The sequence below is a fragment of the Macaca mulatta genome, chromosome 6, assembly GCF_049350105.2.
Source record: "Macaca mulatta isolate MMU2019108-1 chromosome 6, T2T-MMU8v2.0, whole genome shotgun sequence".
Lineage (NCBI taxonomy): Eukaryota > Metazoa > Chordata > Mammalia > Primates > Cercopithecidae > Macaca > Macaca mulatta.
This window is the reverse complement of record NC_133411.1, coordinates 9,796,297-10,949,729: the sequence shown is the minus strand read 5'-3', so window position 1 is coordinate 10,949,729 and position 1,153,433 is coordinate 9,796,297. Positions and strand designations below refer to the sequence as shown.

Here is a 1,153,433-nt window from a genome sequence, read left to right as displayed (position 1 = left end):
TAAACCATAACATGGAACATCCACAGGAGGTCATGGGATGGGAACCAGGCGTAGTTTTGGGGCATAGCCAGGGGCCTTCAGCCAGGGGGTAAAGTGCTGATATAGACAGAGAGTTTTCTTTGGTGTGGGTGTAGACAAAGAGAAGACATTCATGTGCAAATAGTGCAACATTTTCCATTGGAAGAAGACTGGGTGATTGTCAGGCAAAGTTCAGTTCTTTTTAGCCTCCTGGGCCCTCAAGCAATGCCCTTTGCCATGGTATTCAGAAGGGTCCACTTTTCTAATGCTCCCTGGATTATGGATCCTCCTCCTTCTCAGCAGTTTTCCAGATATTAGCACCTCACTTCCAGGGGTCCCATCTGGTGGCAATCTCTCCATTGCTTCTGTATCCCTCTAGCAGTTCTCTTGTGCATCCTCATCTCAAACCTTCTTTATACCCCCACGTCCCCTGAAACCCACTGTCTTCTTACTCCTCATGGCCCATTAAACTCAGAACCAAAGTAAGTCAAGGTGTGGCTTGCCTTTCCATGAAGACCAAAGACTTCCAACCTCCTCCGCAAGTGAAGAGAAGCATTCATATTTAATCTCTCTCATACAGCACAAAACAAATGGAGAAAATCCCCAGCATGGTGAAGTTTCTGTATTCACACAGGCTGAAACTTTCATATCTTGCCACAGGGGACACATAGAAGTCAAGAGAGAAGAATATTTTCAGAGAAGAGAATATGTCAAATGCTAATGCGAGGTCAAGTAATATCTCACTGGCACCTTTTGGATTTGGCAGATAAAGACATTGGTGACCTTGCCTTTCATTGGATGGTGGAAACAAAAGACAGATTGGAGTTTGTTGAAGAGTAAGTGAGATGTAGCTTCCCCTAGCACACATGCTAAAAGTGGGCTTGTCCTGTCTCCCAGAGACCAAGGCACATTCAAGCCTCTGTTCTACTTGTGTTTCACACACATGAGAATCAATAATAAAAATAAAAGAATGAGTGTAAGAGAAGGAAAGTATGGAGGAGAAAGGTTCCATGTCAAGTTTATGACCACAATCAGCCTGAAAGTATCTTCAGTAACTTGAGTTGTTCACTTTTAGGCACGTCAGATAGTTGGCATCATCCAGAAAGAAGGTGCACTTTAAAAAGTCTTTTATTTTGAGACAATTGTAGATTCATGTGTGGCTCTAAGAAGGAATACAAAGAGATCCCATTTAAGAATGAAGGTCTTGGTTGGCATTGATAAAGGATAGAGGTGGAAAGAACAGAGAATGTAATCAAGGTGGTGATGTGATTTTTATTAGTGGATCAAGGATTTTAAGCCAGACGTGGAGAAAAGTGGAAAGTGGAGAGGACCTGTCTTCATCTTCTCAGGCTGCTATAAGAAAATATCAGACTGAGTGGCTTAAATAACAGCCATTTATTTGTCACAGTTTTAGAGGTCCAAGATTGGGATGCAAGCATGATTGGGTTCTGGTGAGGGCCCTCTTCCTGGCTTGCAGATGAATAACTTCTTGCTGTGTCTCATAAGGCCTGGTATCTCCTCCTCTTCTTATAAGGACACTAATCCCATAATGGAGGGTCCACCCTCATGACCTCATCTAAACCTAATCACCTCCCAAAGACCTCACCTGCTAATACCATGAAGGGAACATTGGAAGTTCAGCCTTTGACATACGAATTTTGAGGGAACACAAATATTCAGTCCATAACATTCCCTTCATGGCCCTCTGAAATTCCTGTCTTTCTCACATGCAAAAGACATGTATTCTATCCCAATGGTCCCCCAAATTTTAACTTATTCTAGCATCAGCTCTAAAATTTAAAGTCTAAATTCTAGCCTAAAGAGAGACTTGAGGTATGCTTCATCATGAGACAGAATTCCTCTCCAGCTATGCACCTGTGAAACCAGACAAGTTATGTGCTTCCAAACTGCAATGATGAGACATGTATAGGATAGATATTCTCATTCCAAAAGGGAAGAATAGGAAAGAAGGTAGAAGGAGTGATGGGTCATAAGGAAGTTCTTAGCAAGACAAAAATTGAAATTTGTCTTAGCAAGACAATGATGGCACATCATTCTCACAGTGCAATGGGCTGGTCCTGCTCCATGGGAACCCACCCACAAGGATATCTTCAGTGGCCTCACCCCTATGGCAATAGGTGGGAACATTCTGACCTGTTGAAATGAAAGAGGTAGCCCCATCCTTTGAGACCAAGGAGGAACTAGCTCCACCTCATAAGCCTGTGGTGAAAGTGGGAGCCCTAATAATCTCTGAATCGTCTTCTCCATCATCCTGTTTTATTCTCTGAGGAATGGTATATGTTTGCAGCCTTCATTCTGTCTCATTTTCTGTTTCTTTTCATCCCATTTGACAAAGTTTTTGCTAACATAATCCCATTTCTTGCTTCTGTTGGTGTGGCTGATTAGGTCCGTGGTTGACACTCACACTAGTTTCCTCATCAAATAGTCAGCCATACCCTTAATATTATCTTCCGAACATTCTCTCTTTTTAAAATATGGATAGAGTAAGAATTTTCCAAATCTTTAAGTTCTGGTTCTTTTTTACTCAACAATTCCTTCTTTAATTGATTTCTCTCTTCTTACATTTTTCTACAGGCAGTTGGGAGGAACCAAGCCACTCCTTTAACACTTTGCTCAGAAATCTCAGCTAAATATCTAACTTCGTTTATGAACACGTTAGTCAAGTTCTTTGCCACTATATAATAAGGATTGCCTTTACTTCATTGCCTGATAACATGTTCCTTGTTTTCATCTGTGACTTCATCAGAATAACTCATATTTCTACCAACATTCTGTTCATAATCACTTATGTAGTCTCTAAGAAGGTGGAGGTTTCTCTGCAGCTCTCTCCTCTTCTTTCTGAGACTTCATCAGACTCCCCTTTAGTAGTCCTTTCATGGCAGTCTTGGCTTTTTCTAGCATGCACTTCAAAACTCTTTCAGTCTCTTTCAGCTGCTTTCACATTTTAAGGAGTTTTTTTTTTTTTTTTTTTTTTTTTTTTTTTACAGCAACACCCCACTTCTTGGTACAAATTTCTGTCTCAGTTAACTTGGGCTACTTTTTTTTTCATGTTCTAATACTTCATTTTAAAAGTTTATTTTATTTTATTAAGTTTGTTTTGAGTTTTTTTATTTCAATAAGTTTTTAGGGAGCAGGTTGTGTTTGGTTACACTCAAGCAGTACACACTGCACCCAATGTCTACTCTTTTATCCCTTACCTCCCACCATTTCCCCTGAGTCCCCAAAGTCCAATGCATCATTCTTATGCCTTTGTATCCTCATAGCTTAGCTCCCACTTATGAGTGAGAACATGTGATGTTTGGTTTTTCATTCCTGAATGACTTCACTTACAATAATAGTCTCCAATTCCATCCAGGTGGCTGTGAATGCCATTACTTACTTCATTTTTTATGGCTGAATAGTATTCCATGGTATATAGATATACGAAATTTTCCATATCCACTAGTTGATTGATGGGCATTTGGGCTGGTTCCATATTTTTGAAACTGCAAATTGTGCTGCTATAAACAGGCATGTGCAAGTATCTTTTTCATACAATGACTTCTTTTCCTCTGGGTAGATACCTAGTAGTGGGAATGCTGGATCAAATAGTACATCAACTTTTCGTTCTTTAAAGAATGTCCACTCTGTTTCCCATAGTAGTTGTACTAGTTTACATTCCCACCAACAGTGTGAATGTTTTCCCTTTTCAACACATCCATGCCAACATCTATTATTTTTTCATTTTTTGAATATGGCCATTCTTGCAGGAGTGAGGTGGTATTGCATTGTGGTTTTATTTGCATTTCCCTGGTAATTAGTGATGTTCAGTATTTTTTCATATGCTTGTTGACCATTTGTGTATCTTCTTTTGAGAATTTTCTATTCATGTCCTAAGTCCACTTTTGGATGGGATTGTTTGTTTTTTTCTTGCTGATATTTTTTTAGTTCTTTGTAGATTCTGGATGTTAGTCCTTTGTCAGATGTATAGATTGTGAAGACTTTCTCCATTCTGTGGGTTGTCTGTTAACTCCGTTGATTATTTCTTTTGCTGTGCACAAGCTTTTTAGTTTAATTAATTCCCATCTATTTATCTGTTTTTGTTGCATTTGTATTTGGGTTCTTGGTCATGAACTCTTTGCCTAAGCAAATGTCTAGAAGAGTTGTTCTGATGTTATCTTCTCAAATGTTTATGGTTTCAGGTGATAGATCTAAGTCTTTGATTTATCTTGAGTTGATTTTTATATAAGATGAGAAATGAGGATCCAGTTTCATTCTTCTACACATGGCTTGCCAATTGTCCCAGCACTATTTGTTGAGTAGGGTGGCCTTTCCCCACTTAGTTTTTGTTTGCTTTGCTGAATATCAGTTGGCTGTAAGTATTTGACTCTTTATTTCTTTTCTGGATTCTTTATTCTGTTCCACTGGTCTATGATTTTTGTACCAGTACCATGCTGTTTTGGTGATGATGGCCTTACAGTGGTTTGAAGTCAGGCAATGTGATGCCTCCAGATTTGTTCTTTTTGCTTCATCCTGCTTTGACTATGTGGACTCTTTTGTGGTTCCATATGAATTTTAGGATTGTTTTTTCTAGTTCTGTGAAGAATGATGGTGGTATTTTGATGGAAATTGCATTGAATTTATAGACTGCTTTTGGCTGTATGGTCATTTTCGCAATGTTGATTCTACACATCCATGAGTATGAGATGTGTTCCCATTTGTGTGATCTACAATTTCTTTCAGCAGTGTTTTGTAGTTTTCCTTGTAGAGGTCTTTTACCTTCTTGATTAGGTATATCCCTAAGTATTTTATTTTATTTTTTTGCAGCTCTTATAAAAGGAATTGAGTTCTTGATATGATTCTCAGCTTGGTCATTGTTGATATATAGCAGAGCTACTGATTCGTGTGCATTAATTTTGTGTCTTGCAACTTTGCTGAAATCGTTTTCCAGTTCTAGAAACTTTTTGGATGAAACTTTAGAGTTTTCGAGGTATAGAATTGTGTCATCAGCAAACAATGACAGTTTGACTTCCTCTTTACTGACTTGGATGTCCTTAATTTCTTTCTCTTGTCTGATTGCTCTGGCTAGGACTTCCAGTACTGTGTTGAAGTGTTGAACCTGGGTATCCTTGTCTTGTTCCAGTTCTCAGTGGGAATGCTTTCAACATTTCCCTGTTCGGTGTAATGTTGACTGTGGGTTTGTCATAGATGGCTTTTATTACCTTAAGGTATGTCTCTTCTACGCTGATTTTGCTGAAGGTTTTAATTATAAAGGGATGCTGGATTTTGCCAAATGTTTTTCTGCGTCTATTGAGATGATCATGTGATTTTTGTTTTTAATTTTGTTTATGTAGTGTATCACATTTATTGACTTACATATGTTATACCATCCCTACCTCTCTGGTATGAGACCCACTTAATCATGGTGGATTATCTTTTTGATATGCTGTTAGATTTGGTTAGCTAGTATTTTGTTGAGAATTTTTGCATCTATGTTCATCAGGGATATAGGTCTGTAGTTTCCAGTTTTTTTTTTTTTTTTTGTTATGTCTTTCCCTGGTTTTGGTATTAGGGTGATACTGACTTCATAGAATGATTTAGGAAGGATTCCCTCTTTCTCTATTGTTTGGAATAGTGTCAATAGGATTGGTACCAATTCTTCTTTGAGTGTCTGATAGAATTCGGCTGTGAATCTGCCTGGTCCTGTACATTTTATTTTTGATAATTTTTAAATTACCATTTCAATCTTGCTGCTTGTTATTAGTCTGTTCAGAGTCTCTATATCTTCCTCATTTAATTTAAGAGGATTGTATATTTCCAGGAATTTATCTGTCTCCTCTAGGTTTTCTAGTTTATGTGTTTATAGTTGTTCCTAGCAGCTTTGTATAATCTTTTGGATTTCTGTAGTATCAGTTCTAGTATCTCCCATTTCTTTTGTAATTGAGCTTATTTGGATCTTCTCTTTTTCTTTGGTTTATCATGTTAATGGCCTATCATTTATATTTATCTTTTCAATGAACTAGCTTTTTGTTTCAGTTATGTTTTGTATTGTTTTCTTTTGTTTCAATTTCATTTAGTTCTGCTCTGATCCTGATTATTTCTTTTCTTCTCCTGGGCTTGGGTTTTGTTTGTTCTTGTTTCTCTAGTTCCATGAGGCATGAGCTTAGATTGTCTATTTGTGCTTTTTCAGACTTTTCGATGTAGGCATTTAATGCTATGAACTTTCCTCTTATTACCACCTTTGCTGTATCCCAGAGGTCTTAGTAGGTTGTATCACTATTATTGTTCAGTTCAAATAATTTTTAATTTCCATCTTGATTTTATTGTTGAAACAATGATCATTCAGGAACAGGTTATTTAATTTCCATGTATTTGCATGGTTTTGAGGGTTTCTTTTGGAGTTGGTTTCCAATTTTATTCCACTGTGGTCTGATAGAGTACTTGATATAATTTTGATATTCTTAAATTTACTGAGACTTGTTTTGTGACCTATCATATGGTCTATCTTGGAGAATGTTCCATGTGCTGAAGAATACATTGTGTGTTCTGCAGTTGTTGGATAGAATGTTCTGTAAATATCTGTTAAGTCCATTTGTTGTAGGGTGTGATTTAAGTCCATTGTTTCTTTGTTGACTTTCTGTCTTGGTGACCCGTCTAGTGCTGTCAGTGGAGTATTAAAGTCCCCCACTATTATTATGTTGCCATCAATGCCATTTCTTAGGTCTGGTAGAGTAATTGTTTTATAAATTTGGGAGCTCCAGTGTTAGTGCAAATATATTTAGGATTCTGATATTTTCCTGTTGGATTAGTCCTTTTATCATTATATAATGTCCCTCTTTGTCTTTTTAAACTGCTGTTGCTTTAAAGTTTGTTTTGTCTAATATAAGACTAGTACCCGTACTCTCTTTTGGTGTCTGTTGGCATGGAGTATCTCTTTCCTCCCCTTTACGTTAAGTTTATGTGAATCCTTATGTGTTAGGTGAGTCTCTTGAAGACAGCAGAAACTTGGTGAATTCTTATCCATTCTGCCATTCTGTGGTCTTTTAAGTGGAGCATTTAGACCATGTACATTCAATGTTAGTATTGAGATACGAGGTATATTCTACTCATCATGCTATTTGTTACCTAAATACCTTTTTTTCTATTGTGTTATTGTTATATAGTCCTGTGAGATTTATGCTTTAAGGAGGTTCTATTTTGGTGTATGTCAAGGATTTGTTTCGAGATTTAGAGCTCCTTGTAGCAGTTCTTGTAGTGGTGGCTTGGTAGTGGCAAATTTTCTCAGCATTTGTTTGTCTGGAAAAGACTGTATCTTTCCTTCATTCATGAAGCTTAGTTTCACTGGATACAAAATTCTTGGCTGATATTTGTTTTGTTTGAGGAGGCTAAAGATAGGACCCCAATCGCTTCTAGCTTACAGGGTTTCTGCTGAGAAATCTGCTATTAATCTGATAGGTTTTCCTTTACAGGTTACCTGATGCTTTTGCCTCACAGCTCTTAAAATTCTTTTCTTTGTCTTGACTTTAGATAACCTGATGACTATGTGCCTATGTGATGATCTTCTTGTGATGAATTTCCCAGGTGTTCTTTGAGTTTCTTATATTTGGAAGTATAGATCTCTAGCAGGCCAGGAAAGTTTTCCTCATTTATTCCCTCAAATATGTTTTCCAAACTTTTAGATTTCTCTTCTTCCTCGGGAACACCAATTATTCTTAGGTTTGAACATTTAACATAGTCCCAAACTTCTTGGAGGCCTTTTTCATTTTTTAAAATTCTTTTTTATTTGTGTTAAATGGATTGAATTAATTTCAAAGGCTGGTCTTCAGGCTCTGACATTCTTTCTTTGGCTTGTTCAATTCTATTGCCTAGACTTTCCAGTACATTTTGCATTTCTCTAAGTGTGTCCTTGATTTCCAGAAGTTGTGATTGTTTTTTATTTGCGCTATTTCACTGAAGATTTTTCCTTTCATATCCTGTATCATGTTTTTGATTTCTTTAAGTTGGACTTCACCTTTCTCTGCTGCCTCCTTGATTTGCTTAATGATTGACCTTCTTAATTCTTTTCTTTTAATTCAGAGATTTTTGTCTTGGTTTGGATCTATGATCTTGGTTTGGATCCATAGATCTTTGGACCTATGATCTTTTGGGGGTGCTAAAGAACCTTGCTTTGTCATATTAGCAGAATTGCTTTTCTAGTTCCTTCTCGTTTGGGTACATTATGTCAGAGGGAAGATCTGGGACTCAAGGGCTGCTTGTTCAGATTCTTTTGTTCCACGGGGTGCTCCTTTGATGAGGTGTTTGCTCTCTTCACCTAGGATTGGGACTTCCTGAGAGCTAAACTGCAGTGATTGCTTTTGCTTTTCTGGGTCTAGCCACGCAGAGGAGCTATTGAGCTCTGGGCTGGTACTGGGGAACACCTGCAGAGTCCTGTCTTCAGGTCTCTCGGCCATGAATACCAGAACCTGCTCCCGTGAAGGTAGCAGGGGAGTAAAGTAGACTTTGTGAGGGTCCTTGGTTGTATTTTTGTTTAGTGTGTTGGTTTCGTGTTGGCTGGCCTCTAGCTAGGAGGTGGCGCTTTCAAGAGTGCATCAGCTGTGGTACTATAAGGAGGATGCAAACTTGCCCTAGGGATGCCTGGTTAAGTATTCAGGTTTCTCAGGCAGTTGGCAGGGCCATAGAACTCCCAAGAGATTATGACCTTTGTCTTCAGCTACCAGGGTGGGTAGAGAAAGACCACCAGGTTGGGGCAGGGATAGGTAGGTCTGAGCTCAGACTCTCCCTGGGTGGGGCTTGCTGTGGCTGCTGTGGGGGATGGGGGAGTGGTTCCCAGGCCAATAGAGTTATGTTCCCAGGGGAATTATGGCTGCCTCTGCTGTGTCATGCAGGTTGCCAGGAAAGTGTGGGAAAGCCGGCAGTCACAGGCCTCGCCCCGTTCTGGCACAGCCGGCAGCCCTAATGGCTGGTCTCACTTCCCACTGTGCCCCACAACAGCACTGAGTCTATTTCCAGGCAGCCGGTGACCAGGACTGAGAACTTGCCCCACACCACCAGCCTCCCCCTTGAAAAAGCAAGCAGACTCACAGTTTTTGGCATCTCAGGGAGCCTGCAACAGTGATCCATTTCCTTCAAAGGGTCTGTGGATTCTCTTGGCTTTCCTGGTATGTTCCTGTAGTAGTTGTTGGAGCAAAAGTTTACGATGTAAGTCTCACATACTGCTGTGTCCACCTGAGTGGGAGCTGCAAGGTAGTCCTGCCTCCTATCTGCCATCTTAATCCTCCAAAAATATCAGCTTGAGTTTCTTTAACAAAATATCATAGACCGAGTGGCTTAAAGAACAGGCATTGATTTCTCTCAGTTCTGGTGGTCTCGTATCAAGGTGCCAGCATGGTCAGATTCTGGTAATGGCCCTCTTCCATTGCAGATGGCTGCCTTTTTCTTGTATCCTTGCATGGTGGAGAAAGGAAATAACATCTGGTTTCTCTCTCACTCTGTCGCCCAGGCTGGAATGCAATAATATGATCTCTGCTCACTTCAACCTCCGCCTCCCAGGTTCAAGCAGTTCTCCTGCCTCAGCCTCCTGAGTAGCTGGGATTATAGGGTCCTGCCACCAAACCAGGCTAATTTTTGCAGTTTCAGTAGAGACGGGGTTTCACCATGTTTACAAGGCTGTTCTCAAACTCCTGACCTCAGGTGATCTGCCTGCCTCGGCCCCCCAAAGTGTGGGGATTACAGGTTTGAGCCACCGCACCCAGCCTCGTCTTTTTCTTATAAGGGTACTACTCTTACGGGGGCTCTACCCCAAGGGCCTTATCTAAATGTAATTATCTCCCAAAGACCCCATCTTCTAATACCATCACACTGGGAGATAGGGATTCAAAATATGAATTTTAGGGGGATGCAAACATTTAGTCCACAAGAGGGCCAATGGATAATTTGAAAGAGGTGGCATGAGAAGGACTAGAAGTGGCTCATGACTCTCATGACCATGGCCCACCAGATGAAACCCCAGCTTGGCATTCAAGGTGCTGCAGAGCTGACCCTTCTTCCCTTCACTCTATACACAGGCACTTGGAGGTGACTACACATCTGCTTGCCCTTGCCCTCTCCTTAGTTGGCCAATTCTTACTCATCTTCCATCACAGGCCTATGTCCTCTAGGAAGCCCTTCCTTAGCTCTTCACTGTGTTAAGTGTATTTCACCACCTCCCATTCTTTCCACAGCAGACCCTCCCTCCCACCACAAAGGCTGCTGTATTTGAGAGAACTCTGTATTACATTGGAAACCTATGTTTATGTGTCTGGTCTAAGACTAAGCTAAACACGGGTGGAAAATAAGTCTCATTCCCAGAGATACGAACCCAAATGAAATTATATTCTGTCTATGCCAACGTTTTTCAATGTCTACACTATTGACATATGGGGCTGGATAATTCTGTTGTTGGGGGTTGTCTGGAACATCGTAGGATTTTGAACAGCATCCCTGGCCTCCATCCACTAGATGCCAATGGCATCCTCAGTTGTGACAACCAAAAATGTCTTCAGCCATTGCCAATTGTCCCTCTGTTCTATACTAGGAGTTATAGGAGGTAGGCCAAAAGAGGAAACAAATAGGCCTGCTTTAAGGTTCATCTCCAAGTGTGTATGTGAATGAACTCACCTTGGCAGTTTCTACCTTTTTCCACGTTGCTAAATCTCATTAGTTGTTTCCTATAGAACATCATATATTCAAAAATGCTTGTGGGATTTTTTTTATGATAACAAAATAATCTTACAAAAAACGTTTCTACTGAAATACTGTGTCAGGAAGTTTATGATACCCTCAAAATGCCACTGAGAGGAAAATGTGCTTGAGAACAAACATCTGTTAGCTCGTTTGAAGCTGTGACAGCCCTCAGGATTTAGCACTTACCGTTTGGCAAGAACACATCTTCAGTCTCTTTAAAGTTTAGTAAAAGATGCCGGGAGACGTTTCTTTCTTTCTCTTCTTCTTGTTTGACTTTAAATGCTTAATTGGGAGAATTATGCCCCCTAATTTAGTGATGTAGTGACAGAGTTGCAAATTATTTCAGAGGATCAGTGAAACAGTATGGTGGAAAAAGACACAGCTGAGTTGTTTTAAGAAAAATAATCCAATATTTCTGGACTGGTGTGTATCGTAGTCTACTGTTCTCACTGAAACATGTTCTCTAATAAATGTTGGCCACCAGCCGGTATTCAAGGTGAACGCTCTGCCTCAGGATCCCTCAGTTTTGGCTTTCTTAGATGATGTTTCTGATTTGATACAGCCTAGCTAAATCTCCTCACCTTGCTAAGGAAATTCTCCTTGGAAGATAATTTTGTGGTTGAGGAGCTATGATTGTCACTGATACTTGGTTAATTCGTTTACACTATGCGTGACACAGGTGGGAATTTGTGAATAAAAAAGTGTCTGTGTATTGGAAAATATGCTGAACTGGGGTGGCCCCTTAATTTGTTGTTGCTGTTTTAATGACCTAAATGCGATAAGTAGAGCTGTGTTTTTCTGCCCACACAGTGAGAAGTGGCGCTTTAGAGAGACAACCTCACAGGCATTGCTGAGGGAGAGGTACTGTCCTGCCACAGACACTGGTCTCTGGGTCACTGCATGTCCCAGCGATGGTCTAAAGCAGGTGAAGTGGCACTATAGCTGGGCTTAGAAAGGGGAGAGGAACCTCTCTGGGCGTGCATGTGCCTGCCTGAGAGGCAGTCAGCGCCCTGGCCCTTCCCTGGGTTTGTGTGGGAAGATGGCAGACATCCTCTGTCTGTACCTCTGAGGGATATTGTTTGGAAAGAACATCCTTTCTGACCATAAGCAGGGTGAGTGTGGGGGAGATTGCTTCAGCTGCCCATGTGGTGCTGGATTTTACTTATGTTGGCACAGTCACTTTATTCTCTGTAAACCAAAGCGGACTTCAAGCCTGATTTAATTGTTGTAAAGTAGTGACCCAGGCTCATGGGTTAAGTTATAGCCATCTGCTCTTGAAATGTGAGCAGTCAGTTAACCAAAGCTCACAGCATGAGGGATAAACAGTATTTCTGGCACTGTCAGCATTTTACAGATGGGGAAACTGAGTCCAGGAGGAAATCAATGCTTTCCTTGTAGTAATGCAATTAATTTTGAGTAGAATCGGGGCTAGGACATAAATATAATTTTTTTCTAATTAAATGTTCTTTCTATAACATTTCCTACCAAATATCAGGAAAAAAAAATCCAAGTTCAGTAGATTTTTGGTAAAAGCTTTATTGACGTGTAATTACCAACCATAAAATTTCACCTGTTTTAAGTATACAATTCAATTTTTTTTGTAAATTTACAGAATTGTACAATTATCACCATAATCCAATTTTAGGACATTTACACTACCCCAGAAACATTCCTCATGCCACTTTGTGATCAATCTCCATTCCCAATCCTAGGAGCCCTCTCCCAACTCAAGGCAACCACAAATCTTCTCTTTCTATAGATTTGCTTTTAAGAAAAGATCTTTCATATTAATCAAATCCTACACCATGCGATCTTTTCTGTCTGGCTTCTTTCACTTAGCCTAATGTTTTTGAGGCTCATTTATGTTCTCAATCCCTTTTATTACCACACGTATTCCATTGTGTGGATGTCCCACGCTTCGATGGCCAGTTCACCAGCTGATGGATATCTGGATTGTTTCCATTTTTAAACCATTGTGAATAATGCTGTTGTGAACATTCGTGTACACATCTTTGGAGGCAAATATGCAGGTGTATAAGTTGAATATGACTTATGTAGAGTGCTGTTTTTAGTTTAATGTTGAACTCTCTTTGGAATACCTTGCAAATTCATTTTTAAAAATCCACTTAGATTTTTTTTAAATGTAGAATTTGCAAAATATTCCAAAAAGAGTTCAACCTTAAGCTAAAAACAGCCTGCCACGTAAGTCAACAGAAGGATGAGCTGCAGAATCACCAGTGGCATCATCATCAACAACCTTTATTAGGCATTAATTGTTCCTGATTCCTGGGATTTAAGTCAGCAGAGGAATGAGCTGCAGAATCGCCAGTGGCATCATCGTCAACAACCTTTATTAAGCACTAATCGTTCCTGATTCCTGAGATGGGTAGGAGATAATTTTATTCTACAGACTAGAATTTTTTTGCTATTAATTCATGCTTTCTTCTGTCTCCCGCTAAAACAAAGCTTTTTTTCTCATTCAGAAGCAGTGAGGCTGTGTCTCAGAGAAGGTGGTAAATGTGCAAGCTTCAAGCTGCCTAGTCTTCCAAGTACCCCACATGCTATTAAGCAGCCTCTGAGAGGACCATCACTGACTACTGACATTGACATTGAATTCTCTGTTGTCGGGGGCCATCCTGTGCATTGTAGAGTATGTTGGCAGCACCCCTGGCCTCTACCCACTAGATGCCAGTAGCAAACCTTCCAATCACAACAATCAACATCTTCAAACATTGCCAGATGTTCCCAGGGGAGGAGGCACCATCATCCAGGTTGGAAGCATTGGTCTAGGGGACAGTTGTGACATCCCCTCATCCCCCGTAATGCTCTTCATCTAGCAAGGCTGAGGATTGGTGAGCCCAATCAAATACCTCCTAGCAGCCCAGGAGGATCCCAGGAGGGTGGTGAAGGGCAGACCATGTGGCTCCAAGACACATCGCCTATATATGGAGCAGTGTTTCCCAGTGACTGTAGCAACAATGTCTGCCGACTAAGTCAGGACAGTCCTATGAAGGGAAACATGTTTGGGCTAGCAGGGGGAGGTTACGGGAAACAAGTGGATGAAAATATGACAATTTGAAGCAGAGCTTTTTCATTCAACTCTGATTCAAAGTTGAGTGCTGCTTGAGTCAAAAAGCGGCCTCCCACCAGATGGCCAAGTCTGCCACTTAGCAAGGAATTGGTGTGGTGCCAGTGGCAGAGGGACACTTTGCTTTTTTTTTTTTTTTTTTGCAGAAAATAGCTATTTTCTGCACCAAAGGTTTTCCTTTAGGTTTTCAAATGACACATTTTTAAACGACTTTCAGGCCATTCCTTTGTTGTTTTGGCTTAGGAGGAGCTCTGAATATTTCCCAGAAGGAGAAAATTTGGGGATTTTTGTATGCAGGGCAACCAATCATCCCAATTTGTGGGGACTGAGAGATTTCCCGGGATGCAGGAATTTCAGTGCTAAAACCCAGACAGTTGTTCACCTTACTCAAAGAAGCAATATCATGCATAAAGTCCTATTTGAGACTCTTGCTGGCCATATCCTTTTGAATTGTCCTCTCCCTACCCTGAAGCTATATAGGTTCTGCTCATGGCAAGTGGGTAGGGTGACAGAGTCCCTGCATTTCTGCTGGGGCTGGTGCCTGGGCCCAATGGGGTAGACATGAGCAGTGGGTCAATGAAAGACTTTTGTCCACAACGAAGGGCTACTGAGGACACATCTGTTCAGCAAGCATTTGTGTGTCTACTGTGTGGTCTTGTAAGAGTTAAATTATTCTGCTGTATTTAAATTCTTAACCTACAATCTTCAAACACCTTTAATACCTTGATCAGTGTCCTGACATGCCACATCAGTGGCTCTTTTGTTGTATGAACTTTATTCTGGCTCTTGAAGAGCAACCCTGAGGTCCCTGTCATCTCCTGCCATTTTCCTTGGGGTTAATTTGTCATTTGTCTACTTGCCTGCAGACAAGTTCCCAGGAAATGGACAGAGGTCAGTATGTTTCGGTGAGGGAGAGGACCTGGGAAATGTCTGGGGTGGTTGAGCTTCACTTTTCTGGACCTTGGAGAACAGGATGGAAGCTGTGGATCCTCTCCCTATAAAATGACAATGTTTAATTACACTTACCCCAAATTTGTCACACAAATACACCGACACAGACAAATTCAAGGGCTGCTCCAAAGCACATCCATGTTCCTCTGAGCACAAGGATCATAATAAGGACCCTGAATTAGAGCTTAGATTAGGAACTCTTGAGAGCACAAGCAAAACCAGGAGGGGATGAACTTGAAAAACTTCTTCAGCACTTGAGCCTGTGCTGAAGAAAATTGTTCCTACTTTGTCTGGGATGGGGCCAAGTGTGACCAGGAAAGGGAAATTATGCCCTATAGCAGCCTCATCTTCTGAGTCCTCAAGACATTGTCTAAAACTCCCAAGGGTGTCCTGACTCCTAGACCTGGCTCTTCTTTTTTTTCTTTCCTGGAGGTAGAAGGCAACTAAGGCTTGAAGTAAATGAGCTGAGAATAGGGAAACCTTGGTATGTTGCAACCCTGTTATGTGCTAGACAAGGTGCTGGGCCCTTTTTGTGTTCAAGAGCTTTTAGCTTTCGGAGATATTATTTTGTCCTCTAGCCCCAAGGGGAAAAAGTCTCCTAGAAATGGAGAGGTCTTAGCGGTCAAGTCCAAGGACACTTCATCATGACGTTAGTAAGGTGCATGTGTCCACAGGTTTCAAGTAGACATAAAGAATCTTATAAATTGCTTCTGGTTGCTTTGTAGAAAATGCTGATTAGATAGGCCAATGACCAGAGTAAGTTCCAGTGTTCTGTACCACTGTAAGGTGACTACAGTTAACTATATGATATAGTTTCAAATAGCTAGAAAGAGGACATTGAATATCCTTCCCCCACAAAAAAGAAATAATAAGGTCTTGAGATGATGGTTGTGCCAGTTACCCTGATCTGATCACCATACATTATATGTATTGAAACATCACTATGTACTTCATGAATATGTACAATTATTCTTTGCAAAATTAAAAGGTAAACCCAAATACTGAAATTATCATTATTATATTATTATTAATGTGTGTGGGTTGAATGGTTGCAAGCTTGACTTCGGTTGCAAGCTTGACGTTCTACTAAGAAAGGTTGTATCTCCACAACAGGACTCTAAACTTAGCTGCAACATTGTGATCATTTTTTTCTCCCTTCAAATGGTAGTAAGGAAAATAGAATAACCATACTTACGTTTCAAAGCAAAATGTGACCCCTTTCTGAATTCATATGAGGTATGCAATAGTTAAGATTTAAGAAAAAACATTTTAGTAAAGATATTTTCTCAGAAAAGATTATTTAGGGTAATTGTTTAAATAGAGGCTCCAGTTTTTAAGTTGAAAATTTTTTCTTAACCTGTTAAAGTGACAAACTTTGTTTTAAATAATAAATTTAGTAATTTTTGTATAAAATAAGAATGATCACTTGTATTTATTTACTAATATTTGTTGATTAACTCATCCGTTGAACAAATACAATTCACTTACGCACTCAAAACTAATCTGAATTCCTTTAAGCATTTAATAAATATTTGGTAAATTTAATATATCTGAATCCCTTCCTGTCCCTAACAAGACAGACTTACAAACACAAGAAACCAATTCCTTCAAGTCACTTACCTAGTGTTTATAAATATAATCAATCAATCAATCTATCAATCAAGTTCTCTTGAACCTCAAAGACTCTTTGCAAACTTAAATCTTATTTCTTTCAAATTCAAACCACAAGTCTAGAATCAACTAAAAAATTTTAAATCAAAACCCAAGGCCAAAAAGTCCCATGCTCCAATATGCTGGAATCACAGAGATGTTTCAAATGAATTAAATGACACAGAGATTTTTTAAAATCCTGGTTACAAGATCTTAAAAACTCCTGGTTACACAAAACCCTGGTTACACAAATCCTGGTTAAACAGTTCATTCCTAAATTCAACACAGAAGTGTTAATTCTGTGGGTTAGTTTCGCTTCGTTCCTTCCGAATTCTTCTGTATCTTCCAGAGTACAATGTTGCTGAATCCTTCAGGAAGGGCCAGCTTCCATCTGAGGCTCAGCTCAGGAGTGTGGCTCTGGACCGAGACACAGGGTCTGGGCACAACACCCAGAATGATCTGCTTGCAGGGTGCCGGCACTTCTCCAGGCCTCACTGTCCATGCCTCCTGGTGTTTTATGTTGTCTCCGTATCCACTTTTCAAAAACAGCAGCCTAATAATGCACACCTTCTCATTCCCCGACCCCGCACCCCAGGGCTGCATCTGGTTTCTGTTCTGCCCGACCACACACCAAATCCAATGGTGAAGGACTCACCGCCCCAGACTGCAGGCCTGGTCCTTGACTGAGAAATACAGCAGAGCACCTGCAGTGAGCGTGCATATGGGTATCTGAGCTGATTTTATTGTGTCTTCCAAGGCCTGCTATCTTATGACACCTCTACAAACTTAATACTCCCCTTCTCCATCTGTCCTGAAGGTTTTCCCATTTACCATATTTGGTCTCCTTTGTAGTGATCAAAGCTTAGTTTTCTCTTTCTTTGTTACTTGAGTTGAAAGAACTACCTTTTTGCTCATTATCCCATAACAGCATAGGTAGTATTGAGTTGTTTTGAAACCGAACTTCCCTAACATGTGTGTTTTATTCCCTTTTATCTTCAATTAGCTTATGCCTTTCCTAATTTCTACAATATGCCTGCATCATTTCCTATGCCCTTCCCCCCTCAATTCCTCCCCTAATAGGAAAAAAAAAAGCCCTCAAAGACAACAAGTACCTCATGTATTTTGAGTAGCTCTTGTTTCTGGTCCTGCCTTTTTAGGACTGTGGTTTGCTGGGTGTGTTAGAAGAAACTCCTAGAAGAGTCTCTTGATCATCTTCATGCCCTATTTATGGGTGGACTTGAGGAAAGTCTGTTTCATGAAGATGCTTTCTAAGAAAATGCATCTTTTATAGGCAATGGAATTGTCCCTATCAGCACAGTGGTGAGATCTTGGGTTTTTTACTTTTAATGGTGGGATCTCCTTCACTTTCAAGAGAATATGCTTGGATTTGGGATAGAATGAACATTTTGATCAGAATGTCACCCCTTTAAAGATGAAAGGCAGAAATGAGTGGAGGAAGAAAGATCATCTAGAGGCCTTCATCTTCTTTCTCCTAGTGAGTCCTATTTTTTATATCCCAAAGTAGAAGTAAAGATTCATATATAGATCTTTTTTCATCACACATGCCACTTTCTCCATGAGATTAATGATCCCTGCCATGTTTCCTCCTAAGTTGTCAAGCAGGAGTAGTCGTTTGGGAACTTCCCAAGGATATAGCATTGACACCTGAGCAAAGAAATATAGGATCACCAACATTCACACTCACTTTTGAATTTTATGTCCTTTTGGAATGAAAGTCCTGTTCTCAGTAGCTGCCGTGCAAGTAATTTTTACACTTCAGAAGTCGGGTTGATCATTGCCAATGTTTGCAACCTAGTGCAAGATGGGTTAGACATTTCAAAGTTAAAACACAGGAAGAAAGCCCACTTCCTCCAGGAATCATGTCATCAACCCCGGGTTTATATCTATGGGATACCAGATAGAACAGATGGGTTCATTCTGTATTTATGACCCTGATAACCTAAAAAACTTATAAAATAGCAGAGGTTCATTATGCTTTAAAAATTGCTCTATGTGAATGTTCATGCATAATATGCATATATGTGTGTGTTTCTGTGATATGTACACATATTTGAAACTGGGCCTTGGGGAGCATAGATGGGTTATTCAAGGGTAGAAGTAAAGATTCATATATAGATCTTTTTTTTTAAAAAAAAAAAAAGATGATCAGTAGAAAAAAGTTCCAGATCCAGGTCTTGGGACTTCAAATTTGTGTGGTTTCCCTACATTGAATGTGTATTAGATATGACACATGGATTTGCAATCAGATCAAATCTGAAGCCCTTGTTACCCCACTTGAATCAAGACTCCTGTTGGCACTAAAACCTATCTAACACATCTCATTCCCTTTCCTGCCCCCTATATGAGAACATATTATCTATACAGTGATCTTGACGGTGAAGAAGATTCAGCTGCTCACAGAGAGCTTGGATAGCTCTGTTTCTAGTTCACAAAAGAGTTCACAAATAGACCTTCTATCTGCACGCACCCTCTACATTGGAAGCCCTACACCCAGGCTGTACAATAGAGTCACTTGGGGAGGTGTTTAAAAACACAGGTGCCCCAAAACAAATGAATCTCAGAGGACAGGGTCTAGGTATCAGTTCTTCCTCTCCCCTCCCCTCCCTTCCCCTCCTTACCCCTCCCCTCCCCTCCTCACCCCTCCCCTCCCCTCCCCTCCCCTCCCCTTCCTTTCCCTTTCTTTTCTTTTCTATGGAGTCTTGCTCCATCGCCCAGGCTGGAGTGCAGTGGCGCGATCTTGGCTCACTGCAACCTCCACCTCCGGGGTTCAAGCAATTCTCCTGCCTCAGCCTGTTGAGCAGCCGGAATCACAGGCACGTGCGACAATGCCCAGCCAATTTTTGTATTTTTAGTAGAGATGGGGTTTCACCATGTTGCCCAGGTTGGTCTCGAACTCCTGGCCTCAAGTGATTTGCCTGCCTCGGCCTCCCAAAGTGCCAGGACCACAAGCGTGAGCCACCGCGCCCGGTCCAGTATCAACATTTTTTAAAACTTTGCCAGGTGATGTTAATGCACAGCCAGGGTTGGAAATACCTGATCTGTCCTTGTCATTGCACTCATCCTGCTGAATGGGATAACCCTGAGATGCTCTTCCCTCTCACTCTACATGCTGGGGCCAAGGCTGCAAGGGAGGATTCTGAGGGGAGTCATCTCATTGTACCCATGATCTGTGTATGTATGTGTGCGTATATGTGTGTGTGTGTGTGTTCACTGTACCATAATACACTTCACAGCTGTAAGACTAATGCCATTTAGAATACTACTTATCTAACTTAGTGAGCATATGGTTCACCCATAGATCTTGTTAATATTCTTAGTCAGGAGTCTTGGTTGGGGCTCAAGATTTTTCATTGCTAACCAACTCCTGGAAGATATCCATAGTGCTGGGCCACATACCATGCTTCAAAGAGCAAGAATGCAGAGTATTTAAGAGCTGATAAATAAATATTATTTTACAGGCCAGGCATGGTGGCTCACGCCTGTAATCCCAGCACTTTGAGAGGCAGAAGTGGGCGGATCACTTGAGGTCAGGAGTTTAAGAGCAGCCTAGCCAACTTGGCAAAACCCCACTAAAAAACTCTACTAAATATCAAAAAAAAACCAAAAAAACAAAAAAACAAATTAGGCAGGCGTGGTAGTGGGTGACTGTAATGCCAGCTACTCGGGAGGCTGAGGCAGGAGAATTGCTTGAACCTGGGAGGTGGAGGTTGCAACGAGCCGAGATCACACCACTGCATTCCAGCCTGGGTGACAGAGTGAGACTCTGTCTCAAAAAAGAAAAAAAAGGCTGGGTGCGGTGGCTCACACCTGTAATCCCAGCACTTTGGGAGGCCGAGACGGGCGGATCATGAGGTCAGGAGATCTAGACGATCCTGGCAAACACGGTGAAACCCCGTCTCTACTAAAAATACAAAAAAATTAGTTGGGCGTGGTGGCGGGCGCCTGTAGTCCCAGCTTCTCGGGAGGCTGAGGCAGGAGAATGGTGTGAACCCGGGAGGCGGAGCTTGCAGTGAGCTGAGATCGCGCCACTGCACTCCAGCCTGGGTGACAGAGTGAGACTCTGTCTCAAAAAAAAAGAAAAAAAGAAAAATCGTATTTTACACACACACATACATGCAAACACACAAACACACTGCTGTATTTAATTATAAGATACATTTTTTTTTCCCCACATTTCAACACATGTGCAAGTGAGATGCATCTTACAGATGATGATGATTTCTGCTTGCCATTGATGGGAAACAGGTGACACAGTTGGCATTGCCTGTGTTTGGGTAGACTCAGCCCCAGTTGCTACACTGATGTGGTTTCAGTTGAGTCATGTATGTTGTTGCTAACTATATAGTTGAGTTTAATTGATGTTTAAATTATCTCCAGAATTTACATGTTTTTGGCATTTAAAGTAAAAATTATTAAATATACAAAAAGGCATGAAAACAGGGTGGCAGGGTATAAATGTGTTAGTGGAGCAAATACTGGTCTTTGTTAGGATAACCACATTCTCTATTTCCTTGCAAAGTGACCACTGAAGGCTTAATGGTAGATGGTAACATGTGTTGAAAACATTCACTGCCCCTCTCTACTGGATCCCTCCTTCCAGGGCCTGTCCTTTGTGCATTGCGTGCGAGAGGAGCATACTTCACGTCCTGATAATGTTGTGTCTGACCATGTGATTTCGTTGGCAAAGAACATGGGCAGAGTGATACAAGTGTCTTCTGGGCAGAGGCCTTAGGAGCTGTCACACTCTTCTGCAGTTCCTCTTGGCCTTCTGCCACGAGGATGGCATGTCCCCAGTAGGGGCTGTTCTTTGATTCTGGACTGCAGGACTTGTGAAGCAGAGCCACAGCCAATAGACTTGCTGCAATATACTTGTTGCTGTAAGTCCCTGGGATTTGGATGGTGTTTGTTGCCACAGCCTAACTTACCAAACCCAAGAAAAGAAGCAGGTGAACACGAATGACTACTGAGATGTGTGGAGAAGAGTTGCCTAGCGCACAACAACCAATGCTGCTGAAGGCAGGAGAAATTGCCAGATCCCCACAGCAGGATAAAGATATTTAACATAAGGAGAGACTGGTACACAGGCTGTCATGGAGGGATCCTGCTAAACCTTAATTCACAATTTTTTTTCTCAGTCATTTGAAAAATGAAAATCTGTCTTACAATTGGTGATGTCTTAGAATCTCTGCAACATAGTTATCGGCTCCATGTTGAAGTTCCATGTTTTTCTGGGGGAGACCCTATCCCGTTTCACATGCCAAATCACTTGTGCCCATTTTTTAAGCGTTTTGATTTAAAAATCTGTTGAAGGATCTGTGCATGTCAAGGCAACTTAATGAAGAAACTGACCGGTATGTATACCTTTCAAATAAAGATTAAATTGTGCCATGTTTAAAGCAAAAGTCAAACTGTTCCTGCAGGGGACGATCTAAAGCTTCTTGTGGTCACCTTGCTTTTAAAGTCATTACTTAGTATCAAATGCCCAGAGGATTCGATGCTTTGTATCAAATACCTTTCCCAGGCTCCTGGGTTGATGCCCGTTTTCTCCTTTGGTTGGTAATTCTTTCAAAACACTGGATAAGTTACTTGGGGGTAGGAGTGGGAATGGTGTCTACTAGCTCATTTTTGTTGTATCTGCTTTAGAGGTGAAGAAGGAGGAGACAGATAATATCTTTGTGAAACCATGATACAAACAAGAAAATGGAGACTCGTGGCTTGTAGACGTGCGTATAAATGCATATACATTGTCCTTGCATAGCCCTTGTTTTGTGATGGGGAGGCAATAATTAGAGACCATTCTATTTTTCTTTTTCTCTTAATTTTGTCTCTATGTCGTGAAGAAAATTTACATAGAAAATTTATTGTAGTTTTAGAATAAAAACATTTTCATATTTCACTTACAACCTCCACTCAGTATTCTTTTTTAAAATATGCCATCTTGTAGCTTCTAATGAGTTTATTGTTGTTCAGCTGAAATCAACCCACATGCTCTACAAGACGCCACATTTTTCTCTGAGATGAAAGGCAAGACAAATAGACCCATAATTATATTTTCTTGTTTCTTTGTGGCTATCTCCTCCTTTTTTAAATTTTATTTTTATTATTTTTTTAAGAGAAAAAGATCTTAGTAGAAATGCTTCTGCTCTCACACACCTGTTGGAAACTCTTTAAATTCTAGGAATTAGCTCTCAAGGATTTTTAGGTCAGAGATAAGGGTTGCCCAGAATTGGTGAGTGACAGCAAAATAACTGGATGCTAGCAAGGATTACCCAGTGGCTCGGAGCTGTATTAGCCATGCACAGCAGAAGCCATGGATAGAGACCATCCGTGCAGACCCAGCTTGGCTTGTGCAAGTTGATACAGTCAGTCATCCTTAAACTGCTTATCGGGTGGAAAGTCAAAGGAAGTTCTGAATATCAACTGGTGTGTTTGGACAGTGCAAATAGCCAATTTAGATTAGGCAGGCAGAGAACTCGAGTTTAAGCCTGCAAATTTGGATTGAACACACATATACCTATCTGTGTGATCCTTCAGCAAGAAATCATTAAGCTCTCTCTGGTCTCTCTTCATTTATCTGTACTGTGAAGGGGCTGAATGAGGTGATATCTGAGCTCTCTTTGAATGTTGACCACCCCATGATTCTGGCGCGACCTCACTTTGTGCGGCTGTTGACAGCCCAGCAGGCTGACCATGCACCCAACATTGCCAAATCGTCTGTATTGTACCATGTTGAGCTTGACAGTGTGCATAAAGCATCTGCCACTCAGGTGCTGTTGGTCAAATTGCTGTCATTCTTCAAAGCCTAATTCAAAGTGCCACACAATTGCCAGACACCCTGGACGAGAACTTCATCTTTAAAAACGTGTGTTGTGTGTGTCAGAAGTTTGCCCTTGCTTAGGCAGCATTCACTCAAGTGCAGCCACTTTCTGGAGTCCTCTTTTTCAGAGTTGATTGTTTTTAAGGAGTTCTGACAGTGTTTCTTGCAAAGTTGCTGGAAAGGAGTAGCCCAGGGTTGCTTAGCACGCAGATGTTAGGTCCTTAATTGTCTGGGAAGACAGTCAAGAAATAAATGACCAGGTTCTGATATTTCCAAAGTGTCACTGCCACTTGGCTGGTGAGCTTGCGGGGGATTGATTAGCGATGTCAGCAAACATTTGCAGCCATGTGTTGCTGGGCATTTCAATCTTCCAAAGGGAAGAGGTCTTCTCTAGGAGCACTTGTATCTTGTATTTCCATCAGACTGAAAAAAAAATGCGATTACCAATGTACTTTTGCAATACCTGGTTTTTGATAATAAGTACAAAGAAAAAATGGAGACAAATTTTTTTAAACACCATATTAGATGGAGTGAGTTCAATTTTACCTGTCTTTTCCATGATGTTTTCTTTTAAGCTTTTGGGTGCAAAATTTCCAAAGCAAATTTTCTCTTACATGTGTTTGCCTGTCAAGACAATAAATTTCTCAATACTACAATTGGTGAGAAGTTGATACATACTTCCTAACGCTGTTTTGCTTCCTGACTTCAACCCACAGCCATTTGTTGACTGTCTGTGATGTGCCAGTCACCTGGGTAGGTGATGGGAATGCATAGGGCATTCTGTCTGTTTGGTGTTCACTGAGGTCAAGTGGAGAAACTTGGGCCAAAACAGATAATTGAGTGCAATGCAGTGAGTCCACTGAGGTTCTACCCAAATAGACCACTTAGATGGAATCACCAAGAAAGTACAGGATTCATTTAGAGAAAGATTCCTGGGAGAGGGGAAAACATTTACAAAGAGTAAGACGAGAAGAATGATTGGCTTATGCAGAGAAAGTATGTTTCAGCTGCAGCAAAAAAGTGTGGGGAAGAATGGAAGGTGGGACTGAAGAGCAAGGTTGGGGGCGGCTCATCAAAGGCCACGTTGCTCAGTAAAGGAAGTTATATCTCCTTAATTTTATGTTATTTCACAAACAGTCCTTCTAATTTTTTTAACAATTTTACTGCTTTCCCCTCAAATCTCCTAGGGGTGTGGGTCTCAACTGCTGCTGCATATTCAAGTCATTTGAAGAGTTTATGGAATCTCGATGCTCAGCTACATCCTATGCTAATTAAATCAATTCACTGAAACACATGTGTCAGCACTTTTAACGCTCTTTAGTTCCTAGGTGGTTAGCATACTCAGCCCACCTGAGTATTGAGAACCATGTTATTGTACGTGCCATTTCAGGAAGGTAACAAAGCTAAATTCTAGGCACCACTTACTCACCTTTCAAATTCACATCCCTTCCATACTGTGATGGGACTTGGTTACTTTGTGTACCAAAGTTTACAGCATCTATATCAAAGTCACGCAAGAATTCGTAGGCAATTTGAGGAAAAATATGCTGTGAAGGAACTTTCGTATGGATCTTTGTCAACTGCTCCTAAACATCTTTCCTGGGAAATATGCTCTCAGAGATGGCAAGCATGCATGACAGTCTTAGCCATTGTCTAGTTTATTAAGTCACCACTGTCCTCCGTCAACTCAGGGCCTGAAACCCCAGATTGTCACCTCCCTCACCTTTTCCTAATGACATCCTGCCCAGTCACGTATGAGTAAGAGTTTCTATTCTGCTTCTAGAAACTAGATCATGTATGTGTAGCACATGTGACTCTGAAGTCAAGTCACTGATTTTAAATAAGCAAAGGAAAATTAGGACAGTTCTCTGCAGAGCAGCAGGGTCATGGATTGCTAAAACTTTTTTATTTGTTTAGTTTTTAGCTCTGCTTCATTACTTTGTATATTTTCAGTGGTTATATAACTTTGGAGGGTGGTTTTGGGAACAACCAAAACTAGACTTCCAGAGCCAAGTCTAATGTATGAGATGATGTGTAATTTTTGAAACTAGTATGGTGGAGAGTGATGGGTGTGGGAGGTTGTTAGTTCAGGATTTGAGTTCTCAGTCTACCCACTAAGCTGTGTGCCTAAGTCTCTGAACCTCCTGACCTGTCTCCAGATGCAGACTTTAACCTCATTGGGCTGGTAAGATAAATAAATGTGATGGTTTATAGAGAATATTAAACATAGTCTCTGGAACCCTAAAATAGTGTCCTCAAGAAGGAATAAGATTGTATAAATGGCATCAATGCTATCAGAGTTGAGTTGAGATTTTTGAAAAACGCTTCAGCTTCAATGCAAACATACTCATGTTTATTGAACAGCTATCAAATCTCCAAAAGATAAAGGAAGAGAGACCCTACCCCCAAGTGTTTGAGATAATCACTGTTAATTTTTGGCTAATGCCCACACTGCAGAATACATAATACAATCATTAAAGATAATGCTTTAAGAGCCTTGGAAGATGGCTTGGCAGGACTTCCACCAGATGTTACTGTGTGATGAAAGCAAAATTTACAAAAGGCACTTGAAATGATTGATTCTATTTTTGTAGAACAGTGACAAAAACCTCCCTTGAAGATGCATATTTACACAATGAATATCTGCCTACATAGGTGCGTGTAGGCTCATTTGAGTAAATAGAAGCATATGGAAGGATACACATGCAACAAATGGCAACAGAACTCACCTGGTTGTGGGGAGAAGAGAGAGTGGGGAGCTGGAAGGAGGTGGTAGCCATGGTGAAAAGGGCATGTAAGATAAGGTTTCATTCCAGTAAAATTATATGTCTGTGTCTTTATAAAGAGACGCATTCCTCTTTTTTGCTGAAAAATATATAGCCCCTTTAATTTAACATGGGATACATTTCCGGGTGGAATTGTGTCTCCCCAAAAATGATATGTTGAAGTCTTAACCCCCAGGATCTCAGAGTGGGATTTATTTATAAACAGTATTCCTGCAGATATAATTAGGTAAGTTGAGATGAGGTCGTACTAGAGCGGGATGGACCCCTAATCTAATCGGAACGGTGTCCTTGTATAAAGATGGCCATGCAAAGACAGAGACACACGGGGCTTTGAGCAATGCTGCCACCAGCCAGGGAAACCCAAGGATTGCTGGCAGCCACCGATGCTGGGAAGATGCAAGGAAGGATCCTCCTCTGGAACTTCTGAGGGAGTGGGGCCCTGCTGATGCCTTGATTTTGGACTTCCAGCCTCCAGGACTGAGAGGCAGTACATTTCTGTTGTGAGCTCTGAACCTTTTTACTCTGGCTTGCTTCTCAGGGGCAGGCTGGGGGTTTGAGGATGAGACCTTTTCATGATTCTTATGCATAAGGTTGAAACCCTGTGCTATCCTCCTAGGCTGTCTGTTCTTTCCTTTGCCTGCACTGAATGCTCTCTGCCGGGGTGCTGGGCACACTCCCAGGCCTCGTGCCAGGTGCTGGGGATGGCACACATGAGCAGGTACTCGAGAAGTGTGTCCTGGCATATGGACCTCAGGGAAACCCAGCAGTTGTGGTGAGTCCTGGATGTATGAGAGCCCAAGGGCTCTTAGTAGTGTCCTATGTGGATGGACTTTGGCCTGGTCCTGGCCTGGGGATTTGGGTGATTTTCCCTCTTCACAGGACACCCCAGAGACCAGAAGAAAGACTCCTGCTAGCCTGGTTATATAGATATTCCAAATCAAAATGATATTCAATTATAGAACATTAAGAGCTAATGTTTATAGTAAACCCTTATATGGCATGCAATGGTCAGTACCATCCTATGTTCTTTAAGTTTATTAACTTATTTAAACTTCACATCCTGATGCTCTAGGTAGTGTTATCACACTTATTTTACTGTGGAAAACTGAAGCACAGAGAGGTTAGGTCATTTGCCCAAGGTCGTACAGCCAGGAAGAGATGAAGCTGGGATGTGAATCCAGGTAGCGCGGCTCTGGAGAGTGGGCTCCTAACCAGGACCCTCAAGACCTCTGGACACTCCAGCACTGAGCAAGTCCCTGTCTTGACTGCTTCACTCATCAACCCATTAACTGTGCACGAATTCTTCCAAGATAGCATGTATCATAAGATTTGTCTTGGCTACACATATTTTAAACACTATTTTGGCTTTTCTTTTATAATAAAAAAACAGTTTCGATGTTCACATTTTAAGGCACTAGAAATAACCAAGAGAAAAGAAAGATTGAAATATTCTTATTCCATTAAAAAAGCACAAGATTCTTCTCTAAAGGAAATCAGGATGAACATTTTATTCAATAATTTACAGTGTGGTAATCAAAAGAAGAGGATAGGGGCTTGAGAAATTGGGCTGCCACTCAAGGAAGGATGTCCCAGCAGGTCCAAAGGTATTCCCAGGGCCCAGCACGGATGCACATATTCTTGAAGCCATCTGGTTCTGCAGGGATGACTCTTTGGATGGGGCCTTTTCCAGGCCAGCCTGGCAATTGCATCACCTAAGCTGACCAGATGCTGTGAGGAGCTTCTCCCATTTCAAGGGCCAACTCAGCCTGTTGATGTTACTGCCTTTCTTAATAGCTAAGGAGTTTAAGTAGAATCGTTGAGATTATCTTTCCAGATGCCCGAGTGAGATGATTTAAGTATATGAGGAGAGACACAATGTCATAATGATTCTTTTAGGTAAAGGGGAACTAGGCTATGCAAGCATTTAAATGGCTGGATTTAAAAGTTAATGAAGTATTCAAAAGCCAATAGAGTAAGGCAAGGAGAAGGCAATGGGGCTGCAGAGATTTGATGAAGACAGGAGACAGGCCCCTTCTGCAGCCATGGGGAGGCAAGGACAGCGATGTCTGCAAACCACACAAACGCCTGCTATTTGTCAACTTCAGCAACACCCACTAAAGAGCCAGGACTTTGACCTCCCTCTAGCTCGTGGGTTTCTGTCCTCCCTAGCTATCCTCATTCTGAGAGGTTTTCCTGGATTTTACTGCAGCTTGTAAAATGTTAGTCCTTTTGCTCCATTGGTTTTCAGATAAGAATCACTCCCTTTCCCCAAAGAATGCTTTTTATAAGTAGATTTTGTTTTTCACAGGGCAAGGCAACATTTAGTTCTTTTAGAAAGAAAAGCAAAGATGTATTACCTTTAAAAGTGTTTTTAAGCTACAGATGAGGTAGGTTGAAATTCTTACATGCACAACTCAGTCTGTGGTTAATGCGCCCATCAGCGATGTAAAGACAAGGTCCCTGCCGCTGGAGACCATGCAGCGCTGGAGTCAGAGTTCTAAAACAAGGCCTGGCTTGGTGCAAAGGGGTCTTGCTTTGACTTGCCCTGAGGCACAAATGTTCAGACCAGTTCCAGCAAGTCAGGGCTTAATGTGTGGGTGGGACCTCCCCCCTGCCCATCAGGATGCCCACCCAGGGGAAATCAGCTTGGTAAGGGCATCAGGTTTTGAAGGGGAAAAGGCAGAGTGGGGTTCATCAGTAAATTGGATACTGTGGCTTTAAAAGTGGAGTGCTCACTTCAAAATCTTCCAGAAACCTGCAAATCCCACCACAATGAACCCTGGGAAAAGAGGACCATGAGATCCTATAACTTGTAGGAACTGACCTGTCTTTCATCTCCAAAGACCTTCATTGGTCAGAAGCCCCCAACAAATATTTGCCAGGCCTGCTCTGTGCATGGACTGCTGGAGGGGCCTGAATAAGAGAGGCAAGCCCTTGTCTCCATGGAGCTTCCATTCTAATGCTCAAGAGTGAGAAGGAATAGCCCACCAAGAAGATATATTCACAAATGACTCATTTATTCCACAAATATTTATTGAGGACCCACTTGAGCCAGGTGCTATTCTATGTGCTTGGAAAACATCAGTGTAAAAAACCAGAAAGACATCTATCCCCATTCTAACGGGGAAGAAAGACCAGGCAATAAATGTAATGAGTCAATGGAATAGTACAGGTAAAGGTGAGAAGGCTTCAAACACAAGGACAAGTCAGAGCAGAGTGAGGATAGGCAGGCATGCTGGATGGAGAGGCTGCAGGTTCAAATGGCACATGCAGGGGGCCTTGCTGAGAAGGGCATTATTCAAGTTCCTTGAAGGAGGCAGAGTGAGCATGTGGGCATCTGGGAGAAGGAGATCCCAGGCAGAGGGAGTATTCCAGGTTCAAACACTGGAGCAGAGTGTGTTTGTTGTCTTTCAGGAACACAGGGAGGCAGTGTTGTCAGAGTGGTTTACACATACAGCAGAGAGGGGAATTTAAGTCAGTGAGGAAAAGGAGGCCTTCTGGGCAGGGACCGTGGCTTTTACTGCATGGAGATGTGTTGTGGTCTAGTGTGAAGAAACAGCTCATCTCAGTTACAGATTAGGAGAGCTGCTTGGGTTGCTGTGTTGGCAATCCAGACCCCAGCACACAAGGGCAGAAGCAGCTCTGGAGGCCATTGCAGTGGTCCAGGGGAGAGATGGTGCTGAGGACAAATGTGGGAGCAGTGGAGGCTGTGAGATGTTGGAGCCAGCAGGATTTGAATGCAGGGTGTGAATGAGAGGAGCCAAGGATGATTCTAACATTTTCAAACTGCAGGACAGGAAGGATCAAGTCGCCACCAAATGAGAGAGAAAAGGCTGCAGGTAAAGTTCAACTTTAAAAATTGTGTTGTTACCCAAGTGGAGATATTGAGTAAGCAAGTGGATACACAAAACAATTTGGACTGAAAATATGAATCAGGGTCATGGTACATGGATCATTTGATGGTTAGGTTTATGTGTCAACTTGGCTAGGTTGTAGAATATATATCCTACATAAAATATATTATGCATTATGAGATTTACTTTAAGAAATTGGCTCATACAATTGTGGGAGCTGACAAGTTTGAAATGCATAGGCAAGCTGGCGGACTGGAAACTCAGGAAGGAGTTGATGCTGCAGTCTTGAAGCAGAATTCATTGTTTTCTGGGAAACTTCAGTTTTTGCTCTTAAGGCCTGCAACTACTTGCATGAGGCCTATTCCTCACCGAGTTGAGGGTATTCTTTTTATCTTGAAGTTAACACATTATAGATGTTAACCACATTTACAAAAATACCTAGATTAGTATTTGATTAAATAACTGTACTATAACCTAACACGCATGCATGTCTGTGTGAGTGTGTGCACACATACACACACACACATTCTATTAGTTCCGTTTCTCTGGAGAATCTTGACTGGTACAGATAGAATTGAAGCTATGAATTTGGTTGAATTTACCAAAAGAATATAACCATTAGGGAAGAAGGAAGAGCCCTTTCTTCTGACTTCCTAATGTTGATTCACAAAGAAGTGGAGATGGAGAAGCGACAAGGTAGCCAGGACAGTTACAGAATTAGCAATGTGTATTAGTGGGTAGGGGGTCCCAGCTCTGTCAAATGCAGCTGATGACCAATTAGCCAAAGGGATCTGAATCTCAGAACTGACCTGTGGATTTTGTGACACAAAGGTCCTGTGTAACTGTAACAGGGAACCTTTCAGTGCAGTGGAGGGCTGGTGATGGAACGTGGTGAAAATGGGTACAGGAAATAATTCCAGAAGAGGAATTAAGCAAAGAAGAGTCCAGTAAAGAAACCTCTTCCCAGGAGAATTGCTGTATAGGGGCAGAGAGCTGCAGGTCAGGTAACTGTCAGAGTGGGAGGGGGTGATGTTCTTTTCCATGAGATGAGATGATTAACAGCAGTCTTCTATGTCGAAGGAAATGATCTTGTAGAAAGGGGGAAAACTGATGGTGCAGGAGAGAAAAGGGGTCATGCTGGACAATGTCTTTGAATAGGTCAGAGGGAATGTGCCACACAGAAAGGTTGGCCTTTGACAGGAAAGTGGGCTCATCTCTAGCAGTGTTTGTTAAACTCGAGTGTGCATCAGAAGTCAGCTGAGGGTGAGTACAGGCATATCTCATTTTATTGTGCTTCTCTTTACTGCAGATTGCAGGTAATGGGTTATTTACAAATTGAAGATTTGTGACAGCTTTGCATCCAACAAGACTATCTATGCCGCTTCCCAACAATATATACTCACTTCGGTCTCTGTGTAACATTTTGGTAACTCTTGCAATATTTCAGACTTTTTCATTATTATTATGTCTGTTATGATGATCTGTGATCAGTGAGTGATCTTTGATGTTACTATCATAATTGTTTGGAAGCATCACAAACTGCACGCATATAAGACATCAAATATAATCAATAAATGTGTGTGTTCTGATTTCTCCACTGACCAGCTGTTTGCCCATCTCTCTTCCTCTCCTCTTGCCTCCCTATTTTTTTTTTTTTTTTTTTTTTTTGAGACGGAGTCTGGCTCTGTCACCCAGGCTGGAGTGCAGTGGCGCGATCTCGGCTCACTGCAAGCTCCGCCTCCCGGGTTCACGCCATTCTCCTGCCTTAGCCTCCCGAGTAGCTGGGACTACAGGCGCCCGCCACCTCGCCCGGCTAGTTTTTTTTGTATTTTTTAGTAGAGACGGGGTTTCACCGTGTTAGCCAGGATGGTCTCGATCTCCTGACCTCGTGATCCGCCCGTCTCGGCCTCCCAAAGTGCTGGGATTACAGGCTTGAGCCACCGCGCCCGGCCTTCTTGCCTCCCTATTACATGACACAGAATAATATTGAAAATAGGCCAGTTAATAGCCCTGCAATGGCCTCTAAGTGTTCAAGTGACAGAAAGAGTTGCCCATCTCTCACTGTAAATCAAAAGCTAGAAATGGTTAAGCTTGGTGAGGAAGTGTGTTGGTCTGTTTTTATTGCTATAAAGTAATATCTGACACTGAGTAATTTATAAAGATGAGATTTAATTGGTTCACAGTTTTGCAGGCTATATAGGAAGCATGACTCTGTCATGTACTCCCCTTCTGGTGAGGTCTCAGGAAGCTTTTACTCATGGTGGAAGGCTAAGCAGGAGCAGGCATGTCACATGACAAGAGATGGAGCAAGGGAGAGAGGAAGGAAGTCCCAGACTCTTTTAAACAATCGGATCTCACATGAACTTGTAGTGAGAACTAAATCATTACTGTAAGGACAGCACCAAGCTGGGCCACCATGGCCCAAACACCTCCTACCAGGTCCCATCTCCAGCACTGCAGGTCACATTTCAACATGAGATTTGCAGGGGAGAAGACGTCCAAACCATCTCAGGAAGGCATGTTAAAAGCAAAACAGACTGAAAGCTAAGCCTCTTGTGCCAAACAGCCAAGTTGTGAATGCAAAGGAAGATTTCTTGGAGGACATTAGAAGTGCCACTCCGGTGAAAACACGAAAGATAAGAAAGCAAAAGGGCCTTATTGCTGACATGGAGAGAGCTTTAGCGGTCTTGTTAGAAGATCAAACCAGCAACAACAGCCCCTTAAGACAAAGCCTAATCCAGAGCAAGGCCCTAACTTTCTGCTGAGAGAGGTGCGAAAACTACAGGAGAAAAGTTGGAAGCTAGAAGAGGTTGATTCATGAGGCTTGAGGAAATCAGCCATCTCCATAACATAAAAGTGCAAGGTGAGGCAGCAAGTGCTGGCATAGAAGATGCAGAAAGTTATCTAGAAGATCTAGCTAAGACAGGTTATGAATGTCACTGTACTAAATAACCAATTGTCAATGTAGACAAAACAACCTTGTCTTGGAAGAAGATGCTATCTAGGACTTCCCGAGCTATAGAGAAGTCAATTCCTGGATTCAGAGCTTCAAGAGACTGATTGATTGTCTTGTTAGGGGCTAACACAGCTGGTAACTTTAAGTTGAAGCCAGTGTTCATTTACCATTTTGAAATTCTAGGGCCTTTAACAATTATGCTAAATCTACTCTTCCTGCTCTATAAATGAAACAACAAAGCCTGGATGACAGCACATCTGTTTACAATATGGTTTATTGAATATTTTAAGCCCATCATTGAGATCTGTTTAGAGAAAAAAAAAAAAAAACTTTTCTCAGAATATTACTACTCGCTGAAAAAGCATCTGGCCTCCCAAGAGCTCTGATGGAGATGTACAAGGAGATTAATGCTGTTTTCATGCTCGCTAACACAGCATCAATCTGCAGCCCATGGATCAAAGGGTAATTGTGACTTTCAAGTCTTATTATTTAAGAAATGTTTTCATAAGGCTAGCCATAGATAGTGATTACTGTGATGGATCTGGGCAAAGCAAATCCGAAGCCTTCTGGAAAGGATTCACCCATCTAGATGTCACTAAGAACACTTGTGATTCGTGGAAAGACAGGAGGCAGAGCATGTGGGCATCTGGGAGAAGCAGATCCCAGGCAGAGGGAGTATTCCAGGGTCCAAGCACTGGAGCAGAGTGTGTCTGTTGTCTTTCAGGAACACAGGGAGGCAGTGTTGTCAGAGTGGTTAAAGTATCAACATTAACTGGAGTTTTGAAGTTGATTCCAAAACCCTTGGATGACTTTGAGGGATTCAAGGCTTCAGTGAAGGAAGCAATGGCAGATATGGTGAAAATGGTGGGAGAACTGGAATTCGAAGTGGAGCCTGAAGATGCGACTGAATTGCTTCAATGTCATTATCGAACTTTAGCAGTTGAGAAGCTCCTGCTTACGAATGAGCACAGAAAGTGGTCTCTTGAGATGGAATCTACTCCTGGCAAAGATGCTGTGAATATGATTGAAACAACCACAAAAGACTTAGAATATTATGTAAACTTATTTGACAAAGCAGTAGCAGGGTCTGAGAGGATTGATTCCAATTTTGAAAGAAGTTCTCTGGGTAAAATGTTATCAAACAGTATTACATGCTTCAGAGAAATCTTTCATGAAGGAAAGAGTCAATCAATGCAGCAAACTTCACTGTTGTCTCATTTTAAGAAATTTCCACAGCCAGCCCAGCCTTCAGCAACCACCGTCCTGATCAGTCAGCAGCCATCAACATAGAAGCAAGACCCTCCACCAGCAAAAAGATTATAACTTGCTCAAGGCTCAGATGATCGTTAGCATTTTTCAGCAAAAAAGTATTTTTAATTACTGTATGTACATTTTTTAAGCATATGTTATTGCACACTTAATAGACTACATTATAGTGTAAACACAACTTCTATATGCACTTGGAAAGCAGAAAATTCATATGACTCACTGTATTGGGACATTTGTTTTATTGTGGTGGTCTGGAACTGAACCTGCAATATCTCCAAGGAATGCCTGTAGTTGGAAGGTGGAATGTGTCAACGTAGACGACTGTAAGAAGGAAAATGTGGTGTGGGGAGTCTGGCCATCTTCCTCTGAGTGCTTCCACTTTCCATGTCAAGCAGGAAGCTGAGTCATTAGCTGAAAGTCAGGTGAAATAGTCATCTAGGAGGAATGGGAAAGTGAGTAAAATGGGGCTCTATGGGTGGTTGTGGCTGACCTCACTAAAGGCCCACTTGAATCTCCTCATCATGAATTTGAGAGGTAATTAGGAGAAGCGACAGGACAAGATGGGTTCATAGAAGCCTCCACTGATCATCCTCCTTGCAGAAACACCAAATTACTCTGGATAGAAACAACTATCCACACAAAAAAGCACCTTCATAAAAACCAAAAGTCATGGGAGCAATCACACTACCTCATTTTAATTTCATGTCACTGAAAGTGGCACTGAAGGGGGTAGAAAAGACAGTTTTGAATTGCTGACAGCATCCCTCCCCTATTCCCTGGCAGTGGGCGTGTGGCATGGAGAGAGAATCCATGTGCTTGGGGGAGGGAGAGTGCAGTGACTACAGGACTTTGCATTGGAACACAGTGCTGTCCTGTGATAGTGGAAAGCAAAACTAGGCAGAACTCAGCCTGTGTCCACAGAGGGAGCAGTTAGACCAGCCCTAGCCAGAGGGGAATCGCCCATCCCAATGGTGAGAACCTGAGTTCCAACAAGCCTTGCTGGGGTTCTAAATCAACCTGAAACGCAGTCTAGGTCATCAGAGCTGCAAATCCTGGGCAAGTCCGGGTGCTGTGCTGGGCTCAGAGTCATTGGAGTTGGGGAGCATGCAACCTAGGGAGATACCAGTTGGGGCAGCCAAGGGAGAGCTTGTGCCACCCCTCCCTACCCCAACTCCAGGCAGCTCAGCTCAAAGCTCTGGGAGAGATTCCTTTTTATTTATTTTTTTCTTGAGGTGAGGAGAAGGAAAGGTAAAGAGGATTTTGTCTTGCAACTTGGATATCATCTCAGCCACAGTAGGATGGGGCACCCAACAGAGTCCTGAGGCCCCCATTCAAGGCCCTGGCTTCTGGGCAAAATTTCTAGATATACCCTGGGCCAGAAGGGAACCCACTGCTTTGAAGGGAAGAGCCCAGTCCTGGCAGGATTCATCACTTGCTGACGAGAGAGAGAGCGCCCTTGAGCCCTGAATAATCAACAGTAGCCCCCAGACAGTACTCACTGTGGGCCCTGGGTGAGACTCAGAAACATCCTGGCTTCAGGTGTGACTCAGCACATTTCCAGCCATGGTGTCTATGGAAGGGACTCCTTCTGTTTGAAAAAGGAGAGTGAACAGTAAAGGGGACATTGTCTTATGCCTCAGGTACCAGCTCAACCCCAGTGGGATGGAGCACCAAGTAGGCTGTCAGGGTCCCCAGTTCCAGAAGTTGACTCTCAGCATTTCTGGACTGCCCTGGGACAGCAAGGAGCCCACCGTCCTGAAGGAAGAGTCCCAGGCCTGACAGCATTCACCACAAGCTGACTAAAGAGCCCTTTGAATGAACATTGGCAGTAGCCAGGCAATATTCACCACAGGCCTGGGTTGGCAGTGGCCACAGGGAGAGTCCTTTGCATGCAGAAAGCGGAGGGGAGGAGTGGGAAAGACTTTGTCTTTCGGTTTAGGTGCTAGCTCAGCCACTCTAGAATAGAGGACAGGGTAGATTCCTAAGGTTTCTGACTCCAGGCCTTGGCTCCTGAATGGCGTCTCTGGACCTGCCTGAGACTCAGGTGATCTTGCCACTCTGAAGGGAAGGACAGAAGCCTAAGCTTGCTTTGTCATCTGCTGACTGTAGAGCCCTAGGGCCTTGAGTGAATATTGGCGGTAGCTGGGCAGTGATTACACCAGTCCTAGGTGAAATCAAGCACTATGGTGGCTTCAGGTCTGACCCAGCACACTCCCAATGGTGGTGGCCACAGAGGTGCCCGTGTCACCTTTCCCAGTTTCAGGCAGCTCAGCACAGAGAGAGACTTTGTCTGGAGGAAGTTAGGGGAAAGAACAGAAGTCTCTGCCTGGCAATCCAGAGAATTATTCTGGATCTTATCCAAGACCACAAAGGCGGTACCTCTATGAGTCTGCAATAACCACAACGTTATTAGGCTTGGGGTGCCCCCTAATGCAGATATGGCTACATGACCAAAAGTTTGGATCACAACACCTGAGTCCCTTCAAATATCTGGAAAGCCTTCCCAAGAACAATGAGTACAAACAAATGCGGGTTGTCAGGACTACAATAAATGCCGAACTCTTGAATGCCCAGACATTGACAAACATCCACAAACATCAAGACCTTCCAGGAAAACATGACCTCACTAAACGAACTTAATAAGGTATCAGTGACCAATCATGGAGAAACAGATTATGTGATCTTTCAGACAGAGAGTTCAAAATAGCTGTTTTGAGGAAACTCAATGAAGCTCAAGATAACACAGCAGAGGAATTCAGAATTCCATCAGATAAACCTAACAAAGAGACTGAAATAATTACAAAGAATCAAGCAGAAATTCTGGAGTTGAAAATTGCAGTTGATATACCAAAGGATGCCTGAGTCTCTTAACAGTAGAATTGATCAAATGGAAGAAATAATTAGGTGAACTTGAAGACAGGCTATTTGAAAATACACAGTCAGAGAAGACAAAAGAAAGCAGAGTAAGAAAGAATGCAGCATACCTGAAAGATCTAGAAAATAACCTCCAAGGGCAAATCTAAGAGTTATTGGTCTTAAAAAGGAGGTGGAAAAAGAGATAGGCATAGAAAGTTTTGTTCGAAAGGGTAATAACAGAAGATTTTGCAAATGTACAGAAATATATCAACATTCAAGTACAAGAAGGCTATAGAACATCAAGCAGATTTAACCCAAAGAAGACTACGTAAAGACATTTAATAATCAAGCACTCAAAAGTCAAGGGTAAAGAAAGGATCCAAAAGCAGCAGGTGAAAATAAATAACATTTAATAGAGCTCTAATACATTTGGTAGCAGACTTTCTAGTGGAAATCATAGAAGCCAGGAGAGAGTGGCATGACACATTTAAAGTGCTAAAGGAAAAATCTTATATCCTAGAATAATATATCCAGTGAAAATATTCTTCAAGGATGAAAGAGACTTTCCCAGACAAATAAAAGCTGAGGGATTTCGTCAACACCAGACCTGTCCTATGAGAAATGCTAAAGGGAGTTCTTCAGTCTGAAAGAAAAGGATGTTAATGAGCAATAAGAAATCATCTGAAGGTACAAACTCACTGCTAGTAGTAAATACACAGAAAAACAGAATATTATAACAGTGTAATTGTGGTGTGTAAATTACTTATATCTTAAGTATAAAGACTATAAGATTAACCAATCAAAATAAACTGCTACAAACAGTTTTCAAGAAATAGACATTACATGCAATAAGTGTAAATAGAAACAAAAAAAAAGTTAGAGAGGATGAAGTTTAAGTGTAGAGTTTTTATTACTTTTTGATTGCTTGTTTGTTTATGCAGTGTTGTTATTAGCTTAAAATAGTTGGTTCTAAGATAGTATTTGCAAGCCTCATGGTAACCTCAAATCAAAAAACATGACAGATACACAAAAAAATGAAAATCAAGAAATTAAATCACACCACCAGACAAAATCACCTTCACTAAAAAAAAGAAATGAAGGAAGAAAAGAAGGAAAAGAAGACCACAAGACAACCAGAAAAATAAAAAAGTGGCAGGAGTATATTCTTACTTATCAATAATGATATTGGTACATGGTAACATTAGTAAGTGGACTAAACTCTAATCAAAACACACAGAGTGGCCAAATGGATGAAAAATACAATACCCAATGACCTACTGTCTACAAGGAAAACACTTCATCTATAAAGATACACATAGACTGAAAATAAAGGGATGGAAAAAGATATTCCATGCAAGTGGAAACCAAAAAAGAGCAGAGGTAGCTATACTTATATCAGACAAAATAGACTTTAAGACAAAAACTGTAAGGAGACACAAAGGATATCATATAACAATAAAGGGGTCGATTCATAGGCATATATAACAATTTTAAATACATATGCGCTCAACACTGGAACACCCAGCTATTTAAAGCAAATATTATTAGAACTGAAGAGAGAGAGAGCTCCCAATACAATTATAGCTGGAGACTTCAACACCTGTCTTTTAGCATTAGATCTTCCAGACAAAATCAACAAAGAAACATTGGACTTAATCTACACTATAGACCAAATGAACCTAGTAGACATTTGCCAAACATTTTATCGAACAACTGCAGAATACACAACCTTCTCCTCAGCAGAAGGATCATTCTCAAGGATAGGCCACATATAAGGTCACAAAACAAGTCTTAAAACATTTAAAAAATTGAAATGATTATCAAGCATCTTCTCTGACTACAATGATATAACACTAGAAATCAGTAATGAGAAATTTTGGAAACTATACAAACACATGGAAATTAAACAATATGCTCCAGAATGGCTAGTGTGTCAATGAAGACATTAAGAAGGAAATTGAAAAATGTCTTGAAACAAATCATAATGGCAATATAACATACCAAAACTATGGGATATAGCAAAAACAGTACTAAGAGGGAAAATTTATAGCTGTAAGTGCCTACATCAGGAAAGAAGAAAAACTTCAAATAAAAACCTAATGGTGCATCTTAAACAACTAGAAAAGCAAGGGCAAATCGAACTCAAAATTAGTAGAGTAAAAGAAATAATGAAGAGCAGAGCAGAAATAAATGAAATTGAAATAAATAGAACAATAAAAAAGATAAACAAAATTAAAAGTTGTTTTTTGTAAAGATTAACAAAATTGACAAACTTTTAGCCAGATGAAGAAAAAAAGAGAGAAGACCCAAATAAATAAAATCAGAGATGAAAAATGAGACATTACAAGTGACACTTCAGAAATTCAAATGATCATTAGAGGCTACTGTGAGCAACTATATGCCAATAAGTGGGAAAACCTAGAAATAGATACATTCCTGGACACATACAACCTATTAAGATTGTACCATGAAGAAATTCAAAACCTGAACAGACTAATAATAACAAGATAGGAGCCATAATAAAAAGTCTCCCAGAAAAAAAAAAAAACAAAACAACCCTGGACCTGATGGTTTCACTGCAGAATATTAACAAACATTTAAATAACTAATACCAATACTACTCAGACTATTCTGGAAAATAGAGGAGGAAAGAATACTTTCAAACTCATTCTACGAGGCCACTTTTACCTTGATACCAAAACCAGATAAAGACACATCAGAAAAATAAACCTACATGCCAATATCTCCTATGAAAATTGATGCAAAACCCTTAGCAAAATATTAGCAAATCAAATTCAACAACACATTAAAAAGATAATTCATCATAATCAAGGATGATTTATCCCAGGGATGCAAGGATGGTTTAACGTATGCAAATAAATGAATGGTTTAACGTATGCAAATAAATCAATGAATCATATCAACAGAATGAAGAATAAAAACCATGTGATCATTTCAACTGATGCTGAAAAAACAGTTCATAAAATTAAACATCACTTCACGATAAATACCTTCAAAAATTGGTTGTAGAAGAATGTATCTCAACACAATACAAGCCATATATGACAAATGCACAGCTACCTTCACAATGAATGGAGAAAAGCTGGAGGCCTTTCCTTTATGGTCTGCAACATGACAAGGATGCCCATTCTCACCACTGTTATTCAGTATAGTACTAGAAGTCCTAGCTAGAGCAATCAGACAAGAGAAAAAAATAAAGGGCAACCAAATTGGAAAGGAAGAAGCCAAATTATCCTTGTTTGCAGATGTTATAATGTTATATTTCTGAAAACCTAATGAGTCCATCAAAAAACTATTAGAACTGATAAATTCAGTAAAGTTGCAGGATACAAAATCAACATACAAAAATCAGTACCTTTTCTATATGCCAATAGTGAACAATCCAAAAAAGAAATCAAGAAAGCAATCGCATTTACAATAGCTACAAATGAAATTAAATACCCAGAAATTAATGTAATGAAATAAGTGAAATATTTCTATAATTGGTTCAAGAAATTGAAGAGGACACACAAAAAGTGGAAAGATATTCCATATTCATAGATTGGAAGAATCAATATTGTTAAAATGTCCATACTAACCAAAGTAATCTACAGATTTAATGCCATCCCTATCAAAATACCAATGATATGTCTCAGAGAAATAGAAAAAAAAGTCCTAAAATTTATATGGAACCACAAAAGACCCAGAATAGCCAGTTATCCTGAGCAAAAAGAACAAAACTGGAAGAATCACTTCACCTGATTTCAAATTATATTACAGAATTACAGTAACCAAGGCAGCATGGTACTGGTATAAAACAGACACATAGACCAATTAAACAGAGTAGAGAACCCGGAAACAAACACATACATTTACAATGACCTCATTTTGGACAAAGGTGCCAGGAACATACATTGGTGAAAGGATAATCTCTTCAGTAAACATGCTGGGAAAACTGGATATCCATCTGAAGAAGAACAATACTAGACCCCATTTTGCCATATAAAAAATCAAGTAAAAATGGATTAAAGACTTAAATTTAACACCCAGACTATGAAACTACTAAAAGAAAATATTGGGGAAACTCTCCAGGACATTGGAGTTGGGGCACAGATTTCTTGAGTAAAACTCCACAAGCACAGGCAACCAAAGCAAAAATGGACAAAGGGGATCATGTCAAGTTCAAAAGCTTCTGCACAGACAAGGAAACAATCAAGAAACTGAAGAGATAATTCATAGAATGGGAGAAAATATTTGCAAACTATCCATCTGACAAGGGATTAGTAACCAGAATATACAAGGAGCTCAAACAACTCTATAGGAAAAAAATCTAAAAATCCAATTCAAAAATGGGCAAAATATCCAAATAGATATTTCTCAAAAGAAGACATACAAGTGATAAACAGGTGTATGAAAAGGGGGTCAACATCACTGATCATCAGAGAAATGCAAATCAAAACTATAATGAGTTATTATCTTACTCTAGTTAAAATGGCTTATATCCAAAAGACAGGCAATAACAAATTCTGGCAAAGATGTAGGGAAAAGGAACCTTCATACATAGTTAGCGAGAATGTAAATTAGTACAACCATTATGGAGAACAGTTTGGAGGTTCTTCGCTAGACTATAAATAGAACTTTTATATAATCCAGAAATCCCACTGCTAGGTATATACCCAAAAGAAATCAGTATATAAAAGAGATAGCTGCACTTCCATGTTTATTGCAGCACTATTCACAATAGCCAAGATTTGCAAGCAACCTGTTTCCACCAACAGATTAATAGAAAAAGAAAGCATGATACATAAGTGTAATGGTGTACTATTCAGCCATAAAAAAGAATGAGATCCTGTCATTTGCAACAACAGAAATGAAACTAGAGGTCATTATGTTAAGTGAAATAAACCAGGCACAGAAAGACAAATAAGTTCTCTTATTTATGGGAGCTAAAAATTAAAACAACTGAAGTCATGGAAATAGAGAGTAGAATGATGGTTACCAGAGACTGGGAAGGGTAGTGATGAGGGTGGGGGGAAGTGGGGCTGGTTAATGGGTACAAAAATATAATTAGATAGAATGAATAAGATCTAGCATTTGATAATACAACAGGGTGACTACAGTCAACAATAATTTATTGTATATTTTGAAATAACCAAAAAAGGATTGGATTGTTTGTAATACATAGAAAAAGTAATGTTTGAGTTGATGGATACCCTATTTACCTTGATGTGCTTATTATGCATTGTATGCCTATATCAAAATATGCACCCCATAAATATATATATTAGGTAACCATAAAAACAGTTGTTTTAAAAAACAAGCAATTAGTCAACATGTTTTCTCTACTGCATTCAGTTGGTAGAGAACTGGATTTCAGAGTAGCTGCTTTGCAAAGCAAGTATGACGAAGTATGAGTGCCAAGAGTTTTGAGGGCACTGGCCAAAGAAAACGGTAGTGACTGCTCAAGGAATGGGAGTTGGGTAAGGAGGAGAGAGAGGTCAGCAAGGAGGTGAGGGAGGAGGAAAGATCCAGTGGCTGAGACTGGTGGAAGAGAAGTGTTTAAGGAAGCAAGAGGCCACGGGGTGACCAAGGATAGTACAGGAGTGGTCATGGGAGAGCAGCGCTGACCTAAGAAATCAAACTTGCTAGACATGTTGAGAGTGAGCTGACAGCTTCATGAAGGTCAGTGGGTGATACAATTTGATCACATGTGATTCAAAACTGAGAGACTTTAGGGAGGAGAGAAGGAAATGAGGGGTTTTGTGAATACAATGAAATAGCGCAAACATGTGAGAGAGTGTCTGGGACCCAAGGCAGGTGTCTTTTAGATGGTGAATCTGGGCTGAGACCTGAAGGACAGGAAGAAGCCAGCCATGTGCAGACTTCAGGTAGAACATTCCAGACAGAGAGAGTGCACCGGCTCCAGGGAGGGATGTGTTGGCATGTGTGGGGAACACAAGGATGGATAGATGGCGTGCTGGATGGGTAATGGACAAGGAGACTCCTGATAGTAGATGCAGTTAGATGGGGGAGGAGAGAGATCATGCCTATGGGCCCGAGGAAGGAGTGTGGGGGCACTTTATTTGAATTAAAAAGGGAATCCAGTACAGGCTTCCGAGTGAGGGAATGATGTAATCTGGCTTTTTTTTTTTTTTTTTTTTTGAGACGGAGTTTCGCTCTGTGGCCCAGGCTGGAGTACAGCGGCACGATCTCAGCTCACTGCAACCTCTGCCTCCTGGATTCAAGTGATTCTCCTGTCTCAGCCTCCCAAGTACCTGGGACTGCAGGCATGCGCCACCATGCCAGGCTAATTTTTGTATTTTTAGTAGAGACAGGGTTTCACCATGTTGGCCAGGCTCAAACCCTGACCTCAAGTGATCCACCATCCTCAGCCTCCCGACCTCCCGACGTGCTGGGATTACAGGCATAAGCCACCACGCCCCACCTGACCTGGTTTTGAATGGGTGACCCTGGCTGTTACATAGGAAACAAACTGTAGTTATATTTGGGAAAACCTCATCAGGAGGTCTGCTGAGGATCAAGACCCTGTGAGGCAGTGCTTGCTGGCAGTGCTTGCTGGGTGCCAGCCTTATTTCGATGAAACCCTTCAGCAACCCTAGGAGATTGGGAATATTATTTTCCCTGTTTTACTGATGAGATAACTGAGGCACATAGATTTGACTCAGTGAATAAGGGGTAGAGCCAGGATCCAAGAGTTGGCAGTGTGGGTCCAGCTTTGAGGCTCTTTGTATGAGCAAGAGATCTGGACAGCTCAGACAAGGCAGGAGGCAGGAGAGCTGGCAAGGAGCGGGTGGGGTCAGGATATGGTTTGCATATGAACACCGAGGTAGAGAGAGAAATGAAGGATACCTCCTAGATTTGGGGCCTGGGTGATGCATGGGGTTGAGGGCGAGGGCGTGCCATTTGCCAAGACGGGAAGAATGTTGAAAGGAGCAAATTTGGAGGAGGAAATGATAGGCTTTATGTTAAATTATGGTGTCTTCCAGAAATGTCAGTGAGTCCGTGGGGTAAGCAGTCGGATGCACTCCCTGAAGCTCTGGAGAGGCTGTGGCTGGAGACGTGGATTTGGGCTCCATCCATGTGTAGGTGATGTTTAGACTCATGAAAGAAGAGCGCGTGGATGGGAGAGAAGAGAGCGTAGGATGGAGCCCGAGGCATGCCAGCATCAGTGATCAATGAGGAGGTGAGGAGCAGCCAGGGCAGTGGAGGAAACCAAGGGCAGATTCTGTGAGCTCCTGGCTGTGACACCCTCCTTCCCTCTCTGTATGCTTTAACCCTCTGCCACAGTCCTGTAGTTCAGAGGCTGGCCATTGGTCTGAGTCAGTCCTCCACTGTACAGGGTTGCCCAGGAATGGAAACCCAGGCCTGCATAGAGAAAGACACCAGCCACCACAGTGCCCAGTCTGGCCCACATTCGGAACACCTCCCTTACTTTGTATTCAGCTGACAGATGTGTACTTGGGACAACAAAAGCTGAAGGGTAGATACTGATCTGTGATCATTGCCTTGTCAGCGGTTATGAGACCCATCCAACCCAGGTGACCTCTGGGATCCTTTGGGGTACTCAGAACTGCCCCAGGCAGGAATGACTGTAGAAAATCCTACTTCACTGCCGTTCTGTATTGATTACTCTGCCTCCTACCTTCTTCCAGCATTTCTGTTTTGTTTTCCTAAAAAGGGCCTGAAGTCTGTTTAGTCTCGATCCTCAGCCAGCTTCAAATTGTTAAAAATATTCTAGACCCCTCTTTCCTACATGTTTTGGCTTCACATAGAAACTGATTTTGAATGTAAGGTAAGCATTTGTAAACATTTATTTAACATCTTTCTGCAATAAAAATATTAAACACCTACAGATTCAGGATTATCTAGGTTTGTTGGAGGTTTTCACTGGCGAAATTTAAATATTCCATTGTATTTCTTTTCTGCATGGATGATAATGATTTACTTTTAAAAATGCATTATAAGATCTTTGGCTTTGTGCTGTATTCCTGCATACAATTTAATTATTTTATTTGGAGACAATGAAGAATAAATCTGGAAGGCCAAGTAGCATCCTGGCTGTGAATAACTCAGCCCAGTGTGATCACAGAGCACCAGACAAAGAGAAATGCAATTCAGATAAAATGTTAATACAACGAAATGAAAACCTATTTCTCATCGCCTTAGGCCACCTATATGCACATTTGACACATTGATGCTTTTGTCTTCGGGTAATCTAGTCTATGTCCTTGTGGGACACGAAAACACAGTTTTAACGATATGCTCTAAATTTATTCCAGGGGCACTGATGTGAGAACTTGCGATAGAATGAGGTACTGGATCGTTTATTCTTGCATTAGGTCTTCCATTATTTTCATCTCTGTGTGCCTTGCTCGTGTTTCTGCCACCAGTATGAAGCATGTCTTTAGGACTTTCCGTGCCATCTGGTATCCATCAAGGGGAGAGTCCCAAACTGCACTGGAAGGCATCTTCCAGATGGTGGCGGGCGCTGGAGATCAGCACTGTGGGTGTGAGCTTCCCATGCCTGTGGAGAAGCAGCAATTGAATTGCTTATCGGGAATGAAGTTTCATGGATATACATACATTTTTTTGGACAGATCAGTGACTACCAATGTATGTATACAGATTTGACCAGCATTTTTTCACACCTAATTTGTGCTAGAGTTGTACTTGGCACTTAAAATATATTATTTTGATTAAATTATTTCACTTAATCCCATCCCAACCCAGGGGCATATGTTATTATCTGAGATTCAGGAATAAGCAATGAATTTGTCTCTCTTGAGACAAGAATAAGTGATAGTAAAAGTTCAATGTTGTTCTAAGCCTCACAATGAGTGCTTAATTTTTTTATGTAAATAACAATACTTGTACTAATTTTATTATTATAGAAGAGACATCTGCTCAGTGTAGAGAAATTTTAATGTTGTCATTTTGTTTCTGCCTCCTGGAGACAACCACTACTAACTCATTTATTTATTGAATTCCAGAGTTTTTCTAGATATGTGTGTGTGTGTGTGTGTGTGTGTGTGTGTGTGTGTGTGTGAGAGAGATTTTAACAGAACTGGGTTTATACTATAAATACATTTTATATTCTAAATTTGTACTCTTTATCACTTGATGTTGTATTGTGAGCACATTTTCATGGTGTTTTTTTTTTTTCATAGTTTATGTAACTAGTCTCATGGGCTGTGTGATGATTTATTTAACTCTTCCCTTGCTAGTGGTGGTGCAAGTGGTTTGTAGTTTCCTCATTTGGTTTTAAACAGGTGCTATAAACAATTTTATACATAAACCTTGGTCAACATCTCTGGCTCTTTCTTTAGACATGGCTTCTAGAACTGAAATTGCTGGATCCTGTGCCGTGTTCTCTTGTTTGATATATCTGGAGAAATTGTTTTCCATCCAAAATGCTTCTCTGCTATAGGACAGAGTGTGAATGAGCTGATGTTTTCCTGTCTTTAAGGGTGGCAGTGTTTGCATATATGCTTCTATGTGTAAGAGACCCACTCGTTAGTGAACACATCCTAATTCTTCTCAGATTTGTCATTTTCTGGTAGAAATTCCTCCTAGATCCAAGCTGTAAACTGACTGTGAGTCTTAGTTTGCTGAAAATGTGAATTTCAGTCTTCTAACTGGTTCCTGTAGGTATTTAATATGATGTTGGGAGCAGCTCAAAAATACTAGCCAGAAATTATTTTAATACTGAAAGCCTCAATACTCCGAGGGTACTTCAATCTTAAAAATGCTAACATTTAAGAGTACTCTTAGAACTTTTTATAGAACTGAGTGTCACAGATGTATCAGACACCACCCAAAGTCACACAGGGTGGCAGGAAAGTAAGTGCCATATTGATACACTTTTTGAAAATTTCAGATGCAGAAGTAATATAACCCTTCCCAGAATTAGGGGAAAACAAGTGTGAATTTTGCATTTTAGTTTTTAAAACATAAGTTTATCTCCTATAAATTTCAAATAATCTCTCTGTCTTCTGTAGTCTGACTGTTAAACACACGACCTTTTAATTTATTTTTGAATATCAAGCCTATTGAAATCTAGGAAGGATAAAGGTGTAGGAGGTCATTTCAATTTTCACTTCAATCTTTTGTGTCTTCTCCTTTATCCTCCTTAAATTGGGAAGTAATTAGATTCTTGCATTATTTTCCTTTCTGAATTTCTACAAACATTAACTTTTATTTTCCATATTGTTTTACTAGCTAAATGATGCGCTTTTGGATTGGTTAGGAGCACCCAGCAATTCATTTGAAAATGGCTTGTTTTACGTTTATTTCCCACTTCTTTATTCCTGGCAGAGTCTAAGGCCTCATCCCCGGGTTTTGATGTCTTTAATTCTTGGTTGGATGCTGGGTTGCGGCACTTGGCTCTACCCTCTCATTCCTTTGTTCTTCCGATTCTCGCTTTTGCATTTCTTCCTACGGTGCCCCATGGCAGAGCAGGTTTGCAGATGCTGCTGCACATCTGGTTCATTTATAGACAGTAACTTCGTATGGTGTGTTTCCTTGTTCCCATTCATGGAGTCATAGAACAAATTCTAGCATTGCTGTTTTCTCTCATACATAATTTTTCTTTTCTTTTCTTTCTTTCTTTTTTCTTTTTTGAGATGGAGTCTCACTCTGTCACCCAAGCTGGAATGCAGTGGTGCAATCTCGGCTCACTGCAAGCCCTGCCTCTCAGGTTCAAGCAATTATCCTGCCTCAGCCTCCTGAGTAGCTGGGTCTACAGGCACGCGCCAGTACGCCCCGTTAATTTTTGTATTTTTAGTAGAGATGGAGTTTTACCATATTGGCCAGGATGGTCTCGATCTCTTGACCTTGTGATCCGCCTGCCTTGGCATCCCAAAGTGTTGGGATTACAGGCATGAGCCACTGTTCCTGGTCATACATAGTATTTCTAACAGCTTCCCCTTTTTTGCAGTTTTCTTGATTCTACTCCTTTAGTTTAATTAAAAATCCTTCAAAACCAGTTCTCCAAAGGTTAAGCTTAAACAAAATTTCAATATAGATGTTATTTTAGGAAAAGCAAAAAGTTAATTTATGCTGGTCCTTTCAGTAATTATCTTCTGTTTTTGCAATTTTGTATATATGTTTTTTCTCTGAATGGACTTCTTGGAGTCTTATGTATGTTATCTTGGTGTGTGTTTGTAGAAAAGAATTCTATGGAGAAATGGCAATGAGACATGGTTTTTCCTTTCTTTTTGATAGGAATTCTCCAAACAGAATTCTTTATGTTTCCAATTTAGGCAAATCTCATCCCAGTGGAATAATTTCCTAAGTAAGTTTAGAGACAAGGAGCTCTTACAAATTGCAAATTGCCATCCATTGCCACAAGGCTATTTCTGAAAGAGACCTTCTTCTCAAGTGGTGTGAACTTTGCCACTCTTTCTTTTTCGAATTCTAGCTAGCAGGTGTCAAGCCTAGATTTCTTAGCAGCTTTTGTATTATCTTTTAAACACCAGGAGTGAAGGGAAAAGATTCAGATCATTGCAAAATTTCACACAGAAACCCATTTTGGAAAAGTGAAAGTTCCCAGGACAATTTACCGCGTCTATATTGCGACATGTGATGCTCGAACACTTCTCCATGTAGTAACCCACATGGCATCTTTGTTGTGGTTGAAAAAGACACATTACTAGTGATATATTTTAGTGTAGAATGCTGTGAAACTTAATCCTTTTACCCCCTTTGAACTTGGTGATATAAACCAGGTTTAGTAATTTTAATAATCCGAGACTGGGGTCCCTTGACTCTCCCCAAAAATATGAAAGATACAATATCCTGTTTTGTGCCTTTATTTGCAGAAATTCCTTTGAGCAGGTATTTTGCTACATAGGGGTCTTTTATTTTAGGGGACGGTTGTATGTGGAGGTGGAACAGTGAAAAGCTTACAGGATAGGCTAATGACCCACCCTTAGCGGCTTCCATCTCCGAGGTAAAAACAGAAAGACTTTAGACAGCATATTCTTTTATTATTACCAGTGTGAGGCTGGAAAAAAGGTTTCCAGGTTCTTGTAATAAAGAGGAGGAGGTGTTTTTTTGGTGAGTCCTTTTGTCTTGTTGAGGGCTCTAAAGTGACAAGGAAGTGATCGTGGGTGTCGCAAGGCTCATGGGGACGCCAGGACCCAGCCTAAAGGCAGTCAGCTCGGCTTCCACTGCTGCATCTCTCCTGAGGAATCCTGGGATTTGGGAATTTTGCCAGATTTCAAAGGTTCAGAAAACTTTTCAGTAAAGCTACACAGAAAGCCAAGTAAAGTGAGCTTCAGAAATGAAAACTGTCTGGAACCAGGCTAAGATGTGGTCGGAGCATTTAAACCAGATTTTATTGTCATGATTACGGAGCTGTGCAGTAACAGAGTAGTAATTACTCTTGCAACCCTTGCATTTGATGCTCTCACACATCATCAGAGAGCAGACGCGGAGGATCATAGCCCACTGGATAACAGAGCAAAGGCATTCAAAGCCTAGATAAAAACATTTCAAGGTGGGGCAGGTGTAGTTTAGAGAAAATGACAAATGGCTTTGTTTAAATGGAACACATAGGTAAGAAAAAGTTATCAAAATATTTTTGCAAAAGACATTAATGCAATTTCTTCTATCCTTCTGGAGTTTTCAAGTAGAGTCAAGATTTAAGTCTTTTTATTATTTGTGCAAAGCAACCATAAATCTCCATTTTCCTTCATCTAACTGTACAGTTTTTTTTTTTTCCTGAAACTTGAAGTATAACCATCAAGACTTTCCTCTAGTAAGGCCATTTGGCCTTTAATTCTTAGCTAGCATCCCTCCTATTCAACTCCAAGGAAAATAAAAAATGAGAAAGATAAAGTAATGAAAAGAAAAAAATATGTTTTGCTATTCCTTGCAGAGGCTTATTAATTCTCAGAGGAAGATGTATTTTCTCCTCAGTTGGGCCACAACCTTCTCAGAGTGGCAAGGCCCATTTATTTGGGTGAACATTTTTCCACAATGAAAGAGCAACCATTTATAAGAGAAAAGCAATTATCTTTTGTGTATTAACCTTATATCCTATGACCTTGTTATTCTCTTATTAGCTCCAGGAGTTATTTTGTGGATTCTTTGGGAGTTTTCTGCACAGATCATTTGTGAATGAAGACAGTTTTCTCCCATCCAAGTACTAACCAGGCCCGACCCTGTTTAGCTTCCGAGATCAAGATGAGATTGGGTGCGTTCATGGTGGTATGGTGGTAGACAAAGACAGTTTCCTTTCTTTCCAATCTGTATAACCCTTTCTTGTCCTATTGCACTTCTTAGGATTTCTAGAATGCTTTGTAGAAATAGTGTTTTGTAGAAATACGGAGAGACAATATCTTACTTTTTTTCCTGATCTTAGAGGAAAGCATTCAGTTTCTCACAAGTGAGTATAATGTTAGCTCCTGACATCTTGGGATGGCTCTAAATCAAGTTGAGAAAGTTCCTCTATCTCTTTTGTGTACTGAGGATTTTCATCATGACTGGGTGTTAGACCCTGTCAACTGCTTTTTCTGCATCCATTGATATGATTATATGATCTTTCTTGTTTAGCCTGTTGACATGGTGGACCACAATGATTGATGTCTCAATGTTGAAATAGCCTTGCATACCTGTAAAATTTCCCACTTAGTTGTATATAATTCTTCTTACACTTGGTTGTATTTTATTTGCTAATACTCTGTTGAGAGTTTTTAAGTCTGTGTACATGATAAATATTCGTCTACAGATTTCCTTTCTTACAATGTCTTTGCATGGTTTTGATATTAGGGCAATGCTGGCCTCATATTAAGTTGGGAAATGTTTCCTCTACTTCTATCTTCTGGAAGCCATTGTAAAAATTGGTATTACTTCTTCTTTAAATGTTTGGTGGAATTCACCAGTAATTCCAGCTGGGCCAGGTCCTTTCTGTTTTGTAAGGTTGTTACTTGTTGATTTAATTTCTTTAATAATATAAGCTTATTCAAATTACTTCTCCTCATATGAAGTTTGATTATTTGTATTTTTCAAGGAATTGATCCATTTTACCAAGTTATCAGATTTGTGGGTAAAACATTCTTGCTAGTATTTTTAATTAGCCTTTTATTAACCGTAGGACTGGTGGTTATGACCCCTCTTTAAGTTCTGATATTGGTAATTTGTGTCTTGTCTCTCATTTTGTTTGTTAGTGTAGTGAAAGATTTACCAAGTTTATTGATCTTTTCAAAGAACCAGCTTTTGGTTTTATTTGTTTTCTCTAAACCACTTATAAGAAAGAAGAAAGTGAAAAGCAAGAGGAATGGGTAAAAGAAACTGCACTTTGGTTCACCGCTGTTCACTGGGGAACTAAGCATACACTCAAAATCTTATCGTTGGTATAATGAACCATGTACCATAATAAACCACCACTTTAAAAATAGTGACAACCTGACAACCTGGTTCCTTTTCAAACATCATTTTAGACAACTTTTAATGTAGATCACCTTTACTTGAAGGCACTGAGTAGCGTACCACTTACCGGAAACACTCAATAACTATTTTTCAGTCATAACTGGTTTTTGTTCAGGGGAAAAACATCCATATACTAATGATTTTCAGACTTTAGTTTGTGTAAGAATAATGTGGATATTTAAAATGCAGCTTCCTGGATTCCACCCAAATTCTATTTGGTGTATCTGGGAAGGGGGCCAGAAACTTTTTAACTGTACAAGCACTCTGGGTATAAGGCACTGACCTGCTGATCTTTCATTGACAACGTTGCCATTGACCTTGGAGCTGGAAAGGCCCTCAAAGAGTGGCATCCTGACCTCTACATTTTATAAAAGAGATGCTGGATTTCCAGAGTGGTGAATGCAAAGTTGGTCAGTGTCAGTGGGAGAGACTGAGCCCATGGTTCCAGCCTCCTGGTACAATGATGCTTGTCCAGTTTGATCATTCAACCAATTTAGCCAACTAAATTTTGAATGTATTTTGACAATTATAAAAATCAAACTTTAGGCCGGGCGCGGTGGTTCAAGCCTGTAATCCCAGCACTTTGGGAGGCCGAGACGGGCGGATCATGAGGTCAGGAGATCGAGACCATCCTGGCTAACATGGTGAAACCCCGTCTTTACTAAAAATACAAGAAAATTAGCCGGGCGAGGTGGCGGGCGCCTGTAGTCCCAGCTACTCAGGAGGCTGAGGCAGGAGAATGGCGTGAACCCGGGGGAGCGGAGCTTGCAGTGAGCCGAGATCGCGCCACTGCACTCCAGCCTGGGGCACAGAGCAAGACTCCGCGTCAAAAAAAAAAAAAAAAAAAAAAAAAAAAAAAAAAAAAAAATCAAACTTTAAATAATAAATGTTTGTAATTACCTTAGATGTCACAAAGAGCATGTGACAGATATGATGTTTTGTGAACCAGATTAAAGAATGGAGTCACCACCATCTGCTTTGACTTCTACAGTTCCAATAGCTATGACTTAAGGAAGCTGTGCAAAATTATATGGTTCACCATTCCAGTTGCATGTTCTGGGCATAGATGCGTAAATATCAGTGTTCTTTCATGAATTGATGAGGAAAATAAAACCTTTCACCCCTGTTTATTTTATATTTGTATGACAGTCAGAATTTTACCATTTGAAAATTATTCTTTATTAGTTTAGAAGCCCCAGGGAGATGACAGGATTTACCTGACAACTATTATGGGACAGGTACACCTCATGGGCTACTGAAGCCTCGGGGTGTCTTTACTTGGCTCTGTCTAAATTCCAAGTAGCTGTAGAAGTTTAACTTTGATATTCTCTTTATTTTTTTCCTTTTCCCCGATTTTGTGTTTTGTTTTTGTTTCTTGCTCACATGGATACTAATTTATTCCTTCTTGGAGGCAGCAAGGATTGGAAATTTGGTTCTATTATCTACAATTTGTTGACCTCTATAGATGGACAATAATGGTCTCTTCTCTGTGGGGTGAGAGACAGATTTCTTTGTTGGGTTCTTTTAGATTTTGTTTGTTTGTCTGTTTTGAGCTCCAACCCATTAAAAATTTCTGGGAAGGAGAACAGCTCTTTGAAATCTGGACCACAGAGTTCGTATGTGTCGATGTTTATTTTGACCTGGGGCAGTTGCTGTAGAACTGAAGCTGTAAATTTTCTGTATGTTTTCATGTCTGTGTGTTTGTGTATATATAATTGACAAAGGCTGTAATCCCTCATTGGATTGGTATGATTTTCCTCCAGGAGATATTAATAAATTAGGTTGTTATGGTTCTTCAGTGAAAAGAGCTTTGTTCTGATTACTTATAAGAGATAAATACATACTTAAGTAAATCAAATATTCTTAGCATTTGTTTAAAGTAGTAAAATCAAATTTCTAATACTTTAAAAGTGCTAGACTTTTAAAAATGTGCTACACTTTAAAAATTATTTTTACACAAACTGCTAGATTGAAAACTTTTAAGAATCCAAGTTCACATAATTAATGTATATCTTTGGCAAACTGGAACAATTTATTTAATAATCATGGTTTAAAAATTACATCTTTTTCCTGTTTATTGATGTTAACTGTATATTTGTATACATGTTATTTTACTTGGGTTGTTTTTCTCATGAAGAAAATAGCCTAAACTTTCTAAAATTATATAGGTTTTAGGATAAAATAAGCTAATAGTACTCCTACACTGTTTTAAAGATTATGAGAAAAGTAATTTGTGTTCGACTAAATTGAATCATTTTTCTAACAAACTTTTGTGTCAATGGCAATTATGTTTTTCAGTGTGCCAGCTTAAATGTAATTTCCAAGGTCTTTAGGTAATTTAAAGTCTTGAACTAATATTAAATTAAGCTAATTAGTGGGTAATTCTTGGATATCTAGACATTGTCTAAGTAATACAGCATACTGATATCTTGATGTCTAAGCTTAATTTTAAGTTTCATATTTCTACATGCTGAAGAGTCTATATCATGTTAATGAATGTCATTTTTGCCACTTTAAGAAGATGTAAAAGGGATAGCTGTGACTGTCAAAAGCTGTGTTAAATGTGTTCATGAGCTGTGCTATTCTGCTAAAATGCTGCAGAATGACACTTCTCAATCGTATACCCTCTAGTTTTCTCTGTGAAATAGGAAATATTCACCTTGATGAGAAACTGTAATCAATATCTGTGGTTGAGACTATATTAGAGGTCATGACAGAGAAACGCAAGTGAGCATATGCCTTTGTTTTGTGAGAAAAAGGAGACTAGTTTTATCCTAATATAAAAGTCAATTTGTTCCACACTATGAAAGAGCTTAGTAAAATATGAGACCTGGAAAATGAATTTTATTTGCCTTGGTTTTTAATAACTAAATCTGAAAAGAAGTCATAAAGTAAATTAAAATCTTAGATGTTGGTTCATTTTGATGGGTTTATTTCCTTGGTTTGATGATTAATGCCTTCGTTTACAGGATGAAAGATTATTCTTTACCTTCTGTGAAATCTATCTGGGGAACAGAGAACCTGTGCCTACCAGAACCATTTTCTGTGCTTTATGTGTGTGCTTTATGTTGACTTTATTATGTCCTTGATTGTTGAAGAAAAATCCAAAGAACAAAATTTTCTCACATGTGAAAGAACTAATGTTCTTTATGAGCATATTATCTTTTATGTTTATTTCAAAATATTTTCTTGTCACGTTGATTAAACAGATCATCGTGCAGTTGGTTCTCAGGCACTTATGATCTAATCAAAATCAAGTGCCCCAAATCTCCTGACAACCCGTTTGACTTTGCTTTGCAAAGATCAGCTCCTATATTTAGAAAAAATAAAATAAAAATGTCATGATATCTTTTACACCAAAAAATACCTTTGAAATTTCCCAAAGGCCCCCGACCAATCACAAAGATTTATTTTCTTACTGTGTGAAAAGACAAACATTAAAAAATAATTTTGTTTTATGTGCTATGTATTTCTTAAATTGGCCCAACAGTATTGCAAGAGTCCCATGGGAAAAGATGTCAAATTAGAAGAGATGCTTAACCTTCTCTTGAGTTTGTAGAGGTACAATGTTATGAATATGAATATGAGTATCTCAGAACGTATATGCCTTATAAGAAGATTCTGGGGATTTGCCTTACTCTCAGGGGAGATATTGATCAAACCCTTATGAAATAATTATTCTCTATACTCTAATGGGAATTGTATCCTCCTGCATTCTGATATTAATTACAGTAATAAATTGACCACACCATAAGTCTTTGTCATCTCCAGATAATATTTGTTTTACTCTGATGCTTCCCTGAAGGCTCTCACATAAGGTACAGGCCAACAGTTTAGCCTTTACTCTTAGATCTCATGGAAAAGATTATAGCAGGCACTCTGAACTACTTATGCTCCCTCGTGTAGACTCTTGGGGTACAAACTTCCAAACTGACGTCATTTAGCTGCTGCCAAACTGTCAGAGGCATTTGAACCAGAGCAACTCCATTTTGAATTGGGGCTGGGTAGAATAAAGCTGAGGTCTACGGGGCTGTATTCACAGACGGTTAGGCATTCTAAGTCACAGGCTGAGACAGGAGCACAAAATACAGGTCATAAAGACCTTGCTGATAAAACAGGTTGCAGTAAAGAAGCTGGCTAAAACCCACCCAAACCGAGATGGCTATGAGAGTCGCCTCTGATTGTCCTCACTGCTACACTCCCACCAGTGCCACGACAGTGTACACATGCCATGGCAATGTCAGAAAGTTACCTTATGTGGTCTAAAATCAGGAGAAACCCTCAGTTCTGGGAAATTGCCCACCCCTTTCTGGAAAACTCATGAATAATTCACCCCTTGCTTAGCATGTAATCAAGATATAACTATAAAAATGGACAACCAGCAGCCCTCGGCAGGGCTGCTCTGCCAATAGAGTAGCCATTCTTTATTCCTTTACTTTCTTTTTCTTTTCTTTTCTTTTTTTTTTTTTTTTTTGAAGATGGAGTCTCACTCTGTCTCCCAGGCTGGAATGCTGTGGCATGATCTCTGCTCACTGCAAGCTCCACCTCCTGAGTTCAAGCAATTCTCCTGCCTCAGCCTCCCGAGTAGCTGGGATTACAGGCGCACACTGCCATGCCTGGCTAATTTTTTGTATTTTAGTAGAGATGGGTTTCACCCTGTTGCCCAGGCTGGTCTTGAACTCTTGAGCTCAGGCAATCCACCTGCCTCGCCTCCCAAAGTGCTGGGATTACAGGCGTGATCCACCGCGCCCAGCCTATTCCTTTACTTTCTTAATAAAGTTGCTTTCACTTTACTGAATGAACTTGCCCTGAATTCTTTCTTTTGTGAGATCCAAGTGCTCTCTTGGAGTCTGGATCGGGACTCCTTTCTGGTAACAAAGCTACAACCCCAGACTGAGGCAGGATCTCTAGGACTCTCGGATTCTTAGTCTGAAAGTTTTGGGGGTATGCAGAATTGGGCTAATGAGCTGTAAACGATGGAATTCACCCATCTGACGGATCCCTTGTCTTATCAAAAATTTTTAAAACCTAAAATGGAAATTAGAGGAAGACTATGTTAGACAAGATTTTATAAATGATATCTTTGCTAAGAATTCCTAAGTGGGAATTCTTTGTTCATGCATGAAAACAATGTGAGGGACCTAAGGCTGGATGACCAGAAATACACCAATATTTAAGTAATTGCTGGGGAAAGAGGGACATCAGACATTTAGGTGTTAGGAAAGCCAGAGTGGAGAGAAGGGCATGTAAAGAAGAAACAAGTTTTCAGTAGTGCTACGTGGACCCTGGAGTACAGAGGACTCAGTTATTTTCTGCCATTGCCAAAAACTAACATTGGCTGACAGGACAGTGAATACCAGGACATATACTCACATGTTCTTTCTTATAAGAATCTGCACATTCAACCTCTCCTGAATCCTGGAGTTGAATTCCGCCTCACCCTAAATACACTTTGAAAATGCCAGAATGGATAGTGTATCTAACTTAACACACAACTTTATTTTAAAGATTTCCAATCTCTGATGTATGCCTGTGGGTATTGATCATGCTTTTGAGTCATTTAAATCTTTTCCTTCTTCCTTTGTTTCCATGGGAAACCGTCAACTGCAGTCTTCTGACATCCTAAGCCTTCCCAGATTGCTTTCTATGTGCAAATTAAAGTTGGGAGTTACTTATCTGCCTTGTGCTACCAAGTATTTAATGCACAATTAGTCAAGGACCCAACTAGAATGCAAGTTAAACTGAACCTATGGTTAATTAAAGCAACTGGACAATGAAGCTGAGAGCAGGTGGTTTAGGTACCTTAGGACATCAAGTTAGAAAATTTGGTCCATTAAGAGTTGCTAATAACCATTTTAAAGTTTGTTCTTTGGAGAAGATTTTGTGCAGAACAATTACTGGTTGTTTAAATAGGTATTTCAGAATCTTGTTTCAAAGTTGAATAGTCCTGTAATCTCATTTGGAGGAAACTCTTGTATACCTCTTATTTTACATAGAGTCACTGAGAGTAAAACAAATATGAAATGTAAAGCACTGAGGGAATCCTTATTTTTGAGTAAATAACAAGCAAAAAGAAAACAGAATCATTTATAACAGATGTTTCTCTGACCTTTTACAAATGACATATTCAAAAATCAGGAAAAATAAATACAGATTCAGATTTACATACCTCTATTGAGCATTACCTGTCTGCTGTCTCTATACTAGGAAAGTTTCACTATTTCATGAGAATATATTATATGTTTTTTTCATCAGACCAATATATTGACCAGAAGTGACCATAGAATTATTAAATGTTGGATTTGGAAAAAGTGTGTGATATCATCTAGCCCTGTGGTTCTAACTTCTTTTGGTGGGAGTCGGGGAGGGTTATAGGATATTTTTGTAGGTCCTATGAAACCTGTGAATATTTTCCATTAGAAAATCACACAAGCAAATATATCTCCAATATTGTAACATTTTAGCAGATCTCATGAGATAGATCCATTTATCACAGATTAAAAACCTTTGATCTAGTTGCCTTAGTTTACATATAAGGAGCCAGACTAAAAGATGTGGCCAAAGACATCCAGCTCCTGACTCCAATCTATTCTTGTTCTGCATGCCCTGGTCGTTTCTGGACTGGTCAGTAACTAGTACTATATCTACCTCTGGTTGTTTTAATGAATCATCATACAACTATTAAGGATAACATGGTATGTCTGCCTCTCCTGAGACAGTTGTGTTAATAGCTCTCTGAGAGCTACTCTATGGCATTTGTCTGTGAGGACACATCCAATCAATACTCCACAAAGTCTGTGACTGCCCTGCTTATTCTTCTAAAGAGCTAATGGTTAATCTTCTCTAACCTGAGAGGAAACAGTTATCTCCATCTGATCGCCAATTTGAGGATTAATTTGGTAATTTTGTATTTGATCACTGCTTTTGGAAGTGCTCCAACTGTTTGGCAGCACACTGAAAACGGATTGTGATGAGTTATGTGCTGTTTCTAATGATGAAGGTGACAAAGTGACCTGCTTCTCTATAATAATTATCATGTAAATCACATTACGTCTACTGCTAGGTCTCGGCAATAGATTTCTAGTTTTTGCCAATATCTGGTTCTCCTTTCTCTTGGGTAATTGAGAGGATTAAACTTCCCAGTCCCATTAAAGTTAAGCAAGGACTGTAACTAATTCTGGTATATGATTTCCAGTGGAACTGATGTGGGCCACTTTCAGAGCAAATCATTTAAAATCTGGGTAATGGAAGAGTTTACTCAAGGGACTAGGCTGGATTTTAAGTTTGCAAAGGTGTGGGCTATGTTTTAAGAAAGAAGCAGGATGGTGGTATACTCTGGGGAGGTCTTACAGCACCTAAGCTTGAAAAGGCAAGGGAAGAGAGCAAGTACAAGAATGTAGAGAGTGGAAGAGATAGGGAGGCAGACAGTATGTGAGCAAGTGCTGGTTCTCAGTAGAGGGGTGCAGCCAGGCCACTGTGATTTCACAGGAAGTGAGTGGAGGAATAACACCCTAAACTCACCCAGTTTCTGCCATTGGATATCCTGCTGGTGCATCCTATTGGTCAAATCTAATGAGAAGCAAGAAGACAAGATAGCTCACTTATGCATTCCAAATAGATCTGCCTCCTGCAACCAAGAGAAGGGTGGAGAATGCTGGTGACGGTCTCTCAAGAGTCAAAGGGGTATGTCCAGCACAGAAACCCTCCAGTACTCTTTCCCCTTAGTGGCCATATGAATGCACGTTGAGTCAGAGAAGAGAGAGGTTCACAGCAGCCTAGGAGGCTGAGACATTGCCTTGGAGGACACCTGTTCTCCAAGGTTGCTGGATCCACAAATAACTTTGCATGAGCAAGAAATCATTTTTGTTGTGTTAATCCCGTGTGATTTTGTTGTTGCTTGTACTTTACTGATAAGACAACTTCTCTGAGGAGAAATTTTGATGTTTCTCTTGTTTGTTTGCAAAGATAATGAGCCCTTCAACAGCGACATGGAAGTGGAAAGCATCTCCCACATTCCCTGTGGGTTTACTAAATTTATTAACACAAAGGGGGATTTTGTTCCTGGCTCAACCTAACCTATAGTCTCCAATAAGTCCTTTAGTCAACATTCCTGTTCATTTCTTTTAAAATCTTTCAGTATCTGAAGAATTAATGCTTTAAATTTGCAGATGCTGTACATGATCAATAATTCAAATTTTGTCCAGTATCAGCCACATCACTATGCCATGATCAATTTTTCAGAGTTATTGATCACTCTTTTATCCACTTACCCTCTGTTCTTTTGGGAGGGAGCAGCCCTGAGCATTTAAGGTCTACACAAATGGTGATGGCTATGCTAGGCCATTCTCCAACGTTGGCATCACATTCTATAAGGGCAGCTTGTGTCTTACTGATGAGAGGGCTGTGCTGTGACTTAATAATGTGTGAGTTTTTCCCCTATGTTCATTCATTTTATATTCCTATTTGAGTCTTCTGAGTAAAATTCTGTATTTTCCAGACCTGCTTCTGGCTCTATTGTGATGGAAAACTTTAAATCTGGAAAATGGATAGAGGGAGAAAAAGTCTAAAAATAAGAGGAAAGAGAAAAAGATTTAGCTAAAAGTCTTCAGTTTATTTTCATAATAGAGAGCTAGAAAGCAGAGAATGAGAAGAGAGAAAGGAACGTTGGCCCTGGCTGGATATGGAGGGGTATTTTTGGTGTTTGGGAGGCTCTTGAGAAGCTACAGGAGTGAGACATTTGTAGAGGAGTCAAAGGGGGTTGAGAATTCTTTTTGTGTATTATGAATGAGCTCTGCTATGGTTTGGATATTTGTCCCCTCCAAAGTTCATATTGAAATTTTATCCCCAGTTTTGGAAGTGAGGCCTAATGGAAGGTGTTTGGGCCATGGAGGCAGATTCCTCATGAATAGATTAATGCCCTTCCTCTGGGGTGAGTGAGTTCTTGCTCTATTAGTTCCCTTGAGAGCTTGTTGCTGAAAAAAGCCTAGCATCTCCCTCCTTCTTTCTCTTGCTTCCTCTCATGGCATGTGATCTCTGCACACACCAGCTCCCCTTCCACCTTCCACCATGAGTGAAAGCACCTGAGGGCCCCATGAGATATAGATATCCAATCTTGAACTTTCCAGCCACCAGAATTATAAGCCAAATAAACCTCTTTTATTTATCAACTACCCCATCTCAGAAATTCTGTTATAGCTACAGTAAATAGACTAAGACAAGCTCTTTTATAAAGTTGAGCATCAAATAACATTGCAACCTCTTTTAAAATTGTTTTCAACCATTAGATTGTGGTCTTGTAAATTTAGACCTGTGGTGAGCCGAAATGCGCCACTGCGCTCCAGCCTGGGTGGCAGAGTGAGACTTTGCCTCAAAAACATAAATAAATAAAAATTTAGACCTATGCAGAGATGGTACCACATGAGAATCTTGGATTTATTTGTATTAAAAGCTTGGTTTAAATGCTAGAACAGCTCTCTTTTCAAAATTACACATTTAGAAAACTTCATGTCCTACTTAACAGAAGAATAAAAAGCCAGCAGAAGAAAACTGCTTCAGTTTTCCTCCATCAAATTCAAAATCTCACCTGCAGCCACCATGTCCATTCTTTCCTCACTCCATCCCATTACAGTGAAGACATGTTTTGTGTTATTATCCATAGCACATCCCCTAACCCCTGGGCTAGACCCATCCCAGCTCCCCAGGGACCCTGTGACACTAGTTATCCTCATGCTGACCTGAAGTATCAACCTCGTCCTCTTTGCTGGCCTCTCCAGATTAGCATTTCTCTCTTTAAAAAAAAAAAAATTTACAAATCTCTACCATCTCATTTTTTGTTCTCCTTTTTAGCTAAACTTATTGAAAGAGGTGTCCCACTGGTTTTTCCTACTTTCTCACCTTGTGCTCTGTTATAGTTTGAATATTTGTCCCTTATGCTGCACGTTGAAATTTGATTCTCAGTGTTGAAGATGGGCCCTAATGGGAGGTGTTTGGGTCATGGAGGTGGATCCCTCATGAATAATTTGGTGCCATCCTTATGGTAATGAGTGAGTTCTCTTCTTGGTCTATTAGTTCCTGCAAAAGCTGGTTGTTAAAAAGAGCCCAGCACCTCCTCACCCTCCTCTTTCTTGTTTCTTCTCTTGCCATGTGATCTCTGCATGCCAGTTCCCCCTCCCATTCTGCCTTGAGTGGAAGCAGCTTGAATTTCTCACCAGAAACAGATGCTGGTGCCATGCTTTTTGAATGGTCTACAGAACTGTGAGCCAAATAAACCTCTTTCCTTTATAAATTACCCAGCCTCATGTGTTCCTGTATAGCACCACAGAGACACAGTCTTACATTCACCCCTCTTTAACACCCTTCAGACTGATCTCTGTCCCCAATACTTCACTAAAATATTCTCATCCAGGTCCCTAATGATATCCATATTGCAAACTCCAATACCCACGCTTTTGTCTTGTTTCATTTCCCAGCAGCATTTGATACCTTGGATAATATCCACCATCTGGAAAGCTTCTCTGTTAGCTATCATAACACTAAATTCTCCTGGTTTTTATTCTATCTAGTCATGAACTTAGCCTCCTTTGTCAATTTGTCTTCTGTCCTGCTCCTTAAAAATGATGTTCCTCAGAGGTTTTTCCCTAGGTCCTCAATGTGTACACTTACCTTTTTTATTTATTTGATTTTACTTTAACTTCTGGGATACCTATGCAGAACATGCAGGTTTGTTTCATAGGTATACATGTGCCATGCTGGTTTGCTGCACCTATTAACCCATCATCTACATTTTAAGCCCCACATACATTAGGTATTTATCCTAATGCTCTCCCTCCCCTTGCCTCCTACCCCGCCGATGGTCCCTGGTATGTGATATTCCCCTCCCTGTGTACATGTGTTCTCATTGTTCAACTCCCACTTATGAGTGAGAACATGTGGTGTTTGGTTTTCTGTTTCTGTGTTAGTTTGCTGAGAATGACGGCTTCCAGCTTTATCCATGTCCCTGCAAAGGACATGAACTCATTCTTTACTATGGCTGCACAGTATTCCATGATGTATATGTGCTATATTATCCGGTCTATCATTGATGGGCATTTGGGTTGATTCCATGTCTTTGCTATTATAAATAGTCCTTCAATAAACATATATGTGCATGTGTCTTTATAGTAGAATGATTTATCATCATCTGGGTATATACCCAGTAATGGGATTGCTGGGTCAAATGATATTTCTGGTTCTAGATCCTTGAGGAATCACCACACTGTCTTCCACAATGGTTGAGCTAATTTACATTCCCAGCGATAGTGTAATAGTGTTTCTATTTCTCCCCAGCCTTGCCAGCATCTGTTGTTTCCTGACTTTTTAATGATCACCATTCTAACTGGTGTGAGATGGTATCTCATTGTGGCTTTGATTTGCATTTTCTCAAATGATCGGTGATGATGACCTTTTTATCATATGTTTGTTGGCCTCATACATGTCTTCTTTTGAGAATCATCTGTTCACATCCTTTGCCCACTTTTCGATGGGGTTGTTTGTTTTCTCTTGTAAATTTGTTTAAGTTCCTTGTAGATTCTGGATAGTAGCCCTTTGTCAGATGGGTAGATTGCAAAATTTTCCTCCCATTCTGTAGGTTGCCTGTTCACTCTGATGATAGTTTCTTTTGCTGTGCAGAAGCTCTTTAGTTTAGTTAGATCCCATTTGTCAATTTTGGCTTTTGTTGCAATTGCTTTTGGTGTTTTAGTCATGAAGCCTTGCCCATGCCTATGTCCTGAATAGTATTGCCTAGCTTTTCTTCTAGGGTTTTTATGGTTTTGTGTTTTACGTTTAAAGTCTTTAATCTATCCTGAGTTAATTTTGGTATAAGTTATAAGGAACAGGTTCAGTTTCTGTTTTCTGCTCATGGCTAGCCAGTTTTCCCAGCACCATTTATTAAATAGGGAATCCTTTTCCCTTTGCTTGTTTTTGACAGGTTTGTTGAAGATCAGATGGTTGTAGTTGTGTAGTGTTATTTCTGAGGTCTCTGTTCTGTTCCGTTGGTCTATATATCTGTTTTGGTACCAGTACCATGCTGTTTTGGTTACTGTAGGCTTGTAGTATAGTTTGAAGTCAGGTAGCTTGATGACTCTAGCTTTGTTCTTTTTGTTTAGGATTGTCTTGGCTATACTACCCTGGGTGTTTTCATACTCAGTGACTTCCATTTGTATTCATATATCAATGACTTCCAAATCTATGTTTCTTGAAAAATCTCTCCCTTCAACTTATGTATTCGAATATTTATCATTATCTAACACAATTACTTATTATCACCTCTTCTATTACAAACACATGCCTAACTCAGGACTTATTATATTATGTCCAACTGTAATAAATTTCATAATCAACCATAATATCTCATGCTCTGCACGTTACTGAATGGTTGTCATTCACCATGTGGTCTAGGTCCCATTGACTTCTTCCTCTTCTTCCTCCAGTTGGCAACTCCTGTCAATATGACCTCCTAACATTCCCTAGAATTCATCTACTTTTGCCTAGCCCCACTGCCATGATCCAAGGCCAGGCCACTGCATCTCTTGCTGGGGTTAATGTAACAACTTCTTACTTGGTCTGCCCACAGCCTTTTTCCACCAATTCATTGTCTTCAATGTACCCAGAGTAAGTTTCCTCAAGCACAAATGTCATTGTGTTAATTGCTTTGTGTCGCCATACACCTTGTAAGATGAAGTTCCAACCTATCAGTCCATCTTCATTTTACAAACAGAAATTTATGTTTTGAGCTTTGAACAGGTGCATTTATACTCTTTGTCTAATGCAGTTGCAGATTTCAAAAGTTTTCTGAAACTTCACCATGACATTGGATACATGTTCAGAAAGCACAGTCACCGAGTCAAAATGGATAATTTAAATATGATAAACATTTTCTAGGTTAAGATTAAAGAAAAAAGAACACATTGTGCTTGTTTTTGCTTGGTATAACCTCACATAGTCGCCACTTCCAGGGATTAGGATGTGGATGTCTTTGGGGGCCATTGTTTTGCCCACCACAGCTATAAACAAACCAGACACAACTTTGTTTCCTCAAAGATCTGATAACCTGGTGATGTCATGAAAGACTCACCTGCCCCTTACTATCATCCAAGTTTGTCCTGAATAATCACCTTGATTAGGAGGGTATTTCTCAATCCCTACTGGCATGTTTTAAGGACCACACGGACCACTTGTTGGTGTATGGAGGTTTTTGATTACCAAGGTGTGATCTCATTCTGTTGAAAAGAATAGTTGGGTTTCATCCAATATTTTTCCATTCCGATCTTATTTTCCATAAAAGCTAGTGAACATGCCCACTTAATAATTTTCCTTACATATTGACAGAGTACCTATGACCCACTGGCCCAATATTAGACACTAAAAAGGGGAGTGCTTATAGAAGTATGGCAATTCCAAATGTATGCGCAAACAAAAAGAGTTTGATTGCCATAATTTACAGAGTCTAAAAAATGTCAAAACCTGTGCTTTCCAGAGTCTGGCCTTTAGAAATTCAAAGAAGGGAGGGAGTAGTGTGTCTTGAGCTGGTCTTGGGCAGAGGGGAAAGGAAGAGACCACTCCAGTCAGGGAGAGTACAGACTACTTGGGTGCAGAGCAATCTGGTCTAACATATTTGCCAAAGTATCCAAACATGAATGGTCGGATAGAAGGTGATACAAAATTGAATACATTTGGCCTTAAACTGTTATTTTAAAAATATTTTCTTTTGAAATTATATTCCATGTAGGAAAATATAAAAATGGAATTTCGTGTCCTAAACATAAAAATGTGCTAATAATTATGTTTCAAAAAATCATTTCCAAAGAGAATTTTTTCCTTCCTCTCCTTCTCCTCACTTGCCTTTGGTAACATCCACTCGGAAACATCTTTCTAAAACTATATGGTAAGACTGTGCACTTAGTCTGGGTGAGAAATCTTAAGATCTGCTGGAAGCAAATGCCAAGTCTATGTCATGTACAATTTGTGACATTGCTTAGGTACCATAAAATATTCATATTTATGCAGTTTTGTGTTGTATAATCCACAGTCATTTATATTTCCATGACTTACTGGTAATGACACTAATTATACAGTTGGCAAAGAGGCGTGAAGTGACAGTTATGATGATTTTGTCAACAGTGGGACGTTTGATTGTAAACTGTTTCCATCCAGAAATCCTCCATGTTTATTTTTTCCATATTGCCTGTAGAAAAGAATAGCACTGCTGAACGGAGACGATGAAACAGAAATCTCCCTACTTCATTAGCATCCAGAGGGGAATCCTGGGAGGCAGAAGAGAAAAAAGGGAGTTACCTCTGTACCAATTAACAGTAAACTCCAAGAGAGTTGGTTGGTAAAGTTAATCTGGAATGTATCATAAGTGTAGTGTCTTCGTGGGTTGTTTGGTTGGAGAAATGAAAAATAAATTTTTGTGTGTGTGTGTGTGTGTCACATATTGCTTTCCATTAATCAGCAAATTCAGGTTGGTGCTTCTGATTGGTTCCTGATGAGATCTTGTTTTTGCTAAGGATGTAGCTCAGTTATTATCATGCTTAAAGTTGCTACTTTTCTCTGTTTCTCTGACTGTTTCTCTCACTGATGTCTTTTTTTTTTTTTTTGGTTCAATTTTAATTTAGACATGCATTGTTCATTTATCTTCTGGATTTCTTCCTCCCCTTCCATTAAGAACTTCAGGCAGATAAAGATTTTTAGCTTTTCTTTCTTTTTATTATTATTATTATTATACTTTAAGTTCTAGGGTACATGTGCATAACGTGCAGGTTTGTTACATATGTATACTTGTGCCATGTTGCTGTGCTGCACCCATCAACTCGTCATTTACATCAGGTATAACTCCCAATGCAATCCCTCCCCCCTCCCCCCTCCCCATAATAGGCCCCAGTGTGTGATGTCCCCCTTCCCAAGTCCAAGTGATCTCATTGTTCAGTTCCCACCTATGAGTGAGAACATGCGGTGTTTGGTTTTCTGTTCTTGTGATAAGTTTGCTAAGAATGATGGTTTCCAGCTGCATCCATGTCCCTACAAAGGACACAAACTCATCCTTTTTTATGGCTGCATAGTATTCCATGGTGTATATGTGCCACATTTTCTTAATCCAGTCTGTCACTGATGGACATTTGGGTTGATTCCAAGTCTTTGCTATTGTGAATAGTGCTGCAATGAACATACGTGTGCATGTGTCTTTATAGCAGCATGATTTATAATCCTTTGGGTATATCCCCAGTAATGGGATGGCTGGGTCATATGGTACAACTAGTTCTAGATCCTTGAGGAATCGCCATACTGTTTTCCATAATGGTTGAACTAGTTTACAATCCCACCAACAGATTTTTAGCTTTTCTTGTGAATGACACTGAATTACATGCAGACAAGCCCCACCTAACTCATGAAAGTTCCCTTTTTAAGTTTTCCTGGCAGTTGAGGTTATTTAAATGTGGCAAGTGGTAACAGAAGAAAATTGAGTTAAGATTGTCTATTTATGAAAACAACCTTGAGTATTTTCTTTTGTTAAGAAAATCAACACTAAACCTTGGATTGTTTTTCCTAGATCTTAAATAAGACATAAAAATGAGAAATGATAGTAAGGTAGAGTCAGGTTCAAAGATATTTTGTCCTTTTGAAATGTTTTCCCCACAAAAACGTGGTGTTTCTTCTGTTTGTATGTGGCTGGCAAAGCTGTCACATGCTACGTTAGGGACATTGAGATTAGCATGTAGAAATCTGTCAGGGGAGTAGAATTATTTTGCTACAGACTCCCGACATGTGTTCTGCATGGTGCTTAGGAGCAGGATGTAGTGATAAGTTTATTTTTATTGAGTCTGCCTAAAGTTTTCAGGAGGCTGATTCTCAGTGGGTAAATGAGGGCTGTCTTTCTATGTATATTCTTCACAAATCATCTGTTAGCAAAACACTCGGAGAGTAACCGAGAAACATATTTAAAATCTTGTTTGTGCAGGCCGGGCGTGCTGGCTCACGCCTGTATTCCCAGCTCTTTGGGAGGCCGAGGCGGGCAGATCACCTGAGGTCAAGAAATCGAGACCAGCATGGAGAAACCCATCTCTACTAAAAATACAAAATTAGCCGGGCGTGGTGGCTCATGCCTGTAATCCCAGCTACTCGGGAGGCTGACGCAGGAGAATCTCTTGAGCCCGGGAGGCTGAGATTGCGGTGAGCCGAGATTGCACCATTGCACTGCAGCCTGAGAAACAAGAGCAAAACTCCATTTATTTAAAAAAAAAAATTGTCTTGTTTGTGCTGCCCTATGTTACATGACACAGAGGAGAAAGCCTTATGAATAATGACGTTTATGCTGTAGAGAAACTCGCCTTCAAGAATGAAGGCACGACTGGGACCGGAAGGAGCTTTTAGGGGTTAGTTGACTCATTTCTCATTGCGTCCCAGTCAGCAGGGTCTGTTCAGCCTGGTTTACAGACTTGAGGACTGAGGGCTGCCCTGGGCATGCTTCAACAGGTGGGAACAGGTGAGAACCCAGATCCCCTTCTGCGACAGATGCCAATCAACGTCTGTTTTCCAAACCACTCATTTTTATTTCATGTAAATCTTCCTTTTGATTATTTTCTAAGATCCCCGAAGTTTTCTTGTTTTCATATATTTTCTATCAACATTGGACATAAGAAACATTTATCATTCTGGGAAAAGAGTGGGTGGTTTGCCATAGATCACTCAGAGCATTCCGCATCCGTGGGTGGCTGCCAAGCACTTGGAAATGTCTTGGCATGGAAAATTTACAAAAGCAAGAGCCGGGAGAAGCGGGTCCCATTGACCAGCTGTGGGCCTTGAGGAAATCTCTTAATTTCTTTGGATCTCTGTCTCTGACCAGTCAAATGAGAGGATTAAGTAGCGGATCTCTGAGAGTCCCTTCTGATTGTTCTCTCTGGGTCTGCAGTCTCTAAAGGAGGGTGTGATTGTTTTCTAGCCCCACCTCTGGGACTTCATGTAAGCAATGATTTGTGGTATTTTAGTGGCATAAAATATATAATATAATAATCCTACCCAAGTGGCAGGGGCTGGTTGATGAAAAATGGCATGGGAAGAGAGAAATTCCTAATTCCTGTTCAGGATCTAATGAGCGGTTGCTCTGGGGCTAAGCTCTGTTTATAATAAGTCCCACCTGGGACTGATCTTACGGTTAATAAACATCTTCAAGTTCCTCAGCTGCCACTAGGACACATCAAAAGAACTAATTACTCAGATTTTTGTTTAATGGTGCTTATCTAAATAACTTAGGAGCTTTTGAGTGAAAACAATAAAAATGCAAATGAGTATGGTGCAGTGCAGTGTAAGAAGGATATTTTCATAATCAGAAGAGAAGGAGTTGCAAAGCCAACTACAGGAGACCCACTCCTCGGGTGTTACCTGTGCAAAGGTTTTGACAGGTTCAGGGAAATGGGCCCCTATGTTATTGGGAGATGTCTCTGATCCTGTCTTGGCTTCTGCCCCTTAACCCCTGCCCACTGAAAAATGCTTGCGTGCTTCAATTGCTCTGGGGTTTTGGAAGGCAATTGGGTGACAGATTTTAATGGACATCACAGTGCACTAAAAAATCCCACAGCTTAGGTGGTTGTTGATTTCCAGTGTAAATTTGTCTTTAAGTTTTGTTAACTTGTTGGTTTTGAAATTCTCAGGGAAGTGCGTGAGTGAAGAGGTAACTACACCATGGTGCCTTTTACTCATTTCATTGAAAACTGATCCATGAAGCAGTGCTGTGTGGTAGGAGAGTCAGAACCGGAATAAGAAGAGCCAGACTGCATTCCTGACTGTACCACTTTTTAGCTGGGTCTTTGGGGCAGGTTGTGTCATCTTTCAAGGCCTCATTTTTTTTTCAGCATTTTTATTCGCGTACAAATCAGTCCTAGGCAAAAAGGTTTAGTGGTCAAGTAAGTGAGGGAAATCCTAAAGCCTAGAACACCTTTCGGACAAATCCATAATTTCAATTAGCATATAAAAGGCTCTGAGAAAACTTTGACACGACATTTTGCAGACTTACTAAATACCAGAGGTCATATTGGTTAAAGTCTGTCACCAGAAAACATCTCTGGGGACATGGGACTAACAACCTCGGTGATCTCTCTCAACTTCATGAATAGGCGGGGAGGGTGCAATTGCTGAAAATTTTTGGGAAAGCTACTGAAATATAAATTAAATCCCACTTTAAAAAGACCTTGAATTCTGGGAGGACTAATTCAGTTGCTGTATTTCATCGAATCTAAAATGCCACCGATTATATAAAATGCACCATTATTTTATGTAATTCTGAGACATAGTTTGGATTGTTAAGACTCATCCTGATTTAGAGATCATCTTAAATTCCCTGAATTCAAGTTGTACTCCTGTGTTCTGAGTTGGGACTGCTTTTGCCACCAGGCTTTAAAAGAAGAAGCATAAGAAGGGCATTAGAAAGAGCGTAAGCATTGAATGACCTTTATGCTTGAATCACTTAACAAATATAGTGTTTGCATGAATAACTTTTACCATAACTCCAAGGAATTGCTTGGCATCTTACCTGCTTCTTATGGATTAAGCAACTAAGATGTAATAATGCTGTGTATCACCAACGATGACAGAGTAAATTCCAGCAGGTTTTTGGATGCTGGATTAGCAGGGCACCTTGCAATTGTGACTTCTTCTAAAATAATGTTATTCATTAATTCCCAGTTTTATTAATTCCATTTTCAAATGAGTGAGTCTGGAATGTAGTTTGGGTTTCTCACTGCCCAACACATGGTGCCTCCAGGGGAGGGTTAGTTAACACCTGTCTTGGAGACCGTTGACCCCCTGACCTGCAGAGGGCAGATGAGGGGTAGAGAAGGTGACAGAGGGACCAGATAAGCCAGCACACTGTTCACCTTCACTTTGAGAAGCTATAATTTCACCAGGAAAAGCTCCAAAGGGGAAATAAAACCGGATTCAAACTTGTAGCAGTGAGGGAGCAGGTGCCTTATGAATACGGGACTATCGGTGGGGTCTTTTGGAAAAAGAAGAACTTGGAAATGACATGACCAAGCTCCCATTAGTAAAGCAGTGGAAGGCTGTCTTCTTTGTTTCTGATTTCCAGTTAGCTTTAGAAATAGGCAGGTACTAGGGAAAATGTCGTTTTTCATTTTCTTAACTGAATTAAAATAGCCAAAAAAATGTGATGATGTTAGATTGACTTTTTCTCCAGCAGGTTGGCATGGGGATTACTGACACAAGCTTAGCTTTATAGTGTGAGAAAAAAATTAAACTCAAGCCTTAACATATGTGTATGTAGGAAGAGAGAGGCCTAATGGGATATTTGGGTGTTGCCTCGAGACTCATCTGCACTGATGCTGGTTCTCTGTGGTCTTCCTGTTTGCTGGCATTGGGGTTTGTTAGTCATTACTTTAGGTCAAGGCATTAAACATTGGGTGTCAAAGCAAAGTTGGTATCACAGAGGGTAGTGTGGTAACTGTTATTTCCCATCACTACCATAGCATGAACTGGTTCATAAACCAGGAGGTTGATCACCCACGAGGGCCTCCTAAAAATAGAAATGGATGGCAAATTTAAATAATGTAATAATCATCGCTAGGTTGGCTAGTGACAGAAACCATACCGCAATCAGACTAAACAAAGGTAGTATTATTGGAATAATAGTGAGTTGACTTTTGGGAGTCAAAGTGAAGAATATGCTTTGGCTTCAGGACTTGAAGCCTAGGAGGAGCGCCTTTTCCCCGGGCGTCCCCTCTCCCTCCACTTCTCTGGTTAATTTATCAGGAAACGTGACAGCTACCAGATTCCAAATTTTACCTGTCACAGTCCAGGAGCACACAGATGGTTTCTCATTTTCATTCTCATCAGTAGCTCCAGCTCCAATTGGATCAGGGTCTTAGCTTTGGACTTATAAACTCTTAAGAATGGGGTGGTAATTGGCCAGGCGTGGTGGCTCAGGCCTGTAATTCCAGCACTTTGGGAGGCCGAGGTGGGTGGATCATGAGGTCAGGAGATCGAGACCATCCTGGCTAACATGGCGAAACCCTGTCTGTACTAAAAATACAAAAAAATTAGCCGGGCGTGGTGGCGGGCGCCTGTAGTCCCAGCTACTCGGGAGGCTGAGGCAGGAGAATGGCGTGAACCTGGGGGCGGAGCTTGCAGTGAGCCGAGATCGTACCACTGCACTCCAGCCTAAGTAACAGAGCTAGACTCCCTCTCAAAAAAAAAAAAAAAAAAAAAAAAAAAAAAAAAAAAAAAAAAGAGTGGTTGGTAATCATCCCTGGAAACGTATAATTTCCTGGGAATTAAAAGAATGTGCTAGTTGACCCTGAAGAGAAAAAAACACTCAACTCTTACAGGAAGAAAGAGAAATAGTGTGTTTAAGGGGTGAGAATTGTGAAATAATTTATATTCTTTTAACCACAAGCATGAGGGCAGGCAGAGGAGCGTAGTTCTCCAGCCAGGTGGAGAGACAGGTCTGCGTTAACACTGCACCGTACATGTCTTTCTCTGTTATTCTCGGAATGCAGCCTCCCTCTTAGAGTGATAACGTCACAGCAGACAAAACAACACAGGGAATTAGAGGAAGCCGCACCAGTGGCAGAGTTTAGCCTCACCTTGGACAAGGATCTGAGAAGGGTTTTGGAGGCTTTTTGCTGGTAAAGAAGTAAGTCATGAAGACGAGAAATTTGATTTGTGTATTTAAAGCTTAATTGAGCCCCTGTCCTTCAAAGCTTTGGGATACTGCTAACTGACTCTGGTTAAATTGATGTGCGTGATGAATTGATGTGCTCCACATCCACAAAGTCTTGTCTGTTCTGTTTGTCCACACTGCCATTTGGAAGGAGCCAGGGAAAAGGAAAGGCAGCACCTCGCTCTCCTTGTTCCTGACCTGGCAGGCTGGGCTCATATTTCTCTCTCACCATTGTCATTGCCCTGGAGGCTGGGCCTGCAGAGGGGGAAGATAGAGAGTCAGCGGTGGCTGATATCTGTCAAAAACCTGCAAAATGCTGGGTGCTGTCAAAGCACTCAGCATGCACGATTTCACCTGACACAAAGATTTTATGACATTGTTATCATTATTGTTCTCAATTTCCAGATGAGAAACTGAGCTGGAGAGAAGTTAAATAGCTTGTCTAAGGTCACTCAGCTAATAAGTGATAGACCAAAGTGGCCAGATTCCAGAACCTCCTGCAACTATGTTGACCTAATGTGTGAGTCAACACCCCCATTGTTAATGGAGAAACAAGAGTCTGGGTTCGTCTAGTAGGAGGCTGGATTGTGCACCTCAGAATACAATGGGGCTGGATGAATACCAGGGCTGCTGCTGGTAGTGGTGTAGGTTGCACACTCTCACAATCCATATGGAGAATAATATTTCCCTATTTGCTCAACCTTTATTTCCCCATTTGCATGACCCTGATGAAGTCTCTAGCACAATGAGAAAGGGTAGAATATGTAAAGTTGCTAAATTCAGCCTAGGTCTAAAAATATGTGAATGAAAAGAGTTAAATAAAGTGCCAAATGTGAACAAGGGTAGGGAGAACTTAAGGGTGGGGGCATTTCTAACTGTGACCCAGAGCTTTCCTGAAGTGGCTACTTCCCATCCAGGGTGACAGGTGTAGGCCCTTTTGCTAAGCCCTCATGGGTATCCAGAATACTTGACAGAGTAAAGCTCAGGACTGAAATAAGAGTCTAAAAGAAGTGTCCTTATAGAGAGGGGAGATGGGGTATGTTATACATCATGCTGACTTAATTTGGACTCCCCAGCAGGACCTGAAATAAGATTTCGAACACAAGTGCTTTATTTGGGAGACCATCCCAAGGAACAGCAATTAGAAAGTGAGTTTTGCAAGGCACAACAGAGATACAAAATACATCACCAAGCAATTTACCACTGTGGCTAACCAGAGAATGGCGCCATTGAGAAACTCTGGAGACAGTATAGAACATGAACCTGAAATGTCATCTACAGGAAGGGTGAGGGAGCTGGGATGTTGATCCACCTACTTTCAGCCCAAGCAGCATTAATGCCAGACAATTCACAGGAGAGCAGATGGGGCTTGTGGTTGGATACTGAGCCGGTGTTCACAGAAATGGTAAGTGCTGAGGGAATAAGACTGGGACAGTGACCTGCTAGACCATAGCTGAAATGCCAGCTTTCTGTGGTCACATAGCCAGGAAAGCTAAAAGACTGAGAAGACTGAAATCTCAAGAATAAATTCTGACTTTGCCATGAAAAGTGAGGAAGAAAAAGAGGTGTGTTAGGCAGGGGTTTGGATTTCAGTAAAACCTGTGTAAAACACTGGGAGGAGCAGTGGAATCTATGACTTTTAATACAAAGTTGTGCGTTAATTGAAATCCCACAATAAGCTGAAACTAGTAAAAATGCAAACAACAGCATGAGATTATGAGTAACAGTAAGTGTAAGAAAACCAGGAAGCTGCGTGTCCACTGATTGGAATAAATGGAGCTTTTTCAAGGGGTAGCAGAGAAAGCTGGATGTGCAGGTCCTGTCTGTCATCTCTGTCATCCACTGGAGAAAGTGGAAGCAATGTTAGAGGGAAAGATGATTGTTACAGGTATCTATCTCCATATGCAGCGTGATGGCAGGAACATTGCTGTTATGTGAGATAACTTTGCAGGTTCTTCAATAAAACTTTGCATTCTTAAAAAAGTTACATTCATAAATAAAAATGAACACTATTCAGATGAGTCAGGAGGGATATAAGTATATAATTTATTATTTTGAATAAGCAATTTTCTGTTTTCTTAACATCACAGCTGTAGCTTCCACTGTGGTTGGGGGTGTGACCTGTGGAGTAAGGTGACCTGACTTTAAGTCCAGGTTGTCTTAGTTTCTCATCTATAAACCTGAGATTAAAATGTAGGCACCGTCTAGGATTCCTGTAGGGATTGTAGGGGGTTTTATTTGATAAACAGCATAACATAGTAAATACATGGTAGGCAAATTACCAATTTTATTCGACAAAGCCTTGTGAGCTTTTTGCCTTTTGTAAATATTAATCTTATTTTATCTTGTCAGTATGTGATATATTTTCTCATGCATTGGCAATAAAACACTCTTATAAATTTTTTTCAGTTGTTACTGAAAGTAGATTCTCAAACAAGCATTATTTTGGCTCAGATGTAGGTTAGTAAATCAAGATGTTGGAATTTGGCTCTGTGTCCCCACCCAAATCTCATGTTGAATTGTAATCCCCAGTGTTGGAGGGGCCTGGTGGGGGGTGATTGAATCATAGGGACGGACTTCCCCCTTCCAGATCTCATGATAGTGAGTGACTTCTCAGGAGATCTGGTAGTTTAAAAATGTGTGGCACTTCCCCCTTTGCTGTCTCTCTCCTGTCACCACGTGAAGACGTACCTGCTTCCCTTGCCTTCTGCCATGATTGTAAGTTTCCTGAGGCCTCCCTAGCCAGGCTTCCTGTACAGCCTACAGAATTGTGAATCAATTAAACCTCTTTTCTTCATAAATTACTCAGTCTCAGGTAGTTCTTTATAGCAATATGAGAACAAACGAATACAGTTACATTTCTAAATAAAAATGAACACTATTCAGATGAGTCAAAGGGAATATAAATATATAATTTATTATTTTGGAGAAGCCATTTGCTGTTTTCTTAACATCACAGCTGTAGCTTTCACCGTGGTTGGGGATGTGGCCTGTGGAGTAAGGTGGCCTGGCTTTAAGTCCAGGTTGTCTTAGTTTCTCATCTATAAACCTGAGATTAAAATGTAGGCACCATCTAGGATTTCTGTAGGAATTGTAGGGGGTTTGTATGCTAAATAGCTAGCATAGCATAGTAAATACATAGTAGGCAAATTGTGAAAGTTAATTTTATTTGGCAAAACATTGTGAGCTTTTTGTTTCTTGTAAAGATTAATCTTATCTCTGACATTTTCTCACACACTGGCAATAAAATACTCTTATACAGTTTCTTTCAGTCAGTACTTAAAGTAGATTCTCAAACAAACATTATTTTGGCTCTGATGGGGGTTAATAAATCAAGATATTAGAGTCAGTTCATTTCAGCAAGGTTTTATTCCTCAAAAAAGGGAGAGGGAGCTGTATTGACAGGACAAAAATATTTGAAGATAGTGAGTTGTGTTAGTCAGTTTGGGCTGCTACAATAAAATACCTTAGGTTGGGTAATTTATTAGCAACAGACATCTATTTCTCACAGTTCTGGAGGCTGTGAAGTCTAATATCAAGGTGCCAGCAGATGCCATGTCTAGTGAAGGGCCTCTGCTTCTTGCATCTTATGCAAAGTATCCTCATGGTGTCCTCACATAGCAGAAAGGGCAAACAGACTCTCTTACAGGCTGTCTCACATCTTGTTTACAAAGGCATTGATCCCATTCATGAGGGTTCTACCCTCACGACTTAATCACCTCCCCAAAGACCCCATTTCCTAGTAATATCCCACTAAAGATTAGGTTCCAGCATCCAAATTTGCAGGGAGGAGGGGACACCAACATTTGGATGATAGCACGAGTGGTAGACAAAGCTTGGAAATAGTTATATTGGGAAATGACTTTCTTAATGTTTACACTTCATAATATGCTCTTCTCAGAAAAAAACAGCAATGCAATTTTTAGAATTTTTTTTTTTTCGGAGGTGATGATAAGCTGCTTAAAAATTAGGTGAAAATCTGAGCCCAATTGCTACTTGTGATATGAAGCAAGCTGGCTGTGTTTTGCTTTCCCAGTGCCATTTTCTCACACATAACAAATTGCTGCATCCTCTCTGTGAGATTTATTAGGAGGTCGGTTTTCCACACGGGCTCCAAGCTTCCATTTCTGAGCAATGAGGTAACAGTTGTCTAAGGACAGAATGTGAGCTGCTTGGAAGCCAAATGCTAATGTTTTGGGTTTCTTTTCCCCAGTGATACCTCTTGTCATGTTTGACTATTCTTTTAAAATTTTCCCAGATCTCCACTGGTTTCAAACCCGTTAACCATTTGACTCCTGAATCTTTTCTATTGCCTAGCAGCAGTCACCTTGCCTGAGTAATTCCACAAAATGAAGTGACACCAGGGCTCAACAAAGTTCTCCTGTAAAGGGCCAGATAGTAAATATGTTATGCTTTGCGGGCTGTTTGGTCTCTGTCCTAACTGCTCACCTCTGCGGCTGTTACGCAAAGGCAGCCATAGACAATGCACAAATGAATTGGCATGGCTGTGTCCCAATAAAACTTTATTCACAAAAACAGGGGGAAGGCAAAATTTGGCCCATGGACTGTAGTTTGCTGACCTCTGAGTTATATTATTGGTAGAGCCTAGTGGTTTCCATGGAACAATCATTTAGAGTTGTGATTGTTATTTTTATGTGTCAATGTATCTAAGGTATATATAGTACCCAGTTTTTTAATCAAACACAAAGCTAGGTGTTGCTGTGAAGGGCATCTTGCAGATGTGGTTAACATCTATAATCAGGTGACTGTAAGTAAAGGAGATTATCATTAATAATATGTGTGGGCCTCATTTAATCAGTTGAAAGCTTTAAGAGAAAAAAATAAAAGGTTTCTCTGGGAAGAAAATAATTCTTCCTTAAGACTGCAATATCTGTGTCTGTCTGAGTTTCCAGCCTGTGGGCCTGCCCTGCAAATATCAACTTGCTACCCCTATGATCATGTGAATTACATCCTTAAAATAAATCTCTTTATATACATATCCCATTGGTTCTCTTCCTCTGGAGAACCCTGACTGATACGGAAGCTTATATGCCTTATGAATATATCTCACCCTGAAGGCTCAGTCTCCTTTATTGTACATTTTTCTCTACATGTTTGCTTGTTTGTTTATTCATCCATCAACTCATGCATTCTTTCACTAGTCTTCTCCACCTCAGTAAATGAGCCACCATCCACTCTGCTATGGAAACCAGAATTCCTAAGGACATCCTGGCCTCCTGTCTATGCCTCTGGGACAGGTCTCCTTCCATCTTCCCCATTTCCATGGCTCTGCCCTGTCCAAGGCACCCTGTGTCCAATCCTTTCTCCATAAATACCACCTGGAGAGTCTTATATGTAAACCAGGTGTGGTTATTCTTCTGCCTAAGTCCCCTCAATGACTTTCCATTCACTCAGAATAACATCCAAACGCTTCCTCTCCTGGTCTCTACAAATCTTTCCAGTTGTATTATCAACCACCATTTCCTTCAATGCTCTGCTCCAAGAGCTCGGGCCTTCTGGACACATTCCTAAAGGCTGCCTTCGTCCTTGCTTCAGGGCCTCCGCTTTTGCTGCTTCCAATGTTGGGAATATTCCTCCCTGGTGTAGGCAAATCTCATCCTTTCCCACCAATCAGATCTCTATCTTAATATCACTTGCTTCAGGAGGTCTTTGCCGATGACTCCATGTATCCTGCCATTATTCTGTATCATAGCAGTCCTTATTTTTAAACTTTGTAATCTCTAACTATTGTGTTTGTATCTTTCTCTTGCAGTAGAATAAAAACACCATGAAGGCAAGGCCTGGCCTGCCTGGTTCATTGTTTAAAACTCCAGAGCTTAGCACAGCCTTAACCATAACTGGCAAATCGTAAGAAAGTGCCGATTACATGTCAACAACTAAACTAAGTACCATGGTTACCATGATTGGCAAAAGCAGACAAGTCCTGCCCGCCAGAAGCTTCTGGTCTAGTAGGGAGGACAGCCAGTAATCAAAAAGTGACACAACCACGTGTTAAATGGAAATCATGTAAGTGCTGCAAAGAGACACACATGGAGTATATCATGGAAACTGTGGCCTTTCCAGGGATCCAGGAATACCTTCCAGAAGAATGGGAAGTTGGCTGTATTTAAAAGATGAGTAGCAATTTATTAAGTAAGGAGTGCTGAAGGAATATTTCAGAAAGAGAAAACTGCAGGTGTGCAAATGCCTGGTGGCAGAAGGGAGCGTAGAATGTTGGAGGCACAGGCGGACGGCTGCCTAGGAGAAGCTCAGAAGGGGGAATCCAGCATGATGGTGAGGAAGCCGCTGGGTAGGGGCAGACTCTGGGGGCCTCCCCGGGGCGGACTCCCGGGGGCAAACATGGGCCACATCAGGATGTCAGTCCCTACTACGAGGGCAACGGAAGACACAAGGAGGAGTCACCGAAGGGGGTGCCGCAGCCAAGTTTGTGTTCCCTGGAGTCATGCAGCTTGGGGACAGATGTGGATGGGAGGGAGGCAGGAGAGGAGACAGAGCAATCAGTGAGGAGGTTCGGGTGATAGACGATGTTGCTTTGAGTGGAGTGTGGTGGGGAAGGAGGGGAGTTGTCAGGCTGAGAGATAAAGGAGACCAACGTCAGCAGGGCTTGGGTGTGGACTGGCTGCGAGTAGGTCGGGGAGGGGAGGTGAGTGGTGGTGTGCTCAGCTAGTGGAGGGCATACCTGTCAGTGCACACTCATGGGGGGCAGCGGATTTCAGTCCACCGATGTGCTGTGTATTAGTCCATGTTTACACTGCTGATAAAGGCATACCTGAGATTGGGGGATTTATAAAGGAAAAGAGGCTTAATGCATTCACAGTTCCACGTAACTGGAGAGGCCTCACAATAATGGCACCCCTTAAATGGCAGTGGACAAGAGAGAATGAGAGCCAAGAGAAAAGGGAAATGCCTTATGAAGCCATCAGATCTCATGGCACTTTTTCACTACCATGACGACAGGATGGGGGAACTGCCCCGTGATTCAATTACCTCCCACCGGGTCCCTCCTACAACATATGGGAATTATGGGAGCTACAGTATAAGATGAGATTTGGGTGGGGACACAGCCAAACCATATCATGCCACCCTTCATGCCCTGGTGTCTCACTGCAGAGGTGCACCTGCCTCAGCTATCCATCCTCTTGGAGATTCAGAAGCAGAGAGCCCTATGTGTCCTTGAGTCCTCGAAAGCCACACATCCTACTGCTGGGCAGCCTCCTTATATGATGCCCCAGGCCCCCACTGGATGGTACCTGCATGGGTGTGGTACCTGCACAGGTGTGGCACCTGCCTTTATTTGCTGCTTTGGAGCTACACCTCAAGCACATTTGGTATCAAGTCTTCTATCTATTTCCAAAAGGTCGTCTTGTGAAGATGAGGTTTTTGGGTCCGTTTTCTTTTATTCAAAGCCAAGATACTATAGAAATCTCTTCCGTGGACCTACTTGCCAGTTCACTGTGAGGTCTGAGGAGATGTCAATGGTGGAGAAACTGCACCTTGCAAGAAAGAGCCTAAGGTGGAATTTTTCTCTTACTTCTCTCTGAGCCTCCTTTTCATGTTCTCAGTAACATGTAGAATCCGTCTGCATCAAAATCGTCTTTATATCTTTCATAAAATTAATACCCAAAGATATATGCAGAAAAATGGCAATCATCACCACTATATACTATGATTTTATGTTGGTGTGTTGTGCAGAGTACTTTATTTAAAAAATAAAAATGAGCTGGCATTCATATATTTATAAACTCTCAATTTCCTTTCCCAGAGCTTTCTTTTTGTGAATTCTTGCTCCCTTTATCTACCATCCACCAGTCTAACATTGGGCACAGTCATGTTACACACAGGTACAGGAAAATATCTGTGGATATCACCATGAAAAGTGAGAAAAAACAGGAAGAAAGCTTAATGCTCAATAAGCTGTAACTCAAAACATGATACACTTTCTACTTTTCAGTGGATGGGTCACTGAACCAGCCCACGTATTGGCAAATACACTTGTGTTTCTGTCAATTAAGTGGTTGAGGATGAAAGTCAAGGTTGACTTTAGAACAACATTTAAAGAAACATTTGTGCCTTATTGCTAAGTGCTGCCTCCAGTTTTATGTGTGCCTACTTTAAATTAATTGTCTCCATTCAAATTAAGAAAGGGTCTTTTGGATTCTGGAAGCTTCTCCACAGCTTGCCAGACACAATCTGGGCAGGGAGAGCAGTGGTAGCATGTCACCAAGGCATGTGTCCAAGAATAAATAGGGACCCTAGGTTGGAGGCAAAGTGTGTCAAATATGGTCATAAGGCAGAAATTAAAAACAGCCACGAGCAGCAGTGCCACTGACTAATGGGGAGGCAAGAGCCAGCCTTGTGGAGAGGCCAGACCAACTTGGCCACCAGCCTGACCCCAGGACAGACCCTCACTCATGATTGTCCCATGATGTCAGGGACCATGGTCCTCCCTCAGAGGCTGCCCCTAGAGAGTGAGAGATGAGGTTCTTCTTTATAGACCCTCCTTTTGCAGTCCTCAAAAACTGCCCCCCTCACCCCCCACTGCTAAGCACACGCACACATTGTGATCAGCCTGGGCTGTGGGTCGGTCAGACTGGGGTCCACCCCAGCTAGGCCTCTGAGTATGAATTTTTATAAAATGGGATTAAAGGCCAGGGTCAGAGGGCAAGACAGAGGTGGAAGCACAACTGTGGCACAGGTGGATGCTGGTTTTTCTTCCTGCCTGCTCTTTCTCTCTGAGCCAGAAGATAGCTCATGCCTTGTCTCCTTGGCAGACACTGACCAACTCCCTGCCTGCATCAGGGAAGCCTCTTCAGTCCTGAACAAGAGAGCCTATCCTAACTGCCCCTGGGTCTCAGTTTTCCCTGCTGAGATAGAGACGCCATGGAATCTTCTGTCTCTGTGTCTCAAGGAGCCACTGGTTTCCTCCAAGAATAGAATGTGTTGAGTCTTGCAAACCCCATGTTTCCAGATCTGCCACTAAGGGCTGGCAAGAGCTCTACTTGTAGACGTACCGCTTGTCCTTGGGTTTCGCTCTCCATTTCCTTGGCTCATCTGGGAAATGGACTTCCCTATCCCTTACTCCCCTACTTCCCAGCAGCTCCCATCCCCCATGAACTATTTACATCCACATGAAATAGGCCACCCTAGTAGGGCAAGCCTTCTATACATTTGGGTAAATTCATTTTTTGTAAACTTGACTTCTACCAGACTTCCTAAATGAGTCCTGACCCTTTCTCCCACCTTGAATATTTGAAAACATGTTACTTGGTGGTGGTCTGCCAGCAGTGACTGTGTAAAGAACGATTTTATCTAAAAGCACTTGGATTTTAGGTCGTGAAAACACTATGTAAATACAATGTCATATTGGACCTTTGTTCCCTTATTTTTGAAAATGTCTGTTATGAAACCAATGAAAACTGTGCTAATATCAGATATATTGCATCTTCATTTGTGTATTGCGGCAATATAGTTGTTATCAGCACAGCAGTAAAGTTTAATCTACATTATCTCTCTGTGCAAGAAATGATTTTTTTTCTATAACTCAACTTTGAGAGCCCATTCCATTGGGGTGGTAGAAATGTAGTCTACCAATTCGGGTTTTGCCAACCTTTCTAGGATTCTATTTAATCTGGGGGGAGGGGGCTTGATCTGTCGTACTTAGTTGTCCTTTCAGAGTCCAGACTCTCCGGTTGCATCTCTGGTCTTTGCTTTCCAGGCTTCACATGTCTCCATCGTTCCCCTTTTCTGTTTGGCTCATCTGTAGATCTGGCAACTGCTCTGCATTCATACCCAAGATGCATTCTACCCCTTCCTACTCATGCTCACTGGGCCAGGGCAACCCTATGAGGCTAAGTTCTTGGGCGCATGGAGTGTTTAGCTAGTCCTGCACCTCACTGGGGCCCTGGGAACTCTGCAAGGCTGCTTTGGGCCCTCAAGCAAGAAGCCGACCACACAGACACTTCTACTCTGGCTCTTGCAGCTTCATTACCATCTACGTGGGACCAGGTCTCTGCTGTTCTCAAGGCTCCAGCTGTTCTGCCCTCCTTGTCAGCACCCCTGAGGCTTGGTGTAGGTTGGACACTGGTACCACCCTTTGCTCAGAGGCCACCTATATCTTAGCTGCCATGATTTTCAATCTGATTTCTCTTCTCTCTCCAGTCTGGGGAATCCCTTTCTTTCCCGGGTGGTAAGAGTTGACAGTCTTTTACTTAGGATCTAGACTTGTGACTCTCCAAAGCATTCTCACGGCTTTCTGCTGTAAGATTACCTAGTTGATGAAGTCTACTCTTCTGGTTTCTCAAATAGAGAGGGATACAATGTCCCAGCAAATATGGGAACATCATGTCAGTTAACTCCAAAAAATGGTATCTGAGTCTAATTGTTTTTATTTTCCATTAACTCTGTTTATTCAATGATCATTTTTAAACGTCTGCTTCCTGGTAGAAATGTACTAAGATCTGAGGAACAAAGATGACTATCATGTAATACCTCATCTCTTTGAGGCCTAACAATTCAAGGATGGAATGAGGAAGAAATGAACTGTCTACAGTATGAAAAGCTTGATCAAGTGTAAACAAAACACATTGACAGTGCAGGTGAGATCACACGCTATCCAAGCATGTGTTTTGTGGGTGTGTTTGTGGCTCAGGGACTGCTGTGACTAGAGTTTCAAATGACTGCTTCTACCACTAATATGAAACAAAAAGCACTCATATTTCTCAAAGAGGTTGAGGAACACCATGTACAGATCCCATTTTAAACATTGATGATGGGCCCCTCTGCCACTCACAGTTTACATGAAAACTCCATCCATAGGTAAACTAGTGTGAAAACAAGTCTTCTATGGAGAGTGGATGGTGCTAATTAGCACTTTCTTATCAAAAGGAAAATGACTTTGTGAAGCTTTCTTGTTCAGCTTCTCTGTTGAGAAGTCTCAGTTTTAAATTTGGGAAATCCGTGAGCCATCATCCTCAGTTGGTCCTAGGATGCCATCATCTAGTTCACCCCCTTCTCTCAGGAGTCCCCCTCATCCCCTGTACACTACTGATTTCAGGCAGCTCGGTGACTCAGGTGGCCCATGCGGCTGCTGGAAATCACAGAAGCACAGCGCCAATGTGTTTCAAATGGGCCGCCCCTGCAAAATGCCTCCATTATTTCCAGGGCTTAATGCACACACTTGAACGATTCTATAATGCTGCATTGACTGATTTAGTCATTGCTTCTGGAAGAATTACATTGCAATCAGGATTTTCTCCTAAATTGTAAAGTCATTTGAGAGAAGTGCCTCCGTACCCACTTTCTGACTCTGCTCCCAGTGTCCAGCCAAGTGGCTACACGTGGATATGCCCCGAAGCCACACACCAGGGAAGACTTGCTCAAAGCTCTCCCAAGGAAAACTCATGTTTATTGAAGAATGAAGTCATTCCTGTGCCCCACCTGGCTCTGTGATGTCGGAGATTTGTCAGTTATTACTGTAATCTGCCCAGCCAGGAAGAGGATACAGCGTGCCTCAATGGTTTCCTGGAAAATGCTTTATCTTATTGGTAGATTTGCTTAAGGACAACACAAAGACTACATTTGCAGTCCATACATGGTGGGATAGGATATAAAATGGATTTTTATCTTGGAAATAACCATTGGGAGAAAAGTTTATTTTAGCATATTAAATATGCTATTTATGTTCTAGCTCATTGCAAAAGAACAGGGAAAATGACCTTAAAGGATACAATATTTCAACGTAGTTAAAAAAAAAAGAAATAGGCATTTTTAAAGGGTCAAATAAAGATTAAAGGGTCTGAAGTTAAAATAGACCTGGAAAAAAGGTTGTCTTGCTGGCCACACAGCCTTGTATGTGGTGGGAGGTGGGCCACAAATATGGTTCTTGGCCTAATGTGGCCAATGGGAAGATGCAAATGAAATCAGCCACAGTCACATTTCGATAAGGCGTACACTGGTCAGTTTTTCAGGAATCGAAGACTGTTCTTCCTGACACTGAAGGATGAGCTGTTCCTTAAGTCTTCACAAGGAAGCCCTTTTGCAAAGTGATCAATGCAATTCTCAGCTACATCCCAACATCCCAACAGGAGAAAGACTGAGATGTGCTCCATGTTCCACGGGTCATAGGTCACAGGGTTATGCCAAAGGAACAATGAGGAAGAACAAAGAAAGAGCCCTCTGCCTTATTTTGGTGACATTAGGACCAATGTCCAAGCGCTACTCCTTTCTCCCTGGATCCAGTGCAAAGCTCCTCCCAGGACTAAGAGAGCAAAGAGCAGCTGGGAGCCCTGTGCCCGGCAGCACAACTGTCCATCATGCCAACCAGGTGAGTTCACCCCTGACGAGCATCACTAGCATCCCCAGGTGCACCAGAAAGCTGAGATCCTGCGAGGGCATGGCCAGTGGGCCCAGCCGAGTTGCCGATGGCGGCTCATCCCTGCACCCAAGTGCCCTGGCATACTCCTGCCTCTCCTTGGCAGTGAGGGTGGGCATCTCCCCTCTTCCTGGCACCGCACACCTGGGAGTGATCCTAAGGAAAGGAGCCCTGGGAAGGGGAAGTGTTTGTAAGATACTGTCCATGACTGGTCAGTCACAGGGAACAGAGGTGGCAGGAGGTGAGGAGCTGAGAGGAGTTGGCCTCATCTCTTCAAATTTATTGTCTTCTCTTTATAACAATGTGCTGTTGGGCCCATGTGACACGATGTGAAGACAGGTAATAAGCTTTTGCCCTGCAGCCCACAATTATCAGTGCACTCTCCCCTCAGGAAAAGACTCCAAGCCCGCGATAATGAAGTGGTAGAATCTAGGCGCCTTAGCTATAGAGAACAGGCACAGTCTTCATGGCAGCAACAGAGAACCACCAAAACTCTTCCCAAGATTTAAGAAATTGAAAAATGTCAATCCATCTGCAAGCTGGATTAGCAAGCTGAGAACCCGGGGACAGCAGATGGTGGCAAGCTCCCAAATGCCAATATGACCCTAGACTGAAATATTTCTGTGCTCGTTCTCCATCGCCATCCTGCTTTCACTCTGTCCATCTGCTTCAGAGGCAGGTTGCCCACTCAAGAATTAAGCACAATCATTGAGGCAGGGGGTTTGTCATGCAGCAGAGGCTTCTCAGTGGTGAGCTCCTCTGTCTGGCCATTTCACGGCCTAAATGACCACTTCCATGTAAGCAGTATGGGCAAAGCAGAGCTGATGGCAGTCGTCTAGGGCTTCATCTGGAGTCATGGTACCAGGCATAGTCCAAGCCCAATTATTCAGCCTTGGCATCAGTATGGGTTGTGAATATGCTTGCTTAAGTGCTTTAAACATTCTAAATACCAGGAGGTATTTTTCTGTAGTAAGCTGAGATGGCTGTGTGAGGGATCAGTAATGCAGACAATAGCTCAGGCAATGGAAAGGAGGAAGATAACACAGGAAGATTTACTACTGAACACAAGTAAAAAGAATATGGAGATCTAAACCTTTGCTTTGCAAGTTTGAGGCTGACCCACAATGCTGAAGCTTAGCATTTCACTTTCTAAGAAGAATTCTCCACGACAACCCCTGCTCCAAAGGACACGGAAAGAGAACATTTTGTCTCCAAAGAGATCCATTGGGTTTCTCCAGAAAGCAGCAAATTTAACCTTTCCATCTTATGTAGATTAAATCTAAACTTCCAGATAGTGTTAGTACAATGTAGTCATATCAGTTATCTATTGGTATGTAAAAAAATTACCCTTAGTAGCTTAAAATGACAGCATTTATTATTTCACCATGTCTATGGGTCAGGAATCTGGGCATAGTTAAGTTGGGTGCAGAGGCTCTGAGTCTTTCATGAGGTTGCAGTCAGAGACATGGTGGCCTCAAGGGTCCCCTGGGGAGGGGTCCTCTTGGTGGCAGTTCCTCCTGGGCTGTTGGATTGAGGGCCTCAGGTCCTTACCAGCTGTCGGCCAGAGACCATCATCATGATCAGTTCCTTTACCCTTAGGTTTACAAAATGCCAGCTTGCTCCATCAGAGTGAGCAAGTAAGAAGACAAAGAGAGAGACAGTCATAAGGAAGGGTCTTTTAAAACATCTTCTTAGAAGTAGCAAGTTAAGTTACTGGTCTGGCCACCTATAAAGAGATAGGGTTTCTTGGGAACTATGTTAGAAGCTGCCTAGAACATAAGTTAGTCAATATTTGACTGTTGACTATTACTATTGCTTATTAGGTTTTATTTTGGGTAAGTGGAAGGTAGTATAGTAGAAAAAATTGATATTTTTTGGAAAATACATGAAATTTTATTGAAATGAAATATTTCACAAATAATACTCAAATAATATCATATTTGTTTCTCCTCTAATTTCCTATTTTCCAATTACCCAAAGTAAGAGAAATCCTCTAAGCCATTAAACTGTCAATTAATTTGCAATATTCAATATCACTTGCAGCTGTAAACTAAGAATGTCCAAAAACATATGTGTCACAATTGAGTAACACATTTGTAGGAGGTGAGCTAGGAAAAGAAAAAGGTCCAGCAATGCTGCAAAGGATGATGATGATGACAACACCTTTCAAAGGTTTTATTCATTCAGCGCCTACTGTGGGTTAGTCAGGACACCAGGGGTTTTCACACAGGCTTTTGTTTCACTCTTATATAATGCTGTGACTTAGCGTTGGCCATGCTTCCCAGATGAAGAGATGACCCTTGGGAGAGTTAAGCTCAAAGCTGGCTAGCAGCACCGGGAAACACCCACCTGACTCCAGAGCCTGTAGCTTGAAGTATCATGCTCCATGTTTCTGGTTTCAGAACGTACTTTCATATACCACTTTCTTTTGGACCATTTTAACGAGATCAAATACATGTAAAAATGTAAGCAGCCTTCATGTCAAACATAGTAACTTCACAAGAACCCTCAAAGATAGACTATGGAGAGCCCCTTTGCCCTTTGCTGGCATGTGCTTTGCTCCTACCCTGTCAGAGAATCTTTGCCAAAAAAAGGCTTGATCAGCTGTCTATTTATATAGGTAAGCAGGTTGCACACGGGCAAGGGAAACCTCGCATCTCACAGTTCTTAGCAACTGCCCTGCAGCAGGCAGGGTGGGCGCTGCAGCAGCCCTAGTCGAACAGCACATCATGTTCTAGATTTTCCAGCATTGCAACAACTGCTGCATCTGTCTAAGGGAATGTGACAAGAGAAATGGGCACAGCAGCCCTGCAAGTGGAGCATGGCACTCCTGGGGCTCCCTGGAAAATGCCAGGGTGGAAAGAAAATCTGAAAACCTTTGAGATGCAGAGGTTTTAAAATTCCTCACTGAGTGAATCTTCAAGGTGGACTGCTTCTCTCTGCTTCTTCCCTCTCATCTGTCCTTGTTGATGCCTCACCTTGAGGAACTCTGGTCCCCGTAGCTCATCCTTTCCTGCCAGGGCAGGTTGAAACAGTTTCCAAGTCAGTTCATACATTCCTACTGCAGACAGGTGCAGTTCCCCAGCCTTCCCTGCAGCCACTCTCTTTCTCATCAGACTCTGAATCCTTCCAGCCTGAGATGGAGCAGATTTCCCTTCCCCTTGGCGTTAGACTTGACTATGATTTTCTTTGACCTAAGGAATGTGGGTTGAAATGACAGTGGGTCAGTCCTGGCCTTAGGCCTTCAGAGGTACATTCCACATTTCAATTTGCTCTCTTGCCTCCTGCCATTGCCATGAGAAGACGTCCCAACTCGCCCACCATTCCACAGAGGGTGAGAAACCCACTAAGGAGATATGAGCCCACCCTGCGGCTTAAAGCCATGCCCAGGAAAGCCCAGCCCAGATGAGCCAAACTCTACAACCCACAGATCCATGAGAGGAAGTGCTTTTTGTGGAATGCTACAGAGATTTTGTGGTGGTTTGGCATACAGCAAGAGCTAAGTAATATACTCATACTAATCGAGTTTTAGTAATTATTTAACTGCCTCTCCAGTTTAGGATATTTGGAGCCATAAAAATGGAAGAATATTCTCAGGGAAATGTTGAGTAAGATGAGATCTAAATAAAGAATCTTGGGAAACTCACATTTAAAAGGTGAGCAGAGGAAGAAAAGGAAAGAAAGGAAAGCCAGAGAGGAGTGGTTATGAAGGCAAGAAAAGAAAGTAGCATAGAGGTCTAAGAAGTGTAGCTTTTTAAGCAGCAGCAAGAAGCCACAAGAGTCCATTGCTGCCACCGACCTAAGCAAGAAGAAGAGTTTTAAAACTCCTGTTGGATGTCCCATTTAGGGAAACATTGGGGCCTTTTGTCAGAATAGTTTTCGGTGGAAGAGTGGAGACCTAGGCTTGGTGACAGTGAATTGCAGGGTAGACAAAAGCGAGGAAGTGGGAAGAGTGAAGAGTGAAACCAGTATTACTTCTAGGCTTTTTATTAAAAATAATTTTACATCTCCAAAGGTTGCAAAACCAAAAATAGTACAAGGAACATCCTTACATTCTTTGCCCAGAATCACTTGTTTTTAACCCATTCGATTCATTTATATTCTCTCAATCTCTCTCTCTTTCTCTATGTACACGCACACACACACACACACACACACACAATTTTTTTGGAATCATTTGCAGATAAGTTATGTGTATCATGGTCTTTCCTACTAAATACTTCAGTGTGTATTTCCTAAAAGTAGAAAAATATCTTTTATTAATATAACCACATACACTAATGATGTTACACTATAGATTTACACACACATTAATGCAATACCTTTAACTAATCCACTGCCCATATTCCAATTTTTTCAGTAAACATAATAATTAATATCTTCTGTAACACTTTCTCTCCAGTATAGGGTTCAGTTCAGGACTGGGCATGGCATTTAATTGTCGTGACTCTTTAGCCTACTTTAATCTATAACAATTACATAATGTTTCTTTGCCTTTTAAGACGTTGATTCTTTTTTTTTTTTGAATACAGTAGCCTCTTCAATTTTTAAACAGAATGCTCCCTATTTTATGCTTGACCGAAGCTTCCTTGTGATTGGGTTGACAGCACGCTGCATAGAAGATACTGTGTCCTCTGTCATCGCTTCTGGAAGCACATGCTGTGTCCTTCACATGGGTGGTGTAATTTTGATCACCTGGTCAAAAACTTTGCCTCCTTTTCCACTAACAGCCTGAATTTTTTTTTTTTTTTTTTTTTTTTGTAGAGATGAGGGTTTCTGTGTTGCTCAGGCTGGTCTGAAACTCAAGCAATCTTCCTGCTTTAGCCTCCCAAAGCGCTGTGATTACAGGTGTGAGCCACTGTACCCAGTGTCTTGGTGTACTTTTATTATAAACAAAGTTGAGCATCTTTTCATATGGTTCTAGGCCATGCATGTATTTCTTTTCATGAATAGTTTTTCATGTGTTTTTCTGTAGAACTTTCAATAGTTTTTCTGTAGAACTTTTGATATTTTGATCCCTGATTTTGCAAAGTGCCTTGTACATTAGTGACATTAATTCTTCTATTTGCAATGTTTGTTGCCAATTTTTCTTCTGTTTTGTCATTTAAAAATTTACTTATGGTTGCTGGGTGCAGTGGCTCACGCCTGTAATCCCAACAGTTTGGGAAGCCAAGGGGGGCAGACCACGAGGTCAGGATATCAAGACCATCCTGGCCAACATGGTGAAACACCGTCTCTACTAAAAATACAAAAAAATTAGCTGGGCATGGTGGTGCATGCCTGTAGTCCCAGCTACTCGGGAGGCTGAGGCAGGAGAAAAGCTTGAACCTGGGAGACCTGGGAGGCAGAGGTAGCAGTGAACCGAGATCACACCACTGCACTCCAGCCTGGCTACAGGGCAAGACTCCACCTAAAAAAAAAAAAAAAAAAAAAAATTACTACTGGTGTAGTTATTCCATACAACCTTTTTAAAAATTTTAATTTATGCAAATAAACATATTAGTATTTTATTTTATTGCACTTAAATTTTAAGTCAGACCTAGCCTTTTACTATATGCATAGGTTATAGAAGAATTTATCTATTTTTTTCTAGTATATGTACTTTTATTTTTACATTTAGATTTCTGACTCATTTGGAGTTTATTCTTATGTAGGGTTTGAGGGATGGATCTCCTTTTATGTTTTTCCAAATGGAAATTCTATTTTTTCATCTTTTCCTTGACATTTTATTGTTTCTTTGATGTCAGTCTATTCATGTGCCAATGCCACTCTGTTTTAATTGTGGGGAGTCTTTATTATGTTTTAACATCTGCTAGGGGTACTATCCCCTTCTCACTCCCACCAAGTTATTCCTTTTTAATGTTTTCCTAGATATTCCTGTGTGTTGTTTTCTAACATGTCTGTCACCATTAAAAAGCTCCTTAGAATTTTTGTTGGTCTTGCACTACATTTATAAATTAGGGAGAATTGACATCTTGATAACACTGAGACCTCCAAATCAAGAGCAAGGGGTCTCTCCACTTGTTCCAGTTTACTGTTGTGTTTCTGCAGGCTCCTCATTCCCCCCCGTTAAGTCCTTCTTTCCCATCTCTGTCTCATCTCCAAGGGGCATCAGATCTTTTCTTTAGATCTGATTATCCCCCACAAGTAGTACCTTCTGAGGCCACCCCTTCTGGCTCCACCCACTCTCCAGTGCCTTCCTATTAATCTCCAACTCCTGACTGCTATTGGGTTATTTTGCATTGACGATTTCATTTCCTCTTTCTAGGGCAAGTTTGTGCTTCCTCACAGCCCTCTGCTCCCTCTGTTTATTTTCTGAGCTCTTTTTTCTGCCTCCCTCTCTGCTCTCTGCATCCACAGGCTCTTAGCAGCTGTGAGTAGGTGGTGAGAGCTCTGTTGGAATTTGTTACTTGCAGGCAATTTGAAGGTTGCAGAGTTCTCTGTTGTCTGGTCATGCTGAAGGCACGAGTCCTGTGTGGCTTTATCTGTCTTCCTTATCGATTGTATGGCTGGTTTTGTAGGCAGGCTGAGATTCAGAATTAGCCTACCCTTGTCTTCTAAACCCTGAGGACCATATTTTAAAAAGCTTGACTTCTAGGTAAATCCAGAGCTGGATTTCAAGTCAAAAGTTGTCCTTTTTTCCCCCTTCAGAGAAAGACTTATGCATGATCATAGATTACAGTGCAAAGAGAAGGTACATATTCAGCTGATGAGGAATTCTGTACCTCTAGAGAAAAGGACGTGTTTGGAGAAATTTCGAGAGCAGAAATGGGGGAATCCATTAGTCTAGCTTTGGGTGATTATGAGAAAAAGAGGTTTGGAAGTAGCCGTAAGCATGTGTGTGTGTGTGTGTGTGTGTATGTGTGTGTGTGTGTGTGTGTATATATATATATATATATTTTTTTTTTTTTTTTTTACAGACTTGGTAGAATCTGGATGGGATGAATTTGCTTGTTGTCCCTGGGTTTTGTCCCACTATATTGTTGTAGGACTTTCTCATTAGTTAGCTAAAAACAGGGTCCTTGTCACACGACTGTGAAAAATTAGGCTCACAGACACTTCAGGGTGAGAAGGGCAGGGTTTATTGAGTGAAAAGGGACCAAAGGGAAACAGGGACTCTCAGCAAAACCAGAGTCCTGCTAGCTGGTTTCCTGCCTCACAGATTGAATCCCAGTTTCCCCACCCCAGAACGGAAGAGGCCAGGCTGCTCCCTGCTTTCCCAAGGCCCCTCCCCAGTGCACACTCCTCCCAGTGAGCAGGCTGGTGGAATTTTCTCCGGGGACCCCTTTACACTTGCCTGTCCCAATACTATAATAATTTGGGTACCTAAGTCACATTGTGTTGAAGTCAACGTGCTAGCCACAAACAGATGGAGCGGAGGAGCCACAGACTCCTCTCTCCACCTTCCATGCCTTGGTAATTGGTAATAAAAGAGTAGGTGTCACTCCATTTGGAGGCTCCGAAATAACATAATCGTATGTAGCTGGTCTGTTGTGGCCTCTGAAGGCTGAAGTATACAAACAGGAAATGGCTTTACTTTTCTCCCACTTGTATTTCAATCTTGCTCTGTTGGGTTTCCCTTCCCTGCTCACTGAAGGCATCTCAGGGAGGTTCGTTCATAGCCTTCTTGATGCTCTGACTCAGTTTGTGGAGAAGATTCACTGTCAGGTATTAACAGTCTAGGTAGAGGGAAAGCTTCAGTCTCCCATCCAGTTCAAAGCTCTTCTGTTCCCCGGCTTGCGGCGTCCCTCCTTCTCCTCACCTCTCCAGGGCAGGGGTTGGGGGAAAATAGATTGGAGGAAAGAAGACAAGTCTCCTGTATGTGAGGCTGTTGAAACTCACCTGCCCTATCCCCTCTGCATGTGACTGGCCCCCAAAGCTGGCCCTCCCTTGGGAGCACCTTTGTGGTTGCCTAGTGGCCCCGCAGAAGCCTCTGCAAATAAATCAATAATCTGTATGGAGAGCCTTTTGCAGTTCTCCTCTATTTTTGCTTCCACTGGCCTCATACCCACAGCCTCCTGGTGCTGGGAGCCCTCAGTCCAGCAGGATGCCCGATTGGGTGGGTGCTTTCAAACTGTGAGGTTCAACCACCTGCTGTAGCATCCCCAAGTGTGTCCTCAGTCCCTGGCTTTTATGGTGCCCTGCTCCTGCCAGCTTCCCATCTTCAGAATTATTCAGAATAGGAGAAGCAGCAGTCTCTGCTTCCATATGCCCCAAATTCCTAGACACACACACGTTTAGTTCTTTCAGGAGCCGCCTTTACACTTTGTTCAGTCTGTAGTGCATTGGCTGTGCTGGGGAGCAAGGTGCCGATCTCTCCCTCTTGAAGTGTGAGTAGCTTCTTTTGACATATCTTCCTGGAGTCCCCTTTCCTTAGCTTGAAAGGGTGGGCAAGCACCCTAGTTCCCTCTCTCATGATGGAGGGAGAATCCACATCAATTCCCCATTGGCTGACAAATTGGCACATTCTGTTTAATGAGCTTTATTTACATATGTCTAGGTGTGTATCTAGATACTGTATGTACATATACACACATAATATAGGTGTATAGACCTGCAAGTTGCATGTTGCACACATATTGCAGGTATCATGCTAGACACACAGTTTGGTTTCTAGATTGGCTCTTCGATCTTTCAGAAGTACTGAGAAATGTGTTTAGCACTTTCCTTTGGAACCTGAAAGGCTTTTCTTCCATTCTCAGTTTAAAGCTTCAGCCAGAATCCTGAACCAGCAGGAATAGTGTCAGCCATATTCTATTACAAGCACTTCTTTTGTTTTTTATCATCTCTTACGTGCCAATCCCTATTCCAAATAGTTGAATTTATTGTTTCTGATTTTCATATTGATCCTCCAAAGAGATTTTTATGGACCTCCTTTTATAGAGCGGAGTATTGCAGGTCAGAGAGGCAAAACGTCTTGCCCAGGATCACACATCTGGTGAGGCCAGCCCTGGGTATGGTGTAGCGCTGGCTGATGACAAAGCCTGCGTTCTGTGCTTCATCACAGCATCAGATGGTTAGATAACAACATCAAATGCATCTGTTAAACTCAAACAGACTTGGTTCTCCCAAAAGTCCTGATTAAAAAGTTCAGTTGGGACGTCGTGTTTGTTATCATGAACGCTGATGTGGATAACACTATATTCCCTGGAAATGATGGAGATATTATCTACATCCCATTTACAGATGCAATACCAAGTAAAGACTGCAAATGACTGTGCCACAGGGAGGAAAAGCAGTCAACCTGTCTTCAGGGACCTGTTCAAATTTCTGGTGTCTCAGTGGATGTTGATTTCTGACATAAAGCCATTTGTGCACATGAGGAAGATACTGTAGGAGGCATTTGGTGAGTGCTGTAGGCACGGCTTTCTGCTAGGTGAGAAAATGTGTTCCAATGTGTAGGACTGTCATCCAATGGCGAAACTAGCCACTGCCATTACTTTTATATAATGACATGAAGATATTACTCTATTGGCATTACATAAAATAATTTTAAATAAAAAATATGCTTATAATAGAGGTACAAAAGGAATTCTCCTTGCTGAGTTTCTTAATTGTTCTACTTTTTGGTGGCTGTGAGCCAGTGTTTGGTCTTCAGCTGAAACAGATATTTAGCCATAAACCACTGACCAGAAAGATCATAAGTGATCAATTTCTCCCGTTATTTTAACTCCCTTGTCTCTCCTAACTGCACCACGTGCATTTTTCCTCACTGACCTTCCAACACATTCCCAGCTTTCATGAGCTTTGTACTTCAGTTATTAAACTACAAAAGAAATGGAGCCAAAAGACAGAAATATATTTCTCAGAAATACAGCTGTGCTAGCAACGGGTGTCTCATGTGAAGTATGTCTCTTATCCCACTTCTCATCACATTTCAGCAAATCAATCCGACTCTCTGTGGAACAATTTTGGTGTTAGCACAAAGTAATTCAAAGCAGTGGGGGGTGGGAGGCGCATAATTATGACCAGCAGAAGACGCATTTGCAAAAGCTGTGCCTGAAATGATTTAGTTAGGAAAAAGCTTTGCCAGAAGCCCAGAAAATCCTTCTGTTTCCCCCTAAATTGCAAAGCATTTATTCTATTCTATAGTGATTTACATGGTAATTCTATAAAACTACTTTTGTCTAAGATTATTATGTTTGTCCTCCTCAGTAATAACACGTTGGGATTCATCCCTTTGTTTATTCATTCATTTGACAGAAGAAGACACAGTTCCTCTTCTGGTAGGCCACATAAAGGAAGTTGTCATGTTCCAACTTAATGTGTGGGTTGAGAGGGATCTGCACAAATGAGCGTCATCGGGGAGAAAAACGTGGTCACGGGGAGCTTCCTGGGCAGGGGGACAGCTGGACTGAGTTAAAGGAAAATGCATTGCTGGGGTGATGGGAGGGCAAGATGGCCTTGTGGAAGGGGGTGGCATAACTAGGGCCAAGTGCATGACCAAGGACATGGAGGATAGAAACTGGCAGTCTGATGTATGAAAGGAATGTGGGAGGTGGGTCTATTAGTTAGGGTTCTCCAAAGATACACAAAGATCTATCTTTCCCACTGGTTCTGTATCTTTGTTCCGCATCTTTGGAGAACCCTAACTAATATACCCACCCTCCCACATTCCTTTCATACATACACACATCCATCTGTATGTGTGTAATAAATGGAGGAAGGAGAGAGAGAGACAGCGCATGTGCTAGAGACATTTATTTACTTTAAAGAATTGAGTCACATGACGTGGGGGCTGAACAAAATCTGTTGGACAAGCCAGCAGGCTGGAATTTCAGGTATGAGTTAGTGTTACAGTCTGGCGTCTGAATTCCACGTGGCCGGCCAGGCAAGCTGGAAACTCAGGCAAGCTTTCTGTACTGCAGTTTTGAGGCTGAATTCCTTCTTCTATAGAAGCCTCAGTCTTCGCTCTTAAGACCGTCAACTGATTGGATGAGTCCCACCTACAAGATGGAAGATAATCTGCTTTACTAAGTTCCACCAATTTAAATGTTAATCACATCTAAAACTTACCTTCACAGCAACATCTAGACTGGTGTTTGACCAAACAACTGAGCACCATATCGCAGCCAAGTCAGGACATGATGTTAACCATCACAGTGGGAGCCATGTCAAAAAGTGGTGAGCCAGCAAGATTTGGTGGTCTGGGCTGGATTCCAGAGAACCTGGACTGTGCTTATGAAGCACCATTGCCCCGTAGACCTGGGATCATAAACACTGATGTCTAAAGGGACCAGGCAGGTAAGATAAATGAGTGAACTGAGACCTGCTTATAGTTCTTAGATACTTCGTTTGCATGTTAAAAGATGAAAACATTCTCTTTAACAAAGAAAGATATTCTCCCAACTTCTATTACCTCCCCTCCCCTCCCCTCCCCCCTCCCTCCTTCCTTTCCTCCTACCCTCCTTCCCTCCTTCCCTCCTTTCCTATTGTTTACCCATTTTTGGAAGCGACATGGGTTCACAAAATTATATCTCAGACATAACTAAAGTACTGGTTCAAGCAGGCATCAAAAAGTGGCAACTATGACACGTCCTTACTGCTATTGGGGGAATTAGAGTGGAGGGCACTCAACGAGTTGGAGAGCATACTCTTTGTAAAGGAGACAGCCGATCCTCTGGCCCAGGCATGGGTAGTTGGAGCACATGCTCTTTCTAAAGGAGACAGCCAATCCTCTGGCCCAGGCCTTAGGTGAGTGGAGGGAACTCAATGAGTTGGCATACATGCTCTTTCTAAAGGAGACAGTTGATCCTCTAGTCCAGGCCATGGGTAGTTGGAGCACATGCTCTTTGTAAAGGAGGCACTCAATCCTCTGGCCCAGGCCTTGAGTGTTCTGTGGTTGGCAGATGTTCTGATTTCTTACCTCACTGTCACAAAATAGCTGCCACAGCTCCAGGCATCATGCCCCCACACAGTTGGGGGGCAAGATGTTCTGATTTCTGTTCAACATCTCCCAATTTTGAAACATCAGTTCAAAATACTTCAAAAGACTCTGTGGATCAAAACTCACCTGCTGGCAATGGCAGGTTCTCTGCTGTAAGTGATAGAGACCACTTATAAGTTTTAACCGGGACAATTTCACAGTAAGTGAATTCATTATCTATCACTGCATAATAAGTCACCCTCAAACTTAGTGGCTCAAAATAACAAACACTTATTATCTCACATTTTCTATGGGTAAGGAATTAGGGAGCAGATTAGCTGGGTATTTCCAGCTTCGAGCTTCTCATAAGGTGTTAGTCACGATGTCAGCTGAGAGCTTGACTTGGGTGGGGATTCACCTCCAAGATCTCTCGTGCAGCTGTTGAACAGAAGGCATCCATCTTTGCTCTGTGGATCTCTCCAGAGAGTGGCTGAGTATCCTCAAAATGTTGCATTGGCTGTCCTCAGAGAAGAGATGAGAGAGACCAAGACGGAAAACACAGTGTCTTTTATCGTCTAACCTCAGAAGCAAAATCCCACCACTTCTGCCATGTTCTTTTGGCCACACCAACCATGTGGGAGAGGACTTGATAAGGGTATAAATACCAGGAGGCAGGAGTCACAGGGGCCTCTTGAGGACTGGCCACCTTATTGCGTACTGTAGTAGCATTGGTGTGGAGGGTAGATGTGAGGCAGGGACCTTTTAGGAGGATATTGGTTCAGTAGAATGATGATTTGGGGAATGCAGCAATTAGAAAGAAGAGAAAGAAACTGAATTGGCAATGACTTAAAAAATAAAATCGGTGAGGCCCTATAATTGAAACAATGACCCACTACTAGCCAATGAGTGAGTCTGTGGAAGGTATTTCTGGAAAGGGTTTTCTTTTCTTTTTTTCTTTTTTCTTTTTCTTTCTTTTTTTTTTTTTTACTTTAAGTTCTGGGATACACATGCAGAATGGGCAGGTTTGTTACATAGGTATACATGTGCCATGGTGGTTTGCTGCACCCATCAACCCATCATCTAGGTTTTAAGCCGCACATGCATTAGGTATTTGTCCTAATGCTCTCCCTCCATAGAAGAAAGAGCTGAAAGATAAAGGCCCTCTCACTTCCCTGGTTTCTCCCTGAGTTTCTTGCTTTTGAATATAACCATGTGGGAGCATGATGCCTGGAGCTGTGGCAGCTATTTTGTGACAGTGAGGTAAGAAATCATTATGCTTGATGTGGCTAAGTTGGGGAACAGACAGAGCCTGGGTGTTTGGAGATACTGTTGAGCCGCCAATCAAACCTAGAACTTTTTGTTACATAGCAATAAATGTCAGGAGTTTAAGTCAGCACAGGTTGGGCATTCCATGACTTTCTGCTGAAAGCATTTCTGACATACATGGGGAGAGAGAAAGGCCTTATCTCCAAACCCCAAGATTTAATGGTTGAATGCTAGGTAAGATAAAAACTATGAAAGGAGGGTGGCCTGAACCCAGGTAGCAGTCATGAAGACCAAAAAAAAAAAAAAAAAAAAAAAAAAAAGACCATTTGTTTCTGTTTTGTGATACAGCTTCTGTATAAATAGTATGTGATAGACGCTGGTGGAGCTTTTAATCAATGTATGCAGAAGTCAGACTGCCTAAAAGGAGAGACGAAAATCCATTGCCTTAGATTATATTAATTTTCTTTTACTCTCTTTATATGTATTTCTTTATATGGTAAATGGCCCTTGAAGAAAATGGTGTCTCCATTTTTGTAGAAGAAAACCATGTAGGAGAGATGAAAATTAAGTGAACAAAATTGAATCTGCTCTGCGGCACAGCACCTCAAGGATGCTTACTTGAGAACCAAAAGAAAGTGACAGTCTGCAACCAAGCAGGGCTTGCCATCTCTAGCATACACTCCCTCTGATTTAAGCTGAGTAGCCTGAAAACCTCAGAGCATCTGTTGGTCAGTTAATTTCATTTGAAGAATATTCTATGGGCCCTTCTTTTTTTCCTCTTTGGACTTTGAAGTTTGTTTCATTTTCCTCGGCTGCCTTCACATGCTGATCTATGCAGCCAGGAGCTTGCACCGTAAAGACAGAATATTCATGGTGGAGTCCTTTCTGCTTCCTCACTTTCATTAAACACTAGAGGTAAAACTTCACACTGAGGCCCATGAGTCAGTTCATCCAGAAACTCTGGTGAGAAGAAGCTCCAGGCAGAGTCACATGTGTTTGCAGGGACAGGCTGTGAGCAAAGTGTTGTTCTAGCCAGCGAGTGGCACAGGGGCATCCGTGGGGTCTTTGCAGCTCCTGCACAGTACTTGGCCTCAGTTCTTTTGCACCATCTCCCTCCCTGAGTTGGGCCACAGTTCCATGACGTTACACGGAACAAAAGCTCGGGGGAGGACTTGCACCAAGAGCTGCAAAAGTGCCTTTTTGTTTTGTATTGTTTTGTTTTGTTTGAGACAGAGTCTCACTCTGTCACTCAGGCTGGAGTGCAGTGGTGCGATGTTGGCTCACTGCAACCTCTGCCTCCTGGGTTCAGATGATTCTCGATTATCTTGCTTCACCCTCCTGAGTAACTGGGACTACAGGCACATGCCACCATGCCTGGGTAATTTTTGTGTTTTCACTGGAGACATGGTTTCACCATGTTGGCCAGGCTGGTCTTGAACTCCTGACATCAGCACTTTGCTCCGGCTGTATGTTTTCTTCAAGTCAAATAGTTCTCTGGTCTTTTAAGATGACTTGGGGATGGAAATGTCTGATGGGCCATTGAGAGTCCTGGATGATGAGGATGGGCGTAGCCTGCTATTGTTCCCTCCTGAGGGTCTGCCATGTCATCCTGGGCCTGGAGTGTGCTGGGAAGTTGGGAGGCTGCAGGACTCATGGATCTCTTTGTTCCCATCTTCCTGCCTTCTCATTCCTCTCCCAGCTCCACCACCAGCTTGAGGGAATCCTTCCCGAGCCTTCAGAAAATTCCATCTCCTGTTGAGGTTTTGGATATTTTGTCTCTGCCTAAGATCCTCTCTTGGCTCTGGGGCAGCGACTGCTGTTAGAAATAAGAACCTTAAAGAGCTTAGGATTTTTCTGTCCTTCACTGTGTCTCATCTCTATCCTGAAGCAAGAGTAAGATGAGTAACTAATAAATATCTGTGTGCATGGGGGACGCTTTGGGATCGAGAGGAATAAAGGGAAGAAAAAATATTTTTAAAAAAACCACATCATTTAGTATTTCAAAAATACTCCTTTAATGTCAGGGCCAGCTTTCTCCAGCCCTGCCCTGTCGGGGAAGCAGAAGCTTAAAATTCCACTACCTGCTTAAGCCAGGCCTTGCCATGCCTGCAGCTCCCTCCCCAGCAGCACCCAGGGAGTGGACCAAGACTTCCTCTCTGCTTTCCGTCATGTAGCATGGGATGAGTTCTGAGCACTCAAATATCCTCTGAGCTCCATTTTTCTGCCTGCCTGTCTCCCTCCTACCCTCTCATCTACTCAGATACTACAGGGTTTCATGTCTGTACAACTCAACATCTTCTTTGGTTTCTGATGTTTTATCTCCCTTAATGAGAAAGATGGTTTCCCTAAAACCTTTAATCATTCCCTGGAGCATGGACATTTTGTCTAACTCTCACTAGCCTGGTCCCCACCAGTGCTTTTGGGTTTTGCTTAGAATAGGAGAGAGCACCTGGAGCCATGAATGCCTCTGAGAGTCCGGGAATTGCTCAGAAGACCCCGTCTACCCGCTGGACAGTTCCTACTTGTATATATCTTGGCGTGATAGAGCCTGGTTTGGGCACCAGGGTTTGGGGTTGTGGATTTGCAGTCCAGGCCAGCTCCCCTGGTTCTGAGTATGGCCAGGGCCCTACTTCCTCCCTTCCTCACTGGCCCAATGTAGCCTCAGCACTCCTGAAAAGTGAGGTGAGGACATTTGAATTGTCACCATAAAAAATGGTGCTAGTGTGTAGTAGCGGGTATATAATTATTTGTTGTGGATTTGAGGAAGGCTCATAAAATAAAACCCATCTTCTCTCCCTGAGTTCTGCTGGAGATCAGAACATTGTATTTATTTCTAAAAGAAGTGATTTTGGAGAATGTGATTTAGGTATGAGGGCCAAAGGGACTTCTAGCTTCTTCCATTCAATCTGTTGGATCCACCCAAGGGGAATTTGGTCTTTGTAGAAGAACCTCACTCACCCAGGTCCCTTCCTGTCACCAAGCCCAGTAAGGTTACTTCCTCATCCGTGAACTGCTTTAGTTTTAGCACTGAAAGTCTTTTTTGGGGAGTGGGATGGAGTTTTACTCTTGTCTCCCAGGCTGGAGCACAATGGCGCGATCTTGGCTCACTGCAACCTCTACCTCTCAGGTTCAAGCGATTCTCCTGCCTCAGCCTCCCGAGTAGCTGGAATTACAGACACACACCACCATGCCCGGCTAATTTTTTGTATTTTTAGTAGAGATGGCGTTTCACTGTGTTGGCCAGGCTGGTCTTGAACTCCTGATCTCAGTTGATCTGCCCACCTCAGCCTTCCAAAGTGCTGGGATTACAGGCGTGAGCTACCGCACCTGGCCAGCATTAGAAGTCTTATATCCCATGAACCCTTCAATCTCAGACACACCAGCAAAGTTGGTGACTCTAAAAATCCCCTGGGCTCAGGACTCAGTGGACCAAAATGACACTTAGAATTTGATACAATCAATCAGAACTGAATTTTAATTTTAGTTTACTTATCTGAAGCAGTGTGACTTCTTTTTGTTCAATAGCTTAGTTATTAGAAAAGCAATACATGCATGCTTGCAAAATATAATTTAAAGATGACAAAGGAGCATAGTATACAAATTAAAGATCATCTTCCATTTCTACTCACACCTCCCCTAGAACTTCTAGCCAGGGATAGCCACTCTGAATAGTCTTCTGGTGTTGGTCTATGAAGGGTTCATGCACAGATAAACCTCTTTATACACACGCATGGATGTCTTGCAAGCAGTTTTCTGAATTGTTGTGGGAATTGTTTTGTAGTAATTCTAGTGTGAAGTTTCAGCCCTAAGAAGACGTATACATTTATTTCCATTAAAAACGGAATGATTGTATAGTTTTTCTCCCATTGAAGAAGAACAACCAATTAACCACTAATGAGTACTTAGCTTGTGCTTAGTTTTCTGCTATTACAAATAATCCTGCAATGAATAAACTTGTAAGTTCATTTGTGCACATACCCCTGTTGGATAGATTGCTAGAAGTAAACTGGTAATACCACAGGGCACGTCCGTTGTGCATTCTGATAGTTCCTTCCAAATTTTCCTTCAAGAAATTTGCACCAATTTACGTTTCTATTAAGAATGTATGAAAATGTCTGTTTTCCAACTCTCTTATCATCCTTGAGTGTTATTAAACTTCTTAATCTTTAGCAATCTGATAGTAAAAATGAGAAACTAGAATTTTATTTGCATTCTGTTATAAGTGTGAACCTCAGTTGTATATTAGTTGGCCACTTGTCTAATACTTTCTTGTGTGTGAACTAATTTTTCATTTTATCTGTCCATTATTTTTCCTTGTCCTTTTTTACATCTGTATGTTTCTGCTTCTTAAAAAATCTGCAATTTTAGAATGACTTTATTTGGTTTCTTCATCATGAATTGCCTTTTGTTGTGCTTTGAGGGTATTAACCATATACATTTAAATACTTAAATCTCACCACAGCTCACAAGCAGCCAGCCTGCAGCTCATGGGAACTATTTCATGTTACTAAATTAGATTTGTAATATCTGATTTTTTTTCCTCAGTGGAGCTGTTGCTGCAGAAAGTAGATAAAGAACATGGGTCAATAAAAAAAGAAGATACTCTGGGGAGGTGTAAGTTTTTGAGGGAAGAAATGGTAATGCAGAAAATTGAGATGAACATAACATAAAACAAAAATTAAGGTACTCTTAAGCTCAAGGGGTCCAACACTTATGATTTGGATTTGAATTTCATCCTACCTGTGTCTAGTTGTAGGGAAATCGCTGCACCTCAGTTTTTGTCCCTTAATTTATTCACCTATCACAGTGCCAATTAATATTTCCTGTTTAATTTCAGTAGAACATAGTGCAGTCAAAAATTTTCTAGACTAGGGATCCAGGGCAAATTAATATTTTGTGTGATTTTACTACAAATCAGCTTTATAATTTTGACCACTTTGGAGTCAGTTTCTATTACTGCAAAGTTGAACCTCTCACTCCTAAAGAAAATCTTGAACTTAGGATATTAGTTGTTCTATGAGTATGCATTTAGTCTAGTAGTTAAAAGAGCAGCTATGCTTTACCTTTGAAGACTGTCAATAAAATCTCCTTCTAACACCCAGTCCTGCCTCCTCATCCACTCCAGCTGACCTAGGACAGTTGTGGGCACAGACACAATGGAAGCAAGCCTCTGAATCTTCACATGGAGAGCGAAAGGAATGCCAGGGTTTCCCAAGACTTTGTTATTTCATGGTTTCTTGGTGGTCATTTAAGTTCTACTCAATGGCTGGCCCTCATAGCTTACCGGATTGGTCTACTTCATTCTTATCACTCTTACTGATCGGGGGGTGTTTTGTATATACGTGTTGGAGTCCCTGTGCAGGTACAATCCCCCTCTTCTCTCCATGTGGCCCTGCTGCTCCCTTCACCAGTGGGTGCCCTCGTGGCCGCTCTACAGGCTCCCTGGAACAAGTGCCCTTCTATCAAATGCCTGCTGGACCTGTCGGATAAGCTTCATTGCCTAAAGCACCCATCAATATTATAGACTTAGTTACTGTTTTTTATTCAGCCTTCTGTTTGGAGGATGTTGGTTTGAAAAGTTTTCAAATCTATAGCCCCACCTAACAGTATCACACCTGAAAGGGCTCCTTACAGTGACAAGCCGTGGGCCTGATGAAATCTTGGTGGCTACCCATGAGATGTCCTCACTGCCCAGTGAGGAAGTTCTCCAGCTGTTGGCAGAGGGATTTGCCCTTAATTCTGGTATTATGGGCACTGACCAGAATCCCAATTATCTGCTCATTCTCTCAGGAGGCCAGTAAAGTGTCAGCCCAACCCTGGTCCCTGTGCCTAAAAACAGATTCCTGGAGTCTAGCTTTGTTTTTTCTTTAAGGTGTGATGTTAAAGGAGGTATTGTTTAACAGGATCTTCCTATTAATACTTCTGTTTCTGGCTTCTCCCTTTCATCTGATTGCCTTCCCCTCCTTTCCTGTAACTGTTCATGCTGACTCCCTTATCTCTGTCTTTTTTGTTTTCTTTCTCCCTCCATCTGATACTCCCCACCCGCAACGCCCTTACTTTTGCTGGCTCCTCTTTGTCTCTCCACCAGTCCTCTGAAACCTGCCTCTCACCAGCGTTCCATCCTTCTATCCTTCTGCCCTATCTCTTTTGGTGTGACAACATCATTTTGGGTGCTGTCATTCAGGCCCATTGTTTTAATTAACAATTTTTATCACTTAACTATTTCTATGAAACATATCAACCTCAAACGTATTTGCTTGAAACAGTAACTATTTAACTCATAGTTTCTGCTTGACAATTTAGGCCAGGCTCAGCAGGGTGGGTTTCTAATCATTTCCAGTCTTTATCTATGACTTTCTTTTTTATTTTCAAGGATCTACATAGTTTTTCCCCCTTGGCACCAACGGCAGTTTGGACCAGATATTTCTTTGGTGGAGGGGCTGTCCTGTGCATTTTAGGATGTTTAGCAGCATCTCTGGTCTTTACTTAGATGCCAGTTGCAACCCTCTCCCCCAACCAGTGTGATAATGAAAATGTCTGCAGACATTGAAAATATCCTGAGGGTGGGTTGCAAAATTTTCCCTGGTTCAGAAGCAGTGACTTAGCACAGTACCTAGAAGAGTAAGAGTTTAATAAATACGTAGTTAATGAATAAATGCCTTGTTTACACCCACACATGCAAAACTGTTAGAAGTATTTGGCACTTATTGGACAGGTCTTTGATAGATGTTTATCTGGAAGAGTATTCGAAAGTTTAAGGGAAACAGAAGAAGAATATGGCCTTGAAACTGGCTGACTTGGAGAAATGAGAGAACCTAAAGCATACAGCCCTAGGAGTAGATTTCATGCTCAACATCCTCCTAAATGTTTCTGAAGATGGGAAATCTAACTTCTGTTTCATTATCTACATAAACTGACCTTTTGGGCAGTTTTGCCCCTGTATATCTCACTCTAACAGAAACTTTATATTAAATTAAGAAATTGTTCATTCTTAAAAAAAGATTCTTTTTACTTTTTGCAAAATTTTGATTACAAATAGTAACAATATGACTGCAAGAAAGAAGAGGAACTACAATTTTGGTGTGTAAATTGGTTTGGGAAAAGTTTAGTTATCTTATAAAACATAAAGAACATGTGAAAAACTGTTATGGTAAGAATTGGAGAAAATTGTTCAATATATGAAGAAATAAATTTACAAAAGCATTTGCAGTCAATACACATAGATATGCTTTAAAATTAGTATTTGTCTAATCATCATTGATCATTTCTAGCATTTAGATTTCCTTTAGTTCATGTCAGTCTATTGATGGTTGTTTTCTTGCTTCCCAGAGAAACAGGCATTTTTCCCCCTTTGTCATTGTACCAGGTTATAAGCACGTGCGATATCTGTAAGATGCTGAGGAGGAGTTTTGAAACACCCAAAGTCACCCCTTCATATTTCATTCTTCTTGTCAGAAAGGCGGTTTTCTCCCTGCAGTAACTCAAAGTTACTCAACCCAGAGCTAGAAAAGCTGCAATTCGTCTTGTTGCCAGATGGGTAAAGAGAAGGAATTTCATTGAAAGGAGGGGTCCAAGAAGAAACAGATGAATATGATTATAAGACTCTGTGTGTGTGTGTGTGTGCATGCGCGCGTGCACATGACATGTTGCTAATGAAATAATAATCTTGTTCAGCACAAATCCCTTGCCTCCCCTTCTCCACACACACACATAGGGAAATATAATTTGTTCTTCCCACTTCTACTTTTGAGAAACTAATTTGCCAGTGGGTTTCACCTGTGTCAGGAGTGTTGAACAACTCCATCATTTTTTGAGAAATGTTGCTGCAATGCTGATGCTTTCTCTATGTTACAAACTAAATTGTGTCCCCACACTTCACTTGCACACAATTCATATGTTGCAGTCCTAAATCCCACAACCTCAGAATGTGACTGTATTTGGAAACAGGGTCTATAAAGAGGTAATTCAGTTAAGAATGAGGTTATTAGGATGGGTCTTAAATCTAGCACCACCAGCATCCTGATAAGAAGAGGCGATTAGGACAGAGACGTGCACAGAAAGAAGCCACATGAAGACAGAAGACGGTTATTTACAGGCCAAGGAGAGAGTCCACAGAGGAAACTGACCCTGCTGACACCTTGATCTTGGGTTTCTAGCCTCCAGGACTGTGATCAAATAAAATGCTGTAGTTTAAGCCACTCCATCTGTGGTACTTTGTTATGGGTGTCCTAGCAAACAAGTGCATTATATCCCAAGGCTCCTGAGTGATCATGTGATATAGATTTGAGTTCCTGAGAATGGCCTTCTTAATCTGTCTTTTCCACTGCTTCCTGGCCAAGTGCATGGGTGAAAAACAGGGTCCATGGGTGGAAAATGGGTGCAAGGATAGTAAAGGGCACCTCCAGGGTGGCATGTATATTTTCCATGAATTTATGACTGGTCTGTAATAGAATTCTATATTGCCTAAGATCACAATTTCTATTATTTGCTAAATTGGGCCTATAATGAAACTAGGTAAACACATAGATTCTAGTCTGGAAACCTCATTATTTTGTAATTGTGACCTTGATGAATGATTCCATTTCAATGTTAGGAAACCTAAGCTGGATACTGAATCAGGGTCATTTTTAAAAAATCAACACACTCAGAATCTTGATGAGAAGACAGTGGTGGAACAGATGAGGAAATGTCTCATTGTGTTCAGGATTTTATGGATTAGCTTTGTTTCTGTAAGGTATAGTGAAGTTCTGTTTTTCACACATTGGCATGAGATTAAACACCAGATTTTTTTGAGTTAATAAAGACACTGGAATGTATTACCTGATAAATTGTGGGATATTTTTTTCTGAAGAACTTTGGAAAAAAACAGGATTGCTTCTTTTTTGTCAGGGATGCATAGTTGCGATTCTTCGTTGGACTAAGAATGCCCAAGGGAGTCCGCTAACTTTATGTTGATTTAAGAAAAAAATGAATCATTACTTCAAAGATGCTACAGGGCTTTAGCTAATAATGTCTTTGTAGAGGGCAAAGTAGTTAAGAATCAGCAGCAGCATACTGCAATTAAAATAATATAGGCTTGTAGAAAGAAGAAAGACAAGGTGGCTGACGGGCAGTCAGCTTTCAACTCATCAGGTTCCTATCATGACGGTCCAGAGATACGGCAAACATCAGAGACTTCATAAAAGCAGCACTTGGTCCTTCTGTGAGTAATTACAGTCCACAGGGACAGTGTGTTTACAGACAGAGTTTAGATGCCAGGAAAAAAAAAATCGCAGAATCCCTGAGACCATGCGTTTTGGTGACAGAATCTGACTTTGGCTTTTGATGTGAATCTCTGTGATTTGGTAGTGGCTCAAGGTCAGGAGGCACAAGTAATAAAATAGAAATGTATCATTTCAACTCATATAAATCTTCCTCAGAGGAATAAATCGTCCTTAGAAGTCAGAAAGTGGCATCAGCTACATATTAATGGGAGCATGAAAGCGTCGAAGGGAACTGATTCAATTCGTGAACGCTCAGCTTCATCACTTTGATTTTTGGTGTGCAGAGTTAATTGCATCTCTGATTGAACTTACGTGTTCGATCATTTAACATGTTTACATGAAATAGACATTCTAATCACTGTGTTTAGTTTGTAGTTTGCAGGCAACTGTGAGAACGAATTGATGTTCTTGCATCTGGATTCATTCTGTCTGACTTCACAATTTACCTCTATTCTTCTGTATTTACCATCTGACATTCATCTTTTTGAAATTCCTCCAGTTGAGTACTAAGTATTCTGAGTGAGCCAGGAACTGTTTTGAGCTTAATTCTTAAGAAGTGTCTCCTTTATTGTAAAAACAGAAACAGGATGCCACTCCATTTTCAATATATATACTTTATATACTTGATACTCTATATACTTTATATGCTGCATAAAATATTGGGAAAGATTAATTTAAAACACACACACAGAAAGAGCATGGACAAAATTATTTTCTCTGAAGCTATTTACAAGATAATATTCTTTTGTGAAGTTTCTGGTGTTTGCATATCTCATCGTGGTTCAGCCCCTTGTCTCTGGCGCTCACAGGAATCCACAGACTGCACGGCACAAGATGGCATTTCTAGGACACTCTGCCTTTCTAGGGTGTAATACTTAGGAATTTGTTTGTTGTTGTTAAATATAAATCATCTGACTTCTCGGTTGTGTTTATGTGTCTGGAGGCTATTTCCCTTCCCCTCTTTTAGATTTTCCTGTGAGAGCACGTTTTTGAACTGTGAGTGAAAGTCAGTGGGAAAATTTGCCTCAGCTTTGTTAAAAAGACAAAACATGACAACTTACCAGAAAGATGCTTTCTGTACAACCATTGAAAAATATCGCTTGGAAATTTTGGGATGCCAACTTTGACATCATGTTGACAACATTTGAGAATATCATACGAGTTATTTTATGATACTGCTGTAGTGATCAAACATAAATAATTCACCTGAAAACTATTAATACAAAATACCTAAGCTATTTGTACAATCTTATTCTTTTGGTTTTTGAGTCATATTTTTGAAGTTCCAGGAAAAAATACACTGGGATTTAGATTAAAATTGCATTAGGACTACATATTTACTGAGGAAAACGAACGTATTAAAATATTCAACAGGTTCCCATCTGAGAACATAGCCTTTTGCTCCTTATTTTTCATAATAAAATGGTCTTTTTTAAAAATGTTATTCCTTAGTGCTTTATATTACTAATGTGCTGTGAAAATATCCCCACCTGTTAAGTTTTTTTTATATTGCTGAGGTGGAGACTTATGATTTCTTTTTGTTGCTTTATTGAATTTTCTTCCTAAGCTCAGAAATTTTTAAAATAATTTTGCTGGATTTTAAAATCTTTTTTTAAATCTGCAGTTGTTAATAACTTTGGTCTTAACCTTCTTAGTGGTTATTTTTTTTCTTTATTTCCATATCTTACTGTGTAAACTAGAATTATATAAGATAATAACAATAGTGATTATCTTATTCCTGATTTTAACCAGAATGTCTTTAACATTTTAAAATTAAGCATAATAGCTGCTGGTTTGAGACTTGTAAAACAATATCTATGAAGTCTTCTATTTGTTATTGCACTTTTAAATATAGCAAATAGTTTTGAAATTCATTGAATATTTTTTTGGCAAATAGAATGATTATTAGTTTTTCATATTGGATCTCTAAATGTATAAAAATATATATTTTCTAATACTAAACTAGTCTGCATTAATAGGATCAATAATTCTTTCTGTGGCAGATTATTTTTTCATGAATAGTTGATTTGTGTTCAACATCTGTATTTCCAAATGAAATTGGACTTGAACTTTAATTTATTCTGTGTTGTATTTGTCACTCATTGGCCTAATGTGCCTTTACTAGCTTGATAAAATGAACTGGGTAACTTGGTTCTATTTTTTTATGCCCTGAATAATTTACCTATTATATGAACTACTACTTTCTTTGAAGATTCAAAGAACTCATCTATAAAATGATCTACCTCTAAAGGCTAGATATCATATGCAGTATTTTGAACTTGAACAAATATGTTTTTGTGTTTTTGAGGACAATTTACTTTTTTATTTTTCCTGATTTTTGAAATTTTTGTTTGTCTCTTTTTGTTTCAAGAGGTTGTCTTTTTTTTTTTAAACAAAAAAGGCATCTTTTAGATTTAATTCAAATTAAAAGACTTCCCCTGCAATTGTGTTATTTATTTCTCTCCTTCTTCTCTTCCTTCTTTCCTTTCTCCTTCTCCTCTTCCTTCTTTCCTTTCTCCTTCTCCTCTTCCTCCTTCCTGTGCAGTGCCTTTTGTGAATTTCTTCCTCTTTTGTTTGAGACGGAGTTTTGCTCTTGCTGCCCAGGCTGGAGTGCGATGGCATGATCTCAGCTCACAGCAACCTCCACCTCCCAGGTTCAAGCGATTCTCCTGCCTCAGCCTCCCAAGTAGCTGGGATTATAGGCATGCACCACCATGCCCGACGAATTTTGTATTATTAATAGAGACGCGGTTTCTCCGTGTTGGTCAGTCTGGCAAGAGTGCAGTGGCATGATCTTGGCTCACTGTAACCTCTGTCTCCCGGGTTCAGGTGATTCTTCTGCCTCAGCCTCCCAAGTAGCTGAAATTACAGGCATGCGCCACCACACCCGGCTAATTTTTTTGTATTTTTAGTAGAGATGGGGTTTCACCATGTTGATCAGGCTGGTCTTGAACTCCTGACCTCAAATGATCCACCTGTAATCCCAGCACTATGGTTTTGATTTTCATTTTGAGCCAGTGGTCATGTCAAATATCCTATCATTTTTAAGTTTTTTCAAAAATTGTTTAACCTCTTATTTTTAAAGGTAATACTGAAATTTTTTTTTTTGAATCTTGACTCTACCAAGTGATAGGAGAAACTGCAAATGTTTTATTCTCTTTCTGGCTTTGTTATATAATCTGAGACTTTCCAAACAGGTTATTCGTTAGGTTATTATTTTCTATCTTGCCTGTCTTTTCTTCTGCACAGCCAGTAGCACACTTAAATTCGTCCACCATATAATTTACTTTATTTCCCACCCTAATGTAGCTCATCGCTTTATAAAATGTTTTTATCACACATTAAAAACAAATTTTATGTAACGTCTCTTCACCCAGAAGCCTTTCCCTGCACGCTTCTCATGGCTTCTGGCTGTCTCTCTTCCTGCCTCCCGCAGGCTCTATTTGGAGTCAGGCTTCAGTTACCATGGTTGATTTCTGACTGAGGCATGTACCCTAGCTGAGGTCTCACGATGATGTCTGCTAGTACTTTCTCAGTGTTTGGTTGTGGTCTTTTTCCTTCCCAAGGCCATCCTCAGGGGCAGAGTCCTGGAGACCTGGCAATTCTCCACGTTTGGATCTCTGGATTCCATGCAGCCATACTCCCACCCCCAGCGCACCCAAGTCACTTTTTAGATGATCAGAGGGAGGTTTGTCCATCTTCAGATCTTCAGAACGCAGCATCTAGGCCCATCTTGCCTCACCCTTTCTAGTGGACTCTGTAGGGAACATCAAAGGTCGTCCAACCTTTATTTACCTAAATTTATCTCAACCCAGTTCCATCTACCGAGAGTTGGTGCAAACTTCTTCCATAGGCCAAAAACAGAAAAGTAACTTGGACTTCATCCAAGATTTTTTTGTTCATTTCGTTATAAATTTTAAAGTTTCCCTGTATCTTCAACGTTATTTTATTGAGAAGGGAATTGAGGCTTTCTCAGGACTATAGCAAGATGACAACTAAAACTACAAAAACAGTAATCATGTTATTACTAATTACAGTCAGAACAGCAATGATAGCAGTGATTTTGCTAGGAGCTTCCCATGGACTAGGCATGAGTGATTGGATTGTTTTAATCTGCTCTGTGAGATCAGTAACATTATTCCTTCCTTTTTACAGATAGATGTCACATACTGGTGAATAACTGCACTAAGTCCCACAGCAGGTAAACAGTGCCCTTGGGATTTGACCCAGGTGGTTAATGCTAGAATCAGCACCATGAACTGAAAGGAGAAAGGATTTTATATATCATTTAACCTACTCCTAGAGCTCAAGAATAAAACACTGAATGATGTCATGGATTTGAGAAAAATCCTTTAATTGTGAAATAAAATGATAAAAATTAAAACACTGGTGAATTCTACAGAAAGAGGCAAATCTGTGTAATGACCCCCATGGGATATTAATGATCAAAATTGAACTAAGCAATATGATAAAAAGAATTTGAGAGCAATTGTTTCAACAGTTATTAAATTAATTTTTACATACCAACCTCCTCAGTGTTTATAACTGACATAAGTTATTGGCAAAATATATCATGAGTTACACTACATTTAAAATAACATAACATGAAAGATCCACAATTAAGATCAGACAATAGAAACTCATTAGAAAGAAAATGGTCCTTTGACATTTTCTCTCACAGATTTATGGGCTGTGAAAGAAGGAAATATACTCAAACAAAAAATGGTACCTATTAAAATGATTGAAGCCCAAATTAAGAAAATCTTTGTTTTGTAAGTAGGGTAACAAAATCCCATTTTCTTATTCTTTTACTTTTTTGTGTACAAAAACATTTTTTTTCAAGGTTCTGGTTTGGTGACTATTAAGCTAAAGACAAGAAGTCATTTTTGGTTTATCTCTTGTTTGATTTTAACTACTGAAAATCAGTTCCCTTTGATCTCTTATTAATTTCCTCCACATTTTCATGTATTAAAAATGTGTTTGATTTTTTTCATTGTTACAATTTGTCATCTGCTTTCTTGTTGTCAACAGCTGCAAACATCTTTGATGCTACACTTAAAAGTGTCAATTTTGTAATTGGTTTGTGTCTTAATTTTGGCAAAGGGGACCTAATTAGTTACAAATCTTCCTTTGTGAATTACTGAGAATCAGTTTTCCTATGTGACAGCACTAGACCAGTAATAGCTTTGTTAAAATTGGATGCCTCTCAGGGGAAAAACTAAAAAGCTCGTTCTTCTCAATTTACCTTTGTAATTTCTTTGAAGACACACCTAGAGGTGAGGGTTATTGAGTTATAATAGCCAGTTTAATTCTACTGAAATGTACTGCATTCTAAATTGTTGTTGAGCATAACAACTGGCCATATTATTTAAACTGCTATATAACAACCAACATCCTATATACACCTGTCTAACTGACTAAACCTCAGTTAAATGCTAGTTGTGTGATACACAAACATATTTTTTTTAAAGGCAACGTAGTTGGCAATCTCACTCTGGGGACAGAAAGCATAAGGACAGAGATCATGGTATTATTATTGGATGAGGAATAGAGATAATAGAAACTTAAAAAATGTATTTGTCTGTTTATTATGCCTCTTTATTAAAAAAAAAAAAAACAGGCTTGAGGAACCTTTTCACAAATGTCTGCAAGAGACCAAATTTATTTTTCTTTCTTTTTTTTTCTTTTCTTTTTTTCTTTCTTTTTTTTTTTTTTTTTTTTTTTGAGATGGAATTTTGCTCTTGTTGCCCAGGCTGGACTGTAATAGTGCAACCTTGGCTTACTGCAACCACCTACTCCCAGGTTCAAGCGATTCTGCTACCTCCGCCTCCAAGTAGCTGGGATTACAGGCATGTGCCACCACGTTTGGCTAATTTTGTATTTTTAGTAGAGACAGCCTTTCACCATGTTGGTCAGGCTGGTCTCGAAGTCCAGATTTCTAGTGATCCACCCACCTTGGCCTCCCAAAGTGTTGGGATTACAGGCGTGAGCCACCACGCCTGGCCAAGAGACCAAATTTTTAAAATAAGCATTGTACAATCTATATATTCATAGGGATTTATATTATTACCTATTTGTTTTTCACTTTGGGGGATGAAGGCAGAAAGCCATCTCAGCTGCACCTGTCAGTCTCTGTGGAGTGTTTTGCTCATGCCCAGAAAGGCTCATGCAGTGATGAGGAGTAGCCCTTGAAAGCTCTTCTTCTGGAAATGTCTGGGTGGAAGTGTCAGGTGGGAAAAGAGAGGAGTAGGAGGAAATAAGAGAGAAAAAGTCCACAGAGAGAGAAACCAAATGAACCGCCTTCAGCATGTGCGCCAGATATTGTAATATTCCTGGGTGAGTAAAATTTTTTTTTTACACTTTAAGTTCTAGGGTACATGTGCACAACGTACAGATTTGTTACATATGTATACATGTGCCATGTTGGTGTGCTGCACCCATTAACTCGTCATTTACATTAGGCATATCTCTTAATGCTGTCCCTCCCCCTTCTCCCCTCCCCACAATAGGACCCGGTGTGTGATGTTCCCCTTCCTGTGTCCAAGTGATCTCATTGTTCAATTCCCACCTGTGAGTGAGAACATGCGATATTTGGTTTTCTGTTCTTGCAATAGTTTGCTGAGAATGATGGTTTCCAGCTGCATTCATGTCCCTACAAAGGACACAAACTCATCCTTTTTTATGGCTGCATAGTATTCCATGGTGTATATATGCCACATTTTCTTAATCCAGTCTGTCACTGATGGACATTTGGGTTGATTCCAAGTCTTTGCTATTGTAAATAGTGCTGCAATAAACATACGTGTGCATGTGTCTTTATAGTAGCATGATTTATAATCCTTTGGGTATATCCCCTGTAATGGGATGGCTGGGTCAAATGGTATTTCTAGTTCTAGATCCTTGAGGAATCGCCACACTGTTTTCCACAATGGTTGAACTAGTTTACAGTCCCACCAACAGTGTAAAAGTGTTCCTATTTCTCCACATCTTCTCCAGCACCTGTTGTTTCCTGACTTTTTAATGATTGCCATTCTAACTGGTGTGAGATGGTATCTCATTGTGGTTTTGATTTGCATTTCTCTGATGGCAAGTGATGATGAGCATTTTTTCATGTGTCTGTTGGCTGTATGCATGTCGTCTTTTGAGAAGTGTCTGTTCATATCCTTTGCTCACTTTTTGATGGGGTTGTTGTTTTTTTTTTTTTTCCCTTGTAAATTTGTTTGAGTTCTTTGTAGGCCTTTTGTCAGATGAGTAGATTGCAAAAATTTTCTCCCATTCTGTAGGTTGCCTGTTCACTCTGATGGTAGCTTCTTTTGCTGTGCAGAAGCTCTTTAGTTTAATTAGATCCCATTTGTCAATTTTGGCTTTTGTTGCCATTGCTTTTGGTGTTTTAGACATAAAGTCCTCACCCATGCCTATGTCCTGAATGGTATTACCTAGGTTTTCTTCCAGGGTTTTTATAGTTTTAGGTCTAACATTTATGTCTCTAATCCATCTTGAATTAATTTTTGTATAAGGAGTAAGGAAAGGATCCAGTTTCAGCTTTGTAGTTATGGCTGGCCAATTTTCCCAGCACCATTTATTAAAGAGGGAATCCTTTCCCCATTTCTTGTTTTTGTCAGGTTTGTCAATGATCAGATGGCTGTAGATGTGTGGTATTATTTCTGAGGGCTCTGTTCTGTTCCATTGGTCTATATCTCTGTTTTGGTACCAGTACCATGCTGTTTTGGTTACTGTAGCCTTGTAGTATAGTTTGAAGTCAGAAGACCTTCTCCCATATCTGCAGGCCTCAAAAAGCCAGGCCTCCTTGGATAAGCGTTTATGTGGGTGGAGTCCGTGACCCAGCGTGATATCCTTTTTGTGATGTGGAGCTGGATTTGCTGCTCTCCTCTTTGTAGATAAGCCTCGTTCTGGCCATATCTTATTTTTTTTTTCTCAACCCTGATTTCCTCACTTATTTTTTTAATTTTTTAAAAAATTTATTTATTGTATTAATGGTGAATAATTATTTTTTCTACAAAGAAAGAGGCCTGCAGATCTGGGAGAAGGTCTTCTCATTATGTCATGAAGACAATGCCCTATATTAGGAGGAACATCATTCACAATAGTTCTACTGCAAAGTAAGTGGGGAAGTGCAGAGCACCTTTGTTCAGGAGTCCTCACTGGAGGCAGATGGCAGGAGGCTAAACTGCAGTTTGGTATGAACATCTTAACAGGGAAATAAATTCTGAGACTGGGTGTACAGCTTTTTGATGGTCTGTATAACTTCAAGGATATCTATAACCACTGAGTTTCATAGGAATGGACTTTGTTGGGGGAGCGTCTCTGTACTCCCACACAATTGTATACAAAAATATGATTGTGTAGCACATGGTTGAAAGTCCATTCCTTCACCAGGCTCTGAAAGAGTGTGACCTTCCATTTTCAGAAGTACCAATCTGGAGCAAGGGTGCACTGTACCCCTCAGGCAGTCCTATGTACATAGTTTGTCTCTGAACTACTAACTGGTGATCCCGGCTTGGTGCTAAGCTGCAGGTGCTCTCTGACAGGCACGTAGAGTGCAGATGTCCTTTCACACCAACCAAGGGAGAAACACAGACTTTGATAATCACTGGAGCTAGAGTGAGCATGAGATGCAGACTGGGGAGCCCAATGAGGACACAAGCCCAGAGACAGGGCCAAGCCCATGGCTCCTCTTCACAGGGACGAAAGAATAGCGGAGAATGGAATGCCATGGACTCCAAATGCTGGAGAAGAGATGACTCATTTGAACCCAAAGTGCAAAGGGGCCTGGGGTGGAGAATATGTCATCCCTGTTTTTTCCTTCTGAAAATTATGATCTGATTTGCCCAGACCTGATTCTCTGCTTCATTATTAAGGGACAAGGACTCTAGGGACATATTTTCTTTTTAAGTCTCAATTGAGTAAGTTCCTATTTATAGAACCAAAAACTCAGATCTCAAAGAAAGCATCAAACATCTCAGTTTGTTTTACTCAGTAACATGCATGTAAGGGTTCCGCCTGTCCTTAACTGGAGCACAGGCCCTACCTGGCCAGCCCCTGCCTGGCTGTTTTAGAAGATGCTTTTGCTTCACTTCTTCAATCATGCTTCTCAATCATTTGCTTTCTCAATCCCCTTTTTATAATCTCCTTTCCTTACAATACGAAATAAGGGTACGCTCATCTGGCATCTTCCAAGAAGCCGAGAAACAGCAGATGCTGTGCAGTGAGGAAGACTGGCTTTGGCAAGCCTCCCTTAGCCTAAGTGCATGTGTCTGCGTCCTGTGTCTGCCAAGACAAAGTACCACAAGCTTGGTGATTTAAAACAACAGAAACTTATACTCTCACAGTTCTGGAGGCCAGAGGTCCAAAACGAAGGTGCCAGCTGGGTCACACTCCCTGTGGAGTTTCCAGGGGGGGATCCTTGCCACTTCCGGCATCTAGGGGGCTCCAGGCATCCCTTGGCCCACAGCTGCATCACTTCAGTCTTTGCCTGTGTCTTCACAGGGCCTTCTGTTCTGCTCCCTGTATATCTGTCTCTCTCTGAGTGTCTCTTATGAGGACACATGCGACTGGATTGAGGAGCCTCCAGTATAATCCAGGATGATTTCATCTTTGAGATCTTTAACTTAATTACATCTGCAAATAAAGTCACATTCACAGGCTTTGCACATTAGGCAGTGGACGTATCTTTCTGGGGACCATTATCCAACCCATGGCATTGCAGAGACACCCACAGGACTTGGTTTTTCTCCCTGGGTTATGCACACTTTGTCGAGTGAGGCCTGGTAGAAAGAAGGGCTTTGTCCTGTTTTCGAATGGACTGTGTTCAGATCTGTGTCAGAGTGGGGAGTGGAAAGAGTGCTTTGCCCTGTTTTGTTTTCAGTGACCTCCCTTCTGTGTCCTGATTGTTGGTAAAGGATGTCTTGCTCAGGAGGATGAGCCCCAGGACAACTGAGGCAAAGGTTTTAGCATGAAAATTGTTGCCCCTTATCTCATGTGGTCGGTAATGCACAGCAAGCATCTTCTCCTCATTTATCTCTGTGTCCAATTACAAATTCAGAAGCAAGACGGTTGGTCAAGGGGTGCATATCAACACTTTTAACTCAAAATTAAGTCACACCTTTTTTTTTTTTTTTTCCTCTGACAGAAATTAAGGCTGACTTGATTGGACTGACGACGATTCCTCATTTGGCTAATTAGACCACATGAAGGTTATTTTCCATAAACTGAGTTGTGTTCTTAATTTTAATGAAAATATATTTTAAGTAACTGATAAGGCAAAAGCATGTTAGGGCCACCACATTGCACATATCCAGGGACTATGACCTGTATCAGAGGCTGTGCCAATGCCATTCTCTTAAGTAGAAGCTTTACAGTGCAGCATCATCATAGACAGGGATATTCTAGTTAAAAATTACTATAATACAAATCACAACATTTGATCTTCCAAAGTGTTTATATTAAGAAAGGTACATCTTCAGGAAAGTCATTTGATAGGTCTTGGTCAATATTTGGGGGGCATATATATTCCAGAAATTACAAAAATTATAAGAACTTTTTAATAGCAGGGTAACATCCTGTTACCAGATAAGCAGGTTCTAGTTTTTCTCTTTCAACAAAGTTGAAGAGGATTCTAGTCATGTTTTTAGGTTTTGAAAATAATTTCCAATGTGAGATTACTATACAGTTTTGGTTATATAGTTTAGAAAAGAGTCAATTAAGAACTGTTTTAACAAAACTTCTGTTCTCATCTACTTATTTAGGCAAACACAGTTTTTTAACATTTAGTGTTAAATAATAATAGAATTGATGCTGACTCCCAGCTCATTCATGCAGTAAGCAAGATGATTAGTTCATCAGAGGATGTGTGAACTACTGAGAATAAAGAGATTCTCACTCATCTTATTAGGAGATGAATTTATAATATTTTATTTGTTGAATAATATTTATGAAAAGTTTGATGTTTTATAAATTATTATAATAGTATAATTATAACAGCTAGAAAAAAGTTTAATATTTAGTATCTTATAGACAGAAAATTTTTAAAGTGATAATATTTCTGTATATAACTTTATTCCAGAGAAGTGTGATAGAGTAATGAACAAAAGACTCTCAAGTCTGAAAAATGTATTACATTGTGATAAAAATCTGTGGAAGAAGAGTCCAAGGAGTAAAAAGAATGATATAAATTTTTCAACTGTTAAAAAACAGCTTATGATTACATATATATATATATATATATTTAAATGGATACTGGTGGGTGTTAAATCCCTGCGGCAATAGTTCTCAATCCTGAACACGAATCAGCATCACCTGGGTGGCTTATTTTTAAACCCTCTCAGAGTTTCTCATTTAGTACATCTGGGGTGGAACCTGGACATTTGCATTTCTGACATGTTCCCAGGTCATTCTGACATTGCTGGTCCGGGGACCACCCTTCGAGAAGGACTGTCTCATAGTTTTGGGAGTCCACTGGATAGTTTTACAATAGTGATAAATTTGGAAACATAAGCAAAAATGTTAAAGGTCACAGGGGTGGATAAATGATAGCTAGATAGATGAGAGCTAGGTAGCTAGGAAGATAGATGGAGTGAGTGAGCTAGCCAGGTCAGAGCAGAGCCACAGAGTTGAGAAAAGTCAGCAAATGGGCAAGAATCGAAGTCCTCCATTGAGAGTGATCCTGGAAAAGCTTCTTGAAGCAGGTGAGTTCTCTGGAGCCTTTAAATGCCCTGTATCAGCAGAGGAAAGTGGTGCTGATGCCGTGATGGTCGGGGCCGTCTCTGCCCAACACTTTTTCCCAGGGCCTGGCTCTGACTAAGCAATTCTGTCCAGTACCAAAGCAGCCAGTCCCCAAGCAGGAAGCTGTGAACACAGGAGAGGTTCCCACTGCTCCATTCCCGCCCTGGTGTGCCTCGCTGCAGACAGTGGCTTTTACAAAGCACGTGTGTGGGCTTCTGGGACTGGGGGAAGCTTTAGAGAGGGTGCGAGATAAAGCTGGCAGCTCTGGGATGGCACTGGTAAACACACCATCATCAGACCAGCATTTCTGCCCTGTTCTGTGTATGGCCCGTGGAGGTCCCTGGGGAATAAGCTAGAGGTGCTGGGGACACTTTGGTGGCCACGGGAGGTAGGATGACAGAAAGAGAGTAGAAAAAGAGGGTCTAGGTGTGATCCTGGAGTCTTTGACCAAAGCACACAGTGCTGCATTATCCGGCCCTTCTATTCAGCCTTGATAATCAATCAGGTTTACCAGCTCCTATGGGGCCGTCTCACCCAGACAGGGATGAGGAAGTCATGAAATAAAACTGCAGTGTAGACACCAGCCTTACCTGAAGACATTTCCTGAGAAGATAACAGAGTCCATGTATTTCCCTTTTCATTGGTGGCTTTTGTTATGTGATAATAGTTTACTATAAATAACAAGACCACCAATAAAATATTGAGGTGGGGGAGGGCTGAGGATGTTTATATTTCTAAAACTCCTTTTTGGTGATATTACTGTTATTCTGTCTTAACATGCTCAATTCTGAGATGATGAAATATACTAGACTCTAAATAGACACACCGTGTCAAATCGCATGGGTTCTATGAATCCTGTTTACAATATATATATTAGTGATTCCTAATTAGAATATGTCATGTGTGTTAGGACATCTGTTTGAATTATATATTAATAACTCAAGTTATTTTTTTGCTGTCCATCAAGGAAATATCTGTAAGGTCGAAGGATTCCCCTTGACCCTCTGAAAGTTTGCTGCAATATCAACTTGCAAAAGCAGGTTAACTGGAGAAAAGGCATACACATTTATTTAATGTGTATACACGGAAAGATCAGAATGAAGACTCACCCCCTCATGGGGTGCAGAAGCTTACAAAATGTCTTGAGGTTACAGAAAGAATGGGGGCTTGGATCCTGGCAAAACAGGTTATGGAAAAGGGAGATGAGGATTTCTGCTGAGGGGTAATCGGTGATGACAAGGGAGGATTCCATGGGCTCCAAACAAAGCCTCTTGGGCCCGCGGAGCAGAAAATGGTTTGTGACAAAAGTCTGTCCAGGTTTGTTGACAGACTTTAATCTTTTTTCCTGTGACAGGAGTACAGTTAGGGAAACTCAGGGAAGGCACCAACAGGAGGACATTGTTTTCTTCTTTGGGGGGTCTGAACTACAGGCAGATAAGAAACTTCAGAGAACGACTTCATCCTACGATTTGGGAGAGACAGTGGGGGTGGGGCGGGTGGTCAGAGGGGCCATCTTCAGTTCAGAATGCGTCAAAACCCCATATTTTGGGGTATTGGTTTCTGAGCCCCAACACATCACACTTTTTAATCTTGGTTGAGTACTTTACATGTATTTAAAAAACACAAAAGATAATCAGGTGTATTTTTTAAAGGTAGCATTTGTTATTTTAGTTTGTAAAATAAAGCATGCTTGTTTGGGGAGCAATACAGGATGATAAATACAGGAAGACGGCTGGGTGCCGTGGCTCACGCCTGTAATCCCAGCACTTTGGGAGGCCAAGGCGAGCAGATCACCTGAGGTCGGGAGTTCGAGACCACGCTGACTAACATGGAGAAACTCCGTCTAATTTTGTACTAAAAAATACAAAATTAGCCAGGCGTGGTGGCACATGCCTGTAATCCCAGCTACTCGGGAGGCTGAGGCAAGAGAATCACTTGAACCTGGGAGGCGGAGGTTGCGGTGAGCCGAGATTGTGCCACTGCACTCCAGCCTGGCCAACAAAAGCAAAACTCCATCTCAAAAAATAAGTAAATAAATACAGGAAGACACATAGAAGAAAATAAAAATAATCTGACTGTTACCAAGATATAATTACTATTTTCACTATTATAGTCATTTTTCTGTATGATATTTTCAAATGAAATTGCAATTATCTGATAGAAATGGCTTTAAATTTTGCTTTTAAAAGTTTAACATTTATTAGAAGGATTTCCCTATATTAAGTTTTTTGAAAAGAAAATGTTGGCAGGCATAAAGTTTCTGTCATGTGAACGTAATATAATTTGCCCATTTCCCCATATGTTGGCCCTTTAGGTGATACATTTTCTTTCTCTTTTCGTTTTCCTCCTTCTACCTATTTCCTCTCCTCCTTTCCCCCCATCTCTGTCTCTCTCTGATTTTTTCCCCTTTGATCTTACTCTTGTAAATAAAGCTAAAGTGAACATCAGATTGCAGACCTAGTGTGTGATTAATTACATGACAGCAAAGTCCCAGGGAAATTCTTGAATGACCAGTAAGAAGGAGTTCACCGTGGGCTGGATTTCCCGTCTGGTGACTAACTCCCTGAGAAATGCCAAGGGATAACATCCTTATTGCTGGACCAATATTTTCTTTCTTCCTCAATGATGATAACTTTTTTTTAGGTTGTATTTTCCCAATGGCAAGAGCTTTGTCTTGTTGGTGACACGCTGGCATTCAGGACAGTTGTATAGGTGCTAGGAAATAGATGTAAGATTAATAGTAAATGAAGATCTTGCATAAAAGAGTCATCCAATCGCAGCTTAACAGATGCAATCAAGGCCGGGCGCAGTGGCTCATGCCTGTAATCCCAGCATTTGGGAGGCCAAGGCAGGTGGATCACCTGAGGTCAGGAGTTCGAGACCAGCCTGGTCAACATGGTGAAACCCCGTCTCTACTAAAAATACAAAATTAACTGGTCATGATGGTGCATCCTATAGTCCCAGCTACTCGGGAGGCTGAGGCAGGAGAATCGCCTAAACCCGGGAGGTGGAGGTTGCAGTGAGCTGAGATTGCGACATTGCACTTCAGCCTGGGTGACAAGAGCGAAGCTCTATCTCAAAAAAAAAAAAAAAATCAAAATGGCATTATATACCTAAAGGATTTTCCTGCATAATTTAAGAATATTTAATTCTGTATGTAGTACAATGCACTATACTTAAAAAAATAGGTATAGAAATACTTAGCAACCTTCCCTGGACACCATACAGCGTGCCATACACTGGAGCATGTCATTGTGTCAGCAGCCATCAGACCTGGATAGGTGTTTGCACAGAAGCCATCCAAAGTTCTGAGATCTGTTGTGAATCCTTAACAACCTCCTCAGCCTGCCTAAACTTAGACACAGGTTTTAAATTTTTGAGTACTCATGGTGGGCTGTGGTTCTAGTGTACTTGATTTTCCAAAGATATTTTGCCCTGTTTTATTTCTATAAATATATTTATGATATATATAATATGTGATAAATATGCAGTATATAACTTTGTTATTATAAGTATTTGTTGTTATATTTTTACCTCTATAGCTCTCCAAAAGTCTTTTTCCTTGACATGTTTTAGTCTCGATGGGGTGTTTTCTATGTTTCTGCAAGGTTATATTGTGTAGCCAATTAATCCATTTCAAAGAGCAAAAGTTCATATTTTTCTTAAAGTCTCAGCTTGGGTTGTTGAAATGATAAAACTGTTTTCCAGTACTTTCATCAATAAAAGATGAATCCTACCCGGTTATTTTCTATTCACCCAGAGCTCTCCCTTTGACTTTACCTTGAATGCCTCTCAGATCTGTGCTGCTAATCCAGACCCTTCTGCTCTCCAGGCACATACAGTCCATGGGCTTGTGAATTCGGCCTCCATCAACAAATACTGACTGGACCTGTGTGAGCTTCCAGGCCCTGTTCTGAACCATGCATACCTCCTGTGCTCCCGGGGTCTGTGCGATAGCAGAGGGTGTCAGGGGAGGAAGATGCTTCACAGATACTTTAGGCTCACTCAGTCCAAACCTGAACTTTGTTATTGTTGTATTACTTGATTTCAAAGCTTGTCTTTTTTTTTCCTTTGACTTCTAGTTGACACATAATCATTGTACATATTTATGTGACATAGAGCAAGATTTTGATACATGTATACAATGTGTAATGATCAAATTAGGGTAATTATATCTATCCCTTCAAATATTTTTCATTTATTTATGTGGGAAACATTCAAAATCCTGTCTTCTAACTTTTTGAAATATACTAGCTGGGTGTGATGACGTGCCTGAGTCCCAGCTAGCCAGGAGGCTGAGACGGGAGGAACACTTAAAGCCCAGGAGTTTGCGGCTACAGTGAGCTATGATCACACTTGTGAATAGCCATTGCACTTCAGTCTTAGCAACACAGTAAAGACCCATCTCTAAAAAGGAGGAAATATACAGTAAGTTATTGTTATATCCACCCTTCAGTGCAGCAAAACCCCTGAATTCGTTCCTCCTATGTAGCTGTAATTTTGTATCTGTTAACCAACGTCTACTTAGCCTTTTCTCCCTGCTACCATTTCCAGGCTCTGTTAACCACAATTCTACTCTACTTCTATGAGCTCAACTTTTCAGCTCCCACATATGGGTGAGAACACGCAGTATTTCTCTTTCTGTGCTTGACTTACTCACTTAACACAGTATCCTCCAGGCTCATTAATGTTGGTGTAAATGACAACATTTTATTTTCTTTTATGGCTGAATAGTATTCCACTGTATATATATGCCGCATGTTCCTTATCCATTCATCCACTGATGAGCACTTAGGTTGATTCCATATTTTGGTTATTGTGAATAGTGCTGCAATAAACATGAGAGTGCAGATACTCTTTAGATATACAGATTTCATGGCCTTTGGAAATGAATCCCAGTAGTGGGATTGCTCAAACCTCCACTTTGTCCAGACCTGGTCTTCTCCTATAATGCCTGCATTAATTTTTTCATCACCTACCTTTACCTATTCCTTCATTCTTGGAACAAATATATACCACACACTTCTCTAGATGCTGGCAACCTGGCAGTAAAGAATAGAAACCTTGAGCTGACATTGGAAAAAGATCACACACAACCAAAGCAGAGGCTGAGGCATCTACATACAGCTATGTTTTGGGTTGAGGTTGGGAGAAGGAGATTGAGAGAGAAGGTTTCCAGCTCATAGAAGCCTGTGGGATATCAGATAGTTTTTATTTCACATGCAAACTCCAATCAATTAATAGTGGCTGTCCTGAGTTCTGGCTCAAGAAAGCAACATCCAGGTCAAGGGAGAAGTCTGCTGTGATCAATTAGTAATGCCTGCCAAGGGCACTAGCTAGAGGTGTATGGCCATGCATGCTGAGTATTTCACATCCTCTGTTGCTAACATAGATCTTTTTCCAAAGGATCAGGGGAAACCAGCCTTGCATGTCTGCTTGGGCATTAGGATGGATTGCAGGCTTATGGGTAAAACCACCGGCCTCGAAAACTCTGTTCCCCCTTGACAATACTATCAGCAATCAAAACTTTCAGAATTGTGACAGTTGATATACTTGAATGTGTGTATTTTTTAAATGTGTATAACTACTGAGTATCATCATCTTAATCACTTAGGGTGATACACAAATGGACCTTAAATCACATATATTAAATGGCATTTCAAAAAGACCTGGGAACTTATAGAATATGGCATTCTACCTGATTGAGGATTATAATATGTATGAGATTATTAAGCTATTATAATACATAATATTAATATTAAATTATTAGGATATATATTATACTATAATGTAAATTACCCAAAGGTTTGCAGGAAAACAAAACAAGTTTTGTAGTATTCAATGGTACAGAAAAGGCAAAGAATAAATAATACTTTAAATAACAATATCTGAGCCCTTGTATTTTCGTATTAGACTGCATTAAAGGATCTTTTTACGTCTCTGGCTCCCTCAGAATTTAGTTTATCACTGTTGGTTGCTTAGAGTTGATACTTATTGAACAGGTTAAGGATGTCATTACATTTCATATTATGTAATTTTCTAGTCAATAGAGGAAGAAGTTGTTGGAAGACAATGAACCCACTGGCAGAGGTAAATAAAGCAGTGATTGTAACCACACCCTTTAGTTTGGGTGTCCTCGTTGGGGTTGTAGGCTGAATGAGGCATTTTAGACCCTCAGAATCCACATATGCAGTTCTAGTTTGATTGACAGTTTGGCAGGTTGGAGGGCCTCATCCTAAAAGTCAAGCACCCTTCAGTATTCTTTCTCAGTGTCAGGTGCATGATCTTCCCCGTGAATTGTTAAAATCATCATGATCATAGTTCATGTGTTGTATTTCTCTTTTATCCTTTTGTTCCTCCTCCTTTTTTTCTTCTCAGTTTCCCACTGGGTACAGGGTGTATTTATTTCTTCATGAGGGTCACACAGAAGGAAGGGTGGAGGGCTGACTGTGAGTTTGGCAAATGAAGCTGAGCAGAGTGAAAGACATTTCTATTTCTACTTTCTTTGGACTCTGCCTGCAGAAAGCACAAGGCAGGGCTGCTCCTCCATGCCTTAGGTTTTCCAAGAGCAGATCCCCACCTGCAAAGGGAAACCTTGGGTAAGCTTTTTGTCTGCCTAATTCTGGGCAAAGTATTAAAAAGCTGCTTAGCTGTGCAACAAAGCCATGTTCTGCCAAACCTGCTTTGTCTGCAATAAATTCGATGTTTTGTACATCATCTGTCGGACTCTTGACTATCAGTTGTTCACAAATTTTGGCAAGGAAAATAGTGTTAGGTATAAACCTATAAACACTGTAAAGCTTTGTAACACATACTTTCATTTAATATGTCCTTGAGCCAGTCATTAATTCATTTTGGTTCCCCTGAATGTTCCAGATACCGTGATCATATTGAAGATAAAGAAAAAAAATGAAACATAACCCTTGTCACTCAGGTGTTTTCATAACTTGGCAAGGACACAGGTAATTAAAACAACCAGAGAACCATATGCTAAGGACTTAAGGAGAGCTAGATTCTAGATACTCAAAACATTTTAAACTCTAATAAGTCTATAAATAATCTGGAGATCTTGTTAAAATGCCACTTTTGGTTCTTTTGGTTTGGGATGAGTTGAGGTTCAGTATTTCTAACAAACTCCCTGGTAATGCCTATGCTGTTGGCTCATGGCCCACACTGAGAAGCAGGACTAAATTGTAATCTCTAGTTGCCAAATTGCACAGGGAAAAGGTTCCCAATCAATCCATTATAGTAGGGTGACAGAAGACTTGTCTGAGGAGGGAACGAGTGAGCTGAACTTTCAAAGACAAGCCATTTTCCTGGAGAGATCTAGGGTAATCAAATGTCATGCAGAAGAAATATCTCCAAAGCAAATAGTGGGAGGGTATCATGTTTGTTTTCTGCAGGAACATGAGAAGTCCCCTGGAAGTGTTGAAGAGAGTGAGAGTTGGAAAGGGGACAAAGAGAAGAGATGATACACAGTACTAAGGATAGAGTTTCAATTTTACCCGGCAAGGAATGTGAAACATTAAAGGGCTTAAAGGAAATTTTCGTTATCCAACTTAAATTTTAATAGACTTTAAGTTTTTAGGATGTTTTTTGATTTACAGAATAACTTAGAAGATATTACAGAGGGTCACCATACACCCCACACCCATTTTTCCCTATTTTTTTATCATCTTACATTAATAGAGTATATTTGTTACAATTAATGAACCAATAAAATACACTATTATGTATTCAAGTGCATACTTTACTCAGATTTGCTTCATTTATACCTAATGTCCTTTTTCTGGTCCAAGATTCCATTCAGAATATCACATTAGATTTATTTTTATTATTTTATTTTTTATTTTTTAAATATTTATTTATTTATTTATTTATTTATTTATTTTAATTTTTTGAGATGGAGTCTTGCTCTATCACCCAGGCTGGAGTGCAGTGGTATGATCTCGGCTCAGTGCAGCCTCCACCTCCCGGGTTCTAGCCATTCTCCTGCCCCAGCCTTTGAGCAGTTGGTATAACAGGCTCATGCTACCACGCCGGGCTAATTTTTTTTTTTTTTTTTTTTTTTTTTTTTGTATTTTTAGTAGAGGCGGAGTTTTGCCATGTTGGCCAGGATGGTTATGAACTCCTGACCTCAAGTGATCCGCCTGCCTCGGCCTCCCAAAGTGCTAAGATTACAGGCGTGAGCCACCATGCCCAGCCAGGATACCACATTAGATTTAATTGGCATGCCTCCTTAGTTTACTCTTGACTGTGGCAGTTTCTGATCCTTTTCTTGTCTTTGATGACCTTGGCAGTTTTGGGGAATACTGGTCAGGTGTTTTTGAGGATACCCCTTTATTGGGAATTTTTTAAATGACTTTTTCATGAGAAGAGTGGGGCTACGGATTATTTGAAGAGTGACCACAGAGGTAAAGTGCCATTTTTCATCTCATTTTATCAAAGGTCCATATTATCAACGTGATTTGTGGCTGTTGATGCCGAACTTGATCACCTGTTTGAGGTAGTGTTTTCCAAGTTTCTCCTCTATAAAGTTATTCTTTTTTTCTTCCTTTCCACACTGCAGTTTTTGGAAGATAGTTGCTATGCACAACTCACACTTTAGGGAGTGGAACTTCTGCTCCCTCTTCTTGAGGAAAGAATATCTACATAAATTATTAGGAATTCTTCCACGTGTAAGACTGTCTCTTCTCCCCATTTATAAATGTATGTAATTACTAATCACTTCTTTACACCTCTTTGGACTCATGAATATTTATTGTATGCTTTGGGTTATAGTCCAGTAATGTTATTATGTTTTTCAAATTGGTCACTAAGAACTCTTTTGGTGTACACAATCTTTAAAAACTTTTGGTCGTTGGGAACTTTTTCAGTGGCTCCTGGGTGCCTTTGACAGACTCCCATTAATATGGGGTTTTCCCTTAAGCACTTCCTTACTATCTGACTCTATAAGATACTCTAGGCTTATCATGTATATTTCCTGCCCCAGTACTAGAATTAGCCATTTCTCCAGGGAGCCCTGGTTTCTTCCACTGGAGAATGATATTAGAACCTAAGATCTGGGTGCTAGATGTACTCATTGCTACTGGGGTGTTGTTTCTTTAGACCTGCACAGCTGACACAGCAAGGGAATATAGGGGCATATACTAACCCTCATATGTACATGTATCTATAAATATTTATGTGTGTTACCATTTAGATCTATATTAAGCTAAACATGAGGTCATACTGATGTCTCTAGCTCTAATCCCTTTCCATATGTATCATTCTAGCCCCTTCCCCTTGTTTGTTTATAAATTCTCACTTCCACAGTGAGAAGCCTGGATTCTACCATCTGATATTCATTTATTTAATTGTTGAATTCCAGTGTACTATAAGTAGTATCAGCATTGGTAGCCTTTATTTTTGGTATATAACTTTATCAACTAGAGTACAGTGTTTATGTGCTGTTCCTGTTGCCTTTTGCTTCACAGACTTTACTCATTTCCAAAGTCACTTAAGTCGAAATTTTTTCTTCTCACCTTTATCAATGTTTAATACATTTGTAGTACAGTTAGATTCTCTGGTCATGGTTTAAATTTCTTCCTGGGATCCCCCAATCTCAAAATGATCTTTTAAATTCATATTCACTAAGGTTCATTCTTTGTGCTATAACATTCTATGGTCTTTAGAAATGCATAATGTCATATATTTGCTATCACAGTATTATTTAGAATAGTTTTACTGTCCTAAAAATCCCCTGTGCTTCACCCATTATCCTTCCTTTCCCCTTCTGTCCCCTGACAACCACTGATAATTTTACCATCTTTATACTTTGTCTTTTATAGAATGTCACATATTTGGAATCAGACACAATGTAGCATTTGCAGATTGGCTCATTTCACTTAGTAATAGGCATTAAAGGTCACTCCATGTTTGTGTGGCTTGATAGTTCATTTATTTTTATTGCGGAATAATATTTGATTTTCTGGATGCAGTGCAGTTTATTTTATCCACTCACCTATTAAAAGACACCATTTTTTTCCATCAATTTTTATTTTAAATTCCAGGGTACATGTGCAGGATATACAAGTTTGTTACATAGGTAAACACATGCCATAGTGATTCGCTGCACACATCAACCTATCATCTAGATATTAAGCCCAGCATCCATTGACTATTCTTCCTGATCCTCTCCCTCCCCCAAGCCCCTCAACGGGCCTCAGTGTGTGTTGTTGCCCACCATGTGTCCATATGTTCTCATCGGTCAGCTCCCGTTTGTAAGTGAGAACATGCGGTGTTTGATTTTCTGTTCCTGTGTTAGTTTGCTGAGGATAACGGCTTCCAGGTCCATCTATGTCCCTGCAAAGGACATAATCTCATTGCTTTTTATGATTGCATGATATTACATGGTGTATATGTACCACATTTTCTTTATCCAGTCTGTCATTGATGGGCATTTGAGTTGATTCCACACCTTTGCTACTGTGAATAGTGCTGCAATGAACATACATATGCATGTATATTTATGATAGAATGATCTATATTCCTTTGGGTATATACCCACTAATAGGATTGCTGGGTCAAATGGTATTTCTCCTTTTAGATCTTTGTAGAATCACCACACTGTCTTCTACAATTGTTGAACTAATTTATATTCCCACCAACAGTGTAAAAGGATTCCCTTTTCTCTGCAAACTCACCAGCATCTGTTGTTTCTTGACTTTTTAATCATCACTATTCTGATTGTCGTGAGATAGTATCTCACTGTGGTTTTGATTTGCATTTCTCTAATGATCAGTGATGTTGAGGTTTTTTTAATATGTTTGTTGGCTGCATTAATGTCTTCTTTTGAGAAGTGTCTGTTCATGTCCTTTGCCCATTTTTTTAATGGGGTTGTTTGTCTTTTTGTAAATATGTGTAAGTTCCTTGTAAATTTTGTATATTAGACTTTTGTCAGATGGGTAGATTCCAAAAATTTTGCACTGCAGCTTTGAAATCCTGGGCTCAAGCAATCTTCCCACCTCAGCTGCCCACGTAGTTGGGATTATAGGCATGAGCCGCCATGCCCAACTAGTTGTTTCCATTTTTTAGTGATTATGAATAAAGTAGCTATGAAACATTCACATGTGCGCTTTTGTATGGACATGAGTTTTCTAATCAATTGGGTGAATACCTGTGAGCACCATTACTGGATCATATGATGAGGCCACATTTAGCTTTGTGAGGAACTGTCAAACAGTCTTCTAAAGTGGCTGTACCATTTTCTATTCCTGTCAGCTATCAATGGGAGTTCCTTTTGCTCTATATTCTTGCCAGCATTTGGTGCTGTCAATGTTTTGGATTCTTGCCACTCTAATAGGTGTGTAGTAGTAACATAATGTTTTAATTTGAATTTTCATAATGATGTATGATGCTGATTATCTTTTCACATGCTTGTTTGCCTTTGGTTTGTCTAATCTTTGGTGAGGTATTGGTTCAGTTTTTGTACATTTGGAATACAAATGCTTTTTAAGATATGAGGCCTGCAAATTTTTTTTAAAATTCTGCCGTGTCTTTTGATTCTCTTTTTTGTAACTTTATTTTAAGTTCAAGGGTACAAGTACGGGTTTGTTGTTACATAGGTAAACTTGTGTCATGGAGGTTTGTTGTATAGATTATTTTATCACCCAGACATTAAGCCTAGTATCCCTTAGTTGTTTTTCCTGATTCTCTCCCTCCTCCTACCCTCCACCCTCCAGCAGGTGTTAGTGTGTGTTGTTCCACTCTATGCCCATGTGTTCTCATCATTTCGCTCCCATTTACAAATGGGAACATGCAGTATTTGGTTTTCTGTCCCTGCCTTAGTTTGCTAAGGATAGTGGTTTCCAGCTTCATCCATGTTCCTGCAAAGTCTGTGATCTCATTTCTTTTTCATGGCTGCATAGTATTGCATTGTGTGTATTTACTATGTTTTCTTTATCCAGTCCATCACTGATAGGCATTTAGGTTGATGCCATGTCATTGCTATTATGAATAGTGCTACATTGAACATACATGTGCATGTGTCTCTATGGTAGAATGATTTATATTCCTTTGGGTAAAAACCCAGTAATGTGATTGCTGGGTTGAATGGTATTTCTTGTTTTGGTCTTTGAGGAATAGCCATACTGTCTTCCATAATGGCTGAACTAATTTACACTCCCACCAAAACTGGTTTTTCTTTTCTTTTTTTTTTTTAAATTTATTTATTATTATTATACTTTAAGTTGTAGGGTACATGTGCATAACGTGCAGGGTTACATATGTATACTTGTGCCATGTTGCTGTGCTGCACCCATCAACTCGTCATTTACATCAGGTATAACTCCCAATGCAATCCCTCCCCCCTCCCCCGTCCCCATGATAGGCCCCAGTGTGTGATGTTCCCCTTCCTGAGTCCAAGTGATCTCATTGTTCATTTCCCACCTATGAGTGAGAACATGCGGTGTTTGGTTTTCTGTTCTTGTGATAGTTTGCTAAGAATGATGGTTTCCAGCTGCATCCATGTCCCTACAAAGGACACAAACTCATTCTTTTTGATGGCTGCATAGTATTCCATGGTGTATAGTGCCACATTTTCTTAATCCAATCTGTCACTGATGGAATAAGTAGAAAGCTGAAACTGGATCCTTTCCTTACTCCTTATACGAAAATTAATTCAAGATGGATTAGAGACTTAAATGTTAGACCTAATACCATAAAAATCCTAGAGGAAAACCTAGGTAGTACCATTCAGGACATAGGCATGGGCAAAGACTTCATGTCTAAAACACCAAAAGCAACGGCAGCAAAAGCCAAAATTGACAAATGGGATCTCATTAAACTAAAGAGCTTCTGCACAGCAAAAGAAACTACCATCAAAACTGGTTATTCATAAGCCAACATTTTAAATTTTAGTAAAGTCTAATTTATCAAAGTTTTCTCTTATGGATTACATTTTCGGTACTGTATCTAAAATCTTATTTCCAAATCCAAGATTACATAGATTTTTCTCCTATGTTTTCTTCTAGAAGTTTTATAGTATTGCATTTTTTTTTATATTTGGATTTATAATCTATCTTGCATTAATTTTAGTAAAAGTTATAAGGTCTGTGTCTATGTTTTTTTGCATGTATGTATACCCAATTGTTCCAGCACTATTTGTTGAAAAGACAATCCTTTCTTCGTTGAATTAAATTTGCTCCATAGTCAAACTCAACTGAATATTTTGTGTAGGTCTATTTCTGGGCCTTCTGTTATGTTCAATTCATCTGTGTGTGTTCTTTCACTCATACCACTCTATCTTGATTGCTGCAGTTTTTTAGTACATTTTGAAGTCAGTGTCAGTTCTCCAACTTTGTTCTTCTTCAGCACTGTATTGGATATTCTGTCTTTGGCATTTCCATATATAGTTTTCTTCTCCTCAACAAAATACTGGCAAACTGAATTCAACAGCACATCAAAAGTATAATCATGACCAAGTGGGATTTTTCCTTGGGATTTAAGGATGGTTCTATGTATGCAAATCAATTAATGTGATATGACACATTAATAAAAGGTAAAAATCACATGAAAATCTTCATAGATGCAAAAAATTGACAAATTTTAACACCCTTTTAGGATTAAATCTCTCAACAAGATAGGAATAAAAGGAATTTATCTCAACATGGTAAAGGCTATATTTAAAACTCTCATAGCTAATATAATATTTAATGGTGAAAACTAGAAGCTTTTCTTCTAAGATCATAAGCAAGGCAAGGATGCCCACTCGTACCACTTTAATTCAGTGTAACACTGGAATTCCTGGCCAGAGCAATTAGACAAGAAAATGTAATAAAAGTCATACACCTCTAAAAGGAGGAAGTAAAATGATTTCTGTTTGTAGATGGCATGATCTCATATGTGGAAAATCTCAGAGTCTGTACACACACACACACACACACACACACACACACACACACACACACACAAGACCTGTTAGAAATAATAAATAGGGCAAGGCATGGTGGCTCATGCCTGTAATCCTAGCATTTTGGGAGGCCTAGGTGGGTGGATCACGAGGTCAAGAGATTGAGACCATCCTGGCCAACATGGTGAAACCTCATCTCTACTAAAAATACAAAAATTAGCTGGGTGTGGTGGTGCACGCCTGTAGTCCCAGCTACTCAGGAGCCTGAGGCAGGAGAATCACTTGAACCTAGGAGGCGGAGGTTGCAGTGAGCCGAGATTTTGCCACTGCACTCCAGCCTGGTGACAGAGAGAGACTCTGTTTCAAAAAGAAAAAAAAGAAGAAAAACAAATAATAAATGGATTCAGTAAAGTTGCAGGGTACTAATAAACATATGAGAATGAATTGTGTTTCTATATGTATATATTGTAGAATAAGTTTGTTGATATCTACAAAATAACCTGCTGGGATTTTGATTGGGATTAGGATGAATCTATGGATCAAATTGGAATATATTAGCATATTAACAACACTGATTCTTCCAATCTGTGAACATCGAATATCTCTCCACTTATTTTGGTCATCTTTGATTTATTTCATCAGAGTTTTCTGTACATAAATTACATATATATATTAGATGTATATATATTATTTCAGTTTTGGATGTTATAAGTGGGCTTTTATTTTCAATATCAAATTTCAATTGTTCATATATATATATAAACTTTGGTAAATTAACCTTGTATCCTTAATCTTGCTATAATGGCTTATGAGCATTATGATTTTTAAATTGTTGATACTTTAAAGTTTTTCACATATACAAGAATGTCAGCTACAAAGACAGTTTTATTTTTATTTTTCTGGACCTTATACACTTAATTTCCTTTTCTTGTGTTACAGCATCAGCTAGAACTCCCAGGATAATCTCGAATAGAAGTGAGGAGAGAGATGTTCTTCCCTTGTTCCCATAATTTCATTTTTAAATAATGAATTTCTGGGTTATGTGAAAAATGGAATAGGAGTTAGAAAGATAGTAGTCTAATCAAGAAAGTAGTATAATTAAGAAATGATCTTCAGGACTGTAGAATTCTAGTTAATATATGTAACTGAATGCATGTATATGTAATTAAATACAGTTACATATATTAAACCCACGTAATATTCATACATCTTTGTGAGGTAGATACTATTATCAGCTCATAATATGGATGACGAACAGAAGCATGGAGAGGTAAAGTAACTTATTTAAGGTTATCTAGTTGTGTGGTAGAGATTACACTTAAGCCTACACCATCTGGCCCCAGGTTCTAACCATATATAATTTTTTATATAAACATTATAACAGGGGAAGATTAATTGTATTTGGATTATGTGGTGTGTAGGACCATGTGGGATGTACTTCTTTGTTTCTTAAGCCATGTGGTTGGAATACTGTTGTTTATCATAATATTATGTATATCTTTTAAAATATTTGAAATACTCCATAATATGCTACCATAATATACTGCTTTATTGAAGACTGAATGGCATGTGAGCATACGACCTGACTCTCCAGTAGGTCCAGACATAGCTAGCATATAAAATACAGTTATTGGGGCTATTCCATATTTTTGTTACACGTATGTCTATGCTCAATCCCTGTATCAGCATTGAAAACTAGAGAAGATAGCCATCCAGATGCCAGACACTTTGAGAGGACCATATTGCTGATGTCATGATTTGTGAAGGATCACCTCTTCTCAGAAGTGCATGAACAGATTTCAGCAGAGCCTCCAGCATCTCCTGGCTTAGACAGAGAGGCTGGAGCATTGGGTGGGAGCCAATGGGTGGGTGCAGGGACTGGGCTGCAGCTATTCCTTCCTGCTCACATTTAGGGAATGAGTAGTTGTGCTGGGCCTGGGGAGCAGCCTCAGTTGGTTCAGAGCCATTCCATTAGACAGGGGGTGGAGAAGTGCCACAAGGGACAGCAAGAAGAATTTTGCTTGTGCACAGATTCCTTGCCCTTATTGCCTTCATCGCTGATCCCCAAGAGAGGGATCTGAACTGGAAAAGCAAACCTCTCGTAACACTAAGCTTTTTTACTTCCCTTTTTTTCTGGAAAAAGCTGTTTTTTTTCCAGCTTCCTTTATTGGTTAAGAAATAAAATATATCCTTTCCCCATTTCTCTATATATTTTGTTTCTTAACCAATAAAGGAAGCTGGAAAAAAAAACCAGCTTTTTCCAGAAAAAAAGGGAAGTAAAAAAGCTTAGTGTTACGAGAGGTTTGCTTTTCCAGTTCAGATCCCTCTCTTGGGGATCAGCGATGAAGGATTATAAATTATGCTGCTATAAAGACACATGCACACGTATGTTTATTGCAGCACTATTCACAATAGCAAAGACTTGGAATCAACCCAAATGTCCATCAGTGACAGATTGGATTAAGAAAATGTGGCACATATACACCATGGAATACTATGCAGCCATAAAAAAGGATGAGTTTGAGTCCTTTGTAGGGACTTGGATGCAGCTGGAATCCATCATTCTTAGCAAACTATCACAAGAACAGAAAACCAAACACCGCATGTTCTCACTCATAGGTGGGAACTGAACAATGAGATCACTCGGACTCAGGAAGGGGAACATCACACACCGGGGCCTATCATGGGGAGGGGGGAGGGGGGAGGGATTGCATTGGGAGTTATACCTGATGTAAATGACGAGTTGATGGGTGCAGCACAGCAACATGGTACAAGTATACATATGTAACAAACCTGCACGTTATGCACATGTACCCTACAACTTAAAGTATAATAATAATAAATTTAAAAAAAAAGAAATAAAATATATAATTTTAAAAATCTCTTAAAATGCTTATTTTGATTTTTATACTTTGAATTTCGGTATTTATAAATAAAAAATAGAGGGGTTTAAAGAAGCCACTTAGATACAAATATGTGATGATTTTATAACATTTATTAGTATAGAAAATTATAGGGAAAAGCATAAATAAGAAAAACCATAATGCCTACACAGTTAGGCTTTGTTGTATCTCCTTCCACTGACTTCCTTCTGCATGTATATTTAAATTATGAGCATATTAATGTACCCTTAAGCCTAAATTATTTATTTATTGATTAGCTTTTATTTTAGCTTCAGGGGCACATGTGCAGGTTTGTTATATAGGTAAATTGCATGTCACATGGGCTTGGTGTACAGATTATTTCATTACCCAGGTAATAAGAATAGTAGTACCCATGAGGTAGTTTTTTGATCCTCTCCCTCCTCCCACCATCCACCCTTAAGTAGGCCCCAGTGTCTATTGTTCCCTTCTTTGTGTTCATGTGTAATGAATCTTTAGCTCCTACTTATAACTGAGAACATGCAATGTGTAGTTTTCTTTTCCTGCATTAGTTTGCTTAGGGTACTGCCTCAAGCTTCCTCCATGTTGCTGCAAAGGACGTGATCTTATTCATAATATGGCTGTGTAGTATTCCATGGTGTATATGTACTACCTTTTCTTTATCCAATCTTCCATTGATGGGCACTTAAGTTGATTCCATGTCTTTGCTATTGTGAATAGTGCTGCAATCAACATACATGTGCATGTGTCTTTATGGGAGAATGATTTCTGTTCCTTTGGGTATATACCCAATAATGGGATTGCCAGGTCAGATGGTACCTCTGTTATAAGTTCTTTGAAAATCACCACACTGCTTTTCACAATGACTGAACAAATTTACATTTTAATCAGTTTCAACCAGCAGCATATAAATGTTCCCTTTTCTCTACAACCTTGCCAGCATCTGTTATTTTTTACTTTTTTATTAATAGCCATTTTTACTGGTGTGAGACAGTATCTCATTGTGGTATTGATTTGCATTTGTCTAATTATTAGTGATATTGGGCATTTTTTCAGATGATTCTTGATTGTGTATATGTCTTCTCTTGAAAATGTCTGTTCATGTCCTTTGACCACTTTTTGATGGGGTCGTTTGTTTTTTGCTTATAAATTTAAGTTCCATATAGATTCTGCATATTAGAACTTTGTCAGATGCATGGGTTGCAAATATTTTCTCCTATTCTGTAGGTTGTCTGTTTACTCTGTTGATCATGTGTTTTGCTATGCAGACGCTCTTAATTAGATCCCATTTGTCAATTCTTGTTTTTGTTGCAATTGCTTTTGGCATCTTCATCATGAAATGTTTGTCAGGGCCTATGTTCAGAATGGCATGTCCTAGGTTATCTTCAAGGGTTTTTACAATTTTAGGTTTTATATTTAACTCTTGGATTTATCATCAGTTAAATGTTGTATGTGATATAAGGAAGGGGTCTGGCATCAATCTTCTGCAAATGGCTAGTCAGTTATCCCACCATCATTTATTGAATAGGGAGTCCTTCCCCTATTGCTTGTTTTTGTTGACTTCATCAAAGATCACATGGTTGTAGGTGTGAGGTATTATTTCTGGGCTCTATCTTCTGTCCCATTGGTCTATGTGCCTGTTTTTGTACTAGTATCATGCTGGTTTGTTTACTGTTGTGTGTTGAAGTTGGGTAATGGGATGCCTCCAGCTTTATTTATTTATTTTTTTTGCTTAGCATTGCCTTGGCTATTGGAGCTCTTTTTTGCTTCTACATGAATTTTAAAATAGTTTTTTTTCTGGTTTTGTGAATAATGATGTTGGTAGTTTGATAGGAATAGCACTGAATCTGTAAATTGCTTTGGGCAATATGGCCATTTTAGTGATATTGATAGTTCCTGTCCATGAACATGGGATATTTTTCCATTTGTTTGTGTCATCTCTGAGTTCTTTAAGCAGTGTTTTGTAATTCTCATTGTAGAGATCTTTCATATCCCCTGGTTAGCTATATTCTTAGGTATTTTATTCTTTTTGTGGCTATTGCTAATGGGATTGCATTATTGATTTGGCTCTCAGCTTGGACATTGTTGATGTTTGGAAATGCTGCTGACTTTTTACATTGATATCATATCCTGAAACTGCTGAATTTGTTTATCAGATCTAGGAGCTTTGGTCAGAGACTATGGGGTTTTCTAGATGTAAATCATATTGTCTGTCAACAGAGATAGTTTGTCTTCCTCTCTTCTATTTGGATGCCTTTCTTTATTTCTCTTGCCTGATGTTTTGGCTAGAATTTTCAGTACTGTGTTGAATAGGAGTGGTGAGAGTTGAAATCCTTGTCTTGTTCTGGTTTTCAAAGGGAATGCTCCCAGCTTTTGCCCATTTAGTACAATGTTGGCTGTGGGTTTGTCATAAATGGCTCTTATTATTTTGAAGTGTGTTCCTTCAGTGCCTACTTTGTTGAGGGTTTTTAACATGAAGTGATGCTGAATGATATCAAATGCCTTTTCTACATCTATTGAGATAATCGTGTTCTTTTCGTTTGTGGTTCTGTTTATGTGGTGAATCATATTTATTGTTTTACATAAGTTGAACCAACCTTGCATCCCAGGAATAAAGTCTACTTGATCATGGTGAATTAGCTTTTTGATGTGCTGCTGGACTTGGTTTCTTAGTATTTTGTTGAGGAGTTTTGCATCTATGTTCATCAAAGATATTAACCTAAAGTTTTCCTTTTTTGTTGTACCTTTGCCAGGTTTGGGTATCAGGATGATGCTGCCTTCATAGAATGAGTTAGGGAGGAATCCTTCCTTCTTAATTTTTTGGAATAGTTTCAGTAGGAATGGTACCAGCTCTTCTTTATACATCTGGTAGAATTTGGCTGTGAATCCGTCTGGTTCTAAGCTTTTTCTGGTTGGCAGGCTTTTTATTACTGCTTCAGTTTTGGAACTGTTTAAAAAGAAACCTTAGCCAAATTAAATTTAACAGAGTTTATTTAAGCAAAGAATGATTCATGAAGTGGGCAGCCTCCTGAGCCAAAGTAGGCTCAGAGAGATGCCAGTGCAACCAAATGGTGGAAGAAGATTTATAGACAGAAAAAGGAAAGTGATATACAGAAAACAATAGTAAGGCACAGAAACAGCTCAGCATTTGTCTTATCTAAACACAGTTTCAACATTTGCCCTCTTCGATTGGCCCAAACTCAGTGATTGGCCCAAGAATAACTTACAGTCTGTTTATAGCTCCATTTTGGTGATAGTTCACTATGTACAGAGAAACCTTTAGGCCAGACTTAAAAAATATAGGGAGGCAGCTTTAGGATAAACTTGATTTAATAGAACTCATTGTTGGCCTGTTCAGGGATTTAATTTCTTCTTGGTTCAATCTTGGGAGGTTGTGTGTTTCCAGGAGTTTAGCAATTTCCTCTAGTTTGTCTAGTTTGTGTGCATGGAGGTGTTCATAATAATCTCTGAGGGTTTTTTTTTTTATTTCTGTGGGGTTGGTAGTAATAGCCCCTTTTTAATTTCTCATTGTGTTTGTTTTGATCTTTTCTCCTTTTAAGTTAGTCTAGCTAGTGGTCTAACAATCTTATTTATTCTTTCAAAAAACCAGTTTGTAGATTCTTTGATCTTTTATATGGTTTTTTTGTTTTTTTGTTTGTTTGTTTCTTAATTTCCTTCAGTTCTGCTTCGCTTTTAGTTATTTCTTGCCTTCTGACAGCTTTGGGAGTGGTTCAGTCTTGTTTCTCTGGTTCCTCTAGCTGTGATGTTAGTTGTTAATTTGAAATCTTTCTAACTTTTTGATGTGGGCCTTTGCAGCTATAAACTTCCCTCTTAACACTGCTTTAGCTGTGTTCCAGAGATTCTAGTGTGCTGTCACTTTGTTTTCATTAGTTTCAAAGAATTCTTGATCTCTATCTTAATTTCATTGTTTGCCCAAAAGTCATTCAGGAGCAGGTTGTTTAACTTCCATGTAATTGTATTGGTTTGAGTGATTTTCTTAGTATTTATTTCTATTTTTACTGTGCTGTGGTCTGAGAGAGTGTTTGGTATAATTTTGGTTGTTTAAAATTTGCTGAGGCAAATTTGCTGGCCATTGTGTGGTTGATTTTAGAGGTACGTGAAATGTGCAGATAAGAAGAATATATATTCTGTTGTTTTGGATGGAGAGTTCTGTAGATGTTTCGTAGGTCCATTTGGTCAAATATGGAGATCAAATCCTGAATACCTTTGTTAATTTTCTGCCTTGATGATCTGTCTAATACTGTCAGTGGCATGTTGAGGTTTCCCGCTATTATTGTACGGTTATCAAAGTCTCTTTGTAGATGTCTAAGAACTTGGTTTACAAATCTGGGTGCTCCTGTGTTGGGTGCACATTTATTTAGGATAGTTAGGTCTTCTTTTGAATTGAACCCTTTACCATTCTCTCATTCCCTTCTTTGTGTTTTTTTATCATTGTTTATTTAAATTCTGTTTTGTCTGAAATTAGAATAGCAACTCCTGCTTTTTTTGTTTTTCATTTTGTTTGCCAGTGTTTCTCTATGCCTTTACTTTGAGCCTATGGGTGTTATTACATGTCAAATAGGTCTTTTATAAACAGCATATAGTTGGGTCTAGCTTATTTATACAACTTGCTACTCTGCATTTTAATTGAGGTGTTTATCCCATTTAAATTCAAGGTTAATATTGACATGTGCAAGTTTGATCCTGTCATCATATTATTAGCTGGTTATTATGCATACTTGATTGTGTGGTTTCTTTATAGTGCCAATGGTCTATGTACTTAAGTGTGCTTTTGTGCTGGTCAGTAATGGTTTTTCCTTTCCATATTTATCACTCACTTAAGGACCTCTAGTAAGATAGGTCTAGTGGTCACAAATTCCCATAACATTTGCATATCTGAAAAGAATCTTATTTCTCCTTTTCTTATGAAGCTTAGTTTGGCCAGATATAAAATTCTTAGTTGGAATTACTCTTCTTTAAGAATGCTGAATGTAAGCCTCTAATCTCTTCTGGCTTGTAAGGCTTCTGCTGAAAGATCTGCTATTAGCCTGATGGGGCTCCCTTTGTAGGTGACCTGTCCCTTCTCTCTGTCTGTCTTTAACATTTTTTCTTTCATTTTGACCTTGGAGGATCTGATGACTAGTGTCTTGGGGATTGCCATCTTGTAAGGTATCTTGCAGGGGTTCTCTGAATTTTCTTGATTTGAATATTGGCCTTTCTAGCAAGGTTGGGAAAATTTTAGTTAAGGATATTTTCAAACAAGTTTTCTAATTGCTTGCTTTCTCGTGCAGTGAGTCTTACATTTGGTCTCTACCTAGTCCCAGATTTCTCAAAGTCTTTGTTCATTCTTCTTTATTGTTTTCTTTATTTTTATCTGAGTTATTTCAGACAACTGCTCTTTGAGCTCTGAGATTCTTTCCTCAGCTTTGCAGATTCTGCTGTTGATATTTGTGTTATATTATGAAATTCTTAAAGTGAGTTTTTCAACTCTATCAGATCAGTTTGGTTCTTAATATGGCCATTTCATTTTTTTTTTTTTTTTATCTCCTGCATCATTTTACTGCATTCCTTAGATTCCTTGTGTTGGGTTTTAACTTTCTCCGGGATGTCAATGATCTTTGTTCTTTTTTTTTTTTTTTTTTGAGACGGAGTCTCGCTCTGCCGCCCAGGCTGGAGTGCAGTGGCCGGATCTCAGCTCACTGCAAGCTCCGCCTCCCGGGTTTACGCCATTCTCCTGCCTCAGCCTCCCGAGTAGCTGGGACTACAGGCGCCCGCCACCTCGCCCGGCTAGTTTTTTGTATTTTTTAGTAGAGACGGGGTTTCACCGTGTTAGCCAGGATGGTCTCGATCTCCTGACCTCGTGATCCGCCCGTCTCGGCCTCCCAAAGTGCTGGGATTACAGGCTTGAGCCACCGCGCCCAGCCTGATCTTTGTTCTTATCCATATTCTAAATTATATTTCTGACATTTCAGCCTGGTTAAGAACCGTGGCTGGGGAACTAGTGTGGTTGTTTGGAGGTAAGAAAACACTGACTTTTTGAGTTGCCATAATTCTTACATTGGTTCTTTCTCATCTGTGTGGGCTGATGTTCCTTCAGTCTTTGAAGTTGTTATCCTTTGGGTGTTTTTTTTTTTTCGTTGATACTCTTGGGGGTTTCTTTGTGGTATAGAGTGGGTTCAGTTGACTGGCTTCAATTTTAGTTTGCTCCTGGGTCTTGGAGGAGCCTTCTTTGATTACTATCTTTATGCCCACATTTCTTCTGTTGGGTGTTCTCCTCCATGTGTCTCCCTCAGGCAGGAACCAAAGCTTGCAGACAGGCTGTATCCTTTCCAGGTCAGCCCAAATCTGCTGTCCAAGAGGGGACAGGAGGAGTATATGGTTATGCCTGCCTGTAGAATTCAGACAAAAGTGAGAACACTGGGCAGGAAGCTCTAGCAGGTATGCCCCATCTGGCTACAAGAAGTAGGGTGGACAGAGTTGCCCGTCCTGCCATCCAGGTATTTCCAGGGCAACAGGAGGCTGTACCCTTTGGCAAATTCAGGCAGAGGTAGAGCCTGTAGGCTGGAAGCTCTAACAGGTAAAGCTCTCCTGGCTATGAGCGGTGGGGTAGGTGGAGTTGCCCACCCTGCCATCAGGGTGTTTTCCTGGACAACAGGAAGTTGCAAGTTGAGGCAGAAGTGGGAGTGCTGAAGTCTAAACTTGTAAAGTCCTGACTGTACTTATGTCTAGTTTAAATGTATTTCTAGTTTTTAACAGAATGCCAGGCACATGGTATGCATGTATTAGAATTTGTAGAAAAAATGGACTCAAGAAGTCAATAAAAAATATTTCATGCATTATGTATTTTTATTTTGGAACGTATCTGTTATACTCATATAAGGATCTTTTTTCATCTTTTTTTTAAAAAAATTGCCTTGAGCTTGACTTTTTAGTTAATATCACTGTCTCTACTTTTCTGTGTTTGATTTTGTGTGCCTAATATATTTTACCCATCACTTTATTTTTAAACCACGTATCATTTTATTTTAGGTGGGATACATTTGGGATAGTATATAATAGAATTTCCTTTATGATGCTGTGAATCTTTTGTTTTGTAATGGAATTCAGCTCACATTTGTTGTTGTAACTGATGTTAGCCTGTTAGTTTTGCTTTCTTGTTTCTTGTTTTCTGTTTTCTTCTTTCTTTTCTTTCATTTCTCTATTATCTGCAGATCTAGTTTTCGTTTCTTTTGCCCCTACCCCACCCAGCAGTAGGAAGATAGATATACAACCTATTTTTTTCCTACTCTTACTCAGTGCTATGATTTTACTAGCAAATTTGAATCTGTTTTCTGTAAGTATCATCATCAAGGAAAAAATCAGGCTTTCATTCCTCTCAACCGTCTGATAAATTCCTGGATGCTTTTTCACTGATGAAGCCCCTTGTTCCTCCCAGATATAATGAATATCAATGAAGATATTCTGTAGACATTAAGAACATAGCTGTGGTTGGCCAGGGGATGTGGCAGTTTAGGAGCAGATATGAGTTTCATAGAGCCCTCCCTATCACACATCAGACCTAGCATGTGTTGCTATGTCAACTCTAGTACCCTAGGCCCATCAAGGGTCTTTCAGTCACAGAGATTGTTGTAACTCTTTTTTAATTAGATTTTGATTTTGCTTCCAGTCAGAGCAGCTGCTTCAATAAATAGAACTCTCTCCAAATTCATTTTAAAAACAAAAGCTTTTAAAAATATTTTTAAAACTCTCTCCTCATAATTATTTTCCCACTAGTAATCTGTCTGGAAATAGGCAATATTAAAAAAAAAATCATGAAGTTCTTGTTATATAACTTTCCTGAATCCAGTTCAACTCCCTGATTGATTAGTAAGTATCTAATGCATATAAATCGTACTCCTTGCCCAAAAGTAGGTTGAAACCTAGCAAGGCTACATCTTAAACTGTTAGCTCAAAAGTGGGGTAATGTTACAATTACAAATATTTCACCTTTTAAAAAGTTGTGAATTATCATGGTGTAATAAAATGGGCAAATGCCTTCTACACTGCTGTCCTTTTTCTCTCTTGCCTTATGTTCCTTTATTTTTATTTATTTAACATCTCTTCTACAATGCTTATTATATGCCAGACAATGTAATATACAAGCCCTTTCCAAGTATTAAGCCACTGAATTCTCATAACAGCCCTAGAGGCAGACATTGTTTTATGCTTATTCTACTGATGAAAGGGCTGAGGATTTGCCTTCAGGCAGGGCTGCCCAGAGGCTGTGGTCTTAGACATCACACTCTCCCTTCTCACCAACGTCTACAGCTTTAGTTTAAGGTGTGTCTTAGAGAGGAAGCAGGACATGGTACAAAGACTAAAACAAATTTGGATTTAAATCCCTGGTCTGTCTCTTACTGATTGTCAATGACTATGGGAAGCAGAATCATGGCCCAAGAACATTCCACGCCCCAATCAGTGGGAACTGAGATGATAGGATGCCACAGCCAGGGAAATGTTACTGAACATGGAAAAGAGACTTTGTAGATGTAATTAGGGCTACTAATCAGTTGATTTTGAGATGAGGAGATTATCCAGTATTGTTCAGATGACCTGGATGTTATCACAGGAGCAGGAGCCCTTAAGAGCAGAGAGAGGAAGCCAGAGAGAACCAAGGCATGAGCAGGGCTTGATATGTCATGGTTTACTCACAGACGGAGGTCATGTGTCAAAGAATGGGACCTCAGTCCTACCACCGTTGAATTCTGCCAACAACAAGGAGGAGCCTGGAAGTGGATCTTCCAGAAAAGAATGTGGCCCAGCTGACATCTTGTTAGAGGCTGAGGAGAGAATCCAGCTGTTCTGTGTTGGACTCCTGACCGGCAGAACTATGAGATAATAAATTGGTGTTTTCAGCTGTTAAGTTTGTGGGACTTTGTTATGCATCTCTAGCTCACTAATACGATTACTTTAGACAAGTTCCTGAACACTGCCAAGTTTGTTTCCTCATTTGTAAAGAGTATCTAATGGTAGGTGTGTTCCCTGAAGATTAAATGAAATCATGGTGCCCGAGACATAGTAAGTTAAATAAATGTAATCACATTTCTCAGGTATAAAAAATGCATTGTAAGGGGGTAACAGTGAGACCTTTAGTTGTGGATGTGGCACTTTATCTGAACTTCAAGGAATAGGCTGAGCTTTGATAGGCAATCCAGATTAAAATTCAATCAGTAAAGAATTGAGAGGAGAGAATCCCAGGGTTTATCCCAACCTGTCACATGCTGCATAGAAATACCAATTTGCATTTTAATGGGTGGAAGAAAATAACTGATAGCAGACTGTGGCATCTTCTAGAGGCAACTTTCAGTCCTGGAAAACAGAACAGGAGCAAAGGAAATGGAAATCGGTATAGAATATATACCGTGGTTTATAGCTCATATGTTCATATAGCTGCCTGGAAGGGGAGGGACTGTGCATGGCTCATCTTTCTTTCTCCCCTGTCCCTTGTACCCTGCATTTAGCACAGAGCTCAAATGTTTCTGCATAAAATGCATCACAGCACCTAAAGGAAAGCATGATTAAAAATGTACATTTGCAATTGACATCTGATGTATTTGATATAACAACCTCTGCTTTTCTGCGGAACTCAAAGGAGGCTAGATGGTGAAATGAATTTTCTATAGTGTTAATGCAGAGATAATGGCCCTGCTGGCTTGTTGGGAAATGCCAATATAGAAGAGGTGGAAGGGAAAGCCAGCCTGGGGTGATGAGGGAGGCATGGTATGATAGGGGCTGCTGAGTTTCCCAGGAGTGCCGCAACAAACCGCCACAACTTCCGTGACTTAAAATAACAGAAATGTATTATCCCACAGTCCTGGAGATAAGAATTCAAAAATCAAGGTGTCGATAGTGTTGGTGGTGCCTTTTGGAGGCTCTGAGGGAAATGCTTACCGTAGCCCTTCCTGGCTTCTGGGAGCTGTGGGCAGTTGTTGGCATTCCTTGGCTTATAGATGCATTGCTTCAGTCTCCGCTTCTGTCTGTGCACTGCCTTCCCCTCTTCTCTGTGTCTCTTATCAGGACACTGGTTGTTGGCTGTAGGGCTTACCTGGGGAATCCAGGATAATCTCATCTCAAAATTTTTAATCGAATTACATTTACAAACCTCTCTATCCAAATAAAGTTGCATTCGCCAGTTCTAGAGATTTTTCTGAGGGTCACAGTCAACTCCTTACAAGGACTGCTACCTAAAACTTATTGAGAAATAGCACGTAGCTTTATAAATGTGGGTTGCTAAGAGAAAATAAGAAAGCAAGCTCAGTATAGTGAATTAATGTGGATAGCATATTAAGTTAAACAACAATGACATAAACCTTCCCTAATCTGGGTTCAGGTAAATATTAGTATAACCTTCTACATGAAGTGAAAAGCTGCTTCTTAGAAGAAAAATATTTACATCTCTGAAAAAGTTGAGCTATTATAGGCAGCTGGAATTTATAAATCTATCCTCCTCCACTGCAGACTTACAAATATTCTAACTTTAAAAATAAGAAAATATTAAGAAATATAATACAATTAAAACATATTTCTACTTTGATTTCAGTTTGTAAAAATTGATTGCCTTAGTTGAGTCTGAAAATTTTAGTTGGAGATTGTAGTAATTCAGTATTATTTATCTTGTCATTTTTTCTTTTAGCACATATATTATTTGTAGAATCATCCTTTTTTGCAAAGTTTGCATGAGATTAAGCTAATTTCCAATTATTATCCTGATAACTTTATGAGTTAATATATATAATAATGCTTTATAGTATAGAATAGCTTGCAAGTGTAACGTAGAATTTTATTGACTAAAGAAAGTCACATGACCACATTTAAGTGGATGAAAGTACAACCAGAAGGAGAAAAAGTTAGACTATTTGAGAATAGCCCTAACTACCACAGCTTTGAATTACAAAGAAATGATAATGTACTGACTTCAAAATGACAATTGATTTTCGTATCTACAATTTTGTATCTACAATTCAGTTTGTAGATACAATCCCTTCATGTCTGATCAAAAGTAATTGGGTGTTGACAAGTGAATTCTATTTACATCATTATCTCTGGAACAAATAAGAAAGAGTGTTCTAACACAATTTCTTGTGGAAATGACAAAAACACTATCAATCTTCTTGTTCTTTCTTAACTGAGTTATAGTCAGAGAATATCATTTCCAGAACACTGATAAAGTTTTGGGTAGTTCCAAATGTTTGAGCTGCCTGTGACAAACTATAAGATTGATGTTAAGTATGGGTGTGTGTGTGAGAGCATGCATGTATGTTGTGCTACCTGTTCGAACTATTTATTCATACTTCAGCTCTCCTTTTTTAGGCACCTGTAAGAAATCACCTCCAACTCCCCTGGAGTTAGATGTGGCCGTATGACTTACTTGGAGTTGGCTGGGAGTGACATCTGTCACTCCTGGATGGAAGTATTTAATTTCCTGCAGGCCACTTCTCTGACATTTTCCCCTTGGTTCTGATAACCAGCACAGCGTGCTCTGCATGGCAGAATCATCCATCACTTTGCATTTTGGAATAAGCAATACTGGGCAGCAGAGCCCCCAGTGAACCACGATGGCCATGCAGTGGGAATAAAAATAAATCTTTGATATTTGGGGGTGTTGATAGATTATCGAAATAGCCACAAATTCTTCCCACCACCATGTGTGTGCCCTTTTGCAATGTGACTTATTGCTCTTCTCGTCAAGGAATAGATTTTCTTTTTCTACCCCTTTGAAATTAGGCTGGATTTGTGACTTGCTTACATCAAAGGGGACTGAGAAATGGCAGGGAGGCCGTTCTGAGTAAAAGCCTTCTGAGGCTTCACAACTTCTGCTGACTGCCAGCACCCACGTTCGGGCATGTGAATGGATCCGTCTTGGACCATGCCACCTCAACTGGGCCACCAGATGACAGCAGCTACGTGAGTGACCCCTGGTAAAACCAACAGAAGAACCTCCAGCCGAATCCACTCCAAACGGCTGACACACAGAACTGGGAGGGAGTAAACCTGGGCTGTTTCAGGCACTAAGTTTGGGTGGTTTGTTTGAGGCAGAAGATAATGGTGCAGCGTAAACTAGTTTACCCTGATCGGTACACATCTGTGTGTATGTAGTATAAATCTGTGTATATGATTTACGTGCACATCCTGATATGTGTATATATATATCTCCACATTAAATTAATTCTTATCACCAGGCTAGCTAAGGAATGTGATCCAGTTTTTGTTTTATAAACAAGGAAATTCAGATGTTCACTGAAATTCCCCTCATTTGTATCAAGATAATTTAGCAGATGGCTACATTAAAGGGATCTTAAAAATGGACTTGAGGAAATCATTCTCTAACAGCGGATTCTTCCTGTAGACAACTGATATTAAAACCAGATTGTGATGTTGGAAGATCAATATCTTTGTTTCTCTTTCCTTCATCCTGAGGCATTCCAGAATACATTTTTTCAATCAGTGCCAGACGTGATTGAGACCACCTTTAAGGTCAGAAAAGAGAGCATGCATTCACCTTCCGGATTGTGTTTAGGATTACATCACTCCTAAATGACCCTGCTGTGATTAGTCAAGCCCAGCTCATTTGGGCTGAAATGCAGCAAGGAAATCTACTGATGCTTTTCATATAGAAAGTTTAGTATACAAAGTTATAGAGGATTGCTTTACAAAAAGAAACTGGAGTTCATGCTAAGAGCCTGTGGCTAGAAATAATAGGATTTGTCAAAGTGGTAAGGTTTTAATTAGAAGGAAAACTTGGATGAAAACTGTGCATTAGTTTTATGTTTCTACCATAACAAATGACCAAAAACTTAGTAGGTTAAAACAACAACAAATTATTATTCTATAATTCTTTGAGTCCAGTACAGATTTCCCTAACCTGAAATGAAGGTGTTGGCAGTGCTGTGTTCCTTGAGATTCTAGAAGGAAAAGATCACCTTGTTCATTCAGGTGTTGGCAAAATTTAGTTCCTAGGGGTGTAGGACTGAGGTCCCTATTTGCTTGCTGTCTGTCAAGTGAAGGCTGCTCTGAGCTCCTAGAACGTTTCTCAGATCCTTGCATGTGGTCCCTACATCTCAGAACCAGCCATTCGCACTGAATCCTCATGTTGCTATCTCTATGATACACCCTGGATTCCCCTTCCAATTTAAGAACTCATGCAATTAGATTGGATCCACTCAGATAATCAAGGGTCATTTTTTTCCCATCTCAAGGCATGTAGCCTTAATCATATCTGCAAAGCCCCTTTTGCCATGTATAGTAACACAGTCACAGGTCCTAGGGATTAGGATAGGGACATCCATGGGGGACTATCATTCAGCCTGCCATAGACTACCCAGAGGCACAGGATGATTGGATGCATGGGTCTTAAGGATGTTATGACCATTGGGTTTCACTTCCCAGGTTAGTCATCTTTTAGGTATTAGCTCAAAGAACAAACCAATTAAGAAATCTAAGTACCTTGGTGACTAATAGGTGACCTGTATATATATTGTTCTATATAAGGAAGAATGAGTTCATATTTGACCCTATTTTTTGTCTGTTTAGAAATATCTCAGGATTTTCCATAATGCCTTTTAATTATTCTTAAAAAAATATTTTTAACTACCTCATCCTATTTAGGAACTCCTTCAGAGCTGATGAATGCTTAGCATTATTCATTACCCGGTCTTGAGGGACTCACTGGTGAGCTCAGGGCTCAGGGAGGTGAGTCTGAATCTTGGGAGTTTAAGGGTCTTCACTGCAGTGAAGTATTTCCCCACCATCACTTTCCTGATGGTGGAGAATGGTCCTTAAGTGTAGGTGATTGGAAATTACAAGGGAGAAGTCATTGAAGCCAAATCTGTTGGTGTTATCGTGAGAGTCTTGTTCGGGCAGTGTAGTATAAAATGGAATCCAGTAATAAAGTGATGATCTTCTATTGAGTCTGACCCCTTATGACCTAATAAAAATGTTCACGCCATGTGTTTTTCCTTCTATCTTTGAATAGCTAATATTTCCCTCCCCTGTTTCTCATACTGCAATAGACCTGACTGGGGAGCTAAGTGATGCTGTGTGACTCTCTATGTCCCCTTGCCAGCAGCGTGGGCCATCTCTAGGGGCTCTCAAACCGATAGAAGACCTTGGGGTGTGGGAAAACAGCTCCAGAGCTTCTAAGCTGGGTGGATTGTTCCTAGTGAGGGCAGTGAAACCTGAGATCTATTATTAAATGTGGGGCTGTCTTTCTTCTCCCTAGGGCAGCTGATCTAAGACAGTCTAGAGTGGTAGTCATCATCGGGGATGTGAAAGCATCTTTTCAGAACCCAACCTCACTAACTGCAGTCCCAGAGTCTTGAGAGAGGGATACCACTCACTCCCCTGGGGGGAGTAGTTCATGGGGTCCCTGTGCTCCCCTGGGTCACATGGGTGTAGGGTGCAATTGTCCACTTTGAGAGTCCACCAACTGGTTTTACCCATTTTCTCAGAGGTTATCAAACATTGTGGGTATGAGTCTTGCTAGAAAGACTAGATTTATTCATTAATAACAGACAGATTTATTAAACCTGGATGCCAATTTGCTAATTTGCCACAGGGGATAAAATTTACAGGCATGACAATACTTGTATCCAAGGCAACCTCTTCTGGAAAGGCAGGGTATAGACTGAGAGCAAGGGGAGTGTGAGGATTCTGTGGAATGCTATAGTCATACTGTATCTTCTGTAATGTCTGAAAATGATGCTCTAGTGATTAGAAGACCGTGTTGTGCTGTTATGGTGGTTTTACACTAAATGATATTCCTTGGTTTTCCATTTCTCTAGATTCCTAGCAGGCTTGTCATGAGAACACATTGCCTCATACTTGCCACAATACAGTTGAATAAGTAACAGCTTTTAAATTGGATTATCAACTCACACTGCTACCAATTACGTGCATATCAATAGCAAGTCATTTGGGGTAAATTAATTTGATCCACAGGTAACTCATCCATTATTGATTATTTACTAGATTTAATTCCAGAACATAACTGGGGTGCTTTATTGCAACACTTACAAAGTGCTGCAATCCCTGTTCTACTCTGTGTGCAGCTCTCAGCCAAGCAGCACTGGCAGCACCGGTGAGCTTGTCAAAGAGGCACATTCACAGGCCTTAACAGCAACTACTGAATCAGGCTCTCTTGGGGTGGAGTCTAGGAAACGGCTTTGACAAATCTATCAGGTGATTCTTTAAAGTATAAGAATCATGGTTACAAAGGTTACATAAATGGATTCTAGGGCTATAACGCCTGGGTTTGCATTGTAGATATCCCACTGTAGGCTGCGTGCCCTTGGGAAAATTACTTAACCTCTCTGAGACACAGGCTTCTCATCTGTAAAATGAGATTTAATAATAATCCTTGCCTCACAGAGTTGTGAGAATTGTCTGGTCAATGCATGCAAAGTGTTTTCTGAATACTACCCGGCTAATAGCACCCTGTATGTGTTAGCTATTATTATTGCTTTCATTCCAGGGGTGATCGATTGAGAATATAGAAGTATCTGTCTTAATTGCTCTGATGTGCCTAGAGCTCAGCATCGGAAAGGTGGTGGGATGAAGGGGAGGAGCCCTGGATTTGGCAGGAAGACTGAGCCACTGTGACAGCCCTCATCAGTTCTAAATCCTTCAACCAGTCAAGTCTATGTGACTCTGTTTTTTTCCCCCAGTCAGATATGTCAGCTTTGTTTTTTAAGTTACAGTAAAATAAACATAAAATTTACCATTTTAATCTTTTTCCAGTGTACAGTTCAGTAACACTAAGTGCATTCACATTGTTGTGAGACAGATCTCCAGAACTCTTTTATTTTGCAAAACTGAAACCCTGCGCTCATTAAGTAACTCCCCATTCCCCACTCCGCACCAGCCCCTGCTGACCACCATTCTACTTTCTGTCTCTAAGAATGTAACTACTCTAGGAACTCCATGTTCCTGAAATCATACAGCGTCTGTCTTCATGAGTCCGAGTTATTTCACTCCACTTAATGTCCTCCATGTTGTAGCGTGGGTCAGTAGTTTTCTCCTTTTTGAGGCTGAATATTTCATTGTATGGACATACCAACACCTGTCAGTTTTTCAGATCACTTTCAATCCTCTACCTAAACATCATCTTGTCTCTTGTCCCGCTGAGGCTCTATCAGGAGGAATAGTTTAGGCTGATGACCAAAGCAATCAGAGCTGGGTATTTTTAGTAGACCCCAAATGAAACGCTTAAGGGAAAAGGATCTAAGCTAATTGCTTTAATTTTAATCGCCGACTGGAACAGGCTTTTGAGATGTAGCCGATCTAAGTCAAACTTTCAAAGCATATGGTTAGTTTTTTGGTTGTTCAAAATTACATAATTAATTGAATTAATTAAATTGAAATTGAAACTAGGAAATATCAGGTTAGTAAAATGAAAAGGAAAAAAACTCATGTATAATTTTAGATCCAAAGAAGACACACTAAATTTTAAATGTATGTTCCTGGAAGTTTTATTGTATATTTTGTACTGTATATATTGTATATTTAAAATTAAAATTAGATCATATTACAATTGTCTTTATTGATAGACTTTTACATTTAACATATTGTGAATATGTTTTTATATCAATGATTGCAAGTCTATATGACACATCATCGTTAATTATTGAATTATATTTTATTGTAATTTATAATTTATTCAGTTACTCTTTAGGTTCTTTTATCTTACAATCAATGAACAGCGAGATGCCATTAACAGGTATTCAGAGACACTTTTCTGATAATTTTCTTAGAAAACATTGTTCCAGACTGAACTGCCAGATCAAAAAAGTTAAGCATTTTCATGACTTCTATTAAATGTTGGCAAATTACCTTCTGCAATGGTTGATTTTATATGTCCACTTGACTGGGCCACAGGGTGCCTGGATATTTGGTTAAACATTTTAATGGATGTGTCTGAGAGGGAGTTTCTGGATGAGATTAACATCAGAATCACAGGTTTGAGTCAATCCAATTGTCCTCTCCAACATGGTTGGGCTCCATGCAATTTGTTGAAGCCCTTAATAGTATCAAAGGCTGAGCAAGAAAGAATTCTTTTTCCCTGCCTGTCTTTGAGGAAGGACATTGATCTTCTCCTGCTTTCTGAGTTAGACTCAGACTCAGAGTAGGACTTAACCTGTTGGCTGCCCTGGGTCTCCAGCTGGCCAGCTGCAGATGTTGGACATAATCATGTGTGTCCATCCTTTATGGTAAATTATTTCTCTCTGCATATGCAATTGGTTCAGTTTCTCTGGAGAACTCCATCTACTACATCTTCAGAAAACATTCTAACTGTTTATGCTTCTAGCAGTAGTGAGTAAAAGTGCCGCAACTTAAATCTTGCTAATACTGGATAATTTTCTTTAGCTTTTCCCAATTTGAAAATGCCACATCACTCAATAAAACATTCAAGAAATATTTATTAAGCACCTATATGTGCCAGGTACTGTGCTTGGTAGGCACTTGGACTGTAGCATTGCCCTTACAGAACTGATTTTGTGGGGATTGTAGGAAAACTGGATAGTAAGTGCAGTGTGATGAGTGCCCTGCTAGGGGACATACTCAGTGGCATAGCATTGCAAAGCAGAGCTCCTATTAGCACTGAGAGTCAGGGGAAGCTACCAGAGAAGTGGCGTCCAAGTTGATAACTTAAACATTAATAAAAGTTTCCCAGGCATCAGTGGTTCTGAAAAGAAAAAACAAACAAACAGTAATAATAATAATAATAATAAAAGGAAAACCACAGAGGCAGGAAAAAGCAGAAGCAAGGTCAGACATGGTATATAGTTGTTTTAATTTGTATTTCCTTGATTTCTAGAGAGGCTAGACACTTTAAGACACTTATTGAGCATGTGTTTTTTCTTGTGAATTGTTTATTCCTATATTTTGCCTGCTTTTTAAAAATCCAAATGTACAGTATTTTCTACCTATTTCTATAAACAGTTTTACATTAGAGATATATTAGCCTATCATACATTTAAAATTTTGTTTAAATTTTGTTTGAGGCTTATATAGTTCTTTCACAAATTGCCTATTTGTAACCTTTGTTCGTTTTTCCTTTGAGATGTTCAGCAGTTTTTCGTGTTTTTTCAGTTTTGAAATTTGAATTTAGTTTAATTAAATTTAATTAAACTAAACTCAGTCTCCTAGTCAATGATTTTCTTCTCGTTATTACTCATCTTTTATTTATAGTCTTTTTGAGCCTACAGAAATTTAAATTTTGAAGTAGTTATATTTGTCAGTCTTTTCTTTTAAATGTTAAACCCTTCCCAATTAATTTTTATTGAGATACATATGAGACTTATGATAAGGTTTGTACTGACAAATTTTGGGAAATACATGCCTCATGTAACCATGACTACAATCAAAATGTAGAACATTTCTCTTCTCTGAGAAAGGGCCCTCATGCCCTTTTCTAGTTCATTCTTCCCATAAACCCGGCAGGCCTCAGGCCATTCCTTCTTCTGACTTCATAGATTAACTTTGCCTATTCTAAAACTTCCTATGAATGTAGTCACATAGTGAATTCTTTGTTGTGTCTGGCCTTCATCCCAATGCAGTGTTTTTTGTTTCACCCATGTTGTTACATATTTTGGGCTATTATAAATAAACCTACCGTGAGCATTTTCATACCAGTCTTTTTGTGGGAACATGCTTTCATATTTCTTGGACAAATAACAGGAGTAGAATTGCTGGATCACAGACACGATGTATGTTTAACTTCATAATAAGTTGGCATGCTGTTTTCTGGAATAGCTGTATTATTTTCAATCTCACCAGTAAGGAATGGAAGTTTTTATTGTTCTGTGTCTTTACTAAGACTTGTTTCATACTTTAATGAATTTCTATGTAAATTTTGAGACAATGGAAACCTAACTTTATCTTTCTCTAGTGGCTTAGCCACTTGTTCCTATAATACTGTCTTCATCAAATAGTTCATAATTGCTCCATTGCTTTAAATACCAAAATGATTTTATAAACTTCTTTTTCTTTCTGGACTATGCCCTTATTCCCATGGGCTCCTTATCACTCAGTTTTCGTCATTGTTGCTTCATAATACAGTCAGGTATCGATAGTGAAAGTCACTCTTCATTCTTTTTTTTGTTCCAAAAGATTGCTGACTATTCTCATGTGTTTCATCTTGTATGGAGTTCAGGATTATTTTAATAAAAATACTATTTTTTATAAGTAAAGGAATGATGGAAGGATAGAGAACAAAATTACAGGATGGTTTCAGCCTTCTAAAAATTTTTGCCCAAGAAAATAACAGCACAAAATATTATTATTATTATTATTATTTTAAAAAAAACACTAGGTATTATTCTTACATAGCGAATGCAGGAAGAGTTTTTCAAAAATTCTATACCTAGCTAGCTGGAGTTCAGAAGTCTTTTTAATTAGAGCTTCAGGCATCATGGAAATTCCTATAGAAAGTAATTTTAAAAATTCTCTACTTCTTGGAATCTCTTTTTGGAAGGGAATTTACATTTCTTGTTAATCTGCTCCAGATATGGCTATGACACTCTCAAGGCATGCCACCAGAGCAGCTCAGCTGAGCTGTCTGACTCAGCCCTCAGCCTGACTTCACGAAGTCACCTACAGATGAAGCAAGTCTGTTACCAAGAGATTATTTACTAACCACAAAGCCAGCTGTAACCTTACCTGCAGACATCGAAATCACTTGTAACCAAAAAGCTTGGTCTTAGGAGAAAGTGGTTGTGGCTCCTATCAAGGAAAGAACAGTAGATGTTGAATATTTGGGAATAGTTCTTAGTTTGAAGCAAATTTTCAGAGATATTCATTAAAATCTAAGACAGTAAATGATACACTATCATGCACTTCTTTTGTTTGTGTTTTCTGGAGGTGAAGATCCTAGGAAATCCAAACAGAAAATAAGAGTGAGTGAGTATATGGAGACATTGGAATGGCTGTGCACTATGGATGGGAATGTAAAATGGTGTTGGTGCTGTGAAAAACAGTATAGTGATGATTCCTCAAAAGATTAAAAATGGAATTACAACATAATCCAGCAACTTGACTTCTGGCTTTGCACTCAAAAAGCTTGACAATAGGGTCACAAACAGATATTTGTACACCCATGTTTATAGCAGCTTTATTCACAACCACAGGTGTAAGTAAACCAAGCATCCATCAACAAATGAATGGATAAGCAAAATGTGGTCTATACATAAAATGGAATATCATTGAGCCTTAAAAAGGAAGGAAATTATGATGTATGCTACAACGTGAGTGATAAAAAGGAAGAAAATTCTGACATATGCTACAACGTGGGTGATAAAAAGGAAGGAAATTCTGACATACGCTACAACGTGGGTGATAAAAAGGAAGGAAATTCTGATGTATGTGTTACAACATGGATGATTCTGAAGGACACCATGCCAAGTGAAATAAGCTAGTCGCAGAAGGCAAAATACTATATAATTCCATTTGGAAAAGGTATATAGAGTAGTCAAAATCATAGAGACAGGAAGCAGAAAGGTGGATGCTAGCGGTTGGAGTGGGGAGTTGGAAATGGTGAATTATTGTTTGATGGGTATAGAGCTTCAGTTGCAAAGTGAAAAACATTCTGGAGATGGCTGATGGTAATGCACACTAAAATGTGAATGTACTTAATGCCACTGAATTGTTCACTTAATGTGATTAAAATGGCAATTTTCATGCTATGTGTGTTTTACCACAATTAAAATAATATTTTTTAGAAAAGTAAATGCAACAGAAGAAAAATGCATATCTCATTTGCACTCACTCCAATGAGATATGGATTTACCTCTGTTGATACCCCATACATATGTTTATAAAAATTTGAGTTGTAATCTTTTAGAAAATGAAATGCAACAGATTCTGAAAAACCATTCAACTTCATTTTATTTGTTAGGGTATGTTAATCGTAAAACAAGCCCTGAATTTGGATGGATTAATACAATAAAACCTTACTTTTCTCTCTTATTTCTGTCCATTGTGTGTTTGGTGGGGACAGGCAGGCATGGTAAATCTCCATCCCATTATTCAGGAAGCCACATCCTTCCATCTTGTGGCTCCACCTCCCTATAGCTCCTTGGAATCCTCTCTACTTAACCAGTGAAGAGGAAGAGGGTGAGGATAGTAACTGGGTAGCGTTTACGGGCCCAGCCCCGGAATGGCCCACATTGATTCTAGGCATGTTCCATTGGCTGGACTTTGTCACAGAGACACACATAATCCAAGGGATCCTGGGAAATGTTCAGCTGTGTGTCCACGAAGAAGATGCTCAGATAGTCATGAGAACTGTAGGTCTCTGCCACAGACGTTATGCAGTTGGGTCCCACTAGAAGAGCGTATTTGGTGAACGTCTTTCTGGAAAGTTCAGCGATCTTCCTAGCAGTGGGAACTGTGTAAGAAAGATATTTCTCGTGGGATGCAGACAGATACTACGTCTCCATGATCAGTCCCATCTCCTAACATGATAATATGTAGTCATGTGAATATACATATAATTATTTCAATTCACCCACATTTTGATCTGAAAATATATTACCTCAGCAACAGACCCCTAAGTTTCCTTCTGACATTCATGCAGAGTGACTTTTATAATGACAGTCATGACAAAAATCAGATCAAGTTCATAGATGGGATGAATGGAACAGTGATGTGTGCCACTGGTACAGATGGGGAGATGGACGCCCAGCCGCTCACGGCTCGTTGGTGGGCTGTAGGCGACTTTCCCATCTCCGAAGCTTGGCACTCAAGTGGAATGGGAATGAATGGAGGGCTTAGAAGGCTACTGGGTGGCAGTCAGCTTTGGTGAGTTGTAAGTTGCTTCTGGTTTCTGGAATGTTCTTCATTCTCAAGCCCTCACCCAGGATGCTCAAGATCTACACAAAGCTGGAGCTGCACTCACTCTAATGAGATGGATTTACCTCTGTTGATATCATACATATGTTTCTAAAAATATGAGTTGTAATCTTTTAGAAAATGAAATCTTTAAAATCTGTTACAGATTTCTCCATTATATATGCTTATATTAACGTGAAAAAAATCTTCAGGAATGTGAATCATCACTTCCCAATTTATCTTCTTTGTCAGATCAGTATTTAGCATATTGGGTGTTCTTAAGTAACGCTCATAGCATTGGACTATGTCACATTTTTCTTCTGCAAAGTCTTTCGTTGCCTATTTCTGGTTTGGCTATGTCTCTGCAACCCAAGCCCCTAACTCCCTTCACAGTAGAAAGTATTTAAATAATTACCCCATCATTTAAAACATAAGTCACTGCACAGATTTATGTTAATTCGATTTAATAACACAATGAGGATGAATCCAGTGATGTGTATGTGAAACGATCCCTCCCCAGGGCCGCCAAATTGATCACCTTGAGACCATCTGTGTGAAAGGAGCCGATGAGAGAATATGTTCAATTTTTCCATTTGGAATTTCTCCACACCACAGCAAAATCTTTTGATACTTTTTATACTCTGAGTCTGTCAGAAGCAGGTAGAAGTAATCTTGATACTTTCTGAGTGTTCAAAACAACAGCCATTACATTAATTATTTCCCAGCCAATCTTCAGGCTACATTCTCTAGTGGACCTTTCTGCAATGTCATTGATCAGCAGGTGTATTTTTATTTTAAACATTTTATTATACATTCATTCCACAAAAATTGGTGAGCACCCACCATGTGCCAAGCACTGTCTAGTTACTGGGTATATAGCAGCAAACAAAAATAGTTTGTGTTCTAATGGAACTTTATATTCTAGGAAGAGGGACAGAAAATATATTGGATAGTAGTAAGTACTAACCAAATAAGGAGAACAAAGCAGGGGAAAGGGATGAGGAGAGTGCTGGTGACATGGGGTGTAATAATCGGACCAAGTCTTTTTTGATGAAGTGGCATTTGAATAGAGATGAATTAGGAGAGGTCATGAATCCATGTGACTCTGGAAGAAGGAACGTCCTAAGCACGTTAGACTTCAGGCTTCACAGATGGCATATGTGCACACCACAAGTTCCACCCTGGCCTTGGTGTGCTGTGTCCAACAAAGAGTGACATAATATTAGAGACATAGAGTTGTGTAATACCCAATGTAATAGATCTGTAGCTACATAGACAATCCAGGTAACACTGCAGAAATGGGTCTGTCCATCCTACATAGGCAGGAGTGTAGAGAAAATGTACCACACACACACAATTTTTATTTTGCCCACCCCTCCTGCACACCCCGCTTTCTTTATTCCAGCATTCAGGGGCAAAGGCAGAGGCTGGTTTAGAAAAAAAAAACTTTAATTTTGAAAAAAGTTTCCTTTGGCAAAGGCAACCACAAAGAAATCCAGCAAGTATATAAGATTATATCTCTTAAGCAATGCTATAATATATTGTTTTCTATCATCTTAGAATACCAACTTTTCTATTGCATTCTTTATCTGTAAATCTTGAGCAAGAATTGTCTCAAAGTTTTTTTGGAAATCACTAAATGTCTTTTATTCTTCTATTACTAATTTCATTTTTTATATTAAAATTTCCAGGGCCAATTCCAGACTATATAACAATCTCCCTTTGTGCTGTAAACTGTTTATAATTAAGTTTGCTTTTTAATTGGAAATTTACCTGCAGACCAGTATACCTGGTTTAAAATAGACAGGCACATTTGTTAAGTATTCTCAGTTTTGGAGAAGTAATAAATACCTATTATTTTTAAAATGTAGCCTCTCCAAACCTTTTCCCCCAAATGACAGATACTAACTTATCTGTTTGTCATGAATCTAACTTTAACAAAACTTTCTTTTCCTTGAAGCTATCGACAAAAGTCGATGCACTTTGCATATTTTGACCTCTTAAATAACAAATGCAAAACAAATGTAAATGTGGCTCCACTTTTAATGTATTTTTGCATGGTACAGAACAATTTGCTGAAACATGCATGGGCATATTTGTGTTTCATTAAAATCCATGTTTGAGATAGAGCTTGCCCTTGGACATGTTATTGCTGACTTTTTATTGAATTATAGGAAATTGGGGAAATAGAAGCTGATAATGCTACATTCCAGAGAGGCTGTAGGAAAGCCATTGCTCAGGAGTATTTTGAAAAGATAAGATGTAGCTGGAGTCTCCCTGAGCAACTACGATGAGGTCATACAATTAAAGTCAGCAAACTTCTGCACAAATATTTTGTAACTACTTCCAACTTTTACTAAATATTTTCTTGTCTGTATAACATTTGCCACATTATGGCCAAAAGAAATCATGGCAGATAACTTATTTCAAATGCAATTGTGATCAGTTCTTTGAATACATCTATTAGCTTTCAGAAACATTCTGCTGATCTCACACACTGCTAGTGGTACCATGAATTCCATGCATGGCTTTGGTAGCTTCCCAGTTTTGTTCAGTGGACAAAAAATACAATGCCAAAGATCTGGGTGTGTCATAATCCTGAGGACATTTGATAAAGGAAGTAAGGTTAAGGTGGTTGTTAGTTGTGAAATAGTTCCTCTGCTACTTCAGTCAGGTTTGTTTTTGATGTTGACCCTCGGAATTAAGCAAGTGTTTCTAATTCTCTTTCAACAACTAGCAATCGTGGACCTCAGGTCAAACTCATTGTAAGCACTGCCAGATAAAAGAGTGTTAAGTCAGACTTTACAATGAGCAAAAGGAACAGGGACTTTCCAGATGGGAAAAATTGGAGACAGAGGTTTTTGAAGGATGCCTGGGCACCGACCCTGCTTTCTTCCTCTTCACGAGCCTGTGGCCTTGCTGTGGCTGTATTTGGCTTGAGGTACAAATGTATCCAAAAGATCACTGGTCAGCCATGATATTTCTAGTTAAGGGCAAAGATTGTTAGTACAGAGTCTATAAGTCCCTAGCCCCTGCCCCCTCCACCAAAAAAAAAATATGGAGATCTTGTAAAGGATTATTGAGTTTTTCATTTTGACAGTACCATGTACTGCAAAGAAAGTATCATTCCTTGCTTCTATCCCCCAATCTGAATGAATGTGGAGCCACTGGACACCTAGCTGAGGGATGTGGCCCCTGCTTCTGCTTGGGGTAACTACCTCATATTCCCCACAATTCAGATACCTTGGCTCAGTGCATTGGGATCTTCATCTAACCTTACAGAAAACATTCATATGTCCTCTTCTTGTCAAATTTCAGGCCACCTGAAATGATGCAGGAACAATGCAGATCTGTTAAATTGTCGATTTGATTGATTGGAAAAAATAAAAGGCATAAAAACAGATTTCTTATCGTAGTTTTAAATTATTTATTTAAAAACTACTTAAAAGCTTTATTCATTTAAAATTTTTATTTACTTAAAAGTTACCAAAATGCAACCTGAATATCAAGGCCTGAAATGCATTAATTACAAGTCCCTATAATTAAGATAACATTTTTCTCTTGCATGTTGAAGTATCCTCTCCCCAATCCATACTGCTGTGTAGCCATGGCCACACTTACGTTCTCCATTTTAGCTCAAAGAATGATGTATTTTGAATATAGCTGATAATAATTGCTTTTGAGATACATTTGATCTCATCCTGTTTTATGACCAAAAGTACTTTTTTCATGGTTATGTGAATTCTTAGGAGGAAGTAAACTTTGTGAGTCACTATGTTAAGTCAAACTAGAAAAATAAAGTTGACTAAACCTAGCAAAAGCCCCCACTATGAACTGCTTGTTAACATTATTCAAATTTCCTCCTCTTCAGTAGAATCTATGATTATCTAAATTATGTTTCATGCCAGGCAGGGAGAATAGATAATAAATTCATATTATGTACTTAACTATAACAAGACAACATTCAGATTTGTGAATAATTGAGAAAGAATATTTTATAAAATGAATCTTCTATATTATGGCATCTATCTGTAGAAAGTCTGATGTACACAAGAATAAAAATGTCTACAGAAAATTATAACTAAAAGTTTCCCTCATATTTCCCTTTCTAATATATTGCTATTGTGGTTTGAAATATATTGGACCAATTTTACTCTATTCAAATGGCTGGAGGACGTTGAGTATCATTGCTAAATGTTTTTTACTTTTCTCACATTTTAAGGAAGAGTTGCAAACTCCTATATCTAGGTTTTTCAGTCAACTGTGGTGAGATTCAGATGTATGTATGTGAGGTTGCACAGCTCTCCTCAAAAGCATGGTCACTAGCCTTGCCTTGGGGTGATAACAGCTACCACTGTCCCATCCACCCACTGTGTTGCACTATGCTTCTGTGGAGGCTGTACTGGTTAAAACTAAAGCAAATAAATCCACAATATTCCTTTTTCTAGAATAAAAGACATCTGAATAGTCCTTGGGTCAAGGTGCAGGGTCTTATGCATCTTTGTTGGAATTCTATTTTCTCTTTTTACATATGGTAAGGAGTTGACACAAATAATCATTAATATTCTTTACAGATCTGATTTGATGTGGTTCTGTATTAAGTTTACTGTATTGAATTTAAAAGCCAAGTTCATGGTTTTTCATTTCCTCTGAGTCAGTGAGATTCATGCCATATCTTGGTCACAATCCCTATCCTTCACCCCACTTATTTGCTACAAATGTCCACAAATACGGGTAGATAGAATAATATTTTATGTGCTATGACAGACATTACATAGTTTGCATAGTAATAGTTTGGCTAGCAATGACATCCTAAAGATGAGAAATTGTATTCATTTGTTTTCATTGTTAGTTCAGCAGCTGTTTCTAGAGCATCCCTATTTGTACCCAGACATTTATGTCTATTCCAGGGTGCAAGAGATAGCTTCAGTCTCCCCAAACCACATGAACTAAGTAACCACAAAGCCTGGTCCCAGATTCTGGAAAAACAAAGCAAGACACAACAATTTTGGTCTTCTGGAAGTTGACAGACCTGTATCTGGAGATGGCTGCTTTGAAGGGGAGAGGCAGCAGCAAGACCCAGGGCAGCTTCTATATGTGAAAATCTGGGATAGCCAGCTCTATCATTGCGAGGTAATTTGTAAGCAAGTATTGTATCTTTGAAGGTCAGGAAAAGTAAATTTGACTCCTAGGACAAAAGAGAACCATTTGAGTTTGGACCAGGGCAGAAAAGGCACTGCTTGTTTCAAGAGCACACATTATCATCTTCCATGTGTCCAATCCAATGGTTGCAGCCACATATATGCAAATGCATATTAAAATATATTGGGCCATACATCTGTTGAACAAAGCATAGCTAGTCAATGCCAAAGACATTCTGTTTGGTTTGGAATGAATAAAACTTCTGATGCCCATATGGTAACCTTATGCTTTGAGAACTCTTCTATAGCACAGTAAAATCTGAACTGTCAGAGTAACTAAGTGTTGGAAAATGAATAAATGTATAGGGAAAGACTCCAGAAAAGAAATTTGTATTTTATTTTTTCTAACTAACTCTTCCACAGATATGTTTGAGAAAACTGTATGATCTAGTAAATAGAATACTCAAAACTCTAATATAGAAGTCACAGGTATGGGCCCTAGTTACCTCACTAAATGACTGGCATTAGGCAGATAACTTATCTGGTTCCAATGACTAAATATGAGAAATAGAAAATACATCGTTACCTTTCTATAATAGTCCACAACTATTGCAGCACAGCCAATGGGACAAAAAACCATCTCAACCAAATACCATCTCTTCAGGCAGAGAGAGTAGGAAACAGTATCCTCACTCCCCATCCCATCAATAAAAGAACTTACAGCATTCCAGGAATAAACAAAGCCCAGCAACCCCGCAATGTGTGGGGCAGAGCAGAGAGGAAGTTCGAGGGGAAGGCACGGAGACTGCATCTCACCCTCAATTGAATGGGAACCCACTGAAGTAACAACCGAGAATTTACGGGTTCATTTAAATGTCAAGGCCAGCAGTAAGTGAGGGCTGTTTCTGAGGCTGACATATTCTGAGCAGAATATGGTCTTGCTTTCTCTTTTCTGGGCACTTTTGTCCTCTAGATAGAATCCATTCTTGGGCAGGCTGAAGTCCTTCTCTCACGGTGGCAAGATGGATGTGCCAGGCAACCATCCTATCTACAGAGAGCCTGCCCAGTGAGAAGTTTTGGGATTAGTTCTGACTTGATGAATTTGGGTCTCATATTTATCCCCGAATACATCTCTTTTGCTCAGGTGAGTGGATGTATTGACTGCCACACCTGGGTTTCTGTGACTGCTCCTGGATTCAGGGATGGAGTGAGCCCTATAAACAAGGGTGGAGGAGAGTGGTTCCTGCAAAGAAAGTCAGGGTGAAGACAAGCGGACAAATGCCGGATGGGCAGTAAATGGCAGCTGCCCAAATTTTATGCCTGAACCACTGGAAGGAATCTTCACCCTCACTGTGGGTATTAACATAGGAGACAGTGATACTTAATGGCTAAATGCACGTAGAGCATTTGAAATCAGATTGTGGTCCACATCTTGAAATGCTGCTTTTTAGCTGCATGACTGAGGGCAATTTCCAGACCTCTGTGCACCTCAACTTAATAATCTCTAAAGTGGAAAGAATACTGATTTCATAAAGTTGTCAAGAGGGCAAATTGATGTTATGCCTTTCAATTGTTTAGCATTTTTAGCACTAAATGAATGGTAAGTATTCTGCTTCTTCCCAAATGCCTCTGGCACCAGAATTTCTCACTGTGAATTCTTTCCATCCCACAAATAAACAGATAATTCCCATGTTATTTAATTTGTTCTGGTGCATAGAAATAAGAAAAGCTTAACAATCTTTTGATAAATCCAGCATAACATAGATAATCAAATTTATTAAATATAGCACCAATAAAAATCTACAGACCAATCTTCCTTGTAAGAGAAGGAGGAAGAATTCTAAATGAAACAGCAAATAAAATCAGCCATACATAAAGAGATTAGGAAACCATGACTTGTACTAGTTCCGCAATTGCTTTCAGGAATGCAAGCTCTGACTCACCTACTCTGCTCTCGTCAGGGCTTCCTTCCACAAAGAGATGGCATCAGACAGGACAATCGAAGAGACACGAATGCACAAAATGTGATTTCTCATTTACAGTGCTCACATACTCCAGCTGACAATCTCATCCCTACATAATCTTATCCAACCTCATGGCTTTCAGTATCCTCTATATGCTAGCAAATTCCAAATGCATATTTCCAAACTTGATAGTTCCCACAAACTCCAAACTTACCATCCACTACATAATAACATCTCTACCTGCAGTAGCCATCTCAGGAGCATGTCCACACAGAGCTCTTGATTTTATCCTTCCTTCAACCTTCCCCTTCTTGAAAAATGGCTCCATTGCTCACCAGGGGATAATGCCAATGACCCAAGAGTAATTCTTCATTCCTCTCTTTCCCTCACTCCCCGTTCAGAGCCAACTGAATTTCCTGTTGGTGTTGCCATCAAAATCTATTCCAAATCCAGCCACTTCTTCCCATCTTGACCACCAACCTAATTTAAGCTAACAACATGCCTTGCCTGGTCTACGGCAACAGCCTTCAAATTGTTCTTTCTGCTTCCACACTTGCCTTCTCCCAACCTCCACGTATGTTCTCCAGAGTAAATGCCTTTCTTTAAATAACAGCAGTCAGAGTAAATGTTGTAGGATACAAATGTAATTATAACAAAGCTTCCCCCTCACCCAAACACTTCAGTGGGTTCCCATTCAATTGAGGGTGAGATGCAGTCTCCGTGCCTTCTCCTCGAACTTCCTCTCTGCTCTGCCCCACACATTGCAGGGTTGCTGGGCTTTGTTTATTCCTGGAATGCTGCGATCTCTTTTATTGATGGGATGGGGAGTGAGGATACCATTTCCTCCTCTCTCTGCCTGAAGTGTTCATTCCCAGATCTTCCATCCAGGTCTTTTATCACCTCCTCTCTGGGGAGGTCAGGCTTTCCTGACCACATTTTCTAATATAGCACCTCTCTCTACTTTACCTGGAATTATTTATTTCTTCACTTGTTCAACTCTCCTCTTCCCCACTACAGCGTGATTCCCAAGATGACAGAAGCTTTGTCTTGTTCATTACTATAGTCATGCACCACATAACAACATTTAGGCCAACAGAGGACTGCATGTACAATGGTTGTTCCAGAAGATTTATAACAGAGTTGAAAAATTTCGAACACCGAGTGACATCAAAGCCATTGTAATGTCCTAACACAATTACTTTATTTTTTATGAATTTAGGGTAGCCTAAGTGTATGATGTTTATAAAGTCTATAGTAGGGTAATGTCCTAGGCCTTCACATTCACTCACCTCTCACTCACTGACTTACCCCGAGCAACTTCCAGTCCTGCAAGCTCCATTCATGGTAATTGCCCCACACACATATGACGTTTTTCATCTTTTATACCCCATTTTTACTGTACTTTTTCTATGTTTAGCTACACAAATAATACATAATTACCATTGTATTACAACTGCCTACAGCATTCAGGACAGTAACGTATTGTACAGATTTGTAGCCCAGGAGCAATAATAGACTATACCATACAGCCTAGGTGTGTAGCAGGCTATACCATCTAGGTTTGTGTAAGTGTACTCTATGATGTTTGCACAATAATGGAATTGTCTATGGCTTACTTTCTCACAGTGTATCCCCTATCCCTGTGATTAAGCAGTGCATGGCTGTAAATGCTGTGTGTTTAGAACAGTGCCTAGTTCATAAGACAAACAATAAGTGTGTGCTGGGGTATGGGAGGGAAGGAGGAAGAGAGGAAGGATAAAAAGGAAGGGAGTGAAGAAGGAAAAAGGAAAGAAAGGGAAGAGAGAGGGAGGGAGGGAGAGAGGGAAGAAGCAAGGAAGGATTTGAAATTCCACAGAGGAACTCAGTTTAGAGCTGAAGACAAAATCGTGAGGACTAGAGACTATTCCCATGATTCAACTGCCGCATCTGTGGCTTCTGTTTCCTCATTGTAACTAACAAGGGATTCTTGTTTGTAAAGCACTTTGAGTTCTTTATGTGGAAGACTTAAATTCAGTGTATTGCATTGCTCCATTATTCTATTTGCTGCAATGCAAATACATCTCAGAATATTGAGTGGAGTAAGAAAAAGCACAGAAATATATTACTAGAATAAATTGAGCAAGGGAAGGGACAAGTATATGAAGGTGATCTGAATATTAAAGACAAAAATTTTAGTCTAAAAGATCAACTGCAAATTCAAGTGGAGAGAAGCAAATGAATAGATTTGAAGAATGATTAGCCTGAAAGAATCTGGTGCTTTTTAACCAAGATGTTGTGAATTTTAAATGAAATAAATTCCAAATAGGCTTTACAAGGGACGAGCTCTGCTACAGGGAAGATTCAGAAAGGATGTCTGGGTTGGTTTGCTCAAGGTCTATTTCTTTCTTATTGAATGGTCTTATTAAATATACAACAATGTTAATACATGCACATGTTTCTTAAAGCAGGAATTGTTCCCTTGATAATGAAGTGTGAGGGCCCACTTGGGAAAGGTATTAAAACCACCGCTCACTTTCAGGATGCCTCTAATACCAAAGCAAATGTCCAAGTGCTGCTGGAAAGCAGAAAGATGAACATTACAGCCTTCTACCTGATGAAAAGCTTTCCAACGTCAATCTAACTGCATGTGAAAAAAATTCGCACTTTCTTTTGAGGAGCTAAATGATTTGAATATAAATAAGCAACTCTTTCCGCCTGTCAGTTACCTCAAGAATATTTAGTGCTGTCTCCTTTAATGATTGCTCATTAAGATGAGTGCAAGTGAATGGATTTAATCAGGGTAATACGGGGTAATAATCATGTGAATTTCTCCACATCAGGTCTTGTCCCATCTGTTCCAAGCCATTTGTCCATGTAAAACTGTCAACGTTCTGAGCCACTGACTGACAGGTGAGGCCCGACATGTACGTTTTTCATCTGAGAGCCAGAAATTCTCTGATGTGCCCTTCTTACTAAGCAAACTGTTTAAAGACCTAAAAGGATTTTATACTCAGGACCATTGTTTTAAAAATTGTATTTGTTGTGTTGATTGTTAAAATATTTAGTTCACTCTTGCTTAGTGCAAGAGCATGACCAATATCTGTGGCTTGATTGATGCAGTAGAATCCTCAGAGGAAGGCTGGAAAACATGTCCTTAGAGGTCTCCACCCCAGCACTGAAAGGAGGCTCATTCAGGAAGCAAAAGGGGACATTAGTTTAGCAGTCACATGAATGCTGCACACCTGCAGACAGATATCTCTCATTCTTCCATCCTTCAGGGTAAGAAGAGTGAGTCTCAAGAGAGTGAGGAACGGTGAATCTTTGGCAGCCTCTGTGTGTGCTCATGGAAGAGACAGTGACAGGAATTATGTAATGAAAAAAATGTAGCACAAGCCTTACGAATTTTTATTTTTCACTCCGTGGATTCCCATTCAGAAGACCTGTTCTACACAAAATAAAGCTCTCTATGAAGAACTGTCTCTGCTCTCCAAGTTAGTTCTAACAAAAGTTATAATAGAATATCTGAGAACCAAATGGCCCCTCAGGATACTAGAATCCAAAAGCCAAATAACATGCTAACAAATAGAATTGGACTCGTTATTTCTTTTAAGTCTTTGGTGCAATATGCATTATTTCTGCTAGTTTTCTGTCAGTGCTGAAAAACTGTATTGCTATCCTAGACTCAGGATGTGACCTTTTTTTTTCACTTCCCCACTTTAGTGTTCTTGTTACTTTTCTTGCAATACTGAAATGCCAGGACCTTGCTGAAGGCACACACCACGGGATCAGTATATAAATGTCATGGCAATATGACAGCAAACAGGGATGAACTCCATGCTGGTATTATGGCCTGGGTTCTCTAGGAAGAGAGAGCTAGAAAACAATGACTGTCTTTCAAAGTGGCTTGGTAATATTTACTTTTTTCTTCTGGTAATACTTATTTTTCTTTTCCTCCCTTGTGTAATTGAGTCTGGTTATACTTAACAAACCCACCATATGTTAAACTCTAAATGAATTAATGAATAAAGAGTGCTGAGGATGAGAAGAAAGCACAAATCTGCTTCACAGAGCTGAGTCTTGCAGGGCACAGGTGGGTTAACCAAGATTTGCAATAGAAAGGACAGGTGCAATGATAGACGCTTGATTGAGAAACCAAGGAACTAGCAGTAACTGCTCTTCTGAGAGTTCTTGGCTTTCCTACAAGCGTACCTCATTTTATTTTATTGCTCTTCACTTTATTGTGCTTTACAGATTTTTTTTTTAAAGGAATTGAAGGTTTGTGGCAATTCTGTGTCAAGCAAGTTTATCGGGGTCATTTTTCCAACAGCGTGTGCTCTCTTCATGTCTCTGTCATATTTTGGTAATTCGTTCACCATCTGAAACTTTTTAAATTATTTTTGTATTATTATGGTGATCTGTGATCAATGATCTTTGATGTTCCTATTGTAATTGTTTGGGGGACACTACCAGCTGTGTCCAAACAAGATGGCAAACTTGATTGGTAAATGTTGTGTGTATTCTGACTGATCCTCTACCTGGCTGTCCCATTGCACTCCTTCTCCTTGAGCCTCCCTATTCCCTGACTTGTAACAATATTAAAATGAGGCCAATTAATAACCCTAAAATGGCCTTTGAGTGTTCAAGTGAAAGGAAGAGTTGTCTGTCTTTTATTTTAAATTAAAAGCTAGAAATGGTTAATCTTAGTGAGAAAGGCACGTTGAAAGCCATGATAGGCCAAATGCTGAAGTTGTGAATGCAAAGGAAAACTGTTTGAAGAAAATTAGAAGTGCTACCCCAGTGAACATTCAAGTGATAAGAAAATAAAATAGCCTTATTGCTGACATGAAGAAAGTATTAGGGCTCTGATACAAAATCAAACCAGCCACAACATTTCCTTAAGCCAAAGCCTAATCTAGAGCAAGGCTCTAACTCTCATCAATGGTATGAAGGCTGAGAGAGGTGAAAAAGCTGCAGAAGAAAAGTTTGAAGTTAGCAGAGGATAGATCATGAGGTTTAAGGAAAGAAGCCTTCTCTATAACATAAAGGTACAAGGTAAAGCAGCAACTGCTTATGTAGAAGCTGCAGCAATTCAGAAGATTTAGCTAGGATAGGAGATTGGGAGAAGATGGCAAATAAAGGAAAGGCCTAATGTGCATCTTCCACATGGATGGCAGAACAGCGTATGGAGACTAACATCATGATCTTTTGCTCCAAGAACCACTGCAAGAACATGCCAGGAAAACCAAAATAATTCACAGATCCTTTGAAAGAAGTGGTTTGCTGCTGCAAATTCCACAAAACAGGCAACAAACTGTGAGTTTGCAAAGCATGATAGGGGGAAAACCTACCTTTGAACACGCATACTCACTGGGGAATCTGAAAATCCAGATCACAGAAGAAGGATTTAACCTACCTAGGGATAAAGTGGATTTAGCGAGTTGTGCCAAATATAAAAGTAGAAGTAGCAGCGGGTAGTGCCTTGCATGCACTCCCAGTCTCCAGCTGGAGCCCAGGGAAGGCATCACTGTATCTCACAGGGTCCCTTGGGGAAGGCAGCCAATGCAACTGGGGAGGGGTTGCGGGGTGAAGGAAGTTCCCATCAGAAATTGGTAATAGTTTTGACTGGGTACAAATTTTCTTGAGCAGAGTCTGGGGGGTGAGTGGGAGCTGCTGTAGGTATAAGCAAGCAAGCACAGGAGCTGCTGCCAATGGAGTGGGCAGTTGGAGAGGGGTTAGGTCTGAAAGCCATGCTTGCTTTCCCAGTGGGGTACCTCATGGTCTTGGGCAAGGTCTGAGTGGGGGCACTGCTGGAGTGAGACTGGCCTTACCAACTGTGTGGGAGCTGGGTCAGGCCTCTTGCTACTGGCTATCCCCCACTTCCCTGGTGAACTGTATGATACAGCAGAGGTAGCCAAGATTCTCTCTGGAACATATCCCCATTGGCCTGAGAACCCCCTCCCCCGCCCACATCCCCCACAGTGGCTGTGGCAAGCCCCACTCAGGGAGAGTCTGAGCCCACACCCACTAACCCTGCCTCCACCTGATGGTATTTCCCTACCTTCCATGGTAGCCAAACTCAAGACATAGAAATTCTTGGGAACTTTATGGCCCCGCCTATCACCTGAGAAACCAAAATAATTACCCTGGCCATCTTAGGGCAAGCTTAAAGCTCCCTACTACTACTGCAACTAGTGCTCTCTTGAAAGTGCCATCTCCTGGCTGGAGGGCAACCAACTCAGGCCATTAAAGCAACTCAGGACAGAATAACACTGACCCCAGGAAGGAGAAGACAACACCTAATTCCACTGCCTGCAATATCCTGGGCTAAGCAGAGGCCCTGAGTCTGTCCACATGACAACTTCACTGCTAGTATAACCAGCATTCAAGAAAGCCAGAAAACTAAACCTATCCACAATCAAGGACTCTCACAGAGTCTACTTCACTTCCCTGACACCTCCACCAGAGCAGGTACTGGTATCCATGTCCTGGGAGACCTGAAGACAGATCACATCACAGGACTCTGCAGACGTCCCCTGATACCAGTCCAGAGCTTGGTAGCCTGCTGGATGGCTAAACCCAGAAGAATAGCAACAATCACTGCAGTCAGTCCAGCTGTCAGGAAGCCTCATCCCTAGGGGAAGAAAAAGAGCACCACATTGAGGGATCACCCCATGGGACAAGAGAATCTTAACAGCAGGCCTTGAGTTTTAGACCTCTCCACTGAAATAGTCTACCCAAATGATAAGGAACCAGAAAAGTAATTCTGGTAATATGACAAACAGGTTTCTATAATACCCCCAAACATCACACACACTGGCTCCCCAGCAATGGATCCAAACCAAGAAGAAATCTCTGAAGAGCCAGATAAAGGATTCAGAAGTTGATTATTCAACTGCTTAACAAGATACCAGAGAAAGGTGAAGACCAACTTAAAAGAAATTTTAAAAATGTAGGCTATGGATGAAAAATTATCCAGAGAAATATATATCATTAAAACAATAACAAGTTCTGGAAACAAAAGACACACTTAGAGAAATACAAAATGCACTGGAAAGTTTCAACAATAAAACTGAACAAGTAGAAGAAAGAAATTCAGAGCTTGAAGACAAGGCTTTTGAATTCAATCAGAAAAAGGCAAATAAAGAATTTTAAAAAATGAACAAAGCCTCCAAGAAATTTGGGATTATGTTAAATGGCCAAACCTATGAATAATTGGTGTTTTTGAGGAAGAAGAGAAATCTAAAAGTTTGGAAAAGTATTTGAGGAAATAATTGAGCAAAGTTTCCCTGGCATTCCTAGATATCTAGACATCCAAATACAAGAAACTCAAAGAAAACCTGGGAAATTCATCACAAAAAATCATCACCTAGTCAAGTAGTCATCAGGTTATCTAAAGTCAAGACAAAGGAAAGAATCTTAAGAGCTATGAAACAAAAGCATCAGATAACCCTTAAAGGAAAAACCTGTCAGATTAACAGCAGACTTCTCAGCAAAAACCTTACAAGCCAGAAAGCATTGGGGTTCCATTTTTATCCTCCTGAAACAAAATAATTGCCAGCCAAGAATTTTGCACCTAGCAAAACTAAGCTTCATAAATGAAGGACACAAAGTCTTTTTCAGACAAACAAATGCTAAGAGAATTTGCCACTACTAAGCCAGCACTACAAAAAGTGCTAAAGGAATTCTAAATCTCGAAACAAAACCTTGAAATACACCAAAATGGAACCTCCTTAAAGCATAAATATCACAGGGCCTATAAAATAATAACACAATGGAAAAAAACCCAAGGTATTAAGGCAACAACTAGCACAATGAATAGAAAGTACCTCACATCTCAATACTATCATTGAACGTAAATGGCCTAAATGCTTCACTTAAAAGACACAGAATGGCAGAATGGATTAAAAATCCACCAATTAAGTATCTGCTGTCTTTAAGAGACTCACCCAAACATAAGAACTCACTTAGGGTAAAGGGGTGGAAAAAGATATCCCATACAAATGGACACCAAAAGCAAGCAGGAGTAGCTATTCTTATATCAGACAAAATAGACTCTAAAGCAACAACAGTAGAAAAGAGACAAAGAGGGACATTATATAATGATAAAATGGATAATCCAACAGGAAAATATCATAATCCTAAATATATATGCACCTAACACTGGAGCTCCCAAATTTATAAAACAATTACTACTAGACCTAAGAAATGAGATAGATGAGGGACTCCAATACTCCACTAATAGCACTAGACAGCTCATCAAGACAGAAAGTCAACAAAGAAAAAATGGACTTAAACTATACCCTAGAACAAATGGACTTAATAGATATTTACAGAACATACTACCAAACAACTGCAGAATATGCATTATTTTCTTCAGCACATGGAACATTCTCCAATATAGACCATATGATGGGTCACAAAACAGGTCTCAATAAATTTAAGAAAATCAAAATTATATCAAGTACACTCTCAGACTGCAGTGAAATGAAACTGGAAGTTAACTCCATAAGGAACTCTCAAAACTGTACAAATACATGGAAATAAATAATCTGCTTTTGAATAATCTTTGGGTCAACAATGAAATTGAGATGGAAATTAAAAAAATTCATTGAGCTGAGCAATAATAGTGAGACAACTTATTAAAACCTCTGGGATGCAGCCAAAGCAGTGTTAGGAGGAAAGTTCTTAGCATTAAATGCCTACTTCAGAAAGTCTGAAAGAGCACATATAAATAATCCAAGGTCACACCTCAAGGAACTAGAGAAACAAGAACAAACAAAACCCATACCTGGCAGAAAAAAAAAAAAAAAAAAAAAAAAAAAAAAGGAAATAACAAAGACCAGAACAGAACTAAATGAAATTGAAATAAAAACAGCACAAAAGATAAATGAAACAGCTGGTTCTTTGAAAAGATAAACAAAATTGATAGACCATTAGTGAGATTAACCAAGAAAAGATGAGAGAAGATCCAAATAGTCTCAATTAGAAATGAAACAGGAAATATTACAGCCGATACCATAGAAACATAAAAAATTATTCAAGGCAACTATGAACACCTTTACACACAAAAACTAGAAAATCTAGAGGAGGTGGATAAAATATACAATCCTCCCAGATTAAGTCAGGAAGAAATAGAAACTCTGAACAGACCAATAACAAGTGACAAGACTGAAACAGTAGTAAAAAAAAAAAAAAAAAAAAAAATCACCAACAAAAATGTCCAGGACCAAAGGGGTTCAGAGCTGAATTCTATCAGATATTCAAAGAAGAATTGGTACCAATCTTACTAAAACTATTCCAGAAGATAGAGAAAGAGGGAATCCTCCTTATGTCATTCTGTGAAGCCAGTATCACCCTAATATCAAAACCAGGAAAGGACATAACAAAAAAAGCAAACTACAGACCAATATCCCCGATGAACAAAGAGGCAAAAATCCCCAACAGAATACTAGCTAACCAAATTCAACAGCATATCAAAAAGATAATCCACCATGATCAAGTGGATTTTATACTAGGGATGCAGGAATATTTTAACATATACAAGTCAATACATGCGATACATCACATAAACAGAATTAAAAACAAAAATCATATGAACATCTCAATAGATACAGGAAAAACATTTGACAAAATCTAGCATCCCTTTATGATTAAAACCCTTAGCAACATTGGCATAGAAGGGACATACCTCAAGATTGTAAAATCCGTCTATGACAAACCCACAGCCAACATTATACTGAATGGGAAAAACTTAAGAATATTCTCCCTGAGAACTGAAACAAGACAAGGATGTCCACTTTTACCACTTTTATTCAACATAGTACTGGAAGTCCTAGCCAGAGCAATCAAACAAGAGAAAGAAATAAAGGGCATCCAAGTCAGTAAAGAGGAAGTCAAACTGTTGTTGTTCACCAGTAATATGATTGTATACCTAAAAAACCCCAAAGACACATCAAAAAAGCTCCTAGATCAGATAAATGAATTCAGTAAAGTTTCAGAAAACAAAGTCATTGTACACAAATCAGTAGGACTGCTATACACCAACAATGGGCAAGCTGAGAAACAAATCAAGAACTCAATCCCTTTTACAACAGCTGTAAAAAAAAAAAAAAAAAAAAAAACAACCAACTTAGTAATATATCTAACCAAGGAGGTGAAAGATCTCTGCAAGGAAAAATACAAAACACTGCTGAAAGAAATCGTCTATGACACAAACAAATGAAAACACATCCCATGCTCATGGATGGGTAGAATCAATATTATGAAAATGACCATACTGCCAAAAGCAATCTACAAATTCAATGCAATTCCCATCAAAATGCCACGATCATTCTTCACAGAACTAGAAAAAACCTAAAAGTCATATAGAAACAAAAAAGAGACCACATAGCCAAAGCAAGACCATAGAACAACAACAACAAAAAAAACCTGGAAGCATCACAAAACCTGACTTCAGACTATATTAAAAAGTTGTAGTTACCAAAACAGCATGGTATTGTTATAAAAACAGGCACATAGACCGATGGAACAAAATAGCCAACCCAGAAATAAAGTCAAATACTTATAGGCAATTGATCTTTGACAAAGCAAACAAAAACATAAAGTGGGAAAAAGACACCATATTCAACAATTACTGCTGAGATAATTGGAAAGCCACATGTAGAAGAATGAAACTGGATCCTCTTCTTTCACCTTATAAAAACAACCTCAAGATATATCAAAGACTTAAATCTAACACCTAAAACCATAAAAGTTCGAGAAGGTAACATCAGAAAAACTCTTCTTTACATTGGCTCAGGCAAAGAGTTCATGACCAAGAACCCAAAAGCAAATGCAGCAAAACCAAAAATAAATAGGTGGGACCTAATTAAACTAAAAAGTTTCTGCACATTAAAAGAAATAATCAGCAGAGTAAACAGATGACCCACAGAACAGGAGAAAATATTTACAAATTATGCATCTGACAAAGAACTAATATCCAGAATCACAAGGAACTCCGACAAATCAGCATGAAAAAAACAAATAATCCCATCAAAACGCGGGTGAAGGATATGAATAGACAAGTCTCAAAAGAAGATATACAAATATCCAACAACATATGAAAAAAAAGCTCAGCATCACTAATTATCAGGGAAACACAAATTAAAACCACAATGAGATACCACCTTGCTCTTGCAAGAATGGCCACAATTTAAAAAATCAAAAAATAATAGATGTTGGTGTGGATGTGGTGTAAAGGGAACACTTTTACACTGCTGGTGGGAATGTAAACTAGTACAACCACTGTGAAAAACAATATGGAGATTACTTAAAGAACTAAAAGTAGGACTATCATTTGATCCAGCAATCCCACTCCTGGGTATCTACCCAGAGGAAAAGAAGTCATTATATGAAAAAGACACTTGCACATGCATGTTTATAGCAGCACAATTTGAAAATACAGAAATATGGAACCAGCCTAAGTGTCCATCGATGAATGAGTGGATAAAGAAAATTTATATATATACACACACACACACACACACACACACACACACACACACACCCCATGGAATGCTAAGCCATAAAAAGTGAATGCAACCTATTGCTCAGCAAAAAATAGCTTTTTAAAAATAGTACTGCTCATTGACAATGCATCTAATGAACTAAGAGCTTTGATGGAGATGTACAAGGAAAGAAATGTTTTTATGCCCGCCAATACAACATCCATTCTGCAACACATGGATCAAGAAGTAGTTTTGACATCCAAGTCTTATTATTTATAAAATACTTTCCATAAGGCTACAGCTGCCATAGTGATTTCTCTGATGTACCTGAACAAAGTAAATTGAAAACTTTCTGGAAAGAATTCACCATTTTAGATACCACTAAGAACATTTGTGACTCATGGAAGGAGGTAAAAAAATAATAACAGGAGTATAAAAGAATTTGAGGGGCGGAGCAAGATGGCCGAATAGGAACAGCTCCAGTCTCCAACTCCCAGCACGAGCGACACAGAAGACCGGTGATTTCTGCATTTTCAACTGAGGTACTGGGTTCATCTCACTGGGGAGTGCCGGACGATCGGTGCTGGTCAGCTGCTGCAGCCCGACCAGCGAGAGCTGAAGCAGGGCGAGGCATTGCCTCACCTGGGAAGCGCAAGGGGGAAGGGAATCCCTTTTCCTAGCCAGGGGAACTGAGACACACAACACCTGGAAAATCGGGTAACTCCCACCCCAATACTGCGCTTTAAGCAAACAGGCACACCAGGAGATCATATCCCACACCTGGCCGGGAGGGTCCCACACCCACGGAGCCTCCCTCATTGCTAGCACAGCAGTCTGTGATCTACCGGCAAGGCAGCAGCAAGGCTGGGGGAGGGGCGCCCACCATTGCTGAGGCTTAAGTAGGTAAACAAAGCTGCTGGGAAGCTCGAACTGGGTGGAGCTCACAGCAGCTCAAGGAAACCTGCCTGTCTCTGTAGACTCCACCTCTAGGGACAGGGCAATAAAAAACGCAGCCGAAACCTCTGCAGATGCAAACGACTCTGTCTGACAGCTCTGAAGAGAGCAGTGGATCTCCCAACACGGAGGTTGAGATCTGAGAAGGGACAGACTCCCTGCTCAAGTGGGTCCCTGACCCCTGAGTAGCCTAACTGGGAGACATCCCCCACTAGGGGCAGTCTGACACCCCACACCTCACAGGGTGGAGTACACCCCTGAGAGGAAGCTTCCAAAGCAAGAATCAGACAGGTACACTCACTGTTCAGAAATATTCTATCTTCTGCAGCCTCTGCTGCTGATACCCAGGCAAACAGGGTCTGGAGTGGACCTCAAGCAATCTCCAACAGACCTACAGCTGAGGGTCCTGACTGTTAGAAGGAAAACTATCAAACAGGAAGGACACCTACACCAAAACCCCATCAGTACACCACCATCATCAAAGACCAGAGGCAGATAAAACCACAAAGATGGGGAAAAAGCAGGGCAGAAAAGCTGGAAATTCAAAAAATAAGAGCACATCTCCCCCGGCAAAGGAGCGCAGCTCATCGCCAGCAACGGATCAAAGCTGGACGGAGAATGACTTTGACGAGATGAGAGAAGAAGGCTTCAGTCCATCAAATTTCTCAGAGCTAAAGGAGGAATTACGTACCCAGCACAAAGAAACTAAAAATCTTGAAAAAAAAGTGGAAGAATTGATGGCTAGAGTAATTAATGCAGAGAAGGACATAAACGAAATGAAAGAGATGAAAACCATGACACGAGAAATACGTGACAAATGCACAAGCTTCAGTAACCGACTCGATCAACTGGAAGAAAGAGTATCTGCGATTGAGGATCAAATGAATGAAATGAAGTGAGAAGAGAAACCAAAAGAAAAAAGAAGAAAAAGAAATGAACAAAGCCTGCAAGAAGTATGGGATTATGTAAAAAGACCAAATCTACGTCTGATTGGGGTGCCTGAAAGTGAGGGGGAAAATGGAACCAAGTTGGAAAACACTCTTCAGGATATCATCCAGGAGAACTTCCTCAACCTAGTAGGGCAGGCCAACATTCAAATCCAGGAAATACAGAGAACGCCACAAAGATACTCCTCGAGAAGAGCAACTCCAAGACACATAATTGCCAGATTCACCAAAGTTGAAATGAAGGAAAAAATCTTAAGGGCAGCCAGAGAGAAAGGTCGGGTTACCCACAAAGGGAAGCCCATCAGACTAACAGCAGATCTCTCGGCAGAAACTCTCCAAGCCAGAAGAGAGTGGGGGCCAATATTCAACATTCTTCAAGAAAAGAATTTTAAACCCAGAATTTCATATCCAGCCAAACTAAGTTTCATAAGTGAAGGAGAAATAAAATCCTTTACAGATAAGCAAATGCTTAGAGATTTTGTCACCACTAGGCCTGCCTTACAAGAGACCCTGAAGGAAGCACTCAACATGGAAAGGAACAACCGGTACCAGCCATTGCAAAAACATGCCAAAATGTAAAGACCATCGAGGCTAGGAAGAAACTACATCAACTAACGAGCAAAATAACCAGTTAATATCATACTGGCAGGTTCAAGTTCACACATAACAATCTTAACCTTAAATGTAAATGGACTAAATGCTCCAATTAAAAGACACAGACTGGCAAACTGGATAAAGAGTCAAGACCCATCAGTCTGCTGTATTCAGGAGACCCATCTCACACGCAGAGACATACATAGGCTCAAAATAAAGGGATGGAGGAAGATTTACCAAGCAAATGGAGAACAAAAAAAAGCGGGGGTTGCAATACTAGTCTCTGATAAAACAGACTTTAAACCATCAAAGATCAAAAGAGACAAAGAAGGCCATTACATAATGGTAAAGGGATCAATTCAACAGGAAGAGCTAACTATCCTAAATATATATGCACCCAATACAGGAGCACCCAAATTCATAAAGCAAGTCCTTAGAGACTTACAAAGAGACTTAGACTCCCATACAATAATAATGGGAGACTTCAACACTCCACTGTCAACATTAGACAGATCAACGAGACAGAAAGTTAACAAGGATATCCAGGAATTGAACTCATCTCTGCAGCAAGCAGACCTAATAGACATCTATAGAACTCTCCACCCCAAATCAACAGAATATACATTCTTCTCAGCACCACATCGTACTTACTCCAAAATCGACCACGTAATTGGAAGTAAAGCACTCCTCAGCAAATGTACAAGAACAGAAATTATAACAAACTGTCGCTCAGACCACAGTGCAATCAAACTAGAACTCAGGACTAAGAAACTCAATCAAAACCGCTCAACTACATGGAAACTGAACAACCTGCTCCTGAATGACTACTGGGTACATAACAAAATGAAGGCAGAAATAAAGATGTTCTTTGAAACCAATGAGAACAAAGATACAACATACCAGAATCTCTGGGACACATTTAAAGCAGTGTGTAGAGGGAAATATATAGCACTAAATGCCCACAAGAGAAAGCAGGAAAGATCTAAAATTGACACTCTAACATCGCAATTAAAAGAACTAGAGAAGCAAGAGCAAACACATTCGAAAGCTAGCAGAAGGCAAGAAATAACTAAGATCAGAGCAGAACTGAAGGAGATAGAGACACAAAAAACTCTCCAAAAAATCAATGAATCCAGGAGTTGGTTTTTTGAAAAGATCTACAAAATTGACAGACCACTAGCAAGACTAATAAAGAAGAAAAGAGAGAAGAATCAAATCGACGCAATTAAAAATGATAAAGGGGATATCACCACCGACCCCACAGAAATACAAACTACCATCAGAGAATACTATAAACACCTCTACGCAAATAAACTGGAAAATCTAGAAGAAATGGATAATTTCCTGGACACTTACACTCTTCCAAGACTAAACCAGGAAGAAGTTGAATCCCTGAATAGACCAATAGCAGGCTCTGAAATTGAGGCAATAATTAATAGCCTACCAACCAAAAAAAGTCCAGGACCAGATGGATTCACAGCTGAATTCTACCAGAGGTGCAAGGAGGAGTTGGTACCATTCCTTCTGAAACTATTCCAATCAATAGAAAAAGAGGGAATCCTCCCTAACTCATTTTATGAGGCCAACATCATCCTGATACCAAAGCCTGGCAGAGACACAACAAAAAAAGAGAATTTTAGACCAATATCCCTGATGAACATCGATGCAAAAATCCTCAATAAAATACTGGCAAACCAGATTCAGCAACACATCAAAAAGCTTATCCACCATGATCAAGTGGGCTTCATCCCTGGGATGCAAGGCTGGTTCAACATTCGCAAATCAATAAACATAATCCAGCATATAAACAGAACCAAAGACAAGAACCACATGATTATCTCAATAGATGCAGAAAAGGCTTTTGACAAAATTCAACAGCCCTTCATGCTAAAAACGCTCAATAAATTCGGTATTGATGGAACGTACCTCAAAATAATAAGAGCTATCTATGACAAACCCACAGCCAATATCATACTGAATGGGCAAAAACTGGAAAAATTCCCTTTGAAAACTGGCACAAGACAGGGATGCCCTCTCTCACCACTCCTATTCAACATAGTGTTGGAAGTTCTGGCTAGGGCAATTAGGCAAGAGAAAGAAATCAAGGGTATTCAGTTAGGAAAAGAAGAAGTCAAATTGTCCCTGTTTGCAGATGACATGATTGTATATTTAGAAAACCCCATTGTCTCAGCCCAAAATCTCCTTAAGCTGATAAGCTACTTCAGCAAAGTCTCAGGATACAAAATTAATGTGCAAAAATCACAAGCATTCTTATACACCAGTAACAGACAAACAGAGAGCCAAATCAGGAATGAACTTCCATTCACAATTGCTTCAAAGAGAATCAAATACCTAGGAATCCAACTTACAAGGGATGTAAAGGACCTCTTCAAGGAGAACTACAAACCACTGCTCAGTGAAATCAAAGAGGACACAAACAAATGGAAGAACATACCATGCTCATGGATAGGAAGAATCAATATCGTGAAAATGGCCATACTGCCCAAGGTAATTTATAGATTCAATGCCATCCCCATCAAGCTACCAATGAGTTTCTTCACAGAATTGGAAAAAACTGCTTTAAAGTTCATATGGAACCAAAAAAGAGCCCGCATCTCCAAGACAATCCTAAATCAAAAGAACAAAGCTGGAGGCATCACGCTACCTGACTTCAAACTATACTACAAGGCTACAGTAACCAAAACAGCATGGTACTGTTACCAAAACAGAGATATAGACCAATGGAACAGAACAGAGTCCTCAGAAATAATACCACACATCTACAGCCATCTGATCTTTGACAAACCTGAGAGAAACAAGAAATGGGGAAAGGATTCCCTATTTAATAAATGGTGCTGGGAAAATTGGCTAGCCATAAGTAGAAAGCTGAAACTGGATCCTTTCCTTACTCCTTATACGAAAATTAATTCAAGATGGATTAGAGACTTAAATGTTAGACCTAATACCATAAAAATCCTAGAGGAAAACCTAGGTAGTACCATTCAGGACACAGGCATGGGCAAAGACTTCATGTCTAAAACACCAAAAGCAACGGCAGCAAAAGCCAAGATTGACAAATGGGATCTCATTAAACTAAAGAGCTTCTGCACAGCAAAAGAAACTACCATCAGAGTGAACAGGCAACCTACAGAATGGGAGAAGATTTTTGCAATCTACTCATCTGACAAAGGGCTAATATCCAGAACCTACAAAGAACTCAAACAAATTTACAAGAAAAAAACAAACAACCCCATCAAAAAGTGGGCAAAGGATATGAACAGACATTTCTCAAAAGAAGACATTCATACAGCCAACAGACACATGAAAAAGTGCTCATCATCACTGGCCATCAGAGAAATGCAAATCAAAACCACAATGAGATACCATCTCACACCAGTTAGAATGGCGATCATTAAAAAGTCAGGAAACAACAGGTGCTGGAGAGGATGTGGAGAAATAGGAACACTTTTACACTGTTGGTGGGATTGTAAACTAGTTCAACCATTATGGAAAACAGTATGGCGATTCCTCAAGGATCTAGAACTAGATGTACCATATGACCCAGCCATCCCATTACTGGGTATATACCCAAAGGATTATAAATTATGCTGCTATAAAGACACATGCACACGTATGTTTATTGCGGCACTATTCACAATAGCAAAGACTTGGAATCAACTCAAATGTCCATCAGTGACAGATTGGATTAAGAAAATGTGGCATATATACACCATGGAATACTATGCAGCCATAAAAAAGGATGAGTTTGTGTCCTTTGTAGGGACATGGATGCAGCTGGAAACCATCATTCTTAGCAAACTATCACAAGAACAGAAAACCAAACACCGCATGTTCTCACTCATAGGTGGGAACTGAACAATGAGATCACTTGGACTCAGGAAGGGGAACATCACACACATGATAGGACTCAGGAAGGGGCCTATCATGGGGAGGGGGGAGGGGGGAGGGATTGCATTGGGAGTTATACCTGATGTAAATGACGAGTTGATGGGTGCAGCACACCAATATGGCACAAGTATACATATGTAACAAACCTGCACGTTATGCACATGTACCCTACAACTTAAAGTATAATAATAAAAAAAAAAAAAAAGAATTTGATTCCAGCCCTCCTGGATGACTTGGAGGGGTTCAAGACCTCAGTGAAGGAAATAGCTGGAGATGTGGTGGAAATAGAATGAGAACTAGAATTAGAAGTGGAGCCTGAAGATGAGACTGAATTGCTGTCATCTTATGATGAAGTTTTTAAGAGATGAGGAAGTGCTTCTTACAGATGAGCAAATAATTTCTTGAGATGGAAACTACTCCTGGTAAAGAAGTTGTGAACATTGTTGAAATGACAACAGAGGATTTAGAACACTTCAAAACTTAGTTAATAAAGTAGTGGCATGGTTTGAGGGGACTGACTCCAATTTTGAAAGTTCTACCATGGGTAAAATGCTGTCAGACAACATCACATGCTACAAAGAGGTCTTTTGTGAAAGGAAGAGTTCATCAATGCACAAAATTGATTGTTGTCTCATTTTAGGAAATTGCCACAGTCACCTAACCTTCATTAACCACCAGCCTGATCAGTCAGCAGCCATCAACATTGAGGCAAGACCCTCCACCAACAAAAAGATTATAACTCATTGAAGTCTCGGATGATCATTAGCGTTTTTTGGTAATAAAGTATTTTCAATTAAAGTATGTATATCTTTTTTAAGACATAGTGCTATTGCACACTTAATAGACCATAGTTTAGTATAAACATAATTTTTATATGTCTTGGAAAACCAACAAATTAGTGTGACTGGCCTTATTGCAATATTCTTGTATTTTGGTGGTCTAGAATTGAATGCACAGTATTATGGAAGTATGCTTGTATTTCATAGCTGCATGCCCTTATATTTTTGTTTTTCTAAGCTGCAGAATGTGAAATTTCAAAGCTGCTGCTTCTTTCTACTCGAGGGAAAACAAGGCTCATCCTCCTGGCATGCTTGGGTTTGGACTTATTCTGATAGCATCTGCTCATGAACGCCTCCCTTGGTGCTTCCTTGAAGACGATCCTGTCTCTTTCCTTCATCTCACTGTAGTTGTGTCAGGAAGAACAAAGTGAGCCCAAGATGGCATAGACGGTCCTATTCAGAGAAGAGCCATAAAAGAACCTACAGATTTACTCTCACTACTAATTTTTTTAAATATGACTTCCCTTCCAGTTTTCTAAAAGTAAGATTAATCTTAAGTATTCTTTACGACAAATTTAGACAAAGTAACACATTCATTAAGACATATGTCTCATTATCGGGTCTGCCAGGTAACTTTTGATTAAGTGCTAAGTTGGAGATGCTTTAATTCCCTCAATGTTTATTGAATTGGTCCCCACTTTGTGCTCTGGTGATGAATTGTCTAAAGAACTAACTTGACTGGGAGTGGTGGCTCATGCCTATAATCCTAATACCTCAAGAGGCCAACGCAGGAGAATTGCTTGAGGTCAGGAGGTTAAGGCTAGCCTAGGCAATGTAGCAAGACTCCATGTCTACGAAAGTTTTTTAAAAAGCAGTCAGGCATGGTGGTTCATATCTATAGTCCTAGCTACTCAGAAGGCTGAGGCAGGAGGATTACCTGAGCCTAGGAATTTGAAGCTTCAGTGAGCTGCGATTATACCATTGCACTCCAACTTAGGTGACAAAGCAAGACTCTGTCTCTAAAGAGAGAGAGAGAGAACTTAGTTTTATATCACATTATATATGTGGTTTGCTCTGCCTTTAGTCTTGGAATAACTGGAAGATACAAACTATTCTTTATCTACCTTTGTCCCCTCATAGTGGTTCCGCCACTGTTGATCATCTGGCAATGTCTAGAAATATTTTGGTTGTCACAGCCTGGGGAGGGCATCTAGTGGGTAGAGGACAGGAATGTCATAGACACTCTACATTTCCTAGATTGCACAGGACAGCCCCTGCCCTAACAAAGAATTATCTAGCTCAAAATGTCAATAGTGTGAAGACTGAAAAAACCCACTTCAGCATTACAGGTGGCATGGTATACATATTAAGAGATACCAAGTTAATTTTTCATAGTGCGTTAGACAGTGAAAGCAACAAATTTAATCATGTACTATTTTATCTTTACTTTTCTACTAGAACAACTAGCTCATGTCATAAAACTCTCATAGTTTTGGAAAAAATAAGAGAGAAAAGGTTTTAACCCCTGAATTACCCTGCAGATGCTGACCAGAGTGAGCAGTGCTGAGTGCTTGTCTTCATTTCATTGCACCTTACTTTCCCTTAGGCCTTTGACCTGGTGTACACACGTATGTGCAAGCTTAATTACTTTGCTTTTATACTTAGTGATACTTTTGTTTTATTATGTATGTTTTATTCTATAACTATTTTATAGATAGTTTTGAATTGCTCAACCATTGCATATTGGGGAACTACTCAGGAGTCCTGTGTTGCTGGTTGTATTATATCATCATAACGGAAGTGAAAATTTCAAAAATATGTATTTTAAAAGAGTACACAGATAACATTAAGTAGAATCACACCTGTAGACAAAATCAATTATTTGTAGTAGAGATGAAGAATTGAGTATCTTTGACTAATTACTGTGGAGGAGCCGTTCTCCCAGCCATCTGAAGGTGTCTGATTGCATTATTTGCCTGTGATGACTTTGAAAGCTAGGTAAACCTGTAAAATGCAAAAGCCATCAATAAGAAGCAAATTGTTGCTAGAGTATCTCCTCCTTATTTGACTGTCTCAGAACTAAATTGAGAAAGCAGTGACATAAACAAATATACACAACCTTCCTGCCTCATGCCTTTATTGTTTGTCTTGTTCTCCAGAGGAATCCTGATCTAATTGAAGAATAACGTGAATAACCCAGCTGGTCCAAAGCTCTATAACTGCATTATTTTTTAAGTAAATAATTTTTTATTCCTAAAATGCTAGAGTCACACCTGATTATCTATTTTCTTTTTGCAGTGATACAATTTCTTCTTGGGACTTTCACGAATGGCATCATTGTGGTGGTGAATGGCATTGACTTGATCAAGCACAGAAAAATGGCTCCGCTGGATCTTCTTCTTTCTTGCCTGGCGGTTTCTAGAATTTTTCTGCAGTTGTTCATCTTCTACATTAATGTGGTTGTTATCTTCTTGATAGAATTCATCACGTGTTCTGCGAGTTGTGCATTTATCGTATTTGTAAATGAATTGGAACTTTGGCTTGCCACATGGCTCGGCGTTTTCTACTGTGCCAAGGTTGCCAGCGTCCCTCACCCACTCTTCGTCTGGTTGAAGATGAGGATATCCAAGTTAGTCCCGTGGATGATCCTGGGGTCTCTGCTATATGTATCTGTGATTTGTATTTTCCATAGCAAATATACAGGGTTTATGGTCCCGTACTTCTTAAGGAACCTTTTCTTCCAAAATGCCACAATTCAAATAGAAGTTAAACAGGCTATACAGATTTTCTCTTTTGTTGCTGAGCTCTTAGTGCCATTACTTATCTTCCTTGTTGCTGTTCTGCTCTTGATTTTCTCTCTGGGGAGGCACACCCGGCAAATGAGAAACACAGTGGCTGGCAGCAGGGTTCCTGGCAGGGGTGCCCACATCAGCGCGTTGCTGTCCATCCTGTCCTTCCTGATCCTCTACATCTCCCACTACCTGATAAAAGCTTTTCTCTCTTCTCTAAAGTTTCATGTCAAAAGGTTCGTCTTTCTGTTCTGCATCCTTGTGATTGGTACATACCCTTCTGGACACTCTCTCATCTTAATTTTAGGAAATCCTAAATTGAAACAAAATACAAAAGAGTTCCTCTGCCACAGTAAGTGCTGTCAGTGAGAGAGAACTTTGATCAGTTTATAGAACCCATGATTTAATGATTTACCCACGCCGGCCACACTTCCCTCAGCCAGACAAAGCAGCCTGTTTATAAATATACAACACATCCCCTTCAGGCTGTTTATCCAGCCTGAGGTATTTTTATGGATTTGCTACTTTTTCAAGCAGTTAAACTGATTTTGAAAGCACAACATATGTTGATGGATTACATCAATGTCAATATCCTGGTTGTGATATTGTACTATCATCTTGCAAGTTGTTACCATTGGGAAAACTGAGTAAATGATCCAGGGTCTTTCTGTATTCCTTCTTACAAATGCATTCATATCTACAATTATTTCATAGTTAAAAGTTTGGTGAAAAAGAAAAGCACATGTTTGAACTTGTGATATCAGAAGGACACATGAATGCTGTATGGTCCATGACTCTCTGACGCCTAGTCTTCGATGATTTATCCTGACCTTAACGGGCTGACTGTTCATTTCTAGTCTACCTGGATATTATTTCTGCTCTGTTTGTTGGAGTTGCAGGCAATGGAGCCATTCTTTCTCCTCAGATCACAAACGAAGCAAAGACAAGCAGGCCTTCTCCATCCTTATAAGCATATTCTACTACTTCATTCTGCAGAGAGTCTAGATGCCATGGTGACATGGCCAATCAAAGGATAAAGGGGAAGACAGATGGAGGAGGAGGAGGATGAGTCGAAGGCTGAATGCCTGTTTTCCATTTCTCCTAGCTGTGCACTCTGAACAGACAATAACTTGCAAAGATGTTTTACTTTGTATTTGTGTGCCTGACTTTGAGACCCTTTCAGCCAAGGGTGGAAATTTGGAACTTCTCCTGCATTGCATGTCTTCCCAATGAAGCAACATCAGTAGGTGGTTGGGGCTGGGGGTGTCTCCATCTGCTTGAAGTCACATATGCATTTTCTCTTTGGTTGAGATTTTGAATACTAAGAGATAGATAGATAGATAGATAGATAGATAGATAGATAGATAGATAGACAGACAGACAGATAGATAATTATGGAGATAGATATACTTATGTATTTCCAAAGCAGCTTCAGAACCATTTTGCTTCCAGACAAGTAAATGAAGCAAAAAATGTTCTCAAGCTTAGCTGTAACTTGTAGTTCAGGTGCGATGATGCAAAGTAGGTTTAGGTTTAGATTTGCCCATCACCAGTAATAGGAACCCAAATACAGCTTTTCTAACCCAAGCCATACAGGCCTGGTTATAATACACAAATGAAGGATTTAGCTTCAGAAGATTCAGGGGCATACTTATCTTCTTGGGCATGGGAACTAAGCTCTGAGTGTACTCTCAACTTCCCACGGGTTTCACACTTCATTCCCCAAGGAGCAAAATGTCAGCCTCCATCTTCCTGCTATTTCATTTTCCCACATCCCACTAGGTAGGAAGGTTTGTAGCTAATCACGCACTCAGGAAGCCAACTGTGGGAAGATCAGTTGTATCCTGGATGTAATTATTGCTTCTGATTGGGGGAAAGGACAAAGAAAAGTCAGTTTTATTTGTCTCAAGTTCAGAGAATATCCTGTTCCTTGAACCTGTGATATGTGTACCTGAAAGAGTGGGAGCAATTTCAAACATTCAGGGAGAAATTTGTCATGATACAAGTCTCATGCGTTTTTTTTTTCTTCTGATATTAAATTCTGATTCTATTTCATGCAACTCCTGCTTTAATAATGTTAGCTAATTAGATAACTATTAAGGATGACTAGGTTCGTATACTGTTATCAAGAAATGCTTTAAAAAGAATTCATAATAAAACAAACTATTCTAAAAACATTTTCATAGTCTACTTTCCTAGAAATATATTTCTTCCAGAAATGTTGCCTAGCTATTGAGTTGATGAGTATTGCATAGGACACTAATTGCTCAAATTTAGAAGCAAAACAGACTGAGCCTTTGTCTCTCTGGAGCCACGCTTATCTGCACTCACCAGCTTTGCCAAATTGCTTTTTTCCACATTGAACAGTGGGTTGACCTCTATCATGGTGCAACATCTTTTTGTACTCACTCTTGTAGTTTTAGAGATGGGGCTGGACATTATGGCCTTGGGGAGTCTTGGCTGTGGAATGGCATGCCCGTAGGTGAGGGCAGTTGACTGCTGATTGCAGGACGTGGTGGTGCCACACTTCCTCTACATCCTGTGGCTCCCCGAGGAGATTCAGCGCTTGCTGCTCAGTTAAGTGGCTTCTGGTTGTAGCTTCCAAATAGACTCTGCACTAGGAGGCTGACTCTTAGTGAAATGGGAACCAGCAGTCTTTTTCCATTCCACTTTAGATGGAAGTTCAACGAGCAGACCGAAATCAGGAGAGAAGGGCTATCTTACTCTGTCCCAGTCTCTATTCTATCATTGGCTTTTTCAGTCCCCAGTCCCAGGGGTTCTGCACAATCTCCACTGACTGAACATGATAACACCAACAGAGAAGGCTAAATCTGTATGCTTATAGAAAAAGACTTAAGAGTATAAACGTTGACTGGGCGTGGTGGCTCTAGAAATAGACTGTTAAGAATATAAATGTTGGCCGGATGTAGTGGCTCACATCTGTAATCCCAGCACTTTGAATGCCAAGGCAGGTGGATCACTTGAGGCCAGTAGTTCGAGACCAGCCTGGCCAACATGGCAAAATCTTGTTTCTACCAAAAACACAAAAATTAGCTAGGTGTGGTGGTGTGCACCTGTAATCCCAGCTACTTGGGAGCCTAAGGCAGGAGAATCACTGGAATCTGGGAGGTAGAGTTTGCAGTGAGTCGAGATCGTGCCACTGCACTCCAGCCTGGTGACAGAGTGAGACTCTAAAAAAAATAAATTATATGTGTCTATATATAGAGAGAGTCAAAATTTAATGTTCAACATAAGTTCAAAAGCCTCACCAATGATAAATGCCTTTAAATTCTCAGCCACTCATTCAAGTGTAACAATTACTTGAAGATACAGTGCTACGGACAAGAAGGTGCTAGAAAGACATCTAATGTCTGCCATCTGTCTTCTTCAGGCTGATGACCAGGCATCCCAGGTGTTTCAGACAGTTCAAATGTTTTGCCCCATTGTATGTTTAAGTACAGGCATACTTCTCATGCTAAGGATATTGTGATTTTAGGTTTGAAAATATAGTTTCCATAACTTTTGTCCTTGTAGAGTTATACCTCTTTGGGTGAGAAGAGAAACAGGTACTCAGAAATACGCAAGAGAGGAAGAAACCAGCCAGACCATCGAAATTCACATTGGCAATCAAAGGGGAGACAGATGTTACAGAGAGATGGCACCGATAATGGAGAAAAATCCAAATGACGAGGGCAGGGAGACCCACATGTTTTAAAGAGGGTTTTGCTAGGGAATGAGTTCGGAGTTAGACTGAACATTGTATTAACACAAGCTTGAGATCAGTAGAAAGTTCCTTTTTTATTATTAATATTCTTTGTTACCTAAATGCAGACTCTCTAGGAAAACTTTATGCCAGGAGAAGGGCATGTACTAGGAAAATTTCCTCAATAAGCTGAAAACATTAAGATTTGGGGACAGTCAATACAAATTCAAGATACCTCATGGACATGGGTTTCACTGCCATCTTCACTGCTGTCTTTCTACACAAAACTAGTTTCTCTCTCTCACTAATACAGCAACTTATACCTTGGTAGGATTAAAATAATGATTGTTTTCAAGATATAAACATGTGGATTCATATCTGTGACATCTGGATCTACTTAATCTTTTTGACTGGGGATCAGGAATTGGCAATTGTATCCTAAAATTGAAAACGTATTTATATCAATGAAATCAATGAAGTGTGGATTTCCTTTTATTATTTTTGGCATTTTATATTGTTTCTATTTTAAACATTTCTCCACAAGATCATAAACATAATATTAAATCAAAAATTGCTTCAAATTCTGACGACAGGTCAATTTTTTTTTTTCTTTTTTTTGAGACAGAGCCTTGCTCTTGTCACCCAGGCTGGAGTGTGATGCAACCTCCACCTCCTGGGTTGCTCACTGCAACCTCCACCTCCTGGGTTCAAGCAATTCCCCTGCCTCAGCCTCCCAAGTAGCTAGAAGGACAGGCGTGTGCCACAGTGCCCAGCTAATTTTTGTGTTTTTAGTAGAGACGGGGTTTCACCATGTTGGCCAGGCTGGTCTCAAACTCCCAGACTCAGGTTAGCTGCCTGCCTCCGTCTCCCAAAGTGCTGGGATTACAGGCATGAGCCACCGTGCCTGGCCCAGGTCAATTTTTAAAATACTAAAGATTCATTTTGTTTAAACTTCAACGTTTCTGAGGAAAAAAGGTACAGCGTAACTCTGTTTCTATTTTTGAAGTTGGAATGCATGCTCTTTAGAGAGAGCTTTCGCGTCCATGACTTAAACTCTCTCCCTCCCATGGATCGGTGTAAGTCCTACAAGATAAGCACGCACGTAAGTGTGCCGGGTGGAATTTGAATTCGGGAGCGTGCAGGGACTAAGTCCTGTAGCTAGACTGGACTTGGCACTTGGTGGGCACTGCTTGAATGACCCCAGTTCCACAGCTGCTGGAGAAATTTCAGATTCTTCTGAGGATGAACAGATGAAAAGGAGTGTAGAAATTAAATAAGCGGCTAACAGTGGAGTAGGATCTTATATCACTAAATACATGGATTGTCCTCTGGCAAAAAACCCACCCATTTGAACAGCAGATGCTGCATTTGCGATTGTAAATTACTAAGTCTTACTTCACTTGAAACGCAGCCTGGTGGCTTCTAGAAACATTGACCAGATATAGGATTTGGTCAGGAAGTTTAGTTTCATGATTAATAGTCTCCAAAATACCACTGCTTATCTGCTAAAATATTTGAAATTCCTGAACTAAGGGCTTATGCCTTTGATAATGAGGTATGATGTTTTCAGCAGCATCGGTTCCTGGTGGGTGTGCAGAAGCAGCTCTGTGGGATGAGAGGGAACCTAGAGTGTGACATTTTAGATTGGGAGGCTGACTGGATATATGTAGTCCTGTTGAGAGGAAAGTCATTAGTCCGTAGGCAAGTCACAGCGCTGCGTTGACAAAGCCAGCAACCCAGTCTCCTCAGTTCTCCTGCCTGGAACCGTGCCTGCTTATTTTGGTGATTTAGGCAACTTTTGTGCAATGCAGTAAGCCCTGTCATGAACTGAGTCTCAATTTCTTCCTCTGCAAAATGGGATTAAGAATAATACAAACCACATGCTTGGCTAAGCTTCTTCACCATTGTGAGCACACATGAATGTAACCTCCAGGTAATGGGGACTGTAATAAGTACTGTCACGAGGAATCCCCAGCAGCCCCTCTAGAGAAGAGAGGAGTGCACAGGAGGGAAAACGTTGAACAGTAGAGGGTCCTAATTAAGAGCTTGATTTGGAGTCTAGATCCACCACTAATGAGCTAAGTGACCTGATGAGCCTGAGCCTCGCATTTCCTCATCTTCATAATAGGGTTAGGAATCATTCCAAGCTTAATGAGAGGAGCTGAGTGGTTAGTGGAACCCAGTTCCCAGCACAATGCCTGGCTGCTGCCATTGTTGTTTTTAGTTATGTTAGCCGGAGGAAACTGCTAGACTTTGATGACTTTCCATCTGCAACGATGACAGTTTTGTATGCTTCCCCCTAATAATCAGTCACAGGTTTTGGAGGACAGCTAATTCTAGAAAAAGGAAACAGCACATGTAAAAGTACCTGGCAAAGAAAGGCAGCAGAAACCCCACAGAGAATCATGCACAAGTGAAAAGAGGAGAGGCCAAGGGAACAATCAAAGGTACGTGGAGTTGCTTTTGCTGCAGGACAAAATGACGCCAGGACGGCAGCACCTCCAAGACACAGGTTCATTCTCACTTGTGTTGTGCACTGGCTGTGGCTGTACAGCAGCCCTGTTACTGTTCACACTCCTGCAGGAGCAGCTCCTGTTTGGGACAGGCTAGAGGAAAGAGTGAAAACAATGGGGACTGAGGAGGTCTAAAACTTTTGTCATATCCACTTGCAAATCAGGCAGCCAAGCCTGGTGTAAAAAGGAGAGATATGGAATTCCTCAGAGAAGGGATAAAATCATCCTACCATACGGGAATGTAAAATGGTGTAATCACTATGGAAAGTGGCTTGGCAGTTCCCCAGTAAGTTAAACATAGAATGACTACATGACTCAGCAATTCCATTCCTAGATATGCATCCAAGAGAACTGAAAACGGGAACTGGAACAGATACATGTGCACCCATGTTCATGACAGCATTATTCACAGTAGTCAAAAGGTGGAAATAAAACAAATGTCACCAACAGATGAATGCGGAGACAAAGCGCATGTTAATACAATGGAACACTCCTTAAAAAGGAACGGAGTTTGTATACATGTCACGACATGGATAAACCCTAAGGACATGATGCTAAAAGAAATAAGCCACACACAAAGGACAAATATTGTACCATCCCACATAGAGGGCAAAATCAGAGACAAAAAGCAGAAGAGAAGTTACAAGGGGCTAGGGGGCAGGGGAAATGGGGAGTGATCGCTTAATTGATAGAGAATTTCTGTCTGGAATGGTGAAAACCTTCTGGAAATAGTAGTGATAGTTACACAACTGAGGGCCACTGACTTATACACTAAAATGGTAAATGTTATTGTGTGTATATGTATACACAATATATAACACATATATATATCCACAATAAAAAATATAATTCTACCAAAAAAGAAAAGGAGAAGAACGAGGTGTACTTCTACCAGGATACTCTGGTCCTGTTCACAGGGAAAACACAGGTGACCGAATCTCCATTGTGAATGAACTCACGATTAAACCTCAATTAGTCTTCCCCATTAGAATCAGGTTATGTTATAGGTTAACAGATAAATACTGTGTTTAGGCTAACAGATAAATACTGTGCGCCCAGATACTTTTAGAATCCAAATAGACAATGGCCATTCCAATATGAACTCCTTCTCCTTTCCGAGTACACAAGACATTTTACAGGCCATTGAACACAAGCATGTGCAGTGATTGAAATACAGCAAAAAAAAAAAAAAAAAAAAAAAAAAAACCAAGTCCATGAACGTTGTCTTTAAAATGAGGTTAGTTTGAAACTCATCTTAAGGGTCAAACTGAAACCTAAAAAGCATATTTCTTTTCTTTTTGCTTTCCTTCCCTTCCCCTCCCCTCCCCTCCCCTCCCCTCTCCTCCCCTGTCCTTTCCTTTCCTTTCCTTTCTTTCACAGAAAGTGCTTGGAGCAAATGGTCAGGGAATAGAAACTCTAACCCCTCAGGGCATCAAAGTTGTGCTTGATTGCCTGTAGTCAAGAATTTTAAAGACTGATTCAATCATTCGAGCTCATTCAGAGTGAACAAACTCATTACAGATGGCATGCTTCCAGAATGTTAAAAATAAAAATGTCTTCTTGGGTGGGACTGGTTTCCATATCTATAGCTATAAACCCTCTCAAGGCACTCTCAGAGGGCTTATCTTTGGGGATAGCTGCCCTTGCCACCGTATGAGTTTAGCCAGGGCTTAGTTCAGCTAGCTCAGCTGGCCAATTTAAACTGAAAATGCCACACATTTTTCCCATGCTTTGTATTTTGTTACATTCCAGGTTTCCACCCCCTGCAAATCGCAGCTGCTTGGTCAGCTTTTGCACCCAGATCCACTGGAATGTGCGGAGCGGAGCCTGTCAGTTATAGGCTGAGCTTTGCTGCTTCTAAAGAATGCCCAGAGGGATCCCAAGATGAATGGCTATCTCCCTGTTTTTATAGGAATAGAATGACTAGACTTCTTGTGAAATGACTCTCCAATGTATTCTCTTTGGGGTTTTAAATCGTATTTGAGAGAGCAAAAATAAAGTACAGCAGAGCAATCCGGAGAAACAAGCAGGGGCTTCCAGGGAAAGTAGCTTCAGGTCCACAGGCTGAGCCCTCCTGTGGCCATGGTCAAGCAAGACCCAGGCCGCTTGTGCTACTCATGTGCAGAGAGTTATGATCGGCAGTGGGAGACTCAGAGCAGGGCTCACACAGGGCTGCAAGAATGGGGACTTTTACATCTTTTTTTTTTTTTTTGACACAGAGTTTCGCTCTTGTTGCCCGGGCTGGAGTGCAATGGTGCAATCTCAGCTCACTGTAACCTTCGCCTCCCGGGTTCAAGCGATTCTCCTGCCTCAGCCTCCCGAGTAGCTGGGATTACAGGTACCTGCCACCATGCCCAGATAATTTTTGTATTTTTAGTAGAGACGGGGTTTCGCCACGTCATCCAGGCTGGTCTCAAACTCCTGACTTCAGATGATCCACCCGCCTCGGCCTTCCAAAGTGCTGGGATGACAGGTGTGAGCCACCATGCCCGGCCTTTTTACATCTTTAATAAGATTTTTCTTCATTCCAAATAATGTAATAATGAATAACAAGTAGTGGAGAAGAAAATAATCTAGAATTCACCATCTTAATAAATGAGCAATTTTGATTTGTCCATGTTCCCATTCAAACACTGCAAATAAAAATATTTAATTTTTGCATCATTATAATCATGGCAAAAGTATATTTTTATGAATTTCATTTCACTTCTTATATTAAATATTTTATTATTGATCATTTTAATGACTGCAAGATATTTTATTGAGCTGATATAGCAGAGAACTCAGAAATGGAGGAATTTGTAAATATTTGTTGGAAATATGAATTAATAGATTTACTTATCAACTTCCTTATTTAGGGGCATTGCGTTTGTTCCCATTTTTAGTGTTATGTATAATATGTAGTGGGCACCTTTGTGGATTTTTTTCTTACTGTTTACAATTTCACTAACAAAGGTTCCGAGAGTGAGGATTACTGGATCAATGGCTACGAAATGCAGTGGCAAATTTCTTTTTATTGGAATCGTATGGATTTGCATTTCCACTAGCCGTGCACCAATGTGCTGGTGTTTTATATCCTGGCCAACATTGCTAGTTAATATCTTATTCTTTAACATTTGCTAATTTAGTAGGTGCAAAGAGAGAGACTTTAATTTGCAAATCTCTCTCTTAAAATAATTATCCAGTAACTTTTGCTTTTCATCTTCATTTTTTAAGCCTTTTTCTTAGGGCCTGACATAGAACCTAATTAGCTTTTACGTTTTCTCAATAAATCTCAGCAAGTTAGAGACCTCCAAAATTAGCATGTGAAGGATTCTGCACCCCCTGTGTCCTACCAAGATTACCCAAGTCACTGGACCTTCCACATCTGCCTTTGGCATGCAGGTTGGCACATGGGGGATGCCAATGCATGCTGGGCCTGGGTGGCCATGGAAGGAGACAGAAATTCTCCAAGAGGCACAGCAGAGGCCAGAGACTTGGGGGCTGCTTGCAGCGGACAGAGAAGGCTCATGGCCATAAGCATGGATGTTTCAGAGAGTGACGTTGCTTACTGCAAGTTCTCCCTAGAGCTGTGGTAAGATTGGCTACATACCTTGTGTGTAACATGGTTTGGGCTCTGTCCTCAGCTCATCGTAAAAGATTAATTGAATAAATTTCCCAACAGCATGGAAGGCATCCTTATTTTCATCCTCAGGTTCCAGATAAGAAAACAGGATTACTGGAAGGTATAATTTGCCTGCAGTCACTCAGCCATGAGGATTCTGGCTCAGGTGATCGATTGCACAGTCCCTGTTCTGAGGGCTTGTTGTTGATGGGCTGGGCATAGGGAAACAGACCCTGTGTGTGATTTCCTCAGTCTTGACACAGATAGGAAGTCAGGAATATGTTAAATGATTTTACCTTGTCTCCTTATTTGGTTTCTTTAGAAATTAATATCGAATCAACAATACATGAAAGCACTCATGGTGATGATGATGATAATGTGCTTTAATTCACTTGATCCTATATTTTAAAAACCTGAGTACCAAGGAAGATGTTATTGGTCCCATTACAAATAGAGAATCTGAGACTCAGAGGCTGAGTGACTGCCACGGCCACAGTTTGAACCCAGGTTTTCAAACTCATCTGTACAATGGGCTGAATAGCAATGTTGACCTCCTTAGGGTATTGAGGGTCAAATTCTTAGCACAGTGCATGGCACACATTATTATCAATGACAGAGGAGATAGCTGAAACCATGTTTGCAAGAAGGTGAGTTGGAGCCTTGGGGAGAGGATGGTAGATGGGTTCAAGGGAAACTTTGCTTCCTGGGAGATCACAGATGAAGAGAAAGAGCCCCTAGGAAAGAAGGGATTGAGTAGACCAGAGAAGTGTTGCTGAGGTTTTCCTGGAGCAGGGGTGGATGGGACTGCAGGCTCTTAACCTTAACCAGGAGAAGAAAAGAAGAAAGGAGGTGGAGAGGAAGAGCATGATAAGGAGCTGAAGATGGAGCTTGATAAGGAGCTCAAGCTGCTGAGCTGAGCCGACCCGAGACCAGGGTTCAACAACACTTGACATGCACCTATGCGCCCAACCAAAGAAAGTCTGGAAAGTTTCACACGCCATTCACTGGTGACTTTTACAGTGTGGAGGGCACTGAAGTCGTGACATGGAGGGAACAAGACCCGGGGTGAGGGACTGGACTAGGCCCCCATAAACATGGTTCTAATACTCCATGTTCCCAGGACCTTCCCATCAGCAGGCAATGATTCCTGCCTCCTAGGGTTCCACTTTTCTTGCATCACTAGTGTCCTTCTGGGCATAGGTCAATGTTTTTCTTCCTGCATTAAACTGCGAGAAAATCAGAGAGAATGTGTAGGAGATGCCTTTCCTAATTGCTCTCCATCGCTTTTCTCTCGATACTATTTACATTTGGGGCTAGTCATTCTTTGCTTTGATGGGAGCAGCGGCAGGGGCTGTCCTGAGCATTGTAGTAGGCTGAGCAACATCCCTGGTCTCTAGCCACTAGATGCCAGTAGCACCCCTCCCAGTTGTCACAATTAAAAAAATGCCTCCAGACATTGTCAAATGTCCCTGGCAGGCAAAATTGCTCCCCCCACCCCACCCTACCCCTGCCTTCAAGAACAACACTGATAGAGGAACTCATGTGTTTTACTTTGCAAATGGACCAGTATATATGTAGAGTAACAATTTTGTAATGAAGTAATCTGTGATCATTGTATTAATCACATAATTAAATATTAGAACATGGAGTTTCTGTGATATCACTTTCTAGATAAAACAAAACTGTGTCATTTGACCAGAATCAAACTTAGTCAGTGTTTGTTTTTCTCCCAGAAAGTTTTCTCCGGACATGTTTTCTCCTGCTTCCTGTTGAAAACCATTGTTTACTGCCTCCAAGAAACAGCTGCTCTCTCCCCAAAGTGACAGCATTTCAATAATACCGAGTACGTACATGTGCTCTGGGAATGCTGTTGGTTTAATAAATTTAGGGAGTAGAAAATTCACAGTGACATTTGAACAGAAATCTCAAGAGAAGATCAACAGTCTGTGGGGATTAAGACGTTTACCTCTTCCTTGTATTCGTTGTTTTTAAAAAGCACTGTTTTTAAAGCTCAAACGGAATGATTTGATACCCTGATTGCCTTCTGGGGGCATATACTAAATGGGGGTGGCTGCAGAGGAAGAAGAAAAGTCTAGAAGCTACTCTTCCACAGCACATACTTGTCTGTGTTAAGGGTCACTGGTGGTCCAGACAGTCTTCTGAGGAGAGTCTAGCAGTGACTCCAGTATGGCCATCCATCATGACTTTAGACAGATGTAGGGAAAGGTCAAGTCAAATAGACAGGCTAAGAGGAGTGTCATTCCTTCATCTTTTTCCTCCCTGTGTGTGTGAGAAGACACAAGGGGCCACTCTAGGAGCTGGGGACAGCCCTCCCCTGAGGAAAGATAGAAGCAAGCCTTAGGGACTGTGCCTTATATGACTGGAGCCTGCTGAGCCTCACTGTTGTCAGCGCTGGAGATTAATTACTCTCAGGACACTCTATAACCTACGAGAAAAAGACAGATTCAGGAAGAGAGCTTGTGCGCAAGGAGTGCTAGTGGAACAGGGAATGCTGGTGTATGGAGGGAGGCTGGTGGAACGGGGAATGCTGGTGTAAGGAGGGAGGCTGGTGGAACGGGGAATGCTGGTGTAAGGAGGGAGGCTGGTGGAACGGGGAATGCTGGTGTAAGGAGGGATGTTGGTGGAACGGGGTGACTTTGTTTTTAAATTGTTTCTCACTGTAATGCTAGTAGGACTAGGGTAGCCAGTTAAGTTAAAATGTAAATATAAATCTTTACCAGGAGAAATATAAAATGAGTATTGATAGACCTCTGGGGCAGGGGAAGTCTTTCCAACTTGGACGTTACAACCAGAAACTTCATAGGTCTGATTACATAAAAAATTTAAAATAAAATAAAATCTCACCATGGTAATAGAACATTGGGGCCGGGCACGGTGGCTCATGCCTGTAATCTCAGCACTTTGGGAGGTTGAGGTGGGAAGATCACAAGGTCAGGAGTTCGAGAACAGCTTATCCAACATGGTGACTCATCTCTACTAAACTCATTTCTACTAAAAATGCAAAAATTAGCCGGATGTAGTGGCGGGCGCCTGTAGTCCCAGCTACTCGGGAGGCTGAGGTAGGAGAATCACTTGAACCTGGAAGGTGGAGGTTGCAGTGAGCCAAGATTGTGCCATTGCACTCCAGGCTGGGCAACAGAGTGAGACTCTGTATAAAAAAATTAAAAAAAAAATTGGGAAACCATCATAACATATGTAATAGAATTACTATAAACATAATATGAACTCTCAAAAACAATGAGAAAAAGACAAGCCTGCTCAACAGAGTAGGCAAAAGATATGAACTGGGCAGTTCCAGAAAGATGAATAAGTACATGAAAATTAGTAACAAAAGTAAAAACTAATACAACAATTAAGTAGTGTCACAGTTGACCTGATGATAACAAAAATGCAAAATAGTGAAGTAGCTAGTACTGGTGATGGTGTGGGGGTAGTAGCAACACAATGTTGGGGGAATTTTTAAGTCAATAGTTATTGAGAATTGCTTGCCAATATATCTAGAGGTTTGAAATCTTTACTTCTTTAACCTAGCGATAGCCTATGTAGGTATTTAGTATCAAGAAACAACAAGTGCCCAGCATCTAAATTTAGAGAGCTCTGTTACGTGGCTGTTTATGAAGGCAAAATGTGAAAAAAACCTAAATGACCAGGGAAGTGTTTAGATAAACTATAGTAAAAATATACAGAGCAATCTTCCTGCACTTATTAAAAATGTTAAGAGTAACCTACCTTTATTGACATGAGGATGTTTATAAAATATTTAATGCAAAAATTAGAGTATAATGCAAATATGATTTTGTGTAAAAAATGTACATTATATATATGTATATATACATTTATATATATGTAAATGTGTAGGAAAGATGGAACTGTTCAGACCAAAATATTAACAATTAAATTGCAAATCTAACAATCTTTAGGTTTGCAATTTAGTCTAACAATCTTTAGATTTGCAATTTAAAATGACTTTTTTCTTCTTTATCTGTATTTTCTAATATGTTTACAAATGACGTGTGTTACTTGTGGAACAAATGAATAATAACGGCAGAAGAGAGACTCCTTCTAACTTCTGCTGAGCGTTTTCTGCCCCCTGTTCCGAGTCTTAGCACTTGTCCCTGTGTCAGTGACTCTCCATTCACCTTCCCACTTTCCACCTCACATTCAAAGCTGGACCCGTTGGAGGGTTCTTCTAATCCTCATCCATCTGTCTCTTCCTCTCTCATTTTCCAGCACTCACTGCTGCCCAGCTGTTCCTGGTGGGACCCAGCTCCTTTGTGCTTCTAGGACCAACAAGCAAGTTCTGAGAAGCAGAGTCAAATGCAAGGGAGGTTTTCCTACCAGCGGTTGTTGTAGATTTATACGTCTATCTGCCTCAGCGCTCTCCAGCCCCACACTCTCTGTTGTCTTGCTTTTGTATTTAGAATAAAAATTGTACTCTCCCTATAGTTTGTAGGGTTACATAAGATCTGAGCTCTGGAACCTCTCTCTCTGCTTTCCTTACTTGATCTGCATGGCACACGGTGGCCTTCTTGCGAGTCCTAGGACATTCCAATCCCATTTCTACCACAGGGTCTTTGCACTTGCTCTCCCTTTGCCCAGAACACACACAGTCTTGCTCTCTTCCTCACCTACTCAGGTCTCTGCTCAGGTGTCACTTTCCTGAAAAGTGCTTCCCTGACCATCCCATCTAAAGCAGATGCCACCTCCATCATTCCATATCCACTTACCTACATGTATTTTTCTTCACAGTACCAGTCACCACCTGAAAATAAATTCTACATTCAGTTATTAATTTGTTTTTTACCTCACGTTAGCTGGAATAATAAATTATACATTCAGCTATTAATTTGTTTTCTTACCTCACCTTAGCTGGAAGAAAATTTCCATGGGAGTGAAGACTTGGCCTTCATCCTTGCTGTAGCCATAGCTTTTTGTTTTGATTTTTAAAATCTGGTCTGTATTTTTTGGCAGAAAGAGTAAAAGAGGATAATAGTAGAAATTGAATTAGATAACAAGGAAACAAAATCTATAAAAGCAAAAACTTTTTTAAAGAAAATCTCATAAAATAAATAATCTAACATAGCTTATTAAATAAAGAAGAAGAAGACAAAAACAAATTATACCAGTGACTACAAAGGAGACAAAACAGATAAGGTAAAATGTTTTTTAATTATAAGTGACTACACTGACCAACCAAATAACAAGAAATTGGGAGATTCTGCTGAGACGAGAGGCCTGCTTTCCCCTGTGGGCCCTTGGGGGGTCTTCCATAAGCAGTGGGAAGAGGCCCAGCTGGAGGTGTTTGTGGTCTAAAGCTTATGCAATTTGTAAGCCACTTTAGAAAAAAAAAAGAATACAGAATTAGATAATGAACAAGAAAAAAAATCATGCAAATTTAAATACTAAAAAGCTACCAAATATCACAAACATCTTAAATCCAGAAAAACAACATGAAATTGTTAGCAGTTGTCATTGACTGCCTGACACACTTCGGTAATACTCATTTCTCTGTGGTTTTTTTTTTTTTTTTTTTTTTTTCCTGCATATTCTTTTATTGCCTCTTCCTAGGACAACAGTTTTGTCATATCATTTTCTGCAGAGAGAATAGAAAGCTAATTCCATCTTTCCTCTAGCAGGGTTGACAGAATTTTTGTTATTATTGATCATTTAGAAAAGCTTCTCTCAGTTTTATCTCTCATAATTGGTTAATGCACGATGGTGACTTTCTGTGCAGTTTCTTGCTCAGCGGGTTCTTCTTTGGGGACTAAGGAGGGGTGCAGAGTCAAAGGAAGCCCTCAGAGCCTCTAGTGGGACCAGAGGCTCTAGGGGGTTGTGAGAGATGGAGAATTAGGCTAAGCCCTCAGACGACTTGGGCCTTTAATTTCCCAATCTCTCAGGATGTGACCATCCAGTTTCCCACACCCTTGCCCTAAACTTCCTGTTCTTGCAGGACTGGTCCATCCCAAGCAGGGAGAAGAGCAGCATCCTTCAGATCCATCTCCATGAAGTAAATTACCAGCTCGGGATGCTCCATCAGTCCAAAAGGGGCAGACTGTTACTGGGGCTGCGAGATCCAAGGCAATGCTGCCAGTGCTCTGGCTTTTCCTGTAGCCTCTCACCAGCAAGGTGTAATGGTGACTGACCCCTGGGCTGGGGCAGTGCTCCATGTACCTGGCCAGTGCCTGAATCTGCCACATCCCCGAATCTCTGAAGGAAGTCTCCTACTGTAAGCTTCATTCTCGTTATGGTAAACCCACTACTGAGTGGGAGCCAGCCTTGGAGCAGGTAGGAACAGCTCAAGAGCCTGCAGGGGGGACAAATGGGACTACCTGGTGGGGTTGAGGTACAGGATTTAACACAATGGATTTCCTTCTAGGAGTATTTCTCTCCTGCTCCTTCCTCATCCCTATGAATCTCCTGCTATTGGCAATCTGTTGTTTGCATCAATCCATCTCAATCCTTGTACCACAGACAAGAATGTTCACTTTGTCTTTAAGTCTGACATTTCACTATTTTTTCTATATGTTCATGTCTTTTTGTTCTTCTACTCCTGCCTTCTTTTGTTAAATATACTCTAGTGTATCATTTACTTTTCTTTTCATGTATTTTACCATATATTTAGAGTGATTTTCATATAAATTGTTCTGGGGATTACAAGTCACATCTTAATTTATAACAAACTAGTTCAGATTCATACCAATTTCAACAGTGCACAAAACTTTGCTCTTCATTCTCTCCCCCCTTTTTTGTGCTGTTATTATCACAAGTGTCATCCTTATCCGTTGTTTATATATCAACAAATTTATAATTGTTTATTCAGTTGTCATTTAAATTAGAAAGGAAAAGAGAGTTACAAATAAAACTTACAATGATCATGTATTTTATATTTACCTGTGTTATCACCTTAACTGTTGGTCTTTTGTTTCTTCACATGAATCCAAGTTACTGTCCAGTGTTTTTTCATTTCTACCTGAAGGACTCCCTCTAGTATTTCTAGTAAGGTAAGTCTGCTAGTGACAAATTATCTTGTTTTTTAAGTTTTATTTCTGTATGTGTGTATTTATTTTTTAGAGACAGGGTCTCACTCTGTCGCCCAGGCTGGAGTGCAGTGGCCTGATTATGGCTCACTGCAGCCTCGACCTCCTGGGCTTAAGTGATCCTCCTGCCTCAGCCTCCCAAGTAGCTTGGACTACAGGAACATAACACCATGCCCAGCTATTTCTAAATTTTTAATGGAAATGAGGTCTCATTATGTTGCCCAGGCTGGTCTCAAACTCCTGGCCTCAAGTGATCCTCCCACCTTGGCCTCCTAAAGTGATGAGATTACAGGTGCGAGCCTGTATTAGTCTGTTTTCATGCTGCTGATAAAAACATACCAAAGACTGGGCAATTTACAAAAGAAAGAGGTTTAAATGGACTTATAGTCCCACACGGGCAGGGAATCCTCACAATCATGGTAGAAGGGAAGGAGGAGCAAGTCCCATCTTACATGGATGGCAGCAGGCAAAGAGAGAATGAGAAAGACACAAAAGTGGAAACCCCTGATAAAACCATCAGATCTTGTGAGACTTATTCACTACCATGAGAACAGTGTGGGGGAAACCGCCCTCATGATTCAATTATCTCCCACCGGGTCACTCCCACAACATGTGGGAATTCTGAGAGTACAATTCAAGATGAGATCAGAGCCATGGTGGCTACACAAAGTTTTCCTAAAAATGGAAAAATATGAATTTCTCCTTATCTTTGAAGCCTAGCTTTGCCATATATAGAATTCTTAATTGACATTTTTTTTTTCTCTCAGCACCTTGAATATGTCATCCTATTACCTTCTGGTCTCTGTGGTTTCTGATTAGAAATCAGCTGTAATCTAAATGAGAATCCCTTGTACATGGTCAATTGCTTCTCTCTTGATGCTTTCAAGATTATCTCTTTGTATTTGGGTTCTGGCAGGTTGATTATGATGTATATACCTGTGGATCTCTTTGAGTTTATCTTACTTGCAATTCATTGAGCTACTTGTCTGTGTGGCTAAATGTTTTCTAACAAATTGGAGAAATTTTCAGCCATTAATTCTTCAAATGTTCTTTCTGCCCCATTATTTCTCTCCAATTCTTCTGAGTTTCCCATTATTCACATGTTGTTGGTAATCTTAATGTTGTTCTACAGATCTCTGAGGCTGTGTTCATTTTTCTTTGTTCTTTTTTCTTTCTGTTCTTCATACTTCATAATCTCTATTGACTATATTCAAGTTCTGTTATTCTATCTTCTGCATGCTCATCTCTGCTATTGAGCCCTGTGCATGCTCACCTCTGCTATTGAGCCTTCTAGTGAATTTTTCATATCATTAATTGTACTTTTTAACTGCAGAATTTCTATTTGATTTTTCCAAATAAAAGTCCTATTTCTTTATTAATATTCTCTATTTGCTGACACATCATACTTTTCCTTAGTTCTTTAGACATTGTCTCTTTTTGCTCTTTGAACATATTCAAAAATGTTCAAGCAAAGACACATTTTCTCTTTTAGCTCTTTGAGCAAAACAGCTTATTTAAAGTATTTCTTTAGTAAACACAACATTTGGGGTTCTTCAGAGACAATTTCTACTGAATGCTTGTTTTTCCAACTGCATGTAAACCATGCTTTCTTGTATCTTTGCATGTCTCACAATTTTTGTTGGAAACTAGACATTTAAAATAATGTAATTTGACAGCCAGAAAAATTAGACCTTCCCCACTCCAGGTTTATAGCTATTGCTGCTTGTAGTTGTTAGTTATTTTTGTTTATTTAGGGATTTTTCTAAACTAATTCTGCAAAGTCTGTATTCTTTTCCGTGTGTAGCTACTAAAGTCTCTACAGCTAATGATTAGATAGAGGTTTCCTCAAATGTCTGGAACAAATAAATCTTCCTGTTTCTGCCAAGGAGCTGTATTCATGTGTTAGAACACTTCTTCAACACTCAGTCAGGCAGTTGACAATATTGCCTAGCTTTCCCTTTCTGCTTGCACAGAGCCTCAAGGTCAGCTAGAGGTGAGAGCAGACGGCCTTCTCAGGTCTTTCCTCAGCATGCACACAGCCTGGACCGTGTGGCCAATACTGACATACATATGACCTTCTAGATTCCCAGGAATAGGTCAGGATTTTCTAAGTTCCTAGGACTGTCTCATGCCCCAGCTTTTCTTTTTACAGCTTTTTTGGCTAGCGTATTGGTTGTTTCGAATGCTATTCACCACCTCAAGCAGCTACAAAGTTAAAATATGTGCCTGTTAATTGTCCTCAACAAATGTTCCTTGGGGAGAAGGCTTTCTGTATCGGGCAGTCTCTAAGTCAGGTCAGATACAGACAGCCTTGTAAGTGGGAACATTCCAGGAAACCATGAAATAGGTCTCTTTCTAAAGAGCAATTATTTGGAAGTGGAGCTGTGTAAGATCTCCAACTTCATTCTGTTACCTCTGGGGGTTCTGCCAGCCTGCAATAGGAATGCCGAGTTTTATTTTACAAGATTGCTGTGCACCTGGAGAGCAGGGAATGAGACTATTAAATGCCGTAAGCTCACTGGCCTTCCTGAAATTTAGCCATTTATTCTTGAATGAACCCTCTCCATGTTACTCCAAGCCTTGGTTAATTTCCAGAGTTCAGAAAAATTTGATTCTGACAACTTTTACCAGTTTTCTCATCACTTTTATGGAGAAGAGATTTTTGGACATCATTGCACTGCCATTTTCACTAATATAACTTTCTTTTGATAAACAAAATATCTTAATTATGTTGCTTTTATGTAACCTCAACCTGACCTGATACTTCTGTCCCTGATGGAGTTTGATGTTGAGTTGACTCTTCGTACCTGTTTACCCCTCCAGCCTAAGTTTTCACTAGCCCATAACATGGTTGTACCCCTAAAATAACTTGGAATAAAATGTATGCTCTTTGATTACATCCAAGTTTATATATATATACGGCATGATTTTTTGTTGAAGGAAGTTGCATAGCAAATTATTACTCCAAGTGAGGCTACACTCTGCAGCACCGACATTACCTGTGAGCTTATTAAAAATGTAAATTTTCAGTCCCTAATCTGATCTATTAAATTAGAAACTGGAAATGGGAGTCAGGTAAATTGTAATGAGCACTCCAGGTGGTTTTTAATGTTCATTAAAGTTTATGAATGACTGGGAAAGAGAAAAGTGTGTAACTCATACCACTTAAACATTCTGACCATCTGATTAGCCCTTAATTTTCTCTGTCTGCCAAGTTGAGTGATCTTGCATGAGTTACTTATTTCCACTTATAGGTCTTATATCCTAACCTATAGTATGGTGGGGTTAATATATAATCAAAGAGATCAGGTGAGTTTTTTTTTTCTTTTGTTTGTTTTTTTGGCGTGTCTTCCAGGTTATCAGACTTAGTGAGAATTACCTCCCCGACTTGGCTAAACAACAAAAACATAACTCCTATATTTTACTATTACATTAAATGGATTTTATCTTTTCACTAGATCTTTAATCTAGCTAAAAATTATTTTGTAATTTAGTATAAATGCATATTTTTTCTTCTAAGCTATTAGCTATTTGTTCAAGTACCATTTACCATAAAAAAACAAGTATTTTGGGATTGGTTAATGGACTCTATGTTCTGTTTTGGTCATCAATTTGTCTATTCCTATACTAGTAACATATCGTTTTGACTAGAGTAGCTCTAACATACACTTAAATACCTGAAATATAATTTCCCAAAACATTCTTAGAAATTATCAAGGTAATTCATCCATATGAAATTTACAATCAATTTATCCAGTTTCAAAAGCAGGACCATAATATATAAACAATTCATTAGAATTCTGATTAGAATTGCATAAAACGTATACATTGATTTGAGAAGCTTTTATGATGTTGAGTCTTCCCATACAGGAATATGACATGTCTCCACTTACTGAAGTCTTTATGTCTTCAATAAAATGTTAATATTGAAGTATACATTCTACTCTTGTATATTCCTTGATAAATTTATTTTTGGCCATTTGTACTTTTAGTAGCTGTCATGAATAGAAACTTTTACCATTTTAATTTCTAAATAGTTACTGCTAGCATAGAGGAAAGCTGTTGAGGGTTTCAAAGTCACTACTTAACACAATGACACCTTCCTGTGAATTTTTTTAAAGGAAAATTAGTTCTAAAAGGTTTTCTTTTAGTTTTACCTCCTACATTTTCTAGGAGTAAAATCATATTATCTGCAAAGAGTGATACTGCTTTTATCTCTTTTTCAGTTTACATCAGTCACTTAATTCTATCTGATTGCATTAGCTAAAACCTCCCAAACACGATTGAGTTATAGTAAGGAGATACCCTACACTTTGTCATGCTTCCAACTTCAGTCAGAATGCATTTAGGATTATACAATTTAGTGTAGTGTTTTCATAATGACTTCTGATAGCATTCAAAACTCCTCTTAAGAAGTTTTTTTAAAGTTTTATCTAAAGCATTTAATCAAATATTTTATTTTACTTAAAGTTTTTAATGATCATTTTTGTCTCAATTCAATCATTATTTTTTCCTTTGGATTTGATGTGATTTTTTTTTTTACTCAAATTATTGATTAGTTTACTTAATTACATTGTTAAATTCTCTAAAGTTGAATTATTCCAGCAAGTGCTAAATAGAACTTTTGTGTAGTAGAAAATACCCTAAATAAAATTAAAGGATAAATGAGAGACTTAGGGAAAATATTTGCAACAGAATATACATAAATTACTTGCAATATGTGTTATATATTATGTATGACATATAATGTGATCTCTATCAGTAAAAAACTAGAAAATGGGCAAATATAAATAGGCAAAACAGAAGAAAAATACAAATGGCCAGTAACTATGTAAAAATATGCTCAAAATAACTAATAATTTTTAAAATATAAATTAAAATGAGGTGAAATTTTGCCTTTCAAAATGGCAGCATTTCAAAGAACTAATAACATCAAGTATTAGTGAGTATGGGGAAAAATCGGTGTCTTCATAAATCTTTAGTACAGGTATAAATTAGAATAACCTTTGAAAATAAAATTTGTTTTTATATGTTAAGAATTTTACTGTGCGTATATAATCTTTCAGCAATCTTACTGTTAGTAATCTATACAAAAGCCACAGAGTGAGTTGAAAAAGACCAATGTGTGTCAGGCTACATTGTATAGAACAGTGAAATAACAAAAATCTCTTACAGGTAAAGCAATAGGGGGCTTGTTAAGCAAAGTATGGGGCACCAATACAATACCATCGAATACCATGGGGCAGTCAGAAAGAAAGAATGGGTCTAAGCTTTCCAGGATGTACAGCTGAGTTCCATTGTTAAGTATAAAAATACATGTTGCTTAAATGTGTATCGGCTCTGGAGACACGTCTCAACAAGCGTTGGGCAGTCAGGATCACACCGTTTTATTAGTTACAAGTAAAAAATAGTTCATTATGGTGGATTCAGCGAAAAAGAGTAGACTGGGGAGTCCACGACATCCTTAAGAGGCCTAGAGAATAGGCTCTCTGCTTGTAGGAGTTGGCCTGACAGTGACAGTCCTCCCACCCCCTCCCGCCACCCCCAAGCCTGGGATGCTACGGTTTGCCCCGCTGTCAAGCTTGGATGCAGCTGCTGCTGCCCTGCGTCTCATGCTGCATCTGCTCCAGTGGCTAGAACGGCAAGCTGTCACCTCCAGGAGTCAGATGCCCCCACCAAAGGTAGATTCCAGTGGAGCCTCCTTCCTCAGGCTGATCCTTCCCAAAGGAGAGTCTGGGGAGTGAGGGTCAGCTTGGTGGAGCCTGGAAACTTCTGGGACCCAGCTGTCAAATTTGCAACTCTCAGTCCTTTGGGGTCTGCTTTGGGAAGGTGGGACTCGCAAGGCTAGAAATTCCCCAGACATACCCAAGGGTGTTCGAAGATGCTGAGAAGCCTGTAAAACATGGTCAGTGTCCACAAGAGATAGAGCCAACCTATTTAGACAGTGATTGTCTCCGAAGGGTAAAATCAGGGGTTGCTGTGGCAGGAACTCTTTGGTGGAGCTCCAGGAAGCACCAGTCACACTGGAGTGGAGTTTATGACACAGAAGTATTGGTGGCTGGGGGAGTGCATGTATGGGTGTACAAGTGTGTCTGTACATGAAACATGTCTGTGTATGCAATGTATATTAATACATATTTGCAATTTTTTTTTTTTTTTTTTTTTTGAGACGGAGTCTCACTCTGTCACCCAGGCTGGAGTGCAATGGCACGATCTCAGCTCACTGCAACCTCTGTCTCCCGGGTTCAAGAGATTCTCCTGCTTCAGCCTCCCAAGTAGCTGGGACTACAGACGTGTGCCACCATGCTCAGCTAATTTTTGTGTTCCTAGTAGAGATGGGGTTTCACCATATTGGACAGGGTGGTCTCGAACCCCTGACCTCAGATGATCCACCCACCTCAGCCTCCCAAAGTGCTGGGATTACAGACATGAGCCACCGTGCCTGGCTGCAAAGATGTTATTTTTATTTATTTGTGGTTTTCATTATTTTTCATCCACAAAGCTAAAAATAAATAAAATGAGCTAGCTGATCGAGACCTTTCTACTCCTATAATTTTTAATTCTATAAAACCTAATAAACGATAATAAAATTCAATATAAAATATTTTGATAATGTAATACTTCATTTATACAGTATATGGATCATTGAGAGCAAAATGTAACTTGGGGTCTTGGAGTTCAGCAACCTTATTTGTGAAGCAGCAGGTCCAGATTGATTTAAATGGCTTATCTCAGCCAGCAAACTAGTACGAGCTAATGGAACTAGAGCCCATTCCAGGGTTTCAGGTCCCAATCCCCATTGCAATGCTGTCTGGTGATGGCAGCTGAGACCAACCCTTGGACCTCACTTCTTTCTAATTGTCTCTGTGCTGAGTTACTCTCGCCCTTTCACCCATACTCCCTTGTGATGCAATGCTGTACTGTGGCTATTCTACTGCTACAAGTCTTGGTTTGACTCCAAATTCAGTCATTTTCTGTCTGTGTGACTCCAGGCAAGAATATAATAAGTGAGCTCCTATGGGGTTGCCGTGAGCATCAAGTAAAATGCTTCATGAAATGCACGGGGTTTTACACTTGGTGATCTCAGAATGGATTTTATTAGCAGCTGTAGCCACCTTCTTAATAGAGAAATCAAATGGCATCACTTCCCTTTACAAAACCCACACTGAAGGGTGGAATTCCATCACATGAAGGGTGGGAGGCCCTTACAGAGCCACACATGTCCAGCCACTGTCTGTCTCTTTGACATCATCTCCTTCAATACCCCTGTCCCAGATTCACCAATGTTCTTGTTGCTGGAACTTGCAACTCTGACTGTCAAGTCAGGATTTTTGCACTTACTCTTTATATTAGTCCGTGTCCTCCAGAAAGAATCAATACAATGAAAATAGATGATGATTAGCTAGATAGATAAACAGACAGTTGGGATTTATTAAAGGAAGGGCCTCATGAGATTATGGAAGTAGAGAAGTCTCAAAATAAGCCATACGCAAGCTGAAGAACTAGAGAAGTTCAGTCCAAAGGCCTGAGGACCATGGAAGTCAATGGTGTAACTCCCGGTCTGAGGCCAAAGGCCTGAGAATCCAAGGAGGTCACTGGTGCAAGTCCTGGAGTCCACAGGCCAGAGAGCCTATGATTCTAATTGCCAAGGGCAGGAGAAGAAGGGTGTCCCAGCTCCAGGAGAGACAGTGAATTCACCTTTCCTCTGCCTTTTTCTTCTATCGGGCCTCCAGCTGATTGGATGGTGCCCACCTGCATTGAGGGTGGCCCTTCCCCACTCAGTCCACCAACTCACATGCCAGTCTCCTCTGGAAACGCCCCCACATATGCACCCAAAAGCAATACTTGCCCAGCTTTTAGGCATTCCTTAATTCAGTTAAGTGGACGCCAAAATTTAACTGTCACAGTCTCTTTGCCTGGAATATTCCCTCTTCCTCCCGTCTCACCCCAAGATCTTTGCATAACTCATTTCCTTTCACTGTATCACTCAGCAAAGCCTTCCATGAACACACTATGGAAAACTCCACCCCCTTCCTCTCCGTTCTTCAGCCCCTCACCTGCTTTACAGAAGGGTCACCACCTGCTCTCCCACTGAAACGTTAGCTTCAGGGATACTGCTGAAGGGATACTGCTGCATTGATGCCGAGTGCTGACCTGGTGAATCCATGTAGCAAATCCTCAGTAAGTCCTGAAAGAAGAGATGAACTATAGCATTCATTTGTGGGATACAGTCCTGATTGCATATTGATAAACTTGCTTCTCTTCTTAGTCTTTTGCAAGTTTCTTTCCCATGGAATCCATCTCTTGTTGAACTATTACTACTCAAACGTATCTGGAACTGATTTCAGTATTGGTCCTGTGAATAACAGAGGCCCTCTTCTCTGTACTTGCTTCTCTTTATTGAACTGGGAGCCTCCGATAGCCCTACCCCACTCATAGACCTGCAAGGATGATCATCCATGCAGCCCGTGCAAGTGTCTCTTGACATCTTTGTGCAACATTGTTGGTGACTTTAGATCCTTTGTGGTCTGCCTACTTGAGATCAGCCTCCTTGAGATCACCTACATGCTTAAAATTGCCCCTCTTAGTCCCCAGTATGTTCCTTTGCTGGATCTATACCTTCTATTGTAGTCCAGTTTTAGATGCAGTAGTTCTCAAAGCAGCCATAAAGAGAGGTCCAGAAGTCACTCATTTTTGCACCAATTCAATCCTTTTGATGGACGTCCATTTGGTTTCCACACTTTAATATCTGAAAACTAAATTCAGCAGTTGTTAGAAGAAAGAGAAATTTCTCCTATAGAGAAATGGTACATTTGCCTGAAGACCTCTTCCTAACCATATGAAGACTGTTTACTAAGAAAACACTCTAAACCTTTCTAGCTTTGATTGTAGCAACAACAACAACAACAACAACAAAAAACTCTACATGTTTGTATTTCATTGTCTGATGTCCTATGCAGAAGAAAATGTGTAGGCTTTTAAAAAAACATATCCAACTCACCATTGGGTTATACCACTGTGTAAATATTAGTCTCAAACTTGGTGTTCCATCTTATTTCATTCACCTCTTTGATTACTAAACCAAATGTCTCACTGTGCCTTCATCTTTTGATGCCAACTGCTATACATCACTATAGTTCTATCAAGCTTGGAAAATAAAGGTGAATGTAGTTTCCATTATTTCTTCTGTGCTTGACACAGGGTATAACATCACAGGAGAAATGAGAAATAAGAATCTATGTCACAAATAATCTGTGGTCAGCGAAACCGTGAGTAGAGCTGGATGGTGCAGTTTATACTAGATCACTGGAGAGGAACATTCTCACGGGACAGAATCTTTGAAGAAAGAGAAAGATAGTGTTCTCTGTTATCCCTACCAGGAACAGGAGAACCAGAATGGAAACTAGAAAATCATGGAAATTCATCTATCTGGTATGGAGTGAATAATAAGAAGATGACTGCAACCAGAGTTGAGTGGATTAAGATGCAAAGGAAATACGGTATTTTGTGTCTAGAGAGCATGTAGCCTTACAAGCTTCTAGGTTTAGAGAGGAGAAAACGTGACCTGTATCTCCATGCTGCTTTATGAATTCAATGGCTCTTTGAGGCTACAGTTGACTTTAGGGGGAGAGAATGGCACCTATATGGTCCCTGAGGGAGGCCTGTTATCTGCAGAATGGGTGTTGATAAGGGTTATCATTGGGTGCTATTTTTAAGGCAAAACATATTCTGCCTACAAAGAGACTTCAAGCTCCAACTTCAAAAGGTCCTGGTGGTGTCCCAATTTTTGTGTTTCATAGCTTAGAGCAGTCAAAAGCTCTTATTTGGTTTGATCCTCCAGCATCTGCACTGCCTTTTTGTGACTGGGGACTTGGCCGCTGGGGTAGATGCTGTTTTCGTGGCTGCCCAGAAGCCCTTTCCTGGGCCAGTGCCCGCAGCCGCTGTGAGTGTCAGCTACTAACAATTCTCTAATGTCTCCCCCAACGCACACACCTGACAGAGCTCCCATTGCTTAGAATCTGTGTTAGTCTGCTCAGGCTGCCACTATAAAGCACCACACATTCAGCAGCTTTAGCAACAGAAATTTATTTTCTCATGGTTCTGGAGGCTGGAAATCTGAGAGCAAGGTGCCAGCAGGGTTGGTTTCTTCTGAGGCCTCCCTCCTTGTTTGTAGGTGGCCATCTTCTTCTGATGTCCTCCTCACATGGTCATCTCTCTGCATGTGGTGGTGTCTTAATCTCCTCTTCTTCTTCTTTTTTTTTTTTCGAAATGGAGTCTCACTCTGTTGCCCAGGCTGGAGTGCAATGGCGTAATTTTGGCTCACTACAACTTCAGCCTCCCAGGTTCAAGGGATTCTCCCACCTCAGCCTCCCGAGTAGCTGGGATTACAGGCACCTGCCATCATGCCCAGCTAATTTTTGCATTTTTGTAGAGATGGGGTTTCACCATGTTGGCCAGGCTGGTCTTGAACTGTTGACCTCAGGTCATCCACCAGCCTCAGCCTCCCAAAGTTCTGGGATTACAGGCGTGAGCCACTGTGCCCGGCCAATCTCCTCTTCTTGTAAGGACACCAGCATGTTGGATGACAGCCCACTCATCCAACCTCATTTTGACATAACTACCCTTTAAAGAACTTACCTCCAAATAGAGTCACAACAAATCAGAAGCTTTTTTTTTTTTTTTTTTTTAAGGAAAACTGTAAAGCTAGTTGGAATCTGGTCACAAATAACCTCTGAGTATTTGACCCCTCACGGCAGTGTCCTGATCCCTAAACCTGCAACAAGTACTGCACTGCAAAACCCACACCTGCTTCCCCTAGAAAGGGCATTCTCCCCAATGTCCATCTAAGGTATGGTCATGGGGGAACATGATGTGGATAAGGAAGCCCCTCCCAGGGAGTGGAAATATGAGTCAGGGCTGTAGAGGACAAGAGGAGTCCTCCAAGTTTACTAAATAAGGTTGTCCAAGTGCCCACTCCATTGCCATGCCTGGGTCCCTGGCCATTCTCACCTGGTAGGCAGTGCTGATGAGAACTATGAACCAGTGACTGCCTGTGCTGTTTCCCATCCATCCCTTTCCTGAATGAGAGTTGAGAGTGAATAGAAAGTAGAGACTCTAGACAGGACCAGAATAGTCCCATTCCCCCTAGACATCCATGGCTTCTCAGCAATTCTTTATGAAGCCAAAGTTAGTATCAAAGCCTCAAAGTTCTCTATGTGTGACTGGCTGAATGAAGCCCCTCAAAGACTTCCACGTTCTAATCCCTAGCACCTGGGAATGTGACTTTACATGACAAAAGGGGCTTTGCAGGTATGATTACATTAAAGATCTAAGACAGAGAGATTATCCAGGTGGGTTGAACGTAATCACAAGAATCCTGATAAGAGAGACGCATGGGGATCAGAGTCTAAGAGGGTGTGACAATGGAAGCAGAGGTCAGAGAGGAGAGAAGATGCTATCGTGATGGCTTTGGAGATGGAGGATGGGGCCACAAGCTGAGGACTAGAGGAGGCTTCTAAAAGGTAAGGACCTGAATCTCCCCTCGGAGCCTCCAAAGGAGCAAAGCCCAGCTGAGTGTTTGATTTCTAGTTCACACAGAGTGATTTTGGACTTCTGACCTGCAAAATGTAAGATAATCAACTTGTGTTGTTTTAAGTCACTAATTTTGTGGCAATTTGTTACAGCAAACCAATGTCGCACCTAGGAGGTATACATTTGTGTTACAGTGCTTGTAATATAAATATAAAATAGCATCCATACTTAAGTCTGGAACTAAGCTGGTGAGAATTGGGAAGATGAGGAGATGAGTCATCGTTCATTGGCCTCGGATCACTGGAGTATCCTGGAGGGCTCAAGGGATCCAAAAAATTTGGAAAGGATCTCCTGACTCCAGGCTAAGAGGAGAACAGCGGGTGCGATCTCCTTTCAGCCCACAGTCCACGCTAACTGTCCCGAGGTCAGAGCATTTTTTTCAGTAGAGTCAGCTAGTAAATAATCTGGGCTTTGCAGACTATGTATAGGGTCTGTGTCACAACTACTCAACTCTGTTTCTGAAGTATGAAAACAGCCATAGATCATAAGTGTACAAATGGGTGTGGCTATGTGCCAATAAAATTTATTTACACAAACAGGAGGCTGACCGGATTTGGCCCATCAGCCATGTTTGCTGACTTTTCCATAGCCCACCTGACGGTAGACAACCTGCTCTTCACAGCATCTACTCTCTTGTGACTAATTTGATAATTTGGGTCTTTGATGCAGCCTCAAAGGTCACAGCTCCTAGAGATAAGCCTTCAAGTCACCACAAGCTACCTTCATAGGTGACCCACAAGTGGGGTGCTAGCTGGGAGTCCAGGTCTCCAGCCCAGGAGAACCCCCATCACTACCACTCCTCAGGCCAGTGAATCCTTCTCTGAGCAGGTCCATCCACTCTCCTTTACCTACCCCTTCTTTTTACTGCTTCGCTTGCAAGAATCCCACCATTTTTCCTCCCAATAACCACTTTGCATTTGGTAAGAGAAAAGGAAAAAAGCTTCTTTTCCTTTCATAATTGGACCACAGGAAAATAATTAATGTTCTCAGTCAGTTCCGCATTTGCATATTGTGTACAGTTTATTGGGTATCTAGTTAGACTGAAGTTTATTGCTTAGTAAACTTTTGGGTAATTTTCATTCGTCTAAATGTCAGTCATTACCAGTCTATCCTTGTATTGTCTTTAAAAGTCACAAGTTCAAGAACCCCACAGATAGCACAGCAGACAAATATCTAAATGCCATGCAATGGGATTGAAACTGCAGTCCAAGTTTTCCTGGCCAGGGGTGGGAGGCCAGGTGACCAGCTTTCTTTACATAACAGCCCATTAATGGGGCTTGTTCCTGTCAGAGCCCACCACTCATGCCACCTGTGACCTTCCTCTGATCCTCTGCTCTCCTCTGCAGGTGGTCTGTCTGGCTTTAGGGTTCCCCGAGGTCGCTGGTCTGGCAAGGATTGCATCTGAAGATATGAACTAAGCTGAGTTAAATAGGCTTATCCTGCAGAGACAAAGACACTGCCCTGGGTTTGAGCCACCTGCCTTTCCTTAGCATCAAAACAAAACAGAAACAAACTCTTTGGGGCTTACTGAATATACAGCTATTCTTTAGCTTCTTGGCTCATACTAAGCTGATAGCTAATCTTTGGCATTTGGTATATTGGGCTTAATTATGATAAAGAAAATGTTTAAAGGATTCATCTTGAACAAAATGGTGCCCTTAATGGCAATTGTAAGAATATTTTTGCTCAACAAAGCTTCTTATTTAAAGAAATGAATTTGTAGCCTCCAAAGAAAAATTTTATTAAAACTGTATTAAGGTTATAGAAATGGCAAAGTATGTTATTTTCTTCCCTTTGTATTTTCTAGCTATTCAACCTTCCCTCACCCTCCACACTATTGAAGGATCCTCGCCTGCTGATATGTCAGCTTCCCTGTTCCTAGCAAAAGCTTTGGAATGAACAGAAGGAAACAAAGACACCTGAAAAGCCCAGGTAAACTTATCCTCAAATCACATGTCCTGAGCATCCAGGAAGGCAAAGCTTCATGCCAGAGAAGGGATAGGCTGAATGACAGTACAGAGGCACTTACTGGAAGCAAATTAATCCACTGACCAACAGGACAGGCTAGAAATGCTTTCCCCTCCAAGTTTTCTACAAGTTTTTAAAAGAAACAGTACAAATGTGTATGATATTAGCAAGAAGAAAGAAGGTTTTTCTCAGATTATATGTTATATAATAAAAAGTTATATATAACTTATATCTGGAGAACATGAAAACTCAGTGTTTTAAAGTAGGCATGCTGGACTTCCTGTTATTCTTTTCTAATCCTTTAACATTATCTATATTTTCTTTGAAGTCAGAGCAGGGCAACGTGACAGGGTCATGTTGACGTTGCTGATTAAGTTTTGTCAGCTATTGCTCTTAATTAAGGAGGCAGATATTTGATAAAAACAGGTATTGACTGTCCTATAGACAGTATCAGAAATAAACCTCACACTTATTCCCGTTAAGAAATAAATCATAGATATTCATATTCTCTTTCTTCTCTTCATTCAGGAACTACACTCTGCTGTCCACATACTCAATTTAATGTATGTGGCACCAACATTAACTGAACAAAAACTGGAAGGGAGAAAAGGCAGGCACTGGATAATCAATAGGATTCAGACCTCACAAAGCCGCCGAGTCTTTTAACTAAGGGCACAACACTGCATTGTATGCTTGAAAATTGCTAAGCGAGTAGATCTTAAATGTTCTCACCATACACAGGCAAAAAAAAAAAAGGCAACTATGTGAGGCGATGGATATGCTGATGAACTTGATTAGAGTGATCATATCACAGTGTACTCACAGGCCAAAACATCACATTGTCCACCGAAAAGATATACAATTTGTATTAATCAATTGTACTTCAGTAAAGATGGGGGATGGTCATTGGGGGGAGGACATGACCTCAGGGATCCAGATTAAAAGTACAAAATTATCTTTTGTCTGCAAAAGAATTCTCCTTTCCCTTGAGCTCTGTGTTCTGTGTTCTTCAGAAGCTGGGAGTGGTGGCAATAGGGTTACTTATTCCCCTTATCGCAGGCACTAGGATGCTTGGGATAGACAGAAAGCTGCCAGATGACTGGGCCATGTGTGGACCTTGAGGGCAGCTGGGTGTGACTCCGCACCTGCACACCCGACTTGGCAAGAGGCACTTGTCATCGTGGCAGGTTTTTGTGTTTTTTTTTTTTTTGCCACAAACAAGCAAAAAGTAGTTGTTGGCAGGTAAACACCTATACAATTCATATGCTCCACGAGAAAAATGAGGAATGGAGGCTGATAGGATATTAAAATGTGAATTTAAAATACACGTCAGATCCATGTTTTTACTAAATGAAGGAGAAGGTGGAAAGGGGAGAAGAACAATGGAAAATGAGAGGGAGGGAAGAGAAAGCTCAAAGGGAGAACGTGGAAATTAAGGGGAAGGAGAAGAAAAGGCACAAAGGCCATGATGAGGAGGGGAAGAAAAGGAGCGACGTCATATGGAGAGGCCAGTGACAGAGGAGGAGGGAGGGGAAGGGGCATGAACAAAGACCCAGAGAGAGCCTAGTGCAAACTGCCTGAGCTCCCGGTGTCACCCCCGCCCCTGCTGTCTTCGGAGTAAGTTACAGCATGTTGTCACTGACCATAGTGGCACTGGTTTCCATGGAGAGTTATTCATCATGCAGATATTGAAGGAGGGCCAGCTCTTTGCCAGTTTCTGCTCTAGGTGCTGGGGGGAGACCAGTGAGGCTCTCATTCTTGTGAGATGAGAGACTTGGAAACAGTGCTTTTGCCCATGACAAACATGGTTTGTTGTCATTATAAAATGCTAGGGTTTATATTTTAAAGAGAGATTATTTTACGACCGATTTCTTAAGTATTTGCATCCATAGGAACGATTTAAGTTTTAAAGTTGTAGTTTGGACCATTAGAGAAGTCTGTATTTTTGATGTAAAGTCTTCTTTTACATTTGAAAGCAGCCAGATAGGTTTGTGATTTGACTTGAGGTTTTAACAGGAAGGGGAATTGGGAGTGGGATGGGAAGAAACAGGACAAAACCATGTAACGGACCTAAAAGTTACATTTACAAACACACTTATTTATTGTCTTGGCTTTTTCTTTCTCTAAAATCAAATCCAGATGTCTTCTTCATCCAGCAAAGTCACAGAAGGCCGAATTATTGGCACAATGATGCAGGGAATTAAGAGAACTTTCAGGTTAAATAAAGAAGTGAAACTTAGTTCTTAACTTCTGCAACCGATCGTATCCAAATGTCAAGCTTCTCCACTTCAAAAGAGACAGCCAAGGCACGCTCCTGTATATTTGCAATGGATTAGATGGCAATGAGCTCAGCTGGGGAAGGAGCTGCTGGGCAGTCAGTTAATGCAGACCTCTTCTTTAGCATCCAGTTATGTTCTCCACAGTAGGATACCCTGGGGTATCCCTTCTGGAGTCCTGGTGTGAACCGGGGAGATGGTCTCCTGCCGTAGGATGGTGTCATCTGTCAAAGATAACCACAGCTTGATAGTACACCTTGGAAGGATTAAAATGGTCAGTGTGCATTCTCTATGTTTTACCACCATAGAGAATACGGTTGGTCAATATTATATTACGTATTTCAGAACATAATTGCAGCAATAATTAGGCATCCAATATACCTTATGTTTTAAATCAACGGGAAGAATGAATTGAAATTTCACCAAATTTGAGAACAATGTGGTGAAACACTGTTGTGAATAGTTATTTTAGTACGATTTGATAAGAAAATAAAATTCACAGTGGAAACTAATTTCATTCGTAGAACCACAACTTCTGAGTTCGTCTTCTGATGCAGGAATATTACAGTTGAGAGGAAAACGGAGATACAGAAAATACCGAAAAAAATCCAGAGCTAACCATTATATCAGGAGCTAAGAAGCCAGTCACTGTGCTCTGAAGAGATAAATGGCACATTTGGCATGCAATCGCTTTGTGTAGGAAACACGACTTTTGAAGAGAATGATATCTGGTAAGAAAAACATCCTTTTCATCTTATCACAAACAGCTCTGTACCTGGAGTGTGGAGCCAGTGTCTTCTCCCTTCATTAGAGGCTTCAAAGCCTAAAAAGGCTTTGAGTGAGGAAAAGCAAAGCTATTTACAATCATTTTGTCCTCCCTTTGCCAGCTGAGCCGTGTAAGTATGGAGAGCAGCTCTGTCAGATCCTCAGACAAAATGAGGGTTTCTAGAAAATGCTGAAACTTACTTTTATGGTAAAATAATTCACCCAATAAAATTAACAACTTATATTGAGCCCCCGTCACCTGCGGTATAAACTTCATTTTTATTTTGTTTTCTTTTAAACTTTATAGAACTGCAAATACTATGCATATGTTCAGTACACTTCTCTTATAAAGAGGAGGTTAACTTTACTATATAATGAGCAAAGCCTCAATAAATGTTTCTAAATGTGATGGGAGGGGTGGGGGGAATCCCCAAATTAATTCAATGATACTACGTTCAGGGGCGTATTAACACCTCACAATCTCCCTAGAGAACAAAATGCAAAGTCAGCTCTTCCTAGTGTTTAGCCTAAGATGGCTCTGCTATTAAATAAATAATTGCTTCTTGTCTCATCTCTAAGAGGAATGAGGAAATGTGTTTATGTATTAACTTACTTAATGGCTGTTGACTCTATTCCTTATCTTTAAGTTAAATAAATACAGAGCCCCTCACATCTTTATGGAGAAATTATTTCTCCAAATTTTGATTGTATTTTATTTTTTCTTTAGGTGTTCTTTAAAGTACAACATTGGACAAACAAAAGAAAATGGAGCTAAATTATTATTGATCACCCAGGAGCCCCTCTGAGCTTGCAGAATGACAAAGATTCTTTTTTGATTAAACTTTAGTCAGGCTCCTGAACCTTCTCCTTGGCCCATCTGTGCACTTCCTTGTAAAGTTCAGTTTAGCAAGATCCCGGCCAAGTCAGTTTAGCAGGAACTCCTCATCCTCAATATCTCGTCTATGTCTGATCAAGATCTTCCACCTCCACCATTCCACAGATACAGTCTGATCACCTTGGCCTGTCTTCAGTAAGAATCCCATTAGGTCGGCTTAGCCAGAATTCCCCTTACCCTTGATGTTTCTTCCTGGTAATTTTCCATCAACTGACCCCCACCATGCTCCTGGGCTAGAAATTCCCACTTGTCCAGGTTGTATTCAGAGTTGAGCCCAATCTCTCTCCCAGACTGCAAAATCCCATTGCAGTAGTCCCTATGCCTGTCAAGATGATCCTGAAGAAAGTCTTACCAGGTTTTAGCAGTGATAGCAAATATCATTACATAACTTTCCTTTTTTTTGAATATGTTTTTGAGACAGGGTTTTGCTTTTTCACCCAGGCTGGAGTGCAGTAAGTATAATCATGGCTCACTGCAGCCTCCAACTCTCAGGTCCAAGCTATCCACCCACCTCAGCCTCTGAGTAGCTAGGACTACAGGTGTGTGCCACCATGGCCGGCTGTTTTTATCATTTTTAATTTTTTTTAGAGATAGGGTCTCTCTTTGTTGCCCAGACTGGTCTCAAAGTCCTGGGCTCAAGTGATCCTCCTACCTCAACTTCTCAAAGTGTTGGGATTACAGGCATGAGCCATGCCCAGCCCAAATTTTGTTCCTTAATAAGAGTTTATATATGTATGTATGTGTATATGTGTATATATATATAAAATTGACTGGATGGAATATCACCCACTGAAGACCAGGGTTGATCCTGCTGACTGGCTGGCTGTGCCTCCTTTCCCTCATTACCCAAAGTGCTCCTCTCTCCAAACCACACCTGGGAAGAAAATCAATGTGATTTTATCAGCGTCCTGTGTTGCTGATACCCCCTAGCTGCCCCTGCGGTGGGAGGCACCGGAATCCACAGTATGCAGTGCCCCTCCCATGGAGGATGGCACATCCTTGAGGAGAATGTCGGGCTTGTCTTTGCCAATGAGATATGAGTGTTCTGGATAGAAGCTTTAAGAACCAGCACCTGCTGCTTTCCCATCTTGATGATGGAAACAGGGAAACCTGGGCCACCTGAGTTCTTGGATCGTGAAGACGAGCAGAGCCTGTGGTGCAAGGAAGGCATACCTTTTTATCAGTTAGCCACTGAGAGTTTTCAAGTCATTTCCACAGCCTCGCCCTGTGGAAATCTATCCTTTCTAATGCCTCACCAATCACAGCAGGAAATGTGGATGACTCTGTCTCTTTGGATTCCGTGGACTGGTAATGACGGCAATGATTTTGAGCTCAGTTGGTGTCAATAACTATTCATGACCTACTGATTCAACCAAACGAGGAGCAGGAGTGTCTGAGATCTGCTCAGCTGGCAATCCCGCCAATCAGCGTCTTAAGCTCAGACCTGGAATGGAGCAGTGGATTTGATGGGGAACAAACTCTAATGATAAGGTTTGATATATCTTTCATTTGATAAGACAATAAGGAAATTCAGATGCAAGATCCATTGGGGCAGAATGCGTCGAAAATGAAGTATTCTGTGGGTTAGCAGCTGGAAGGACTGCAGGAGTTACAGGGTAGGACTGAGACATTGAGACTGCTTCTCCAATCTGGTGTTAGCGAGCTTGGATGTGTTTGTGTGTGTGTGTATATATATGTGTGTGTGTGTCTCCATATGTATTGTAATTTGGGGGGTAACTTTTTATTGAGGCATAACGTACACCCAGAAAAGGACACAAACCATAAAGATTCACAAATGCTACAAATCATAAGGATATGGCTCAAGGAGTTTTCACAAACTGAACACATCTTGCAACCAGAAGAAACACAGCATCACCAAACACATAATCAGAGGATCCCCTGACATCTCCTTTCCCCTGCCTGAGAGTAACTACTGACTTCTAAAGCAGATGACCTTTGCCTGCTATGTCTGGTTGCCTTTCCTCACTGTTGTGTGTGGCATTCGTCTGTGTTGTTGCATGTCATTGTAGCTCATTCATTATCAGAGCTGCATAGCATTCGATGTGTGAATATACACTACAATTTTTTAATCCATTCTACTGTGGATGGGCATTTAGGTAGTTTCCAGTTTGGGTCTATACAAATAGTGCCACTATGAACATTTTTACACGTCTTTTATGAACACACTTGTCTGATTCTATTGGCTCTAAACCCTGGGCCACAGGCATATAGCGTGTTCAGCAGTGTAAGAAGTTTTCATTGGTTCCACGTCCATACTTTTCATCGTTGGCACTTTAGCCATTCTAATGACTGCGTGGTGATATCTTCCTGTGGTCTTAAGCACATTTGTCTGTTGCCTCGTGGGCATATATATATATTTTTTTCACTTTAAGTTCTGGGATACACATGCAGAACGTGCAGGTTTGTTACATAGGTATACATGTGCCATGGTGGTTTGCTACACCTATTAACCCATCATCTAGGTTTTAAGCCCTGCATGCATTAGGTGTTTGTCCTAACGCTCTCCCTCCCCTTGCCTCCCACCTGCTGACAGGCCCCAGTGTGTGATGTTCCCCTCCCTGTGTCCATGTGTTCTCATTGTTCAAATCCCACTTACGAGTGAGAACATGCAGTGTTTGGTTTTCTGTTCCTGTGTTAGATTGCTGAGAACAATGGCTTCCAGCTTCATCCATGTCCCAGCAAAGAACATGAACTCATTCTTTTTTATGGTTGCGTAGTATTGCATGGCGTGTATGTGCCACATTTTCTTTATCCATTCTATCATTGATGGGCATTTGGGTTGGTTCCAAGTCCTTGCTATTGTAAATAGTGCTCCAGTAAACATACATGTGCTTTTGTCTTTATCATAGAATGATTTATGATCCTTTGGGTGTATACCCAGTAATGGGATTGCTGGGTCAAATGGTATTTCTGGTTCTAGATCCTTCAGGAATCATCACACTGTCTTCCACAATGGCTGAACAAATTTACACTCCCACCAACAGTGTAAAAGTGTTCCTATTTCTCCCCAGCCTTGTTGAGCATATTTTCATATGTCTATTTGTTCTTCGGAGTGTCCTTTTTCATGAAGTGCCTGCTCCAGTCTTTTGCCATGTGCACAGTGGGTAGTCTTCCCTTTTTCTTGATGATTTGTAGTTCTTTATATATTCTGGATAAAAGTTTTTTTTCAGATACATATTTTTCAAAAATTTCATTCGTTGAGTTTTCTTCTCAATCCAAATGGTGTCTTGATATACAGAAGTTCCTGATTTTAATGTGGTTCTAATTTATCAATTTTTCCTTTATAATTAACATCTTATGGATCTTGCTTAAGAAATCTGTGCCTACTCCATGGTCACGAATATGTTCTCCTATATTTTCTTCTACAAGATTTATTGTTCGGTCATTTGCATTTAGATCTGCACTCCATCTGTCATCGATTTTTGTGTTTAGTGTGAAGTTGGGGTCAGAAGCATCTTTTCTAATGGATATCCAGTTGGCCTATCACTTGGCTTAGCATCAACCAAAAAGACCATTTCTTCTTCTGTGTGGCACTGCCAATTTTTCGGGTAACTGCATATATGTGGGCTTTGTGACTAGACTTCCCATTCTTACACTTTGATCTTAGTCATATAACCAGGCACTGTCTTAATTTTTATAATTTTATAATCATGACACATAGGGCATTTAAAAATTGTTTTCTTATCACAAATTCATCAGAATATAATCAATATAATTAATGTAACAAATTATATGGATCATATTTAGGGAATTCTGAGCATGTATGACCCAATGCCCTTAAAGGATTACATATTCTATAACAGTGCACATAATTATTATTTTACTTGTTTGCCCTCAATTTGGCCAACTTTCAGTTTTATTAAGTTTTTAAAAATTGCAAAGCCAGGTGTGGTGGCTTACGCCTGTAATCCTGACACTTTGGGAGGCAGAGGTGGGTGGATCACTAGAGCCCTGGAGTTTGAGATCAGCCTCAGCAACATTGCCAAACCCTATCTCTACAAAAAAATACAGGCCAGCTGTGGTGGCTCACACCTGTAATCCCAGCATTTGGGGAGGCTGAGGTGGGCGGATCACGAGTTCAGGAGATCAAGACCATCCTGGCCAACATGGTGAAACCCCGTCTCTACTAAAAATACAAAAATTAGTAGGGCATGGCAGCATGTGCCTGTAGTCCCAGCTACTTGGGAGGCTGAGGCAGAATTGCTTGAACCCAGGAGGCAGAGGCTGTAGTGAGTGAGATCGCGCCACTGCACTCTAGCCTGGGTGACAGAGCGAAACTCCATCTCAAAAAAAAAAAAAAGCCAGGCATGCTGGCATGCACCTGTAATCCTAGATACTCAGGAGGCTAAGGAAGGAGGATAGCTTGAGCCTAGGAAGTGGAGGTTGCAGTGAGCCGTGATCCTGTCCTGCCACTGCACTCCAGCCTGGGTGACAGAATGAGACCCTGTCTCAAAAAAAAAAAAAAAAAAAAAAAGAATTGTAGCAGATGATGTACCCCATGACCAGGGACATTACAACACCATTTCCTCCATGATATGCCAGGTTTTACATGAACAATTCTCTGGACAGGTCTGTATGCCTGGTTTTATGTTCTTTTTTTCCCGTGTTGACAAACTAGGCTCTGGAGGGTTACCAGGCTCATTCAAGCCACCCAGGTAGTAAGTGTGAGAGATGCACATCCTGTTGTATTAATTTGCTATTCTTTAATTACAGGATAGGTGGGACTGCTTTCTCTTTATGAGCTTAGGTGTCTTATTCCCTCCTATTGCCAGCATAGCTTTGATCTACGTGCCCTTATCAGGAGGAATGACAATTCATCAGGCTTCTCCCTGGCTACAGGAGCCCTACATCTTTTACCCCAACCCCTACTCCACCTCCAGCCAAGAGTGATGGTGATGATGCCCTTTGCATTGATACACACTGCAAAGCATCCTGGAGTCTAAGGAACACAGATTCAGAAAAATATTAACTTATGCGTGATTAAACTGCTATTCCTCATGTGGAGGTGAAGAGAGAGGTGTGGGTGGCCAGTCTGCAGAGGAACTTTAGAACGTGTTCAAAGAACAGCTGTTTGATGACCATGAGAGCCAAAAAGACTCCTAGGAGGAGCTGGCTTGAGGCCAGTGTCAGATGACCCTGGTAGGAATCAAGGGATAGCATTCATGTGGGAGGACCGGAGGCTGACCTGGAGGGCTGAGGGTGTGTTGCCCTCACACAGACTCCAAGGTCATATGTACAACGGCATCTTCATTGAGTGTACATATTCTTTCTCTCTCACACATGCACTCACAAATCTTTATCTGTCATACCTCTACACACTGACATGTGAGATCTTTGCCAGGGTTCTGAAAGAAATGTTGGGAAAAGAAGTCCGCAGCTTCCTCTGTGGTCTTTGACATGTGTGCATTGCTTTGAGCCGCACTGAGCAGGAGAAGGGTGAGGTGGCAGGAGATCAGCAGATGCATTGTGTTCTCTTCCCCCAGAAGCGGCTTTATTATGTCATTGCCATGCATTTGTATATTTTCCTCAGCAAAATTAATGTTCGTTGTAGAAGTGTGACATGTAGCTTAAAATATAGAAAGTGTGGCTTCTAGATCTGGAAGAACAATATTTGGAAATAAAACGCTGTGCTTGGAGTAGGCTACAATGAGCTCCTCTACTTAAAATCAGTGTCATGGAGCTCCCAGAACTGTGTTCGTTGACTTTTTTTTTTCCCCCTTGGAGACGGAGTCTTGCTCTGTCACCAGGCTGGAGTTCAGTGGCACGATCTCAGCTCACTGCAACCTCTGCCTCCCGGGTTCAAGTGATTCTCCTGCCTCAGCCTCCTGAGTAGCTGGAATTATGGCCGCTCGCCACCACACCCAACTAATTTTTGTATTTTTAGTAGAGATGGGGTTTTGCCATGTTGGCCTGGCTGGTCTCAAACCCCTGACCTCAGGTGATCCACCTGCCACAGCCTCCCAAAGTGCTGAGATTACAGGCATGAGCCACCGCGCCCAGCAACTCTTAAATCCTTATGCTCCTCAGGATACCAAGGGATGGAGAAAGAAAGCAAAGGCAGCTAACATGCTACCTTCCTTAGGCTTTACACTCGCTAACGTTGATGAGCAAAGACAAAAGCTGCAACTTGCTTGGGAGGACAGGAAGTCCAGGGAAACTTTTGAGCATGGGATGCTGTCCTGAAGCTGCAGGAATGCAAGGGTTGTTGACACTGTTTTACTGAAGGGGCAGAACTAGGCTAACAGCACCCCTGGAATCTTTCCTCCACCTTTACAGAGTCCTGTGTCCCCACACTAGCCATGGTTGCCTTACATTTTCTTTAAGTGTCTGCTAGATGATGTTCCCTTTTTTTTTTTTTTTTTTTTTTTGAGACGAGTCTTGCTCTGTCGCCCAGGTTGGAGTGCAGTGGCTGGATCTCAGCTCACTGCAAGCTCCGCCTCCCGGGTTCCCGCCATTCTCCTGCCTCAGCCTCCCGAATAGCTGGGACTACAGGCGCCCGCCACCATGCCCAGCTAGTTTTTTGTATTTTTTTAGTAGAGACGGGGTTTCACCGTGTTTGCCAGGATGGTCTCGATCTCCTGACCTCGTGATCCGCCCGTCTCGGCCTCTCGAAGTGCTGGGATTACAGGCTTGAGCCACCGCGCCCGGCCAGATGTTCCCTTTAATGAGCAGAAAGAAAGAACACAAAGAATGAAACAAAATGGCTCAGTCTGGGCTTTGTGGGGTTCTGTGTTGATTCTGGAACTCAAGCTCTTTTTATTTTATTACTTGCACACAAATAAGAAGAAGGGATTGAAAGCTGTCCAGGTTGAGCATAAAATCCCATCACCTGTGTAGGATCTGCCTTCTTTTTCCACAGAGGTGACTTCTAAACAGAAAGGAAAGAACCTTGGGAGTGTCTGATGTTGAAGGCTAGTTACATTCTTCACGGTTTCATTCTTTAACCCCCATAACCCTGGGAAGCAGACAGTTCCATTTCACAGATGAGAAAACTGAGGTTCGGAGAGGTTAAGTCATTTGCCAAAAATCTCACAACTAGTAAAAGGCAAATAGAAGATGTGTACCTAGGACTGCCTGACTCGAAAGTCTGTGATTTAAAGTGAAGCCAATGTTAGTCTCAAGTATCATAAAGAGTTCTGAGGACTTACATTTTGATTAACTCTGATACATTCTGTGGTTTGCTTCATGAGCAACCTGTTCAAACTAGTTATCATGCTGATTCTTCATATATTCCCATTTTTTGACAGACCTTTTAAAATATTTTTAAATAGTCCTGGAAATATAGGCAGTCAGTCCCAAGGTTTCCAGATGAACCAAAAAATTCTTAGCAGACTGATTTATTTTGACATGGGAAGTTTTGTCTCAGAACTTTATGGTAACAGAACAATTAACAATCACACCGTGTGTTTAGATGTGGCAGAAGATCCATTCAACGTGAGAAGAAAACATTCATTAGGCACAGTCGTGTGGCAGGTGAAATTGCCTGGTCTATGCCAGAAACACATCATCCCAGGTGTTCTTTCACATGTCCACGGGATCTGAGATTTGAAATGGAACCAGCCTGAGCTTTGTCTAAACTCTCTTCATCTTATCTAATTTTATGCAAAGTGTTTAGAGAAACCTGCTTCCCCAGGCCCTGCCTGCAAATGGGTTATAAATGGGTTTCTTATCATTGAAGTACATCTGAATCCAAACAATTTCTTGAAGTTTTGAAGCTGCTGAATCTGCAGTTCCTCAGGCGTCTGGACACAAAGGCATGCCAAGAACACAGCATTCCAATGGTATTGGCTACACGGAGTACACTTGATTGTGTAATGCAGAAGAATTACCTGCGCAGGGAAATTAGGTTGGGCAGTACCAGAATGGGAGAATCTCAAGGGTTTTCATGGCAAATTCCTCAATTAACACCTACCACTTATGAAGGGTACATATCAAAGGAAAGTAAGTTTTGTACATAGCGGATATAAAACCAAAGACTTTAAGTAACTAGGCTTCGGCCACACAAATCAATGCTGGAAGCTGAGAATAGAAACCAGTCTTCTGACCTCTAGTCTCAGACTCTGTCCATCATTCCTGTCTCACAGGGACCAAAATACACCCTTTTCTTTAAAAACAAATGGAACCAGCAGGCCCCAATGAAAGTGAGTGTCGTTTTTGTAGTTGTCATAGCAACCAGATTTAGAATTCAAAATATAAATTTTAATGTGTGTGTGTGTGTCTTGAGGGGGGAGGACACTGGAGAGGTCATTGTAACCCCTTTTTCAAAATAATAAATAGTTTAATTCTATGACTAGAATCCTAATGCTTTAAAAAGCTTTAGTGATTTTAGTTTTAGAACTTCCGGACTGATGAATGCAATCTTCCCTTATAGACTTTTTGCTGTTATTTTATTTTATTTTTACCAAAGTAAATATCAATAATAAAAAACACCTCAATCTAGCTTAGTGAGAATTATATTTTAATTCTGTGATCACTTTACCATATCAAAGTTCTTTAGGAACTTGATGAGTCAATATATGGTCAGTACAGTTTATTGGATTTCAAGTAATGTCTAGCCATAATATAATTCTCTACGTCATCATCATGAGCAGGCAAGCATTCTTCATTTATTTTGTTTCTAGGTTTAAATAATGTGACAGCTTTAAAAGAGAAGACTTTGTTTTAAAAAAGTAGCCCTTCATGGAAAGTCCTTTACATGGTAAGAGGTTATAATTATATGTAGCAGAAGCTCCTACTTGCCCCCACCTCCCAGTATACACTTTCCACTTTTTCTTAGTAATAAGACCCCAGTTCTTTTTTTCTAGTCTCTTTGACATCAAGTCAAATGACTGCTTGCACATGTCTCTTGAACCTAGATGTGACCATGTGTTTCGGCCCATGAAATATAAGTAGAAGTGCTTTGTGCAATTCCCAGAAAGTGTCTCTGAATGGAAGAGGACCACCTTCTTCCTCCCTGGACCATGGCTGTGATGGCTGGAGCTCTGGTATCCTGCCAGGACACTGAGGTCATGAGACACATTCTGGGAACAGAAGCAATGTGAGCTGGACAAATCCTGTGTCCTGCAGACGTAGGAAAGCAGGCCCCTACACACCCTCGATGCCTGCCTTGGGACTGCTTTTACAGGTGCAACAAATACATTTCTATTTTGGATAAAGCACTGCTAGTTTGGGCATTCTCTTCCATGCAGCTGCCTAACTGATACAACATGTAAAATGGTAATATTATTGGTTGTATCATTCTATTAAAATCTAGTTTTAAAGGCACCTGGTCTTATTCACACTGAAATCCTCTGCAACCATATTGACAAACAGTTCCCAGCCTGGAGTTTACCAGACAGCCATGCCAGCCTCCCTTTGGGGACAGTTACTCATGAAACCAGTAAGAGGAGTTTGCAGTCTTCTCTGCAATTTGATGACAAAGACTTATTCCTAATAAGCTAGCTGTCCAGGAAGTGTGGGGACCACGGGCTACTTCATCAAGCTACAATAGCTGTAATCTCCAGCCTGTGAAGCAATCTTGTCCTTCATCCCCTGGCACTTTGGTGCAATTTATTTATGATCATTACTGACCCTGAGTTTAGAACAACCACAGAATGGGCCACCTAATGTGAGTGGGCCACATCCTGTGTGCACAAGCCTGATGCATTTTGTGCTTGCCTTATCAAGGTCCACTTAAGTTGAGCCTACAGCCCCAGAATAGTGTCAGTGGGGGCCAAGTGCAAAGGGCAAGTGGCTATGCTCTTTGGCCTTTAGGAGCTGATCAGTTTTCGGAAATGCAGACAGTTACTTCTGATAGATAACAAGTTACAAAGAGACCTTAATTTCCTGGGAAGCTTTGTCAGGGAAACTATGTTGCAGGGATGGACTTCAGGTCCCTAAGCAAGTGAGAAGACATAAGGCTCCTGCTGTTACCTGACCTCAGAGCAGCGGTGGAGATGACTGTACAGGAGTGGACAGTTATTCCTCTTTCCAGGCCCTCTTTAAATCATGATCTCAGAGGAGCAATTCATAGCACTGGGCACAGATGTGCCATTTATCCACTACACACAAAAACTCAGATTTGCCGTAAAGTGCTGCGTGATTTTCATCATCAACACTGTTTACGATTAAGATAAAATCTGAAGGCAAGCAGCCCTTCAGGTGTTTTGTGATACAGTGAAAGTCAGCAGCAAATAGACAAATATTTACATTTCTTTTAAAATGTGAAACGTTTCTTATTTCAGAAGCAGTCTTTTAGGGCAATATTGTTGATATTTTATCAGCAATACTACCTAAATACATAGCCTCTGTACGAACCTGAATGTGCATTTATATTCTGCAATGCCCTGGATGTTAACTATTTGATTGGCAAACTGGGTATTTATATATAATTCTATGTTATAAATACAAATATTAACCTTGTTTATTTATTTATTTATTATTATTATTTTTTGAGACGGAGTCTCGCTCTGTCACCAGGCTGGAGTGCAGTGGCGCAATCTCTGCTCACTGCAACCTCCGCCTCCCAGGTTCAAGCGATTCTCCTGCCTCAGCCTCCCGAGTAGCTGGGACTACAGGCACGTGCCACCACGCCCAGCTAATTTTTGTCTTTTTAGTAGAGACGGGGTTTCACCATGTTGGCCAGGATGGTCTTGCTCTCTTGATCTCAAGTGATCCACCCGCCTTGGCCCCCCAAAGTGCTGGGATTACAGGCATAAGTCACCATGCCCGGCCTTATTTTATTATTTTTAGAGACAGAGTCTTACTCTGTTATCCAGGCTGGGTGATGTAATCATAGCTCACTGCAACCTTGAACTCTTGGGCTTAAGCAATCGTCCTGCCTCAGTTTCCTGAGTAGCTGGGGCTAAATGTGCACAACTACCACACCTGGCTAATTAGAAAAAAATAATTTTATTACTGTAAAACCATAAACCTAAAATCTCAGCCTCTAACAATTTCTATGTAAATAGTAAAGAATTATTGTTCAAATTCAATGATCAAGATTTTTTTTTAAGCCTGAGAGATTATTACTAATCATTCAAATTCATCACAATTGTGGGTGAAGAGTTTTATGAGGAGAAAGATTAATGTCTTTTCTTTGAAATCCCCAAGTGATGTTTAATTGAATCCTTTTTCTCTTCTACCTTGTTTTACATGATTTAGCAAGTCGAATGCAGATTCTCTTCAAAAGTGTTTGCTCCTACAATATGGAGGTCAATGGTTTATTGTAGGTTCAAAATCTACAGACTTTGAAAATGTTGCCAAATTGTACATCTTTCTAACATGACACGTCATAATTTCAGGGCATGGCAAACTGGTTACCCTTGATTAAATGCAACTTTCAGGAATTCATCCTCTCAGGTGTCACTTTAAATGAATTTGGTTATTTTTGCAGACTTACTTATAAAAGTTCAGGAGAAAAGGCATCTGGCTCCTGGAAAAGGCAGGGCTATAAAATAGAAAACTTCTCACGAAGGGGGTAAGTTTTAAAATCAGTACATTTCAACGAAGAGGAGGATACAGGGCTAATGACCAGTGCAAGATGAAGACTTTTGGTGAAGCAAACACATAAATAGCAGGAAGAATGAAGAGGGGCAGGGAGGAACCCTAGAATTGTGAGGGGCTTGGAGTTTGGAAGGACTTGGCCCTGGAAGCAAGAGGACTGTTGAGAAGGTCTGAGGTGTCCACAACAGTTAAGTAGAAAGGGGGAAAAAGAATTTAAGTAAAGCTTGTATCTGGTAAGCATCATTTGGACATAAATTGATTGTTATTAAAGCTTGTATTTCTTTTACTTTGTGGTCTCATTTGGCTGTGCTGCTTTTTGTAAGAGCACCTACTTTAATGAATACGTGTTTTCTTTTCTTAATAAAGGAGATTGTAAGCTTCTTGACAGATGAGCAAGGGAGATTGAACTAGTAGTTTATTAATTCACTGATTCAACAAAATTAGTTGAGCTATATATATATATGCTGTGTGTATGTGAGTGACTTGTTTTATTATAATAATTACTTTTAAAAAAAAATTATTTCCGTGGGTTTTTGGGGAACAGGTGGTATTTGGTTATATGAGTAAGTTCCTTAGTGGTGATTTGTGAGATTTTGGGTGCATCCATCACCCGAGCAGTATACACTGAACTCAATTTGTAGTCTTTTATCTCTTACCCCCTTCCCACCCTTTCTTCTGAGTCCCCAAAGTCCATTGTATCCTTCTTATGCCATTGTATCCTCATAGCTTAGCTTCCACTTATGAGTGAGAACATAAGATGTTTGGTTTTCCATTCCTGAGTTACTTAACTTAGAATAATAATCTCCAATCCCATCCAGGTTGCTGCTAATGCTGTTAATTCATTCCTTTTTAAGGCTGGGTAGTATTCCATCGTGTGTGTGTGTGTGTGTGTGTGTGTGTGTGTGTGTGTGTGTATATATAGATATATGTGTGTGTGTGTATGTGTGTGTGTATATATATATATATAAAAAACACAGTTTCTTTAACCACTTGTTGATTGATGGGTATTTGGGCTGGTTGCACATTTTTGCGATTGCAAATTGTGTGAGCAGTATATATTTTTATATCTGTATATTTGACTTCTGAGTGATTTCCATGAATAGTCATTCATATTTGTATCACTTTGGGTAACTAATACAGTATTTTGCTGGTCTATAAAAATTTGCAAAATGTATCAAATTTTGTAGGTAAAAAGGCACCAGTTTATATATAACCTCCTGTCACCTGAGAACTGGCTGAATTAGGCAGCTCAAGTGATGGTTATTCAAAATATAGACAGCATTTGTAGTGCTCCAAAGCCTACCTACCAATGTTCAAATTCAAGCATTTCCGTTTATTAGCTATGCGACTTTGAGAAACATGCTTGACATCTCTGGGCATCAGTGTCCATATCTACAAAAGAGGGGTAATTGTAGATATATATAGTACACTAAGATGAGACAGAAGCATACTTGAGGATGGCAAGTTTTCACCTTGTAGGTGTGTTTGGGTGCAAAGCCCAAAGGTTGGGACTTCCAGAAAGATAGGGAAGAATAATATTTCCCTGCCTTTGGGGAGCTTATGGGCTAATGTAACAACAAGAAAAATACAAAAAGCACAGTGAAAGGTGCCTCTGAGTGCGCAGTGATGGCTGGGATGTTACAGGGAACCTCTGATGGGTGTTATTAGTGATTGCATTCTGGAGAACAGATTTCATCTGGGCCTTAAGGTTCAGATTCAAATTCATAATGCTGTCCTAGACCCCACTGGGAGAAAATGCCAATTATCTATTGCTATGTAATGAGCTACACCAAATCGTACAGCTTAAACTAACAATAACCATTTATTATCTTGTGATTCTAAGGGTGGATGGGCTTAGCTGGGCAGTTATTCTGTTCCTCCTGGTATCAGCTGCGGGTGGCAGTCAGCTGGAGGTTCCTCTGAGCTGGGGATGTCAGAGGTAGCTCAGCTCACTCACATAGCTGGCAGTTAGTGCTGCCTGTCAGGTGGGACTGAGCTGGGCCTTTGACTATGTCAGTTGTTTTCCATGAGCCTTCTCTGTGTAACTCACTTGGACTTCTTCAGCAAGGCTATTGGATTTTAAGAGGTTGAACTCCAAGAAGATTGAAGTAAAGCTGCAGCTTTCGTAAGGCCCAGACTCAAAGGTTACAATGTCACTTCCACCACCGTCTAGTGGCCAAAATAAGTCACAGTCCAGCCCAGACTTCAGGTCAAGGAGAATAGACCCCACCTCTCAAAAGGAGAAGTAGCAAAGGATTTATGGTCATTTTTAACCCACCACAGGGCTTTACGTACTGTATGATATAGGTGTCATATTACCTTTGTGAAGTTAGATATGTCTCCAGCCCCAAGGTGTTCAGGTAAGAGGGAGAAGACCTGGATGTCAGCATACTGTCTGCTTCCAGTTCAATCTGGTGCATGCAAATGTGGATGTACACTAATACCATGATAGAAATCTTCAAATATTTTTCCCAAAAAGATGTTGAAAAACTATATATCCCTTCTCACATTTTAGGTTAATATCCAAAATGTCTTATCACAAATTTAAATAATTACAAGGATATAAATTTTCATGTCTTACAAACACTGGAAATTTTAAGTAAAACCTTTATGTTTTCTTCTGTAAATATACCCAATAAAATCTAAATTCCAAAGTAATTTGATATCTACCATTCCCTATTTTTAAACTACCTGAACGAACTCTTTCACAGGAGAAGTTTTACATAATTTGTTTCAGTCATTAAATCTGCATTTCCGTTATACTTCTCTACAATATAAATGAGTATGTATTTATATTTAATTTTCTAAAATATGCGATATTTTAAACACTCTGCTCTACATTTTGAATAACTGTGGATTTAGTTATCATTGCAATAATTACCATGGTACAATGAAACAAAAATGAAAATGTCTCACAAATTTTTATAATTATATGAAAGAACATAACATTTTATAGAAAAACGCATCCTTAGCAAGAGGGAGTTTTTCCTCTATTTTCTTCCTTTTCCTTTTTATTGCTTTTTTCTTTTAGTTCATATGTCCCCATATGAATATTACTTATTGCTAAAGTGAAAAAAAGATTTAACATCAATTCTATTTCTATTTCTCAGTTTTCAAAGTTCAACTACTTAGAAAATTCATCCACATAGATAGATGGAAATAGAGTAAGATTGTTATAACAATGCCACTCAATTCCTTGAATATTTTCCAAACTATACTCCAGAAATCATACTACATTTTATCATCAAAAATTGCTTTTAATGATCTATCAGCTGACAATTCAATGAGTTCTCCTTCATTTTGGTTGAAAATAAAATAGAAAACAAAATTGAAAACCAATCTAACTTTATTACCAAGTCATTAGTATGGACTTCTTTCCCCATTTCTCAAAGTGAGCCTCTCTGGGATGGGACCTCATGGGATGATCAAGGAGTGATGAGAGACAGACTTTTGTTCAACAAAGTGGGTGTTTCCCCTAAAGAGCTAAAGGGCTGATGGATTCCCCCGGTGAGGAGAAGGCACAAGAAGGAGTTGGGGAAGGGAGGTGAAGAGTATGGTCTCCGAAACTGTGAGCCACTGCTCCACACCAGTAAAAGCAGCTCAGCATTTACACTTTAGTACATAAGCACTGTGGGAGAATGGCTTCCCGGCTGAGCAGTAAGGAGCCAGAGCATTTTGAAAAAAAGAAGAAGCAGGTGGACATGTTACAGGGAGGAGGTGCAGAATCAGTTAATACAATGCATTTCCCTTTGGAAAGTTCTTAATGAATTTACATTAAAAATTATAGGTAATTTTTTTTAAATTTATTTTTTATTATTATTATACTTTAAGTTCTAGGGTACATGTGCATAACGTGCAGGTTTGTTACATATGTATGCTTGTGCCATGTTGCTGTGCTGCACCCATCAACTCGTCAGCACCCATCAACTCGTCATCTACATCAGGTATAACTCCCAATGCAATCCCTCCCCCCTCCCCCCTCCCCATGATAGGCCCCGGTGTGTGATGTTCCCCTTCCCGAGTCCAAGTGATCTCATTGTTCAGTTCCCACCTATGAGTGAGAACATGCGGTATTTGGTTTTCTGTTCTTGTGATAGTTTGCTAAGAATGATGGTTTCCAGCTGCATCCATGTCCCTACAAAGGACACAAACTCATCCTTTTTTATAGCTGCATAGTATTTCATGGTGTATATGTGCCAATCTACTCATCTGACAAAGGGCTAATATCCAGAACCTACAAAGAACTCAAACAAATTTACAAGAAAAAAACAAATAACCCCATCAAAAAGTGGGCAAAGGATATGAACAGACATTTCTCAAAAGAAGACATGCATACAGCCAACAGACACATGAAAAAATGCTCATCATAACTGGCCATCAGAGAAATGCAAATCAAAACCACAATGAGATACCATCTCACACCAGTTAGAATGGCGATCATTAAAAAGTCAGGAAACAACAAGTGCTAGAGAGGATGGGGAGAAATAGGAACACTTTTACACTGTTGGTGGGATTGTAAACTAGTTCAACCATTATGGAAAACAGTATGGCGATTCCTCAAGGATCTAGAACTAGATGTACCATATGACCCAGCCATCCCATTACTGGGTATATACCCAAAGGATTATAAATCATGCTGCTATAAAGACACATGCACACGTATGTTTATTGAGGCACTATTCACAATAGCAAAGACTTGGAATCAACCCAAATGTCCATCAGTGGCAGACTGGATTAAGAAAATGTGGCAAAATTATAGGTAATTACATGAAATATTTTACACTGGTTGAAGGATGTAAAATGAGACTTCATGCCTGGCATCTAGCAGGAAAATAATGAGTATTTCTGAATGAGTAAATGAATAATGGGGGATAATTAGAAATTATTTGGATTCTTTCTGGGGAGTAAGTCTCTGGGGTCATAGTACTAACGGCTTTATGGTATGTAAGAGAAGGAGTGTGTGATGTACATGTTGTTATGTTTGTCCTCAACCCCAAATCATGGGTATGAAACTCCCCATGTGAACGCAGTTTAAGTGAATATTAGTTAGCAAGCATTATACAACAATGCTTTGAGAACTAGAATACAAATTGTTTGTATAGAAAGATGGAGCCAGAAGGTTAATCATCCAGTGATGTATGTAAAAGTTACCCCTTGAATTTTGAAATAGAATTGACATAACATTGATTGACATAAAAAGAAGTCCTGTGTTTTAAAATATATGAGCAAAAACTTATGATCTCACAAGGTGATTGTGGCAGAGAAAGAGAACTAGCCAACAAAAATGGTACTCTTTCTTCCATAATACAGAGGTGGTTTTGGTAGATGGTTGCCCAACTTAGGACAACATTTTCCACCTCAACTTTACGTTTAAGTCTGGCCATATCCAATTGTCTTCAAAGTGATATGAGTGGGAGGGATGTGTGTCACTTCTGAGCTGGGGCATTTAAGAAGCAGATATGCTTTTTTCTTTTTACTGTCTTTTTGTCCTGCTGGTTAGAGGAAGAAGACTTTGAGGGTCTACTCTAGCACCAAGGGCATAGTGGAGCCACAAGATGGAAGGCTTTAGGATCACTGAGTCATGGGTTAAAGGAAAACTGACTACTTTCCAGGAATTTCTCACTGGACTGTTACATGAACCATGAACAACAACAACAAAACATTGCATTATATTCAACAACCAAAGTGTTGGATTTGTTTGTTACAGCAGCTAGCATTGTCATAATAAAGCAGAAGTATAAGTTGAAAATATATAGAGAGCAGAAACCACTTAAATAAATTAATGTATGGTAGGTTTACATTTTATTTAAGGGAATATAAATTATTTAAGGAAAGCTAAAGCATATGTGTGCCTAAATTTTTCCTATTGACTTTAGGTAAATTCAAACATGCCTCCTTCACTATCAGTGCTCTACTCAAATATGCTAACTTTCTAAACACCTGCATTACAAATGGTTGACAGGCACATGTAAACTATGAATTCTAACACATTGTGAATCATTCTTTGGAAAATATCATCACTCCAGCATACACCAAACAAAGAAAAAGCAGCATGTCACATTATTAAAATGATTAATAGGTAGCAGCAAAGCCAGAGCAATGGTTCCGAGTGAGATGAGGAACAGTTGTTCTGGCGGCAGCATCTGGTAACTGCATTTAAGTAGCTCTGCCTCTAGTGAGTGCGTTGGTGTCCATGATTGGCAGTGGAGAGACCTGACTGGCAGAGTCCACCACCCATCCGTCTTCATCCAACCCTCCTTCCCAAAGGCCAAGGTTATTGATGCCCCAACAAGAACACTGACAAGCTGTGTCAGACTTCTGTTCAGAGCCCACCAATCGCGGGAGGGCAACAGCTTCCCATGTAATTTATACAAATGACTCTGAATGTGTGAGCTTTAATGTTGATTTTTAAAAAAGGAATGTTGAGGCCTTAATAATTTTGTTTGGAGATAACAAGAGGAATGAAACAGAGAATAGCAATCTGTCAACCCCCATCTAAAACTAACTTACATAAAGCAGGAGAGAAATCAAATAACCTTTGAATCAGTTATGGTTAGACATTCCATTCTAAATGTACAGATATTCAGGTCACAAAACCTCTGAACTTGGCTTCATCTGTACAGAAATCTGTTTTGATTACTCCCTGAGAAAATCATATCCAGCACACAGTATAGTTATGTAGAGTGCAGGTAAGTTCTACTTGCCAGGACTGTCCTAAATTCAAAAGCACTACGAATTCTTTTGGCATGGTGATTACAATCAGACAGTAGGGCAAGCCACATCATCATTTCAGTCTAAGTTTCAGTGTAGACTACCCAAGCTAGTCTAGGTGTTTTGTTTATATGCTGCCAACCCTTTGTTTCTCCAACTTCTTTTTCTTTTTTTTTTTGAGACAGGGTCTCACTAGGTTGCCGTGGCTGGAGTGCAGTGGTGCAATCATAGCTCACTGTAACCTCAAATTCCTGGCCTCAAGTGATCCTCTGGCCTCAGCCTCTCCAGTAGCTAGGACTACAGGTGTGCACAATCATGACCAACTGATTTTTAATATTTCTAGAAATGGAGTCTCATGTTACCCAAGCTAGTCTCAAACTCTTGGCCTCAAGTGATCCTCCCACCTTGGCCTCCCAAAACGCTGGGATTACAGGCATGAGCCACATCACCCAGCCTTCCAGATTTTTTAAATTTTGACCAAAAAACCTTTGGCCATATTGACCTGATGCTTTGTAGGCACAGCATTGCTTTACTCTTGTTGTGTGGGTACTCAACTAAACAGGTAATTCCAGAATCTATCAGTTTTCACTATATTTATTTTGCTACAGTTCCAAACAACCCTCAAATCTCTGGTTTATTTATCATTCACATTTTACATTCCCTGTGGGTTGGCTTCATGTAACTTTATTCCAGGATAAAAGCTGAAGGAGCAGCCCCTACTTGAGACATGTCCTGGTCATGGCCAAAGGAAAGGAGCCTCAGAAGTGAGACAAACACACCAAAGTTCTTCATATATATATATATATATATATATATATATATATATATATATATTTTTTTTTTTTTTTTTTTTTTTTTTTTTTTTTGAGAAGGAGAATTGCTCTGTCACCCGGGCTAGAGTGCAGGGCCACAATCTCAGCTCACCGGAGCCTCTGCCTCCAGCGTTCAAGCAGTTCTCTTGCCTCAGCCTCTGGAGTAGCTGGAATTACAGCCATGCAGCCATGCCTGGCTAATTTTTGTATTTTTAGTAGAGCTGGGGTTTCACCATGTTAGCCAGGATGGTCCTGATTTCCCGACCTCATGATCTGCCCACCTCAGCCTCCCCAAATGTTAGAATTACAGGCGTTAGCCACCGTGCCCAGCCCACACCAAAGTTCTTAAAGCATCTGCTCAGATGCAGCGTACACACCCTGTCAGCTCACACTGCTAGCCAAAGCAAGTCTCCTTGTCCAGTCTGACCATGTGAAGAAGGGGAGGGAGAATCTTATTCCAGGAAGAGAGAGCCAAGAGTCGACAAAACAAGTTATCCCAATGCACCCTCTTGGCCATACATCTTCATTTCTCACCCTCTGTGTGACGTATCTCATGCTCTAGTGGAGGAAAACACCGCCTAATCACTGTCAATCAAAGGTCAGTGTTTTCTGTAGTCTCTCCATCAGACACTCCTTGATCTGAAGACATGAACAATAACAACACAAGCAAACAACAATAATGAAAGTTATCTTTGAAGAACAGTGACACAATAAACTCTTCCATTTGTACAGGTGAAGAATGGGAGGAGCTGCACACGGCTGTCACATCAGTCTTTCTGGGCAAAAACCGCCAGGTCTCCCTACGCTGTGGTCAAAATGTTTGTTCTTTAATACTTTCCTGGACTTACTAATATTAACTACACGGTAGAATTCTATTATCGCTCTTCCCAATGTTGTTGGAATGTAGATGAGTTCTTCAGGGAGTATTACAACTATTTTTTCAAACTCTTAATTAGACTTTGGGATGTTTCCACGGTAGCAGCTGGGTATAGACTGCTGAAGATTTTCTTCTCTTGCTAATATTGTGACTGATATGGAAGCCCAAAGATTGACATATTATGCAAAGCATAATTATCTAGTTATGTAACCTTGAATTCCCAAGGTGAAAACTCACGAGCATTTTCAAGCAATGATTCATGATTTTTGCCACTTATTTTAATATATTTCAGTCTCCAAGGTTGAAACAATAAATCTCTGATGTGCCTCCATTTCCATTTTGTGTAATCATTGAGATTCAGCCACATCCCACACCCAGAGTGGGTGGCAAGCTGGGGAAAAGTGATCGGGCAACATTTGAATTCTAGAATCAAAGAAGAGATGGAATTTTCCACGGAGTACTGGAAAGTGTAGGACTAAAACAGGTAAACTTTATTTTTTTCTTTTCTTTTGTCCAACTTCTTTTTACTTTATTATCTGACTCCAGCAGACAGCCATGAGAAGGCCCAAAAGTGAGACACAATCTTGGTTTGGAACCCAAATAATCAAAGAAACACGGTTAAGTGCTGTGGACGTGTAGGTAGAGCTTCCTCAGGTTGATCATAAACAGCACAGATAACACAAAGTGCAGGTCTCCTGGAAGGAGACTTTTGGCTTTTCCTCTGTTCCTGAGCTTAATAAACACAGGCACCAGAAGCAAGATGACTTGATATAAGACTGATTTTATCCATAACCTGAAATGAGATCCAAGTCCATACTTCTTAATTAGACTCAGACAATCCTCTCTGGCACCCAGGAGCCCTGGGGAAGTGATAAAATCTGCTTCTGATGCCTCTCTCTTACAGTCTCCTGTTTGCATTTTTCCTTTGAGGAGCCCTCTTCTTCCCCATAATAATCTACCCCATCCCCCATCACTCCACAAGCACTCTGGTCCTTCCAGATGATCTATGAATTTCAGATTCTTGGGAGGAGTACATCATCTTAGGGCCAATCATTCTCTTGCTTTAACAATCAGCATGAGAGCCACTTGAGAATCTTGAGTTAAAATGACACAGTGCTGTCTGATGACTGCCTTTGTAAAATCAATTTTAAAATGTTGCCTATTCTTCTACTCAGTCACTCTCTAACTTTTGCTGTTTTCAGTTTTATATTTTAAAGGTGACATCTCCAGTATTCTTGCTTTGGTCTGTGGTCTTAGGTCCAAAAGCAATAAAAGGCGAACTCAACCCTAGGGTTCCATGATGTGAAGCCTTTGCAATGTTTCATTTTAAAGAGGAAACAAGAGTGTGCCACTGTGTCATTTGGGACTCACATTCAAGAGGAGACAGATATTCTGTAGCTGGGAAATTTTTTCCAGGGAGCCCTCACATTAAGGCTGATTTATTAGACCCTAAGTTTCTCCAACCATACATTTATTTGATATATTATTGGGTGCTAAATATGGGCTTGGCATGGTTTTCAGTACAAAAAAGACAAAATCCCTGTCCTTATGGTGTTAACTTAGTAGTGAGAGGAGATCAACAATAATCACAGTAAAATAAAGTATGCATTGTGTTAGAAGGTGATACACGCTCTGGAAAAAAAAATACAGATCAGTAATGGGCATGTGAGGAGAGGGGGTGAAATCTTAAATCAGCTAATCAAGTAGGTATCACAGAGACAGCGGTTTATGAACAAAGACTTGAAGGATGCAAGTGTGTCATCAGGAATCTGTCTCTATTTTTGATGTTTGACCTCTGACAGCTTTCAAGTTACACCTTCCTCCTTTTCTGCCTCACAGGCGGGCAAGATGATGGTGCCAGGGAGAAGTTCAAACCACACAAGTCCAAACAACTGCTAGAAGGAGATCATGCATCCTGTGCAGTCAGACGGGGTCCTGTGTTCACATGGTCTCCACGTTTGGTGTAATGTCTTGCTATGAACATCTTGAAATGCTTAATCACTTTTGAACCAGGGGCCCCGCATTTTCATTTCACTGGGCCCTGAAAATTCTACAGGTAGTCCTTTCTCCAGGTTCTGAAGCAGAACTCTGAGGAATTCTAATATCTAAACTCAAGCCTGTCCTTCCAGGTTATTAACAAAGCTAACAGTTTTTAACTTTTGAGATAATGATAACTTTTGAGATACATTTTGAGACAACTGTAGATTCACATGCAGTTGTAAGAAAATCTTCATAGAGATCCCAGATACTTTTCCCCCCTTTCTTCCTATGGAAACATCTTACATCAAAAGTATCTTTTCCCAAGGTATGAAGATAGAGCATCTTTTCTGAAACAACTTGTTAGTTTCACTTACATTTTAAATATTTAGATAAGTGGTCCTCATTCTGCTCTTGGTTTGATCTGAAATGTTAGGATTCAATCTCTCAGACTCATGACTTTCTCACCTTGTCTCAGACTCACGACTCCACAAAAGCTGCCCTTGTTAAGGTCCCCAGTGACCTTGGCAGAGTTAGATCCAATGGGCAATTCTCTCTGTAGCTGCCTTTTCATCAGCATTAATGGGGTTGATTTCTGCCTCTTCCTGGACATATTCCTGCTCCTGGCTTCCCTGCACTGAGCTCTCTTAGTTTTCCTCCTGTCTCATTGGGCACTCACGGATTCCTTGCTGGTTACTCCTTTTTCCCTGACTTCTGAGCTCAGGAACTCAATTCTTGCACTTGGTTCTTCTCACTCTAAGTTCTCATCCAGACTCATCATCTGTGAATGGAGGACTCCCATATCCCTCTGTTGAATTTCAGATATGTGCATCCAACTACCTGCCTGAGGAATACTCATATCACTTTCAGACCAACAGAATCTCATTTCTTAAACCAAGGTTAAAGGCAATAAACTATTATAAAGAAAATGACAATTAGATTAAATAGTAATTACTTGACCCATTTACTAATTATTGCCCAAGAGCTGCTGAAAGGTTTCTACTTTTATTTCTAGATTAAATTTTATTTTATTCGTCTACTTTGAGAACTTTAGGGATAATGTTTCTTCTACTCCAACATGAAATACGTATTTTAAAATTGGATTTTCTATTTTTACATTATTTCCAGTCATCTGTAGCTTTCAACATTTTGAATTAAATTTTATTTAAAAATGTCTTGCAAATCCAATCAATGTATTAAATTTTGTGAGAGTTATCTACTTTTTCTTTTCATGCTTATTCCTTTAAATTGAATCCAGGAGGAAATCGTTCTTTTTTTTATATGTATGAAGCTTATTTCAATGTCAATACTCTAACCTGATCCTCCAAATTGATGGCTTAGATTAGTGAGAAAACCATATTCAAAAAATACTGAAGTAAAAAATAAACCAATTTCCACTAATGTGAAAGTATTGCTCAGGGCCCTTGTAGCTCTGTCTGGCACCACTATCCATGTGGGGCACCCAGTTAACCATAATTTCTAATCAATCAGAAAAATGAAATTTTTTCCACTTGATGGGATAATTTAGGTATCATAGAAATAGGTTAAATTAGATCAAGGTGCTATTACTTACCTTTTTTTTTAACTTTCATAGAAAACACTTTTCTCTGCTTTAACCCAATAAGCATAGGCAACTCAGTAGGAAGATTGAGTGATGAAATTGATCACCAGCAGAATAATCCAGACAGTGATCTTTCCAAACAAAGCAAAAAGAAAAACAAACAAGAATGCGAAACATGAGTCCTCAGTGAAGGGAAACAGTTAACTAAGGGAATGTCCCAACCATGAGTGGGGTCCTCCAAGCAAAAGCCAACTGGGTCTCTGGAAATTCTCTTTGGCAGCAGCTGTGAGGGGCCAGCCCTGGTCATAGGAGCCCAGAGTGGGAAGAGGGAGCCTTCCTTCTCTTGAGCTTCTCTCCAGATCTGTGCATCAGAAAACAATGGGAGTAAAAATCTAAGGCCACGAAAGGCCAATTGATGAAGACAATATGATCACAACAATAGCATTTATTCTCTTTTTGCTGAATATAGAGAGAGCTCATGCTTATTGTGAAAAAAATGTAATTGAGAAATTCAGAATGAAGAATGTGATAACCACTTATTTGTGTGCTGTTGGTCCTCCATACCTGTGGGTTCTGCACCTATGGATGCAACCAACCATGGGTCAAAAATGTTTTTTTAAAAAATGGAGAGTTGTATCTGTACTGAACATTCACAGAATTTTTCTTGTCATTATTCCCTTAACAGCACAGTATAACAACCGTTTATGTACCATTGACATTGTATTAGGTATTATAAGTAATCTAGAGATAATTTAAAATATATAGTAGGATATGTGTAGATTACATGCAAGTGCTACATTTTAATAAGGGACTTGAGTCTCCATGGATTTTGGTATCCACAGGGAGTCCCAGAACCAATCCTCCATGGATAATGAGGGACGACTGTAAAAACTTCCAGTTGTTTTTAAATGCATATTTGTATAAATATATGCAATTAGGATTATATTCCATACATATTGTTTTACAATCTATGCTACTCACCTATGTCATAATATAATTACATTATGCAAATTTTTATGAGTATCTCATAAACAATTTTCCATGTGTTGAAATAGGCATTGAAAGGGCCATAAGTTCAGGAGGCTTCATTATAGCTATAAAAAATTCTTTGTCACACTTATACAAGTTTACATGCCCATCAGTCAGATAAATAAGAGGGCAAATACATAATTATCTTTGTCAGTTTGGTAGATGGAAATAATATTGTTATTTCATTTTTAAATATTTTAGTAAAATTATTTTTTTTGTGTGAAATCTATTTCATTTCTCTTTTTATGAGTTGTCTTTCATTCATCTTTTGTTTGAGACTGTCTTTTAAGCACTCTTTTTTATATTTTTACTTTTAAGTTCAGGGGTACATGTGCAGGTCTGTTATACAGGCAAACTTGTGTCATGGGGGTTTGTTGTACAGATTATTTTGTCAGCCAGGTATTAAGCCTAGTATCCATTCGTTATTTTTCCTGATCCTCTCCCTCCTCCCATCCTCCACCCTCTGATAGGCCCCAGTGTGTGTTGCTCCCCTCTATGTGTCCATGTGTTCTCATCATTTAGCTCCCACTTACAAATGAGAATATGTGGTATTTGGTTTTCTGTTCCTGAGTTAGTTTACTAAGGATAATGGCCTCCAGCTCCATCTGTGTTTCTGCAAAGGACATGGTCTCATTCTTTTTTATGGCTGTATAGTATTCCATGGTGTTTATATGCCACATTTTCTTTATGGAATCAACCTAGATGCCCATCATTTGAACACTCTTTATATGTTTAGCAGCACTCAGATGGTCTACCCATATCTTGCCAGCATAAAGTCTCCTTAACTTTAGAGACTCAATCAATTATGGGAGCTCAGTGACCCCTAGCCTGATTGCTAGAAATTAGCTCCCTACAAAGCATTTTCTCTGAGTTACTTCGGGAGTCCCCAAAGGAGTGCCTCACACAAGCCAACAAGCCCAGGTGGTGAGCACCCATACCACCTGCTGTCTGCTTTCCTCTGTGTGTCTAGCTCTGGCTCCCACTTGCCCATGTCTACTGTCAGGACAGAGTATTAGGAAGCCACACTGCTGCCACCAACAGTCAAGAATACCCTGAGGGAGTCAATAGAAAAACTATCTTCTCTTGAGTGGAAAAAGAGTGGTGCCAATCCCATAAACTCTGCCATGCCTGTTCTAACGTTGCAAGAATTTTCCATGCTGTGTGCAGTGACTCACATCTGTAATCCCAGCACTTTGGGAGGCTGAGGTGGGAGGATCACTTGAGCCCAGGAATTTGAGACCAGCCTCATCTCTAAAACAATTTTAAAAATTGGCTGGGTGTGGCGGTCCACGCCTGTGGTCCCATATATTTGAAAGGCTGAGGTTGGAGAATTGCTTGAGCCCAGGCAGCTGAGGCTGTGGTGAGTCATGAAATATCCCTGCATTTCAGTCTGGGTAAGACAGCGAGACCCTGTTAAAAAAAAAAAAAAAAAAAAAATTTCCAGAAATAGGAAATGTGCTCTTTTTTATAATTTACACTACATCTGATTTCCTGAACCTAGAAGCATTTCTCCTAGTGCTTGTGAGTCTCAAAAAGTTTCTCATGAACTTTTAAAGTCATGAGTCCCCTCAAAGCTTCTGGTCTCGCCTAAAATACAGGAGCACAAATTCAGACTTCCTTCTTTGATCTTTGCCTTTTTCATGCCTCCCATCCATGTTGCCTTCCCTACTAGTGGGCATAGGAGAGAGTGTAAACTTACTGAGATTTGTGCGACAGAGTGAGTTGCTGGGGAAGGAGAGGTGGAGTTTGTACCGAAGAGCCTCTGGAACCCAGCTTAAATAGCCAGATATGCCACATCATACAAGCATACTGACCACTTGTCCCTCACAAATGTTGTAAATATCGTCTTTTAGTTGCTTCCATTGCGATTTATTAGGTTGAAGTAAGTAACAGTTTGCATCTTCATGAATGAAATTAGGGATCTGACTTCTCTTTATGGAAACAGTTAAGTATTATGAAACTATACTACTACAGAACACCTACAAAGGCTAGATAAAAATAAACTAAACTTCTTTGAAATACATAGCTAAGCTCAAAAGAAAGTAAGGAAATTATCAAGGCCACAGAATCGAAAATAGATATTTACTCAGTTGTGTTGGGTGAGTTGCAGGCAGGGACCAGGGGGAAACAGGGCGTGCCTTTCTTGGTAACCAATGACCATAGGCGTGGATTTTAGGGGTCAGAGCAAATAAGTCCTTGGGGCATGCGTGATGATGTGGTGAAATCCCATCCTCGTACAGTCAGCCCTATTGAACAGGCATATAAAAAATCCACTCACTGGCAAATAGTTAACAAAGAGGTTGTCTTCTGGGATCTTGGTGGGAAAAACTCTTCCCTTAAAATAATAACAGCATTTCTCTCATAAGGTTTTAGTTTGATGTGACTATACTTGGGAGCCCCCAAAGGAGGAAAGTAACAACAAAAATTTATCCCTGCCTGGTACCACTCCTGCATGCCCAGAACCTTCTAAAAGAGGGAAACTTTTAATCCAGGACATTCCGGATTTTCATAAAGCCCCACAGAGCAAACAAACTCACAACCTACATTTAAAAATCACAAAAAGAACAGGCTACCATGTGCAAAAATTAGCAGAAAACACAAACAGTAGATTCAGATACAAGAATAATAGGATAATGACTAAAAAATTAGCATGCTTCAGATACTAATGACACAACAGAAAACAGAAAGTAAGTTCAATAGCCAAAAGATTATGTAAATTCTAGTAATAAAAATTATGTTCATTGAAAATAAAAGCTTAGTGGGCAAGTTAAAATAGTGAGTTAAACCAGATACATGCAAAATGTGGAGTTTGAACAGTTACATAAAGACTTACTCACCAAATTAATATCATTTTGGATATCAAATGCTGGTCTGACGTAATTCTGTGTGGATGCCCATTTTGGAAGAGTTAGAGGAAAATCAAATGACGGCAAAAGATCAGATAGCCCTAAAGGTTTGGATAAGAAATTTCCCAAGAATTCCTGGTTGATAGGTTCACCAATATTCTAGATAAGGAGATTTAGAGGTAAACAGCATATCCATGCTGAATTACATCTTTAATTATAGGTTGTGTTCTAGATATTTATGCTGAATATTAAAAAGATGTACATAATGCAGCAGAGACTGTTCATGTTCTGCAATACAAACTTCCTCTACTTCTTTAGCAATAAAAACCCTTGTCTGAGGACTTTGACATCCTAAAAAAGTAAGTTTATTCCTGAGATTAAATTCCTAATAATGGGATTGAATGAGTGATGTGTGAAATCTCCAAATTGTGCCTTACTTAGCAGGCAAGATAATACCAACCATCTCATTCCCTTCCTATTGGCTGAAAAGCAGATATGGTGGTGAGAAATATTGGGCCATCGAAACCAGAACATTACCAAGGCATGGTAAAATGACAAGGAGAAGGAACCTGAGTGCCCCCATGACCTTGTGGAGCACAGTTACCACATTAGATGTTTATGGGAGAAAGCAATAAACTCATTTTGTGTTTAGGTCACTGCAAATTTGGATCATTCTCATACACAGCTGAATGTATATGGCAGAATTTGGTACTTGGAAGAGAATGTTGTGCGTGGCATTTGTTAGAATCCAGCTGGCAAATCTGATGTCATTGGCTTAGAGAAAGCATCTGGATAGTGGACAGCAAAAGTGCAGATTTTGGTGGGTAGAAAGCTGGTGACCCTTGTTATGCAGTGACAAAGCATCTAATGACATTGTCTCTGCAGCATCTTGGGATGAAGAACACATGGCATGACCAACAGTAGGGGAAATGATCAGAAAATTCGGAATGTTGATGTTTTCTTGTTGACACTTGACACTTTTGAGAGAAGTCCTCATGAGAGAGGCAAATTTAGGCTAGAGGTGGCTGCACATCAAGCAAAAATGAAAGAGAACCAGAGCTCTGCTAAGTTAGATCCTCTCATGATGGGAACATCCTCATGGCCCACAGTCAACTTGAAGTGAATATGAGTTCTCTTGGGACTTTGCAAGTTTGATAAAGCCAAACCTTATCCAAAACTGAAACAGTGATAAGAGGTGGTTCCAAATGGACTGCAAGGGGAGGAGATAGAACTGTGTGATCCTATTTTGCTAACTCTTCTCACTTATGGACTTTTCTGCCAAAAAGTGAGAGACCAGAATAGGGGAATTTCCTTCCCACAAGGACTATGTTCCTGACACTGCCAAGGTAGACACCATTAACTCGAGAGGACTTTTGGCAGTACACAGAGTCCAGAAAATAAAGATGCTAAATCTTCAGGTTTAAATGACAGTTGCCTGCTAAGTTTTTGAGGAAATTGTGTTGCCAAAGAAGCCACCAGACAAGCTTGATTGGTGACTCAGGCCACCCTGCTGGGGGTGAGTGGCAAAGGCTGTGTGTGAGTGGCAAAGGCTGTGTGTGCCCCAGCTGAACCAGAGCAATGCACTCTGATATGACTTCGCTCTCTGTGCTCATTCAAATCTCATCTAGAATTGTAATCCCCATGTGTTGAGGGAGGGACCTGGTGGAACGTGATTGGCTCATGGGGGAAGTTTCCTCCATGCTGTTCTGATGATAGTGAGGGAGTCCTCATGAGATCCGGTTGTTTGATAAGTGTCTGGCAGTTTGCCCTGCATGCGCTCTTTCTCCTGCTGTCATGTAAGACGTGTTTTGCTTTGCTTTTGCTTTCCACCTTGATTGTAAGTTTCCTGAGGCCTCCCCAGCCATGAGGAACTGTGAGTCAATTAAACCTCTTTTGTTTATAAATTTCCCAGTCTCAGGTAGTATCTTTATACAGTGTGAAAATGAACTAATACCCCCTCCCACACACTCCTAGTGATCTCCTTCCAGAGAGTTTCCCAGGGGATACCAGATGGAGTGACTTCAGTCTCACAGCAGTGGCTCTTGGGAAGCATGCATTCATTAGCAGGGATCCACCACTGCCATTTGTCTGCCACTGAAGTTTCTGTTCCTACTCTACCATTCTATATTGGATCCAATGGGTGCACAGAAAACTTGTCTTTTAGTTTACAGTTGTTTAACTGAGAGGAGGAAGCCTGGACTTAGTGGATAACACTGTGTGTTAGGTACAGATCATGAACTTGAAGGTGAAAGCAGTAGCAATAAGACATACACAGATTGCCTCCATTAGGTTGAGGATACGTGTGTTCTTTATGTGAGATGAAAGGTAAGCACAGATATTGGATGGCCAGCGAGTCAACTAAGAAACCTCTAGATAGCCCTCAGTGACCATTGTTTCTTTTGGATATAATACTATATACTATGTTTAGCTGGGTGCATGGTGACCCACAATCTAGGTCTGTCCATGCAAGTAAGTTCTGGCCAAGGAAATGCATGTGTGCCATTCAGGGCACATTTGTAGGGGGAAGAGTATGCACTCCACTTCTTTCTCTCCTCCCTCCTGGCTGGAATTTTCAAGGTGATGGTTAACCATGGACCATGATGATGTGGGCAGCCCACTGAGAATGGCAGAGTCACAGACGGAAGGAGCTAGGTCCCTGGGAAATTTGCAAGTGGTTGCACTCCAACAGTTCTGGCTCTTCGCTTTTCCTTCTCCTTCTTCCTCTCCTCCTCGTCCCCCTCCCCCTCCCCCTCCCCCTTCTCATTTATTTCACACACACACACACACACACACACACACACACACACACACACACACACACTTCTACACTGAAAGGTAAAGCAGTGAAGGATAGATAAGAGCCTCTTTCCTGTAAGGAATTGATGAGGATAGTGGTGTACTGCAGTGGGAGGACTGGCCTAATTGCCAGGAGACCAGGCAGCAGATGTAGCTCCGTCCCCAACTGGCTCTGCAAAGCCAGTTATGTGAAGGACACATAATCACTTCAGCCTCAGTGTCTTCATCTGTATGATGAGGTTTAGGATCAATGATCTTGAAAATCCCTTCTAGCTCTCAAATCCTATCTTGACATTAACAAAGTAATATTAATTTTGCTGTTTCATAATCTGCAATTATACATTCTCGTCTCCAACTCCATCTGCTTGCTGACCCTGGGAATGTAAGCCATTAAACTTGGAATAAAAATGCTTAGAAGTTAAGTTTGCCTTTTCGTTATGAAATAAAATTAAAGTGCCGAGAGTGTTTTGTCAGTTCAAATTAACATTTGGACGCAGGAAAGCCCTGATTTGTGTATATGGAAGGCAGCGAGCAGTCTTTTTAATCTGCTACAGTGTTCACATTTTCTCAGGGTTAGGAAAAGTGAAAAAAAAATACTTTGAAACCAAATGAGGTTTTCTTTTTCCAATTCAAAATAGTTTGGAGGATTTTTAATTTCCCACCTGTTTTTCTAAATAAAGTGAACCACGAGGCTCTGGTTTGGTCACAGCACTGAGATTTTAAATGGCCTGCACATTGCCTTGCATCTGGCTGTTTACCCAAGGGGGAAATCAGTCCTGGCAGGTATCCTTTGCTCAAGTTATATCTAGGTGTGTCCAGTCAGCCTGATCCCAATCTTTTTGTAAGAACTGGTTTTGCCGGGACTGGTAATGCCTTCCGCAAAATCCCATAACCTACAACTTCTTTTGTCCTTCATCCCTAAGGAACAATATCTTGACAAGCAAGAGCTGCTTCTTATATAGCATCATAACTTGGGGCAGGCTACATTTAATGTGACTTGGGCAAAACTCAGGACTATCTTAAGGTGTATATTTTCTTTAAATGAGTGAACTGGGAAAAATGACTTACTGTACCATAGAAACAAGTTGCCTAGCTTAGGTAATGTCATTCTCTGAGTTAAAGCGATTTACTCCAATCCTGAGTATTTTCGTCACATTTTAAAATTAACGGGAACAACCTAACATAGCATTACTGACATTCCTTTAAGTTTCATTCCACAAGCAACCATTTTTGAGTACCTAGGACACAGAAGTCACCATCTCAGACACTGTGAATACCAAGAAGATAAAACATGGTCTTTGTCCAGAGACTGCAAGACAAAGGAGTCTCTAAGTCATCAAGACTTAGAGGAATGGTAAGATTTTACATGAACGTTGACGTGCTTTCAGAAGATAACCTGCAGACTGTGTTTGTTAAAGTTCCTTTAGGCAGTGGTTCTCAAAGGGTGGTTCCTAGACCCACAGCATTAGCATCACTTGGGAACGGCTAAAGATGCCAAGTGTGGGCCCCATCCAAAGCCCACTGAATCAGAAACTCAGGATGTTGCTGGGCACCGGTCTGATTTTCGAAAGCCCTTCTGATGATTTTAAAGCATGCTCAAATTGAGAACCACTGGGCTAGAGCAGGGATCAGCAACTATGACCTGGAGGCCAAATCTGGTCTGTTTTTGTAAATACATTGTTATTGGATACAATTACAATTTACAATACAATTCACTGACATATTGTCTAGAGTTGCAACAGAAACTGTATGGCTCACGAAGCCTAACAAATTTGCTCTCTGACCTTTTACGGGAAGAGTTTGCCAACCCTGGCCCTCGTGTGCCATGGAGGTGTTGGGGAAGAGCCAGTCTCTGAAGTCAGCAATGCCACCATCTGACTCCCAATTATGCCTCCTAGCTGTTTCATCGTGGGGGAGGTTACTCAACCTCTCTGTGCCTCGGTGTTCTTATCCATAAAGTGGGCGTAATAACATTCCCCAGCGCAGTTAATTTGAGAGTTCAGTAAGTTAATACTTTAAACCTCAGACTAGAGCCGGGCAAGCAGGAAATCCCCAAAACCTGTTAGTTATTGATATATGAAAGGCATATTGTGAGACACTTCGCTAGGGAATGCCACAAGCCTTAGATATTTATAACTTCATTGATGCTGTCACACATAGGGATGAATCTGACATTACGTCCACACACTCCACCCCATGACGCTCCAGGGGATGAAATAGAAAGCAATCCAGCTCACTCAGTGTTTGAGTTGGCGGAGGCTGGAAGGTGTGGCAGAATTTTCTGGGAGCAGTGTATTTATATAGGCCATTTCTGCAGTTGGCCAAAATTCTGATATATTTCCCTGGGTGAGCTGAAATGGTATTATCTCCTACAGGTAGGGGAAGGGTGAAGTAAACATAATCGTAGCTCTTATATTGGCATGATTACATAATCACGTCTGTGCTGATTGAGCTGGAAAGTTGGGGTAGGAGAGAGGAAACAAAGGTCACTGGGGCGTCCTTCCTCAGTTCATATCCCAGAGAGGCCCCTTCCCCCATGCACACAGCTGTGAAAGCTGATCCTAGCAGAAGAGAAAAGGTGTGTGTGTGAGTGAGACAGAGACCACCATAATTTACGTAGTCCCTAAAGTAATACATCTGGCAATGAGAATTTTGCAGAGGACATTACTGATAAGCAAAACACTTTATAGAAATAAATTGGTAAAAGTGGATATTTCATCAATAAATTGATAAAAGTGAATCTTTGAGCACAATAAGCAAACACTAAGACTCTTTTGTGATTACATAAGATACAGAATAGAAAACATGTTTCTCAATACAGTCCAGGATGGAATGAGTTGCTATATAGTGCATGCAAAACAATAATTCTAGAACCTTAGAGATGGCCAGATAAACACAACTGGGCACTAAAGTCTTGTTTGTTCTCTTGGTCCAGTTGTTTCTCAGGACTATCGGAATGATCTGTGCTTTAAAAACAGGTGAGGTTTGGTACTGAAACTAATCTGAAGTCCACTGGTTCTTGAACAGGCTGTGCATCAGATGTACCTGGGAAACGTTTCTGAAACCACAGGCCTGGACCCTACCCCTTGGAGACTGATTCACTACGTATAGCGTCAGCCTTGGCTTGTGTATGTTGAAAAAATTCCCCAGATATTTCTGATTAGTCATACTGGTTAAGGGTCATCCTCAGCTCCTTTGAGGGGAGTTATTGGAGATTCAGATAAAATTTCATTGTATAACTGTTAAAGTTTACTGTGTTGAAACTTGTATAAGCAGTTTGGTACTAGAAAGAGAAGGGAGCTTGGAGTCAAATACTCACAGGCTCTTTCGGTTATTAGTTTGGGATTTACTTTGTAGAGATTCACTCTCTGGACCACATTTTCAACATCTATAAAGTGATTTTACTTGTGGCTGTTGTCTGTTGAACGTCCTGTGTCACATTGCTTTGTTCACTGAAGTTTCTTTTTGCTGACTTAAACATCTATACTGATTACACCTCTAGGAGGCTGGCCATCTGTCCTCTCCTCTAACAACAGTAATTCCACTGCAGCTCCTACTATCATGAACACATCTTGGACCATAAGTAAACATTCGGATTCTGGACCTCATCTAGTCCTCCAGTCTGTTGAAACTATGATCCTTTTTCTCCCTGTGTCCTCCTTGTTAGCTTACATTGTGTGACCATCCTTAAAGTCGCCTCCCTGCAGACATCCTCGACTTTTCTGTTCCTCTCTCCGGTTTGTGTGGGGATGCCACCTCCTGGTTGGAATCAATCATCCATGTTATCCACACCGGTGCCTGAGCTACCGAATGTTCCTCGAGAAAATCCCACAAATATGCTGATGGGGTTCACTTTAGGGTGATTACCATGAGCCTTGACTGGTCATCCAACACCGCATGACATTCCAGTACACGTTCCCAGTAAGTTTGTTTGCCTGATTTCCAAGATGTCCATTTCATAGTTTCTCTTCTCTTTTCTAACATTCATGTCTTTTCCCTACTCCCCACCCAAATCTAGCCTCATACTTCATTACTAAAACATAAGCCCCCAGGGCAGCAAGCCCTCGAACAATTTGCACCACTGAAGAATCCATTTCTACCTCTACCTGGTCTCCCTGGTTCCTACTCCAACGACCATTCAAGGCGGGGGCTCTACTGTCTCCAAACGAACTCCTGTGAACTCTTACCTTTCCAAAGCCTTCGTTCCGGGAGTTATCTTATTTCTCTATTATGTAGACACTTTCTCACTGTACATGGAGTTATCTCAACCAACATATAAACATGCTTCCAATGACCCACTGTGGAATACAACCCTATGTGCACAGGTCCACCTGCTATCAGTTTATTTGTTTCTCTTCAGGACAAAACTGTTCTAATGAGTTTCCACCTCCTGTCTGCACTTTCTTCCTTCCTATTAACCCTCTCTATTGAATTATGAAATCTTCTGAGCATACAGAAAAGGATAATAATCTAATGAACACCCACCAAAGCATCTCTGTCTGATCTTAACATTTTTCATTATTTGCTGCATTTTTTTTTCCATTTTAGTGGAAAACAGAATCAAAGATAAAGTTGGTGGCCTTTGATGATCTTTGCACAATCTCCCTTTTCCCTCCCTTGCCATATTACTGAATTTATTATTTATCATTTCTGTGCTATTTTACTACTGTGCATGTATCCATAAAATATAGATCTGATTTTTTGGTTTACATACTTTATATAAACTGGCAGTATACTACATGTTCCTTCTGCAACCTTGTCAACTGCACTGCATGGAATGTACATTTTAGACATTGCAAGAGTGGCCACAGTGCCTTCCCAAGTGATTGTACCAACTTACACCTCTAAAGGTTCCCTTGCCAACATCTGATAACAGCTGGTATTGTCAGATTTTTTTCATTATTGCTGCTCTGATTGGTATGAAATGATGCATCCTGGTTTTAACTGACTTTCCATGATTATTGGGGAGCTTGTGTTGTTATACTTATTGGCCATTGAGCTTCTTGTTTCATTTGTACAGTTTTTGCTTTGTCCTTTTCCAATGGATTGGTAGGACTTTGAAAATATATTTTGCCTACCATCTTTTGTCATTTGTATGCACTGAAAATTCCCCTAGGCTATGGCTTGTTTTTAAGTTATATATCATCATATGGAAGTTCTAAACTTTAATGTTGTTTACTGTATTGATTTCTTTTTCTTTATGGCTAGTCTTTGTATCTTGTTTTAAGAACTGCTTTCCCATCCAGTGGTCATACAGATAGTGTCTTGTAGGTTTTCGTAAGTAATGTTTTGTTTCTCACTTTGCTTTAAACTAATTTGAAGTTGTTCTATAAATAGCTTAAGAGGGGGGGTACTAATTCACTGTTTTTACATATGAGTAGTCAATTGTCTTAGGCCCATCTATTGAGTACCTTTTTTCCCCAGAGAGCCACCATACCTCTTTTGTCACATGTCACTCAAGAGGGGGTCTATGTGGGTCTGTTTATAGGATTTGTTTATTATTCTCTATGTCTGTCCCTGGGTCAATATCTCCATGTCTTAATTTCTATAGCCCTATGAACAATATTGATATGATGCTTATCAACCTTGTTCCTAATCTACAGACATTCCTTAATCACTTATGGAAATTTGTGTTTGCTTTGCTTATAAACTTTAGGATGTTAGGTTTTGTAAAAAGCCAGTTGAGATTTTGATGAGATATACATTGTATTGACGGATAAATTTGGGTAGCATGGATATTTCTGTATGAATATTTTATATTCAAGGTATTATATACTGAATCTTCCAATACATCAATGTGGAATAGCATACATTTATTTTGTTCTTCTTTAGGATTTAAATTTAGCTTTATAATTTTTTCACAAAAGTCTTTCAGAACTTAATAGAACTTTCTCTTTATTCTAATTGTTGATATGCAGATTTTCCTAAGTGTTTTTATTAGATACAATTATATCATCTGAAATTAAAAGTTAACTTTTCCCTTTTCAATCACTGTTTAGATGTTGAAGAGAAATATCCATAAGGAGATTTGATTTGTCCTTACAGATATTTCTCTTCAACAACAGTGACTGAAAGTACAGGTTGTCTTGATCTTCTCTTTCAATTGAATGCCTAAGACTTTTCACCACTAAATAACAAGTTTTTTGTTGATTTTTTTTTTTTTTTGGTAGATAGTCTGTCAATTTAGGTAAATTCCCTTCTATTACTAGTTAGCTAAGAGGTTTTTTTTTTGAATGACAAACACATGTTTAATTTTATCAAAACATATTCTGCAGCTATTGAAATAATCATATGGTTTTTTAAAAATTTGTTGATGAGGTGATTTATATTAGCATATTTTCTAATGATAAAACATCCTTGAATTTGTTAGTATTTGGCCTATGATTCTTCTATTCACTGGAATGCTGATAATAAAATAAGGATTAATTTTGCCTTGGAAGCAATGACCAGATACTGAACCTACTGGTGATTTGATCTTGGACTTCTCAGTCTTCAGAACCATGAGAAATATATTTCTATTATTTATAAAGTAACCAGCTTAAGGTTTTTGTTATAGCAACCTGGAATGAACTAAAACAGAAATTAGTAATGAGTAGTGGGGTGCTGCTGTAGTGAATACCTGAAAATGTGGAAGCAACTTTGGAACTGGGTAATGGGTAGAGGCTGAGTTTGGCAAAGTAGGCTAGAAAAAGCCTAGATTTCCATAAATGGACTGTCAAAGGTAAAGGCTCAGAAGAAGAGTTATAGACAGAGCCTCAGTCTTCTTGGAGATTATGTAAAAGATTGTAATCAAAATGTTGGTAGAAATATGGATGCTAAAGGTCATTTTGGTGAGGTGTCAGATGGAAATGTTCTGGAAACTGGAGGAAAGGCTATCTTTGTTATAAAGTGGCAAAGAACTTGGCTGAATTGTGTCTGCATTCTAGTGCTCCGTGGAGGGCAGAATTTAAGAGTGATATACTAGGATATTTGGTGAAAGAAATCTCTAAGCAAAGTGTTCAAGGTACTACATGGCTTTTCTTGACTGTTTATCATAAAATGCAAGAGAAGAGAAATGAATTAAAAATGAATTTACAATAAAAAGGGAAGCAGAACTTAAAGATATGGAAAATTTTCAGTCTTTCCAGGTTGTAAAGGTTCAAAGGGCATGCTCAGCCCTCTGAATAGTAATTGCAAATGAATATTCAGAGAATACCAAGGGCATGGCTAAGCAAACATAATGTTTGATATGATATTAGTGTGGCTATAAGGAAGCCAGACGCTATTTATCCGGACAATAGAAGAATGATTCCAGAGGCATTTCAATCTTTGAGGCTGCCGCTCCCATCATGATCCCAGAGTACCAGGGCCTTCAAGTCAGAAAGGTTTCAAGGGAGGGGCCCAGGGCACCTGTGGCACCTCAGGGCTCACTGCCTGTGGCCTCCTGAGATATTTGTTCCCCGCATTCTAACACAGTGCTTTTTAGCTGCTCCAGCTGGGGCTCAAGTGGGCTCAGATGTGGCTTGGGCCACCCTTCTGAAAGGTACAAGTAATAAGCCTTGGTGACATTCTTGAAGTGCCAACTCTGCATTTATATAGAGTGTATGAGCTGTGGAGTCATGGCTATCTCCATGTAGATTTCAAAAGATGTCTTGGAGAGCCCAGAGCCCAGAGCACTGTCCCAAAGGTGAGATAGGTGCAGAGGGTGCCTACTAGGGTAATGACCAGCAGAGCTGTGGGGTCAGGGTTGCCCCCGAGATCCCAAACTGGTAGAGCCACCAGTGTGCAATGCCAGCCTAGGAGAGCTACAGGCACTAGACTCCAACTTGTGAGAGCTACAGCATGGGCTGTGCCCAGCAAAGCCATGGGGGTAGGGCTGGTTGGACCCTTGGATGTCCAACCCTTGCCCCAGTGTGTACGGATGAACATGGACTCAAAAAAGACCATTCTCAAACCTCAAGATTTAACAGTTTGCCTTGTTGGGTTTTGGACTTCCATGGGGCCTGTGACACTTTCTTCTTGCCCATTTCTCCCTTCCTGAATGGGAATGTTATCCTATGCCTGTACCACTACAGTATTTTGGAAGCACATCACTTGTTTGATTTCATAGGCTCAGAGCTGGAGGAGTTTGCCTTAGGATGAATTGTACCTTCAGTCTCAGCTGTATCTGATATAGATCATGTTTAAATGAGACCTTGGACTTAAGACTTTAAAGTTAATGCTGGAACACGTTAAGAATTTTGGCAATAAGTTATCAATTTTGGGATGAATTTTGTATATGAGGACATGAATTTCGAGGGGGCAGGGGAAGAATGCTATGGTTTGACTGTATCCTCCCAAAAATTCATGTTGAAAGTTAATTCTCAATCCAACAGTATTAAGAGGTGGGGCCTTTCGGAGGTGATTAGGCTGTAAGGGCTGTGATCTCATAAGTGGGATTAGCGGCTTGTAAAAGGGCTGGAGGGAATTAGCTGGGCCCTTTTCTCCATCCAGCTCTTCAGCCATGTGTGGACACAGTGTTCCTCTCCTCCAGAGGACGCAGAAACGAGGCACCATCTTGGAAGCAGAGACTCTGCCTTCACCTGCTGGTGCCTTGATCTTGAACTTTCCAGCCTCCAGAACTGTGATAAATAAATTGCAATTGTTTAGATGTTACTGAGAATTAAGGCGTTTTGTTATAGCAGCCTGAAATGGACTATGACAGTATCTACTGCTATTCATTTGCAATTACTATTACTATCCTTGATACTTTAACAAGTGTGTTTGAATTAAATTCCAAAGTTAATCACCATTTCCACCCTTTTCTGGAGTCTTACTCTCATCCTTTATCTTTCCCACTTTCTTGCTGGTCTCTACTCTTCCTTCAACTCTCATCTCAAATGCTACTTTTTCAGTGATGCCTCTCCCATCCCCCAGACTAAACCAGACACCCATATATTTGTCCTTCATAGCATGTATCAGGGTTTAGAATTACATACTTGTGGGTTCCATAACTCAGTAAGCTGTAACTCGGTAAGCTGTAACTTCTGAAAGGGCAGGGATCGCCTCTGTGTGTCTTTTCATTCTCTTTTGAATGTGCAGCCGTACGTCTGGCACATGGTGTGCAACAAGCTTGGTTGCAGATGGGAAAGCCGGGTGGGAGAAAGGGGGAGGGGCACTGGCTGCATAGGCCGCAATGTTGAGGGATGAAGCTTCAGGGCTGCCAGACCTGGAGGAACTGAATTCCCTCTATCAGTAAGGAATCACATTCTCCTGCTAAAAACAGAACAGAAACAATGATGGCTAAAGCAAAACAGAAAGTTCTTTCTTTCTCAGGTCATGAAGTCTGGGGTTAGGTAATTCAGGGCTGAGGCAGGGGCTCCATGGAGTCACAAGGGATTTAGGCTACTTTTTACACCATTATCCTTGGCTCATAACTTATATCCTCAAGAGTCTAAACTGGTGCCTGGCATTTCATTTTTTGTTTGTTTGTTTTGGGACAGAGTCTCCCTCTGTCACCCAGGCTGGAGTGCAGTGGCATGATCTTGGCTCATTGCAACCTCCTCCTCCCTGGTTCAAGAGATTCTCCTGCCTCAGCCTCCCGAGCAGCTAGGACTACAGGTGCGTGTCACCATGCCTGGCTAATTTTTGTATTTTTAGTAGAGATGGGGTTTCACCATGTTGGTCAGGCTGGTCCCAAACTCCTGACCTCAGGTGATCTACCCACCTCGACCTCCCAAAGTGCTGGGATTACAGGCATGAGCCGTCGCACCCGACAAGTGCCTGGTATTTCCACCATCACAATCAACTTCCAGGTGGGAATCCAGACCTAGGAGAGAAGGACAGGAAAGATCATGCCCATTTAGTTGTCTGCTCCCTTTTACAAAGCCTGTCTTAGAATCCTACTCCACTTACATCTTATGGGTTATGGCTGAGTTCTATGGCCTCACCTAGCTGCAAGGGAGATTTTTTTTTAAAGCCAAGTGGTTTCCAATTCAAATAAAATCAGGTCTGTGTTATTAAGGGTAATGATGATAACGATGTGTGTGTGAGGGGTGGGTGTGATGCTGCTGACTGGGGAATGATCACTGGAACTGGAGTCAGGGAGACAATAAGAGGAGGTGTTGGTATTTTGGGTGAGAGACACTGACACTGTGAATTATGGCAACGAGACTGGAATGGAAAGGAGGGTCTGAAACAGCACTTGATGGAGGGCCCACTGGATCCTTGATGGCTCTTTCTACGGATTTGCTTCAGGAGACATTTTACTTTTGGATTTAATTTCACTTAATAAACCATCTTTTCATTAACTCAAGGTTATTTTGAGTTAATCTCTCTGGTAAATAATGAAATAAACTAAGGCAGAGCAATCTGTGCTTCTAAATCTAAGCAGGATGAATATTATTTTTGAAAACATATTTCCAAAGGTACTTATTTTTCCCCAAAGCTCTATTTTCAAAGGCAGAGGAACAGAGAGGACATTGATTAATAAGTATAAAACATATCTTTTAAAAAAAATGTATAGCCATTCTTTGCTTATAGACATTCAAGATATATACAAGACTCAATGTCAGAAAATAACAGCCTGGAAACCATCCCGAGGCTTTATCTCCATGCCACAAGCTATCTGTATTTTCTTCAGATAGTCCAAAAATCTTTTAAACTTAGCATTTTCTTTTTCTTCTCCCCAGACCATACTTATAAAAGATGACTTGGGCTTTTTCGACACACCAATTTTGTTTAAGCAAATTGAGTTGCTAGACAATATAGCCAGAAATTTAACCAAGAGGACAAGGCAAAACACTTTCAGACTTCTAGAATCCTTTAATTTTCTGCACACATAGCTGAAGTAAAGCACAGTATCTTATAAAAAGGCCCGTACTGAAAGAAGAATCAGTAAACTCTTCTTAAGAAAAAAAATAAACAGGGAAAACGACACCTACCCTCCCCCAGCTGCTCCTGCGAGTCAGCACGTCTTGTTAATTGTGTGGTCTGCTTGTTGTATCCTTGAGTCATTGCTTTACCCAGGCTGCTTCCTTGAACATGGCTGTGAGGTGCGGAAATGTGGTTCTTCCGTGAGAAATGGGTTCCATAGAGCTCAAAGATGAGCCGAGTTTGCCTGGGTTAGGTGAGGTCCAGGTCATGCTGTGCCAACCTCTGGGAACATATGGCAGTGGCAAAGTGCAACCCTCTGACCAGACATGGGCTGTGTGAGGCAGGCCTTGGTGGACTTGAGTAGAAGCTCAGACTGCAGAGCCGGGCACATGATGGGGTCCCAGGCTGTGCCTGGAGGAGCAGACTGACGTGGCCCTTCAGTTTAAGGGCCAGGAAACTGCACGTGCTATGCACATTTGTGCTCACTCTCATCTGCGCCTCAAGTATTTTCTATCTGTCTAAGGTTCTGGGTGGCTCTTTTTAAATAAAACTAGTCTGCTTAACTTTGCCAATAGAGTGGGCTGCTACACTAAAGAGGAATGTGTGTTTCTCAGGGTAAGAGAACCCTAAAGACATAAAGAAAATGCAAGTGTAGGGGCTATTTCCCTTAAATCTCCCCACTTGTAGATTCCTAATCCATCAAAAGAATCTGACAAAAGAAACCTGTTTGGGTGCAACCCAGCCTCACCTGTACCCATAATCATGTTTTCCCAATACTTTGAAGTAGGTGAGCAATAAAGCAGCACTAGGCAGTCTTAGTGAGACATCAAACTTCACATCTTTGTATCAATGTTTAGCATTAGGAAAAAGACCGATGGGACTGATCAGACAATCTTTTCGTTTCTTCAGTTCTTAAATGTCACGGATCTAAAAGAATGAAGACAGGTAAAAAGAGAACACTCATGGAGGATGATTGTAATGTGTCTCATTGGCAGGAAAATCCAGTTAAGATGTAAATGTCAAGAGGCCACGATTTCTGGATTGAGGTTTTTTCTATAATTTTAATACAATCTTACCACATCTTAAATACCACAGATACCTGGCTTTCCTTGAAGGTCACTCATGGCCCACAGTCATGTCCTGATTTCTTCCAGGTGATGTTCTTTCCAGAAAGCCCCCTCCCTGTTCCTCTGGTCTGAGATGGCAGCTTAGGGATGTGGCTGAAATTCAAGCACTAGGGAGGGAAGTTAAGACAAGACAAAATTGGTCAATTAGTACAGAAATGTAAGTGATCTTTCATAGTTCCGAACAGAAGTGAGGTGAATCAGGAAATGGATGGCGTTTTTCAAGTCACATGAATCAGCGCCCCAGAATTCATCATTTTCACCAAGTGTTTTGTTGGTTTCCTCATTCTTTCACATTGTGTGCATGGCTCACCTAAAACAGTTTGGGGAAAGCTGTATTTTATTTTGAAAAGAAGAGAACTAAATATTTTTGTTTGTTTGTTTAAAAGTGATCATCCTTAGTTTTATGTGATGAGAAGCAGCGTAATGCAGATAGCTTTCTAGCAAGTAAGACCTTTACAAAGAAAAAAAAAAATTTTGTTTAGAAAAAAGAAATACTTGTATATACCTCAAAATGACTTTGTTTATGGAAAGCCTGCTTATATGTTGGGGGCTGGGTGAGTATTTTACACAGATTACTGTCTTTCTCCTTTCAAGCAGACAACTGACATCCCCCTGCCAGGCTGGTGTGTCTAAGCTCCTGGTGAAGAGACTGTAGCTGAGAAAAGGTAAAGAACTTTCCCCATGTTGGCCGGGTGTGGTGGCTCACGCCTGTAATCCCAGCACTCTGGGAGGCCGAGGCGGGCAGGTCACCAGGTCAGGAGATCCAGACCATCCTGGCCAACCTGGTGAAACCCTGTCTCTACTAAAAATACAAAAAAAAAAAAAAAAAAAAAAAAAAGCCCGGAGTGGTGGCGGGTGCCTGTAGTCCCAGCTATTCAGGAGGCTGAGGCAGGAGAATGGCGTGAACCCGGGAGGCGGAGCTTGCAGTGAGCCGAGATCGCGCCACTGCACTCCAGTCTGGGCGACAGAGCAAGACTCCGTCTCAAAAAAATAAATAAATAAAAAGAACTTTCCCCAGGTTAAAACTCAAAATTACATCCTCAATTTAGATCCATTTCACTTTAAACAAAGGATGCACTCTAAATTATAATTTGGTTTATTTACCTGCTTATTAGCAATTATTTTGTAATTATCACTAAAATATACATCTTTTAACAGAGCATTGGTGCAGCCTGTAAACAGCAAAACTGAATTCAACTCTCCCCCTGCATACACACAAAATTAAAGAATTTATCCAGTTAAGTGTTATGTTATCAGACCTACTGGGTTATGCTGTAGAAAGCTATCTTCTTCCCACTGCTTAGCTCTATATGCCAAGAATTTTTTCTTTTTCTTTTTCTTTTAAAGTATTAACTGCAATGTTCAGAGGCAAGAAGAGGATTAGCTGAATACATTGGGTTCTAATTTCTGTCTCCTTCACCCTGGCCACATAGGCTCCACAGGTCCATGCAAAGGCTGCAGAATCCAAGCAGAAGGCAGCTTCCTCCCTACATCTTCCCCTCTAGAAGCAGCCAGGCAAGACCTTGGCCTGCCTCTGCCTCACAGGGAGGCTCCTAGGCCTCTGTGCCACGTAGGCAAGAGAATCGGAATGTCTGGAATGGAACTAGTGTCCTAAGTGCCAAGCAAGGGAAGGGAGAACGGTTAAGCTTTTCGTTCAGGTCCCCAGGAGCCTGCAGCTGCCACATAGCAGGCCAGGAGCCCCCGCCACAACCCAGGGAGAAATGCTTGCCAAGGAGGCCTGCCGGCTACTGACACTTCCTCCCAGAGGCGTTAAAGGAAATCCCAGTAAGGGCTGAGTACCCAAGACAGCCAGATCACACGTGCCAGAAACTGAGCATTTGGGGATGGGCTGGGCTTTCATAGAAACCTTCGGAACTGCTTTCACTTAACTCTTTTATTAAAAAAAAAGTTCTAGAAAATAGACACATCGATGGCAATTTGTATTTCCATTGTCCTCTCAGGTCTGCATGGCTACTGTGCGAGAGCTATGACACCCTGCAGCCTGCAACAGCTTCTTTGTTTTATTGATGAGCTCAGTGGAACCCTTATGGACGCGCCGGACCATGCCCAGGACCAGCGAGGCCCATCCATAACCCACCACCGGCTGGAAGGGCGCTGGTGTGAACACGGGTCCTTACCGGGTCCCTACCTCACTGCGGTTAGGAGAGGGCAATTCACGCGTTTCTTCATGCAGGGACCTTCAAGCCTCCCTCTGAGGTGCAGATGGAGAAAAAAGGGCCCAGAGATACTGTCCCGTACCCCCATCCAGCGGGAAAGGGCCACTCAAGGCCAGTCAGGACTCCGCACCCAAGTTTTATACCTTATACTCCTATAACTTTACCATTTGCTCTTTTCGCGAGGCTGACCCCCTCCCTCTCTCCCCCACCGCCTGCTTCAGAAGCTGAAAACCTGCAACAAAGTATCCAATTATACACGTCTTCAAAGGTACTTTCCTTGCTTTCCAACTATAAACTTTTCACCTGAGTACTTAGGCCCAAAGATCCTGCAAAAGTGCAACAAGGAATATTCGGCTCAGAATTGGACGAATGACTTTGACCATACGGGACTTCTCTCTTAACGCTCAGCGTGGCTACCTGGGGACCCCTTCACCTGCCTCCCTGATTCGTCAGATTTGTTCATTTCCTGGACTTCAACCTTCTGAAATCGACCCAAACTAGCCGGGAGGCTCACCCCCAAAGGGCTCCTCCAAGAACCCGCAACGACTGACTCTCTCGTCTTCTTTAAGGAGTTTCACTCTCAGAACGGATGAGGGTGTCACACAGAAAGAACAAAATCACAAAGTTCGAGTTCCGGAGGACCAGACGGCCCCTGCCCCCCAAACCCAGGGCCAGATTCAGCCGAGGGAAGAGCACGTACCTGGAGCCGAGGCCGGCAGAGCGGCATCGCCACGTCTCAGGTCTCGGCCGGCGCCCCGCTCCGGGGTGCAGCCACGTCTGAGGCGGGACAGCGGGCGGGGGAGCCGCAGAGGGACCCAGTGAGACGGGGAAGGGAGCCCCCAAAAGTCAGCGCTCGGCCGCACTCGCACTGGGGAAGCAGGAATGGAACTCTGGGGTGCAGCGGGGCTCCCGGGAGCGAAGGTGGGGGTCCCTTACCGGGAAGGGGCGGGGCTCGGGGAGGTCAGGCGCGGGTGCGGCGCTGGAGTTTCACCCCGGCAGGGGGGAGGAGGAGGAGGAGGAGGAGGAGGCGCGGCGGCGGGGGCGGGGCGGGGCGGGGCGGGGCGGGGGCGGGGGCGGGGGCGGGCCCAGGAGGCCCCGCGCTCCCCGCCCCGCGCTCTCCGCGCCCGCTCGCCCCGCGCGGATCTACTCGCCGGGAAGGCGGCGCCGGTGGCGGCTGCTCTCGCTGCGCCCGCTCCCGAGCGCTGCTTTCCCGCCGCGGGTGGGCTTCGCAGCCCCTGGCCCGCTGCAGCCCCGGCCCTCCACCTTCCCTTTGCAGGGGAGGCCCGGCCAGTGTGACTTATCCCGGGGCGCTCCCCTCTCCCACCCGCGACTGCCCTGCGGAGCTGTCTCAGAAACCCAACTTTGCCACTTCGCGGGTCGTCTCTGCTGGGCGCGAACCTGCCCACCCACCGGTTGGCTACGCGCTCGGGGACTGTTCTCGTGGCCCCCAAGCGGGTGCCCCCATTCTGGAGCGCAGCGAGTAGGGGGCGGCTGCAGCTGCTGCTTCCACTTCCCTAGCCAGGTGCTGAAGAGGATCCTCGGAGCCGCTCTGGCCCCAGGCACTGGATGACTGGCACCAGCGCGCCCCGCACCTGGTGAGCGACCCCCGCCCGATCCCTGCGTGGCCTTGGCCGGAGCCCCTGACCGCGCCGCGCCGCTGGCCGGTACCGGGAGACTGCAGCCGTCGGCTGGTGGGTGGTGCCGATCTCGGGTGGGATCCATCAGCAAGCACCTGGGCGGGGGTTCCGCGTACAGGATTAGGACCACCGTCAGTCCGGGGGCGCCCACAGTTGAGCTAGTGCACGGGTTGGAAGTTTGTGTACTCGCCTGTGCCGAGGTCTGAGCATGGAGAGGTAAGGAGCCGGAGCGTCGCGGTGGGCGAGACGTGACCCCTGCCCAACACCCGGAAAGGTGCGCACACTGGTCTGTGTCCGCACCCGCGCGCCTCCAGGCTCCCACTGCCGGGAGCCGGGGGCGGGGGACACGGAGGTCGGGACTTGGCGGTCCGCGAGCTGCTACCTCGCAGCCTCGCCGGCTTGGGCAGGTTTTCCTGCTATCCTTACAGGGGAACCGGGAGGCGGTGGGACTTGGGCTCAACTCCGCCAAGCGCCTTGGTTAATGAAAGATACTAAGGCGGGGTGCAGAGGCCTGGGGAACCACCAGCCAGGTGGGCTGCAGCTAGGCAAGCGCCTTTCCCCAGGTATCCCTCCGCTGCTCCACGGATTTTTACAAACCCTGGCTCAGGGTTTTGGGCCCCAGAGGGAACGGTTTTTCCCAAGATGTGCGTGGGAACAGTCGTGGAGGAGTGATTCCCGCGGCTCGCTCCCCGCGGCGCCCGGTGCCTGGCTTGGCGTGGTCACATCCTGGTTCCCTGGGCTTTGGCGGGAAGCGCCTTCACCTCCTAGCCCTTTGCTTGCTTTGTACCTGGACGCCGCGGCCAGAGTTGGGATTTAACTTTCCTGCGCCTGCGGCGTCCTCGGGATTCCCGGCAGGGGGCGCTGCGAGCGAGCGCTCTGAGGACCAGGCGCCACAGGCAGTTGCTGGGTCCTGGGCGAGTGGGCGGGAGTCCCAGGCAACAAACAGCAGAACCAGGCAGATCTTGTAGTAATTTCATTTTGGGGGCCGGGGGTTGGGGGAGCTGATCCGGTGGCTATAGAGAGCTGTCAGCCTTGCTAGAAGAGGGGACAGGAAAGGTGGCGGCCAGACCTAAGTGCTCTAACTAGAAAGGTCTCTTCCAGAGAAGAAGATCCCTGTAAACTCTTCCTTGTCTGGACATCTGTCTTCCTTGTGACTGTTGCATTTACTCAGAAAGAAATCGAAATTGAGGGAAGATAGCGTGAGCTTTGTTTCATACCGTTCTGCTTTTTAGGGGTACTTTAGTTAACACGTCAGGAGTCACAAATGATTGTTCTAGTTCGTTTTGAAGAAAGACAAGTTTTACGTCTAGCTTACCCAGAATAGCTCTATCCTAATGGCTGAGTTTGGAATCAGCAGATATGTTATTAATTAAGAGGTAGTCTGTTCATAAGGAGACAGAAACACAAAACCAGACTTTAATAAGAAAGATTTTTCAATACCTAATTAGGATTGCTAAATTTGTTGCTAATTAATGCCAGTTTCATTATTTTAGAGAGTGTAATGTTTATCCTGACCACTTTATACAGTTTCAGTTAAGGCGGATAATACCTTTAAGTTATGTATAACTGAAATAACTTTCTTGTCTGTGCCTGTATTTACACCAAAAGAAACATGGATTTTTTTCCCTTCCAAAAGATTTCTTTTTCTATGTTTGTTTTTCATGAAAAAACAGCCCTAAGTGTAATTGTTTGGTTCACTTGAAACACAGATGTTTTTTACCTTGAGTTTCTTTCTTTTAAAAACTTTGGTTATAGAAGCTTGCTCATCCACATTGCTCCGTGAGGTCACGCTAAGCATTTGTATGCACATTGAAGCGTGGGGGTGACAAACTGACATCTATTTTTATGTGCTTTTAGCCAATATGTACTTTTATTAACAGGGAGAAGACAGATGATGCTAATCATTTGATGTCTTTTGTGAATTGCACTAACTCATTTGGTTGTTGTAATGTCAAACAGCTGCGAGATCCCTGCTGAGAGCAAAGGCTTTGGTCTCCTGGGTGGTAAAGCTTGTCTCTGTCCAAAAGAAATTTTTGAGATGTTCAGAATTTGGTTAAAATAAGCCTGTGTTCTTCACTGCCGTTTCCCTTTACAATGATTTCATCACGTGTCTTGCGAGAATGAAACACAGAAACTTACAGCACCGAGGCTGTTAAAACGTATTGACCACGAGACCAAAATAAATACAAACACATTTATCCAAACTTCTGCATAAATTTTAGAGAGTCAGGTGCCTTCTGAAGCCCCATCCGTGGATTTGCAGTAAGAAATTTAGTTCCAGAGTCATGTTAGCCTCTTGCTGAAGGACAAATGTTACAACCAACAAGCCTTTCTCTGTGCTGTGTGCTAGGGGCCCAAAATAACAGATGCCAGCTCTTTGGGGACGATGTCAGATGCTCCTGATGTTAGAGAGAGCTGCGTATCTGAATCGTGACACAGTTTTACTTAACTTGGTGATGAGTTTGAAGAGTTTCCAATGATTTCTTTTTTGGTCATAAAGTCATTGAAACTGAGTCTTTTCTTTTGATACAGGAAGATGTGGAGGAGGGGCAGAAAACCTTTGCTAAATGTCCAGCCAAAAGTATAAAGGCATTGTATTATGTAGACAAGTAATCATGAACTCTACAATTAACTAACATCAAAAACTCATCCCAATGAAGAGGTTTGAGTTACAAAGCAGATGGTGTGCAAGACAGAACAAATGAGTTTATAATATATCCCAGTCAAGGAATCCATTTTCATAGTAGTATATGTACAACTATTTGAGTACAGCAGCCCTACATCCTACAATAAATTCTCCATAATTCTTGATTCTAAAATTATACCAATTTTGTATTTTAAACTGTTTCTGCAATTGTTGCTATAGTTACCCAGACAAATTGCTTGGGGTATAATTATACCAAGGTGACAAGTTTTTATGTGTTAAATAATATTTAAAATGTAAATTATGGTGTCTAACAAATTGAGTTACAACTCAGTACAAAGTGTCTAAAGTGAAACCTTGTACGTTTCTGCTCACCTGCATCTACTTGCAAATTTATATCAAGAAAGTTAATTGTTTTCTTGAATCATAAAATGAACATCTATAAGTACTTTCAGTTGTCTTGAGTACAGTTGACAACATAGATAATTTCACATATGTTCTCAGCAACTTTTTAAAATTGAGATGCAGAAGTTTGGTTGAAAATTAGGTTTTTATCACTCTGCTGCCCTGCAGAGATGATCTGTTATAGATAGGGGGCAATCTCCTGTTTCCAATTCCTGTATAGATTGGGAGCAACTTGGGGATAAATTCAGCGGGTGAGATGTGGTTGCTGGGAAGCACTTTGGAGAAACAGATGTGGGTATGCTTGGTAAATATACAGCATATTTTTCAGATGAACTTTTAAAGAATTGGTTATCCAGATATACAAAATCAATTTCTGATAGGGAGAAAAGAAGAAAAAGCAAAATTAAAGTAAGCTAGAATAGACATAGACAAACTTTTCAATATAAATGAGACTACTCAAAACTTGCTTTGATTCAAAATTGAAGCCAAATAGAACAAAACAAATGAAAACTTGATCCAAGGGAAGGTATTGGATAATAGGTAATTTATTTCAACATACGAGTATTGACACAATCTTTGCCAACTAAAAGACTGTATAGCTAAGAAAACCTGGCTGTCCATTTCACAGAGTATTTTGAAGCCAGGCAACTTCAAAAACAAGTCATATTTCACCTTGTGCGTGAAATGTAAAAAAAAAAAGGGTAACCCAACAGTGGGCTCAAGAACACAGAAAATTTTCCCAAAGGAATTGCTGTTGTCATCTTTCTTCTCCTTCTTTTTTGGTCCAAGATTAATGGTGGTTTGACAAGAGCAAAGACAAGCACACTTTATTTCCCTTTCCTACGTTTTAAAATGTACTGACATAGTATTGTTGTATTTGGAAAAAATAAAATCATTCTATTTTTAAACTCTTTTTTTCCTTATTGGTTTCCTAGAATTGGTTTCCTGATTACCACTTGAGAAAAAAAAACTATTTTAAAAGAATAATTTTTTTAGAGGATGAATTTCTTTTGTTATCGAAAGGTCATGAGCCCACTAATCTTTTATCTTCCCATCGTCCACCCATTATTTGTCACTGAATTTCTGTAGAATTGGCTAACCTAGGGTTCATGTAGAATAATGAAGGAGTATACACAGGAAAAATGTTATTTTATGTTACATTTTTATGTACAATTGAGTAAATCATACTACTGCAATAGGTAATTCAATGACAGATATGTATGATAAATAACCAGTAGAGTGATTCTATCAGAAGCCAACTCTATTGGAGAAATAATGCTGTATTTGCTGAGATGTGAAATTAAATAAGTTATAGGCGAGTGACAATCAGGATAGCACAAGGACAAATTGTTCACAGAAAATCGAGCCTCTTTCAATCAGTTCAAATCCACCCAATGTTTGGCAACGATGTATGATGTACCCATGGAAAGAAAAACAGTGTCAAGGAAAGCAACTAAGAAAAAAAAAATTGCTAAGCAGTTTCCTGTGATCTGTCTGCAAAATCATAAAACCGAAACTTCTATTCTCCTGAATCACAGGAGAGAGGGCATTCCTCGCAAACCGACTTCAAAGAACATTCCACACAGAGAGCTTTTCTTCCTGTAAAAACAAAACAAAACAACAAAACAAAACTGGAGATGTGACACATCTTGCAGAAGGCCCCCAAAGCTGTTCTGAGCCAGCTACCAAGGCAGCTGACTCCTGCCGGTGCCCCCAGACCTGCTGTGGAAAGAGAACACGTCGGAGGCCAGGGACATTTGTGGTTAGGCATCCTGTAACCAAATGGATTTTAGAATCACAGCTGGCTTCTGTGACTCCTTTTACAGGACTGAGATTTAGGTTTGTTGTAAAACTGATTTTCTTTCTTTTTTTTTTTTTTCTTTGTTTGGAGACAGAGTCTTGCTCTGTCACCCTGGCTGGGGTGCAGTGGCATGATCTCGGCTCACTGCAACCTCTACCTCCTAGGTTTAAGCAATCCTTATGCCTCATCCTCCCGAGTAGCTGGGATTACAGGTACGTGTCACCACACCTGACTAATTTTTTATATTTTTGGTAGAAACTCCTGACCTGGAGTGATCCACCCTCCTTGGCCTCCCAAAATGCTGGGATTACAGGCGTGAGCCACCGTGCCCGGCCTGATTTTCAAGTTAAGAACACTGTAAGTGGCGGCATAAAGGAAAAATAATTGCTCAGGATGCTAAACTTCTTTGTGTAGCAGATATTATAATGAAGCCATTGTTCATATGGGTTGACGAGTGAATATAAACTAAGTATGTTTGTCATATAAATTCCTAACTCTGGACTTGACTTTAGAAGAAAGTTAGTATTGTAGGAGAGCTGGGTGGAATGATGAGCAGAAGCCCATGGTTTAATAAAGATGCTTGCCTGACTGGGCAGGGCCATGGGAGAAGCCTCCTCGTTGAATTAGGTACTTGCTGGCAGTGGGGGATCCTGAGGGGACGACTGTCCTGCTGTGCTGGAGAGATGCCAGCAGTGGACGGATTCATGGCCAGAGAATGGGTGGTGTGGGTGGGACTGGTTGACAGAGTGTAACTGTACCTTTGTGACTCATGGAATTGGGCAAAAGCTCTGTGAGGACCCTGAACACAGCGGTTGGACCATCCAGATGGCCTTGAAGATGACCAACGGCCAGGGGTGGGTCAGAATCCCACATCCGTGTCAGCTCGATGGCTGCTCACCGAACCCTGTCTTCAAGATGAGGAAAAGCGGAGGTGAAGACAGTGAGGAGGGAGGATTTCTCTTCAAGAATGGCCAGCAATATGCTCGATTACAAAGGAAGGGCCTCAAAATGGTCATTCAGAACACACTGCGTGAACAAGGATCTGGAGAACCATCTGAGGGAAGAAGACAGATGCCCGGGAATTTGCATGCAGTGACAGACCATGCCTGCTAAGTCAGGGTCTGCAGCTTCTCGCATTGGTGCTGCTCACCTTCAGATGGGTCTGTGTGCCTGAGACCTGCTGTGGGGGTGGAATCTTCAGTTGCAGGAGGGATATGCACCCGAGGCTGGGAACTAGGGAGAGTCCTGTGTGATCTTGGCTCTGGGACCAGTCTTCACTGCTGCCACAGTCCCTCCTTTCTGCCTCCAGCCCCATCCACCTTGTGGCTAGCCTCCTGGCCTTTGCCTGTCCTCTCCTACTTGGAATGCTTTCTGACCACTTTCCCAGAAGGCTCACTGCTACCAAGTCCTACTGCCTTGAGATCTTTGTTCAAGCATCCCCCCTTCAGAAAGGTGCTCCAAATAGCATGGAAAATACCCCTGCCCCCCATTTTCTCTCTTCCTTTAGACTCTTCTTTTTCTCTCCGTATCTTTTTTTTTTTTTTTTGAGACGGAGTCTCGCTCTGTTGCCCAGACTGGAGTGCAGTGGTGTGATCTCAGCTCACTGCAACCTCCACCTCCTGGGTTCACGCCATTCTCCTGCCTCAGCCTCCTGAGTAGCTGGGACTACAGGCGCCCACCACCATGCCTGGCTAATTGTGTGTGTGTGTGTGTGTTTTTTTTTTTTGTATTTTTAGTAGAGATGGGGTTTCACCATGTTAGCCAGGATGGTCTCGATCTCCTGACTCGTGATCCGCCCGCCTCGGCCTCCCGAAGTGCTGGGATTACAGGCGTGAGCCACTGCGCCCAGCCTTCTCTCCATATCATTTTGCACAACTCCACACACTGCCTTTATTTCTTAAAGTCTTTCACAGATACAGAATGTCAGCTTAGGAGACCATGAGACTGTTTTGTTCATTAGCTGTGTTGTCAATGGTGCCTAGAACAGTGCCTGGCATGCAGAAGGCTCTCGGGCCATCTTGGGTGAGTGACTGAATCAACAAATACCCTTAGATACTATTGTATATAGTATCAACTGCAATAGAGTCTACTGAGAGAAAGAACTAAGGCTTAAACAAGACTTTTGGGGGCTCACTGTGGACTCTAAAACTACTTATATTCTTTATTTGGAGAAAAATGTTCCAAATGCCTCCAAACTGATTTATTAGCGCAGTCTTGAAATACAAACGTCTTTGTAAACTGGCAGGTGCAGGGGTGGGACAGGGACTGCATGTTTCCTATTTCCTAATACACGACGATTTGCACAGTAAGTTAGTACTTGTTAAATGAATTGATGACCTTGCATGACATGGAGATTAGCATAAATATAATTTCTGTGTACAGATTGAATATTCCTAGTCAAAAAATCGCAATTCCACAATGCTTCAAAATCTGAAACTTTCTGAGCACCAACGTGACCCTGAAAATGCTGATATATATAAGGCAAATATTCCAAAATCTGAGAAAAATCCCAAATCTGAAATACTTCCGGTCCCAAGCTTTTTGGGTAAGGGATACTTAACCTGTATTAAAACATAGAAAAATTGAAATTCAGGGATGTTCTTATTTAAAACAGCACCCTCCCCTCCAAGCACACAAATTCCGGGGAACATATTGGATCCTTATTACATATGTTTACATATTACAGAGATTTTAGACATCCTAGAATATTTTTAAAATATGGCAGGCTTTTTATTATAATTCCGAGATCAGGCTAATAAGCCTAGTCATGTAGTTGGATTTATAGATTTAATAAGTTAAAACAGAAGAATGGGTAAACAAAATGTGGTCTATCCCTACAATGGGCTACTATTCAGCAATAAAACAAATGAACTCTTGATATATGCTGCAATATGTGTGAACCTCAAAACCTTACGCCAAGTGAAGGAAGCCGGTTACTGAAGACCACACACCATGTATTTCCATTTATAGAGATGCCCAGAAAAGGCAAACCCATAAAGATGGCAGGCAGGTTAGCGGTTGCCTGGGGCTAGCAGTGGGAACTGGGCGTGACAGCAGATGGGCAGCCCAGGCCTTTTGGGCCTGATAGAAATGGTAAGAAATTGGATTGTGGAGATTGTCGTACAACTCTGTACATGTACTAAAAATCATTAAATTGTACACTTACAATGAGTACATTTTACGGCATGTAACATATACCTCAATAAAACTAGTTTTAAAAAAAATTCTGGACATCATCCCTAAAATTAGAGTCAATTAAACTGCCAGTGGCCTAAATACAAGTCCTGCTGTGTCTACTGGGAAAGGTATTCTGTGTTTCCATTACTTTTACAAAGCTTAGCGCCAGGGCTAGTGGGTGCTGGGATGAGCACATTTCTTTGATACGGAGGCACTTTCTTCCTGGGAAGTCTATCTGAGCTGTGATCTCTATTATGAAAACAAGCAAACTTAGGTTGTTTCCGGGTGAGACAATATAACCAGATTAAATCAGTTAAACTCATCAGCCAGCCTTGCTGCTGAATGTTGGGTGTACCCCAATTCCCAGTCGTTGTTTAGAGGATACCCCTCTGCCCATTTTATCATTTCATGTGCATAGCTCAGTGGGAACATCTTTGACAACACAGAATCTTGTGGTCTCATTAGAGCTACAGAGTCTGGGACTCCTAGCATCATTCTGTTCAACAAACGAGGTTGCTGTCCTTTGATGGGGGAGAAGCTCCCAATGCCTGCTTTGTGTCCTTGTACACTCTCTTAGCAAGACCTTCGCTTCAGCTGGAGAGGCAGGTAACTTCTGACATCCAGAACCAGTGGCAGAATGCAGATTTTTAAATGCCCAGAGCCTAAGTATTTAAAGATGAGTGTTTCCCCCCCCCGCCCCCCAACCTTAGAAAGAGAAGAATCAAATAATTGCTTCTAGCTCTTCTGATTCTGCTTTGGCACATTTTGCAGTTAAAATGCAAAGCTGAATGTAGGTTTTGGGTAGAGATACATACAAATTGCCTCTCATTTCCTTGCTCTTCCACTGTTTTCTCTGGGTAGAAGTGAGTGTCTTTAGCTCTCCCACCTTGTTTACTGCACCTTCCATCTGTTTAGTGTGTTAAAATCCTCTCTGCCTCCTGCCACAGGCTTCCTCAGTTCTCTTGTGGGCACCTTGCTTTCCCCACACCAGTTGGTTTCCACATAGTGGCTTTCCGTGGGAGTGTTTACTTTGGCACAGGTGGTCCACGGTCCAGATACATCCAGCATGGCTTTTGGGATGTGGTCCAGGTTAGCTGGCCTTTAGCACTCATATGCATTTCTCCATTGGTAATAGAGTATTTTTTTATCCAGTCCTGTGATGCTTCAGGTCAGCATTTTCATAGCTCCTAATTTCTTCAGTCTTTCTAGTTACTTCTTCCCAAAAATGGAGAGCAACAGTGTTTTAAGTCCTAGTGCAATAGCTTGATTTACCGTTTGCCAGGGTCATTTCTGACCAGCTCACTTTGAACTTGCCTCTTCCCAAACATGAAGCCTAGCTCACAAGCAAATTAAGAGTAACATTTACAGAACGACCATGTTTTTTTATTACCAATCCTAAATTATTACCCTTCATCAGCGGTACAGAGTTATTTATGAGGATGCACTAATAGTTCCTTCCGCTGATTAGATGGCAGTGGGGTGGGTGACATTTTCATCTTTCATACCACTTTTGATGGTTTTGGTTAGTCGATAAAATACTGTTTAGGTAGGTACTTTTTGTGGTTTGGTTTTGTTTTCTTTCATTTTCAACAAGCTAATGTTCTCTAGATTTCCAGGATAATTAATTAGCCATTCAGTTAAACAGACTGGCTGGTTACAAGATTGGAAAAATGTCTGTGTTAGCAGGGCAGATATTTAGTTTTGAAACAGAAGGATTAAGAAAGCAAGGGCATTTTCTCTTGTTTTAAAATCTCCTTTAATCATAGATTTGTATTGGTTCTGGTAGCTTCAGTTGATCATAATTAAAGCAGCTAATAGTGTTATGTACAGAATTATGTGAAGACATTGTCCTAAGTGGATAAAATGTATTAGACCATTTTTAAAAAATGATTTCTACTTTTTCTAAGCATTTTCTTTTCTGAAAAGCATCCAGATGTTAGCCTCCAATATTGATTTTGGACACTCTAAGATGTATGGGATTTTAACTTTATTCTGGCAGGTGAGAAGCTAGGGAAGGGCCTCGAATGTTCACTTCACAGCCTGGCAGGGCGCCCATGTCCAATGCCTCGTGTCTGCAGCACCTCCTGTCCTCCTGTCACTGTTCTGAAGTTTAAAATCAGAATATCTTTGCCAGTGTGTCAGTGAAGAGAAACCTTATTGAAGCTTGAGCCTAGGAGTTAAAGATAGACATTGCATTTAAGTGTAATATTTCCAGGCTGTAAATATAAAAGAAAAATGGTGTTTTACAGAGCAGGGGTCCATTGTCAGATATTATTGAGCCTTTGCCCAGGACACGGTGTCTGGATGATCTAAACTGGAAAGGGGAATCCTGGACTGCAGTTTCCTGTCTTTTGTTTGTTTGTTTCTTTGTTTTGTTTTCAGACGGAGTCTTGCTCTGTTGCCCAGGCTGGAGTGCAGTGGTGTGATCTCGGCTCACTGTAACCTCTGCCTCCCGGGTTCAAGTGATTCTTCTGCCTCAGCCTCCCAAGTAGTTGGGACCACAAGCATGCACCATCATGCCTAGCTAATTTTTGTATTTTTAGTAGAGACAGTGTTTCACCATGTCGGTCAGGCTGGTCTCGAACTCCTGAGCTCAAGTGATCCACCCACCTTGGCCTCCCAAAGTGCTGGGATTACAGGCATCAGCCACTGTGCCCGGCCTCCTGTCTTCTTGCACAGGGCTGCTCTTCAGATACCCTTTAGTGACTTTCCCCCATCTATCAGAGGAATTTTCCTTTCCCCCCTCCTTATCATTGTCCTCCTCTGGTTAATTTCTCTGCTAAACCAAAATAATTTTAATTATTATGCTCCTTGTTCACCAGAAAGTTTTGAGCCAAGCTGTCCTCCCCCAAACCCATGTCAAAGTGGGTGCACCAGGTTTTGTGCCCTGTATCTGATATTATCAGGTATCTCTAAGCATCTGGCTGCTCTGCTGTGGGATTCAGCCTGCTGCTGCTATGATGGGAGCAGGAGCACACGTCCTTTTTCTCCTAGTCTTGTTCCTGGGTGATTTCATGTTGGCGCCTACAGATGGGACCACATCTAAGTCAGTTCTGAGTATGACAGGCATGTATGGCTATTCAGTTACATCCCGACGTCTGCGTCACATTGGATGGTGCTCTCGAGCTTGGGAAGAGCCAGCATCTGCCCATGGGGTAACTCTCTCCTGGCTTGCCGCACGGCAGTAGAGATTCCCTCCCTTCTTCAGTCCTGGTTCCTGGTGGGAAAAATCTGGAGTCTCTTAAAGATTTAAGAGACTCTTAAAGCCCCCCTTAAAGGCCCCCCTCTTCTCCACCGCTGAAGCACTCTCGCTTCCTTCGCCTCCTTACACCTCAAAGGTGGTGCTGAGCAAGTGGGAAGACCTGAACCCAATCCAGGTGTTGAGTTGAAAGTATTCTCACTCTGCCCATCCACTCCTCCCCTACATATTTTTTAACAATGCATACTTTAAACTAGTATTTTTTCTAAAGCTTTCTTCACCTAAGAATGTCACACTGAATGTCTATTGTGCAGCAGTCATGGGTAGGTTGGGAGAGTGGAGGTGAGAGTTGGGAAGGAGGGGCCCCATATAGAGAGAGCATCTCAGCGCGTCCAGGCAGCACATCTTGGCTGTTGCAGCTTTCCACGCTGACTCCGAAAGTCAGGCCTGGAGCCAAATTTACTTTCCGTCTGCCAGCAGTGATGGAATTCCTAGGTTCTATCACCAGCTTGCGAAAAGAAATCATTCAGGAAACTGCAAGCTGGCAAGTAAGAATCGCAAAGATTCATTCACTTGAAAGCTTACGCCTGCGAATGTTATTTAACTTTGAATAGTGTTTCCAGGCCCACCTGCAGAGTTTCCCGCTCCCTGAGGTTTGTCTTGGTGCAGAGGAAAGCCCTTAAGTATTCCCAGCCAGGATCTTCAGGATAAAGCTGGGAGGTGGGAAGAGCAGAAGGGCTTTCCCGGGGCTCACACCTCATTCAGTCTTGACCCAAGGCTTTGTGCAGTCAGGTTCCTCTCTAGAACTTCAAGGAGTCAATGTAGGTGCTTGGACTTTCGTTCCTGAAGTCATACACAAGTCAGGACAAGAGTCAGGCTTCACTGTGGTCATGTGCCCTGTCCATTGAAATCTTGAAAGACATTTTTAAAGGGAGTATCTATTGAGGAATTGTCTATTGAGGTAGGCTGAAGGAAATCAATATTTTGAACTCAGACTATGGCTAGAGGAGAAGACTGACTTGCCCCATGTAAACCCCAAATAAAATTCTAAACAACCCCCGCCCCATGCTGCCCACGCCATTGCCACTGCTGTGCCTGCAGAGCAGCCATTCTTCTATTTTCTTTGCTTTTAATAAACTTGCTTTCACTTTATGGACTCACCTTGAATTCTTTCTTGCATGAGGTCTAAGAACTCTCTCTTGGGGTCTGGATCGGGACCGCTTCCTGGTACCACAGTGTCCCATGAGGATGCAACACTGGCTGGCCTGCTCCTCAGAGTGGGCTCCATCGTGGCCCTTCGTAAGTCCTGGCTGCAAGATCACACCCAGGGATCTGTAATCAAGAGTCCTTTTAATTAGTGGTAGTCACACACGGACCTTAGTGCAGTTTTGGATTTGTTGCTAAGTGTTTTTCAATGAGCCTTTAATTTGTTGTTGTTTAATTAAAAGTGTATGTTCTCTGCAGAACGGGCTTTTGGGCCCACACTTCCTGCCTTGAGGTTTTTGGAGCTGGCCCTAAGTGGGGAGAATAAGCATCTTGACTGGGGGCGTGGCAGAGTCGTCATTAAGAGTGGGGACAGAGGGCGCAATTAGTGAATTACTCATAGTGGGGCCTCCTGTGGGAGGCACTCAGGGCCCAGTGGCCTTTGTGGATTCTTCTTTAATTGCACTTTTAAGTGGACACACAGTTGGCTACTGGGTTTAATTAAGCCTGCAGGGCTAATATGAACACAAATCAAAAGCAGGTTAGGGAAGGCTGCTTTCTTGAAAGTGTATAGGGTCACTCGCTTTTATCTTTGTTCTTCTTCAGGTGAGTGCTGGTGTATCTTTTTCAACACAGCTGTTGGGGTTGACTTTGACTTCTGCTGGTTTGCTGTTTTGCTTAATACTTGCAGTGGCCCAAATATGTTGCAGTTTATGTCTGATGTTTTAAAAACCCATGAGGAAGGGGGCCATGGGTTCCAGCTCACTCGATCTTTTGTGTCTTCCCTATGTGTGGGAAGAAAAAGTTTTTGTAGATATATTTATAGAAAAGAATTTGACCTTAGACTTTTCAGAATTGGGAGAAGGCTAAAGGAATTTGTATAAAGACATAATTAGAGGCACATAGGAAACTTCTAAAGTCTGCATGTTTGAAATGCTTTGCTTTTCTGAGCCATTGGGAGTTTATTAGCTGTTTCCTTTTCCCACATTAACTTTCACGTGATTAATTGGATTTACTTAATTAAATGCTCCATATTTAAGTAGAGTGGAGGCACAGTGGAGGCAACTGAAAATAGTATCAGTTGTTCACATTGAATATTTTAGGTGAACATTTTATACCTAAAATATACAATATGGTCTGCTTATACTTGGAGAGAAGACATTGAATTCTATATTTATAATCTTTTACTGTGTGTGTAACCTTTTACACTGAAGTGAAAGGTATATTTTAAAAATCTTATGGACAACCTCAAAAATTCCGTATCATGAAATTCGACTCCTTTCCTGCATTCCGGAGGAGCAAGCCAATGCTGTAACTAGGAGCACGTCTCTGTTGATGCCACAGTAAGTTGAAATGTTCAGAAGGGTAGCTGGGCTATTTTTAACAAGTTCAAATGTATCCTGTGGTGGAATATTTCCAATGATCCAAAATTAGTGACAGTATCTTGGACACCACAGTATCATGGAAGCAGACGAATTGGCATTTTCAACATCTTCCAATTGTCAGCGTAAATCTAACACTAGGATTGATGGCTTTGGCCAAACAATGCTTCATTCTTTGGAGAAAACAAAAGAATAACCTCTAATTGTGAGCATGGGGGTCGGAAGCTTTGGAATTAGGTGCTTGACAAAGTGAGCACTGCATGAAATTGGGAGCAGTTGCAGGCTGTTAGAAGATGACAGTCTCTTGGTGGAAGGACCGTTAATACCTACCAGGGACATGTTTATTGTATTGGCAGGGAGCATAAAGGAGAACAGCTGAGGTTTTTCCCCCTCACTCTTCTCTTTTGTTTACATGAAAAACAGGGTCAAAGGAGAAGCCTAGTGGAGAAAGGGCTTGGCTATCATGGCAGCCTTTTATCTGTGGAAAATAAAAGGAAGATACAGTTGCCCTCTGTGAAAAGATCTGTGATAACACTTGTCCCCAGTCATTGGAGAGACAAATGACCATCTCTCTTTGAAAGAATTATATTTACATTTCCCCATGTCTAGAGAAATGCCTTTTTATTAAATGTACATGCAGGTCGGGCACAGTGGTTCACACCTGTAATCCCAGCACTTTGGGAGGCTGAGGCAGGTGGACCACCTGACGTCAGGAGTTCGAGACCAGGCTGGCCAACATGGCGAAACCCCATCTCTAATAAAAATACAAAAAAAAAAAAAAATTAGCTGGGCATGGTGGCAGGAACCTGCAATCCCAGCTATTTGGGAGGCTGAGGCAAGAGAAATGCTTGAACCCGGGAAGTGGAGGTTGCAGTGAGCTGAGATCACACTATTGTACTCCAGCCTGGGCGACAGAGCAAGACTCTGTCTCAAAAAAAAAAAAAAAAAAAAAAGTTCATTGATTATTGTTTTTCCCTAAGGTTTTTTGTTCACATGTAAAGTAATCCATAGTTGATAAAAGGATGGGGGGATATTTAATGTCTTTCTTCTGACAAACACTTTCTGTTGTCCTAAACTGATACAGCAGATGGGACAGATTTGAGTCAAAGGGATAGGGATTTGGTGAATTATCGTGCCTTATTCATTGAATATTGACTGCCTCCAGGTTGACAAAAACATTCTATAGATTTCTAAAACCTAGAAGACACAGCTGAGGTTTCCCAGTTTATCTCTTTGTCCACAGGTAGGTCTTTTTCTAAACTTCATAGACAGTCATCTATTATCTTCTTAGAGAGGGGCTTATGATGGGTCCCATTATAACTTGGATCACTTGTTTGCTTTTAGTGTGTCTTGCTCCAGCAAAGATACTAGGGTAAATGGTAGCATTTGGTCTATGACGCAGGAGACTTACTAGAAACTTTCTCTGGGACACACCCTAGGCTCTGCCCTGGGAAGACAGTGTGTAGAGACTCGAGATGGTTTTTGCTCTTTCAGTATCTGTTTTCCAGTTGGGTGTCCCTTGTCCTGGCACGGATACCATTTTTTGCCAGCGTGCCTCAAGGACCGAAACCAATGCTGCAGGTTCAATTCAATCAAACCCTGAGGCTTTCCTAGGAACCTCAGGGCAGAACTGCAGTGACGGCAGGAGGGAGGAAGGGTGGGGTGTGGGACAGCGAGTGACAGAAAGAGTCCTGTGTGTCTGCATGCCCTGATGGAGCTTCCTCACTTGCTGAGGCTGAAGGGAGCTTCCAAGGTACATGCCCATGTGGCACGGACACAGTGTTGGTACTTGCCCGGGGCTCTGAGAGGAGCCTCCAGCTCAGGGTACACAGCCACATCTGTCAGACCACACAAAGCCAGGATATGGGGTCTGCAGATATAGTTCCCTACGAATGTAGGTGGCCTGAAGATCAGAAATGGCCTCAAGAGTGCCTGAGAAAAGATACAACTATTTACAGTCTTCCTTTTCGGGATCATAGAGAAGTTTGGTGCTGGCCACCTCTCTAGGACCTTGCTCTGGGGGCTGTTTCTGGTCAGAGTGCTTGATGCAGAGACCTTCATATCTGATGCGCTCGAGGTCTCACAAGGACTCCCACGCAAGATGCTTCCTGGAGTTTTTTTAGGGACAAAACCCACATTATTCATCTTTGTTGCAAGATGACCTTTTCCAGTGTTGAAAACACTTTGCAGTCAGGATAAGGAAGGGGAGGGCTGACCTTTCTGGGAACGGAAGAGCCTCAGGATGTGAAGAGGGTACTTGGAGCTACAGCAGTCAGGTAACGAAGCTGCTTAGAACTCACTTCCGAGGAGGCTTCCCTGCTGACTGGCGGCACATTCTCGCCTCTCTCCCTCCGATTTCGTAGCTCCTTAGCATGGAGTTGGGGTTTCCTGGAAAGCTCCTTTCCTGGGTGATTCCATTGTGCAGGTCAAGATTCCTTGATTAACCTCTGAGCTCTGGAGAAGGATCTCTCCTCGCTTCTACTGCCCACTATAGATGCATCCTGAGTGCCGCCGAGGTCTGAGCTGAGTGGTCAGAATGCCAAAGAGTATGCATTTCTCAAGATGTGGGCAAATGCAATCGATTAATCATTTCTCTTTACATAAGGGCTTGTGAACCAGAATAATTAACTTCTATTCTGTTTTCTTCCTTTTGTCCTTTTATGTAAACCTGAAAGAGAAGCACCTGGTTTGCGGATATATTTTGGCAAATAACTTTAAAAAGAGAACATTTTATTAATTTTTTTGGTCAGTGTGTTGCTTGAGACTGGAAGAGTTTATAAATTATGTATGTAGTTTCTTTTTGGATGTTTAATTTGGATAAATGTATTTATGCTGTAATTATCCATCAAATTATGTGCAATCTCAAAAGACTACATATAAAAATGTAAATGTCATTACAAGACGGAAATCTCAGAACTCAGCTGATATCACCAGCACCATGTGTAAGCACATTTCTTTTTTCTTTTTAACACATGATCTGTCCCTTCATGGTATAACTCAACACAGCAAACAGTTGCCGGCTTTGCTTGTGGAATGCATCTGTGGAAATGGTCGCATCTAACATGGCCAGAGGCGGCAGAGAGCCAGGGCAGCAAAAGAGTTATGCACAAATGTCCATCCTAACGTGGCCCGCACACCTCCCTGGGGCTTCCCAGCCTCCGCTTTGCCTTTGCCCGCTCTTCGGAGCCTGCGCTGGCTGCTGAGCCTTGTCGAACACCAGCTGTTGAGGCTATTTCCACGTGACACCTTTCGGATCTAATGGTAATTGGGTTTCAGGGAACTATGCCTAGGGCTACAGGTCCAGTGATACAAGGGAGGATGAAAGAGGGGAGGATCTGGGTCTTCTAAGTATGGAGAGAAAATGTAATAGCTCAGGTTACCAAAAAGGATTTTATTCCACACTTCCTACCCCCACCCTCTTCCTGAGGAGCTTCAAGCAGAATGAATGAATAATAGAAAGCTAAGTTCATAGTTACTTTCAAATATACCCATGGGATATTATAAGGGTTTAAATACTAGGAGGAGTCTGGTATTTGAAAGCATGTTACTAGTTTATAATGTGAAGAAAAAAAAATTCTGGCCTCAGTTTAGTAGATGTCTTAATACTGCTGGCAGAGGCCTATAGGTCAATGTCTGAAATATTCCTGGCATAAGAAGATTACGTGTTTTGTTTTGTTTTAATTGAAATATATTAGTAGCAATTTCAGCTCTGTAGCTCAGCATGACATAAAGGCCACAGTTCCATACCCAGAAGCTACTGGGAGGAGCTGTGCATCTGGTGGGTGTCCAGGCAGGGCAGGTCACGCTCTTGGCTTCCCAGGCAGGGGCAGGCTGCCCACAAGGGCTGGCCAAGTAGGATCCTGACCTCTAGGAAAGGTGCCGACAAGTCTGGCAGCTGGGGAGGAGGCTGTGGGGACTTCTGCTTCAGCCATGCAAGGCAGAAATGGTGAGAAGCAAAGCTGGCAGGTGGAGGTGGGTAGCCCTTTCACCCGAGGCTTGGCCACCATCCGTAGAGCACACAGCCACGGGTGGGTGGCAGTTCCTCAGACCTTGATGGAGCTGACAGCTCGTTGTGCTTTCAAAACTGGAAGGAGTGACGTGTGGTCATAACCAGAACCATCTGGATACAGGGCTACCACGGGCTCAGAATAGAAAATGCAGCTCTTCTGTCTAGCTCTATGTATTTCCCATAAGTACCAAGTCCTACAAATAAAATCACCATGACCTAAGAACCAGCTATCCCTAATAGGCCTGCCTGGTCTCTGGAGCCAGGTTCTCCTGAAATCTAGAGACTCCCGGCTCCCAGGTGAAACTTCTACCTGGGAATGTGAGCAAACAATGTAGTTCTCTTATCTTTTTCCCTCTTCCCAAAAGAAAATGCATTACATTGGTAAACTCATTTGTTCTGGAGATCTATTGCTATACAAAAAATTATCCCATCATTTAATGACTTAAACCTGCAATTTGTTACTATGTTTCACAATTTCTTGGGTGGACTGGGCTCAGCTGAGCGGTTCTCCTTGGGCCTCATGCAGTAGTAGTCACCTGGTATCCTGCCACATGGCCTCTCTCTCCTTATGGGATGGCATGGGCTTTGAGACTGGAAGTGGACGTTTCTAGACCCTTTAAAGACTGTGTCCAGGCCAGGCATAGGACCGCTTCCACTGTATTCTACTGGTCAAAGCAGTCCTAGGGCTCAGATTCATGGGGTTGGAGAAAGAGTGCCCATGGATGGGCAAGTGGCAAATCACACTGCAGAAGAATTTGTGGGTGGGGTGACTGTGCTGAGGCCATCATGAAAAATGCCATGTCCCACCCCATTTCTCATGTTTAGTGAATAGGAACCCAGAAAATAAATGTGTAATCAGGGACCTGAACTTGTAGCCTGAAGCCAGGCTGCCCTAGGACTTCTTGGGGACCTTTGGTTGCTGATGGCTTGAGGGTTCGTTGCTAAAAAGACCATGGGAGGAAATTGCTACAGTGTAACTGAGGGCTGGCACCATTTTCTTTAGAAAATTGGGAGAAACTGTGTTCTAGGTCAGTCTCTCTAAGTAGATATTCATATTTTGCAAGCTGAAGTCTTTGCTACGCAGTGGGAACTTGCCTAAGTTGATCATATTCTATTTCATTTATATAAAGACAATGTTTGGAAACTGACACATGGGCACATAAGGAAATGCAACATGCAAATGTCAAATTTACAAATTACAAAATGGGCGATTTTTTCATAAAAATAGATATTTTTATTCTATGAAGAAGATTAGTTGCAGGATTTCTTTCAATATCAAGATCTTCTAGGTCTTTTCACTGTAATTATGAGGCAGTATAAATGTGGTTTGGTGAGCAGATTTTGGATCTGGGTTGCGGGTTTTGAAGCTCAGTCCTGCCCCTTGCTAGCTGTGAGGACCTGAGGAACATGCTTAATCTCTCCATGCCCCACTTTGTCCAATTCTAAAATGATAGCAATAGTTCCTACCTCATAGGGGTTTTGCCAGCATTAGAAATTGTTAATGCATGTAAATTGCCTGTTCCATAGTGAGCACTCCATAATGTTAGCAAGTTTTACTGTTGTGATGATTCAAGAAATAGATATTCTTGTTACAAGCTGAAGTGTGGTTTAATGTCTTTGTTCACTTAAAAGCACTTTGCAAAATGCAGTTGAGTCGCCGCCTCTGTTTGGTCACCTGCACAGGGACGCCCACACAGAGAGCAGGAAGGAAGGTGAGAGGAAAAATTGGAATTTGCTAAAAATAAAACCAGGGCTTGGAATTGTTGCTTGACTTTGCATAAGAGCAAACATCTCTTGATGGTAGGAAAAAAGAAAGAGAAGTGTGCTGGGCATCTTCTACTTGTCCTTCCAGATCCTCCAGAGCCCTCTCCAGGCTCTGGACTGCACTGAAGTCTTGCTAGCCCTCTGCTTCTGGTTGGCTTCTTCCCATGGGGGACATGGAGAAGATGGGAGGTAGAAGGGCTTGTGCTCTGGGGGGTCTCCCGGGCCTGGCTGCATCCTTCCACGCAAGGCCTCAGCACCCTCGGGACCTGGTAAGTGCTCACTTCTCCCACCCTGTCAGGATTCAAGGTGATAGCTGAGCCCACTGTGACCAGCCCTGTCCCTGCACTATGCCTTGTGTTTCCCTGGCCTCTATCAATACTTTCCACCTTACACTCCCCTTACCACACCCAGGTGGAGTTTGCCATACAACCCTTCTGAGACCCTGGCAAATGTCTGTCACCAAGATAATGACCATTAACATCAATTTTCAGTTGGTTTTCTGATTGCAAAGGGGAACAACTTGAGAAGTTAAAAACTCCAGCATCTTTTACTAAGTATGTCAAGAGCTATGTAGATGCATTGTCTTGTGAAGTCACTGACAGCCCAGTAGGGTTGGTAGTTTTCCCAGTTCTTGAATAGTCACCTAAAGCCCACGAGTGCTGAAGCAACTTCCAGAATCCTGGCCCTCTGAGCATTGCCCGCAGGCCCTGTCTCTCTGGCCACAGCAAAGAGTGAACTAGGGGACCTGAATGTACAGCTGAAGCCAAGCTGCTCCAGGGTTTCTCCAGACCTTCAGTTGCTGATGACTCAAGGGCTCATAGCTAAAAAGTTCATGAGAAGAAATTGCTGCAGTATAATTAAGGGCCAGCACCATTTCTTTTAAAAAAAATTGGGAGCAAGTCTTTGCTATTGTGAATAGTGCCACAATAAACATATGAGTGCATGTGTCTTTATAGCAGCATGATTTATAATCCTTTGGGTATATACCCAGTAATGGGATGGCTGGGTCAAATGGTATTTCTAGTTCTAGATCCTTGAGGAATCGCCGCACTGTCTTCCACAATGGTTGACCCAAATATCCATCAATGACAGACTGGATTAAGAAAATGTGGCACATATACACCATGGAATACTATGCAGCCATAAAAAAGGATGAGTTCGTGTCCTTTGTAGGGACATGGATGCAGCTGGAAACCATCATTCTCAGCAAACTATCACAAGAACAGAAAACCAAACACTGCATGTTCTCACTCATAGGTGGGAATTGAACAATGAGATCCGGACACAGGAAGGGGAACATCACACGCTGGGGCCTGTTGTGGGGTGGGGGGAGTGGGGAGGGATAGCATTAGGAGATATACCTAATGTAAATGACGAGTTAATGGGTGCAGCACACCAACATGGCACATGTATACATATGTAACAAGCCTGCACGTTGTGCACATGTACCCTAGAACTTAAAGTATAATAATTATAAAAAAAATTGGGAGCAACTGTGTTCTAGGTCAGTCTAAGTAGATAATTCTGTCTTTGCAAGCTGAGGTCTTTACTGGGCAGTGAACAGCTGGTTTACATAATTAAAGGCACCTGTGAATTAGTTTTGATAAAATCAATAAACTGTATGACCCTGTGACAGCTCTTATATATGTGGTTGAAGATACATTTAATGTCAGGTTGATAAACATGCACATATCTATTTAGCTATTAGTTTACTTACACACACATCCCACTTGGCTTTCTAGCTTAATGTTAAATATTTTTAAAATGCTTTTGGATAATTGAAGTAAATGGAAAAGAGGAGAACTTTCCTCATTCAAGCAAATTCTTCTCTACCTTTCAATATTTATAAATCCCTGGGAAACATTTGGTAGCAAGACTTTGCAGCTCGATGTACAATGCAAGCTTTATAGCAGATTATGTTTTGACTGTAATGTGTGGCCTATTAATGAAGAAGAAAAGGCTCCTTTTGATTACTTTTCTATTTGATAATAACCCCAAAGGGATTCCCAACTCTAGAACTCTTTATAAATCTTTAAAATGTAATTACTGCAATCATTAGAGTAATTATTCTTTATCATACAACCCTAAAAAGGGCCACAGAAATAGATATTCTGAATAATACAGTTTTTGCTCTAGACTCAATTATTTCACTTCTATTATAAATTAATTTTCCTAATGTAACTCTTCTATCATACTGTTTACATATCCTTCTATTGATTCATGCTTAAAGGAAAAAAAGATACAATTTCTCAGTCTGGTGTTCAACAAATTTTGATCTCTGAAACCTTATCAAAGTTTTCTCATTCTAGTCCTACTTTATGTGAGGTTTTTAGCAGGGACAGGGTCTGGAACCTAATGGGGGCATTTTGAGGTATCCCAGTGATTGGGGATGCTCCTGGTATTTGGGTCCCCAAGGCCAGTACAGCCATTATCATCCTTGCCATCCCTTGGGTCCTTGTCTCTTCTGTCCTTGGCTTGAACTGTTGTTTTGAGAGCCTCTTGTTCTCCATCAGAATTCAGTTTCTTTCTCAAGTCCCAGTTTATGTCTCGAGTCTCAGATGGACACACTAGTAAGGATTCCTTTTGCATTGATCTTGACTGCTTCTGAAATCCTGGTGCCTTTACCGTTGCTGCCAGTCATTTTAGGTTAAATCAGGGATCAGCAAAGTTTTCTTGTTAAAGGTTGAAATAATAAGTATGTTAGACTTCTAGGGTTGTATGGTCTCTGTCATGACTACTCAGTTCTGCTGTTGTAGTGTGAAAACAGCAGTTGAGACTATGCAAACATACAGCATGACTGTGTTCCAATAAAACTTTATTTACATAAACAAGCAGTGGGCCAGATTTGGCTTATGGCTATAGTTTTCAACGTTTGGCCTAAACCATATGAAATAGCTATTTTTGTAGTTCAAGAAAGGTCAACTATTGGCAATTTCATATGATTCAAACAATAGGTTGTAAACTTTGTTGTAAAATTAGTATCCTCTCAAATCTGTTCCCCCCCCCCGCCTCTTTTTTATTAGCTTGATTTTAGCCTGCCATGGTATCTAAGCCAAAGTATCAAATTTTGGGCATTCAATAGATATATGTTTAGTATATGACTGTGAGGCAGGACCCTCACTCAAATCCCTTCATGGGAAGAAAAATTATAGTTCATTAAATATTTGTCAAGCCATCCTAAAAAAGTGTTTATGTATATATTTATTTTCATTAATAATGGTTGAAAATTAAGTACTGATATTGTGACCAAAGGGATTTTCATTATTATTTTTGTGGTCATTGTTACCATCTGTATTTGCTTCTTAGGGCTACTATAACAAATTAGCATACACTTGGTGACTTAAAGCAACAGAAATTTATTCTCTTGAAGTTCTGGAGACCAGAAGTCTGAAATCAAGGTGTTGGCAGGTTGGTTTCTTATAAAAAGGCTCTGAGAGACAGTCTATTCCAGGTCTATCTTCAGCTTCCGGTAATTGCTGGCAGTTCTTGACATTTCTTGGCTTGTAGAGGCATCATTCCAGTGTGGAGTGTCTAAGTCAGTAGTCATGTGGCGTGCTCCCTGTGTGTTTCTGCCTTCACGTGGTCTTTTTATGAGGACCCCCATCATTGCATTAGGGCTCACTCTAATCCAGTATGATCTTGTATTAGTCTGTTCTCACATTGCTTTAAAGAACTGCCTGAGACTGGGTAATTCATAAAGAAAAGAGGTTTAGTTGACTCACAGTTCTGCATGGCTGGGGAGGCCTCAGGAGACTGACAATCATGGCAGAAGGCGAAGGGGAAGCAAGCACTCTTTTCCACATGGAGGCAGGAGAGACAGAGAGCTCAAAGGGAGAAGCACTACACTTTTCAACAACCAGATTTCGTGAGAACTCCATCACAACACAGCACTAGGGGGATGATGCTAAACCATTAGAAACCACCCCCATGATCCAAGCACCTCCTACCAGGCCTCTCCTTCAACATGTGGGGATTATAACTTGACATGAGATTTGGGTGGGGACACAGAGCCTAAACCCTATTAGACCTTATCTTAATTTAACTCTATTTGCAAAAACTCTATAAAAATAACACTGAGGTTCTAAGTGGACACGAACTTTTGGGGAACAGACAGACACTAATTGATCCTGTACACCATCTGTAAGGGAGCAGAGCACAGAGGCTGACCTGGAGGTGGCACCTTGTCGACAGAGCTGTTTTCTGCTCCTGGGGATCGTCACAACTTATTTGAATTGGACCTTGTCCAGAGAGTTAAGTTTTTGAGTGCTTTTAAGAACTTGCTGATTTTTGTGTGCCTGTGTGCCTCCTCCTCCAGACCAACTGTTGACAAAGAGAGTTCACCCAGGAGGGTGATTATTTTGCCATGATTGATGACTCACTGCTGAGACTCTGAGTCATGTCACTTTCCCTTTGTCCCTCGTTAGAGATTTGTATGGCAATTGAGAGACACTTAGAATATGTTTAATTGTTCGGCTTTTTAAAATTTTTGTGAACAATTTTATACAATATGGAGTGGTTGCAATTCTAGCTAAGATATGAGACATCCCAGGAAGGATTTTCACTTGAAATATTTACAATTCCTGCATTTTTATGGGATTCATGAACCTAATTAAGATTATCATTTTAGATACTGAAACCACCCCTTCAAGGAGAGACCAGGAGCTTACATCTCTAACAGGGCTGTGATAAGATAAGGCTCTGGAAAAGGAGGCAACGATGCACACATTCCGCCATTGCCCAGGTGCTGTGTTCTGCTGGAATCCAGTTGTTCTCTGCAGACCCGAATTTGGCAATTATTGCAGTTCTCTTGTGTATGTTTCATTTGTTGATTTCATTTTCCTCTTGACTGGATGAGTTGCTTCCCATTTTACATAAATAAGGAACAGATTTCTTCAGCTGATATTAGGTTTTAAACACTCTTATTAGCTGTGTATATGAAATCACCTTTGTCACTTACTACTTGTTTTATCTTGTTAGAAAAAGAGACCACAGATACTCAAAATATGCATGTGCATCGTCATTTAGAAAAGTAAAAATGGCCCCAGAGAAACGGTTTAAATAACGTTATGAAGAGCTATGAGAAGGGAAGCCGTGTCCATCTCAGTGCATAAAAGGCTGTGTGCATTCAATTTCAGTTGAGGACCAGTTCTCTCATGAACTGAAATGTTCCAAGTCAACAGGAGATGCAGAATCATATTTGTCATTGGAGACCAAATTTGGGAAATTTCAACTTCCTTTAAATATTATTAGTTCCATAGTTATGGTGGACCTCAAAGGTTTGGTTTAGCTTTCCAGGTTAAAATCATTCATTTTGGAGGGCGTGGAGTTAAACACATTCAGGCGAGTGAGGAGACATACTCTTTACCTCCTTTTTTTTGAGATGGAGTTTTGCTTTTGTTGCCCAGGCTGGAGTGCAATGGCACAATGGCACAATCTCAGCTCACTGCAACCTCCGCCTCCCAAGCGATTCTACTGCCTCAGCCTCCTGAGTAGCTGAGATTAGAGGCATACAGCACCATACCCAGCAAATGTTTGTATTTTTAGTAGAGATGAGGTTTCACCATGTTGGCCAGGCTGTTCTCGAACCCCTGACCTCAGGTGATCCGCCCATCTTGGCCTCCCAAAGTGCTGGGATTACACATGTGAGCCACCATTCCCCTCCTACCTCTCCTTTTATTTGCAATTGCGCCCTTTGTCTCTCCCTCATTTTCTCTGTCTCGTATATGCAGGCTGACTGCTTCCAAGGTATGATATTTTTTATTACATTAGTCTGATCTTGCCTTTCTACATGGAAGTTGCCACCATCCTTTCTTGAGTCATCTGTGGGTGTCACCATGGTGTCAGGCTGTGGAGGTAACAGAGGAAGGAAGAAGAAAGGGCTGCTAAGTTCAATCCATGCAGGCGAAGGCTATTCAACACGGAGGCTGTCTGAGACCCCGTTCTGGAGCCCAGGATGGTTTTAGACCTCAGAAAATAGGTGGAGCCTCTCGGTGGCTCCCTGGACCCCTAAAGACAGGGAGGGAGGATCCTGAGGACAGGTGTGACAGACAGCCTGAACTGAGCAGGTGCTGTCCCCTCTACCCCTCCTCCCTGGAAGGTGTCTGGGCCACATCCTTGGAGTCAGATCAGGCACTGGAGAAGGGAGGCTCAGAACACGGCTGCAGGGAGAGCATGCTTTATTAGAAAAGCTCTTTCCGAGGACTTGAGGCACTGCTGACAGGAAAGAAGGTTTTCATTGTAGTGTGTGGCCCTGGAAGAAACAGCTGGGACCCATAGGGAAAAAATAATTATTCAGAGCTTCAAATAAATGGAATGGCCAGCTGTGAGGGCTCCAGTAGATTTCATAAACCGCTCAGCAGGAGTAGACCAAGCAGTGTTAAATCCTGACTCATTTACCTGTACAGTTGTTTCACATCCACCTTTTTCGTTTGTTGCCGTTTTTATTCTAGAATCGTTATTTCTAGACAGAGAACATTTGAATCTTTTTTTTTTTAACATGATAAACTTTTAAAGACATTTTGTTTTATTTTTATTTTTTGTTTTTTTAAGACAGTATCTCACTCTGTTGCGCAGGCTGGAATGCAGTGGCGTGATCTCCGCTCACTGCAACCTCCACCTCCTGGGTTCAAGTGATTCTCCTGCCTCAGCCTCCTGAGCAGCTGGGGTTACAGGCAGCGTGCACCACCACGCCTGGCTAATTTTTGTATTTTTAGTAGAGACGGGGTTTCGCCATGTTGGCCAGGCTGATCTCGAACTCCTGACCTCAAGCGATCTGCCTGCTTCAGCCTCCCAGAGTGCTGGGATTATAGGCGTGAGCCACCAGGCCTGGCCTAAAAACCTTCCAGGATAGTCTTAGATGCACAGAAAAGTTGCAAAGTCAGTTTGGAGAGTTCCTATGCACTCTGTGCCCAGGTTCTCCTATTGCTAACGCCATTGGCCACAGCTAATGCACGACACTGATGCATCATTACTCACTGAAGGCCGCGCTCTATTCTAACTTGCTCACTTTTTCCCTATGTCCATTGTTTGCACCAGGATCCTGTGCAGGACCTTCCGTTGCATTTAGCTGTCCTGTCTCCTTAGGCTTCTCTTGACTGTGACAGTTTCTCAGACTTTCCTTGTTTTGGATGACCTTGACGGTTTTCAGGAGGACTGATCAGGTAGTTTGTCAAATGTCCTCAGTTTGGCCGTGTCTGAGGTTTTTCTCATGACTTGCCTGGAGCTAGGATTTTCTGGAGGGAAACACGGAAGTGAAGTACCATCATCATGGTATCAAGGACGAGTGCTATGGACAGGACTTATCAGTGATGCCGCAGACTTTGATCACCTGGCTGAGACAGTATAAAATATGTAACAACAGACCATCCCATATCTTCAGATAGGCCCAGGCACTGGTGAGCAGTGCCTGCTCTCCCACCTCCCTGCTCTGAGCTCCCATCCTCCCCCTACCCACCCTCACCCCCCAAGCCCCTCTGACTCTGCCCCAGTGTCCTGTCCTTCAAGAGGCTCACATTCCCCTCACTCATGTCAGCGACTCCCTCCCTGCCCTATTCCTGCCACCCCGTTCCTCTGTTCTCTTCTCCAGCATCCTCCATAGGTTTACTCATGTATTTGGCGGTTTACCTCCTCCTGTGGAGTGCGGACCCTATGAGGGTGGAGATTTTGCTTCCTTCACTGTATGTCCAGTCCTGACAACAGTGCCTGGCTTGGAGTAGGTGCTCAGGAAATGCTGGACGGATGAATGATTTGTAGGAGGAAAGGTCACAGCACTTAGAGAATGGTTCTGTACCTCTGAGGTTACAATTTGGGGGTGGGAATGGCTGTTGCTAGGCCAGGTGAGGGGCCTTCCTGAGGTGCCATGGCTGGAAACCATCTCACTTGGCTCTCTTTGGCTATTCCCACAGACTTACATTTCAAGAATTGTGGGGTTCAATGACACTCCATTTTTCACTTTGCTTTACACAGGTCTAAACTTTTGGTTATTGCATGTGTTGTGACAAAGTTTCAGAAGCACACTGTCTAGGAGTATTAAAATAGTTTTCAATCAGGGAAATGCGTCAGAGTTCATTGAAAACATACCATTACAGCAAAAGGAAAAAGGAAGGCTGATGATGTCAGAGAAAGGACTGGACCGCGATCCGATGTACAGACTTGAAAGGGCAGGCTGGGTTGGTCTGAGCTGGGTTTCAGCGCGGTTTTGGCCCAGGCTGGTTTTAGCACTTAATTGTGTGGATTTTGTAATACTTCGTCGTGATGGTTTTCTAGTTCTTGGCTTCAGCACATGCATGGTGACGGGAAACGTATCTAAGGAATTTAGACATGGAGGGCTCCGTGGCAAGCTGTAAAAGAATTCCTTCAGCCTTAATTACGTGGCCAGAGAAAATAAATGAGCAAATTAGAGAATTAGCACCAAATTAAAACGAAGCTGGAATGGACACAGCAGCTAGTTCAGATTGTTTTTGCATTTTGGCGATAAAAAGATTTTTCTTGCTTGCCAACCCAGCATTGAACAATGGAAAGTTTAGGGACATACTTCACTGTTAATGCCATCTGAAGAAAACAGTATTAAACTTAAGATTTTTTTTTTTTAATTTGGTCAATCCATCAGCAATGTGTTATGAGTGCCAACATTTAATTGGGGAAAAAGATTTTAGAATTCTTTTTTAGGTTTTAGTTGAAAGTGGGATACTCACTTAAAAAAAGTCACAACTAGGATGGCTCTGCAAATGATATTGGCATTTATTTCCACACTCCATCAGTGTACAATAACAGAGTGATGCTTAGCAGCTCTGTGTTTTACAGAGAAAGGAAGAAAACCCAACACAAACACACAAAATGAGACAAAAACTCACATAAATATGCTGGGAAGAGTGGAGCTCAAAATTATATTTATGGCTTTATAATATGCCATAGTTATTAATTTAACCCTGATAGTGGTAATTCAGGTAGCAGGTATCCCCAAATGAGTCTTTGCTTATCAAGCTTAAAAAAATATTTTCTGCTCTTGCATGGAATGAAAAAAAATAGGTGAAAGATAAACGTGTCATTCTGGGCTATAAAAGTATCACTGAGATTCATATTTTTAAGGAAGTTCTTTACTCCCTTCTGTTGTGAGTCAGCATCTCCTCTGTTTTTTAAAATAAAGCGGTCATTTTCTCCTTGTGGGGTTCCATTAAGATTAAGCAGTGCACAAGCTCATCTGAAAAGGAAGTAACATTTGATCTGAAAGTGGGGGAAGGATACAGCAACATCAAACAGATAACTGGGAGAACACACAGAGAAGTTGCTTATGGCAGTGGAATTGGATGGAAATTTCTGGGCAGTGAGTAGGTTGGCATCACTGGGTGAAGTTTCCCTGCTTTATTTTCTCCCCATAAATAATGTGTACATTTATATCAACCTTTAAATGGGATATCCAGAGGACCAACTTAGTAAACAGATAATAGCTGGAATTTTTGAGATCAGTCATTCAGCTTCCTTAGGTGTAAATTAAGTATTTTCGACAATACATGCATTTCTTAAATCTCTAAAATTGGTGATAGGCCACCTACTGACCTTCTGAAGTTAATTTACTGCCAAAAGAATATGCCTTTTACCTGAGGAATTAGCTGGCTCAGCTAAGGGCCCGTTTTATCATCAGGATACATAAAATGGTAGATTTAAATGGAGTCACAGCTAAATAACCCATTTGTAAAACCATAATTTAACAATTCCATAGCAAATCAAACAATTTATGATGGTGCCTGAGCAAAGCACTCACATTATGTCTTCTGCAGATCCAACTCTTCCTGGGGAAGGTTTCGGTGGATTTTTTCATAGTTGTTTTTTCTTTTCTTTTTTTTTTTTTGTGGGTGAAATAGAGTTGTTCTGCTCTTTGTGAATTGCAAGTCATTTTCAACGTTTTTGTCTGGTTTCCATAGTTACTACTTACGCTTTTGGAAGAGAAAGCAAATGTTTTTTTTAATGTGATGAGGCAAATCACTGCTTCTGTTGGCCTTTTTCACCTGTTGCTACCATAAACCGTGACCAGAAGGGAGAACAATCCTCTATGTTAGTTTTCTGTGTTTTTTCTTTCTGTCTAAATCTGGAAATTGAGTCACTATGATTACAAGAAAGCAGATTGGAGGGAGTCGGCTCATTGGTACGGCGCAGCCCTTAGATGCTTTTGTGACATTATTTTCTTCATAACCAGCTAGGAAAACAATCTTTATAAACTTTATAGGTTTTGTGATGCACAAAAACTGATCATTTTGCAGATTAATTACATTAAAACCCTTCTGTTAGTCAAGGGATTCCAAATCATCACTAGCTTCATTAATTATTAAATTAATGTTAGTCAATTATTTGAAAAAGTGAATTACAACAGGTAACTTTTTTGATCTTGTTTGCACTCTTGGTGTTTATTCCACTGATTCTCCAACCTAAAGGCACAGAGAACCTGGGGATTCTGTGGAAATTCAGATCCTAGTACAGGGGTGCTGGGGTGGGACCTAAGAGTCTGCATTTCTGTTTCCAGATGATGCTGATGCCCCGGGTTCTAGGACCCCACTTAGAGAAGCGAGTATTGATGCCATACACACTCTCAGAGCAACTGAAATCCTTGGAGTCAATTCCCTTTTCCTTCTGCAGAGACATTTACTGAACAGGCCACACGAAATTTAAACTTAATTTATGGTTCTTTATTTAGAAACAATGTGGCATTCCCCATAGGCTTCACAGAATTGGTTTCTCTGTTGGGGTTTTGGTAGTTCAATAGTGGCCACAAGGTGGGCTTGCTCCCTCCCACTCCAGACTGGACATGTTTTATTTTGAAAAGAACAGATCGTACTTCCTTGACATGGATGTGCCTGTGTTAATGTCACTGAGAAGAATGTAAACACCCAGGGATTGGTATGATAGCCATGAAGTGCACTGTGTTCACACTGACAACCTTCTGTACTTTTGAAGAAGCCCATGTGAGAATACCAGGATTTGGTAGAATGCAGAGATCCTTTGCAGCTCAGTGGTCTTATTTTGGCACCATTGGGATAGGATGTAAATAATGGGCGAGTTATTTAACTAAGAATGACCATGGATCCCTGGTTCCTAAATGCCTCTCAGTGCTTCCCCTGTGTCCCAGAAGATGCTGCCCCCGTGTGGCTCCAGGATGGCCCATGGTCACTACTTTTTTGACTCTTAAGTCTTCCAGTTGCACGGGGAGGGGAGCCAGGCTTCTTGCACACAGAGGCAGTTTGATACTCTTCCCTCTTCTGGGTTTCCAAGATGCTCTGATGAAGCAACGTCTTAGGGAATGGCTCACTCCTTGTAAATGGTTGACCCCTTTCTCTACACAAACCGTCATCTCTCGTCACACTGGTTCCCTTGGGTGGGATGACAAAGGATTCTCTTGTTCATACTAAAGTGAAGATACTTTTCTAAGTTTTAAAAATGTGTCCAGTGGTCACTATAACCTGCACAGCCGAGTATATGGGTAGCTCAGTGGGAGAGAGTGTGGAAATGGTAAAGAAGAGAAATCTCTTTTTCTAGATATTCTAAGTGCTGCTTCCAACGGTGCTGCGAAATCCCTGCCATGTGTAGGTTCCCAGTTCTGCATGTGATGGGCAAAACTCCTGCTCTTCATGGGTGGCAGGTGTGCGTGTGGTGTGTATGGTGTGTGTGTGTGGTGTGTGTGCGGTGTGTGTGTGGTGTGTGTGGTGTGTGTGTGGTGTGTGTGTGTGTGGTGTGTGTGTGGTGTGTGTGGTGTGTGTGGTGTGTGTGGTGTGTGTGTGGTGTGTGTGTGGTGTGTGTGGTGTGTGTGTGGTGTGTGTGTGTGTGTGGTGTGTGTGTGGTGTGTGTGTGGTGTGCGTGTGTGTGTGGTGTGTGTGGTGTGTGTGCGGTGTGTGCGGTGTGTGTGTGGTGTGTGTGGTGTGTGTGTGGTGTGTGTGTGTGTGTGGTGTGTGTGTGGTGTGTGTGTGTGTGTGGTGTGTGTGTGTGTGGTGTGTGTGTGGTGTGCGTGTGTGTGTGGTGTGTGTGGTGTGTGTGTGGTGTGTGTGGTGTGCGTGTGGTGTGCGTGTGGTGTGCATGGTGTGTATGGTGTGTGTGGTGTGTGTGGTGTGCGTGTGGTGTGTGTGTGGTGTGTGTGGTGTGTGTGGTGTGCGTGTGTGCTGTGTGTGGTGTGGTGTGTGTGGTGTGTGTGGTGTGCGTGTGGTGTGCGTGGTGTGCGTGTGGTGTGCGTGTGGTGTGTGGTGTGTGTGGTGTGTGTGGTGTGTGTGTGGTGTGTGTGGTGTGCGTGTGGTGTGTGTGTGGTGTGTATGGTGTGTGTGGTGTGCGTGTGGTGTGCGTGTGGTGTGTGGTGTGTATGGTGTGTGTGGTGTGCGTGTGGTGTGTGTGGTGTGTGTGTGGTGTGTGTGTGGTGTGTGTGTGGTGTGTGTGGTGTGCGTGGTGTGCGTGGTGTGTGTGTGGTGTGCGTGGTGTGTGTGGTGTGTGTGGTGTGCCTGTGGTGTGCGTGTGGTGTGTGTGTGGTGTGTATGGTGTGTGTGGTGTGCATGTGGTGTGTGTGGTGTGCGTGTGGTGTGCGTGTGGTGTATGTGGTGTGTGTGGTGTGTGTGTGGTATGTGTGTGGTGTGTGTGGTGTGTGTGTGGTGTGTGTAATGTGTGTGTGCGGTGTGTGTGCGGTGTGTGTGGGGTATGTGTGTGATGTGTGTGGTGTGTGTGTGGTGTGTATGGTGTGTGTGGTGTGTGTGGTGTGTGTAATGTGTGTGTGCGGTGTGTGTGCGGTGTGTGTGTGGTATGTGTGTGGTATGTGTGGTGTGTGTGTGGTGTGTGCGGTGTGTGTGTGGTGTGTGCAGTGTGTGTGGTGTGTGTGTATGTGTTGCATGGTGTTTGCGTATCTGTGTCTGTGTGGTGTATACGTGTGCAGCAGTATGTGTGTCATGTGAGTGTGTCTGTGTATATGTGTGTGCATGTCTGCACACCTCTGTAAAGGCAGGGTTCACACTGGACTCAGCAGTGCCTTGCACAGTGCTTTATATACCGTAAGTGTTCCGTAAATTTGTTCAATTAAATTGAATTAAACACATGGTACCTGGGCTATGTTTGGTTCAATGAAAAGAGATTGTTTTTGTACCGATTTAACAAATGTCAAATAACTATATTCAGAGGTGAGAAAATGATTTAATAAAAGTGTCCCTGTCCCACTTTCATTTATGAGGTGCCACATGGGTGGCAGTTGATGGAGAAGTGAGCTGTCCTATGGGTCTCCACCTTGGCCCCAGGGAGCACAGCTGGGTTCTTAGCATACTATTTTTTGGGGAGGTTAAGAAATTAAAATCCCATGATTAAGTGAATTTCAGATTTCATACTGACATTAAGCTGTTTTCTTCTTCATCTCTTTCTTATCAGTTGCTCTTAAGGAGCTGGATCTGACATGTAGCAGCACCTTCCTGACAGCTGCTATTCCTGGGGACTATCAGGTTAGCCGCATTACCCTTTGGACTGGCCGGGGTGTGACAGAACATATCTGTCGTTTGTTAGCAGCTGCAAGCTCTTCTGTTTGTGTCATTCTTAGGGGGGCTAAAATTAATTGGGAACATTGCATGCTCTCCCAAGTTCTTTGCCAAGTCCTCTATTGCCATAACCATATTATACATGCATTTTTCACACTTATTTCAAGGTTCTCAATGAACATTTCTTAATGTCAAATTAAGCTGCCCTATATTAACTTTTAAAGGTGTTTCTAAGGTTCAGTTGCATGACGAACTAGAGATGGTCTCTGCCTTCAGATGGTTGGACTTACAGTTTTTGACTTCATGATGGTGCTAACATGATATACATTCAGTAGGAGCTGTACTTTAAATTTTGAATTTTGATCTTCTCTCAGGCTAGTGATATATGGTGGACACTCTCTTACCATGCTGGGCAGTGGCCATCAGTCACAGCTCCGTCAGCCACTCGATCACAAGGGTAAACGACCAATACTCTACAGTGGACTGAGTTGCCAAATGATTTTTGCAACTGTAGGCTCCTGGGAGTGTTTTGAGCATGCTTAGAATAGGCTAGGCTAGGCTATGATGTAGTTTAGTATATTAGATGCTGTTATAAAAATACGATTTGAGTGTAGGAGAAAAACGTTTGGAGGAACATGACTTTAAATTTTTTAGTATTCTAGGTTGGCAGAATGAGACTACTGCAGGATCCCATCCCATAATTTTTTATCCGTAAGGTTAATGATGCATGGAGTTGAGGACTAAGTTTGAGTGGAATCTACACTAACCAAAACTTTTTTTTTTTTTTATTATACTTTAAGTTCTAGGGTACATGTGCACAACGTGCAGGTTTGTTACATATGTATACATGTGCCATGTTGGTGTGCTGCACCCTCTAACTCATCATTTACATTAGGTATATCTCCTAATGCTATCCCTCCTCCCTCCTCCCTCCCCACAATAGGACCTGGTGTGTGATGTTCCCCTTCCTGTGTCCAAGTGATCTCATTGTTCAATTCCCACCTATGAGTGAGAACATGTGATATTTGGTTTTCTGTTCTTGTGATAGTTTGCTGAGAATGCTGGTTTCCAGCTGCATCCATGTCCCTACAAAGGACACGAACTCATCCTTTTTTATGGCTGCATAGTATTCCATGGTGTATATGTGCCACATTTTCTTAATCCAGTCTGTCACTGATGGACATTTGGGTTGATTCCAAGTCTTTGCTATTGTGAATAGTGCCGCAATAAACATACGTGTACATGTGTCTTTATAGCAGCATGACTTATAATCCTTTGGGTATATCCCCAGTAATGGGATGGCTGGGTCAAATGGTATTTCTAGTGCTAGATCCTTGAGGAATCGCCACACTGTTTTCCACAATGGTTGAACTGGTTTACAGTCCCACCAAAAGTGTAAAAGTGTTCCTATTTCTCCACATCCTCTCCAGCACCTGTTGTTTCCTGATTTTTTAATGATTGCCATTCTAACTGGTGTAAGATGGTATCTCATTGTGGTTTTGATTTGCATTTCTCTGATGGCCAGTGATGATGAGCATTTTTTCATGTGTCTGTTGCTGTATGAATGTCTTCTTTTGAGAAGTGTCTGTTTATATCCTGTGCCCACTTTTTGATGTGGTTGTTTGTTTTTTTCTTGTAAATTTGATTGAGTTCTTTATAGGTTCTGGATATTAGCCCTTTGTCAGATGAGCAGATTGCAAAAATTTTCTCCCATTCTGTAGGTTTCCTGTTCACTCTGATGGTAGTTTCTTTTGCTGTGCAGAAGCTCTTTAGTTTAATTAGATCCCATTTGTCAATTTTGGCTTTTGTTGCCATTGCTTATGGTGTTTTAGACATGAAGTCCTTGCCCATGCCTATGTCCTGAATGGTATTACCTAGGTTTTCTTCTAGGGTTTTTATGGTTTTAGGTCTAACGTTTAAGTCTCTAATCCATCTTGAATTAATTTCCTTATAAGGAGTAAGGAAAGGATCCAGTTTCAGCTTTGTAGTTATGGCTGGCCAATTTTCCCAGCACCATTTATTAAATAGGGAATTCTTTCCCCATTTCTTGTTTTTGTCAGGTTTGTCAAAGATCAGATGGCTGTAGATGTGTGGTATTATTTCTGAGGACTCTGTTCTGTTCCATTGGTCTATATCTCTGTTTTGGTACCAGTACCATGCTGTTTTGGTTACTGTAGCCTTGTAGTATAGTTTGAAGTCAGGTAGCGTGATGCCTCCAGTTTTGTTCTTTTGGCTTAGGATTGTCTTGGCAATGTGGGCTCTTTTTTGGTTCCATATGAAATTTAAAGCAGTTTTTTCCAATTCTGTGATGGCATTGAATCTATAAATTACCTTGGACATTATGGCCATTTTCACAATATTGATTCTTCCTATCCATGAGCATGGTATGTTCTTCCATTTGTTTGTGTCCTCTTTAAAACTCTTTTTAAGAATGATCGTTTTGAAGGAATTTTAACAAGCATATTTTCATTTGCAAGGTGATTTTAAAGTAACAGCTGACTCTCCATATCTGTGGGTTCCATGTCTATGGATTTAGCCACCTGTGGATCAAATATATTTGGGAAAAAAAGGATGGTTCTATCTGTGCTGAACACGTACAACCTTTTTTTTTCTTGTCATTATTTCCTAAGCAATACAGTATAACAGCTATTTACTTAGCATTTATATTGTATTAGGTATTGTAAGTAACCTAGAGATGATTTAAAGTACATGGGAGGATATGCATAGGTTATATGGAAATGCTACACTATTACATATCAGGGACATGAGCATCTGTGAATTTTGGTATGGGAGAGGGTCTTGGAACCAATCCCTCAGGTATACTGAAGGATGACTGTAGTTCTAAATGATTGACATTAAGAGGTTAACCTCTGCTGCTGCGGAGGGTGTGATAGTGACCTCCAAAGATGTCCCTGTCCTAATCCCTGGAAGTTATGAATGTTACCTGACATGGCAAAATGAATGATGCAGATGTGATTAAGTTATGGGTCTTGAGGTGAGAGATTATTCTGCATTATCCATGTGGGTCTTAAATGTAATCATGAGAGTCCTTATAAGAGGGGGCAGAGGAAGATTTGCTGCAGAGAGAGAGGAGAAGGTGATGTGAAGATGGAGCAAAGAGTGAACTGGAGATGCCTTGCTGCTGGCCTTGTAGATGGAAGGGAAGCCCTAGCCCAGGGAGGCAAGCAGCTCTAGAAGCTGGAAAAGGCAAGGAAGGAAATAGATTCCCCTCTAGAGCCTCCAGAGAGAGCAGGGCCTCGCTGAGGTCTTGGTTTTGTCCCAATGAAACCCATTTTAGATTTCTTACCTCCAGAAATGCAAGAGAATAAATACGAGTTGTTTTAAGGCACCAAGTTTATGGGAATTTGTTACAGTGGTAATTTGTTACATAGGAAACTAATGTTCCACTCCACTATCTCACTAGTGAGCTTTTGGCCTAAGAGTATTGAGTTTAAAAACATAAAATTAATGTTTAAATGTATAATGAGCCTGTATGAAGCTATAATAGCTATAGTAATTCAAATAAGGGGAGAATTAAAATATAAAAATATTCTGAAGTCGACTCTGGGGCATAGATTGTTAGGAAAAGCTTCAGAAGTAGATGGAATCAGAGAATCTTTAGTTTCTTGGCATTTTAAGACACAGCTCTGTGTTGTACCATCTGTTTTGTGTGAGGAGTTGCTGCCGCCACAATATCATACAATCACTGGTTGTAAATTTGGTTGAAGACGTTATGATCTCTTTCTTCCCAACCTTTCCTCTCTTTTCCCGCCGTCTTCCCCTAAACACAAACATGTGTTCCAAGTGGCTGAAGGTTTCTGAGGAACCACTCTATACGCTGTGCACATTTTTCATTTAATGCAAACTTCTAAGACATCCGGAAAAGAAAAAGTGGTTTTCCTTTTAAAGAAATTTGATGGAATCTAGAGGATTTGATGCCTTTTTGGGTGAAATCCAGTGATAGGATTCTCTGCTAGATTATTACTTTTTCACTCTGTAGATAGTAAAGTTTTCTGGTTTAATACTATTATTGGAATGAATTATTAATGTCCCTGAATTTACCAAGACACACATTTAATTCATGTGACTGTGTGATTCTTTTTAAAAAATATATCTTGAGATGGAATATTTATTTTCTTGAAAAATTTTAGTGGGAAAATTCACATCAGCATGTTGTATTTACTCTAGTCCTCAGCTAGTATATATATATTTAGCGAAATAAGGCAGAGCATTTTTTGCAACTTGGATTTGGTTTCCTTTTATTCTTCATTTTCATTAATGCATTCCTTGCTTTGGCACAGAACTCTGTTTGGTTTGCAACACTCTAGGAAAAATGCTTAATTACTGAAAAACTTTGAAATTCAGGAAGAACATGCAGGGGAGTGTATTTGTTCAGGTCACGTTTATGTGACTTTCAAAAACAGATAAAAATAATCTGTAGCTAAACCAAATTGGTGCTTTCATTGAAAGGATTTGGTTGTCAGTGGGACAGAAAGAAATGGTGTCTAAGGCTTCCTTTAATTTAAAATGCCTTAAAAGGAAAAGCAGGATGCATAACAGAGCCTCTGCTGGCATGGGATCAGGCTCTTATTGAGATCTTTCCAGAATACTCGACACCGTGCAGCAGAATTGAACATTAATGTTGACTTTTAAAACCACTCCATGTGCATTGAGAGACTGCTCAGTTACTGTGAACATCTGATCTTAAAAAAAATAAAAAAAGATAGGAAAATAACACTGGATTATGAGTTAGAAGATCAGAACTTCAGCTTTTGGATTCACCACTTCCTACCCACATCACTTTAGACAAGTCCCTACTATGCACTGAGATCCGGCTTCTTCATTTGAAAAGCAATGATATCTACTTTGCTTCCCATTCGGAGGGCTTAGGAGGCTCTAAGGGTTAGGTGTATGGAAACACATAGTAAAATATGATGTTATATATAATAAAAAGGAAATGCAAAATTATGAAGTTATTTTGATTGTTGCTAAAGTCATACAAAAGTAGATGTTTAGCACGCTTTTTTATGTATGGATGAGGTTGAGAATAATCAATTCTGCTCATATGCTTTGAGACAAGGGAGGTGGAGCTGGGGCTATGTCAGCTCCTCTCTTTTCTAGAAGCCAAAATTTTGACTTCCCTTAACGTTCGTTGCCAGGAGCATAAGACTGATGAATACTTCTCTGCCTTCATTCATCCCCAAACCGTGAAGGATATTTCCAAGACTTTTCTTCTTTTGTCTCTGGTCAAAAGAGAACAAGATGTCTGTGTAAAGAAGAAGACAAATCACATTTTGTCAGAATACTGTTGTCTGCCTTAGTGTTACATACTATTATTTATCATAACTTGCCCTCAAATTGTTTGTTTTCTAGTTGTTAACAGGAATTCAGCTTCATTATTATTTAATTTATTTTTAATCAACAAAAATTATATATATTTATAGTGTTCAACATGCTGTTTTGATATACGTACATCTTGTGGAATGATTAAATCCAGCTAATTAACATATGTATTACATTATTTACTTACCTTTCTTGTGTGTGGTGAGATCATTTAAAACCTACTCTTTTTTTTTTTTTTTTTTTGAGACAGAGTCTTGCTCTGTCGCCCAGGCTGGAGTGCAGTGGCGCGATCTCGGCTCACTGCAAGCTCCACCTCCTGGGTTCATGCCATTCTCCTGCCTCAGCCTCCCGACCAGCTGGGATTACAGGCAGCTGTCACCACACCCGGCTAATTTTTTGTATTTTTAGTAGAGACGGGGTTTCACCATGTTAGCCAGGATGGTCTCGATCTCCTGACCTTGTGATCTGCCCGCCTCAGCCTCCCAAAGAAAACCTACTTTTAACACAATTTTAAAGTATGCAATAAGTTGTTAGTGTAGTCACCATGTGGTAGAATGTTAACTTTGTTTTTAGATTATATCTGGGGCACAGGTTCTGCACAAATCAGACTATAATATTTCAAGTTAGAGAGGTCTTCTGAGAGAGCTAAGTGGTCTCAGTTTCTTTAATCAAGACTGCTGTCTCCAGGATATCAGAGACTTTTCCTTGGGTTCTGAGTAGCATGAAATGATACTGCCCAAATAATTACCATTTGAGATAGTTTTCACTATTGGAATTACCTTCTGAATTAGCCAGATGCAAACATTAGGCTCTGTTGTAAAAAGAATATATCTCTTTAACTTAAGGGAGTGTAAACTGGGAACAGGATATATTCCAATTCTGTATCAAAATGAGTAACAGAGATAAGAGGAACATTATATAATGACATCACAAAATCTTTTGTATGTGATGTGCATTTGACAAGCTGTAGAAGGACTGTGTAGCACTGTTGTAAATATACCTATAAAATTCATCACTCCAAGAGTTAAAGAATATATCATAATGATTCATTGTAAATGATTTCCATAAGGGTTTGGATGAGTATATGAATTAAAGAACCATTAATGACTACTGGAAAATTCAGAAAATTTCTGTTACACTAGATATCAGGAAACTCATGGCCACAGATGCAGACGAAAATTTGAATGGCCTAAGACAACAATGACTTCTCAGGTATCTTCTGGAATTGGCATGGCAGGCCAAATAGACTATGATTCAGTTGGTGACAATTTGTATGTCTAATAGTTGTCACCAAAAATATGCTCCAAACTTGTTTAACTCAGTTCCTTGAATTATCTGAAATTATATTTTAAAACATTTCTCTACTGAGAAATTACAAAGATAGCCTTAGGTTGAAATTCTAATTGGGAGGTAAATGAAGGGAATTGTGATATATACCAATACATGCAAAATTTTCTAAATTTGCTTTAACTCGGGAGAAGGATTAGAAATGTAATATGTTTTAAGAAAATGCAATTTTATTTGTTTCAACTATTAGCTGTAAATGGAATAAGGCTGACAAATAGTTCCTTAAAGGAACTTACATAGTTCCTCAAAGAGTTTGATATAACCCATTTATGAAATTCCTTTGCAACTAAAAGTACAATGTAAAATATCTTTTACAATGCTATGTAAAAGAGTTCTTACAAAGAACTTGAAAAACCAAGTTTCCAAAATGTATTATTTACTTCCCAATAGTTTGTGCTTACCAATCTAGAAATAAATAGCATCTATGAATTACATGAAGTTACCATTTGTATGTCAAAATCTGTCAAATACTGGAGATTTTAATGTGTTCAAATATACACTCATTCTCCCAATAAAGCAATAAACATTTGCTATATTATCACTGTCTAACACAGTGCTTGGTGTGCTGTGAATCCTCACTGACCCTTTGTAGAAGGAATGAATGACGTCGTAAATGAGCAGAAGATTGAATGAGTGAATAGGTGAGACTTCTGGGCTGGGCGTTGAGCCAGATGCCATGGGAGTTAAAATGGCATGGCTTTCAATCTTAAGGCTGTTTCTTTTAATGTTCTTTCCAGATTCCCTGAAATTAATTTTTCCACCATCGTGGTCCCTTGGAGGTTGCCTCACCAGAGAGTCCCCCCCAGACATTCTATCCCCATGTAAAATCTGTTGCTTTTTCCTCTGCATTTAGTTCCTTTCTCCCTCCTATTACTCGAAATAATATTCTTTCTAGTTTATATATTTTTTGTTTTCTGTCTTCTCCAGTAAGGTGCATGATTAGAGGCACCTTGTCTTGTTCAGTAATGTCTCCGCACTTCCTAGAAGAGGGGGTGGCCTATGATAGGTTCTCAATACATGTTTCTTGAATTAATGAATGAGTGGTTTGAGGAAAAACTATCTAGTGAGAGCAGAGGATTTGCCAATGGTCTAACTCAGAAACTACACTTTAAGATGAAATTCTGAGACTTCTTACAGAGTTTAGAGTATTACAATGATAAACTTTGGGTACATATGGATAGTCTAATACCATGGTATTGCAGGGGCTCTGAGGCTGTAGAACCCATATCCACTCATTCAATAATTTTATGTTGGGGCTGGGCATGGTGGCTCACACATGTAATTCCAGCACTTTGGGAGGCCGAGGCCGGTGGATCACCTGAGGTCAGGGGTTCTAGACCAGCCTGACCAATGTGATGAAAACCCATCTCTACTAAAAATACAAAAATTAGCCTGGTGTGGTGGCATGCACCTGTAATTCCAGTTACTCGGGAGGCTGAGACAGGTGAATCACTTGAACCCAGGAGGCGGAGGTTGCAGTGAGCTGAGATCATGCCATTGCCCTCCAGCCTGGGCAACAAGAGCAAAACTCTGTCTCAAAATAATAATAATAATAATAATAATAATAAATAATATAATTAATAATAATAATAATAATAATTTTATGTTGGATGCCTACTAAGTGTCAGGCAATGGGTACTTAGCATACCATAGAAGAAATGTAAAAGTGAACTTTCCAAGTTCTTCCTCTCATCCTGTTCCTCCTTTCTTCAGCTCCTATGGTCACCTGCCTTCCCCTTGTAGTGAGTCGTAGAAGGTGAGTCGTAGAAGGCACCACCTTGTACCCACCCATTCCCTCTGCTTGGCCAGAATTGCTCAGTGCTTGCAGATTAAGTAACCGCCCTTCTCTTTTTGAGGCATTGATTTATCATGCCTGCCATTTTCACTGTTGAATCCACAGAGCTCTGATAAGCATCCTTGGGGTTGCCTCATTGGAAATTTGTCCCTAGTTGTAGATTCACTTTTTCTTCATCCTATGTTTTTAAGCATTTACTCTGTAATAGGTACTGAGAATACAGTGATGGAGAAGACAAACATGGCCATGAAACCTGTCAGAACTTCCCTCATGCCAAAGAAGATGGGTAGTTGTGAAGTCACTGCAGTGAAGTGGCAGGAGGGCTGTGGAAGGGAAAATAGAGGAGGATCTGGAGCACAGAGCAAGGCAGTGGTAAGCAGGGGACTTCAAGGAAGACCTTACAAAGGAGGACCATTCTCTGGACACCCGCAGAAGGGAGAAGGCCTAGGTGGACAGAGGGGAAGGCTATTCCAGGCAGAGGGAGCTGCATGTTGAAAGGAGTGTGACTTAAGAAAGCTTGTAGTAGCCGAAGGACTGAAATGCTGTATCTGTCCATTCCACAGTCACTGGCATGCATTGATGGGAATTTTACAAACTACCCCTTCTGCAGCGTGGAGAATGGATTGTAGCAAGGAGCGATCAGATGCAAGGAGACCACTTCAATTGTGACATTTAGAGTGGTGATAGGGGAGTGGGAGGGAATAGGTCCACTTAACAGATATTTAGGAGGCTCAATGTACAGGATTTCGTGATACTGGATGTGGGGGTGGCGGAGGCTTCATGAGGAAGAGGGAGATGATATTCCCTGGTGTCTTGCTCAATCCATAGAACAGGTGCTCTAGTGATCAAAATGAGAAACAGTGGAGAAAAGTGTATGCTCTGGTTGTTTGTGGAATGCAGGGTGATAAATTCAAAGCTTTGTATCTTCAGACTCAACCTACTCATGGTGACTCATCTTTCCCTGGTTGCTAGGATTCTATGATCACGTTCTGGAAAATCTTCCCCAAGGCATCTTTCTGAAGTTTTACCTTGTGCTAGAAGAGCAGCCTTCCACGGTGGGCGCCTCTAGGGTAGAGCACAAGTTCTGCCTGGGTCACCATTCAGCATTTGCAGGTGCCTGTTTCCTTCTCTCTTACACTGACTGAGACTTTATCTCAAAGACTTTACAGGAGATTGCATCAAACATGGAAGCCAAGAAATAAGGAAAGACCTCAGGAGTACATCCTGTAAAGGGCAATAAGCATTTAGAGCTGTATTGTGTAGAAACCATGGAAAAGCCTATTTGACAAGAGAGCCAATTTATTCCTGAAGAAGGTGATTAAGGCATGTGTGGGAAAAACAAAATGATGGCATTTAGATAAACTGTTACCGGGAAGTCATACTGCACCAGATGGTATATTCTTTAAGACTGCTCACATCCCCTCTCTTTGAGGAACTAGTTATCATGTAAATCTACACCAAATACTCTGGGATGGTTTTAACCTGAAAGTGACTTGAAGATAATGGAGATACAGACCCACTACTTTAGGGCAGTGGTGAAAACTGAATCACGCCTTCTGTGTCGACTCAGGTGCTTCTTTATTATAGTGAGAAAACATGATTAAACCTAATTGCAATGAAACACACCCATGTCATTTATTAAAATTATTTTATTTCTAGTAAAATAATACCTATGTTATCTTACTAATGGCATCTCCTTTCTAACAAGAGTAAACATTGCTCTATGAGGAATTGATGCCCATTTGATTTTTTTATTGGTTGTAGCAAACTTAAAAGAAATCAGCTTTCAATAAATACTCAGTACGTATTTAATTTTAAAAGTTATCTCAGCACAAGCTCATGCGTCTGGGTGGTTACAGAAAAGAGCTCCCTGTAGGAAACATGGTGATCCTTGGATAGCACATAGAGGGGGAGGCATGATTTCAGCATGAAAGTGAACCCATGGAAATTGGTGTTGTGTTCCACGACCTGATAACTGGGGGTGCTGCTCTGGAAGCTCCCTGTTGGCCTTGGCTTGCAAGTAATTTGTTTTGATAAATTTCATCACCTTCTTAACATGTCCGCTTGCAGTTTTTGCCCACAATTAGTAAGCAGTGCATGGAAGCCATACTGAGATTTTGTACCCCATAAGCCATCTTAGACCTTATCTTGAGCATGCAAGAGACCTAGGACCTTTCCTTTCAACCCTAACCCATGGGACCACATTTCGTTGTTCATTAAGCATGGCCTCCGCTTTAAATGGGATCTCTTGTTGGCAGTCTCTCAAAGCACTGAACTGTGTAAGACTATCTGGATAGTTACTTGCAGCCCAAAATGAAAGGTTTCAAATATGACCCATTATATTAATGATTTTTAAAAATAATTTGGGAGTCACCCTGAACATTAGAGCTGTTTAATAGTTTATTAGATCTTCACGTATTAACACACTGCATAGCAGCTAAGTGTAGATATAAACAAACTAAGAAATCAGGCAACTTTAGCAACTTCTCACCAATGGCTTGAATTTAAAGCAATGTACATAGCCAGGTAAAAGAGTGTCCCCATTATAGCTAAAATAAAATTAAAACTTTTGGAACTAAATTGGCCTTTGTCTATTGCTCAATCAATCTTCTAATGATTCTAAAAAGAAGCCTAAGTTATCTAGTCCTTTCTATTCTTTTATCAATAATGTAAATTACTCTGGGCAAATGTGTTACTTTAATTATACTTGAAAGTTTCACATGAGGTTGAGGACCACCAGTAATCCAGTGCTATTTCTCTTGATATCTCAACTCATTCTGTATGGTTTTAGTTTCTGCATTTTTCATCTGGCTGTATTTTGTGGCTTACATGACAGTTAATCTACCAGGACAAATTTCTGATTGCTCACTTTGAGACTGTTCCTATTGATCACAGAAATGTAAGCCAGAAAGTCAAAGACAATGAAGACAAGCCATGCTGCTTATCCATAACCCTGCACCATACCTCCTAGCAGCAGTTAGAAATAAATCATTGTCTTAGCTTCAGCAGTTTGGCCTTCCTCTTGGGAAAAGCTGCCAGCAGAGACATTTTGGGAGCCACCTGTAAGGTTCTCCCTCACCAGAGTCCTCAGCTTTCAAGGACTGGGGTGACTGTGTTTGGGTTCTGGCATTCTGGCTGCTTTCCTTTCTGGAAGAGAGAGACTGAGTAACTCTCCTGCAAGCGCTTCAGGGGGAGTCAAATGAACCAGTCTGGTTTGACAACTTGTAGCATTCAATCAAGAAGCCTTCCAAGGGGAATATGAGGCTACCATCTAGCAGACGATTTCCTGTTCTCCAAAACATCCAGGCTGTATCTGAGATCACACACTGTTAATTATTGAAAATAACTGATGGAGTGTGGGTGTGGTTTGAAAGTGTGAGTCATAGGCATGTGAAGTTTAATTTTTAAAAAATTATACTAAATGGATTTCCTCAGGATAAAGCAAACCCAAATGAGCTCTTTATTGAAAGCGAAATGCTTTCACCTTTTGCCTTCTGTGAACTAAGAAATAAGTGCTAGACTCAGGGCAGGGAGAGGAAATTGGGACTCACATCCTTGGTCTCCTTGATATGAAATCAGCTTATCACCATTGTAGGAATACTAAATATTTCTAGATTTTTTTTTTTTTTTTTTTTTTTTTTTTTTTTTTAGAATTTGTCTTTTCTACTCAAATGCAGGACAACTAGTAAAACTAAATTAGAATTTCGATTCTTCAGTGTTCTGAACTTTGCTGGAATTTTTGATCAGGAGAAATTATGTACTAAGTAACAAGTTTTTATTTCAGTTAAAAATGAGTTCCACGACTGCTATGATGATTGGATACTATCTATTACACCAAACACAGGGGTGAGGAAAACAGAGAGGAAAATGGAAGCCTTTGGAGAAGGTGATAGATTGAAAAATCAGGATATGACATTAAAGGAACCTATTGCTTTGGCCCTTGCCATTGGTTGGACACCAGGGTATAATCCACTGGCGGTGTTGGTGCCAGTGTGGTGTCTGTGCTTTGGACCCATGGTGACCCAGCTCCCATGACCTGGCTCCCAGCTCCTCCTTTGCCCTCATTCAGTGATTCCTCCCTTGCACCTGTCTCTAGCCTCATGTACTCGCTTTTCTTCAGGAAGGGTTCTGTGCCGATGTCACCTCTTCAGGGGCAGCTCTACTGACCACTCTGTATAAGTCCTATGAAGCATTCCCCTTGCCCCTCAGCATGCTCTGCCCTTCATAGCACTTATGCTTTCCTGCTGTTGCATTCAAGACCCCGGTACTTATTGGGTTATTCCCTGTCTCCTCATGTGAATCCATGCTCTGTGAGAAAGGGGACTTTGCCCTGCTTACTTCTGCATCTCTAGAGCTTGCAGAAGTTTCTGGAAAACAACAGAAGCTGAATATTTGCTAAATACATTAGTGAAAATAGGTTTTTTAAGCTTTTGCGGGAACTGTATTTGTAAAAATAAACATTTTTTTCTCGGTTTTATAACATTGGCAAGAAGATTGCAATGTATAATATGATGCTAGTGAAATGTATTTCTTTTCTTTTCTTTTCTTTTTTTTTTTTTTGAGACTGAGTCTTGCTGTGTCCCAGGCTGGAGTGGAGTGGCGCGACCTCGGCTTACTGCAGCCTCCGCCTCCTGGGTTTAAGAGATTTTCCTGCCTCAGCCTTCCGAATAGCTGGGATTACAGGCATACGCCACCATGCCTGGCTAATTTTTGTATTTTTAGCAGAGATAGACACCATGTTGCCCAGGCTGGTCTCAAACTCCCGACCTTGTGATCTGCCCACCTCAGCCTCCCAAAATGCTGGGATTACAGGCATGAGCCACCACACCTGGCTGTGAAATGTATTTCATTATAATTAGAGGGGATGCTGAATGCCAGATGTCATTTATTGAGCACTTTGTCTGTTCCAGGCATTACTATGGACATTTATTGACTTAAATGATGCCAAATCTTTGGGCTTTAAAGAAATCTATGACTTAAAATTAATCTTTGTTTCATCCTAAGAAGTTGTTTTATAATATGCCCAGTGTGGCAGGCAATGAACTCCTCTATCCTTAAAGAGTGATGGCATTTTAAGGGCAGTGCTATTGTGCAGATCTTCATCCATGACAAGGTGTCCAACATTTGAAGTGTTTAGTTTTAAAATTTTAAATGCAACTTTAGAATACTATGTAAAATACACGGAGATGGTTCCATGTGAAGTTCAAACCATTCAAGGTTGGCTCCAGCATGTGGATGAATCTGATCAGTAGCACATGGTAATGGAGTGAACATGGTTGTTGTGATCCCAGGCTCCTGTGTTTGGCTCTGAAATTAACTAACTGGGAGCTTTTCATGGAAATAGATAGTCTCTAGGACACCACTTCCTAGATACAGACAGGCTTTCCCCAGCAACCTGCTAGGAGCGTCCAAGATGTTACCTGTGCCTGGAGCCCTGGGGGCTCTTTTGGTTTCCTCTTCCCTGCTGAACCTCACAGTTCTGCCTTAGGTCATGCTCTGTGTTACTAAGGAAGAAAATCAGACAAGTCCCTTCCTCCTGGGGGGTGAGGAAGTGCCCCTCTATGCGTATGTTATCCTGCAAATGGGTGAGTGGTTTCACAGTGTAGTTTGAATTCTCTCTCTCTCTTTATTTTATGTTATTTTAAATACCGGAGAAGCCAGAGGCTCTGTTTCCTTTCACTGACAGCTTTATCCCAGTTATTCATATATTCCCTCAGCTGTCATTATTTGGCCACAGTGCCAAATGATCAAGAAAATGCCTTCGCTAAAATAAAACTTGTAGCTCTGGTTGAGCCCGGGTTTAATGTGCTACCATCCCTTTGGGAAAATATCCAGGAAATCAAAGAGTGGAACAAAATCTGTTGACCCCTGACACTTTTCTTCTTGTCTTTGCTTTCCTTTCCTTCTTCCTTCTCCATTACTCTGTCCTTCCCCCAGTTAGAACCCTTTGGGAAAGTGTATTTAGTTGTAGAGTGGCCCCTGTTTTCTCAGGCATCTTTTCTCTGATGGATTTCAAAGGCTTGCTCCTCTCCTTGAAGTTGAGGACTGCAGTGCTAAAGGCCTCCCACCATGACTGTGCTCTCTGGCTTCCCTGGGAGCCTGCCAAGTACCAAGTGACAAGCTCAGCACGTGTTTCCTTGGACAGGACTAGGCTGGCTGACACTTGAGGAAGCCCATGCAACTCTGTAAGCTCAAGACGCAGGATGTTTAGAGATACCAACAGCTGAAAGCGACTCCAGGCCAGCTCTCTGTTATCTCTGGCATACGTTTTTGCTGGGATACTGTCAGTCTTGTCATGAATGTCTTAGCTACTCCAAATCATGTGCTTAAAACATGGTTGGCTCAGCCTGGCATTCTTACCCTGGGTCAAATGGTGCCTCTGATATTCATATATATCTGTGGATAATTCCTTAAATATAAGGGGAACGTCATCATTTGCAAATAGTTGGCTGCTTCTGCTTTTATTTAAATTCCAACTGTGCATGTTATACCCATCATCTGTCTTAACTGCTACAGAGCAATAAACCCTGTGCTCAAGGAGAAATAACCCATGCTGAACACAGGAATGTGTTGTGTTTCCTCAGTTCTTAACCTGGATCCTTCAGCGACTTCCTCAATATTGTTATTTGTTATTTAAAAGATATTTAGGGACAAAGAGTAAGAGCCGATTCAGAATGCTCATGATTAAATATTTGTCCATTTTGGTTTCTGTTTGAATATTTTGACTAGGCCACAAAAAATATAGATACCTCAATTCCATCTTATGCTTAGTAATTACAGTAGAACAATCTAGAAACTGATCAAGTTATGTTTTCTACGGGTGGATGAATGGAAGGTTTTGGGTTTTCCATTTTGTAACAGGAAAATGAGTAGCTGCACCTATGGAAAGACTCAATTGATGGCACATTAGCCAACCAAGACCTGTGTTTTGTCATGTAACAGCTGTGTGTGCTGAGTCCTTGGGTGCTCTTGGGGTGACCATTGGAACTCAGGCTTTTTTCTCTTTTGCTCGGTCATCTTTGGTGCGAGTAGTTTTTGTCTTCTTGGTCAGTACTTAAAGGGTGTGAGACAGCTGCTGCCCCTGCAGCCCAGAGCCCGGATTCCAGCAGGAGGAGGGAAGGGAGCTGGTCCTTCTTCTTGAGTAGGGAGAACGGATATGGTAACATCAGCATCTACTTCATGTTTCTGAACTCCTCCATTGGGGACCTTGCTTTTCGATGCTTTCCTTTACCTGCTTAATACTCTTTCTGTATTCTCTACATAGGAAAAAAACCAGAAGGATGTGTGTGTATGTTTTTGTATGTGTACTTAATAAAGTATTTCATACACACACACACAAATACACAGACACATATAGAGACATATGTATGCGTTGACATTTATCTTTAGAGTAAAGGTAATTCATTGACAATTTAGATTCTCTTCTACATTTTGAGAATGCAAGTAAGCATAGACTTTAGTTTTCTATGTTACAGGAAATTTCAAATAGAGGTCAGAGATTAAATTGTGTTAGCAACCATTTTGACACAATTGCATGAAACCGCTGAGGTGTTTTGTTATCCACGTATATTTTAATTGGAGAAAAGCCATTTTATTCAGAATATTGTTGCTTCTTCCCATAGTCTTTGTATTAAATCATCATAAATATCAAGAAAATCAGTGTAAGAAATTCTAGCCTCACACAGGGACCATTATATCAGTATCTAGTTTTTTTTTTCATAAAGGGATGGTTAATTCTTCTACTAGGGTATTAATTCAGCTTGATATTTAATTAACAGTTTAGCTTCTGAAGATATTGATGAAAGATTCTCTTAGAGTCAATGCCAACTTAGAAGGGGTGTGTTGGCAAGCTCCAGGAAGGCAGGGAGAGCCTCCGGAGGGAGCAAGTCTACTTGGAATTGTAGCGTAAACATATTCCTCTCCTAAAACACATACAGTGTGGACCGCAGCCAGGCACAGACCACACCTGAAACTCTGCATGTGGGGTTGCCAGAATTAGCAGATTTTTCATTGTAAGTATACCCTATATACTGCATGTAATATAGTTATATTAAGATGTTACTCATCATTTATCTTAAATGCAAATTGAACTGGGTGTCCTGTATTTTATCCAGTTCCCTATCCTCAGCAAACCTCAGTGTGGGCCATTATGTGACGTCAGCATGGATCAGCTCAATGGATTCCCTGAGGATGGAGTGGGATGATGTCTGGATCAGTCAGGAGAAAACGAGTGTCTTGCTGCTATTACAAGACGCACTTTCATTACAAATGCACACGTCAAAAGCTAACATGATGAAAACCGTTGGAAGGTTTGCTGTTTTGCCAGACATTTCTTAACATGTGTCTTTTGAGCAGAAGCTCTCTTGTCATTTGGAAGGAATATCACTTCAGAGGCCCCATGGGGATGACATCCACCCCACCGTCAGGATCAATATGTAGTGAATTTATGAAGGAACAAGTCCAAACCATGTGCCGCATTTAGTAATGCATTATAATAACATAAAATGAGCTGAGGATTAATCAAAACTTTATAAACTGGTGCTAAATTGACTTAGCGATTTACATCTGGCTCTGTGTCGTTGGCCCATTGACAATAACTTATCTCCAAAAAGTTGCAAAGCCATTTCTTCTTAATTGCATATGTTGTGCTGTAGGGTGATATAGAAGATATTAAAATATGAGTAACAGATGGATGCTGGCTAATGGAGCTTCAGATCTCATATATTTTCTTATTGTTTTCTATTTATTTATGAACCTATTGCTGTAAAATAAAACCTTTTTTTTTTTTTTTTCAGGGCAGCACCAGCTTCAGCCTTTTTTTTTTTTTTTTTCCCCAAGCCTTCTTATTTCAGTTTCTTCTTGCTACATTACTGTGTGGTGGAAGCACTTCTGTGCTCTGTACTTCATATGACGTTTAGTTTTCATTATTAGTGGATGAAAGTTAATGATACACAGCCACACTGGGGCACTTTGAAGGAAATGACAATATCTGTGTATAGATGATTGTGGTTTTATTATTTATCTGCTATTGCTGTAGTATCTTTGTCTTGAGTGATAAAAGAAAAGTAAAATACTAAAGAACTGAACTGTCCATTTCTGGACTGTGAGTAAAGATGCTGCCTGTCAAACTTCCTGTTCATACATTAGTTTATTTATAGAGTGTACTCTGTATGTAACATTGACTGATAATGTTACGCTGTCTTCAGACAGCTTGCAGTTTAATGGAGGAAGAAGACAAACATGCAAATAACTAGGTCAATGAGGCATCCTTCACATTCCACTGGAAGCTAGGCTGCTTTGTACCATTGTTAATTTCTTTGGTTTTGGAGTGCATTCATTAGCAAATACACCCCTTGTTCTTATCCATTCTCTGCTTTTTTCTTTATTTGGCATTTGATGACATTTTTTAATGTGGGGAAATTGAGTCAGGTGAGGTGGAAAGAAAATAAGGACATAACACTACATTCTTTGATGTTTTCCCTTAAAAAAAAGTTCTTCAAGTGCTCCATAAAAGTTTGTGAAGTTTTAAGAGCATAGGACTTGGATTATTGTGAAGAGTGTCTCTAGGGGCCAGTTAACCATTTCAGGACCCTCTGCTCTCATCTCCCTTGTTCCACCAGGTGGCACCACAAAAGCATGAGCCTCCTCCTCATGGAAGGTAGGAGAAGGACCTTTCTGTGCCTATATTTACATCCACTGCTTTGCGTTTACTCACATAATTGCGGCATTATCATAATTGAAACATGCATACATTTTCATGACGTTCCTTATAGCTTGCAGTAACTAATATATCTGTTTGATAGAGTGAATGCTGTAACTGTTAATCATATACACAGAATATGTCAAATACAGACGAAAACTCATGCTAACAATTCCACACCTAACCGCCGCCTAAATCGTGCTAAATATGTCATATATATTCATGGTTTAAGTTTGATTCCAGCTATGCAGCCTTGAGTCATAATGGCCCCAGGCATGACAAGGTTATTGGGTCGGAGTTGGTTATTGTAGTACTTAGACAACGTGCTCACGGGAAACAAACGACTCCAGGGTGTGTGCCGCGGTTTTGCAGTATGAGGCTCATCTACTGTTCCCACTGTTTTATTCCCTGCTGCCCTATCTCGGCTGGGAAATGCACCCTGTGGACCCCACGTCTTCATAATGATGGCGCCTCAATGACCAAGCACCTTTCATGTAGCATCCATACCGTAGTCTGAGTAAGCTGAAGGATAACAAGTTTAAATTTATCTTTCAAAAATGTCAGAACTTCCAGAAATTTGTATTAAAATTTCTAAATTATATTTCTGAACTGAAAGAAAGTATTACAAAGTTTGCAATTATCTCCAAAGAATTCGATGGATGGTGAATGAAAGTCCTTTTCCCCTCATGGTGAAATTGCCGTATTGAGACTCCTTGTATTTATTTATGATAATGGTACTCTCAAATATATTATCATAAATATAGTGCCTGACCCGGGGATGGTTATGACAGAGGAATAGTGCCTCCTGGGCCATACAGCCCAGACGGAGGAGGAGGTGTGGCTCCAGATCTGTCAATTTGCGTATCAAAGGTAAGCTCCAGGTTGGGCCCATGGTCATCTTTAAGAACTGACTAGCTCAGGGAGGGGCAGTCTCTTCCCAGCCAGAAAGCTTTTTTAAGCTATCAAAACATCACAGTATACAGAAAATTTAAAATTATTTACAATATAACCACTTACATACAGGATCAGATAGACTGTTAGGGTTAACTTGGGATGGTGTCTTTGCATACATCTCTGTATACAGCTTTGCCTGTGTCATGTCCCCAAGGAGTTACACATAATTTGCTAACTTAGAAAATAATAGAATGAATCTTCCTCTAAGCAGTAGCCAAGAGTCAAACGACAGACCAAAAGAGGGACTCACGTGAAATGTGCAGTTTTAGGAAGAAATTAATGAAGGCAAAACAACCTCGTGGTTAACAGCAATAACCTCATAGTTGAGCCACTGTTCCATCACTTACTTGTGTAAGTAACATCCTTGTGTCTCTTTTGCCTCATCTGTAGAATGAGGACAATGATACTACTTCCACATAGGGTTTTTTGAAGATTAACTGTCACCATCTGTGACATGCTTATATGCTTGGTATCTTGAAGTGCAGGCTAAGTATTTGCCAACACAGTCTTTATCAAGTGCCTGCTACCAGAGTACGCTGTGCCACTCAACATCAAGTCTCACAAATTGTGAGGTGTACCCAATTATTGAGATATGCTAGGAAACAAGTATCTGAAGCTCTGGCTAGTTTCTCCATTATCGGCACTACAGCCGTCTCTATCCCCAGTCAATTGTGTCTGAACCTGATGGAGTGTATATTTGAAAATATCTTAGAAAAGCAGCAGTCATAAAAAAGTCAGGGCTTTTTTTTTTTTTTTAAATGATACTTGTGCATACATTTTGCAGCAAGATAAACAACGGTGATTCTTTTCCCGAGAAACCAGTGATGCTGACTATATAGAGGCTGCTTACTCTTAGGAGCTCATCATTGATCATCAGCTGATTGTCTCCTTAGCTTTGTGGCTTTACTAGCTCCCAAGTGTTTCTAAGAGAAATACTGTGTCCCTGTAAGTATGTAATGTGTTCAACTAAAGGGGAGAGAAAAATGCTACCATGTGATATTCTCTTTAATAAGGCATTGCATTTGTAAGACTGTACCAGATTAACCAATTTAAAAGACAAATATTGAATTCATATGCAAGGCTATTTCAAGGCCTTTTCTCTCTATGCATATTAAAACACAAATGAACAGTGATTATCTCAAATGCTCTGCTTGGAGCTTTGTCACTCCTGGTAGCTGGTAGCAGGTTGTGTGTGTGGTTTTATGGGCTTAAAAAAGATCCTCATAGACTTATCTGTAAATTATGGATATGTATATCTAAAAATTTTGTAAAAGTGAAAAATCAGGGCACTGTCTATGGAGACCCAGCCTTCCTTAGGTAACTGAATACTCTAGGATGGTCATTTTTTTCTTGACTACTTGGCAGGCAGATTGGTGACCGAGCGGACAGAGTTTATACCTTAAATTCCAACAACTCTGAATTTCAAATTTTGACCCTGCTGCATCCCAGCTGGGTTGAATTAGACATGTTTTCTGACCTGAAAAAACATGGTAACATTTCTTTTGGCTGTATTCCCTGTAATTCTAATGTTAGTGGTAGCTACTTCATTACAGTTCAGTGGCCTCTGTAGACTGTCTAGGTGGAAATTTCTAGTGCTTCCCTACAAAATAAACTTCAATTAGTATATTACACCTAAGCTTCATTTGAAATTCATTTTATCAGGTTATGCAATTATACATTCTTGATTAGTTGACATTATTCAAATGTTTACTTAAGAAATATTGAGACTGGGCGTGGTGGCTCACGCTTATAATCTCAGCACTTTGGGAGGCTGAGGTGGGCAGGAGTTCAAGACCAGCCTGGCCAACATGGTGAAACCCCATCTCTACTAAAAACACAAAAATTAGCCAGGTGTGGTGGTGCATGCTTGTAATTCCAGACACTTGAGAGGCTGAGGTAGGAGAACTCCTTGAACCCGGGAGGCGGAGGTTACAGTGAGCCGAGATCACGCCACTGTACTCCACTCTGGGTGACACAGAGTGAGATTCCATCTCAAATAATAATAATAATAATAATGAAATAAAATAAATATTGAGTTCTCACTATGTACCCAGCATGCTGGGGATATAACAGTGACAAAAATCTGGATCCTCATGAAGTTTCCATTCTAGTGTGTATGGATGGGAGAGGGGAGCAGAGGGGTAATGAGTAAACCAATGAGCGTTCAGTTGAAAAGGTAAAAACAAATACTATGAAGAAAAATTAAGCAGACTGAATTAAGAGTTTAAGTAAATAAGAGGGACAAATTGCTAAACTTGAAGAAGTAAGAATAAACTACAAATAGTCTGATGTATTATTTACTGATTACTGTCCGCTTTCAAATATAAAGGAAATGGGTTTGCCCTGTCAAGAACTACTTGGAGCCGGAGGCCCTGTCAGTTTTCTGTTCATCCTGCTGTGGACGCATCCTGCTGAGTGTACACTGGTCTCACTGTAGTCTTGTTGAGGGGCTGGTTACTCAATGATGTAAACTCCCTTAGAGTGGGGCTCAGTCTTGTTCCTTCACGTTTGAGGGCTTGCTACAGGGCCTGACACTAGTAGGGATTCAATAAATATATATTTAGTGGAGCACAGATTCTGTTTCTAGACATGGTCCTTGTGCAAACAGAGAGCCAAGCTGTCTTGCTTAGGTGTATAAAAGCTCAAGGCAAAAGAATTCCTGTAACCATCAGCTTTCCCCTCCAGTTTCAGCTCATTTACTTGCTTGCTTTCCCATGAGTGGACTTCACCGTAGCTCTTGAATTTGCTCTTATGTGACATTGTCATTCAGAGACTCCTATTGTGGATACTCCCTGCCTGCTGACTCCTAGCGTTGGTGGTTTAATCACTGCCGGGGTAATTACTAATTCAGCAGGGACTCCAGGTATCCCTGAAGATATCGAAGTCCCATGGCTTAGAAGGAACACAGATTTTTGTTTTACCTAAAATAATGGCAGCCTCAAAGGGGAAACAAAAATAGAATTTAAACACTTTGGATTATCCTACGATTACTTTTGTGCACATAGGCACAAATATTCTTTTCCTGAAATTTCTAGTTGAAATTTCAGAATAAATATTTTAATATAAATGGACAGTTAACAAAAAGTGTTAAAAGAAACATGTCAAAGGGTGCATTTGTTATTTCTTAGGAAGAACCTTGAATACTTCAACTGGGTGCTTTGGAAAGCAGAATTTTTTGTACGTGATTTGATGCCATTGATATACGCTAGTCTAAAGCACAAAATACTTGTTTTGGAAACATCTCTTGCCTAATATCTAAATTTAAGCCGTGGTATTTATTATTCGCTGACTGAAAACAGGAACACATCATACAATCTGTGTTTCTTCATCTAAAAGATGGCAACAATGATTTTGCACAGAATTAAAAAATTAGGATAAGGGACATTGTGGAAATTCTAAAGTGCTGTACAAATGTTCGTTTGGTTCAGGGGGCCATTGAAGGCGGGGATTTGGCAGAAGCTGACTCATCCATAACCTACTAAGGGAGAAGATCAGGGCCTGGGGGCTAGGAGCAATGTCAATTAGGAAGCATCCGCCCTCCTGATGAGCAGCCGGGTTGGGGAGCCACTGACCTCAATAGTTATCGATATGTGTCCTGAATAGACTCTGTTCTGATTAAGGCCTCATCTGTGGAGGTTCGTCTGGAAAGCAAAGAGATTATATTCAGAAGGAAAAGGAGGTCTATGTGTGTCACCATATACCTAGTCAATTTTTGAATCGATATTGTACTGTCTTGATGTTCTATTTCTATGACTGTCTTGAGTTTGAGAGCTAAAAGATAATTAATTTTGGTGTGTCCCATTTGTCTCTCCTATAGCCCCCAGAGGTAGGCACCTTGAGGCCAGGATCTTAAATGATGTCTTAAATTTTATTTATTATTATGCCCACAATACCTGCCTAATTATGCAAGGGAGAAGAGCTCTGTGGATAGTTGCTGATTTAATTTGGTTTGAATAAACAGGAATTTTTATGCTCAGTCTTTATGAAGACCATTTTGAAGTACAGGTCTAGATAAGAATATGGCTTACTTATATAAATGTATGTTTTAAAATTTACCAAAAAATAGGTACAATATTTAGCACATGCTAGAAATAGATGCTGCTTGTTAAAGTTATGGTAACCTTGCATCGGTTGCATTGAACCTGAGCATATTAAGAAATGAATTCAAACAGACACTTCATCACTTGCTGCTAGAAAATATTCTTTCAAAAGTTTCCATTTCTTTTTTTTTTTTTTTTTTTTTTTTGAGACGGAGTCTCGCTCTGTCGCCCAGGCTGGAGTGCAGTGGCCAGATCTCAGCTCACTGCAAGCTCCCCCTCCCGGGTTCACGCCATTCTCCTGCCTCAGCCTCCCGAGTAGCTGGGACCACAGGCGCCGCCACCTCGCCCGGCTAATTTTTTGTGTTTTTAGTAGAGACGGGGTTTCGCCGTGTTAGCCAGGATGGTCTTGATCTCCTGACCTTGTGATCCGCCCGTCTCGGCCTCTCAAAGTGCTGGGATTACAGGCTTGAGCCACCGCGCCCGGCCAAGTTTCCATTTCTGTAAAGCTCAGTTCTGAGAGGCTGCTAGTGTGTTGCGTTCGTGTTTGGCTGACATCTTCCTGAGAGTGCATAAAAGAAATCATATTTGCTTTCTGTGAGTTGTGAACATTACAGCATGGGAAAAGTTGCTTGCAGGGGCATACCATGCATTTCTAAGAAGAGAAAACACAACGCTATTGACTTCGCATATTAGGAGTTGGGAGGAAAATAACTTTAATCCTATTATCAAAGGCTGTCAGGCCCTAATTAGATTTTTCTCTTCTTAGTTCCATTGCCCCATGGCTTTCAATTCTGTTTTATAAATAGAAATACTGTACTGATGTTCTCCCCATAGAAATAAATAAGTTAATAATTAATAATTAATTTTACCAGGGCATCATTCTCGAGGAATCTTACAGTAATCAAACTAGGCAAGTGTGAGAAAGATAGAGGCCATTTTGAAAAATATGTATAAGTTTAGGATTGTGCAACCTTTTGAATAAACATTAATATGAAATGACAGTATGCTTTGTAATGTTATATATATATAGATAGATGCTGCTACATACATATATATTTATGAACTAATAGGCTTATATATATATATTTATGAACTAATAGGCTTTATTTTTAGAGCAGTTTTCGGTTAACAGCAAAACTGGGCAACAAGTATAGAGTGTTCTCCTATCCCACCTTCTCCCTCTTACATTCACAGCCTCCCCCATTATCGACATTCCCCACTAGAGTGGTCATTTTGTTGCAATTGATCGACCTACACTGGCACATCATTATCACCCAGAGTTCATAGTTTACATTAGGGTTCACTCTTGGTGATGTATATTCTACGGATTTGGACAAATGTCTAATGACATGCATCCACCAATAGAACGTCATGCAGACCAATCTCATGCCCTACAAATCCCCTGTGCTCTCTGCTTCATCCCTCCCTCCCCTCAACCCCTGGCAACCACTGATCTTTTTACTGTCTCCATGGTTTGACCTTTTGTAGAATGTCATACAGTTGGAATCACATAGTATGTAGGCTTTTTAGATTGGCTTCTTTCACGTAGTAACATGCGTTAAAGCTTCCTCGATGTCTTTTCATTGCTTGCTAGCTCATGTCTTTTTAGCATGGACTAATATTCCATGGTATGCTATTTTCTTCTAAATAAAGATTTCTGTAAAAATGGAAAGCAAATAGAACTGCATGTTGCAGACATTAGGGAGATGATAAGAGGAGCTTGGGTCTTGGGGAGGTAAACAGATGTTGGGTTGTCTGGTGTCCAGGACCAATGTGTTAACTTCTTGCTCAGAGTGCAGTGTGCATAGAGCCTGGTTTACTCCATTCAGATAGCTCATGGGGTCTGTTTCTGGATTGCTCAAGAGTCTAACTGTGAAATGACTAGAAACACTCCCTCTGATGTGACATAGAATCCCTGCATTAGCTTTCCTATTTGTGTGAATTTCAGCAAGGTTCTTAATCTTTCTGAGCTTTACTTCTCTCTTCTGGAAAAAGGTGCAATAACACTTCATTGGTAATTTATGTTTTTCTGGCACAGAAGAAGTTATCAACAAGTGATTATAGTTTTTTATGGAACCTACCACTTTCCAACTTATAACATTTATTTTTGAACGCTCTTGGTTGTCTTTCTCACCTCATCCCGGTATGAGCTCCAATGCTTATCTGATTCGTTTGCTGATGGGTCCTCAGTTCCTAGAAGAATGTCTCATACACAGCAGGCATTTAATAAATAGCTCTTGGGTGAAGGAATGACCTTTCCAAATGAATGGATAGACTTTTTAAAAGCTGTTGCGTGTCTTCTGTCTGTAATCCAGGAAGATTGGCCATAGATCTGCCAAGGAAGAGAGAGAATAGTGGCAAGGAGTGTTTGTCTGTAAATTGAGGACCACTGCTGGCAAGTCAGTTGATTTTATCTGTGGTTCCCTCTTGCAATGCATATATTGAATAAGAATATCCACTCATGATTGTAGGACTACCAGGTTTACCTTCAAGGCATTAGGGCATCATGCCCCTTTCTGATGGGTAAAATGGTAGTGGTAATACAACATCTTTTTAAAATTATTATTAAAGAATTGTTATTTTTGTGTTTTTTTCTTTTTACTTTAACATTATTTTGGCAGTGGTAATTTAAAGGTGATCTGATTAATGACAACACTGAAGTTGATGATAGAAATCTAAACCTAACTTTAATCAGGAAGTTTGCCAATATTTATTGCCTTTTATAAACTGTTACCTCCTTATTGTTTTGCCTGCATTTGCATCCATTCAAGTCTTCAGGTTGTGTATGCAATCTACATATGTAAATATGGAATAACTTCGAAGTGCTGCTGTGGGTTGGGTGGCTGATGGGGGCGGGGCAGGGGCTGATGCTAAGTTGCAAATACAGACTCCAGCTCTCAGGGGAGGCCTAGTGAGGGAAACTGAGGCAAATGGGTGTGTGTCATACGACTATTTCTGTCCAAAACTGAACTTGAGGACATCACGAACAATGTGCTGACCACCTTCTATAGACATCTAAGGAGCATAACTTGTCCCTGTCTCTGTGGGCAGAGACTCCTGGCTTCCATTTTATCTGTTTCTGCCAATGGGTTTGGACAACTCTGTGACATAAGAGCCACTCCATGAGGCTGACAGAAAACAATAGGTGGAGTGCCTGCTGTAATAACTTTGTATATCTAGAAGAAGACACAGTGGAAAGGCAGGCCACATGTGACAGTGGGGACAGCCTGAGCATTGTCCAATTGCCACTTACCAACTCCGAGATAATTTGAATAAAAGAAGCCAGATTTAAGTCTTGCCTAAGTGTGAGGTCATTGTCAGGCACACTCTTCCCCTGGGCAGGCTTCCTTAGACCTCTCTAAGTAGGTTTGCCCCAAGGAGTCACAGGGGACAGCCCTGGGAAGAGGGCCACATACTCAGGACAAGATATGGGATTAGGCATTAGTGTTGGAGCTTTGCAGACCAGTTATTTTAAGAGCTGCCCGTGACCCTTCACACCTGCCTACTTGAGTACAGTAACTGGATACTGCCCTGATTTATTTTTTTATAATACATCTGCTTTAATGAATGATTTTGATATCTCGTGAAATAAAATACTGATGGCCAAAGCATAATTTTAGTGTAAAAATTATTATTTTTTTCAAATACAGAGAAAAATAATGGATCATATGAAAGAAGAAAATGATCTTCTGTCCTTTCTCATTCCTAAACATCTGATTTACAGTCTCCAAAAACTACAGTGTAACCATAGGTTATGTCAAAACAAAACTTGTGTCAGTTTAAATAAGATATATTATGTTTGCCTTTGGTTTTTCTCCTCTGCTATGTAAGGCCTTTAGTGAATTCATATTGGACCTGTTTTAATATTCTGAAATTGCATACATTGCTATTTTTTACATTTTTAGTCAAATTGAGCAGAAGAAAGTTGACAGTCTTATTTGTTACATGCTTTTATTTTGATGAAATTTGCTCAGACATTTTATATATTTTTTATTATCTTACCTGCACAGTCTCACCGAGGAATTCAGTATGTTTGGGGAGTAGATGGGAATCATTTTCTTCTCTAATTATGAGTTTCTGGAGTATTCATTTCAGCTAGCCTGCCAATTGTACTGGCTTATTTCCGTGTCTTCTGCAAGATCACATAGCAAGAAGAAAAACATTGACAGCAGCATGGAGCCACAGGCATGTGAGGGTCAAAGAAAATTTGACATCGCATAACCAAAGATTAGAAATTTTGAGTGGTACTTGAAGTCAGTGTACTTAAAGCAGATACTCACTTGAGTAACTTATTAGATAGAAATTTGCACTGTGATTGGAATGGATGATGTTAGAAGTAAGCTATCCACTGATAATTTATAGCAGCTATTCCCATTTAGAGCCACTCCTAGCCTCCAAGCCCTTTTTCAAAAACACTTTTGTTTCTTAAGTGTTAAATACCTACTTCACTTAAAAATATTCTATTTGAATCATTTTGATCATGCTATTTGAAGAGTGGTTTTCTCAAAATTTCTTATACTTAAAGTGAATATTATAGATCAGACATTGGCTGTGTAACCCACAACATCTGGCGCAATCCATTTAGTTGTGGCAAAATACATTTACTACCATCCCTGTGGGTGCCCTGGCCCTCCTTCCCACTTTACATTTCTAGCCTGGCGTAGGGCCTGTTTCCTAAGAGGGATTCCAAAGGTATGTATTTTATGGAAAGGCTGACATTTTGTTCCCTTTTGCATAATTTTAATTACACGGAAGGAAACCCTTGTGTAGCCCAAGCCTACCACTGCACCTGCCATTTAGTAAGCATTCTGAGAGCAGGATATATATATATATTATATATATATAATATATATATATAAAATATATATATATTTTGTGCTAACATTTGGTTCTTTGTTGAACAATTCTTTGTTGAACAATTTTCATTAGAAGTAAAGGAACTCATTGTTAGCTCAATTCTGTGTTAGCTCAATTCTGTTTCTTTTAGTTGGGCCAAAGCTGAAGGATGCTTTTTGGATGTAATGGTTGTATGTGTCAACCTGCCTGGCTGAGTATTGGGAAAGCCCTTGAGAAAATGGTGCATGAGCCCTGCCCAAGATTTCACATTATTCAGAGGCCTGATACTCATGAAAATGTTAAGTGGTTTCTCTCTGAGGTAACCACAAAGTAAACAGCCAGAAATGAAACCAATCAAACCAACCAACCATTGAACATGTCAAAAGATGCTTTTGAGAAGAAGATGGTATTGACTTAAAATGCAAAAAACACAGGAAAATAGTCCATATTAAAATATACTCGATTCAGAAGGAACTTCGTACATAGATTTCTAACATTTTTCTTTCCAAAATCTTTGAGCCTCATGGTGGATTTGTCCTAGACCTAATGCCCTTTTGTTTTCAGAAAATACCCCAAATGGAAAAATTTTATTCTGGAATATAACAACTAAATGTTGTAAATAAATATGTGTCATCTGGGAACACACAAGGGCTGCGTGAGAGAGCATAGGCCACATCAATTTAGGAATTGATTAACTTGAGGACAAAGTCTTATGTCAGACATATGCCCCATGCAGCTGTCAATGTTCAATAGATACGGAGTTGAGATTAGTCATTGATTTTCCTGACCTGAGGGCCATAATGAATAATATGCTTTCAGGCAGATAATAGGACAGAATGATGTTAGAATATAATAGGTCAAAATTAATGTCCTGAGTTATTTCACAAGCTTGCATGTGAAAGGGAGCATATTTTACATCTGGAGTCATCTTATAAGTGCCTCTTAAACATTGTGCAAGATGTAAAATGCCCAGTGGTGAGATCTAGGAGGGTGGTTCCTCTGAGACTTCATCTCGGTTCACGTGTAGGTGAACATGCCAATGTAGGCCCATTTTATCTGTTCAAGAAAGGATGAAAGAGCCAGTAATTCAGCCTGAAACTCAAGAAGCCAAAGTGGGGACTGAATAGCCTCGCAGGCAAGTGTTTAGTAGAATGTTCAACAGCTCCTTCAATACCTATAGACACAGAACATAAACTACCCTATGGGGTAACCAGCTTCTTCCCCTTAAAGGTGGCGAAATGACGAGGTCAGCTATCCCAGTATGATTTAATGCTGTATGGAAGTTCTAAGCAATACAGCTGGATATAAAAGGATAGAAAAATTTTGCATGTTGAAATGGAAAATATAAAATTATTCTACATTTTTGGCCCCCAAAACACAAGATGATCAATTATAAGCATTAGAAGAAATAAGAGTTCAGTAGGGGTATGAGTCACACGCTAAATGTGCAAAAGTTAATTTTCTAGTTACTAACAATTGCTGGTTCATATGTCACAACATAATGTGATCCATTCACAATGACAGCAACAATACAAAATACCTAAAAATTAAAAGAATATGTGGCACCCATTATGGACAAGACATAAAATTCCAGTAAGCAATATAAAAAAGACTGGAGTGAGTGGAGGAGTGTCCTATCATTTTAGAAATTGTATATTCTATTTCTGTGTTAGAGATTACACTTAACACTTTTACTTAACTCTTTAATGTAGAGTGAACTATATCCTTTTCCTCCACATATGGAATTATTATGGAATTCTAACCCACAATCAAACAAGAACCTTCCTCTCCCCATTTCACTGCTTTCCCTCTTTCCCCCAAACCTCCACCCTTCAGCCTTGACACCTGAGCTTATGGGTTGCCTGGAGTCTCTGGAAGCCGATTCCCATGGTCGGTGTCTTGCTCAAGCCTATCCCTTCCTACCTCTGTGACCTTGGCCAAGGTTTTAATTCCCTGGCCTTCGGTTTCCAAATCTACAAAATGATAATAGTAGTAAATGCCTTTTAGGGTTATTGCGAAGATTAAGTGAGCTAACACACACAAAGAGTTTAGAATAATGTCTGCTGCCAAATAAGACCATAATTAATGTGAACTTCTTATTTTCCAGGGATTTTAGTTCCAGATTATTATTAATTTTTTGATTTCTAATTAACAGTTACTTAGGCTTAAATAAAAGTTTTATTGGTTCTTGTACTTACCAGTGCATCTTTCTTACTTTATAGTGTATGTTACTTTTCTTCCCATGACTTGTGATAGTATTTTGTTTTGTTTGTATGTATTTTCTACTAGTTTTTTTTTTTTTTTTCAGAGACGATCTATGTGTGGCAATCTATGAATTCTTGCATATCTAGAAATCTCCCAACTGAACACAAGTTTGTGGAGTAGAGGGTGCTAATTTCAAAATCACAGTATTTTTTCATTTGAAAATTTGAAAAGATGACTCTATTGTCTTTTAACGTTCAGTGTGGCCAATCAGAACTGTGAAGAGAAGCAGATTATCATAGGTAAATTTTTCTACCTCTGGCTCCCTCTTTAGATAGCTTTTCAGATTTTCTCATCATCTGTTACAGAATTTCATCACTTTATGTGTATGGTTTCTTCTTGCATTCCGTCTATCTTCTTATAGTCTGAGGAGTCCATTTTTTCCATGCATTCTAATATTTCTGTTTCTTCTTTTTTTTTTTCTTTGAGTATTTCCTCCCATCTATGATTTTTGTTCTTCCCCTCTAGAACTTTCTTTCAGTGGGTTCTGGAGCTTACACATCTCTCCTGACTGTCTCCTTGTTTCAATGCCATCTTCCAGCTAAGTGATTTGATGTTTAGCTGTGTTACCTTTGCAATTTAACCCATGGAGTTTTATTTATTTATTTATTTTTGATTTTACTTTAGGTTCCAGGATGCATGTGCAGAATGTGCAGGTTTGTTACATAGGTATACATGTGCCATGGCTGTTTGCTGCACGTTATCAACCCCTCATCTAGGTTTTAAGCCCTGCATGCATTAGCTATTTGTCCTGATGTGCTCCCTCCCCGTCACAACCCACCCCCCAACAATGCTGGCATGTGATGTTCCCCTCCCTGTGTCCATGTGTTCTCATTGTTCACCTCCCACTTAAGAGTGAGAACATGTGGTTTTGGGTTTTCTGTTCCTGTGTTTGTTTGTTGAGGATAATGGCTTTCAGTTTCATCCATGTCCCTGCAAAGGACATGATCTCATTCCTTTTTATGGCTGCATAGTATTCCATGGTGTCTATGTACCACATTTTCTTTATCTAGTCTGTCATTGATGGACATTTGGGTTGGTCCCCATGGAGTTTTATATTTTTAAAATTGCAAATAATCCTATTTTTTATTTCTAAAATATGCTTTCCCCATTGCAGCCTGTTCGTTTTCATTTAAATTAGGTGATATCTTAAATCTTTAAGGATATTAATTATACTACTTTTAAAGCCTGATAGTTGCTACTTTAACTCCGTTTCTTCATGTGTCTGCTCTTCAATGCCTTTTTATTTTGATGTTGGTTTTTCTAAGAATTTTGGTCATCTCGAGAGTCCATGATCTCCTGTCTGTGGGTTCAATTTTGCTTTCTATATAAATGGAGAGCATTGAGGATGGTGGAGTTGGTATGTAACAGGCTCTCATTTTCTGGTGCACCCAATTATCACCAGTCATTCGGGGCACCTCTCTGCCTCTATAGCCCGAGAGGTCACCCTGGTGGCTCTATCTAGACAGACCATGCTCCTGCTGCTTGACGCAGGGTGGGGCAGCAGGCACTCCTTGTTTAGCATTTCTGAACATGCTCCCCCAATTAATCTCTATAGCTTCTGTTTCGTTTGCTCATTGCATTTGTTGCCTCTGAGCTTGGGGCATTCCTAGACAATACTACAGCATTTTCCAGCAACCTTTTTAGTTCATTTCTGAGGCTGCAATTTCCTCTGTTAAGATGAGCTGGGTTTTTTTTTCTGTCTTTCAGGAATTTCTCGAGGTTTCTGACCCACATGACACCTTTTCCTTGTCTTCTGTCAGTTTTGTGAAACTTCTCTTTTAAACACATCATTTTTTTTTCTCTTCAATTTCCAGGGTCTGAGGGTGGGAGAAGGACAGGTACATGTGCTCAGATGGCCATCACGGTCCCACCCAGAGGCAGATGTCTAGACCATAAAAGGCTCCACACATGTTCCCCCTGGGTAGTGTTGCCAGATAAAATACAGGGCACTCAGTTAAATTTAAACTTCAGATAACCAATGAATAATCATGTTAGTCTAAGTCTGAACTGTATTTTTATTAACAAATTATATATCTTCTGTTTATCTTAAATTTATATTTAATCTAAATGAAATTCGATGTTTCTCTGAAATTCAAATTCATGTCCACATCCAGTACCTTCATTTGTTATATCTGCAGCCCCACTCATCGGTGTCTGTTGCACAGATACTACGCTGACTCTGGGGGCACTTGTGTAATGGAGGGTGGGGAGGAGGAGAGAAGGACCTGAACTTTTGGGATGCTGATGCAAGACCCTCCATAGAACCCCAGTGCTGTGGATCCATTCAATACCATCCACCCTGAGGACTACATTCAAGGAAATCCTAGTTCAATTGAGACCGACTCGCCTGGTATCAATCAGGCCATTTCTTAATTACACCTTCAACGTTGAGTATATGAAGAATCCAAATAACATTTAACCGTGATGGAATTTGTAATGATTAATAAACCGATATGTAATGATTAGCAACACTTCAAACGTGCTACCGTAAACTCTACAGAGTTATTTCTGGTACTTTTCTTGAAATGTAAAAGACTTCTTCAGTAGCATTATTAAAACATGCTCATTAATGACACTTCTAGGGTTTGCATTTAGTATCATTGACTTCAAAGGTGTTGATGTTGACTGTGACAGCCAGCCAGCGATTTGCCTACAGCCCCCTGATGACACACTAAATAACAACCGGTGTGTTAAAATAAAGAGATCATGGAAGGAATTTCTTTATATTATTCTGATTGTGGGAGGCCAAGGAAATCATGTTGGTGGCTAATTCTTGTTGATGTATTTGTCAAATGACTGTAAGAACTGGGAACACAGCCTTCAGTTTTAGTTAGCAGAGGAACACAGAGCACGTGCTTTGCTGTAATTCTTGAAATTCAAGCTTTTAAAAAACTTGTCTAAAATGTAATGGTTTCAAGTTGAAAATCTCTTCCTTTTTCCTCTGAAAAATCTGTGGCTATCAAAAATTCATTTTATCCTTTCCTTGTTACTGTGAAGTGACAGGGTTTGATTTAGTACTTCCTGGGACCCTGTCCTCCCGAATATGATTCTGTGAATATGGAATGAGCTCCCAGCGCCTGTCTGGTTTGGAGTTCTGTTACTTCCTGTCTGTTGATACATATGTTGGCCACACAGCCTGTGTCAGGCAGAAAGAAGGAATCACTCCTGGCATGATCTGTGTCTTTAGTGGGCTTTTTATTTGTCTGTTCTTTTCTCAGCTGTTTTTTTCTCCTCCCCCCAAGACTTTGTGTATTCATTTATTTTTTAATTCCACTCATTTTGTAACGTAAGAGGTTTCCATGTTTAGATCTAAGTTACTTTTTTTCCTGTATCTTTTGACATATAAAAATGTTTAAATCAAAGGCTTTGTTGGCAGGTACCAGGGTAAGGGGAACCAGAGAAGAAAAGGGAAATGAAACACAGGATCCATATTGTGGGATTTTCAGCCGACTTTAAGTGGTTAGTAGTTTACTCCGTCTGTACGTTCTTTTTGTCATGTTGTACTTGTTTATGGTACACAATCTCAAGTTAAGTCCATATGCCTAATGCATAGTACCTCTTTATGCATGCAGAGCTTGTTCAGGCTTTTGTTATGCCTGGTATTTTTCAGTGCTTCCATTAATTTACCTCTTCCTGTTGTCTCTGCATTCTGGTATGTCACTCTTTTAAGCATGATTAGCAAACAGTGCCTGGAATTGTCAGATATATTATGCAGATAGGATGAGAAATCTTTCCCTTACTGAGATGTTGAGAGAAGAGTGAGGGAGAGGGGGTAAGGTAAAGAAGTTGAGAAAGAGATATATAGAGATACGTGAAAAGATACATGGAGAAGGGTTGGAGACAGCCCCAAAGAGAGAACATGGTGGGAGAGAAAATGAGAGAGAGGGAGTGGTAGAGGGAGAATGAAGAGAGATAGGGAATGAGAAGGTGAAAATCTTTGTCAATAAATGCCGTGAACAGGAAATCTCTTCATAACTAAAGTGCTCCTGAATCTCAGTTATTGGCACGGCAATTTAATGCAATATTTACCACAATAAAGTCACAACAGGAGAAAAAAATGAGCAGTCCTTTGATGTTTGAATTTAAGTTAATATGTGCTCATCATGAATTTTTAAATTCCTAAGAATTTCATAGAGCAGAATTGGGAGTGACAAAGGAAACAATCTCCATTCAGTTTCTGAGAATAAATGATCAGGAAAGTCCAGCTGTGTCAAGACAGAAGCCCCATCCACACAAATCCCTTGTCAAAAGAAGTGGGTCACCAGGGCCCCTGCCCGGCTTCTTTTCAGTTCCACTTCCTTTGCCAGGGGTGCTCTGTGCCGGAGCTGTTCCTCCTACCTCGTGAGAACCAATTGCGTGTGTGTCTCCCTGTCTCTGTGTTCAGTGACGTGGTGATAGTAGCTTAACGTAGGCTATGGTGGGAGTGTTTACACCATGGAAATTGGCACACACTACAGGTCAGGGCTTCTCCAGATGGGTGGTCATTAAACATCGACTGGTACACCACTGGGCATCCCCAGTTCCCCAGTGAGCAGCATCCACATCACCTGTTATTGTATGCCTGAGAGGGGCTGTTTTTCCTCCCACCTCCCACTCACCCAGAATCTTGGCCTTTAGGGATGATCACTCTAGGTAATGTCTTGTGTTTTTCCTTTGTCTTCCTTCCTCAATCAAAATTTATTTGCTCTGAGTTCCATTCCTGTAAGCTGCTGCTCTACATTACGAGGCATCCAGTTCCTCTGATCTCAGACCCCATAATTGTGCTGAGTTAATAAGATATTTTTCTTCCATGCCACATTTGGACACATGCTATAGATGTCCTGGATCTTCTGGAGGCAGGAAAGTCTGTAATTTAAATGGGTGAAATGTCAGGCACTGTTCAGCTCTCAGCTCCCGGCACATTCATGGGCATCCCACTTGGTACTCTACTGGACTTGGTGAGCACAACAGAGATCACATTAAACGAGAAAAGAAAGCTGTGTTTGGGTTGACAGAGGTAATTTTTGGGTCAGCGAAATTTCACGAGGCGCTGAAACTCTTTATGTTTTGTTGACTGAGACATCAGTTTGATTTTAGTGAAACAAAAGTGGTTTGGAGATATGATTTCCATTTTGTGCTCTCATCGGGGATCTGACTGATCCCAGGTCTCCAAGGCCTGCGATAGATGTGCGTGTGCATAAGAAATCTTGCTCCCCACGGTAGGGACATGGCCTTTATTTAGCTATCAAGGACAAGTCAATGGTCAGGGGCATCTTCATATTGGAATCTTGTCAGTGGCCTTTCTGTGATCTCCTGGTCTGTCTAAGTATCTGCCTTTTGTGAAGCCTCAGAGCTTGCAGCCACCCGTAATTATTATAAAATCTGACTTCTAAACAAATAAGTGGAACCAAAAAAGAAAAAGGAGAGCAAGAAAGGGAAAAGGAAGTAAAATATATACTAGAAATGAAGTGCAAAGGTTATAAATACCTAAGGAAAAAGAAAATCTGTAACAGCTTTGGGAGAAATCTCTAGAATTTCTAATGGTTCGTCCCAGTGAACAGGACTAAGTTGGTTTAGATATTCTTCTTTCCAATGATTTAAAAAAAATAATTCCCATTAGCTACTGTAGTCTATAGGGCTTTGAGTTGACTTCCCCTTGACCACAAGAGAGTGATAGGGACACCTTCCACATTGTGATCTAGACCAAAATAAACCACCAAAAGAGGTCCTCTTCAGGGACCTCCAGCAGTTCCTGCAGCCTAAATTGTGAGCAAAGTCAAAACAGGAAAGGTCTTGCATTTGCTTCACCAGACATATATTTAATACCATGTTTTGGGCTAGGTGTGGTGGCTCCCGCCTATAATCCCAGCGCTCTGGAGGCCAATGTGGGCAGATCACTTGAGGTCAGGAGTTCGAGACCAGCCTGGCCAACATGGTGAAACTCCATCTCTACTAAAAATACAAAAATTAGCTGGGCGTGATAGTTATGCACCTGTAATACTACTCAGGAGGCTGAGGCAGGAGAATCACTTGAACCTGGGTGGCAGAGGTTGCAGTGAGCCAAGATCGTGCCACTGCACTCCAGCCTGGGTAACAGAGTGAGACTCTGTCTCAAAAAAGAAAAAAGAAAAACAAAAAACAAAAAAACCAAATAACAACAACAACAAAAAACTACGTTGTCTAGTCTCTTAGTGGTTAAGGTAGGATTGTTCATCACTAACAGTAATAAACTGAGCGTATCTGTGTGTCAATGGCTCTAAATTTTACATGACATAATTCATCCGTGTCTTGCCCTGGATTAGGGCTGGAAAGTTAGGGCAGGAACGGTGAGGACTGATGCTGACACGTCTAATTTACACATCCCCAATGCATGGATCTACTCTGTGTGAGGCACACGTGTAAGTGATGAATGTTCCAAGCCTGTTTCCCACCTCTGAAGGTTCAGGACCACTTGAACTGTACGTCCTCCAGCTGAAAGGCAGTAAGAGCAGATCTGTGATGTACAATTTTCCTGGTTAATTGAAGAATAGACATGGTGTATTCATACTCACAAAAGCAGGATTGCCACCAAAAATGAACCTAATTGTCTAAATAAATAACTCTAGGGTCTCATTGACTGCAGCCTTTCATTTATTGAATTATTAATGCTGTGTCCCCCTCCCCACCCCCAGAATAGCAGCAGCTAAGGACTGATTTGCCTCAGGCGGTTAACATTCTCCAGTCAGTTGTAAATTGTTCTAAGGACCTGCTATAGCTAAGTTATAGCTATATTATTTGCTCAGCCTTCAAAACAGCTTTGGATTCAGGGACATTGTAAAAAGTTAAGTTATTTTTAGCCTCAAAAATATATTTTGTTGCTTTCCTATAGTCTAAACCATTGGTTTTTACTGGAGGTGATTTTGCCCTCAGGGGACATCTGACAATGTCTAGAGACGGTTTAGTTGTCACAACTTGCCCTTGTGTGTGTGCTATTGGTGTCGAATGTGCAGAGGCCAAGGATGCTGGTGAACATCCTACAATGCACAGGGCAGCCCCCAGCAACAGAGAATTATCTGGTCCCAAATGTCAGCCATGCTGTGGTGGCGAACTCTTGGTTTAAACGAGGAGGAAAAAAAAACATTTATCAGAGGGTTTCTTAGGTGGGTAGTTCATTCATTCTTTCAAGAAGTATTTTGTGAGTGTCTGTTATACTAATGCATTACCTCCAGCACCTTAGAGGTGATGTGTGTGATCATCCACCTCCTCTCCCTGCAGCCTTCTCTTATCAACACCCTCTGGTGATGCTAGTGAGGGAGTGGCCATCTCCAGGGTGCCTCCCAGCCCAAGGTGTTCCTCCAGCGAACAGGTTGTATACATGATTCTTGATGGGGAAGTAGAGCAAAGATTTCCCTTGTTCTGAAATCCTGGTGTGAAGGAAGAATTAATACCCGAAGAAGATTTTATTCCTTGCCACAAACGCCCCACGTCATGTTGCCAATAATAACCATTTCCATTTCTGGATTGTATTAAGTCCAGGGCACTGTACATACATTCTTTCTACCCACACAACATTCCTACAGGGTAGGTGTTGTTACAGATGAGGAACCTGATGCTCCAGCACTCCAGATGGAACACATAAGCTGCAGAGCCCACATCCATGGCTTTTCTTTGTCTGGCATCCCGCCATCCCTTATTGTAGAAAGGTTCTGCTATTTTCTTTATTAAGATTTTTTTTTTTTTCATAGACAGGGTCACACTAGGTTGCGCAGGCTGGAGTGCCATAGCACAATCATAGCTCATTGACCTCAAACTGAGGCTCAATTTATCCTCCTGCTTCAGCCTCCTGAGTAGCTAGACTAATACAGCCGTGTGTCACCAGGTAGATTAGTCTGTTTTCACACTGCTATAGAAAACTATCTGAGACTGGGTAATTGATAAAGAAAAGAGGTTTACTTGGCTCACAGTTCTGAATGGTTGGCGGCAGTAGGGGACTCAGGCAATTTAAAATCATGGTGGAAGGTGAAGGGGAAGTGAGGCATGTTGTACATGTAGGTAGCAGGAGAGAGAGAGAAATGCCACACTTATGCCATCAGATCTTGTGAGAACTCACTATCATGAGAACACCATTGGTAAAACTACCCCAATGATCCAATCCCTTTTGCCAGGTTCCTCCCTCAACATGTGGGGATTACAATTCGAGATGAGATTTGGGTGGGGACACAGAACCAAGCCATATCATCCCACCCCTCGCCCCTCCTAAATCTCATGTCTTTCTCACTTTTCAAAACACATTATGACTTTCCTCAAAGTCTTAACTCATTGCAGCATTAACTCAAAAGTATAAGTCCAAAGTCTCATGTGAGACAAGGCAAATCTCTTCCACCTATGAGCCTGTAAAGTCAAAAGCAATTTAGTTACTTCCAAAATACAGTGGGAGTACAGGCATTGAGTAAATGCTCCCATTCCAAAAGGGAGAAATTGGCCAAAACCAAGTGCTACAGAGCCCGTGCAAGTCCAAAACTGAGCAGGAAAGCCATTAAATCTTACAGCTCCAAAATAATAACCTTTGACTCCATGTCTCACATCTAGGGCACACTGATGCAAGGGGTGGACTCCCAAACCCTTGGGCAGCTCTGACCCTATGGCTCTGCAGGGTACAGCCCCTGTAGCTGCATTCACCGGCTGACATTGAGTTCTTGCAGCTTTTCCAGGTGCACAGTGCAAGCTGTCATTGGATCTACCATTCTGGGGTCTGGAGAATGGTGGCCCTCTTCTCACAGCTCTACTAGGCAATGCCCCAGTGGGGATTCTGTGTGGGGACTCCAACCCCACACTGCCCCTCTGCATTACCTGAGTAGAGGTTCTCCATGAGGGCTCAGCCCCTGCAACTGACTTATGCCTCGATATCCAAGTGTTTCCATACATCCTCTGAAATACATGCAGAGGTTCCCAAAGCTCAGTGCTTGTTTTCTGTGCACCTGAAGGCTGAACACCACGTGGAAGCTGCCAAATCTTGGGGCTCGTACCTTCTGAAGCAATAGCCCAAGCTGTACCTTGGCCCTTTATAGTCATGTCTGTAGCTGGAGTGGCTGTGTTACAGAGCATCATGTCCCAAGGCTGCACAGAGCACGGGGCCCTGGACCCAGGCCAAGAAACCATTTTTCCCTCATGGGCCTCCAGGCCTGTGATGGGAGGGCCTGCAATGAAGATCTCTGAAATGCCCTGGAGACATTTTCCCCATTGTTGCTTATGCAAATTTCTGCAGCTGGCTTGAGTTCCTCCCTATGAAATGTTTTCTTTCTTTTCTACTGCATGGTCAGGCTGCAAATTTTCCAATCTTTTATATTCTGCTTCCCTTTTAAATATAAGTTCCAATTTTAGATCATCTCTTTGTGAACATATATAACTATATGCTGTTAGGAGCACCCAGGCCACATCTTGAGTGCTTTGGTGCTTAGAACTTTCTTCTGACAGGTACCCTAAATAATCTCTCTCAAGTTCAAAGTTCCCCAGGTCCCTAGAGCAGGAGCACGGTGCCACTAGTTTGTTTGCTAAAGCATAGCAAGAGTGACCTTTGCTTCAGTTCCTAATAAGTTCCTCATCTCCATCTGAGAGCAACTCAGCCTGGACTTCATTATCCACATCACTATCAGCATTTTGGTCAAAACCATTCAACAAGTCTCTAGGAAGTTCCAAACTTTCCCCCATCTTCCTGTCTTCTGAGTCCTCCAAACTGTTCCAACCTCTGCCCATTACCCAGTTCAAAGGTTGCTTCCACATTTTTAGGTACATTTGTAGCAATGTCCCACTCCTGGTTCCAATTTCCTGCATTACATTGTTTTCACACTGCTATAAAGAACTATCTGACACTTGGTAATTTATAAAGAAAAGAGATTTAATTTACTCACAGTTCTGCATGGCTGGTGAGGCCTCAGGAAACTTACAATCACTGCAGAAGGTGAAGGGGAAAAGAGGCAGGTCTTATATTGTGGCGAGAGAGCAAGCGAGAGAGAGAGAGAATGAGAATGAATCGCACTTTTTTTTTTGTTTGTTTTTGAGACGGAGTCTTGCTCTGTCACCCAGGCTGGAGTGCAGTGGCGTGATCTCGGCTCACTGCAAGTTCCGCCTCCTGGGTTCACACCATTCTCCTGCCTCAGCCTCCTGAGTAGCTGGGACTACAGGCACCTGCCACCACGTGAATCACACTTTTATATCATTATATAATGAGAACAGCATGGGGAAATGGTTCCCAGGATCCAATCTCCTACCATGTTCCTTCCTCCCTTGATATGTGGGGATTGAACTTTGAGATGAGATTTGGGCAGGGATACAGAGCCAAATCATATTACCATTCCTGGCTAGTTTTTCTTTTTAATTTTGTAAAGACATGGTCTTGCTATGTTGCCTAGGCTAGTCTGAAATTCCTGGCCACAGGTGATCTGTCCTCTTGCCTTGGCCTCCCAAACTGCTGGGATTACAGGTATGAGCCACCACATCTGGCACAGTTCTGCTGTTTTCTAATGACAATGGATGTTTTTATTTTGCCTTAGTAGATGTTATGGTAAAGATGTTGGAAAAGTATGTCACCTGAAATGAAGAACAGGCATTTCAACAATAATAAGGCGTAGTGTGCAAAAGCATGGGTAAGGTGAGAGATGAGTTAGGCAATTGGGCTGGAGAGGCAGAGCCCAGGGTGGTTTGAACTCTGTGTGGATGGGAATCCTGACTCCATCCAGCCTACCTTCAGAGGGCTGTTGCTATTCCCATATCCTTCCCGGTACCTGGTATGGAGGCATCAGTCTCCTTAAGGTTTTATCAAGAAACCAAAAAGGCAGCTAACAGTATGAAAAGCTGTTCAGCTTCACTCAGAATGAAAGAAATTTAAACTATCAACTATTTTTCACCTATTAGCTTGGTAAAGATTAAAAAAAAAAGTAAATCCCTAACATGTGCAAGGGTTGATGTAACTGTAATAGCTGTTTGGTGCTTTAGGAAGTTTCTATCAACATTAATTGATCCGACACTTCCACTTCTGGGGATTTATCTTGTATTTATGTCCACCTAGTTGCACAATTGTAGATGTTCATTGCTTTTTTATTTTTAATCGTGGACAAAACCCTAAATGTCCACAGAAGGGACCTGATTAAATAAAGCAGAGCAATGTACAGCCTTTAAATAGAATGATGTATCTATTTTTGCAAACATGGAAGCATCTATTATATGTGAATGAAGAGTGAATGAAGAAAGGTATTAAACAGCATGCATAGCCTAATGTCTCCTTGCATAGGTATTTTTGATCATTAATGCATGGATATGTTTGAAAGAATATACATTGACTTGTTCTCATTAGCTACCTCTGTAAAATGAGTTGAAGTTTTGGAATGGAAGGGAGATTTTCTTTCCACCTGTGTCATTCTATAGTTTTAAAGATAACTGCCATATGTTAGTTTAAAAGGTGAAAACTTTAATCAAAATCACATGAATGGAGCACTTACTAATTGCCAGGTGCTTTGCTTGGCACTGATAATACAAATATGAATGAGACTTTTTTTTTCCTGCTACAGAGTAGCTTCCAGTCAATACCAATTGGCCAAATCAACTTTATTTTTCATTGTGGGGTTCTTAGTTATTTTGTTGCTCAGGACAATTAGGTTATGATATAGATAATGCCTTAGGTATTATGCAGATGAATTTTCTTGTATATTTGTAAAATCGGTTGAAAAGTTTTATGAAATGGAAAATCAATGTTACTTTAAAGGCTGCCTTTTCATTAAAACTTATTCTGTGTTTGTCCTGTTTTGACCTGCTCAAAATTGGAGAATGTATTCACAGAACCTCTGCTACTCAACAGACACCCATGACTAAGAAGGAGACGCTCCTTTCTTTGGAAAATCTAGCCAAGGCGATAGACAACAAATAAGAAAACGAAGACTTGGGTACTTAATTAAACTTGAGATAGGGGCAATGGAAGAAAAGGCATGGTGAAGATTTTGACACGGTGGGCCACAAAGGCCTCTGTGAGGACATGACGTTTAAAAACAGATGTAGGCCAGGCGTAGTGGCTCATGCCTATAATCCCAGCACTTTGGGACGCCAAGGCAGGCGGATCACGTGAGGTCAGGAGTTGGAGACCAGCCTGGCCAACATGGCGAAACCCAGTCTCTACTAAAAATATGACAATAGGTGGTGCGTGCCTATAATCCCAGCTACTCGGGAGGCTGAGGCAGGAGAATCACTTGAACCTGGAAGGTGGAGGTTGCAGTGAGCCAAGATCATGCCACTGCACTCCAGCCTGGGTGACAGAGTGAGACTCAGTTTCTAAATAAATAAATAAATAAATAAAGACGTGAAGAATAAGAAAGAACCAAAAGTACAAGAATGGAGGTGGGTTCCAACACGTGAAGTCCCAGAGGCAGGAAAAGGCTCACCTGTTTCAGAAACCAGTGGCCCTTGAGGGTTGGCTCGTGTGAGCTGTTATGGCCAGAGTGTCTTGGGCGCGGGGGTGAGGCAGGAGAGGTGGGTAAAGCTGGATGACATGGGGCCATGTCGGTGGCAGTAAGTTTCACTAAGTTGCCACCATACAGAATGGAAGCAGCCATTTCTACTCTGATGATGGAAATGATTCTGCAAGCATGGGCACATTCAATTCACTTTGAGCTAGAAAGATGCATGCCACTGTGCCTCGCACGTGGTGGGTGTTTCTCTTTTAATTTCTTAGTGAATGGATAAATCTTTAAAACATGTGTAGACTCTTTCAGATGAAATACCAGAATGCCCTTTTTTTTTTTTTTTTTTTTAAAAGCATGTTTCTCACATGTGCCTGTTTACTCTTGGGTCTTTTTCAAGCCAGACTCCTGTTTCCTGGTGGGAAGCCTCTGTCCTTTGATTCATGCCTCTCACAGCTGGTGTCCCCATGTGTGTCTGAGCCCTCCGCCAGAATCCCTTTAAGCCAGCAGATGTTTTGGGTTAGCCTTGACTTCAGGCACACCCCCACTCCACACATCACATTCGCACCTGGCCTCAGCTGGGTGTACAAGAGCGGCCTTCTTTGGGATGCTCGGACCGCACGTAAGATCCTTTCTCTCATTGATCAATCTGATCATCAGGACCCAGCCCTGACAGATGGAATTCTTCACCTTGGAGAGGCCTTCTTTCTCTCAGCATCCTTGCCTTTTATTAGCCCCTCCTTTGTTATACCCTCCACCATCCTTCTAATATTAAAAAAAAAAAAAAAAAACAAAACAAACAAAAAAAAACTCATTTGACATTGTTTTTTGTGGGTGGATGTCCGTGATTATCTTGCATGCCCCGTATGTTGTGGAGTGGGCATTCCATTCCTATCTGTTGTATGGTCTTTCTTCTCACCAGCATCTTTTGACTCCATGTGTTCACCCTGTCTTTTGATCACTGATTCACAGCTCTGCTCTTCCAGCATTTGGACTCCTGCGCTGCTCATCTGCTCCCTTCCTCCAGCTCATGAGACCACATGGCTTCTCCAGCACTTGGATAGTCATGCCTGGTATTCTCGTGCTGACGCATATGTGCCCTTCTCTGCCAGTTCGCAGGGCTGAGTTTTTGCTGAAGCCCTTCTGCCAGTCCACCCAGGGCCAGGCACACCACGTTCCCCAAGCCCATCTCCCTGAGCCTGTTTCTTTCTCTTCTCGTTTACTCCTCCCCAGCCCCTCCTCTTCAGCTCCTTCCCTCCTTCTTCCCTCCTTTCCCTCCTTATTCCTCTCCCCAGTGAATATATTGAGCCCTAGGTTTGGCCAGAATTTTGGGGTAAAATCTACATACCCTGCCTGCTCTCTGTCTTGGTCTTGGCAGCCTGATCTCTGGTGGGTGTTCCTGGAGAGTCAGAACCCAGGATCAGAGCACCCTGCTATTTTACTGGTCTTCATGGGCTTATTGTTCGGTTGGTGGTTTTTTTATTTTTATTTTTATTTATTTTTATTATTATTATTTTTTTACCACTGATTGCCATATGCAGCCGATAGGTTTTATTAATTAAAGAAGTATTAGTCACCAGTAAAACGGTTACAAGTAGAGTTTTTAGGTTTGTTTTTGTTATTGTAAATAATTTACTTGATGAGGTGATTTGGTGGTTCTTTTCCCTGCTGACTTTTATCATTCTTATTTATTATGGAAATAGACAAAATACAGAAAAAAGAATGAACAACTTAAAATACGGGGCAAAGAAAGGGCCACAAGTAAGGAAATGATGAAATGAATAATGCTACATAAATAACATGAATAGTATGCAGTTGTTAAAATTCTGCTTTTAAAGGATTTCACTTTATATGCATAGAAATATATTGTAGACATAAGTTATTCAATAAATACTAATTCTATATATGTATTTTATATATTTTTATATATACTTATAATAATTTTGAATAGATTAAAGATTGGAAAGTGCATCAAAATGATAGTGATGCTTGTCTGTAGATGCTCAGGTAGTGAGTGAATGCTTTTTTCCCTTTTATTACATTTTTCTAAAATTTTTACAGTGGACATATGCAGCTTATACAATGAAGAAAAGTAGATCTATGAAAACATTAGGAGAATATCTGGAAGTGAACAAAATTATTATTATACTGTTTTCTTGGCTGCTTCCTCATCACCTCCCAACCCTCAAGCCTCCTTCAGGAGCTGCCATTTCAGACAATTTCTTTGGCTTTTGACCCAGGCTGAGCTAAGGATTGTTTCTGTGTCTACAGAACAATACAGGGAAAAATACGTTCTAGCCTCAATAAAACTAACTCTGTCCTTTGAACACAAGGCAGGAACTTTTCATTTCAAACCTTATTCTCATAGCACAGAATTGATTTCCAAAGTCATGTAATGCTATCAGAGGGTGCTGTAAAAGAACAAGAATCAAAGCAGAATCTTCTAGGGCAGTAGATGATGTCTTTCCTATGCTCAAAAGTGTCATGAGGCAGAGAGAAGAAAAACAAAAGCCAAAACAAAACCTCACACTGCCAAGTTTTAGGGAAGAAGTGGAGGAAATATTTCCCAGAGGACAAATGTTGTCAGAACAGATGATTGGTTGTATGTGTTTGAGAGACAGAAGCAATGAGTCAATAGTCAATAGCTTTTTTTTTTAATTAAAAAAATGTAGCCACATTCTTAATACTTTGCATTATAGATCTTACACTGTATAAAGCATTCAATCATTTTTCTAAGAGGAGCAGGGTGTTACTTTTTCTATTTTTCTGCATTCTTCCTTCAGGAAAAATTGGAAATAAAAGCATACCACAGAGCATTTAATTTTGAGCAAATGAGTTTGCTTGTAACTGTATCGTTTACCTAGGTATTTAATGACTCTTGTTAAAAGGGGTACATGCAGACTTATTGGTTGCAAAGATTGTTAATAGCAACAGTTATTCAACTTAACAAACACTGACTTATAAAACTTATCTAGGATGCATATTTTGGATGTTTAAAAACTCTCTTTGCTTATGTTTCTAACAAACCAGTGTCTAATCAGACCAGTTACTTTGGTAAATATCTTTTTTTTTAATTGTCCTAAGTTATTTCTGGTCTTTTTTTTTTTTAGATGGAGTCTCGCTCTGTCACCCAGGCTGGAGTGCAGTGGCGTCATCTCGCCTCACTGCAAGCTCCGCCTGCCGGGTTCAAGTGATTCTCCTGCCTCAGCCTCCCAAGTAGCTGGGACTACAGGTGTTTGCCACCACGCCCGGCTAATTTTTTTGTATTTTTTAGAGAGATGGAGTTTCACCATGTTATCCAGGATGGTCTCGACCTCCTGACCTCGTGATCCGCCTGCCTCGGCCTCCCAGAGTGCAGGGGTTGCAGGCATGAGCCACCGAGCCCGGTGTATTTCTAGTCTTAAATCAAGCATTCGTATTCTTATGCGAGTACTGAAAAACTTCCAGTGTTTCTGTTGGATTATGGATTGGTAGGAAGGGACCACACCATTCTCTCTTTAATGGACCCACTCAGTGATACAGAAACCTCTGGAAGGCAATTCTAGGCTATCTCTGGGCGGCTTTCCTTCACCTGGTTCCTCGTCAGATACCCAGTTAGGCAGTATTTCAGGGAGACTCCCAAGAAGGGTCCTGTAGGAACTGAGACATCAGCCCCAACATGTTGAGACCCCGTCACTCGTTCATCCTCAGGACACTCATATCACCCTTCTTGTGGACTTAGGTGTGTGATATATGGATGTGAGGGGAATTGGGTTCTCCTGGTTCCTAAATTAGGCTCGACCTCAGTGAGCCCTGACCTTTTCCAAGGCAGAAAGCAGAGTCAGTTCTCAGAGGGTCCTGAATGAGGGTTTTGTCTTCAACATTACATTGTTTTTCTTTTCAGCTACCTATTCTATCTGAGAAGGCCCTCCTCATCATAATTATCATTAATGTTTTGATAAAAAATCAATAGGATCTCTTTTTCCAGCTCGATGGTATGGACTAATAAGCTACTCATATTAATATCTTCATCAGTTTCTATGGGCCAGGTTGCTGTAACACACAACCCCTAAATCTCTGCAGCTTCAAAGAACAAATGTTTGTTTCTCAGTTGTGCTTCATGTGCATCTGGGCTTGCTGGAGGTGCTCTTTTAAGAGGTCTCTCTTTGGGTGGCAGGCTGATTTCTGGGGTAGCTGTCATCTTGAGAGTTGCTGGTCACTGCTGGGGAAAGAAGAGAACATGGCATAAGGTCCATTGACCCTGGGAAGGCTCTCATCCAGAGGAGGCATGGTTTCCACTTACATCTCACTGGCCAGAGAAATCATGGGACTATGGCCAACTTCGAAGAGGTGAAGTGGGGGGAAGACTGGACAGTGCTCATGGATACTGTAATTCCTGTACGAGTTTTTTGTTTTATGTGATGGACATTGTTACCCTTATCTTTGCATAAGTCATGTTGTCTCATTCACTTCTCACATGAGCTGGTGAATACAATGATCTTTATTTTACACACGCAGCTTACTGAGGGTAAGGACTCAGGAGACAGTGGTACTTCCTGGATAGAGTTGGTTGTGGAATCTAATTTTGTTTATTTCCCCAGAACCAAATCTCTTAGTCATTGTACAGTATTGCTACATAATTTGTTTGAAGCACACACTACAGGAACAAGGAATTTGCCACTTCTGAAACTTCTTTGTGCAACCTGGGGACGTGCCCTAACATCAAGGGAATAGAGTTTCCAGCCTGTGGAATTGAGATTACCTTCTCTCTCTTTGTGAATCAAATACCTATGCTACCTCTTCATGACCTTGTCTGAAACAGTGGAACCCCTCCTAACATGTTCATCTTAAGAGTTGCCATTTCTTGAGGACTTACCATGTCCAGACGTTGGAATTATCCTTCTGCATGTACTGTCTCTTTTAATTCTCACTCTTTTTCATTTCACAAATGAAGATTGGGTTTGCCATTCTGGGCCTGCTCAAAGTTGTACACATCCTAAACTGCAGACTCAGGAATAAAAGCCACGTTTGTCTGGCTCAGAGCTTGCCCTGTTAAACATGTGTTACTCAAGATTTAAGTAGAAGTACTCCAAATACCCAAGATTCTTACAAAGTGCTTTTAATGCAAGCCTGCTGGGGGTTCATTGCATGATGAAGGTTGCTTTGGAGCTAGCATCAAAAACATTTCTGCCATTTATAATTTGGAAGAAGATAAAAAAAATCATGAACAAAAACATTCTCTTGTCTACCCTGCTTAGGGTCTCCAGCACTTTTAGATTTCCATTTATATCCTAGTGGGATGGAACACATGGCCTAGGGCTGGCATCCTGGCTCCAAACGTAGGAACAATGACCTGGAGCGAGTGAGTGAATTTTTGTGAGCCTCATTTTTCTCGAATGTGAAATGGGGACACCTTGCTTGCAAAAATCTTGTACATGAGTTGTTTTTTATGGTTGCTTAATAGAAGGTGGTGGCTATTTTGGAGGTGGGTAAATATTACCTTTCTCTGTTCTCTGGTAGCCCTCCCTCACTACCCCGAATAAACATTCCATATAACTAAAACCTAGGCTTTAAGCATGACCTTATGCTAAATTCACTAGCCATTAATTAAAACCCATTGTTGGCTGGGCGTGGTGGCTCACTCCTGTAATCCCAGCACTTTGGGAGGCTGAGGAGGGCAGATCACAAGATCAGGAGTTTGAGACCAGCCTGACCACTACGGTAATACTCTGTCTCTACTAAACATGGAAATGTTAGCCAAGAGTGGTGATGGGTGCCTGTAGTCCTAGCTACTCAGGAGGCTGAGGCAGGAGAATCACTTGAACCTGGGAGGCGGAGGTTGCAGTGAGCCAAGATGGTGCCACTTCTTTCTAGCCTGGGTGACAAAGATTTCATCTCAAAAAAAAAAAAAAAAAAAAAAAAAAAAAAACAGAAACAAAAAAAACCCATTTCTACTCTTAAGCCCCACCAACATAGAAATTTTGGAGGCTCAGAAAAATGAACTTCTTACAACATATGAAAGTGGAAAGCAATAGAATATCGTGGAGAACAATGTGATGGTAGGTTTTGAAATGCTTTAAATATGTATGAATCCATTTATTCAGTGGCTCTTCTTCTAAAATTTTGAAATTAATAGAAATAGTCATGAAAAAGGATGTTTATCTGGTGTTGTGATACCAGTAATTTGAAACCCCAGACTATTACGTAGCTGGAGACTGGCTGAGTAAATGGATACCACCATTTGATGGGTTGCTATGTAGCCATTTAAACCAGATTTTTGAATAGTATTCAAGGATTTGAATAAATATAGATAGCCTGAATTTTATATAGTATAAATGTATTTATATGCATAATCATTTACTGGTAGGACACACCCCCAAGTGTTACCAGAAATCACTTATTCTACTAGGAAGAGTTCACACACTACCATTTTCTTTTTACCATTTCATATTTTCCAAAATGTGTTTATTTAGAAACATATTGTAATTTATTAAAAGAAGGATTAAAGACCCCACTAAGGACTGTTTAGTTCCCAAACCTACACTTTTTAGGTTAACCTGGAAAGGCTTAGAATGTAGGAGCCACCATTAGGGAGGAGCCCTGGGCAAGCTGGTCCCACTCTGAATGACATTTGTCAAAATCCTACAGTAGATGTTCCAGTAATGAAGGCGTCTGCCTAACATCTCAAGTCAGACATTTCTAAATGGGCAAAATTACTGTCATTTACTGTTATTAAAGCTGCAACAAGGAAAAAAAACCAACAATGCCTGCTTCTGTCACAAGTTCTGTTGCGAATCGTGAGAGTCTCTTTCCCGGACCCTCCCTGCCGTTTTCGTGGCAGCATGAGTCAGTGGAGCAAGGGGCAGCCTGCTGTTCTGAGTCTGGACTTGGTAGTTACCAAGATGTGAGTAACGCTGATCTTCCTGTAGCCCTGAGCAAAGCCTCTTATAGCTCTCTGTGCTCCACATAATAGGGATAATAATATTTATTTGCTTACCTAGCCCACTGGGGCGTTGTAAAGATTAGTTAGACTCTGCTGGTCAAAGGACTTTGAAGTTTTAGTGCCCCGAATGGCATTATTACTAATAAACCTTTAAAACTTTCATCTGCAGTGTTTCCTTATTTGTAGCATTTAGTAATTCTGCACAAGGAACCAACCTCCCGCAGGCAGGACGCCAGACCCACGCTGGGCCAGGGCGGGCTTAGGCCTGCCTAGACTTTCCTCCCACCCCGGCTCCCACCTCCAGGCACAGAACTGCTGCTACCTGCCTCAGCTTGATCCTGGCTTAAAGGCTCCTGGTGCTTGTTTACCAGATTCTGTCCAGTTGGAAAGCCACCCATGCTTACAGTCCTCTAGTCTGTGCCAGGAAACAAAGAGCTTTTTCCAGGTATACCCACTTGGCCAGCCGAGGGGTTCCTCAACATGGCATGTTCAAGGAGAACTTTGGAGTCCTTCAGTGAATACCCTGAAGTTCTCACCCATGGAACTGGAAGATGCCTGGAGTTCTAACCTGGGAATAAGCAAACGCTCATCAGGCCTCAGAACAGTTCATGCAGCCGGGTGTGGTGGCTCACGTCTGTAATCCCAGCACTTTGGGAGGCTGAGGTGGGTGGATCACGAGGTCAAGAGTTCAAGACAAGCCTGGCCAAAATGGTGAAACCCTGTCCCTACTAAAAATACAAAAATTAGCCAGGCATAGTGGCGGGTGCCTGTAATCCCAACTATTCAGGAGGCTGAGGCAGGAGAATCCCTTGAACCCAGGAGGCGGAGATTGCAGTGAGCCGAGATCACACCACTGCACTCCAGCCTGGACAACAGAGCAAGACTCCATCTCAAAAAAAAAAAAAAAAAAACAAAAAACACAAAAACAAAAACAAAGAAAAGAACAATTCATGCATCTCATCTCCCTGTTCTTGGCATCTGATTCTTTTAGCACAAAAGATGAGAAGGTCCAAAACTTTGTCTGTGGGGAAGGCTATTGGTTTGGACAATGATTTATGAGGATGCCTTTTTGCCTTTTGGTGCTCACTAAGAATAATGAAACTCTTCTCTGCACTGTTACTGCCAAAGCTCATTCTCCTTTTCCCTCACATCTGCCCACTCTTGTGATAAATCTGAGACACACCAATCCAAAAAGGCAATCTCTCCCTTGGCAATGACTTTGAAGAGTATTTCAGAAATGCTCATTGGGAGTGGATGCCAATTATTTAATGCTGAGTGGGAAGAGGAGGAATGAGAAAAATCAGCCAAGTACACAAGTGAAACCAAGCCCAGATAATTAGCTCTGAAATATTTATGATAAACATGGAAAATAATAACTTTATAGTAATGTAAGAGCAGATTGTATTCATTTAATGACTTTTTGGTAATTGGATTTCCTTATCTTTGTCTATAAATACACGTATCTAGTTTCCCAAACTAGAAATCTCAGAATCATTCTAAGTTTTACCCTTTTTTTCCAAACCCCCTCTCAAATAGCCACAAAATTCTATCTCATAAATAACTTCACTGCTCAATAGCCCTTCCATAGCCCTTCTTTTCCATCCTCTTCAACCACGCTGATCGTGTGAGGCATGATTCCTTCATTGCCTGGGGACTTTTCTTAGTCCTACTGGTCTAATCCTGTTTCCCAGTGATCTCCACATTGGTCCCCAGGTATTTGTGTGTACAGCTGCTCAGATACTTGCACCCCCAACTCTCAGACCTTGGCTGGCTTGACATTACCCTTGAGAGAAAGAAATGTTAAGGCCTTCTTGGTCAACAATTAGCATTGGTTTAACTTGTAATTTCTCTCTGAATTCCCCACTGGGTCCTCTGTGGTTAGCAACAATGGACTTCTCTCTGAAGTTCTCTTCTCACTGTCTCACTTCAGTGCCATGCATGCTCCTGTTTGTGTTTGGGGAACCTGTTCAGATGTCGCCTTATCATTCTAGGCATGGCTTGTTGTTTTTCCCAAGGACCCAAAACAGTAAAAAGTAATCAAATACCTACATGGCCGTCAGCCCAATGGAATATAGATGGAGAATAAAGTCATCTTCTGTATCCATGGGGATTGGTTCCAAGAACCTGTGGATACCAAACTCTGTGGATGCTCAAGTCTCTGACAGAAAATGGTGTAGTGTTACCGTGTAACCTGTGAACATCTTCCCATATACTTTAAATTATCTCTGGATTACTTATAATATCCAATATAATACCTATACATCATTTCATTTGCTTGGATTCAACATAGTATTTGGCACATGGTGGATTCAAGTTTTGCCTTATGGCCCTTGTGAAATTTCTTTATCCCAATTACTTTCCACCCCTGATTGTTGAATCCACAGACATGGAACCAATGGATATGGAGGGTTGACTGTATTAATTTATCTTGGCACATGATAAGTCTTTAAAATGCTCCTTTTTCGTGCATAAATTTCTACCAACCATTTCAAGATTGAGACATGGAGTCTCTTTTGGGAAAATCTGTAAATTTCAGCCCTTGGGAGAGTCACTATCTTTTACATAAGATTCTTATTTCAACTTGAGAATTAAGGAAACTCTTGAATACTGACCCACAGATAAGCAGAAAGTTTCGTAGCAACATCTGGTAACATGTTAACAATGAGACTGTGTTCCCATACCCAGAGGTCCTGATTCAGCAAGTCAGCAGCAGGCCTGGGGCCCAGCATTTTGATGTTTTCTTATTGATTCTGTTGGGGAGCCAGAATCCAGAATGAAATGACCTCATGTTATACAGTTTTACAGCTCGTTCCAGGTAACTGTAGTTGGGGCTTCTGAAAGAAGCATTTCAAGGAAGCATTTTGGGGGATTACTAGGAAACATGAGCCACAGGTCCTCACACGCTTGCAGACTATCGTGCTGGATGGAGAACTCAGACCGCTCTTCATGGTGGCTGCAGACCTCTGTGGGACTTGCCACCGGTGTCTGCTCCAAAAGAGACCCAAGTGCTTCAGGACTAGGGATCTTGTTCCAGAGAATGATGACCACATCACTTGTGGGCATTTGTGGCACTTGCTTCCATTTTATTCTGTTTGCCACTCAAAGGAGGCTGTGATAGTTTACAAGCTTCCATGCCAGGGCTGGGGCTGCTGCTGGCAGATGGCATCCAAGCCTGGGACCCAGCTCCTTCAGTGGGGGCTTTGGAATTTCAAATGGCTTGGAAAACCCCATTTTAACTCTAACGTGACTGAAAAGCAACACCTACACCTACTGCTTTCTAAAAAATATATTGAATGTGACTTAAAAATATGTTATTAAAATTATTTAAAATATGTTATTAAAATGATTGAAAAGGGGTATGTGAGTATAGTAAACGGTTAAGACACTAGGAAAGTGTGAACACTTCCCTCTCCAGAGGCAAGCACTATAAACATCTTCTTAACAGTTCTTTCCAGAAATTTTCTAAGCCGATGGAAACGTGTGTATGTATGCATACTCGTAGTAAGAAATGGGAGTTTAGGCCGGGCGCGGTGGCTCAAGCCTGTAATCCCAGCACTTTGGGAGGCCGAGGCGGGCGGATCACAAGGTCAGGAGATCGAGACCACAGTGAAACCCCGTCTCTACTAAAAATACAAAAAATTAGCCGGGCGCGGTGGCGGGCGCCTGTAGTCCTAGCTACTCAGGAGGCTGAGGCAGGAGAATGGCGTGAACCCAGGAGGCGGAGCTTGCAGTGAGCCGAGATCGCGCCACTGCACTCCAGCCTGGGCAACAGCGTGAGACTCCGTCTCAAAAAAAAAAAAAAAAAAAAAAGAAATGGGAGTTTAGACACTGTTCTGGCTCCTGCTTTTTTCATGTAACTGTTTATCTTCCAAATAGGGAAGCAAATAGATTTACCGTATACTTTTCAAGGCCTCATTTGAAAGTTATACTATTAAATGGATCCAACACAGTGGCTTTTAATCAGGGGCAACTTTGTTTCCTAGTGGACATATGGCAATGTCTAATAATATTTTTGGCGTTGTCATTCAGGGTGGGGAGAGCTGCTGCTCGTATCTTGTGGGTAGAGACCAGGGACACTGCTCAGGATCTCACCAGGCACAGACCAGCCCCGCCCATGACAGAGGATTATCTGGCCCCAGATGTCAACAGTGTCAAGGTTTAGAAAATCTGAATACAGCATCACAGATTTTAAAAGACTCCTTTGGATTTTGCCTTTAGAGTGTAGCTTATCAACCAGTAACAACAACATAGATAGCGTTCCCCCAAAGCCACAACGCAGACACAGTGAAAACACCTTCAGGGGGTGTGGAGTACTTTTCCAACAGAGCCAGATGAGAACACATTCCAGGCTAAGTCTGATGCTTACAGCTGTTGATTTGAAACAACTTTGGTGGTCTAGCATCTACTACCAGAATATTTAATACACCTTGCCATTTCTATGACTTTGCTTCCTTGGAAGACAGTGAGCTGCTTAGGGACAGAGGAAAGCCCTACGCTGGCAGCAGAGGTCTCAGTGGCTCGGAGCACCTGCTGAACCTATAATTTTGCAGCAAAATGAGAGTATCCATTTTTAGCACCAGAGTTTTTTTATGGTTTAGATTTTGGCTTTTTTATTTCTATAGCAACTTCACCATGTTTACTCAGGCTCAGGATAAAGGCTCCTTTTCTTTAGAGAATAATTACCACTGACAAAGTTTAGAAAAATAAAAAATTAACTTGCCTGGAAAATAATACTTAATTGTTCGTGATGTTGTTCTGACCTCCTGCCCTTCCCTCGAGAAGCCTTTAGTATTTAGGCGATACCATAAGTGTATGTAGGGTTTTGTTTTTTTCTAGATCTAAAGGAACTCTGTCAAATGCAGTTTATCACAAAACCTCCCTCTCTCCCTTTAGTTGTTTCAGTGATCTTTTATTTAGAATTCGTGGTCAGAAGCCATACTTCTCACTTGAGAACACTTTCTCTGCTTTTCTTCAGACTATCTGGTTCCCCAATAAGACTTTCTTGCTCAAAATAAATTAAGAGAGTTTCCCACAAGATGAGTCTTTTGTGAGAGCTTGGATGCAAGTTGCATCCTTATTGTTCTTTTTTTTTTTTTTTTTTTAAGCATCCACAAAAGGCATTTTTATTGTTCATGTCCCAGGGCATTCTTGAAAAAAAAATTTTTTTTTAAACTTTTAAGGTCAGGGATACATGTGTGGGTTTGTATATAGTTAAACTATGTCATGGGGGTTCATTGTACAGATTATTTCATTGCCCAGGTATTAAGCCTAGTACTCCTTTTTTTTTTTTTTTTTTTTTTTTTTTTTTTTTTTTTTGAGATGGAGTCTCACTCTATGGCCCAGGCTGGAGTGCAGTGGCTGGATCTCAGCTCACTGCAAGCTCCGCCTCCCGGGTTCACGCATTCTCCTGCCTCAGCCTCCCGAGTAGCTGGGACTACAGGCGCTCGCCACCTCGCCCGGCTAGTTTTTTGTATTTTTAATAGAGATGGGGTTTCACCGTGTTAGCCAGGATGGTCTCGATCTCCTGACCTCGTGATCCACCCGTCTTGGCCTCCCAAAGTGCTGGGATTACAGGCTTGAGCCACCACGCCCGGCCCAAGCCTAGTACTCCTTAGTTATTTTTTCAGATCCCCTCTCTCCTCTCCCTCTCCACCCTCTGATAGACCCCAGTGTCTGTTATTCTTCTCTTTGTGTCCATGTGTTCTCAATATTTAGCTCCCACTTATAAGTGAGAACATGCGGTATTTGGTTTTCTGTTCCTGTGTTAGTTTGCTAAGGATAATGGCCTCCATCTTCATCCATGTTCCTGCAAAGGACATGATCTTGTTTTTTTGTTTTGTTTTGTTTTTTTTGTGTTTTTTAAATGGCTGCATAGTATTCCATGCTATATATCTACCACATTTTCTTTATCCTGTCTAAAATTGCCGGGTATTTAGGTTGATTCCATGTCTTTGCTATTGTGAATAGTGCTGCAATGAACATACACATGCCTGTGTCTTTATGGTAGAATGATATATATTCCTTTGGGTATGTATATCAATTAATGGGATTGCTGAGTTGAATGGTAATTCTGTTTTTTAGCTATTTGGGGAATCACCACACTGCTTTCCACAATGGCTGAACTAATTTACACTCCCACCAACAGTGTCTAAACATTGATTTTCTCTGTAACCACGCCAGCATCTGTTACTTTTCGATTTTTTAATAATAGCCATTCTGAGTGGTGTGAGGTGGTATCTCACTGTGGTTTTGATTTGCATTCCTTCAATGATCAGTGATGTTGAGATCTTTCTCGTGTGCTTGTTGGCCGCATGTATGTCTTCTTTAAAAAGCATGCTCATGTAAGAGGCAATTTTGGGGAAGACTTGGTGAACACTTTGTTTAGGTTTGGGGTAGAGACACTTCTAGAACTCGAGTATGAGAAAGTCGTGGGATTGAGGTCTTTAAGCCAAGGTTGTAGATAGCAGTGCCACCATCCTAGCAATGGATATAGGCCAGTGATCAAGACATTTGTGTTTTTGTCTTTTATGTTGCCACAGTTTCAGTGTCTTTTTGATCCCTGATTTTTTTCTTGCTAGAAAGGCTAACTTAGAGATTATAGGACAGAGTGGAAGTCCCATCCTAGGTAACAGAATGATAAATGGCGAGCATCTGCGGAGTACGTTCATATGTGTGTGCAAGCACACCAAACTATTTAGACTATACTCATAACTTCTTAAATAAAAAAAATCGTTGCCTGTCTCTTACTTAGTTGTCTCTGCAGGACTTTACTATTGCTGTTTCCTCCACATATGGTTGTGCAGTGAAGTATCTCTAATTACACCACTTCTTACAGATGCATCCTTCAGGGAAGAGAGGTAGCAAGGTGTGCTGGAGTGATACCACCGTGGTGTTTCTGAGCAGGTATTCCTGACCCCACGTTTGATTCATACTGTAAAAAAACAGAAGATGATGGGCCTTTACTTGGAAAAATATCATTCTCTATGCCATTCTATCATCAGGTCAACCAGTATGTGTCAGCCAATAATTGATTTTTCAGTTTCTAACTAAGGACTTTGCCTTACCTGGGCCATTAGTAATAACAGGGACAAGCCGAGGTTTTCAGGCAGCTGACTGCTACTGCTGTAAGCATTTCCATTTGGTGTCAGCTCTTGGTCATGATATTTGCTTTTTTCTAAGTTATAATCTTCCATGCCTTTAAGATACCCTGAAAGATTCAGTGAGCATTCTCTGTAAGACACCTTGAGGAGAACAAAACCAAATCTGAAATAATACCTGGAATTCAGCTTTTCCATGTTCCTACTTTGCCAAAATAGTTTCCTAGCTGATCTTCACACCTGAGCCTTTAACCATCATTTCCGTGCAAGGTCATCTCTATGCTAAGTGTAGGTTTGAGAAAAGCCAATGACCAAGGAAAGAGGCATTTCCATGAATGATGTAAATTACAGTGAGCCTGTCTTTACTCAAGTTTTCTCATCCATCTTTGGAGTTAAGACCAAGAGAAGTGATAGAGTACTTGCTAAGCAAGGTTTAGGGAAATCTAAGATAGCAAATTGAGGGAAAAATTGTCAGCTTACTCTTCATAAAAATAACAAAATAGATATTGGCTTAACAACATTTGAGTCTTAAGGTAATAAGCTGACAAATTTCAAAACATAATGACAAAGGTTCTCATAGCTGCTTCTTAGTAAGGGAATACATGGCTTTAATATAACAAATAATTTCATTTGATTGTGTCATACACTATCATTAAAAGGAGAATTAATTTTAGAAGACAGCAATTCCTTAATATTTGGGAGTTCAAAAATGGAAATTTGGAATGTTTCTTTCAGTTTCAAGTTGATAACATTTCAAGACTGAAAATCATTTTTCTCTGTTTTTCCAAAAAATAAAGAAGTAATCAAAATCATTTTGCTTTGAGTGAGTAGGATTTTGCTACTTGAACATCTAGCGTATTATATTTTATTACTAGTTTTTTAATCTTTAATAGTAGACAGATTGAAATAATATACCAATTATAACTCATAAATATGCTTTTAAAAATACTTTAGTATCTGCATAGGCTGTTTCATGTTTTGGGGATATACTTAATCTGTTGAAATAGACTTGCATCTTTGCTTGAATATATTCTGTTTTGTTAAAACTGTTTTGTTATATGTATTTTTAAAGTCTATATTTATGACAATATTAAATGTATTTCTGTAAATTCACTCACAGTTTTTCTAACCCATGAACTCCTATCATTACACAATTTAGTAATATAGTACTTTACTGTTGCCTGGTCAACAATCAGATTCTTCAATTGTATTATTGATAAAATCAGAATAAAAATCTCCTACTGAGTATTCTCAGAGGTGTTTTATATGAACTACCAAAAATTTGAAAACAAATCTTGACAGAAGATGATGTGGCACTGTCTAATCATCATAGGTCAGTTTAAAAGCTGAACTCTCTGTGGTAACTAATGATCAAATGCTGATATTTTGATGTTATGTTATTTTATTTCACTTATTTGATTAAGACCTTGCTTTCTTTAGAATCACAGCAGAATTGTAAATGGAAAAGGAATCAGTTATCTGCAATGCCTGATTTTGTGCTGTAATTAAAAAGAACCTTAAAAAAAATCAGGCATTTAAAATATACATTTATATTTTATTATAGACCAGTTCCATTGAATAAACAATCATATAGATTCATTTTAAATAAAATTATTTATCTTTCTCTGTATTTAACAACTTGAGATTTAATGATCTTTATCAGTTATCTACTAATATCAACTCATAAAAATATTACAACAAACTTAGTGACTTAAAAGAACATACATTATATTATGTCACCATTTCTATGGATTAGAAGTCTAGATCCAGCTTTGTTGAGTTTTCTGCAAGGCTGCAATCAAGGACAGTTGACTGGGGCTGTGATCTCATCTGAATGCTCAACTGGGGAAGGATCTGCTTCAGGGTTCATTCAGGCTGTAGGCAGAATTTGTTTCCTTGTGGTTGTAGGACTGAGGGCCTCATTTTCTTGCTGGAGGCTTTTTCAGCTCTAGAGGCTGCCTGCACTTCCTTGTTGTATGGATTTCTCCAGCCTTGCTGTTTGAATCCAAAAGCTAGCCAGGGAGAAAGGGATGCTGGCAAGATGGGTGCTGCAATTTTATATATTATAATCACACAATCATGCATCTATATTATCTTTGCTGTGTTCTATTGGTAGAAATAAGTCACAGGTCCCACCTACCTTCAAGGGATCATGCAGGAGTGTGAACAGGAGGAAGCAGGTGTCAGGGTAGCTGCCTTAAAAGCAGTTTAAATCTTGATCCATCAAAGGCTTTCCAGGAAACAGTTCCTTAAAGAAAATAGTGGAATTATGGGACTTTTTAAAAAAAGTTAAGATTTGATATTAGCTATTAACCTTATATACTATGTATAGCATATTATATACACTATTGCCACTGGCATTGATAAAAATCTTTCTGGTTCATATTTTCTTATAAAAATAGATCAAATTATTGGCTGAGTCTTCTAAGACTACTTGAATCAGTTTTCCTACAACACAACTTACCTTATTCTAACTGAAGCTGAAAGTTGTCCCTGGGGGCATTAAAGGATGTCTGTGGTACAAATCTGATTGTAAAATGTGCACATCGTTGGGACTCCCTGCCTAGGAGCCTCTCAGCTTCTTATATCTGTTGTTTGTTATTGGGTTCCTGCCAAACTGATGCTCATACATGTTCCAAGGCGCTGGCACTGCTATTCATGGAATTCAGGGATCCTGTGCTCCATTTTACAGCAAACTCAGCTTTGAACACGGAGCCCTGGTTCTCTGCAGAGTCTTCCCTCCCTCACCCTTGGAGCTTCTGTGTTTGGATCTCTCCCACAGCCCCAGAGCAGTTTGCCAACATCTTGTGTAGCTTGCTGGGCAATCTGACCAAAAGCCACCTTGGTGTGCTGGGTGGCATATGGGTGAGTGCCTGCCGTCTGCATCACCTTAACCGCCTTATTGCTGATGTGCTTATGAAGAGGAGTAGCTTAAAGTATGACGAAGGAGTGTCATTGGCAAATGTTCATCTTAGTTTAGGGTTTATGGATTCTACATTATTTCGAAAGCTTGAGAAAGAGTGAAAGATTCATCAGATCAGTTTTTAGGAGGTAGCAGACTTGGTGATTTAGAACAAAACTGCTATGACTAGGGAACAAAAAAGGCCCTTTGTCATTAGCTCTTTGTGCCTTTACACATTGTGATACATAATGGCATTGTCTCACCCTCAAATAAAAGGAGAGATGCTGGTTTTTCAAGAATTAATTTTCTTTCCTTTTGTACCTCATATCAAAATCTTGTCCTGTGACCCTTTCAAAACTTATTGCCCCCAAAGGCATCAAATTAATGTATTTAATTTTTCTTTTTTTGAAAAGTTGTTTGGAGGAAAAAAATTTTCCTAATCGCAATAGGATGAATCCTTACAGTTGCAAAATACAGAAGAAGAAATCAAATTCCCAGACAACTAGACGTGTTAATCCTCAAATGGGCCTTAAAGAAATTAATCTAACATACCTCGTTTTTATATTAAGCAAGGAGGCACAGATGGGTAAAGTCATGGATGCAGGCTTGTACAGTAGACCATTCCAACACTCTTAACCCTCAGCCCTTTGATGTCAGAAATAATTGTTTGTTATGATGATAATAATATTGAAGGGTTAAGAGCAATTTTGAGTGAGGAACTTGGTATGCATTTTGTTGAAACCTCAACATTTACTTGCAACCTGGTTGCTGTTACCTCTCTTTTACAGAAGAAGAAACTGAGAGGAGTTTTATAAAAAAACCAAAAAACAACAGAAATACATATATACTCTGCACAGGTAGAAACTGGTGACAGGGTGTGAACTTAGATCATGGTGCGATTTCTACTCCTCTGAGGAGCTTTTGAGAAGTCCTCTTCAAGGAGAGTTCGTGTGTTGTAGGTTTACCACATGTTTCCTTTTTAAGTATCTTAGGAAGTTCTGGGCCATCGTTTGCACATTCAGACGTTGAATTTAGAAGCAGCGGGTGGTTAGTACAAACAGGGAGACCAGTTATTTTCCTGAAAAGCTGTGAAATAGATACATATTTGGGCTAATTTGCTAGGCTCGATCTAGAATGTGTAGGGGGTATAACAGTATGAAAACTCCAGATGCTTGCAGTGTCTTAGAGGCTTTAAGTTTTTGATGGAGAAAGTATTCCTGGAGAGATGAAAGGCAAGTTTAGTTGCTTTGTAGAACAGTCTGAGCAGGGCAGGGTACTTCTGATCTCTCTGTTTGATCCTATTCTACTTAGGTAAGACAGCCTCATTTAAACACCTCATTGAATGGCAATTTCCAAATGGGTTTTTAAAATGATGTCTGCTGAGAGCCAGTGCTTCTTGAAGTTTCCCCCAGTGCTGTTTCCCACCCCCTTGCCTTGAATCACAGTGTTTATTTTTAAAAGCTTTTGTGGTTCCAGACTTCTGCCTTTGTTATTGCAGCTGGGCTGACTTAGACCTCCCTTTTCTCCTCCAGCCCCTTTGTGGTTTGGGGTCCAGTTAGGCTGCATGAGGACTGGGTTGAAGGGACGGGAGTCTGAGGCCACGACATCTGCTTTTTGTTAGCGCCTAAAATCACAGGTGTCCTTAATTTTGCTCTGCCTGCTCAAAGAAGCCTTCCTTTTTTCTACTTGTTCTTTTTCCTCTGTTTTCTCCTTGAAATCCCTTGAAGGTTAGAGGTTTTAATTTTCTTGTTTTGCTGTGTTTTGTTCTCTGCTTCCTAACCTCCTTCCTCTTCCCTGGTCAAATCCTGATGCTCATCTGTACCCAGAGCCTGACGCTTGTCTTTACAGAAGCAGCCAGCTGCAGAAGAGGATAAACCTCCCAGGTAGGGAGAATGTGGCTGCCACACACAGTTTCCTCCTTGGCATGGCCAGGGACAGAGCAGCTCTGGGTCAAGCTGTGTAGCAAGTAGCTCAAGCCGCACTGAAAGATGAAGCGGGTGAGTGGAAATTCTTCAGGGAATCTAGAAAGATTTACTTTAATTAGAATTTATGCCCCAATCTAAGTCCTGTAGCTGCAGGCCTCTCTGAAACAAAGAGCTGGCTCTTTCTGTCTTTGGCAGAGACTTGATTCTTTTTAAGCACCTCCTCTGGATTGTCCTGAAATTCTTTTGATCCCTTTTTTCTCTCAGTGCTTTGTGATTTGAGGCTCTCCATACTGGGTCCCCTGCGGACCCACTCCTGCTTCCTGGAAGAAGAAGGGCCTTCTGTAAGTTTTAGTCAAATAACAACCATTTCTCTGCTTCTCAGTTCAAAATTTTAGTGGATCTTAAGCCTTCCTTTCATGTTGTCACCAGATCTCTTTAAAGCTCTCAGTTAATGTATTTATACACACATCCTTATTTTAGCTTCTAATATTCTGAGAGATTGGGGGAATTTTAGAGCATGGTTTGGCTGAAAAGTCAAATGGAATAGTCATTTTTAAATAATTCTCACAATTTCTTATAATAAGATTGCTTGATTACAGTTTCAAACCCTTCTCTGTTCTGGCCCGTTCGTGTTGACATACTGCTTCCCAGTCCTGATGCTTTCTCTAGAAATAAACTGCAATATGCGGCTGGGTGCGGTGGTTCACGCCTGTAATCCCAGCACTTTGGGAGGCTGAGGCTGGCAGATCACAAGGTCAGGAGATCGAGAACATCCTGGCTAACATGGTGAAACCCTGTCTCCACTAAAAATACAAAAAAATTAGCCAGGCGTGTTGGCGGGTGCCTGTAGTCCCAGCTACTCGGGAGGCTGAGGCAGGAGAATGGTGTGAACCAGGGAGATGGAGCTTGCAGTGAGCCGAGATCAGGCCACTGCACTCCACCCTGGGCGACAGAGTGAGTTTCCATCTCAAATAATAATAATAATAACAATAATAATACACAAAGTAAAATAAAGTAAACTGCAATATGCTATCTGAGCAGAGAACTCGGGCAGAGGTGCAGTTAGTCTGCAGTTCGCTCAGCCTCAGGGATACGGTCAGGTAAAGCCCCATCTGATGCTGGTGGAATGAAAATTCTGGCACCTGAATCCTATTTGTAACTCTTGAGTTTGATTTATAACTCATAAATTATTCTGATTTTCTTCATGAATCCATTTATGAGACTACCAACTTAGAATTTTTTTGTGATCGTGATAGACATTAGTCTTCTAGGATCTGCAGCCCAATAGTACGTGCATCCCTTTATTAGTATATGTTCTGGATCTGAGAACACGTGTCATCTAGTTCTTTTATTTTTGTTCACTTTCTTTTGACAACTGACCATGTAGAAATGGAGGTAGAGAAAGATACTCAAATTTCCTTTTCATCATAAAGAGAGGAAAGTGGTTTAAAAGGAAGCCAATTCCACTCCAAAAGGTAGTGGTTATAATTCTTAAGATTATAATACAGAGGAAAACATTGCTAGAGGAGAAGTGCTTAAGACTATCAGGAAGCAATAAAGTGAGGGCTTTGGACCTTTTTATGCTGTGACATTTATGGATCACTTTGCTTTTTTGTATTGTTTTGCTTTTACGTTAAAGATCTCAGTGTACTAAAATTTATTCAATTGAATTAAGATGCTTTCCTGGATTGGAAAAAACAGCACTGGCTGTTCTGTACCGGTTTAACTTTTTCTCCTTTATACATTTTGTAGCAAGAAAGCCTTTTTCAATTCAACACATAACAGATGCGAATATATCAAAGGGACCGCTTATGACTGTTGGTATTTGAAGATTCAAGTTAATAGCCTCAGTTAGCCTTGGTCATCAGGAATATATTATCACAAGTGGAATGAGACACAATCAACTCTTCAGATTGTAATCACCCCTTAAGTCTGGAGAGCAAAGATCATTATCTGATGAGAAGATGAGGATCTGGTTCACATTATGTAATGAGAGCAGTAAAGAGTCCCATGAGTCACAGCCAGAGCCTCCTCCCTCCATTCAACACGTGACCTTGGCCACCAGCCTGTTGTCTCTGATGCCCGTCAATGGTACAGATTTCTGTTTCTGAGGAGTCTATTTTTCACTGTACAATGACTTCAGAAAGGTCTCTGCCCAGGGTGACTAGTGCTAGACAGTCAGGCACCAGTTGCTCCCAGCTTGCAGTCAGCAAGATGAGTTCTGTGCTCCCCTGAAGCAAGAGGGCTAGTACTTTGCTTTCAGCAGTGAGTAGGTAGCTTCCCTTGGATCTCCATCTATGGAGCTGGTTATTCTTCTGAGTGATCTGAAAAAACTCTATTTACACAGTCCTTCAGGTTAGGCTGTTGTGATCCTATGTCAGGCTGGGGAACGCTGATTGGGTATTATATCTGTTGCTCATGTCCTTTGATATTTTATGTCGATTCTACTTATCATTGACAGCATGTAGTAATTATACTCTATAAAGTCACTGTAAACACTGAATTAGCAAAACCTGAACTATTGCTCCTAGGGGAAATACAGGGTTAGGTTCCTGCGAGCCTCTGGTCACAATATTTTTGTCAATTGATCAATAAATAATCTTGTTTCAAGTGCATTTTTTATTAAAGACAACTTATTTAATATATGCAATTGGTTCATTAACATTGAACTCATGGTCAATAGCACTACAATTGATGCCTAAACAAGGCTTATCTAACACATGCATTTTCTTCATAGGGCACATCACAACCTTCCTGCACTTAGGAATACCAGCCAGTTCTGCAGCCCTATCCTTGGGGCCATTTTAAACAAATAAATCACCAACAAAAAGTACAAAAGTGCAAAAAATGTGGCACTAAATAGAGCATGTGGAACTTATTTTCAATATGAGAGCTGAAACAAGAACGTGTAGGATTGCCTTGTCTGACCTTGACTGGGAATGCCTGTGTCAGGAGACTCAAATTTTCAATGCTCATGTCCATGAATGACTGGGAAGTGCCTCAAGTTTTTATTCTGAGGTTGCAAATACACTTTAGCTAACAGGTGAGTTTGCAAATATGTAATCCATGGATAATGAGGACCAATTGTATTTTTCTTTCATGAATCTCAATTGCTATGTAAAATAAATAACATATAGACTGATCTGACACCTTTTGTACTTTGAATCCCACAGGTATAAAGTACATGTTTAGACTTAGGATAATGAAGCAGGATTTTCTGTCTATCACAGTAAGTATCTGTGGTGGTTGTAGCATTTCTGGTGGCAGATCAGCGTCTGGTGGCATTGAGTCATTTGACAGGCTTTTCCCTCTGAGGCACCTCTTAGAACAGTCCTTCTTCCTGGATGATGAATTAGACCCCTTTGGGAGCTAATTTGAGCTTTTTGCCTGCCCTCCTGATGGCATTATTGTTCTTGGGCTTCATTGCTTCTGCATGGACCTGGAGGAGAACAGTGACTCTGGAGGTTTTGTAATAAATATCTTCTTCGGTAACAAGCTGGGTGAGGAAACTGGGGTTCCTCTCATTATATAATTTAGCAGTGCATCTCAGTTTTTCTTTTAAAATTTTGTTTTGGGAGAGTGTGGCTAGAATCTCAAAGAAAGTTTTGTTTGGTCTGGGTTAAAGAATGCAGCCGTATTTGCGGGGGTTCACCTTGACTTTCTTTTCAACATGACCTTAATAATTCTTTCCAAAACAGAATGCCACCCTTTTTGCCCTGGTGGGAGCAATTAGAGGCAGGGCTGGAATAATCTGAGATGGGATGCATCTTGCCTGGGAGACTGTGTATTATCAGGTGTCAGGGAACACTGACTGTGACTGGATAGCAGTTCCTCTTCAAGCTGCTGACTTCTGTTGACAGGGCTAGGGCAGCTTTGGAATTCCAGCGCAGCTTCGGCTCCGGGAAGCAAACCACTGCTTCACAGCCATGTGTCTGTCAAAGCAAATTGGAATTGAGGAGAAGGGAGCTCCCTCTTGCCATTTGAGCCAGAATGAAGATGTCTTTTGAGCAGTGACAGCTTCCGGAGTGAATGTTCTTGGGGAACAAAGCCATGTCATTGTAATTTCTCTGCCCTTCCTTTCTTTAATGGTCTGTCCTCAGCATTAGGAGACACGGCAGGGCCAATTCTGAGCTGCAGGGGTGACAAATGGAAGAAATCTGGTGGAAAAGGTGAAGGAAGTAGGTGAAAGGAAGAGTCTGTTTCTACTGATACAGTTTTTTATGTAACATCAGGTGGATGAAGTGTAGGGCTAATGCCTTTCAATTTTTCAGATTTCCTTCATCATTATTTTTTCCTCCTCTTCTACCAGGTGGCTCAAGTAGAACTGCAGTCCTTACTTGCTGTTTCCTCCATGCTGGTAGGTTGCCTTGTCTGCTAAGGAGAGTTACTGTCTGCCATCCTCAGCCATGCAGGAAAGAAGATGAGGAAGGTGACATGGCCCCAAGTTCACAGCAGAGGGAATCAAGAAACCTGGGCCATTTCTTACCCTCCTTGTTTCCATTTCAGGGAGGTTATGATCAATTTGCATCTTCTTAAATACTGGTAAAAGAACTCTGTGTACTCCAGAATACAAAAATAGGAGAAATCTAACTTGAAGGGATTGGGAGTAGTTGATCAAGGAATAGCAATAGACACCATATTATTGCATCAAATTATGGTTTGGTGGTTTACCTTCGACGTCTTTGAGATAAGCAGCTGTCACCAACATTTCACCCCACTTTTCTGACTATAGCTCTTTTACAATAGTTAGGAAAGGGGCATGACTTATGAGATTGTCAGTGAATAATGGATAGCTATGCCCCTTCTTCCAGCGCACCCTGAAGAAGAGAAGCAGTAAAGGGCACACAGGGCAAGGCAGTTTGTTCCCAGTCTAATGATGGGTCTTGTCATCTCCCCAACAATGCTGCCAGCTTCCCATTTGAATGAGGAGTCTTGTTTGTTGTTTAATTTCCCCAGCGTTTACAGTGGCTACTGTAATGATAGGCTGGTTCATGATTAGATGGTTTCTCTGACGGGGCGTGTGAGGAGACAGAGACAGATTTTATATTAGCACGCAGCAGAGTGGCTAGATGTCTGCTGATCTGAGAGAGGATATGGATGAGAAGCGTAACTGACAACAGCCTCTTAGTTGAACCCTTGAGTCTGTATATTAGAAAAAAAAAATCACAAACAAGGACAGGTCTTTGAACTGCTGTAGTCTGACTTTATTTCTGCGTCATTGTTTTGTCCCCTTCAGAATTATACAAGTCTTTCTTTTTAAAGCTCTGTATTCAATTATTAGGCTGATTTCTCTTATGGAGTACTTTCCCATCCACAGACCTAAAAAGCAGTTGATGAGAATTTTAAGTGTGAACTAACCAAATACAACATGTAATAAAGTCGAGATTAAAACACACATTTTGAAGTCAAGCACAGAATGCTGCTAAGGACATATTGATTTTCTGATGCTGAATTAACTAAAACTATTTTCAGTTTTTTTTTTTGATGTGGTAGATCACATTATAATTTCATTTTTATTTTAGCCAGAGCACATATGTGTTTTCTAAAGCCTTCTGTAAAATAGAAAACTGGGCAGTGAGAAGAAAGCTCCTTCAAACTTTTCTCTGTGGCTGACTGGGGAAAGGGGACAGCTGGGTGAGTGGTGAGGGGTGTGGGGTGTGACAGGCAGCAGCGAGGGGTCAGATGCTTTCAGGTCATTGGGTGGGTGAAGGAGCCTGAAGCCTATGCTTATAGAAGGAGAATGGGAGTCCAGATAGCAAAAGTGAGGACTGTTTTAATCAATGACTGTAGAATCGCTATATACAGGAACACTCCTGTTGAACCAAGTATCATTAATTTCAGACACTGGAACAATTTATACTTAGCAACTGGCCTGATATCCATGAAAATGAGCTTACTAAGGGGATTATCAGTATAAGCATGACATTTACAAAGATATTGTTTATATTTCTAAGGGGAAACTATTTTCCTTCTTGGTCCCTGTTGGCCACCGTGTTGGCCTCGTTGTGCCCGCTTGACTGTGTTCATGAGCAGCCCTCCTCCTCTGGAGATGTCTCTGAGACTGAGAGTGGTTTTCAAGGGCAGTCGAGACAGCTGCCCCAGGGGGGTCTGTAGAAGGATCTTGGTATAGGGGACTCAGCTTAATGGACAGGAAGGGGAGACATCGGTATGTTTGCACAGGGGAGTCTGTGCAAAGTTGAGTCCTTTTATGAGCATGAACAGGATGGACAGCCATTGTTATGTAAAACAGGGAGATCTAATCTCCTATGAATAGCATGGAAGGTTCTTCTGAGCCTAGAAAACCTCCTAAGGAGGATTGAAAAGAGAATTTTATTTTGAGGAAAGATGGGATCAGGGTAGGCTTAGAGCCTCTGGACGTGGAAGCTGCAGTTTTCTCTAATCACTTGTAAGAAAGGGACTCCTGCACGCTGCTATCTGCCAAATGTTACCCAAGCACCTTCTCTGTGTGTGGTATCTTCTAGATCTGGGTGAGGCTCAGGTCATCTCCAGGTACCACCCGGATTAATTTTCCCTGCATTTTTGGGTGATTTTGATTGATGTTAGAGCTAACTTTAGGGATATGCCCCTGTTAATATTTACACACATTCGGAGATAAAAGTGAGAAATGTTCATCAAACTGTTGTTCTTTTTTTTCTTTTTTCTTTCTTCAACTTTTATTTTAAGTTCCAGGGTGCATGTGCAGGATGCGTAGGTTTATTGAAGAGGTAAACATGTGTCATGGTGGTTTGTTGCACAGGTCAACCCATCGCCTAGATATTAAGCCCAGCGTCCATTAGCTATTCTTCCTGATGCTCTCCCTCCCCCATACTCCCAACAGGTCCCAATGTGTGTTGTTCCCCCCCATATATCCATGCATTCTCATTGTTCACCTACCACTTGTAAGTGAGAACATGTGGTGTTTGGTTTTCTGTTTCTGCATTAGTTTGCTGAGGGTAATGGCTTCCAACCTCATCCATGTCCCTGCAGAGTTCATGATCTTGTCCCTATTAACGGCTACATAGTATTCCATGATGTACGTGTACCCCATTTTCTTTATCCAGGGTATCACTGATGGGCATTTAGATTGATTCCATGTCTTTGCTATTGTGAGTAGTACTGCAATGAACATACAGGTACATGTATCTTTATAACAGAATGATTTATATTCCTTTGGGTACATGCTCAGTAATGAAATTGCTGGGTCAAATGGTATTTCTGCCTCTAGGTCTTTGAGGAATCACCACACTGTCTTCCAAATGGTTGAATTAATTTCCATTCCCACCAACTAAACAGTTATTCTTGAATATGCTCATTTACTTGGGCATGGCCTTGGGAATGCAAAGTCAGCTGACTAAGACAGAAGCCCGCCCTTGACCAGGAGACAGAGAAGTAAACAATGGAGGGTGATGGGAGAAACAGAAAGGCCAGCATCAAGTGTCACCGTCACAGAGGAGAGGCAACCACATCACACTGGGATGTCAGGGCCACCTGGATTTCAGAGAGCCAGCAGGCAAGGCTGTTAGGATGAATGGCTTCAGTGATGAAGTCAAGCCAATAAGAGAAAATCTAAAGAACAAGAATTACAGAGATTTGGATTTAGTTTCATAAATAAACTTCACGGGTACCACCAGGAGAGGTGTTACTATCTCAATGGCTTAGCAAATCAAAACCAAAAAGCTGAGTCACACCAGCCGTCAGTTTAATACTGTTCATGCCACAGAGGGAGGGGAGGAGCTGTCTTGACAGATAATGAATGGGAAACATAAACCCAATTCCATTGTTGGGATAGGCAGAAAGGGCGGGGCTAACTCCCTGCTAGGGGTTTACCATGTGTCAGGCATAGCCCTAAGCACTGTCTGTGTAAAATAATGAAACACAGTTTTGTCAAACATGGTTTGCATTTCAGATTGGTCTTGTTTCCTTCCCATTGAGTTTCACAGAGTGGACTTCCATTGAATGTTGGCAGTTGGGATGGACTCTGGCTCCTTTAATAATTGGTGAAGTTAGAACTTTCCTGAGATTATTCATGGTTTCTCTTCCAACTCTATATGTTAGGTCCGCAGGATAGCTCAGCAAGGTTGGGGAGAGTGTTCAAAGTAAAGAGGACACTGTTAAATCAAGTTCCTGGGTTGAATTTTTAAGGGTATGTGTTGGAAAACAAAGGGAAGAAGCATCTTGGCCCCTCCAAAAGTGCATCCACTTCCCCAGCAGGTTGACTTCAGGACATGCTGACCTTTTGGTTCTGTTTGGGTGTCCGACTGGATCAGGTTTTCTCCTAGATGAAGGCTGCAGAGTGGGCAGAGAGGCACCATGACTAATCAAAGGCAGCTGGCATGGGTGCTTTTGCATATTAGTGAAACTGTTCCATGTCTTCATTTGGGAGGAAGTTTCAGGACAGTTTGTGCTAAAATGGATGACATGACTCATTGCCAAATGTGAAAAAAATAAGTCATTACATTCCCCCACATGTGTAAACTCTCTAAACACAGCAGTGTTTATAGGAAGGTAAGACACCATCTGTTTTGTTGTGTTGTAGCTTATTTCTCCTTTTTAATCACTAATTTATATTGAGAGGATGACAAATAGAACAGAATTAGATTTTTGGTTATGCAACACACTCAGGGATTCGTATAGTGTTAAGTTCTCTATAAAACGTGAAACGAATGTTTAGGTGGAATGATTCACATTCCTGAGCAACTTGCCTGCATGCCGTAATGCGAAAGTGGGATGCTTTTTTCTTCTTTAGGCCTTGGTGCCCATCTTGGACGATGAAAGACCCAACAGGTCATTGGGACTGATTCAGAAGGATTTAAAAGTCTTCTTTTTCATGTATTCAAAGAAGCAAACATTCTAAAACGACTCCAGAGCATTTGCTAGATTTAAGCCAGAATAGAACACCAGAGTTTGTCTTCCAAGGCAAAACACAATTGGCTTGGCCAAGATCATTGTATATACCATGTAAAACAGTGACACTAGGGCTTAAGTATCTAAAATAAGTGAAGTCACGGAGAGCCCAATATGCACATTGGATTGGCTTGCACGGGTTTATACTAATCTCCTTTCCATTACAGAGTCGAAGGAGCACATCCTTTCATTTCTCTTTTCTGAGTTTGTAGTTGGAAACTTCTGAAAATCTACTGCCTGTTCTGTTTTTAGGAAAATATATTTCTGAATGATTTTATCAGTTGCCATTTCACTAATAATTCATTGTGAATTTCAGTTAGCCAACTTTTATGGGATAAATGAGCTCCTCTCTGTTTTCATATTTCTCAACAGACCTGTCTGCCTCAGCTCAGCTTTTTCTCTGAGAAAGGTTTGGTGTCAGATGTGGTTGAATCTGTGGCAGGCATTTTGCTCTTCTATGTAATGACCCAAGGGTTGATATAAGAACCCAGCCCATTTTTTTTTTTTTTAATGTTTTAACAGAGATAGTTAAGTAACAAGAGAAGTTAAATAATTTTTTAAAGAGTTAAATCTTAATATTAGAATTAAATCTTAACTTTAGGTCTAGAGTTAAATCTTGAGTCTCCTCTGTGTGGGCAAACTGCTGCTTACAGAGTCAGTCTTGTTGGATGTGTAGTTCTGAATAAGTAGGAATTGAGAGACCACATTTTTCAAAGGGTCTCAGACACCGTTTTTTCCTGGGCTCTGAGATTTTCCTCTACAAAGGATTGATCAATTTAGCTGTCAGAGTGGAAGCCCAGAGGCCGGTTGTCCATGCAAATTAACCAGTTGTGCAAGTGCTTCAAAATTGCCTGCATGAAAAGTGAGCCTGCCCTTTGAAAATCTGGCACATGGTGGCTGAAATAAGAAAGTATTCACTATTCTGAGGCCCTGGTGTCCTTAGAGAGCCCATAACAGAAATTGCTCATTTTGAGCAGTTGCTTAGTTTTTGGCAACCTGTTTGCTTTAATAAAGAAGTCATTTTTGCCCCTGTCTTTCTTTTCCTCAGCCCCCATGCCTCTTTGCAGCTCAGAACACATCATTGTCTCGTGTGGGAGTAATGAAATAGGAAGTGTTTACTCCAGCTTTATTTCCGTTACTGAGGCAATACTGAGGACCAGCTATTTCTACTAGCTTTAAATATTCACCAAAGGATAATCTGCATGAAGACAGAATGGAAAACAATTGGATTTCTTCCTCCCAAACTGTTGTTAGGATTAGTCAATGCTTTGAGGAACAAAATCCCCTGTTACTTTGTTTATTCTTCTTTAGGTCTGAGTTATGTTTAATATTTCTAGATCATTCCATTCACACTGACTACTGTCTGATGGAGAGAGGGGTCTCAAGCTGGATCTGGGCATGAAGGCTCCAAGTGGGAAGAGTGTATCTCTTTCATGCCATCTTACTCTTTGGATACAACTTGTAGAAGTGCCTGCTCTTCTGTACAGGAAAGTCGCACTTGCCCCTGCCAGTCATCGAGGCAGATGTTTGCATGATTAAATGACCTAGGTGTGAGGTCATCTGTCATCACGTGAGGACTTACTGTCCATGAGGCCTTGACCTTTGGGACTGGTCGCCAGGTGTTCTTACTTTGGCCCTGTGGGAGCCAGAGACTCAGTGAAGGGCAATCTCAACATCTGACACTTTCTTTTTTTTTTTTTTTTTTTTTTAATGGCATGAGAAATATTTACTGAAGGGATTCTTTATTAAATGTTCTTGATAAATATGTGGAATTATTTCTAGATCAAATATCAGCTGGTTGCTAATGAGATTGTTTGTGATTTGGGGAAAAGCGATTCCAAAGGCTGAATTCCTTGAGGGCAGAGACCTCCCATGTCATTGTGGTCTTACGCATGTCATTCAGCATAACACCCAGTGTGCTAAACTGGGATACGGGAAAAAGTCTCTGATTGGACGTACAAGCTGATGTGGAAAGTAAGGCCATTTATTTGCTTATTGGAATGCAATATTGTTGCATTTTATATCTATAATGATCTGATTATAAATATGTGTGTGTGCTCTCTCTGTACATTTGTCCCACAGTTTGTGTAAGGTCTCTAACTTTCTAAAGCCACGGGTGTTTGCATCAGTGCTGTCCCTGCTAGAGACACGACTTCATTCAGAACCTGTTTGTCTGTGCAGAGCTTGGCTGGGGTCATGCACAGATTCTGTATTTAGGCCGGTGCAGGCAAACCAAGCGGCAAAGGAACATCATTAAGAAAGAAAAACCTTTAAGAGCTGGGCCTACTATATCCTATCTCTTTCTAACTCTGCTGTCAGCACTTAGACATCAAAATGTCAAATACTGTTCAAAATTTAGGTGGTGCAACTACTGGGTATCTACCCAAAGGAAAATAAGTCACCATATGAAAAAGATACTTGCACATGCATGTTTATAGGAGCACAATTCACAATTGCAAAAATGTGGAACCAGTCCAAGTGCTCACCAATGAACAAGTGGATAAAGAAACTGTGGTATATCTATACAATGGAATACTACTCAGCCATAAACAGGAATGAATTCATGGCATTCACAGTGACCTGGATGAGATTAGAGAATATTATTCTAAGTGAAGTAATGCAGGAATGGAAAACCAAACATCATATGTTCTTATTTATAAGTGGGAGCTAAGTTATGAGGATGCAAAGGCGTAAGAATTACACAATGGCCTTTGGGGACTCGGGGGAAAGGGTGGGAGGTGGTGAGGGATAAAATACTTCAAATAGGGTACAGTGTATACTGCTCGGGTGATGGGTGCACCAAAATCTCACAAATCACCACAAAAGAACTTACTCATATAACCAAACACCACCTGTTTCCCAATAACCTATGGAAATTAAATAAAAAATTAAAGAAAAAACACTAAAAAAAATTTAAGTGGTGATATTGAACAAATCCAGAGATCTATCTTTAAAAATTACCCCATTTTTCATTTGAGTCCTGACCCTGACTTGAATGTAAAGTGGCCAGCAATCTTATATTTGGGAGTCTCAATGGACTTGCTCCACGGACCAGCTTCTGACCCCAACCAGTGCTGGCCTGTAGAGGAGAGAAGGGGAGGGGTACGCGGCTGCTCCCTGGACCGTGGTAAGAGTGGCTGGGGCTGGCTGCTGCCTTCATCGTACAATTTCTTCATCACCTCAAGCTTTTGTGCATTTTGCTTTTCCTTTTCAAATTGTTTCCTTGAATGCTGGAATATTTGCTCAGGAATGTGGTGGCAGGTGACAGCAGACGTTCTGCCAGTGGAAGGGAATGGCCAGGAACTGTCCTGCCTCCCTCGTACCTGAAGCTGACATTGCTGTTATTTGTATCCTTCAAAGACATCTAATGCAGGCGTGAGAACCATAGCTAATAAAATTATATGGTATTTAGAACTTTTGTGAAATAAGTAGATTTTAGCTGCTCTTACCTCAAAAAATATGACTATGTGAGATGATAAATATGTTAATTTGCTTCACTATGGTAACCATTTTACTATCTATATGTCACCATTACATCATATTGTAAACCTCAATTTTCCATAAAATTTATTTTAACAAAAGTTGAAGGAAACACTAAAGATCCATTTTATAATGATAGATTATATCATATTTTTCGGTAGGCTGCACTATTTCAGGACATCCTGTTACCCCTGTACCTGCTTGTAGTGTATTTTTCTTCCCCCTCTTCCTTTTGTCTTGCTCTTCCTTCCCCCTCCCCTCTCTCTGCTTTCTTCCCTACCACTTTTGCCTCAAAGGCTTGTTCTCTGTTCCTGTCACACACTCTTTGTTTTCTTGAGTGCCTGGGGTTTCCAAGGATCCCCAACACAGAGATTGCCATTCTTTCAAGGGACATTGTTATCCTAAATGTCCAGTGTTGATTTATCTAAGCGCATTTGTGTGGAGACCACCTATGTGGAACAAGTGACAGAGGCTGTCAGAGGTGACCTCATGGAAGCCTGGACAGCCGGGCTAGGGACAGTGACAGAAAGGGTTGCAGTGCTTACAGCCAGAGTGAATGGCATTTCATTATCCCACAGCCCACCTCTGAGTGCTGGGTCCTCCGCATAGTTCCTTTCAGTCAAACCAGTGGCACTGGATGAAGGCACTTCCAAAAATAATGCCCTTTACTCATTTTGTATTTTAATTCCTACTGAGAAAATTCTGATTTTCGTCATTTAGGTTATTGCCCTAAATTCAAGAACATTCATTCCTCAGTAAGTACATGCTGAGTTTTTAGACTGATGTTTCTATATAAGTGATTCCTTGCAAAAATGGACTGTGATGTTTTGTCTTTTTATTTAGCATATTTTGAAATCTATTTTAGAAGGCTAATATATTTCTGGGAATGTGGAATATATTTTCTTCGTGAATAATTCCAATGTGATATGCCATTTGTTGCTCCTGGGTTTTAAATGTTGACGTTTAGGGCCCAAGCTGCACACTTAGTCACGTGGGGTCCCCTGACCGTGTTTGCCATGTGGCTTATGGCCATCCTCAGGATCAATGACTTGCTTGAAGAACTCTAAGAATGTATAAAACCTGTTGTATTAGTGATTATGGTTGATCTCAGTCAAAGGGTACAGCAGTACCCTTTACACTCCAGCTGTGGAAAAGGTGCACAGCTGGAGTCCGGGAGGGGCTGGCCAGGAGCTTCTGATGGTCTCTTTCTGGTGGAGACACATGGACAGTGCTTCTTCCCCTACAAGGATATATGGCAACATGCATGGGGTATTGCCAACCAGGTGACTTCACCTGAGCCTTGGTGTCCTGAGTTTTTATTGAGAATTGACCACATAGACACGGCTAGACTAATCCAGGGAGGCCCAAGCCCTCAGCCATTAACCACATAGTTAGCCTAGACTATCTGTGTGGCCTAAAGCTCCCCTAAAACAAAGTCTCTCATCAGGCAGGACATTCTAAGGTCTTAGAGGTGATTTCCCAGGAACTTGGCAAGGGCAAGGTGCATCCTTTACTGTAATTCTCCTCATACTTGGAGTTCTCTGGTGGCAGCTTTTTGCCCCAGTTTCTCCCCTTCTTGTATTGTGCATCCTCTGCAGAGCTGCCATATTCACCCTCCCAAAGTTTGCTCACCCTGACATTCCACTGAACCTTCAGTGACTCTGCCTTCCTTTGGATGAAGTCTCATCTCTTTCTCATGTTAACATTCCCTACGATCTGTGTGTCATATACTTTTCCCATCTCTTAGCTATCTGGAGTGGCTGTTTTGAGCCATCCATCCATGCCCTTGCATGTGAGTGACCTTGCAGGTAGTCATCGTGGCACATGCTCCTGCTAGCCGATGCTGGCTGCCTCCACACACTCCTGAGGCCACCCTCCCTGCTCCTTGGCCTCTCACCTGGAATCCACCCTCCTGTTTACTTCCTTGTCTTCCTCCAGAGACTTGAGCATGAGGCCAGCTTTCTGTGATTCTCCTGGCTTTGCAGTCCAGATTTTTACCTTTGTGGGATCACTTTTTTTCACCTATCTCATTCAGTTTGCACTCCTACAAACTCTTATTGTGGTGGACGCCGTGGTGGGGTTTCCACTCAACTCCAGGGTACCAGGAACTCATGCTTTAACTCACCATGGTGCTGGCCTAAATGGCTCTTCTCTTATACCTGATGACTTTCAGCTGTCCCTCCCTCATCCACTGTTTGTTTCACCTGCAATGCACCCACTAAAACATACTTCAGCATCTCTTTTAATAGACTCCTTATCTCCTACTCATCCCTCGGAGCCCACATCACATTTCCCATTTTCAGAAATCTTTTCCTTGACTCTTCTGCCTGTAAGTAACTTTTCTTTCCTCCAATTTATAGTATTTACTGAACCACATAGCAGAAAAATCATATAGAGAGCTCCTGAGAGTGTAATAGTTTCTTGCTTTGTCTTCTAAACACCCACCAAGGGTGGCCATGGGGCTGCGCTGTGCATGGTGATTAACTGAGGGACTGATGTTGAGAAGCCTGTCAATTAAACACCATGGCCACTGGCGGAATTCTTGCCTTTGGGAAATGCTGGCCTAGCAGTTCTTAGGTTTCTTGAACCTGTATCTTTTAGGGTTTCTTTTCATCACTCCACTAAACTTTCTGATGCCAGGCGGTCTTTTCTATTTTTATTTCCAGTGTAATCTTACTGTTGTACAGTTTCTAAATTCAGCTCGTAAGACTGGCCTGGCATGTACATTTCTGTCATGTATCTTCAGGATAAAGGCTACCACTCAGCTCACCTTTCGTGTCCAAAATAATGTTTAAGTCTACATCTTACCTCATTCTGAGTAAGCTGGGCAGGGAAGAGGTGGCATATTTTCGCAGAAAGTCATGTGCTGATGAGCACTTAGTGAGTTATAATTGATATGGAATCTTCTTCATGTCGTTCCATTTAGAGACAATTTGAAGAGCGTAGGTGGCCACAGGGCAAAACTTCTGGGAAAGAGTTACTGTTTGTAAATCAAAAGTGTTGTCATGATAATTCTGCACATGTATGTTCATGGTGGCATTTTTAATAAGCAGAACTCTGAAAATGATGACTGAGGATTTCAGAGGTTGTTCGTACCAAGGTTAGTGCTAAGCTAAAAGAGAAAAGAATAAGGGTAATATGGAATTGAGTCAAATAGAGAAATTTCTACATTTAGAAAAAATAAGCAGTTTCTTATTAAATGGGTAGTTAAGTGTCGCTTAAAAATTTTCCAACTTCCGGTGTAGTTGGAAAATTTTTAAGCGACACTTACACTGTTGGTGGGATTGTAAACTAGTTCAACCATTATGGAAAACAGTATGGCGATTCCTCAAGGATCTAGAACTAGATGTACCATATGACCCAGCCATCCCATTACTGGGGATATACCCAAAGGATTATAAATCATGCTGCTATAAAGACACATGCACACGTATGTTTATTGCGGCACTATTCACAATAGCAAAGACTTGGAATCAACCCAAATGTCCATCAGTGACAGGCTGGATTAAGAAAATGTGGCACATATACACCATGGAATACTATGCAGCCATCAAAAAGGATGAGTTTGTGTCCTTTGTAGGGACATGGATGCAGCTGGAAACCATCATTCTTAGCAAACTATCACAAGAACAGAAAACCAAACACTGCATGTTCTCACTCATAGGTGGGAACTGAACAATGAGATCACTTGGACTCGGGAAGGGAAACATCACACACCGGGGCCTATCATGGGGAGCGGGGAGCGGGGAGGGATTGCATTGGGAGTTATACCTGATGTAAATGACGAGTTGATGGGTGCTGACGAGTTGATGGGTACAGCACAGCAACGTGGCACAAGTGTACATATGTAACAAACCTGTACGTTATGCACATGTACCCTAGAACTTAAAGTATTAAAAAAAAAAAATTTCCAACTTCCAGTCTGGGGTGAGCCTCTGGGGCTATGTAATTCCTTTGCCTTTTGGCTTTCTTCTCAGTTTTCTAGAAAATATGTCAGTGATTTATGATTAATGCACTGGCTAATTTACGACCTTGCTGGGAGAGGACAGGGGGTGTCTGCTTCTGGACCTGCAAGAATGGTTGTCTGTTCCTCTAGCTTGGCTCCAACTCAAGGTCTCTGCATTGTTACTGTTGTTTCAGCTCCTGAGTGCACGCTCCCACGCACACGTGGGTGTCCTGGTGAGCACCCTGTCTTCCCCAGGCAAGGGCTGACCCGCAGGAGTAGAAAGTCCCAATACTGTTCACTTGGCTGACAAGCACTAGGCTGGTAAAATATCTTTTTCACCATTTATGTAAACACAGGCATAGTAACAACCCTTTTGGGTGGACACCGTTGAATCCTGCTGCTGGGACCGATTTCCTGTTTAGACATCATATTTTATAGGAAGCTGTGTTTTCCCCCAAGCCAAGAGAGCTCTGTCCTGTGGGTATTGCTTTTCCACAAGGAAGAGGCTGGGTTTTGGAGTCTGTTGGTTGGACCGGGACTGGCTGGCAGTCCAGGCTGTGGGCTGTCCGTGCTGAATTCAGCACGGATGTCTTCTTCCTGCAGTATTTGCTTTCTGGTTGTGTTGCTGATTGTGAATTCTTACAATGTTCTTTTTGGCCCCAGTCTCTGTCATTTAAGAGACTGACCCATATTCTGCAGGTGTGGTTTTGCTGTCCAGCTGAGGGGTCACATCAGCTCATTTGTGACCTCACTGAGGGAGGCAGGAGACCTATTAGCCCTGTTTTTAATGTAGTTCTGAGACGTGGGAACTTACAGAAATTGCCAGCTATTCATGGCAGTAACCAGAGAATCTGTCAAACTTTATTACTTAAATTTCAACTCAGATCTAAACAACTATAAGGATGTTTTAGTAATAATTGTTGTAAAACAGATTTTAGGACTGGAGAGAGGAAGCTTGTGTATTCAAACATGCCATTTAATAAAGAAGTTTCAACTAACATATTTTGTTGCCACACCCAAAGGTGATATTAGTGATGTCGTGAAAAAGCAATTGGCCGCTCTTAGGAATATTTCTGAGACTGAGTGTTCTTCCCTGGCTCCTCTTTTGGCTTCAAGGATTTGCATCTGCACTTTGTCCTGTCCAAAGGATGATGTCACCGACTTTCGAAGACTCTGCTGGGACTGGAGGGTTGGCTGTGCTGCACGATGTGAGGGTGCCTGGGCTGCTGGGGCGTCTCAGGCAGGCATGTCCCAGTGTGTTGCCCTGGGTCACCCCCTTGCTTCCCATGAACATACCAAAGGCCCGTCCTGGAGGAAGGGAGCCTCATGGAGAGGTAGTGCCACCTTGTCCTGTTCCCTGGCCTCTGAACCCTAGGGCTTCTGAAATGGCAATTCAGCAGGTATACAGTTTTATAAATTTCCAGCTGCTGTTGTTCAGTTCATTTTCTGCAGGCAGATGGCCTTGGATCATGACTGAAGCTGACCGCGTGGGAATCACTGCCTAGAGGGACAGCCAGAATGTTCTGGAAGGTTCTTTCTTCAATTTTCCCTTCATCAGGGTGGGGAGGAAGAATGTCAGGGTGTTTCACATCTATAGCAGTCAGAAGCTGCCACCTGGGAAGAGAAGAGAGAAACCAGATGAATGAGGAGAACAGAAAAAAGCATGAGCCCTGAAATGCAGTATTTGAAGTCAGGCGTCCTTCACTGGTGATGAACACATTTCTCATATGGATCATAGATGGAAAGTCACCTGTATTTTCAGCTTCTGGCATTCATGTTTCTAGGGAGGCTTGTGTTTTGTGGTCATCTTTCCATCCAATGACAATATCGAGTTTTCAGAATTTTTGTATATTAAATTGAATGAGGAGATTGGACAGGTTTACTTGGTTTTGGCAAAGTGGCTTGTTATTCATGATGTATCATTCTTTTTCTATAAAGCCTCATAACTGTGTACCTAATAAATTAATATGTAAATAAAAATATAAACTCACATTTCTAGCAGAGTTTGTGCTTCTGCCTTTATCTCCTGTTTTTGAAATGCATTGTATAAGGTACCATGTGTTCCAAAAAATGGAATGAGTCATCATGAAATGGATAAATTCATATAATGAATCTTAATTTAATTTTCAGACTGCTTGAGATAATTTCAATGGGTTTGAAATAATGGTTCTTTTGGATGTTTCATGAGAGTTATTTCATCTGTTAACAGCATTTAAACGTTCATTTCTCCTTTTCTGAAGACAAAGAATCTGTTAGTGCACACGATCCTGAACTAGGGTAGCATGATTGTGATGCCAAGCTGTCCTGCGTCACTGCTCTAATCCTACGTGGCTAAAGCAGCTTGTGCTGATTGTTCAGGCTTTAATGGAACTTCATAGAATTCATCACCAATGACCACGTCCTCTTTTAAAATGGTTGACTGGATCTCTCTGTTTTCTTTTTTGAAGGGTTGGTGTGTGAGACTTGGGCCAGAGTGCCCACATGGCTGTGGAGTCAGTGTGATTCATGACTGAGGAAACGCGGCCTCCATCCTCTCTCTCCTTGGTAAGTGAGACATCTAAATGAGAAGGGAAGAAACCAAAAATATTACAGACTGAAATATTTTTGCCAGCTTATGAGCTTTACTTCTGTTATTAAAAACGAAGGTGGGCCGGGTGTGGTGGCTCACGCCTGTAATCCCAGCATTTTGGGAGGCCAAGGAGGGTGGATCACCTGAGGTCAGGAGTTCCAGCCTGGCCAACATGGTGAAACTCCATCTCTACTAAAAATACAAAAATTAGCCTGGCGTGGTGGTACGTGCCTGTAATCCCAGCTCCTTGGGAGGCTGAGACACAAGAATCGCTTGAACCCAGGAGGCAGAGTTTGCAGTGAGCTGAGATAGACCACTGCACTCCAGCCTGAGTGACAGAGCAGGACTCCACCTCAAAAATAAATAAATAAATAAATAAAAAATAAAGAAAGAAAGAAATAAAAAAGAGTGAATGAGCAAGCTTTCAGATAGAGAAACCTTTCAAGTAAAACAATTTTGGTCGTGTGCCACCGCTACATCACTCAGGAACCTGAAGACATGAAAAGGCTTAGATGCTTCTTAGAGTCTTCTGTGCCCCAGTGTGACTGCCTACCGGGTTTCAGTTTTGTCTCTTGTGGTTACCTCTGTGCTCTGCCCCCCACTTATTTGCAGTGCATACCACTGTCATCTCACTTCCTGTTCTGGGACATTCTACGGTCCCCTGCACCTACTGGGTGAGCCCTAAACCTCTCATGATACTCTCAGGGATCCTCCTGGTCAGGCCTCCACACAATTTCCTCCTTCCTGGGGCCAGTGATCTGTTCCTACCACCAACTGTGCTTGTTTGGATCTTCCAAAGGCTGGCTCATAAATGCTGGCTTTACTGGAGCCTTTCCTAAGCACTTGAGACCTAGGTGTTGCCACTTTCTGGGAAGACTAGAAGAAAGGAAGGGGTGAAGGGGGATAGAGGGCTGGTGGTGTAGGGGAGGAACAAGTAAAGTGAGGGAAAGTGACGGTATCATTCCATTTACTAGTCACTGCAAAGACACTGCCTTTGTTTGTTGACTTATTTATTTTTCTCCCTAACTAAATGACCGTCTCATTGTGGACAGGCTTATATTTCTTCCCAATTCACAAAGTGCTTTGCTGATTTTAGATAACCAAGAGATTTTCTGAATAACTGGTGACCATTCCGACTCTCGGATTATGAGTTCCCAGTCCCTGTTTTCTTCTATGAGGAAGGAGGCTAGATGGGTCTCAGAGCCGGGCCCTCTGTATAGATGTGTAGATGTGCTCAGCTGAGATGAGAGGCTCTCCTGTGTCGTCCTTACGTTTTGCAGAAGAAACGGATGTCTGCATTTTGCATGTTTCTCCAGCCCACGTAGATTCAGGTTCACATAGTGTCTTAACTGGAAACTCCTGTTCCCTCCTCCGCGGAGAACCACAACACCTGAGAGCTGGAAGAATGGCCACATGGAGCCTGTGTTGGCTCGCTTTGGATGCTCAGTGGTCATCATGATATGTGATAGGTAGAGTTATTAGCTAATATAAGTCCTCACTGTGTGCCAGGCCCTGCGCTGAGATGTTTTCAATTCTCATAACAACCTTTCAGGATTCTGTTATTATGGTCACTGTTTTAAAGATAAGGAAATGGAGGCACCAAAAGCTTAAGTAATCTGCCTGAGATTTGCAGTGAGTCAGAGGCAGAGCTGGGATTTGATTCTATCTTCTTAACCTTTACACAAAACTGCCTCTTAGCACTAACAATGCCTCCCTGGAATAAGCACAGTCAGACATTATTTTTTATTCCTTACTGGAAATACTCAGACTCGTACAGAGAAGCTCAGAACAAATATTAAGAAATCAGTTTTTCAAACAGTAATCCAAATCAAGAATTGGCGAACGTTTTCTAAAAAGTGTGAGAAAACATTTCAGTGCTTACAGGCTGTACAGTCTTTGTTGCATCACTCTGCCATTGTAGTATGAAAGCAGTCATAGATATGTAAGTGAATGGGCATGGCTGTGTTACAATAAAACTTTATTACAAAGACAGGCGGCGGGCTGGATTTGGCCTCCAGGCTCAGCAGCTTTCTGAGCTATGATTAACATGATCCTTGCACTGCTGAAGACCTCATAGTATAGTGAATGAGAGTGTTTCGGGGGACAGTAGGTACTAGTCCCACAATGCAATTTATCTTGGATACTTGGGTTTTAATTATCAACAAATTTTAATGAAGTGTATTGTAACTGCAAACCTTACCCTTGGAATAAGGGCATTTGATGTTCCATTGCTTGACATAGTCTATATGCCTCAAATGTGTTAGTCTAAGTCCCACCTAAATTACAGCTTTGCTCAAATTAGGGCCTGATAAATATTATTTTCTTGATATTTTGTTAAGCTAGTATATATAACTCATTTATGAAATAAGTTTAGATGGTATTTCCTACTTTGGTTTTTACATAGTTTCTAAGAGTGACACTGTTAGTTTGCACCCTTATATATAAGGTGCCTTTTATATATATATTATATATATTGCTGCCTTTTATATATATTAGGGTAAACATGCAATTATCTTGGGCTGTCTGATAATTATGTTGAACAAGAATGTTCTGATCTCAAATATCCCTCTTCTATTATGAGCAAAGACAGAGTTTGAACAGGATTGACATAGTTAAACCATGAAATAACATGGCGATACCCTTTGCCACATAAATTGTGGTATGATTGTTTTAAATTTTACATTTTTATTACAAAAGGATATTTCTGACACTTAAAGGCATATTTGACTCTACTATACCATTTGCAAAGATGGGCAAAGAAAATTGAAAGACCAATTAATTTGTGTTTCTTTAAGCAATTTAAGCAAGGAACTATTGTATTCATTCGTTCATTCATTCTTAGAAATCTATAATTGCAGCAAACTCAAGAGCCTGATAATGTAGTAGGAGTTTCGGAGACATGCCTTTGTCAAGGGGCCACCGGCCCTAGGTACTTATTCTATGTGCCATGGCAAAGTGTGCTTTACCTTAATGGCAATGATATAAAAAACAAAATTCTGATCCTAAAAGTAATGGAAAACTATCCTTGATTCCTTATTAACTGGAAAAGCAAATTGCAGAATAATATATTTGATATAATCCCCTCTTAAAAATAAACACACACGGCCGGGGGCGGTGGCTCAAGGCTGTAATCCCAGCACTTTGGGAGGCCGAGACGGGCGGATCACAAGGTCAGGAGATCGAGACCATCCTGGCTAACATGGTGAAACCCCGTCTCTACTACAAAATATGAAAAACTAGCCGGGCGAGGTGGCGGGCGCCTGTAGTCCCAGCTACTTGGGAGGCTGAGGCAGGAGAATGGCATAAACCCGGGAGGCGGAGCTTGCAGTGAGCTGAGATCTGGCCGTTGCACTCCAGCCTGGGCGACAGAGCGAGACTCTGTCTCAAAAAAAAAAAAAAAAATAAAATAAAATAAAAAAATAAAAAAGAAATACACACACACACACATAATCTCTATACACAAGTTCATGTGTGTTATCAAGTCTACTAGAATATATATTAATATATACCAAACTCTAAACAGAGATGATCTCTGGAGTACAGGTGTTTGTACTGTATCATCCATGTGATCAGTAAGATTTTCAGGAGTATTATTATTTTTACAATTAAACAAAATTTTAAAGGGTATTAATGTAGTGAATGCTCATTACTGAAAATATATAAAAGAAGGGGAATATTCAACTATAATGCCTCTATCGAAGAGAATCACAGATGGCATTTAATGGAGCCTTTTATGGAATATTTTTGATAAGCAGTTTAAAGAGTTGAGATAATAGTAGGCATACAATTCTGCAGACTGCTTTTTCACTTACACATACTTTCTCATATTATTGCAAATTGAAGAAAAAACGCTTATTTTAATGTATACGTAATATTCTATCATGTAAAGGCACTGTAATGCCATTGCCTGCTCTCTTTTGTGGAACATATGTTGCTTCCAGTTCACAAAAGTCATAGACCATGCTGAAATGCACAAGACAAGGGTGATGGGAGACTTCATACGCCTGAGTTCCAATCCTACTTTCTCACTTCGGGCCGGTCACTGTATTTGGTGCATGAAGTACATGCTTCAAAACCAATAGCAATTGTTATTGTAATACTTTCTTTTAATTGAGGGTTAATTCATTAGCTCAGAAGAGCTATAGTTGATTTACTACATAAAACCCAGGGAGTCTTAAAAATCTGCCAGTTTGGCTTTGTAAAAGTATTGTAGATATTTATACTTGATTTATATGCTGGAGAATTTATTTTGCTAAAACAAATTTGAGTATCATTACTCAAAAACTTTGAGTATTATTATTAATTATTTTGGTCAATTTGATAATATTCTTTCTTTATATGTTTTATTTTTTACTCATTGTGTTACTTTGCTAATTTTTTTTCAAGCGATAATTAGCCATTACTCTGAGAAGAGGCAAGAGAAAGAGAGAAAGGAGGAAGGAAGGAGAGGGGGAAGCGGGGGAGAGAGAGAGCGAGAGAGAGACAAACAAACGTGTGTGAGAATTATTTGTCCAGATTTTATAACTGTTTAGCTATAGAGACTCAGTGTTTTTCTTACAGATTTTAAGACTTAATTATTAAGTATATTAACTCATTATTGTCACTGTTTTTTCCCCTATTTCATTTGCTTGTTGCTTTTCCTTTTAAATTTAAATAAGTTTATTTTAGTGATGTCAGATTTTTTCTTGATAATGATTTTAATCAGTGCTTAGGAATTAAACAAAACATTTTCATCTATAAAATGATAATAGTAAAAAAAATTAACAAGATTCTTTCTTCTGATCTTATTAAAAATATTTAACTGTTTAATTCAGTACCAGTTTAAAATATAGTTTTTAAATATTTAAAATATAGTTTAAATTTAAAATATAGTTTTTCTTTTTAAAATCTTCTCAAAGTTTTATTCTGCCTTTCTTTGTCCTTACTGAAAAAAATCAATCCCCAATTTTAATTTATTGTGGATGTTCGGACAATAACAATATTTGTACAAGTGGGAGAAAATCCCAGCTACACGCTTCTCCTTTCTACAAATAGAGACCTAGTTTAGAACCAGACAACTTAAATTTTCTCATTCTTTTATTCATTCTTCTTTGTTAGGGAAAAGGCAACTTTCTATTTTAAGATTTTGTATAGCCTATGCCTACATTTTAACAACTATATTTCCTTTTTTAAAAATTTTTTATAGAACTTAACCCATTATATTAACCATGATTAAATCATGATCACAGTGCTTTGCTTCTTGGCTCATTCTTGTACGTAACTTAAGGTGTTTGCATTAAATGTTACATGGCAGGTGTCGAAGACCGAGTTCAGGCTGGTCAAATCACATATGTATGGGTGGATGTCCTCTTTTGTGCAGTCTCGAGCACTGACATAAAATATTAATTTGTTGTGATGTGCTGATGTGCACACAATAATGTTAAGGGCAGGAGTTCCAAAAGACTGAATCTAGATCTCGCTTTCTGAGATTCATAACCACCTGGCTGTGGACAGATCAGGCCAAGACTCAGCTCTCAGTCTACTTTTCTTGATTTTGTTGGATTTCTTGGCTATAAAATAAGGAAAGTGAGAAGACATAGGTTTGGGTGTGATAATAGGTAAGGAGGGGTTTAAACTAGACAAAGAGACTAAATATGAAAAAAAAAAGTGCCTGCTGAGTTGCTGACAGTGTTTCTTTTGATGCCACTTTCCTGACAGGAATTTTATTTTGTGATATTTTCAGTGCATCTCTATGTATATTGTTGATACAAGATACACACTTGCTTAAACATGCTGAGTGATTGTAATTTGGGAGAAAGGTTTAGCCTGTCGTTCTTAATAATGTCAGAAATACAGGGCTGTAAACAGTACTCCTGAGTCCCATCCAATTGTGTAGCCAGCCTGATGGAGAATCTCTGTGAGGCCATCCAGAAAGGCCTGTGCAGAGCTGATCTGTTTTGTCACAAGCATTTCACTCTGCTTACCAAAGTTCACTGACAAGAGAATTGTCAGCTTCCATTATCCCCATTAGAATGCATTGGAATTCCCCCATTATGGAACTTGGGAAATCTTGCCTCTCTCTCTGTTCTCTGCTATTTGAGATTTGGGCCTTTTCCCCTCTTGTGTTTAGGTGAATGTCTGCCAAGTGTGTTATCTTCCTGAAGGTCACCAGCTTTATGGCTACTATAAATATTTGTGAATCACAGCTGTGTGGTGAAGTTCAGAATTCGTTTTCTTTCCTTAGTTTCGTCATGGAGTGAGGCTGGGAGGGATTGATGTGTGCTGTTTATTCTCAGACACCCATTAGAGGGGCAGATGTGTGTGAGGTTAATTGCTTGGAGTTGAAGATCTACATGTGCCCGTAAGGATACTGCCCTCTCGATTACACTGTGTGTAAGATCTTTTTTTGGCAGAACTTTCCTAAGGGCATAAAAATGACCCCATGTTTGGATCTTTGGATTTCATGGGACTTGGGGGATTTTCCTGCCCTGTGGTTTCCGGATCAGAGTATTGGAGAGGCCCCTATAGCTGCAGGGCTGCAAACCGAATCAGTTCACGCTTTATGTAGCGGAGCTTTTCATGGGGGTTTTGTGTGTGTTTGTGTCTCTTTGAACCTCCCAGGCCACAAAGGAATCAGAGTCATTTTACTTCATTTGTTTTTGTCTAAAGCCTGAGCAGTAACCACTATTGGTTAAACCAAAGCAGAAAAAGGAAAGGTTGGGAAGTTGGTTGGGAGATTCTGGGAAGTAAATACCATCGTATTTTCATATGACAGTATCTAAGAATAGTGCACTTACATTTCCAGTGCTGAGGAATTAGGTAGGTTGATCTAAGTCGTTTACTGTAGCTCAGATTTTTTTTTTTTTAGTACATATAAATTGGGGTACCCGTCTCACAGCTCAGGGGCCACATACTTTTTGAGAACTGTTCCTCTTTTCTCCATTGCAGGCCGCCTCCTTACTACAGTGATGCTTTAAAGGTGAAGTACCTACCCAAGTGGGCCAATCACAGTATCCCAGCTAATGGACACTGATTAATTCTGATAGAAACTCTTAGCCCTAGTTTGGCCAAACTATATCCCATTCCTTTGCTCCTACAGTACTTAAGCAGTTATTTCCTTTCTTTCCTACATAATCAGCTTTTATTTTTCCCTCTATGTTGTTCTTTTTTTTTTTTCCAATAGGAATGGAAAGATCTACCATCTTAAGAAAATTTGACCTGTGGCCTCTAATTTTTTCTTTAGTTATAACACATTTCTCTCCTCTTTGCTAAAACAAAACAAAACAAAACAACAACAACAAAACACACACAAAACAAAAAAAAAAAAAACAAAAAAAAAAACTTTGTTTGAAGTGTTTGCCTGTACTTGTTGTCTTCCATTTCTGTCTTTTTATTTCTTTTTGAGCCCAGTCTGATCCGTCAGTCATTCCTTCAGCACTGTCTAGCCAAGATCACCCATCATTGCCATGTTGCTAAATCCAGCAGTTGAGGCTCAGTCATCATCATACTTAACAGTTAGCAGCTTTTATACTATCAACCCCTCCCACCTCCTTGACATACTTTCTCTACTTGGCTTTAGGATGCTCCATTTCCCTGGCCTGACCTCGTATCTCTGGGCTTTGCATCTTAGCCTCAAATGGTCATCTCCCTGCCATCCAAGCACTGGAGTCCCATAAGGTTCAGTGCCTGGACCTTGTCTCTTTTCCCACCATTCTCATCATTGAGAAATCTCTTCCAGTCCCATGGCTTTAGTACCATTTGCACACTAATTACTCCCACATGTCTATCTGCAGCCAAAACCTATCCCTAAGCTCCAGAATTATTTATATATTCAACCGCCTATTTAACCTCACAACTGGATGTCTAATTTATGTCTTCAAATTAACCATGTCCAAACTGAGCTCTTTTCTCCCCACATCCCCTAGCCATGTCCTTCTGTAGAGTTCCTCATTTTATTAATGGGAAGTCCAGTCTTCCACTTGCTCAGGCTGAAACACTTGGAATACTATTTGATTATTCTCTTTCTCTGTCACCCCATAATCAGTTGTCAACAAATCTTATTGTTATTGTTTTTTTGTTCGACATATATCCAAAATCTTGCCACTTCTCAACACCTTCACTGCTCCCTGCCTCAGCTAAGCTCCCAGCAACTTGGTCCCCGTGAGTGCTCAGGTCTTCCGGCCATCTCGCTGCTTCTGCTCTTGGGCCTCCATGGTCTTTTCTCCACACAATGACCAGATTGGCTCTCTGCTCAGAATCCTCCACCAGCTGCTGCTTTATTCAGATGGAAAGCCAGCTTCCTCACTTGGCCCGCCAGGCACCACGTGTCCCTTCTTTGTCCTCATCCTCTCTCTTCTCTATCTTTCTCTCCCAAGCATCAGCTTCAGTTTCACTGGCCTCCTTGCTCTCCCTGGAACAGAGTAGCCACGTTCCTTGCCCAGTGTTTTCATTCTGACTGTTTTCTGTGCCTGCAGCACTCTTTACCTGAAGATCCCTGAAGATCGCTCCTTGGCCTACTTCACGTTTATTCAACTCTTACCTTCTCAGGAGATATTCCTGATCAAATGATTAAAATGGAAACAGTCTACCTGCTATTATCTATTTTCCTTCTCTGCTTTATTGCTTTTCTTCCAAAGAACTTAACACTGTCTGATATGTGACATATTTTGTTTATCTATTTTATATAACTTCTGCCCCCGCCTTCTCATGTAAGCTCTACCCTGCCAGGGATTTGGCTTATTTTGTTCATTCACTGCTCCATTCCTAGGCGAGGTAAGGGACTAAGATGTAATAAGATGTCAATAATCATTTGTTGAGTAGATGGATTGATGGATGGATTTTTCTGGGACTTTCTGAATTGCAAGACTAATACCCTATTTCTAATTTGGACACAGAGCTGGAAGGCTATGAGCTTGGCTAAGACAAGAAGAATGGGATTCTTCCTCCCCATCCCCAATCAGAGATGGATGCGTTTGGTATAATTTCCCCCACATCGTTCAGTGGGTAGATATTTGCTTGTTCACCAGTTCTCAGCTAACCTGTCTCATTTTCCATGAACCTTTCTCTTCCTTCTCCGTAGCCAGGTGAATTAAGTTGCACCCTGTCTGTGTCTCCACACTCCTGTGCACATCCCTGCAATGGCAATTTAAAGTTGGATTCATTGTAGTATTTTGTAAATACATATAGTCCTTCTTCTTCATGCTGTGAAGTCCTTGGCTTGATTATTGCATCCATCTTCCCAATACTTAACACTCTGGCACATAATAAGCACTGAATACGTGTGTGTTATTTAATGAAGTGATTCAGATGGAAATTTTGTAAAATATAACTTCTCTAATGGTCCTTAAGAGTGTGATAAAATGTGTTCCTCTAGCCTTCTGATTGTGCTATATTTAATTTAAGAGGTTTATTGCATAAGTTTACAATAATTAAATAATTATATTTGCTGTAGCCATTATAGACTGTCCTTATATTGTCCAGCCGGGGCCATTCATTTTACTGCTTTCTCAAATAGTCTTCGCTGTTTTCCAGTATAACTGAACATCACTTACAGTGTGCCAAAGACAGGAAAGACCGTGAGCGGCTTCTAAAGTCCGTTTCTTATTAATGGTTATCTATAAGTTGTACAGGAGAACAGAAAAGGAAGGTGAGGTATTCAAATAGCATCAAGACCGAAACCAATGTAGCTGCTTTCCTGCACTGTAGGATTCAATATCACTTCCTTCCTGGCATCTAACCTTTCTTAAAGTGAGCATTTGAACACAATCAATCAGTGTTACAGTGGAATTTCATAGTATCGTCTTCAAGGAGTATATATTAAACATAAAAATAGCGCAGCACAGCATGACGGTCAGGTTGTGGGGTAAGCCAAGCTCAGAAGACTGAAATTGTAGTTCCCATAATATAGTTATCTGGATGTACATGTCCAGGGGACAGCACTAATGTTTAAGAGTATCTGCCTTGCTGTGAGCACAATTCTGGGTCAGTTGGATGGATGGATGGATAGATAGATATAGTTGAATATATATATATATACACACACACACACACACACACACATATGCAGATAGAGTTGAATAAACAGGAAGATAGAATGCCTACCTATATTAGTGCGTGTATGTAAATAATATAGCTATAGCTAAATAGATATAGATAGCCTTATCATTGGAGGACGCTACTGCATTAGATGCACTAGGGCAGGGTTAAAATCACTGAAATCTATATCTAGAACAATATACTAACACCCAGCTATGTAACTTAATTATGAATTTGTGGCAAATTAGGGGTAGACTGCTCAAGGATCTACCTACTAGAGGAAAACCACAGCCTAGGTAGCACCTTTTAAATAAGAACTTTTTACTAACTTGGTGCTACGTACACATGTGTGACTGTGGATATGCACACACACAGTATGGACAATCACTCACCTTCCTTACCTCCCTGAAGTTGTGACTGTGCTTTGTTGCTGGTTGTGTTCCCAGCCATGAGCAGCAGGTGCAATGTATTCATCAGCCTGGCACAGGGATGCATCAGCCAAGAAGGCAGAATGTTAGTAAAGCAGGAGAAGGATAGCATGTTTCCTATGTTAGTGCTCAGGCTGAAACGTCACCAGAGAACCAACGTACACTTCCATAGGCAGGTCTATTCTTTTCTCCCAAGTCACTATCATTTTTGTGTATCTTTCTGAAATTCCTTTCTTCTTGACTCAGCTTGATATGTAGTTATATGTTAACTTTATCATTCTGCTGCGATATTTTCTAGGAGCTGAATTCTTTTTTTTTTTTTTTTTCCACCAAGACAGAGTCTTGCTCTGTCACCCAGGCTGCAGAGCAGTGGTGGGATCTCGGCTCACTGCAACCTCTGCCGCGCAGGTTCAAGAGATTCTCCTGCCTCACCCTCCCGAGTAGCTGGGATTACAGGTGCTTGCCACCATGCCTGGCTAATGTTTATATATTTAGTAGAGCTGGGTTTTCACCATGTTAGCCAGGCAGGTCTTGAACTCATGACCTCATGATCCACCCGCCTCAGCCTCCCAAAGTGCTGGGATTACAGGTGTGAGCCACCACACCTGGCCAATTTCAGTTTTTAAAATAACTTTCTGTTTTATGTACTGGACTATATTCTTTTAATGTTATTTTATAAACCAGGTGTTAAAAAGGTCTACGTAAATGTTTTGGAAGTTTCTTCTGGGACATCATAATATTAGCAACAATAAAGTGAATTATGACAGTGTGACTCAGTTCTCTGATTATAACATTAAGTGTCTTGTATGTTTTCTAACTTTGACTCTTATTTTCTTGCTCATTTTTTGTCTTTATGGCAGATCATGTACAAAGTAATTATTGTTTTCTTGAGCAAATACTAAATGATCAGATACACTCAGAACGAACATTTCTAATCACATGTGCATGATTTGTGAAGACTTTATTAACTTGGAGTAGCTTTTCTCGTCTTTTCTCAAGCACATGCCAGTTCTCCAAGTGTAGAAAGAATAGAGTGTAGCTAATCCTGGGTCACCTCCAGGGGCCTGCGGTAGTCATCTGTGTTTGCAGCCAAAGGAGGACTTGAACATGCTCAGAGCAAGTCATTAAATAGTTCCTTGTAATGTAGCAATGACAATACAAATTTAATAATGTGGATTTTCCAACATTTCCAAATCTGAAATATTTCTCGAAGCACTGGTAATAACTTGGTGATAATTCATAATGCTTACATTATCTGAGCACTTCCTGTGTCCCAGACACTGCTTTACGCATGCCATTTCATCTTCTCAACAAGTAGGCAGGTTCTAATATTATCACCATTTAAAGGTGAGTGAACAAAGTGTGACGAGGTTAAGAAACTTGCCAAGGTCATGCTGAGGCCTCCTGCATGGTTGAGCCCAGTGGATAATATATAACTTCTTAATCCAGCATGTGTTTTACCCCTTTTATTTTCTAAAGGCCCCAAGGGATCCCTCTTGGTAGACTATTACAGAAAAGAATTCTAAAACAACAAAACCCACCTATTTTACAATTTATTGCAAAGTAAAGCAGCTATAGGTTTCTCCAAATGGAATCTTGGTTTTATTTCACTGAGCTAGCAAATATTCTGAGGGTTGGAACCCACCCTCACTGTATAATTTCCTTGCAGAAAACACATGATTGGTGGTTGATCTCAAACAAAAATCCCTCAAGGACAGACATCTGTATAAACAAATGGTGTCCCTGAAACATCTCTTCCTGTACATGGGGTCACCAAGGGCTAGTGGGCATCTCAATTAATGTCTGATTGGAAATCGTGCTTCTACTGTTGCTGTAACACACTGACTGTTTTTCTTGAAAATTGCAGTCAAAGTGACCATGAGAAATAACTTGCATTCTCCCTCCTCCCTAGGTATTTTTTTTTGTGTGTGAACACATGTAGTGTATGAGCCTTGGTTATAGGCGCTGGTGATATACACGTAAGCAAGACAGATAGGCTCCTGGGTCTCCTGTAGCATACATTTTTGATGGAAGAGTTAGACCATAAGCAATAATTGCATTCACAATAAATAAAAATAAATATTGTCCAGTGGTAAGTGCTATGCAAAGAATTCAGATGAGTTCATGTGACAGAGAGCGAATAGGGGACAACTTTGGATTGGTTTGTGTGTAGTGGGGAAGGGGACAGTGGTGTGAATTGAGACCACAGAAGTGGGTAAGAGTTAGCACGTGTAGGGCTTTGTAAGCCAGGATATGAAACTTCTATGCCTATTAGGGGCATTGGGAACCCTTTGGAGAAGCAGTGGTGGGATATGAGTTATTTACATTTCCAAATTGTCATTTAAATTATCAGGGTCACCACTGGGTCAGGAGAGTGGATTCCAGAGTAGCTAGAGGGGAAGCAGGAAGACCAGCTTGAAGCTCTCACAGATGATGGGGTCAGGCGTGATGGTGGCACAGACTACAGGGTTGTTAGTGTAGGAGAAAAGTGGATGGGCTTGATGTATTTACAGGTAGAGTCTGTGGTGCTCTGATGGATTGGGCATTGGGGAGAGGAGAAGATAAATTAAAAATGAATTGGAAGTTTTGGACCTCAGTAAGTGAGTGGATGGTGGACCACTGACTGAGACAGAGAAGCCTTGGGGAGGGGTAGGTTTTGGAGGGAAAAACAACAGTTCTCCTAGGGCAATGTTAACTTTGAGTTGAAGGCTTTCATTTCTCATCGGGTCTAAAGAGTAGACAGATACACAAGTGTGGGCTATCAAGGAATGATTGGGAATAGAGCTATGTATTTGGGGGTCATTGACACATTGGCAGTGTATTTGAAATCCAGGGCCTCTGACCTAGGAGATGCCTCAGACATGTTTGGGGAAGGTATTGGCATCTGTTGGAAAGCTCCTCATAATATTTCATTTGCTATAGTACTGCTTTGATACTTCAGAAGTGATCTTAAAAGTGACAGAAAATCTCAAAGGTAAATCTCCTCTTGAGGGATTTCATTCAACATCTTAGTAGCAAAATTCTCCGCTGTTGTATCGTAAAATGCCATTCTGGCTGTAGGAAATAAGGTCAGACTCTTACAATGAAATATTTTATGTGAGTTCCTTTCAGCATTTATTTTGCTTTTTTTTTTTTTTTCCCTCACAATCAGCAGTTCAGGCTTTCATTCTTCTCAAAACCAGGCTCTTTCCAGTTGAGTCTTGGGAGGTGCTGGGCAAAGTAAGCCATAGATTATAATGATTTTTCCAGTTTTCTTAGTTAGCAAATTGCTACTTTCTGACATTAAAAATTTGCTGTACTGTGTTCTCACTCCACACTGCTCTTTTAATTGTTGTGTTTTTTCCTCAGAGACCTTGAGCTAGGGAGAAGTTTAGTGTTTGAAAGGCCTGCTGAGAATTTTTGTTGATGTAGTTAACATTTTCAGTGTCAGTTCCAGCTGCAGTAGGCATACTTGTTGACTCATTGAATCTCTGTGAACATTTGTGATGTGTTGGGTGAGAGGCTCTTTGACTCGCTGTTAATAAAATGCAGCAGTTAGTGATGCTGCCCAGAGAGCCACTCAATGTGTGATTCCCTGCAAGGATTTTTGTTAACCTCACTTGCATTGTTAACACCTTTTGTAAGACGATCAAACCTATGAAGCTCAGGATGTCACCAGAGTTTTATCAGTGGCTTAGAAGTTTGATTTTCTATCAAAGAGAAATTCATTTGGCTTATTAATATAAAGAATAAGGCTCACGTTTCTCACGGTTAGTGAAAACAAGATTTGGCCCTGGCCATTAGGATTCCCTGAGGCAGAAGTATTCTACTGTAAAGCAGAATATATGACTGTATGTTGAGAATCGGTAGGTTGTGAGCTCCTAGAATCCATAGTGAAGGCTTTGTGAAAAGACTGTGCATAATTTGTAAGGCACAGTGATCAAGAACTTGTCAAAATAGATGAGCTCAGGAATAAAACAGATAACTGAGGATAAGTCATGTTCATCCAGTGGATCATTTCATTGGTAAAATGCCATTATGGAAAGTAGTTTGTAAGTAATCCAAAATATCTCATTTTAAAAATTCATGATTTTTTAGCACTTGTGAATCACCTCTCGAGAAAGCCATTTAGAACAAGTCTAGTGGGGAAGCAGGTGGTCAGAAGTCAACCTTCTGTATCCAGAGTAGCCCTCAGCCTGAATTTTAAAATTATGTGATTCTCCTTCTCTGCTGCATGGTGGTGTTAAAATATCAGCTAATACATGCTTAAATGAATGATGTTGAGCTCACTGAGGGCAGTGAAATACAGAGGTGGAATTTGCATCAACTGTTCAGGACCTTTAACTCTGGCTTGCAAGCAGTCTGTTAGACCCAGAGAACAAATCCCTGCAATATTGCTTCTTCATAAAATGATTTTACAGTTGATCCTGGCTTGCAGATGGAGTCAGTGAAAAAAAAAAGTGGATTCCGCTATACTTTTAAGATTAATTTTTTTGCACTCTTTTTGGGATTAGAAACATAATTGAACATCCTCTTTATTGGTGGTACCAATAATAGTCTGATAAAAATTCAACAAGATAACAGCAACAAAAACAACACTGAAAAATGCTTTGGAACATCGGACAGGATGACAAATACATTTCTCTTTCCAGCCATCTAACAAAAAAGCCTATGATTTTATTACTTGGAAAATTCTGAAAAATGACAGATCTGGAGAAAGAAACCCTCAATGGAAATGTAAGAAACTAGTTCTTGGTTGACTGCATTCCGTTAGCCTTTTTGTTTTTGTCTGTAAAGAGGAGAAAAACTTCGATACTATCTACCGTTTTTAAAGAAAAAGAGAGTCAGTTCTTCCTTGCAAATTCAACTTATTTTGTATATAAACAACTACACTCTTCCCCTTTCATGATGCCTTCTTCTCCGGATGCTAGAGATAGTTTTTGGGCTCAGAATTCTGGTCTGTATTTATGTCCGGGTCAAAGACTGCATCCTGTGAGCGGCACAGAGTGACAATTATAGCTGAAAATTCCCAATTCAAATGCTTTGCCCAGGTTGAAGAATTATTCAGAGAGCAACACCCTAGTAACATCTGCATCAAAGGGTGAGACCAACTGTGTTAGTGACTTGGTGTATGATGGCTTCTTATAAGCCAAGGGAGGGGCAAGGTGGCATCTGTGCCAAAGGTTAAGAAAGCATCCTTGGCCGGGCGCGGTGGCTCAAGCCTGTAATCCCAGCACTTTGGGAGGCCGAGGCGGGCGGATCACAAGGTCAGGAGATCGAGACCACAGTGAAACCCCGTCTCTACTAAAAAATACAAAAAATTAGCCGGGCGCGGTGGCGGGCGCCTGTAGTCCCAGCTACTCAGGAGGCTGAGGCAGGAGAATGGCGGGAACCCGGGAGGCGGAGCTTGCAGTGAGCCGAGATCGCGCCACTGCACTCCAGCCTGGGCAACAGCGTGAGACTCCGTCTCAAAAAAAAAAAAAAAAAAAAAAAGAAAGCATCCTTGAACATGTACTTTTATTTATACTGAATCTTTTCCAAGTTCATCTTTCACTGGATGTTTTATCTTAGTAATTGCAGAATGAGAATTTTCTGCTAATTCCTTCTTTTTGGCAACCTAAGGGATAGACTGTAATTTGGTTATCGTTAAAATAAACTGCTAAAAGGTGACATAAACCATCGAAAAAGTCTAGCATTAGATAGAGATAATATTTGCAATCCCTGCAATAGGCATAAGGTTAATATTTCTATTATACAAAGACCTCTTATAAATTGATGAGAAAAATTCAGGCAGCCCATAAGAAAGTAGAAAAATATATGAATAGGTAATTCACATAAGAGCAAATCCTCGTGTCCAGTAAGTAGATAAAACAATGTTCTATCCATTACTATTAGGATAATTCAAATGAGATATCATTCTAAAAGAGAGGGATAAAAAGGTAACACCCATTGCAGGTAAGGATGCTGACTAAGGGGACTCTCACCCATGACTGATGGAAACATGAATTACTTACATTTTTTGGGAAAAGCAGTTTGATAATCCTAATTAAAAATATACAAACTCTTTCACCCAGTATTATAACCCTTGGGAATATGTACTATACAAAGAAAACCACCAGTATATTTGGGCATATATATTGTAAAAATAAAAATGCCAGCATACCTATATAAGGACATGTATAGTGAATGTTTATTGAAGCTATTTTTACTGCTTCCTTTCCTCTGTCCCTAAAATTGATCTCACATATTGAATGTGTAGCAATCAAGCATAGATTATATGTCAGTTAGGTTGTAAGAATGTCTCAGATGTGATTAAAGATTAATTTAAATCATATCTGGTTAACTTGGAGAGATTTTATGGTATTATGAGAAAATCCCAAATTATAAAGTAAAATGACCTCCATCCCCTGTGTCTGAATACCTGTGTTTGTATGTTATTGCAGAAACATGGAGAAAGATACAGACGGCAGTACACTAAACTATAAACACTGATTATGTGGGTAGGGGAGGAAATAAGTTCAAAAGAAATGACCCTGAAATAGGCAGTGAGCTTGCAGAAGTATGAAAATGTGGGAAATGTGGCCATGAATTCTTTTTGTTTGTTTGTTTTGAGACAAAGTCTCGCTCTGTCACCCAGGCTGGAGTGCAGTGGCGCAATCTCAACTCACTGCAACCTCCACCTCCGGGGTTCAAGTGATTCTCCTGCCTCAGCCTCCCAAGTAGCTGGGACTACAGGTGCACGCCACCACGCCTGGCTAATTTTTTATATTTTTTTAAGTAGAGACAGGGTTTCACCATATTGGCCAGGCTGGTCTCAAACTCCTGACCTTGTGATTTACCTGCCTCGGCCTCCCAAAGTGTTGGGATTGCAAGCGTGAGCCACCGTGCCTGGTGGGGCCATGAATTCTAACCTTGTTGTTCTGGACATAGCAGAAGCCTGGTTACAAGTAAGATTGTCAGAGAGCCTTCCTGTTTTCTAAAGGGCTCGAAATATTCTTACAAGGGCTATAGGCTGTCTCCCATCCCCCAGTCATTGCTTCCTTATGTTAGGAGTCATGTTTCTGACAACATTCATTCTTCTTTGAAAGTTCCCTTCTTAAAATACCAGCAGTCAGCAGCAGTGGATTAGAAATCCTTAAGTCTGCCCTTAGGTATTTGATGTAAGATATTTAATATTTCCCCTTCTCTCCAGCATATGAGTAACACTGTGCAAGTCAAAAAGTCTCCCTCATTTGCCTCTTCTATGAGTGCAACTACCATAATTCTTTTGTGCATTACAGGTAGTGACAAATACTATAATTAAGGTAAATTATAATGGTAAATGCCTAACTTTTTATTCCAGGGGTGTTGCATAAACAAAGATGGAATGTAATACAGCCCACCAGCACCACTCTGTTGGCAAATGCTGCTGCTATCACTTAAAAGCAGGGGCTTCCATGAGTTTTAGCAGTCTCTCTGGTACATTTTTTGAATCACCCCTGTGCATTGCACATCGTTCATGATGGAGCACTCTGTGTGCAAGTTACCAGTGGAGAAATGAAATAGTTCAGCCCTGGAACAAAGGCCTTTATGTTATTTGAACTCCATCTGGAACCAATATGGCCACTGAGGGGCCCAACAGTACACATCCTGAAACCAGTGGTTTGGCTGCAGATGTGCTAATAGAGCTTTTGGGATGTACATCAAAGAGTATCTACTCTAGACATAACTTTTCTCTGTGTGACACCACAGACAAACAAAACTTGTTCTTAATTTGCCCTTCTGAAACTTGACTTGTTTTTGTTGGTTATTTGTTGTGTTGATTTAATTTGAGCTTTGCCATATCTTGTCATACAATGATTCTTGAGAAAAAAATGAAATGCTCCCAGATGATAAACAGGAGTCATTTGGGTGTCATTTATGAAATATTAAATCTGCCATGTACTTGTGTGTGTATGCAGGCCCTAGGAAACAGATAAAACCCCCTATTTTATCTCAGGACTTTATCAGGGCCCGTCTGTGGCTCCTTAGGTTTGCACATCATCAGAAGAGGTTGACAGATGTGTGCATGTTTAAAACCTGTACTTAGGAAATACAACAGCTGGGTAATCAGCATCCTAGACCATCATTGCCTCTTCCTCTTTGATCCTGAGCTCAGAGATGCAGTTTTGCCTCACTGACCATGACCACTGAACATGAGTTTGCACTGCCCTTCCTCTATCTTTCCCCATCCTTTCTAAGTGAGGCACACACTCTGGCCAAAACATTTTCTATAGAATCTACAGAACACTCCACCCAACAACCACACAATGTACATTTTTCTGTTCTGCACACAGTCTTCTAAGATCGACCACATGCTTGGTCACAAAGCAAGCCTCAATAAATTCAAAAACATGGAAATCATACCAAGGACACTCTCATACCACAGTGCAATAAAAATAGAAATTAATACCAAGATCTCCCAAAACTATGCAAATACATGGATATTGAGCTACTTACTCCTGAATAACTCCCAGGTGAACACAGAAATTAAGGCAGAAATAAAAAAAAAATTCTTTGAAATCAATAAAAATGAGGACACAACTTACCAAAATCTCTGGGATGCAGCCAAAGCAGTGTTAAGAGGAAAGCATATAGCCCCAAGACACATTCATCAAGAAGTTAGAAAGGTTTCAAATTAACAATCTAATGTTGTACCTAAAGGAACTAGGAAAGAAAGAACACATCAACCTGAAAGCTAGCAGAAGAAAATAAATGACTGAAATTACAGAAGATCTATTTGTCCTTTACTTTGTCCTAAATGGCTAGAATGCCTATTACCTGCCTGAGCCCTCGTTAGCACCAACAGATGTCTCTGGATACATTGTATCTATCTCATTACTGGTCCTCATCAGCACCAGGAGTATATGTAGTACAATTTGATTACTCTCTGGGGGCATAAATGCGTATATATCAGAGTTCCTGTTCCTACAGAGCTTATGGTTTAGTGCGCCATCAGTATTTGTGAACTGTGGAGGGCAGTTGTCAGATGTAGAGGGTGAAGAACACTCCTTTTCCAGGGCAGGAATTTCCAGCAAATGGCAAACCTTTGATTACTATCATGGGAGAGGGGCTGAGGATTACAGCTGGAACCAAATGCTGATGCTACTGAGGCAAATAACTTTGAAAATGTAGTATTTGCCCTTATTTTGCTCTGCTTTGCATATAGGAAGTGTTATGGACTGAATGTTCATGTCCCCTTAAGATGCATATGTTGAAATCCTAACACCCAGTTTGACAGTATTATAAGGTGGACCTTTGAGACATGATTAGGTTTTAAGAGTGGAGCGCTCATGATGGGATCAGTGCCTTTATAAGGAGAGACACGGGGCTGGGTGCGGTGGCTCACGCCTGAAATGCCAGCACTTTGGGAGGCCGAGGTGGGTGGATCACGAGGTCAGGAGATCGAGACTATCCTGGCTGACATAGTGAAACCCCATCTCTACTAAAAATACCAAAAATTAGCCAGTGTGATGGTGGGTGCCTGTAGTCCCAGCTACTCGGGAGGCTGAGGCAGGAGAATGGCGTGAACCCAGGGTGCGGAGCTTGCAGTGAGCTGAGATCGCGCCACTGCACTCCAGCCTGGGCGACAGAGTGAGACTCCATCTCAAACAAAAAAAGAAGAAAAAAGAAAGAAATGTGTCTGTAGTTTCACACAGGAAAAAAAAAAAAAAAAAAAAAAAAGAGACACTGCGACAGCTTGCTCCTGTGCTCTGCTCTCTGCCATGTGAGGATACAAAAGGTGACACCACCTCCAAACCAGCAAAGGAGCTCCCTCAGACATGCATCTGCTGACACTGTGATCGTGAGCTTTCCAGCTTTCTAAACGGTGAGAAGTACATTTCTCTTGTTCAAGCCACTTGGTATATGGTAATTTATTATAGGAGTCCAAACTGACTCTGACAGGAAAGATTTAATAAATGTAAAAATGGAGTTGTTAAGCAGAGTGGCTGATGGGCAAGGGATGTGCCGATCTGAGGATTTGTGGTGATAAAGACAAGGCACAGAAGTGACGGGGCGAATGTCTCAAGAGCCAAGAATGTGATTATGGAATCAGCTGAATTGAACCTTCATGATCATTCGTTTTCCTTGGAACTTTGAGAACTACCAGTAGTAATAGAAGTAATAATTGGGTCCTGCATTGCAAATATAGGAGGTGCTAAGGAATAACTGAGGACTGGTCTATTCACTATCAAAAGATATGGATAGTTGAGAAGAAAAATGTACAAATTGGGATCCCATTTAAGGCTTAAAAATCCAGATTTACGTGAGAAATTTTTGAAAAGTTAGTAAAGTGGATAATATGTACATGTAGAGATGGTAAATATATTCTACATATAAAATCCAGTGGGATCACATATTTAATTAGGGGTTACAGCCTATAATATTAAAAAAAATTCTTTGGAAAACAATTTTCTGTGAATTGTGTCCAACTGGTTTTATTTATTCTAGTAAAACTTCTTATGGGCAAAATGTAAAAGCAGCAGCATCTTAAAATAATACAGCAGAGAATTCAAATGCTTGCTATAAATTGCCTCCCTTATTTTATTTTATTTTTTTGCATGGCAGAATAAAGAGAAAATCTGTGTAGGATATAAAAGAAAATTAGAAAGCTGTTCAATGACTGTACCAGGCTCCCTATTTTAGTAGCCAAGAAACACTTCAGTGGTAAGAGATTCTGGTCTTACCAACTTCTTTTCTACTTACAGAGCATAATGCTATCTAAATTGCATCTTTCTTTTTTTCAGTGTAAAGCAGAGTTTTTCAACCTTGGCACTATTGATAATTTGTGTTGGATAATCCCTTCTTGAGGTAGGGGTAGCACATTATAGGAAATTTATCAGCATCACTGGCCTGTATTGACGGATGCCAGTAGTATCCCCTCGTTGTGGTAACCAAAATTGTCCTCAGGCGTTGCCAAATGTTCCTGAGGAGGGGAAGTAAAATTGCCCCGGTTTTGAACTCCTGCTTTGAAAGTATCTTACTAAATTAAAAGCAATGACAAATTCATAAAGACTTTGTGTGAATTTATGTAGCCATAAATGTGTGAAGTCCAGGTCTTGAACTTGATGCACTCTAATTTTCATGTTGCCTTTGACAATATTCCTGACGTTACACCAACTGCTTGTACCCAGTTTGCAGGTGAGAGGCTCTGGGGTGGGGGTGAGGGAGGCAGGCCCTGTCTACCCTAGCTACCTGGCTGCCTGGCTCTGCCCTTTTTGTCCCAGAGAGCTCACCTCCACCTGGATCTAATTGCTGGGAAGTGTGGGACCTGCCTTTTGATGGGCGATGGCTTTGGGGTTCATTCTGTGGTTACCAGTGATCAGAAATGGGTTAGAGTGGACAGTCCGCTGCACCAGTGACCCTCTGTCTTCCCTGACCTCCCACCTCTCCAATTCTCAACACTTTTTCTCCTCATTTGTGTACTAGTGAATTTTAGAGTGAAAGGATAGACCACATAAAATCCAATCTCTTGAGTAAAGGTTGGGGAAATTGAGAGTCAGTTTATCTAGAAGGGTTTTGAGAGAGAATTCCTCATCTGATGACCCACTGCCATAATTGTGACCAATATCTCTCCAAGTAGCACAGGGTTTAGTGTAAAATGTACACTTGGAACAACAAGTTGAAAGTGTTTTCTTTTTGAGGTTACCTCTGAAACACAGAGTTTATTGAGCTGAGTGAGTGTGGCTTTAAAGCTGCCTTTGAAAGGACAATTGATTTTATTTTATTTTTTGGCTGCTCAGCTTTCTCAACTATGTCCCAAATAAGAAAGTTGTCCAACAATGGAAGATTTCACAGTCTGCATCTTTCAGCTACATCAGAGATCTGATGCCAGCTCTAGCACTGCAGAACATTATACGAATTTGGGAAACTCTTTGAAATAGAGTAAGGTCTTAAACCAGTGAGTGAATTACAACGCTGCAGAGAGCAGTCATTTTGATTTCATAGGTGTTCAGCAGGGCTTCTATTGCCTGTATTTTCCGTTTTATTTAAAGGAAAATTCCACGCGATTTGCTTAGACCAACCATCTGGAAGTACTTTTTTTTCTCTTTATTGCCTTTTGACACTTCGCCAGTTGAAAGAAAAAAAAATAGATTGAGAAAATTATAAAAATATTGATTTTAATGCCATTAATGTTAATGGAAAAGATAATTTTTCATCTTTCATTACATGCAGAGTTAAATTAAATTCCCCTAAGCATTCTTTGATAATTATTTGTCCTTTGGTGTGTGCGACAAAGCATTTAGATTCCTGTCCCTCCTCGTGCTATCATTTTACGTCCCCAAGGCCCGACACATCTTACATGTGTCTGTGTTCAATGATCATAGCAGCTTTATTAGATAGGAGAACTCCATCTTAAAATCCAGCAACCCCAGATGCTGAGCAGTTCCCAGGCATGGTACAAAGCTTCTTCTAAATTGGCCAAAGACTTTTTCCTTTCTGGAATGAAACTTTGTTTAAGAAAGCAGCATTTCTGGAAAACTGCATCTTAAAATAACTATCCATGAGAAGCACTTGGTAATAGTTGACTTACTGAAAAATGCAACTTTTTGATGAATTTGAGTCAAATGCCTGTATGCTTCAGTATCCATTCTGTCTCATGGTGACTGGATCTTCCCTTTGTTCAAGGAGATTGATCTTTGGGAGGCAATGAATCACAAAATAATTGAGACTCATCTATGAAATAGCATAATATTTTTAGAGCAGTCACCTATGAAAGGGAGTGATATTTATAGTGGACATGCTGTATGCAGGCACTGTCCTAGGTATTTTACATATGTTATTTCAATCAGTCATCTTGTGAACCCTACAAGGTAACGGGCTCTTAGTCCCATTTAACAGATAAAGCTGAGACACAGAAGTATGTCACTTTCCCAGGGTAGAGTCATGAAGCTGGGATTCATTCCCATTTTTGCCAACTCAAAAGCCCATGCTGTGATACTAGGAAAAATGACTAATGCTTTTCTTCTCTTAGTTGTGAACGATACCTATGGTTGATATTTTCTTCTAATGAGTAGATCTGGTAGGTTCTGCTAATGTTTTGGGTGAGTTTCTTGTTGCATTTGCATGAAGATTTCTAGCAAAGGGCATTGCCACTGTTTTCATGTTATGACTGGTAGAAAACAGAAGCATCAATCCTGCCAATGATGCCTAAATGTTTGAAAGTGAACTTATTTCCATCTATTTATGCAGGATCCACAATCAGACCATTGGATGTAGATCTGTGTCATCAGATCTGATCTTTGTCCGAAGATCAAATGGACATCTTTTTATTTTATGCTCATTTAGTGAGACTCTATTGCACAGGCATCAGTAGGAAGAGCTAGAGAAAACTGTTATCTTTGACGAAAGTAATTTTTCCTTATAGTTGAATTGCTACATCTTGAATGCAGCTGAGTAGTTTTCCATGTCTTATGCTTCATTTATTGTAAAGGAAATTAATGTTGTTCAATGGTATTCTTTAAAGCCTCAAATATTATTAAGATGAAATATGATGATTATAATAACATCTGTTTATACATATAGTATGTGTTTTTCTAAAATAATTACATAAGAGATTTTCTTTTCACCGTGACAAAAGGGTTGGGTATCCTTTTAGCTCTCACTTGTTAGTCAAGAAAGACAGATGACAATTATGAATCAGATCCTCCCTAATGGAAGAAAAAGTTAGTAAATGTTCTGTTCCAACTTCTTTGATGAGTTTTTATTTACTTTACAGAAATTTTATATACCTATTTTGATACACACCTGCCTTACGTTCAGTGAAATTTGTTGAAAGGACCAGTGATAAACTTTATAAATGCTAGGCTTTTTGGGAAACTCAAAATACAGGAATGTTTCAGAAACATGTACATTATTATGGCTCTGTAATCTGACTTTTATTGAGCAAATGGAGTTTTATTGTCTATGTATAACAAAAACATTGTCACATAATATCTGCTATCACTTGCCTTCCCTATCCTGTAACTGTGGATACTTAACAGGGTAAACACATATGTAAACTTACTAATTTATGCAGTGATTTCAAGCATTCATTCTTACCCTTTCTTCTAAACCTGTCTTACCCCACTTTTAGTCCCCAGCAGGCCTTATTCTTTTCAATTAATACTGTTTTAAATCTTAAGGTCCTTTTGTTATGAAGTCTTCCTGGAATATACCAGAAGGCTTTGCCCGATATATCAGTGTGTAACAGCCCATGCATGTGACTCCTAGTTCCATCTTGCTCAGTACTCTGTAAATGCCATTGAAGCCTTGGATGCTCTTTGCCTAAACTTTCAAAATCTTTCCAAAGGCTCAGAATCTGGGTGTGTTATTTCTGATTCTTCTCCTTTTTATTTCTGATTAATGCCATATATATCTAGTGTAGATGGTTACATTTGCTGTTGTAAGTGGCCTGTGTTTAGGTAATGCCCATTCTCCTTCTTTAAACCATTTGCATGACAATTTGAGAAATGTTTTTGGCCACTGTCGTGTCACTGGATAATTTTATTTCTGGTTTTCCTGAAGACCTGCCCACCATTCCCAATGTCTCCTTCAATCTTGACTGCTAGGAGCCCAATGCCTGGCCACCTGACTTTGTACCCATAGCTGGGAGTGACGATTTTGTTTTATCTCCTGCCAATACTTGTTATGCATACATTTCACTGGATGGGAAATATGGAATGGTAAACATTGTGGATGAAACACTGGAGATTGTTAATGGATGGTACAGGAATGCTTTGCCATGGTAATGAAATATCTTTATACAAGAAAATGCAGGTTGAGCATCTCTAATCTAAAAAACTAAAGTCCAAAGTGATCCAAAATCTGAAACCTTTTTGAGTGCCAACATGATACCACAGGTGGAAAATTCTACACCTGACCTCATTTGATGGATTGTAGTCAAACTGCTGTCAAAACATTGTTTCATGCATAAAATTATTAAACATATTGTATAAATCACCTTCAGGCTATGTGTATAAGGTATATTTAAACATAAAGAGATTTCAAGATTAGATTTGGGTTCTATCCCCATGATAACGTATTATGTATATGCCAATATCCCAAAATCCAGAAAAAAAAAAAAAAAAAAAAAAAGCAAAATCTGAATCGGTTCTGGCCCCAAGCATTTCAGATAAGAGTTTCTCAGCCTTATCTGAAACAGGGGGACTGTTCCATGTGAAAAAAATAATGAAGTAGTAGAGGAATAACAATAAAAACGTTTATAATTTATTTTATATGGAGTCCTGATCTGAGAGTTTGAAGAATATTGTAAGTCAATCAAGGAAATAATTCCAAAGATCTTCATGCATAGTCTTTTAGATATAGAATAATCTAATAAGTGGTAGACTACATTTTGTCTTTATACAGTTAATTTTCTAGGGCTTAACTAGGACAAGCAGAAGGGGAAGGGAGAAAGGAAAGAGGATTCTGTAACCCAGGATAAGACTGATTTTTCTACCCATCTTTTACTGAGACGAGGAATCACCTTCCTAGAGGAGACTCAATGTTCATTTCAGGGAACACTTTGCATGGATTTAGCTAAGATCTTCTATCTCATTCTAAACAAATGCCCTAGTACGGACAGTCACAATATCATTTGCCCTTAACTAGCCTTAGTTTACCTTCTTATAGGTGATAAGTGGTGATATTTTATAATTATGATGGCATACTTAATGTGATTTTTTATGTTTTGTGGATACAAGATTAATTTTTATTTTCTCCTTTCATGCCTTCCTTATTGGCATCTCATGAGCACAGCTGAGTTCATGGGACTAGGGGTGAGCCATCCTTCTGGCAGTGGGTGAGACCCGGTAATGATGGGACTGGACTATCAGTCTACAAGTGACAGGAGGGAAGTGCTCAGCCTATTCTAGTTGGGCATTGTATAGGGAGGCTCAGGTGTGCTCTATGGGTGTGCAGCTAACAACACACTTTTGCTTCCACTTCAGGCAGCATGCACATCGCTTGCATATGGACTGAAACACATAGCCTCTGATGAGGCTGAGTTCAGAGGGCATCCACTGTGCAGATAAGGAACAGAATACACATGGAAAACTTGCTTCCTATCTGTCTACTTGACCCCAGGGCTGAGCTAAATGGTGTCCAATTAAGAAGACTTATTAAACTCTGGAGACTCTACAGATAACCAGTGGCATAGCAAAGAACAGGCTAAAGACATGCCATTTGATTTCTACCCTTCCATTAGGCAGCATCTGACCCTGTTTCTTTTGCCTGGGGTAGATCCACTAGCTTAGTATGTGTGGGAGTTGACAGTAATTTTTGGAGTGGTGCTATAATCTTATTTTATTTAGGTTACACAGTGTACATAGTTTTTCAAATTATCACAAGATGAAATGAGAAATGCCTTTATTTAAAAAAAAGTCCAGATGGAAGTTGTCATTTGCTATAACTCAGGAATAAATATAGTGAGTAGATAGAGAAGGCTCTGTTGTGGAAATGTAGGCGGCTTGAATGTCTTTTTTTTCTGCTTTTTATTCTTTTAAAAAATGTTTTCGTTTTCTTCATTTCTTCGAAAAAAATGGGGTACCTATGCAGAATGTGCAGGTTTGTTACATAGGTATACGTGGGCCATGGCGGTTTGCTGCAGTATTGACCCACCCTCTAAGATTCCTCCCCTCACCCGCCACCTCCTAACAGGCCCCAGTGTGCGATGTGCCCCTCTCTGTGTCCACGTGTTCTCAATGTTCAACTGCCACTTGTGAGTGAGAACATGCAGTGTTTGGTTTTCTGTTCCTGTGTGTGTTCGCTGAGGATGATGGCTTCCACCTTTATCCTTGTCTCTGAAGAATGTCTTTTTTCTGTACCTGAAGACTGTTGTATTGACTTATTTATATCTGTGAAAAGAGTAGCCTGAATGCTTTGCAAGATTAAAGACAAGTGAAATGAAAATCCCAATCCTACAGAGATTGACTGTTGAATGCCCCGGGAAGTCACCCAGTAAAACAGCTCCAGGAAAATGGCACAAAATGCTTTCAAAAGGTGAATTAAGAAAGAAAATAACTATTTGGAGCATGGTAATGAGAATGAAAATTTATTAGTCATATATACTCTATTTTTAATAAGATCTCAGCATCCTTCTGGAGTGCATTGTTATATTTAATTTTTAACTTTCTTAATAGACCCACATGATTATATGATTTTTTTCCCAGTTATTATAGGTATAGGTGTATGCTTATCTGTTATGTATACTCTTTCTTTAATTTAATAAAAACAAATTAAAGGTACTGAGAAATGAAACCTTTGTGTTAACTTTTAATTAACAGTTTCTAAAAAAGAAATTCTCATGGTAAAACAAAAGCTAAAAGAGATTTTCTCCCATCGAATTCTTTTTACAGGTATTTTCATAGAAGATACATAAATTTTTTTATTAGGGTTGCATTGTGCCTAGATACAGAAAAAGCCCTCAGTAAAAGATTTACTTAATCTTAATATGAAACCAGAGAACGGGGAGGGGGTTGTTGTGTGTTTGTTAAAATCACAGAGTTTTCCAAAGTCATTTTCTTTACCTGGAGGCTTTGATTTGGGTATCTGCGTGAATGATCCCCAGAAAGCACCCCGCGGACAACACAGCCCCCCGATCTAATGCCTCGTGTCTGAGGAGCTCTCACTCTGTGGCCAGTTTCATTTAATCATTCTCAACACCTCCTCGGAGAGAGAAGTGTAATTTTGCACAGGGAGAAACTTAGTCATGGAAAGGTTTAAGATGGTCTGAAGGTCAGCCAGTAAATCAGTTACAGAGAAGGAGAAACAGCTGAGGAGCCTCCCGCACAGGCAGGTAAAGGTCCCCTCACAGGTGTGGGTGGGGAGAGGAGCCCGGGACTGGGGCAGGGGGCGTGCACCGGATCACAGGTGGATGTGCAGAGGGAGGTGGAGTTTTGGTTCTGGCTTGGCCATGAACTCAGCCTACCAGATGAGTACAATATTTGTTACATGGTTTCTCTATTGCTAACTGGCCAGTAACTTAGTGACCCAGGGTTGCCTGAGAAGGGCTTTGGACTCCTTAGATGAGAGGTACAGCCTGAATCCCAAATTGCACTGTGGGATATTAGATTCTGAAGGTTTACTGAGAGGTGTGTTTGGGTGAATGATTATCTTTTGGCTTTTCTAGTGAATCATTTTCATGTGTCATCAACCATGTTTCTTACCTGGTAGATATGAAACTGCACCTTTCTGTAGAAAATCTATTTAATGATTAGCCAGGGTGCCAAGGGATAACTGAAAGGCATCCAGTTGGCATCGGGTCTCAAGGGTTTTAGTTCCAACTCTGCCGCCAACTAATTCAGTGTTACTTGGGTAAACTACTACCCTTCCTCTGCTTTTAGTTTCCATGCCTGTGAAAAACAAATGTTTGCCGTAAAATCAGTGATTTTTAAACTGTGTTTAAAATGGCTCCAGATTTTCTTCAATGTGCTCTCAGAGGAGAGGGAGGCTGGGCTTGAGGCCCTTAAAAATAGGATTCTGTTGTTAGAAAAATCACTGTCTATCTCTTAGACTCTATGACTTTTTAAAAAATACATAACTTAAAATTTGTTTTGAAACTGTTTTCAGTGTAGTGTGGCTACACAATAGAGTGGTTCAGAGATCATGGCGAGACTGCTGCCTGGATTCAAATTTCAGTTCTGTGAAGTTGGGCACCTTTCTTAATGTCCCTTTGCCTCAGTTTCTTCATATGAAAAAGGAGGATAATAATAGTAACCATTGTGTTGTGCTGTTATGAGGATATATAAATTGATAATATAAAATACTTAGTACTATGCCTGCACCTACTAATCACGAGGTAGGAGTTAAATCAACAGATGCCCATTCACTGGAAAGCTTGTTTCATATCATGGAGGGAATTTCTGTAATTTGTGAGCAATTCAGTATTTACTGCATATTCATTGTGTTTCAAGTTTGACTTAATAAGTTGGTAACCTAAGAATCTGTGTGTAGAGGATATCCCAGATCAAGATGATGACTTCAGAAAGTTCTGGATTGTAAAAGTGCCAGAAGTAGAAAAGTCTAGTGGAGTTAAGAAGTGTGAGCCAGAGTGCCTTAGTGGATTATGTTCAAGGAGAAGTTTGATTGTGCTGGAGCCCAATGCAGGGTTATAGTATTCCATGCTGTGGAGAGTGAGACTTCTAGCTAGCTGTAATGGTGATGGTGGTAATGGTGGTGGTGGTGTTGGTGATTGCAGTGGTGGTGGTGGTGATAATGATGTTGAAGATGGTGGTGAAAATGGTGGTGGTGATGATAGTGGTGATGATGATAGTGATGATGATGGTGGTAGTGATTGTAGTGTGGTGTGATGGTAGTGGTGATGGTCATAGTGGTGGTATTGGTAATAATGGTGGTAGTTGTGGTGTTGGTGATGGTAGTGATGGTGGTGGTGGTAGTGATGGTGGCAGTGATGCTAAAAGTCATAGTGGTGGTGTTGACGATGATGATGGTGGTCGTGGTAGTGGTATTGGTGGTGGTGGTGGTAGAGATGATGATGATAGTGATGGTGATGGTGGTGAGGCAGGACTACAGACTATTCTTTTTCCTTAAGCGACTTTTGTGCTAGGTACTCACCATTCAGAGCTTACAGGAATCTGGCAGGCTACTGTGTCCACTGATAAGGAATGGCTTAGTTGACCTAGCAGCACGAGGGTAAAAGATAGGGAGATAGCTGGGGACTGAGGAAATTCTTTTTCCTCTATTCTTTAATGCTGATCCCTGTGAAGGTATATACCCTCTTCCACAGGTGTGTGCTTGGCTGGTAATTCTGTTGTCATGAGCAAAGCAAAGTGAATGCAGCCAGGTAGCTTATGGGACCAAAATACACTTATCTTGGAGGTTTGTGATTCCTGTTTAAGTTTTGGAAATGTGCTAAATGAGGGCTAAATTTCAATGTTCACTTCGTTTACCAAACTGTGCTGTCCTTATTACTGTGGAAACGGAAGCCTATTTATCTGGTACGCGTTATATAACTGATTTTTGAAACTCATGTTTCATTGTGTTGAAATTGTGTTGTTGAAATTGTGTTGTACCAATTCAGGATGCAGTTTGGATTACTATGTGTAGCACTTTCTGTAAGATCATATTAGCACAGTAGGTAGAGAAGAAAATCAAAATATGGAAACTAAAATCACAATATTTTCTTTTTATGTTTAGTCTACTTACATACTCTTTTTTTTTTTTTTAGATTGTATCTTTGTATATAGCAGTGGTCCTCAATGGAAGAGAGAGCAATTCTGTCCTCTCCTCCTCTGCAAGGGGACATTTGTCAATATTCAGAAACGTCATTTTGACTGTCAAGACTGTTTCTTGTGCTACGGACATCTCATGAAAAACAGCAGGCAATAGTGCTGAGCATCCTTCACTGTACAGGAGAGATCCACAACAGACATGTATCCTGTCCAAAACGACAGTCATGCTGAAGCTAAGAAACTCTGGAATAGTGTTTATTCTCTGAGAAATTTGATAGAATACATTCCTCATTCTAGAATCTCTTAATTTTCCATTCTCCAAATTCCATGGTAATAACTGTCTAACTTTCACTGAAAGACCTGTTTGAAATCCATCTACTTGCATTGGGCTAATATCATTTAATATCATTTCATACATTCTCTTCATATAAACATTTCAAATTTGTGTCAAACTTACAGACGTTTTATGATTTTAAACCTGATATTTTATCAGTTCGTATACATTAACCTATATATATTTCTTCTTTTCTAATTTGGTTTTGAGTTCCCTAATACCTGTTAAAATTTCTTTGAATCATTTTAAAAAATGTCCAGTGCTATCCATGCTTTACATATCCAATAAATATTTAAGGCTTAAATTTTATATTTGATGCATTTATACAAATCAAAACATTTTCTCGATATTTATAACTCCTTTTATTAAAGATACAATCAGTGTTGTTGGTTTTTTCCCAAAACAGAAATATATTCAATTCTCACTGGATTTGAGTGCTGACACGAGGGCAGTCTGTTTTATGTTTGAGAAAATAATTCTAGTTTTCTACTTTTCTAGGCCTAATTATTGTAATTTTTAATAAATCTGGGCTGGGATCTTTATGTGACTATTCCCACTGGCCAGCCTTTTAAAAGCCTGTGGTATCTTTTCTTTATTTCACACATTATAAATTAGTATCACTGCCTCTGCTGGACTTAGCAGTAAGTAAGTAATTGCCACTGGGAAAATGTTAGTATTTGGACAAATACTGCTCTTGTGCATGTGGAATCCTCTGAGACAGAGCTAATTTGTTGTCATTTTAACCATGTTCACTTTCCTTTATTTCTAACAAAGTCTTTCCTCCATGTCTACTTCTCTGACTACATAAGGCAGAGGACCTGTAGTACCATCATCATCATTCATGGTAAATTGGAAACCCAAGTTGCTTTTATTCCTGATGGGTAAAGACAGGTCCTAGATATTCATTGTCTTGTTGTTTCTGCTGGCCTGTGAGTCCTTTGCTCTGCTGACCACTCGTGACCTTATACGATACACCTGTCTGCATCTGCTCACCGTGGATGAGTTGGTGACCTCTCTTACAGACATTGTTTACCTGCATATGCTTCTATATGGCTAATTCAGTGGTAAGGAGTAATATGTGATATGGAAGAGAATCCAGCCTAGTTGAAGTCCCTCCATTTAAAAGGGCATGGAGATTAATTCATGATTATTGACCACTGGCTGTGCACCCTGCATTCTGAACACCCTTTGTACATGTTAGCTCATTCACTCCTTGCGAATGCCCCGAGAGACAGGGGTTGCCAGTATCCTTATTTACCCACAGAGAAACAGCACCTCATGGGGCTGAAGTTACTTTGCCAGGACTTTTCTGTAATTGACTCAGCTCTTTTCAGGTTTGAGTCTAGTATTCTTCTCACTTTCTGGCTCCTTCAGAATCCCATTGGCTTTGATTATACATCATTCAGTTCGATGAGGCTGAATGAAGCTGACACAGGCTCAGAAGAAATGTTGTCCTGGGGCTTTGGACTTTAAACATTGCTTAAAATTAAGAAAGGTGCTGCCTTTGGAATGGAAAGTTTAGAAAACCCTAAGTTAGAATTCATGGCTACTGGATGATAGGAACAATTTTTCCAGAGTATATATGTCAGTCCAAATGGTGAGATTTCTGGGGAATTTTGGACGTCTGGAGAGTCTGTTTTTCTGGAAGTTATTTCTAATGTTATTCCCATCCTCAGGAAGGACAGAAATGCTGTAACATGTGGGTGTTTTCAACACCCTATTTTGTTTCTTGTTTCTTGATGTGCACACAGTCTCAGAAAACGTTCCTGGAGTTAGCTGTTTGGGCTTGTTGTTTCATGGTGGGGTAAAATAATGAGTATCTTGTTTAACATTCTGTAACTCTAGAAGTTGCTTCCAAACCACATAGCTTCCCATTCAACTGGGTGAGAGAACACGCTCTGGAGAGCTGGTTACCTTACATTTGCCCTTTCTTTGGTTGACTGGATAATCCATCCTGGAATCTAATACTTTTCAAAAGGAGGGCATCACTTGTTGGTTTCTGGTTGTAACGCCAGTATCCTTTCTACATGAACTAACCTTTGGAGGTCACCTGAGACAGTCCACCTGGAAGGTTGTAGTACTTGTTTATTCACTAGTGGCTGCATTCTTTCTGTGCACTCAGTAACTAGCTATCAGAGGTTAGTCTAATCAGAGTTTTTATCCTTAACAAGGGGACATTGCCTTCAAATAATTTGTGTCCAATGGGACACTGGGATGGTGTTTCATAAGATAAACCGCTGAATCACTCAGTATTGCGAATACACATTTTAAAACAATTTGATTAAATAAGAAATCTAGTGATATAGCATTAGAGACTTGCGCTGTGTTAACATGTTTATAAATGATTTAGCCTTGGCAGAAAGATTTATTGCTGGTATTAGAAGATTATGGGCACCCAGGCTACAATATGGGTGCTGTTTTTCTCTTTAACATATATATAGTGGAGATTGTTATTTGAAACCACTTGACTTTATGACTTTGATTAGAAAAAGTCATTGATGTCTTCTTAATCTAGCTTCATGGCAGGCAGCTAATGAAAATGTGTATCCCCATGGTTCTGGGAAATATGACAGCTGTAGATTTCATAGATGGGAAAATGAACAGAGGAATCATATGAAATTCTTTTAAAACCTATTCACAGGCCAGGCACGGTGGCTCACACCTGTAATCCCAGCACTTTGAGAGACCGAGGTAGACAGATCACCTGAGGTCAGGAGTTCGAGACCAGCCTGGCCAACATGGTGAAACCTCATCTCTGCTAAAAATACAAAATTAGCCTGGCGTGGTGGCATGTACCTGTAATCCCAGCTACTGGGGAGACTGAGGCAGGAGAATGGCTTGAACTGGGGAGGGGGGAGGGCAGAGTTTGCAGTAAGCCAAGATCATACCAGTGCACTCTAGCCTGGGCAACAGAGTGAGACTTTGTCTCAAAAAACAAACAAACAAACAAAACAAACAAACTGATTCACAGTAGGAGAATGGGTGAGGCTTAGAACTTGGATGTAAACACTCTGTAGTTTTATACCCAGACCTTTGCCATGTTTCTGACCGGCTGTAGTGGCAGAAGAGGAGAGCTGTCTGTGAACAGTTAGTTTCCCTTTTCTCTCATTCTCTCCTTCTATTTTAATAAGTTCTTTGCTTCTAAGCCTTAAGCCTCTGTGGACGGTCAAGGAGTATTCAGCAAAGAGGACTGGCTCATTATTCAGCAGAGTATGAGATGGTTTAAAATTAGGGGTTCCAATTTTCATTCTAATGTGACAGCGGGTATGTGTTAATCATTGTATGCTAGGCAGTGTGAGATGATGCATGGAGGGAATTCAATATTACAATCCTCATAGCAACCCACGGGGAAAGTACAATTAATATCCTAGTGTTGTAACGAGCAACTGAATGTTAGTGAGGTGCAATAACTTGCCCAAAGTCACCCAGCCAGCAAGGGGCAGTACAGACACTTAAACTAGGGTGCCTGGTGGAGGAGCTGGGCTTCCTAATCTCTCTGTGTACTTCCTCATTTGTATTACAAGCATTACCTGTGTCTCTGCAATGTTTCAGACCTAAGCTCGATTGGGATAAAAATGTGTACTGTACTACAAGAGTGTCTTTGCTCATGGTCTGGTTTGTATTGGGGAGTTAAGTTCATAAACATTATATGACTTTGTAAGTGAAATAATAAGGGATACATGCAATGGGTTTGAATGCAAAGTGGAAGGAATAATTCATTCTAATGGGTGATGACAGAGGGTAATTAACAGCTTTTGTGGATGCATTTGTGGTGGACCTTCATAAAATGGGAGAAGATAGCAAATTGTAGTTTGGAGATGGCATTTGGAGCATAAAGAGCAAGGGGCCTGGAGGCATAAAATGCTGGTGTCAAGGTTGCTGAATTGTGGGTGCAAAGTGGACCATGAGGCAGGAAGGGGAATTTGGAGTGAGTTTGTGTTGCATCTTACTGGGCATGTTCAAGGGCTATCATAAGACCAAGTCCAGAAGGTTCTGATAGAGGGGGTTAAGCCATGTTGAGGATGCATGAGACAAAAAGGAGAACAGAGCCAGGGATGATTCAACCAGGACACTGGCTGGGGCAGGGTGAGAAGGGCACTCAACAGATAACATCTTGTGGACCCTTAATACAGTTCTGGTTGTGTATTGGGAACATTAAAAGCATGATGAGATCATTGGGTCTTCAAAACCTTGACAGGTAGATGGTACCAGTAGATTATTTCACCTCACTAACATTCAAAACCTCAAAACCTTGACAGGTAGATGGTACTAGAGATTACTGGGTCCTCAAAAACTTGACAGGTAGATAGTACTTCTTCTAAGAAGAAAGAGAGTTACCAAAGGTTAGTAACTCTTTCAAAGTCACAAAGCTGGAAAGTGGGGCATATTTCAAACTCACATCTGTGCGATTCCAGAAAAAGTTCAAAGGGCCTATAGAATAGTCACATTTGCATGGAGGAATCATAGGTAAAGTCATAGCATCTGTTGTGAAATTGGAGGTGAGATTGAGACACTCCACTTTTCAAAAGCCAGAGAGGTGATGAAAGAGCGGATAAGCTGCCAAAATCCTTTCTTGCTCTGTGATTGTGTGTTTATAGCAGAACTTACTAGTCCCTGGCAATGACTTGCATCTCCTTGTTAATTGTAGGAATTACGTGAACGTTCTGTGGATCCTCCCTTATAGATTGACATTAAGAGAGATAGATGGGCCAAAGAAGTATGGTTTAGACATCTGAGTCTAGCATGTAGTGTGTACGTGTATAGAGCTAATTGTAGTGAACAGGTGGTTACAACAAATAAGGACACAATTTTCTATGTTGTAGACCAGCGGAGACAAGTGTGTAGCAATTCATACATGGGACTTCTTCGACTGGGACAAACTTGGGTTTGATTTATTAGCGCGTGCTGAAGACAGTGTGCTGACCTTCTCAGCGACATTGGTATGGAGGAATGGTGACAGTTGGGAGAAGCAGCAGCTGCTCATTAGGACTGTGTTGAGCTTAGCTAGCAACCCCGGGCTGATTCTCATCTTTAAATTTTTTAAGGAAAACTCCTATAGGACAAAAATTTTGCCCAGAAAATCCCCATAGGACGAGAGTCTTGCCTAGTGGTCAAGGAATTAATTTATAAAAAGATGCTTGCTAATGATTTATAGAACTATGATTTTGGGGAACGTAACTATTTTGTGATCTGAAATACTGTTTTAACAGTGCATCCCACATTATAACCCTGTGCTGTGGGAACAGTGAAATGAGGGTGATTCTTTTAGGAGCTGAGAGGAGGACCACAGGGGGATGCTGAGTCCTTGTGATTGCATAGGTGTCATGTGATTGAGGCCTTACATTAGGAGGTGGAACATATGGCCTTTGGGCCTTTGGGATAGTTCTGAGATTCTAGAAGAACATGTTTAATAATTAAGGGTGGACACCGTGGGAAACATTGTCTTTGGCTGACATATGGCACTAGACCCTTTGTCTTCACTGAAACTTAACACACTGTGCAGTAAAATATGCAAGCACTTGTGATTCATACACAGTGGAAGAAATAGGTACAGGCAGTGTGGCACGACTTTTACGGATACTGCTCATCCACCTTCATGCTCACTGGGTCTGCCAGCTTGCTCTTCTCTTTGGGAATCACCAGTACTGAAAAAGTTTTCTTTAGCTATTGGCCTTAATTGCTTGAACAGTGGAAAAAATTCTGGGAAAAGAATGGAAACTTCTATTAAACGTGTTTGAGTGAAGAAATATGTACCTAGTCTCTCAGGATTGTCTAAGAGTACACAAAAGCATGCTCTTGAGAGCATGAGGAGAGGAGAGTGAGTTCCTGAGCTCAGAGACAGGTCTCCACCAACACAAGTATTAAATAAATCATGGAAATAAGTAATATAAAGCATGAAGTAATTTATAATTCTAGGTAATATAAGTTATAATAAATTATAATTATATATAATGCAAAGTATTTAAAGTAATTGTAGAGTTGATTTCTTCATGAATATTAATAGGTCAATGAGCTATCTGGAAAGCTGGTGCATTTCAGTAAAAAATGTGCATTGTGTTCAAACTACTGAAGAAGAATGTCAATTGTACATTTTTTTAGATCTTCAGATTGTTTAATTCATCTAAATTGATCAAATTATTCTGAATTGACAATGATAAAAAGATTTTATTTTATTTAAGTTGTCTGAGTTTAATTCTTTTATTTTCTTTTACTTTATTTTATTTGTTATTTTTCCCGAGACAGAGTCTCGCTCTGTCTCCCAGGCTGGAGTGCAGTGGCGCGATCTTGGTTCACTGCACGCTCCGCCTCCCGAGTTCACGTCATTCTCCTGCCTCAGCCACCCGAGTAGCTGGGACTACAGGCACCCATCACCACGCCCGGCTAATTTTTTGTATTTTTAGTAGAGACGGGGTTTCACCGTGTTAGCCAGGATGGTCTCCATCTCCTGACCTCATGATCCACCCGCCTCGGCCTCCCAAAGTGCTGGGATTACAGGTGTGAGTCACTGCGCCTGGCCTAATTCTTTTATTTTTTAAATTTTACTTTAAGGCCTGTGACAGGCCCTGGGGTGTGATGTTCCCCTCCCTGTGTCCATGTGTTCTCTTTGTTCAACTCCCACTTATGAGTGAGAACATGCGGTGTTTGGTTTTCTGTTTCTGTGTTAGTTTGCTGAGAATGATGGTTTACAGCTTCATACATGTTCCTGCAAAAGTCATGAAGTCATCCTTTTTTATGGCTGCATAGTATTCCATGGTGTATATGGCTCTTTTACTTTGTATGTATACCAGTAGGTTATCCCCCTTGACCATCTGTGTCAAGCTAATGGGAACCTAGACTGTGGAAAGCTTCATATATAAAGAGCTCTTTCCTTTACTTTTGGGACTCCCATAGTCACTGCTACCACCAAACACCACTATGGAAGCCCTCCTTACCCCAGACTAAGAAGTTCCCCTCAAGGTCCGTTCTGGTCATCAGCCACACCCTAAACTTCTTTCTCTCTCACCAGCTCCTGCTGGAACCATCATCACAAGAACCTGGTAGCCTGGTTGCTACTTGGAAATTATTTTTTAGTAACAGCTTTACATAAGTTATAAATCACATATCATAAAATTTACCCTCTTGAGATTTTTCATATTTTTTCGTATATTCACAGAGCTGTGTAACCACCACTGTTGTCTAATTTTAGAATATTCTCATGACCCCAAAAAGAACACCCGTATCCATTAACAGAAACTCCCCATTCTTCCTCCCACCAACCCCTGGCAATCACTAATCTATATTCTGTCTCTATGGATTTGTCTATTCTAGATATTTTATATACGTGGAATCATAAAATGTGTAGCCTTTCACGCCTGATTTCTTTCACTTAGCATGTTTTCAAGGCTTATAGCATGTTATAGCATCCACGTTATAGCATGTGTCAGCACTTTATTCCTTTTACTGGCTGAATAACACTTCATGGTAATATCTACCACAATTTCTTCATCTGTTCTCCATTTATTAGTTGATGGACATTCAGATCATTTCTACTTTTTAGACTATTATCAATAGTGCTGCTATGAATGTTTTTATGTGAACAGATGTTTTATTTCTCTTAGATATATACATAGGTGTGGGATTGCTGGGTTATTGAAATTCATTTTTTATAGAGATGCAACTATCTTAACACTATCTTACATTTGAAATGAAGCACACATTTTTCAAAGTTAAAAAAACATGGTGTCTTCTTTGGTGATGATGGTACAATATTTTTGCAGATTATCAGGATTCTCAAAACAGTCAGTCTTTATACCATTGGTAGCACAGGCTTGCACAGTGGTTTCTGATTCAGACATATGTGAATTCAAGTCCTGGCACAGCCACTTTCTAGATTGCTGATAACCTGGCACTAGAAGGTTCACTTTGCCGAATCATGGTTTCTTTTCCGGATTAAACTTAGGCCTGTGGTTCTCAAACTCTCATAGTTTTTTTCACAGTTTTTTATGACATTGCACACAGAAAATGGAAATATTTTTGTGGGCAAATTTGGTAAATGGAGGAGACTTTTCATCTGAAGGGCAGAAGGGCCTGGTACCTGATCTACCTGAATTGCAGTTCTTCAGTATCCTCAGCCATGCTGGAGTCTTTTCTACTCTACCGAGGCTCTTGTCTGTTAGGAAATTGTTTTCTCAATGTGCTCGCAGACCTGCTCTTTGCTATAACCTTTTCTGTTCCAATCTGTGAGAATCACCATTAGCCACTGGAGAAAAATATTGCACAATAAGCTACACTTTTGAAGGGTTATGATCTCATTGTATTTTATCTTCAGTATGATATGTGGGGGAAACTCTCAAGATAAATGAAGATGCCAGCTCTGGTGTTTTTGAACACTTCAGCTCCGACTTCCATGTAGGAAGTTATGGATGCCCGCCACCAATGTACTTAATTTGACCTGGAATTGGATGCCACACTGGTGTCATATTTTTTTCTAGGCTTCTGAATTATCATAGTGTTTTCCTTGATGTGTTTTTCTGTTTTCTTCTCAGTTAGCAGTCTCTGGTCATTGTGCTGGTTATGTAAAAAATCTAATTTAAATTCTAGTTTTCTACTGTGAAAAAAAAAAATAGTTGACCATGTTGGATTTCCTGTAGAGAAGTTGGGCATATCATTGCACTCTATTTTATTTTTCTTTGAAGACGATAGCGTGGATTAGCTCTTCCTATCAGGAGAGCACCACTCACATGCCAAGCCCCAGGGAATCGTGATCAACATGGTGTTGTGGAGTTAGGATGAGGCTGTTTGGATGGTGATTTGGCTGTAACTTGGTATGAGAATTCTAGTCATTTTAGAAATAATTAAGGGCTGTCTTCGACACTGTCTTCTACATTCTTGATGCCACCCTTCAAGTATGATCATGTATAACAGGTTTATGGGGACTGGACTTATTAGTAAAGCTACTGCCATCCTCTGGCGGTGTGAATTAGAGAGGGTGCTTAAGCTCCCAATTCATCTTGATTCTTGTCTGCAGCATCTTCTTGGCAAAAGGATACATGACTTTTTTATTATAATAATCATACAAGCTGATTTACGTTAATCTTGCAAAAACAATTGCCCAAAAGTATTAATAAAGCCATATATCTCAGAATGTTCTAATGATTGGGTATGTTTTTCTCCAGATGTTAATTATAACCTTAAAGACCTCCATTGTCATGTCTAACCATTATTGAGTACTTGCAGTGGGCCTGGCACTGTTGTAAGTGTTTTATGTTGATTAAATTACTAAATCCTTACAAACCATTTGAGAAAGACGCTAGTATTATCCCCACTTGAAGATGGAAGTAGAGAACATACAACCAGGAAGTGACTGAGCTGGAATTTGCACCCTGGCACTGATAGGTGCAGCTGGTTTTATAAATTATGGAAATGTATGTTTATATTTCAGTATGAAAGTGTTTTTGTGTGTGCATTCACATGAGCACTCATTTATGTGTGCAGTTGTGTGGATGTGTATATGTGGGTGTGCGACTATGTGTGTGTTTGTTTATGTGCGGTACACAGAGTTGAGTTTCTTGCCAATACACTTAATTCTAACTTGAGCATATTTATCTTAAAAGCAATGTCTCATCTTCCTGATTTTATTTTGTCTTCTTTGGTCCTGTGTTTTTTTCTTTGTCTTCCTTGTTCCATTTGTATAGAACTATTTCCCTCTTCCTCAGTAGAAGCTTCCAAACTATGCTTGTAATACATAATAATCAGACTAGGTTGAATATATTTCAGTGTAAATCTTTGCTGACATCTGTGTTAAAAACGTCTGTGGGATTTGTTTTAATCAAGGATGGTGAGACAGCAGAGGCAGACATGATGGTCATGAAGAAAAGGTTTATGTTCACAGACTCTGTCAACAGGAGGCTCACCACACTACACAGAGCCATGTGGGGAAGGACCAGGGAGGGTTGGGAGGCAGAAGAAGAGTGAAGACTGAGGCTTGCAGAGCCTTGACTGGGGTTCTCTCGGGAAGGAATGGGCAGGGGAGGGTGGGTACACTAAGTTTAGTATTTGAGAGTTTGAGTATTTTTGCTGGGTGCTGGGCTATATGGTGTTCCCTAGTGCCGTGGTAGTTGGCTCTGGGGTGCTTTAGGTAGGGGAAACATTGGCCCATTGGGTGAGAGTTTGATAAAGGAGATGGTTGAGGGTATAGGCTCTGGCTTGGCTGGTTGGCAGGTATGCAGAGGTATACTCTGGGGTGTTGTGTACTGTCTTTAGGAACATGCTAGCCCTAGGAGGGCCAGTCCCTCTAGGAACAAGTCTCCAAATGCCAGAGGATCAACAATACAGAAAATAAGAAAATATACCCAGCACAAAATATCTGATGAATTCCTTTGGAGAATGTCCTAGAGGTGAAACCAACTAGGCAAAGTAGATAAATAACATTAAGCTCTTAGGATATATATGTGTGTGTGTGTGTGTGTGTGTGTGTGTGTGTGTGTGCATTAAATCAAAAGAGCACATTCTGTTAAGCAGCCATACCAACCAAGTGCCTCATGTTTGTGTTTGAAAACTCACAGTCATTAAAGTACTGTCTGATCCTACAAGTTGTAAACTAACTTTTTTCTAGACTTCTCCCGTGGGTAGCTTCCTTCCACAACCTGTCAATTTATTGTGATACACGGCATTAGTTACTAAACTAAATAGATCTGTCTGTATACCCCTGCAAGGAAGTGTCCTTAAACTGTGAGATTTGTGCTTAGGAAACATCTGACCTTCCAGAATGAGGTGTTTGGTCCTCAAAGCACAGCCCCATCGCCTCCAGTTTCATCTCTGTGGTTAATGAACTGTCTCTTATGTTACTGTGGTCATAATCAAAGAGAACTGCAGGGATTTTCTTGAACAGTAAGATTAAGCAGAACACGTTTCCTCCTACATATGATGTTTGAGAAGGCACTTCACTTTCATCTACTCACTCAGCCAGAAATGTAATCTATTGCTTAGAGAGAAAAGAAACATGTGTGCTACTTTTCCTGTAAAGAATTAACAGGTGTGTGCTATTTACCTAGCTACGGGGGGCCACTTTGAGGACCAAAACACAGTATAGCCAGGTCACAATGGAAAGTATTTGTTAATGACTAGGTGCCTGAACATTTCTTCTTGGTATAAGCAGAGAGCTTTGGATAATATAGTTTATCTGATGGAGCTGATAAAACCAGTTTCATTTCCTTAGGTACAAGTGACTTTTTTCCTTCCAGGTAAACTGAGACTAGCAAGTAAGAGGTCGCAAGTTCTAGTTTTAGAAATGGCTATCATTGACTCACAGGCTACACCTGTACGCCACACATTCTGAACATAACTTTTTTTTGGACCAACTTTACATGAGAATAACAAAGATTTCTTTTTTTTTTTTTTTTTTTCGTATTAAAGCTTTTACTCAAGTTTAAGATGCTGTTTCTAAAATCACAAATGGGAAATGGGATGCATCTTTAATAGAAGTGAGAATTTTTGTAGTTTGATTACAAAGAGTATTAAATTTTGTTTTCTTATGAAACTCATCTTTCCAAAATGAGGAATTGTAGCACTGGGAAAGTCTTCTATCATGGGGAGGGGGGAGGGGAGAGGGATTGCATTGGGAGTTATACCTGATGTAAATGACGAGTTGATAGGTGCTGATGAGTTGATGGGTGCAGCACACCAACATGGCACAAGTATACATATGTAACGAACCTGCACATTATGCTCATGTACCCTAGAACTTAAAGTGTAATATTAAAAAAAAAAAAAAAAAAAAGAAAACCAAGTGCCAAAGAGGATTGTTTGCAAAGTAAAATGCTTGTTGTTGGCAGTGGAAATGCAAATTATAGGACAAATTTTATTAAAAGGCAATAATTATTTTCTTTACTAAAAGTGTTATATTTGAAGAGAGGGTTTGGAGATTTTTATTATTGAGAATAACAAAGATTTCATGTTCAGTTTGGAGAACACTTACGGAAAGAAGACCTCTGCTTTATCAAGGTTTATATCTTCACACCGCCTGTTCTTTGAACCAGTTCTTTCTCTTCTGCACTGCAGCAATGGTTCCCTCCATGGTTTTCTGCTGTCTTACACCTGGCAAGTCAACCCTGAATTGGATCTAACTATGTGCGTCAAAATCCTGTCTCACTGGTTAACCCATAAAACTAATCTTATCTCCTTCCTTTAAATATTTTATTCATTTTAAATTACCAAATTAATAAACGCATATTGTTGAAAGTTCAATATAGAATTATATTTTTTAAAATTTCCCCATGACTTAGAAGTAACTACAATTTTCTTGGTTTATTTTAGTCAAACATTGGAGTTTTTGTTCTCTAGTTTTAATCTATGGATAAATAAATGTCTACACTTTATTTTTTTCCGCTCACATCATGATTGGATTTATACACTCAGTATATGGAGTTTTACTACATTGGCTTTATAAGCTGTATAATATTTAATAGTATGGATGTGCCATAATTTATCTGATCTTACTACTTATAACTTTGGTCTTTTCAAACAAAAACTGCATTTGCTGCCTCCATTCTTGGTACATTCTATCTTGAGACTTTATTTCATTTCTCTGCCAAAAGTGTGATCTTTCTATTTCCACTTCATTGACATGATTCCCACACGTCCAAAACCTGCCTGCTCCCCCACTTCCTCCCAGATCAACCTGGGGCTTCTTTCCATGATTTGTTATTGCTCAGTTGGTTGATATGTTCATTCCATAAATATTAGGTACTTTCTATGTGCAAGGAACTTTGGTGGGCAGTGAGTGGCCTCAGTAACAAGCAGGCCAGGCTCTGGTCTTGTGGCTTTAATGTACAGCAGGGACAGCGTATCCCACATCACAGGAATCCAGACTCCATGGCAGGACCTGCTGAGGGCCACGGAGGCAATGGTGTGTCCTTAGCAGGCTTCCTGGAGGCTTCCTTGCTTCTCACAGGGTAAATGGTTACCACTCTTGGGGGAGCCGGTGTTTGATATGGACCTCAGAGAATGGATAAAGTTCTAATGTGGACGTGGAGGAATGTGTTCTAGGCAGAAGGGTGGAAGTGGGAAAGTGTGGGGCCTAAGAAGGACTGTAGGTGACCTAATTCCACTGGGGGCTTGATCCTGGGGAATACCTCTGTTGTTCACACCACACTTATTCATATTCACAGTAGCACTATATATTATTCTTATATAATATATTCAGTAGCAGAATATATTCTTTTTTCTCTCGATGTTCTTATTTCTAATATTTATGTTGCATATAGCTGTTGTCCATCCATTTTCACTGTGATAAATTAGATCATGAAAATTTGCATTCTCTCAGTGGACACCTGTATTATTTCTAATTTTTTGCTATTATGAACAATGCTGCTATGAGCATTCTTTTATAGATTTCTTGGGCAGATGTTGAATTTTCCTAGGGCTAAGGCAGCACATTCTCACAGTTCTTATTAAACACTGAACTGATTTTATTGTGTTTTTTTAGGAAGACACTAATTTGGTTGTTAGACATGTCTTTCCTACAAGATTTATAAAGCATTTTCCTTTTTTTTTTTAAATAGCCTTTATTTGTTTATAATTGTCAAAATTTTTTAGCGCTTCCTAATTGCCAGTAAGTGGTCTAAGTTCTTTCAAATTAACTCATATAATTTTAAGCTATGGTTTTGATCTCCATATTACAGGACATGGAAACTGAAGCATAAGGTTAATGGTGGAGCGAAGATTTGAACTCAGGCAATCTGGATCCAGAGTCTGTGCTCCTACTATCTATGCAAGGTTGCCTCTCCTAAACTAGTGTTGGAGGCAGGGCGGATTGCTGGGACTTTGTAGGCTGAGGAACACCGTAGATGGTTCTCACTCTTTTGGACTGAGAAAGGAGACACTCAGGCATCTAGCAACAGTATTTAACCCCTTCAGTATTTAGGAACTACTTACCAAATGGGTGCCATCTGTCATTACTTTTTCTGGCTTTATATTTAGGATGGGATCATTTTTGTATTTTCATTAACATATTCCCCATCACATAGCTTTTAATATTTTCAAATACAGAAGTGAAGACACTTGGGGGTTACGTTTCCACCGTGGAGACCTTTACTGTAATGTCCTCCATGACCTCTCCACATTTCAGGCTAATGAACTGAAGGATGAGATACCGTATGTTCACAGCATGTGAGATGTTATAGCATCGCATTATGTGCTAATCATTAGATGCTTTAGGGGAAGTTAATTCTGTATTGACTTTGTGTTCCTAAGTTTCACCTAATTGGCCGACTGTGAACTAACTTGTACTTTTCCATAGCAGCGCTCCCGAAACTTACCATAATCGCTACTCAATGGCCAAAACAAAGTCATTGCCTTTATTTAGTAGGATGTATCTTGGCCTTCACAGTGAGTTTATCCATCACTTGGACAATGACTATCTTGGTTTCTGGCCTTTCCACTACCTAGTCCATCAGTAGGTAATATTTATATGGGTCATACTGTGTCCTAGGTCCTCGGGATAGCGAGAGAACAAAATAAAATCTCTGTCCTCCAATTACTTGTATTCTAGTGGGTTAAACAGGACTCACACAAGGACATCAACTGACTATCATCTAAGTCCTGTTATTCCTCCCATGCAAGCGTACATATCCAATATCACTGAGATGACTGAGGACAAAGGCCTCTGGAAACTATTTTGCTGTCGTTGAGCTCGCCAGTATATTTTATTCTGTCCCAATACTGAAGCTTCCCAGCCTCAATTTACCTTCCTTGAAGGTACTGAATATACCTGTATCTGTTTGCCTATGGAATATTTTTGTTTATTTATTTACTTGTATATACCTAAGATGTACAACGTGATATTTTGATGTACATACAGCACATTAAAAGAAGAAGCTGTGAAAATTGTAGATCCTTTAAATCAATTTCATATAATAGGATGTAAAAAAATCCCCAAACTCACCAATATATCAGTCAAGCAATTTTAAGTATTTTTAAGTGATATGAAGAAGAAAAATAATAATGGAATCTAATAATGGAGTAAAAGGGAGGTGCTTTAGCCTGCCTGGCCAGGGAGGCCTTCCGGCAGACGTGACATTTTAGTAAAACCTGAATAGTGAGAAGGGACCTTGGGAGAATCTAGAAAAAGATCTAGGATCTAAGGACCAGCAAGTGCCATCTGCAAGGTGATGAGCTTGGTGGGTTTCGAGACCAGAAAGCAGTTCTATGCACATGCGTGCATGTGCATGTGTGTGGTGGGAGCACAGGGAACAGGAGGGCTGGAGATCATGTAGAAATAGGGAGGTGGCCATGGAGGAGGGTTTGTTGGTGGAGGTCAGGATCTTGCATTTTAGGGAGGTTGCAAAGAGATCTATTGGAAATTTCAGGGAAAAATTACTTAACCTGGTGAGCTCTTTACAAAGATTTATCTGGATGCAACACAGAAAATGGACTTTTGAGGGGCATGAGTGAAAAACACCAAGGCAAATTAGAATAGCTTCTGCTAAGTCCAGGTGAGAGAGGAAGGTGCTTGAGGTGGGATTGCAGTAGCAGACGGGAGAGAAGGGGTGCGATATACATTTTTTGAGGCAGCAGTGACAGGATTTTCTTATGGTTTAGAGTGTTGTGAGGGGGAATTAGAGCAATCCAAAATGACTCCAGCTGTGATGGCAAAGACTCAGCCAAGAAGCAGGCTGGGGAAGGGGGACCACCAGTGGTTCGCTTGGTCCTGGTTAGTTTGGAGGCAATTCTTTGTCTCAGGTAGAGGTGAAGAAGCAGATGGAAGTTGCAGTTTCAGGCACAGGTTGAAGGTGATATGTACACTTACATTCACCAGCCGGGAAATGTTATTTAAGTCATGGGACTGAATGAGCCATGGGCCCATCCCGCCCCTCCACCCCTGCCTCAAGGAAGGATGTATAGATGACGGACAGAGGAGGGCACATGACACGGATAAAACTATTGTGGCATTTGCTGGATTAAATCCTGGTCAGTGAGGTCTCTGGTCCCAGAGTCAGTGAACGATGCTGCAGCTAGTTACTTAGTGAAATTTTCATCTCTAAGAAAACACATTTTCAGGCTCGACAAGAAGTTAGTTGGTAGAAATAAATCATCAGCTTCATGTCTTCAGCCGGATGACCTGTGTGTCTAGCCTGGGTCCCAATCCTTAGTCAATAGACAATCCTTGCAGAAGTGAGGGGACGGCAAGATGACCCTGGGTTGTAGGGCCAGGGACTTACCTGTTACAATTTTTACTTCTTCCATTTGGCAATGGGACCTCCTTGAGTCCTGACTCTATATCTGTAAAATAGCAAGGAATGAGAATACTTATCTTACAGGTTTATTTCAGGAAACCTGTGAAAGATGTTTGAGTACTGTACATAACCTACTTTGCATTTCTTGTATCTTTTTTTATTGTCTACTTAGTGAAATCTTTGATTTTTATAGGATATGTCTTGGTAATTTTTATTTTAGGATGGATTTCTTGTTTTTATTTTTAATATACTCACCAAAAATGATAATTAATGCTCTAGAGGTCTGACTTTTTTTTTGAGACCGGAGATTGTGACAAGTTTTAATTAACTCAAATGTATCAACATTGACATGTCTAGTCCATTGGATTTAAGAGGTTTCCTCAGATATACACCATGTTATTCCTGGCTAAAATCTGAAAACATCACATCAGAGGACTTTCTGCTAAATAGTCTAGTTTATCTAAGCATATTAGCAGTCTATTTACTGTAAATTTTTCTGATATTTTAAGGTATTTGTATTTCTTAGCCTAAAATTATTAATTCAGTAAGTTTCTTTGTGCTGTGAATTGTAATGTCCTCCTTTTTTGTCCTTTGACATTTCAAGTGGTTCCAGCGAATTATCTGTGCTGGAATAACTTATCTGACCCCCTCAGGGTTCGTACATTTGGTTATATCTTCTGTCTGCTTTCATGTTTCCAGGTCCAGGGGACCCCCTTTTTTTTTAAGTCTGTCTGGCTATAGTAATCCCTTCATCCCTTTGACCATTAATTGGAAAATTATGACATTTAGAAAGGACATTTTTCAAAACCATGGGAATCTTTGTATTTGGACCAGATGTTAAGAGAATTTTAAAAGAGGGATAAAACATCTGTGACAATGAATGGCAGAGTCATAGAAAAAAAGGGAACTTGGATAGCGTTTTAATGGAAGCGCTAATATTGTACAGAGGTACAGAGGTAAGGTAGAGAGGCACATGTGGATTTGCATTCTTTTTCTCCATTCATCCACTTCTCAGGTGTTGACTGTTTGTCTGCACTATGTCCAGTACTGTCTGGAGACTGAGGTTTTCATAGCCCTGTTTTAGAAGGAGGCAGATACACAGGTAATTGTAGTTCAGGATGATAAAGGCTGTAATAGGAATAAGAATCAACGTACAGTGGGGTCAGATAGGGACGAGAGAAAAGTGGGAAAAAATTCATAGAAGGCTCCTTAGAGGTGATGCTTAAGGGTTGGGATTAGCAGCAAGGAAACTCAACAACAACAACAACAACAAATGGCTGAAATTGCAGAGGTAAGAAATACAGGATGTTGGTCAGGATGGAGAGGAGGGCCTGGATTCCAGAAGTGGGTAAGGGAAGGATTGTCAAGACACTGACAAAATGAGGAGTGAGTTTGGGAAGATGGAGGAGGAGGGAATGGTGGGTGTCCCTTGAGCTCTGAGTTGACTGTCTGAGTGATGGTGTAGTTAGTTATGAGAGGAAGTAGACACAAGGGAGACAGCTGATGAAGACAGATAACGAGGTCTGCTTTCGAGCAATTACACTGGCTTTTTTATGTAAATACCCCTATTTTGATGTAAGGGTCTAGATTGTATACAGAGGTTGGGGAGAGGGTCTAGATTTGAGAGCCACCAGTTTTTAGAGACCATGTGAAATCACATGGGTCTGAAGACAAGGGCCTCTGAGAATGTGTAGATGGAGAAAACAATGAACATTCAGAAGAGATTGGCGTGTACTTTCACTTGAGGAGAATGCTAGGTGTGAAGTAAATGCAGGGAGATTGGGGAGTTACAGAATCCAGGGAACAGAGGATGTCAGGAGATATTCCAGGAAAGGTCAGTGGTCACAAAGGCCATGGAGATGACTAGTTCCGTAAGCTCCCTGGATTTCACAAGCAGGAGGTGATCAGTGATATTGACCAGACTGACGACAGTAGAAGGGTATCGTCTTTTCTTCCCACTGTGGTAGCGTTGCTTTCCTGTCCGGGCATAGACTCCACATCGTGTGGTGGATGAGAGAGAAAATGGCGCTCTGTTCTTGTACCTCTTAGCTAAAAGCGAATGAGAGCTATGAATAGTAACTTCATATGGTGAGCGCCATTTATAACTGGAATATTTTAGTGTGTCCACATGAATTTCCTGCCCTGAGGAAACATCTCTAGGTAAATTCTTTCGAAATTGCCCAGGTAGTTACATTGCCTCGAAAGCCCATTATTTAAGTACTTTTTTCTTTTTTTCTTAGAAAGGGCTTTTGTTGGTTTAGCTGACACAGAAGTAGATTGAATGAACTTTCACTTAGTTTTAAAACCTGCTGACAGATAAAATTAATATTGCCTTTGTGTAAATAATAATTTTATCTAATGGACTTCATTTATTTTTATCGTTCCTCCAGGCGATCTGGAGCTAAACAAGGGGAAGAAGACAAATGTGTAATAACAATTCCCTTTGAAGAGAGATATAAAAGAAGGTCACTGGAGCCGAACCATTATTGAAATGTATAAAATAGTTTAATGTTTGCTTTTTTCCATTTTATATCATGAGGTCCTTTTATATAGTCATAAAATTCCATCTCCTCTGGGTTCACATGTGATGAAAATCTATGGGTAACAAAGCCAACTTCTTCAATTACCTGAAGGTAGCAGTCAGTGGTGTTTCTGGAGTTAAGGGTGGCCCGTGTTTCAGTAACACATTCCTAAAGATGTTTCCCTAGTTCATTTATGACAAATTTCTTTCAGCTGAAACTTGGCAATCAAGACACATGGGTTCAAATAATATAAAAAAGATCTTGTTTCTTTGTAAGTGCGCTATAAAAATTGAAGAGATGTGATATATTTGTTGGAACATCCTGATTCCCCTTATGGGCTCAATGTAATAAGAGGAAACCTTTAATTTCACTATATTTCCCAAATAATAAAATGTTCAGTTATTGTTTTTGAAAAAGATTAGAAGAATCTATTTACTTGAACATTGCATTAACTTAAGTTTATTGTTTTATTGATTCTTCATTTAATTGTTTCCTGCACTGTACCTAGAATATCTGATACAACAGGAAGAAAAGAGCATAGATTCATTTAATACATTCCTTCTAGTCCTAAACACACCGGGGCTTTGATTCTCCTGGATTGTTTATTCCTGCTTCATTGAACACTCTAACTTGAACCTCTTTAAAGATCACGGTTTCTATATTCCCCCATTCAGGAGGATTTCTTCCTTCTTTGTTTCCGACAACTTTGCTTCTATTCCTACTTTTATTTCATAAATATAAAAAGAGGTTTTTCTTTGTTTGACGACTCTGAGTTGTGATCTGGGAGTGCTGGGGCTACCGTCGTCTTCATCCTCACTCCTGTCTTAGAAAGCTGTACCTGGTCCACAGAAGAAATCCTTCAGTATGGCTGGATTAATACGGATTACGGACACCCTGGAGACACTGCCTGTTTTCATGCTTTAGGTGCGTCCCTAATTATTTTCACTAGAGACAAGACTATGCTCCTAGTCTGGGAGTGATCAGGTCATGTGACCTTGTGACCACAAGTATGTGGTTTTAGAAGCTTGAGCAGGGAGCTCAGGCTGTAGAATATAAACAGCCAGAAGGTAGCAGGACCTGTCTTGATGTGGCCTGTCACGGCACCGTTCATCTCACATGCACTGTTTAATCTCTCTGAGCTACAAAGAGGGAAGAGAGACTAGGTGATTTCTCTTTCCTCGTTCACCTTCCAAATTCTGGGAGTCCTTGAGTCATTTCTTGTCTCAGATGTACCAAGGGCCTAAGCCACCTCACAATGGGCTCACTCAGTGGCAGGGGATGGGTGGATTATAAATGGCCCGTAGGACACTAGTTCTGTTTTCTCGGATTCATTCAGGCAGCCAATTCAGCATGTTGGAGCACATGTACTTGGCATTGGAACTATGTGTAGATTGTTTACAATGAAAGAGAGAAGCAAAACTTAAGACTTAGAAACACAAAAGGTCTGGGTCTATCCAAGGCAACCTTTCACATGGAAGCAGTGGTGTGGCAGGCACTCTACTGTCCCATCTGGGTTTCTGGAGAGGAGCTGCCACTGCAGCTGGCGTCAGCCACCATGGTGTGACCATGGAAGACGGTCTGTACCTGGAGCAGTGGGAGGACTAGGCAGATGAGGGGCTCATGGCATCAGCAAGGGTGCAGATGTGGCTACTGAGTGTGCAAGGCTGCCTCTGAGGACCCTGGTGAGGCGAGAGGGACCACAGGGAAGGTCTTGCAGTGTGAGTAGTGGAGACAGATTAAGAAGAAACTAATTCTCAGCGATTCCTGGAAAAGCATGATTTTCTTTGAAAGGCAGAAGCTGAATCCTGGGTTCTTGAATAGGCAGCAGTATTTACTGGGCAGTAGCTGACAATCATGCACTGGACCCCATCTTTGGCTCTGACAGGATGTGTAGGGCCTGGCTTCGGGGTTAGTTGGTTTGCTGGAATGATTCTTTAGTAGTTCTGCTGCATTCAGTCTGGGTAGTCTTTAGTAGTTCTGCTGCATTCAGTTTCTGTGTGAGCAGTTCATCTGATCCCCTAAAACAGGGGTAAGAAATGGAAAGAACAAATGCAAAAACAAACATTTGAAAAGCATGTTCCAGCTGGGCACGGTGGCTTATGCCTGTAATCCCAGCACTTTGGGAGGCTGAGGTGGGAGGATCACGAGGTCAGGAGTTCAAGACCAGCCTGACCAACATGGTGAAACCCTGTCTCTACTAAAAACACAAAAATTAGCCAGGTGTGGTGGTGTGTGCCTGTAATCCCAGCTACTCAGGAGGCTGAGGCAGGAGAACTGCTTGAACCCAGGAGGTGGAGGTTGCAGTGAGCCGAGATCGTGCCATTGCACTCCAGCTTGGGCAAGAGAACTAGACTATGTCTCAAAAAAAAAAAAAAAAAAAAACATGTTCCAACTCTGCAAATCTTGGATGTTATGTTTTCTACATTATAACAAGCTGTAACTGTTCCTAATTAAGAGGCACACATGCAGCAATCGCCTCTAATACTAGCTTCAGCCTTTTGGTACTAAGAATGGTCCTGCTGTGGCATGCATGGGGCAGGACTTCCTGAGACATCTCTGAGGCCACCTCACTGGGTCAGCTCGCTCACCTGACTCCTTTGTCCTCTTGCCAAAGGAAGTCTCTAATGCCATCAAGTAAGGGATGGACCCAGGAGGGGTTTGTGGGCTCTCTGGACTGTAACAACAGATTAGGCTATATCCATCTTTATGATAGGCCTATAGCTCAGAAGAAACCCAGCCTCCTCTGAAAAGTACATTAAGCTTATGTTGGATCTGTATTTATTAATAACTGGTTAGACACTGTTCCCTAAGCAAAACGCCTCATGGAAGCTTTTATTCCTTTGATTTCTTTTTTATCTGACAGCAATTTTTTTTTTCCTAAAAGGAGCAGTTATTTTCTGTCCCCAAAGCCTATTCAGTTTCATTTGTAGCGTGGGAGTGAATGAGAAATGTTATTTATTGCACAAACACTTCTATACAGAGTTGTACTTATTTAGATCAAGCTTATAGAGATATCCTCCTACATCAGGAAAATAAAAGGAATTTTAGGGGTTTCAGGGGTTTTGAAGTAGAGGCACCAAAAATGCTTATATGTTGTCACCCAAACTGGCTTTCTAGAATAAATCTTCATATTGGCAAAATCATTTGTTTCATATTAACTCACGTCATATATTTTTATTTTTCTAGAGTTGGTAGGATGATGTTAGAACAACTTTGATCCTTTGAAAATTCCTTCATAATGTATTTCCCAAATGTAGCACATAGTTAAAATTAACAGGAATTTCATATATTTTGAAATTTTGCCTGAATGACTCAACACAAATTTAGTTTGGTGTTTTAGATAAGCATATTTTGAATAATCTTTCAAGTCACGGCAGCTCATTTAACTTCCAAAGAGGGAAGTTATCTATGCATGTATGCGTATGTATGTATGTAGGTATGTATGTATCTGCCTGCCTATCTATCTATCTATCTATCTATCTATCTATCTATCTATCTATCTATCGTAGAGGTTCTCAACTGGGGCAATTTGGCAGTGTCTGGAGACAATTTTGGTTGGTGCAAAGTTGGCCATGGGAGGGGGGTGTTACTGGCTCTAGTAGGTACAGGCCAGGGATGCTGCTAAAGGCATAGAATAGCCCAGAACACAGAATTATATGACTAAAATGTCAATAGTGCTGAGCTTGAGCACTAAAAGCCCTGATATAAATGTGTTCCTCCTACACCACTGAGAGGCAAGAGCTCCATGATTCAGTACAAGATGGACCTGCTGAGTCCAGGAAGGAGGTACCTGCTATTTAAAGCTGAGTCTATTTAGAGTAAAAGCGTCTTCAAGGAGTTAGCTTTCCATGGTAAGCTGCTCAAAAAAGCCCACGTCTCTACATGAAGACTATAAATGCCCTTTCCTGTCACCTTACCATAATGACAGTTTACAGTACCTTTAGTTTAAGAAAAAAGGTAATATGTTACAGTCTGAAAATTATAAACCTCAAAAAATTACCTGTTCTCATTAAATGTTCTTTCCTAACATGACAAACATGTCATTTCAGCTCATCACCCTCGAACTACGTGTTCCATTTTAGCTGCTCGTTCTCTGTATGTGTCATTTCCCCTCTTCTCTAATTGTCGCTTTCCAAATCCCAAGGAAAGAGCATTTCAGACACTTGTGTTATTTTTCTCTTCCTTTCATTCAGGAGGCAAAGATGTTAGGGCTTCTAACGTCACATGTCTTAAGATCAGAGTGGGCGGCATATTGTAAATAAAGGACAGTTTCAGTCACAAGCAGGTCTGGATGATGCCCTTCATCAGTAGCAGAAGGGGAATCTATGTTGGCTTAGATGTGCACGTTGAAAAACTGTGTATAAGAAAAGAATGTGCTCTTAGTCCCTAGTTGATTTGCATTCATTCTTGGAGATGATGGCAGGACAGTGCTCCAATCCATTTCCATGATGGCTTGCTGCTCTGTGAGAGTGGACTTATCAGTGATATGGTTCTGGGTGGCTGTTGGGTGCCAGGCATGGGTGTGAGTGCTTGGCATCATGCTTACTACAGAGCTAGCATGTATTAAGGGTCGATTGCCACTTCATCATCCTTCTCCTTTTATCTTCATCATTGCTGATCTGTTTTGATGTGTGACTGTGATAATTTACCTGAACTGGTATGGGTGCCCCAAACCTCCTTGCTTTTAACAGGATGACATCACATCTAAAGCACCTCTAACAAGTGTTTATTTTAAAATACATAATTTGATAAAATTTCATATCTTAAGTCTTAGGTCAGGAGGCTCAGAAAAGATAGGCTACTTCATCTGGTTACCTTTAGACTGGAGTTCTAAAGCATACTCCAGTGTTGCACACTGTAACTCCTTTTCAAAAGTGAATCTCATACTTTTAATGTTATAACCCAGGATCAATGAACATTTGCTCATCCATTGTCCATTACCGTGCTCTGTGCTTGGGCAGGGATTGTGGGCTGGTGGATAGATGAGCCTCTGGCTCTCCGTTTTCCTCCCTAGCCCATCCTCCACCTTCATGCTCAGCATCTCTTGTTCCTACAGAAGCTATACTCTTCCCTTGTGTTGATTTGCAGTGCCATTACCTATTTCTCTGCCCAACCTGAATGTTTTGGTCAATGGGAATGTTGTACAATTCCTTCCATTCTTAAGGACCCCAACCTCCTGCCTGCTCTGAAGTTCTTGGTCCTGGTGAGTCTGTACTTGGCTTCCTTATATTAGCTCCATGGTTGCTGCTTATGGATGCAGTAGGCCTTACCTCGTGCTGCTTGGTTCCTTTGCAAATTCTTACATGCTGGGTATGCAGTTGTCACTCAGTAAATATTGAGGGAATGAGAGACTCTAAACTCAGCTGGACCTTCAGGTTTCTGGTCAGGTTTATTTATATTGAACCAACCTCTATGAAATTAACCCATAATTTTTCTACTCTTCAATTTCAAAATTTAAATTATCATGTCTTATCCTTCTTCCCCATTTGGTTGACTCAAAAAATACAGAATGTGAAATTTGATACACCCTCAAATCTATGTTTTCTTTGTCTTGAAATCTCACCATTTATTCAGGTGGTAAGCACTCCTTTTTAAAGAAGGCCTCTTTCCTTTCTTTCACTTTCTTTACTGGGACCCTAATAGCGTCCCACCTCAGTTTTCTCTGGATTTTCTTCAATTCCTCTCTCTTTTATGTATGTATTTATTAATTACTATTTTTATATTTAGAGACAAAGTCTTGCTCTGTTGCCAAGGCAGGAGTCCAGTGGCACCTTCTCAGCTCACTGCAGCCTTGAGCTTCTGGGCTAATGCAATCCTTCTGCTTCAGCCACTCAAGTAGCTAAGACTACAGACACACACTACTACGCCTGACCAATTTTTATTTTTATTTTTTGTATCGACAAAATCTCATTATATTTCCCAGGCTGGTCTCAAACTCCTGACCTCAGGTGATTCACCTGCCTCAGCCTCCCAAAGTGCTGGGATTACAGGCATGAGCCACCATGCCTGGCCAGGTGTCTTAAACTTAATGTGCGCGCACACACACACACACACACACACACACACACACGATTCTAATCTCATCTAAACAAAATCCCTCCGTTGATTATCCTATTAAAATGAATGGCATCACAATCCTTGAAGTCACTTACATTATCTGCCTTAAGTTCATCAGTGTCTCTTTGCTCTGTGTTCCCAAAATTTAGCAGATTATAACAACCACTCTTTTATTATATTTTACATTTGTGGGGTCAGGAATTTGGGCAGTGCTCAACTGAGAGATTCTTTTGCTCTCATAATATCTACTGAAATTACTCAGTGGGTTTCAACTTCACTCATGGCTGGAGAGTTGGGCTCATGTGTGATCCAAAAACTGGAGCACCTAAACGTGTTCTCTCTAGCATGGCCATCTCAGTGTAGTTGGACTTTTGACCTAGTGTCTCAGTGTCTTAAAGAATGTGTTCTAAGCTGCAGGATGTAGCAATTGCCAGGCTTTTAGGGCCTGGGCTTGGAAACTAGCACAAGATGACTTCTGTTGTATTCAAATGAGCAGAGCAGTCACCGAACCAACCCAGATTCTAGGTGGAGAACATAGCTCCACCTCTCAATGCGAGGAATGCCAGAATCTGTGGCCGTCTTTAATTTGCTGTAGTTTCCTTTACCCACAGTCGTCGTGTACTGTGTTTGCCTTTTTATTCCCATTGACACCACCAAAGTCACTGCTTCATTTATTTCTCTTTTTAACAACTGTAGTGGCTTCAAATTGACTTCTCCATTTCTATGCTCTCATCTGCCTAATTTCCTAGGTACATTATTGTGATAATGGCCTTATTAATATTAATAAGATCTTCTAACATTAGTATACTACGGTAGCTTGTCGCCTGAAAATAAAGACCTCACACCTTAGTGTAGTTTGCCTTCCAAATCTTAACCTACTCTGTAAGCTCTTCCCAATGATTCCCTTTAAATTTCCTGGATCGAGTATGGTACACCATTCCTAAAACATGTTGCATACCTCTTCCTCTTGCCCCTCCAATGTGCCTTTTCATTCTCTTCCCTGGGGATGGAATGTCATTCTAGAAACCTCCATCTGTTGAAATCCTCCTTATCCTCCAGCATTACACTCAGATTTGAGCCCCTCCATGGACCCGTCATAGATCCTTCTCTGTAGCAGTCGCACTCTCCCTTGACTCCCACAGCACTCCCGTTCTTTTTAAGATTTGCTAACAGCTTGGATCATAGTTATTTTTACAGGCTTATATTACTTTAATGCTTGTTAATCATTTAAATTGTTCATAATCTTTAAAGTTTCCCGGCATAGTACTTTTATTTCACCCAGTAGGTGCTCAATATAGATTTTATTTGATTCACACTTGATCTCTAGCCAGATGCTTTGCAGGCAGATTATCTACAATTTTAAAAGGTTATCCTGCGTCACAAAATACAGAATTTAGCAAATCGTGATGATTTTTTAAAGTTGCGTAGCATAATATTCATCAGTTTATTGGTGAAAGACAACGGCCATGGCCTTCTTAAAAATAAGTCTTTTAAATGTTAAAAAGAGATGGGCAGGTATTTGTAGGGTTTCCACATATAGACCTGTGTTTGCGCAAAGGGTTAGGACAGGTGGCCAAGGGAAATCCAGCCAATCCCATCTATTAATCTACATTCCTTAGGAGTGAGTGTGATGACAGTACTGCTTAAGCTTGAGCATTTCTCGTTTAAAACAAATGGGCTATATCATGCAATTATGGGGAGAATGAGAGGTCTGTATTGAGATACACACACTCACGCATGTATTCATACAGCCTGGGATATGACGTAGACAAAATATGCTGGTCTGAGCCCTCCAAGCTCTCCTCTAGCTCAACAAAATGTAACCTTAATGTTAGTGAGGGAGTTTTACCAGAAGACCACCCACCGGAAAATGAACTCATGGTCGTCTGATTCTTCTCTTTTGTGTGTTTTAGGCACTTTCCACACATGAGGGGAAGAAGAGCTTCTGTTTAGAAGACACGAGCCCAGAGTCAGAGGCCCCTTGCCCACCATGAAGGGAACCTGTGTTATAGCATGGCTGTTCTCAAGCCTGGGGCTATGGAGACTCGCCCGCCCAGAGGCACAGGGTACGACTCAGTGCCAGAGAGCTGAGCACCCAGTCATCTCCTATAAAGGTAAGGGACCAGCAAGCACTGAATGCAAAGCCATCATCTAAAGGCACATTCTGTATTTAGTGATAGAAGATAATAGAGCAACACAAATGCTGTATAATCCAGTGATTCTGGTTTTAGACATAGTTTAAAATAAAGGTAAAAATACAAAAACCTCTATCATTAGAATTTCATATCCAGAAACTGATCACTACCTCAAGAGGGATCTAAGACAGGGATTACCAAGGTAAAAAATCTCATTGTTTCTGTTCACCTTTATTTAACAGGTACTGCAGGCCTCCTAAGTGTTTGAACCAAAGGATAAAAATGTGACCATAACAATAACAACAAAACTAAGGAAAGCCTAAAATTTTTCACTATGACATTTTCCTGCAATGCGTTAGTCTAGCCACAAACTTACCCCTTTGTTTCTATCTAGCATTGCATGGCAGCAGAATTGATTTAATGTCCCACGTATCTCTATGGATTGGTGGGATTACATAATTAATCTGTATATCCACTCATTTATTCTTTTATTCATTGAAATTTATTTAAGGTCCTTCACATCCGGGCACTCAAGCATTCAGAGTGGAAAAGAAAATAGACTTTGTCGCATTCATGGCCCATCCCCATCCTTTTTCATCTCAATTTCCACTCATGCTTCATCTCACATCCACTAAATTATTTTGGAGGAAATTTTAAAAAAATCAAATAATTTTATCCATTAGATTTCAGTTTATAATACTCAAAGATAAGAAATTCAGTACCATTATCACAACAAACAAACAAACAAACAATAAATGATTTCATGACATCATCAAGCACCCAGTGGGCATTGCGAGATCTTTCATGGGTTCATAAGTACTTAGGCATCTTTTGGCCACTTAAGTCAAATCAGAATTTAAGTGAATTCCACCCACTGCCATTGGTTGGTATATTTCTTGAGTCTCTTTTAATATTTTACTTTTATTTCATACCCTTTGCAAATTACAGAAACCAAGTTCTTTGTCCTGGACAGTTTCCCACAGTCTGGAGTTTGCTCATCGCATTCTGATTGTGTGGTTCAAATATTCCTTTTTCCAAAGAGGTCTGTAAATTCCTAGTAATCTCAAGACACCTGCTGAGATCCAGGTTTGGATGTTTTTGTCTTGACTATATCATGGGTAGTGCTGTGTACTTCCTTCAGGAGGCAGAGCATATCCAGCTGGGAAATGATCAGTCATTGATGATCAGTGCCTCAATCTACTGATTCACTGATGAGTACACAACTGGGATTTTCTCATTTTATTATTTTGCTTGTTTAGTGGTTAGAACACTTCTATATAAACTGTATTTCCTTCCTCAGCTATTTGAATATCCTGAAGGTACACTTTATGCAGGAAAGTCAAAATAAATGGTCCCCGCCCCCCACCCATTTATACTTTTATTTTTTAAAAATATACAAATATGTTGGTTCTTTAATATCCCAGAGGTCATTCATTTGTCATCCAAAGGGGATGGATAAGATGTTATGTTTGCCTTTTTCTTATTTTGATTTTTAGAATTATTATTAATACACTAATTTTTACATATTTGATGGATTTTAATCCATGTAGCTTACATCCTTGTACACGGTGAAGTGGTAGCATTTTAAGCCCAGAGTAACCTCTTGAGAGTGGCTTCTGGATTCTTCTGACTCCATCCAAGTCATCTTTGAGAGCTTCTTTGCTCTCTGGGTGTCAAGATGTTCCTATTCCTTTTACCTATTTCTTTCCGTAGATCTGGGAATCGCTCATTTCTGGATGCTTTGAGCACCAAACGTGCCCACAGGTCTTCTCAGTGGACAGTGCTAAGAAAAGCATTTTAAAAATATACCATGAACTTCTCCTGGTACTTACAATTCATCTCCAGGACTCTAGGGTCTTTGTTAACCTTTCCCATCTCAGTGTTTATTTCTTCCTTGCACAAAATCTCAAGTCTCTGCAGACCAACCTAATTATTTATTTGCCTTTTTCCTTTAGTATACACTCAGTCATTTTAGAATTACAGCTCCATGCAACCCTAGTTGTTTTTGATTATTGAAAAATCTTTAAAATGACTTTTTTCTCTGTTTTTTTTTTTTGGTCCTCACAGTAAATATTTCACTGGAAAATTCTAGCAAAATTACTGCTTTAAAATCAGTAGAAATAATTTCTTTCTGTGTGGTTATGGCACCAACCCAAGACCCAGTTACTATCATTTGTTTAATTTTTCTATTGATTTTTAGAAATTCTTAAAATTGACATTAAGTTTTTATGCAGTGTTTCAAAGTCAAATTATTGAAGCAACAGGTGTTCAAAGGAATCTGACTTCACTTCCTCTTTTCTTGATCCTATTCTAGAGCTCTTTATGCATTTAGCTATTTACCTATATTTTATGGGTTAGGCTACTTTTGTAATAGAAGCAAAGCAACACACACACACATACAAATATATATTTATATTATCTTTTCTTAGATGAAAGGTGGCTATTATATAGACTTGTCTCTGTGTAGCATTATTTTAACCTAATGGTATATGCTGGAGCCTACTCTCTAGTAGAGATTTATGTCATTCTTTTTTTTTTTTTTTGTAGCTACATAGCTTCCCCTATGTGATGAGCCCTAACCTAATCAAAAACTCCTTATTGAGAGATGCTTAGGTTATTTTCTGTCATTTGTGACCATGGATAGTGTTTCAGTGAGTAGTGCCTCCTGTAAACATTATTTAATATTTTTGCAAGTGTACCGTTGAATGAGATTATTAGAATTGGGATTTCTGAGCCAAAGGGTGAATGCGTATGTGGTTTTGGAAATGTTGCCCAATTCTCTTTCATAGAGGTTGCGCCACTGTGCATTGTAGTTGCCCTGGATATGAATACGTGTTTCTCTGCCGCCTTTCCTGCAGAGTACACCATCAGGCTTTGGGATTTGGACAAAACTCAATGCATAAATGGCATCTCAGTGTATTTTTATTTGCATGTTTTTAATTCGGAGTGAACATTCAATGAACATTTAGGAGAAGCCTGTTGTGTACAGGGTCTTTGCTAGATATTGAGGAGATCAAGAAGATGCTCAGTTCCTATTAAAAGGGTTTAGACTATTTCTAGCAATGGGAACCAAAAGGGCCATTGCATAACATTCTGTGAAGGGTCCTAACAGGTGCCTGCCTATGTTGTGTGCTGCACAGCCTAGGAGAGGGGGCTCTAAGCCCACATCCTGGGCTGTAGGATGGTGGTTGAGGAAGGTTTCTAGGATGAAGCCATGCCAGAGTTGCATCCCAAGTGATTGTTAGAAGGTGTTTACAAAATTTGTGAAAGGAGAAGTTTCCATGGAGAGGAAAAGAGCAAGTGATAAGCCCTGAAGTGTGAGAGGAAACGCTGCAGGTCCTGGCAAGCCTCACGTACAGGAAGTCAGGACATCTTATTTTAAGATATGGAGGAGGAGGTAGAGGGCATGAGGCTCACATGGCAAGTGGGGATTCAGAGGTGCCTGGCATTGGAAGGCATCTAAACAAGTTTATCCTCTATCTGGAGGATGACAATGTGCTGTCAGGAACAGCCCATTCTGAGGCTGCTACTGAGACCAACGGGAGGAGGAACTGCATTAAGGGAAGGGAGGCAGAAATGTAGAGAAGAGGTGGATTCTGGAAATTGGAAAGGAGTGTGGTTGAGGATTCAGTAGATGCAGAGCAGGAGCAAGGAGAAAGCCCTGACTGCAATCCCCACATTCTTGGCTGTTGATTCCATATAGAATCAAGAAGAGAAAGCAGATATGAGGGGTGTGGTGATTTTAGATGGAAAAGGCTGAGTTCCTGTGAGCCACCAGATGGAATTATCTAGTTGAGAGCAAGCCTTCCTGAGAACCAAGAAAGGGGATATTTTCAAGAGGGCGGTGTCCAGCAGAGCGTGAGATACTGCAGAGTGTTCAAGGCAGGTGTGTGCCAGAAGGAAGAGTGACACACTTGTCCTGGTTTTCCCGGGACTTTCCTGGTTGCTTCTGTTCTGGAAAAGCCAGGACAATTGGTCACTCTGAGAAATTCTGTCAGCAGCACTGTATTAGCTGCTTAGGGCTGCTGTAACAAATTACTACACACTAGATGGCTTAAAACAACCTAATTGTCTCTTCTCACATTTCTGAAGGCCAGAGTCCAAAATTACGGTGTTTGAAGGTCTGTGTTCTCTCTGAAGGCTCTAGAGAAGAACCATTCTCTGCTTCCTCCTAGCTTCTCATGGTTGTCAGCAATGTTTGGCATTCCTTGGCTTGTGGATGCATCACTCCAGTCTCTTAGTCTGTAGTCTCATGGTATCCTCCCTCTGTGTCCCTGTCTTTTTGTCTTCTCTTTTTATAAGGACATAAGTCATGTTGAACTTAGGGCAAACCCTAATCCAGTATGACCTCATCTTAAACAATTCATCTGCAAAGGTGCTGTTGCCAAATATGGTCACATTCAGAGGTACCTGTGGTTAGGACTTCAGTATATCTTCTGGGAGGACACATAAAAGGCAGCATTTATCAGAGCAGTTTCACCGCAGGGTTGGAGGAAGAAACCGGATGGTGATGTGTGTGGGGATACATCGAAGGTTAGGGATGATATGATAGATATAAGGAGAGAAGAACTCATGTCAGCCATGCAGGGACATAGGGCACAACTTTTAAAAGAGCATGACTTAACCATCCTCAAATGGTGATGGGAAGGAACAAGGTGAAGGAAGAGGCTAAAGAGAGAGGAGGGGGGAGATGATTGTTTAAGCAGAGACCCCGGTGCTGTAGGAGGGGATAGCAACTGGGAACAGGTGCCCAGTTAAGTTATAGGAAGCCAACTCCACCTCCAGTGAGCCTGGAGGGCAGGAGGCCAAAGCACCCAGGATGCAGGAAAGCTGGTGGGTGGGGGTGGATGCAGGAGAGGAAGGAGTTCCTGAGGATCTCTGTCTTGGCTGAAGAGGAGTAGGTAGGTCCCAGGCCAAGAGAACAGGGCCTTAGAAAGGAAGTGCTTCTCTGAGGAGAGAATAAAACTATTTTTCACACACACACACAAAATGTCGTGTGATGTTATGGGCCCACTCAGGCCTTGAAATGGCTCATGTTACAGCTGAACAAGTGGCCTCCGCAACTCCCCGTGAACACTTTTTTGTAAGGCACCATTCCAAGAAACTTTGAGAAAGCAGGATGAGATACTGACCGGGGGAAATAAAGGAAGAACCAGATATTCTTGACTTAAAATTCTGATTTCCATGCATGTTTAAAATACCATGATTTAATATTATGCACTGGAGGCTACTGATGAAGAACTGGATGCTAACAGAAGGTCTTCATGGAACTTAGCATGTTCTGTCACAGTCTTGATCTGATTTACCTGGCTAGGCAGAAGATGCTGGTATAATCTTTTTTTTTCCAGCGTCTGTGAAGTATTTGCCACTGCAGGCTCCTCCTGTCTAGTGGAGTTCATTGCACAACACACTTTTACAACTTGCTGTGTTTGCAAGGTTACTTGCTTGACTGTATTTTCTGGAGTATTTATCCCTGATTGTACAGTGGCTGCTAAAACACCCTGACCCATTACAGACACACCGTTCAGAAATATGTCCTTGTCATTTGCTCAAACGTCTATTCCAATAAAGAGGGAAAAAAATTGTGACCCTTCAAGACAGCGTGTTTCTCAGCATGCTTACTGATTCTCAAAACCATCTCTGAAATTAGTTTTAAATGTTTAATGTCTACTTAAGGCGATGTGCCATATTCTGCTTTTGTTTGTTTATTGATTAAAGTTTACTCAGTATGCTGGCTATTTAGAGAGCAAGCTCCTGTTATAGGAATTGGTCTGTGGGAAGCGATTTCACATTATTCACAAAGAAAGACCACCAGTGATGTGAGTCATGCTGTACTTTGCTTGGGTCCTTCATATGACTGATTTGGAGGCCTTTCTTCAGGCTCTTAGCTGGCAGCATTTAGCATTAATGCCTAAGATTACTCCTGCCTGCAGAATCAGGCAGGGCCCTATTGATTTCCATTCCCAGGTCCCAGCGATCTTTATCTTTAACTCCTTGATGTTCTTGTAGAGTGTCCTCCTGCTTATGGGTTTATTGATTGGCCTGAGAATTGTTCTGAAACTCATGGAAGAGCTGCATGGACTCATGATAGAGGATTTGCAACATTTAGCTCCAGTGCCTTGGGAAAGGCATGGAGGGAATTGAGATGACTGCTCCAGCTTGGGTCATCACCGGGACTGGGCTGGGGGTTGCACTTGGTTTTCTGCTGCTTCCCTAAGGATCTTGGGTTTTAACAGCTGCCTTTATCCCCATATATAGTCTTAGGTGATTGAAAAAGCAGTGACTGAAAGTGACCAATTAGGATTTTAAACTTGGGTTTTATTCCCGTATCACAGTATGAATGATTATTTTTTCATGGATCCTATATTTTCCTTTCAAAACGTATCATTATATGACGTTATATTTATGTGTGTGTTGCACGCATTGCTTTGTTAAATGTTGACAGGAAGAATATGTGATATGTTTTGTAACTGAGTTGGCTCTTTTTCACATTCACTCACTGTGTCCCCAGCCCCTCTCCCAGTCTAAGGAAGCTCTTTCTGCCCTTCTCGAATGTGGCCATGTGTACATTACATGTTGTCATCATAACTGCCTTTCTTACCTGTTTTCCGGCCTCCTGTCACTCTTCCCTTGACCCCTGTGCTGTCCTGTGGGCCACTGGCATTGTTCAACCTGCCATCTGCTTCTTCTGTGGCTGGAGAAGGCGTAACATTGGCAGTGTCAAGCACAACAAACTGTAACCTCTCAGAAAATGAGGGAATGCTGGATGAGTGAATGAGATGTTTCTGTGCTAGGCTCCATGTGTGTCCACAGCTCTATGTGTGTGACATGACTCCACGCATGTGTGTCTCATGGCTCCATGCATGTGCCGTGGTCCCATGGGTCTCTCACAGCTACATGCATGTCTCATGGCTCCATGCTTGTCTGTGATTCCATGCAGATCCCACAGCTCCAGGCATATCCATGTCTTTATGTGTGTCCATGTATCCCTGCATATCCCCATCCCTCCATGTGTGTCCACGGTTCCAGGCATGTTCACAACTCCATGTATGTATGTCCCATGGCTCCCTGTGTGTCCCATGGTTCCACACATATCCCATGGTTCCACGCATGTCCACATATCCTTTCTTGCCCCATGGCTCCATGCGGGTCCCACAGTTCCATGTGTGTCCATGGCTCCATGAGTATCCCATGGCTCCATGCATGTCTCATGATGCTCTGTTTCCTCTCTGGGTTTTGGCTGTCTGGTGTCTAATGCACCAAGCAGTTGTGCGGAGTCATGGTACTGGCTGAGTTTAGCCTCTTCATTAGGATATAGCAACCTCATTGTCACAGGAGGGGCTGCAGTAGAGGATTCCTTGAGTCCCTCTGAGATTCCAGAGGTTTCTGAGTCTGAATATATAAATCTTGGGTAAAATTGCTTCCAGTATCTCTCTGTTCATCTAGTCTCAGATCTACCACTCTGACCTTTAGAAATCATAAATGTGTGTGATTGCATGATAATGTCCTACTTTCTCCAAGGAGGAATTAAGAACATTTATTTTAATTAGAAACAGATAGCATGACATTATTTTTAATATTTAGTTTTAGTATTTTCATATGAATCTGATTAACATATAGGAAGACACTGCTAATTGTTGAAAACTCTCTTGAACTCAACATTTTCTCTGTAAACTAAAATTTACATAAACCAAGTGTGATCTTCACTTGTTTCACTATAGAATATGACTTATCCTCCTAAGAGTTTACTTGGGGAGGAAATGTGTTGTTATGGATCCTTAAATATCCTTTGTTCCGTGAATAATTTGTCTTTTCATTGTCATGCACATGACTGGATGTTTTATGTGATATAATGTCAAAATCATATTGGCAAAATATTCTAATCTGTTTGCAAAGGAACCAGCTAAGGTATAACCACATTGCCTGCTTTTTACATTAAAAAATGCATTTGGGGATACGTTTCTGATTTTAAAGTCTGTTGTCAGTTTTCTATCTGGAGAAATGAAATAGTTTTAAAAAACCACTTTTCAATCCTGTAATCTAGGTATGTAATGATTATTCAGGAGTGCACAGAGATATTAGGAGAAAATGCTGCATGTAACCACTCTAAGTTATTAACAAAGAGAATTGGTTTTAATATGTAGACTGGGCTTTAATGTTGTTATTGATCTTTGGCTCATGAGAGCTGAGAGGGTCCCTGTTGTGCATTTTTATAAGCAATAATTAGACTCTGATGAAAATGGTTTATTGAGTTTTGAAAGTTATTAATAACTTTCAAGTTAGTTTTGCATTCTAGGGCCACTAATTAAATAATTTTTTAAGATTGAATATTTATATTTTATCTTCAGGTAAAATTTCAGTTGTTTTTTGGTTGATTTGTCTCAACAGGGAGATAGTTTTTATTATTTTAAGTCTTTGAGTGGATTGCTTTATAAGTAAAGTTGTGCAATGTGGTTGAGTTAACACTGGGAATAAGAATTTGTAAAGTTAGAATCCTGATTTAAAAGAGTGTTTCCATTTGGCCTCAAATGGTACGTTATTGTATTTTATTTATCTTTAAGTATATTCTAATCTTTCTAAACATTAAATAGGCAATTCATCTATTTCCCATACTGAAGGTAGATAAAAATCCCTATCTTATGTACAGAGGAAGAGTTGGAGATTAAATGTGGGGTGAGTAACGTTTTAATTAGGCAGTATTTTTCTTGGATTATGTTCTCCTGTCTTCTCTTTATATCAAAACAAGGTAAGCCACCTTGGTTACATTTGGGAGACAAAGCTTATGCCATCTGCAGCGGACAGCAATGGTGGTATCTCTCCGTTACCAGCACAACAACAACAAAAGAGTGCATTAAGGTTTCCAAATATTATTTAATTTAGTTTTTGATTTAATCAACACTTTAAATTTGTATTTTCTTGAATCTTTTTTATGATTGACTAAAGAGGGGCTGGGAGGTAATCTCTGGCTTTAGGTGGAATTATTCTTTATCTTTTGCTCCCCCAATTCCTTCATATGACCCAGGGGCAAGTCTAATCACACATGTTCCATGAGTGAGACAGTGTTCTTATTCACAATGAAGGGCCCTGCCAGACTCATGCTGTCATCCACAGTGATGTTGTGTGCTAAAGCACCAAAATGAATGGATTCCTCTAATCCCCACTGTAAAAAGTCGGGGTAACAATATTTGACCCATCCTACCCTGAAAATACATCTGGGTATGCCTTAGAGAGGCTCTAAACCCTGTTAACTAAAATCAATGAAGCAAGACCCTGACGCCAGGAACAGCTGAGCAGAGTGCTCATGGCAGCTCTCAGAGGTGATTAATGATTGTCATTCTCATTTGTATGTTTGATTTTTTGTGCCACTCAATTCTCTGGCTTCAGCACACAGCATTACTTATTTAAAGATGAAAGCAGAGGTCCAGTTCATTAATAATTTACTCGATATTTATTAAGTGCTTATTATGTGCCAGAAATTGTTTTAGTTACTAGGGTTACCCCAGAAAGTAAAACAGAAATAAATCCTGGCCCACACTGAGTTTACATTTTATTAGGAGAATCAGATAATAATAAGATATAGACATGTAGTAGAATTGGTTACATAGTGATAGGGTTGAGGAAAAATAAAAGGCAGGGAATGGGTTAAGTGAAGGAAGGGGTTCGCAACTTTCATCATGATAACGAGGTATGCTTCTAAGCTCCACCGCTGCCTTTTCTTTTTAGTTTGTTATGCAGGGAAATGCTGGAAGACCTACACTACAAGAACTCAAAACAATGATGTAACTGCATGAGGAAAACTATAAGGCAATGAACAGAAAGCAGAGATCAGAAATAGGCCCACATATACATATATATTGTCAATTAACTTTTAATGAAGAGGCTATGGTAAATCAATGAGGAAATGATAGTCTTCAACAAGTAGTACTGGAAAAATTGTACATCTCTCTGCAAAAAGTAAACTCTAAATATTGCTTCACACAATATACAACAATTAACTGATAGGGATGATAGACCTAAGGTTAAGAGCAAAAATTTAAAAACTTGTGGAAGGAAACATATAAGAAACATTTCCAAAAGTTTGGATTAGGAAAGATTCTTTATTTTTTTATTTTTATTTTTATTTTTATTTTTTTGAGACAGAGTCTCGCTCTGTCGCCCAGGCTGGAGTGCAGTGGCAGGATCTCAGCTCACTGCAAGCTCCGCCTCCTGGGTTTATGCCATTCTCCTGCCTCAGCCTCCCGAGTAGCTAGGACTACAGGCGCCCGCCACCTCGCCTGGCTAGTTTTTTGTATTTTTTAGTAGAGACGGGGTTTCACCATGTTAGCCAGGATGGTCTCGATCTCCTGACCTCGTGATCCGCCCATCTCGGCCTCCCAAAGTGCTGGGATTACAGTCTTGAGCCACCACACCCAGCCTAGATTTTTAGCTAGAATATGAAAAGCACATACCAGAAAATTTGATAAATTGGACCACATTCAAAATGGAAAGCATTTTCTCTTCAAAGACACCATTAAGAAAATGGATAAGCAAGCCATACACTGTGTGGGAATATTTGTGAAATATTTGATATACATACACACAAAGAGAGCGATACACACATTTACCATATGTATATGTGGTCTTGTGCCCAGCATATATAAAGTCTTAAACTTAAGAAAACAATCTAATTTTTAAAAAATGGACTAGAGATTTAGACATACAACTGCATTATGAGATACCTCCACACACACTGTAGACTGACTAAAATTAGAAAGGCTGACAATACCAAGTGTTGGCAAGGATATGGTACAACTGGACCACTTGTTTTTTTGTTAATAATGCAGGATGATGATGCATTGATAATTCAGCCACTTTGGAAATGTGACATTTCTTCAAAAGTTACACATATACTTACAGTAAGTCCCAAAAAATCCACTCCTAGGTGTTTTCCCAAGAGTAATATAATATTGAATAATGTCTACAGAAAGATTGTATCCAAGGGTTCATAGAAGCTTTATTCTTAAAAACTCCAAACTGGAAACAACCCAAAACTTCATCAATGGAAATGGACAAATTAATTATGTAAAATGGAGAACTATTGGGCAATAAAAAGGAAAATAAACTACAAATACAGAGACCGAGCTGGATGAATCTCAGAGTATCATGCTAAATGAAAGATTCTAGATACAAAAGACTATGTATTCATTATCTCATTAGGTGACATTCTATGGAAGATAGAACTGTAGCAGCAGAATACCTATTAATGGCTGCCTGGATACAGGGTCAAGGAGGAAATTGACTGCAAGGTATATGAGAGATTATTTGAGTTGCTGCAAATATTTTATATCAAGATGAAGAGGTGGTGACAGGTTTTATACATTTGTTAAAAGTCATTAAATTTTACATTTAAATGAGTAAATATTATTCTATCTAAATGGCACCTCTATGAAGCTAATTTTAAAAATTATGTTAGTCCCAACTCAAATGAAGATTCATAAACTTGTCAAGAGTGTCGAATCTAGCAATCATATTGCTTTAGAAATAGCCTGAGTTTGTTAAGATACAAAGCCACATCTTCTTGAGCATCAAGTCCAAGCATTATGCGAGAACTTTACAATGCGAAAGATAATTCTGAATAATATGTTATGTAAGATTTAATAAGACCTAGGTGTGTGTATGTATGTGTACATGTTTCAGCAGAATACTTAAAATCCAAGATTTTCTTTAATGAAAATCCACCATAGACTGTGATTTAGTCCATTTTGCATTACTGTAAAGGAATACCTGAGAGTGGGTAATTTATAAAGACAAGAGGTTTATTTGGCTAACAGTTCTGCAGGCTGTACAAGCATGGCAACAACATCTGCTTGACTTCTGGTGAGGCCTCAGGAAGCTTTTACTCACGGCAGAAGGTGAAGGGGGTGTGGGCATATCACATGCCAAGAGTGGGAGCAAGAGAGACAGGGCAGATGTCCCAGATTCTTTTTTAACAACCTAGATGTTACATGAACTCATTACGGCAAAGAGGGCACCAAATCATTCATGAGGGGTCTTCTCCCATGTCCCAAACACAGCTCACTAGGCCCCACCTTCAACATTGGGGATCACATGCCAACATGAGATTTGGAGAGAAGAAACAACCAGACTATTTCAGACCGTTTTATCAGTAAAGTTTTCCTCCCGAAGTTATTTTAAGGGCTAAGTTCATGTTAACTTGGCATAAGAAAGCTAATTTATTTAACTCCCAAAGGCAGTCTTCGGAGGAAAATTTCTGATGTATGCATGCTTTCAGAAGGTGCCATCACATTTGAGAATTGTTGATTTTCAGATGCTTTTGAATTTAAGTGATAAAAATACTTTTTGAAATTAATAGATATTATATTACCATGCAGAGGAAATGAGAGAGATACATATTTAGCCTGAGTAGCTTTTGTAGTAATGCATGCAATTCTTCTTTTACCCTTTCAGGTTGAGTTTTCTATAGGTGATCCTTCCCTTCTTCCTGTTCCTATAATTAGAAACAGAACAATAAGCGAACTCATGGCTATAAAGCAGTGCTGACCAATAGAACTTTCTATGATAATAGAAATGCTCATATTCTGTACTGACAAATATGGTAGCCATTAGCCATGTATAGCTGTTGAGGATTGAAATGTTACTTCTAAAGTAATAAATTTTAATTGTATTTAATTTTAATTAGTTAAATGTAGTCATCTATTGCCAGTGTCTACCAAATTGGATAGCACAATTATAGACCTTTGCCTTCCAGCACTACTTAATGAATATCGATGTAGGCTGTTCTACTCAGAGACTCATGTGCTTTGACCTCCTCTCTGAGTCAAATTTTTTAGAAAGCATCATGGTTCATGTTTAAAGAATACTAGACTGGGAAAGGAAACCTGTGCAATTGTTGCGACACTGCTGTTAACTGCTTCTTTGATGTATAGAAAATCTCCTATTGTCTTCTATTTTGATCTCAATTTTTTCAAGTGAAAAATGAGCCTATAGGGCTATTATATCTAAGGTTCCTAACACATTGATTCTATTGCTCTTGAATCTAGGGAAACAAAGGAACATAAGGGACATTTGGGACATTCTTTATCTCTTCAGGAAAATTCCCTCCTTCATCCTCAAACGACAACACAATAGAATTCTTTATTGAATTCTTTATTTGCAAGAGCAGAATACAAAAGGAGATTTCTGTTGACATTATTGACACTGACATTTTTATCACAAGTATTTAGTAGGAAAAAATCAATATATTTTATTTCAAGGATGGTTTGACCTCTAATTTGCATACATTTCCACAATTAATTATCATATGAAGAGATTACAGCCATGTTCCAATTGAGAATTCCATTGAGAATTTGCACTGCTTCACTACCTAGAAGCAAATGATTCAGAGATGAAATATTAACATATATGTTTTAAGTCATCAATGCAGTAAAGTTTAGAAACCCTTACTCCAAAAGCTCACTGGCTATTAAGCTAGAATATCCATTAGAAATATTTTGACTTCAGGTAATAGATAGATAGTCTAATAGTGGTTTATATCATAAGGATGTTCATTGTCTCCTAACTAGATGCAAAGAATAAGCAGTACAGGGCTGGTTCAGAGCTCAGCAGCAGCAGCAAGGACCCAAGTGCTGTCGTTTTGCTCAGTCATCCTCACGGGGTTGGCTCTTGCCCTTGGTTTTTATTTCATGTTAGGATGGCTGCTGGCAGTGTTCAGAGACAGGCAGTAGTGGGAGGGTGGGGGTAACTGGCTTCTTTGCTCTCTGCTTAGTATCAGAAATCAACAACAAAAGCCAAATCTTACATAGAAGCCATGTGCAGAATTGTTTGCATATGAATGGCCAGAGCTATTTGTGTGGCTGCCTCTAGGTGTAATTGAAAAGGAAGTGTCTGCCAAGGGGGAGTGGAAAAAACCACTATTTAACTCCTGAGTCCAGCAGGCCTGGGACCAGGATTAGGTGAGTGAGGAACTCGTCTTGGGTACACTATTTAAATGGTGCTGAAACACTCAGTAATCAAGAGAAATAATATACTAATTCAATATTTTAAAAAGGTATATGAATGCAAAAAATCAAACAATGATGAACAGCACTCTAGATTTTAAATAAAGACAGGATCAGTACAGTCTCTTGCGGAGCCCCATTGGGGCTCCAGGGTCTTTATTCAAAATGTTGATGGTGTGCTCATCCTGGAGTTTTGCATTAATTTAGACCTTTAAAAATTATATTAAAGTACTATTTATCTTGATTACTGAATTTTTTCATATCCCCTGAAATTTTACACTGCAAACAAGGTACTTACTAGCCTTGCCCTTGCTCCAGCCCTGATTGTTGAACAAAATCAGGTTCTGTCAGCAAGGAAGGTCTGTACTAGGATAGTTTAGCGTGTCTCCTCAGCTGTGTTGTCAGTTCTGTATCTTTTCTAATGCATCTGCCCACAGAAATGGGTATCCTTATATATGTGTCATGGAATATGTCTGTCTCTGCTGTGATAAAACCCTGAATAAATGTATACTCCATCTTCTGCTTTCCATAGGGCTCTTTCTGAACAATGAGTACTCAATACATGTTTTATTGAATAACTGAACAGAAACTCTTCTGACAAGAAACAGAAAACCCTTGCAAATTATTCCCAATCAAATCTGAGATACAAAGAAGAAAATAAATTAATTCCTCATTTTATGTACTTTTTGTATTTTAGAAGACATTTTATTGAATGACTTGAAATTTAAAAATATGATTCACAACAGGTTTGGAGGAATGGAAGGATGTGTTGGTGCTTTTTATGCCTTTTGAGATGAGCAATGGAAATTTGACTCTCTTTGGGAATAGCTAAGTATGTTTTCAAATAACTTACGTTATAAAATTGTAGAAATTATAATTAAAAATTATGAAAGCTAGTGCAGAATAATTTGTCCTTAAAATTTTAATCTCACTATGTCTCTGGTCTGATTAAATAATATTCTATATTGATAAGCTGTTTATTTGAAACCTCTTAAGCTTTTTTCTCCTCAAGAAGCATGATAAAAGCAAGCCATCTCTCATTGGGAAAAGCTTTAAAATTCTATTAGGATATTCCTTCTGAATACTAGCTATGCTCCTTCAGTGAAAATATTATATGAAAAGAATTTCATCTAGACCTGTGAAGCCTGACTCATATAGATATGTAGTAGGAATTACATTCAGGGCTATCAAATAAGTTTGTATTAAGGGCCAAATGCATTATTAACACCATTTATAAGATATAGTTCTTCACTCTCAAAGGTGTCTGCACAAAATTGTTCAATGTCTTCTCTGATTTAATTCAGATTTTGAAAGCTCATGTGACCTTCTAGAACTTCTCTCACTCAGGCAATTTGCTTTTGACCCATTCCTGCCCCACCATATAATTATGACTAGTCTTTGGAATTTAGGGGAAAGAAAGAAAGAACATATGGAAATAATAAATTGACATAGTTGGTTGTTGAAGATGCCTGCTATAAGAAAAATTAACTTAGCAAGGAAAGAAACAGTGGGAAGATTATAGTGAACTTCGCATGTGTTTATCATTACTATACTTATTTCAGACTTCCCCTTCCTTCTGAGCCAAATTTGAGCCCTCCAGGTTTCTTTAGCAACTTTTTTTTAAAGGAGCTAATGAAATATTGTGCTTCTCTCGTGAACATCCTGCCTCATTGCCTGCCTACTTCCATATGCCCCATGTTTTCTGGCCACTTGAGATGCCTTTTTATTCTATTTTATTTTTCTTTGATTTAGTCATGCCATTCCATGAACTGAAAATAGTTTTTGCTACAACTGAGCAATTGACCCTTGGCAGCTCTGAATCTCTTGACAGAACCGTGTAACTGATGTTTAGGGGAGGCAAGAAATATAGTTGGATAATATTCCATCTGTGGTATATTTTGTAATTCTCAAAGCCTCCAGTTTCCTTTACCTCCATAACTACGTGGAGCTTAGGTTGATATCACCAAGAATTTCAAACTCCTAGTGAGAGAAGGATATCTCCCAAAGGATGTGTAATTCTATTATGCTGCAATGCTCTTTCTGTGACTTCAAGCCAAGTGAAAACATTCACTAGTTCTGGAGGTACTTTTCAGCCAGTCTCACCATGTGACCTTCTAGAACTTCTCTCACTCAGGCAATTTGCTTTTGACCCATTCCTGCCCCACCATATAATTATGACCTCCCTTTCCTACTGCAGGAGGTGGGGGGTAGCAGCCATTCACTGTTTTAAGTGTAGATCCAGTATATGACCACATCTCCCTCCCTGCTCTGTTTGTTTTTTTCTTCTGTAGAACATTAAATGATTAGTGTGCATGGTTCAGACAGGAGCCATCTTCAGATGGAGTAAAACAGAAAAGATTATATCAGCGCTTTGCAATGATTTCCTGTGTGCTATATTTGCTCATGCACAGATTAGAAAGACTTATGCCTTTTATAGCCTGAGACCAAACTCCTCTGGTCACATAACCACACAAAGTAATGTCCGAAGAACCTAGCATGGTTATAAGATCTCATGAACAATTCTGCTTTTCTGAAATGTACTTTAGAGTCCTGGAATCTTTAATTACTGGATTTTCCTAACCCTGTTCGAAGAAATAAAAACTCAAAAGTAAAAAGTAAGATGCATTATAAATATTATGCTGAGATGAGGCAGTCCCTGAAAAATCCTGATCACTCCCTAGTGGCCAGGTGTGGTGCTGAATAGTTTCAGCCAGTCTGTTGTTTCTCATTTGGGCATTTGCAGATAGATGCTTTTGCACATAAAAAAATGAAACTTCTAGTTTAAGACTAAAGAGTTTCTGCTTTCAACTCAACTCCTAACCATAGAAATCATCTTACATTTGATATTCATCTAGCCAAGGGAACATGCTACAGAGGTTGGGAATTGTGTGGGCTGGGTTTCAAAACCATGGGCAAGTAGGTTAACTTTGTGTTCACTTGGGTTTTTATATCCTCTTTTTTTGGGATATAATTAATGGTTAAATAGTAGTTTAAATTATATTTTTAAATGCAGATGTAAAATTGAAAGGACGGACTTAAAACTACCTATCTTCCCTTAAGATTTAAAATGTTCATATTTATCAACATGAAAACACTGGAATAGCATTCAAACTAAGTGTCTGTGCCCACGTAGGGTTGGGAGTCTGTTAGGAGTTGGTCTATTTTGCGGATCTGGGGTCCAAATTCTGTCACTGATTGTTCTGCTGACGCGCTTAGTTCCATTCATTGTTTCATTAGTGTGTACCCTTTGCACACTACGTAGGGTAGTATTTCTAGTTACTCTGGAATTGAGGTGAAAACATAAAGAAGATAGTTCTTTTGTAAGATTTCCAGCAAAACAGTAGGCTGAGTTGATGGGATAGATCTCTTACCCTCATATAGTGGCACTAAAAAAATAGAGAACGTCCCCAAAGCAAGAAAGGGACAGTTCCAGGGGACAGAAATAAAAAGAGAGGTCAAGTCTGGAATCCTCAGTAGGAACCCAAGTTGAAATGTCTCTGGGGGCTGGGGCTCATAAACATGCTCAGGGATGGGAGAAGCGGGTGAGGCTTGAGTCTGATGAGCAGGGAGGCCAGAAACTGAATCCAGAAGCCACAGTGAGCTGTTCTACCTGCAAAACAAAAACACAAAAAAACTGCAGATTCGCCCCTCAGGACGAGAAGACGAAGATGGCTGTGGATGGACGTTGTCTCATGAAGAAGACACTGCGCCTCTAGGTTCCCACGGGGCGCCCAAATAAGAACTTTCCTTGCCAGCAGGGTCCTGAACACCAAATCTTCGAGTTTGAGTGCGCCCTCTAGTGTTCATGCCCATGGCAGTGTTCTCCGTTCCCGGATTTGGGGCTCTTGTAAACACAGCTTTTTGGTGATGGTGAACTCAAGTCAAAGGGTACACACTAATGAAACAATGAATGGGACTAAGCGTGTCAGCAGAGCAATCAGTGACAGAATTGGGACCCTAGATCCGTGAAATAGACCAACTCCCAACAGACTTGAAGGTGTTTAAAGAGATACATATGTAAAGAGCAATTACTTTTGCACCAGCCTAGTAGCATCAATAAGGTCAGAGCAAGAAATCATGATGTGGATGAGAAAGAGTATAGATGTAGTGAGAAAGAGCATTATGAGGTGGAAGAAAATGCTGAGGAAATCTCTTAGAAGGTGATGCATGGAGAGGAACGGATTAACTCACATTTAAACCCAGAGTAAGACATTTATTATTTATCTAGAACTCACAACATATAAACATATATGTGACTCAGTCCTACCTCACAGGAAAAATGGAGGTGCTGCTGGTATAATTTTCATCACTTTCCCTCCTTTCCGTATAACAGAACCATGTATTCGTCTTATTTTTAAGGAAGAAAGTAGGTGATGCTGCATAGACTTGAGTTTTTGTGGTGGTTGTTGTTTGTGTTTTTTTTTTTTTGAGACAGAGTCTTGCTCTGTTGCCCAGGCTGGAGTGCAGTGGCATGATCTTGCCTCACTGCAACCTCTGCCTCCTGGGTTCAAGTGATTCTTGTGCCTCAGCCTTCCGAGTAGCTGGGATTACAGGCGCCCGCCACCTTGCCTGGCTAGTTTTCGTATTTTTAGTAGAGACAGGGTTTCACCATGTTGGCCAGGCTGGTCCCAAACTCTTGACCTCAGGTGATCTGCCTGCCTCAGCCTCCCAAAGTGCTGGGATATCAGGCATGTGCCACTGCTGCTGGCCAGACTTGAGTTTTTAAAGGGCAAGATTTCTGTCTTATTTATTTTTGTGCCCCAAACAAATACTTTATAGATCTTGGTGGAGAGAATGACTATATATTTAATCCTTTGCTGTTAAAGAACTTAATACTCTCTCCCCTAGGATGAAGAAGATAGAAAATCAGGCATTCAAAAGATAAATCATGGACTGATAAATAAAATTATAAAATGAAAAGAATCATTTGTGTTTCTTGCTTTTCCTGTCTTAGAGCTCTAGTTTTCTTGCATGAATAATGTAAGTAATAATATATGGCTTCAGGGATTTTTCAAGGATTCAGGAATGTGTACGTAAAATACCCACTGTGTTGCTCAGCCTAGTGCTGAGAATATTGTATGCACCCAGTGTGTACTCTTATGGGTGTCATTATTTTCATTGCTGTTTTATTATTTTCACCATCATCTGAAAAGGTATTTCCAAGAGTGCGTACTAAAGCTTTGTTTTCTTTTGTAAGCTATTGTATTGTTATAAAAAGCAAGGTACTGGACTTAATAAAAATTTATTTGCTTTGGGGGACACAATTGAGATAGTCCTTTCCTGCGTCTCTATCTCATAATCTACTCTCTCTTTAGAGTAGTGTATATTTTCTCAATTATATATATTTTGAAAAACACCTTTACTGATTTTTACACTATTAAAAATGTCTCTTTTGTGATATCTATCAAATTTCTTAAGACTCTCACTGCTGTATTCCATCAGTGTCACCTACGGAATCAAATCCCATCCCTCTGGAGAACACTTGTATACATTATCTCCACAGGTGTGTGCATACCTGATGCTAACTTCTGATTAATGCACTAACAGTACAGATGAAGTAGGATGACCCACTGCAGAGGTTAATAGTGGTTCATCTAGTGAATAGTTCATTGAACTATGCAAGAGATTCAAAGGCTGTTGCTGAGAGATAATGTCACAGTTGAAATTCTTGTTTATCTTGAATTTAAAAACTAAACAAAACCATGTCTATATTTCTCATTGTATTTCTATAAAACAAGGATAACAAAAATTTTTAAATCTATTAGACAACCTTAGGAGAATCAACCTCCTAGTGTTGTCAGAGGAATAATTTTATCAGTGCAGTTCTGAATTCTAGGTCATTCTACCTCTTCTGCCCCAGTGGTTCTTAATCTTCAAAACTGGATGGACATTTTGCCTTTAAAGGATAATATTTTTTCATAGTTTTTTGTTTCTTTGTTTTTCCTCTGTAAGGAAATACTTATTTGAGAGTTATGCTAACCTGAATACTTGATTGCCTAACAAGTTAGCATGGAGTGGTGGCAAATATAAAGACGGGATTGATTGGAATTGGTTAAATTTTGGCTTAAAAAAAACCCGGCAAAATCAGCTGTAGAGGAATAGTTATTATAGGTACAAAAGTTACATCATGACCTTCAGGAAAGGAAGGACTGACTCATTTCAGATTCCCTAGATGTCTAACCTATCATCAACTCAGCTTCAGTTTGGTTATGCAAGGAAATTCCTTCTATGGCCATTCCTTTACTCTGGCTACTATGTTATAAAGGGAATCTATTGGATAAAGACCAAGCCAGGCTAAGCATAGCAATGTCAAGTTCCAACAGTGCCTCACAATAGCAATCCAACAACAAATGCTTACTGAGTGCCTTACATACAGTATACCATTTAGTCCTTATAAAAGTTGTATAAAGTGACCATTTTCCCCCTTTTATATAGCTGAGGAAAAAAAAAAACTAAGGAATTTAATTAACTTGTCCACGAACCCATGGTGCTTCTGGAACAGAGCAGAGGCTAGATTCCTGGCCTGTCACACTGCAAAGGCCAGGTTCTCATATTCTGCAGCCTCTAGCTGGTCGGGGGAGGAGCTGCTACTGTGGTGTTCCTGCCTTGTGTGCGTGTCTATGAGTGTGTGTGTCTGGTTTGGTTGCTGGTGCTGAGGATTGGGGGGCCTGCCTGAGAGCGGAAATGGGCTGAGTCCTAATTAACATGTATGTGCTCACTTTTTTCACTTTGAATTTTTCCATAGCCCCACATCCTACTATCTTTGCAAGAGGGCTCTGAACCAGTGCTTTGCTCCTTGAATCAAAAAGTTTTGAGGGAAAATTATCTCATCATGTACCTCAATGCCTCAATCTAGAGCCTCCTTTTCTAGATTCCAGGCATATTTATCATAGCATAGAGGACAGGTGTACTCCAAATGTAGTTCAAAGAACTCTCTCCTAGCATCCCAAGCTTTGTCTTATTTTCCAGCTTCATTTCTTTCAACATAGAGGGTGCACTGAATGACTCATGTTCATTCATTCATCAATGTGTTTGACATTTATTCATTCAGTCACTCTTTGAACCCACATCCATTCATTCACTAAATCACATCTTTATCAAGTGCCCACATCAGGGCAGCTTTTGTGTTAGGCACTGGGAGTGTAGGACACAGCAGCGCACCTGCCATTTAGTGGAAAGATGGATGTGTTGACCGACAAATTGAACGCTGCAGCATAGGGCCTGAGAGGCAAGGTCTGGGCACTGTGTGCACAGGGAGGACCCTTCCTCTTGTTGAAGAAGATGTACAGAGAGGTTCTGTGGCAGCTGTCATCCCAGCTGGAGCCAGAATGACAGGTGTGGGGAAGCCAAAGGAGCTCTGGGTGGTCCCTGGACCAAAAGCACATGGGACAGCACTGAGAATGGGGTTGAAGGTAAAACGGAACAGTGTGGTTCTTAGTGGCTTTGGTCTTATTGAGGTTGCATGTTAGAGATGCTGCCTGGAGCGCTCAGGCACCAAGGAACAGACTTGGCATAGACGGACAAGCAGTGATGGAATGAGAGGTATGGAGAGTACAAGCCAAAAGCAGTGGGGACAGAGGAAAGTGTGTTCTAGAAGCTGGAGCAGCAGGACTCTGAACACATGTTGGGGAAAGAATCACTGTTAGATACTCCAGATGATCCACTGTCTCAGTCTAGTGTGACAAAATTCAACAATCCCTCTTTCTTAATTGAATTTCAGCACTGGAAAATGCACTGCTCAGAATTCCTGTCCCAATAATGTTTGTTAAATAGCTGTAGTTTAAAGCGAGAGATAATTTTGTCCCATAGTTATTCATCCATACTGTACGACATGACGTGGAGCTAAGTAAGTTTTGCCTTATATATCTTCAGACATGAAAGATACCAACGGCCCCTCATCTTCACATGGGGCTTTGGAGCACTCCTCTGTGTCCAGGAGAGGGGCCTCACCTGGGGCTTCCTGTCTTGAAGTTACCAGGTAAAGGTTAGCTTGTTGGATAACAGTTCCTCCAACCCTGTCTTGGCACTCTAATCCCTTTAGTAGACTCAACATTTGCAGAGAGGCTTATCTGTATTCCCAGAGTTTGCAGTGATGCTGTCAGGATCTCCTCTCCCTGGGTATTTTTAATGGAGTAATGTTTATGTTTGGGGAGGAACAAAAATAGAAATGTTTATAACTGGTGGGGGAAAAAAAAGGAACAAATGCAAGTTGGAGTCATGGCCTTGGTCGGTTCTGTTTGTGAAAACAATTCTCGCTAATTATAGCCCTTCTAGAATGACAGCGTTATTATACTGACCATATGCAATTAACTTGACTTTTCTTCCTCTGTGTATGAAAATAGAATGCACTGCAGTTTTCCCCTCTCATATTCCTAAGCAAGGACTACACATCCTTTGGTGGACACAGTCCAGCTTGAGTCATTTTTTAAGGAGTTCTCAAATCTCTGTATGGCATTAAATTTAATAGGTCCAGTATATCAAAAATAGAATTATAATTATGAAAAGTCAGTTAAAAGGAGGGTGGATGGTAAAATGAAATGAGATTTTTAATGGCTTGCCAAGAGTTATAATTAATGAGATGGAGATTTGGCCATGCATGTGACCTTCAGGTAGGAAACAGTCAAAGCCCTGTGTGAATGGGCTCAGGAAGGAGAATGATTTTTTTCAGAAGGAAAGGGTTCTCCATGTCTTGCCAGCTGCTACATCCTCATCTTTCAGGGCTTTCTCTTGAAGTCGGGCTCAATGAATATGTTCAGGAGGCTGCTTGGTGTTCATATTAGGTGCATGAGAGTTTCACTGGAAGAGGCAAAGCTAGCAACATGGTGGAATCCTGGAAGAAAGGAGCTCTTACTTAGACAATAACTGCTTTATTTGATGGATCACTTGTAATTTTGCTCATAACACAGAGCTGCTTGTCATGACAATGTTAATTCGTGGGTATGATCTATTTCAGTATCTGTTTTGCACAGTGAATTTCTTTGAACCCTGGTTGCAAACAAAGAAAGAAGAAAATAAAACAAAAGCATGCTGGCTTGAATGCCTAATGCCATCCTGCTGCACAACTTCCTCACACACCACACGGGCTCCTGAGGCTATAAAGGTTGTTTTTGTCTGATTAAACACAAGTCCCTTTGAACTCGGTGGGGGTTCTTTTCCGCTTGCACTTTCTTGTAACTGTGTGCAGCCTTTTCTTTTTTTTTTCTGGTTTGATTTGGAATCCAAAGTGTCTACAAGTTGGCCCACTCTACCTCCTTCATCCTTTTCTTAAAGCAAAAAATGTGTGTTATTGTAACATCTGTTACATTCCGTATCCTGAGGCACAGACAGGCAGAACTAAACACTCTTCACTTATGTGTGTGCACAAACATGCACACACCAACCCTTTCTTCTTCTAATATACAGAACATGGGTTGACTGGAAGGCAGAAGCAGATCAAAACAAATTATGTTCACAATTATGTTAGCAAACCATCTAATCATAACCAACAGAACCTCAGTCTCTCAAGGTAACCCCCAGAGAAGAAATGCATCTTCAGTGGTGGCTGGGGACTTACCTGGGGCTATCAGCTCTCACTTCTGGGGAGAGAATTGAAGTGAAGGAGCAGGTTCCAATTTATATTGATGTCAGTAGAAACAGAATCCAATTGGGAAGTCCTTAAAAGCCTGTATGAAGATAAGGGATGTATCAGGGATGGCATTAAATAATCAAATTGATTCTAAGATCAAAATTGTCATAGCCATTCGCTCTGAAATTCTCCAGTGAACTATAGAGGTTGTAGATAGAGAGGAATTACCCTCCTAATACAGGGATGTGGGCTTTATTCATACATTTCTGCATGCATTCATTTGTTCTAATGCTGAACACTCCATACATCTTTCTTCTAACTCTCAGTATGAGTGGCCATTTTCTTCTCTTTCTGTCATTCTTCGCCTTGATGTCCCCTCTAGCACCTTATTAAATGATATCTGTATGTTGAGGGCTACCAAACCTTTATCTTCTGCCCAGCCCCTTCTGAGCTCCAGAACTTCCCTGTTCCCACCTTACTCACATCTCCATTGCAATTTCTAGTGAAGACCTCCTCGTAGACATCCAGGAAAGAACTATTGGATTGTTCTCCAAATTTATTTTTTCTCCATCTCTCCTGTCTCAGAAATCACCCTGTGGACTGAGTTGTTCTAGTGAAAATCTTGGGTGTTATCCTCAGTTTCTCATGTTTCCTTATTTTCCTAATCAATTAGTTCAAAATGCTTCCTACATCTGCCCCCTTTCCTCCATCTCCTTCAGACCACTGTGGTCTATCCCATTTCCTGCATTCTCCATCCTCTGTAGACCATTCCCCACACTACAGTCCTAGGATTTAAAAAAAAAATTGCCCCACAGCTCATGCCTCCTCCTCGACTGTTCCTTACATATACCTTGGCTTCCTAGTGCCATAGACAAGGGTTGGCAAAAACTATAGCCACAGGCTGAATCAGCTTCCCACTTGTCTTTGTGAGTATTGTCTTAGTGGAACCCAGCCACGCCTACTCTTGTCTGTGGCGACAACAGCAGAGTTGAGGAGTTATGACAGACTATATTCCCACAAAGCCTAAAATACTATCCAGACCTTTGCAGCAAGTTTGCCAACCTCTCCTGTAGAATAAAATCCAAAGCTTTTTACCTCTACTTGCAAGATAATGCATGCACTGGCCCTACCTCCCTCACACCTCTCCTCTCCTGTCTCTTGTTACACTCCTGTCCTGCTTCTCTTGCTCAGATTTTCCCTGGATCATCATCACCTTGGGGCCTTTCCCCAGACAACTCCCTCTCCTGGAATGCCCTTTGCCAAGACCTCTATGTGGCTTTTTCTTGTCATTCCAGTCTCAACTTAAATGTTACCCGCACAGAGTGGCCTTCCTCGCAGACTCTACCATGTTGCTCTAAGTCACAGTCTACAAAGTCACTCTGTTTTATTGACATCATGGCACTGATTGCTTATTTCATTGATTCTGCCTCTCTCATTAGGATAAGCAGTTAATGAGAGGAACAGCCTTCTCTGCTGGTTTTCCTGCGGTGTCTGTATTGTCTACAGCGGGACCAGGCACAGAGTAGGTACGCATGTGCCGCACGAAGGCCTGAATGAACAAACAGCTGTCACGTGCCTGGAGGCAGACAGTCTAGTGAAGAACATTAATGGGGTCAAGCAAATAATTAAAGTTCACCATGACAAACACTGAAAACTGGGCCCACAGCAGGAAGGGTCTCTGAAGCTGTTTGGCACACATCAGGAAATAAGAATATAAACATGTCCAGAAAAATTGAAAACAAGATTAGAAATGTGACTGTAACGTTGAATTCACAACCTTCTCCCAGGAAGTCAGTGGGGCCGTAAATACGGCTTCTAGTTTGTCCACGTGATGGCTTCGTCCCTCGCTGGGAAACAAGAGTAACTATTATACCCCTTGGCTTATGGGTCTTGGCAGGTTAGTACCTTGAAATGAAACTATGAAGAGATTCGCCAAAATAAACCAAAAAGGGCAAAGCCAACGGAAGGGTATTTATTTTCCTCATTGCCTTGCGAACCTGTCTTTGCAGAGGCTGGTGATTTGGAGGTGTGGCATGCTGAGCTCTCTGGGGGATGCTGGGCCGTGGCAGAAATCCACCTTCTTGGAAATAAAAACCCTGAAACCATAAATGTCAGCCTTTGTTTCTTTTTTTTTTAACATGTGCTTTTTCTTTTTTTAAAGTTTAACATCTTGGGTGTTTGACTTGGGGCTGCTGGTACCAAAGCAAGGCTGGGAGTGAGGCCAGTGACTTTGATGGGACTGTAGATAACATTAACCAATAGGCTGTGCTAGGAATTCCAGAAGGTTTGCTTTTTATTTTATTTTTCCCTCAGAGGAAATGGAAGTATAGTAATTAGCTGGAGTTTCAAAATGGTTTTGTATGAAAGTGTAGAAAATACTCAACTTATGAAGATGGTAATGATTTCCTGCATGTCCTTATCATTTTCACTGGAAGATATTAAAGGCCATATAAAACTATGGGATGCAACATTGTAGAAGTGCTCCTCCTTATTGATGCCATGTGATATATGATAAATTGTATGGAGTGAACGATTAGGGGCTCTTTCTAAGCTAATCCACATTGATATCTAGCTGGGTGAATTTCAGCAAGACCCTCTACTCTTCTGGAGTCTTAGGGAAGAGATTTGAGTAGATGTGCCCAGAGGTGGTTCCTTCTTACTTTAAAATTGTGTCTCTCTTTCTCTCTTTCTCTCTCTCTCTTTCTCTCCTTCCTTCCCTCCCTGCCTCTTTCTTTTCTTTTCCTTCCTTCCTTCCTTCCTTCCTTCCTTCCTTCCTTCCTTCCTTCCTTCCTTCCTTCCTTCCTTCCTTCTTCCCTTCCTTCCTCCCTCCCTCCCCTTCCTTCCGTCCTTCCCCCCTTCCTTCCCCTTTCCCTCTTTCTTTCTTCTTTCTCTCTTTCTCTCTCTTTCTTTCTTTCTTTCTTTCTTTCTTTCTTTCTTTCTTTCTTTCTTTCTTTCTTTCTTTCTCTTTCTCTCTCTCCTTTTTCTTTCTTTTATTTCTCTTTCTTTTCTTTCTTTCTCTCCCTCTCTCTTTCTTTCTCTCTCTTTCTTTCTTTCTTCTTTCTTTCATTTCTAAAACACTATGCTTAGCATGTTTAATTATCTGTAATACATATTTGTTGAGTCTTTTACTCTGATTTTCTAGAGCAGGGGTTGGCATACTTTTATTCTGGAAAAGGTAAGATAGTAAATATTTTGGCCTTTGCAGGTCAAATAGTGTGAACTCAACTCTGCCAGTGTAGCACACATCCAGCCATAGAACATATGTAAACAATGGGCATGGCTGTGTTCCGATAAAACTTTATTAACAAAAACAGGTGATGGGACAGATTGAGCCCATAGATCATAGTTTGCCAATCCCTCTTTTAGAGCCTAGAGACTAATACTTATATTTTGTAAATGTTAAAAATGACCTTTCACTAAATTCACAATATTATTTAGATATAAACAATCCCATGTAAAATGATCAGAAGAATGATAGAATATAGTTCATAAGTGCTTCTTTAACACAATTGCTAGTCAAGATATATCAAATTGGACCAGGTGTGGTGGCTCACGCCTGTAATCCCAGCACTTTGGGAGGCAGAGGCCAGTGGATCTCTTGGGACTGGGAATTCAAGACCAGCCTGGGCAACATGGCGAAACCCTGTTTTTACCAAAAATACAAAAATTTGCCAGCGCCATAAACTGGTCTCCAGGTAGATAGATGATAGATAGAGAGACAGATAGATACATAAATACAAATTAAAAAAAAAAAGATATATCAGATTGGCAGTGTCTGGTGGCCTGGAAAGGAGGGAGGTTAGGGAGGTTATTAAGGAAGAATACAGATGATATATAGTACTGCATGCTGCTTTGATATGACCCATGTTCCATTTAACACATGCATTGAAGACTATTTCACTAGATATGAGAAGACAGATATTAGTAAACTTATACCCTACTCTTAAGTACTCCCCGACCTGTTATATTCATTAGAATTTGAAAAAACAGGGAGTACATAGGAAGATAATTCATACAGGATGGAATCCTGATATCAACATGGAGAAATAAGAATCAGTGTTATGACAAGGCTAAGGGGGTCTCCTTGAATGAATGATGAGAGAGAAGTGAAAAGCAGGGGAATTTGAGAATGAGTGAAGGCCAAAGGCAGAGTGCCTTGGTCTGTAGACCCTTGCAGACAGAGAAAGCCAATGCAAGTAGAGTACAGCTTTGAGACTTGGGATTTGATTGGCTTCCAAAAGTTTTTAGCTAGTCCATATGTCTGGAAGTCTATGGGGACACCACAGACTAAGAATGTGTCTTCACCTGTGTCTTTCACAATGAACTGGGGACACTCATGACATGGGATCTGACTTTTCTTCTATCCCACTCTGTTGAAATATGTATCCAAAGCAGAATGCATTTTGGCTTTCTTCATTAAATATCAGTGTTAATTGCTCAATAGAATAATGAAAAATGGAATGGAATATCTTTAATTTTTTCTTAATTTGTTGGTAATGTACTGGTTTCTGTGAGAGAGTAAGAATACATAAGGCAAGAAACTTCTTATGTTAATTTTGAAAAAAACAGGGCAGGGGCTATAAAATATGTGAAGAAAGATAACAATGAAACACACTAATTGTATCATGAGTGGCGTTTGTCTAGTTTCTAGCCACATGCCTATTACAACTCAAATAAAGCTTGATCCTAGGAAGGAATTTACCCTTGGGAAAAGCTACAGACTGGCTGCCTAAGAGATTCTGATGCTATTAGAGGGAACTGGATCATGAATGGCATTTGTCTGGTTTATAGCCACATGCCTATTACAACTCATGTAAAGAAGTTGCAAGCTTGATCCTAGGAAGGAATTTACCTTTTGGAAAAGCTACAGACTGGCTGCCTAAGAGATTCTGATGCTATTGGAGGGAACTGGATCTCTTCCTAGATAATTCCTAGATTACCATAGTGCCCTGATAAAGTGAGAGAGTATATATAGAAATCACTCTATATATTTCTTTATATTTCTGACTCTTCCAAACTAACACATCTGGTCCAGGGATATTTATATAGGTTTTATCATTGTGTTTACTGGGATTATCATCACAAGAGGGAGAAGCTTTGAGTTGGTGGTGTCCAATACCACTATCAGGTTCAATGATTCTCTAGAAGGACTCACAGAACTCAGAAAAGCATTTATACTTACAGTTAGGGTTGATTACAGTGACGGGATAGATGCAGATTAAAGTTAGCACCCATAAAAGGCGTGTGGGGCAAAGCTCAGGAAAGACTGTGTATAAATCCTCAGCTCAGGAAAACTCGGGAAAGACTGTTCTCTCCCAGTGGAGTCATAAGGACAGCACTGTGTTCTCCCAGAAATGACATTTGGCAAAATGAATGGAATATTGCCAACCAAAGGAACACAATGTAGCCTTGGTTTCCAGGGATTTATTGAGGGTTGATCACAAAGGCATGGAATACTTGCGTGACTGACCTTAGTTACTCAGCCTCCAGCCCTTCCTGAAATCAACCAGATACAGCCTGGCCACAGGTCCCCACCGTAAACTGCATTGTCAGTGTAAACTATCTGGCATGGCTCAAAGATCTCAGGTCAAGAGAGAGAGAGACACTCCTGTCAGACAGAATATTGTAAGGGCTTAGATATTATTTCCCAGGAGCCAATCAAAGACAAGACATTATCTTGGAACATGCTTGGCTTGAATACTCCAGATGTGCTGAATCAACCCATTATTAAACTACCTGATGAATATGGTTCCACAGAAAAAAGTTCTACATGTGAGATTCCAACCCAAGTCAACCAAATTCCAAGGACTGTGTTACTTTCATCAGTATATTTGGTAAATGGAGGGTAGTTTTGTTGGAATCAGTGCCTGATTAGGTTGTGCTGGCCTCCATGGCAGCTGGTTCTGAGAAGACAAGTAAATTTGTTTTTCCATCCAACAAAGCCTCCATGTTACCAAGGAAGCCTGTTCTTATTATCTTGGGTATGTGCTGTCCAATCGTGTAGCCACTCTCCAGGTATGGCTTCAAAGTACTTGAAATGTGGCCATTCCAAATTGAGATGTGCAGTAAGTGTAAGGATTTCAGACTTAGAATACATACACACAAAAATATCTCAATGAATTTTATTTTGATAGCATGGTTTGCTTTTTTTTTTTTTTTTTGAGATGGAGTCTTGCTCTGTCACCCGGGGCTGGAGTGCAGTGGCATGATCTCAGCTCACTGCAACGTCTGCCTCCTGGGTTCAAGCGATTCTTCTGTCTCAGCTTCCCGAGTAGCTGGGATTACAGGTGCATGCCACCATGCCTGACTAATTTTTTGTATTTTTAGTGGGGACGGGGATTTACCGTGTTAGCCAGAATGGTCTCGATCTCCTGACCTCAAGTGATCTGCCTGCCTTGACCTCCCAAAATGCTGGGATTACAGGCATGAGCCACTGCACCCAACCCTTTTTAACAGCTTTTTAACATAGCTACTGGGACATACAAAATTACATGTGTAGCTTACATTATATTTTCATTGGATGGTGCTGCTTTAGAGCATTTATCATATTTATGCTTTTCCCTGGGATCAGATAGTATTTATCTTCTTCAGTTTAACTCTCTTTTGTGTGTATCTCATCTTAGCTAAATTATAAATGCCTTGAAGGCAGAGGTCTGTCTTATATAACTTTGTATTCCAGGCAGTACCTACTGTTCCATGTAACAGGTACTCAATAAATAAGTATTACTTGACTACATCAATGAATTACTGTGCTGCCGCAGTATTTTTGATGCACATCCACCTAATGCTTAACCCTAAAGTTCCTGGAAAAACCTTGGTCTGACTTGGAAAACATATTCTAGTTCTGATGCATAGATAGAATCTGTACTTTGGCGAAGAGGCAAAGAGGCCACCTTGGGACTTACTAGACCTCTCTTCAAGCAAGAAGACTTCCTTGCACAACCCTGTCTTGCCTCCTGAGTTCCCATAGCTTTCTTCTTCCCTTGAATCCTAAGGTCTGCAGAAGTAGTGACTTAGATTAGAACATAAAGATTTTCCAGTAGTGAAGAGGCAGACAGGAAACTTATGTGTGAATTGTGAGGATGTGACAGAAAGAGATTTTCCTTAAGCAAATGATTTATTGTCTTAAAGCTGAGGTCTGGCAGATTCTGAATATGTAGCAGAACTCTTCTGGATATTTTAAAACCACACACCCTAAAGCTCTGAGAAATCTCTGACACGTTCCTCTGCAATCTCTGTCGTTATCTGGTGGCGAATGGCTTTCTTTGTACCTGTCAGTCTTCTGGCTATCACTGTTTACACAGCCAGCACTTTGGCCACTTCTGGAATAATCTAAGTGCCTATTGAATGGAACTTGTTCATTTTTGTAATTGTAGTCATATTAACATCATTTGTAATTCTAAAGTTATAAATCTAAAGGAAATTACTTTTTGTTGTTCTTTGTCACAACATGGAGATTTTGCAATTAGATTTTATAGCCTAAAATCATATGCTGCACGTCAGGAGTCAAAATTAAAACCCTTCCACAGTGGGTAAAGTTTGCTATGGGTGACTCGAAGTACTTTGAAGCCACGTAAAGTTTAAAGGAGTGGCAGGCTGGGTACCAACTTCATAGCAAGAAGGACAAAGTTATCAGGAATTTGAGGGTCAAGCTTAGTTTGTGTTATAATATATGAATTTGCATAATCTTATAAATTAAAAAAAAATCTGTCTTTCCTGATGGATGAGTAGAAATTGCTTCTTCTATGAGTTATCCAGCAATAAAACCCAGGCACTTATCAGCTTGTTTCTTATCCTAATTAATTGCTTCAGACGGTTTAATGAAATAGGAATTTATAAAGATCTTAAAAGTTATAAACAAAAGGGAAGGCAACTCTAGGCCGTGAGACCGATTTTGAACCCAGGTTGCTGGCAACATTTTACTAGTGTCTCTTTGCACTTGCCAAGTGGGTCTGAGGCAACCCTTGAATGACTCAGAACTCCTCGGGTCACAGTAGCCAGAGCCTCACCTAACACTGGCATTTAGATCCTGAGATTTGACAGGTATTTGTGGTATGGCCTGAAAATCATGCAAATAATTGAAAACATGGGGTGACAGTGGAATGCATTAATCCCACCCCTGTTTCAGAAAGGTAGTGCATTTGAATTGGTTACGAGATAATAATTGGTTCCAGTGAAATTTTGCTTCATAAGATTTCTCTCAAAATACCCAGGAAAAATATGTTTAGTTGTTAAGTATTATCTTGTGACGATCTAGCTCAGAGAAATGGTAGGACTGGAAAGTCACACGGGAGTCCCTTCTGGACATGAAGCCTGTTGGCCGCCTGCCCCAGCAGCCTTGGTCACCAGCTGCCTCCCCATGCAGGTTTCTGCTCCTGCCCTCACTGAATCAGTGTACACATTCTTTCCTACAATCACAGATTAGTGGTTAGTATTTAATGCTGATTTACATTATGGACACATTTTATGCCATAGATTCCAGGATGTTAAAAAAAAAAAAATGTGTGACAAGAGACTTGCAGTTTTCAAATGGTGTTTGAAGGGAGACCCAATCAGGAGCTCATCAAGTAAAAAGGAGCTATCACAGCTTTTTGGTTTCTGAGACATCCACCAGGAAGGCTGCCCAAGATGAAACAGTGAACTTCACAGGAATCCAAACCCAGAGTGTAGACCTTTTGCAAAAGTTGTAGTTTGTGAATATTTTTCTATAATGAACATGTGAAAAATGGATTAGGTATACTATGTGTTAATGCAACAAAGTCATATGAAGACTTGGTAGAACACCTGACTCGCTTTAAACAGACTGCAATAGAAACCAAAAAAGATTTGAAAAAGCATTGCTTGCATTTTTAAAATGCTGTGTTTTAAGTGTCATATTTACAAATGAAAATGCAAATGAAAGATGCTTTATGCTTCTTGCTATTTTGGGTCTTTTTTCCTGATATGAAATGTTTTAATTTCTCTAATTGGTTATTATTAAATATTTTTATTTTTTAAAAGTTCTATAAATGGGACATACTCATTTCATATAGAAATTTTTTGGGTAATTTTTTTCTCTCTACTATAGTCTATAAGTGTCTATAATATCTATTTAAATACACTTAGGCAAATACATATATACACACACACATATGTATGAATGACTACATTGATGCCTATGTTTATATATCTATGTATGTATGAAGCAAGATATTTCCCTGACACTTCCCAGGACTTGCGATAAGGCTGCCTCATTTACTCAGCCCTCAACTCTCAACTCTTGTGAGAGGGAGTGTGCAAACAAGGTGGGAACTGGAGTGCACACATGCTGGAACCAGCTGGCCACTATGGCACTGGCAGGGGTGAGTTCCACTCACTCAGACCCTCTGTGTTCTACCCCATGCGGGAGGGAGCACACAGGTGAGCAGATGCCGGAGCCAGGGTGAGTAATGTTAGATGCTGGCAGGAGCCAACTCCCTGTGGGCCCGCACCAACATCTAGCAGAGAACCCGTGACCCCTGAAACCCCAGAGGACGTATTACAGTGCTCTTTTAGCACTGCTGCCTGCAGATAGCTTAAGTGTTAATAGCTCAGTGGGCCCTTTTGTGTCTGCACTCATGACTCCCAAGCTCTTGTCTGGTGTCCAGGAAAAATGAGGTTACATGAAGGAACTGAAAGGTGGTAAATGTGGAGGTAAATGGTGGTAAATGCCAATGAAAGTGGGTCTCAGCGGAAGGGGAGCTGGAAAGGGCATCCCCTTTCCAGGGGGCAGGATGGGGCAGGAAGGTAATCTTCCCCTGGAGTCCAGCCATCTCTGGCCGGATTCTTCAAAGTTACGCTATCAAACTGTCCCTCTGAAGTTAAGCCAATTTCTGTCCAACATCCAGCCATGGTCTGCAATGTCCAGCAGCTTCTCCTCTCTGCCAGTTGAGTCTGGGGTCTTTATAGCCATAGAACGGGGTGGGGTGGGGCCATGGGTGCTTTAGGAAAAGGTAACATTCAAGCGGGAAAACAATATAAGCTCTCACTTTGGGCTGCAGTCTCAGGCTTTTCAGCTTGAGGGTGGGGCTTCTCCAGGGACCCTTACATGTCCATCTAGAATTTCTCTGCCTTCTGTGCCTATCATGTATTTATGTGTCTGTATGTATACACATGTATAGGAATAAATACATATACACTATATATGTATACACAATATATGCATTACAATACACAGTATATGTATTGTGTATAATCATATACACAGTATATCTAGATACAATATGACTATAATCCGCATTTGGAAAGCTTAATCTAAGTCACTAAGTTTGTGCAGTCCGCAAGAGCATTCTTGTTCTTATACTGGGTAGTTTGAAGGAGGATGCTTGCTGAGTGTGATGGCCTTGGGACCTAGATATATTGATAACTATAGATATATATAATTTTGGTCCTTTAAAGTACTATCATTTAGAAATGTTCATGTGCTTAGATAATGTGGTCAGCCTGGTAGAGACCACTTTTTTTTTTTTTTAATGTCCTGGAATCCATGTTATAAAATGTATCCATAATGTAAATCAGCATTAAATACTAACCACCAATCTGTGAAATGGTAGGAAAGAATGCATGCGCTGTTCCAGTGAGGGCAGGAGCAGGGGCCTGCATGGGGCAGGTGGCTGGTGACCAAGGCTGACAGGGCAGGTGGTGGACAAACTTCATATCTGGAAGGGACTCCCATGTGACTTTCCATGCCCGTCATTTCTCCAAGTTAGATTGTCGCAGGATAATATAGAACAACTAAAGAAACGTGTTTGATATTTTTCCAGGGTATTTTAAGAGAAATGTTAGGAAGCAGAATTCCACTGGAAACAATGACCATCTCGTAACCAATTGAAATGCACTACCTTTCTGAAACAGGGGTAGGTTTACGTCATGTTTTCAATTGTTTGCATGATTTTCAGGCCATACCATAAATGCCTGTCAAATCTCAGGATCTAAACACCCCTGTTAGGTGAGGTTCAGCCATCATATTTCTACTTAGATATTCTACTAGTGCTGTGATGGGGAAGAAAATAGACCAGCAAAGAAATCTTAGGAACTGGGATTTTCCAGCTCACTGCACATGCATAGCCTAGGGCAGGTGGTGTAACACATCTGCCCTCAACTATAAAGTCAAGGGCTGGACTGCAGGGCAGCTAATGTCATGTCCTGCTGTAAGCTGCTTTGATTCAACTAAGCCCTCAATAGGAGTTATACTGAAAATAGTAGAGGCTCATCTATTTGGAGAAAAAAAAAATTGGTCTCATATTTTCCAACCTTTCTACAAAGCAAAAGTAAGGTTTAGCATATATGTACATTTTGGAACTTGCAGATGTAAATAGGACTTGTCTTGGAAAAACTATTGAGGGAGAAAAATCCTCCACTATTGAGATCTTCTTCACCCTAGACTTCTTACTGCCTGGGTGGGGTGTGCCCTGGTTTCTTTCTGTTTTTCTCTGGGATACTCCTTCTTCACTTGTGCCCTACCCAGTAGGCAGCGAGGCTGGAACGTTCCTGTCTCCTATCTGGAGATTACCAGCTTCCCTTCTTTCTAATTTTGCTCTCCTTTGGTGGGTACAACTACCATTTTTGATAAATTAAACCGTGCTTATATGTCACTAGGCAGTAAGGCGTCATTCTCTTTATACATTTCTTGGAAAATTGATTTTTAATTTGTATCTTATAGAAATATTGCCTTAGTCTTATTCTGCATTTAAATTCCAGTTTAGCTACTTAAACCTTATGTCATGTTTGGATATTTAACTTCTCAAAATCTCAGGGGTTTAAAAAAGTTTATAACAAAAATGATAGCTGTAGCTTCACAAGATTATAAACATAAAAATAGTTAATATGTAAAAGTATCTCACACAATTCCTGATACCAAGTCAGTACTGAAAATATAGTTAGTAAATAAAAAAGTATAAGTAAGAGATGTTGGTTATTCTGATATGTGTGTTTTTCACCAGCATATTTTAAACATCTATGAATGTGCATGTTTCCTCCCTTACGAAGTGTTTTGCATTCACACACTGGCACCAGACAAGTGTGTGAAGCTTTGGAACTGAAAGCTATGATAATCACTGAAAAGATTTCAGAGAGAACCAAGTTGACTGAAGGCCTGATGTATCTTATGTTGGGGATACACACGGCATGGGGTTGCTGCTGATTTACTGCCCAAAGTGAGCTTACCTTGTTCTGAGTGGTTGCTGGAGTAACAGGGCCTGGTAATGCAGACTGCAAAGGAAAGGGAAGGAAACTGGTAGCAGGCAAGACACAGCATTGTACACCAGCACAGACCTGCCGTGCTCTTCTTTTACTTGTATTGGCTTTTAAACATTCCACTCCCTTGTTTTCTATCATAGTTGTGGCTCAGATTTCACTGATAGGATGGTTTATGTAATGCGCTGAAACCAAAAGTGAAGTCCATAGAAGGGAGAAGCATGTCAACTTTAAAGCGTAATAGATACCTACCTTTGAGGTAGGATGGCTCTTTTTACCACTTCAGGAAGAGGTCAGAAAAAAGAACTTCCAGAATTCTTCCACAGAGAATATGCCCTGCACTTCTTTTCCTGTACTGCCCACAGAAAGTGCCCATGTTGAGGAGGTGAAGACCCAGCTCTTCCATTTTCAGGGCAGTACCTGGTCCTCACCCCGCTTCTGCCATATTGGAGTTGAGTGATTTAGACTGCTTAGAAACGCAAGCATTCCACACTGCTTGTATCATTCCTATGCTCTGGTTTCAGAATGTTCTTCACTTCAGTGAAGCAGATCAGCACATGGTTGTCATTTTTTTCCCTCCATACTTCCATAAAGACACTTGGGTAATAAAAATGATGAATGGTTTTTGTGTAGATCATCACCCTTATTAACATGGGCAAAAACAATGGATGTTTTATTCACAGGTTAAAGTAGTAGCTGGTTTTGAGAGACCCAGCTTCCTGTTGTATTTCATTTTTCTCTAGTCCATAGTTGGAAACTGAGTGAGTAGTGATTTTGCTTAATAGTCTATCAGTGGGAATAGAGTAACTTTCAAAGTGGAGAGGCTGTCAAGTTTTCTTTCTTCCTGTAATTTTCCAAATGTGCTGTATAGGAAACTAAATTTTATATTTGCTGAAGTTTAATAATATAGCATACTGACTAGAAGCACAAACACTAGGCTGGTTGGGTTTGTATCTTACCAGCTATTGATCTTGGTAACACTCACCCTTACTGTGCTTCAGTTTCTTCACCTATGATAAGGCAGGTGTGAGAAAGACAGGAATTAATACTTATAAAGTACATAAGATAGAACCTACTATTTACATGTTGGCTATTTTTGAGCTGTTTTGCTGATAATCATATTGTTAGCATTATTATTTTCGTGATGCAGAGATGCAGATTAAATCAGTTACATAACTACATGATAAATAGAAGCAGGCTGTGATATGCAGTTGTATTTCTACATACTGTACTTGTGTGTGTTATGTATGTTGCTCTCCGTGCTTTTCAAGAGTCTTTACCCACCGGTCCTGGCCCCACCTAGTTTGACTTGCATCTTAGTTTCCAATGTGGATTTCAAGTCACCCATATAGCTTTTGAAATCCTGCTTTCTCAGCCCCTTAATTAACCAAAGTTTGAAGGTGTGAGGAATGAAACAGGTATCCAGAGCCAGCCCTGAGTGTACCTGGGAGGTTTCCTTGGTCAGTGTTTGCTAACAAATCAGATTGGTTTCTGGACAGTTGGTGCTGCAGGCGTTAGCATGTGGAGTGGCTCTCAATCAGATTTTGGAATGACTGTCATGCCTTCCACAAGAGCTGTTCTTTATTGTTTGTTTGTTGTTGTTGTTTTTTGGCTTACAAACATCATTACCTTGGCTATCTTTAGTGTCTGGTTTTTCAAAATAGTAGCTTTTACCCTTTTTCCCTTTCTTTTTCTTTGCATTTCTTTTTTCTTTGATTTTTTTTCTTATTTTTTGGAAGGGACATGAACTTGAATCTATTTAGCTTATCTCTAGTTTATATTTGTCAAATATTTTGGAACAAATTTATTAATACTGACTTGTTCATAAAAGAAATCATTTCTTGAAGTTGTAAGGCTGTATTATTTAAAAAAATGGAATTATGCTTTTGATAAAATATTGACACACCAATCACATGGGAGCTTATGTAGCTGTAAGAGAAGGCAAATATGAATCAATGCACGTAATTTTGCAATAAAAAAATCATTGCTGGAGACCATATTTCAACAATCATGGAAAGGTTTGTGTAAAAATTGGATTATCTAGGATAGTTAAAGTCAAGTATTATAAATTATCCAGTATTCAGTTGAAATTTATAAATTTTGTGTTATAACTTAATTTCCATATATATATGTGTATATATATATAGTCATATTGACTGCCATATTTAAGCTCCATTTCATCATATGGTTATTTCAGCAACATCAGAAAATAGGGATAGGAGGAAAAAGGTAAAATCACTGTTTGGGGGCAATGAGCATCTTAACGTTACTGAAAATTGTATCCCCTCAATTCACCACTTGCTGTGGACCCCCTCCTGCTCCCTCACTCTCCCCGACCTTCCTCTGGCATGTAGCTTGTGACCAATTGCCCTGAACTCTTTTAGCTCTTCTGTTTCCAAAACTGTTCATTTTCTGATTCCTTAGAAAGCTGTATTGACAATGTTTTCCTGCTACTATTGAAATCTGTTATTGTGATGATGAATTGTAGTAATAGGTTTTCTGTTATTAAGATTGTTGAGCCATCCTTGTGTTTCTGGGATAAGCCCTATTCCATATGAAATATAGTGTATGTGTGTATGTGTGTATGTGTATGTGTGTGTGTGTGTGTGTGTGTGTGTGTCTGTATGTGTGTGATTTTTTTTGATATATTGCTATATTGTACTTGGAAGTTTATTATGCATTTTATTTGGGTTTTTGAAGCTGTAATAACATGGGAGTGTAATAAAAATATATAATGTTTTTAAAAATAGGACAGGATGTACATATAGGCAGAGGGAAAGGGACTAGGTAACATTGGAGATTTCAGAGGAAAGCCTAGGTAATTTAGAGAAGCGATTAAAGAGGAAAGAAGAGATGAGAGCAACTGGTCTTTGAAAAGAGGATCGAGTGCCTTTTCTCTGATCTGTTGGGAAAGTTGGGAGGATAGTTATTGGCGCAGGCTTCTTTTTAGCTCAAGACGTGAGTTGGTGCAGAGACTTTCTCACAAGGTTCTCATGGTATCAGTGAGATAGAAGCCAACGTAATATGCAAAGTTAAGATGGCCAACCTTCTGCAGGAAAGTCAAAAAGAAGAGAATATGCAGATTACTTAACTTTGATCTGTGTTAACCATAAAAATACACAGTTCTATTGGGAAAGTTCATTAGAATTTCAAATAAGGAAACTTGAACAATATTGACAGAACCCTATGCTGTTAACTCATTTTTTCCTCTGTGCATGACTCCTTTTATTACTTCAGGGTATTTTAGGAAGTAGCATAACTGTCTTCCTGTTGTTCAGTATAGGGACCAAAACCTCACTATGTCTCTTTAGCCTGGTTCCCATTGGCCACTTTCTTCCCAGTCTTCTAACTAAAAAGAAAGATGAATGCATGGGAAATGAGTAACCTGATTTTCTTCTGTCTTTCACAGTCTTCTTTCCTCTTAGAGGCTCATCTCTTCACTCCCCTAGCAGGAAGGTCAGCCCTCGGCCCTCTGTTCTTCCCTCACGTGGTTTGAAGATTGGATGTGAGCCCAGCTCTGGGGGCTGTGAGTTGTGGTGAACAGAGCCCCTGATGTTCACTCTGGAGCCTGGTCCTGGCAGTGCTCCCTGGTCATGTGTTTCCCATCTGAATGATGAACCTCCTGAACTAGAACATCTTTATGGACATTTCTAGGTCTTAGCAATGTTTAACAATGGCTGTGGGCCAACCTACCATTGGAAATTTTTCATGTGCAACATTCCCATTGTTGTACCTGAAGTTGTTATCTTTCTCTAAAGCCACCTCAAACTCCTGATACCTTTCAGTCATCACTGTTTTCTTTTTCATTTAATTTGGAAACTGTTTTGTTCTCTTTAACTTGTTTCCCTTGACTTCATCTCTAATCAGTGATCCCACATCTCCTTTATTCATTTTCAAAGCCAATACCTAAATTGTAAACCCATACCTAATTGTACGGTTTTTAGGTTTTTAAAAAATATACTACTTTTCCTTCCATTCTCTACTATTTGCAGACCATCCTTTCTGTCAAGGGCTCATTGATATTCCAAAGGCATCTGCTAGAGTGGGTCAAGTGTTTTCCTGAAAACTTTTCAAAGTGTTGCTGTCATATATGAAATGAAGTCCAAACCTTTTAAAGTGAAAGTGAATTTTTCTACAGTTTGTATTTAAATAAACCTTTCAGTTTCCTGTCCTAGTAGTTTCGTAAGTTGCTATTGCTTTTTCTTTTCTACTTTCTCTTTTTCCTATTTCCTTTCCTTTTTTATTATTTCTCTCTTGAATTCACTTACTTGTTCTTACTTCATTTCACACATTTATTATTTCCTATCACATTCAAGGTGCTGTTTTGTATGCTGCATGCACTGCAGGGAGCAATGCAGATGCAAGAGCCATTGGGTTCTCTCTTGCCCAGGAATGGAGACACTGATGGAGTGAAAATGAGTTATACCAGTTATGGCCACAGGGAGCACCATGGACTCCCATGTTTCTGTCTTGCTTTGCCCCTCTAGGACATCTTTCCTGTCACTCTCTGGTCAAATCTTTCCTTTTGTTTTACCCCAGCTCTCAATCATCTCTTCTTTTCATATAAGAATAATTCCTGTAACCCCACAAGCCCCTATAAACACTTGCATTGATAGACATGCTGTTTAAGGATACTAGTGCTGTTTCTTTAACTGAATTATAAAGTCCTGGAAGGATGGTTTATTAATAACTTTTCATAGTTCCATTGCCTTTACACACCTTGCTCTTTGTATTTTGTTTTAATTGATTTGCCTATAAAATGTAGAAATTTATATAAAAATCCTTAAAAACTCAAGATATCATACACATTACAAATCCCTCTCTATATGACTCCCCCCTGGTTTCCTTTAAGAAGATAAACTTTACATGATATCACCTCCCCCCAATAACTATTAGTAGAGAAAAGACATGTTTATTATACAGGACTGTTCCTGAAAAAATAGTCCCTCTCATTCACATCAACAAAACTATTTCTACAGGATATGATATGGAATGGGGGGCATATTTCCATATGCCCCCGTTAAAAACATAACAGTGACATGTTTACCATCAGTGTTTGTTGGAGGAGATTCTTTCCTGTGTTATACACTTTTTCCTCAAACCAACATCTTCATGGATTTGACAGTTGTTATGTGCCTGGTTAGTCAGGGTGGTGTTATTCAAAATACTAAATCCCAGAAAAAAAGACAATCAGATGACATGGTTAATTGTCAATGATAATGATAAGGTATCCCATGATTGGTGGGCAACTCATTGAATATTTTTTAGTGTTAAAAATGAGCTAATGAAAGCTGCAAAAATGGCTCATTAAAGCAGCATCCTATCTCTCTTCAAATACTGTCATTTTATAATTATCGGACTCTGGGCTGGAGGCTGTCTAATAGGAGTTAACCGTGCTTGTGAAAATCTGTCTCTATAGTGTGGCTATTTCCTGATTTCCCTCAGAAAAAAAAAATGCAAATGAAGCCTAGAAGTAACTGTGGATTTCTCATCTAGAAAGGTCTGTATGTGTTTAACAAGTCTAATCATGGGACCAAAATAGAAACCCAAAGGACAGAGAAATGGAACATCTAATGTGAAAGAAGGCAAATGGTGCTTGTGTGCTTGGTCCTTGCTCCTAAGGAGGCTTTTGTAATATTTAAAAATCTGCAGCTCTGTGGAATCAAGTTGCACAGGAAATGGTCTTGTGTGCATTCAGTATTCCTCTGATGAATCATGTGAATGCTGTGTTAGTTTCTGCCCAGCCCAAAGCCAAAAGGAAAATGCGCATCTGGCTTGTAAATCACAACCAAGCATTGATGCCTCGCTTGCTCTTTACTGGGTGATTGCCCTCTGTGCTTTACAAGTTCCTAGTACGGCTTATGGGGCATCCTGAGGGAAGCCTCCAGTGGGCTCTGAAGGATGGCATAGAGGGACCGCCGAATCCTCTCTGAAAGGTAACGTCTGCTACCTGCTGTGCACTCTCTGTGGTCCCCAGAGGAAAAATAATTCATTTTTATCTTTTTATTTATTTATTTTTTTCTATTTAGAAATTGGCCCCTGGTTACGGGAGTTCAGAGCGAAGAATGCTGTGGATTTCTCGCAGTTAACCTTTGACCCAGGACAGAAAGAACTTGTTGTAGGAGCAAGGTGAGAGATACTGTATTTTGCCACCGCAGATATTTTTGGACTTCATTTTACATCTGTGCAGTTACGTGTGACCTTCCCTGACAAAACTGAAGAGTGCTGAATAATATTATTCCTTATAAGAATGAAATACAGTATGAGTGTCGTAAAATATACTACTGCTAGTAAGATGTTGATGGCTGCCCTTTAGAGCAAGCATTGACTGGGCCCTCACCCTGTGCCAGTAACTGTTCTAACAGGAATAAACTCATTTGTTCCTCCATTCAAACCTAAGAGGTAGGTACTATCAACATTGCTGTTCTAGAGATGAGGAAACTGAGGAAGAAAGTAGATAAATAAGTTGTCCAGGGGCATATGCCTAAGAAAAGATGGACCTGAGTTTCAAACTCAGGCAGTTTGACTCCCGAAAACATGTTCCTTACTTCCCACTATATTCTTCAATAGGATTCTAGAGATCCAGAGATCTTGATGTGTACTCCAAGGCCCACCACCACCTTTCTTTGTCACTTTGATTAGGCCACATACCAGTAAATTGAGATTCAATGAAGTTATTTTTATCTTTGTCTCTTAAGGGTGTGCGTGTTCCTGTATCTACTCAACATCTGTATCCCAGTTTGACGATGAGGCCGCCGGCACACAAAACAAATTTGAGTTCTTTCCCCTGTTTTCACTATCACTTCCTTAGAAAACCTGCATAATCCTTGCATTCAAATTACATATTTGGGGTTTATATAGCCATCTTTTAGGAAAATTGATATTATTAAAATTGAATAAAGGGTCCATTTGTAGAATTGGGTTCTTCTGGCATCTAAGGATGACACATTGGGCAGTGGAGAGTTCATTATATTTTTCATCCAAATGTACCAGAGTATAAAGCATACCTGTCATAGCTACAGAGGTTTTGCAGTCTCTCTATAAACCCGAGTGCAGCTAAATCTAGCTTATACTCTGGGCACTCTAGATAAACAATGAACAGTTTCTAGGATCATTGCTTTTGCTCTCAGTTCTTGAGGTGTCCTTGTACATCCACTCAACACTTGAAGTGATGAATGGTTGTAATTTTACATGAGCAGGAAGAAGTTGGCATAGTTTATTGCACCTAGCAAGTTACCTTCGCCTCTTCTGACGTTTGTGAGGAGGCGGTGAATATGGATTGGACAAGGCTACTTGGTGTTCTCTTCCTTACTTTAGTCCAGTAGCAATACTGGGGGATTTCTGATGCTCACTTCCATCAAATTTCATCACTTGGAGTTCGGCCTGTGTTTTGCAGTGGTGGTAAATCAGTCTCCTGGCCTTCAGAGGTTATCCTCCTTCTGCATACCACAGCCAACATCATCTTTTAAAAATGCCCACCTTCAGTAGCTCCCATTGGATCCGTGCTATCTCCCTGGTGAGGTACGCCAGCCCTTCTGCCTTACATTCCCACCTCCCTTCCAGACTTGCCTGTTTTCATTCTCACATGGTCCAGACATGTGGAATTACTTATTCTGCCTACAGTTATGGAATATGCTTTCTTTCTTCTGGGCTTTTTCCCTTCTGACCTCTTTCTCATTTCCTGGAATACTGGCTACCACCCACCCCTACTCCAAATTATCTGCTTGGTAAACTCCCACTGTAGTAAGGACCTGGCTGAAGGGTTCACCATCAGTCCTGAGCTGCCACATTCTCTGTCCTGTATGGCCCTAGTAACATACCTGACATCTACTTTTTTTTTTCCTTTTAACTGCACTTATTGTAGGATATTGCATTATTTCTTGACAAGTCACCCTTATCAGATGGCGACTTACCAGAAGGCAAGGGAAGTGCCTGTCTTTTCTTTATTTCTCCAGAATATAGCACAGATTTTTCCTGCTCTTAGAAGCTCAAAGATACCTGTTGATTCAACACATTTATTTCCAGAGTTGAATTTGTATGCATTCCCCTCTGCATCTGGGTGAACACTTAGGGAAAAGGGGATTGGGATTATAACAGCTTATCCCAGATACCTACATTTGGCAAGAGTGTGAGCCAGTGGCAGGCTGTATACACCAAAGCTCACCCTGAGGGAAAAGGAGCTTTCACTCTGAGCCAAGGGAACAGACCCCTTACCGGGGGAGCAGGTACAAGTGTGCCCTCAACTAGAGTTTTGAGTCTTGCATCCCTCATTCATCTCTAAAGAACTTTGGAAAAGGTTTTTCTATGACTTTGACTCACGAGATTCTCTGTTGTCTCTGGAGGCCCTGGGTGCTGTGTGAACAGACCAGCACATCATTCTGCAAGTGGTTGGCTTTTGGTCAGTGACTCAGGATTTTCCTAAGGGATGTGAGAAGCCACAGAGCACATTAGGGTATTGTGAAGAGATGTCTTCTGCTCCTGTTCTGGCTGTAGATAGCAGCTGGGAATTGTTTTCAAGGGGTACCTGTCCCAGGAGGTCTCCATACCAGAGTCCCTGCAGTTCTCGATTCCAGTGTCAGTGGGGTGTCTCTCTCTCAGTATCCCTAGAGGTCTCTGTCCAGTATCTCTGATGGTTTCCATCTCAGCATCCCTGGAAGTCTCTATCTCAGCATCTTCCAGTTTCCCTGGAGCCTCCACCCCAATGTCCCTGGCGTCTCCATCCCAATATCACTGGTGTCTCCATCCCAATGTCTCTGGAGTGTCCATCCCAGTGTCCCTAGAGTCTCCATCCCAATATGTCTTGTGGCTTCCATCCCAGGGCCCCTGGAATCTGCATCCCAATATCCCTGGAGTCCTCATCCCAGCATTCCTGGAGGTCTCCATCCATTGCATATCAACATGGTCTGCTGGGAAGGATTGGATGGGCCACTGAGTCAACCTAGAGTGCTGTATGGCATGGTGGGTATGAATACATAGGATTGCCAGACTTAGCAAATAAAAATCCACGATGCCCAGTTAAATTTGAATTCCAAATAACAACCTTTTATATTTTTATCATAAGTATGTTCCAAACGTTGGGTGACCCCAGGAGCATGGGCTGTAGTTTTCTATTCTAGAGAAGTGTGTGATACATTATAGACATTTGATAAATAAATAACAGAAAAAAAGAGGCTGGCCCTTACCTAAGTGACTCTAAGCCAGTTTCAAAGCCTAATTTTCTCATCTGTAAAGATGATGTAACAATTTCTACCCCTTTCAGCTGTTGTGAACATGAGCTAAAATAACTCACGAGAAGTTATTGTCCCATTAACAGGCAAGCTGGTGAGCGTGCAGCCCTAGGGAAACTCTGAGGGCCTTCATGGGTTTCACATACGTGTGCATATGCCTTTCAGGCAGACACTACCTGAGGAAGAGAATAGGAATTTCAGCTGGGAAGTTTCATGGGATTAGGCTCAGAAAGTTTGAGAGGGAGTATGAGTCAGATATAAAACTTTAAAAATAACCCAGCCCTCAGATTCCTGTTTGGCAAAACTCGACTTAGCAAGAGTAAGTTTAGATAACAGGTGTATGTTTCAGAAATCAGTAATGGTTTAAAAATATGAGTTGTGAAAAAATATAATGATACTCAATTTTTTTTCTCATAGCACTAGGCATTGTGGAGCCATTTATTGGATGGTTTCACTTTATACTAGTGATACTTTATGTTCCTGAAATTGCATTCAATTAAAGATTCTTTGTACTCTTTGATAAAGGAAGTTCATTGTGCTGCAAAAGAGAAGCCTTTCTTTAGGCAATTTGTGGTTATGGAGCATCAGAAGGTACTTGGATCTGAATTCAGGGAATTTCTGGAAGAAGTCATACATTTTCATTTCCAAGATGCACATGAACTTTCATATTATCTTAAATGCATCGACAGTCATATCTTGCTTTACCCCTGTCTTTTAAAAGTTAATAATATTTGTGTTTTCAATGATGAAAATTAGGCATCTTCATTTAGAAAATATAGAATACACTGTAAAGTATAAAGAAAAAAGCAATTTCAGAGATAATCACAGTGAAGCTTTTCAGTTATTTCCTTGCATTATTTGATTTCTATTTGTTCCTACTCTTGGGATAATATTTGTTGAGTGATTGCATACTTCTTCGTCACAAATCCTACTAAGATCAGTTTCTCGGTACAAAAAAAATTCAAAATGAAAGAATATATTATGACTGTTTTTTGTATAGAAGATTATAAAAGGAATGGCAGTGATAACACTCCACACACTTGATGCAAGTGTAAGTTTCACTGCAGATTGAATTGTTGCAACAGATGCAAGGGAGGGTGATTACATTTTTATTTCCCAAATGAATTAGTTTGTCTTTAGTGTTTCAGGTTCATTCTAAGGGTGGCAAGTGATTCCATCCTGAATCACTCTGATATGTATTCTGTGCTGAATCCAAGTATTATTCCAAATGGCAAGTAACTCGGTTGACACATAAGGCAGTGTTTGACTGCTGTTGGGCATTTACAAATTGGCCATATTTTTATAATGCATAAAGCCCTACAGTGCTAATGAAAAAGAGTTTATTATCAAAGCATCTGTACCATGAATCTTTCCCACTGAACCGTGGGGGAAGATGTGGAGTCACTCTTTCTGGCTATGTAGGTACTTTTATTCAAAAATGTGATTTTTCTAAATGAAAACATTTTTTTTTAACATCTATCTCAGTTTCTAAAATATGAATTTTCTTCAGCCTTTTAAATGTGTTTCTTGGTCTTTAAGTTATTTTCGTCCAATTACTCAATTCTGATTCTCTTACTTTTCTCCAAAAAGCTTGAGTGTAATATAAATATAAATCAAAGGGTACAGTCTTACAAACTATGGTGTTTTAGTAAGGAAGTTCATCTGTAAGCTCTCAAACAAATACCTGTGAGTCCACATGGCCTAAACATCTGCCATGGGTAAGGTGGTGGGATTGAGGCCACACACCCAATACTTGGATTGGGTAATGATCATAATTCATAGCAGATATAATGATTTATATACTTGGAAATGTTTGATTTTAATTCTATACAAAATAACATCACAAAAGGAGAACATTAAGTCACCAAGGGAACAAAAGGCACTAGGGATGCATGAGTCTTCTTGCACACCTGGCCTGATATACCACCCCATAACTGTATGCCTTGCACACCTGAGCTAATGTGAGTACCAGCCCATAGCTGCACACCTTGCACACCTGAGCCAATGTGAGTACCAGTCCATAACTGTACGCCTTGCACACCTGACCCAGTGTGAGTACCAACCCATAGCTGCACACGTTGCACACCTGACCCAATGTGAGTGCCAGCCCAAAGCTGCATGCCTCATATACCTGACTCAATGTGAGTTAACAGCCCACCACTGCACACATTGCACACCTGACCCAATGTGAGCACCAGCCCATAGTTGCATGCCTTGCACACCTGACCCAATGTACCAGCCCATAGTGGCATGCCTTGTGCACCTGGCCCATTGTGAGTACTAGCCTATAGCTGCATGCCTCACACGCCTGGCCCAGTGTGAGTACCAACCCATAGCTGCATGCCTTGCACATCTGACATGATGTAAGTACCAGTCCATACTGCACACGTTGCACACCTGACCCAGTGTGAGTAACAGCCTATAGCTGCACACCTTGCACACCTGACCCAGTGTGAGTAGCAGCCCACAGTTGTCTGAATACCTTGCACTAAACCCCTTGACTTACCATTACAGTAATTCTAGATATCAGAAGATATGTCTGTATAAGTGTATGTACAACAAATAGTACGGATTTCTGATCACTTTAGTTTATTATTTTGAACCATTTGTTTGGCTAATGGTTTGGATTTACAGAACTAAAGATAAAATAGGAAAGATTAACTTGCTGTTTTTATGCTTGGGCTGAATTTGCTTTAAGTATTCAGAGCCCTTAAATGATAAACTTAGGTGCATTGAAATTTTAACAAGTTTATTTGAACATTTAGAGATTCAGGAATCAGGTATCACCAGACTTCCAGCAGCTCTCCACTTGTGGGTGGGGGTGGCAAGGGAGGAAACTTTTGTAGTGTTCTTCCCAGAAGCAAGACAAAGAAAACGCCTCTTGTTGGTGGAAACTCCCTAGTTAGAGGTTAGTTGGTGGTTTCTAATTGGTTAAATCTCAAGTTAGACTTTAGTTAGGGTTTCGTTTCTGACTGGTTAAGCTTAAGTTTCCTTTTACTATTTACATTGAGTTGAATTTTGGTTTGTTTACATAGGAACTCAAGAAGTGAAGACTTCTCAGTCTAATGACCTCCCAATTATTTTAGCATAGCATATACTCTTATAAGATCACATAAAATAAATGGTAGGTTTCTATTTAATGAGTTTCTTCTTTAAAAAATGACTTTATCTCTGGTTCTAAACAAGGGGGATTACTTTTAAATTCACATAAAATTTGTTTTAAACAACTGGCCAATATCATTATTTTTTGGTGATTATAATTCTTGTTTTTACTTGAAAATTTTACCTGGGAATTACTCTGTTGGAGGCAATATATAATTAACAGGGAAACTGAAGATGTTTATCAGATCAGTGATTCTGCTTCCAGTAGCCACACTTATTCGTCTTTTCCAAAGGATATATTTTAGTCAAGTTTACACAATTAAAGGAAATACATGCTGAGTGGTATGAAATCAGAGATTAGCAGCGAATGCAAAAAGGAGTAGAGTCCCATTGTGGAAAGAGATCCGAGGTAATGCTGATTTTCACGTTGTGTTTACATTAATTATGACTTAGGACAAGCAGCTGGTGATGGAAAAGGAACGGTTCTTTTCATTGCAGTCTTTTTTATCCTCTTCCAATCAAATTATGAACCCCCACTTTAGGGTTTAAAGGTTTCCGCTTCTCTGTCCCTTACCTTCTCAGGGCTGGCCCCTATGCACAGGAATGTCCTTTAAGATTCTCTGGGCTTCTCTCTTTCTTCTACCTGTTCTCCCCTTTCTTCTAATTGGCTTATTTGATTAGTTATCCTATATATGTTAAAAGGTCTCCTTGTTGTCTGCTGGCTTTGTTACCTTTTGTCCAATATTTGCCAAACATTAGTGTTCTTAAGTATTAGCTAGGACATTTGTTCAAAATTAGGATGCCCCTCCCAGCTCTGCTGATTTAGATGGCTCAGGGTGTGTGCTTTTAACAAACTGGTGGCCGACTGACATGCCTGGGAAAGATTTCTAACCATTCTGTTCCTTCTGCTATTGTGAAAAAAACAAAAACTAAAACTAAAACAAAATAAATGAATCTGTATTTTTTTCCCTGCTTGAGTGGGGAGAATATCGGCCTGGTACAACAGTTACCTATTTAGTTATAAATAACTAAGAACATACAGTTGGTCTTCCCTGGGTTCTGCATCTGCAGATTTAACCAACCACAAGCCTAAAATATTTGGAAAAATGAAAAACAAACAATACAACAATGAAAATCATACCAATAAAAACAATGTGGTATAACAACTATTTACATGTATTACGTGCTAGATATTATAAGTAATCTAGAGATGATTTAAAGTATATGGGAAAATGTGTGTAGGTTATAGGTAAATACCAATCCATTTTATATCAGGGACTTGAGCATCCATGGATTTTGGCACTCGAGGTTGTCTTAGAGCCAATGCTCTGGGGATACCAAGAGACAGCTGGAAATAAATAAATGTACAAAGGCTTCCTATTTCCCAGATCCCATGAACAAACCAACAAAGGGCTTTGATAATAATTGAATAACTTATTTGCATGTGCATGTGCTACAGACTAAGTAGTGAGAGCTTTTCTCCTACCCAGGTCCACACAGAGTTCATCCAAATGTATTAGTTCATGTAGTTACTCTTTCAAGATTCTGTGTTCATCAAATATTTATTGAACCTACTTTATGCCAGGAAGCATCTTAGGCATTAGAGAAACAAAGATGAAGCATCTTCTCTACCTGATGAGGACTTTCTAGTCCAGCACAAGGGTTGGCAAGCTGGGGCCCCAGAGTTGCCTCCTGTTTTCATAAATATGCTTTTATTGGCACATAGCCACACCCACTCATTCACACATCTTCCGTGGCTGCTTTTGACCTAAAACTGCAGAGATGAGGAGTTGGGACATAGACCACAAAAGCAAAATATCTGCTCTCTGGCCCCATAACAAAAAGTATGCTGATCCTGGCCTAGTGGGTGAGACAGGGGCACAAGCAATTCAATTCTCCAAGGGAAGTCTGAGTAAAGGGTCCTGAAAACAGCAAGAGTAAAGGGATATGATGGTACATGGATCTGAAGAGGCTGCATTGAGAAGGTGCTCCTCCAGCTGGGCCTGAGTGATACGTGAGGAATCTGGCAGGGAAGACAGAGAATCACATGGGAAAAGTCAGAGATTCTGATGAGGCTGAAAAGTGCTTGGCTCCGTGGCACCTGTTGGTGACAGAAAGGGGGAAGTAATTAGAGGTGAAGCCCTGAGCATTAGTTGGGGTCAGATTATAAAGAAGTTTAGACTTGGTCCTCTAGGCTCACTGCAACCTCTGCCTCCTGGGTTCAAGCAATTCTCCTGCCTCAGCCTCCCGAGTAGCTGGGATTGCAGGTACCCGCCACCATGTCCGGCTAATTGTATTTTTAGTGTTGACAGGGTTTTACTGTGTTAGCCAGGCTGGTCTCGAACTCCTGACCTCAAGTGATCCACCCACCTTGGCCTCTCGAGGTGCTGGGATTACAGGTGTGAGTCACTGTGCCCGGCCAGAATCTTTGATTTAATCAAGCTCCCATTGCTCTGCTGGCTTGGTAAATTTGAGAACCTCTGCTAAAGTCATTGAGAAGCCCAGGAGATTTCTACGTTTATGTATTCAAATAATCATGTTTGCATTAGGAAGATATGTCCACCATATTGTGTGCAGGACATGCTAGAACTTGCAGAATTTGGAGCGAGGCATGGCAGTTGAGGGTGTGGATCAGGTGAGGGTACAGGGTGCTTAAACTTAGGCAGTGATGATGGAATTGGAGATGAGAAGCCAGATTTGAGACATGTTTCAGTGCTGGGTTTGACAGCAATTGATGGCCAACAGAATGGGTTGGCTGGTGGCAAGGATCAAACCATGCAGTGAATTTTGGGAGTGTGACTGGGATACAGCATATGGGAGAATGAGCTGTAATTCTTTGATTATTAGAAGATACATGAGAAAAAAAATCTCAGATTTGTATGAATACTGAAGATAACCTAGAAAATTAATTGTATGTGGAAATAATTTAAAGCATGAATAGTCCTAGGAAATCACAGGTTAAAGGAACCATAGAAATACTCAGTTGGCATTTTTTTCAAATGAAAAATTATCTCTGTTAACTGAAAAATGGAAAAGAACAAATCATATACCCAGTGGACCCACAAAGACAAAAGTCGAGAGTTAAATTTAGAGCAATAAATCGTCATCTGTAATCCTCACAGCACTGAGAGATTTGCAAGTAATAATTAAAGCATAATAAAATGTAAACTATTAGTGTAATTATTAACAATATTGATTAATAACTTTTACCCTAAATATATTTGTGAGAAAATATTTTTCTGATTTTATATCTCTGAGATTTGCTGGCAGCATTGTTCTAGTTATTGCATGCCATTAAAATGTATCTTTGTTGTTTCATTCTACTTGCTAAGTAATAAGAGGCTATCCATCTATTTTTGCACCTTTTAATCTTGGTATTTAAATATATAACAATGCTATTAAAATGGTTTGATCTCAGTTTTAATGTGTTCTTTGAAACTTATTTCTAATAACCAAGACTTTTAAGGAGCTTGAAATGGTCTTTCTGGGATAGGGAATGAAAGAAGTTAATATGATTCTGGGAGAATGGGTACCGGACACACATAACAGCATTAACAGCAACAAAAATTAAATTACAGTTATCTTGAACTTTGTATAGCCGGAAGAATACATATTTACTGTTTTTGAGGAGGGTAGAGAAAATTCTGATTGAGGAGATAGCTAATCGCATGACCATATTATAAATTTGTCACCATATTTTAAAATATTTTAGAAAAAAATTTACAAAAGAATTAAAACTGTAATTTAAATGTGATCTCACTATTTAAATATAATGTTATACTGTTTGGAAAGGCTTTGTAATTTTGACATTTAATTATCTTCTGAGAAATCCATGAAAAAACTACATGAAGCAGACATTTTTTAGGATGGTTATGACCACAAAATTAAAAGGCTCCTAGAATTTGCTTATAGTCGACCAGCATAATGGAAAGTCTTGGAAATCACAATTATAGATAGGTTGGTGAATTGGTGAATTATATGAGTTACATGATTAAATTAAATCATTATATTCTTTAAAGTTACTGATATGATCACGATGTTAAATATTTACATTTAGATAAACTAATTTTACAACAACATTTTATGTTTAAAAGGATATAGTTACTATTTTTCCTTAGTTTATTGATTGATTGATTGATTGATTGATTGAGACAGAGTCTTGCTCTGTAGCCCGGGCTGGAGTACAGTGGCAGGATCTCTGCTCAGTGCAACCTCTGCCTGGCATGTTCAAGGATTCTAGTGCCTCAGCCTCTCGAGTAGATGGGATTACAGTTGTGCACCACTATGCCTGGCTAATTTTTTTGTATATTTAGTAGGGGTGGGTTCTCGCCATGTTGGCCAGGCTAGTCTCGAACTACCAACCTCAGGGGATCTACCTGCTTCGTCCTCCCTCATGCCTGTAATCCCAGCACTTTGGGAGGCCCAGGCGGGTGGGTCACCTGAGGTCAGGAGTTCGAGACCAGCCTGGCCAACACAGCGAAACCCCATCTCTACTAAAAATACAAAAAAAAAAATTAGCTGGGCATGGTGGCATCCACCTGTAATCTCCACTACTCTGGAGGCTGAGGCACAAGAATTGCTGAATGCCTGCAATGGAGGTTGCAGTGAGCTGAGATCCTGCCACTGCCCTTCAGCCTGGGCAATAGAGTGAGACTCCATCTCAAACATAATTTGTTATCTTCAAAAGTCTACCAGTGCAATTGAAAATGTGGGTATCATGTAGGATGTCACTGTACTTGAAAAGTTCTATGCCAGTTAGATGTTGACAGCAGTGAGGATGGAAGGAAACTGGCAGTGAGGAAAGTATTGTGGGCCGGAAGCTGGTGCAGGGACAGGAGGGACTAGTCAGCTCTCAGACTCCCCCAGCTGGCTCATGGGCAGCGTGTGTTTTGTCTCCAGATTGTCTCATGATTGGCCTTGGTCTAAACTTTTATTAGACACCAACAAATATTTCTGTCAACACTGTTGAAATGTCTTTATACATTTACTTGGCTTCTGCCTTCATTTGCTCTAGTACAAAATACAAATCTACCTTCCTTAATTCTTCTTTTCTCAGTTATAAGCAAGCCTCTAACTCACATGTTCAATAGGAACTTGTAATTTTTTTCTTCGATTTTATAGTCATATTCATCAGAGACCAGTTGAGTTATTCTAAGAGAATGTCATTTTAAAACACCTGTGTCTTTCATAATTTATGGAGGTCAAAGTTAAGTTTTATAGTGTCTCTAGATGAAATGAGTCATTTAGTTAATATGCTCATGATGGCTCAACCTTTTCTTTAATGCTGGCTGCATTTTATTACTTTACATGAAGATACAAATGAACTTCATCTATTAAGGTCCCCACTGCTCCCTCCGAGAATATATTGTTGTGCTTAGTGATTTGTTTCTAATAGGCCGCTAGGGGAAGTGATGGGACCCAGGAATGAGTTATTCAATCCTAGAGTCAGTAAGAAAGAAACTTTGGTGAAGACGTAGAAAACCCATTCAGGTGTCTAGTGGGGAAACGAAGAATGGGCTTTAATATTGTGATTTTTGCATCTGCCAAATTTAATAGCTTTGTGATTTGAATTATTCAGCCCATTGGATCTATGTACTCCTCATATATTATTACTCCTAAAAGGAATCTGGTTTATTGCACGTGAATGTGCAATGTCAAATTTTATTCCATGGCATTTGAAAAAAAAAAAAAAAAAAGTAGATCCATACCAAGGGAAGAAAAACTCATATTTTTATTTACTATAGCCACAAAACTGAACTGTTACACTTTGGCAAACTCTTGCTTTTCACTTTGGTAATGACAGGAGAAAAATAGAAGTATAGAATCATTCCCCCAAGCTATACAACTAATACATTCAAAGAATCTAATCTCTTAACCTCTTGCACCACTGCCTTTTTCCCTGAAGAATGGCAATAGTCCTTATTACTACCTATTTACATCTGGGGTGTTATGAAGATTAATGAGATCACTTAAATGCTTTGGGTTGCTCAGAGCATTGCCCTATTAGGGAGACTGACCCTACGTGCAACATTTGGTTAGCATTTACAGTTGGCCAGGGGTCAGAAGCATTACTTCTTCATGTTGGAAAGGCTGGTGGCTTTTCTCGTGAACCTCACACATATTGTTTTCCCTCCTCTGTGCTCGCACAATTGCAAGATAAAGTGATTGCCTCTTGTGTAATACCCTGGAGGACAGCCACTTGCAGGCTTCCATAGATCTTACTTTAGTTTGTGAGTAGCCCAACACCAGGGAATATCAATTTTTTATCCCCTTTAGAAGGTTTTCTTTCTTTTTGTAACCTTTAACTTTGTAGGTCATTGACCTAAACTGTGATGAATCAAGCTGTCTTGAGAGATTGCAAGTCCCTTATGTTGCCAGCTGGCTTGGAATTTTTCCTACAGCAAAAATGCATTTGGAGTTGTACGTGGGGCCAAATAGTTCGAGGAAAGAGATTTGAGAATAGCAGAATCCACACTATGTTTTGTCAGATTCTACTTCTTGGGATGTGATTAGGGAATTCTACAGCTGTTTTACTTATGGTTCATCTTTTAAAATATTGTTTAAAATAGCTGAAAATTGTAATAAGATAAGGTGAATACTAAATTGTTTGTGTAGCGAGGCATTTGACTACTTAGGTTTTACATGGACCATAGTCATTTATTAAACTAATATTTAGGCCAGGCGCGGTGGCTCACGCCTGTGATCCCAGCACTTTGGGAGGCTAAGGCGGGAGGATCACTTGAGGTCAGGAGTTCAAGACCAGCCTGGCCAACATGGTGAAACCCTGTCTCTACTAGAAATACAAAAATTAGGCATGGTAGCACGTCCGTATAATCCCAGCCACTGGGGAGGCTGAGGCAGGAGAATTGCTTGAACCTGGGAGGCGGAGGTTGCAGTGAGCTGAGATCATACCATTGTACTCTAGCCTGGGCGAAGAAGCGAGACTCCATCTCAGAAAGAAGAAAAAAAAAAATTAAAAGCACCTACCAACTCTGTGCCTTAAAAATCAAACAAATAAAAAGCAACAAAAATATAACCAATCAACTGGCATGAATATACACATTAAATAGATGTTGATCTGTATAAGACGATAAATAGTTCTGACAGGTGGAGTGTTACAATTTTTAAGAAAGCTTCATCAGCTGATTTTATTATTAACAAATACATAAGTACTTATTACATAAATTTATACTATTAAAGAATTATTGTATCTATTTTATATGTTGAGGTTTCTTTTAAGATTATTTTGAAATAAGTTACTCAGTTGTGAAAAATAACACATGAAAAACACTTCTCAGGAAATGATTTAAATTTGCCATAATAAAAAGATTTTTGTTAGATGGCCATTTATTCATAGAACTTAGGCATTGTGTGTGTGTGTGTGTGTGTGTGTGTGTATATATATATATATATTTTTTTTTTTTGAGACGGAGTCTCACTCCGTCACCCAGGCTGGAGTGCAGTGGCGCGATCTCGGCTCACTGCAAGCTCCGCCTCCCGGGTTCACGCCATTCTCCTGCCTCAGCCTCCCGAGTAGCTGGGACTACAGGCACCTGCCACCACGTCCGCCTAATTGTTTGTATTTTTAGTAGAGATGGGGTTTCACCGTGTTAGACAGGATGGTCTCGATCTCCTGACCTCGTGATCCGCCCGCCTCGGTCTCCCAAAGTGCTGGGATTACAGGCCTGAGCCACCACGCCCGGCCGGCATTGTGTATATCTAAACATGGTCATAGTCTTTGGGGAATTTGTTGTATTTAAATACATTGAGATAATTGTATAGTTTATCTCTTTCATTTCATAAGTTAAGAAATAGGGCTATTTTTAGAATTAGGTACGGGCAGGGAGTTATTCAGGCAAAATAAAAAGAGAGAAAAGAGGTGCTATTTAAACAGCCAGACCCGTAGGCTCAAACTGTTCTCCTCATGGGGAGACATACGTCACAGCCAGATCACAGTCCCAGAGGTGAAAATTGATGGCCTAGGATCAAATTTGTTATTAGCAGAACTAAGACTTGAATTTTCTTAAAATGGTTTGTAAATGGTCCTGTAAATGACCAGTGAAGATATGAAATACTCATAGCATAAGAGCTGTTGCTGTGTTTGTTTCTGTGGGTGTGCATGTTTGGTGCAGGTGAAATTAGGAAGGGGACATTGAATGACTAATAGGTGAGGCCATGAGGCATAATGGGACAAGGGACATTAAGACGGGAGGCTTTGTTTCTAATCCCAGGACTTTCTCTGAAGCCTTACACTATTGGACAAATCTCACTGCACTTCTTAATTTATAAAAGTTTCCTCATCTATAAATCGAGGGGTATATACTTTTTCGTGACAGCTTAGTTCTCGATTTCTTAGACTCTATATTATTAGATTAAAAATATGAGAATGGGGTAAAATAATCACCAATTTTTATCTTGCAACCCAGAAAATACTAGAAAAAGAAAAGTTCAAATCCTCTGGTGCTTTCCTTCCTGGGGTATCGGATGTGGTGATGGTGATGGTGGTGGTGATGGTATTTCATAGTAAGCGTGCCCCTCCATCCTCTCTGCCCCTTCCTTTCACCTATTGAATACCTCTGCCATATTGATTTGTTATTGCTTGTGAGATAATTGGAAGGGCACCATAGCTCTCTGGTATTTGGAAGGAGAAGAGGTAGATGGTTGAACTCCTCTAGCAATGTTTCTGGACAGGCGGGGTACCTTACAACCCATTGGAAGTTGAGAAGCAGAAAAATAATGATCAGAAGAGTTATCTTTGCTTATGGAGATGTGGACTGAGAATGTAGCATATTTTTTATTATAAGCCGTTACCTTCTTCTGTGGAAAACACCTGAAAACTGGAAGCAGGTGTTGCATACGGGAATCTCTGTGTCTCCTCCACTCCCGACCCAAGTAGACAGAGAGCTCTTCGCTTGATCTGCACAGAGCTCTACAGAGCACTGCAGACTCTGCTATCATCTTTTCTCAAAGGGCCTGACAGCATTTCCAGCTCTTCCTTTGGCTATGAGAGCTTCTTTTCAAGAAAGTTTCCGGAGACAGATACCATAGTGTGCACATAAATGTGCACACGTATGTGTGTGAGTATGCAAGAAAGAAGGAACCATGAGATATCACCAAAGCTCTTAGGTAATTCATTTACTAAATGAATGAGTTTCTTTTATTGGAAATATTTACTGAAGAAGTCTTTCTTAAAATTGCCAGTGGGTTGAAAAGGGGTAGGACCACTGGATTCCAGGACCAATGACAAAATAAACATAGAAGTTGGCACCATTAATTGATGCTTACAGTAGGTCAGACTTCATTCTAAGTGTTTTTCTTAGATTTAAACCTCACAACAACGCTAGGGGATGGGTTTGATTATTAGCTCCATTTTACAGATGAAAAGACTAAGGCGTAGAGAGAAATGCTTTCTTCCTGAGATTGTATAGAGGCAGAACTCCAGCTTTTGCATGAATATTCTTAATCGCTAGGTAATACTGCCTCCCATAGCAAAGGGGCAGCCTCTTGAAACCAGAAAGACAGTGAGAAATATGTGGGAGTGGGGAGCTGAGCTGCCCATAGAGGCGATGGGTGTGCAATGCCAGTGATTTCCCTGGTGCCGCTGTGTACTAGTCTGTTCTCATGCTACTAGAAACACCGGAGACTGGGTAATTTATAAAGAAAATAAGTTTAATTGATTCACAGTTATACATGGCTGGGGAGGCCTTAGGAAACTTGTAATCATGGTGGAAGGTGAAGGGAAAGCAAGCTTGGGCCTTCTCACATGGTGGCAGGAGAGAGAAATGCAACCCGGGGAAATGCCAGATGCTTATAAAACCATCAGATCTCATGAGACTCACTCAGTATCATGAGAACAACATGAAGCAACCCGCCCCCATGAGCCAATCACCTCCTACTAGGCCCCTCCCTGGACACATGGGGATTACGGGGATTAAAATTCCAGATGAGATTTGGGTGGGGACACAGCCAAACGATATCACACGTAAGCCCCACTTCTGAAAGCCTTGTCTGCGTGTGTGTGTAGATTTCTCACTTCCCTTAGAGGAGGTGTGCTGGTTTCTAGGTCACATTGGGTGAAAGCTTGGCTGATGTTGAGATGCGAGTCACCCTCCAGTGCCAGCTACCTTGGCTGCTTCAACATACTCTTCTGTGTGTGCACCAAGTTCACATTTGTTCCTCTGAAAACGACTGTTGTTGAGACAGGATCTCTCTCTGTCGCCCAGGCTGGAGTGCAGTGGCAGGATCGTGGCTCACTGGAGCCTTGACCTCCCAGGCTCCATCGATCCTCCCACTTTAGCCCCTTGAGTAGGCAGGACTACAAGCATGCATCACGACACCTGACTTATTTTTGTGTTTTTTCTTTTTTGTGGAGATGGGGTCTCCCTATGTTGCCTAGGCCTGTCTAGAACTCCAGGGCTCAAGTGATTAGCCCACCTTGGCCTCCCACAGTGCTGGGATTACAGGGCAATGTGCCTGGCCTGCAGATGACATTTCTGTTGGAGTCCTAGACTCATGGCACCGACTAAATCAAAAGACTTTCCTGTAATATTCCCTCCCCTCAGAGGTATCCTTTACCTGGTTTTTCATAGAGGGCTGCAGCATTATAATAAAGGACAGGGGAACTTTTCCTGAAATGGCTTTGTGATGGAGGTGGCGTGTGCCAAGCAGTGCTCTGGGAGCTTCTCTTGGGGTATATCAGAGGTGAGACTGGAAAGGTAGAAAGAGTGTGTTAAGGAGACTATTGCTGTGGTTTGGGGAAGGCTGTTTTCACTCAGTTTAGAGAGGTGGTACGCCCATGTGAGGGGGCAAATTGTGTGAAACCTGAATGCCCGGGAGGCAATGCCTGGATTCATGAGATAACTGAATGTGAGCCTGGTCCTCTTTCATCCTGCAGCTGTGTGTGTACATGTGCTTCTGAGTGCCAGCTGGCATGGGGGCTTCGTCCTCCCTAACTCTGTCCATACCATAGGGATGTTTCTTGGTCATCTCAAGGCTATACCCTTGGGCCACTTTGGCTGTCACTTGTCACTTCTACTGGGACATATGTCCAACTTATATATTTACCCCCCTCCCCACGATAGTGAAAATAGTCAACATTTATGCCTTATTGTTGTTGTAAAATTTCTCTCTTTGTTCCATAGAAGTGACCTTGGACCAGCCCATTATAACAACATCCTTGGCTTCTTGGAGATCCTGCCTCATGTTCATTTGCATCTTAGTTTGTTTACCTTTATGTGCCAGCATCTTCTTGCCATTATTATTTGTACTGGGGCTGACTTTCTCCTCCCTTCCTCTTTGGGGTGCTGTTGGTGCACATTCCTGCCCCATCTTCCCATTTACATGATGCCAGGATTTCAGTTAGAGGCCGAAGCGAAGAATACTGAGGGAGGTGAATGAGTTATTTCTAAAACCTGCAACACTAGAGTCCAAAGCCCGGTGTAACTAATCTGTATTTTTTTTCCCTGTGCTCTACTGATCTCCATTGCATATTTCACTGTTCTTCCCCTTCTTTGTTGAAATTGATAGTTTTCTTTTCTCTGATTTCCTATTTTGCACTTGGGCAGTGAAACTGACTCTTTGAAGCCCTTGATGTCATCAGTTTCCTTTGGTTTATATTTCTTTCTTTTCTTTTTTTTTAAACCAAATTCCATAAACTGAAAATTATATTTATGTGTGTGTATATATATATACACACATAAATACCCTGATATGTATCATACTTGCATATATACACACACACACACGCACGCACTATTTATTTATTTATTTATTTTTGAGACAGGGTCTCACTCACCTTGTCACCCAGGCCATAGTGCAGTGGGGTGATCACAGCTTACTGCAACCTCCACCTCCCAGGATCAAGGCATCCTCCTGCCTCAGCCTCCTGAGTAGCAGAGACCATAGGCATATGCCACTATACCTGTATAATTTTTGTATTTTCTGTAGAGACAGGTTTTGCCATGGTTCCCAGGAGCCTGGCAACCTCCACCTCCCAGGATCAAAACATCCTCCCGCCTAAGCCTCCCAAAGTGCTGGGATTACAGGTGTGAGCCACCATACTGCACCCAAGTTCATAATTCTAAACTTTTATTACATACTGAATCCATCCTACAAGGTAGAGTACTGTGAACCTCAGAGCATTGCTTGAATTCAAAATCTTAATTATAAAACATAGGGAATTTAGGTGATGATTAAAAAGGAAGACCTATGAGGAATGTTTTTACATCATCTTGCTTAAGTGAAACTCGGTTTCAGAATGGAATGCCCATGTCCTTTTATTTATTCCATATAGATCAAGAGAGCCAGTTAATGACTTACACTTACCGTAATTATGTACAAACACACCCCACTTATTCGTTAGCTTTCTCACCAATCTCAAATGTGTATTTGTTGACATCTTGAATTCCTCTTTGTACTCTAAGATCCAAGGAAAGTAGTGCTAACCATATTCTTAGAAAGAAGATGCTTTTGAAGTCAAAATTATTATTTTATTTTCTTTGTTCTTGAAATTTTTATAAACTCTTCACTTTCTGGGATTGATTAAAAATAAAACTGCTCTCTTTTTGTATTTTGTAGAAACTACCTCTTCAGGTTACAGCTTGAGGATCTGTCTCTCATCCAGGTAGGTGCAATTTATTTTTCTCAAGCTTTCATTTTCCATTCAATTAACTCACTGTTTGAGGAGATGAAGACAGATGTATGTAAAGGTGTTAATCCAGGCTGAGCAGGCGCTCATTTCCTCAGCGGGTCAGGCCTCAGGACTAAGGCTGCCCTACTTGTTATGAGTCATCACCTCCCTTAATTCCCAATTAGCCTTTTCCTCCTGCCAGGTGGCCCTCTTTGTTCCGTGGATATGATCCTGATTTATCCTTCCTTAGATGAGAGACCATTCAAGGAACATTACCTCAAAGCCTGGATGCATTCGTTTCCCCACAGCAATCATCGATTATTATTTTGATGCATCAATTTCTTGTAAAACAGTTTTGTTTCCTCTTTATAATTTATATTAACATAAATATGAATACTTGGGTTAAAAGCTAACTCTAACAAAGAATAAAGGGAAATAGATCAAAATGAAATTTACCTCCTTCTGTTGTTGCGGTTTGGACAATGGATCTGAGATCTTGTGCTTACATGAAGTATTTATTTTAGTAGCAGATCTGAGTCACAAAAGCCCACTTTTCCCTCTAGTCTTTAAAAAGTGTCTCCTAGAAAATAAGAGAGTTAAGACACAAATATCTTCTTCGCCAAGATTCTGGAACTCCCTGTGGACCATGCCAGAATCTTTGGGCTGTGTAGAGTTTGGAAAAAGTTCTTCAACCCATTTTAGTCTCACTCTCATGTACTAGAGCTCTAAGAAGTGATTGGAGAGGATTTTATATTATTTTATTCTCTCTTTAATGCTGCTGCTTTTGAGCATTCAGGGATCTTCAGAGCTAGGTTTTAGTATTAGATCTATCTTTTACTTTAGCAGGGTGTTAAAATCAGCCAATCCCAAGCTAATATTGATTAAAAAGCAAGGGCTTTGAAGACACATGGACCTTATTTGTGATCTAGTTCCATAACTTTCTAGGAATTATTGGTTACTCATCTGTGAAATGGCCACAGATCACTACCAACTCCATATTAGCATGGTAAAATATAAGTAAGACATTCAAAAGAGATAAAACATAGCAATTTATCAGTAATTTTTATTGTTTTTGATTTTTTAAAGTGCTAATAATAATAATCTCCATTATAATAGTTTAATCACAATTGACAATAAATTGTCTTTCTACTGCAATTTAGTATATATCTGGAGTCTTTCATTGAGCTAATTGAGTGGTAAAATTATGAATTTATTATTAAGGAATCAGAATGATCAGCGATTTGAAGACATTATTTTCGGTGAAATAAGCCAGTAACAGAAAGACAAATACTGCAAGAGCTCACTTATGTGTGAAATCTAAAAAAGACAAACTCTTAGAAGCAGAGAGTGGACTGATGGTTTCCAGGGGCCTGGAAGGTCAGGGAAGGTGTTAGGGAGATGTTGGCCACAGGACAAAAAATTCCAATTAGAAAAAGGAATAAGTTAAAAAGATCCATCGTATGACATAGTGACTATAGCTACTAACAATGTACTATATGCTTGAAAATTGCTAAGAGAGTAGATTTCAAGTGTCCTCACAACCTAAATAAATAAATAAATAAACAAATAAAGGTATGTGAGATACTTGCATGTTAATTAGCTTGATGTAGCCATTCCACAACGTATACATATATCAAAGTGACATGTTGTACGCTATCAATATATACAGTTTTTATGTGCCAATAAAAAAAAGCGATCAAAAATTTAATCAAAATGCCATTTTAAAGATTGTTTTAGACAACATTTTCTAAAATCTGTATCTTTTAGTAGATAGAAACTACATATATTCATTTTGATTCTCATGGTATACTCTCTGGCATATCACATGTGTTAAAAAGTGAGCTTGTGTGTGCACAAGCATATATTTACATATACACATTTATTTCCAAATTTACTAGCTCTGTCAGCTAAGAGGGTTTAGAAGTATTGTCTTAGTAGCAGTGAACACACTTCATACATGTTACTTTGTTTCTAAACTTAATTCTCCATGAAAACAGATGAAGGATTTCTTGAGAAGTGACTTAATCTAGAGTTGGGCAGGGAGAACTCAGATAAGACTGGAAGAGCTTGTTGTTTCAGAAATTAAGGAAAATATTTAAAGAATGATGAGGGTGTGTCACAAGAAACTAGGAGCCAGCTTGAAGTGAGCTCACTGAAGAAATCTGGGACAGTTTGATTGTCAAAATAGATAATGCCAGTAGTAGATTATAACACATTGAAAAACATAAGAATCCATGAGTAGATACTAACATAAAACATAAATGAATGAGTAAACACATGCCAACTAATAAATATTGAAGGAATAAATTGATTAGGAGATCATGATTTGGCAACCATTATACTAAAAATTGACTTAGGTAAAAGTGATCAATGGATGCTTAATTTATGGGTCAGAGTTTGATGACAGCCAGAATATTTTTATTAATAGTAGTCTTAAAGTACTTACCTATATGATACTTATTAATTACAACAGGGAAACTTATAACTTGATAGTAAAGAAATCTGGCAAATAGCCCATGACCAAATAGTCAAAGATCAAGGGGAACTTCACCAGCAATGGGACAGAGTTCAGTGATTTGATGCGTGGAGGACACAACAAGATGTCCTTGATATTTCAGCCAAAAATTATGACTACTAACCTTATGAGGAACCATCAGATACACTGAGGGACATCCCACAAAAAAAAAAAAAAACTGGCCTCTACCCTTCAGATATCACAAAGTCATGAAAGGTATGAAAAAAGAATAATAAAGAGCTATTCCATCACAAAGCTGAACAAATAGACATGGGGTTCAAATGCAATACTTGACTCAAATTGAATCTTGGAGCAGATATATTTTTTCTTACTCTAAAGGACATGATTGGGACAACTGGAGAAATTCAGATGTCTGGATAAGATAGTAGAAATGTATTAATATCAATTTGTTGATTTTGATAACTGTAATGTAGGAGAATGTCACTGTTTTTTGGAATAACATGCTAAAATATATAGGGGTAATGGGTATCATTTGTGCAACTTATATCAAAATAGCTTTTAAAATTGTTATACACATACATACACAGAAGCTATACATGTGTACAGAGGCAAAAGTAATAAAGCAAATATGATACAGTGTTAACAGGGGAATCTAGGTGAAGGACTTATGAAAGTCCATTGTGATATTTTTGCAAGTTTTACTAACATGATGTCCAAATAAATAGATGCAAAAAAGTGAGGAGATGTATTTCCATTAACTCATGTGTATATATTTTTGTGAAGTCAAGGAAACTAATTGTACTTTTCTCATCATTGCCTCCCTTGGTCTTGGCTGCCTTCGGTGGAAATCAGGTTGCAACTATTGATGGGATTAATGAGCTATTACTGAAGTGTAGGATGCCCATCAGTACCACCACCTGGTGAGAGCTTAGTCTACTGACATAGCACCAAGCAAGAAGACAGTGACTGTTTGAACTGCGGTTTTGAAAATGCAGCTCTAATGATAGAGGTCAGACTGCGGTACCATTGGTGCAAAGCAGGGCAGCTCTGCTTTTTCATATTCTGTGGCTGTGTACGGAGTTCTGTAGCCTACTGTTTACTTAGCCTGGAGAGAGAAGGCTGGCACTTCTTCATGACACACTTTTTTTTTTTCTTTTTAATATATCACATGTCTCCAGCAAAGAGGTCTTGTTGGTTTCTATGAATATTTTATTTTAATTTACATAACAGTTCCCAAGGGTAACAGAAAGGAATAAGCACACTGGTAGACAAAGGGTGTGATAACAGTGCTGTCTGAAAGAAGCACCATGTGTGCCAAATAGGCAATTTAAGGTGATCTGCTAGGCACACTGAAAAAAGTACAAAGAAGCAAGGGAAATGACTACTAACAGTATATTTTACTACCTTAATATGTCCAAAATATTTTAATTTCAGCATAGAATCATTATAAGAAATTAATGATCTGTTGCACTTTTTTTTTTTTTTTTTTCTGGAACTCAGTCTTCAAACTCCAGTGTGTGTTTTATATTTCCATCACATTTGCATTTGGACCAGCCAGAGCTGAAGTGTTCTGGGTGGCTGGTGTGCCCCACTGGAAAGCGTAGTTTTAGATAATAAGTGACAGAACATTTGACTTGTGTGCCTTCAATTATTACGTAGAAAGATTGTTTTCTACCACAAATCATGGGGGTTGATTTGTATATCTCAGGTTAATATTTTTCCCCTTTTCTGTCTCCAAAGTTAAAAATTATTGTTTAAATGTAGAAAAGTGATGAAACAGATCAAGGAGGACAACCAATTTCAAGAAAACTGGAGACAATGAGAAATGAATGTGCTTCACCAGTAGACTTTATTTAACACTAGACAGGGCATCCTTGAGTTCTGCCCCTGTGCGGGACAGAGGTTCACCTCCAGGTGGCAGTTTGCATTACCTGTGTCTCTCCTGATCACCTGGGGGCAGTTTCTACCTTGTCTGGTCATGTCATGCTGCGTATTGTTTTCCAAACTGTAGGCTATTTTCCAACTTGAAGCATTTGCTCTTGCTGTCCTGTCTCAAACACCTTCACCCTCTTTATCTTCTTTTTCTTGGAGAAAAAGACTGCCCATCCTCGAGTTTCACTGGAGACATCACCTCTTGGTAACCCATCCTGTGTCTGCTTGGCTGGTGACCCTCTGAGGCATTTCACAGCCTCATAGCCTTTATTTCTGACTAGTACTTATTGCCTCGTGTTGAAATTCATTCCTGTATTGTAAGAAGTGTTTTCTTTCTTTTTATTTGTTCAGAATTAGATGAAATTATTAGATTATGTTACCTGGAAGGTGGTAGAGTCAAAACAGATGGCTTACAAATTTCCATCCCTTGGTATTTAATATGTTCACTCTTCCCTAACCTTTTAAAACTTAACGCTAATGGAGTGGTAGGTATACATGGTATTTTTGTCCCTAAATTCAAGAAGAGAAAAGAAAAGTAACGTTAACCCAGAAGCTAGAGTAATAAGAAATGCTTTTGGAAGAGACATCCTAAGACACTTGTGTGCATACTGTCACCCCAGGGGACAATTTGTGGATGAGACAGGTAATTCCTGACTGATATATTCATTCCTTACATACCAGCCGCTTGTCTTCTCAATACTGTTTTTCAATTTTCCTATCTCCCAATTTTTTTCTCCTGCTTTAACATTGGTTTAGCAACAATGATGAGAAAGCAGATGTTGAATAATGATTCTTTCTTTTTTTCTACTTAGTGACATTCATAGGATTCTGGAGACCCCACTGCATTGTCCCTGTCAACTGCCCTGAAATCAAGGGTGGGACTTTCCGTCCAGCAGCCAGCACACTTCCTGGCTGCAGTAGGAGCACGGGGACACCGCCTTAGTGCACCCTCTCCAGTCCCCTCCCACCATTCCCCAACCTTATGATATCTATCAAGGCACTGTCACACATGGCGGCTCAGCTCTGTAGAACCATACTGAAATTCAGTGATGAGAAAAATAGGCTTTTGTGGGGTGGCTTCTGAAGGAGAAAACTCACTTCCAAGTCAGGTTGCCTGATAAATCTGGTGCAAGTAATATTTTGGACATGGAGTCAACATACTTCAAATCACAAGTCTCTTCCCTTTTGAGAAAAAAAAAAAAGAATCTTGTCTTTTTGACACACTAGAAACATCACTGGTGGAGTTGCTAAAGACATGAAGATTTGAGCAGGAATTGGGATACAAGTACTCTGTTACCCTGAGAGAATGTTATCTGCATGAGGTAAATCTCTTGGCATGACCATATGCGTATTTACATATAAATGTACCATGAAGTAAAATGGCTATATTTGGAATATTTCTTGTGATTTTCAGACAGCTATGCCTTAGCATACTAAGAGAAGATGTCTCTTAACATCTAAAGACCAAGATTTGCTTTTAAGGAAATAAAACCTGTTTATCATCAATGACTAGAGAATCAAATATTAATTTATTTTCACTTATAGGGCACCTTTTTGATCAGAGACTATGATTTTTTTTTTTTTTTTTGCAACTCACTGCGTGCTGAAGTTTAGCTATCTCATGTTGAAAACCAATCGTTTTCAGGCATAGCGATGGTTGACCATAATTTGTTTCTTCTACCTCATGTCATAATCATAGATTCAAATCTTCAGTATCAGTTTTCTTCTCACCTTAATCATGAAGATTATTTATAAGAACAGAGCTTTTTGAAAAATATAAAACTGCAGCTGGCCTCAAGACTAATTCACAGCGTTTGCCCATCTGGGATCCCACCGCAGATGGCTGGAGGTAGATGCTCGCTGAACAGAGTTCAAAAAACACAAAGGGGCTGCAGCTCATTTAACCTCACTGTCTTCCTGAAATTCTTTTGGGAAATAGCTCCAAATCCATTTTTATATTGTTTTGTTACTAACGGAAAGAAATTCACTGCCTGTTTCTCACTCACAACTGCTGGGATAAGCAGAAAAAATGAAATCTGTGTTCCAATTTGCCACCTGCCTCTCTATGGTTTCTAAATTGAAACCTGTTAAATCTCTCTGACTACATGATCAATATTGGCAGAGAATTCTCTCAAAAGTTAAAGTGGATATTAACTTCTTTCCTGTATATCTGGGTTGGGGGGGATTGAGTGTCAACATAAGTCAATTTTTAGATTAGAAGTTCTCAACTCCCGACAATTTTACCTTCTGGGAATATTTGGCAATATCTGGGGACATTATTAGTTGTCACAACTGGTGGGGAAGCTTTGACTGGCATCTAGCGGGTAGAGGCCGGGGGTTGTACCAAACCTTCTACAATGCACAGAGCAGGACCTCCCTATTGAGCGAAATTTACCTGGCTCTGAATGCTAACAGTGCCAACATTGAGAAACCCTATGTTAGTTGATTGTTGTCTCAGTTTCCATATGTTTTAAAGAAGCCATTTTCTAATCTGTGATATTAAGATTACTTAATTGAACATATAAGATCTTTGATGTGCTTAGGGAATTTTTTGGTTTAGATTTCTTCATATATATGTTGAATATACATGTCTCCATATATGAAGAAATCCAAACAGTAAAGATTCATAGTTTGCATATATATATACACACACACACACATACACACACACACACACCCCCGTATGAATCTTTAGTGGCCAGTTCTAAGGAAGCTGCTGGGATTCTTGAGTTTAAATTACTTCCTATTATTAATATGAAATTAAATTTAAAAATAAATTGAGGCAATTTATAATACCCCCTCTAATGGGTCATAACACTATAATATAACTACCCTCTGTTGGAATTCTTCTGTATAATTTAAAGCATGATATATTAATTAATAATTTACAATAACTTCCAACAAGATATTCGCATTGATTAATTTTTTAAATTATGTTTTATATTTATCGGGCAAGGAGAGACTTGTCTCCCCCACAGCTCTCAAAAGTCATGATTCTGAGCTCATTTTTTTTTTTTTTTTTGCCTATCTTTATCATATGTTCTTAGTGTCATAGAAGTGGATTTTAAAGATTATTTTTATTAAAATTTTTCAGGAGTTAAAAACTGAGGTGTGTTGATCATAGTTAAGGTATTATTGGAACATAGACATTCATTTGCATGTTGTTGGCCTATAAGAATAAGTTTTATTTGGAATCCAGACATATTGCATTTTATTTTTTTGTAACATAACATCTGTGGCTACTATTCAACTAACTTGACCAGTAGCAACAGAGACTGTCTGGCCTACCAAGCTTAAAATATAAACTAAACTCTCCCTTTAAGAAAAGGTTTGTCACCTATTATCATACCTAGTACTTAGCAAGTTCTCAATGAATATTTCCTGAATTGATAAATGAACACAATATGACTCAGTTATTTATTTATTTTTAGTTTATCAATGTTTGATTGGTGTGTTTATTTGGACTCCCTGTGTAATAATTACATGATCCCCAGTTGATCTTGACCCAGAAGTTTGTAACCTGAGACAGTGTTACCAACCGTCCTCCTCAGATTCTAGGCCCTTATATTTCATTTCTCCTCAGATTCTAGGTTCTTACATCTGTTCCCTTGGTGAAGATTTTCTGTCAGATGCTGTTTTATATACCCATTTATTCAAACATATTTACTCTACTTTTTAAATAACGTTCTGGAAGATTTATAGTTGATTATGTATATTTTATGTAGATGAGGACTAAGATTTTACTAGTTTCAGAGAATATGAGCCAAGTTGAGTTAACTGCCGTTAAAACAATTCCGCCCTCCTAGAAGCTGAACACTCACATGCAGAAGACTTATTCCTCCCTTGCAAGTGAGTCCAGTGCGGTCTGTGGGGCTTGGCTCCATGCTGCCATTCAGGAGGCCACAGTGTCCTCTGTCTCATGGTATCCTATCTTCAACCCATGCCTCCAGGGGCAGTAGGGAAGAAAGACAAAGTCGAGTGGAGGATCATGCAAAGGATCATGCCATGCCAGAAAGTGCATCCCTTGTGCCTAAATTCCACTGGCCACAACTCAGTCACATAGCTTCAAGAAACCGCAAGGCGGGTTGGGAAGCGTGGTTTGTATGCATTCAGACACTGACAGATATTAGCATTTTCTCCTAGTCAGTGCTAGGGAAAACAAGACTGGCCCCTGGGGATACACTTAACTGTTCCCTGTTCTACCCTCATCTCACCTTGCCTTACCATTCTAATTTTTTGCTACATACAAACAGATTTCTTCATGCTTCTAACATTTCTGTAAATAACAAGCAGGAATACTTTGAGCAAGCCACTTAACCTTTCTGTACCTCAGTTTTCTCTATAGTACATGTTGGAGAGGACAGCCAGGAAGAACAGTACACTGGGTTTATCCCTAAATTCTCTGTCAGGATTAAATTTTTAATATGCATTATCCTTCCACTTGCTCTTCTGTCATGCTTAAGTAATGCCTGAATTCCTGTTTGTTTAAGGAAAACATTCCCTACTAATTTGAAACTTGGCATTATGCTTATTTGATGTAACTTTAATGACCTAATTTGTCATGAAATCATGATGACGGCAACAAAAATAATAGCAGGCATCACTCATTATGCCCTTACTCTGTTCTTGGCTCTTTGCAAGCATCATCTCATTGAGTTCTCCAGTAGCACTAAAGTAGGGGTATTATTTTCAACATTCAACAGCAGAGGAGTTGAGGTCTAGAAGTTTATGTGGTTTAGCCAAGATCAGCCAGCTGTTAGGTGGTAGAGCTAGGGTTTGGACCTGGGTATGTAGGGCTCCAGAGGACAATTGCTGCTTTATTGTACTCATTTGTACTGGCCAAACTACCTCCTATAGTTGACGTCTGCCTTACAGTGAATATAACTGTTAATTTTTAATTGAAGTTCATATATGAGTTTTAGGTCAGGTACCCTGGAAACACAATCTGAGACAGGGGTTCTCAAGCATGTGATTTATTTAAGGCATGCTCTGAAAGGGTAGGGAGTGAGTGACATAGCAAAGAAAGGCAGTAGGCAAAAATTTACTGTCAGCTGGAGTATAGCCTCAATCCAATCCCAGATACAGCTCTGGAGCATAAATAGAACCACTGTTGATCCCATTTGAGGTAAGGGCTGTGGCGATTTATAACCAAGTCTCCCTTGTTCTTCGGCTGTCAAATTTGGAGTGTTTGGTGACGTAACTTCCTGGTGAGGTAGCTCTCATTAACCAGGAGCAGTTCTCTAAAGAGTTGGGAAGCTATGAACCAGGATCAGCCAACACTGACAGCAGCCAAGCATACAGTATCCTGTTTCATAAGAAGAGCTGGATGGGGTGCCAATAGCACCCACTATGATTGATAATACTCAATACTTTTAGGTATCTTACTTAGAGTTTTCCTGATGTTCCTGACTCTGACTGTACAGACACTAGTCTCTGCCACTGAAATGAAGTGTTTGTATGTCTTTGACAAAAAAATACATACTTTATTATTGAATTCATTCTTTTGTGTTGTGCATATCTTAATTTCTAATAACTCTCTTTATCCATTTCTAAATTGTTGCTTTGCTTGTGGCCTCAAAAACTAATTTGAAGATGCATGAATATTTTTGTTAGTCATGTATATCATTCAGTTTCATGAAATGAAGTCAGGCAATTTCTGTAATCCAATAGCAAACACTGTCTGACAATCACAAGCTGCTAGATAAATGGAGGGGTTCATTTCATTTATCTAAAATGCATTTCTCCTTCTATTTCAAAAATGGCCCCTGTACCTGCCATGACTGCTGAGTGACGGACATGCTCAGAATTCTCTGCCCTGTGTTCATTTCCCTTACCTGTATGCCCCTTGCAAAATGCCAACAAAAATAAATAAGCCGACGTACCAGGAAAACTCGTTGCTCCAAATTTTAGTAATGTTTTCTTGTTTGAGTAAGAGATCATGTGTTCTGTAAGCTGTCTCCCAATTACCTAAGAACCAAGTGAAAATAAAAAGCAAAGGGGAAACATAAATAATAAAAAACAAAAAAACAAAAAACGAGTCACATTGGCTGACCACTGTCTGGAGTGGATGGATTGAAACTCTTAATTTGGTGACTCTTTAACATGTAAGCCATTTGTCATTCAGAATTTATCGATAACTGTCACAGAGATGGGTAGAATCATTGTAGATAGGGCTGCGATGGGCAACACCCTTGTTTAACGTATGTTTGTCAAACAGTCCTTTTGCTGTGCTCTCATAGCTAACCTTTAAGAGTTTATATAATACTTCTTCATTAGAACACAATGTTTAATCTGCTTGTATCAATTCTTACTGTTGTGGGGGCTTTTGCCGCTTTTTCAAGTGATACTGTGTGATCCCTTCAATGATTTTATATGGGTTGGTTGTACAGTTTAATTTTTGAAATTCAGTTCTTTCAATTTTTGGTAATACTCAGTTATTATTTACATGCATCTTAGATTGCAGAGGCAAGTTGCCTATGCAGAAATTCCCTACTAAGAATAGTCTACTTCCTAAGAAAATAGACATGACTATACATGTAATTTTGGTAGTATTTGGAGTCCAAAGACCTCATGCAATTCATTGCCTAAAAATTGCTAAGCACCATTTGAATAAAAGAGCATCAAAATCACGTGCAATTTTAAACCATAGCCATTAGCTTCTGATTCAAGATGAAGGGAACATATTTACTGTTCTTTCATTGATTTAAAATAAAGCATTTAAGTGACAATACAGGTACATCAAAGGAAAATCTCTATAACACAAGAGACACCCTACCCAGCTCTCCTTATGGAATAGGGCACCCTATCCCTGGCTGTTGTGAGGGTTGGTTGATACTGGTTCATAGCCACCCCTTCCTCTGGAGAATTGCTCTTGGCTGATGAAAGTCACAGATGATCCAGTTAGTAAAGTTAGCAGTAGGTGACTTTAAATAATTATGATTAATATAAGGAATAAAGTAGAGGATAATTTAAATAGATTAATTAAGGAGTGGAGAATTTTACTAGAACATTAGAATAAAAAAGAATTGAATAAATTTTCTATAATTTTTAAAAACAAACAATATCTGACATATGGAATTAAATGAATAATTTTAACAGCAGATTAGACATAGGAGAATATTGTATTAGTGAACTGGAAGACCAGTCTGTGGAAAATATTCAAACTGAAGTACAGAGAGGAATTGGACAGGGTAGATAAAAGAGTATGAGACACACATAACACCTTCAAAACTCTGACTCACATACAACTTGAGTCTCAAAAGGACAAGAGACAGAAGAAGGCAGAAGCTATATGCCTAGTAATTATCACTGAAACTTTTCCAAAGTGATGAAAATTATCAACTCACCGACTAAGAAGTTCTGCAAACCTCAAATATGATAGATAACCACACCAGCACGTTATAGTCAGACTTCTGAAAACTGGTGGAAAAGGAAAAAGTCTTAAAAATAATCAAGTAAGAGAAAAAGACATAACCTTCAGAGGGGTAAAAATAAGATCCACAGCCAACTTTTCAAGAGAAACCACAAACTCAGGAGACAATGGAAGAATCAGTTAGAACCCAGATCTTCCTGCTCATTCACTTTGTGTCTCAACACAGTGGTTCCTCTGCCATGCTGGAAGAAGACAGAAGTGCAATTCTGGAAGATGACAAAGCTGCTGATACATTGGACCGGGGACCCAGATATCCCTTGAGAACTTCCCTTAAAGAAGGGGAGAGTTCAGTATGTGTGTGTGTGTGCGTGTGTGTGTGTGTGTGTGTATGTATATATGTCGTGTATATTGAGATCCCAGCCCTTCTCCCCAGTGTCGGTATTTCTCTTTGCATATATTTTATATGGATTTCGGTGTACACTTTTGTGGTATCTAATCAGCTTACAACTAGAACCTTAAGGATAGTGACACTGGTAGTCACTCCAATACAAAAAAATCCCGCCCAGAGTAAGTAATGATGGCTGGTCTACAAAGCAATGTGGGTGCCCAGCTCCAATGTTCTTGCAGTTCCCAGTATGAACAACACAGAGTGAACCAAATTAAATAAGAAACTTGGAAGGCAGAGAGACAAGAAATTACGATGAATGTCTTCTGAAATTAGAGACGATATTACCACCATGAAACAAGGAGAAAAGAAACATTCAGAATATTTAAAAAGCCTTCATAGATTATTTTGAAAACATGTGATCACAGAAATAAAAAGATCCATGGAAAATTTGTAAATAAATTTGATAAAAATTTCCCAGAAAGTTGAATAAAGACTAAGAGATGAAAAATGAAGGGAAATAGATGAATGGTTAACACACTAGGCCCAGGAAATAGAGGCTCCAATACAGGAGAGAGGGAGGAAAACATTCCTGGGATGAGAGCAAAGGAAGATAATTGTGGAACTGTTGTGCAGCGGGCCTTGGGAGCCACCAGTCCAGGCTGGAGTAGATGATACAGTTACCGAAGGCATCTTTCCAGGAGGATATCAATAATGGGATGTCTGAGGTGTCTGAATGCATTTAGACCAAAAGGAGACTTACATTTCGGTATGGGGGACAAAAAGATAATAACTCCATAGAAAAACAAGAGACAAGTATTGACTCTAGGAAATGTATAATTGTTTTGAGAAACAAGATGTAGTAAAATCTTATTTCATGGCCCATCTGTGAAGAGTATTTGCATAGTTATAAATATGTAGGCTCTGCATATTCCTGCAGAATCATCATAAATTAATACTGAGAAAGTGGGGGAGGGAGCATGCATCTATGTTGATGGTGAAAGAGGGATAAAGTAAAAAGGAGCCAGTAAATAATATTTCTAACTGAAAATACCAAGAAACAGCAGTAAAATATTATTAGTTACAAATTTGGAGAAAAATAGCAGTTAAAGGGTTGAAAGTTTTTGCTTTAAGTAAACTATATAGGCTGTATGACATAGAGGGCTTTCTTTAATATTTTATTTTAGATCTTGTAGATTTCTTTACGAATTGAGTGTATGTTTAACTTCAGCTAAAAATAGTATAAAGATGATATTATATTCATAAAGTATGAAGGAAATGACATGAAAAAGACACATCAGATCAATAAAGAAGTCACAAAAAAATAAGGACATGTTCTTTCATAGATATAGTTCATCGAAAATCATTAAGGAACAAATTAGAAGATTATAAAAATGACTTTATGAGGAAAGTAGATTTTTTACACAAATCACAAGGTTAACAAAGAGAAAGTGTTAATTATATGGAGATTATTTTTATCACTAAGAAAAATAGAATTGCTATTATATAGACGACAAAGATAAATAGATATAGAAGAGAAAACAGGCATACAAGAAAACTGCTCCAATTATAAAACAAACAGGATTATTTTGAGTAGTTGAGTCTAAGAAATGAAAACAACAAATTTGGGTGGAACATAAACACCACAGTCTATTTGTGTGTAATTTCTCAGGCTTTATTATAGTTCATGATAAAATCGATTTTCTGTAATGTCTATTTTGTTTTTCTTCAACAAGCGATCTTTCTTGTACAGAAGGGAGTATTTTGCTGGAGAAATGCTCATTGTTTCCCTTCTGCATGTCTTTGAGAATAATGCTAAAAGCAAGCTCAAATTTCAAAATGCGTTATTTTTAAAAATATTTTGTCTAGAATCTGTTAAACTTACAGTTTTCAAGAATTGTCGTTTATTTGTTTCTTTGGATTCTGATTAAGTGATTTTTAATGTATCCCCTTAAAAATATGTATTGGCACATTGTATTTGTACATATTGATGGGATAAAATTGATGCTTCTGTACATATATATTTGGCATAATGATCAAATCTGGGTATTTAGCTTATTCATCACCTCATGCATTTATCATTTCTTTGTGGTGAGAACATTTGAAAGCCTCTCTTCCAGCTATTTTATAATATATTATACCTCCTAGAAACATAAATGTATGCTACAAAGAAACATGTATCTATGTGTGTAAACTTTAAAAAAAATTAATGATATCTTTTGGGAAGTTTTTAGGAGTTGATATTTATGGTGAAGAAATAGGAAGTTCAGGCATTCTTTGAATCTATCCTCAAGTTCTTTTTAAAATATATTTAAGTTCCCAGCACTTTGGGAGGCTGAGGTGGGCAGATCACAAGGTCAGGAGATCGAGACCATCCCGGCGAACATAGTGAAACCCCGTCTCTACTAAAAATACAAAAAACTAGCCGGGCGAGGTGGCGGCGCCTGTAGTCCCAGCTACTCGGGAGGCTGAGGCAGGAGAATGGCGTAAACCCGGGAGGCGGAGCTTGCAGTGAGCTGAGATCCGGGCACTGCACTTCAGCCTGGGCGACAGAGCGAGACTCCGTCTCAAAAAAGATGTAGCCTTTTTTTGGTGTAACCTATTTGCCATTGAGGATTTGTTGTTGTTGTTGTTGTTGTTGTTGTTGTTTTTGTTGTTTTTGTTTTTTTTTTGAGACGGAGTCTCGCGCTGTCGCCCAGGCTGGAGTGCAGTGGCACGATCTCGGCTCACTGCAAGCTCCGCCTCCCGGGTTCACGCCATTCTCCTGCCTCAGCCTCCCGAGTAGCTGGGACTACAGGTGCCCGCCACCTCGCCCGGCTAGTTTTTTGTCGGGGTTTCACCGTGTTAGCCAGGATGGTCTTGATCCCCTGACCTCGTGATCCGCCCGTCTCGGCCGGCATTGAGTTTTTATCACTTGCCAGTGAGCCTTAAGGGCTTGCATAATATGATTTTACTCCTGTCTGCTGCTCACATTAAAACTTCTCAAAACAGATTTCAATGACATTTCACATTTTGAGATACCTGATGCTTATGAATTCGCTGCCTAGAATTTATCAACTCTGAGATAAGAGGCTGTCTTTAGAGAGTTGTCTCTGAGACAAATACCAAGTGTGACTTTCTTCCGTTTAAAATACTAAACATTACCTTTGGTGAAGGGAGTCATTTAGCTCATGTAACTCATGAGAAACACTTGGCTTGTAAATATAGTTGTCAGAGTTTTTTGGAAGTCACATTTAAACCAGTCAGTTCTGGCCATTAGAAAGAATATAAGTTGTCTGAACATATTATCTGTTTAGTAGTGTATTAGCTTTCTAGGGCTGCCATGACAAATTGCCACAAATGTGGTGGCATAAAACAACTAAAATTTTCCTTTTGCAGTGCTGGAGCCTGGAAGTCAGAAACTGAGATATCAGCAGGGCTCCACTCCCTTTGGAGGCTCTAGGGGAGAAATGTTCATTGCCTTTTTCAGTTCTAGTGGTTCTAGGTGTTCTTTGGTGTCTAACTCCAATCTCTGCCTCCGTTTTCACATGGCTTCCTTTGTGTGTCTGTGTGTCTAATATAGCCCTGAACTTTCTCTCATAAGGATACTTGCAACCGGATTTAGGATTGGCCAAGATTATCCAGGATGATCTCATTTTGGGATTCTTAATTACATTTGCTAAGATCCTTTCTCCAAATAAGGTTACCATTACTATTACCATTACCATTACAATGGTATATATCCCAAAAATTAGATATATATTTTGGGAGACCACCATTCAACCCAATTCAAGTAGTATTCGGGAGACCTTTAGAAGAAAATATTGCTGGGTTTATGCCTCTTTGTTTGGAAGAGATTCTACCTACCCATGGTGACGTAAGGCTACACCTTGTATTATGGCTGTAAGATTTGTTCTAAGTTACTACTCCTCTTTTTCTCCGTCTCAGAGTTTCTTGACCTCAGCACTATGGAAATGTAGGTCAGATAATTCTGTGTTGTAGGGGAGTGTCCTGTTTAGCACCCAGGACATGGCATTTGAAATGAGGAGAAATGGCCGGGTGCGATGGCTCACACCTGCAGTTGCAACACTTTGGGAGGCTAAGATGGGTGGATCACTTGAACCCAGGAGTTTGAGACCAGCCTGGGTAAGATGGCAAAACCCTGTCTCTACAAAAAATACAAAAATTAGTCAAGTGTGGTGGGGTGTGCCTGTAGGTCCAGCTACATGGGAGGCTGAGGCAGGAGGATCACTGGAGACTGCGGAGTTCGATGCTACAGTGAGCCATGATTATGCCAGTGCACCTCAATCTGAGTAACAGAGCAAGACCTGCCAAAAAATAAACAAACAAACAAACAAAAAACAGGAGAAACAAGAAGGTAGAATTTCAGTTTTTTGTTCATGTTTTGGATGTCATTTCAGTACTGTAATAATATCTGGAGGTGACAGCATTGGGAACTTCTGGCTCTTATTAGAGCAGGGCCCCTGAGGGACCTCAAAACTCTTCTGTTACTTCTCAGCTACATTTGAATATCTGAGGTCCAGCCCCATCAGGGAAGGAGATGTGAAGTGTGGCTCTTGTCTGTGCCATTTGGAGTAAGCACACTATGTTTTCCTGAAAATATGCTTTAGCATTTTAGAGTTTCAGTTGGGAGAGCAGAGAAAGGTGCTAACATTTATGGCCTCCTTCCCAAAACCTGTTCAAATGACAGATGTTTGTAAATGATCAAATTCTGCCTAAGTTTATACCTCAAGGGATGCTTAAAGTTGACATCTGAGCCCAACGCTGGCAAGGTTGACTTGGGTCATTAGTAAAGATTTTCTGCCAAGTCCTCCTCTCCCACTCCACTGGTCAGCACCCCACCCAAGATAGAAAGCTGGTGAAAATGCAAGGTCAGCTCAGAGGAAGTCCCCTGCAGGAGACGGACATGAATTCATCATCCCCAGCTTGCCTGCCTCCTGGGTGTTTGCTTGATTTCCTCCAACTGAATTCAAACCTTCCAGGCACATCTCTACTTGCTATTTCTCTTGCTCGGCACCAAACGTCTTCTGTCTATTCTCTCCCCCAACGCCAATTCCTGCCAGGTATTATTTTAATCTTCTCCCCTCTAATGCCAGGCTCCTTCTTCACCTACTCTCTTACCTGCAGTTCTAATATGCTTTTCCTCATACTGACAGGATTAGACTAGATGAACAGATGATCTCTAAGGGCCCTTTCAGCTCTAAGACTGTTGAGGTCTGCACACACATTAGCTAGAGATGTCCCCTTCTTCTGAACAGTGATGCCCACCATCAATGTCTAATTAATACTGAGAGTGCCGCAAATCTAACTCACTCTGTGCTTTTAATGGCAGGTTGACTGTGGGCTTGGTTTATCAAGCCTGTCCAAATGACTAACTGGATGGATATTATGCCCCTAAAAGCTCCATAAGGGAAGTATCCATCTAGACTGATTACTTCTCTTCAACAGCGGGCAGAGCTGAAGACTGTGAGAGTTCATTACTGAAATGCTGTGATAATGGCGTTTCAAAATCTTGTAGGAATGGGGTGTTTTAAAATGTTTGACGATTACCTTCCTTCTTTAGTAAGGATGTGACTCGGTATATATTTAAAGCTGCAAAAATGTCAGCTACCATCACAGTCTTGAAAAAGAACCTTAATCTGCAGATATTTTCCATCAAACTCCTTATTCAAAACTCTATGTCAAAGAGAGAACTGACCTTGTAGTCGGCATTCTTAACAATTGAACCAATCAGTACAGCACTAGAAAATTAACCTATGTAAGTTTTAAAAATTACTTATGTATTTTTGTTTATTTAGGAAAGAACTTTTTAAAAAAACTTAAAAGGTAAAAAAAGGACTTGGTTTTGTTGCTTTTATTCTACGCATCTGTATTAGTTTCTAACACCTGCTGTAACAGAGGAACAAAAGCTAGGTGGCTTAACACAACAGAAATGGATGACCTCACAGTTCTGGAGGCCTGAAATCTACAACCAAGTGTTGGCAGGGCCGTATTCTTCCTTAAGGCTCTATGGGAGTCTTCTTCCTCGCCTCGTTAGCTGCAGGTGGTTGTCAGCAATCCTTGGCATTCTCAGCTGGTACACACATCACCACTCGAGCCTTTTGGCCATCTTCTTCTGCATGTCTTCACATCCTCTTTCCTCTATACTTGTCTGGCTCAGCATCCAAATTTCCCTTTTTTATAGGACACTACTCATATGGATTATGGCCCACCCTAATGATCTCATTTTAACTTGATTACCTCTGTAAAAACCTAATTTCCAAATGAGATTATTTGTTAGGTACTGGGGGTTAGGACTTCACCGTATATTTTGGGGAGGACACAATTCCAGTCACAATGACATTAGTATAATTTGTAATGACTAGAGGACATTTTTGTCTCCTAACTTTATAACTATATATTCTTTAACTCTATGTGTGTTTGTGTGTCTGTTAGTTTATATAGGCTGTTTTCCCAAATACCCTAGGTTGGGTAACTTGTAAACAATAGAAATTGGCCAGGCATGGTGGTTCACACCTGTAATCCCAGTGATTTGAGAGGCCGAGGTGGGCAGGTGGCTTGAGCCCAGGAGTTCAAGACCAGTCTGGGCAACATGGGAAAGCCCTGTCTTTACTAAAAATACAAAAAAATTTAGCTTGACATGGTGGCATGTCCCAGCTACTCGGGAGACTGAGGTGGGAGGATCACTTGAGCCTGGGAGTTTGAGGCTATAGTGAGCCAAGATAATGCCACTACACTCCAGCCTGCAATTGGAGCGAGACACTCTCTCAAAAACAAAAACAAACAAACAAACAACAGAAATGTATTGCTCACAGTTCTGAAGGCCTGGAAGTCCAAGAACAAGGCACCAGCAGGTTCAGTGTCCGGTGAGGGCGCACTTTCTGCTTCACAGAATTAACCTTCTCTCTGTGTCCTCACCTAGTGGACGTGGTGACTGACTGAGCTCTCTGAGGCCTCTTTTATCAGGGCATTAATCTCAATCAGAAGGTGTCACCCTCATGACCTAATCACCTCCTACTGGCCTTGAGAGGTTAGGATTTCAACATATGAATTTCTCAGAGGACACAGTCATTCACACCATAGCTGTGTGCTCCTGCAGGCATAATTCCCCCTTTGTGGAATATTTGAGTTGATGGAAAAAAACGTAGGAAAAAGCATATATGTGTATATACACACACATATATACACATATGTATGTGTGTATACCTATGTGTGTGTGTATATATGTATATACACACATATGTTTGTGTATATATAGATATATATTTTTAAAATTGAATTTGTCACTGTCCAACATTCAGCTATTATTGCATTTCCTTGGGTGACCGCCATCCCACACTGTTTTCATGCTTTTCCCCACCCCTTTAATTTTCTCATAATGGAAGCTCAGCTATGCTGGTTTTCTTCTCTGAGTTTTAACCGCACCTTTGTTATTTCCCGTCATTCTTTGCTCTGGTTGTCTCCCAGAAAGAGATCAAGAAGCTTCTGCCCATAGTAACTTAGTAATCCATTACAGCTCCCTAAGGAGATGCTTTTATATCTTTTTTTTTTTTTTTTTTTTTGAGATAACAGTTTGGAGCATAATGTCTCACCTGTAGGAAGTATGCTGTTTCTCCTTCCCCTTATCCTCCTTTCCTGCCTATTATTACTGCCTGTACAAATCCTGAAGTTTAAAAATTGTAAAATACTACAGAAGACATATTTTCATAAAGAAATCCTCAAATTTAGAAACCAAAAGCTTTTACTTTTTGACCAGCCTGCTTTCTGAATGATGTTTTATATTTGGTCCAAGACTTTCTTAAATATAGATTCCTTTTTGTAATTAGAGAATAACAGGTAACCAAATTAAGCTTGAGCATAGAGGTGTGAAATATGTAATTAAAAAACATTTTGGCATTATAAGATTTGACCACATTAATTGTTAAGCAATGCATTTGTGAAAAGTACAGTATTTCAGATAGAACACAGAGACTTTTCTATTTACATATAAAATTTATATTTATAGTTGTAAATTATGTCATATCATGTACTTACAGCTGATGCAAGGAGGACTCCTTGTAGATATGTTACATTTAGCTGCTTTAAAAAGAAAATAGTGTTTTACCAGTTTTTGACAAATCACAGTTTACCACAGCTGGTTAAATATAGTTAATGTATTTGACGATTTCTAGCTCAACCTCAAATATATGATAAGCCTGTAAATGGATATACAGATAGTAAATTAATTATACATTTTATACACTAAAAGCCTTTTTTTGAACTTTTAAAATGACTGATATTTTTAGATTCTATTTCTTTCCTTCTGTGGGGTTCAACTCTCTATTTTCTTGCCCCAATTACACATCCCTTTAAGAATTAACATGATTGTGTTTGTGATTTTAAGTCCTTAGTTATCATGCATCACATTAAAATACCCCTTAGTTGATAAGTAATTATCTGGTTGTTTAACTGGTTGATCGGGGCTGTTATTTGGCATATGGAGACAAAGTGTCTTTTTTGATTATTCTACCTAGAATTAAAGAAGCATTGAGTGATATTTGGATGAGAACAATGATTTCCACTCAGGTCTTCTGGATGTGTACAAGGTAGTTCTCTGAAGATATGTAACAAAATAAAGAGGTTAAATTTTCCTGAATCTTACGCATATAATGATGATCATAGCTAATATTGAGTTATTATTTTATGTGCAGCTCTATGGTAAGAGCTCAGCATGCATTATTCCATTTAATCTTATCAGTGCTTATATTTGATGGGTATCATCTTTATCCTGATTTTGCTTGAGGAAAACAGGTCAGCATCAAGTATCTCTAGCCTTGGTGCATTCCAGATTAGCTCTCAGACCACCTGGCTCCAGCTCACACGCTGTTAACTTTTTGCCATAAACTCGGAAGAGCAGAAAATCCTCCTCCTCCTCCTTCCCCATTACTTGTCCTTCTCCCCAGTCACTCCCATGTACCACCTAGACCACTATCAAATTCTGCCTAGCCGAAGATTCAAACATTCAGTGTGAATTATTTGGTTTCTCATCTTTCTCTTTGTTCACTTAATTCTGAAAAGTAGATGGGGTTTGCAAACCAGAATTCCAACTCACAAAGGGGAGTTTAATCCTAGGCACTGCCTCTGTCAATAGCATCAGCATTACAAAGGGCAGTTAGGACGAGAGGCTTACTGCCTTTTGAACGTAGGAGTTCTAGAATCTGTTGATCATCAAATTCACCCAAATGGACTTTTAATAATGGAAATTCCCAAATCCTTTCTGTGCTTACAGAATAAGGATTTGGGGGAGTGGGAATCCCTGCTTTGAACATGAACCCTGGGAAACTAGAGCTCTGGAGCCTTTGTGGGAATGGACCCTCACAGGGGCTGTGAAAATAGTGTATCTGATCCGAGAAGCACTGGAGAGTAGCAGGGAGAGTGGGTTTGGAGGGGCTAGAAGTGTAGGCCAGTTGTAGGGATGGAAGACGGGAAGCTGTACTTTGGCCCTAGTGATCTTGAGTGATGGTGAGGATTCCAGTCGAACAGTCTAGTGAGTATTTGAAAGGCAAGTTTAGAATTCTGGTGGTGGAAGAGAAGGAGAGGGATAAAGGAGGAAAACAGAGCAAGTGAAAGTGGATGAGTGAGAGACATAATGAAGGAATGAATGAATGAATTGTTGAACCAGGTAGATCTGAAAATGGGGCTGGATTATTGGCTGGTTTGGAAGCCATTTCTTCATTGAGACCTCTCAATGTAAAGGAAGAGTGGATTGTCTTCCCCGTGGGGGAAGTGTTTAGAAGTCCAGTGTCCCTGGACAAAGCAGATGACACATGTGGTGCTTGGATTCTGAGTGGTTAAGCAAGTAGAGTGCTCAGTAAATCTAGGGAGAGTTTTTTTGTCAAGGCATAAGTATAGCACTGGGTATTGAGACATTCCAAGTGGAGAGTTCAGCACAATAGGTGTTGACATGAAAGAGTCATGACACCCATATTTGTGTGAGGAACAGGCAGGGGAATCCAGGAAGGAATGGAAGGAACAGAGCTTTAGCATCCATCTCGTGGCATCTGGCAGAACTGTGATTTTTGAAACGAAGGCCAGGGTCCCCTGCCCCATTTTTGGACAGCTTTGCTGATGTGGATGGAAAGCAGCTCATGGTTGTGCAAGTCCATAGAGTGAGGCAGGTTGGTGGTGCTGGGGCTTATACTGGAGGCTTAGTGCCTATGAGGCACTAAGGAGTCACAGCACTTCGAAGTCCCAAACCCTGAGTGGCTGCAGCCGAGCTGAGAGGCGAGGTGATGATGTGCAGGAAGGCCAAGTGCTGTCTGGTCTTATTTCAAAGACAGGGAGACAAGATTTGGAGATCACCCATTGCTGTATGTGACGTGAGCTTTTGTTCCCTGTTTCATTTTCATGTCTCTCCTTTCCCTTTAATTAAATGATTCATTAAAATTTAATGTGTTTTCAATTGACTTACACCACTATTGGCAGAGGGACTACCTTGTGGTAAATCACGGAGGATATAACTGTATGGACTGCAATTGTGATCTTACAAAGAAAGGAACCAATTGCTCGTTATTTCTTTTCTCTGTGTTAGTTACAGCTAATGTGGCCACCAACAGTATTACTATTTTTTATTTGATTGTGTATTCACTTTTGCAAAAAGTACCCAATATCCCCTCCACCTCTAGCCTAAACATTATTACTAATTTGGATTAACAGTTTCTCAAGTTCAAATACTGGACATAGGGCTGTTAGAGATATATATATATATAACATGTATATAATATATATAAATATATATATTATATACACATATATATTTATATATAGACATATCAATAGATATATGTAGATATATATGTAGACACAGATCAATAATTGATCCAAATAAGCCTGTATTTTGGAGGAGGAGAAAGAAAAGTAAGAGAGAAATTAGATGATCAAATAGCACAAGTGCAACAGACATGAAAGAAAAATTACACAAACACAAATGGTGACAAACTGCAGAATTTAATAACATGTATTAGATTTATTGCTACTGTTAAAAAGCAGCAGTTACTGATTGTCCACACAGTGAGTATCAAAGCTGGAACGTTGACAATTACATGTTTAAAAGTTTAAGTTTGTGTACTTTTGTGATAACTTCCGCTTGGATATTAAAACAAAGGGAAGTTTATTTTTCATATGGCCCTGGGTGAGGAAATGGCTTCTTAAACCCTTAAGAAGTAAAAGACACTCAAGGAAGACATTATATATATATATATAAAATAAAAAGGAATGAAATAATGGCATTTATAGCAACCTACATGGACCTAGAAACCATTATTCTAAGTGAAGTATCTCAGGAATGGAAAACCAAACATTGTATGTTCTCACTCCTAAGAGGGAGGCTTAACTCTAATGATTCAAAGGCATAAGAACGGTACAATGGACTTTGAGGACTCAGGGGAAAGGGTGGGACGGGGTGAGGGATAAAAGACTACACACCGGGTTCAGTGTACACTGTTTGGGTGATAGGTGCACCAAAATCTCAGAAATGACCACTAAAAATCTTATTCATGTATCCAAATATCACCTGTTTCCAAAAAACCTATTGAAATAAAAAAAAATTAAAAGTAATTTTTAAATCAGATACCTCAAAAGGTTTCTGTCCTTATGTGACTTGGTTATTGAAGATGATATTCAACAGTCACTATAGTAACAATTTTACCTGATTTTTAAATATATACATTTAGAAAATTCACTTTTGAAATGTCTTATATGTACTTATAACCTTTTTTTAAAACTCCCCAAAGGCAAGTTTCAGTGGACTTTAAGCTCATTTTTTAATCTTTCTGATGAATTTTTAAGCACAAGATTTTGACATCAGTGAAGATGAAAATGTTCTTGGCAAATTTCAACAAAAAACATTGTCTGATTGGTACATAAAGTCAAAAAAGTAGTATATCAAAATTTATTAAAAACAGCCAATGATGAAAATGGATTTTTTTTTTTTTTTTTTTTTTTTTTTTTTAAGACAGAGTCTTGCTCTGTCGCCCGGGCTGGAGTGCAGTGGTGTGATCTCACCCCCCTGCAACCTCTGCCTCCCGGCTTCAGGCAATTCTCCTGCCTCAGCCTCCTGAGTCGCTGGGACTACAGGCGCCCGCCACCACACCCGGCTAATTTTTTGTGTTTTTTTTTGTAGAGGCAGAGTTTCACCATGTTAGCCAGGATGGTCTCAATCTCCTGACCTTGTGATCTGCCTGCCTCGGCCTCCCAAGAAATTGGATTTATGTATCTGTTCGAGGTGTCCACTTCAGTTATAGCAGTTTTTAAACTAAAAATTAATATAAGTTGAATGTAGGAAACAGAATGTTAATTCATTCTATCATAAATTATTGCACTAAGGTTTAAAAACTTTCATTAAATTAGACTATAACATAATATTTACTTTATAATATCAATCATTTTATCTTTATATCATTATTTTAAAATATGTATACTGTAGTTAAAATATGCTTCTATACATGCACAGCTGCATGTGTTTATAATATATAAATGAAGACATATACATTGGTTGGAAGTAAATGTCAGATCTCATTGATGAGAGTGTAGGAGAAAAACATTTGTGAAAATACCATTAGAGACCTATTCAATATGCTGTGTGAGCAACACGGTCTCTAATAGGCTTAAACCATCAATGGAAATCTAACTAGGCTAGGATTCACTTTCTGACAAAAGAAACATTTAATTTAAAAATCATTTGGGGAGAAAAAATATTTTTGTTTGAAGGATGAGGTAAAAATGCTTTCCTTTTTTCGGTTTTGTGTCCTCATTTCTACTTTTTTCAAATATCAACATGATATGAATGAGATCTAGTTTACAACTTGTACATTAGCTACTGTGGGCTTAATCTTACCAAGACTACATTTTGGTTCCAGCCGCTTCATTATGCAACCACTTTTTGGTAAATTTGTTTTTATTTTAATGTTGGAGAAAAGACTTATTCTTAGCATTGCCCTAATTTTAGAAAATGAATTTCATTCATGAGAGTGTTCTTGGCTAGAAATATAAACACTGTAGAGAACAGTTTCACATTTATTTTCTCCTATTTTATCATCTTTGAAAGAAAGTGAACTCCTGCTGGCTATTTTCTCTTGCCCCTCCCAGCGTCCATTCCTGCCTCTGTGCTGGGAAGCTCCTGTGACTGCCGTCATGCCCCTGTGCCCTCTCATGGCCAGCTGCATGGGCCACGGAAAAGGTCCTTGGAAGGCCTGTGGGAGAAAGGGGAGGGAAGTCCCAGCTACAGTTTCCCCCACTGGCTGCCACTGGGTCACCTGGGACTGGCTGTGGCCATGGCCTCACACCGCAGCAGCCACACCCACCTGGCTCTTCCTGTATGACCCTTCATCCCCCAGTGTTCCTTTGGGCCCCCTGGTTCCACTGGGAACCCTTGTGTTTGCCTCTTCCACACCCGTGTCTTTGTTGATAATTGTCTTGTCAAACCTTCTTCAAATTATCTTATGTGATGGTGTCACATAATTCTATAGAACTATTGATTCATAAATTATCCTAAAATATGCTTTAATATTTTCCCAGTGTGGGGAAGTATTTTTAATTAATTTTAGATATGTCATGTGTCTCTTTTACATTTATCTTAAACATTTGCTGGCTTATTCTCTTAATCCATAAGTGATTTTGAAGACAGCAATATTCAGAATCTACTATTCTGGTACTCAGAATATTCAGGATATTTGGAAGGATATTCAGAATCTATTGAGTTTTGTTGAACATGATGACATTTTATTTTTAAAAAAGTAGGGTTCGAGGGAAACAATTTTTTTTTTTTTTTTTTTTTTTTTTTTTTTTTTTTTTTTTTGAGACGGAGTCTCGCTCTGTAGCCCAGGCTGGAGAGCAGTGGCCGGATCTCAGCTCACTGCAAGCTCCGCCTCCCGGGTTCACGCCATTCTCCTGCCTCAGCCTCCCGAGTAGCTGGGACTACAGGCGCTGCCACCTCGCCTGGCTATTTTTTGTATTTCTTAGTAGAGACGGGGTTTCACCGTGTTAGCCAGGATGGTCTCGATCTCCTGAACACGTGATCCGCCCATCTCGGCCTCCCAAAGTGCTGGGATTACAGGCTTGAGCCACCGCGCCCGGCCGAGGGAAATAATTTTTAAGTTACTTTGCCATATTTGGCTACAGCAAGAGTTTGCAAACATTTTCTGTACAGGGCCAGATAGTAAATGTGGAGACATGTGATCTCCAGTATGACTAATCAACTCTGCCATCACGGTACAAAGCCAGCTGTAGACAGTATGTATATGAATAGGGATGGCTGAGTTTTAATAAAACTTTATTTATAATAATAGATGGTGGGCCTGATTTGGCCTGCTGACTGTAGTTTGCCAAGTCCTGTACTAGGGTGACATAACATTAGAAAATGGATATAATTTATTTCAGAAGAATATAATTTTTAAAGGTTTATAAATTATAAATTATTGCAGTGAATAAGATTAAAACATTTTTGACATTTAAATTATTATTTAAATCATATTTAGGGAAAAGTTTCAGTTACATTCCTCTAAAAATAATTACCATGTACAAAGAAATACTCAGCTTTAGGAATTATGTATATATGAAAGGATGTAGTGTCTATTCTGTTTACACTGAATAATATCTATTGTATTATGTGATGTCTAAAAGCTGAATTTGATACTTTTGCTGACACCAAAGCCACTTAACAGATATTCAACTAACCCTAGCCGATGATGTTATTATGGATGGCATTTTTTGGATCACGCTGCTGCCTGGGTTAATATAAAGATGAATGTCTGTATTCATCGTGCACGTGTGTGCCTGTGTCCGTGCTCAAGTGCACAGTTGCCTGTGTCTCTGGAAGAAGTGCAGGTGGATGGGGGAGGGTTAGTGGGTAACTGACCCATTCGCTTCTGGTCCTCTGCATTCCTGGCCACCCCAGGAGTGTATGTTTTCTCCCTCAATGCATTGGGTACATGTAGAAAAACAGTGACGGACAGCATTTGCTTGCGATTGTTCTGCTTGCACCTAAAAAAGGAAATGTGTGCAAAGATCAGAGTCCAAAGCCAGTTCTGGTCCAAGGTGCGAAGGGGCCCGGCCCAAGGCCAAGATCTCGGGGGACTCTCAGCTATCTTATCATTCAGTGTTTCTTATTCTCTGCTGATGGGCTTTCCTTTGGGTATTTGCCAAGATGAATTTGCCATTTTTCAGTCTTAATATACTTAATTATAAAACTTCACATCGTGTGTGTGTGTGTGTATGTGTGTATAAGTGTGTGTAAGGGGGGGGGAGATTATGAAAATATGAATGAATGATTGAATAAAAACACATGAATAAGGAATATATTATTTGGACTGGAGGAGTGAGTTAACTGTCCAGGCTTGGTCAGTCAATTCTTGAAGGGGCAGTTTCCTGGCGGTGAGGTGGTGAGCTGACGAGAGGACCACACTTGTCTGCATGCAAATATCCCTTACCCAAAGCAGTACATGGGAAGTCAAACCCAGTCAGCAAACAATGATTGCTGAACTGTATTAATATGGTCTGGGAGGTAGAAAAAAAGAGTATAGAGGGGTACCAGAGTCTGGGGGAAAAAAAATCGATGGTAGGAAAAAAAATGCCTATAATATAAATTTTAACAATCATCTTATGAAAACATTGCAATTACTTGAAAATTTGCCTTTATGTTGTTATAATCAGTTAAAGGTAACCCAACTATGTATAATACACATGGCATATTATCAAATACAGGCTCATAAGAAGTCTCCTGGGTAACTCTTTTTATTATAATGTTAAAGATAGAATTGCTACACCTTATCTTAGCAAGTGTATTTAGTCAATATGGTGAAACAAACTCCTAGCATTCTGCAACATTATACAAACAGATAAATATCACTTAGTGCAGCCTGCCTCAGTTTTCGTGGAAGCATCCTTTAAAAAAAAAGTTGTATGGATACATTATAGTTGTACCTACATATGGAACACTTGTGATATTTTGATACAAGCAAATACAATGTATAATGATCAAATCTGGCTAATTGGGGGTATGCATCACCTCAACCATTTATCATTACTTTGTGTCAAAAACATTCTAAATCTATTTTTTCTGCTTATTTTAAAATAGACAATAAATTGTTGTTAAGACAGTATTCCTTTTGCTCGCTATGAAGCAGCCATCACCAGAACATTTGGGTCAAGGTCATTACAGGAGGTCACCCTCATGACTTGAGAAGGGCTTTTCATCTCCTTGAGAGTGTGTTCTCCATGCTATGCTCCTGAGATCAATCCTTGAAGCTTCAAAAGTCACCTCTGCCTGCCTGTGGAGGAATGATTGGCAGGGAGATGGATCACATATCTAGAAACAGATATTGTGGGAACTTGTGAGCTGGTGTTTATGTCTGGCTTAGAGAAGAACCAGGCCTGGCTAGTTTTGAGTCTTTTGACTGATAGTTTTAACAGGGCAACTATAGTTTGTGTTAAACCGTGTGTTTAATTTGGATGTCACGTATGTTGAGAGACTAAAGAGTTTCTTGTTAATCCCATGTTTCTTTGTGGAGGAAGAGGTCTAGGCATTTTTCTTCTTTCAAACTGACTCAGAGGTCACTGTCTTGGCAGGTTCACGGCCCAGTGATTGAAGATTGAGATTTTCTCCAGAAGAAGGAAAGGGGTATATTTATGGAGAATAACAAGATGGTTTGCAGAATCCTACACTGCACTATGGAGTTGAGTCAGTTGTATCATGAAATACTAGCATTTTTCACGCAGGAACATTTTGTAACAAGAAATGTTAGAAATCCTTTCTAGAGTAGAAGACATACTAGATGATAGTTGGAAGGAAAAAGAGACTGTGGAATGATGTGTAAATGCTTCGAATTAAAGGGAGGGGCCTCAAAAAGTGTTGGAGGCTTGAGGAATTTAGCACACAACTACAGATGTTTCTTCCTCCCTTCCTCTACTTGGTTCTATTATTAGAATAGGAGGATGTGAGAATTTTCTTGCTGGGAAGTCTGCCTCAGACTGGTAGAGTCTGTCTGGCTGACTAAGGGGGTGCCCCCTTCCTGTGTTATCATCACATTTTCTTGGGCAGGGTTCTGGCTGCCAGGACGGATCCTTCCCTCCCCCAGTACTAGGATAGAACTATAATTGAAGCAATGTGCAGTACATTGTCACAAGGAGAGCTATTTATTAAAGCTTATCCTTTTTGTGCTGGTAGGCTTCTTCCAGCTAAAAACTGCAAGAACAAATAAGAAGACTGTTCTTCATTTTATACAAAAACATCTTAGGTCTGTATTAGCCAATGATCAGGGAGTCTGTTTCATTTGTGATTTCCTCAAAATTTTACCCACTAAAAGAATTACTGAGTTAGCAAATAAAGGGAAAAATACCATCACTTGCGATTGTTAAAAAAAAAATTGATGAAATATGTCGAATTTGAATCAGCTCAATCCATTATAGAAAAGGAATGGAAGTAATTATATTGTCATCTTTCCTTATATGCTGGCTCATTGTTAACTCCCTAACGGTTGCCTTCTCTACATAATTCATTCAGGATGTGTCTACATTGATACTTTTCAGGCAAGCAAATCTGAGTGTGAGTTTACATTATGAAACTGAAGGTCTTTTGCTTTCTCCTTGTCACTACCAGTTTCTCTCAGAATTCTGTATTAGCTACTGTTTTATAGCCTACTGCAAATGACTATTGTGTTAGATATCCATTATGGTGTGCTTTCATTTGGAATTAGAGTATTCAATCAAGAGAAAAAAATTGGCACAGATAGCATCTATCTCTCATCTGTCTATCTATCTAATATCTATCTATTAATCTATTACCTGTTATCTATCATCTGTTATCTATCATTTGATATTTATCCATCATCTGTTATCTATCATCTATCTATTATCTGTTATCTGTCTGCCTGTCTGCCTGTCTGTCTGTCTGTCTATCTATCTATCTATCTATCTATCTATCTATCTATCTATCTATTTTTTTAGTAAGACCACGTATCACATGCATGGAGATGTATAGTGATTAAGTCCATGTACCTCGGGTTCTGTGTTGTGTCCTGTGATTATGAAAATAAGGTGAAGTTTGAGCACTCTTCGAGACTGTTGAGGGGCAGTTGGGGAACACCTTGGGAACAGTCATTGGAGAGAGAGGAACTTGCCTACATTTGCATATGTTCTATCTATCTAATACTGAGCATGTCCAGGGCAGTGGACAAAACTTACTAACTTGCCTGTGTTGGGGCATTTGGTTAAAAATTAACAGGCAGAGGCAAACTGGCACATTAGCTACTTTGCCCAGCCACGGAGTGTGGTGGGTGGAATTCCAGGATGGCCCCAGGATTCTGCCCCCTGGTGGACATACCCTGTATGATCTCCTCTCCTTGAGTGTGGGCAGGACCATAATTAGTTTATCTTATATGGTAAGAGTAAGGGGATTTTGCAGATGGAATGAAGAACTCTAATCAGTTGAGTATAGGTTAGTCAAAAGGGACATCATCCTGGATGAATCTGACCTAACAGGTGAATCTTTAAAAGGGCCACAGCAGGTGCTCTTCTCTTGTCTTTGAAGAAGCAAAATTCCATCTTGTATAGAGAACCACAGGGCAGAGAGGGGTGGGCATTCCCTAGCATCAAAGGATCTCAGTCCTACAGTCACAAAGAACTGAATTTTTTCCAGCAACCAATGAGTTTAGAAGACTATCACAAGCCTAAAAAGACATCTCAGTCGCAGGACAATGAGATTCTAAACAGAGGATCTGGTTAAACCACGAAGGGACTCCTGACCCATGAGAATTGAGAGATAATTCATAGGTATTGCTTCGGGGCTTCAGGTTTATGGCAATTTATTAGACAGCAAAAGGAAACTAAAACAAGAGATCTATCAGTTTTGTGATACTGCTGCAAAAAAATTATCCCATACTCGGTGGCTTAAAACAATGAAATTTATTATCTTACCATTTTGGATGTCAGAAGTTCAAAATTGGTCTTAGTGTGCTTAGGTCAAGGTGTTGGCAGTTCTGCTTCCCTCTTGGAGGCTCTTCGGTGGAGAATCAGTTTCCTTGCCTTTTCCAGGTTCTACAAGATACCTGATTTTCATGGCTCAATCGATTAACAGCCTTAATTCTGTCTGCAATCTAAACTTTCCCCTTGCCATGAAGTATAACATGGTCACAGGTTGTAAGGATTAGGAAGTGGGACTCTATTTTGCCTACCACTAGGAATTTAGGATTGATGCTGTGGGATGGGGAGGTGCACATGTGAGAAGATGGAATTATGTATTTTAGAGCAATCTGATGACATAGGAAGGGTTTGCTTGGAGGTTCCTTTATCCATCTGGTCAGCTACAACTGCCAGAAAGTGCATGATACCTCCATGGACCTCTGACACTTGAGATTATACTGTTTTTTCTTATTTTCTAGAAAAAGTATTTAGGATTTAGGTATAAATATATGTTGTATAGTGCTCATTTTCCTTAATATTCATTTTTCAGAGAGGAAAGAATATGTCATTTTGTACATGTGTATTACATTGGTTGAAAGTTTTAGGAATGGGTGAGTTATTGCTTTTTCAGGGTTCTGCCTTTAGAAATCCTATGTCCTCTTCTCTGCATTATTGAAAACCATAAAGACAAATATGTGGCCCATACCCATGTTCACAGGACTCACTGCCTGAATCACGTTTGGTCTCATGTCTTTCCAACCAACTTCCTCTTCGCTTCATTTTTTTTGTTTTGTTTGTTTTACTTTCTTCTATTTGATGGGTTTTTGTAATTTTATTTTTATTCATTTTAAGTGTTTGGCATTAATATTTTTGCTCCAAGATTTAAACTAATCTGCCATGATGCTCTTGTGTTAAAGGTGGAAGGAAATGAGGCATGAACTGTCTCTCACATTACTTAAAAGGTGCCTGGTCTGGGCACGGTGGCTAACCTCTGTAATCCCAGCACTTTGGGAGGCTCTGGCGGGTGGATCATGAGGTCAGGAGTTCAAGACCAGCCTGGCCAAGACGGTAAAACCCTGTCTCTACTAAAAATACAAAAATTAGCCAGGCGTGGTGGCTAAAATTACATAAGCGCCTGTAATCCCAGCTACTTGGGAGGCTGAGGCAGAACCCGGTCAGCAGAAGTTGCAGTGAGCCGAGATTGCACCACTGCACTCCAGCCTGGGTGACAGAGCAAGGCTCTGTCTCAAAAAAAAAAAAAAAAAAAGTGCCTGTATCACAAAGAGGATATGAAATTATTGACTGTTGCCCATTAGTCACGGCATGCTGTCTTCTCCCTGGTCTGGGACAGCAGTATCTCTTGGTTCCTGTCAATCAGGTTGTATGGCTCTATTTGCCTTACACTGTTTGGTGATCTGGGGGTCTGTAAGAATCCAGATAATTCTTGTTGTCCCTGAAGAACCTTGTTAGTCCATAAGTCAAGAGATAATCAATACAATAATATGAGTATGGGATTTGCTTTTCATATAAAGCAGGGTTTCTCAGTCTTGGCACAGTTGACTTTTTATGCTAGATAATTCACTGTTGTGTAGGCTGCCCTGTGCAGCATAGGATATTTAGCATCATCCTGGACTCTACCCACTAAATGCCAGTAACAACCCTTCCCAGCTGTGACAACTGGAAATGTATCCAGACATTGCTGAATGTCCCCTGGGAGGCAAAACTATCCCTATTTGGGGACCACGGTTATAAATATATATGAAAATTATAGGGAAAACATTTTGGATGGGAGTTGTTGACTGGCTTGAAATAGGTATTTGCATGAAGTAAAGGTATTGACATCATAGAAAAGAAAAATTCTGTGCTAGAGGGAAAATGGAAATTTTATTCCTATAGAAGTAAAGATACATTATCAAAGTACAGTAACTGATATTTATGTGTATTTTCTGTACTACCAGGATCATTAAATGTTAGAAATGAAATTCTGATAACTCATCTTAACTCAGTAATATAAATATATTTGGTTTCTCATCTATAAAGGATGGATGATAATTGTTCCTACCTCATAGGGTTATTATGAAACTTAAATGAGACTTTTAAAGTGGTTTTTCTCATGCCTTGCAGTTCTTAATTCATGTTAACTAATATTATTAATGAAGAATAGGGTTAGATTAATGGAAGAATTATTTAAATTGTATATACACAGATATACCTACACATATAATTATTTATTGTTATTTTCTAAAACTTTACATTTTATTCATAATTGGAACAATTTCTTTCCAGGTCTGAGGAAGATAATTGGATGAATATTGCTGTTGTCAGTGATGTTCTCATCTTAGCAAGCTTGGTTAACTTGAGAGTCCTCCACCTAAAAATTTTGGTTTGCTTTTCAAATTATTGTTTCTCTTAATTTCAGAGGTATCCAATTTGCCTATGTACCAAAATAACTGAAGTCTTGAACACTGCGTGTTTTAATGTAGGAAACTGGACTTCAAATGTCATGTTTACATTGTCATCCTTGATATAATTATAATTTGAGGCTGGGCAAGTGAGAGCTTTTCCTATGAGTAGTAACACCGGTCCTGTTCATGGAAATAGGCACTAACAGGGGATCAGGCTCAGGGAGTCCTGGTTCTGCAAGGACTGTGTGGCCTGGGCCAAGTCCTGTGTCCAGATGTACTTCACTTTCCCACCTGTGAAGAATGATGCTGCTCAGGTGGTCTTGAAGGACCTTTCCCACTTTCATCTTTGCCTTTCTTTTCTTTACTTTTCTATTTTCATTGAAAAGAGCAATAGGAATCATGTGCTCTTTGTAGTAACTGGTCCATTTATTAACAATTAAATGGAATCTATTGAATACAAAGACATCTGCTGCAGTAAATGTAAAGTAAAACATCAGAATCTGTAATTAGGGGTCCTGGATTTGTCAGTGTACAAAGCCCTGGTATTAGATTTGCTTTCAACATTGGTATTTTTTTCCAACTCCTAAGATGGAATTCCTCTAAGAAAAAATACATGTTAAAAGAAATTGCTCCAAAATCCCGTCCTGCAAGCACTCATCATTCGGCATCAGGGTTCAGTCACCTCTTTCTTGGAAAGGGCTGGATAGTTAATATTTTAGCCTCAGCAGGCCAAGTGACAAAATGGTCCTATGCAAGTTGATATTAGTCAGTTATCACGCTGCTGTCAAGAACTACCTGAGACTGAGGCTGGGTAATTTATGAAGAAAAGAGGTTTAATTGACTCATAGTTCCACGGGCTTAACAGGAAGCATGACTTGGAGGCCTCAGGAAACTTACAATCATGTCAAAAGGCAAAGGGAAAGCAAGCGTGTCTTACCGTGGTGGGGCAGGAGAGAGAGAGAGAGAGAGGGAAAGTGAAGGGGGAAGTGCTGCACGTTGTTAAACCATCAGATCTCATGAAAACTCACTCACTATCATGAGAACAGCAAGGGGGAAATCTGCCCCTACGTTCCAATCATTTCCACCAGGCCCCTCCCCTGTTATGCAGGGATTATAATTCAACATGAGTTTTGGGTGGGACACAGAGCTAAGCCATATTATTCTGCCCCTGGCCCCTCCAAAATCTTATGTCCTTTTCACACTTCAAAATCAATCATGGCTTCCCAACAATCCCCCATACTCTTATCTCATTCCAGCATTAACTCAAAAATCCATGTCCAAAGTCACATCTGAGACAAGCCAAGTCTCTGTAAAATCGAAAACAAGTTAGTTACTTCCAAGATACAATAAGGGTACAGGCATTGGGTAAATGTTCACATCCCAAATGGGGGAAATTGGCCAAAACAAAGGGTCTAGAGACCCCATCCAAGTCCAAAACCCAGCAGGGCCATCATTCAATCTTAAAGCTCCAAAGTAGTCTTCTTTGACTCTATGTCTTGCATCGAGACCATACTAACATAAAGGGTGGGCTCCCAAGGCCTTTGGCAGCTCTGCCCCTCTGGCTTTGCATGGTACAGCCCCCTTGGCTGCTTTCATGAGCTGGTGTTGAGTTCCTGTGGGTTTTCCAGATGCATAGTGCAAGTTGTTCATGGATCTATAATTCTGGGGTCTGGAGGATGGTGGCCCTCTTCTCACAGCTCCACTAGGCAGTGTTCCAGTGGGGACTCCATACTGGGACTCCAACCCCACATTCCCGCCCTGCACTGCCCTACTATAGGTTCCCCACGAGGGGTCCACCCCTGCAGCAGACTTCTGCCTGGACAGTAAGATGTTTACAAACATCCTCTGAAATCTAGGTGGAGGTTCCCAAACCTCAAGTCTCACCTTCTGTGCACCTGCAGACCCAGCACCACATGGAAGCTGCTGAGGCTTGGGGCTCACATCCTCTGAAGCCTTGGCCTGAGCTGTACATTGGCCCCTTTAGCCATGGCTGGAGCTGGACCATATGTGATACAGGGTACTGTGTTCTGAGGCTGCACAGAACAGCAGGGCCCTGGGCTTCACCCACAAAACCATTTTTCCCTCCTAGGCCTCCAGGCCTGTGATGAGAGGGGCTTCCGTGAAGGTCTCTGAAATGCTCTGGAAATATATTCCCCATTGTCTTGGTTATTAACATTTGGCTGTTCTTTACTTATGTACATTTCTGCAGCAGGCTTGATTTTTTTCCCCAGAAAATGGGTTTTTCTTTTCTACCACATGGCCATACTGCAAATTTTCCAAACTTTTATGCTTTGCTTTCCTTTTAATTTTAAGTACCAATTTCAGATAATCTCTTTGTTCATGCATATGAACATACACTTTTAGAAACCATCAGATCACCTCTTGAATGCTTTACTGCTTAGAAATGTCTTCTACCAGATATCCTAAATAATCTCTCTCAAGTTCAAAGTTCCACAGATCTCTAGGGCAGGGACAAAATGCCACTAGTCTCTTTGCTAAAGCACAGCAAGGGTTGCCATCACTCCACTTCTCAGTAAGTTCCTTATTACTAACTGAGACCTCATCAGCTGGGACTTCTTATTTTTTTTTCAAGTTTACATAACTTTAATAATCTTTAGTAAATGCAGCTGATTTTAAAATTACTGATAAAGTAAAATAAAAACGACTCCAGAATTTGATTTAAACATGTTTTTTGGGTCTATTGATAAGTCAATGCTGTCTCTACTAGATGTGTTCTTTTTAAATTATAGTTTAAGTTCTGGGGTACATGTGCAGAACATGCAGGTCTGTTACATAGGTATACATATGCCATGGTTGTTTGCAGCACCCATCAACTCATTGTCTACATTAGGTATTTCTCCTAATGCTATCCCTCCCCTAGCACCCCTCCCCCTGACAGTGTGTGATTTTTCCCCTCCCTGTGTCCATGTGTTCTTATTGTTCAACTCCCACTTATGAGTGAGAACATGTGGTGTTTGGCTTTCTGTTCTTGTGTTAGTTTACTGAGAATGATGGTTTCCAGCATCATCCATGTCCCTGTACAGGACAGGAACTCATCCTTTTATATGGCATCATAGTATTCCATGGTGTATATGTGCCACATTTTCTTTATCTAGTCTATCATTGATGGGCATTTGAGTTGATTTCAAGTCTTTGCTATTGTGAACAGTGCCACATAAATATATGTGTGCATGTGTCTTAATAGTAGAATGATTTATAATCCTTTGGATATATATCCAGTAATGGGATTGCTGGGTCAAATGGTATTTTTAGTTCTAAATTCTTCAGGAATTGCCACACTGTCATCCACAATGGTTGAACTAATTTACACTCTCACCAATAGTGTAAAAGCATTCCTATTTCTCCATATCCTCTCCAGCATCTGTTGTTTCTTGATTCTTTAACGATCACCATTCTAACTGACATGACGTGGTATCTCATTGTGGTTTTGATTTGCATTACTCTAATGACCAATGATGACGAGCATTTTTTCATGTTTGTTGGCGGCATAAATGCCTTCTTTGGAGAAGTGTCTGTTCATATCCTTTGCCCACTTCGTGATGGGGTTTTTTGTTCTTTTTGTAAATTTGTTTAAATTCTTTGTAGATTCTGGACATTAGCCTTTTGTCAGAAGGGTAGATTGCAAACATTTTCTCCCTTTCTTTAGGTTGCCTGTTCACTCTGATGATAGTTTCTTTTGCTGTGCAGAAGCTGTTTAGTTTAGCTAGATCCCATTTGTCTATTTTGACTTTCGTTGCCATTGCTTTTGGTATTTTAGTCATGAAGTCTTTGCCCATGCCTATGTCCTGAATGGTATTGCCTAGGTTTTCTTCTGGGGTTTTTATGGTTTTAGGTCTCACATTTAAGTCTTTAATATATCTTGGGTTAATTTTTGTATAAGGTAAGGAAGGGATCCAGTTTCAGTTTTCTGCACATGGCTAGCCAGTTTTCCCAACACCATTTAAGAAAGAGAGAATCCTTTTCCCATTGCTTGTTTTTGTCAGGTTTGTCAAAGATCTGATGGTTGTAGATGTGTGGTGATATTTCTGAGGCCTTTGTTCTGTTCCATTGGTATATATATCTGTTTTGGTACCAGTACCATGCTGTTTTACTGTAGCCTTGTAGTATAGTTTGAATTCAGGTAGCATGATGCCTCCAGCTTTGTTCTTGTTGCTTAGGATTGTCTTGGTTATGTGGGCTCTTTTTTGGTTCCATATGAAATTTAAAGTACATTTTGCCAATTCTGTGAAGAAAGTCAGCGGTAGCTTGATTTGAATAGCATTGAATCTATAAATTACTTTGGGCAGTGTGGCCATTTTCACGATACTGATTTTTCCTACCCATGAGCATGGAATGTTTTTCCATTTGTTTGTGTTCTGTCATATTTCCTTGAGCAGTGGTTTGTAGTTCTCCTTGAAGAAGTCCTTCACATCCATTGTAAGTTGTATTCTTAGGCATTTTATTCTCTTTGTAGCAATTGTGAATGGGTGTCCACTCATGATTTGGCTATTTGTCTGTTATTGGTGTATGGGTATGCTTGTGATTTTTGCACATTGATTTTGTATCCTGAGACTTTGCTGAAGTTGCTTATCAGCTTAAGGAGATTTTGGGCTGAGACAATGGGATTTTCTAAATATATAATCATGTCATCTGCAAACAGAGACAATTGGACTTCCTGTTTTCCTAATTGAATACACTTTAGTTCTTTCTTTTGCCTGATTGCCCTGGCCAGAACTTCCAATATTGTGTTGAATTGGAGTGGTGAGAGAGGGCATCCTTGTCTTGTGCTGGTTTTCAAAGGGAATGCTTCCAGTTTTTCGCCCATTCAGTATGATGTTGGCTGTGGGTTTGTCATAAATAGCTCTTATTATTTGAGATATGTTCCATCAATACCTAGTTTATTGAAAGTTTTTAGCATGAAGGGTTGTTGAATTTTGTCAAAGGCCTTTTCTGCATCTATTGAAATAATCATATGTTATTTCTCATTGATTTTGTTTAAGTGATGGATTACCTTGATTGATTTGCGTATGTTGAACCAGCCTTCATCCTCACAATGAAGATGACTTGATTGTGGTGGACAAGCTTTTTGATGTGCTGCTGGATTCAGTTTGCCAGTGTGTTATTGAGGATTTTCACATCAATGATCATCAGGGATATTGGCCTGAAATTTTCTTTTTTTGTTGTGTCTCTGCCAGGTTTTGGTATTAGGATGATGCTGGCCTCATGAAATGAGTCGGGGAGGATTCCCTCTTTTTCTGTTGTTTGGAATAGTTTTACAAGGAATGGTACCAGCTTCTCTTTGTACCTTTGGTAGAATTTGGCTGTGAATCCATCTGGTCCTCAACTTTTTTTGGTTGGTGGGCTATTAATTGCTTCCTCAGTTTTAGAACTTGTTATTGGTCTATTCAAGGATTCGACTTCTTCCTGGTTTAGTCTTGGGAGGGTGTATGTGTCCTGGAACGTTTCCATTTCTTCTAGATTTTCTAGTTTATTTGTATAGAGGTGTTTGTAGTATTTTCTGATGGTAGTTTGTATTTCTGTGGGATAGGTAGTGATATATGCTTTATCTTTTTTTTATTGCATCTATTTGATTCTTCTCTCTTTTTTTCTTTATTAGTCTGGCTAGCAGTCTATTTTGTTGATCTTTTCAATAAACCAGCTCCTGGATTCATTGATTTTTTTGAAGGGTTTTTCATGTGTCTATCTCCTTTAGCTCTGCTCTGATCTTAGTTATTTCTTGCCTTCTGCTAGCTTTTGAATTTGTTTGCTCTTGTTTCTCTAGTTCTATTAATTCTGATGTAAGTGTGTCAATTTTAGATCTTTCTTGCTTTCTTTTTTGGGCATTTAGTACTATAAATTTCCCTCTATACACTGCTTTAAATGTGTTCCAGAGATTCTGGTACATTGTGTCTTTGTTCTCATTGGTTTCAAAGAACATCTTTATTTCTGCCTACATTTTGTTATTTACAGTAGTCATTCAGGAGCAGGTTGTTCACTTTCCAAGTAGTTGTGTGGTTTTGAGTGGGTTTCTTAATCCTGAGTTCTAATTTGATTACACTGTTGTCTGAGAGACAGTTTTTTACGATTTCCGTTCTTTTGCATTTGCTGAGGAGTGTTTTACTTCCAATTAGGTGGTCAGTTTTAGAATAAGTGTGATATGGTGCTGAAAATAATGTATACTCTGTTGATTTGGGGTGGAGAGTTCCGTAGATGTCTATTAGGTCCACTTGGTCCAGAGCTGAGTTCAAGTCCTGGATATCCTTGGTAACTTTCTGTCTCGTTGATCTGCCTAATATTGACTGTGGGATATCAAAGTATCCCACTATTGTTGTGTGGGAGTCTAAGTCTCTTTGCAGGTCTCTAAGAACTTGCTTTATGAATCTGGGTGCTTCTGTATTAGGACCATATATATTTAGGTTAATTAGCTTTTCTTATTGCATTGATCCCTTTACCATTATGTAATGCCCTTCTTTGTCTCTTTTGATCTTTATTGGTTTAAAGTCTGTTTTATCAGAGACTAACATTGCAACCCCTGCTTTTGTTTTTTGCTGTCCATTTGCTTGGTAAATATTCCTCCATCCCTTTATTTTGAGCCTAAGTGTGTCTTTGCACGTGAGATGGGTCTCCTGAATACAGCACACCAATGGGACTTGATTCTTTATCCAATTTGCCAGACTGTGTCTTTTAATTGGGACATTTAGCTCATTTACATTTAAGGTTAATATTGTCATGTGTGGGCTGGGCGCGGTGGCTCATGCTTGTAATCGTAACACTTTGGGAGGCCTAGGCAGGCGGATCACAAATTCAGGAGATCGAGACCATCTTGGCTAACATGGTGAAACCCCGTCTGTACTAAAAATACAAAAAAATTAGCTGGGTGTGGTGGTGGGCACCTGTAGTCCCAGCTACTCCGGAGGCTAAGGCAGGAGCATGGTGTGAACCCGGGAGGCGGAGCTTGCAGTGAGCTGAGATCACGCCACTGCACTCCAGCCTGGGGGACAGAGCAAGACTCCATCTCAAAAAATAAAATAAAATAAAATAATAAAATAATAAAATAAAATAAAATATTGTTATATGTGAATTTGATCCTGTCATTATGATGCTAGCTGGTTATTTTGCCCATTAGTTGATGCAGTTTCTTCATAGCATGGATGGTCTTTGCAATTTGGTATGTTTTTGCAGTGACTGGTACCAGTTGTTCCTTCCCATGTTTAGTGCTTCCTTCAGGAGCTCTTGTAAGGCAGGCCTAGTGGTGACAAAATCTCTCAGCATTTGCTTGTCTGTAAAGGATTTTATTTCTCCTTCACTTATGAAGCTTAGTTTGGCTGGATATGAAATTCTGGGTTGAAAATTCTTTTCTTTAAGAATGTTGAATATTGGCCCCCACTCTCTTCTGTCTTGTAGAGTTTCTGCTATGAGATCCACTGTTAGTCTGATGGGATTCCCTTTGTGGGTACCCCGACTTTTCTGTCTTGGCTGCCCTTATTATTTTTTCCTTCATTTTTACCTTGGTGAATCTGATGTTTATGTGTCTTAGGGTTGCTATTCTCTAGGAGTATCTTTGTGGTGTTCTCTTTATTTCCTGAATTTGAATGTTGGTCTACCTTGCTAGTTTGGGGAAGTTTTCCTAGATAATATCCTGAAGAGTGTTTTCCAACTTGGTTTAATTCTCCCTGTCACTTTAAGGTACACCAATCAAACGTAGATTTGGTCTTTTCACATAGTCCCATATTTCTTGGAGGCTTTGTTCATTTCTTTTCACTCTTTTTTCTCTAATCTTGTCTTCACCTTTATTTCATTGACTTCATCTTCAATCTCTGATATCCTTTCTTCCACTTGATTGATTCAGCTATTGATACTTGTGTATGCTTCATGAATTTCTCGTGCTGTGTTTTTCAGCTCTGTCAGGTCATTTATGTTCTTCTCTAAACTGGTTATTCTAATTAGCAATTCATCTAGCCTTTTTTCAAGGTTCTTAGCTTCCTTGGATTGGGTTAGAATGTGCTCCTTTACCTTAGAGGAGTTTGTTATTACCCACCTTCTGAAGCCCACTTCTGTCAATTCGTCAAACTCATTCTCCATCCAGTTTTGTTCCCTTGCTGGAGAGGAGTTGTGATCCTTTGGAAGAGAAGAGGCGTTCTGGTTTTTGGACTTTTTAGCCTTTTTGCACTGGTTTCCCCCATCTTCGTGTATTTATCTACCTTTGGTCTTTGATGTCAGTGACCTTTGGATGCCACTCAGAGGAGTGGGCGTCCTTTTGGGTTGATGTTGATACCATTCCTTTGTTTGTTAGTTTTCCTTCTAACATTCAGGCCCCTCTTCGGCAGGTGTGCTGCAGTTTGCTGGAGGTTCACTCCAGACCCTGTTTGCCTGGGTATCACCAGCAGAGGCTGCAGAATAGCCAAGATTGCTGCCTGTTCCTTCCTCTGGAAGCTTTGTCCCAGAGGGGCACCCACCAGATGCCAGCCAGAGCTCTCCTGTATGAGGGGTCTCTCGGCCCATACTGGGAGGTGTCTCACATTCACAATGCACCAGGGTCAGGGACCCACTTGAGGAGGCTGTCTGTCCCTTATCAGAACTCAAATGCTGTGCTGGGAGATCCACTGCTCCTTTCAGAGCCATAAGGGAAGACATTTCAGTCTGCTGAAGCTGCACCCACAACCTCCCCTTCCCCCAGATGCTCTGTCCCAAGGAGGTGGGGGTTTTATCTATAAGTCCCTGACTGGGGCTGCTGCATTTTTTTCAGAGATGCCCTGCCCAGAGAGGAGAGGCGATCTGGCTTCAGTGGCCTTGCTGAGCTGCAGTGGTGGGCTCCGCCCAGTTCCAACCTTCCAGGGGCTTTGTTTATACTGTGAGGGTAAAACCGCCTACTCAAGCCTCAGCAATGGCAGATGCTCCTCTCCCTGCACCAAGCTCCAGTGACCCACCTCCAGCTCAGACAGCTGTTCTAGCAGCGAGAATTTCAAGCCAGTAGATCCTAGGTTCCTGGGCTCTGTGGGGGTGGGACCTGCCGAGCCAGACCACTTGGCTCCCTGGCTTCAGCACCCTTTCCGGGGGAGTGAATGATTCTGTCTGGCTGGTGTTCCAGGTGCCACTGGGGTATGAAGAAACAACTCCTGTGGCTAGCTCAGTGTCTGCCCAAACAGCCGCCCAGTTTTGTGCTGGAAACCCAGGGCCCTGGTGGTGTGGGCACCGGAGGGAATCTCCTGGTCTGCGGGTTGCAAAGAGTGTGGGAAAAACGCAGTATCTGGGGCGGAGTGCAGGGTACAGTCCCTAATGGCTTCCCTTGGCTAGCGGAGGGAGTTCCCTGACCCATTGTGCTTCCCGGGTGAGGCGATGCCCCACCCTGCTTTGCCTCCCCCTTCTGGGGTTGCACCCATCGTCCAACAAGTCCCAATGAGATGAACCGGGTACCTCAGTTGGAAATGCAGAAATCCCCCACCTTCTGCGTTGATCTCGCTGGGAGCTGCAGGTCAGAGCTGTTCCTATTCAGCCATCTTGCCAGCAATCCCCTTCTTTGTTTTTATTACTTATCAGTGTTTTGGTCAAAACCATTCAATAAGTCTCTAGGAAGTTCTAAACTTTCCCACATTTTCCTGTCTTCTTCTGTGCCCTTCAAACTGTTCCAGCCTCTGCCTGTTACTCAGTTCCAAAGTCGCTTTCCCATTTTCGGGTATGTTTATAGCAGTACCTCATTCCTGGTACCAATTTTCTTTATTCATTCATTCTCATACTACTATAAAGACCTACCTGAGACTGGGTAATTTATGAAGAAAAGAGGTTTAATTGACTCACAGTTTCACAGGCTTAACAGGAAGCATGGCTTGGAGGCCTCAGGAAACTTACAATCATGGTGGAAGGCAAAGGGTAAGCAAGCATATCTTACCATGGAGAAGAAGAAGAGAGCAAGTCAACTTTTAAACCATCAGATCTCATGAGAATTCAGTCACTATCATGAGAGCAGCACGGGGGAAATCTGTCACTGTGATCCAAAGACCTCCTACGAGGCCCCTCCCCTGACAGGTGGGGGTTACAATTCAACACGAAGTTTGTGGGGGACACAGAACAAAACCATATCAAGTTCCTTATGTTAAAAAGGAGAACACAAACACTCACAACTTCTTTCTTGAATATGTGAAAATATAAAACCCATTTTTAGCAAGCAGGCCATCAGATAATAGGCAGTGGGCTGGATTTGACCCACAGGCTGTAGTTTGCCATTCTGATATACATTGGAGAAGTCTGCCTCTTACATCTCAATAACATTATGGCTCATATTTCATCTATTTCTTTTTTCTTTTCTGACCAGAAGTTCCAGGTAAAGCAAAGCTCTTTAACCTTGTCCTGGGGAAACCCTCCTTCCCGCCGCCCCTACCTGCCGCCCCAGCGTCAGAGTATGCCAAATCTGGGCTGCTGCTTTCTAGGTATGTTGGAAGCATCTCCAGTCAGTTCTCAGGCAACCTGAGAATGTTCTCCCAAAGTGAATGCCATGTTTCCAACCAGCCTCGACTTTCCCCAACTCTCAGTACCTTTCGTACTTCCTTTTCTGGCCAGAATCTAGAAAGATTCTAGATTGTTATTGTTTCCTTTGGGACTTGCTCAAGTTTTGGGTCACCTATCTCTGAAAATTGTCATTTCCATATAGATTTGTAATGTTATTGAATTGGAGGTCTCATAGATCACCCCCAGGTTCAATAATTTTCTGGGACTCAAGGACTCAGCATATAGTCATATGCACAGCTGTGATTTATTACAGTGAAGGAAAAAAAACAAAATCAGCAAAGACAAGTGGTGCGTGCATAGATTATGAAGAAAACGAGGTATAATCTTCCAAGAGTCCTCTTCCAGTGGAATCACACTGGACACACTTAAACCTTCCATCAGCAAATTGTGATAATACAAGGAGAGTGTTGTCTACCAGAAAGGCTTAATGCCCTGGGTTTCTCCTGTGGGCTGATCACATAGGCCCTCTCTGCCTGCAATGTATTAAAATTGCAGACTTCTGGAAGGAAAGCAGATGCTTGCATAAACCACTTGCGTGTATTAATAATTGAGGCATAGTGAGCCATTTTTAACAGAGAATCGTGGAAACCCTCCTGACATCTGACCCCAGCTAAGGTGCCAATGTTGCAAGCAGGCTCTTCTAGGATGACAGTCTCAGGCCTACTCTGCTGAGTCTTCTTTGTGCAGCTGTAAAAAGGGGACTCAATGGAGTTCATTGTCATATGGAATCTAATAACACTGGTTTTCTAACTCAGAAGTGAATGTTAGAAGTAATTCTTATGTTTTGCATATGCAGATTTATTACATTTCATACTATGTATATATTGACGTAGAGAATATGAATAGATACATTTTATAAAAATTTATAGAAGCCTTAAGATCAACATCATATATAATCTTACATTTTATATTTTATGCCTGTTTTGCTACTCTTACAATAGCAGTTATAATTGCAATGTTTCTATTCTGTTTTAGTGTTAACAAGGATATTTTCATGAACATTATCTCCTTCAAACTCTACCTCACCATTTTTTGGTAATTAGGGCATTTATTATTTTCTCCCCGTATTTTCAAGTGAGTACGCTAACTTAGAGAGGTGAGGCCATTTGCTCAAGGCTGCATAGCTAATAAAAACCAAGTGAGAACACAAATACTGTTCTTGTATTTTTTAGGAATTCCACAGCCATCTCCAGTGTCTTTCTACTGAGTCAGAGACAAGCCACAGCTCTAACACAATAGGTTATTATTATTAATATCTATTTGTACTGCTTCCATGCCTACAGGAGATCATGTATTATCTACCTGGCCATCTCCTGCCTGCCATCTGGCGCCAAGGTGTCTCTCACAGAGCTGGGGGAGGGGGTGAGCAGAGTCTCAGTCATTTGTTGTAGGTGAGAATGTTGGATGATTCGGTGTGATAACAAATTAGAGGCGTGAGGCTCCCAGTCTGTATCCCATGGATTTTCTCTCAGTTCATTCCTCTACTACATGTGCTGTGTGTTGTTGCAGGGGGATGCATTTCTATCAGTCTATAGATCTTGCAACCTGGAGGAAAAAAATGCATTTTGTCCTTAGCATCCAGAAGATAACTGTACGATGTAAATGTTGTATGCCTTCCAAGCTGTTGATCTGGAAATTGTCATCATTTTAAAAACAAATAGAAATATACTTACTTCAAAAATAAATTAGTATGTTTAAAACACAGATAATCATTTATCCCCAAATTATTAAGCAATTACAAATTCAAGCAGTTGGTGCTGATTAATTATCTATATACAATGTAGCATTTTAAAAATTTATGATAGATTACAGCAATCTGTTGAAGTGTTGAAGGTGATTATTTATAAAGTGTGATGTAAATGAAATTTGCCACAGTGCAGGGAAAATAAATTCTTTATTAACATCTAATTATCTTTTGCTCAATTCTGGATTCAATATGTCCTACCTCTATATCAGCTCTTACAGCCTGGGGGCAATAGTATTTATTAAGATGGCATTTTTAGTTCCATCATAATTTAGCTTTATTCAAATTCCAGATCAGTGCTATCACATTACTATTTACTGACAAATTCTGAACTGTGTTGCCAAAAAAGGATAAAAAGTAAGCTTTACACTTCCTTGCCCGGGAGTCTCATGACTCCATTTTCGGTGTTTTCCTCAGTGAATGGGTGGTCTTATCACTGTTTGTTCAGTCATCCTTCCAGACTGAATTGCTAACTGTGCACATCTTCCACACACAGAAAATGTCTTGGAAGTTGATTCTCTAGGTTTCTAAACTCAGCCTGTCTCTGTGTTTTTATTGATGTTTTAAAAATTGTTGAGGATCATCCCAAGTGCATCAGTTGATTGACAGCTTTAGGGTCCATAGGTTCTTAACAGATGAAATCTACCAATATAAAATTGCGAAGGGCAAATAAGAGGCCCTACAATTGTGCTAAATCTGTCACTGACAAGAACTATAAGAACCAACTACGTTTATCAAGAATGGGAAATACTACAGGTGTTTCAGAAGGTACAAATCAGCATATTTACATGGCTCTATAATTTTTAATCATATTTTCATTACTCAATGTATATTATTATGATCATTTCAATCATTAGCAAAGGTAAAGAGAATAGTGTAATAAAACCCTTTGTACCCAGCTGCCGATTTAAAAAGTGTTCTGTAAATCTTGTCTTATCTCTTCCCTTACCCACTTCCCCCATGCCCACCCCGGCCAGAGATGATTCTGAAGTCAATCTCAGATGTGTCTTTTTATCTTTAACTATTTTAGTTGAATTCTATACTTTTGGGGTCTAGTTAATCAGAAAGAAGAGCAAAGAAAGAGACCAGGACAGTCAGAGGAATCAGATGCCTTTGATTTGAGAAATGAGAGAAGGAACACTCTTTTAGAAACACCGGTCTGGAAGACCCAGGAGGAAGATTTCAGGGTCTGTAAATAAGAAAAGCACAATAATGTGGAAACCAGTTAAGAATTTATCTCCGTGTCATTAAGGCATAGACCCAGAACTAAAGAGTACACGGTATGGGGTGATTGATGTCAACTCAGTTTAAGGAAGAACTTCCTAAAGTAAAGTGGGCCAAAGATGCAATGAACTGTCACAAGGAATTGATGGTTTCAACTAACCAGGGTTTTCAAGTGGATCGGGCAACAGCTTGATAGTGTGATATAGAGGCAAATTACAGGAGATTCAGGTGAGATTTTATGTTGTGAGTTTTTCCAAACCCAGAGGCCTACAAAGTGTGGCAGGCTTCTCAGCTGAAACTCTTCTTGGCTCATATATTAAACAAGAATCGAATCTTTTCTGAATGCGAATGTCATGTAAGAGCCTCATCCTGTTTGCAGTGTGGACTCAGAGAGCTGTTCAAAGGTTTTGAGCCAGCAACCTAGAAATCCATCTTGATTCTGCTACTTTCTAGCTAGGCAGAGCTCTGTAAGGTATATCACATCTTCACTGAATCTCAGGCTTCTAATCTCTACAATGGGATTTTAAGAGAGTCTTCTGAGAATTAAATTAGGTGCATACTTAAAATCTCTCTCCTTCATTTTGTACCCAGTTAGGTGTTTTGTATCAGGTGTTCATATTTACTCTTCCAATTTCCAGAGCTTGCCGAACTTTCCATGTTGATACTGCTTTGGTAAAGTTGAGTTTGTATTGATTTATTCAGCAGCCTGAACTTGGGGTACAGTAGTGAGTTACACAGGGTCTGGCCACAAGTTGGCTAGAGTTTGGTGGGCTTTCGGAGCTGGATAAGTTACCTTTATTACTCTAGGAGAAATAAGTTAATCGCGCTTACTTTGTCCTGTCAAAAGAGAATAGTTATAATTATTTTATTGCCATAATCTTCCTACATTCTTTCTCATGAGGGTGAGAAGAAGTTTCTTAAAAGATAAAATATTGTTTTCTAATACTGCCTTAAGGGACCAGATAAAAGTTTCTAATTTAGCCTGAAATTACATTGAATAATAATGGTGTATTCAACTTAGCATTTTATCATTAGATGGATAGAGACTTTAAAAATGTGTAGTATCTAGTTATTTAAGGAGCCATGGCCCTCTAGAGATTATCACAAATAACAGGAAACCCTCCAGATAATTTATTTCCATTCATTCTCATTAATAATAGTATTTAAAAGCAGAAGTTTGCCAAAAGACTCTATTTATAAGATACTTAGAAAGCACAGAAGCTCGCTTGTGCTTTAAAATGTGCCCTGGCTAACTCTGGCATCTTGTGTTGTCTGATATATCAAATAAAACACAGAACCATGGACAAGACTGTTCTCTCCTTTGGAAACATCCACCTGTATTCAGAGACTCGAACCATTCCCTGATATCCTAAAATGCCCTCAAGGCAGACGTAGCACCAGCAGTATTTGGAGTTCATACAGTGTGGCATTGAGCACGGATGCCTTTTGTTCACAAACAGATTAGGAAATATGAGATAAATGGATTTTTTCGTGGTAAGTGGGAGAAAATGTGGGAGAGATTTGGAAGCAGGGCAGCCGTGGGGCAAGGAATGTTGAAATGTAGCAATTACTCTTTGGTCTTCCTCCGCACAACACTGCCCTTCTCCCCCTAGCATTTTTCAGATGCCAGGCCCTCAACATGAAAACACGGTGTGCCTGCTGAGCCCTTAACATTCTCAAGAGCGCCTGGTGGACAGCCAGCCAGGGCTTGCTGAATCCTGTGTCTGGAAGCCAGACTTGCAGGGGAGGGAGAAAACTGCCTTGCAGTGGCCTAAACAGAAGCTAAGTGGACAGCTCACTTGAACTTGGTTTAGCATACCCCAGAAATTGATGCTTGTTTTAATTTCCTTTTATTTGTCTTATTCGTGAGGGAGGGATCCCTTGCCCTAGAGTTATGGGGATAGCTGAACTTGGGACACCAGGCACTGGAAACGTGAGATCAGCAGCAGTTTATGAGTCACATATGCTCACAGCCTGCAGCAGGAGGACCCCACACACCGCACAAAGCCACATGGGAGTCCCGCTGGAGAAGAGTTGAACATCACGGGGCCGTGGGGGGCAGGCCTTACAGTGGAAGGAAGGTGGGATGCCTCTGGTTTCCACAGAAGGATGGGATTGACTTGTTAGATAAATTACATGGGCTGATAGGGAGCTGAAGCCCACACCTCAGGGATAGGCCCGAACTGGGCCTGGTCTTTCTAATAAGGAGGTTATTTGTCTAGAACTCCTCACCCACAAGAGGAGCCTCAGGAGGGGAATATGTAATTAGGCCCTTGGAGACCCTCCTGGTGTCTCCCAGATGTTGAGCTAGCACACAACCATGGAGCTGAATTTTAGGCTCACACCACAATGTCTGGCGTTGGTTTGGGGCTGTGGGGAATGTACTTGTTTCATCCACAACAGAGTATTCACTCAGAGTTTCAGTCATTCAAACCACATAGGAAGAATTTTCCCTAACTTTCATTCCTAAATATTAAAATGCTTGTGCATTATAATGAAGACTCCCAAAGTAAGATTAGAAGGAATTTCAGATCAAAGTCAATCTCTGTTCACATCTTTGGGGTGTGAAACACGGGATAATGTACTTAGTAGGTAAAGAAACTTGATTCTTCCCCACTGCACCCCTTCCCCATGTTTCTCCCCATCCCCAAGTCAGCCAGCCCCTCACACTTTTGAGAGTGATGAACGTTGTTGTTAGTGAAGAACTATATTCATTTTGTTTGGAAAGAGATATTTTTTGTTCTCAAATATACAGAAAATTATAAGACCAGAGCTGCGCTTCCTTTTTTACGTTTCCATTCCTGGTTGCCAGGATCTACCAAGGGCAAACTGAACATTAACCCACTGGCGACCTCAGGGTGGGAGGTGTCACTATGAGAATGCCACACCCCCAGCAACCTGGTACCCCAAAGCTGAGAACTTTAGGGTATTTTCTTCTCAAGTGATTCAGCTGACATCAGTTCTGCCTTCATTTCTTTATAAAATCATTCCCGGAGCATATGGCTATATTTTAATTTCAAGTGCTTGGTACATTATTCTAGGATTTGCTTTGAACATATTGAAATAAAATGTGTTATTTACTTTAAGCCTAGATGGTTTAATGTTTTTTCACTTCCTCTTTGTCCTTGCCATCCTCTTTCCTTTGACTATTCCCACTTCCCCTCACCTTCCTGGCCTTCTTTTTCCTTTCTTTTCCTCCTTCTGGGCTCCTGCTTTTTTTCTGTCTTTATTCCAACTCTACAAATCTGATTCTTCTTGGCTTATAGAAATGTATTTGGCAAATGTAAAATGTTCTTAAATGGTAAATAATAGTTCTAAATGAAAACTAATGTGATCTATCTGCATGCTATGTTTTATTCTCTTCCTATCTTACAATATGATTTCCAAAATTAAACTTGAATTTGGATTCATTTATATCTTTCATTACAGACTCATGTTTCCTAAAAAGAAGGTAGGCACATAGTGACCATATGTGAGTTTCCAATCCTAAAATTAGTTTAATGGCAATAACAAAAATAGATTTTCTGGTGAAATTCACTTCTTATCAATTTCTGCAGGGGAGATGGGGAGAGATGAGGGGAATGTGTGTTTGAGAAAAGATACATCATCAGAGCACTTCGAGATCTATTTCTAAATGCAGTGCACATTGAGAAATACCCAAGAGACACAGGGAAAACTCAGCCATGAGAACGTCTTCTTTAGAGTAGTTCATGTGGTTAAACTCTAAGTGTGATCATTGAGGATAACTTGCCTTCCACCATGTAATCACATGGCCAAGTACAGATCATAGGCATTAAAACCCATGTTCTCGTTATTTTGCAAGAACCTAAATTCATGTCATAGGTAAAGGTTGAATGGTAGAGTACAAGAGTTCTAATGACTTAGATCAGTGGTCCCCAGTTCTCTTGACACCAGAGACCAGTTTCGTGGAAGACAGTTTTTCCACAAGCCATGGGGCAGTAGGGAAAGGGCGGGGGTTGATTTTGGGATGAAACTGTTCCACCTCAGATTACCAGCAGTAGAGTCCCATAAGGAGTGGATAACCTAGATCCGTCACTGCAGTGCGCAGTTCACGAGAGGGTTCATGCTCCTATGAGAATCGAATGCCGCTGCTGATCTGACAAGCAGGGGAACTCAGGCAGTAATGCTCACTGGCCTGCTGCTCACCTTGTGCTGTGTGGCCTGGTTCCTAACAGGCCATGGACCAGGACCAGTTCACGGCCTGGGTGTTGGGGACCCCTGACTTAGATGACCTGGAGGACAGAGTGAAAAAGAATGGGGAAGTTTTTCTTTCTTTCAATGATAACAAATTCTCAAAAATTCTTACTGCACAGAACCATTGTAGGTTTCTTCAGATATTGCAATAAGCAACCCAATATTTTGAACTGATTTTTTGTTGGCAGACATCTGTATCTTTTTTTTTTTCTACTGACAGAATGGATTTAACTTGCCAAATCATTTGGAATTCCTTAGGCATTTATTTAAAATTTTATTTTTCAATCTCCCCCAAAGCGAAGAATAATTTCAAGTGAACATGTGGGGAAAAATTTGTTACTACAAACCTTTTAAGAATATTAAAAGCAAATTTTGCCCAGGAGCAGTTTGCATTTCTCCCTTCCATTATAGCTGTATTTCCAAGTGAATGGCAGATAACAAAAGAATTAGAATGGGATTAAAAAGGGTTTTTGTAAAAAATAATGGGGCCGGGCTTGGTGGCTCATGCCTGTAATCCTAGCACTTTGGGAGGCCAAGGCAGGCAGATACCCTGAGGTCAGGAGTTCCAGACTAACCTGGTCAGCATCACGAAACCCCGCCTCTATCAAAAATACAGAATTAGCCAGGTGTGGTGGCAGGCCCCTGTGGTCCCAGGTACTTGGGAGGCTGAGGCATGAGAATTGCTTGAACCCTGGAGACAGAGGTTCCACAGAGCCGAGATCATGCCATGGCACTCCAGCCTGGGCTATAAGAGCAAAACTCCATCTAAGAAAGAAAGAGAGAGAAAGAGAGAGGAGAAAGAAAGAGAGAGAGAAAGAAAGAAAGAAAAAGGAAGAAAAGAAAAGAAAGGAAAGAAAGAGGGAAAGAGGGAAGAAAGGAAAGAGAAAGAAAGAAAAGAAGGAAAGAAGGAAAGAGAGAGAGAAAGAAAGAAAGAATAGTGGAAGTAATTATGTGGTTAACAATATCACAGGCTTACTATGTGCAGACACTGGATTAAATGCTATTTGTAAGCACTCCTTAATACTCACCAAGACCCTTTGAGGTTGCTATTTTTATTATATCCAGTAACCAGTGAGGAAAAATGAGGGATAGGGAAATAAAAAGACTTGACTAAATCTCATCGCCAGGATTCAGCCCAGCTCTTCGTACCCCTGGATAACCTAAGGCTGATTAGGGCAAGACTTCTTCCATTGTCTTGTACACATAAGGAGAGAGAGAGACCTGGCACATTGAGGCCTTGGCCTTTGAGCCTGCAAGTGGAGAAGACAGAATAAGAGATAGGCCTGTGGTCTCTTGCCACCTCACTGAAGGACAACATGCTTGTTGTTGGCTACCAGTCTTCAATAGGTAACCTAAATCCAATCCCAAGATGAAGTAAGTTCGATCAATTCATTTGTAACCCAATAACCAAGATGTTCATTGTCTAGTAAAATTTTGATTCACTGAGCCTTTTAATTTAAGAACTTACATGAAAATATAGATTTAGGACTCAAGCCAGCATTTTGATGGTAAGGCTTATAACTTCTCTTGATATTCCTTTCAAATCAGCAGGAATGCTTCTTTTTTTTATGTTAGTAATATGCCATGCCATTTGACAGTTCTTCCCCCTAGTGTTTCTTTTCAGTGAGTTTTCAGTATTCAGTCCAAATGTGTATTCAGCAGGTCAAAATCTCAGCCTGTTTGCACTGGGTGCTAGCAGCTAGTTGTAGAGTGTAGTGGTATCATCTACAGCCTTGAAGGAAGGATACACAACACCCTAACACCCTCCTTGCCCTTTGCTTGACTTCTCTTTGCCTTCTGAGGCCTCGGTTGCTGGATACAGAGCTGTCTAGGGGCTGACTTGCCCTGCACACCCCTGTGTACCCTGTTCCTGGGCTTTGCTGAATGCTCCCATGGATGCCCACTGGTATAGTTGTAATAAAACATCTGCAAGCCCTGACCACCACCACGATGCATGTAACGGTGGTTGTAGTGCTGGGGGTTCTGAACCACTAGTGGTGCCTATGACCAAGGAGCAAGGGGAAGAGGTGAGGGGACGTCATCTATTTTAAACATTATTCACTGACCTCATCTGTCAGAAGAAGAAATTATAATCTTTTTTTAGGGCAAAATAGAATCCCAGTCCCTAGTATAAACCACACATTGTGTGTTGCAGCTGACTGTTTTCATGGACATTTTCCAGGGTGACATGGGAGCTTTCATTTCATTTGATGTGCTTTCAATGACCTTTCAGTGACATTTAATGTAGAATGGAAAAAAAGATGTATGTGGGTGGTTTACAGATGTGTCGAGCTTTACTTTCCACTTAGAATAGTTGTGCGGCCATTTCCCAGTGTAGTGGCACATGTACCATGTCTCCTACTGACAGTAAAAGGTGAGCTAATTTCCATCCAAGGAGCAATTGAAATGTCTCCAATACAAGACGCTATGAGAAGGTCATAGAGGTGACAAGTAAAGAGTTTTCTCTGTGTTTATTACTTCGCAGTGGAGTCATTCTTTGGATTATTGCCAGATGCAAAACTCTTCAAGGGCCGGGTGGCAACTCACTCAGTGTACCAGCAAATACCGTGATGCCATGAATAAGCTCTCCCGTTGGTGATGCAGACCGCAGATTCCAGACCCAACTATTTCTACTAAACTACTTTGCCTGAGAGTTTATACGGTGCCCCCATAACTATCTCATTAAGTCTCACAACAATTTTATGAACCAAAAAGGTCAGAGATTATTATTCGCATCACATAGATAGGCAAGATGAGTTTGAGAACTAAATGCAAAGTGATTTTTTCAGTCTTCGTGCTACTCTTGAACTTATGCTCTTAAAACCAGGTTCACCTGATAACAAATGTGATGAGGCTCTCACCTTGAAATTCCTATCTTCAGACAGAAAGTTTCCAAAAGTAAACTCATTGCATCTTTTCAAACTCCTGGATTATTCCTTCCTTCAGCACATATTCAATCAGGATCTCCTATGGGGCAGTCAGACTTCCAAGTACGGGAAATAAAGTGTTGAACCAAGGGAAAGACTTCTCTTAGCAGTGTAATTACAGTTGGAGGAGACATTTAATCAATTAATAGTTAGGAAAAGTGTTAGAAAGTAGTAAGTGTGCTGCCAAGAATTCAAATGCAGGGATGTGATAGAACGTATTTATGAAGTTCTTGTAGATAGGGTGGCAAGGAATAGTTTACTCTCAGAGAATGGCAGTTGAGTCAATATCTGAATAATGAGGAGTCAGGTGCAGCTGAGGGAAAGCACCTTCGGGGGAAGAGAACTCAGTGAATACAAAGGTTTGGAAGAGGAAATGATGGATAAGGCTAATGGAACCTACAGAGGTTTAGAGTTGCTAGATCACAGGGCTCAAGCAAGTAGACGAATGGTGACACACGGGGTCAGAGAATTGGGGGCAGAAACTCCTCAAGCTTTATGAACCAGGCCCAAGACGTAGAATTGTGTTTTAGGTACCTAGATGGCAAGCCACTCAAAGGTATTAAACATCATCTATTTTTCTTATTAAAAAGATATTTTTGGGTGAGTTGTAGAGGAAAGGGTTATAATGGGGCAAAGTTAGAGAAAGGACATCCGTTAGGAAATTGTATTAGAATTTAGGCAAGAGATACTGGTAGAGAAATGGACACATTTGGAATGTTTTGTTTGTTAGTTACAGTCAACGTGATTTGCTCGTGGATTGGATGTTGGCAATGAGGAAACAAGAAGACTCAAGGATGACTTGTATACCTTTGACCAGAGCAACTAAGTGGGTAGTAATATGGGCAACACTTGGGAAGAAGCGAGTTGGGAGGCAGAGAGGGAAATCATGGCTGGTGACTTGCATGTATTATGTTTGAGATGACTTTGGATATGCCAAGGAATATACCCAGGAGAGAGATGGAAGAATTAATAGTTTCCAGAAATGAACATGAATGCCAGTGCGTTGTATTGATGGTGTTTACTGTCATAACATAAGGTAATACTGCCCAGGGAAGAAGGTAGAGTGGAAAGTGAAGGATCCTAAGCAGATGCCAGGACCATGCCACCATTGGAGGAAACACAGCTTGGTCTGCTAAAGGAGACTGAGAAGGAGCAGCTAGTGATGAGGAAGAAAACCCGGACAGGATGAGCCATGGGCAGAAGGTGGTCCCAGAAGGAATGCTTGGATTGTCAAATGCTATAATGGACACTTTGTTCTGTTCTTTAGGAAAATGAGATGTAGTGCATCGTTGTGATCTCCACGTCATGGTGATCACGCCGTTTGTCTTTGTGTTAGGGTAGATCATTTCTCATGCTCAACAAAGCTATTTCACATGACGGTCCTCATCCTTAGTCATACCCATAATGTGGTCAGCACCTTGGTGTGGACCCTGCATGTTGACCAGCTATGACAAATGCAGATGGATGATTGTGTGAGCAATTGTAAGTGACTTCTTGTTCCATTCCCTCCCCCTCAAAAGAACAAAAGTAAAAATAAACAAAACATCTGAGCCACACTTATGTCACTGTATCTCCTTTGTTCCCAAGCAAAGACATATAAAAATCAAAATAGGCCAGGCGCAGTGGCTCACACCTGTATTCCCAGCACTTTGGGAGGCCAAGGCGGGCAGATCACGAGGTCAGGACATTGAGACCATCCTGGCTAACATGGTGAAACCCCATCTCTACTAAAAATACAAAAAATTAGCTGGGCATGGTAGTAGGCACCTGTAGTCCCAGCTACTTGGGAGGCTGAGGCAGGAGAATGGCGTGAACCCGTGTGGCAGAGCTTGCAGTGAGCCGAGATCACACCACTGCACTCCAACCTGGGCGACAGAGCAAGACTCTGTCTCAAAAAAAAAAAATAATAAAATAAAATAAAATCAAGATAAGGAATATTTTGTCTTTACCTCCAAACTAACTTCTTTCCTGAATAGTAGAATAGTTTTTCGTACCATCATCAGTTGGATGGAGCTCCTTAAACTAACCTCAGAGCTCAGATTCAAAACCTTTTGTCCAGAGCAATGGATGTCTTTGCTAGTTCCACATTCTCATCAAATGGTCCCTGAATGTGTACCTATACTGTTCTGTCCGGTCTACAACTTACAGTGGATTCAGCCTTATTCAGGCTTCTTGAATTCAGGCTCATTGCCTTATCCCCTTGGGCTTAAACTAGCTAATGTTCTTTTATTAATTGTATTCTATCCTCTCATACATTCTATCCCTTTTTCCTCAAGTTATCCTTCTAAACTGCACATCTGATCACCTCTGAATCTTAGCTCCTTTACTTGCTTTCTGGCCTCGGGCAGTTGTTTGTAATGCTCTGTGTCCTCCATTCCTCCTGCCTCCTACTGTGGTTTGTGGCTTAATATATGTGAACTGTGACATTACCTTACTGCCTAAAACTCTTAAACGTAAAAAAAAAAAAATTCCTATTTTCAAGCAATATCATGTAAGAAACACCATGGTCTGACCTTTTCTGTTTTTCCGGCTTCAAGATCTGCTTGTTCCTCACCATTCCTTGTGGGATTCGGCCATACACGTTTCTTGCAGTTTCATGAACGTGATATGTGTTTCTACTTCTCACGGACTTTGCACATCCTGGTACCTGTTTTCAGCAAGCATATGTCTCTCCTATCTCTCAAGAACTTCTGTCTTCCCTCCATTCCTGCTCAGATGGCTGCTGGGCTGGGCATTGCTGTGTAATCCTCCATCTTCTCTACAAACATGTTTTTTCTCTCTTTGTTCTTACAGTATATACATTTACTTCTCAACTTGTATTACGATTACTTTTCTTTTCTTGTCTTTAGTAGGCTGAGAATTTCTAAAACACAGCAGGCTTTAGGAAAGCTCATACTATATCCAAAATTCTGTTACATAATAGGTGCTCAGTAAATATTAGTTGAATACATTTACAAGTTCCACTGACTATGTAGGAATATTACTGGAGAGTTAACAATTCCTATTTTGTGGCGTTTTCTTGGTGTAGAACCAATCAAGTGATTTTATATAGTTGATAATGTTTCTACTTCTATTTTGTATGTTGTGAATCTGTTGATATTAAACATTACTGAACCTCAAGGAATGTCCTTAATGATGTTAGGCATGGGAGGAGCAAAGTTAACTGTTTTATCTTAGGATGATCATGCTATAATAATTTTGTTTGTCATTCATGTAAAGGCATTATAGAAGCTACTTCCTAATGTTGAGTTTCTTTCTCCTGAGGCTCATCATTATTTAAATGAAAAGTAGAGGTTAGTGTAGATGGCACAGGGAGGAGTTATTTCGGTAATAACCAGACTCAGATTTCTTGAAAAGGTGAGATTTTGAGATGTTTTTGTATCACATTTGGACTAGTTACATTTGTATTTTTATAGGTTCTATTAAAACTGAATAATGAAGCACTATATGTTTGTTAAATCACCTGGATAGTGTATTAGTAGGAACACAAATCTAACAGATTATAATAATATTTGTCAAAACACCATAGGAGGTAGACCAATCAAAATGGTTATAAAGACTGATAAAGTCTTTGGATATGCAAATAAAATGATGAGCATATTGAGGCCATAGATAGCTTCCAAAACCAGAAATCATTTCTAAATTAAAAAGCAATTAAATATGTTTTAATTGCTGTTTGAATGTATGTGTATGCGGCTTGATTTTCACAGCTACAATAATCCTAAGAGAATAATTAAGAGACTTAATTATCCATCATCACAACCCATTAAATCAGCTGTCCTTGAGTAAAAGCTCATATAGACATGTATGGAGGAAAGTTATCATACTTGGAAAAACAAAGAAGAAAAAATAGTTTTCTTAATTATTCGGCCTAATAAGAGCTCGAAGCATTAGGAAATGAGGCAGGCAACTCTGTTAGTATTACTTGTTTCAGACATATTAGAGCTCTTTTGGGGTATGATTGTGCTAGAAAGCACTAAATTTAAAATGCAGTACTTAAGCATTGCCTGTGTGATAGCATAGGGAGGAATGTTTAGCTCTTTCATAAATTGTTGTGTTATTGTCAGCCCTGAGACCATTTAAGGAGACTCTAATGAGGTGGATACTCCAATTAGAGGAGAGTAGGGGGATAATGAGGCTGGGGATGAGGAAGAGTTGTGTTCTGGGAGGTAGCAGGTCTGAAACCAGGGAGCTAGCCCATGCAAAAGGGTGAGAACCCGAGAGTGCACCAGGCCCTCATCTTCATCTCCTCCATGGTTCTTCACACCTCCCCAGGGCGTCCCTGCTCTGTGCTATATTAGAAAGGACTTGGCCATTATATTCCATATGAGAAACTTGGACCCCATCTTTCACCATAAAGGAGGGATATGGAATCTTAGAATCTTAGATTGCAACTTTAAGTGCACTTTCTTGGCTGTGCCCGGATAATGGATGGATCTGTCCTACCATCTCCAGTATACAAAGCTTGTTGACCTCCATGCTTATCAGCTTGCATAATGTCTCTTTGGGATAGTTTTTGCCATATTCTCCTAATTCAACATATAAACTTGTTTTGGAAATACAACCCAGTTTGAATTTTCTATGTATAGTGTAATGATCTTTACCCACATACATTATGTCAGATTATGGAATGATATTCATGTTTAACCATGCATGCTCTTTGTCTTGACCTCTGTTATTATTTCAAGTGGGTTTGGATAATTACACAAACTTGCAGAATAATAAGACTATTCTCAATTAAGTTTACTTTTGTGGTTTCCATGTACTTTCAGAGCTCAGATTGCAGGGCAGGAATAGGGGGAAGCTTTCAAATCGATGACTGTGTGAAATCAGCATTGAAATCATAACAACTGTGTTGAACTCTCAGTAGTGAAGATGTGGAGCAGTGTTATCTCTCCAGCCAAACCATTTCATTCCCTGCTTTCCCACCGAGGGCCTGTTTACCTTTCAAAAGCATCACATTTTATTTTTTCTGACAAGTTCAAAGCAAACAAACTCAATCTGTCATAGAGCGCTGGTGAGACAGGAAGGAATTAGGAATCTGGGAGATCCTGCCAACTCCTTCACTGAAAGAAGAGTCCATTGCACAGGGGTTAAGACTGTGAACCCTGGAGCCAGGGTGGCCTGACTTCATAATCCCAGACCATCCATTTAAAAGCTCAGTAATCTTTGGCAAGTTGTTTAGCCCCTTTCTACCTACTGTGTAAGATGAATGTAATACTGGTACCTACACCCTAGATTGTTGGCAGGGTAAAGTTAGTTGTGATGGGCGGAAGAGTACCAGCCATCTTCACCATCAGGAATTGGTTCATTCTCATCTCTGAGCATCCATGTGCTCCTTGACTAATTTTCCCAATATGTCTTGCCAGCAGGTCTTTTAGGCTGTTGTACTGTCACACATTGTCTGATTCCAGGATTCTGTTGTTGCTTTGCTCCTCTATTATGGTTAAAATTGGAAACATTGTGTCCACTGCAGATTGATTGATGGCTTTCTGCTGTATACGTTTACGTATTGGCTCTGGTTAATCTCACGGTGCTGATCTAAATGTTGGTAGTCGTGACTCATAGTCATAGTCAAAATTTGAGAAATCAGAGTCAGACCTAAAGTATTTTTTAAAAAATAGCATTGAATTTTTGCTCTTGATATTGTGAACTATAATTGAGATGCAGTAAAGCTGACACTTTAGTGTGAGTTCTGAAGTTGGCTGACTAAGGAAGAAATGCCCTTCCTCTTCTAGGTTGGAGAGAGAATTGATATTGGCATTTAATAGCATGGCTCTTTTCAGAATTTTTCTCAGATGTGATGTCTTAGAACTTTTTCTGCTGTTAGACTACCACAGGCTGGGTAATTTATACAAAATACTAGGTTACTTGACTCATGGTTCTGGAGGCTGTGAGGTCCAAGAGTTTCGTGTCAGTTTCTGACTAGAGTCATCCTAGGATGGAAGGGATCATATGAAGAAAGCTCATGAGACAGAGGGAGAACACTAGCCCAGATTTATCCTTTTCTCAGAAACCCACTCCAGTTATAACTAACCCACTCCTGTGACGATGGCATTAACCCATTTAGTAGGAAAGAGCTCTCAAGACCTAATTGTCTCCTAAAGGTTTTACCTCTTACCTCTTAATACTTACAACAGCAATTAAATTTCAACGTAAATTTTGGAGGTGTGTTAAAACCATAGCATGTGAAAATCTAAGAAAAATGTAAGACTCAGAGATATGAAAATCTTAATTTGCTATTCTATTTTTCTTATGTTTTTCCACTTTCAAATTCCAGCTTCTTTAGCTTTGCTAAATGTCTTGGAAGTCAAGAGTTGTAAATTTTCTCTCATTTTGAAATTTATGTTGTTGTCATTTTTATATCATCTTATTTGCTTGACTCAGGACACAGAATTCCAAACAAATAAATCATTATATTACTTTGAAAAAGAAGTTCTGGTACTGACTGACTTTGAATTCCTACAGTTTTAAAGGTAACTTTTGTGTGATTCATAAGATTTTGTTTGGTTGGTTTTTCATTTGTTTTGAAAATCCAAAATGTATTACCAGTGAACTAAAGTGTGTTTGATTTAAAAGTGTGATGATCAAAACATTGTATGAATTCGGTCTTTTTTCTTGAACTACTTAGCTATTTTGGACAGAGATTTACTGTCTTATTATATTTTCTTTAAACAGGATTGTAAAGGTAGTTTTATTTGTCTAAGGTTAAAGTTACTTATGGGGGTGGAAAGAAAGCAGTCCAGAATTGTGTATGGCATTCAGTCCAAACCCAGCTTAAGGAATGGGTGGGAATTAGTTTCATACTATAGATTAGGCAGACATGTGCTACTGCTGTCCACCCACACATCTACATGATCAAAAGACAGTGCCTTTCCCACAACTAAATAGCTGGTTACCCATCCCTTCTTCTGTCATTCTATTGTCCCTGCTTATTTCAGGTTCCCAATGCCTGCCTGCTGGTTGCCTACAATGACCTCTATATCACTCTCCTTGTATTCACCCCTACAGCCACACTGCATTCCAGGTCTTCTCATACCCACAGAGAAGTCTTTCTCAATTACTCATTTCACCATGCCAATATCTTGCTTAAAATTTTATTCATGGCTTTTCTTCAACTCATGAAAAATAAATCTGAACTCCTCTTAGCATGGTTCAGCAGGCCTGTCCTTAGCTGCCTATCAGCGTGTAGCCAGAGACCTCTCCAATCCCTACCCTGGGGTCCGGTTCTCCAGCTTAGATGTCCTTTCTTCCCATTTCAGGCCTTTGCACTGGCTTATTCATTTGATTTTCTTGAACATCTGCTCTTCCACTTATTTACTCACTGATCAATTGCTTCAAGATCTAGCTCAAGCCTTGACCTCCCTAAGAAACGTTCCTTCGTCCATCTCCAGATCCCTACATCTGGGTTGAGTGTTCCCCTTTAAGATGCCCAAGATCACAGCATGTTTTCCCCAAGAGCTCTTTGATATTAACAACTACATGTTTCATATATATAGTGTAGGGCAGGAAGAAATAATTTTCCCTCTACTCTTCTAAATTCTCAGCTGGGCCCTTGTAACAAAAGACGTATTAACAATAGAAAAACAAACAAGTTTTAAAAATATGCTTATGCCTTATACATATGGGAGATACCCAGGGAAATGAGTCACTCTCAAAGAGATATCTTAGAATTCAAGCTTAAATACCATCTTCAGCTAGATAAAAGAAAGATAGGTGTAGGAGAGGCAAGTAATGGCGACGTAACCAGATATGGCGTGGTTAGCAGGAGTAAGGTTTGTTGTGCACATTTAAGTCAGTGCCTTCTCCATTGACTTATCTCCTGATTTAGGATCATCTTCCTCTTCCTGGTACAGTAAGGGAGACAACCTTACAAATAGAGATTTCCTTTATATATGTAAGCTTACCTTACAAAAAGACAACTTCTACTCTGTTTTCAGAGCTTCTCCTGTGTCTAGGCTTTCTCAAAATAATCAACTCAAAATAATCCCATGACAAAGGCATATTTTGGGATGACATGTTCCGGTTTCCAACAATGGGCCTGACCCAGATGTTTGGTAGACAGATACACAGATGTTAACATGTCCACCCCATGCTCCTAAACTCGCCTGAGTGTGACTGTGTTCATCTGTGTAATTCATGTGTATGTATGTGTGTATTAGTTTTGTATGGCTGCTGTGACAAATTACCATGAACTTGGTGGGTTAGAGCAACAGAAATTTTTTCTCCCATAGTTCTGGAGGCTAGGAGTCCAAAATAATTCTTACGGGATTAAAATAAAGTGGTCCTCCGGGCCACACTTCCTCCAGAAATTCAGGGCAAACAATTTCTTCTTTTTCTCATTTGGCTTCGGGTAGTGGCCAGCCTCCTTGACTTGAGACTCCTTCATCCCAATCTCTGCCTCCACGGTCACATTTCCTTCTCCTCTGTATGCTCCGCATCTTCCTCTGCCTGCTTCATATGAGGATGTTTTCAGTGATGTTGAGATGCTGCCTGAATAATACAGGGTAATGTCTCCATCTCAAGATCCTTAATTTAATTGTCTTAAGTCCCTTTTTTTTTTTTTTTTTTTTGGCCATACGAGGTAACATTCACAGGTTGCAGAGATGGTGATGGATATCTTTTAAGGGACCTGTATTCATCCTACTCCAATGTTCCACCCTCAGATATATACAAATTTGTGTTTCTAGGCCCTAATTGGTATAGGCAATTTATTTCAAAATCAAATTCCTTCAGTAGGAAATTGAGTCAAGTTGTAACATTTGGCAATTAGTTGCCAACCCTGGCTAATCACATAACGAAAGGACTGATTTAAATAGATGGAAGAGAAGGAGTGCCTCATGTTCCCTTCATTTTGTTGTAAAATTATAACAAAGGGCATCAATTTTCCATCAAAATATCTCATGTTATAGACATTAAAAATTCACCAACTCTTATTCTCACACTTGAAATGCTTTTGGACTTTTTTCTTAGATGGAGCTCTTATCAAACATCTTAATAATAGTAATGACAATATTCTAGGACATCTCTGGCATGTAAATGAGCAAATTATAGAAGAGAGAAAAATGTTTGGAGAAATAAATGGCAAAACCACACAATTGCTGTTTAATGCTAAATTATTTATTTGATTTAATATGTTTAAGCAGATAGTCATTAAGTTATAAGAGTGTTAAATATTAACTAGGACATGAATATATCAGTCATGTTCACTAAGTGTTCATTTACCATTGTGATAATATAGTAAATAATGTGTTTCTTGAACAGAGTATATTATCCTGTTATTTATTTAAAATAAGAGTAAACAATGACTACCCAAACTTACACTAGAAAACAAATTTTCGTGTTCATTTTCTTTAGCTGAAAACAAAAGCTTATGGAAATAATGCTGAATAAGGTTCATAAGGAGGGTTTTGTATATATCTTGAGATCTGGAAAATAGATCAATATGTTCTTAAACTGGAAGTAAAGTCAATCTTTGTTGACTTTGATATGATGTATCTCAGGAAGCAAGCATTTTTAACTTGAATAATGAATAAATTCTGAGTGGTTCCATGAGTATAAAACAATTCCCCAGGAAACATTCATAATCTGGGTTTTGTAAGTGCTCCAGTGAATCTAGCGCATAGATATTAACCCAGAACTCTAGAGAAAGTAATCAGGTATGAAGTGTTATTTGTTTTCATGAAGGCAGTTTCAGAAGAATAGGAAAATAGAAAAGATTTATCGAGAAACTGAAAGGAAACACCCATATATTTACATCAATATTGCCTATTAGGCTGACAGTTTGTATAGAATGTCTTCATTAAGATTTAGCCAGAATATACAATAATAGGACTCAAACCGATGATGACAATATAGTTGGCTTTACATTTTAAGCAAGAGAAATCTAACACACAAAATCACAAATGGGATATTCCTCTTGAAAACATAAAAATATTTCGTTCACATCAGTAAAATAAAATTCTAAGCCATACAACAAAGAGTTGCGTGGTTTCTGCACCTTCATTTGCATTCAAGCTGTGGTTGCTGGCGTTGTTTTCTACATCTGTTTCGTGTTGCCTCGAAATAAAAAGATTGGTACTTCTTATTACTTGCTACATCCGGTCCCTTTTGAACCCTTTAACTATATTCCCAGATGAAACTTTGGCATATATCTGTGAAATTTCTTCTTGTTTTAGGGACAGGATGGTTTATCTTCACTTTTACCAATAGTGCTAGAATATTATTGTCAGTAGTTAACTGGTGTGTGAAAGAAACATTTGATCAAAGCCACACCGCAAACTTAGCCTTGTAAAGATATTTTCGAGACGGGCTTCATTATATCAAGTCGTGTAACCCTAGTGTTGGTCAAGGTTTTACAGAGAATCCCATGCCAACATGCTGCTTCTCATATTGTTTAAAAATGTATCTTGTGACCTCATATTTGTGTCCCATACAATCTTCAGATAGTCTTACTAAGCTCAGCTTGGTGTGATATTTTTCATAACTTTCTATAATCAACTGATTCCTCTTGTGATATCTCTACATATGCAGAATAAATGTTACATCAGATAAAACATCTAATTTTAATTTGCTTGTGATATATCTAATTTCTAGCAAACATAATTTCTGTTGAACATTATACAGATATTGTGGTACTTGGCATCATCTATGTGATATAAGATATAATTGTATGTTGTAAAAGAGAGAAAATATAACATTAGATGCAATCAATTTTCCACCAAATGCATTTGGGAAATATTAAACTAGGCAAGCCAGTCGTTGGGAAGTCAATACACTCCAATGTCAGTACCTTTATCCCTGCTTGATTGACTTTGAATTGGGTTCCTTATACTAATACTTTTAGGAAATTCATGTATAAAAATAGCCATCCCTCCAGTGATTTGATTTTTTTCACTATATTTAGTCTTACAAATTTGACAGTGTACCACTTTTTAAACCAATCCTACTTGCATCCATGAAAATAATTTCTGTAAAACCCTGCAGCCAAGAAGCAAGGCTCTTATGAGCCTTACCTTAGAAATATTTTTGAAGTGCACCAGTTGTTTGATGCTTCAGGGTCTGACAATCATGGTTTTCAATTTTATACCAGATATTATAATGTCCTTGATACTGTTTCTCTCTCTCTCTCTCTCTCTCTCTCTCTCTCTCTCTCTCTCTCTCTCTAATGTTCTCCTTTCAAAAGATCATCCCAGCAGGGTTCACTCATGTTCAGGAGCAGGGTCATTGGAACTCATCTTCCATCACTTGGTTTTTCTCTGTCTGACCCCAGGTCCAGCCCCAACATTTCTTATCAGCTAAATTTGGTTCCTTAAAACAGTGACTTGCCAACTGTGTTTCTCAGAACCCTCAGATTCTAGAGGTGCTTCAGGGATTTGAGACGATATATTACTTTAATCCCATTATTTAAGAAACACTTGGCAGGGCGCCGTGGCTCATGCCTGTAATCCCAGCACTTTGGGAGGCTTAGGCGGGCAGATGATGAGGTCAGGAGATTGAGACCATCCTGGCTAACACTGTGAAACCCCGTCTCTACTAAAAATACAAAAAATTAGCCAGGTGTGGAGGCGGGCGCCTGTAGTCCCAGCTACTCGGGAGGCTGAGGCAGGAGAATGGCGTGAACCCGGGAGGCAGAGCTTGCAGTGAGCCAAGATCGCCCCACTGCACTCCAGCCTGGGCAACAGACCGAGACTCCGACTCAAAACAAACGAACAAAAAACCAAACACTTATACCAATGTATACCATGTACAGAATTTTAACACTTTAGAATCCTTCACTCAGTAAATTAACTTTTACTGTGACATTACTTGGCTTACCTGGTTTATTATAGAGTATGGAATAAGGTGTCCGCTGTCATTTCAACTTATACTCCAAATTTACTGAGATTCAAAGTGGTCTTGTTTATAACTATTAATTTTTATAAATTTGTGGTTTTTTCAAAAGTAGGCAACCAGAGCAAAATACAGAAATGCTTGGATACCGAGGGTGTTATGACTCAGCAGTCACTTGGCCTCACATTTTTCTAATGACTTAGTATTATAATTTTGCACTTAAAACATGACTTTGACATAATATAGTAGTCCCTCTCTTATCTACGGGGGTTATGTTCCAAGACCCCCAGGGAATGCCTGAACCCTCTAATAGTGCTGAACACTGTGTGTGCTATGCTTTTTTAATCTGATAACTGAGAGGGCTCCTAAGTGACTAATGGGCAGGAACATAGAGGTGTGAATACTCTAGAAAAAGGAATCCTTCATTTCCCCAGATGGGATGGAGTGGGGTGGCTTGAGATTTCACCATGCTACTCAGAATGGTCCACGATTTAAAACTTAGGAATTGTTTGCTTCTGGAATGTTCCATTTCATATTTTTGAACTTCAGTTGACCGCAGTATCAAGAAGTAAAACTACAGACAAGGGGAATACTGTACCACTTTTATCTCCTTTTGTTTGAGATTAGGCTTAAGACATTACTTAAAAAAAATGTCTACTGCTGAAAAAGTAGTAAAATCTTTGCTCTGATCCTTCCCTTTCTGTCTTCCCAGAGCAGATACATTCATATTCTTCTTCCCAGTGTCAGGGCAAATTGAAGTGCGGAAGAGAAATTCTTGTGGTATGTTTTTGCCACAGAGGTGCAACACGCGGTAGGCTCACCCATCCAGCTCAAGGGCTGACAAGCCTCATGTGCCCATTCTACAAGGGGTCTCTAGAAGGACACCTGAGCTACTTCCAAGGGCATGGATGTAGGGCATTCTATTAATACATCCATTCGTTTGTTTAACTACGTATTGAGTACTTGTATGTGAGGCACTGTCCTAGGTGCTGCAGACACAGAAGTGTACCAAGCAGCCAAGCTGCCTGCCCAAGTGCAGTTTGCTTTCTGGTGAGAAAGGGGGAGGCAAACGGCAGTTTCACATATACATATATGGCTACAGAGGGTCCGGCGAGGAGCTCACCCTTGAACAAAGGTACATGGGAGGCACAGGCATTAGCTAGGTAGGCATCTGGAGGAAGGTATTCCAGGTAATGGGGCCAGTAGGTCCACAGGCCATAGGAAATGTGTCTGCTTTATTCAGAAACCACGCTGAGAAACCCATGCCACCCATAAAATAATGGGGTAGGGGCACTAGGAAATAAGTACCTGGACATAGCAGAATTTTCTAGATGACTTTGGCTCTTAATCCAGGAGGAGTGGGAAGCCCCCGGAGGGCTTAATAGAAGAGTGATGGATCTTCAGACTGAATTTTGAAATCTGGACATTGCTGCTGTGTCAGGAACCAACTGTTCTTATACATAAGATGTTTAATTTCACAAAACCAACCCAAGATTCTTATATCATACCCTGGCTGTTCCTTTCTTGACTTTAGAGTTTCATTAGACAAATCATGGTCCTTTTAAAATCGATACTAGGGCTGTGAATGGTCCCAGAGGCTTTAAACATGAATACATTCTCTGACAAGGGAATTGATGGCTTTTTTGATTAATATTTACTGAATGCCAACAGCTCTGAACTTAGACATGCACAAATTTCTGTGCTTCAGATATATATTTTTCTAAATTATGGGGTGGAAAACAAAGACACTGTAAAAATCAGGTAACAAGGGGTACTTAATTCGGTAATTTAAATAGCAGGAAAGTAGTTCAGATAACAGGCTCCAGATCAGGTTATAAAGTGCCAATCCTGGGGCTGCCACTTAATACTTTGGGGCCTTTGGCAAGTTATTTGCCCAAAGTCCTCATCCAAAATCTGATTATAATAGTACCTCTCACATTCAACGAGGTAAGTGTATAGAAAGCATTTAGCACTGTAGCTAGCACATCACAAGTTTAATAAATTGTTACCATTATTTTGCTTAAGAATTGGCAACTAATTTGTGGCAGAGCAATGACCCTAATTTGTGACTATGAATTGGTTCTCCAAATCTCTTATGCCACACTGTTTGTACTGGGTTATAGCGTATCCACCCAAAACTCATGTCCACACAGATTCTCAGAATATGATCTTATTTGAAAAAAGTCTTTCTAGATGTCATTAGTTAAGATGAGGTCATTGCTGGACTACAATGGGCCTTAATCCAGTGGCCGGTGTCCTTATAAGAAGAAGAACATTTGGACAAAGAAAGACACAAGGAGAACACTATGCAATGAGTGAGGCAGAGATTGCAGTGATGCCCCGTAAGCCAAGGTCGTACCACAGATCAGCGGCAGACCCCAGGGGCTGGGAGGGAGGCCCAGACAGATTCTCCCTCAGAGTTTTCAGTCAGAGTCAACCCTGCCAATGAGCCTCCAGAACTGTAAGAATAAATTTCTGTCCTTAAAGCCACCCAGTTTGTGGTAGTTTCTCACAACAGCTCTAGGGAATGAATACATTGTCAACTCCCAATTAGAAAACTGAACATTCAACGGGCTGGGAGCATTCAACGGGCTAGGAGCACCACTCTGCAGTTCCTTATCAATACAAGTTTAATGTGATGTTATTATGTGTAAGAAAATCTCGGACATTAGCATAAGGGCTTTAAAGATTATTAGAACACATTTCATAGGTATCTCTAAGGTTAAGATATTTCTTCTAATTTTAGATGATGGCAGTGTATGAGAATCAAGAAATAGTGGGATGATATGACTCTATGCTCTTCCAGTTTTTTTTAATTTCTAAATGTTGACATTGATCATTTTTTTCAAAAATTTATTTTCCCATATGTTAGTGGGGTAGAGGAAGTATTTGGTTACATAAGTAAGTTGTTTAGTGGAGATCTGTGAGATCCTGGCGCACCCATTGCCCGAGCAGTATATGCTGCACACGTTTGTTGTCTTTTATCTGTCACCCTCCTCCCATTCTTCCTGTAGGTCCTCAAAGTCTAGTGTATCATTCTTTTGCCTTTGCATTACTAATAGCTTAGCTTCCACATATCAGTGAGAACATAAGATGTTTGGCTAGTCTTTTGATTTTGAGGTTATAATTGTACTTGCTTTTGTATTTGACATGGATGGAAATGCAAGTATACTGAAAATTAATATGAAAAAATAATAAACACATTGAATATCCACTAGGAAGTAAAGGCAGAGGAACATCGAACAAATCCTTCCAAATTGACTAAAATATTTACTGCCTTTTTTTGTTCAATGCACACCATTCTAGGACCCTGACACGTGTGACCTTGATGGTATTATAATTAGCAAAGATGGCCTCTCTCAAAGTTACTGTTATAGATTAACATTTTATTCAAGTCCAATCACAGTTGTTTCTAGTTCCAACTCACTTGGATTTTGTTACATTTTTGAACAAAGATATAGTCTTGCATACCCTGACGATTTGTTTATAATTGCCATGGCAATGTAACATTTCCCAGCACATCGCAGAATACATGACATAAGAATATGAATGTAAACATATGAAAAAAGAAAGCCGGCCGGGCGCCGTGGCTCAAGCCTGTAATCCCAGCACTTTGGGAGGCCGAGGTGGGCGGATCACAAGGTCAGGAGATCGAGACCACAGTGAAACCCCGTCTCTACTAAAAATACAAAAAATTAGCCGGGCGTGGTGGCGGCGCCTGTAGTCCCAGCTACTCAGGAGGCTGAGGCAGGAGAATGGCGTGAACCCAGGAGGCGGAGCTTGCAGTGAGCCGAGATCGCGCCACTGCACTCCAGCCTGGGCGACAGCGTGAGACTCCGTCTCGGAAAAAAAAAAAAAAAAAGGAAAAAGAAAGCCCTCAGGTGATTGTTAATTTTTGGCGTTGTGTAATTAAACTAGTTTTGTTTAATGTTATCTTTTGCCAGTATCTAATTAGCAAAGCCATCTGCTGAAAGAGTAGTAGCCCATTTGCCTAGAATGTTGTTCTCTTCATTTTTATGAAGTGTCTGCCTTTGCTGGTCCCTATCTAATTAGCTTATCTGGCGGTGGAGTGTGATAATACACAGCTTTGTTTATATACTTCTGAGAACTGTGGATTTGTATGTGTGTAACACATATATAAAAAGAGCCAATCTCTTTTTCTTTTCTGCATCTGATTTACTCTTGAGATCACAGTTCCCTTTATTCTAACCATAGTATGTCTGTGTGCAACATGGCCCAATGGGTGCTGTATCTTGAAACAGTGGGGGCTTCATTGCATCCCCAGGATTTATGCAGATATAAAATGGGTTTTCCATAAGCCTCTTCTGTTTTTTTTTTTTTTTTTTTGTAGCTCTCTTTGTATGTTTGTCCCATCCTGAAATCTAATATTATAAGTCAGAGTGTGTCACTGGACCTGAGATTAACTTGCATATGGCTACTAGAGCAATGAAAATGAACACTGTTGACTTTTCAGATTTAATATAATTCTGTCTAGGCTGATGGAATATACTTATGCTGTATTGTAAATTAATATCTCGTGTATCTCTATGTCTGTTTTTCCTTCTGTCAATCACATAGAAGAGTGTCTTCCATTTGGTAGATGCTTAATGAATATTTGTTAAATGAAGGAGATAGTGCATTTGCATAAAGCAAAACTTCTGTGAGTTGCTGAATAGTACAGGTTTTATTTGTATGTATTTACAGAAAAAAATTTACTACAAACAGGAATCATTGTGTCTTTTAAAATGTAGATGTTTCAGACTTACTGCCTACTATGACTAATCTTTGAATATTCAAGTAACCACAATGTTTCTGCTATATGTCTGCTGCTGAAATGTATAATGCAGACAAAGTATTGAATAGCATACAGTAGAAATACTTCTTTTCTCTACTGGGCTATCCTGAAATAGAAAAAGACAAAAGATGACAAAAATTAAATATTTTTAAAAGGGAGACTCAAGAAATGAGACTATGAACGTTGGGTTGAGATCTGAAGTGTAAAATGCTTTAGCACTTGTTTTGACTATTGTAAACATAGGTTTGGGTTGGTGGAAAAACATCTTTAAATAAATTTAAATGCAAGTGGAAAGGTGGCTTCTCAAATCAGTAGTGAGATTTGTTCTATAATCACGATGCATGAAAGAATAAAAATCTTCACTGATAAATGAAAGAGAAGGCTTGATTAAAAGGTATTTAGTTCATTAGAATGGATCTAGAAGAACAAGGAAGTTGTGACCAGGTTAAAACATAGCCTAATTTCAAACAGAAAAATGGGTCACTGTGAGAAATAAGATCCCATAGAGAAGAGGTTCATTGATACTCTTATTTGTCTCTGATGGGATTTGTTTTTTTTTTAAGTTTCAAGTCTGTCCACTTATGAAATGGGCAAAGTCTAACTGACCTAGTGAATCATTGATACTCTTATTTGTCTCTGATGGAATTTTTTTTTTTTTAAGTTTCAAGTCTGTCCACTAATGAAATGGGCAAAGTCTAACTGACCTAGTGAATAGGAGGACACTATGGGATGAATCTGGAACATCCCATTCTAGTATAATCTGGAAAAGGCACTTTTCTCCATTCTATTCCTTTTCAAATTCTGTGCTATCCAATAATGTGTATATATTCCTGCTGTCTTCTGGAATAAGTAAAGTTCCATTCTTAATATAAAATTTCCCTTTATCCTGTTCTCTATTCAGGTAGAAAGTGAACAGAAAAGCTGTACAATCATGGTCTTTAATTAATTCTGGATTTGAATATTATAGGCAAGCTAGTGAGACTGTAATAAAATGCCTTAGGAAATAAATTTTTTTTCTTTCTAACCACTATCTTCAGAAAATCTGTAAGATTTATCCTATTTATTGTGGGTCTAATAAACTTGTAAAAGCAGTTATTGTGTTTTGGTATGCTGGATAAAGTAATGAAATATTTTTTAAAACTCTCACATTCTTTCTTCTCCTATTTTCCCTTTCAATCTTTGGCCAATATTTATCTTGAAAATATAAAGTTTGGGCATTAGGTAGACTTGTGAAGCTGTTTGTTTGCCATTTTAGCGCCAGGATCTGAACAATTTTTATGGCATTTGGTAAATATTCTTTTCCGTTAGCCCTGGGACTAATCCTTCTCTTCATAGCTTTCATGTTTATAGAAGAGAACATTATTATTTAACTTTTAACAAAATCACTAGACCAATGAAAGCCACATAAATGACTCTTTATCTAAAGTATTTCACTGTGTAGTTTTCCTAGTAATTGTCTAACAGCAGATATATAAAGAATATATCATATTCTTTCAATCCTCAATACTGTTTTAATCAGTCCTCAATACTGTTTTAAGTAAAGGCCAAGAGGTGGATATCTACTTAAATACAAACAACAGAGTGATATTTTGTAAAGAGATCTAAGAAAGGAATATACTGAAGGTCAAATCAGATGAACAACAGTGCATTTATTTTCATTTATTTTATCTGCACTTCATGGGGATATAGTTATGCAACTGTATGGGAGGCTGTTTTCTCTGGAGGTGTCATTGCTTTTCATGAAAATATTTGTCATCCTGGTATGGAATTCAAGTCATGTGTTTGCATCAGATGCTGATTAGCTGTGACTTTATTGTTGCCATCAAACATTACGAACAGGGAAGCAATACAGGAGGAATTAACAAATTCTCTTATCAGATGTTGACATTGACAAAAATCTTCAAGTCTGCACAAGGGAAAACAGTTATATCATTGTTTTGGTTTCAAAGACACTGAAGTGGTTCTCTCTAGAATACTTTTCTTATGGACTACCATTTGCCAAGTAACATAAATTATGCAAGATGCAGTGTTTTATGATTTAATTCTGTTATGCAACATTCTCTTTGGAAGGCAGAAGATATTAGAGAATGGTGTTAGTCTGACTTTATTATTCTCCCAAGTTTGGATAATTAGGAAAAAAAATTCTTACTAGAAATAAGGGTGAAGCCATTATTTTCCTTCATATGATTTGACACTAGGTAACTTTTGGTTTAGTTTATTATTTGACATTAGTTCAAATTAACAGAAAAAAGTCTCTATCTCAAAATGTCTTTCTGTTAATGATTGAATTACTGCACATTCCTGATCCTTCAGAAATCCAATTTTAATAGTAAAATAGAAAATAATTGTAATAACAGGTGTGGAGTATGGAGAAAATATTTTTACCCTATAAAAGTTCACACTCTATACAATGATAGAAAAGAAAAAAAGAAGCCCAGATGCCTCAATTTGCGCAAAAACTATTCACGAGAGCCAGGCCATGGATGTTTGCAGGCATCCTTTCTGTAAAGCAAGCCCTGTCTGTGTTCTTCACTAATCACATATTTCATTTGTGAGTTAGCATCAGACGTGAAAGCACACGTAGCAAATTAATCAGCATAAGTGAGATTTGGAAATTCTGAGAAAAAATATTTTAAAGCTGTAGCTCTAAATATTTAGTCAGAGTTAATAGCAGTATGAAAATGACTGCTGTTGGGGAAAAATCCTAGCTATGTTCTTTGCCTGAGCTATCTATTGATTGATTATCATTTACAGGTGTATCTTGGTAGTAAGGATACGCAAAATCATTCTTCGTTATCTATGACTATTTATAAATGATATATTATTTGAATAAAATACAAATGTTAAAATGAATATTTAAATTATCTGGTCTCAAGGCCTCTCCTTTAAGCCTTGTCTGGGTCTATTCTATGGTTTCACTGAAGCCATCATTTCTACCATCAGTGCCATAGTTACCAACTCGTAGTTCTTTTCTAACAGTGACTAGATCTAAACATCACATCATTACTACCTAAAAGCAAATAGTAAGGGGGAAGGTCCTTGTTCCTCAATTTCAGAGCTAAATCTAAGCCCATGGATACATTTCATGTCTTTGGTGTAAATTCTCTGAGTGTGAAAATGTTGCTGCTAGGGTGCAGCCATATTTCCTAATCTGGTTACCAGTGTCTTATTTATATTTTCCGTTTTATTCAGTCAAAACCATGATAGCTGCTATTGTCTTGGTATTTTCTACAGGCTGTGGAATGGGAGTGTGACGAAGCTACTAAGAAGGCCTGTTACAGCAAAGGCAAATCAAAGGTAAGAAGGATGCAATTATGAGCAGCCATCACCCTGTTTTGAAGGACTCTGCACTATATAAAGCACATTGATAAGAAGAGTATTCTTGATTATGATGCCATGAAAAGTGAAAAAAGCAAGATTCAAAATATGTATATGGTATATCCTCAAGTTTTCAATATTAATTAAAATTAACCACAATAATCAATCACTTCCAAAAAGAATTCAGAACACAAGAAGATCAGAGCTAATTTGTCCTTTATGTTATTAGACTAAGATAAGAAATTAATTGATTGATAGCACTGGAAAAAATATGGGCCTGAATTTTTAAAATGTTTTAAATTCCTTCTTTCATACTTTACAACTAAATCTAGAAAGTAATGATATGATAAATGAAATTATTATGTAAAATATTATTTGTGATTGATTCTTTATAATGTATCTTAACATATTCTTTATAATAAATTCTCTTTTCATACTAAAATCTACATCCCATGTTCCTATAGAATGCACAGTTTATAGCTAAGGTTGGAAATGTGTTTCTTAAGCAATTGTACATGTTGCAGGCTCCTTTCAAATGTTTGTCTGGCTCAAAAAGATGCGTAATTCTTTGCCTTTCCAGGAAGACTGTGTCTTTGAGAAAATTATTCATGATCAACTTGAGGAAATTCTTCTGCAGCTTGTGCACAGGCTCACTGTGTCTTACTCTGTTAGTGATCTTCTTACATTTTATTGGAGCACGGACTTTTCCAGTGGTGAATTATGCTTTGGGTTACAAACGACAGCAGTTATACACAGAGTAGAAAAGAGGGCTTGCCTTGCAAAGTCGGTCCCAGGACCAAGAGCTTGGGGAAAAAACTATAGCAAAAGCAGAGAGCACTGGCAAAAGATCCTCCCCTTTCTGTATTTATAAAAGAGTGTTATGTACCTTGTTTTACCCAATTTCATTGTCTGCTTCCCTGCCTTTTAACTGAATGGCTGTGGGAGTCAGACACTGAGGCAGGTGTCAGCCAGCTTAGTTATGGGGTTTCCCAACCCTGAATAAAGGAGTAGGAAGAAGAGGAGGAGGAAGGTGCAGTCTTAGCCAGGGAAACACTTGGAGACAAGGGGGAAATAAAGCAGGAATTGATGAAGGGTATTTTCTGGAAGATATTTAACCTCAGAAAAGGCTTCTGAGATAAATAATCAGAGATGTAAGGAGATTTAAAGGTACTCCAATTGTCAAAGAATTTGAATCTGATATCTTCAAATGCTCCCCAAAATAAATAAATAATACAAAACCCGCACATTGGGGACCCCCATAACCTTCTTGGTGAGTTTGTAGAAACGATGTATAGAACTTTTGAAGAAGTGATTTCTAAGTAGTTTCCTTTTTCCTCCCTGTGGTGTTTGAGTCTCAGTGTGGGGGTTGTGTGGCTCCACCCTCGGCCCCACTTCACTGGTCAGAGCACAGTCCTTTAAATAAGACCACCTGTGCTAAGGAATGAGATGGGACCTGGAGAGTCAGACGTATATGAAGTGAGGGGTGGAAAGATGGATTTCTTTGTTTCAACTAGTAAGATTCACTGATGCAAGCGCCACCCTTCCAGGCTCTCAAAGCCTGCAGTGGGCCTTGCCTGGGGATATCAGTGCCTCCCAGGGGGTGCTCCATGTGACGCCTGATATGGTTTGACTGCGTCCCCCACCCAAACTCCATCTTGAATTGTAACTCTCATAATTCCCATGTGTCCTAGAAGGGACCTGGTGAAAGGTAATTGAATGATGGGGTTGGGGCTTTCCTGTGCTGTTCTCATGATATTGAATAAGTCTCACAAGATCTGATGGTTTTAAAGGGGAGTTCCCCTGCACAAGCTCTCTTGCCAGCTGCCGTGTAAGATGTGTCTTGCTTCCCCTTCATTTTCTGCAGTGATTGTGAGGACTCCCCAGTCATGTGGAACTGTGAGTCCATTAAACCTCTTTCCTTTAAAATTACCCAGTCTCGGGTATTAGCAGTGTGAGGACAGACTAATACAGTGATCTAGCTCTCCCTCTTGCTTTTTCTCACCTCTTTCTTCTTGTCTTTATCTTTCTTCTGGTACTTTGCTCTTCCATCTCCTCTTCTTTCTTTCTGGGTCTTATGGGCACACCAATAAGCACTATTCAGGTTTGAGCAACCTAGCAACAGAGATTGTTGATGCACACTTTTCATCAGTGTCTGTTCTGAAAATGTTTAGCTGATAGCCCAAACCTGAGGGTCCCCACCCTCCTTCCCTCTCCCAGGTTCCAGTGCTATTTCCTCATCCGATCTTAACACACCCAGCCCATGGTGAACGTTTAAAGATGTTCCACTGGATGAGTAAATGAACGTGAGAAGCCCACACCAGGGCAGTGAACTTTAGGGTTTCTCATCCTCGTCATTATTGATATTTGGGGCCAGATTGTTCTTTGACATGGCAGCTATTCCGTACATGGCAGGAAACACATTGCCAGACATTGACCTGGTTGGGAATCCCTGCTTTGATTTCCAAAATTGTAAATTTATTTGTTACTTTTACACTGTTTATTTTTATTTTTATGCTTCCTAGAGTGCTCTCATATTTCATCTAGATTACATGTATATATTTGTTACAAAGATGTTTAAAAAATTAACAGTTAACTCCCTTCCCCTCTATGAGCTTCAGTGTCCTTGTACTCCTTGTCCTACTAAAGCAAAGCATCAGATTATGTCATGTAGCCTCATAGTCTGGAAGTTCATAATTTACAAAGAATCTGTGTGGTTGCCTTTTGCTAATAGCTTATTTCTACTTGGGGTGAAAATTTGCTTCTACTGAAGCAGAACTAGCCCACGTTTTGCCTTAAGCCGTGATCATTGGTTGTTTGGAGCTTAGAACTTCAGTAAATTGAACCCAGAGAACTATTAGGAAAAGGCCATCTTTTGTGACCGGTAGGTGATATACCCTCGATTCACAGATGATACCAATTGTTACTACACTTAATTGAATTTTCTTGATACACAGAAAGCAAATGAGGGCAGCAAACATTTTCAAATAAAATCAAACCTTTATGTTTCACATGCTTTGGGGTTTAATGGATTAAAAATAATGGGAAATCAGTAATTATTAATTGACTCAAACTGCATTGGTGAATGGATTTTTTAACACTAATATAGTAAGACAGATGAAGATGAGTGTCAAGCACCATGTACTCTGAGAAAGATTAATCACACGTTCTTTTAGGTTGCATTAAGTATATTGATAAACTCAGAGTTTAAATAACTTCTGCTGCTTTGAAGTAGAACTCGGTTTATGTAGCAGAACTGTGTGCATTGGAAGTTCCTATGTACAAAAATGATGCAGTAGCTAAACAAACATGTCGGTCTAGACAGCACTGGGCTGGTGCATCGGTGGTGAGAGGAGAGAGATCTTCATTCACCTTTACAAGTTCCTCTTTCTTATTTGGCATCTCTCTTTCTTTCTTAACATAGTAACTGAACAGTGACCATGATGTGACCAACCTGGGTGACCAAGCCCAGCTCCTGGGACAGAGAAGGGAAAGAAACAAGGCAGCCCCTATAAACAAGGGCAACTGGGCCAAATGCAGCCTCCAAAGGACTGCCCCCAAACTCATAATTCAGACAACCCACATTTCCCCATTTTGACAGTTCTAGGAGCCAATTCAGAGAACATTTTCACAGTCAATTTAACTGATGGGTAACGTCTCTTTGGGTGAATGGCATTAAGACTTTTCTTCGTGGTCATGAGCTTAGATGGCGAATTCAGCTGTTTCGTAGTTTTGCTTATGCTGAAGTTCTTATGAGAACAGAATCACAAAGTTTCCCTTCTCCCTGAAATAAAAAGAATAATGCAAAATGTGACATCTCAGAAATGAGAAAAATGCCAGCAATTTAAACTGAAGTTGTTTTATTTCCTACTCTGAGAAAAGTGGTCTGTGCTTCCACACATAATGCGTTTAGCTGCAGAGCTGAGCTGGAATGCTTGTCTGGAAGGAGGTGGCTGGGTCTGCAGGGAGGACGCTGCCTGTACCCACTTGGTGCTCTGATGGGAGCATTCCTCAGCTTGCTGCAGAGCGGAGGAGAGTAGAGATGACAGATTTCCCCCTGTTTCCCTGGGATGTCTGTGTCCAGACACAGATATGATTTCACATGTAATCCATTAAAAGTATAATTTAGGGAATTACGGTCAAGAGAAGTTATCCAGATTTTTTATTTGAGTCAGGTTTGAAAAGAAGGTAGGTACTGAAGCTGCCAAGCCCTTGTCAAGTTTGTGTTCTATTTTATTTAGAAAATGCTCAGCTCACTTGGAAAAGAGGGAGTGCCTTTGCCTGCAATGGCTTAAATATTTCATGGAAAAAAAAAAAGTGGGGGTGGGGAATCTGTTTTTATGGATTCAAAAACTTATAATAAAACCTGTTGTGTTTAGTTCTTCTGGACATAGCATTATAGAAATTGAATTCTATAACTATTTAAGTGTCTTTTACACAAATATTATTTTAAACACAAATAGTCAGTTCTCTCACGACCTAACAAGAGTTCCTTGTGTGTGTTGGGCTATTATGTCTGAACCGATGTTCCTCCCACTCTGACATTTAGGAACCGTACGAAGGAAACACAGCTGATTATTATGGGAATGAAAGAGCCGCTGTATGCTTCTATGACACTTTGTGATTTTCAAAAGTTTTTGTTCATGATCTCATTTCAGAATTTTTGACACCAAGTTCCTAGAATTATTTTGCTAGTTAGTGGGAGAGTTTTGATTAGAATCCAGAGCTACGTATATTGTTCTCTCTGTCATATCCTGTGTTCCTATTCACCAAGTTGTCAAATTATGCTTTTAAAGAGGTAAACTCCTAGTGAATAGGAGAAGAAACTCACGACACATACTACCTGAGAACCTGCTGGTGTAGGCCTGGATCTTGACATTTTGTACCTAAGTGCCAATATTTTGAAAGCTGTGAGTTAATCAATACATGGGACACATTGTAGTCCACTTTTATTTTGTGTAATTGCTTTAAAAATTGAGAATACTTAGGTTAAATACTAACATTAGGTTAAAATTAGATTATGCACACCTAATTTTATTATTTTTAATTGAGGTGCCCAAAAAGGTTTCCCATGAAGTCAGCTCAGTTGAAAATAGAGTATGTACATATATGCAGTATAGTATATTTTATATATCAATATACTACATTACATAGCATGTAATATATATATATGTGTGTTTATCTCTACATATTGCATCTGTTATATGCATGTGCATATATTCACAAGTAATACATGTATACAGTTATATAGACACACCCTTTACACACACACACATACATATACGCATCTGATTGGGTTAGGTATGGTTTTGCAAGAGTCACCAGGTCATCATGACTTAGGCTGATGTGGGTTCCACTTTGAAAGGCTCATGCAATTCCTATAAATTGCTTTTCTTCAGCACTTTGATGCTGACAAGGATAACACATTATGAAGAGGACACATTGCTTTCACTCTGAGCACAATGATTAACATAAAGGCTGTCAGCTTCTCACCCTTATCTTTTCCTCCCTAAAATTAATGGGTTGGGCGATGGGCTGGGTGTTGCTGAAGAGACACCTGAGAGATCCACAGAACATACCTGTTTAAAAAAAATCATGAAATGCTGTATGACAAAACCAATTAATTCATTAAGAAAACAGCCCTAAAACGTGTTTTCTGTGCTGGGACGTGGGTCTTGTGTCCTTGAGACCAAGTGGGTATTGGCCAGTCTCCATCGAAAAGCCCTTTCTGTGAGTCAGCAACCATGCACCTTGGCTATTAAATGCCTTGAAGTGAAGGAAAGGTTGATCCATCTGTGGATCACAGGCCCACATGGGTCGTTTTAATGTTCAAGTGCCGTGATCAAAATGTAGACAGATGACTCTCATTATCAACCCTAGAAGCCATGTGGCAGCAAGCCACTAGAGGCCTTGGAGATGTGCACTGTGACTTCTTAGAAAATCGGAACTCATTAAATCCTCTTCACCCATTTTCAAGGTCTGGAAATGGGCTAGAAGAAAAAATTCTTAGATGAGAAAAGGAAAATCATAGACGTTTAAGTATGGTGATTTATAAGAGAAACCTTTAAAAGAATATCCTAAAGGGTTTGTACATTATGACTCTACTTTAAAATAGGTGACTCCAAGCAGTACTTCAAGCAAGTTCAGGTAACCCATGGAAAGGCCACATTTGAAACAGAGATTGGCAAAGTGAGTTGCCAGTAGATCTGTGAGAGAATTTGAGTTTTCAAAACACCATCAAGAGGAGACTAATTATTACACAGCCTAGAACTGTTACTCATTTCCTTTTTTTTTTTTTTTCTTTTTGAGACTCTGGAGTCTCGCTCTGTCACTCAGGCTGGAGTGCAGTGGCTCTCCACAACCTCCGCCTCCTGAGTTCAAGCAATTGGATTACAGGCATGCATTACCACGCCTGGCTAATTCTTTGTATTTAGTGGAGATGGGGTTTCATGTTGGCCCAGCTGGTCTCGAACTCCTGACCTCAGGTGATCTGCCTACCTTGGCTTCCCAAAATGCTGGGATTACAGGTGTGGAACCACCATGCCCAGCCACTCATTTCCTTTTATTCACAGTATTGACTGTCCAGTTCCCAAATTTATCTTCCACTCAAAAGCTAAATACTTCTACTTTTTTTTTTTCCTGTGTTTTCACATTCTGTTTCAGTTGAACTTGTCCCAATCTCTCTTTTTAAAACATTTATTATTTTAAATGAATTTGTTTGGAATTCACATCTGGAATTCACAATCTGTGAATTAAACACAACGATGCCTTTAAGGGAGTAAGAACGGGGAAGTATGTGAGATGCCCTTAGCCAATTGGGTGACTGAGTTCTGCTCTTGACAGTTAAGAAGAAACTCAAATACCACCCACCTCCACACATTGCTCCTGTAGGACTCAGTGAATGAGCACACCTACCATCATTGGTGATAACGCAGACCTCTAGTTAAGGCTGGGGCCAACTACACTATTACCTTCCTTCATTAGCTCCTGATTGCCACAGGCTCCTCTGGGTTCCGTAGGGCTGGGGCCACCCTCCATCATTTTATGAAGATTCTGCACAGACCTCCTTGCCTGATCATCCAGATCCCTGACATCGTCCTCTTTTTTTTCCCACACTCTCAGTTCTGCGAAGCACACCAGTGACACATGGCGATGTGGCTCATCACCAATAATAGAGCCGGTGTCTTCATGTATTCTCACATGGTCTTGATGATCAGAACATGCTCTTTCATTCTCTGCCCTCATTGAAATAATTCTGTCCCTTTCCTCATTTACTTTTTCTCTGATTTTCTGACACTATCAGTTGGTGCCCTGCCCCTCCCTGGCAAACTGCTGCACCATGGTTACCATGGTTATCACACATCCCGACCAACATGCCGGTTCTTCATCAAGCTTGCGAGTGGTCGTCAGGGATGTTAACAACCTACAGTTGCCGGGCACTGTGGCTCATGCCTGCAATTCCAGCACTTTGGGAGGACAAGGCAGGAGGATCCCTTGAGCTCAGGAATTCGAGACCAGCCTGGGCAATAGAATGAGTCCTTGTCTCTACAAAAAAAAAAAAAAAAAAAAGAAAAGAAAAAAAAGAAAAAAAATAGCCAGAGGTGGTGGCATACACGTGTAATCCAAGCTACTTGGGAGACAGAGGTGAGAGGCTCACTGGAGCCCAAGCAGTCAAGGCTGCAGTGAACTGTGGTTAAGCCATTGCACCCCAGCCTGGGCAACAACAGAGTGAGTCCTTGTCTCAAAAAACAAAAACTAAAGAAAACAACCTACAGTCTTATTTGCACTTTGTTCTTCCTTTGAGAAATTAATGTAAACACCATATTTGATATCTTGGTTATTCTCCTTTCCGTAATTGACTGGAGGCCCTTGCTTTCTCTTCACCAGGGCTGTAGAGCTCCGCTGTGAAATCACATTTCAATCCAGATGATTCTCCTGGAACAACTTACCCTTGCCCATGTTGTTTGTGGTTTACCTTGTAGCAAGCTGTTGCTTTTTTTTTTTTTTTTAAAGAATGAGTTCTTTTACATCTTGCCTTGCTTTTAAAAGAGTTCAAAAAGCAGCAGCAAAACCCAAACAAAATCCCCACCCTTCTATACTGTTTGTAATTTTCCATTCCAGTCCTTATGATGGTGTCATTAACATGTCTGTGTCATCCATTAAATCCATCAGCTTGCTCTGTCCTGTGTTCTGGAAGATGTCTTTGTGGGTCTCCTCTGACAGGCATAGGCTTCCTTCTTTCATCCTCACTCTGCCTGTCTTTACAGGCTCCTGTACCCCTCTGGTTTCTTCCCTGGCCTGCCTGTGTTCTCTTCAGCCTGGGAAGGAGGAACTCTGGTTCTTTGAAGTCTTTTGTTTTGTTCTTTCACTTTAGAACTCTCCTGACCTTTCCTCAGGAATAAAGACAAAATGGAACAAAACAAGACAAGCCTCCCACCTCTGTTGTCCCTTTCTCCGTTACCAGATTCACCGTCTACTCTTTACAAGCATTTGGTAATTCTTCTGAAGTCTACTTAGATCTTTGTAGTTGTTTTCTGTCTTCCTCAGTTCAGCTTCCAATGACAAGTGATTACTATTACTGTTAGGAATAATGTTAGGAGGATAATCTACCCTTGGTATTTCACTTTACATTTAGAAAGCCAATCTGAGCCAGGAGCAGTGCTCACACCTGTGATCCCAGCACTTTTGGGAGGCCAAGGTAGGAGGATCATTTGAGCCCAGGAGTTCGAGACCAGCGTGGGCAGCATGACAAAACCCTGTCTCTAGTAAAGAAAATACAAAAATTAGCACTATGCATTGCTGCTGTATAGCTGCTATGCAGTAGACTGGGTTATGGGAAATTAACACTTTCATCTAGAATGAGGGTCCATTTGGTTGAAGAGAAGTTGAGCTATACCATTACATCCAGATTCCCCTGATTTCTAGCATGATGTGATTCAAATCATCATGTTATCATGGAGCATCTTTCATGCCTTGTGCGTCATTAATTTGCCATTGCATGCAATCGACTCACTATTTTGGGTTTGTCCTTTCACACCTACCACCTTGGTCTAGGTACGAAATGACAAGAGCCTGAGTTACGGAAGTGACTTCTTCCTTGGCTTCCTGTCTCCAGGCTTCTATCTTCAGCTTATCCTGTGAATTGGTTTCTGAGTGGTTCTTTAGTGAAAAAACATGAGAACTCATCAATACTTCATGCAGTCAAAACGTTTCATGGCTCCTTTCACATTCAGAGTAACATGTGAACTCACTACCTGGGCACACCTGGCCTGTTTCAGGCTCCTCGGCTTCTGTGTGAGCTCCTCTGTACACCATGAGAGCGCCATGCTTTCTCTAGCCACGACACCTTCACACAGTCTGCTCCTCTTGCTTGGGGAGTCTTTTCCTTCCTTTGCTCAGCAAAGTCCCACAGGTGTCCTACAAGCACCCCCTCCAGGAAGCCTCATGAAATCTTTCACTTTATTTAACACTTAGTTGTCAGCTCTTTCAGGAAGCCTCTCGACACCTCTTCCCTTCCCTATTCCTTTGGAGCTATGTAATATGCTATTCTTCTGTGTGTGCTCATTAGAGCGCATGGACAGCTCTGTGGTCATTGTCATGAACCTGTATTTTTCTGCCGGGGGCCTGGATTGGGACTTCTAACCCAGTGACTACCAAAGAGGAGCTACTCAGTGGATGCTTGCCGAATAAATGAGGAGCTCTCCAGCTCACATGTTCATCACTGCTGTGACCATACCCAGGGTTTTCTAAGAACATTGGCAACCACAAAAATACTCCATTCTTGGAGTATCCCTCAGCCTAGGGTTTTGTCCCAAATGTTTCGAACATCTTTTCCTCATTAAGCATATTTTCACTTTTCAATCAATGAGTTAAAAATGCATATAGATACTTGCTCTGTATTTAAAATATGCAGTTTCATCCCATAAAGTAAAATTTGTTCCAGTTTGCATACCGAGTTTCTAATGTGACCTTCTGATCAAGAAGCACTTGCAGCATTTTCTCAAAGTCCTGAGGAAGTTTTCCAAGGCACTGTTTCACGAGTGGTATCTAATAGGTTCCTTTTATTTATTTTCCTAATAGCCGTCCAAGGCCATTTAGTGTTTGTGCTACTATCAGATACAATTCAAAATGAAATCAGTTCTGTCAAAATTAGATGCATGCTTTGAGAATTTAATTGAACATGTGTTTATCTTCATATTCTTTATCAAACAAGGTGCAGATACAGCAAGTAAATTTATTTGATAAAAATCAAATTGTTTCATAACTCTGTTGTTATTTTTTGGTCAATATCTTAAAGCTTTATTTTTTTTAATGGTTTACGTTTTATTAATGGTTTACATATTTATTAGATAAAATGTATTCATTCTCACCATTCTTCTTGTGCTATAATGTTTTTCATTATATATATATATATATATTTTTCCCCCCCCTTAGGAGGAATGTCAGAACTACATCCGGGTGCTTCTGGTGGGTGGCGACCGGTTATTCACCTGTGGGACCAATGCATTCACACCTGTCTGCACCAACCGATCGGTATGGCTTACTTTTGTGCCTCAAAAGAATTTAATATCAGAAGAGGTCAAACATTCTATTAAAATATTAGTTGTAAATGAATTTCTATACATCAAGGTGTTGCTGTTTAATTCAAAAGCACTTTTTGTCAAATTGAATAAATATTTGATTTATTGATGTATTTCTAATCAGGACCATCAATTAGATAAATAACTGGAACTAATTATAACTTATATAATTAAACTTAAATATGTTTCTAAATTATTTCAACCAGCATTGTTTTCACCAGTGACTTTAAACATTAATCCTAAACATATTCTTTGATGTCTTAGAGATACTGTTACTGTTATTTACATTTATTAAAATTAATAAAATGGTCTAAAATCACAATCGTAGGGAAGAAAAAATTAGCCAACAAATTGGATAAGAAGTATGTAAAAAAAATAAGCAAACTAAGAAATTGAACCCTAGGCAAAGTCCAGTTATAACTGACCCTCTTTCTTGTCTTTAACCTGGCAATCATTGAGAGAGTAATTTTGAGCTGCACACAATATAGCAGTAGCATGGCAGGGTCAGTAGAACACACGTGGAATCTTCCTAATTCAGGTTATAAACGCAATCTTCCTCTGGGAATATCATGAAGAAATATGTTCATTCCCTGGTTGCACAACTTTCTTCAATACCTTAATTGACCATCTGCTTTTACGGTTCATGATTTCAGGTTAGCATTCAGTTGTTGGAAATAAAGGGAGGAGATGGATGATAAGGGGTGTGAAGCTCAGGGAGCTCTCTAGGTGCCGCACCCTGCCCTGAAACGCTTTCACCAGTGCCATGGTTCAGTCCTCAACATCTGCCCCACAAGATCGCTACTCTTTGGGGCTCCCTTTTATGAAAGAAGAACCTGAGACATAAAGAGCTGAGGGAACTTACCTGGGTACACATCTCATAGCAGAGCAAGCAGCGTGCCTGCACCTACTGGCCCTGAGCCTTCTGCTCCAATACCTCTCAGGCGAGAACCAAGAACCGAATTGAGCAAAAAATCCGCCAGTACCCAAGAGCTTTTCTCATTCAGTGATTGGTTGGGAATTCAGCATTTGGGACACTGGATTCATATGAAATGACTTCAAGACACTTGGATATCTCTCTGAAAACTGAAAAAAAAAAAACCAAAAAACAAAAAACAAAAGTATTGGAAATGTGGGCCACGTAGTGTTGAATATCCACACATCCTTACCTGTGAATACATTTTTCGGGGCTATTCATTATATTTTGGTTCACTTATATTGATAGAATTATAGAATTATACATTATTATTATTATTATTTGAGACAGAGTCTTGCTCTGTCTCCCAGCCTAGAGTGCAGTGGTGTGATCTTGGCTCACTGCAACCTCCGCCTCCTGGGTTCAAGTGATTCTCCTGCCTCAGCCTCCCAAGTAGCTGGGACTACAGGTGCATGCCACCATACCTAGCTAACTTTTTTTAACTTTTTTGTATTTTTTTTCTTTTTTTTTTTTTTTTTTTTTTTTTTAGTAGAGTTGGGTTTCAGTGTGTTAACCAGAATGGTCGCGATTTCCTGACCTAGTGATCTGCCTGCCTTGGCCTCCCAAAGTGCTGGGATTATAGGCATGAGCCACCATGCCTAGGCAATTATACATAATTCTTTATTGTGATCTTATTTCTGTAAATATTTACACTGGTTTTTAAATTAAAGTGGAAAAGTATGCAATACTTGTGCATTATAAATCGAAGGCATACATACAATGATCTTATTTCTTATTTTGTGAGTATTCAGTGGTATGAGGTTCAGTAAACTAAAGTGATGAGAAAGAGACTGATTGATGGACTCTCTTACAGTGAGCGGAGCAGGCTGTTTTCATCAGTTGGAGTGTAAAAGTGGGTCATGTCTCCCGGTGAGCGCCAGAGAGGCTGTTGCACAAGCATCACTGTGATTATGGTGGATGTGATCCATAAGCATCACTAAAGGGGCTTGTGCAGAGATAACTGCTTTTCCCCTCATCTTCCCCCACAGTTGAGCAACCTGACTGAGATCCACGATCAGATCAGTGGCATGGCCCGCTGTCCCTACAGTCCCCAGCACAATTCCACAGCGCTTCTCACAGCTGGAGGGGAGCTCTATGCTGCTACGGCCATGGATTTTCCAGGACGTGATCCTGCCATTTACCGAAGCCTGGGCATTTTACCTCCTCTCCGCACGGCGCAGTACAACTCCAAATGGCTCAATGGTAAGCCTTCCGTCACTCCCTCTTTCCCACCTCATTTGTTTTTGATTTCTGGTGATTTGGTGCTCAAAAGCAAACTACAACACTCTAAATAAAAATGAATTCTTCATCTTCTAAAGAAATCAAAGTGTAGCTTGTTCAGGACTAATGATAAAAAGGACATCATATGGCTATTTAGTATTTGGAAGAGCAGTGGTACTTCCAACCCTCTAGACCATGATAATATGGCTAATGTTGATATGACCACTTATAGAAGCTAGCTGAGTTTTTTTTTCTATATTGTTGTTTAATGTCTACAAAAGTTGACAGCTTGTCATAGCTATGTGTAGAGTCCTATGCATTACTTCTTAACTTCCTTTTTATGTGTCTAGAAATGGAAATTACTAACATGGCATGTAATTTTCAACCACTGTATAAAAGAATTTGTTTGTCTATAGGTAACTCCAAAAAGTTTGACAATTAAAAATGTAAGAAACGTATCAACTCACATACTTAGAAGTTAGTAGGAGGCATCATCAGGGTTTATTCATTCAGTGGCTCAGGAGTTAATAAGGAGGCAAGTATTCACTGCAGTCTCTGCCATCCACAGTCTGGCAGATGGGCCCTCAGGCCACCTCTGCTTGTGGTTGCAAAATTGTTTCTGCAATTTCAGGTATTGCATCCACATGTGGCAGTATCGACTCAAAGAAGAGCCACATCCCTGTCCCCTTTTCATCTGTATATTTCTTTTTAAAGAAACCAGAAACCCTTAGAAGGCTTCTTTCAGTTCTGGGCCAGAACTTGGTCACTTGCTCACTAAGCAATCAGAAGATGGTGACAACCATCTAAATTGAGGTTCACTGTGTACAAAGTCCTGATATGTATCAGCTGAAATGCATCCCACTGTGTATCTGTGCATTCATGTGTGAGTGTGGTCACACACACACACATACACATTCACCTACAAAGGCGATGTATATGTACCATGCGTAATCCATTGCCCCAAGCATTTATTTGATAGTTTGTACAAAGGTGAAATCTTGAGAGTTAGTAGACTTTTGCCACATACCGGCTAATTATGTAGACTAGAGTTTCTCAACCTCAGCACTAGTGATGTTTTGGGCCAAATTGTTCTTAGTTGTGGGATGGGGGGTCTTGTCCTTCGCATTGTAGGATGTCTAGCAGCATTTTCAACCTATACTCATTATATGCCAGTAGCATCCTCCTCTGCCCACTTGTAACAACAAAAAATGTTTTCAGCAATTTTTCAGTACTCCCTGGGAGGGGGGAATTAACTCTAGTTGAGAACCACTGCTTTAGACTCATCACATATGCAGAACCATGGATACATGTACATATATTCAATGCAAATATTTTGCCAAATAATACAGTCAGCCTAACCATCAGAGTTTGCCTTTAAAAGACTGTCCTGTAGAAAAAAAAGGATGTCCTCATCATTCGCTTTCTCAATTAAACTGAAAATGTGAATTGTTTTCCCAAACTGAAGCACTAACTAGATTTCTCCCATTAACATCATTTCTGTTGAACTGGCTTCAGTGGAATCAGTTGATTCTATATGGATGAACTTTTGGCCCCAAAACTTTCATCTGTGCAGCCTCAAGTTCTTCTTTCCATTTGTTTGTTGATTCTGACTGGCCGAGAAGTTTCCACTTAAAAATGAAGAATCCCTATCCCAATAAAGGCTTTGTAATTAGAATTTGCCAGAAGCAAAGTAAAAAGCAAAGTAAAAAGCAAAGTAAAAAGCAAAGCAAAGTAAAAAGCAATCTCTTTTCCCAAAGTGACACTTGAAGAATATCCTGGAAAAAACCATTCAGGTCATAGCATGAGTTATAGACACTAGCCGCCTTCTTACATGGGACTGAGTGACCGCCAGCTGATCAGGTGCTCAGCATTGGTCAACCCCCTGGTTGTCAGCATCTGTCAATTCTCCTTTTCCATTGGAGAGTCATGTGTTGCCATCCAGTCAGTGGAAGAACTAAGACGGTGTTGATCACAGTCGTGGTAGGCAAAACATTGTCACTTGATTTACAAAGAAATTCGTGTTTCTGATTCCTAAAACATTCTGCTGTTCATTTCTAAGATCTGATAACTGCAGACACTGAAAGTAATTCAGAGGTAAATGCGCTGGCTCTACCACTCAGACCATAAGAGCAGCACAATTTGCATGACAATGAATAGCCTGCATTTCTCAGGAAAGCAGCATTTCCACCGCCCTCCCCCACTGTCCTTCCCTGGCCTGCAAGAGCCCTGCCTGAGGACCCTGAGTGATTGCATAGGAAGTGTTGTCTTCATACCTCTCCTGTGTTTTGTTAGGGCACTTTCTGCCACTGCTGAACCCTGAGATACAATTTCCACTTCTAGTTGGCCCTGATTTGCTTCTCTGATTGACCCTCCATTCCAGGATGGATTCTGGCCCCTAACCACAATAGGTTCTGCTTCCATCTCCTGCTGAGCCTGAACACAGGGGCATTTATCCTCCCTGGCCGAACTAGGACACATGCTCTGCATCCCATCTGTTCTTTGCCAGACGCCCTTGTCTCAGGTCTTCCTCCTTTAGTTCTCCTTACCCTCCTGCCCGCCTGCATTGACTCCCACTAAATCGAGCCCCAGAGGGGTCCACCCCTTGGCTTCTGTGTCTCTTAAACACTGGGGTGCTAGAGAGAATCACCCTGTGGTGGAAAGGGTAGCAGAAAAGGTGGAGCCTCTGTCCTCAGTGAGGCCCTCAGGGCAGCTCCCTAAAGGTCTAAGCACCTCAGTTCCTGTCCTCTCCCCTTGCAACTACCCCCACTCCAGTCCTCTCCCAGCCTCTCCCAGGGAGTCTCAGTGGGTTTATCTTTCCTCCTACATTATAGAGAAATGTTAGGTTCTAAAGGATTTTTCCCAGTAAGTCCTCAAACTTACCTTTTCTTGTCACTCGGGTTCTGTAGCTGATTCTCTTTCTGCTGTGTTCTGGAGTAATTTTCATTTTTTGGAAAATATTGCCGCCTTATCCATTATCTTTCTTTTCACCATAACCTCAAATTTCTTCCTAATGATGACTCATGATTTCAGAAAAATGTTCAGATGTCTTTTCTCTTAAATAAGACAAAAACAAAGAAACCCCAACAAGCTAAAACCAAACACCCTTAGTTCTGCCATGTCCAAGAATGCTCCAATTTCATATGGTGATTTTAAGGACCCATTAAATGACCCTTTCAGATTTTTCCCTTGAGCTTTCAACCAAGTCAGCAAAATCAAATTTGAGAGTTGGACTTGTTCCAGAAGGAGGCTACAACGGGGTGGTGAAGGGGTAGGACTTCCTGCTTTGGTGGCCATGCAGTGGAAATTTTCTCTCAGCAGAAACAGGAGGAATGGAGGGTAAGTCCCTGCCCCATCTCTTGCCCTCCATTATTGGCTGACCTTATTGAGGACAGCATTCTTAACCCCTCAGCTTCAGGCCGTTCGCATCTTCTCTGCCCTCTGCATCTCACCATGTGGTGCTGCGGTGGTTCTCCCCAGTCCCACAGTGTCTAGTTACATTATTTGAGGACCAATTTCCAGCCATTACCTTAACTATCTTATTGGAAGGATGACATTGTTGCCTCAAAGTTTCTTTTACAGAATGTTTATGCCGCACCATACGTAGCTGGTGCACCCTGTGGCTTGAGTGCCTGTCCTGTCCTTGACTCTTTTCCTTCAGCTGATCTTTAAGCTTTGTTTATCCCTGAGAATTCTGTCCTCAATCCCTTCTTTCTGCCTACTCTTCTCATTCCACATGCTCCTCTTGGATTCCCATCTATTCTGAAGTTTTTTTGTTGTTGTTTTTTGTTAGTTTTCTATTTTAATAGTTTTTGGGGTACAGGTGGTTTTTGGTTACATGGATAAGTTATTTAGTAGTAATTTCTGAGATTTTAGTGCACCCTTCACCCAAGCAGTGTACACTGTACCCCGTATATAGCCTTTTATCCCCCACTCCACTGCCAACCTTCCCCACAAGTCCCGAAAGACCATTGTATCATTATTATGCCTTTGCATTCTCATAGCTTAGCTCCCACTTATAAGTAAGAACATATGATATTTGGTTTTCCATTCTTGAATTACTCCACTTCGAATAATGATCTCCAGCTCCTTCCAAGTTGATGCAAAATACATTATTTTGTTCCTTTTTATAGCTGAGTAGTAGTCCATGGTGTATACGTGTTACACTTTTTTTCTGTTCTAAAATTTTAACTCCCCTGCCTCACACCATACCCACCTATTGAGGACCATTCACGGATCTGGTCTCAGCTCCGACTTAGTCCACAGATGCGATGTTCACTTCCAGCTGAATGCTCCTTGCAGTACTTTCAGCTCAGCCTACTCCATTTTCGTTCATTTCTTTGTTTTTCAATCTTCGGTGTGGTCCCCATATTAGTTTTCTAGGGATGCCATGACAAAGTATCACAGCCTGGGTGCTTAAACAGCAGACATTTATTTGCTCAAAGTTCTGGAGGCTGAAAGTCCAAGAAGAAGCTGTCAGCAGGGTTGTTGTCTACTGAGGCTTCTCTCCTTGTCTTGTAAATGTCATCTTTTCCCTATGTCTTCTAAACATGGTCTTCCCTCTGTCCATGCCTGTTTCCTAATTTCCTATTCTTTTTTTTTTTTTTTTTTTGAGACAGAGTCTCACTCTGTCGCCCAGGCTAGAGTACAGTGGTCCAGTATCAGCTCACTGCAAGCTCCACCTTCCAGGTTCACACCATTCTCCTGCATGAGCCTCCCAAGTAGCTGGGACTACAGGCTTTTGCCACCACACCCAGCTAATTTTTTGTATTTTTAGTACAGACAGAGTTTCAACATGTTAGCCAGAATGGTCTTGATCTGACCTAGTGATCTGCCTGTCAGTCTCCCAAAGTGCTGGGATTACAGGCATGAGCCACTGTGCCCAGCCCCTAATTTCCTATTCCTATAAGGATAGCAGTCATATTGGATTAAAGTACACTCCAATGACCTCATTTTAACCTCATTAACCACTTAAAGACCCTGTTTCTGAGCATAGTTACATTCTGGAGTATTGGGGACTGGGACCTTGACATAAGTTTTGGGAGACACAACTCAGCCCAGAGCAGGCTCCATGATTTACCTCTCATCTGAGCCAGACACCTGCAAATCTCAGCCGACTCCTTCCCTCTCTTTCCAGACCCACTCAACCCCAGGTCCTGCAGAGACCACTTTTAGAGTGGCTCCAAGACCTGAGTCTTGCTTCTCATTCCTCCACTTCTGTGCTTGTTCAAGGCTTCCTCATCTGAAATGCTGCACTAGCCCCTCTCTGATCCACTCTCCAAAGAGTAGCCAGTAATATGTGGCGTGAAGCTCTAAGGTAGACGGTAGAGACTTTGGAGTCAGACAGATCTGAGGCTTGGCCCTTGGGGCATAAATTTGTCTTACCAGTTCTTGGCTTCCTCACCTGTATATTGCAGATGGTTGACTACCTGACCTGGATATTGTGAGAATAAAGTGAGACAACAAAGATGATGAGTATTAGTGTCAGCACATAGTCAGTACTCCACAAATAAGGGGAGCTATTATGAACTCCCCAAAGTCCAATGCAATATCTGAGATGTAGTAGGGAGTTAATACATGTTTGTTGACTGAATAAATGAGTGATTATTTGGGCCTGTGGTTCCTGAATTACTGACACCTTCCAACCTCCTCTTTCCTCCTCTTTACTGGCACATTCAAGACATATCCATCACCATCTAGTCTTGGGGCTTCCAGAACTTTAGCAGGACTTGAATCCTCTAGAAGACCACCACTCAGCTAGCAGCTGCTTACATATAATAATGAACAAAACTCCCTTCTTTGTTTTGCATGCTTTTCAGTTTTTTGCAACCTTTTTGTGTTGAGGAAAGAAAATTGTCTCAGCAGGAGAAGTTGGGAAGGTATAGTACCTGCTAACCTGAGTCAGCAAAATTTTTGCATTCAGATGAACTATGATTAAATTGTGTATGGTACGATTTACTTATGCATTTAGGTAGTCCCTTTGCATAATTCTACTAGTTAACATATATTGGGCAAACTGATGAAACACCCAGTAGAACTGTCACTAACTTTTACTGCATGCACATATACTGCGCACCCTTCGGCCCAAACTTCGAGCCAGCCAGCAGACAGCCACCAGTGAATTCTGTTTCATCAAGCCATGCCTTCAGTGACATTTTGAACAGTGCCCGTGCTTGTTTCCTAGGTTGCCAAAGCAAAGTACTGCGAACAGGGTAGTTCAAAGCAATAGACATTTATTCTCTCTTTTAAAAAAAATATTTAATTTTTAACTTTTAGGTTCAGGGGGATATGTGAAGGTTTGTTACAAAGGTAAACTCATGTCATGGGGGTTTGTTGTACAGATTATTTTATTACCCAGGAGTTAAGTCCAGTACCCAATAGTTATATTTTCTTCTCTTCTCCCTCTTCCCACCTTCCACCCTCAAGTAGACCCCAGTGTCTGTTGTTTTCTTCTTTGTGTTATAAGTTCTCCTCATTAAGCTCTCATTTATAAGTGAGAATATGGATAGGAATGAAGTCAGAGATTTAGAAGGAGAGCAAAACGCAATCCAAGGAGAATACGAATCACAATAAAGTGATACAGAAGCTGAAGGAAGGAATAGCCGATATAAAAAAAGAAATTCACAGTTCTGACGAGCTGAATAACCCAATACAAGAATTTTACAGGGCAATCATAAGTATTAACAGCAGAATAAACCAAGCTGAGGAAAGAATATCAGAGCTTGAAGACTGGTTCTCTGAAATAAGACAGTCAAAGAAAAAAGAATAAAAGGAATGAACAAAACCTCTGAGAAGTATGCGATTATGTAAAGAAGCCAAATCTATGAATCCTTGGCATCCCTGAAAGGGAGGGGAAGAAAGCAAACAGATTGGAAAACATATTTCAAATATCATCCATGAAAACTTCCCCAATTTTGCTAGAGAGGCCAACAGTCAAATTTAGGAAATACAGAGAATGCCTGCAAGATTCTACACAGGAAGATCATCCCCAAGACACACAGTCATCAGATTTTCCATCATCGAAATGAAAGAAGGAATGTTAAAGGCAGCTGGAGAGAAAAGGCAGGTCATCCACAAAGGGAATCCCATCAGGCTAACAGTGGACCTCTCAGCTGAAACCCTACAAGCCAGAAGAGACTGGGGGCCTATATTCAGCATTTTTAAATTAAAAAAAAAGTATTCAACCAAGAAATTCATATCCAGCTAGACTAAGCTTCCAAAGTGAAGGAGAAATAAGATTATCTTCAGATAAGCAAATGTTTAGTGAGTTTGTTACCACCAAACCTGCCTTGCAAGAGATCTTGAAAGGAGCACTAAATATAGAAAGGAAAGACTGCTACCAGCTAATACAAAACCACCCTGAAACACACAGACCAGTGTCACCATAAAGCAACCACACAAGCAAGCCAACATCATAACCAGCTAACAACATAATGATCAGCTAACAACATAATGACAGGATCAAATCCATGCATATCAATACTAATCTTGTATGTAAACAGGTTAAATGCTGCACTTAAAAGGCAGAGTGGCGAGGTGGATAAAGAGGGAGGACTCGACAGTATGCCGTCTTCAAGAGACCTGTCTCACATGAAAGGACAGCCATAGGCTCAAAATAAAGGGTTGGAAAAGAAATCTACCAAGCAAATGGAAAAGACCAAAAACCAGGGTTTGCCATTTTAATTTCAGACAAAACTGACTTCAAACCAACAAAGATCAAAAAGGCAAAGAAGGGTAAAGGATTCAGTTCAATAGGAAGACCTAACTATCCTAAATATATATGCACCCAACACAGGAGCACCCAGATTCATACGTTTTCAGAGTTTTTAGAGACCTTCAATTAGTCTTAGACTCACACGATAATAATGTGAGACTTTAACACTCTACTGACAATATTAGACAGATCATCAAGGCACAAAATTAACAAAGATACTCAGGACCTGAATTCAAAATTGAGCCAAATGAATCTGATATACGTTTACAGAACTCTCCACCAAAAAACTACAGGACATACATTCTTCTCATTGTCACATGCTACATACTTTAAAATTGACCACATAATTAGACATAAAACAATCATCAGAAGCTACAAAAGAAGGTATACAAAATCATACCAAGCACACTTTCATGTCACAGTGCAATAGAAATAAAAGTCAAGACTAAGAAAATCACTCCAAAAACCATGTAACTACATGGAAATCAAATGACATGTTCCTGGGTGACTTTTGTGTAAACAATTAAATTAAGGCAGAAATCAAGAAGTTCATTGAAACTAATGAGAGCAAAGATACAACATACCAGAATTTCTGGGACACAGCTAAGGGAGTGTTAAGAGGGCAATTCATAGCACTAAATGTTCACATAAAAAAGTTAGATCTCAAATTAATAGGCTAACATCACAAAGGAAAGAATTAGAGAAACAGGAACAAATCAACCCCAAAGCTAGAAGAAACAGGACCTAATCAAGCCTGAAGTCCTAGCTCAGGTATGCATCAAATATGGCCTGTATTTAAAGGGCAATTCTCTCTGAGTCCCACAGTGTTCATCTGGACAATAATCAAAATCAGAGCTGAACTGAAGGAAATCAAGACACGAAAACTCATTCAAAAGATTAGTGAATCCTGGAGTTGGTTTTCTGAAAAAAAAAATTAATAAGATAGGCCACTAGCTACGCACTAATAAAGAAGAAAAGAGAGAAGATCCAAATAAACACAGTTAGAAATGATGAAGAAAATGTTACCACTGACCCCACAGAAATAAAAATAACCATCAGAAACTACCAGAAATGTATTGTCTTAAAGTACTGAAGGCCAAAGGTCCAAAATCAAGGTGCCAGCGTGGCCATGCACTCTGCAAATCCTTGAGGGGAGAACCATGGTTACGTCCTCTAGCTCTGGTAGCCCCAGACACTCCTTGGCTTATGATGGTTTCACTCCTATGTCAGCCTCCATCTTCACATGGCTGTCTTCCTGTGCCTCTGTCTAAATTCTCCTTTCCTTATAAGGATACCAGTCATGTTGGAATATCTGAAGTTTATTATATCTGCAGAGACCATGTTTCCAGATAAGGTCACATTCATGAAAATTGGGGGTTGGGACGTCAACATATTTCTTGGTTGGGGGATGGGTACAGTTAAACTATAACACTGTCTGAAGGAAGAAGTGCTCAACTGTTGAAGTCTGAAGTCACAACATCTTACTTTCTGCTGACAATCTTAACACTTTTTTCTACTGCTGGTAAATCTGTTTATTTCTCAGGCTTCCCATCTCAGCCATATCTTTCCCATTCTTAGCAGATGGAGTTGTCTTCTTGTTTCCCACGAGAATCAGAAGTCCTCAGGTAGGGATGGCAATCTCCTGTCTGCTTTGCCCAAGGCAGAGGGCTGTTTTACTTGTGTTTCTTTCTTCCTCTCTCTAGAGCACTGCTGTGGACAATGCATTCACTTAAACTGCTGCTTTGTCCACTGTGCATCCCTCCCTGCCCCTGTGTCTCTGGGGAAGGGGTGCAAGACTCAAGAATGCAAGACCCAGCAAGTCAAGATTCATTATTGAGTTGAACAATGTTAAAAAAACTCTTAAGCATTGCTGATGCTTGAGCTCAACAGTGAGCTTGATCTTGTGTTGCTTATTCTACATCTGAATTATTATCTCAAAAGACTACAGGGAAGGATGGCAGAAGTGAGTGCTCTCATAATCTAGCCTAAGATGAGCACAGAGGCACAAAGCATGCATCATCAGAACATGTGGGCAGAACATGACAGGCTATGGCCTTTTGCAACCCCAGGACCCACAGCTCCAGAACTAATCTTCAGGCAAATGACGGTACTGGTTTTTCCATGGTGACATCTGGCCATGATACAGAGATCCCTGAGTAAGGACCTACCAGACTTCTAACCTTTCCACCACATCTTGCAGAAACCCATCATAAATATCTGGTATCGTTCTAAAAACCTGCCTTTAGCAAGCTAAGTCCGTTGTATCTTGCAGTTCCAGATACAAATTCTTATGACACTACCAGCATTATTCTTTATATACTGATGAATACACACTCCCTGCCCCCGATCCTCTGCACCTGTGCAGGGGCTCCCAGATGGTGGGAGGTGCTGTCAGCAGTCAGCACAAGCTGGATTGGAGAGGGCCAGCAGGCCTGGCCGGAGCTCTGGAACCCTTTGTGGGTTCTGCCTGTTTCCTCTTCCCTGGCTGCTATGATCTGGCTCTGCCTGTTTTTACAGCCCTGGCTCCTGCTATTTTTCTCGCATGCATGCTTGGTGTCCTTTCAGGAGCCATGTGCAGTTTCCTGGGAGCATTCTGCCTTCCTTACCATGTTGCTTTGCAGTTTGTGATTATTGTGTCCTCACTTCCCTTGATTTTTGCCTCCTGGCTAATTCTGGCTCCTAGTTAGTTAGTTTAAATTTCCATTTTCCCCAGTCTCTGGTGGATCTGTTCCATCCCTTTCTCACACTGTTCAAGATTGCACTTTCTCCCATACTACCAGAGCTCTTGGTTAGTCTCTTGCCCCAACATTATAAGAGCCCCCATTTTACCTGCAGAGAAAGCCAGAGTGCTGCCGTGGCCCTCCTGTTCCCTTCCCATTCTCATCTATGTGCTCCCTTGGCTTTAGCCTCTGAAATACCACACAGTGCCTCTGGTTCTTCCTTGCCTTTCAGGGCTCAGCAAACTTTTCTATAAAGGGCCAGTGAATAAATATTTTAGACTTTGCAGTCCACATGGCCACTGTTGCATCTTTTCAATCTTGCCATCGTATTATGAAAGTCTGCACAGTCTATGGATGCATGAGTGTGACTGGGTGCTAATAAAACTTTATTCACAAAATGGGCAGCAGGTAGGATTTGGCCCATGGGCTGGAGTTTGCTGGCCCTTGTTCTGCCTGGAAAGCTCTTCTCCCAGAAAACCCATCTGGCCAACTGTCCCATCTTTCTTGAGTCTTTGCTCAAATGCCATCTTCTTAATGGAACCTGCGCCTCACCACCTTATTTCAGATCATAGCTCCGTCCTATCTGGCCCTCTTGGCTCTTCTTACCATGTTCGGTTTTAGCCTCAGCTATAATGTTGTCTCCTCCCGCCACTACAGTGAAAGTTCCCAATGACCAGGGCTTATGTCTTTCTCTTACTCCTTGGTCCCACATGCTTACAACAGTGCTGGCATTAAAGCAAGCACTCAATGGATATTTTTCTAATTAATGAGTTAAATGGTGCTATGGTCTGAACGTTTATGTCCTTCCAAAAGTAGTAGGCTGAAATCGAACCTACAAGGTGATGGTATTAGAAGGTGAGGCATTTGAGAGCTGATTGGGTCATAAAGGTGGAGTCCTCATGAATGGGATTGGTGCCCACGTAAACAAGACCCTGGAGAGCTCCCTCGTTCCTCCCACCTTGTGAGGACACAATGAGAACGTGCCGGCTAGGAACCAGAAAGCAAACCCTTGCCAGACACCATGTCTGCTGGTGCCTTGATCATAGACTTCCCAGCCTCCAGAACTGTGAGAAAGAAATTGTTGTTTATAGATGGCCCAGTTTATGGTATTTTTGTTACAGCAGCTGGAATGGACGAAGACAATGGGTAGATGGTTGACTTCTTTGTTACCCCCACTATTTTATGAGTTCCTTAAGGGCAGGGGCTCTGTGGAAACCTGCTTTGTGTGCTAGCATCTTATTCAGTGTCTGAAACATAGATCAGGATTAATCCATATTTGTTGAATGTGTAAGAGATTAGCACACTTCACAAATAGCAGAAATATGAATAATGTTAAACATGGGAGAATGTTCTATTATACATTAGAATTAAACAGCAACAAAAACACAGATATGCATATTTGAAATTGAACCAGGTCCAAAAATTTATAACATCTTCCTTTTGAGCCCCCATCTCACTTGGACCCCCGTTTTCAGCCATTATTTATTGTCATTTCTCAAAGGCAGTACAATCAATTGGATAACATTCTGGATGAATCTGGAACATTAAGTTATGTATTTGGTAATGAATATATTTCAAAGTCATATTTTCCCCTGTGCCAAAGTCGCTCTTAAAACAAATTTATGTGTTTAGAGAAATACCTTAACGGCTTTAATGTATTAAAATATTAATCGTTAATAACTGTATGAAATGATTACTGTAAGGCAGGATAATAAATGTTTAATGGTCGATGCTTAAAATAGAGAAGCAATAAAACTTGCCTTCAAGAAACTGGCAGTCAAGTTGGGGAAACAATAAACCCATGAAAATGTGAAAATACATTTCCAAATTAATATTGTGCAAATTGAGTTTGTGAGTTCTGAAGGAACTATGTGCTTGCACACAGAGGAAAAACTTCAGTAGGAACTTGGAAAAACTAACTCCTAAATGAGCCTTAATAACTCAGCATGAACATCTAAGCCACGTAGACTTATTAACACTCAGAGACCTGCTGGCTTTCCTTCTCTGGTGGAAATGTGCACTTGTCCCACTGGGTTCTCCCAGGGAACTCCACAGTGTCCTGCGGTCTCTGAGATTTCGGCCAGGATTTCATGTGGAGGTGAACTCACTTGAAATCCACAAGCATTCTCTTTTCAACGGTATCATTTTTTATGAGCTATTATAATTCTAGTTGAGAAAACTCTTTTGGCAACAATGTTAAATTCTGTTGGTTTGAAATACATTGATGGTGTTACTCAAGCATTAAGTAGACTCTTGAGGTCTTTAAAATGCAATTATTAACCTTCTAATGATGAATGACAATTTACTTGGAGGATGAAAATCTCCTCCATGCTTACTTAAGTCAAGGAGAAATTGTTTCCGCTTCTCCTGGAGACAGGTGCTTTGGGGAGCTCATGCTTCTCCTTGGGACCAAGTGCTGACTCCAAACAGCCTGAGCACAGCCAGGCTGGCGTGACTTTGTTGATCTCCACCCTGGGGACAGTGAGAGCCTGTTTGGTAGGTTCCACACAGCATAGTACCTGGAGCTGTGACTGGTCTGTAGGAGGTGCTCTCTCGACTGACAAGATTCGCTACAGCTGGAAATTCAAAAATGGAAATAGAGGTCAGAGAACAAGCAAATCAAAGACAAATGGGGATTGAGAATGAAGTGAATGTGGGTACCAAAATGCAAGTATTTCTAAAGAAAAAGAAGAAGCTCTGTAAAGCCAGAATAGAATCAAGACTACATAGTCAGCAGCCTAGTGTTTTTTTTTTTTTTTTTCTCCAAATAAGCACCTGGGGAGATGCTTAAAAAGAATGCCCTTGTGAAAAATAAGTTCTTTTCAGCATTACAAGTGCAAGGCTGATATCTCATTCAAGTTTAAACTTGCTAGGGTGAGGATGAGACAACATGGATGTTGAGCAAAGTATGTTGCAAAGTATGTTGAGCAAAGTTGTGTGACATGTGACATAGCACAATGAGATGCCCTCTTCTAATATTCAGGCCTGATCGAGCCTGTCAGCAGGCATTGCCAGTTGCCTATGCCTTGTGGGATGGCTGCAGTTTGGACATCGTGCTGTGAATCTAATCCTATTATCTTTGTAGGTCAGAAATCGTTTTAAATCAATGGCCTCCATGCATATCACCTGCCTGTCCATGTACTTATTAGAGTATCTGTTACTTGTAGTTATTACACCACCCACAAGGAAGAGTCACAATGGCTATTTATAATATGCCAGGTAGATGGGAGGCTCCAAACCCATGTCATCTGCCGTCCTTCTTATAATCTCTTAAGGGATATTGCATTATCCTCCTTCTATAGATGAGCACCATGGGGCTCAGAGGGACTTGCCCCCTGAACACAGGCCATACCTGATGCATACCTGAGCTAGAGCTTGAAAACAGATCCACTCCAGAGCTTGCCTCCTTCCTTCTTTACAAGCTGCTGACCTTCTTTTTGTTTAGTTGGCATTTTAGGAAATACCAACGTTACAAATGGCCTCCATCTCTCTCTCCCAGTGCCCACATTTTCATGCATGAGCGACCATGGAAGAGGGGTATGTGGACTCTGGAAAAGGTTGAGAGCCTTTTCTTGATTGTTATAGACTTGCATGCATGATGCAATAAACTGGGGTTATTAAACCCAAAGCAGAAGAGCCTGTGTGATAATTTAATGCAGACCTTTATGGGTACAAAAGTATGGTTAAGTGACATAAGGAGTCAGTTCTTATGGTGCTCTGAAAACACCGTATCGCTCCATCCTGTACATCAAGCACAGAGGGCCGAAAAGCTGGGGAGCCACAGGTCCTCTCCAATCATGTGAAGAAGCTTCTACACTTGCCAATACACTTGTCAATACACTTGCCAAAGATCTTTTACTACTTTTGAATTCTAATGTGCACATTCCGCACGAAAAGGGATGAATGAATCTTTCCTTCTCCTACTACCACATTATGAGGATACTTGCATGAACTGTGTATACATGAGTCAGGGAAACCTCATAAAAAATAAATCCACTACAAGAAGGGATGCCTCCGTGTAGAGAAGATATCATGCAGACATGTGCTAGAACAGATAAAACAGTTGGGAAATGGCTCAATGTTCATTGTCTAGAGATTCTGGCAGTTTCCTAGTGATGGTCTTGAATCCCTCTTGATGTCCTTGCCTGATGACTAATGTTGCCTCCTTTCCTTCTTAAAAGCATCCCAGTTTCTAGCATAAATCATCTTGTCATCTTGTTTCTAAAATGCCCAGTTTTATGTGTTTCTATAAATTTGTCTCTATATTATTCTATTGAACTTTTTATTTACCCCAGTCAAGGGCCTCTGACATTTGTTCACTCACTGCCACATATTGGGAAGTCGGCTCCCTGTGTCTTGGTCCTCCTTTTGCCCCAGCTCAGATCAACTCAGGAGACAAAGCCAGAGCCGTCCTGCACATTTCCTTATTCTGCAGTAGCTTATTGGGAAGAAGTATGATAAAAACTGAATAACGTTGGAGCTCAATGTCTTCTTTCAGTAAAATCTTACATGGTTTCCTTTCAGTCTTTTAACATATATATTTTTTAGGCATTAAAATATTTACCAGATTTTTAAATTTAACATTCCAATGAAAAAACTCATACGTATGAATTTGATCTTGCAGATAAAATGATTAATTCTTCCAAGAAGTGAACCTGTAAATTTAAAATAGCATCAGAAAAAATGGACATGGCAAATAGAAATGTTGTGTTTTGACAATTTTCAGAAATATTCCTGAAATTATGTATCACTAATAGGAATGTGTGATTTGGCAGAATTTTATAAGAGAGGGCTACGTGCTTGGAATGGAATAAGAGCAGAGTAGACACCGAAGTCTGTCACTTTAAGCTAGAATATTTAGACAAATATTCAGTTAATGAAACTCCTATAGACCCAAAGATATGGAGAATTGTAGGTGTGAGTTTTGGACTTGTAGGGCGGTGTACAGAAGTGGTACTTCTCGTTTAGGGGAAGCCAGCCCGTGTCGCCATGGTACAAATGGTTCCTATTTCAATAAGCAAATTCAGGAAAGTAATGCATTTTCAATGGGTCGTATTCCCCAGGACGAAGGAAGGAATTAAACGTGCTGGAACGGTCTTTCCAGTCCTACTGCAAGGGTCTTAGCAATAACTTTTTTCTGTCAAGGGGCTCAATAAGTGACACACCTGGGGATGCAAGGCCCTGATTGCTGTGTAAATAGTTACCAAGGATGTGCTTGGCTCCAACTCCCCACCCCATCCCACACCACACACCCAGGAAACGGAATGATAAGCTTTTCTTTAAAACTCTTTGGTGGTGTCTCTCCAATGGCAGTTGAAATCCATACTGCTTGTTATGGGCTCCTGGCCTTGCCTGGCTTTCCACCTCCTGTCCTGTTGATCCCTTCGATCCTGACTGTGGCTTCATTTCATTCCTTGCCATGCTTTTGGTCTTCTCCCAGGCCGCTCCTTCTGGCAGGATGTTCTCTTCCCCCATCCTCGTCTTTGTCTGGGTGGCCCCTTCTCAGCCTCACCCCTGCCCTTTCCCTTTTCTCTCCTTTCTGATCCTCTGTTTCTCCTGCCAGCCCTGGCCCTCCGTACCCTTGTCCTCACTGTAAGCACGTGTTGATCTGTCTCGTTTGTCTCCTCACACTGCTCTTGAGGGCACGGGGGCTGTGTCTATCAGTTTACTAAGGAGCACCCCGTGGCCAGGACGGCCCCTTGGGGCGGGGAGGAAGTGCCTGGAACAGTACTCTGGCTGGCTCTGCCACCGTGTTTTATTTCAGTCTTGATGGAATAAGTGTAGACCTTAATTTGATATACAGAATGCATACTCAGTGAGTTATCTTATTAATTAAATACTAATGATATTGACTCTCATGTGTGTTTATATTAACTTATGGAGTTATTTTCAATAAATAGAGGTCTGTATTTTGATAATTACCAGCCAAGTGCTTTTGATTCTGCATGTTGGATGTTGTTATTGTTATTCAAAAACAGAAAACAGAGAAAATATACTGGTAAATAATGTGACTAAGTTCCCACAGCCAGTAGGTGGAGGTATTGAGCCATCTATACATATATCTCTATACTCACATATGTGATACACACATATACACAGACACAAACGTGTGCATCCATCTATTGAAATCTGTCTTTCTATCTATCAATCAATCATCATCATCTGTCTTTTAGTAGAAACCTCAGGAAAAGAACTTTAGCCTACCAATAGCTTTTAACCTCTGTTTAATTTCATTTAATTTTAAGTTATCAGCTTTTAATTTTAATGAATACCTAGATAAAAATATATTTGCCCTGGAAGCTTCTACAGCAGTTTTATCTCCATGAACTATGACAATGGAAACAGTGTACCCAATAAAGAGAGGGTCTAAAATCTGGGAATTCTTGTGGAAGGCATTTTGTAGCGACTGATACTAACAACTTAGGAACAGAAAACTGCTGGCTGTGTGTCACCTCTGAATATTGTTTCCATTAACTCATCTTATTTTTGTGAAATAGCTTGCTATTTAAAAACTCAGCATGGTAGGCCAGGCGCCGTGGCTCACGCCTATAATCCCAGCACTTTGGGAGTTCAAGACCAGTCTAACCAACATGGAGAAACCCTGTCTCTACTAAAAATACAAAATTAGCCGGGTGTGGTGGCAAAAACCTGAAATGCCAGCTACTCAGAAAGCTGAGGCAGAAGAATCTCTTGAACCCAGGAGGCGGAGTTTGCAGTGAACTGAGATCGCACCATTGCACTCCAGCCTGGGCAACAAGAGTGAAACTCTGTCTCAAAACAAACAAACAAAATTCAGCATGGCTTATTTATGATCCTAAAACTCTGATCACCTTTAAGCTATATATATAAAATATATATTATATGTATATACTTGATCATTCATTATCATTACGTGAAGTTCTGTTCGATAGAAATTATTGCAAGGGACATTGAGAGTAAGTAAATGGTGACTATTATTTTGCAGTCAAAAGCCACTTTGTGTGATACTTGCCAAAGTCAGGCTGGAAAATGCCTGTACACAATGCCGAAATAATAATAGCCACCATTTATTGGCATCCTACTATGCATCAGCCCGTTTAATTTTTACAGCTTTGCAAACTAGGTCTGATTGTCAGATGCAACGACAGAAAATATCAGATGTCAATGGTCCAGCCAGGGCAGAGCCACAGGCATCGGGTACAGGCTTTTTCCAGCCTGACTTTGGCAACTGTGTCACAAGGTGACTTTTGACTGCAAAATAATTTATAATAAATTTTGATTCTAGTAAGATTTTTGTAGAGTAGGGATTCCTTTGTGCCTTTAATATTCACTCCCATTGTAGACAAATATTTTTATATCAATGATCAGATCAAGCCATTTGAATATGGTATACCCCCATATTGATGCTTTAGACATTGGAATAGAAAGAATGTAGAATGGGAGGCTTCATTTGGATGCTCAGTATTTGGTTTTGTGTGGTCAAAATCTCAAAATTTTTGATGCTTTTCTTCGCATCACTTGTAATTACATATATGGTGAGTCACTTCTCCTAGTCCTATCTGTATGGTCACTATTATGTAAGAAAACATGCAAAATAAAAGTTCTTATATCGTGAAGAATAATTCTTATTAACATGATATATTTTGTACAACACTGTAATACATAACTCAGTATGTTTTACAAACGTTAGAAAAGAGAGTTTCTCCATGTGTGTATTTACATAGCGGCTGACATGCCTGTTTTTCCTGTGATGTAGTCAGCAGCACACCTGAGATCTCTCTTTCATGCACTCCTATCCATTGTACACAAGAAGAAAGGACTGATTTTCCTTCTGACTTGTTCAGCTCACTCAGGAGTGACAGATACTAGTTTGTGGTGAATTGCATTTTGAGAAAAGACAGAACTTAAATAACGGAAGGAAAACAAAATTCATCTTATCATCCTGCCTGGCAAGACTCTAACATCACCTACTTCCAAATTTGTATCAATAAATATAAGAGCTATTTGACTGTCTGTTTTACAATTATTCCCACTTTTTTACTGTCTTTGAAAAAGGAACAGGATGCTAGCCGAATTTCAAGAGACTCTACTCTTCAAAAAACTGCGTTTCCCTAGTTAATGGCAGGTCACACAGTCAGGGGTCCACCCTCATCCTGAAGGATCAGTGTACGGCCGCAGGATGTGTTACCAAACACAGTCTCAGTCTCTGACCAGCGCAACCTGCACTGCATGGTGAATTAGCAAACAGCACTCACTACACTTGGAATACAAATTCTTCTCTTGTTTTTGCAAACCAAAAGGAAAACCTGTATTTGAGCATTTGTATCTAAAATGCACGTTGTGATCTCATAACATTGGTTCAGGGTAGTGTGGAGACATGGTAGAGGCTCTCTGTGGAAAGAGGAAACTGTGCATCAATCTGCCTATCATTACTCAGTTTTCTCCTTATCTGCAAAAGCAGATGTGGTTTGCTGGAACAGACACAGGGTATGGAATGACCCCCCGAGAGTCATTTACTGGCTCTCTGAGGCTATGGTGGGCCCTCCTTGAAACACCCTCTGGAGTTGGCTCAAACACTTTCCGACAATGTTCTTGTTTAATAAGTCCTTAAATTGTTTCTTCTTCCTCCCACTTTTTCTTCTTTCTGTGTCATTCCTGACATCCGTGGTAGCTGTGGTTTAAAGTTTCATCTCATCATTTATTGTCTCTCTAGTTGGTTCTGAAACCCCCCTCAGACTGTTCCTAAGTAAACCTACTTACCACTCGCTGTGGAAAGATGACCGTCCAGCCAAGAGCTTACCATTGTTTTTCTAAAGCAGAAAGTCAAATCCTGTTGAATATTGCTAGCATTTAATTGACTGTTTTCTTTTTGCAACCACTGTTTATATTTTTTCTGTATAGTGTAATGCAGTGGTCCCTAAACTTTTTGGCACCAAGAACCAGTTTCATGGAAGATAAGTTTTCCATCAACTGGGGGTGGATAGAGGGGATGGTTTAGGGATGAAACTGTTCTGCCTCAGATCATCAGGCATTAGATTCTCGTAAGACGTGTACAACTTAGATCCCTCACATGCACAGTTCACAGCAGGGTTCCCGCTCCTATGAGAGTTTAATGTTGTCACTGATCTGACGGGAGGCAGAGCTCAGGAGGTAACACTCATTTGCCTGCTGCTCACCTCCTGCTGTGTGGCCTGGCTCCTAACAGGCCATGGACTGGTACTGGTCCATGTCCTGGGGGTTGGTGACCCCTGGTCTAATGGATTCAGGATTTTCCATCCCCCTTCGCCATTGCTAGTTATGTGAATTTAGACAAGTTATTAAATCTCTGGGCTTTAGTGTCCTCATCTATGAAATGGGAAGAATAGCACATCACCTAGCTCTGTGATTCTTGTGAGTTCAGTGGGAATATAAAGCACCAAGCACAGATCTTGGTGCAAGAATTAGCATTCTACAGATATTAGCTGTTTTATATTGTACATTATATAATATATATATTATACACTCAACCTTCAGCTGGAAACCATAAAAGATCTTTCTTCCTTTGTATCTTCTTATTTGTTGGCTCAGGACTTCTGAGAAACTGGAGCTATTTACTATGTGGTTTTCATGCCATTTGTCCCCAAGTTAATAGCAGAAGTGGGTAGTAGTGAGTATATTTGATAAGTCTTGGTGGACTCTGCCTCATGCCTCCTGCATGTGTGCTGGTAACCTAAGTCCCAGGCTAGATACCTTTGGACCCTTACGCCTTCTCTCTTTGTTTTCCCCATTTTAGGTGGGGTTTCTTCTTGCTGTTTTTGTTGTTGTTGCTTGTTTTGTACAATTCCCAAACTCTAGTTTTGTTTAGCCAGGGTGCAGGACCCATTTCAAAATAATTTAGCCTCTTCTTTAGAATTAGACATGCCAGTGATTATTTTCTTTATACATGGTTTTGAAATTGTTCCGTATCTTTGCTTTTGGGGCCTGCTTTATCAAGTAATTCTTTTTTGGAGACTTACGGTGAACACAAACTTAACTGCCCCCCCCCCCGCCCCCAGTATTTTCTTTATGTTCCAAAAACACAAATTACAGATGTGTAATCTGCTGTTTTTGTGAGCATCTCTCCAGGATATTAAAGCATACTATTAGATTAAAGATATCTAACCTCCATCTTTTACAATGTTATGCAATTCAAGTTTTTTTTTTTTTAATAGTCATTTAGGGTGAAAGCAATAGTGACTTAAGAATATGTTTGAAAGTTTATAAATTAAAATCACCTCAGTATATTACTTGATATACTTCAATGACTTAACAATGTGTTGTACGGAAGGGAAAAGTACATAAACCATTTAGAATATTTTAAAAAATTTAGAATATTTTTTTAAAATTTTAAAAAAAATCAGAATATTTTTAAAATGTAAAGTTGGATTAAATTAAAACATTTTGTGAAAATATCAAATATAGGTATTGATTGAAAATTGACAATAGCCTTCCTGGACAGAATAACAGAGTAGTCAATGCCAACCCTTTGTCAATGTCTGAAGTCAACTTCTGCATTTCAGACCTTAGATGATTCCGTTTATGTGTCTTACTCTTAACATTAATGGCTTATCTTGCAGCCACATATATTTTAGTTGTCCTGCCAGTAGCATGTTATTATTGCAATGCAATTGTATCTGGAAAAGTACAAGGCCAACTGAATTGCCCCCAAAAACTAATTGTTCCTGAAAATGTGTCTTTGTGAATATACTTGTTGTCTGTATCTTTCCATTAATTTTGGACACCAAAGGTTACTGCTACAGTTATCCTAGTTTGCACCATAAAATTAAGATACTTGCTGATTGAATGAATAGCATTTAGAAATAGAGAAGAATAAAACCTTGTGATTAGATTTTTAAAAGCAAATATTAGGGAGTATGTGTATCTCAACATGTACTATCTCTATTATCACTGGTTTCAAACTGGAGGTTAGGAAACTGAAACTTCAAATGCTTTATGTAAAATTCAGTTGATAATGTATATTTCCTAAACTCCTAATGAGCTTGGTGATTAAGTAAAGGCTTTGTCATAATTTTGTCATTTCTTTATCCCCATTTTAAAGCTAATTGTGAGACCAGAGAACTACAAAGCAATGTCTCCATCCCAATACTCTTCCCTCCTCTAAATGTATTACCAAGTAACCCAGAAATCAGAAAATCAGAGTTGTTTTTCACCGTTCCATGGTCACCATAGTAACAGAAATTGCTAAAGCTAATTCCAGACCCACCTTACAGTTTTAATCTTTATTTTTGTTCCCAGCAATGAAAACAGTTTTAAAGTCCCTAGTAAACCACATACCTTATGTCAAAGTCACAGGAATGGATATAAGTTAAGTCAAATAATTTTGTTGTCTTGCACACAAATAGGATTGTAGACTGCTATATTCTGAGTCACATTTCATCTTTTTAATCCTATTTTCTCCCTCTCTTTCTGAAGGTTATGTAAGAATTTGCAAATAAAAAGTAATACATATTGCTCTAAAATGTACTGCAAATATTTGCTGCCAATGTTTGATGGTATTAACGTCACATTAACTTGAGCCCTAATTTAGCTCAGGATACTTGAGTGTGCAGTCATACCAGTGCCTTCCCAACATACACTAATTAGTTCCCATTAGTGTATGACACTGAGTTTCCCAACAGTGTAGATCATTAAGCTGCTCACAGGGCCTCCCAATTGCCCTATAGGAACCAGGTATTATCTAAACAAAACCATGTCTCTTTGGATGAAGTACTGAGCAGGCAAGACCAAAAGGGAATGACATGAATGTTGAGATGTTTTCCCTCTTTTCTGTTTTTTTCCCAGAGCCAAACTTTGTTTCATCTTACGACATCGGAAATTTTACCTACTTCTTTTTCCGAGAAAATGCAGTAGAGCATGACTGTGGGAAAACAGTGTTCTCCAGAGCTGCCCGGGTGTGCAAGAATGATATTGGTGGGCGCTTCCTGCTGGAAGACACCTGGACCACATTCATGAAGGCTCGCCTGAACTGCTCCCGTCCTGGGGAAGTCCCCTTTTACTACAACGAATTGCAGAGCACTTTCTTCCTGCCTGAGCTGGATTTGATCTATGGCATCTTTACCACCAATGTGTATGTAACTTGAAATAATTTTTCTCCCCTCTCTCTTACTCATTCTGAATAAGTCTTTTGTTCTTTGACCTCTGAGGTCTTAAATTTGCTTTAAAGAAAATCTTTCTTATTTTACTGGGCTAAACAGACAAAAAAAGAGGACTTTTCAATGAACTACCTTTAGACAGATACGTGATTTGTGAGATTGGTATTAGGAAAAATACTCCAAATCAAGAAAGTTTGTGTCAGTCTTTAGGATATAGTGACATTAAATTATTCTACTATAAATTGCTCCTTCCTGATTTGCCGTTGTGTTCTGGACACTTTTTGAAATACTGGTACATATTATATGTATATTTTTTTCTATCTGCAAGTCATGCATTTGTGTATAATGAAAATAGTGTTGTCTGGAGAATCTGAAATCTTTGAGATAACCTGATTCTTGCTTAAACCTTGCTCATATTTGAAAGGCACATTTTCCATGGCTGCATTTTATGTCAATTATACTTTTAAAATATTTTAATAAAAATTATAGTATGTTTTGTTTGGGGGTGGGACAGGGAGATACTCCTAACTTTAGAATGAACAATATTTGGGCTGGCTTAAGCCTATGAAGTTTTCTGATCTCCTTCACTCTTAGTCTAGTGGACTATCACATGTCCCCAAGGTTATTTCCCATCCTTAGCTGATATGCTGTGTAAGATTCAACAGGAGCACACGCCAAACCCAGGAATCAAGGATCACATTGAGACTCTCAGCATCACTTTCCTACACATTGGCTGTGGTGCTGCTGATCCTACACTATGGGTTCTGATTTGGATCACCTTTGAAATCTCTTGTCTTGTGACTTAACACTTTCTGCAAAAGCCAAATATTTGTATCCAAAGTAAAGGATCCAAATCTAGTTGGGTTGGAAGTGCTGATAAATGAGGTAGGATGACCAAAAGTCCTGAATTGCCTGAGATTATCCTGGTTTTAGTATTGATGACAGCCCTGTAACTAAGGACACCTCTTATTCCTGGGTGAACCAGGACAGATGATCACCCTAGGATGTCCTCTCTGCTTCCTAAGTGTTTTAATTTACTTTTTCATCTCTTGGGCATCAGATGCCTGCTCATGAGTGGCATTTCTAAAACGTCACTTTACCTGCAGCTTATTTCCTCATTAACCTTCTCTTCCTGGTCTCTCAACTGCTTAACTTGGGTGTTAATATTTGCTTAATAACACCTTTTACCCCCCATGAAGAGTCTTCTTTCTGACATGAGGTTAGAAAAGTAAGGCTAGTTTGGATGGCTCCACACATACCCTTTACTCCCCATGGCCATATTTGTTTTCGTAAATCTGGTCTTCAACCCAGAGGTTATTTCTTCTCTTTGATAAGTTTCTTTAAAAAAATCAGTCTATAGTTTCTGAAGTTGATTTTCTTTCCAAAACCTTGTTTAAAAACTAGTGTAGGTCGCACAAGATAAGTGTGCATTTGCTCAGTTGACATCAGTTTTATGCACAAGCGGAGTCCGGTTTACTTAGCTCTTCATTCCGCTGGCTCTGGGCAAAACAAAACAAAACAAAACAAAACAGAACACCAATTTCAGAAGTTATAAAAGTACCATGCCTGAAACATTCCAAGATGGTATATGGTCAATTTAGATAGTTGCAAAAATAAGTTTCAGACTATTCTGGACTATTTGTTTAGTGTTGCAAATTCCCATCATGTCAGAAGTCACCCAATGTACAGAATCTATATTTTTAGAGATAGAAGCGTCACATCTCCCCTTTCTCCTTGGAATACTAATTTGTGTTAGGTCTTGGGAATGCATTTCTAATACGCCCATCTCAAATTTCACAATATTTTCCACCTCCTTTTTGTGTCTCAGACAACGTTTGCTTCAAATGGAAAGAAAATGAGGATCAGAGATAATTATGAATTAGAAAGCTGTCTAATACTGGGCTGAGCTTCAGGGCTTAGAATATTGCTTTGCCTCTGTACATTCATCAAGGTTTCTCAGCTCTAGAGGAATGGGGAAAAGATGACCGTTTTGACTCCTTCTGTCCCTAGCATGGCTGTGTAGTTTTCTCAATCACTTGAGTATGGGTTGGCCTGAAGGAAATGGTGTGCTGCTACAGTGGAGTCTCTAAAGATTTGGCTTTTTTCCTAGATATCTAAAAATGGTGGCTCACCATTATAGTTGTTTATAGTGTAGAGATTGTAGTAAAGTATTACTATGTATAGATATGGATATACAGATAGTAAAGTTGCTGTGGGGGGTAGGTTTTTTTATTGCTCTTCTAAATTTTTACCTTGATTGCTGATAGAAGCCAGGTTGGAACAGGTGGCTGCAGGTCTGTCATCCAAGTGAACTTGTTCATACTGATTCCAGCTTTAAGCCTACTCATTCTCAAGGTCGTGATCTAGACCTGGCCTGCCCTCGCCTGCCCACGGGTCTGGAGACCCTGTAGAAGTGAGTGAATAATTACTTCCTGTAGACAATCCCATCCTAGGAAGAGGGGGCAGGGCAGAGGGAGGAGCACAGCGGAGTCACACAGGCTCACCCTTTGCCCCCAGAGCACAGCAAGTGAAAGGGTAGAGAGGCAGGCATGGGGTCTACTATACCAATTGTGCTCACCAGGGGATGGCACAGGGGACAGGAGGAGGTGTTCCCACAACACTATTAAAGGATGTTCACACTGGCAACTACTGGGACATCCAGGGGAGTCTCTGGGTGACACCAGAGCCCAGGTCAGCCCATTCAGTCCTGGTGGTTGTAGTGAACAGAGAAACATTATGCCAGCAGGAAGAATATCAGGTTCTTCCTTTACCTGGAAGCCATCTGGCAACCTGGGGCCCCATGCAAAGCAGGTACAAATCCTGCTTCATTTCTCTGCAGCCTGTGACTTGGGCTAAGCAACCTCTCTGTGCTACTGTTTTTTGATCTGTAAGTCAGGGTCTTCTCAGGATCTATAGGTTCTCTGTGAGAAATTAGATGATCCCTATCAAGTGCTTAGCAGGGGGCTCAAGGAGATACTGTTATTATTCATAATATCCCCGCTTTGCCTGCCTCTGCACCTGGCCCAAGGCATGCCTGGATGGGATGTCCTGCGTCTAGCCATTCTTACTCCAGCATACTTGTCTTCTTTTCCTTATTAAAGTCTACTTACGTATTCAAAGGCCAGTGTCTTCCCTGTCCTTGTGTTTTAACTTCTCCCATTCTCTCTAGGGATAATGAAGAGTCAAAACAGCAAACTGAACAACCCATAGCTGGTGTTCACCCCTTTACTTTCCAGCGCCGGGTCCTGTATGCATCATGCTGGGCCTTGTCCTTGGTGCTGGACTTCTGGAGAAAATGCAGAAGGCCCTCAATACCCTCAAGGCCCTACCTTTCCATAAGGATGTGTTTACTGTCTGCCCTTCTGAAGTAGAATCCTGTCTACTTCACCCAGAGATATTGCAAAGGATTGGAAATCCTGGCATTTGGGGCCAGCCTGGGGTTCAAGTCCAGTTTCCTCATTTAGTAGCTGGCTGACATTGGGGAAGGGTCTTGTCCTCACTGTGCCTGGTTTTCCTTACCTGTGAATTTCCTTCACCTTATGAGGATTAAATGAATGGGAATTAGTAAAGTCCTTGGAATAGTGCCTAGCTCCTATTCAGTATTTATCAAATCAAACAAATATAAGGTAGGTATTTCAGTTTTGGAGTTTGTTTGACTTTTCCTTTGATGCAGGAAAAAAAAAATGGATGAGAAGTGCATGTAGTATTGTCTCAGAGCAAGATAAACTATATGTAAGCTTTCTCCTTTTATCTCCACTTCCCCTTCGAGAACCCAAACTGAGCTCAAAATGTGAATTTACTTAACCAAATAATGTTGCTGTTTCCATACTTAGTCAGAGGGCACTGACCTTCTGAGGGCTCCCACTTATGACTTACTTTCAGAGCCTGAATTCTAAATTACGACTTCAGGATTTCATAGGTCAGTGCTATGTCAGATTTTTCTCTTTGACCCTTTGAATTTAAAATCTGTTTTAAATTAAAAGAAAATATGAAGAGTCAGACAGTCACTTTTCATAAAATACTTTGAGTTGATTTTTTTGAAAGGATGACAAATAAGACAAATATCTGGGTTAAAATACACACACACACACACACACACACACACACACACACACAACAGCTTGCCCTGCTGCTGGGCAAAGTGACCAGATAGGTCAGGAAGGGAATTGTTTCAGGCTGATGAAAGATGCCATCCGCTGGAGAAGAATGTCTTTTTCTTCCAGAATTTGAAAGGTGAAGCAGATAGCTCTTCAGAATCCCTCTGGCCTCTGTTGCAGCTGAGTGAATTAATCCTGGCTGACAGAATTACAAGTGTGGTAAATGCTAACTAGCCTGGCTTCTATACCAAGATGTTTGTTCCTCCACAGGGGAGCCCCCTTCACGCTCTGACTTCATCCTTTTGGGATGTTTAAGAGACTGTGGCCTTGAGACCTCTGGAAGCTGTTCCAGGTCACTGCTGCTGCCTACTCCATAGGGGAGGTCAGCAGGTGCTGCTGAGCTCTCTGATTGCCTTCTCCTCTCTCTCCCTCGGCTCCCAGGAACAGCATCGCGGCCTCAGCTGTGTGCATCTTCAACCTGAGCGCCATCGCACAGGCCTTCGCAGGGCCCTTCAAGTACCAAGAGAACTCGCGCTCGGCCTGGCTACCGTATCCGAACCCAAACCCCAACTTCCAGGTAATTTTCAGGGGGCAAAGGGGCACTGTCGACATCCCCCATGAAGAATGCAGAAGCCTTGTGTAGACAGGCCAGGGTAATTTAAACCGCGGTGCAGGCACCATGCCGCTGTCTCCCTCGCCCCTCACGGACAGCCCCACACTCTGCTGGCTAATGTCCATAGACCGAGGCCTTTTGTGAACTGTGGCGCCTGGACCCAAAAAGGGCCTTTTGTCAGCTGTGATGCCCGAGACAGGGCGGAAAAAGGCCAGCATTCTGCAGCACGTTAGGAATCCAGGCTTCAATTAGTACTAATGATGCTGGGCTCTGTGTCCTCAGAATCTCTGATCCCTAATGAATGACATTCTAATGAATGGGGTTCAGGGCACAGAGCAGTGGAGACACACAAACAGGATTAGAGCGCTAATTGGCAAATGTGGCGGGATTCCCTGTTGGGAAGGACAGAATGTGATGCCGGCAGCTGAGGAAAGAAAAGGAGGTGGAGGCCGTTCATCTGTTATCACAAAACTGCAGGAGGTTCAAGCTTCCAAGGCTTTGTGAGCTATCCATCTCCCGGTGTTCAGAAGAAGCTGGGACCTAAAGAGATGAAGCAATTTACTCATGTTTGGTGAGCTGGCAGGTGTATTAGTCAGCTTGGACTGCTGTAACAAAACACCACTGACGGGGTAGCTTAAAAAAGACACATTGTATTTTCTTACAGTTTTAGAAACTAGGCCTTCAAGACAAAAGCGTGAACAGGGTCATTTTCAGATGTGGGCCCTCTCTTCCTGGCTAACAGGTGGACATCTTGCTGTGTTCTCACATGGTGGAGAGAGAGACACCTTTGGGGTATCTCTTCCTGTTTCGAAAGGGCACCAGCTTCACTGGGCCAGGGCCCCACCCTCATAATAACCTCACTTACCCTCATTTACTACCATTAAGACCCCATCTGCATATACAGCCACACTGGAGAGTAGGAATTTGGGTGGTTTATAGACATTGGGCCCATAGCTGCAGGCTTCCCTGGAGGGCCTTCTGACAGCTTTCTTAAGATCATCATCATCATCATTATCATGGCTGTCATTTTTAGCACCAGCAAGTCCCAGACCCTGTGCTAGATGTTTCAGATAGATCAGCTTGCACACTGGCGGCAGTGCTGTGGTGGGTAATGCCTTCTCCATGTGCAGGGTAGGACATTGGGCCTGGGGGAGATCACCTGGCCAGGGCCACACACCTGATTAGTAGCCAAGGGAGGATCCCAACCTCATCCTCAGATGCAAAATCCTAGCCTATTCCAACTAAATGACCATTAGTTACTATTACTAATCAGTGGTAGAAGTGGGTCCTGTATCTGGAACTCCCACAGTTGGGAGTATGGAAAGGTTCGATGATTTTACACTTTACTTTGATTTTTGCAAGGACCATTCCATTATGGTTGTTTTGAAGGAGTTTTGTGTTTGTTGTTGTCTTTAACTTTTTGAAGGAGCATGGGATTAAAAATAGGATGGCTGGCTTACATGTCATCTTGCCGTGTGCTGCTTTCCTTGAGCAAATTATGTGCATCACATATCTATCTATTATGCATCTTTATTGCATGTTTCCATCAAAAAAAGGGGAGAGGGATAAAAATGCATGCATATAGTTTAGGAGTAAATTTTGATAACACTGATTAATGTGCATTGTTTACTGTATAAAATATTTGATAAATACAATTCTTAGGGGCTGGACACAGAGGCTCACGCCTGTCATCACAGTGCTTTGTGAGGCCAAGGCAGGAGGATCTCCTGAGGCCAGGATTTGGAGCCACGCCTAGGTAACAGAGTGAGACCCTATCTCTACAAAAATAATAATAAAAAAAAATTAACCAGGCATAGGGGCACACACCTATAGTCCTAGCTATCTGGGAATCTGAGGTGGAGGATTGCTTGAGCCCAGGAGTTCAATCAGTGAGCTATAATCCATCCACTGCACTCCAGTCTGGGTGACAGAGCAAGACCCTGTCTCTAAAAATACAAAAATGAATCATTTATTTGGTGCTTTCTACGTATCACATGTTGTGTAAATGCATATTTTGTCTCCTTTTCTCCTCTTACGTACAGGAAATACTCCTTTTAAGAAAGTCCTTTGTATAATAAAATCCTGAAGGTTAAATAATGAATAATGCTTACTGGATTTATAATGTATTTTCAATACACTGATGTTTTTATTGCAAAAGTCTTTACTGTGAACAGCCTGGCTTAGTAAACTTCATAGCCCCTTACCACCTCCAGGCGGTGGATAACTTGTAGCTCGTTCATCTGGATACATTTCCAGCACAGAGCAAATCTCATTTCCTAAGGCCAGGAGCGCCTGGTTTTATAATGCCAGTGTCCCACTGAAGGGCTTGCTCTCATTATGGGATGGAAGCCGGTCCATGTAGCATAATGAATGAAGTATGGAGAAATTGGCGTGTGTTTCAGGCAGGAAGCTTGCATTGCTGAGCGTCTCTTCTCTGAGTATTATTTAAGACTCCAGTGGAGCTCAAGTTACAGATTATGGTGGTTCTTTGTATAACTCCTAGTACAAGTATGTAGCAAGTGGTTTCTTTATGTTTACTCTATTTGATAACCACACTGGCAAAGTATCCTCACTGACATTCATGAAACCATCCAGACTGGCATAGAGTGAGAATTCAATTCGAACTAAGGATCCCTCCCCAGACATGTATAAGAGGCCTTATGTTTGCAATAACCAACAACGGAAAGTGGTTAGATTTTTAAAATTCTTGTTTTTCCTACTGACATTTAGAAGTTTGTGCAGTACTTACATCCTAGAAGTAGCTCATTAATCAGAGAAGCAGAAAGTAGATTTGGATTCAGGAAGAAGAATGGGTTAGGAGAGATGGTGCATGATATTTCAACATTTTATATAGAAATCTCAAAACAGTAACAAAACAACAAAAAGTCACTTTTCTCAGACGAAATATGTAAACCACTCTAGGTGGTGCTTCAGAGCCCTGCCCTCTTAGAGACTGCAGTCCTCAAAGTCATCCAGATCCCGACCCTCAGTAAGACACACGACAATCACTGATGTAAAACGTCACCCAGGCCCAGTGGCATAGCTGAGCTGTGACAGACTCCAGAATTTCCTGTGCAACTTTGATTAGTGTCAGTCAGAAAGGATGGAGTTGAAATGGACAAATAGACCCTCAAATGTAGTTAAGTGGATGAGGAGGCAGTTGTTGGAGGAGCAAGTGCAGGGATCTGACCCTGTCCATTAGAACCCTTTGATACGCAAAGCAGGTTTTTTTTGTTTTGTTTTGTTTTGTTTTGTTTTTGAGACAGAGTCTTGCTCTGTTCAGCCCAGGCTGGAGTGCAGTGGTGTGATCTCAGCTCACTGCAACCTCCACCTCCTGGGTTCAAGCAGTTCTCTGCCTCAGCCTCCCAAGTAGCTGGGATTACAGGTGCCCACCACCACACCCCGCAAATTTTTGGATTTTTAGTACAGACAGGGTTTCACCATCTTGACCAGGCTGGTGTTGAACTCCTGACCTGGTGATCCACTTGTCTCAGCCTCTCAAAGTGCTGGGATTGCAGACGTGAGAGTCACCACCCCCTGGCCTGCCCAGCATGTTTGCAGCAAGATGCAAGGGAGTGAGTGCACGAAGGGGCTGATTAAATTGGGCACTCCTGCAGGAGGTTAGGTGATTGTGGGCTTGACCACCATGTACTAGTGTGCTAGAACAAGAATGGATTTGTTGTCCTAGAAACAAGTAAATAAACAAAAGTGCAAATATTTATTATCATTTAAAAAAATAGAATTACTGATGAATTACTTGAAGAGATGTTGGCATGAAAACTGGTTGTGGATTGTAGGGCACATGAGAGCTTGGCTGTGCTTTTACTATTTTTATTGTTTTCTTCTTGCATGGTGAACCCAGGGCGTCACACCGTGCCCCACACAGACACAATAGGAGTTCAGCATAAAAGGCAAGGCTAGAAAATTTTCAGGTATTAGAGAGCTCGGTGAGTTGCTTACAATCCAATACATAGGTTCTATAACTCTGAATACTCTTCCAACTATTTGAAATAGAAGCACTGGGTGGAGTATTCATTATAGCCAGCAGAAAGAAACCAAGAAGCAGTAGAGTATACCTCAAAACCAATTATTGGCAATTCTGGCAGTCACAAATAAGATTGATACATGCAGACATAAAAATAAAGATGACAAGGCATGGTGAGTGATCCTGCCTCACCCCTGCCACTGAGAACTCCCTGTTAGGTCTCCAATTTCTCTGAGTTCCTTAAGAACAGCAAGAGATTCTCATTTTTATATTATGCCTCCTGGTTTTCATGCTACCAATTTTTTTTTTAAACACTGTACTTACAAAACATGACCTGTGTGCAAACTTCACCCAGAAGGTAGGCAGCTAATTGCCACTGTACTTTAGATATCACCACTGATTTCAGGAATATACACCATCACACGTAACGCCATGCTCAGAACTAGCATTCACCTGCGTAGACATTAGATCAAGCCTAGGAGAGCTCCTTTTCATTTTGCAAAACATGTGTTGACAGGTAAGGACATGTCCCTGACCTCCAAATGTTACTGTTCAATACTGTAATTATATAAGACTTCCTAGTACATCCCCTCACCCCCCAATTATGACTGCTCGCATATTCACTCAGTGTTTCCTTCCCTTCTTTGTTTATACACTCATTTCCCTCTGGTCACTGAAACTCAACAGACCATAGAATTGCTGTCCTGCTCCAAGACCAATGCATTTACCATTCACCATTCACCATGAGTTGAATGGCTTCTCTTTAGTGCCAGGCACATTGTGTTGTTCTTTGGCATTTATAAGGACTTTCAGTTAATTTACAAATGCTTTCCATGGATCATCTCAGCTGGTCTCGCAGTAGCCCTGAGAACTGAGCAGAGTAATTATTTTCCTAGCCGCTGGACAGACAGGTAAAGAGACAGACACTGAGAGGCCAGACCTCACCTCAGACCATGTGGCAGGAGAGTTACCACTCACCTGATTCCGTGTGGCTTGAGAGCTATGAAGCCAGAGTAGCACTCGGGTCATGGCAGGGCGGAGCCCCTCACCCAAACTCACACAGTCTTTGCCTGTGGAACACGGGGTGTCCCTGCAAGGGTGTGATACTAAATTAAGCCTTGGACTGGATGCATGAAATCCATTTAACTCTCAGATTCTCCTTGTCTACAACCATCCTATCATTTTATGGCATATGGAGCGTTTTATCAAATGCTGTACAAATATCGTCAGGCTGGGCGCGGTGGCTCAAGCCTGTAATCCCAGCACTTTGGGAGGCCGAGACGGGTGGATCATGAGGTCAGGAGATCGAGACCATCCTGGCTAACACGGTGAAACCCCATCTCTACTAAAAAATACAAAAAACTAGCCGGGCAAGGTGGCGGGCGCCTGTAGTCCAGCTACTCAGGAGGCTGAGGCAGGAGAATGGCATAAACCTGGGAGGCGGAGCTTGCAGTGAGCTGAGATCCAGCCACTGCACTCCAGCCCGGGGGACAGAGCGAGACTCCGTCTCAAAAAAAAAAAAAAAAAAAAAAAAAAAGTCTACTTTAAAAAAAGCAATTTCCATCGTACACATTTGTACCTCTTACCTGTTATAAAACCTCATATTAGATGTGACATGTTATAAACAGTAGTTTCAGGTGGCATGGGCCTGGAAATTCTTTTCCATCAAACTTACTTATGTGAAGTTCTACTGGAGATCAGTCACCATTTGTACCAGGAATTAAAGTTTATGAAAGACATGAGAAAGGTTGGTAGCAGTTTTCTGATTCTGAGCTTGGCTCTAATAAAGCTGTGCTTTCCTTTCTATCCCTCTTTTTACCTCATCCTTGCCAGAAACAGTCTTATATAACACCTGCCAGCCGCCCCACAGCACAGCTCTGAATTTATTTCCCAGCAACAGGGCTGATTTTCCCCTTGCACATCCCAGATTAATCTCCACGATACTTGCTCTATCTGAAATATCTCTCTTTCCTTCTTTCTTCTTTATTCCTTTCTACTCTCTTCTCCCTTCCTCTCCTTTCCTTCCTCATTTCCCTTACCTCCTCATTTCCCATTCTTCTTATAAATTTGCCACGTTCTTTTCCATATTCCTGGACTCTAAACCCTTTTAAATAATTTCTTCTAATTTGAAATACAAGCTCAAAGCAATAAGGCGAGCACAGTATTTTTGTAGCCCATGTGAACGCTGTTCTGCTTTACAGATTAGAATGACCTAATGCTATCACCTTGAAATCTATGTCTTGCTTACAGACCCCCTGCTACAGTAGAAAAACTAATACATCTCTAAGAGATTCTTGATTGTTGCATTTTCAATTTGCTACCTGATTGATTAGACAGATATAATAGTATGTGTTTAGCCATGCAGCTTTCAAGTGACTCGACAGAAAAGGAGGAGTTTCTATGCATCTACTGTTTAAAGTTAGCAATTACTCCCACTTTCATTTTTTTTTAACTTCTGATCAGTTCATTTATGAGGATGTTGGGAGACTCCCAAGATATGAGTTCAAATCTAACATGAAAAGGATGCTAAGGACAAGGGCTGCAGGAAGAATAGAGAAGCAGACATGTTTGCATACTTCAATCATGGATTGTGGCTTACTGAATTTCCAAGTGACTCTCCAGCTAGGATGGCCACAGCCAGCTGTGCGTGTCCAGGCTGCTGGCTCTGGTAACCCGGCCTGTCTTCCCTTGCAGTGTGGCACCGTGGACCAGGGCCTGTACGTGAACCTGACCGAGAGAAATCTGCAGGATGCTCAGAAGTTCATTCTGATGCATGAGGTGGTGCAGCCGGTGACCACAGTGCCCTCCTTCATGGAGGACAATAGCCGCTTTTCCCACGTGGTCGTCGACGTGGTGCAGGGCAGAGAAGCGCTCGTCCACATCATCTATTTGGCCACAGGTAGGAGCTCTGCCCTCCTCTGAGGGGTTTTCTACCATCTTCTGATTTTGTGTTTTAGATTTAGATTCTAAACATGCAATTTCAGTTTCAAGCTTTACGTCTGCTGTCTGTTCCTGCAACCAGCAAAACCCGTGATGCTCACTTATCTTCCTCAGCCTCTGTGCCTCTCTTTGGAAAGCTCAATTTATTTTCACTACATTAGTCATAACTTTAATTGGAAAGACAATGGCTTGTTTCTTTGCTATTATTCCTCACATATTCATAAAGTAAGTCTTTTCTTGGCAAGAGCATTTGAATTTGGATAATTTAAGACAAAGGTATGCTTTGTTGGAAGACATTGCTGGGTGAAATATTATCTTGTGATTGTCATGGTGATTTCTCATTTGTTCAAAAACAGTGCCTTCAGCAAAATATTTGCGTGGATGGTGGTGCATGGCAGTGTTCAAAGAATATGTTTTGGGGCATAAATAATGGAACATTTACAGCAAATATAGGCAGCGATACTTTGAAATTACAAATAACAATTAGATCTCTTCAGTTTCCAAAGAAACTAGAGTGTAGAAGGCATGTTCCATGTCAGTTTATTACACAGACAGCTCTGAGTGTGTGAGGCCAGCCTTAGGGACCTGGCTCAGCTCTGTGGACTTGTCCCTCTCTTTCCTGCCTTCAGGTCCCCAGACAGAGCCATCTCACAGTGGAGTCTGCCCCTCTCCATTCTTTGTCCAGTATTCTGTATAATTGTCATTTCTCATGGAGCACAATTACTGTTTTTGTTGCTGACAATAATATATTTTTTTGGTGAAAGAACTTCTCAATTCCAAATTACATATTTACCACATATTTACCAGTTAGTTGTTTTTTTGTTTTTGTTTTTGTTTTTGTTTTTGTTTTTTCCATGAAGTTGCTACTATGTACTGAATCTTTACTATTTGTGGAGTTCATTTGAAGCACTGGGAAGTAAACTGGTGAACACACAGGCATCACCTGCCCTGCTGGACCTTACGTTCTAGTGGGGACAGCAGATACTAAACAGACCGATCAGTAAGATGCCAGGGAGGTGATGGCGAGCAGACACACAGAGAGGGAGGTGGCCCCAGGTGCCCAGAAAGCTCCTGCATTTGCTTGTCAGCATCAGTCTCCACTAGGAAGTGATGATGAAGCTGAGCAAGGACTGAGCAGGTGGGGCCAGCCCTGCACCCATAAGGGAAACAATCAATGAGCCAGATGTGGGAATGGCCGGTGGCAGGCAATGCCACTGAGTGGTCAGGTAAGGACAGATGTGACCACTGAGTGGGCAGATGGAGGCCACAGCTACCTCTCAGGGCCAGTTTGTGGGAAGAGGAAGAAGTGGAGAGGAGGAGGAGCACTGGCTGAAGTCAGATGGAACTAGCTGCTTAGGGCATCTCTTCTAGAAGCTTTTCAAGGAAGGGAAGTGGAGGATTGATGAGTTATCTGGAGGGGATGGGAGGAAAAGGAAAGGATTTCGTTGATTTTCGTTTGTTTTAAGAGAAAAGAAGGAATTACCATTGCACTGTTTTCTTGTTTATGAGACTGCAGACATTATTGTTTCTGGAATGAAATATTTATAGAAATCTCAAAAAATAGATCTGGGCACGGTGGCTCACACCTGTAATCCCAGCACTTTGGGAGGCCAAAACAGAAGGATCACTTTAGGCTAGAAGGTTGAGACCCGCATGGGCAACATAGTGGCACTGCACATCTACAAACATTTTTAAAATTAGGCAGGTATGGTGGTGCACACCTGCAGTCCCAGCTACTCTGGGGATGATTTGGAAGGATTGCTTGAGCCTAGGAATTTGAGGCTGCAATGAGCTAGGATTGCACCATTGTACTCCAGCCTGGGCAGCAAGTAAGATGCTGTCTCAAAAAGGGGGGAAAGAGTGAAAGCTCAAGACCTTCAACAAAGAGGCAGCCTGAGCTGAGCTTCCTTCTCTGCATCCTTGTCCTGTCACTTCAGTCTGCAGAAAAGCAGATGGAATGGAAGACATCCCAGCAGGAGCAAAAGGACATGTGTCACAAAGTTACTTTGCTTGGGAAAAAAGGGAGAGCAATGTAAATAAAGTAAGTACCCAGAGTTGAAATGATGAAAGAGACAAAATGAGATGAAAAGGAAGTTCACAGAGATGAGGGAATAAATAGATCAAAATGATGCTCTGTTCTACTACAAGAGTAATAATTAAACTAGAAACTTCATGGACACAAAAACACACCTAAAGCTTAGACAGAGAGTAAGTGTTTTCAGTGATTAAGGTGGAACATGTAGAAATAAAAGATAAGGTTTTAAACATGAAGGACCCACAAAGACCGTGGAACACACAGAGTGATTGGTGTCTTTGGATGAAAGAACGCTGTCTGTGGAGCTAAAAACTTGTGTCCAAAGACACTATCGAAGAAAACTACCCTGAAATAAAGGAAGAATTGAGTCTGCAGATTTCAAAACGTACTGTATTTGTGCAATATTAATTCAGAATAAATGAACACTAGCCATGTAAGTTTTTGATTTCCAAGAATACAGAAATAATTATTTAGGTATTGAGGAGGAAAAAAAAGTAACCAAAAATGAAAAAAAAGTCACATGATCTCAGGATAGTCTGTAGCTGTATAAATCTGTGAAACATGGTTATACAAAATTCTGAGAAAAAGAAAATGTGAATTGAGCATATTAGACTCACCCAGGAATAAAAAAAAGGCAGACACTCTCAAAAATGAAAATCTCAAGGAATAGAAAACCAAAAATCTCTTTTACAAACACAAAATAAGACTAATTCGGGGCTAAATTCAGCCAAATGATGTGAGAATGTTTGAGAAAGAAAGGAAAACCAAAATAGGGGAACCCTCAATACCAGATTTCAAGTAGAACAATATATGCACACGTTAGAGGAAAATAAATGCGACTCAAGAATGTTATTCTAGGGTAATCTTTCTATCAAAAATAAAGGTACATGGAAAATTTAGGGATAATGTATCTGTGATTCCTACTTCAAAAACAGAAAACCTTGGCTGCTAGCCAAAGAAGCCAATCAGAACAAAAACCTCAGGAAAGACGTTGTGGAAAGAGGGTGAGTGAGGTGTTGGGGACCCATTTTACTACCTGAGGAAGAAGCAATAAGGTGTCACCTGAACCAAGACTCTGGGGTGCAGTGGAGCATAAGGAGCTCAGATAACAGAGAAGGACTGCTGATTGGTCAGGTCATCAGTTCAACAGCAGGTTCTTTCAGCCTTACTTGACCCTGAACCCTCAGCTATATGCTCTGCTTCAGCTACCACCATGGCTGACAGATTCCCGCGCAGGACCAGGAGGTTCTTCCAGGTGATGCTGAGCAGCTGGTGGTCAGGCGTCTGTGGCGCTTTGCTACACCTGGGCTTGGATGAGATCCCACTCTTCTGGGAGTGGGATATGGCTTCTCAAGCAGGTGCTGGAGGAGCTGGTAGCTGCAGCCCAGAAGTGCAGGAGGATGAACTCTCCGTGAAGCAAGCCTCACCCAGAGGGATGTGGGGTATGAGCAAAATGCAACTGGTGAATTCCCCTTCCATTTTCACCTCCAGGCGACTGTCCAAGGGCAGGCTCCTCATGTAGCCAAGCAAATGTCTCTTTCTGTTTCATCATAAAGGAAGAGCCCCTTGGTAACAAATCATGTAGCATCACTCCCTGCTCTTTCCTGCTCCATATTCCTTTCCCTCGCCACACAGCCCTGGGATTGCACCCCCAATAATGCATTAGCACCGAATCCTTGAATCCTTTGCTCTGTTTTCTAGGCAACCACAGTAAGGGATCCAACAATGCCTGGAGTTCATTCAACCCTGTAGAGTTTCAGGGCTCCAGATGCAGGCAGGGATAGCTAATATGTGCCTTCTAGCTATGTTTAAAATTTCAGATTTTAATCTAAGCATAATTATAATTACTGAAAGTTCTGTAAAGAAAAGAAGTTACATGATATGAGGCATGTTTTCAAAGATTACTATCTATAAATCCTGGAGAATGAATCAGAGGGTAACAAAAAGGGTAGAAGGAGGGTAAAATTTGGGGTAAAATTTCTTTCTATACTAACAGTACTGTATTGCTACAGGATCTGCCATTGTATAAAAATAAGCAGGCATTCTAGATGTCATTGCATTGTAATTGAGTGAGGGAGAATAGGCTGGGGTCAAGGCTATTGAAGTCATCAAGGTGGTCTAGGAGGAGGTGAGCATGGCAGGCTCAGCCTGAAGATAGGCGGGTGTCACCCTCAAGGAAGCAAACATTACTTCTTAGGGGGACAAAAAATCTTATTTTTGTTCAAATAGACATGCACTATACAAGCAAATATACAGTACAGAATATCTGTAGTAAAATTTCATGGGTGAGGGGACAATCAGGAAAAACATGTGAGAAGTCTTCTTGTAGGAGTGATAATGGAACACCTATCAGTTGGAGAAATGCTGCTCTTGGTTAATTTCTTGAAGAGAAGCTGACAGACGCAGCAGGTGTTTTGGAGGAGTGGGAGAATGGGTGCAATTAAGAATGACTCCTGGCCGGGCGCGGTGGCTCACGCCTGTAATCCCAGCACTTTGGGAGGCCGAGGTGGACGGATCACGAGGTCAGGAGATCGAGCCATCCTGGCTAATACGGTGAAACCCCATCTCTACTAAAAAATACAAAAAATTAGCCAGGCATGGTGAAAAGAAGACACTGGAGTTTTTGTGCCAAAATTCACAGGAGAGGGTTCAGCAATGGACAAGATAGACAGACACCCTGATCTCAGGAAGCGTATATTTTGGAGGGGGACAGAAGCAATAAAACAAGCAGTTACATTAAATGTTAAATAGGAAAAAATGAAACAGGAAGATGGGATGGGGGAGGCAGGGCTTTCAGTGTTAAGAAGAAACGTGCAATGTGAGGAGAGAAACAGGTCCATTAAAGTTGGAAGTTGTGCTGTTTTTCATGGGAAGTTGGGGTGGAGGGAGATTGGGGCGAGTTGAGGAAATCTATACCCATCTAGACAACTTCTTAAAAGATGAGTGACTCTAAGGCTGGGAGTGAGGTGGGGCAGGGGGTTGGGGGAGACAGCAGAATGGAGGACCATGGGGGATTGGCAAGGGCACTTTACCTGTGGGTGTCAGCAGCCAGTTTGCACCTGTCACGGGGAAATGCATCTGTAAATGTTTCTAGTCTCCCCTCTCCATCTCCACGTGCTCACTATCGCATCCCTTCCAGACCTCAGAGCAGTGTTTCTATCAATCCCATCCCCAGTCTTCCGAGATGCTGACATAGAACCTGGGCTGAGAGGCCAAGCGGAAGGAGAGGACTTGGCTGAGGGGCTGAGTTAGGCCCCAAAATAAAGCACCGAAGGGAACCAAGAGAGGGTATGAGCTGGGGAAGGAGGCGTGACTGTGTGTGTGTGTTTGGTGGGATGCCGGGGGTCTGCCAATTGAGAAAAACCAGCCACCGGACAGGTGAGAAAGGCAACAACAGAAGAGTTTCTAAGGACAACACCTGAAATCCATGCCGTTCAGTGCTTTTGAAAGGTATTGATACCAGGTAAAGTTGGAATTTCACCTGTAAGGACTTTGGAGTTTTGGCACATGCGATTTTGACTGTTTTCAGTACAGGTTAGATCCTGTGAACCTATGAATCTGGCTTTTAAAAGTTTACTACTGCCAATGGACATCATCTCACTGAGGAGGAAGAATGAGGGAGTAAGAAAGAGGGGTCCCCAAGTCAGGGAGGTTCTGAGGTGCACAAGGGGTGGAGGCAGGGGTCAGAATAACCTCAGGGAAAAAAGAAGAGATGCCCTGATGTACCTGGGGGCCCAAGACTCACGCCTGTCACCTTCACTTAGCTTTGCCCTGAGCACCAGGGAGGAAATGTAACCAGGGACCTCCCCCGTTCCCGCTTTTCCCTTCCAAACTCATTTTAAGTACAGAAGAGTGCCTTTTTATGGTTGCTTTCTACGAATCATTTTTAAAGTCAGGAGATCAATATGACTTCCCAAATGAACTTGTGGAAAAGACAAAGAAACAATGTTCTATATACTCTAGAAGTTTCTTCTGCAAGAGTGACAGTGGCCAACTAACTCGGCAAATGGGGAAATTCTGTTTCTAACTTTCTTAACTCCCTTCATTTTTTTTTTGTTTCTAGCATCTAATGTCCAAGGCTTTCAAGTCCCTTTCTAAAAAAAGTAAGGCGAGGCTAAGTGAGGAATAGACCTTGACATTCCCTTTGAACAACATATATAAGACTTTAGAGACCCCAAGGATATCCGTCCGGGTACCAAAAATTAAGTTAATACATTTACGGTTGCCACTACTCCTAAGAATTATCTCACTCAATGTTTCTAAGCAATTTGCAACTATCTAAGTGTCAGGAACAAGTATTAACTTGTGAAAAATTATGTTGGATTTTTTTTTTAACATTCACTCCAATTTCTGTCCTTCTCACCAGAAATTATAAATCCAAACCGAGTCTGGACTTGCATTATGTGTGCTTCTTTATGTAAGGGGCTCCCATCAACTAAAGAGGGTATGTTGTAGAGTCTGAGTGCTTATTTGATAAACTTTAATGAATTTTTTTTTTTTTTTTTTTTTTTTTTTTTAAGACAGAGTCTCGCTCTGTCGCCCAGGCTGGAGTGCAGTGGCTGGATCTCGGCTCACTGCAAGCTCCACCTCCCGGGTTCACGCCATTCTCCTGCCTCAGCCTCCCGAGTAGCTGGGACTACAGGTGCCCACCACCTCGCCCGGCTAGCTTTTTGTAATTTTGTAGTAGAGACGGGGTTTCACCGTGTTAGCCAGGATGGTCTCGATCTCCTGACCTCATGATCCGCCCGTCTCAGCCTCCCAAAGTGCTGGAATTACAGGCGTGAGCCACCGCGCCCAGCCGAATTTTTTATTTATTGATGGAATAATTGCTGCAAGTAATAGCAACTCAATTGCCTGGTGGTGTGGGTTAAACTGTGTTCCCAAAGAAGGTATGTTGAAATTCGTAACCCTTCAGTACCCTATTTGACCTTATTTGGAAGCAGGGCCTTTGAGCATGTAATTAGTTACGTCGAGATGAAGTGATGCTGGAGTACAGTGGCCCTCTAACCCAATATGCCTGGTGTGCTTGTGAGATGAGAAAAGAGGCAAGCCAGGAGAATGCCATGTGACAACATAGGCAGAGACTGGAGTGCACACATGGAAGCCAAGGAACACCCAGAATGGACAGCTGGCATCAGAAACTAGGATGAGTGAAGAATTCCACCCAGATTCTTAAGGAAGCATGGCTCTCCTGATACCTTGGTTTCAGACTTCCAGCATCCAGAACTGTGAGCCAATACATTTCCACTGCTTTAAACCCACCAGAATTGTGGTACTTTCTTGCAGCAGCCCTAGGTTACCAATATACATGTGTAGACGTTGCCACACTGCATCTGTTCTTACAGTCAAATTTGAAGAGTGGCCTGACTTTCTCCTGCTGCCTGACGCTGTTCAGTATCCCGAACTCCATGAACACAATTAGTTCTTTAGTACGAGTTTGTGTTAGGCCCAATTAAAATGAAAATATACTGTTGAATATAATTTAATATATGCCAAACCACCTAAAATGCTATAACAACAACTAATTGTTTTGTTTGATTAAATGTGGGAGCATTAGTTCTTGTATTTTAATGTGTTTCGCTTTTAAACATGTTTTCTGAATATTTTTAGTAGCTGATGCCTGGTCTCCCAACCACAAAATAATATGAAGTTATAAGCTATGAATTAGTCCATTTCCCAATATGTTCTAAATAGGATGCAACCGACTGCATCTTCATAGAGCAATTTTCCTGTTCTCTTCGTGGCCTCCTGCTTCCTCTCCACCTCGCTTTGCTTTGGACCCACCTGAAGCAGATGATCTTTCTCTCAGGTTTCACATGATTAGTATTGATTGAAAGTTGCCCTCGGTAGTAAAGATTGTGGTTTGTGGACAGAAAATACATAAGTAAACAAAATTGTTTTTCCTTACCTCTTTTTTCCTTACCTCTTACAGATCCTACCTGATACAAATTTTTGATATAACTCCTTTAGGTTTAATGACAGTGGCTAGGAGATGAAGCCCAGTGGACTCCTGTTCCCAAACCTGCTGTCCTCCTGCTTATACAGAAACCCAGTTAGGGTAGTATTGTTTCTGTCTGAGATGATGGTATTATATACCTACAAGGATTTTTTATAATCTTGATTCAGTGCCCCAGGTTTTCTTATTTTTGCTAAGTCTAATCTCTACTTCTACAGAGGGACATTCGAAACATTTTCTACATCAAAGCTTCACGAGACAAGTCTAACGTAGAACACAAGTTACTGGAGTATATAATGTAGATACATGCTTAGGAATTTTTAACAGCTATTTACCCTGGAAAATTCAGTTATGAGAAGACCCACTTGACTGTTAATTTGATGATGAATTGGCCAGTGTTTTTACAAAGGACTTTTCTAGTTGATGGTGAGCACATAGGTCTTTATAGGTACTAACAGCTTTCAATGAAATGGCTCCTTCATCTTCACCCATATTATTTGTTGTGGTAAAACATATTTTACAATCATTACCAACACTTTTTAACTATTATGCATACAGAATGCTGGCATGTCTTAAAAGAGAGCTTATCTGGCCGGTGCAGTGGCTCACGCCTGTAATCCTAACACTTAGGAGGCTGAGGCAGGCGGATCACGAGATCAGGAGTTCAAGACCAGTCTAGCAAACATGGTGAAATCCTGTCTCTACTAAAAATATAAAAATTAGCCAGGTGTGGAGGCGCGTGCCTGTAATCCCAGCTACTCAGGAAGCTGAGGTAGGAGAATCACTTGAGCCAGGGAGATGGAGGTTGCAGTGGCCCAAGGATGCACCATTGCACTCCAGCCTGGGTTACAAAGCCAGGCTCCATCTCAAAAAGAAAAGAAAAAAAAAAGCGTATCCATTTTTTCCACCACTCTGGAGCTCACTTTGGTAAGATCCAAGTGTGCAAGCTGAATGTAGTTGAAAGTGTTTCCTGTGTTCAATATAGTCTGATGAGAATATTTTTAAACAAATATTTAAAAGAGCAGATTCTGCTGGTGATTTAACTTGGATAATGAGATTCTTGGTAGTTTTTTAAAAATTATTTTCTCCATAACGAGCATTTACCAAATAAATTTTTTTTTGAGGAATAAATCCATGTTCTGTCACCGTGAGATATCAATTTTGTTAGTTTTGAATGAGGCAGGCTGAAGGTTTCAATTTATCTGATTTGTTGTCATGTAAATTCCAATTTATTATAAGTTCTGCCAAGGTGTTTATGGATACCAGAGATAGAACTAAAATTATACTGATAAATATGTAAAAATTAAGTCTTCGCAAGCCAATCCATTTCATATGTTGGATGGTGATTCTTGATATGCGTCCCTGTGTGCCCATTTCCAATATCCTCATGCTTAATTTTAAAGTTCTAACAGGGTGCTAAGGCTGAGTTCAAAATCAAAATCCACTTAACCCTAGTAACCTGTGAGATGTAGGATGTCTTTTAGGGTCACCTGACAGCAGCCCAGGCCTGCATCTTCTAGGAATGTCCTGGGATGCCCAAGTTTGGGAAGAGACAATGGAGATGAGCCTTGGCAGCTTCTCAGGACCTGCATGGGTCTCACTACGGTTGTGAACAAAGACAAACAATTCAGTCTTCAACGAAGACCAGGTCAAAGCACTGACTTCAGAAAATGCATATTGACAGAAAATACATGTATATTTACACCAGAATGAAGCCCTCCAAATGTTCAGATGAGGCTATATCAGGAACACAACCTGCCCTCATAGAACCTCAGGCATATTGGGATAGAGTCAACATCACTGGTTCCCATAGTTTTGTCTTATAGCTGCAATTAAAAGAACATCTTAAATGACTCCATCATTTAAAGAACTCATCTTGTCCTCTGCCTTCATTTTCTGTAACCTGCACCCTGAACTCAGTTCTGTGGGGTAACCAGGTTCCCAAGAGACTTCAGCAGCCTATAACTGCCCCAGTTTTCTAGTTTCTAAGTGACTGTGCATCTAGCCAAATAGGAAGAATTTAAGTGCTATCACTCCAATGAATCAACTGTGATCGCTGCTGCTTCTGCTCCTCTGAGTCTGTTGATGGGATTAATTCTGTTGCATTGCTGGAGCAGTCCAGTTACAGTGGCACCCACATGCTGGGTAAGCATGGTCTTTATTGTTGTCCCTACCTGATAAATCTATTCAAATTCTACCTAATTTCAATTAGGTTCTTTTGGCAGTGAGGAAATCCTTGGGTTATTTTAAGCAATGGGGTATGTTTTAAGGATACATGTTTTTGCTGCCCCATCAGTGGTCACCCATCTGTGCATTCCTTAACTCACATTCCTGAGAGGGAGAGTCTGACCTGACGACCACATCACCATTATCCTGCATGTGCCACATGCTACAGGCTAGGCCCCTGCTGAGGCTGCTGGTCAACTGGCAGAGTGGGCATCCTTGTGTGAGGAACCCACCTCTGACACCATCAGCTTTGGGAACAGGAACTAGGTTACCTATGCCAGAACTGGACCCCGTTTTTCAAAAAGAGCAGGACAGCTAACCTCAGAGGGGACCCTGGGCTTCACACACAGTTCAATAAGGTGTTAAATAGGGTATTCAGAGGAGGTGTTATTCTTGTATTGTTGTACAACATATTATCATATCCTTAGCAATTTTGAGCATCATACACTTATTAGCTCACAATTTCCATGGGTCAGGACCCCAGGTGCTGCTTAGCTGGGTCCTCTGTTCAGGATTTCACTAGGCTGCAATCAGGATGCCAGCTAGGGCTGCAGTCTCATCTGAAGGCTTGACTAGCGAGGAGTCAGCTTCCAAGCTTATTCAGTTAATTAACAAAGTTTATTTCCTCATGGTGTTGACAGAGGGCCCTAGGTTTTTCCTGGCTGTTGGCAGAGTTTACTTTCACATCCTAAGACCACCTGCAGCTTTCCGCCCATATCCTTCTTCAATGTGGCCAGTTACTCTATGCAACCGGCAAGGAGAGCCTATCTTCTCAGAGAGGCCCTTTAGGGTTTTTCACCTGATTAACTCAGGCTCATCCAAGATGACCCAGCTTTTGATTAACTTAAAATTAACTTATTTGTAATCTAACTTTTATCTGCAGGATCCCTTCACTGTTGCCTTGTCATGCGATCTAATCACAGGAGTGACACACCGTCATATTCATAGGTCTGGTCAATATTCACCAGAGAGGACTGCACAGAACATGAACACTGGGGGTTGGGAATGGTAGGGACTGTTTCAGGAATCTGCCTATGGTAGGAGGTCTATTAGATGCCCTCTATCTTACAGATACCACCTCTTAGTCTCACCCCCCAAAAACCCTCTAAATATATTTTAATTTTGAAAGTTTAAAATTAAATGTAAAATGGATTTCCTTGGAGCCAACAGGTAGGACTACAATTACGAGGGCTCTTCCTATTTAAAGGGAGAAATTGTTCTTCTGGTTTGTGCTGCCTGAGTAATTACACTGGTTGTTTGCTCTACATCTAGTTACCCAAACCTGGCTGAAGTGCTTCCACCCAGCGGAGTTGTTTTCCATTTTCACCAATGCTCCATGAGCAAATGTCTCAATGAAAAAGAAAAATTCTGGAATGTAGAAGAGAAGGACAAGAGGAAGATGCCATATAGTGTATGGCATTCAAAGGGTAATTTCCTGCTAACTGAAACCAAGTGAGCGAACACACGAAACCCCTACCTGTCAGCGTTAAATGTGTAGAGGCCACCGCCATCTCTGCTTGCACCCCTCTAGCCATCTCTGCACTTTCCTTCTTCCCTTTATTTGTACTGCCAGTGGGATGTGTGTTCATTTTCTAACTGGGGGCATAAACATGTGCCTAACTGGAGGCAGAAATAGAGGCAGTGAGGTGACTGCATCTCTGTCCCAGGGTGTGCTGCGTCTCTGACACCCAGTTATTCAAGGACCACTGAGAGGATTTCAGGAATCCTGCAAGAAAAGAGTATCCACTGCTTGGGAGTAACTTGACCCTCCACAAACACATAGGAACCTGATGACCTTTGCAATTCCTTTGGAGATGCAGAGAGCAGAATTGTAGAACTCTCCCACACTTCTACTTGCTGAGTATTAGAAGAGTATATAAAATTGCTGTCACCTGGCCCACCATAGTCATTCTCTAAGCTGTGAAATCAGAAAACAAAATTCTCCTTAGAACCGTAAAATCTGGAATAATTTGATTCTGCTGTGATGTGTTCACAAATGGAATCTTTGCTCAGGGAGACCTCTCTGACTCCACGCTCAGATCACCACAGAGCTGTCGTCTCTTACCCCTTCAAAGGTCTGCAGCGTAAAGCTTCCTATTATGATGTAGTCTAACATGAAGGACATGGTAACAGAGACTTTCTGAAGGAGCGAGGTTGCTTGGGCTGTATTTACTGGTGCAAAGTGGAACCACAGCTAATCACAGAAGTCAAATTCCTTATAGGATTTTTTTTTCTGCCTTGATTTTGAGTGTCTGATGTTTTTATTCTCGATCTAAGCACATCCTGTCATCCTTATTAACTTGCATAGATGCCCCTGCCTGGCAATGATGACCAGCCATTACTAAACACATTTAGGCCTTGACCTCTGTAATTAAATTCTAAAACAGACAGCAGTGCATTCTGAAGGACATGGAAGGAATGGGTGCATCCTCCAATGCGAGATAAAATAGCGGTAACAATGGTGTTACAGACGAACTTTCCTCCAGGAGTTGTTACACAGCAGAGTGACTGGAAGAAAAGGTACCTAACCACATCTTTTCAAAAAAGCCTTTGCAGAAAAGATGAGGGTACCGAGATACCTTGAGGAACAGAAGGAAGATATTTCACATATCTGGGAGTAAGAGACGGTTGGGAGTAGGAAGTAAGGTGCAACTGTCAATATCGCAGTTCCCACCTGGAAGTCATTAGTGGAAACAAACGCCTCAAATCTCCCAGCAAATTAACACTTAGAACATTTCCTTACACCAGGCTGTCTGCAGTAAGCTGTAATTTACAGTGGTGCAATTACTAACAATGCCCAAGTCTAACTAACTGCATACTTGTCCCAGGCATGGTGAAAACAGTATTTGTCGCTTGCAGAGATGTCAACATCAGAATTACTTTCATTTTGGTTGTTTCAAAACAGCCTAAAAATCTGCTCCATTATTTATTGGTTTATCGTATTTTCATCTCTCTTTCCTTTTTGAAACCCAGAGAAGTCCAACACTATGTTTCTTAAGTGTGGTATTTTCTGGTGTTTAAACAGAATTCTTACCAAGGATGCTGTGGAGTTCCATAATGTTACGTTTTCATAATGTTAAGAAAGGAATGATGGGTTGAGCTGTGTCCCTAGAGGCAATGCTTTTCCTACACGATCCTGTCCTGCTCATCAGATCCACATTTCCTCAGAGAAGCTGAGGACAGGCAATGTGTTAATGAGACCTTGTTTGAAGAATCAAAGTAGCCTGTCATTAACCAGCCCTCTTGCAATGGTCTCAGTGCTTGTGTCCCTCCAGATTGAAGATAAGTTGAAACCTAATCCCCAATGTGAGGGTATCTGGAGGTGGAGCCTTTAGGAGGTGATTAGGTCATGCGGATGGATTTCTCATGAATAGGATTAGTGCTCTAATAGAAGAGATGCCAAAGAGATCCCTCACCTCTTCCACCGTGTGAGACACAGAAGGAAGGTGCCATCTCTGAGGAACTGGCTGTGACCAGACATCAAATCTGCAGGCCCCCTGATCTTGGACCTCCCAGGCTTTAGAACTATGAGACATAAATATCTGTTGTTGATAACCTCCCCCCCCTCAATCTATGGTATTTTGTTATAGCACCCTGAATGGACTAAAGATGCTCCTAAAGTTGAGAATGTCTGAAGTTATAATTATGTAGCCAGTTATTCTAGATCAAAACAACAGCAACAACAAAACAAACAAACAAAAAACAGTGTGAAGAAAACAACTTTCCCTGTCTGGAATTGTCTGACTCTAGTAAGTGCAAAGTAAATGCTGAATGAATGAGTTATTGGAAAGCAGCGAGCCATCTGTCCCTGTGTGCATTCATCCTTTCTTCCCGTCTTCACCAGCTCCATTTCATTATTTTGACTAATCCCAAAACAGGAACAATATGAAAACAGCGGTAAAGAGCTTTTGATTTTGTTTTCCCATTTAAGAACAATCAACACACGTTTAATAAGTTTCTGACCAAGAGAAACACTTATCACTAGATTCTGGATTTTGAAGGCTGTGAAAACTCAGCTATGTTTGCAAGTTTTAAACCGTTTTGAGATTAAAGCATTGTTTAGAAGGGCCTTTCTTGCTACCTACTTTTACTCTAACCACTGTGTTTCAACTGAATATAATGAATCTGGTTAAATACATAGTATGTTTCTTTGAGGAATTAAAATTTAGATAAAGGAAAGGAAAGTTTGCTCAAGAAACTGAAGATGTCTTTCTTGTAACCAGAAAATATGTGTTAAGAATTGTTCTCATGTGTTACTAAAATATTGAGCGTTGTTGTCTGAAATTAGTTAAAAAATCCTTTAAAGTGATCTTCAGTTATGCCAGGTGGAATTTGATTTCCACACCCCCAGAACAGTTTAGAGGTTTTTGTAGGCTTCAATTTTCATGTATTTGTGACCATGATAAAAATTTAGTAATTAATTTTTTGAATGCCCAAGTATGATTAAGGGATTTTAGTTAAAAAATTATTAATTTTAGTATTGAAGTGATCGCTAAGATTAATTACCAGGGTAGAAACTTCATTTAGGCCTTCAGTGATATGATCATTTGATTAATTTTGAAAACCTGACCTTGTCCTTAACAGAAGAACACTGATTCATAGTGAAAAAATTAGTTTCAACCACAAATGCCTTGATTTGTCCTTGGTAAATTGTCTTTAAATGGCAATCTTCTCAAGGAGCTGCTGCTCTTTGAGTTAAACTATAATTTTCCTTCAATTAGAAATCATATTGATTACACAGTGTTGGCGTTTTTAATATCTCTAGGCAGCATTCATTTCTCTGTGCATGGATTGGATAATAGCCAGGTGTCTGGGGCTTTATGGGGTTGCTGACCTGTGGTAATTCACCTGGCAGCTTGTCTTTGGAACCTTCCAGCACTTAAGGCTGGGGTCACTTAACCTGCACTTCTAGTTCCCCGGGATTCTGGAGTTTTTCCGGCCCGGAGTCAGGGCATGCCAGGAGCTCGGGGGCCCAGGGTCAGTGTTACCTCATTTTTATCAGCTCTGAGCCTTTCACGCAGTTTGAGTGACCTGGCCTTTGACATCTCAAGTGAACAATTCTTTGCTCTTGTGTCTGAGCTTTGTCCTGTGTCCCAGGACATATCCCCATCTCAAAATCAGAGCCATTCCTGTGCCCTGTGAGTTGGTGCCCGCTCCTTCCGCCCCATCTCCAGGCACCGACCTCTTGTCCCCCGAGTCTTCTGACTCCTGCTGTCTAACTGGAACCCTTGCCACAGCCTGTGTGGTTGGTTGGAGGACATATAGCTAGTGTTGGGACCAGACTGCCTCTCAGCCACCCACATCCCAGTGAGGGAAAGCAGTGAAATGGTTAAGACTCATAATTTTCCTGCTGCCCAGTAAGAACTGGGCTGGGATTCCTCACAGATCGTAAGTAAATCTGCATCCCTGAAAAGATTTGGGGAGCCTCACTGGAGAGTCAGTGGAAGCCAGAGAGCTGGAGGCCCTGGACTCTGCATCATTAGTGTGGGGCATGTTTAGTGGATGAATCTCTCAGTTTGTCATTTCAACCGTGAGTCCCAATTTAAAACCATTTTTTCTCTAAATCAACATTTAAGAAAACATGTCACTCCTGCCCCTCAGATGCCAGCTGGGCCTTTCCTGCCCTCCAGATGTTTACTGTTTGCTTTCGTATTTCAGACTGTCAATTTCAAAGTCCACAGCCCTCCCCATCATTTCTGTTACCAATCCCTGGGCTTATGCTCACCAAATCCTGTCGATATTCAGGGTGAATGAATTTCTCTCACTGTCAAACACCAACTGAACCCCTTCCCCAGATTGTGTTTTAAAAGAAAAAAAAGGACAGAATTGTGTGAGTTGAAAACATTATGGGAGGAACTGTGTTCACAAGGAAGGATTGATGGGGGTGCAGGCATCTTTTTGCTGTCTTTCTAGTTTTTCACTCTCACCCCTTTTCTTTCACTTTTTCTGTTTCTTTCAGGAGGATAGCAGAGGAATTCCAACCCCTCTCCCATATGAAGCCCCTTCTTCTCTCAGCTCTCTTGACCCAACCAATATGTAGGTCTTGGGGTGAGGAAGGAGGAGGGTGTAGGCTTCAGGTCAAACTCTGTACAGGGCACCACCCAAAGGATGGCTGGAAATTCCCCAGTAGGACTGTTGGTGAATGAAGTGATCTCGTATATTATATACTTGTCTTAGTACTGGCTGCTATAAAAAACTACTGTAGACTGAGTGGTTTAGAAACAACAAGAAATGCCAGCACTTTGGGAAGCCGAGACGGGCGGATCACGAGGTCAGGAGATCGAGACCATCCTGGCTAATACGATGAAACCCCGTCTCTACTAAAAAATACAAAAAACTATCTGGGCGACGAGGGGGGCGCCTGTAGTCCCAGCTACTTGGGAGGCTGAGGCAGGAGAATGGCGTAAACCCGGGAGGCAGAGCTTGCAATGAGCTGAGATCCGGCCACTGCACTCCAGCCTGGGCGACAGAGCCAGACTCCGTCTCAAAAAAAAAAAAAAAAAAAAAAGAAACAACAGAAATGTATTTCTCATAGTGCTAGGGGATGAGAAGCCATGAAATCAGGATGCCAGCATGCTTGGGTTCTCATGAGGACCCTTTTCTGGTTTATAAGTAGCCACCTTCTCCCTGTGTCCTCACAGGGGAAAGAGACAAGTCAGGGCCCTGAGACCTATTTTATGAGGGCACCAATCTCATTGATGAGGGCCCCACCCTCATGACCTAATTACTTCCCAAAGTCCCCCACCTCCAAATAACATGGCATTGGGAGTTAGGATTTCAACCTCTAAATCTGGGGGGGGGTGGTGGGGGCACAAACATTCAGCCTATTTCAATATGCATGCCCTGTCTTTTAGTTTTTAATGTAGAGTTAATCTATTTACATCTAAGAGTAGGTTCCTATAACATGTACATGTTGGGGAGTGGAGTATGGCACAAAGTGCTAGTGACATGCATGAGTATCTACTTCAAAGTAAATTCCCAAAAGTGAAGAACTGTATTGTGTATCCAAGTTTTACATTGATTTTTCATTCCACATTTCTTGCAAATAAGCCATCCATGTTCATGCACACAACTGAGGTTCCTCCACCCTAGCAGGCTGGACATGGGAAGTAGGACACCGAAGCATTTCAAAGCCCTCAGAATGCACGGATGCTGTTCATACTTAGGCTAGAAAAAGGGAGGCATTGTCACTCCTGACTTGTTAATTCATATGCACCATTCACTGTGGCTCACGCCTCCCGGACAGAACACTGACAGGTGAAAATAATTCCCTGCAAGTAACACTTTCCCTCAGGTGAAGGAAATCAGTGGACATTGAGCCCAGTGTCCAAACATCAGAAAACCTTTGGAAGTTGATATTTTTGCAACAAGAGCAGCTAAGCTAGAATATGACCCAAATAAGCTCTTAATAAATATTCACCCAATGAGCAAATGAAATAATGAGTATTTGTGTCCTAGGGCAAATCGTTGGTAGTTCTGAGTCGGTAATTATCACGAGGGCAGTGTTATTTGAGTGGCCCACCACAGACCTGAGCAGCCTGGAGGCCCCTCCTTGTCATGAAGCAGCTGAAGGAATAGTCAGTCCTGGTCAGAGGCCACACCGAAGCTGCTCTATGTGTAGAAGGCAGAGGAGAGTGGGAGAGCCTCTGGCTATGCCAGGATTTTATTTGTTCAAGGGCAGATGGAAAACAATAGAAGAATGTCAGGTGAGCAAGCCCAGCCTGACCGGGTGTGTCTTTTGCATCACATGAACATCACATAGTTCTGCTCCTAGAGGGAAAGTCCAGTTAGTAAGTACTAAACAAGGGTGCGACACAGTCAACTCAACACGTTTACATGCCATGGCTATCATCCAACTATCTAAACAAAGCCAAACTCATTATATATGTATTACTCCATGACTAATAAACAAGTATGGAGAGAGGACACATTACTTACTCTGTGAGGTTCAAGATATAAGAGAAACTTAAGAGGTGGTTATTAAGGGTTTTAAAAAAATACAAAGTGTATATATTTGAGGTCTGCAACTTGATTCAGTATGTGAACACATTGTGAAATCATCATCACAGTCAAGCTAATTAACATACCCATCAGGTCACACAGTTACCTTTTTCTTTTTCTCTTTCTTTGTTTCTTTCTTTCTTTCTTTTTTGCTTGCTTGCTTGCTTGCTCGCTTTTTTCTTGTGGTAAGGACACCTAAAATCTACTCTCTTGGCAAATTTCAAGTGTACTGTACAGCATTGTTAGCTCTAGTCTCCATGCTGCACATTAGACCCCCACGAATTTTTCATCTTTTGTAACTCAAATGCTTCATCCTTAACTTTAAGAAGGTTCCAGTTTTGGCAGAGGGGCCTGAGTTTTGTGATGTCATTAAGGAATGACTCAAGTGTGTGTTAAATGAAACTCTTTGGGTGATGGTTAATGCACTAGGATTTTAGAACAAGGATGAGATTAATATATGAATAAAGTACTTAGAAAAGGATCAAGCCACAGCAACATGACCTGGAGGAACATTTAAGCCTTTGTTCCAGGTGCATTTGAGTCAAATATTCCCTCCACCTCTTATAAGCTGGGTGCTGTCAGAAAATGATGTAGCCTCTGCAAACCTCAGATTTTGCATCTGTCAAGCAAGAATCACACTATTTATCACTCATTAAATTGGAAGCAGTGTCCGTCCAGCCCCTGTCACTCACAGGTTGAAGGTAGCTTCCCTGCCCATTGGTTTTTCCTGTAGCAGTTTTAATATATGGAAAGAAGAGCTTCCGTGGTGGAGGGAGGCCCTTGGCCATGGCATCCTCCTCCCCCTCACCCACATGGTAACAATGACAAAGACACAGAAAGTGCTTCCCTTGATCTTGGCACCATGATTAGCACTTTACATAAGGGCTTCTGGAAGTTAAACAATAGTCAAGACTCAAAGCTCCTTCATCAGTGACCTCCCTGTTGGCATCTGGTGATGTGGACTAAAAACAGTCCCTTATTGTTGGTCAGAGGATCATCCTAAATGCTTTGAGTTAGAGACACCTAGAATGTTTGTTAATGATTGACGATGGTCCCCAAGCCCACTGCAGACCTCCCAAATCACAGTCTCAGGGGTTGCAACTGGAAGGCCCATCTCAGCCGTCTCCCTGAGTAGCTTCTCTAGTCATAAAGCTTGAGAACCAGTCTGCTGTACTTAGGGCTCTTCTCCTGTCACACCTTCCTTTTCAGATCCCCATCCCACGCCACCTCACTTCAGCTTCTCACCTCTTGGGCAACTTTCAGTGGAGTGGTCAGTGAGGGGGTGCATAGAAAGTTAGGAATGACCTGTGTGCTCCAGATACCTATAGAACTTTTTAACATGCTTATTCTGCTATTTCTTGATAATAACCAGGAAAATTGAAAGACATATTTCCACCTTGAGCTTAAAGATTGACTTCTGAGGCGTGATTCTAGGATTGTGAAATCCTCGTATGTTCATTCACTAAGCCTCAACTGACAGCCTACTGTATCCTGAGAGCATGAGGGTGTCATGAATAAGGATAAGCTCAGCACATCACACCAAGGAAAGCGTATGTCCCATAAAAGACAGACATTTATTCTTTGGTTTGACTCAATGCACTGTCTTAGTTGAAGGAGGAATACGTTCTATGAGCACACAGACTTTGGGAGCACTGAGCTGGGCTGGGAGGTGAGAAAAGGTTCCCTCTCCACCCTGAGCAGAGGCTTGGGAGCTGGCTCTTGGGGGATGGGGAGATGGCTGCCTGGTGGAGAGGGCACAGAATATGCAAAGCGTGCAGATCTAGAAACTGGGGTGTTCTGGAAAGGGGGAGACATTGAAATGAGCTGCAGCTGTGGGTGAAGAGAGAGGAGATGAAGCTGAATAGTAGGATAGTCTGATTGAATATGTCATCCTAGCCAGTGGATTCAGGATTTCAGGTGCACAGACAGATTTTATACAAAGGAGAGACACTGAGTTTCCAGTTTGGGGTATACTGAGTTCTAGCTGCATGTGGTATGCCTGAGACTTGATTGGAAAGCCTTCTTTGAAGCCAGAGAGGAAGGTTTAGGTCAGTAATGGCAGCCTCAGGTTTTATTTGAAACCACAGAAATGGAGAAGACAGTGCCTAAAGAAAGCTCATAACGAGCTAACAAACAACTTGGAACAGCAGGCACTAGTCGTAATTGGTGTAATGTAGCCACTGAGAAAAATGACAAAATAATTTTCTTATTCCACTGAGTAAGAGAGTTCTCTTTTTTCCTTTGGAATTAATGTTTCAAAAGTGCAAAAGTGCTTAGCATAGATTTTTCTCAATCATCTCAATTGACAACTAATGGGACCAGACACAGTATAAATTTCACCACTGGGGGCTAGAGGGTAATTTAGACTCTGGATGCCTGCCTGGTGACTGTCAGAGAAGGGCTGCCAACCTTACCAACTGGGTGGTTGTTTTGTAATTTAGATACAATAAATCTAAGGCAAGTAATTTCCTTTTAGAAACTTGAATTGCTTCCTTAACAGAATGATTGGAGTTACATTTAAGCTGTGGGTTCGATGAGAGTTTAGAAAGGATACCCAGAGGACTCTATTAATTGCACTCTTGTTTTAAAAGTAATATGGTTTTTATTCACAGGAAACGCAGTGGGAAATTTCCTATAAGCGCTGGCTTATGATTTAGGGTACTGCAAGGAACTTTTGAGGTTTTGTTCAGCAAGGCAGCCAAAGCAGCTGTAAAAGAGATGTCATTTCTCCCCCTGGCATATGTACAGTGAGTAGTGGTGAAGCAAGGATCCTGCTGATTTTAGACAAAACTTGAATAGGACTTACCATGTACAAGCTAAACATTAACAAGAAAAGAATAACAGCAAACTCTTATACAACGTGTCCTGTGTGCCAGGTGCCATCCAAGCAAACATACGGATAAACTCACTTAGTGGCCCCTGACCCTGTGAGCTGGGCATCGGGGAGAAGACAACAGATATCAGTGACCTGCGCTTGGTCACACGGCCTGTGATTGTGGGAGCCTGGAGTTTAACCTGGGCCGTTGTGCCCCAGAGGCCACACACTGAATATGTCTCTGCTTGAGGACCTACTATGTGCCGGGCTTTATTCTGGAAACCAACGGGTCACAGTGAACAAGGCAGGCTGCATTCCTTAGTGCCGGCTCTCCAGAACTTACACGCAGTGGGTCAGGCTATGAGAATATGGTTTAAAAGAATAATACTTTGTGATTTTAAAATATTGCTTTTCATTTATGACCAGGAAAGTTTAAACTGACTGGCTATCCTTTTCAAGGAAAAAATAAGCCATTAGTTGCATCTGATAATTGAGTGAATTAAATTCTCCTTTTCAAGTATTCACTAGCCAAGAAGACCTTTTTTTTTCTTCTTTGAATTCTTCTTTTCTGTATAAATGTAATATTGAGCTCCCACTGCCAGGACCAATTTAATTCAGTTGCTCATTTACAAGTTAAGAGAAAGAACTTTCCTTAACATATTAGCTGTCTGCTGCTTTGGGATAACGACCAGCTGAATTGATGAACTTTATATAATGATCTGTTGCTATGGTGACGAGCTGCCCAGTGAGTGGAAGCGGGTGTTTCATCATTACCTCCCTGATAATGCTTGGTACGGTAACACACACAAATACAAAAGCTTTTCTTTTACTCTGCAGTGACTCTGGGTCGAAGAGCCAAACACTAGAAATGCCACTTGGATATAGTGGCAGAGAATCAAATAGAATCCAAATGCAGAACTGGAAATAAACTAATTTAGCTTCCCAGGTCAGTGGACTCCCTGTCCACATAAATCTCCAGTCTTGTCACAAGTGACCATTGTCAGGGGTACCACTTGTCTTCCTCACAGGTTTAATTTCTTTATTGTATTCAGCACACTGAAGTCTGAATAATTTAAAAAATACCTTAAACTATAACAAAAGTTACAGAATTAATGAAATGAGAATGGAATCCAGATAATGGATTTAACCATCCAATGCTTTGCAATAATCTATTTTTATATCACATTTTCCTCAATTGTTTTTCCTTTCTTTGTGGGTATGACTTTTTTTCTTTTCATACAAAATAAGAATTTTTATATATATCAGATATATTACAATTCTACCCTTAAGTTTTTATTGCACCTTAGAGAAAATATATATGTATCTTCTGTTTTGGAAGTGCTTCAGGCTGCTGTTGTTGGGACAAAAATAACTTCTTTGAGTCTTTTTTCATTGCTCAGTGTTCTCAGGTGTATCAGGATTTAAGCCATTATACACGTGAGACACAGGGATTTTCTTGGAAATACTGTTTAAGCATTAAATTTTTTCATTGTTCATGCATTAATGATGATAGAAGGCTAGCTAATCTTACACAAGTATGGACAATTGCACACTACTTTTACTCATTGTGATGGCAAATGTTATATTGGATTCACTGTGTTTCCTTTCCCTCCTCTCTCCATCTCTCCTTGTTTCCCATTTTACTTTCTTCCTTCAAAAGATTTATTTCTGTAAAATTTTCAGATGTTGATGGAGCTAAAATTCTAGAAATCCTTCAATAAGAAATTCATTATAATCAGAGACCTTTTCTTTAGGTACTTGAAAGTTCATTCTTACTCTCTGAATTCCCCCCAAAGATCACCAGAGGCATTAGCATAAAGGCTTTTGAGTAGTAGCACCAACCATATGAATTATTACATAATGTTTATCAAAATGCATTAATTTTGCAAAATGTTACATGTCCTATGTCATTCGCTGCCACTTTTCTAGATCAGAACTACATTTATAGGTGGTTACGTGAAATAAAGGAAAACATTTAAAAATAACAGGCTATTTATAATATGAGTACAAGGTTATAGTACAAGGTTAAAAAGATAGAATCTAATGTATAATTTATAATGCTTCCATATTAGAATTTGAATCACAATATTTTAGAGGAAAGCAGAAAAATATTTATAATCTAGTTTTTAAATTGCTCTTAACAGTTTATCTGGATGTCAAAACCTATAATTTCTGTTTCCTACTCTTGACATATTTATATTATGTATGTTTATAATTATATAAATTATATAAATATATTATATGTATTATATTATATAAATAATTTATAATTGTTCTATAATACAATATTGCTGAGACTGCCATAACAAAGTACCATAGACTGGGCAGCTTAAACAACAGAAATTTATTTCTCAGCCCTGGAGGCTGGAAGTGCAAGACCAAGCCATCAGCAGGTTCAGTTTCTCCTGAGGCCTCTCCTCTTGGCTTGCAGAGGGCCACCTTCTCTCTTTGTCCTTCCATGGTCTTTCTTTTGTGCCTGTATCCTAACGTTATCTTTTTATAAGGACATCCCTCATATTGGATGAGGGCCTACACTCATGACTGCATTTTACCTTAAACATTCTGAGGTCCTGAAGGCCAGGACTTAAACATATGAATTTTGGGTGGACACAGTTCAGCTCATAGCAGTCTCTATCTTAGTATAAGGCATATTTGCCTTACAAATGAGAGATCGTTACATTTGTGTTCATTTAAATTGACCAGTACTCTGAAGATGTAAAACTGAATCTTGTTCAAACCATAAAATTCATGTTAGCTACTTGAACATTGAAAGTTAAAAAATAGCAGCTATTTTCCCCCAGACCCAAAAATATTTAATTTTTAACCACTGATAATTGAATTACGCACATGAGAGTCTACATTATTTATAGCAAATAGTGATTTAAGGGGCTTATTTTTATTGTCAATTTTAATGTTTAAACAAATCCTTTGTTATCTAAATTCTTTTTTTAAAAAATGAAACAGCAATAGAAGGTTTTTTGTTTGTTTGTTTGTTTGTTTTTTTTTTAATCAGTTTGTTTCCCTGTTTGCTTCATGAGCTCATAGAAATGGGAGCTTGAAGCCTGATAGAGAAGTCACATCTGCCCTGGACTTGGCATCCCTTGGACACTAGTTTTCTGTGTAGTCAATGGTATGATAAGATAAACACATGTCTATAAATCACAGCCGCATCTTTTCCTGGAATAACAACTGCTATTTAATATGCTGTTGCATCAGTTCACCTGATTTTTAGGAACTCACAATCCCTGCTATTACTGAGGCACCGCTATAGGGATTGCATATCTCTCTTTTTATACTTTTGAAACAAAAATACCTTCAAAAATTTAGAAACCAGCTCTTGATCTGTATGAACAAGACCTAAACTCTGGGCCAGTAGTCTGACCTTTGGAAATCAGTTAACATTTCTGGACCTTGCTTTTCTCAACTGCACAATTTAAACTATATGTTTTAGGTACCTTCCAATCTTAACATCCATCACATCTTTGACTGAAAGTTTAACTTGGAAAATATAATGATGAAAGAAGGTTCAAATTTAGAGATGACCAAAATCAGTAGGGCCACTCATAGTCTCCCCAAGAATGTATCTTGCTGGATTAAGGAAATCAACTGCATTTCTTACATTAATGAAGAAAAGATGGTGTGTATATATATACATATATATGGTGTGTATATACACACACACACACACACACACATACATATACACACATACACTTGTTTGTTTGAACATCATGCTATATACCTGTGCTTGCTTTTCCTTGTTAGCTTAATTCAGGAATAAATTTATCTGATTTCCCTTGAGATTTGCACTGGCTTTACTATGTGGATTATTCAGGCTCTGGATGATGGAAAATCATGTTGGCCGCAGTGTTTCTGGTTGGGAGGTCAGTCAGGGTTATTCATAAAAGTGACACAGAAGCTACATTCCAAAGAAAAGTAGGAACTAGCTTGACCTCTAGGTAGATAGAAAACTCTACAAAGCAAACAGAAGAAAAACAGAAATAACCTTCTCTAATGGTCGTGATTGCTTTCTGTCCATCAGTAAGTTTCTGAAATGAACACCAATAATGACATTCACTCTCACAGGGCATGTGCCACTGCCTGTAAGCTGTGTGCCAGCAAGTGATAGCAGGTGTCCAGGTAAGGAGTTAGAGACCAGCTTCTGTTCTCATGCCCACATTCACTGGCCATGTAGCTGCGAGCTGTCACTTCACCTTGATGAACCTCCATCATCTTACTTGAAAGAGGAGGCAATGGGCCTGGTGCAGAGATTTTTAAACACTTATATAGAAGGACCTCTATATTTAAAAAATAGGGCAAGGTTCAATATGTGAAATGCAGAAAACTGAAGCTCATGATGTTGTGGGTTTGGACTTGTCTCTTGTTTGCGTGTAGCCAGGAGTACCTGGCTCTCCAGAGCAACACGAGGGCACTCCTGTACATCCTCAGGCAGCCCCGTACGTTAGCCACAACCTCCTGAAATGTGTCCCTGGCCAGCTGAAATGTGGTTAGTATGAATTGAAATGGACTATAAGTATAAAATACAATTGGATTTCACTTCATATAAAAAATCCGAGTATTTTATATTGATTACATATGATATATCACATATTATAATTATTTGGAAACATTGGGTTAAGTAGAATATATAATTAAAATTTATTCACCTGTTTCATTTTTTTCAAATTTAAATGTGGCATCTAGAAAAAATTTAAATTACTTTTGTGGACTCTGATATATCTCCATTGGACAGTGCTGGTCTAAATAAACCCTTTTGATTCCTACCTCCTAAACCTCAGTGCTTGAAGGTTTTGTGGGGATCCTAATCACTTTTACTGCTTCCCCAGGTCCTATGTTCAGGTCACTGTGTTCCCATGAAATGCATTAGCCATTTGTCCTGGCAGCTTTGCTTACTGCCACACTCTACTCTAAGAACAGTATTTCATTCAAACTCCCATTAAAAAAAAATTTGCCCCGCTAAAAAAGACATATATCTTTCCAGTTGCTCTTCCCACAGCGTACTTAGTAACTCATTTGTTCCAGGACATGAACACGTTTTACTGTGGGATGGGGATTGAGAATACAAGATTCTGTGTTTCATGGGTCATTTCTTGTGGCTGGAATTCTTCAAGGGTAATTTCTTTTTGTCCCTTTCAAGTTACACTCCTGTCTTTTGATAAACATTGTGTAAATATTGCTTCCCCAGTAGTCATGTTTCAAATGGAATTTATCACTGTTTTGTGTGACAATGTGCAAACTTTACCTTTGTAAACTATTTTCATTTATGACCTTTTCTTTTGCTTTTGGTCATTTTCCTAATGACTCAGATTGTAGAGGTTGAAGAGACCATCTCTGTCATTATGGTAATCCAGTTTTACCTCTGCATTTTCTAACTGCCATCAGATTTACTCCTGGTCTTCTTTGACTGCATTGGTCACCAGCAAAAAAAAAAAAAAAAAAAATATATATATATATATATATATATATATATATATATATATATATATATATGTGTGTGTGTGTGTGTGTGTGTGTGCGCGTGTGTGTGTGTCTGTGTGTGTCTGTGTGTATAAAGAATTGTTTAGACCTACAGTGTAGTGATCTGTGCCGAGGAGAGTTCTCTTCTTCTCATTGGCAGGCATGCCACTGAAGCCCTTTGCTTGTTCGAGAGCTGGTCTGGTGGTAGCATGTTCCATGGTCCTTGTTTCTTTAGGCAGTCATCCTTTTATCTTATTCTCAGAAATACCAACATTTAAGTGTACACATAACTTCTACTCATCTATAGTTATTTAAACTTTTCTTTGCATGTTACTCTCTTTAAACAGATGGTTTAAGGGTGCAAGAAGGTCCTTCACTGTTTGCCCAAGGATGCCCGAGTCCACCTTGTATGTATGGAGGGATAGGGTCATTGAGGCCAGAAGAACATGCCTCTGCTTGTCCTTGAGATGGATGGCAGACAAAGGCTTCTAATGGAGGAGAATGCTAACATTTTTTTCTTTATGTCTTCTTAAAAACAACGACAACAAAACAGGATACATATGCAGAATGTGCAGGTTTGTTAAATACGTGTACGTGTGCCATGGTGGTTTGCTGCACCTATTGTCCTGTCTTCTAAGTTCTGTCCCCTTACTCCCCTTCCCCCAACAGGTGCTGGTGTGTGTTGTTCCCCTCTCTGTGACCATGTGTTCTCAATGTTCAACTCCCACTTAAGAGTGAGAACATGCAGTGTTTGGTTTTCTGTTCCTGTGTTAGTTTGCTGAGGGTGATATCTTCCAGCTTCATCCATGTCCCTGCAGAGGACGTGATCTTATTGCTTTTTATGGCTGCACAGTATTCCATGGTGTATATGTGCCACGTTTTCTTTACCCAGTCTATCATTGTTGGACATTTGGGTTGGTTCCACATCTATGCTATTATAAATAGTGCTGCAATATACATATGTGTGCATGTGACTTTATAGTAGAATGATTTATATTCCTTTGAGTATATACCCACTAATGGGATTACTGGGTCAAATGGTATTTCTGGTTCTAGATCCTTGAAGAATCATCATACTGTCTTCCACAATAGTTGAACTAATTTACATTTTCACCAGCAGTGTAAAAGCATTCCTGTTTCTCCACAGCCTCACCAGCATCTGTTGTTTCTGGACTTTTTAATAATCATCATTCTGACTGGCATGAGATGGCATCTCATTTTGGTTTTGATTTGCATTTCTCTGGTGATCAATGATATTGAGCTTTCTTCAGCATTCATTAGAATACTGACTTTCTTTTCATTGCCGTCCAGTTGGTTAAGTTCTGTGACTTCTAGAAGAGCGCATAGAAGAATGCAATCAAAGCACAACTACCTCTTCCTCTGTTTCAGTCTGTATCCTCAGTAATAGCCTTATAATTAATGTTCAATGTGGAGTCCATTGTTATAATCCTTTATTTCATTCATCAACATTGAAGTGAAAAGTCATTTCATGTCTAACCAGTTCATAGAAAATATGTATCAGTTCTGTTCTCTAAGACTCCATATCTTCACCTATAAAGTAGGAATATGTTGCTACATATATTCAATATATCTTCACTAACTTGCCAAGACAATCAAAGGAGATGTGATGTAATAGGGCTGCCATATATAGCAAATATAAATACAGGCTGCCCACTCAAATTTGAATTTCAGATAAATCATGAATAGTATTGAATAGCGCATACTAATACTAAAAAATTATTCGTGTTTATCTGAAATTCAAATTGAAATGGGCAGCCTCTATTGAATCTGGTAATCCTAGAATGTAACATCCCTACTCTTCTACTAAGATGAGACAAATATGTAGTGAAGTGTAATATTTAATGATATTTTCATGTAATTACAAGTATTTGTGTCTTTTGAATAATTTGTGTATTTTGAATAATAATATCAGCATTAATGGATATTTAAAGTCTTGAAGTAGCTCTGTCCCTTTCATGATGAGTATCTATAGTTTTCTATTTGAGAGAGAAACTATAAATACATGACACTCAGATCTGTGTCCATGGCATAATGAGTAGGGGACATTTTCACAAAATGGCAATTAGTGTGAGAGTTTGCACCAAAGCAATGTTCATTCTGAGCATCCTCTGGTTAGCACTGACTCTGCAGCTCCACATCACATTTTCCTCCCTCCTTGGGAAGGGGAGCTGCGATGGACAGGAAATGCCTATTTTTTTTTAACTTGTTGATCTCTGAATGTTAAAGAATGATTAAGAAGATTTTATATTTTTCTGGCACATTTTTTTTCCTGCAAATAACTTTGATTGGAGTGTTACATTTCAGATGTATAGAAGGTTTGTGTGGCTTTATTTCTTGTGGCAGATTTTCAAAGTTAATATTTTCTTGGATGAAACCAATTATATTTAGTTTATGACATCTTGGGTTGAAATCTTTCCATATTGGTGAAATTCATGTTTATCGTTTCACCTTCATACTCCCTTATATCGTAACTCCTGCTAGAGATCATAATGGGAAAAATATTAATCAGCACTCTTTAGTAAATATGGGAGTAATAATGACATTCTCATTCCAGGCTGGCCACACTTCCTTCCCTCACTAATTTGTTCAGTCTTTCACCAGCATATATTTGTGAAACATCTGATCTCTACCGGCCCTAATAGCAGCCACTACGCATACATCACAGGACACAACTGGCATAGCTCTAATGTCCCCATGGAGCCTAAGATCAAGTGTAAAAACCACAACACAAGTAAGTTAGTAACTAAAACCATGGTAAATGTTGTAAAGTAAGAACAGCAACCAAATACAAATAGCTTTGCAAGATCCACCAGGGTCCTGCTATTGTCCTCCCATGTCAAATAGAAATCTATGGGTTTTTTGGGGATGTCTCTTTTATAGGGCAGTCTCTGTCTTTCTGCCACTGAAAGAAAATAACATTGTCATTTGTCACCTCAGGCACAGGAGCTGCATGTCCAGGGTATGCCACAATCACAGGCTCTTGGGCTGCAAGTGCTTCCTGGTGGCCGATGCCAGAGCACAGAGAGGTACAGGCGAAGGTGGAGGCAGGAGCGTGGGGCCACCAAGTGCATGCCCTGAGCCTGGCTCTAGATGCAGTGAGGAGAGCAGTGAGTGTGCTGGGGAGATGCAGGTGACAGAAGTGTAGAGGAAGCCTCAGGAGTAGCAGGGATGGCAGGAGCGGGTGGATGAGAACTAGGTGAGCTGTGGTTGACAGGGAAGGAGAGGTCCCATCATCAGCACTGGGATTATGGTGCTGCTGTCCCTTAGACAAGGTCACAGGAGGTGGGACATGCTGGTAGGCCACATGGAGAGTCAGGGAGGCCTGTCAAATTTCTGGTGTCTCCAGTCCCTGGAAGTTTAGTTGCAGATACAGAGCCCACATTCAGCAGTAAGATCCCGACTTTGAAAACAGACCCGAAGGTGATCATGAGGACAGGGGATGAGAAGACTGTGACCAAATGCGTGAGCACGCAGGAGTTCAGAGCAAGGGCAGGGCACAGGCAGGGGAAGGAAGAGCTTCAAGGAGACAGGAGGGGTCCCTGTGTGCTGTGTTGAACCTGATGCAGAGGGAAGGGGGAACTGTGGAGGGGACTTGTCACATGCCAGACACTCCAGAGAGTGAAGATGCAAGGTCATGCATTGTGGACCAGCATGCAAGCCCACGCTGAGCACTTTGCTCTGAAATGCTAAGCCCTGTAGTTTTGTTAGAAAACTACAGTTGGAAAATCAGATACAAGGCGTGCAGAAATATGCAGTGAAAGTTTGTGATCAATGATGGCTCATTCTTTAAAGTCAAATTGTCACGAATCTTTACAAGTTCAATTCTTTCCACAATTACTTAAGAATTTGAAATACATATGAACATATTGACATCTTGACTGTTGTTAATTTGGGCAGGTTTCTCAGAAGAATAATCCTTCAACAAAATAAATAACAAATAACAATGAGTCTTTGTTAAATTCTCAGATAGGCTATAGTTCTGTAAACTCTGTTTCCCGTGCCACACTGGGCTGGTAAGCAACTAGTGCGATGCTGGTCACAGCATAGTGATCCTCCAGCTGGCTCCCGACTCTAGGCAGCCCACCCCACCCCTGAACTTCTATGGAAGTTCCTGGTTCACACAGCGGTCTCTCACACAAGCTCTGCTCCTGCCTCCCTCCTAACCTGTGGCTCAGATCACGTCCCCGTGTCTAATGATGTCCCAAAGGCGTCCACAGGCTCTATGCCCATCAGGGCTCCATGGGAAGGCTGACACCTCCCTCTGCTGGTGCCTCATGGGGACCTCCTTGCAGGGCCTTGTGGCTGACATATGTGTGCTGAAGTCACCTTCCCTGAAGCCCCCGTCTTCTCCCTGTTAGTTCCTTGGTGCCGTGTAAGTTTATTGACGCCTCACTCTACCCCAGGCAGAGAGACCTAAGAATCACTGAGGTTGAATTTTCCAACAAGCTCATGAACGGTGATGTCCAAGTCAAAATTAATTTGAATTGTAGAATTAAGACATACATTTTTTCTTACATGTTTACCTCTGTGAACTGTGAATTTGTTAAAATGCCTGCCTCTCTACACCACAACTGCCTCTTTCTCTCCTGTCTCCCGTTCTCTCTCTCTTTTGTCCTCACCCTTTTACATGAACACAAATACATACTCTTTTCTCTGAGATCATTTTAAAATCTTCCCAGCATATAGCGTACTTCAGTGTATGCTTGACCTTTTTCAAAGGTCACCTATTTAACCAGTTAGCTTAAAGCAAAAGCAAGCAATTGTTTGCCAGTACTGTATACATGATTTTTCAGTCAATGCATAATCAGAAAATGCTCATTGGAGACGTTTCAGATATACTTTTTAAAGTAAATTCAGGCTAAAACATGTCTGCATATGTATTTTTTTAAAAACACAAATAGCCTCCATCTCTAAGGCTTTCATAGAGAGAGAAAAATGTAAAGTAGTTTATCCAAGGTCTTTTGCAATTAATTGCTTGATAGGAAGCCTTGAAGTCAAATATTCTTGACTACTTCTGGGTTTAGAATAACTTCTTAAACTCGTTTTCTGTGTTTGCAAAATAAGATTCATGATGTTTCAAAACTCAGGATCATGGAAGGTGTTATTCAGTCAGGGCCTTCAGGATGATTCCAGGTACTTGAGTGGATCTCTGAGGGGCTTCCAGAAGGCTGGATTTCATGCCTGGGATTTGCAGGGTGTCAGCAAGGGGTTGGGGGTACAGCACAGGGTACCTGGGAGAGCAATGTTTGTTTCAACTGTGTGTCCCCCCTACACACAGGTGCTAGCCATGCTGTCCCCGCCACCCTCCCACTGGCATGCTGAGAAGACCCTACTCCGTGCCCCTCATAGCTGGGAAGGCTGCATGGTTCGGGGGTCGCTCACGCTCCAGCAGTGTTAGCAGTCAAGCAGATAAATAAGTGCACAGAAACACCCAGGGAGCAGAAAACTTGGAGCGGGGAGGGCTTAGATCAGGCCAGAAATGGATATTCAGAAGCACAGGAAAGAAGGTTGAGAGGAGTTGAGCCCAAGAAAATCATCCCAAAGAGCAGGCACTAGAAGGAAAGGAGGAACTAATGTAGACAGAGGAGGGAGAGAGATGGAGGAGGGTGTACTTCTCTGGGCAGGAAGGAGGAGGGGGCATCACTGTTGTCCTGGATGCTTGAAGCTGCCCATCACATTGTGTTTTCCTTGCCCTGCTGGGCACCAAAGTCAGCACCTCTGACACTAAGAATCCCAGATCATTCCTTGAGGGTCTCTCTCCCTTGATGTTCTCCATGGAACGGCACAAAGCTTGCTACTTTGAGCTCTCCATCCCTAGACTTGGAACTGGAAGGGTCCAATTGGATATGATTAGTCCTCGTCTCTTGCTACATGAGAGCCTCATTTTAAAAGATACTGCTGCCTGGGCCCCACATCCAGTGCAGCTGACCTAACTGGTCTGCAGTGGGGCCAGGTGTACTGTTTTTGAAGGATGCTTAGATGGCTTTCCTGGCTGGAGATCCATGGCTGCATACACAGCACACTCTGTTTAACCAGGGATTGGTTTGTGAGACCCGCTGACCTTGTTTCCTTCTCATCCTGTGGCCTTCACAGATTACGGAACCATTAAGAAAGTGCGGGCACCCCTGAATCAGACCGCAAGCAGCTGTTTGCTGGAGGAGATTGAGCTCTTCCCTGAGAGGCGGAGGGAGCCCATCAGGAGCCTGCAGATCCTGCACAGCCAGAGCGTCCTGTTCGTGGGCCTGTGGGAGCACGTGGTCAAGATCCCCCTGAAGAGGTGCCAGTTCTACCGCACACACAGGTAGGGCATCTCCGGGGCCAGGATGCACTAGTGTGTGTGAAGGGCCCACCCAGAGAGAGCTGGGGAGACTTCAGATGCCCTGAAGTTGAATGGCCTGAGCCACCCTTCATGCCTCTGAGAGTCCTGTGCGCTAGGATGCAGAACTTTCATGAAAATAGATTAACCGTGATGAGAATAACCCACCAGTTCTCCTCAGAGGAGAAGCCACGATATAATACCTGTAAGCAGTTGTCAAGGTTAAAATAAATCATTCAGTGCCTTAGAACACTCAGTGATAATACTGATATTTGGTGACTGTATTAATCTGTTAATCTGGCACAAGCATATATATGTATGTGTATGTGTGTGTATGTATATGTATGTGTATATTTGTGTGTGTGTGTATGTGTGTGTATATATGTGTGTGTGTGTGTATATAATATATATATATAGAGAGAGCGAGCGAGAGAGAGAGAGAGAGATGAAGTCTCACTCTGTCGCCCAGGCTGGAGTACAGTGGTGAGATCTCAGCTCATTGCAACCTCTGGCTGCAAGTGATACTCATGCCTCAGCCTCCCGAGTAGCTGAGAATACAGATGTGTGCCATTATGCCTGACTAATTTTAGTAGTTTTAGTAGAGACAGGGTTTCACCATGTTGGCCAGGCTGGTCTTGAACTCCTGACTTCAAGTGATCTGCCCATCTCGGCCTCCCGAAGTCCTGGGATTACAGGCTTGAGCCACCACACCTGGCCTCAAGCTTGTATTTTATTTGAATATAGAAATAACAAAAAATATTCTAAGGTATATGTCCTTCTCGACCACAGCTCTTATACTGATAACCCCTTGAGAAGGAGTGGTTGATGTTGCTGCGGTGGCCCCCACTTTCTGGGACACCCCCCACCGCCACTATCTTTGACATCCGCTCCCCTGGAGTGCTGCTTCTCTCCTGAGCCTGCAGAGAGGGGAGGGAGGGAGGTCTCCCAGCCACAGGGAAACCCAAGTGTCATTGCATCTTCCTTCACCCTCAGGCCAGTCTTATCTTCCATGGGCCATCCACAATCGACCATGGTTGTGTTTAAAGTTTAATTTGGAAACATGTTGGCCCAGGTGCTTAGGAAATGAAAAGGTACTGTATACATCACACATTTGACCAGCACTTTACTCTGGGAAATTGTATATACACTCTGACCCCTGACAAAAGATCACCCCTGGGGAAATCAGAATCTTAAATGTTCTTAGGCATCTTGTTTAGTTCCACCCCCTAAAGTGGGGTGAAATTGCAGATTTGGAGTAGAAATAGTCCTTTTTGATATATCACTCACAAACATCTATCCTACATGGGCCACTCTCTCTCAAAACAGGGTGCCTAATGACACTGGCTTTGGCACTTAGAAGCTAGGATTCATGGTACAGACCTGTTGTTGCTTTTTTTTTTTTTTTTTTGAAATGGAGTCTTGCTCTGTTACCCAGGCTGGAGTGCAGTGGTGTGATCTCAGCTTAGTGCAACCTGCACCTCCTGGGTTCAAGTCATTCTCTTGAGTCAGTCTCCTGAGTAGCTGGAATTACATGTGCCACCATGCCTGGCTAATTTTTGTAGTTTTAGTAGAGACAGAGTTTTGCCATGTTGGCCAGGCTAGTCTCGAATTCCTGACCTCGAGTGGTCTGCCCGCCTCTGCCTCCCAAAGTGCTGAGATTACAGGCGTGCGCCACTTCGCCCAGCCCTGTTGTTGCTATTTCTTGACCCAGGTCACAAAAGTATTTGAGAATTCACTTTCTCATCCAACATGTGTGAATTGCTATAGAATCAAATAGGATAATAGAGAGAGTATAAAATTTAAAGTATTCTGCAAAGTGAGTATTCTTAGGTGGAAGGAAGTTTTTTATGTGTAATCCCAACAATATGCCTTTCAAGATGATTCTAGAAAATGAAGTCTATAATATAATGTCTCCCTTGAAATGAGACAGAGAGTTGAGGAATAATGTGAGGAACCTCCCAGTTAATCATAATGATATTGTGAGCCTTAGTAACAGCTAGTGATATTTATTAACTGCCATTGTTATATATGCCTACTTCGTAAATTTAACCAGTGGCTGCTTGAAGTTTATTCTGGTATGTGTTCCCTGCAGAACTAGCCTAGGGAAGAAATTATTCTTCCCTGGTTGCTGTTGGTTCAGTGGGTAACAGGGTTGGGGTCTGGCCAACAGGATGTCATAGCTGGAATGTATCTGGAAGGATACCCGTCTTTCAACTCCAGCCCAGTGAGGGATGACCTTTATGGAGGGTGACGCAGGATAACCCGCAGGAAGCCGCAGGCCTGTGCTGTCTGCAGGGTGATTCTGGTGCCAGAATGGGGGAGCACGGCTTACAGAGCATGAGGCAATTCATCTTTTATAGGTTGTTCTACTTCCTTGAGTCTGGGTCACAATCGCTCAGCCTCTTGTACATGCAGCTTAGGAACTAAGTTCTGCATCAGATTAGCGATGAGAGGCACGGTGTCCCTGGCATCTCTCATGCACCTGAACTGCCAGCCCACTTGTGGATCCACAGGAGCTGGTGCTCCAGGCGCAGAGGCCTGGGGAGGAGTTCACCGTTCCCTCTTTTCTTTCAAGGAGAATGATGCCACTGGTGTGTCTTCACTGGGCTCCTGAGGGAAAGAGCTTGACATTTATAGCTGGAGCTTAATCACCCTGCTGTTTACTCTGAGAAAAGCAACAAGAGATCGTTAACTTCATTTTCAACTGATGGACTGTGGTCTTCGAGTCCTCAGAGGGGGTTAGTTTGTGCCTGGCCCTTCAGTATTTCATTCTAGAAAAGAAAACTAAAGATTTCAACCCAAGCATTTCTCTGAATATTTCCAATGTGTTTCTCTACTATCCTCCTCCTGTAGAAAGATAGGAAACCCTCCCTAGTTAACATTCCATGGAGAAAAGAATCTTTTTAAAAAGAATAAAAACTGCATAAACTTTTTTTATAAATTATAAGGAAAAGTTGTGGGGTTTTTTTTTGACAAAAGCAATTTTAATCTTTCAGAAAGATGCTTAAAGAAGTACACTAAATAGGAATAGGAAAACAATTGGGTAATAGTTGGATACTAATTTCTTTTCCAATATACTTTCCATCATAGAATCTCAGTGATGCCATTTATTATTGGAAAACCAGTCTCATAAATGAATCTAGAAGTATTTAAAAAGGGAAACTGCTCATCTAAATTACCTGTCTCCTTCAAAATCATATTTACATGTTTAATTTTCTTGAGTCTTTTTTCCAAAGGCAATGCACAATAACATTTATTAAAATGTGTATAAATGATAACTGATACAATTTCACAAATTTCTTTTACATGTCTGACAATATGCTAGATTTTATGAGAATTTTGCAGAATGATTATGTCAATCCTGAAAGTAAAGTAGCATACCATATCCATTGCTCAGATGAGGAAATGGCAGCTCAGATTTTTGGTGTCCTGCTCAAAGTCTCATAGCTACTGCAACATGAGACCTGGGTCAGAGCCGAGACTGTCCCAGGCCTATGCTGTATTACTGGTTCTTTCTGCTGCCCCGAGTACAATGAGGACCACCCATTCAGCGGTCAGATTTCGGCTGAAGGAGCTGCTGGATTGCATTCTTCATGTGTACAACTGAGAGGTAGAGCTGGTCAGTACCCGGACAGGCAGAAGCCAGGTCTCCTGAGAGATGCTTACTCCTTCTTCCCATTAGCCTCTTCCTCATTCTGCTTGCTGTCAGACTGGATCAAGCAAACATGAAGGAGGGTTTGTACTCTGTTTTCCCAAAGCTTTCTAAGCTGAGTTTCCATTCTCCAGTTGTTCTTAAGGAGATCGTGCGACCTCAGACGTGGGGGATTGGGAGTGGTGACAAGCACCTCCCTGTACTAACTACACACATGTGTTGTGACTGATTGGAACACAGCATTGTTCCCTTGGAAAGTTATTTTAAAAGGTGAATATTTCAAAATTGTATTTCAGTCAAGTTTGACCTCAAAGATGAGCCAAAAATTGTGTTTTGATGTTAGCATTATTTAGCACAGCCATTTAATAGATAGAGTGAGAAAATCATGCAGAAGATGAAGCTAACTCGTTGCAATCGGTGGTGATCTCTGGGGATGTAGAGTGCAAGAGAAACCGCACTGTTCATGTATATCCTTTTTCGTTTTAGGCCTTATTGACCACATCTGTGTATAAGTTGCATGAAGTGAGTTCACATTCACTAATTTCTGAGGAATTCGGGAATCTGGGTAAGCCCAGATATGAGAACAATGTGTAGCAGAGGAAAACAGGAAAGCTGACCTCATCCTGTGGGCCAGGCCATGCACCTGGCTCATGGTCCAGTAGCATCATGTGGTCATTTCTTTTTACTATCTTTTATTATTATTATTATTATTATTTATTGTACTTTAAGTTCTAGGGTACATGTGCACAACATGCAGTTTTGTTACATATGTATACCTGTGCCATGTTGGTGTGCTGGACCCGTTAACTTGTCATTTACATTAGGGATATCTCCTAATGCTATCCCTCCCCCCTCCCTCAACCCCACAACAGGCCCTGGTGTGTGATGTTCCCCTTCCTGTGTCCAAGTGATCTCATCGTTCAATTCCCACCTATGAGTGAGAACATGCGGTGTTTGGTTTTCTGTTCTTGTGATAGTTTGCTGAGAATGATGATTTCCAGCTGCATCCATGTGCCTACAAAGGACACGGACTCATCCTTTTTTATGTCTGCATAGTATTCCATGGTGTATATGTGCCACATTTTCTTAATCCAGTCTGTCATTGATGGACATTTGGGTTGATTCCAAGTCTTTGCTATTGTGAATAGTGCCACAATAAACATATGTGTGCATGTGTCTTTATAGCAGCATGATTTATAATCCTTTGGGTATATACCCAGTAAGGGGATGGCTGGGTCAAATGGTATTTCTAGTTCTAGATCCTTGAGGAATCACCACACTGTCTTCCACAATGGTTGAACTAGTTTACAGTCCCACCGACAGTATAAAAGTGTTCCTATTTCTCCACATCCTCTCCAGCACTTGTTGTTTCCTGACTTTTTAATGATCGCCATTCTAACTGGTGTCTTTAAAGTGGAAAAAGGCTGGAAGTGGTGACTCATACCTGTAATCCCAGCACTTCTTGGGGCTGAGGCAGGAGGATTGCTTGAGTCCAGGAATTCAAGACTAGCTTGGGGAACATGGTGAGACCCCATCTCTACAATACATAAATTAATTAATTAAGTGGAAAAAGTCTCCATAAGGAGGCCCAGGATGGAGCAGCCAAGAGCAAACACTTACTGACTACCTGCCTGGTGTAAACACCAGTGTGAATTCAGAACCTGCTGCCCTATGAGCTCTGGCTAAGAACTAATAGGGTTCCTACCTCTGTACTTCAGGAAGGAAAGAGCAATCACAGGACTTGCCCTCTAATAATCTTGTCTTGTCTATAAATCAGGTTGTTATTTTCTCCCACAAGAAACTATTATAGCCTTGTAAGTAGTATGACTGACTGTACCTCTTCAAGGCTAAGAAAAGAACAGCTTAGAGGTGTGGTGATGGGAGGGCTGCGGATTTGGATTCTTTTTTTTTTTTTTTTTTTTTTTTTTTTTTTTTTTTTTGAGACGAGTCTTACTCTGTTACCCAGGCTGGAGTGCAGTGGTGTGATCTCAGCGCTCACTGCAACCTCCACCTTCCAGGCTTAAGTGATTCTCCTGCCTCAGCCTCCTGAGTAGCTGGGACTACAGGCGTGTGCCACCAGGTCTGGCTAAGTTTTTGTATTTTTGGTAGAGACAGGGTTTTGCCATGTTGGCCAGGCTGATCTTGAACTCCTGACTTCAAGTGATCCACCCACCTTGGCCTCCCAAAGTGCTGAGATTACAGGCATAGGCCACCATGCCCAGCCCTGATATGGACTTTTAAAGTCATTTTAAGGACTGAGTTGAGTAGATCAGCATGTCAGCAAACTTTCCTTGCAAAGAGCCAGAGAGAGAGAAGCTGTTCTAGGCTGCACAGGTGTCCAGTCTCTGTTGAAACTCCTCAGCTCTTCCCTTGCAATGTGAAAGCAGCCACAGACCATATGAATGGGTAGATGTGTGGGTCAAGCAAGGCTGATGGGTTTGTCTGGTGAGAAAATTGTGATCCACTGTTAGATACAGACAGTTTATTACTTAGCCAAAAAAAAAAAAAAAAAAAAAAAAGCAAAAAAAAAAGAGTCTACTCGCCACATCCCTTGTCCCACTGGATGACATCAAAACAAAAGGGGCAGCCAGGCATGGTGGCTCACACCTGTAATCCCAGCACTTTGGGAGACTGAGGAGGGCAGATCACTTGAAGTCAGGAGTTTGAGACCAGCTGGCCAACAAGGCTAAACCCCGTCTCTACTAAAAATACAAAAATTAGCTGGGCATGTAGCGCATGCCTGAAATCACAGCTACTTGGGAGGCTGAGGCAAGAGAATCGCTTGAACCCAGGAGGCGGAGGTTGCAGTGAGCCGAGATCATGCCACTACACTCCAGCCTGGGTGACAGAATGAGACTCTGTCTCCAAAACAAAACAAGACGGCCAGGTGATGGTGCAGCAGGAGAACTAAGGCACTGCACTCCCCGGGGCCCATTTCATGCTGGCAGTTTGAGAGCCTAAAGCTGTATCCTAGTATGGGCGTATGAGGGGGCAGAAAGCCTTTCAACTCATCAGAACCTGGAAAGCAATGAGAAACTCCTGACAGCCTTCCTGGGACATAGGGATGCGGGAGGAATGGTTTTGCAGCAGTTCCTCATAATCCTCCCATGTTGCAGGACCAGGGAGGATCTTGGGGCCAAAGCTTAGGTCACCTGTGAGTCAGCCTTGCCCTGTGGCCTCTGTGCACTCATGAACAGTTACCTGTGAGGAACATTCCCCAGTTGTGTGTTTCAGGAAAAGTTTAGGGGGCCGTATGAATTTGGCCACAGGCTGTGTGGTTTGCTGACCCCTAAGTGAGATTATCATCTGCCTTTTGAATAAATGAATGTCCCTTAATAACACTAATTTATAAAATTAGATATTACATTTGTCAAATGAGCTATTACATTACATAGGTTAATCAGTACCCTAATATTTTCTGAACATCATGAACTTTTCTACCCTTTGGATACTTACTCATACAATCTTACCTTTTTATTTAACATTCATTGAAAGAGTGTGCAATTAATCTTTCATCATAGAACAGAAAGTAGACTGTGAATTCCTGCATGCCAGCACAGGCTTCATTCAAGATGTGGGAACACGAGCTCCCAAAGGCTGGGCTTCCTCTGTGCTTCTGGGTTCAATGAAGGCCCCAGCCTGGTATCCAGTTCAAAAAAGCGTCAGTAAATATAATATTTGTTAAACTAACAAATGGACCTTCTGCCTCTTCCTTATCTGCTAATTTACTTCATACCTTGAAAACAAGCAAAATTCCTGTGACAAAACAAAATTCCTTTACAGAAAAATGTGGCAATATCACACAGTAGCAAAAGCATTGAAAGCCTTTGGGCCTTAGGTGGGGTGGTTTTTTTATTTTTATTTTTATTTTTTGATTTGTTTTATTTTTGCTTAATGAACTAATTGGGGGAAATGAGAGAAAATCTGGGAACTGGAAGAATTATAAACTACATATAACCTACATATAAAAGAGTCACACCTTTTAAATTGTGCCTTATAAAACTCGAGGGAAAGATGGAGCATTAAGAAAAAGACCTTGGGCAGGACGTGGTGGCTCACTCCTATAATCCCAGCATTTTGGGAGGCCGACCCAGGTGGATCAAGAGGTCAGGAGTTCGAGACTAGCCTGGTCAACATGGTGAAACCCTGTCTCTACTAAAAATACAAACATTAGCTGGGTGTGGTGGCGCGCACCTGTAATCCCAGCTACTCCGAGGCTGAGGCAGAAGAATCACTTAAACCCAGGAGGCAGAGGTTGCAGTGCATTCCACCCTGGGTGACAGAGCAAGACTCCGTCTAGGAAAAAAAAAGAAAAAGACATTGGCTCCATTGAGTGAACTGGTATTTGGGCATTCTTAATGCAGTTAGCTTTTAATAATATCATTTAGTTAAAGAAATTAACACCTCATCAAAAAATTAGAGTGGAAATTAGATTACTACAGGACGTATATTGCTCTAAAAGTCAAAGTTTTAAAAGCCAGAGTTAATAGGTTGACACCTTTCATAATTAAATATTCCCTAAAGACAGCCTCTGCCAATGGGAAAAGCACACAATGTGTACAGAGAAATCGCAGGGTTCCCACGTGGTCTCCCAGACAGACAGCCGTACTCATTTGGTCATTAATCAAATAAACATTCAGGAGGACATTCTGGCATGTACCCATTTGACAAAGTAAATATTATCCCCTCAGAATGAATGTAGTGTTTGCCAAATCTCAAAGTCTTGAGTTTTTGTTTGTGCTGGCTTTGGTTTAACCTCTAGAGAATGTGGATTTTTTGTAATTAATTCCTTCATATTATATTTATTGAACTCAATACATGCCAAACACCACGTGAGGCCCTGCATGGAGGATGATGAATGAGGCATCTCTGACCCTGCCTGCAGAGGACTCAGATTGTAATAAGAAATTCTGGTATAAGTAAAATCACCTGCTATCATGGAACTGAGCCAAAGGACCTTGGAGTTACCTTAGAATTTATTCCAAAATCGATTTATCATTAAAGTCTGATGCTGGAATACACAAGGACCTAACATCCTCACCTAATGTTCCTCTCCGATTATTTTTTAAGCTGTATCTGTATCATAACCAGTGTTCTAATTTTCAACTTCCAGTAGTAAGGGAATTAATCACCACTTATGATACACCCTTTCAATGATTGTTCTCTGATTGAGTAATTCTGAAGCCATTAAGCGATGCCTATGAAGACATCTGTGTGATACAACAAAAATGTAATAAAGCACAGCAACATTACATGGATGCCACCATTAAATCTGTTTTTAAAAAATAGAGAAACGGCAGAAAGTAAATGCACTGAGTTTTTGTTGGTGCTGGCATTAACAAAAGTGGTAAGTGCTAATTAGGACAGTGAGAAAGACATGATTAGAGGGGTTCCAAGTTAGGCTTGGGCTGGAGCACAGTGTATTCCGGTGTTGTCATAAGGTAACATCCCCAGACCCTGGGCAGGGAACTCATCAACACATGAAACTGCTTTACTAAGAGAATGTATCCTTGGTCTCTAAATGGCAAGGTGTGTTTTCAACAGTCAGTTGGGTAAAGTTTGAAAATCTATTACCAACCTTTCGTACTTCAGTTGAGAAACACAACTAATGGAGATCAGAAAGAAAAAGTTTCCTTCTTGGCCAGGTGCAGTGGCTTACGCCTGTAATCCCAGCACTTTGGGAGGCCGAGGAGGGTGGATTGCTTGAGGTCAAGAATTCAAGACTAGCCTGGTCAACATTTGTGAAACCTAGCCTCTGCTAAAAATACACACACAAAAAAAACAAAAACAAATTAGCTGGGTGTGGTGGCAGGCTCCTGTAATCCCAGCTACTCGGGAGGCTGAGGCAGGGGAATTGCTTGAACCAGGGAGGTGGAGGTTGCAGTGAGCCGAGATCACAACACTACCCTCCAGCCTGGGCGACAGAGTGAGACTCCATCTAAAAAAAAAAAAAAAAAAAAAAATCTTTAATATCTACTCCACAGGCCTCCTGCTTTTGAGCTCTCAAATTTAAAGTTATGTAAAAATTCCATGGGAAAGCTTGAGCTGCCCGCATTTCTTGGCTGCAGACCCCTGCACCTGAGTTATCCTAAATAGGAGCATCTGGGCTTCTCTTAAGATTTTTTATTTGCTGCATAGTCCAGTGAATTCTTAAGGAAATAACTGCTCTCATATGTTTGTAAAACAGCCTGCCTATGGAAAGAGCACGAGCTTTGCGTTCAGGTGGTTCTGGATGGGGCTTTTGTGTGGTGTGTGACTATAAGCCAGTTACTCAACTTCTTCGTATCTCATTTCTCAGCCCTGTTTCCATAGGAGTGTGTTATGGGAGATAAAGAGAGAGAGGCTATGTTAGGGGTCTGGTACATAATAAGAATTCAACACAAGATAGTTCGTTTCCTGTTTTAATATTATACTCAGTTCATGCAGGTCCTTCTGAGCCAGCGTTGCCTATGAGTGGTCTTTTACACTTTCTGCACACTATGTTGAAGGCTGGGCTTCAAATCTCCCTTTGTTCTAGATGTAAGTCAAAATAAAAAGTGAATGAACAAACAAGAAAGAAAAGGAAAGTAAACAGGACAGACTGCTCTTGTATGTGTGGTTTACCTTCTTTGCCCACATATATTTCACATGGTCTCCGGACTAAACTGAAGGCAAACTGACCAGCCAATCATTTGCTGCTCTGCCTTCAAATAACTTCACATTGTCTGAGAGGTGCTGGACCCATCAGGCCAGATTCTGCTCCTTGCATTCAATTGTTACTTGTCTCTGTCAGGGCAAATCAACAGTTCATGAGACTCTAGCATGACCACATTATGTGCTTGGGTGAGTAATGTCAGCATGGCCTCATCCAAGCAGTGGGAGCATCTGTCAGTAGATTTGCAATAATTCCCTGTCTCGAATGAACATGTCTCTATCCACACAAGAGCAACTGGGATTCGGCACTGATGAAAGCTACACAGGGCCTAGTGTGAAGAGAGCCAGGTGCTTGCCTTCACCACTGTCACCAGCTGTCCAGCAGTCGTGAGGGCACCAGAGAATCCAAATTCAAGGCAGACCCACACTTGCTGTAACTACCTGCTGAGAGGGACAAATGTTCTTTCCGAGGGGCGGGCTGTACTACACAGAAGGGTTCCTTGGCATTGAACCTCATCCACTCAATTGAGGTCAAACTGTTAAGTTAGGTGAATTATAAGAAAACAGAATAATACATTTTTCCCCCTCTGGATGTACTCCCCTTTAAGGTTTTGAGTAAATATTAAAATGTATTACTTGACACCTTCTGCATTCTTCAGGCATAATTGTTGACCCTTAAACATTGTTTCACAGAAGTGTTTCTCTTGAAAAAGAAAAACATGTTATATAGCAAATAAGTAATTGTGTCTTCATTTTAAATTGGAATTAGCCAAGAGGAGAGGACACTGGGGAAGGGTGAACTTTGGAGGTACCTATAATTATGCCTACTTATAGAATAGAGGATGTGGAATACCAATGATGTGGGCTTCTCCCTGAATGAAGTGACCAGTAATTATTTTCTTTTCTTCTTGAGCACATCGACACAGCTTTTTCCTGGTGAGTTACTTCCACATCGTGGAACCATGGGAGGTTGACGTTGGGCCATTGTAACACCCTATGCCCCCTTTGTCCTGGTCTGGTGTCCTGGTACAATCCTAGCCATGGAAAAGCTGCTTTTCTTAGCTTTGTCCTGGAGACAGTCTTGGCCTTTCTAGAAAGATTTTATATTTGTTCTCAAGAAAAGTTCACAGTGATTGAAGCCCACAAAGAGGTCAAGATAAACAGCTCACGATTCAGTGCTTAAAGAGGGAGTGGAACGGGGTCTCTGCATCAGGTCAGAAACCAAAGCTGGCAACCCAAGTTAATCACAAGTCCTAGATCCAGAAAGAACTTTTGGCTTGCTTATTTCAAATATGCTCTATCTAATTCCATCACTATTTTTCAAATTATCAATTTTCCTGAAATGCTTCACTGTAAAATGTGTATCAATCTTGTTCAATTTTAAAACAGATTTTTCAGGAAAATTGAAATGTTATATTTGCCTATTAAGGTTATAACTAAAAGAACATTTGCCAAGTATGATTAGTATTAGTGCCAGTGTAAGTCAATTATTTAAATTTAATATTAAGTGCAAAATAAAATGTAAAAAATAGCCATTGTATTTGATCAATGTCATTTAATGTTAAGCCAAGTAGTTTTTAATACATTAAAAGTATTAAAAGTTAGTCACTAACTGAAATCGAGTACATTAGCTTCACCTGCAAATCATACCATGTAGCATGAATTATTATTGGACTTCGTATTCAATATAGAATGTTTTCAACTACCTCAGAAGTCCATAGCGTATAATAACTTGAAATTGTGCTTAGGGACTAATTATAGCAACTGGTATGCATCTCCATCTCAAAAATCTTTTTAATATACTATCTAGCATGATATAACTCTCAAAACAGCCCTGTGAATAGGTATTTTTATTTCAGTTTTGCAGAAGAGGAAAACAAAGAAAATGTACGTTCTAGTTGGATTTACCAATTGAAGGATCTGTGGATGTCTCAGGAAGGTTATTGTCTACTTGGAATTTTCTTCAGTCTTATTTTTAGTAAGATTGTTTGTTTGTTTGTTTGAGATAGAGTCTCACTCTGTCACCCAGGCTGGAGTACAGTGGCGCGATCTCGGCTCACTGCAGCCTCTGCCTCTCAGGTTCAAGTGATTCCTGCCTCAGCCTCCCAACATGGCATGTGCCACCACGCCCGGCTAATTTTTGTATTTTTGGTAGAGATAGGGTCTTACGATGTTGACCAAGCTTGTCTTGAACTTCTGACCTCAAATGATCTACCCACCTTTAGCTCCCAAAGTGTTGGGATTACAGGCATGAGCCACCGTGCCTAGCCAGTAATGTTTTTAATTAAAAGAATAGCTTATGAAGTATATGGTGACATGGTGCTTAGGAATGAGACAGATTTTCTTAGAAATTGGGGAAGGGATAATTCATAGACAGGTTGATCACTACCACAATCATTGTAATGATAAAAGAAATCAATATTGATGTTTGAAGTATGGCTCTTGCATAGTATTTGGGAAGCACTTTAAAGTATGCAACACTTGCAAGGAAACCCTCAATCTTTAATCGGGCCCAAGGACTCTGCCCATTTCACTCCTCAAGCTTCAGCCCAAGTCCAGCCTCCATTTTACCAGTTCTTCAAACTCGCCAAGTTCTCTCCCGGCTGAGTGCTTTTCCCAAGCTGATCTCTCTGCAAAAAGGTTCTGCTCTTGCTGGCTCCTATCAAATGGGTCACTTCTGTTCATCCCATTTGTTCCGGTACCTACATATCCTCTTATTCCAGACTCAACCAGCCATTGTAGTGGGGATTCACCAGTCTCTTATGCCCTTTGAATTCTTCCTTTGCAACTCGTTGTTGATATTTATCATGTAACTGTTTAATATTTACTTTCTTAACCAAATGGTAAGTTCTTGGAACTCAGTGACAGTGTCTGTTTGCCATGGTACACCCAGCACTTTCAAAGTCAACTTCATAGCCAAGTGCTCATAAGTATGTGCTGAATCAATACATGATTGAAACACTTTTAAAATCCCATGTTTACGAATACATTGTGTATTAACAAAATGGCAAAAATTCTTAATATAAAAAATAAACTGACCTCATGATAATTAGTGTGACAGTGACAAGCCGGATAAAGTCATCACTGATACTTAGGTAATCTAATATGCACGAGGAATTGTACTCAGCAATACATCTCAACTTTTCAGAAATACAGTGAAAATATTTTAGTGAATAAACTTATTTTCTGTTACTCAAACTAACAAAAAACATAATTGCAAATTTTTAAAATGTAAAGAAATAATTTAGATATATGTTGATGTTATTGTCATGTGAAAAGGAAAGGAGACATTTATCCTGCTTTTTAGAATTAAGGCCTGCCTCCAAATACACGTTTAGCTCTAAAAAGTACCCTCAATAAGTGTGTTTTCGAAAAAAACTAAACCTTCAGATTCTGACTAATATTTTTATCTAGATTCAAGTACTTTCGAATACCAGGGTAATATGTACAATGAGAGTAGTGTAAGGTCATTAACACGTTATGGAAATTTTAAAATTGAATCTTGACAATTATATTTGAACAGAATATATTTATGGGGTGCAAAATGATGCTATGACATATGTTGACAATTTGGAATAATTAAATCACGCTAAAACTCATATTAAAAATATTTATCACACAAGGAAAAGCATTTTCAAAGCGGAATACAGAAAAGCCACTTTCATGGTGGCTGCGTTAATTGGAAACACACAATTTTCCACAGTTTCCTAGAGACCCAGCTTCCAGAAATAAAATTGTGTGATAGATTTTCTTAAGACATAATTTAGAATAAAGGTAGATCTCATCAGAATTTTGCCCATGGTGTAAGATATTTTGCATGAGGGAATTATATTGGAATATACATGGTATTTTATTGAATGGGCATTTGTGTTTGTAAAGACATGTTAACATTTTAAAGGATAAGTGTAATGTTAAGAACATGCAGAACCATTGGCATCATCAGAAGAAAAAGATGTTATTACATGCAGCTTTCCATTTAAAACAGCTTGAAATACTTCCCTCTAACACTGTGGCATTGTTTTAAGTCTCCAAGCAGCTTTGCACGGGAAGTCTGGGGTAAACGTAGGGAGTCCGTGGAATTTTTCCCTTTTTGGAGGTTTAATTTTACCTACTGGTAATGTTGCTTTAATAAGAAACATGAAAAGGAATGCAGACCTTTTGAATGATCTCTTTGAAGTATAGCAAAAGTAGTTGCTCTGTGTAAAGAATCATGCACATAGAGTTCCCGTATGTGATATACACTATGTGATTTTGTCAGTAAAAGAATTACTCTCAGGTTTCGCCATAGGAGCCGCAAATATAAATATGTCACTTTTGGCTACTTTAGTAAGATGGGGACACTCCCAGATCTGATCTCATTGGCGCAGCCGGGTGAGGTGACAGCAGGGAGCAGGACTCTTAGTGCTCACCACACCCAGGTCTGTCTCATGGGCTGTACTTGAAGGGTCTTCAGATTTCCAGCAACTTCCTCTGGGTATTTTTCTACAGAACAACACTGCACATGCAGAGTTACTCAGGAAGAAATTGCTGACACCTGGATAATAAAGGCGCACGTTTCATGGTCTTAGTCATTGGTTGTAATAGTTTATTCTCACCATCTCTATTCCCTGCACACAAAAAAAAGTGTTATTAAGTCAATTGTGTGTCTTGAGAATTGAGAAAATTTTTATTTGTGTTTTACAATAAAAATACAGGTTCAAGTTTTATTCAATGAAACTGATCATTGAAATTTTTTTTTAATTTAACATAGTACCTTATTGGGAGTCATATTCCCAAAGCTAGAGATTTTAAAGTGCTTATGCTCACACTCTCTGTTATAAACTTGTAGTATTTGAAAATGATGTCATTTGAATAACAGGAAAAGAAAGCATACTCACATCTATTATTTTTCCTCTAAGACCTGAATCTGTTTGTTTTGTGTGGGATTTGAGATGTTTAGATTTTTAAATATGTATATGTGATTTTTGATTTTGTTTGTTCATTTATGAGGAGGAGAAAAATACATTTCAAATGGAAAAAGGATGGGGAGCCAAAGAAATGATACCTTAGAAGAATCAGAAGGAATTGGGAGAGTGATGTTTCTATACTCTTTAATGTTTCTGTAATGTTCAATGCTTAATCTTTAAGTTGGGAAGATTTAAGTGAGAAAAATCTTAATTTGGAACACACGTTAGATGCTATAAAGGAAAACGTTCATAAGTTTTACTGCGTAAAATTTTATAACATGTATCTCAATAAAAAAATGTCAAACAGGGAAAATATTACTCAGAGAGGGCTGCGTTTTAATGCAAAAATCACCCCTTCCAATGACCATGTAATAAAATGAACGACTCATGAAAGAGATCAAATCTTAGATATGGATAGGAAGTTTCCTTGGAATTGGATATGGATAGGAAGTTTACACATGGCAAATGCAAATGTTTAAAAAGTATATGCATGTATGCTAAGCCTTAACCTAAGACACAACTGAAAGAAATGAAAACAGACAATTGAGAAATTCTACTTTTTTTTTTCATATACAAACTTTCTGAAAGAGTTACCCCTTGGATGAGTTAAAAAAAATAAGGTAACATCCAGTATGTAACAGGATGAGGCAGCAGAGGCACTCCCATATTGTTGGTTAGTCCAAATTTAATAATGCTCATAACTTTTGACTCAACAGTTACACGAATAAAATTTTATCCGATAGAAAATCTGTACAAAAATGAGTACTGCAGCCTTGCTTTAAAAGGGGAAATTTAATAATTTTAAAGGGGAAATTTACACTGCTGGTGGGAATGTAAACTAGGACAACTACTATGGAAAACAGTGTGGAGATTCCTTAAATAACTTAAAGTAGAACTACCATTTAATCCAGCAATCCCACTACTGGGTATCTACCCAGAGGAAAAGAAGTCATTATATGAAAAAGATACTTGCACATGCATGTTTATAGCAGCACAATTCACAACTGCAAAAATGTGGAACCAACCCAAATGCCCATCCATCAAGGAGTGGTTGAAGAAGCTGTGATACACATGTATGATGGAATACTACTCACCCATAAAAAGGAATAAATTAACAGCAACCTGGATGAGATTGAAGACTTATTCTAAGTGAAGTAACTCAAGAACAGAAAAGCAAACATCGCATGTTCTCACTCCTAAGTGGGAGCTAAGCTATGAGGATGCAAAGGCATAAGAATGACACAATAAGAATGACACAATGGACTTTGGGGTCTCAAGGGAAAGAGTAGGAAGGGAATGAGGGATAAAAAAACCACAAATTGGATGCAGTGGATATTGTATACTGCTTATGTGATGGGTGCACCAAAATCTCACAGATCTCCACAAAAGTACTCATGTAACCAAACACCACCTGTTCCCCAAGAACCTATGGAAATAAAAAATTGAAAATAAAATAAATAAAATGAAGGGGAAATTTAAATAAATGTTGGTTCATAAAAGAAATGGAGCACTGGCCAGGCATGGTGGCTCACGCCTGTAATCCTCAGCACTTTGGGATGCCAAGGCGGGCAGATCACAAGGTCAGGAGATCAAGACTATCCTGGCTAATACGGTGAAACCCCATCTCTACTAAAAATACAAACAATTAGCTGGGTGTGGTGGTGGGTGCCTGTAGTCCCAGCTACTCGGGAGGCTAAGGCAGGAGAATAGCGTGAACCTGGGAGGTGGAGCTTGCTGTGAGCCGAGATCGAGCCACTGCACTCCAGCCTGGGCGGCAAAGCCAGACTCCGTCTCAAAAAAAAAAAAAAAAAAAAAAAAAAAAAAGAAAATGAAGCACTATACAGCTGTTAAGGGGAATAAGGTAGAGCTATATTTATTGACAAGAATAGTGCAATAATATATTATTGGTTGTAGAAAGCAAAATGTGAAACAGTGTGTACAATCACATTCGTGTGTATTACATATAATTATATAAAACATATATTTGCCTATAAACAACAATAACAAAATACATATGTGTATAAATAGATATGTGCACACAAGCATGCTCATATGTGTGGATAAAATATCTGCAGAATATTTGAATTAGTATAAACAGTACCTACTACTGGGGAAATAGGCTTTCACCTTGTCCTTTATAACTGCCTTGTTTGTATTTTTTAATAGAAGTCATGTCTGCATGTGGTCGCATATCAAGGAGTTTTAATGAGGTTATAGGAACAGGTAATTGTTTCATACCTTTTTGTACCCCAACCTAGCCCTACTTCTGAGAAACAGCTTTTTAAATCATTTGCACTTCTTTAGGTAATTAATAAATGATAGCCCTATAATAACTTACTACATATCAGTCGATTTATCAACTGCAAACATATCTTCCCTAGGTGTACAGCCTTCAAATCAATCTTTCCCTCCTTCAGTTTCTTCATTTCAAAGCGAGAATCAATGTAGTGCCTAATAGAGGTACTGTATTTATAAGGTTGTCATAGGGTTTAAATGACCAAATATAAGTCACATTCTTAGAACAGAGCTTTATATATAATTAGTACCTTTTCTCTTAACAATTATTATTTTATATTATGAATATGAACAACTCATCACTGCTTACTTATGCTACCTTCCTGCCGACAGGGTCAATGGTTAAGCCATGATTTCTGGTCCTATCAGATTTCTGGTCCTTGGTTAATTTGTAACAGGTCCTCCTCCCTCACTGTAATTACTATCCTACCTCCAAGAGGGGTCATTAGCACCTCCATGCTGGCATTGCCTTTCTTTCCTCACATCTGCTTCCTGCCCGTCCGACTTCTCGGTCCACTCACAGAATTCCCAGGTTCAATGTCCTGTGTGCCCATGATATTATCTTCTGTATATTTCTGGCTCCATCACTATCGTCTCTGTCTTCTTCCTCCCTCATTTACCTTTGCTTGTATTTACAATGTAAAGGCCACAGCCCACATCTAATAATGCCCGTGTAGTGTATGAACTCTTTCATTTAGACAAAGTTAAAAAGAAAATATCCGCCATCTACAATACTTCTGATATCATATGTAGGATATTATAGACACAGCTATATGAAATTACTATGAAATTGAAAGTTTTAATACATTTAAGCTACAGTAAACAAATGAAAGATGTTCCTATTTTTTTGAACGATTCATGTTGAAGAGTTTTGGATGTATCTGCATGTCGTTGGGCTAATTTCTCAAATTTTCTGTGCCTCGGTTTTCTCATCAATAAAGTGGTGGTAATAACGATGATGATGATGATGATGGTAATGGTAAATAAAGTGAAAATAACACCTGCCTATCAAATCGTTTAAGCATCTGCAACAAATAATACCTGTTGTAAAGAGGAGGAGGATGATAATGGTGATGGTAGTGGTGGTAACAGCTATATTGTTTTTGAACATTGTAGAATCTTGACTTTAGCACTATTTGTGACAGCAAAATACTCGTGTTGGCTCATCTTTAGTCATCTGTCATGTATGTTAGATTAAAACATAGATTTTTCAAAATGTCTATATAAATGGTTTAATATTAGGTACTTACTGGAGTGTGCAGATAGCTATGTTCTCCAGTGTACAGCCTAAATAAATACCCACTGGGCTTCATATCTAAGAAATCCCATAACTCTCTACTAAGGGACAGGTTCGCCTTGTCTTGTGTATCTTATCTTTGGAAAAGCGTCCTTTCTGTTGACCATTTGGTGTGTGTCTTTACAGCACCTGCATTGGGGCCCAGGACCCTTACTGTGGCTGGGACGTGGTGATGAAGAAATGCACAAGCCTGGAGGAGAGCCTGAGCATGACGCAGTGGGAACAGAGCATCTCTGCATGTCCGGTGAGTGCTCGCCTTCTCCATCCTCTGAAAATGCTGCCCACGGGAGTCATGCTCCCGTGGCGATCCTCAGCCACACTGTCTGCAGTGAGAGAACCTTTTCATATGAGAACCTTTTTTGCAAACCCAGTCTGTGCTCTCTCAGATCACTTGACTCTTGGCTTGCACGGGGCCACATGGAATGCTATTATAGGCTTTTTGTCTGTTTGAAGAGAAACGTCTTCAGAGAAAACTGTGTTGATTTGATAATGGAGTTTATGGTTTCTGTTTTATTCTTGGATTTTTTTCCCCTCCAGAGTTTGGTGTGGACTATTTTGCCCCTTAGAGCACTAATAAAACAGGAACTTCCACACCCATAAATTTCTTTTGGGAGATATAATTCCAGAGGCTGACATAAGGAAAGATGGGAAAAGAATAACTAAAGGATATTATTTTCACCTTCATGTGGGGCCAACCCGTAGATCCTGTTCAAGGTCACAGGAAGGTCTGGAAGAGACAGCCTACTGTGCGTTCCCGTATAAGACTCTGTGGAGTGAGGAGAAACTCACCTGTATTGAGAGCCAGACTGAATCCAAGAAAAGCACATTGCATGGTTTCCTTTGCTAATACGTTTGTTTGGGTCCACATTTATAGGAACTAGTATTTGGAATATTTTTTGCTTTTTTTTGTTTGTTTTTGGAGGATTTTTGGTCTTGAGAACATTTTGTCCAGTGATCTCAAATTCTCTTATGTTTTCTCATAGAATATGAACAACAACTATTAACTTCCACAAAATGGAAAAGTCGTAAGTCATGTTGCCTTCACAAAACTGCTAATCTCTGCCCACCAGTTCTGTGGTATCTCTGCAAGACAGAGGTGTGGCACATTCAGTGTGTGAACTCCTTGCTGTTTCTTCCATGCTTTAGCACTTCTAAGACATCACAACCATCAGCCTGTTTCCCACCAAAGAACCTACCCTTTCTGTTATCTCAGCCACATATTCATGAAGCCAGTTATTCAGCTTGAAATTCGGAAAACCAGACGGGACGAAGCAAGGAAGTCTGGGGCTATTCAAACCATTGTTACTTCCCAAATGTTGGCACTGAATCAAGGGGCCTTCGCTGTAACAGTGTGTGCATCACCACATCTAGGCTCTGGAGAGCTTCCTAGTAGGATTAGTTGTGAGTCCTTGTGATTATTTAACTTCAGATCTATTATTTTAGAATCCAATTTTTCTGCAAAGTCCCTTTAAAATGGTTAGAAAAATGCCATTGTTTGTTCTTAATCCCTTCCTATTTCTGAAAAATACTAAGAGCATAAGGGTGCTCACCTTTCATTCTTTGCGGCTTGATAAAACATAATGTTTAATACCTGAAATGTGGTTCCAAAGTACAGACATACACTTTAGAAGGTCAGCAAATCTTCTTGTAGATCTTTGATCTTGCATTTTTTATTGTAAAAAAGGCTTAAGATAATAGCTTTGTTTCTTAAGTAATAAGTTCATTGTCTAGGACCCAGAGTTGTTTTAGCATATATCTGAGAAATACTAATTATATAATTATTAGTATCTGTGATGAGAGCTTCCCAACAGGCAGCATGTCCCCATAGGACCCTCAGACTAGAGAGGCCTTTCCCTCCATGCTCTAGTGTTTGTGGGGTGGAGTTCGTGGACTAGAAATACACACCCACACGCTTGCTTTATAATGAATATATGTTTTGTATATGTCTTTAGTCATTAAATGGAGAGTTGGCTGGGCACAGTGGCTCGTGCCTGTAAACCCAGCACTTTAGGAGGCTGAGACAGGAGGACTGCTTGAAGCCAAGAGTTTGAGACCAGCCTGGGCAACATAGTGAGGCCCTAACTCTACAGAAGAGTAAAATAATTTAATTAGGAATGATGGTGCATACATGTAGTTCCAGCTACTCGATGGCTGATGTGGGAGGATTGCTTGAGCCTGGGAGTTTGAGGCTGTAGTGAACCAAGATCATGCCACTTGTATTAGTCTGCTTTCACACTTCTATAAAGAAATACCGAGGCCGGGTCATTTATAAGGGATAGAGATTTAATTGACTTTCAGTTCTGCATGGCTGGGGAGGCCTCAGGAAACTTACAATCATGGCAGAAAGTGAAGAAGAAGCAAGCACGCACCTTCTTCACAAGTCAGCAGGAGAGAGAGGTCAGGAGAAACTCACTTTTAAACAATCAGATCTCATGAGAACTCCCTTACTATCAGGAAAATGGAATGGGGGGAACCACCCCCATGATTCAAACTAGGTTCTTCCCTTGACATATGGGGATTACAGTTTGAGATGAGATTTAGGTGGGGACATGGCGTCAAAGCATATCACCACTGCACTCCAGCCTGGACAACAGAACAAGACTTGTCTAAAAAAAAAAAAAAAAAAAAAAAAAAAAGAAAGAAAAGGAAGGATTTAATATTTAAGACTTGAAGAGAGGGTGGTCACTAAAGTTGTTTCCTGCTACTGAGAGGACCTGAGGTCTTTGTTGCCGTCTGACCTTACTTGAGTTTTTAACATGTAAGGTCAGAAGGTAACAAGGATCTGCCATGGCATCAAGGCTGCCTCCTCTACCATCTCTGCTTTCAAAAATAAAGCTTAGATGTGATATCTAGCTCTCAGTCAGCAAAACACTCATTACAAGGTCTGTTTCTTCTGATGACAGAGTATTTAATTACACAAAACTATCCCTGTCATCCCACACAATGTATTGTATCACATATCAAGATACACTTCAGATAAGCATATACAAAGAAGGCAACAAAAGACAATAAATTATGTCATTTTGAGCAAAACACAGGAAAGGAAACAATATATATTTCTGAGTTACATAGACTACCATTTTGAAAATGAGAAATTCATATTATCTAACTATACATCTTTTTCGAAAAATCTGTCTCTTAGAAGGAGATGACCTAGATGTAAATGATTTGCATTAATATAGAGCAGTATTAACTTAGAGAGGTATTTAAAAAAGATTGAAATGTAATTTTCTTCCATGTTATTTTTTAACTGAAATGGAACAAGGGCTTAATTTTATTGGGCAAATCTATCATATATAATCATTTCTGATATGCCACTGGTTGTGATGTGTACCACTGCTTTATATGTTGCTAAGAAACAACAACGAAAAACTCTCTCATGGATTGTAAGATGCCATTTATTTTAGAGATGGTAAAATACAAAAAAAGCAGAGGGAAGTTTGCAATCAGTAAACACTTTTACCTACCTCTACATATATAGATTATAGAGGTATGTATCTCTATCCAAAGGAAATTAAGCTTTATAAGCTGAGGGGTTTTTGGATGAGACCAAATATCTTATACCTCATGTAAAAGTGCAAGCTGCATAATGAAAGACAGGAGATCCTGTTACATTGAGTGCAGTAAGAGTTATAGGAATGTTGTTGATGGTGAGTCACCCTCAGACCCTCTTGTGTGTGACTCTCCCAAGTAAACCTTCACAAACCTTGGATCAATGACATAGCACAACTGAGTTTCCCAAAGTTAGTGTTCTAGTCAAACCTCATGCAGTGGCTGTGACTTATGACTGTCTTAGACCATTTATGTTGCTACAACAGAATACCTAAGGCTGAATGATTTAAATTGGACAGAAATTTATTTCACACCTTCTTGAAAGCTGGTAAGTCTAAGATCAAGGTACCACTACTTAGTCTGGTGAGGGGCTTCTTGCTGTGTCCCACCTGGAAGAAGGTAGGAGGGCAAGAGAGAGCCACCTTTCTTTGTCACAACTATTTATAAGGGTACCCAATCCATTCCTGAGGTAGGAACCCTCCTGGCCTAATCACCTCTTCAAGATTCCACTTCTTAATAGTATCACACTGGCAACACCTGAATTTGGAAGGAGTACATTCAGGCCATGGCAGTGGCTTAGATCCTCTGCTACCCAGAGAGTTTGAATTGGATAAGGGACCCACAAGAAACCTTTCTAGGGAATTAGGGACTTAAAGAAGACTTATTTTCTACAGAGAGATCCCTATTTAAAAATGTTTATGGGTTTTTGTAGTCCAGATGACAGGGCAATAGTTTACTGACATATTGATTAATGTTCTGTTTGCTTATAATATTGTAATTGAAAACATTACTCTCAGTTTAAGAGATTTGAAGTGCATCAGTAAAATCTAAATTGGCATATCTAGACTGATTAGAATAATATATATGTCCTCCATAAATCATAATGTTGTTTAACAAGGATAGCATAGTCTTAGGAATCTACTCGAGCTTTATTTATTCATGAATACCATCCACATCCTTTGTGGATACATGATGACCAGGGTACCATATGATGTAATGAGTCCTTATTCCAAAATGCATCATGTATTATAGTTTGCATGTTCACTCCCCAGAAACTTCATGTTGAAATGTGATCCCCAGTGTTGGAGTTGGGACCTGGTGGGAGGTGTTTGGGGTCATGGGGGCGAATCGCTCATGAATGGCTGGATTCCCTCTCTGCAGTAATGAGTGCATTCTTCTCTATTGTTCACACGAGAGTTGGTTGTTTTAAAGACCCCAGCATCTCTCACTGTCTCTCTCACTATGTGATACATCTTCTTCCGTTTCACCTTCTGCCCTCATTGTAAGCTTTGTGGGACCCTCACCAGAGGCAGATGCCAACACTGTGCTTCTTGGTCAGTCTGCAAAACTGTGACTAAAATAAACCTCTTTTCTTTATAAATTACCCAGCCTCAGGTATTCCTTTACAGCAAAGCAAAATGGACTACACATAATGTAATAACTAACAAATACAAAGACCAAATAAATACCTAGGGGTCTCCTAATAACAGGATTCTTCTCAATGCCATTATGTAGTTAGTGTCTTTAGAATAAAAGGGGATTTTAGCAATGATCAAGCCCAGAGCCCTCTTTTAGATGGCAGTACCATAGACTATAGTCTAAAGGATTTATCAAATGTACCAAAACTGCACTGGGAAAGAAACCAGGATTTAAATTGAATATTTTTGACATTATCCCTAATCTTCAGGATAATGCCCTTCTAAGCTCTCAACATCTTCCTAAAGCAGAGGCAACCATCAGTTGATGCTTAGAAAGCAGGTGAGAGATTATTTCTGAATTTGTGATAGAATCTTGATATAAGAGAAAGAAATAAGTCCTAAGGTTTACTTGTGTGTCTAGAACATGTGCTCAGTGCCATGTGAGGCAACTTTCAATGGATTGTCTCATTTAATGTTCACTGTGATCCCCAGGGACGGACATTTTTGCTTCCATTTTATAAATGGAAGAGGTGGGGCTCAGAGGTATTAGATAACTATTTCCCTAGTTCACCCATCCTATCAGAGGCTGCGCATCGCTTCAGGTTAGTTCTTTTTAGAGGCACTGTGTTTCCTGTGTAACTCGTTTGCAGAGATAGGCTTAGGGATGATGCTTAGTTGATATCCTAGCATGAGACAAGCTTTCCCAAGGAGCATATCTGACATTCTGTTTTGTTATATTCTGTTGCAAAATTTACCTGAAAATTTTAAAAAGGAATTTTTTTTTTAACTTTTGAAAAAATATCAGAATAGAAAAATAAGACTTCAATTAAGTCATGAAACAATAGTGGTTGGAATACCGTAAGAGTCTAAAGATATGCTCCAGGGACCTCTGCACTCACCAAATGCATCTACATCCTTGGTCAGTTGAAATTAATGAAATGGACATGAACAAATGAAATATAGGATTGTGGATGGTGCTTAGTAACAAAAATTGCATCTTCCTTAGCTAGCACTTGGAAACCTGCTATTTCCTAGTTGAAGGGAGGTTTGCTATTACAGAGTTGGGGGTAAAATTACTTGAAGCGCGTTTCTTTGAGACTCTCACCAAAGAAGGATCTACAAATCACTTCACAGAATGAAGTGGTTGAGATCATAGGCTCTGGACCAGCTTGTTTGATTCCTGGGTCTTTTACAACCAGAGTGACCTTTTTTTTTTTTTTTTGAGACAGAGTCTTGCTCTGTCGCCCAGGCTGGAGTGCAGTGGCGCGATCTCTGGTCACTGCAAGCTCCGCCACCTCCCGGGTTCACGCCATTCTCCTGCCTCAGCCTCCCTAGAAGCTGGGACTACAGGTGCCCGCCACCACGCTCGGCTAATTTTTTTTGTATTTTTAGTAGAGACGGGGTTTCACCGTGTTCGCCAGGATGGTCTCGATAACCAGAGTGACTTTGAGCAACTTACTTATCCTATCTCAGCCCATTTCAAATCTGTAAAATGGGCTGTAGTTGCTAGCGATGTGTTAAAGATTCAAGGAGTTAATACCTGTAAAGCACAGTGCCTGGCATACACGAAACTACCACTACATGGTGTATGTCTTACTAAGGTCTAATGTTTAATATTAAATAGTATAATACACATACCCCTAACAGAAAGTTGCATTACAGAAATCTAGAAGATAGCACAACTACAGATAATTTATTCTTGATATATGTCTGATGTCTGTTTAAGGAAGCCTAAGAAAATATAAAAATACCTATTCATATGAAAAAGTAAAGCCACAGCACTTACATTGTTATTCATGGATCTGCTTTCTAGGCAGATTCTTAAACGAATATACTCAAGGTCAAAATGAGCAAGTGCTTAAATGCAACACAGAGAACCTGTACCCAAAGACCCATGTACTTATCTGAGGATTGCAAGTTCTCGTTCTGAAATGCGGTAGAACTGACTACAGTGATCTTGGATTGAAAACGCTACACTTAAAGTCTTCAACTACTCCAGCCATGGCCAGAAACTGAATCTCACATTTTCATCCTGTTGAAGTGCAATTGCTGTTGCTGTCACTTTGATTTGCCCAATGCAGTTCCTTTTCTTTCCAGGGTTTGGTAACTGTTTCTGCTCTATTTTATTTGCCTCTTCCTCTTCATTCTTTCATTAGCCATCACTTATTTCAAGTTCTTCCTCTCTTTTCCTGTGCCTTTCTTATAAGCTCCTCTTTTGCTGATTCATATATTTGGAAAAAGAACTTTTATAGCATCTCTTTGCTTAAGACCCTACTAACTCATGCTAGACCAAAAGAAAATGAACAAAGAATGTCTGGTGCAGTGGTTCTCAGTCAAGAAAAAAGTTGCCCCAAGGGACATTTAGCAATGTCTGGAGACATTTTGGGTTGTCACATCTTGGGGTGGTAGGGCACTGGCATCCAGTGGGTGGAGGCCAAGGGTGTCACTAAACATCCTGTTATGCACAGGGCAGCCCCTACAACAAATTATCCAGTCCAAATGTCAATAATCCCGATGTGGAGAAACTCTGGAAACTCTGGGGCGTGGGAAAAAGGAAGACTAGTGCTTCAAATTACATCTTCCAAATAACTAGCTAGGGAATCTTTGGGGTGTTACCAAATTCATTTGAATCTTAGTTTAATTTTCCTATAAAAATAGCATAAATAGATTAAATCAGATAGATTGCATGTGCCTAATGGTAATTAAATTTCCTGTGAATAGGGTGTAATAAAGGACTATTTTCACCCTGTGGTGCATCATGAGGGGCTGATTCTGCTGCCCAGCTCAGGGAGGACAGCAGATGATCAAGTCTTTGATTCCCTAGCCTTTCTCCTTTTGCTCACAAGATGGCAGCAGGATTGCCAAGTTTCATATTCACACATAACCATGTCCAAAGCAGGAAGGAAGAGAAGGAGCAGAGAAAGCTTCCTCCTCTTCATTTGAAAGAAAATAGTTTCTAGAAACCTCTTGCAGTGTCCTCTTGAGTCTCAGTGGCCAGAACTGGGTCACATGCCAGTTTCTAGACCCAGCACTGGCCCAACTGAGGGGGTTGCCATGATTGGCTTATAGCCTAGTCAGGATTCAACCCTGACCTCAGATATGTCCTGTTTGAGGTTCAGAAGTGTGGCTGGTGGTACCAGCCCAACTCACCATAGATTCCTACTCCCTCTGCTTCACCTCACAATGGTGAGGAATAATTCCCATAATGAATGCAAATCCCCTTTGTTCCAAAGTACTTTCTTCATAAAAATCCATTACCTTGGCTGGTGTCCCTACCTTAGCCTCTTTGGAAAAATGGAAATTCTCAGGTTCCTTCCAGGACAGGAGATTATTTTAAAGAAACACGTGGACTGGAACTAGGAGTGATTTCTGTTTCCATCTTCATTCTATTGTCACCAGCATATTGTATTTCCTTCTGGCCTCACAGTCTTAGATATTTCTATTGTCTATATCATCCTGAGTTTAGGATTTCCTCATGACCTCTTAGAGCTAAGGGATCCTAGGAACCTCCCTGCTCATTCCATTTGTATTTTAGATGAGAAAATGGAGACTAAAGGGGCTTAGAAAGACTCTTCTTTGCCTCAGATTCTCTAATCTGTCCCAATTCTGCCATCTCAAATGTTTCCGATTAATACTAGGGGGATTTATAAACATTCAAAAAAAAAATCACAAATGCATCTGCTTCATGAAAGGGACATATGTGCAAATAAACCCCCAAACACAGAAGGACTCAAGAAACCCAAGAGTGAGGCAGACAAATTCAGTTTGTTGGTATAGGGTGAGTTTATTGGGAACTTACAGAGAGAAATATGCTCTTGGGCAGCTGCAGGACCGGTAGAGCTCCATGGATTATTCCCAGGGCTTATGTGCCATAGGGAAAGGGTATACGTGCTTCAGAGGGAATGCCTAGGAATTTGCTGAAGGGCAGGGTTTGCATTAAGTACATGCTCTTACACAAGGAATGACAGGTAAACTGGAAATCTTAGAGGCATTCCCAGAACTGGGGTTAATCAGAAGTCAACATGGGGGATTAGCATCCAAGATAGAACTACTCTGACCTCCACAGCATCCCATCCTGCATGACCCCTCACGCCTTTGAAACAGCCTTTGCAGAATTAGAAGTGATGAGCGAATTCTAGTGTGACTGATTCCATCTTGCTTCTAACGTTGCAGGCTAAATTGTTTTATGTATTCTTGTTTTGCATATAATAACACAGAGGCCAGTGCCAAGATAACTATGAGAGGAATGTAGTTTATGGTTAAATTTTGAGGCAAGGAAAACTTACCTCCCTGTCCTCTTATTTAGAGATTGAATCTGTATTCACAATGATAAGGGCTTGAACTTTGCTGAAGACTAGGTATAAACCATGATCTGCTGACACTTAGCCTGCTTTTCTTTAAGCTGTTTACTGCAGATTCAGGTAACCAGGGGTCACAAGATTCATAACTTCTCTAACTACCCTTATAGATAACATTGCAATTGTGAAACCTAAAGAAGTGGTCTTTGAGATATTGTTCAGATTTAGCACTTCAGCTGACCAAAGCCGCCGGGTAGTCCTGAGACCCCTCTCAGGAACGGACTCAGCTGCCTGGAGGCAGTTTTCACACCCCTGTGATTTAGTTAACTGTTTTGGTTCGCCAGCCCTGGCCTGCCAAAGTACTGTCACAAACCTCTAGTCCCTCAATTCTCAGGGAGCCAGGCTTGAGGAGTTCCTTTCTGTTCTCCTCACTTGCCTGGCCCTGTAATAATTCAGCTCTTTCTTGCCTGTCATTCCTGTTGTTCCCAGTGCATTTGGCTTTCTGAGCGGAGGCAAGATGAACTATTGGAGTTGTTACAGCTTCATAGAGAAGTGAGGCAAAGGATGACCAATTGTCCCAGAGAACCTCTCAGAGAGTCTCCCTCCCCACTCACTCTCTGCCCCAAGGGTCTGACCTTCCACACATCCAATGTCCGGTCCTCTCTCCCTTGTTGTCTTGTGGCCTTGGGCTCATGTAATGAGAGGCATGGGCAAGAGGAATGAGACTGGAGTATCGTTCCCCTACCCCCTTCAACCAAGGATGGCTCCAGCTACCCTGTCCTCCCTCCCACCTGCAGGCTTAGGATGGTCACAGATCCCGTGGTGGTGTTCCCTGGGGCCTTCAGCAGCCCTGGAAGGTTTCTTAACTGAGCCCACACTGTGAAGAGTCAAAATAGTACAGACCTATATATTGTGTAACTATGATGCAAATATTCTGTCTGTCTGACCACCGTTATTGCTTGAGGCTGGCTCCGTGAACAAGAGACTTGTGCTTTTTACAGTCAAAACAATACCAGCAATGTTTGCACAGCAAGCAGGAGTCTGGATGTTAAAGCAGGCGCGGATGTGCTAGCATAGGAACTGTGTTTGCTCATAGGTACTGCGTTTGAAACTGACTGTCCACCTCTTATCCACCGACACAGGAGTCCTTTGGCTGGAGACAAGAGGGAGGGCTGATAAAGAGGTGAAAGGAGAATGTTGAAACTCCCAAATGGTAGGGTCTTTGCCTCTTTAACAACCGAATCTGCTATGTTAGTGGCTTGAGTCACGTTGTCATGCAAGGCTTGGTTTCTCCAAGAAAACACTATGGTCTTCAGGGAACCTGATGATCAGAGTAGGTGCTGTCTTTTCATCTAAGCCAACAGGGAGGCCACTGGGATCTTAGAAATGGGGATATTTTCCTCTTGAGTAGGATCCAGCGTAGCACTTAGAATTGCTCTAACAGAAAACCAAATACTGCATGTTCTTACTCATAAATGGGAGTTGAACAATGAGAACACATGGGCACAGGGAGGTGAACATCACACATCGGGACCTGTCGGAGGGTGAGGGAAAGGGGAGGGAGAGCATTAGGACAAATACCTAATGCATGTGGAGTTTAAAACCTAGATGATGGGATGATAGGTGCAGCAAACCACCATGGCACATATATACCTATGTAACAAACCTGCACGTTTTACACATGTATCCCAGAACTTAAAGTAAAATTTAAAAAAAGAAAAGAAAAGAATTGCTCTAACAGATGGTGCAGCTCCATTCCATCCCTTTTGTCACAGTTTCTTACATAAATAGCCAGGTATGGGGGGAAATTCCCAATCCCATCCGCCTTACTGGATAGAAAATGTTAGAGGGTTGGTTAGAAAGGAGGGATAGTCATAAGTATAGCAACTGGATTTGGCCAACCAGTTATGTCAAAGACAACGAACACTTTTCATGTTTAGATCCTATTGTATTTGGGGCAATGATGAATCAAAAGTAAAGTTTACCTATATTTTTACCCACAAAATATGGTGTCGGCATTATTTGGAAATGGCAAAGTATGGGTATAGTGTGTAATCCAAAGAGAATGAACTGTATGGTACATAGAGTTGTTTCCTGTGACTTGTTTCTTGTGAGGACGATGAGTCTTTCTGAAGGTAATAGATGGTTCGAGAAGAGAACTCTGGCAGAGGAGGGGGGGTGCAGCCGGCCACAGAGGGCCAGGTGAAAGCATGCGGTTCACTCATCACCAAAGCTCTTCCTTGGTCAGATTTTCTCAGGGATGCTTAAGTTTCCATATTAATATTAGGAGGTTTGGAGGCCGTGCACGGTGGCTCATGCCTGTAATCCCAGCACTTTGAGAGGCCAAGGAGAGTTGATCATTTGAGGTCAGGAGTTCGAGACCAGCCTGGCCAACATGGTGAAACCCTGTCTCTACTAAAAATATAAAAATTAGCTGGTGTGGTGGCAGGTGCCTGTAGTCCTAGCTACTTGGGAGGCTGAGACACGAGAATCATTTGAACCTGGGAGGTGGAGGTTGCAGTGAGCCAAGATCACACCACTGCACTCCAGCCTGGGTAACAGAGCAAGACTCCATCTCAAAAACAACAACCAAAACAGGAGTCTTAGACCGTCTTCCCATTGCCTTTCTGAGGAGAGATCCATTAGCTGGTTTCTGGACATGTGATGTGAGGCTGTGCCACATGAGTCTCTCCTCCCAGCAGCACTGCCACCTCCTGAGCAGATTTGCTTATCGGATTTGGCAGGAAGCTGTCCCTTACTTCAATGAGCCAGGTACGCGCTGGTGCCTCTGCCGCACCAGAGCTGGTCATGCATGTCCCAGCGATGCTATGCCCTCCCCTTGGGTGCCTTCAGAGGTGCCACACCAGCAAGCTCAGGGGGCTCCCTGACCCCTCCCCATGAGGTCCCTGCCCTGGGCTCCTCCTCAGTCCTTGGTGTTGCTCCCCTTGAACACCAGCTCACCCCACACTGACGGGGAATGCCCATGTACGCTTCCCATTTGGCAGCCTCATTCCTCTGCCCTCACCCTTGCCAGCCCTTGCCAGCCCCTCTACTTGGCTCTTTCTTCACTCTTTAAGACTCAACACAGGCCCCTCGTTGCTCTTCCCAGACCCCATGAGCCTGTTGGGTGTTCTCTCCTCTGCTCCCATAGCCCCCATTTGTGAATCCATCATCGGATTCTACATGGGGTAATAATTACTTGTCTAGATCTTTCTCACTGGCCCATAAGCTCTTAGAAGTTGATCAGAAAACAGGTTTGACTGGGATACACTTAACAAAGAGAAGCGCTGCAGCTGCTTAGTAGATGCTCTTTAAATATGTCCTGAATTGAATGCTTTCAGTTTGAGAGCCAAACCAAGTCTTTAATGATAAATGTTACTAAGCTTTCATTTTTTAAAGGCACATAAACATGAAATGGGGTTGTGCAGCTGTGATTTTTCACTCTAGTTCCTCTTCGTTTTGAATTTTCCAAATTAGTGGACAATTTGGCCATAACTTGATTGCCAAGTTACTAGTATCCTTCACTCCTCCTCCTCTCTTCTCAGCCCTCTTTCCCCCATCGTTCTTCTCCTTCTCCTTTTTCTTTTCCTTCCTTTCCTTCTCCTCCCCCTCCTTCTTTTCCTTCTTCTTCTTCATCTTTCTCTTCTTTTTCTTCTTCTCCTTTTCTGCCTCCCCTTTCCCTCTGCCTCCCTCCCTGCTTCTTCCTCACCATCTCCAGCAATGACCTCTGCGGCTTTACATTGAAATACTCCCTTGTGCAATCTTTTTCTAATTGCAACAACAACAACAAAAAATAACTAAAGGAGTTTTGATTGTCTTATGAGGAAATTTTTATTTTTACTGTAGTATGTGTTCAGCTTGAACCTGTACTTGGTTTTGCTTCCTAGACCAGGAATCTCACCGTGGATGGACACTTTGGCATGTGGTCTCCGTGGACGCCTTGCACGCACACGGATGGCAGCGCTGTGGGATCCTGCCTCTGTCGAACCCGCTCCTGTGACAGCCCGGCCCCGCAGTGTGGTGGCTGGCAATGTGAAGGCCCTAGCATGGAGATCGCCAACTGTTCCAGGTGTGCCCCTCAGAACATGCCAGTTGTGCTGCTGTGTATTAAACTCAGACTCTCGAGGAATTTGGGACATCATAACATTAACTCCCTTTTGGAGACAACTGTGGTGAAACACCATGGACATTCACCTTTAAAAATTACATGATTTTTGGAAGGAGATTTTGAACTACAAACTGGATTACAGATCTACACTTATTCACATACTCTTCATTAGATTAGGAAAAGTATTTATAATTTGAACAATATGATTGACTTTGTTTAAGGAAAACATCCATGTTATCTACTCTGTAGTATATCGGCGCTCAGAGCACCTCACCTCTCACCTCAGCTAACATTAGGCACTGGGTAATCAAGAGAGCAGTTTAAATAACATAACCTACTGAATGGCTTTCCTGTTGCTTCCGCTTATTGTGGTGGTGTTTGTTTTATTTATTTTTTTTACAACTATATTCTATTTGCTCTCCATCCCTTGCACTTATAACACCATGATCACAGAGAAATTTTAAAGCAAGTATCAGGAACGCTTCTGAGATCGGTCTTTATGTTTCTTTGTCACTTGTTCATTAATTGGCGGTATTTTTTAAACATATTATCTGCTTTCCATGAGCCTACTTAGAATGAAAAAAAAGAAAAAAGTCTCTGGGACAATTGTTTATGAAGTCACTAACAGTGGACATCAGATTGGGTGATCAAATTATAGGACAGCCCAGGTCATGCAGGCACGCATGCCTAAGAGGAAGCGGGCCAGGAAAGTAAAGTGCGGGAGCAAAAGGCAGACTTTGCCCTCTGCTCACGTTTTTCTCACCACCAAGGTGAAAGGAATAAATCAGGGCCACAGAGATTAGGGTTTTTTGTTTTTGTTTTTTGTATTACAGAGGACACAGCCGTATCAACATTGTATTATGTACTGTATGCTCTGTATTAAATGAAATGATTTCCACAGATGCCTGGCTGAAACTTACAAAAGCTATCAAAGTGCTGTTGTTTGAAGATGACAACAAGTAGCTAATACTCTTTGCTCATATTGTTTAATGGAAAAATAAGACTATCAAATGAATTGCTATAACTTATTTATTGGTATGTCTTCAGATCTTGCTCTAGTTGGAAAGTCATTTTCTAAGCAGAGCTGCAGTGCAACTAGTAGTTATTTAAAGATTAAAAATTTAGTAAGCGAACTAGTTTGAATGAGGCTTTAAAAGCATGAGTGGATAGCTTTGTACTAATAATCATGAAAGTGACCCCCCTCCTGATGTCTGTTTACTTTATGTGACTTGTTTGGTAACTATGTCTGCCTCTAAGCAGCATTTAGAAGTATGGAACTCAGGTCTGGGTAATAGACATATACATGTAAAGCTGCATTCACTTCTTTCCTCAGATATTCTTTTCCTATTACTTATATACACGTTTATTTACTTACTACCCTATATACAAACATGTTCCATATATTGTAAATGGAATATGTCATAAAATTCCACATTTGTGTCCTGGCCCGGTGGCTCATGCCTGTAATCCCAACACTTTGGGAGGCTGAGGTGGGCAGATCACTCAGGGTCAGGAGTTCAAAACCAGCCTGACCAACATGAAGAAAACGAATCTATTAAAAATACAAAATTAGCTGGGCATGGTGGTGCATGCCTGTATTACCAGCTACTTGGGAGGCTGAGGCAGAAGAATCGCTTGAACCCGGGAGGCGGAGGTTGCAGGGACCTGAGTTAGTGCCACTGCACTCCAGCCTGGTGACAGAGCAAGACTGTCTCAAAAAAAAAAAAAAAAAAAAAGTCAATCCACATTTGCTAAAAGATTAAGAAAATGTGGCACATATACACCATGGAATACTATGCAGCCATAAAAAAGGATGAGTTTGTGTCCTTTGTAGGGACATGGATGCAGCTGGAAACCATCATTCTTAGCAAACTATCACAAGAACAGAAAATGAAACACTGCATGTTCTCACTCATAGGTGGGATCTGAACAATGAGATCACTTGGACTCGGGAAGGGGAACATCACACACCGGGGCCTATCATGGGGAGGGGGGAGTGGGGAGGGATTGCATTGGGAGTTATACCTGATGTAAACGACGAGTTGAAGGGTGCTGACGAGTTGATGGGTGCAGCACACCAACATGGCACAAGTATACATATGTAACAAACCTGCACGTTATGCACATGTACCCTAGAACTTAAAGTATAATAATAAAAAATAAAAAAAATAAAAAAAAAGAAATGAAGAGTTTCCAAATAAATTTGAAAGCACCATTTTCTGCATGATCTAACAATTTTTTTCATATATAATGAAACTCTGCAAGTTAAATGTAATTTATTTATACTAAAATTGCTATTTAAATTTTTAAATATAATTCAGTGAATAACATGGATAATTTTTAAGATTGTAGGTAGCAGGGTGTAAGATACTAGCTGATTACCTTTATAAGAAATGTGGGAAGATTTGTCTTATTGTGTGATAATTTTGGTTAAATTATTATAGAGCAATTTTATTATAATATCACACATAAAGCTATGACTACATATTTTATTAAATCATTAGGTTTCAATAAAGTAGGAAAACATGAAATATTCTAAGAATTTTCTCAGAATAATTTTTGTTTGGAATTATTTTTAATATGATATTATTCAACATATTATTTATACCAGGAACTTCAGTGGCATAGTTGTTGACCTCCATGTTTTAAAAGGAAATGTATAAAGTAAGAATGAGAATGAATATGAGCTAATATTTTTTCACAGGAAATGTAAATCTTATGGATGAAGGTGACAAATATCCAAAGAAATGCATATGTGATTGCAGAAGTGAAAAAAATTCTGCACGAAGTAGACCATCTATTTGGAAGTTTGGAATGTGGATTTAATATACATTTTAACACATAAAGTTAAAAAATCCTATACGTTTTTTAATAGCAGGAACGAAGTGTTAAGGGGGACACTTAAATTATAACCAGTCTGAATACAGGCATTTTGAGGAAAAAATACAATACTAACACATTTCTAGAGCTGTCAATATAATGTAAAATTTTTAAAAAATTAGTTCATCCTATTTTTATTTCATATTTTTATATATCTACATTACTTTATATGTGTAATAGCATAAATACACAGTTAGTTATATGCAATTTGCACTTTGCCTCTTTATGTCTCTGTCAGTTTGTTAAAAGATAGCCAAGAATCTGAATTTAGATGTCCTTTTTAAATTTTTAATAAAGTTCCTTTTAAAGCTTTGAATATTATTCTAACAATACAACACTCTTTCGTTTGAAAGCTTTGAACATTATTCTAACAATACAACACTCTTTATCAGTTTGAATGCTATCAGGAGAGTTACTGATTGTCACTGATATTAATAGATTTTAAAAGAAATCATTTTAGGCAGTTTTAGATGAGCATTTTGTCCAGAGGTGCACTTTTCATAGATTATAAATGATATAATACAAGTCCAAAAAACTCATAAACTCTAGAGGTGTAGGGATTCATTTCTAAATGCTTGTCAGTGAAATAACCTTATTCTTTATTAGTTTAATATTTTCATAACTCAAGTTTTTTGATAGGTTCTAATATAGTCCATTATTTATAGTGCACTTAAAAGTTTATTCTCAAATTTCCTATCTTGACTAGAAACCAGATGCCTGGGGGCTGCCGACGCAGGAATTGAGATTCACAGGGTGCAGTCCATTCAGTTCCGTGGCTGGTGTGCCCTCTCCCCAGCAGCCCCGAGCGTGATCCTCCTGGGGAACACAGGCTGTGGGTGCAGACACGGCTTGGACTCTGAGCCTGCCTGACCTAATGATTGCATTGCTTCCCTTCCCTCAGGAACGGAGGCTGGACTCCCTGGACGTCGTGGTCTCCCTGCAGCACTACCTGTGGGATCGGCTTCCAGGTGCGGCAGCGCTCCTGCAGCAACCCCACTCCCAGGCACGGGGGCCGGGTGTGCGTGGGACAGAACCGCGAGGAAAGGTACGTGACCACCTGGCTGCCAGCACCGCCACCCTCACGCTTACTCTCATTCCAGCCAGGTCGGGTTCCCCGCGGTTTTAGTGTTGGATTTACCGTAGCTTATGTGTGGCATCCCTTTCCGCTGAGCCAGTCGTCCTCTTCTTTTCCTGGCAACCTTTAATTTTGATCAAAGCCTCGTTGACAGCATCACTGGGCTGCTCCGGTGCCTACACAGCTGGGTTGGCTCTGGTGAGCAATTGCTAAGGCATTAGAGTCCCCAGGGACCTCTGTGCTGTGTTAGGCTCCTGGAGACTCTGGAAGTACGTCTGCAGGAGACTTATTCTGGTGAGAATTTAACCAGACCGGTCTCAAAGCTTCAGTTCCAAGGAGGACCTAAGAAGGTCCCGGATGCAGACACTATGGGCAGGTGCGGTAAGGTTTTCATCGTACTCAGTTAATCCTCTGGAAGGCATGGAAGGGCATATTCAGAAATACCCTCAATGAAGCTGCAGCACAACCCAAATTCGGGATTCTTTTCCATGTGCATTTTGAGCTTTCAGCACATCATGGCGACATTTTGATTTCGTCTTGGATTTAACAATTTGTTTCTTGGGTAGAATTAGACGTTTGGTTTCAGGCTCAACCTCTGCAATCGTAATCATTGAATCTGTTTTGCAAGATCAATGAATCTGTCTTAATATGCATTAAATATACTATTTATGTTTATTCTAATTTGTCACTATTGGGAAAGAATTCAAGTAGGTAAATTTCATAGTGCTTTCAGAATTCTTATTCAGCTATACTAATATAAATTTGTTGAATGACTTTCAATGCATTTTAATTAAAATGTAGTAGGTTTATATTTGATGACATGAGCTCAGTGGAGCTTCGAATAAAAATATTATATATAGTTATTTGCTATGCATTTAGTATTTATATGAACAGAACCAACAGACTTACTGTTTATATAGCTCTCCAGTAGGTGTTTATTACAACTTAAAATCAACTAGGAAGAATCATTCCTTTCTTTCTTCCAGTGAGTTCCTCACTTGCCAATTAAGATTTCATTCCTTTTGACTAATAGGAAATGAAGATGATTTTTACCAAGCAGGATTTGTCATTTTTGAAGCAGTCCCTGAGACAGTCTTGTGCAAGCCTGTCATTTTCTAACACCAGTTGATAAGTGAGAAAGCCTATTATGGAAGAATTGTCTCCCTATTATTTCCAAGCCTTGTACAATTTTAAATTGGTTGGAAGTTTCTAAATGCTATACATTGTCATCTAGGACAGGCTGAACATCCCTAATCTGAAAATCTGAAACCCAATATGCTTCAAAATCCACAACTTTTCCAGTACTAACATGATGTCACAAGTGGCAATTTCCACACTAGTTTTTTGACTTTTGCGGTCAAAATCTTTTGACTGGTGGCAGTCAAAATGCTGTCAAAACTTTGTTTTATGCAAGAAATTATTTAAAATATATAAAACTACATCCAGCCTTTGTGTATATGGTATATTTGATGCATGAATGAATTTTGTATTTAGACTTGGGTCCTATCCCCAAGATATCTCATTATATAGACACCAATATTCCAAAATCTGAAACAATGTGAAATCCAAAACACTAATGGTCCTGAACATTTCAGCTGAGGGATGCTCAACCTGTACAGCCCATCGAGGCAAAGTCACTTCCATCTGTGCAAAGTCTTCCCTAGAGTCAAGGCACCACCACAAATTTAGCATGTGTTATCACCATTCCCAGGCTGATCACTCAGGAAAGAAGAGGCTGATTCACAATGTGGCTGACAGATGTGTATGTTTGCATCCACATAGGATTTTTCATACAGCAGTGTCTTCAGGAAAAGATGAGGAATGAAGACGGCAAGTGTGTTTGAGGGACTTACATGTAAAATATTCCTTTTGTACAGAAGAAATGTTCACTTGTAGATTAGCATTTGCTCAATGGGGGAAAACGTGAATTTAAATAAGAGATGGATACTAAGAACAAGGACTATGTAAAATTTTTTATAAAATTTAAGCTTTTCTATTGAATAGTCTTTCTAGGGGGCTACTAGGAGCTTAATGAAAACCAGAAAAACCAAGTACCTAAAGTTTCTTCCGTGGTCTTCATAAGCAATAGGTTCTTAGGTGTCTCTGCCATGTTATACGAAAGGTCTCTTCACCTAAGAAATATAAAAGCATTCAGATCCAACAATAGGGATATTTGAGGACTAAACTCAAGATTGAAAGAGACTATGATCTCCATGGGAGCATACAAAAGACTAAGAACTAGGCATAAGAAATAATAAATTTATATCATATTTATCTGAACACCATCAACCCTCAAGAAATCCTGGGTAGCTACAAGATAATGAATTGATCTTCTCAAAAGATTCCCTAAGTTAATGGTAGGTTTATAGTTAGTGATTTTTCATCTGGGACATCTCCAATATGTAGAATTATTCAATGGGAGCTTTGTTGCAACAAAAATATCAGAAATATTTACATTATTTTTTTTCTGAAAAATAATGCTAGCTTAATTTTACATGTACTTTAGAACGTACAGACACTTTGTTTTTCTCTTCTGACATTTTCTTGAAAAGATTTTCTGGAGTATCAAGAGCTGAGTAGAAGCACCAACTCCCAGAGAGGCTACTAACAAAAGGAAAAAATGGACCTCTATAAATATTATCAAGATGCAAATGTTGTTATCTGTGCTAGTTTCCTCCTGCTGTGTAATAGTAGTTCCATAAACTTTATGGCTCAAAACAACACACATTTCTTTTTGAAATCCCATAGTCCCAATGGGTCAGGAATTCCTATATGGCTAGCTAGATCCTATGCTTGGGGCCTCAGCAGGCTTCAATCAAAACATGGGCTAGAGCTGTGGTCTCATCTGAGGCTCCACTGGGGAAAGATTCACTTCCAATATCATGTGGTTGTTGTTTGTATTCAGTTCTTTGTGGGCTGTCAAACTGCAGACCTCAATTCCTTACATAGTCGTTATCCAGAGATCACTCTCGGTTTCTTGCCAAGTGATCCCTCCTGGTGTTGTCACTTGCCTTTTAAAATCCAGCAAGAAAGACAGTCTCCTTGCAAGACGGGCATTACAAACTTTTGTAACATAATCACAAAAGTGACATCTCACCCCTTTGCCATATTCTGTTGGTCGGAAATAAGACACAGGCCTCCACAACCTAGAGGAGGTGATGACACAGGGTATGAATATCAGGAGGTAGAGCTCACTAGGGTCACTGTAAAGTCTATCTTCCAGAGTTGATTCATTCCTGTTAAAAAAGGCAGTAGGTGGTATGGGGTGATGGAAATTATAAAGGAATCACTGTTCCATATAAATTATGAAATCTAGCTGAGCAAGTGTTGAGAGTTGCTTAATTAAGTTCAAGGAATGGGCATAATGTTTTATGGTTCTTGGCTCTGCCTTCTGGGCTGTTAGTTATACTTCATGAATCAGGCTTTCTTTTTCATGAAGAGAGCATGTGCTTGTAGCTAGGTAGTTTTGTCAGCTTCCTTCCTGTCAGTAGAATGTGTAGGGTTTCAGCAGCCTTTCATGGGTATTTTCTCTGTCCCTTTCCATCCAAGCTGCTGGTATCTTTGTGGAAGTAAGTTTCTGAAAAACATTATGAGTCTTCAATGGATTTCCACAAGGTTTACTCCACTACACAAAAGCTACATTCACAGACATTTTTGAGTTAGCCTTTCTCTACCTTGGGGTGCTGCTGAGATGGCTGAGAGACAGCACCCTCCAGCTTACTAGAGGTGATCTGATGCAGTTGAGAGGATCTGTGAGGCACACAGTTGCTCTAGAAAGGACTCTGCGTAACTAAATACTACTCCAATTCTTTCATCTTTCTGAGGTTGCAATAAAAGGTTTTATAGTCACTACCTCAGCTTTTACTATTCCAACCTTCCCTAACAGTACTTGAAAGGACTGTGAAAGCTATTTTATATTTTTTGCATCATTTTTCATTAAAAGTGAATGATTTCCAAAATCATCCAGTCCCTATTCTTTTAGTTTAATAATCCATTCCTCAGTCTTTCTTTCTTCACCTACATTTTACTGTAAGCAGCATGAAGAGACCAAGCAGTACCTTCAACACTTTGCTTGGAAATTTCCTTAGTTATGTAATTCAACTTAGGTGTTTTGCCTTTCATACTACCATAGGTAACAATTTTGGCAGCTTTTACCCATTGTGTAATGCGATTCTCCCTTTTTCCAGTTCCTGATAATACATTCCTGTTTACTTTTTAAGTTTTTATTGTGGTTTTACACACACACACACACACACACACACGAAAAACATAAATTTGCCACTTAATTATTTATAAGTGTGTAATTCGGTGACATTATTTATATTCACATTATTGTATAACCATAACTACTATTTCCAAAACTTTTTATCACCCGAAACATAAACTCTGTAATTGTTAAGCAATAATAACAATTCCTTATTCCACCCTCCTGCCAATGCCTGGTAACCTCTAATTTATATTCTGTCTCTACTAATTTGCCTCTTATAGATATGTCACATAAGTGGAATCCTATAGTATTTGCCATTTTGTGTCTGGCTTGTTTCACTTAGCATAATGTTCAAGGTTCCTTCATGTTGTAGCATGTGTCAGAACTTTATTCCTTTTGTAAAGTTAAATAAGATTCAGTTGTATGGCTATCCCGCATTTTGTTTATCCATTTTTTTTTCATCAGTGGACACTTGGTTTACTTTCATCTTTTGACTATTGTCAATGCTGTACTGAATATTGGCATATGAGTATCTTTTTAAGTCCCTGTTTTAATTCTTTTGTGAATACTGTATATCTAGGAGTGAAATTGCTGCAGTGTATGTTAATTCTATGTTTATCTTTTTGAAGAAACACCACACTGCTTTCTAAGGGGACTTCACCAATGTTCATTCCCACCAGCAATGTATGAGAGTTCCAATTTCTTCGCATTCTTGTTACTTTTTTTTCTTTAATTTTAGCCATCCTAGTAGGTATGAACTGGTATCTCATTGTGGTTTTGATTTGAATTTCCTTAGTGACTAATAATATTGAGCTTCTTCTCATATGCTTAGTGGACATTAGTGTATCTTATTTATAGAAATGTCTATTCAAATATTTTGTCTGTTTTTCTAATTGTGTTTTTGTCTTTTTCAATAACTAATTTATTTTTGACAAAATTTGTAAATATTTATCATGTTCAAAATGTTGTTTAAAATATGAATACATTATGGATGGCTAAATTGAACCAATTGGCACATGCATCATGTCACATATTTTTCTTTGTTGTGTGTGTGGTGGAAAGGTTGTCTTTTTTGATGTTCAGTTTTAGTTCTTTATCCCATTTTCCTCTAAACCCTTACTGGCCGTGTCTTTTAACTCCAGATTTCTACTAATGGATGATTCAAGGTGATTTAGATTTTCTTTAATGTTCTCCTCAAAATTATTCTGCTTCCTGCCATTCCCTGGTCTCAAAGCCAGTTTCACATTTTAACCTCTTACAGTAGCACCACACTCCGACGTACCACAGTCTGTTTTAATAGTTGTATAATAACATTACCACAGACTTAGGCATTTGAAGCACCAGGTGTTTATTTGCTCATGGTGTCTGTGAGTTTCGTAGACTGGGCACAACTTCAGGTTCTCACAAGGCTGTGATCAACATAGAGGCCCTGACTGTGATGTCATCAGGGCTCAGCTAGAGAAAGACCTGCCCCCAAGATCATGTTGTTGTTGGCAGCCTTCAGTTCCTTGTGGGATGTCAGACTGAGGGCCTCAGTTTCTTGATGGCTGTTAGCTGGAGGCTGCCCTCAAATCCTTGACAACTGGGTCCTTCTCACCTTTTTGCTTGCTTCCTCAAAGCCAATAAGGGAGAAAGTTTTCTTGCAATAAGGGCATTACAATCTAAGCAACATAATGACAGAAGTGACATTCCAAAATCTTTCACATATTCTGTTGGTTAGAAGCCAGTGACAGGTCCCACTCACAGTCAATAGGAGGAGATTACACAAGGTGTGAATTCTAGGAGCTGGGGATCACGGGGACCATGATAGAGCCTGTCCAATGCGTTCTCAAAGTTAAGAGTCCCAGGGCTCAGTGGTTTTTATTATGTGATTATTTGTCTTCATCGGTATGTTTGCTGAATCCTGTGGTGAGGCAAACTGATGTTCTTCACAAGTTATTTTTCTTCCTAAATGGCTTGAATTAAATATTATGGTAGATTTAATGTACATGCAGTTTCTCTGTTGACATAAAAATTTAATTATAGCAGTATGGCCCAGTAGAGGGCTCATCATTTAGAGTGAAGCAAGGAGAACATAGTTCAGAAGAGGCCCTGATTGGTTCAGGTTAACAAAGATCGCAGTGAGCAACTAGCATGGATCTAACCAGAATGGAACATAATTTATGCAATTTATAATTTGTAACAGAAAGCACAATTTATTGCATGATATAGTGCTGAGAATCTAGTCCATATGGAATCATAAAAGGTCATTATTTTTATAAGAGACTAGATTTGTGATTTTAAAAAGTGGATAATTTATAGAGAAACAGTGCTGGGACATCAATTGACTTTTAAATACAAAATGAGAATAAGCAGTCATGGGCAAAATTAAAATCTTAATTATTAATGCATCATGAGATGCATCTGTGACTTGCAATGCTTTAACATAGTAGAGACACTCAAGAGCCATTTGGAAAACATTGTAGCTCATTATTTGCTAAAAGTCAGCAGCGTGTTGGGGACTAGAGAAAGGACACCAACTGCTGGCCCATTGTGTAGATATTTTATCCACAATTAATTTTAAAAACGCTTAACCAGCAGAGATGCCAAGGTAACTGACTTCCAACCTCGTTGTTTTTTGTATAGCTTCATAAGAGGGGCTTCTCTCAGGAGCGTGAGTAAGTTGGGGTGGGGGCAGGGAGCAGGTCAGAGGAAATGCTTTCTCACAATTGTGGAGGATCCATACTTACAGGCTTCCAAGGACTCTGCCTCTGAGCAGTCTCTTCCAGGGTGAATTCCTAAGTGAAAACCCAGACACAAAGAGATAGAGCTAGCCTAACAATTTATATTTCCCTCTGACCTCTCTCACTGGGGAGGCTGCGATTTCAGAGGGTGACGCCCCAGCAGATCCTGGTGTGGCTTGTTTCGTGGACTACTATAGCAGAAAGAGAAAAAAACAAGGCAGGTTATTGACAACCTTAAAATGCAGCTCAGTAGACAATTTATTAACACTGGCTGAAAGTTCCAGGCACAGGTTACCCTGCAGTAGATTTTTACAATAATAACATGCTGAGCATTTTCAGAGGTGGCCTGCTGTCAGCAAATAAGAGAAAGGATTTGTGCACTATGGTTTATTTTGCTTTGGGGAAATGGTAGCTCAGCTGCTGTGCTTTTTATTAAAAGTTAAGGGCCTTATACACATTTTTAGTAAGGTTTCCCTCTGCCTTCCATACCCATTTTTTTGTTGTTGTTTTTTAGGAGGGGGGTTGTTGAAAGCTGAAATTAGGATCAAGTTTTCTAAGAAGTCCATGCCTTTTAAATGCCGGTGAATCAGCTTAGAAATGGAGATGGCCTACTTCTCCTTCTACCCACAGTGATCTACACATAGATATTTTAACTAAATGCTGAGAGTTCTGATATTCTGAGTTTTCTTGACTTCCTCAAAATATGTTCTCTAAACAAATGTCAATTTTCTCCTGGAATACTCCATGAACCAACACACATATTAATATTTACTTATTGGAACTCGACACATTTGCACGTACTGCCTAAGATCTAATGATTTTCATCTGTTGTATTCTCACATTTGTCTTGTCTCTCCTATCTGGAGGCCATGATCTCTTAACTGGAAGGTCCTTTCCCTTCCCCTACTACATGTAGGAATGTCCAGTGGCCCTGAGCTCTGAGAATCGGACCCTGGGAGACTATAGTTACCATCTAAAGAGGAAAACCTTACGTTTCTGTGTTATCTTAAATGTGGAAAAGATAAGCAAGAGTGATAACTGTTCAGTTCCATTGGCTATGCTCAAAAATGTAAGTTTAGACAAACTAAACTGCTTGCCCAATTGATTCTTGACTCTCTGGAGGTTCCTTCACCCACTGCATATCACCTCTCTGTCCCTGGAAGTAAGAGTGTCTTCTGCCTTCCACTTTCAGTTACGAGGCTGACTTTGGACTCCCCTGTTTTGTTTTGTTTTCTTTACAGTCACACAGTTGCCATATTGTTCTTTAACTATACCAAGCTCCATCTCCACCACTTCTTCCCCTTCTTTCCAACACCACTGTAGTTTTTTTTCTAGGTTGGAGTATCTCTCATTTGAATTGTTGCAATCCAGTGTCCTCTAGTTGCTGTTTGTTCTATGGGCTCTTCCTGCTGCTAAACTGCCCTGTCTGGGGAGATGCAGACCCCATACTGAAATATGAGGAGCTCCTTGAATCTCAGGGACTCCAGAGCATAGTCAAATGAAACACCACTCCTGGAGATAAGTCTGCCATCTAACTCTCATGGAGTTATTTTGTCTCTGGAGCTCTGTGGAACTTTCCTGATTTCTCATAAAGTTCCAGTTTTCTACTGTATTTGGTAAAGACAGATCATCCCACTCCCTGTTGCCTTTTTCTGTTTTGTTCTTCTCAATGACCTTTCATGCGTAGAATTCCATTTCTACCTTCCATTGTTTTTCAAAACGCTGGCAGGGGTTCAGTGTGCCCCATCCTGTCAGCACCCCTCAGCTTGACCTTGCTTTCTGCTTTTCACACTGTCCCTGTTCCTGAAGCCCTCACATTCCCCATGAAATTTTTCTGGTTTGACAGGAAAACAGTTCTATCTTACCAGCATTTACTGTCGGGAAACTACACTCTCCAAACTTATTTTCCTGGTGGCTGGCTACCATTTGCCCTTATTTTCAGTTCCGTAAAAGCATTTACTTCTGCATAAATAATTACAGTAATGCCACTGTGTATTAAGATAGTTTTGCACATCCTGAGCTGTGTTCATACCCCTGTGTTTCTCTTCAACTGTGAATGCCTGTGATCAGGAAGCCCCTTGCAATTCCTCTTGCATAGGCCCTGCAAGATTAAGTCTTTATTAATATTGATGACAATAAAGGTGTCTGACTTATGCCAGCAGATGGGAACCTTTGCCTCTTGTTTCTTAAGGCAGATGGCCTGGCAAGAGAGGAGGACATGAGAAAAAGTTGTGCATTCTAGTATTCTCTAGAAGGTAAATTTGGGAATTTGGGCTTCGTAGATGGACTATTAATCGCCGAGTGTGTCTCGCTGCATTTGCTGCTGTTCAGAGTAACCTCTGCCTTCTATGATCTGTAATCTGTAGAATGCCAGGCTTTTTCCTTTTCGTTTTTTGTTTGTTTGGTTTCCTCACTTCACTTCATTTCACTTGCAGTGTTAAAAATTGAAGAGAAATATGACTCATGATGAAGATAAAGGAGGCTTTGGATATTTGACTGACATTTGGCAAAATATGTAGAAGTATAGAAGTGTATTCAAACACTGAAAAATTGAACTAATGTTTGTAAAACTGTATAATAATTCAATTCTTTTTGAATAACGAGTGGTCTTTTAAATTGTTTGGAATTATTTTGAGAGCCTACAAATAAATTTAAAAGTAGAATAGCCTAAGCAATATATAGCATGGGCCTTCATGCTAATCCCATGCTTTAACTTTTCTTTAGCTTATCCTAATATAACTATGAGCTGATTTGATTCAAGAATGAGAAAGGGATTCCAAGTAAAGCTATGCTGACTTTGTATTTGTAATCTGCCTTATCTTTCAATGTTTATGTTCAGAAGATAAATGCCCTACCTAGATATTTTCTGTATACTCTTATTTTTGGGTGTCTGTTTGAAGGGTTTTGTTTGTTTTTCCTTTAATTGGCTGCACAGGAAGATCCATCCTGCATTGTGAGTTTAGCATTTTCTTCACTGTCTGCCGCGCATCCCATTGTCTGTGCACACACAGCATGGCCAGCACCACATCTGCCTTCTGTATGGTGCAACTGCTCAAAATACAAAAAGCTCCCCCACGCAGAGCATGCCCATGGGTTCAACATCTGCTGCAGGGATGGAGATGGAAACGTCGGTGGTTTCAAGTGGCACTAATTAGTTTCCTTTTCCTTTCGGTTTCCTCATTACAGGTACTGCAATGAACATTTGCTATGTCCCCCACACATGTTCTGGACAGGCTGGGGTCCTTGGGAACGGTGCACAGCCCAGTGCGGGGGTGGCATTCAAGCTCGCCGCAGGACCTGTGAGAACGGGCCTGACTGTGCAGGCTGCAATGTGGTGAGTAGCCTCCTTCTCATACCCAGCTCACCATCCAGAACCAGGAATTCAGACTCAATACACACAAAATGCTCTGCATGCATTAGAGGTTCTGCAAACAATAAATGTTCTGCACACACTAGGGGTTCTGCACATACTTGGTACACTGCGAACACTAAGTGGTCTCACACACCAGGTGCTCTGTACATGCCAGAAGCTCTGCACACACTTTATGCTCTCCAGATACTAAATGCTCTATAAATATGACATGTCCAGACGCTGGATGCTCCCCCTACAATAGATGCTTGGAAGGTATCAGGTCCTCTCACACACTGGATCTTCTGCAAACATTAGATTCTTGGCAGACACTAGATGTTCTGCAAACACTAAGTGCTCTGTAAACACAACATGGTCAAGCACTAGATTGCAAAATCATGCAAGTTTTTCAATTTAATTAGAATATCTGGTGAAAATACTGGAAATTCAGAGTAGCTTGGAGGCTTCATGAATCAAATATTCACACATGGGATCAACTGTCCCAGGAGTTTTTCTGTTCTGATTTCTGAGTGACAAGCCTTCAGCCTGCTTGTATATGGACACTGTATTTGGTTTGGGACATGGAATATTATTCCATGCCAGGCCTACACCAAGGTATAGAACACTGTGGGATGAACCAGATACACCCTGAGGACTGAGAAACTATATGGAGCCATTGTTAGAGCAAGTTGGTGCCAATGCAGAGAGAATTAAAAAACCTGCCTTTACAGTTTATATTTCTTTTAACACTTTAAACTGTCAAATAAAATTCCACTTGGGCAGGCTCTTTTCAAAAGGCTTACTTTTGCTCTTCCTGCTTCTTCTGTAAGAGTAACAGCATTTTCCCTCACTCGCCTGCCCCTGGTGCTGGCTCCAGAGTGGACACAGACAGTAGCAAAAGTTTTGATGGAGAGGCTCAGCACGAGAAGGTCTAGCTGAATTCTTTCCTTACTGATCTTTCCAGCTGGCCTTTGCAGCCTCTTTATCCTTTGGTTCGTGAGGCTGAGCAATGTTTATATGCTGCTGTAAAGCCTGCTTTTGTGACATGCAAAAATCACATAGCCGAGATATCCTTGGGAAATTCAGAGACAGGAAGAGGGTTATGAGGTGCTTTGTCAGATATTACACCAGACCCAAGGAGATTTCTGTTATTGGAAATTACAATTAGATTTCTTCCTCTTCACACTGGAAAAGATATTGTCATAACTCTCATATAATCTAGTACTTATTATAAAGATAGTTCTTTCCAGATCAGCCTGAACTAACTGTAGACCATGAGAAATCTTCATTAAGATATATATTTATTCATATTTCAGATGCTGACATTTAAAACTATTTATTTTAAATAATTTTAAAATGGCAAATTTATGAACACTCACATGTTCTAGGAAAACCATTCAAATGGGGTAACTTTCTGTTGTGCTGAAGAATGTCATGTTTTGTTCCTGGTGGCATGATGTGTGCCCACTGAGGGCTGCATTGCCATGTCGAGGTTTGTCTCATTTGCTGGGAAACCACAGGAATGGATGATCTGGGTTGATCTCACACCTTAGTTTCTAAATATATTGCAGTGTGAAAAATTCAGAAAACAGTCCACATCATTAATTTTCTCATTGTTAATTGACTTTTATAGTTACCTTCAAATATAGCTTAATGAACGAAAAAATTATATTAAGCAAGAATGTAGCATTTTTATGTAGTTACTGTAATATGTGTGTATGTGTGACGTACATCTGATTATAAATGTAAACATTGAAGGTCTTTCTAAAATGTCAATGTATTTATTGCTTTATTACAGAATTACAGTTTATGAAACAAATGTAACCGCTGCTTTCAAATCCAGAAAAATACATGTGTCTCCAAAGAGACTATTGTCACTTTTTAGCAAATTTAAGAGTTTGTTTTTCTTTTTGTTTTTACCACCAAACTTAGCCTTTGGGTAGTCTACTTCTAGGAAGGTGTTATTGTGGCAATGAGGAGCAATCTACTTGTCAGTGGTGGGAGTCTATTTATATTTCTTCTGACATGGCTTCTCCCATGCTTTTCGGTTTCTGTCTGTCCTAAGGCAGGAATGCCAGCTCACACCAATTGAGGAATGCAAGCAGTAGAGAGGAAGGGCTCGGTTTCTTTGGATTGTTTGCAAGATCTATACTATCAGTTGAATTCCTAAGACGTTGACTTAAAAATGATAGTTACCTAGCTAAAGCAACATTTTTGGTCTTCATATTCTAGCTGCAGTTCATAAATCTTTGGCCACAAAGGGTTTGGTTTTTATTGAGTTCTAATATCAAGATAGTAGCGCTAAGTATAAAAAAAGTATTGATTTTTGAGTCATGAAGTGACCATCTTCTTGCCAGTGTGTGACTGGATAAGAGGTGACATTTCTGAGTCTCAGCGTCATCCTTGGAGAAGGCGGTGTTGGTTTTTCCTACCCAGAGCTCCTGTATCAAGGAGGCGCCATCTGTAAGGTCTGGCAGGTCTCACGTTTGAGTGCTCCTTCCTAGTCTCATTTCTTTCATTGTTTTCCATGGGCTTCAGCTGCTTCTCTGAACTCCATCTTATTAAAAATGGGAGTCAGCTAGTGAAATGTCATTTACACAATACAGAACATGTTTGTGGAAAGTATAACAACCTGAATTTCCTGATTATTATAACAGCTTATAGAAAAAGAAAGAATTGATTATTTCAAGTTCAAGTATGCATCGGTTAGAAAAGACTCAAGAATCTTTGCTTCTGCCAACACTTTAAAGCTGAAATTTCATGAAAGGATTTTCCCAGCTTCACTTGTGAAATTTCTATGTCCTTGTCTTAGACTAAGTCACCAAGCCTTTATCTGAATCTTAATAAAGAGGCAGTGAAGGACCCTTGCCAAGAGCTATTAGTTCTCTCCACGAATCCCTACTTGTAAATTGCTTGGGTAACTCCGGAGCCTTGGGTTAGTTTGGGGAGCTGATTGACAGACACAGAGGGAGGACCTGGATCTTGTGTTGTCACTTTGTGAACTTGAGATACACTCACTGCCCTCTGGGCTTCTGTCTTGCTCTGCAAAATGCAGGGCCAGACCCTGAAATTGATGATTCTGTGACCCTGGCCTTCCTTCTCTGGACCCTGACCCTGGCATTCCTTCTTTAGACCCTGGGGCACATGTGTCCAGCTGATTGAGGGACCACTTCTAGCAAATGTCCCTCCCTGGTGGCTGATAGCTCCGATGAGCTCAGAATGAGACACTTAAAAAACAGATGCTTACTCCCCACTTCCAAGTAGGCTAAACCCATAGCAGCATCTGGGCTCCTCTGGTCCTTGCTGCTGCTCCCCAGGTCTGTGTCTCAGCCCCTCATGCCTGTGACTTCACCGAGTGGGTGGGAGGAGCAGGATGGTGGGTCAGAGGGGCTCTGCCTCTGAGTCACTGTGAGATTTTACCTGCTGTTCTACTTCTCCACACGGTTGTTTTCAAATGAAATATGAAGCATGAACACTTGAATGACAAAGCTGTTTAGAAGATTACATATAGTACCTAATATTTCTATATATCCTAGCCCAGTGCCAAGTCTAACATAGACATTTATAAAATAGAAATGATTATCACTCTCATATGTGTGTTTCCTTTTTTCCCTGTTTTGACAATAGTAACTAACAATTCTTGTTGGATGAAGCTTTGCAAATCCCGACTTACTAGGTGATGTCAAATTAAATATTGAAATTAAGTTATAACTACACATACTGGAGTTAATATTTAATGATAGCCCGAAATCCTGTATTACATCATAAAATAACTTTTGTTGAGTGCCTACTACATGCCCTGCACTACACTAAGAGTAATTAAAATTTATTATGTTTATTCTCTCTGTATCCCTGCCAGGCAGTTTTCATTATTACCTCTGCTTGGAGATGGAAAAAATCAGCCTGAGAAAGACTAATGAACTTGCCCAGTAGCAAGTTGCCAGTGGGGGACTGGACCAGCATTTGAGAACTGGTCCTCTGGGCACAAAATAGAATTTAATAGCACAACTCCATTTGCATAATTTATTTGCCCAATGTTAAGTGATAAATGATAAGCCTTACTTTTCTTTACTCCTATTTAGGTTGGAGTGTAGCTTAAAAGAAAGAGGAGCTTTTTGTCTTTCTATAGCTCTTCTCTTGATTTACATTCTTGATTTTTATCATATTGTGATCATTTTAGCCAACCATAAGAATACTATTAGGAGATCATCCTGAGCATAGGAATTAATCGAAGATAAACTCATAACACAAATCTTAACTCTACATTTTGGCTGAAAATTACGACACATGAAAGGAAGAAAGATATAAAATATTATTTTGTATACGTAGAATTAGTTCTTAAATTGATGCAACTCAAAATTTCCTCAAAGGTTTAGCAGATTTAAATTACTTTTTTGCTATGTCAGAGCTAAAGACAGCGTCAGATACAGCAAAAATAATTTACAAAGAACAACAGACTTAGTATTTCTAGCACTATATTTCTTACTGAAATATCATGTAAAGTATGAAACAATTGACCAAAAGCTATGATTTAAGAGAGCAACAGGAAGCATAGGGTAGATATTTATTTCCTAGATACAAAGGAACCAGACCACAGAAAGCCTGGAAAGGTCAAGAAGAAAGACATTATAATCAATACATGCTGTCAAAAGGGATTCTGTGAGGGTCAATCAGAGTTGATATAACACACTAACATTTGTTTGTGTCAAATAATGGCACAAGGGATAATCTTCAGAGCAAATGAAACCTGACCATTGGAAGTTTAAAGAGGTTGTGACATATGAAAATAATGACAGACATTACAAAATACCACATTTTTCTGTAGCACATTAGGGTCTGCAGAATGCTTTGGGGAAGGTCGTCACGTGTTTTCTTGATTTTCCAAATGAGAAAGTCAAGACCTATAGAAAACTGGTTAGGTACCCAAAAACCCTGCAGCTGGAGACAGCAAGACCCCGGATCCAGGTCTTTCCACTCAAAGGTCCTGAGACAATCCAGGATGCTGTATCTCCCTCAGGAAGTACAGGAACAAGAACAGTGAAATTAATGGGAAAGATCTAATATCTCATACCCATGAAACAAGACCATTCAAAAGCTCCAAACAGGCATATTTTGTATTTGTTTTAGCTCCAGTCGTATTTCTCAGCAGTCTCAGCTGTATTTGCCTCTGGCCAGTAATGTGTGTGTAAGCCCAACTTTAAACAGCCTCACTAATACGACAAAAACTATTTGAGTCTCACATGTTACGCACTTTTTAAAAAGTATGAGCTGCATGTAGCCTCATCTGCCTAATATTGCTGCTTTTATTCAGAATTAGGGTTCTGAATCCATGTTCAGGATTTTTCTACAAACCACATGCTTGTTGTAAATATTTTCGTATAAATTTTAATTATTATATTGTTCTTAATTGGGGATATCTAAAGCAAACTGTCGATGATTTTTGTAGTTTGATTTCAAGAAATGTTTTTTAACTTCTGACAATGCTAGTGTTTTCGTAAGTAGAAATAATTTAATGGTATAAAAACTATATTTTTAGGATCTATTTTGTAAAACATTTTCTGAGCATCTTTGTCATGTATCTGACTAGACTCTGATTGAATTTTGATTTCTGGGATAATTTTATCTGTAAGTTTCCTATTTGACTGGTATCAGGTGAGCAGCATCTTAATACTCCACAGACAATGTTTTCCTGTGGGTTTTAGAAATACTCATTTCCTGTCTTCCTAGACTGTAAAAAATTATCTCTCCTTCCCCATTTAATTTTTAGTACTAAAGTATTTTCAAGAGCGTAACAACCTCCGCAGTGGTATGTACTTTTATTCAAGTGAGACAGCTGGCACTTCCTTTTATCAAAAAATATACAGGAAAGGTAGCCTGAGAGAGATGATTGACATTTGTACAGTTGAACAAGCTGTTTTAAAATTGGCTGCTTGTTTGTTTGTAATCGTTAGTTTCCTTTGTATTCATATTTGGTGTGTCCTCATTTTTGAACAGTGGCTTCCTAGAGATTCATAGTCCTGCCTTAGATGGCAGGTGGGTTGTTATGAAGAGATACATGAAAAGTCTTTTCCTTATTCACTTGTTTTTGTTTATTTGGTTATGTTTGGGCAGTGTCATCCCACCATATACTAAGCTGTGGATACTTGAACATTACGGCTCACATTAAATTATATGTGTTTGTTAAAGGATTGTTATTTTACTTTGGGCCTGGAACCATTTCCAAAAGTTCATTTGCTGCCCTTAACAATACCCCTGAAACCTCACTGATGCCGACCCTATGTGAATAGTAAGGTATTCATACAGACTACTGTTGAATAGGATACTGGTGCAGACCCTATATAGATAGTTGGCTATTTGTATGGCCTACTTATTGATGTGGCTGGAAGCTGTTCTTATGTTAAAAAGCCAGTGGACCTGGATTAGATACAACTCGGTTTATCCATTGTTCATGAAAATACCATTTTATAATCCTAGAAAGGAAATTTTCTAAAATAAAGTTTAAGAAATACATAAAATAGTTGACTCTAACTCCACTGAAAGCATGCAGAATTTTTATAGATAAAAATAATATTCTTCATCACCGTCATCATCTGTCATTATAATTTTACATGCCAGGTATCATTTAAAGTACTTCTTAGGGAATTGGTGAGGAATTCCTCCCAACAATCCAATGACGTAGTATTGTTATTAGCATAACCGACTTATAGATGTAGAAATTGGAGCAAAGAAGCGAGATGGCCCAGCCTGTAGGAAGTGCTGCCAGCCTCAAAGCCAGGCATTTGTAATGGTGGCCTGCTTGTTTCCCCATTACACTGTGTGGCCTCATCTAATCTTTGATAAGTAATTGAAAAGGTTAAAGACTGTAGTTTTCATAAGATTAACTTGAACACTAATGAGCTGATAGAGGTTTGTTGTATCCAGCTAAATATGACCCATACGAGATTTGATAAAGTGAATGGTTCTAAGTATTAACAGTTAGCAAACAGTTAATCACTTATTGAGACAACCTCTGGCGGCTTCAGAATGTGCATGCAACTGAGGGTCCAGAAGAATGCAAGAAACCTTGGGGAAGCCCTAGATATCCAGATGCATCTGAGGAGTGATGCCCATCTTTCTCCTTTTTTTTTTTTTTTCCACTTTCTCCCCCAAAGGCACTGCATACAGTTGTGCAGGTTGTGCACTGCAGAATTCCAAAGGGAGTGTTAAACCTTATGAAGATGTGAGTAGCACTTCTGAAAAAGGGCAGCGCACCCTGGCTGCCACGCTGGCCCTGAACTGAGTGCATACAAACTCAGTGTGTTCTTCTAAGCCTCGGAGACATATAAGATCCCAACCTTTATTTTGGACTACATTCTTCATCGTGGGAATAGGAGCTGAGAGGGACAAGTCTGGCATCATAGCTTGACCCCTCTTTAAAGTAGATTTTGAGACAAGACAAGGGCTTAGGGTAGGTGGTTTTATATATAAGTCGACAGCAGCAGGTGGGGAGCATGAGGGGGTAAGGCAGGAAAGAGGGAAAAGCTCCCATTAGAGTTTGTCACCAAGGTCACTGCTGTGGGCAGCAGAACTGATTTTCTGAGAAGCCTGCAGATGCCTCTTGGGAACGTGCCACCTTCACAGCTACCATTGGATGAGGATGCACCCAGGCTGCACCTTCACTAACCCAGCAGTCTCCTGGGGCTTCAGAGAAGACTCCCAACATGGAAAGCCACAGGAAGGAAGGCGTGTGCCCCAGGTGGATGTGTCTGGCAGAGAACTGACCACCACATTGCCCACAGCTGGGCCACAGAAGGCTGAGGGGCTGTGCGGCCCCAAAAGCACATACTACACCTGGGTTTGTGACAACAAATCCTGACCACACTAGAACGGACCAATGAGAAAAGGATTTCTGAGGCTACAGTCCAATAATTGGGGTTAAACAGAATCTGGGGCTCTCCTGTCTTACAGATCCCATGGACTAGTGAGAACTTCCCAGTCATCACATAGCCATGGATGCTGATTATTAAGCCAGATGGCACTCTACTTTCTACCAGGCATATTTATTTAGCACAGGGTTTCTCCATTGTGTGGACCAATTCTTGCCTGGGACACATGAAAGAAAAGTCATGTTTCTGGAAAGGTTCTCAGGTCTCCATAAGAGAGATACAGGAAGGGAAGGCCCTTTCTTTCTCTGCACACAGAATGTTGGGTGTGAAGCTGGAGCTGCTGCCCACTAGCTGGCAGCCTTGAGAGTAGCTAGGTCAGGGAGGAGGAGGACAGGAGCAAAGCAGGGAGACAGAGTTAAGGACACCAAGGGGCTCATCTCCCCAAAATCTACCCGTGTTGGGCACAGGCTGATGTGTGAAATCAAATCTCTGGTGGCTTCAGCTAGTTTGAGTCAAAATCATTAAGACTGCTTTGTCTTTCCCCTCCCCTTTATGGAAGCTACCCTTCAAATACCGTTCAGTAGCCATGGGGAAAGTCATGACCCTCCTTAACAATTGCTGTATCTGGGGGCGATGATCTAGGATTTTCATGTAACCCATTTCCACGAAAGCTAAAGAGATGACCTTGACCTTTATGAAGAAGGCTGCAATCAGAACTCTTCCATTGCATTTTGGTTGTAAAATGCGTTCACTTGTATTTCCCAATATTCTTCCGCAAAGGGAATAATTGATCCCCCTTGCTGAAACTGGATATTATATCTTCACAAACATGGGAATGCAAAGTTTGTTTTCTTTTTTTTTTTTTTTATAAACTGTCTCAGCGAAGACCTTGCAAATATGAAAGATTGTCAGAGTGAAAATGCCACATGTTGTTAAAGGAGGCTTAAGCTTTTTGAAAAAGTTAGTATCAGTACACAAAATTGAGTGGTACAGCAGATGGCCACAAAAGTATAAGTTTTCTAGAATTTAGCACTGAAAGTTTCTCAATCAAGTTTAAGAATGATGTATGGCACAGATGGAGAGAAAAGAAAAATGATGGATTATAGAAATTAATCCATCAAGAGTCTGCCTCTAGGACATACAAATAATCATCAGCAATCTCTGGAAATTGCAGTTGGTATGCAGATCTGGAATATTTCACCAAAATGTTTTATTTATAATGTTGGAAGACTCTGCTGTACATTTCTATGGTTTTAAAAAATTTTATGCCTACAATAATTCAAATACAGTGATTGCAAAGTTAATTGAAAGAAGTTTTCATGAAGAGATTTTCTACTGTAAAAGTGACTTAAATTACATACACACACATACACAATTTTTCCTTTATAACTTTCCAATAAATTCCATGATAAAGATTATTCAATACTTGATATTAAAATAACCAGAACTTATATATGGAGACACAATAATGATATTTAAATTGTAACAATTTCTACTAAATGGCCACAATTTAAAAAATGTTTTATAGGCCTACATGAGTAGATAGTACATGCAGAATGAACAGATTCTTTTGAAGGCATAACAAATGCTCAGTCATATGGAACCCATGTCTCTGGTTTTTTAAATGTCAGATTTTTAACTGTTAAAAATGAGTAATTAAGAGTAACTCTCTAAATTTAAAGTCTTAATAGGAGCTTATTTAAAAACAATCAGACGATATCCTTTTCCAAATGCATCTTCAGTCTTTGATTGTGGTCCTGCTGACAGATTGGGGCTAATCAATTGATCATCCATAAAGAACACTCATTGGGCCTTTCAGTCAATTAAATGTTCCCTTCAAATTGGACACATGTTTTTGGTCAATTTCTGTAGCTCACCTTGTCTACTTCTGATTCTACCAAGCACTTGCTATTGAAATTAGAAGACAGTGGTCTCCTTGAGTAGTGTTCCTTGTTCATATTTTTCTTATTTATTTATTTATTTGTTTATTTATTTATTGAGACAGAGTCTCACTCTGTTGCCCGGGCTGGAGTGCAGTGGCATGATCTCAGTTCACTGCAACCTCTGCTTCCCGTGTTTAAGTGATTCTTCTGCCTCAGCCTCCTGAGTAGCTGAGTAACACTCAGCTAATTTTTATGTTTTTAGTAGAGATGGGGTTTCACCATGTTGGCCAGGCTGGTCTTGAACTCCCGACCTCAAGTGATCCACCTGCTTCAGCCTCCCAAAGTGCTGGGATTATAGGCATGAGCCAGCACACTCAGCCCATATATTTTAAAAAGAGATTTGGCCATCCAGCCAACATAAGTGATGTACTAATGTTGTCCCTCTTACCAGCAGCCAAGTACTCCTTTTTGTGATGTGCAACTTGTAGCGTCAAGGCTGGGCTCTTGTATTCATTTGCATCTTTGTATAGCTCATTCTCCGTTTCAAAATTCTATTTCAGCCCATCACCTTGCTGTACAGGCTGGGCCATGGTTCCAGGAGATATTTTCATGCCATGTGGCACTTGGGCCATGACTGAGTGAGAGTAACACTCTCCCCACCCCAGGATCCCCATCTGAAACCTGTGGGTCTAATTGATATTAGCTCTGCTCATCCAACATACAGAAAAGGTGGAGATCACCTGAGCCATCGCCTGTTGTAGGTTCCATGTTGTAGAGGCCAGCATATTGCCTCTGCAGACTCATTTCCAACACCTTTCTAAAATGAAGTGAGTAGAGAATTCGACAAAAAGCTGCAGAGACATACGTCTGCTCAAAAGATATTTTCATCTCCTTAATTGACTGTGCTGTTTATAGCGTGGTCTTCATTTGGTTTGTTCGGGTTCAAAAGCCCTGCATACATCATAGTATTCAGCGAGGTTTACCTGAGCTCACACTCTGTACCTAGAATCTGAGCATCTTGGTTTTTTACCCATTTTACTCCACCATTTATTTAATAAAGAGTAAGTTTCTACCCTGTGATGGACTCAGGGATACCAGGGTAAATAAGGGAAGTGTGGTCTCTACTTAAACCTTGGGCAGTATTACTACTTGTGAGGCTTAAATCAAAATGCTCTGGGTACCTATTTATTATTTACATTGTTTTGATGTGTTGATGCTACTGTTCACAGTATACATTTTCCCCTCTCTTTTTAAAGTAAATTTTATTGTGTATATTTAAGAATACAGCATGATGTTAAAAGATACATATAGTCATATGATTACTATAGTGGAACAAATTAATATATCCACCTTCTCTCATAGTTACCCGTTTTTCTCTCTGTGATGAAAAAACAGCTACTCATACAGTCTACTCATTTAGCAAATTTCTGAACACAACGCACCATCATTAACTATAGTCCTAATGTTATACATTAGATCTCTCAAGGTGTTCATTCTACATATTTGCCACTTTGTGTTATTTGACCTATATCTCCTCATTCCTCCTGCACTCTCCTGCCAACCTAGTAACCACTGTTTTATTTTCTCTCTCCATATATGAGACCTTTTGTTTTTTATATTTCACATCTAAGTGAGGTAATGCATTATTTCTCTTGCTTTGTTTGGTTTATTTTATTTAGCATAATGTATGCCACATCCATCCATGTTGTGACAAATCATAGGATCTTGTTTTTGAGGCTGTATAATATTCCACTGTGTGTGTGTGTGTGTGTGTGTGTGTATACCAAAGCTTCTTTATCCATTCATCTACTGATAGACACTTAAGTTGTTCCTGAATGAAATGGCAACCTACATGTTGGGAAAAATATTCGCAAAGTATATATGAGATAAGGGATTAATATCCAAGGTATATAAAAAACTCATACAACTTGATACCAAAAATAAAAAATATACATAACCCAATTAAGAAATGTCAAGGGAGGCCGGGCGCGGTGGCTCACGCCAGTAATCCCAGCACTTTGGAAGGCCGAGGCGGGCGGATCACAAGGTCAGGAGATCGAGACCATGGTGAAACCCCTTCTCTACTAAAAATAGAAAAAAATTAGCCGGGCGCAGTGGCGGGCACCTGTAGTCCCAGCTACTCGGGAGGCTGAGGCCGGAGAATGGCGTGAACCCGGGAAGCGGAGCTTGCAGTGAGCCGAGATTGCGCCATTGCACTCCAGCCTGGGCGACAGAGCGAGACTCCGTCTCAAAAAAAAAAAAAAAAAAAGAAATGTCAAGGGACTTGAAAAGAAACTTCTCCAAAGACATAACAATAGCCAAAAGGTACATGAAAAGGTGCTCAAGATCACTGGTCATCAGGAAAATACAAATCAAAACCACTATGAGACGTCACCTTACACCTGTTAGGACAGGTACTATAAAAATACAAGAGATAACAAGTGCTGGTGAGGGTGTAGAGAATGTAGACTGTCCTCTCTTGGTGGGGATGTAGGCTGGTACAGCCAGCATGGAAAACAGTGTGGAGGTTCCTCAGAAAATTAAAAATAGAATTACCGTAGGACCCTACAAGCCCTCTTCTGGGCATATACCCAAAGGAAATTAAATCACTACCTTGTAAAGCATCTGCATTCCCACGTTCACTGTAGCATTATTCGCAATATACAATATAATCTTAATACCAATGTTCAATGAACAAGAATGGGGCACGCTATAGGAACAGTTCACATGTTTATACAAATGCAGCCAGAGACTTTCAAAATATGTTTTGATTGCATTATACTTGTTTGGTTTGCCTCATGGCAAACCATGCTTCCTTTGGTAGAAGTGACAGAAATGCTTAATTATATCAACAATATGTTTTAATTTGTGTTTTGCTTAAGATTTGCAGTTTCCATTTTTAAATTATTTCATCCGAGTGCCTCCAATGGTATTATTGAGCATGTGTCATTTCAGTTGTTAAAACAACTTGCACACATAATAATTTTCGAGGCAACTTGTAATTAAAGAAGAAACAACAGATGTTGGAGTGTGAAAAATTATTTTAAAACATTGACTATTTTTTATAGATTCCATTGTTTCTTTCTTCCCAAGCACTCTCCCTTTAGTAATCCTAAAAGTTTTTAAGAACTGGAGCCTAGTTCAGAATTCTTCTATGTGAATGCAAGAAAGGCACAACAGCTGCTACTATATTTATATGTTTTGTTAGTATTTCTTTTTTTATTATACTTGAAGTTCTGGGGTACATGAATGTGCAGGTTTGTTACATATGTATACACATGCCATGATGGTTTGCTGCACCCATCAACCCACCATCTACATTAGGCGTTTCTCCTAATGCTATCCCTCTCCTAGCCCCCGACCCCCACCGACAGGCCCCAGTGTGTGATGTTCCCCTCCCCATGTCCACGTGCTCTCACTGTTCAACTCCCACTTACGAGTGAGAATATGCAGTGTTTGGTTTTCTGTTCTTGTGTTAGTTTGTTAATATTTCTGAAGAGGAATACAAGGTTACATTTAGAAGTCTTCAAAATATGTCAGTGTAAGTAAATAAATAGCTGGTTTTCTCTGTGGCTGATGGTGTGCCATAGTAACTGTCATTCCTGAACATTTGTCCCTTCATTTCCCTCCATGGCATATTTTTTTTTTTCCAAGATCTGTTTGACTTGCAGAATCTCATGAGGTTCTACTGTGGATGAAAGAGTTGCAAAGAACACTCTTCCCATTGCATGTCACATTCCTGCAGTATTTTGTAAGCCATGCTGGTGAGAAAGTAACATCCACACACTATTATTTGGCATCTTGTTTCTATCATGACGTAAAGTGTTGCCCACATCTGTTTCGATCTATCCTAATCCCATGAAATTGCCCTGAGATTATTAGAAAGCAGCCCTTGAATGACCTCTAATGTCATCGTGTGGGAGAAATGACAGTGGCTGAAAGGAATGTGAAATCTGTCTTATAAAATTATTCGGGCTCTGCACATAAGTCAGAAGCTCTGGAAGGGTAAGACTCTCAAACTCGAAAGACAGAGAGACAAAGTGGCAGAGGCAAACAGATGGAATCCAGACATTCAGAGGAGCCTCTGACATTCGCTGGGCAGTTTTCATTATGAAGCTCATTTAATTGGTTTATTTCTCTTATCTTCTTGCAATTGCTAATAGCTTTCAGTAATAAGGCCTTGACATCTGAAACTGAAGAAGAAAGAAACTCTGCCTATTACATGCATCATCTTTGATCATTAATTTCTCTAATGCTTGGTGTGATCTCACATGATACTCTTCATTTTAAAGTAATTTTGTGTGTGGAAGAAAAGAAAATTCTCAGTGACTTAAATGACTGATTCATGTCTGTGGTACTGTACTTTACAGAATTTTCAGATCTTTCATCTATGTATTTAGTCAATGAAAACATGTTGACTACCTACTGTGTGTAAAGAATTGGTGCAAGAGGACCCATGTAGATGGATACAGTAAACTTTCTCAAGGAGCTTACTTTCTAGCTTAGGAGAAAAAAGCATAATTCAAATAGCTAAATAGTAAGGAAGTCACAAATGCCATCAGAACAATTATGAGAGAACACTGAGTGGAACATGAGGAGGGAGAAGTGACCTTGCTGGAGGGTCACAGGCACCAACCGGTGCGGACAGGATTCGGCCAAGTTAAGAGGAGGAGCTTCCCTGAAAGGCTCTGTGTGCAGGTTGTGGACCCAAGGACATGGGATTCACATCTAACACTGGAAGCACAATCAGTTGTGGGCTAGAGGATGTGTACAGGGATGCGGCAAGTGACAGATCTGGAGAGTGAGTAGTCATCATTCCTGAAAGGGCTTGAGTACCAGGCATGGGGGTGCACAGTCATTCAGTTTATTTTTCTTTTATTTATTTATTTATTTTTTTTTTTTTTTGAGACAGAGTCTCGCTCTGCTGCCCAGGCTGGAATGCGGTGGCATGATCTCGGCTCACTGCATGATCTCAGCTCGCTGCAACCTCCGCCTCATGGGTTCAAGCCATTCTCCTGCCTCAGCCTCCTGAGTAGCTGGCACTACAGGCGCCTGCCACCATGCCCAACTAACTTTTGTATTTTTAGCAGAGACAGAGTTTCACTGTATCGGTCAGGCTGGTCTTGAACTCCTGACCTTGTGATCCACCTGCCTCAGCCTCCCAAAGTGCTGGGATTACAGGCATGAGCCACCGCGCCTGGCCATTCAGTTCTTTTAGCTTGCTATCACAGTTGCATAATTAGAGCTGCACCAACTTTCTTGGGTTAAAATTTACACAGTAGAACTCCATTAATAATTCAAAAAATGTTACATCATGTTTTAAATTATTTTTTCTTACAGGGAAGAAAACATGTTGATCTTACTATGTAAAAGAGGCAAGCTATCTGATTGTATATACATACATAATGTTATGGTTTCAGATAAATGTGTATAGCCATATTCTCCTTTTCCACAATCATTGCTTCAACTTTAGTTACAACTTCCTTCCTTATTACAATTTATTTACCTTAGTAAGTACTCCTAATCTTAAAAAACTCAAATTTAAGGTTGATGTTTCTTCAAAATAAGTTATGTAAACTTGGATTTAGTTCAATTCCAAAGAGGAAATTTCCATTACACTATTAGATGAACTAATTTGTTTTAAAGCTTACTACTATTTAAAAAATGACATTTTATGATTTTACAATCAGGGACAATATTTTCTTCACTATTGTTTTCTCAACACCTTGCAGAGTAGGATAGTGAATAAATGAACCTAGTTATTTAACGTATTTTTTTTTAAAGGTAATGGCAATTTGGGAAATGAGTGTCACCACCTTTTCAGACGAAGTGATTATTCTTGTGCATTATGTTGTTTTTGTCTATTCTTGGGTTCATTCCTGCTGTCTCTTACAATGCAACACATTTTGTGTTCTTATTCAAAGAGATTCTTCACACTAAAATGGAGCTACTCTTAGTTCACATTTAGCTTTTCTTTCGATGATATATGCTTATGAACATCTCATTTCCTGTTCATATTCTTAAATTATTTCAAATTCTTTCTAATTAGCTTTGCCAGGCTGCTCCAAATGGTAAAATGTTAGCATTGAAAATCCGTGTGCCTGCAGTAATAGTGTACAGTCATTAAAAATGGGTTTGATATTAGATAATACTTGGCAGTGACCTTCCAGAACCTTATCAGGCCCCCACAGGCAAGAATTGAGCACATGTAACTAATATAGAGAGCCTCATTAGAAAAGAAATCTGAATCTCATACTTTAAAATGGTACAAATGCCAATATTTGAGCTTCCTCCTGTAAATAAAATTGTAAACATAATGGCCTTGAGCCCTTTGCAGGCCATCATCCTGCATGTTCATCAAATACAGTCTTATTTCCCATGCCGCACCTCATGCACATCAACTGCAGTCTAGTCGTCTAGTCCAGCTTAGTTCTCTCACAACAAGCCTTGAACAACCATGAGTGTGAGGCACCACTCAGGATGCAGCTGGGTAGAATATGAAGCTGGTTGACTTGCTGAGCTTGACCCTAAGGAGCTCTCACTCTGGAATCAGAAAGATCCCAAGAGCAAATAATACAGATGCCTGATAGAAAGTATCATAGTTGAAGGCAAGCCACAGGTGTTCAAAGAATGGAAGGAGTCAAGCTCATAACTTTAAGCTCCTTGTGCATGAGCCAGGCTTCTCTGAAGAAGTCCCATGCCATCATCTGGATTTTCTCGGGTGGTTATTGAGACTTCAGGCGGTCAGTGCTCAACCGGACTGTCATACAAATGGTGATGCCAAGACGTTTGTTTCAACAAGAGGAGTTGGCATTGGAATTGGCTGAGGCTCTGTTGTTTTCCTAGAGTTGTGGTAGTGGCTTGCTTACAGTCCTGAGGGTGCCGTATTATGTCCACTGAGGAGCCCTCATGCTTTACATGACAGAATAGGGGTTGGCCTGTGGGTCTTCAGTGCAGTTCTTATGTTTTCAGTTGCAAATCTCACGAAAACAAATGGGTCTTTTAGCCCGTGTCTTAAACTAGAAATAGAAATAATTCTGACCCATTGTGATTTATGTTGAATTTTGTAAACCACAAATCTGGTGCTTCCATGTGTGTGCCTTCCTGAAGGGATTTGACAGGCTTCTCCTCAGGTGCACATGTTTTACACAACCTTCTCAGGGCCTACACTGCTCTCTCCTTGTCTGGATTGTCATCTTCAGCTCTATAGAGCCCTGTTTTTCTCAGATATACCCCATGTATATCTGTACATCTACAGCATAACGATAAATCTGGACAAGGGAAACGTCATTTCATTCTGATAGAAATTGTGGATTTTTAAAATTCTGACAACTGGCTTCTAACTTTTACTTGATGTTTTGTGGGGAAAGAAAAGTAATCAATGGATGTTGTAAATTTTTCTAAGTAGACTTGGTTTATTTTCCCTCAGCAGAATTTGTAACTTCCCTTTGTTGCTTTAGCACTGCTGTTTGCGTAGCAGAGGCCTCTGAGTAGGGATGACTGTGAGCTTACTGTGAACCTCTCAGCTTTTGCCTTCTTGGTTTGAGAGGAATCTGAATTAACTCCCAGCCTAAGCACTCGAGGTAAAAATGATAAGCTTTCTACGTAACTACTTACAACAGGCCTCCTGTTACCAAAGGAGGTTTTACAAGCCTGGCACTTTGCAGACATTTCATTTACATCTCAGTGGAGGACAGATATTTGCTTGGCACAGCTTTAAATTATAAATCATGTTCTCATCACTATATTAGGGTAAAGTCACTGGTGAACATGAAGTGACAGGAAGTTGGTGATGCCGGGGCTTTCCTGTGCTTCTGCATGAGGGACCAAGGGATACTCTTGGAGAATTGCTTGAGATTCCAAACTCCCCAGCTGCAGGTGCCCTGTCTCCTTGGTTCATCATTGCATCCTCAGGACATTCTCAGTACCTGGCATAAAGTAATTGCTCCATGTATAGTTTCTTAGGCATTGTGTTACATGCATTGGCAGAATTCAGATTAAGGGAGAACGGTCTGTTTCAGGTTTGAGGCCAGCTGCACAGATCAAGCAGTTTCACCAGAAGTCCCCAAACGATCATCGCATTTGTAAGGAGACATGCAGAGAAGAGTTCTTTCAACATTTTAAGTTGTATTATCTTTCTCTTCTTTACTTAAACTTTCATGGCATTTTCCAGGGCCACCTTTAGGAGTAGGGAAAGGCACTAGAAGTTACAGAGCTATCAGCAGATGGAAACGGAAATTCGTTTGAAAGTGAGGACCTTTGTAGCAGGTTCACCCAAGGTAGCATGTCCAGTGCTTGAGTTACTGGGTAAATGGCGTTGGGCCTGAGGATTAGAAATAAATGGCATCCAGAGGCACTGCTATCCTGTAAAGTGTCTTTGTGTGAAGTAGAACAAGTTTACCCTGCTGGAGGTCACAACACCATAGGCTCAGGTCTTCGCAGGTAGCCAGCATGCTCTTGTGCAAAGACTTGGCCCCCTTCCTCTGGGCACAGAGAGCCCTATTTCAAGGCTCAGGGCACAAGAGGTGATTCTGGCTGAATTTCCACGCTCTCACACGGCTTCTTTTGTGCATTGTACAGACTGTACAATCTTGTACAGAGCAAACTCATCAGGCTTTAAATATAAATTACACATGTATACACACATATTTACATTTCACTTATATTTACATATTCATATTCACAATATGATATTTATAGTGACCAAGTGGAGAATCTTGTAAATAATGCATTTTATGTTGATAAGATTAAGAGAGAAAGAAAGTTACAATCATTTCAATAGATGTAGAATAAACATTTGGTAAGTTTAACACTCATCATAATATGAATTGTGAGTGAATAATTCATAGAGTGAATGGGAGCTTTCACCTTATGAAGGATACCTATTAAAATCTTACCACAAATATACTTAGTGATGAAAGGTTAGAAACCTTTGTGTTAAAGTCAAGAAAAAGCCCAGGATTTCTGCCAGGGCTGCTAGTGTTCAATACCGTATTGTACTGGAGATCACAGCCAATTCAATGCAACAAGGTAAAGAAATAAGGGTGGTAAGGTCAAGAATGGGGATAATTTATCTCAAAGATTCTCTGCAGCCCTCTTGGCTGCATCTCAAAGGTCAGAGGTTGTTGGTTAATGACTGGTCATTACATGTAGTGCAATATTCGTCCATTGCCGTCTTTCGTGAAAGACGCCATGCTGAGCCTCTATGGGGGGAGTTGGTGGGGGACTCACAACTGGATGCACTCCTGGTCTCTGACCCATTTGAACTCTAGCAGCTTGATCTTTATCTCTTTTTATCTTTTTAAAATTGTTTATTGAGTAAAGAGTTATTCAGTATTTTTAAAGATTTTGAACACCATTGAACAAAAGTTATGACAAATTATCCAAGGGACAGCAGCTTGTTTTCTGGTGCAAGGGCCACATTAGCACCATGTCTTACAGAGGAAGTGCTGTGAGGTTTGATCCTTGCCAAGTGCCTGCTGTGTGATAAATAGCTAGTGTCCAGTGCTTGGCCAGAAATAAAGGAATGAGAAATAGATAAGTACTGTCTTCTCAAGTCTCACGGTCTGTTAGGGAGACCCCTGCACAGACAGGTCACTGGGTATTGCATCCTTCGCCAGTTCCAGGGTACGGTGGTAGCACAAAGAAGGAGTAGTGTTTTCAGGTAAATTTAGGAGAACGGAATCTTGCACGAATGATGGCAGCTCTGGCAAAAGCATAGAGGCCTGAACCCACAGCATTTGTGAGCTATCAGACTGTGGCATGTGGCTAGGATACAGGCCACAGGGGTGGGAGTGGTTAACACAGTGCCATGGATGAGACTTCCAAATATCAGAGAAGCTAAGCACTTTGAGTTTGATTCTGCAGGTAACAAGGAACTGCAGAAATGCAATTACTACTAATTAGCCCAGTGCCTTTGAAACTGGCACCATGACCTACTGTTCAAAATCTCTTGCACGACAGCCTCTACACTCCTATTTGGATTATAATTTTGTGGAATTCCATATATATATATGTGTGTGTGTGTGTTTATAAATGTAGGCTTCCTGCTGCTGCTGTCATCTGCGTCTGCCTGTGTAAATTCTTGTTTAAACAACCACACATCTCAATCCCGATGTTTTGTAATGTTTTATCCGAATATGATTAGAAAACTTCAGAGTGCAACAAAGCTGAGCAACCGCTAATATTGAGGAGCATTCTAAAATAAAGAAAACTAATATTTTTTTTCTGTAACAGTATAAGAGAAAACTTAGATTTCTATACTCACCCTAACGTAGAAATTATTCTTATTCTATATACTTACATTTATAGGAAAATTAAGCAATTGAAAAATATTTTCTTCATTTTATTTATTTATTTATTTATTTATTTATTTATTTATTTATTATTTTTTGAGACGGAGTCTCACTCTGTTGCCAGGCTGGAGTGCAGTGGCACAATCTCGGCTCACTGCCACCTCTGCCTCCTGGGTTCAAGCGAGTCTTCTGCCTCAGCCTCCTGAGTAGCTGGGGCTACAGGCACACGCCACCATGCCCAGCTAATTTTTACTTTTTTAGTACAGACAACATAGTTTCACCACATTGGGCAGAATGGTTTCAATCTTTTGACCTCATGATCTGCCCGCCTTTGCCTCCCCTTTGGGAGGCCACTTTTGCACTTTTGCTGGGATTACAGGCGTGAGCCACCGCGCCTGGCCACGGTCTTCATATTTTGAAAGAGCAGATGTTTTTAGGAAACATCTGCTCTTTTTATAGAGAATTTTATATAGAATTTTATAATTCTATAATTTTTATAGAATTATTTTTTATATAGAATTTTATAATTCTATAATTTTTGTAGAATTATTTGTCTAAGTGAACAGAAATTGAAGCAAAATGCAGTCAGTACACTTGCTTAAATTTTGCAATGTTTCCTAGGAGAGAAAAATAAATAAAAACATTTATTCAGGGTAGAGAATTATATGAATAACAACTGAAGCATTTTTTACAGGCCTGAAAGAGGGCTTTGAATAAGAAACATCCCACCTTATTAAAGAAGCAACATGTTGGCTTAGATAACCTTATATATGAACTGGCATATAAGTGACCTCCATTATAAGTTATCATATTTTAATATATAAAAGTATGTGTGTGTGTGTGTGTGTGTGTGTGTGTTTATAGTGATAAGGAGAATGATTTGTACAGCCAGAAACTAAAGAGTGTATATACAGCATGCATTAGGAAAAATAAATATAAAATAAACAAATATAATAAAAATAAATATCTGTGACTAAAAATATGAATTTAAAAGAAATTTGCTCATTTAATTATTTAATCACCATTTTATGTTTTAGAAACACACAGCAGAATGATTTTCCAATCATATTAAAGCAGATGAAGATCCAGTCTGTAAACAGTGATTTGGATAATTATTTATTTTATAGGAAACTTCAAGATAAATGAACTATTTTGTATCATTGCCATATGTTAAATATTTTAAAGTCTAGAAATGTTTAAATTCAACTTATACATTTGATTTAAACATCCTGAATATTTTAATTGCACTGTAGTGCTCAGTTTTGTGAAAATAGCCATGTCAGTAACGGCAGCCAGGATCAGGGTCCGAGTTAGGGAGCAGGTGAGCAACAGGGATATTGCTGACCCATACCTGGTGTCAAGGATTTAGATGATGTCCTCACATTATGCTGTATCCCGTTGTTTCCTTGATACTTTCTCTATCAGCTTAATTATCTATTTCCCAGATTGTCACACAGATGGAAGTAGAGAGAAGTCCACAAAAGTGGGCACAGAGAAAGCAACAGAGTTGCTGCCTGATAATCTAAAACTTAAGTTAAAAAAAATGTAAGATTAAAAAAAGAAGATGTAAGAAATGTGTTTAGGCTATGGCAAAAAAAGAAAATAAAATCAAATGCATTAATAGTATTCTCAATAATAAATAAACTTAATTATAACTCTAAGAACTAAATTAAGTTCAGAAAGAAATGGCCATAAATCTCAGAAATAAATCTATCAACAGCATTCATAAACAGATTATTGGGTCATGATGTTGTCACTTCATTTAGAAAGAATATTTGCTTTTGTGAGAAAATACATTTCTTTTGCTTGCAGATTGGGAAGCTCCTGGCTAATGTTGCTCCTGGCTTTGGTAGGTGTATTAGTCCATTTTCACACTGCTGATAAAGACATACCCAATTTTTTAAATTGGTCAGTTTACAAAAGAAAGAGGTTTATTGGACTTAGAATTCCATGTGGCTAGGGAGGCCTCACAATCACGGTGGAAGGTGAAAGGCACATCTCACATGGCGGCAGACAAGAGAGGAGAGCTTGTGCAGGGAAACTCCCATTTTTAAAACCATCAGATCTTGTGAGACTTATCACTATCATGAGAACAGCACAGGAAAAAATCCACCTCCATGTGGGTCCACCCAGACCCTCACCAGGTCCCTCCCACAACACGTGGGAATAATGGGAGCTACAAGATGAGATTTGGGTAGGGACAGAGAGCCAAACCATATCATTCTGCCCCTGGTCCCTCCCAAATGTCATGTCCTCACATTTCAAAACCAATCATGCCTTCCCAACAGTCAGTCTCCCAAAGTCTTAACTCATTTCAGCATTAACTCAGGAGTCCACAGTACAAAGTCTCATCTGAGACAAGGAAAGTCCCTTCTGCCTATGAGGGTGTAAAATAGAAAGGAAATTAGTTGTTTCCTAAATACATTTGATAAATACAGCCATTCCAAATGGGAGAAATTGGCCAAAACAAAGGGGCTACAGGCCCTATGCAAATCCAAAATCCAACAGGGCAGTCAAATCTTAAAACTCCAAAATGATCTCCTTTGAGTCCATGTCTCACATCCAGGTCACACTGATGCAAGAGGTGGGTTTCCATTGTCTTGGGAAGCGCCAACCCTGTTGGCGGTACAGCTTTGTAGGGTACAGCCTCCCTCCCAGCTGCCGTCACAGGCTGACATTGAATGTCTACGGCTTTTCCGGGTGTGTGGTGTAAGCTGTCAGTGGATCTACCATTCTGGGGTCTGGAGGATGGTGGCCCTCTTCTCACAGCTCCACTAGGTGGTGCCCCATTAGGGACACTGTGAGGGGACTCTGACCTCACATTTCTCTTCTAAACTGCCCTAACAGAGATTCTCCATGAGAGCCCCACCCCGCAGCAAATTTCTGCCTGGACATCCATGTGTTTCCATACATCCTCTAAAATCTAGGTGGAGGTTCACAAACCCCAATTCTTGACTTCTGTGCACTTGCAGTCTCAACACCACATGGAAGCTGCCAAGGCTCGGGGCTTGCACCCTCTGAAGCCACAGACCGAGCTCTATGTTGGCCCCTTTCAGCCATGGCTAGAGTGGCTGGGATGCAGGGCACCAAGTCCTTAGGCTGCACACAGCACAGGGACCCTGGGCCAAGCCCACGTAACCACTTTTTCCTCCTAGGCCTCTGGGCCTGTAATGAGTGGGGCTACCAAAAAGACCTCTGACCTACCCTGGAGACATTTTCCCCATTGTCCTGGGGATTAACATTTGGCTCCTTGTTACTTATGCAAATTTCTGCAGCTGGCTTAAATTTCTCCTCAGAAAATGGGATTTTCTCTTCTATCCCATTGTCAAGCTGCAAATTTTCCAAACTTTTATGTTCTGTTTCCCTTATAAAACTGAATGCTTTTAACAGCACCCAAGTCACCACTTGAATGCTTTGCCACTTGGAAATTTCTTCCACCAGATAGTCTAAATCATCTCCCTCAACTTCAAAATTCCACAAATCTCTAGAGCGGGGGAACATTCCACCAGTCTCTTTGCTAAAATATAATAAAAGTCACCTTTTCTCCAGTTCCCAACAGGTTCTTCATTTCCATTTGAGACCACCTCAGCCTGGACCTTATTGTCCATATTGCTATGAGCATTTTAGCATTTGGGGCAAAACCATTCAACAAGTCTCTAGGAAGTTCCAAACTTTCCCACATTTTTTGTCTTCTGAGCCCTCCAAACTGTTCCAACCTCTGCCTATTATGCAGTTCCAAAGTCACTTCTAGATTTTGGGGTATCTTTTCAGTAGTACCCCACTCACAGTATCAATTTGCTTTATTATTTTGTTTTCATGCTGCTGATAAAGACATACACAAGACCAGGGAATTTACAAAAGAAAGAGGTTTATTGGACTTACAATTCCACGTGGCTGTGGAGGCCTCACAATTATGGTGGAATGTGAAGGGAATATCTCACATGGCTGCAGACAAGAGAAGAGAGCTCATGCAGGGAAACTCCTGTTTTTAAAACCATTTTATCTCATGAGACTTATTCACTCATGAGAACAGCAAGGGTAAAACCTGCCCTCATGAATCAATTATCTCCCAACAGGTTCCTCCCACAATACATGGGAATTTTGGGAGCCACAAGATAAGATTTGGATGGGGACATAGCCCAACCATATCAGGAGGGAAGCCAACAGAAACATCACTGGAGAACAAGGAGCCCCACTCATCCTGTGGGCTTTCAAATTAACCTTGTCCCTCAGTTGGGACTGCCTGTTCTGGGAAGGCCACCATCATACTCTAGTCTTTTCATTTGGATGACTGCTGGAACAGGAGGCACACATCTTGAGTATCTATAAACCCAGGGCTCAAAAATTTTAAGCTTTATTACAAAAATAATATTTACATCCAACTATTTTGATAACTTATTATTTCTAACTAGTAGGTCTTTTATTTTCTTGGATCAAGATTTTCAACTTTTATTAAAGGGGCTAAGGGGCTAAGATTTCTCTAAGGTTTTCCTTTTCTTAGCAATGATATTCCACTTTTAGGGCATGGATAATTTAGGCAGAATTGATTGCTCAAGGTAACTAAACTGCTGCATGTGTTGCAATTCTAGTACCATGATCAAGGAAGACAATGGCACCTGTATATGAAACAAGTCAGTCTGTCAGACACAGAGTCCTCGATCAGGTGGTTCATGGGATTGGCCAGAGTGACAATTACTGTGTGCTAGTGTTATGTAACACTAAGTCCCTCTTGCATCTTAACTCCTTTCATAAGTAGTTGTTGTAGGGCTGACGGCACTTCCACGTGCCTTCCTTAAACTTCACGGGTTTATTTTAACCATTGGTGTCTGAGACTTCTCAGGAGAAATCTCCGCATCTTGCACATGGTATAGATGTTTGAACAGTGACTACTGAAAGATGGATGGATGGATGGATGGACGGAGGGATGAATGAATGGAAAACCTGATATTTCAATTATCGTAACTGTGTTGTAAATAGAAAGTCTTAGGCAACGTTACTTTGACTTTTAGTTTCAAACATGTACATGTTTAAATTATGGTATGTAGGTCATTATCCATAAGTTCTGGCAGGAAATATTAATGCCATAATAAGAATCTAACTAAATTACCTGAGTTATTTTAAAAAGTCATTTAAAATCTGAATTTAAGAGGAACACAATTAATTTCCCATAGTAAATTGACCAATAAAAGAACAACAAAATGCAGTTCCTTGTGATTTAAATTGTAGGAAAGTGATGTTGATAACACATACATATTTTCCAATTCCCAGATCCATTAAATGATGAAATCCCAGCATAGAGAGCCAGGAAAACACCCAAGAGTTCCAAATATTTGCATGCAATTAAATGAAATGAAATGTGACAAGGACGTTGACCATAGCTGTGCATGTTCCAAATACATCATTCATGATGTGAGAATTTTAGATTAAATAAATGTTTCTACTACTATCTTTTAGAGCAGTAAATCTTAACTACTTATTTATAGAATATGAACTGATGAAAAGACAGCTTCATGTAAACTCAGATAACATCATATTTAGAAGATAATTTTCCGCTGGATGAGCACAGATGGAGTAAAATGATACCCCTCGAAACTTGGATGCAAGTTAAATTTAAACTTCTTTGACCAGTTAGATAAATGCACCCTGCTGTGGATATTCCTCGTAGGATAATTATGGGATATTGTGACCATGTGCATTTTCTAGGAGAGAGGATGATTTCTCCAGTGGCCATTTTGGAGAATCCGTGATGCTTTCGTGATGTGCATCTGATCTTTGCTTCCAGGGCTCTGTGTAAAGATGCCCTATAGAACAGGCTCCATGCTAATCACTGTAAACACATTATCTCACTTAATGCTTCTAAATTAGCATTGTGGATGACTTTCTATCCCATTTTACAGATGAGAAAGTGGAGGCACTAGGTTAAGGACTGAAGGGAGTACAACGCTGGGCAGACCTTGGTGAACTCTCCTGCTTATAACACAGAGCAATGAACTTGGGAGTGAGCACAGAGCATCACAGTTTAGGCTGACTAGCCCACTTCTGAGTGAACTCAGAGAAGAAAATCATTTTCTTTTTTTTTTTTTTTTAATTTATTTATTATTATTATACTTTAAGTTGTAGGGTACATGTGCATAACGTGCAGGTTTGTTACATATGTATACTTGTGCCATGTTGCTGTGCTGCACCCATCAACTCATCATTTACATCAGGTATAACTCCCAATGCAATCCCTCCCCCCTCCCCCCTCCCCATGATAGGCCCCGGTGTGTGATGTTCCCCTTCCTGAGTCCGAGTGATCTCATTGTTCAGTTCCCACCTATGAGTGAGAACATGTGGTGTTTGGTTTTCTGTTCTTGTGATAGTTTGCTAAGAATGATGGATTCCAGCTGCATCCAAGTCCCTACAAAGGACTCAAACTCATCCTTTTTTATGGCTGCATAGTATTCCATGGTGTATATGTGCCACATTTTCTTAATCCAATGTGTCACTGATGGACATTTGGGTTGATTCCAAGTCTTTGCTATTGTGAATAGTGCTGCAATAAACATACGTGTGCATGTGTCTTTATAGCAGCATAATTTATAATCCTTTGGGTATATACCCAGTAATGGGATGGCTGGGTCATATGGTACATCTAGTTCTAGATCCTTGAGGAATCGCCATACTGTTTTCCATAATGGTTGAACTAGTTTACAATCCCACCAACAGTGTAAAAGTGTTCCTATTTCTCCACATCCTCTCCAGCACCTGTTGTTTCCTGACTTTTTAATTATTGCCATTCTAACTGGTGTGAGATGGTATCTCATTGTGGTTTTGATTTGCATTTCTCTGATGGCCAGTGATGATGAGCATTTTTTCATGTGTCTGTTGGCTCAAACTATACTACAAGGCTACAGTAACCAAAACAGCATGGTACTGGTACCAAAACAGAGATATAGACCAATGGAACAGAACAGAGTCCTCAGAAATAATACCACACATCTACAGCCATTTGATCTTTGACAAACCTGAGAGAAACAAGAAATGGGGAAAGGATTCCCTATTTAATAAATGGTGCTGGGAAAATTGGCTAGCCATAAGTAGAAAGCTGAAACTGGATCCTTTCCTTACTCCTTATACGAAAATTAATTCAAGATGGATTAGAGACTTAAATGTTAGACCTAATACCATAAAAATCCTAGAGGAAAACCTAGGTAGTACCATTCAGGACATAGGCATGGGCAAAGACTTCATGTCTAAAACACCAAAAGCAACGGCAGCAAAAGCCAAAATTGACAAATGGGATCTCATTAAACTAAAGAGCTTCTGCACAGCAAAAGAAACTACCATCAGAGTGAACAGGCAACCTACAGAATGGGAGAAAATTTTTGCAATCTACTCATCTGACAAAGGGCTAATATCCAGAACCTACAAAGAACTCAAACAAATTTACAAGAAAAAAACAAACAACCCCATCAAAAAGTGGGCAAAGGATATGAACAGACATTTCTCAAAAGAAGACATTCATTCAGCCAACAGACACATGAAAATCATTTTCAAGACGTCAACACTAATGAAGAATTAACTCTCTGTCTCAGGTGGTCACTGGAAACTCAGTCACCTACAAAGAGTCTTAAAGGAGGTGGATATGTTAGACGGTTTTCCTCATTACAATACAGAAGCAATGGGCTAAGAATTTTATGAACATAAGACTCCATCCTTAATCTTTTGAATTCTTTTTACATTGGGCAGAAAAAGGTAACTTCTATACAGTTTCAAAACAGTAGGGATACACCCTTATTTTCAGTTTTTAAATCAGTAAATCGATTGTAGAATCTGTCATACAACAACAAATTCTCACATCTTTTGAGAATTTGTTTGATTCCAGATAGCATTCTCCCTGGCAGCATTTGCAAGAAGCTCTGAGTAAAAGGGCTCCAAGCGCAGTTCTGATCACTCATTTGGAGAAACCCATTTAACTTTCTTTAACCCAAGACTTCTCAGTCTTTCTTGACAACAGATGCTTTTCCTGTAGCACTCATTAGTACCCTGTGGAGTCGTCCTTTAGGAAAAACTCTTCCCTGGAAGGAATAGAACACCACTTTAAGTTCTGTGAATTCCCTTAAAGCCAAAGATACTTACTCAACACATTTCACTCAAAAACAGTGGACTGAAATTCAGAGCTTTAATGGAATTGTTAAAATTGAAGTACAAATTGTCAACACATGCATAGTTTGTCACTATTCTGGAAAGTTAAATTCAGAAATGTGAGTTCTGAATAGTATCAGGCACCTTAAAATAACATGAATTGTAACCACTGACCTCACCTTGCTAGATAACCTGCAGGACTTTCATCAGCACCTCAAATTGCCTTTGTACCATTAATAACAAGTAATGGTCATGTTTTTTAACTGAAACTTTTTCACGAGAAAACACTGTAGAAATACCATAGCAAGATGATAATGAGTGTTCCATATGGAAAATTCCTTGCCAGTGGGAAACTGGATGTATATATATCTATATCTATATCTACACATACATATGTATATTAGGGTTTTATTACTCTGTAATAAATTAGCACAAATTCAATGGTTTAATACTACATGTATTTATTATCTGATTATTTCATGCGTCAAAGTCTGGGAAAATTCAAACTGTGCCCTCAGCTCAATGTCTCACAGGCTGAAACTGAGGTGTTGGCCAGAACTGCAGTCTTTCTGTGGCTGAGTGTTTCAAGCTTGCTAGGTATTTGTAGAATTTAGTTCCCTGCAGTTTTAGGACTGAGGTCTTGTGTTTCCCACTGGCTATAGGCTAGAGGGTGGCGTTCTCGGCTCCTAGGCTGCTAATCTTAGTCCTAGCCATATGGCCCACTCACCACAAGGCAGCTTCCTTCTTCAAAGCCAGCAAAAAAAACAAACAAAAAAATCTCTTTCTAGGTACGAGGAGGTGGTGGATTATTGTAACCTGATTAAGAGGGTGACTATCCCATCATCTTCCCACCAACACTCCAAGAGAGAAAAGATTATGCAGAGCGTGACACCCAGGTGGTGGGAATCTTGGGGTTTGTTAGAATTCTCCCCACCACAGGTGTATGAGTGGGTGCTTCCTATCAGAGGGCTCCTCAGATCAGAGCTGCATCACAATGAAGGAGTCAGGGTGCAGGTGATGGAAGAAGATGGACCAGCTGCTCTGAAGGCTCTAAGCAAGACTGTTCACCTGTGGACCCTGAGGACACACAATACCACATGCCTCATGAAAACAAGAAGACTGGGTAGTGCAAACTACATGGTTACCCCTGAGTCTTTGTGAGAGGTCTTTAGGAGTTTTACCAATTGAGTAAGACAATAGAAGAAGATGCTACAATTGTTTCATCCTAAGTTCCTTCAGTTTTGTTTTGTTTTGTTTTTTTAATTATACTTTAAGAGTTCTGGGATACATGTAAAGAACATGCAGTTTTGTTACATGGGTATACATGTGCCATGGTGGTTTGCTGCACCCATCAACCTGTCATTTACATTAGGTATTTCTCCTAATACTATCCCTCCCCAACCCCCACCCCCGACAGACCCCGCTGTGTGATGTTCCCCTCCCTGTGTCCATGTGTTCTCACTGTTCAACTCCTACTTATGAGTGAGAACATGTGGTGTTTTGTTTTCTGTTCTTGTGTTAGTTTGCTGAGAATGACGGTTTCCAGCTTCATCCAAGTCTCTGCGAAGGACATGAACTCATCCGTTTTTATGGCTGCATAGTATTCCATGTTGTATATGTGCCACATTTTCTTTATCCAGTCTATCATTGATGGACATTTGGGTTGGTTCTAGGTCTTTGCTATTGTGAACAGTGCTGCAATAAACATACGTGTGCATGTGTCTTTATAGTAGAATGATTTATAATCCTTTGGGTATATACCCAGAATGGGATTTCTGAGTCAAAAGGTATTTCTGGTTCTAGATCCTTGAGGAATCGCTACACTGTCTTCCACAATGGGTGAACAAATTTATATTCCCACCAATAGTGTAAAAACCTTCCCATTTCTCCACATCCTCTCTAACATCTGTTGTTTCCTGACTTTTTAATGATCACCATTCTAAATGGTGTGAGATGGTATCTCATTGTGTTTTTGATTTGTATTTCTCTAATGACCAGTGCTGTTGAGCTTTTTTTCATGTTTGTTGGCTGCATAAATGTCTTCTTTTGAGAAGCGTCTGTTTATATCCTTCACCCACTTTTTGATGGGGTTGTCTTTTTTCTTGTAAATTTGTTTAAGTTCTTTGTAAGTTCTGGATATTAGCCCTTTGTCAGGTGGATAGACCGCAAAAATTTTCTCCCATTCTGTAGGTTGCCTGTTCACTCTGATGATAGTTTCTTTTGCTGTGCAGAAGCTCTTTCTTAGTTATTTCTTGTTGTCTGCTAGCTTTCGAATTTGTTTGCTGCTGCTTCTCTAGCTCTTTTAATTGTAACATTAGGGTGTCAATTTCAGATCTTTCCTACATTCTCTTGTGGGCATTTATTGCTATAAATTTCCCTCTAAATACTGCTTTGGCTGTGTCCCAGAGATTCTGGTACATTGTGTCTTTGTTCTCATTGGTTTCAAGTAACTTATTTATTTCTGCCTTAATTTTGTTATTTATCCAGTAGTCATTCAGGAGCAGGTTGTTCAGTTTCCATGTAGTTGTGTGGTTTTAAGTGAGTTTCTTAATCCTGAGTTTTAATTTCATTGCACTGTGGTCTGAGAGACTGTTTATTATGATTTCCGTCCTTTTGCATTTGCTAAGGAGTGTTAGTTTTAAAAAGCAAAAAATTTTTAATAGCATCCAAATGATCTAGGAGAGGAAAATGGTATTTAAATTATTTGCCTTTAATTTTCAGGTAAAAAGCAAGTTGGTATATATTTAAACCATGCGATTCACATTTATTTTTATTTATATTTATAGTTTGTATATTTATATTTTTTATATTTCTCAAATCTCAAAACTTAAAAATGTTAGATATCAATTTAAACAGAAAATATTAATTTATCATAGACTAATCATCAGGTCTTTGCAAACTATTTACCATTAGTGGCCTATGCTGCTGAATGAAGAGTTTTTAATGCAATATATATTTTTATCAATGAGATGGTTCACCAAGGACATGAGTATGGTTTTATCCTGTGCCTGCCATAAGTACTCTATTATTCTAATTTTATTTTATATTTTCTTGCCAAAAAATGGAGCCAGGCTGGCCCTATACAAGTATGTTTATGTGACTGTAACCATCACATACATATCCTATTATTATAGGCAGAATTTTTTTTTCTAAATCTTGTTTTTCTTATTGTTGCATATGTATGACTGTGTGTGTGTGTGTGTGTGTGTGTGTGTGTGTGTATACATACCCAGCTGAAATTTTCTGGTAAGACGGCAGACCAATATTTGCCACTTTTTTTTGTCCTTAAAAGAATCTAGGGTAAATGTCCCCATGAATTATTGTAAAAGCAAATTCATGACAGTTCAGCTGAAGCCTTAATCTTAAATAACACAATCTCACTTTGATTTTTGTTACGTATTCGAATGCTTCCAAAGTTCCTCATAAGAACTCTTAAGATCTGTACAAATTACCTTCATGTTCTCAAGCACTTACAGTATATTTAAACATTTTCCCTTAAAAACGGAAGAACAGAAGTAAAAGGTGGATGTCTCTGCTCAAGGTCACCCATTTCAATTGTTAGCTTGAGAAGGACACTTTTCCCAAAGGATGGGTATTTACTTCTATCTAAAAGTACTTACTCCTCTCATTGCAAGATACTTGCTAGGAAAAAGATATTTGAATTCCTCGCTTTTGCTCTCAGAGAGTGAGAATTTAAAGGCATTACAGTGAGACAATAAAATAAATAGATGGATCTTATCATTTCAGATGTAAGTTTATGGAAGCAAAAGTGCCCACAAATCACAGCCTCTGTAATAAAGAAGACTTCCAGTGGCAGCACTGATTTTCTTATTCTCCTGAGCTTTAGACTGTTATAAAAAGGAATGCCTAAAATAATGTGTAAGGAGGAAAGCCAGTTCCATTTTTGTATACACACACACATATATGTGTGTGTGCGCATACATACATCATTTTTGAGCAAGAAAGCAGAAGAGTATGTGTTTGCTTTTCTGCACTTAGAAGAACCCAGGTTGGCTACAGGTTGAAAGTGAACCCGTCCATTGAAAAGCCCTTGAGATTTTGGCTCAGTTGCTCCCTACTTGGAGCCAGTGAGGGTGCGTTACTCAGGTGAGACATGAAGTCGCATCCATCCCAGGCTTTGCCCTAGAGAAGCTCACAGGCTTGGGAAACCCCCTTGCAAACAAGTGGCATAGTAAACGTTCATGATGCATGATAAGGTATTTAGAGAGGACCGTAGCTACTTAGAGCAAACCTGCAGAAATTCAGTTACTGCATAGAATAGTGGGATTGTGGATGATTTGCTACTTTAGAAATGCTCACTTTTTGGTTACAATATTGTTTTCACATTTTTTCAAAACATTGCTATTGTATTTTATTGTGCTTTTATGACTAGTAAGAGTAGTGGAAAGAAACCAGGAATATTGAAAATCTCTAAATCGTTAACCTGTCTCCAGAGTAACTAGAATATACTGAGTTTGTCTTTTGGCATTTTGAATATCGCCTCTTTTCCCCTTCTATGAGCCACATCCAAATACATGCCCTGGGTGTTTATTTGGGATGGCTGAGTAAATCTAAAGCAAGGTTGTGGATTGCAAAGGCATTTTGGTGTTAGGAGATCAGCTTGTCTGTCCTCTTATATGGCATTTGGTGGGAGGTCCTACAAGCATTTAAATGTGTTTTTAGAGGGTTGGATGGTGAGGAAGTAAGAAACAGTCCTGGAAGTCAAGTTCTCCTAAGTTACCCTGTGACTCGCACACTTCTCCAAATCCCATGGAAGGTGATTGTATGATAATTCCCTCATGTTCAAAGGACCATGCCAGCAGGAAAATGAACTGTTGCCAAAGAAACTGATTAGAAGGGAAATAAGTGATTTTAAAACAATGAGGAACATGCACAGGCTACACACACACACACACACACACACAAACACACATCATAATGCATAGTCAATGTACTGGCTGGCTATGTGGTAGAAAATAACGTCATTTTTTGGACACATATGGTGGAATGTAAAAATGGAATGGATGGTGCACGCTTTATATTTATGAAGCGTTTATCTACAAATACTGGTCATTTTCAGTCCTAAGTAACCAAACATAAATGCCATGAGAAAAATTACTATAATTTTAATATATGCAGGTATGTACAAACTCACAGTTGTTTGGGATACCATTTTTTATTTGTACAAATTTGTGGTATACAAGTGAAATATTGTTACATGTGTATAATGTGTGTGTGTGTGATCAAGTCAGGGTATTTAGGGTGTCCACCACCCAAGTACAATGCATTTCTGCTTAATTATACTTACTGTACTCTGCTATCAAATACTGAATCTACTCCTTCTATCCAGCTGCGTGTTTTTACTTTTTAATCCACTTCTCTTTCGTCCTCCTCTCTCTTTTCCACTTACCTTTCTTAAACTCTATTTACTGTATTTCTCTACCTCCATGTAATCAACTTTTTATTGGCTCCTGCATATAAGTGAGAACATGTGATATTTGTGTTTTGGGGCCTGACTTATCTCACTAAAGACAGTGACCTTCAGCTCCATTCGTGTTGCTGCAAATGCAAATGACATGTTTTTTTTTGGTTTTTTGTTTTTTTTTTGAGATGAAGTCTTGCTCTATCACCAGGTTGGAGTGCAGTGGCGCGATCTCGGCTCACTGAGGCCTCCACCTCCCAGGTTCAAGCAATTCTCCTGCCTCAGGCTCCTGAGTAGCTAAGACTACAGGCGCCTGCCACCACGCCCGGCTAATTTTTGTAGTTTTAGTGGAGACGGGGTTTCATCATGTTGACCAGGATGGTCTTGATCTTTTGACCTCATGATCCACCCGCCTCAGCCTCCCAAAGTGCTGGGATTACAGGCAAGAGCCACCACGCCCGGCCTCAAGATATAATTTCTAAATGAGCAAAGAAGACACCATGTATTAGAGAGAGGCTTGTTTTTCTGAGACCATACAGTTTTGTACCTTTATTGAGGTATGGTTTGCATACAATGCACTACATGTTTACAATGATAAAAATTTGATCAATTTTAAGGTATTTGTACATTCATAAAACCATTAACACAATAAAGGTAGTGAACATGTCCATCAACCCAAGTTTCCTGATTTCCTTTTGCAACACCTCCCTGATACGCCTCCCAGTACTCCCTAGTCTCAGATAAGCACCGATTGCTTTCTGTCTCTGTGCGTTAGTTTTCATATTCCCTAACGTTATATGAATAGAATTCTACAGTGTCACTCCCTTTTTTTTTTTTTTTTTTGGCTGGCTTTTTTATGTGTATGATTATTTTCAGATGTTTTGTTGTTCTGTTTATCAAGAGTTCATTTCTTTTAATTGCTGAGTAATATTCCATAAGATTCTTGTTTAGCTGTCCACCTGCTGATGGCCGTATGAGTTGTCTCCAGTTTTTTGACTATTACAAATAAAGCTTTTGTGAACATTCATGTACAAGTGTTTGTATGGGCATGTGTTTTATTTTCTCTTGGGTAAATATAGAGGAATGGAATGGGTAGGCTATGTGCGATGTATACGTTTGACTTCTTAGGAAAGTATCAAACAGTTATCAAACAGTTTTGTGCCATTTACAATGCTATCAGGAGTGTATGAGTTAGAGCAAACCTGCAGAAATGGAGTTACTGCATAGAACAGTGGGATTGTGGATTAATTTCTACATAGAAATACTCAACTTTTTTGGTTATAATGTTCGTTTCACATTTTTTTCAAAACATTTCTATTGTATTTTATTGTGTTTTTATGACTCTTAAGAGTAGTGGAAAGAAACCAGGAATATCTAAAATCTCTAAATCATCAACCTATCTTCAGAGTAACTAGCATACACTGAATTTGTCTTGTAGCATTCTGAATATCAAGTCTTTTTCCCTTCTATGAGCCACATCCAAATACATGCACTGGATGTTTATTTGGGATGGCTGAGTAAATATAAAGCATTGTGTCCTCATCAGCATCTGGTACTGTCACAGGATTTGGGGTTTGGGGGCTTTTTTTTTCCCCCCTGTCGTTGTTTGAATTTTAGTCATTCTAATACATGTGTAGTGGTTTACTTGTGGTTTCAATTTACCTTTTTCTAAGTTTACATATGCTTGTTTTGCGATCACATATCTTTGTTGAAATGCCTATACATATCTTTCAGCAGTTTTTCTATTAGTTTTTATACTCTAGTTTTAACTTTTAAAATACATAACGAATGCAAGTCTTTTTATCAGATATATGATTTGCAAATGCTTTCTCTCAGACTATATAGTTCACCATTAATTTTCTTAACAGTGATCCTTAAAGGGCAGAAGCTTCTGATTTTAATTTATTTTAATTGGTTTTTTTATTTTATGGATGATGCTTTTGGTATTTTATTTAGAAAATTTTTGCTTAACCTGTGACCCCACAGGTGTTCTCATGTGTTTGCTTCTAGGAGTTCTTTGGTTTTAGATATTGAACTATGATCCATTTATGTCAATTATCATAGATGGAACAAGTTATTGATCCAAATTCATCTTTTCACATACGGATATTCAATTATTCCAACATCGTTTTCAGAAGAGACTACGCTTTCTCCATTGAATTGCCTTTGCACATTTACAAAACAAATCAATAAGCCATAAACAGGTGGGTCTGTTCCTAGACTTTGCATTCTGTTCTTTTGCTCAGTCTTTCTATCTTGATGCTTACACTGCAACATCTTGATTATTGTACCTTTATAATGAATCCTGAAGTTAGAAAGTATAAGTCTTCCTACTTCGTTCTTCCTTGCCAAAATATTTTGACTATTCTAGATACTTTGTATTCCATATGAAATTTAGAATTAGCTTGTTAATTTCTACCAAAAATGCCTCCTGGAAGTATAATTAGGATTGTAGTGATTCCATTTCCTTTCATTATAAAAGTCATGCACCTATTTATTTGAGATTTAATCTTAAGTATGTTATGTTTTGATGCTACTGTAAGTAGTGTTCTTTTAAAATTTTAATTTCTGGTAGCTTGTTGCTGGTGCATAGGAATGAAATAATATTTTATATTTACATTGATCTTGTGTTCTGCAGCCTTAATAAATTAACTTATTACTTCTAGTAGCTTTTTTTTTTGTAGACTCCATAACATTTTCTACATAGACAATCATATTGTTCGTGAGTAAAAATATAATTACTTCTTACTTTTAATATGAATGACTTTTGTTTCTTTTTCTTTCCTGATTATACTGGCTAGAACTTCCAGTTTAATCTTGAATAGAAGTGATAAGGCCAGACATCCTTGCCTTGTTTCTCATCTTAGGAGGAAAGCACACGGGCTTTAACCATTAAGTGTGATGCAGTCTGTAGGTTTTTAATAGCTGTCCTTCATGAACTTTAGGAAATTCATTTGTGTTCCAAGTTGATTGAGAGTTGTAATAAGGAATTAATTCTGATTTTTATCCAACAATTTTTGCATCTATTGAGATTATTATACAAGTTTACTTCTACACAGTTCATATGATGAATTACATTAATTGAATTTCAGATGATGACCCAGTCTTTCATTGATGACATACTAGCCATTTGACCATGAGGTATTAACCTTTTGGTATATTTTTTGGTTTGATGTATTAAAGTCTTTTTAAGAATGTTAACATCTACATTCATAAGGGATACTCCCCTGTAGTTTTCTTTCCTTCTGTCTTTGTCTGGTTTTGATATCAAAGTTGGCTTCATAGAATGACTTTGGAGATACTGTCTCATTTGCAATTATCTGCAAATGTTTTGTATGTTACAGCTGGTATGTTGCAAGTTATTTCTTTCTTATATCTTTGATGTCTTCCTTGAACATATGGGATGCAGTTATAATTACTGTTTTGATGCTGTTGACTACACATTCTGTCATCTGTGTCATATCTGCATCAGTTTCAATTGACTGATTTTTCTCTTCATTACAGGTTGTGTTTTTGGCCTCTTTCCATACGTGGTAATTTTAGATTGGATGCAAGACATTGTGAATTTAAACTGGTAGACACGTCTGTTGTCCTAAAAATATGCTAGGGTTCTCTTTGGGGACATAATTAAATTATGTAAAACCAGTTTGATGGTTTTGGTGCTTGCGTTTAGTCCTAGTTACTTGGGATCAAAGCCACGCTTAGTCTGCAGTAATTTTTCCCCACTGCGGAAGCAAGGCCCCTTTTGGTATCCAACCAATGATATGAGGTCTCTTACTTTTGCTCTTTGAAGCGAGAACTGTTCCTGGTGTTGTGTGGGTAACACACACTGTTCCCACTGATCACTTCAGGCGGATCTTTCCCTGCTCCTGTGTAGTTTCTTCACATGAACACGCTGATTTTTTAAGCCAAAACCCCTGTTACCTGATTTGTACTCAGTTGAAATCTTGATGGGTGATTTTTGCACATCACTGACGTGATCACTTTGTGCAACTTTCTCCTTTCCAATAATTTCAGCCACTTTGGCATTCTCCAGTTCTCAAACCTGTCTCCTCAGTCTCTAGCCTGTGCCTAGGTTTCTGCTCCCCATGCCGTGGCCCGGGAACCTTCTCAAGCCTGTAGGCTGTGGCAATTGTGGGTCTCCCCTAATATGTCTCCTATTACTCAGTGATCACTGACCTTTATTGCCTGAAGTCCAGTACCTTAAGAACCATTATTTAATATAAATTTGTGTTATTTGGGTAAAAGGGTTGATCCAGTTTCTGTTACTCCATATTGGTGGGAAGCAGAAGATACTCTGTGACCATATAATTTTGAATCCACCACCTTCCTTTATACACCTTCCTTACTGGGTACAACTAAACTAATTTCCAGAACTTCCGGTCAGTCTTTGTTCTGTTTGCCACCGGCTCCTGGGAGCATGGTTCTACTTCCATGTAGATGCTTGCATATTGTGGCTCTTTGCAAGCACAATTCAATTACTTTGTTATTTATCTTATGTGAATTGCTTTCAGTCTCAGCAGGCCAAGCTTAGTTACTGAAAGAGAACTTGATAAATGCATATGGAAACCATAAGTATTCCATATGAGAATAAATTTAGTTTACATATTCAGCTATAGATGAGATGACTTTAAGGGTAATTTTTGTGCTTCACTCTGAGCATGTGGTATCAAAATTCTGCTTGGATTGTCTCCATCTCTCTACGTTACTTTCAGTGTATGAAATACAAGATATGTTAATTTTCTCAAAGGAAAAATAAACAGCAAAACAGGAGGTTCCACTTAACTATCTAAATCTGTTCCCCAAATGTATGCAAATTTCATCTCAATAGGCTTATCTGTTACTTAATCAATATGATTTATCCACTTACGAAAAAGTGTTACTATGTTCAAGATTGCTAATATAAAATAAACATGACAAAGTTCTTGCTTTTGACAAATTTGCAGTCTATTAGTGGATGCAGAATTATAAATAGGCACTTAAGCTTTAGGGAACTACAAACTTGCATTCTGTAAATCAGGTCTATGGTGATGGGGGCCTGAAGTAGAGGAGGCCATTAGGATGGAGAGGACAGAGGGAACACAGGAAGCCATGACTGTAGAACTTGGCATAGAAATAAGGGAGAACCAGCAGAGTGGCTCCCACGTTGCAGGATTAAATGTTTAAATGAGTGCTTTCATCACTGTTGACTGGAATACGTAATACATGGGGAATATATTTGGAGGAATTATTTACAATTGCTTTAGTAAACATTCTTATCTCATGTTTTCCACCAGAATATTAATAACCTTATATGCCAAATCATAATAGTTAGCTTCCTGAAATCCTTTTTAAAATCAGTTATCTCTTTAGTATTAAGTGCAGTGTTGTTAAAGTTCCATCTACATTTGGATAGTTGCAGCAGCGGTTTTCTAGTAAATTGTAACATACATATTCAGTTAAGCCATATAAGTGATCACAATAGAATTAAATCACTTCATGATTTTGCTCATTAAGATAAAACAAATTGGCCATACTATTTCTCACCATTTCATAATTTGATACTTCAAGCGAATGTATCATAATTAAATCTCAAAAAGCACTTGAAAGGAGAAATTCTGAGTCTCACGTTAAGCTTTGAACCATGAGAAAATAAGAACATATGAACAGACTGTTGTTGGAGGCTTAGATCTAAAGAGACTAAACTGATCTTTCTTAGCTGTGAGCTGTGCCCACCTCTGGGACCAACACACAGATGCCAATGCAGACACTTGAGCCAGCTTCCAAACACATTTGTGCCTCATTCATTTCAAAAATTAAACTTCATCTCCATAGAAAGAACGAAGCTTGCAGTGTGGGAAATCTAAGAATTATTGATTTAAATCTGTTTATGGAATCCTTTAAATCTGTTTATGAAGATGTAAGATTTTACTAATTTATAGGTAATGCTGCATTTGTGAAGACTCAAGACCAGCACTCTTCACACAGAGGGTCCGTAAATGGCACATGATGTTTGTGTGTTTGTTTGAGATGGAGTCTTGCTCTGTTGCCCAGGCTGGAGTGCAGTGGCACAATGTCGGCTCACTGCAAGCTCCGCCTCCCAGGTTCGAGCAATTCTCCTGCCACAGCCTCCCGAGTAGCTGGGACTACAGGCACCCGCCACCATGCCCAGCTAATTTTTGTGTTTTTAGTAGAGATGGAGTTTCACCATGTTGGCCAGGCTGGTCTCGAACTCCTGACCTCAGGTGATCCACCCACTTTGGCTTCCCAAAGTGCTGGGATTACAGACGTGAGCCACCGCGCATGGCCAAGCTGCATGTGTTTTGAGCCCATTTCAGCAAGGAGCTCTGGGATGCTTACCTGGCCAGGCTGGCTCAGAGTGAGGGAGGGAAGGGCAGTGGCATGTGGCCTTTTCAATCCAGAGGTGAGAGCATCCCCATACCAGAGGCACAGAGGGTCCAAGACAAGGGTTTATTGCTTTCCTGTCATGTGGTTTTCATTCCAAGTGAAAGAGATCACACACGTGTTGTGCCTGGCTTTTTACATGATTGGGTTTATGGCATTCATTGGGGCTTATTCATTTAAGAGGCAGCATTCAAAAGATGCCATAATAAAAGATGCTATAAACACAAGAAAATGAAGTCATCTATCTTTCTAGTATTTGTTGATGTAGAGATGGCGTAGGCTGGGAGGAATGCCTGGAGAGTATTAAATCAAAGAAACAGCAATGATCGCTTTACATATTTTCTGTTAAAAGCCTATGATGTCACAAAAATCCTGAGTGTTATCTGCCATAAATAAAATAAAAAATAAATGCATTGTAAGTAAAAAAAGATAGAGTATTTAAAACAGTACAAAATAAAGATCGTATTAGGTTCCCAGGTAAAGTTGGTGGCGTGGAGACACAAGTTGCTTTCTATCCTACTGGAAACATACTAATACAGTATTAGAGGGGTTGATTTTTCAAGGCATAAATGCACAAAGTCAGAATAAAAGAGAAAGAACCATGTTGATTTTAAAAAGTAGAATCTGGAAATACATTGAAGAAGCATGAATTCAAGTCTAGCAGAGGAGAACTGTGTGGAAGACAATGCTGCCCAGTCCTGTGATTCTTAGAATGGCCTGCTTGCAAGGCTAGCTATTGACTGGCATCTGGGAATCTGGATTTCAGGAAGGTTTCTACCATTCCCAGATGGCAAGAGTGGCTCTCTGTGCTTAAATTGTCTGTACAAACAATGTGGTGTATACTGAAAGCTTCCTTGGGGGAATCTGGACTTTTGGTAAATGCAAAGCAAGGATGCTTCTGCAACCAGACCCCAGTGAAAACCCTGAGTACCAGGTCTCCAGTGAGCTTCCCCAGTAGACCATCTTCCCTGTACATCATCAGAACTAGCTGCTGGGGGACCTGAGTACATCCTTTGTGACTCCGCTGAGAGAGGTCTCTTGGTTGTGCCACCTGGCTTTGTCTAGACTTCTACCCCATGTGCATTTCCTCTTTCCCGATTTTGCTTTGTATTCTCTTACTGTAATAAGTTATAGCTGAGAACACTGCTGCATACAGAGTCCTATGGATCCTGCTATCTAATCATAGAAACTGGAGGGATCTTGGGGACCTCCAGCACATACATGAAAAGAATCATCTCAATGCACACCAGAGACCCCTCAGAGAGCTCAGGAATCAGCAGCCCCATTTTCTTTGTTAGTGGCAAAGTAACATTGGCTGACTTCTATTTAAGAAGTTGTCAGACCTCCATATCTCTCTCCTACTCCACCAAGGGGACTAGACCTGCTCTGTCTGGCAGATGCTAGGAAGCTTATTTTCTGGAGAGGAAAACAGAGCGTCTCTGGACCTCTGAGCACTGAGCTCAGTTAACTGGGTGCTTCAGAACCGAGAAACGCAGAGTAAGATAAATGACTGTCTACTGGACACTGAGAATTCAGCCCTGTTCCTGCACTTGGCTCCCAGATCCTCCATGGCTCAGTCTCCAGCATCCAGACAGGCAAGACACTGGAGCAGTCTTCTCAGGGGTCTCTGAAGAGTCCAGCAGGAAAGGTTTAAGATTCTGACAAAGATTCTTAAATTCTGGTTAAAGATGCTTAACCAGATCTGACCAGGTCTATAGACTTCTCTGTCCTTAGACCTTCCAGTTAAACTTTTTAGCCCTCCACTCTAATTCAAAGCAGAAAACAAAGAATGTTCAGATCACAGAAGAAACAATCTAACAAGAAAGATAGCGATCCAAAAAAGCAAAGGGAATTCAGCAACTAGAAGATACAGAAGCTATAGAGAGAGACTACAACCTTGAAATAATTCATCAGTGTACTCAGTGTATTCAAATCATCAATGTACTCGAATTGGAGAAAGTAGTGTGACCAAAAAAATAAGAACAGGATACAATAAAAGGGAATAATCAAGAACCAAAAAATAGACACGAAAAGGCTTTTGGAAATTTAAAATGTAGTAGATAAGATGAATATTTCAATCATCATTTTGGAAGATAAGGTTGAGGAAATCTTCCAGAAACTAGAGCAAAAGATGAAGATATGGAAACTATGAGATAAAAGATGAGAAATGTAAAAATGGATAAATGAGTTTACATCCAAAAGATAAGAGATGCAGCAAGAAAAGGGAGGGGGAGCATGAAATGAAGTAATCAAGAATATTTCTGCTCACACCTGTAATCCCTGCACCTTGGGAGGCCAAGGCGGGCAGATCACGAGGTCAGGAGATTGAGACCATCCTGGCTAACACGGTGAAACCCCATCTCTACTAAAACTACAATAAATTAGCTGGGCGAGGTGGCGAGCGCCTGTAGTCCCAGCTACTCGGGAGGCTGAGGCAGGAGAATGGCGTGAACTGGGGAGGCGCAGCTTGCAGTGAGCCAAGATCGTGCCACTGTGCTCCAGCCTGGGCGACAGAGCGAGACTCTGTCTCAAATAATAATAATAATAATAATAATAATAATAATAATAATTCTAAAACCGAAGGAATTTGTAGATTCAAAGGTTTTACCAAAAGAACCCAAAGTCAAGTTTAGGTGTATGGTGATAAGTATCAAAATATGCAACTGAAAGAGGTGGAGAAATGATAGAGCGATTTTCTTATTTTATGATAAAGCTTAATGAGTGATTTAATTCTTATTTTATTAATAAAATATTGTTAAAAATCTTTACTCCTGTGGCCATCACTAGGTGTATTACGTGTAAGGTTTCCCCTCCAGTGAAACCCGTTGCTGTAAAATGGAGAAATTATGTCACACGGCATCCAAGGTCGACTCCTGTATCCCTCCTACTGGGCTCTGTGTTTGCAGCAATTGTATGTAGAACGCTTGTCAAATAAATCAGTAGGTGCTCCAGGCAGATTTTCATCATCTCCACCTGCCAGACCTCCAAAGCCACTGTGTGCTCATCTACCCAGGACCTTCCTACCTGTGGTTCCAAGGGAGGTACCTGGGAGGGAGGGAACAGAACTTACATTTCAGTGTACTCTGAGGAGATGCTGAGAAGGGCTTTGAAGGTGTCAGCCGTGAGATGATGGGAAACCTTCTTATACGTAAAAAAGTCTCTTGCATCATTTTATCTTGTGGCTCCCCTACCACTCGAACACCTCACATCTGTGATCCCAGGTCTTAAGACATCCGTTAATCTCAAACTGCATATTACGAGGTTTACAGATCAATCTTTTCAAGAAAATGCTAAACTTAACATCAGAATAATGGGTACTTTCAGCTAGTCATTAAGTGAAAGGAAGATGATTTTTATGGGATCGCTGGGGTTTTTTCCCACAAGCAATTAAGTTTGTTGTCTCATTCCCACTGTTTACACAGGAGAGACTGCGGATTCCTTTTGGAGATGTCTTGAACACTGAGCATTCTTTTGAATGCCTCATTTAACACAAATGTGTTTTTAGTTTGGTAGAGTAGCTGTGTCTTAGGAGCTGGTGTTTTAGAGACGCCTATCTTTCCCTAAAGGAAAGGAGCCTTTGGTGAGGTTGCTCTGTTCACCCTGTATGGTAATGCTCGCCTGCACGTTCTCCCCAGGAGTACCAGCCTTGCAACACCAACCCGTGTCCTGAGCTGAAGAAGACCACACCCTGGACACCCTGGACGCCTGTCAACATCTCTGACAACGGCGGCCACTACGAGCAGCGATTCCGATACACGTGCAAAGCCCGCCTGCCCGATCCGAATTTGCTGGAAGTGGGAAGACAGAGAATCGAAATGCGGTACTGTTCTAGCGACGGCACCAGTGGCTGCTCCACAGACGGTGAGCAGTGATTCCGTGGGGACTGACCCACTTCCATGGAAGGGCCTTTGATCTTATCTCTAAGGTCATAAACAGCAGTAGGACTTTTTTTTTTTTTTTTTTTTTGAGATGGAGTCTGGCTCTGTCGCCCAGGCTGGAGTGCAGTGGTGTGATCTCGGCTCACTGCAAGCTCCGCCTCCCGGGTTCACGCCATTCTCCTGCCTCAGCCTCCCAAATAGCTGGGACTACAGGCACCCCCTACCACGCACGGCTAATTTTTTTTTTTTTTTTTTTTTTGTATTTTTAGTAGAGATGGGGTTTCACCGTGTTAGCCAGGATGGTCTCAATCTCCTGACCTCATGATCCGCCCGCCTCAGCCTCCCAAAGCGCTGGGATTATAAGTGTGAGCCACCGCGCCCGGCCTCTTTTTGGTTATTTATGGCTTAGCAGCCTTGAAAACAATGATCCCTGTACAGCACAACTGACTGTAGGACAAATTGAAAGAAAAGAGCCTTACTGTAAGGAGTTAGATATTGAAGTGATACTATGAAATCAGACCCCCAGTAACATTATATTTATTATAGACCCAGAATCATTTGTGTGAGATTTATTTAGTATCAGAAAATGTACTGGGGAAGCATCAGTGATCTTTCATACATCTTCTGGCACTAAAATGTAAGCTGAAAGAAAGTTTTCTTTATTTATCCCGAAACTTCACAAGGGCAATGGAAGTGCATTTCTCTTTGTACCTATAAAAGGACTTTTCTGTTTTTAAAAAGCACAGTGTGTGAGGATACTAGACTAGTCTTTGAAATCACTTTGCTCCTCATACTTGAGTAAATCCCTTGAATGCCATACTAATAGCATGGAGAAAGTCCTGAGGCAGAAACCAGATCTGGCCTCTGCCTGGCCCTGACACCAAGTGGTCCTTTTACCTGGGGCAATTCACTTTCTCTCCCTAGAGCTCAGCTGTCTCAACTGCAGAAAAAGGAATTGAGCCTGGTGGCCCTTAAGAGCTTGATGCTTTGCTTTGTTCTTCATTTCTGTTTTTCAGTCTCCTCTAATTGGGCAAAATCTCTTCCAAAAGAAAAGATACCAAGAGAAAAGGAAATAGATACTCATAGATGGGTCCTTGATACACAGTTTGATGAGAACAGTGATTGTTATATCTTGAGGCCATTTTTAGATATGCCTTAGCATCTTTGCACTGGTGATTCTACCTTATTCTCCCAACATGAAAGGACAGGCACCATTTATAGAGAAGGGGTCTTATACCCAGAGTGAATAGCCTAGACAAGTGCCACCAAGCTGATGTGTTGCCATATTGGACAGAATTTATTGTGGGATAAATTCATGGAGGTTTGGTGGATCTACTTGGTGTTGCTACAAGGAAGGCTCTGAGACAGCGTGACTCTGCGTGACGGCCACCAGCTGCTCTCTTGTCACAGATCACCATGACTTCTCCTGGGAGCCAGTGAACAGCCTGGATGCCTGGAGGCCCAGCAGGTGCAGCAGGAGCCACTTGCTTTACAAGCCTGCTTCCTCATCCTATTGTTCTCACTGACATTAACTCTCTCTTCTCCTCACACCACTGCTCACTGTAGTTCAGTGATTACACAAGCTCCTTGTTTCTTGAAGCGAATAAAAAGAGTCTGCTTTCATACAGTGTTTGATGTGAATAAACATATAACTTGAACAAATACCACCCAGCTGAAAAAATGAGTAACAAAATAATAGTCATTCTTTTTAATTTTGTAAACTCTTGCTGTATTTAGAAGAGAAGGTATATGATGAAATACCAAGAGAAGGATAACTGAGGACTTAAAGATGTACATTTTATAAATGATGATCTTGTGAACTCCACCTAGGGTGGTGAGATAAAGCACAAAATTTAAATGCAGGTTGCAGCTATCTTTCAGAAGTTTTTTCTAGTATAAGTATATCCCATGAATCTTTTTCAGGATAAGTATATCCCACATAACTTTTTAAATGACTAAGACCCATGCAATTTTTTGGTTTTTATTTGTTTGTTTGTTGAGACAGGGTCTCCCTCTGTTGCCCAGGCTGGAGTACAGTGGTGTAATCATGGTTCAATCTCAGGGTTCAATCAATCCTCCTATCTCAGCCTCCTGAGTAACTGGAACTATAGGTGTGCATCACCATACCCAGCTAATTTTTTATTTTTTGTAGAGATGGATTTTCTCCAAGTTGCCCAGGCTAGTCTTGAACTCCTAGGCTCAAGTGATCTGCCTGCCTTGGTCTCCCAAAGTGCTGGGATTACAGGTGTTAGACAGTGCACCCAGCCCAATTATTTAAGTATATAGATGTGTCCCATCTAATATTTGGGAAATACTTATCATAAAATGTTATTTATTTTTTTGAAAGTCACATTTAACTGAGTTTCCTGTATTTTATTTGCTCAATCTGGCAACACTATCTCTAATTTGTCACTTATTCTCTTATTTCAAAACGGGCTGTGAACTGTATTTCTTATGATATCAAAGAAAAAGTAGAAAATGAATGATGGTGTTTCTCTGTGCATCTTCAGTCTCTTTTCTGAACTTACACATTTTATTCCTCCCATTTTCGGATACATATACAACCAGAGCTAATATTTGTTTTAAATGTTCATAATATTAACTAAGGAAAATTTGAATACACATTTATAAAAGATAGTCTATATTTCCTTCAAAAGTAGATCATGGACTTGTCTTTTTTTCCATTTAAACAACAGTTTTATTTTAATGTGAGGTTTGAAATTTAACATATGAAAACTTGGAATTTAAAAGTACTTTTGATAAGTGTTAAACACTTGAAGTTTGAGAAATTAAGCTGATTTTTACTACTCCCTTTAAAAAAAGTTCAACATTGGGTTACTTAAATATATGGCTAGATTTATGTAAAATATACAATTAATGTTAATATATTATTTTGTATCTGACTTCAATACATTTTGTTTATTATACTTTAAGTTCTGGGATACATGTGCAGAGCGTGCAGGTTTGTTACATAGGTATACACGTGCCATGGTGGTTTGCTGCACCCATCAACCCATCATCTATATTAGGTATTTCTCCTAATGCTATCCCTCCCCTAGCTACCCACCCCTCAACAGGCCCTGGTGTGTGATGTTCCCCTCCATGTGTCCATGTGTTCTCATTGTTCAATTTCCACTTATGAGTGAGAGCATGCGGTGTTTGGTTTTCTGTTCCTTTGTTAGTTTGCTGAGAATAATGGTTTCCAGATTAACCATGTCCCTGCAAAGGACATGAAGTCATCCTTTTTTTTTTTTTTTTTTTTTTTTTTGAGATGGAGTCTCACTCTGTCAGCAAGGCTGGAGTGCAGTGGCACGATCTCAGCTCACTGCAAGCTCTACCTCCCGGGTTCACGCCATTCGCCTGCCTCAGCCTCCCGAGTAGCTGGGACTATAAGCGCCCACCACCGTGCCCGGCTAATTTTTTGTATTTTCAGTAGAGACAGGGTTTCACCGTGGTCTCAATCTCCTGATCTTGTGATCCACCTGCCTTGGCCTCCCAAAGTGCTGGGATTATGGGCATGAGCCACCACGCCCAGCTGAACTCATCCTTTTTTATGACTGCATAGTATTTCATGGTGTATATGTGCCACATTTTCTCTATCCTGTCTATCACTGATGGATATTTGGGTTGGTGTCAAGTCTTTGGTATTGTGAATAGTGCCACTATAAACATACGTGTGCACAGAGTTTAATCCTCCTGTGTCTTAATGGCTTTGAGTTCTCATTATGGTCTCACATTTTGGTATTGGTATCTTGAAAACACAAAATGGGACTCATTTTCCTCTGACCACATAAAATTAGGTTGGATTTGTGTATAGTTTTTCTTTATTGATTCACCACAGAATACTAGTTTATCACAGAAAGACACTTCTAATTCAATTTCTCTGAAGAGTATCCTGCCATCCTTTCAGAAACAGATTTTTAAAGTAAACAACAGAGTTGCTTAACAACACCGAGAGTTGTTGGCACTCTTGTCTTCTGAGCACACTTACCCGGAACTTCACTGCCTACTTTTAGAGTTATTTGTTAAAGCTGGTGTCACATTGCCTACATTTGAGAAGATTATTGAATATTTTTTAGTATTGTGAGTGGGAAGACATTTTCATAAAAACACACATGAATTTTGACCATAGCTAATTATATGACTTGACAAGTGAAAGTGTTCACTGTACCCATCACCCACAATATGTCCTCAAAGCCTGTTGGCTGTGATTCCTGCCACAGCAACTCTCCACTCACCCCACAGCCCACCTGCTGCTGCTGCTGCCTTTCTTGGCTCCTTGGGAAACACCTTTTGTTAGGCGGTGTGCTCTAAACTTCATAGAAACATTTGGCAGTCACTCAGTGCGGTGTTCAGTTCTAGGGCATGAATTCTACGGAGCAGACAGGAGTTTCTCTGGCCTGTGATCCAGGAGCAATTGACTTGGCCCCTTTCACCAGCATTAATTCACCTTTGAAAGGTTAACAGCTGAAAGAATAGGTTTAGAAAATGTCTGAATTATGTTTCCCTTCCTCCAGATGGAGGTCCTTCAGGGCAGGCTCTACCCATTGTGTCTGAGGGCAGTTTGTTGTAGAATTCCCAAGGGAAGTGAGAAAGTTGTATTTTCTTTGTAAGAAGTTTCTTCAAAAAGTAAATGAACTACCTATATAGAATCTATTATTTACGGTGTAAAGGCTTCACCACATTCACAAATGGAGTTCTTGATTTCAGCCTTATTTCATAGTAACTGCAGAAAAGAAGCTTGAGATACAAGAGGCTGTCTGATTTTTGGCTGCTGAAGTGTAAAAAGAGCTCAACGGAATGTGAGAGGGTAGTTCTAGACATAAGGCAGACAGCCGCTACAGAGTGAAAGTCAGCATGGACTGTGGTTCCTCTGAAACTTGTAACGGAATCACACTTCACCTGTTTCCTTGGCAGGGCTTTCTGGGGATTTCCTGCGTGCTGGCAGATACTCTGCCCACACGGTCAACGGGGCTTGGTCAGCCTGGACGTCGTGGTCACAGTGCAGCCGTGACTGCAGCAGGGGCATTCGGAACCGGAAGCGTGTTTGCAACAACCCCGAACCCAAGTATGGGGGAATGCCTTGCCTCGGCCCATCTCTAGAATATCAGGAATGCAACATTTTGCCCTGCCCAGGTAAGTGGATTGTGTAATCAACAAAACATCTGAAAACTCAAGGGTCTTGGTGAATCTTCTTATTTACCAGGCCTCACACAGCATCCTGGCTTTATGTTTGAGATCTGTGTTCTTAATAAATGTCTTGGCTACACGTGGTTGCTCATGCTGGTAATCCGAGCACTTTGTGAGGCCAAAGAGGGGGAATCACTTGAGCCTAACAGCTCAAGCCTGGGCAATACAGCCAGACCCCATCCCTATGAAAAATACAAAAATTAGCCAAGTATGACAGTGCACGCCTGTAGTCCCAGTTATTCTGGAGGCTGAGTTGGGAGGATTTCTGGAGTCCAGGAGATCAAGACTGCAGTGAGCCATGATCAGGCCACTGCACTCCACCCTGGGTAACAGAGCGAGACCCTGTCTCAAAAGTAAATCAACAAACAAACAAATAAAAAAATGTCTTGTGTGATGTCATCACCTGCTGGATTAGCCCAGAGTGGGAAAAGGAAAGAAAAAGAAACCTCTTCTCTCCAGCAGACCTGAAACCAAATCCTAAATCATTCCAAGCAATATTAAGGCCCTTCTCTCAGCCCTCCTTTCAGACAGGCATGCGGCTTTAGTTGTCTGTATCGAAAGATCTGATAGGCCGGGTCACAGTGGGCCGTCCCTGGGCCCTGGGCACATTTGTCTGCAGGGGTTCCCCACTCCCTAATGCATTGGGGAAAGACAAATACCATCTAGGCTAGATTGTGTTCATGTTTTTTTCCTCTGATTGTAAAAGGAATTAAAACTTTCCCATGAGCTACTCAAAGGATATGGACTCTAGTTGTTGTGTCTGATGGAAAAGCCGGCCTTTCTAATGTGGTCTGAAATATCCAGGGTCTTTGGAGCGACCATCAGCTCCTTCTGGAGGCTGATCCCTTCCCAGGCCACTGATGGACCCAGCCCTCCCCCATATGGCCTCCATGTACCATCACATGGTCATCCAGGGTCACGGGTATCAAAGGTGTAACCCCTGGACCCTGGGCCTGCCAAGTCAGTTCTTGGTCCCCATGTCTTCTGTCACAAAGGTTCTACCTCATTAATTAAGTCCTCCAAAGATGCAAACTGTTCTCTCCTGTGGGCCTAGCGGAGCTGTTTGTCTTGGTCTTCTTCCTGAGGCCTGGCTTTTCCTTCCACTGAATTCCCAAGCAAGCACAGAGTCATGAAAATGAGCCGAAAGAGCCCCCACCCAGGGCTTTTGCTCTGACAATGCCCAAAACGCTCCTCCGTCTTTCCCTATAATATTCAAGCCCCTGTTTCTGCCTTCCTCCTGCCACAGCTCAGGGTCCCTAGCACCTGAAACACTTCCACCAGAGCTTCCCACTTCCTGCTGTCCTGTACAGAACCCACGGAAAGTCTTTGGCCCACACATTATGGCCATCCCGAGGGCCGATCTGTGACTGGGGAGGCTGCCTTGACTTTTGTGTGAAGCTCCATGAGGACAGGGACTCCTGGCATGGTCTCACTCATGGCAGTGACCTCAGCTCCCAGTAGGGGCCTGGCATATACTAGAAATACCCATCAGGGATTGTTTGTTAATAATGAGGAGACAAAGAGTTGATTAACTGATCTTTCTTCATTCATGTCATTTCTCGGGAAACATTTTTGAGTAACCGACTGTGCACTGTTTACAGGGTATACACAGATGCAGTGCTATGATCCAGGTCAGAAAGAAACTTAAGAGTTTAGGGAGGATGCATCCTGGGAGCAGTGTCAACCCAGTATGGTGGCTGGCTACTGAGTTTATGACAACCAGGTGCAGTGGCTGTATCCACCAAGGAGCCAGCCCCTTGGTGGATTTCGCCAAGGAGAAATCATGGCAGCTACAGCAAACAGGCTGCCCTTAAGTTGGGTCTTGAGGGACAGAAAGGAGCTGGTGAAATTGACAACCAGAGATGGGAAATTGGGAGGAAGGCTCATTCTGAAGCTGGATACAACATTTTTAAAGGCATAGAATATTAACATATTTCTAGTAGATAAAACTTTCTGAGTTCTTACATCAAAAAACTTGCTTGTAGCAGATATTCAATGACCATTCATTGGATTGGGTACGTGGATGGATGAATGGATAGATGAATAAACATGTATATAAAACTGAAAATATATAGTTTCCAGATTTGTAGCTGAGGCTCCCGATAATGTTTCTGCTCTTATCAGCTGCCTGGCTCCTCCTAGGGTGTCTCTGCTTGAATTTCTCCAGCCTCAGGAGACTCGTCCTCTGCCCACCCAGCTTTCCCAGCCAAGCTGATGCTGAGAGGCTGGGAAAGGTCACTGAACTGCTCTTTCCCATAGCCCCAGTGGAAGGAGTCCTTCTCTGGGGGCTGAGAGGAATCCTGTGGGCGAGCTCGCTAGACTCAGGTCCATGCTATAAACTGGAACAGGGGCAGACGTCATGGGAATGTCAGGGTCCCTCCACCCACCCTTGTCTCCCTGGGCTCCAGACCCTATCCTTGTTGCCATGGATAGGATGTGCAGATTCCTCCAGACACTTGGATGCTGTCCTAGTGCACAAGTACAAAGGGTCACCACTCATCTCAGAGACACTCTATTAACATGATCTGTTGGTTGCTCTCGTTTTAGTTATTTAGTGGTCAAGCCAATACCATGTATACATAACTTTAATATGTTGAAATAACTCTGTCCTCATTTTCTTTTAAAAAGCCAAGATTCTGCAGAGTGTTGTGGAGTCATTCAGAGTGGCCCATGTCACTTTGCACTAGGCAGTGGGTGAGTCAGGGCTGAGTGGTGCTTCCCCTGCCTGGGAAATTCCTAAACGTATGACAAGGCATAACCCAGCAGGGAGGATTGGAAGTGCTAGGGGTGTGAATGCTGAGCTGCACAGTCACCAGGAAGCCAGTTAGAGGCCAATTCCTGTCTCATTTAGGATACTCTCCACTGCGAATTTACTCCTTTTTAACCCTGTTGGGTTCATAGTGGATAATTACAAATGGACAGTGTATTTTATTTAAAAATATATTTTCTCATTAAAATTAAATATGAAAATAAATCAGCCAGGCACGGTGGCTCACACCTGTAATCCCAGCACTTTAGGAGGTTGAGTTGAGTAGATCACTTGTGGTCAGGAGTTTGAGACCAGCCTGGCCAACATGGTAAAACCTTATTCCTACTAAAAAGAAAAAATTAGCCTGGCATGGTGGCATGTACCTGTAATCCCAGCTACTTAGGAGACTGAGGCAGAAGAATTGCTTGAACCCAGGAGGTGGAGTTTGCAGTGAGCTGAGATCATGCCACTGCACTGCAGCCTGGGTGACAGAGTGAGATTCTGTCTCAAAATAGAAATAAAATAAACCAGAGAATGTAAAAATACATTTTAAATTAATCAATGAAAAAATGTTACCTCTAAGACTAATGTGCATAATAAACTATAATAAGGTTTCTAAGTCAAGCCCACGCTGAAATGATCATTTTATTCACCTTCACCTGTATAATTTACCCCAGCATTGAGAAATAGCTAATTATTTCTCCTTTACTCCTTTTCCTCAGTGCATATTCGATTTAGCCTTAAAGACTCCAGACCTTGACCTACAAAGGTACAGACAGCAGATGTTTTTTTGTTGCTAAGTAATGTTCAGCTAAGAGGAAAGTAACCTCAGAGTTTGGCTTAGACCCCATAAAACCTAATGAAGTAAACACAAACTCTTTTCATCAGACTTAACTAAGATGGTTCTGTTTTGTATTTTGCAAAAATAATTCTATGGGGGAGGAAACACTAAATCTAATGGAGAGACAGACTCTTTGAATCAAAAGAATAATTCTGGCAGTTGTGTGTCCTGTAGACAAATCTCTTAGGCATCTCTGGTGTGCTCAGAACCCTCTCTTCCTTTTCATTCTTGGAGTCCTTGAGTCCATACTTTGAAGTGGAGCCAGGCAGGGGGCAGTGGGTGGAGGAAATTTCTTCTTAGAGATCCTTAGGAGCAGAGAGCATAGCCATCCTGCAGTGCAAACCTATGTAGTCCAGACCTCAGTATGCTGGAGAATCAATACCACATTTGCCCATGTCCTGAGAGACTGTGAGTGAAGGGCTTCACATCTCTGATCACACACAGGAAGCCTGTTGTGCAAACCTTAGTTATTTAGTTTTTACTTTTCTATTTAGATATCTGGCAGTTGTATATTGGTTACTGCCGTTGTTTTTCATCTTACTGTAGTGGGTGGAATATTTAGCTAGAATCTCTACAACAAGAATGTTATCTTCTTCTAGCAAGTCAGTTCGTGTATAAATTTCATTTTATCAAAAATAATTTCCTATAATTAATTGCTTTGATTCCTTGAAAGCACCATGGATCTGAGAGCCTGAGTTTGTTTGTCTGATCTCCCCATGAACCAGTGTTTCTTGAGCTAAATTAGGTGTTGATTCAAGCCATGAGGAGATTCCTATGTGATTTTTAGCAACATGGGAGGAATTATGGGAAGCCATAACCTGTACTTGTGTGTCAGGTTCTGTGCCCAGCCTGCCAGTGTTCCAGCCCCAGCTTCCCACTCACTTGCCTAGGACCTAACCTCTCTGTGCCTCAAGTCATTCATTTCTGGAACAACCCCCAGGGCAGTTGTGAGGATGGAGATGGAATAATTGAATGAGTTTATTATTTTAATTATTATTATTACTAATGTTATTTTTTTTAGTCCGGTAGAGTTCACATAGCAGGGGAAAAAAAATCTATTTTAGTGGCTCAGCCTCGCTCAGGCCCCTGACACGCTGTGCCTTGCACAGTGGCTTACATTTGTTTTGTTTTCTTGGCTCTGCAACTTTCTACTTCCCCACCAGGTTGTACAGGCTCTCTCACGGTGAAGACTATTTCATTAAGATTTGTATTCTGTAATATCTATTTTAGAAATGCTTTCTAATATGAACTGTTAGTACAATAATCAGTGTCCTACATCATGGCTCCATGATGTAGGTTGAAACCTGTAACCTCAGGACAGGATCGAGAGGACAGAAAGCAAGCACCGCATTAGGATTGGTCTGGGGACGTAGGGCAATTGCAGACTAAGCAACTCCCGGACAGAGTGAGGACGCGGTTCCAGGCCTCCTTTGAGTTCCCTCTGTACTACAAACATCCATTTCCCCAGTTATTTGACTGTTGAAATTGGTGGAGGTAGAGTGTGATCTTGCAATTTGAACTCCCAAGTGGGAATATTTCAGCAACTGGATCTGTTCCAAATGCTCTCTTAAACGATTATTCAAACAACAACTCCATTCTCTCTGTTTAACAATCCTGTGCCAGGAGAATTTACCATGATACCAGATGGACAGTCGGTGTGTGTGTGGGAAGAGGATTTATTAGACTAGATCACATACACATTGGCATACATGTTAGTAGAAATGTGGACAGGAATAAATACTGTTTGAAATATCACAGGGTATATTATGTACATCAGCTTCCTGGTGTGAGATCATTAGATGTTGCATGATTATGGAACCATTGAAATGAGCCCATTTAGTCTCTGTTTTTGTTTTTGTTTTTGCTGTGGTAAGAACACTCAACATAAAATCTACCTACACTCTTAACAGGTTTTTGAATGCACAATATGGTATTGTTAAGTATAGGTATACAACGACGTATAGTAGATCTCTAGCTCTGACTCATTTTGAATAACCGGAAGTTTATGCCAGCTATACAGCAGTTCTCCATTTCCCTCTTCCCCTAGTCCCTGGCAACCACCATTTTACTCACTGCTTCTATGAGTTTGACTATTTTAGATACCTGATCTAAGTGGAATGACATATTATTTGTCTTTCTGTGTCTGACTTGTTTCACATAGTATAATGTCCTCCCCTAGGTTCATCCATGGTGTTGCATCTGGCAGGATCTCATTTTTTAAGGTTGAATAATATTTCATTGTATGCACCTCCCACATTTGCTTTATCTATTCATCTCTTGATGGACATTTAGGTTGTTTTGAAATCTTGCTTATTGTGAGAAATGCTGCAGTGAACATGGGAATGCAGATGTCTCTCAGAGATCCTAATTTCAGTTTTTTGGTTATATACCCAGAAGTGGGATTGCTAGATCTTACAGTAATTCTCTCTTTATCGATTTTTTATTTTATTTTGTGATGGTGTCTCATTCTGTCACCCAGGCTGGAGTACACTGGCGCCATCTCAGCTCACTGCAACCTCTGCCTCACAGGTTCCTGCGATTCTGCTACCTCAGCCTCCTGAGGAGTGAGGATGACAGACGTGCACCACCATGCCCAGCTAATTTTTGTATTTTTAGTAGAGACAGGGCTTCACCATGTTGGCCAGGCTGGTCTCGAACTCCTGGCCTCAGATGATCCACCTGTCTTGGCCTCCCAAAATGTTGGGATTACAGGCGTGAGTCATCACACCCGGCCTCTGTTTTTAATTTTTTGAGGACCCTCCACATTGTTTTCCAAGGCATCTGCACCATTGTACGTTCCCTCCAACAGTGTATAAGGGCTGCAGTTTCTCCACATCCTTGCCATCACTGATCTTTTGTTTTTTGGATAATAGCCATTCTGGCAGGTATGAGGTGATGGTCATTGTGGTTTTGATTTGCATTTCCCTGTTGATTCATGATGCTGAGCATCTTTTCATATACTTGTCAGCCACTCATCTGCAGGTTCATCATGCCATACAGAGATCTTCAGAACACATGGTTAGTTGTACATCAGGTCCTGACACAATCTAGGGCACACATTAGACCCTTCTGAGCCCTGAGCTGCCTTGTACGCATTTAGACAGCCAAGATCTAAGACACTTGCCATTACTCTAAGTCACAAGGACTTATTTTTGCCTTGGCACATGGGTATGCAAGGGTACTCCCTGGAGGCCAAGCTCCAATTTAGGTTGCAAACAGGGAAAAACTGTCAGCAAGTGCTTCCTTCAGTGAGGACAGATATGGGAGAGAGTTTTTTAAAATTCAAAAGTTCTAAGAAAACACATGCCTGCCTTTTTTATTGCTGATATTACAGCCAGTATCAAATACTTGATCAGTTCCTGTAACTGTCTGAGATACTGAATACCTTTTAGGGAAAATACTGTTGAATTCTGCAAGTTTGTGTAAACTGTTGAATCACACAATTTCCAGTTAGATTGCAAACTTATTTCTAAATTGGGTTTAAATATTTTTGTTTTCTTTTTACTTTCTGCAAATTAGAATATTGTCATAAAGATGATATTTTTGCTCTGGTTTCTCAAAAATGCTTTCTTTTTACTTTTGCCAATATCTAAAAAGAAACGTTACACCATAATGATGTAATATATCACGACAGCCGTACTAAAATACAATCTAAGTTATTCTAGCTAAAACAATCTTATGCCCTGAATGATTTTGGCACCCTCTGTCACAGTTGCTCCTGTTTCTTTGTGTAGGCTACAAAGAACTTTAAAATATGACACTCTTTACATATAGCAATAGTGAGTCCCTCCTCAGCTTTTTAATTGAGTTGGCCGTGTTTATGATTGGTGCTTAACTCGTGATTAGGATCTAACACCTTGTTTGACAAAATCCTGTAGCTTTGTCCCGGGACTCAGCAATAATAGGGAAGGTATGGCTAGCAAGAGAGAGGTACAGTCAGGAGTTAGCTAAAGAGAAAATCATATTTGACATTGTCACAAGCCCAAGCCAACGTGAGGTCTTGGTTTGAGCAAGATCAGCTAATAAAGGACTGGGTCTTAAAGTCTCCCAGATTCAGGTGGGCCACCTGACCGCAGCATTTGGCAGGCCAGTCTATAGGTACCAAGAGCCCAGTCTAAAGAATTCAAGAGACTAACTTGAGCAAGCAGAGACATGTGCTGGATTATGAGCTGTCATGGAAATGGTTAGTCAAGGAACCAGTTCGGCCTAATGTTCACATTGTAAAACTGCACCCTGAATAGCTAACCCGACATATGGCTGCAGATTTTCAGGTTCCTCTCTGTAGTGATTTAAACATAGTGTCAAGTCTGTGTGGATGTACTTAATTTGGTCACTTTGTGCCTGAATTTACCGAGCATTCTTCAGTTGCCTTCCTCATGGGACCCATTAGCTTTTCTCTATCCCACTGTCAAGGAGTAAACCATACTCCAATTAGTAAAGGAGCTTGTGACTTGAGCTACTTACCTTGGCTTTAGGTCTTGTCTGGCTAGTTAGATGGCAAAGGTGAGAACTGGCTGGGGCTTTACATCATAACCGTACAAGGTGGTTCACGGTTGTTCTCAGGGGCTGGAATTAGTATGACACCCCTTGCGCTCTGCTGTCATGCTTGTACTTAGATACGACAGATTTAGAAATATTTTCTGAAGGAATGAATAAAGGGAACTGAAAAAGTGTAGGGAGGAATCTGTAAAGCCAGATCTGTCACCAAGAGGAAGACTCCAAATGCAGCCCTGCGAGGGGTCAGAAGCCTCGTTGCTACGTGCGCCGATGCACGGAAGCCTTCCTGGAGTGCAGATTGCATTTTGTTTCCCTTACTAAACAGAATCCGCTTGGCTTCCATTTAGTAACTCCTTTCACTTGGTTGGGATTGGATTACGGAAGGGCTGTGACGTTGTGTTCCTTCACAGTGGATGGCGTGTGGTCTTGCTGGTCCCCCTGGACGAAATGTTCAGCAACATGCGGCGGTGGACACTATATGAGGACCCGCTCTTGCTCCAATCCAGCCCCGGCCTATGGAGGGGACATCTGCCTGGGGCTGCACACAGAAGAGGCGCTCTGCAACACGCAGCCCTGCCCAGGTAAGCGGCACCTCCCCTATTGCACAGCTTTAGGACAAATTGGCCTCTTTCCTTAATGGATAAATGGTGAAGTTGATAATACCCCATCCCAGTAAGTACTGAAAGGGGGGTGGACAAGTTAACAACATGCTATTACCCTTGAAGTGACTTTAAAACATAGCATCTATAATAAGGCAGTTCTCACTGCGCCACAGATTCAGAACTTGTGTTCGAAGCCTGTAGCCCAGCAATGGGAGAGGGCGAAAGGCTTCAAACACGAGTTCTGAATCTGTGGCTTGGTACAACACCCAATCTCCCTAATTAGGAAACATCAGCATTCCAATTTATTCTTGACTTTGCTAATAACACGAGTGACCCACAGGCAACACCTTGCTGTGTGGAGGGAGAGAGAAAGTCCAAGGAAATGTGGGAAAGAACGAGCATTTGTACCGCCCCGCTCCGAGTCTGGAGGTCTGAGTCGGGAAATCGCCTGCAGCTTTTTTGTCTCAAAACCAGCCTGGGTGCAGCCACGTGCCTTCCAAAGATCTCCAGACCTGTGTTCCAGGAATGACTTCTAAAATGTGACAGGAGGACACTAAGCACTCTTGGGGGATGCTTCATCTATGGGCAATGGGCTGTAATTTAGAGGCAGTTCAATTAAAGGAAAGAAAAAGCAAGACATCAAATCAGTAAGAGGAGGAGCACAGCAAACCACAGAAACTGGTGATAGCAAAGCATTCTTAAAGCCAGTAGCCTAATAACGGGAGTCTGAGGTTTTGTTGTTGAAAATCAGGGTGGGGAGCAGGGAGCACCGCTATGAAGTGCAACTCACAGGAGCCAGACATGGGCCCGTGGGTGTGGGAGCTCCTGGCTCCAAGCTCCCTGTGGCTGATGTAGGTGCCCAGGGACTCCACCACCACCACCACCACACCAGAAATAGCTTGGTTTACTGACATGAAGGAACCACCTGGAATGAAAATGAGCTATTCTTTTCTTGGTCTAACTTTGACATTGAAACACACACTTTTGTTTTTAGCTTGCTCCTGCACATCTTTCTAGAAGGTTCTATGTATATTGAAAAGGGCCTTGAAGCCAGATTCTCACTGTCATTCCAAAAACTGACACTTTCTGCATTTCTAAGGAAATATTGTACCCTTTACCTCGAGCAACACACGAGTTTGATTTTCAAATTTTCCCTGCCACTGCAAAGTGGACGCTTCTATTTAAAAAGGGGGGAAAAGCAAACTGCATGGAAAAATACCTTATTATCCGGGCTAAAATTTCGTAAACAATATTGAGAGTTTACTTTTTTAACCCTCTTACTTATATAGCAGTGTTACTCCTTCCTTTTCACACGTTTGTATGGCTGGGTGAATTTCACAAATCCTGGTAAATGTTCCACTTCGGGGTGAAGTTTCCTGTCAATGCCCATCTTTTGGCCTTGACCCGAGACTTATGCATTGACCTTATCTCTTCAGAGACAGCAGACACGAGATAAGATGAATTCTACCTTAAAGGTAGCCTGATTTTGGCATGTTGACTCTGAGGAATTGTTTTTATGACGGAAGAGAAAGTAATTGTGTAGCCTCAGACTCCCTTTGAGCAACCTGGGACCTTCATGAGCACACAATTACTTCTCTTGCCTGAGCACAGAGGAAGTGGAGAATTTTCAGGAAAGCATTTGACGCTCTTTGAGGGGAGCATTACCCATAGGGAAATGGCACCTGCATTGATGACTTAGGTGCCTCTGCTGCTGATGGTACACACACAGCTGGGTCTCATGGATTCACTTATTGAGTGTATAAATACAATTACTTTACAACGTTAAAATAATGTGGGTCTTAGGAAATTTATTTTAAGCACATGATATCTGATCAGATATATACCAGCGCAGGCATTTTTATTCATCCTCATGTGTACTGTATGTACTGGACCTGTTAGATGATACAACTACATCTTACTGATGCACAGAACCATTTAAAACATGCTATGGAATCCAGAAATCACATATGTAACTTGCCAGTGAGTCCAGGATGATTGAGCTTATTGGCCATTCCGCCCCAACTCCCCTCTTCTGATCTCTGCAGAGAGCTGGTCAGAGTGGTCAGACTGGTCTGAGTGTGAAGCTTCTGGTGTCCAAGTCCGTGCCCGCCAGTGCATCCTCCTGTTCCCCGTGGGCAGCCAGTGCTCCGGGAACACCACGGAGAGCCGGCCGTGTGTGTTTGACTCTAATTTCATCCCAGGTAAGAGCAGAGGTATCTATCAGTAAGAACAAAACCACTTCCAACATGGAGAGAGAAAATGATTCATCGGTCAGAGTTGTATTTGGCTTATTTGGTGATATAGAAATGATTCTATCGAGCCCTGTGGTTTAAGATGTTTAAAATATAGGTCTATAGATAACTGCAGATTTAAACATGAATTCAATTCATGAGTTTAAGATTTCTTAGGCAAAGTGTCTTTTGCAGTTTATTGACTATAATACAATCAGAAGACTTTGCTCAAAAAATGAAAATATTTGGTTATTATTAAGTCTGATTTGGTTATTTGCTTATTTTAACATTAGGTTAAATGTTTAGGCAGTGCTCGCTGTGTATGCACTGGTGCATGGAGAAAAAGTGCCATTCTCTTTATGCAATCTTTAATATACTTGGGAAGGTAGAAATGCATCATTATTCTCCAGTTGGAGAAGAGGTTGGCCCTCATTCTACCAGCTTTTCATGGTAAAGTCATAGTTGTTGGTGATAGCTGGTCACCTGTTGTACGCTCACTGTAACAAGGTGTTATACGAATGCATAAATCATTGCGCATATGTCCACTGTGTGCCTTAGGACTGTTACGTGGACCAGCCTCTTACAAATAAATAGTAGAGTTGAATTCTATAAGCCAGTTTTATTTGTGTTCTTTCGTCTGTGTAGAAGATACTATTTTAGAGAAAATTAGTACACCATACCTCAATCATGTATGACACAGAACTATAAGAGTGGTTGTTACTGTTTTCCTTTTTAACCATAGTCATATTTTTAATTCTTGTTGTCTAATAAAAAATCAGTACAGGAAAGGATGGTGTTTCTAGACTCCTGAGTGATGTTTTATCCTCGGGAGTTAAAACACGTCGGAGATGTGGCCTCTCTCTGCATCCTGCTGTGGGTTTCACGTGTGGCATGCAAAGAGATCAGGGACGTCCTGAAGAGGGACTTAACTTGTTCTGGAGACGTCCTTGAGCTCTGGTGAATGGGCCGTCCCTCTGCTGAGAAGGTGACAACACTGGCTTTGATGGAACAAGTCTCAGAAGCAAGAATACCACACGAGTACTCTGTGTGTTGGGCAGAGCAGGGGGTTCCCCCGTGGCAGGACACCTTGTAATGGAAAATGAGCACATTCCCTGCTTTCAACCCGAGAGACCATAGCATTATCTTTCTGTGATAAATGAATCTTATCTCTTCCCCAGTCAAGGTGATTTGGCCAAATCCATATCATGTTGGTTAAAACAAGCAAACGAACAAGTAGAATTTTTCTGGTAATTAATCAGGCTTTTGAAACTTGGTGTCACATGAAATTCAGAATCATTAGACAAACATACATGAAGCATGAACATGAACTGTCTTCCCAACACCTTTTACACATTGTGATTTGACTTTTATTTTTCCAGAAGTATCTGTGGCAAGATCCAGTAGCGTAGAAGAGAAAAGGTGTGGAGGTACGTTATTCCTTTTAAGTAATTGTAATGGGTATACTGATATATTCTAATCATTTCCCTTCCTGCATGTTTTCTATAATGTTTCTGCCTCTTGGCCAAGAATGAAAAACTGGAGAAAGTCATGGATCCCAGGCATTCTACCATGGCATAAATGCTAATAGTCAATATTTGATGTGCAGATTGGTGGTTCTCAAAGTGGGGTGCCTAGACCCACGTCAAGAGCATGGCCTGGGAACTCGATGGAAATGCAGATCCTCAGGACCCACCTTGATCCACAGAATCAGGACCTCCCTGGGAAGGTCCCAGCAGTCGGTGGTTCAATTCACCCTGCAGGTGATTCTGATGGATGCTAAGCTTTATGAACCAGTGGTCTCGGTATTCACTATAGCTAGTTTCATGAGTAAAGTAGAATTCAAACAATTTGTTTATATTTATACAACAAATCCATGGCAGCTAGCCTCCAATCTGCAACCCACTGAAATGACTAAATTGTAATGAGGTATGAGGTTATACCCATAGTGCTAGAGGAATTTTTCAAACCCGCTGCCACCCTGAATGTCAAAGACAACATTATCTGATTCAAGTCCATGACAAATTTGGACTTTACAGTCTGTGCCTTACATATACCCATAAAGTACTTGTTGGTGTTGTGAACATACCTGGACAGAGAGGTTGGCTGTCCAGCAACCAAGGAACAGCCCATGTCCGCCTTTCGGAATCCAAGCCAGTGTCTACATTGAGACCTTCACTTCCACATGTGTGACTGATGATGATAGACTCCCATTTGCTCTCCTAATCCATTCCACAGGGTGTCCCAGAGAGCCCAGCCCAACAGGCATTGCCTCTGACATGTTCACATGGAACCTGAAGCTTCATAGGCATGTTTCAGGAATGTATCATTCCTAACTACCATTGTCAATTACCTTGATTAGGAGCTTACTGGCTGGGCACAGTGGCTCATGCCTGTAATCCCAGCACTTTGGGAGGCCGAGGCAGACAGATCACCTGAGGTCAGGAGTTCGAGACCAGCCTTGCCAACATGGTGAAACAGCATCTCTAACAAAAAATATAAAAATTTTTTGTTAGACATGGTGGCACACACCTGTAGTCCCAGCTACTGGAGAGGCTGAGGCAGGAGAATCTTTGAACTTGGGAGGCGGAGGTTGCAGTGAGCTGAGATCGTGCCACTGCATTCCAGCCTGGGTGACAGAATGAGACCCTGTATCAAAAATAAATAAATAAATAAATAATAAAAGAGCTCACTATCTGTGACATTCTGTCTGCTCAGTCAGCAGTCTGTTAGTTCATTCATTCATTCATTCATTCATTCATTCAGTAAACCTTGCTGAACACCTGCTCTGTGTCAGTTTTGTAAAGACCATTGAGCTTATGATGGGCACCCAGGCAGTCTCAGGCCCTCTGACAAGGAATCATATCATCAGAGGCCCCAGTGCCTCAGAAGGGCAATGTTAGGTGTCTGAGCTCAGTCAGTGGAGTGAGTTCACTAACTGGCCGTTGCTAACATGGGATCCAACAACAAAATGAATATGCAACCGGTTCACGTAAAAATGATCATGCCAATTAGTACCCTCTAATGTTTTTAGATCAATAATTGTGTGCTCTACACTGTTTTACATGTTATAGACAAGAATATGGTGCAAAGCCCATTTGGTCCTCACAAGGAGCATTCATGTAGGCACCAGGGTCCACAGTTCTTCATGTAACACCTCTGGAGATAGAGAAGGGTTTCGGAACTCAGCAGTTTCTAGATGGTAGAAGGGTATGTAGGGCCTTTACTCTAATTACATAACACCTGCACAGGACCTGGGGTTGTTCTACAACCAATCTCCTTAACAATGCTGCTGTGAGATGTTGAAAAAGTGCAGATGCTAAGGGTCTTCCTAGAAGTTCTGCTCAGGTCTGCAGAAAATGGGTCAGGTCAGTGACATTTTAATACCAGATGACTGATGAAACATTACTTTTCAGAGATTTTGCACTTGGGAATTATAGAAAAGGAACAGTACTTATGTATTTAATCTGCATTTTATAAATGGAGACCATGAGGCTCAGAGGGGTGATGTCACTGGCCCAAGTGCACACATGGAATTTAGCCAGTGGGATCCAGTGTGAGTTTTGAACCCAAAGCACCATAGGAAAAGAGCCCTGACAATAAGTACTCATAGGCAATGAGTACTCAGGAAGCTCGAGCCACAGTAGCCCTGGTTAAGTAACACTCTTGGACAACACCCAGGGTCCATGACTCTGCTGTCATCAAGGACAGTGTAGGTCAAGAGTGGAGCAGAGTTTATAAGCGTTCCCATTCTCAGGGAGGCCATAGAGAGCCTGAGGCTCAAACAGCTGATGCCTCAGCAGAGCTGGCTAGATATTTGTGCCTGCTGCTAGACATGTGCAGTTCACTTTCCTCCCACTGAGCCTGAGTTACCCTGTGAAAGACCTTCAAGGGCCTTGAGAACCCAGGAGAACCTTGTGCAAAGCCCATCCCCACCCTAAAATACTACTTCTGTGTGTCTGAACCAGCTGTGCCTAATGGCTGCACAAGCCTTGAGATGCTATTGGTTAAATCACAGGAAGTGGAACTTCTCTGAGATATTCAGAATGGTTTTGTTTTGTTTTGTTTTGTTTTTTTTAGATCTTTAGGCTGCTGGCACTGGCACTGGCACAATGGCATAGGCAGTTTAGATGAATCTTATTGTAGGGCTAATCGTTGAAAACAGTTACCTAGCAAGGATGTTTTTGACAACATAGGCATCTTTATTTCGTTTTCATTTTGTTGGAAAATCAATCAAACTTTGTACAGGAAATTAGCCAATTGAACCAACAAGGTAGTTGGTCTGTATTCCATCTTTACTGATCAAAATCAACAGCAGAAAATCATATTCAAAGGAAAGAACTATAGTAAGCACATTCAGAGGAGGTTTAATGGGCACTACTTTCCCCATGCAGAAAAATGTGCTTCCACTGAAATTTTTCATCTTAGAGAGCTATTTTTAGTTGCATGAGACACAAAGACTATATAATCATCATAAAGATGTCAGCTGGCCCCAGCCCTTCCCAGGCACCTGCTGGAATGATTCATTTGACTAGTGACACAGTATCTGCATATGGAGACCATTATGCATCTTCCCTGTGTTATAATGAAACATGAGTTATCAGTGCAGCAGGAAGTATTTCCTTCGGTACAAGGCATTGACCCTGGAGAGCGCTAGCAGCCGAAATACAGAGAAGTAAGAACTTGTGTGAAATCAGCTCTTGCTTATCTAAGTACAGCGTCAGTGTTACAGTTAAAGTCCCAGTGGCTGCTGGTGGAATGCCTCCTGTATGCTTTATCCGGCTGTCACAGTTTGGTGGTTCTACAGCCCTAGAGGCTTCATCACAGAGTCAAGAAAGGCCAAAGATTCTGAAACCATTGACCAACTAAGCTGCGAGTGAAAAACTGAGGTGGTTGTCAGGGAGTGGGTGATGCTTGTGGAATGTTCTAGTGCTGTCGTCCGGGATGATCCAGCCCTTAGTGCTGACTACATTGGGTGCCTGTGCTAGGAACCGCATTGTCCACTGGGACTTCAGTGATCAGGACTGTCTTGTGAGTTCTGCCTGACGGCGAGTCAGAGGGAAGGCAGCCTCCCTTCATAGTGTCCATGTACCCAAGGGGGCAGATCCAGCTCCAAAGTCCTGGAACACATCTGGAGCAGCCAAGGAGCACAGCTTAGAGGGAAAAGTTCAGGGTTTAGGGACAAAGAGAGATATCCAACCTCTGCCACGTATCACAGGTGAGGCTTTGATGGCATCTCCTGACTGTAGGTTCAGCTTCCCTGGGGCCTCTCAGCCACTGGAGGGTTACATGAGGTTCAGGAAGTACTCAAACAGAGCCCCGTAGGCCTAGGTCTGGTGGGCACTCAGTGAACAGTGTCCCTCCTTTTGACACCGTGTTAGAGCCCCATGGGTCAGCATTGGCAGGGTGGAGTCCCTTCCGGGTGGTGAGGATCATGAGCACACGGAAGGTGGCTCAGAAAATCCCTGGGGAGGAGACTGGGGTGGTTAAGATGCACACAGACTCTGGGTTCAGGGGCAAACCCGCAGGCTCTTCTCATTATCTCTCGAGCCTGGAAAACCTTGGTCTGTAGCCAGGCAGACTTGCCAGCATTGCAGTGATGCTCAGCACATAGCTCCAATTGTCCCTCTGGGTGCAGGGTTGACAGGTCAGGGAAGGTATTGGTGACACCGCCCCTCACCCTGGTGGTGTGTGGAGACACCCTGGGGGAAAGCTGGTGTCCTCAGGATGTGCTCTGAGCAGGTGGCACATGAGGCCAGCACCCCATGGGCAGCAGCCACTTGGTTCCGACAACACAGAGGAAGATAAGGCCCTGTTCTGCTTCACCCAGTTCTCCCGAAACCCAGCGCTGTGGCACTGCCCAGATGCTGCCTTCCTTTCTGGAAAGGCTTGAAACTTTAATAGTAGTATTTCACCAACACACACAAGGAATATCTGTTGTCTTTGTTGTTTTCTCAGACATAACACAGGTCTTGGTATGGTGCCTTGATGTCACTGAGCCAATCCTATTTTAGAGATATAAGTCCATGCTGGCAAATTTTCTGAATGCTTTGTATTCATAACTCCAGGAAAATAATGAAACAGAAGAGATGCCATTAAATAGGAAAACATTGGAGAAAAGAAGGTCATTTCATGACTATTTAAAAGATCATATTTTATTGATTGAACACAAATCCCTTATTTCTCTTTAGTCAACCATTTTCTTGACAAGACCTTCAAAATACAACATAAGTGAGAAAAAGTGGCACACAGGAGAGTATTCACACCACACACACAGCACACGTGTGTGCCGAGTGTCTCTGGAAGGGCACAGGAGAAAGTGCTTATAATAGTTACCTGTAGAAAAGGATTTATTTTTCCTGTAGACCCTTTTGCACTTTCTAATGTGTACATATTCATACTCAAAAAATATCATGGAAACTGTGTGAGTTTGTGTGAATAGAAAACATTTTAAATAGGATGAAATGGAGAGAGGGCTAAAAGCAGTCTGGGTTGCAGATGAGCAGTAGGTTGGGAGAGTAGCTGCTTCTCCCTTGTTTTCAGGACACAGCCCTGCTGCACACAGGGGGGCCCAACCCATTGAGGAGCACGAATAACCTTTTCTGCAGAAACCCTGCACACCACGGATTAGGCTGAACTTGAAGCAGAAGAACACTGTTGTGCAAACCTTTAAATAAAAAAAAATGCTTCTGGCAGTGTATTAAAGTTTAAGGTCACTCCAAAGGACTATCATCCGTAAGAGAATGAATTTAAAATACCCTGTGCTCCACCTGGCACGGTGGCTCCTGCCTGTAATCCCAACACTTTGAGAGGCCGAGACTGGCGGATCACCTGAGGTTGGAGTTTGAGACTACCCTGACCAACATGGAGAAACCCAGTCTCTATTAAAAATACAAAATTAGCCGGGTGTGGTGGCACATGTCTGTAATCCCAGCTACTCGGGGGGCTGAGGCAAGAGAATCACTTGAACCCAGGAGGTGGAGGTTGTGGTGAGCTGAAATCACGCCATTGCACTCCAGCCTGGGCAACAAGGGTGAAACTCCATCTGAAAAAAAAAAAAAAAAAAAAAAAAAAGAATCCTGTGCTCGCTCTGGAGAAGTTTCTTGATGGTCACGACGTTTCCAACAAAATACTTAAGAATGATGGTTTCTTTAATTTGGGAATGGGGACGAGGCTTTTCATTTTGACTTTCTCTTTTCATCCTAGCATTGGGAGTAGCTAGGCAGGATGTTCTTTTCAAGTGTGGCATCACTTTGCTCCTGTCTCCCTAGAGTTCAACATGTTCCACATGATCGCCGTGGGGCTGAGCAGCTCCATCCTCGGCTGCCTCCTCACCCTGCTCGTCTACACCTACTGCCAGCGGTACCAGCAGCAATCCCACGATGCGACTGTCATCCACCCCGTCTCACCCGCCCCCCTTAATACCAGCATAACCAACCACATCAACAAACTGGACAAGTACGACTCAGTGGAGGCCATCAAGGTAAGGAGTCGGCAGCGACAGTGGTGTGCACTGAAGGTGTGCACAGAAGGCGGGTGGACCCTGCCTTTATTATTATAAAAACGATCTTTAAATAATGTTCAAGCAGAGTAAAGGCTTTTCAACTCTGCATAATGTAAAATTGCTGTACCTGGCGTTGGGTGATGTGTGTTCTTAATTTCCCCCACGAGTAATTAATCCAGGATGTGACCCGGGAGTTTAGAGTAAATGGTTAGTTCCCTTCACATTCTGAGAAGGAAGTGGGGTGGGTATCAGCTTAGAACCTCACAGGCCTGGCTCATGGGTGGACATCAAGTATACCTGGGTAAACCTGTGCTAGTTCTTCTCATTCACTCAGCCACCATTTTCTCCTCTATAAACTGGAGATAATGAGAATTAAATGGGGTCATTTATCTAAAATGCTTTGAACAGTGCCTAGGAAAATAAATGTGGTTTTTACTTGAGGCACTTCGCATTATGGTTCAGAGTACAAGTTACTTACTTCTTTGAACCTTAGTTTCTTTATCTTTAAAATGGATATGAGAGTACATGCTCCTGTATTGCTGTTGTGAGGTTTCAATGTCCTAAAGAACATGAGGCTTTGTTCTAACTGTGTGTACAGAGAGGTGAGGGTGTAGCTGGAAAGATGTCAAAGGCTTCTGTCCATTGCACCCAACCTCCCTTATTACCCACATGAACGAAGGGAAATCTCCTGAGCTAAGTGTAAGTAAATTTTGATATTCCTGCTAGGTGCCTGGTTTCCCATGACACTCGGAGGGAGTATTTTGATGCCTTTTCTCTCCTGTGGTGGTTTCCTTTGAAATCGAATTTTCTCCCTCTGTGAGAATAAGGACTATCTTTAGCCCTTGCGACTTCAGGTGGCTGGGAGACCTTATGTCCCAGGAGCCACAATGTCCATACTTGTCTCCTCTCAGCCACATGGCCTCTATTTTCCACCACCTGGATGGAGACACGCCAATTAACTTTTCCCCTTGGACCCTGCTTAAACCAAGATCCACAAGCCATGAGCATCTCCCCGCTTACTCAGATGGTAGATCTGGGGAATGGACACCAGGAATTAATAACAGGCCCTTCCTAGCCTCTCAGAAATGAGCCCCTAGAGTAGGGAGGAAGCTAGAAGAGGAGCACGAGCTTCTTCCATGAACAAGAGCTTTCAAAACAAACATTTGGATCTTAAGGAAAGGGTTCCTCTGAGCGTGATTCCAACACATCATCTTGTCTCTGGTCACTGTTACTACGGGCATCAGAAGGCAATTTACCCAGTCCTGTGTTCCCACTGAAGATTCAACAGCCATTTTTAAGATAATCAGAAATGTTTCTGCCATGAAGGTAAAGGACCTTGAAGGCACAGACAGCTGCCCAGTCTTTAATGAATCCTGCCAGAACATTTTTCTGATACTTTGCCCAGACTAATCCTGGACAGATGGCCTCTGGGCACCCTCCTTCATCTTCATTTTATTCCTCTCCATATAGATCTTCTATCTGGCTCAGTTGAGGCTCTTTGAAACTGCAGGTGACTTTAATGACTATGCACAGAAAATGGCTACAGTGATCACCTTCTAACAAGTTCAGGATGAAAAGCAATTAAGGCATTTGAAACCTGATGCCCTTACTTAAATAAGTTCCATCAAGGTCTCTGATAAATGTACGCACCCACGGTCATCTGAAAGCTACTTACATATCTATTCAGTTATATGAATATGAATTCAGTTACATATATTCAGTTACATTCAAACTGTCTGTGAATTTGAAATCATTAGAGTTTTAGGTTTTCTAGAGATTTAGAATTGGGTTTTCTAACCCCCTGCTTCTCTTCGTAACTTCATAGCTAAAGTTGGAAACTTCACCAGAAGATATCACAAACTGCCAACCTTATTCTGGTAATTAGGCAAGTCCTCCATGAGGCAAATCATCTGGGGAAGCAAATAAATAAGAAAACATATTTTAAAATAATGGAGCCTTAGCAGAGAGCTCAAATTCAACATAATAGTCATCCTCGTTTACTTAGCATTCTTAAACCTGTTTTTTTTTTTTTAATATATTTTCCAGGCATTTAACAAAAACAACTTGATCCTAGAGGAAAGAAACAAATACTTCAACCCACATCTCACTGGGAAGACCTATTCTAATGCCTACTTTACAGATCTCAATAATTATGATGAGTACTAACAGTTCTTATGTTTTTGGCTTCTTGTAAATCCCCAGTTCCTCAAGGCCTGTGCCCCATGACTGCCCATGTTTCTGAGGCTTCAGAGTTGAAGTTTGGATACATTTCAAGTGCATTTCAAGCCACCAGAGTGTCCCATTGCTGCCAAAAATACACAGTTTTAAAAGCAACAAAAATTGAAATAGGACATCGTGAAAATCTTGACCGTTGTTAAATGAGTCAGGGTGTGAAGTTTTTAATTGTGTTCATCCTATTTTTCTGTAAGTCCCTTGGTTTGTTTTTTGAGCTTTATTTTATAAATGTGCCACCCACATTGGAAGGAGTCTTTAGAAATATGAATGTCTTCTTGCTTTGGGGTGTAAATCTTCATGATGTTTTAATTCAAGAAAATAGGCACTTTTTCTGAAAGACCTGCTCCCTCCACAAGAAGTGCTTAGGTCCATAATATTTCAAAACATGAAGAAAAAGAATGTGGCCAAACAATTATTCACCATGGATCGCCCAACTTCCCAAATCTGGATAAAGCTATGGGATTCTTGGAAGCAGCTTGTGTGTTTTCATCTTGCCTGGGAAGCGCAGGAATTCTACCTGGCCCACATCTGCAGAGGTTACAGTTGACTGTGAGGCATCTCACCTTGCTTCTGATGCAGTTTCTGTGCCATTGCTGGTGGAGGGAGCGGAGCAGAGGCGCAGGCGCAAGGAAGCATGGATGTGTTCTGCAGGTTGCTGCAAAACTCCCCTTATTCTGACTTTTGGATTTCATGGCATTCTAGGAAGTTCCTTGCCATGCTGTTGACCTGGAAGCCCACCCGTCTGGTCCATAGTAATGTCCTGAAGAGCCAGTCTGTAAAATAACCAACCACTTACTTAGCGTTTGGATAGACTCCACACCTCCTCTCTCCCTGCAAAGAAAAGTCTTGAACATTTATGATGTCAATTAGTGAAAGTATTGAAAATACTAAATTATAACTAAAAACAACTTTTTTATGTTATAGAGAATATTGAAAGAACTGATATTAATGATAATGTTTTATTTTTCATCTCTCTGATATAACCAATGTGTGGGCAATCAGCCCCTACCAAGAGCATTAATGCCATGTAAAGCTGGCTTTCTGGAGTCCACCAAGTCCATACGAAGTGGTACCCCCAGTTTCTGCTGTTACTTGCTGCCTCCAGGCCAGGGGAGCAGGAGATGCTCAGCTCTGGTGCCTTTTCTTTTATTTCAGTGCTGCCTTCCCACCCACCCAGTCCATCCACCCTCGCCTCTCCCTGCATGGAGGCAACAGCATTTCAAGATGCACCTTGGAATGTCAGGATAGCTGGAAGTAAGGGTTTTTGGGATCCCTGTGGTCTCATCATTGATCATCGATAAGCATTTAAGAGTGTGATAACACCATTCACAGAGGTCCCCGGAAAAAAATATATACGTTTCTCACAAACAACTGATACATAACATATGGCAGTTAGTTGAATAAATATTGAAAATAATAACACGACTGAAAAAGTTCATCTGATGCCTCTGAGCATGTGATAAAGTCCTGGGTAGACATGGAAATGTGTTCTTACTGACAAATGAACCTTCAGATCTATGAAAAAATATATAGTAGGGGTACTAAGGAACACAGAATTTTATTAGCATATGTGCTTTTACCCTTACCCTAGTTTCCAATTTAAAGAAACAATTTCAGAAAGTGTTAGAAGAATTCTATGTTTAATAATGAATATTGTTGAGTTCAAAATATAAATATACCCAAATTTACAGAAATGACACGGTATTGAAATGGCAGGTGGGCTCTGTAAGTTCTTTTGGATTGCAAGTAAATGACATTCAGGGTCTTTGCAGTGGGGACTTCATGTTGCCTCTCACGCATTCCTCATATGTCAGAGTCTTCTGTCTATATACACATGATCAAAGCCCATACTCAGTAGGGGAAATCTAGCCAGCTTGTTCTCTAATTGTTCCTAGGTTGGATTTTCATCAGGTATTTCAACTCATCTCATCACTTTCTTGTAAGAAAAAAAAAATCACTATGTAGCACATTTTAGTTATTTTTTAGTCTTCTTCCCTAATATTTTGTAAGCTTAAAGGGACATTTTATTTTCCCTGGGAAAGAGAATTCTAATATTTCAAGAATACTTCACTGGAATTGATGGGAAATGGTTTCTAAATGCCATCGAAGCTGGTCTTTAATGAATATTTTGCAGTGACTTGGGAAAACACCCTCCCTCGCTACAGGATCTTCGTGTTGTTAATAATATAAACCTTTGAAATTAGCATTGCAAAAGAATCCCATTTTTGTTTCCTACCACATTGTTCACAGGAACATTGTTTCTCTCTCTTCCTTTCTTTCTCTCTTTTATTTGACAGAATAGCAAGTGTTTAGATAATTTCAGGTATATTCTAAGTATTTTTACCAGCTGTGGAATAAGTTGTGTTTCTCCATCACTGTGTAGCTCCCGTTCACGTGTTCTGGCTCCATACTCCACGCTTAATGAGTGAACCCTTCCACGTTGGGCTTTCACAGTGCGATCTCTCCCCTGTGTTGGAACCTCCTTCATAAAGCCGCTCTTCCTTAGGACTGGGCTGTTTGGGAGTCCTGGTGAAACTTTGTGGTTCACATTTTAAATTCCTGAATGACCTTTTCAATCTCTCTTTATCTTTGTTTTTGTCCTTCATTCCCTCCTTTTGTTCTTCCTTCCTGCCTTCCTGCCTTCTTTTCTTCTTTCCTTTCTTCTTTAATTCTTCCCTTATTCTTTTTCTTTTTCTTTTTTTTTTTTTGTTTTTGGTACAAGTGGAACAAAAAGCAACAAATAGTTTTAAGCTACACCTGTCTGCACCTGATGTAAAATGACATTAATCACTATTTAACTTCTAAAGTTATTTCTGAATACAGTTGGAGATTGGCTGGTTTTCATGAGGAAGCTGGCTTTAGTCTTACATTTAAATTCTTTGAAAGTGACTCCCAGTGCTATTCAGGGTCCTTTCTTGAGGCTAGACTCATCACCATCTAATATTGATTTTACAGTGTACTGACAGTTTACAGGAAGGAGAACAGAATTTCTGTACACTGTACAACATGTGGGCTTCCTTTAGCTCCAGGGACATGTGACTTTGGTGAAAACTGGGATTTTGTAACCTCTGAATGATATGGACTTAGTGAATTCTAAGGAACTCGGGGGCACATGGTCAGGCTCCACCGCACGGAAGAGCCACAGTCTTCAGACTCATGGCATTCCTTCCAGAACTCCCCATTCCACTCCGAGCATATTTCTATGCTGCTGCTTTTTGTGACTTATATGAGGCATCTCAGCTTCCTCATATGTGTAAAGATGTTTCCCTAAGCCTGTTCAAGTAGACTCTCGCTAGAGTTAGCATTCATATTTGAGGGAAATAAAGAGCATTTAATGTGTTTGTGTGGGGCTGAGGTTCTAAAAGAATTGAAAAGAGATGATGAACATTGAATGAAGGTGAGGGCATCCCTGCCGGGGAGAAACCTCTGTCCCTAGGGAGAGTCCATTCATATGTGCATATGGTCTGGGATGAACCAGGGGTCTGGCCCCATCGGGTCACAGGTGATGGCAAATAGAAAAGAAGCAAATGAAGGAAACAGTTGGATAAGTAGGTGACATGAAAGGTGGACCTGGTTACCTCTGTGAGTGCTATGGACAGTTCCCAGAAACGGTGGCCCACTTCACAGGTCCATGGGTCTGACCCTTGGACTCTGCCAGGATCAACTGCCCTGAGTGCCACAGTTTTAGTCAAGGGCGTCCTTTCTTCCTCATTCATCTGCAAAAGGATGGAAATTGTGGGAGTCAGAGCCTATTTTGCTGAGTGTTCCCACTGGAGTCTCTGGTAGAATTAGTGAGTCATGCTGTCAAAGTCATGGACAAAGGCTGGGTGCCCTGGCTCATGCCTATAATCCCAGCACTTTGGGAGGACACGGTGGGCGGATCACCTGAGCTCAGGAGTTTGAGACTAGCCTGGGCAACATGGTGAAACCCTGTCTCTACAAAATATGCAAAAAATTAGCCAGCCATCGTGGTGCACGCCTGTGGTCCCAGTTTCTTGGGAGGCTGAGGCTGGAGGATCGTTTGAGCCCTGGAGGTTGAGGTTGCACTGAGCTGAGATCATATCACTGCACTCCAACCTGGGTGACAGAGAGAGACCATGTCTCAAAAAAAAAAAAAAAAAAAAAAAAGCAAAGTCTCAATAACATTCTCCATGTCCCCAAGTGGCCCTCTAAGAGGATCCATTAGCATATAATCGAATATCAAAGGGAATTTTACCTTAAACATATATCAAGTCTATACTTAGCTAATCATTTTGTCTAAACACAGCCTTGTTGGCATTTGAATTTACAAATATTCGTTTGCTTATTTGCAGTGTTCCTTTTGCTTTTAGAATAAATCATAAATATTTCCCCAATACTGTCAAGATATTTAGTCATCAACGTTGTCCCTGGGCCATCAGCTTTCTTTAGGCTCCGGGTGTCGTTTACATTTCAATGGGGTTTTCTTGTATGTGGCGTTGGGGGTAACTCCACTGACCTCAGCATTTCTCTCTCAAGAGATGGCTCTGGAACACAGAACCAGAGGCAACAGGTACCAGTGGTTGATAAAATAAACTGCAACTGCCTGACCATTTTCCACGTGGCAGGGCTGTGCTTAAGCCCCACACCTCCAATAATCAATGTCTATGACGGTATTAATAACCTTAACTGTATGCAAATTCTTCACCACTTACGATATGGTACAAACGAGTTTACAGATGGCCTCGGCCATGCCTAGCCCATTCATTCATCCTAACTTCTTCATCACTTCCTGGTGTTCTCGGGGAAGCATGTTGATACAACATTGCCGATGTTTGATTACCTGTGGTTATCTGTAATTACCTATGCTTATCTTGTCATACACTAGATGCCATTTGAGCCCCTTACTTCTTTGGGCAGTGGGTGAAATGGGAGAACATAGAAAAATGTTCACTTTGACCTACGAAATGCACAAAAGGGAATGCCATGCACGATGTATGATAAAATATTTGGAGACAGGGGATCATCGTGAAATGTATTTCTGCTATTCTCACCTATTGAGGTCATTAATTATAATTGATTTAAATATTTTTTTTAACTCTACAAATACTGAGCCAAGGTTATGTGCTCTGTTAACCTAATAAAGCAAAGGAAAATATGTTGCTTTAATCCTTGCTTGTTAACCTAATAAAGCAAAGGAAAATATGTTGCTTTAATCCTTGCTGCTTTTCTCGTTTGGTGATAGAAAAGGTAAACAAGATGTAATGTTGAACTGCTGGTGATGATTTCTAAACTGACTCTTTCATACTGCTTTCCTGCGGACTTACATTAAAGATGCATTGTACACATTGTTTTAGCAGATAGATCAGAGGTATATTCAGTGGTTACCTGTTGCATTATCAGAAATGTGGTACGTGTTACAGAAGCATGAGGAAGAGAATCCTATCCTCTTTTGAAAACAGAGTTCACATTGCAAGTGACATAGAGCATTCTCAAAACCAAATTCAGAGCCTGGCACAAAATGTACAGTTCCTAGTGAAAGCTGTCTCAAAACACAGTCTTTTTGATAGATCATATTAGATCATATCTGCCATAGAAAGGCTTACTCCCTGCAATCGGAGTCAGTATCAATTCTTGCTCAAGCAAACATGTTTTACTGTGTTGGTGCAATGCCAGGAACTAGTCAAGGGTACTTTCAGACCTGGAAGGAGGAAAGAGGAGGTAGAAAATCACTCTTTTGTGCTTCTTAAACTGTCAGTCAAGAAAATTTATTCCACCCTTTCATATTTGCTCTAAAATCTGGGGCCAGTAGTTCAAATGTGATCCTGTTCTTTCTCAGCCTTTTGCAATTTAATGCCAAATGGTCCAAATGTTAGATGAATGGCGGTAATAAAATGATTCAAATGTTAGATAAATACAAGCTGAGAGCAAAATCTGGACTCTGAAAAATCAGAACTATTCTATCATGTTGCTAAAATGAGAGCATCATTTTCTCCCCTCTCTGTTAGTGTGGATAATTTAATTTCCTAGAAAAAGTTGCTAGTGCCTTGTTTAAGATGATCATTTATCGTTTCATATGGATACTATTGGTCCAATTAGAAGCAGAAGATTGATTGGATTTACGTTAAAGAAAATTATTCTCCTATACCTCTTTGAACTCAGGAATAGAAAATGATCGAGAAGCACATCATCTTCAGATGTGATTTTTGCCCTCATTGGGGATGTAGAACCAGAATAAGTACAGTATATGCTCAGAAGAGAGGTGACCTCAGTATTAGCCTTCTAGAAACTAACATCACTTTAATTTTTACATGTTCCAAAAAAACATGATAGCGTTTGTTCTGTAATAAGAATGTCAACATGATGCCTGTAGAAGGTAGAGGTTTTCGTTTCTGTTTATCTTCAGGCAAGTCCATAGATAGATAGAGGAATATCAGACACAGGCTGGTGACAACTGGCATAGATACAGTGAGCACGGAATGAGAACCACCTACAACATTGCCTGATTATTTTTAAGTTCATATCAAAACTGCTTCACAAGTTCACAAACGTTGTCACTCTTAATTTGGGTTAAGAAAAGTATTAGTATTATCTCTACTGAAGTTGATTGCTTTTCTCTTGTACTGTGACTGTTGGCCAAAAGCAAGCTGAACTTCTGCACTTTGAAACAAAGCACAGTATGAACCTTTAACCCAACCACCTAGTTTCACCACTGAGATTCTACATCATCGGCAAGAAAATGCACAAACTTGGTCCAATGTTGGATTCTTCAAAAGTGCATAGCAAAACTTTTGTGCTATGCAGCTTGATGTGACTTTTAAAGATGTTATCAAATGTTAAATGCCTCATTCTGTGTTAATTTGCTGTTGGCTGTTTTGTGACACAAAATAAACTTATTTGAGATTCTTTCTTTTTTTTTTTTTTGTTAACCTTCTCTAAAGCCAATTTCAGCCCTTGGTAAGCTTGCAGACAAGCTGCAGACAAGTTACTGATCTTAAATTTAATTTTGAAAGACAATGTATCTTAATTACAATTTAGCTTTTTAAAACAATGAGACAACTTTACATTTCCCCTTTGTTTGAATGAGAAAATGGATCTTGGGTTGCTCTGCTAGAACACTTGTGGATTGCTGGGTCCTTCCTAAGGGGGCCATGGGCACACCACACTTTCTTTCCATCTTTACATTTGAACGATTGATAGTCTTCAAAACCTTCTTGTTAGAGGTACGCAATAGAAATTTCTAATGGTCGTGACTTCTATCTTTCCTGTCCATCAATTCAATGATTTTCAATGCTTCCTGAGAGCTGTCTAGGTCTGTATCGCAGATCGTTGCTTAATGACACCTGACAGATACAGTGTTTTCTGAAATCAGCTTAAGACACCAATTGTGGCAACTGGAAGCTCATCACCTGCTACATTGGATCAACTATGGAAGTCAGAGTAGGGGTGGGTGGAGATTACCTAACCAACCAGTGGAAGTCAACTCACACCTGCTCCAAGCCTCAACTTTGAGAAACGAACACGTTTATAAGAAAGAAAAACGTAGCTATTATTACAGGAGTGAATATGTTGTGCTCTCTTACTGCTCTTGGTGCATTGCCAGTTTCTGTATCTCAACCCTGTTCATCATCTTTATGAAAAAGCATTGTGAAGATCTATCCTCAGCACTGCTAAGTACGCAGTCATCCTTTCCTAGCAACCCCCTTCTTACCATCTCTAGCTGCCGTTTCTGTGGGGAATAAAACGAGGGAATCCTGATTATGTACAGTATAAATTGTATTATATTTTTTGTACTTATGTTTTATGTAAATAGTTTGTCTCATTCAATTGTATGTGAGCATTGAAATAAATCCTACCGTTGAGGAGACAATTTAGTGGCGTTTTTCTTTGTATCGCCTCCAAGTGTGCTGTCTCCCCAGAGGTGCTAAGCAATAGCCACTGCTCAAAGGAGTGAGTTTCGTCAGACTGAAGTGCAGACCACTTCCTCCTGGGGAAACCTCATAACACTCCTGTTTAATCTTCAGGCCTTTTGAATGGTGGCCAGGACAGGGCATGAGGATGTATTAAAGCACTTTTAGAAATATTTCCATGGGCAACAGGAAATACGTGACAAGGAAGGTCAATTAGGCTTTCTGTTTACAAAGCGTTGGTATCAGGTTGAGCGGATGAATGATGCATTGAGTTGTATTATACTTACCCTCTCTCCGACACACCGTATTCCATGCTTCTTTGCATAAAACAAGGTTTTTCTTGAATGAACGGCTGTCAGTCAGCATGAACACAAAGATAAGAAGCTTGACCCAGGAAGACCACCCTGTTTAGTGAAAGCCATCTTTGAATGGTCATGATCCCATTAAAAAAGGAAAAAAAATCGTGTATGTATTTCTATATCTCATATATACACATATGTATACATAAATGTATATGTGTATAGTTATTTTATATATATTTCTCAGTTGACCAAAAAGCTGAAAAAGCCCACTTAATATGCGGCCAAAAATTAATAAAACTATATAAATAGATGAACTAGTGAAGCATGTTATAAAGATTAAACTGTTTCAACCTCCAAATTACTTATTTTTTTATTAAGCAATGAAAAATTAAAATTTTAAAGCATTACATGAATAACCTATGTTTGGCTGTGAGTTTAGAAAGTGAATGGAATTAATAGTGTCATACCATAATTTTATTTCTTGCCTTTTTGTTCCTGAACAGTTGTAATCTTGGTAATATATGTTTTGATATTTAGATGGTCTCACAAAATGCTTGTGTATCCAGGTCCTCCTCCTTTCATTCACTTGCCTTAAACAATAAGTTGAAATATGACTTCAAATACCTTTCTCGACCTATTTGAAATATATGATGCAATTTTTCATTTAAAGTATCTCCTCAAGTCCCATTTGGGGAAAATAGCAGAAAGGATTGAATGTAACTGACTGCACAATTATGGATATTTAGTCTAAGTGGAAATTTCCCTTAAAGTAATATGAAACTATTCTAAAATTATTCTTGGTTTATTTTTTATAAAATAGATATGATTTTTTTTATAAAGTCAAAGAGAAAATGGTGTCAGAGATTGCTTTTATCACATTATTCTGCTTGGTGTACATTTTTCTTGGAAGCATTGCAGCTCCTACCATGCCCCTGCAGGCAGACTGAGACCCTGGACTGAAGCCACAAGTTCATGTTTGGTTAACATAGATCTGAGTGTTGCAGAGATCTTAAGAGTAGAGGTGCTAAAAGCATGATGGAGGAAATGAAGCTCAAATATAATTATGTTTAATACAATTCCTCATATAATACATAGAAACTATGAGTTTGAAATAAAATGTAATATTTTGAAAATGAGCTTTATCATAGGAAACAGAAAACTGCTGAAATATGATTTTTAATTCTTAATCTAAGTGGCCTTGCCTAAATGGCAGAGGGTTGGCTGTTCCTCACAAGGATGGATTCACGGGCCATGTTTCCTTTAAAAGTAATGCATAGGTAGTGAAGACATCTACATTCTATCTCCTGTCCCCTCACTTTGCTTCCTCTCTCCTGCCTCAGAATCACTCTAAGTCACCTCCTGTTTCCTATAGTAGTTGCAAGTTACCTGGTTTCATGGTGCTTCTCTTGAGGTCCTGTGCCTCCTGGTGACAAGAACCCACCCTTCCCTAAGAGAAGGATGCTGGTGGTGGCAACATGTCTGGAAATCCCTATCAGGAACATGCATGGGAGATGACAGTGGAGCAGCCATTTAGAGAGTGGATTCCAGGCAACAGCACAGCTCACAGGGCCTCCTCCACCCAGTGCCACAAAACATATCACCCTCCCTTTGGAGCAATATATTTGCCCTCCTTTCTCTACTCCCTTTTTAGCTGGAAGTTCCAAGAAATTGTGTTTTGTGAAACAATGGAATTTTCTTGATCCCTGAATTTATCTTGAGGTGAAATGATAGTAGTTAAATTCCCTGATTTTACAGAGAGGAGAAGGATGCCTCAAGGACCCAAACAAGTGCAGCCAGGTTCAAACCCAGCTTGGCAAATCCCCACCAAGGCTGTTTTCCCTCCAGCCTTGTTCTTGGAAATAATTAAGTAAATTTCAAACTCCTGTCCAAAATCTTGGTGAACTCTTTAATCTCTGTGAGCTCTTTAGAAAATGTTTCATGAAAATACACTTTCCAACTCTCTGTGCTCAAAGATGTGTCCTGACTCTGCATTTAGAGTTCTTACCACCCCTATTCTAAAATCTGGAGACAATCGAAAAGTAAATAACCCAGAACAAGACATTCATATGTTCGCAGATAGTTGGAAAGGCTCCAGTATTCCTTCACTGTGCTAATAGGCAGGGATAAAATGAAGGGTGGCATGGTCCATGCCCTTTAAATAGCTATTCTCTTAGCTGCATTGAGTCCTTTACAGAGACAGAAGTTTAAGGAAGTAAATGCATGAGATTGGGAGGACACAGCAAATGCACAATTCCCAAGAGATTATAAATGAAGTTGGGTCGAAGGTCATTTGTTGGCCCCATATTTGATATCAACTTAGAAAATGGAGCAGGAGAAATGCCACGTGTGGCTTCCCACCTGGGAGCTCTTCCCCACCCACCTTCTTACATCTCATCTAAACCCTCCCCCAAGAGGAAAAAAACATACAATCTATTTCCTACTATTCTCTTTCCTGAGACTAGAATACTTATGGGATCCAGGCTTGGTGGGCCTTTCTCAAAAGAAAAGAGGGTGTCTGTGTCGGATGTTGTTCTTTCACAAATATTGGCTGTTGTAATTCGACAGCATAATTCATTGACACATGTTCCATCTATTCTAAATTTGAATAATTGAAATTAGTACATGACGTTTTCAGTAAGTGCATCCCATAAACAGGGAAAATGTTCATCTTCCCTGAAGAAAAGTCAAACAGACCATTTTGAGCAACAGTTAGCATGCACACATGGGATAAGCACATGACAAATGAACACTGTCAGTTACTAATGAGATTTTTATAATAGGGCATACAATTTGGGCTAGCCATTCTCCTTCTTATGTAAGCAGTATTATTGTTTGTACTTGAAACCATAATTCTTTGGAAAAGTTCATTAAATCAGGCATTTCACAAAAATTTGGGTAAGTTACAAAGACTTTGCTATGTTTTGCTTAAGCATTAGATATACTCAGGAAGCACTCATGAAATAAAGATCCTGCCTTATTAAGAGAAATTTCCCTCGATCTAATCTGCATCTTTGAATGGACATGGGAGGATGGAGAAGGAAGTTGGGGCAGGGGCTTAACTTCAAACCCCGAAAGACAGGTTTAAGTAAGCCTGAAGATCCAGAAATGATAAATGGCTCAACGATCTGACTTCCTTATCCCCACTCCCTGAAGCTCAATCTCCTCATCATTCCATAGGGCAGTAACATATAGAAAGAACATGAATGATAATAAAATTGAAAGATATACCATCAATGCTTGATATATAGTAAGTTCCTAATAAATGATAGTGTGGTTGTCATTATTATCACTCAGGGACTCACTTTACCTGTATTCATCTTCTCTCCCTGGGAGCAGTGCAAGCCATTTTCCCTCTTTAGACTCAAAATTGTAGGTGAACCAATTTTATAAATTAGTAAGAGTGACTGCAGAAGCCTTTGAGCCTGAGTGAAATATATGCGCCATACAAATGAGGAGAAGGTTCACGGGAGGCCCAGGAGTAAATTCACGACTGCAGTTAACAATCAGGGAGGCAAGCAATATTCTCTGGAAGTAATTACCACTAACCAAGATTGGAACCTTCAACTTTTATAATTTAATATGTTACCTATCTATGACTTGAGAAATTAACCAATAATAATGCATAAATGTGTAAAACATGCCTCATTTCTGAAGACAGAAGGTTATTCCTTTATGGGAAAGTGGATTACACTCCTGCCTAATTCTTGCCTGCAGAGCTCTGATTTTGCTTTCTCTCTAAAGCAACCTGCCCAGGTGAGGGAAATAGTTTTGTGTTGTTTTGGGAAACACAGGTCTGAGAAGTGGAATCCAGTAACCTGTCAAAAACCTAGGACTCAAATATTGTATATGAAAAGCTAATTTGTTGCTTCATGAGGAATCTTTCTGAATGTTTAAATTTTCCTCTGTCACATACTCTTGAGATAAGACTTTGGGTATCAATTCCTAATATTGAAACAATGATCATTGATAAGATGGAACCAATGCAATAAAAGGTCAAAAATATAGTTGTCTAATGACAGCAAATATCACACATTTAAGCACAACCTTTTAAACATTCAAAAGGTTTGAAATGTGAGGCTTGATGACCAAGAGGACTGTTGTTGGCTTTGCAGAACGTGTTAAAGATCATCTGGAAGGGACAAAAGATGCAGAAGCTAAGTTTCTGTTTCTGATTATGATGGCAGTCTCTATGTGGGACAGGATGGCCAAGGCCTAAAGAATATACACACCAGAAAGACAAGGATTGGACAAAATAAGTTCTAATATTTTAATAAGCTCTCTGTGGGCAGACACGAGCTCTCTCTCTCTGATTATTATAACATAGGCACCAAAGCCATGCAAGTGAAAAGGAAACAGCCCTGGTGAGGCGACTCCTGGATTGATACTTAACACAGAGATGGATTGGGAGTAAACACAGCAAGAGGGCAGCCGGGAGGGAAAGGCAAAGTGGTCAAAGGATTTATCGGGGAAAGAGGAGACATGAAGAGACAGGTGGAACACAATTTATTAAATAGAATTTGATTTTAATTGAATTGACTGACAACTAGGTGATTAAACTGGAAATTTTGTTGAATAAATAGCAGAGTCAAGAATGAGTTCTCCTTATCAAAAGATTTTGTTTTTGTTTTACATAGTACTAATAGCTATAATTGCAAAAGGAGATCTTTGTTTTTACTAACTTTTTATGCATCTTTTGTAACAATCTAAGGAAGAAACTTAAGTTTCCAAGGAAAAGTATAAAGTATGACTCTCAGTCAACAAACTCAGATATACAAGAAAAAACTTATTTTTAATCCTTATCTCTTTGAATCGGTTAAAATAGTTTGAACCAAACTTTAGTTATTCTTGGAATTTTCTCCCCAATCCCTATCCCTAAGATTATACAAAGTTTCCATGGTGTAAAAGAAAAAAATCAAGACCATTGGGAAGTGGAGACACTTTGGCATTCCTCATTAGACACCACCGACATACAAGAGAGAAGGCTGCATGGCCCATTGAATATCAGCAGATCTACCTAGGAAATGGGACACATTTGATGAAGGTGAGGTCCTCTAAGCCATGCCTATTATTCCAAGGAGCATAAAAGGCCACCCCCAAGAAGTGTGACCTCTTCTACCTACCACCACTTCATAGCAGTGTGTGGCTTGTGTGGCTCTCTATTGTTCATGGCAGTACTGACACACATCCCTGATCCTAGACTAAACCTCTTTTTTTCTTTTACAAATGCATTTTTTTAAATTCCCTATTTTGAGTACATAATTTAATTATATTCAGTATCTCCACAAGATTGTACAACCATCTCTACTATGTAATTGCAAAGCATACTCATCAAAGCAAAAAGAAAATTCACACCTATTTGCAGTCACTCTCCTTTCCCCCTTCCCCCAGTTGCTGGCAACTACTAATCTTGTATTGATCTTTGTGGATTTGCCTATTTACACCTATTTGCAGTTACTCTCCTTTCCCCCTTCCCCCAGTTGCTGGCAACTACTAATCTTGTATTGATCTTTGTGGATCTGCCTATTTTGGACATTTTATAGAAATGGAAGCATACTATGTGTTGCCTTTTGTGACTTTGTTTTACTTAGTATGTTTTCAAGGTTTATTCATGTTGTGTTTTGAATCATGACTTAATTGTTTTCTGTGGGTGAATAATATTCCTTTTTATTGACATAACACACTTTGCTTACGTATACATCATTTGATAAACATTTGGGTTGTTCCACCTTTTGATTATTATAAATAACAGTGCTATAAATGTGTATATGAATTATTGACTGGGAAATATATTTTAATTATCTTTGGTGTGTATCTAAGAGTAGAGTTGTTGAGCTACATGAAAACCCTATATTTAGCATTTTAAAGAACTGCCAAACTGTTTTCGAAAGTGGCTGCCTCATTTCAATTTGCTACCTACAGTATATAAGAGTGACAGTTTCTTCATATTCTTACCCAAACTAGTTTTTCATTGATTATTGTCATCCTAGTGGGTTTGAAGTGGTATCTATTATGGTTTTGACTTGCATCTTCCTAATGACTAATGATATTGAACATCTTTTTATATGTATATTTACCATTTTGTCTATGGTCTTTGGAGAACTATTTGTTTTGTTTGTTTGTTTTGCAAGATGGCAAATTAGAGGCTTTTAGCATGCCTCAACCACTTGGAAATAGCAAGATAGTGCATAAATATCAACTTTGAGTTTTAATTCAAGGAGGAAAATGGGAATTCACCTGTATTGGTCCATTCTCATGCTTCTATAAAGACTACCCGAGACCAGGTAATTTATAAAGGAAAGAAAATGTAGTACATATACACCATGGAATACCACACAGTCATAAAAAAGAACAAAATACTTTACTTTGTAGCAACATAGACATCGTGGAGGCCATTATCCTAAGCAAATTAACAAAGGAACAGAAAACAAAATACTGCATGTTCTCACTTATAAGTGGGAGTTAAACAGTAGGTATTACATGGACATAAAGACAGCAACTATAGACACTGGGGATTACTAGAGAGGAGAAAGGGAAGGGACAAAGGTTGAAAAACTAACCATTGAGTTCTATGTTCAGTACCCTGGATGATGGGATCAATTGTAACCCAATGGGATCAATTGTAACCCAAACAGTATACCCTTGTAAAAAGCCTGCATATTGGCCAGGCGTGGTGGCCCTGTAATCCCAGCACTTTGGGAGGCTGAGCCAGGTGGATCACCTGAGGTTGGAGTTGGAGACCAGCCTGACCAACATGGAGAAACTCAATTTCTAATAAAAATACAAAGTTGGCTGGGTGTGGTGGTATATGCCTGTAATCCCAGCTACTCGAGAGGCTGAGGCAGGAGAATCACTTGATCCTGGGAGGCAGAGGTTGCAGTGAGCCAAGATCACGCCGATAGTGCCATTGCACTCCAGTCTGGGCAACAAGAGCGAAAGTCTATCTCAAAAACAAAAGACAAAACAAACAAACAAAAAAGCCTGCATATTTAGCCTCTAAATTTAACATAAAAGTTGAAATTATTTTTAAAAAAATAGCAAGAATAAAAAAAGGAATATATATTCAAATCATTTACCCACATTTAAATTGTGTTATTTTCCTTTATTTTTGAATGGTAAGACTTCTTTATATATTCTAGATACCAGGCCTTTGTCAGATACATGATTGATTTGCGAATACTTTCTTCTCTTATATGGAAGTTTTTCACTTTACTGATATTATACTTTGAAACACAAAAAGTTTTTATTATTTTCAAAAAGTCTAATATATTTAACTCTTTGGTTACTTGAGCTTTAAGTGTCATGTCTCAGAAACCATTGTCTAATCCAGATCATAAAGATTTACACCTTTTGTCCGAGAGTTTTATAGCTTTAGCTCTTACATTTAAGTCTTTATAACATGCGAGTTGATTTTTCGTATGGTGTGAGATGAAGGTTCAGCTTTATTCTTTTGTATGTGAATATCTAGTTTCCCCAGCACTATATTTTTTTTAAAGATTGTTCTTTTGCCATTGAATTGTTTTGACATCCTTGTCAAAGATCAATTGACTATAAGTGTGAGGGATTATCTGTGGAGTCTCAATTCTATTCTATTGATCTATATGTTTATCTCAGTACCATGCTGTTGTGATTACCATAGCTTCATAGCAAGTTTTGAAATCAGAAAATGTGAGTCCTTGCTGTGGTTTGGATATGCTTTATTTTTCCTCATCAAAGCTCATGCTGAACTTTGACCTCCAATGTACCCATGTCAGGAGGTGGAGCCTAGTGGGAGGTGTTTGGGTCATGGGAGCAGATCTTTCATGAATAATTTGATTGTGTTCTCTTAGTAGTGAGTGAGTTTTCGCTCCAATGAGACTCTGTTAGTTCTCATGGAAATGAATTAGCTCTCAGGAGCATGGGTTGTTACAATGGCAGGACACTCCTTTAGTTTTATCTCTTTGCATGTGTCCACTTCCCCTTTGACTTTCTTTGAGATGTTTTGATCTACCATGTGGCCCCCACCAGAAGCTGAGCAGATACTGGCAGCATGCTTCTTGTACATTTCAGCCTACAAAACCTTGAGCTAAATAAACATATTTTAAAAGTAGGTTACCCAGCCTCAGGTATTCTGTCTTAGCAACAGAAAACAAGCTAAGACAGTCCTTCAATTTTGTTTTTATTTTGAAAAATTGTTTTGTCTATTCTGGGTCTTTGCATTTTTATGTGACTTTTTTGATCAGCCTGTCAATTTTTGCAAGAATATTACTGAGATTTTGAAAAAGGGTGCCTTGAATCTGTAAATCAATTTTGGAAGAAATACTATCTCAAGAATATTAACTACTCCTGGGAGGATCATGCTTGAACAAGGGTTCACTTGTGCCATTCATGACTTGTGAGACCTGTGCTCAGAGCTGCCAAGTCAGGACATATGGGAAGCCATGGGACAATTACGGTTCACTCTGATTAGCAAGAAAACCTGAGCTGCCTTCTGTGGAGGCTTCCATCATGGACAGCAACTCCTTCTAAAGAGGTTCAGCATGTATGTGTCTATTTCTACATTTTTTTCCAGCTGTGATAGCACAATGTGGAATCAGCTATGCGAACTCTACCAGAGACAGAGGCTGCGGGGAAGGGATGGTATTCCATAATCCTCATTCTATATGTGTCCTAAGGGCAGCTACAAGCAAAAGTTACTGCCTTCTAGACAAGTTTACATGACACATAGGCCAGAGAGAGGTAATTTGAGCTCAGCTAAAATCAGATGAATATTTTCCAATTTCGTAGCTCACAGTACTTAGTTTTTTAGTGAATTGTGAACTTCATGTCCTTAGGTAAGAAAATCAATGGGAGTTCTTTAATTTGGCCCCAGGACAGTTTCTCATCATTGTAGACGTAATCAGGCTCAAGAGCAGGTCTGCAGAATGTCCAGATCCATGTGCTAGGGTGACCAGATGTCCATTTAGAGTACAGGCATTATTTTATTAATAAACACTAAGGCCAAACTTGGAATTCCTGGTAATTGATCCTGTTGAAGGGCATCCAAAGATGTCACTCGCTGAATTTTGTTCAAGAACTGCAAAATCAGTGAGAAATGCAATGCGTTAAAAAAAAAAAAAAACAGACCAGGCATAGTGGCTCATGCCTGTCATCCCAGCACTTTAGGAGGCTGAGGCGGGCGGATCACCTGAGGTCAGGAGTTCGAGATCAGCCTGGCCAACACGGTGAAATACCGTCTCTGCTAAAACAAGTACAAAAATTACCCAGGTGTAGTAGCAGGTGCCTGCAATCTCAGCTACTCAGGAGGCTGAGGCAAGAGAATCGCTTGAACCCAGGAGGCAGAGGTTGTGGTGAGCCGAGATCGCACCATTGCACTCCAGTCTGGGAGACAAGAGTGAGACTTTGTCTCAAACAACATCAACAACAACAAAAAGATAGTCCAAAGAGTGTGAGTCCAGTGGATATGGTTTTTCTTGATCTTAAAAATGTCAGGAGGAACAAGATGAGACTAACAAAGAAAGAATATCAAGTAAATCTTCAGCCAATAGAGATTTAATAAAAATAGAAAAATTGTGAGTGCTGAGTTTTATAAAATGAGTAGACCACTGAATTTTTGAAATTGACACAGTAGACACTAAAGGAAGCTCAGGAGACATGAATTATTTAGACATGCAATATTTTCTAGATTGGAAAGGTTTTTGTTAACTCCCTCACAAGAGACAAAAGATGCAATCCATAGATAGAGTGGTAGGCAAGAACAACTATTTATTTTACAAAGTCTATGAGAGGGAAGCATTGTCTTATTCAACAACCAGCTCATAGAGTATAAAGGTTAGCAGTTAGAGCTACTGGTTAAGGAAGACTGATTGTACCAATTCCTTCTCTAATGACCAGGCAGAAGTGACAGATTTTAGGGTGACCAAATCTGCTGAGAGCACAGTGGTATTTATGTCAGAGAAGACCAAGGGAGATAACCAAAAGGTTCCCTGAAACCCAGCTCGAATCCGGGGAACAGATGACTGCAAAATAATCATGCACGCATTGATGCTCTTGAGAGGCATCCTCTAAGCTGGGGCCAGGCCAGGCATTATCCATCCGTTCAACCTGCCAGGAGAAGCTGTGGACGTCACTGGGGACGGCACAGGGCAACACCTGGGAAATGTGAATCTGTGGTTACAGACAGGGAGAGGAACTGACATTGTCTTAAGGAAAGAATAATACAGAAAAAAAAAAAAAAAAAAAAAAGCCAAATGCTTGGTGCAAGACCAACCCTCAGCAATTATGAGGTTTTTGTCTGGCTCTGCTTCTGAGTGGTGGCTTTTTGACCTGAATAAATCTGGGGAAATTTGTAAACCAATTGGTGCCAGCCAAGTGCCTGGAGCAGTGCGAATGGAGGCACACAGGCAAGTCTTGACGTGAACGGAACATACAAACTTACATCTGGTTTGGCCACCTTAGCTGTTATGGGCTGGAAATTTGTGCTCCCACCCTCTACACACATATGTGGAAGCTCTAATCCCCAGTGTGGCTGTATTCGGAGATGGGACCTCAGAGGAAGAAACTGAGGTCAAATGAGAACATCAGGGTGGAACCCTGAACCAATAGGATTAATGTCCTTATAAGAAGAGACACAGGAGAGCTTGTTCATGCTTTTTCACTCTTTCATGCCCCCCCCCCTCTCCCTGTGCTAAGGAAAGATGACATGAGGACAGAGAGAGAAGGTGGCATTTTACAAGCCAGTAAGAGTCCCCTCACCAGAAACCTAATTTGCTGGCATCTAGATTGTGGACTTCCAGCATCCAGAGTTGTGAAAACATGCCTATTGTTAAACCATCCAGTCTGTGGTATTTTGTTACAGCAGTCCCTGAAAACTAACATAATAGCCATATAGGAAAAAGATGCTGGAAAGCTCACCTCTTCTAAATAGGGGTATATCAAGGTATGGCAGACAGTCAGTTCAAATCCATAAACATTTTAAAATTCATGAGTTGCAGTGATAATGCAAATAGGAAAAGGATTCAATTCCCTGCTTTCAGAAAATTCACACTATAATTAGAAAAAATGAGACCCTAAGAATTAAACATAACAGAATGTGATTAGAGTTACACCACCACAGGAAGCCCAGGGCAGAGTGATGGGGTCACACTGGAGCTGACAGTAATTTCCTAAACAGTTTGCCCTTTGAGATGGGATTAGGTCTTTGGAATGTTTCACATTTAATGGTTTAAGATAATTAAAATCACATATTCTGAAACGTCTTCTCCCACACTCTTGTGGTATATATTCATTTTCTCTAAAACATTTAGCTTATTTTTTTTTAATTATTTGAGGAGAAAAAATTTTAAAAATTTCCACGTGCCCTTGATAGCACTAACTATAATATATAATGATTGATTGATAGGTAGATAGATGGATAGATAGATAGATAGATAGATAGATAGATAGATAGATAGATAGATAACTTTTAAATCTTTTAAAGCTCACGTTATCTCTTAAGGAATGGAATCCTTGTAATAGCCCACGTAGGTTGCGAAGTAAGGCGTGACTGTCCTCTAAGAATGAAGATCGCTTGGTGACATCTGTAAAGTCACACAGCAAAGTCAAGGCTGCTTAAGGCTGAATCAAAACTTTCCTACCACCGTCTGAACACCTGTTCCCTAAAGTGTTTAAAGTCATCGGAAGTCCTTTGAAACGTCAGCCTGAGGGAGAGAAAAAGGGAAGAGAAAGGAGAGGGGAATGGAGAGAATAAAACAGAGAGAGAGACGCAGGTAGAGACAGTGGTAGAGAGAGCCTGAAACACAGACACGTGGATAATCAGGCAGTCTGCGCTCAGGAAATTAAGTAACTTCCTCAAGAGAAGAGAAAGTTGCCAAACAGAGAGAAAGGGGGTCCCCTACAGTGCCCTGGGCACCTTTCCTTCACAGCAAGCCTTGAGGCTGTCAGTATTTCCTGTGTGGTCCTCTGATGAAAGTCCTGTCCTTTATACCCTAAGCCTGAGGAGGCAAGGACAGCCTCTGTCTTTCTTTCATTGCCCTTCCTTGGGCCTGCTGAGAGCCCTATACCTAGAGGGTGCTCTAGAGATAGTTGCTCAGTGGGCAAGGGACAGAGAGAAGGGCTCACCAGGTGCACACACTCGCACAGGTAAGAACAGCAGCTTGAGGGGCTCCATTCTGAGTCTATGAGCTGCTCACATCTGCCCAGTGGGCCAGGGGAATACATACTCACAAGTAAGTGTGACAGTTGGAGAGGCTCAGTTATGGACTGGGTGCTTATGTCTCCCACAAATTCACATGTTGAATTTTACCCCCAAGGTTATGGTATGAAGAGGTGAGGCCTGGGAGGTGATTAGGTCAGGATGGTGCGGCCCTTTCTAGAAGAGGCCTCAGGAGCTCTCTCGTGCTCCCTGGGAGGACACGGTGAGAGGGTGGCCCTCCACAAGGCAGGAAGTGAGCTCTCGCCAGACACAATCTGCCAGGGGCTTGATCTTGGACTTCCCACTCTCCAGAACTGTGAGAAGTAAGTGCTGTTTAAGTCATGGTATGTTGTGTAAGTCTATGTTTTGTGTTTTTTTTTGTTTGTTTGTTTGTTTTGAGATGGAGTCTCACTCTGTCACCAGGCTGGAGTGCAATGGCACGATCTCAGCTCACTGCAACCTCTGACTCCCTGATCCAAGCGATTCTCCTGCCTCAACCTCCCATGTAGATGGGACTACAGGCACACGCCACTAAGCCCAGCTAATTTTTGTATATTTAGTAGAGACGGGGTTTCACCATGTTGGTCACGCTGGTCTCGAACTCGTGACCTCGTGATCTGCCAGCCTCGGCCTCCTAAAGAAGTCCATGGTAATTTGTTATAGCAGTCTGGACTGACTAAGGCAGGCCTGATCCTGAATTTGGAGAAACATTTTTCATTGACTTGTAGTCATTTTGACTCAGCTTGTGACACATACATTTTTTAGCCCATACTCACAGGGATAGATCATTATTAAAGTATCTGAAGCTTATATAATTCAGACGGCCTTTTGAAAGAAAAGAAAGATAAAATGAACAGTAAAAAAGACATCCTATGGCAGAGAGGAGGTATGGGCTGAGTTTTAATAGTGCCTCTGTCCTTTACTGTTTGGGTGATTTGGGGGCTGTTTGCCACTTGCTATGATTCAGTTTCTCATGTGTAAAATGGGGATAATAAGAACATCTTAGATTGCAGATTTATCTTAATGATTATTGAGTTAATCTATATGACATTAAGAAAAATGCTTGACTGGGGGGTCGGAGCAAGATGGCCGAATAGGAACAGCTCCAGTCTCCAACTCCCAGCGCGAGCGACACAGAAGACCGGTGATTTCTGCATTTTCAACTGAGGTACTGGGTTCATCTCACTGGGGAGTGCCGGACGATCGGTGCTGGTCAGCTGCTGCAGCCCGACCAGTGAGAGCTGAAGCAGGGCGAGGCATTGCCTCACCTGGGAAGCCCAAGGGGGAAGGGAATCCCTTTTCCTAGCCAGGGGAACTGAGACACACAACACCTGGAAAATCGGGTAACTCCCACCCCAATACTGCGCTTTAAGCAAACAGGCACACCAGGAGATCATATCCCACACCTGGCCGGGAGGGTCCCACACCCACGGAGCCTCCCTCATTGCTAGCACAGCAGTCTGTGATCTACCGGCAAGGGAGCAGCGAGGCTGGGGGAGGGGCGCCCGCCATTGCTGAGGCTTAAGTAGGTAAACAAAGCTGCTGGGAAGCTCGAACTGGGTGGAGCTCACAGCAGCTCAAGGAAACCTGCCTGTCTCTGTAGACTCCACCTCTGGGGACAGGGCAATAACAAACACAGCCGAAACCTCTGCAGATGCAAAGGACTCTGTCTGACAGCTTTGAAGAGAGCAGTGGATCTCCCAACACGGAGGTTGAGATCTGAGAAGGGACAGACTCCCTGCTCAAGTGGGTCCCTGACCCCTGAGTAGCCTAACTGGGAGACATCCCCCACTAGGGGCAGTCTGACACCCCACACCTCACAGGGTGGAGTACACCCCTGAGAGGAAGCTTCCAAAGCAAGAATCAGACAGGTACACTCGCTGTTCAGAAATATTCTATCTTCTGCAGCCTCTGCTGCTGATACCCAGGCAAACAGGGTCTGGAGTGGACCTCAAGCAATCTCCAACAGACCTACAGCTGAGGGTCCTGACTGTTAGAAGGAAAACTATCAAACAGGAAGGACACCTACACCAAAACCCCATCAGTACATCACCATCATCAAAGACCAGAGGCAGGTAAAACCACAAAGATGGGGAAAAAGCAGGGCAGAAAAGCTGGAAATTCAAAAAATAAGAGCGCATCTCCCCCGGCAAAGGAGCGCAGCTCATCGCCAGCAACGGATCAAAGCTGGACGGAGAATGACTTTGACGAGATGAGAGAAGAAGGCTTCAGTCCATCAAATTTCTCAGAGCTAAAGGAGGAATTACGTACCCAGCGCAAAGAAACTAAAAATCTTGAAAAAAAAGTGGAAGAATTGATGGCTAGAGTAATTAATGCAGAGAAGGTCATAAACAAAATGAAAGAGATGAAAAACATGACATGAGAAATACGTGACAAATGCACAAGCTTCAGTAACCGACTCGATCAACTGGAAGAAAGAGTATCTGCAATTGAGGATCAAATGAATGAAATGAAGCGAGAAGAGAAACCAAAAGAAAAAAGAAGAAAAAGAAATGAACAAAGCCTGCAAGAAGTATGGGATTATGTAAAAAGACCAAATCTACGTCTGATTGCGGTGCCTGAAAGTGAGGGGGAAAATGGAACCAAGTTGGAAAACACTCTTCAGGATATCATCCAGGAGAACATCCCCAACCTAGTAGGGCAGGCCAACATTCAAATCCAGGAAATACAGAGAACGCCACAAAGATACTCCTCGAGAAGAGCAACTCCAAGACACATAATTGCCAGATTCACCAAAGTTGAAATGAAGGAAAAAATTTTAAGGGCAGCCAGAGAGAAAGGTCGGGTTACCCACAAAGGGAAGCCCATCAGACTAACAGCAGATCTCTCGGCAGAAACTCTCCAAGCCAGAAGAGAGTGGGGGCCAATATTCAACATTCTTAAAGAAAAGAATTTTAAACCCAGAATTTCATATCCAGCCAAACTAAGTTTCATAAGTGAAGGAGAAATAAAATCCTTTACAGATAAGCAAATGCTTAGAGATTTTGTCACCACTAGGCCTGCCTTACAAGAGACCCTGAAGGAAGCACTCAACATGGAAAGGAACAACTGGTACCAGCCATTGCAAAAACATGCCAAAATGTAAAGACCATCGAGGCTAGGAAGAAACTGCATCAACTAACGAGCAAAATAACCAGTTAATATCATAATGGCAGGATCAAGTTCACACATAACAATCTTAACCTTAAATGTAAATGGACTAAATGCTCCAATTAAAAGACACAGACTGGCAAACTGGATAAAGAGTCAAGACCCATCAGTCTGCTGTATTCAGGAGACCCATCTCACACGCAGAGACATACATAGGCTCAAAATAAAGGGATGGAGGAAGATTTACCAAGCAAATGGAGAACAAAAAAAAGCGGGGGTTGCAATACTAGTCTCTGATAAAACAGACTTTAAACCATCAAAGATCAAAAGAGACAAAGAAGGCCATTACATAATGGTAAAGGGATCAATTCAACAGGAAGAGCTAACTATCCTAAATATATATGCACCCAATACAGGAGCACCCAGATTCATAAAGCAAGTCCTTAGAGACTTACAAAGAGACTTAGACTCCCATACAATAATAATGGGAGACTTCAACACTCCACTGTCAACATTAGACAGATCAACGAGACAGAAAGTTAACAAGGATATCCAGGAATTGAACTCATCTCTGCAGCAAGCAGACCTAATAGACATCTATAGAACTCTCCACCCCAAATCAACAGAATATACATTCTTCTCAGCACCACATCGTACTTACTCCAAAATCGACCACGTAATTGGAAGTAAAGCACTCCTCAGCAAATGTACAAGAACAGAAATTATAACAAACTGTCTCTCAGACCACAGTGCAATCAAACTAGAACTCAGGACTAAGAAACTCAATCAAAACCGCTCAACTACATGGAAACTGAACAACCTGCTCCTGAATGACTACTGGGTACATAACGAAATGAAGGCAGAAATAAAGATGTTCTTTGAAACCAATGAGAACAAAGATACAACATACCAGAATCTCTGGGACACATTTAAAGCAGTGTGTAGAGGGAAATTTATAGCACTAAATGCCCACAAGAGAAAGCAGGAAAGATCTAAAATTGACACTCTAACATCGCAATTAAAAGAACTAGAGACGCAAGAGCAAACACATTCAAAAGCTAGCAGAAGGCCAGAAATAACTAAGATCAGAGCAGAACTGAAGGAGATAGAGACACAAAAAACTCTCCAAAAAATCAATGAATCCAGGAGTTGGTTTTTTGAAAAGATCAACAAAATTGACAGACCACTAGCAAGACTAATAAAGAAGAAAAGAGAGAAGAATCAAATCGACGCAATTAAAAATGATAAAGGGGATATCACCACCGACCCCACAGAAATACAAACTACCATCAGAGAATACTATAAACACCTCTACGCAAATAAACTGGAAAATCTAGAAGAAATGGGTAATTTCCTGGACACTTTCACTCTTCCAAGACTAAACCAGGAAGAAGTTGAATCCCTGAATAGACCAATAGCAGGCTCTGAAATTGAGGCAATAATTAATAGCCTACCAACCAAAAAAAGTCCAGGACCAGATGGATTCACAGCTGAATTCTACCAGAGGTACAAGGAGGAGTTGGTACCATTCCTTCTGAAACTATTCCAATCAATAGAAAAAGAGGGAATCCTCCCTAACTCATTTTATGAGGCCAACATCATCCTGATACCAAAGCCTGGCAGAGAAACAACAAAAAAAGAGAATTTTAGACCAATATCCCTGATGAACATCGATGCAAAAATCCTCAATAAAATACTGGCAAACCGGATTCAGCAACACATCAAAAAGCTTATCCACCATGATCAAGTGGGCTTCATCCCTGGGATGCAAGGCTGGTTCAACATTCGCAAATCAATAAACATAATCCAGCATATAAACAGAACCAAAGACAAGAACCACATGATTATCTCAATAGATGCAGAGGGCCGGGCGCGGTGGCTCAAGCCTGTAATCCCAGCACTTTGGGAGGCCAAGGCGGGCGGATCACAAGGTCAGGAGATCGAGACCACAGTGAAACCCCGTCTCTACTAAAAATACAAAAAATTAGCCGGGCGCGGTGGCGGGCGCCTGTAGTCCCAGCTACTCAGGAGGCTGAGGCAGGAGAATGGCGGGAACCCGGGAGGCGGAGCTTGCAGTGAGCTGAGATCGCGCCACTGCACTCCAGCCTGGGCAACAGCGTGAGACTCCGTCTCAAAAAAAGAAAAAAAAAAAAATAGATGCAGAAAAGGCTTTTGACAAAATTCAACAGCCCTTCATGCTAAAAACTCTCAATAAATTCGGTATTGGTGGAACGTACCTCAAAATAATAAGAGCTATTTATGACAAACCCACAGCCAATATCATACTGAATGGGCAAAAACTAGAAAAATTCCCTTTGAAAACTGGCACAAGACAGGGATGCCCTCTCTCACCACTCCTATTCAACATAGTGTTGGAAGTTCTGGCTAGGGCAATTAGGCAAGAGAAAGAAATCAAGGGTATTCAGTTAGGAAAAGAAGAAGTCAAACTGTCCCTGTTTGCAGATGACATGATTGTATATTTAGAAAACCCCATTGTCTCAGCCCAAAATCTCCTTAAGCTGATAAGCAACTTCAGCAAAGTCTCAGGATACAAAATTAATGTGCAAAAATCACAAGCATTCTTATACACCAGTAACAGACAAACAGAGAGCCAAATCAGGAATGAACTTCCATTCACAATTGCTTCAAAGAGAATCAAATACCTAGGAATCCAACTTACAAGGGATGTAAAGGACCTCTTCAAGGAGAACTACAAACCACTGCTCAGTGAAATCAAAGAGGACACAAACAAATGGAAGAACATACCATGCTCATGGATAGGAAGAATCAATATCGTGAAAATGGCCATACTGCCCAAGGTAATTTATAGATTCAATGCCATCCCCATCAAGCTACCAATGAGTTTCTTCACAGAATTGGAAAAAAACTGCTTTAAAGTTCATATGGAACCAAAAAAGAGCCCGCATCTCCAAGACAATCCTAAGTCAAAAGAACAAAGCTGGAGGCATCACGCTACCTGACTTCAAACTATACTACAAGGCTACAGTAACCAAAACAGCATGGTACTGGTACCAAAACAGAGATATAGACCAATGGAACAGAACAGAGTCCTCAGAAATAATACCACACATCTACAGCCATCTGATCTTTGACAAACCTGAGAGAAACAAGAAATGGGGAAAGGATTCCCTATTTAATAAATGGTGCTGGGAAAATTGGCTAGCCATAAGTAGAAAGCTGAAACTGGATCCTTTCCTTACTCCTTCTACGAAAATTAATTCAAGATGGATTAGAGACTTAAATGTTAGACCTAATACCATAAAAATCCTAGAGGAAAACCTAGGTAGTACCATTCAGGACATAGGCATGGGCAAAGATTTCATGTCTAAAACACCAAAAGCAACGGCAGCAAAAGCCAAAATTGACAAATGGGATCTCATTAAACTAAAGAGCTTCTGCACAGCAAAAGAAACTACCATCAGAGTGAACAGGCAACCTACAGAATGGGAGAAAATTTTTGCAATCTACTCATCTGACAAAGGGCTAATATCCAGAACCTACAAAGAACTCAAACAAATTTACAAGAAAAAAACAAACAACCCCATCAAAAAGTGGGCAAAGGATATGAACAGACATTTCTCAAAAGAAGACATTCATACAGCCAACAGACACATGAAAAAATGCTCATCATCACTGGCCATCAGAGAAATGCAAATCAAAACCACAATGAGATACCATCTCACACCAGTTAGAATGGCGATCATTAAAAAGTCAGGAAACAACAGGTGCTGGAGAGGATGTGGAGAAATAGGAACACTTTTACACTGTTGGTGGGATTGTAAACTAGTTCAACCATTATGGAAAACAGTATGGCGATTCCTCAAGGATCTAGAACTAGTTGTACCATATGACCCAGCCATCCCATTACTGGGTATATACCCAAAGGATTATAAATTATGCTGCTATAAAGACACATGCACTCGTATGTTTATTGCAGCACTATTCACAATAGCAAAGACTTGGAATCAACCCAAATGTCCATCAGTGACAGATTGGATTAAGAAAATGTGGCACATATACACCATGGAATACTATGCAGCCATCAAAAAGGATGAGTTTGTGTCCTTTGTAGGGACATGGATGCAGCTGGAAACCATCATTGTTAGCAATCTATCACAAGAACAGAAAACCAAACACCGCATGTTCTCACTCATAGGTGGGAACTGAACAATGAGATCACTTGGACTCAGGAAGGGGAACACCACACACAGGGGCCTGTCATGGGGAGGGGGGAGGGGGGAGGGATTGCATTGGGAGTTATACCTGATGTAAATGACGAGTTGATGGGTGCAGCACACCAACATGGCACAAGTATACATATGTAACAAACCTGCACGTTATGCACATGTACCCTACAACTTAAAGTATAATAATAATAAATAAATTAAAAAAATAATAATAACAAAAAGAAAAAAGAAAAATGCTTGACTGCCTAGAAAGTGCCCAACAAATATAAGACATTGCTATTATTGCTTTTATAAAATCTGGATAATGATGTAAATAACCTTTAAATATATGATACTTTATTAAAACTCCTTGTGGCAATTGGGATGTTGAACATTTTGTTAATTGCATAGTATTTGAATAAAGGAAATGTGATTTCAAATGGAGTCAATACTGGAACAGATATGTTTCCATAGCAGGGAAATGTAGAATCAGGTTGGTCAGAAGTCTATTTTGGGGATTGATTAAGTGTCTGTAAAACACAGGCAAGTTATGATTATCCATAACAGAAGTGCCCGTGTGAAGACTGATTCTCAATTTAGATCCTTGGTTGCTCTGTTCTGTGGAGTACAGGGCACCTCCTTAGAGCAAAGTCATTCCTGGCTTCCGTGGAAGATGGAAGGAATTGTTCAAACACAAAATACTCTTAGCTCTGATGAAGAACAGCTTTCTGTACACTTAAGGTAATATTCTCATTACTAGATTGTATTCTTGAAACAGACAGTGAGGTACTTCAATTTTTTCAAAAATTATGAAAAAAAATAGATTTTCTTTGGCCAGTAGTCAAGGTTGCTGTTTATCTTGGGCTCTCTGCTTTTGTGATCAGAGAAGGAAAGAGTTTGGCAGGTAGCTTTTTGCTTGCTCTAGTAATTGTTTTTTTCTGGTATATTTTTCTTTTACCAAAAGAGATAATGTTGGGAAACCATAAAGGGTAAAAAGAACAGAAATACAGAAGTTCCGAAATACTCTGAACTTCCCTTCAGAAAATGGAGGGTAAGGTCATTAACAGGCCGCACAAGCTACTCAAGAATAAGAAGGAAAATCTGCCAACAAAACATTTCATACCAGGATATGCTTTTTCCCATTTGATCATTGAGTTTGATTTTTCACTGATTCATATTTTTTCAAAAGTTTTATAGAAATTAGAATTGGGAGAGTTTTTCAAATATCCCAAAATTCAGACAGTGGGGATGGTGGGAATGCCCAAAAGTATTTTACTGGGTAGAGGGGTCGCTAGTGTGAAATATATCAAAGAGTTAAGTCAGCTGGAACCGAAGGGTACAAGTTTTATTTGCAGTATGATCCTAAAACGATTTGGTAATATTTTAATTGCACACAAAAACATAAATACAGAGCATCTTTTGCTGAATCTGGTGTTTGAAGGTAATGGAAAAATAATTTTTTAGAAAACAAAATAAATGTAAATGTGTTTTTACATATTGTGTTTCAGCCCAAAGGGAGAGCTACCAACAATAGAATCAAACGTCTAGAAATTCATGACCATCCAATGTGGAAGTATTTGGAAGCTTGCTGCATGAATTCCATTCTTCCCATAGGGTAGAGCCATGTCCATTGCCACCGTGGTGATCAGAGGCAGCACCAGTTTCCAGGCAACAGAGCTGATTGCTAATCCAGCCTTGGCTGTCCAGTGGTGGGGCCTTACTCAGATGACCAAAAGCCATGAGATGAGAATTGTTTTGAGAATGAAGGTGAGGATAGCCATCACACTGGACTGTGGAAGATCAGTCTAGGGATGTAGATAAGACCCAAGATCCTGGGCCTAGAAAGATCCTCAGTGATTGTTTTGAAAGTGTAACAAGTTTAACATTTTTGAAATAGTTTGTGTTTCTTCTTCCAATTATCTTGATTTGACAAGTGACCTCCATTGTATAAAGACAAGAAGATATGACTGAATGAGAAGAGAAAGAAGAAAAGAGAAGCATTTATTTGGGCATTTCTTAATAAATGCTGATCACACCTTCGCACAGGCATTTTTAAAGCCTACTAAAATGTCTAAAATGTCTATCATGCTGGCCCTCAATAATCCAGTCATTTCCCCATGTCATTTCTGCTTTCATAAAAAGGTTTTCAGAACCGCTGCCTACACATGCAGTGATTGTATTACTGTGTTCAAGGACATATGGCTACATGATGCTGTTCTTCCATAAATTCAGTTTACTCATGCACATTCACATGTCATATCCAGCAGACAGGCCAACGTTCTCCGACCCAGTTCACCCTGAGGGAGTGGCAGGAAGTGGGGGGGGGGGTGGAGCAGATGTGCCCATGTAGCTGAGGGCACTAGCAAGGTCACCACTCTGAAATGAGTTTATTAATTACTGGTGAGCAGCCCCACTCTTTGCTAGTGTTTTCAGGTGTGTAGGACTACTTGAGTCATGTGGTGTGGAAGATCGAAGCCTACTCTGTGCAACTTTGGGGGAAATGATCAAGGAAAATTATTCTCAAGGCTTTATTGTGAAGTGGCTATGCCGATCATGAGGGAAATGAGGAATAATTGGGCACTTACCTGAAAAGGCAGGAATGGAGCAAGTACTTACTGAAGGGCAGATGTTGAAAATCGGGGGTTGTACATCTTATGCAAAGGGAAGAGTATTAGCCAATGAAAAGATGTGTAAATGCTTGTGACGTGTTACAGTGGCTGGTAGTAAAGAGGCGAGTCTGGTAGGAATTGAGCTTGCTTATAGGGAGAGAAGAGAAGAAAAGAGGGAAGTTAGAAAGATCAGGAGAAGCCCTGCAATGAAAAGCTTTAGTTATCTTTCCAACGAAACAAAAAGAAAAAAACAAAAACAACTTTTATTCCTGAACAGTGATTTTGTTCAGTAGCACTTCTTTCTCTTGAAAACTAAAAAAAAAAAAAAGTGAACCACAAATACGTAGAACAGTTAAAAGTTAAAGGTGAAGCTGGTATGGCTTTGGTGTGAGAGAGGTGTGACTTTCTGTGCTATTAACCATGGGCCAGGGGCTTCCCTAGCAATCTAAATCTGTAAATCACATTGCTGCCTCTGGAAGAATCGGCACCCTGGAAGCCATCACCAGGAAGCCATAGTCCATTCCTAGACCTGCACAACTGCATATAACTACAATAACTACAGCACAACTGCGTGAAAAGGTGTTGTAAGTAGAGAGTACAGACTGATGGAAAGAAAGATGATTAGGTATGTCGAGAGAATGAAAGGTCACTCGATCAGGGGATTGGAGCTTTGGTTAAGGATGGGCCCTCTGTTGTAGAAAGTCAGCAAATGTCAAATTCTAAGCCAGAGCTCAGGATATCAGAGTGAGTGGTCAGTGCTTAGAAAATAGCTAACTCTCTTGTTTATCGTAAAATCCATTGCCGTTAACTTTACAGTTTAGTCAGGTAATTTTCTGGAAGCTTTTCAGAGAAAGAAGTTTCAACAGTATAATAACATTAAAATGGGACCCAGGTAACAATAAACCCTATTGTTCAACTGTGTAATAAGTATTTTGTGCTTATGAAAGTCATTCTTTGTGAGACAATGAGATTTTACCCAAGCTCAGTGAAAATGCCTTTTGAATTTGTTTCTAGTACCCTAAGGGATGATGGCTCACCTGCCTTGCCAAGGTTAATGTGGCAAAATGGAAAGAAAGGATTAGATGCTTGGGGAAAAAAAGGAGAGAAAAAGATTTAGGGAGAAATTTCAGGGAATGTCTCAATCCTACATCCATACTACCAGACCTGGGTATAGTTAATTACAATGTTGGGACAGCCTAAAGCAAAAATCAGGTTAAAACATGTAACTTACATATGGATTCATTAGAGAGCACATTGTGAATTTTATTCTCCTAGGGAAGATGATTGTTATATCTGCCACATTACATAGGATTAGTGGATAACCTGAGGTTAAGAGTTTAAGACCAGCCTGGCCAATGTGGTGAAACCCCATCTCTGCTAAAAGAACAAAAATTAGCTGGGCATGGTGGCAGGTGCCGGTAATCCCAGCTACTTGGGAGTCTGAGGCAGGAAAATTGCTTGAACCTGGAAGGTGGTAGTTGCAGTGAGCCAAGATTGTGCCATTGCACTCTAGCCTGGGTGACAGAGTAAGACCCTGTATCAGATGAGAGAGAGAGAGAGAGAGAGAGAGAGAGAGAGAGAGAGAGAGAGAGAGAGAGAGAGGAGAAACATAAACTCACATATCGAGGAAGATCAACAAACTTCTTGAAGAGGAAAGATGAGGAAAAAGACAAGGCAAATCATAATCAAATTTCTGAAAACCAGTGATTTAAAAAAAAAAAGATCTTAAAAGCACCCAGAGGAAAATGACAGATAGAAGAACAAAGCTAAGATGACATTCTGATAAGATATCCGATATCAACAGACATTAATGCAAACAAGGGAAGTGAGATGACATATCTGAAGTATGAGGGAAAAATCCTGTCAACATAAAATTCTGTACTTAGTGAAAATATATTTTAAAAATAAAGACAAAATAACAACTTTTTGTGTAAACTAAGGATAACAAATTCATTGCCATAGACTTTCTCTACAGAAGGAAGTGTTAAAGAAAGTTTTGCAGAAAAAGAAAAAAATGTCAACAGATTAAAAAAATATGGTTCTAAACAAAAAGTGTGTTGAGTCCTAGAAATAGTAAATCTGTGGGTAAATATCAAAGACATTTTTCTTACTATCTCCCTAAAAGAAAAATGATTGTTTCATGTAAAAATAAAAATAATATACTATGTATTCATTACATGTATAGACTTAATGTGCAGCATAATAAACAATAATATAATAATAACGTTATGGAAGAAAGGTTAAATATAGAAGTATATTATTTTAGGCCAGGCATGGTGGCTCACATCTGTTATCCCAGCATTTTGGGAGGCCGAGGCAAGCAGATCACTTGAGCTCAGGAGTTAGAGACCAGGCTGGACAACATGGGGAAACCCCATCTCTCCTTGACCCCCAGAAAAACCCCTAAGAAACAACCCCCACCCCCCAAAATAAAACCACACACACAGAGCCAGGTGTGGTGGTGCACACATGTAGCCCCAGCTACTTGGGAGGCTGAGGTGGGAGGATCACTTAAGCTCCAGAGATGGAAGTTGCAGTGAGCCAAGACTGCCCCAATGCACTCCAGCCTGGGTGTCAGGGAGAGAGCTCATCTCAAATTGAAAAAAAAAAAAAAAAAAAAAAAAAGAGTATATTTTTATAGTTCCAGAAACAGATTCATATATTTAAGGTTTTAAGGTTTAAGGTCATACATGACATAAAAATTGCCAAGATAATTCATTGGGGAAAGGATAATCTTTTCAAATGTGATTTTGGAACAATTATATGTATCCATGTGAAAAAGTCACAATAATTACATTATACTTTATAAATAAGTTAACCTGAATCATACATAAAGGCAAAAACCAAAATTATAAAACTTCCAGGATAAAATTTTTTGTGACCTTGGGTTAAGCAAAGATTTCTAAATGCACAAAATGCACAACCTATGACATAAAAATATGAAAAATTACAATACAACAAATTAATTTTTATCATATAAAGTGTATTAGCGTATTTTCATACTGCTATAAGGAAATACGAGGGTAATTTATAAAGAAAAAGAGGTTTAATTGGTTCACAGTTCCAGCTGGCTGGGGAGACCTCACGATCATGGTGGAAGGCAAAAGAGGAGCAAAGGCATGTCTTACATGGCAGTAGGCAAGAGAGTGTGTGGAGGAACTGCCCTTTCTAAAACCATAAGACTTCATGAACCTTCATTATCAGGAGAACAGCATGGGAAAACCTGCCCCCAAGATTCGATGATCTCCCACTGGGTCCCTCCCATGACATGTAGAAATTATGAGAGCTACAAATCACGATGAGATTTGGGTGGGGGACACAGCCAAACTATATCATTTCACCCTGGCTCCTCCCAAATCTCATGTCCTCACATTTCAAAACCAATCATGCCCTTCCCAACAATCCCCCAAAGTCTTAACTCATTTCAGCATTAACTCAAAAGTCCACAGCCCAAATTTGTGTAGCTGGCTTGAATTTCTCCTCAGAAAATGGGTTTTTCTTTTCTATCACATCATCAGACTGCAAATTTTCCAAACTTTTATGCTCTGCTTCTTTTTTAAACATATGTTCCAATTCCAAACCATATCTTTGTAAATGAATTAAACTGAGTGTTTTTAAGAGCACCTAAGTGACATTCTTGAACATTTTGCTGCTTAGAAATTTCTTCCATTACATACCCTAAATCATCTCTCTCAGGTTCAAACTTACACAAATCTCTAGCACAGAGGCCAAATTCTGACAGTATCTTTGCTAAAGCATAGCAAGAATCACCTTTGCTCCAGTTCCCAATAAATTCTTCATTTCCGTCTGAGACCACTTCAGCCTGGACTTTTTGCTCAAACCCATTTAACAAGTCTGTAGGAAGCTCCAGACTTTCCCACATTTTCCTGTTTTCTTCTGAGCCCTCCAAACTGTTCCAACCTCTGCCTGTTACCAGTTCCAAAGTCACTTTCACATTTTTTGGTATCTTTATAGCAATAATCCACTCTACTGGTACCAATTTACTATATTTATCAATTTTCATATTGCTATGAAGGAAAATCCAAGACTGGGTAATTTATAAAGAAAAAGAAGCTTAATGGACTCACATTTCCACATGGCTTGGGAAACCTCACAATCATGGTGGAAGGCAAAGGAGGAGCAAAATCATGTCTTACATGGCAGCAAGCAAGAAAGCATGTGCAGGGGAACTGCCCTTTATAAAACCATCGAATCTCGTGAGACTTATTCACTGTCATGAGAACAGCATGGGAAAACCCAACCCCATGATCCAATTACCTCCCACTGGGTCTATCCCATGACATATGGAGATTATGGGAGCTACAAGTCAAGATGAGATTTGGGTGGAGACTCAACCAAACCATATAAAAAAGATACTGTTAATAAAATGAAAAAGTCACCAAAATTCTGGAAGAAAATATTTGAAAAATAAACAATAAATAACTTGTATCTGGAATATATAAAACACACTTAAAATTAAATAATACAGCATAGAATATGACACAATATATGAACATGCACTTCATCAAGGAAGAATTCCAGATGTAAATAAGTACATATAAATGACTTACATTATTATTAGTGAAGTGTAAATTTAAACCTTACTGAGGTATCACTACATACACACTATAATGGCCAAAATTAAAAACAGAGAGCACTATGCAATGAAGAGAATTTGGAGCAAAGATAACTCTTATACAAAGCTAGTGATAACACAAAATGAAATAGCCATATTGAAAAACCGTCAGCAATTTCTTATAAAGACAAACTTTTTAAAATATAACCTAGCAATCCCTCCTAGATACGTACTCAAAGAGAAATGAGAACATCTGTCCAAACAAATATTTGTATGCAAAATTTGTGTAGCATACAGATTCATAGTAGCAAAAGAGTGAAAATAGCCCAAAAGTCTATCAATTAGTGAATGAATAAACAAATTGTGGTATACTCATCTAATGGAATAAAGCCTAGTAATAAAAAAGGAAGAAACTACTGATACATACAACAGAAATGAATCTCAAGAGCATTACATAGTAAAATAAGTCCAACATACCCCCAAGAAACACATGGTTTGTGACTGCATTTATATGAAATTCTGGAAAAGGCACAGTTTTAGTAATAGGAAGATTTGGCATTACCTGGGTCTGGGGATGGAAGTATGAACAAATCCTCTACAAGAAAATTAGACAGAAATTTGAGTAAAGGAAATAACTGTTGTGGTCACATGACTGTATACCTTTGTCAAATTTATGCAATTTTACCTTTAAAATGGATTTTGTGTTACTTAGACATTTCAGTAATGCTGATAGAAAAAAAAATAGTCTAGAAGTGATAAAATATTGTGCACCAGGCAGAGACAAATGTAAAACTCTCTCACTATAAGGTCTTCACCACTAGGGGCCAAGTGTGCCTTCCTTAAACAGCTCCCAAGTAAGGTAAGAAACAAACATAAGCACACAAGAGAACATCCCTCCTTAACCTTCTTGAGGGACATCCAGAAACTGCCACCAACTGATTAGCATTTGGGTTTTATCTATTTTGGAATTGTTTCAAAGCTTGTGAAAAAATTTGAAAATAAATATTTTTGAGATGTTTAAAAAGAGAGAGAAAAAAAAAGAGTGGAACCTATAAGGCAAGAATGTGACATAATGCACAAAAAAAAGGAAAATTTAGAAAAAAAACCATACACATTCTGAAAAAAACTATAATCCTTGAAAAATATCTCACAAAATAGGTAAATGGTAAATTACATGTTGCTAACAGGAAAATAGTAATTCAAAGTTAGAAATGAGGAAATAAGCCAAAATACATCACATATATCATATATCACACAGGAATTAGGAGCCATGACAAAGGGAAATTATATAATAAATACTTAGGTCTAAAATTGAGAATAGATAAATATGTTAAGAAGCAATATTTAAACACTCTGTTGGATACTAGCTTATACTTTCTTGCCTATACTTAATGCTATTGATTAAAGAAAAAGATTAGACACTTGAAAAAATAGAAAAATATTTAGGCGAAAAAATTCAGGACATGTTTCAATGTCACAAAGTATTTGGTAAAATAAGTAAAACAAATACAAATTCTGTTAACACTTATTTGTCAAAGAAAGTTTACTATCCATCAAAGATTGCTGTTCCCCTATTTGTGAATTAGAATTGTTTCTGGAAAATGGCTACCCAGGAAATTTATTTTCTTATCTTAGCATCTTTATGTGGGGCCAGATAACTAATTCTGGCCAATACAATGTGAGCATTGGAAAATTATGTACATCACTTCTGGTATGGGCCATTTCAGCCTCTGCTCATGTGTTGGTTGGAGGCGTCCAGAGAGCCTTGGAGACACATGTTAACTAAGGCATTGACACTGTCAAGGGGAGACCCCCAAAATTTCAACCTAATTATTTTGAGATAAATTTGTATTGTTGCTGTATCAGTAATTCATTTAACCCTCATTGACCTGAAAGGGTATGTGGGCACAATGACCAAACTTTTATGGTGTTTATGCCATTATGCAATTTGGGGTCTCTTTGCTAAATCAGGTAGCTTACCATTATGAAAACAGTAGTTAAAATGCTTTGATAATTCGATAACAGCATACTTCCCATGTTAGAAATGTAACCACTTTGATCTTTCAAAAAGTGAATGGTAGTAATTTTCAAGACTATTGTTTATTTAATAAGTCTCTTCTGCTGTATCACCAGGGATAAATGATGTTAGAAATGGCTGCTGTGCATATGATGAAGACCTTGAATGTTCACAATATATGTTTTTCCAAAGAATCAAAGTACTTTACTAGAAAATAGATGTTATTTTCTTGAAGAGATAGATTCTATGTTATGGTTTTTTCATTCTTCAAGGTCACAGAGTCTATAAAGAATTACAGTAAGTCACATGAAAAAAAAAAAAGGTTGAAGTTGAAGTTCTCTGGCTTCATTCCTAGCCACAGAATCCAAACTAGCAACTATCCAGAAGTATGATGACCAATCTGAATATTCTTAACTCAGGAGCAAGGTCGTGATACTCTCTTGAACTTCAAAGCTGAAAAAAAAACCAATCACATGGTAATGGAGATGGCTCTCTTTGATCGCAGTGCCCTTCCTCCAAGCACCAGAAGTGGGGTAGAATAGTTCCTAGAGTGGAAAAGGTGAGTTGGAGGTGGGCATCCAGTTTCCCCACCATTCTGAGACTCTAAACAGGAGGTTTGCTTTTATTTTATCTCACAAAAATCACTGCAAGCATTGGCAGGGCTAAACTATCTGAGGTCAGCTAGAGATAAAGAGTAGGGGTGGAGCTTACAGTAATCAGCATGTGGAATTCTGTAGTTGTTCTCCTTTTCTGCCAGTAAACATGCCACAACATAGAAGACTCGTCAGCATCACCATGCTGCAGGAAGCAAAGCCCACAGGTCTCCTGGGTTCAAGCCCCTAGTCAGCTTTCCCACATAGCTTAGGCATCCTCCTTGGGTCTTCCCCAGAAAATTATAGGTTAGGAATGAAACCATCTTCCGAGCTCTTGCAAGGCTCATGACCTGGGCTTGGGGAACTCTGTAGTGCTGAAATGGCTTCAGAGTTCGTGGATCTAAGGACCACAACAGTCAGTCTGCTCAGAATTTCTGAACAGACTTACTGTAGAAGGATGGACACATACAAAGTCAGACTGCAAAGGCTTCAATAAATACCTACTTATTAAACACACAGACATTGACACATGAGTATAAGGTACAAAATTAATTAGGCAAGCATGACCTCAAAAAATGAACAAAATAAGGTGCTCATTGCTAACCCTAATGAGATGGAGATGTATGACATATCAGACAATTCAAAATTTCTGTTTTAAGAAAGCTCTTTGGCAAACTTAAAGAAAACACAGAGAAATAATTCAGAAACATATCAGAGATACTTATCAGAAAGGTTAAAATAATAATTTAAAATATCAAACAGAAATCCTGGAGGTAAATACTACAATGAACAAAATTTAAAAATAGAATCAGTGGCAGAATTGATCAAGCAGAAAAATAAATGCATGAACTGAAAGACAGGATATTTGAAAATATATAATCAGAGAAATGAAAAACAAAACAATTAAAATGAGGAAGTCATACAGGATCTATATGACACTATGAAAACAATGTTTGGCCCATTGTCATTCAAGAGGGATTAGAGTAAGATAAAAAGGTAGGAAGCTTATTTAAATAAATAGGAGCAGAAAGCTTTCCAAACCTGGATAAAGATATAAATATCCAGCTACTAGAAGGCTGAAGATCACCAATCAGATACAATTCAAATAATACTACCCCAAGACATAGTATAGTCAAACTATCAAAGGTCAAAGAAAAAAAAAGTCGATCCTGAAAGCCACATATGGAAAGAAGCAAATAATATATAAGGGAGTTCCAATATGCCCGGAAGCAGAAGACTTCACAGCAGAAACATTACATGCCAGAAGGGAGTGAGATGACAGATTCCAAGTAATGAAGGAAAAAATAAAAATAAAAACCCTGCCAATCAACAAGCTATCCTTCAGAAATAAAGGGTAAACACTTTCCCAGACAATGAAAACCCAATGGAATTTATCACCAACAGATATGTCTTCTAAGAAATGCTAAAGAGGATACTTCAAACTGAATAAAAAGAATACTAATGAGTAATGCAAAAACATCTGAAGGTATGAAACTCACTGGTAAATCCAATTGTACAATCAAATTCAGAATATTATACTACTGTAATCATGGTATATAGATGACACACCATCAATATTAAGGTTAAAAAATAAAACTAGTAAAATAATAACTATAATAGTTTGTTGAGGGATAGGCAATATAAAAATACATAAATTGTTACATCAAAAATTAAAAATGTGGGGGGAATGCAGATAAAGTGTAGATTTTTTTGTGTGAACAAAATATGTTGTCATTTATTTTAAAAACTGTTTAAAATATGAGATTTTAAAAATAAGTCTCATGTAACCACAAAATAAAAACTTATAAACAATAAACATTTTTTAAAAAGAATCGAAACATATTTCCAGAGAAAATCACTTAACTACAAAGAAAGACAGTGAGATAACAAGATCTACACACACACACACACACACAGACACACACAAGCAAACAAACTAGCAACAAAATGGCAGTTGTAAGTTTTTACTTATCAATAATTACACTGAATATAAGTGGATTAAACTTTCCAATTAAATGACACAGAGTGCTAAATGGAAAATATATAAGACAAAACTATATGCTGCCTACAAGAGAGCACTCCACTTGTAAGGACACACAGAGACCGAAAATGAAGGGACAGAAAAAATAGTCATTTCAAATGGAAAACCAAAGAGAGCAAGAGGAACTATATGTATATCAAGTAACATTCTATGAGGCCAGCATTACTGTGATATCAAAACCAGACAAGGGCACTAGGATAAAAGGAAACTGAAGGCCAATATCCCTGATGAATATACATTCAAAAATCCTCAACAAAATTCTAGCAAATCAAATTCAGTAGTACATTAAAAATATCATTCACTATTATTAAGTGAGATTCACTGAAGGGATTCAAGGATAGTTCAATATATGCAAATGAATAAGCATGATGCATCACATTAACAGAATGAAAGACAAACTCATATAATCATTTAAATAGATGCAGAAAATTTATCTGACAAAACTTAGTATCTCTTCATGATAAAAATTTTTAACAAACTGGATATAGAAAGAATGTACCTCAACACAATAAAGGCCATATATGATAAAACCACAGCTAACATACTAAATAGGGAAAAGTTGAAAAATTTTGCTCTAAGACCTGGAACAAGACTAGAGTACTAATTTTACCACTTTGATTCAACATAGTACTAGAAGACCTAACCAGAGCAAATAGTCAGGAGAAGAATAAAATAAAAGGCATATGATTGGATAGAAGAAAGTCAAATTGTTTTTACTTGCAGACAACATGATCTTATCTACAGAAAATTTTAGACTTCACCAAATGACTGTTAGAAGAAATAAATAAATTCAGTAAAGTTGCAGAATACAAAATCAACATACAAAAACCAGTAGTGTTTCTATCTGCTTATACTAAAGTATCTTAAAAAGAAACCAAGAAAACAATTCCATTTATAGTAGCAAATAAAAATTAAAATACTTAGGAATAAACTTAATCAAGTAGGGGAAAGATCTCTACAATGAAAATTGCTAAGCATTGGCGAAAGAATTGAAGAAGACACAAATAAATGAAAATATATTCCATGTAATAGAACAAAAGATTTAATATTGTTAAAATAACCATAATACCCAAAGATAATATACAGATTCAATGAAATTCCTATCAAAATACCCAATGACATTCTTGACCGAAATGGAAAAAATTAACCCTAAAATTTGTATGTAACCACAAAAGACACCTAAGTCAAATCAATCTTGAAAAATAAAATAAAGTAAAATAAAACAAAACAAAACCCAAATCTGAGAGCAACACACTACCTGACTTCAAAGTATTCTACAAATCTATAGCAACCCAAACAGTGTGCTACTGGCATACAAACAGATATACAGAGATGACAGAATAGAAAGCCCAGAAATAAATGCATGTATTTACAACCAACAGATTTTCAACAAAGGTATCAAGAAAATACACTGGAGAAAGGATAGTCTCTTCAATAAATAATGATGTAAAAACTCGATATTCACTTGTAGAAAAATAAAATGAAACATTTATCTTTTACCATCTACAAAAGTGAAGTAAAAATTAATTAAATGCTTAAATATAAGATCCGAAAATATGAAACTACTAGAAGAAAATGTAGGAGGAATAATTCATGACATTGTACTGGGTAAGGATTTTTTGGATAAAACCTCAAAAGCAATGGCAACAAAAGCAAAAATAGACAAATGAGATTACATCAAACTAAAAAAGTCTCTGTACAGCAAAGGACCCAATCAACATAGTAGGAAGACAAATTATAGAATGTAAACCTGACACAGAGTTAATAAACAAAATATATAAGGAAGTCAAACAACTCAACAGCAAAAAACCAAATAACTAGATTAAAAAATGAGTGAAAGACCTAAATAGACATTTTTAAAAAGTAGACATACAAATGGCCAATAACTCTATAAGAAATGCTCAACATCACTATTTATCATGGAAATGCAAATCAAAACCACAATGAGAAAGCAACTCACTTCGGTTAGAATAGTTAGTATCAAAAGGACAAAAGACAATAAGCTTTGGCAAAGATGGTCAGAAAAGGGAGCCCTTATTCACTGTTCATGGGGATATAAACTAGTACAGCCATTGCAGAAAAGAGTATGAGGGTTCATCAAACAATTTAAAATAGAACTACCATATGATCCAGCAGTCTCAGTACTGGGTATGTATCTCATGGAAATTAGATCAGTTTGTAGAAGAGATATCTGCACTTTCATGTTCTTAGCGCCACTCTTTACAATAGCCGAGATGTGGAATCAACCTGAGTGTTCATCAATACATGAATAGGTAGTAAAAATACACACACACACACACACGTACACACACACACAATGGAATACTATTCAGCCATAAAAAGAATGAAATCCTGTCATTTTGACAACATGGATGATCTGGAGGACCTTATGATAACTGAAATAAGCCAGGCACAGAAAGACAAACAGCATATGACCTCATGCATACGTGGAATTTTAAAAAGTTAATATTACAGAAGTGGGGAGTATAATGGTGGTTACCAGGGCCTGGGATGGCTATGAGGAGAGATTATGAAGAGATGTTGGTCAAAGACTTCATAATTATACTTAGGAGAAATAAATTTTAAATCTATTGTGTAGCAAGGTAAGGATAGATAATGATGATATATTGTATTCTTGAGAAATGTAAAGACAGTAGAAGTTATGGGCTCCCACCACAAAAATGATGACTATGTGAGATCATGCATTTGTTAATTAAAAATGAAGAATTCTAGCATCTTTCATGTCAAGCCCCTGTGAAAATCAGGGTTCATGGAAATTATGCATTGATGAGAAAAAATATGTTTTCAGCATTTTCTAAGAAGATAAAATATTTTAAATAACTTCAAAGAGAAAAACCCTAGAAAGATTAAAGCCATGTTTTTAAGGTTTTAGAAAATTTCATTAAAAACCATTACAGAGGCTAATAAATCTCGCCTTATTTCCACTCACTATGAGCTGTGGAGCCTTCATTGCATCTACTCATGTGCCTCAGTATATTTCTTTCTTTTTTTTTTTTTTTTTTTTGAGATGGAGTCCCGCTCTGTTGCCCAGACTAGAGTGCAGTGGCCAGATCTCAGCTCACTTTAAGCTCCGCCTCCTGGGTTCACGCCATTCTCCTGCCTCAGCCTCCTGAGTAGCTGGGACTGCAGGCGCCCGCCACCACCACCGGCTAATTTTTTGTATTTTTAGTAGAGACGCGGTTTCACCGTGTTAGCCAGGATGGTCTCGATCTCCTGAGCTCATGATCCACCCGACTCAGCCTCCCAAAGTGCTGGGATTACAGGCGTGAGCCACCGCGCCTGGCCGCGCCTCAGTATATTTCTTTAACTTAGACAAGATAGAGGTGGTGCTATGTCACGATTTAGAGAGGAAGATGCTAACACCTATACATGGACGTATGCTAAAATAATAACCGTTGTCAAGACAGTAATTTCATAACTTTTTCAGTGGAGTTATATTAAAATATTGGGTTAAAGTAAATATGAAAATGTCAAAAAGTAAATTTGGGAGACAGTAATATAGAAGAAAGATCTTCAGACTGGAAATTGGCAGGTCCACCTGCATCCCTTGACCAACTCTTGTGTTTCGGAATGCAAAATGATATGACTACTTTGGGGAAAAATTTAGATTTTTCTTATAAATTACATATATATATTTTCCATATGACTCTGTGACAGCACTCTTTGATAATTGAAATATTATGTTCACAAATACCTGTACACAAAAATGCCAAGAGCAGCTCTGTTCAAAATGTTCCCAAGCTGAACACTATTCAAATAACCATTGATGTGTGAATGGAGAATCCAATTGTGGTACATCCACATAATGGAATATGACTTTTAATAAGAAAGAACCAACTATGAACACATCCAACAAAACATGAATCTCAAAATATTTTTGCTGAGTGAAGGAAGCCAGTTTCCAAAAGTTACATATTGCATGATTTCATTTATATGACATTCTAGAAAAGGAGAAGACCGAGGTACAGAGAATAGACCAGTGGCTGACAAGGGTAAGCTTGGGGAAAGCATGTAGCCAAAAAGGGGCAGCTCAAGGGTGTTTTGGGAGTGATGAAACTTTTGTGTATCCTTGATTGTAGTGGTGGTTCCATGACTCTACAAGTCTTAGTACATTTAAAAAATGTTAACTTTACTTATGTAAACCTGAGAGCAACAAAAAAGATAAATGTGGTGGAATGGGCAAGAGGAGATAAAATCAATGTGAACTAGAGCTATATTACTAAATTATAAACTAAATTTTCAGAAATGTCAATCTTCCTGAAATGATTGATTTGTACCTTAAAATTATAGCCTATTTTGTTGAATTAATCTTCTATGTGAAAATTCTTGCAGAGATACCTGTTTAAATATTTCAGATTATCAATTTCTTAGGAGTCTTGTAGAGCTGTGGAAGGATCGTGTAAGCATATTTTTCACCTTGTGTGTCACCAGCGAATTACGTTTTCAGAACCATTAACCCGACGATCTTCCTAGTGATGTCACCCCAGAATACTCCTAAGGGCCCACCACTTAAGGGCCCACCGCTTACTCATTTGGGATCTGAATTGTGAAAGAGTTGAAGTTCCAGGTAGTTCAGTTTTGTTCTGTCAGAGTCTTCAGCAGAAGATAAAGTGAACACAAACACAAGATCTCGGTCTCCAGTGTCTCAGAGCACATCGCCAGCCCCCAAGCAGCATGGAGGGTACCATGGTCCATCCAAAGGGAAGGAGATTGGCAGCTGCACAGGATGGACGGTGCCACCTAGGGTAAAGTGGAGCTGGGGAGGGACCATACATCCCAGACTTCTGAAGGTAGCTGACTACAGTGTTTGTGCTGATGGAAGATGTGCTATAACACTTAATGATGCTTGAAAAATTCTGAATGATGATAGACCTGCCTATTAGTTTTATTCACATGATAGAAGCTCAGGAAATGTGCAGTAATTGGCAGAATCTGTGGACTGAGACATGAACTGGAAATCAAATTCCACAGTAATATTTTCTTTTTGCTGGAAGATTCCATAACGCTCCAATTCCTGAACTGCGAGGAAGCTCTGGGGATACTTCAATGTCCTAGAGAGAATTATTTACATTTCCAATACAGTGCAGGTTAAAGGTCCTCAAAGGAAAACAGCATGTGATATTCTGGGCCCCAGGGGGCCTCATGGGACGATGGGCGGAGTGGGAGATTGAAAGAACGCAAGGCAAACGCCAACCTGCCCATAAGGAAGGGCTCTTTCGGAAGAGGAGTTGTGGGAGAGAAAATCATAAATAGGTTTTCAGCTGTCCGTCAGGAAATAAGCTATGACTTTGTCTAAAGTGAAGGAGTTGGGGATAGTAGACCAGAATGTCCAATGTCTGAAATTCCATGCGAGCTCTGGGTATCAGGACAACCAAGCTGGGGGTGGGACAACCCATCACTCCCAAAGGCAAATAGATCACAATGGCTTTCCCTCCTTTTGAACTCAGAGTACAGCTAAGAGGGATAAATGGGAAATGTAGTTCGGGAGCCCCATCCCTGACGCTCCTGACGTGTTCAGACTTCTGGAGAAAATGGACAGGCCCTGGGTCATGAGTGTGCCTGGTGGAGACTTGACTTCAAACAACATCTATGCCCGCCCTTGCTGTGTGGAACTTGGCAACGTCTCATTTCCACTCTGTGGGAAACAGTAATGATCAGAACCTTTGCCAACTGCTGCTGTGAAGCGAAAATTAAGGGAATAAAGTGGGGATTTTGAAAATAAAACAGACTTGGAGAACTTACACTTTGCATGTATAATAGGATTTACTTGCTACCGTAAAAGGATATCTTTGAAATTCTAAAAGCTTTAATCCACTAATTCTGTGATGCTAACAAGAGGGTCTGCATGTCAGGAGGGTAAGGGTTTCACTCTCATTAATTATTTGGTTCTCATTTTTGAGTAGTATTTCTTTAAGAAATGCAAACACACAAAAAAAACCTCATATGTGAACTTTGCAGACATGAGTAGATCAGAATTGGAGGATAACACAGAACCCTGCTTCAGAGACAGGGATTTGAAACTTTGCTGTGCTATTTGCAATCCTTCTTTCATCACAGTTTACACTAAAGTGGTCATCTGTCTGTTAAAGCTTACACAAACTAGTTTCACATGTAGCCAGGGTTACTTTATGTTCCATACAAAAAACAATTTGAATTCCTATCAATAACTTCTAAAGCTATAGCTTATATACTTCTGTGGGAACAAGGAATCTTCTCAGGAACAAGAATTCTACAAAATTCTGAATTTTAAATTTCCAAAATTATAATGTCTATAAAACGTTTCCTTATCATGTTGTGGTTTTAGCTCATGTATCTTTATTTATTTATGTACATAAAAGACAACCTTTCCTTTTAAATTAATAATTTGTATTTGTCATGAATACTTATAATTTTATGTTGCCTCAGCATCCATTTTTAAATATGTTTGATTTTCTCATGCCAGAAGTAAGGCTCAGTCACAGTTGACAATTTTTATTCTATACCCCAAACAAATGGCTCCAACCAGTGGTCAGAGATAAAATTTGGAGGCGTCTCTTCCACCTTGCAGACTGGACTCCGCACTTTCCCACCACTGCCTTTAAACAGACCATTGAGATACTTGTCTGCCAACTGAAAGTGACAACCTCTCAGTCACAGCATGATCTCCTAGAATTAGTACCTGCTAGCTTTAAATCTACCAGTTAAAGCTTTCCTAGAGAAACCTGTTTGGATTACACCCTGAACGCAATAAAAACCTTGCCTCATTGGATCCCTACTTTCTCCGTGTGCGTGTGCTCCTTGACGTGTGTGTGTGTGTGTGTGTGTGTGTGTGTGTGTGTGTGTGTGATGTGGCCTCCTTGCATTCTATGTAGCCTTCAGGGTCTGTAAGTACTAAAACTTCTTTAACTTTTACATTGTGGTTGTGTCATTGAAGCAGTGCACACAATCGGTTCTCTGATGGTGAGGCTACCCCAAAAGGACCCACACATGTGGACCCCCTGTTGGTGCCCTTCTGTTCAGGCTTCTCAGCCACTGGTGACAGTAATTACCAGTTAAGATGATATAATTTTATTTAAAACATTGTTGAAGGATGTTTACATTGAATAAGTTTTTAGATTCTTCAGATAAGTCTTTTACAAATTGGGATTACACATGCTTGCCATTTTGTCTTAACTTTAAAAAAGTTCCCTTATTCGAGTTTGGGGAACTCTGCTCAACACGTATCTACGTCACCCTTTGTTCCTAGAACTTTTGGATGTAACTCAGTAATAATAAGCAACTTGCCTATTTCTGGGTGTTCAACGTAACTGTCCTTGGTTTGCCTGTTCTCCTGAATTTCTCTTGTTAATACTAAAATATAACAATAAAATCTATCTGGAGTTGGCAGAGTATCGATCTTTATACATTTAATGAAAAGGAACATATTTTGGACTATCACTCTCCATATTCATTTGTGTAAATAGAGGAAAGGACATACGACTAAAGTAGAATAAAGCTGCCTTGAGGCTAAGTGAATAAACATAGTGGCTGATTAGCTGGAAATACATTTCAGCATTTGAAATAAACCAAATGTTGAAAGCCAATTGTCTATGTGTTTCTTGAGTTTCTGAAAGTCTTGTGAACACAGATAATAATTGGCTTTATTCTAGACTGTCCTTTCCAGAATATTTCTATAGCAAAGAGTTTTGGAAGACAGTGACAGAGGGCAGAAGTGCTTACTATGTTTCCCTTCAAGCAAGGAGTAGACAGGCTTACGGCCTATTATAAAAGACCCAGACGCCCTAAGCTAGGGATTTCTTTTCTTCAATCAGCCTACAGGGCGAGCAGGTGTCATCTAGGTCTCCTCATATTTCCCTGTGGCAAATGAAAAATATAAGCTTTAAATCATTTAGTATAAAAAATTAAAGAAACTAGAAATTCAGAAAGGGAAATATAGCTGTGGAATTCAGTTTATGAAAATTCAATGCATTCATACTCTATGATCCCAATGAAAGGCTGGGAAACAACTGCAAGGATTTTCAGGAAGGCAATTTTCAGGTAAAGTTTTCAGGCATTTTGAGTTGACTGACACTGAACTGACTACTTCTTCAAGGAAATGTGTCCCTAGCCCTTCCAGCAGAGGCTTCATGACCATATGAAGAGACGGAATCTGTGCCTCTGGCATTGGCTAAATGAGCTCCAAGCAGACTCCTTACATAATTTTTAAGTTCTGTGGCTGGAGGGCAAGGCTTTTAGGAATTTGGGGGATGCGAGGCTCAATACTGAGACAGGTTTCTCTGCACATTCCATATGAAAACAAGTGCAGTCACTGAAAATGCTGTAAGGATTTGCAGTTCCCAGCATGCCAGCAATGTGTCTGTTTTCCTATCACATCTACTTTCACGAATCATCACTAATCATATTTGTTTCCTTTTCTTCTGGATAAATCATAAGAAATGTATTTATATTGAGAAGAAGACAATTATTTTAAAAAATGTCTTATATGTCCTTTATCTGGGGTTTACTTTTGAGGATTAAGCCGGTACAAAGTTTGGTGATGGTTACACTTTATGCAATTATCTAAATTCGGAAATATACCCCATAAAAGTAAATTTTTCTGTTTGTTAGTAAAAACAACAACAAAGAAAGCTCAATTCAAAAACTGCTTTCATTTTTAATCATGTTGATTTAAAGAAATTGTTCGGGCACAGTGGCTCACACCTGTAATCCTAGCCCTTAGGGATGCCGTGGTGGATGGATCACCTGAGGTCAGGAGCTCAAGACCAGCTTGGCCAAAATGGTGGAGCCCTGTCTCTACCAAAAATACAAAAATCAGCTGGGCATGATGGCACATGACTGCAGTCCCAGCTATGCAGGAGGCTGAGGCAGGGGAATCCCTTGAACGGGGGAGGCAGAGCCTGCAGTGAGCCGAGATCAGGCCCCTGCACTCCAGCCTGGGTAAGAGAGTGAGACTCCATCTCGAAAAACAAACAAACGAACAAAAAACAAAAAAGAAATTATTTGTACTTCTTGGAAATCCAACATTTTAACAGACTGCCTTTCTAAACCTGCTTTAGAAGGATCCTGACTTACACAGGATATCTTATTCATTTTGAGAGAATACTACATCATATTCATCTTGGACTGAAAAGTATTTCAATTTCCAAGTAGTCATGAAATTAGCTTTATAAGGAAAGAAGTTACTTATTAAGTTGAAATATCATCCCTGGGAGTTTGTACAACTACATTGTGTTTATTTGATCCTAGAATAACACCTGGTATTAGTCTTTACTTCCTAGAATCACTGTTAACTATGAAGACATTGGCATTGATAAGTCTTGGTATTTACTTGACGCTTTGCAAAATGTCTCACATATATTGTTATCCTTTATCCCTCCAACAACCTTGAAGTTTCAATACTGTATATCATTTTTAGATTTTTACAGAGGAATAAAATTAATCTATTCTATGATAGCCATTTAACTAATTAATGGGCAGGACTCAGATTTGAACCTAGGGCTGTGTGTCTCAGGGGTTCATCTTCTCAACAATGTGCTGATTGTCACACAAGTCTCAGCCATCCAGAGCTCTGTTTAAATTGATCCTGGCTCACATTTCAATGCCATATAAATTCCATAACATTCTTAGAAAGCAATAAGAACTCCCTCCTCTGCTAAACACAGTATTTACAAATAGGGTTTGGGAATGCCACTTTCTATTATTCAAATCAAATTTTACAACAAACATTGTAGCTGTCCATTTGAATTAAAGAAAGCAAAGCACTATAATGGACTGTGAATATTCTCACAGATGTGTTCTTAAGAGCCTATCTCTCGGTGATTGTCCTAGAGGGAGATGGACCCTGAGGACTTTGGCAGGTTGTGGGGCTGGGGATCAGGAGGATTTTGAGGAGGAGGAAGGTGATGAAGAGTTTGAATTCTTATCCCCCTAAGTTTAAATGGTGTCATCCAGACCGTGGCCGCTCCTTATTTCTCCTGGGGGACAACAGGTAGATTGGAAGCAGCAGGGGGTGACACATTAGCATGTCATGGAGTTCAGCTAGAGTTTTGCTTCTCCACGTTATGCTGAATTGAAAGTCATTCTCCTTCTAGGCATATCGTATTAAGTTATTTTGGACAGATTTGAGTAAATTGTTACTAGAAGAGGTTGTTGTAAGTTAGGTTGTGAGTTTCAAGACTTTTTCTCGTCTATAAACTAAGTTCTGTTAGTAACTCAGTGTGGGCTCTGTGGCTGTGAACCCCCAGATGGCAATCCTGTACAACAATGGAACATGAAATTATTGATCTTGAGAGCTGAATCTCTGTTATTATTAAATCTCTTCCATGCTGTTGTTTTATGGAGGTAACAAGAGCCCTTTTTGTGTATTACCTATAAATCTTTTCCCCACAATCATATTCTGTTTTCCTGTAAAATAACTACCATTGTTGCTAGTGATTGAGAAATATTAAATATAAGTAGAGCTTCCCTATTACCCATTACTACCATTTTTTTGTTATAATAATCCGGTTTGTGAAGCAGTAGAAAGAAAATACGTTCACTTAAGAAAAATACAATGATGTCACTTAAATCCGTTCAGTTTGTTAATGTCAATGTTACATGGGAGGAAAGGAAAGCCTGTGACAGTGACTTTAAGGTAAATTTCTTCTTCCTCAAAGTGAGGTTCTCACATGTTGTGGACCTTGCTCGCAAACTGTCTGGAAAACAGACATCACTCCAAAGAATGTGTTGCATTTGCTTGTATGTGAGAGGTTCTCCTTTTGTTTAATTGGGAAATGCAGCGTGCTGCAGTGGCTCCACACGGAACATTAAAATCAGGGGGCTGTGAAGCATGAGTTCCTCTCCCCAATTTATCATTGGTTTCCACTTCAATCACTCTATGACACAGAGCATTTGTTCAAGAACTGGTGGGCCCCACGTCGTCCTTCCCACCTTCCCCAGCGTCCCCAGGAGAGACCCAGTCTGCCCACAGACCTCCCCAAAGGATGCCCTGTGCTTTTCCATTTCAGCAGATGATGCCTGAGCTACCATTTGCTTGAAAACTTAGAAAGAGAGAGAAACAAGACAAAGGAATATGGTCACAAACCACAACTGCTTGGTGAGTCTCATAGGACTCATAATTTCACAACTTATGTTGAGAGAACTAATAGGGCGTTAATTAGTCATTGTTGTGACTGATTCTGAAATGAAAGATTTTTTTTTAATGGAACTGATATGTGATCTAGGCTAATTTGCAGAAGTTGAATAAACAGATTTTTCATGCCAGCATGAAAAATTAATTACATGTGATGAAAACCTATTTGAAACATTCAAATAATCAAAATAATCAGTCTGCAAACTGCCATTCCTGCCACTCCTGAAAAGAATATCTTAAAGGGTTCTGCTAATATTCTACTTTATTCTTGTTTTTAAAAGCAACTATCACACCCCGATTGGAATAAGGATTCTTAGGAACTCAGCCTGGATGCAGACAGCACCTAGGACAACCTGTGTCTAATGGCACTCGGCTGACAGGGCCAGCAGGTCGGGCATGTGCATTGAAGAAATGAGGACCCACGAACCTGCTGCACTCCCCAGTTCTGGGGCTTCTCCCGAAGGAACAGACCAGGCACAGGCTGAATCTTTTCAGAGGGGTAATACCCTCACACTTCCACCTGCAGAGAATCACACAGGCTGCAAAGTCACTAGTCACCCAGGATAGAGTTCCTCAAACAGAATGTAACAGAAGCATCCATGCACTCATTGCAGATGAATCTGCACAATGACTTTTTTGTTTGTTTTGTTTGTTTGCTTGACAGAGTCTTGTTCTGTCACCCAGGCTGGAGTGCAGCAGAGTGATGATCTTGGCTCACTGCAAACTCTGCCTCCCAATTCAAGAGACTCTTCTGCTTCAGTTTTCCAGTAGCCGGGACTACAGGCATGCACCATACGTGGCTAATTTTTGTATTTTTAGTAGAGACGGGGTTTCACCATGTTGGTCAGGCTCATCTCAAACTCCTGACTTCAAGTGATCCACCCCCCGTTGGCCTCCCAAAGTGCTGGGATTACACGCATGAGCCACCCCTCTGAGCCCACAATGACCATTTAAAAAGGCAATTGCGTTAACAGTCAGACATGGCTCCCAAGCTCATATGACAAAAGATAAGGCTCCACCATGGGTTCTCCCATAGATCACAGAAGGGCTAAAATGCAATGTGGAACTGACAGTGCCATGGTGTTTGCACCCACCTCTAAGCTCCCGATGAAAGTCGGGGCCTGCCTTCCACAGAGAGGAACGCGAGAACTTTGTGCTGCAGTTATGATGGCTGTACCTGAGAGGTGAGGAGAAGTGGCAAGTCTCAGGAAAGTCATGACCTGGAGTAACCAGAAGATGGGTTCGCCCCACAAGATTCCCCATGTTCAGAAGCAAAAGACGCTCTGAGTGTGATTCCTCATTTGACCTTCAGTGCAGTCCTAAAGAATGAGCCCATGACCATGGAGGACACTGAGATTTTGAAAGACTAAAGGAGTTATGCCACATCACTCAGCTAAGGGCTAACAGAAGGAAGGATTCCAATCAGGATGTGTCTGACCCCAGAGTTTCATTTCTTTTTTTTTTTTTTTCTTCCCCCTTTTTTTTTTGAGATAGAGTCTCGCTCTGTCACCCAGGCTGGAGCACAGTGGCACTATCTCAACTCACTGCAACCTCTGCCTCCTGGGTTCAAGCAATTCTCCTACCTCAGCCTCCTGAGTAGCTGGGATTACAGGTGCACCACCATGCCCAGCTAATTTTTGTATTTTTAGTAGAGACGGGGTTTCACCACGTTGGTCATGCTGGTCTCAAACTCCTGACCTCATGATCTGCCTGCCTTGGCCACCCAACGTGCTGGGATTACAGGTGTGAGCCACTGCACCCGGCCCGAGTTTAATTTCTGCCACCACCTTGTATCTTCCCCTGGAAAAACTTGGTAAAGGTCATGTCTCCCTGGGGTCTTTACCCAGTGGTCCAGAAGTGGATTTTCTCTGCCTGTAGAATCTCAATCATTTCACTCATGTTCAACACACAAGATAGTCAAATTACCAGGAAAAAAGAAGGAACAGCAATATCCACAGAGGGACAAAACCTGCTATATTAAAGCACTCAGTCAATCAGTCCCAGGCTGAAGAACAGCAGAAAGTCATGTCTTGTCAGTTAGGGGCCAGGCCTCTAATTCGGGGGCTATGAGCTATTTGGCTTCTCTTCCTGGGTTATTAATCAAGAAGAAGAGACAAGGTATCTCACCATACCTGTGCGTTAGAGCTATCATAGATTATTGTGATTAAATCCCTTATAATCACTTAAGATCTAACATCTATATATTAGAATACTACATAGAGGATAGTATATCCTTGAAGAAAAGTGATAGAGGAAAGTACTGAAGGCCAGCCCCACGACAGAGCAGCAAGGAATAGCAGGACCAAGAGTTACACTCACTTCTGCAACCAAAGCATGCAGTGGCAAGGGAAATGCTTCAGCTGGGCCACTCCAGCAAGACCCATCTGAGAGTGACACACTTGAGTTGCAATATGATTGATTAGGGAAGGCATAACTGTGCATATATGGAGGAAGAGAAATTCATTGGAAGGAATGGCAAGAACAAGAACATTTAGGCAGGGTGGAGCTGGGCATGATTTAAGACAGAAAGAAAAGGAAACCGACAGCTGGCAGGTCACAACAGGCAGTGTAGTGGGATGCTTTCAAACAATCAGAAAGGTAGATAGGTGAGACTGCATGGTTCCTTTGAGACCATGCAAAGAGTGCTGGCTTCTGTAGAAGCTGTAATGTGAAATTAATTGAACTGACAGTGACATGTCAGTTTTGATTTACATTTTAGGAAGGTAATGTTGCTTCTCAGATTGACAATGTTGGGTGGAAGCAGGAATGGAGGGCAAGGAATCCTAGGAAGCTGTAGAAATGGTCCAGGCACCACAGGAGATGGGTTAGGACCATGTAATTAGCATCTGAAAAGTGAGAAGCAGATGGATGATTGACACATGTGGAATGCAGAGCTGACTAGATCTGTTGCCGGAGTAGGGACGAGATGTGCAGGGGACAGAGCAATCAGGCTCAATGGAGTGTCCAGCCAGAGCAGCTACAGTTTTTGTTTTCCCGGGAGCGGCTTTGGAGGAAACAGATCTGTGGGTGTGCAGGGTCAGACATGGGACAGGAAAAGAAACCTACAGTACTTCACTTAAGCAGGAGTGAGAGGCTAGCTTTATCTCATTTTTCCTCACCCCCACCCTCCCCATTTCATTCATGAGGGGGTATAGTTGACACTACTTCCAACACATATCTTCATCCTTCCATATTCCCCCGTGTCTGTAGCCACTTCTCATGTAACCATCAACCTCACTTGCCTCCTCCTTCCCTCTTTTATTCTATATCCATTTTTCATGCAGCAATCTTTTAAAAATGCAAATCTGACCCTATCATTTTTCTGCTTAAAATCTTCCAAGGGTTACCTCTCAGATTTAGGTAAATGTCAAAGCCTGGCTCATCAAAGATCTGTGTGTCCAGGCCTGTCAACCCTCTATCCCCTGGCCACACCACTCCCTCTGCCCCACAGCAATCTGGAAAGACAGCCTTCTTCCTATTCCTCACTATTCCAAAACTCCAGCCCCTTCTTAGGACCTTGGGAATAACTTGCCTCTGCTTGACTTCTACATAGTGAGCCCCTTCCTGACACTCAAATCTCAATGTAAATGTCATCCCTTCAGAGAAATTTCTCAGCCCATGTAATCTACAGTGGCCACCCAGCCCCACCTAACCACATAACTTTATTGAAATTATCATTTTTGCTCTCATTACTGGGATTATGCCTGTTAATGTGCTAGTCTGTTATCTTACAGGTTTTCTTTCCCCCCAAATTAGATCAAGGAACATGAAAAAGGACCTGGACAATGGCCCCTGGACAGTGCCTGGCACCTAGAAACACAAGCATTATCTGAAGGAATTAATTGTTATTTCCTTAACACCTCGCAACTGTACTTGGCATAAAGTGGAAGCTGTGAAGTTTTGGAAGTGTTGGATTTTTAAAATAATAAATGTATACAGGAAGAAAGAGCCCAAATGACACTCAAGACTCATTCAAGCATCTCATTTCTCTTCATTTTATCACTTGAGTGGGCACTGACAAGTAATTTTCCTAATCTTTAAATCAAAATACTGCTGTGACAACTGTCTGCTAAGTACTCTGATATACCTAATATTTTTCATTTGTTTTGGACTAAGAAGCATTACCTCAGGATTTTCAAACCCAACTTCTCATGCATTGCTAAATACAGTCACTAAGTGTACTACGCCCCTGGAATCAAGACCATTTATCCTTGCTGTCCTAAGTTTTGCCTCTGGTGGAGGTAAGTGCACCTGCACCTGCCACCATCATCAATAGCTTAGATTGCCCCTTTTCAACTGGCGGTGAGAGAGGAGGAAGCATTTTATTCTCTCTGGGGGCACATTTCACTCTCAAACGTGGGGTCTAGTTAGAAGGACAGCAACATATTTGCAGATGGGCTGCAATATCTATTTGTTTCAGAATAAATAAGGAAATCAAGAAGCTAACATTCCTTTACTACCCCAAAGAAAGAAAAATGTTAATTCAGTCAGAATAATAAACAGAATCAGGTCTTGCTAAATCAGCCATTTATCAAATTGACTCTGTTGCACTTACGCCCAATTGATCCACATACAATTATCTTGACTGGCATATGTTGCTAAAGTGTGGGGGCTGATGGAGGAGAAAGGAAACAGTACCGCACACATCATTACCCAGCCGGGGCCTATGAGCCAAGGGTGCAGTGAGGTGGCCAGTAGCCTCAGGATAAACATGGGTTATTGTGCTGGCGCACTGATATTTTCAAAACTTTGGAGAGAATGAATGCTAGACAATTAAACATAAACCTATCAAGAACTATCCTTTTTATACAAAACAATGTCAAGGGTTTTGAGAACTAGAATGAACTTTTACATTAATGTATGAGCTAAAAGATAAAACTGTAAAGGGAAATCCCTTAGGTAAAAAGACTTCTTCAGTTATATAATCAGTCCCTGGGCTGTCCCCACTGCCATTAGGGATTTCAGCAGAAATATTTAAGAAGTTCAACCACAAATAAGACTGCCTTACTACTTCCGGCACACCAAGCCCTAACATGCACATCCACCTCCCAGCTTCGCTTTCTTTCCTTTCTTGCAAAACCCCACCTGGCTCATTCATGACCCACTCAGGGATACTCCCTGAAGGAAATTTTCCCAGAATTCACCCAAATAAGGTGAACCCAAGTAACCCACGCCCCAGCACAATACATGAGCATCTGAGACTCACTCATTCTACCAGCTTTCAATGTCTGCTTCCCTACCCAGGTGCAAGACTCTCCACTCTGGAGCTGACTTTCATCTCTGCACTCATAATTCCTGCTACCTTCTGGGCTCAATAACTACCTGAAGAATCCATGAACTTACTTTTTATCTTGGATAGTTGTCCTGAAATTGATGACAGAAGAGTGGGCAAGAAAGTCACGTGAGCAACAAGAGATGAAAGTAGAGGGTTGGGAGTGAAGGGGAGAGTGACGAGACATGAGGCTGGAGAAATAAGCAAAGGCCAGACCAAAGTAAAGAAGTTGAATTTAGAATAAGGGCAATGGGAAACCTTCAGAGTTTGCATAGAGGCACTCATAAATTAGCAAGTTATTGCAATTTGCATAGGGTGGCTGAAGGGTATTTTGCAAAGTACACTTAAATCTTAAATTTGCATCGTCTAAAATACCCTAAACTAACAAACTGCTCATAGCAGGCTCATAATTCTTTACATAGCCAAACAAATGGATATAGAATGCTAGGACTGGGAATAGTTTTCTTATTAAAAATGTTTATTGAGTTAATTACATTCTCATTAAATTTAAATAAAATATGGCACTATTTAGATAATTTGACATAGAAATTTATGTTCAATAATTAGGCTTATATTGCTTTCTAATTTTTATATATATTTTAACATGTGAGCAGAGTCTCACTCTGTCTCTGAGGCTAGAGTGTAGTGGTGTGATCTTGGCTCACTGCAACCTACCCATCCCGGGTTCAAGCGATTCTCCTGCTTGAGTCTCCTTAGTAGCTGGGAATATAGGGGCACACCACCATGCCCAGCTAATTTTTGTATTTTTAGTAGAGACAGGGTTTCACCGTGTTGGCCAGGCTGGTCTCAAACTCCTGACCACAAGTGATCTGCTCGCCTCAGCCTTCCAAAGTGCTGGGATTACAGTCATGAGCCACGGCGCCTGGCCAGATTTTTTATTTTTGTTACATTAACTTTAGATGTTTGTGGAAAATATATACAATTTGTGTACTTCAAACAATTACATTTTATTTTCAGTCTTTCAAACTATTAATATGAATATGTGTCAAATATGACTTCACACATTGATGTGAACATTTTAACTATAAAACAGAATTAATGATTTTGTCCTAATATTACTAATCATCCAACCATTTCCAATCTATTAATAGAATAATCAGGCATGGTCAATAATAATTTAATTTTAATAGTTTTAGTATTAAATATTGGTTTAATACTATTTTGATAGTTTTAATATTTTGCTTTCTCTTATATAAAAACATAGAGTCTTAATTCATTCTGGCTTCTATAGCAAAAATATCATAAACTGGGTAACTTACAAACAATGGTATTTCACAGTGTTCTGAGACTGGAAAGCCCAAGATTAAGATATGGGCAATTCAGTGGCAGGTGAGACCCCAGAATAGATGATGCCTTAGCTCTGTCCTCCCATAGTAGAAGGGAGAGAGCTCTCTGGGGTATTTTTATAAGGATATTAACCACATAAGGATAGCTCTGTTCTCAACTTAATCACCTCCCAAAGGCCTCATCTTTTAATATCTACACTTGGGAGTTGGGATTTTAACATATGAATTTTGGGAGGATGCAAACATTCACACCACAGTGAGTGAATGTGTATGTATATTTCAATGTTGTCATTTTACCAACATATTTTAAAAGGTGGAATGATAGAGCATATTTTACTGAGTAAATTGTTAGCTTTGTTCATATTACCTATAACATGGTTTTTGAGGATCTATTTGTACCTTTGTCATGTACCATTGTTTTGCAATGTTAGTGGTAGACCCATTGGTCTTAGCAGTGCAATACAGTCAATACCCTTACCAAAACTTCACTTGCTCATTGCCTTTTCACTTCAGTTTTCATCATAAATCTTAACAGTGAATAGCACAATTGGATCTGTCTACCTGAGCAGCCCAAGGCAGGAGTTGGGATGTGGGGAATTTAGAATCACATAGATTAGAGTGACCATAAATCTGTCCACCTTCATTGATTGGTGCCTCGATGCTTCACCCCAACATACTGTGTTTCCCATGAGGCTGTTTTCCTCACATTCTACAATGATTACTTCAACCGATCGCTCTTCTCCAAAGTGAATGCTAAGAAGATGAATGAGTTTGCTGCTAGGAGCAAGCATTACCATACTATCGTCACTATTTACTTGGTTTGGTCAAATTCCAGAATTCTAAGAGCTTAAATTTCCTCATCTGTAAAATGGAGATTTTACCATATACCCTGCAGTGTTGTCCTAAGGATTGGAGATAATGACAAGAAAGTGTCATTCATACATGAATGCTAATTGTAGTAAGTATTAATAAGTATTTCTCTTTTTTTTTTTTACATTTTCCCTTTCTGTTGTTTGATATTTGTTTATTTACTTTCTTTCTTTTTTTATTATACTTTAAGTTCTGGGACACATGGGCAGAACGTGCAGGTTTGTTACATAGGTATACACGTGCCATGGTGGTTTGCTGCACCCATCAACCCATCATCTACATTAGGTATTTCTCCTAATGCTATCCCTCCCATTGCTCCCCAGCCCTGGACAGGCTCCAGTGGGTGATAATCCCCCCACTGTCTCCATGTGTTCTCATTGTTCACTTCCACTTATGAGTGACAACATGCGGTGTTTGGTTATCTGTTCTTGTGTTTGGTTGGAATGATGGTTTCCAGCTTCATCCATGTCCTTACAAATGACATGAACTCATCCTTTTTATGGCTGCATAGTATTTCATAGTGTATATGTGCCACATTTTCTTTACCCAGTCTAAAATTGATGGGCATTTGGGAATAAGTATTTCTAAAGTCCTCTCCTCTGCCAACTATGGAAGATAACCTTATATCTTCCCAACATAGAAAATAGAAGCTATAAAGCAAGACCGTGCTCAACTTCTGACATGATCAGGTACTAATTACTCATTTTTTCTCTCTTCCCTTCCATCACAGATTGTGCCTGTGCCTATATAACGTAACTTCCCTGCCCACATTATTTTCAGTGACTACACTCCCTCATCCAATCTCAGCTCTATTGTATCTTTACCTTCCACAGTCTATTGGGTCCTACTTCTCAGCATTTAAAAACATTTATACAACATACAACCCAACCACTTTCTCCAAAGGAAAACCTCTATTAGCCCTTCTGTCTCAAACCATACCACCTCCCATATTATCAAATTCTTTGTGTAGTTTTTATGGTGGCCATTTTTAATCAGATGTGTTCTACAGAAGGGAACAAGAGGAGTTATACCTTTTATTCTCCTACAGTCCCTAATTTCATCAATGGAAGGTCATATTTCTTGGCATAGTCTCAGGTTGGCATTTCTTCTCCATGCAGGTAATGCAAATTCAGACTCCACATCTCTGTGCTGCAGGGACCAAATTTATAGGTTTTATTTCATTCAATAAATATTTGCTGAACTCCTATGGTGTGTGTTGTGCTCTAGGTGCTAAGAACCCCAGTTAACCAGAGTAAAAACTCCTATGCTCAGGAAGCGTACATTTTCAGAGGGAAGTGAGTCTTTTATCCTGAGGCACAGGAAGATAGAAAGCTCTGGGTTCATTTTGGGGTGGAGGTGGCTTTCTTGCTGCTTAAACTGGCAGCATTTAAAGGACCTTGGCTCTCTGCCAGTGAGTCAGATCTATGTCCCCTCTTGGTTAGACAGAAGGCCACAAAACCTGCTCTCATTGAGATTTAGAATCCTAGCACTCTTGTGCCTCTGTCCTATATGTGATGGGTTGCTGGAAATTCAGCTTGAGTTCCCCAGTAATTTGCTATAGACTATATGTTTGGTTCTCCATAAAATTCATTTATTGAAACCCTGATCCCCCAATGTTATGGTATTAGAAGGTGGGGCTTTGGTAAGTTATTACATCATCCAACTGGATCTCTCATGAATGGAATTAATGTCCTTATAAAAGAAACCCTGGAGAGCTTTCTTTTTCCTTCTGCCATGTGAGGACACAGAGAGATGCCACCATTTATGAACCAGGAAGCAGACCCACACCAGACACATAATCGGCCAGTGTCTTGATCTTGGACTTCCCAGCCTCCAGAACTGTGAGAAGTGAATTTGCTGTTTTAATAAGACACTCAGTCTGTGGTATTCTGTTACAGCAGCCCTAAGGAACTAGGGCACTTCTTGACCAGAGTGTTTCCCTTTCTTTTGAGCTAAGCAATTTATTAAGGCTGTTTTTACTGTGTTTTATCTAGCGTGTCTCAGGATGTCCATGAAACTCTGGAATTATCATCAATAAAATTTTCAGGTCAAAAATAACCTAGATGATTGTTTCTGTATTAGTCTATGCTCCCAGGTTGTATCAACATTCTTGTCTTTAGAATGTGTGAGGGAAAAGGCAGGTTTTGATACAGCACAGTTCACCAAGCTACTGAAAGGAGATAATAAATTTGCACAATCTTTCTGTATAGGAACCATCTCCACCTTTCAACTTCAGACATTAATATAATCTTATTGGGGAGTCAGGAAAGGGAATGAGTCATAGACCATATCCTGATGAGGGATACACACTATTTGAGAAGCCGATGCTCTTTTCTCCATTAACTTTCAGCTGAGCTCATGCATTGTATGATCACTATTTTCTCTTTCTCTTTCTTTCTTTTCTTTTTCTTTCTTTCTTTCTTTCTTTTTCTTTCTTTCCTCTTTCTCTCTTTCTTTCTTTTCCTCCCTCTCTTTCCTTCCTTCCCTCTTTCCTTTTCTCCTCTTTCTCTTTCCTTCCTTTATTTTATTCTTTCTTTCTTTCTTTCTTCCTTCCTTCCTTTCTTTCTCTTTCTTCTTTTTCTTTCTCTCTCTCTCTCTCTCTTTTTCTTTCTTTCTTTCTTTCTGACAGAGTCCAACTCTGTTGTCTAGGCTGGCGCATAGTGGTGCAATCACAGCTCACTGCAACCTTGAGCTCCTGGGCTCAATGAATCTTCCCACCTCAGCCTCTCAAGTAGCTGGGATAACAGGTACATGCCACCATGCCTGGCTAATTTGCTTTTGTGTGTGTGTGTGTGTTTGTTATTTTTTGTAGAGATGGGATTTTGCCATGTTTCCCAGGCTGCTGATGATTATTTTCCTCTAGTGTTTGTTTGTGCCACCTGAACACTGAAGTGGTATACAATCTGATCCTCAGGTCTTCTTGTTTCCCTCCTTCCTCCTGGTGGTGAATAACAGTTGTTCTGTCCAGCCAGCATCCCTTTCCTCCACCTTTGATTACAATGTCCACCTCCACCTAGGAAACATCTTCTTTCCCTCAACATGAGTGCTCTGCTGTCCATAGCAACAAGAGAGAAGGAATGAGCCAGCCTGACTCATTATATAGCTGTGCTATGGCCCCTATTTCAGGTAGAAGTTCTGTACAGTAAAACATCTCAAAGCTCAGAGCCTTAAAGAAACCTTGATTTATGTTCTGTCATGTGTTCTGGGGTTCATAGGGTAGGTCTTCTTCTCCAGGTGTCATTGGCCACAGTGACTCAGGAGGCTGTATTCAGTTGGTGCCTGAGTTAGGCTGGGATAGAGGTCAAATTGGCTCTCTGTCCAGTCACGGGCTTTGATGTGTATCAACTGGTTCTACTCACCTCTCCTCCATACAAACCCTCTCTTCATGGCCTCTTATCCTCCAGAATATAGCCATAGGCCTCCCTCTTCAGGAGAATCACCTGGGCTTTTCTGTAGCATGACAGCCAGATCTGAGAACTAACTGAAAGCCCTCAGGTCTCTTACTGACGAGTTCTGTAACTGACACAACATCACATCTACTACCTCCTATTGGCAAGTCACGAAACTGGCCAAGATCCAGGGAGACAAGAAACAGATTAATCTGTCGATAGGAGAAGAAGCTTTCACATATAAAGGGACATTGAAGTGTCAATACTCAGCTTCGGAGGCTATCTACCACAGACGCAGCATTTGGTACAAGATTTGATGCAGCGTTTGGTACATTTGGTACAGCACCCAAAACAGACAAGCAAGAAATCAGTATTTCTGGATTGCAAATCATGGAGCTGAGAGCTGCTGGTCATCCTGTCTCCTCCAAAAGAGGAAGTCAGTGAGGCCAACACACGAAAGCTGAGCGGAGACAGATGCAGAGAGCAGACACGAGCCGAAAGCAAGCCGTGGACTCAGACTTCCACACATTCACCTTGTGGGAGGTTCCTCAGAGCCGCTCATGGCTGAGGCCAAGTCCAGGCCTATAGACAAGTGAATCATTACATTTCTTTCTATTTATCCAATGTTATCTGTTTCTCACACTTGCAACTGAATGAATCCTGGGTATTTGCATTTGTTTGTACAGCTGCAACTTTAGTCTGCATTTTTAAAGCTCCCACTTTGTTAGCTTCAACTTGTTTTTGTCTCCTGAATTTAATATATACCTATTAAACTCGCCTACAATTACTTATCAGGTAGCTGTACCTCATTGTCACTTCAGAGCCTCAAACTTATCAAAAGTCTATGCTCCATTATGAAGTCATGATTTTACGTAAAGCCATTTCTCATGCTGCCATCCCTACATTGGTTCTGGGTACCTCCTTCCATCCACTTTTCTAAGCCAGCATTCCAAGAGTCTTCTCTCACACTGATCCTTTATTTTGTGAGTAGCCTGGTGCTGAGAAGTGCTCCACCTGCAATTCTCGGCTCTGTCACTTTTCAGTCCCTGCTCATCTCACTGACTTCCATTCTTCATAAATTCTCATGGCTGTACTTTTTTCCACTTGCTACTATTCACCTTATCCCACCCAGTTCTGGTCCATGCAGTTCCTACGGTGACATGATGAAGCATTAATCTGACCATGTCCTTGCAATATTGACTTCTTCAAAGGCTTCTCTTAGACTTCAAAGTAAAGCCCTCAAATGTGGTGTAGCATCCTAGAACCTGTCACTTGCTGATCCTGCTTTTTGTTTGTTTGTTTGTTTAATTATACTTTAAGTTCTAGGGTACATGTACACAACGTGCAGGTTTGTTACATATGTATACATGAGCCATGTTGGTGTGCTGCACTCATCATTTACATTAGGTATATCTCCTAATGCTATCCCTCCCCCCTCCCCCGTCCCCATAATAGGACCTGGTGTGTGATGTTCCCCTTCCTGTGTCCAAGTGATCTCATTGTTCAATTCCCACCTATGAGTGAGAACATGCGGTATTTGATTTTCTGTTCTTGTGACAGTCTGCTGAGAATGATGGTTTCCAGCTGCATCCATGTCCCTACAAAGGATACGAACTCATCCTTTTTTATGGCTGCATAGTATTCCATGGTGTATATGTGCCACATTTTCTTAATCCAGTCTGTCACTGATGGACATTTGGGTTGGTTCCAAGTCTTTGCTATTGTGAATAGTGTGTGTTACGGCTGTAAAAAGCAGCAGGATCGCAATGCACACATATGTTTATTTCGATCCTGCTACTTTTTACAGCCATAACCCACACCACAGCTTCCCTTGTCCTCACCCGCGCTCTCTTGGGCTTCACCCACATTGAAATTGTCTCATTTACAAAAATATGTCACTTTTGTTTCTTTAGATACAGGAGTTTGGGGCTTCTGCCTGGATTCTCTTCTTGTCTTTTCATCTGATGCCCATTGAGACTACCTTAATGGCTTATGTCCAGGGTGGGATTTGGTAAGGTTGAACAGCAGACGGGAGAAAATACACAATAAACATCAATCCAATGTAAACATGCACTTACTCTTTCACTCAAATATTATACTTCTGGTCATTTAAAAAATACTGCTGAAATATTCTCTAAGATGATCATGTCACAGTATAAACATATATCAGAACATAAATTGTACCCCAAAAATATATAATGCATACAATTACTGTTTGTCAAAAGTAAAATTAAAAAGCAATGTTTTCTATTATAGCAAAAGGTGAAAGTAACCTAAATGTTTTTCCATAAGAGACAGATTAAGAAATGTTTTGTACATCCATGCAATGAAATATAATACTAGGCACCCGCTAAATCCCTATGTAATAACAGCAAGTGAAAAATCATGTTATTAAAGGACATCATGAAGGGAAGCATCCTGAGTGTCTGGGAATGGTGCTTACTAGAGAGTTCTACTCTCTCTGTGTTAATTGGAATCTTATTACTTATTGTCAGAAATAATGTATACTTGATTTCTGGAACATAGAAGAAGATATATTTAGATACACCAGTAAGTAAATCTCAACTTCTGGGTTAGAATTGGAAATTTTTAATCTCAGAATAAAAATGACCCATTTTCTCTCTTTGTTTCCTAGTTTAATTTTTTGTCTGCACTATGCTGCTAAAGTGCATGGAAGATCTATGGAATACAATCAGATATGTTCAAAGAATTACTTTTATTCAAAATCTCATTTTTAGCTGCATAAAACTTCTTGAAAAAAAAAATAGCCTTTGACCAAATATTCCTCGAGCTGTTTTCAAGCTAACACTCAATTTTATTTGGAAAGCTGGGTAGAAGTTATCTAGTTCCTTTCAGTTTTCAATATTTAAACCAATGTTTTCAATGCACTGAAAGGAAAAACAATACTGTTCAAACACTTTATTTATGAGTAACCGGAAAAGGTTTCCATTAAATTACCCTCAAGTTGGCATGGTTGCAGTCTGAATGAAAAACAAAAGGAAAATCAAAGCATGTTTTCTCTATCCATACTGGCATCCAAGTAAGTCAAATTGAGCAGCAGCAACTGAAACACTATTGTTTTTGTGGCCTCTTTGGTAACATCAACTTTCACGTGGACCCACACCAATAAACAAGTCTTTGTGGCATTAGACTGCAGTGTAAGTCTTTCTTTGTGCAAATGATTTATTTTTACATTTGTTTGTTTTTAATTATGGCAGCAAACCAATATGGCATTTTCCTATATGTTAACAATATGTCTCTCTTCTCTCTACCTCTCCCTCTCTCCCCTGCCTCCCTCTCTCTCTCGCTTCTACCTCCCTCTACCTCCCTCTGTCTCTCTCTTCCTCTCTCTCCCACCTCCCTCTTCCCTTCTTCCTCTCTCTCTTCCTCTCTTCTCCCTTTCTTTCTCCTCCCTCCCTCCTTTTTATTTATCTCTCAATTCAGATTATTCTCTCTTTGACCTTAGTAGTATTCATTGTTCATTTAAAAATAACGATCAAGGCTGGGCACGGTGGCTCATGCCTATAATCCCAGCACTTTGGGAGGCCGAGAAGGGCAGATCACCGAGGTCAAGAGCTGGAGATCAGGCTGGTCAACATGGTGAAACCTCATCTCTACCAAAAATACAAAAATTAGCCGGGTGTGGTGGTGGGTGCCTGTAATCCCAGCTACTCGGGAAGCTGAGGTAGAAATCTCAAGATCTTGAGTCTGGGAGGCGGCAGTTGCAGTCAGCTGAGATTATGCCATTACACTCTAGCCTAGGCAACAGAGACTCTATCTCAAAAAAAAAAAAAAAATTATCCTTGGCATCGGCCTATTTTCATGAATACTATTTATCAAAATCTTTCCTTCAATTTCCTGATTTTACTCCCTCACCCCATGTTCTGAGACACCTGGTGGTGCCAGTTTTCAGCTATCAGAACAACCTGCCTTGTGAAGCGAGTGAACTCCCAGCATTGCTCACTATCCTCTCAGGGCATATATGTTACACTTCAAATCACAATAAAATCCTGCCTTGAGTATCCCAGGTCAGTTATTAGCATCTCTTTCTAGCATCCAAAACACCTTTGCTATTGTTGCCTCCCCGGTTCTCACAACGCTTGTATTTTGTGTGTGTGCTTTCTTTAAATTAGTTCTAGTGGTGATTCCTGGAGGGAGCATATTTAGTTCTCATACTTTGAATTTTATTCACCAATGTATCCTAGAAAGTGTGTAAAATTTGTCAAGTGAGTACAAAGCAAGTGTCCTTTGTAAGTAGCCCTGGAAGGCTGAAAGAGCAAAGAAAATCTAACCATGACTGCCACAGTTTTTTCTGTACTATTTTAGGCAGAAAAAAATGCCTTAAGTCTTCAGAGCTACATGTCACAGGCAAAGTAACATTTTATATAATAACAAACTAAATATATCCCAGAACAGCAGTACTAATGCATTTAAATTTCTGTGTTATTGAACACAAATTAAAGAATCATTTACTCTCTTACATATTAAGATGCACAGCTAAAAGTGAACCTATAAAATATACAAATTAAGTTTAAACAGAGTTATCTAATGCCTCTGTGTGAGGAAGATAATTATTGGTAACTTCCCAGCTATAAGCTATTTATGTTTTAACCATGAACAAGAAGAACATTTAAAGTGATTTTTGTAATCCATTTTTTATTATCCAATTTAACTTCCCCTAAAAGTTCAATTAGAAATTTATGAGGAAGAAATCAGAAATCATTAGAGTAAAGCTGCTATCATATTTCTAATTTATGGACTTTCAAACTTTTAGCCTTCTACCCTTTTTTATTGAATAAAACTCCTATTCTTTACTAATCCACATGAACAATCTAACTCTAATTTGTCATTGCCAAATACATTTGAAATGTTTCTTATCGATGCAATGATATATGTGACTCTACATAATGCTTACTTTTAAAGGATTTGTATTAATATACATATATAACTATAACTATACCTGTAGCTCCATCTATGGTTAATGGTTTTCGTGGATTTGTATTCCTAGCAATATGGCAGACTAAATATAATGTAATTCCATCTTAGATGAATCGAAACAAATACATCTTAAATTTACTGTGAAGCTTACGGATGTAAGACAACTGTCTAAAGGGCAAAAGGAAAAATAGAACATTGCAGGGAAAACATATATTATAAAACCTGGAATTTCCTGGGGAAAAAAAAAGCCATCCCCACGTCTGGTATCAGGAAACCAAGCCTAGCACCTGTAAATGTTGGAGACCTAAGTGTGAGACTCTTCCTTTAATCCTTGACACATTGTAGGCCCACAGTATTTCTGTGATTAATTTTAACTAATGAGGAAAAACATACCACCAATGGCAAAAGAAAATCAAGTCACCAATGATCGGTAGTCAGTAGAAACAATCCAATATAAATTAAACCTCAAAGGCTTCAGATACTAAAATTATAAATATAATGGAAAAACACTATGTATGAAATATCTAAACAAAAGAAGGAATCACATATTAAGCAGCAATATACTATCAGAAGTGGCAAGGGATATTTGGAAAATCACTAAATAAAGCATTTAAAGATGAAAAATATAACCACTAATAATCAAACTTCAATTAGTCTATTTAATGCCAATTAGGGAAAGGCTGAAGAAGAAACTGGTATCTTTGGCAATAGAAACAAAGAAATTATGCAGAATATATTGAGGCAAAGGATAGCAACAGACATATTCCAGATTCTATTGAATCATTAATAACCTATCCCAAAACTTAGTAGCCTAAAAAATCAATTATTTTATCATACACATGTAGTTCATTTAGGGCACAACTACAAGCAAGGATGGTTTCTCTCTGTTCAATGACGTGAGGGACCTCAAAGGCTGGGGGCGACTTCAGCTGATGGCTGATGGCCTAGGTGACATCAACCCTCATGTCTGATGGCTGATGTTGGTTGGCAGCTTATATCTAAGTTGGGCTGTCAACCAGAACAACTGCATGTGGCCTCCACACACAAGATTTTACCTGTGTACCCCATGAGAAAGCTTATTTGAGGTTTCTCATATTGTGAGGCTGGTCCCAAAAGCAGGTGTCCCAAAAGACTTGTTATGACCTAGCCTTGGAAATCAGATGGAATCACATCTGCTATATTCTACTGGTTGAGACAGTCATAAAAATCCACTGAATTCCAGAGGCTGGGACTAGGTGCATCCCACTCTTTGATGAGATGAATGTCAAGCTCACAGTGCCAGTGAATCATGTTGAGTCATCTTTAGAAACACATTTGGCTACAGAAAGGTGAAATCTATGGAATGGATTGAGAAGATTCGAAATAAAGATAATCAGAATCCCAGAAAGGGGAAAGACCACAGCAAGGAGACAATTTTCCAAATGAAAGTGGCTGAGAATTTTGTACAAGAATGAAGGTACAAGTCCCCAAACACAGGAATCACAAGCAATACAAGTAAGGATAAATAAAAGAAAACTTGTCTTTTCACATTATAATGAAGCATACAAACAAACCAACAAACAAAAGACAAAGAAAAGTCTTAGGATAAAAAGAGGAAAGACAGCTCACCTAACAGAATAACATGAAGATGGCTTCTCAGGCACAAAAGTGAAGGCCAAAAAAGCAGGGAGTTACGTCACTAAAGTCTCACAGAAATTTAATCTCCTCCTGCAACTGTCTATTCAGAAATGTTGCTTTCATTAGTGAAGGGAAAATATATTTCAGATTATCAAAAACTAAAAAGAAATTCACCATCTTAAAAAAAAATCACCATGTGTCAAACTTCGCTAAATAATTTTCAAGGATATATTTTAAAAAGAAGAAAAATGACTCTAAGAGAAAAATGAATCAAAACATTGGTGAATGTGTTGGTAAATACAAACTAGGATTTTTTTGCATTAAAAAATGACAAAATAATTTAAAATGTCTTCTTTCTAAAGTTAAGATGATGAAGAACTTCTAGAATTAAAATATTAGACTACAATAGCACGTGATATGGATATGGATCTACATCTGGGCCCAAATCTCATGTGGAATTGTAATCTCCAGTGTTGGAGGTGGGGCCTGATGGAAGGTGATTGGATCATGGGAGTAGTCCTTCACGATTGGCTTAGCTCCCTCATTTTTGTGCTGTTCTTATGAGGCTCCCTCATTTTGGTGCTGTTCTCATGATAGTGAGTGTGTAATTTATTGTGAGATCTGAATTTTGAAAAGTGGGTAGCACCTCCCTCCTCTCTCTTGTTCCTACTCTGACCATATAATGTGTGTGTTCTCTCTTCATCTTCTGCCATGATTGTAAGTTTCCGGAGGCCACCCCAGAAGCTGAGCAGATACAAGCATGATGCTTCCTGTACAGCTTGCAGAATCACGAGCCAGTAAAAACTCTTTTCTTTGTAAATTACTCAGTCTCAGGTATTTATAGCAATGTGAGAATGGCCTAATACAGCATGCAAGTTGAGAAGTGGGAAGGAAAATGAACGGTTAATGTTTCCTAAGCTTATCTTACTACTCAGGAGGGAATGTTCAGATATTGTTTGATTGTAGACATCCGTAAGTGCAGTTTACAAAATTGAAGGGATAGTCATTAAAGTAATGAAAACCAAGCATAAAATTTACGTACTGGTAAAGGGGTAAAATGAAATTTAAAAATAAACATGTAAAAATGGAACAATAAAATTGGTCAAGAAAGAACGATTTTTAAAAATATAAAGTAGGACAAAAAAGCATTAGGAATGAGTCCAAATATTACTAATCACAATAAACATAGATCGAATCACTAACCTATAGAAAGCAGAGATTACCAAATTGCATTTTTTAAAAGTCAAATGCTTAATATGAGACAAAATCTAAAACCTACATGCATTATTATAAGACTGGGCTCAGAGGTTGCTGCTGCTGTTTCACATCCCTCTATAAAGATCGAGATATTTGCAAAATGAGGAATCTGGGATCTTATATCCTAGCAAGATATAAGTTTTCATGACTTTTCTGATCTTCCCTGAGATAACTAAATGGGGGAAAAAAGAGAACTGAGGATGGCTGGGCAGTGCAAGAAAGAGGCAGCAGTGGACACATTACCCATTTCTTGGCCTGGCAAGGATGCTGTGCAAGGTGGCTTCGCAGGAGGAATCTTGCGTGACTCCCTTTAGTGGGTTGACCCCTTGGAGAGGACCCCAGTTACAAAGTCTGGGGAGTTCTATCATGTTACAGTGTTGATTTTGGAGGAAGAGGCCTAGCCACGACCTCCTACTCCACACCAAGGAAGAATTCAATAGGAATGCCCATCTTGGGGCCAGAAAAGAGAGCAACTTTGCTCAAAATTTCAGTGATAGTTCCTTAGAGAGACATAGAGACTTAGGTCATTTGACTCTGGACCACCCCTCCAGCCACCAGGAGCCTCAGAAACAGGTCCTTTCCTTCATACTCCATCAGGCTACTGATCTGGCTCCCTGAAATTCCCCCTTTCAGCAGCTCCACGTTCTTCAGAACTGCACCCTTCTCAGTCCAGCTGTGCTAAGGCCCCAGCCTGGGATCTATGCTTCTTCCCAGCTCTTGTTGTCCCATGTCTACTTCTGTCCTTGTGCTAACTACACCCAGCTCTGACTGCCTGCGTAATATCACCATATAGTAATGAACCCGGGAAATAAACTGGAAAAAGGGAATAGAAAGAAATGTCCCAACGGGACTAATTATGGAAAATAAAACACAATGACTCCCTGTATGCACTGGAAAAAGGCAGAAAAAGCTGGCAAGACAGGCACCCCCAATGAAGCAAATTAGGTTCCTGATTACACCGCTATGGAGCTGAAAGAGAAAGTTCTCCAGGGTCCCTATGCATCTCTGGTCTCTCCACTCAGAACGGGCTGCAGGTGCCTTTCTCCTTCCTGGGCTCTTGATCCTAAGGCGTAAGGTCTCCAGAGTGCTGAAACCATGGGAGACGCGGGTGTGAACCTGCTCTTGTGGCTGACTCCCGAGGATGGGAGCTTCCAGTGGGGTCTGGGACTGCATACCAACTGCCTGCACTGAAGGCCACTGAGGGACGACTATCTGTGCTGTGAGGTATGGTAAGCGCCATTTAGATGGTGTTTTACATTGCAGGGAAGGATATGTCTAGTCATTCTCTACATCCTGCTTTTGTGAATGTGCACCCAATAAAACAGACTGAGGGTGAGTCACCTGTGGAGGAGCTGCTTTATATTCTAAGGTAAACTCGGTACTCAGTATATCCACAGCAATACAGGAACAAATCCATCTTCTCCTTTCCCCGATAAGGCCTTAAGTTGTTACCATAGCAACTGAGTCCACAAAATTGATAATAATTAGAAACAAAATAGGAGAACATCTTTACCTACTGGAACTGGGAAATAAATCCCCAAAAGTACAAAGAAAAGATAGGTAAATACCAAGCCAGTGGTCAGATGTAATAAAACACAGTTGGGCAGTTTATGGGACTAGGGAAATGTATCCTGCCCTTGGTAACCACCTGTTTTATTCTCTCTCTTTCTGTATTTGAAATTTTTTAAAGCTCTCTTTTTAGATTCCACATTTAAGTGAGATCACACAGCATTTCTCCTTCTGTGTCTGGCTTATTTCATGTGGTATGATGTCTTCTAGGTTCATCTATCTTGTAGCAAATGCCAGGATCTCTTTCTCTTTTAAGGTTGAATAATATTTTATTAAACACAAACACACACATACACACACACACACACACACACACACACACACACACACCACAGTCTCTTAATCTATTCAACCATTGATGATACTTCAAATGTTTCCATATTTTGGTTATTGTGAACAGCGCTGCAATTAACATGGAAACGCAGGTATCTTTATGAGGTGGTGATTTGATTTCTTTGTGATCTGTAGCCAGAAGAGGGATTACTGGGTGGTATGTAAGTTCTATCTTTAATTTCTTTAGGGACCTCCATACTGTTTTCTACATGGCTGCACTAATCTACATTCCTACCAACAGTGTACATGGGCTTCCTTCTCTCAATAACCTCCCCAGCACTTCTTATACAATCTTAATTGATGCATAAAAGTCATTTGACATAGTTTGACACATTTTCTTGACAAAAAATCATTAACAATTTAGCTATATAGGAAATTTACTCAACGTATTATAGGACATTTATGAAAAAACCCACAGTTAACATTATAATCATCTAATACTCAGCACAAAGCAAGGATGTCCACTCTCACCACTTCTGTTCAACACAGTACTGGAAATACTGGCAAGAACCATCAGGAAAAAAAAGTAAGTAAAAGGAATACATCAGAAAGAAAGAAGTAAAATTTTATCTATTGGTATACAGTATAATCCTATATCTTTAGCTTTTTATTTACAAAATTTACATGACAACATGCTTTTTTCAATCATTTGAGAAATACAGTAGGGTGTTTTGTAAAATATATTATGTTTATAATACATATATTAGTATGTACTATATATTCTACAAAAAGACTATGTTCCTTCTCCTCAGAGTTTCCACATATTGCTACCCAAAGCTACTTTCTTTCCTAAAAGGAACCACTTTTAACAGCTCGTATGTGTGTCTTGGAGGGAGCAGGGGGTGAGGGAAGAGGTAAAAATATACCAAGTTTTCCAAACCTCACACTGTTGACATTTTGGGCCATATCATTCTTTTGTTTGGAGTGCTGTCATATACATCGTGTAGGATGTCTGGCAGTATTCTTCGCCTCCACACAGTAGATGCTAGTACAATACACCTCTCCAGTTTTGTCAAACAAAAATACTTTTAGACATTGCCACCTAAGGTGGCTGCTCTAGAGAAATCTTTCTTTACCTCATTTTCCTTTTTCTCCACTTACAATTCAATGAGCAATGATGACACGAGTCTTCCCTGAAAAGATCCCGAATTCATCTCACAGCTGTGATGGTAACAGGTCAGGGAAAGTTCCTCAATACCATGCTGGTAGCGGCCTAATGCCTCACAGTGCCATATTCAAAAATTTCAGAACTGTCACATTGGGTTGGTTCCATGTGTCCCCACAACATCTCTATGTATACAACCGGAGCTTAAAGTTGTTGTTACCTGGACTGAGTTTGTTGCAATCTGTGGGAAACTAAGAATGACTGGAACTCCTGCTATGGAAAATTAAGACTTTTATTTCAAACCAAGCTAGCCTCTCATACATTGCTGATAAGATTTTAAATTGCAGTGACGTCAACAACATAGTGGAATAGGAGGCTCCTGACTCTTCCTCCCACATTAAGAAGTAAACACCTAGACATGGATACAGAGGAAGCCAAAATCTACTTTCAAGACTCTGAGACACCTGGGGACTGAGAAAATATCCATATCAAAATAGATGGGAAAAGTGAAGATACACCTATGCACTAACCCTATGCCGAGCACAGCACCTTGTAATTGAGAAGGAAACCCCAGCTCCCAGCTCTTTTCTGGAGAGGCATATACCACACATAGAATGTCCAACTTTTACAATTCCTGTAGAAGGGCATGGCTCTTACATCACCCTACTTGAAAAATGGCCGTGACAGGGCATCAGGAATTTTTTCTCAAGCACAAAAAACAAAGAGGAGTTCTGAACCGCATGGTCACTCCCAGATACTGTAACATCTCCCAGAAAGAGTTTGGCTGCACACTTTCCCAGCAGCCCCTGTCATTTGGGCCCACATCAAGCCAGTATCAGGAAGCATACTAAGAAAATAAAAAAATGAATCTCTTCCAGCCTAAACGGGAAGCCTAACACTTTCTGTACCCTTTTCTCCTGGCTTGTTTCAGTAATAACTCAAGACAAAAAGTTCCCTCTGCAAGAAGGGTGAGAACCATCTGTTTTATTGCAAACAGGAGTGGGTCCAGCCCTACAACTCTCTCCCACAAAAGAGGCTGGAGGCCTCTACATATAAGAATGGGAGAAACAGCACTCCTCACAACTTTTCCCCGGCCTGTTTCTGAGGAAAATTTCTTCTATTTCTTATTATAGGGAGGCTAAGGGACATCTTTGTTCCTGAACGGGGACACATGGAACCCCTGTGTACTTTTCCTTGGCTTAATTCAATGATAACTCCAGACCAGAATATTCGTCCTACAAAAGGGGTGACAAGGCTGCTTGCTTGAACAAAAGGGCAAGAAGTTTCTGTGCCCTTTTCCCCAGCTTTCGCCAGCAATAATTCCAGCCCTGAAATCATTCCATAGAAATAGGTTACAGGCCTCTGCCGGCAAAAACAGTAGGAATGGCACTCCTCAGCTTTCTCCCTCAGCTTGCTCCAGAAATTAACTCCTTCAATTTTTCATTGAAAGGAGGCAAGGAGACTTCTCCATGCCTGAAATGGAAAATAGACACTGCATGTGCCTTCCTTGCTGGCTTGCTTCGGTGATAACTCCAGACTAGAAATTTCTGTAAGGAAGGTACAGGATGTAAACTTGCTCAAACAGGAGAGTGGGTACTCCCCACACTTTGTGTCCTAGTTTGCTCCAGCAATAAATTCAGATTGGAAGAATCTCCCTTAGAGTAGTTTCTGTACATATTGAAAATTTTAACATTTATACCCTCCACTCAAAGGACTGCCTCATAAATTACCTAATTCTGGGAGTTCACAAAGCTCTGCACTCATTACACTCTTATACTAAAGAGAACAAATAGATGACTTTTAAACTTGCAAATGTCCAGCAGCCATCTCTCCCCATTCAAAGTGAGCAGTGTGATAAAGAGTACAGACATCTGCCTTAGACCCTCTCCTTGACATAGGGCAGAAGGTATAGAAAGTAAATTCTGGCTCTAAGTTTCTCTGCAAGAAAAGAAGAAACTGGACCACAAATTTATCACTCTATGCTCTTCAATTGCATGTGAAGGGACTGGCTTCTATCTCTACTTCCTCAAAGCAATAACACAACTTTTTGACACTTTCTAATTTCTTGGGTGCCACTAAGAACAGTGGCAGCAGGTTGGACAAGCATAAAGAGTTTTCAGGCGCCTAATATCTCTATCCAGGTTGAGTAAGGAGGAATATCTCCGACACAAGACCAGTTTAACAAGACTTTGAAATAGCATTTTGTTTTGTTTTGGATTTTTGTTTGTTTGTTTACCTAATGCATAGAAAAATGCATAAAGTCAAGGAAAGTGAAGATGGGAAAATATGTTCCAAATGAAAGTACAAGATAAAGCTGCAGAATAAAATCCCAATGAAATAGAGATATGTGGTTTACCTGACAGAAAATTCAAAAAGATGGCTGTACAGATGAGTACTGTGGTAAGGAGAGCAATGAAGGAACAACCTGAGACTGTCAACATAGAGATAAAAAATATTAAAGGTACCAAACAGAAATAATTGACCCAAAGTATACAACAGCTGAACTCAAAAATTCAATGGAAGTGTACGATAGCAGACTAGATCACGCAGAAAAAAATAATTAGCAAACTTGAAGACAGGTTATTTAAAATCATCCAATCTGATGAACAAAAAGAAAAAAAAAGGTGAAGACAGCCTCAAAAACTTTTATAATACTATCCAGTAAAATAATATATGCATTCTTGATGTACCAAAAGGAGAAAAGAAAGAGAGGGACATAAAACATGTTCAAATAAATAATGGCAGAAAAACGCCCAAGTTTGGAAGAGGAAATAGAAATTCAGATCTAGAAAGCTCAAGGAACACCTAATACGATGATTTCAAAGGGACACACATCAAGGCACATCATAATCAAATTGTCAAAATTTGAAGACAAAGAGAGAATACTGAAAGCTGCAAGAGGAAGGTGACTACAAGGGGAGCCCCATTACATTCTCATGGGATTTTTCAACAGAAACCCTGGAGGTCAGAAAGGAATGGAATAGTATACTTCAAAAGCAAAACAAACAAATAAAAACTATCAATAAAGAATACTGTACCTAGAAATACTGTCATTCAAAAATAATGAAGAGATAAAAAATATTCCCAAACAAAAGCTAAGAGATTTATTATCCCTACATTTTCCTTACCAAAAAAAAAAAAAAAAAGCTAAAATGAGTTCTCAAAACTAAAGAAAAGTATTTCCAAGGAGTAATATGAAAATACAAAACTCACAGGTGAAAGCAACTATAGCTACAATAATTTCTTAGAGGCACAAACTGTAAAACATATAAAATTTGGAAACAAAGCAAATTGTGGGGCAAGGGGAACAAAAGCGTAGACTTCATGCAGGTGATAAAAGTTAAGTCATTATCAGCTTAAAATAGCCTTTTATTAGTACAAGATTTTTTATGCAAGCCTCATGGAAACCACAAAGCAAAAATGTCTAGTATATCCACAAATGATTAAAACAAATAATTCAAATAATATCAATAAAGAAAATAATTAAACCACAAAAAAGAATGCAAGAGAGAAACAGCAGATATAAAAATTAACCAGAAAACAATATTTAAAATTTCAATAGTAAGTCCTTACCTATTAACAAAAAAAAAAATTGGACAAAATTCAATATACATTCATATTAAACGCTCTCAAAAAATGGATATAGAGGGAATGTGTCTCAGCACATTAAAGGCCACTTATAGCAAGCTCACAATTAACAGCCTACTGAATGAGGAAAAAGTTGAAAGCTTTTCCTCTGAGATCAGAGACTTGACAAGAATACTCATTCTTGTTACTTTTTTAAACATAGTAGTAAAAGTCCTTGCATAAGCAATTAGGCAAAAGAAGAGGAAAGAAGAAAGAGAGAGAGAGAGAAAGGAAGGAAGGAAGGAAGGAAGGAAGGAAGGAAGGAAGGAAGGAAGGAAGGAAGGAAGGAAGGAAGGAGAAAGGAAAAAAGAAGGAAGGAAGGAAGGAGAAAGGAAGAAGGAAGGAAGGAAGGAAGGAAGGAAGGAAGGAAGGAAGGAAAGAGAAAGAAAGAGAAAGAAAGGAAGGAAAAGAAAGTGAAAAAGGGAAACAAAGGGAAAGAAAGAGGGAAAGAAAAGAGAAATGAAAGGAAAAGAAAAGAAAAAGCATCCAAATAGGAAAGGAAGAAATGAAAGTTTGTTTGCTAATGACATGGTCTTATACCCAGAAACCCTAAAGACTCCACTAAAAACCTGTTAGAATGTATAAACTAATTCAGCAATGTTGCAGTTTACAAAATTCACATAAAAAATTAGTACCATGTCTATACACTAATAATAAACTATCTGAAAATAAATTAATAAAATAATCTCATTTACAATAGCACTAAAAATACATAGAACTAAATTTAATCCAAGAGTGAAATATTTGTGCACCACAACAATAAAACTTTGCGGAAATAAATTGAAGAAGACAAATACATGAAAAGATATCCCATGTTCATGGACTGGAAGAATTAATACCCTCAAAATACTCATACTATCCAAAGGAATCTACAGTTTTAATAAGCCCCTATTTAAACATGCCAATGACATTCTTCACAGAAATAGAAGTAAAAATCCTAAAATATGTATAGAAAAAGAAAAGACCCCAAATAGACAAAGCAATTTTTGGAAAAAATAAAAAAGTTAGAATCATCACACTCTCTGATTTCAAAATATATTACAAAGTTACTGTGATCAAAGGAGTATGAAACTGGTATAAAAACAGACACATCAACCAATGGCACAGAATAGAAAGCTCAGAAAAAAATCCAAGTAATTACAGTCTATTGATTTTCAACAAATGTTTCAGGAACACACAATGGGAAAAGAATACATAAATAGATGTTGGGACAACTGGATATCCATATGCAGAAAAATAAAATTAGACCCGTAGCTCACAACGTATAAAAATTCAACTCAAAATAGGTAAAACACTTCAATGTAAGGCCCTAAAACTGTAAAGCTACTACAAGAAAACATAATGGAAAAACTCCACAACTTTGGTTTGGGCAATGGTGTTTTTTAATAGGACTCCTAAAGCACAGCAACGAAAGCAAAATTAGACAAATGGGATTGCATCCAAGTAAAAATATTCTGCACAACAAACAAGTAACAGACTGAGAGAAAGCCCACAGATTGGGAGAAAATACTGAAACTTTTCAGCATTTCCTCAGTTCCGGGAGCCACTGCTGATACCAAAATTCACTGACACTCAAGTCTAATATATAAAATGGAATAATATTTAATTTTGCTTATGTGGTGTATCAAATTTATTGATTTGCATATGTTAGCCCATCCCTGCATTCCTGATATAAAACCCTCTTGATCATGGTGAATTATCTTTTTGATACGCTGTTGAATTCAGTAAGGTAATATTTTGTTGAGGATTTTTGCATCCATGTTCATTAGGAATATTTGTCTGTAGTTTTCTTTTTTTGTTATGTACTTATCTGATTTTGTATTAGGGTGATACTGCCTTCATGAAATGATTTAGGGAGCAATTATTTATCTTTTGGAATAGTTTCAATAGGATCAGTATCAATTCTTCATTGAATGTCTGATAAAATTTGGCCGTGAGTCCATCTGGTTCTGGACCTTTTTTTTGTTGGAATTTTTTTGGTTACCATTTCAATCTCACTGTTACTGGTCTGTACAAAGTTTCTATTTCTTCCTTGCTTAATAAGGAAAGTGGTATATTTCCAGGCATTCATCTGTCCTCTCAAGGTTTTTTAGTGAATGCACATAAAGGTGTTCATGGTATCCTTAAATGATCTTTTGTATTTATGTAGCATCAGATGTAGTATCCTCCATTTTGTTTCTAATTGAACATATTTCAATCTCCTCTCTTCTTCTCTTGGTTAATCTCACTAAAGGTCGATTAATTTTTATTATCTTTTCAAAGAACCAGCTTTTTGTTTCAATCATATTTTGTAATTTTTGTTTAAGTTTTATTTAGTTCTGCTCTGATCTTCATTATTCTTCTCTTCTGCTTTGTTTGATGTATTCTTCTTTCTCTAGTTTCTTGAAGTACGACACTAGATTATCTACTTGCAGTCTTTCAGACTTTTTGATGTAGTCATTTAATGCTATGAACTTTCCGCTGAGCGCTGCTTTTGCTGAATCCCAGAGGTTTTCCTAGCTTGTGTCACTATTAAGCATCAGTTAAAATAATTTTTAAATTTCAGTCTTGATTTCATCATTGATCCATTGATCATTCAACAGCAGATTATTTAATTTCCATGTATTTGTACAGTTTTGAGGGCTCCTTTGAGAGTTGATTTCCAATTTTATTCTACTGTGGTCTGAGAGAATATTTGATAAAGTTTACATTTTCTTACATTTATTGAGACTTGTTTTGTGGCTTATCATATGGTCTATCTTGGAGAACGTTCCTTGTGCTCAGGAGTAGAATGTATATTCTGCAGTTGTTGGGTACAATGATCTGTAAATATTTGTTAAGTCCATGTGTTCTAGGGCATAGTTTAAGTACATTGTTTCTTTGTTGAATTTCTGTCTTGATGACCTGTCTAGTGCTGTCAGTGGAGTACTGAAGTCCCCCACTAATATTGTGTATCAGTTTATGTCATTTCTGTGGCCTAGTAATATTTGTTTTATAAATTTGAAAGGTCTAGCATTAAATGCATATATGTTTAGGAGTGTGATTTCCTTTGTTTGTTTCACTAGTCTTTTTATCCAGAAAAAGCATTTGACAAAATCTAGTATCCCTTTTTAATTAAAATCCTCAGTAAAAGTGGCATAGAAGGGCCACACCTTAGGATAATAAAAGCCATCTATGACAAACCCACAACCAACATTATACTGAATTGGGAAAAGTCGCAAACATTTCCCCTGAGAACTGGCACAAAACAAACATGCCCACTTTCACCACTTCTATTCAACATGGTACTGGAAGTCCTAGCCAGAGCAATCAGAGAAGAGAATGAAAGAAAAGGCATCCAAATGGACAAAGAAGGAGTCAAACTGTCACTGTTTACCAATGATATAATCATATACCTACAAAACTCTAAAGACTCATCAAAGAAGTTCCTAGATCTGATGAATAAATTCAGTAAAGTTTCAGGATAGGAAATCAATTTACACAAATTGTTAGCACAGCTATACACCAACAGCAACCAAGTTGAGAAAAAAATCAAGAACTCAACCTCTTTTACAAGAGGTGAAATAATAATAATAATAATAGTAATAACAAAATACTTAGTAATATGGTTTGGCTGTGTCCCCACCCAAATCTCACCTTGAATTGTAATAATCCCCATGTGTCAGGGGGGCCAGGTAGAGAAAACTGAATGGGGGCAGTTTTTCCCATACTGTTGTCATGGCAGTGCATAAGACTCATGAGATCTGATGGTTTTATAAATAGGAGTTCCCCCACACAAGTTTCTTGCCTACCACCATGTAAGATATGCCTTTTGCCTTCTGTCATGATTGTGAGCCCTCCCCAGTCATGTAAAATTGTGAATCCATTAAGCCTCTTGTTCTTTATAAATTACCCAGGATCAGGTATGTTTTTATCAGCAGGATGAAAACAGACAAATACAGTAAATTCGTACTGGGAGCGGGGCACTGCTGTAAAAATACCTGAAAATGTGGAAGTAATTTTGGAACTGGGTAACAGGCAGAGGTTGGAAGAGTTTTGAGGGCTGAGAAGAAAATGGAAAAATGTGGGAAAGTTTGGAACTTCCTAGAGACATGGAGTACTCAGAAGACAGGAAGATGTGGGGAAGTTTCAAACTTCCTAGAGATTTGTTAAATGGTTTTAACCAAAATGCTTATAGTAATATGGACAATAAAATCCAGATTAAGGTGGTCTCAGATAGAGATGAGGAGGTTGTTGGGCACAGGAGTAAGGTCACTCTTGGTATGCAAAGACACTGGCAGCATTTTGCCACTGTGCTAGAGATCCATGGAACTTTGAACTTGAGAGAGATGATTTGGGTATCTGACAGAATAAATGTCTAAGTGGCAAAGCATTCAAAAGGTGAGTTGGGTGCTGTCAAAAGTATTCAGTTTTGAAAGGTGAAAGAGCATAAAAGTCCAGAAAATATATAGCCTGACAATGAGACAGAAAAGAAAAACTCATTTTCTGACAAGAAATTCAAGCCTGCTGCAGAAATTTGTATATGTTGATGAGAAGCCAAATGTTAATTCCTAAGACAATGGGGAAAATGTCTCCAGGGCATCTTAGAACCCTTTGAGGCAGCCCCTCCCACAACAAGCCCAGAGGCCTAGGAGGACAAAATGGTTTTGTGAGCCTGGCCCAGGGTCTCCCTGCTGTATGCAGCCTAGGGACTTGGTGCCCTGCATCCCTCCCACTCTAGCCATGGACATAAGTGACCAAGGTACAGCACAGGCTGTGGTGTCACGGGGTGCAAGCTCCAAGCCTTGGCAGCTTCCACATGGTATTGAGCCTATACGTGCACAGAAGTCAAGAATGGATGTTTGGGAAGCTTCACAACAGACACATAAAAAAATGCTCATCATCACTCGCCATCAGAGAAATGAAAATCAAAACCACAATGAGATACCATCTTGCACCAGTTAGAATGGCAATCATTAAAAAGTCAGGAAGCAACAGGTGCTGGAGAGGATGTGGAGAAATAGGAACACTTTTACACTGTTGGTGGGACTGTAAACTAGTTCAACCATTGTGGAAGACAGTGTGGTGATTCCTCAAGGATCTAGAACTAGAAATACCATTTGACCCAGCCATCCCATTACTGGGTATATACCCAAAGGATTATAAATCATGCCGCTATAAAGGCACATGTACACATATGTTTATTGCGGCACTATTCACAATAGCAAAAACTTGGAACTAACCCAAATGTCCACAATGACAGGCTGGATTAAGAAAATGTGGCACATATACACCATGAAATACTATGCAGTCATAAAAAAGGACGAGTTCATGCCCTTTGTAGGGACTTGGATGCAGCTGGAAACCATCATTCTCAGCAAACTATCACAAGAACAGAAAACCAAACACCGCATGTTTTCACTCATAGGTGGGAACTGAACAATGAGAACACTAGGACACAGTGTGGGGAATATCACACACTGTGACCTGTTGTTGCGTGGGAGGAGGGGTAGGGGGAGGGATAGCATTAGGAGATATACCTAATGTAAATGACGAGTTAATGGGTGCAACCCACCAGCATGGCACATGTATACATACGTAACAAACCTGCATGCTGTGCACATGTACCCTAGAACTTAAAGTATAATAAAAAATTTTTTTAAAAAAAGAACTTATGTTTGGGAAGCTTCACCTAGATTTCAGAGGATGTCTGGAAATGTCTGGATGTCCAGGTAGAAGTTTGCTGCAGAGGTGTGACCCTCAAGGAGAACCTCTGCTAGGGAAGTGCATAAGGGAAATGTGGGGTTGAAGCTCCCACACAGATTGCTCCACTGGGTCACTTCATAGTGGAGCTGTGATAAGAGGGTCACCATCCTACAGAACCCAGAATGGCTGGAGACCATTATTCGAAGTGTTTAGTTAGTTAGGTAACTAAGGAATGAAAAACTAAACCTTATACCTTCTCACTTATAAGTGGGCGGAAATAAGCTATGAGTATACAAAAGCATAAGAATGATATAATGGACTTTGGGGACTCCAGAGAGTGCAGGCTAGGGAGGTTAGGGATAAAAGACTACACACGGGGTACAGTGTACACTGCGTACACTGTTTAGGTGACGGGTGCACCAAAATCTCAGAAATTTGCACTAAAGAACTTACCCATGTAACAAAAAACCACCTGTTCCCCCAAAACTATTGAAAAAAAATGTAATGCCTGCTCTTTGAAAAGAGACTTATGAAGATGAAAACAAAACAAAACATAAAAACACTCAGTCATATACAGTGACAATGTTTTCAAAACATATTCCTGATGAAGAAATGTTCCAAATTGCAAACAAAACATACAAAAGAGCAAAAACAATACTGAAAATTAAACATTGATATAGGTATTAAACAGTCACTTAACGTAATTATTCATTAGGGAAATGTAGATTACCACATGAAATATTGCTGCACAATTCTAAGAACAAACCTAACACCCTCCCAATGGCACAATTAAATGCTGGAAAACATATGAAGAAACTGACATTGTAATAGTTTGCTGACCATTTTGAGGCTCTTTAATTACTCTTGTTTCCCAGAGTAATATTATTAATGACAATCAGAAATGTTTTACAAAACAATGGCTTTACATTCTATCTCATATGCATTGAGTAAAATATGTTTGAAGTTAAAATGATGCCAATATTAATCGATTTTGCTACAAAATTAAATATGCCTCTATTTTTATTCTTGGAGGATACTAGCTCATTAGTTCATAATTCTTTTTTTTTTGTTTGCTTTTTGCTTGAACAAAAAGTTCACAAAATTTAAAATTCACAAAATATAAAGGGGTATACAATGAAATGTGATTTTATTACTGCTCTGTTTTATGAGTATAATCTGTTTACTTAGAGACTATTGCTAAGAATATTTAGGTTGGCTCCCACATTTTGCTGTCACAAGCAGTATTTTATTGAGAATAGTTGCAGTATATCATTTTATTAATACATGTGTGCAAGAATTTTGACAGAATGCTTCACATATAGGATTTGATATATCAAAGTACATATGCAATTACACTTCCAAAACATATTTTCAAATTACCTTCCAAAGAAGTTGTATCAGTTAATATTCTCTTTTTCTCACTTGACAAAAAGTAACTTTGTATATTTATGGGATACAATGTGATGTTTTGATCTATAGGTACATTTAGAAACATTAAATCAAGATAATTGGCAATTTCATCAGTTCCCCAATTTCTCTTTTTACGTGGTGAGAATGTTAAAAATCTATTTTAGGAATTTTGAATTATACAATACATTATTATTAACTGTGGCCACCATTCTGTGAAATAAATCACTAAAATTTGTTCTTCCAGTCAAACTGAATCTTTCCACCATTTAATCAACATGTTCACTTTTGCTGTTCCTCTCACTATCCCCAACTGCATGTAACCATCTTTCTATTCCGTTTCAATGAGATCAACTGTTTTACATTCCACATAGGTGACATCATACAGAATTCGTTTTTCTGTGCCTGGCTTGTGGGATAATGTCCTCCAGTTCTATTCATAATGTCACAAATGACAGAATTTCCTTCTTTTTAAAGGCTGAGTAGTATTCTTATGTATACATGCCACATTTCATTATTCTTTCCTCTATTAATGGACTTACTTCCATATCTTGGCTAGTGCTGCTGAAATGGACATAGGATTTGAAGACCTCTCTTTGACATACTGATTTCATTTCAAATATATACCCAGAAGTGGAATTGCTTGATCATATGGTAATTCAATTGTAATTTTTATAAGGAAGCTTCCTACTATTTTCCAAGGTAGCTGCACTGATTTACATTATCAGTGTACAAGTGTTCCCTTTCTCCACATCCTCACCAACACATCTATTTTTGATAATAGCCATTTTAACAGGTGTGAGATGATATTTCATTGTGATTTTAATTTGCATTTCCCTGATTATTAGAAATGTTGACTATCTTTTTATGTATCTGTTGGCCATTAGTATCTCTTCTATTGAGAAATGTCTATTGAGATCCTTTGTCTATTTCTAAATTGTGTTATTTGTTTTATTGAGTTATTTTCCTTCTGTATTTTAGATATTGGGCCCTTATCAGATGTACAGTTTGTAATACAGTTGGCCCTTTGTATTTGTGGGTTTTGCATCTGCAGATTCAATTGTGAATCAAAAATATTTGAAAAGAATAAAAATAACAATAACAATACAACAACAAATGATATAAATAAATATAAAGCATAAAAATACCAATCTAGTATTTACATTGTATTAAGTATTTTTAGTAATCTAGAAATGATGTAAGCCACACAGAAGGATGTGCTGCATAGGCTATAGGCAAGTATGGACTATGCCATCTTTTTATTTTTAGGGTTTTTTGTTTCAGTAGGTTTTTGGGGGAACAGGTGGTGTTTGGTTACATAGATAAGTTTTCAGTGGGGATTTATGAGATTTTGGTGTACCCATCACCCAGTGTACACTGTACCCAATGTTTAGACTTTTATCCCTCGCATTCCCACCCTTCTTTCCAAGTCACCAAAGTCCATTGTATTATTCTAAATGCATTTGTGTCCTTTTAGCTTAGCTCCCAATCATAATTGAGAACATATGATGTTTAGTTTTCCATTCCTGAGTCACTTCACTCAAAATAATGGTCTCCAACTATATCCAGGTTGCTGTGAATGCCATTATTTTGTTCCTTTTTATGGCTGAGTAGTAATCATGGTATATGTGTGCCACATTTCCTTTATCCACTTGTTGGTTAATGAGAATTTAGGCTGGTTTTATATTTTTGCAATTTCTAATTGTGCTGCTATAAACATGCCTGTGCAAGTGTCTTTTTTATATAATTACTTATTTTTCTCTAGGTAGATACCCAGCAGTGGGATTGCTGGATCAAATGATAGCTCTACTTTTAGTTATTTAAGGAATCTCCATATTGTTTTTCACAGTGGTTGTACTAGTTTACATTCCCACCAGCAATGTAAAAGTGTTCCCTTTTAACCATATCCACATCAGTATCTATTAATTTTTGATTTTTAAATTCTGGCCATTCTTGCAGTGGTAAGGTGGTATCGCATTGTGGTTTTGATGTGCATTTCCCTGTCCATTAAGGATGCTGAGCACTTTTGTATATGTTTGCCATTTTTATATCTTCTTTTGAAAATTGTCTATTCATGTCCTTAGCCAGTTTTTGATGGGATTATTTGGGTTTCTTTTCTTGCTGATTTGTTTGATTTTCTTGTAGATTCTGGTTATTAGTCCCTTGTTGGATGCATAGTTTGTGAAGATTTTCCCCCACTCTGGGGGTTGTCTGTTTACTTTGTTGATTATTTTCTTTGCTGTGCAGAAGCTTTTTAGTTTAATTACTTCCCATCTCTTTATTTTTGTTTGTATTGTATTTGCATTTGGGTTAACAGTCATGAGTTCTTTGCCTAAGCCAATGTCTAGAAGAGTTTTTCCAATGTTATCTTTTAGAATTTTTATAGTTTCAAGTCTTAGATTTAAGTATTTGAACCATCTTCAGTTGATTTTTTTTATAAGTTGAGAAATAAGGATCTAGTTTCACTCTCTTGCATGTGGCTTGCCAATTATCTCAGCACCATTTGTTGAACAGTGTGTCCTTTCCTCACCTTTTTTTTGTTTGTTTGCTTTGTTGAAAATCAGTTTTCTACAGGTATTTGGCTTTATTTCTGGGTTCTCCATTCTGACCCATTGGTCTATCCTATTTTCATGCCAGTATCATGCTGTTTTGATTACTATAGCCTTATAGTATACTTTGAAGTTAGGTAACGTGATGCCTTCAGATTTGTTATTTGTGCTTGGTTTGATTTGGCTATGTAGTCTTTTCGGGTTCCATGTAAATGTTAGGATTTTTTTTTTTTCTAGTTGTGAAGAATGATGATGGCTTTTTGACAAGAATTGCATTGAATCCGTAGATTGCTTTTGGCTATATGGTCACTTTGACAATATTGATTCTACCTATCCAGGAGCATGGGATGTGTTTCCATTAGTTTGTGTCGATGATTGTGTTTTCCAGGTTTCCTTGTAGAGACCTTTCACCTCCTTTGTTAAGTATATTTCTAAGTATTTTATTTTTATTCTGCAGCTGTTGTAAAGGGGATTTGTTCTTGATTTTTTTTTCTCAGCTTAGTTGTTTTTGGTGTATAGCAGTGCTACTGATTTGTGTAAATTGATTTTGTATCCTGAAACTTTACTTAATTCACTTATCAGATCTAGGAGCTTTTTTTGATGAGTCTTTAGGGTTTTCTAGGTATATGATTATATCATTGGCAAACAGAGGCGGTTTGATTTCCTCTTTACCAATTTGGATGCCTTTTATTTATTTCTTTTGTGGGCATTTTTAAATTTTGATGAGACTTATTTTTTTTGCTTTTGTGATCCATCCATATTATATTCTATTTAAGGATTCTTTGGCTGACTCCAAGTCATCAATATGGTTTTTCTATTTTATTCCAGAAACTTTGTAGTTTTAGGTTCTACATTTAGGTCTCTAATCCACTTTGAGTACATTTTTATGTGGTGTAAGGCATGAATAACCATTGACAGTTTAGCCATAAATCTTTGCATGCTATTTTGTAGTGATGGTTCTTGGGATTACAAAATACATCCTTGATTCTTCACAGACTACTTAGAGTTCATTTTGTACCCCTTTCTATAGAACCAGCCTAGAAACACCAAGATTTCATATTAACATGCATGAATTTTTATGCTGTAATTGATATATACGCATTACATATTCATATCATATTAAAGACAAATACAATGTCATAGTTTTGTACAGTCATGTGTTTTAAAAAAATAAAAAAGATTACTTTTCTGTGTATCATATTTTCCTATTGCCAGTGTTATTCATGCCTTCCTGAAAATTTAGGTTTTTAACTACCTTTAGTTTAGCCTGATGGAATTACTTTTAACATTTCTTGGAGAAGATCTGTTCTGCATTGTTTTTAATGTGCTATTAGCTGCCTTTCATACCTTCATTCCTCTGTATGCAATGTGTCATCTTATTGCTTTTTACTTTCTAGAGTTTCATTTTAGCTTTGGTTTACATGAATTTAACTATTTTGTACCCAAGGTGATGAATTTATTTTGTTTATCCTGCTTAGGGGTTGCTTAGTGTATTATCGACTTCCTCTGTGCATTATTTAAATGATGATATTCTCAGAAATCTGCATGGACTCTATTTTCATCTCATTTTCAGAGGAAACTCATCCTTTCAAAATAGCAAGTTACCATCTGTGTGTTGATAATTCCAAAATCATTAACATTAGCTCACATACCTCTCTTCTTTTTTATGACTATATGTTCAGACATTTTTTCCACAGTCTTTATCAGGCATCTCCTTTGTGGGCAGTACTTTTCCACGACAAGTGTATAAAATCTTTGAACAGATTGAAGAACATAAACAGATACTTCTCAATATAAGAAGTACTGGCAGCCAGAAAACATGTTCAAAAATGTTCATTATCACTAATCATTAGAGAAATGCACATCAAAACTATGAGATACCATCTGGCTCCAGTCAGGTGGCTTTTGTTAAAAAGTCAAAAAATAACAAATGTTGGCGAGGCTGTAGAGAAAAGGGAATCCTTATATGGTGTTGGTGGGAATGTAAATTGTTCCAGCCACTGTGGAAAGCAGTTTGGAAAATTCTCAAAGACCTAAGAGTTGAACTACTATTTGACTCAGCAAACACATTACTGGGTACATACCCAAAGGAAAATAAATCATTCTACCAAAAGCACATGCACCCGTATGGTCATCATACCTCTATTTACAATAGCAAAAACATGGAATTAACCAAGGTGCTCATAAGTGTTGGACTGGATAAAGAAAATGTGGCACATATATGTAATAGAATGCTATGCAGTAATAAAAAATGAAATTATTTCCTTTGCAATAACATGGATGCAGCTGGAGACCAATTTCCTACATGAACTAGTGCAAAAACAGAAAACCAAATATCACATGCTTTTGCTTATAAGTGGGAGCTAAACACTGAGTATGCATGAACATAAAGATGGAAACACTAGATACTTGGGACTACCAGAATGGGGAGAGGGAGGAGAGAAAAGGCTGTAAACTACCTATCAGTTATTATGCTTACTACCTGGGTGACAGGTTCAATCAGATCCCAAACTTAAGTACCACACTATATCCCTTTGTAACAAATCTGCACATGTACCACCTGATTCTAAAATAAAAGTTGGATAAAAGAATGAACACCAGATTCTACTTAATGGGGTTTACATCACAGTTGGAGAGAGAGAACACCAACAAACAAATACAGGCATAACCAATGAGATTAACTAGCGAGCATAATGAAAACAAAAAGGAAATTATGCCAGAGATTTATGGAGATGAAGGGTTTTAGCTAAAATAGCCTGAGAAGGCTTTCTGTAGAGTCAACATTTAAAATGAAACCCAAGTACACATCTCGTCACTGAACTCCCCCTCTCAGGTATCCGATTGCCTATTTAAGAGCTCCACTTAGATGCCTAACTGTTACAGTAGGTAGGTAGTCAGACATAAGCAAGGCAAAAGAGTCCTCTATGTTCCACCCCACCAGGAATGTAAGGAGACCATCAGGTAATGGTCAGCTGGTTGTTAAACCATCTGTCTAAAATAATAATTAGTCACAGCTGGTGCCCGCAGGGAAAGGCCGTCTCCCAAAAGATTAAAAAAACTGAAACTGATGATCAGCAACTCCTGATAAGACCTCAGGAGTTAGGTGAGTAAGCTCAAGCATGTGCATTAAGAGGTGAAATGGCAGAGTTTAACTGGTGACGCTCAATGGATAAAAGAAAACATCTCAAGTAAGCATGTATACAACTTCAGTAAACACATTCTGCATGCAGCTCCTCCCATGTGCTGGCAGGCCACTGCACATGCAGACAGCCCACCCCAAGGAAAGAATCAGGGGAGAAGAGATGCAACTTCCTGGAAGCCTGCCAGCATGTAAAACCCCAAGTCAAATGTCAAACCGCACATGAATATCTCAAGTCACCCTCTTGGCTCTCTTCCAAGTGTACTTCCCTCCATTTCTTCTCCAAAGCTTTTTAATAAACTTCCCATCTCTAAAACTTGCATCAGTCTACCACTCTGCCATATGCCCTGCAGTCAAATTCTCTCTTCTGAGGAGGCAAGAATTGAGGTTACTGCAGACCCATACAGACTCACTACTGCTGATATACCTATTGGATACTTATACATTCAATACTGACTTTCTGATATTTACCTAAATATGTTTCTTCTACAGTCTTCCTCAGGGTGAAGGCCATCTTTTCATTTTCTCTCTTGATTTTATTATACGTTAGGTGAGATAAGGGAAGTTTTTGGTCTAAGTCCCAGCTTCCAGTAGATGCTCCACCTGTATGTGCTCCTCAGTACTCTATGGAACAGATCCTTTAAAGAACTTCAGATTCATCTCTTTCTGCAGTTCCCTTCCCTCTAGGTCTCTAGAGTTTTGCAAACTATATCTAGTATAATTATTCTAGTATCAAAGTATATCTAGTATAATTATTCTTAAGACACACATGTCTAGGCTGTAGTTCTAGAAATAGTAACAGAAGTCATTTCTTCTCCTTTGAAAATGAAATAAAAGCACAACTACAAGCTATTAATGAAATCAGTAATATATTAGTAATTTTGTTATTTTGTAAAATATAAAAGGTGAATAAAACTCTATACAGTAACGTGGAACCATGTTAAAATGCAATACATTCAAAAATTTTAACATGGTTTGTTAATTAGAAAAGTGTGAAATAACTGGATAAAAATGAGGTATGAGCCAGGCACAGTGGCACATGCCTCTCAGCTAGTCAGGTGGCTGAGGCAGTATGATTGCTTGAGCCCGGGTGTTAGAGGCCAGCCTGGGCAACACAGAAAGACTCTCTCTCTTAAAAAAAAAAAAAAAAGGTATCCTTTGTATTCTTCAACCAAGAGAATCCAATTATCTTATTTTTGACAAGTAAGGATTCATTTTTCTTTAACAGAGATCATTTTAGGGAAGCTTTAATTTTAAAGCAAAATCAAGCAGAAAGTAGTTTCTAAGGTCCCTGACCCTGAACACCTACAACCCCCACTATCAACATCTCATATCACGGTACTACAGTTGTTACAATCAATAAATTTGTATTTACACATTGTTATTACACAAACATTTATAGTTTATATTCAAGTTTACTCTTCTTTCACATTCTATGAATTTTAACAAACGTATAATGACATGTATTCACAGTTGTGGTATCACACAGAATAGTTTCACTGTCCTAAAAGTCTTCTATGTGCCACCTATTCATCCCCTCAACCTTGGAAAGCACTCATCTTTTTTCTGCCTCATAGGTTTGCGTTTTCCAGAATGTCATCGTACATTATGTAGCCTTTTAGATGAACTTGTTTCATTTAATAATATACATTTAAGGTTCTTCTGTATCTTTCCATACAGTTCACTTCTTTTTAGCACTGAATAACATGGCATTGTCTGGATATACCACAGTTTATTTATTCATTCACCTCCTCAAGGGTATTTGGTTGCTTCCAAGTTTGAGCAATTATGAATAAAGCTGCTTTAAACATCTGTGCACACATTTTTATGTTGATACAAGTTTTCAAGTTGTTTGGGTAAATAACAAGGAGAGCAATCACTGGATTGTATGGTAAGAGTGTATTTAGTTCTTAAAGAAACCAAACCTAAGTGACCATATCATTTTGAATTCCCATCAGCCACATATGAGAGTTTGCTCATATGTTGGTCCACATCTTCACCAGCATTTGGTATTAATGTTTTGGACTTTAGCCATTCTGATAGGTGTGCAGTTTGATAGGTTTGTTTGATATTGCTATTCCCTAATGACATATCACATCAAACATTTTTTCATATGTTTATTTATCATCTTATATTGACTTTGGTGTGGTGTCTGTTCAGATATTTTTGCCATTTTATAATTGGGTTGCCCATTTTTTATTGTGAAATATTATGATTTATTTGTATAATACCCCTTTATTTGACATGTGTGTTCAAGTATTTCTCCACATCCTATGATTTGTTTTCTCATTATTTTGACATTGTTCTTCACAGAGCAGTTTTGAATTTTAATGAAATCCAGCTCATCACTTATTTGTTTCATGGATCATGCCTTTTGTGTTGTATGTGAAAAGTCATTACCTTACCTAAGGTCATCTAGATTATCTCCCATGATTTAGTACAGGAGTTTTATAGTTTTGTATTTTACCTTTAAGTCTGGGATCCATTTTAAGTTAATATTTTGAAGACTGTTATGGTCTGAGTCTAGATTTTCTTTTTGGCATGTGAATGCCCAGTTTTCCAGCATCAATTGTTGAAAAAACTATCTTTACTTCAGTGTATCGCCTTTGCTTTTCTGTCAAAGACGATTTGACTATATTTATGTAGGCATATTTCTGGGCTCTCTGTTCTGTTCCACTGATCTATTTTTGTATTCTTTCACGAATATCACACTGCTTTGATTATTTTAGTCTTGAAGTCAGGTAATGTCAGTTTTCCCATTTTGTTCTTCTCTAATACTGGGTTGGCTCTTTGAAGTCTTTTGTCTTCCATATAAACTTCAGAATCAGTCACCAATATCCACAGAATAACTTACTAAAATTTTTATTGGGATTGTATTGAATGTACATATCCATTTTGGAAGAAGTGACATCTTGACAATATTATATCTTCCTATCCATGAACATGGATTATCTCTTCATTTATTTTGTTCAACTTTGGCTTCTGTTTTCAGAGTTTTGTAGTTTTCCTCATATAAATACTCTACGTATTTTGTTAGATTTATAAGTGTTTATTTTTGACAGGTTGTTAATGTAAATGGTAATATTTTTAATATCAAATTCTACTTATTTATTGCTGGCATATAGGAAAGCAATTGACTTATGTATATTAATCTTTCATCCTGTGATCTTGCTGTATTTGCTTATTAGTTCAGAAGTTATTTCGTCAAATCTTTCAGATTTTCTCCATAGATAGTTATGTCATCTGGAAGTGATATGGTTTGGATCTGTGTCCCCACCAAATCTCACGTCAAATTATAGTGCCCAGTGTTAGAAGCAGGGCCTGGTGAGAGGTGATTGGATCATGGAGGTGAATTTCTCATAAATAATTTAGCACCATCCCCCTTGGTACTGCCCTCACAGTAGTCAGTGAGTTCTCATGAAATCTGGCTGTTTAAAAACGTGTAGCACCTCCTGCTTCTATCTCTTCCTCCTGTTCTGGCCATGTTCGGTGTCCCCGTTGCCTTCCATCATGATTGGAATCTTCCTGAGGCCTCCCCAGAAGTAGAAGTTGCTAGACTTTCTGTATGGCTTACAGAACCAGGGGCCAATTAAACCTATTTTCTTTAAAAATTACCCAGTCTCAAGTATTTCTTTATAGCAATCTGAGAATAAATTAATACAGCAATCAAAGACAGTTGTATTTTTTCCTTCTCACTCTGCAGAACTTTGATTATTCTTGTCTTGTTGCATTAGGTAGGACTTCCAGGATAAGATTGAAAAGTAGTAGCGAGAAGAGACATTCTTCCCTTGCTCATAATAATACTTTGAAAGAAAGATTCTAGTTTCTCACGATTAAGTATAATATTAACTGTAGGGCTTTTGTAGATATTTTTATCCATTTGAGGAAATTCTCCTTCATTTGCATTTGCTGAGATTTTACTTTTTAAATCATAAATGAGTGTTGAGTTTTTCAAATGATATTTCCAAATCCATGAATAGGATTATGTAAGTTTTATTGTTTAATTATTTACATGAACAATTACATAACTGATCTTCAAATGCTGAGCCAGCTTTGCATACCCGAAATAAATCCAACTTGTTTGTGGTCTGTGATTCCTTTTACTTAATGTTAAATTTAATTTGCCAATATTTTGTTGAGTTCATTTTTTTTGCATTCATCTATGTTTATAAAAGCTACCAATAGGTAGTTTTCATTTCCTTCAGTGTCTTTGTCTAGTGATGGTATTAGGGTTATGCTGCCCTCACAGAATGAGATGGAAAGCATTCCCTTTAATATGTTTTGCTATGATTTATATAGAATTGGTATAATTTATTTCTTAAATGTCCAGTAGAATTCACCAATGAACTCATATGGGCTTAGTGCTTTCTGTTTTGTAAAGTTATTATTTATATAATTTGTTTAATAGATATGGGCTACTTATATTGTTTATTTCTTCTTGGGTAAGTTTGGCAAATTATGTCTTTCAAAAAATGACTTTCCTATAGTTTATCAAATTTGTTGGCATAAATTTGTTCATAAGACTTATTATTATTTTTGATGTCAAGGGATCTTTGGTAATGTTCCTTCCTTTATTTCAGATATTGGTAATTTGTGTCTTCTCTCACTGTAATTTAGTTAGCCTGAGTACAAGCTTATTTTATTAACCTTTTCAAGAACCAGCTTTTGGTTTTGTTGATTTTCTCTATTGGTTTCCTGTTTTTAATTTCATTGATTTCTGCTCTAATTTTCCTTTTCTTCTGCTCACTTTGGTTTTAATTTGCTCTTTTTTTTTCACTTCCTAAAGAGAAAGCTTAAATTATTTATTTTTTATATTTCTTTTTAAATACGTACATTCAATGCTATACATTTTTCTCTAAACACCACTTTTGCTGCATCCCATAAGTTTTGATGTTATATTTTTATTTTAATTCAATTTAAAATATTTTAAAATTATTCTCAATTTTTAAAATTTTAATTTATTTGTGTGGATATGTAGTAGGTGTATGCATTTATACAATACATGAGATATTTTGTTAAAGGCATATGATGCATAACTATCACATTAGGGTAAATGCAGTATCCATTACCTCAAGCATTTATCCTTTCTTTCTGTTACAAACAATCCAATTATCCTCTGTTATTTTCATGCAAAATGAATTGATTGTAGATATCCTGTTGTGTAATCAAATACTAAATTATATTCATTCTAAGTCTTCTTTTGTGCCCTTAAACCATCCTCCTCCACCCCTTGAATTTTCCTTTTGATCCATGTGTTCTTTTAAAGTCTTGTGTATAATCTCTAAGTATTTTCAGATTTTTTTTTTTTTAGTCATTTTTCTGATGTGTATTTTTTGTGTCATTCAACTGTGGTCTAAAAGGCAACATTTTATCATTTCTATTCTCTTAAATGTGTTATTGTATGTTTCATGAGCAGAGTGTGATCACAGGGGAATATTACATGTGAGCCTGAGAATAATGTGTACCCTGAATGAATAGTCAGTAGATGTCAATAGATGTCAATCCAGTTGATTGACAGTGCTCTTGAATTCAAGTATGTATTTACTGATTTTCCACCTGCTGGCTGGATTCCATCTTTTCTGACACAGAAGTATTTAAGTCACCAACTATAATAGTGGATATGGCTTGGATCTGTGTCCCTGCCCAAATCTCATGTCAAATTATGATTCCTAATCATGGAGGTGGGGCCTGGTGGGAGGTGATTGGATCATAGGCACAGCCTCTCATGAATGGTTTACCACCATTGATATGGTTTGGCTCTGTGTTCCCACCCAAATCCCATCTGCAACTGTAATCCCCACATGTCAAGAGAGGGACCTGGTGGGAGGTGATTGGATCATGGGGACAATTTCACCCATACTGTTCTCATGACAGTGAGGGAGTTCTCATGAGAGCTGGTGGGGTTTTTTTTGTTGTTGTTGTTGTTTTTGGAGTTTTGCTCTTGTTGCCCAGGCTGGAGTTCTATGGCGCAATGTCAGCACACTATAGCCTCCACTTCCTGGGTTCAAGTGATTCTTCTGCCTTAGGTTCCCAAGTAGCTTGGATTATGGGCATCCATTAACATGCCTAGCCATTTTTTTCTATTTTTAGCAGAGATGGGGTTTCACCACGTTGGCCAGGCTGGTCTCAAACTCCCGACCTCAGATGATGCACCCACCTCCCAAAGTGCTGGATCACCGTGCCTGACTGAGATCTGATGGTTTTTAAAGTGGCAGTTTTCCCTGTGCCCTCTCTCTCTCTCTCTCTCTCTCCCTCCTGCTGCCATGTAAAATGTGCCTTGCTTCTCCTTGGCCTTTCACCATGATAGTAATTTTCCTGAGGCTTCCCCAGCCATGTGGAACTGTGAGTCAATTAAACCTGTTTCCTTAATAAATTACCCAGTCTCCTATAGTTTCTTTATAGCAGTGTGAGAATAGACTAATACAACCATCCTCTTGGTACTGTCCTTGTGATTATGAGTGAGGTCTCATAAGACCTCGTTAGTTAAAAAATGCATGGCACCTCCCTATCTCTTTCTCTTGCTCCTGGTCCTGCCGTGTGAGACATCTCACTCCCCTTTTGCCTTCTGCCACGATTGTGGGAGCTTCCTGAAGCCTCTCGAAAAGCAGAAGCCAGTATACTTCCATCTGTACAGCCTGCAGAACCATGAGCCAATTAAACCTTCCTTTATAAATTTAACAGAAATGTGAGAATGGACCCACAGTGAATTCATCTATTTTTCCTTGCACTTCTATTAGTGTTCCCTTATGTATGTTGATGCTCTATTATAGCAAGGATTGTTGTATCTTCTTAAGGAAATAATCTCTTTATTATTATGTAATGCACCCCTTTATCCATGATAATATTTTTGGCTCTGAAGTCTGCTGTATGAAATCACATTGCTACATCGGCTTTTTTGACAAGTGTTGGAAAGGAATATATATTTTTTAACCTTTGATCTACATATGTTTATATTTAAAGTGGATTTCTTATAGAAAACATATAGTTGGATCTCATTTTTTAATCTACTCTGATAATGTCTCTTTTTTAATTGGTGTATTTAGTCCATTGACATTTAAAGTGATTACTGATATAATTGGATTAGTATCTATCATATTTGTTACACTTTGTATTTGTTGCCATTGTGCCATTTTCTATTTTGTTTTCCACTCTTTTTCTGCCTTTAAGGGTTTCAGTTGAGCATTTTATATAATTTCATTTTCTCTCCTGTGTTAGTATGTAAATCATACTTATCCTTTTAAACCTTTTTGTAGTGCATGTTCTAGAGTTTGCAATATACATTTTTGAATAATCCGAGTCAACCTTCACATAGCAACATATTACTTCATAGTGCAAGTACCTTATAATAACAAAATATTCCTCTGTATCATACCATGTATAATTGCTGTTATTCCCTTCACATCTACATAAAAATACAGAAGCAAATCAAGGGAATTTTTCTCAGGTCTTTACTCTGATAATACAGTAGAGTTGCAGGTGGTGAAAGTCACAAAACTATGGGAGCCTTCCTATGCCTGGGTCGCCCTGGAATTTTTAATTTATGTATTTGTTCACACTGAGCTTCCAGGAATTCATTGAATATAGTTAAGTTATTCATATTCTGCTATTGATTCCCATGGCAGTGTTTGGTCATGAGTTTCTGCTCCAGTACCTTGTGATTCTTTGTACCTATCTGTTTGTCTAAGTTTTGGGGGTAGTGGTTTCCTTGTGACCTTACTTTTCAGAAAGATCTAGGAAGGATTGTTTCTTTTTATGTTTGTCCAGCTTTTTACTTTTTGTTACAATGCAGTGGTGATTTCCAGACTCCTTACATGCCAAAAATGGAAACCAGAAGTCTCTGATTCAGTATTAATGTTTGTGCTGTTTCATAGATTAAACTTAATACAAGTAAGTACAGGAATGTAATTTTAAAATATGAACTCACTATATTTTATAAATGGTCAGTAATGAGCCATGAGATGGATGTACAGGTTACTTGGTTAATTTTTATTTTTTTTTCTGGTGTGACAAATACAGTTTGAAAACACGACAACGACAACAATGGAATCTACACAATTTAATATCTATCAGTCCTAGTATTAAATATACGCCACATTGAACACTATACTATGCTTATAGCAAACATTACTAACCTATATGATGATATCCAGTAGTATATTATTAAATGTCTATAAAATATATATTTTATACTTTTGGAGTCATTACACACCTAGTGTTTCCCTTTAGCAGAAATGGAGAATATAAAATCTAGATCCCTTGTGAAATATGGTATCTTTTTAAAAGGCAGTTTTTCTTGAAATAAAAAATCAGAAATACAGTAACAGATAATACAATGTTAATTTTAAGAAGAGGCTCAGGAATAGTGGGTGTTCCTCATATTAAGGAAATATTATGTCTTTATTTAATGTGTGCTACCATAGATTTTGCTGTCCAAGGAACAGGGAGAATTTTCATACATCAGGCCACTGGTAGCTATGGATTTAATTCAAGTTGAAGAAACTTCTCTGAAAAGACATTTCCCAAATGTAACACCATTCTAAAAGTTCCTGTCACATTTAGCCACACCATGATCTAAATTAATATATTAAAGAAGAAAATGGTTTAACTAGTTGAAAACATTTGAAAGATTTTCCTGCAATAGGTAAAGGCCCTAAAGCTTTACTCATGGTCTTTTAAAAGTGAGCATCATATGTAAGTGTATCTTGACTTATCCAAAACATGTTTGCACTTAAAAGATGAGATGCAAATATGTCCTCAACCTTCAACTACCTTCTTAACACTTTTCTTTTATATTCTTTCCCTGCCTCTCTCTCTTGCACACACACACACAAGCACACACACGTATATACACACACAGAAAATCTAAATTTAATAATCAAAATTTAACCCAAGTGCATCTTATATTATTCAGCAATGTTAAGGAAACTTTATGATTATGGAATTATTTTCATATAAATACAAATAATTTTGTAATTATATTATGTCAAATTAAAATAAATTAATAATCTAATTTAATTGTGTTGCATTGTTGTATAGTTGGCTACACAAGATAAATGAAATGCATTGATTTCTACTTGAAGCCTTTGATTTGATCCTGCATATATCGAATAAAGTATGACTTAAAATGTTATGCTTGCATCATTCATCCAACAACAAACAATGACTTACTTTGTTAAAAACATTGAGGAATATGAAAATAAGTCAAGCTGATATTTTGTTTAGAATTAAGACTGAAAGCAAAAATAGTTGTTTTATCTACATATGGACAAAACATAGGAATTTGGCATGAAATTTCCTGTTATTATTAAAGCTACAAAATTTTATCCCACAAAACATTATATAACTAATACACACAAAGGATAGAATTATCATTTTATTTATACTGCTTTTGGATGAATAGACTAAAAATATGCAAATACAATTTAATATGCAATGCACAATTTAACCAGAATTTTAGGTCACTCAAATTTATCAATATTTTTATCCAAGATCACTTTTTGCATTTAATAATCTTTCCATTTTGTTTTAAGATATACGGTCTTAGTAACAATACCACTTAAAGGAAACACACCATAAAATGATAATCGTTGGAATAAAAGCATTTTCTCATTAAGAAAAGCTTTGCATAAAACTATATATTATAAACATATCTTTAGCATTATAATATAGGCTTCTTTATAAGGTATTATTTATAACATGGGGACAAATTCAGGAAATTCATTCTGTGTGACTTTCTTCCTCAATGAGTAAATCAGAGCTGAATGCTAATGCTGTTCCAATTAAAATATTTTCTGCTAATATATGTTTATCCCCTCAGGGTAGCATAACAATATTTATACTTGTCATTAATATAAATAGATTCATAGCACCAAAAATTTAGATTCCAACAGGATACACTGAGCTGATCATTGTTTATAGTTTACTTGTTGATTGATTGGTTGACTCATACAATATCTATCTTTAGAAAGGCCTTAAGGAAGTTCATATTAACATATACAATGAAATAAGATAAAATATAATAATTCAAGTGGATCAGAAGAGTGGCCTATTTTTTCATTTGCATGCCCCATTATGTATTCCTTGTTATGATTACACTGTTTTAGTCAAACATTTTTATTTGAGGACAAAAAATTGGATCCATCAAAGATAGTGTAAGCCACATGATATTGAATGATTTAGAATTTCAGCTTCAGACATTCTGGCCATCCATAGGTATGCAATTTGGGCAATTTTCCATCTAGCAGACACATTTCACATAAGACCACCATCCTCTTCTTATATGATTCCCCTTTGTAGACTCTTATTTTGTTCTGGGGGTGTCTTCATAAGTACAAGCTCACACAGAAGACATGGCATTTATAATACTAGCACTGTGGAAGCTGGGAAAATGCTGACTAGAATGCTAAAACACTCTGGTGTGGGACTAGCATGCACCTGTCACTCAAGATAAATGGCCACAAGCACCACAAGCAATGAAGGTGAAAGCCCACAGCCTTGGGCCAGACCCTCAGTTATATTCACTGAGAGAGTGAATATAACAATTCACTCTTTCAAGGAACTGATGCAAGAAGGCCTTAATCAAAGGTAATTTATGGCAACTCACAACCCCTTGATTTGTTCTATTTGGTAGCATTATAAATTATAATCAATGAAATTATAGTCAATTGTTTTATAAATCTCCATTACTTTCACAAATTTACTTGTTTTGTAAATATGTAATTTTATGCCACTTCTCAAAAGTGAGGCAAAATAAAAATTTTCGAAGAATAAAAACTGTCAATCTTGACAAATAAGTGGTTTATCCTGGTCCTTACCAAAATTGATAGGATGGATGAAGCCTAGAAAACTCTGTTAAACTTCTGCCTTCCCCAAATTCTATTGTCCACTTGTTGCAGGACTTTTCTTTAGTTCAGCTCAAGACAGGTCCTTGTCCCATAGCCATGAAAGTTTAGGCTGGCAGATGGTTTGAACGGTGTGTAAAGCAGAGTTTTATTGGGTGAAAAGAAAAAAAAAAAATCGAGGGAAAACAGGGGCTCTCCACAAGGCCAGAGTTCCTCTAGTGCTTCCCGCCTCGCAGTTTGAATCCCAGGTTCCACACAGGAAGAGAGGGCTCCAGGCTCCTCCCGGCTGCAAATGGCATGAACTTCTGTGGCTCCATCCCAGTGTGCACTCCGCCCTGTGTGCAGGTTGGTTCGAGTTTCTCTGGGGACCCTTACCACCTGGCTATCTAACATTCACTCAGTCACCTTATGACTCACCAGAGGCTTAAGGGGTGCTGGATCTGTGCTACCTCCCAGGGCCACCAAACCAAACCAGACCAATTGGCACTCATGGAACTCAAGATCCACTGTCTAAATAATAGATTGGGAAGTTAGAAACTGTGATGTGTTTTAGAAAGCAGCAATGCCTGTCCTAACCTGATGTATCAGACTGGCCGCTTTCCCATCTATAATCTCCTCCCTGTGCTATAGAAAGTGAAACTGCAGAGCCCCTACATAGGCTCCAGGGCCACTCTCAGGTTTCAAGTCTTTCATAATCTCTGCATGTGACCTTGGGCAATTCACTGAGCCTCCATGTGCCTCAGTTTTGTCATTTGTAAGATGGGCACAATAAATAATATCCATCCTCTCATGTTACCATGAGGATTAATGAGTTAATGTATTTACCTGCTTAGAATAATAGCTGACATCTGGTGAGGATGAGTGAGTTGTTGTTACTTACTATTTTTACCCATGGAAATTACAGATTTTGACATTCATTTTAAAAAGAAAAATTCGGAGAAAAAATAAAAGCAGTTAAAAGGCAATGACTTAAAGCATACAATTTTGGAACTAAGAGAACCCTAGATACTATCTGATCCAAACTTTTCATTTTCCAAATCAAACACAGAAACTATTTGTTTTGTGCTGAATGTGCTCAGTAAGTTAGCAGCAGGACCCAGCTGGGATAAAAACATGTCTATGGCTGGGTCAATGGGCTTCCTGCTGCACTGCAGCCTCACTCTATAGAATCTCCTTCCAGAATCCAAGTGAGGAATTTATTTGAAAACCACCAAGGAAAGTCAGAATAGACCAGGTTTACAGCATGTACATTCTGATGGGATAACTTCCTTATTTTTCTCTCCTGTAACTTATTTTTTTTTTAAGTTTTCTACCTCCAAAGTAAAGCAGGAAGAATTACTCCTTATCAGCTGTTCCAAGTGTGAAGAGACACTAAATTGTCTACAAACATCTTCTAATCCTCAGCCTACAGAAAAAAGGGCCATCTAAGTTATTAATCCTCAAAGTGGTTACCCCCCACAGCTCACTAAATTGTCAAAAGCCTATCAATGTCACAAAATAGACATTCCTGTTTTTGCCCATTGGGTTCAACAGGTTCTTCAACTGTTAGGAATGGCCTTTAGAAAAATCTCTCAAACACCAGGACACACATAAAAGCAATTACACCAAGCAAATAGTTGGAATTAGATGTTCTAGTTCTCATTCTGGCCATTTACAAGAGAGTTCTAAATAAAATGGGCATGCATCTACACAAAGAAGATTGGGAGATGCATCAGAATTCCCTCCAGGGCCCAGAAAGCTCTGCCCTTTAAAAGTCAGAGAAACTCTTTTGCTTCAAAGGAAATAAAAGTTTATTCGTGTGTACCTAGAGGCAGAAGTCTGAGGGAAAGGAATTAATATGTGTAGGTGTGGCTTTCCTGCATTCTGATTACTAAAATAAGCTTGGGGCTGAATGGAAATCTAGCTCTTGTCCCAGGTATACATATCTTGAGGGATTTACACCCACCATTTTCAGGGTACAGTCAGCCTCTGCTTCCCAGACCATTGCCAAGGCATCCTTTGGTGTCTGGGCACACACTAGTCAATGGCTTTGTTCTCCCTCCCCAGCCAAATCCAGTCTCACTCATTCCTATTTATTTTCCAAGATGGAGTAGAGGTTTCACTTCTTCTAAGTCATGTTTTCTGACTCTCAATGGAGCAGGCTGGGGATGCTCCAGTGTGAGGCTCTGCTCTCCCCTCTGTGCCTTCATTGCCTGTCTGCCCCTCTGAGCAGCAAAACTGCTGGTGCATAGGATCTGAGTCCTTACTCTCCGTCTCCCTGGCACCAAGCATTAGTCCTGTGGCATAACGAGTCTTCAGTGGATATTTCGTGAAGTTTTTAATTAATTAATTAAAGCCCAGCCTTTTCTGCCATCTGGCAGAGCATATGCACGTGAAGCCGACTTTTATTACCCACTGAAGAAAGAATATTAGAATGGGAGTGAGGGTGTTTCCAGTGGAATATGTACAGGTTTTTGGCATGTTGAACAAAGAATTGAACAAAATACACAAACAAAGGAAACAATGAAGCAACAAAAGCAGAGATTTATTGAAAATGAAAGTATACTCCTCAGGTGTGAGCAGTTCTGAGCATAGGGGCTCAAGAGCCTGGCTATATAATTTTCTGGGGGTTAAATACCGTCTAGAGGTTTCCATTGGTTACTTGGTGTACACTCTTATGTAAAGGAATAGGATGAAGTAAAGTTACAAAGTCATTTACTTGGCGTATGCCCTAGGAAAATGGAGAGTATATTTCCTGTCATTGCTGAAGTGTTTTCATTTGATTTAGTTCTAGGAAGTCAGCATGAATTGGCCTTATATTCCCTGACTCCAGACCCTATTCTCCTGCCTCAAGGGAGCACCACATCCTAAGGATAACACTTAAATCTACTTCATTACATATTAAACAGAGATGAGTCAGACCAGAAAGAACACTAGCAGATGAGGTTTGGAGCAAATCAGAGCCAGCAGAGAACTGTTCTGCAAGACACATAGAATTATCACTTTATTTATACTGCTTTTGGATGAATAGACTAAAATTCTTCAACTTAAAATTATACTATGAGGCTATAGTTATCAAAATAGTTTGATACCAGCATAAAAGTAGACACACTTGACTAATAGAATGGAATAGAGAACACAGAAATAAAGCCAAATACTTCCAACCAAGTAATCTTTGACAAAGCACACAGAAACATAAATTAGGGAAAGGACACCCTATTCAATACATGGTTCTGGTAAAACTGGATAGCCACATGCAGAAGAATGAAATTGGATCCCCATCTCTCACCATATAAAAAAAATCAACTCAAAAATAGATTAAAGACTTAAATCTAAGACCTGAAACCATAAAATTCTAGAAGAAAACCTAGAATAAACACTTCTGGATTGGCCTAGGCAAAGAATTTATGACTGAGATCCAAAAAAACAAATGCAAGCAAAACAAAAATAAATAAATGGAACCTAATTAAGCTAAGAAGCTTCTGCACAGCAAAAGAAATAATCACCATAGTAAATAGACACCCCACGGAACAGGAAAAAATATTTGCAAACTCTGTAGCTGACAAAAGACTAATATCCAGAATCTACAAGGAACTCAAGCAAATTAGCAAGAAAACAAAACCAAATAATATCATCAATAAGTGGCAAATGACATGAATAGACATTTCCTAAAGGGGGACATACAAGTATTCGACAAATATATGAAAAGAAAATACTCAACATCATTAAGCATCATGAAAATGCAAATTAAAGCCACAATGAGATACCATCTTAACCCAGTCAGAATGGCCATTATTAAAAAATCAAAAGACAATAGATGTTGGCATGGCTGTGGTCAAGGGAGAATGCTTATACACTGATGGTGAGAATGTAAAGTAGTGCAATCTCTATAGGAAACAGTATGGAGATTTCTCATAAAACTAAAGGTAGATCCACCATTCAATCCAGCAATCTCACTACTGGATATCTACTCAAAGGGAAAGAAGTCATTGTATCAAAAAGATAGCTGTATGTGTATGTTTATCACAGCACAATTCACAATAGCAAAGATCTGGAACCAACCTAAGTGCCCATCAACCAATGAGTGGACTAAAAAAATGTGGCATATATACACCAACGAATACTAGTATTCAGCCATAAAAAAGGAGAACATAAGGTATTTTGCAACAACTTGGATGGAGCAGGAGGCCATGATTCTAAGTGAAGTAATTTAGGAATAGAAAACCAAATACTATATGTTCTCACTTGTAAGTGTGAGCTAAGCCATGAATGCGCAAAGGCACACAGAGCGGTATAATGGACACTGGAGACTCAGAAGGGGGAGGGGTGGGAGGAGGTTAAGGGATTAAAAACTACATATTGGGTATAACATACACCACTCGGGTGATGGGTGCACTAAAATCTCAGACATCATCACTACAACCAAAAACCATATAACCAAAATAATTCATGCATATAACCAAAACCACTTGTACACCAAAAGCTATCACAATAAAAAATACATGTTAAAAATATAAATAAATATATAAAGGCATATTTTAAAACTATTCTAACAAGTAGGAAATGACTTTTAAAACACCTCATATTAAATTACATTTTATAAGTTTTTTTAACCAATCTGTGATTGACTAACCAGTACCCAAGGATCAGGAGAAAGAAAGTGCTATGGAAAAAGATATATTCCCAATACACATGAAGACAAAAACATAACCGTGGCTCATGTAAACTGTAACAGCTGTAACAGCTACATCTCAATTTCTGACACCACACGCTTGCCAACGTTGCCTATGTTGATCATAGAGAGAGCTACAAGGGGTGAGAGAACCAACTCTTAAGAAACCCATGTTAAATGCTGCTTTATAATAACACAAAACATCCATCCACCTACAGCAAATATATACAGGGTTCCCTCCAAGTGCTGCCAACTACCAAACACAGAGAAGTAAGATATATTAAATTTAAGAACTACTTACCTTGTCCATTAAATCCATGTAGATGTATTTGGGAGCCCAGTCTACACTGTCTTCTTGCCTGAAATTAAAAAGTGACTGTTTATTCTTACTATAGATCCAGATGACAGTCCTAGTTCCCAGCAGAGCAACAGGAGCTGAATAAAATTGCTTGAGGAATTAATACCAAGAGAAATTTTACAAGATAAAATGTAAGCTTGAAATAAATGTTATGTCTTTGTGGCATGATCATTAAAATGATGATTTTTACATAGACCATTAAGTGCACCTAATGAACACACATGTGAGAGGACGCACCTGTGCAAAGTCCTCCCTCAAAGTCAGGTATGTGCAGAGAATATCTACTAGGAGACACAAGACTCCCTTCCGGAAAAAAACAGATGTCACCACAGGGCTTCAGAAGCAATGCTGGCAATAAGAGACGGTGTTTTTACAGACCAAATGCTGTGTGTTGTAACAGAATTTTTAAATACATGTTTTTATCATGAAGATCAGTAGCGATGGTGTCTCCAATAGTAATTCAGTCTTTCGAAACTCATATACTTCATGGTCAATTCTACTGTCATGCATTTGCTTATCACTCTTTGCAAGGGTTGTGGATCACAGCCTTCTCCTCCATGCACAATCCTGCACCACTCATGAAGAGCTGGTCAGAGGGCCTGCGGGCCGGGGTTCTACTCTGGCACCCACACTGCATTGGAGTGCAGCAGATTTCTGCACTGAGCACCTCCTAGTGATGGAGATAAAGAGTGAGGCACCTCGGCCCTGGTAGTCTACTGGAAAAACATGTACTGGAAGCGCCTGGGGTGTCTGAAACAGAAGTTTGCATTCAAAATGAATACTGGCAAGGGATGAAGATGATTAAAAATGTCAAATATGAAAACTAGAGTCATCTTTACTGGTACTGTTATAAAACTGGTCTCTCATTAAAGTCAGAGCAACATGTATCCATGTCTTAAGTCTAAAAGAGAGTCCCAGGAGAGGATTCATCTAACTCATGGTTGCAATAATTTTGGAGAATGTCAGGGCCTCACTTTCATTTGTTTCCAGGTGAGGTGAATCATTAAAACGATTCTTTTTCACAATGATGACTCCTCTAGGACCCCCCACCCACCTCCTGCCACCATCCTCCAAGCTCATGTGAGAAGTTTGAATAGCATAGCAGTGACTAGATTTCCCTAAATGGGAGCTACTGACTCATGGACAACTGATGAGAACCCTGTCATCTCAGTCTTCTGTGTAAAAATATCATACATCTCAAAAAAGACATCTGTTGAAACATATTTAAAATATAATAGAACTACTCGGTAGGAAAAGGCTACTTTCCTACAATATTATCATTACTAAATTTTTCAAGATAATTTACTTTTTTGGTTTTGGTTTTGATTTGATCAAGATGGGCAACAAGGTCACTCATTTAGTATTCAGATTTCTGATGACTGGAGAGAGATAACATTTTTATCTTTCATATCTGTTTCTATGTGTTTTATGAATGCCCATTCATATCCTTTGTCAATTATTTATTTGTTGCTTTTGCTGCTTTTTTCTGTATCAATTTTTAGAACCCTTTGTTAGGTGCATGTAATAAATACTTCCTCCCAATTTGTTCCTTCACTTTCTTTGTTTGACTGTGTTATTGATTCTAGAAAATATAATTTTATTGAGTGAAATTTGTTATGCCATTTATGCTTTTTAATCTTTTGCTTTCACTGTTTAGGTATATATTTGTTAATTGTACCAAGTTTATAAATAATATTGTCTTCTAGTATCTAATGCATCTTTAAAATATTTGTATGCTGTTAGGTGTATATTTTTTCCATTGGAATATGGAATTACTGCAATACTTTTATTGAACAGTAGATATACTATGAGACCATGCAGAGATCTCATACATATATTAAAAATTTTGGTCTTTACATCCTACAAGCCCTGAAAAATCATTTAAAGTTTTTATTAGAAGAAAGACATGATGAAATTTGCTTTTAAATCTAAAATACCATCCTCCATGGAGTGCAGAAAACAGATTACAGGATTAGGAACACATGTGTTGTTAGGCTGGACTCTCTCCATGTTTCTCTTTGGCATTATATGCCATCATTCTAAGATGAGAGTCTCAAAAACTGGCTTTTTTTCTTTCATATGCATTACATGAAGTTAACCAAAAGTTACATTCTGTGGAGACATTTCAGAAAACGCCATTAAATTTTCCAAAAATGCAAAGAACAGTTTTGAATTTGTAAGACGTCAGACATCCCAAAAGGCTAACAAGTAAAGACAAATTTAAAATTGGGTCCCATATCCAATAAGGATGTCTGTATTCTGTGTCTAATGCTTTTCAGGATTATGAGATTTTGAAAAAATGTACATGACAATTGCAAAGATCATACTGTGTTGCAGATAAATTTAGGAACTTTATGACCCAGGTGATTGACATGTATATGTATATTTTATACATATACATATGTGTACATATTTTTCAAAATATATGTTTGCTAAAACTAAGAATTTAAGTAAAGGGCATTTGCTGAAAGGATGGGGGTTGTGTGGGTGAACAAAGTTAGTGTTCTCATTAGTTTCAATTCAAAATGGCTTTGTTAATTCTCCAACACACATTCTCCCATTTGGTCAATTATGAAGTGCTGTTCTCTTTATTGCTGTATATCATCCCAAAACTAAGAGAATTAAAACAACAATTTATGATTGCCTCTCGCAGTTCTGGAAGTTTATAGTTCAATTGGACATTTCCCTCTTGGATTCCTCCATCAGTTACAGGCAGACTGGGGCTGAGGCTGGAAACATCTTAAGGCTTCTTCAACCATGTGCCTGACATCTGGACTGAGAGGGCTGGAAAAGCTGGGGTAGATCAGGCAGGCACCTTCTCCACGTGGCCAATTTGAGATTCCTCAAACCATGGTGGTCTCAAGGTAGTTAGGCTTCTCATTTGGCACCTGGATTTTTACAGACGGAGAGGTCTGAAAAATCAAGGCAGATGTTCTACAGGGTCACAGAAGCTTCCTATAACTTAGTCTTAGAAGTCACACAGCATTGCCACCACCACATTCTCTTGGTTACATAGAGCTCGTCCAAATTAGCGTGGAGGGCACTACCAGGAGGCATGGTTAATTGGTGCCACCTGGGAGCCTGGCTAATGAGAGGTTTTATTGATGTACTAGAGGGTAGTGGAGGCAAGAAAATGTGTCAGTAAGGCTGTCTAGGGGTGTCAGTCCTCATTCTTTTGAAGAGGGATATTTTTTACACAAGGGATCCTTGCTATGCTATGTCAGCAAGTGGACACCACATAGGAAGCTAGTTTAACTAAAGAGGGAATTCATTTTTTACATGTAACTACTAACATTTTGGGAGAAAGCAAGAAACAAGATAAGCACTGAGCATTGTTATTATGAATATTGTTATGAATATTATTATTTGATGGGAGTTTCATTCTTGTCACCCAGGCTGGAGTGCAGCAGCCATCTCAGCTTACCGCAACCTCCACCTCCCAGGTTTAAGCAACTCTCCTGTCTCAGCATCCTGAGTAGCTGGGATTACAGGTGCCCACCACCACGCCCAGCTAATTTTTTGTATTTTTAGTAGAGATGGGGTTTCATCATGTTGGCCAGGCTGGTCTTGAACTCCTGACCTCAGATGATCCACCCACCTCGGCCTCCCAAAGTGTGAGGATTACAGGCGTGAGCCACTTTGCCCAGCCAACATTGTTATTTTTTGTTTACAGTGACAGTAAATGACTAAATGCTTCTTCAAGTCAGCAGGTTACATTTAATAGTAGAAAAAGAATTTCAGGAACTGGTACTTACTGCCAGGAAATAAGGGGCCAGGCCAATGCTCAGAGCCTACCATACCCTTGAAGATTTCTGGCAATTCAGTGAACTCTTAATTTCTGGATTTGGAAACCAGAAATGCAACTTCGCCTTCTTTACAGACAAGGGGAACACTGTATCATCTGCTGCCTGGTGTCAAATGTCACAATGAGTGGTCTGTTCTCCCCTGTGACCTCGTTCTGTGGTCATAACTGGATACAGGGATCACTTTGGAATCCTCAAAACCCCTGAGGCCTTGTGTTAAACCCCACGTGTATTTAGAGTCTCACAACTACGAAGCCAAATGTCGAGAGAAAAAGACAGATACCAAAAAAATGGTCTCAAAGTACCTCCTTGTTTAAGTTGGCCGCCAGACGAATCAGTCCATCTCCAGCAGAACGGAAGCCGCCTTTTCAGGGAAGCGTGGCAGCTGCCGGCGAATACAAAGCAGCTCTGTGATGGTCGAAGCCAGGAAAGAAAAGCGCCCCCTCCGAGTGTCATCACAGGAAGGAAACCTCTGTGGGCAGCAGGAACAAGTGCAATCCCTGGAGGAGAGCCGAAGGTGCCCGAGGCCCCGAGAAGGGCAGCGTGCGAGGCTGTGTGTGTGACCTCAGCCATGGAAGGGCCACCTGCCACCGGGGGGCTCGGGTGTCGGGCCTGTGGCTGTGGAGGGAAAAGCGTAGGCCACTTGCTGGAGCTGGGAACGTGCAGTGATAAGCAGTAGGACAAGAGGACTGTGACAAACAGACACAGAAGGTAAAACCGCCCGAGTACAGGCTGATCCACAGGACTGTATCCAGGGACAGGCCTCAGGGTGGATCTGGAAATGCAGGACGGGTTCATGAAATCCTCACAAACTTGCCACATATTCAAGGAGGGTGCGGTTTACTTCATTGTTTGTGCTGGTCCTGAAAACCTGACATGATTTGTGTTTATAAATGGGTGTTTGCCCTTGACTATATCTTGGAGTAATTTAGCAAACAATAGATATTGGGGCAGGTCAGCGCGTCTCCACCTGAAAGTCAAAGCAAAGCCGCGAAGGCAGGACCAGCAGTTGCGGCTCCTGGTGAGAGGTGACGGCTTGCTAGCAGCCCTCGCCGGCTCTGGGCGCCTCCTCGGCCTCGGGGTCCGCTCTGGCCGCGCCTGAGAAGCCCTTCAGCCCCGCCGCTGCGCCGTGGGGGCCCCTCTCTGGGACTGGTCGAGGCAGGAGCCGGCTCCCGGAAGTGTGGAGAGAGGCGCGGGCGGGAGCCAGGGCTACGCGCAGCGCTCACGGGCCGCAGGGGCGGGGGTTCCAGGTGAGCGGGAGCTCGGCAAGCCCCGCCCTTGGCGAGGCCGGCCAGTGCCTGCTGAGCTCGATCTGAGACTGAATCCCGTACGTGGACCGCCATTCCCGTGTTGGCCACGATAGCAGGTCTCTGTCTCTTTCTCGCTTCCCCTCTTTTCCTCTTGATTGTCTGGGACGAGGTCTCTCTGGGCTGCCGAAGTGCCTGGACTAGGTGCCGCAAAGTCCCCCGGCCAGGGCCAGGGAGAGGTGAAGCCCGCTGGGCTTCTGGGAGGGGTGGGGACTTGGAGAACTTTTCTGTCTAGCTAAAGGATTGTAAACGCACCAATCAGCACTCTGTGTCTAGCTACAGGTTTGTAAATGCACCAATCAACACGCTGTCAAAATGAACCAATCAGCTCTCTGTAAGATGGACCAAAGCCAGAGACAAAGAGAATATAGCCTGTAATACTTTCAAATACATTTTAGTGTTCTTTCTGCCATTTTAGGTGTTTGAGATTTTCACTTCCACAGAAACAGCAATTGCAGCAGGTACTCTTGCCCTGAGATTGTCTTAGTGACTCAAAATAGAGACCCGGAAGGATTTTTAAAATCACTTAATTGAAGAATGCAGAGAGAGAGAGAGCCAGTGCCACAAATTAATGACACCTGTGGAACATTATGTTAATCACCTGTAGATGGTATAGCTTTATCTGCCTACACCAATATCCATGGGCATGCGCTAGTTTTTCTCCAGCCTCAAAAGACAGTCCAACATTCTCTGCTGTTTGGTGTGTGCTGCAAATAATTGAGGAGAGAAGACCAAACTCAAGATTCTACAATTAGCACTGGAGTATTTTTTATTATTAGTTTAAGTAAGTTCAGATCACGAAAATTCCTGTATTACTTTCGGACAACCGTGTTTTTTATCCAGTGAGAAATGTATCTCTTTCAACAAAGCTGAGAACAAACATTTCAGTTAAAGTGTCTTTGATTTTTTTCATTCATTAAAGAGAAAGCAGGTTGTTAGCTCTGAGCAAATGCTGAAACTAATCAATAAATATTTTAAGAGAAAAAAAAGTCAGACTTCCAAAGTGGTATATTCAGGATTCATGAGATCTAGATAAAACTAAGTGATTTTAGTGAAAGCTAGGGCTAAATTTTAAAATGTGTGTTCTGACATGGTGGAAAAGATTTTGGTTATTGAAAGTTTGGAAAATGTAAGTACAGCCAGTGTTACCCTACCAATACAAGAGCTAGAAAAATTGTTTTAAAATCTACAAAATAAGCAAATTGATTATTAATAAATTATAAATTAAACTATTATTTTTACATATCTAAATAGGGATATATTTATTTAAATAGAATTAAAAATAAGAGTATTTATTATATTGCTTAAATTAAGCACAACTATTTTAGTTTTGTTTTCACCGGTCCCATATTGTTTTGCACAACTTGATATTGGCTCTTTATTCTGAAAAAAGTAACTGATTTTGAAGGCTTCAGAAGACTAGTTCAGAAGACTCTTGCCTATACTCAGAAAACCATTGTCTCTGAGGTAAATTTACTACTCCCAAGCATACCCCTTCTTGCTGCTGCATTTTAAGCCAAAATATAAGGTTGCTTAGTAGAGGGTGAACTGTACTGCTTAGATATTCCAATTGCTCTGTAACAAAAAAGAATGAAATAAATGTAGGTATTATAGTTGTTTTATTATTGCTGCCATGGCAGATTACCACACACTTGGAGGCTTAAAACAACAAATTTATTATTTCATAATTTTATAGAGCAGAAATCCAGGTAGCTTGGTTGATGTTTGTGTTCCTGGTCTCACAAGTCTGAAATCAAGATGTCTACAGACCTGTGTTCCATCCTCGAGGCGGAGGAGCATCCACTCGTAAGCTTATTCTGGTTGTTGGCAGGAATCACTTCCAGGTGGATGTAGCACTGAGGTCCCCATTTCCTTCCTAGCTTTTTGAGAGATGTTCTAAGCTTCTAAAGGACACCTCAATTCCTTGGTTCATCACCTCCCTCCTCTTCAAAGCCAAATTCAAGTCTCTCTCACGTTTCAAATTTCACAATATTCTTGTGTGCCTTATTTCTGTGCTTCTGCTGGAGAAAGTTCTCTGCTTTTAGGGGCTCATGCGATCTGAGCCTGGTTAATCTAAGCTAAATCTCCCCATCCATAAATTTAATGATACCTGGTAAAGCCCTTTTGCCATGTAATGGAGCAAATTCACAGGTTTCAGGAACCAGGGCATGAACATCTTTGGGGAGCTGTTACTTTTTCTAACTGGAACTATTTTAAAGTAATGCAGAAGGTCTAGCAATTGTCCCCATATAATCACCTGCCATTCTGAAATGAAACACTAGAACTTTGAGTTTAAATTATTGGGAATTAGTTAATACTGAGTTATACTGTTTAAATATTTTGGTAAGGCGATATCTCTCATGTTGGCACCATTTCCTTAGGTTTCTTACTCCACACGTGCATATTGTCTATATTTGTATTCTATGTAAAATACTGTATATACTTATAATTAGCATATGTTTATATGAGTGTGCATACTAAGGGTGTGAATTAATGGTCACTGAAAATTTACCTGTATTAAGTATTTAAATTTCTCATGATTCTTTATCCTTTTTACTGCTCTTTGATATTTGCTGATGGTCTTTTGTTCGTGTTGTCATTATTTTTATAATGAGCATTTATTACCTAAGTCATTAGTAAAACTGTTAAAGGTAGTTTCCTTGGGGGAAACGTACCTGTATTACACACATGAAAAAAGGTTTGCTCTTTTCTATCTATTTTCCCCTGTAACGTAATGGACTATCTTAGAACTCTTACGCAATGTAATACCTTCGCTCTCAACCCAAATTCTACAATTACTCAATTGAAAGGGAAAATGAAAGATGATAATGATTTGTATTTGATTTATAGTGCCATCCACTTTTTTAAAGGCACAAACGTTTTGTATTCCTATTTACAAGCAATTTTTTGTTGCTCGAAAATTTGTCACAGTTACCATCAGAGAAGAGAAAACTTGCCTCATTCAGGCCTACTTTCTAAAGAAGGCAGTGAAATTCAGGTCACAATACTACCTCTACCTATATGCTTCTTAGAAATACATATTTAACTTTCCAGTTGCAAACTGGGTTGATTCCTTTTTAAAAACCACTTAAGGAGGGAATTCTTGATATATAAAAAATGGCACACATTTAACGTGTACAACTTGGTGAATTTGGAGACAAATATACACCCATGAAACCGCAGCTACAATCTTTACCATAAGCATACCCATTACCTCCGAAAGCTTCCTCCTGCCTTCTCTATTATTATTTCTTTTGTCCTCATAGATCCACCTGCTGAGAGAGCCTGACAGCTGCCCCAACCATCCATGGGTTGATTTCTAAGAAGCATATTGGAATATGGTCCTGCAGACGATAGACAGTTGCAAAATCAGGGCCTGATGTTAATCCCTGCTGCTTCAGAAATCTTCATTCCAAATCAATGAAAAAAGAGAGCAAACCCCCAAAAGACCTGCACTTCATAGAATGGCTTTGGCTTTTATCAAGCCACAGAGAAAATATATCAAAACCCTTAAGAATCCAAGCAATTTTTTTGTTGCTCTAAAATTTGTCACAGTTAACATCAGAGAAGAGAAAACTTGCCTCGTTCAGGCCTACTTTCTAAAGAAAGCAGTGAAATTCAGGTCACAATACTACCTATACCAGCTATATTCTTTTATTCTTTTTCTTTAAAAAAAGTAAATTCTATTTTCACAACAGCTTGTAATTTATGATCAAAATAAAATGCTGATTTTTAACTCATTTCCTGTAGAACGTTTCTAATGTAAGATAAATTCAGAGAAAAACACACTGAAATTAATCTATTCTAATCCATCTCTTAGCAAAAGCAAAGATTTGGCAAAAAGGAAAGTACAGTGCTAAATGTTAAATGAAAAAAAAAATCACAACAGAAATGACAGAAAGGAAATATTAAATACAAGACAATCTGCCCTGAGCAAATATCGTATAAAAAATCATGATGTCATGATTTTATAGCATTTCCATTATCAATTGTAAAACTCTTCTCTTAATTGCCTTTAATATTTTAAAAGGAGTTTAAAACTTCAGGCAAAGTGGAGAGGAAATCCCACAAATAGAGTCTCATGACATTGACTTTGGTGCCAGAACTGGCATCAGGGACTCAGCCTCATTGTTTATGCAATGAATCAGATGCTACTCTGCCTTTATCCAAGTGCATGACAACCACCATAGGTGGGTGACATCACCCAGGGTAGGCTGAGGGTGGAGCCTACATTTGGTAGACATATCTCCTGAGGCTCCTTTGGCTGTGACATTTTCTCAGCTTTGCCTTGTTTTTAACGACTTTCACAGTTTTGAGGAACACTGGTCAGGTATATGGTAAAATCCCTCTCCACTGGGACTTGACTGATGTTTTACTTTTGATTAGATTGAAGTTGTGGGTTTGGGGAAGGAAGACTACAAAAATGAAATGCCATTTTCATCACATCTTATCAAGGGTCCTTCCTTCCTTCCCTCCTTCCCTCCTTCCCTCCTTCCCTCCTTCCCTCCTTCCCTCCTTCCCTCCTTCCCTCCTTCCCTCCTTCCCTCCTTCCTTCCTTCCTTCCTTCCTTCCTTCCTTCCTTCCTTCCTTCCTTCCTTCTTTCCTTCCCTCCCTTTTTGCAATGGAGTCTCACTCTGTCACCCAGGCTGGAGTGCAGTGGCTCCATCTTGGCTCACTGCAACTTCCACCTCCTGAGTTCAAGCGATTCTCCTGCCTTAGCCTCCCGAGTAGGTGGGATTACAGGCACCTGGCACCACACCCAACTAATTTTTGTATTTTTAGTAGAGATGGGGTTTCACCATGTTGGCCAGGCTGGTCTTGAACTCCTGAAGTGTTAGGATTCCAGGTGTGAGCCACCACCCCCAGCCAAGGGTACATACTATGAACCTAACCAATTGCTATTGATGTTGACTTTGATCACCTGAATGAGGTAATTTTTAACATAGATATAATGCTAAGGTATATTAAATAACTTTAAATATGATAGATGTATCTTAAAGGCAAAGTGAAATCACACATATTTTATGACTTTCAAGAGTGCTGAGTCTCTAGATGATCTCAATATTAGGAGCTATAAACTGCTTGAGAATAGATTCACTTAGAGAAAAAAAAATCCATAAATGTTTCATCCAATCTAAGAACTTATATTTTCCACAAAGGTCCTATCACAGGAGAGTTCTCGTTGGTCTGTGAAATACTTCGAGGTGGGTGTGGAGTGTAGTTTATCAGTGATGTCAGGGGTGACTTATATACTCAACAGAAACAAGGATTTTGAGAGCCTAAGCACTATTCATGAGAAAAGAGAGTGAACAGTTAATATAGAAGAAGTAGGAAAGAAAGGAAAAAAGCAGATAAAATAGGAATGGAGGTATCTATTTGTATAAACGAGTGAGAGACTATCAGTGTCAGGAGACCCAGGCCATTGTAAGTTCTACCTCATGTAGTATGTGACATGACCCCCCCCATACCCCCAGGTCTCCAGTAGAGACTCTTCTACCCTGATGTATCAAATGCCTTTGATGAGGGAAATAAAGCAGAACACATTGTTTCTTGGACCTGAGATCATATCAGAGCAATTACATGAGGACTTCCTTAAAACACACGCAAGACAATCTAATTCATAGAGATACTACATTGACAACATAGATGGGGAAATGTAGATCTGCTAAAAATTTGGAGAGACCTGGGGAATGTTTTCAGATTTCCATAGTCGTTGGAAGGAAGGTTGGAATCAATTATTTTCTGAACATGAGGGGTCAGGAAAACTCCACTGGCAGTGGGTTTGCTCATGCAAGTTAATAACTTGATCACAGCAATGGCCCTAGTCATGCTAGATTCAGGAATATTCATCGAAAGTGTCTCCCTCACCCTGGGCTGCTTCTTATTTTTCTTGGTCCTCATCCCACTCTTCACCCCTTCCCTGCACACAGGATTGATCCCTACAAGCTACATTTCCTCTTCTCCCAGGACAGCTTTAATCTGGCAGGATTCAGCCAATAGGAAGTTCCAGCAGGAAATGAGAGTGGGAAGGAGAGGGAGAAACCAGAGCTTTTCTTCTCCTCCTTTCTTAGGTGGAGGCTGGCAGTGCCTGGGTCTCCTCTGTGTCCCTGTAGAATTCTGTGCCTGCCTTTGCCACTGGGTGGCCCCAGCTCTGGGCTCTGATGCCTGCCTCCTGTCTTTGGTCTTCAAGCCCAGGGTGGCAACAGCTGTCTAGGGTGGCTCTTCCCTGGGTGGCCTCACACACTCCAGCATGGATTCTCAGCTTCTTCATCATGTGGATAAACACTACTGCTTAAATTGTTACTGTTTAAATGTGTCTGTCTAAAACACAAAAAATAATTTTCTTTTTCCTTTTTAGACCCTCATTAATCAATCGCTTATGCCCAAAGGTCTCAAGTAAGCCCTCATGAGAAATAAATACTAGTGTTTCGCTTTAGATACTGTATTTCAATCAATATCATTCTGTGAATGTAATACAAGAAGGCCATCTGAAGCAACAAGTATGGCATTTATTCTAAATATGTGAAAGATAAAGTATCCATGGAATACAAAAGTTTTATTGACCCCTTGAACAAACAGGAAAAGGGCAGTGAAGTCATTCATTCACTCATCCATTCATTGCTGCATTCATGCATGTGCTTAACAACATTCGCTAGCACCTCCCATGAATCAGAAATTCTCCTTTTTTTGTCTTTGGAGGAAGGATTAGGGATCTGTTCCCAGGGATTGATGATAGTAAAACAAACAAACAAAATTAGTTTCTGCCAAAATTGGTTCAGATTCAATTGCAGGAGAAGAGAATAGACAGATAATTACTATGACTCTCATCCTCCCACCACACTCGCTACCCCATACCCATTAGTGCCAGGAGAGAAGGGAGGACCCCCTAAGACATTTCTCATCAAATACACAGAAATGTGGTTTAAAATAAATATTTGTTATTTCCCGAGGGTTTACTCTTATTGTAATTTAGTTTTCTGCATCTTCTGTTTGACTTTCTTAAGCCTGTTTGATGTTCAAGCAACAAATTCTCTGCAAATCCTGTGGTCTGAAAGTTGTTGAGGGACTGAAGTCCATGCTTTTGTGATAATCTGATTGATCATACATACAGGAGATACGTGTGTACAAAGGTACCAGAGCATCCATATAGCAAGACCTATTTTTAAATTGGCTACATAATGTATTTCCTTTTCTAATTCACTGAATATTTCCCAGAGAGGAAATACATGGACATTTGATACTGCATAGATGTATCTGTGTACCACCAAAACATACTAGTTCATTCAATTTCTAATTGATTTCCATCAGAGCTATAACCTGCATATTCTATTAAATGCTATGGTATGAAGCAAACCTCAAGGAAGCACAATTGTGAGCCATGTCCTGTGGATCACTCCGGCATCTGGGGGACTCTGGAGAGGCAGAAAAATTCCTATAATCTACCGCATCCTGCCCAGGAAACCAACCCATGACCTACAGTAACCGGCCGAGGAAGCCAGCCTTCTCTCTCTAAGTCAGACTTGTAGGAAGGCAGGGCACTCTCTCTAGCAGTGATGTGGGAAACGAAACAATAACACCTGTAACAATTGGCCCAAAATGGCCAGGACTTGATTCTTAATGGGCAGTTTCCCTAACTTTTGTCCCTGCTTCAAACTTAGGACCAACTAGAAAAAAAGGCAAATATGCTCCTAACGCATCTCATAAAACACCTGCTTCTCCTTAGCCCACCTGCAGCTTCCCCAGGCCAACATCCTCCAGTCAGGGCACACCTAGAGCCTTCCGTCTTCTCCCCCATGAAACTTTCCAGCTCTTCTGCCTGTCTTGGAGTCTCTGCTAAATGCAGGTGGGATTGGTTGAATCTCCTACTATACCCTAAGAAGCTCTGAATTAATAGCCTTTGCTGTTCTTAGTTGGTTGGCCTTCATTTATTTCCACATATGATTTTTAAAACCAGATTATCTGAGCTTCAGCAAGCCACTTTTGAGAGAGGTTGTGAAGCTGCTTATCATAGAGTCTTAGCTCTAAGCCTGAATACATCTAATAAGTACAATAAAAGAACAACAAGGGATTCCTCCCTAGTGGTCTGTGCCATCTGGGCTAAGAAAAAAATTTGATTTTAGTGGGGACAAAAGCTAAAGAGATAAAATTAGAAAGTGCCCAGAGAACAGCTCTGTGGTACAAAGGAGGTAGACCAATAACTATCATATTTCAGGAGAGGCTGGGCAGGACACGGGGTGGGTCTGGAAGCCTCATTGGAGAGGACTAGTAACAACAAGCATTGGTCCAGTCTTAGTAGAGATTAAAGAAGAATTTCATAGCGTATGCCACAGATTTGAAAAGATCTGTGGTGGAAGGGCAAGGTGATCTGTTTTGTGATGCTCTAAAATACCAAACAAGACATATGTTGAACGTGGATGGAGAAAAAATACATTTAACCCTTAAAATATCGAAATATTTCAAATGTGAATTTTGGTGGGCATTAGGCTGGATGATTTCTTATTTTTAACTTTTACTTTAAGTTCAGGGGTACATGGAGGTTTGTTGTACAGATTATTTTATCACCCATGTATTAAGCCTAGTACCCATTAGTTATTTTTCTTGATTGTCTCCCTCCTCTCACTCTCCACCCTCCAACAGGCCCCAGTGTGTGTTGTTCCCCTCTATGAGTCCATGTGTTCTCATCATTAAACTCTCACTTATAAGGGAGAACATGTATATTTAGATTTCTGTTCCTGTGATAGTTTGCTAAGGGTAAGGGTCTCCAGCTCCAGCCATATCCTTGCAAAGGACATGACCTCTTTATTTTTATGGCTGCATAGTATTCCATGGTATATGTGTACCATATTTTCTTTAACTAATCTATCATTGATAGGCATTTAGGTTGATTCCATACATTTACTATTGTGAATAGTGCTGCAGTGAACATATGCATGCATGTGTCTTTATAATAGAACAATTTGTATTCCTTTGGGTATATACCAAGTAATGGGATTGTTGGGTCAAATACTATTTCTGTCTTTAGCTCTTTGAGGAATTGCCACACTGTCTTAGTTTGGATGATTCCTGAAAACTCATGTATCTCTAAGATTTTACATTTCTACTCAACTACAATTATTATACTGAGATAATAAATAGCCAGATGTTATAGAGAAAAGTACAGATGTGATGTTTATAAAATAAAGACTGTATATTTTTAAGTTAGTTGTAACTATCAGCAGAATTCAAAGCTTACAGGTTTCTGGGGACAGTCTGACCCACCTCCCCCTGTGAATGTATCCTCGGTGCAAGCTCAGGGATCATGCCAGAGGGGTGGCAATCACCCTCCGCTGTCCTCAGCACAGTGATTATGGTGTGTATCAGAACTATGTATTCCACTTCTGGGTTCTCCCTGCACAGGACAAGGCCTCACAGGAGGCCAACCAGAATGGCCACACACAGCATTGCCACATGGGGTTGAAGGAAGATTAAAGGTTTAAGGCAACTGGCAGGTTTAGCCTCAGTAGCAGATGACTTAGAGAAATTTCATCTGAATCCATGTTTTGGCAAATTATTATGTGAAATGCAAATCTCTTCTTACCTATGTGTAGTTCCACTGAACAAAACTATGGCCATGTTTGGAATTCAGGGAGGAAGACTGTCAGTAATTAGTAGGAAGGGATTTATAAGAAGGTCTATATATTTTTTATGAGCCTTATAAGAAGACATGATGAATAAATCTGATATTTATCCCATATTAGATCCTGGAACAGAAAAAAACACATCAGAGAAAAACTTTTTATAATCCAAATAAAGTATAGTGTTAATAATAATATAACAATATTGGTTCATTAGTTGTGACAAGTATACTGTAAAACACAGGACCTTAACAACAAGAGAAATGGAACATAGAGTATACAGGAACTCTCCAAACTATTTTTGCATTTTGTCTGTAAATCTAAAAGTATTGTAAAATTTATTGTTCATTTTAAAAAATAAGAACCCCTTAACAATGAATATGGCTGATTGCCAATAGAATTCTATTTCCCTTCCACTCAGGATACACAACTAAAAACATTGTCAAAGGTATAAAGTGTCAAAGATAATATTACATTAAATTCTAATCTAAGTCTGTGTCTTCAAAAATGCAAATAAAGAGGCATAACTTATTTTACCAGTAATTAATTCACGACAGTCACCAGAATTTTTATAAGAAGTATTTAGAGCCAGTCATTGCCATAGTTACAATCTAAAACTATTTTTATTGAAATTCTTTTCCAGTGTTCATGATTAATGTTAAGGTATGGAAGTAGAAATACTTATCACAAAATGTATAAACTATTACAAAATGGTCAGGATTTTCTTAAAAGTGGGATTTGACTTACGGACTTGGAGCTCCTTTCTAAATAGTGGGGGGATTTATTCTTTTAGTCACTCTCCCAAGTAAACTGTTCTTGTCCAAAACTCTAAATAGCAACATGTTTTTAAATAAATAACCACTAATGATACTCAATTAAATGAGAGTGATGACAAAGCAGAGCCTCGCATCAGCGGCTCCACTAGATTAAGCACCATGTTCTACTCAGCAGGACACTACTTTAAACAATTAGTTATCCATCATAAATTAAGCCTAATTAAAGGTTAAATATGAGAGACCAAGAAAGAAAGCTAACAAAAATATTTGGAAGCAACTCTCACAATCATTTATGCTCCAATTTCCAGTTTCATTAAGAATACATCAGAGATAATTTAATAGGAGAAGGTTAAAAATTTAAAGAAAGGCGACTTATTTTTGCATTTTAAAATACATAAATTTACTGAAGCTTTAAAAAAGTTTTATTGAGATAAAGTTGGCATAAAAAACTCACACATACAGAAACTGTAAAATGTATGCTTAAATATACAACCATCACCACAATCAAGATAAGTGAATATACCCATCAACTTGTAAGAGTGCCTGTGCCATTTCAAAATTCTTCTCCCTCTTCAGCACACCCGTCCACAGGTGAACACTGATCTAGTTGAATCTTGTAGAATTGTAAAGTAGGTATATTTACAGGGATACATGTACATACACTTAGAAAATATACTTCTTTCACTCATATTTTGTGATTTATTCTGGTGGTTGTGTGTATAAATGCAATCATTCATTCTGTTTGATTATTAATATTCTAAATATTTCATGGTATGGGTATAGCACCCACTCATCTACTCATGAGCATCTAGACTTTTCCAGTTGTCGGTTATTGACGATAAAGGTAAGATGAGCATTAGCATGTAAGTCTCTGTGTGCACAGATGTGTTCATTTAGGTTGGTTAAATACTTAGCAGTGGAATGTCTGAATCGTATGAAGCTTTTAACTTTGGAATTCTAACTTTTAAGACATTGTCAAACTCTTTTCTAAGTCGTTGTGCCATTTTACATCCTCCTTGAGAGTGTGTGATAGTTCCAGTTACTCTGCATCATTGCCAGCAGTTTTTATAAGCTGTCTTTTTACTTTTAATTCTGCTTGTAGGTGTATAATATCTCGTTGGTTTTAATTTGCATTTCCCTAATGACTAGAGTTTGAGAAACTTTTATTTGTGTATTTGCCATTCTTACATGTCCCTTTGTGAAATCTTCTTTTGAAATCCTTTCCCATTTTATTACTAACATGTTTGTTTCCCTTTATTGAGTTTTCAGAGTTCTTTACGTATTCTAGATACAAGTACTTTATTAAATATGTGATTTGCACATATTTTCTTCCAATCTATGAAGTCTGTTTTCATTTTTCTTAACATCGCCTTTAAAACTTAGAAGTTCTTAGATTGGGTAAAATAACATTTATTTTACAAAGTTAATCTACTACTGAGTAGTTCATGGCTCTTAATAATAAGACCATCTAGAATTTAGCACCCTTGAAAGTCATAAAAAGCTGTGTCATTTAACTCAGCCTTTAAAATATATCTATCATATTTCCAGTTGTTTAATGCAGCCTTGTGCTATGTTTTTTTATTGGTATGTGTTAAACACTGCCTCATGTAGGTAATCACAGTTAACATCAATAGCAATCAGTTATGTTCATTGTACCAAGTACATACCCTTAGTAGAATGTGATGAAAATGACATTTTATTTCTGTGATCTTCTTTCCCAAAACCCACAATCCAAATATAATCAAGACAGAAATAGCAGGCAAACCCCAAAGGAGAAGAATTCTACAGTATACCTGACCAGCAGTACTCAAAATTCTGAAGGTCATTAAAAACAAGGAAAGCCTGAGAAACTGTCACAACCAAGGAGAGCCTAAGGAGACATGACTGCTCAATGTAATTTCGTAATTTGGATGGAATCCTGGTATGCTGTGGGAAGTCAGGGACCCCGAATGGAGGGACTGGCTGAAGCCATGGTAGAAGAACCTGAATTCTGAAGATTTCATGGACATTTATTAGTTCCCCAAATTAATACTTTTATAATTTCTTACGCATGTCTTTACTGCAGTCTCTGAACATAAATTGTGAAGACTTCATGGACATTTATCACTTCCCCAATCAATACTCTTATGATTTCCTACGCCTGTCTTTAATCTCTTAATCCCGTCATCTTCATAAGCTGAGGATGTATGTCACCTCAGGACCCTGTGATGATTGCGTTAACTGCACAAATTGTTCATAAAGCATGTGTGTTTGAACAATATGAAATCTGGGCACCTTAAGAACATGGTAACTTCGATTTTCAGGGAACAAGGGAGACAACCATTAGGTCTGACTGCCTGGAAGCCGGGCAGAACAGAGCCATATTTCTCTTATTACCAAAAACGGTTAAGATAAATATCGCTGAATTTTCCCCAGTAAGGAATATTAATAATTAGCCCTGGGAAAAGAATGCATTCCCAGGGCAGGGCCTCTAAAATGGCCACCCTGGGAGTGTCTGCCTTTATGCAGCTGTAGATAGGGATGAAACACGCCCTAGTCTCCTGCAGTTCCCCCAGGCTTGCTAGGATTAGGAAATTCCAGCCTGGCAAATTCTAGTCAGACTGGTTCTCTGCTCTTGAACCCTGTTAAAATGTTTTTCAATGACAACGCGTACACAGCAGGACATGGAAGTTCATTAGTGATTCTAGTTTTGCCCTGACCTGGTGATCTCACCCTGACCTTCTGCTTTGTGATCTTTTGTTGCCCTTGAAGAATGTGATCTCTGTGACCCACACCCTGTTCACACACTCCTTCCCTTTTGAAAACTGTTAATAAAAACTTGCTGGTTTTATGGCTCAGGGGTCATCACGGAAACTGCCAACATGTGATGTCTCCCCCAGACACCCAGCTTTAAAATTTATCTCTTTTGTACTCTTTCCCTTTATTTCTCCGACTGCCTGATACTTAGGGAAATAGAAAAGAACCTATGTGAAATAACATTGAATTATCGGGGATGGGTTCCCCCGATAGTGGTATAAGAAAAGGATATTAGATAAAATCTAAGGAAACTGAATAAAGTATGAAATTATAAGAATGAATCAATATAATATAATGGTATTACATATAATATAATGTTCATCATATAAACATAACGTGAGAATTTAATTATACAAATGCTATGAAAACTTAATAAGAGAGGTTGATAATAACAGTGATAAACAGAGCAGGGTGGCAGGTCAGGTCCTGATCTTACTTGCTGACCATGTGGTTTTAGGTAAGCTATTTAATTGACAGTGCTGTCCTTTTTCTTCCATAATACAGGGAGTAATAAAGTACTTTCTTCAATTATTAATTGTTGCTATTTTTGTTATATATTTTATTTCTTCATTTGTCAAAAAACTTGCTTTACAGTGTTATTGTTTATTTCTTCAAAAGTCAGTTTTATTTTAAATTAATTAAAAGAAGAAAGACCATACCTTATTTTATAGTTAATCATCTAATCGCCATTCATGGTGCTCATGATCCCTTCCTGTAGATCTGCTTTTCCAACTATACACCTTCTCCTTCAATCAGGACAGCCATTAGAAATTCTTGCAGTACAGGTGTGCTGGCAGCAAATTGTCCCAGCTTTTGTTGGCAAGAAGGTATCTTGATTTTGTTCTCATTTTTGGAAGATGTTTTTCTGATAAGAGATTTTTGTTTTCTTTTTTTAATATCCAACCCTTTAAAAAGTGCACTTCTGTTATCTTTTAGAAATTCCCAGTTATTCTCATCCTTTTCCCCCTGTACATAATGTGTCTATTTCCTCTGGCTACTCTCAAGGTCATTTTTTAAAAACTTGGTTTATAGTGTTTTGAATAAAAGGTGTTTAGCTATGGATCTTTAATAATTATTTTACTTGGGTCTCACTGAGATTTTTGAATGCATGAGTAATTTTTTATCCATCATTGAAAAGCTTTAGCTATTATTTCTTCAAATATTTTATTCTGCTCTAATTATACACTCTTCTCCCTCTAAGGAACCAACAACGTGTATACCAGATCATTTGATGTTGCTCATAGTTTCTTGAAGAGCTGGTCATTCTTTTCAATTGGGATCTCTCTGTTCTTCAGATTGGTTAATTTCTATTGTCTGTCTTCTAACTCCAGTCATCTGTTAAGTAATTCAATTAATTTTTTATTTATTTTGTTGAACTTTTCACCTTCAGAATTTTCATCTGGTTCACTTTTATATTTTTAATGTCTGTTGAGGCTTTCTACTGGTTCCCTCAATAAGACCAAAAAGGACCCTGAATAGTCATGGCCATCTTGGGCAAGAACATAGATGGAGGTACCACACTTTCTGATTTCAAAATGTAGCATAATGATATAGGAATCAACACAATATGGCACTAGCATAAAGACAGACATATAGGCCAATCAAACAGAATAGAGCCCAGAAATATATTCATACATTTATGGTTAACTGATCTTTGGCAAGGATGTCAAGACTACCCAATAAGAGTACCCAATCTATTCAATAAATTGTGTTGAAACAATAAGATATCCACATTCAAAAAAATAAAATTGGACCCTTATCTTATACTATATTCAAAAATCAACTCAAAATAGATTAAATACTTAAATATATTACCCAAAACTGGAAGACTACTAGAAAAAAACACAGGGGAAAATATTTTTTTACATTGGTCTGGGCAATGATATTTTGACTATGACAACAAAAGCACAGACAACAAAAGCAAAAACAGGCAAATGGGATTTCATCAAACTCCATAACTTCTGCGTAGAGAATCAACAGCCCAAAAAGTCAACAGCTTGAAGAGACAATATACTGAATAGGAAAATATATTTGCAAACCATGTATCTTATAAATAGTTAATGTCTACAATGTATAAGAAACTCATACAACCCAATAGCAAACAAGAAAACACACCAAAAAACAAACTAAAAATGCAAATTATTTAAATAAACATTTCTCAAGGAAGACATACAAATGGACAACGCTATATGAAACTGTTCAACATTACTATCATCAGGAAAATGTAAAATTAAAAGTACAATGAGATTATCTCACACTAGAGAGAATGATTATTATAAAAAAGATGAAAGATACATGTTGTCAAGAATGCAGAGAAAAGAGAATCTTTTATATTATTGATGGGAATGTAAAGTGGTACAACCATTATAGAAAATAGCATAGAGGCCAGGCACAGTGGCTCAGACCTGTAATCCTAACACTTTGGGAGGCCAAGGTGGACAGATCACTTGAGGTCAGGAATTGGAGGTCAGCCTGGCTAACATAGCAAGACCCCATCTCTACCATATTTCTACGAAAAATACAAAAAATTAGCTGGGCATGGTGGTATGCTCCTGTAGTCTCAGCTACTAGGGAGGCTGAAGTACAAGAATTGCTTGAACCTGGGAGGCAGAGGTTGCAGTGAGATGCAATCGCACCACTGTACTCTAGCCTAGGTGACAGAAGCCTGGTCAACATGAAAAAACCCAGTCTCTACTAAAAATACAAAAATTAGCTGGGCACGGTGGTACAGACCTGTAATCCCAGCTACTTGGGAGGTTGAGGCAAGAGATTCACTTAAATCTGGGAGGCTGAGCCAAGATCATGCTACTGCACTCCAGCCTGGGCAACAGAGTGAGACTCTGTCTCAAAAAAAGAAAGAAAAAAGATAGTGTAGAGGTTCCTCAAAAAATTAAAATTAGAACTACTTTATGATCCAGAAATCTCACTTCTGAGCATATACACAAAGGAATTTAAATCAATATGTCAAAGCAGTATCTGCACTTCCATGTGTATTACAGCAATATTCACAATAGCCAAGATATGTAAACAAACTACATGTCCATTGATGAATAAATGAATAAAAAGTAATATATATTAATATAACAAAATATTTGTATTATTTTTGGGTATGTTCGTATGTATACATACATTCATACAGAAAATTTGAATATTATTCAGCCACTAAAATGAATGAAATCCTGCCATTTGCAACAACATAGATGGACCCAGAGAACGTTATGCTAAGCAAAATAAGCCAGGTAGAGGAAGACAAATACTGCATGATCTCACTTCTATGTGGAATCTAGAAAAGTTGAAGTCACAGAAACAGAGAGAAGGACTGAAAGGAGGCAGCAATGGAGGGATATTGGTCAAAGGGTATAAAGTTTCAGTTATGCAAGTTGTAAACACTCTGGAAATCTAATGCTCAGCAATGAGAGTACAGTTAGCAATACTGTATTATAGATCTTTCATAGCTTGCAAAATTTATGCCCTGACAATAAGACCTTTACCACCTATAACATATAAGAATGCTCACCTATTTTCTTCTAAGAATTTGTTTTTATGTTAAATTTTGGATAAAGTATGAATCTAGCTACATCATATTTTAATGGTTGGCTATTTCCCCCATCAGTATATGCTTCAAAATACATATGTTTATAACTTACTTAAATGGCTTATTATAAATTCCCTATATAAATATAGGTGTGGTTAAGGGACAACACGCATGCACAAATTTCTGAGATTTTATTTCTGCTTTAAATAATATAAATTTGTATATATTCTAATGGAGGTTTAGTTTCACTATTTCCCATTTGACAGATTAAAATTCTTCAGCTGTTTTCACTGTCCTTCCTTAGTAGAATTGTACTTCCCCAATTTCCTGAATTTATACGTGGCAGTATGACTGCTTCAGTCATAAAATGTGAGCGAAAGTGGCATGTGACACTTCCAGGTGTTGCTGTCTGAGCCAGCAGATTGTTCATCGTGTTCCATTTTTTCTCTGCCTTCCTGTTCACCTATGTTCCAGACAGCTGGAGTCTCACCAGGGTGGGTTTGGCATGCAAATGACAATGACACAAAGCAGATTACAGAATGGTCTGAATGCATAGTAAATATTTGTTGTTTTAATTACTGAGCTGTGAGTGTCACTTGTTACTAGAGGAAAATTTAGTTTATCTGACAGATACTATAGGTCAGATATGTATTTGTTCACTACAATTTTAGAATATCTCATCAGGTTTAAATATTTTTTACTAGATAGATTGAGTTATTAAGCACATAGAATAATTCATAATAATAAATATATTTAGATTATGAATCTTCCTCTGCAAGAGTCTTTCTATTCATGTAAATCCCTTAAGGGGCAATTTTGGGTCTGTTAGAGCGTAATTTATTTCAACCTTTTCTTAATGAAGAGTATATAATTATTTTTATTTTTAATCTGTTAATAATACCATAATAAAATTATTTTACATAAACATTTTACTTGACTTCTAATTTATTCCTCATTATAAATGCATGAAACAGGACCCCTAGATTAAATATAATAATGATTTTGAGCTTCTATTATCATCAAATAAAACTCTAGAATAATTGCATGAATTTTCTCTTCCATTAGCTGTATTATTTATGTTGGTATTTTAATACAATTTTACTATTATTAAATATTATCTTTTCTTTGGTAAAGTGTTCAGGTAGAAAGAGAGAGAGAGAGAGAAAAATATCATATATGTGTGTCCTGAGGAGACTCCCACAAATAAAAAGTGTATAAAAGCCTGGGGAACATGGTGAAACCCTGTCTGTACAAAAAAATACAAACATTAGCTGAGTATAGGTGTGTGTGCCTATAGTCCCAGCTACTTGGGGAGCTGAGGCTCACTTGAGGAGGATGACTTGAACCCAGGAGGTCAAGGTTGCAGTGAGTTGAGGTTGTGCCATTGCGCTCCAGCCTGTGTGACAAATTGAGACCCTATCTCAAAACAAACATGTGTATAAAATGTGTGTATATGTATATATGTGTGTATGTTTATGTATGTGTGTATGTACACACACACGTTTTAACCTACACAGTGAAATATACAGACATCCACTTATATACATATTCCCATGCACACATCTACACATACACATAGGGTTTTTGACTGTTGATTTCTATGAGTGTTAACAATCATATTTGGCCAATCTACTTTCATTTTTACCATTTTACTACCCATACTCCCTAATCCACTGAAGTATTTTAAAGCAAACCCCAGACATGATATTATTTCACCAATATATTTGCCATTATGAATCTAACAGATAAGGAGGCAATACCATTATTGTAAATAACAAAATTCTAGTGTTTCCTGAATGCCATATAATATTTATTCATTGTTCAAATTTCAGAAAGTGTCAACAAATATTTTTTGGTCTTAGGTTTTTTTCCTGGCCCCTTCTTTGTTTTTCTTGTCATCTATTGGTTATAGAAAGCCAGGTTATTTGTTCTGTCGGATTTACCACATTCTGAATAAAGTTAATTACTATTCAGGTTCTCTTTTGTACTTCCAATGATACAGACAGAAGACAGAGAAATACTGGGTGGAAGAGGGTGGTTCCCTGGCAAAGACCCTACTCTCAAGCCTGGAACCCCGCGGCCCTAAATTGGAACAGGTATTTTTGTTTTCTTACCCAAATGTTGCCTTTTGGCCCACCACCCTATCCTGTAACCATAAACCCCAGATTCCATGAGCAGACAAGCAAACAAACAGAACAACTGAGGAGCAGAAGAGTGCCACGGCAGAGAAGGAAAGAGGAGTAGGAGCTTCTGAACTTAGAGGATGGGGGCAGTCAGAGAGGAGATTGGCCACAGGATTACCAGGGGAAGATCATCTTCCTATTCCATCCCCTTTCCAGTTCCCCCATCTATCCTATTGAGAGCCACCTCCATCTGGCAATAAAATATCTTGCACTTACCATCCTTCAGTTTGTCCATGTGACCTGATTCTTCCTGAATGTGGGACAAGAACCTGGGTACCAAGGGGGCACTGAACTGGTTAGCACTTGAGCTATCTGCAGACAGCAGAGCTAAAAAAGCACTGTAACATGACTGCTGGGGCTTTGGGAGCCACAGGCACCCACCCCTAGACACTACCATGGGGCCGGAGCCCGAAAGGTGCTCGCCTTGGCTCCTGCACTTGCCCATCTGCATGCTCCCCCTCCCCTAAGGGGTTTGAGCACATGGAGGTCAAACAGACAAGCCACACCCCTCCTGCAGGGGCATCAGGGAACACTCCCATTTCACCAGTACCTTGACTGTCATCTGTAAAGACTTGATCACGTAAGTGACACGGAAGGTACCACTGAAAGCAACGACGTGCTAGTGGGGATGCTGGTGCTTCCTCCTGAGTGACCTCAGGACACACTTCAATCTCATTTGTCTTCTTTTTGTGATGTTATCACTGGTAAGTCACTTATATTTTAAAGAAGTAAAACACTATAGATTGAGGATAATTCATTTTATATCCCTTTCACATCCTTTTACTCCCTTCTCTGATGGTAACACATGCTGTGTAATTTTATAGATGTGTGTCTGATAAAATACAGTGAATTTTTATAATTTTATATAAGCAGTCTATTACATACATGTTTTTGTATCAAGATTTTATTTCAACATCTTTCTTAGATTTATCAAGATACATGTATAAATATAAATATATTTGTATAGATACATCACACATTATGCATCCATTAAACTCTCAATTAAATTTTATATTTAAAAATGTATTATTACAAATCAGACTGAAATTAACATAATAGTGCTTATATTCTTGTGAATGTATAATCCATTTAATTTTTAGTATCTCCAAAAGAGTAGAAATTGTGAGGTCATGGAAAAATCTACTATTTTGTTTTGTTTTTGGGTAATGCTAAATAATTCTCCAGTGTTTATACTTATCTATCTGACCAAAAACAGTATATTATGATTCTTATTAATCTACATTCTGGCCAGATATGTTTGTTCCAGATCATTATCAAATTGTTGAATCTGCCTTCCCCAATTACTGGGTGAACTGATAATTCATATGTCATTAATGCTTTTATACTCTACCTTTGTAGTTCTTCCATGTTTTCAAGCATTCAGACAGAGAGGAGGAAACTCCCCTGGCCCCCAGGAGATGATGCTTCCATCTCCACACACAGCAGCTGCCCAGACTCTCATGGGTTGTAGACCTCTCATCTCTGTGCATCTATAATAGGAAGTGGCCACATACCAGGATAAACCATTGAATTATTATTAGCAAAATGCTGTGTTCAAAGAGGAGTCTATATTCACTATAGTAAGTGTTGAGAAATGGAGCTGATGCCCCTGGGTCCTGAGCAAAGAAAAATCCATACCATCTTTTCTCTTTACCTTAAGCAACCATAGCAGCTAGCTTCCTGACAGATCAGAGAGTGAGGCTATTCTCTGTATTATACATTGAAACGATAACTCAGGGGCTGAAGCCAATTAGAAACCAGTTTGTAAAGCCATTCTCTTTCAGGAACTCGCTGCTCAAACCCATTCTAAGCAGAGGGGTGCCTTGCACCAGCCAGTAAGTCAGCACAATGGCAGCTTTGCAGCAGGGTGAGGGATAAAGGAAACCAACATACTTTGGGCTGGAACACTGTGAAAAGCAGCCATGAAAGGTTGGGGAACCTTTCAGACCCCCTGTTCTTCTACCATTACCTTCCTAGAAGGCAAGATAAGAGGAGGAACTTGCAGGAGTGGAGAGAAGCTTTCTTCTGCCCCATTTGTTTACCTGACCATTTGTTGCAGACGTTTGCTAGTGTTAAAACACCAATTGTTCCTGACATTTCTTCGTTTTCAGCTACCGTGTGTTGTCTAATGTATCTCATCCCCATCTTGGACAAAGAGACCATTGATGTAACAACACAGACTTTCCAAGGTGCCATCATGAGCCATGGATTCTCTCTCAAATGTCTGTTTCCCTGCAAAAGGATTATCATTCTAGTTTATCACCCATAAAGCGACCTCCTGAGCTGTAAAACATAGTGCTCTGGGGAGCAGCCCTGCTTGTCTTTGGGGCTTTGGAAGCAGTGAAATCTTTCCTTCTCTGTACTCTCACAGCACAGTCATTGTAGGGCAGGGCTGACCGCTGCATGTTTCCAGCTCCTCCTTGAGTATGTAATTGACTGTTGAGAATGTGAAGTACTGGCAACATCACCCAGAGTGTCAACCTTCATCCGACCTGGGAAAAAATAAGCAGTTCCCCTGCTTCTAGTGGATTTCATCAAGAGGTCAATGGGTCTGTCCTGTGGCAATCCCTCTTAAAACCTTCCTCTTGAACTGTTCCTCGAAGCAGAGGAAAGAGAAATGGGACCACTGAGATATGGGGGTGGCTGACAGTGACGCTTCAGAAAAAGTGAAATTCATATGTGAATATTTATATCTCACCTGTAAATGTTATGTGGATTTTGTACTGCGTGACATTATACATTCACCTTTTTAGAAAAAAAAATATTTTATGTAACCTTTCTTCAAGTAAAATGAGTTATCCCTGAAAGTTCACCATCTCTATCATGTGGCTTCCTGTTCTCCCTGATATGTGTGTGTCTTATTTTGAAAATTAAGAACTTAGGGTTCTTAGCCGCTCTTACTTAAAAATACTCCTTGAGTGGCAGATAATGGGTTGGTTTATTCATCAATTACAGGTTGGTATGAATAATCTTGATAGTTCCTTTCTAATAAAGTGTTAGTGTAGGAAAAAGGGTGGTGCAATTACGAGGATTCTGTTGAGGTGGGAGAGGAGAATGGGTATCACTGAGTGAGGACAGTGGCACAGGGCTGAGCAGGAAAACCACTGAATGATTGGGAAGCAAGATGCATTGAGTGTAGTTTAAGGAACCAGTACTGCAGATGAAAAGCTAGCCTTTCTGTTAATAGGTACCAATTTTAATAGCTGCTGTAGAATCAGTTATTTAATTTTACCCATTGTATTCCCAATCATAATTTGCAATAAAATAGGACATAAATCCAACCTAAAATGAAATGGGAGCTAATAGGAAACAGATATCGACATTTCTTTTTTATTTCTGTTTCATAGCTGAAAATCCAATGTAAGAGCAAACCCTGAATTCGCAGCATTCGGGTCTCTGGCGCATGACTTAATGTTCGTTAACAATTGCACTGAATCTTGTTCAAATGATTCTCTCCTGCTGAATTGTTCTCATTCCTTGATTGGCTTTGTTGTTATTGTTTGTATGCTTTGAATCAAATTACAATACGTGTCAGCTATGAAAGTCTCTCATATAATAGATCTGGTAGCCACTGTGTATTTTGTGATCTTCACAACACAATAGAAGTTGGACGTAAATTTGTGCTACAAAATCTGGCACACAGAAGCCCACATTCAAATACATTGTGCACTGAAGAAGAATGTTTAGAAGGAGCACATGGGACCCATCTGTACCAGCTCTTCTCAGTTCGTTTGTGCTTTTGCTATGCATGCATTTGCTTAATGCAACTTCAGAAAGTTAACCCTTACAGAAGAGTGCACCTGTCCTTAGCCCAATCAGCGGGTCCTTTCCCTTCTATTCTACTTTCTTATAGCAAAGTAGCTTGCCAATTACAAGTGCACAGTTAAACAGAAGCCTAGCCACTCAAATAGCTACAATTTTCCCCAGATTGTGTATTTTTACAACGTGCAAGCTCTGATAGTAATCTTCAGAAGTACTCAGAACACAGAAAGAATATAACTTTAAACATTAAATACTATTAAAGACTTAGTTAGAACCTATCTTAGTGAAAATTATTCAGAACTTAGAATGTAAAATATTTCAGAATTGTTTGTCAAAGGCAAAATTATGGAGTGAAATATATGACACAAATGGCTATTTGTTTAAGAAGTGACTGGTAAAACCAGAGCAAATGAAGATGTCAGTTTACATATGGATATAGTGTTTCCATGTGGTGGTTTTTATTCTAGGATATCAAAATTTTGTTATAAGGGGCTTGTAGTTTTCAATGATGGTTGAGTGGGTCAGGAGAAGGCAAGGCAACATAGTTCAGCAGATCTCAGCATCAACTGCAGGCTGGAATCACCTAGAGAGTCTTAAATACTATTGTTGGGAGCTGCACCCCACAGGTCTGGTAAGTGGGAGATCAAATATTGTATTTTTTTAAAACCTCCCAGGTACTTTTAATGTGCAGAAAACTTTGAGGCTCACCATATACAATTCAATTCACATATATTGAACAGTCATATTCCCTGGTCTATTTTCTTGTTCTAAAGCCAAGACTCAAATGGAACTGCCATTTATGACCTTCGTTTTGCCAGAGGTCTTCCATGCCCTCATTCACTATTCTCAACTGACTGAGAGTAGTTTCCCAGAACTACGCTTCTTATGCTTTCCTGGGATTAGGAGTCACCACGGGATGTTATTAAAGTGCAGGTTCCGTTTCTGGAGGTCTGGGGTGGGGCTCACACCACAGCACCACTGACAAGCCTTCAGGGGATGCTGGGCTGATGGTCCAGGAACCACATTTTGAGTGATCCCTATTTCTAAACACCATTAAAATGTTTTTTGAATACATTTCTATTAAAATGTGAGGGGGGACATTGGATAAACTGTCCATTTATAGCCACCAAATTAATTACTATTACGTGGATATCTGGGTTTCATACTGTTTCTATGCAGTGTAAGTATAACAACCATTTCAATGAAATTCTGTCATTTGTGAATCAAATTAACAGGGCAGCTTTCTTATCTCAGAATTCTGATATGACCCACTCATCAGATCAACGTGACACCACCCTGCACTGCGTGATACCTGGTGCCCTCCCCTTCAAGCTGCTGTCACGAATACCATAGAATGGGTGGCTTATCAACAATAGAAATTTATATCTTGCAGTTCTGGAGCCTGGGGAAGTCCAAGATCAAGGCTCCAGGAGATTCAGTATCTGGTAGGAGTCCATTTCCTCATAGACAACCATCTTCTCAGTGTATCATCACATACTAGAAGGGGCATAGAAGCCCTCTGGGCTCTGTCTTATGAGCGCACTAACCCCAGCAGCAAAGGCTCCCCTTTTCTGACTGAATCTTCTCCCAAAGACCGCCACCTCCAAATATCATCGCACTGAGCATAGGGTTTCAACATATGAGTTTTGACTTCAACTTATGAGAGATACAAACTTCCAGTCCTATAGCACCTGCTATGATTATGAATCCCAGCCCACAGATACACGTATATGAGAAATATACTTTTGTTGGCTGTTGCTCCACATAATGTAGTCTCAATTACCAATTCACCAGCCAGGTAGGAGACTTCGTGCCAGCTCCTTGGGTTGTGACCCCTGCTCCCAAGGCTTATGCCATAACTCTGGGCCTTTCTCATGCCAAGGCACCTGGTGGTGAGGGAAGAGACCCACAGTTACACCAAACAGCATCAGTTTCCAAAACAGCATCCCATAGCTCTAGGAGCTAGAGCTGTGGGGCAGAGGGCTGACTACACACCCTATATGCTTTGCTTGACTGACTGATTTACAATACTCACTGCGGAGAATATCTACATTCTTAATTACTGTCATTTGTCACAGTCAATTCCAAATAAAATAAACGATATAATAGTACCACGGTGGCTATTCTTTCATACACATCTCAGAGAACTGGGCCTATTTCTGCCCTAGGAGGTGTAATGGCTGGGTCAGAGGATGTGCACACAGAATGGCTTTTGCTAGGAGATGTAATGAGACCGCCAAAAAGTCTCCATCATTTCAGACACCCCTCAGCAGTTTCAGGGGGCCAGTTCCAACAGCCTCACCTTAGAAGCTAGTAAGTCAACACTGGTTAGCTTTCTTTTTGTTTGTTTTCTAACCTAATAATAAATAATGTGAAAGAACAAAGGTTTAGTTCATTTTATTAATTATTCAAATTTGTTGTTGGATAATTTCATAATAACATAATAACATACTGTTATTGATACGGGAGAGTTCTCTTATCCTGCTTGCAGGACGTGCCACAGGGGTGTGGCTCACTTGCTCAGTGTCACACTGTGCAAACCCCTAGGGAGAGCAGAGGTTGTGGGGAGTGCTGTTGGGCCCCCACCCCAGGCAAGCGTCTGGCGGTGTGTTTAGGACTCCCGAAGCCTCTGTGGGTGTGTGTTACAGCGTCCTCTTTCAGCTTTGCAGCCTGCAAACGGCTTGCGTTCCTCAGCTCAGTTAGGCCCTCTGCGTTATGGCAAGGGCAGAAGGCTTTCTGTATCCCGAGTTTTGCCCAGTGTACCAGAAAAATCAGACCACACGTGGGCTTGGAGGGTGAGTGCAAGGTTTTATTGAGTCGTGGAGGTGGCTCTCAGCAAGGGGAATGGAGTGTGAAGATGGTCTCCCGTGGAGCTGGGCGGCCCGGAAGCGGAAGTCTTCTCCGACTGCCCCAGCTGAACTCCCCTGGGCGTCCCTGATCCTCTGCTGTCGCTGGTCTTCCCGGTGTCTGCTGGTGTCTGCGGGGGTCTGCTGGTGTCTGCCAGGATCTGCTGGTGTCCCCACTGGTGTCTGCCGAAGTGTTCCTCTGCGGTTCTTGACGTCCAGCCTCTTGTATCTGTGCCTAGTAGGTCTCAGGTTAATATGGGAACAGGATGGGGGGCGTGGCGGGCCAAAAGGCACCTTTTTAGGCGTGAAAACAGAAATGCCAGTCCTCACTTAGGTCTGTGGGCACAGGCCCCAGGGTGGAGTACTCACCAGGGACCTCGCCCTTCACTACCCAGCACTTCCCCGGCTCCCTCCCGTATCATTATGAGCTGGATTGCACCTTCTCCCCAAACTCCTGTATAGAAGTCCTAAGCCCCAATACCCCAGACCTTGTTTGAGATAGGCACTTAAAGAGGTGATTACGTTAAACTCGATAGCGTCAGCAAGGAGGGCCCTAATCCAATATGACTGCAGGAGGAAATTTGAACACACACGCACACACATACGGAAGCTTTTGTAAAGACACAGAGAGAAAAATAGCCATCTCTAAGCCCAGGAGGGAGGCTCCAGAAGAAGTCAATCCTGCCCACACCTTGATCTCAGGCTTGCAGCTTTCAGATCTGTGAGACCACACATTTCTGTTGTTTAGGCTCCCGGTCTGCTTTACATTGCTAATGCAGCATAGCAAACTGATATATATGCATTCGTAGTTTTTCTACTTGCATTCATCATTTATTATTTGAAGGGTTGTCATGAAAATGCAAATATTGGTGTCTATTTTCCATTCACTTCGTCATGCTTTATCAATGTATGAATTTAAAAATTTGAAAATGAAAATTAACTGTTTTCTTTAAGGTTTTAACCTTTAGTATTATACTTAGAAAATCCTTATCATCATGTTATCCTCTACGAACTTATGTTTTTCCTCCTAGAACTTTTATGATTTACTACTTTATATTTAAATCCTTAATTATCATGTTTAAATCTTTAATCAGTCTCTAGTGCTTGTGTTTTTTCCCCCATATCAACAGCAGATGTTACCATTTAAAAAACTCCTCTGGTAATCTCATTATTTAAGGTTGCACAACCAACAATTGTTTATTTAGTAATTTTGAATCAGAGACAAAACAGCAAAATAAGGCAACATCGCTTCCTCAAAGGAAAGATACTTTATCAGGGGAGATGGCTATATAAACAGGCAACTGGAATACAAGTCAGATTAAGATATGTGCTGTGTAGAGATGGGAGCATCTGTTGTGGGCACAGAAGGAGGGTGACAGAGCAGAAATCTTCACAGTAATAGAGTTTGAGATCAGCCTCAAAAGAAGAGAAAAGAAAGAAAGAGGGAGGGGAGGGAAGAGGAGGGAAGGGAAGGGGAGAAGAAGCCAGGCAAACATAATGAAAGGAGTTCTATGTTAAGGAAACTTATTTCATGGAGTCTTCAGGCTTTAAAGAAGCATGACCTCAGGTAATGCAAAAAGGGTTCTTCCACCTTGGACATTGTGTTTCTGGATTATTGGGGATGTGTGGGTTGAAGAAAGAGGAGGAAGCAAAGATGTAATCAAGTTATGGAGAACCATTAATGATGTACTTCGCCATTTGAATTTATGCTATAGCTAAAGGAAAACCATTGAATAACTATGAAGCAAACACAATTCAACTGTCTTTTTCTAAGGAATTAGTACAAGAAATGAAAAATGCCCTTAATGTTAAATGATGGCAATTTTAGTAGCTTCTTTATCTAAAGTTATTTTAATTTTACAATTCACATTTCTAATTACAATTGGGAATTAAAAGTGGAACATATTCCCAAACCTAAAAGAAGATGTGATCTAATAGGAAACAGACATGAATGACTGATGCGAATACAAGGTCTCTCGGTACGTTTCATGAGGTTGCCATAAACAACCAGACCTGGAAGTTCAGCTCTTGGAGAAGGGGACGTGGAGCTTGTTAAAAGCTGTAGATATATTTAATGTCCACATATGAATGATAGGAAAAGCATCGATCTCTAGATTAGATACTGTAAAGCTATAGAGGACAGAAGTTCTTTGCACTCTGAGAAAGCACCAATTTTTAACACAGTTGTGGTTTCGGGAATGTATGAGAGAACAGTGGGGTTAAACAGACAGATTGGGCTCAGGTTGCAAATGACCTTAACAGCCCAACTACAGAGACTATTATTCAGTAGACACATGATGATCTAATCATCCTCCTCTCCTTTCTTCAGAGGCCAAAAGCACTTTGCCAGGTCATGAATAAAAAGGGGCAAGAGTGTATGTTTAGCCCTCAAGTGTGTGCCAGGTCTTGGCACTTACTCTTCATGTCCACATTCCTCTCCCAGCCAACATCCTCATCCCTATCCATTCCTGCCCTTCCAGCTCCTTCCTGGCCCCTCAACACCTTTCCCACTTTTCCCTCCCTTATCCTCTCTCTATCCTTCCACTTACCTAACAGCCCCCTGCCCTCCCTGAGCCACTGCCCTTTCCCTGGTGATGAAGCCACACAGAATGCTTCCAAGGTGGGGAGACCTCACCTGCCTTGCTTGATACTTCCTTAACTCCCTGTAGCACCACCTTCCCAAGGCCCTACAGGTGCATCAGGGCACACCCACTTCATAATGCTTTCTCCTGTTCACATCCCCATGACTCTGGGAGCAAAGGCAATTCCTCAACTTCTGCTGGGTCAGGCTCTACCCATCTTTCCAGAAATGGCTCTCAAAACCCAGCATGGGCTCGCTCTATAACACATCTCTTCTCCCAGAAGCACGAGTACCAGTCAGACCTCAGATGTACTCTGGCGTTCCAGGTACTACAATGTTCCATAAAAGGTTTTGACATTCCAGTTCCAGCTGTAGATCCCAGGGCTGACAGAGATGCCAGGGACAGTCCCTATTCAGCCCCGTCAGGGATCATGGCCCCTTATCTCTGCCCACAGTCAAATATGAGTTACAGCAGGTATGCTGTTGTGTACTTCCAGTGCTTCAAGGGAGACTGATGAATTAGACACAGATACACACACAGATACACACACACACACACCTGTCAAAAACAATTCTCAAAGGTGGTAGAAATTGTTTTCTACTGTAGTCTTCATGGTTGTATCTGACAGTTGATTTTTTTCAAGTGAGTGAGTGATTAGTATTCTTTTCTTCATCCCATGCTATGAAACCCTGCCCTTCTGCCTGGCTAGGAATAAGATGCAGAACCACTGGGGTCCATTGACTTGCAATGGGTCTCTCCCTCACTTGCAGGAAATCTGGTTGGGGCTTCAAGAGGAACACTTGCAAAGACCAGCTGACTTCCTGCCCAGACACCTTGCATTCTCAGCCTCTGCCTGGGAGGAGGAAGAGGCACTTCCACATTTCTTGTGACAGGTAATTTGGAGCCAGTGCAAACTTCCAACCAAGGAAGTGGCATGATCAAATTGGTATCAAACAAAGGAACTTCCCAGTTGCAGGGTGTACTAGAGGCTGCAGGGAAGGGGATTTGGAACGAAACAATTTAGGAGACTGTAACCATGGAGCTGAAATAAGATAAGTACTAGGTGGCCCCCCTGAAATTCAGAGGATTCACTGGAGCTACAGATGTTAGTATTAGGTGATGTGTTATGAAGACCCCCCGCCACCTCCAGCTCACTGTCAAGTGCAGAAACCACTCACCTATGTGTGGAGGTTTGTCCTGCACAGACGCTGGCTGATGACCCAGCCCACCTGCAGCCTCTTGGACACCTGAGGGCCACCAGCATAGTCAAGGCAAAAGCCTTGGGCTGCACTCCCATCTGCTGTACTTGCCACAGGTTCCCCATCCCAGTGGCAGTTGCTTTCCAGTTGCTCATCCCTTCCTGTCATTGCTAGAGGTTTAGAGGCAGCTGTTTCATGGAGCCTGGTATGTCTCTTGTGAGAAAACATGCGACATTTCTTGCTTGTCTGAACCAACACACCACACTCCCTAGAGACAATGACATGGCTGGAGAATAATTGAGGTTAGCAAGACTCAATTCTTCTGTCATGCCCGGACAGCGGCTCTGCCCATTCTTTTACTTTTTGTTTCCTGTAGACTTTAACCTAGAAGTCACAGCAGTAATTAATCAGGTTGAAAAAAAAATCCTCAGTATTTGGATTTTACTTTTGAATGTATTACATGTGGTCAGTGGGACCCACACTTTCTTGATGACCTTCTGTGAGAAGGAATTCTCTGATCTGGTTGAATAGTTTAAGCCTTATATTTGCAAGGGGCTAAATAATATTCTAGAAAAATAAAATGTTGTTTGAAAAGCAATCACTTATTATAAGTTTGTCAGCTGAGGAAGATAACTAGCATTGTGTTGTGGGCAGGAATGTAGATGAGCCAGGAGCACTAATATGATACTACCCTGGAAGTCAGAGCTTGAAGTTTAGTTACTGTGGAGATCACCCATCTCTCACCTGGGATGCATTTCTGACAATTAACATTAATGGTTGCCATTGTACTTTTGGTCCCTGGGTGGATATCACAGAGAATCTGTGTTCAGGAATTTACACAGAAAATACATCTTGGGGTCAAGTATTTCCATGTCAGGCAATTGTTCCAAAGATTCTTTTTGTCTTCTGGACTTGATTCCAAAACTAATTAAAAATAGTAACAATAGTATGGCAATTCTGTTCACACGTATCTTCAAGTTTCCAATTCGCTTTGGAGAAATGAGCTTTCTAAGTTCAATGAGATGTCTACTAAGTTCATGTACCTTTCCTCTCTCCAGGAGTGTCCTTACTTTACCCATATAAGAAGCAGAATTCCTGGGGAATCAAAAGAACCCCAAAGAGTTAATAACTTCACCAAAGGCCCTGAGGCCATCCGAGGGCTGAACCAAAAGCCTCAAGGCTCTCCACCACCACACAGTTTTTCGACTTGTCAACTGAAAAGATTACACTGGGTCACTGTGCCTTTGCTCTCAACTTGCATTCTCTACCAACAGTTTCTCCATCAAATGATCATTAGAGACATTTACAGATGTGTGTTTGTCCTCCTTCCCAGGGAATGGCAGGGCTAAACTTCCTTGCCCCTTAAGAAGTTGGCTGACTGGTGTGTAGCTGCTTTCACCATTGCCATGCGAGTGGAAGGAAATGCAGAACTGCCGGGCAGACTCCCTAAGAGCCAGCATGTCACTTCCCATGTCCTCCCTAACCTGTTGCAGCAAGTGTGGTAACTTCTACCAGGATGTACCTTTTGCTTTCATTAGCCCAGATGTTGAAAATACGTAATTCAAAATCTAAGCTATTGGAACTCTACATTTTTTTTGAACCTTAAAGCAATGTAAATTACAGGCCCAAGTCATGTGACAGGCAGCTGTAAGCTGTTGTTTGTCTGAATTAAGTCTTTTACCTGCATTATTTTGTAAAATTATGTAAATGGTGAAGGATGCCAGGGAAGATCCTTCCTTCTTCCTGTTGACTTTCCTTATAGATTAATTTCCTTCTTACCATTCATTTTTTTAATTTTCTAATTTTTGTGAGTACATAGTAGGTGTGTATATTTATGGGGTGCATGAAATGTTTTGATATAGTCATGCAATGCATAATAATCACATCATAGAGAATGGGATATGCATCCCCTCAAGCATTTTTCCTTTGTGTTACAAACAATCCAATTATACTATTCCAGTTATTTTAAAATGTACAATTAAGTTACTATTGATTATAGTCACCCTGCTGTGCCAACAAATAGTAGGTTTTATTCATTAGTTCCATTATTTTTGTACTCATTAATTATCCCAACCTCTCCTCCACCCCTCACTACCCTTTCCAGCCTCTGTTAACCATTTGTCTACTCTGCGGGTATGCAGTATGTTTACATAATTTTTGTGAGTGCATAGTATGTCTATATTTATGGGGTACATGAAATGTTTTGATATAGTCATGTAATGCATAATAAACACATCATACAGAATGGGATATACATCCCCTCAAGCATTTATCCTTTGTGTTACAAACAACCCAATTATACTCTTTTAGTTATTTTAAAATGTACAGTTATTATTGATTATAGTCACCTTGCTGTGCCATCAAATAGTAGGTTTTATTCATTCTTTCTATTATTTTTGTACCCATTAATCATCCCCACCTCTCCTCCACCCCTCACTACCCTTTCCAGCCTCTGGTAACCTTCCGTCTACTCTGTATCTCCATGAGTTCAATCGTTTTAATTTTTAGATTCCACAAATAAGGGAGAACATGCAAATGTTTGTCTTCCTGTGTCTGGCTAATTTCAATTAACATAATGATCTCCAGTTCCATCCATATGCAAATAACAGCATCTCATTCTTTCTTATAGTTGAATAGTACTCCATTGTGTATATGTACCACATTTTCTTTATCCATTCATCTGTTGATGGACACATGAGTTGCTTCCAAATCTTGGTTATTCTGAACAGTGCTGTGGTGAACATGAAAATACAGAAATCTCTTGGATATACTGATTTCCATTCATTTGAGTATATACCCAGCAGTGGGATTACTGGATCATACGGTAGCTGGATTTTTTTGTTGAGGAACCTCCAAACTGTTCTCCATAGTAATTGTATTAACTTAAATTCCTAATTTCCACATCCTTACTGGCATTTATGATTGCCTGTCTTTTGGCTATAAGCCATTTTAACCGGCGTGAGATGATATCTCATTGTAGTTTCAATTTGCATTTCCTTGATGATCAATGATCTTAAGCATCTTTTCCTATGTTTGCCATTTGTATGTCTTATGCTTTATTTAAATAAATGTCTATTCAGACCTCTTGTCTATTTTTGATCAGATTATTAGATTTTTTCCTATAGAGTTGTTTGAATTACTTATATATATGGTTATTACCCTTTACAGATGGGTAGTTTTAAAATATTTTCTCCCATTCTGTGGGCTGTCTCTTCACTTTGTTGATTGTTTCCTTTGCTGTACAGAAGCTTTTTAACTTAATGTGATATCATTTGTCTATTTTTGCTTTGGTTGCTGTGCTTGTAGGGTATTACTTAGGAAATTTTTGCCCAGGCCAATGTCCTGGAGATTTACTCCAAAGTAGTTTGATAGTCTGCAGACTTAAATTTAAGTCTTTAATCAATTTTGGTTTGATTTTTGTATATGACAAGAGATAAGGGCCTAGTTTTCTGTGTGTGTGTGTGCGTGCATATGGATATCCAGTTTTCCCAGCATCATTTATTAAAGAAACTGTCTTCTTCCTAGTGTATATTCTTGGCACCTTAGTCAAAAATAAGTTCACTCTAGGTGTGTAGATTCGTTTCTGGTTTCTGTTCTATTGATCTGTATGTCTGTTTTTCTGCCAGTACTATGCCATTTTGGTTACTATAGCTCTGTAGTATAATTTGAAGTCAGGTAATGTGATTCCTCCTTTCTTTTTCCTTTTTAAAATTTATTTTATTTTGTTTTTGCTTAGGGTAGCTTTGGCTATTCTAGGTCTTTTGTGGTCCTATATAAATTTTAGGATGTTTTTTCTATTTCTGTGAAGCACTTCATTGGTATTTCAATATGAATTGCATTGAATGTGTAGGTTGCTGTGGGTAATATGGATATTTTATAAATATGGATTCGTCCAACCTATGAACATGGAATATCTTTCCATTTTTTGGTGTCCTCTTCAATTTCTTTCATCAGTGTTTTATAGTTTTCATTGTAGAGATTTTTCATTTCTTCAAATTAATTCTTAGGTATTTAATTTTATGTGTGGCTAATGTAAATGGGATCAGTTTTGATTTCTTTTGCAGGTTGTTCACCATTGGGCATACAGAAATGCTACCAATTTTTTATATGTTGATTTTGTATTCTGCAACATAATTGAATTTGTCCATTAGTTCTAAAAGTTTGTGTGTGGGGTGTGTGTGTGTGTGTGTGTGTGTGTGTGTGTGGAGTCTTTAGGTTTCTCCAAATATAGGATCATATAATCTGCAAGCAAGGATAATTTGATTTCTTTCTTTCTAGTTGGGATGACCTTTATTTCTTTCTCTTGTGTGATTGCTCTAGCTAAGACTTCCAGTACTATGTTGAATAACAGAGGTGAAAGTGGGCATCCTTGTCATGTTCCAGATCTTAGAGGAAAGGCTCCAGTTTTTCCCCATTTAGTATGATACTAACTGTGAGTCTGTCATATTTGGCATTTATTGTGTTGAGGAATGTTTCTCCTATACCCATTTTTTAGGGTTTTTGTTATGAAGGGATGTTAAATTTTATCAAGTACTTTACAGCATCAATTGAAATGATCATCTGGTTTTTATTCTTCATTCTGTTGATCTTATGTTTCACACGGATTGATTTGCATATGTTAAGCCAACCTTGCATCCCAAGGATTCATCCCCCTTGGTTAAGATTAATGATCTTTCTAATGTATTGATTGCAGTTTGCTGGTATTTTGTCAATAATTTTTGCATCAATATTCATCAGATATTGGCCTGTAGCTTTCTTTTATGATGTGTCTTTGTCTGGTTTTGGTATCAAAGTAATATGGCCTTATAGAATGAGTTTGCAGGTATTGCTTCTTCCTCAATTTTTTGGAATAGTTTGAGTAGGGTTGGTATTAGTTCTTTAAATATTTGGTAGAATGCAGACGTGAAGCAATCAGGTCCTAGGATTCTTTATTGGCAGAATTTTTATTAAGGCTTCAATCTCATTACTTTTTATTGATCTGTTCAGGTTTGGATTTATTTCTGGTTAAATCCTAGTAGGTTTTATGTGTCTAGGAATTTCTCCATTTATTCTAGATTTTCCAATTTATTGGCACATAGTTGCTCATAGTAGCCTCCAATGGTCCTTTGAATTTCTGCAGTCTCAGTTGTAATGTGTCCTTTTTCATTTCTGATTTTATTTATTTGGGTCTTCTCTCTTTTATTCTTAGTTACTCTGGCTAAGGATTTGTCAATTTTGTCAAACTTTTTAAAAAATCAACTTTTTTGTTGATCTTTTGTATTTTTTCATTTCAATTTTATTAATTGCTGCTCTGATCTTTATTATTAAAAGGACTTGGGTTTGTGATTTAAGCTATGCCTACTTTAGCAGGCACTCCATGCCCAGTAATATTGTGGTTCTTGCAGACTCATATAAATACCACCTTGATGGTTTTGGACAAGATCCAAGAGAATTCTCTGGATTACTAGGCAGAGACTCTTGTTCCCTTTTGTTACTTTCTTCCAAAGAAACAGTCTCTCTTTCTGTTCAGAGCCGCTTGAAGCTGGGTGTGAAGTGACACAAGCAGCCCTGTGGCCACCACCACTATGACTGTGCGGGGTGAGTCCTGAAGCCAGCACAGCACTGGGTCTTGCCCAGGGCCTGCTGTGACCACTCCCTGGATACTGCCTATGTTCACTCAAGGCCCTCAGACTCTACAATCGGCAAGTGGTAAAGCCAATCAGGCCTGTGTCCTTGCCTTCTTGGCAGCAAGTTACCCAGTCCCCAGGCAGGTCCAGAGGTAGATCCAGGAGTCTGGGACTACAGTCGAAAACCTTAGAAGTCTACCTGGTGTTCTACTGTACCGCAGGCTGAGTTGGCATTTAAACCACAAGACACAATCATTCCCACTCTTCCCTCCCCTTTCCAGAGGCAGAGGAGTCCCATCCCGTGGCCACCGCCACCACAGTTCTACAAGGAATACTGCCAGACTATAGCTAGTGTTCTTCTTAAGGCCCAAGAGCTCTTGAGTGAACTTGTGAATGCTACCTGGCCTTGGACTCACCCTTCAGGAAAGTGGGCTCTCCTCTGCCCCAGGTCAGGTCCAGAAATGCTGTCTAAAAGACAAGTTCTTGTGTAGGGGACCCCAAGAGCCCAGGTGGTGCTCTGCCCCGCTGTGGCTGAGCTGGTATCTAAGGTGCAAGACAAAGTCCCCTTTATTTTTCTCTCTGCTTTTCTCAAACAGAAGGAATCTCGCCTCATAGCTACCACAGCTAGGAATGTGCTGAGTGTCAACTGATACGAGCAAGTCTCAGAGCTTCACCCAAGGCCCTCAACATAATACCTGGCTATTGCTACTGGTTATTCAGAGGTCAAGGGCTCTTCCGTTAGCAGGTGATGAATCTTGCCAGGACAAGGTCCTTGCCTTCAAGGCAGCAGGTTCTTTTCTGGCCAAGGGCACGTGTAGAAATGTGGTCCAGGAGCTAGGGTCTGGAAAGAGGACCTCGCAAGTCTGACTGGTGCCCTATCCTACTGTGGCTGAGCTGGTATCTAAGATTCAAGACAGAGTCCTCTTTCTTCTCCCCTCTCCACTCCTCAGGTGGAAGGAACAGGTCTCTTTTAGAGCCCATGAACTGTGCAGCTTGGGATTAGGAAAGCGGTGATGCCAAACCCCCTTGGCTGCCCTGGCTAATGTCTCAGTAGCTCACGTGTGCCCAAACTATTGTTTCTGTGCCCAGCTCAGCCCTAGGACTCATGTAATACTTGCAGTCCTTGTGGCTAGACTGCCCTTCAAGTTTATTAGGGCCCCAGGGCACTTTAGCCCACTGTGGTGAGGCTTTCAGGAACTTAAATTCACTGTCAGAATTGGTGATTCTCTTTGAGTAGGGCTGGTGTATATGCTCCCTCCACAGGTGGGCATCAGCTGAGTTTCATCCGGTTTACCTTTCTGTTTTCACAGGACAGCATTGAGTTCAATGCCTCAAAATTGCTGTGCTCGCCCTCTGCCAGTGCCCAGGGATGCTTTCCACACCACACTGTGCTGCCAGGGGATGTTAGAGGTAACTCAAGACAGCTTTTCCTACCTCTTCAGTGCCTCTTTCAGCAATATGAAGTTAAAACCGAGAACTAGGAGTACTCACATGATTTTTAGTTCTTATGAAGGTGCTTTCCTTGTGTAAATAGTTGTTAAATTGTTTTCCTTGCCAGAGGCATGGTCAATGGAGCCTTCTATTCTGCCACCTTTCTCTGCCTCTCTCCAATCCTCTTACCTTTTTCACACAGCCTTCATGGTTATCACAGTGACTTAACATGGAATGTTAAATACACTCTTTTATATTGGAAAGAAAATGAAATCCAGGTATAAAGAAAAGAAAACAAGCCACAGAGAAAATAAAACAAACTATGAATAATTTATTGTGACTCATAAGCCCAGCCTTCTATAAAAAATGTAATCCCGTTATATTTCTTTGTCTTCTTCCTGTTAGCAAGAATTTGGCTTTTAACTTCTAAGCACTATCCCTGTTTCTCTATAGTGGTGCATCCCAGAATGGCTATTCCTAGCTTTCTGATTAAATAAACTCTTTAGAATACAAATCTGACCCTTTTGATTATTTCAGTTTGGCAGTGCATTGATTATTACAGGCACAGTATCTTTGCCAGACTTCATTGTATAACCTGGAAACAAACATGAATTGTTGAAAACTACTGAGATTTTAGAATTGTTTGTTGTTGAAGCACCACAGTTTTCTTCTGACCAATACACTGTAACTCAACTTCTCAAACCTCCCTGGGGGATTTTGAAAATGGTGGCTTTCTGCAAGTAACTTAGTCTAATATGTGATGATGATGATCCTAATACAGTAATGTGTTTGGCTTACCAAAAAGAGATTATTTTTCTTCTGTTATAGCTATAAAACATATTTATGACTTTATTTGGCAATTTCTGGGATTTGGCCAATGTGATTTACAAATTTCAGTGTGTTTCAGAGTTTTATGATTCTAGGGCTGAGAATAACAGATTTTCTAGGGATTTTGCCTATCGCGACAGCCATAAAAAAAAGCAGTGGGATGTAGTTTTGTAATCTAGTGGTCAGTGATTTGGGCATAAACACCCACAGAGTCTGTATGAGAAGCTTCACAGAAAGTCAATTTCCCCCACTGAGGTTTTATTTTATTGGTTTTAACATTTCATACCTGAGATGTGGTTATTAGCTTATACATGTGGCAGTGAACTAAGTAGATGGCATTTAGCTGAGATCATAGGCACAAAATTACATTAAAAATGAACCTAGCAAGGTTCATTTACCGTAGCTGCTTGCTAATGAAGATATATTACTAATGAAGAAATTTAATCTGTAACAGGAACTTCCACCTGAGACTGCAAAAAATACAGAAGCCACGAGTAAACTAAGACAAAGGCATGAGAAAGTATTTCCAATTAAACATCAGTCAGGTATTTTCTGAACCTCAGACTGCAATAAAAAGTGTCCCTAGTTGTATAACTGAAGAATACAGGCACGGCTCTATCTGATGCTATCCTAGACTAATTCAAATTTGAAGTTGTCAGTATACTCTCCCCAGTGTTTCTGTCCTTTCAAAATGCAATTGCTTGTATCTTTGCTCTTGGTTCATGCCTTGCAAAATAGGGTGATACAAAACCAAACAGCACTCAAACTTTAGAATAACCGCTGTGACAGCAACAAGCATGTTCTCCATTTGTTCTCTTTCTTCTGCTGAAGATTTGAAAATACTTTGAACTGCCAGAGTCAAAAAGCAGGGCCTGTAACTTGTCTTATAGCTGGAACTGCATCTTCCTTGTTAACAGACTCCATAGTGTGTATTTGCATTCTAGAAGCACATGGTAAAATTGAAGGAAAAGTCTTATCCTTTGGTTATTCACAGGAATGCTTTCAAGAATAAGTATAGCATAAAAAGTCATGAAATGGCAGTCTCTGATGCTGGTAGGTTGGAGGCAGTAGTGTGCAAAACAGTGAGGTCAAATGAACAAATGAGAGGATGCCAGGGGCTCATGGAAAGCTAAAGTAGCAAGAAAGGTTCTGAGCCCAAGTACAGCAGATTGTAGAGTCTCATATGTTAGTGGACAGCCTGATACCACTCACCTGTTGGGTTGTAGTTCAAACAATGAGTCTTGAGAAACCCAGAGGGGAATCTGATGGAATATTCTGATGAAAAATGATAGCAAAGATTTTTTACAGACCTCAAACATTAGTTAATGTATTGTTTTGCATGCAGGGTCCCTGTCCACAACAGTAGAGTGTAAATTATATTTTGGTCATTAATGTTCACTCAGTTCATAAAGAGTATTTATTGCATGGCTGTATGCTAAACCTAGGGCTAAAAAAATAAACAAGGCCAACGTCTTTTTTTTTTCCCCAAGGGGACAAATCTAGTTGACTTTAAAGGTTTAGATTCTTTATTCTTCTAGGAGTTCATCAGATAAGTGGCTCAGCAGGTCATAGTTAATTCAATAGAACAAGCTGATACCAGCCACTGCTAATTCTTCCTGATAAAGCCACTTTTAAACCAGAGAGCATCCATTGGTACTAGTTACACAAGTGCTCCATGCTCCCAAGCCATATACATATGCAGAGGATCAGAGACATGAAGGCGCTGTATACCAGCTTGTTGGACATAGGTATGAAGACTATGATGTTAGGTACTGAGAGTTCAAGGGTGTGTATACCTCCCACTTCTCTGATCCTAAGCTTGTCCCCAGTAAACTCCATACTCTCTCTGTACCACATTCTAGTGGTGTTGACAGTAACCCCTTTGCACAGCTCAAGAGGGGCACAGACAAGTAAATAGCCAACCAACATAGTCTTAAAGTAAAATAAAAGAACATTATTTTGCACTGCTGAGAAAAAGAGCACTAATACCATCAGCATTCTATGGGGCAGTTTCATGAAGGTTCTGCCGATTAAGGGGGCCCCTAAATACTGAGTAAAACTTGGATAGAGCCAGGAAGGAAGTATTTGGGGTGAAGGCAAGTGGTTGAGAAGAGTGAAGGCAGCTGGTGAGAAGTTTATAGGGTTTGGATGTGTGTACTCTCAGCAAATCACATCTGCTCTTTGCCAAGGGCACAGGGAGTAACTGTGCATTGGTTTATGCCACAGCCTTCCTAGAAATACCAACACAAATAGAATAGTTGTAAATAGGAAATCGTACAACATAGAGATGAAAGCATCTGAGATCTATTAGAATTTTTTCCCCCCCTCTACAAGCTGATTTTCCACCTTTCTTTCAAGGCATTGTTTTCTCTGAAGGGGGCAGCCTTGAGCTTCTATACATAGCACACACTGTTAAGCATTCATATATTTTTAAAGTTTGGATGTTACTACATTTTTTTTTTTTTTATAATTTTGGTTTGGTATTTGATGGCAATAGGTTCTTTACCTTGTTCTCTTCCAGCAACTAGGTTTGCATTTTTGTCTTCTGGAAGCTCTGGGGTTTGCATCTATTGCTAAAATAGAGTCAAAGTTGTCAGCATCAAAGAAGCAAAGCTCAGTACCCTTTAAAATTTCTAAGAAAACACCTGTGCCTAAATGCCAAGTAAACAATTTGATAATAATATGACATTCTATAAAGAATTTTCATGTTCTAATAAAGTTTTTTTATGTCACTTTAGCAGAATAAATATCAGGAAAAAAATAGAAAGGTCACCCAACTGATTCTTTCTCAAAACACACAGTACCATTGACTAAAGTAAGAGTTTTAATTCATCTAAATTTCTTTGGACTGTTGAACAAAGGTTTTATAGATTTGAGGTTATGTGAAGATTATAAACTTAATAATGCAACTCAACTTCACATACCCTAGCTTCTGCCTATAGACCATGAATTGGTAAAAAGGGCAGATGCACATGTTGTATTAAATGTTAAGTTAATATCCATCCTCTCATTCCAAGTACTTTCTTTTCTTAACATGAAATTTACTTTGACCTTCTCAAATAATAATTCTCAGTAGCTGGAAGAGGGCAGGGAAGGATAATATAATGAATGTCACAAAGTGATAGGCAGGCAGGATAGGGGATGGGGGAATGCCCTGGAATGTTAACTCTAGCTAAATTTATATTATGAAGGCAAAATAAAGATATATTTAGTTCAAACAAAATCAGATGCAATCTTTTTTAGCCAACTTTCTCTACAAGATAGGATAGAGAAATTTCTTCAGGTTGAAGGAAAATTATAGTACAAGAAAATTTGCATATACATAAAGGAATGTGCAGACTTGGAAATGATAAATATCTATGTAAATAAGACAAGTATTTTAGACTTCTATTTAGTTTAAAGGAGCATTTCTCAAACACTTTTGTCTCATCACACCTTTGTAGTTGTGAAAATTATAGAGGATCCCAGATAATGTGTCGATGTGGTTTATATCTACTAATATTTTCTGTATTAGAAATTAAAACTGACATATGTATTAATATCTATTAATAAAAATATTTATTAATTTGTTTAAAACTAGTAATAATCCTTTATATTAACAAAAATAATACTTTGTTAAGAAAAGTAACTACATTTTTCAAGAGAGAAAAACAATTTTGAGGAAAATGGCATTTAAAAAAGTATTCTGCCAATCTCTTTAATGCCAGACTTAATAAGGAGAAGGTAAAGCATAATATGTGCTTTTGCATTTGGTCTGTTGCAATATCGTATATCATGTAGGCTTTGAGAAACTCCCCTTGTGAGAGAACGAGAATGAAAGTGTAAGCAGTGTCTTACAATTATGAAAATTGTTCCACCTCATGAATACCCTGAAAAGATCTTGTGAACCACGGGAGATCACAGACTACACTTTTGAAACTACTTGTTTAAAGCAAAAATAATAGGAATGTACTTTGAAGTTTATGACATATTAGAAATAAAATATATGAAAACATTAGCATATAGGTTGGAAGGGAAAAATGAAGGTAAATTTTGTATGATTCTCATCCTTTACCTGTGGCTCTATAATATAATTTAGAAGTAGCCTATGTTAAGCTAAATATGTGAATTGGAAAGCCTAGAGCAATTATTAAAAATAAATAAAATAAATTTAACAAATAATCTAAAAGTGGAGAATAAAATATAACATTAAAAATAATCATTTAATCTAAAAGAAATCAGGAAAAGAGGAAAAAAGAAAATATGAAAATGTGGCACATATAGAAAATAAACAATAAAATGTTAATCATGTGCCCAAGAATATCATAAATTACATTAAATGTAAATGGGTCATAATCAATGACTTAAGCTTCTACCTAAAAAAGCTAGAAAAAGAAGGAAAGACTAAGTTTGACCAAAATAAGTATAAGTAAGGAAATCATAAGGGTGGAAACAACAAAACAGAAAATAAAGCAACAGTATAGAAAATCAATAAAAGCAAAAGCTTGATCTTGGAATACATCAGTAAAATTTTAAAACTCTTATTACACTGACAAAGGAGCGAAGATAAGTGAAAAATTACTAAGATCAGAAATGAAAGATGGACTATCATAGAGATCCTTTAAAAATTAGAATAATGTTAGAATAAGTTTGATGTAGTGCCAAGAAGAATGTATATTCTGTTGATTTGGGGCAAAGAGTTCTGTAGATGTCTATTAGATCTGCTTGGTCCAGAGCTGAGTTCAAGTTCTGAATATCCTTGTTAATTTTCTGTCTCGTTGATCTGTCTAATATTGACAGTGGGTGTTAAAGTCTCTCACTATTGTTGTATGGGAGTCTAAGTCTCTTTGTAGATGTCTAGGAACTTGCTTTATGAATCTGGGTACTCCTGTATTGGGTGCATATATATTTACAATAGTTAGCTCTTCTTGTTGCATTGATCCTTTTACCATTATGTAATATCAGAGATTAGGATTGCAACTCTTACTTTTTTTTTTTCTTTCTATTGGGTTGTTAAATATTCCTCTATCCCTTTATTTTGAGCCTCTGTGTGTCTTTGCACATGAGATGGGTCTCCTGAATACAGCACAACAATAGGTCTTGACTATTCTTAAATATATTTAAGAATATTGACCCCCACTCTCTTCAGGCTTATAGGGTTTCAGCAGAGAGGTCCACTGTTATTCTGATGGGCTTCCCTTTTTGGGTAACGTGACCTTTCTCTCTGGCTGCCCTTAACGTTTTTTCCTTCATTTCAACTTTGGTGAATCTGACCATTATGTGTCTTGGAGAAAATTTTTACAATCTATCCATCTGACAAAGGGCTAATATCCAGAATCTACAAGGAACTTAAACAAATTTACAAGAAAAAAACAAACTACCCCATCAAAAAGTGGGCGAAGGATATGAACAGACACCTCTCAAAAGAAGGCATTTATGCTGCCAACAGATGTATGAAAAAAATCTCATTATCACTGGTCATTAGAGAAATGCAAATCAAAACCACAATGAGATGTCATCTCATGCCAGTAAGAATGGCGATCATTAAAAAGTCAGGAAACAACAGATGCTGGAGAGGATGTGGAGAGATAGGAATGCTTTTACACTGTTGAGAGTGTAAATTAGTTCAACTATTGTGAAAGACAGTGTGGCAATTCCTCAAGGATCTAGAACCAGAAATATCATTTGACCAAGCAATCCAATTAATGGGTATATACCCAAAGGGTTATAAATCATTCTACTATAAAGACACATGAATACGTGTGATTATTGCAGCACTTTTTGCAACAGCAAAGACTTGGAACCAATTCAAATGCCTATGAATGATAGACTGGATAAAGAAAATGTGGCACAAATACACCATGAATACTATGCAGCCATTAAAAAGGATGAGTTCATGTCCTTTGCAGGGACATGGATGAAGCTGGATATCATCATTCCGAGCAAACTTATACAGAAACTGAAAACCCAACACTGCATGTTCTCACTCATAAGTGGGAGTTGGACAATGAGAACACATGGACACAGGGAGAGGATCATCACACACTGGGGCCTGTCAGTGGGTGGGGGGCTGAAGGGATAGCATTAGGAGAAATAACTAATGTAGATGATGGGTTGGTGGGTGCAGCAAACCACCATGGCATGTGTATACCTATGTAACAAACCTGCACGTTTTGCAAATGTATCCCGGAACTTAAAGTATAATAAAAAAAAATTTTAAATAAGAAATTAGAATTATGAAATATATGATGAATAAATTTGTCAAAAAAATCAACTTAAGTAAATAAATTCCTCAAAAGATGAAAACAAAATTGAAACAAAAAGGAAAATATTCAAATAACCTTTAACTCAAAATTAAATGTTTAATAAAAGTTTTCATAAAAATCTAAGTCCCAGATGGATTCACTGGTGAATTCCATCAAATATTTAACACAAAAGTAATACCAATCTTATGCAATTTTTTTTAAGTAAAAGGACAAAACATTTGACAAATCCTTTTATAAGGCCAGCATTGCCCCATTCATTACCAAAACCAAAGATAGTACAAGTAAGTGTAGCTATGACTCTCAAGAACATTTATGCAAAATACTTCACAAAATCTTACTGTTTAGCAAAACAAATGCAGAAATATATAGAAAGACTAATACTTAAAGGTCAAGTGAAGTTATTCTTAGGAATGCAAAGTTGGTTCATCATTCAAACCACAATCATTTAAATTCTCCACACAGAGACAATATAGAAAAACTCTATGATTATTTCAACAGAAGCAAATAATGATTTGTGAGAATTCAAAACTTATTCATTATATTTTTTAAAACCAGAAGACTAGGATTAATTTTTTAAAAAGCCTTCCATAACCTAAACTAACCTAATACAGAATTTGAAAGAATAAAAACTTCCTCTCTCAGTTTAAGAAAAGGTCAAGTATTTCTGCTCTCACCAGTTCTGTTAAGCCTTATACTGGAGATCTCAACCATTGAAATAAGGCAAGGGAAATAAATTTTTAAAATACAGAATAGAAATGAGGAAACAGGATTATTCTTATTCAGAGACAGGAATGTGTTACGCAGAATATCCTTAAAAAATTACATAAAAGTAGCAGAACTAATAAGTTATGTTTGCAAGGTTACAGGGAACAAAGTCAACATACAAAAATAGAATGACTTTTATATGCAAATAAACATTTGAAAAATAAAATTTTAGAAATTCATGATTATGCCAAAACCAGGAGATAACCAGAGACAAATTTAATAAAAGCCTTGAATTTAATATTCAAGCCCTATATGATGAAAAGTATGAATCATTCCTGAGAGAAATTATAAAAGATTTATATAAATGAAAACATGTATTTTGTTATTGGATTAGAAAGCTCAATATTGTCAAGAGGTGAGGTCTCCTCAAAGTGATCCATTTAAGGTAATTCCACATTAAATCTAACAAGTTTCTAAGGAAACTGAACAAGATATTTCTAAAATGTATGTGGAAATGCTTATAAGCTAGAATATCCAAAATGATTTTGAAAGAGAAGCAACAAACTGGACAACTTACTCTGCTTTGTCTCAAGACTTTTAGAAAGCTAAAAAGCAGTAAATAGAGGTTACAGGTGAATGTATGGACCCACATACAGCCTTATTTTAGCTATGAGGCTGTAGAAATTATGACCGTTTTCAAAGATGATTCCAGAATTCAGGATTCAGTGACAGACTGAGGATCATAAAGGATCGCCACTATTGCTCTGTGGCTCACTTCGGCTCCAGGTTATGCTAAGACTGGTGAGTCAGGGTTGGTAGACTCAGCACCTTCCCTGTCAGAGGCCCTGGCAGCCTGGAACACTGTGGGCTTCGAATGAGTGACACACACTTTGTCCTTATTTTGCTAATACTTTATGCTGCCCTTGCAGACTCATCTTTTCAAAAGTTCCTCAATTCTAAATATTTTACTTTAAAAATGGCAACATATGTAGTACCAGGTATAAAACCTAAAGGAAAACCCAAAAGAATAAAACAGCTTTTAACAACTGAATAATAAGTAAACACTACTTAGAGCTATTTTTCTAAAACACAGAGCAGAGAGATATAGGCAAAAGTTAGATGAGTATTGAACGAATATTGAGAAACTGGGTTAGACTTATCTAGAATAATAGAAGTCAAAACAGCAGCTGCATGCAGGAGGGATACTGAGTCGAAAGGAACACTCAGGTGCCCTCAGGGTGCTGGAAATGTTCTATTGGGACATATGCATGTGAATATATAGACTCACTTGAGCTGCACTCTTATTAGTGCAGTTCCCTCTATGCATGCTTCTCTCAATGAATGAGCACAAAACTGTGCTTGATAGAATTCATTTTGTTAGAGATACTGATTGAGAGAATGCAAACTTAGGTCTGGAAATATTTTATTGTCCTGGAAGAAACTTTCCTCTTTAAATTAGATCTAAAATAAATTAGAGTAAGGGACAAGCAGGCTTTGTTTCATCACAGAGCTCACTGGTCATGTGGGATTCAATTTAATGAGAAGGGAAATAAAGCAATTTACCATCAATGGAAGTCCCCATCACCCAGTCCCGGAGTTTTCTTGAAAGGCAAAGCAACCTCCTGCTGAATCTTCAAACACCACGGCCCTGAGCATGCTGTATTTGTCTTTATTTATGACAGCCACATACTATCTTGTGGCAGAAAACACCACTTAACCCAGGCATCCCACATGGAGGCTGTAGGTACCGGTAGATTTCTAATTATCAGGACCACTGTGGATCATAGAACACTATGGATCATAGAACAACTTGGAAGCTAGTTCTCTTTTTGAGCATTGACACCCATCAATCTTTCACCTTTACCTAATGCTCCATTCAAAAGAAATATGCGAAGCAGCAGCAAATTAAAGAAGACCAAAATCTGAACCACTGCCAGGCTCCCTCCATGTAAGTGGGTTTCTTTGTTCTCCTTATAAGGCAAGATAATAAAGAACTTTTAACTAAGAGGGCTGGCTAATGTTAATATAAATTAATAATATAATGACTGATTCAGGGATAGACTGCTTAGATGGTGCATGGTAGAGTGTTGAAGTCCTGGGCTGTGTACACTGTGAAGGTCCTACAAAGAAACAAGACTCAATTTTCTAAGCGAGCAATTGACAGCTATTACAAGGAAAACAAGTATGATGTTTAGGGGAGGAACAGATGCACCTAAAATCTCAGTGACTCGATATAATAGAAAATTATTTCTTGCTCCTATAAAGTACAACGAGCAGGTTCATTTCTGAGGGCCCATTCACGGCCCCATACCATGGGAAGCTCAACCTGCGTACTGCCTGGATCCTCAAGTTACCCACATCCTGGTGACCTCTCAGCTGGTTGAGGGAGAGACAGAGTGGTGGGTATGTCTGGTGGGCTTTGAGGATCAGGCCTGGAAGCGGCATCAATCACATCTGTCCACATCTAGTTGGCTAGAAGTCAGTCATGTGGCTACATCTAGATAAAAAGTGGCCAGCAAAAACAGCTATATTATGGAAAAGAGGCATGAGTCTTTGGTGGCCTGAGAGCTGTCTCCACCACAGACAACAAAAGTACTGTTTGAAAATAATTTTCAAGACCATTAATACAGTAAGTTATTTTAATGAGTCCAAACTATAAAATGCTTGCCTTGGACATCAAAATATCCAAAGCAATTGGATTCAGTTATCTAAAAATAATCTCCTAGAAAGATTTACCTTTGAAATAAAATAATTCCTACTTTAAGGGTAGAGCAGTAAGCAATGTATAAAAGGATCGGAATATATAAATTGAGAAAATGAAATAAAGGTCAATAATTCCTCATTAGGGAGAGTTAGGTGTTAATTAATTTCTATATGAGAGTATGTGTGTGAAAAATTTGAAGTGTAAACTTTATTTTAAAGTATATGCTTTATTTAAATGCAATGTACAAAATTTACACAAATCAGGAGTGCTCACCTCAATAAATTTTAACAAAATGAATACACTTATAAAACCAGTATCTGGATCAAGATTAAAAAATGTTAAAATGCTACCTTCCAGCCCTTTCCTCCCTCACACCAATCACGTTGCCAAATAAAGTTAACTTCTGTCTTAGCTACAAGCGCTTCAGGGTAATTCGATCTGATTGTGGATGTTATATGAATGGTATCATGCAACATGTACCCTTTTATCAAATTTGTTTTCCTCAGCATTATGTTTATCAGCTTTATTTATCCTGTGACATATGGCAGTGGTGATGAAGAATACTCCATTGCTACTTCTAAAGCTTTTGTTGTTGTTGTTGTTGTTTTTGTTTGTTTTTGTTTTTGAGACAGAGTCTTGCCCTGTCACTCAGGCTGGAGTGCAGGGGTGTGATCTTGGCTCACTGCCACCTCCGCCGCCCAGGTTCATGCAATTCTCCTGCCTCAGGCCCCGAGTACCTGGGATTACAAGCACGAACCACCATGCTGGGCTAAATGTTGTATCTTTAGTAAAGACTGGGTTTCACCATGTTGGCCAGACTGGTCTCAAACTCCTGATCTTGTGATCCGCCCTCCTTGGCCTCCCAAAGTGCTGAGATCACAGGCATGAACCACTGTGCCAGGCCACTTCTAAAGCCTCATTTAAATAGTTCCCAGAATTTTATGCACTGTCTTCTCTGGCTTTGGGACTTTTCTCTCCAACTTCCACATAATGCTGTATTCCCATACATTTCACCTAAGGCTAAATCGCTCATCTAACGATAATACCTAACTTTATTGCACAGATGCTAAGTATAGGGCCCTGAGATATGGAGATTGATAAACACAGTTTCTAGGTACTCCTTCCTTAGCTTCTTTTGCAGTTAGGTGTGGCCATAAAGCTAAATTTCAGCCAATGGCAAGTGAGTCTATGTGATATCTGATACTTGCAGAAATGACCCAATCCATCCTCTCTCAATCAATTTTGTACATTGTTTCCTCCCCATGACCATGCATGGGGATCCTGGAAGCCACATGTTCAAGATGATGAAGGCACAAGGAAAAGGGGGGCTGGGCTCCTAAATCACTGCTCAAAGGAAAACCTGCCAGCCAGGAACACTGACCCTGGGATTTATGTATGTAAGCAGTAATCGCCTTCTACTTAGGTTTGAGATATTATATACACAGGATTTTGCTTTGGTTCTGCTCTGCTTTAAGTGTACGTACATGTTTATCTGCTACAGCAGCTGGAGTCACTTTAACTAGTATACCTGCTGCAAGGACACATGGCTAGCTGTCTATTGACATCTCCCCTACAGGTTTCACAGGGCCCTCAAGCTTGGCACGTTCAAAATTTATCCTATTTCTCTTGCCCATCCCAACTCTATTGCACTCCCTCCACTCCATGCTATATTAGTTCATTTCAATCTGCTATAAAGAAATATCCAAAACTGGGTGATTTATAAAGGAAAGAGTTTTAATTGACTCACAGTTCCACATGGCTAGGGAGGCCTCCGAACCTTACAATCATGGCAGAAGGCGAAGGGGCAGCAAGCACCTTTTTCACAAGGCAGCAGGAGAGAGAAGAATGAAGGGGGAACTTCCAAACACATAAAACCACCAGATCTTGTGAGAACTCACTCACTATCGTGAGAACAACATGGGGAAACTGCACCCATGATCCAATCATATCCCTCTCTCAACCCATGGGGATTACAGGTTCCTTTCTCAAAAGAGGATTACAATTCAAGATGAGATTTGGGTGAGGACACAGAGCCAAGCCGTATCATCTGTCCCTGGCCTCTCCCAAATCTCATGTCTTTTCACATTTCAAAACCAATCATGCCTTCCCAACAGTCCCCCAAAGTCTTAACTCATTTCAGTATTAACTCAAAGTCCACCCTCCCTTCAGCTGCAGCTTCTGACAATTTTTCCAGGTACCCCACTCTGAATGCCCCTCTTTGGGACCACTGGCTCAGTCCTGGGCCTCTGCTGTGCTAATGGGCACATCATAATGTGCTTTTCCTGCAGGCTTTGCTTATTCTGTGTTCTCTGCCTGGCACACTCTACATCATTTTGTGAGCCTCTGGGGCAACTACTCAGAGGTACGCTTTACCAAGATCTCCTTCCTTAGAGGGAAGCCAAGATGCTGTGGACTGAATTGTGCATTCCCAAAATTCATACATTGAAGCCCTAACCCCCAAAGTGATGGTATTAGAGGTAGGGTCCGTGGGAGGGACAAGGGTTAGGTGAGTTCATGAGGGTAGGCACCCCCACGATGGGATTTATAAAGAGAAGATGTGATGAGTTAATGATAATGGGATTTGAGATGAGACAGAAAGACCAAACCTCCCTCCTTCCTCTATATGGAAACACAGCGAGAAGGCTGCACTGGCAGGCAGGAGCAGAGCCCTCACCAGGAGCAGCCCTACCAGCACTCTGACCCTGAACTTCCAGCCTCCAGAACTGGGAAGAATACACTTCTGTTGCTTAAGCCCCCAGCCTACGTATTTTGTTATGGCAGCCTAAACTGGGCCTAGAATGATCCCTAGAATATAAGGAATTCTTTGTAAACATTTGGCCTTTATTCCTCTTAGGTAGTTATATCTTATTTTGTGTCACACTTTCACATTGGAATTTGAGACACTATTAAAAAGCAAAGCCAGGACAATATAGGTTTGGTGTTATTATTAACTTGGAGAAAATGCTCTTTATTTGCATTGTTATTACTTTTCAGGGCCTCCTTTTCTTACAGAGGTTGTCAGGGGAACATTCAGCACAGCACGCCTGACTCCAGTGAACTCTGAGTTAATGGAACCTGAATGAGACTTCAGTACATGAAGTACCTTCTATCCTGGAACAAGATGATGGACATATTAATAGCACACGTACAGCTTTTGAGGCTGAAGATTCAGGTCAAGTTAATTGCTTTAAAAACCCAGTAATTTAACCTACAGAAAAACAATCACGTTGGTAATAGCAGTCTTAAATATAGTTGTGTGTACTTTAAGACTTTAGATAGTGTTTTTACACAAGATGAGAGAAACTCATGACAAATGCAATGGCAGTGAAGATTAAACATCAGTAAAAGAAAAAGCACATTCAAGAGAGAACAAAAATGCTAATAACCAATTACATCAGATCCAGGAGAAAGTCAGCTATGTATTCTTGCTGAGATTGATACAAAAATGTGAAGATAATGTAATGAAGGTAAGAAGTGGTCAGTAGTTGAATGCATCCTAGGCCACTTACAAAACCAGAAACTCTCAGCCATAGGACAATGCAGATGCCACTTCTTTACCAAACAAGGGGAGAACAAGGAAACAAGAATGGGTCACAAGATCTCATCCTTAAAAAGGTACCCATGGGAGACGTGGACATTCCTTGTCAGGAAACCATCAGTACTAGGTCTATTTCATGTACACAAAATGAGAATTCTGCCACAGACTTCTTGAACTAGAGATAGTAGACAAATTCAGCCTCTGATAGCCTACATTAGAAAGAACAGATTCATCCCATCACCTTGCTTCCCCAACAAAAATATAATCATATGAAAAGAAGTCAAGAGAACAATTCTCCAACCTGAGATTCCCTGTATTTTTTATTTTCTGTCCCTATTGTTTCTTTTATTTGTTGTTGTTGTTGTTTGTTTTCATTCCAGTTTCAACCAGAGTCACATTTGCTTCCTAATTCAGTGCTTGTAAATTTCTGTCTTCCAGGATAATTGTTGCTAAAAATTGCTGTGGATGATTCTCTAACTTAGGAAGATATCTAGATGAACTGTTTCTTTTTTCTGTGACCTGGTGCTGAAGGGCACTTGTTGCCTGGGAAGTCAATAAAATGAGATGAGCGTTATATCCTAAATTGCTCTTCAAACAGTCCTTTGATATGCAACAGTCCTTTGCCCCTTTCTGATTCAGCCCGTCCTCCAAATGTTCCCAGGTCACAGCACTGTCAGTACCCATGGGACAGCATAAAAAGCGAGACTCCGTCTCAAAAAAAAAAAAAAAAAAAAAAAAGAATCTGCTTTATATATGAGAAGAGGTATGTTATTTCTTTTCTTCCCTTGAAGTTTTTTCTTTGATTGGTTTAACCATTAAAGATAAGCTTTGAACTTAATGAACCTTTTATTCGATGTAAGTAATGTTTCATTTTTACATGATTCATCTAGATTCAGATTAATTAAATAAGTATAATATTTTCTATTTAATTACTGGGTGTATTTAGGTAATTAAGTTTTGAAGAGAAGAATTGGTTTGTGTAGGCTACTTTATCTCATTTTTTAATTGACCATGAAATTTTTTTCTCTGTTACACTGTAGAATATTCTGTATAATTTTCATCAATGGGTTATGATACTTTTCTGTAAAAACTTTCACAATAAGTTTTGTCCCATGAGCAGGTGGCTCCAAATCCTTCATCACTGACTCTGGTGCCCTGCTTCCTTTCCCTCAATTTATTCCTATGGCTTCTTGGGAAATTCCTTAGGAGCAATTGACTGAGAAAGTACACACTCAAGCCTGGTTTACAAATGGTTCTGCATAGTATGCTGGTAACACTCGAAAGTCAGTAGGTAAAGCACAACCAGGCCACCCAAAGTTCTCTCTGAGAATTGGAGGCAGCCCCTTTTCCCTCTGAGCCTCTACACAGCACCAGCCTTCAACCTAGATGCCCAGAAGCTCTAAGACCTACTTTGGGTCTTCAGTGTTCTCAGGAGGCATGGGAGGCAAGAGGGTTTTCCAGAGACTTTGCAGGCAGAGCTCATAGGCCCCTGAGAAATTACCCAGAGAGAAGGGAAAAGAGGCAGACTTGTACGTTTACGAGGACACACAGGGTTCCCTCTATGGACTTCCACAAATAACTGGAGGCCCTTGAAGAAAAGACAGATGCTCTATCACTAACACAGAGGAAACTTTTCAATGCAATGGCTGCCAACTACATCATTATTTCACATAGCCATGTCACTGCCCAATAACTATTTCTTGTGATCTCTTGGTTGAGATGTCTCCCACCATTCATGCAGATGGACCACTCCTTCTCCTAATTAAATACATACAAGTTCTCGGCATCTTTCACAATTCCAGAATGACTTCACTTCTAAAACCGACAAAGACTTTTTTAAAAAAACAGATAATTTTCCCCTAGCACTGGTGAAGGTATTTGGAAATGAGATGGAAGTATAAACTGGAATAATGTTTCCAAAGAATAATTTAACCATCAAATCAAAAGCCTCAAGAATGTGCCAGACATTGGCCCTATAACTTCAATTATGGGAAATGTCTTAAGACAGACTTACAAAGATCGTCATCACAGCCTTGTTTGTAATGAAACACTCGGAATTCACCTAACTTCCCACAAGCAAAAACTGGACATTCCTGACATGCAAACTTTGGAACCACTCAATATGATGAAGAATATGCAACAATTTGTTGCATGGAACAAAGTTACGTAGAATGCTAAGAAAGGAAAAATAAGTTAAAGAGTATTCAATTTCATATTTATAAAAACATGTACATATGAGTAATAATATAAACATCCTCACTGAAATAGCCACATACTGAATATCAATTTTCCTTGTCAGCAGCACCATGCATAGACTTACAGAATTCTTATCCATCAGCATGGTATTCTGCACAATAATGCTTCCGATCTGGAACTCACTTCACAGCAATAAGTACAGCAATGGGCTGATGTGCATAGAATTAACTGGTCTTATCACATTTCCTGGAAGCAGATGGTCTAATTGCACAGTGGGATGGTTTACTAGGGACTCAGTCATGGTACCAGTTTGAGCAGAATGCCCAAAGAGAATGACATTCTGTTTTATAAGATGAAGTATAGTTTTTGAATTGGTGATCACTATATGATATTCTCTCCTTCCAGAGGCAGAATACATGAGTCTAAGCATCAAGGTGTAGAAGGTGGTCCATCTCCTCTCAAAATTATTCCTAATAGCCAGCTTGCAAAAGCTTTGCTTTTTGGCCCAGAGATCTACTGGTTTTGAGGTCCTGTTTCCTGAAGGGTGAGAATTCACTGCATTGGAAAATGAGACTGCTATCTGGACATTTTGGCCTTTTTATTCCAACAGAGAGAAAATGAAGTTGCTCTGCCTGGTGGAGGAATTGATTCTTATTATTGAGGAAAAAAATCCATTACTGCTACCAATGGAGGGTAAGGAAGTCTATGTCTACAACCCGTAATTGTTCTCAGGGCTGATGCTTAGTACTCCCCATTCTCAACACTAACAGCTAATAAAAATTGTAGTAATTAAAATAGAATTTTCAAGTATCAATACTATACAGGATTTGGGCCACTCCACTGGAAAAGGAACCCTGACCAGCTTTGGTTATGGCTGAAGGAAAAGGGAATGTGAAATGATTAGTAAAAGAGACCAAAAAAAAAAAAAAAAACCACACAAAAAAAACAAATATAAACTACAGCCATGTTACCAATTTCAAAACTGAGCATTATAGTTTATTTGCATATTTATATTATTTGTAATAAAATACAACTACTGTAATCAAAATGGATTTTTTGAGTATCAATACCATACAGGGATGAGGATTTGGGCCACTCCACTAGAAAGGGAGCCTTGACCAGCTTTGGTTATGGATGAAGGAAAGGTGAAATGATTAGTAAAAGAGAAAAAAGAGATATCAACTATAGCCTTGTTACCAATTTCAAAACTGAGGATTATAGTTTATTTACATATTTATATTATTTATATTTAATAAACAATTTCCTTCTCTCTTCATTTTTATTTTATGTACAAGTTGTTTGAAAATAACTTTACGTAGTCTTTAGGTAATAGAATATTTAATGCTACCATAACTGAATTTGATCAGTAATTAATACAGCCAAGAAAGGAATCTAACAGAGTGTTACAACTGTGTGCATCTTCCTGATAGGAAAAAAACAATAGCTTATTCAGTTATATGGAGGATGGCTTCCCCTTTTTAGGTGGAAACACAGAGTCCCATTATTGTACAGAAGCTCAAAAATGTGTAGAAGGGTACACTGGAAGCTGAGAGGCTAAAGGAACAGTCTGTATCATGTAACAATTTATTGCCCCTTGGCTGAAAGCTACATTTTTTTTTTGCCCTTCCTGGTGATGCTAGACCTGTACCTGTGAACATTTATTATTTGCCAGCTGACATGATATTTAAGGACACCGAAGAGTCACTGCAAGAGGAAGGGTTTCATCTTCTTCTCACAGCCTGGCTAGCCGAGGCATACCACCTCTAGTGAATTTCATATGTACCTCTGGAGTTAGTTTCCTACTGGCCAACCATGTCCCACGGCACCTCAACACACTTCACTGTTAGTGAATAGTGGTTTGTTGCTGTTGTTACTCGTTATTTTGGGAGAGTTGGACTGTGGCCCACGGGTGTATTCTCCTCAGCAAGGTTTGAATCTCAGCCTTGGGGTTGGACGTAGAGACTTTTGCACGATAATTCCTTCCATAGGTATTTTCTCTCATCCTTCAATATTCTACTTTCAATCTTGCATAGAACCACTAGACAGAAGATCATGATGAAAATTGGAGACTTGGGCAACACCACAAACCAACGAAGTATAATAAACATCCATAGAAGACTCACCCAACATACTCAAGTGTGCACAGAGCAGTCTACAGAAGAGGTAATGTTGTTTCATGAACAAGAGTCAACACATTTAGAATGATTGAAATCACACTTTTAAAAAATTAAAATCATATATAGGATGTTTTCTGATCACATTGGCTTAAAATTAAAAGTCAATAACAAAAGGAGGTTTTGGAAAAGTATATGTATGCGGAAACTATACAAGATGCTCCTAATAATAAATGGGTCAAAGAAGAAATTACAAAATTATGTTTAAGTCTTTTTATCCATTGTGAGTTATTTTTGTACACAGTATAAGGGTCTAAGTTCAATTTTTTTTTTTTGCATGTGAATATCCAGTTTTCTCAACACCCCATTTTTTGAAAAGACTGTCTTTTCCCACAATTGGAATTAGAAAATACTTTGAGATGAATGACAATGAAGAAAACAACATAATGGAACTTATAAAATTCAGCAAAGGCAGTGTTCATAGGAAAAATTATGGCTATAAACACCTACACTAAAAAAAGAAGGATCTCAAATCAACAACCTAATTTTCCATCTTAAGAAACTAGAAGCCCACATGAGATGGTTCATGCCTGTATTCCCAGCACTTTGGGAGGACAAAGCCGGAGGTTCACTTGAAGCCTGGATTTCCAGACCAGCCTAGTCAACATAGTGAGGTCCAGTCTCTACAAAAAAAAAAATTAAAAAATAAAAAAAAATAGCAAGTGTGATGGCTTATGCCTGTAGTCCTAGCTGCTCAGGAGGCTGAGGTGGGAGGATCACTTGAGCTCAGGAGGTGGAGGTTGCAATGAGCTATGATTATGCCATTGCCCTCCAGCCTAGGTGACTGAGCACAACCCTGCTCTATAGTAACAGAATAGGAAAGAAAGAAATTAGAAATAATAAGCAAACTAAACTGAAAGAAAGCCAAAAAAGAGAAAGTAATAAAAATTAGAGCAGAAATTAACCACGTAGAGAACTAAAAAACAGGGGAAAATCAACAAACCCTAAAGTGTATTTCGTTCTTTGAAAAAAAATTAAAATGACGAACTTTTAGCTAGACTAACCAAGAAACAAAGAAAAGATGCATGCTGGACCAGATAACCTCACTGCTGAATTCTATCAAATATTTAAGAAAAATTAACACAAATCCATCATAAAATCTAACAAAAAAACCAGAAGGGACATTTTCTACCTCATTCTTCAAAGCCAATATCACTCTGACATCAGAACAAAGGATATTACAAGAAAAGAAAACTACAATCTAATATTCCAGATTAATAGAGAGAAGATGCAGATCTCTCATACGGAGCTTCAAATAAATTATTTACATACTCCAGTCTGAAGGAGGGGAACCATGACTCTACAGTCATTAAGTCTGAGCTGCAAACAGTGACTTCCTTCCAAAGACTGCCATATGGAAAGACAGAATAAATAGAGTAACTTTACAAAGGAGAAACCTTATAAACACTACATTGGCCTGGTGATCAAGGCAAGTATCAACAGTTATAAGTCACGTTTAAAGCATGGACCCTTGATACAATAAAAATGGTGTTTCACTTCCTCCCCAAAGCCCATAATCCCAATCTAACCATAAGAAAATCATCAGATAAATTCTAATGTAGAGGGATATCCCATAATATGCATGAGCAGTATTCCTCAAAACTGTCAATGTCATCAAATACAAAGAAAATCTGAGAAAATATCACACCCAAGAGAAGCTAAACGAGACATAACCATTAAATGTAACACGATGTCCTATATCTCGGAAAAGACAAATAAAAAGGTAAAAACTAAAGAAATCTGAATACATAATGGCTTTTAGTTAATAATTTATAATATTGGATGAAAAATGTACTGTACTAAAGCAAGATGTTTATAATAGGAGATACTGTGTGCAAGAATGGGTAGGGGAATTGTATTTAGAAACTCTGTTAGCTGCTCAATTTTTCTGTCAACATAAAATTGTTACAAAAACTAAGGTCTATTCACAAAATTTATTTAAACACTTTAAAATGGGTAAAAGGTTTGAATAGACATGTCTCCAAAGAAGATACAAAGCTGGCTCATGAAAGATGCTCAGCATTATTAGTCATTAGGGAAATTCAAATCAACACTGTAACAAGATGCCATCTCACATCCACTAGGAGGGCTATAATAATTTTTCACATGAAAAATAATAAGTGTTTGGAAGGATGTGGAGAAATCAGAATGCTCATATGTTGCTGGCTACATTGCTGAATGCGAAGTAATGCAGCCTGTATGGAACACAATTTGGCAGTTCCTCAAAACCTTAAACATGGAGTTACTACATGACCCCAAAATTCCATTCTTAAGTATACACCCAAAGAAATGGAAAACATATGTTCAGACAAAAACATGTACATGGAAGTGCATAATAGTAATACTGTAATAGTCAAAAGAAGAAAACAACTCACATGTTCAGCAACTGAAGAATAAAACACCTTTTAATGTGTTCTATTGATGCAATGGAATATTACTCAGCTGTAAACATGAATGATGTACTGATACATGCTACCTGAAGAAACCTTGAAAATATTACACTCAGTGAAAGAAGTCAGGTATACAAGGCCACAAATTGTATGACTCCACTTCTGTGAAGTCACCAGAATGGACAAATCTATAAAGACAGAGTAGGTTAGCCATTGCCAGGGGTGAAAGGAGGGGGAAATAGGGAGTGACTGCTAATGAGCATGGCTTGTTTTGAAGGCAGAGTGATGAAATTTTTCTAAAAAAAAATTGTACTGATGGTAGCACAACCTTGTGAATATGCTAAAAATAGCTGATATGTACACTTTACAGTGATCGATTTTATGGTATGTAAATTGTATCTCAATTAAAAACTTTGGGCATAGTGTAGAGGAAATTCTGAAGGGAGTTTATGGAGGAGACCAGTGATTACACTGTGGAGGTTGGCTTAGACTATCATAAAAGGATTTTACATCTCATCCTAAACTAAAATTTTACTTAATTGAATGTTAAGAGAAACTTAATTGAACATTAAGAGAAATGTTTTTAACAGGAGAGTAGAATGATCAGGAATGAGTTTTAGATACTCATTGTCAGGGTAGAGTGACAGAGAAGGAGACTAGAAGCAGGTGCAACAGTTGGGGGCTCATTGCAATCGTCCTAGTGGGAGACAATGACAGTGTTAACTAAGATGAGACAGGGCAGCTGAAGGGTCAGAAGAGTAGAGTGCCCTGGCCTCAGACACTGGGCATGCGTATTAAGAAAGGGGAAGAATCAAAAATTCCTGGAAATTCCTGTCTTAAGGCTTGGAAGACAAGGTGAATGGACATGCTATGATCCCAGGAGGGGCTTATGAAAGGAAGAATTATTTGGGTGGGGAAATGACTAGATACACTATGGACATGTTGAGACTGAGGTGCCTGTAGTACATCTGGGTAAAGATATCCAGTTGATGGTTGAATATTTCTGTCTATATTTCAATAAAGGTATCTAAGCTGGAAATATGATCCTATATCTATAGTTATATAATTATAATTTTATATCTCTAACCTATAATATAATTTTAAACCTATCATTATCCTGTAATTGGTAATTAAAGCCACCAGAATCCTTCACCTTACCAATTAAGTCACTTAATTTGAGATAAGTTATGTGAACTCTCAGGGCACTAAAATATACCAGACGCAGACAAGTGTCAGGAAATTCACAGAAAGGAAACACTAGCACTGAGACCCCAGGAAAAGAAAACACATGATCTAGGGTGGACCCATCCTATCCCCAAATCCACTGCTTAATTGCATCCTACTCTCTCTTCACCACATATTCCAGAAAGAAATTTTTATGCTGATGCATAATAAATAGTGGGAATTTTAAACGATTTTCTTGTTTCAGGAGCAAGTTTGTCAGCTTAGATGTCTTGGACATTGCCTAGATATACTGACAAGTGTTTGAAACTACTATTACTTTAGGGCAACATATAATAATCTTACAAAGCAAGCCACACCTCACGACAAGATCATTTCTTCTACAGTCCCAAGGCATGGGACTAAATTCCTGATTCTTCCAATTAGAGAAAAAGCCTTTGCAACTGTCTGTGTCCGCAGAGTGACCAGCTTTGATGTGCGTGTGTGTGTTGGAGGTGGGAGAATTGTTTTATCTTATTTTACTTAATTTCTTGTTTCATCTACCCTGGATGCCTTTCTGTAAATTATTAGACATTCCTATAACAGGCCACTGAATGACACATTATCATGGAATGATAATTTTTAAAAATACTTTTGTCATTTTGTTATATGTAAGAGAATAAATTACTGGCATCTTATGCAAACGATGAAGAAAAAGATGTTCAAAATATATTCCAGAGCAATTTATACTCATACTAATAAATCTATGAAAACGTAAGACAACGTCGCTTCTAGAAAGAAGCATCTAATATTTTATACTATAATAAATGAACCATTCATTGAAATGAATATTACTCAGATAAAATAAAAGGTGCATAGAGGGCTGGAAGCTACGAAGAAAACAGCCATAAAAACAGATTGTGTGGTAAGAGAGGTCAGCTTTTCTTTTGTCCCTCAAGCAATCATTGTATTGAAAGCACCTAGATTTCATCAACAATAAATGTAAATTTCAATTATTAGAGGTTGATAGGGGCCCATCTGGGGAGTCATTAGCAACAAAGCCATTCATTCATTACACTCACACAAGTAATAAAAAATGGATATCCAAGCTTGATTCCTGCAGTTATTGTTTTATAATAGAATTGGAAAGACAATATGACAGAGGTAGATAGGCCATTGAGAAAGACCACTAACCTTGGAATTCAATCATCCATGCTCAAATCTCACTACTGCCAATGGCATAAATCACTCAGAGTTTCAGTTTTCTCCTCCTTAAAATAGGTATAATAATTTTTGCCCTATTCCTCCTTAAATGTTGTTTGGGAAGCTAAATAAGATTAGGTACTACTTTAAAAGTGTATTATTCCATTTTCACACTACTGATAAAAACATACCCAAGACTGGGCAATTTACAAAATAAACAGTTCCACATGGCTGGGGAGGCTTCATAATCATGGCAGAAGGCAAGGAGGAGCAAGTCACATCTTACATGGATGGCAGGAGGCAAAGAGAAAGAGCTTGTGCAGAACATCTCCCGTTCTTAAAACCATCAGATCTTATGAGACTCACTCACCATCAAGAGAACAGCACAGGAAAGACTCACCCCCATAATTCAATCACCTCCCACCAAGTCCTCTCAGGACACATAGGAATTGTGGGAGTTACAATTCAAGATGATATTTGGGTAGGGATACAGCCAAACCATATCAAAAAAGGAATACAGTTATTTCTAAAGTATGGTGCCATTAGTGTTAATTTGATGGTCAGAAGATGAGTGTTGGGAGTGCACCTAACCGATCATGGAACACTGTCATTTCTAGCACTGGGCGTGAGTCTTCTGGATTAAGAATAAAATCAGTTACATGTGCGTTTTGTCTTGCAACACTTGCTGTGGCAAAAGTTGCTTTTCTCTGCTTAAGTTAAATCTGCTCTGACCCTCACCTGCCTAGGAATTGGGAAATTCAACCTCAATCACTATTCCTGTTCTCTGCTCACTGCTCCCTCCCTGTGCAGGTTGTACAGGATCCCTGCTGGTCTGTGCTGCCATAAGCCAGCCTTGGCAAATGATCTCAACTAAGTTCACAATGTCCTCTTAGAGCTGCAGACACAGATGGAGCCTGAGTGCTCTGTTAGAATCATGGGTTTCCCTTCTCTGTGGCAACCATGGGTTTTTATCAAACCCCTTTGAGTTCAGCCTCCTGATTTTGTGCCCTCAATCACAGTGCACATCAACTCAATGCATCCCAGAACTTTCAGAATCTCCCATTCTTCTCATGCCCTAAGTTCAGAGACAGGCTTCTCTCCTATCCTGAGTCAGTCACTTCTGCTGCCTCAACTCTAAGCAGCCATCTCAGTTCTAGAAAACTCAGGACAATGGCCTCCGGTGAGCTGGAAGCACAGAAACTATTTTCCCCCACAACTGACCCTCAAAGCCCAGGCCTTCACAACCAGAAAGAGAGCCATTAAATCAAAAGGTAGGAGCCAGGAATGGTGCTGCTTTATTCTTTCGTAATGAAGCTCTGGCTCGCCTAACATCCCCACCACCAAAAGCAATTAAATAAATAGCACTAGTTAGTTTCTTCTCTCTTTAATAACTCAGTCACATGCATATAGAGACAGGCACATGAATATATATGCAATTTATTGCCTACTGAGTACCTACCTATTTCTTAAGTAGTTCCTCCTAACAAAACTGTAATTTTATTCAAGTGGTCCCTACATTCAGGTAATTAAACAGAAGCAGGTTCTATCCACACATTCATTATTTATTATTGAGCATTTGCTCATTTAGCAACCCCTTCTATAGCCCTTATTTTGCTCCAGATGTTATTTTCAAATATCGATTCAATAACTCACACCTTTATAGGTGTGTCCCCCCCAGATAATCTAAACAACTAGATTTAGTCCATTATCATTGCCAGTGTTGAGATCTGGATTGGAGACCTGCTAGCACCTGGGCCAATGAAGTATAAAACGAAGTTTCCCACTGGCTTCATGGGAAGTTTCCCTTGCTCCCCTGGGAGAACGCTCAGGAGCAGCTCTCTGCATCCCCAGGTACGAAGATGCCTGGAGACCCGGGTCCTGACAACTCCATGCCCAGGGAACCAGCCCTGCTCAGAACTGGACTGTGCTACAGGGACTGAAGAGACAGGGAGTCTGGATCCCCTATGGCCCAACTGAGCAAGAGAACCCATCAGCACCAAGGCCAGCGGGGCACTTGTATCTCCAGGGTGTGACCTCAGGGTCACTTCTTTACTTCCTCACTAAGCAGTCAGGGGTAGGTTCTGTCTTCGATCTGCTAGAAATACTCCATATGTTCCACAAGCCCTCCAACCTGAGAGAATCAGGTTGTTTCTAATTATGAGGACAATGTACAGTGATAGAGATAAGTGCCCGGTGAAAGTTAACCTTACATACATAGCAGACCTGGTCCCAAAGAGCAGCTTCCCTTTTAATTATAGGCAAATGTTTCCATAATTTGATCCTTCCTCGTTCTTAACACTCAAGTAGGTAAGAAAAATTATTCCATGGGACTTGGTATATATGCAAATGAGTGACAATACTCACACAGTCAATTATAATTAAATTTATCATGCTTTCAGCTTTGTCTGATTTATTATGGAAAGATAAGTTGTCAGAAGAATCTGAACTAATTACAGAGTAGAATTTTGGTCTCCAGTTCCTTTCCTTGAAGCATTATTGACAGTCAGCCAGTGGCAGTGATTTAAAATGCATTCCATTTGGAAGCCTGCCAGAGGAACACCCTACTCTTACAGAAGTAAGAGGCAATGAAACAACTCCGTATTTTCAAAGGCCTCTTTCAAATTGTATATCAGCAAAATTCCTAAAAAATGTGTTTAGAATGCAGCTACCAAATGTGTTGGTTCTTGTCTGGTCACATTTCCAAGGTACTTGTTGAATCAACACACATCTTCCCAAAGTCAAAGATGAAGTGTCTCAACTTCCAGCAGTGCAAAAAGGCAAAAGTGGAGCTCGCAATGTATGGCTCGTACCAATTGGCAAGAACTGGGGGCACATTAATTCTCATATTTCCACCTCAGTTTCCTTTTTTTGTAAAATGGCAATAAACCTCTCTGTTTAATGATTTATGAAAATTAAATGAGACTGTATTTCTAACACTCAGTACCATGACTGTCTCATAGGAGGTATGCAATAACTATTTGTGTTCTCCTCTTTTTCTACTCTTAAACTTCAAAAAATAATATTCACCCAGTCTATTATTCAAGTTCCTCCTGAAGTGGGCTCCAGTTTACCCTTTAATCTTACCTTGAACTTCTCTCCTAGGTCCTGCCTTTCTCTATGAAGCCATCTCTGTACATCTTCCAATCACTATGCATTACCCCAACCATCCACGCCTCTGTCCTTGCTTCTCTCCCTGCCAGGCAGGCTTCACCCTCCTCTTAGCACTCATGGACCTTGGAAGCCCAGTTTGCAGCCTGCATCTTCACGAAGGCCTCTGCCTGCTGCAGCCTCCATGGGCTCTGCCTTTATTGCTAAGCACACTGTTCTGTGCCGCTCTCCTTCAGAGACTGTTTCACTCTCACCTGCTCTCGCACGGTGTTATTCAACTTCAGATGCCTAGATTCTCAGCGGCTGGACACTAGGCTTCTTGAGGGAGGGAGGCACAGTGTCATGTCCTGTAACACAGTGGCCACAGGAGCTTAATTGCCCCTCTCTGCCCACTGAGGTTTTACTCCTCAACTGTGCCCCATTGGGAAACTGGACAAATTAATTCATCCTCTCTCTCTTTACTTTGATAATTGGGCAGAGTATTCTTTATTGAACATGACATAATTGAATAAGATAATGCCTTTCTTAATTTGAACCTGTATATTTACAAATTACAAAATTAAATTATATGATCAAAATCGATATAGATGGTTTCAGAACAAGCAGTTTCACTTTGAAACTATTTTCAGAATGAACAAGAGCAACTAGGTCATTCTGCAAGTGCAGCACCTTTGGGGGTGTACGCAACAGCTCACCATCCCACTGTGACTGGCCAGGCTGTGCGGCACTGAAGTTAATGGCAAGAGATGGGGATCCAGAACACCTGGGCTCTAACCAAGCCCTGCCACTCACTAGTCATGTAACTTCAGCTTCTTAATTAACCTGAACCAAGACCCTTGCCTGTAAAATATGATGATAATAGTGTTACCTCAAAGGGTTGTTGTGCGTGGGCATCAAATGAGTGAATACACCTGGAGCACCTACAGCAGAGCCTTGCACGTGGAGCTTGCTCATTAACCCCAGAGCTCCGCATCGTGCAATGACAGGGGATGTCTACTAGGGGCAAGACACGATGATTCACCACCACAAAGCTCTCAGAGGGAAACAGGAGGGAAAAATCTGGAAACGGGCACCCCCTGGTATAAGCAAAATCCCACAGCTGTCCACCATTGACAGCAAATGGGTCCCAAAACAATAGAGACTGAAAAGAGTAATTACATTTTTAATATTTTATGTGATACAAATTCATTTTTTTAATTTATATTTTTATTAGTGACATAATTCCTCTAGTGAACTACAAAACTTGTAACTATTATACTTAAAGAGCAAACTGCCTGATCTTAATTTCAATCAGATTATCTAATCTATACATTATGCTTTAATAGAAAATATGTTAACCTGGACTCTAAATTCAGCATGAAAAATTACCGGCCGCATTTTCCTCCCCAAACCTCACTGTCTTTATTTAAAGTAACACAAACCGAACACCTACCTTCACTACTTAATGAATTTTTTTAGAGTTTGAATTGAAATAATTTATGGGAAAGATGTGAGTCACCTTAAACCACCGTAGAGGCACAAAGGCCTACTAGGAAGCTGAATTTACAACATATTGTTTAAATTAAAAACTTCTGAGTCACAGGTATTCAATGTGTCATCTGTTCAAAGTTTACATAGAGCAAGAGGTTATTATTTTAGTCTAGTTATGATGTTAGGTTTTTGGAATTCACATTTAAATCAAACTGGACAGTAGGATGGAATCTGGACTTTTTTTTTTCAAATCTCCTTCAATTATTAATGGATTGCTATTGCCATGTGTGTTTGTGTGTAAGAATGAAACACACAGTCATATACGTTAATGTCAGCACTTCTTGGAAAAACCATGGCTCAAAAGCATGTACTTTTGCTGGAAAACATAGATTCAACAATGGTTTAACAGGCTATAAGAAAGCACTTGATATCAGATTATTTACTCCTCCTACTAATCTGGGCCACCTGTAGCCACTTGGCTTTCCCTGCATGGGGTACCAGGGTGATGGGAGTGCCATGGCTGTGGGTTTCTCTCCCATTTACCTGCCACGACCAGGTGATATGAGAAAGGAGATGGGAAGACCCCACAGCAAAGCAGCACTGTTCCTCTCTGTTACTCATTGCTCTCTCCTCAGTAGAGAAGTCACTGGGGAGGTGAAGAATTCTTTAACCTCTATTTCCTCATCTGAGAAATGAGGATGATGGGACCAGCTATCACAGAACAGAAGTAAGAATTAAATGATAATTCAGGGAAAAAGTTGTTGAAATCCCTCATATCTGTGTTCTCTTCCCTCTGTGCCTCCCTGGACACAGGTCCCGTGACTACAGGTAGTGGGACTATGCAGGATGCCCTGTGCTAGGTCTGGAAACATCAAAAGGAGCATCTCTATGGAAAAGCTTGCAGTTTTATTTCTTTGTTTTCTGTGAGCACTTTTTAGAGCTCCACACTTCTTGGTGCCTTCCTAGGGTTGGCAAAAGAGTGAGGGAGACGGTTTGTAAAGGGGGGGCACCAAGATGGCCGAATAGGAACAGTTCCAGCTTCCAGCTCCCAGCGTGAGTGACACAGAAGACGGTTGATTTCTGCATTTCCAACTGAGGTACCAGGTTCATCTCACTGAGGCAAATGGGACAGTTGGTGCAGGACAGTGGGTGCAGCCCAGTGAGGGAGAGCCGAAGCCGGGTGAGGGAGAGCCGAAGCCGGGCGAGGCATCCCCTCAACCAGGAAGGGCAAGGGTGAAGGGAATTCCTTTTCCTAGCCAAGAGAAACCCTGGCACACAGCACCTGGAAAATTGGGTCACTCCCACCCTAATACTGCGCTTTTCCAAGGGTCTTAGCAAACAGCACACCAGGAGATGATATCCTGCACCTGGCTGGGAGGGTGCCACGCCCATGGAACCTCCTTCATTGCTAGCACAGCAGTCTGAGATCTAACTGCAAGGCAGAAGTGAGGCTGGGGGAGGGGCCCCCACCATTGCTGAGGCTTGAGTAGGTAAACAAAACCACTGGGAAGCTCCAACTGGGTGGAGCCCACCGCAGCTCAAGGAGGCCTGCCTGCCTCTGTGGGCTCTACCTCTGGGGACAGGGCATAACTAAACAAAAAGCAGCAGAAACCTCTGCAGATATAAATGTCCCTGTCTGACAGCTTTGAAGAGAGTAGTGATTCTCAAGCACGGAGGTTTAAATCAGAGAATGGACAGACTGCCTACTCAAGTGGGTTCCTGACCCCCGAGTAACCTAACTGAGAGAGCCTAACTGAGAGTAGCCTAACTGGAGTGGACCTCAAGCAAACTCCAACAGACCTGCAGCTGAGGGTCCTGACTGTTAGAAGGAAAACTAACAAACAGAAAGGACATCCACACCAAAACCCCATCAGTACATCACCATCATCAAAGACCAAAGGCAGATAAAACCACAAAGATGGGGAAAAAGCAGTGCAGAAAAGACCAAAATTAAAAAAATCAGAGTGCCTCTCCCCCTTCAAAGGAACAGAGCTCCTCACCAGCAACTGAACAAAGCTGGATGGAGAATGACTTTGACGAGTTGAGAGCAGAAGGCTTCAGTCAATCAAACTTCTCAGAGCTGAAGGAGGAACTACGAACCCAGCACAAAGAAACTAAAAACCTTGAAAAAAGATTTGACGAATGGATAACTAGAATAACCAATGCAGAGAAGTCCATAAATGACCTGATAGAGATGAAAATCATGACACGAGAACTACGTGACAAATGCACAAGCTTCAGTAACCGACTCGATCAACAGGAAGAAAGAGTATCAGAGATTGAAGATCAAATGAATGAAATGAAGCGAGAAGAGAAGTTTAGATAAAAAAGAGTAAAAAGAAAGGAACAAAGCCTCCAAGAAATATGGGACTATGTGAAAAGACCAAATCTACGTCTGATTGGTGTACCTGAAAGTGACGGGGAGAATGGAACCAAGTTGGAAAACACGTTGCAGGATATTATCCAGGAGAACTTCCCCAACCTAGCAAGGCAGGCCAACATTCAAATTCAGGAAATACAGAGAATGCTACAAAGATACTCCGCAAGAAGAGCAACTCCAAGACACATAATTGTCAGATTCACCAAAGTTGAAATGAAGGAAAAAATGTTAAGGGCAGCCATAGAGAAAGGTTGGGTTATGCACAAAGGGAAGCCCATCAGACTAACAGCAGATCTCTCGGCCCAAAATCTCCTCAAGCTGATAAGCAACTTCAGCAAAGTCTCAGGATACAAAATCAATGTGCAAAAATCACAAGCATTCTTATACACCAAAAACAGACAAACAGAGAGCCAAATCATGAATGAACTCCCATTCACAATTGCTTCAAAGAGAATAAAATACCTAGGAATCCAACTTACAAGGGATGTGAAGGATCTCTTCAAGGAGAACTACAAACCACTGCACATGAAATAAAAGAGGACACACACAAATGGAAGAACATTCCATGCTCATGGATAGGAAGAATCAATATCGTGAAAATGGCCATATTGCCCAAGGTAATTTATAGATTCAATGCCATCCCCATTAAGCTCGCAATGACTTTCTTCACAGAATTGGAAAAAACTACTTTAAAGTTCATATGGAACCAAAAAAGAGCCTGCATTGCCAAGACAATCATAAGTCAAAAGAACAAAGCTGGAGACATCACGCTACCTGACTTCAAACTATACTACAAGGTGACAGTAAGCAAAATAGCATGGTACTGGTACCAAAACAGAGATATAGACCAATGGAACAGAACAGAGCCCTCAGAAATAATACCACACATCTACGACCATCTGATCTTTGACAAACCTGACAAAAATAAGCAATGGGGAAAGCGTTCCCTGTTTAATAAATGGTGCTGGGAAAACTGGCTAGCCATAAGTAGAAAGCTGAAACTGGATCCCTTCCTTACTCCTTATATAAAAATTAATTCAAGATAGATTAGAGACTTAAATGTTAGACCAAAAACCATAAAAACCCTAGAAGAAAACCTAGGTAATACCATTCAGGACATAGGCATGGGCAAGGACTTCATGTCTAAAACACCAAAAGCAATGGCAACAGAAGCCAAAATTGACAAATAGGATCTAATTAAACTAAAGAGCTTCTGCACAGCAAAAGAAACTAACATCAGAGTCAACAGGCAACCTACATACAGAATGGGAGAAAATCTTTGCAATCTATTCATCTGACAAAGGGCTAATATCCAGAACCTACAAAGAACTCAAACTCAAATTTACAAGGAAAAAAACAAACGACCCCATCAAAAAGTGGGCAAAGCATATGAACAGACACTTCTCAAAAGAAGACATTTATCCAGCCAACAGACACATGAAAAAAATGGTTATCATCACTAGCCATCAGAGAAATGCAAATTAAAACCACAATGAGATACCATCTCATACCAGTTAGAATGGCGATCATTAAAAAGTCAGGAAACAACAAGTGCTGGAGAGGATGTGGAGAAATAGGAACACTTTTACACTGTTGGTGGGACTGTAAACTAGTTCAACCATTGTGGAAGACCGTGTGGCAATTCCTCAAGGATCTGGAACTAGAAATACCATTTGACCCAGCCATCCTGTTACTGGGTATATACCCAAAGGATTATAAATCATGCTGCTATAAAGACACATGCATACATATGTTTATTGTGGCACTATTCACAATAGCAAAGACTTAGAACCAACCCAAATGTCCATCATTGACAGACTGGATTAAGAAAATGTGGCACATATACAACATGGAATACTATGCAGCCATAAAAAAGGATGAGTTCATGTCCTTTGTAGGCACATGGATGCAGCTGGAAACTATCATTCTCAGCAAACTATCACAAGAACAGAAAACCAAATACCGCATGTTCTCACTCATAGGTGGGAATTGAACAATGAGATCACTTGGACACAGGAAGGGGATCATCACACACCGGGTCCTGTTGTGGGGTTGGAGGAGGGGGAAGGAAGAGCATTAGGAGATATCCCTAATGTAAATGACAAGTTAATGGGTGCAGCACACAAACATGGCACATTTCTACATATGTAACAAACCTGAACGTTGTTCACATGTACCCTAGAACATAAAATATAATAAAAAAATTTATTCAAAAAAATTTTAAAAAATAAAAATATGTAAATGTAAAAAAAAAAAAAGAGTGAGGGAGACATAGGAGCAGTTCAGCTTCCCTCCATCGGGGGCAGCAGAGAGTCCTCCCCAACAACTCTAAAGTAGGGATATTTTTCCTCTGTAAGAAAGAAATTGAGAAGGATAAGTGACTTTCCCAGTGTCACAGAGAGAGTGCACATGACTCATGGTTGGCTGGGTTTAGACTGGATCTTTTGGAACATCCTGCATCTCTTTCGCAAAAAGGAGACCAGCCCCCCTCCAGGCTCCTGGTCACCTGGGCATGAGATGAAAGAGGGGATATGGGTTGGTCACTCCTTGGAGCCACAAAGCTTGTGCTTGAGGAGAGTATCTCCTTAGTTGAAACATACAAAGGGGCCTGCCTTTCTTCCTATCCAGAGCTTTAGCACTCTTCTCTCCAGTGACATGGAACCACCAGAGGAATCCGAACCAGCTAAGGGATGCCCAGCTTCTGTAGCTCAGAATGACTTGACAGGTGGCCCACTGGAGTGGAAGTGTGATGAACTGGCCTCTCAGCCAAGCCACTCACCTGGGAAAATACTGTCTTCCCCATCATATAACATGCCTTCGTCTTTGCCAAAACATTTCTTGTCCAGTACTAGTGCCTGCCTCTACTGCAGGGATTCTGTTTCATTGTTGAAAAGGAACAAAAGAAATATTCATGTAGTGAATTTGAAACTACAGTAAATTGAACTATTTAATGGTATTTACTTCAACATTTATCATAGAACAACTAAATCTATTTTGGATGTTATAAGAGGATGTTGTCCTGGAAAAATTTACTTTCTAGTTTATCTTATTCATGACAAGGAATTGTTGGCAGCAATGAAAGACTTTCAAAACAAGAGTATGATGATTTGTAACTCAGCCGAGTTCAGAAGTCCTGGTTTAGTAAGATACAGTTAAAGTCTAGATCCTCATTAGACAGTATTCCTCAAAATGGTTTACAAATCCATATGGACAAGTGATTGTTTCATCCGTGTATTATTACTATTAAATATTTATGATAGAATTTTTGATTTAAGTGTATTTCAGTTGCATGCATTGAGGAACACTTTTCATAACTGGGAGAAACAAATACTACACAATTTGGATATTATGACATAAATGTTTTAATAGATTTTCAGAATACTATGATTTCTCAGAGGTGACATTTATAGCTTAATACAAATTCTGAACACAATACATCAGATGTGTGACATTGAGCATATGTACTTATCCTTAAATATTAATCTAAGCTGTGTGATACCAGGTAACATGAAGAGTAGATAAAGATAGGTCCAGGGTGGCAAAGTTATGACAGAAAACAAAAAACCCCTTCTGTAGACATCATGTAGAAATCGTGTCAACTCCATGGAGAGGTAAGAGCAGTAACCATTATATCTTCACAAAAATGAGGCAGTAATAGTGCACAAAAATTGTGTACTTAGCATTTGCCAGGCATCGTGCTAAGGATTTTACATGCATGTCTCATTTAGTCATTAGGATATTGTAGGGAAAGAAAGGCAGAGCTCAGCAACAGGGAGGAGTGGTGGACGTGGCTAAATGAAGTGGTACCAAAAAGTACCATGTTTTGGTTGGTAAGACATCCTCTACCATCCAGGAAGAATTTTCTGCAAAGTGAGAGTTTCTTGGTGGTTGAAGTATGTATGTTAAAGACTTTTGGTTATTCTGGGCAGCCAATAAATTACTATGGTGTAGGGATAATGAGTAACAACAGAGAAAATGTACTCAGGAGTAAAGTGAATTAAATAGGACTAGGTCATAAAAGAAAGGTGAGGAATTCCTCCTCTGCACTCAACTAAATCCTGAGGTTAGAAAAAGATGCATCAAGCCGAATCTTGCTCTTGTTCTATCATATGTACAACAGGGTCAATGGTTAATTGAAGCAGAAGCTGAGGATTTCATTTTACTTTTTTAGTTTAGGTCAAACAGTGTTTCTGCGCATGGCAAATAGGGTGTTTTGGGAGATAGACAGTTAAATTGTAGTTCATTGTATATGTACCCTGAGGGAACACTAAATAAGCTCTATAGGTAGAATCATGAATGTACTTTCAAGTACGTTTAATACTACAGTTAATACAAGCAAGATAAAAAGTAAAACTGGGTCTATTGTTTCACGTCCTTCATCCATCTGGCCATGATTTTGAAATACTAATTTCTTTTTGGCACTCACTTTCATTATCTCTAAAATTAGGGCAGTTGAATTATTATGTCCCTTTAGGAAGAAGAAGATCCCATGGCCCTGAAACGTATCTTCCTTGACAGAGAATTTTATAAGATTGCTACTCAGAAAATGTCACAAAATATAAGTGTCCTGCTTAATAGGTGAATTTTGTTTTCATGTTGTACTCCAACATTCCCAGGAAAAGGAGACTGACACACTTACCTCTAAGTAGAGGTAGTCAAAAATACTGGAAAATGAGAGGCCTTCAGAATGGGACCTGAAGTCCCCAGAGAGTTCCTGTGTGTCTTCCAGGCAGTATGCAACATCAAAGCAAAAAGAATTCGATGACATTATTTGCCTTTTCCACTTTTATTCTGTTGTAGTGTAAAGTTACCTGGAGGACACATCATGTGATGCCATCATCAGTCTGATAACTAATAGAATGTGTGTCTGTGTATTCATGTGTATTCCAGAGCATTCTAATGTGTTACATTTAGAGTATTCTTATGTTCACTGCCAGAGATTAACTAGTTTTTTCTCAGTACTCCTACCATCTGGTCCTTTCTATCTTTGGTTATACCTGCTAAATTTTCTTCAGCCTCATTACTGTTCAGTACATAATTTTACCAAATCTGGTGATTTTTCTTAGTTGTACACAGGAACACAGAAGCAAGTACAATTTTTGTCTCATTTTGCAAGAAAATTTTTTGGAAAACATTTAAATTTTTAAAGTTGATTTATACTATTTTTTTTTTAGAATCTAGTAATGTATTATTGTAAAATACAAGATAATTTATTTGTATTCTATTCAAGAATTCAGCATTGGCTTTAGAAGGGATTATAATACTTAACCCATACCAATATCATCTATATCTGAAGAGACTCTTCAGAGTTGACTTATCAGAGAGTTCTCCAACTTATTAAAGGACATAATCTACTAAGAAATGGGTAAAACTATATATAATAAATAGAAATATGATGAAAGCTATTTTATGCTGGCATTATAAATGTTAATAATTTACTATAATCGTACGCAATGGAACCTTTTGAATACCGTTATGGTACCAGGTAAGTCGTAGCATCACTTTGAGATCAATCAATCAAAGAATAAAGAAAAGGAAGTTGAATATGCTAATCAGAGCTATGATGAACTCTTTCAGATCCACGAATTATTTGTTACGGACTTTCATACCACAAATGAGAAAGCAAGGGCAGCATTTTCCAAGGTGAGTTACAGCATTGCTTTGGCTGAAGGACCACATGCAATAGCTGAGGCACACACTGCTGAATGCCAGCTGGATGAAAATGCAACATAAGAACCAGGGCCACTTTCCCACCATACAGTAATTTGTTGATTCAATCATTTTGCTGAAAACCCAAAGTCTCAGGGTAATATCTCTTCAACAGAATTTCCCTTTGCCTTACAAATGGCTCAATCTGTACATGTGGCGGGACTTGTTATTTTGCTTGCATTGGTCCAATATGAGAAACGGTCATCAGGAAATATTTTCCACTATGTGAGTGCCTAACAAAAACATTAAGTGGTGCTGAAATATTCCAAGTATCAAATAACCATTTTGAAATATCGTGGTTTATCCCAGAACTGTGTTGATGTTTTTATTGATGATGCAAAAAGCAATGGTGGCTTATGGATCAAGGCAATGGCATGAAACTGTGTAGGCAGCAGTTATATTCCTCCCCACCACATACTCCCACCAAAGAAAACAAATAAGTTAGACTTACGAATGCATCAAAAATTATTACACTTAATGTACTAGGGTTCTCTAAAGGGACAGAACTAATAGAACTAATATAATTTACGTATACATTTATTAAGGAGTTTATTAAGGAGAATTGACTGACACGATCACAAGGTGAAGTCCCAAGATAGGCAGTCTGCAAGTTGAGGAGCAAGGAAGTCAACAGTGGGTCAGTCCAAGTCCCAAAACCTCAAAAGTAGGGCAGCCAACAGTGCAGCCTGTGGTGGAAGGCCTGAGAGCTCCTGGCAAACCAATGGTGTAAGTCCAAGAATCTAAAGACGAAGAACTTGCAGTCTGATGTTCTAGGGCAGGAAGCATCCAGCATGGGAGAAAGGTGAAGGCGGCAAGACTCAGCAAGTCCACTCTTTTCACCTTCTTCTGCCTGCTTTTCCTAGCCACGCTGGCAGCCGAGGGGATAGTGTTCACCCAGATTAAGGGTGGGTCAGCCTCTCCCAGTCCACTGACTCACTCAAATGTTCATCTCCTCTAGCAACACCCTCACAGACACATCCAGGAACAGTACTTTGCATCCTTCAATACAATCAATTTGACACTTAATAATAAGCATCACAATTATCAAATCTCAACCCTTTAGTACTCATCCTTTTAAAAATATTTTACCTGTTAAAATGAGAAATTCAGTGGTTATCTCAAGATAAATCAGTTATGTGATTATTTGAGTTGCAAACGGTACAAACCATTTTTTCCAGAAACCACCTTTTATATCTGAAAGAAGGACAGACAAACTATGGTTATTTAAACGTAAATAATTGGCAGATATTTTCTTTAAAATGTATAAAGTGAACCATTAGCATCAAAGTAAACAGCTGATAATATATGTTTTCAATGATAATCTGAGCTTTCAAGTGAAAATTAGAGTTTTTGCAAACTTACGTCTGACACTTTGAGTTTGGCTCCTTCTTAATACTTAAGCCATACTCCCTGAGATTGGAGGTCATATTCACAAATGTGATTTTGTGTGCATATTATATTTATAATATGGAATACATAGATAGATGTAACATTTATAAACAAAAGCTCTTTTGGAAAACTCATTAATATTTTAAGAGTATAAAGTGGTACTGAAACCAAAAACTTAGAAAACATGGGTAGTCTATTGTAGCAAGAAAACAAGATCAGAAGACATGAAAAATAAATTCTGATCAGAACAATCATAATAGAGATAATTTTCTTTCTTACCTAAATTCAGCTAAGAGTTTTTGCAAGCACTTTATTGAGGAGGGTCTAGAATTCTGTATTATCACCAACAGGCTTTTTTATATGGAGCCACTTTAGCATGACTATAATTGAACCAGTATTCTATAAACTGCTTGAGAAAAACCAGACCTCATTGTATGATGTGGGCTCAGACCAACCTTGGGAAAACCAGGCTCACCAGGCACATGGCAATCATGGCCACTGAAAGCCTAGATGTGAGTCCTGGCTCTACCGACAATCATTCTGTCACTTGGACAAGTTGTGCCGGCTGTCAGTTTCCTCATCATTAAAGCTGGTGTAATAGCAGTACCTAATTCATAGGGTTGTTTGGGCAATGAATATGCATGCAACGTCCTGACAAGAGTACCCAAAAGAAAGTGAAACCTGACAAACGCTCTCTGCCTGCAGCATGCTCGTGCCCATAGTGAACCAAAACAGAAGGAATCTGTGTTTGAGAAAAGCAGTGGTTTTCAAAATGACTGTGTTTGAGAATCCCCAGCAGGACTCCCCAGGCCCTTCACAATCTTATTCCTAGTTTTTCTTCCAGCCTGAGTTCCCACCATTGTATGAACAGACTGTGATCTCAGTAAATTCCCATGCTCAGTTGTTAACATTCCTGGGCTCATGCCCTTCCACTCTCCAGTTTTGTGCAGTTAAGATGCAGCAGCCTTTCTGTGCCTGGCTTATTTTAGCATCATGTCCTCCAGGTTCACCTATGTTGTCCCAAAGAACAGGATTTCCTTCTTTTTGAAATCTATATAATATTCCATTGTGCTTATATATAGCACAATTTTATTATGTCATCCATCCATGCATACTAGGTTGATTCCTGTATTAGTCCATTCTTGCATTGCTATAAAGAACTACCTGAGACTGGGTAATTTATAAGAAAAGAGATTTAATTGACTCACAGTTCCATGGGCTGTACAGGAAGAATGGCCGGGGAGGCCTCAGAAAACATAATCATGAAAGAAGATAAAGAGGAAACAGGCACATAGGTGGAGCAGTAGGAAGAGAGCAAAGTGGGAAGTGCTACACACTTTTAAACAACAAGATTTTGTGAGAAATCACTCACTATTACAAGAACAGCAAGGAGAAAATCCACCCTCATGATCCAATCACCTCCCACCAGCCCACTTCTCCAACACTGGGGATTACAATTGGACATGAGATTTGGGTGGGGACGCAAATCCAAATCATATCAATTCCTTAACTTGACTATTGTGAACAGTGCTGCAATAAACATGAAGGTACAGATATCACTACAACACATTGATTTCTTTCATTCCCTTTGGATATATATTCAGAAGTGGAATTGCTCCATCTCATGAGAGCTCTAACTTTAACTTTTTTTGAGGAGCCTCCATAGTATTTTCCATAATGGCTCCACCAATTTATATTCCCATCAATGAGGTACTAAGTTTCCATTTTCTCCACACCTTTGTGAAACATGTTATCTCTTGTTGTTTTTTCATAATAGCCATCCTAACTGGTGTGAGGAGATATCTGATCATCATGGTGGGAGGAAATGGGGGGATGTTGGTCAAAGTGTACAAATTTGAGAACAAGTAATAAGATGAACAAGTCCTGGGGGTGTAAGGTACAGCATGGATGATGATGGATATGTAAATTAAGTTGACTGTGATGACTGCTACACAATATATGCCTATATCAGATCATCACATTGAGCACTTTGAATGTCTTCACTTTTTGTTTTTCAATTAAATATTTCAAATGAACAAATAGAGTAGCCATGTATTTCTTTCAGGAAGTCTCATTCACAGTCAGAATCAGTACTGCCTTCTGCTGATACATCGTTACCTTCTGTGGTTCCTTTGTTACAGGTTTATTTGCTATAACACATTTCTTTGTTACATAGGAACACAGCTAACACAGTACTTGATATAAAATGACATCCCACGAACTATTATTTCCTGAATTGAATAGAGAGTTGTTTTGTTTGTTTTTGTTTTTGATTTTTCTTTTGAGACAGAGTTTCACTCTTGTCACCCAGTGCAGTGGTGTGATCTCGGTTCACTGAAATCTCCTCCTCCTGGGTTCAAGCGATTCTCCTGCCTCAGCTTCCCAAGTAGCTGAGACTACAGACATGCCCCACCATGCCTGTCTAATTTTTGTATTTTTAGTAAAGACGGTGTTCCACCATGTTGGCCAGGTGGTCTTGAACTCCTGATATAGGTGATCTACCCATGTCAGCCTCCCAAAGTGCTGGGATTACAGGCGTGAGCCAATGCATCCGGCCTGAATAAAGAATATTTTCTTAATAAGGTGGTATATTATCAGACAAGGCAGAAACAAAATGAAACAAAATGACGTTCCTGTTATTGGTTTCCTTGATATTTAAAAGTGCCATACTAAAAGGGATTAAGACATTGCAACCAGCTACATTTCTTTTTTTTATTAATATGGGAAAATATTTGAATAAAGAGCCATGTCATTTGTTTGATACAAGTTCAATACAATGACAGAAAACAGTAACATATATTCTTAAACACTAAATGAGTAGTAAGTTTTTTTGTTTTTATACACTTTCAAGAAGCACTTTTTGAACTTTTGTTCACTTATAAATCTATCAGATCACATCCAGGCCCTGGTAATACAGGCAGTCCTTTGGAGGCCAATTTTTGTACCTATAGAAAGATAAAGATGGGCCAACTGAAAGCACTCTCTGGTCACCTTGTTTCAAGCTTGTTTGAAATCACATCAGAACTGATCTGAAGAAAATATTCTTCTCATCCACTTTTAATATGAAGGAACTATAGGCACTAGTTTCTAAAAAAAAAAAAAAATCTAGTACCATAGTATATATGGAAATGGAGTGCATTGTAAGATGTAAATATTCTTGATTCAGTGTAAATGCATTTCTTTTATTTGAATGATTTGGAGACATCAAAGGTTACCCTCACAGTCCTAACATTATATTGCTTATTGGAACAACCATGAGCTTTGGACTAAGTCACAAGCAGTTGGATTCAAATTCTAACACTTACATATATCATTGATATGCCTACAGGCAATTTCTCTAATTTCTCTGAGCTTCAAGTTTTCTCACCTCTACAGAAAGAAGGATATTTCTACTTCTGTGCATAGTTGTAAAAAATGAATGTGATGTGGCAATTACAGTGCTTGGCAGAGTGATCATTATATTATTCTTTGGTGGTGTTTTGTTTAGTTTTTGAAATGTCATACACTTCTAGGATCCCAGGTATTGTGGAGGCTGCAGGGGAAATCCTAGCTCCTTATTTATTAAGGCATTTAGAATATTGCACTTGTGTCAGAAGAAAAAGATAAATTAAACAGTGACCGGTATTTAATCAAAAACAGGTCATTGCTGTGAAGAAAATCACTCAACATTTCAAAAACAAAACAAAACAAAAGAATAATATAATGATTCCTCTGCCAAACACTATAATTGCTATATCACATTCATTTTTTCATTTTTTCCAATTCTGCACAGAAGTAGAAACGTCCTTCTTTCTGTAGAGGTGAGAAAACTTCTAGGGCCCCAGGCATTGTAGGGGCTGCACGGAAAATCCTCCTTCCTTATTTATTAAGGCACTTGGAATATTGCACTTGTGTTAGAAGAAGAAGATGAATTAAACAATGAATTTAATAAGAAACAGGTCATTGCTGTAAAGAAAATTACTCAACAAATACATAGTAAAAATTGATTATTAGACATCTACATAATGGGCATGGTTATCCCTTTCTACTCCCACAGATGTTTATAAGATTTAAATGCATAAAAAAGCACATTGAATTTCACACACACACACACACACACACACACACACACACACACACACACACAGGCAAAAGGTACTGATTTTATTCTGAGAATTGAAGATAATCTAGATTATAACCAAAAGGAAAAATACGGCAACGTACTATAAATACCTTTTCTTTATTTTCACTGTATTCTCTTGAGGAGCTTAGTATATCATTATTGAGGATATAGGTCATGTACCCTTTCAAAAATTATTTAACAAATTATATTCTGGATTTTGTGAAAAACAGTGCAACCACCTTTATGAATAAAAAATATTGGCCGGGCGCGGTGGCTCACGCCTGTAATCCCAGCACTTTGGGAGGCCGAGGCGGGCGGATCACAAGGTCAGGAGATCGAGACCACAGTGAAACCCCGTCTCTACTAAAAATACAAAAAATTAGCCGGGCGCGGTTGTGGGCGCCTGTAGTCCCAGCTACTCGGGAGGCTGAGGCAGGAGAATGGCGTGAACCCGGGAGGCGGAGCTTGCAGTGAGCCGAGATCGCGCCACTGCACTCCAGCCTGGGCGACAGAGCGAGACTCCGTCTCAAAAAAAAAAAAAAAAAAAAAAAAAAAAAAAAAAAATTATTTTGGCTTCAGAAAATACAAATGTTAAATAAAAGAACAAATAAATTTCAACTGTAAATTGTGATAAGTTATATAATTGAAAACAATATGCAGCTATTAAAACAAATATGTAGGATGCAGAAAGATTGAGTCTGAGATTAGTGACAGCGGTCTCCAAGGTCATATGTAGACTGAGATGGGCAGGAGGGAGGTAGGTGAAGGGAGGATGTTAGTTCAGTAGTGGGAGCAGCACATGACAATGTTCTCAGATGAGAAAAGGGGTCACCATGGCTGGACATTATAAAGAAAAGTGAGGAAGTGTCAGGAGTTGGATGTAGAAAGACAGTCTGGTTCTAGTAATGCAGGGTCTCAAAGGGCATATGAAGCATTGTTTGTTTATTTTAACTCACACACAATGAAATACATGAAGTGCTTTCAAAAGGTGAATGGGGGATCCACACATGAGAATTTAACTTTGGCTGCTCTACACACGGCATACAGGAAGGTGGAGGTAGAAGCAAGTAAAACAGCAGAGACAGCCTCTCAGTTACCTGGTGTGACAGAGGACAGCATCTCACTGCTGGGATGTGTGGAGGGAGGACACCGTTTTACTGCTGGGATATGAAAAGGGAGGACAGCATCTCACATCTCACAACTAGGATGTGAGGGAGGGAGGACAGCGTCTCACTACTGGCATGTGAGGAGGGAGGACAGCATCTTAGTACTGGGATGTGAGGAGGGAGGACAGCATCTCACTGCTGGGATGTGAGAGAGGGAGGACAGCATCTCATTACCAGGATGTGAGGGAGGGAGGACAGCATCTCATTATTGGGATGTGAGGGAGGGAGGACAGTATCTCACTACTGGGGTGTGAGGAGGGAGGACAACATCTCACTATTGGGATGTAAGGGAGGGAGGACAGCATCTTAGTACTGGGATGTGAGGAGGGAGGACAGCATCTCCCTGCTGGGATGTGAGGGAGGGAGGACAGCATCTCACTGCTGGGATGTGAGGAGGGAGGACAGCATCTCATTACCAGGATGTGAGGGGGGAAGACAGCATCTCACTGCTGGAGTGTGAGGAGGGAGAACACCATCTTAGTACTGGGATGTGAGGAGTGAGGACCGCATCTCACTGCTGGGGTGTGAGGAGGGAGGACAGCATCTCACTTCTGTGCCACTATTTTGCCACTCATTTTTTTCCCAAAGTTTCCCTCACATGCATATTTTAGAGGTATTCATATGTTAATGTTTTCAATCTATTAAATATTCTATAATTATGTTACCTACACATTTACTTATATTTTTATTCTGTTACTTGCTTTTATTTTCTTTTATGCAGATGATAAGAAATGGTGGGTTTTCATAACTATATTCAAAATATGCAGGATTATATTTATAACTATGATGCAATAAAAATAGCATTGTAACTAGTTTGCCATAATGGGAATGAGGGAGGATAACTTTTCACTATAGATACATAAATAAAATCATACAGAGATTTACAATAAACTGGCCAGCCAGAAACATGTGAAATAAATGTTGTGGGTTTCTGTCGTCACCATATTTAAGCTTGTCATCCTCTCTGCATTATTCACAAGTACCACATTCTCTCTCTCCAGCTTTTTCTGCTCACATGGAACTCCCTTGTGGGGAAATGGGAAGGGAGGGACAATGCCTGTTCCCTCACAGAAGGCACTTAAGCCATCTGTAATTCTTCATCTTCTCAGTGATTTCCCACAGTAAATGCCTTCCTATACTCTTTGCTTTTTTACTTATCTAGTGATTGATTCTTTCTGAAATGGATCTTTCATTCACCCAGGCACATGTGGAAATAACTTACGATTTGCTTTATGGCATCAATGATAGAAGCACCACTATTGCTTTCTGCTAGTACTGAAGACATTGCGCTATCAGGAAAATGAGTAAAATTCATTGATAGCATCACTGTAAAAGTGTTATATAAGCTTTATATAAATTAAAATCATAAAATGTGGCCAAAGCAGTAAATACTTAAGAATCATTCAAATCCATGGAGATTTGTGATTTCCCACTTATCAGGAATCTCACAGAACACCTTAAAGTGCAGAAGACGGCTCCAAAATTCCCAAGAGTTTCAACCAATGACGTTGTGGAACACTAAGCCCTCCCTCAGAAGCACTATTGGGAAAGAAAGAACCAGAGTGTGAATTTAGCTTCTCTTAGATGTTTTCAGATTTGTCAGAACCAACTAGGCCTTGAGGCAGAGTGCTTAGGGTCAATGGTGCTGTGTTTCTCTTCCCAATGAGCCTTTAAAATTAATTTAATTTCAAATACTGAGGGTAAAAAAGGGCAGCCTTAGTTCTATAGATCATATAAATTTTATAATCAGAAAATAAACCTGATCTTGTTTCTTCTCATGGTTCTTTCTGCCCTTTCTGCTGCACAACACAATTATATGGAGAAATGATGTATAGTTTATTGTCTAATAAACACATCAATCTACTAATGATACAAGTTAACATTACTGACACCTTTTCTTTAATTCTAGAAAGTTTATATAAGCCTCATATCAGTATCTCATTTTCACTTTATACACAAAGTAAAGCTGTGGAAAAGGTAGCTATTGTATTTTTTTTTTTAAACAAGTGAGAAAGATCAGACAGAAAAGTTACACGATTTCCTAAAGGTGTTGAAGCTTGGGAGTGGCAAAGTCAGGTGTGAGTCAAGGTATCTGACCTCCAGTTCTGGTCTCTTCTCGCAGTAACATAAACGTCCTCAGTCCTTACTCTGCATTGACCAACAGTGCTTTGAGGTAGGAGATTAAATTCCTTTGGATTAAGGGGAGGAGGTACATGACAATCATATATGTATTTGTCTGATATTAGTACCTGTTTTTATATTATTTTGTATTTACTTGCCCAGGTTTCTAATATGTTATAGTGGATTTTCTGATAACTGTACATTAGCTTGTTGCATGCCAACCCTCTGAACAAGAAAAACTATAAACCCTGACCAAGTTAAGAAAATATCCATTTGAAGGTTCTGCAGAATTACCAAGACAGTAAAAACCAAGAACCCAGGGAAAGGAAGTACAAAGAAGTAAATTTAACACTAAGCACTATATTTTCCTTGAGCAATTTGTGCATTAAAAGACCAGTTCCCAGTGGCTCAGAAGCCAGTCAGGAAGCTAAAGCTGAGAAGTGAAGCAGAATAGAGATTCCACAATTTCATTGCACTAGAGAGACCACAAATGAAGTTCAGGTCACAGCAAAGAGGAGGATGCCTGGTAATTAACTCAGGCATTCAGTGGTGACCATGAAGGAGTACAAACAGGAATGAACCAACCTTCAAGAAGATTAAAGCTCAGCCTTTATCTGTCAGTCCCTCACCAGATTAAATTTATAATTGGCTTCTGAGCCATAAGCTCTGACTTTTTATTTCACAAATACCCCCAGGGAAAATTATGCTTAATAATGAATCAAACATCTGTAAGAAGTAAAAATAGATTTTTTTTCCTGCCTATAAGAAGTAAAAATGAATTCTCTATAAAAATAGCAAACTGTCCTCACAACATTACACCAGCCAATCTTTCATAGATACTTCAGAGAAGGTTTCTCAACTTTAGTCCTATTGAGGTTGAGCCTTGTTGAGAACCACTGGGCTCAGCTGAGAACCACGAGGCTCAGCTGAGAACCACGGAGCCCAGCTGAGAACCACTGCTCTGGAGTTTACAATGTGAATTCATAATTACTTTTACCACTTCAAGGAATTTAGAATACTTTATGTATGGCATTACATTAAAAAGTTACTTTATATACTAGAAACTAAGATCAAATGACAGAAAATAAAGAAGAAAAATACCAGAAACAATCAGGTCTCTAAGAAATGCACATATAGATAGTGAAGTTTCCAAACACAAACTTTAAATTAGATACATATATATTAATAAAATCAATAAATTCTATGGCAAATAGGAGATTATCAGTAGAGAAACTGAAACCATAGAAATGAATCAAAGAAAAAATTATGAAATTTAAAATATTATAAATATAATTAAGAACATAATACATAAATTTAGCAACAGAATGCTGAGGCTGAAAAGAGGATTATTAAACCAGAAGATTGATCAAAAGAAAACAGGTCAGAAAATGAAGAAAAACACAGTTAAGGGCATAAAAAATATGTAATACATGATGAACAAGGTCTAATATAGGCCTAATTGGAGTCCCAAAAGTAGAGAAGAAAGAAGAATGAAGAAGAAATAAATGTCAAGAATTTTCAGTAAAACATGAGCAACATCAAACTTTATATTCGTAATTTATAATGTATACTGTTAAATCTATAAAGAAGAAAAGCATGACCATTAGGATACTATACCTCAAAATTCAAGACAAATGGAAAAATATAAGAGTTCCAGAGGGGGCAAAAATACAGAAAACCTTCAAAGAGGAAAAAGGTTTTACAGAAGATTTCTCAATGAAAACAATGCAAGCCAGAAGACCTGATAACAAAATCTTCAATATATTGAAATGACAACCTAGAATTTTGTATCCATAAAAATATATTTTAAAAAGGCAAATAAATTTTTAGACAATCAAAACATAATATAACTTGCAACCTCTATCTTGAGTAAAATGATTACAGAAAGAAGAACAGAGATATCAGGATGAATAAAGAGAAAGAGAAAAAATAAATGTGTGAAAATCGAATATATGTTGATTTTCCGAATCAATTATAAAATTTTAAGTTTTAAATATCAGAATGTTAAAATATATAATATGCATATGATATGAAATAAAAATAAATAGAGTTAAAGCATTCTAAATTCCTTGAAGTGGTAAAAGTAATTATGAATTCACATTGTAAACTCCAGAGCAGTGGTTCTCAGCTGGGCTCTGTGGTTCTCAGCGGAGCCCCGTGGTTCTCAGCTGGGCCCAGTGGTTCTCAACAAGGCTCAACCTCAATAGGACTGAAGTTGAGAAACCCTCTCTGAAGTATCCATGAAAGACTGGCTGGTATAAAAACCTAAGTACGTGTATGTATTATCAACTGGCAAATTTATACTTGATTATATACCCAACATAAATGTGTACATGTACACACACACACACACACACATATATATATTTATAAAATTCTGTAGCAACATTATCTTTAATAGAAAAAAAAAAAATAGAAGCAAACTGACATGGTTTGGATTTGTGTCCCAACCAAAATCTCATGTTGAATTGAAATAGCCAATTTTGGAGGTGGGGCCCGGTGGGAGGTGATTAGATCATGAAGATGTTTCTCATGAATGGTTTAACACCACTCCCTTGGAGCTGTTCTGCTGATAGTGAGCAAGTTCTCATGATATGTTTGTTTAAAAGTGTGCCACACCTCCCCTCCTTGCTCTTGCTGATCCTGCCACATGAGATGTCTAGCGTCCCCTTCTCCCTCCACCATCATTGCGAGTTTCCTGAGGCCACTCCAGAAATCAAGCAGATGCCAGCATCATGCTTTCTGTACATCTTGACGAACCATGAGTGAATTAAACTTATTTTATTTATAAATTACCCAGTCTTAGGTATTTCTTTATAGCAATGTGAGAACTGACTAATAAACAACTTAAATGGTCATTAATAACAGAGTGTCAAAGTATATTCATTCATACAGTAGAACACTATACAGCAAATAGAATATGTACAAAACAACATGAATTAATCTCGTAAACACACAAGAAGCACGACATAGAATACAGACTTCATGATTTAAAAACAAAAATTCAAAGATGTCCAACGCTTAGCTAGGATATGTGAAGCGAAAACGGTGTTTTTCAACTCAGGGAGAGAAAAGAGACAGTGATCAAGAGGGGCAGAGGGAATCTCCTTTGTGCTAGAAAGGCATTATTTCTTGATATGGGTAATATTTACATGGGTGTGTTCATTTTGGGAGAATTCAAGTTGAATTTATATGGTTTCTTCACTTTTTCTGTATATATGAAAGATGTCAATAAAAAGAAAGAAAATATGTTTTTAAAACTAGGAGGAGGTGCAAGATGGCTGAATAGAAGCCTTTACCAATTGTACTCCCCACAGGAACACTAAATTTAGCAACTACATACACAAAAATCACCTTCATAAGAACCAAAAATCAGGTTAGTGATCACAGTATTTGGTTTTAACTTTAGATTGCTGAAAGCGGCAGTGAAGAAAGTAGGAAAGACAGTCTTACATTGCCAACACCATCCCTCCTCCATCCCTCAGCAGGGTGAAGAGAGAGAATCTGCGTGCCTGAGAAAGGAAGAGTGCAGGGACTGTGGGACTTTCACTGGAACTCATGCTATCAACACCAGGCAGAAGTCAGCTAACACTCACAGACGGAGCATTTAGAGGAGCCCTAACCAGAGGGGAATTGCCCATCCCAGCAATTGAAACCTCAGTGTAGGCAAGCCTCACCACCATGGGAAAAAGGGCTCTGAGGCTCTAAATAAACTTGAAAGGCAGTCTAGGCTACAAGGACTGCAACTCTTAGGCAAGTCCTAGTGCTATGCTGGGCTCAGAACCCAGGTACAGCAGACTTGGGAAGCACACAACCTAGTGAAACATCAGCTAGAGGGGCTAAGGGAGTGTTTGGCTACTCCTCCCCCTACACCAGGCAGTGAGTTTGCTTGGAAAGAGACCTTATTCTTCTTCTTGAAGAGGGGAGAGGGAAGAGGAAAGACAACATTTCTTGCAACTTGAATACCAGCCCAGTCACAGTAGGATAGTGCCCCAGGCAGAGGTGTGAGGACCCCTTTCTAGGCTCTAGCTCCTGGATAACATTTCTAGACACACCCTGGGCCAGAAGGTAACCCACCGCCTTGAAGGGAAGGGCTCAGCTCTAGCAGGACTCATCACCTGCTGACTAAAGAGCTCTTGGGCCTTCAATAATTAGCAATGGTAAGTAGGAAGTACAAGAAGGAAAACTTGGGTGAGACCAACATGTGCTGGCTTTCAATGTGATCCAGCACACTGACATCTGCAGCAGCTATGAGGAGAGACTCCTTCTCCTTGAGAAAAACAGAGAGAAGAGAAAAAGGGACTTGGTGTTATAGCTTAGGTACTAGCTCAGCCACAGTGTGGTAAAACAGTGAAAGGGCTCTTGGGGTCCCCAACGGCAGGCCTTGGCTCTTGGATGGTATTTCTTGACCTATCTTGGCGCAGACAGGAGCCCAGTGCTCTGAAGGGTGAGTGTCTGTCCTGGTAGCTTTCACCACAAGCTGATTGAAGAGCCTGAGGCCCTTAAGTAAACATCAGCAGTAGCCTCGTGGTACTAACCATGGGCCCGTGGTGGCGACGGAAATGGAGAAAGACACCTCTGCCTGGGGAAAGGGGAGAAAAGAGTCTTGTGGTTTGGCTGCCAGCTCAGCTGCAGTAGAACAGAGAATCAAGTAGAGTCCTAAGGTTTCCAACTCCAGGTCCTGGCTAATGGATGGCACCTCTGGAACAAACCAGAGTCTGGGGGAACTTAGCATCCTGAAAAGGGGGGGAAAATGCCTGATTGGATGCACCACCTGCTGATTGTACAGCCATTAGCAAACATAGGCGTTAGCCAGGTAGCATTAACAGTGCATTTTGTGTGAGAATCAGTGCCACGGTGGCTTCATATTTGACCCAATAGTCCCCGTGGTGGTGGTGACAGGGGTGCTTGTGTCACTCCTCTCCCAGATCCAGCATCTCAGTGAGGGGGGGGTGGGGGGGGGAGAGAGAGAGAGAGAGAGAGAGAGAGAGAGAGAGAGAGAGAGAGAGAGAATGAGACTCCACTTGTTTGGGAAAAAGTAAGGAAAGAGAAAAAAAGAATTCTTCTAAATGTTGGCCAGGAGCACCCAGGCGGTACCTCTACAAGTCTTTGAGGACCACAGTACTTCTGGGCTTAGGGTGACCCTTATACAGAAATGGCTGTAGTGAGAAAAGACTTAAATCAAAACACCCAAGTCTCTTTGAATACCTGAAAAGTCTTCCCAAGAAAGATGGGTAAAAACAAACCCAGACTGCAAAGACTATTGATATCTTCAGTGCCCAGATACCAATGAATATCCACAAACATCAAGACCATCAGGAAAACATGACCTCACCAAACTAAGTATGACACCACGAATCAATCCTAGAAACACAGAGATATGGGACTTTTCAGACAAGAAAACTCATAATAGTTCTTTTGAGAAAACGCAAAGAAACTCAAGATAATGCAGAGAAGGAACTCAGAATTATATCAGATAAATTTAATAAAGAAATTTAAATAATTAAAAAGAGTCAAGTAGAAATTCTAGAGCTGAAAATGCAATTGATATACTGAAGAATGAATCAAAGTTAATTAACAGCAGAATTGATAAACAAGAAGAAAAATTAGTAAGTTTGAAGGCAGGCTATTTAAAAACACACAATCAAATGAGACAAAAGAAAAGGAATACAAAACAATGAAGCATATCTACATTATCTAGAAAATAGCCTCAAAAAGCAAATCAAAGATCTAGTGGCCTAAAGAGAATGTGGAGGGGGTATTAGAGTATTTATTCAAAGGGATATAAGAGAGAACTTCCCAAACCTAGAAAAGGATATCAATATTCAAGTATAAGAAAGATGTAAAACACAAACAAATTTAACCCAAATTTAACCCCTTACCTCAAGCCATTTATTAATCACACTCACAAAGGTCAAGGATAAATAACGTGTCCTAGAAGTAGCAAGAGAAAAGAAACAAATAATATGCAATCAAACTCCAATACATCTGGCAGCAGACTTTTCAGTAAAAACTGTAGGCCAGGAGAGAGTGGCATGACATTAAAATGCTGAAGGAAAAATTTGTACCCTAAAAGATTATATTGACAAAAATATCTACAAACATGAAGGAGAAATAAAGAGTATCCTAGACAAACAAAAGTTGAGGGATTTCATCAACTACAGTGAGATATCATCTCACTTCAGTTACATTACCTTTATCCAAAGATAGGCAGTAACAAATGCCAACAAGAATGTGAAGAAAAGAGAACCTTGTACACTGTTGGTGTGAATGTAAATTAGTGCAACCACTATGGAACAGTTTGAAGATTTCTCAAAAAACTAAAAGTAGGGCTACCACATGATCTAGCCATCCCACTGCTAGGGATATGCCCAAAAGAAAGAAAATCACTATATCAAAGGGATACCTGCACTCCTGTGTTTCCTGAGGCACTATTCACAATAGCAAGACTTGAAAACAACCTAAGTGTCTATGAACAGTCTTAGGGAGAACGAATATGTGGTATGTATATACCATAGAATCCTATTCATGCATAAAAAAGAATGAGATCCTCTCATTTGCAACAACATGGACGGAACTGGAGGTGATTCTGTTAGGTGAATTAAGCCAGGCACAGAAAGAGAAACTTTGCATGTTTTCACTGATTTGTGAGAGTAAAAAATTAAAGCAATTGAACTGATGGAGATACAGAGTAGAAAGTTGGTTACCAGAGGCTGAGAATGGTAGCTAGAGGACCAGGGGGAAGTAAGGCACAACAAATAGAAAGAATGAATAAGATCTAGTGTTTGATAGCACAGCACAGTGACTCTAGTCAATAGTAATTTAATTGTGTATTTTAAAATAACCAAAAGTATAATTGGATTGTCCATAACACAGAGGATAAATATTTGAGGCGATGGGTACCCCATTTACGCTGATGTGATTATTGCACATTGTAATGCTATATCAAAATATATCATATACCTCGTAAATATATACCTTTACTATGTACCCACAAAAATTAAAATTAAAAATAAATAAATAAAACTAGCAGGTAATGAAAATCTGTGGCCTCTGATTTCCAAAGTAAAATCTGGTGTCCTTTTCCAGAAGGCATCAGGATTTTTACCAGGCTGAAAACTCTTACCAGAACAAGACCCTTGTTTTGCTAAAGTCATGCTGCTATGTTTGCCTGGGTTTTCCTAATGTTGATATTTTACGTTTTGACATTATGATACTTGGGTGCTGGAGGAAAGAAGGGAAAAGGTGAACAGGAAACAAAAGGATCTGGGTGGAATTGCATGAGTGTGAGCTTGTACAAAGAATATACCCCATGTGACTGGCGTATAGCTGTATCTAGGAAGCAGTTAAAATATATTTGGCATATGTTAAGGAAAATGTGGCAGAACTAAATCTATTAATTAGAATATTATAGAAATGTGAGCATGATTCGCTTACAAATTTACTTCTCCTAGAACAATATCCAAGAAATGTAATACTCGGTTGAAAGGAATTTACTGAACTTATTAACAACCGTATTGAAAGTTCAGAAATCGACCATGGGGATTATGTCTAGTAAAATGCAATATACAGAATATATGAAAGTTTCAATACCTCTCATTAGATTATTATGAGTAATACTTTTATAAAGTTGGTTGTTCCTAATTCTTTTAAACATCCTTCTCACTCTCGTTTTTAATACAAAATGATGTAGAACAAAAATGACTGAAAAGCCTTTTCTGCAAACAAAACTGGGGATTGAACTTTATTATTGTTTGTTCTTCTGTTTAGTTTTTGTTTTCTATGTATTTGTCTTATGAAACCCATGGGGTTTATGAGTGGGAGAGAAGTCAACCTCTTCTCGATTCTTATAGAAATAGTAAATAGGAAAAAATATCACCAGTATTCAGAGAAGCCACATGATATTCAGAAAGGAATCTGTCTCTATTCAAAATTTTCATAAAAAGTAAGATTTTGATAAATATTTTATAGTAAAGATGGCAAATGTGCAGACCTCTCTAGATTAAAATTGCATCTCAGAATGAAATATAAATTCACTCCCTTGCAATCCACTTAAGTCTCCAAACTATAACCAAATAACTTTCCCATTCTCTGCAGATTATTACAAATACTAATATTTTCTACTCTCCTAAAATTCCACCTCTAATTCTGCGGAAGCCCTATTTCTACCACCTCTGGGAGTTTAACTATTACTGAATCTATCTCAGATTTTTTTCACTAATTGCACACACCTAGTTTTACTTGCATTAATTAAATCTCTCTTCGCTTCTGTCAACTAGGAACAGGTGCTACTTACTTAAGCCCACATTCTCCTCGAGTTCACTGGGGCTCCTTTATCCCAAAACCTTTTCAGTTTGCAGGAGCCCTGATGTAGCAATTATCTTCTTCCTGAGCTATATTCAACCTCACTCTCTTCGTCTCCTAATCAGCATTTTTAAATGCTCAATAATCTCCTATTTTTTTTAAAAATGACTTTTAAAATATCTGAAAAACATTTTCTCCAGTCACCCGTGTCTCTTATTTTCCACCAAAAACTTGCCTACATTTGTTCTATTTCTTCATTATTACTCTCCAACTCACTCATCTCTTTTCTCCCAACACACAATTCAAACTGCAGCATGTAAGGCACCAGTTACTTCCTGCAGCTATGCCCAAGAAATGTTTTCATTCTCTTCTCCACCCCAGACTTGATTCTTCTGTCCCCAAAGCACCATGCTCTAGTAAGTTGTTGGAGCCAAAAACCAAGCAAGGGATGCCTTTCATTCGAATGGGATTAACAATGTCTTTCTTTTTCATCACACACTTCATGGAGTTCTGTTTCATAAGTGGAGTAAATGCAAAACAAATTTTTAAGGCTATTAAATTTTTTTCAATTATCTCGAATTGTGTGTGTGTGTGTGTGTGTGTGTGTTTTGTTTTTTTGTTTTTTTGGTAATCCTACTAAAGGTTAACAAAGGGAAGGACTGGAATAAACAATATTGTGTGGTTTTACTCTCTTTGCCTTGACGAACTTGGTGATGGAGAAATAAAACTTTGCATTTTATTTGTATTTATTTATTTATTTATTTATATCTATTTATTTTGTTTAGTTCTGGGGTACATGTGCAGGATGTGTAGGTTTGTTACATAGGTTAATGTGTGCCATGGTGGTTTGCTGCACCTATCAATCCACGATCTAGGTATTAAGCCCAGCATACATTAGCTATTTTTCCTAATGCTCTCCCTCCTCCTGATAGGCCCCAGTGTGTATTGTGCCCCTCCCTGTGTCCATGTGTTCTTACTGTTCAGCTCCCACTTATAAGAACATGTGGTAATTGGTTTTCTGTTCCTGTGTTTACTGAGAAGAATGGCTTCCAGCTTCATCCATGTCCCTGCAAAGGACTTGATATTCAGCTGTATGGCTGCATAGTATTCCATGGTGTATATGTGCCACATTTTCTTTACCCAGTCTATCATTGATGGACATTTGGGTTGATTCCATGTCCTTGCCATTGTGAATAGTGCTGCAATAAACATATGTGTGCAGGTATCTTTGTAATAGAATGTCTTACATCCCTTTCAGTATATATCCAGTAATGGAATTGCTGTGCCAAATGGCATTTCTAGTTTTAGATCTTTAAGAAATTGCCACACTATCTTCCACAATGGTTGAACTAATTTACATTCCCACCAACAGTGTAAACGTGTTCCTATTTCTCTGCAACCTTGCCAGCATCTGTTGTTTCTTGACTTTCTAATAATGGCCATTCTGGCTGGTGTGATATGGTATCTGATTGTGGTTTTGATTTGCATTTCTCTAATGATCAGTGATGTTGAGCCTTTTTCATAGGTTTGCTGGCTGCATGAATGTCTTCTTTCAAGAGGTGTCTATTCATGTCCTGTGCCCACTTTTTTTAAATGGGGCTGGTTTTTTTATTGTAAATTTGTTTGAGTTCCTTGTAAATTCTGGATATTAGGCCTTTTGTCAGATAAATAGGTTGCAAAATTTGTTTCCCACTCTGTAGGTTGCCTGTTCACTCTTATGATCGTTTCTTTTGCCGTGTGGAAGCTCTTTAGTGTAATTAAATCCCATTTGTCAATTTTTGTTTTTGCTTTTGTCAATTTCATTATGAAATCTTTACCTATGCCTACGTCCTGAATGGTAATGCCTAGATTTTCTTCTAGGGTTTTAATAGTTTTGGGTTTTACATTTAAGTCTTTAATCCATCTTGAGTTGATTTTTGTATAAGTCGTGAGGAACGGGTCCAGTTTCAATTTTCTGTGAATGGATAGCCAGTTCTCCTAGCACCATTTATTAAATAGGGAATCATTTCCCCATTGCTTGTTTTTGCCACATTTGTCAAAGATCAGATGGTTATAATATACTATCTTATTTCTGAGTTCTCTATCCTGTTCCATTTGTCTATATGTCTGTTTTTGTACCAGTACAATGCTGTTTTGGCTATTGTAGTCTTATAGTATAGTTTGAAGTCCGGTAGCATGATGCTTCCAGCTTTGTTCTTTTTGCTTAGGATTGTCTTGGCTATATGGGCTCTTTTTTTGTTTCCATATGAATCTTAAAGTAGTTTTTTTCTAATTCTGTGAAGAATGTCAATGGTAGTTTAATAGGAATAGCACTGAATCTATAAATTACTTTTTGCAGTATGGCCATTTTCATGATATTGATGCTTCCTATCCAAGAGCATAGAGTAGTTTTCCATTTCTTTGTGTCCTCTCTGGTCTCCTTGAGCATTGGTTTGTAGTTCTCTTTGAAGGGGTCCTTCACTTTCCTTGTTAGCTGTATTCCTTTTTGTAGCAATTGTGAATGGGAGTTCATTCATGATTTGACTCTCTGCTTGACTATTGTGGATGTATACAAATATTTGTGACTTCTGCACATAGATTTGGTATACTGAGACTTTTCTGAAGTTGCTTATCAGCTTAAGAAGCTTTTGTGCTGAGACCATGGGGTCTTCTATATATAGGATCATGTCATCTGCAAACAAAGACATTTTGACTTCTTTGAGAAATGGGACTTTGGATTTTAAAATCCCAGAATGCTTGACTCTTTTTCAAGGTAACTATTGGCCCTTTTTTATTTGGGCATTTGCATTTTTATCCTTGACTCATTTACTTATTATGTCAACTTCTTGGGGGTGTGTAAACAGTCTAAAAATTGATATAAACCCTTTGGAAAAGTTTTGTTTACAAATGGAATACACATTAAAAGTTATACACTATTATAAATCTGCATACATATATAGAAAATATAATCAAATAAAAATAACTCAGGGTATGGCAGAAAATTGTAAATGTGCTACATGTAAAATATTAGCATTATTGTAGATGCAACTTTTGGGCTTCACGAACAGTAACGGGGCCTATAAATCATGGCTTTACACAGGCTGAAGGAAAGCCTTGAATTTTTTACTAGTTCATCCTACCACAGACATGATATTGTTTCTCAGTGAAGTTCAGAATTACTGATTTTATTAATAGCTAGTCAAGGCAATGCGATTGTCTTACATAATAGTGAAGTGTGTGATGCTTTCAATGTCTCCTACTTGGGTGGATCTGTCAGTTTGCTGGGTGCTTTTCTGCTCCTAATGGGCTCTGTTGAGGATAATATTGATCTGAGGAGGGCTACAGAGTGTGCAGTATGAATCTCTCATCAATCCCCAATGTCCATGAGAATACAGCAATCTTTTTATCTACAATTATGAAATCTAAATGTTGAACAATAGAAATATGCAGAAATCTGGAGATGGACTGGGCCCCAGTTCCTCAGTGCTTGGTGTCTCTTCCCAGCTCTCTCCACTCCTTGTCTGGAAGAAGCAGTTCATTCCACCGGCACCCCACCAGCTTCTCTGATTCCAATCACTCCCTTTCAGCCCCGGTTACACAAAGACATCTGAGAAGTTTTCCAATCCTTGACTTTGGCTCCATCACTCCTTTTACATCTCTAAAGAACAAGAAGAGTAGGTTCAGGATATCTATTTTGATGCCTGGCAGTTATTACATGAAAAGTGTTAGCTCCTTTTCCAAAGTTTTACAGATAGCAATAACTCAATGAGCTCCAGTCTTTACAGATGGTATTAAGCAAGCATCTCAGCACAAGGCTGAGGCCTCCAGTCTCAGACATACTCTCAAATTTCATGTCTGAAGATGTGTGCTCTATGCTCCCTGATGGCTCCCCTAAATGACCCGCCATCTCCACACACACCACACTGTACTGTGCATTTTCTCCAGGTTCTCGCTCTTTGAGGGATCCTAACTGCTGGCTTAGGCTGGGAAATGCCTGTCTATCATTCACTTTGCATCTCTAGCCCTAATGTCCCCAGGACTCGTCCTCAAGGCATAGGCATGGCAAAGAGAGTGGGAAATGCTGGATTCTGGCCCCACCAGACCTGGGTCATAATTTCAACCATATCTCTGGGGACATTCACTACTCTGTAAAGCCTGAGAACTAATGCTTGACTACATAAAATGAATCCACCTGCTTTATTATTCAGTTGACACAAGGCTGCCCTCTACTACATCCTTCCCTTTGACCAGTTGGTACCTGGCTAGCTGATGCTGGCCTGGATCTCTTACCTCCTACTGGATTCTCTCAAGTCCCACCTGTGGCTGTCCATGTGGCTCCACCTTCTTGTAGCAGTCTATGATGACTCAGTCCCTGTCAGCCACACCAGGCCCTGGCCTGGCTGAGCCCTGAAGGGGCTCACCTTTCTCCAAGTGTAAAGCACATACAGACTTCATCTGGATCTCCCCCTAAAGTCAAAACCCCACCTACAGGGTTTATAAGCCTTCTGGTGATGAAAAGCTTTCTGGAGAGCCACCTGCCTTCACTGGGAACCTGCCCATGTCAGGAGGAAAGCAGCCAAACTAAGCAGTATAAATCACTGGAGCATAATCACCCTAAGAATGTTTTCTCTGCTAGACAATAAAAACGAAAATCATAGTTTGAGCAACTGGGAAACTGAAGCTTATGTTTGGAATTATGATCTGCTCACAATGTTTCTTTGTTTTTGTGTTTTGTTTTGTCTTATTGTTTTTGTTTTTTCTGGTGAGGTAAATGTGCCTTTGTAGTATAATCCTGAAAAACAATCTTGAACACCATAATCAGGAATGTCGAAATTTTGAAAATTCAAAAATCTCTAAAATCAACATTCTAAATTCCTAAATCTAAATTCCTAAAATCTAAAACCCCCAACACCTAAAATCCTGAAAATCACAATAACAAGAAAGTAGCATTATGTTAGACAGGACTATTATCTAGTTATTGCCTTCATGCAGAAGAAATGGATTTCAATTGGATTCCTAAACCATAATGAAAGCTTTGGAATTACGTGTGATCAAGCCTTCAAAAACTGAATTTCAAGTTGTTGCCAATAACACTTGTTTTTTTCCATTCAGACCCCAATAAAACCCATGGAGCTTGACATTGGGTGCTCATTTGGTAAAAAATTTATATGAGTACATTGGCAAACCAAGAAAACTTCAGTTTAAAAGTGTGGCATTTCATTCCAAACAGATCTTTGTAAAGAAGACATTGAGAGTAGATATAAGGAGGACATAGACCCTGGACTGAAAGGGTAGGGAACTGAAAGCCCTCAATGGGTTGCTAAGCACTAGAACTCATTCCTGGCCCTGAGCCCCTCCTAGACAAGGGGTGAGTGAAATAGGCATGAAGTGGCCCACTCTTGCCACAGACCTCTGCGATCCTAGCTGCAGAAGACCCAACAACCCCCATGGACATTTTAGTTGTCAAGGAAAATAGTTCAGAGATGGGAAAGGTGCATGGAATGCAGAGGATTTGGCATGGGAATGGCTGCAGTGGAGCATGACCATGGGTGCTCATTCCCCAAGGCTTGCCATACTCCTAAAGGTAGCTTTAGCCTTTGTATGCTGCTTGTCTTGGAGAGAGCAGGGCTGTGTTGCTACAGGATGAGGTTAGTCTGATCTGAATGCCCCCCTGTATGCTGGCCTTGTCCAGAGTCCCTGCCTACCTGTACTGCCTGCAGTGTAGCCTCAGCTGCCCTACCAGAATACTTGCCCACAACCACCACCATAGCTCATTTGGCAGAAAACCCCACCTTCCTATTGTAGTGTTTTTGCAGACAGACCCCTCTGACATACTTGTCCACAGCCTTCCCCTGCTGCACCGCAGGCACACAGGGGCACATGAAAATCCATCACTTTGCTGGTATGCACGTGCTTGTGGACCCACCACTGGCCCACTAGCATGCACATGCTCATGGCCACTGTGCCACTGTGCACTTTCAGGCAGCAACCACCTTCCCCCCACACTTCCCTGTTAGAGCATACTCATCCATGTCTCAGGCACCAATCCCCTGCCTGTGCACTTTTACCAGCAGCTCCTGTCAGAGTGTTGTTGCCATGGGACCATTTCAGCTCCCTCCAGCACAGCAGGTGCTTGACCTCAAGAGGCCAGAAAACAAAAGTATCTAACCCTAGACCCAGGGTCAGAGCATGTAGTCCAAGAATGCTGAGCTGAACTTTGGCCCCATGAACACATCCAGAAATGATGCCGATTGACCAAATCCAACTTGTACAACAATCAAACCCTCAAGGTCATCAAAGAATATAAAAGCAAAAAGTAGCAACTTCACAGATTAAAGAAACACACAGATGAGAAAGAACCAGTGAAAAAACTCTGGCAATTCTTAAAATCCAGAGTGTCTTCCTACCTCCAAATGACTGCAGTAGCTCCCCAGCAATGGTTCTTAACCAGACTGAAATGACAGACATAAAATTCAGAATCTAGATGGCAAGGAAGTTAAACAAGATACAGGAAGAGATTGAAACCCAATCCAAGGAAAATGGTAAAACAATCAGAAAGTTGAAAGACATAGCCATTTGAAGGAAGGAAGGAAGGAAGGAAGGAAGGAAGGAAGGAAGGAAGGAAGGAAGGAAAGAAGGAAGGAAGATAAAAAATTTACTAAATGAATTTTATAATGTAACTGGAAGCATTAATAACAGAATAGAACAAGCTGAGAAAAGAATCTCCGAGCTCAAAGACCATTCCTTTGAATCAATACAGGCAGAAAAAAAATTAAATAAATGTTTTAAATGAACAAAAACTCCAAGAATATGGAATTATGTAAAGATGTCAAACCTATGATTCATTGGCATTCCTGAAAGAGATGTACAGAGAGCAAGAAACTTGAAGACATATTTCAGGATATTGCCCATGAAAATTTTCCCAACCTCACTAGGGAGGTCCACATGAAAATTCATAAAATTTAGAGAACTGCTGCCTCAAGATACTATAATACAACCATCCCTGTAGTACACACTCATCAGATTCTCCAAGGTAAATATGAAAGAAAATAATTGAAAGGCAGCTACAGAGAAGGAGCAGATCACTTACAGATTGAAGCTCATTAGGCTAACAGTGGATTTTTCAGCACAAACCTTAAAAGCCAGAAGAGACTGGCAGCCTGTGTTCCACATGCTTAACAAAAGAAAATTCCAACCAAGAATTTTATATCCAGCCAAAGCAAGCTTCATAAGCAAAAGAGAAATAAAATCCTTTTCAGAGAAGCAGATGCTAAGGGAATGCATTACCACCAGATCTACATTACATTTACAAGAGGTCCTTAAGGGCATGCAAAACATGAAAATGAAAGACTAATACTTGCCACCACAAAAATACATTTAAGTACATAGCCCACTGACACTATCAAACAATATATAATCAAATTTACATGACAACAAGCTGACAACACAATGACACCATCAAATCCTAACTTATCAACATTGACCTTGAATGTAAACTTGCTAAATGACCCAATTGAAAAGCCCAGAGTGGCAAGATGGATAAAGAAGCAAGACCCAATGGTATGCTGTCTTCCAGAGACCCATTTCACATATAAGGACATCCATAGGCTCAAGGTAAAGGAATGGAGAAAGATTTATCAAGCAAATGGAAAACAAGAAAGAGAAGAGTTTGCTACTTTTATTTCAGTCAAAACAGATTTTACCAATAATCAAAAAGCACAAAGAAGGGCATTACATTATAATAAAGGGTTCAATTTGGCAAGAAGACTTAGGTATCCTAAATATGTACACATCCAACACTGGAGCAACAAGATTCATAAAACAACTTCTTAGAAACCTATGAAGACATTTGCATAACCACACAATAATAGTGGGATACTTTAACACCCCAGTGACAGTAAAACACATTATCAAGTCAGGAAACAAACAAACATATGTGGATCTAAACTGAAAACCAAATAGGATTAACATACATTTACAGAATACTTCACCCAACACCAACAGAATATACATTCTTCTCATCTGCACAAAGCACATATTCTAAGAATCACCATATGCTCAGGCATAAAGCAATTCTTATGAAATTCAGAAAAACAAAATCATACCAAGCACCACGGTTGGACCACAATGCAATAAAAATAGAAAACAATATCAAGAAGATATCTTAAATCCATGCAATTACATGAGAATTAAACAATCTGTTACTGAAGGACTTTTGGGTAAAGAATAAAATTAAGGCAGAAGTCAAAACATTTACTGAAATTAACAAAAATAAAGATCCAACATGCCAGAATCTCAGACACAGCTACAGCAGTGTTAAGAGAAAAATTTATAGGGCTAAATGCCTATATCAAGAAATTAGAACGATCTCAAATTAAAAACATAACATGACACCTAAAGTACTAGATAAACAAGAGCAAACCAATGCCAAAGTTAGCAGGAGAAAATAAATACAATCAGAGCTGTACTGAATGAAATTAAGAAGCAGCATCCTATAAAAATGATCAATAAAACAAAAAGTTGGTTCTTTGAAAGACTAAACAAGATTGATAGATCACTAGCTTGACTAATAAAGTAAAAAAGAAAGAATATCCAAAAAAACACAATCAAAAATGGCAAAGTTGAGATTATCACCAACCCTACAGAAATACAAAAAACTGGTCGTGCATAGTGGCTCACACCTGTAATCCCAGCACTTTGGGAGGCTAAGGTGGGTGGATCACCTGAGGTCAGGAGATTGAGAACAGCCTGCCCAACATGGCAAAACTCATCTCTACTAAAAATACAAAAATTACCCTGGTATGGTGGCACGTGCCTCTAATCCCAGCTACTGGGAAGGCCAAGGCAGGAGAATCACTTGAACCTGAAGGTAGAGGTTGCAGTGAGCTGAGATTGTGCCATTGCACTCCACACTCTAGCCTGGATGACAAGAGGAAAACTCTCAAAAAAAAAAAAAAAAAAAAAAAAGAAACACAAAAAACTCTCAAAAACTATTATGAACACTCCCATGCACATAATTGATAAAAGCAAGAAGAAATGAATAAATTCCTGGAAAAAACAACCTCCCAAGATTGAACCAGGAATAAGTTGAAACCCTGAATAAACCAATCATTAGTTCCAAAATAAAATTACTAATAAATGGCCTACCAACTACAAAAAGCTCTGGAGCAGATGACTTCACAGCCAAATTCTACCACATGTGCAAACAAGAGCCGGTTCCAATCCCCCTGAAATTATTCCAAAAAAAATCAAGAAGGGACTCCTCCTTAGCTCATTCTTGTGCAAATACACAATGAAAAAAATAAAACCTCAAGCCAATATCGCTGATGAACATATACACAAAATCCTCAAATAAATACTAGCAAACCGAATCCAACAGCACATCAAAAAGAAAATACACCATGACTATATTAGTCTATTCTAACATTGCCATAGAGAACTACCTGAGACTGCATAATTTATAATAAAAAAGATGTTTAATTGGCTCATGGTTCTGCAGGCTATACAGAAACATCACTGAGGAGGACTCCAGAAACTTATAATTATGGTGGAGGGTGAAGGGGAAGCAGACAAATCTTACCTGACTGGAGCAGAGGGAAGAGAGAGAAAGGGGAGGTACTACATACCTTTAAACAACAAGATCTTATACGAAATCACTCATGATCACAAGAACAGCAAGGGAAAAGCCCACCCCATGATCCAATCTCCTCCCACTGGGCTCCTCCAACATTGAGGATTACAATATGACGTGAGATTTGAGTGGGGACACAAATCTAAAACGTATCAATGACCAAGGAGGCTTTAATCCTGGGATACAAGGTTGGTTCAATAAACATAAATCAATTTGTGAGTTCTCACATAAACAGAACAAAAGACAAAAACCACATAATCATCTCGGTGTCACATGACACAGAAAATACTTTCAATGACAATCAACATATCTTCAAGTTAAAAACTCTCAAAAAAATTGGCATCAAAAAAAAATACTTCAAAATAATAAGAGCCATCTGTGAGACACCCATATCCAACATCATACTATAAATGGGAAAAACTATAAGCATTCCCCTTGAGAACTGAAACAAAACAACAATCCCCACTCTTACCATTTCTATTCAACATAGTACTAGAAGTCTTAGCCAAAGCAGTAAGGCAAGAGAAAGAAATAAAAGGCATCCCAATAGAAAGAGAGGAAATGAAACTATCTCTTTGCAGAGTACATAATTCTATACCTAGAAAACCCCATTGTTTCTGCTCCTAGAAACAAAGGCTCCTAGAACTAATCACAATCTCAGGAAAATTTCCAGATATAAAATCAACTAAACATTGAGGACACATGGACGAAAAATGGGAAGACTAGACATTAGGGCCTACTTGAAGGGGGGTGGTTAGAAGGACGTGAAGGTTATAAAAACGACCTATCAGGTACTATGCTTACTACCTGGATGATGAAATCATTTGTACACCAAACCTGAGCAACATGTTTACCCAGGTAACAAATCCGCAAATCTGCACTTTTACCCATGAATCTAAAATAAAAGTTGAAAAAAATAAAATAAAAATATTTCATTTGCCTGCGCTAGCATTCCTTCCAGCTGATGGCATTCCAGGAGTTTTTAATGAATTAAAGCCTCCTTTTCAGAAGAAGCCAGTGAAGTTACTGACCGGTTTTAAAATAATTATGTGCATGATAGAATAAGAAGACACTTATGCAATGGTGTTGTTTGATCACCAATAATGTTTCTGCCAAATTTGTTATCTATATATGAGTACATGAGAAATACATTTCTGCATACACAAAAGAACATTGAAGCATGGAGCAGAAGATGGGAAAATTTAATAGGGAACATGTATGATGATGGCAGGAGAATGGCGTGAACCCGGGAGGCGGAGCTTGCAGTGAGCTGAGATCCGGCCACTGCACTCCAGCCTGGGTGACAGAGCGAGACTCCGTCTCAAAAAAAAAAAAAAAAAAAAAAAAAAATTATAAATTTCATAAAGAGCAGCACCACATAGAAAATGAATGTGAAAATATTCTCTGAAAAGAGCTGTGACCTAAAGGAAAAAAATGCAGCTATTCATCATGATATAAGAATTCAAAATATAATTTAATGATCATGAAGTTCAGCTATCTCTTATGAACTGTCTCCATGCAATCACCTAGACTCTATTCCTTGTAATGTACTTTCACATAGGTCAAATTTTCATTTTTTTCTTTTTCTTTTTTTACTATTTAAAATTGTAGTCATTATTTTTACAAATCTCTGTGTTATGTATTTAGTCTTTGCATCATTCCTAATACTGAAGGTATACAGTGTATAATGACTTTTAGATAGTTCTAATTAGTTTTATGCACTTTTTGTAAATGTGACTCTGTGAAAGTGCATTATTACAATGTTGACTTTGTGTGTGAGCATTGCGTTTGTATGTAAAAACCTTAATACTTCTTTAATAAATGATGAAATGTCCTTTTTGTACAGCTGCATTTGTGAAAGATAAAATTTATCAAGATCTTGACTTTGGGGGCAGTTGATGAGGTGGTGGTGTGGTGGTAATTCTGTGGATTTTGATCAATCCGGTCAAAAAACTTAGGTTGTCCCTAATGGTATTTCAGATAACTGCAATTTTAGCTGGGTGCAGACAGTTTCCAACCATAGTGATATACATTTATACATTTCACGTTTGACTTATCTCTTTATGAATAAAGTTTGTCTTCTCATAGCCATTATACTTGCATGACTGTCATTAATATACCTGAATGTTTATGCTTGGAAAAATATGTATGTTACTATTGCCTATGATAGCATGTAAAGTGGCCTAAGAAGTGTTCTGTTATGGTTGTATATGTTTCTCAAATAGACCTCCATTTTAAAATGTAAATAAATATTTTAAAAATAATTTTTAATTTTTTTTCAGAATTATATTTTTGAATGCACATTGACACCAACACAATGCTTCCATGCAAAGTCAACATTGTACTAATGCACTTTCACAGAATGACATTTACAAAAAAATGCATTAAACCAATAGAAATACCTAAAATATTTTAAACAATTTTTACCTCCAGTGTTAGAAATAATGTAAAGACTAAACACATTTATTTTTTATCTTCAAGGTTTTCAACATTGGGATTATAGTGCTTGGATATACAGATCAGTTGTATTTTTTTTAAAGGATGATAGGATCCCAGAAAATATCACCTCCAATTTCTAGGAAGGGGAAGACACAGGCTGATGGATCACGCTTATTTGTTCTATAATCCCCTAAGGTTGACATGAACGCATTAGGGTTTTCCTCCAACAGTAAGTCTAAGATGCAGCTCAGCTGCTTCAGATCCTGGCGTTTTCTGAGGTTCCCATCCAGCATGTGGCTTCAGACTCATGGTCACAGGAGGGCCACTGGTGCACATTCCAGACAAGTGAAAGGGACAGGGAGAAACGTGTTCTTCCCATGAACTTTAGAAGTTCCATTTTGGCATGACTGCCTAATTGTCCAGAGTGCACCCCAGGATCTCCTAGGCTCACACCAGAGGATGGCTGCATATTTTTACCTTGGAACATGTTATTCACCCCACAGAGAGGAGAGACTTGTGTTAACAAGAAAAAAATAAAGAAATGAACATTGGTAGCCAACATGCAGTGACTGCTACAATAGGCTTACATTCCTCACCAAGTAGAGAAAAACGGAACTCCAGCTGTTGCAACACTGTATACTGCCCTCGACCCTATCTTAAAAATATGAATGCTGTAGTATTCTTTGTGCCTGTGTCAAATAACTTGGCAAATCTGCAAGTTTTGTATTTAATCCATTGTAATCATGTAAGAAATGACATTTCTGTTTTTATAGATACCCCACACATGTAACATTTCCAAACAGCCATATATTTCATTTTGTTGCTGTTGTTGTTGTTATCGACAGTTTGTCTACCTAAATTCTTAAGTTGCTTCTTTCATATATCTTTCCTGTAAACAGGGTTTGTGTTTGCGATTCCGGAGGTAGGGGGGATGGGGGAAATGCCTCACTTTGCAGTTCCACATTCTGCCTCCTCAACCCTTACACACAAATCTTAGCAAAGAGGGTAGTATGAATAAAAAAGAAAAGGTCAAATGCCAGGAGATTATTCATGTCTGATTCGTGTGGTTTGCAGAATTGTAAATATTGCTTAACTCATTAGAATATAGAAACCATTTCAATAAGTTTCTATGTGATTGCAGCACATAGGACACTGATAAAATATTTGTTTGATGACTTAAGATATGAAACATTTATGAAGGTTTATAGTTATACAGGTCAATTCATATTGACTCTCCTGAAACCATATTACCTAGATCAAATTGAGGAGTAAATTTTATAGTCATGCTGTTACTGTCAAAAATGATAATTGCCAAAATGGATAATGCAGGTAAAAATGGCCTCCATTTCATGCCTCAGTTATCAGTGTTCACTGATCCTTACAATTTTTCTATAAGAAGACAAAATAGAAAATAACTCAGTCTAGCCATTTAACAATAAGTATAAGAATGCTAGTTCTTTCTAATTTTGCCATAAATACAAAATTTCTTTGATACTTTTGGCCACTTGTTCTTTACTTTTCCTAGAAAGAGAACAGAGTAAAGCTTACTGTATTCATTTAATGGTTCTTTTCTTTTTCTAAAACTTGTAATCATAACCAGTAACACATGCTGAGATCATGATATCAATAGAGAATAAGAGAAATATCTGTCCTGATTCGTGTGTGTATGTGTGTGTGTGTATGTATGTGTATGTGAAATACAAATGGGGAAAAGTGTAGTGGCTATTTTATATCTGTCTAGCTCCATTATATCTTCCAAAAAGGCCCTGTGGTCACAACTGGTTGTTTTATATTGATGAAAACACCAAAGTGAGATGTAATAAAGAGAAAGTGAGCAAATGTGTTTTATATCTAAAAAAAAGTACAGATCCATATTTCCAATTCATGACTTCAAAATCAGCTATGCAGACCACTGCAAGAACAGTTTTTTGATAGCTGGAACCTTTGTGTCAGTGTATTTGTACCTGTTTTGTTGTTATTGTTTCACTTTACCTGTTGATTTTCCCCCACAACAGGAATGGCCCATGTATACTGAAAAGATGACTCCTCAGCGGGAATATAGACGAGAGATGTTTGTTGAATGTAGTTGAAAAGATTCTTCCCTAGGCAGAAACCCAATTCAAACCAGCTTAATGTAAAATGAGGATTTAATGGCTCCCAGAGAAGAAGTCTTCAGGAATGGTTTAATCAAGGATCTCACACAAGATCAGTGGGCACCCCTATCTCCCCACCTCTCCCCTCCCTCGCTCCCTCCCTGGACAGGACTCATTCTCGGCACTGCTCTCTCCATGCTTGTGATGGTCAATTTTATGTGTTAAATTCACTACACAGGCCATGTGTAGTGAATTCTCATAACTTTATATTACCTTGGCATCTGTTTTGAATACAAGTTTAGTTTTCTCATTCTGGAAGCAGGGTTTAGTTACCCTTGACACAGTTTCCAATTCTATACCACAACCAAATGGCTCAATCCAGTGGTCAGAGATAAGAATTTATCCACCTCTGATACTGGAACTCCCATTTAGCTAGAGTCTCTCAAAAACACTGATATCCAGTTTTGGGTCAAATATCAGTTTAGATATTGATTCAAAATTATTATTTAGCTGTGTTTTAAAGATATGATTAATATTTAATTCAGTGGACTTTCAAAAGAAATTATACCCTCCTTTCTCTGTGTGTATATGTGTATTATTATACCTATAATAAGTTTGCTCACTTTCTCTTCCTCGCATCTCATTTTGGTGCTTTTTTATCAAGGTAAAACAAATTAGGAGTCTTAGAAAGGGAAAGGATAGTTGATATTCTCAGATCATGTTAAATTGTTTTACATCAGAAAAATGAACTGTTTTCAGCCAATAAAGATACATGTAATCTTTTTCACGTGTCAGTTAGGTAACTCTTATATTCTATTCCACAAATGCTAAAGAGATGACATCCTACAAAAAGCACTTTCTCTCCCACTGAGCTCACTGGAAAGCCCCCATCTCTCTTTTTTATCCCACTGTGAGTATGAATTCAGCTTTCCCAGTATGTCCTTTCATATCGTTATTTTAAAATACAACCAATTTATTCTCTCTTTAAAACATCCATTTAGAAACACTGTTAACTCCTGGGACTCACTACCATGTTTCATGTTGACGAGAAAATCACCTGCTTATATGAATAGTCCATACACAAATAACCAATATTATTCTTCAGAAGGTAATTTAGTAACATAAATTGTGAACAAATGGATTTACACATCTGGAAATAGATGTTGAGGTCTTTGATTCATTGACTAATTTTCCAAAATTATTTCCCTCATGTCCCAGAACTTTAAATTTGATAAAATAAGATTCCGCCCCTCTTTTCACACCTGTGTTTAAGAGAAAAAGAAACACAACCTGAAATTCCCCTTAATTGTCAGAAATGTATTGCTACCTCACATTATATCGCTTTATGGCCAGACGTTCTCCCTCCTGAACAGACTTCCGTCCACTCGCATTTAGCATGTCTCAAGTCCCAAAACAACAGCTAATTGACAGGCCACATTGAAAAATCTACTTCTAACTTGCTTTGTGCCACATTGTTAAGAAGCAGTTAACTAAACTACTGTTGTCAGTTATCAACATTAAATTGACACTATTAAAACTGATGATTAAAATCACATTCGATGATTTGTTTTGCTCTCTGTTGGTTTTCTTTGGGCTTTGAGGGTGGAGAAAAGATTGTGTGTTGGATTCAATAAAAACCAAATTGTCCTTTGGTCTTCTTTCCCATGGAAGTGCCTAGGTGGTGGGGGTTGGGGGTTGTACCTTGTGGGCTAGTCAGGAGTCAGGTCATCCAGGTTATTTTTGAGTTGAGAGGTCACATTGATGTAGGCAAAGACAGCCTGTTGGAGGGTGGAAAGGGCCACACTTAGGGCATTGTCTGGGATGTGCGTATCAGTACTTCTCCTACATATGATACTTGAGCAATCTCAGAGAGTTCCAAGGGAACATCTATTGGTAGGATTGCCAAGAACTGTGACAACAAAGACATAATTATGAGGGCTCCAGAAGCAGGTAAGGTCCGTGACATTATGAAAGCATAGAAAAACGTGGTGTTTTTTTTTTTTTTTTTTTTTTTTCATGAAAGAAAAAGACTAGCTAAAGGAAATCCTTCAAAAATTCTAGGCACAAATAGTCAAATTAGCACATAGAATATTGAAATTAATTGCCAAATAATCAGTTTGTATGCACTTCCACAATAATAGTTGACTTTGCGAAGAAATCCATTGGGCTTTGTGAGGAGTCTATTCTAAGAGCCCAAGCTAATTTTCCCCAGTGTATCATGACAATCCTGAACGATCAGGGGAAGCAACAGACAGAACCCAGCCAGTTGTGAAAGTCACTGTCTCCTCTAGTGGCTCTCTGTTGGACAGCAATGTAGAAAGTTTGGCCCTTGGGATTTTAGAAGAGAAACACAAATCAATCTTAAAGTTAACCAGCACTGCAAACCAATAAACTGAGAATGTAAACCAGACATGATTTCCATCAATGATGTACTAGGAAAATCAACACCAAAAAATAAAATGAATTTAGGGAGGGACAACAAATAATGATTGTAATAAAATCGGACAAAATAGAAAACATACATTGTGTTGTATTACTATAACTGATGGGACATTGTTCTCTGTGGCCTTAATTACTTAGTCATTTTCATTCATCTTAGATTTTATTCAGTAATTCATTATTTCTATTGTTATTATTGATAATATTGGAAGAATAGTCCTATGCTATTTCACATGTATCATCTCAGTTAATCCCAACAATGATTATATCACAACTTCTGATATTATAGAGGAAGGATCTGAGGCGTCACAGTTCATGTGAAGTATCTGACCTACGAGGCAGGAAGGTGGAGTCAGTGATCAGAGCTGAGTTGTCTGACCCCGGAGCCAGACTCTGCACAACTCTAAGTCTCTGGCTCCCAACTCCCATTGCTTATGACCTGGAATTTGAACACTGAGCAGTATTTTGAAATCAAGGTGTCCAATTCCACCTCTACTGGAGATTTGACTAGCATAGCTGTAGAACACTCTCCCTCTGAGTGTCTTTCTCTCATACTTCAAATCAACATTTGTAGCAGGGAAATGAATTATCCACAGTGCCAGTAAAGTCACCTGCATTGACTATAAGAAGATGTAAGAGTGGAAGAGGCCTGAATCCAAACAGACACACACACACACACACACACACACACACACACACACACACACACACACACACATATTCAGACTCTCTCTTATAACACACAGTGCTGACCAAAGAACAACCAATCATCTGCAATCCAGATTATACTTGTGGGCACAGGCTTATGATCCTAGTTCTAAAGTCTCCAAGAAATTAGGTGGGATAAGTGCTCAGTATTCAGTTAGTCAAGAAGATCCAGATTTTAAGACACTTTCATAAACTCTCTAAATAAGAAGATTGCACATGGGCATTCTTTTACAAAGTTATAAAGGAAAACTTTTGGAATAAAATAAAATTGGGCTATTGTATCGAGCAGTAGTTGAATAAAAATAGGATAGTATGACTATTCTAACAAGATGAGTTTTTAATGTAGTTACTATTATAGAATTCTAAGTTTTCAGAGGTCAAGGTCCTTTGTCCTCATCTGATATGAATGATCCACAATTGTTTCAAAATAAAAAAGAACTTAAAGATGCCAAAATGGAATATTTAACTTATGCAAACAACTTGCATATTTTAATCTATTCTGTGGCATGTGTATTGAGAAAAATTCAGAAACATTTCTATGATTCATCTTTGTTTAAATTGTAAAATAATATGTTGATGAAACAAAGATGACTGGAAATTACATTTGACAAGGTTGGAGAATATTAATGTGCAATGTAGACAGAGACCTGCAATGTAAATATAGACGTCATTGCCAGGCTGTCTTAATGCTCATAATGTACCTGCCATCTGATAATTACTGTTTGGAGGGGGAACATTTATAATTTTGACTTTAGCTGCCTTTTGTTGTCTATACCTTACACTAGCAAAATACTATATCAACTATGTGAATTCATGCAACATTTTATTGGAAATGGAAAAGGCAACACAAAATGAAGCAGATAGAATTGTATCAGAAGATGCTTATGGGAAGACAGAGACACATGGAAAATGCAACATGAAGAGGGAAGATCGGAGTGAGGCATCTACAACCTATGGGACTACCAGTGATTGCCAGCCAACCCCCAGAAACTGGGAAGTGAAAGGGAAGGATGCCCTGAAGTCTTTATAGGGAGCACAGCTCTGCTGACACTTTGATTTTGGACTTCCAGCCTCTAGAACTGTGAGACAGTAAATTTCTGTTGTTTTAAACCACCCCATTTGTGGCACTTTGTTATGACAGCCCTAAGCCACTAATACAGTAGAGAACTAGAAACGGACTCAATCAGTACAATAATCACATATTTTATTTGCTCAAGACATTGCCACTTTACATTAATTTTCTTGGTGTAATTACTAATAATATTCCTTAATTTTAAAAAGTGACCTAACTTGGATGTACTGGAAAAGTACTAGAGGCTCATTCTACACCCTGCATCTAGCCAGCTTCAAAACATCTCTAATACCAAGTGTTCCTCTTCTTAAGTATGTGTGAGTGGGGCATAGGGAGAGTAAAGAGGTAAAGTGAACAGCATCCTAGTATAACTTAGTAACATAAAAATTATTCTGAAATAAGAAAAGAAGTATCGACTATGAATACTTAATTGAAGTGTAGGAAAAGTGGTTGCTTCAATTCTTAGCTCGGTTAATCAGTGAATGGTTGAGCTTTCAAAAGACCCAGGAACAGTGACTAGAAACTCAGTAAAAGGGAAGAAGACTGGATGATTTGGGATTTTTACAGCATTTGCCTGAGGGCGGACTTTAGTCAGGGTCGTGCATGACAGAGGGCTTACTGGATTGAGCAGTGAGAGGACAGAGTTCAGGGTGAACATGGCAGATGGAAAGTGAGAAAGGAAACCAAGACGTGTAGGACGTGTAGAAAGTCACAGCAGAGGGGAACCAAATCACGTGGATAAACTCTGCCTACATCTCTGGCTGACCTTTGAACCATCCACAGGTCAGACAAACTAAGCTAAGCTCAGCTAAAGTTAAAAGAAGAGGAATTTAATTGTTGCCCATTTCAAGGGAGACAGGACTTTGAATTTAGTCAAATTAATTGAATGTCCAAAAAAAAAAAAAATAATAATAACACTTTGAGAGGATTACATACATCAGAATTCATGGTTCTGTGGTGTCTCACTCTTAATGTTTAGGATATAATTCAAAATTACAAGACATGCAAAGCAACAAGAAATGTAAACTCATACTCATGAGAAAAAGCAGTCAGGGGAGTCCTCATTTCTTGTAGATTTCTGAAAAGGAAGTGGAAATAAATGAACACATTCAGCTGGAACTATGGGACTGGCACAGAACAGCGAGGCAGCCCTCTGCCTCAGGGCACCTACACTTCCACTTTTTGTTTTCCCAGGTCCACCATTCAAAGGTCCTGACCTCACACCCTCATCAGTCAATATATTATGTTTTATCAGTAGAGTGGAGGACAAGGAGATCCTAGGTGAGAAAGAGTGTGAAAGAGAAGAGATAGCAGTTTTGCTTTCCTAATTAGGTTAATTAGTTTTAATTTTCTCAGGCGTAATGGCATATAACATTTAAGGGACTGCTGGGGAACAGTCTCTGAGCTATGGTGAGTCTGCTGCTCACTTATTAGACTTTTGAAGGACTGAACAGAGAAGGTAATATGTGTTTGTCAAAGATTTTGCATTGACTCCAATTACCTGTATGCCTGATTCTCCAGTTGTTTCCTTTTATTGGCTTCTTAAGAACTGAAAGAGCCCTGGAGATCATTTAATTTACCCCCATCTTTGAATAATTTGTCCCAGAAAGTTTAATATACATACAAGGTTAAACAACCAGTTAGTGTCAACCCTACATCATGTCTTGATCTCAGTACAGTTCTTTGCACTTTTGCATCCTTTAACCAATCAATTAATTAATTAATTAAATGCCATTTTTATCACATGTCCACTGGGTGTCAAGAATTGTCCTGCAGGATGAGGCACATTAGTGAACATGATAGACAAAGTTCTTGCCCTCAATCTGTACTTCTCATGCTATCTTGGAAGCTATATGTTGCCTGACTTGGAGTTCTAATCAATTGATATATACAACTTATTATAATTTTCACTTCCAAAAAAGAAATTCCATTTGTTGATCTTCCTAGCATGTTATCCTTCTATTCCTGCTTGTTTATAAGAAGTTAAATAAAACTATACATTTCAAAAGACAAACTCTACCTACTCTTTGCTATAACTAGGCCGGCTTCTAGATATTAGCTTTCTTAATTTGTTATGCCATTTATTCATGTGATGATTGACCTATTGAAGCCAAGTTGAAGTGACACAGGTTACATTCCATGAAATGTTTTCTATTCCAGAGTCATTCAGACATCTTTTAGTTGCCATCTACCTGCTGCTTTGTGAATTGCTGAGATCAAAGAAAACTGCTGAACAGAGTTAGACATTGCATTCTTATTTGGTACAATTTATTATAATCTAGTAGAAATTTACTTTCAAATAACTAAAGGTAACCTTTTTGCGTATTGACATGAGATTCTTATTGCTTTTCATGATTGTTGATATGGTTTGGCTGTGTCCCCATCCAAATCTCATCTTGAATTGTAATCCAAATTGTAATCCTCATGTGTCAGGGGAGGGACCTGGTCGGAGGAGATTGGATCATGGGGGCAGTTTCCCCTATGTTGTTCTTGAGATAGTGAGTTCTCACGAGATCTGATGGTTTTACAAGTGGCGATTTCCCCTCTCTCTTCTCTCCTGCCTCCTTGTGAAGAAGGTGCCTGCTTCCCCTTCTGTCATGATTGTAAGTTTCCTGAAGCCTTCCCAGTCATGTGGAACTGGGAGTCAGTTAAATCTCTTTCCCATATAAATTACCCAGCCTCAGGTATTTGTTTATAGCAGTGTGAAATCAGACTAATACATTTGTCTTCTATTTTTTAAAATGTATTATGACATTTGATCTTCACTCATTATACTGTAATTATTAAAGTTGAATCCAGCAAACTTGTAAGCAGAATGCAGGTGCTGAAGCCATGTGGTGGTTTGAACTGGTGACAGGAAGGAGAGAAAAAAAAATGTGATGTGGTTATCCAGTTGATCTAAAGTGAGTATGTGAACAGGAGCTGTGTGTGTGTGGAGGTGGCTATTACTATGTATATATCATCAAAATATAAAATATTACATAATTTTATAATAATCTTGTGGATCACCATTTACAATACACTAGGATATGGTTAATTCTTACTCATATAGCAGAGAAGCCCATATCTAAATCTGCAAGGTAGTGCTATTCAGTATTCAAGATCTAAAACCTAAAAATGGATTGGCCAGCATTTTAGGCACTTTAATCATAGCACTCTCTAGTTTATTTAACTTCAAGTTCTTTAATCTGTGTACGTTTTCATACAACAGGATCAAGAAATTTACTTGAAGATTTAACCAACTGCTAAGGATATATTTTAGGTTCCCTTCAAAAACCAGTCTTTTTCCTGCTCCCACATCCCAAAACTGTGTCATTATTTCTGATAAGATTTGACCTCCGGTCAAAAGGATAGTGTATACCAAAACAACTCTGCCCTCTATTCAAAGGTAAAGAACAGAAAAACACACATACACTCAAAAGTAAGGTAAAATAGCTGTGGGTATATCTATAGAGTAGGGTCAAAGCACACTGAATTGAACGAACATGTGGAGGCTCAAATTTAATTTGCCTCACAGAATCAGCAACTGAACGCAACTCACTGACTGCAGGAGAAAATAAACCAGCTCTCAAAAAAAATGGCTCATGAGTCTCAGTTCTTTTTTGAAGAGCAGAAGCCGAACATTCTCTGCCCTGTGCTTGAGATTTCAGTTAGAAACAATGTGCATACATTTCCAGTTAGTACAAAGGAAATAATCAGAGACCCCTGCACAACAGAAACTGGATATAGCCTCAATGTTTGCTGTATCGAGAAGAGAGATCCCATGAAAAGAAACCCTGAACTGCTGATGCAACACCTGCTCTGCCTTCTGAGAAGTGATCCATCAAAACTTCTCACAGAAAGCAATGAATGTGGAGGAAAAACTGAAACAAACCCTGTGCAAGATGAGAACATGAACAAATGAGGAAACGCATCCAAAAATGACAATCAGCTTTGGATATGTTTTTAATCACACCAACTATAGAGACAGAAGACATATACAGTTGAAGACAATACTAGTGAACCGGGAAACACATCAAGGCCCTGACTCACAAGAACATAGCACAGAGCATTAGAGATGAGGAGGACGGGAAAAGAAGAGAGAGAGACAAGCTGAGATACATAGAAGATTGAGTGAGATTAGAAGCTTCAACCTACATTGCTGAGTAGCTCCGAAAGAAAGGAAACAAAGACTGGGGCAATGGTGCAATAGAGAATGGCTGATAATTTTTCAGAATTAGAAAAATAAATAAAATGACTTTTTAATGTAATGAGCACACTCAGGTCAAATGGATTTTGTAAATTTGCATCTTAAACAAGCAACACATTTCACTGAAACTTCAGGATGTCAAAGTTAATGCGGAAATCTTAACAGTTTCCAGTAAAAAAGAGCCATTTAACTACAAAAGAACGACAGTGGGTCTGATTCCCCTGAGAGCAGCTTTTAGCTGTCTCATTAGAAAAAAGAGATGGAAGATTACAGTGGTTGTATTTTTTCTCTTCCAAGTGGTGTGTGAAAATACGGTTCTACCTAGAATTCTTTCATTCAAGAATCAGGCAAAATAGAGTCCATTTCAGATTTATCAAACAAAGAAAGGCCAATAAGAACAGGCACTAGCTAGACACTAGATAAAAGGCTTCTAACGTATATAATGTATCAGGAAAAAAAAGAACCCAGAAGGTTAAAGTAGGATATAAAAATCAATGATATTTTTAAAAACTTAAATATATAGTATTTTAAATCATACAGTATATGAAAAACTATAGGAAACATTTCTTTGTTAGGTACGGGATAGCAATTATATTTATTCAATAAAATTTCAGAATAAGTAGTTATGTACATATAAATATATAAAATTTCACAACTCTAACCAAAGAATCAAAAATAAAATATAGAGATTTCAAACTGCAGAGAGAAAACATCAAAGTACGTTTTATATGCTCAACACAGAGAAAAAACCTAATCAAATAAAACCATGGTAATAGGTAAATAGGAGAAAAAAATAACACTTAGATATAAGTTCAATATAATCAGTTGCAAAAAAACATAAAAAGATTAAGATGCTATATTAATGGATAAATTCCCATAGATTGAACTTTTAAAATGTTATGAATGATGTTATTTGTATTTTCACGATGTTAGAAGATAATTCAAACCCTAATACATGTAAATAATGAAAGACAATATTCTTACTTTCAAATTCTGCTTTTCATCTTTTTTCACTTTAGGGGGCAGGTTGATGACAGTAGTAAGTGATAAGCAGTTTGAGAAAAGACCCTCTTAAAGAGAAATTCTAAATGTGCTTGTGTGTGGCATATTTATTATTATGCATGTGTATTGCTTGTAATTAGCTTTTTTTCATTTTATAAATTCCATATTAATGTCACAGGACAGTTTTCCTGTAGCTCTATTATTTTCCTTGGAATCATTGTGAAGGACATTGGAATAACAAAACAAACAAACACAAAATAAATACAGAGAATTTTTATACATTACAGGCATTTGTGGGTATACAGTTCATTATACAGAATTTTTAGTGCAGGTAGATTTTCAAAATAGGGGTATGCTTCCTACTGTCTTCCATTTTTTACACCCTCCTCCCTTGTCCCCTAGGTTTTGGGCTGGCTACCATTTCTTGCTTAGTGACTGGGGCGTATTTCACGTTCCGAAGATGACCACACCAATATCTCCCATCCTGCATGTCCTTTGTACAATGTAACCAATACTCCTTCCCGGAGAGGTGAGTAGGAGTATCAACATGGATAGTATGAACAACACTGTGCCAAAATGGTATATTGTGGCTTGCAAGACTATGTCATAGTCTTTCATGTCTCTCTAGTCTTCATATTCTCTCTCTCTGTCGTTTGACCACTATGTTTGCCCTTGGAATCCACCTACCACATTGCGAGAAAGTCCAAACTAGCCCATAAGAAAAGACCACAAGGAGAAATCCATCATCAGTGGAATTGCAGTCTCCCACTGAAAGCTAGTATCAACCAGCTGAAATGAGGTTGAGTGAATCTTCAGATAACTCTAGCCTTTCAAGCTTCCATATGATGTGCCCTGTTTGAATTCCAGACCCACAGAATGTGTGATTATGATAAATGTTCTCTTCACACCACTGAGTTTTAGGGTATCTCTTATGCAGCTTTCATAACCATTCATGATTTGTACCTGTATAATTTACCTAGCATTAATTATTTTGGCCTCTAGAGATAAGGACAAGAATATGATTCATTACCTTTTTCTCAGTATTTTATTTTCATTAGGGAATAATGCAAGTAGAGATGCACCATCCCTGGCCCACTGACATTTTCCTTTGGCATCTTTTGTAAATATGTATTTGCTACTGCACACTATGCAAATAAATCATAGGCATTTTTACCCTATCCAGGCTTTCTCAGGATAATTTTTCAGTAAGATTTATTACATGCACTAGGTGCAGGTGAACTGGGGAGAATGTTTCTTTTCACACCTCTTTCTATTTTGCCATTACTTTTAAATGGCAAAAACAGCAATTACTTTTGCACCAACCTAATACATATTCCCCAAGTCCAAGACTTAATTAGCTTCTGCTTTCCAAAGTTGTATAAGCACTCCTATGACAGTGTGCCCTCCATACAAGAAAGCACCGTGACCATCCACAAATAAAGTCTTACCTTCAAGATAAGTTACTTGCTAAGATCAAGTCTAAGTACTTTCCCTGTCAACCAGAAGTCAGAAGATGTATGAAAAGTGAACTTCAGTATAAATACATAATCCTTTTTAATATAAGTTACTTGAAAGTAGGCTTTTATATAAATTCTACTGCCGTGTAAAGACATATTACAAACTGTTCTTTGGCAAGTCTTATTCCTTTGAATAAATTAATATTATTAGAATCATTTAGCATTTTGTCATTATGCCCTTTCTCGTGAAGCTGGTAATCCAAATGCAGTCATCTAAATGGCAACACTGACTTCAATTACTATGGCTGCTGTTCATCACCATCATTTTTTATTATTTTCACTAGACCCAGATTTCTTGCTCATTCATTGACTTTACATGCCATGTAGATTTGATTCCCTTACTCGAGTTGTCAAGGATGCATTTCCACAGATGACAATGTGAGACACAGACTTCCATAGTAGACTTCGGGGGGTAAATTTTAGTGCTGTGCTACAATTACTGTTCTGTCAGGTTCTGCTAAGACCTATTTAGTTTCACTGCATCATGGTTTACTAGAAACTGTGATATAAAATAAGATCTGGCTGAACACCTGGGGTATCTAATCAGGTTGATGATGACGGAGTGAAAGTCAAATTGCCCTCGGTATTAGGGAAGCCTGGACATTTAATTCCTCAAAATGTGTGATGAAAATCTTCTCTAGTGCCTAAGAGTGCCCTTTGTTCTGTGAATAGAATGACGTTCTGATCTTCGGCGTGGGAGGAGCATGCCTTCCTCCTGAGCAGTGTCATATTACCTACTTCATTGTTATGGAGTTCTACACTCCTGACAAATGAGCTTAACTTTTTTCCAAACTTCTATATGTTCATGTATGTTTTCTGCCGCAATTTTTCTTCAGTTGAACCAAAATCTGGAGACATAAGGTATTATAACTCTATGCCATCATACTTACAAAAAGGCAGGAGACTGCTACCACTAGTTACAACACTGGCAACCCAGTCTCATATATCCACAATGTGCTGGGACAGATAGGTTGTGGCAAACCATCAACCCGAGCGTTGCAAACAGTTCAAGGTATGGGGAATTAGAAATTATTATTATTATTATTTTTGAGATGGAGTTTCACTCTTGTTGCCCAGGCTGGAGTACAATGGCGTGATCTCAGCTCACTTCAACCTCTGCCTCTCGGGTTCCAGTGGTTCTCCTGCCTCAGCCTCCTGAGTAGCTGGGGTTACAGGTATGTGCCACCATGCCTGGCTAATTTTTTTTTTTGTATTTTTTAATAGAGACGGGTTTTCTCCATGTTGGTCAGGCTGGTCTCGACCTCCTGACCTCAGGTGATCCACCCGCCTCGGCCTCCCAAAGTGTTGGGATTACAGGCGTGAGCCACCGCGCCTGGCCCAGAAATTCTTATAACATGATTTCAACACATCAAATGGTCCACCATTAAAAATGAAAAATATTAATATTCTACTATTATTTATTCACTTATTTTTTATTTTGAAACTAACTGGCTGTGTGACGCAGACCATATTAGACATGATACATATAAAAATAAAATACAATATTTGAACTCATAAAAACAGTCTAAAAGGGGAAACAGTGTGTGCCAACTACAGAGAAAATAATCTACAAGTAAAACCTGTGTTATTTACTTACTTCAGTTAACTGTTTTATTTTTCTATATTTGGCTCTCATTTTGGTCCTTGGCTCTAACATAATGGGCATCTATGAAGGAAATGGGATAACAGCACCAGAGCTTGGGAAAAAGATAATTTCTGGTTGAGGATACAAGAAGCCAAATCAAGGGCATAAATTCATAATTGACTTAAAATTTAAAATCTTAAAATGTATACATTTCATAAATGTATTAAACATACTCCCAAATTGTAAGAATAATTTTTTATTTATTTCAAAGCATTCTAATTCCAGTCTCTCACAACACTTCCATGGAGACAATCAATTTCAGGTGAGGAGGGGTGACCACATGTAAGTGAAGCCATGACTTTTAAAAATGTTAGGATTCCATGTTTGAAATTAAAAGGCACAGGCGGAACTCTCTTCCCCTTTGTGAGCCGCAGGAGGCACATGATGTGGCATTAGCCTCTTCGAATAAGTCACCAACACCACTTTGCTGAACTCAAAAGGCATGAAGAAAAGGTTTCCTTTCTTTGCTTCTACACACCCCATGGGGAGCAACCATACTCTTTTCTACATTCGGTCACTTTTTTTTTCTCCACTCTTTTGGAACTTAACAAATGTCTCCCTTGAGTTCTTACACAAACACATTATAAATGATGACGTCCTGAATGGTGTAATCTGGGAGTGTGGTTGAGTGCTCTGTCCATGGTAGAGCCTTGAAGTGGCTTCTAGGTATGAAAGGATCAGGTCCAGGATACTCATGGATGGTTTAATCCCCACCCCATCTTTGGCAGGTCAATGGTATCAATGTTTCCCTTTTATTTGAGAGATAAATTCTCCTAAAATATGGGAAACTGATGTTATTTTTACTTGTCATAATGCACAATCATGTACGACAGATCTGCTTTCTGTTGATAAAATACACTTTCCCAGCCTACCAGCTTTTATTGATGGCATCTCTTTACTTCAGCACTTCTGGTTCTCTGTATATATGATACAAAATAATCTATATGATCATATAGATTAAATAATCTCAAATTAAAATCAACTGCAGTGGCTTTCCATGAACTTGGGAACAACGAAGGAGATGGGTCGATTAATGCCTGTCCTTAAATCAGCCAGAAGATGGGTCTTGCCTTCAGGCAGCAGGTATAAAAATGAAGACAGAGAGAAGCACGGGTGATGGTGAATGGATTCCTGTGGCTTCATGCAACTCAGGGTACCTCATCCTTTTCGCTTGGCTGAGGTGGGAACAGGTTAGAGACCTATATGACACTGGCAGGAGGCACGCAGCCCACATGGACCTTCACATGCGGGCTGCTCCAATGTGCATCAGAACAAATGCCCACTCAGAAGACTCTACCCAGGACTCTGTGCAGGAAAGAAAAGGGCATTCAGCTGAGCCTCAGAAGACTGGGGGTCAGCCCTGCTCCTACCCCAGTGAGATCTGCCATTTGGAAAGGCACTTTGCCTTCCAGCCTCGGTTTCCTCAAGAGTGGGAGGAAAGAGCTATAACTAAACCAGCTCTGAGTACAAATCAAGCTTTGTTATTTTTTTTTTTCACTCAAATGTTAGGGACAACCACAGATTGTCTTGAGATCCAGCAGATGTCCAAGTATTTTATGACTTTAAAGGATTAAAGAATGCTCACATGTCTAGGAAAACATGTGTTTTTAGATGTTTCCAGTTGTAGCTAGCAGTTTCTTTTGATTGAGAAGCTCTGGATGAGGATAAATGATCATATGTCTGCTAGGAAACACAAGTTCTAAATTGTGCTGAGATTTCAGTTTTTCTTCAAAATGTTACAGAAGTCAAGGCCCGTACATTTCCTTCTTAAAAGAGTCAACAGGGAAGGGTGTGCCTGAACACAGCAGAATCTGAGATGCCAAGTAGTTATTGGAAAGCAGCTGTGAATACAATTTTTGGCCATTTTTTTGTTTTTGTTTGGGGTTGTTGTTGTTATTGTTTTGGAGGAGAAAGTCCTTAGTTTATATACATTCTACCATCTTGAAATCCAAGAGAAAAATCATGAAGTGACAGAAATCAAGGATTATCACGTTTACTGTATACTTGGTCTCTTGAAGCATAGAAATGTCTTATATTGATTTTGCTGCAGATGTCACCCTGTTCTTCTGAATGATGACAAAAATTTTGTAAATTAAAATTTGGAATTAAGTTTTCCTTAAAGATACAAATTCCTAAAACTAAAAAAAAAAAAAAAAAAAATCCTAGCACTTACTAATTTTACTAATAGAAGTGCTATTATATTGTATATGTAAGATGCACCAGTATTGTTAATATTCTCCTATGGTTTGATTACCGGCACAGAAGATTCTAACAAGGCACTTTTGTGTTCAAGACACAAGGTGATTTAAGGATGCATGCCACCCGTGTCTCTCCTTGGAGGAGTTACAATCTGTGACACAGAATACACACACAAATAACCACAAAACTACTCAGTGAGAGATAAAAAAAAATTAATGGTGCTTCTCCATAGAAATGGCTCATTCTTAAACATTAAATTTGTGGATCCTGTCCACAAATCTGTGGAAGATAAAAGGGTGAATACTGTTCCAAATTTACTAATGAATATGTAGGCAAAAATCAAACAAGGACACAATCAGCAAATTAGAAGTGCAGATTTTTACTTCTGCCCCATACACCAAGCTATACTCACCATCTATGGGTGAGAATGGTTTTCATGCGCCCCTATCTTCATGAAGCTAAGGGTGCTGAGCATTTTAGATAAAGGAAAGAACATGGGAAAAAGGATGGACATAATGCAGTGCTAAGGATGCTCGGGTTACTTATAAAAACACACCGTGGCCAGCATCTGAGGCTCCAGCACAGTCACAGAGGAGGGGGCATCGAAAGAAAAGCAGCATGTGCTTGTTTTTCAAGGATTTCAAAATTTGGTCCATGGACATTGGGAATCCTTGGCAATATTAAATCAAGACAGGGATAGATTAAATGGATAATTTGGGAAGAGCAACTTGAAGGAGTCTTGCAGATTTACCTTGAAAAAAATCTAGCTGAGGCAGGCGAGCTAAAGGGAAGTGGGAATTTCTAGGGGTATGAGGGTAAGAAACCCAATTGAGATTATTTAAGCATAAAAGAGAGTTTAGCATTTCATAAAAATGAAAAGTTGAGATGTGCTGACCTGGAGACCAGGCACTAAAGCTACATCATCAGAGATCTGTCCCTCCTCCTTCACCTCTTGGTTCTCCTTTTTTGTGTGGGCTTCTTTCTCACGCTTTTTCCACATGGGAGACAAGAAGGTACTGCAAACTCTCAGTTTGTGCAGCCTAGCGTGCCAGAGACACACTCTCTCCCACAGTATCAGTTTCCCTCTCTGAGAAAGAACTTGGATCAGTTTCTTTCAATGTCTGCTGCCCAGAAATCACTAATTCCTAAGGGAGAAGGGTAATCAGATTAATCAATGTGAGTCTTGCGCTTACCCCTTTGGCAGGGATATGTAGAAAAATACACACCAGCCCCAAATACTAAGGGTTTAAATCAGCACAATTGTGTTTACCGCTTATTCTGCTTCTATTTGGGATCAGCATGGGTTCCACACTGTTTCATCTTCATTCCTAGACCCAGGCATGTTCAGAACAATAAGTAATCAACAAAAACGACGTTAAACTCATTAGCTCAGTCAATAACATCTATAACCTCATTTTAACAGGTAAAGGTATGCTAACTCCTAAACACTACTGGCTTTAAAGCTTACCAACAACCCATGTAGGAGAGAGTAGGTTAACAACAATCTATCTTCTTTGTTTAAGCAAATAAGAAACTCAGATACACACACACACACACACACTCACACGAGATACTGCATAGTAGCCTCTTTCTTTGACAATGGAAAGTTTATCAGATTCTTTTGAAGACCCTCTCCTCTTGGCGTCATTCTAAAAAATCTTGAAACAATAGGAAAACTTGGAGGACTTCTTGTTCCCCACAGTCTGACAGGCCTTTTGAAGTGCTGCCTGGGAATTTCTCAACAATGATGTCAGATCTGACTTCTTTCACTGAGGTTGCATTGCTACATTTATTTTGTTACTCGATGCCTTGTTTTTAAAAAGTCCTTTCTATAAAGGAGTTTGAACTTTTTAGGAGGAGTGCACAATTTAATAAATATGCTCATCATTAATCTTCTTATCCTTTTACTGGTTTCTTCACATTCATTTTTATTGATTTATCTGCACAAAGGCTTGTCTCATGTGCTTCCATTTTATTCCGTTTTATGTCTTCCAGAGCATATGGAAGTGATGGAGGCAGGGACCAAAGAAGCTTCCAATTAAGACAGTCCCATGGACTGATGTTTGGAGGTCTGCTAGAATGGCAGCCTATTTGTGCTAAGGTGGCATGTCAATAATGATCGCGTCTTCTCTGCCCTCCACAGCACCAACTAAATCTATGTGATGATACTCCTTATTTTATTAAATCATGAAATGAGATCATTTTCTTTTTTTATTATACTTTAAGTTCTGGGTTACATGTGCAGAACTTGCAGTTTTGTTACATAGGTATACACGTGCCATGTTGGTTTACTGCACCCATCAACCCGTCATCTACATTAGGTATTTCTCCTAATGCTATCCCTCTCCTAGCTCCTGAACTCCCACAGGCCCCTGTGTGCGATGTTTCCCTCCCTGTGTCCATGTGTTCTCATTGTTCAGCTCCCGCTTATGAGTGAGGACATGTGGTGTTTGGTTTTCTGATCTTGTAATAGTTTGCTGAGAATGATGGTTTCCAGCTTCATCCATGTCCCTGCAAAGGACATGAACTCATTCTTTTTTTGGCTGCATAGTATTCCATGGTGTATATGTGCCACATTTTCTTAATTCAGTCTATCATTGATGGGCATTTTGGTTGGTTCCAAATCTTTACTATTGTGAACAGTGCCGCAACAAACATACGTGTGCATGCATCTTTATCATAGAATGATTTATAATCCTTTGGGTATATGCCCAGTAATGGGATTGCTGGGTCAAATGGTATTTCTACTTCTAGATCCTTGAAGAATCACTACACTGTCTTCCACAATGGTGGAACTACTTTACACTCCCACCAACAGTGTAAAATTATTCCTATTTTTCCACAACCTTTCCAGCATCTGTTGTTTGCTGACTTTTTAATGATCACCATTCTAACTGGCGTGAAATGATCTCATTGTGGTTTTGATTTGCATTTCTCTAATGACCAGTGATGATGAGCATTTTGTCATATGTCCTTTGGCTGCATAAATGTCTTCTTGAGAAAGGTTTGTTCATATCCTTTGCCCATTTCTTGATGGGGTTCTTTGCTATTTTCTTGTAAATTTGTTTAAGTTCTTTGTAGATTGTGGATATTAGCCCTTTGTCAGATGGATAGATTGCAAAAATTTTCTCCCATTCTGTAGGTTGCCTATTCACTCTGATAATAGTTTCTTCCAAAGAAAAGCCAAAATTGAAAAATGGGATCTAATTAAACTAAAGAGCTTCTTCACAGCAAAAGAAATATCACTTTCTAGTGACATATTCTGGAGTGCGATTGTCAGCTTTCACATCAGATGACTTATTCCTACCCTGTACTTTTCCAAAACCAAGACAGCATTCAGCAGCTTAGGCTTTTGACCAGGTACAGCCTCACTTGTGTCTGTCATGGAACTCTCCCATGGAAGCCACAAACCCCTGCATTTTATATATCCTCTCAAAGTGGTTCTTAGAATTAGCTTGATAATTGACAAGAATTTATTAAGGAAGACTTAGAACTGCAATAACTGTTATGGAGACATTTTGATACATCAATAATACATTGAAAAGAGACTCTAGAAGGAAAATAAAATATCAAACATATGGTAAGTTTTCTCTAATTACATGATTAAGCATAAAAAAATAAAAACTCCAGGTTAGCCTCTCTTAAACATTCTATTGGGAATGTTCATTACTTCTCAAGTCTTCTGAAACCCACACTCCTTGCATCTCTCTGTATCTGGCCTTGTCTTCACCACCCTCTCCATACCTCTTCTGTTCCTTCTTTCTGCATTTCCCTCATGGTTCTGCTTGTGGTTTTCCTTTGAACAGGAATAATTCACATTGAAATTGAAATCCCCTTCATTTTTCTCGATCTATAGAAGATGAACTTAAACTCTATCTAGAGATAACTGGAGAGTTTTACTCTAAATTTTTAAAGTAGTTCCTCAGGTTTCACAGAGACAGACAGAAATCAGTGTTAGAATTGAGAATTTTGATAATTATTGTCATAGAAAATCAGTTTTGTACTATCAAGTTCCTTTTATTCTTAGGTCCTCATAAGGGGAAAATGGTTAAAGCAACACAATATGAAATACCAGCAGAAGATTTAAATAATCTAGCTGTGCATAAACCAGAAAATCAATTTAAGAGTGCATTTTTAAAAGAAATGTATTATCTAAGGCCTTTAAGTTCAGACTGGGAAAACATACAAATTTATAAATAAAATGAAGATGAATCAAAATAAAAATTAACACATTTAAAAATGGACTTCAGAAATATTTCAAACAATGTTCTTGGGTACATCAAGAGCTAAAGTCAAGATAGACTTGTTCTTTTATAAAGTGGTATAAAACTATTCACAATAGCAAAGACATGGAATTAACTTAAATGCTGATCAATGACAGATTGGATAAAGAAAATTTGGTACATAAACACCATAGAATACTATGCAGCCGTAAAAAAGAATGAGATCATGTCTTTTGCTGGAACATGGATTGTACTCGAGGCTATTATCCTTAGGAAACTAATGCAAGAACAGGAAACCAGACACCACATGTTCTCACTTTCAAGTGGGAGCTAAATGATGAGAACTTATGAACACAAAGAAGAAAACAACAGACACTGAAGTCTACTTGAAAGTGGAAGGTGGAAGGAGGGTGATGAAATAATCTGTACAACAATGATACAAGTTTACCTATGTAACAAACCTTCACACGTATCCCCAAACCTAAAAATAAATGTTAAAAAATAAAATGGGCTCAAATACAAAAAGAAAGAACTTCTGAAACACAACAACAAAATAACAAGCAACCCAATTAAAAAATGAGTAAATTGTTTAAATATTTCTCCAAAGAATAAATACCAAAGGTCAATAAGCACATGAAAAAAAACTCATCATCTTTTCAAATGCAAATCAAAACTACAATTTGACACTCCTTTATACCTGTTAGAATAGCATTATCCCAAAGACAGAAAATAAAAACTTTTGGCCAGGATATGGCGAAATTGGAGGCCCTGTACATTGCTGTTGGGAATGTAAAATGTGCAGCCTTTGTGGAAGACAGTGTGACAACTCTTCAAAAAGCTAACCATAAAATTACTATATGATTCACCAATCCAACTTCTAGTTATATACCCCAAAGAACTGAAAGTAGAAATTTACATAGAGTTTTGCACATCAAAGTTGATAACAGCACTTATTTACAATAGTCAAAAGGTAGAAACAACCCAAATATCCATTGACAGGTGAATAAATCAGCAAAATGTAGTGTGTATGTGTGTGTGTGTATATACATATATATATAATATATGTATATGTGTATTATATATACTACATATATAATAATAATCGATAGAATATATAATGGAATATTAATTGTTCTTAAAGGAACGAAATTCTGATATATGCTACAACATGGATGAACCTTACAAACACAATGCTAAGTGAAATAAATTAACCAGGTGTGAAAGTATTAATATAGTACTATTGTATTTATGTGAGGTACCTACAATAGTCAAATTCATAGAGACTGAAAGCCGAATAGTGGTTACCAGGACACTGGAAGGAATGGGAGTCATTAATGAGCCTAGAGTTTAAATTTGTGATGATGAAAAAATTCTGGAGATAGCTAGCGGTGATGGTTGCACAACAATGTGAATGTACTTAATGGTGTTGAATTAAATATTGTAAAAGAGTTAAATGATAAATGTTATGTATAGTTTAGTACAATTTTAAAGAAAGGAACAAATGTCCTAGAACGTAAGCAAGCTAACAAAAAAAATGTATTGACAACTAGAGTAACAAAACGATCTGTATCTGCAAACAAGACTAGCTGGTGCTCTGTTCTTTAAGAATTAGCAGCCTATAGATCAGGGCACTTGTATGTATTGAAAGCACAAGGGCTATTTGAAGGACCAGTGTCCCGTATTGTCTAAGAAACAGAAGACAGCTTTCCAAAACCTTTTTGAAGATGCCACATCAAAAAACATCAACAGCCTCAGCTTCCATGTCCCTCGCCTCACCTCCCAAATCCCATGTTAAAACTGTATATAAACAAAAGTGTAAAATAATGTGGATTTCTTGTTGGCACGCGTGCCTCTGTATCCTGATCAATGAGGAGTATCAGGGATTTGTGCCCAGGTGTTAACTCACAAAGGTAACTGAGTAATGACACAGAAAGGTCAATACCACTGAAAGAAATATTTAATGCTACTCACAGTTCTCCTGCAAAAGTGAAGTCCCGTGTGCCATGCAGGACCACAAAGGGATGCCAGTGTCAGGAGTGAGGAGAGGGCATTGGCCACAGTCTTTTTTTTTCAGTTTCTGTGGGAAAGGTAAGGCCAAGGCCGAGCAGGATTCAGCAACTGGCCAGTTTGAATAATTTGGCATAGAGACTGTTCTTAGTTGGTACCTGGCCTTGCATTGATTTCAGGCAGGGGAAAGAGTGGCTGGGTATGTGAGAGTCAGAGGAAAGTGGTATTGCACGTACAGACCCGTATTGGTTGGTTTGTACATGAAATCACTGGTGAGTTGTTTACTGTCTCTAGAAACCAGGCCCAGGAATGGAAAGTCTCTTCCTGGCCAGCAATGTCCCCCAAAGATGTCAAAACATCATAAATACAGAAAATATTAAAACATGATTAAGGCAATCATATCCCTTTGAGTTCTAAAATCACTCAAGTGGTGGAAATTTCTAACAATCTTTTCTTCATGGTAGAAACTAATGTTATTTGGGACCATTATCAAAAGAACACGGAGTTCTCTGAAGCACAACTTTTATAACATGCTATGAGTAGAGATCTACTCTGCCAAGGGAACAACCAACAAAACGTACTGAATAGAAACTAATTTTACAAGTACCTGAAAATTCTCCTCTACCTGGTCAAATTATAACTAATCTATACATTAATAAAACCATATTATAAAGAATTCAAAAGATAAGCAAATACATTGTAATGTTCTGAGAAACCCTGTAACTACAGACTTCTTAGACATAGGCAGATGACTGGAGAATCGTCCTTTGAACACCAGATTGATTTTTCCCAGGTTATTGTAACTGTTCTTCTTGTATGTCACATGAAAAGCTACACTACGCTCTAGTTACACCAACTCAAATACAAGGAAATCTCATAATGATTATGTTTTTGAAATGTAAGATGTGTCCACTCCCATAACTGATGAGTTGAACATTTCCAGACAATATTCGAACAGCATTGTTTATTGATGGATTTATCTTGAAAATGAAAATGAGAACAAAATATCAAGCTTTGTTTGAAATACTCCAGATCCCCTTGTAGAATCAGTCCTTCTCCAGATAGCAAATAGTCTCAAATGAATGAATTTAAGGCCTTCTCTGGGGCGTGTTAAATGGTTAAAATTTACCATAGAAATATAGGTGATAAAAATATCCACCTATATTTGATACACTTCTGATACAGTTTAAGACTTTAGAATGCAAGGAAATAAAGAGTGCTCTCTGATTCCCAAGACACCTCAGTGAGAGTTGCCAAAAATCAGAAGATGATTTTCTTATATCCCTGGAACACTCTCCTTTGCATACTGTTTTGGTCCTATTTTGTATGGGTTATCACTTTATTCATCATTTTTTATTGATACAAAATATTCATATGTATTTATGGGGTGCGTGTGATATTTGGCTGCATGTGTAGACTGTGTAATGATCAAGTCACGCTATTTGGGGTGTCCATCACTTTGACTATTTAACATTTCTATGTGTTGGAAATATTTCAAGTCCTCTCGTCCACCTATTTTGAAATATGCAATGCCTTGTTATTAACTTTAGTCATGCTGCTCTGCTATCAAACATTGGGACTTACTTCTTTTATCTAACTCTATGTTTGTATCTATTAATGAACTTCTGTTTATCCACCCCTCCCTTTGCCCACAAACCTGATATTTTTCATTCTACTCTTAGCCTCTGGTATTTATCATTCTACTCTCTACCTCCATAAGATCTACTTTTTTGGCTCCCTCATATGAATGAAAACATATGATATTTGCCTTTCTATGCGGGACTTATTTCACTTAACATAATGACCTCCACTTCCACCCATGTTGCTGCAAATGAAATGATTTCCTTCTTTTTCATGACCAAATAGTATTCCCTTGTATACGTGTACCCCATTTTCTTAACCCATTCATCTGTCAATAGACATTTAGGTTGATTCCATATTTTTTCCATTGTGAATAGTACTGCAATAAACATAGGAGTTTAGGTGTCCATTCGATATACTGATTTATTATCTTTTGGATAAATATCTAGTAGTAGGATTGCTGGATTGCATAGGTTTTTTGAGTTTCTTCCTTCTTCCTTCTTCCTTCTTTCTTCTTCTTCTTCTTCTTGCAAATCTCCATGTTGCTTTCAATTGTGGCAATACTAATTTACGTTTCCATCAACAGTGTGAGTTCCCCTTTCTCCACCAGCATTGTTTGTCTTTTTAATAATACCCATTCTATTTGGGGTAATTTTATATCTTATGGTAGTTTTGATGTACATTTCTCTAATTATTGGGGATGTTGAGCACTCTCTTATATACCTGTGGGTTATTTGTATATCTTCTTTTCTTTTCTTTCTTTTTTTTCTTTTTCTTTTTCCTTTTTTTTTTTTTTTTTAATAGAGATGGGTCTCACTATATTAACCATGCTGGTTTCAAGCCATCTGCCTGCCTGAGACTTCTATAATGCTGGATTACAGGTTTTGGCCACCATGCCTGGCATGTATGTCTTCTTTTGAGAAAAGTCTGTTCATGCCCTTTGCCCAATTTTTAATGGGACTATTTGTTCTTTCTATTGTTGAATTTCCACGTTCCTTGTTTATTCTGAGTATTAGTCCCTTGTTGGATAAATAGTTTGCAAATACTTTCAGCCCTTCAACAGGGTGTCTCTTCATTCTTTTATTTCTTTTGCTATGCACAAAACTTTTTAGTTTAACACAATTTCATTTGTCTATTTCTGTTATTGTTGCTTTTGCTTTTGAGGTCTTAGCCATAAAATCTTTGCCTAGACCAACATCCTGAAGTGTTTTCTTCTAGTAGTTTTATAGTTTGGGGTCTTACATTGAAGTTTTTACTCCATCTTGATGTTAGCTGTGGGTTTGTCATATATGGTCTTTATTATGTTGAGGTATATTCCTTCCATTCGTAATTTGTTGAGAGATTTTATCATGAAGGGATGTTAACTTTTATAAAATTTTATTAAATAACATCTCTTTATGATATAACATTTAAATATTATAACTAACATTTTCTGCATATATGGATATGATATATGGTTTTTATCCCTCATCTGTTGATGTGATGCATCACATTTATTGATCTGCATGTGTTGAACTATCCTTGCATCCCTGATATAAATCACACTTGATCATAGTATATTATATTTTTGATGTGCTGTTAGATTAGTTTGTTAGTATGTTGTTGAGGAATTTTGTATCAATATTCTTCAGAAATATTGCCCTGTAGTTTTTTTGTTGTCGTTATTGCATTATTGTCTAGCTTTTGTATCATGGTAATAATGGCCTCATAGGATGAGTTAGGAAGAATTGCCTCATCTCCAATTTTTTGGAGAAGTTTCAGGAGAATTGATATTAGAAAGTCTGGTAGAATTCAGCAGCAAAGTCATCAGGTCCTACAGTTTTCTTTGTTGGGAATTTTTTTATTACAAATTCAATCTCATTACTTGTTACTGGCCTGTTCAGGTTCTGTATTTCTTCCTAAATCAATCTTGTCAGAGTGTATGTTTACAAGAATTTATCAATTTTTTCTAGTTTTGGTCGGTTTGTTGGTATATAGTTGTTCATAATATTCTCTGATAATCCTTTGTATTTCTGTGGCAATAGTTATAAAATCTCATTTTTATTTCTGATTTTGTTTATTCGAGTCTTCTCTTTTTAGTTCCTTGAAGTACATCGTGAGATTGTTTATTTGGACTCTACTTTTTTGATGTAGGCTTTTATTGCTATAATCTTTCCTCTTAGCATTGCATTTGCTATATTACAATGGTTTTGGTATTTTTTTTCAATTTATATCTGTTTTGATGTAGGCTTTTATTGCTATAATCTTTCCTCTTAGCATTGCATTTGCTATATTACAATGATTTTGGTATTCTTTTCAATTTATATCTGTTTTAATAAACTTTTTAGTTCCTCCTTAATTTTTCCTTGACCCAATTGTTATTAAGAAACTTTTTGTTTAATTCTAATGTATTTGTAGAGTTTCTCAATTCCTCTTGTTATTGATTCCTTATTTTACTCATTTGTGGTCTGAGAAGAGACTTGATAAGATTTTAATTTTTTTTGATTTGTTGAAACTTGTTATGTGTGCTAACATATGATCAATTCTGAAGAATGTTCCATATGCTGATGAAAATAATACATATTCTGTAACTGGTGGATGAAATGTTCTATAAATGTCTGTTTGATCTATTTGATCTAATGTGTCATTTAAATCCAATGCTTCTTTGTTAATTTTCTATCTAGATGATCTGTATAAGGCTGAGGTTGCGTTGTCAAAGTGCACAAATGCTATTGTATTAGAGTCTATCACTCTCTTTAGATCAATAATATTTGCTTAATATATATGGTTGTTTTGCTGTTGGGTACATATATGTTTAGTATTATTATATTCCCTTGCTAAATTGACCCCTTTGTCATTAATGACCTTATTTGTCTTTTAATTTATTTATTTTTTAAGTCTATTTCATTTGATATAGGGATAGCTACTCCTGCTATGGTTTCTGTTTGTTGGAATATCTTTTCTAATAACTATAATTTCAGTCTATATGTGCATTTATAGGTAACATGAATTTCTTCTGGGCAGCATAGAGTTGGGTCATTTTTAAAAAAATTTATTTAGCCAATCTGGGTATTTTAAGTGGAAATTTAACCCATTTATATTCAAAGTTATTATTAATATGTGAGTCTTTATTCCTGTCAGTTTATTAATTGAATTCTGATTGTTTTGTGTATCCTTTGTACCTTTCTTTCTATCTTATGATTTATCATAGAGATTTAGTGATTTTCCTGTAGTGGTAACAATTAAATCCTCTCTTTTCCTTATTTGTGCATTTGCTCTATCAGTGGGTTTTAAATTTCATGTATTTTCTGTTAATACTTTAATGTGTTTTCATGTTAATCTCTTTTGCTTCCACATGTAAGACTCCCATAAGCATGTCTTATGGGAGTCTTATGAACAAAACACTTAAGGAAATAGAAAAGAACCTACATGAAATATCGGGGGCTGGTTTCCCCCAATAGTTGCCTTCTTGATTTCTTTCTTAACTAGTTTATTATTGGGTGTATATAAACTCTACTGATTTTTGTAGACTGGTTTGGGGGTGACAAATTCCTCTGCTTTTGCTGATCTGGAAAACCTTTATTTCACCTTCATTTTTGAAGGATAACTTTGCTAGATATACTATTCCTGGATGTCAGATTTTGTTCTTTCAGCATTTACAATATGTCATTTCATTATATCCTGGCCTATATGGTTTCTACTGAGAAATTCACTGTTAGTTTGATGAAAGTTTCATTAAAAGTGACTAGATGCTTTTTTTGATGTTTTAGAATTATCTCTTTTCCTTTGGCTTTTGACAGTTTGACTATAATATGCCATGCAGTAGACCTTCTTGCATTGTATCTGTCTGAGGATCTCTGAGCTTCCTATATTTGTATATCTAAATCTCTTGCTGCACTTGGAAAGTTTTCTGCTATTATTTCATTACATGAGTTTTCTAAAACTTTCATTTTATCTTTGCTTTCTGGGAGAATGAAAAATTGAATATTTACTTACTTTATGGTGTTCCATATGTCATGTAATTTTTGTTCATTCTTTTTTATTCTTTCTTCATTACTTTTGTCTGCCTGGGTAATTTCAAAAGATCTGTCTTCATGTTACATGATTATTTCTTCTCCTTGAACTAGTCCATTGTTGGATTTCAACTGTATTTTATATTTTATTCAAAGATTTCTTCAGTTTTACTTTTCCATATTCTCTTGTATCTGACTGACCTACCTTGATATCATTATATTTCATTATTTATCTGGGATTTTATACATTTCTTCTTGATTGGTATCTGTTGCTGGAGAATTATTATGTTCGTCTGGAGGTGCCATATTTCTTTGCTTTTTCATGTTTCTTATGTCCATGTTACAACTATGCATCTGGTGTAACAGAAATCTCTTTTAATTTTTAGAATATGCTTTCATAGGGGAGGACTTTTTTTCTGAAGATGTAGCTAGGGTGTTGGTTGGACTGAGGACTGTGGTTTTGATTCTGCATGCATGCAATAGTTTATTCTTCATATTTATTTGGCTGTAAACTGCATCCGTGCTGTCTGTGATTTTGTCAGTTGTTGGTGGAGGCTGTAGTGAAGTTTTGCTGGGTATAAGGAAAACAGGTGAGCTTATCCTCAGACCCCAGTGGTTGCAGTGGTGACCCAAGTATGCTTATCTTTGGGCCTCTAGGTGGCTTGTTCAAGTGGCAGTAGTAGTGGTAAGAGTGGTCCAGGCGGATGAGTGGCAGTGGGTGTGGAGTGGGTGACAGTAGTAGCAGTGGTGGGACAAACCTCTGGGTCCAAGTGATCCAGTCTGGTGTTAGCCATGGCTGTGACAGGCTGGATGGCCAGCCCTAAGCCCATGGATGCATGTGAGTAGGTTCCCACTCTGGTGGTAGCAGCAGGTTAGGTGGGTCCAACCTGGACCCCCTAAGCAGAGTGCTCATGTGCCAACAGTAGTGGACTGGACCAGGAGAGCCCCAGGCTCCTGGAGAGCATGCCTGGGCACTGGAGGGTCAGACAGAGCTACACTTGGCATACCTGTCCTCAGGCTCCCTGGTGGTGGCATACAGGTGCTGGCTGTGGTAGGCAGAAGTGGGATAAGCACCTCGGGTCCACAGTGGAATGCTCTGGAGGGGCCTGGAAAGTCTCTGTAGAGGCTGATGTGCTGCAGCCTCGCGATTGGGGAGGACAGAGTCACTTTCAGTGGCAGCAGCATTAAGTATATAGGTGACTAGGCAGCATGCTATTTGCTGACCCTTCAGGCTTGGCCGCAGCAACTCAGTGACAGCTGCTGTGGTCAAGGAAGTCTGTCCTTGGAGGCTATGAAAATACTCAGCAGTTTCATTGCTAGGGGCATCAGGGTCTTTGACAATGGCTCACACTTCAGTGCTGGAAGCAGCAAATAGCTGTGGCAATGGCTACAGGCAGGAGATTTTAGTGGGGTTTCAGAGATGTGGAGTCAGGGGCTGATGGGCTTCCAGGCAGGAGGCAGTCTGGTGGGGGCTGGGCTCTCAATATGGCAACTTGTTGTGGCTGCTTAGAGCTTGGGAGATGTGTGGGATCCAGCATGAGCTCCTTTTCTGGATCAATGCCTCTGTGTGGTCTCTAGGTAGCTTCCTATGCTAGTCTCAAGGCCTGTGATGGCCTAGGGGCTTTCCCATGGCTAGCATGCTGGAGTTTATGGTGGAAAAGTTGAGCACTTGGGGTTATTCACTTACCTTTTCCCCACTTTGAAGAGCCTCTTCAGGCTCTCAGCTAATTGCAAGTTGCCTCACCTCCCTCTCCTTCCTGGCTTTAGGTGTTTCCTGTCACTTCTCTGTTGAATTCCAGTGATCTCTCTTAGATGATGTATCTGAAATGTGATTATCTTCTCACAATTTTGGTTCTTCTTTATGGAGAAGGCAAGTACCAGATGCCTCTCTAGTGAGCCACCTGGAGGCTGCTACTGCTGTGTCTTTCATCCTTTGTAACCGCTACAAGTGAAGGTGTAGTGTGAGAGTATAATAAAATCCTGAGTAGATTAAGCCATTTCACTCATTTCTAGATTTCCTTGGAGAGCACAAGCAGGTAAAATGTGTTCAGACTGATATCACAGCTCTTATCCTCCAGGCTCCATTACTATCCACAACACGCCTTTAGCCCTCTGCACCAAGAGAAGAACCTGCAATTCTTTTGTAACAGTTGATACTGTATGCTTCTGTCTTAATTCTCCATGTTTCCCTAAGTAACAATAATAACTTGTACTTGCCTAGGTCTATGTTTTCCTGCAATCACCATCTGAATCTTAAGGAATGTCAAGCATATTATCTCTTGCCAAAAAAAAAAAAAAAAAAAATGGCCAGAATAGCAATTAATGCTATTAAAATATATCTTTACCAAGGATATAGTCATTACTTATCTTTAACAAATGGTAGACTGATAAATATATAGGACAGGGTGACTATACTTTTACTTATATATAAACCATAATTCAACATGATCATGTACTTTGATCTGTTCCTAATCATACTTTCTCTGTTATGATTGTTCATAGTATTTCTTTTTAAATCATACTACAAATCAAATCTCAAGAGACTCAAACATTTGAAACCATATCTACTACTATAAAATGACAGCAGTTCTAAACATTCAGGCCTATAAAAAATAGAGAAGGAAGTGATGATATGTTATACCCAATTATTCAAAAATGATTCAAAGGCAAACGCAAGGTGAAATATTAACACTCACACTGCAGATCAGATTTCTGTACATTAAACTTCAATATTGCACGTAATCAACATTTTTTCACTGAAAATTTGGATAAGAGTTCACCAAAAAAGGAGAATACAAGTTTCCCAGTCTCTGAAAAAGATAGATTGTCCTACGATCATGGCAGGTAACCACCAGGAATAATTTAATCAATGATAACTCAGCTCCATGACATCACTTTTTAAACTCATTCAACTAGTGATAGGACACACTTTCGAATCCACTGATTGGCATCAAAGACATGTCAGTAACAACTCTTGTGAATGCCAGCCAGATAGTACCACCACACACACACCTATAATAATGACCGCCCAGATAACAGTAACAAATACCTAAATACCTCTACCTCTTGAAGTCCACCAAGTTCTTAACTACACATTTCTCAGAATCGCATAGAAATCTTGCTCAGTTTGGAGAAGTCGTTTCTGCAAACCTAATTCTCTGACTTAGGCATACAATGAGTTTATATTTATTTTGTGGTGGCCTCTTCCTTTGACAGTCCAATAAAAAGATCCCAGTAATCAATTTCATGTTTTATAGTGGTGATGTTGCTTTCTGTCTTTTAAGTATGTAGAAAATAAATGCAGGGAATAGTAGGAAACTTGCCTGCATACTGGCAGATAGATTCATCAAATATTCTGAATTTTATCAAGGGAAAATTGTTGATTATTTAAGATAAATAAATAAATAAATAAAAAGTTAATTTTATTACAGAAAATTCAGAAGCACTTTCCTGAATTTCTCTTAAAAGAAGCACAACAGCAGATGTTTCTCAGATAGTCCTACCTTCAGGTAAGCAGGCTAGAGTGCTGTCAGCTGTAAGTCATTTCTTATATTCTGTCTTGCTCTGCTTTCTGCACTTACATTATCTTTGTGGACTCAGAATTTATCTAACTTCTTTTATAGCTTTCCCTGAGTTCATATGGGAGAGAAACAAATAATAAACTTTATTTGTATAATGCTAATTATGTATAATATGGTATCATACGTTTCAGACTTTTTTTTGTAGAATAACCACCTCTTTTTGGATTTGATGAGAACATATAACACCCAACTACCACTCTCCCTGCCACACACACAAATTATAAATAGATAACTCATTAAAACTCTTGCAGAACAGAAAATCTAACATGACATTTAGCATTCTTTTAAAGGAAAGAGAGCAAAGGGCCAAGGAACAATCATCTTTTAATTTAGTATTTTAAATACTCTTTGACATTAATCCACTAATGTTTGCAAACTCATACCTGCTTCTATACAATGTGAAAGCAAAAGAAATCATTTCATATTAGAAAGGGAATAAAATTTGATTTCTCCTGTGGTGGTGGAAGAAGTGGGAATCATTCAAATGATGCACAAACTATGATGTATTAATACACTCTTACAAGTGGTAATATGGCCATGAACATAAAACATTTCCTTAAATGTTATTCAAAGTTAATTTCAATTTTAATAATGGCCATCTGACCTGATGTTTAAATGATTCATAACAACTGATTAAGTGACATGAGAACCATTGAGTTGGCATTTCTATATTGCTATAATTTAAGAGTATGCGCCTTAATAATTTGAAATGTTTCTGTAATATCCTACTTAACCCTCTTTTTGCTAATGAGATGTTTTCGAATTGCATTATTCCTTCGAGCATATGCATAAAGTCTTTCCTTCAGTTCTTTATAATAACAATTTGCCTCACCAAAAAAAGAGGATTAGTTATTCCTAAAACTATAGAAAAAGTAGAAAATGTAGAGTTTAAATTGTTTGAAAAAGACACTGCATAATTCCCAGTTTATTTCAGGTTTACCTTCTTTGAGTCCCCAGATCATGCTGGATATTGAGTACAAAACTGAGCATGTTCTCCTAGCTTTTAGAATTGATGTAAATATTGGACACACCTTAATGAAGAAATCAACAAACTACCACTGTGTAAGTTACACATTTCAGAGACAGTTGCACTTGCTATATCCAGTCAGTACCTTAAGAGGAACTAGCACTCTCAAGTGGGATATTTATAATGGTGTGTGTAAGCTTAAAATAAAACCAAAAGGGATGTTTTAGCACCCAGAGTACAGTAAGAGCAATGATATTTTCTCAATCATTGGCATATACTGAGGGGAGGGAGCTGCTTTCAAAACTCAGAGAGTAACTGCTATTGAAAAGGAACACCTGAAAGAAGCAGTGTCCTTACATGAAGGATCACAGCTCCTACCAACCCATGGTCTAGTAGGCCGGGAACCCCAGGAGTAAATACCTAAACCTCATTCTCCTCCCGTTGCACAAGCTCAATGAGGAGTTTGGAGACAGTGGAACCAAATGAAACAGTTCATAAAGGTCAGCCTGAGAAGGAAAGCACAGTGAAAAAGGGAGGAAACAGATCTAGGGCAGCAAATTCAGCTCGTCCAGTACACAAGCCCTATCGCTTTTCCTTTCCTCGGAAATCCTCTTCAAGGTTTAGATCTGCGTCGCCACCAAACCTCACGTCAAATTGTAATCTCCAGTGTTGGAGGTGGAGGCTGGTAGGAGGTGATTGGATCCTGGGGATGGTTTCTCATGAAGGGTTTAGCACCATCCCCTCAGTGCTGTTATTGTGATAGTGAGTGAATTTCCTGACATCTGGTTGTTTAAAAGTGTGTGGCAACTCCCCCACCCCTTCCTCCTGCTCCAGACATGTGAAGTGCTGGCTCCCCGTTCATCTTCCACTGTAACTGTAAGTTTCCTGGGACTCCCCCAGTCCTGACTCCAAGCCGAGCAGATGCCAGCATCATGCTTCCTATACAGCCTGGGGAACTGGGAGCCAATTAAACCTCTTTTCTTTATACATTACCCAGTCTCGGGTATTTCATTAGCAATGTGAGAATGGACTAATACAAACAGGCAGCAAGGGCACCTCCTTTCCTCTTAGGCTGTCCTCTTTGAGAGGTTAGCTGCTCTCCCAGCCCCTCACATGGACTGCATTGTGTTGTTTCTCTCTTGGAGACTTGCTCAGTGTGAACTCATCATGAGCAGAGACTATCTCATTAATCAATGTCTCTCTAGTACATGGCAGGATACTTGGCACTGAAAGTGTATTCTTGCCATGCATGTGTAGTCCTAGCTACTCAGGAGGCTGAGGCTGAAGGATCCCTTGAGCCCAGGAGTTGGAGATCAGCCTCGGCAACATCGCAAGACTCTGTCTCAAAAAATAGTGTGTATCAGAAAATTTGTATTGATTGAATAACCTACTGGAATTACCGACATTTCACTGCAAATTTATAATTTATAATTATATAAATATATGAGATACAAGGTGTTCTTATAATCTATGAATACGATGTGGAATAATTAAATCAATCTAGTTAACATATATGTCACCTCCAGTACCTAACATTTTTTATGGTGAGAACATTTGAAATGTACTGTGTTAGCAATTTTGAAATGTACAATTATCCACTATTGACTATATCCATCTGACTATATCCAGCTGTGCAATAGAACATTTTAAATATTAAAGAATGTTATAAAAAAAATGTCTGATTAAGTGGGGAAGAATAAATACATTGGTATCCACTTCTTCCAGACATACTATTAGAACTGTATTTACTTCAGGCAACAATCTCAATTTTTTTCCTGAGAATGATTTCACAGAGCTTTCAGACTACAGCATTTTCCTGTTATTCATGACTCTTATACGTTCTCCATCAGAGAAAACGTCCTAAGCAGAAATTGATGCATGGCAGAGAACTCCAAGCCTCCCATTCTTTCCTAAGCCCTGCCCTCTGCTCCCTTTGTCCTTTGATTCTGCTCTGGTGATGTGGCCCTGACTAATCTTCAAACACAGAGGAAGCTCTTCCAGTGGTCCCCAAATTCACTCTTGACACGTCTTTCTAAATCAAATTAAAATTAAGGAAGGTTTTATGTTAACTCTTCCACACAATGAAGAATCCAAGTATATTTCTTTGTTTTCAACTCTAGTAGTTCTTCCAAATTAAACTATAACCTCTTAGACCCTGGTCTTGCTGGCTATTCTCCTCTCTTCCAGTGTTTATTCCAGGGAATTCCAAATCCTGCACTTCTTTATGCATTCTTTTACCTGTGTATGTCTCAGGAGTTCCCTACATTACTTATAGTGGCTTTTTTAAAAGTCAAAATATTTGTTCCAAACAAATACAGCATGAAGCTCGGCCTATTGCTGTTGTTGAACGAATGCTAAATTGCAGAAGGAATAAGAATTAAATTATGTAAAATCAGCTTTCTTTTTAAATGAACTCATTTAATCCCTAGTCCCACCTGTATAAAATAGATACATTTATTAACCCCATTTTATGAGAAAAGATGCTGAACTTAATCAACCAACTCCTCCTGTTGCACAGCCCATATTGGTTTGGCCTGATTGTATCAATCACCAGCAGGAAGATGATCACGTGTGCTTTGTCCTCATTTAGACTCACTCCAATTGCCTAGTCAGGAAAGCTACCCCACACTGAATAGTAAAGGAGTGAGATTAGTCTTAGGGAATAAACAAAAACATAATTTACAGGGTCAGAGCTTAGGGACCAGGAATTTTGATTGTGGAGCAGATCTTCCTGGGCATAGATCCTGGCTCCCCTGGTTGTTAACCGTGTCACTTCAGGAATGTTAGTTAACCTTTTAAGCCTCAATTTTCTCATAGAAAAGTGTGAATAATAAGGGAATCTGACTCAGTCGGCATGACATGAGAATTAAATTAGCTCAGGTGAGTTAATATTAACAAATAACCCATAGCTTGGTACACTATAATTTCCAAACCATATTTTATTTACTAAATACTTATACAACATCTATTGTCTCCATTTGTTAAATGCTAAAGTGGAGAGATAGCTTCAGGCTGGTAATAAAGTTCCCCCAACTGTCACATCTTAGGACTCAAAAACGTTTATCAAAGGGAAAAGAAAATTTGAAATGAAGGTCTTTGACAGCCTATTAAAAGACAGGTCGGGAACGTAGTATGTTCTTATGCTATAAAACAGCTTGTAGCTCTTTAGCAAATGCTCTCCCTACAAGGGACCTCATTTTATACTTTTATAAACTAGGAAACAGGAGACACTCTCATTTTAAACAGGAGAAATGCAGTGAATTCCTACCATTTTATGTTGCTTCGGTGTCCATTTTGAGTCGAAGTGTAACATTCTGATGTCAGAAGCAGAGCTAATCACCCTCAATACAGATTCCAGGGCTCCGTCTCCTCCCAGTTCCTCAGTGTGCTGGATCCAGTATAGTGTTGCCTCACACTGTAAGACAGCTACATACATCTTTCTTGACTAACCATACTGACCCCCACACCCACAGAGACTGCACAGGCATGCTTCAGAGACCCCCTCTTAGTTGCAGCATGAATCCATGGGACTCCTCCCTGTTTGCTCTAAACCCACCAATTACAGCTTCCCATGGGAAACCTACTTGGGTGACAACTTGCACCCCAGGAAAGACTTAGGCTCCCAGGTCTGTTGTTTCCTCTCTCCTGCTCCCACCTGCTGATGGCTCTCCCCTTCCCCTGGCCTTGCGAGGCACACTGTCCTATTCTCGCTGGGATCCGTAAGTAATAAGTCTGCTTCTGTTATTTCACGTGTTTGTTGAGTTCTCTCCTGTGTTCCTCACTCACGCAAAACACCTGATGCTAACCTCTTTCTCAGTCAGGGCCCTCCTAAACAGTGGCTATCTTGTTAGGAAATAAAACAGAAACAAGTGAGAAACAACCACAAGGGTGTCTGCTAATATAAACAAGCTTGGGGGAAAGGACTGATGCTGCACTCCGACACAGGGACTTACCAAGTGGGAGGTACCAACTACATTCTTATTTCACACAAGTAAGGCACTACCCTACGATAAGGTCTGGTGATCTCTTCATTAATATGGTTTATGCCACTTATACAGATGGACCTCATCATCTAATTAAGTATCTGTATCTTCTTAGCACTCTAAAATTCCAGAATGATTTTATCAAAGACTTTTTAAAAAAAGATAACTCTTCCATCACTAGTGAAGAAACTTAGAAACAAGATAGAAATATAAATTAAGATAACCTTTCCAAAGGGCAATTTTGCAATCAAATCAAAAGCTTTAAATATGTCTATAACTTTGACCCAGTAACTTCATTTACAGGAAATATCCTAAGACATATTTACAAAAATATTCATCACAGCCTTATTTGTAATAACAGTTGGAAACCACCTAACTTTCCCCAAACACAGATTGCATATCCCTGACATGGAAAATATAAAGCCACTTAACAAGGAAGACCTTGGTAAGCCCTGGAATGTCAACTTTCAACTTTCTTATATAAGATACACAGCGTCTTGTGACTAAACCACACTTCCATGGATTTCTGTAATCCCCCAATATTCCTAACTGATACAAGCAATTTGGTTAATTTTGAAATGTAGACAAGCAAAAAATTAATTTGAAAATGGTTTTATAAATATATTTCTGTAATAAAATATTTTAAATCATACAAGCAACAAAAGGATGTGTCTGGACCATCCCCATGAGATTAATGAGGGATTTGGTGTGGGTCTGGTTTGGTCCAGCCTTGGAAGCCAGTCTTTAGATTTATATTCTCCCCTTTCTCATAAAATGAGTAATCAAGATTAAATATTCTCTTCTATTAGATCTCACTTCAGTCTAGCTTCTTTCCTTCTTTCATTTGTCTATGTTCTTTAATTAGTTCAATTTATTTTTCAAAACACAACCCGTGATTCTTACAAAAGCACACATGGGTGAACCTCATTTTTTCCCTATCTCACTGGAATTGAGTTTCCTGCCATCAACCTACCTATGTTTTCTATTTTTCTGGTTCTCTGACTGCTGGTTCTATACACATACTAGAGGCTGGGCTCCCCTTTCAGGTGAAGAGCTTTCTCTCCTTTACCCTTTCCATCATATTTATAAACATGTCACCCCCTTCCCAGATTCCACATTGTCATGCCTTCAATTTTTAAAGCATTTGTTCCAAACAGGGTCCAAATACAGATATAAGAGGGTCATAAATATCTTCTAAAAATTATACTTTGGAAGGTTAGGTTTTTAAATATTTTGTTTACATTAAAACTCTCTGGTTAGGTTTATTTTAAATTTTCAACACATCATTTTTCTGGCAGAATAGTAGGCTGGAAATAAAAAAAAAAAATACCCTTTTCAGTTAGCTTATTCATTATGCTATTCCCAAGTGTGGTGTCTGTCAACTGTTTAGGAAGCAATATTCATACTCATACTCTCTGAACAATTTTACTGCTTTTCTTGGAAAACAGAGCTATTTGAAGAAATACTGCACAGTTACCCCTTTTAAAATCTGGAAAACGTGTTTCCTCAGATTTAAAAACAATAAAAGTTACCTGAGCCCTTGGCTTATTGCCCTACCTCACACGGGTCTGAGTATGGAGCTCTTCAGCATCCATTCACATTGCTGAGACGGCCTTCCTTAAATCAGCTTGTTTCTTTTCTGATATTTGCAATCAACTGGATTTTCCCTCTCTCTATATATGAGTTACCTGACATTTTATTTCAACGTAAATGCATAAATAAATAGCTCTTTTGGATCATTCTGGGAAACAGAATGATATAACAAATTTTCTCCATTTTAAACAAAATAACTTATGTTACTTGCTTTATATTTATCATTCAAAGTTAATCATATCTTTTAAAAAAAAGGGCAATTATTAAAATGCAGATTTTTCTCATTTTCCCCAAATGACTGGTAACACAAACGGAATGACTGAATGGCCGGCCAAGTGGATGCCTTAGGCCCACCATTAATGAAGCTACACCCTCCCCTCACTCCCGCTGGCCCCCTTCCCTCAATCTCCCCTCACTCCTACTTTGGCAATTTATTTATTCCGCAATACAGGATCCAAAAAAAAAAAAAACCTCTTAGGCTGCCAATTAGGAAGCAGGGAAGCAGCCTTTCTTTGAAGGAGTATAAAAGTCCAATTCATTACATAGATTACGGCAACTCTTAATACCCTCCAAGGTATTAAGGGTATTTCAGAGGATTGCAACCTGGGCTCTTGTTTGGATAAAGAATTGCTGGCTTATATTGTGAGCTTATCTCAACAACTGTGGCATTAATCCTATCATGTGAAGTTAAAGCCATCTCTCTTCCTGTCCTTCCTAGGGAGGGGACAATAACTATACAGAGATAATGGCCTGGCATTATCAGTGAAGAATGACCTGAGTTCAGACATAATCATAACAGGATGGGATGGTGATATTAAGTATATGTAGCACTACCGGTTTTATGATCATCCGGTTTTATGAAAGTCGAGTGTTACAATTTTGAATTTATAAAAATAATTGAAGACATTATTCCTATGAAAAACTCACTGAGAGAGAGAGAGAAAGGGAGAAGAAGAGACATTTACCTTATAATACTGACTATACCAGTACAATTAAAAAAATTTTAAATTGTGATTATAACCAATTTTCTATGTGTGTGTTCATTTTACACTTATTAATTGTTCTTAAAAAGTCTGTTCTTAATGTACGTATATGAAATAAGATCTCATTTTCCCCTGACAGTCTGACATGCACTAAACACTCATCTGTTGAGCAACTGAATTGTTATCACCAGGTTTTCATTCAGGGTGCACACTGCATCCTAACTTCTTACCTAAAATAATACACTGGCCATGTTGTTGCATGTGACTTTTTGTTGAACCAATCCTTGGTCTTTTCGTGCTAAGGTGCATCACCAGTTGTTAAGTTTAAGCATTTTGGAAAACAGAAAACAAAATGAGAATGTATGAGTTAATAAAACATACCACAGACGATGCTGGGAAATCAGTTGTGCCAGTTGTCAATTTGTCTTGGTCTCCTCTCCAAATATGCCCTTATAGTCTTACTCTGTGATGTGGCCTGGCCCCCTGAGTATTTCTCCCTCTCCAGCTTACCTCTCCAGGTCCCTAAGTACAGGTCTGTAGATCTGCAGCCACATTCATGCTCTAGCAAGGCTGTGGCCCCTCCTGGCCTGTGGAGTACTCACTACCCAGCTCAGCCAGGAGTGGACTGTGGGCCAGCTCTGACTAGGGGCTCTCCAGCCACTCTCACACCTTTCATGGCATCCAGTGAGCTGAAACCATGCCCTCTCCAGCAGAGTCTCAGCCTCAGAGGAACTTGGTGGGGGTGTGCCCTTCAGACACAAGGGTGTCCCTTCTTGGTATGCCTAGGTATCCTTTCCAGTTCTTTTTCATCTCCTCTCTTTGGTTTGTTTGTTTTAGAGACAGAGTCTAACTCTGTTGCCCATGGTGGAGTGCAGGGATGTGACCATAGCTCACCTGCAGCCTCAAACTGCTCAAGCAATCCTCCTGCCTCAGTCTCCCGAGCAGTGAGCATCTGGGACTACAGGCATACGGGCATGTACTGTGACTACTCAGCTAATCTAATAAAGTTTTTTTGTTTTTTTTTTTGATACAGGCTCGTATTGCTAAGGCTGAACTCCTGACCTTTAGCCATCCTTCTGCCTCAGCATTCCAGGGCAGGGCAGCAGGGATTACAGGTACTAGTTACTGAACCTGGCTTCATCTCCTCTTAATAACCACTCTATAGATAGATAGATGACAGATAGATAGATAGACAGATAGATAAAAATTATCTGTGTGATAATTGTATAGATAATTTATATCCATCTATAGATATAAATAGATATAAATATATCTGAATGACACAAAAACACTCATATACTTAGCTCTCTGATATGGTTTGGCTGTGGCCCCAACCCAAATCTCATCTTGAATTGTAGTTCCCATAAACCAGCATGTCATGGGAGGCACCAAGTGGAGATAATCGAACAATGGGGGTGATTTCCCTCATCCTGTTCTCATAATAGTGAGTGAGTTCTCACAAGATCTGATGGTTTTATAAGGGGCTTCCCCCTTTGCTGGGCACTCATTTTTCTTCTCCCTGCCACCGTGTGAGGAGGAACGTGTTTGCTTCCCTCTCCCCAATGATCGTAAGTTTTCTGAACCCTCCCCAGCCATGCTGAACTGTGAGTAAATTAAACCTCTTTCCTTTATCAATTACCCAGTCTTGAGTCTGTCTTTATTACCAGTGTGAGAACAGATTAATATACTGTCTTATTGCCCTTTCAAATACACCCTTCAAAGAATGCTTATTTATATTTACCAAGTGGAGTAGAATGTCTAAACTCAGGAAAAACTTGTTGCATATTTGTTATTTAGACAGGGTTGAGGGTTGATGCTAAACTGGTACAAATTTCGAACATCATAACTCATCAGGTATCTAGGCCCTGTAGAAATCTGAGACTGCATAACTGAACTGTGATTGATAAACCTCAAAGAAAAACAAATAAAAAATGCAAAAAGTAAACTTTGCTATAGGATTTTTCCTTAAAACTAGAGTTGGTGGGAGTGTAAATTAGTTCAACCATTGTGGAAGACAGTGTGGTGATTCCTCAAGGATCTAGAACCAGAAATACCATTTGACCCAGCAATCCCATTACTGGGTATATACTCAAAGGCTTATAAATCAATCTACCAAAAAGACACATGCACACGTATGTTTATTGCAGCACTATTTACGATAGCAAATACTTGGAACCAACCCAAATGACCATCAATGACAGAATGGATTAAGAAAATGTGGCACATATATACCATGGAATACTATGCAGCCGTAAAAAAGAATGAGTTCGTGTCCTTTGCAGGGACAAAGATGAAGTGGGAAACCATCATTCTCAGCAAACTAACACAGGAACAGAAAACCAAACACCACGTGTTCTCACTCATAAGTGGGAGTTGAACATGAGAAGACATGGACACTGGGAGGGGAAGATCATATACCGGGGCCTGTCAGGTGATGGGATGCAAGGGAAGGGAGAGCATTACGACAAATACCTAATGCATGCGGGACTTAAAACCAAGATGATGGGTTGAGCAAACCATCATGGCACACATATAGGTATGTAACAAACCTGAACATTCTGCACATATATCCCAGAATTTAAAGTTAAAAAAAAAGCAGAGGTTTCTTAATCTAAGTTAATAAGCCCAAAGAATAGACATTTTTCTAATTAGCCTGAATTTTATATGAGATGAAGAGCAGGCACAGGCATGGTGGCTCATACATGTAAGCACATTGGGAGGCCGAGGCATGTGTATTACCTGGGACTAGGAGTTCTAGACCATGCTGGCTAACATGGTAAAACCCTTCTCTACTAAAAATATAAAAATTAGCCAGGCATGGTGGTGCATGCTTGTACTACAAGCTACTTGGGAGGCTGAGGCACCCGAATCGCTTGAACCTGGGAGGCAGAGCTTGCAGTGAGCTGAGTTTGCGCCACTGCACTCCAGCTGGGTGACTGAGTGAGACCCTGTCTCAATAAAACAAAACAAAACAAAGCAAAACAACAACAAAGGTGAAGAGCATATATTTATTTTAGTTTTTGTAATTTAATATATTTTAATCCATTGCCAATGACATTTTGCATTAATTTAACCTTTGCATGTGCCAGACGTGGTGTATTAGATGTATTTCCTCATTTATCTCAGCTGTGCTAAGAGAGAAGAGATATTTTCATTCTTCGCACAGATGATGAAGCTGAGACTATAGGAATGAAGAAGCTTGACCCAGGCCACACACATGAAAGTGGTGGAGCCAGGTCCAAACCAAGGTCTATCTGACTCTATATTACTCCACTCTCATGCCACTAAGAAGAAATGCCTGAGACTGGGTAATTTATAAAGAAAAGAGATTTAATTGACTCACAGTTCTGCAAGGCTGGGGGGCCTCAGGAAACTTACAATCACGGTGAAGGCACCTATTCACAGGGCGGTAGGAGAGAGAATGAGTGCCAGCAGGGGAAATAGCAGACATTTATAAATCCATCAGATCTTGTGAGACTCACTCATTATCATGAGAACCGCATGAGGTAAACCACCCCTGGGTCCTTCCAAATTTCATGTGCTCACATTTCAAAACAAAATTATGCCTTTCCAACACCAATCATGCCTTCCTAACAGTACCCCAAAGTCTTAACTCATTCCAGCATTAGCTTAAAAGTCCAAGCCCAAAGTTTCATCTGAGACAAGGCAAGTGGTTTCTCCCTATGAGCCTGTTAAATCAAAAGCAAATTAATTATGTCCTAGATACAAAGAGGATACAGGCATTGAATGGGTGTATTTACCCACTCAAAATGGGAGAAATTGGTCAAAACAAAGGGACTATAGGCCCCATGCAAGTCCAAAATCCAAAAGGGCAGTCATTAAACCTTAAAGTTCCAAAATAATCTCATTTGACTTCAAGTCTGACATCCAGCTCACTTTGATTCAAGAGGTGGGCTCCCAAGACCTTGAGTAGCCCTACCCCTATGACTTTGCAGATTACAGCCCCACTCCAGGCTGCATTTACAGGCTGGCATTGAAGCGTCTGCAGCTTTTCCAGGTGCATGGTGCAAGCTGCCAGTGGATCTACGATTCTGGGATCTGGAGGGTGATGGATCTCTTTTCACAGCTCTGCTAGGCAGTGCCCTGGTGGGGACCCTATGTGGAGGTTCTGACCCCACATCTCCCTTCCACACTGCCCTAGCAGAGGTTCCCACAGGCCCAACACCATGTGTTAGCCACCAAGGCTTGGGGCTTGTACCTTTTGAAGCAATGACCTGAGCTGTACATTTTCCCCTTTTAGCCACAGCTTGAATGCAGGGCACCAAGTCCTGAGACTGCACAAAGCAGCAAGACCCTGGGCCCAGCCCATGAAGCCATTTTTACCTCCTATGCCTCTTTGCCTGTGATGGGAGGGTGTATTAGTCTGTTCACATGCTCCTGATAATGACTTACCTAAGACTGGGTAATTTATACAGAAAAAGAGGTTTAATGGACTCATGGTTCTACGTGGCTGGGGAGGCCTCACAATCATGGTGGGAAAGCAAGGAGGAGCAAGTCATGTCTTATATGGATAGTAGCAGGCAAAGAGAGAGAGCCAAGTGAAAGGGGTTTCCCCTTATAAAATCATCAGATCTCATGAGACTTATTCACTACCATGAGAGTGATATGGGGGAACTCCTCCCATTATTTAATTATCTCCCACCAGGTCCCTTCCACAACATGTGGGAATTATGGGAGCTGAAGTTCAAGATGAGATTTGATGGGGGGACACAGCCAAACCATATCATTCCACTCCTGACCCCTCCCAAATCTCATATACCTCACATTTTAAAACAAATCATGTCTTGCCAACAGTCCCCCAAATTCTTAACTAATTCCAGCATTAACTCAAAAAGCCCATTGTCCAAAGTCTCATCTGAGACAAGGCAAGAGCCTTCTATTTATCATCCTGTAAAATCAAAAGTAAGTTAGTTACTTCCTAGAAACAATGGGGGTATATGCATTGGGTAAATACACCCATACCAAGTGGGAGAAATTGGCCAAAATGAAGGGACTAAAGTCCCATGCAACTCCCAAATCCAGTGAGGCAGTAAAATCTTAAAGCTCCAAAAATATCTGTTTTGAATCCATGTCTCATGTCCAGGTCATGCTGATGGAAGAAGTAGACTCCCATGATCTTGGACAGCTCCACCTCTGTGGCTTTGCAGGGTACAGCCTTTCTCCCAGCTTCTTTCATGGGCTGGTATTGAGTGCCTGCAGCTTTTCCGGGTGCACAGTGTAATCTGACAGTGGATCTGCCATTCTGGGGTCTGGAGGATGGTAGCCCTCTTCTCACAGTTCCACTAGGCAGTGCCCCAGTAGGGATTCCCTGTAGGGTCTCCAACCCCACATTTTCCTTTCATGCTTCTCTAGCAGAGGTACTCCATGAGTTCCCCACTGCTGCAACAAACTTCTGCCTGGACACCTAGGCGGTTCCATATATCTTCTGAAATCGAGGCGGAGGTTCCCAAACCACAATTCCTGACTTATCTGTACCCACAGGCTCCAAACCACATGGAAACAGTCAAGTTTTGGGGCTTGCACCTTATGAAGCTATGGCCCAAACTGTACAATGGCCTGTTTTAGCATATCTAGAGCAGCTGAGATGCAGGGCACCAAGTCCCTAGACTGCACACAGCAAGGGGGCCCTAGGCCTGGCCAGGAAACCATTGTTTTCTCCTAAGCCTCTGCGTCTGTGGTGGGAGGGGCTGTTGCAAAATTCTCTGACTTGCCCTAGAGGCATTTTCCCCATTTTCTTGGCAATTAACATTTGGCTCCTTGTTACTTACGCAAATTTCTGCAACTAGCTTGAATTTCTCCTCAGAAAATGGGTTTTTCTATTCTGTTGCATCATCAGCTTGCAAATTTTATGAACTTTCATTCTGTTTCACTTTGAAAAGTGAATGCCTTTAGCAGCACCCAAGTTACCTGTTGAATGCTTTGCAGCATCCCACTCCTGGTACCAATTTACTGTATTAGTCTGTTCTCATACTGCTGATAACGACAAACCCGAGACTGGATAATTTATACAGAAAAAGAGGTTTAATGGACTCACAGTTCCACGTGGCAGGGGAGGCCTCACAAACATGGCAGAAGGCAAGGAGGAGCAAGTCATGTCTCACTTACATGGATGGTGGCAGGCAAAGACAGAGTGAGAGCCAAGTGAAAGGGGTTTCCCCTTATAAAACCATCAGAACTCATGAGACCTATTCACTACCATGAGAACAGTATGGGGGAGATCTGCCCCCATGATTTAATTATCTCCCACTGGGTCCCACCCACAACACATGGGAATTATGGGAGCTACAATTCACGATGGGATTTTGGTGGGGTCACAGCCAAACCATATCAGAGAGGCTTCCATGAAGACCTCTGACATGTCCTGGAGACATGCCTTGATGGTTAACATTTAACTCTTTGTTACACACATTTTTGCATCAGGCTTGAATTTCTCCCCAGAAAATGGGTTTCTCTTTTCTATTGAATTGTCAGGCTGTTGCAGATTTTTTAAAAATATATGTTCTGCTTCCTCTTGAATGCTTTGCTGCTTAGAAAATTTTTCTGCCAAGTACCGTAAGTCATCCGTCTCAAGTTCAAAATTCTACAGGTCTCTAGGACAGGGGCAAAATGCTGCCAGTCTCTTTGCATAGCAACAGTGACCTTACTCCAATTCCCAAAAAGTTCATATCTCCATCTGAGACCACCTTAGCCTGAACTTCATTGTTGATATCACTATCAGATTTTTGGTCAAAGCCATTCAACAAGTCTATAGGAAGTTCCAAACTTTTCCACATCTTTCTGTCTTCTTCTGAGCCTTCCAAGTTGTTTCAACCTCTGCCTGTTACCCAGTTCCAAAGTTGCTATCACATTTTGAGGTGTCTTTATGTGAGGTACCACAGGCACCTCACTGTCTGTGGTATGAATTTACTGTATTAGTCTGTTCTCATGCTGCTATGAAGAAATACCCGAGACGGGGTAATTTATAAAGAAAAGAGATTTACTTGACTCACAGTTCTCATGGCTGGGGAGGCCTCAGGAAACTTACAATCGTGGTGAAGGCACCTCTTCACAGGACTGCAGGATAGAGAATGAGTGCCAGCAGGGGAAACACCCAATGCTTATAAAACCATAAGATTTCATGGAACTCCCTCATTATCAAGAGAACAGCATAGGGGAACCCGCCACCATGATCCAGTGACCTTCACCTAGTCCCACCCTTGACACATGGAGATTATTGCAATTCCAGGTGAGATTTGGGTAGCGACACAGCCAAACCTTATCAATAGCCAAGATTTTCCTGATGTTCAGACCCTAATATGGACAATAGGGACTATGTATTTCTTACCTACCAAAGGTGTGTTTTGACAATCTCAAAACAAACTGGAGTAAAATTATTTTTTATCTTCTAGGATATAATGAAGGACAAAGTGCATAATGATATAATTGTTACAGAAAAGGAAAGAAAGAAGAGATACTGGAAGGAAGGGAGAGGAAGAAAGGCAAACGCTGAGCAATGAATTATAGGAGAACAGGAAGAAGCAGAGAAAAGAAAGGCAAGAAAGAATGTGAGTAGGTACCTGAGAATATGTTCATTTGGGCAGGAAATTGCTGGTGAACAGAAGGTTGATCTGGGAGCTAAGATGGCTGCACACTTGTGAATTAAGTTTAGGATGTGTTGAGTTGATGTAACAGTGCCATAGTTGTCTGCAGACGCTGTAAGAAAATATCATATACTGGGTCGCTTAATCAGCAGGCATTTGTTTCTCAAGGTCTGGGAGGCTGGGAATTCCAAGGTCAAGGTGCTAGCAGATTTGATCCCGGTGAGGACCCACTTCTTGTCCTGCAGATGGCCACCTTTTTGGTGTGTCCTCACATAGTGGAGAGACGAAGCTCTGGTGTCCTTTCCTCTGCTTAGAAGGGCATTACTCCTATTATAAAGGCCTCATCCCTCTCACTTCATCTAAATTTAATCACCTTCCAAAGGCTTTTACCTTCGAATGGCATCGTCTTGAGGTTTAGGGCTTCAACGTGTGAATTTTCAGGGGGACACAAACATTCAATCCATTAAAAGTAACAGGACTTTCCAGAGTCAGTCCCTCCATTCCAGTTCAGAATCCAAAAGGAGGAAAGCTTTTAGCTTGTCTTGGGCTATATACAAGGAAAACATTAAATAAAATGTTTGTTTTTCCACACTTTACAACATTGAGAACTTCTATCACAACCAACCATAAAATATAGTTCTTTGACTTGACTCTCACTCTTTAAAGGTCTCAGAACCCTAAGTCTGTGCCCTACCCAACAATTTCATTATTGGGCATATATCCAAAGGAATAGAAATCATTCTTTCATAATGACACATGTATTTGTCTGTTCATTGCAGCACTATTCACAATAGCAAAGACATGGAATCAACTTACATGCACATCAATGATACACCAGATTAAAAAAAATGTAGTACATATACCATGGAGTACTATGCAGTCATAAAAAAGAATGAGATCATGTCCTTTGCAAAAACATAGATGGAGCTGGGGCTATTATTGTTAGAGAACTAATGCAGGAACGAAAAGCAAAAACCGCATGTTCTCACATATAAGTGGGAGCTAAATAATGAGAAAACATGGACACATAGAGGGGAACAACACACACTGGGGTATTTTGGAGAGTGGAGGGTGGAGGGTGGGAGGAGAGAGAGAATCAGGAAAAATGACTCATGGATACTAGGCTTAAAACCTGGATAATGAAATAATCTCTACAACAAACCCCTATGACACAGGTTTAACTATATAACAAATCTGTGCATGTATGACTAACTTAAAATACAAATTAAAATTTTTAAATTACATACTTTCTTAAAATCTACAACTGGAACATTTGAAACATGAACCTTCAGACCCACAGAAGCTCTGTGACATTTTCTATCGCCTCTGATGACTCCAAGAGTCCCCACTCCCTAAGGTCCTTTTAGAACGGAGTTTCCTTCATGCTCTTATGGCACCACCTGCTGGAACCAAAATGTCACCTAACACCAAGTGACATGGGCAATCATACATGGCACACTTCTTCCAGAAAATGTTGATGTCTAAAATGATTTATGTTTTACCATCACCAAATTTAAGTTCAAAATTCCATGGAACATATTAAATATAAATACTTAAGAATAATGCATCTTACTTTAACAAATTAAATTTCATTGCATTGGCTTGGAGGCCTTTTTGTTCAAATCAGTATTGTGAACTGCTGATAAACATCTAACCCGAACAAAGTTTAATAATAAATAACTGATGTCATTTCCTGTGTGATTTTTATACATTATTTTCTCAAATGCTTTTACACAACATCTAGGAGGATAGACAAGTCATGGCACATGTCTGGTAAGGTTAGCAGTTCACATCAGTAGATCAGTGAGTGTTCTTATTACTTTTATTAATTCAACAAATTGTTGAATATATTAAACAAATTATCACAGGGGGTCAATAATGCTCTTTTATGTTGGGGCTTAGGAAAATTTAGGCCATAAATTGAAGATAGAGTCGAGCCAAAACTGAAGGGAAGCTGTTAGTTAGACAAAATTAGCTAGACATTGATGATGTCTCAGTCAGAGTTCTCTAGAGAAACAGAACCAATAGGATGTAGATAGGTAGGTAGGTAGGTAAATAGACGGAGATAGATTAATAGATTGATAGATCAAGAGATTGATATGTAGGTAGACAAGTAGATTAATAGATTGGTAGGTAGGAAGTAGATAGATGATAGATCGATAGGGATTAACAGATTGATAGATTACATTGATATGTAGGTCGGTAAGTAGATAGATAGGTAAGTAGATATATAGATGATAGATAGACAGAAAGGAAGAGATTTACTTTTGGTTCACATGATTATGGAGGCTGAGAAGTCCCATAGTATGCAACCTGTGAGCTGGGGGCTCAAGAAAGTGAGTGGTGTAGTTCAAATCCAAACCCAAAGGCCCAGAACCCAGAAATGCCAATAGCTGAGGGAAAAAGGTGGGTGTTCCAGGTGAAGACGAGAGTAAATTTGCCTTTTCTCTACCTTTTTGATCTATTGAATTCCTCCAGGGACTAGATGATGCCTGCTCTTATGAGTGACAGGTGAGAGGGGATCTTCCTTATTCAGTCCACTGATTCCAGTGCTCATCTCTTCCAGAGACATGTTCAAAACCCAGAAATAAAGTTTACCAGTTTTCTGGGCATCTTTCAATCCAGTCAACTTGGCACACAAATTTCACCATCACAGCTGATGACTAGTCACTCACTCTCTCACTCACTCATGCTTTCTCGCTTTCACCCATACGCACACTCAGAAACTCATACACACACTCATACATACTCACACTCACACACACTCAGAGCTCTGCACCATCTGAAGCTTAGATGTCAGCCCCTGAGCTGGTCTGTCCATGGGCACAGGGAGAGCTTCCGCGAGTGCCCTGCAGGAGTGCCGTGTCTCATGCTCATAACACCAGACCTCCAAAAAGGGAACCTGAACAGTTATCCTCACTGCCCACCTCTGCTAGAGCAGAAAGATAAGTTGGAAGATGTCATCTTGTTGTTTATAAACTGTAAATGAGTGAACAGTTCACAGCTCTGTAGCTGGCAGATGGCCATCAATATTTGTCATACCCTTTCAGAGCCTCAATTCAAGTTCAAGATCACACATTAATATACACCTAGCAGGCCGGGCACGGTGGCTCACGCCTCTAATCCCAGCACTTTGGGAGGCCAAGGTGGGTGGATCACAAGGTCAGGAGATTGAAACCATACTGGCTAACATGGTGGAACCCCGTCTCTACTAAAAATACAAAAAATTAGCCGGGCATGGTTGTGGGCGTCTGTAGTCCCAGCGTGTCCAGAATTGGTGGGTTCTTGGTCTCACTGACTTCAAGAATGAAGCCGCGGGCCCTTGCGGTGAGTGTTACAGTTCTTAAAGGTGGTGTGTCTGGAGTTTGTTCCTTCCGATGTTCGGATGTGTTTGGAGTTTATTCCTTCTGTTGGGTTAATGGTCTCGCTGGCTTCGGGAGTGAAGCTACAGACCTTAACGGTGAGTGTTACAGCTCATAAAGGCGGCGTGGACCCAAAGAGTGAGCAGCAGCAAGATTTATTGCAAAGAGTGAAAGAACAAAGCTTCCAAAGTGTGGAAGGGGACCCCAGTGGGTTGCCACTGCTGGCTCCAGCAGCCTGCTTTTTTTCCCTTATCTGACCCCACACACATCCTGCTGATTGGTTCATTTTACAGAGAACTGATTGGTCCATTTCATAGAGAGCTGATTGGTCCAGTTTGACAGAGTGCTGATTGGTGCGTTTACAATCCCTGAGCTAGACACAGAGTGCTGATTGGTGCATTTACAATCCTCTAGCTAGACATTAAAGTTCTCCAAGTCCCCACTAGGTTAGCTAGACACAGAGCACTGATTGGTATATTCACAAACCTTGAGCTAGACAAAGAGTGCTGATTGGTGTATTTACAGTCCCTTAGCTAGACATAAAGGTTCTCCAAGTCCCCACTAGACTCAGGAGCCCAGCTGGCTTCACCTAGTGGATCCCGCATGGGGGCCTTAGGCAGAACTGCCCGCCAGTCCCATGCCATGCACCCACACTCCTCAGACCTTGGGTGGCTGATGGAACTGGGTGCTGCAGATCAGGGGGCAATGCTTGTCGGGGAGGCACGGGCTGCGCAGGAGCCCACAGCGGGCTGGCACTGCTGGGGGACCTGGTGCACCCTCTGCAGCTGCTGGCCTGGGTGCTAAGCCCCTCACTGCCAGGGGCCCGGGGCGCCGGCCAGCGGCTCCGAGTGCGGGACCTGCCAAGCCAGCGCCCACCCAACCTCGTGCTGGCCTGTGAGCACCCCACGCAACCCGGTTCCCACCTGCAGCTCTTCCTCCACACCTCCCGGCAAGCAGAGGGAGCAGGCTCTGACCTTGGCCAACCCAGAGAGGGGCTCCCACAGTGCAGTGGTGGGCTGAAGGGCTCCTCAAGAGTGGCCAGAGTGGACATCGAGGCCAAGGAGGTGCCAAGAGCAAGCGAGGGCTGCTAGCACATTGTCACCTCTCACCAGCTACTCAGGATGCTGAGGCAGAATGGCGTGAGCCCATGAGACAAACTTGCAGTGAGCTGAGATTGCACCACTGCACTCCAGCCTGGGCCACAGAGCGAGATTCTGTCTCAAAAAAAAAAAAGTACACACACACACACACACACACACACACACACACACACACACACAGCAGTGAACCAGAAACCCCTGGTCTGCAGCTAATAAATACGTAAGACGACAGATTAGTTAAATAGCCTGATTTAATCATTTTATATCGTACACTTATATAAAACATTACATTGTACCTCATAAATATGATTATTATTTGTCAATTAAAATAAACATAAAAATTTTAAAAATGAAGCAAATAAAATCACCTTAGCATTTATTATCTTCTGAAAACATTTCCCCCAATGCAAATTTTCTATTTTTATGAAGTTTTATTTTCATTTCTCTTATTCTAACATTCTCCCTAACTACCCTTCTTCCCAACTGGCTTTCTTTTCATTCATTTTGAGATTATTTTCTTTCCACGAAAAAACAATTAGCAAATTCGGAGAACTTTTGAATCTTACCTCAAGATCCACCAAAGCATTGTGCTTTCTTTCCTGTTGCCTTTCACATAGCTTGTGATGGAGTCGTGCTCTGAGGCTGTTTTTTCTCTATGCAGCCTGCCCCACTAATTTCTCTCTCACCATCTGTAGTCAAGACCTTTATCTAATTTTAATACAGCAACACAATTGATGCTCCTTGATGAAACAGCTTCTTGGTTCAACATATGGTGTGTTCCTCTTCGTTATCGAAGAATGCCTCCTAATTCTTCTTAGTAAAAATTTTTCTTCATGTTTTCTGTGCAGATAAACTAAATAGTACTATAACTCTCCTCCTAAGTAAACAATGTGCCACCAGATGATATTTCCAAATTGTATTGTGTGTTTTCCTGATGTTTCTTATTTGCACATTTTGTCCAGGTATACTACAGCATCACTGAATGTTTTCATTTCACACTTTGGAATTTGGACTTTTCAGCAATATTATGTCCTAGTTATTTATCAGAGTTTGATACTGGGATCTGCATACTGGCATTTCCTTATATCTACCCACATACTCATCACTATGGAAATAATTGCCACAACATGGCGTGATCCACTCCGATGTGTACGAATCCCATGACTCCGGCACTTCTTTGTAGGTGCTCCAGGAGAAACTCCTGGCAAAACAAAGAAACATGAACAGCTGGGAAATACACAGTGAATGCCCACATTCTTGATGGTTATATTAAGCAGAACATTATTTTAGAGACAAGATACACTCAGCTTTTTAGACCCGTGGGTTCCCTAACCCAGGTCAAAATATTAGAAAAAGAAAAATAGGTGGTTGCATCTGTACTCAACATGTACAGGCTATTTTCTTGTCATTATTCTCTAGACATCAAAACATAACAACTATTTGCATAGCATTTATATTGTGTTAGATATTATAAGTAATCTAGGGAGGATTTAAAACATATGAGAAGATGTGTGTAAGTTATATGCAAATATATATAAGGGACTAAAGCATCTCTGTATTTTGGTATCCTTGGGATGACAGTGTTTGTGTGTGTGTGTGTGCACTCTCTATACTCAATTGCATTGAACTCTTTAGCTGAGTGATTCAGGGTGAGTTGATAAGCATCACTGAGTCTCTTTCCACATTTGTAAAGTGGGAATAACAAAACCAACTTACAAGGATTGTTGTGAGAATTTAATACGACAAAAATATTGAAAGTATGTATGCCAGATAAGTAATCATAAGCCCAGTAACATTTAGTTCCCAGTTACTTTTCTTTGCCTCCTTCTTCTCCTCCTTCATTATCTTCTCATTTTAAAATGTATTTTCCTCTCAGGGTTAGGCATCCTGCTGGCCAGTAAAGGACAATAATTCTGACTTCTGGATGTAAACCAGGAAGTTGCATGTTTAACAGGCATCTCTAGAGACACTGATACAATTGATTAGCTCTTCGCATTTTGAGGAGGTGTGGAACACGCTAACAACATCTGAAATGTGGATTGTTGAAAGATTTTCCCAGCTTTGGCTGTACACTGAAATCTCTAGGGTGTGTTTAAAAATCCTGTTGTCCAAGCACACACGAGAGCAAATAAATTAGAATCTCTCAGTATGGGATCTGGGTAGATACAGTTTTATAAGGAAATCTAACACAGTGCAAAGTTCCTAACTATTAATACAATTTTTAAAAAGATATTAGCGATTCTCCAGCAGATTAGAGTTGGGGAACCAATGATTTAAAACAACAGATTATATGACAAATAATAAGGAGAATAAACACACAAATACTATGAAAGAGGCTGTCTTTTTTGTAATGAACTATAATCTTAGAATAGTTTTAGGCTTATAAAAATATTGCAAAGACAGTATAGAGGGTTCCTGTACACCCAAGCTCAGTTTCGCATACTGTTAATAATAACTATAACATACATTACAGTATGTTACAATTGTTACAACCAATAAACAAGAATTAATAGCACATTCTTAACTCAAATTACTTCATGTAATTGTTTCCGTGTTTTTGGCCTTTCCTTAGTTTTCATCGTATGTCTTTTTCTCTCCTGGGATCCCATCCAGATATCACATTACATTTAGCCCTCAAGCTCCTCTTGACTAGCTCTTGACTGCGATAGCATCTAGGATGTTCTTTTCTTTGTTTGGTTTTGTCTATTTATGTTTTATTTGTTTATACTTTCTTTCCAACTTTTAGTTCAAGGGGTACATGTGCAGCTTTGTTACATGGGTAAATTGTGTGTTGTGAGGATTTGGTGTATGGATAATTTTGTCACCCAGATGTCAGCATAGTACCTGATAGGTCGTTTTTCAGTCCTCACCGTCCTCTCACCCTCCACCCTGAGGCAGGCGCTGGTGTTTACTCTGCCCTTCTTTGTGTCCATGTGTACTTCATGTTTTGTTCCCACTTACAAATGAGAACATGTGGTATTTGGAGTGCCATTCCTGTGTTAATTTGCTTAGAATAATGACCTTCAGCCCCAGCCATGTTGCTGCAAAGGACATTGTCCTAAGGAAGAACATGATGTCATTTTTTTTTTATGGTTGCGTAATATGCTATGGTGTGTGTGTACAATATTTCCTTTATCCACTCCGTGTTTATGGGCAACTAGGTTGATTCCATGACTTTGCTATTGTGAATAGTGCTGTGGTGAACATATGCATGTATGTGTCTTTATGGTAGAACAATTTATATTCCCAGTTATGAGGTTGCTGGGTTGAATGGTAGTTCTGCTGTAAGTTCTTTGAGAAATCTCTAGACAGCTTTCCACAATGGTTGAACTAATTTACATTCCCACCAACAGTGTATAAATGTTCCCTTTTCTCCACAATCTCATCAGCATCTGTTACTTTTTGCCTTTTAATAATGACCATTCTGACAGGTGTGAAATAATATCTCAGTTTGGTTTTTATATGCATTTCCTTAATGATTAGTGATATTGAATTTTTTTTTTCTGTGCTGTTGACAACGTGACGCTCCTTTTGAGAAGTGTCTGTTCTTGTGCTTTGTCAGTTTTTAATGGGGTTGTTTGTTTTTGTGCTTTTTGATTTGTTTAAGTTCCTTATAGATTCTGTATGTTATACCTTTGTCAGATGCATAGTTTGCAAATATTATTTTTCCCATTCTGTAGGGTATGTGTTTACTCGGTTGATAGTTTTCTTTTGCTATGCAGAAGCTTTTTAGTTTAATTAGGCCCCATCATTAATTTTTGTTTTCGTTGCAATTTGTTTTGGAGCATTCTGTCAAATTACTAACAGCATTTTTTATAGAATTAGAAAAAAGTATTTCAAAAATGTATTTGGAACCACAAAAGAGTCCAAATAACCAAAGCAATCCTAAGCAAAAGAACAAAGTTGGAGGACTCACACTATCTGACTTCAAAGTATGTTACCAGGCTACAGTAACCAAAACATCATGGGACTGGTACAAAAACAGACACATATATCAATGTAACAGGTTAGCGAACCCAGAAATAAGGCTGCACCCCTACAACCATCTGACTTGTGACAAAGTCAACAATAATAAGCAATAGGGAAATGACTCCCTATTAAATAAATGGTGCTGGGATAACTGGCTATTCATCTGCAGAAGATTGAAACTGGACTTCTTCCTTTCACCATATACAAAAATTACCTAAAGGTGGATTACAGACTTAAAGGTAAGACCTACAACTGTAAAAACCCAAGAAGGAAATGTAGAAAATACCATTCTGGACCTCGGCCCTGGTAAAGACTTCATAACATTCTTTGTTTTTTGATGACCTTGACACTTACTGGTCAGGTAGTTTGTAAAATATCCTTCAGTTTGGGTTTGCTGAACATTTTTCTCAAGGTTAGACAGGGGTTCTAGACTCTTGAGATAAAGACTAAAGAGGAAACATGCCATTCTTATCACATCTTATCAAGGGTGCATAATGTCAACGTGATCCATCCCTGTGGATATTGGCCTTATCCCTGTTTCTGTAATGTGTGGTTGCTCTCTTTTCTTGACTTGCTGTACTGTGTTCTTTGGGAGGAAGTTATTATGCACAGCCCACACCTGAGGAATCAGGGTTTTGCTTTACTTCCTTGAGAGTACAGCATTAGCATAAATTATCTGGACTTTTTTCTGTATGGAAGATTTTTCTCTTTTCTTCCATTTTTTTTTCATTTACTTTGTTACTTATATCAGTGTGTATTTATGGATATTCATATTATACTTTGGGTTATAATCCAGTATTTCTTTATTTTATTGCTGAAATTGACCCAGTTTTGGTCATCTACAGGTCTTTCAGTTGGTTCCTCTGCATCTTTGAAATGTGTCTTTCTTTATTATGTTTTTTTTTCTTTCTTTTTTTGGGGAGCATGTCTTTTTTTGTGTGTCACTAGAAGATGCTCCCAGCTCTAAAGCTGCTTCTGTTAGATTTGGCCTTTACTTACTCTCTTCTTTCATGTTGAGTTTGGCTATGCAGCTGCTCAAACCAGGGCAGGCACCACACAACACTGAAAAGAATCCTCTAGGAGGAACGCATGTGGTGTCAAGAAATGCCAGCGAATAGCAGGAGAAAAACACAAACATGAAGGGCAAATGTAATAACTCAAAGAGCACCTCAGTATGGGATGATTCAGCATAAGGCCAAAAGTCTATTTCAAAAGCCTCTGAAATTGCTTTTGCATCATAGATCTGTTAAATATTTGATGTCTGTCTTGACATTCCTGAGCCTTAAAAGGCTTCAAATCAAAATTATTTGATTACTTCCACTAAAATATATGTTCATACATGCCTGAGTTTATATAATGAAAAATATAATTTATTTAAAAATTTTGAAATTGATTCATTAAAAAAATTTAAAGAGAAAATTTACTCTTTTGGAATGATATTTCTTATATTAACCTGCCTATACATTTTAAATACTTCTGTCTGGGCAACAGAGCGAGCCCTTTCTCCAAAAAGAAAAAAAAAAAGAGTAATAACATATTATTAATGCATAATAGTCAAGAAAAGGAAGTGAAAGTAATTAAACACTTTTATATACATACAGTATTGCTTTTGACTCTTGTTGTTTCTGACTACTGATGTATTTTGTTACTCTATTTCTTCTCTTTTTAATCTCTGAGCGGCTAAAAAGGTGTGATTTATTTTGGGGGGACCTTTTCAGTTGAAGGCAGTGTGAAATGACCCATTTTGGTTCAAATATTGGTGTAGCCATGCTCCACCATTCTGCAGAGAGATAATGAGCTGTTAATATCTCCACAGGCTGATGACCAGGGGCTCCTTTTCTTTGTTAAATTACTTGACTCACTCACTTCTCTGACCTGTTACAGAAACGCCTTTCTTTTATAGCTCCTGTCCACCAAAGTAGAAAGATCTATTTCCTTAGCCTTATCCCGGGAATGTTTAATGTCTAAGTGCTCAGTGTTAAAGGTAGCTGGGTGAAGAAGATGTTTGGAAAGTCAGAGAAAGAAGAGAAATAAGAAGAGAAAGGATGGAGAGAGAGAGAGAGAGAGAGAGAGATTAGATTTGTACTAAATGTATCATTAATGAAGCAAATAAATTGCTGTACTAGGAAATAAAAAAGTACAGATTTCCCAATGAAAAACCTCAAACGTTTTTATGAAAATTGATCACTTGAGGCCTACAAAATCTAAACTATGTCCTAAATAATGCTCTTTACAGCTGGACATTGATAATAATACTTGTAGTAATAATGAGAGGTTTTATGCTCCCATTATTAGCATCATGAGTAGATTTTCTGTTAAAGCGTACTCTGCAGGGGCAGAAATAAGATATAGACAAATCTTAGTATTTCTGTTTATGTGGCCTTTCTCTTTGATCACTCTCACTTTGGGACACTAGCCACAGGGCAAAGTATTCCAAATTCACAAATTGAACTTGTGTTCTGTTTCCGAGGTTAGGAAGATGAAAAGAGACAGGACGTTCTTAGAAAGCAGGGCCCATGTGTCTGTGGATTAGATGGCAGATGCTGCAAATTTTGGGATAGTGTGGCTTCTCACAGGCATGAAAGCAAAGATTGTAACCCATTTACCATTGTGCGGATCCTCCAACATGGCAGAAACAGGATGCTGAAGGGCTCACATTGGTTAGTGTGTGGGTATAATATTTGCCGTTAGTTAGAAAAAAGAAATGATAGAAAAATCTGACAGATAAATAGAAAATAGCATATACAAGATGATCAAATATACCCCTACCTACAAATGTCAGACTATCCTCTCAGGTTTGTATAAGTCTGTGCATGCATGTATATGTGAAAGTATATTAATATGCTGTGTTACTAGGAAAAAAATGCAACACCGTTTAACAGTGGGGAACAGTTATTTTTTTCTCATGAAAAAGGGATGCAATATTATGCCATTTTTTTCTTAGTGTTTTTCTCTGTTTTAAAATGTTCTGTTATATGCATATGATCCCTTTGTAATTAAAAATTGAGAAAGGCATTGTCTCATTTATTTTTTCTTTTTATGTCTTTTATTTATTTTTTAAAAGTTCAGGCACATGGATGACAGCACCATGCAAATACGAACTAGAGAATGTGGTTGATTATTTAAGGTTAAAACTGAATTTAAAAATGGGGCCCCTCTTCACATCAACCAGTGAGCAGATTATTATCAGAAAAGGTGAATCTTCTTTGATTGTAAACTATGTGTGGGTGGAAATGATTTATGATATTTGACTTTAAAATATTTTGATAATTATTGCCAAGCTAAAATTAAACTGGTTTGAAATTATAATATATTCAATGAAACATAAAAGCAGAGAAATAAAGTATAAAAGTGGAGCACAGAGGATTTTTAGGGCAGTGAAATTCCTCTGTGTGACTTATGGTAGATGCATATTACTATGCATTTTTCCAAACTCACAGAGTGTATAACAAGCAGGATTAACCCGAATATAAACTCTGGGTGATACTGATGTGCAATGTAGGTTAACCGATTGCAGCAAATGCACCACTGTGGTTTATTGGTTTATTGTGGGATATTGACAATGCAGAGGGCTAGGCATGTATGGGGTCAGATGGTATATGAGGAATCTCTGTATCTTCCTGTCAATTTTTCTGTGAGCTCAAAACTGCTTTAAAAATATATTTTTAAATATTTTTAAGTATTTTAAATATATTTAAAATATATATAAATATATTTAACAAACAAAATATATGATTATCTCTGACTTTAAAAAGATACAGCAGCAATATGTTATGAATAGCAAAGTACTTTTAGAGTAGGCACAATCAGCCGAATCCTCCATGGAAATGGACAACAGCAACTACACCCTTTGGAACGATGTTTATTGTTCCATCAGTTGATTCTTAGTGTAAGGACATTTGAAAGCCAGAATGTTTCTTTTATTTATGTAAAATGACTTTTGGATATATGCCTTTTTAATAATATTATAGTAAATTTTTAAAATGAAGACGATGTGATTTTTAAAATTTAGATAATTTGGGGGCTCATTGTAAAACTAACTTAACTTCTCACTCATGTCTCATGTTAAAGAAATAACCAAATAGATTTTGGCTGTGAAATCACAGAAATGACTGCAAAAACTAATGCTTTAGAATGTTGGACTAGTATTAACCAATATAACTATTCATAGGCTAAAATTTATCAAAAATGGTAAAAAATATTTCATGTACAGAAGAAGATAAGTATCTGTAATGGCTGAGTGTTTGCTTCTTCCACAAGTTTATGTGAATAACTTCATGCATTGCCTTACAAGATTCTTTCAAGTTTTCTCTCCCATTCTTTGAAATACTATCAAGGTTCTCAAATCTAAACCACAGACATATTATTTCTGAACTATTCACAAATGCACACTTTTAGGGTACAAATATAACAAGAATTGCAAGAGTGTTTGAACTAATCTAATATAATATTTCATGTTTCCTGGAATTTTTACAGAGCGAACACAAGTGCTATGGTTTGAATGTTTATATCTGCCCCAAAATATGTGTCAAAATGGTAACTTTCAAGACGATCATATTAGGAGGAGGGACTTTTTGGAAAGTGATTAGGTCCTTGTATTAGTCCGTTTTCATGCTGCTGATAAAGACATACCCAAGACTAGGAGGAAAAAGAGGTTTAATGGACTTACAGTTCCATGTGGCTGGGGAGGCCTCACAATCATGGCGCAAGGCAAGGAGGGGCAAGTCACATCTTACATGGATGGCAGCAGGCAAAGAGAGAGAGCTTGTGTAGGGGAACTCCTCTTTATAAAACCATCAGATCTTGTGAGACTTATTCACTATGATGAGATCAGCACAAGAAAGACCTGCCCCCATGATTCAATTACCACTCACTGGTCCCTCCCACAACACATGGGAATTTGGGGAGTTACAATTCAAGATGACGTTTGGGTGGAGACACAGCCAAACCATATCATTCATGAATGGGTTTAGAACTCTTATAAAAGAGACCCCAGAAATACTCTTTGTCCCTTCCACCATGTAATATATAGTAAGGAGGTGCTGACTATGATCCAGGAAGCTGGCCTTCACTAGACACCAAATCTGCTTTGATTTTGAACTTCCCAGCCTCCAGAATTATTAAAAAAAAAAAAAAGATTTCTGTTGTTTCGTAAACTACCCAGATGATGAGATTTTGTTATAGAGGCTTGAAAGGACTAAGACAACAAGATTTGGATGAATTTAAATTTTCTTCTTTGTGTCATACTATTTACATCCTCCTGAACATGTTCCTCTTCTCCTGTGACTGCCCAATTTTTAATCTGAAAAAATTGGTATAATATGAACACCCACGATACAGGTAACCAAGACTGTGTGAGAAACTAAAGGGGCTTAAAAATAAAAAAATAATGTTAGCATCCTGAGGTCATCAGTGTATTTTCCTATGTTTTAATTATTTTAGAGAGTCATTGTGAAAGTTTAAGTAAGCCCAGAAAGGAGAACCATATTTATCTTGGTATCTTTTGTTCTAAAAGCAGGCATACCAAGTTATTTTAGTTTGTGAAAATACACAAAATTAAGAAAAATTAAACTAGTATGAACTGGAAGGCACAGAAACTAAAACATAGTATAGGGAAAAGAGGACACAAGTAAGAAAATACCTTTCCATCAGTATTTAACACATTTATGAGATCATGAGTAAAGTCAATAAATGGCAAGAAAAATGTATTTGTTTTATTCATATAAAAGTTACCAAAGTTTACTTATTATTAACATCACTTGGAAATACATGTGTGGATGGGTGATGTACGAATATTTATTGAAGGATGATTGGATGCTCTTCTAGGGTTTTTACAGAAATATGTATATTAGCTCCCACATGAATTTAATGAAGTAGATATAATTTTTCCCAATTTGCAGGGAAGCAAATCGAGGATGAGAGAAGTTGACCTGCATGACCAATGTCATATAGCTCACTAAGAGATTAATCAGAATTAGAGCTATGACTAACGGTACTCTTTCTATTACATCCCAGTAAGGACTGTGACCCAAACATGTTGTTGGAATTAATACTTGATTGGCATTTAATCATGTCTCTTCCAGTAGAGCATTATACCATCTGCATCTGTCTCAATGATTGCACATACTTTTGTTGCTCTTGTTTTTCTAATATTGGTTAGCTCTACAGCAACACCAGCCCTTTTCCACAAAGCCAGTTGACATTGATCATGTTTTGTCAACAAAAAATCCTTTTCAAACTTGGCTTATGGACTTTGAAATATAGACATGTACAGACTCTTTTATTTATTTATTATTATTATTATACTTTAAGTTCTAGGGTACATGTGCATAAGGTTTGTTACATATGTATACTTGTGCCATGTTGGTGTGCTGCACCCATCAACTCATCAGCACCCATCAACTCTTCATTTACATCAGGTATAACTCCCAATGCAATCCCTCCCCCCTCCCCCCTCCCCATGATAGGCCCTGGTGTGTGATGTTCCCCTTCCCGAGTCCAAGTGATCTCATCGTTCAGTTCCCACCTATGAGTGAGAACATGCGGTGTTTGGTTTTCTGTTCTTGCGATAGTTTGCTGAGAATGATGGTTTCCAGCTGCATCCATGTCCCTACAAAGGACACAAACTCATCCTTTTTTATGGCTGCATCATATTCCATGGTGTATATGTGCCACATTTTCTTAATCCAGTCTGTCACTGATGGACATTTGGGTTGATTCCAAGTCTTTGCTATTGTGAGTAGTGCCGCAATAAACATACGTGTGCATGTGTCTTTATAGCAGCATGATTTATAATCCTCTGGGTATATACCCAGTAATGGGATGGCTGGGTCATATGGTACTTCTAGTTCTAGATCCTTGAGGAATCGCCATACTGTTTTCCATAATGGTTGAACTAGTTTACAATCCCACCAACGGTGTAAAAGTGTTCCCATTTCTCCACATCCTCTCCAGCACCTGTTGTTTCCTGACTTTTTAATGATCGCCATTCTAACTGGTGTGAGGTGGTATCTCATTGTGGTTTTGATTTGCATTTCTCTGATGGCCAGTGATGATGAGCATTTTTTCATGTGTCTGTTGGCTATATGAATGTCTTCTTTTGAGAACTGTCTGTTCATATCCTTTGCCCACTTTTTGATGGGGTTGTTTTTTTCTTGTAAATTTGTTTGAGTTCTTTGTAGGTTCTGGATATTAGCCCTTTGTCAGATGAGTAGATTGCAAAAATTTTCTCCCATTCTGTAGGTTGCCTGTTCACTGACATGTACAGACTCTTAAAACCAGGAGGATTTTAAGCTAAGCTAACATTTTATGAATATACTTGTGAGAAATAGGTTTAAAATTGTATAAATTAATGAAAATGAATGTCCTAAATTATATAATTAAATCGTAGGTATTTTCATTGTATAAAAGTGTGATTGAGGCAGGAGAATAGGGTCTGGAGGAAGGGTACATGAGGCTAATTAATGCTGACTTCCTAGAACTAAATCGAATGGAAACATTAGAGGTATGACAGGAAATACCCTCTCCATTTACATAGGGTGTACACCAAGTAAATGACGTTGTAACTACTTCATCCTCTTCATTTATGTAAGACATACACCAAATAACCAACGAAATCTCTAGAAGATGTTTAAACTCCAGAAAATTCTGTAACAGAGCTCATGAGCCCCCTACTCCCATACTGTGGAGTATACTTTTATTTTCAATAAATCTCTGCTTTCATTGCTTTATTCTTGCCTTGCTTTGTTTGTGTGTTTTGTTCAATTATTTATTCAAGACACCAAGAAGCTGGACACCCTCCATCAGGTACATGATTGATCCTCCAGAGCAGCATTTCCTTACAAAAGAATGGTCTTCAACTGTTTTCACCTAAATCCCCGTATAGTTCTACCCAATAGGACCACCTGTGAGCCTGCACAGACCCCAGCAGGGAGAGCCTATATAGAGTGGGAGACAGAACATGAAGCCAGGTGGGAGCAGTTGTGAAAGAGGGGAGGGATGCTGTCCACATTATGGGAGCTAAAGGTGGAGGGGCTTTGTGTGGGCCTGTGATGAACCCGGGAGAGCTCCCAAAGGGTCCCAAGTTAGGTTAAGAAAGTACAATTCATTAGCTAAGTAAGAAACATAAAGTGAAGAATCAAACAAACAATCCTCTTCCCCTAGCGTCAGAAAGTGTGACTCTACTTAGAGCAGAGTTTGTGATCTTCGGTATTTGCAATGGATCTATGGATCTGTGTCCTGTGGAAAAGGCAACATGTGGATCACAAGAAAGAGAAGTAGGTAACAAAGGTACATACAAAATCATATTTTTCATTTTAATTCCTTGCATTATCACTTTTTTCCCAGCCACAATGAGGATTGTTTGCTAAAATCTTGATACCTTTTCTTCTGTCTTCCACCCCAGCCCTCCTCCAGTCATCCAAACCTTATTCTCAGCAGCTTCAACATCTAAGTAGATCAGAGCTTATAAAAAGTGTTCTGATGTGACCTGAACTGCCTACCATGAACTGAGTGCTTTCTGACCCATCCAGCCATAAAGTGGGTCGTGCACAGCAGCATTCCATCATCAAATGGAAGTGATATATACGTGATTTGGCTTGAGCATGTCCTGAAGGCACAGGTAAGTTACATGAGGAAGTGGCTCAAATGCCCATGGTGTCCACTCCTGCCACCCTGCCTTCTCTCCCCCAGTCTGCACCAATGGCCTCATGGGGAGTGCCCTAGTATCAGTTGACAGAGAAAGACAAGACTAGGGCTTGGTTCACAGATGGTTCTGCACGATATGCAGACACCACCCAAAAGGGGACAGGTGCAGCACTACAGCCCCTTTCTAGGACATCCCTGAAGGGCACTGGAGAAGGGGAATCTTCCCAGCGGGCAGAACTTCGAGCAGTGCACCTGATTGTGCACTTTGCATGGAAGGAGGAATGGCCAGATGTGTTATTATATACTGATCCATGGACTGTACCCAATGGTTTGGCTGGATGGTCAGGGACTTGGAAGAAGCATGATTGGAAAATTGGTGACAAAGACATTTGGAGAAGAGGTGTGTGAATGGACCTCTCTGATTAGTCAAAAACTGAAGATATTTTTTAATCCAAGTGAGTGCTCACCAATGGGTGACTTCAGCAGAGGAGGATTTTAATAATCAAGTGTATAGGATGACTCGTTCTGTGGACACCACTGAGCCTCTTTCACCAGCCACCCCTGTCATCACCCAATGTGCCCATGAACAAAGTGGCCATGGTGGCAGGGATGGAGGTTATGCATGGGCTCCACAACTTGGACTACCATCATCAAGGCTGACCTGGCTACGGCCACTGCCGTATGCCCAGTTTGCCAGCAGCAGAGACCAACACTGAGCTCTCGATATGATACCATTCCTCAGGGTGATCAGCCAGCTACCGGGTGGCAGTTAATTATATTGGACCTCTTCCATCATGGAAAGGGCAGAGATTTGTCCTCACTGGAATAGACACTTACTTTGGATATGGGTTTGCCTATACTGCATGCAATGCTTCTGCCAAGACTACCACCTGTGAACTCACAGAATGTCTTATCCACCATCGTGGTATTCCACACAGCATTGCCTCTGACCAAGGCACTCACTTCATGGCTAAAGAAGTGCTGTGGTGGGCTCATTCTCATGGAATTCACTGGTCTTACCATGTTCTTCATCATCCAGAAGTAGCTGAATTGACAGAACGATGGAATGGCCTTTTGAAGTCACAATTACAATGCTAACTAGGTGACAACACTTTGCAGGGCTGGGGCAAAGTTCTCCAGAGGCTGTGCTCTGAATCAGCGTCCAATGTATGGTACTGTTTCTCCCATAGCCAGGATTCACACGTCCAAAAATCAAGGGGTGCACCATCACTGCCAGTGATCCACTAGCAAAATTTTTGCTTCCTGTTCCCTTGACATAGCATTCAGTTGACCTAGAGGTTTTAGTTCCAGAGGGAGGAATGCTGCCACCAAGAGAAACAACAAGGTTTCCATTAAACTGGAAATTAAAATTGCTACCTGGACACTTTGGGCTTCTCTTACCTTTAAGCCAACAGGCTAAGAAGGGAGTGACAGTGTTGGCTGGGGTAATTGACCTGGACTATCAAGATGAAATCAGTCTGTTACTCCACAGTGGAGGTAAGGAAGAGTATACATGGAATACAAGAGATTCATTAGGGTGTCTCTTAGTCTTACCATGCCCTGCAATCAAGGTCAATGGGAAACTACAACAGCCCAATCCAGGCAGGACTACAAATGGCCCAGACCCTTCATGAAAGTCTGGGTCACTCCACCAGGAAAAACACCACCACCTGCTGTGCTTGCTGAAGGCAAAGGGAATGCAGAATGGGTAGTGGAAGAAGGTAGTCAACAATACCAGCTACAAATGCTGTATATCTTATCTGTATCTGTATCGATATGTATATCTGGAACTATCTATATCTATATCTGTGTCTATCTATAGAAATCTGACCTTAATAATAAACAAACAAGCATTCTTTGCCATATTAACCTCCTGCAGCTTCCATTCACAGCCAATGTCCATGAAGCATGCTTATCCATACTTTCTGTCCCTAAGTCTCCACTTTTCATCCATCCTCTCCTCATTCTTACTTTTCATTCTCCTCTTTCAAGGTCTCCATTGAATCATCATCTTATCAAACCCAACAGGCAGTTTTCTTTCCCACTTTTCATTGACTTTTCAACATTAGACAAATTTGCCTCCCTTTCTGAAATTCTACTTTTTTAGGCTTCCCCGAGACCCGTTCTCCTGGTTTTCCTTATATCTCCTTGACCAGTTCTTGATGGGTTCCTCTGCTGGTGCCAACCTCTCAGTACAACCTCTACATAGTTGAGTGACCCGGTTCACACTCAGGTGTTCGTCCCTTCTAGGAGATCATATGCTATCCAGTGGCATTAAATATGTATAGACATTAAATATTATCTCCATATTAGTGGCTCCTAAATGTAAATTATTCAGCCTTGATTTTTCTTATGAACTCCAGGCTAAAACATGAAGCTACTTTTATGTCTCCGTTGCACTTCCTTGTAGACAACTAGATTGCAGGATGGAGAGTCACTGTGAGATCAGAATGCAACACACAAATGGACAATGTTAATTAAATCAATTGGCACTGGATGAAGGCATGTCCAGTAGAATAATTTTGGAAGCAAAACGCAACTAGAGAACTCATTGCAGAGGATTGGGGTGGTTCAGAATCTGGGCTATGAGAGTCCTGCAAGAGCAGAGTAAACACAAGGCCGGTGAGAGCTGTGCCACATTTTAAAGGCTTAATGGCTCTCAGGACATTACACAATTAAATCACAGTAACAACCTCCAGTCATTAAGAAAAGGGTAAATTATGTTCGCTGTATTTAATCCAAGGTATGAACCTGGTAATACTTACAACACTTTAGTTTCAATAGTGAAAGTGTGCAAAGTTTGCACTATATTTAGAATTATTTAGAACACTTTAGTATGCAAAAGTCAGGATAGAAGAAGCATTTCTATGTTTTGCCATCCTTTATTTAGCATCAAATTAATCATGTGAACTTTATTGCCAATTAAAATTCACTATAACGTCTTCTTCATCAGTTGAACAAACACAGGTCATTTCTCAAAGGTGTTGCTTACTGGATCCCCTTTAAGGGGGTTATGCATGGGTCTCTCCACCTCTCCTAGTCTCCTCCCTCTTCTGTTTCTGTGTTGTATATGGTGATACAAAATTAGTGACAAATTAATGTGATTTTTATATTTACAAATAAACCAAACCCAAGTAAGTATTTAGGTAACAAGAGCAGAAAAGTTTATGATAAAATACTTGAGTTTCACTATGATTAATTATTTCATATTTGTTTGGGAATTATTCTGTGCACACGAGACAAAAACATTTTAACTTAAGCCTCAAAATTTTTCTTCCAACCACTTTAATGGAAGAGTAGCCCGGAAAAACATAAGCAATAACACCCCACTCTTGAATGCATACTTTAGTCACCATGAAATTGATAAATTAGTCATATAATATATGTGCATAAACACCTACTGTCCATTGCACACGACTCAGAAACACCATAGGCGACCTGAGGGCTGCAAGCCTCAGAACACCAGGCACCAGCTGTGTCAGAGAAGAGGAATTTAGACTCGGTTTGTGGGATGCTGGCCCCCAAGAATTCAAGTCAATGACATTATTCACAGACACACAGGAAAATTCTGGGCAATGACCACCTGATTAGAGGATGTCGCTGAGGTCTGGTTGATAAACTGCTGGGAAGAGCCCAGTGAATTGGACACCTTGGATGTCCCAGGGTTGGTGGCTCTAATGTAAAAAAATTAAAAAATAAAAAATCTAGCATTATTTTCTGTTACTGTCAATGGAAGACATATCTGCTGTTCCCATGTGCCCCTCAGAATGTCCATACAGTTTTCCTGTCCTTCAATATACAGTGTATCAGCAGAGCAGGTAATTTCTTGTATTAGAGGACCTAAGACATTTTACACTGGGTACGAATGAGGGTTGTAGCTAAATTTGGGATTTCAGATAATAATATAATTTTATTAACCAGATCGTGAAGTGAGGATTACATGTTAGACATTCATTTACTGTTTGAGTAAAAAAAAAATAAAAATTTTATTGGAAATATAAATGCAGTAGAATAGGACTGATGAATGCATTAATATTTTAGTCTCTATGATTAGCATTTTTATGCTACTAACAAAAAACATATACAGCAATGTTTCATATGAAGCAAGGCTTCAAATAGAGACACAAAACTTAGTATCTTATTTAAAAAACAATAAGCATTGTCTCAGAATATCAAATAAGCTGAATAATGTAAACAATATAAAGAAACTGCATTCCTCAGGAAAAATTTCTATCTGACTTCAGTGAATCACCACTGGGGCCAAAGTCAAGTTCATTTCAAGAGGGATGTCTGAAAATATGTGTATTACTAAACAGAGTATTTTTAAAATAGCAATTCTACATTCTTTAATAATAGAAAAGCAATCCTTTTAACTCTTACTTCAACAGAAAGTATCTGTCTTTAAAATGTATCTTGTTATCATAATTTGTTTTACCAGCATAAGTGACTTAGTTAAATGTTACACTAAAAATCTAAGGACAAATCAGAAACCCCTCAGTCCTAACTCCTGTTTGTCTGTTTGCTCTGAATAGTATTACCTTAAAATATGCAGATTTTCCAAGAAAATATGCTTTTAAAAATATCATGCTGCTATAAAGATACATGCACACGTATGTTCATTGCGGCACTATTCACAATAGCAAAGACTTGGAATCAACCCAGATGTTCAACCCAAATGTCCATCAGTGACAGACTGGATTAAGAAAATGTGGCACATATACACCATGGAATACTATGCAGCCATTAAAAAGGATGAGTTTGTGTCCTTTGTAGGGACATGGATGCAGCTGGAAACCATCATTCTCAGCAAACTATCGCAAGAACAGAAAACCAAGCACTGCATGTTCTCACTCATAGGTGGGAACTGAACAATGTGATCACTTGGACTCGGGAAGGGGAAGATCACACACCGGGGCCTATTATGGGGAGGGGGAGGGATTGCATTGGGAGTTATACCTGATGTAAATGATGAGTTGATGGGTGCTGACGAGTTGATGGGTGCAGCACACCAACATGGTACAAGTATACATATGTAACAAACCTGCACGTTATGCACATGTACCCTAGAACTTAAAGTATAATAATAAAAAATAATAATAATAAATAAAAATACCTTGTTACATTCATTTTCTAAAAACATTACTAATAGGGAATGAGACTACACCTAATATATTAAAGAAACAAATATTTTTATATATAATGTTTAGCTGATGACTTATGAGGACTCATCTATAGAAGTTAGAGGAAAGATTAAGACATGTCTGGATTTTCAAAAACTGGCGTAGACCTTATATATTCACTGACAATATCGTACACATGGTTAACTTACCATTTTTATTACTGTGCTTAATATGTTTTTATTTCTAAGGGTTCTGTGATTATTTGCCAATTTAATTAAAGAAAATATTTTCTATTTAGAAAGCATTTAAGAATATCTCATTTATCAGTGGAGAAAAATAGGAAGTAATACTAGAAACCATGTAAAAATGTAATGTTTTTGCAAGAGACGACTTTTCAAGCTTCAAGAGTACCCCACAGTTTCCCAGGTGCTGAGTCAGATATCTGAAATTGCACTTGAAAAATTTTACCTCTACTCATTGTTTGGAACTACTTATCCTGCCTGTTATATGCTCTAAAAAAGAGAAATTCAACAAAACGTGAAAATATATCACAGAGGAACAAAATAGATAAAAACTTGAGTGGAAAATAATGAAAAGATACAAAAGTGGAACTTGGAAAATATGGCAGTCATATATTCATTTTTGTCATTGTCCTTGAAGAATGATTATTTCATTGGATTGCATTGTAAAATTTTTGTCAGGGCAAATTCTACGTAAGCCTTGCTCACCACCTCTGTAGACCCACAGCCTGCCATCTGCAGCCTCCTTCCTAAGGTTCTCTTTTCTTGCTTGATTTCCATAGGAATTTTACGGGACACTAAATATAACATTGGTTTAGAATTCACCTTTTACTCTTTGGAGCATTGTGTGTGTGTGTGTGTAAACATTTGTATAGCTGTTTAGTATTGTGTGTGTGTGTGTATAAACATTTGTATAGCTGTTTTCATCTACACATTACGTCACCTGAAGAATTACCCAGAGATTCTTAATGATTCTATTTTAAGGCAAGAAGCTATGTTTAATCCACAAAGTATGTGTTTATGTTTTGGTGCATGGAATTTTACATATATAAGCCAGGTAGTTTGTCAGAAGAGATGTCTTTTATCCTGCCTAGGACAGTGTTAGGCAAATATTAATAAGTGGATTAATACAGTTGTATGTGAATCCTAGTTGGTTGAATGAGACTTTTTCCTATGCCCCGTGGACTCACACATCCATCTGTTATTGCTTGGAAACAAATGGTCTTTCCCAGGAGTGTCAGCTGGACAACACCAGGCAGTACTCCTCTGCCTCTGAGGATGATGCAGAGAGTGACCAGGAGCTGAGTTTTCTCTTTTTCTGTCCAAAGAGACTCTCAGAGGTAAACATCCAGGTGACAGGATTACATGGTGCTGTACATTACATTGTGCCACATTACATTGTGACTGTAATTGCACACGGGCTGTAAGTGTTTGTTAGGTGGCTGCTAGACCACGTCCTCTTCATGTTTTTTACAAATATATGACATTTCTTTATTTATTATGAATATATGCAGTTTCTTTTTTTTTTAATTTATTATTATTATACTTTAAGTTGTAGGGTACATGTGCATAACGTGCAGGTTTGTTACATATGTATACTTGTGCCATGGTGGTGTGCTGCACCCATCAACTCGTCATTTACATCAGGTATAACTCCCAATGCAATCCCTCCCCCCTCCCCCCTCCCCATGATAGGCCCCTGTGTGTGATGTTCCCCTTCCTGAGTCCAAGTGATCTCATTGTTCAGTTCCCACCTATGTTTCATTTTAAGATGATAAAAACAGTTACAAAACAAAACTTGATAAGCTTTTTACAATGTAGTCTAACGTAAGCCAAGATCGTAATTATTCAGGCTTTGAAAATGGTGAAAATCAGCTCAAAGTTTCCTGTAAATATAACAACATACTTTACTTCCAGTGGTGGGAATAGAGTTGAATTCAGCTGCTCCAAACGACGTAACATTTAGTAGGTCAGTGTTACAACATTTTTCCCACTTGTAATAGCGTGTGTCCTTTCAGTATTAAAACCACACAGGGACTTCATTTTGAGCTGCATCATGTGATTAAAAACACTGCCCTTACATCTGTAAGCAGAGAGAGAAAATATTAAACCACAATAAGACCATTCTGGTATTATTATTCACACTGAGAATTATCTAGGGCGAGCTACTATTTTTTTTTTCCTGCCTCATGCCTCTTACTAAATACTTCTGTGTGTTATATAGATGATAAAGAAAAAGGGAGAGAAAGATAAAAGATAATGAGAGAACACTCATTAGTTGATTATTTTATTGTCTACATTAGATATCATTTTGGAAGACAGAATATTAGATCCAATAATTATAATAGGTTTTCTAGATTGTTTGGGGGGTTCCTGTCTTCCTTCCTTCCTTCCTTCCTTCCTTCCTTCCTTCCTTCCTTCCCTCCCTCCCTCCCTCCCTCCCTCCTTCCTTCCTTCCTTCCTTCCTTCCTTCCTTCCTTCCTTCCTTCCTTCCTTCCTTCCTTCCTTCCTTCCTTCCTTCTTTCCCTCTTTCCCTCCCTCTCTCCCTCCTTCCCTCCCTCCCTCCCTCCATGTTTTGTTTCGCGCTCTCTCTCTCTCTTTTCTACTGTTGTTTATTGACATACAGGTAGGCTGTCTAGCAACAGGCCGGGAGGTGCTGCAGTGGTGGGGGAAAATGGAGGGTGGAGGGTGGAGTGTTTGCTCCCGGACATCTGAGTGGAGGGCAGGGACAGGTGCGAATCAGGGAGGACCAGGGGATTGCGGAAGCAAGTAAGGGTCAGGGCCAGAGTCGGCTTAAACGCAACAACTGCCCCGTGCCCTAAGGCCCCTAACCCTCGCTGGCTGTTTCCTGACCCAGGCCAGGGTGGGGAGTCCTCTGGGCATCCGTTTTCTGAAGGAACTGAACAGAGTACACACAGGAAAGGAAGTTGTCACTCTCTTGCCATCTGGCTCCTCGGGCCTCCTGTCCAGCATTCCTCCTTTTTCCCTTGCTAGGGTGGAGCCACATGATGGGCAGCCGGGCTCTGGGCTGTCCCACCAGAGCAGGCAGTAAACACAGCCATGTTTCAGCGAGGCGTTTATCTTCTTCCCTTGTGTCCCAGCCCACCAGCGCCACATTAAAGCCCAGAGTGATCTCTACAAGTGTTGCTGACCTAATGGATGGGTTGGGGGAAGCGGGTGGGACAGGGGCTGGAGGAGGGACTCTGGGGTCCATCATGGCACAGGAACAACACCCAAGGTTTGATGAAGCTGGAGCCAGCGCGCCACCCGGTCAGCACAGTGACCCAGTTTCTTTTGTTTTTAAGCATAGTTAAGAGTTGCTTGTGTTCATGATTAAATATTTTTAGTAAATGGGAGAAACCAAGAATACTGAAATCAGATCTTTTCTGGGGGAAGGACTTCATGAACTACTTTATCATATCCTCATACCACCCACACAGGGCTGATACCATCTCTCTTCTAACAGATGAGGGAACAATAACTTTGAGAGGTTATGTAATAACTCCTGACCGTAGTATTCCTGCTTCATTAAATAGGTCACACTGACCATGAAACAGATGCAGGCCAGGCACTATGGAGAGCCCAAAGCATGCAGAGATCTAAGTGTAGTACACAGCCTTCCTAACTAATTGGGACCTGCTTCAAATATGTCAACTCTATTGAACATCAACCAAATGTTAGGCATGATAGTGTAACAATGAACTCTAATGAGCACTCTACCTTTAAATAAAAATCCCTAATTCCATAGCCCCACACATTTACCCGACAATTTTCTTTATGGTAAAGGCATTGAGTTATAAGGTATCATATTAAGTTGCAAACATCAATTTCCAAAGACCAAAAGAACATTAAATCTTAGCATCTCCAAGTTGTAAGAAGTGTTGTGAGTTATCTGTCAATCAAGTTATAAGACATCCTTCACCATGTTGAAGCCAGTATGACAGGTGGTCGGGGAGAAATTGTGGGCAGGAATTTGGGTTGACATCTTTCCCTCCAAGTTGGTCCAACAAGAACATCTTTAACCCCACGTATTGGGGTACAGTTTCTTTTTTATTTTTTTATTTTTATTTTTATTATACTTTAAGTTCTAGGGTACATATGCACAATGTGCAGGTTTGTTGCATATGTATACATGTGCCATGTTGGTGTGCTGCACCCATTAACTCGTCATTTACTATTCACAATAGCGAAGACTTGGAATCAACCCAAATGTCCATCAGTGACAGACTGGATTAAGAAAATGGGGTGGAATTTCTACAAATGAAAGATTTTGGAAGATCACCAATGTCTCACCCAATGTTTTATGCTTAAATTTGTTTCACTTGTTTTGAACTCTGTCTGATGACATGTGTAAGCTATTTCTTTTTTTTTTTTTTTTTTTTTTTTTTGAGATGGAGTCTCGCTCTGTTGCCCAGGCTGGAGTGCAGTGGCATGATCTTGGCTCACTGCAAGCTCCGCCTCCCGGGTTCATGTCATTCTCCTGCCTCAGCCTCCCCAGTAGCTGGGACTACAGGTGCCTGCCACCACACCCTGCTAATTTTTTGTATTTTCAGTAGAGATGGGGTTTCACTGTGTTAGCCAGGATGGTCTCGATCTCCTGACCTTGTGATCCGCCCACCTCGGCTATTTCAGTTTTTTGAATGAAAAAATGTTCATGGTTAAATATTTTTATTAAGTGGGAGAAAACAAGATTACTGCAGTTAGTATAGAATGAATCAGGTCATTCTTCTATGGCCTGTGGAAGCCATTTCATTAAAAAAAAACTCTCTGGAATATTCTTTCATATATTGAGGAAAAATTTGTTTCTATGTTCATTAGTAATTTTTATTTTTATATTTTGGTCCCAGGTAGAATTGTATTTTTCTTCTTCCTTTCTGTGGACTGAATTGTGTTCCTACAAGATTTACATATTGAAAAAATTAGCATCCGTGGCACTATATTAAATATATAAGGCCTTTAAGAAATTTTAAGGTTAAGTGAGGTCATCAGAGTGGAGCTCTGATCCAGTAGAACTGGTGTCTCTATAAGAAGAGAAGAAGGCCAGGCACAATGGCTCACGCCTGTAATCCCAGCACTGTGGGAGGCAGAGGTGGGTGGATCACAAGGTCAGGAGATCGAGACCATCCTGGACAACATGGTGAAACCCTGTCTCTACTAAAAATACAAAAATTAGCTGGGAGTGGTGGCGTGGCGCGTGCCTGTAATCCAAGCTACTCAGGAGGCTGAGGCAGGAGAATTGCTTGAATCAGCAAGGCAGAGGTTGCAGTGAGCTGAGATCACGCCACTGCACTCCAGCCTGGTGACAGAGCAACAGAGCGAGGCTCCATCAAAAAAAAAAAAAAAAAAACAAGAAAGAAAAAGACACCAGAGCTTTCTGCCATATCAGAACACAGCAAGCATGTAGCACTCTGCAAGGCAGGAAGAGAGTCCTCACCAGAAACTGAATCCTGCTGGAACCCTGATCTTGCACTTTCCAGCCTCCAGAGCTGTGAGAAAATGTATTTCTGTTACTTAATCCTTCCAGCCTATGGCATTATTATGTGGAAACCCAAGCAGATGTAGACATCTCTTAATTGCTTTGAATATTTTATAATATCTTCTTCTGCAAAGCCACACAAACCACTTCAAAGCTTTCTTTTATATAACAATTTTCTAAAAATGAAAGAGATGTCTTCTAATGTCCCTCCTTCTGGCCTAGTATTTCCTTCAAAAATAGTTGTAGACTTCACTTTTCTAAAATAATTCCAGGAAGGAGGAGCGTGCTAGAGCAATGAGAATCCAAGTATTTTAGTGCTGTCACTTAGCAGAAATTAGAATTACATTTCTGTATGAACTTTCTCCTGCCTACTTGACTGACCACATCCACTGTTCTATTAGTCTGTTTTCACACTGCTGTAAAGATACTACCTGATACTGGGTAATTTATAAACAAAGCATGTTTAATTGACTCACAGTTCTGGATGGCCAGGGAGACCTCAGGAAACTTATAATTATGGCAGAAGGGGAAGCAGGTACCTTCTTCACAAGGCAGCAGGAAACAGAGTGAAGCACAGGAGAGGAACTGCCAAACACTTATAAAGCCATTAGTTCTCCTGAGAACTCACTCACTATCACGAAAACAGTATGGGGGAAACCGCCTCCTTGATCCAATCACCTCCCACCAGGTCCCTCCCTGGACACTTGGGAATTACAATTTGGATTACACCTGTTGATGAGTTTTGGGTGGGGGCACAGCCAAACCATAACATTCACCTAGAACACAAACTCTACTTTGCTCAAACATTCCTCAATTAAGTTACACCAGCTCAATCAATTTACAAATAAAAATCATTCCTAATGCCGGTCAATTCTTATTCCCAGGCGTTGCTTAGGACTGGTAGGCATTAAAGCTTTTCATGTTTTATTTTACTATGTTCAGGTTGAGAGGCATTTATTCATGATGCTCTGCTGATTGTGTCTGTGCCCCGGAAGGCTTATCTCTGTGGCTTACATTACCCAGAACTCTTTACCCTTAGTTTATATTTGAGTTTGAAAATTTGAAAGCAGAAAGAGAAAGTGATGTCTGGATATTTCCTCCATCCTCCCGCCTTTCCTTTCCATCCATGCCACTCTTGAGCCAAGGTTGCATTCTTCCACCTGCAACCCCAGCTCTGCCTTGGATGACTTTACCCCGCTGGTACAGTTCCCTTATCTTCTGGCAATACTCACTCTCCTTTCTCCCTTCAAGCATAAGAATGTTAATGCCTTCTTTCAGTTTCTACTTTCTGTGTTTTTTTTCCCATTCTCTGTGGGTTCTCATAACTTCCACACACACCTCTGCGAAGGGTCCAAGTCCTTCTGTTAAAAACACCTTAGGTGAAACGTTTGAGAAGATCCACTCACTCCTGCTAGAGTCCTTATGGATACAGAACTCATCAGCAAAAACAAAAGCAAACATAATAAAACAATACAGAAAACCATGATGGCATGCCGCAGGTGGTGTGAAAGGGTTCCATGTGTATGACAACTGAGGATATTTGCCAAGTGAACACTGGTGGTTGGTTGGGGAGGCTGCAAGAATGTATGGTCAGGACCCAATAAGGAAAGCACTGATAACTAGAGCAGCCATGGTGTGAGGACTGCTTCGCTGAGGGAGGTTGTGGGTTAACACCAGTGGCAATGCTCTCATGACTGGGCCCCAGCAGAAGATCTGAAGGTGATATATCACATCTATGTTATTATGCTGTAACCTTTCTTTGGTAAATTTGGATTTCAAATAGAGTTAATTTGGAGAAAAAGAACAATGCTTACGAAGCTACTTTAGTTTGGACTTCAGCTAGTGTTGTTTGTCTTGCCTTTAACATCAGAAGCACAGTGAAAGATAACAAAATCTATTAACTAATTTTAGTGAGTTAAAATAGATTTCTCTCAAATATTAAAGACATTTCATTATTTTACCAACCTTTGAATGTGTTGATGATATGAAAATATTTCTACAAAGTAAAAGTCAAAATTTCATTACTAAAAAACCAGCCTACATGAATGTCAAACAATAGGTCAAACAATGAGAAGAAATTAATGAGGCTAATGTTTATTTTTGAAAAATGGAGAATTTTTGACTGCTGCAATATCTCATGCAATCATCACTAAAAGGTATTTTAAATTTAAATGCTTGCATAAATAAAATAATGACAACTTATTTTGTTCAGTTATATGTGGATATCAGATTTGAACCTTTGTCTTTTCCAAGGTCCTCACCATCCTAATGTACCCTACCAGCAGGTGTGAACAATGTTATTTGTGCTACATAATGAAGAAGACAAGGTAGTAACCAAGAGAGACATTGTAAAGCTAAATGTGGATTTTCATACCATTTTCATAAACACCAATGGTTTTACATAAATATACAAAATTTACCTTTTGTTTTATTCTGTGTTTAATTTGATTTTGTCACAACCTTTCTCAAAAATACTTAAGTGACTTCTCATAGATGGAAAAGTCAGCCACAAATCTTCACTTTTCCCTGATTTTTGTGCTTTGTAACATAACTTTCCATGTCCTCCTTTGAGGGGTAGAGTATGTTTTCTACCCCTTACCTTCCCCAGTCCTATGAACAAGCTTTGGCTAATGAAATGTGGGGAAATGAAGGTGAGTCAGTCCCAAATCCAGCATCAAGAGGTCTTGTACACTTTGCTAACTCTTTTGGAAACTGTTACTTCAGTGCAGTCAACCTCTGTGCACACTGCTGGATAACAAGAACATATTACTCAGTCACCCCTTATTGCCCCAACTAACAGCCATACAACTGTTAAGCATGAGACCATCTGGACCAATCAATACCTGCCATCTCTCCAGCTGACCACAGTGTGCGAGCCAGAATAGCAAAGATCAGCAGAACTACCAGATGGAACCCAGACTGAGTTTCCCACCCACAGAATCATGAGCTAAATCAATGGTTCTTGTTCAAATTATTTATTAGTATTGATGTACTAAGACTGCTCATACCAAACATTAAATGAATAAACATTACATATGAAACTGTATGCATTGTACATAACAGAAATTAATAAAAAAACTGTATTAACTCACACAAAATTAAATTTCAGACATATGGACAAGTATCCTCAGTTTCTCAGGGAAAGCATTAGATACTATTTTTGGTAATATTGCTTTTGGTTCCCTCTACTCCATACGCTCCATGGCTTGTAGCTTTGCAGTTTACAGATTCGAATAATATTTTTGCTAGATGTGTCCTGTGTTATTTTTTAACCTGCCATATATGTAACTATACTATTACCTGAGTAAACAAAGGAGTAAATGGTGACCAAGTTGTTGAGGCAGAAACAATCATCGCTGACATTATTGGGCTAGTTATTTGTAAGAGATTTTCCCTGAACGCCTACCATAGATTTATCTTAATTCAACAGAATGCCTGTAGCTTGGAAAATTTTTATCCCTTAGGACATTTAGTTGTTGAGATTTTTTGAGACTTTTTCATCTAAAAAAAAATGAAGTTTAGCTCCTTTAAAATCAAACTGTCATAAGAATATTGAATACCATAATATAACATTTGAAGGAATGACGTTTTGATTAATAGTTTCATCAATACTTTGGGTTCCATTGCTCTGTAAAAAAGGTGTGCTTAGAGAGAACCTTTGTGAGGATATGCCTGAAGCTCTGCAGACATATTTAATATGCAAGGCCAAGTAGGCCAAGAGGCTTTTATTACGGTGCAAGGAGAGTCTTGAGTAAGACATATGAGGGAAGTAGGTAAACACCTCTTCCGGCTTCTCTAATGCATTGTAGAGTATGTGCAAACCAAGTCCTCTCCCCACGTTTGCAGGAACCACAATTGTTCTCAGGCTCACGCATACCCATATATCATAGATACTGGGGGCATAAGGCAGGAATCATGGCAGATTGCCAGAATTTTTTAAGTCTCAGATTTGACGTTATAAAAATAATAATTTCTTGTTTGTATACTAGCTGTAGTAGCAAGAAAAGACCCTGAAGTTAGATAATATATGAAAATGTATATTCAACCAATAATTGAGATAACAAATTATGTGATTCTTTTTATTCAGTACTGACCTGTGAAGCTTAGTCCAGGCCTCTTCCTATCTTTTTTTTTGAGACAGAGTTTTGCCCTTGCCTGTCCAGGCTGGAGTGCAATGGTGCGAGCTTGGTTCACCACAACCTCTGCCTCCTGGGTTCAAGCAATTCTCCTGCCTCAGCCTCCCGAGTAGCTGGGATTACAGGCATGTCCAACACGCCTGGCTAATTTTTAAATATTTTTTTAGTAGATACAGGGTTTGCCCATGTTGGTCAGGCTGGTCTCGAGTTCCTGACCTCAGATGATTCACCCGCCTCCGCCTCCCAAAATGCTGGGGTTACAGGCATGAGCCACTGCACCCAGCTGCCTCTCCATCTCTTAAATGCACCAATAAAGTCTTGATCAACAGAAGAGGATCTTATTTGTTACTCATAAAAAATTTTTCAGGAAAAGGCAATTCTGTTGATGACATAATTTAGATTAAAGATTTTGCTGATGTTGCAAAGTTTAGATCCCATATGAAACATTCATTCAACACACTTTTATTAAGTACCAACAGCACAATAGGAGCTCTTACATGTAATTGGGAACAAGTAGCATTCCAAACCTCAAATCATGCACAGTTTATTAAAACACATGAACTATCATTTATGCCTTGATGAAAAAATCTACACAAAACAGTGAAAGGCACAAAAAGGTTTAGTTATTTTCATGGCCAAGTGATATAAGTGAAACCATAAATTCTCTGTAATATTATTCTTTGATATACTGTCTAGTTTAAATTTACAGTGATCTTTATATGATGCTTGGAGTTCATCAAGGAAAAGCCATTCGTTTATCTTTTTTTTTTTTTTATTAAGCTAAAAAGGATTCTTGGCCACTACATTTTCTCCCTAATATATAGAATAATTTTCTTGTAGACAGAATCACTCCTTCAATTTTGTACATCTTTGTTTACCGCCTATATTGCTACAAGAAACAATAGAAGCTAATCACTTTATAAGTAAATATACTTTCTGCTGTATACCTCAGTGATAGAGTAAATGGATTCAGTCTTTGTGAAAGGCAATTTAGAACAGATGTCAAAAGTTTTATTAATATGAAGAGATTTTACTGAAAAATTGCTGCTCTAGGATTTTATGCCAAAGATATAGTTGGAACAAAAATGATAGACAATTCATGCTTGAGGGGCCAAACTCCTCGAAAGAAGAGCAATGCTGAGCAGCGAGCTTGTGTTCTGCTGTGTGCCCCTTTACACAGAGGTGGGTTGTAATATCTAATGTAGTTCCTGAACATACGGTTAAGGAACATACAACCACCAGCCATATAATGATAATAAATGAACTAAGCCAAAATGAACCAAAAGAGGAAACAACAGCAAAAATCCCACCAAACATTATACAAAAATAAAAAAAATAACCAAATGATAGATATAGCTTTTTTCCAACCAACTATGTTGGAACCATAGTCTATGCTTACATGTGGTAGCAGGTGGATGAACAACCTATCCCACAACATTCATTTACTTTAAATGGATCAAGAACCTAAATGTAAATGTAAAACCTTAAATTATAAGACTTCTATAAGACAAACGCTGTGATGATCGGGGCACATAAATTTTCTTAGAATGCATAAATTATAAACATTAAAAGAAACGTAAATTAAAAATACCTGCACTTTTAAAGATAACAAAAAAGAGAGGATATGCCACAAGCTAAAATAAAACATTTGTGTTATCCAGAATATATAGAAAACTTGTACTATTCAATACAAAGAAAAAAATTAAAATAAGAAAAAGATTTTAAAAGACACATTAAAAGAGAGATACATGAATGGTCAATTGGGACATAAAAAGATACATTATTAGCTATTAAGAAAATACAAATCAATTAGGAAAAAATATAGCACTAAATGCATGTATTGAGCAAACACTGAAAATAAATTCACTATTTACATGACTAAAGGACCTTGGCAAAAACAATAAAAATTACCCCAAAATGCTTGATGAATAGATTATGAAATATGACAGCTAAAAGCAATCCATCAGGTCAAAGATAGAGAAATATTTGATGTCTGATTAAGAGAAAAAGGGGCTGGTGCAAATAGACAGCATGGGACAGAGGAGCCATTAAGGGACACCAACAGCTCTAACTGAGCAATTATTCCAGGCTGGACACTCTTCTGTGTACTTGATGCATATTAACTCGTTGAATCCTTAAAAAGTCTTAGAGGGTCATATTGTTATGACTTACGTATTAAAACTGAGGTAAAAGAGAAAACTCAGAAGAGGTGGAGGCTGGAGCAAAGCCTCTGGTTCCTGTGCCTAAGATAGTAGCTACCACAGAGGAGGTGAAAACACTCCTGTGAGCGTATAAACTGCTGTTATAGGAGAATGAACCATTTCAACACTTTTTTCAAATAAATAAAGGTTAAAATAAATATATCTCTACTAAATGTCTAAGAGAATTATTTATAGAACAATCAATGGGATAAAATTAAAAATGGAACATGAAATTCACATGGTAAAACTTTAGTTTGGTGTATATGTCCAATTTTTGTGAATTCTTCCAAGCAATGAGGGGACTGGTACCACTACTGCTACTGCTACAAATACTGCTAGTGTTGCTGCTGCTGATATTACTATTATCACTGTTACTACTATCCTTACCACTATTTCTGTTACTACTACTGCTGTTACTACTACTATTACTGCTACTTCTACACCTGCTACTGCTATCCCGCTATTACTACTACTATTGCTCCTACTGCCACTACTATCCTCACTATAGTGACTACCACTATTATTACTGCTGCTATTGTTATTATCAGTATCACTACTACTGCTACTACTGCAAATGTAACTGTTACTACTATCCCTACCACTACCACCACCACCATTATTACAGTAGTCCCTCTTATCTGCAGTTTTGCTTTCCTTCATTTCACTTACCAGTGGCCAACAAGGGCCCAGTGGAAAGTCCAGAAATAAGCAATTTATAAGTTATAAATTGCATGTTGAGATCTTACACTATCCAACCCTTCAGGGACCTGAACTGTCCCTTTCTACAGCAAATCCACACTGTCTACTCTGCCTGCCTGTTAGTCACTTAGTAGCCCTCTGTGTTATCAAATTGACTGTGGCAGAACCTCAGTGTTTGTGTTCAAGCAACCCTTACTTTATTTAATAATGGCCCCAAAGCACAAGAATAATGATATGGCGAAAACATGGATGTATCATAGGGAAGCCCTAAAGTGCTTTAAGTGAAAAGGCGAATGTCCTCAATTTAATGAGGAAATGAAAAATCTTATATGCTACGATTGCAAGGATCCATGGTAAGAATGAATCTTCTTTCTGTGAAATTGTGAGCAGTATATGGATATAATTCTTCTGTTTTATTATTATTGTTAATATTTATTGTGTCTAATTTATAGATCATACTTTATCATAGTTATGTATGCGTGGGAAATAAAACCCTCTGTAATGTATAGACAGTTTAGTACTACTATCCATGATTTCAGGCATCCACTGGGGTCTGAAATTTATCCCCCATGGATAAATAGGGCAACTGTAATACTAATTAGTATAATAATTATAAAAATAGACAGGTTTTAGTGCCAGGCCCCAGACATATCAACCGATTTAATCCTACAGAATTTCTAGGAAGTAGACACTGTAAGTTATTACAATTCTTTTTTTTTTTTTTTTTTTTTTTTTTTTTTTTTTTTTTTTTTTTTTTTTTTGAGGCGGAGTCTCGCTCTGTCGCCCAGGCTGGAGTGCAGTGGCGCGATCTCGGCTCACTGCAAGCTCCGCCTCCCGGGTTCCCGCCATTCTCCTGCCTCAGCCTCCCGAGTAGCTGGGACTACAGGCGCCGCCACCACGCCCGGCTAATTTTTTTGTATTTTTAGTGGAGACGGGGTTTCATTGTGTTAGCCAGGATGGTCTCGATCTCCTGACTTCGTGATCCGCCCGTCTCGGCCTCCCAAAGTGCTGGGATTACAGGCTTGAGCCACCGGGCCCGGCCCTAAGTTATTACAATTCTTTTAGAGCATGACAAACATAGAAATATGTTAATGGCTGCTATGGGTTACCAAAATGCAATTCTCCTTTCAGGCACAAGGAGGACTACACAACCTAGCCATTTGACAAGTCACAAGTCTAGTTGCAACTAGTGGGCCGCAAGATGTGACATTTGGCTGGCATGGCCCCAGTCAGTGTGAGATCTTCATGCAGTCTCTTCTGCCCCAGTGACGGTGAAGTTCCCAATTTCTAACACTGCGGCCAGAAACGGTGATTCTTTGCACTAAAGTCCCTGAGTGATTTTGTGGAAGAGAGCCCCCAGTTTGCCAGCTTTGTATCTAGGCCATCGCCTAAAAGTAGACCTTTGGTGAAAAACTGAGTTAGGTGTTCATTCATTACTTCAGTGCAATCTAGTTTATCCCCACTAAATTAAGCTGGCTTTTGTATCTGGATTTGCATAATGGGAAAGAAAGTGATTGAACAACTTATGAATATTAATACTAGAGTCCTGAAACAGCTCTAAAATTGAATCTAGTAGGTTCTTAAAAAGGATACTACATAATGACAAAGTAGTGTTAATTCCAGAGGCACGAGTAATTCAATACTAATAAGTTTGTTAATGTGAGGCAATATTTAATAGTTTATGTCAAAAAAGCATTTCTTAGAACTATATACCTGGCTGAGTGTGGTGGTTCTTGCCTGTAAGCCCAATACTTTGGGAGGCCGAGGTGGGCAGATCACTTGAAGTCAGGAGTTCGAGACCAACCTGGCAAACATGGTGAAACCCTGTCTCTACTAAAAATAGAAAAAGCTGGGTGTGGTGGCAGGCACCTGTAATCACAGGTACTTGGGAGACTGAGGCAGGAGAATTGCCTGACCTCAGTCGCACCACTGCATTCCAGCCTGGACAACAGATTGAGGTTCCATGTCAAAAATAAAAAAAAAAAATTCATGCCCATTCTTACATTTAGGAAACAATAAAAACAATCCTTTTCACTAAGCACAAATAATATTGATATAATAATGCTACGCTAAAATATATCTAGCTCACATCTCTTCTTTGAAGACCATTTAGCATAGACTGAAGACTTGAGTATGTAGTCTTGTGAGGTGCCATGCTGCATATGAACAGAGAAGGAAAGTATCTATTCTCAGCTATAGGCATTAAACTGCACACCAAATATCAATAGAAAAGCACACGTTTCCACTAATCCTAAATCCATAAGAAAGAGTAATTTTACCTCAACTAAATTAGAAACAACATCTAATAAATTAATTAAAACCAGGTATTTAAGTATGCTGTGTAGTAGTACCTTTGTAGTATTTCTTTATTTCTAAAACATGCTGATCATTTTTATGTATCAGTTATTATGCTAGATGCTGGAGAGGTTTTTTTAAAAAAAGGATATAATATTCCTATTAAAAAAAAAAAAACTCTAGACTTGGTTTGGAGATTGAAGCCCAACAAATGAATTCTAGTAGGATACTCGATTGAATGTATGTTGAAGGTACTGGAAAAAACAGACTCAGGACGAAGTTTCCCCAGAAGGGAATCTTGAACGTGGCTTGAACAAAACATATAATCTAATTTCTTAGATTACCTCTTTCTGAAATGAGGTCTTTCAGCATCCTTGTACTAAAACAATGAGGGCCTCTTTTAAAAAATTGAGCTTGAATTGACATCTGTAGAGAGATAAGTTGATCTCAGATTTTCTTAGTATAATTTTATTCTCCACAGAGTTTGGCTTTTCCAGCAAGAGTACTCAATGACACAAAAGTCTAATTCATGTCAAATATCATCCTTCAACTTGAAAAGTGTCCAAGCTGAAGTTGAATAAGAAGTCAGGAAAAATGACAAGCTACTCTCTAGCACTTAAAATCTGTTTTTGTTTGTTTATTTGTTTGTTTTTCACAAGTGTGTATATAACTTTTGTCTGAAAATGTGTTGGTTTTTTAATAAGTAGAAACATATATAAAGCAAGAACAAGACAAACATTGGTTTCCATGTTATACTATGTTACGTGAAGACTCTGAGACACTAGGAATTACACAATTTAATTTATTTGATTACTACTGTAATAATTTTCAAAAATTCATTAAGGTTCAAATTCTAAATCCTATAATAAAAACTTATCCCTTACATTTGCAGATGATTCTTATGCAGTTGGTTCAAACTCCACATATGTGTGAGTCTATTTCCAGGCAATAGAAAATACAATACATAGAGAAAAGTCATGCATTGTAGATGGATGACTTTAGAAGTATAGTCACACACTGCATAACAATGTTTTGGCCAATGATGGCCCCATATATGACAGTGGTTTTATAAGATTATAATGGAGCAAAAAATTCCTGTTGCCTGATGATGTCATAGCTGTCATGACGGAATGTTGTAATGCGACACATTTACTCATGTGGTTGTGGTGATGCTAGTGGAAACAAACCTGCTGTACTCTCCCTCATATAAAAGTATAGCATATACAGTCATATGCCATATATCATACTTGTTGAAGACAATGTTGAGAAGGTCTGTGGATATCAGATAACTCCAGGAAACCATAGGCATCTCAAAATCTTCAAGGAATACAAAACTTACATAGTAAACAAGAACCAAACTTAATGTCATGGTATGTTTAAGATAAAGCAATTAATGTCATGGTATTTTTAGGATAAAACAATGAAAAACCATTGCGGATGTGTTTCGTGAGTTTCATAATGTTAATTTAACCTTTACCTTTGATACAAAATATTTGCATGGGATGAATAACTTAAGTAGTACTGTTTTGAATGTTTTCCTCACTTTATTTTAATGGCAGATTTAATGCACTAATAATGTATTTATGGCAGAATCATGTGGGGAAAACATGCTAGCAAATCACGAGTAATCTACAATGTTGTTATGAAGCGCATTATTACCTCCTCTGCAAGCACATTCATTTTAAAGAGCTTCACATTTCATTAAGATGATGAAGTGCATCATAAGCCATTTATTGGGAAATCATCAGCTATTAAAGAAAATTAAGTTCTATGAGTTGTTGACAATTTATTTAATAGTCCAGTCACTATAAACTTTATATTGTGCGTAAAAATAGGTATGGATATTTTAATAAATCTTATGAATAGATATGCAGCTTTAGAAATAAATCTGTTTGCTAGGGTGGTTGTGTTAAATTATTAATGGTACAAACATATTATAAATCACTGGTGATGTACTTTACATTGCTGGATGATCACTAGATCCATAGATTGCTAACAAAAGGGTGTGCAAGGGAAACTCATTGATATTGTATACCATCCTTAGCTCATTACCATTTTTTTGGAAACCCTGATATGGGAGGTCCAAGGTTCCTAAAAACATGTTAAAACCAAGGAATGATTTGTTAAGCCACAATTTTCTATGAGTAGGTCTGGTGACCAGGTTTGCAAACCAAGGTCTGCAAAATTCTCTGTCTATAATAAAATAATCTTTCGGGGACCTTAACATTCTGTAGACATATATTTAATCTAGTTACTCTTTTAAAAACTAATGAATGAACCTGTTTTTTTTTTGTTGTTGTTTGTTTGTTTTTTTGACATTCTTTTAATTGTCACTTAGAAAGTGTCTTTATCTCATTAACTTTGGTGTTCACATGAAGGAATGTACTATGGGCAGGGCTCCTTCCGCTAGAAATGTTGATGGGATGGGCTGAGTGCTGCAATCCCAGCTGCCATTCTGCTTACGGTTGGAAGCTCGATGCTAAAGGTGGTAGTATAGATAGGAAACAGAAGTGCATCTGAGCCTTTTCCACTTTGTGGAGTTGCTATCGGAATCTGGACAGCCAACTTTCATACCTCTTTTATGTAAGATAATGAATCCTTATGAAGGATAAACCTCTGAAGTCAGGTTTTCGTTACTGGAAACTGAAAGTAAGTGCTGACTGATAGAGAAAGGTCAGAACACTGTATACATAAATTCTTATAAAATATGATTATGACTGAGATAGATTAAAGATATTTTTTCAATTCGAAAAGAAAAGGAAGAGAAAAATTGGAAGCTAACCAAATAGGACTTTGTAAATCACTGGCATAATGTGGCCATAAGTCACTGAAATCATGAAACTAAAATATTACCTTGCTGAACAAAGAACGTCATGACAAGAAGACCTTGAATAAGTATTCCTAAAAATCACTTTCCTCTGAATTTATAGAGTATAGTTCATTTGGCAGTTAGTTTCCCTACATTATATTGGGAGACTATATCTTTTTGAAGAAATCTAACACATTATTAGTAGTAAGTCAAAATGTTACTTCATGAGAAATAAACTTAGCGACTTTGGTATTAATAATCATTTGAAACCATTCACTGTGTTAGATGATAACGCTATGAATATTTATTTTCTTACCCAAGCATAGTCTAATTATCATTCCTAGTAAGAGCCTCCAGCTCTGAACAACAGTCAAGAATGCACAAGGCAATGTCTTAGCTTGTTCTTTGAAAACAAACAAATGAAAAACGTAAATGGTGACTTGAAATTGCCCCAATTATCAAGAGTATATAAAGAAATGTTTTCTTTGAAATACTAAAGAAACAAAAGATTTCTGTGAGCCTCTTTCACTTTGCTATTAAGGAAGACTGAAAGATCAAGCCTCTATGACAGCAGATGGAATAAGAAATTACACAAGTGAATGTCACGAACCAACCTTCACCCCCAGTTAAGCATGGAAAGGTAATTTACAAAACCACGAATGAGATAGTAAATTGAAAAATTCATAATCCACCCAATGTATTCATATTTCAGTCATTTTGTATATTTATATCATTCTTACTTTAATAGTTTGTAGCAGCCTACAGCAAGCTGCCCCTAACAATAACATTCACAAGGAATTTTTTTAAAGATGCATATTAAAATGAGAGAGGGAGAAAAAGCAAATTAAGAAAGTTTTATGAAAAGGCATATTTATGTCTGAACACAAAAGCTGGCCCTGTCATAAAAGCAGTAAGATATTTAATTAATGTTTACTTTTCTGGAGTGATCCCTCAAAATCAACTAATTGTTGGATTCAATTTTAAATATTTTAAAATAAAGCTTATTTAAGAAGAAACTCTTTAATGGGAGAAAATCTTTGCAAACTATGCATCTCACAAAGATCTAGTATCCAGAATCTATAAAGAACATAAACAAATTTACAAGCAAAATTAAAAAATCTTCATTAAAAAGTGGGCAGGGCCAGGCACAGTCGCTCACGCCTGTAGTCCCAGGGCTTTGGGAGGCCAAGGTGGGTGGATCACCTGAGGTTGGAAGTTCACAACCAGCCTAACCAACATGGAGAAACCCCATGGCTACTAAAAATACAAAAAAAAATGGCTGGGTGTGATGGTGCATGCCTGTAATCCCAGCTACTGGGCAGGCTGAGGCAGGAGAAACGCTTGAACTCAGAGGCAGAGGTTGCAGTGAGCCAAGATGGCGCCATTGCATTCCAGCCTGGGCAACAAGAGGGAGAGTCCATTTCAAAAATAAATAAATAAATAAATAGACAAAGGACATGAACAAACACTTTTCAAACGAGGATGTTCATATGGCCAACAAGCATATGAAATAGTGCTCAACATTACTAATCATTAAACAAATGCAAAAATCACAATGAGATGCCAGCTCACACAAGTCAGAATTGCTATTATTAAAAAGACAAAACATGACAGATGCTGGTAAGGTTGTACAGAGAAGGGACTGTTTAAACACTGCTGGTCGAAATGTAAACAAGTTCAGCCATTGTGGAAAGCAGTTTGACGATTTCTCAGAGACTTAAAAAATTACCATTTAATCCAGCAATCCCATTATCAGGTGTATACCTAAAGGAATAAAAATAGTTCTGCCATAAAGACACATGCACACATATGTTCATCACAGCACTATTCACAATAGCAAACACATGGAATCACCCTAAATGCCCATCAATGGGGCACAAGCCTGCACATGTGCCCCTTGAACCTAAAATTGGAAAGAAAAACAAAAGAATTTATTAAAAAAAACAAGGGGAATACGGAATTTATAAAACAGTCAAAAGGATACTGAAAATGTGGAAAAACACAATATTTGTATTCCACTCAGTGGATAGGTTTAAGAGAAGATTGCAGTAGCAGAAATTGGGATCACTGAACTAGAAGCTGGTTGAATAAAAGTAATCAAATGTAATCACAGAGAGATTTAAAGAATTGAAGAGTATAGCATATTATAAGATACATTCAGGACATGGTAAAAAAGTCAACTGTATATACATATATATATAAATTTTATATTTTATATATTATATAATTTATATATATTTTATATATATACTATTATATAGATATAATAAACATATGTACATAATTTTAAAAGTTAAGAGGGAGAATGAGTACAAAGCAAAAATCAAAGTTATGCTAATGAAAAACATCAACTTACACATTTACAAGCCTTGGAGAACTTCAGGAAAGATAAACACAGTGAGACCAACACCTGAAAATATTGTAACCATGCACGGTGGCTTACGCCTGTAACCCCAGCACTTTGGGAGGCTGAGGCAGGCAGATCACTTGAGGCCAGGAGTTTGAGACCAGCCTGGACAACATGGTGAAACCCCATGTCTACTAAAAATACAAAAATTATTCAGGCTTGCTGGTACATGCCTGTAATCCCAGCCACTCAGGAGGTTGAGGCATGAGAATCGCTTGAACCCAGGAGGCGGACTTTGCAGTGAGCCAAGATCATGCCACTGCACCCAGCCTGGGTGACAGAGAGACTGTCTGTGCTTGGGGTCACTGCAGCTGGGCCACACACATACACACATACACACACAAAACTGTAGTAAAACACTCAAAATAAAAGACAGAGGACATCTCCAAGGTAACCAGAGAATAAGAGACACACAATCTCCAAATGAAAAACCTAAAACTTTAAGACCTACAGTAACTTCTCAGCAGAAATTATGGAAGCCAGAAACAATGGATTGACAAGTTTTATAGTGCCAAGATTATGTCCCTACCACACAAACATGTGTGGGACTATTTAGAGAGGTTAGACAAAGGGTGAGGAGTGGGTGAACTAGCTGCCTGAGCTCCTGCATGGGTGCTAAAGAGAGTAGCTGTGTCAGAGATCTATCACAGAGAGAGTACTCACCAGAATGATACTTAGTATCCAAATGATTAAAGATCAAATCTAATGCCCCCACATCTCTTACCTTTTTTTCTCTCTGTTTTGTCTCCCTATTTTATTTTATGTTCCCCTTCTTTCCTCCCATGTATTTCGTCTTTACTAGTGGCATAACTTCTGAAGATGTGTCTCAGTTCAAAGTCAATGTAAGGTCCCTTCTTTGTATATAAAAAATAAATTTTACCATACATGGGTATATAACTTTGTTAGTAACCAAACCATATAAAATAAGTAACAGGTAAAATGCAAAAATTTGAAATTTAAAACCACTTTTTTCTTTTAAATGTAAATTCTTATCACTATAAATAAAAAATAATGATTTTAAGCAAAATTCTACTAAAACAATTCATGGCATTTGAAATCTCCATTGTTCCTGGAGGTGGAATTCTTATGCTGAAATTCACTAATGCTGCATAGTGTTCTCAAAGAGCTTGATATTTAATTTAATTCATAAAAAAGAAAGTGTTCATATATTAATACGTTGAGGAAGTGACAAAACGTACATCAAAAAATAAAATGTACACGGAGGGAAACATTAAGCAATTAATAGCTCAGTCATTTGGAAATCATTCTTTTTCAGTTTTAGCTTATAATGATTTCACACAGACCATATATATCATTGGTATTGATTCTGATAGGGTACTTAAAATCTAAACTGCATACCTGTTTGCATCTTGCTGTAGATGTTCAATCACTTGAATCGACTGGCTTGAAGTAAGCAACTTTGCTGGTTTGTGTTATTAATATAGGAAATGCAAAGCTATAATCAATGCTAAGCCATTATTTCATCAATACAAAAATCTGCCAAAGAACAGAAAGCTGACATGCCATTTTTTAGTATAATAAGAGTGAAGCACAATTTTCACTAATGTTTTAAATATCATAAAATGTACATAAAATATAGGCCAATAATTGGGGATATAAACCCATCAATTTCCATTTAGAAAAAAATAGAGAATATTTTTGTTTTCTATATGATTTTACATAATTACATAAGTGTAAGTTACATTCTTTGCTGGACATATCTCAATTTTCTAGGCTTACTTAGGTACAGTAATATTATAATACTCTCAATCATATTTACATTTTCTTTATTAATATATAATTTACTTTTTACAATTTAGTGTTTTATTAAAATGAAGGCTCATGTATTACTGTGCATTTTCACAGGGAATTTTACTTTTTCTATTGTTATGGAGGCCTAGTGCCAAATTAATATATGTGCCAGTGGCAAAGAAATGATTTTAGATTAAAATAGCAACACTGAGGCCATTCAGTTATATTTTTGATTTACTAACATGTCTTACTGATTTTTAAATGCGGGATTTGTTTAATAGCTTAGTGTAGCACTGCCATAAGACTGTAAAAGCTAATGTGGTCCAGCTGCAGTGACCCCAAACACGTTACAGTCTTCCCCAAGAAGCTGCTTCTGAGGCTTTCGGTCAACGTGGAAAGCACACTGCAGAATCTACTCCACCTTGGAGCAACGCAGAGCAGACCTGCTCTCAAGACTGGGACATACACACATTCCTTTTCTGAGGAAGTCTACTTTATTTCTATTACTGTCTTTCATTCAGGTTTCCTTCACAAATACATAAGATGGCAAGAAATAAACAACAAAAGCAAAACAAAATTCATTGCTTCCCAAATTCACCAAAAACTCAGTGCTATAATTGGCCCTGACATGACTATTCGCGAAGTCTGTGCGTGCCAATTCCATTCAGCGTTGTGAATTTTATTTTGCAAGTAACTGCTTGAGAAACCCATATAGGAAAAGGTGCTTTGCAAAAATATAAATGGTAATACTACTCTATATTTGAGATTATATGGAAATGTGTTTTTTATTATCTTGAGACTTAATTCACTTTTAAATCCACTTTGCCTAAAACTTTTAGATAATGCATCTATAAGGTGAAACCTTTTGTGCTAAGCTTATTTTAGAACAATAAAGTTGCTTGGAAATATATGATTTGTAAAATATCTTTAGCACTATGCACTGTTTCTGTTAATTGGTCTCAAATTTTAAACAAATTGAAGATAATCACTGAAGAAGCTTGTATTTCAGGCAGCTACTGATAGTTGCATCTATTTAAGTAATAACTCAGATGACCCGGGGACATACAGTAAACCTCTTTCCATGCCTTTAAACAGTAATGCCTCTTTGGGGAAACAGTCTATCTGTCTCAGTAACTTCTTGTTTTTCTACAGAGAAAAATGTATATAACATTGCAGACTAGATATAGGGTAAGTGATTGGATATTAATGTTGTAAATTTCATTAGAATTTCAATACCATAATAAAGGAAGGGAAATAAAGTTGTGTGCTGTGAATGCATAGGTAAGATCATTTTTGCACAGAGGAATATTACCATTTCAGTAGAAAAGAAAAGAGGTGATCAGGCACATTTGACAGTAATTTCCACTTTTATTCCTTCACAAAAGTTAATGTGGCAGATATTGTTAGGCAAGCAATAAAAAATATCTGATTTTGAGAGCCTGGTGTAGAGACAGAGAAATAAACACATTACATAAGTCAATCATTTATTTAGCTCATTCATTCAGAGGCTGTTCAATGAAACTTGTGTAAGTGAAGAAAAAGTATAATGTGTTCCTAGTTTAACTAATTCTCTCAAATCTCATTTCACACTGAAGTTAACAGAAGATGTTACAGAAAAATATTGTTTACTTTCTCATTGCTTACTAAAAGTTCTGAGTGGAAGTTCAGGTAACTTCTGTTTTTTTTGTTGTTGTTTGTTTTTTTCACAATAATGAGTGCAAAACAAGACTATATTCTGGCTGAAATAAGGTTTTAGGATGTTGTATTGGTCTGTTCTCAGGCTGCTAATAAAGACATACCCAAGACTGATAAATTAATGAAGAAAAAGAGGTTTAATGGACCCAGTCCCACATGGTTGGGGACGCCTCACAATTATGGCGGAAGGCAAAGGAAGAGCAAAGGCACATCTTAACATGGCGGCAGGCAAGAAAGCCTGTGCAAAGCAACTGTCCTTTATAAAGCCATCAGATTTCCTGAGACTTATTCAGTATCATGAGAACAGCATGGTAAAATTCTGCCCCGCGTGATTCAATTACCTCCTTCTGGGTCCCTCCCATGACACATGGGGATTATGGAAGCTACAATTCAAGATGAAATTTGGGTGGGGAAGTTAAACCATATCAAATACAGATATTCATAAAACTCCAAATAAGCATACCATGTGTGATTGCTATGTTTGTTTAAAAAATGTATTTTACCTGCAAATGTTAGATCCTTCATCAATTTTTAATTAAGGTTGATTTTCTGCAAGTGCTCAGCAACGTAATTATTCCCTTTAGGACAGGGACCAGTGTGACTGTCAGCAGAGAACAGGGAAAACAGTATTTCAATACTTATATGCAATACAATTAGGGATGATTTTAGCACTAGTATTTGTGTCATAGAAAAAAAAAATGCTAGCATGTTTTAAAGGTAGTGAAAGCAATCATTTAATGAATAAGAAATTTCAAAGTGCCAACAGTATAATTTAAGGTTGACAATCTGTTATTTCATGTTGTATACTGGAATTAGCATTTTTTTCCATTGTAAAGGTCTATTTGATTGCTTTTTGTTAAATTATTTAAGTAAACTTTTCATTTATATCACTCTTCCTCCTTTCATCATTTGAAATACTAACAGTCCCCAGGAGGCAGCCCCTCATGGAGCTGGGCGGGTCCTGCAACTGCCTTCTCTCAGTGGAAGTGATATTGTCCACTTTGAGTCCAAGACAGTTAAGAAGTCAATGTGCCTTCTTCAGGCTTCCAACCACCACTGGCCATGTGCAGGCCCGTGGCAATGTTGAAATTACAGGCTGGACAATCCCAGACCTCTGCATCCGTGGGCAATAAAGCACCATACCACCAGGACCCATCGCATCACAGGATTGGTGAGCATGCATGTTTGGCTTTTGTCAAATCACTTCCACCACCATCCCTTTACAAGCTCCTCTGTGTTGTTGAAATGAAAAATCCCTTTCCCTGTCTGGCTCCAGGTTAGAATTTGCCAAAGAGAATATGCACACAATTTGGAAGATGGTAGAGGAAGAGACACCATTATCTTCAGATCCAGCTGAGGGCAGACCAGATGCGGGTTTACTGTGGCTTCCGGGTGAGCTCCTGGGAAGTCCCCACCTCACTGCCACTGACTGGGACAGCGGAAACGAGCCTCTCAGAGATTCCTGAAAACTTCTGAAGCTTCCTGTGAGCCTGAGAAACATCCCATTTTGTGCGTCACCAACTGAGATGCCAGTGACAGCATCTCTGAGTGCAGGTGGCTGCTTTCATCTTCAGAAATCATGTAGGACACTCTTTCCTCAGTTTATTTTTTATTCCCAAAATGCTTATAGTAGCCTCTCTTATCCAGATCTGTCCTTGCAAAGCATGAATAAATTTATTTTTATTTTTCATTTATTTACTTTTTTTGAGACACAGTCTGGCTCTGTTGCCCAGGCTGGAGTGCAGTGGCCAATCTGGGCTCACTACAACCTCTGCCTCCCAATTCCAAGTGATTCTCCTGCCTCAGCCTCCTAAGTAGCTGATATTGCAGGCCTGAGTCACCATGCCCAACTAATTTTTATAATTTCAGTGGAGATAGGGTTTCAGCATTTTGCCCATACTGGTCTCAAACTTCTAACCTCAAGTGATTCACCTTCCTCAGCCTCCCAAAGTGCTGGGATTACAGATGTGAGCCACTGCACATGGCCAATAAATTTATATTTTAAGATCCTGAAATTTTAGGTATTGATTACCACCATTAGCATTAACCTAGTTAATAGATACCACAATATTAAAATATGTTTAATAAAACATTTAATCAAAGCAAATGAAAATATTCACCCTCATAACACTCACCACATTTGTTTTCTTTTGGCTGTGTTCTCTTTCAGTTTTAAGCCTTGGGTAATATATATTTGAATTTGAATATTTCTCCAAGCCATATATTTAAACTTGCTCTACTAATGCAAATGACTTATTCTAAACCCAGATATTTAATTCATCTATATGTAACTTAAATTCTTAACACACACAATCCACTTACCATACTTATGTTACACTTCTATTTTTGAATATTTATAAGATAAATCACTATGCTAAATCTTAATACTTATGTAAAATCTCTCTCTTGAACAATCTAAATTAATTTAAAAGAAATTATAAAGTTCTATGACTCTCTCATGAAATAGAAAAGTAGAATAGAAAAGAGTTCTCAATAAAATTTTCTCAAATCCCAGCTTTCTAATTCACATGCCAAAGGTAAGAGAAAGATCCAAAACCCATTTAACATATAAAAATAATGGCTGCCACAGGCACCAAACTTCTTATACTACATGCATATTGAAAACAATACAAACAAATTATGATTTTGGGAGGGAGGGAATATGTATGAGAGACAAGGCTGTACAGGTAGATAAAAATATTCAGTTGGAATAATTTCAAATAAATAATAGAAGGTACCTCACCACCTGGATGCAAAATTAATATGCAAGAATCAATAACTTATCTAAATACAAATAACAATAAATAAATAAATAACACATTCCATTTTTAAGATCAACAAAAGTGGATAAAATATCTGGGAATAAGCTTTGTAAGACACAGAATACAGAGGTAAAATTTTAAAGTGCTACTGAGAGAAATACCCAAGAGATGAATCAAAAATCCCAAATCTTATCCCTGTATCATAAAGTGGTCTACTTTACAGAAGCAATTTTCCTATAAATTAGCCAATAAACATATACAAATGATTTTTGTACAGATTCTTTAAAAACTTATGAAAAATTGTGTTGAATGGGTAAAACATTTTCAAAATTGAAGGAAGTTGAACTTGAACTATAGCAATTCATGTTAAACACATAATGGAAAGGATAATTTGAATTCCTCTTCCGTCCAAGATAGAGTAAAAAGCAGTATCTTTATCCTCTTTCCTGTTTGCAACAGACAAAAAATCTAGACAAAATATGGAAAAACAAAGTATACAAAACAGACATTGAGAAACCAAGAATATGATACATTAGAGACAGAAAACAAATGAGGTGAAAAGTGAGGTTGCCCCAACTTCCTATCTGGGAAGAATTTTCAGACTATGATGCAAGGATTGGAAACCAAGGGGAGCTTAACTAGCTGTGTTCAGGAGATGGATCTGGGAATCTGGGGAGACCAAAGCAACTAGAGTTCATAGGAAAGAGTGTTGAAGAGGAAAGAGTCAGATAAAGGGAGAGAGAGAGAAACTTGGAGAAAATATCACCCTCCAATATTGAGCAGAAATTGACTAGCACACACATGTGAAGAAAGTATCCAAGGCCCAGAAAAGAATCACATGAGATTATTAGAGGAAAATGCACTTGGCCCTCACACAAGGGAGGGAACAGTGTGCATTCCTGATACCTATAGTAGAAAACTTCACAACTCACAAAGTCATTAGATAGAGTATCCAGGAAGATCTTGCCTCAATATGTGGAATAATTAGCCCTGGGATAAATACGGCTGTTGTCCTGCCTTCGTATACTAAAAGCAAGTATCAACATGATAAAAAATACCTTGCAAGTAATTTAACTGCATCCAGAACAAAACTTAAGAATATTTATAGGAATGAATATGAGGGAACGTATTTCTAATCAGAAGTCAAAAGCCTTAAAGAAAAACACAGATGGACTCCACATTTTTTAAAAAAAAATTGAGCAAGAAATGAACATAAACACAGCTAAAAATAAACAACTGGATACATATTTAGAATCTAGCCAGAAAAAGGATGAGTACTGCTTTCATTTGCTCATTCCACCGATTAGAATTTAGAAGAAAGAACATGCAGTTTCAAGTATCAGCTTTGCAATGTCCGGATCCAACAGGACAACAAATGTGAGAAGACCTGGTTGATACAGATAAGACCAAAATAAGGCAGCAGGTACCTTGAGTAAGGTTGTCAGAGTGAACAGTTTTGAGATTTCTCGGCAGGAAACAATGTTTATACATAAAGAATTTTTGCAAATGAGGAATTCTGCTTCCTGGTGGAGCCAAGGAGAGTAGGAGCAAGTTTATTCTAGAGTAAATCTCTACAAACTATGGAAGGACAGCTGGAGACATCTCCCCACTGTCCAGCATGTGATGGGCATGAATACTTGTGTGGGACTTTAGTCTGGGTTACAGAGCCCTTGCCAAGTACATGGCCTGGTGGAAGTGTACCCTCTACCGTCTTCTGACCTTTGCCAACATCACTCACGACTAAGATGTCAGAGCTACTTTGCCTCAGGAAGTTGCCCAGCGTGTTCAAGTTGCTAATTTTTGTTTTTGTCTTAGCATTTCTTCGTTTTTAGATTATACTATCTATTAGCCTGTGTTTCAGCAAGTAACACATAAAGTGAAAATTGCCTATGTTTGTTATGCACTTTTTTTATATCCTTTAAGTTCTGGGATACATGTGCAGAAAGTGCAGATTTGTTACATAGGTATACACGTGCCATGGTGGTTTGTTGCACCCATCAACCCATCATCTACATTAGGTATTTCTCCTAATGCTATCCCTCCCCTAGCCACCCACACCCCACAGGCCCTGATGTGTGATGTTCCCTTCCCTGTATATGAGAATACATGGGTATTCTTATGTTCAACTCCCACTTATGAGAGAGAACATGCAGTGTTTGGTTTTCTGTTCTTGTGTTAGCTTCCTGAGAATGATGGTTTCCAGCTCCATCCATATCCCTGCAAAGGACATGAAGTCATGCACTTTAAAAGAATGTTGTGAGTCCTTAATATCAGGAAAAGTAGTTTAAAATGTGTAAGTTGTCCTACAAAATATGAAAAAGAATAGATGCTTTTTAATAATAATAAATGCCAATAAACTATGGAGTTACAGAAATGACGGCATAAGAAAAATCAACTGTTCAACCTCACATGTCAGTGAAAGCACAACACTTCAGTGGAATTCCCTGGACTCCACATGAAGCCAGACTGCCACATCAGCTAAAAGAGCTTCTAGTCCGTGCATGAAAACTACACAGATAAGGACAAATGAAAGGTCAAGCCTCAAGGCTTCCAGTGTTACAGGAAGCCAATTGCAGGTTCTCTCTTTCAGGTGGTAATAGTATAATTAAGAAAAATGACATAATTCAGTTTAAGTACTAAATTTATAGTTATTAATGTTATCAGTTATTAAACTGATCCTCACAAGCATTTTACCTTCATAATGTGAATGTCTTCACTAACATAGCAGTGTGTCATCCTTAATTCTACAGTAATAATTACTATGTTCATACTGGATCATTCCAACCTCCTGGATTGATAATGACTGAATATTATCTGAGAGAAATATTATGGGACAAATCACTTGATTCTGGCCAGAAATATTCTTACAGGAGAACTTGGCAGCATGGTTCCATGCATCAGGACGGCTTTTGTCTTATATGTGGTTCTTCCTTTCCTCTTTTTGGCTCATTCCTACTCCCTGTGTCTCAAGAGTTTAAAACTTCAGTCAGAAGAAGGGGGATTGAAAGAGTTTCATACAATACATTCTACTTGACAACTTTCAGAGAGAACAAAAATCCAAATATATTCAGGTATTTTGTTTAACATGGCAGAGCACTGGCCTCTGTGAAAATAGCCAATTATTGTGCTTTTTCTGACTAGCAGAGAATGCAAAAGAAATGGAAAAATTCTAGGAAAAATTACTTTCTCAAAATGAGAACCTCTATCTAAGTAAATGGAAAGGATTCAATAAATCTTATGGGTTAATACATATTGAAAGAGAGGGTAAAATTGTCTTTTTACTTTACCACAGTGACATAGGGTATATGAACACCTGAACAAAATGGAGAGAAATATGCAGAAATTAAATGTATTATATAGGGAGGTTAACGAGAGTAGTGTACATTTTTTGTCTTCTGCAATGATCAATTTTATTTTATATAATCCATACACTAGATATCATATTTTTCTATTTTTCAAGAGCAATATTAGTGTAAGATCTTAAATATGTCATCACATATAATATTCAAGTTCATAATTATATAAAAGAAAACAATGATTTAAATAATGTGATTTTACAGACCGGACATGTGTCAGGAAGACAGCCAAATATTCCCCAGATCCTTCCACCACTCTACCGAAAAATGCAACTGACATCAGCCACACTAGCCCACCAGTTTAGCCTGAGCACTACCTTTCCTCAAAGGGAATGGCTGTGTTGCTAACTCTTACGGTGTTCTGAATGTTGAACAATGTTTATGTAAAGCCCTTTGCTGAGTGGCAGAAAAATTACCAAAGAACTTTGGACAATCATAATTATTTCGCCTCTAGAAACTGTTCATAACTGGATAAACCATCTATCTGAGAATTTCAGATATAGTTAATTTCTTTATGATCTAATTTAGCAACTGTCTGACTGCATTCTTGGCATATACTTGCTTTGTGAAGAACAGAAAATATTTTTGAAACTTGGAAACATTTCTATATTTTTGAGTTCATTTCTAAACGCTGGCTTCCACTGAATTCGTGGCAATAAAACATGACAATAAGATGGGATTCTAAATGGAAGAAAAAAATGTTATAAGAAGGGACAAACACACTTATTCCAAAATTGACCACATAATTGGAAGTAAAGCACTCCTCAGCAAATGTAAAAGAACAGAAATTGTAACTAACTTTCTCTCAGACCACAGTGCAATCAAACTAGAACTCAGGATTAAGAAACTCACTCAAAACTGCTCAACTACATGGAAACTGAACAACCTGCTCCTGAATGACTACTGGGTACATAACGAAATGAAGGCAGAAATAAAGATGTTCTTTGAAACCAATGAGAACAAAGATACAACATACCAGAATCTCTGGGACGCATTTAAAGCAGTGTGTAGAGGGAAATTTATAGCACTAAATGCCCACAAGACAAAGCAGGAAAGATCTAAAATTGACACCCTAACATCACAATGAAAAGAACTAGAGAAGCAAGAGCAAACACATTCGAAAGCTAGCAGAAGGCAAGAAATAACTAAGATCAGAGCAGAACTGAAGGAGACAGAGACACAAAAAATCATTCAAAAAATCAATGAATCCAGGAGCTGGTTTTTTGAAAAGATCAACAAAATTGATAGACCGCTAGCAACACTAATAATAAGAAAAGAGAGAAGAATCAAATAGATGCAATAATAAATGATAAAGGGGATATCACCACCGACCCCACAGAAATACAAACTACCACCAGAGAATACTATAAACACCTCTACGCAAATAAACTAGAAAACCTAGAAGAAATGGATAAATTCCTGGACACATACATTCTCCCAGGACTAAACCAGGAAGAAGTTGAATCCCTGAATAGACCAATAACAGGCTCTGAAATTAAGGCAATAATTAATAGCCTACCAACCAAAAAAAGTCCAGGGCCAGATGGATTCACAGCCCAATTCTACCAGAGGTACAAGGAGGAGCTGGTACCTTATACGAAAATTAATTCAAGATGGATTAGAGACTTAAATGTTAGACCTAAAACCATAAAAACCCTAAAAGAAAACCTAGGCAATACCATTCAGGACATAGGCATGGGCAATAATTCATGTCTAAAACACCAAAAGCAATGGCAACAGAAGCCAAAATTGACAAATGGGATCTTATTAAACTAAAGAGCTTCTGCACAGCAAAAAAAAAACTACCATAAGAGTGAACAGGCAACCTACAATATGGGAGAAAATTTTTGCAATCTACTCATCTGACAAAGGGCTAATATCCAGAAACTACAAAGAACTCAAACAAATTTACAAGAAAAAAACAACCCTATCAAAAAGTGGGCAAAGGATATGAACAGACACTTCTCAAAAGTTATGCAGTGAACAGACACATGAAAAAATGCTCATCATCACTCGCCATCAGAGAAATGCAAATCAAAACTGCAATGAGATACCATCTCACACCAGTTAGAATGGCAATCATTAAAAAGTCAGGAAACAACAGGTGCTGGAGTGGATGTGGAAAAATAGGAACACTTTTACACTTTTACACTGTTGGTGAGACTGTAAACTAGTTCAACCATTGTGGAAGATAGTGTGGTGATTTCTGAAGGATCTGGAACTAGAAATACCATTTGACCTGGCTATCCTATTACTGGGTATATACCCACAGGATTATAAATCATGCTGCTGTAACGACATGCACACGTATGTTTATTGCAGCACTATTCACAATAGCAAAGACTTGGAATCAACCCAAATGTCCATCAATGATAGACTAGATTAAGAAAATGTGGCACATATACACCATGGAATACTATGCAGCCATCAAAAAGGATGAGTTCATGTCCTTTGTAGGGACATGGATACAGCTGGAAACCATCATTCTCAGCAAACTATCACAAGAACAGAAAACCAAACACTGCATGTTCTCACTCATAGGTGGGAATTGAACAATGAGATCACTTGGACACGGGAAGGGAAACACCACACACTGGGGCCTGCTGTGGGGTGGGGGGATGGGGGAGGGATAGCATTAGGAGATATCCCTAATGTAAATGACGAGTTGATGGGTGCAGCACACCAACATGGCACATGTATACATATGTAACAAACCTGCACGTTGTGCACATGTACCCTAGAACTTAAAGTATAATAAAAAATAAATTAATTTTTTTAAAAAAAGAAGTGACAAAATACACAGGCCACCTGTTAGCCAATATAATTCATCACAACTTCCATATCAATAAGAATGCAATTCTATTCTGCCAGTCACAGAAGTGGTTATACAATGGTTTATTTTGCTAATCTTTCTGAAAATTTAACGTGATATTATTGCCTAACCATGAATTATTTACTAGATCACATCCCATTTTGTCTTCTAAGCAACGTTCACCTATGAGACTAAAAGGATATCTGATGTCTGCCTCAGATAGATTTTTACCGAGGAAAGGTTAAACATGTTCTCATCTATGGTGTTTAGAATCCATGAGGCAACCAAGCAGAGAAGCAAGGAAAGCCATTGCAAGCCCAGCACCTATTCCATCAGATAAAAAGCAGGACTATAGAGCTTGGCTTTGCCCACAGCCATCCCAGCAGGGAAATAACTTAGATCTACCATTTAATGAAATAGCAGCCCTGGGAAGAATAGTATCTGGTATCAAGCAAGGAGCCACCAACCCCAGAGAAGTTCAAGGAAATGAGAGGCCATTTCCTGGTACTGGACTTTCAAAGAAAGGCTTAGAGAAAGAGATGAAACATGAACTTGAAGGATGAAGAAGTCGACTATGTCCAGGAAAGTGGAAACAAAATTTAGTGAGGTGGGGGCGGGGGGAAAATTAAAGACTGTCAACTAAGAGGATATGGGTGCAAGCTGTCTGCATACCCTGACTCATTTCATCGTCTCAGCAGCGTTATGAAACAGGACCTCTTAAATGTCATCCCCTCGGGAAAGAAAGTTTAGTTTACTATCTTGTCCCAAGTACACACAGCTGGTGACTGGTCCAGACCTTGCATCTGTAGGAAAAAGTAGCCTAGGATCACATAAACGCTATCCACAGTTTTCAAGGATAGGCAGTTATGGGAGTGGAGGTTAGAGCCTGGAGTTGTTGAAAGAGAGGCTTCACATCAACCCCGATGAGGTCAGAGAACAAACAGTGGAAAGGGAATGACCAAAAATGATATGATAACTATAACAAATTAATCCACAATAGAATATGCTGCTCATTCTTAATGCATTTCAGCTCTGTTTCATATTGCATTTATACACAAGCTGAGAACTCAGCGCCATGCGTGGCAGTATCAGTCCAAAAAAATTGGGGAAGATAAAGCAACAGGATGGGGTAAAGAATGCCGGAGCTGGGACAGGCAATTGAGGATTAATGACAAGGTAAAATTGGGATAATATGGCTGGTTAACTGCCTTCCTCTCAGCTCATTTGAGAGAATTAATATCATCAAGGTGAGCCGAGTATCCCATTAACTCCATTTTTTATTAGAAAATTCCTCTCCCAGCCGTGAAACAGAATCGCCAGTAAGAAGTGTTTCTAACCATTATTCTGCATACGTAGTTTATTTATTTATCCCAGATGACTCTATCTTGGGGTGGAACTCCAAATTAATAGGGCAGTCTAAGCAAAATTTTTCTGGCAAAGTCAAAAGTGTAAAAGAGATTTTACATATTTAGCCTCATTCCAAGTTTGATTAGAAACTGGCGCTCCTACTTTCTCGTAGATAATTGCTCCCTGGAACACATAATTTGGTTTTGTTCAGTGAGTTCATGTTTTTTAAGTTACACTGATAGGAATTTGTTCTCCAACTTCTAAAAGGGTGGCATTTAGAACTCCAGTTTCCTCCTTGCTTTGTAATGCATTCGATATTTATTTATTTCCTTTCCACGATTATGCCCAAATTAAAGGGGTCTTCCTGAGTCTACAGAGACAAAGCAGCTTTGCTGGAATATAGTCCTAAAAGGTTTTTTTTTTTTTTTTTGGAAGGGCAAATACTGTTCTCCTGCCCTCATGCTGGCTGTGTAATGATTGTGTCCCTTTCCTGAGATGGGCCCTTCATCATCGTCAGCATGGCCAGCAAGATCCCTAGCTCAGTGCCCAGTCTACAAAAGGTGTGAAGGAAGCAGCTCACTCCACCTTGGGCCTCTCTCCATCCAAGGCTCCTACCTTATCCACATGGTGCAGTTCAGTTTCTTGTGGATGGCCCTGGGGCTTAGGGGATTGACTTAATATTACAGTAAGTGTTCCCTTACTGAGTTTCTTCTTTGTGGGTTGACAACTCTAGATCTTCTCCAAGTTTCCATGAAGAGGAGAAGATTCAGGAATTGAAGAGCTCCCTATCAGCATCCTACACTTCTCTTTCCCACTCTCAGAGCATCCACTCAGTAAAGCAGCTGAACAACAGCAAAGGCTAATGCTTCTGTCTCCTGCCTGGGCACCTCTTCTAGGACCAAGGAACCTATAAATCCTACAATAAAATCAGAAGCTAAAAGAAATCCTTATGGCTATTTTCAGCCTAGTGCTTTGGGTCCTGTAGTTTCAGGTGGCCCAGGAGATCATGTGGTTTTGTTTTTGTTTTTATTTTTATTATAGACACTTAAGCCTTTAATTTATCTTATTAGAATTGAAAAGAGGAAAGTAAAGAAATAAAACGCCAGGTAAAGATTTTGCGTATCATCCAGAATGAACCGAAACTTTATATTCTGGTAACTTTGTTTGAAAACAGATTTGAATTAACTATTCACTCTTTTTTGTAGAAAAGTACTGAAACTGAAAGGCTGATAGCTTATCAGAACTTTACCTTGCTGCCTCAGCCCATTTTTATCTTATGTATGATGTTCACATATTTCTCATCTTCTCAGAGTTGCTTTCAATGTGTTGTAGAAGAATATCTGATAAGAAAAGTTGAAATTTATAATATGACACCAGCTAAGCTTGAGTGAGGCCACAATGAATCTGACTTGCTTTAACCTTGCCAAGAGTCTTCAGCCAATATCCCATCTGTGAGCCATGATTCAATAGTTTAAAATTACTCCTATTGAATGACTTTTTAATCATTTGTTATAGAAGCTCTAATAGAGTAAGCTGTGAGAAACAGTGGTGTACTGTGACATTTTTAATATCTCTAGGGGACTTATCTAAAAGGCATCCATATTTAGATATAATTAATTATTTGATTAAACTAAATGTGAAAATAATTTCCTGTTCTTGATATGTTAGGCAGAGGAGAAAAGAAACGCAGTAACAAAAATGAAGTGAAATTGAGTCTACATTCCTATTTTTAAAAAGCTGATTTTGATCACCCTTTTTTGTTCAATTACCAAGAATGAGCTGACTGACATTCACTGCATTTACATAGTTTTATTTGTAGCAATCCTGTGAGCGGGGGAACATTTTTGTACTGGATACACAGCTGTTATAATCGACTGTTATTGCAATAGTTATTAAGAAAAAATTATAAATTGTAACACATTTCCCAAAATTAATCATTTGTAATCTGTTACTTCTACAGATAATTTTATCAATAAGTAATTATATAGTTTAAAGTGGTTACAAGTAAAATAAATTAATTTGAATCAACTGAATATCCCTTAGTCCCAGAAGAAGTTACTATTGATGGTGAATGCTGATTCTCGTCTCAAAAGAATACAGGTATATTTGTTCCTAAAGCAGGCCAGTTCATTCTATTGGCATATGTCATCTTTTAGTAGGATAATCAGGAAAAATATCAAGGATGTCGTACTATTAAATTATTATTAAGGTAATTCAAAGACGTTCATGCATCAATTCAAACAACTTGAAGAAAAACCAATTAAAAGGTCCATGTTTGTTTACTAGAGCATCATTGCCCTGACAAAAATCAATAATGAATTTAGGCAAGCATCTTAAATAGGATCATAATTTTTTGTTATGAAAAGAAAAGTAGAACTTAGATATTGCCACTACCAGTGCAAGGAAAGAGAAGATTTAGGTTTGCAGAAAAGTTCTATATGTGGACCTTTTTGGAGAGTTAAAAATAATGATAATAAACAAACAAAAACAAGGGAGCATTTATACTTTTAATAATGTACTTTTACATCTCCACATGTACTAAATTTCTACATAAGGTAATATATCTACACATACTAAAAGATAAATATAAAAATAAATGAGCGCTTACAAATTCTTCTGAACTAATTACAGATCTCTGATGTTAAGGCCTAGCTATGATCAACAGTATGACTATTATATCAACAGTATGACTATTATATCAACAGTATGACTATTATATCAACAGTATGATTAATTATATGTACCTAAATGTAAATATAATATGGAGTTTTGGCATTTGACTGAGCTGTTATGTAAACCATCAGCTCTTACAAGGTTACCGATGAAATTGTCAAAGTTTGAACTCACAGGGTTGTAAATCCTGGGAGAAAGTTCAGAGTCCTTGCAGAAGTTCATGAATAATGGCTTTTGCTTTAACTCAATTCTTTTCTCTCTCTCTCTCTTTTTTTTTTTAAATTGTACTTTAAGTTCTAGGGAACATGTGCACAACATGCAGATTTGATACATAGGTATACATGTGCCATGCTGGTTTGCTGCACCCATCAACTTGTCATTTACATTCAATTCTTAACATATTAATTTATTAATCTTTCCAGTCTCAGTTCCAATTGTATCTCTACCAGATTGGTCCTCTTGTTAGTTGAAGGAGCAAGACTGAAAGTCTCTGTGCTTTTGGATTGATAGCAAAATCTCAACTACTACTAACATATGCGTGTGAGTTAAAGCAAAACTACAGGAAAGTAGAGTATGCCAGTATTTTAAGCCTCAATTTTTCTAGACCAAAGTACTTTCAAGAGTTCTAAATTTTTACTTAGAATTTTTAGAGCAAAAAATGTCTGATTTTTCCCATGCTTTTAACCAAAACACATGAATCAATATCAGAAAAGTCATTGGCAATTCCAATTAATTATTACTTTTAAAATATTTGCCCTTTTGGCAATAACATTCATAACCCAACTCTTATAGATTCAAAATATATTTCGAATTTGTGTTATAAGTTTTTTTAAAAATAATCTGAATATAGTTCCTGTTGGATAAAATTAAAAGTGATTTAGTAGTTCAAGATCAACAACGTTTTATGTTGGGGGGGTTAATTAATTTTAAAACTTTAAAGACACTAGAGAAGAAAAATATGAATGCAAGGAATGTCACCTTGCCAATAAAAGGAAAAGTAATTTCCTAAAAGAAAGTTAAAGTATAATAAAATATTGTGTTTTTTACAATGTAATTTGTTTTTCCAGGGAATAGAGACTTTTTTTGTAGGAAGAAACTAATTTGACTATAAAATGATTGGAATACAATATTAACATTTACAAATCTATTTCCCTTCCTCTTATGTGCATGCCCCAATTCCATAATGAAATGCTCATTGCTTTGGGTATGGAAGCTTAGTTCTTCTCTGGGTACATCTTATGGTCAGATTTCACCATCACTCCTCTATTCGTCATAGTCTTATTGTTAAGTTTTCTGCCTCTGATTGGTTCTAACTGATTCATCATTTTCCTAAATGACCACTGCAATTTGTTTCACTCTAATTATCATGCCAATGATTGTATTACTTTGGGAAAATTAATTTGTTATATCTATTCTAGATATAACAAATTGAAGTGTGAAGATAGATGTCCCAATTGTTAAAGTGGCCTTTGTTAAATGTGAACTTTGTCTTAATTCTCCAGAGAAAGGAAGAGTAATGTATATATGGGCTCAAATAAATAATATATTCATGTATTGCCATATATTTGTTATTGCTTAAAATTTACTTTGAAAATCCTAAAATGAATACAGGCTCTCAAAATATACTGCCACATATTTCTACTACCTCTGGGCATTTCTTTGAGTGATTCTTTTTTTTAAATTCTACATCTGTTTGTTTGTTTGTTTTTACCGTACCTGAATTTTTAAAAAGCTCTATGTCATTTTTTTGCCACTGTTTTCATTGCTGTTTGTTTTGTTTGTTTGTTTGTTCATTTGTTTCTTTTGTAGAGATAGATTCTTACTCTGTTGCCAGGCTGGAATGTAGTGGTGTGATCGCAGCTTACTGCAGCCTTGACCTACTGGGCTCAGGCAATTCTCTCACCTCAGTCTCCTAGTTAGTTATAGACATGTGCATACTATGCTAACCTGGTTTTTATTATCTTTTTGATAGAGACAAGTCTCTCTCTGTTGCCCATGCTGCTCTTGAAGTGCTGGCCTCAAGAAATCCTCCTGTCTCAGCCTCCCAAAGCTCTGGAATTACAGGAGAGAGCCACTATGTCTATTCTTGATTTTTCCTTAATGAAGCAAAATTTCTAGTTAGCCAGGGTACATGATGAGCATTTAAAAATTTTCCTCTTCATTCCATTTTTAATAAAAATTCCCATCTATTTGAATTACTTATGTAGGCAGATGTCTACTCAAAACTACTTTTGGCTTTAATTTTATTTTTATTTTGCAATTTTAATAAGAATCCAAGTTTCTGTTGATATACTCCTTTAATATTGGTAAAGTAATTTAACCAACCCTTGTGAGTGTTATTCATATTTGAGGCCAACAGTGGCTTTTCTTCTGAAATCTTGAAATAATTGAATATTCCATTCTGCTAAAACATAGAAGCAATTTGCTTATATGTTAGATCTGTGCTGAATTTCTGTGGAAAAGAATAGATGGATCAAGTAAATTGTATCTCTGCATAAGGCACTGATCTTGTGGTCTCCAGGTTGAAAGCTATACCATCCTTGAATTGGCCACCCCCTAGTTGTATTCATCTGGCTCCCTTTGTCCAGTGCCTGACGAGCTCAGAGAAAAGTTATGGTTTCTCAATTGGTTATTGGTGAGCCTGGGGTTTTCTGCCCCAGTATCTCTGTGATAGGAAAATGGAGGGTTGGTTAAAGGTACCTTCCTTCTGCTGAGTCACCTTGATCCACAAGAACATCAGCAGCTAAGGTAGATGTGGGAAGGAGGAAGATACATCCTGGGAACACTGCATAACACAGGAGTCAAGATATGTGGCCCTTCCATGAGATGAGTCCAGCTCTTGGTTAAAACCCTATTGTGATTCCTAAGGCCTCACTGTAGGCAATGACAAAGGCTCCACCTGGCAAGGGGAAACTGCTTTCCCCACGCCGGAGCTGGTGCACCACAGCCAAGCATTCATCCTCTGACGGGAGCTACAGTCAAGGGCTCGGGCCCCTCCAGCCAGTCATGCTCTTTTTTAAGCTTATTTCCGAGCTTCAGTGCTTCATTCCTAGGTCTCTTTACCTGAGGCCCTCTGCAGAGGTGGTCTTCAGGGGCCTTTGCTGAGGCCTCCTTCCTGGTGAAATGAGGGGGAATCCTTGAGGGCTCTTCTCTCTTTCTGACTCAATATTCAGAACTTTTCCACACTGCGCCCTTCCTTCTCACCTTCTTCCTGACCTCAGACTTTAGGGACCATAAAACTGCCAGAGCCTTTTGTTCAGTCCTTCCTCAAAAGTAAAATGACCCCACATCTGTGGTGTCTTGCCTGATCCTGGACATGAGGAGAAATGGAACATAGGAAGTTGGTGCTGTCTCGGTTTTAGACTCTTGTTTTACCATCACAGTAAGTGACTAAAGCCTTCACCCTTTCCTTTTGGGCTTACTGCATTAACTGGCTTCTCTAACAGCTAGTGCCTGGGCTCTCTTGTGGCCCAGCTGAGCTCCTGACCCCCAGTTGTGTCCTACTCTCTTCCTCCTTGCTTCTCCTGATTCTTGCATCTTGCTGAATGTTTAAAATTCATTTAGTCTACCATGTGTTTCACTTTGCCTCCTGTGACCAGTGGCCCTTCTGTTCCATGGCCCCTGGGGTAGGCTGGCTGTTACACATGCAGGTCACCATTGCATCAGGGAAATTTTTACACTCTATTCAAAATGAGGAGGGGGAGCTTCTTCATTCCTGGGTTGCAAAAATCTGAAGAAGAAAAAAATAAAGCTACGTGGGAGAAAAGATGAAAGGTAAATAGGCAACTGGTTGCTACAAATTAGCTAATTAGCTAATTAAAACTATCAAGCTTCTAGAAGAAAACAAGAGAAAGTTGATTTTATCTCAAGACAAGCAGGAGTTTCTTAGATGTACCACAAGCATAAACCATAATACAACATTGATAAATTTGACTTCATTAAATTGAGAGAAAATATTTGTAAATCATAAAGAATAGTGATAACTCAATAAATAAAATAACAACAGTAAATTTAAAAATGGACAAAAGATTACAAAGATGTTTCATTAAAGAAGATAGTAGAATAACTAATACGTCCATAAAAAGATGTTCAATGTCATTAGTCATTAGCTAAATGCAAATTAAAAACATAATAATATATCATTTAACATATACACACTGGAGTGTCCATAATCAAAATGATGGACAATAGCAAGAATTGGTGAGAATGTAGAAAAACCAGAGTTGGCTGGTGGGGATATAAAATAGCACTTTGGAAATAATTTTGTACCTTCTCAAGACATGAAACATACACTTAGCAGGTGACTCAATAATTCTATACTAGATGTCTACCCAATAGAAATGAAAACTTATGTCTACACACAGATTTGTGCATGAATTTTCATAACAGCCTTATTTATAATAGCCAAAACATGTTTATCCACTGGTAAATGGATAAACAATAATAGGTATACTCATATATTGAAATGTTACTCATTAATAAAAACAAATAGACTCCTGAAAAATGCAGTGACTTGAAGAAGCATCAAGAAAATTATGGTCAATGAAAGAAGGCACACACAAACTACTTACTGTATGAGTTCATTTACATGAAATGTCTAGGAAAAGCACAGAAACAGATATAGAGATGAAACAAGATTCACAGTTGCCTGGAGTGAAGATTAGAAGTGGAGATTAACTGCAAAGTAGGCACAAGAAATATTTTTGGGTTGAAGGACCTGCTCTAAAACTTAATTGTGGCAGTGATGGTATGATTATATAAATTTTCTAAAAATCCTTGGATGATATATTTTCACTAGGTAGAGTTTTGGCATGTGAATTAGAACTCAATAAAGTTGTTAAAAATCATAGCTTAAATATAACCATAGAAAGTTAATTGCTTAATAGCAGGGATCCTGTCTTTATCACCATTGTATTCTGAAAGCAGTGTATTCTAATGGGAAAATGGAAGCATCAGATTCATCATTAGGCTCAAATTACATCATTCATTTCTCCAGAGATTCACTCAGCTACTATTTTTGAGCTTGTTCTTTGTGCCAGGCATTGTGAACAGGGTTCTGGAAATGTGGCAGTGGAGCAGAGAAACATAGTCACTGCCTTTGTCTGGCTAACATTCCAGTGGGAAAGATAGAAAACTTTAAATTAAAACATTAACCACTGGAGAAAAGTACGTCGAAGAAAAGAAAATGTCCTTTTGTAAAATAGTCATTGGAACCTCATTTTTAAATAGATGAACAGTAGATTCCTCACTAGAGAGGTGATTTTTGGACAGAGACCTGTTTGCAAAGAGAGAGATGTGGATTTATCTATTTATTTATTTATTTATTGGAACTTAGGATAATAAAAATTTCAAATAACCTAAATAGTCCCCCTCCTATTATTTTATAGTCCTTTCATATACACACACACACACACATATTAATTGGAAAAATGCTATCTTGGCTGAGAGAAGCAAGAATGTTTTGTTTTGTTTTGAGATGGAGTCTCACTCTGTTGCCAGGCTGGGGTGTGGTGGCAAGATCTCCGCTCACTGCAACCTCCATCTCCTGGGTTCAAGGGATTCTCCTGCCTCAGCCTCCCAAGTAGCTGGGACCTACAGATGCACACCACCATGCCTGGCTAATTTTTGTATTTTTAGTAGAGACAGGGTTTCAACTTGCTTCTAATAAACCTCTACTAAATCTCTACTGACCTGTTGGCCAGGCTGGTCTTGATATCTTGACCTTGTGATCCACCCACCTCAGTCTCCCACAGTGCTGGGATTACAGGCATGAGCTACTGTGCCTGGCCAGTTTTAAAAATACATTCCCTGTGGATGCGAGCAGTGTTTTTGGACATGGGGCTGGTACTCCCCTCTCCTGTAGACTCACCTAGTCCTGTGTGAACAAACGAGAGAAGAGGAATGTGATTTGCGCCCCAAGTTACCCTTGGCCTCACAGGAGGTCCAAAGCCTAGACCAGGCTGCACACAACCACTTCGAGTACCCAGGATGGAGTTTGTGGAAGTCACCTGGGCTCACAGAGGATGAAACTGCCCACCAGATGTCAACTTTGGTTTAGCACTGGAGCAGAACTTACTCCATCAAGATCACAGAGACCCTTTTAGGAGGCAGGAGTCCAAGGTGGTTTTTGGAATCCACCTCTTCCTGAAGGCTGGGGCACTTTGGGGCATGAATATCCACTCCGAACTGGGCTAGTTAAATGAACTGTAGCTCTTGCTGATAATTCACCCCCATATGAGAATGGGAGTTCACCCACACAATTTAGTTTTCCCATTGACAAGAGAAAATGAGGCCTTGCCAGAGAAAAGATTGTTCCATACCAGTGCAGTCAGATTTGTGTTTGTGCATCTTTCCAGGTGAAGGGATGTATTTAAACTTACAGTAAAATCTACAAAAAGACAAATACTGACGTAAGAAAATGCACTACCAGCCTCTGTGTTCCTTTCGCCCTAGTTGTCAAATATGGTTGGGCTTAGCTTTTATTTTCAGGTAAAGAAGTGACTGCTGCCTGATTTTTTGAATTTTCTCAGTTCAGAGGAAGCCACTGCTGTTTGTTTCACTGTCTTTCCTTTTGAGCTTTTCCTGACAATAGATACTGACAGAATATCTATCTATCTATCTATCTATCTATCTATCTATCTATCTATCTATCTATCTATCATCTAGTATCTATCTATCTATATTTAATGTCATAAACACAATCTGCATTTGCACAATTGAATATTTTGGTTCTCACATATTGCCTGATGACAGCATTTTATTGCATTTAAAGGCCAAATGTCTTAACATGATCCCTATAGTAGTAATGCAGTCTTACAAATTAGACCATTCTCAATAAATGTGTTAAGAATTCTAAAGCTTGAATTTATTATTATTATTATGTGAGATGGAGTCTCACTCTGTCACCCAAGCTAGAGTGCAGTTGTGCAATCTCAGCTCCCTGCAGCCTCCGCATTTCAGGTTCAAATGATTCTCCAGCCTCAGCCTCCCGAGTAGCTAGGATTTCAGGTGCCTGACACCACACCCAGCTAATTTTTGTATTTTTAGTAGAGAGGGAGTTTCACCATGCTGGCCAGGCTGGTCTCAAACTCCTGCCCTCAAGCGATCTACCTGCCTCAGCCTCTCAAAGTGCTGGGATTACAGGTGTGAGCCACCACACTTGGCTAACTTTATAATTCTTAACAAATGTATCGAGGTCCTCTCCAGAAACAGATGCCCCCACCATACTTCTTGTATAACCTGCAGAACTATGAGTGAAATAAACCTCTTTTCTTTATAAAAAAAAAGTATAAAGTTAATCATTTATATTATTATAATTAGTGATAATTCCTAAACTGAATGTCTTTGAATTTTCATTCTGTAGATACTTTGTAACAAAGATATTGTTCAACTAAGAGGCTTTTGAACTAACAGGATAATATAGGTTGATGGCTTAAGGCAAAGATCATTTTCTCCCCCAAACAACAAATCAAGTTTTGACTGTGCCTTTTCTTTGTATTTCTTAAGAATATAGAGCCATTTTCTAGATGCCCACTTTTTTTTTTAAATGCTTTTGGAGAGTTCAGATATCAATGAAATGACTTTTATTATATAGTGGTTCATAAAGCTCCTTATGGAAGTCTTTAAGGTATACATCCCCAAGACGTAGCATGCAATATGGCCAGTAGGAGAAAAGTGCTTAAATGGACATTCTTTGGTAAGGAAATTTGCTCACAATATGAGCAAACATTTATTAAACAATGACTACATGCAGTGAATAGTTCTGAGTAGTTTTACACATGTCCCATGTCATTTACTCTCACAACAACCCAATCAGGTAGTTTCCATTATCGTTTATGTCTTCGTGATGATGAATCAGTGCCCAGAGATTTTAAATAACACGCCCAACGCCACACAGGGGGGTTGTGTTGCAGCAAGATATGAAGCCAGTGCTTTATCCATTATTTTCAACCACCTCACAGTATGATTATGGATGTTTGTCTGACTTCTTTTTCAACTTCATTGGAAATGTCAAATATAGGAAAGTTTGTACTTCAGAACCAGGCCTAATTCCACAGGTTGAATGAGGCATGGGTTTTGAATTTTAGAACTTTTCAATATCCTTCTAAAATAACTTATGAGTAGCTCTTACTTCACTTTTTATCGTTTTTTCGGAGGATATTCCATTGGGGGTGGAGGAGGTTTTTCTGCTGACAACATACCCACTACCATATCCTCATTGCGCCACTGCACCTGCTGCACTGAGCCACTCAAAGGCCCTGCAGCTCAGTGGAAGCTATTGCCTTTTTAAGAAAAGGGCCCATCTGTTCCTCTAAAAATCTTAAAGTAGATAGCATATTTTAAATCATACTCCATATCCTCACAATTGCTGGTTTTCCTTTCAATTATCTGCAGACATTTCTGGGTATATATTCTTTATGCTTAAGTATATTTGAGTGACTGCAAATGAAATTTTTATCTGTGTGAAAGATTGTTAAAGTTTGGCCATATGGAAAGTTGTAAACACAACTCAAATAGCATAAGTAAAGACTCTATAACCTTCCTCAGATAAATGTAAATTTCCCTTTAATGACCCTATAACTCATTATAAGTAGATGTATGAACTCTCTGTCAATAATGTATAAGTTTATATGTTTTAGTTCTAAAAACTAGAACCAGAATAACATCTGACCATAGACAAATGACAAAGTATTCAAATGTACTAATACTGTGTCTTACCATTGTTATTCCCTACGGTAAGTATAAGAAACAGTATATACATACATACATATATATGTGTATATATATAAAAAACATATATATAGAATTTAGGACTTCTTTCTACTGTATCCACTTCTGCAAAAGGTAACTTCAGTGTATTTAATAATAAAAATTCTTTCTTTTGGTTAATTTTGTCTTCCAGCTAGGAAAAATAGAATCCATCCAACCCTAAATTCTAGTTTGGGAAAGTCCAAAAGTTCCTAAAGTCCTTTAAACTCTCAGAAACTCCCATTTTGATGGTCAAAATTGACTGAGTGTTCTTGCATTTTTGCCATCTCGAGGCCTCACCAAGGTAACTAAGACTTGAGATTCAAGAACTTTTCTAATTTCGGCAAAAGATTCTACTTGAACAAAGAATAGAAATGTAACAGCAGACCTGAATAAATATATTGTGGGTCATTTACAGGAAAAGTTTATATCATATACCCTACAGAAAAGACCAGTCCCATCTTAATCATTTCAGCTCTGCAGGGTACCATTTTGATTATCCATACCACTGGGTGTCCTCCTAGTCCTGTCTCTCACCAAACCCTTCTCCCATGTGATTTCTCAATCTTCTCTCTGTCCTTTCCCCCAGGAATTTAAATTGCTTCTCCATATTTCAAACTTTAAGTCATCAATTTGCTGACATAAATTTATTTATGTCTTAACTAGAAAGAAACTTCTTTTTCAATATACTCAACTTTATTCTAAGACAAATGAGATAATACATTTTTGTTCAATTTTCCTGCTTACCCCCAGGCATGAAATCAACAAGATGACACACTAATCTAAACATTTATATGCCTAATTAAAGAGCTTTAGGAATGAGAAATAGAAATACTCATAATTATAGTCAGAGACATGTTAATACCTATCCCCAAAAATTGATGGAACAGGTAGACAGAAAGTCATTAAAGAGAGAAAATACTTCATCAAATCAACAACTATCAAGTTTGATCTAATTGACATTTCCAGAACACTCCACACAACATTACCAATACACAGTCCTAGTGAAAAAAAAACGTCCATCAATACAGACCATGTTGTAAGTTACATAATAAACCTCAATAAATTTGTAAGGATTTCAGTGATGCATGATATGTTTTATGACCTGGATGAAATAAAATTGTAAAGCACTAACAGGAAGATATCTGAAAAATATCCTCAAACATTTGGAAACTAAGTAAAGAATTTGTGAATAACACATGGGGCCAAATGATAAATCAAAAGGGAAATTAGAAATTATTTATACTGAAGAAAAATGAATACACAAGCTATCAAAATTTGTGAGCTACATCTTAGGCATTATATATAGGAAATTATATAGTAATAAACTATATAGCAAAAAAGGTATAAAATCTATGACTTTAGCTTCTACCTTAAGATACAAGAAAAAGAATATCAAATTAAACCAAATTAAGCAGAAAAATATCTGTTGTGTGTGTATTTTATATGCATATTATATTATATATTATATACATGTATAATATGTATATACATACACACACACAGCCATATAAAGGACACTAGATCCAAGTGATATTTAGGAAGAAGCATGCAAGGCAGAATTTCTGTCTCTAGTGTTCACTCTCCATGTGCTTGTCTATCCTGTGCTATGGAATTTTATATTTAGATAGGAATTTCTAAAACATTTGATCAACTCCTGGCACTTTACAAATGAAGCTGGACCTTAGGGGTTGAGTGATTCGCTTACTGTCACAGCTCTCCTAATGATGTCATTTTCTTAAGGCAGGTAAGCATTGTCTGTCTTGCTCCAGCAGTCAGATTGGCCACCTTCACCCCTACAGGCATTAGTCCTTACTTCTTAAATAACAGCCACTAGCCTCGTTCTCATGTTCTATTATGTTGCCTTTGCTAAACCATGTGTATCTCCTGGGAATCTTGAGCTTCTGATACTACCTCATCCTTTCATTTGAGTTCTTTTCTTATTATATGGTTTTATGTATGTTGTTTTATTTCATGTATATTGAACACACGGGAGTCAGGGGAGTCAACTGTTGATAGGTAAATGCTGATAACTAAAGTGATATTTTCATGATATTCCTATAATTGTAAGTTTTAGGGTGTTGACTAGGGCCTAGGTCTTCATCAGACTCCTATCAATGAAACTCGGAATAATATTAAGAAATACAATTGAATAATGATAAAGTCAATCAGGGAAAATTAAGTTATTTAGTGTATGCCTCAAAAACAATGATAAGAACTCCCTAGATAAATGGTAGTTTTTCATGTTTGAGTGTCCAAATGATGTTTGGTAGGGAGGAGAACTGTTCCATATGGCACAATATAAGTAATAAAATTGAAGAATATTTCCACATTAGAGCCTCGTAAGAGTTCAGTGTTTTTTCTCAATTTTGCTTTTATGTTGGAGCTGGAAGTTTTCTTCTTGCAACATGATATATACTCATAGCAGAGACAGAAAGATCTTCTTGAGCCTCATATATCCCATGATTTTCTTAAGATGAGGCAAATACGTTTAGGGAATAAATGGAACCACTGCAGGAACGCTCACATGCAGTAGAAGCTACATGGAGAACTCACTATATTATTGCATTTCTTTACTCTCTCTTTACAACCTTTCTTTCAGATTTTTAAACTACTTCATTGGCTTTAGTTGTCAGAGGAATAGAATATAAGTGAAAATGTTATATGTATATTTTATTTTGTTTTTATTCCTAGATAGGTATATACACAGACTATATATTCTGTACTTATAGAATAAATGATATAAAGTAAAAATAATTTTCTGTCACTTCTTTATGTATGCCTTGACAAAAAGGTATTTGAGAATATTACTATGTTAAGAAGATTTATCTGCATCTATTTTCCATACTGTGCTATGGAATTTTATATTTAGATAGGAATTTCTAAAACATTTAGAATATAAACGTCAAAAATATAAGGTATTATCAAAAAGATAAGAATATATTATTAAAATTGAGGAATTTAAATTCTTTGAAGATGTCAAAATAACCGTTCTATGTTTTGGGAAGAGAAGGAAGAGGGTATCTGATAGATGTTTCTGCCAGAATGCATCCTGGTCAGCTTTGGAGGATGTCCTCCTTAAAGACAAGCAGTTCCTTAGACCTCCTTTGGAAGAGCTGCAGATGGAAAGTTTTTCCTTTTCTTTCCTTTTATGAAACGTATACTCCTTTTTATCCTAGTACAAGTCCTTCAATAAAACACTTTTTTTGCCTAGATTACTCTGTAATACCTTTTATTATGTCAAAACTTTAGGATTCATGTTTAGGCAATGTAAGTTTAATATTCTATTTAGCATTTAATAATATTTTATCTCAAAACAAAAGAGGTGCCCTTTTCTTTGTCTGTAAGCAAATCCTTGCTCATAAATTTATTCTTCATTAGTTAGGAACCTTGATCCCTTTTCTTTCTGTAAAGTGTCTGGTATCATTAGCTCCTTTCTCCACTGGGTTTTTCCACAAAGAATTTAAAATGCTGTAGTATCTGTCATCTTAAAAATAAGAAAATGAAAAATCAATACCTTCTATTGGCTCCATGTTTGCTTCAAACTGCAGTAAAATCTCTTCTCAACTGGACAATGAAGATCTTGATTATGCTCACTGTCTTTCTTTTCTCTGTCTCATTAATCTTTTAACCTACCGGTTTTTATTCTCTGGAAATTCCATTAAAATAAGGTTACCATTAGCCTTGTTGAAATGACCTTTATTTTTTCTATTTGTAATTATCCAACAGCAGTTGATGATCATTGCTGAACAATTTCATCTATCTAAATAATGAATAAAGCATAAAGTTAGATGTTAATAATCTAAAAACAGTTGTTTTAGTCTTAACAGATCTATTTTAGTTAAATGTTTTATTAAATAAGTTATATTTTTGGGAATACATATAACTAAATACAAATATTCACTTGATCTGTAAGTTTTAAATGGAAATTTTGCTAAAGGGAAAGAGATTTTCAGTTAGTAAAAGGAAATGTGACAGTATGGTAGGAGTCTATGTTTCCGTACATTTCATGTATATTATATTTTATGCAAAAAATACCAAGTAGTAAACTAAAAATATACAGGCTAAGAAAACAAATTACTCTCAGTACAGCTTCCCTGTGATTACCAAATAAAATCTTTATGATTATAGACAGTGTCAAAAATACATTTTGTAGTAAGCTGTTGTTAATATTTTTCTTCAGATAGATTAGTTTTCTGATACAACATCAGCTCATAGTGCACATAGAAGACAATATTACAAAAACTTTTTATACTTGCCTGAATTTCATCTTAAAACTTTTAAAGAAAACCATCTTATTCTGTAGTTTTACAGAATAAGAATATTCTGTAGTTTTACAGGTCTTACATTTAAGTCTGCAATCCATCATGAGTTAATTTATGCCTATAATAAGAGATATTTGTCTAGTATCATTTTTCTAAATATGGCTATCCATTTCTCAATATCATTTATTGAAAAGGGTGTCCTTTCCCCAGTGTATTTTTTAATCAACTTTGTTAAGAATCAATTCGTTGTAGATCTGTGGTTTTATTTCTGAGTTCTTATTCCTTTGATCTATGTGTCTGTTTTTATACCAATACCATGCTCTTTTAATTACTATGGCTCTGTAGTATAATTTGAAGTCAGACAATTTGATGCCTCCAGCTTTTTACTCTTCTGGACATTGGCCTAGGCAAATAGTTTGTGACTGAGACCTTAAAGTAAATGCAACAAAACAAAAATAGACAAATGAGACTTAATTCAACTAAAAACTTTTCGCACTGCAAAAGAAGTAATCAACAGAGTTAAAAGACAATTTACAGAATGGATGGGAAAAAAATATTTGCAAACTATGCATCCAAAACAGGACTAATATCCAGAATCTATGAGAAACTCAAACAACTCAACAAAGAGAAAGCAAATACCTTCATTAAAAAGCAAGCAAAGGACACGAACAGACGTTTTTCATTTGCAGCCATACAAGTAACCAGCAAATGTGGAAAAATTCTCAATATCGCTAATCATCAGAAAAATACAATTTAAAACCAAAATGAGACACCACCTTGCACAAATCAGAATGGCTATAAAGAAAAATTCAAGAAACAACAGATATTGGCAATGATGCAGAGAAAAGGGAACACTTACGCTGTTGGTAGAAATGTAAATTATTACAACCACTGTAAAAAACCCTCAAAGAACTAAAAGTAGGGCTACCATTTGATCCAGCATTCCCACCCCAACGAAAATTAATTGTTATATCAAAAACACACTTGCATTTGTATGCTTATCATGGCACTATTCATGATAGTAAAGCCATGGAATCAATTTGTGTCCATTAATGGTTGATTGGATAAAAACATATGATTATATATATATATATTATATATATAACATATATATATTTTGTGTGTGTGTGTGTGTGTGTGTGTGTGTGTATGATGGAACACTACACAACCATAAAAGGAATGAAGTCATGTCTTTTGCAGCAAGATGGATGGAGCTGAGGCCATTATTCTAAGTGAAATAACTGGGAAGCAGAAAATCAAAGACCACATGTTCTCACATATAAGTTTAAGCTAAACAGTGGGTACCCAGGGGCATACAGAGAAGAACAATAGATACTGGGGACTCCAAAATGGGGGATGATGGGAAGGCAGGATGAGGGTTAAAAAATTACCTATTGTATACAGTGTTCACTGTTCGGGTGATAGGTACACCAAAAGCCAAGACTTCAACACTATGAAATACATGCTTGCAACAAAACTGCACTGGTACACCCTGAATCTGATAAAATAAAATAAAAATAGAAAAGTCTTATTCTAGCATGATGGTACAAGTCTTTTAACTTTTTTCCATTTCATTTTAAGCTATTTCACCACTTAATGTATGGGAAAAAAGTTGACTCTGAATTTCATCTTCAATACTATAATTTTGATGTAAACTTGTTATTCATATGCTAAAAGAACTGTTATCATAATATAACTCATACAGATTTTCCTTATTAATAATTCATAAAAATATTTGAAGTGTAAGCTGAGTTCCAGGTAGCAGTCAAGAGGCAGATTTCAGCATATTTGTGTTATTTGCATAAATGTGATTTTATATGTAGTATTTGAGTATGCTCTGTATACATGTGACTATACATACTCAGGTATGGAAACAAAATTGTTAAGTATTCAAAGATTCTAAATTATATTTTCCAAAAGTGGAAGCAGTATTAGCATAATTTCCACATCTACCATATTACTTTGTCCCTCCATCCAGTAAAAGGTGGGATCATGTCACTTTCCCTTGAAACTGTGTGGATTTTGGTCTCCTGAGACAGATAGAGTATGATGCAATCAATGCCATAACTTCTAGATTAAGTCAGAAAAAGTCATGGAGCCTGTACTTGGTGATATTGAAAAGCTTTCTTCCCAGAGGTCCTCTTTCAACATGCTCTTATGCTGTTACAAGCCCAAACCATGCTGACAGACAACAACTGAATACTTGGATGAAAACTTGAGTTGCACCAGCCTTCAGATTGTCCCAGTCCAGGTGTTCCATTTCCCAGTCATGGACATCTGAGATGTCATGGGACAGAGAAGTGTCATCCACTGTGGACTTCCTGAGTTCCCGAGCCCTGCAATCTCCAAGAATATCAAATTAGTATTTTATGCAGCAAAATTTGGAGTTGCTTATTACACAGGAAAGCTAATTAGAAGAGCAAGTAGATTAAATAGGACCTAATTTTCACTATTGTAAATTACTGTAGTACTTTCGTCTAGAAGCACACTACCACACTATTGTAATATGACATGTATATTTGTTTATTTACATATTTATTTTTGGTAGATATGAAGGATTACATTGAGCTATGCAATTTTACTTTGAGTAGTACATATCATTTTGTTTTATCTTAATTTGTCTGGTATCACCCTAAATTTATCAAGACTAAACCTTTGACCTTAACATTTTTAGAATCATGCATAAAGTATTGAGGTCATAAAATATGCTTAGTTTTCACTTCAAACAGCCATGCTCAGGAGATTCAGAGCCTCTAATTTAAAATTTCTGAACACAAGAACTGTAACTGACAGTAACAAAAATAAATCAGAGTGAAGAAACAAACAACAATAACAAAAAAAATCTATGAAATTCTTTTTTAAAAAGTTAAAGTTCATTATGATCCTGAAGTTTACTTGGGATTTGGAACAACTACATTTTTGAAGTTAGAACTGGTAGAATAGTTTTAAATTTCACACAAGAGAACATTGAAAGCAACGTTCAGACTCCTTTTCTATATTAATCATAATGAGATTAATGATCACTTCTGTTCTCTCTAATTTTCCAATTATAACTTCAATATATTCATTGCACTTGGTTATAATGTGCCAATTAAGCATTCATCATTCTCAAAATTTAAAAATATTGTACTAAAACTTGAAGCAAATGGCACTTACATAAATCTCAAAATCCCATTGGTCCTTTCATAATAATACCACCAAAAACATCCTCAATATATTGCAAAATTACGCTACACAATGAACAACCATGCATGGCTTAGTCAAATGATCAAATGATGTCAAAAGACTTGGATAGAAATAATTGTTATTATATTCTATGACTTCTTAAATTGGCAACAGAAACAAAAAATATAATAAATATTCTCACTCAAGGCAACAAAGTTGAAAAGAATGATTCATAGGTCGAAAAATGAAATTGGCATTTAATATAATGGGAAAACATTATTCAATATTTGGGAAAGAGTGATAAATGAGCATGTGTTTAATGAATGCAGGTTAGAATAAAAGGGTACCAAGAAAGCAGCAGTGGGATGTCTTGCCACGTGCATTATCTCTGGCCAAGAGCTGAAGGGTTGGCCTGTGGTCAGCAAGCACAGATTGCAAAGGATTTGTACCCACTTAAAGTCCTGGTACTATCAGTTTAACTCTAGGCGAACATATTACACTATAAAATTGTTGCAAAGAGAATCTTATTATCAACAGAACAACAATAAAAGTTTAAATCTCACTTCAGTAACACAGAAGCTTTATGATCAGGTATGTGTGGATTCACCACTCCTAGCTGCAGGGGGTTTGTTTAACCTCTGGAAATGAGAATGATAATTTAAAAACAATATCAAAAGCACCTGTTAACAGACATTAAATATAATAACCACTACCATGAACATATATGGAAATATTGGGAATAAGATGGGCGTTCGTAGCATCCACTGGCCTGTCTCTAGCTGTGAATGGGGAAGACGATCTAGCTATCAACCATACCCTAGTAACATATACAGAGTACCTTCTGATAACACATACCAAGACTGGTCAGACATATCGTGTCTTGTTTTAGAATAATTAAAGAAAATGAAGAAATGTAAGTTTCTGAGAAAGTACTGAAGACCAACAAAAAGACAATATCCCTAAAAATAAACTCTTAAAGAGGACAGTTTTTAAGAGCTGTTTGGCATTTTTAAAACAACATATGCTACTCTGCAAAAACCAAAAGATGTGAAAGTAGACAAAAAAATTAGAAATGGAATTTAAAACATAATTGTAAACTAAGAAAGGGGAGTAATATTCTTGTTACATTGTGTATTTTTGAAATTTGTGCCCATCTTTTGCTTTGCTTTATGCTTTCTGGGCAAACTGCCTGCTGTGCACTACACCAATACAACTGACAAGGGCTAGATAAAAATGCAACACCAGCTTGGCTGGTGTCCCATCTAACACATGATCACTAATGTCACATGGGCCCGCAATACTACCTGGCAATCATACTACACATCCTTTCTCTGATTACTTTCCACATACTCTCTTATGTGACAATTTCATACGTTATACTCTCTCCTCAATCACATTTTTCTTTTGTCATACTATCAAAAGGCAACCATTCTTCTTTCATTAATAAAAAGAGAACTTTCACAAACACTCACTAGCAATGACTCTGATTGTATTAGTCCGTTCTCTCACTGCCAGTAAAGACATACCCAACACTGGGTAATTACAAAGGAAAGGAAAGATATTTAATGGATTCACAGTTCTACGTGACTGGGAGGCCTTACAATCATGGTGGAAGGCAAGGAGAAGCAAGTCACATCTCACGTGGCGGCAGGCAAAACAGAGCTTCTGCAGTGGAATTCCCCCTTATAAAACCATCAGATGTCATGTGACATGTTCACTACCATGACAGCAGTATGGGGGAAACTGCATCGATAATTCAATTATCTCCACCTGGCCCCACCCTTGACATGTGGGGATTGTTACAATTCAAGGTGACATTTGGGTGGGGACACAGCCAAGCCATGTATCACCCATCAACCAGCATCTGCACCCACACACTCTGACTTTTCACTGGCAAATATGAACTTTGCAGCTACTTTGAAATACTCTAATGCAGGTATCTCCACTGCTGCATTTGTCCTTATTCTCTGTTATCTATTCCAGGGCAAAACTTAACCAACTCTCTCCCGTTCGTTTCTTACATCAGCAACATTTCTTTTTCTACTAGATTACCCGCGTTATTCCGCAAAAGTCACGTTCTATCTCCCATCTTAAATAATAATCCTCTCTTTACCTCCTCACCGACTACTGTCCCTTTGCTATGTTTCCCACTATAACAAAATTTCTCCAAATAGTTTTCTGCACTTGCTTCATTGGATTCATATGTTCTATTGACTTTTAAACCCCCTCCATAAAGGCCTTGCCCTAACACTGTGCCAGGACTGCTCTCCAAGTTCAGGATAATCTTCACACCATGAAATGAAATCTGAGGATCAATTCTCAATCCTTACACTATTTGGCAGCTTTTGACATAGATGATCACTCCCTCATTCTTATACTCTTTTTTCACTTGGCCTTTGATATGGTTTGGCTCTGTGGCCTGACCAAAATATGATCTTGAATTGTAATCCAAACTGTAATTCCCAGGTGTTGAAAGAGGGACCTGATGGGAGGTAATTGGATCATGGGAGTGGTTTCCCTCATGCTGTTCTTGGGATGGTGAGTGAGTTCTCGTGACAACAGATGGTTTTATAAGTGTTTGGAAGTTCCTGCTTCTGTTTTTTCCTGCTACCTTGTGAAGAAAGTGCCTGCTTCCCTTTCTGCCATGATTGTAAGTTTCCTGAGGCCCTCCCAGCCATGTGGAACTGCAAATAAATTAAACTTTTCTTTATAAATCATGCTGCTTCGGGCAGTTCTTTATAGCAGTGTGAAAACAGACTAATACAGACTTGAAGACAATATACTCTTGGTTACCTTGTTAAGTTTATGTTGATGGTTTCTCCTTTTTTTTTTTTTAATGTTTAATTTTGGAGTAACTCAAGGCTTAGTCTGTGGTTCTCTTTGCTTCTGTCTCAATAGAGCCTCCCTTGGTTTTCTCATTTTCATAACTTTAAATGCCATCTATGTATGTGCTGATGGATGTCCAAGGTCTAATGCAGGAATCTTTATCACTGTATCACTAGGTCACACCCCTCCCTCAAACTCCTAGAATTATGTCAGTGATGCCCTGCTCAATAGCTCTCTGAAAACATCTAATACACATCTTTAGCCTCAGTGTGTCAAAACAGCACTAGGTCCTTCCTCGTAACTGCCTTCCTTTCTCTATTTCTCCATCTTTCCATTTTCTCAGGTTAAATTCGTGGTATTTGTTATTGACCCACCTCTTTTTCTAGTGTGACACATCTCACCTGTCGGGAAACATTGTTAGGTAGCTCTACCTTTGAAATATGTCCTTGATTTGACCACCTCTTAGCATCTTCCCTGCCATCATTTAGGTGCAAGCCACTAACATTTTATACATAAATTACAGAAATAGTTTATATAACACCTAATGGCCTTTTTGTTCCCAAACTTGCCCCTCCCAGAATCTCTTTTCAACTCAGCTGCAAGAATGATGCTCTAAAGACATAGATGATATCCTGAAAAATCCTCCATTGTCTGCATTTTGCTCAGATGGAAAGCAAAATTCCTTGCTAGAAGATCCCATTTCCTCGGCTTGTCTCTAGTGTTCTCTAAACTAATTTCTTTTTACTCTTCAAAATCTATTATATATAATAGTATTATATATTGCAAGTATAATATATATATTTCACTTTAAAATGAAGATAGAGTGATTCCAAATATTACAAAAAATTCTAATATGACAGTTTCACTTTAAAACCTTGTTAAATAGTAGATTACCTTCATAGAATTTATATTCTAATATCTTTTTGAATATTCTATTAGAATATATATTAAATGATATATTAATAGGGAATTAAGCCCAATGTATACTTTTTTCTGGATTTATTATAGAGTAATAGTATAGTTTAAAAAACTTACTGAGATACATGGAAGTCTAGGATATTAAGATAAACATTATCAGGTTATTTTGGTCAGAACTTTATGGGAGGATTTTATGAACTGGCTGTGATCCATTGTTCAGGAACCTTTCATTTATTTAATGGTTATCAGAGGATCCATATATAGCCAGAAAATGCCACTCAGTATAAAGTTAATTTTTATTTTTTGTTTATCATTTCACTCATCATTCTACAAAGGTTTGCTATTCAAATATTTATTTTACATGCTGTGCAAGATATAGATACAAACATGAATGAAGTTCATCTTCAAAGACTGCTCAATCCTGATGCACAGATGACAAATACTCAGTCCTTAGCAGTTTCCAGCCTCTCTCATATTCTAATGGCTAGTTAATAGCCACATCTCTCACTGATCCTGAATGGAAAATCAGAATCCTACTCAGCAATACAAGAACTCACAACTAACTGATCACACAGGCTGCACCAGGAGGAACTTACTGGCAAGCCTAACCCCCATACTTTGGAAGAGGCCCATGGATTAAGGTGCATTGTTACTATTAATTCACTGATCTAAATTTAAAGCAATAATTATAACACAAGTATTCTTTATATATTAAAGAATATTTGGTAGGTCCTGTGACTAGTAATCCTTTTTTTGTTGTTTGTTTTTTTGACCATCTATTGTAACTGTAATATTTCTGGAGCCTCACAGCTGTCATATTTTACTATCTTTTCAAAATAAGAGCTCTTTTAGATGCTTGCTTTCTGAACTCAGTGATTGTTCAGCTCTTCATTATTTGCCTGCATTTGCCACCATTTAACTCTGGGAGGAAAACTCATATGCTACTTGATAACATGGATTAAATTCAATGCTCACCGCTCACCACATGTATCAGGAGTTATGTCGAAGTCAGACTTTGCTGCTACCTAGGCCTGGCCAAGGCTGATCAACACAGATAAGAAATCCCTCTGCAGAGCCCTGTTTTAACCTCCGCTTTGCCCCAAATTGCTGAACTGCCTTTATCATTAGAAGTGTTTGCAATATGCAATAGAAAGTTACTTGGCACAGTAGGACACCCACCCAGATGACCATTAAATAGGGTAAGCCTGCTGGTATGTGCTTGTGGTTGCTGTTGCCAAATGAGACCTGGAGTGGGGACTGCTGTGTGCCCCACTCTTGTTGCCTTGCCTGACTTGAGGACCTGTGAGTAATCAAAACTGTTAAACTTGCACATTGTGGTTGTGTTATTGAAGCTGTGCCCCCTGAAGCCACCCATGCAGCTGGATCCCCTGCTGTGCTCTTCTGTCTGGGCCTCCAGTAGCTGCTGGGACAGTAGTTATCACCTAAGGTTATAGAGAAACTTGAAGAGTTGCACTCCAGACACCACCCACTCACCCACTTTTCTTTTGCCAGGAGGTTGCTGAATAAAACTTTCAGCCTTTTATTATGTTTGCTTAACAAAATTCAAAATCTCTGTAATTATTTATTATTCCCTTGTTTCATATCTGTATGGCTAAAAATGCCACTTTGTCATTTCTGGTATGTTATTACCTGTGGGCTCAAAACTGTGACTTCGTCGTTTTGTGTTTTGTTTTTTTCTTTGTAAAGTTAAAAATTATTTTACTTTATGAAATGTGTATGAGATCACACAAGTGAAAATGTCAGGATCACTCATGAGCTTATTGGTTTTTATTACTCTCAATAGCAATATACTGTAGATTTATTCCAACTCAACCACAGAAATAAATTATTATACATATTATGGCATCCTGCTTTGAACAATGAAAGAAAATACAGGAACATTATCATAAACAGTTTCATCTGAACCAAACATGAATCATTCACCTTTCTTATTTATCTGACCTTTGAAAATTATTCCATATTTGGTTAAAAATAACCATATCAAAAAGGAATCAAAACAAAACCCTGTCCACACTATGTTGAATATGTTTTATTTAAAAGCTTTGTTTTTATTTTGAATTTATGCTGGAAATTGATGACTGATGCTCCTTTTTCCTGGGTAGTAATAAATATGCTCAGTAAAGGGAGTGTGCATAATCATTTGGTCCACAGTAACTGGGCTGACATCGGTAGCCCCAAAAGAACATGATGTGAGCCATCTGGTCTACTTGTGAGAAAGAATATATGTACATGTACACACAGATGTGCACATGCACACAGGCCTTATCACAAAAGGACGCAATGCCAGGCAGTGGGTGTATAGCACACAAACAGTGGTCAATTCTTCCTATCATAAGAAACCAAAAGGGTTCATGGAGAAGGAAACTATTGAGTCCTGAAAATTTGGTAGCTGCTGCATGGAAAAAGAATTCCTGTAAGAGAGGGCATTTTTCACAAAGACCTGAAGCACTACACTCTCAAGTGTGTTTAGTAAAAAAAGAAGAGTTTGTTATGACTCATGCCTGTAGGTGGGTCATAGAAGCAAGGTCAATCTCAACAAGCAGTAAGGCTGGAGAAGTGGGGCCTCCTGTGTAATATCAGGGAGCTATCAGTCAGAGAGCTTCTCCAGGGCTCTGAGTAGGGGAAATCATGATTGTATTTATGTCCTACAAGGATTGCTTTAGGAAAAAAAAAGATAGAGGAATGATTACGTGCAATACTGGAGCCAGAGAACTGCAGGTGGAGACTCCTGCAGTAACCCAGAGAAAATTCGTGACCATGCTGTTTCCACAGGAATAGAATAGTGGTGATAAAAGTGAGCTTTATTAAATAATAGAATAATCATTAGAGTTATTGTGGGGATAGAAACACTAGAGTTGTGGAGGAATGCTAAGACTTTGGTTCCCAAAACAGAAATATTCATGAGATAAAGTCAGTATGTAAAGAAGAGTGGAAATAGTGGGAAATAGTGAGATCAAATGACTAGAGGGCAAGTGTGCAGGTGGTCTCCAAGACTGTTCCCAGGCTCACTTATTTGCTAGGAAGACTTCACACAGAGTTAGTTGCATTCATGGCCAAGACATAGTATAGCAAAAAGGAAATAAAACAACATCAGCAAAGGGAAAGGTCCAGGATGCTAACCCTGGAGGAATCAGGCTCAAGCTTCCAAGAGTCCTTATTCAGTGAAGCTGCACAGGATGCACCTAATTTCGCCAGCAATGAGTTGAGCAATGTGTGAGATGTGTTGTCCATCAGTGAAGCTCTGTAGAAACTCAGGGCCTTGGATTTCTACTATAGGCTACTAATGTAGGCATTTTCTGCCTAACACATACAAAACTCCAGACTCCCAGACAGAAAAGAGTTGCTAGGCATTGAGCATATTATTTTCACCCACACTCCAGGCACAATGACCTACTCTTTTCATTTAAGGGAAGTTTTATATCGGTGTAGGAAATTGTTTATAGCCATGTTCCCAGATGCCAGCCAAAACCAAGCTTGTAAACAGGCCTTCGTAAGAATAGTCTTACTGAACTCAAGATGAGGATGACAAGTCTGAGTGTGAATATCTAACACTGGAGACATAATTTTGGTTGGTGAGTGAAATGAATGAGCATAGAATGTAAGACTAGCCAGAACATGGTGAGAAAGCTGCAGGAATGCATACTGGTTTGAATAAAGGCAATGTTCTCATTTGTTTACATTTTGTTTTTAATATGCTTCAAGTATACCAATGATTGTTTTGATGTTCTTGTTTTAATTATGTGACTGGTGACAATTATCTAAGAAATGGATTCATTTTTTGAAATATTTAGAAAGAAATTTTGAGCTTTAGGCAAAGTTACAGACTATGAAAAGAAATAAAATCAGATGTACACTAGTGAATTATATTTATTCAGTTTGTTCCTAGGTATAAGGAGATATATTGAGTGCATTAGTATCCACAGATTATAAAGGTATTTTGGTTTTGTATTCCATTTACCATTGAATTAGAATTATAAGACACATGTAAAATAAGTATCTATAGAATGAAATCAATACTTTATGCTTCCTTAAGAACATCAAAGGCCTTATGAAGAATTAAATCCAGGAGAGTTGGATCTACTTTGAGAGTTCTTATGCAGAAAATGCCTCAGAAAGAATGAAGTTTGAGAACTGAGTTTATGAAAATTTTTCTTTGAAGCAAATAGGCAGAATATGCTAGAGAACTGGCAGAATTCAGCCCACATTCATGAAAGATTGTTTGCTTTTGATTCATCAGCAGACGCAGCTGATGTAAGTAATCACTAGGATCTTTCCTTTTTTATTATTATTACTATACTTTAAGTTCTAGGGTACATGTGCACAATGTGCAGGTTTGATACATAGGTAGACATGTGCCGGTTAGAAGTGAACCTGGAAGATACAACATGATGGGCTCATTGCCCTTTATTATGGATAATTTGTCCAAATGAGTGACTGGGTTGACCAAGTGGCTATATTTTGTGCTGGGTATTCTTCCTGTGAAATCCAGGACAAGATTAATGGGTGTGCCACCCGTGTAACTGGACAAACCTTAGACCACAGAAGAGCCCCACACTTGGTTTGATGCTGTACTGTCTTGAAATTCTTAATAATTTTATCTTTGTGCTTATGTTTTGTAACTACAGTTTGGTGAGACAATGAAGAATGTGATTGAGCCAAGGAGAATGGGCAAGGTGCCTGCCCGAAGTTCCATACCATCATATTTGCATAGAGCTTTCTCAGTGGTCAGTGAGCACAGAATGCCAGTGGACCCATGATGCTGGTAGCTCAGCTAGATTCAAGGTGAATATAAGGTAAGCACGTTAGACCTATGGCTAGTAACCAGGGCAATGACAGCCTGAGAGGTGATGCTTTCCACTAGAACCACAGCTAGAACTTGCTTTGAACACAGAAAGATGACAGTGTTTTAAGAAACATTTGATCAAGGAAACTTGTCCCAACTTGTTTTTGACTCATGTTACTTTCCTTTGCTTGTTAACTATGTATGCTGAAAATGATGACGTAAAGGATGAGGGAAATAAAGATGGAACAATCTACAGTTTCATTCCCTTTTGGTCCTTCCTTACTCATCAGTAAGCCAACAGCAGACAACGTTGATAAAAATACACTTATAAATAAAACAAACAAAAGACAGGTAAGTTTTGTCTTGGACAGTGTTTCCACAGTTCTGATATGTACAAAATATACATGTTTATATTTATGAACCACAAAATATGAGTTGGATAACATAGGTGACTCTGAAAATTAATTAAATGCATTTATTTAATTTATTCACATGTAAAACTGGCATTGCATAATATGAAAACAAATGGTAAAATTCCTGCTAACAATTTTAAATTTTAATTTTCATTACTTAAAATACATTAAATAACAAATACAAAATCCGTCATAACAAATAGAGAAAGTTGCTGCAAAAGAAAGGATAAATAAAACCATTTTCTATTTTAGTACTTATAGCTATGTATTTTTTTCCTTCTTTTTTAACCAGATACCTGAATTCATATTTTTTGGTTGGCCTACAAATTACATATGCCATTGTTTATACCCTTTCTCTGATGTTCTGTGATATTCACATAGTAGGTGGACATTCTTTATAAGATGTATCCTGAATTAAAATTAGACCTAATTATACTATTGTACATTATTATAAACCTTAATTTTCAAAGGCATTTAATATTTTTAATAATTAGAATCATACCTTGTAATTGACATAATATTCTTCATAGTATACTTCTTCTCCCACAAAGGATGATTAATGGTGGGTCCTAAAACTAGCCTTAGACACAAGAAAATCAACACTAACATTTATCTCCTTAAGTTAGACAAAGCAGTTGTGTCAATAATAACTTTTCTAGCCATGCCTCAGTTAGAACTATGTCCTTGAAAATTCATAACCAGCTTATTCTCCAATCCTCCTCATCCCACCACAACACATATATGATAAGCAAAGTCAGAAGGGAAGGGCCAAGCAACAGAATCAAGTCTTGCTCTAGTGCACTAGAGCCCTGGGGAAGTTCTGTGATGGAGGAAGAAATGGGTGTGCACTGTAAGAAGGATGACAGGAGGTACGAGGTCCCTGGGTAGTGCTTCCTATTTGTCCAGATAACATATTGAGGCCAATCTTCCTTTTAAAACTCTGTTTGTTAATGAACATTACAAGCAACTCATAATGGGAGTACACAGTTGTCAAGTCTTATTTCAAAAGGGGTCACAATATCACATCTGTCACTGGTCATACCCATCATTGCTAGGAAATATATACAAGTCATGATAACATCTGACCATATGCCCAAGGATAGAAAACACAGAAGATCTGTTAGGTCTGCCCATGTGCCGAATACTGTACCTTTGGTGTTAAAAAGAATTAATTCATTGAAAAGTAAAAGAAGACTGCTAAGAAAGAGTAGAGATTATACATAAATATCTGAAAATGGCCCAGAAGAAATCCTACAACAGCACCACAAATGGAAGTCACAAGAGGGGAAAGTATTGAACAGCAACAGATAGTTTTGACATCCTGACACTGATAGCATGTAGGTTTACAGGTCATAACTGTAGCACACAGAGTACCTGTATACACAGAGGATGTGGAAAGAACAGTTTTACTAAGAGGCCAGTTGACCTAGCCAACATAAATATATATTAAATATGTGAGGAAAACAAAAAAGTAGTTCGACGCTAGTATTTGTTTTCAAATATGTAATATATGGTAAAAGAAAAAGAGAATTAAATATTTATATTTTCATACATCGCATATATGCAAAGTAATTGGCACATTAGACTATGAATTGGTGGACATTCGTCCATAGCATCCCTGAGATGTGGGAGAAATTGATCCAAGAGTAGAATAAGGCAGTAAAAGGCTCTATCCTTTTAAAAAGAAGCAAGCCTCTAAGACGAAGCAGAGTAGACGTTACAATCAATGCAATCATCATCCCAGAAAATCTAAAAAGAGTATCGTATCAAAGAGAAAAAAAAATGAATTCTATAGAGACTTGAAATCTAAAATTTTAACAAGAGTAGAAATGTAATAGTCTATTCAAGCACTTAGGAGTTGATATAAAAAAAGGAAAAGAAAAAATGTAATAGTCTAACTACAAAATGGATAGAATATTAGTGAGCCAGAAAATGGAATTGAGAAAATTTCTCTGAATGCACAGTAAAGATAAACTAAAAGAATGTAAAAAAAAAAAAAAAAAAAAAAAAAAAAAAAAAAAAAAAAAAAAAAAAGTTAAGGCATAAGGAAAAAGACAGTTCTTCCAATATTTTTCTAACAAGAATGCTTGAAGAGAAGAAAGTAAGGAAAAGAAATATAATACCCAAACTAATAATAGTGAAGATTTTCCAGAACACATACACAAGTCTGAGTGTGCTTGTGCACACACACACACACACACAAATACACACACTGCTGAAAGTTTACTGAGAAAACTATATCTACCTGTTCTGCAAGACTCACTTCAACTGTGTACTCACAGACGCAATTCAAAAAGTCACTGTACCCTCTAGGACAATCCCACGACATTCCCTCTGGCCTTTCACATCTCGTTGCTTTCCTCAAATGGGAAGTTTTTCACAATCTCAGCTGAAGACCTGACTTTGTATTTTCTAGAGACTACAGTTAGAATGACCAAAAAAACATTTAAAATGTTAGACTGCAAAATGAATCAAGGTGAGAAATGCTCCTAATAATTAGGCAATAAAAAAGCATCACCTTATCTGTTATTTATAATTATCCTTCCCACATATTATCATTAAAAACTCTGTTATTTCTCCCCCGCTTGGCAAACTAACGTATCATAGACAATGTAGGAGAACACAATGGGCCAGGCTCTACAAAATAAAAATAAAATACCGGGCACCATGGAGTCTCTGAAGACTTGAAATGGATGCGTGGATTATGTATTAGTTAATCTTCTCCAGAAAGACAGAGCCTAGTAGGATGGATGGATGGATGGATAGAGAGAGAGAGAGAGAGAGAGAGAGACAGAGAGAGAGAGAGATAGATGATACAGAGATAGATAGATAGATAGATAGATAGATAGATAGATAGATAGACAGACAGATAGATAATTTATTAGGGGAATTGGCTCATGTGATTATGGAGACTGAGAAGTCCCATGACAGACTGTCTGCAAGCAGGAGACCCTGAGATACCAGTAGCATCACTCAGTCCAGGCCTGAAGACTTAAGAAGCCAGAGGATCCTTGGTGTAAATCCTAGAGCTCAAAGGCCAGAGAGCCAAGAATTCTGATGTCCAAAGGAGAAGAGATACCAAGTTGCATTTCTGTTTTAGTTCTCTTCAGGTCCCCAGATGATGTCTGCCTACATTGAGGGTAGATCTTCCCCATTTAGTCTATTCAGATTCACACACCAATTTCTTCTGGAAACACCCTGAAGACACACACGAAAACAATGCATTACCAGTTCTCTAGGTATTCCTTAGTGAAATCAAGTTGACACCTAACATTATCCATCAAAAGTCCACTCGTTTGTCAACTTGGCACCCATACAAAGCTCTTTTAACCACACTTAATCTTCAAATAAAGACAATAACAAGGTAAAAGTTCTACCTAACATGATGCAACTTTCCTCCCTATGACTGAAAACTGACTAGTCACTTCCCCAGAAGAGGAGATAAAGTTGTTAGGTGATATCCTCTAACTTAAATAATATAATGTAAAATCAGTATTACTTAAATAGTGATAGAAAGTCAATAAATCTTATGTTACATAATAAGGGAATAAAAGCAGAACTGAAAACAAGGAGATTTGCTTAATATATGCACACACACACAAAAACATATTTTTAATGAAATAGGGAGGAAATACTTAGGACAATTATAGTTTCTCGTTTCTGTAACTGGTCACATAGTCATAGCTGGTCATTATAACTATATTGTTCTTCCACTACCCATTCTGTATCCTTTTACCTTCAACAAGCATCTCAAAAGGCCATGGTTCTCTATTTGGCAGGGTGACCCAACCTTCACTCCTGAAAGGTCTAGGCTATTTATATTCTTCTTTGGATTGGATGGTCGTAATTTCCCATTGACCTTAATCACAGAGCATGGCAATACTAAGAGACACCCTAAAGGATTTCCTGTATTTAAGACATTCTTTTCCTTATCTCCATTGGGGAGTAGTAGTCCAATTTCCCCAAGGTAGTCCTGACCAATCACTGCAAATATTTGCCAATAAGTTCAGAATCTTTGCTACTTCACACTCACTAGGTCCAGTAAATGTAATGTCATCACTCTGCGCAATGGACCAATGCGATATATTTTGGAAGAAAAAGATGCTCAAGATCCCTTCATCTTGAACTACGTTGTGACATAGAGCTAGAGAGTTGATATATTTCTGAGGTAGGATGGTGAAGGGATATGACTGGCCTTGCCAGCTGAAAGTGAACTGCTTCCAGTTGACCTTATGGACAGGTATTTAAAAAATGCTAACAAATTACCAGGTTAATTTGCTCAAGCAATAAAATGACATCTGGTACAGAAACTATAATTGGAGTCACCACTTGGTTAAGCTTACAGTAAACCACTGTTGTTCTCTAAGATCCATCTGTCTTCTGCACAGGCCAGTAGGTGAGTTCAATGGAACTGTTGTGAGAATCATCATGCCTGTGTCTTTCAAGTCTTTAATGATGGCACCATTCTGTGCAATATTTCCAGGAAAATGCTGTGTTGTTTTGCATTTGCTATTTTCTTAGGTAGAGGCAATGCTAATGGCTTCCTTTTGGCCTTTCCCACCATAATAGTCCCAACTCCACAGGTCAGGGAACAGGGAACTCTGCCAGCTGCCAATGTCAATTCTGAGTATGCATCTGGAACTGGGGAAATAACCACAGGTTGGTTTTGGGAACCTACTAGACCTATTGTGAGCCAGATCTGAGCTGAAACTCCATGGATCTCCTGACCACCATAAACTCCTACTGTAACTGGAGGGTCACAGTGACATTTCAGTTCTCCTGGACTCAATATCAGTTTAGAGTCAGTGTTCAGGAGTCCCCAAAATGTCTGATTATTTTCTTTTACCCAATGCACAGTTACTCTGACAAAAGGCTGTAAGTCTCTTTGGGGAAGTATGGGAGAAAGTTGAACAGTACAAATTTTTGGCAGTATATCTGCATCCTTCCTGGAAAGGACCCAGTCACCCCTTCATTCAAGGGATCTGTAAACTTGCTTAAGTCTAGGAATGGACTGAGGGCCCATGTTTTCCTGTTTTTTGATTCATGATAGATGGTGTAAGAACTTAGTAGTCTTCCTGTCTGTTTCACTCCTAGGAGCAAAATGATTAAGTAGTTAATGCCATGGATCCACATGGCTATTCTGATTGTTGCTTTGTCCACTTTGCCTTTAATTGTGAATGCTGCTACTTGAACCCTGCCTCCCCAGATCCAATTATTCCCATTTCATTTAAGTTTTCCAACTGAGGACAGCAGTCTCCATTGTAGGCTCTGGTCTATAGAGAAAACCAATCACAGATCTCTTCAGGGAGGCTGGGGCTCCCTTACAAATATATTTCTCAAAGTATTACCGGTGGAAGACATGTCTTCTGCACTCTCCCATTTGGGGTGAGTACGTTTAAAGCAGTGAATTTACTCTAACATTCCAATATCCCTAGGCTTTTGAATCTCTTCGTCTACATAACCTAAGGGATATCAGACATCTTTAACTCGCACACAGTGAGCCATCTTTTTTGTTTGTTTGTTTGTTTGTTTGTTTTTTGAGATGGAGTCTCACTCTGTCACCAGGCTAGAGCGCAGTGCCACAATCTCGGCAAACTGCAACCTCTGCCTCCTGTGTTCAAGTGATTCTCCTGCCTCAGCCTCCCAAGTAGCTGGGACTACTGGTGCCCGCCACCACGCTTGGCTAATTTTTTGTATTTTTAGTAGAGACAGGGTTTCACCATGTTGGCCAGGAAGATCTCTATTTCTTGACCTCATGATCCATCCACCTCAGCCTCCTAAAGTGCAGGGATTACAGGCGTGAGCCACCGCGCCCAGCCAGGCCATCTTTTAATTTGTGTTTTAGCCAACAAACCAACCAACTAATTAGCACCTTTCCTAAATCCCTGAGCTTCCACATTAAATACAGAATCTCTGCTTAGTGGCTCCATATTAATAAATATGACCTGATCCAAATTTATGTTTCTTTCACCATTATCCCATACTTTCTCACACATGTTCCCCAGATTTCCATTTGTGTAAGTTAGAAAACTTTAATTTTTATTTGAAGTTCGGGGGTACATGTACAGGTTTATTACATAGGTGAACCTATGTCATGGGGGTTGGTTGTAAAGATTAGTTCATCACCCAGGTATTAAGCCTTGTACCCACCAGTTATTTTTCCTGATCCTCTGCCTCCTCCTACCTTCACCCTTTGATAGCCTCCAATGTCTGTTGTTCCTCTTTATGTGTCTGTGCGTTGTCATCATTTAGCTCCCACTTGTAAGTGAGAACATGTGGTATTTGGGAAAACTCAGGTGGAGGATAGTGCACATCCTCACGGGTCACACTTTGAACCTCACCTTCAAGGACCCACTGGGATTTGAGTCTAGTTACAGCTCTAGAAGCAGAGTGGGTGTTGAGGGTGGGTCCTGAGGAGAATTAGCACTGTTTTGCTTGGCAACTGTTTCAAAATTGGCCATTACCATTTTCTCAGTCAATGAGGAGTTAATCTTTTCAAACAAGGTGAAGAAGCAGATGGGAGACCACTTTCACTGGGAAACAAGACTCTTCAAAATTTAGGAGCTCAATGTTCCCAGCCTTGTCAGGGTCCTCCCACACGTCCCAGTCCAACATACGGGATCCTATTCTTCCCAGACAATGCCCTCACTTCCACAGTATACGCTTTGTGAGACTGAAAGTTCAACTTTTGTTGTAATTCAGTCAAACATATGATAGGGGATTGCATCTGACTTTCAGCAGTTTCAGCCCTGTGGTTACAGGAGAGAAGATTCTGACTCAGGTAACACTGAGAAGTTCTTAGGCTATTTATACAGAGCTGCAGCCAGGAGATCACATCCCCAAGCTTGTCCTTTTCATTCATTACCTTGTCTAACATTAGATGCAACCAACCATCATCATTATATTCATTAGTTTTCTGCAAATATTTGGAAGTATCATACTGTCTTAGTTCATGTGTGTTGCCCTAAAGGAATATCTGCAGCTGTGTAATTTATAAAGAAAATAAATGCATTTGGCTTATGGCTATGCAGCCAGTACAAGAAGCATGGTGCTAGCATCTGCTTCAGGAGAGGTTGCTACCACTCACTCCTGGCAGAAGGGGAAGCGGAGCTAGCCTGTGGAGAGGTCACATGATGATAGAGGAAACAAGAGAGAGGGGAGTTACCAGTTTCTTTTTAATAAGCAACTCTTCTGGGAAAAAATAGAGCAAGAATGTTCCCCCAAATGGGGGGGGGGCATCAATCTATTCTTAAGGGATCTCCCCTCATGACCTAAACACCTCCATTAGGCCTCACTTCCAAGACTGGGGATCACATATTAACATGATATTAGGAAGGGACCAACAAGCAGACTATGGCATATATGGAGTCACTGTATTGGGATTCTCCAGAGGAACATAATCAATAGGATATATGGATATATAAAAAGGAGTTTATTAGGGAGAATTGGCTTACATGATTATAAGGTGAGGTCCCATAATAAGCCACCTGCAAGCTGGAGAAGGAGAGAAGCTGGTAACTTGACTAATTTCAAAAGCCTCAAAACTAGGGAAGCCTACAGTGAGGGCCTCAGTCAGAGGCTGAAGGCCCAAGAGCCTCTGGGAGTGCAAGCGTCAGAGTTCAAAACCTGAGGAACCTGGAGTCTGATATCCAAGGGCAAGAGAAGAGGAAGCAAGCATCTGGCATGGGAAGAGAGAGAGAAAGGATTTTCAGCAAGCTGCCAATACTCTTCTTCTGCCTGCTTCGTTCTAGCTGGGCTGGCAGCCAATCGGATGGTGCCCACCCACATTGAAGGTGGGTCTTCTTCTTCCAGACCACTAATTTGAATGTCAATCTTCTCTGGCAACATCCTTACAGACACACCCAGAAACAATGCTTCATCAGCCATCTATGCATCCCTCAAACCAATCAAGTTGACACCCAATATTAACCATCACAGTCACCAAGTACCCTGCCTACTGTAAGTGGTAAATTAGGAGTATCAAATCCATTTATTTGTGTATCTCTATAAACAGTTCATTCCACAGATTATCAGTGCTGTCTGTACTATTAGACACATAGTCTTAGGTATTCTTAGGCCTAATGAGATTAGAGAATTGAAACCCCAAAACCAATAAAGAAAACTCATTCTTAAAATTTTCTTCCTCTACGACCACTACTAGTACCAAAGTATTAGTCAAGATTGTCCAGAGAAACACAACCAATAGGATACATATATATGGGGATTTTTTTAGAGGAATTGGTTCCTATGTGTATAGAGGCTGAGAAGTCCCATGAAAGACCATCTGTAAGTTGAGACCTGGAATACCAGTAGCGTGGATCAATCCAAGTCTGAAGGCTAAGAACCCAGGGGACTCCTGGTATAAGTCCTGGAGTCCAAAAGCCAAAGTCTGGAGAGCCTGGAGTTTTGATATCCAAGGAGAAGAAGAATGTTTCGCACCTCTAGAAGAGAGAGGCTAATTTCTCTCTCCTCTGTTTTAGTTTCATCTGGGACCCCAGCAGATTGGATGGTGTCCACCCACACTGAGGGCAGGTTTACCACTTACACACTCAGACTCACACAGCAATCTCCCCTGGAAACATCTTCACAGAAACACCCTAAAATCATGCTTTGCCAATTCTCTAGGTATGCCTTAATCCAGTCAAGTTGATGGCCAAAATTAACTATCACAGATTTTATTCTTCCCTCACTCACAAACTGTGGTGTTCCTTAAGGGTCTTTTACATCAGCTAAAGAAACTGATTCTCAAGAAGAATCAGTAAACACACATAAGGAAGTGTAGAACTCTGCAGTCTCCTTGTTATATGGGAGCATGCCATTGTGGACTGGTGGTGCTCCAGGTGACTAAATTGTCAAGCATAGACAGGCTGGATGCTGCCCAGCTAATGGGCCATCAGGTGGATGCCCCCATACACAGACATTGAAAGTGCACCACAAAGAAGACCTCAAATTCCCTGGGCTGATTTAATACAGCAGCATCGTTGAAAATAATGAAGGCATTCATTTGAGAGAGAATGAAATATTGCAAAATCTTTAAGAGGAATAATATTGCTTAAAAATAAAACAAAATGTAATCTAATAGTATTTAGTTATTTGAAATTACTGCTTTAGGACATGTGATGGATAATGAATTAGATAAAGTTTCTCCAATTCTAACATAAATATTTCTTACACATTATTTCAACAGGGTCAGTCACTGGTTATTTAAAATTACTATATTCTAAAGTATTACATCTATTTTTTTTTTCATGAAGCCATTTGTAAAGCTCCCTCAACTACATTGCCTTGAAAACAATCTTTCCCTGGATAATTTCTGGAAAAGATAAATAGAATATTTCTACTATCTCTTCCTTTTAATACTTGTTAGCACCCAAATCTTAATTTCTAATCACCAAAATTGTTTGATTTTATTTATAACTCATGTTTACCCTTTTCTCACATAAGATAAGCAAAAGCCTCCACTATTATAATACTGAAATCAATAACTACATGTTATTAGATTTCATTGATATTACAATGTTCTGAAACATTTTAATAACATTTCATTTTGTAATAGTTTAAGACCCATACAGTTTGCAAAGATAATATACACAGTTCCTGGGTATCACTCATCCAGCTCTCTGCAATGATAATCTCAGCCACAGAACAATGTCAAAGCCATAAAATCAATGTTGGTATAATACTATCTACATCAGTTCAGACCTTATTTAAATTATACCAGCTTGTGTATATCCTCATTTTGTGGGGGTTGGGGGAAGGTGCCTAGCTCTCTGAGATTTTGGCATTTGGTATGTTTGAGTACTCCTCAACATAATTAAGATACAGACTTATATTGAAGAGACTCCCTCCAGCCTCAACCCTGGCAACCTCTGTTCTGCTATCCATCTTTATAATTTTCTCACTTTAAGGATGATGCATAAATATAATCTCACAATATGTAAACCACTGATGTTGGCCTCTACCCCAGTCTCAGCATAACACATTTAAGATCCATTCAAGCTACTTGTGTTATTAGCAGTGTTTATGTGATTCAAATTTCTTATCTGCCTTAAATGTTGACATCTGCTGTAAGTCCTCAAAAACTTACAACTAGAAGGAACCAAGCCTTGGTTTCACAGAATAGAATTATATATAGGTGGTATTCCGGACACAGGGAAATTAGTACTTGCTTAGCCCTAAGCTGAGTTTTCTGTTCAGCTAGAAGAGAGAGTCTTGCCTTTAAAAATAGAAATAAACTGAGAATGAATTGTTTACTGAGCATATGTTATGTGCCAGTCACTGTAGCTTATACAGGAAACAAGACATAGACACTTCCTCTGCCCTCATGAAGGTAAGAGCAGAAAGTGGAGAGAAAGCAGGGAGAGAGAGAAAGTAAGAGAGAGAGAGAAAGTCAGAAAGCATCTCCTAAGAAAGTGACATTTGTGCTCGTTGTAAACGATGTGTGGAATTAATTAAGCAAAGTCTATCCCACAGAGAAAAAATAGTAGCAGTTGAAAATCACTTGAGTGATCAGAAAGAAAGTTCGGTTCAAGGACTGACAGAAGGCCACTGACTGTAGAGCTGAGTATAGGACAGGGAGAGAGAGAGAGAAAAAAAGAGTCTAGAATTTTCCCAGGGGCCCTCTGGTTAGCTTAAAGATTTGGGTCCTCATCCTCAGATGAATGGAACATTTTGGGGCGCAGAATGTTATCAGTAAGTTTCTGTGTTAAAAGATGTGGAGGGACAGCAGGGAAACCAGGTCTGAGAAAAATGCAGTCACTGGCTAGGCAGATAGGTTTCATATTCCTGATGAATCTGACTGGGATGAAGGGCATCTGTGGGTGTGACTGGGATGAAGCAGCAGCCCTTCCGGTATTGGCAGAAGACTGTGTTATTAGTGATGTTGCTGTGGACACACACGTACTTCCTATTTGCTATTCCTGAACTGGGAAATCCAGCATCACGTTTGATTGAAATACCTGCTTCGTTGTCTTTAGCAGAGCACTGGGCATGGGCTGGCTACTCAGTCATTGTTAGCTGATGGGATGGAGAAATAAATACACCAAGATATCTTTTCCTCAAAAATAAGAACATCTGACGTGCTTTAGTTATTCCTTACAGCAATTCAAAACATCCTCTTCCAATGACTTTTGCATATAGAAAAAGTAGCAGGAAAAAGCATAAGCAAATAGGATATTAAAGATAAATTTAGTGGCTAAGCTCAAATTCGTATTTAGCTCAGTTTCCACTTGTTTTGATTTTGTTTTTGCTTTTTTTTTGTGTGTGTGTAATATCCATCTTTGACTCACTTGAGAATTTAATCAAAATTCCAGAGTCTCCCTCCACTGGAGAGTGCTCACATATTATATTTTGAGCTAAAATAACATGTGTTTGCTGTTGGTTCTAACAAAGGCTTATGGACTTGAGAATAGAGGTGTGAAGAGAATAATGGTGCTTATGCTAAATAAATTTTTTTGCTTTAAACACTACCTAAAACAGTGACTTTCAACAGGGACAGGAGATGCTAGTGGCATCTACTGGGTAGAAGCCAGGAATGGTGAAATATGCTACAGTGCAGAGGTCAGCCCCTCACAGCAAAGAGTTATCTGAACCGGTATGCCCAAAGTGCTGAAACTGACAAGCCCTGACCTAGGATGAATATCCATGGCATATCTCCATAGCCTCATTTAGCATCCACATAGTAATTGCATTATTCTGTTCAGGCTGACTTAACATAGTACCATAGACTGGGTGACAACAGAAATTTATTTTCTCCTAGTTCTGAAGGTTGGAAGCTCTAGATCAGGGTGCTAGCCTGGTTGGTTTCTGGTAAGGGTTCTCTTTCCTGCTTACACATAGCTGTCTTCTCACTGTATCATTACATGGCAGAGAAAAAGACCAGGCTCTCCAGTGTCTCTTCTTACAAGGACACTAATTCCATCATGAAGGTCGTATCCTCACGACCTCATCTAAACTTAATTACTGTCCACAGGCCCCATCTCCATACAACATTAGATTGGAAGTTGGGGCTTCAACACATAAATTTTGAGGAGACCCAATTCGTTTATCGCAGTAATTAAGGAAGAAAAACATTAAAATCAGTAATAACAATAAAATCAAGAAAATTGGTAAGTTAATCCTAAAATACCTTAAAAATATTATTGAAAATAATGAAAACCTAATAAATACAAGCATTTTAGTTTGAGTATAAATATGATAAATGCCTAATTACCTTAAGAGTACATTGCATTTGCTGACCTTGATATAATTATGTATTTAGCCAAACAAAAGGTTTAATTCATCTTCAAAGAATATCCCAAAAATGTATTCAAAAGAAAACTCTCAAAGTCATGGGCTATTTATTAATCCTAAATTTTCTGTGTAATTCAAGCGATTTTCAAACAATTCATTTACTTGGATGTTATATACACATTAATAATTCCCTCTTGGTCTGCTGATTACCAGGATGCAGACAGAAGAGGGTCCTTTTTTCCAGGAATCCATCTACTGCTTCTAAATCAGCTTCACAATTTCTGTAATTTCTTTAGTATGAGATTGATGTTCTTTTCCTTCTCCATATCTGTCACTATTAGAGTTTCCTGTACCACTAGCATTATAATTTTGTGAGCCACCGAACAGGTAAATTGAAAAGAGAAAGAGAACTGCTCCAGAAAGTGATAAAATAGTAATTGTATTAGAGGCCATATACATTTTCAAGATGATTCTTGAAAATTTTCTCCTGTGAACATCTTTCTGTATCAGTTTATGTCTTTTTGATTTGAGCCAGCTCAAGTGAAACAAAAATGTATAAGTATTTGGGATAGCACACTCTCGTATTACAATAAATGGCATGTACCTACTTCTACGGGAAGCTAATTGCTTTAACTTTGCTTGCTTAACCTTCTAAAAAATATTCTCCTTCTTTGTATTTTCAATACTCCTTTTAACTTTCCCTCTGCTACTGTTCTTGCCTTCATATCCGCAACTAAACTGAATAAAAGAGCTGTCAGGAGTTCTTGCCTCTATTTCTGCATTTTCACTTCCATCCTCAAATCATTATGATCTGGATTCTGCCCCTCCTCCCAATGGGATATCACTCTAATCACAGCCACCCATGTGTTACAGGCCCTGTGGACACTGTCACTTTTTCATCACCAGCTACTTTGCCTCTTCTTCACTCTCTTCCTGGACCCTGTGGCTCCCTTCCTGGTCTCTTGGGTGCCTCCTCCACCTCTTCATCTTTTGCTTCTCCATCATTGATAATTGGGACATTCCAAAGGTTTTGAAATTTCAAAGTTTCTTCAGTCCCCAAACACTATTATTGTCGAATCTCAGGCAACTGTCTTGCTTTAATTATCACCTGAACACTGAGGTTTCACAAACATGCATTGTCAGGCCAATATCCAGACAAATACGTGTCAATTTCTCTCTTCTCATCTCCGTTCAAACTCAAACTGTTTGGTACTCACCTCATCATTTCCTTTCATCACCGCTACTCACACTCTTCCCCTATAGTAAACCCCAATTTCCTTCTAACTTACAGTAAATAAAATCAATCATTGCCATTTGCTCAACATAGAGATCTGGGCACATTTCTTTCATCAATGAGCTTCCAGGTTCTGCCACATTGCACAAGTTCTTCACGAGACTTCCATGTAGATGTGATGGCCATGGCACTCCTGGGTTGCTCAGTGTACAACCTGCACAGCTATGTGAGGTGCACTGGTCTTCTCCTCCTTCACCACCAACATTTGAACAGTCACCAAATATATTTAGCTTTGCTTCTGGAATATTTCCTGCCTATATTTATTTGTATCATTCAGTTCCTGGTAGAGCCTGTGATCATCTTTTTCCTGGACTGTGGATTCAGATCTCTGACTTGTCTCCTGCCTCTTGTGCTACGCCTCCAGTCTCTATAGTTGGAGTGACTTTTATAAACATGAGTATGTTTTTTAAACTCTTGAATATGCCCCTCCACACTGATCGTAGATGAACAAACCTCCAGGCTTTAAATGCCTCCAGATTTGGCCCCACTTCCTCATTCTCAGCACTCTTCCTCCAGGTTCTGCACTTGCTGATGGTTGTCATTTCTCCCAAGGGCACCAATGATGTGTCTCACCTGCAGGCCTTTGCCACATCCTCTGCCCAGCACAGTCTTCCCCTTCCCGCATCGTTCAGCCATGGTCTGGTCTCAGCTTAAATATCCCTTTATTAGGAACTCCTTCTCTGACCTCCCGACCAGGCAGGCCTGCCCTGCTTGCATTCCTCTGTGCCTTGGGCTTCCCCCATTGTAACATGATTGGGCTTTATGGTGACTAGGGTTTCATCATTTCATAGGAAGATGGAAAAGTCTTGTTCACTAACGTGTCCCCACATCCAACACACTACTTGGCACATGGTAGGTACCTAGCGAATTGTTGCTGTTGATTAAATATATTGTCTCAGTTCCTAGACTCTCAAATATGTATGATTTAAAAAATACACACAGAAATAAAAACTTTCAAGGTTTTAGAAAGCTCTAAGTTTCACTGTTCACATGGCTTAATGTGTATTTTCTTAAGAATGAATTGCAGAAATAGCATTAAAAAATTAAAAATCGCTTATTTTTTAAAAAGTTAACTTTTACAACTTCTCAGTTTAAATGTGCACTAACACAAGCATTTTTGCCCTTGCAGAAAGCTGTGGTTCAGCTTTTCTGAGATAGATAAAAGGTGTCCTTTGTTATTCTGAAATATGTTTTCCATTGAAATCTTTGAGATTAAATTTCCCTCAGGGAAAAAAATTAGATTAATAAGAGAAGAGAACCATCATTTATAAACTTTGTGAATTTTAGCATCTTTTTACTGTAGACAGCAGACAGCTAACATTATGGTGATGCTTAAGCCATATTACCCCAGGGTTTCCTTTTGCTTTCCTGTCCAAGGGGAATTGTTTGTATTTTCTGACACCTCCTCTCTCTTACATTTTACATAAACCATGCCAAGGATCTATAAATGCCAAAATATAAAAAAGCATTCTTGCCGAATACTAGATTTTAACAGAGAAATGATACACCTGTCTTTAATTGTAATTAAAAAATTCTTAAATCAGAATGCTTTATTAGAAACACTTGGGTAGTTATTTTGAGCTACAGATTTGTGACCCAAGACTGGAATCAATAACATGTTACTTAAAACGAATGTACCTATTTGGTGGCTTTATTTAGGTTCTGATGTTATTTTATTTCATAAATTCTGATGAGAGCCTTTTTAGGCTCTCCTACTAGATGGAAGATTTTTGCTCAAAATTCTCTGGCAATGATATTGTGCAGTGAAGACAGGCTAGTTCACAGAGGGTCTCCACATCTGTGTTCAGGGATGTAGGTACCCAAGAGGCACAGACACTCTGGCTCTGCCCTCTTCCCAGCTATGTCTCAGCAAATCAGGCACACAAGGCATAGATGACTCACGAGAAACAGCAGAACCTAAAAAATAGTATATAACCCGGAGGGTAGGTTACTTTGGGATGACTATAAATGTTCTAGATATCCATAAAACAGGGAGATGATTGAGGCTGGAACAAAAATAAAGGTTGGTGGGGGAGAATAAACTTCCATTTTTAATGTTTGACTGAAATTTCTAAGAGTGGCCAGGACATTTTCATGTATTACGGTACACAGGGTGCCATAGTAGCTGAAGCAAAGGCCAAAAGGGGGTCCCAACCTTGGCCTGGAGCCTGGGTACATGATTCTTGGAGGGAGCTAGAAATGAGATAGTAGAACAGGAAATACGGTTACTCGAAATAACTTGTGTGTGTTTATATTGAGTACTTCCAACAATATTTAAAAATAGGCAGCTGTGTAAAGGCTCTTTCAAATTGGTAGAAAATAGAAAACAGCCCTACAAGTCCTCAACTCTCCATCTCCATAATCACTTTTCATGTGCAATTCAGAAGGGAAACAAAGCACTCTTTTTTTTTTTTAATGATGTGTGTGTGTGTGTTTCCAAAAGACTGAAACATAAATACCTCGAACAAAACTGAAATTTGTTAATTCTAAATGTATAGAGGAGAGCAGTAGTGTTGGGGATGATTGTGGAATGATCCTCCACTTTTGCCCACGGGAGGACTGGGCAGACACTGGTGGCTTTGCAGCCAGATGCTGGCTCTTATTGGAGGCCAATTCTATTGTAGGCCCCTCAATTTGGTTTTGAGTTCTCTTCTTGAGGCACCAACATTTTAAAACAAGTTTCATATTTCAACAGGATTACAAATGTAGCCCTATTAATAAAATAATGAATACAGGCTAATATGTAAGTGATCCATGAAAAATGGTATTTATTGTGGGCTCCTGGAAATAGTGTCACTTCCGTGATTGCCCAGGCAACAGGTGAACCTGAGAGTAGGAGTGTTTGGCTACGTAATATAGTCATTTGGGGAAAACTAGGACCCTGTATATTATTTTCAAATCCTTCAAGGCATTGGGACAACCCTGGCAAATAAGACATAAGAACTCAATAGAAAGTTTGTAACAAGATAAAGATCCAATGCCCACCCCAGACCAATCGGGCAAATTGACCTGGGTAGTGACAAATTTGATAAACACTTGGCTTCTCCATCATATTCTGCATAGAACCATATTATTAATATCTGCATGAAGAGAGAAAATATTATATTTAAGGTCACTTATCCCTATAACTTAGATACTTGTGATTTTCAGTTTCTGCGAAATCATCATTAGCCATTCCACCAGTTATTTTTTTCTACTATAAGTGAGAAATTCTGTACGTTCATTAACCTTTTATACTGGCCTACTAAGGTTCTTACTTAACACTAGTTTTTTAATAATGAGAAAGTTACCTACTCCGCTGACCAAATTATTTCTACATTTTTATTCTTAGAAATTAAAAAGAATAAATAAAAGTCTAAAAATCTATAATCCAAACACATAGAAATAATTTTTCTTTATTTAATTTAATCAATTGTTGAAATGATCTACAGTCTTTATAGAATATTCCATAGGTATAATTTCTCTAGCTTTTTAAATATTATAAAAATGTAGTATTAATTGTAATTTTATTTGTCTGGCTTTTAGATATTACATGAAATATGTTAATGCCATTTCTAAATGAATTTATTACTCAAAATTTTCTTTTCTCAATCTCCAATATATTTATTATTTTTCATCCCTAAGTAGAATAATTTAATTAAGTCATTTTTTTCCTCCAAGTGCTTCTAGAGTAACTTTCCTGAGATATTTCTGATTTGCCTATGAAAAGTGCTTTTAATTAACACACTTGAAACTTTATAAATATTGCTGCTACATAATAGTAAAATCTATACTATGAGGACATTGTATAGTTCTGTATAGTTGGTTCTGTTGTCTCCTTTCACCTATGATACCTACTTTTCCCCCTGTCCTACGTGTGTGCATTCGGCATTCCATCTTGGTCATGATACTGAAATATGGGCAGTACTCCTATTAGTTCTCTTGATTTAAGCTACTTTCATGACTCTTTTCCCATTTTTGGGGGTAGAAGTTGATTTTCACTCTAGAACGGCAGTGCACTTTTATATAGCCTGAGGGAATGACCGGGGTGTTGGACCCCAGGGAGCCCTACTGAGGTCATATCCTCTTTATTTAGGTTACTTTACCTCTGTCCTCTTCTTTAAGTTTGTTCAATAGTCTAAATCAGGGTCATTATCATATACTGTACTATGTTTATGAGTGAGTGTGTGGTGTGCATGTGTGTGTGGATTTTCCAATGGGCAACACCCTAATGTTTCAGGTCATTTTTCAATTAATCATGGACCTGTGGAGTCTCAAATAATGGAGAGAGAAGCAGCCTTCTTGTCCACTTTCTTTAATTTTACCCATTTTTCCCCATTCGGAAGAGGAAAAGGTGAAATATGAAGCTTCAGTTTGATTATTTATGAACCTAACGTATTAGTGATCACTACTGGTATTTAATCATCTCAAAGAGCATATCTGTGACACAGATGGGGCTCAGGTTAGGAAAAAGCCATATTGTAGCTATCTCTTGCCTCTAGAATTTCTCTGCACCCCTGGGCCACACACACACACACACACACACACGTATATAATATTTTATATATACTTTATATATAAAACATAAGTTTTATGTATATTTTATGTGTAATATATGTCATATATATTTACATATAATATTATTGACATCAGATTATGTCCCTTCCCTAGTTCAACTGTTATAGATGATATTTTTTTCTCATCAGCTTTATCTAAATTTAGAGACATCCTTCATAAATAGTCCACCCTAGCGAAGGAACCATAGACTCTGTTATAAGGATTAATACATACTCTGAAATAAGGCAAGACTCAGTAAAAGCAAATGCATCTGTAGAGACAGATTTATTCCCATTAGAATCCTTTTTCCATGCCAAAAACCTCAGTAATATTCGTATGTAACAAACCTTCACATGTACCCCGTAACTAAAATAAAAGTTGAACTTTTTAAAAAGAAAAAACACAAACAACAAAAGAATCCCTTTTCTGTATAATCATATAAAAACATTTTACATTTAGCTTTCATACTTCATTATTCCTAGAAATTTTACAATGAAAAATTTTACCTCAGTAGCTAAAGGTGAAGCCTTATGCCTTTACATCTAGGTTCTGTAAAGGTGTCTTACCATGATGTAATATACTATAAACTGACTACTAACGAACTCTTCTACAGGAGCTTAGCACAGTTTGGTAGTTAGCAGAGATGCTGTTTTGTCTGATATTCTTGCCCTTATGCAAATATTCAAACATAGTCATGAAAGAAAGTAGAATTTGAACAGGTGATCCACATAGTATATATTTTAATATAAAAGGCATAAATCATGAACTGCAAGATACAGGTTTATATTCATGGATCCTTCTATTGGTATTTTTCGTTAGTGACTATTAACAGTAATGGCAGGTGGGTTACATGGGACAATGACTAGAGTAAACAAGTTTCACACTGTGGACACTGGACTACTGTGGAAATAAGAATAAGCTACAGCTGGATTCACCTCCTAGCCCGGGCACAGTGACCCACTGAAACTCTGAAGACAAGCATGGAAGATTTATCTCCATAAGAGACAGAATAATTACCTGTAAGGAAAATCTACTTTCAACACAATGTTTCTAGAGGAAGAGGATGCAGCAAGTGATCTCAGGCCCCTCATATTATAGCTGAGAAGTTCAGAGATAGTGGCTATCAAGCATTGCTCCCAATGTTTCCAGTTATTCAGGAGAAAATTAGTGTTCACAGCACTTCATCAACGAGTTTTGTGGTTTGAGTTGCTTTGTTTATGTAATTTTTACTGTTTCCATCTCCAATATTTCTAACATTTGACCTACATTGAAATTCCAACATTGAAAATACTAGGTAATCTTCATTGAGCCTTAGAATAAAAAATGGCACAATATATGACAACACAAATCAGTGTTTTTTGTTTGATCTTTCTTTCAACATAAGTAATTGCGCCGAATTATAGTAACCATGTTTTTTTTTAATTTTTGTTTATTTATTATTTTTTTTTGTGGATTCTGAACAGAGATGATGTGCTGGGTTTAAATTCTACCTTTGCCTGTTGTAAGCAATACAACCTAGGCAAGCCAGTTGACCTGTCTGCTTTCAGATCCTTCCTCTTTAAAACAGAAAAACAATTGTATCTACTGTGCAGACTAGTTTGGAACGGAAAACAACATAGGTCACAGAATAGCAACCTAGATTTGGAAAATGGGGCAATGAAGGTCTACCTGAGATCGGATTATTTAGAAAGATCTCTCTCTCTTCAAAGCAACATTTGGCCTGAGCACTGAATCAGCAGGAAAGAATCAGCTGTGTGTAGCTCCAAGGGAAAAGAATTCCAGGCAGAAGGAACTGAAGCCGTAAGTGCCACACAGCAGTGCATTCAAATGCATGAAGAATGCTCTTGTGCCTGAAACATGATGGTGTCAGCAGAGAGCAAAGCAGACAAGGGGAGAACACCAGACAGTGATCAACTAATATAGATTCACAATCGCCGTGGTAAGGAGATCGTGGTTAATTCCAGTAAGATCAGAAAAGCCAATGGATGCTTTTCAACTGCAGAATAATGTAGTCTGATTCACATTTACCAAAGGTTATTCTGGCTACCGTGTGGGGAAGACACTACAGGGGAGACAAGAATGACAGCAGGGGCCATTCCCAGGCAGAGGTCTGGGTAAGAGACCGCAGATACACAGAAAGTAATGAGGAGGCAGAGACATGAGTAATTCAGGGCCTAACCCATGGGCATGCTGAGAGGTTAGATGTGGCAAGTTTGGGGTTTGAACAACTGAGTAGATTCTAGTGCTATTTCTTAAAATGAAGAAATCACAGGAATAAGTTGAGAGATGACTTCAAGTTACATATGGGATATATTGGATGCCATACACTTATCTGACATCCAAAGGGGAGATATCAGGTATGAAGTTATTTGTAGAAGGCCAGAGCTCCGGAGAAAGCGAGGACTATAGATACAGATTTGTGAGTCGTCAGCATGTAATGGATTTAAACCGTGGCACTGAATACCTCACCTGGAGAAAGTATGCCAATGGAGAAGGGGGGGAAAAAAAAACGAATAACAGATGTCCCAGGCAGATTTAGGGGGGAAAAAAAAGCGCCAGTAAGTGAGATTAAAGAAAGAGTGAAGGAGATAAAAAGAAAACAGGAGAGTGTCATGTGGTGAAACCCAAGAGAGGAAATTTATTTCAAGAAAAAGATCTAGCCAGGCGTGGTGGCTCACGCCTGTAATCCCAGCACTTTGGGAAGCCGAGGTGGGCAGATCACGAGGTCAGGAGATCGAGACCATCCTGGCTAATGCGGTGAAACTCCGTCTCTACTAAAAATACTAAAAACTAGCCGGGCGTGGTGGCGGGCGCCTGTAGTCTCAGCTACTCGGGAGGCCGAGGCAGGAGAATGGCGTGAACCCGGGAGGTGGAGCTTGCAGTGAGCTGAGATCTGGCCACTGCACTCCAGCCTGGGCGACAGAGCAAGACTCAGTCTCAAAACAAAACAAAACAAAACAAAAAAGATAAGACGAGGACAGGGAAGTAACCACTGGATTTGACAATATAGAGATCATTTGAAATGTGACCAGAGTTGTCCTAGTTTGAAAAAAAGCATGTGCCTCTGGTGATCTTATAAGTGAAAGTGTTATTTCACTCATAAATGGCATCAAACTCACCACATCTAAACTGGGGTGCTTCATTTATCTACCAATATTTCATCTAGTAATTAATTGCTACAAAATTCACAAATACTGGATTTGCCCCATCTACATGGGCCAGCATCTTGCATCTGTCTTAGCCGTCACAAGATATTACTTCTATTGCTTAACATCTAAAATATGATCTTATTTTTGTTGAGTGAAATTTTAGGTTCTCATTAGATTCAATCTTGCTAATTAATTATAATAGCTTCATTTTATCCTTGCTCTTATTTGGGTTCCCTCTACCTATATTCATACACAATTCATTTTTCATACTGAGATATTTAAATTGACATAGTATAATCTGCTTGTCCACACTGGTATAGAATTTAGTTTTCACCATCAATTATATTTTTCATGATGAAATATGTTTTCATCCATCAGCGCATGAACAATCTTATATTTTTCCTTTTTGTCTGAATCTTTATTTTATAATACTTTCCACATGGATGCAATTAATCCTAACCTGGCTCCCAACTGCTAAAAGCATATATGTAAACACCTAGTGTTTATATAAATACATAAATGTTTACATAAAACTGCTTTTAAACTAAACTAATAATAAATGAACATAAATCTCTGTGCTGTGGACTGACCTGTGCTCCCCTACAATTCACATATTAAAGCCCTGACTCCCAATGTGTCCTTATTTGTAGGCAGGGCTTTTAGGAGGCAATTAAGGTTAAGTAAGGTCATAAACTCGGGGTCCTAATTCAATAGGATTGGTGGCTTTATAAGAAAAGAAAGATACAGAGATCTCGCTCTCTATGCACACATACCAAGGCATGGCCACGTAAGGGCACAGTGAGAATATCACTGTCCAAAAGCCAAGAAGAAAGTTCTTTCCAGAGCCCACAATGACCTTAAACTTTCAAGTTTCAGAACTGTGAGAAACAAATTTCTGTTGTTTAAGCCAGCCAGTCCATGATATTTTGTTATGGCAGCTGGAGCAGACTGAGACCCTGTGTCTATTTAAGAAAAAATAGTGGGCAAACTTATTTTTTTTTTAATTTTTAAATAATATATTTCATATGCATATATAAATCCATATATTCAATATTATTTTTTCATTTCAAATTTGTTTTTGAGGGAAATCTATGTTAATATGTAGACAGTATGTACTATTTTGGATTGTTCTGTGATATCTCATTATTTTATTGATAGATCTAGGCTCTTTGATTTTTCATTATTTCAAACAATAATGAAATGAGTATTCTTTAGATGTCATTTTGAACTTGCATAAGATTTCCATGTGATGGTGACAAGATATTCAGGTCTCAGTGGGGGCAGTCATGGCTTATGCCTACTGTAAATCAGATATTATTTTTAGCACCTTTTCATATTCCACTATCTATGATTAATATGCTCACTGAGACTCCTTTTGGATGCATTCCTTAGGAATGGAATCGCTGGGTTTGAAGTTAAACATATAGTCCAATTTATTAAAGACTGGACTTTGTCTTCAAAATTACTGCATTGGTCCAAGCTCCCACCAAAATTTTCTTTTTCCAAATTACCTTGACAATGAATTTTGTATCTAACTTTCTAATCTTTAGCAATAGGAGAACACAGAGTGGCATTTCAATTTTCAATATACTATCTTTTCATTATTAATAAGCATATGAAGGGATGCTCAAACACACTGGACATTTAGATTTTTTGACTATGAGCTGCCTTTTCAGATTCATTGACAGTTTATCTACTGGATCATGTTACTTTATCTATGTTGATTTTAGGACTTCCTAGGATATTTTAGATAATAGTCACTGGTAACAATATACAAGCAAGTATAAATTCCTGGTTGATCACTTGTCTCTTGTTTCTAGTATTTTTTTTTTCAATTATAATGTAGCTAAATCTACAAAGATTTCCATTTTAGGCATTTTTCTCAATATCATTCCAAAAAGAAAAAATAATGAAGCAGCATAAGGATTATGAGAAAAAAACAAACATTGTCTTTTTCTGCAGGGGATATTCATATAGATTTCATATAAAACAGAAGAATCAACAGAAAGACTAGTGATAAAATGTGAGTACAAAGCAGCTGTAAAGATATAAACACAAATCTATTGTAATTCAGAAAATGTCATTAGAAAATGCAATAAAATACCATTTGCATAAATGTTAGATTATCACATATTCAGGAATTACCTTAGGAATGTTAGTTCTTTAGAGAGTGAATTTTAAAAGCCAATTAAGTCAAATAAAATAGTAAATAAATGGCACACAAACTAAATATTGTTAATATAACCATCCCTCCCAAATTAAACAAAATATTTAATGTGATTCAAATAGAAAACTAAAAGATTTGGGGCAATGGGACAATTTTGCAAAATTTATATGACACTACAAAACTCTTGAGATTTGTAAACCAATTCTGACAAAGAACAGGAGGAGGTATTCTACCATATAGATGATAATATTACATGGCCACAGGCAGGCACTCTTAAAGATACAGATAAATGGACCAATATGAAAGAATAGAAAGAGTCTAGATTGCAAAGCACAGCTGTTTAGAACCTAGACTATGAATCTAAACCACCAGGTTGGAAAAACTTGCTCACCATATAGAAAAATTACAATTAGATCACTACCTCAGTTTAAACGTGTTAGAAAATCTTCTAGATAGATTATAGTTCAGGAATATAAAAGGCAAAACTATAAAACTCTTGTGGAAAAATATAGGACAATATTTTAAGGACAACTTCCCCATCATAAAATCATAAACAAGTTGCAAATTCCAAAACATAGTAATTGGTTGATAATGAAAATGTTGTTTATTCACTGGGAAGGTTGCATTAGAGGTATCTCATTTTCTACTAGATTAAGTTAAAAATTTTTAGCCTATTTCAACTGAATGAACTAATGTTGAAACAAGACATTTCAGCCTCTCGGCTTCTCCTGGCCGTGACACAGAATTCTCTGTTCACAGCTTTCCTCAGATGCCCTGAGCATCTCAGCACTCACCTTACCTCACTGACTCCAACAGTCTCCCTGTCCTGTTAGGTCAGGACTTCTCAACTGTGATTTTGTTTTTCAGGGGACATTTGGAAAACTTTGGAGACATGACTGATTGTAACAACCAGAGAGGAGATTCTGGGGGTATGCAGTGGGCAGAGGCCAGGGATGCAGCTAATCACTCCTCAGTGCACAGGCAGCTCTCCATCATAACAAATATTTTTCTAGGCCAAAATACCAATGATGCTGAGTTGGAGTAACTGTCCTGTACTAAGTGTTCCTTGCTAACGCAGATTGTGGCCTCCAAAGTTTAACCCCCAGCAGTGAGCACAGGATCTAAGGCAGAGTTGAAACCCAAATATATTTTATTAAATGAATTAATTTCATTGATTTATTACTGCCAATGGGATGTAATAATTTTTCCCTGATGCTTTTACTTCTTTCACAGGACCTGCTATTATTTTTTTGTCTTTCTTTTTTTTTAATTGTACTTACGTTCTAGGGTACGTGTGCACAACATGCAGGTTTGTTACATATGTATACATGTGCCATGTTGGTGTGCTGCACCCATTAACTCGTCATTTACATTAGGTATATCTGCTAATGCTATCCCTCCCCCATCCTCCCATCCCACAATAGGGGTGTGTGTGATGTTCCCCACCCTGTGTCCAAGTGTTCTCATTGTTCAGTTCCCACCTGTGAGTGAGAACATGCGATGTTTAGTTTTCTGTTCTTGGTATAGTTTGCTCAGAATGATGGTTTCCAGCTTCCTCCATGGACCTGCTATTATAATCACCTATACAAACTTCAACCCCAGATGAATTGCATTGCAGTTCATTTCTACTTCTCAATTACCAGTTTCTATTAGGACTATTGTTCTGTTGAGACTATTAATATTACCATTTTAATACATGACAAGGGAACCATTCTGAAACCAAGGTAATTTACGAATGTAACTTGGAGACAATAATCCTACAATCAAATAAAAATATCAATATATTTTGCTGCCTTAAAAACATCCTATGAAATAGCTGAAATTAAGACACAGTCCTAAAGGAAAGCCGTTTAGGTATATAGATTTGTCTGTCCTAAATTGGTATGTAAAGACTCCACAAAACTGTCTTTATTAGAATTTCCTTTGTAGAACCCTCACCTATATTAAATGTAAGAAATACAGAAATACATATACAAAGTCTCTTTTACACTTTAGGTAGCATGAAGCAAGGTGGGAAATATGTATTTGAAATACAACATGAGAAGTTGAAATTCATTTTTTACATGCAGAATTTCCAGTCTTTTTTACGAACAAAAATGTTTTTCTACAAGCTTTGCTCTTGCCGCAGTCTAAGAGGTGACAGCTTTTTTAATAGTTGAAAAGCAATCTTTGAGGCTCGGTTTCACAAAGATTGGTTTTACTGGGATAATGATAAAAACTCCAAGGCTGCTGGTTAACCATCAGCTCTTGTTATTTTCAAATGCACAGATTCTTTTCAGCAGTAGCTCATTTAGAGACCAGGAAGCACTTATGCCCTCATGATCCTCTGAGGACTTTGCCACTATGGGAACAGTTCTCCTGCCCACGAAACAAACGTGACAGATCACCAGAGTCAGTTTTATTTCTGGGGATGGGATGAGAAACACAACTGTGCATCTAATTCTCTTTAAATACCAATTTCCATAGAGGTATTTTTTTTTCACTCATTTTTTTCAGGGAGTATACCTGGAGAATTGTGTTAGAGTTCTCTAGGAAGCTTGTCCAGGCCTTTAAACTGGGGTGGGGTGATCTGGAGGGCCAGATGGTTTGTGCTGCTTTAAAATAAGGTTTCCAGGCTTGTCCCAACCATAAGGGGGATCCCCTGTGTCCAGCATCTGTTCCAGTGCACACACAGTCTCCCCCAGGGGTACAGGCACTCACACACCTGCACACTCATACCTGGACTCTGAGATAGCAGGTGTCCAGTGCCATGTCGGAAATGAACCCTGTCTGCAAAGTCTGCTAATAGGCCACTATTCACTTGAAGGACTGCAAACTTAATGGAGTATCAAAGACCTTTTAGGTGGCAGTCTCTCTGTAAAATAACTCCTTTGCTTTCCCGGCTTAGACAGTTATTCATGAAGATGCGACACAGTGGATACGTGAATGAGGTTGGCTTCATCCATGCTGTTGGTATGATGGCAGTGTCTTCAAAGCAGGCGGTCCAAGCGTGATGCACTCAGGAAAGAACCAGACAGATGCAGTCTTTGGCAGAAGCCACTGCCCTCTGGTCTTGTCTCTGTCGTTCCTCCCACCTGCTACACATCCCCACATCCAGGACCACTTAAAAACCCAAGATGTACTAGACTGATTTCAGCGACAGTTCACAAACCACGCTTGGCAGAGTGAGCCCCGTGTGTGGCAGGCCCTGCAGGCAGCTGGTCTCATTTGCATAGAGGAAGCCACGTTTGAGAGAATAATGCCCATGCCTCTTACTTCTCCCCTGTGACCTCCTGAATGCAGGTGAGAGGCGGGAACCGACATACACTGCAGGCAGGCTCAGGTGGGGGACCAGCTCCAGTTAGCATCTACTCAGGGGTGTGGGAGACTTGAGAGGGGACCCAAGACAACAGAATCAGACTTCTCCAACCTGAACAGAATTACGGGTTGGAAACAAAGAAGTTTGGGAAGATGCCAGCTAGATCTATGCTTGCTTGGGGGGCTATGTCTGTTATGCCTAAGCCCCCAGGGAAGACGTTCTGGAGGCTTAAGATCCAGGACCAGGAAGTGGTTATTTAAAATCCAGGACTAGGAGTAGAGAATGCAGCCTGCAAGAGGTCCAGGAAGGCAAGTCTCTGACACGGGTCCCCTGGCAGCTGCAGACAAGACAAGGAGGGTTCATAAAATCCCTGAGGTCTCAGAGGGTGTAAGCCTTTGAAGAGAGAGGCAGAGTGTGCCTGGCCCTCACAGTGGGAAGGACAGAGGCAGCCTCAGAGGGGAGGAAAGCCAGTATGGCAGGAAGGTGGCTGCATGTGGATGAACTGTGACTCCAGAATGACCAGCAGGTGCCAAGGCCACACCTGAAGCAGAGGCCAGCTGCGGCTGAAGCAGAGCATGACAGAAAGAGGATGTCCCCATGCCCCTCTGCAAAGTGGCAGCCTCTGGAGGTCTCATCTTCTGGGCAACAGATGACATTGGGGGCGGTGACCATGCGGCTCCTCCCCATTCTCCAATGATTCTCAACTCTGCTGAGCACAGGAATCGCCTGAAGACCTTAAAGACACAGAGACTGACTCAGTCATTGGATGAGCCTGACAAAAACGTAATTGCTATTAATTGCAGGGCAAAGCCAAGCTTATCTTCATGAAACAATAAGTATTGTGTACCTATGATTAGGAATAAATAATAATAATAACAGATGTGCTAATAAACAAAATAAATTGCCCATAATGTGGCCACGGTTAACAAATGATGGATGTAAAATAAGTCAAGCAGCATGGCGGCCAACCTCCTCTTCTACTTTTGAGCCCACACTTCCTATAAACGGACAGATGGCAATCAACAGCCCTGTTCCATTACACTCCACTTACTGAAGCAAATTCTCCCATGTGACCACCTCCAGATGGTGGCTCTAGTGTGATGTAGTCAGGAAGCACATTCTGTCCTCGTGGTGCTCGCCTACGTGGATAAGCAGCATCAGTCTACTGATGGGAAATTCCAAGACTCAACCCTGATCACAGAAGGAATGAACTCACTGTAGTCAAGAAACTCTGATTATAAAGGTGTCATTTCCACCCTGAGCTAGACAATTTCTTAATTCCCTGAGCTATATGCATATTTCTTCACTGAAATACCCTGTGAGTGTTTATCAAGAACTAAGATTTGCTTAAACTGTGTTTTTTTGCTTTTCTCTTGGCTCCAAATTGGAACATATGCTTATCACCTCAGCATATGGGTGAACTGTTTTTCTCTTGTTATTTAGAGCACATCAATCACAACAGTTATCATTTCAAAACTGACCTGCCAAAAAACAAGAGATGCACAACTTATTGTATGAACTGTGTTTCTTTACAAACTAGCAAATTAGCTAAATTAACTGAAATATGGCCGTGCATCTCAGTGGCATGATGGGTGATGCCTTCAGGTAGGAGATGTTAAAGACATCATTAAGTCTGTGGAAGCAACATGAAGAGACCCATCATAGCTGTCAAGTTCCAGAGTTTATGTCTGAAGTAGAGTCTGCCAGTGTGATCCGGAGCTTTTCATCTCCAGCGTTCTGTCTTTAATCGGGCCTTGGCTGGAGCGGAAAATAATTACCATCTGAAGAAGCTATCCAGAATGGCACAAGGAAGTAGGGAGAAACTAACACATAAATCACTCTTGGGTGAACCCAGTGGGCATTGAGCCTTGAATGTGACACCAGGTACTCCCCTGCAGGGCTAGGAGATCACTAGCAATGAAGATGATCAGAAAGCTTAGAAGTCATTTACAGGTCTTTAGGAACACAGATGGCCACATTGTGGTCCAAAAATTGATGCTGTACATTGAGTGATCTTTATTTTTTTTATTTCAACTTGGATTTTAGATATCCAAGTGCATGGAGGTACAAGTGCAGATTTTTTACATGGATATACTGCCCCTAAGTAATGAGCCTAGAACACCCCCTATCATAGTATCCCCCCTCCCTCCTCCAGTAGTCCCTGATGTCTATTGTACCCATTTTTATGCCCATGTATGCCTTGCTTAGAAGTGAGAACACTGCAGTATTTGGTTTTCTGTTTCTGCGTTAGTTCCTTTAGAATTTTGGCCTCCAGGTCCATTTATGTTGCTGCAGAGGACATTGTTTCATTCTCTTTTATGGCTGCATAGTATTTTGTGGTGTAGATGTACCACATTTTCTTAATTCAGTCCCAAGTTGATGGGCACCTAGATTGATTCCATGTCTTTGCTATTGTGAATAGTGCCACGGTGAACAGATGAGTGCATGTGTCAATTTGTTATAATGGTTTATGTTCCTTTGAGTGGATACCCAGTAATGGGATTGCTGGGTCAAATGGTAGCTCTATTTTAAGTTCTTTGAAAAATCTCCAAACTGCTTTCCACATTGGCTGAACTAATTTACATTCCCTCCAACAGCGTATAAGCATTCCTTTTTCTCTGCAGCCTCACAAGCATCTTTGGTTTTTGACTTTTTAGTAATATCCATTCTGACTGGTGTGAGACGGTATTTCATTACGGTTTTGATTTGCGTTTCTCTGTGATTAATAATGAACATTTTTTTTCATATTTTTGGGCCACTTGTATGACTTCTTTTCGAACTCCTGACCTCAAGTGATCTGCCTGCCTTGGCCTCCCAAAGTGCTGGGATTCCAGGCGTGAGCCACAGCGCCCGGCCAAGTATGTCTTCTTTTATGAAGTGTTTGCTTGTGTCCTTTGCCCATTTTTAAATTGGGTTGTTTTATTCTTGCTGATTTCAGTTCCTTATAGATTCTGAATAGCTTTGTCAGCTGCCTAGTTTGCAAATATTTTCTCCCATTCTGTAAGTTGTCTGCTTATTTATAGTTTCTTTTCCTGTGCAGAAGACTTTTAGTTTAATTAGGTCCCACTGGCCATTTTTTGTTCTTGTTGCAGTTGCTTTTGGGGATTTAGCCAAAAATTATTTGCCAGGGCAAATATCAAGAAGAGTTATTCTCTGGGATTTTTGTAATTCGAGGCCCTACATTATGTCATTAATCCTTCTTGAACTTATTTGTGTACATGGTTAAAGGTAGGGGTCCAATTTTATTCTTCTGACTATGGCTAACCAGTTATCCCAGCACCATTTATTAAATAGAGAGTGGTCTTCAAAGAAAGCTAGGGCTCAGGTGGCAAAAGAGATCAGCATGAGCTGTCCATGAGCTGTGAAGGAAAAAAAAAAAGAAGAGAAAGAAGAGAAATCACATCTATTACCCATCAAGTGCTCTCTCTCTCCCATAGATCTATATATAAGTTCTATAGTGCTCACAAAAACCCTTTGAGATAAGTATTTTTATATCTCTATTTTACACAAAAATTGAGGCTTAGAATAATATTCCTCATATGGAAGTACACAGCTATTAACAGAGCCAAAATTTTAAAAGCAAGCAAACAATCATCAGAGAGAAAAGATAGGCAAGGCTGAATGTGCCTTGCTTGCTATCTTCTGTCTTGTTTTTAGAATCTAGAGCAAAGCCTGGCACATAGAAGGCACTTGAGTAATTGTATTAACCAAGCAACTCTTTGACAGCAAAGTCTATACTCGTTCCACCGTATCCATGTGCCTTACCAGGAATGTTTTTTTCACTGTTTCTACTCTAGTTACACATTCTAATATAGGAACTTCTACTGTTAGGCTATAATGAAACTATCATTTTCCTGCCACAAAGATCAAATACCTACTTAAATACACCACGATGATATGACTAGTGCTGTGCTTAGAGTAGCAGAATAGAGCAAGGAAGATGGGCTACAGAAGTGCATGGAACAGACTCTGCTGTTCACTCACTCCTATGACTAATGCACACTGAGCACCTACTGTGTGCACAGCATCAAGCCAAGTGCTCACGGTGCTGGTGACTCAAGCATGAAAAGGATCCTCCTTGCCTTCCTTCAAGAAGCTTCCATTCCAGCGTGCCTGTGCCTGGCAATTTCAATGCAGCTGTCTTGGGCCTCGCATATGGTTTAACACATACCTTTCAGCTGTTTCTTGTACGTTCGGGATCTGCTCCCTGGTCACTCCTGACATGTGGTTTTCACCCTACATTAATATCAATAATTATAATCATCATAGCTTTCTACAAATGAAATGAGACTCAAAAATATTTAGAACTTGCTATAGTATAGTCAATAAGAGAGTAATATTTGAAGTTAAACTGCCTAACTCATTTAAATGCAGCTCTAAAATTTAATGATGACATGGCCTGGGGCATAGACTTAAACCTCAGGTCCTCACAATCCTCATTTGTAAAACAGTGATAACAATGGTGCATACTCCAAAGACTTGGCTGAAAGATGGAATTAACTAATGTTCATAAGGTACTTGAAGCATTGTCTTCAATGGAATACATTCAGGGCAAGTAACTTTCAGTCTTGGGGTCTGAATCTCTGTCTTCTGACTGAAAACACTTAAAAATAGGCTATTTTGTTAATCTTCTAGAAGAATGTAAGAATCTAGATGCCCAATCAGAAAGAAAACTTCAAATTGACAACTCTGGATTGGATGAGAAAACAACTGACCCAAATTAGAACAAGACATTAGTGAGTTCATGAAGGAAATCTCCAAGGGAAAAAACTTAACAGAGTGTATGCAATTGATAAAATGGGTACAGTAGAGTGGGCAGCACTAGGGATACAGTAAAGAAGAAAAATGTTACTTTTTCATAAGAAAAAAGGCATTTGGAAGGGCAGGAAAACACCCTTCCCCACCACACACAGAGTACAAGAGGACCAACATCCTGAGATTTTACAAACCAAAACTTCACTTAATTTTCATCAAGGAATATAAACCAAATCATGGAAATTCTGTCAAAATGGGGTTTTTGATATCACAGCTGAAGAGAATGGTATTCAGTAAACATTACTTATTTCGTCATAATAGTATGTAGAAGCAATTTTGTTTTCAAATGCTAGAATTAATCTATAGGAAATAAAAGCGAAGACTTGATTATGGTTACAAGCCACATTTAAGTCTTAGAAATCTTGATCAAGGCAGATGTGAGCAAATTTTTAATGTGGCTTGAGAGGAAAGGCAGCGGGGAAAGCAAGAGTGCTAATATTCTTGTCCAAAACCATCACAGATTTAAGAGTCACTGTGTATGATGGTTGAAACTAATTACAGATGATAAATTAGAGAAATATTTATGCATTGTTACAGGGATACAGAATAGCAAAAATTAAGTTTTTCAAAGATGGATGGGGGAGAACAAGGCAGAAATAGCTCTGGCAGACCATCCTGGATAGCACTTACCTTTCCGTGGCAAATAAACAAGGGAAACAATGGAACGGAGGGCATGCAATTGATAAAATGGGTAGAGTAGAGTAGGCAGTACTAGGAATACGGTAAAGCAGAAAAATGTTACTTTTTCGTAAGAAAAAAGGCATTTGGAAGGGCAAGAAAACACTTCTATCTGTAAAGATAGAAGTGGCATAGTTATTCCTCTTCCCCGGCTGTCCTTTGATGGGTAAATATTAAACAAAATATCGCACAACCCTAGACTAGGATACTGCTCAGTGATAAAAAGTAATTTACTACTGATGCAGACCACTACCTGGATGAATCTCTAAAGAATTATGCCATGCGCAAAAAAAAAAAAAAAAAAAAAAAGCTGTTTCCAAAAGATTGCATAGTGTATGATTCCAGTTCTATAACATTCTTTTTTTTTTTTTTTTTTTTTTTTGAGACGGAGTCTCGCTCTGTCGCCCAGGCTGGAGTGCTGTGGCCGGATCTCAGCTCACTGCAAGCTCCGCCTCCCGGGTTCCCGCCATTCTCCTGCCTCAGCCTCCCGAGTAGCTGGGACTACAGGCGCCCGCCACCTCGCCCGGCTAGTTTTTTGTATTTTTTAGTAGAGATGGGGTTTCACCGTGTTAGCCAGGATGGTCTCGATCTCCTGACCTCGTGATCCGCCCGTCTCGGCCTCCCAAAGTGCTGGGATTACAGGCTTGAGCCACCGCGCCCGGCCTATAACATTCTTAAAGGAACCAAATTATTGAAGTGGAGAACAGATTAATGGTGGGCAGGGTTAAGAAGGAGCTGGTGGCAAGAAGGAAGTGAGTGTGTCAGTAAAACGGCAACGTGGAAGACCCTCGTGATTATGAAATTCTTCTGGATTTGGCTGTATCAGTGCCCATATTCTGGTTATGATACTCTATGATGACATTGAAAATATTGTTACTTTAAAAAGTTACAAAAATACTAATAATGAAAAACGCGCTTAATTAGAAATCACTATGAGCCTGGAAAACACAGTGATATTTTGGTTGTTGGAACAATGTCTATTTACGAGTTTTTCTTCTCATTTTATGTCATGTAGTATGCCTTTATTGCCAATGTTTATCATTTAGTTAAATAAAAGAATGGATGGATTAAGCTGACTATATGATTCTGTTTCTTTTTTTACTTCAGGTTTATAGAGCATCTTTATTAAAAATAATGAGATTAGTTCTTAACAGGGAAAAAGCAAAATGTCCGATACAATACTTAGCAATTAAAATACATGCGTGGGGATAGAAGCCCCTTGAGTCCATTTTCCACTCTTCCGATGAGCTTGGGTAAATTAATTAAGTCAGCATCCCTTCTGGACAAAGTTCTCTCCTCATTACTCTGGTTTTGCTCCCCATTTTTCCTACTGTCACTGAAAGACCTTGAGACCTAAAATAGTTACTAATTATTTTCCACCTTTACCCCTCACCATTGAAAGCAGTGCATGTTTCAACAATGAGACCCCATTAACACAGAGATTATTAAAGCCACACAGAATGAATGAATTCACAAGAATAAAGAATTTGTGCTTAGGGTTGAAGATGAATAAATAACATCTCCACAAAATAAAGGTTCTAGGACCATTGTTATCATTAATAAAATGTAATGAAAAAGTATACCAATGTTATTTTTCAAATGAGCAGCATGATCAAATAAGCATATCAGATAGTAAGTAAACATAGCAAAGCCTCTGTTATACCATGTAGAAAATACTTTTAAAAAACGATTTTTGAAATATTACTGCTAATACCAGGAAGGAAAGTGCTAAAAAGAAAGCCACAGGCCAGTATCTCTTTCTTGAATGTGAATTAAAATATTTTAAACCAAATAGTAACAAACTCAGCAAGTTAAAACAGACAAACAAAAAGTAAAAATGCACATGGACAATTTGAGTTTACCCGAGGAATTCAAGTTTGGTTTAATAATTTAAAAATAATCAACATATACATAAGCACACCTACACCCATGCACACACACGCACGTGGACATGTACACAGTTACATAGATTCACATACATATGGGCACACATGCATGCATGCACAGACACATGTGCATACACATGCATAGGTCATTCTCCTATACCTTATAATCAATTCACGTTTTTTAAACCAAGCTTAATAAAAATTAGGGAAAGCTCTGTGAGTTATTATACAGATCTCTCTAAAACCTATTAAACGTGAAAAACTACAAAGTAAAAAACAATGTATCTAGTAAAATTTTATGTTCAGAAAAACACATATAAGCAAAATTATGTATTATATGTAGACATTTCCATATGTAAATATGTATACACATATGTACATATTATATATACAAAATTTCATATAAGTAAACATAGATATATGCGTATGTATGTATACTTTCCAACTAAAACTCTGGAAATGCTGTACTTAAAATTCTGGAAAGACATACACCACACTGTAGCATGGTTACCTTTTAGCGGTCTGGAATTTAAGAGGGGCTGGTCACTGGGGAGTATGCAGCACCGTACGTCACAACGGGGGTGTCGGGTAGTGTCACCATTCCCTTGAAGATGAATGTCAAGGTACTTTTCTCCCATATTGTAATTCTAAGTACAAAGATACAACAGAAAGTATGTGACTATCTTGGTTTTTTTCCATGTGAATGTGTCTTAAGATTTGTCTTTGAGAAGTGGAGATGATGGACCAAAAGAGAAGTGCATTGATCATGTCAGCAAATACTGCCAAGTTGTCCTTTGAAGACTGAACCAATCTGTCACGCGAGAAATGACAGTGCCCGTTTCCCTATATGGTGAACAAAATTCGATGGTGCATTTTTTTATTTTTCAATTTTGCAACTGTTGTGGGCAAAAAAGTGATATTCCTGTGTTGTAGTTTCCAAACATCCACCTCTCAGGGAGTGGGCTGGACTCTGTGTTGCAAGTGTTTGGATTTCCTGTCCTCTGAATTCCCTATCTCCACACTTGGCCCCTGGGTCTATTGGATTTTTGTGGTTATAAGTATTTGTAGGTTTTAAAATAAACTGTAAATATTAATCCTTTATTTTATACAAGTATCAAATATTTTTAAAGTTTTAACACAAATTTTAATTTTATAGTGACTTTGGCCTATTCAAGCATGTTTTCTTGATATCAGATTAATTTTGTTTCCTTTATGATTTTTACCATAAAGAGAAAAACTTTCATTTGTAATTCGTTTACAAGGGTCTTTTCTAACTCAAAGTTCTAAATGAATTTCTTTTATTTTCTTATAATACGTTTAAAGATTTGTGTTGTTTTATCTTTACCATTTTGATGTTTCTATAATTTATTTTTCTCTTTTATTCATCATTGACTTGAAATACCATCTTTATGATAAACTGCATATATATGAAATTATATATCTATATTAATACATCTATTGTGTTTCATGACTGGCTTGCCTATTTAGAATATCAATGCCATGGTATTCTAATTATTCTGGGTTTATAATATGCCTTGCTACTTGGTAAGACAATTTTTTGCACTGCGTTTTACATGTCTTCAATTATTCTTGAGAATTTTCTTCAGATAAGTGTATAGTTAAATTAGCAAGATCTATGAAAGTTTTTCTTTTAAACTGCTTGCAAAAAATTATATTACAGTTATAATCTAATATTTTGTTTTTATATTTTAATTATGGAAGGATTGTTCTCTTTTTGCTCTTGCATCTGCCTGAATGGGAAGACCATATATCTCCCAGGTATTCAGGGTGCAGGCAGCTTTTATATAGCTTAATATTTTTTCAATAAAAATCTTTCAACATTTCCTGCTAACATTTCTTTTAGATATTTTGCAGGTTTCTTCAGTAGCTATTGTTTGCAGGACTGTTATCTTCTCCTTACCGCGTTTACATGGCTATTCCTTTACAAAAGGACACTTTCTCTTCCACAGCTGCTAATCTGCCACAGCTGAGAGCCTTAATGGGTAGATAATCAAAGTCACTGCTATAGGGCACTGGGACATGATTACATGAGAACCTGCCGAAAACCATACCGAAGGTCTACCATTATTGGCTCTTAAATGACAAGAGTCTGAGTTCATATATGCGATTTAAACCAAAGTTGCACCGGGGAAGAAAAGGCTATTATTTGGGCACTAGAAGCATTTTACTTCTTCCAGGAGTAAACTTCAAACACTCTGTTTATAAAGAAATTATCATCAGAATAAACAGACAGCTTACAGAATGGGAGATAATATTTGCAAACTATGCATCTGACAAAGGTCTAATTTCCAGAATGGATAAGGAACTAAAACAAATTAACAAGAATAAAACACCCTATTAAAGAGTGGACAAAGAACAGGAACGGACACTTCTGAGAAGACCTGTAAGTTCCCAAAAAGCATATGAAAAAATGTTCAATATCATTAATCATCAGAGAAATGCAAATCAGAACCACAATGAGATACCATCTCACCCTAGTCAGAATGGCTTTTGTTTAAAAGTTAAAAAATAACAGATGTTGGCGAGGCTGTGAAGAAAAGGGAATGCTTATACACAGTTGGTAGGAATGTAAATTAGTTCAGCCAATGTGGAAAGCAGTTTGGAGCTTTCTCAAGAAGGAAAAATAGAAGTACCATTTGACTCAGCAATCTTATTACAGGGGATACGCTCAAAGAAAAAATTAGTTCTACCAGAAAGACCAGTGCACGGATACGTTTATTGCAGCACTATTTGCAATAGCAAAGAGAAGGAATCAACCTAGGTGCTCATCAATGGTAGATTGGATAAAGAAAATGTGGCACACATACACCGTGAAATACTGCACAGCCATTGAAAAGAATGAAATCATGCCCTTACCCTTTTCAGCAACATGGATACATCTGGAGGCCATTATCCTAAGTGAATTAACACAGAAACTGCAAACAAAATATTGCATGTTCTAGTGGGAGCTAAACCTTAGGTATACAGGGACACAAAGATAGAAACAATAGACACTGGGGACTCCAAAAGGAGGAAGAAGGGGAAGGAAGTGGGGGAGGGCTGAAAACCTTCTTATTGAGTACTATGTTCACCATCTGGGTGATATGATCAACAGAAGCCTAACTCTCAGCATCGTGCAATATACTCCTGTAATAAAACTGCAAACATACCCCCTAAGTTATTATTTGGATGTGTGTCCCTGCCCAAGTCGCAAGTGGAATTGTAATCCCCAGTGTTGGAAGTGGGGCCTGGTGGGAGGTGATTGGATGATGGGGGCAGAGTTCTCATGAATGGGTTAGCACCATCCCCCCTTGGTACTGTTTAGTGAGTGCGTTCTCATGAGATCTAGTTGTTTAAAAGCGTGTGTCATGTATCCCCCACCCCCCTTCATCCTCCTGCTCCAATCGTGTAAGATGTGCCTGCTTCCCCTTTGCCTTCAACTATGGTTGAAAGTTACTGGAGGCCTCTCCAGTAGCTGACCAGATGCTGCCATGCTTTCTGTACAGCCTGGAGAACACTAAGCCAATTAAACCTATCTTCCTTTTAAGGTACCCATTCTCAGGTATTTCTTTATAGCAGTGTGAGAACACACCAACAGGCCAACCGCCCCCAATCTAAAATTAAAATAAACTAAATCTGTGTATTGTTTGGTCACCTGGTATATGCCTCAAAGAATATCATTTAGTTTATTATCATTAATTTTATTACAGGACTATTATATGTAGTCTTTCTATATTTGTGTTTTCTCTCCTCAGTGTTGGTATAACATTTAATTCACACTGTTGCTTACAGCTGTAGCAAATTTCTTTTCGGGACTATTTAATATTCTACAGTGTGAATCCATTGTCCTGTTGATATCTGAATTGTCTCAAGTTTGCTCTTATGAACAGACACTTAAATATTCTTAACTCCTAGAATTCTTAACTCCTCCATAGAGCTACACCTCTATGAATATATTGGTGGATCATAGAGTATATAAATTTTCAACTTTCTATAGAAAATCCAGAAAATTGCCAGTGTATTTCAAATACACTTTAAATATATTTATGCCAAATTATATTCATATCAGCTATCCATAAGAGATCACATGAATGCAAATTATCCGTAAGAGTTGAGATTTGTATGCTTCATAATTTAACATAATATTTAACAGAATCCTTCTACAAATAATAGATGTTCAGTGCCCAATATTTTAGACAGGCAGTCTACATTCCAAAATATTCTTTACTGTTTTGATCCTACAGCAGAAATTTCACGTTTCAGTTTCATCACTATTTAAAATCAAATTTTAAACATGTTAACAGAGATTTTGAATTTGTTTCATTGATTACATTCAACTTTTGAAAACGTCAACAAAAAATGTTATATTTGATTTTTTAAAAAACGTGTTTTGGGTTCTGTCAGTTTCACAACTATGCCAAATGTCATGTTGAGGTCCAAAGGGAGTGGGTAGGTGAGCAGAAAGAACAAGTGGGGGGCCGTAGGCAGGTGAAAGATGATTTTATTCAGCAAAAGCTCTCATCAACAGCTTTATCACACTGCCGGGTCTCAGCTGCTTAGTCCAGCTCCCACACACAGCTGCGCAGCTAGCTCTCCCTTACCTTCAGGGTCAGCAGCTTAACTCTTACTCTCACCGGGCACAAGCGAGTTGAGCTGTGTCCTGGCTCCCCTCTGTCTGTCTGCAAAGACGGACAGATTTGGTGTTCTCTCTTTCTCTAGATGCAAGAGCACCTGCACAAGAGCCATGTCCAGCCATGTTGAGTCAAGCTGAGCACCAAGAGGCCCTATACAGTATTAGCAGGGCAATTATACCTTTTGCAGACAGTAATGGCTCAGAGCCAAGTATGAACTTACAAAAACAGGTTATATAACAAGTGGAGGCATGCACCTGTGCGCCAAACTCGCCGAGTCCTGAAGACTTGGATATCCGCCTCAGCCTATTTTTTGACCAAAGCACATACATGTACTTTACAGGTTCTGTGAGAAAATTTATATTTGTGCTCACACTTAGCTGAAAACAGCCAATGGAATTTAATAGAAAACTTTTGAAACATTTTGCTGAATATTATTAATATCTATGAGGAATCTACCCAAAAAATGTCATGCTCTAATAAAGTTCTTGGCTGGCATGGCATTGTCCACACTTTTTGAAAGATACTGTTTGAATACACTTTAATTTTCAAAATGTTCATATGGTGCACCATTTCTGCAATAATAACTGCTATTATTTTCACAGCTATAGAAGATACTCTTTATTTTTGCCAAAATATTATATTCATCTGATATGGTTTTGTTGTATCCTCACCCAAAATGCCATCTTGAATTGTAATCCCCATAATCTCCACATGTCAAGGGAGAGAACAGGTGGAGATAACTGAATCATGGGGCAGTTTTTCCCGTGTTGTTCTTGTGACAGTGAGTGAGTTCTTTCAAGTTCTGATGGTTTTTTTATGTGTTTTGTTTTGTTTTTGTTTTGAGATAGAGTTTCGTTCTTGTTGCCCAGGTTGGAGTGCAATGGCACGATATTGGCTCACTGCAACCTCTGCTTCCCAGGTTCAAGCGATTCTCTTGCCTCAGCCTCCCGAGTAGCTGGGATTACAGGCGCGCACCATCATGCTTGGCTAATTTTGTATTTTTACTAGAGATGGGTTTTCACCATGTTGGTCAGTCTGGTCTCGAACTCCTGACCTCAAGTGATCCACCCACTTTGACCTCCCAAAGTCCTGGGATTACAGGTGTGAGCCACAGCACCCAGCTCAAAATCTGATGGCTTTATAAGGGGCTTCCCCCTTCACTCTGCACTCACTCCATCCTACCACCCTGTGAAAAAGGTGCCTGCTTCTCCCTTGCCTTACACCATGATTGTAAGTTTCCTGAGGCCTCCCCTGCAATGAGGAACTGTGAGTCAATAAAACATCTTTCCTTTGTAAATTACCAGTCTCTGGTGTTTCTTCATAGCAGTGCAAAAACGGACTAATACATCATCAATGTATTAAAATTAAACAATTGGAGCTTGTTCTGCTATTGTTTTTGTATCATGTGTTTTTATAAAAGTATATGCAGGCTGCTTGTATTTAACTTGAGGAGAGTATCACACTAAAACAAGCAAAGTGGGTGAGTAAGATTCCCTCTTCCCAGATTACATGTGAATTTATTGTCAAGCATTACAGAATGTCGTCTCAAATCAGGTGGCCACAGAGAGGAGAAGCAGATGCCACACTGCAGGGCAGCTCTGTGTGGCCTTGGAGTCCCCGAGGGATACATGATGCATTTAGCAGTGAAACTGTTGGAGCAGGGGAAGGTTTGAGGATACCTGGGAATCTCCAAGCTCACTGCAGCATGGAGGCTTTTGACTCAGGATTTCAGTCTTCACTGAAGAAGAACTTCCAGACACCACTCCTGCACTTCATTTAGAAGAAGGTTTGCTAACATTGGTATCTTCTGGGATCCCCAAAGGATATCCTCATTAACAGGAAAAAATAGAGCCCCATCCTGGTGTCCTTGAACACAACAGTTGATACTCATAATATTGTCTTTCCAATTTATTCCCTAATTTATAAACAAATTATTGTAACTCTTTTGTATGCCTTACTCAGCCACAAAATCAAATAGCTTTGGAAGAGAATTGAAGAATTGCCAGTGTCAGAAATATATTTATTATAAGAAGAGAATAGGAGTCAAGGGGATGGGTTTCTAAATGAGAAAATGTTGCCCTTGTGTTAACAAATTAATGAGCATCAAACCTATAGGTATTCATGTATTTTTACTCTACCCAAGAAGACAGATTATTTTTAAATCTGGGAAATTAAGACAATATGAATAACAACAAAAAATACATGTAGATAAAAACTAAAGTTAGAAACATGCTCTTCAGTTGACAAAAATCAAAATATTTTTACTGAGAACTCGACTCATTCATATGCACACACACAAAAACAACGAATTGAATTTCAGAGTGTAGTGCATTGAATAGTCGCCTCCCAAAAGATATGCTTACATCCTAATTTATTTTTAGTGTTAACTATATACTAGGCATTATTCCAAGTAATAATGCACACACACACATACACTCCAGAGGGAGAGAGAGACTTAAAGTAATTGGCTTATATGTTTATGGGGGCTGGTAACTCTGAAATTTACAGGGCACGCTCCCAGCCTGAAAATTCAGAAAAGAGTTGATGTTCCAGTCTTGAGACTAATATCTGCAGATCAACAGTCTGGAAAATTAGGCAGAGTTTCTATGTTGCAGTCTTGAGGTATAATTTCTTCTTCTTCTAGCAACCTTTGTTCTTAAGGCCTTCAACTGATTGGATGAGGCCCACCCATATTGCAGAGGGTAATCTGCTTTCTCAAAGTCTAGGCATCACATCTGAAAATAACTTCAGAGTAACATCTAGAATGGTATTTGACCAAACAACTGTGCCACCTGGCCTAGTCAAGTTAACACATATAATTAACCATTCCTGAAAGGTTAAAGGATTTCTTTGAAGGTTACACAGCTGGGAAGTGCCTGAGCTGGATTAAGCCAGAAAGATCTCCACAGATACCACCCATTCAGACACTGCACTAACCTTGTCCGTGGTTATACATTGTGTATAGGTGAATTTCCTTATTTCTGTCTTTGGAAATTAAATTTCAAATGCCAAAGAAAACATTTAAAAAGTAACGCTTAATGTTAAATCCCAAAAATAAAATGTGAGCTACTTATGAACATGTATAAGGTTAAAAGAAATTCTTACTCCAACAATTTCACAGTACTAGCTGGCAGCTCACTCTATACTGTGAGGCATGGCTATGTAGAATACAGGTTTTCTTCAATTAAAGAAGTGTCAGCCTTCTGGATATAGCCAGCCAATATCCCCAGCACCCTTCATTGAACAGGGTGTCCTTTCCCCATTGTCTATTTTTGTTTGTTTTCCAGAAAATCAGTTGATTGTGGTTATGTGGCTTTATTTGGGGGTTCTCTATTCTGTTCCATTGATGTATCTATCTTTGTACAAGTACCATATTGTTTTAGTTACCATCGCCTTATAGTATAATTTGAAGTCAGGCAATGTGATGCCTCTGGACTGAATTCCTATCTTTCACAATCTACAGAAATGAACTCTAGATGAATTAACAACCGTAACATAAGACCTGAAACTATAAAAATCCTGTAACAAAACCTAGGAAAAATTGTTCTGAACATCAGCCTAAACACCTAATTTATAATAAAAGACTTCTAAAGCAAATGCTACAAAAACAAAAATAGACAAGTGAGATTTGATTAAACATAAAATCTTCTGCACAGCAAAATAAATAATAAACAGAATAAACAGGCAACCTACAGAGTGGGAGAAAATATTTGCAAGTTGTGCCCCTGACAAAGGACTAAAATCCAGAATCTACAAATAATTCGAATGACTCAACAAGAAGAAAACAAACACCATTAAAAACTGGTCAAAGGACATGAACAGAAACACAAAAGAAGAAATACAAGTGGTCAATAAATGTGAAAAAATGCTCAATATCAATAATCATCAAAGAAATACAAACTAAAACAACACTGAAATATTATCTTACATCAGACAGAGTGGCTATTACTAAAAAGTCAAAAAACAACAGATGTTGGCAATAAATGCAGAGAAAACACTTATACCCTATTGGTACGAATGTAAATTAGTCCAACCTCTATGGAAAGCAATATGGAGATATCTCAAATAATTAAAAATAGAACTACCATTGGATCCAACATTTCCACTACTGGGTATCTAAACAAGGGAAAATATCATGATATAAAAAGGAATATGAATATGCATTTTTATGTTTATTGCAGCACTATTCACAATAGCAAAGTCATGGACTCAACCTATATGTCCATTAATGGTCAATTGAATAAAGAAAATGTGGAGGCCAGGTGCGGTGGCTCACGCCTATAATCCTAGCACTTTGGGAGGCCGAGGTGGGTGGATCACAAGGTCAGGAGATCGAGACCATCCTGGCTAATATGGTAAAACCCCATCTCTACCAAAAATACAAAAAAATTAGCCGGGTGTGGTGGTGGGCACCCGTAGTCACAGCTACTCGGGAGGCTGAGGGAGGAGAATGGTGTGAACCTGGGAGGCGGAGCTTGCAGTGAGCAGAGGCTGCGCCACTGCACTC

At 39.7% G+C, this 1,153,433-nt stretch overlaps 2 protein-coding genes, 1 long non-coding RNA gene and 1 other non-coding gene across 10 annotated transcripts; 2 read left to right on the top strand and 2 right to left on the bottom strand.

The window, feature by feature from the left end:
• The first annotated feature begins 185,000 nt into the window (after nucleotides 1-185,000).
• TAS2R1 (taste 2 receptor member 1) lies at nucleotides 185,001-188,028 on the top strand. Its single transcript, XM_015139731.3, has one exon. The coding sequence runs from the start codon at nucleotides 185,323-185,325 to the stop codon at nucleotides 186,220-186,222; it is 900 nt and encodes a 299-aa protein (XP_014995217.1). The 5' UTR covers nucleotides 185,001-185,322; the 3' UTR covers nucleotides 186,223-188,028.
• Nucleotides 188,029-256,562: 68,534 nt separating this feature from the next.
• LOC696140 (uncharacterized) lies at nucleotides 256,563-265,562 on the bottom strand. 4 transcript variants are annotated; one of them, XR_013418260.1, is made up of 7 exons: nucleotides 265,179-265,525; nucleotides 262,274-262,408; nucleotides 261,923-262,101; nucleotides 261,243-261,346; nucleotides 260,027-260,128; nucleotides 259,299-259,575; nucleotides 256,563-258,941 (listed from the first exon to the last, which is right to left on the bottom strand). It is a non-coding gene; the product is annotated as an uncharacterized LOC696140 (long non-coding RNA). The 4 variants fall into 4 exon arrangements; XR_013418262.1 differs by lacking the exon at nucleotides 261,243-261,346; XR_013418261.1 differs by lacking the exons at nucleotides 261,243-261,346; nucleotides 261,923-262,101 and having other exon boundaries at nucleotides 265,179-265,562.
• Nucleotides 262,493-262,562, bottom strand: LOC114679171 (small nucleolar RNA SNORD123). The gene has a single exon (XR_003730846.1). It is a non-coding gene; the product is annotated as a small nucleolar RNA SNORD123 (small nucleolar RNA).
• A 61-nt stretch (nucleotides 265,563-265,623) lies between the features above and the next one.
• SEMA5A (semaphorin 5A) lies at nucleotides 265,624-769,902 on the top strand. Of its 4 annotated transcripts, none has more exons than XM_078003817.1 (23): nucleotides 265,624-266,331; nucleotides 379,491-379,587; nucleotides 437,266-437,466; nucleotides 479,292-479,391; nucleotides 498,168-498,213; nucleotides 572,197-572,259; nucleotides 582,712-582,810; nucleotides 584,820-585,033; nucleotides 607,282-607,567; nucleotides 612,131-612,266; nucleotides 618,982-619,186; nucleotides 651,853-652,060; nucleotides 671,025-671,142; nucleotides 684,054-684,235; nucleotides 688,056-688,199; nucleotides 698,346-698,493; nucleotides 742,120-742,345; nucleotides 747,280-747,498; nucleotides 756,050-756,220; nucleotides 758,287-758,442; nucleotides 759,852-759,899; nucleotides 765,741-765,952; nucleotides 768,020-769,902. In XM_078003817.1, the coding sequence occupies exons 3-23, from the start codon at nucleotides 437,343-437,345 to the stop codon at nucleotides 768,137-768,139; spliced, it is 3,225 nt and encodes a 1,074-aa protein (XP_077859943.1). In that variant the 5' UTR covers nucleotides 265,624-266,331; nucleotides 379,491-379,587; nucleotides 437,266-437,342; the 3' UTR covers nucleotides 768,140-769,902.
• Nucleotides 769,903-1,153,433: the final 383,531 nt, after the last annotated feature.

Bases quoted from the DNA above. Each gene is read 5' to 3' on its own strand.
- TAS2R1 (XM_015139731.3), top strand. From the start codon at position 185,323: ATGCTAGAGTCACACCTGATTATCTATTTTCTTTTTGCAGTGATACAA.
- SEMA5A (XM_078003817.1), top strand. From the start codon at position 437,343: ATGAAGGGAACCTGTGTTATAGCATGGCTGTTCTCAAGCCTGGGGCTA. The intron at 688,200-698,345 runs GTACGTGACCAC...TCCTCATTACAG, and splicing joins GGACAGAACCGCGAGGAAAG to GTACTGCAATGAACATTTGC. The intron at 747,499-756,049 runs GTAAGTGGATTG...GTTCCTTCACAG, and splicing joins CAACATTTTGCCCTGCCCAG to TGGATGGCGTGTGGTCTTGC.